Source organism: Rhea pennata, chromosome 7, assembly GCF_028389875.1.
Source record: "Rhea pennata isolate bPtePen1 chromosome 7, bPtePen1.pri, whole genome shotgun sequence".
In the NCBI taxonomy this organism is placed as follows: domain Eukaryota; kingdom Metazoa; phylum Chordata; class Aves; order Rheiformes; family Rheidae; genus Rhea; species Rhea pennata.
In genome coordinates this window covers 25,410,919-26,458,601 of record NC_084669.1, presented here as the reverse complement: position 1 = coordinate 26,458,601, position 1,047,683 = coordinate 25,410,919, and the positions used below count along the sequence as shown (strand labels likewise).

Here is a 1,047,683-nt window from a genome sequence, read left to right as displayed (position 1 = left end):
CTGTACTTTAGATTATGTCAATTAAGTGATAATAGTCTTTCCTTACCAACACGCTGAGAGCAGATGACAGGATCATCAAGGTGAGTCATTGGACTGCATCTATGGAAATTTTTATGCTATACGTTGAGCAAATGGCATGTACTTCTCTCTCTAGAATTTTATTGCCAGAACGTCAGGATTAAGCAACATGATTGGCATCTGCTGGGTATGGTTGGTTTTACTCTTTCATCTCTTCCAAACAAACCAGAAAAAGGCTAGAACTTGCTCTTGAAGTCATCTGCAAGACAGACACCGACTTCAGCAGGAAAAGAAGAGAGCAAAGCTGTGAAGCTCTCTGCTGACATTTGCTGGAGGAGGAAGGTGGCATCTCTGAAAATGAACCAAGGGAAAAGAAATCTATTAGTACAAATGGCCGATGGTAAAAAGAACAGTATTTGACTTGCCTTGCCAATGAAGTGTATTTAATCTTAATGGAATATCCCTAATAGACTTAGAGACTTTATTTCAGTTATTCTCTTGCACAGTATTTTCATTACCAAGTTGGAGCTTAATCCAGGTCCCCTGGAAACCAACTAAAGAACTTGGCAGAACTGGATGGTCTTTCGTATGTTTGTTATATTAACTATTTCTAGCCATCAGGCCCCCTACAGTTAATGCATCTTTATACATTTCAAACAATTGCTCAACACTTCTCGAAACATCATTGCCGCAGACTTGATCCGGGAAGAATCATTTAAATCTAAATCCTTCCTAAGGCTTCACATGCTGCTCAGGTCTAAGTCTCAGACATTTCTGGTTATTCTGGGCCACTCTGTATATGTTTGTTTTTTTTTTTTTTTTTTTTCTGTGTATTATCAAGTCTTTTTTTTTAACTGGATAGTATTAAAAGAGGATTTTTGTGTGTGCATGTTTTACCAGCTGCCCAATGGTGTGCTTGCAATGGCAGTGGCTGTAGCTTCCTGCTCAACACTTCCCACATATTTCCCTATTCTTTTGGGTATAATTCAGAGACACATTGCTGAACTCTGACAAATCTTGGCATTTATAATAATTTAAGTTTTAAATTACTTATATGGCATTATTTTTTGGAAAATACTAATAAACTTAAATCTTTAAGATTTTTAATTTTTACATTTCTGTGTTATAGGGTGGGGGGAAGGGAAAAGTTGTGTTGAAGATTTGTAGCTTGGTTTAAACTGGATTCAGGAATGACCAAACCTTGCGGAAGCTGGTAGTGGGCCTGCCGCTGTGCCAAGTTGAGACATTATTTCACTCTGGAAACCTCTAATGGCTTTCCTATCCCTGCCAAGGCATGTAGACTGGCTCAGAGGCTTGGGAGTTACTTAAGTTTCTTGTTAGATACTGTTTTCAAAACTGATTTTAAGTTCAATGGTTTTGTAACGTTAAACTCTCCTTGGTCTTTAATTGCATCTTGGATCATAGCTGAATTTAAAACCCTTATGCTGTTGACTGACACCTGCTTTGTCTCAGCAAATTGAGTATAGAAAGTTGTACTCTCTTTGACTTTGTTATTCTCGCTGTAATCTCAGTCTTATAAGATTGATGTGATTACCTCATACAAAAATCATTTTTTCCACAAGAAATATCCTGCAATGCTAAGTGAAGATCTCAGATCTGATATATACACAAGTACATTGAATTTATTGAATATTTATGTAAATAAAATTACCAGTGTATCACTGCCAATAGCAGTTACAGTCTTAGCTATGGTTACAACACAAATTATTACCTATTTTAAGACTGGCATATTTTTCACTAGAAGTGGCAAGAAAAACAGAAAATTAAACAAAATCATTACTAATGTAGCTTCATTTGTCTGATTCTTACAAAAACTTGTAAGACTACACATCAACGGTAAGAGCGCACTAGAAATGCTTCTCCCATGCCATTAATTGAGAACGCTGCGACATTTTTGCCTACAAAGTAAAATATATTTTGTTGGACTTGAAGCTCCCCTCTGGCTGGGTGCTCCTCGCAGTTCATGTCACTAGCTTCACAAAAGGGTAAGTTTTCGGAGTCTAAAGCCAACCCAAATATTGATCTATTCAGAGCTGCACGTCTGCTGACTCCCATTTTTTCGAAGAGCTGGGCCACAGAGACAAGCACCACTTCTGTTCCCCGTCGCGGAGGTGTTGCAGAACGAGCTGAAGCTCCGGGACTGGCTCGGCAGGAGCGTGGCTAAAGATGGGCGTTGTACCCGACCTAGAGAAACACGAGGACCAAAGTCGCCTGCGTACCACTCCGCGCTCCCTCAGAGAGCTCTTTGGGCTTGGACTAGAGACAACTGGGATGCCCTGGGACTTTCTAGTCTGCCTTACGTAGCTACTTCAGCAGCAGGAGCCTTTTTCTTCTAAATCTAACTTTGATCTCGGATGGTCCCACAATTAAAGCACTGTCTCTCATTCTCCATTTGCAAAAATATACGTTTCCGTCTCTCTCGGGCAATGTTTCCTATGAGGCTCTGCAAACATTTGTCCTGTAAGTCCTTCTAAGCTCTGCTTTGTCATTTCTGCCTGTTAGACATTATGAGATGATTTTTGCTCTTTCTGTACCCAGAGGACTAATGTCTGACAGGAATCATATTCTATCAAAACAACTTCCCTTTCTGTCTGACTGCATTTTAAATATCCTACAGTTTCTAATGGTAGAATGAAATGTCGGTATTTTGGCAGCTAATGAGCAAGACACCTCAACCAAAGCCCTTTAAAACAAATGGAAGAACCACCATAAACTGCTGACAGTCTTGGATGAAGCCTTAGATCCTTTCATTGACTAGCAAAGCCTCAAAATTTAGTTGGTCAGTGTGATGCATTCAACTCGTAAACCCTGGTGTATGTCAGGCTTCAGGAGCACTACTTGATAGTAAAAGTACATATGTAATTTTTAGCAGAACTGAGACTTCAATATGAAATGGAATAGGAGGAAAAAACTTTTCTTTCTTCAAACACTTTAGGGTCAAATCCAATTTAAAAACACTTGCAATAACCAGGAAGACTTCACAGGAATACAATGAAGGTGATGAAACTGTGCAGAGAATTACTATGAAGTCTTCAACTAGGGCTATCTCTCCCTGCGGGATGGCCGGGAGGGCAGGGCTGCAGGGTTGCAGCCGGCGCTCGCCGCGGCCGCCTGTTTCGGGAAGCAGCTATGTGAGAAACAGCAGGGATTGCATGTATCCCCCAGGTGCAGGCAGAGCCCAGTCACCTACCCCTTTCCTCCCCGCACCCCCTTCCGCTACGTCCTCTGCCTTCAAGGGAGGCTTTTTCTTCCTCACTTAGTGGGCAGATCTTCAGCTGCTTAAGCAAAACTGATGATTTTGAATAGCTTTTGCTTTTCCAACAGCCCAGGGAATTAAAAAAAACCCTTCAGCAGACAGGATGGTTTGTTTCCATTGAAGATGACTGGAGAAACTGTCTCATCTTCTACTCTTTAACATGACTTACCGGTTCAGACCTTGCCCAGAGGGCGAGTGAGCCAAAATAATTACCATCTTAAAACCGTCTCTTGCTGGGCGAGATGAAATGACCAACAGAGGTGAAGGCTACAAAAACACTTGTAACCCTTTGGTCTGCTCTCCTTCCTAGTGCAGTCGTCGCAGGAACGCGCTTAAGAAAAAGCGAAACCATTTCCGGTAGCCCACGGTTTCTAGGAAGACAGATGATCCTTGTGCTCCTGGGAGAGCCTGAGGGCAGCTCCCTCAGTCGGCAGCTTCCCCGGGAGCGCCGAGGAGCAGGATTTATGGGCATAGCCCTTTTCTGGAAGTCATGCTGCCAGTGGAAATATTTTGCCTGGGCAGCACAGAGACTGCTCGTATTACGGGCGCTTTTTTTCTTTTTTATAGGTAGATGCTATATTTTGATCCTCTGGCCCATTAGACCAGAATCTTCCTATCCTGAAAACACTAATTAACGAGCCTGAAATTACCTTAACCTGAAAAAATAAACTTCTGTTGAGAACCACTAAGCTGCTGTTTTTTCAAATAATGCCCATTACACAACCTCCTCTGAAGTGTTTACCTTGTATCTAGACAGCTCTAATCTTACCTCAGCCACCACTTCATGTTTCACGTACCTGTCTCGGAGAGCATATAGCCTTCCTTCCCAGCATCTACAGTGTTGTCAGCCTCCACCAGCTTACTGTAAATCTCTCAGTATTTTGTTTCTCTAGCCCCTGGGTTCCTGGAGTCATATGACTGTGTGAGGAGCTTAGCTTCCATTTCAAAACCACGGTTCGAGCTTGCACGGCTGCCAGGGAAGCTTGCAGAGCTGAACTCTACCGGTGCCAAAACCAGAAAGCAAATAAAATGCCCCCACATATTTGATAATAACACTAATAATAAAAATCTACTGATCTTTAAGAAAATCCTCTTCTTGTGGGGCATTAGGTTTTCCGAGCAGTTGAAGGTTGATGATACTGAGGAGGGGTTTTGCAGTAAAACTGTAGCAGCAACCTGCTGCTGCGGCTGAAGCAGTGGTAAGCAGGTACGTGCGGAGGAGGAGGAAGCATCTGAGAGCAAGTGACAGATGTGCTTACACAGAAGACTACTGCAAGTACTGCAGTGACTCTAAGAAATCTGTTTCAAAGCCCAGCTGTTTCTAAAAGGTTCCTTGTCAGACAATATCAAGCTGAAATAATGTAATAGTGTCACCAAGGATGTGGATCACTGATGCATACTATATATCTTATCACCTAGCAGCTTTTGGAAGCAAATATTCTGGAGGAGAGGTGTACTGACACGCGTCACCGGCTACAGTCCCACCACTGCCAGTCCCGCGTCTCGTGTCGTCTCATTGAAATCCGTGTTACGAGCAGGCAGCGTCTTCCCCTTTCCCGCCTGTCATGGTGTTCAGAATCCTCCTGTTCCCAGTTTAAAGGACTCTATTTTGCATGCAAGATACATATACCTTTACTGAGAACTATGTGCTTGAGCTGCACGAGTTTGAATCTCTTTTTAGTTTGTATTTTGAATATACGACACGGCATTATATTTCAGAAAACCTGGTGCTGAGTTTGCATACACAAGCATGATGATAACTGCATAGTAAAAAAAGGTACACAGGCAATTACGGGAACAAAATCTTTCTGCATTAAAGGTTGAATCCTGCTCCCGCCTTTCTTGACTCTGATCTTAATGCTTTAAAAGGTTTGTGCATGTTCTTTTTATATTGTAGTTAATGTTGTGGAATTTTCTGGGATTTCATACACTGGATATGGTTATATGGATGTAAACCATTGGAAAAATAGTCTCCAGCTGCAGTTCTGTAAATTGTGAAATCTAAAGCATGTGCACTGTCTTCCCAACAGATAATTCTGCAAGACCGGGGCTTGAAACTACTTCACAGTGCTCACCTTAAATCCAAAGAGAGAGGTTTTCCAGACTCAGCTCTACCAAGTAGATACTCAACTTCATTGTTCAAACTACAACTCCTGCTTTTTAAAATCATTCCTAAAGTCTGACATCTTCTAGAGTCTTTTATCTTTATTTGAAATACTTCTTTTCTGCATGGTGAAACTAGAGTTTCTCTTTTTCTCTCTGAAGATACAAAATTGAATAACAATATAAATCCAATTTCTACATTCTATGTCCCCATTTTATTCTCCAAATGTTTCTCAAACTTCCTATGTAACTTAGCAATGTTACAGAATAAAAAAAAACAGAATTATTGTACGTGTGACTAGTATGATTAATTTTTAGTTTGTTTGTTACATGTATTGTTTCCACAACCTACCTTTTGGCTGTTTAGCCTGGAATTTTGTAAGCCTGATTCCTTTAAGCCTAACCAAAGGTATTGTTAGCTTAGTATGTTGAGAGTTAGTACTTTTTTCTAAAGCAAACATGCATCTCCACTAGCCTAGTTTCCAAACCTGCAGCTTAGAAAATCTACTGATCCTTCTCTATTTATCAAGTTGTTTTTTGAATCCATTGTTAGCACTCCATATTTCATTATGTTCTTTCTAATTTTTCCTTTTGTTTGTTTTAAAGTAGATATATGTATTTCTAACAGAAAAATTTCTGTGGCACCTTACTTTTGGTAATGATAATCACCTGGTAAATTCTTGTTTATTCTTTTTGTGCAATTCATAGACTTTGATTGCATGTCAGGGATCTGCTTTTGGGTGACTTTGCCTTGAAAATGTATTCCACAGATTGGATTGGTTGGGTCTTTTTTCTGAAAACTTGGCAGGGAAACCAAAGGGTTTTGCCTAGTTACTGCTGTAATATTTTGGCAGTGAGGATGCACCTTCTGGGGTGCTGTGATGATCCACTCAAGTTTTGACCGCTGCATAAACTTCTGGCAAAATAGATCTTGCACGTTTCATAGTTGGTGTCTTGAAAGATGCCACGTATGCCTACGCCTTATCAAGTTTTCCCCTGCATTTGCTGGGAAACATCCATGCTGGGTCAAGCGCCTGAGCTAACAGCAAGGAGCCTGTTTGCTGCTTTCATCTGCCTGTGTGCTGAACACATGCAATGTCAGTGAGAAATGTATCTGGATTTACCTGGGAGTAAAGGAGACTGCAGGAAGGAGACATGCCTCCTGCAAGAGAAGTGGCGCGCAGGAGACCACGCGGTCTCCTGCAAGAAGACAGACACTGGCTGGGCCAAGAGAAGGAAGACGATACACAAGGATTTGCCCGCTCACCTGGCACTGAGCAACGGCAGGAGGATGCCTGATGTCACCGCCGTGCTGGCACCATGGGGCATGCAGGGAGCGCGCGCCTGCCCCATGCGCTGTGCCCCGTGGTTTTCTGATACACAGTAGTCTAGAAAGAACACAGTTTGCAAGGATTTTCACCAGTTGCTAGCCAATCAGGCTAATCTACGTCTTGCTTAGTAAAAATGCTTGCTAGAAACCCATGGATGTAAAATTAGAGGGCATCTGCAGGAAGGTTAGTAACAACAGGCCAAACACGAGCAGATCTTGTTCCAAAACCATAGCATCTTTGCAAGTTCTGAGAGGCGTCGTTTTATTTAAATGGTGGCTCTTAGGACTAGAGGGGAACCCCTAAATCTTTCATTTCATTTCTGCCTCCACTAAGTAGAGCAGTGGAATTCATATCACATTTATGCACGTATCCCAAGGCTATTTCACATCTGCAAGATGTCACCAGATGCCATCATCACCTGTTGAACAACACAATACCACTTCAGTTCAGCACCTGAAACCTCTGAATCAGTGTTTTAACAGAAAAGCTTGGCGATCAGCTGCTTCCCACCGCACCTCCCGGAGTCCAGCCGTTCTCGGACACCAAATAGAACATGCAGGTGTCTGAGCAGGAGACTGACCGGGGACGACACAGGTGCCGGCACTGCTCCTCCTGTGTCCTTCCTGCCACCGATACTCCTGCAGCGCCTCAGGAACGCACCCCCCGGTAAGACACCGTCCTCCAGGCGAAACGTGCGTTTCAGATCATAGCGGCTCGCGGTCGATCCGGAGCGAGTCCCACCAGGCGTCTGCCACGCAGCGTGCCGCTTGGCACAGGCCACGGTGGCAGACAGCTCGCTGTCCGCCGGAGAGGCTGCCCCCGCCCTTTCCCCGCGCGCTGCGGCGGAGCGCGGGCAGCTCGCCGGGGAGGCGCGCGCGCCCCGCTCCCGCCGGCTCGCAGCAACACCCGCAAACCACGCCGGGGCCAAGGCGGGCCAGCGGGCGCTTCGGGCGGCCCGGGGCGCTGCTCGGAAACCTCCCCAGCGGCGCGCGGCCGCGGCTCCGTCGACGCAGGCGGCCACACCGGCTGCTTCTTTTTTCTTCTCTCTTTTCCTTTGGAATATTTTGGTATTTTCTGTTTTCTACCACCTACGGACAAAGGAAATCGCGGCGCTCTCAACTCTGCCGGCAGACGCAGCCAGCGCCCGGCGCCAGCGGCGCCAGCGGCGCCAGCGGCGCCAGCGCTCCGCGGGGGGCGGGGCCTAGCCCAGCGGGGGGCGGGGCCGCGCTCCGCGGGGGCGGGGCCGCGCTCCGCGGGGGCGGGGCCGCGCTCCGCGGGGGGCGGGGCCGAGCCCAGCGGGGGGCGGGGCCGCGCTCCGCGGGGGCGGGACCGAGCTCCGCGAGGGGGCGTGGCCTAGCCCAGCGGGGGGCGGGGCCGCGCTCCGCGGGGGGGAGGGGCCCTGCTCCGCGGGAGCGCGGCGCGCGGCCCCGCCCCCAGCCGTGGGGCGGCCCCGCGGGGCGGGCGGGGCGGCCCGGGCCGGCGGAGCGAGGGCGGGCGCGGGCGGGGGTGGCGGAGCGTTGCCGGGGCGGCGGCTGCCGCCGCTGCCTCCTCCGCGGGCGGCGCGGCGGGGCGGGGGGCGGGAGCATGCGGGGGGGCGGGCGACGCGCGGCCCTGCCCTCCGCCGGCGCAGGCGGCAGCCGCGCGCAGCCAATATGGCTGCGTGCGCCCGCGAGTGAAAGGAGGCGCTAGGGGCCGGCGCGGCCCCCCCCGCCCCGGCGCGGCGCGGCCCGCGGCCCTATGGCCTGTAGCGGGCGGAGCGCAGAAGTTGCCTGAGCCGCCTCGGCGGGTGCGGGAGCCGCTGCCCGCGCCGCGCCGGCAGCCCCCGCCCGCCCGCCCGCTGGCGGCTCCCCGCCCGCTGGCGGCTCCCCGCGGGCGGCGGCGAGGGGACGAGGAGCGGCGGCGGCGGCGGCGGCCCGCGCGGTAGCGCCCCGCGGCGGGCAGGGAGGCGGCGCGGGGCCGGGCGGGCCGCGGCGGCGGGCGGGCGGGCGGGCGGCCATGGAGCCGAAGCACAAGGAGCTGCTCGCGCAGTGCCGGCAGAGCCTGGCGCCGGCCATGACCGAGGTGGACAAGGTGGTGGAGCTGCTGGAGGCCGCCGGCGCCCTGGGGCCCCGCGACCTGCGCGACCTGGAGGCGGCGGGCGGCGGCAAGGCCGAGCTGCTGCTCGCCCTGCTGCTGGCCAAGGAGCGCGACCACTTCCAGGACCTGCGGGTGGCCCTGGAGAAGACGCAGCCCCACCTGCTCGCCATCCTCTACCTGAACGGCGCCGCGGGGGCGCCGCCGGCGGCCGAGACGGCCGGTGAGTGCGGAGAAGCGGCCGCGGCGGGCGCGGGGCCGGGCGGGAGCGCGGTGCCCCGCGGCGGGCGCGGGCGGCGGTGCCGCCATGGGGAAGGGCGGGCGGCTGCCCGGGAGCGGCCGGGGGCGCCTGGCGCCGCTGCCGCGCTCGCTGGTACCTTTCCTGCCTCCTCCTCCGCCCGTTTTTAAATCAGACCCGGGAGTCGCAGGGTGACTGCCCCTTCCCAGGAGGAGCTGAGCGCCCTGGAGGGGCTTCCTGGCCGCTTGCGTTGTGGTTTGTAACTTCTGTAAGGAAATACAACTCCGGCGGGAGGGTGGTCCGTGTGCGGCTGAGCTGCATACCCTGCCTCGGTTTTAATTACCGTGCCGGCCGTGCGAGTTTGCTCAAGTTGGGAAAACAACGTGAGGGCGCAGCGTTGCTTTACAGTAACGCGTTATGGTGCAGGGCTTCTCCGGCGGGATGTGTGGCGGGACCTCCCCGGACGGGGAGAGCGGCTGAACGACGGACCGCAGCCCGCCCCGCGCTGCGTGGGCCGGCGTCGGAGCCTGGCGGGGCGCGGAGCCTGGCGGGGCGCGGAGCCTGGCGGAGCGGGGCCGCGGAGCTGCCGAGCCGCCGGGCTGGTGCGTGCTGAGGAAATGTCCTAAGGGTAGTGCGCTAAATAGCGTTCCCCAGCCTTGGGAACAAAGGTGTACAATACAGATGGCAGGAAAGAAATCGGTGTTGTATATAGTAATAACTCTTCTTTTTAAAGCGAAAGAGTTACAGGGCGTCTCACAACACTGAGCTCCCAGAAGAGAAGTACTTCAATTGGCAAAATGAGTTACATGCTGCTTGGATGGAGACGTTCATGAGGCTAATCTGAGTTATATTAAGGTTTGCAGGGGCAAGGGTGTTCCCCAGACATGTTGCTTTTTTAAATACATTTTATTGCTTTCATTTAGCTATAGTAATAAAGATGAAACTTTGTAAGAGTTATCTCTTTGTTTCCCTGGCAATAAACATGTTAGTAAGTGAGTACAGAAGATAATGCTAACAGCGACCTCAAGAATAAGTCATGGTGCGTATATGAAGGTCAAGGACCGGGTTCATCAAGGACTGTTGTAGGTATTTTAACTTTGCTCTTCTGAGGAGGTCTCATGGTAGCTGACCCAGAGGTGTGCGCGCTGAACACCTCTGGGTAACCATGGCCTACAGAAATGTTTGGAATATGTTATGGAAAGAGTTAATGTTTGAGGGTGACTGTAGTAGAAAGGTTTTTGTCTGAACCTGTGTTCAGATGTCATTGGGTTTCATTCTGCTATCTTGCTCTAAGAAGTCCGGGCACCCAGCTGCTCTTTCCTTGCTGTTTAGGTTTTTGAACCCCTTTTCGCTGTTGAAGGCAGATGAGTCAGTTTTCTTTTTCTATTTGGGTGTAGTAGCGAACTCTAAACCTGGTAGCAAACACAACTGTTGTGTTTTGAATTTAAAATACTTAAGTGAAACATTGCTCATCGTATATTCTGTGAAATGCTTTGCTGCTTTAGGGTAAAAAGATAAATGTATCTTAAATATCCCTTCAGTTCAGGCTATCCGGGTGGGTTAGTTTTTGGCAGTTAGTGGATGAAGAATGCCAGTTTACAGCAGTACACTCAATTATAGTTTGTTTAGAAGAGGTGGGCTAACATAAACTGTATCTCTACGTATCTTGGATGCTTGTTGGAGTTAGAAACTGTAAGCCACAACTACCTCTGTGCTGATTTCTTTTCCAATCTGATGTCTTTATGAGTGACGGAAAGGGGCAGATAATAAGCAACAGAATTTTGTTCTGAGCTGCGGGAGTCTGTATGGACAGTCTGTTTGCTGCACTAATGAAAGAATGATTCTGTTTCTGTTTTAACCTATGTGAAAAGTATCATCACAGTAGGGTTTCTATCGTATTTTTTCAGTTGTGGAATAGCTTTTTAAAAATTTCTTCTCATTTTAATTATAACCACATATTAGACTTTAAAGGCAATATGTAAACCATGATGGAAATTTAGACTATTGTTTATTTAGATGATTCTTGTAGCTAACTGGATAATGTATAGCCGACGCTTTTATAAGTATTTATCTATGCAGCACGAGAGGAAGTAAACAGCTGTTCTGATTGCTAAAGGGAAAGAGTTGGAGTCCTAGGAAATGCTGAAAGATTTCTAACATGGATAACTGTGTCTTTACATTGTAAGCTTTCTTTTCCTTGTAGAATCTTCTCCAGTTCAGTTCACCCTTGACATATTTGGCATTTACAGTTGGTGCTAATTGCGCATGTTAAATATAAACCTGCATGGTGGCTTATGAATTATGTTTTTAAGCTTGTTTTGTTTCTAATTTGAGAATATTATGCATAAGTGTTAGTAAACAGAGTGCAGAATCTAACAGGAAATGACCTTCTGTCAAAGAAAACCAGAATATTGCTTGCCTTATTTTACTTAGTCATGTTTAGGGACAACACTCAGTTTTTCCTTGAGAAACAGCTTTGATTACTACATTACACTTCTGTATAAATGTCTTTGTGAGAAACTGGCTCTGTCCATGTGAAAGTGAATGTTTTGCTGGTTTAAAATCTCTCAGTTCCTGTACAGGGACTAATTCTTTCTTTTAAGTAGTCTGCCAATTGCTTATTTTGTGTGTGTGAACTGATGGATTATTAAATACTTTATTTGGCAAAGTCCATCATGCATGTGAGAAATCCTGTATCCTGATTGTATAATATCACTCTTTTGATGTCAAATTAAGTGGCTTCTGCAAAGGTGCTTACGTTTGTGTCTTGCTGAACAGGTCCAGGTACTTCATACTACTGTTGCTGTAATGTGAATTTTGTGATGTAAAATAATGGGACCAAGAACATGACGGAAGATGCTTCATTGCAACAAGTACTATTAAAGAAGTTTTTTTTTTTTAAGTGTAATTAAAGGACTGGAACAGAAAGCTCTGCTTTAAAGTGATGTCAGGGTTTTGCACTTAAATTTTTGTGATATAAGAAAGAAAAAGTTGGTCATTAGGGTGTCAAGCTTGTAGTCTGTTCTTGAGATGAGCTTGTGGGGCTACAAAGGTGCTCCCAGCTCCTTATCTTCAAGTGAAGTAGATTGTTTAACTAAAGTGTTAATTTCCAGTCCAGTAAGTAAATGTGGGCATTTGCAGGAATAGAAAAAAAAGTTAGCGTTCAAACTTTTATAGCTTTTTAAAGGAATCCTATCAATTTCCTCCATCCATTTTCTGAAAAATGAGTCAATAGTTTCAGATAGGATATCGAATTTGAAGTCACCAAGCATACTATAAAATATTGCAACTGTCTGTTAGTGCATTTAAAAGCAAACAAACAAGTTGCTTCTCTGCATGTTTAAAGCTAAGAGATGGAGAGCTGGGATCTAGTTTTCTTACTGGCAGCATAGACGCCAGAAATGCACATGAGATGCTGCAATCCAGTGTTGCCCCAGGGAAACTGGGAGCCAAAAAACTTGTTATTTATGAGATCTCCTCTTTCCTGCCCCACAGAAAATGGTTTTGCTGGTGATTGGAGAGCAGGAGAGGAGCTAGAGTGGGAGGAAGAGTTGGAGCTAGGGAGTAGCCAAGAGACTCTATGGAGGAAAGATGTGAAATGTGTAATTAGAATATGCTGTCTTGTAGGAGTAAGTGAGAAGAAAGGGAGGTTTTGAAGGATGAAGTGGAGCAAGGAAGGAGGAAAGAAGTAATAGAGGTGGTTGGAGAAGATGAGAAATAGTGCTGGCTGCATATGCTCTCTGAGAAGCGGGAAAGATGGGAATAAAGGGAAGCTGTAAAAGCACAATTTACTGACACAAGGACTGAACTGACAATTTTGCAATTAAGTACAGTTCATGCTCTCTTTCATCACTTAAAATTGAAGAGTGGGAGAAGTAGGGCAGCACGTCTGTTTTTTTTTTTTCAGACCTGTTATTAGTTCCCAGGGTAGCTCCTTCAACCTTGTTGCAAGATTTTTTTTTTAATTGTCTAGCTCAAATAGCAGCAAGAATCCCAAGTCAGTTGGATTAGGAAAAATACAGATTTCTTGCAGTGCTGAGCAGTAATTAAAGTTGCTAAAATAGCCTAGGCTAACTTTACAGTATCATGTCTTCTGATGACCATAGATATCTCTTGGAATTCTCAGTCTAAAGAAAGCAGGAAGTTTTCAGCAAGTGTTCAGGTAGGCTATTCCCAGTGAAATATCGAATAGTAATTACATGGAAGCAACCTCTCAATCCCAAAGAGGGAAATGTGAGGTTTAGCAGATCACAGATCCTGAGGGGTGGTTCTTGATTACATTTTTGCTGTGATCAGAGAGGGGAAAAAATAGAGCTACGTTTGTAAATTCATGGGTCTGTAGTTTTTATCAGTGTGAAATGAAGAATGATTTTTGTCTATCAGAGCATACAGCTGCATCTGGTGGATCTGCTTTGCACATACATGAGGCCTGCAATCTTAATGAATTACAAAAGAGCAGAGATTATGCTACATTTTTGAAGGATTTTTTTTCAACTTGTTACTTACGTGATCATTCTGAAATAGAAGCAGAAAGTTCACTTTCAGAAGTGCTTGATAAAAGCTAGTGGCTTTAGCTTGGACTGACTTTCTGTAACTTGGACCCACTTTATTTGTGAGGGCTAAAGCTTGCTTTTCTCAAAGCAATTCATCAATTTCAGATCTTGAGGTTATGATATAATTGCCAATCTTAATCACATTTTTCTTGTAGCCTTAACCGATGTTGCTATGAGGTTTTCTAGACCTCCTGTCTAGATAGTGAAGACCGCAAGCCACCACGTGGGTAGTGACTTCGGGCTTTCCAGTTTGTAAGTAGTCTGCAATTTGAGCTAAGTATTCTCTTTTCCTTTGCTGCTTATTTTGACTGCTTTTTGATATTTTTTTCCCTTTCATTTCTTGCAATTTTTCTTTCAGCTTCCCTTGCTCTTGTTAGCTCTATCTTTTCCATTCAGCTTTTCTTGTTATTTCCATTATTATCTGATAACATAATAATTCCTTATTCAAAAAGCAGGTCATTACAAAGATGCTAGTAAGGCTTAGCAGGTTCTTCTTCCTTTCCACTTTTTTTGAACACCTCTTACATTGTAAATCTTGTGGGCAGAAGTTTCATCTTTCAGTGTTGTACAGTGCCCAGGAAGTTTTGGATGTTTCAGCATGAGGCGGTTAATTGCTGATTTTTTTTATATATAAACAGTCTTTAAGTGCTGCATGTATAATAAAGCTAAAAGTTCTCCTTGTATAGATTGTTCATAGTGTTGAGTTAGATAGCGAAACTTGTTAATGCATATATTTTTTTTTTTATGGAAAAGCAATAATAAAAAAGCTGAAGCATCTAGTTTTCTGTGAATTTCCAAGTTATATTGGATAGTCACTCCTGAAACATTATTTATGACCTTCAAGAAGAAAGTCATAAGTTGTTTTTTTGTAAATGCTGCTGGTCTAGAACTGAATCATTCTGATGCCAGCGCTAGAAACACAGGAGCTGTGCACCTACTGAGCTTTAACTTGAAACCAACCAGTGCTTTTCTAATGAAAGTGTAAGAGAAGGGTGGTGTTCTTGAAAATAGTGAATTTTTGAATATTTGAGCTGAACTCTTCTACAGTGCAATGTTTTGGAGTTCTCAGTGTTACTTTGATATGTTAATTTTTACTAACCAAGCTGGAGCTACTCTAATGTTGAAGAAGACACACAGTGTGCTTTCAGAGTGCCTGGTGTACTGTGTTGGCGGTGTACCGAGCACAAGTTGTGGTGTATCAGTTGTGTTGGTGATGGCAGGTGGTATACCAGCATCTATTGCTTTTGTATAGCTAAAAAATGAGCTTAAATTTGGGAACTAAGTTGTAAGCTGTTGCATAAGAATAATCTGTTCTCTACAGGGTAACCTATACTTGGTTCACTTGGGGTGAACACTTCAAGATACTTTTCTTGACCTTGCATGATTATTGGGCAATAGAGAATAACTTATTACAACTGGAAGGCCCTTCCTACCCAAGTTTATGTCGCAGGAAGTTGAGAAGCCATTTTATTTACGTTTAAAAAATTCTTCCCCTCCCCTGCAACTTCTGATGTCTCTCATTTCACAATTCTTGGGCTGACTTGCTCAGCAGTTCACTTGTTCACAGCATTAATTAGTTTGTTTTGGATAGCTGCTCTTTCTGTTTTAGAAAATCATATTTTTTTAATAAAGTTGGTTGATAAAGGAATTGAATTTTAAATGGGATATCATGACCTGATTCAGAAGCTTTCCAGGCGTGCAACTGAGATTGTAGCTAAAGGAACAAAGGAGGAGAGAATGTAAAAGCAATAAACATGTCAGCTGGGGAGCTGGCATGGGGTAGGGAGGGAGGGCGGTGAAAGGGTCCTTCCCTGGGAATTTTTTTTATAAATGGCTGTTTATTGCCTATTAGGAGATGTACAGGAAAAAATATAAATGATAAAGAAATGCCTTCCCCCTCCCTCACCCTCCCAAAGGCAGCTTTGTTTAAGGCCGTCTCTTGCCTTTGTTAAAAGTCTCTTGCCTGTGTTGGGAGCCTTCACTGCCATGATTACGATGTGTTGAGACCAATTTTTTGCCTCTGTGCTCTTCTCCCCCCTTCACCTTAGCTTTTTATTGTATGCAAACATAATTGCTGATTCATGAAGATGCTTATTATTCATATACTTCTAGCATGTGCGTGATCCTTGTTTATATGCATCAAGTTAGGCATATGTAAGTGCTGGCAGGATGTAGGCATACTGGGCTCTTGGGATTAGGCCAAGTCTCCAGGAAAGTGCTGTTTTTACAGTTAGGTGTCGGTAAGTAAGGCTAATATTTGTATACTTTACCGCAGTACTCAAAACGGTGTTTGCGGAGGAAAGTATAGTCATGTTGTAGGATGCTCTATATTCCCTGAGGACTGATCTGAAATTTAGTTGGATGTATTCACTTGACTGAGGTGAGTTATCTTGCCTTAATGTCAGGGCACCAAAAGCCTTGCTTCTCAAGTGTATGTATTTTTTCTGAGTGAGGCAGGCAGGCACATATGTCATTTACACATGTATGTCATATTCTTTAACAGCATCAGAACTTCCTGATTGGAGAAATAAAGAAAGTGCAGTAAACATCCATATCAAAATTAACAAGTACAGTTGTGAAGCTGCTGCATAGGTGTTCACATTATTTTTATGATTGCAAACCTGTGTTTACCGCCTCCCTCACTATCTGTTTCTTATTTGGAGTTGTTTTTCTTGCAGATAGCATCTTGCTGTTCCACATTACACGCTCTCTGTACATCTTTCATATTTTCATGGAAGAATAATTTTAGGAGGAGATAGTTTTGAAAGTCCTGGGTTAGGCGGGAGGTCTTGCTCTTTTGAAGCAGAGGGGTTGGTTCAGTTGCCTGGAGCTCTTCTGCTAGAGGTTGACAGCAGATTTACAGATGAGATTTTAGTGACCCTTCTTTCAGCCAAAGTTTTTTTTTTTTTTTTTTTTTTTTTTTTTTTGTTGTTGTTGTTGTTACATAAATTTCTCTTAAACACTTTATACATGGATTTATGAATATTTGCAATAATTTTTGCAGAAATCAACTTTGCATTTAGATTGTGATAATGTTCTATTTTTCAGGTAATTTGCAAGTGAATATTCGGTGAAATCAGTTTATAGCTTTTTCTTTGAGGCAATCTATGTCACTACAGCAAAAATGTTCAGCTCTCATTTCTTAATCTTTAAGTAATTGTGAATGTCCAGTCTGTTTTTTTTAACCTTCTAGATGGTTTTATGAAGAACAGTGAGTTTATTTGAGAGTTTGCTCTATCTTTAATTGAAGATTGGGTGTGTTATATCTTCAACAAACAGACGTGTTCTTTCAGTTTGTTTCAAGGCCGTTTGACTTAGACAGGTGAGGTTAAAAATATAATCAAAAGCTTTTTATTCAGTCTTTCTTTTTTTAAAAAAAGGCAAAAAACAATCAGCCCTTAAACAGCAGTAGGCCATCCATTGTGATTAATTGGCTTGTTGTCATCACCTCTTCCATCATACCCTGCCTGAATTGCCCTAGACTGAATGAACAAGGGTAGGTATAACCTGAATTTTAGAAGCTTTAAAAGAGAAAAATGGCGGGGGAGAGGTGGCAGACAAAATGCCTCAATCACAAAAGAGGTGTTGTCAAGAAGGCATTCACTTTGAATTGTGTTGTGTTTTCACTTTAAAGTTTACTTTATTTCTTAAATAGCAAGAGTAGAAAAAATAAATTGCTTGTTCAGTCTCTTTTCCAGGTTCTGCAGCGCTGGTCCCTGGGAAGCTCAAACAACCTATTGGATTTGTGTTTGTTTAGTTATACTGCAACAGGTCCTCTGGCTTCTCTTTGTTATGTCTGTGCACGAGCATCCTGGGCTTCTTGACTGGAGAAATGTGAATTTCTTAGGCTTGTAGTTAGTTACCATTAGGGCACGCTAGGTTACATCGTCTAAGGCGTATTGGGTACCTTTTGGTGAAGAACAGGAAGTTCCAGAAGTTGAGTCTGATTAATCTGTTTTATTAGATGAAAAAAAAATCCATTGATAAATGTGTGAGTCACTATGTTATAGACTACGGAGATGAACTTTGACGTATTTACAGTGAGTTACTTTTCTAAATTGCTGGCCTTGAAAAAATCTAGACCAGGATTCTAAGGTGCATTACTCTAGCTCATGATTTGAATATATTTATCTGTTGTTACTGTGGTTCATGAACCTTACTTGTTTTCTTTGGCGCCTTTACAGCAGTCTAGTCTATTTAGTGGGTTGCATGGCTGCAAGTGGCAGGGCTGTGTTTTGTCTGCGTGGGAGAACGCGGCTCGATAATGCTGAGAAGCAGTTTCCCTTCTGCCCCAGCCTCTGGAGAAGGCTGTACTTGTTCTGCCTCTCCAGGTGCTTGGAACTTGGTAAGGTGTCAGAAGTACTGGTAGTAATGACAAAAATGAGTGCGTAAGCTGGGAATCTTCATCTAGTAAATCTATTGACAGCCCTATTCTGCAAAATACTGTTAGAGTGAAACCTGTGTGAAATGAGTGCTGGACAGGAAGGAAACACAATGCATAAATATTAAGCCATTTTTCTATCTCTGATTTGATTTTCGGTGATGTGTATATATGCCTTAAAATTTCATTCGTCAGGGACTGCGCCCCGTTATTGTGTTTAGAATGCCAAATATCAGTTTAATTTTAGATCCAGCTGCAGCAAATTATTGAACTATTGTGAAGAGACAGGTTGTTAGTGTGGTTTTAGTGAGGAACTTTTAATCTTCTGAGGTTCCTGATGTCCTCCTTGCCTGTGACACCAAAAAGTAAAGGCAGAGTGGTGAAGCTCTAGGGATTGCAGTGTGACTATGACCTGGCTGCAGTAACAAGCAATTTGCTGCATGTACTCTGGTATAAGAAGCACTGTGTGCTTCTTTGCAAAGTGCTTGGGGGTACTAGACTGAGTGCTGCTCAGCATCTGTATGAAAAAATAAGGTGGTTTTTCTTGCAAGTCTGCGTTGCAAGAATACAGTGTTAACTTCATTGTTTTTGCTCTGAATCTGTTTGGCTTTCTCATGGGTACATGAACTTACATCTGAAACCACATGAAATGTTCCAAGAATTCACCTCATTAAAAGCATCAGTGTGTGACAAGGGTTATTTTTAAGTTCTGCATTAAAAATGAATATCACACATGTGAATTATTTACTTGCCCAAAGTGTTCGGATTGAAACAATAAAAGTAGAATCCTATACAAATTTCGGCATCTTGCTGTTTATTTTAATTCCCGTTACTTGCACATAAGTATGTTGTCATTGCTGTGGAAGTACTGTAAAGAACAGTCATTTTGATCCATTCTTGGGAAAATATATGTAGAAGATATGTATTATGTGGATAGGTATTACTAACAGAAAATTTCCTGCCAAATGTGATTTTTACCAGATAACAAGGGTGTTGGCTAAGCGTATCTTCAAAATCTCAGCTTGCTTTTACTTTGTATTCGTATCAGAATCTCTTTCTATAAGTGATTTTTTTTCCCCTCTCTGAGCTAAATTTATTCAGTTCTATGGATTTGGCTTCTGAGTATATGAGCTCTACATTTGATTGTATGCTAGAAGTTTTACACTTCTACACTCCAGTTGGGGTGTTTGTACATCTGGAAAGTTGACCATAACCTATAGCATGTGAGCAGTAAGACTAGTACTTTGTATTTTAGGCAATGTTGTAAATTAAAATGAATAGAATAAATGAAGGAAAAGCAACAGTTTGCAGTAAATGAAGTTACATAATACGCACTCATCTAAGCATATTACCATATCATAGTATGTGAGTTCTTCTACCTTTTTGTAGAACTAATTATATGTATAGATTTGTTTTGATATTGGCTATTAATACTTGTCTGTTCAATACCTGTATACTGTTTTTTTTTAAAAAAAGGTATTTTGAGTTACTGAAATGACTTATACCTGTGCTTTCCTCACAGACATAATCTCAATTTAGAATAACATCCCTTTCTAGTATTAATATTACACTATGGATGTGGTCACTGTATCAATATACCATACAGTCCCTTATTTTCAGTAGTAATGCTGCGTTACACAGATAAATAATGCTTTTTTTGCAGTCAGAACTAGGGAACAAAAGTCTAATTAAACTTAGTTGTATGAGGTTTATTGAGGTTATAGCTCATAAGCTTTGGGGACAACTTTCATGACTATAGCTGAAAGGTTGTGGAGGTAGCTTTTCAAACCAGGTGAAAGTGTGTTTTCTCAGGAAAAAAATCACGTTCTGCACTGTGTGCTTACTAGGTTTCTCAAGACTCCTCTGCAAGTCCTAAGCCGCTGGTGATGGTTTTGTTCTGAGTGCTTTCAGAAACCAAAGCAACAAAAGTGCAAAAAGCCCTCATAGAACCTTGAAAATTCTCAAGTAATTAATGGGTAAGATTTTGTGCTTTTAAGTCAACCCTCTCAAATAATATAAGCTCTTGAAAGCTAGATGGTTAAATTTGAGATCATTCAATCTCATTTAGGTGAGTGTTGGTGAGTATTTCAACAGAATACATATGTGGGAATGGATTCAAGACCAGATATGTCTGCTGTCAGTGCCTTACAAGCCATGACCTCAAAGAAGAATTGGAAAACTGACCACACTTTGCATTATCTGGACTATTAAAGCTGAATGTACAAGAGAGATAATGAAATCATTACAAGTGTCCTCATACAGTTATATATTTATACCAGGAGATAGGTATTTCTTTTTTCTTTCTGAAATTTCTTCTGTTGGTGGCTTTATTTGTTCAGCACCTGAGATGATGGCATCAATATTCCAGCCTATGACAATATGTTTTACAGGTGCCTGCATTTCTCCTTTGTCTTGTCTCTGGCACTATTTTACCATGTCCAACTGTTTAACTTCAATCTGGATTGTAGATGGCTGATTTAGAAGAGAAAGGTGCAATGAGAGCTTGGATGAAATATGTTTTCCACATTGTGGTGAAATAAGAGTGTGAAATGGTCAACTTCCACTGAGTTAACAAGGTCACAGGAAGATGCTACCTGTGTCATGGTTAGAGATTTACAATTTCTGGAAATTGTTCTGTAGCCTTTATCACACTAAAGGAAGGTGACTTCGAGTCATAGATAGGGACTGTAGCATTTTTGACTTCATAAATCAGATCATGAGACCTTTACTTTTGATGCAGTTCTAACTAATCTTAGGTTTTGGGTAATACCTATGTTTTATTCAGAATTCTTAGTAATAAAAGTATTGCTTGATTTTTTTGGATTTGCTTCAGAAAATCATGAGAAGTGTACTTAAATTTATTGATTTCAATAAAACTTTAAATAAGGAAGGGAGCTCTGTTTTGATTAATTAATCTCTCTTCTCCATTTGCTAATTGTCCTCATATGCTGTTCAGTTAGCATGGGGTGTACGGTGAAAATAGCCTGCTCGGCTTTCTTGACGAGTACTCTAAAGATCTGGTGTCCTGTCACGACAGTGATGTTGAGACCTGTTACGTATGTGCACACACGGACTTGCGTATCTTAAAAGGTAATGAAATGAAACGTTTAAGTGATTCTTCAATTTTGTTCAATACTACAGAATTTTAATCAAATTTAATCAATTTTAATCAAAACTGGCCCCAGCAGCACGGTATCAAGTAGAGCTTGTATAGAGTCTTAGACTGAAGAACTAGTGAGTTACTTTGATCCTCGTCTTTGCTATGTACAACATAAATACAGGAAAGCACTAAGGGCGAATGCCCTATTCCTTGCATTCCCTTAAGAAAGATTTTTACATTAATGACGAGTGTTTACTGACTTAGAGTCTCACTGAAAAAAACTAACAAAAATCAGAGTTTTTTTTCTAGAGTTAAATACTGGTCTGAATAAATTACTTGAAGCAGAAGTGTCAGATGTTTATGATCTGAAGTTACTCTGGATAACAGTTGTTCAGGACATTTATTTAAAAAAAGGTAGTAATGTGTGTGGTACATTGGGAAGTTATAATAAAATATCTGCTTTTTTGACTGTTGAATTGCAAAGTACCAGTGGTCAGATTTTTTTGTTTTGAAAGGGATTTTTGAAAGTTCTTAAAGAAATAAACTTCCTCTTTGATTATATGCTGGATAGAAATGGTTGAGGGAAGTTAGTCTTCATACTCCCAAAGTTTTTTGTAAATAAGTGTGTCATAAATATTTATATCTGAATAAAATTAGGGCTTATCTTAACATACTAATATCACAGCTCTTGCTAAGCTCATGATCTTTTCCCTTTTTTTATACTCAGTTGAAAGCAAATGTTTCATGTTCTTTTATCTTCATTTTATATCAGCCTGTAGAAATTTATCACCATTTTTTTCTAAACAGGATTTACCCAAAGACTAGTTTTTGTTAGATGTGGGTTAAATTAGTGTGGTGAAAATACTGGATTTTGTATAAATTATTTTCTCTAAAACTTTGCTTATATCAAGAATAAGGTTTAAGTAAAATAGCTGAGTCCTTCAAAGTTTCATTTTATTGTGTCTATCAAGCACAGTGCATATCTGCATTTTTGGCTGGAAATGACATCGCAGAGAGAAGCTGTTATTCTGTGTCTTTTAGATAGCTCTGTGTCCAGAAGAGCTGTGTCTGTGTCAGCTTTGTTAGGAATGACCCTGATAATGTGTAAGTTAAGAATGCTTATTTTACGATAGTTTGAAACCCAATTTCAACTTCAAATAATGCTCCCAAAACAGTTATTTAGAGAGAAACTTTCTTTTCCAGGTGCCTTCTGTATAATTTCCGTTCAGCCATTTTTTGGATGGCTTGTTGGCTCAGTAACATGAACACACGTCTGTCTTCAGGGTGCTTATCCAACTGAAAGCACAGGGTGAACGGATGGCTGAGGGTCGATCAGAGAGGAGCGGCAAATAGGAACATTGCTTGGCTTTGAAATAGCAGATATGTACTGAATGTTCAAGGGAATAGTGCAGAGGAAAAGAGGAATCTTGTGGCAAATGTAGCTGACTAGCGCTTTTCAGAGAACTGCATTCAGAGCTTTCCTCAACCGTACGTAGTACCAGGCTTATCAGGCAAATCAAACTTCTTGATTTGCAACTTCATAGGGACTCTTTCCCCCTCCACCCTGTGGTATAACTAAACTGAACATCCAGCGTTATTCATATTAATTCCTATCTTGGATTTCCTACTTCCAAAATGAGGAACAAAATTCTGTGAGGTAAGTGCAAGAATGCTATTTAAATGAATGACCACCTCTGAAGGACTTGAGTGCTTGTGCCAGGGAGAAGAGGGAAAACAATCTGCATTCACAACCGAGCATGAATAATGTATCGTTAATAAAGTATGAGGTAACGTGTTGCACTAGTTACTCTTTTTGATGAAAATCAGAGTTTTGTAAAGGGAAAAAATAGATCATGGGAACTGATGTGAGTTTACTTGTGCATGGAGCTTGTCTGCAGAGCTGGGGGACCCTTGCTGGGCTACAAGTAGCCCAACACATGGTACTTAATTCTCCACCATAGAGGCGTAAGATTTAGCACTATTTCCAACCTGCCGTGCAACTCAAAGCATTCGGAAGCCGTGGGTCAGAGGAGAGCTGGCCAGCTGGCGTGGGCTGGAGTCTGTGCTTCGTAGCAAGGGTGGAGTGATGAAGAGCTTGTCAGAGACTTGGGATGGGAGGTGGGAAGGGAGGCTGAGGGAGGCAAGAGCAGACTTAACTGCCTCTGCAACAGCAGTTGCAAGCGTTTTCTGTTTGCTTTGATACAAAGTCAGTAAGTTACCTGAGACCTTCCCTGTTACGTATAATTAAGTATTTTAAAAAGCCGTTTCTTACCAGCACTTACGTAGTAGCTGTTGCCTCTCTAGTAACATAAAGCTACTGTCCACATCAGTTTCGATACAAAAATGGAAGGTCAAGAGGCTTATTGAGTCAATGTCCTTGGCTTGGCGTGGCCAGATATGCAGTGATCCATATTGGAAAACATGTATGAATAGCATTAATTATATTTTCTTAAAATTGTTAGTTCATGACACTAAGGTTAAGATTTTTACCTCTGAGAGTTTTACCAGGTTTGATTTCCATTGCCTAAGTCTATCTCATGATTGCTCTTTAAACTTTTGTGTAAAAACCCATATAAAAAGCCTTTTATCATGCAAGGGAGATCTAGCTGGTTCCCACCTTTAGGTGGGGCAACGGCAGTTAAGTGCTTAGTCCAGGCTTGCTGTTAATCTTTGCTGCTACTCCTATATACAGATTGTTCATGTGAGATGGTACAATGTGAATTGACTGCGTATACGGGGACATAATGTTCTTTTTTGCTGTTCTTAAAACTCTACTTATAGATTTGAAATGGAAGCATCATGTTATAGTTTCAAATGAGCAATCTCATACTGTTCTCACAGTGGAAAAGGCATTGACTATTTTGGAGTTAGTGAGAGATGCCAAACCAGATGTCATGTGCCTTGCTTTTAGATGCTTTGGTTCCAATGCGGATGCTGTTAGATAATGAAAAATTATATAAGTGTTTGAGTTGCAATTAAAACCGATCTATCATGTTTAGACATGGGATTGCAAAGGGTTTCTTTTGAGGTTATGAGTATAAAAAAGTCAGTTCACTTTCATGTGAAAAGCATATCCTTAGATGGAGGATTTTTTTTGTCCCTCAAAATTAACAAAAACTGCCAATTTATATGAATGCCTGCATTATAATAACAATTACAAACTGAAGACTTATGGAAAGGGTTTCTGTCATTCAGGAGAAAAGCGTGTGAATATTAAGTTCTATGACAGCAGATCATGCTGTACAAAAACAAATAGCCTGCCAAGCTGCATTGTATTTTTTGTATAATTTGTTTCAAACTGTATTTTTCAAAAGTGAATACCCACTTCAGTGCTCTATTAGTCAGTGCAGCCTACGGAAATATGAATGCAGTTGTCATTATTTCAGAATTAGTGTATTAAAATACACGATGCAAACCTAAGCTAGTATTCAAGCGCTGTAACTGAATCATGGTAACGGAATCTTTCCAGTAAATTTCCAGAAAAACAAGAGTCTGCTCTCCAGTACAGTGAAGAACTACAGAAAAGCCTACAACCTCTCCCAGTGACTTACAACTGATGGACTTCTATATTACTCTAACTCTATCTGTACCCTGTTCTGCTAGAGGTTGAATTTAAAATTAATTGTATGATGGAGAATCCTGGCTTAGAGCAATATCTTAATTAGAGTTCAGAATCTATTTTACATAAATATCTGAAAATTCAGCTCTGAAAGAACATTGATTATTGGGCATGAAATGAAAACATTTTGATCTTTCTTTTCTCGTAATTTGGGAGTAAATTATGTATATATAAAAATATATTCCCTTGCTGTCCTGGTTTATTTCGCTTTTTATCTTGCTCTTGGCAACCTTGCTTATTCTGTCATCTTGCTTATTCCCCTTTGCCTTTATAATTAGTAGGAAAAAGCAAGTGGAAGTGACTTTTTATGATCACAGTAACATTTCAAAGATTTTTTTTGAAACCTCCAAAAATGTGCTTTTTCTTGGTTTTGAAATCCACTCCTTTTGAACACAGCTCTGATGTTGATTGACTTTACTCAGTTCTAATGGTTTTAGAATACGGTGTCCTACTGTTATTTATCTGCACTTTTTTAATCTACTCTGAAAAAATCACGTGTTTTTCAGCAATAGGTGGTTCAGTTCTTTGAACTATGCTGCTAAGATTGCTGCTTTTAACTTCTGTGTTCTGTTGTTACTTTGACTGAAATTAATGTCTTCCAAAAAGCTAGGATTTAAAAGTATTTAATTAAACGTTCAGGAATCAATATTTATCCTGTTCTAAGAACTCTGAGGGTATCGTCTTGTAAAGAATGATAAAATTCTGTTTGCTTTAATGATTTGGGTCAGAGGAGAAAAAGAAGGAAAATGCATGGTTACTTTTTATTTTGGTTAATTTAATCTTATGTGCTAAACTGTAACTTCAGAATTTATTTATTCATTTTTTTTCCTTTACTTGCTTCCTCTGGAAAACCAGTGTTTTGGGCCCAAGATTTTAGTTCTTCACATGAAGTGAGTTTCAATGAGATAACAGCTCATGTCTCTTGGAGGAAAAAAAAAAAACTTCATTAAGACTAGTACTTTAAAAGTTCAGTTCAGTTTAATAAGGCATATAAACATGTATTCTTCTTACAGAGGAAGTGCTCACTTGCTTAAGATACTATGATGATATTGCTGCTTGCATGAGTTAACATTAGGGTCATACTTACCTTGTTAAACCAGGGCCTCAGTTACTGATAATTTGAAAATAAAATTTGGTTTCAGTGATGTTACTTGCATTCCAGTTTGTTCGGCATCATTTGGAAGTTAAGTGCCTTAGCTTAGTGCTTCCTTGTGCCTGTTGAAGATCCTACAGGAAAACGATTTTACATGCAGAAGAAAATACTGAAGGGATGTTTTGCAAACCTCAGGATTTCTGTATTTTTATTGAAGTTTTCCATTAGGGACCTGAATCATGAGATGAAGGAAACTTTTGAAGTTCTCTTAAAAACTAGGAAAACAGAAGTGCTGATATAAGACAAGTGAATTTTATTTAGGGATTTGTTCAAGGGAAGTCTTTATTTTAGGCAGGAATGTTGGCAATTACTAGGGAAAATAGCAATTGTTTGTATAGTTTAAAGGTTGATACTGACACTGAAATGTACCACTAACGAGACCCTGTGTAGTCAGAGGGCTTGCAAAGAGGGGCTTCTGGGCAGAGTGAGAGCAGTTGGGATGATCTCTGGACCATAGTCCAGTTAGTAAACAGAAGTTGCAGAAAAGAGAACATGGTAATTTGAGGTGAAATTGGGAAGCATTAGCTTCGCAATTACTGTCTTCAGAGAGAGAGAGAATCTGCCAGAAATGTGCTATTTTAGAGGTTTTTATTCTATATAAATTAAGAAAACAATTTTAATCAAGATTACAGACAGTTTGGGGGATTTAAATGTAACTTTCATGCTAAATTTTGAGTGTTAACTCCCTTTGGAGCAACAACTTATTGATGAGATGATTTCATTTAATTGGTAGTTACAATGGGCAAAAAATGTATTTATTCCAAATTCTGTTTTTAAGAATGTCTGAATTACTGTCATCATCACTTTATTAAAAGTTTGGAGACAGACATGAAAGAATATTTCAGCCTAAAAGATCAGTTTTTCACAAGTAATTTACAAGTTTCTTAAAATAGTAACTGTGAAACAACATTAAGCTTAGCTAAAAGATTATGCATGTACATTGCTGCAGTTCTCAGGCACTTAAGTTTAAACTGAGTATAAGTATATACTTAAAGTATTATTTGTAAAGTACTTAAAATTATTAAGTATACATCTGAAACTGCCAATATGCACACATTCAAGTATTCTGTTTCTATATACAAATTTTCATTTATAAACAAGAGAGTCTTATAGTAAGCAGATTTGAAAAATATCTTGTTTGGTCATAAAATTTAATCTCTATTTTTGGAATTTTACATTTGCTTGATGCTTTAAAACAATATATCAAAGAAGGAGAGGCTGCTGTTATAATTCAGTGTGGTAAAACTACAGTTCAATTATGTTTTCCAAGAACTTTAAAGAAATGTCATTAGTGAACAAGATGAGAAGATTCTCTAAGATATTTAAATATCAAAAATGTTAAGTTTCGTGTAATTGTAAATAACTGTAATGATTGTAAATATTAATAACTTTCCTAAGTGTTTTTTTTGTACAGTTCATATGACCAAGTTCTTATGCTTTTTGGCCTTTGACTATCATCTATGTAAGGTCCTGTTTTGCAACAGGAGGAAAAAAAATAATTTTTTTCTGATGTCCCTGGTATTTTACAGCTGGCCAAAGGTGGGCTCTGTGAACCCTTTTGTACAGGATTACATGAAGGTGTGCCATAAAACTGTCTTGATTATCTGCCTGTTCAGAGTAGTTGTCTTGACCTATTTTCGGAGGACAAAGGGTGCTTTTTAGCTTTACTAGAGCCATACTAAGAGTTGGTTAAGAACTAAGAAATCTGATTTGAGTTGTACTACTGTAGTATCTAACAATAAAATCTATTATTCTGTATTAAAAGACAATATACAAATATCTTAACATTTTGACACTTTTTTGTTTGCATCACATCTCTTTTTTCCTAAAGGCTTTTATAAGTTGCATAGTGAAACAGTGTCAAAAGGAGGAAGTTTGTCTTAAGAGTGATATTACCGATAGAGGCAGTAGTGCCCCTAGGATAGCGCTGTGGTGTATGAGTAGATGGGTCAGTGCTGGGTGGTGGGATAATGGCACTGGTGATGTCTTGAATGGAGAAGAAAGCATTATTTGGTTCTTTTGTAAGGAGGTGTGCGTCTTAAATTATTTTAATAGCATGTGTACAGAATTGAGAAGCATTACTTATTTTGTCATCACTTTTTTTTTCCTCTGCAGCAAAGCTTGTGTTGATTTATTTTTACGAAGGGAATAATGTACATCATTGCTGCATCCTCCAGCATCTTCAATGGCAACAGGATACTTACTGCCTTTGCTTACTTCTCTACAGAGGCCTGCTCCCTTCTTCATCCCCAGCTTAGTTAACGTTCTTACCCTTATCTTCAAGAGAAAGTGTTTTTGTATGTTGTTGAGTATATGGAATTGATTCTTAAGTTTGGATTCTGTGTAATCGTTCTGCAGAACACAGTATCTGTCCTTTACAAAGTAAAATTATAATACATGTGTTAAAGTTACTTAGCTCATCTCAAGAATTGTAGTTTGATTTTTGTAGTAAACCTTATACACAGAAAGTGGTGTTGCAGTTAATTTCCTACGTTTGGGGGGCAATCTGAAAGCTAGTTTTGTAAAGAAACCGGTAATGCAGCTTTTCAAAGAGTTTATACTGCAGTCCTAAAACTCATTTGTGAGTGACCTGGTGGAACTTTGTAACTCTACACCACCATATACTAATTGTCTGCTAAGGTCACAGCAAGTTTTTGTTGTACCACAGACCAGTATACAGGACTGGGCCAACTGGTTGAGCCGCTCTCCTCTCTCTGAGCGCTGGTTCAGAACAACAGTCCTTTGTTGCGGGCTCTGGGGCCAACGTGCCTTGCAGCAGCTCCCTCCTCCGAAGGACCGTCCTGATGACTTGTGCTTTAATGCATCGTGCAGCTTGGGTCACGACTCCAGTGGTTGCACAGAGTCCAGAGGAAATCTACAATGTGCGTGTGGTGTTTTTTATAAACTGCAGAGAGCTGTTTTGTTGTTCTGCATGGTTCTGTATTTCCTCTCTGCTATAGGTACAGTTTGTAGCACCTTAAGTATGACAGTGTTTCCTGGATGACTTAGCAGGCCATGAGGACTCAGTCTTTTCAACCTGCATTCTCATGAGTAGCCTATTTATGCTTTAGCTTTTTCTGGTAAAATTTCTGGTAAAAACTTACTATATTTTTAATTCTCTTGAGCAATTCTTGGAAAAGGATTTTTTTCATTTATAATTGAATCTAATTTTAGGTTATCTTTCCCAGATCTGTACAGATAAATGGCCTGATATTTAAAATAAAATATTTAAAAAGTACAAATGTTGATGTATTCATTGTTGTAAGTTGCAAAGATTTTATATTCTGAGGTTTTTTTATGGGTGTTATTTCATACAGTATGCCTATATGAGGAAGTGTATGATTTAAATTCTGAATTCTAAAACTATATCTGAAATGACTTGCATGCAGGAATTATTACTTATGAAATTTGTGCCACATACAAGCATTTTAATGTGCATTTCTTCAGACAAAGTTCTAACTTTATATCTTCATGTGCCTTTAATACAAACACATTCTGCAGCTTCACTCAAGTATTATTCTAGTAACATTTGGTTGTTCAGTGTGCACAACTATAATTTTTTTTAGCTTCCCCTACCCCAGTATCAGCTTACACTTCTAAATCACAGGGACTAACCTCGGTTTGGATGTGTGTAAATAGATAAAGTGCTTGGAAAAGTAGTGTAGCTGCTTTTAAAAACACTTCTTGTGTTTCTTTCTCATCCCCAAGGCAATGCTGAAAGGGCTTTGTAGAGTACAACAAATACGTTACTGCTAAATCTTGTAAAAACAATGAAAATCAAGTGTTACTCAGAAAGCAACTGAAATCAAGTGATAATTACTATGGTTATAAATCAGACTTGTATGGTTTTAATCAGAGACTTATTTACAACTCATAGACTGGATGAGGAAAGCAATGGGAAAGTGGTAATAAGAAAGCTTGGCTAGGTTGTAAGGGTTTGGGGGTGGCATATGTGAGATACTGTCTGAGGATCAGCCTATAGCCTTTGGAGCTTGGAAGGGAGCAGAAGCTGCAGTGCATTACTGCAAGGCTGCCCTGAAAGGTACTAGCAAGTTAAGTTGGTTGAACCTGTGCTCGGTAGCTTTGTGGGCTCTTTGCAGATGTCAGCTCTTCTGTTGTGTTTCTGCTTGGTTTTCTCCAAAGATGTGGAAAGGAAATGGAATAAGAACACATCAATTTAGGGGTAATGTTTTGTTTTTCATTCTTAAACTTCCTTTATGCTGCCCTTCTCTTAGGGATTTGACTGTAGCTTTGATTTGCGTCATGAAAAAAGTCGTATTTTGACAGTTTTTTGCAAGGGTTTGACTGCAGTAGTACACAGTGTTGCTACTTTCAAGCAAAAACTAACAGAAATAAATAGCTAAAACTTGTTTAAAGAAGGAAAAATCCTATCCTGGCAAATCACATACTCCGATTTCATATGATTTCTGGTAAGAGTTGTGCAGTGTGAAGAAGTGGAACGCTTGGAGGTTAAAATCAGGCTGCTTTTGTGGTTTGATTATGGTAGTGTTGTAACCCACTTCCTTTTCAGTGTTCAGTAGTACAAAATTCTTCAGTTCACGTCCCAGCCACTGTGGCTTCGTTGTCTTGAGACTAATTAAAAGCCACACTAAGGGGAAGATAATCTGGATTTTTTTTTTGAAGATTTTTTTCTTATAGGGTAATATGTAATATAGCTGATGACTAGCAGTTAGATACTTAGGTGGATCAGCAACTTGGAGCTGTTTGCTTTTATAATATGCTCTATTTGTAATTGAGCTTAAGTTAAAGCACATTTAAAGACAAAAGCAAGATACGTAACTGGTGTCAGAACATTTTCCAGAGCTTTTTCGTTTGTATACACGTGCATGAACATTTATGTGCATAGTTAGGCATGTCTGTAATGTATACCACCACAAGGCATTCAGACCAAGGAGACTTACCTTTAAGTGTTGTTCACCAAAGGTATGAAATCTAATGCCTATTCTCACAAGCTTTTACTTGTGCCATACTTGGTGTAGCATTTCAATAGTGAGAACAGATTTTAGAACAAACAAATTGCTATATTGCTGTAAATAAGCTTTGTTCTAAGTTTTAAAAAGATAAATGCCATTTCATCCCACATACCAGCTTCTCACTCAACGCAAAAGTAAGTCATGAAGAGAATGAAAGTAATAGTGCAGTGTAGCACACAGCAGTTGTTCAGTTGGGGTTATGCTGAAATGGTGGTGTAGATCATGAAGGAGATGTCTTCACTGTTTTGAGGAAAAATAGGTTGAACAGAATAGGGACCACAATATCCACCTGTGTGTGAAGCCAAGGATTCGAAGAGTTAGTGTTGTCTTTTTCAGTCTACTGGCACAGAGTCCCGGGACAGCATGAGGAACATTTGGTTTGATTTCTTTACCCCCCCCCCCCCCCCCCGCCTTTTGCTGGCATGGCACTCAATTTTGTGACATAGGCATCTTTGGGGGGAAGTAGATGGTGCTTTTGCTCTGCTTTAGGTGACAGTGTGAGCAGGTTGGGTGAAGCTGAGAGGCTAGAAGGTGCACTAGTGCATTAGTCTAGGGAACTGCGGTCGCAGCCCATCTGGTGCCACTGCTGTGTGTGCAGACGTGGACGTACTGAGGTTAGCTAATGTTGACTCCACTGGCAGCTCTGGTTTCTTCAGGTTCTCAATCTCATCTTTCTCCTGCAGTCTCTCTCATCTCTTTCTAACAACACTTTTGCTACATCCATTCTTCAGTAGTAGTTCCATTCTGACAAATGAAAACCATCTTCCAGGTCCATCTCTTTAACAACCAAACTGGTGCCATGTAGTGCTGCCTGCCTTGGTAGGAAGGTGTGGGTTTTGGCATTCCAGTTTGCTTTTCAGTGTGGGGATACAAGTCACAGATTTCAATGCTGTCGGCTTTCCTGTCATTTATAGCTAAACACAGAGGCAACAGGACATTTTAAAGCAAAGTTGTGGTTTGTTCTCTAGGACTTTGGGTTCGTAGATCTTATTTCTCTTAAAATATGCTGTCTGTTACCGCTTCAGTGTTGCTTGATTACAGCTGTGAAAAGCATGTGTGTGCCAAAAAGCAGTTGTAGGTTTTATTCTACAGAGTTTTTTTACTTTGAAGTTAATGGAAATTTTCCTAGTGGAAATAAGCCTGTGTGTTAATACTAATTTCTGTTTTACGAATTGGATTTTGCTGACTAGGTTTTAATGTAGTACGCATTAGCATGGTATCAAAATGGATGGAAAAGGAGAAAGTTGTCACCAATTTATTCTGCCTTATGTGACTGATTTACTTTGTGGATGTTCGTGGCAAGGGGCCTGCTTGATGGTGTGGCTGTGCTCATTTACGGAGCTGCGCTTTGGGTTCGGCGCTCGCAGTGGGAGCAGTGGCCGGAGAGCCGGCTTGAGCCTATCTGTGCTTATCTCCCCTAGTCTCGGGGGCACAAAATGTTCCTGCAGGTGCTCTGCAACTTCTTGGTGGCGCTTGGAGCACCAAGGACTGTTTCCCCTCGATAGGTGAGCATTTCGCACCATGCCGCAGGGTTTTCTCTGGGCCTGTTCCTGCTGTTAATTAGCATGCTGCATTGCAAGCAGGCTATTCCCCTTTCTTTTTCTTTCTTTCTTTTTTTCTTCCCCTTTTTTTTTTTTTTTTTTTTTTTTTTTTTAATTCATTACTTCCATGGCTATGTCCAACACACTGAGGCATGTCCCGTGGGTATTTCTGGCCTTTCAAAGCTTCGCCATTGGGAAAGAGTCTCTAGAGTGCTTTAAGTGATGCTACTGTGCTGCAATGTCTCTGAAAGCTTTCTGCCTCCCATTAATTTGGGGGAAAAATGCCCAGTAATTAAACAGTTCTTAAAGTTGATTACTATTTTTTTTCAGGCAGAGTCGTGTTGACTGAGACTTCTGTCTGTCTGAAAACGTCAGCTATCCTTCCTCTTTTTTTCATTCTTTGTGGCAAGAACAGTAGACACAGAGTGTCCAGTGAATGGACATACTGTGTTCCAACAAATCCTCGTTTGAAATTTCAAAAATTGAAATAATGCTTTCAGTCATCACTAGGCACATATTCATGTGCCTCTTGTAAACGCAGGCCACTGTGCTTAGCTCAGAATATTGTTGATCTTGCAATTACAGAGGTCTGGAATAGGGAAATCGTAGTATTTTGACAGGTTATAGTTTTGGGAAGGGGCGCTTAAACCTGACCTTGCTGCTTTATGTCAGCAGTGACATTCAAAAAAATTGTTTGGGGGGAGGGGAGAAATTAATCCAGCTACCTTTACTGGTTTGCAGTAAGACTTTGGACAGAAAAATATTCAATTGATTCAATTTATAACACAAAATACATCTTCAGGAATCAAATCAAATAAGCAATCTACTGGTCTCACTAATTAGGTTTTCACTTGTCATTATCACTTAAAATTCCCATTATTTTGTGGACATACGTTCTCCAAGGATAGTGTTATATTTAAGGGGAGAGAGGGAAAGGTGCACAAGGGTGGGGGAACTAAAGGGCTTATTTCCAAGTTTGCTTTCCCAGAGAACTGAATTAACTGGGAAACTGCTGTTGATTTAATAAATAAATACTTAGTAGCTAATCAAGTGTTTTGAGATAGTTAGCAAGATAGTTAGCTTTTTTCATCACTGAATATGATTGTTCCAGTCCTGCTTTATTTTAAAATGCTTCTAACCAAGTTCCCTAGGAACTAATAATTATCTCTTTCCTGTTCTTCTGAAAGTAAGAGACGCAGGTGTTTCTCCTAGTTGCAGCATTTGAAAAGAGAATATTGGTTTTCTGAGTAAGAGACAGAACTACTGATGAGATGATGTATGTTTTGCAAGATTATCGTGTATTGATTTGGAGCCAAGGGTCATGGCAGGGACTTTTTGGTCTCAGAAAAATTGATCTCTTTGTTTTCAGACAATAGTATTTCTGTCTCTTGTCTAAATCTAAATCTTGACTATTCATAACACCTCTCCCTCCCCTCAATGATAAAATCTTTGTTTTTCTTGCTAAGACAGACAAAATTGAAGAAAATTTAAAGAGGTTGCCTTCAGTAAGAAGATAGGGTCTCAGAAAGCAGATGAATGAAAAGGGGTGAGTGGATGTTAGCACTAAGTCTGTGTTTCTGCAGTGAGATGCGAGTAGGAGATGGGAGGGGTGAGAGGGATGAGCTGGAAGAGTAAAGAGCGTCAGGTTCTACTGGGGTCTGATTTGTACTAGTGAGGGAAATGAAGGAGTAGATTTGCCTCCTTCCATTGCCCTCCTGTGTCCTAATGGACCAAGAGTAACTCTGCTGATGCCAATGTGGATTTCCTTATCCTGTTTCTACTAGTTCTTCTAGTTGCTTTTCTTCCCTATCTGATGGATGGGGAACAGTTAGCAAGATCCACTGTGCTTCCAAAAACACAAATTAAATTCTAGTGCGCCTGTGCGTGTTTTAGTGAAATATGGTGGCCTTGTTGTTTGATCTGGAGTCCTTCTGTTGGATGTTAATCCACAGTATTTCTTTAGTGTGTTGAGTAGTCTATTGTCTTTAGTTGCCATTGTTACTGATACTTAACGTATTGGATGTTGCTTTTATCTGTATCTACTCCTAATTCTGCATAGGGGATAAATGTGCAACCTTATGGGAGCAGAGAGAGCATGCCAAGTCCAAACATGCCAATATGTTTGTGATAAATTCTGATCCTCACTGGCCAGAGGGAGTATAATTGCCATGCAGATAAATAAGTATCAGTGGATGATGAGTTCATCTGGGCTAATATTCTCCCATCTTAGAGGGAGCTGTGTAACAAGGAAGATGACTTTTTAAAACCATGTAAATCATAACTGGAATCCTGTTGTCTTGATAAAAGACCATCTTTGCTCTCTGGATGTTCCCATAGAATTTAGAAAAAAATAGTGCTGATATATTTTTATGTCCAAACAAGAAATGATTAATAGTACTGTTTAATATTTGCACTTTTAAGACTCACAGAAGCTTGATCTAGAAATAGCAGTGTGGAGGATGTTTTGACTTGTCTAATAAAGCATGTTAGTGTAATACAGTTTTCCAGTGTAAGGAACCTACCAAACCCAACCTCACATAATCAAAGGGCCACGGTAGCTCAGATTTTGTTTTGTTTCTAGACTTCTTCCTAATGGCTCCCTTTTCTATGCTGTAATTGCATGGTTGAGCTGATTCCAGATCTTTCTGGGTGCAGTTTTTGGGCTCACTTCAGAGTTTTAAAGCCTCCTTTTTATGCCTTGGAGGCTGCTTCTCCTTGGTTTACCTGAGATGGTTGCAAAGACTGATAATCACAGCTCTTATGTTTTATGCACCTGGAGTTGGTGGCAAGACACTTGTTTAATTTTTTGGAGAAGTGGTTGGATAACACGGTGAATTTGCATAGGAGGCAGAGTGAGTTTGCATAGGCAGCATGAAGCTCTCCTACAGTTTACACTCTTCTTTCTCACAGTCTACCTGAAGACAACTGCTGAACGTGTTACAAGACTCTGCTTGTGATCTTTGTAGTGCAGGGGATTGTGGCAGTCAACTTCAGTTGGGACGGTAGAGGGAGTTTAGTTATATGGCAGTGAGTTGTTTTTGTTGATTTGTGTTTTCCTTTTTAATGTGTTAATTCAGATTTGTTTTGCGTTCCTCTGCACTAATAATATGTTTAGGAAATGGAGAAAAGCACACTTTATAAAGCTGAAAAATAAATAAATCAGACTTCCATGTCTGATTACCAACCTCCAAACGCTCATCTGTTGGCATAAATCGCCGAATACATGTAGAAGATATTCTAGAATGTGAGTATACTGTCCAGGTTAAATCTCTATTTTATTACATTATCATTGTACTAAGAGTAGTAGCATTTTTGTTATCAAATTTGGCCCTTGATCAAAAATCCACATCTATCTTAAAGTATATGAAGCTTTTAAATATTCTTTCTTCTTAAAAATAAGATTTCACACACACCCGTCGCTTCAGGGATCTCTGCCATAGCTTGGGCTTCTTTTCCCTTGTTTTTCACTTATTTCCATTCTGTGTGTTTTTTATATATATACATACATATATATAGAGAGAGTATGTACATATATATAAATGTGTATATATATATGTATGTATAAATACTCATTTATTACCCATTTCAGGAGGTTATCTGTATTTTATTTGAGATAAAACAGGATCAGCATAAGCACCACTAGCTGTTCATCAAATTTAGCTTTTCTATTCCAAAGTTGGAATATCCATTTTCCCATTGGGATTAAATGTAGCACAGGCAGGGAATGCAATGATTTGAAGACCTGCATACTATCAACCTCTTTTTCAGTGGAGGAATTCAACACCAAATAATACTGATATTTAAGTTGTTGCACTGTTTTCTCTGAAGTTTTCCACTGATTTTATTTTTTAAAAGAAAAGCAGTAGTTACATTTTTATACGTATAAAAAAGTCTTGAAACTTGTTGCATTGGGGATTTTGAGATGTGAACCACTTGCTGTTGGATCAAAACTAATATTCGGCTTAGTCTGACAAATCTTCCGGTGTCCTCAAAACATCACTTTCTGGAAAACATTATCCCAGCAGAGAAAATAAGCAGTATTTCTGTTGAGGAAACTTCTGGTTTAAACCACAGTTAGAAAAGTGGGAACTCTACATCAGTTATTTGCTTTTGTGTACTTCACTTTACACAATTAGACATAATGGTCTTTTCTAGGCATTTACTCTTAATGTAAAAATCCTGCAGCAATGTAACAAAAGTTAGATGTGGAAAACCTATGAATTAAAGGTAACCTGGTTGCTTATAATTAAAACATTTTGAATAATCTTGACTATGTAAGGGAAATAGAGTATGAAAGTATTTTATCACGACAGGAAATGATACAATGCAGTGTGAGAATAAGTTAAAAATGGTGAAAGCGTCTCGGAGAAAGGAGCCGAAGTACCACAAGTAAGTCAAGAGGGGGAAAACTTCAACTATGCACCTCTAAACCATGATCTCTGTAAGCCAGTGTATGTAGCCATTTTTGAATCTCCTTTTTATGTTACTGACTAGTTGAAGTAGGCCTTCCATTGCAACCAGTTTCAAACATTTGATGATTATAGGCACTGCAGTGGGCTAATGCACCTTGATTTTTAGTAGAGTCCTTCTTTTATTGTATAGGAATATGCATGGTTTTAATGGCATTTGATCAGTGCTTACTTGCACATTTAAGCACTCTGTACTGAAAGCAGTGTGTGTGCGAGTAGGGCAACGGTGTCTTCTCTGACCTGCCGATGCTCTGGTGCTCTTTCTGTCTCTCTGCATACTCAGCCTCCCTGTTGCTGCCGTGGCTGGTGAAATGAGGAGCAAACCAAAACAACTGGTCCTGCTACCACTCCCAGTGACACCATCTCCATTAGAAATGCCTCTCGTATCTTCAGAGTCCTCTCAAGGAGGAAGATGTGAAGAAAGCTGCTTCCCTAAAGGTTTAAATAGGGGAGCAGATATCAGAAACTGCCTTAAAGCCTGTATACATAGTAAAGTCTGTTTCAAGTCTGAATACGGAGGCACGGTTTTTACTACGTTTTCTGATGATGATAGGGGAACAGTGAAATATGGATATGTTTATGTGGTTAAATGAACAGGTTGCAGAGCGTTAGATGACTGTATTTGCAACTCCAGACTACCTGGCAGGCCTATTTAAGGGCTGTTTGTGCTGGCATCAGTAGTTTCAGTGTGCTGTAAACCTGCGCATTCAGGCTGTGCTTGCATCAGGTTCTCCTTTACTCTTTGTACGAGTACTGCAGTTATTTGCGAGTTATTTGCATGGTAACCCAAACCTGTTGGTCGCTGTTTAGCCACTTGAAAGTCGTCATCTGCTTTAGGACTTGCCAGAGTTGCAAGTGGCTGTTAATTTAGTTATCCCAAAATAATTACTTCAAACGTTTTGTGAATGTGATGAGGTGAAGGCAAAGAGGCCCATCTTGTGTTTCGATACCCTTGCTACATAGGAAAAATCTTCTCTAGACTCCACGAAGTTGGGGAAAAAAAAAAAGGAAGCTAGAAGGAGGAGCCACCAATGATATGTATGCGTAAGTGAAGTTCTGCAGTAGGATGGGGTCATCCAGTGCTGCCTCATGGCTGTAGCATAGCAGCAGCTGAAGATTGAAGGTCTACATACTGTGTACACTCCTTGTTTCCTCCTTGCTCTGCCATGCCTGTGGGAGAAGTGGCAGCCCTGACATCCTGCAGAGAAGAGGCAAGAAAGCGAGGAGTGCATGCCTTCGTTGCTTCCAGACGTGTTCCTTTTTTCCAGCATTCTCTGCCTTTAGCCCCCACGTAGGAGAATAAGTATTTATATACCTGAGCGCCCTGGTACTTGGGGGAAGATGGCTTTTTGTCATTTTTATTAATATCTGTTGCTTTTGCCATTAGGAAATGTAAGCAATGTTTTCTTTCATTGTTCAGCTGGCTTAGCACATTGCACCGGTGCGTGTCAGGATGTGGGGCTGCCCACACACCCTAGCTGTGCTTGCACCAGTTGAGGAGTTACTGGCCTGTTGCTGCCATCATCACTGTTCCACCAAAGCTACCTCTGGGGAGGATAAAAAGCTGCTGTGTGTGGCACAGCTGTGAACAGAACAGGACATGTGAGCAGGCATGAAGTTTACCCTTGGGGATTTTTGCAACAAATTATTCTTGCAGAAGGTTCGTAGATAGTCAGCTTTTGTAATAATCACCCAGTACAGCAGGGCACTTGAGGACATACTTAATTGCTTTGTTAAATGAGGGCATAGGTGGAGTTTCTTCTTCATATCTGTGTGTTTGTCTTCTGGAAAAGTATAGTCTGTGGTTTCTTGATATTGCTACCTTTCCCCCTTCTGAGGAACCAGAAGAAGGGTACCAATACCCCTCTTCTGAGGTTGTATTGGTACTTGGCATATCCATGGGTGGAAAGTGATTTAGTTAAGCTGTTATCTTTGTGACAACTTGTTTGATTCTAGAAAGATTCTGCATAGACAAATTGTGTATTTGCTCTCATTTGTCCTGCTTTAGACAGTGGTGCCCTAGTCACCATCCGTTTTTACCATCCATTCAACATCACGATTTGCAACACTTGCTACTTATTAGTGGCATCTATGCAGTTCTGACAGTTGTTTGGTAATTAAAAACATCCTGAAAAGGAGTTAGATCTGAGGTCTGTAGGGAACTCTATTTGTATCATTTTTGCTGAACGCAACCTCGGACTCCATGCCTATAGAATATAACATTTAATATATAACAATATGGAATTAATACTGGCATTAGTAGAATTTCCTGCTCTCTATACAGTGGGTGGGGTGGAGTGGGGGGAGCTAGATGTCTTATACTTCTGTTTTGCTTTTCTTAAATGAGAGAAACCAACAAAAGTATTGAAGAAGCTTGCCAGGGAGATAAGAGAAATCTTTGAGTATATAGTATGTCTTTTCTGTTACCATTTCACATAAGTCACTGTAAACTGCCTGAAGGAGAAACTCTGATAGGAGTCCTCTCCTATATGAAAGTGTGTGTAAGTTTTTTTTTTTGTTTTTTTTTTTTTTTTTTCCATTACAACAGTGCAACAAAGACAAATTCAAAGCCTTACTCTGACATACCTAAAATGAAACTATTCATCCTAGGGCACTGTGTCCTTGTTGTTGTTCTTGGGTGGGGGAAGATACTGACTGAATGCTGAAGCGTGCTATGAAAAGCTGTATAAGGGAACTCATCTTTTAGGACTTAGTTGAGAGTGTGCATGTCATTTCAAGGTTGAAAGGAAGTTGCTTTAGTATTATGCCAGGTTTCATACCAATTAATTTTTTTTCTTTTTTTTTTCCCCCTAAAGGCACATGCTTTGATGAAAGAGTGTTTTTGATGGAGCCAACTCTCATGCCACTTGAATTTCAAAAGAGGAGTTTTAAGTATTGACTCCCACATAGTCAGAGTTTGGATGGTTATCTTGATATGTCTCTTGAAGTCCCTTATGAGCAGTAGAGTGAATTGATTTTTAAGTTATAAGAAGATGAGTAATTCAGGTTAAGAAAAGAAGCTTTTAAGTTTTCCTAATTAGTTAGTATTTGTAGCATTTAATATGGAGAACAGCACACAAAGAAAGATTTTTTTTTTTTTTTTCCTTGAGTTGTAAACAATTTCGTGGTATGAATGTGGTTACGTTTGTATTAACATGTTTTGTTCCTTTTGTGCTTGATTCTCCTTCTGCACAGGAATAAGTTATGACTATGTTGAACTCTCTTGTCCTTGTTTAAAAGTGTCTGCAAAGTAGGAAAACTGTACCATTGCAGTTAGAGCAATCTGTTTCTTGTATTTAGACTACACTTATGAATGGGAATATCTATAATCACCTTGGCTGATGCATGTTCTTGATGCTTTCTCCTAAGAAAGTTGAAACTCTAACACTTGTTTGTTGTGTGAGAAATTTGAAATGGTATTTCAAAGCTGAAATTGGGCACATGACATTCCCCTTGGTGATCAGCAGTTCCAGGCATTCCCCCAGCATGTTCTGCAATGGAAATCCTCAGTCACAAGCTACAGCGAGTTAATGACCGGATGTAGCGAGAGGCTCATCCTGTGGAAGCAATACTTGCGTAGCTTGTTACCGGGACTCCTAGACTTGTGAATGTCAGTGTCTACAGTTTTAAATACCTGTAGTTCCTTCTTTCTTTGTTCTTCCATGTAGGTGTTATGTTATGGCATGGCCCCACTACAAACATAATTGTTACTTTGATTTAATTCCAGAATTAGAATTAAATTTTCAATATAGTATTTACTTGTAGAGTTAATCATACTACTCTTTAAATTTTATTTTGCAGTTCATATTACCTTAATTTACAATTATTTGAAGGACTCATGTGCTGCAAAGTTGTGTATATATCTGTGCAAGCTAAATGAAGTTAAAATTTCATGATTTCAACTGAGTTTTCATGCCTCTAAGTTTTGTAAGCCTAATATTAAGGACTGAGAATGCATTTGTAGGAATCTAGTATTTATCATCTTTACTTCCACCACCATTCTTGCTTCTGACACTCCAGAGATCACTTTCTCCACCATCCAGATTGGCTGGATGATTAGGGGGCTTTGCAGGAAAGCCTGCAGTTGGAGGCTGTGCAGCATGTGGGAATGTTCTGAGCATAGTATCCTTTTATTTAAATCTTCTGGGGTCAATTGCAAATGGCAGTATTTTCCTTCAGAAATCTCAGCCTGCTTACTTCAAAATCTTCTAGGAGGTTGCTTGACATAAAGAATTGCCCCAAGTACGGAAATAACTGGAAAGTGAGCTTTTCTTGAAAGAAAAAAATTAACAGCTGGCAAGCATTTCTTCCAACCTTAAGAACTGAATAACATGGTAAGAAAAATACATGTAATTACATTATTATTTGGGGTTAAAAGAAGCTAGTGAGAAGATTTAAAGTATTCATAAACACCATTTTTGTCAGAACTTAATGAAAGGGAATGATATTCTGAGAAGTATCTGTTCCCAGTCCAAATAATGACATGTTATGCAACTTAGTGTATCACCTGTCTATCCCTTTTTCCTACAGCATAAAAATGTATGTACAATATTTCCTTATTTTTTTTAAGAATTGTTGCTGGGCTCTCGGAACAGTCATGATCGAAAAGGTTGTAGTCCAAAGTTAAAGGGGGTTGGAGTGGACTCTTCCGCAGTGCAGTTTGGAAGGTGCTGAGGAGCAGTGACCAGTTGTTTTTCCTGCATCCAGGTTTCTTGTTGGTGATGTGAAGTTTGTTGAGGTGCGTTTCTAAACTGCATTACGTGTTTGTTTTCCAGACTTTCAACGGCTATGCATGTTTAAAAATACTTGAAGGCATCACTCAGTGGGAGGACTTCATGCTCACCCCTGCTATTCCTGTTGCTCGTTTCTTTCAGTTTATTTCCTTCCCCGTGGCCTTTCTCTGTTCTCACTTTCTGGGTTCTAGTTTCTTTGTGCTGTTTACTCTGTTTTTTTAACCTGCCTGTTGATACTGACTATGAAATATTCTAGGTTCTTTTAGAGTATTAACACTCCTAGGAAGTGACTTTAAAATATGTTCTTAGAACAGCCAAGTCCTGTGCTAGGTTGCTGTTACAATATAGATATTTATTTTTTTTAAAAAAAGTTGTTCACTGCCATTAGCCTTTAGGGTTAGCCTTAAAATGAGATAGATGAGGCAGAATACATACCTTGCAAAGCCACCGAATACAGATGAGATGCAAGAAACCACTCATTAGTTGGCGTTTGGGAAATGTTCTGTGACTGTGATGGCTGAAGACTTTTCTCATTATGTGAAGCTTCAGATTCTGGCTGAAGCCCATAGACTTGCCTGCTACTTGTTTGGATTTTTGTTTGTTTGCTTCAGTAAAAGGTGTTGCTTCTAGCTCTGTTAGAACTTTTTTCAGAAGTGGTATCATTTGCGGATTTTGGCAGCTTCGTGTTTACAGTGTAGTATAAATCATGGATCGTGAAACTCAAACCATGAAAAGCCAGTAAAACCTTTCTTCAAAGTACATACTCACCAGCAGAAAGTGAAGAATCGTTGGACTTCTTCTTTCGCACTATGTAGAATGAATTTTAGGAAATTTATCAGGCCTTCAGGACCGAGGTCATGTTACTGCAGTAAAATATCCTCTAGATTAGGCAGGTAACTTATCAGATTCCCAAATGTACCTTCCTCTTCCAGTTGTTGTGAGCAATGCCATCCTTCAGTCAGGGCCCAGGAGGAGTCCACACTGCGTCTGTGCTCCTTCAGCATTGGTGTATCAAACTTTAGCTCAGTTAGCTCTCAAGATACGGAATGTGCTTGCAATCCAGAACAGCTTCAGTACTAGCTTCAGCAGTTTGGGAATGTGAGTCCTTGTGGGTAGAGACCACTCATAGCAAGAAGAATGACTTTGGACCTTCTGTTTTTCTTATTGAGATGCCTTAACTTGTGCTGCACTTAGCAACAAAACTCAGAAAATGGACCAGAAAGAGTCTGTAGCAGCTTTGGAAATGACTTTCTGTGGTATCTGGTTTTGCTAAATGTCTCACTAATGAAACCCTGTTACTTTCTGGCTATAGCATAGAGGAGGGAAATTTTTAGAAACAACCGAGTCTGAATTGTAGTCCAGTAGAGTGATGATGGCGGGGGGGGGGGGGAGGGGGAAGGCAATCTGGACCAAATGGGATCAGTGAACACAGCTAGGATGCACTTTGAACCCTGGTACAGGGAAGGAAAGTGTGGCATGTGCAGGTGTTGCTTGGCTGGGGTGCAGGTCCCCTTGGCTGCATGGTGTGTAGGAGGAAGAGTCCGTAGGCACTCGTTGTAGAAGGGAGTCTCCTAGGTGGCTCTAAGGACAGCCAGGATTGTGCAGGTCAGGAGGGGCTTGCTGCTGCCTGGTGGCTGCCATTGCTGCACTGCCCAGCAGAGAAAGCCTTGGTCCCTTCAGTAACGTCTGCAATACCTACTGAAAGCCCAGGATGCCACCTGGCTGGAAATCATGCAGGTGGAGTACTGAAAGGGCATGTGCTTGGCCAGTGTTCTTGAGACCTAGCTTATCTAACTCCCTTTTCTAGGAAGGGATTGGTGTCTTTTATTGGCAAGTGTCATCTTTTGTGTTTTAGTTATCTTGGAAGCTTAATGAAAAATCTACATTTCATCTCTTCGTTAATACACATAGGCACAGACACACAGATATCCCATTACATAAAACTTAGAGTAACCTAGATTGTAAAGGTAACATTAAGAGAAACATGAGCATTTGAAAGTGACATTACTTGTTAGAGTAGAATGCCTTTTTTTTCTTTTTGTCTTTCGTTTATCTTGCATAATTTAGCAAACAAATTTAATAGTTCTTAATGATTTGTGTAGTGTAAGACCTCTGCTAAGCCTCCTAGAGTGTGTTGTTTTTTTTAGAAGTGGATATATTTTTCTAGCTGGTACACAGTATCTGGGACTTAGGCAAAAGCAATGCAAAATCATTTGTATTTGGAAGGTTGAGAGCAAATCTTAGGGCATACTAGGAGAATTAAGTCTACCCAGTCTCCTGTGGACATGCACCAAGTATAGAGGTAGCTTGAGAGGTAAAGCTACCTTAAAGGTAGCGTTTTTCCCCTCTAGAAGTAGTACTTCATATTAAGTAGAGAACATCTGAACACACTAGGAAAAAAATCAATTAACAGTAAGAAAAAAAAAAGACTGGACCAATGGACTGGAGATACATTTTCCTAGAACAGGTTAACTGGCATTGTTAAAAAGAGCAGTATTAAAAATAATTGATTTTTATACCTCTATTGATTTTTTTTTTTTTTTTTTTTTTAACTCTAATAAAGGTAGTCTCACCCCTTTTATCACATCAGGTTTGTAGAACAGAAGACAGCACTGCTGATTTGACAGTAAACAAGGGCAACCCGTATAATCCATGTGAGCGGGAATACATTACAGTTACTTCACCTGTCTGCACTTGCAGGTTTACTGAGACCTATCTTTAAATATAACTTTCTCCTTCTTTTACTAAATGCTGAGGTTAAAGAATCAGGATTTGGGAGCCAGAGGATATTTTTTCCTTTGCTAATGGGCCTATGAACACGTGTACTTCCCGTGTGAGAAAGTTACCAATGAAGACAGCAGATGCAGCTTACAACCTGGTTGTTTCCTTGCCAGAATCTCAGCGTAATATAAATTTGCATGCTGATATTTTCACAGTAGCTAGATGTGTTGTTGTTAGCATTACAATAATTGTTGAAACTGTCTAATGGAAATGTAGGGCCGTAAGAGAGGGCTGTAGACCCTTGCTGTGTGTTGTTCTTGGATGAAATGGAGTTTTGGAGATGAGCGGCTTGTCGAGGCAAGATGCTCCGAATAAAGCAGAGTTAAAAGCCATCCCAGTCAAAAAGCGAGAAGACAAAGGTAAAAACAGTTGTTCCTGGTTCAGAGCCTGAGCTGTTGCCGGATTTTTTGAATAAGTAGTAACAGCAGTAATTGTATCTTTCGTCCTACTGCTCCAGTGGGTATATTTAATCATGTCTGATGTAGTGTCACAGAGCGCTGGAGGTGAAATAAATAATTCTGCAAATTTGGAAGAAATAAATGGAAGAGAGAGAGATGGCAAAAATCACGTTATTTTTGGCTGATCAGATGTACTTGAAGGTTTTGTTTGCTTTTTAAGCAGTCGTAATGTGTGTGTGAGGTTTTCCTTTTGTATTTTTTTTTAATCATTGTGCTTGCAATTAACAGCTGGTAATAGGAGTAGGTAAGATAGTATCCTGCTAATAAAACCTCATGGTAGTTTGAGTCTTAAATACGGCTTTTGTAAACTGTAATCATAGCATCATGTCTATGGCAAAATTGCTTGTCTGCCATCAGCTAAGCACTGTCATCATGTGTATATTATGAATCAGAAACTTTGCCAATTCAGATTTGTAAACTTTTTATCTTTTGTGTGTATCTTTGCATGGAAATGAAGTAATGTGTCCTAATAAGAGTGTGGTAAACAAATAATGCTGATAAAGTATGTGTACAAAGCAGCAAGTGTATCCTCATGGCACTGATCAGGTTAAATAAAAATGAAGTGTCTTTTTTCTTGTCTCTGTCTTCTCCTCTTTCTCACTGCTATTCTGTCCTTTCTTTTACCTGAAGTCAGTAACTCCTCCTTTCCTAATGGAGATTGTAGTAAGATGCCCAAGGACAGATTCCGTTGGCTTAGATTTCTCTTAAAGCTCTGCTGTAAATTTTTTTCAGTGTAACTCACTATGTTACTTGCTGGTTAAAGAAGAAAAAATCTGTAAGTGTAGTTGTGGCTACAGGCACTGGGTACATTTAGGATTACACATTTAAGAATTCAGTCTGCTATTAAGTGTTTTAAACACAGAAAATAGCTAAGAAAACACAAATCTTCCAGATACCCATATCTAGCTTTTTTTTTTTTTAAACTCTTGAAGATGAAAAGTACTTGATTATATGCCTGACAGCTAGGAGCTTAAGCATCTGAACTCTGGGTTTCTTTACTGAAGTCTTTGATTTTGCGTAGATTACCTAACTTTTCTGATTTTAAAGTTATACAGGAGTTGTCGTGTTAAATGAAATCAGTTTGACATGTTACTCTGTCACCAATATTGACTTTCAGTAAAAGTTTCAGAAAAAAGTGAGAAGGTCTTTGCTCGTGGGTCAGGTATCATCATCAAGGAGAGTTTATCCTTAATCCTATATGGTGCAATAGACTTTAAGCTCTAAATCATCCATCTTCTCCAAAACTGTGCATTTAATATTTGTATTAAAATACTTCTTACATGTATTGTAAAATATTTTTTCCATTGTAAAAGGAAAATAAACTTTATAACACTTTTGTAGAGACAAGGTTAAAGACTGAGGCATTTGGGAAATGCATATTGTAATATTTTAGCTGCTGGATTCTTTAAAAAGCAATTTAATGTTCCTTTCACTCTTCACAATGTGCTAAAAATAAAAACTTTTATACTTGAAGGCACAGCATTCGGGATCTTTAGGTATGCAAAATATGCAATAAAGCCATGTTTAAAAGCACGTGGGAGAAGAGACGGCCGACTGCCACTGATAAGGCCTCTGCTGCAGTTTTACCTTTACTGCTAAGTTTGTACCCTTTGTGGCTGGAGTTCCTCAGCGTTAACAGTGACAGAGAGAGACCTGAGATAAAGCTGGCCTTTCCTACTGAAAGCACTGTACGAGGTCAGGACTTCTGTCCGAGTGTCACACAGCTTGCAAGATGCTGCTGCACTTCATGGTTTCTGACAAACCTGGCGGCGCGGGCTCCCGGGAGGAGAGCAGCCTCAGAGACGGAGCCTGGCAGATCCACGTGCCCCTAGCTCCTTGGGCAGTTGTGTGTGTTGTAACGTGAAAAGCAGTGGGAACATTGTAATCTGGGTCACTTCCAATTTTAATCAAAGTTTTTAGCTCCCCCACAAAAAGTGAGAGTCCTGCCAAAGACAGTTTAGCTTGGTGCGCTGCGATGTGGATAAACAGACGCTTGTCATGCTGCCCTCGCTTCTGGTGTGCTGGACCTCCGTCAGAGAAACCATTCGCTGGTGAGAAGGGGGATCAGCCAGCAGTTGCAGAGCAGGGAGAGGAGGTGGGAGGAAAAGCAGAGTTTAATTAAGAGCAGAAATGCGCAGCAGGGGAGCACGGGGAGAGCGTTCAGTGTCACCCTTGCAAGCAGAGGTGGAATGGAAGGAAGTGGTGTGGCCCAAGCGCTCCTTCCAGCCTCTCTCCTACAGAGAGTTAAGTGTTCTGGTTATGAAACGTACTTAATTTAGGAGTCAGCGATACTGCTAATGCCCTTAAAGGTGAGTGACATGCTGAAGAGCTGTACAGAGTGCTCCCCATCTTGTGGGATGAGATCCCTAATGTTCCTTAAATTAGACCCTTACTGAAACGGGTTCAGTATACCTGCCTCTCTGGTCCTGTGCTTAAGATATATGTCTGAGGAAATAATTATACTTAATCTTACACAATTATTTACTTAGTATAGCCAATTTGAGAGATAAAGTAGCCTTTAGACTTTCAAGATCTTTCAGTTGTAGTGTATTTATAGTTTTGTAAATATTTGAGAGTAAAGTGCATTTTGGAAAAAATAAAATATAAGATAAAGCACATGTGGAATGATTTTTGGGAAATAATTCAAGTCCTCTGTATCTTTTTTTGCCAGTCTGTATAATGGGACTACAGTCCACCCAGTTGCAGTGTTCTTCAGAGCCATGAGCAGAGCGTATGTGCATATGTATGTTTGTGTGGAGGAGGATGACAGGTTTCCAAGCAGGGATAGTAATCCTGACATGAAGCTCCTCTTCGCGTAACTAAACTTGAACACAGTATTTTGCCCCGCCTCCACCCTCCCTCCCCCCCCCCCCCCGAAAAAAAAAAATAGAAAAGAAAAGAATCATTGAACAATTTAGCGTTTAGTCCTAGGAGAAGTTTTACTTGTTTCTGTGCTCTGCTTTCTTACAGAAGTTACCAAGTATGTTCTTATTTTAGAGGTTTTATTTTGAAATTAGCTGATTTGCCTTTTTAGTCTCCCTCTGAAATACAGGTGATGCACACTGTTATGGGCTGTTTCACAATATAAAGGTTAGAAAGGCAGAAAATGGTGTTTTGTTTTAATTTGGGGATTTTTAATTGAATCTCCTCAGTCTGCTCTTGCCTTTGTGCTTTCTGCTTGCTGGGCCGATGCCCCGCGTGGGTACAGAGGCACCAGCTGTCCGTGCCGGGGCTGCGTCGCCCGGTGGCGATGTCCACGGCTTGGCATCGCCAGCGAGGAGCTAGCGTGACCTGGCGGCTGGTGTCTCCTTAGGGTGGGCCACCACCGTGGTCACCTTCCCTGGTGGGGGCGGCGTGCATCGGTGTGTCCCCGTGGACAGTGCCTGGAAGCTGGAGGAAAACGAGCAGCCAGTTCCTCTGTCGTCTCCAGGGGTGACGTGAAAGTAAAATTTGAAGTTATACAACCAGTTCTCTTCCTGAATCTGAAAGCTTGTGGCCTTTCTATTGTCAGACTAATAAAGACAGTAATAACATAAGGAAATCTGGCTTGCTTTCTAACTGTCAAAAATAGAAGGAAATGGGTTTTCTTAAGAATCTCAAGTATATACAGGAGCAGCTTCTAAATCCCTCTGCTCTGCCAAAGCTGTCCGACACAGGCAGGAAATGATTTGCAGCTCAGATCGGGATGAGCCAAAAGGAAAGAGCCCCCAAAGCAGGTCTGCTGCGCGGAAGAGAGCACGTTTGTGCTCTTCTGCTCTCTGTGCAGATGTGTGTCTGTAAAAGGCAGGTCACTACTTTTCTTTTTTGTACTTCAAGTCTGAATAGAAGCCACTGTGTTTATCAGAATCCTGTTATTTCATGTAATTTGGAACTTGCAGAATATGTCAGTAATTATTATGAGTCAGTGAGTTGAAATGAAATGTAACAAGTTTTGTAGTGGGCGACTTGGGCATGCCAGTGAATAGTTGGGGGGTGAGGGGAGGGAAAGACAAATATTTGGAAAAGCATAATGAAAGGCACACGAACCCCCCAGCTGTGAAAGGCTTTCAACATGAACTTGAAAATAGTTGTGGCCTCTTGATATATGTTGTGGTGATTTTTTTTTTTTTTAATTTAACAAGATGAATGGCCATCCAGACAGTTTTAAGTGTTTGAAATAAAATGAAAATTATCTGCTCAGGGGAGAGAGGAGCAAGAGAACAGTTCTGCAACCAACTTCTTAAAATACCATGATTATGTGGTTCATGAGTAATAGGGTTTTCTAGTGCCTTTGGTTACAAAAAATAGCCTATGTGTTTTTTCTCTCATCTTTTTCCTCGTGTCTAAGCTTCTTCTGGAATGATTTTATGGTTTTTCCTTTGCTATATGAGGAGGCAACCCATAGGGTGGGGAAGTGCTGCCTTAGAAGATTTATTTTCAAGCCCTGCTAGTTTTATTAATTCATTAATTAAGATGCTACTTTTGTCTGAATTCAGGTCATGGATATATTTTGATTTAGTGGGTAAAGATTAATATTGTGAAAGCTATGTAGGATCCTCTGATTTTTTTGACACTTAACTAATACTGCCACTGATAGTGATGGCACATGTTTCAGAGAATGGACTAATTTCCTGTGAATTGAAAAAAAAATACACGAGTGTTACTCATATCATTTCTGTTCAACTGTACATGTCAATTCAGCATCACTTGAGTGTATGCACATGGAAGAATACTGACAGAGAGTGGTCTAAGCGAGGAGAAAATAAAATGCTATTGTAGCAAACTTCTTGTTCAACCAAATGGTGTGGGAATAAAAGCTCTGCTTTCAATCATAAAATAGAGCCAACAGGATGGCTACAGCACATCACCTTGCTTCAACCTTTGCCTATTTTCTTCTATGCCCTTTTTTTCGCTTCGTGTGGGTTCTAATTCTACATGTACACAGCGGTAAAACACTTAATTGGTGAATTATTACACTTATTTTGTGCATCTTTTTGTTGGCTTTGGAATTTCATTCTTATTTAAGAAAGGGGCCTCTCCTGTTATGAGGTGGGTTGCTAAACCTTTTTAGCTTAGTGTGAGTGCTCATTGAGGCTATAGTTGCCTTCCTATACTAAGAGCTTGGACAAGAGTTGTATTACTTAACATGCTCTGCAGTAGTTCGTTATATGCAGATTTATAGTAGCAATTATTTTAAAGTAGTATTACGCATCTAAGTCTAAACCTAAAGGGATCATTTTTTTAAGCTTGAGATGATGGATTTCATGCAACTTAATGCATCTTAAGCAGCTGTTAAAAATTTCATGCTGATTATTAAATCTAACTTTTGATTAGACTGAAGTGTCGGGAAAAAAAGTCTGTGTGTGCTTTTATTTTGCTGTGGATATTTTTACGAACATGCATAGCCAACTGACCTGAGCTTTCCGATTCGATCAGTTTGTCCTTAAGAAACAGACAGACAGACAAAAAAACCTTTGAGGTGAGAAATAGAGATACAGCAAATATGTGATTTTAATAATGGTAGCTCAGGAAGACTGAAAGAAATAGAAGCAAGAGCCACATTCTACCAGTTTGTTCCACCTTAATTTAAAGAGCATCTTGGGTATTTATCTAGATATCTGGAGTCATCCTGTCCAATTACAGAACAGTAAATTACTTCTTTCTGAATTCAAACCTATAAAATTTGTTTTTTTTTTTTCATGATTTTTTTAATTAAGCTTGTAGCAATTGGATCTCTTTTTGGATCTTCTTTTGCAAAGTATAATGAACTTTTACTTATTGGCACAAGGTTTTATTTTGTTTGAGTCTGACTGCTTCTTGATACAATCTTGGTACAGCCTGTCTGTCATAAAGTGTCTTACTTCAATTATTAGTCTCTCTTTTTTTCAGGTTGTACTATTATTATAATCTTTCCTGTCCAGACTACTAGAATTTTTGCAAGTCAGATATGGCTTTACAATATGCAAGGAGATTGATTTTGATTACTGCTGAAATCACCTTTCGTTTAATGACCACTAATGAAATAAGAACACAGCTTAAATACTTACTTTTGAAAAGGAAGCAAAAATGGAAGCTGATTTTTTTTTTTTGTTTTTTTTTAAGTCACTGTATCAAAGTGGCATGCTTGTCCTGTGTTATTTAGGAAAAAAATCCTATCCAATCAAGTAGATTTATTGGTAACCAATATATTTTGATTTTTTTTCATGAGTATTTGTCAGGGGAAGCAGGCTGCTTCATGACCCAGTTTGGTTTTGGTACTTATTTTCGGTGATGTTTGCCAGTAAAATTAGAGGGTTTGCTGAGAAGGAGTTCTCCTTCCATTAAAGTACTTTTTAAACTTTGATTTCACCTAGACATCACATAGAATCATAGAATGGTAAGGTTGGAAGGGACCTCTGGAGACTATCTAGTCCAACCCTCAGCATGGCCCGTACGGGGACTGAACCCACGACCTTGGCCTTAGCAGCACCACGCTCTCACCAACTGAGCTAATGCTTTTTTACTTTATTGAATTTGATAGTGTGTATGCGTGTCAAGATAGATAGATGGAACTGACCATAACTGAGGTTATGGATGCCATGCTGGCCTCCATATGGATGCGTATGGATATCAGTTTAGTGTCTGAAGATTTGTCCATAAGTGTGTGTGTTGTAGGATGTTGGTGATCTTTTCTTTTCATTCTTTTTTAATTCAATTCACTTTTAATGCTTGTGTTAGTAACTTTTTCATCTTTTCTTTGTCTAAGACCATAACAGTTATAAGTATTGTGTATTTTCCTAATAGGAAGTGGAAGACATGAGGAAAAACTAGGATGTTCTTACTTTCTAGACTCTTCTCTCTAATTCATTTGAATGTAGGTCTGCTTGTCAAATCTCCTGTTCCTTTTCAGCTTCATTTTTTCATTTTTTAATTTTAAAGAGAAAGGAAGAAGCAGACACTGAAACATAAAAAGAAAGACTATAGGAATGATAACTCTTAAAAATATTGAAACTGCCTTTGAGTTTGGCTGTTGTGAAGACAGGTTTCATATCCTGCTTTGTGCAGAAAGTCTACTAGATTTCAAATCACTTTTCCACATAATCCCTCCCTGTTTTTTCTGTGGGATGTTAATCTTGTTTATGAGGGATGGTAGAGCTGCTTAGATTGTAAGGTTTTGAAATAGGACCTGTTTTTCTAGTTCTTCTAGTAAGTAAAACCTAGCATACTTCTGAATTAACTATAGTAAAAGAAGCTTGTCTGTTGATATATCTGTATGTGAAAAAATCTGCTATCAGTATCATCAATACCAGCAGATAATTTTGTAGGTCCTCACTTCTAGGGCTGGATGCTGAAAATTGCAAATGGATGCAAGCAGAGTTCACCTATCAGTGAAATTTCCTAAGTATGAAAGAAGCTTGACGATAAGGGTGTAAATGAATAACACGATGAAGTAGAAGTTGGTAGTTTAGAAAGACAAGATTAGATTCTGACTGTTGTCAGTCACATCACTTTTAATCAATTTTTGTAATTTAGAGAAGAAACCTTGTATTTTCAGTTTATCTGAAATAACCACTGTACTAGTTCTACATTTCGTTGCATTCATTTTTTTTATCATTTCATCTGAAATAACTTCTTACTGAGCACCTAGTACTGTGTGTGTTTACAAATTATTCTTTTCCTATTAGTTTTTTTTATACATTAGTGATCCTTTTTATCTTAATTCAGTGTGTTTGGCTTCTATTGTATCAGGAGGAGGAATAGTTAGCGTAATTTGTCTTTGTTTTTCTAATTTCAGGATCTACTTACAGTGTGCTGTCCATAATGCCTTCTGATTCTGAAAGCAGCAGTTCTCTAAGTAGCATTGGTGAGTAAAATATTAATCTACAAACTTGATGAGTGTGTTTTGGAAGGTGAGAAAATGTTTTTAAAATTATCTTCAGGAAGAGTAAACAGATTCAGGTCATAATATCACTAGAGTTGAACTATAAGAAGTAATTGTGTGTTTTCATGAGGAAAAAGTATAGCTGCCTTCTGTAGTATAAGGTTGAACATTTTCATAGCTTGTTAGGCTTGTTGCCTACATAAAATGCATATTACTGCCTATATATGTACATATATGTCTATATGTTTATGCATTTGTAAACTGTAGTCAGATTTAAAAGCATAGTAAGAAATTAAAAATATTATTAGCTGAGGTCATACAGACTTTTAAACTCTCAGAAGTGGTTGCAGGCTTCAAAAGTGACTTGACGTGGATTTTTTTTTTTTTTAGATGCAATGAGTTGCCTTACTTTCTCAGTTTTTTAAAGCCACTGAGAAAGGTAAAATATTTAAATAAATAAAAATAAAGGAGGAGGAGAAAGCTGTGTTGACAAAAAAAGCCAGCAGCCATATGATCTTGGAAGTGCTGTATTTGCTGTCAGTTTTTCTGCTCTTTATTTATATAAATTCTTCTGTGGTGAAAGCTATATAGAAGTGCTTAGTTTTAGATAGGAAATGTAGGCTCTTGCATATTTAAAGACCTGATGTTGTTCCAGGCATCTGCAGAGTACCCTGACAGCGTGAGGCAAGTCAGTTGCTGTTTAAGGATGTGTTGCAGTAACTGAGTTGAACTTTTAACTCCAGCATGCAGGAACAGGATTTCAGGCTTGACTAAACTATTTGCTGAAAGAACGGGAAGCTGTGACATGTTAGTTTGATTTTTATCAAGATTACATTTGTATGCCACTACCTGGAAGAAGGATATGGTTTGGTTTGCTACTAATAAATTGGGGCTGGAGATGGGAAGAAGCTTCTGGGACAACCAGACTCAAAAAGGGATCCTTTCAAAGAACAGTTCTTTTAAAGTGGTACACAGTAAGGTTGTGAAAGAATTCTTAAATGAAGCAGGCCTGAAATGTAAAGAGTGAGTGATGTAAGTGGTCCTTTCTAAGTCCCTTATCCTTGATTTTAAGAAAGGACAAGTATATTTAACTTGTTTTTGCAGTTTTTATAGGGTTGTAAATTGACATACTTTGTAGCTAATCTTCTTACGGTTTTGAAAGCAAAGGTAGGTAGATCACCAGCTAGCGTTTGACATCGCGAAGATAAGTTTCCTTCGGGAACTTTACTTTAGCAGCACACACTTGCAACCGGCAAATACAGGGCTCCATTTTCTGTTTTACTAATTTTCTGTAGGATTGTACTTCAGCGATGTTTAATGAATAATGTGCTGTTGCACTAGCTATTTTGCTGTGCTGTACTTGCTTTTATCAGGGCTTTCTAGGAGTTTTCCTTTTTCCAGTGTGACTGGACTCATTTGCAGGGTGTTTCATAAGAATGAGGTAGTAATGTCAGTGATGGAAGTATTTCCCCTTAGCGTGTTTCAAGGGAGAACTGGGAGCTGAGTTTGCTTTAGACCCTACATTTAGAGTATGTGTTTTGCTCGTTTGTTTAAAAATATGGCAGTGTGTCTGAAAGTTTGTTTAGAATTTGGCATGATGCTGCTTAGATATCATTATTTTCATATATAACATGGAACTGCTTTTTTTCCAAACCATATTTTTTGTTTCACACTTCAGTATTTCAAATTTTATACTACATACATGATCTGTGCATTTTATCTAAAGCATTATCCTTGAAAGTGTTCTGTGTCTTTGGGTTGTGCGGCAATCAAAGCTGTTTATAACCTAAAAATTAAGTGAATGACTATTAAGCAGAATTTGTAATCTAGTATTCTTCATAGTTTTCTTGAATCTTTCTTGAAATGATTGAAGTGCATTAGTCGTTCAATGTTTGGTGCATTAACATCCAGGGATACTGTATTCATTTGAAGCTGACATGTATGTTCCATATTCTGGTTTTAGACTTCATTTGTGAACATCCTCGAATCCTACTTGCATCTTGTTCTACAAGAAGTGACTGTTTTTAATATGATCTGATATCAATAGCAAATATTGTTTTGCTTAATATAGCACAGACTGCTAGATGGGTTTGCAAGTCACTCGAAAGCTCTAGCCAAATTATTTTAGTACTGATTTGTTGAGTGACAAGCCATCCTACTTGAAACTGTTTGCATGCCTACTCCCTGAAGGCTTCGTATGACTTCTTTGAATGAAATTCCAACTAATATGAAATTGCTATAGCATTTCAGGAATTTTGCATAACCCTCTTCCTGTTCACTGGCATATGCTTTCACAAGTGTAACGTGCAGTGAAAGCAGTAAGTCTTGCCTGTGAAATTAATGCACCGGTGGAAAATAATAAATAGCTTGTAGTCTGGAGATAATATAAGCTTTGGCCTATGTTCAGTTTGACACTGTTGTAGTTATAAGTACACACGCGTGCGTATAAAAGAATAATTTCTCTACTTACGTCATTTCCTTGTGGGTGAAGAAAGGGATCTGTTTTGCTCTGAGTTCAAAGCGCTCAGGTGATCCTTTTGCTTTCGTTAACTTGTGATCCACCTTGCTCAGATTGTCAGTCAGATTTTTACTTTTCAGAGGAAATGAGAAAGATACTGAGGTATTAGTTAAGCCCAGGAGAAGAACCATGAATCTTAGCATTGTCTAAGTAGGAGAGCTAATGCAACCTTTCATTTGTACTGTATGGACTGCACGTTTCATAAAATTGTTAGTGAAGATTACGTCCCTGTGCTCCATCTTCCCAACCTGAATCATACTAGCTGTTGTTGAAGATGGTTTCTGCTGTCAACATTCTTAATTAAATGATCTTGTTTTGAAATAGTTCCAAATGAGCCAGGATATTGGTGAAATTGAGATGATTGTATCACCTCAGTCCAGGTTGCTGTCTTCATTTGTGAAATTGATGTATATGATAATTCTGCCTATTTATCTGAAAACGACCTCAATCTAAGAACTAAAATAGTTCTAAGAAAATCTTAAAAGACAGTTCTAAGAAAATGTTGGGTCTGTGTTGGTCAAAAAAACATGCGTGGTGGGATTAGGAAAGGAGAGAGAATATCATGTTATATACCTAATATACCTAAGATTCAGACACACTGTAGATTTATACAGTGGTATGTTTGCAGTTCTGCCTCTCGTATTTCAAAAAAAAAAAAAAATCATGGCAGCAGGCAAAGAGAGTCGTAGCCGGAATGGCCATTTGTGGAGCAACCTTTATATAGGTAACAGCTAGACAGACTGGGGTTCTTTGGCCTGAAAGTGGCAATTAGAGGGAATACGATAGATGCTTGTAAATGTTGCGAGGAAAGTGGAGAATGCATGCATTACATTTCTAGTGAAAACAACTACCATGATGTATTTTTTCATATAATGTGTATTTGAAACAAGGAGCTTCCTGTTAGAACATGCTCCAGATGCTAAAACTTGATATGTGCTTGAAAAACAACTGGACAAATTTGGAGAGAAAAAATTCCCTGGGTTGGGTGAATCACTGAGCTGACGGTCACTAGACAGTGGAGGAGTGTTGTGGGGAGCGCAGTCATTGCGTGTTGCGTTTGCGCTGGCTGCAGTTCAGAGATGGGGTAACTGGCTGGACGGGTCTTTGTTCGGGTCTAGAGTGGCAGTTCTGGCAATTTCAGTTTCTGGCTGTTTGGAGAGAGAGAGTGACAGTTTCCAGCCTCAGCAAGAGAGATCTTGTTGAAGGTTGTTGCAGTGAACTTGGATAAAATTTTCATTTGCAGAAAATCAATTTTTACGAAGACTTGTGACTTAGATCTCAGTTATGACTCTGGGGATGATGTGGAGTGGTCAGGGAAAAGTCCGTATGATGAGCAGGCCGTCACGTTCACTGCATTCTGCTTAGGAAGTAAACTGAACTAGCTTCTGATACTTGAGTACTAGAAGTAGCATTGCCAGCACAGGCATAGCTGGCTTTTTAGTATACTACCAGCTCCTGAAATATCTGTTGGCATTGACATCCAATGTATAACCTAAAACGCTAGTGCATGTCCACTTCGTTGTGTGTACGTGTGTGGTTGGTTGGGTGGTTGTGGTAGGTAGGATGCTGCTAGGACAGCTTGCTCTGTAAAACTGCGCTATCTGTTCTCTCATAGGTCACGGTGCTGGAAATGGTGTGAATACCTTCTAGGAATTGTCCGTGGCAAGGCTGTACCCTCTTTGTGGGTAATTTTATAGAGTGACTAGCTTGGAATCCTGATCCCCTAAAATCACAAATACTAGCAAAATGTTAGTAATGAAGGATAAATGAACTGATGTTAATGATTGTCTGTCCTGATACGTTTATGAATGAGCAGAGTTCATCACCAGATTGTATTCCCTGTGGGAAAGGCAAGTCTGGTAGTGAAGGGGAAAGGCAAAATCATTTTGATTATCTTTTGAATACCAGTCTGTTAGATCTGCAGTCTGTTGTGGTGCCATAGTCCTTTCTCCTGTCTTTCATGAATTGGGAGGAAATCCTTGCTGATGGATTTAATACTACCCGATACAGTGTTGTAAATAGGTAAATATATTGCATGCCTATAGTTGATTCCCTTGACTTAATTCTATCTGTAGCAGATGCTCCATTTTTGAAAATCTTTCTTTTCTGGTATAATGGAGTTCATCTTTTTAATACGGTGTTTAGCAGTTGGCTATTGTCATTTGATTTAGTCAGAAAGAAGGCTAGGTATGTCTCAAGTTCTGGTAGCAAAGGAAAGGTTCAATGTGAAGAGATTTTCATGGTGTGAGGCAGGCATTCAGTGCACAGTGTAATGTGGCACTTCCAGAGCCTCACAGTTGTTCTCTCCTGTTCCAGCTGGTGCCTTGGGCTCCTCTCTGTTTATCCTGCTGCATGCACTGTGCCTGCATCTCCAGGCTCTGAGCAGTCAGGCAGGCGATTGCACCCTTCAGGGGAGGACAAGCCTGTGGTCATGACGGTCATCAGAGAAGCAGCAGTTTCTGCAGGAAGATGACAGCTACCTCATCTGTCCATATCTAGATGCAGAACTAATTGTGAAGGAGGAAAAAAATGCCTTATTTATAGCAAAGGCACAAATACACACCTCTGCAGAGGTCTCCACAGTCTCTTCACTGATAACTTACTTTGCAACCCTCAGAGATCTATTCCAGTAGATTTTTGGTAAATGCAACCCAGAGTACTGAAACCTGTGCCAGTGTAAGAGCTGGGAGAGGAGAACAAGCAGTGATAGCAAGGGCGGGGATTAGCCACTGGGAGGTACGTGAGAGGTATATGTGAAGTTGCAGAGGAATTAACAGGCAGAAAAAGGAGGAGAGGGGAACAGATAATGTAAGGCTTCCAGCTTGGGGAGTTTGGGATGTGAAAAATGGGAGCTGCAAGGAGCAAGAAAGCTTTGGGCTGAGTGATCTTTAGGTCTATGGTAAACTGAGAAGTCTGAGGTAAGTCTGAGTACAGAGGTTTGGAGCCTATGTGATTTATAGGTCTGAGTGGAAGGGAGCTTAAGGTAGAAGTTTGGGTCCTTGGAGCAAGAATTTGGAGACTTGAGCAGGAAAACGTGGTACGCACTGGGAAGTAAGGTTTGTTTAGGATGAGTGGTGGTACAGTTTCTGTAGTGTGAGTGAGGTAGAGCAGGTTGGGATGGGATGGACTGGAGTAGAGGTAAGAGGACTGGAGAGCTGGGAATGCTGAGCAGGAGGACTTGAGGTTTGGGGAGATTAGAGCAGTACAAATGAGTCAAGGACTGTAGAGGAGGAAGATTTTAGGTCACCAATGTCTCATTTCTTTTATATGAGCACCTCTAACCAAGATCTAGTTTGAGAGTCAGGAACAAACACAAATAATTGCTCCCAAGTATTTCATCTTTTTTTTTTTTTTTCTTCCTTCCCCTTTTAAAAACACGAAGCCATCATTTTAAGAGTTATAACAATGTCTGCATTCCTGAGTACATTTACTTTTTAATAATTTATGTATCAGTATTATTCCTGGAGAAAAGCTTTGACAAGAACATCATTAGTACTAAAGCTGATTTCTTTGGACAACTAGTCTGACAGCCGGTTCTGAGGCTTACGCAGTTGTTAGCAGCCTCATGTACGGTTTCTTTAGGGCCAGACTTAATAATGTGAAATGAAGCATGGTGCAGAGATTCCTTACCGAATAGATTCAAGGCTTGCCACCTTGGATCTGTGCAGGAATGTAAGCTTCACGTCAGGGTCAGAGTTGGACAAAAGTCTTTGTCACTTCTTCCAGACCATGTCCAGCCAGACTAACCCTGTGTGTACTGACAGCACAGTCCCCTGACTGTACTGGGATGGAGCTGGATTACAGCTATCTTTCTGTATTAGCTGATACAGGCAAAGACTTCAGATGCACCATTTTGGGTAAAAGGCAGCATGGAGGCAGAGGATGAGGTAAGCTGATCCCAATTTGATCAGTACATTAGATTATAAGACCAAAAATGTAAATTCTGTAATTGCATGGAAGCAGCGGAGGCAAAGGATCTCAGATGCCTTTGCTACCGGTAAGCTGTATTGACTTGCTTTGTTTTTTAGATGTTAAAAAAGAACCCAGTGGTACACATAACACATTCAGGATCATTTTCTATCCTTGTCCTGCTGCTGAACAAATTCTTCAGAATGCTTATGCGCCCATTCTGTCCTTTAGGCAGAAAAAATTAAACATTTCCACAAAGTTATTTCTAGTTAGGCCCAAGGAGAAGGCATGCAGACATAAAAAGATCAGGTTAAGATTCAGTTGTAAATACAGAGAATGATTCCACAGACTGTGTAGAAAATCCATGTGTTTTTACCGTATTTTTTTCCTAGTTTAGCTACAGAGAGAATAGCAGAACTACTGACCTACCAGTAACTTTTGGGTTAACTTAAAACAAGAGTCTCTAGTAATTTTTTTTCAAATTTGTCTCAGTCAGCTTCTCTGTTATCGTAATAGCCTGTGTTTAGTTATTGCTGTAAACATGAAACATGCATTTTTGTCCAATAGGGAAATGCCACTTACAGAAGGAATCTTGCAAAAGGATGTTGACTCGCTCCCCAGCATCGGATGCCCACCAACTTAACGATATTTTCTTTTACAGACCACAGCTGTTGTCTGTGTTTCACACCCATTTCAGTACCCAGAAACAGAAAAGCACAGAAATTGCTGGGATTTGAAGTCAGTTTATGAAGTCTCCTTCATTTTCATGTTAGTAATACCTACTCACACTGAAATTTTTTAGCCTTCAGTAATTGTCATAGTCCTAATAGAGGAGCAGAGCAAGGACTTAAGTAAGTTGTATAAAGTGGTTGATGTGACTCATGTGAGAGTTCAGGACCAGTCTATCATGATTTCTGTGTTGTCACCCAAGCCACTTTTCATTTTCTTTCTCTGGCTTGCTGGGCTTGAAGACCATGAGGGATGTAGCAAGAATGAATTTCCAGCCTCACATGCATGGCCTAGAAGAAACCATTGAGGCAAAGCTACTTTTCCCACCGATGTAGCGGCAGGGTGGCAGACTTGGAGTAGGAGCTGACTGTTCATAGGCGTATCTCGCTGTGCAGTTGTACAGGACTCTTTCTTTTGTGTCTGCGCGCATGTAAATAAAAGAACAGCATGATGGGTCATTGTTCCTTAGAGATTTTTCTGGTGTATCTTCCTTACCATTGGAAATCTGTGTACGTGACACTTTGTTTCTTCCCTTTTGTTTTCTTCTTTTCTTTTTCATGTATTGATAAAGTCCATGCTGTTGCGCACGAAATGGGTTGTTTTGACAATACTGGAGGCAAAAGTTTATTGTTAATTCCCCAGAGAGATGTGATGTAAGCTGCAATAATCCCTGCATCCCACTATTGTGCCTCAGCCCCACCTTCTTCCCCCCAAAAGGAACAAATCCTCATTAAATTGTCATGCTCTCGCCGTATTTCCTTTCTCTTTGCTCTTTACTGATCGGAGATTTTTGTGTGTAAATAAAGGCTTCCTTCGTCTGCCTGCTCCCTGTACCCGGCAGAATCTCTGAATGGAGCTACAATCCAGTGTCTCTGACATCAGAATAATTATTTATGGAGATTCAGTGCCTGGCGTGCCAAGCACGGAACAACGCTGTCACTGAGGAGTTGGATAGAAACCAGTAACCCAACTATACGTGACAGTTGCTGGCTGATCTCCCACTTGACCCAGCAGTGATAATGGAGAGGGAAAGAACAAAGAATAAAGAAATGTTGCTTTTTGCTTTATGTTTCAGTTTTGTAATATATTGGTTTGTGTAGTGTGCTCTGTCCGGCTTATAGTTTTGAAGATTAATGCCACCAGGCACTAAAATGAGCCTGAATGACAGAGCTATTCTTCCCTTGAATTCATGTATTGGAGGTTACCCGTCAGTGTAAGGGAGCCCGCAGTCAGGTCCAATGCCAACAGGCCAAACTGGCACGTTCCTCCTTATGTCCAGGAGCAGATTATTTTTATAATAGAGACAGGAAAAATTGTAGGTGTATTAAGGAGAAGTATTTCCTGAATTTTCTTCTCTGGGGTTATGCAAATATAGCATAGTTTTAAGTTTGCAGTGCTGGTTTCATCTGCCTCTTTGGCTCTTTGCCTTAGTGGACCTTCTGCACTTGTATTTAAAAGAAACTAGCAAATCATATGGGGGAGTCCAGGTGTGACTGAGGATAGTCTACACTGTTTTTTTGTGAGGTATAGGAGTAAAAAGAATGTTTTTAACACAAGGGTGTTGCATATTTTCCATTCTGAAAATTTTCTTACTTAATTTTTTGCTCACATAATTCTCTTGTTTAATATGTTCTTTTGAAGTATAATCTTTTTTTTATGTACAGGTTTTCCATCTTTCTTTTATATGCATGATTTCCTTTTTTCCATATCCAGATCTCTTAGCATTTTGGGGATTACAGCTATCAGTCTTACATCCCCTTTATTCCACATCATATACTCCTGGTTTTGTTATCCTTTGACTTCTAACACAGTTACTGCTCCAGCTCTTTTAATTCTTGCAGGTGGTATCATTATTTTAGTCATAAGTGCCTTTTCTTTCTCTTCACTCTCTATATTGCTGTACTAGCTTTTCTTAGGGGAATTTACATTCCAGTCTGTAACAAAAACTGTTACTGGCATTCTAACTTTATGACTTTTCCTTGCAGCCCTCAGGTAGTTGTATATCTGTCTCCACTAAGCTTGTCCAACTTGGACTTTAACCAACAGTGATTCCCTGCTTAACGCTTTGTTAGCTTATCAGCCCGACAAGCTGTGTACAGAAAGGTACGGCTTTTCACTAATTGCAGTTCAGGCTACTTAATCTGGGGCTCTTTATTCTTGCTCCAAAGCAAACATCACCGCTGCCCCAGTCAGATGATGCCTCGACAACTATATCCAGTCTTTCTCCCTCGCTGTTTGAGATTCATGTCCGCCTTTTTGACAACTGTCCTTCTGTATCGCTGTGATTTCACTTTATTGCCTCACACTTTCCGCAGCTGTGTGTAACAAAGTAATTTTTTTTCACTATTCATAGGAAGTGTTCAGCTGCAGGTGTGGTTTTCGATGTTCTCTCGGTAAAAGATAAACACTCCTTTGTTGTCTGAAATGACATAGATGAAATGATGCAGAATAATTGCAGTCTCCTACTACTTTAATCGGTCCAGTTCATGAATCACGGAGATGGTTCTAGGATTGAGCCGTAGTTTCTTTGCCTGATTTTCATTATGTTTGTTAATAACTATCTTCTCTTGAATAAGTATTTTGAATAGCTGTATTGCGTTCCCACTAACCTCTCTTTCGTGACATGCATTTCCCGGCAGTGGCAGGGGGAGCTACATGTCGATATGTACTCATGCACACTGATTTTTCAACCTTGGTCACTTCAGAGGCGCACAAAGATTATTCAGTGTGATGCCCTGTGTTTAAAAAAAAAAAAAAAAAAATCACCAAACAAACCTGATACAGACCTGAGGGAGAGGATTGGGATTGGTTTTGTTTGCTTTTGAGGTGGGTTTTTTGCTTGTTCTTGAGATGTTCTGTTTTGTTTCCTGTAGTGGATCAACTTGAATTATTTCTTGGCGTCTTAGGGGTTTGGCATATGTTGGACTTCAGAACCGCTGATCAGTACCTGACCACTTGCTGGCATTTCATGTGCTATAATATCTTAATGTCTGGCAGCTCACAGGTGAAATTTCTGAAGATACAGTCAATATTGATTTGAATGGGCTGTGGTGTGTGAATGCCCATGTCCTGTGCTCCTGACAGCAGGTTGCGAGTGTGCTGCCTTTCGCTACCCCTGAGCCCCTTTTTGGTCTATGGGTTCCGCAGATCCTTGAGGTGTCGACTCTTCTCCTGCCGGTCCGTGAAGCAGTGCAGCGGGAGGGTGTGTGGCGCTCCCGTGCAGGAGGATTTGGTGGGGAACAGGGGCTCACGGCGGCTTACCTCTCTGTGGCCGTGCAGTGGTCAGCCCTCGCAGTTGTCCCGCTTGCATTCAGACTGGATGCTTTGTCTGGGTTGTGCTTTCGCTGGGCAGGTTGTTGATCCAACAAATGTCATGTTTGATCTTTCCCACCAGGGAGCTCCTGACCAGTCAAACCGAGAAGCTCTAGCTGTATCCTTCATGGTCACAAGGACAGATTTGTCCTCTACTGGGTATTAGCTCAGAAGAGTTCTACTAGGACTTTGTCACCTAACGCATTTGTTATTTTTTCCTCCCTCATTGCTATTTTTGAGTATTAGATTGTAGTTTCTGCTTCACGTTGATCTTTCCAGAACCGTTGTTCAGTTCTTTGTGAAGTCTTAAGCTTAATATTAAAGTTTGGTCTGTGTGCTGGTTGGTTTGGTTTGTTACATTCTGCATAAAAACAAATACTGAAGCACTACACCTGCTTTTGGCCTTGCATGTTGGCTGCTCCTCACTCCTTTCGTAACCTGTTATGTTTGCTGTCACGTGAAAAACTCTGCAGTTCAGTATTGTCCCTTTCAGTTTTCTTTCCTCTCTTTACTGTTGTGTGTTGTGTTAATGTTTTATTTTGCCTACGTGGTAATTCTCAGTTCCATCTTGAGGTCTCCACTATTTCAAGACTTCGTCAAAAGATATATCTGAACAAATAAGTCTGTATGATAACTTCTGATGTATAATCCTGTTCCTCTTGTCATCAATTGCAGAAAGAAATTAAATATTTTAACCTGCTTTTTCTTGCCACTTTTTACTTGTCCTCTCCTCCCGACGTTGTGGGGAACTTACTGGTAACAATTTGCAGTATGTCTTCTGTGTTAATTTGTCTGGCAAGAGTAATCTTAATTGTCTGTCTGTCATCATTTACAAGACCAGAAAGAAATAATGTTCTAAACGTCCCCAATGACTACTTTTTTAAAAGAATGAAAGTAGTGAAAGACTGATTGTACCCTGAATAGCCTTTTGTTTGCAAGTAAGAAATGACACAAATTTATAGGATGACTTAAAAAAAAAAAATAAAAAAAATGGTAAAACTCCAGACTTTTTGTTAGTGTATGAAAGGTTACCTTTAGAGTTTGTTGACTCTGCCATTCATGTGTGGTAAGTGCATTTCTGATAGAGGGATGCGGTTATCAGAATTTGAGTTAAGTTAATCGTATTTCTGAAAAGTACCTGTTCATGCCTTTGTACCCATTTTTCCACTTCAACATTGTGCTGATTCAGTAGTATGGTATGTCCTGACCAGCTTAACATGTTTCTGAGCCCTGCCTTTATTAAAATACGCCTTTTTGCTTTGAAATGTACTCTCCTCCTTCAGATGACATGAAGCTAACTGAACGATGGTTTGTCTGTGCCAGCAGTTATCTCTTCAGTCATTGATGAGTAGAGTGATCATCAAGAATTTTATTCAATATGTACTCTAATAGTGGTTCTCTGTGACTTTTGCAAAGTCAAGCATTTGAACTATAATTATGGAAGATACGATTGTCCCAACTTCCCTTTTTAATGCTTTTCTTTTATAGAAAGTGTGAAGGGAATCCCGCAAAGTCTTGTGTTTTTTTCTTTTTGTTCAAAAGTTAGCGCCTGTTCTCAGAACTTAATGCGTGTACTATGTTGTCAGTAAAGTCTGTTTTGCCTACACAATGCATCCCTGCTCTAAGGCTGTTGCAGTGTTGGAGTGTAGCTTAGCTGGAGGTAGGCCAGAAAGGTGCTTTATGTACTGCTGCAGTCTTAGAGCCAATGTGGAGCTATCTGTGGGGTTTTCTTATTTTTTTATTTTTTTAAATGAACGAAAACCCCTACGACCCGAATGAAGGTCTACAGGAGTAGGCGAACGAGCTGTAGTTGGCAGAACATGCAGCAAATGCATTTTGACAAATCCAGGTTGCCTGAGAAAGCAGGTAAGTTACTGGAAGGTGGCATAATTTGGATAATGGAACGTCAGCCTTGAGGCTTGTACATGTTAAGACCAGTTTGACTGGCGAAAGTGCAGAAAGGAAGTACTGTTGTGTAAAATACGCAGTCAAATGGAAAAAAAATACAGGGCTGGAAGCACAGGTCGCTTTCCTTGTACTGCGTCAGGATGTCAGGTGAAATGAAAGGCTTTCAGCAGTCAGCTAGAAAAGCCCCTTTAAGGGAAATGAAGAGTATTGAATTTTTCTGATGAGCTAGGGGTTTTCTGAAGTCTTTTTGGAGCATTCACAAATCTCACCTAACATTATGAGACGTTTTGTGCTGTTACTGAAAATGTAAGGCTGTGGTTAAATTGAGTAAAGATAAACATTTCAGACTTTTTGAAAGGATAAGAGGAGAGATATCAGGATTGTATTGATCTGTGTTTTTACCATTCTTATCAGGTATGAATTTTTTTATGGTCTGATACCCTGCTGAAAATACTATTACATAAAAATATTTGTTGAAGCACTTACATGAAGTGCTTCAACAACCACTGAGAATTCTTTTGAGGGATGCAAGTTTATGTCTCTACAGAATGCAGGCTGTTTCTGTAGTTCTTAATTATTTCAGCTTGTAATTATAGCATTTACATGCATTATTTTGCAATAGTTAGATCAAAAGAACTGTCTGTGCACAGAAATCCTTATTACAGAATTACGGTAACAGCTGAAGGCAGTACAAACAGGAATCCTATTATACTAGATGCTATATAAATGTTAGCCCTGACCCAGAAGTTATTTTGGTGTGGAAACGTCTAAGCATCGGTAATTTTACTTAAAAGTTGGAGGTTTTGTGTACTGGAAGCACTTCATATTTTTCTGATCTGGGTTTGGAGATAAAAAGCCAATCCTTGCAATTCGTTAGCACTTGATCTCATAACTTTTTCTTTTTTTTGAAATTCCTTGTCTTTCAAAAGTCAATGATGAGAGAACATTATCTTACATCTCCCATTAAAAAAAAAGTTCTCATTTCTATGACTTACTTAAATGCTGTAATTAGAAAAAAATATTTCTACAATTTCTCTCCTGGGTAGAAAGTTGTAAAATCCCGTATAGATCAAACCTTTTACTTACACATCTGTGACCTTTATCTCTTGCTCTGTCATCTAGGGTTAGGACCTGATATTCCACTGGCAGAACTAAAATTACAGCTGAAATAATTGTCAACATGTTGTGAAACATAATACTCTAGACTGTCCTCTCTCAGGTAGAAGATGACCTCTTAGTATCTATATAGCTATCTGAGAAGAGAGTATGTGTAATGGTTTATCTCTGATGTTAAAAACAAAAAAACACTGAGAATTACAAAATCCCATGAAACTCTTTAACGTAGGGCTGTCCCTTAGAGGAAATTTGCTCTTTAGTCCAGTTGCAGTGATTTGATTGTATTCATTTTAGCCAAAAATGTAAAAACAAACAAACAAACAAAAAACTTCCTATGAATTGTTGGTAAGTCAAATGTTTAACTACTGGACTGATAAGTCATGACACGTAGAATTGCTATGTCCAGTGTTCTCTTTTTTCCTTGAAATTCAAAGATAGTAAGTAAAATTTAGCTTGTGAGTTTTATTTTTCTGTGATACTTGAGCATGGATTTTTCCTGACAGCTGACGCATTTTTTGTTTTTATTTTTGATTTTTGAATGTTAACTAGATTCATGGAAAAAAAAGCAGTAGCACAGTAGCATATTGCAAAATAATGTCTGTGCTGGTAGGTAGAGGAACAGGAAAAGGGCCCCCTGTCCTGTAGGAGTTTCTCTACTGTCACTGGTGTAAGCTGCTGCAGGTGAAATTTGCTTCTCCTTTAAGAAAGGAACATGCTTCTCAGTAGGTATGTAACTTGGACCCACACCGCCTTTGTCACCGTCATGGTCCTTACTTTGCATCATTTGTCAACTCTCTACTTGATGGTAAATTGTAAGGAGGCAAGCAAGGAAGGGTCCTACTCGTACAAACTGAACTTGAAAGGCAGATACAGCCTTTCTTGAAGTGCAGCAGCTGTCTGAATTGGAGTTTATTTTTTGTTAGCTCATTGATGAACTCTTCCGTGGCTTGCTTGTTTTTCAATAGGATTCTGCAACCAAAAATATAGAATGTTTTTAGCATTAGTCTTGACTTCTTTAGCAAAGTTGTGTTGTTCTTGTGAGGAGTTATTTGACAGCCAATTATTTCTCTTTGTCAGGTACGACTGGTAAAGCATCATCACCACCACCTGTAATAGACACAAGACAAATGAGTGAGAAGCTGGAGACGATATTGTTTCAGCTCCGCCAGGTAACTCGTGAGAGAGATGAGCTGCGCAAGCGACTTGCACTTTCATCTCCTGGATCGACTTTTGATGACTGCAGGTAAAAATAGATAAAGGAAACATATTTGAATTCAGTCTTCAGTAATGTTTGCAAGTGTCTTGATTCCCACTTGCCCGTAATTGCATGATGATTGCAGTGTATTTATGTTGCTCCTGAAGTGCATCCTGGTGATGTGTGTGTAGGTGACCTTCTCCAGGTTTTGGAGGTGCCTGTTGAATTGCCTATTCCTTGGAGGAAGGAGGACTTGGATGAAAAATAAATTTTCTTATATTGGGGATATTTTATCAAATGGACCTTGTGGGGCTGAGAGAGCTATTTCTGTCTTGAGAGAAGCAGCAAAATAAGTTGCTGAGGTCTTTATTATGTTAAGAGAGGGAAAGGAAGACAGTGGCTGAAGCATTTTCTGTTTAGAAAGCAAGTGAGACGAAAGGAAGATAGCTCTGAACACTTGATCAGAGCACAGAAACCGGGAGAGAAAAGAATCCCAACTATACCCTGTGCTGCTGAAAGCCAAGATGAGTATAAAGTCCTGCAAAGGGGAGTAAAGGGTTTTTAGGGAGTTGACTTTCTGGTATTTTTTTATTAGGGAACTGTGTATCAGTAACGTATTGGGGAAAAAGGAGCCCTCAACCACTGAGAGGTAATGGGCTCTGACGAATTAAAATAGTACTGTTCAAAGTCAATTAATGTCCAACAGCCTTACACAGTCCATTCCGATTTGAGGGATGATCACTTACAAGGAACATAGTATTAAGGGAGAGTATGAGTTACCTGCTGATAAGAAATTTTTTGGATAGGAATCAGTTTATTTTTGAGAACTGAAGGTTTGGTTATATTGGAAAACATAATTTTTGGCATACTGAGTGAGTGCGTTTTATCTGCCAATAACACATGTAAGAGATTTTTTTTGAACTCTGAAACTATCTTGTTGTCAGTGAGTCTGAAATAAGAGCAAAGCACAGATTTCCTGGGGGGCATTGCCATAATGCTTAGCTGCTTTGAACTGTTATGGTTCCTGTTTGTTGCTCTTTTTTATCTGTTACTTCATAGGCTCTGTCTGTATGTAATTGGGTGATTAATTGAACTTCTTGTCCTTACAAGATGAAGTCAAGGTTTGAACCGATGAACTAGAATTGAGAGAATCTGCGTCTTACTCATACGCTCCTTAGTTAACCATCTTACTTTTTTTCTGAGAGTTGTGAGGATTATTTTGAGTGTTAGGGGCTTTGTGCACTCTCTACAGCTCTCAGTGTTGTGGGACAGGAGAGGAAAAGGATGTCAAACGTCGATATCTTATACATAGTTTTCAGTTACTTCTTACACAGAGGGACTTCTTGTTGGAAATCAAAGCTTAGGAATTAAGGATTTTATAGTTTAAAATAGTTTTCTTTATAATCCAGGGTATTATTAATGAATTTGTGATGGGCTGTTGTCTAGACTGCCCCAGTTTTCTCTTGGATTGCCAAATCAGTTTTCCGTTGCAAAGGTAGGGTGTGTATATTCTGGTGGAAAACACCTTTGAGAAGAACTCACTGGAGTAAACATTGTGTTTGGACAGCGCTTATAAAATTTGTTGGATGGAGAATGCTGCTTTCCAAACAATTAAATATTTGAAGAGTGGGAAAAGGAATGGAGATCATTAGTTGAAGTTACTTTCCTTTACTGAAGAAACTACTACTCCCATCTATGTGCACACCTGTGGTTTGCAAAAACTTGGTAATATTTTTTACATTACTTCTTGCAGTTTTTCCTCATGTAAAACTAATCTTGAGCTTCCTAGGAGTCAAAGCTCAGACACTGCAAACTGTTACTCTGAACAGGGAAATCTGAAAGACCCTGGTGATTTTTACAGCCCCGTAAGGGCTGTTGCTTTCTTATCTGCATATGCCACCTTATAATGACGCCTGTACCCTGGGCAGGTGGCGTAGAGACAAATCTGGACACGTCATGATGAGGTGCTCCAAAACAGCTGCAGTTCCCAGCACGTTTGTAGGCTGGGCTGCGCTAGCTGTGAAGAGAGCCAGTTGCAAAACTGAGAGCTGCTTTCTAAAGCAAACACTGACTAACTGCTGCGCAGTGGAAGCAGAGCCGTAAAGTGGCTTGTGATGTGCTGAATCAGATGAACACGTGTCGTTCTGCCGCACAGCGGTAGGACTGCTCATGCGATGCCTGAGTCACTTGACAGTGACGGTATGTGTGCACTTGTGGTAGTGGTTCAGCAAAGGTCTGACCAAATCGTTTCACGTGCTCAAGGTGCACGTTATGCGTTTAAAACTGCCGTTCTTGCTACTTAATATGTTTTCCTTAGAGAACTGAAATACAAAAAGACTTGCAAGCTGCCTTTGAGAAGAAACTGCTGTATGTGTGATCTGTAACTCTTATTTTTCGTGGACTTGACGTAACCAATGAAAATATTTTCACGCTGTTGATAAGGCATTGCCCAAAGGAAAGATGGGTCTGCTGTTGGTGTTAGCTTTTGTGTAATCAAATACATCTAAATGTCAATCTCAGTATAGTCCTGACCTATACTCTGGCTAGTTCCACTGGAATACAAAGGATTTTCAGAGCTGTTTTATGAGCATCAGAAGAATAGTCAGACCTTTGACCCTAGCATATTACATTTTGTACGTTATTTGCAGCAGTGCTTCTAAAGCAGTAACTGACATCTCTCCTTTATTAAAATAATACTGCTCTGTATTCTGTGAAGCCTTTGCCCCCCCGCTCCAGCATTAAATTGTGGTGTTCCTATTGGAACTAGGGTCAGCCACTGCATGGTTTTGAATGGAGAGCTTTGTTGCAACAGTTTAATTTTTGACTTCTGACCAGGGATAGAGTTCCTTCTGGCCATCACCCCCATTCATCTTGCTGAGACGCAAACCTTTGAAACAGCGGGGCAGTACATACGGCCATAGCTTTCCAGATTTTTTTTTTTTTTTCCTTCTTCCCCATGTAGCTAAGCTGGAATGCAGGATATGGCTGGTGTCATTGCAGTTCGCTTATCACTGTGTAGGTAGGCTAATGTGTATTCACCCACATGGTACCTCTTGTCTATAGGATTCTTCAGAACAAGGTTGTGTTACTTCAGCAGCGTGTGCAATATATGTGTGCTGGTGTTCCAAAGAGATAAAACATTCGCTGTAGCTTTGAGAATGACTTATCGGTTATTCTTTGGTTAAACTGCACTGACTGGAATATTCTGTGGGAATGTGAATTTCCAATTACAAGCTTAATGTGAGCATGTTTTAACGGGAGTCAATAAGCCTAATGCATTCCCAGAGATTTAAATGGTGCTTCAATTAATGTTGTCATTTTAATGACTGTGTTAGACAGATGGTGTCTACCTTCAATAACTTCACCCTAAAGTCTCATTTAAATCAATACTTAGATCCTTAGTACTTCTGTCAAGGGTGTGAACATTTGCAAATTGAGTTTTACTTATGCTAACTAGGATTATATTTTAGAAAGAAGATTATCAATGCAGTAGGAACAGTAATATTTCCGTATAACTGTATGAGCATAGTACTGCTTTTTTTTGGCATCCCTAAATGGACAGTGAGTTAAAAAAAAAAAAAAAAAGAAGAAAATCTAAAGATCACTGATGATATGACATAAACATACAGTTATTTTGTATGAATTTGGCTTTAATTGACTGTTAATTGTCAGTCAAGGAAGGGTTTTCTAGTTTTGCATTTCCCGGGCGTACTTCTCTGTGGAGGAGGCAGGAAAAGAGGAGTTCCAGTGAAAGGCCATTCTACCCGGCACCCCAAGTGCAACTGGGTTACTAAAAAGCACCTTCATATTGCACATCAACTCCTTAAGACACTGTGAATCAGATGTGATTGGTTTGGGTTTTTTCTTTTTTTTATGACTCTCAGCACCGCAGCTGTGCTAAACAGTTTCCATTCTCCCTTGTCAATTCGATTGCCAGCTGAATTTCAGTTCCAAGATCCAAGTGGCTGTTTATGTATGAAGCAAAGACAATCCTGATTACTTTTCAGGCTGAGCTTACAGTGAAGCTATTTGGAGGGGAGTGAGATGAGAAGAAGAGAGAGAAAGGATGATCTATGTGGCAACAGAGCAAATTAGACATATGAGATGCTTGTAGGAGTATGAAATACCCAGGGAATGGTATATGAAGTCACTGTGAAACTAGTCACTTGTCTTGCCCGACGAGATGGATTACTTGAGAATTCCCCCTGCTCCTATGCGTCTCTAAATTTTTAATTGAAAATTTTTAGTGTCTTTTGATTTTAGCTTTCACTTTGTCCACCTCACTAAAAATTCATTATTAGAGATTATATTGTATTAGAAAATCCTATGAATGAATATTTTATATGAAAAAAATTTGGAATATTGTATGGAAATATGTATTTAATCCTGATATGTTTTCTCATTCATTCATTGGAGTTTTAAATAAAATAATAACACTTCATTTAATTATATGACTTTTGGTAAAAAGCAGTCAAATTCCTCTGGCACAGATGCATGTATTTGGTGTTGCTCTGAAATTCTTTCTCTTAACCCTAATCCTAACCCTGATTTTCCTAGGGAGCTGTAGACAAGGACCTCCAGCTGTTGCCTAGACAAAATTTTTTTCCCAGCCTAGTGCTCCATGCAGTCCCTGCTTTACTTTGGCAGCCTCTTTTCAGCCCCACTCACTGCAGTGCAATGGTTTCTCTTCGAAAGTTTTGACATGCTTATGCAGAAAAGCAGATTGGCTCGTTCTTGTATCGAGTGGCAGTTCTGGTCTGTGATAATCCTGCTGCTCAGGAGGGAGGTGCGTGGATCCACGGTACAATGTAGAGTAAGTTAACGTTGGACAAGATGTTATGTCTCAGTGTAAAATTGATAGAGGTTAAAATCAGGAAGTCTTATTTGTGGTTGCATCATAATGTCAAATGTTTAGTATTTAAATTTAAGCATAATATAGTCTTAGTATCAAGAATTGCGTAATACCAATCATTTATTGGACAGTAATGTCATAGTCCCTTCATTCTCTTTGGTAGCTGAGACTTGACTTTGTATTTTTGTTCCATGCCAGACCAAGTCCAAAACCAAATCATGATTATGAAAGATTGAAAATACAGTGCATGAAGGCCATGTCAGACCTGCAGTCGCTGCAGAATCAACATACTAAGACACTAAAAAGGTGTGAGGAAGCAGCAAAAGAGGCAGATTTTTATCAGTAAGTACCAATAAAGTTGTAAAAGGTAAGAGTTGACCAGTCTCTGCTTGGCTATAAGTTACTAGAATGTGGTAACTGGATTTTTTTAATCTATTTTTCCTCTTTAATTTTAAGATGAATGTTTCTGTGCATTCGATAAGGTTTCTAGTCAGTTATAAAGGATAAAGTATAAGTTGTTTCATTTTGAAGAATCTGAGATAGGAAACCTTGAGAAATAAAGCCTCACTGACTTAATAGTGAGATCTAGAAGTCTTCTGTCAAGTTTGAGAGCAGAATATAATTTGAAAGAAGTAATTGATTATTTAGTTTTAGGTTTTGATAGCTGTCATGCTGACTCCATGTAAGTTTTAACACAGGCTTAGACCAATAGTAAGCATTTGTGGAGATGCAATAAAATAAGGAGTTGTTGAATACTTCTAGCACATATTTCTATTTTAAAATCTGTTGTTGATGCAATAAGAGCACATTTTATTCACCTGAAAGGAAAACAGCTCAGAAATCAAAATGCAAATAATACTGGGTTTAAGGATTTTCAAATCTACACTATAAAGTATGACAAGTATTTAAAGACAGCATTTGTTTTCATTGACAGCTGCTAGTTCTTACATTGTACTCACAACTTTTCAAACCTTTTGAAGATATGCATCATTTCCTTTGTACAGTATATTTTAAGTTCTTCTTGCAAAACCTGCAAATAATATTAAATATTGTCAATAGGTATAAATCTAGCAAGTTGTATGGCTTCTTTTCAAAGAACTTCATTCATCTACTTGGTCTCATTTAAGGTTTTTTCTCTATGCTTCCTCCTCTAAATTAATGATTATTTTTGCTCACTTCTATTTGTTATATAGTGATTTTTCTCTGTGAATATGTGCTTCTTGCTTGAATTTTAACTGTTCTGTGAAACAGTACTGGTTACTAGTATTTCAAGTACTTTTACTAGCTAGTGAATTCTGTGCAAAGCCAATAGTGTTCAGTACTTTGTAGACGGACTTTTTTTCCCAAAGGTGAAATATCTATGTTTATCCAATGCAAGACTTCCATATTCTTTATCCTAAAAGATAGCTGTTTAGCTCATCTTATTTAGGAGTTATGTACTCTCTGAAATCATACTGTTATGTACTGGTTTTTTTCAGTGTTTTCATGATAGTGTAGAAGGATTTACCTTCTCATGTTAGGAAAAAATTTTGAGTTTTGAAAGACAAGGATTAGTTGAAATATTCAAGTATTTGAAGTGTATAGGAGTATTCCCAGAAACCAATAGTTTAAAAGTCTCCCATAAAATGATGCATATATGAAATTACAAGCTTTTGTGTTTACATTTGGTACAGACCAAGATTATGGTCATAAGAAAGTTTCAAGTGATTCAGAGGTTGTGCTGTTCTTTTTACTCTAGCAACTCATTTACTGAGACTTGAGTAGGGTAAGTTCCTACTTAAAACTTCAGGGAGGCCAAAGCTCACTTTAGGTTTTAGATGCCCCAAATGTAACAGCGTGTTGAAATCCGTAACGCTCTTGTTTTGTCCTGTGATTAGCTCTTGGGGTACCCGAGAGAAGAAGCCAATACAACAGCTTTTAAAATGGTTCCTCCCTGCCCCCCTTGCAGCTCATAGAGCCCCATGCTTAGGGGCAGGGGATTATTGCCTTTCCAAAGGCTCTGTGATTGCCAGTGAAATCTGTATAACAAGTTAGTAACCTACATGTAAAGATTATGTATACTTAATCTTGTGAATGTAATTTGTCAAAGGCTTAATTTTTCAGCAGGCTGTTGCCCTAATTTTAAGGAAGATTTCTGTAAGCCCCTTGGGTCGTTCTGCACAGGAAATGCTGATATTTCACTTCACAAGGAGGGAGTACAAAGTGTATTTTAGCTGGTTTACCAGATATTTTTAAAGTATGAATTGAGTCTATTCATTGCCTCTAGTTTTTCCTTCCTTCTTTTTTTAACATGGACTTTAAACAGTTTACCAGCAGGTTTGAGAGTTTAGTTTGAGTCGGCCTGTTTCAACAGAAAAAGCTGGACCGTATCAAGTTATCATTTTACTTTATCCACCATAGTAAAGTATATTAGATTAGATTAACTCTTGCTCTTTTTCAGCAGTGATCTGCTTTAAGTTTGGGCTGTTACCTTGAATTGTAATTTGAATGATAGTCTCATCATGTGACTATGAGTTGTTTAACTGAGAGTGCAATTCTTGCAACAGTTATAGCATGTGTAATTAGTTTGGAATAACTTTAATAGGTTTCTTTGTGACTTGCTTCCTTGCTTGAGTGTAATCAAAACACTGTGCGTGGTGTTTTTTTAATTTAGCAATAGGAAAAATATTTTTTTTCTGGATGTTAGCTTAGCTGCTAGTCAGACAAGGAGCCCAAGAGAAAGTGGAGATAATGGTACAATTACCGTTATCACCAGGAGCTTACTGTGCTTGTGCTGTACTATCTTTGTGCGTATCTGCTTGCTTTTTAAATGGTTGTGAAATGGCATTGGTGGGATGTTTCTGGTTTTGCATAAATCCGTTATCTTTTTAATGCTGTATAAGAATACCATGTAGTTTCAACTGGGATTTCTTCTTTATATTCCTGCTCCTCTCTGTTTATTTCTGGTGCTTGAAATACTCAAATTTGAAGAAGTGAGTTAGTGTGATATGTTTTTTTGATAGTAAACTTGTGCTTAACATGAGTTAACCTTGGCATCAAGAGTGTGTCCTGGAAAGGTTTCCTCTAAGAGCTTTTTTTCTGTGTGTGTGTGTGTGTGTGTGTGTGTGTGCACGCGCGCACCCAGTACATTGCACAGTCGACTGCTGAGTGACCAGTCCCAACTGAAAGAGGACATGGATACCCTGAAGAGGAAAAACACGCAGTTGGTGCGAGAACATAATCATCTCCAGCAGTCATGTGAGGAAATGAAAAGACTTCATGATGAGGATCAGAAAGAGATAACGGACCTACGTAGCCAGCAACAGCAGGTAAGCTACAGTTGGGGGTGTAAGTGCTAGTAGGAACCATGATTTGCTTCTGAAGAATTTAAAGGTTTTTCCATATCTGGATGAAGTGTCTCATTTCTTTTTAACTTAAGTTTCCGTATTTATTTCTTTACAAGTGACTACTTTGAGACAACAGGCACACATTTATCACCTAGAAAATGATAATTCATATTTTGATAAATAAGTGAATAAAACTGAAAGTATAGCTTGCTGACTTTCGTGTCTTGCCGATTCTAAAATATATGCCTTAAGTTTTTAAGAGGAGACAGCTAGATTGTGGATATGAATTGAGCTTTTATGTCTAGAAAGAAGAAGGAATGATATAGAATACTAGCTAGTGTGAAGAATTTTTACTGCAGAGAAGGAAAAAACGCTGTGCAAATGAAGATGATAGTATACGGCATGATTTTTCTTAAGTGGCCTCCAAGGAGGTACATGGAATGGTGTCAAAAATCTAGTTTAAAGTTGTGAAGCTATTAAAAATAAGACCTTTATCTCTAGATCTTAAGGTATTGCATGGGACAGGAGTAGCTTTGAACAGGCAAGAAGTCCAAGCTGCGTTTGTTCTTTGACAGTGTTGCAGGGAAAAAAACGACTGACAGGTTTTTCTTTATTCTAGGGACACCTTAAAGGTTAGGGAAATAATGGATCTCAGTTTGGTTATTTAGGTTCACGGACGCTCTTCAGTAATAGCAAAGCTGTAGGTTGAGTAATGTTTTTAAACTTGAAACATAAAATCAAGCTTTTCAGGACTGAAAGGTGGACATTTTGAAACTCTGCGCAACAGGGCTGTCTCAACACTCAGGTTGTTTGGTTCACAGAGACTGAAGAAAGAAGGGCGCAGGAGACATAGCAAGGAGCAGCTAGTGATCAGGTCTGTGATTCACTTATGGAGAAGTGTGACCATTTAGCTGGAATAGTTGCAGTAACATGGGGAATGGCTAAACAGGACATCTCGGTTAACTGTGTGTAGGCTGATTCATAAGGCAAACTTTCAAGTCAAACATTAGGCTTTAGAAGCAAAGCCTATGCAAACAAAAATAATTATTTACTAGGGTAGGAGGGATAAAGGTCAGAGCAACCTCTGCGTGCTGAATGGTGGCTTAGGAATTTTCTTGGTGCAAGTGCAAAAATAAATTGAGATTTGCATTTCCTCTTGATTCCTGCCTCGGACATTGTTGTTTGGAGAGTTCTGCTATAAAATGGTTTAGTGACTTGGTTCAAAAGTTTGTGAAGCCCAAATGGTTTGTTGTTTAAACTTAGGTAAATCACTTAGTTGTTCTGTGCCTCAATTTTTTTGTTCACTCTGCACAGCAGAGATGTAAAACCCACCAGAGAGGGCTGTTATATTTCCATGGTCTGTCTTGAAGTTATCTGGCAGTATAAAAAGAGGTTAAAGCATCATTTAAAGTATTTATTTAAAGAAATTTTGTCTCATGTGAACTTCCATGATTACATTTTAAAAGAAAATAGTGTGCATAATTCTCGGTGAGAAACTAGTATAACTTCTTTTCTCAGCATGTCAAAGTGAATCATGTTGTCTTGAAGGGACGCCAAGAGCCTCGTCTTGTCTGTGTCACTTCTCATCTGAATTAGTCTTAACTCTGTTTTTGTTGATCCCTCTGACATGTTGTTCAGTGTCAGGCAATAATAAAATGCAGCATCTCAGTACCCTCAGAGAGCAAAATCTTCTGATCAAGTTACTCTTACAGTGTGGGATTGCCACTGATTTCCTGTGTAGCAACTGAGCAGCTTAAGTTCTTGCTGCTCGCGTATGAAGGCCCGCGTTGCTATGGCTGTCCCCTTTGGTCTGACTGGGACTATTTACTTTTTCTCACATTGGGACTTTGGATGGGAGACTTTCCTTATTGCAGTGTTTCCTGTTCATGGCGTTTCTTTCTTTTTCGGTGTGTCAGATTGAGATCTCTGTTAGCAGAGATTTGTTAAACCTCATGCAATTTCTTGTATGCTTGGCTTCTTCTTCTTCTTTTTTTTTTTTTTTATTTAATGTGTCTTCAGCAAAAAGACATACATGCGTTAAACAATGTGAAGTGGCTTGTTTCTCCTTTGCTCTCAAATACTCTGTTCTCAAAGCTGCTTTCAGTGTGCTTCGGGAAGCTGTCTTCAGGAAAAGAACACCCTTGAGGGGGTGTTAATTGACATACACTTACACTTTCCATAGGCTTACAATTTGTCACACAAAAAAGTAGTATGTTCTTGAATGAAGAGACATCAGCACACATTTAACTACTTACCTAAAATGGCTCTGAGCAGTGTGACAGTGTAAATGTGTCCATCTGCGTGCACAGGTTACCCTTCTGAAGCCGGTGAGCGTGTGCGTGCATGTGAAGTTAGCCGGGCCTCTGAGCGTCTTGCCAAAGGGCAGCCTTGATCCGGGACTACTGCGCGCATCAGACCAGTGTCAAGTTGAAGAACTTTCTTCTTCTTTTATCTTGCCTATGTAGAGAAGTGGTTTTCTGATAATAAGTCGGTCCTTACCTGCCAACAGCGGACAGTGAGATGTGTGCAAAAGCTGGTGATCTCTAAATGGTGGCAGCTCGTTTTGGTCTGCAGGCATCCAGGCTCTTCCGTGTTCAGGAACAGATCTTTAGTCTGAATATAGGAAATAAAAGAAGATGAGGAGCCATAGATACCTGAAACTGTCCATAGGATGTGAACAAGTATAGCAGGGAAAACAATATACAATTTTTTCACTTTGGAGGCAGTGTATTGAATCTGTACCATCACATCTCTGCAGTAGATGGCTGAGAAAAACACTCCTGGTAGTTAAAGTTTGTTTGATCTGTGGGTGGGAGCTGTTATGCATTTTGTTATTTTGTTTCATGCATAGTGCTTGCATTTTTATTCTTTCTTTATCTTCTAGCCTGATCTTTTTTTTTTTTTTTTTTTTCCTTTCTCCAGATTGCTAGGGACCTATGTCCAATGTAAGAGCAATTATATGCTTTGTAGCGTAACATTAAGATTGTGTGTATTTCTGGCACTGCTCTGTATTGAATTCTCTTGTTTCTTCCTGCCATTCTGTTAAGTCCAAATTTCAATAAAAGAGCTAAAACATAAAAAATGAGCATACTTAAAAAAAAAAGAAATGAAAAAAAAAAAAAAAGGTGGCAAAGCCTCATTTTGGGCATTGTTTTTTAGCCTCTTGAGACAGGAGAAGACCTGGATTCACTGAATTTCACTAGGGCTTTCTATTGCCGTTGTGGTCATTTGTCATTATTATTTACTACAAAATTCTTAGGTAAATGGAAATCAGTTTGTAGCTAAGATTTGGGTTAGACTTTAGATAGATATTAGATATTTCTGTTAATATTTTGTTTATAGGTTTTGAAACACAAGCTTTTGTGGGTAGCTTTCAGATGAAATACCTTTATAAATATTAAAAGATAGGCTTATGTGTATAATATATAGTGTAGCTTTTATTCTTTTGAAGTTTTGAATTATTTGTGTTCTCAGAGGCTATAGACCATCTGTCTTGAGTGCCACCTTGTGGTGATTCCCCAAATTACTGGTATCTTCATCTTCAAATAACTATTATCTATTACTAATATCAAAAAATACTTTGAAGAAAATGTAGGTTTAATAAACTGGCAGTAGCAGAATTAGCTTTAAAGAGATTTTCATAAACTTGTGCACTTAAGATGTGATAAACCATTTTTTCCAGTTAACATTCAGCAGATGACTGAAGGAACTGAATAAAAACTGAATTTAACAATATTTCTTGGCAATATCAGTTTTATTAATCTGCAGATGAGATTCTTTTAGATACAGATTTCATCATTGCAATGGCTTAGTACTTTTTAAATACAGATTTCCTTTGCCGAGCAGAGTAGTTTAAAAAAGTGAGCTGTAATCGCACAGTAGGAAGTTTCAAATGATTTTCATACACCTTCATGAAAAGACATGTATTCATATTTTTACAGCTGAGACTTATCAAAGCTTTTTTTTTTAAGGTTATGAAGCAAAATGGGTCATCAGAGATATTAAATAAACTGTATGATACAGCAATGGACAAGCTAGAGGGTGTGAAGAAGGATTATGATGCATTAAGGAAACGGTATAACGAGAAGATAGCAAGTCACAACACAGATCTTAGCCGACTAGAACAGGCTGAGGAGGAGAACAGACGTCTTCAGAAGCAGATTGACATGTTAATGAAACAGAGGGACACAGCAATACATTTCCAGCAGCAATATTCCTCTTCTCTCAGAAGGTATAACTGATTTTTGGTACCTTTCACATATGCTATGAGGACAACAACCACTCGGTTGTAGCTTCTTATTTTCTCTATTGTATATAACTAATATTTTCCTAATATTTATGTGTCTCTATCTTATTATTTTAGTATGATAGGTAAGCATGCTTTTTATATACAGTATTTTTTTAAGAAGGGGTTAGAGGTGTGATGCACACATGTATATGAAGAAATAATGCTTTTTCTTGAGAAAGGAATTTCCAAATTAAGGTGTAGACATTGTGTGAGGAATTTTAACTGTTATTTAACATATGTGAGAAAGGCATACTCTGTCTTTTGAGCTATGTTTATTGTTAATTATAGACGCAGGAGCCAAAAATACAGCCAAAATTTTGTTAAGCCTCAGATTTAGTATTCCAAGCAGTGAACTCGTCTATGGGTGATGAGGACCATAAAAGCCATCAGCATAAAAAACACACACATACGTATGTGTGTACACATATAAGTATACATGTATTTTTGTATACTTACATATGTACACATGTATATTTGTATGAAGAAATAAAACAAGTCCAGAAAAGCATATTATTCCAAAAGGACGTTTAACAAATACGGATGTTCTGAAGCACAGGTAAAGTTTTTGTGGCACTTGAACTGCCGCCTCGGTGCTAGTTTGCAGTGCTTCCAGTGGGCAGCAGAGTTGCTGGGATGGATGCACCTAGGAGTCTCCTGTTGCTGGGAAGGTCCCTCATTGCACTGCTGCCACCAGCAGCTGGAACAGAGGAGGGCAGAGACATTATTTCACCCTGTACCTAATCTCTCTCTGCTCCTGCTTGACACTAGTCCTGCACAGTTACTGGTGAGGGGTATGAGGAATGCTAGTGTAAGTAAGGACTCTGAAGAGTGTCCATAGGTCTGTTGGGAATGTTTTCATGGCTCTAAGTTAGGGATAACCATGCATCTCTCTCAGCCAAAAAGCATGTTTACTTCTGCATTCATAGACTTCTAGTATTTTTCAAAACTGAAATTAAGCATAGATTATAATATACACTTACAGTGTGCATGAAGTTGCAATACATTTAAATTTTAAAAAGATTTGAGAGAGTGTAGTTATGTAACTTAAAAAGACTGACATGATTCCTGAAAGTAAGGGAAAAGCATGTGGAAGAAAGCACTGGAATGTGCTAGCATGACATATATGATTATGGCCTTGTCCTGTAGGCCTCCTTTCTTAAGAGGAATTATATTTTTATACCCGGAGCTGTATTTAAATGTTAGTCATACTTGGCTCGGGATTTGCATAATGTCCTGACACATAAATTAGTTTTTTCAAGGTTAATAATTTATAATTGCTATGAGCCCTCAAGAAGAAATAAAGTTTGTTAAGCAAGATCTGTTGTGCAAGATGATGGTATGGTTTGATACTGAGCAAACGTTGGTTTTAAGAATTTCAAGAAAGGTATCCTTGTTTCTGTGAACCTTGGATCCAGCCAAGGTAGTACAATTGGGCTTCAGTAACTTTTGTTTTTTATTTGGTTGACTTTTGGTCTGGACTTCTTTTACATATTTCCAGGTAAAGAAATTCAGTCTCACATTTTGTCATTTCTTCATAACCAAGCTTAATTTGGGTGATTGACTACTAAACCCAAGATGTTTTTAAAATGTTTTCAGCTGTGTATATTTCTCAAAATTTATTTTTCAGAATGTAAGATTTAACCAACTTGCAGCTCAAAGATGACCCAGTAAAACATTTCAGCACTGTTTTTTATTAAGATCAAGATCAAAGACAGTCCAAATGGCTTTTAGAGAGAGTAGGAAGAGCAAGACTTGAATGATGGCCATTTTGAATGAATCTTTGGTCCTAAAAAGTACAATAGAAGTGTTTACCCTTATTTTCCTCATCTGTGAAATTGTCACAATAATACGCAGCATAAGAATGTATCCAAGATGGTTCAGCTGGTAATTCCATAGTGGGTATAGCTATTTTTAATTTTCAAAATATTTCATATGTACTAATCCCAAATTTAAATGTGGCATTCTGCAATTTTAATGTAGGTGATGGCACTCCAACAGATCTGCTCTAGTTTGAAATTGCATTGCAAACCAAGCAGGTGGTCCTTCCTGCTGAGGGGTCTCACTTAAGAATGGGGTGCCATGTACAAAGCTATTCTCTTTCATAGCAGTGGAATAAATTGGCCTTTACAGGAAACATCTGTGCAAATGTGATCCAGCTGCCTGGGCCTCCTCCAGAGGAGGTAACGCAAGGCAGGTGGGATCCAGGTGTTGCAGCAGGAACTCTGCCTTCAGGTTTCCTCCATTATCAGGATTCAGTGTGACTGTCTCCCCATAGTAGAGACTCTCCCTTCTTTCTACAGTCACTTCCCTTAAAGGCAGTGTTATTTTTTTCCCTGCTCTACTATACTTACCACCTTTTTTCTTCTTTCCTCATGACATTTTTTTTTTTGTTTTGGCAAATGGCTTTGATGTTTTACACTTTAGAATTTGATCGTTAAAAGTATTTTGCATTTTTGTGGGATGCCCTATTGATGAAAATGAATGTGTGTCTGAATTACTTGTTTTAGTTCTATTGTCTTTGCTTGTGGACTGTAAGCATACTTGTCTGGTTGTTTTTCTGTAATCTGTCCAGTCCTCAGCTTTTGTATATCTGGTCGTATCAAAATTGTTCTTTTGTTCTTTGCTTACTCCCCCCCCCCCTCTCTCTCTCTAGGTTTGAGTCAGTACAGCAGGAACTAAGCAATGCCACAGCACAAAACAAAGAGTTGCAGAGAGAGATGGAGCGATTGCAATCAGAGGTGACAAGGTTCAAAACAATGCAACTGAAAGCAACAAAGGATGCAGAGAAGTACAAGGAAGAGAGGGACTCCGTTTTCAATGAATACCGCCTCATAATGAGCGAGAGGGATCAAGTAATCAAAGAGGTAGATAAGCTTCAAACAGAGCTGGAGCTTGCCGAGTCCAAACTGAAGAACACTTCCTCCGAGAAGCGAGTGGCTAGCGAAGAGATGGAAGCTTTAAGACAGGTATTAACTAAGCCTTTTGGTGAGGAAGGAAATGACTATATTGCTGACTCTATAATTAGAAATATATGTGAATAGGAAATTCCATATTTTCCTATAGCAGTCTTTACTATCAATTATTAAAATTCCATGTTTTAGTAGAGTACCTGTAAGATGAAATTTGCTCTTCTCTTGACTTTATTCTGCTCATTATAAATCCCCCTTTTACTAAGTTGGTCTCTTATGCTTTTTCAAATAATGGCCTTTGTAACAAGTATTTAGAGCTACGTTGTTATTTCTAACTTTTAACCATTATGAGAACCTCTGGATACTATCCATTATGACTTAAGTTACATGATAAAATAGATTCTCAAGTATTTATGCAAAGCCTGTGCTTACATGCGTGTTCTTACTCATTGGCACTCTTTCTGCCTTTTTTTAAAGTTAACAAGGATATTTTGAAGATTTTTTCACTACAACTGAGGCATGCTTTAGAAAGTGTGTTAAACTAAAACTTTGTATCTTTCAGCAATATATTTTTGAGAAGTTTGCATCCTATAGTGCAGCTTGTTGCTCAGTTTTGTTTCAGCTGAAATGCGTTCACTTGACTCCTGTTTGCAAATACTACTTTTAGCATGAAATAGGTCAATTAAATGTGTTCCATTGCCTATAAATCCCAGTTTACTTTTTTTATACCACTAATATATCACTAATATATAATCACTATAAATGAACAAAATACTCTTTATGAATAATTAAACAGTGGAGCTTTGTTTAAACTACACGGTTGTTCAGATGCATAATGTGGATTTTGACATACGGCACTATTTTTAAAAATAACTTCTAGCTTTAAATATTCAAAGCTTTCAACCCCGCATGCTTGCCAGATAAGTGATTTAGCCTCTGCAGTGGGTGAGGTTTTAATAAATCTGTTTCAAAGCTCTTCTACCTCCATTGAGGCCATTAAGCCACTAGAAATTTTCGTCATTGATTTTACTGGAATTAAGGTCAGATAAAATGGAGTACCAAAGAAAATAGCCACAATTAATCTTTTTTTTTTTTCTTTTTTTTGCATAGCTGCTCACATTTGTTATAACTTTCATCATGGTGTTGTAATTTGCCAGCATGCTTTAGTAGGAGATTAGAGTATATTATATAGGTGTTCCCTCCTGTATCACTGACTCTCTTGAAGGGGTGACTAAAAATGAGCAGGAAGGAGGATGCGAGTCCAGGACTAGTGAGCAAAATGCTGGCAGGGTACGGTCATACACCTGCTAAAAGGCATAAAACAGTACTACTGAGATCATTTTATTCTTGTTTTCTTTCCTGTAATTATGATTATTCAGCCTGTGAGCAAGTGTGACACAAGTCCTATGCAATGAGTAAGTAGTGAAGAACTCAGTTATTCTATTTCATTGTTATTTAAACTTTATATGGTCCCACATGCTCAAGTAGAAATGGATTAATTTACATGAAAAATACAGTCAGTGCCAGACATTTATAGATTGTAGAAGAAATCACAAGTTAATTAAGAACGGTCAAGATTTTGCACTGTGGAGAGTTCTGAATGAAGTTCTAGTGAGTTAGGCTGCTCAGAGCTAGAGATTAGGGGTCATAAATTTCCCCCATCTCCAAGTGGTGTTTTGGTTTAGCACAATCTTTTGCTTCAGCAAATGCTTAGAAAATAGAATTTTATCTTAGTAGTACAGTCAGCATTCCCCTGCGTCTAATAGGCTGGTTGTATTTTTTTCCTATATGTTGTTACCATACTATATTCGAATGTGAGAACTACCCTCAGAACTGAGAATTCTTATCATCACTGCTACAAATGTTAGTTCTGTTGTCTATATCTTTAGTTTGATTGCAAAATAATGAGAATTTAGTTTTTAATTTAAATGTTAGCAGAAATATCTTAGTTGCTATGCTTATGCTTTTAGTAGTGTGTCCCCAAATAAAAGCTGCAGGATGGTAATTATTTCTGTTTACCAGGTGTGCAGCGTAAGTTCTCAGCAAGAATTTGGGCCAAGGTGCTGCACACCTGGGATTTTAAGGATCCTCTTACTGCAAAATAAAGAGTAATTTTGAATGACACGAAGGCAGACAGTGTTAACAATCTTTGCTTCCATGTTGGTACAGTCCATTACCATCTCCAGTGTTAAGGAAAACCTCCTGTCTAGACGAACACGATCTGCTGATACTTCACAAATTCAGAATAGCTCTTCAAAGCACTGTAGTATTTCTAAATAATATCTATTCTAATCAACACCAAACAGCACTTTGTTTTGTGCTGTCATGCCATAGTTTTGTGCAAACATCTCGGAAGCTAGGAATGGACTTGTATTACTGCCTGCTGAAGGCAATGACTGCTCTTACTCAAACAGCTTATGTTGAGGATGCTGGAATGAACTGTAGCAATACCTGTTCTTTCCCCAGTCATTTTAAAGCATTTTAAATTCTCATTTAATGAATGGTTTTCTGAGAATTTTTCCTCTGCCTTGATATTGAGGGGACTTTTTTTCTGCTGCATACTGGAGAAGACTTAATATTGTGGTGCAAGTTGTGTATATATTCATTTGAAAGCACTTTCTATATAATCTATAGTTAAGCCATGTAAAGTACTTTCTGTACTGAAACCTGTTTTCATCAGATAGGGTAGGAATCTCTTTTCAAAGGTACTGAGCAACTGAAGCTTTTAGTGATGTTAACAAAAATCTTAAGTGCTGGTATTCAGTGATGTGCTTAAAGTTCACAAAGTGAGTCATTAATTCTGGTACTTACCTCCAGCACAAAATTGTGTGTTTTAATACAGTCACAGAACTGTTTCAGCAGCCATGGTAGCCCTAATTAGATGTCATAACTCAAGAAAGAATGTTAGCATAGCAAAATACAATTGTCTTTCATGCTCTAAATGTTCAGTTTTATTTCTTGCAAATTGCAGAGTCAAGTAGGAGCTAGCTTTTGACATAATGTCCTTATATTTTAAGTATTTGGACCCTTTCCTTCTTTCACTTTTCAGATGATGGCTGTCTTTAGCAATCCTTTTCAAATCCAAACATCAATAGTTTCCGCCTAGAAAGAGTTGTCGGTATGTAGAAGGACCTCTTTATAGTTATTGGCTGAATATTATTAGGTGGTTGGACCATCCAGAAGATCAATGGCCTGAAATTCAACTGTGTTAATGCCTCATTCCTTAGAACAAGATATTAAAACATATTTTACCACCACTCCTGCACAGTTGCATCAAATAACTGCTCCAAGTTGGTCATGGGATGCATGCACCATTTCAAGCGCATCTTTCTTGTTGTGTGGTACTGTTTTGATAGGCATGTTGCTGTGTGCAAGTCATCAGTGTCGGTCAGTGTCCCGTTCTGTGCAGAAGCTCAGGAATGGCAGTTTGATATTTCTTTTCTAGGCTGTTCTGTGCATTGCCAGCTGCATTTTGTTCCCTCTCTTGCTCTGAAAATGGTACTTTGATTTAGAGACTTATTATAAGATTTTTTTTTAAGCTCTGAGTATTCAACTGGATAGTTCTTTTCATTTTCTGTAATTGCTTTAGTTTTTTGATACCTTAATATAATACTCAATAGAACAAATATAACAGCCCATTGAAATCTATAGTTCATTTGTCTTAGAAAGCTGATTATCATCCACAGTGAGTGGTATTCATTTCCCCAGAAGTCTATTAACTCCGTACTTATTTAAACTTGTTAGGACTGTTCCATAGGGATATTCTGCATTTCAGGTCTTTTTTTCTCACTAATGTATGCTCTTGAGGCATGAAAAAAAGTCTTTTTGGAGCCTGTAATCAGTCAGACAATTGCTGTTAAATGTCTTAAAGCGATTCCTCAAGAATTGTCAGTGGAATCTTCAACAATTCTCTTACTCCTGGGAGGGGAAAGTTGAGCAAGAGGGGAGGAGAAAAGAAAATTGTGGTTAAAGTCAGTCTAATTTGAACTGTTTTAAAAGACTAGCTTGTATTTTAGAACTGCGTTTTCTCTTTTTTTTGTTATGATGCAGTTGAACTCCACATTTAGTAAAATGTACTGTAATCCTGTTTTATGGCATATCGTGCTTTTATCTTTGCAACATTCATTAGTATCTTACTGGCATGTGACACTAATGTGCCTTTAAAACTAGTGATGAAGCTATGAGATGCGTATGTGTCTAGACTGTCAACATTACTTTGGTGCTGTTGCTTAAAAACTTTTGCAATGCATTGTTAACATTTGCTATATTTAAAGCCTTTTTTTTAGAAGACCATGTCTGACTGTTTAATGTTGAGGACTACACTAACTGTTCTTCATTTAGGCTCTTCAGAGCTGTGAGTGCTCCTAGGTTCTTGGTTACTTCTGACAGCAGTATGCTAAGGTGATGCTGTGATATCTTTAATACCATATTTAATATTCTTAGCTGGCTCTTATCTGTATATTTGTGCACAATTCTGTTGCATTCCCATTTGGCAGAACATCAGTGGTAAACTTTTAAGGTGTCAGTGTATATCGAGTTGGAGAGATGAATAGTTTACTTCTGTACTTAACATATTGCAACAAATGGATCTTGTTTTAGGAGCTAAACTCAGCTCTAGTGGAAAGAGATCGAGCAATTTGTGAGAGGAATGAGTTGCTGGAAAAATACTGTCATGAAGTGAAGGACAAAGCTGAGGCACAGAAGGAACTTGATCAAGCTTGCAAGGATATTGAGACAGTGAAGGAAGAAAGAGATGTTGCCAGGAAAGAGAGAACAGAAGCTATCATCCAAAGAGACCATCTACTAAGGGAGTATTACCAAGCCCGTCAGGTACTGCAGGTTTCATAAATGACTTTTCATCCTTAGCTTCAAAGAGTCAGTTATTTTCAAGAGGCTTGTTAAAGGTCTAGGGGCCATAAGGTTCCTCCTTACCCTGCTGGGGTCACTCTAGAATACCTGTATATAAATATAAAGAAATACTAAAAAATAGTGACCAAGTTTCTTAGAAACAAATTTAGTCATGCTTCATACTAAGTTTCTGTTTCTGAAAATAAACGGCAAATAAAATACTGTAATCCAGCAGGTGACCAGGTAGTTCTGCTGATAGGCTTGTTGCCCTCTGTGTGTGCTGTTCATGCTTGTGAATATTGGGATATTAGTTACTTCTGATTCCACAGACCAAGTTATTTGAAATGTGATTATAAATTTTTACTATCTGGGCACTTTTTTAGTATAAACATGCTATTCTGATGATCTTTGATAATCTCTACATAAGTAGTAGTATTCTTACCGTTTTGCAGACTTATTGGTGCTCATCTTGCATGAGATACTAAACCTATCAAACCGTTTACAGCTACATATGATTACATGTATTTTAATATGAAAATACATAGTGTCACAACATGTATGTTTATTAAATAACTTGGAATATAAATTATTTTTTAATCAAATAAGCTATTTCAGTACTTTATCACAAAATACTCATTCTCTTTTTATTAATCATCTCTTTACCAACACAAAAATGTTAATTTTCCTTACTTGCGCTGATTTGCTAATCCTGAATGAGTATCTGGGGAAGCAATTGAACTGCATTTTCAGGTGTATTGGGAAGAGGTCTTTTATTGCGTTTGAGTTTTCATGACTGAACCACTGGCATCTTGGAAACTTCTGTTTTTCTCAAGGGACCTGAATAAGCTTGGATACACTCGTACGTGACATAACAGCGGACCTGTTCAGATGCTCAACTACAGTAAATTTCAAATCAAAGTTGATACATCAAATACAAATCTGTCAAATCAACAAATAGATATTTAAATTTGTTTTCCTCCATTGAACTGAAAGAGGAGAGATGTGGTCCTTGGAAACGAAATCACAAATCAAAAGGCCAGGCATAACTCTTTGTAGCCTTTATTGGGCCTCATTTGTTACGCTTTTCATTTTTGAGTGTTGAGATCAGAATGTAAACCTGGGATTTATGGTCCAGTGCTCCTACATTTTGAATGTTAATGGGTCCTATTTAGAGATTAGAGCCTTTTAAGTGTACTAATCCTGACAGTACAGACTTTTTATTGATAAACGTGCGTTCAGATTTTAAAAGCATATCTGCAAAGCTTATCTTTACTCAAATATGAAGACTGGTCAGGTTTATGAGGTTTGTTTGTATAACTGAAGCCAGCCACACTGTTTGCAAGATCTTTGTGGTGGGCCATACCATTGTAGATGGCTCATGCTTCCTGTACTGCAAGCTTGAAGCATCCTCTGTGCCTCTATGTTGTGGTCATTGCTTTTGTTCAGAGCAGAGAATGTCAGCGGAGCAAGTTTATTTAAGAAGAAGCACAATTCTTACCTACATTCAGAGATACTTTAAACAAAGTTTTTTGAAGTTACATGGCTCTGCTTTGGAATTTTAGAGACATGTAAGAATCAAATCTATTTTGTAAAACTGTACATCTGTCTGTCCCTGGGTAAATAAGAGACATTAATGCAGGAAATCTATACTATAACTGCTCATAATAGAGTATCTTACTTCTAAATATGTTTAAATGCATTTTTGTTGGTTTTTTTTCTGTCTTTAAGCAGAACTGGATTTTAAGTATGGAATGTGATCTATAAAGCACAATGTACTCTCTTATTTTGAAATGAGGGTTCTTATTTGTGTAGGTTGTGCTCCCGCACTGTTGGGCACCATTTGAATGAAATACATTGCAGCAGAGTTTTTTGTTGTTCTTTTTATTTTTTACCCAAAGTTGCCATTTAGATGAGGTTTTTGAGCAAGTGGAAATTTTCATGAAAAATCTGAGAATTTGATACTTCAGATAGCAAATATATCATAAAGGCAAATGTGCGTACTTACCTAAAAATTGTGCCTAAAATAGTCACCTATATGTTTAACTCCTAGATACAGGATTCTGCCACCCTAGACATAGAAAGAGCAAACAAAGAAATTGAAATGCTTCGGAAACAATATGAGGCTATGTCTCAAGAACTAAAGGAAGCTGTCCAGGAAGCAGAAGTAGCCAAGTGTAGGAGAGATTGGGCCTTTCAAGAGCGGGATAAGATTGTTGCAGAAAGAGAAAGTATACGGTAAACAAATGTTAGATGATGCATGAATGTTCTTTGTAACACCTTGTGTACAGTTAATGTAATTGTAGAATTTGATGGGTTTTGTTAGCAATTTTTTCACCTTGTTGGAACTTCTGAATTAGTTAAATCACAAGTGGTTTTTTTTTTGTTTTGGTTTGTGTTTTTTTTTTCCTTTTAATGTTGAGAACTCTTTTCAAGACAATCTACTTCATGCTTTTGTTCCCGTAATGTATCTCTGGTAAATACTCTTTAAGAGCCAGCCAGCGCTGCTACAGAAGAACAACAACTTTTGCTGCCTGGTGTGATGTACCTAGCTCCGATTTAGCAATAATCCTGCAAATAATTCTTACCTATGTGGAGATTTGCAGAAGGTGTCCAACATATTTGCTGTTAGACACATGAATGATACAGTGACAGAATACATGATCAGTTCTTTTTTCTGCTAGCCTAAAGAATGCAAGTAAAGTTTTGGAAATGGATGAAGAAAAAAGTTTGTTACCTTGACAAACTCTGCTTAAGACCTAGAATAAGTAATATTTTCCTTTGTTATCTTTATGAATAAAAGCAGAGAAAATACAGCAGTTCTACAGCAGTGTCCAGAGATGGCTTGATTTGGTAGTGTAACTCATTAGGTGCTCTTACAACCTTAGGTGGAAGCTGATCATAGAAGGTAGAACTACAATTTCCCAAGTTAAACTGAAAATGTATATACACACACACTGAATCTTGTGATGCGTACATGATTTTTTTTTTTTTTTGAGAGCGAGGTCTTTTGAAACTACTTTCCATTGCATCAAAAAGTACAGCATGGTAAAATTGATTTGTTACTTAGATACAGTTTTAAGTAATTTTATCTAAACTTATTTTGCTTTTCAAGGACTTTGTGTGACAACTTAAGGAGAGAGAGAGACCGGGCTGTTAGTGACTTGGCTGAAGCTCTTCGTAATCTGGATGATATGAGAAAGCAGAAAAATGATGCTGTGCGTGAACTGAAGGAACTGAAGTATGTTACAGAAGCAACCTAACTGCATGGAGTTGCTATGAAGTCATCCAAAACTTTGCCTGTTAACTGTGTCCATGAGTGAACCATGTGCCGTTATAGCTATGGGGAGCAGGCATTCAGGAGCTTGTGTATGGGAAGAGCACTTGTCTTAGCTATTCCTCAAGCTGTTGTACTGTGGAGATACACTGATACACTAAGATTGCATCAGTGACTGAAGTCAGGTTAACAGCAATTTAGTTCCTCCCAATTGTATTCTCGCTGGTTTATGTACATACAGAAAGTGCGCATCATGTGCAGTCTTTACAGGTTGTGGAAGAGGTTTTGCTTTCACTAATTACCATGCCCCACTTCTCCTGAGCATACCGATGCAGCTCATCTAAGGGTAAAGTTAGATATATTTTGTGATAGCTATTTTAGGAACCTTGCTGTGCACTTTAACCATGTAAAAGTAATCCAAAAAATCTAAGAAGTTAGCACAATATTTAGGAAAAATAAATCTATTTGAGAGCAGTCCAAGGATATTGGGAAGATGGAAGAATAGGGCAAATTTTTGTCACAGCTTGATATTTTGAGTTGGAAGATTAAAAAAAAAATCTCTGAGTGATAACATTATGTATCATTATATTTCAACATATATATATATGTATGTATATGTTGTTGTATATTATTATACATTGTCTTATTTAAAAGGGTAAGTCAGTGTATATAAAGAGCTGTTCTCTTTCCCTAGAGAGAAGATGGAGAATCAATTGGAAAAGGAGGCCAGATTTCGTCAGTTAATGGCCCATAGTTCCCATGACTCGGCCATAGATACGGATTCTCTGGAGTGGGAAACGGAAGTGGTAGAATTTGAAAAAGACAGAGTAAGTTGAAGATATTAACTCTTGTCTTATATGTTGGATTGCCTAAGAGTTAATTAAAATACCCCTAATACTACATATGATAAAAATAACGCTGTTTAATCTGTGCATTCTTAATTTTTTATTTCTATTGTGCTAGGAACCACAAACATATTTGAAGCAAGTACCATATCATCTAGATGTATTTCAGAAAAAAAAAGTTGTTAGCACACAGGCTTTGTCCTTCTCTTCTTATTCAATACAAATAAAAATAGTTCATCTGAGTTTGCAAGTTACCTGGGTCCATGTACTATTAAAAATATTCTGATAAGTTACACATTAAGTGTTCTTAAAATCAAAATAAGTGTTCCTAAAGTGCAAGTAATTCATCACAGAAATGGCAGTGCTAAGGCAGCAGAAAGTTAAGACTGAATGGAAACACTGACATCGGAGTTTATCCTCTACTCTTACAGGCAAATCCCTTATCTCTGCATAAAGTACTTAAACTTTTTCATAAAGATATTTTTTCTTGTTTTTGCTCAGATTTTGTGGTAAAAAAAATTCAAATACTTGAAGTACTTATTCACGACAAATTTATATTTATTTTTAACTGTCCTTTAGCATTACCAACATTGTCTTTCAGCTTTAGCCTCTCCTTTCATCTTAGTTGCTTGTTTGCAGAGAAAAGTTCAGTCCCTTTTCCATTTTGCCATGATAAGTGAAGTTCTTTTGATCAGCTTTCCAGATAATGTCAATATTCCTTCATTATTGTAGCATAACCTTTCTTCATTTGATTTTATTTTTCTTTGTAGTTCAGACATTTTTATTTCCCTACTTTGAATTCAAGCATTGTATGCTTTTCTTACCTGAATTTTTTGGTGGATGTCTCACGTTTTTAACAGTCATTTTTGTAGGCTGTGTAGAGCATATGGGTGATCTTCCAGATCCTCTTTCACTTACAACAGCTTCTACACACATGACAATTACTTACTGACTTCTAAATGACCAAATTAGCAATTCAATGCTCTCAAATTACATCCCTTTTATTACTGCAATACTTGAGGTCATCCATTTCCTTTTTCTGCTCTTCTGATCTGTGTTCTGACAGTTAAGTCAGAGAATCATTGACACATCGCTATTTTTTATTCTAAGCTCGTTGTTGATTAGACCATATTAAATAGGTACCAATACTGATCCATCAAGAATACCACCTGTAAGTTCTTTCCAGGATTACAATTCCCCTTTCACTAAACATTTCCATCTCTTTTCACCAGTTCCTTTGTCATTTTATATTGCTCTTTTCTCCATTTTAACTGATAACTTCACATTTCCCTGATTGGAAAAGTAGTTATTTCTAGCCTGTGCTGTACCTTCAGTAAACAATATATTGCATCCTGATGTATTTTCCATTCATGTATGCTTATTTGGTTATTTTTTGCTTCAAAACTTGTTCTTAATGTTTGCAATACTGAGATTGAGTGCATAGACTTCAAGTCAATTGAATATACTTTTCCTGAGTGTAAAGGTTACCCTTGCTGTTACCAAACCATACTGATAATACTGCGCCAACTTTGATAGACCTGCAAATAAATTCTCGCTGACATACTAGCATTTGAATTCCAGGATGGAGACTGAGTCCACTAAATTTAAATCCTTTTATTTTTACTTCAGCCTCAGCTGTCTGCTTATGCTCATGTTCTACATAATCACTTGGCTCAAAACTACATGAAGTAGTAGTCATTTAGCTTTGAGGCTTTGCAGAGATATTTTGATCTCTACGCTATCTTTTATTATGGCAGACTCACTCTTTTCCCTATCAACCTTTTATTTATGTAGAACATTTTGAAAAATCTGTGTTATTGATTTACAATGTATTTTTGGAAGGTTTTAAATCAGTTTTTGGTAAATGTTCCTATTTTCACATGTTTGTCCCTCCTGCTTTTATCAGTCTTGTTTTGTATTCCCTCAAGAATTTTTGCTATTCTTATCTTAAGGGGATTATTCATCAAATTATGTGTAGAACCATTCTTTACAATGTTTTAGGATGCAAGGTATTGTTTTAGGATGCAAGCTGCATGTATTTTTTTTTGCCTGTTAGATTTTAAGTTCTGTTTACCATCACCCTTCAATATCCTGAGACTGTTGGTCTAGTTGATTTCAAGTAGAGTTCTCTTTATGAATGTGTACTGTTTAAAATTAAAAATAATAATTTATAAATTTGTGATCCCTTAGTCACAGTTTAGTTTCTTTAACTAAATTCTCTACAGTGGCTTTCCCATTTACCAAATCTAAAGACTAAATTAGCATTTCCCAGTTTGGTTCAGTGACTGGTTTGTTCAAGGTGTTTATCCTTATTTTCATCCAGGATTATCTGGTTTCTGCCGGTGTTGGTAGAATATCACTTCTAATCTATATTTAGGGTTCAGACTCTCATAATTTAGAGCTTTTGTTCCTGTTTATTTCTGATCTCTAGCCATATCAAAGCTGAATTCTTTCTGAATGCATCACCAAGACACAATGCTGTTTTCTTACCTTTAAAGTTATTGTTTTTTTTTCCCCCGAGCAATGCCTGTTCTTTAGGACATTTCTGAGGTATTGTAGTTCTCTCGTTACACTGTAGCATCCAATATCATGACTTAAAACAGGTTGTGCATGTTGTCTTAACTCTCTCCCCCATTTCTGTTCTGTGAAGTTCTCCTGCATTACTTCAGCCTAAATCTGTGAGGGAAAAACAAGTTGTTTTAATATAGCAGAACGCCTGATATCTAATGGAATTGGGACTTTACAAAATACAAGAACTTTCGTAGAACAGATACCATATAAATACAAGGGCATAGTAAAAGCATGCGGTAGTGCCTCTTGTTAACAGACTGAGGCACAATCGCTACCATTACAGTTTAATCACTTAATAATATTTCTTAGGATGATATGGATTTGAAAGCACTTGGTTTTGATGTGGCAGAAGGTGTGAATGAACCATACCTCCCTGGAGACTGCGGGATCTTTGTTACCAAAGTAGACAAGGGAAGCATCGCTGATGGCCGCTTAAGGTAGGGTGTTATTCTGTCTTTTACTTGGTCATAGTAAGCTAAATATGAACGTATCATGAAAAGCTTCAGTGTTTCCATTTTTAAGGTTGTTTTTTTATTACTGGCTACATGTAGCTTTCTAATGTGGTTTGGAAATTGCGCTGAGAAGGCTAGTATCTAGAAGCGTTACAGAAACTCACCAGGTTTGAAATGGTTCTTCTGGCTTTTGTTTTCTTTCTTACTCTGTTTATCATCCCTTCAAACGTCAAACTTTTTTTGTTTACGTTTTGGGGAAGATGCAAGGGTGGCCTGTTTTGGGGAGAGTAGAGGGTGGGATAATTTGAAACCAGTTCCTGTTCTCGGTGTCAGTAGGAGATTTTTAACCACTCTATTTGGTCAAAATAGTCATCAGTCAGCTGAGCAGGATATACTTTTTGCTAGTGAAGTGCAGACTAGGAGTCCTTGTTTTCACTTAGCTATTTCATGTGTCTTCTGGAGTGGAGAACTCCAGATAATTTAGGATTAGCATATTGAGATATGATCAGCAGTGTTGCATGCCTTTTTATGAATATTCCGCATTTGTTGTGCCCGGTCAGGTATGCTTGTAACACTGACCTCTGTGTTTATCTACCAGAGTGAATGACTGGCTGCTGAAGATAAATGATGTGGATCTTACTAATAAGGATAAAAAGCAAGTTATAAAAGCTGTGCTAAATGGAGGAGGAGTTATTAATATGGTGGTTCGAAGAAGGAAGTCTTTAGGTGGGCGAGTGATAACACCTCTTCACATCAATGTTTCTGGACAGAAAGGTAATAGATGTAAATGTTACATGTTTGTCCAGCCAAAAACGACGTGGATATAAAAGTACCTGTTCTGAGTTTGTTTAAATCCCACTTAAATTGTTGCTACATCCTGAAACAAGACTTTAATTAGTTACTTTTAGCATACTAAAAATAATCATGTTGATGATAGATTTATTCTGTAAGTATAGAGGGAGGCTTCTGTTGGTTTTTTTTTTTTTTTGGAGGGGGGGTTGTTTGTTTTTTGTGTTTTTTCATGCTTGTCTCTAGTTAACCATTTGCCTCGAGTGTTGCTGGGAGTCTAAAACACCTCAGTCCTTTCAGGTCTATATGTTAAGTTTTAGGGTATTCAAAAACTTCTATTTTTCTATCTTGCATTCTTATTTCTTTAAAAGGATTTTCAGACATCAAGAAGCTCGTTCACTTTGGTAGTTAATTTTTTTCCCATGCAGACATGTCAGATGTGTAATTGTTTGAACAGCTTACTTGAATTGCAGAAGTAAACTTGTGTTTATTTTGTGGATTTCAGATAGTGGAGTCAGTCTAGAAAATGGGATATTTGTTGCTGCTGTTGTACCTGGAAGCCCAGCTGCCAAAGAGGGTTCCCTTACTGTGGGAGATAGAATAATTGCTGTAAGTCTGAAGAATTGATTCTTCTCTAACTTCTTTGCTAGAAGTACCATCAAACATATTACTCTTCAGGATTTCAAACTTTTCAGTTCTTTGTTTCACTTTCACTGTACTATGTCTTTTTTGTATATTCTTTAGATAATGACTATAAATTAATATGTTGCAAGCTGGGTAACTAATAAAGTGTGCATGTTACCTGCCATGCTTAGTTCATATGGGAGTTTTCGACAAGAGACACAGACTTACTCTTCACACATGGCTGATATATAATCGGCGTTGTCATCCTGTTATACTTCCTAGGCAAGGTCGTTTCCAAAAAATCACCTTCCTCAGATGAGTAAAACGTTTCTTGTCTTTTAAAGGCAGTTATCATATGACCATCATAGGTGTCATCTTTCTGGGGAAGCTTTTTTGGGAATGCATTTGTAACCTTGCAGGATCTGACTTGTGCACTGCTGTGAAAGGGAAGATTATTACTGTAGATAAACGAATTAAAAAAGGGTAATGCAGTGGAACAAGTGTGTGGTTAAACTGTATCTCTGGTAAAAATAGCAATTATGGAATTACACTTCGTATTGTAGTTAGCAGAGATGGGCTTGGGATGGGGAGGGAGTAGTGGGACAGGACAAGATCATTCAGACCTCAAAAGTATATTCAAGCTTTGATCCAAATAGGGTGATAACTAGTGTTTTCCATGTCTCAGAGATGCTATCTTAAGATGTTCCCTACCTTTGTTTCATGGATGTCCGCTATGTTTTTTTTTTTTTTTTTTTTTTTTGTGTGTGTGTGTGTATAGATCAATGGCATTGCACTAGATAATAAGTCACTCACTGAATGTGAAGCTTTGCTACGAAACTGTAGGGATTCCCTTACCCTGTCATTGATGAAGGTGAGTAAGAGAAGCTAAGTTTGTTGGATTTTCTTCAAGTTATTGAAGTTAGAACTGTTATTTGCAAAGGGAAGAAAACATTAAAAATGAATCCATTACTATGGGAAAGTTTCTGCTAGAAGCAAGACTTTATCTGGATGCATTTCAAAACTGGTCATGCATTTGATAGTTCTTTTCCAAAATAAAGCTATTTGACATCTAGTAGAAAATGAAATTTATTGATTGCTTTTACTACTTTCCTGTTTGCCTACTGGTCACATGAAGTTATTCCTAGCTTTGTTGCTGGTTTCTGCTCCACAGCTCCAGCAGCTTTATGCATGAAAAATTAAACTGTCCTCCTAACTACAGAAAGGTTTGCCTGTAGTCGGGAGGGAGTTGCACGGAAAACTGAACTCTGCCTATCATGGTAGATAATAAGTACAAGTTTCTCTTTTTCAGGCTTGTTGATTCAGAAATATTATTCTGTTTTGCTCGTTGAGGTTAGAAACCCATTTTATTTGGCCTGTCACACAGGCTTAGTGAGTAGTAATTCTGGCTTCAGGGAACTTACCTTTCATCTTGTTACCTTCTTAAAAATGTATGAGGGGAAAAAAGGCAATGATGCGTGATTTATTAGAACCACTTAGTGGCAGAAGTGGAATGCAGGTCCTTTTGCTGTCAGTTCTGTGCTTCTGCCACCATGTGGAGTTGCTGTTCTGGAACTGTTTTGAAATGTTGCAGAAGGCATTTCTCAGCTTTGTTTTATCTGACGATCTGTGTCTTGAATCTGCAAGATTTTTATTAAACCTTTTCTAACTGTATGTGTTCAGGGATGTGTAAATCAGGGAGTCTAAGAAGATGCCTTGTACTAAACAGAAACCAGCCATAATAATAAGGTAATAGCATGTTTTTCTTTGTATTAGGTTTTCCCTCAAAGTTCATCTTGGAGTGGCCAAAATATATTTGAAAACCTAAAGGAATCAGAAAAAATATCTAACTGTAGAGTTCACACATCAGAGGTACAAGCCCAAAATAAAAGAAACCTGAAGCTCAACAGCTCAACACAGACTGACATTTTCAGTCCAGACATGGATGGCAAAAAGGACCCGAGTGATCAGGGCAGCGGTTCGTTCTGTGATCACAAACCTTTCCCTAATAACGCGTTACGAGCAGACTCTCACAGGAATACAGTCCACAGTTGCCACAGTAATTCAGAACATAGTCTCAGCTCCTTCAGTCCAGAGGCGTATGGGGACCGAGGCTATGGAGTTGTTGACTTGGACAACAGGAGATTGCCTTATGAACCTACGAGAGCTGACTGCATGATGGTAGAGGCCATATTTGACAAAGGACACGGAGCTAAGCATAGTGGTGGCACCTGGCCAAAAGTAGTGGTTAATATCTCAACAACAGAAACGGAAAAGTTCTCTGTATACAAAAAGCCAAAACAAAGGAAATCTATCTTTGACCCTGATACTTTCAAAAGACCACCAACTCCTCCTAAACTGGAGTACCTTTCTCCTAATCAGGTGACAGGCCATTCGCCTCAGCCATCCAAAACTGAAGTGGCTTCAACTCCTCCAACTCCTCCTAAGAGAAGTGACTCTATCAAGTTTAAGCATAAACAGCAGACAAGTTCTGCGTCAGAGTCTACGGTAACAACTGGATCACCGCCCACGAGCCCAGCCACTGCCCAGGCTCCAGTTTCCTTGGCACTTAAACAGGACTCTGCTACCCTCAAGGGGCGCGGTAGGAACTCTGGACATTATTATCGGGAGGAAGGAATTGACTGCAGTCATCTCTCTTCAAGAAAATCCTGTGAAGATGACATTGGCTTTCAAAGAGTTGAAGAGCCAGAGATAAAAAGACCAAGGCCAAAATCAGCTCCTGCTTTGAGGCATAAAATGACCCCTATGCCCATTCCAAATCCTGCACTCCAGGTAGAAAGAAGTTTGATATATTGAAGCACAAAACCAGAAACCTTAACGAGTATTTTCAGAAGTAACGTGTGGTTTTGGGTGTCCAGCCTTGAACCGTAAAGGGAGAAGCTTAGCCCATTCTGAAAATCCAGGTCTATTAAGCTACCCAACTTTGCACTATCACAAAATACAAAAGCAGTTCACAGAACTGCAGTATGAAACAGGTGGGAGCGGCCACCAAACGGAGTGATAGGGTTCTGCTTAGTAGCTGTGTTTTAGATTTTAATGGTCCTTAATGAAAGTTCAGGGACCTTTCTTGTGTCTTTGACAGCCTTAAAAAAAAAAAAAAAAAAAAAAAAAAGAGAGAGAGAGAGAGAGAGAGAGAGAGAGAGAGAGAGGCAGCTTCAGAAAAGCTGAAAATAGGGCCTACTGAGATTTAAAAAATCAGATCGGTTGCTCAACTCCTCTTACAGGTTTATAGGAAAAGGTACACTGTTCACCCTGACGTAAGACATAAGTCTTTGTGCTTAAATAGCTTTGTAAATCTAACCTAAATTTCAGAGTGGTAGGTACATTACCCTGTAAATCTGGACTATGCATGAGACTATGATTTGAAAGTGTTGTTTGAAATGAGTGTTGTTTGAAATGCTGTACTGTGAATAAACCACCCCACTGTGGATTGTTTATTACTGGAGTGGGTGGAGGAAACAGTGTATAGGGTCCATGCAAACTAGTCTGTTGAGCTTACTGGGTATTATCAAGTGCCATAATAAGTAGCATAGTTTGTCCACCATATCGTATTTCCTCACGTTGACAAACTGGTAATTTTTTTTTCCAGATGAAATGTTAAGTTTCAAAAAATGTTGTTTTTTGCTTGAATATAATCAGCCTTATAGTAACTTCAGTATGATATTCTCTGTCCTCTGCACCTGATTATACCTGGGTAACCCCACTCTGGTCACTGAGTTTTAGAAGGAATAAGACAGCAAAGTTCAAGTGTCATTAATGCAAGATTTGGGGCTGTGCTTTGCAATAGAAGAGAACAGCTGACAAGTTTTTAATCATAAAAAGTCACTTTTTTAAGCCACTTTAATTGTTTAATTGATGTTCTCTAACACTTTGAGGAGAAAATACAGAATTTTTTTTTAGTAGTTTTTAAAAACAGAAGTTTTTAATGCATGTCCAGCAAATTCTGTGTTATAAAATGGCAGAAAAATATAATGATTTAATTTGGGAACTGAAATCAGCAGATTACTTCTCAGACTTGTTCAGAGAAATATGGCTGAGAGAGAGGTCCATTTTTGAATGAGAACTGCACTGTAAGAAGTTAAATAACGCAAATCCTGCTGTTGTCTTTCAGCACACGTGTTGTACTTGTGTATGTATTGTCCTGGTTATCCTCATGGTAATATTGGAAGAGTTTCCAGTTGTGAGAAGAATATGTGTAGGTGGGGCCCTAAATATATGAAATTCCTTAACTAGAATATAGGGAATGTTTTTTGGCACTCACTAGTTGAGAGAATGGGAAAGCATTGATGAAGCCGTATTACTATTGATTCTAAATACTGTGCAAGTGTTCTGCAGACATCATATAGGTATTGATCCATGATGTAGAAGAAAATTGTGTAATTTCGTTTTTTAGGGTACTTGAGATATTGATACATTTTGCTTTTAGAGTTATTTTGGGAATAGATTCTTGGGTCTTTTTTTCATCCCTTAATTTCTCCCCAGCCTCACAGAAAATAGGCAGAGCTTTGCAATTCTGAAGTTGCCTTGACTAGAGAGTAAAAGGGAGTATTATGCCTTAAAAAAAAAAAAAAAAAAAAAAAAAAAAAGGCACTGTATTCTCTGGAATTGTTCTCTGGTTGAATGGACTTTGTGCAGTACTGCTATGTTAGGTTGTATCTGAGAGTATTGTCTAGTCTGCATGTGCTCATTAATAAAGTAGTGTTTTAAAATTAAATGTGTATATATAGAATATGCTGTGTAGTTGACCTTGTAGCTGTATCTGGCAGTATTTTGAGTTTTTTCATTTTTGTTCTTTTTTAAATTGTGTAAATACACTATGGTTTGTGTAAATACACTATGAGTTGATAAAGTATAAAAGAGAATTTCATCCCTGGGTAGTAGGTAGAAAAATTATTTATATAGCCATCCAGTCATGGTCCTTAGAGGATATCTTTGCCTTTTTTTTTTTTTTTTTAATCTTTTTTTTCAAAACTCTGTGCTGTCAGTAACTCTTCACTTAATAAAATAGTACTGTCATAAAAACTCTAAGTACCTTTTCAGTAATTACTTTTAGCATATTAATTACTTTAATACTTTGTCTTATACATTTGAAATGTGTAAATTCTGTATGCTGAGTTCTGAACTTGCAGCTTTTCAGGGACAGTATCTGAGCTATTCTCCTGTTACCTAACTCAGCAGGGTCTGTTCATAAAATACTGAACAAAAATAGTGCTGGTTCCACAGACCGAATTACTCTATTGAAGACATTTGGGTTATTTTTTCCCTCTGAATCTCCATCTGTCTACGATTTCTCGGTTTTTTAGGTGCAGAAGTATACTCCAGCAAGCGAAGAGCATCTGTCCCCAGACCTACAGGAATGGGCCCCGTATTCGCCAAAGCGTCCCGCCAGGCACAGCGATGGCTTTGTGCCTTCCTCCTTATATGCTGGAGGCATGTCAGCAGGTGCGTGACACTGATTTGGATGACAAGATTTGTAGTGTCAGTGTGGTTCTCTTTGCTCAGGTCAGAAATATTTCTGATGTGAACTATCTTCATTTCTGATATCCTGAATATCAAGAATTCCCTTCATTTATTTCTTCATCAAGTAAGTTGAGCTAGAGTAATAGTAGTATTCTGGATACCTGCCCTAGCATTGGATAAGATATTGTATTTACTTGCTAGGAATGCCCAAAGGATGCTGTCCACATCAGGGATCGGTTGTGCTGCATCCAGAACAACAATGATGCAAAAAATTTGTTCCCATGGTCTGTTGTAAAATATATTTTCAGATTCTGGTCCCTTAATGTTCTATAAGGAAATTAAACCTGTATAAGAACTATCAAGAAACTCAAGCTACTCCTGGCTGAAGGATTTGTGCTTCATCAAAAGCTTTCTTTGCACAGAAACTTGCGTATTTTTCATGAGCAGAAAATAAAGTGGTGCAGCCTATGTATTAGGGAGATAAATAATACTTGCAATATTTATAGAAGCAAAATGTAAGTGAAGGCATCCCAGGTTTTAGACACTCTACTTCTGAAATACTTTCAGAGGAAATACCTGATGTTCAGAAAGTGCAACATAGTAGGTACTACCCACTACAAATCATATACCTTGAGTATCTTTACTGCTCAGATTGATTGTGACCTTAATCTACCCGAACTAAAGACAGAATGCCAGTGTGCTTGAGGTACTAACCTGTTGAAGAAGAGAACCACAAGTAGCTCACACAAATCAATGTATTTGAGTAAAACAAAGAAGTTAACCTGTTGTTTCAGTTGATCAGACAGTCGTCAGCAGTGTTGAAGTTTCCATCAACAGGTTTCTTGTGGGCACAGAATGATGGAGTGCTTCAGGAGTTTCTTAGGCTGTTACTTTGAACTGGTCAAGATGCTTTTGATCAGACCTGGTAAACTTGCTGTGAAGTAGATTATTTGATCTTCAGCATAGTTACCTTTGGCAGTTGCTTAGAGAACATGGTTTTCAAATGAAGACAATATTGATTTTATGAATTTATCCTCAGTTACAGAAAGACTCAAACTGCCATAGGTTTTGGAAATTATGGAAGACTTTTTCTTACTGAAAACCATGAAGAGAGTAATGGACTGTGTAGCTGGAAGGAAGGACAGCTTCAAATCCCGTTATCTCATTCATTTTACAGAATACAAACGCATAAGGCTAGCTCAGGACAAAATAATCGTGCGTTTTGTTACACTTCAGCATGAATGCAGCTTTTATACTATTTGTTCATTACGTGCTTTCTCAGTTTAATGATAGTAGAAAAAGTGTTATTATTTCCTCCTGAGAAGTGGCTGAAAATTTTATCTTGTTTAACTCTTAAATGCATCTTAACCTAATCAAGCCATACTAGTTAGACAGTATACTTGCATGTCTCAAAATGTGAACAAGTTTTTGCTATTGTATTTAATTTATTTAAGAGGAAATTGGTCAAGCAGACTTCTGAGTACTGAAGGATAAATGTACTTAAAAGCTTGAGAAAAGAGTTTGATAAATAAACGTGGTAATGTTGTAATTTAAAGCCATAAGACATGCCAGAAGTATGAGTCTTTGAGCCAACAGAAAAATAAGAATGATTTGAGCTGCAGTCAGTTCAAATAGCAAATAAAAATCTGCCTTCGTGTCTTGACAGTTCAGAGGAGTACAGAACTGTTGTTGCTGAATACAAATGTTTGTATTCGAACTAGAAGGCGGAGAAAATCTTATAGCTACCAATGCATTTTAAATTGATGATATACCGTCAACTTCATTTTTTTTGTAATATAGGTTATTCACTTTATTACTGAGCCATTACAGAATTATAATCCCGCTTTTAAATATACATTTGCTAGTTAAATGGTGTGGAATGACACTAACAATGTATTTGCTGCTAATTTATATTTATAGATGTATGTACATACATGCATTATCTAAAAATGTGTAAACATATTTACATTCTGTAACTTACATTTATGCTAATAATGTTGCTAAGTATGTATTTTTATCACTTTTAAACAGGTACTGTACCAAGAAGCTTAGCGCCATGCCCTGCAGTAACTGCTGTCATGAGAAATCCCATCTATACTGCTTGGAGCCATAGAGTTCACACCAACAATTGCCCATCAGTTGCCAGCCAAATATGCCATCAGCATCTGCATCCCAGGTGTCTTGAAGTTTATATCACCTTTAGATTTTTTGCTTATAAAGATGTTAAGGTGAAATTGCTTCTGCTGGCTTATCCAGTGCACAGTAAAACGCTGCTGTATGTGTGTGCTGTTTTGACCAAGGGTTCTCAATACTGTTACTACACAGAAATGATGTGCTAATTGCTTTCATGTTTTTCAGTAACTGATTGGTTGGGTTTTCCTCCTATTTCACTAGATAGATAGTGTAGGCAAAGACATTTTTTAATGAACTAATTTTCAATTCATTTTCTTTTCCTTGCCTAAACAAATGAAAAACTTCCCCCCTTTTTTAAAGCACTTTATTCTCCTCCTGTTTTCTCTTGATTCATAAAATCGTTGGACAATTAGGAAATAGGAAGGAGGAGGGGGAATATATGTTTTATTCAGTAACTCGAGGATAACCAATTTTTTTTTTCCAAATTTACTGTTTGCTGAGATATGTTGCCTTGTCATAACTGTTGCCACCTCCTTTACTTCTGATGTAGTGCTCAGCATCAAGGTCGCCTGAGTCTAGACCTAAGTCATAAACACTCCAACGAATACTCTGAAAATTCACGTACGCGAGCATCTCATGGATCAAATTCATTACCGTCCAGTGCGAGACTTGGTAAGTAGTTTTTCTGAAAATTTCATGAATCCTATCTATTGGGGACAAATAATAAATGGAGAATTCCTTGCTTATATACACACTAGCAAAGTCTAAAAGGCTCCTTGTGTTTCTTCACTTCATTTTTTCTGGCTTAACAGCAAATGGTTTTCTTCGGGAGTAGACAAGTTGAATTCACTCTTTACAGTCTCTTTGAAATGCTGAGTGTGAGTGATGAAAAAATTTTCTTTGCAATAGCTGCTGTTGTTGGAAAGTACCATTGTAAAGATGGTTCCTTGAGATAGAGATAGGAAGAGAAAAGGAAAGCACCTCCACAACTAAGAATATAGGGTGACTGATCATCCGATGTGAATTGTATTGTTGGAAGATAAAAGTTGCACTTATTTTTACTTGATTGACAAGATCTTTTTATATGCCTGTCCTAGCAATATCAAAACAAATGCATGATTTGTAGCAGTGGAATCATAGAACTTCCTTCTTTTTAAATTACATAATATCTCTCTGTGTGCATACCTTCTTGTGAGCCATCAGTGACTGGCAGTTGCATCTGAATGCAGTATGGCAACTTTGTAACCACAACAAAATGGTATATTATTAGGCTTTTCAAAACTTTTTATATCTTGCTCAGCCAAGCAGAAATTAATTAGAATATTTTAAATCCCTTTCAGAAAGTCCCATAGATGCTTAATAACTTATATTAGGCTCTCACTTAGAGTTCATACTAAATTGCATTTAATTTAAAAAAAAATACTCTTAGGTTTTGATGCAAGAATGCATAACGCATATATATTCTATGTAGTGGTATTATGCTGTATTTGTACTGACTTTTTGAACAAGACAGTTTACTGGAAATGTCATACACAGTATTTAAGGACAGTTATAAAAGCTTCCACATCAATGCAGAGATCATTTTAATGGTCATTAAAGAAGTAGAGTCTAAATGTATTTTTTGTTCAATGTCATTGCTCTTATATTTGCCAAATTGTTACATCCTCGTCTTGTAAAATAGGTTCCTCGAGTAACTTGCAGTACAGGACGGAACGAATTAAGATCCCTTTAACACCAAGATATCCGAGGTCCATCATGGGCTCTGACAGAGGTAAATCATTTCATAATATATTTTATTTGTAATGCTTTTAATATTGCCAGTCCGAAGTCATTGTGCCTGCTGAATTAACCTGCACCAAAATCTTAAGAATGTCATAACTTTATGAAGGTTAGCAAATTTATGTTTTCCCACAAAAAGGTGAAGAAAAACTTTTAAATGAAAGCAAATTTTTCTGTTAGTTGATTCTAAGATATGGCACACCAGAAAAATTGGACATTTTAAGAGAATATGCATTGCTGTGTGTTTTACAGTTCTTATGTTCTTCTGGAATGGTATCTTAAATGTTTAACAGAGAAATAGCCTGCGTTTTTTTTTAAATTCTCTAACAGTGTATTATTTTGTGTATTATTGTATTAGGGATTGTAAAGTATATGTTGAAATGCAATGAAAATATTTTAGTACTTCACTGTAACGGTAGAAGTGCTTGAGTGTTGTAGAACTCAGAATTTCATTACAGTATTTGGATGTCCTTAGCCTTGGGGGCGTTGTATGTGGCAATTCTCCTAACCAGGCAAATGTGATGCCTATGACTGAGTTTCAGTTGTGATTAGTGATTTGAAATGTATTTTCTGTAGCTTTTTCACAGGGAGGAAACAACTGAACGTTTTCTGTCAGGAAACTGTCAGGCATCACTAGCGGTTTCTTTTGCATGTTGAATATATGTGGTGTCTTTCATTATGTTGCTATAGCTCCCCAAACTGTAAGAGCTGCATGATGCTAATAACTGACTCTTAATTGTTTATTTTTTCTTAGGCTCCTTGTCGCACTCTGAATGTAGCAGTCCCAACTTGATAACTCCTCCACAGTCACCACTTAACTTGGAAACATCTTCCTTCACCAGCAGCCAATCTCAGAACTCCCTTGCCACGTTACCTAGGATTTCTATTAGCCCAGTATCTATTGGAGAACGTAGAAAAGATAGGTAAGGTCCCCATGTTCTCTAATACAAATATATCTCATTAAATCTTGTATAATTATTTATTGGATTGAAGGAATGTTAACAGTTGATTTCAGTGACAGAAATGTAGGAACAGAGATGTGTCTCAGATCCTGTTTCTTAATGGTTTTTAGTTTTTTTTTTTTTTTTTTTTTTTAACAAAGTAGGTAAGAGATCTCTAGATTTTTTTTCTTTTTTGTTCTTTTTTTTTCTTCAGAACCTATGAGCAGAGCCTTGAGTTTAGAAAACCAAGGAATTCATAAGGGTTTTTTTCCCCGTTACTTCAAAGCCTTATTTATGTTAGGCTTGTTTTTGACTCTAGAAAACCAAATAAAATGAAGATTAGCAAGTTCTGGTAGCCAAAGATCAACTGCCTTAGCATTGTAGAGTGCCTGCTCTAACCACTGTGCCTAGATGTGAAAAAAAGGAGAGCCTAGCTGTGTAGAAGTATGTCCATACGTATAGACTCAGTTTTACAACTGTGACTAATCCCGTTAGCTCTACTGAGACCACTACTAGCAATGACATTAAGTACATATGTAGATGTTTGCGGAATATGATAATTTTTTTTTAGTTCATTAGCTTGGTGTTTTAATGACGTCCTGTATTTCATGATGCAGATTTCAAGATAATATTGCTTATGGTGTCAGTCTTGGGTATTTGGTTTCCTTTATCATAATCTGGCTAGACTAAATATGTGAAACAATTGCAGGAATATAAATCAGACTTTCGTTTACTCTAATGCCACATGCCATTCCAGTAGTGTAAAGGAGCTATGATATGTTGGACATTTATGTGGACTTCAAAACCCTTCTATATTGCTTGATTTGTATAAAAGGGCTTAGTGTTCTGAAGACCTGATCGTAAAATGTGAATGATGAAGTAATAAGGATATTCTGTATTCCAAGTTGGACTTATTCACAAAATGTTATATGAAGTTATTGTAGTGACATTAGGTATATACTGTGTACAAAGCACAGTGTTATTGTGTAAGGAAATATAGTGTGTTCTTTGTGGGCTTTCATTCTTCTTACTTCAGCATGACTTGTACTGCGTGTACTCAATTTATGTGTTCTCAAACAAATGTACATCTAAAGTGTGAATTCAGAGTTGGATTCCTCTTTTGCGTGACTAATGAAGTGAAACATTCTATTGGAAAAGCTAGTTTTTTGACAGTCTTTAGCAAATACATATCAGCTTATCTTTGGGAAGTAAAAGAATTCCCATTAAAGATTCCCTTCCAACCTCAACCATTCTGTGATTCTGTGATGCTCAGAAGATTGATGTTTAGTGAGGTCTCAGCCCTTTTGCTGTTGCTGGTCATACATATGATCATTTTAAAATATTATGATTACAAGCTCAAAAAAATCCTCTTTTTAAAATAGGCACTTTACTGATCACTTTTCTAAATTAAATGTATCTTAAGAAAATGTTTTAGGATGTGCTTTGTAGATGCTTATATAGCATTATAAATGGTTATTTAGTCTCTCTACACCTTCTTTTCCTCACAAAATACAAGTAACTAACTTGGCCTTTCCCCAGATAATATAGTATATACAAAAAAATGAGTGTTGCTGTTTGTTCCTTTTTTTTTTTTTTTTTTAAGAGTAACAATGTAACTGAGAATCAAAAAAATCTGATAAATTAGAACTTTTTTCTGATCGACGTTTAGTGGTTCTGGCAGGCAGTCTGAATGTAGCAGGAGAGGGCGCTTCACTTGATTTTTAACAACACCTGTCAAGTAAGATACTTTTTCAGACGTTACTGTTCTGTTCTACTTTTTTGTTGACTCTTTACTACATGCTTTACTAATTATCTTTAATTTTGAGTCTACTAGCATCCCAAGGTACAATGCTGTGCAGTTTTTATAGTCGTGATTCTTACTCTTCCCTTCCCCCCCCCCCCCAAAAAAAAAAAAAAAAAAAAAAGCATGTGATAGACTGTTAGAAAGCAGCAGGTATAGTAAATGAAGATCTTTAAGGTATAATTTTAGATTTCAATGATGTCAAATAGTTTAATAAATACTATTTTTCCACACAATACCTAATCACATTGTGATGTTAAGAAAGATGAGCTTTACCTTTAACACTGTGGTTTACATGATCAAAACAACTAGCAAATGTTTTTTATATGTGTGTGTGTGTATGTGCGTGTATATATGCACTCATAACTTTCTATTATGAATTAGCACAGCTTGTTAGCACGGCATACATAGACAATTCTTTTATACATTAAAAACTTGGAAAAGTCCTTGGCCCCTACTGCAGAAGACGATCAGAGCCTGCAGCAGTAAGCATCATTTCTGAGTTGATGCCCCCTCCTTGTTGTGTTTTGTGGTGCTGCTGCCCCAGCCCCTGGCAGTCTTACCCCTTTGCAGAGGTATCCCGTGCTTAGCCCGTCAGCAGCCTGCCTAGCACCAGTGTTGGTCATTCAAGTCCAGTTAACTCCTCTGCACTCAGCATAATTAAAATAGTTTCAGCAGTCCGCACAACTTCGAGCGCGTCTGCGTGGTACGGTGAAGCGTTGGGGCAGCACACGCTCGGCTGTGGGCGTCACACTTAAAACTCGCCTGTCTGGTGAAGCGTGGACTGGCATCCTCTCTGGAGGAGCTTCCTGGGCTTGCCAGATGTTTTGTCCCACTGCTCAGAAAGCAGCAATCATGTGAATGAGACAAGCGCTGCCGAATGAAGGCAGCTTGGGGGTGGCGAGGTTTTGTTTTTCTTCTGTATGATCTATTCTCTTGTTGAACTTACTGGTGTCTGTTATTACTGTGTGTCTTTTTAAGTGTCGTCTTCTCAAATCTTCTGCATCTTTCAGATATCTGTTCCGTAATAGATCTTTTCTGAGAATCCCTGTGGCTCCTAGGCCTAGGTTCTCATCACTAAGGAGTTTGAGGTTGGCCTCATATAAGGTTGTCTTTCTCAAGCAGTATTGCGCACTTCGTGCTATTTTACATGTTTGGATAATTTCCCTGAGAAAAATTTGCATGGTAATTGTAATGCTACCATGCAAACTGCTGTCTTAATGGCTTGAGTTTGCAACTGCTTAATTTTTGTTACTAATTTATGTTTCCCTGCATACAAATACAAAATCTGATATTCTGTATTGTTATTTTTTGTTTTACCACCGTATCATTTATGATGTTTATTTCCGCTAGCAATAAAGACTCCCAGCATTTTTAACTGTCATGTACCTTTCTGGAATATGGTTTGTAAATTACGTATTATATACGGTAGTTAAACTATTTTCGTGTAATATGGATCTGGAAGTTTCTTACCTACCAACTTCACCATCATACTATTTCTAGTTCCCATTTATCATAACTTTTTAAAGCAGTTGTGTAACTGGTATACATTTATTCCTGCCACTTACATTGCATGGTGTTTAAGGAATGCGTTTACAACAACTGACTATACATTTTTTTAAGCCGCTATTTAAACCTGTTTTATTATTACAATTCAATAAGACATGAAGTAATGCATGTAACTTTGACATTGTTGTGGTTTAAGTACGGTTTTGTCCAAGTCATTTTTAACTGTCTCCTCTAAAAGGCCCTACATGGAAGAACCACGTCATGTTAAAGTGCAGAAGGGTTCTGAGCCACTAGGGATTTCCATTGTGAGTGGAGAAAACGGTGGAATATTTGTCTCTAAAGTAACAGGCGGGAGCATTGCCCATCAAGCTGGCCTTGAGTATGGCGATCAGCTGCTGGAGGTAATTGTTCACTTACTATAGCTTAATGAATCAGTTCAGCTGGCCCCAGCTGCAACTGCTTTCCCCTAAAGGGTACCTTGCAAAAGCTTGTGTGGTTTGAGAAATAACAAGGGTTATTCTGTATTGTAATGTTCAAGTAGTATTTGTGACTGTTAGTGGCTTTTGTGAGGTTTAATTACAAAAAGCGAGTTTTGATGATAGGTTTGCATTACATCTTACATAGACATACTTCAGCTTTAAACTCTGATTTGGGTACTTGACAAAGTCACAGAAGTATACTCTGCCTGACACAGAGAGTAGATATATCAGGCAGCTAGCCTGTACTAAGTTTCCTACTGTTATTACAAAGTCATATCAGTTCCTGACGTAACTAGTTTTAAAACAATTGTTTTTGCCTATAGTGTTAGGCAAGCCTGTGGAGGTGCATTTTATAAAGTACAGAGCTGCTTTGTAAACGTACCTGCTTATGCACGTGTATTTTATGTCTTCTCTTGTCTTGTGTGTGGATGATAGTGCAAAATGGATCATGAATCCAAATTCATCTTTAAATTCTGATTTTATTTAGATTAGTGTTGTGAACCAACTTGCATCTAATCCATGATATTGAAGCATAAATTAATGGCAAAAATTGCCCATGAACAACCTTTTAGAAACTATTTGGAAATCATAACACAACTCAGAATGCTTATGTCTTTCAACAGTAAAAAGGCTTTTTGTCAGGTTGCCCTATATTTTAAAATTACGATTCCTTCCAAAGAGTAATCAAATGCTAGGAATCATTGTGTAGCAGTACTTCCATCGTCCTGTTCACTCCAGTGGAAATAAGGCAGCATTTAGAAGTTAAACTAATTAGGAGATTGAAAGAATGAATTTGCTAATTTCCATTTGAAAATTTGACATCCTGGTTTGTGGGTTTCTTCTTTTCCTAGTTTAATGGAATAAACTTGAGAAATGCTACAGAGCAACAGGCTCGACTGATCATTGGGCAGCAGTGCGACACTATTACTATTCTGGCTCAGTATAACCCTCATATGTATCAGCTTGGCAATCATTCACGATCAAGGTAAGGCTAACTAGCCTTTGAAAAACTGCTCTCAGGTCTGTGCAGCTATCTCGTTAGTAAATAACTCTGTACAGATAACATTTACAAACATTTGCTGATAAGAAGTATGACTGCTTAGAAAAGTAATGAGCGAGTATAATGCACTTATCAACAGACAAATGCTTGATGCACTTCCTATTGTTTTTTCTTTTCTATTTGGACATACTCTTCAGACACAAAAAGCTAAAATCAAAGGTCACTTCTTCCTGTGGAGGTTCAAGTACTTAAACTAGTTTTAAATATTTCAGAGTTCAGGGATTTCCATAAACTAATTTGAAAATGCATATGATTTAGTGAAACTATCCTTCAGATTTTGATGCCTGATCACACTTTAAAATTGAATTTTGTTTCTTTCTTAGTATTATGGAGAATTTGTGTTACTTGCAATGCTGTTTCGATCGCGGGTGTCTCTCCCCTGCCGATACTTGATTTGGAGCCAAATTAGCAGCTTTGTGCCTGTGTAGAAAATCTTTGGCACTGGTGAAACATTAACCACCAACCTTTTATTCTGTTTTCCTGCTAGTTCTCGCCTCGAACCTGTGAGTAACCATTCCACCCCTCAAGACAGTGGAGCTGCAACGCCTGACAATCATTCCATAATTGACACTGTGAGCGAGCAGGATGAAGGAACGATGACGCCTCCATCCAAACAAACCACACCAACGACAAGTCCCCGCGATTCCTTACGGTAGAGTGAAACTTCTTCCCCTAAGCAGGGGAAAAAAAATGGCAGGGTGAATGTGAAGGGTATAGAAAATGAAAGTGTGCTTCTGTGAAGGCTGTGGTGGGTTAAAATAAGTCAGCTGACAAATTAGCTGGGCTGAGGATGAAAATATGATTTCAGTCTGTTTTTGAAATGTGGGGGTCTGTAAGGAGTGAAGAAAGTGTAAGACCAGATTGTTTTGATTCAAGTCATCTGCAGGTAACATGAAGTTTGTCTTATAAAACTGTGTCTGTAGGTAACCTACTTTGAATAGTAATTATGTAAATATATTCTGTTTAGGTGGCCAGTTATGTGTATACTCTAATGCATGTTTTTAAAAATGAAGCACATGTGTTATTTCTCCCTATCAAAAGGGGCCCTGTGGACGTGAACAAAAGGACCTCTGAACCTAGAACTGTTGTTGTTAAAAAATCCCAGGTGGATCTGGGGATCCAAATATGTGGTGGAAACCTGTATGGAATATTTGTGTTGGATGTAGATGACGATAGCCCAGCAAAAGGTCCTGACGGGCTAGTGTTGGGTGACATGATACTTGAGGTAAGTTATTAATAAAACTGCAGCATACTGACAGAATTTCTAAAACAATATAGACAGAGAATTGTACAAAGACTCTCACTGTTCTGGAGTGGGAATGTTCTGTGAATTTTGCGTTTCTGCCATAAACATTGAAAAAGATGTATAACTTTCATTGCAACATGTGAAGAGCTGGATGGTAGTGACCATGTATGAAGAATTACCACTGCTGACAGTGCAAGTTGCCCACAGGTTTGAAGGACTTTGGCATGTGCACTTGGGTTTATAAACAGCTGCTCTTGTACTCTAAATAATAAATATTGAATCTACTTGCTTTAGATGGGAGAAAGACAAGAATATGAAAGACACTGCAAATCACAGAATGTTGATCCTTCTCATTATAAAAATGTAATGAAACTTTGTTGGGGGGAGAAACATGTAATCTGTTTGTGACTCTTTCTTTATCTAAAATGAGAATATTTCTGTATTTGGCAGGTGGGAGTGCTAGGGTGATAAATAGATACGTATTTGAGTTTTTCAGGTACAGCTGAGACAGACCATGTCTGAGCATTGAGACTCTCTCATTGAATCCAGAGGGAGATTTTACTTTGCCATGTTTCTGCCTTCTTTCAGACTTACTCTGTCTAAAAATACTAAATTCTGTTCAGTGTCAATTCTGTGATTTTCAGCTTACATTTTCAAACTTACCAAAGAAGCACAGGTGCTCTCACACAGGTGTTTCTGCTGGGTTCACTTGGTTATTTTGTTTCCCATTCCCTTCTGACCCTCCTTCCTCGCTAGAAATCTTAAGTTTGAAACTGTAGTAGTATTTAGTGGCAAAACTTGCTTGTATATGGAGCCTGCCAGTGGGAAAATCAAGTTCATTTTACATGCTTTTCAAGCACACTTAATTCTATTGCCTGCTACAATACAGCATCAGACTTGAGAGTGGTTTTTTTTTTGTTTTGCAGTATGGGTCCATTGATATGCGAAATAAAACAGCTGAGGAAGCTTATCTTGAAATGTTGAAGCCAGGAGAAAACATCAAAATAAAGACTCAATACAGACTAGAAGAATTCAATAAGATAAAGGAGCTTCCCGGAGATGGATTCTATATCAGGTATTTGAGTGTGACTGGCAGTGACAGCGTAAGGCTGTTAGGATAATATCCTGACCATCATGAAAAATAATATATCAGTCTTACCACACCTCAGAAATTTGAAGTTTACTAATAAGTTTCTTTGAGATGATGGAATATCAGTTGAAGGGCCTGTTTATGTCTTTTTTTCCAGAGCACTTTATGACCGTCTGGCAGAGGTGGAGCAAGATTTAAGCTTTAAGAAGGATGACATTTTATATGTTGATGATACTCTACCACAGGGAAACTTTGGTTGCTGGATGGCTTGGCAGCTAGATGAGAATGCTCAGAAGCTGGAAAGAGGACAGATTCCAAGCAAATATATGTGAGTGATCTATGTAACAAGTTATTTATCTTAGTCTTTAAAAGTCTTGGACTAATGAGATGCAATATAAGAGACTTGCTTACTTCTGTCCTTTGGGGAAAATATTAATTTTTAGATATGTTATTTTAGGGGTGGCATATTTTATTTAAAATGAATTAAATATATTGCTCTGTCAATTAATTTTTAGTGCTACTTAATGTAAGCACTAAATTAAGTAAATTTACTGTAGTAAATGAGAAGTGAAGAGTGCATAGCACCACATTGTGATAGAAGACTCAGTAACTAAAGCAATTTTTCACAAGAATGCCCTTTACTCAAAGGGTGTTACACTTGGTTTTAGGCAGGGTCAATGTCTTCAATTTCCATCTGTGAACAGAGCTGTTAATATAAAACTGTCTACCAGGATCTCATAATGTTGATAGAGAGCTTACGTCAAGTTAAGGTGTGTGCAGGAACTAAAAAAAAATTTTTTTATTACTATTGAAATCACATTGGGTATCATGCAGTGACAAAAGATTTTGTTCTTTTCAAGATTACTGTTTTTCTACTTTCCTTTCGCTTTCCTTCTGATATTTTTTTCTGCAGGTCATAACTGAAAGCTCATCCTCATAATGGGAGCAATGGTATTAGTTGGGATGTTTGGAAGTGCAGTATACACATACGGACGTATAAACATTATTGATTGCCTCATTACTAGAAGATGAAGAGTAAAACTGACTGCATTTTACATGTGTCATGTGGTCAGCATCTTTGTGCTCAGTGATAAATAAAACTGTAAAAAAATAAAATGAAACTGTATTATTTCAGGTTGCTAACAAAAGTGGTTTGTAAGGATGAGTATAACGTGCAGCTTCGTAGAAACAGTGGGATCTTCAGTTCTGTACGAGACTGACTCTTCTAGCTATTAGGTGCATACTGTCTTTTGTGCCTTGGAGAACTTAGCCCTAACTGTCAAAATGGTCAAGCTCTGTGCAATATTTTGATTTGTATTATAGCGTTCTTGCAGAAATGGTGATAGAGTCAAATTTCAGATGCCTGTTCTTTAATTATTGTTAATTTTCTGTAATGAAGATACTCTTACTAAGGCTTGAGATAAGCATTCCCAGTGGGTTTGAGAATCAGCAGTGATTTTTTTTTTTATCAAAAAGTTTTTTAAAAAAGAAAAAAACAGATACTTTTAAATATAAACCACTTAATCCATTTCACTCTAGGATGGATCAGGAATTCTATAGGAGGCACAGCATGTCTGAGGCAAAAGATGAGAACAGTTCCTCTAAGACTTTGTCAGCAGCAGCCCGGAGGTCATTCTTCAGAAGAAAGCATAAACACAAGCGGAGTGGTTCCAAAGATGGAAAAGATTTACTGGCTCTTGATACAATCAGTACAGACTCCATTCCTTTCTTAGATGGCAAGTTCTTTTGTTATACTTGAGGGGGCTGCCTTCTCTCTCTCTCTTTCTTTTTCTTTCTTTTTTTTTTTTTTTTTTTTTTTTTTTTTTTTTTTTTTTTTATGATGGCAAGACTCTTATGAGTAATGTAGCTTTCTGGTTGGTCTGTATATGAATGAGGAAATTACATTTTAAAAATATAGATTTGTATTGAATGTACCTTAGGTACCTTATTTTTAGCAACCAACAGAAATACTGTATTAAAAAATACACCAGAGTATTTCAAATTAAAACTTGAATTTTATTAGCTTTTAATAGTTTATTCCTAGGTCTATCAGCATTAATGTTTCATTTCCCCAGGGAGTTTGTCTTTTGATGTGTGGTTTCTGTCTTCCTTTGAACTGTTCATTTCAGTCCAGGTTGCTTAATTTAGACTGAAATCCTGCTCACTGTTCAGTAAACTGTACTTAATTTGTTTATTGCGCTACAAAAATCACGTTGATTACACCACTTACTTTGATTACAACAGTTACTTCCTGAAAAGAACCTAACAGACCAGAGAAACCAAATCCTGTGCCTTGTTCTCATTTGTAGGAAAGATGGGAATGATTGGTTTTAAGGATTGATGCAAGGGGGAAAAGTTATCACATTCAACTAAAAAAAAAAAAATCTGTTTTAAGCTTTTAAGTGGAGAATGTTGCAGTAATGTCTAGTGGAAGTTTCTTATACTTGTCTAGACCTTATCCATGACCCAGGGTTTATTTTCACAGTTACACCGGGGTACTATTTGAAGAATGCCAAATGAAATGATTTATAAGTAACTTTTTTTCTATATTTTTAGATTCTGGAAGTCTAGCATATCAGCGTGTACAAAAAGTGGACTGTACCTCTCCTAGGCCTGTGCTTATTCTAGGACCATTACTTGATGCTGTGAAGGATATGTTGGTCAAAGAATCGCCTGGAAAATTTTGTAGATGTCCTCTTGGTAAGCATGCCAATCATTCTTGCTTAGAGCAAATGATAGTAACATCTATGTAAGTGAGCTAAATGCTAGCACAAACCTGGAGAAAAGCAAGAATCTGAATTTGTAGAGATTGTTCTGTAAGTCTCAATCTGCGCCTAAGAAATTGGAATGAACTACAACTCTCTTCTTGTTCTGTGAAATAGAGGTTATGAAAGCTTCCCAACAAGCTATTGAACGGGGCGTGAAGGATTGTCTGTTTATAGATTATAAACGGAGAAGTGGTCATTTTGATGTGACAACTGTAGCTTCAATAAAGGAGATAACAGAGAAGGTGAGTCACATTTTATGGTACAGTTCTTTAAGATTTATAAAATATGGTCATAGTATATGGGGAAAAAGGTGTATTAGCATTGTCCTGCTTTAAAGACATCCAGAGAATGGTTCTCCAGGCCACCATCTTAATAAAATAAAACAAGGTACGGAACAGTTACCTCATTCTGGCATTTAGCTGTTTAAAGATTATTTTATGCATGTTCAGCTGTGGAGAAACTGGACATGTGCATATTCTTTTATAGTATTATTAAGTTAGAAAGTTTTGTTTGTTTTCTATAAAATAGAATCCTGGAGGCGAATGTTAGTTAACAACTATATGTTGCTGTTAGTTTTGTCATACGACATACAGAGCCTTGTTGCTTAAGGAACGCCTGTGTTTCCTTAGCAGATTTGAAAGAGGAAATGAATATGAATACTAAAATTTAGAGGGAAAAATGTTGTTTTTTTCTGTTCAGTCTGCATTTTCAATTCATTATCTCTCCAAACACTTCTGTGTCTGTCTATACACATTTTTAATGCTGTAAATGGAATGTCTTGCTCTTTTTCATTTTCTGTCTTTTGTTATAAATTCTTTGGGTACAAATTGATCGGTAGCCCTAATTGCTAGATGGGAAGTGAAATTCTGCTGCAGTGATTTAAGTAGGGGAAGAAATGGGGGATTTGCTTGTGTGCTTCTGCTCTGTAACTAAATGAGTGTTTTGCATTTACATTTGATCTTAGGATTGTCATTGTCTGCTTGACATCGCTCCTCATGCCATTGAACGGCTCCACAGTGTTCATATCTACCCTATTGTAATTTTTATTCGCTACAAAAATGCTAAACAAATCAAGTAAGTGTGTGGGTGGGTACAGCTTAGGGCTGTTTATTTTATATTAAAATAAACTTGTACCTTTACTGTTTCTTTTATCCTAGTCATCTTCAATCTCTCTTAAATGTAGAAATTAATGCTATCATAAACTGTGAGGTAAGTGGTCTTAACTCCATTTTGGTTGCATGGGAATAAGTGAATCATTCAAGGAAATAGAACAACATAAATTAAACTGTGTATATGCCGGGAGATATTACAAATACTTTTCACTCATCGTTCTGTTAAACAGTAAGATAGATGCAAGTGTGATCCATATTTAAATAAAGCATTAAGTGGTTACTTTCACAAAGATCTGTTCTTAATCTCAGTGGGGCCAAGTGTGAGGATGCAGTGTGCTTTTCCCTCTTAGAGATCTGCCAAGACTCTGGTCTTGTCAACTACTTCCCCTTCAGTGGAGAATATCCTGCTCAGTTACAGCCAGGAATGGGAACAGGAGTTACAATTTCCAGTCCATCCCGTAATACTTTAGTTAGCCTTCACTATTTTAATTGGCAAGAAGTGTCATAATCTCCCTACATAAGTATTAGAAATAGTTCTGCTAAGAGGCCTTTTACTTGTGCTGTTCCCATTTTGAAAGCTGAAGACTCTTTTTGTGTTTGATCTTTTTGTAATTTTGATGCCTAGTTGTTTGTTACAGAAATATGTACCACCACTGCCAAACACAGGCAAGAAATCAAGCAATGTGGCGCATTTCAGTAAGACTGTAGGATCATGCACTGGAATGATGAATTGAACTGTCATGTGCGGAGCCCTTTTGAAAATCAGAGAGTGGCCATTAAAGCTATTTTCTTTTTTTTTGAAAGTGACAGAGAGATTGAACTAGACAAGCAAGGGTTTTAGCAGTCATCAAAATAAGATGCAGTAGCATACTGTCTCTGCCTGTTCTGGGCACCAGAGATTTTTCAGAAGAACACTTTTGATTTAGCACAGGTCCTATTGGCATTCTGCAAGACTTTCTAATCCTTAAATGGTAGACATACCCACCACGGCGATGATATTAGCTCAGTAGTGATTTCTACCCACCATACTTTATAAAATAAAATTGGCCTTCCTCCTTCAATGCTGGAAAGACCAATACCTCTATTGGGTCAGTACCTATCTATGTCATTGCTAGCTGACTGTAAATTCTGCTTTTTTGAACAGAATCCCCCACTGGTGACCTTAAGCCAGAGTCATAGATGAGAATGCTATAAGCCTTGTTCTGATTGAAGATTTTTAGCATTTGTATTTCTCTGCATTTTAATTATATTTCCTACAGCTAGTATAACAGAAAATCAGTTACCTTCGCGATGACATAGATATGTAAACGTATACTAAAACATCCTTGTTTACAGTTTGCTCAATGTTCAATATTTCTTGCCCTTTAAAAGTGCAAGACTGTAGCTTGGCTGTGTGCAGAGACTACTGGAGTGTGTAGGTAAGACAATCTGATTCACGTAAAATGGAAAAAAATGATACTCGTTCTGCCCAAGCACCGTCCCAAGATCTGTGACTTTCAAGGAATGCTGCCTTGCTCTGATAGCAAACGCCAGCACTGGAATGATCCTGATGACAATGCCGATACTGCTGAAGTACAGTAGATGGCACTCTGTGTGCAGGGTTATGCTTGCAAATTAATCACTTTCACATGTACCCAATTGGTGGTAATTACTTCAAATCCATTTAAAATAAATACACTTATGCAATATTTTTCTTTCTTTTTATAGAGAGCAAAAAGACCCAATCTTCCTGAGGGACAAAGTTACACAAAAACATTCCAAAGAACAGTTTGAGACGGCTCAAAAAATAGAACAGGAGTACAGCAAGTACTTCACAGGTTAGTATTAAATCAAAGTTTCACTAAGGATGCAGTTGCAATTTTCTCCATTTGCATTGTAATTCAAAACATGCTGTGTTTCTTCAGAGTTCTTTTTTTCATTTTCCCTTTTGGCAAACTCTGGTATTCCATTTCATGAGAGAGGAAGTAACAGAATATAAATTTAAGTACTACTGTGTGGTTTTCTGTGTTTTGATTTTAGCCAAAAATGAATCTTATGACCTAAAGAGATTCCCAGAATGTTTTATTACAGATGATAATAATGAAAATACCTTGACATTGACAGGCAGTGTTGTCAGTTCTTTCTTCTGTGGAAAGAATATAACTTATTTTGTAATTATAAAAAGACTGTAGCATGAGTTAATGAACTGATGTGTGAGACACATTTTAACCCTTTTAAGAAAGGGAAAAGATGACTATGCATTGTAGTTTGGGACCATGCATTGTTATTTTGGTTAATTAAACATAATTTTAGAGGACTTTTAATATCGTAAAGTGCAATATATGAATCTTGAATTGTAGCTACTACTTGAAGTCTATGAGAGATACACTGCTGTGCTTTAAGACTGCCCCGGCTTGTTTTGGACTGTATTTCCATGTGCTTCCACATACAGTCAAAGGAGTGGGGATGAAATTCTAGTGATTTGGACATCAATGGCCACAAAATTTCAATTAAAAAAAATGAAGAAATGCTGAAATTGAAGCCTTCCAGAAATCTGGATTGGAGGGGGAAGGGGCAAAACAAACAAACAATCAATCCAGGACCCCCAAAATATATGGGATTCTTAAAGAAATGTTTTGGGACATACTGTGAAATGCAAGGGAGGAAAGATGTGGGTATCTCTGTTGTACAGAGCTACCACAGCGCATTCTGAGAGAAGTCACAAGTCCTCAGAAGTCAGTTCCCGGTACTAGCAACACAAATGTTCGTTTTCAGTGAACAAGCTCAACCTTGACAGAACGTGATGTGCATGGGGCCAGACCTGTGTGTAAGCACAAGTTATCTTCTGCCCCTTGTTCAGAGTCAGCTGCTGCATCTTAATTTTACCTGATAGTGGAAGCAGAGCCGCTGCGCCCGGCGGGCTGCTGTGCACCCCAATCACCTGCCCGCGGGGAAGGGCTTCTTGCTACAAAAGTGCCGGGCACGAAGGGCTCCAGCTGTCATTAGTTTCCAGTGGTTGCTGGTCACAGAAAACCGGTGTCCAAACTGTGCTGACGCCTTGGCTTTCTGAAATTATAAAATCTCAGTTTAGCGCGTAAGACATGCCTGTGTTTAAGCGTGTTGAACACAGTAGCTTGCTATACGCGCGCTCTCAGACCTGAGCTCCCCGACTACTTCAGTAAATACGTTTTTAGACTAATGACCATTCAGACTGACCTTGTGTACCAAATTTTAAGCACCATGTGTAACTACCACTTAACTGCTGTTTTCCACCATCCATAGCTCTGTTCAGTTACTGCAGTCTGTGTCAAAACTTACATCACTGTATCTTGCAGAGTTAATTTTTCTGTAGGATAAAATTCTTACATTTCAAGCATGGAAATACATCTTAAGCCTTAAGACTTTCTGTTTCCTTCTAGCATTAGTGCTAGCTGAGGCTAAAGAGGTTTTACTGACATAACTCTGAAGTCACAGATTTCTCCCTACTTCAGTTTTAAAGCCTAAATAAGGTAGTCTCTTCTCCTGTGTCAGTGTTACCGCTTTACTTTCATGACTATTATGTTTAGCCGTGGCAGAACGCAAGATTGTTTATGTCTTGAATCGATTTTCAGCGTTATTTGCTGTTTACCTTTTATTCCCTGAACATAGCTGTCAATAAGATTTGGGTAGCAACCCTGGCTGTTTTACTTAGCTTGGCTTTCTGTGAGCTACCTCATAATTTGCTTTTAATATTTGTAAATAGTGCCAGTTGCTACAACTATAGTCTCTATGTATATTAGCACATAAATATAAAACTCTTAGCACCATATGCTCAACAGCAAAAGTTTATTATGATATAACAGGTTTTGACCATCTTTAGACTTAAACTTTGCCACCTGATTCCTCTGAAAATAGTACATGGAGAATGCTAACAAAACAGTTGTCTTAGTTGATTATAGCCCTCAGTTCTTCTGCTTCCTTGGGCTGTTTTAAGGACTAGCAGAAGAGACTATATACTGAGTGCTTGACCTCTTTGCTCTGTTTATTCTTTTTCCTGTTTTAATAGAGTCATGCATCTGGCAAGTATTGAATTAAGTAAATTAATTCTGATGTGTTGATAAACACTTTGCAGAAAAATGCCTGCCACTGCTCTTGGTAGGGAGTCGTCACCATTTGTTCCAGTGCACAATTTGTGTGTGGGGTTTCTCTTTCCGTAGGTGTTGTCCAAGGAGGAGCCCTTGCAAGCATTTGCACTCAGATTATGACGACCGTCGATCAAGAACAAAATAAAGTCCTGTGGATCCCTGCTGGCCCGCTCTAGGTTATTTTGCCGTGGAACTACTTTGCAGTGTAAATAACCAGTTAACTTTCTGTCCAATGGACTGTGTCCATTTCTGTCTTTATAAAGATGTAAGTAGGTGATTTCTGTTTCACGAAGGGGAATGATACACTGAACACGCAGAACTCACGAGGCAGGAGGGAAGGGGTAGGTCACTTCACAGAGCTCGTCTCTTACGTCGTACTTACACGTGCGACGGGCTGTCAGGAGGGGATGCAGCCTGAGAGTACTTGTCCATGAGAAATGAATTTAGCAATGCTGCAAAACCCTGTAGAATGACAAGTTTACAAAAACCTTTTCAAAGTATTTGGTTGTTGCTGTTTACTTGAATGTCTTTTGGGTTTTTTTTTTTTTTTTGTTTTGTTTTTTTGAACTGTCTCCTTTCACTTAATGAGATAACTCTCCCAAATGGAGTGAAATTTCTGCAGATGAGTGAACGGTTTATGCGCAACATGATTCTGTCTTGCTATTCTGACCGTTTGTAAGCATGTTGTTGACGTGACTACCGGGTAATAACACGGGATTTCAATCGGTACGTCTTGGGAGTAAGCTCAGAAGGAAGTACACTCCTCTACAGGGCAGACCACTGTTTGTATTCTGTCAACGCTTGTCTGTCAGAGAAACCATTTTTTGTTTTATGCATGAATCTAATATTTAAAGGTCATAATATATCTGAACAATCCAAGCCTACGTGTGTGTTGAGAAATAATAATTTTTGGTTGTTGGGCCTGGACTAAGTCGTGGTGGGAGAGAGGCATAAGCTCTAGGCCTAGCATGCTGTGTTTTGTCACTTTTAGATACTGTAAATATTGAAAGCTTATGTTGGTGCAATTTTGCAGGGTAATTCTTAAGCTTTGTATTTCAGTGTGTAGCATTCACATAGTTTGTTTTTATTTAATATAAGAGCAGGCACAGTTTTAGGGCTTTGATTAAAAGCCTTTAGAAAGGTACTAAATTGTTAGTGTTTTCACTGTCAACAAATAAATGAGCATTTAGTTTTGGTTGCAGTACTTACTTGCCTGTTGTACCAAACTCCATTGTATCAGTTCCTTTTTTGTTTTTGCACTTCAGAGTCTGTGTTTTTCTAACACAGGTTTTGTACTCGTCTCTTCTGTCTTTTGTGCCATGTTTTTTGGGTACTGTATTTTAATTGTTTTTAAAATATCATTTGAATAGAACTGCTTTCTCAGTCACTGTTCCTAACATTTCATTATGTGGGGTTTCTAGTTTTACACTATAGGCTGTCATTTTGCTTCTGTTTGCAGTTTGTTTAATAAAAAGGGATTCTTCTGCACAGTTCTTCAGAGAAAGATTTGGTCCTAAATTTAAACTGTTTTACAGATGCTGTTTTATTGTTTAAAATATTTTTTTATTTATATATATATATGTGTCACACACGCACACACATATATATATATATAAAGAATACAAAATGGTATGGATGCATTACTAGTCAAAAGTATTTCTCATGGTGAGGGACAGCAGTTTTCTGTGTATCTCATTTTTGTTTTTTTTTAAAGTTGAGGTCAGAGTGGACTCCAGTGGTACACCTCAAACAGACAGGTACTGTTCAGAAATGGATTTTCTGTACTAAAATAAAAATGTCACTTTGTATCAAAAAAAAAAAAAAAAAAGTTAAAGAAACTGATTCCTGTGTTAAATAAAGGTCAATTTCTATAACTTGTCTTGTTTATAAAAGGTGCTTGCATCTAACTTGACTTTTTTAGCTGAGTCTCCATATAAGGTTTTGTCATCTTCCAAAATTGACATACATAGGTTCAAGTGTCCGTTTTGAAAGAAACAAATTTTGGCTTTGTGTTTTTGCCCAGCCTTACATACAAAATATGTAATACTACAGGCTTTCAAAAACAGCAGGGCACAAGAACTGAGATTTTGTTTTGTTGTAGGGTATTTTTAATGTTGGGTGGGCAAATGGTGTGTAAGGATTTCGAGCAGAAATTTTGTTCCCTGCATTTGCAGGGGGTGAAAGTGATTGGAAAGAGGGTTTTACTGCAGAACCTGTCTAGCTAATGTTACTGCCATTTTCAAGAGAGTGTCGCTGGGAATTCCTGCCTTAAATACAGGGCAAAACGTTTATTAGTAGTTTAAAGGCACATTGTAGAATTTGGTATCTCAGTTTTTACACATTAGGCAGAGCAACCTGTTCTGTTCATTGACTTATGTGGAAGCTTAGGGAAGGCGATTATTGTATATGCACTTTTCTGCTTCACTAATTGCTTTATTCTCAAATATCCGTCAGCACACCCGTCCTTCAATCTGACGCATGCTTAAGTCAGTCCTCTTGGTAATCTGACTACCTAGTAATGGCCTTTAGTCAAAGACAGACCTATATCTTACTTGCTTTCCATTATTAAAAACAAACAAACAAACAAAAGCATGAGGCATGGTTCAAATAGAGGGCAAAGAAAATGAGAAATAGGCAGGTCAGAAACAGGCATGCCTTGTACATGTTGTGGTCGCAGGGGACTGGAGCTGAAGCCTTGGCTAAAATCAATAAGATTCCTTTAGCTCAGATTAAGCTAGATTAAGGACTTTTCTGATGCAGCTTTGTATTTTCAACATGCTGGAGCAAGATTTGCCCATCGTTCCAAAAAGAGCAGCTTTGTCCATGTGTTCATACAGAAAATACAGTTCTGTGATTATTCAAAAATGCTTTAAAAGTAAGGCAGCTAGAAAAAGTTTGAGAATGTCACCCTACTTCTCCTAAGTCACTGTGCAGTATGTATCACTGCAAGTTTGGAGCAGTTTAGAAATCAGGATCTTTTTACTTACATTCCCATAATAATAAAAGCTGCTAAACCAGACTAACACAGCTGAAGATATTGCAGCCTAATCTGCCGTTAACGCATTCAGGCGCATCTACCTTCTTACGGCCTCCGTATGCTGCCCGCAGTGCTCTGAGCTGCAGGGCAGGCGCTCGCTGGACACGGGATTACGCTCCAGCAGCTGCCAACCCCTCCACCTCTGGCAAGAGTCCTTTCTCAGTGCCTGATGAATTTGGAGGCTGCACCGTAATCCCTTTCAGTGAATGCCAGTCACTTCCCTAAGCAGTCTTGACCAGCTTTGCTAGGTCCTTCTCAGAGGGATGTGTTCATGGCTGAAGTGCAGACTTGTAATCTCTTTTTCCAGAAGTATGTTTAAGGCCTGATGTAATTTGTCAGATCCTATACCTCCATTTCACAGTGGACAGTTTCTTTTAAATTACCTTAGGATTGGAAAAATGTGCACTGGTTTGGAAACTAAAGAAACTGCGGTGAAAAGTACAGATATCCAATGAGGCAGGCTTGAGACTTGTGCAACAACTCGTATACCGGCAGTAGGAACTGAACAGTATAAAAAAGATGCTTGGCATCTTCTGTAAATTTTTCTTATGGCTGCTGTATGAATAGGTGTGAGGATTTCATATTTATTGTTTTTAGTTGCTTTTAAAGGGATTTTTCTGCCTTAATTCTCTAACTGTGCTTTAAAATATGTTGCTGTTATTTAGTGCAAAAAATACGTTTTTGATAGAAAAATTAACTATCCAAGATGAGTTCTTTTTCTTTCAGTATTCAAAGAGATGCTTTTGCTAAGATAACTCAAGTGATGAGAACGTTAATCTAGTAACCAGGTGAACAGGGGATCTATCACCCAAGTGTAAACATACTAGCTTAATTTGGGATTGTTCAACAGAACTATTTTACTAAAAAAGTTCCTTACAAGCTTTCATACCAATAGTTGCTTATAATTTCAGCTTAACTTTATAACTTTAAATTTAAAAGCTGCCAAAGTGGATCCTTTCCTTGACGTAAACTGTGCATAAGAAGCATACCGTGAAGAAAAAAAATTCAAAACTTACTGTCCTGCAAGTCTATCTTGTAACCTCATTTAAAAGCGATGAAAAACCTCCATTAAAGGTGTTCTGGTTTCAGTAGATCTCACTCGAGAATACATTTTAGTGATTTTTACTGCTAGAAAACAAGCCTGTTGAAGATCCAATTAGTTTCTCACAGCTCATTTGTCAAAGTGTGAAATTCTAGATAATTTTCTTAACGTAAGTACAACCTTTGTAAATGTGAGTCTTTTTGCAGAACTGTAGGAAGAAAAATTGCAGTGACCTAATCATAGGAAAAAAACAAATCACTAAAATCATTGTATAATATAGCCCAGTCACTTCACATTATGATGAATTACGTGTTTCTGTTAGGTTTTATCAATAGTAGATTATACTCTGAATGTGTGTGTTCACTGGATTATTTTCTTCGTGCAGTATCTTGAAGGAGGTAACACCAGAGGTTGAGGTAGCTTTCAGAGATTAGTATCTTGATTTATGACCCTTTCCTTTGCTATATGAAGAGAACCTCCAAGAACTAGAATATTACTTCCAATAGCTAACTAACTAAAAAAAAAAAAAAAAAAAAAAAAAAAAAAAAAGCTCAGAAACATCAAATTTTGCTTTTCTTGGAACTTTGGGTCATCGTGTTGTCTTAGAAGTTCAGAAAAAGAACCTAGCTTAATCAAGATGTGAGGATACTGCATATATAACGATATACAAATTTCTCTAAGATTGGAAGCAAGCCTGTCAACATGCTAAAAACTTTAAACAGCCTGACAAAATACCCCTTAGTTACTTGACAAAATTTCACTTTGATTTGCAACCCTTTCCCAATCTGAAGTCTTTTCAATGCAAGTATGAATGACAGTTCTAATGTTGTCCTCCCCATGCCCATCCCCAAAGACAAGGAATGATCAACTTTTCCAAAATGGTGACTTCATTCTTCAGAAAAAATAATCCTTTTGCTTTACGATTTTGTATAGATTCTTCTTAACTCAGAAGTAATTCTGATCAATCTTCACTCTATCTTCATGTGCCAAATCAGTCTACTCCACAGTACTAACCACGCTTTTTTCAAATCATCCAAATGGTTAACCTAAGTAAGATGAAGGGCTTGTGACCAGGTTGTGACAAACATAAGGGTTTAGATTTGAAGCTTTTTTGATGTTTGAATAATATAAACAATAAAAGGATGAAAATAAACATGAGAAGAGTCTACATGTGACTTTATATCTTGCATTTTTATGAAGAAAATAAATGTTAGAGCATTTTGAGAGGAAGACTCCAGCAGAGTTAGTCCAAAGATCCTAAGGTAAGTTGCAGGCTCACATACAAGATAAAAGCTTGTGTTCTGCCATAAATATGTGATTTGAGAGTGCTGTCAGTTGCTCATATTGTTCTGTTACAAACAGATTTGTGATACAAGAATGAGTAAGAATGATCACTGAAAAATGAATATATGGAGCTTAATTCCAGGAAAATGATGCAAGCTGCAAGTCCTCAGCATCTCTTAGGGGCTGGTCCTGTGGTTAGATTTGTATCTCTTATATCTGGGGTTGGCCGAACCATGTGACCTTGTGGAGCTTTTGGCTACAAATCTGTTTCTAATATTTAAATGTGCAGAGAATATTCATATTTTATACCCTGATATGTACTATAGTAAAAGATGTGTGTTTAATAGCTGCAATTATAGTGTGATCTGTAAAGACCTGCTGTGACTGACTGATACACAGTTCAATTATTCAAAATTCATTTTTCAGAGTGGTGCCACATAGTTTGTGCCAAGTTGACTATCTTGCAGCTGCAAATTCATTTGCATGAAGAGGTAGTAAATTCAGTTGCATTTTTTCCCCCGTTTTACATGGTGGATTTTCCCTTAAGGCTGTAGTATCTGAACTCATAGAGCTGTTCGGTTTCTATTCTGCTGCTGACAGTGCACGATAGACCTGCACAGGACCGGATCAGCACCGTCTCCTGCAGCACAGGATAGGCAAAGGTATGTGGGGCTGCAGTGGCTTTGATCGACAGCTGTTTCCTCTACCAGATACTTCGTAATGGTTCAGTCTTTGCCTGGGTCAACCCCAGCAAGAAGTTAACGTTTCCAGTCCTGGTTTTAGTGTGCCTGATGAATTAAATGGTGCAATGACGTTTCTGTGCCTTCTGGTACTTTGTGCCATGCTTTGGCTGCCGAAGCTGTCTTTGAGCCCCCTCTGTGCTGAAGAGCCCACAAACTTTTCCATCTTAGAGGTAGTCTGTCTGATGGGACTGATACTCTCTTCCCAAGAGAGCATAGGCAACTCCTGCATTTTTCTTTTGGCATCCCTTTACTGCAATGTACGCAGATAAGTAATTTTTCTTGGAAAAGGAATGAACCTCTAGTTTATCTGATAACTCTTACAGGTGTGTCATAGGCCCTCCCCTTCTTTTTCAGTTATATACAGCTTTAGTAGACCTTCATTTTAAAGTTTCATTACCATTAGTATATAAATTCTCTTTCACGGTGCCTTTCTCATTTAGTGCAACCTTTCTCCTTGCCCTATTTCTGTGGTTCATGTTGCCCTTGTATCATTGCTCCACAGCTACTTACATATATAAAGTCTCAAAGATTTTTTCTGTTGCTGATGCAACTTAATCCGTCCTTTCCTCACCCTGTTATCTAGCACTAAAGTATTTTGGGACATTATGTAAAGTCTGTTTGTTTCATAAAGCCTACTATGCGGTTGTGTGTTAATTGCTGATTTGATTTTACGCACTTGTTATATTCACTGTTGATGATCTTGTGAACAGCAGCGGCTGATCCACTGCAACATTGAGCAGCCTGCAATTTCAGATAATATTTTAGCAAGGATTCCAAGTCTGCAATTTCTGAAAGCGATGCCTTGCTGCGTTTCCAGCACTGTCAGCAGTACGTGCGTAAAAGAATCTGTTTGGTAAGCAGTAGAAGACAACTTGAGAACGTCAACACACCTGCCCTAGCATTTTGATCGCTGCTGCTTTAGAGAGGCTACCACTTTTGTGTTAATTTGGATTTCCCTCTATACTGTTAGGATTCAGTGCCCATAAGGTATGCAGAAATACACCTAGAGTGACTTGCTACCAACTACTGAAGTCCACAAGTGGTGCTTGATCTTCACTAGAAACACACTATTGGTATTCTACCAGTTGTAACCCTTTTGTGGTAACTTCTAATGTCGCTGAAGCTGCAAGAGATCAGTTTGTACACTGAGACCTGAAATGCTGGAATTCACCACGGTAGCCGTACTTCTGTGCCTTTGTTCCTTTCCCGCTCTGCTCTTGCACTAAAGCGTAATGTTTATTCTGCACCTGTCAGTCTTGGAAAATTCAGGCAGTCTGTGATACGTAATACGAGGGAAAGAACAAGAAGAGCAATAAAGCGGTGCGGGCCACTGGGGCGCCAGGGCCGTGGAAGGCCTTCCCAGTTCTGCTCCCTACAGCAAGCGCTGCCGAGAAACAGCAGTGCTCTCGTCAAACAGATAAGCCCTACTTCAGATGTCATTACGTGTTTTGTTTAATTTCTAAAATTTAACTCCTGTATTTTTGGAAATCATTTGATATCCGGACCAAATATGAGTGATATTTTTATGCTTTCTTGTTCTTGTGAGAATACTATTCTGTTTTCTCTGCCTCAGTATCTACTTCATGATACAGAGCCCTTCTAGATTTTGTTTTACTAGGCAAACAAACCTAGCTCTTAGTCATCTCTCAGGTGGTAGTTTCTGCATTCCTACTAGCTCTTCTCTGCACTTTTTCCAGGTTGAATGAAACTTTTTTGAGCAAAGGTGGTCAGCGTTGCACACAGTAATTTGGTGAGCTCTTAATCCTCAGGAGAACAGAAAATCCTACTGCTTATGGCGAGTGTTTACTACAACACGAACAAATGGAAATGTACTTTCCAGGCATAAAAATAACAGTTGCTTTCTCTTAGCATGGAGCAATGAAATTTATTGGAGCAAGGAAGGTTCTATTTGCAGAAAGTTTCTAGCTCTCCCATAATCGTTCTGTGCTTTGAAACAGACTATTTGTTATTTTTCCATTGAACTGTTAGAGGTCTTTAATCCAAAGACAACTTTCAAGTCCACTAGACTGAAACCAAATCTATTTAACTGACTGCTTTTTATGGCTTTCTGTTCCCCTCCTGCTGTTTCTCAGATGTGTTTATTGTTTAAATAAGTATTTGTTCTGTCATAACTTGATGCTGTGAGTTCATGCTTCTGTAACAGTCGCACCAAACTGGAGCATCCTGAACAGATGTACAAAGTTGGGTCAACGAGCCTGTCCGCTGTGGGACTGCCTTTCGAGTGCATAGTCCTGTGCTTTGTCCGCGTTTAAATGACCAGAGCCAGAGCTTCCTCGGAAACTCTTTTACCGTTCTGCAAATACCATGTAAAAGAAGAACGCTTCCTGGAAATTAGTGGTACTACAGCTGAAATGACTGCCTTACTGATTTATAGGGTTTTTTTAGTCGAAATAAAAACTGCAGATTTAAGATGCAAAATTGTTTTGAATTAAGTTGATAAGTTACATGCAAAAAATCCCCAAGCTAAATATTCTGGCTCTCAAATATTTTTCCCAGTGTTATATTTTTAATGTATCAATCTTGAAAAGAAAAAGCTGTTTAAAGCCTGAAAGCTGTATTTGGAAAATGCAGTGTACTCAAAATGGAGAATTTCGTTTGGGAATTGTTGAAATGAGGTATTTAGTTCCAGCAAAAGGAAGGTGATTCACCAAATTTCCCATTATTTGCGGGAAAACGTTGTTGCTTCCTTCTCTCTCTCTCTCCCTCCCTCCCTCCCTCCCCTATGAAAATTTCTCATTTTTAGTTTCCTTCATCTATTCCCCAAAATGCTGTTTCCCAACTAAATCAATTTATTGTTTTTTTTTTTTTAATTTTTATTTTTGGGGGGTTATCTGAACTTCCAACATCAGGAAGGTGCTGGCAGCTTTCCACTCCTTGCAGTGATGGAAGACACATTTAGTAATTTTTGAAAGAGAAAGGACCCTTTGAAAGATGTCTTAAGTCAGCTACTGAAAAATGGAGGTATGCAGTATAATTCATCATTGTTTAAAACTTTTTAGTGTATATGGTAGAATGTAAAAATTGAAAGAATACCTCTGATGTGGGAGAGGTTGAATAAAGCTCCCTTTTCCTACTGTGTTAATATTGCTAGTGCAAAATACAACAGATGGAACAATGGTATTTTTTCAGCAGAAACAATGATATGTGAGAGATGATTTGCATTTATCAAATCATATTTTAAAATTAGAAGAACTCTCCCTTGATTCAAACTGACACATCAAACATTGTCTGATGTTCCATTGATTTTTCATAGTTACAGCTCTTCATTTACTTCAGTCAGTATAGAGGACTAATTAGTTTTTGTTGTGTCTTAAGAGCAGAGATTTAAAATGTCGTCTTCAAGGTCGTAAGTCTAACAGAAAATTCCTCAATTTTTTTTTTTTTTTTTTTTTAGACCACGAAATACTCCAATGATAAAAATCAATCCAAACAACCGTGCTTTGTTTTAAGAAAATAAATATGTATTCTATAACAGCTTCTTCCTTAAGACATAAAGTACCAGCAAAAGCAATGGGGAGAACTTGCTACGTTGGTGATGATTCTACATCAGCAGCACACATACATGGCATGAAAAAGCCAAGTGGTTGCAGCTTAAACTAGTGTATGGTGCAGTCCATAATGCACAATTAGTGGAATTCTAATAATGGTGTTTCTTATCTGTAAATCCAACATTTCTAGTATGCTAAATCAAAACACCTATTATGGGCTATTTAGTAACAATCGTTGTAAATTGATGAAGGCATACGAAGCCTTGTATGGCAATAGACCTTTAGTTGAGACCAGACAATAATAATCTAGTCTCTAAAGTATGCAAAAAGCAGGAGCGAGCATTGAGCTGTCTGGCTCTGCATCAAGTCTTACTTATAAAAGGTATGACTTAAAAAGGAAAGCCTTTGCGACAGTTTATGCTGACTAACTCGATGCATGTAGCCTGTGCAGAGTTATTTTCCGCCTATTCGTGAATACACAAGCAAGAAAATTGGCTTTAAATCCAGAGGAATGCAAGCAGTTCTTTTGTTTAGTCAAAAAAATATTTTCCGTTACACATTTAACTAGTTGTAATTTATGGACAGCAGATGGTGGTTCTTCACAAGTAATTGTTTTTCCAGCTGATAGCTCCGTATTAAAATTTTTGAGAATTCATGAGTTCTTTTATCATAAGTTTAGCTCTTTCTTGAAACTTTTTTTTTTTTTTTTTTAACAAGCAAAGTGATCTCCCGAAAACTCTGAAACCCTTTTCTTTTATTAGGTTGGGGTTTTTTTCAGACTCAAAGGCAGTTATACCTGTTGCATACAGCCCACAGAGAAAATATCCTATCGTTTTTACAGGATTGAAGCATGATAGAAATTTGCTAAAACTGCCTCTGCTAACTCAGCTAAGATGCAGTGAAATCAGACCAAGTTTCTAAAACTACATTCTTGAATCAACCTGTGTAAAATGAAGTGCTCAGAATATCCTGATAATTGAACAGCTTTATTCTTCTTGTCTGGGGCTAGTGAACAAATAGCTTAGTTTTATTTCTCCATCCTTGTCCTACTAACATAGACACTTTACCCCTTACAGTAGGAATAAGAACAGGAATCGAGGCCTCTCGTATTATAAATGTTCCTGCCAGAGGCAGATTGTTAAACTCTATTTAAAGCATATTAAGTCTTTTGAGTAATCGGAGCAGTACCAGGAAGTTACAACCCTAATAACCTGTAGCCTGGTTTGACAAGACTTTCACAGCAGAAGTCACTGTTGCATAAGCTTTAACAGATTCAGCATTTCTCGTTATGAAAACATATGTACAACCTGATTAGCCTTTTCCTTTTATACCATATTCGGAGCTCTCTGAAGTCCTGTATGTTCATACAAATCTGTGGAGAAAGTAACCTTCTAAGATGTAAGCATTTAAAATACCAGTGTTCACTTACGTTAACTCTGAGTTTTAAATTTTACAGGTCCAGAATTCAGTGATGGCAGCATTTTTTTCAGGAAGAGATACACATTTTATGTACCACCTTGCAGAATTACTGACTTAGAGAAGTTCCTTTTATTGGAAGAAAATACCGATTTACATCTTTCTTTTGTTTAGGTGCTAATGTGAGTAATATGGTCATTAACTTGTCAACAAACTGCCCTGCCATGTGTTGCTGTCTTGTACGCAGCATATGCAAATACGCCAGTGCCTAACTAGAAGTCACCACGTGTCTTTCCTTTTGCGATCCGTGCATCTGGGCCATGACCTTGCTCTTCTAAATTTCCTTATTCAAATTACAGACACCTCTGTGTACAGGTTTTGATGTGATCTGTGCCCCGTTTTCAGTGCTAACCTCTACCATCAAAGGGCACAAGAAAATGTGTCGCTCTGGCATGAGCAAAACGTGGCTGCGGTCCAGCTCCGCCTGCTGTGTGCTTTCTCTGCATGCCTCGAGTTGCTGTTTTTAAGGGGCTAAGACAGTGGCTGAGGTTCCTGCTCTTCCCTCCTCACCTTTTTGGAGGCCCCGGACTCCCCATTCTCCAACCTTTCCATTTACATTGACACCAGGGGCATACTGTAAAAATATTTTAGTTAGTTGGATTTTAAAGGTAGTCTGTTTGTATTTGAAAAAAAAAATCTAGCGATATGCAGAAGGAATGGGATGGGAGGGTCAGTAAAGGGTTAGCTCTTATTATCAAAAGGAAGATGATCAAAATAGCGACGCAGTGATCTTTGAGAGGCAGAGCTCCGTGTTAGCAGGTGTGATTGCAAGGGCAGACTTGTGCGTTGTCTTTGGAGTTCCTTTGTATTTCGGGAGGGTCCGTGTTTTATTCCAGAAGATTACAGTGCTTTCTGTGCAACTTAACATGTTTGTTCCTTTACCGATAGGAAACTAAATGCAAATAAATGAGACTCATTCTTAAGAAATCTTAAGGGATTTTTTTTAATGAATAATACTGATAATAAGAGGCCCTAAAGAGAAGAGGCGTGTTTCTGTGTTTAAGTATGTTAACTCAATAGGAGAGCTGTGCTGCACAATGCTGCGTAGAGTCAAAGTACCTTAGTACTGCTGATTTCAGTGCACTCGCTGAGGCAAATAATTACTCCAGGAAATACCATTTCAGCAGGTCTTAAAATCAGCATTTCTCTAATTTACTTCTTACATCGTACTATTCCTGTTTCCTCTGGTCTTCCAGAAAGGACTTGGAGCTGCAAGCATAGTTGCTGCTGAAGGCAGTACTGTCTCCTGCAGATCAAGGGCAAAACTTGCTGCTTCTACCTTTATAGGGACGTGGCAGGCAGGGAGAAAATAAACAGGAATTCGCCCCCCCCCCCCCCCCTTTTTTTTCTTAATACAGATAGACTGTTGAAAAACCAATTCAATACTCTTTTGTTTTCAGATAAAATGGTATTTATGCAGGTATAAAGCTGGGTAGTCCACCTAATGGAAATTGCCATGAATTCCAGCCAGACTTGTAGAAGGAGTCAGTCAGTTTTAACCTAATGAACAGTGGAGATGGACAGAAATCCCCACCCCTCTCCAGCGAGGTATAAGCATTTTTCTTTTAGATTGCTTGCTTTCTCCTTTTGTGAAACTTGTAGAACAAAGTAAGAAATTTGAAGGACAAAGATCTCGTCCACATTCATGCTTATTTTGTTAATCATGCTCGTTCTTATCTACTACAGGTTCAATCTGGAAGATTAGTCTTTTTTATGCAGCCTCTTGAGTGGCCGCAGTTTTATATACAGCAGAGCTGTACTACAGTGAAATTACAGCCTTGATTTCCAACACATGCAAAGCAGTAATGTCCCCTTTCCCCCTTTCATTAATGATACCAGAGAGTCCTGAGCACCCTTGAAAGCTGTCACTAGGGAAATTTTCTGCAGTAAAATAAAAGGTAATTTTTTTGTTGTTGTTGCCTGCTCTCGTGAGTTCTCTGCTTCCTCTGTCTGAGAGAACAGACTGCTGATGAAGGACTTGCACAGAAGTTACATGCTGTCTGGACTTGGATTTCTGGAAGAAAACAACACAGCATAGACATTCCTATTGTGTGAAGAGCTGCGGAGCTCTGCCATCGCAGATCTTGTCCGCTTTCTCAGAGCGCATGGTTGATTGTTTCACTTTTTCCATTTTGACCATAAAACACAGCCAACTGCATCTGCAGCACCCAAAATGAAGATGAAGTGCAAGCTAACAGCTCAGAAATAGATGATGACGTCAGCTGCAGGCAAACCACACTCTGACTGCACAACTTTCCGAAAAATGCCATCTTCTGCACTGCAAATAGCAGGTTTGGAGATGATACCAGTCTACATGATGCACGTGAGCAAACTACAGGCCTGCTTCTGAAATGGGAAAAGGACCTGTGCTCAATCCTCAGCGTCCGGGAAGTAGAAGCTCAGGCTGCCCAAACTCCTGCTGTTAGAGCAGCCTTGCCCGCAAACCGGACCTGCAGCACTTGTGACAATCGTAAGGCTGTTGAATACCTGCACTTACCAGCATTCACTGCAAAGTCATTGCCTTCCTAAGACAAGGGTATCAGTAATAATAAGAGAAAAACATAGTGACTCCAAGGTCAAAAGATTACAGCATATGTAATTTAGTTTTCATCATAACTGATTATGCTTCAGCTTAAAAAAGTTACAAGGCTGCATTTCTTATGTGGATACTTGCTCGTAATTAAAGAAAATGTGTGAACTTTAAGAATGTGGTATAAATGGATTCCAATTTTTATCTTTAACTTCTTAATGCTTTCCTTTTCCACATGAATAGTAGCTTATTCATTTTCCACCCAAAATTGATTTGTGCATTTGTTGAATGAGTTTAATAATGCTCTGCCGCGTTTGTACTTAATTGATATCTTTAGAGACAAGCCTTGCTTGCAGCACAGCGTAAAATGAGCCTTGTAGTCTTGTCTTGTTCACAGGTTGCTTCCCCCCCCCCCCCTTCTTTGGTGTATATCTTTTCCCTTTCTCATTTAGTGTCTGTCTGTGTGGAGATGCTCTGAGCAATTATTCTAGTTACGTGAGTTTAAAGTTGATCAGTTATAACAAACTGAGCGGTATGGATACATGAATTCAAGAACAGAGGCTTTCTGAAGCGATTTACAGCACAGAAACAAAGCTCTTGAATTCTAATGAGAGCATTCATGCTGCAATGTGAGATGTGCATGTACCTCACTTAAAGAAAAAAAATCAAATTATTTCTCCAAGTGACTTTGCAAATACAGAGGAGTCAGTTCCCTTAATTCCAGCATCTTTGACATAAAAGTAAATCCGTTCATATTATTCTCCAACCCAGTGTTACTGTCTCTTCTAGTAGAAAGTTGTGCATGATTTTCCCTGCAGAAAATACTCTCCATTTTCAGCAATAACCTTCCTGCTTTATTTGCGTTTCAGTGATATCATTTGTACTCCCTACCTGTCTTCCTTATTGCTCTCCTATTTATGTTTTCATTATTTACTATGGTTTGCGTGTGCTGGTAGATGGAGTATTATTTCTTGACGCAGGACTTTTATGATGTTTATTGATGAGGCATTTGTGAGAACAGTCTCCTGTTCAGTTATCATTTGTGGTTTGTGTTAATGTGCTGCTTTTCAAAAGCCTTTCTGTAAGATGAATAAAATGAGTTTCCCAGCTGAGAGCAGTTCAGAATATCTCCTTTTGGCATAGTAGTTGCCTTTCTATTTTAACTAAGTGAGATTCAATGAATGTGCTAGAGACTTACATGAATAAGAACATCTGAAACTGCAGTAGCTTAGGATAAATGTTGTAAGGGGTGTCAGGTCTATGCTTCCGGAGACATATCCCCCTAGAGCTGTGCTTATATAGTGTATTCAGTCTCCTATCAGCCAAGTGGTTTTGGCGTAGTTATTTTTCTTCCATCTTTTTTGAAGCTTTTGATTTGTATCGTGACTAGAAAAAGGAAGAATACCAAATTACTTCAGCCAGCGGAGAAGAGACTCATTCCCTCTGTGCATAAATGATATATATCTAGCCAAAGCGGAGGCTGCATTCAGTTTGCTATGGTGTTGGGAGGTGCAGAAATAAGGAAGGAGGTGATGATGAAGCTACTAGACAGGGAGTTAGAAAATTGTCTCCAGTTTCTGGGAAATCAAGGACTTTCTTCTCTAGTTTTAGGCAAGTCAGTCTGGTCTGACATAAGGTATCCTATGAAAATCTTAGCAGACTCAAAGGGAAAACAGAACTCTGCAGAGAAAATGATCAAGCCCTTGAACTGTCATAAATCTTCCCCAGCTCGAGAAACTTCACCCTACGTTGTGTGTGGTGCCTCACCCCCACACACACCCCCTTGATTTCTTCGCTTCCCAAGCCATCCTGATGACACAGAGTTGTCACAAAGTTACTGCTCTCTGCCTCACTTGGGTGAAGAAAGTGCCGTTTACCTTCCTTTGCCAGTCTCACTGATGTAGATGGCAAGCTTCTGATACATATTTGTATGAATCCTTGCAGGAAGTGATGTGATTTGTGGCCTCTGTACCGTTACTGCAGCGCAGATAGGAAAATATGTAGAACTGCTGTACGCGGAGGAAGAAGGTAACGTAATCCCGTGACACGGAGCACGTGGCTGGTGGAAGGCGGATGGTCCGGAGCTGCTCAACAGTTGTTGAGAAACAAGATAGGAAGATGCTACTTGCTGGTTGGAGAATGTTCAACTCTGTGCAGTTCCCAGCTGAGTCTTGACAGAGAAGTGACATGAGAGAAGCAGCCCTCCCTCTGCTGCCCTCCCTGCCCTGGGAGTCTCTAAGAAGGGCCAAATGCATTTTCATCACTTGTGAAAATGCCTTAATGTCAGTCTGCGCCCACCGCATGCCGGGGGGAAATTTCAAGGAATAAAAACGTATAAAAGCAGGGAGAAGCAAAGAGCAGAAGAGCCACAATTCAATTTCTGCTTTATAGGGAATAACGCTTTGCATTTTGCAGACAAGTGTAACACAATTTCAAATAGCTCAGCTGCAGGAAATCAAGTAAGGGAATATATGTAATACATTTAGTGTGAATTTTCAAGCGCTTAGAGGAATTAGCTGTGTCTCTGTCTGTCTACCTCACATTTTACTTCTAAAGAGATGTATTGATTGCAGAGCAAACGTGTGTCCCTTCTATCTCTCCCAGTAAAATAACGGGATTTTGTGACGTGGGAGAAAGTAGTTGATTTTTCAAAGGAGTATCCAAAGCAGTGAAGACTGAGGTCAAGTCGGCAGTGGTAAGCTTTCCTGTCAACAGCTGTTAACTGAAAATAGCGACAGCTCGGCGATCACTGAAATACGTGCATTTTGGCAGTTTTTGGCAACATCGTGACTCCTCACAAGGAAGGGTTTCATCAGCAGGAGACGCGTGCTGGGAAAAGCCCAGGACTTTCACCTGTCGACACAGCTATTGGGCTGGCACTTTGCCTGAGAAGTAGAGCCATCAAAGAGCTTGGAGGGTCTAGGGAAGAAATCCCAAATGGCATAAAAGCGAGCATTGCTGCTCTCACAAATTAGTGTGTGAAAAACCTGCAGTAGCAGAAGACAAATGCATGTTACAAGAACTTCATAAGACAAATTAAGATAATTACACCACATGCCATGGGCATCGTGTGCGTGAGTTTGACAGTAAGTAGATATTTCAGGGGATGCCTCTTGGCCGGGGACCCCGGGGCACCGCAGGAAGGAGTACTGCAGGCAGCTTGCTCCTGAGCTCGAGCCCCGAGGTGGCCGCAGGCGCAGGAGCCCCTTTCGCTGGGGGGCTCCTTTTGCTTATTTGCTAGTGTAACCGCCAGGTGTTTTCTCCGCAAGTATGATATCCTGCGCTGATACTCTGGCCATATTCTAACTATAATCCTTACAGCCTGCTTGACTTAAAATAGCCCATACATTAAAATGTCATTTCTCTTCTAACTGATGGTGTGTGTTTTTAAACAATTTTCATTTTTCACCCCAAATACGGCTCTCTGTCGTCTTTGAGTAAAACGTTCCTTTATTTCTAGCTTATTCAAGTACTCAAAAGGCACTATGCACTGCATGCTTAAGGCAGACTATTATAAATATTTAGGTGGTTAAAATGTTTGTGATTTTTTAACTTGGAAGTTAGAAGTAAATGGAGAACTTGCAAAGACTTTTGCATATTTTGCAGAAAGTCATCCAAGCAAACCTTTCACAGTAGTTTGAGATTTTTCATAGTATGCTGAAAAATATCCTGCCTTAGTACTGTGGAGATTCAAAAACTAGACAAAGTGTCAAAGAGAGAGTTAAATAGTCTTGCCTAGAATATTTCTAAAGACACTGACAGCATCAATGCTCTTTCAAAATGCCTAATATACCTTTTTTGGTCTATTCCTTTCTAGAGAGCCTTTTCGGCTATTAGCTGTAACCTCGCAGTTATAGCTGAGATGCCCTCAGTGAAAGGGGAATGCGGCTTTCAATTCCCTCACTTTTGGATACTTACTGGATCTAGATTTCCCATTTTCAAGATGCAAATCCTTAAGTGCTGAGACACGGGAAACATGACTTCTCCTTTGGCAGCCTTGTTTTGATGGGAAAACAGCATGGCCTTCTCAGTTCTTTCAAAGGACATCTAACCAGTTTACCAAATAAATACATAAAAGACCCCCAAAACAAACCAGAACAACAGCAGAAACCCTCCAAACCTTCAAGCTGCCATAGGCAAGACATTGCGGAGTTGAACTGAATGAGATGGCTGAACAACAGAGAGTTTAGTCAAGGAGTCATCCAGACGTCTAGCCTATTTTTTTTATTATTTATTTATTTATTTATTTTATTGACTTGCTTTAAACAGATCCTTTGCTCAGCTCTCCACTCCGGGCATTTGTAGGCATCTATGCCTTATTGCAGCTAGCCATCAGATTTCGAACATATCGGTACGATGTTTCTGGCTTCTCCTACTGGTTTATTCGAGTACTGAGTGAATGATACCATAGTCTGTGTGGTTAATAGTCTTGTCCGAACTGTAAAATAGAGCCAAAATTTGAAGTGACAGAAATAGTTGAGTAATGCTGATTGGGGAGGATTGATCAGTAAATACTGGGGTTTTTTTTTTTTTTGGTTTGTTTGTTTGTTTGTTTCCTTAGGAAAGAAGAGATATTCCAGAGGTAATTAGAGGAGTCTCTGTTCTCCATGCTGTCAGAAGCTCTGGGTGATCCTTAGAAGGTTGTGTAGCCTCTCCAGGCCTTGCTCTTAGTCTATAAAATAAGTACCTTAGTGCATCCTTTCCTCATAGAAACACTATCTGGTTAAGCTTGTAAGGTTACTTATATGTAATGCTAAATATTACTGGAGTCTGTACAATAACTAGATAAATGTTTCTTTGTTGTTTGATTTATTGTTCTATGACACAGCTGGACAAATAACTGAAAGTGCTTTTTGCCAAAGTTTTTTAAAGCAAAAGCCAAATTATTTTATCTGTGTGCAACACTCCTGTCTTAAAGTACAGAGAAGTTTGAAGAAATTTGTGGCTAAGAATGTTTGTGAAACAGCTAATCTTAGACAAATATTAGTGAAGTGTTTCAAGAAGGCAAATATTGAACTCTCAAACACAATTATGTGCAAAAGGGGCCTGGTTTCAGTCAAAGTAATGGGAACAGCTCACATGAGCTGTCTGTGAAGTGCTCTGCAAGGCTGGGATTTCAAAAAGTGATGGATTTCAGATTGCACACAGACAGTCAGTGGGCCAACACTTCACTGCAGAAGCTACTTAGAGAATATTAGTAAATGCAAGAATCATAAATTGTTCGATGGCAATTCATAAGCAAAATATTTTTTTCTAGTACATTCCTTCCTAGGGTTGTTAGTCTTGTGTCTCAATATTATCTTTTTCTTGTAGTCAGGGAAAGAGAGAATAGAGCTTTGAAAAGGGGAGTGTTGAAGATTACCTCTATCTTAAGAACACGGAAAAGTTTCACGGTAAAAGTCTTCTATGCTTTTCAGATTGAGCTTAGACCGTAATGAACGTAACAAGGATGGCACGAGTCCTGCCCAGTCTCAGCTATCTTTATCTGCTTCCCCTTTTGCCTTAAAGGTACAACAAACCATTAGCGAGTGCATTACACAATCCTTTCATCGTGTGCTTTTATTTTAATTGGATTGGATTGAAGCTAGGTCCAGACTTGCGTTCAAATAGCTGTGGCTTTCATATTTTTTTTCACTGAGACTGCTCCAAACTGATAATTTATGGCTTATAGAGCTGATGACTTAGCACTTCCCAAGTGAGGTCGGAAGCCTGTGGTAATTATTGGGCAGGCAGTTTCTAATGGGTACTTCAAAGCTCGGCATGGGGTGGGCTTGGAGCAGATGTACAGACAGAGCAGCAGAAGTGGTCGCTACCAGTTTGTGCAAACTCCAGATCTCACTGTTGCCTTCTTTTTGGAAAGAAACTTTCTGTCTGCCACAAAATTGACTAACACTGTTCTGAATTCTGTAGAATAAGGCTATAACATGTATTTATGAGTTTGCTGGAAAGGTGTGCTAAAATCATTGCAGCATAATCCGTCACATTTTGCTGCCCTTTCCAACAACTGAAGATCCATAACAACATTATTCAACAATCTGAGAATCTCTAAATAGACTTTTTCTTTTAAGTGTGACTTCTTGATTATTCTATTAAGCTCAAATGGCAAACTGAGATGAAATTTGTTTCAGAACGGAACAAAGGTGGATGGCACAAGGGAGCTGAGGTACTGCTCAAACCGAGGTGGTAGATGGCAGCTTGGTAAGTGAGACATGTACCTCTGTCTAGATATTCCCCAGATCTCTGTGTGGCCCTTTTTCAGGATGGGAGAAGATGGGAGAAAAAGTGTGATGCTCTCTCTAGGCATATTGCACCTAGGATATAGTCGCTTGTCTTTCTACCTCTGCTATTTGCATTATATTCCACAGTAGCTCAGCCAGTTGAGCTGTCTGTCCCATGAGGTCTCTAAGAATATTATTTCTTTTATACTTAACAACTTTTAAACCAACAGTTAAAAGACATTTTTTCCCCAGTTCAGTAAAACAGGAGCCACTGCTGTCCTTCCTCACTCTTCCAGTCCCTTAAGTCACCTTCAGACCCTACACTGAATTATTGCCCCACCGACCTCCGTGCAGCTAGCCCTGCAGTATGCTAGCATTTAGCCTGAACAGGTTCAAAGTGCTATGTATGTATTATTTGGCGTGTCATCATGACTGATGGAGTTTTCAAGTGTTCTTAAAAGCTCTAGTTTCCCAGAGCTGTTCAAACTTCAGTGAGGCTGTGTACCATAGAGCTGTGGTAGGAAGCTGTGGGTTGTCATAAGACTGTAACTGGCAACAGAACCTACAAAAATATCCAATATCAGTGTCACCAGTGATACTGAGAAGGCTTAGAGGAAGAGCTTCACATACACTCTGAAACAGGGAAACTTCATTGTATTATTTAGAATGTGCAACATGATGAGGCTGAAACACTAGTGAAACACCCTTTTGAGAGTGAGGATGTCTTGATGTAAGGATCTAGCTACTGGGTCTGGAGCTAGATGAAATGTTTTGAGAAGCTGATAGTACCTCTCATTCCTGAAGGAGAAATTTTAAAATGTCAGATGCACTATCATCCATTTTAGGGTAAATGCAGGCACTGCAAATCAAACTATGATTGAGAAAGCCTTAAATTGCTTATGCCCGTGGAAGCCTGTATTAAGGTTGTCCAACTATAAGGGAAAGAGGAAGAAAAAGAAGCAGCAGCAGCAGGCAAAAAGCCAGGTAATGTTGTAACATCAAAGCCACTTCATCTCTGATGTACGTCCCCTAGCTGATGCACAGCCAGAATCAAAAAGCCAAAATAACCTTCACAGAATCCGACTCTTTTTACCGTTTCTAGCAGGATGTTCCCTTCACCTCTGTATCACCGATCCATCACTCTATCTCTTCTACTTCTATCTGCTGAATACTTTCTATAATGCCTGGTTTCTGGTGATATTTATAGTTTAAGTGACTTGCTTAAAAGTTTCTTGGCACAAAACTTTTTCTGAAATGATACAATTAATTTGTCTCAATTGGATTTAATGGCTGCTTTTCATTAGTGTCTTTTTTCCACTGAAGGAAGCATTTTAATTTCTCTCTTGTTTTTAAATCCCTCCCTTCCACCTGGACCATTTGCTCCTATTTTCCAATATTCTGGAAAACATGCTATCTCATTCTGCTGCTGCTGCTGACCTCTATTTCCATTGCTCCATGCCCAGCACTGATGCTTACCTGGAGTTCCTCTTTCCTTGTTTTCTGTTCTGCTCTCTTTATCTTCATACTGGGAAGATCTGCAAACTGGCTAATCTACACTCAACATTGCAGCAACCACTGATTGCACAGAGAATATATCTAATTGCAGCCTTTAACCCTACTCATCCTGGTAGTCTCGTTAGGTTTTGCATCTCCTCTTGTGGCAAAGAGCATTCCCTGAGCAGAGATACACTTTCAGAAGTGAAGGCATGCCTTTTTGGCCACTATGATTGTAAGTGGCTGCAAGTTAACTGAGAACTGGATACATTCTCCCCATATTTTCCTCTCATTTAGGTTTTCTAGGCTGACGCTAACCCCCTCCCTGGACTCCACGGTGAAGCTTGCTTTATGTCAGCCAATTCTGACTGTTGTCAGATTAGACATATTTATGCTTGCCTAAAAGGCACATTCATGTGAGGGCAACCAAAAATTGCAGCCCTCCCTAATCCAGAGGGCCATAAGCCCGGTCTCAGGTCTCTTCCTCACTAGTTCTTGGATGGTTTATCTCCAAAACCATGTCTTTCCCTTCCTCTGAAAGACACAGGAGAGGAAGAACCAACCTCTTTTCTTGATTCAAAGCCCAAGGGTGGTGGTGGTGGTGTCGTTCCCCTTCCCTCCCCCTGAGCCCTCATGTCATGGACTGCTTCCTAGGTTCTCCTTGGAGCAGTGTCTCTTCTCACATTGCAGCTCTCACAGCTTCTGTCAGTCAGTATCTCAGAAGTCTCTGCAGCTCGGAGATGGTCTCTGCAGCTGCTGTCGCTGTCCGCTGCGAACGGGAATGAAGGCCCTTCGCTAACTCAGCCTAGGCCATTTCTTCCTTTGGACACCTATACCACATCTTACCATCCCTTGTATGCTAGCAAGGCTTTCCCCAAACTCTCTAGAGGGGTCATCTTTTTTCAGTCCACAGCAAGACTTTATCTTCCACACCTGTTCTCTAACGAACATGGAGGTATTCTCAGACCTGCTAGGGATCTACACATTACAGCCCTTTATGCTGTTTATTATCACCCATTAATGACTTCCATCTATCAAAATAAAGCTGAAAATTCCTATTTTCCCTTATGTGCTTAGAGTTGATGGGAGGCGGACTGTCACATGCAGATGATGAGCCTTCTTTGTTTAGTGAGCTGAATAATTAGTAATTTACAAACTCAGTAAACAGTAAACTCGCTCTTGACCTTCCCCTTGTACCAGCTGCCGGCTGAGGCACCCAGCTGACACGTCCAGCTGCCCGGTGCCTCCTCCCTGCGCAAAGCCCCCGCAGCAGCTCCTGTTTGCTCTGTGCTGGCGTTTCACAAGGCAGCGTGGTGCTGCCTACTCTGCACTGCGCTCTCTGATTCACGCCAATTCCCTCATCTGCCCGTGCAACATTAAACATAATCACGATATTGAAAATGAAGGCGTTGCAGATTTAAAAGCGGGATCTGCTTAACTAAAAATAGCATTAGAGCAAACCCTGTCCTTCTGTGCTGAAGGACTGGCTGGTATTTACAGTGCTGTGCAGTCATCAGACTCGAGCATAGGAGTAGGAAAGAATGCCAGCCAAGAGGAACCAGGAATCACAGGCTTGTCCTGGTTTATTCCAAGATCTGCTGCTCCTTTGCTGTGTGACCTTGAGCTTGATACCCAAATCATCAATTATTCATCCGTAAAGTAGTTATAATGCTGTTTTTGCAGCTCCAAAATGTGAATGAAAGAACTGATATTTGCAGAGTGCTTGCAGATCTTAGTCAGAACTGTAGTAGTAATGAGCAAAAGAGACCGCAGACATATCTGGTACTCCTCTCTCTGAATTTTAAGAGAAAAAGGAACTAATTATTTTACAACAGAAAATTCAGGTCATTCCTTGGGAAAAACATGTTTGTCTTGGTAGTAATGTCTTGAACTTTTATACCATGCATTCTCCAGTCCCTAGCCCCAGCTAGCCTATCCACACCAAGAGTTCTAGATTCACTCATTGTGTAGTTTGAAACTGGGCTTTTAAGTACTGTATACCAAGGCAACTATAACAGAAGCAACAAAATTTACAGGAAGGAAAACCCAGTATTTTCTTATCTCATTCTCTCATCCTTTTGCTCTCCAGAATCTTGCTGGTTCACTGTATACTTCCACAGGGTACTAGCATAAGAGTTTTGACTCTCAGAACAAAACTATGTTTACAATAAGAAAGTTCTAATTTTCTGTGGCTAAACTGTAAGCATCACATGTACCCTGACCATTCATCCCTTTCTTGAAGAATTCACTATTTTTATTAAAGATACATGTAAAGTAGCAGAGGTCATTAAAAATTTACTGTTGAAATGACCTGGCTAGAAACATTTTAATACTAAATTAAGTTAAAGGTTTCTCTTTAGTTTCTTAATTCTGAAAGCTGAGGCTCTAAAGAAAACACCAACTGTCGCAGGCCTTGGCAATCTGCTTAGGCATCTCACTGTAACAGTTTTCCTTCCCTTTACTCTCCCTATTCTCCGCAGTTGACTCAGGCTTTTTTTCTAGGTCTTTAAGCCTATTTAAAACTCCACAGCTTGCCTCCCACGCTGTCCTGTCACTAGCACCAAGCAGCTACATTCTGCGTTCAGATGCACTCTGCTTAGGATGAAGGTCTGCAAGCCAGTCTGGATGTTGTATGTGTGTTCAATATAGCAATGGCTATAGCACGGTACGTTAACATACCATACCAATACCATAGCAATGGTACAATCTGAATGTCCCAACCTTTTTTCATTCAACTCCAGTGGGAGTGTATCTAGGAAGTAAGCTAAGAACTCCATGCTAAGAGCATTACTGCAGATCTCCCTAGCACTGGAGAGTGTATTAAAGTCCTGTGGTGTTAGGGGTGCTCTTTCCCTCCTCTTTCTTTAGACATTATCCAAAAAAGTTTAAGAAGGAATTTTATTTCCCTTTGATCAGAGCTAACCAGTCTTTGGGAGATATCAATGATTCTAGGACTTTCAGAATATTTAAGATAAAAACTCATTGGTTCAGCTTAAGCAAATCTGATGACGAAAATTAGATTTAATCTTGAGCCAACAGACCACTCACTGTATACTTCTCTCAGCTTCCAACCAAGACTTTAACCAGGAAAAAATTAAAGTGATAGGATATCCCTACCTTCAGAAATGCTCAGGAAGTGGAATGTGTCTTTGGACAGCTAGAAGGATATAGATGATGAGAATTGTGATGGACAACCTAGCACTGTGGAGGAATTAAAAAAAAAAACCCACTCTAGCTAACTTTTACCTTATGTAAAGCCAAGAAGGCCTGAGGTTCAGGCCACACTTTCTGTCGTGATTTGCTAGCTGTGTTTTTGGGATGGTTGCCTGAATCTCAAGAGACAGTATTATAAACAGGAGTGTGCATTCTTTTTTTCTTTCTTGCTGTCCACATTTAAACATGGAATGACCTGTGGTGAACATATGGATTTGGTTTCTTTGCATGTATGAACTTATCATTTGCAGTATATTTGCTATTGTATTTTTATTGTTGTAAAGCTAAAATTTTTGAGAGGTCACACTTCATTTTGTATTCTCTGCTGAGATTTATTCTATCTTAGGTATTTTTTTAGGCATCTATTAGTGCTGTCATGACTGTAAAAGAGAGAGGGAGAAGGATATGCAGACTACAGAAGATGTTTTTGAGCTCAGGGGAATTAATATTTTTCCTTCTAACCTGCTGGATCGGCTTTCTTGGTAACACACCAGTAGTAATAAATCTAGTTCTATATATAGTCTTAGACTACAACTGCCAACTGAATTACATATAGACATTGAGGACAGAATCCAGGATACTCTGTTTAAAAAGGTACAGGCCTCAGCTACTCACATTTGAAGATGAATTTCCATCAGCCCACACTGTTTATGGTCTATGTCCATGTGAAGACTGGTAAATTAAAGGGGAGATGGTCCCAGTCACATGGAGATGCATGCACTTTAGTGAATTGAATGCCATCTAGCAGATGTATACATAAGCAGACATTTACATAACAGGAGGGCTGGAACCCATGTAAAGTATGCGTTTTTATCTCCAGTGCAGTCAAGCCTAGTCTTGGGTGTTGCTAGCTGAAACTCAGAAATTCTGCTTCTAATTAAAAGAGCATCTGTTTTCAATATCCTAAAAAAATGATTCCAGGCTAAGAGACATATCCTGAAAATAGCTGCTCCTCTAATTAGTACACTGAGCGCTTATCTGTTTTTTCTTCTTCCTAGCATCAAACTGTTTCAGTGTATTTGGTGTTCATTCGTATCACAAATTGTCCAGAAGATCAGATAAGAAATGTCAACCTGTATTAAATAATGGCCAGCCTTAGTCTTTTTAATAAAATTTTATGTATTAAAAATAAAATAATGCCTTATTTTCTGCCAAATTATGGTATTTTACATAAGTGGCATGATGGACGTAGTGTAGGACATGACATTTCATATTGTGCTTTGACAAATACTGATTCAAAACCTAGCTTTAGCTAAGATTCTCTAAAAAGAACATAAATTCTACATTTCTGTTAAGGAAAAAGCGACAAAAAAATACACTGCAATAGACTTATTTTACTTTTTTAGGACAGTCTCATAAAAATAAGGAAGCTATCTACAAAGTTATGATCAGTAGCAAAAAATCTAGGTGGCCTGGAGATTGTTGAAAGACATAATGAAGATTTAGGGTGTATTTGTGTTATGAATTTAAAAACAAAAATGGAGAAACCTCAAAACCTCCAGTGACCAATATGTTTGCATAACAATGTAAAGAAAGCAGTTAGGAAATTAAGGGGGAAAAAAAAGAATAGAAAAGAAGTTTTCAAAGTACAACAAGGAACTATGAATAAATGTAACATTTTGCAAATTAAAGATAAAATTGCACTGGAGTATCCAGTTAAAGATATAAATGCTAGTAACAAAGTCTATTTTAATCACATCAGAAGCTGGAAGCCTTTTAGAGAGCTAGTTGGAGCTGACTGATGATCCAGGTATAAAAGGAGCAGTCAGAGAAAATTAAATCCATTGCTGAAAACTAAATGCATTGGTTGCATCAGTATTCAGGGTGAAGGTATCAAAGAAGTTCTTCCAACAGAATCTTTTTTCCAAACATTAATCTGAGAAATCATCTCAGATTAATCTGAAGAATGCATAGAAGAGTTTTAGAGAAATTTGCCAATTGCACAGGTAAAAAGTACCAGGATCTGAAATTATTTACCTTCATGTTCAAAGATACATTAAATATGAAATTGTTTATGTATTAACAAGGTACTTTACCTATTCCCCCAAAGATTACCAGAGGCCTAGAGGCTTAGTACATCTATAACTGTCTTTAGAAAAGGATCCAGGAATGATGTGAATTAACCAGAAGTCTAGCTTGCATACTAGGCAAATTAGAAGCTCTAATAAAGAATGTCTGTGTCTTTAACTCTGCTAAAGATATCTTAGAGATAAGGATGATGATTAGGACATACTTGAATTTTCAAAAATCATTGAAGAAGGTCCTTCAGCAAAGGCTTTAAGGGGAATTTAGTAATTCTGGGATGAGGTGATTAGTTCTCTGAATGAGGAGCACGTGGGGGAAAAAAAAGAGGAGGAATAAATGCTGTTTTTCACTTGAAGGAAGTTGTCTGTAGCATGTTGCTAGAAATGACTCTCTAGTTTCTCTAGAAAAGACAATCAAAAGTGGAGTGACCAAAATTGTCTGTGATAATCCATTTAAAAGCTGACTATAGGGAGCTGTAAAATGGCAAAGGCAAAGCATTGCACAAAAGGAAAAGCAAGCATATATCTGTATCTATCTATATATATGTAAACGTGTATGCACACACATACACACAATGTTTCCCTCTTTCTTAGCTATTATCTTCCTGAATACTAACTACTACTACTTCACACTGACTAACAAGTCAGTGTGATGCTTATTGGTGGTTAAAAAGGTAAATAAAAAATTAGGAATAGTTGGAAAAGAAATAGTGAATAAAATCCATGGATGAGAATGCTGTGTCTCTCTTCAACCTCATGAGAGGATATAAATATTCAAAGTACTCAGCACATTTTCTAGTTCTAATAAGGATGATCAGAGGAATGTAACTACTGAGATGCAAGAGGAACAAGAGAAAGCAGTCAGGGAATACTGAGCTCTAAATTCATATGTGATAAGGAGAAAGTAAATAGAAATAACTTATCCCATATCTCAAGTAGTAGGAGCCAGCCAAAGATATTTTCACATTTCAAACAAAATAATTTTTTTCATACAGTGGAAAAAAAATACATTTATGATATTCCTTACTACATGATTTGTGAGGGCAAAGAGTATGCATGAGGTTGCAAAGGGACTGTTGGAGCATGAGCCCATCAGTGACTATTGAATGTGATCTGCATGTAAATGAAGATGATCTGAAGCTATTGGCTCTTGGGAAGACATTGTAGGGGAAGGAGCCCCTTTCTGGGCAGTGCTCTTTCCTAAGCCCCTACTAGTTGCCTCTGCTGGCAGGAGGACAGTGTCTGGACAGATACCTTGCACTGACCCACTAAAGCCATTTTCAGGTTAATACTTCTGTGACAGAGATGTAATAAAATAAGGTAAAATAATAAAACACATTGCAAATTAAAATGCACAGTCCCCTGTGAGAGAAGATTTTAACTATTGTTCCCTGAAGTAATTCAGTTCTTTAGCTTTTTCATGTCAGGAACAGATATGGATTTATCTCACAAGCCACTTGTCAAAACAGCGCTTTCTGACAGGAAAGCTGCTGGTGTTACAAACTTTCATCCCACTTTGGTTCTTTGTCACAACGTTCTTTTCTTCCCATTTCATACACACAAGTGTTGGTATGTGCTAACACTACTGGCCAACTCCATTTGGAACTGGTCAACTCCATAACTAGGCTTCTTGCATTATGTATCCCCAAGGCTTTTCTTCTTCTACCTCAGTGAGATATCAGGTAACTTGAGCATCATCACTAGCTTTTCTAGGTTCTGCAGAAATGCTTAACGAAATGGGTAAGAAATGAGGCAGATGAGGGATATATTTTGTGCACATTTGTATTTACCAATAACCAAACTCTGTGAATCCAGCTATTTGTAATTTGAATCCAAAGCTTTTCCTGCTGCTCTGCAGTTAATAATAGCACTCCTGAAAATTACACGAGCCTCAAAAGAAAAAGAACACCTATGGTGTTTAAATCCTGTGTGTGTGAGATATATAGCCATCAACGTACTAAAGTAATTGCCTGCATATTTGATGTCAGCAGCCTTGTCAATTTGATAATAGCTTCCACTCTTTATCTGGTTACAACATAAATCGTCTTTGTACAATATATGTTGTCGTTACAGATCTCATTGGTGAAGCTGTGAATGTCTTAGCTGATAATAATGGATTCTTTCCTAGGTAGCTGAAGTTTGTTGATATTACTTGTTTGAGCTTGGCACACTAAACACATACCTTATTTTAAAAGACTGAATAAGAAAAATGAAGCTCTGCAGTTGTTTTACAGCTTTGCCGAGTGTTTTTCCCTCTTTGGTTAATGGTACCTTCAGCATTGCTGCAGCTGGTGTCATTATAAATGATGGCCCATATCTGAAGATGGCATATGCTGGAGCAGGAGCGCACAGATTTATCCTTTATCACTTCACGGTAATCATGAACTCATTGTCCTCCCCATCAGCTGAGAAACAGAGGCTGAGGTGCTGGCAGAAGGCAAAATGTTGCCTATTTTACTTTGTATAACAAATGAAAAGAGTCCAGAAACTTTAGCACAGAAGTGGAGAAAACAACTTACCTGGAGTGATAGGAGGAGTTTGTCGTAATCGGTCTCCTAGCGTGACGGTAATGACTAAAAGAAGAATGCAGATCTCCACAACCAAGAGTTTGAAACTGATTGTCAGAGCCTGGAAAGCAATTAGCATCATAGGCTGTTTCGGCAACAACTTCCCATGCATCTGCTTCCTGCACCTTCATTTAAAGCAGTTAACACAGGTCATGGAATACACACACACACACACATATGCACAAATGTGTATGTATATATGTCCATCAGTTTGGATGAAATCCAGAATGGCAGTTCTCAGTGAACATATGTAAATTTTTACTGTATGTTTTTATTTAGAATCTTAGGAACTTTTCAATTCAGGAATGCTTTAAGGGGAGTAAATCTCAGATTTTTTTTTTTTTTTTTTTTTTTTTTTTTTTACTTTTTTTAATCTACCAGGATCTATTACTGTTTTTTTAAATACGTGCTATTTTGCATAGTTGTGATTGGTTGCATGATATTGTAAAATAATGATGTAACATAATGATATAATATTGTGCATATCTTCCCTGAGAGAGCAGAAAACGTATATTTAATATGGAAATTTTTGCAAAATTGGAAGGGAACTGATGTTGGCACATAGGAGGTTTTGGAGTTTACCATCTGCACTTGAGCCAACCAAAAAAAACCAAAATCTCATTTTTTTTTTATACTCATAGAAAGCAAAAATAATAAATAATAACTTAAGCATTTTAATTTAAGAAACAACAAATGGTAAATAATAGTAAATATTTAGTAAATACTAAATGTAGTAAATAATCATCTACTGTCCTTCCACACCTTTGTATTTTAGCTTATAGAAATAATTTTTTGAATCAAGCTAAAAAAAACCATAGCTTAAAACAAACATAATCCATTTTAAACCCATGACAATGTCGTCATTTTGTATTTAATTAATTTTGAATTAGCTAAAATAGACTTTTTACCAATGTACATTAAATTGATGTACTGCTCCAAAAATGAGTATATACAGAGAGATTTACACCTACTTGTCTAAGTCAGTTACGTCTCTCATTTGATTTGGTATCGCTCTGTGCTGATATAAGTTACTAGACGGGAGGGAAAGGACAGTGCGAGCAGCGGAACATTTATATTCTAAATGCGACCTCGCGGAGCGAGCTGGCTGGGGACACCGGCGGCGAATCCTACACTTGCAAAGGCTGAGCGCTTGCTAGCAGCTGTTGATGTGGCAATGGAAAATACTAAGGGTTCCAGAGATTACACCCGTATAATTTGGCCTGCAATAAAAGTAAGCACAAAAGCTCACTGAAAAGGGCTTGCGTTGTAATCAATAAGATCTCACCATCAGCTATAATAACAGAAGCACTCATGCTAATTTTTTACTGTGCATTATCATTCCAATGGTTATTTAAACAAGAGGTTTCTGGGAATGGTAGCATACGTATCTCTGTCAGGACAGGACCATACCTGGTGAGCAAAATTTCCTGTCATGAGCTATTGATATGTCTTAATTGTATTTAGAATGTATCAGAACAGAATACTATATATTAGAATACAGAGGATATATATTAAATTATATAGATCTTAGTGCAGTTAGAATATAATAGAAATTGTGGAATGCTGTTAAGACATTTTAAACTCAGTAAGTTTGTCAAGTTTAAGCTCATCTCGCTTTTAGTGATGCCAGTGTTTGTTTACAGAGCATTAATAAGCCCTCTAATTCCTCATTTCATGCTATGTAAGACATAGTATAATTAACAGGAAAGCAGTACTACCAGTAAGTGCTATTGTGAATTCTTTAGAAAGAGAGAAAATCTTGTTGGGGCAGAATCAGATGCCACTACTGAGGCATCCAGAACAATGATAGTTAAGATTTTTCAACTTTTCTCAATAACACTCTCAAGTATTAAGTCATCAAGCTCTTTGCCAGGACATCAGTCTGTATGAAAGTTAACTCCTCCTTATTCCAGGTGGAGCAAAACTAGTTCTGATAGGGGTTTGGACAGGGACAGGTGAGCTGGAGCTGATCATTAAAAATTATCACTGTCACATTTTTATGAGTATTTCTGCAGCCAGAACTGCTTAGGATAAAACATTATTTTTTTTTCAGTTAATTGACTGTACTCAGAAGTAATAGCTTCAACAGGTCTGAAGAACTCCATTTGATTTGACATGGTGTGTCCACCTCTTGAAACTCCCTCCTGCCCAAGTGTGTAATAGAGCTGTGATAAGGTAACTCATTTTGAAGAAGTATTTGGCAGACTGGGTTTAGCTCAGTTGGTTAGAGTGTGGTGCTGCTAATGCCAAGGCCACAGGTTCAATCTCTCTATGGGCCCTGCGGAGGGCTGAACGAGATGATTTCTAGGAGTCCCTTCCAACCTTACCATTCTATGACTGCATTGATGCATCAGCTTGGCATAGCTGTATAGAGAAACTAGGCTTCATGGTAACCTTGACTTTGTATGTTCTTGTTCTCCTAATCCATTCCTTCTGCATTGGCCATTTTGAGCAAAACTTCAGTGATGCTTATCGTATGGTCCTTTCTATGGACTCATCCTTTAAATCTCTCAGTTATGTATTAATATTAATTTGTCTTACTACTGTCATTATTAGATAAATGAATACTGTTTTTCATAGTTTGCAGATAAGGATCTAAGAAATGCAGATATTCATACTAAAGCTGTTCGCTAATTCTATCTTGTTTCTCGTATATAGGTACAGAGTTTTTTCAGAGCACTTAATGTTGGGTAGCACTTTGTGGGTTGACATAACAGGCAGATAAGATCTGAACTTTAGACCACAATATATTAAATTCTAGGTGAAAATATTTCTGCTTTTAGAGCAGTCACTTGAGAGGAGGTCAATAGCAAGTGTAAAGAACTAGAAAATGCCTTTTAGTGTGTCTACATACTGAAATACCAGTGACATTTATAGCCTGTCTAAGACCTAAGAAAGAGCTTTGCATGGAAAAATCAGAAAAAGAATGAAGAAATCACTTAAAGATCTATTTTCCCAGATGGAGTATAGATTATCCTTTTACATTTTCCTGCTAATAGATCATAACTATCACACCACCTTATATTATGTGAGTGCCTTCAGGAATATGTTGCATTTGGCAAAAGCACAAAACACTTTATTACTTCAATGACAAAACCAATATGTTTGCGCCAACCCCAGATAGTAACTAATACAAGCTTTGTCCTGCCTCTGATGGTACAAGTGAACATGATGAAAACAGCTCTTCCAGTAAGATTTTCTAGCTTTGAGACCTGAGCATTTATAGTATGTATCACAGTATGATATTCAAATGGGTTATCAAAGAAAAGGATATTAACTGAGGTACCATGATTGGAGAGACCACAACTAACCAAAGAAGAGAGCTTTTCTAACCATTTTGTTATAACAGCTCTTTCTTCTTCTACTTCTTCTTTCATGTTATCACAGCTGATACTTGCTTCATAACCTTAGTATGAAATAAGATCTGGTATCATATCCCTGCAGCTGCTTTAATGTTCCAGAATGCATATGCTTTCTGCACATTTCTTGTAACAACTAGAGGCTAGCAAAACAGTTTTGGAAAGTTAAAGCTCTCTCAATACTTACCTATGCACAGAAAATCCTCCAAATAGTGCACTAGCTTTCGTTAGTGAACCAAAGCATCACTTGACAATCAGAACAGTCTAGTGAACAGCACCGCTTTGGTTTCCAAAGCTGCTGACTCCGTGTCTGCAACCAGAGGTTCTGCACCAGAGATACAATGCTTTCAGCTGCAGTGGCATCAGCAACAAGCATCGAAAGCAAAGAGATTGAAATAGGGAGGAAGCATTTTTATGTCTCATTCTCTTCTGTGCTTGTCGTCAGGCTGCCGCTTCAGCTATTGACATCACTCAACCTTAACATGAGCAAAACCTGTCTGGGAGGGCAATATGGCAAGTGGAAGAGCAGGTTTTAGACTAAAATTGTTGGAAAACATGTTACTGCGGGTAACTGTGGAAACTCAGCATCTGTCTTCACCGATTAAAAGCTAAACATCATTTTCCTTCTTACTTCTGTCACGTAAGGACACACTCTCCCACATCTGAAATGAAAGACAGAGCAAAGCCTTGTAGCCTATTCAAGAATATATGTGCGATCAAGTCAATTTGCCCTTCTTAGTTTGGAGTCAGTCATTCCAGAGAGGCACAGAGGCACAGGCTACTGGAGCTAGTCAAAACACCTGCTTCAAACATAGGCTAATTTGATTCACTCTAATGAAAGTCTATTGCTGCTGCAAAACATGCCTGTACAAACAAGGAGGCGGTTCTTCTATATTAATAAGCTATAAACATATTTTAGGTTTCATTTCCCTCGTTCTTTTACTGTTGCTCTGTAGGAGCACTTGCAACCTGATATTTACAGAATAAACGGGGAGCAGTAGATAGAAAGCTGTATATACAGTAAGGTTTAAGATGGGGGATTGAAACTGAGGAGAGTGGAGCTCTTTTCTTTGTTCTTCTACAGTTTTCCTATGAGATTCAGAGCACATCCTTAAGTACCCTTTTGTCTTCGTTACCCATCAATAAAATGAGGAAAAGCATACTTTCTTCTCTGCCAGCATGCTCTGAAGATAAGTATATTACAGATTTTAAGTTCTACAGATACTTTAGTAACAGGCAGCACAGGAGAATCTAAGGTAACAGCTACTAAAAGATGAAATTTAACAAGTTCAGTCAAAGCAAATTCTTAACTAGTGAGTATCCAACAGTTAGATTTGCATGTGTGGATGATTTTAAAGCATATCAGCTTTCTGAAAAAACATTTGAAAATAGAACTCTTGCTTGCCTTAGGAAGTTTCAATAACTGCTTTTATGTCATTTGTTTGCACTTCGATTTTGTTCTGCTAAGTGGGTAGTACTCAGGAGCAGTCTTCTCTTTACATGGAAGTACAGTGCAGCATACAGCACAAGCGAAAACTCAAAATAGGTCTCAAGCTTGTATTACTATCCCCATTAGATCTGAAATAAAGCCAAGTGCAAGTTTCAAGATCCCAGGTGGGCACTGTATGTCTGCCCTACCAGCGTAGAAGTGCTTTATTGCATCCCAAATTACCAGGGGAAAAGGAAAACACAATGAAAGCAGGCGAAGGGAGACGGTGATTTTCACCTTTACAGAAAAAAAGTGAAGAACTGGCATAGATCAGAATATTTTGATCTTTTCTTTGAGAGATTACAGAAATGTCTCACCACAACACAGAGCGATTGCTATCCAGTCACACAGTTGTGATGTTACGTTTCACTTACAGATTTACCAATTGAGTATGTTTGATATTTCATGAGATTACGAAAAGACAACACTTCAGGAGTATGTTAGTGAAATTTTTGGAATCCACACTGTATTAGAGTAACTGTGCAATCTTTGACTATCTCTTTTTGTTCTCAAAGTGCAGTGTTTTTTTAAAAAAGTAATAGTTTCAATAAGGCCATAAAAATTGCATTTATTTTTGCCCTCACTGTAGCTGCTATGAACCGTGACTGAATTCTGGTTGGTGTCACATTAATTTTAACTGATTATTTCTTGTGTGATTTTACTGAAGATTGCTGACAAGTAGAACAGTGCTTCTGGCTTTACTTAGACTGGTGCTTAGCTAGGAATGTACTACAGCTAGCCTCCAAAAAAAGATCTTTTACAAGAATGCTACAGACCTCCCATGGCTGGTGTCTTGGGAAAATGTAGACAAAATTTACTTGAATTCTGGATCCAAGCTGGAAACTACTATTTGAGTGATCCTTGGCTAGTGAATTTGTCTTTTGGCTTGTTCAGTTCTTCCCTCTGTGTCTCTAACTGAAATTAGAGTTATGTGCTGTTTTTTTGGAAATATTCCAAGTACCTGTTTGAATCTGACAATGTATTTCCTAGGTAGTATTGGACCAAAGTTAGAGATGGAAGCAGAGACAGCTCATGAATGCTAAACAATTTCCTCAAGGTCACACAACATCTTGGCTAGCTGTTTCCAATTCTTGCCATTACCCAAACCTTTTAGTCAAAATAACGGGAGGGGAAAAAAAGGGCATTAGACTTTGATTCTTCATTTAAAGTTCATAATTCTTAATAAATGTTCATGTGAAGGCAATGGCAGCAGGAGCAACTTCTCCTCTAAGACAGGCTGTGTGCCTGCTCAGGTGGAGCCATGTGTCCATACTCGTCTCCATCTCACAGGTGGCAGCGAGCTGTAAGCACAGAGGTTTGTGCTAGGCACAGCCCGTGTGCATAAGGAGTGAGTTGAATGTGTGTAAAAAAAAAAAAAATGAAATATCATGATCAGATATCCCTTCAGTCTTCTTTTTTCTACTCTGAATTCCTTTAAACTTTGTCAAGGATCCTGTCCTTCTAAGCCTCTGATCATATTTGATATTTCAGTGTGGTCTCGGTGCAGCTTGCTTACATCTGTCTTAGTGCTTCGTCCTATTTAAGACCATATTCCACTTCAAGTCTCATCAACATCAAGCAAGGTGCAATATTTTAGTGTTTACTGGATCTGGTCCTTCTATAAATTTAACTGAGACCAGGTCAGACAGTTCTGCTCACCTAGACTTCTTCCCCTTTCCCCCCTACCCCTCATTTAATTGCAATGTTTAAAAACAAAACGTTTTTAGCTGTGATTTGTATTTCCATAGAGCTCATGTTGCCAAGACAACTGTAATAAATATCCTTTTCTGGAAAAACTTTTTGTAGACATACGAGGGTTTTGCAGATACATTATTCAAGTTGAAATGATTGTAAAATGAAATTTCTAATCAGTTCTACGGCATTTTTCCATACACTGTCAATTTAACTGACATGGTAGAATTATTCTCTGCTCTGTCTTTGCATTTTGTTTTGCTCTTGATTGTCATTTGGGTAGTATAGAGGTAGGAAATCCAATATATTTTTGCTGATGTTTATTGAATTTAAAAAAAGGGCAGGAAGTATTTCTGGTCAAATATTTCAGGTAATAGAAATACATGTTATTTGTGTTGCTCTGACATCAGTACATCAGTATCTTGGTGAGGGAAAAAGAGGGGGAGGCTTCTCTTCATTTCTGGCAGGAGTATGTTAGCTGCTAAACTAGCTAAAGAAATTAACTGAATTGTGGTTGGTTTTGTATTGATTTCTGGCTTTTTCTCATGATTTTATATACCGCTTTCTCAGCATTGTATAACATAATGTCTCTAGGGACAAAGGTACTGACTCTGGTTCAATTCTGCAGATGTTAGCAAATTTGGAAGCCCTAGAATAGAAAGATATAAGCTGCTATCCTAATTTTAAAGACTATGTAAATTAGTCCTGTGCTTCAGTTCACTAACAATTAGTCATTGATCTTTATTGTGATTAAAGGTTTGCATTTGCTTATCAGAAAACAGAATGATAGCACATGAATTAGGAGACATATCTCAGCATCCATAGTAAATAATTTTACCTGGCATATGAGGCAAAGCATATGAACAATAAGAAAAAATAGATTCTGAGTATGCTTTTGTGTTAACGAAATGCAGGAAACAGAGGAAACAACCCATGTAATATTTAAAATGAAGACAACCATATTTTCTTTTGAAATGGTATTGTACTCTTTTTTTTGTAGAGCCTGTATTTGATAAACTAAATTTGTTTGCACACAAGATTCTCCTCCTTGATAGGGAGCACTGGCCATTGCGTAGTCAGTGTGTTCAGCGGGGACACAGCTCAGTGATGAATCCTAGCTCAAAGGGGAAAGAGAAGGTGAGGATCATAAACTATGGGCAGTAGGAAACACTAAAAAAATATTTTGGAAAGACATTCTGATGAATAATAGAAGACATTCCATTTTTGTATAAAATCAAAATAACTTGTGTAAAAGCAACATTCACAAAAATAGTTTAACTGAACAGCTAAACTCGTGCACAAAACTGTTTGAATTTAAAATTTGCAACCAGCTCTCAAGGCAGAGTAAAGAGGCCTGAGAGAACAAGATGTGAGAAGTGGACAGAAGTTGTATTCACAAGAACAAGAACCATTTGGATGGTTAGTTTCCAAAAAAAAAAAAATAAAAAAAATTTGCAAATAGGTTAAGAAGCAGCTGATAATACACAAAGGGCTCTGCTTGTCTGCTTTTTCACAGCAACTTGTTCAGCAAGGTGTAGAGGGGATATCAGGAGTAAAATGAGGAACAAAAGGGAGCAGTCAGGAAGGCACGTAATCACTTCCTCCCACTAGCCAGAGGGAGGCCACTGAGAAACTCATTTGAAAAAACTCTCATTAACCATGACTTTTTAGAAAGGCACAAGTCTACACAATTATAGCTCTCCTTGTTCAAAGTGTGTCACAGAGTCACAGAATGGTCGAGGTTGGAAGGCACTGTGGAAGAGAGAAGTTTCAGTCATGAGAATGTGGGAGAGAGAGACATCTGAAAACCTGTATAACATACTGGCTGATAAAAGATCCTGCATCCCCAAATGCCTGTGAACACTGTTAAGAGATAATCATCTTTCTTTTGTACAAAAACATATCAATGCTGTATTTATATAAAGTAGGGTAGAAAGAGGTTCTTGGCAACAGCGAGTTCCTTGTGGAAGAATATGTTGCGTTCCATCAATGTATTCGCATTTTCTTCCAAGAACTTTTTTTTTTTTCCAAATTAGCATATTTTATTTATAACTTTTTCTCAGATACACTATGTCACTTGCTCTGCACAGTTCCCATTTATAACTGATATCACATGAGCTTCATTAAGAGGCAGAGCAGTCCCTTCGATGTTATGACACAGGATCACATACATGGGCATATACTTTCCTCAGTAAGTAGTTTAAAGATTTTTGTTTTTTTCAAGAAAAAGAGTAGGCTAAATATAACCACATCCAAAACTGAAATAAATAGGAGTCCTGAGATTCCTTGAAGTCTTATTCCCTCCCAGAACACATCTCAGACCCTCTTGGCAGACCCTTTTGGATGTAAATTCCTAGAAAATTAACAAACTACCCTTTCAGCCCCAGCGGCGAAGAAGCTGAACATCAAATTCTAATTTCTTTCATGGTATAACCTGTATAACCTGTACTTGTAAATAAGAACCCATTCTTTATTTCAATTTTTTTTTTTTTTTTTTCAATTAGGATTGGGAGGGGCTTTTTCTTCCAGATGAGACTGGTAAGGGTCACTATAGGTTTCCACCCTCCTTTCTACATAATCACCACCCAGAGTCATCTAGAATTTTTAAGTTCTAGACACTCTTTCCCTTGATCCTTCTTGCTGTCTTCCGGTGGCACATTAGGACAGAGACTCCTGGTCTTTTACTGTGGTACGCTAATGGCAGTGTTCTGCAGCCTCTGTCCTATGTGTGGCAAAGAAACTGCATAGACATCTACTGCATAGTTGTTTGAAACTGGGGGTCTTGACTTGGTCCTTCACACGCTTCCCCACATTCTGCACTCCACATATCCTTAAGAATATTACAACACTGCCGTGACGGTAACTTACTCACATAGGAAAGAAGTAACTTTAAACCAGATAAATGAAATCTCGCTATCAACATAGCTGTGGCAGACTGGAGCTCAGTGTGGGCTCACTGCCTAAATATTTATTTAGCTTCTGAGGCAAATTTTCTAGGTTTTCTTTGATCTTCATGCTGCAGTAGCTCCATAGCTAGCAGAACCTGAACTACATGGATGAATGCTTCTGTTAACCTACAATATGAGGTTAAAGCTTCCAAATGAGCTGCAAGTAATGTCGAACAGAGTCTGGAGTCAACAGAGGAGTGCTAGATGCTTTGGAGCAATTCCTTCCATAAGCGGTTCTCCAGTAGCTTTCCGTGTACACTAGTCTCGTGAGTTAACAGTTGCAAAGAAGAACTTTCAATTGAAGTAAAGGAATAGAGCAATATGATAGATCGGTAGAATGGCAGAACTTTTGATTTACTCTGATGATTCTAAAACTCAGCAAATCTGTATTTCTGTCATGTACAGGGTAAGATTCACAGTTTGTTTCTTCAGCAAATTGTTGAGATTGTGAATTATACTAAATCTTGAAACCTTAGGCAAAGGAACTAACTCCCAAAGCAGCTGTATTCCAGGAGAAGGGAAGAAAGAAGTATATAATCACTTGCTACCATTGCAAGTGTTAAAATATATCACCTCTAATGAGAAAGCCAGTGCATACTAATAAAAAGAAAAAGGATGAGCAAGAGAGATGTATGAATGGGCAACTTGTAGAGATTGTACGTTCCATAAATCTTACAGTATGGTACTGGGTAGCTATAATGTTATTATAAAATATGCCTCATTACAAATTTAGAAGGCCTTTTCGGTTAGTTCTGCAAACTCAGGCAGAGATTTGAGAGCTAAACTCAATGCTTCCTTTCTTTTACAGCATAAAGATTTTGCTGCATGAGCTAGCTAATGAGGTGAGTTTATAAACAATCTGCTCTTAATGGATTTGAAGAGGAACAAAAGTTTGCTTTGACCTCAGTATGAAATTACCAGAGTAAACAATAATGGTGAAATTTTGTTAGTGTAGCAAAGAGTGAGGGGGAGAAGGGGAGACGTCTTCTGGTTGAACATCCTGGGCTGGCTCACTGCATAGCCAGGTGAGTACTGGTGCTGACACACAGGAAATGACAGGGGTGCAACAGGGCAGTAGAATTGCCCCTTTTGATGGCAATGAGCTGCTACATGAGTTGCCTATTTGTGAAGCGAGTGTGTATCCTGAGTACAGTGAGTAGGGTACCAACCATTCAGCATTATTCTCTATTCTCTCTAATACCTTGTTTGTGGCTTCTATAAGGCACTAGGACTTACATTAGTGTTAAGGCTAACTCAACCAGGTCTAAAAAATATAATTAGAATTGTTTCTAAATCTGTTGCCTTGCTAAACTCTCTTTTATCTGAGCTTTTTATGAGTCCACATCCTGCAAGGTCCCCATTACCAGTGCAGCCAGGTGGAAGCAAGGGACCTCCTAGCAGACCCCGTCTCCGCCTGGACTCCAGGGCTTCCCTTTTCCAACTCTGCAGAATAAATCAATGCACAGATGGCCAAAGAAAGTCCTTAGCACTGCTTAGAACAACAGTTGTTTCTTTCAGCTCCTCAGTGCTGCACTGGAATTCCCTGTCCTGGCTCCTGTCATTTCAGTAGTTAAAAAACACCCACATCCGTGACGTGATGGAGGTTTGTTTTGAATTCTGTGCTGTATCAGAGGAGCCACACAGCCACAGATGGGGTATCAGTGTCTGGCTGATCAATTAGATCCTCTCTGAAAAGCTCTAAGTTTTCAAGCAAATGAAAGAGCAAGATCTGATCCATGCAACCATCCAAGTATCAGTGCCAACAAAAGGCTAGAGGCAGGGACAGAGCAGCCCTTAGGGCAATTAGGATCTCCAGCTGGTTGCAAATTCAGTTGAAATCTTTTTTTCTCAGATGTGCTATTATTTCTTCATGCAGTTCATGCAGAACAAAGAAAGAAAATTCTCTCTTCTGATCATTTGTGTTTCTTAGATATACAGCATAGCGCATACCAGTGTTATGGAACAGGAATTTTGGCTGGCATGTCTGTCACTCTGAAGTATTACTGCTTTTTTGGAGATTTTCCTTCCAAATATGCCAATAGAAACACACAGTGTTTACACAGTTCAAGAGATTAGCTTGATATAATAAATAGTGTTTAACTGAATCTGGAAAATCTCAGCGGCTTAACCAATGCATAAACGTATACATACATCTATCTCAGCAAGAAGAACGTGAAACAGAAGTCAGAGAGATTAAGTTGTGAAACAAGCTCCATTGCCAGCTCTTTAACTGACTTCACAGGGTAAACTGCCTTTCTCCTTGTATTTCAGTTTTTCTAGAACTTTTATAATTTTCCATGGTGTTCTACTTGCTCAGTATTTTCTAAGAAGCTGTATTTTCACATTTCACATAAATCTGTCCCTGTATTCTTTTTGAATTTGTCACTTGCAAGCAGTTTATGTTTCGGTGCTCTTATCCATTGAATTCTCAAAAACTTAAGCAGAAAGCAAATTATTTCTGAGCAGAACGTAAACTACTGTGCTGTCTATACAGACGAGCAGTTTATGGAAGCCACAAGTACCAGGCAGTGCTAGGTTTTGTATTTGGATTGCAGGTCAGTCTCAAAGCTCTTGCATAGTGTATGTATCTGGATGGCTTTTTATGGACCTACTGTGGTAGAGACTCGGGAGTCCTGTTTATTTTAGTGATGCCACAGAGTAAAGCATTGTTGGTAGAATATAAAGAGCTGTTGTGGCCTTTGCTGGCAAAACAATAGAACCTGTTGGCAGGGAAGTTCCGAAATTCCCCACACAGACTGCCATTGTCTAAGAAATCTAAGTTTTCCTTTGAGCCTGAATGAGTATTTTCTCACAGTACAGAACTGGAGTTGAACAGAAGGAACCTTCTGGCAAAGAGTAATTCCCTAGGTTAAAGAAGCTAGGAAGAAAATCATTCTACAGAAGAGACGGAGTTTCCTTTATCAATCTCATGTTGAATTTTCTTTTTAATCTGTGCAGAAGGTTGGGGTGCCCTGAAACAGCTATTATTAAAAAGTTCAAAATACCATCCAGATATTGTGGGGCTACCGTTGTCTTTCTACCTCCTTCTACCCAGAATAGAAGGAAAAAACTGGCAGCCTGGTAACCAGGAGCCAGGTCAAGTAGGAGAGTTTGAGTCTGAGCACCCTAAAACATAAACATAAAAAACCCCCAAAACATAAGTTTTGGTATAGGTTTTAGGCCAAACACCGGAGCACCCTCAAAGACAAAGTTCACGTGTGCTTGGTGCCTCTGGGAAAGCTTGAACTTTTCTTCGTTTGATGTGGATAAACTGTGTGTAGCACAATCTGTCAGCAAATCTCCACGCAGAATGTAGAAACTGGATCTCAGGCCAGATCCAGATTAACAGCCAGCAGTACAGGAAGGTGTGTGAGTTGAAGACTTACTTAGGTCTGCCTTCAGGCCAGCTTTTAACCTTGCACCATATATATGTGTATGTGCATAACCTGGACATATTGATATGACTGGAAAGGAAGCTGCAGAAGAAAACTTGTTGAAAGCTTGTGTAATATTTTACACATCAGAGACTTTCGGCAGTGCTGAGGACTAATTATTTATTAGCCCTATATGAATTACATAGATTTTCATTTCACAGGGTCAGAACCACACCAGCAGAGAGCTTATTTCACATGCTAATAGCCTTTGATATCCTTCTGCCATGTTCCACAGTCAAACTATTCATTTATTTAGCAACTCAGGTGAGAGAAGGAGGGAAAAGCATTATGCTGTAGAGGCTCTCGCACCTACAGGTGTGGCCTATATTGTAGAAATTGCCACCTCCTCTTGTTTTAACAGCTGGTAACGTGACTTGTAGAAAGCTTTGTAGGAAAGAGTCTTGTCCCAGCTTGGCATCCTGCCTTGCATTTCTGTGGCCTGGCTGTGATACTCAGCTGGCCTCTGTACTTCTGCACTATGCTGGTAACATTTGTGTAGTCATTTAAATACCTTCTCTGTTTCCTTAAGTCAGGAGTTGATTAAAGTGACACCTCAGAGAATGGATTATGCTGCACCCCATCCTATATACCCATCCATTATGGGAGACTTTAGGTGCCTTTTTTGGTATATGTATCAGATCCCAGGAGTGGGTTCCTTATCGCCGAAGTATCTTAAGACCTTACCTTTCCACCAATGTCTTCCTGCACTATAGTTATTTTTATTTGATTTCACCACACATAATGTCTAGGCTTGGGCCTGTTTGATAACTATTCTGGAATAAGTTAGCATCTTTCCCTCTCTCCATAGGGAGGGCAGAGGTACCTTGCAAGGGGAGAAAGAAAGAAAAAGGAAAAGACTAGATAGAATGAAGAAAGAGTAGGTAAATCTTGAGTAGCTTTTCAGACCTGTAGTGCTTGTATTACTAAATTTAGAGGAGAAAATTTAACTTTGTGAATGAAAACAAGAAGAAAGGAACAAGAGAGAACTGTTATTTCCTTAAGCTGCACTTTTCAAGCAGAAAGACAGAGAAACATGTTCTGTTTCTTTTTATGGGCTTTTATGGGCTAAAGCCCATAAAAAAGCCTTCCTTCTCCCTATTTTTGAATATGTTTTAGCAGAAGAGGAAAAAGAAGAAATAAGAAATCTCTCTGATATTTCTTTCTGTCTTATAATGACACATGTAAAAAACAAAGAAGTAGAATGCAGAGAATAGAAACTAGAATATGAAAGTAAATTGTATAGAGTTGAAGGAGATAATCCCTCCAGGCACTTTCAAAGACTAATGTAGATTACTGTTATTCCTAGTTATTACTAAGTATGAATAGAGTCTGACCACTGCTTGAATTCTTCTTTCGAATTATTCACCACTTTTACTTTCATGTAAGATAACTATTTGTATGGTCTTTAAGCTTTTTAAATTATTTCTTTCACTAAAATATGCAAATCTAAGAATGGCTTTAATGTTTAGATAGAGATATAATTCTATTAAAAACTTTGCCCAATTAGAGAGCAAATAGAGCACAGCTCCTCAAGAACGGCCATTAACATTAGCATCACTGTATTTTACTGTCTCTGTGGACGAGAAGATAAAGGAGACAAAGGAAAGGAGACATGAAAAGAGTAGTTTGTTGAAGATCTTGCTATAGGACAAAGCCAAAGCCAGGAAGAGAACTCAGGCTTCCTATGCCCCTTCCAGCTGCGTTCCTTAAATGTGTGCCATGTGTGCTTCCAGCTACTGAATTGTTTGTGTTACCCAATGAAATCCACTTTTTTTCCTTCCATTCAATTTAAAGTTGCTTTCAGCAAGATGGTGTGTCAGAATAATGTGACCTCTTTTACAAAATTCTTCTTACACATTTTGGAAAATGTTTCATTAGCCTTCAAACTTTTCCTTGTGGATTTTCATTTCAAAGCTCCGTATATAAGCAGTTATTCATTGCTCGCAGACTTCTGGTTTGCAGACAATGTACTGTCATATAATGCTCACCTAGCTTTTTATAGTCTGTTCTCCTAAAGAAAGAAGACTTACTATGCTATCTCTGTCTGCTTTCTGCGATTGCTGTCTTTCTGCAGCCACTTTTCAAACAGTTGTCTTATTTCATCCATATTTGACAGAAGTGAAAAAAATATTTCAGAAAATTTAATTTTTACAGATTAAGTGAAAATGAAGGGCTAGAAAGCGAGGGGAGACCCAATTTGTGCTTTAACTGAAGGAGAGAGTGCAGGATGAACATAGACATACTAAACAGCATAGGATCCACTTGACTGGATTCCCTTCTAAATTTCCTAATTAGAAGAAAAATTAAACCAGAGCATATAATCAACCATGTAATAGAAATCTGTGGAAATAAAGCTTTTTTAGCTCTCCTACCCATGGAATTGCAGCTCTCCTTCCCATGGAACCGCTCTCCTATCCTCACCCTTCGTGTTATTCTATCCCTTCCACTAACCCCTTCAGATAAGTTACTAGTAACAGGAGAAGCCCATGATGTAGGAGTGTTTCATACGGGCAGTCACTGTGATTGTTGGAAGACACTGCTGGATTCCATATCAGTAGAGCTACAGAGGGGACACAATTTATTTTTCTCACCCCCTCCCTCCTTTTTTTTTTTTTTTTTTTTCACGTAACTCTTTTCATGTATTTAGAACTTAAACATTTTGGACATTTATATATTTTTAAAGCTGTTTTCTTTCTTTTTCCCTGTCCTTTTCTGTGGGGAAAAAAATAGAAAAAGTTGAAAAGAAACAGAAATGGATTTCTTGCTTTCTGTCATTTTCACTGGGGAGAAAAAAAGTTCCAATTGTTTATAGAAGAACCTTTAATCAACAAACCATGATCTATCTCCTTTCATGGTTCAAACCATTTAATTTTGGGACCTCTGCTAGCCTATCTAGCTTCTTCAATGGAAATTATTATTATTAGGAAAGGTTAAAATTTTTGCTTTTCCTACAAGAAATAAATTGGCAAACTATCCAGCAATCTGTCTTGACTATATGATTTGTACTTCTAATCTGAGAACAGATTTTTGTTAAAATATCTGTTTTGTTTCAAATAGTGTATATGGTAAAAGTCACCACATCTAATTTTCTGCTCTGCTGCTAACAATAAAGTGTCCCTAGTGTCTGAAATTTTTCTAGCAGGAATGAAATCTGTCAGTTAATAATAGTGCTTCCAGGGGTTTGAGGCTTCCGAGTCCCTTTACCCAGTCTTTCCTCGTACTGTTTTGTTCTCTTCTCCTGGCAGGCGTTCCAAGGCCAGACGTCGCTTTCTAAGGTACGGTGAATAGTGTCTGTAGAATCTGAACGACTTGAGTTTGCTCAGCTGAAAGTTAAGGGCAGTAAGGCATCTTAACGTGTGTTAGCAGCTCCATATCTACTATGGACGACGTATTTTTTTCTAATATTGATAAGAAGTGGTAGGATATCTTTTAGGGTTATCTCTTTTCAGTTGTCTTTACTGAATGAAAATGTCTAACGAAGCCAACTGCTCTTTCTGATGGGGCCTCGAAATCAAGCATCACATCCCAGACTATGCACACAACCCATTTCAAATACATAAAATGACTAATCAAGTGTACCTCTGAAAAAGAGAGAGCCATTAACTTTTATTTTGTGGAGGAAGGACGCACTCATCTGTTCTTGTAAAGATTAAAGGAGAGACTTTTTTCAGGTATATCCTTTACTTGAGGAACAGATGCCTAGGAGTTTGAAACTGCGTTGTACGAAGCTCTCAAACACACGGTGCAGAACGCACAAAAGGACGGAGCAGGGTTTCTTTGGCTCTGTTTTTTTCTTCAGACACAAGAAACCCAGAGAGCAAACGTCTTTGCTTTGCCTTAGGGAAAGTATGCAGACACAGAGGAGAAGGAAGTTGCTAATTGCAGATAAAATTGTAACGACTCTTGTGGGAAAGTAGTCAGCTCCATGGGATAACAGGATTAAAGCAGAAGCCTCCCGGAAGAGCAGAGAGTGCATCCCACCTGGGCCAGCCTCAGCAAATACGTGGTACGAATCCCAGACTGGGCAAGACAAGACTACGGCACGTGGCTCTCCCTGCGGCAGCCATCCTCTGCCATCACCCTGCATGCGAGCGCGAGCCGTTCCTCAGCTTTTCCAGAAAAGGGCGGTGCTGGCAGGCCGGGTATCCCGACTGCGGCGCTCACGGTCAGAGCCACCGTCAGGCCCCTGGCTCCTGTGGGGCGGGAGAAGAAGCGGATGCGGTCTTTCCTCCTTCAGCAGACGGCGCGGAGCGTAAGCCTGCGCAGCTGCCCCCACGGGGCTCGGTGATGGGGCTGCGGCGGCTCCCCTACGTCAGCGCTGCAACTCTGAGCGCTCTGCTGTTCCTGGAGATGGACATCACTGACTCGGAAACTAAAAGGCTGACGTGCTCCGTGAGGTGATGCTGTGGTTTAATTTCGTTTTCTGATGGAAGCATATAAAATGAACCTTCATCGCCCGCGTTGCCAGTCTCAGAAGAGGACTTTGACTAAAATGGTCTAGAGGGCTGTCTCTTCAGCATGGAAAGTTCTTCCAGGGGCAGCAGTGCTGCATCTTTTTAGCAGCTAAACAAAAAAGCTCAGTTACTGCAGGTATCAAATAGCAAGTTTCACATTTGTTGTAATTCCCTTTATTATTTGTTTTAAGAACTTAGGTTTAAAATTCTATTTCAGAATTTTTTCCTTCACTACAATAAAATTTAAAATAATAAAGGCAGATATTAAAACATTCATACCAATAATGCTAATACATTCCAAGCACTTTTAAAAAAAAATCTGTGTGGCTGGAGAACACCACCACTACTGAAATCTGTCTAAGAAATTATTATATGTGAAATCACCTTATTCTTGTAATTTTGAGGGTTTAGTATTGAGGCAGTTAATCCAAAGAAAATAATTTGTCTGCTTCGGATACCATTTCTAATATTGATTGCAGACGAAACTGAGGTAAGGGAGGATTAATTCACGTGTTGGATAAATAGGGAAAATGCTTTATATTTCCAGTAGGGAGCTATTCTTTCTGGTCAGTGATTAAGAGGAATACTCTAATTTTGTGATATAAGCTGTCAAGTAACCAGGAGCATATTTCGAGCGACTGTTCCAAGTGGAGTTCTTTGTCATCAGCTTGAGACATACTTTCTGGTTGCTATGGCTTATGTTGTGATCTGAAGACTGAGAATAAACTTGGTATATAAATTGTCTGACACTACCTTGTTTTGAAGGCAATGCAGTCGATATCTGGGAGAAAGCTGCGTGGCTGAAAAGCAGTAATTGCCTTGCCTGGCAAAGAAATATTGCGCACGGAGGAAGGAGGATGCAGACTGCAAGGGGAGAAGCTAGAGGAGTCCGTCAAAGACGAGTGGCCGGGGCAGGACCTCCTGCTTCCGCTCAAAGCCTTGCTCGCCTGGCGGGCTGCACAAGGGGAGGGTCACGCATCAGCGGGTTTCAGGGCCGCCCCGGTTTTCTGCCGCGAACGGATCTGTCACCGGCGCCTGTGCTGCGCACGAACAGCCCATCTAGCGCCTACTGTTTACCAGGCAGGTACCAGCAGCGGAGGCACCTGGGCACCAGTCCCGCGCAGACCAACCCGAAGCTGTAAGCAGGCGTAATTCGTCAGAGGCTCTTTTTCTGTCTTGAGACAAACACAAAAGTAAACACGAGTAACAAATCTTTTTGCAAAGATTTTGTGGTATTATGCCAGCAAAATTTGAAAGCTGGAATCTGGCACAGGATTTCCATTCCTATTTAGCAATCAGCATGAGGCAATGAAGCTAAACAATGTTTAAAGGAAGTGAAATCAATGGATCAAGATATAAAAATTATCTAAAACGGAAAAAATCTTTTCTTTTTTTAATGTATAAGCTAGTAAGACTGCTAAGAGCACACACTCTAGCTTACACAGTCCGTCTCTTTTTATTCTCTGGACATTACAAATCTTACTCAGCATTTCGTCTGGCACAGGCAGAGTCTAGTCTGATGAACGGTTCCACAAAGACAATTGTCTTTTAAATACAATGTACATTTTCCATGTTTTTTCATGGTTTCATGGTCTTCACTCTAAATTAATGTTAAAATGTGTCTAAGGCTAAAAGCTTGTCTGAGATGCTCTGTAATTCTTTTTTAGTTTTAGTCAGCTTACAGACAAAACAGATTCATATCAAAATTGACTGTTTAAAAAGGAGTAGACAAATCTCCGTGCTTCACTTATAAGCATTATGTATAGTTATGAACGATGAAAAATATTCCTTCTTTTCATGAAAAGGATGGGGCTGTATCACAGTTTTTAAAGAAACAAGAGAGCTAAAATTGTTCATTAACTCATTTTTCTTTCTTGTATTAGCATTACTGTTATGCACTTAGTTGCATCCTCACCACAAGGGTTTAAAAATCTCTAGACCAATGTAAAATTAACTGAAACTTATAGAATATATTTAATGTGAAAAATTAATGTTTGCTACAAGAAATAACTTTTATTTACTATGTGTTTAGGCATTTGACTGTAATAGCAAAGCTCAAAGTATCTACTTCATATGAATTATTAATTTAATTGGGGATTTTTTTTAATATTGCCCCTAGAACTGGGGCTAGACTTGCTTTCTGTGTGACAGCTAGAGTCTGAGCACTGTTAAAAAAATTGTCTGAATTGGAGATGGGTCTGTGCATGCTACTGTCATGGTTGAACATCTGAAAAGTTGTAGGGAAGACAGTTACTGTCACATTTTCTTAGAGAAATCCTAAGTGAATAAAAGACAATTCTAATACCCCACTTGCAAGAAGTATCAATACCTGTTTTACTTATTAACTGATTTTGTCCATTTAAAGTGGGATATCAAAACTTAACTTTATTCACTACGAAATCTTAGATTTTTTTTTATTTTTATTTTTTTTAATTTTGGAGCCACCTTGGGAGGGGCAGAAGATACGAAGACAACTAAACCTGAGTGAACCTGAATGGCAAGCTCTAATGCTATGTAGGGGCAGCAGAAAGCCACTGTTTGGAGAACTATTTTTATTTTCTGCTGATACCCACAAAGAGGATGGCAATTCTTTTTAGATGTTTGCCATTTAAGCAGTTAATAGCTATGTACATCTCTTCCACTATTGCCAAAATTTTAAGTCTGAGGAAAACTCAGAAATATAATTTTCATTTGAAGCTTTGAGCAGCAAGAAAACATTTTGTTTCCTGAAGATGTTTGTCTACTGTGCATTTTATGTTTCTAGAAAAGATTATCTTCATGTTTCATCAGCTAAGGATTTCAAATCTGTCCTCCTTCTACTAGCTACAAAAGCTAAAAATTCTGTATTCAATGTCAAAAACTATATATGCTGGAAAAGTCAGCCAAAGATCTCTCTCCTCTCTCTCTCTCTCTCTCTCTTTTTTTTTTTTTAAACAAAAACAGAGGAAAGAGAAGAAAAAATCATTCTTGTCTCTATAAAAAAGAAATATTTGCTGATTATACTAGTGTGCTTTATAATAAAGGTTCACTAGGGTCTATAAACAGTCTGAAAGTTTCTAGATCAAAACTTTTCCGAAAATTTTACGACATATGGATCCATCTGTGCTATGCTGTTGGCCTCAAATAGCTGCAGAGACCTTGACGGGCCCTGTAACTATTTTCTCAGTTGAAAGAGTAATTTATACATTGTTGGCAATATACAAAACTCCTGTCATTTTCAGGATGTATCTTTCTCATTGAGTGAATCTTAGGAAACAATGCTGGCAAATGTGCTATCAAAAACATTTTGAATCTATAGAAATTACAGTAGAAAGCATTATGTATTCTTACTAAAAAAAAATCTAAAAAACATTATTCTATTATTAGGAGGTATTTGGTACAGCAGTGAATATTCTCCATTTGCCATTTTTAATTTCTTCAAAAGATAGTGAAAATGATGTTGATGGAGAGAAGCCTTCAGTAGCTGAATATTACTTTTCTTTCTCAATATATTCAAAATATTTGTTTATAATGTAGTCTTAATCTGAACTTCTATATATTGAAGTTTAAAGGCAAGTTGCAACAAAGAATTGATGACAAACATAACTTTTATTTAAAAATATACTGTGTCACAGCTGAAAAGTTACAAATGGATTTCATGTGATAACATATATTATCTCTTAAAAACCTGATTTTTCATTTTCAACAGACAAAAATCACTGTAGTTTGATACAGTCACTTCCTTGGAAAAACATGTTGTCATTTCAGAATCCTTTTTTATTCAACCAAATCAGCAAAGATATATTGATATCTTTACCCTTATTGTTACAAAATTTAAGATTGTATGGCTGAAGAAGATAGAAGGTCTTGCCTGTAGGGAATATTTGCTGAGGGCCCAATTCTTTCCAACAGAAATGTGCTGAACTCTCTCTGTCCCAAGAAGAAAATGCACAAATCAGTGAAGATAGAAGTCAGGAAACTTGGAACTGACCAATCAACTGGGATGGTTTTTATTTTGGGCATTTAGCATGACAGCCCTTATATTGATTTCAGAGGACATGTGCTCATTTACTGAAGGAGCATACCTCTGTAATGGTGTCTCGGATTTGGCATCCTAAAATGAAGGCATCCAAACTCACTCCTGGTAATCTCTAATGTTACCTCTGCAGAGCCTCTGTGCCCATTTCAGATGATGCCCAAAGACAGCATGCTTACCTTCATAAACTGTATTTTGAGTGACAAAAATTAACTATATTAAAAACATATATGTTGTGTGTGTGTGTTTGTGTGTGGTGTTGAACATCCAAGTCACCAATTACTTCCAGCTGTATTTCCTTCTGAATTAACACAGTACGTGCCAAATGAAGTCCTGGATGTTTCACAGGGAGTTTGCCTCTCTGGCCATGTTGTAAAGTGTGAAATGCTCCTTGGCATTTCTGAAACAGCAGTTCCACATATCAAAGTCACGCTTGTCTCAATTTGTTTTCAAATTTTGTCATCTGCTGTAACAGCTGTCTCTTAAGTAGCGTTGAACAGGCTCTGCGGACCAATCTGCGCAATGGGAATTCTCCTCCAAGGGAAATCCTGCGCGGCAGCAATTAGCAGCTCCCATGCTCAGGGCGATGTGTACCAGGCACGGCACGCTTGTGAGATGCTGGTGGAGATCTGGCATGGATTGCTGACCGGGTTCAGTAGCTGGTGTCGAGCTGGTGTGTGTGTTTACCTCTTATATGGGGTAAAATTGCCAGTGTAACAAACAGGAAGACATTCAAATCTAATATCTAAGAATGGCAATGCAAATTGGAGTTCCTAAATGTTTGGCCTTGATTTTATTCCGTCATTTCGTATAAGGTACCTAGTGGGATTTTTTTTTTCCAATCGTAAATGGGAGATAATATTTCTCATAGTTCTCTACAGATGTTGGGGGTCCCAGTCAGGCTGTGCAGTCAGCCAGCCATGAAAGAATTTAGGCATCTAAAGCTCTATTGAAAACTTATCGGAATTTTAAACTTCTAAATATATTTTCAGATATTACTGTAAGGGATCTAAATTCAGAATGACTCCAGCTCCTGTGTCATACTTTCCTTCTGATAAGTAAGCAGATTTTTTTTCTTTTTACTCTATTCAGAAGCCACTGTTATAGCAACTTCTCTTTGTGTCCTCTTTGAGTGGTTATTTTTGATCTTCAAGACTTATGCTACTGTTCTGATTTTACCTGAAATATTAAATGGGGACTTCAAGAACTAGGCTCCGGGATAGCTAGGGATAAAAAATCATCATCTTAAAAAGCTATTTCTAAGCTCAAACACCAGCAGAAGATATAACTAGCTGCTTCTACCACAACAGTGTTCAAAACTCCAGAAAAGCATTCTTGAAGTAACCAAAGTTAAATGAGTACCCTTAACAGAACAGAATGGAGTTAAAAATAATAATTATTAATAATTTAAGAATTAATAATCATTAATAGTAGTTAAATTAAAAGTTCATAACAATTCAAGACTTTCAGTTTTCCCCAAAGGAAACTTCCCTAAAGGAAGAGCATAGTTGAAATTTAGCAATAATACATATAAATATAATAAAATGCCCAATACAAAATCTAACAAAGGAAAAACAAAGCTGCAAGTTCAAAAATGGCAAAACCACAGTCACCCTAAAACATTTCTAAGTCTAGGGAGAGCTTAAAACTGCTTGCAGAATTCAAGGATCCTCCTCCTGCCGCCCCACCTACTGCTACTGCAGCTGTTCCTACAAAAGGTTCGTTCTGCACAAGTTAGTTTTAATACCAGCTGGAAAAGGAGACTAAAATGTTTTTACTGTGATCAGACTCGATGAATTTCACACCTCTGCAAAAGAACAGGCTGGGCCAACACCAGGCAAGTCACACTTAATCCTTGTTTTGAGGGTTTAAGGGAAACACAAGCTCTGTGCTGGTTGTCTGCTCAAAAATAAATGCAGGGCAAATTCTGCACCTGGGAAGGTGCAGCTATGTCCCGGGACGGGAGGTGATCAGGACGGTGACGGGAATGCAAGGTAGAGCGACTGGAGGTCACTGAGGCTCCCTCCCTGCATATTGCCTGCAGCTCCCATTGCCTTTGCTGTCCGCGGTGGCCTTTTGTCCCCCCTCCTGTGCGAGAGCAGGAGGTTGGGTTACAGCCCCTGCTGTGGCAAGGGCCAGGCAAGAGGCGCCGGCAGCGCAGAGAGGCATCGGGATTTCCTGGCCCCTCACTCCCTTACCTGAACTGGGCTTGCAGGGAGGATTTTGGCATGTCTGCTCAGGCTGGTTGGCTTGAAAGCTAGCTAGAGCTAGTGAGCCCTGATGCACAAAATAAACATGACATCTGCACTCTACCTTTTATATCTCTGGCATTTCACTCATTTTGGTGGAGCCCATTCATGTCACTTAGACTGAAATACATTGTTGATCTTGTTACCCGTATGACTGCCCTGAGCACATGTTAATGCCGCTCTTCTGATGCCAATAACCGTACGAATAACACGGTTTAAGTTGTAGTGCTCACATGGGTCCTCTACGGTTGCTCTCATTCATTCAGAATTGTGGCTGTTCTTGTTAATTAAATGACAACTTTCTGCAGTCCAAAATTTTCTAATTGGTACTTAAACTGATCAAACTTAACTAAAATTCAGACAGGAATTCCTTGGGGATTTACTGATGTAAAAGTACCAAACTAAACCTGTAATTATGATTAAGTGGAAGGAGATACATTAGGAAGAATTGTCTTCAGTGACACTGTACCAAAATGAAGTTTTGACCTGAATCTCATGGACATTAAAAGGGAAATAACACCTAAAAATAACATAAATGCAATTATGAATTCATAATTTATATGATATTATGAAAATATGAATGGCTGATGCACGAGTTATGGGAAGGATAACTTTAATACAGCTAGGCTGCTTTGGTGTGTGTTATGAGAAGAAATGCAGTGTTTTACTCTATATTACTGAAAAATAAACCTTGCTTGAAACATATCTTTAATACTAGCAAGCAATATTGCCATAACAACAACAAAGAAGATTTTGTCCATCAATTCACTCAAAGTGGAGCTGTACTTTTTCAGATCTAAAGAGGATGATCGAAAATGAAAAGACCGAGCAGAGGTTCTGCATGAGCCAACACACAGACAGCAGATCAGTGGCACTACCACGTTTGGTATTGGTGATTTAGGTAGAGCAGGATTTCAGAAAGGTTTTAGGTAGGCCTTTTCCTGCCAGCCTTTTCCTTCTGTGGCTCTTCTTACTTTATTTGGATAGACTTGAATAGGCATTACAATCTATCTGGGCTCATTTGTTCTGCTTCTGTTTTTAATTTTGCCTTACTTGGGAGACTTTGGACATATAACATCATTTCTCTTTCTCAATTCTCAGTTCATACAATGGGGGTGGTTATTATTCCTTAATTAATTAAGGAATAAGTAGGAGGATAGATGAAGCAGAACTACCTTTTCAGGTGTCACTTTTATTGGTGCTAGTGAGAATAATGCTACAATATCTGGTACATTTTAAAGCCAGAGTATTTACATGACTACAAAGATTGCAGACAAATTAGAGTCTGCACCTTAACTGTTTAAAAAAGACACCACAATGACAAATATCATACAAGCAGGTGACAAACAGATGAAACCTGTATGTCTTTTCTCAACTTCATCAGCTCTATCTGGCATTATTTTCAAGGTATCCACTTTACTAAGCAACCTCATTATAAGAAAACAAGACACAAAATAGAGCTTTTGGGGAGGAATGGCAGTTATAATGCATTACAACATCCAGTTCAATGAGACTCTGATTAAGACATCTGAGTCCCATAATAATATAGATAGATAATATGCCTATATATGCTATCTCAATAGATACAATTAGAGACTACATCTAACATTTAAATTTTCTTTTCAATCAAGATGCTAGGAAGAAATCCTCACCTATACCATTGTGCATCAAGGATATACATATTTAAGGGCTATAAGCATAGTAGTAAATGAAGCTTTTTGGAAAAACTGTCTTGCTACTGTAATCAAGGATGAAACAGCAACTTGCAGGTCAGTAATTCACACTTCATGAGTTCACTTGGCTAGAAAAGTATTGCATTTGTTCTTAAAACTGTAGTTAGAAAAGAATGCAGTATTCAGTTTGGAAAGATTTTTAGCTATATATAGATTAGGATAAAGAATTGCTAAGGTTAATAGGAGCTTTGGAGGGGAAGAAAAGAGAGAATAGAAAAGAGAAACAGCTGACATTTCCTTGGGTAATTGTTCCATTCACACACACACACATACACACACACACACACACACACACACACAAAAAAAAAATATAAGGAGCATGTATAAGAACCCTAGGGAGGAAGGATGGGATAATCATGACCCAGCAAGTATTTGAGTTCTTTTGTGGGGGAAGAAATTGCCCCAGCTTATCTTGAGTTTGTAGTCAGGGGCTCCCACAAGCCTACTCCATTCTACCATTTTAAGCAGGGTAGGAGCTATCTGAAAACCATTTCTTTCAGATTGCATGGCTCTTCCCCTTGGGATTATTCAACAGTACTTACAGTTCCCACTATCGTCTTGGTGTCGTAATAAATACTATTTGCCACACATCTTTTAATACAGCCTTCTATTGTTTCTGATGCCATACCAGTTTTGATGCATTCAACCAGTTCCTAGGTACCTGAAGGATGTTTAATGTGTCTTTGTTTATGTGTCCTTATTATAAATTTTACTTACTAAAATAAATCCAATTCATTGGATTAAATATATACAGAATGGGCAGGCCTGGAATTAACTAAAGTTACTCTAGTGAACATCTCCTCCTAAAAGCAGTGGATGCACTTCTGCATATGTCTTATGTCAATATGGCATGCCTAAATTATAATAGATTTTAGAGTATTTTCACAGTCTGTATCATTTCCTCTTTGTAGTTTCATGCTCATGGAAAATGGTTAAAGGCTTACGATATAGGATCCTTAAGATACAGCTCTTTAAGAAGCTACTATTTGTCCAACTGAAAAAATAAAAAGTATTTTATAGCATATGGATAGGAAGATTCCAGGGATCTATCTTCAGGGTCTGTCATCGACCTGCTAGCAAATTATATTATTATTCCCTGTTGTCCTCCACAGATTCTTTAGTTCATAAACAAAAAAGACTGACTTAGACAAGACTTCATGCCAGAGAGATTAAAGGAACTAATCTGTGCGCCTACCTCATTAGGAGGAACTGCTCAAGAACATGTTGTCCTTATACACAGATTGCCCCTGTAAGGCTGCCAATGTCAGCAAGACCTTGGGTGCATCTGTCATACTAGTGACTGTAGACTTGATACATTTTCTCATCTATATATGTGCATGAGTGCAGAAAAAATCCTATCAACTCTTTTGTTTCTGTGAGTTTATTCCCTTTGCTTCTTAGATTGTATAGGAGCAAACACTCAGGGTCAGAGCAAAACAATTTTTAAAAAAGTTTAGATGGTAAAATCCCTTTTCTCCTATCTGCAGGATCCTTTTTTGGTAACGGAGTTTATACTGAAAATCATTTTTTTTTCCTCTAAGATTTCAGCCCTTCCATGTGCTGGATAAGTCAAAGAATAACTTCCTTTAAATACCTTAGCCAAGCAAAGCAATTTTTTGCAACCGTAAAAATAATAATTGTGTAGATTGCCATGACCTGTTTCTTTTACTCTCTCAGTATACAGTGAGATCTCAGTTTTCCAGATACTTTATTAGAAAGATTTCTTCAGTATGGAAGTGCTCTGTGGTCCTGGTAGTTGCTTGCATTGAATTAATCACTGGTTCTCAGGTTATTCAGTAACAGCTTTCTCCTTCCCTACTGCTCTGACTATCACTGCAGCACGCTCAAATGTTCAATTTTGCGCAAGAGTGATTCCACATTAAGAGCATTCACTCTATCCAACAGATCTTGTGATCCTTCCTATGACTGCTATTGTCTTTTGCCACCTCCTATTTGTTTTTAATCTGCTTAATGTATGAGTTACCCTGCAGTGTTCCCAAAGCTGAAAGTTTATGAGACATCTTATTGTAGTAGGTCTACATGACTTGCATAAATCTACTAAAATGGTAGTCTATTGCATCCTCCTTGCAAAATCTAATAAGCATTCAACTTTGTTCCTCTGCCAGCTGGCAGATCTTTGTGGTATCACTCTGATTTTATGACAAAACACTGATGTGCATCAGTGGTGAGCCCTGAGATAACCAAAGAATTCAAGGCCAAGCAAAGGGCTATGATGTGTGGAAAATTCTGCATGGAAAAGGAGTGTGGTAGGGACAGCGAGAAACTTTGGAATCCCAGTGTGTTCTGTTGTATTTGTGTGCTCATGTTCATTCTGGTCACATACCAGAAAAGGGTGAATAAAGGCATGAGCATTAGCTTTGTTTAATGTTTTAATTTTTAATGTGTTTAGCATGATGTCTAGGGATTGCATGAAATTGTTGCTGTGGATAGGGCATGGAAGTTGAAGGCACAGATGGTAAGCGGGTCTGGTCCTGAGTGCAGCCTTAAACCCAGACACCAGTGTCACTGGAGCTCGGGAAGTAATTCTTCAAAATGGAACCCAAAACACAGGATGCTCTCAAACCACAGTATACATATGCAGCAAAGCTTTTGTTGCAAAATGTGTGGAAGGGAGCCATCTTGCTCTTGCAAGAGGATAGAATAGATGACCTAATAGATATTTTGCCTTCTAACTTCTGTGATTTAATGAGAAAAAAGATAAATAATCTTTCCTAGCAATGCTATTTTTCAAATAGTCATGCTGCTGTAGGAAAGAATCTGATACTCTCTTCAGCAGGAGAGAATTTGAGAGCTTTGTGATCAATGATATTCAGCAAGTAATGCCTGGAATACTAAGTCCTCATTTTCCCAAGTTAATGAAAGAAAGCATAATGACAAATGGTAGAAAATGCCATGCCTCACTTTCAGACGTAAATTTCTCCAAACAGGATATTTCTAAAGTGAACTCTCAGGATGGCAGGCAAGTGTGCATTTTAATCAGAGCTGAATGGATAACCCCAGAGCTGGTTCTCAGATGTTAAAGGCCTCACCAGGAGTCCGGCTGCTGCTGACAGGCTGCCTCCTGAACTAAGCATTGGCGTGGTGGGCTGTAACTATTGCACTGGTCAGTCACAAGCTTCCCAGCCAATCTGGTTCACGACCCCAGACTACTATCAGTGATGACTCCCGTTGAGCCAAACTTTGCAGGCTTCACAGAGCCAATTCTGCTACAGAACGTTGTCCTTCAATAAGACATTCTGCTGTGCTGGATTAGCAAAGGAGGATAGGAAACCTTCTAATTTTGAATTTAAGAGTTACTTCACCATTTTGCAAGTGGTAAAAGAACTCTTTTGGGGATATATAAAAGCTGTCTTTTGTCCTTTTACTATAAAAGGGAAATTGATTTAATTAACCTCAGATAGTGAGTTTGCTCTTTGCTGTGTCATTGAAAGGCGATGTTGGATTTGGCAGTTAGTGAATGCAGTCCAAATTTATCCGATGATCAACTATTCCGAATACTTCTGCTGGCACCACCTTTCAGGACAGTGATAGTATGAACCTGGCTGCGGGAAGTGAAGAGGGACTGAAAGCAAGAGGTTTCCAGCTTTGCCATTTTGTTTGATAACACTTGCCTGTAAAATAATGTGGCCTGTAGTCAGAAAAAAAGCAATACTATGATATTAAGGAGGTAAGGGCTCCTAGTCAGTTAGCAGTACTGATTTAGTTAAGCCCCAGAGAAGTTTTTCGAAAACTCTGGCAGTTAGGTGTATGCGAGGACAAGTCAGCTTGTTTTAGTGTGCATGAGGGAGGGCAGAAAATTAGTATCCACAGTGGGAAGAAGAGAACTGTCTAAATAGATAAGAGACGTAATTCATTTCTGAATCCCCCTCCAAGGCTGAATTGTTATACACCTGCAGAATTTTGTGCATCCAGAGACAGGCAGAGTCCACTGACGCTCAGACTTAGCACTCTTCCTTTGCTTATTTCTCTCATTCCATCTGTTCACATAGCACCTGTATTTTTATGCCTCACTGACTCTCCATCTGTTTCTATAATCTGTATCTTTCTCCTCTGCTCGTGGCCCTTAAAATTTATAACAGAGTCAGGAAGACATTAAGAATGAGCACCTCAACATGTTCATCCTACAAAGTCTTTACACTAATGCTTTCAGCTCCTGCCTGCTGAAGTAGTTCTCAAGCTTGCTTCTGCTCCTCCAGGGCAGCTTTAGACTATTTTTAATGGCCCACCATCTGGTTTCAATAAGCAGTTAAATCTTATTTCACTCAGCTGTTGCTGCTGATGCGATTTGTACCTTTGTCCATGTATGTTCTCTGCTGGAGAATCCTATCCAGCAGCAGGATTGCTGTAGACCACTGTGACCTGGTTTGCAGCAGCCGCTGACTTCTCAGCTGGATGTTACTAAGCCTGGAAAAGTGTCTTTCATTTCTGTGTTGATATTGGCCCTTAGTAAGTTTACACTCACCCTTCATCTTTCTTTCACAAAAGCCAAATTAAAAAAAATAAATGCTGCCATTCAGTGTGAAATACAATGCTGGAAACTGATTCTGCATTATGTTAAAATTGCAACATATTGAGGCTAAACAAACAAACAAACAAACAAAGCCAAGCATGCAAAATGACCATGAAAATATGTTAGATGTAATGGAGAAAATTACCCTTTCCTGTTCAGGTTTGTTCTTCTGCTATCTTGCTATGCAGTTTATAGTAAAGACTGTATACCAATTTTGCACTCCATTTTTATTGCATGGAAGTGTATAGTCACTGAGTTTTCCTCTTATTTTAACCAATATAGCTTTATTTCCATTTATTCCATGGGTAGAAAACTGTTTGCAATTGGCATCCTGCAATCGGAATTAGACTACTGTGGAATATGGCTATAAAGAATAGAAAGGCCTTCTTTAATGTAAATGTAAGAAATATAAAGTGTAATGAAGTATCACATATTTTGGCAATCCAGTAGCACTGTGAAACCTCACAATGAACTTCTGTATACGAAGAGAGTAATTTAGAAAGTCTTGAGACTATGTTTAATATTTGGCATTAAATCACATTCAGTAGATACTTGACATAAACATATAATGCTATAAAATTATTTAAAAGATCATGCCATTCATACTGGAAGATTGACACTTAATGCCCACTATAGCATCAGTTCTTTCTGAGGTCCACTAGTAAATCTAATCCTTGGTTCAAGGAGGCAATTGCATTTTGTATACTGTCTTTTTTTCATAGGCCTATAACATCCCCTATAACTTTTGCTCACGTACTGAGCAAAAACAAAGCTTTAATTGTTCCCATGTCTTTTATTAAAATCCTTGTAAAATATGTACATGGACAAATTAGAAACATATTATTTCTAATGGGGGTGCACTTTCTCCTGCTTAATATTCCACTCGTATCACTTATGTTATATCAGTTAGACCTATCACTCACATAAAATGTTACATTATCAACAAAATGGTACTTAACCTTGATTGGAGAAACCCTTGAGATTTGCTTTGCAAATGTTTTTGTTCACATGGGAAACTATCCAAAAACACAGAAAAGTAAGTAGCCTTACAAACACGTTGGTTAAAAAGTCAGCAAAATTTTTGTCTCTTTAGCCAATCTTTCTTTAGTTTATACAGTCCCATGTTATTTCTCAATTTGTATTTTGCTGTGGTCTGCCAGCAGTAGCTGTGTCTACTTGTGAGATTCTCTATTCCTTTCCTTGTTTCATCTATAATAATACTGCACAAAAGCCTTTGCTCTCTGCTGCGTATTTACATAAATGATATTAAAGTAACCCACACAGTCAAGGCCTACGTTAAGATACTTCAGGATGAAAGACAAGCTGAATAAATGGAAAGCATTAAGGTCTTTAGAACCTCGGAATTTCCAGCTACACTTTAACTCACACGATCTTAAATCAAGTCATACCAACAGTTAATTATAGGTTGGGACTGTAAGTATCCTAACCAGATGAAAGGTAGCTTGTGTTCCTGCATCACGTATGGTTTGGTATTATGAGTATTTGGTTACAGCTACTGTACTGGGAAAGTCAAGGATTAGAAATTTCTATAAAGAATGATCTAGGATTCATAGGAAAATACCACAGCTGCAAATGGTGACTCCATTGTTGTAACACTGAAAATATGTTAAGATCACAAGTCAGCTTTTTTCATAACTAAAAGTCATCTCTCTCTTCTCATTGTAGCCCCCTGTCAATCAACTTATTATCAAAATGGAAAATCTTCAAGAGTTATTATTCCAGAGGACTGAGTCTCTGCCATTTTTAGTTTATCATAATGCAATTCAATCTCCCACTGAATGTCACTTTGCTGATGTACACTTTGCTTGTAACACCTTCAGTGTAACAGAATATAGTCATTCCCACTATTTCTTAATCTTCTTCTGGTATTCAGGCCATTTTAAGAAGGTGACCTACTATCATTCTCTCAGGCATTCAGCTAATCTGGTGCAAAAGAACTTTAAATAAGTAGCTGCCTTCATTGCTTGATTGGGGAAGACCCTCAGCTTTGTATAAATAAAAATCCTGATACTGGATGCCCAAGATACGAACGGGAAAGGTACGTATATATTATTAATAATTAGTGCTTTGAGCTTCCACAGTGCCTTCATCTAAGTTCTAAAGGCGCTTCAGAAATACTGATCCCCACAACACCCTTTACACAGAGGTAAATATGAAACCCATGGAGGACATGTGATGTGCCCAAGGTCACAGATCCAAGGTCGCCTGCAAGTCCTGGCTTTAGGGCTTCAGCTCTAAGCAGTAAGCTACAATCTCAAACCCTCAGAAACTAAACAAATAAAATTACAAACAGGTTTTCAGTGGTCTGGGAGCACTGGCTGGAAATGAGGTGTAAGTTTAGAAAAGATCACAAAATAACCTCATGCAGGTGTGTAAATTTGAAACTTGCTTTAAATCTGTGTGGAACTGTAACAGTAATGAAATGAGATTGAACTCAAATGAATAATGAGCTCTAAATTGAGAAATGGTGTGATAATGTTTTCCGTGGTTCAATTAGTCAGCCATCTGTAGTACTTTCTAGTAATAGTTTCATTGCCTGCTTTAGTAGAGATTCAAACGCCTCTGTCTGGTTTTAAAGAACACGTACACATTACACAAGAGCCAGTGGGCACGGGGAGGACAGTGTAACAGGATGCGTGTGTGCTTTGACCCATATCTGACACAGCTAAGTTTAATGTGATGCCATTTTAATATGAAAACCATTATATCCAGAATATTTTTTCCAGTTAACTGATTCTGCTGCTGTATCATTCATTTCCTTCATAAGGAACTTTTCATGTTAGGGAAGAATTTATCTCAAACTTGAATATCGTTTTGCATTTAGCTTCTGTTTGCATTGTTTAACCTCTGTTTGGACGTTGCCAGGTGTATTGTGGCTCAGCAGGGCCAAGCCTATAACTGTCTTCTATCACATTATAGAAGCATTGAAATGCACTGACTCTTAACAAACAGTTTATCCTTGCTATGATACGAATTTTATCCTCAGCAGCTTGAGTTCATAAGTAGCTCATCCTTCAGCTGGGAGGGTTTAACAAGCTACAGAACTGGGATTTTTTGTTATTATACTTAGAGTGGGGTGATAAGAAAAGGTGTTTCTGTACCCCAGAAGTGTAGGTCTGAGGTGAGAATCAGATAAAACGGAAGTTTTGAACAAGTCGGAGCAAGCTGAAGAAAGTAGAGAAAATCTGATCTGACTGCCCAAACAAGAAACAGCTCAGTCCTCAGTATTTCCTTAAATCTGATAATAATCCAAACAAATGGGATGGCCCTTGGCTTATCACAGCTTTCTGGAGACACCTGAAGAGATGACAGGTCTTGCTTCAAAATGGCTAATCCTGAATTTGTTGGATTATAGGACAGAGGAATTTTTTAGGAAAAGAGAAGGTAAACAACTTGGTTTGGACTATTTTTTAGTTTTTGTTAAAAATCTATTTTTCTAGTATCTGGGGGAGGGAGCAGTGGAGGTCTGTGTTTTTTTGTTTGTTTATGTTTTTAGCATTTGCTGCCAACAACACAAATGAATGATCCTGTAATAATGTCTAAGGAGAGATTCTGCATTACTTGCAAGCTATCTGCTGAATCACCAAACCATTGTAAATCAGTTCCTAGTCCATCTAGATCGATAGTGTTCAAAAGTTTGAGAACCTTAACTTTTTGATTATAAAACATCCTCTAATACTACAACATACTGCAACTTTAGGCAAAAATGCGAGTAGGAGACAGTGTAAGGAAGAAGAGCTTACCTCTGCCCTCATGAGAAGTGCTGGAAGTATCCCTGGTGTGCCATGTGGATAAAAATCCTGTTTGGGAAATACGAATGAACATCACTCACCAGTCTCGAAAGGATGAGTTGTTGAGTCAATGCTGAGGTTTGTAGCAGGAGAAAGAGTACTTACTTTAGTTTTCCACCAGACTGTTTATTCTAGTCTAGGCAAAAGGAAAATATTGCCGAGGGGTTTCAAATCTGATTTCTGGCTGTTTAGTGACCTATATGAGATAACTACAGATTATTTGATTTGCATTTCTTGTATTAACAGGGTCAGCACAAACACAATCATTTTGGCACCAGTGTGTTGTTGAAGATATTGGGGTTTTCACGCAGTTACGGTGGCAAAAGAAAAAACTTCCTTGTTTCAGTGTTCACAATGCAGACTGACTTTTTGTCAGTGCAGATTTTTATATTAAAATTGTTTAGAAGAGACCTCAGAGAATGAAACGTGTCATCCATTGCTTGGTACTGACTGGGCAAAGATGAGGGTCCCTGTCTAATTTTTTGGTAAGAAGAATTTCACACACTGCATAAACAACAGTCAAGTCCTCACTGGCAACAACTGTCTTTTTTGGAAGAGCCAGTGATTGTTATTTGCCTGACTTTACCTTTGCCTTACTGTAATTCTAAGTAGAAGGCCTGAAATACCAAAAAAGATTTACCTTGAATAATATAACATATTCTTACTGTAAGAACACAGAGATCCAAATTCTCTCCCACACTGTGTAGTAATTAGTGTCTGTTCTTCCTACATACTTTAAAATGTTTGTGTATTTCTTGGTGTTACAGAATAATGCTTAAAGATGCTATAGTACTGTGCTGCCAGGAAACCACAGCAGAACAAAATATCTCAACAAGTGTTAAGGGCCAGAGCTTCTGATCTAAAATATAGATGATGGTCAAAAGCTGACAGAACTGATAAAGAAAAAAGTTAAATTGTATGAGTTCCAGCTTCTTTTGGGGATCCAGTTCCCAAATGTTAATTTCAATCACCTTTTAAATGCATACAGTTCCCATTGCTCAGTGCCATAATATAGCGATATGATTTTATAGTATTATAATGTCAGTCACTGGGGTGATTTAGCAAAGTCTGGTCCTGAAAGCAAAAGCTCCTGGTCCTGAAATCGGAGTGATTTCAGTGCTTTGAAAAAAGCTGGAATTGTTGCTGTTGTGCTTTGATGCTCTGTGAAGGGATGGTGGCAAGCAGCAGGAAAACTCACTCTCTGATGTTAAATCTCAGAGAACAAAGCAAATGAAAAGCAACAATGTTCTGATTAAATTTTCTGGAAGAGGGATCTACCTTCAGGTTGTTCAGAGACCAGTAAAAACAACAAACATTAAACAATTTAACTATCAGAGATGTTGCATTGCAATTGCTTCCAGTGGGAAGTCAAGCTGCTGAGCCACGTTGTCTGCTTGGGCTTAAAAGGAGTGGAAGTCTTCAGTTTGTATTACAGACTTTTTTATACTAATATAATTTAGTGCTGTTTAACATAATTTAGGTCATGTCTTCAACTTTTTTATAATGACGGAAAACTGGTTAAACCTATCACTAACTAGCTGACAGTGCCTCTCACTGAAAGGGCACTAAACTGATGTACAATGAACAAAAGTGTATTGTCTAAATATTGTCTATTAACACAACATTATTTGTCTTAATGTTATCCTGCCCTTGACAGACTTTCATTGACCTATTGCTCTGTTGCAGTCAGTAAATAATTTGCTCATGATTACCTATCACCAAATAGCTGAATCATTCTGCAAACAAAAGCAAAAGTGTTTTATAAGTCTTTTTTTAAGATAAGGAAAGTGAGTGTCCTTCTACAGATGTAAGTTAGTGATAGGCCTGTTTTGTCTATAGGAGTGAGTATAAACATCTCTGAAATTCTAATTCCAATTTCCTTGTTCAACTGGGAATGAATATCTGACCACTAGGGCTGCTCTAGGACTATGCTAGCACCACTGAAGTAGTGATGTTTCTATATCATATTCACCATGAATATAATGATAGCTAGTACTTCAATGCTGTATTTTCATATGTGAATGATAAACTCCTTATGCAACTTTGCAATTCACCCATCTTGATGTTAAGGGACTTATTATCAGGGATGCTTGCAGAGCCTCAGCTGCTTATAGAACTTTAAAAGTTCTAGGCTATACATTTTTTGATACAAAAAGGAAACACTTTAAATACCACACTCTGGAAACTCAAAGAAAAAAAAGTCTCAAAAGTTTATTAATGTTCATAATACTAAGTAATATTTCATAATAAAAGTTTAACAATGGCTACAATTTATGAAAAACAGATCATGTTCAAGTACTGTAAAATTTGTTACAAAAATGTAAATTTTAAAATCACAGTTGGTAATATACAGTATACATTTGATTTTCATGTACTGAGGTTAGGTAAGCAGTAATTTCTAATCATCTGTATAGCAGTGAACTTCCTTCTAGTAAAGGAGGCACTGGGAAAATCCATTGTGTGAGACAAGGTAATATAATAATATAATAAACAAGAGATTATTTTCAGAGACTTTGAATGAGACTAGACTGAAACGGTGGTTAGGCAGAAGGTTTGTGATTAATATATCTCACATTAAAATACAGTTTAGTATTCCATTGTCTAAGACTGCATGTTAATTAGTAATTAGAAAATATCTGCAGGATATCCACCTGTGAACATTTATGAAAATAGATGCTTTACTGTGCTTGACCCAAAGATATTGCTGCATCCATTACAAATCAGCTTGCATCTAAGTATTATTAGATATGCACATGTAAATTATTATTAGATATCCATGTGTATCTTTTACTGATGCCAGTGGCAGCTACCGAGTTGTATTAGAATGCTAAACTGCACCCACTGTATAGCACACAAGCAGTGCATGCCTCTTCCTAAGCAACTTATCTAAAGCAAGTCCTGAATATAGGTTGAATTACAGTTAGCCTATGTCAGGGCACAGAAATGAACATCTGCCTACAGATCAGATTAAATTAAAGCCATGCATGTGAGTAGATGCAGCATATGAGGCTATTCAGCCAATATAGTGTCATTCCATCATTATCGTATTGCCTAGAAACTGCAACTGAAGGTCATAACTGGAATTTCACTTTGTTGGTTGTGATTAAATATCCCGACATTCCACTGAATTTTGGGTAGAAGAGATCTATGAGTTCTATTGGGAAATACTGCTTTTTTAAGGCAGCCTTTCCTTTTGGACTAGACTTCAGTCTGAATTCAGCCTGAGAGTGTTTCATTTTATAGCGTGCTGCAGGCTTCGAACTGCATATATAAGACTGCTGCATTAGCAAAGTTCTGAGGCTGTCAACGTATCTGTGACTACTGGTATATTCGTGATCTTTAGTAACACACTTCACTTGAGAGGGGACATATTTGGAGCTATCAATGAGAAATCTGGCAATGTCTTTATTGTAGTATTCCAGCATTTCATCTCTTATCAGAAATACAAAAATGATGTCATTTAGTCACTGATCCTTCCAAAATTCTGTCTCCTAAGTTGAGCATTTTATCTTATTTCATATTCCAGGAGGAACAAAATTATGATAAAAATACTATTTTTGTCTCCTAATTCTTTTTTTATAATTGAAGAACATAGTTCCAAATAGGAAAGGGAGTCCTAAAGCTATATTATTTTTGCAATTAAAGGTCACCTCTATACTACATACTAGCAAATACAGCTTCAGTTAGATATAAGCACTGGTGAAGTCAGCAAGCAATTAAGGACATGACTCCTACACAACCTCTTCAGCTTACTAGTCACTTAATCATACAAGGTGCTGAGCCTTGTCACCCTGGACCTAAAACACATGCTTAATTTTAAACATGTGACTCGGTCGCAGAATTCTATGAGATTACTTGTGCACAAAATTAGACACCTGTTTAAACGCTCTGCTGGATCAAAGCAAGAATGCTCAGCATTTCACAGGATTGAGCATTAACTGGATCTTATCTCTTTCTCCTTTAAGAGGAACTCTGATGGATATGTGTTTATGTACTGGGATGACCGACAGCCTCTTCTGATTATGTTGTGAATTCACCATTTCAAAACTTACTGTATGTGCTGGTGTTTGCTAATGAAACTAGTCCTGTCCTTGTTTATTTTTAGTTGCATATATTTCCAGCTATTCTGTTCCATACAGGCATTAGAAATAAATAAGCAAAAGCAGATACAAAGCAGATACTGTTCTTCCTGACATTATGATGAGGCTATTCTCAAAATAAACACTAAGTTCCTAAATGTGAAATATCCTGAGGAGAACAAAGTAATAAGTGTCATGAAAAGCTTAAAAAAAAAAAAAAAAAAAAAAAAAAAAAGGAGTGGCTACTTGTGCTACTTAGGTTTACGGTCTCCCTTTTATGCTTTCAGAGTGCCTGATGTCTGATTTTTCAGAGTTAAGCAGATTTACACCTGATGGACATGAAATTATTTCCACATGTTTTCAGTACATATATATCTTCACATTTTTCTTTGTTTTTCAAAATTTTGCTGACTTTTATAAAAAGAAACAGAATGTTTCTGATGAAAATATCCATTGGCCTAATGGAAGAACAGCAGCAGTACGGTTCTGTTAGTGTTACTTTGTTTCCAAAGTATTTTCTTAAAATTGTACACACCAGACTTTAAGATCCTATAGTATGTTAGTATTGGCAGCTGATTTCAGGAATGATGGGCAGTGTTTCCATTGCAGGGGCTCTGATGCTGAGAACAGCATCTCTCTAAAAGCACCATGTGGCAAAGTTGATTGCTGGACTTGAAAGAGAATTGCCCAACACAAATAGACATCTATAAACAAATTGTAATTATAAAGGAAACTTTTTTTTTCTTCCATTCCCTTTTAGTCATATCTTAGAAGGATCTACAGTCAAAACCAAATGGTTCCTGGAAAGAATGAGAAAAAGCTACCTGACCCAATTCCAACTGGGTCATTTCCAATATGCAAGATATCAAATAAAATGAGCAGAAAATATTAAAAGACAAAACAAAACCCACTTAGTCCTGGTAATTAATTACATTAAAAAAATGTATTTACTATCAATTTACTTATAGCGATAGTTCCGGTATCCTTTATTTGTAACTAATAGCATTAGTCACAATGGGAATGCCCCTGTCAGAAACTATGAAGATAAGGGAAATGCAGTTACACTCCTTTGTGTTTTTATGATAGTAGTACATCGATGACTTAAATATTTGCTATATTACTGTAATCGTCTGGGCTAGTATGGAAGGACCAAAGGTTGTCAATATTTATAATAAAGACCTGGAGAGCTGCTTCCACAAAACAAAGTTGCAAAGTAGAGCAGAACAAAGTTGTGGCATTGCACTGACATACTTGCAGGGTGATGCTGCCATTTTTGATACTACACAACAAAATCAACACAAAGCAAAGTTGGAGAATTTTTACCTTGCTTTTGTGATGGCTTAGTGCACACCACATCACAGAACTTCTTTCTCTGTTACTCTGTCTCTATTGTTCAGTCCAGGGTGAACTCTTCTCTCACCCCGTGTTTTGGGTGGGCGTCAAGGCCCACTCAGAAAAAGGGGAACTAGTGGTCTAAGTGGGGCATTTTAGAAGTCCTTTTTTTTCTTTCTTTATTTGATCTGTTCTATGTATAGTTTTGATGCACTATTCATTCAGGCTATTTCTCTATCTCCATTGTTGTAGTCAGTTTATTTCATGTGTTTGAACAGTAATTACTACTTTTCCATCTTTGGTGTGGTCCTTTTCTTATCTGTTGTAACAGAAAATGGAACTGCACAGCTCTCCTCCCCCTCAGATAGCTTAGGACACCTATAGCACAACTTGGAGTCCTATGTCTCAGTTTGCAATGCTTGCTCACATACACCATGTTAAACAGACCATTCGTTGAAGTCGAGAAGGAAATTTCCCTCAGGCAAACTTGATAGTCACATTTGAATTTTTTAACTTTCTATGAAGCATATACTACTTGGGTTGCCAAAACCAGTCCGTTTTCCCTAGCTGTAGGAGTGAAAAACTGGTGAATCACAGACCTCTCTGCTTCCTGCTTTCTTCATCTCTCTCTTTCTTTCTTCACAGTGCAGAAGCTATGAAAAATCAAAGCAGAGCTGTATAGTTAATGATCTTTCAAACAGAAAGCCACCTGACATCTTTCTGCTTTCTGCTCCCCTGTGGCAGAATCTCTGACTGGAAGGAAAAATCATTAGGACAAATACTAATAAACAGGTTCTGATTCTGAGGAATCAAGAGTGCTTTTAAATGTGTGGATTGATATTTATTAAATGCACTTACAGACCTCAGATGGTATAATATGGCCAAATTAATATTGTTTCTGAAGCCATCATTTCTGACCTCAACTTCTCCAGATGCTAGCTGTGTCTTCTTAATATTCCATTAATGCCTAGACTATATTCATTTTCCAGTAAGTAGGCCTAGTAGTCCTATAGGCAGCAAATGTCACATCTAACAAATACTGCATGATTCAGGCCATTTGGTAAGAGGAAATGGAGACAAAAATACAATTTATGTTTTCTTATAGGATGTGATTCGTAAAAAGCTATACACAAGGCTATCCAGGAACCTCCTTATGAAGAAAAAAGCTCAAAGAAAAACACTCCATGTCTGCAAATACCAATTTGTATTCACTTGCTATTCATACTGTATGGATTAATATGTACAGGGCAATTGTTTTATATTTAGCTGGATTGAACGCAAGGGCTCCAGCATTCTGGAGATGATCACTCTGAATGATTGGGTGATCCATTAAAGCATTCTGCTGACATACGTCTTTATCCCGCCAACAGGAGGATTCTGCCAGGGTTAAGTGCCAAAATAGATTTCAATACTAAAGTTTTAACTAATTCAAGGAAATTGTTATGTAATCTTACTGCCAAGAATAGCGCTCACATATTCTGTTACAGAGATGTGATGAAGCTGAATTTATTTGTGTTTGCAAAGTGCTTTGATAAAAAGGTGTTATAGATTGTAATATATTATCATGCTAAATATGTATTTTAATCTTTGAACGAGAATTGGACATATGCAAAATAAAATAAACAAGATTTTCAGTTAATACGAACTGAAATAGTTTGACTAAATTCTCTGGAAGAAACAAAAGCTACAGACAACTGTTTATCCTATGCAAGTATATATATATGTGTGTGTGTATATATACATATATATATATATATATATAGTTATATGTAGATATGCTAGTTTTAGATACACACTACTATCACCCCTTGCATAATGAATATTTCCACTATAGAGTCTTTAGGACAAGGACAGCAGGTCCAGGCTTATGTGGGTTTTGCATAAACAGGGCATCTTTGCCAGTGTTTCAGAGAGCAAACATTTTGCACCAAGGAAAAAAAAATTTCAGACTTATCTAATGACAAGTTTGTTCCTATAGTTATCTAATCACTGGAAATGTGTTATTTTTTGCCCTTCTCCTAGTAAGTAGGAAAGGTAAGTACTGGGGAAAAGAAATAGCATTAAAAGTCAGGTTCAGATTAAATTATGCAAGAAATAATTATATGTGAAGTCTGGTTGATTTTGTGTGTGCATCATTTGAAGGCAAGAACAAATGCCTCACTGACCTTGGTAGATCTAGCCAATTAACTAGTAAATAATTTCTATTACTATTTTATTGTACTTCTGTGTATAAGGTCTTTCTCTACCACAGCTACTGAAGTTTTCTAAAAGCCAACAGCATGTCCCCCTGTGACAAAAAAACCTAAAGAGGGAGAGTGTTGGTCACACAATCATAATTATTTATGCTGGTTAAACTATTACAGAAATAACGAAAGTGCATCCTATAAGGGATTACTCAGGTAGCAACCAGAAGCCTTGTGTTGGACAGAATAAATACATACCTAATTGTTGAAACTTTGACATTTTACCTTGGAAAAGTATTTACGTTTAAGCTTTACCTTAACCTACTTGTTCAATATTTATTCTTTACCTTTAATCAAATGGGAAGGTTTTAAATATAACCATTAAACAAACAAGTTGTGGCAGTCAGGTTTATGGTATATTGGATTCTTTCAGAAATCCTTTAGAGTATATTTTCTTCCCTCAGGTTAATAACATCCAATGGTTTTCAGTCATTTCCACAGACTCAATTAGACCAATTGGCAAAACTGGGGAGTTCCACATCTTTTTTCTCACATTTCATTTTTTAAGAAAAAAACTTTTTATACAACATACTCAATGTTTAGGGAGTATGTATCTTACATTGTTGCTCCATTCATATGGTTTTTCTAAAGCATCAGCCCAAATTAATCCCTAGTAAAATATAGTGTCACCAGTTGTGACACTACTTAGTTTAATTGAAAAATGAATTATTGTGAGGAGTTTCTCTGTCCACCCCACTGCAGTACTGAGTGCAAGGACAGTGGGAAGTTTTAGCTATTATTACTCCCTCTCTTTGCATAATATATGGTTTCTTTCTTTCATTGTTTTCTCTCCTGGAATATGAGGAAGTTTTTCCCCCATATAATCAAAATATAAAGCTTCCTTGGTTTATACTTGACTCATACAGGTACAGTTATGCAATTGTTCTGTAGCTTTGCTCGTTTTATTGCACTTAATTAAAAATAAATATTATTGATACTGAGCAGTTTTACAGCTAAATTATATCTGATTAAATGCATTAGTTCATTCACCCCCTGCTTGCATGTGTAATAACTAAAAACTTGCTGCATGCTGGAGGATTTTTTTTAATTGCCAAGGTCCAGGTTTGAGGAATATTTTAAATACTTTCTGTCTGTGACACTGTACACAGAATATCCACAAGAGGGAACTGTTTTACATAAAGAGGAGTTATTTCCTTGCTGTTAAATACTGATTTCTGGAACTAAACCATCCAGATTTATGTCAGGCTGGCATGACTGTGTCCCACACTATGTTATATGGTAGCAACAGGAAAAACACGGCTAAAGACATCATTCATTATGTTTTGTAAATATTATTCAGCTAAATAAGTACATATTGAGCTTTTGTGTTGAAATATGAAATAGAACAACTAATCTTTGTTAAGTTTTGTGTTTACTCAGAATATATTGCTCCAGGAAACATGGCTGGAACACCTTGTTTTCCAAAGGCGACGGGCTGCGTGGCGACGCGCCTGTGTACCACTGTGCGCCTGCCTTTGTCTCACTTTAGGCATTTGCTGATGGATAAAAGGATCCTCAGGTAGGTGCAACACCTGCCCAAGGGGTGCTCCTCCGACCCCAGCCTAGACCCCCGGGGAGCGAGGGGCAGCGCCAGGCTGGGGGCCCAGCGGGTTCCCCAGGTGGGTCCTGTGTGGCCATGTGCTGCGCCCCGGCGGCTGCCCAGCTGCACGGAGGCTGGCAGCCGTGGCAGTGCGGCCCCGTGCGCTGCTGTGGGGCACGCTGCTGTAGGTGACAGCTCTCGCAGACAGCTTTGTTTCAGTCTTACTCGTCTTCTGCATCTAGAAATCATCCCCTTAATTGCCCTCTTGCAGTAGCCTCTTGGGAACTGGTTCTTTCAGGGCATTGTGTAACCGACTATCAGCTTTCCTCTGGGATACAGTAACGTTGTGTTTTCTCACTTGCAAATACCTCTACACCTTGCCTGGTGCTGTCTCTGTTCACAGGTGTCTGCTGATCCCGTTTTGCAAAGGAAGTCCTCTCCTGATGGGCTAGGCTGGAGGGAGACACCATGACACACTCACAAAGTTAGACAAATGCCATTGCACAAGAGCCGGAGGTGAGAGGGCTACAGAGTCCCATACAAAACTCATTTCCAACGTTGAGATGAAAAACCAAAAGCCCATGACAGATGCAGAACCTCAAGTACTGTTCCTACAGGTGAAGAAATTACTGTTTCACAAGGGTGGCTCTGTGAATGAGTAGTGCCTAGAGCAGATGGGGAAGTGTCATGCACATATAGGCTGTGGTATCTTACCCTTGGAAAGACGACAAGAGGATCTGCATAATAGCTTGTGCAGACAACAGGGTTAGCAGAGAATGTGCCAGATCAAGATTAATATGTGTGTGTGTGTCCGTATGTCCATATGTACATTCTCTATTTCAGTTGGAATCTGGAAAAAGGAGATGACTACTCAGATTTTCTCACTGGACACCCCCTCCCAACCCCTTTTGGTGTGTCGTTTTTTAAAGAAGCAAGAGACAACTATCCTGCTTGTATCTATCGCTGGATCTCCCCCCCCCCCCGGTTCAGCGTGTCATTTTAAATTGCTATTTATATTTCCGAGGGTCAGTTTCGGGAATGCTCTCGGGATGCTCAACAATTTACAGTGTGTTGGTGGAGTATTTGCAGTATTTCCCTTTGTCAGCTTAAAGCAAGCACCCTCGGAGGTCGGAGGCACGCCATGGCTCCCCGACATTTATTTCACGCTCGCTTTCGCCACGCTTCAAACCGAGCCTCCCCCTCCACACCCCGGCACCTGCTGCTGCAACTCAACCGCCCGCGGCGAGACCCGAGCGCCCGCCCCGCCCCGAGGCCGGGCGCCCCGAGCGCCCCGGCCGGCGGAGCCGCCCGCCATGTCGCGCCGCGGCCCGCCGGACCTGCCGCGCCGCGCGGGCGGGGGCCACACGCCGTTAACGGCTGTAACGGCCGGCGCGGGGGGGCCGCCGCGCGCCCCGTGACAGGCGCCGTGCGTTAGCCGCTGCGTCATGACATCCGCCAAACCAGCCCTTCGCACGGCCGCGCCAGGGGGCCGGGGCCGCGCCCGCCCCCGCCCAGCGCGGCTGCGGAGACCGGTGCGCCGCGGCGGCGATGGGGCCGTCTGCGCGCCGGCGACTTGTTGGACTGGCAGCTCGGCGCCGCAGCCTGGCCCCGCCTCGCCGCTACCTGTGAGGTGCCCCGGCCCCTCACCGCCCTCCTCCGCCCGCTTGCCCGCCGCCTGCGCGTCGGCCGGTGCCTCGGCGGCCCGGAAAGCGGGGCCCCGCGGCCGCGGGGCGGGAGCGCGGCGGCGCCGCTCGGCTGTCAGCATGGGGCACCGGGAGCCCGCCTGAGGCGGCGCAGCCCCCGGCGGCAGCGCGGCCACCCGCGCCGCCCCGGCCCCTCCCCGCGGGGGCCCTGCCTGCGCGCGGCAGCCCCGGGCCCCCGGGGCAGGGCCGCGGGAGAGGGAGCGGGGCCGGCGCTGGCGCGTCCCCCGGCGGCACGTAGGGGCGGGGAGCCGGCGGCCGCGGCGCCTCTGCGCGCGTAGGAGCAACAGCCGGAGAGACAGCCTCGGCGCGGAGCGAGCGCCCGGAGGATGCGGGAGGCGGCGGCACGCGCACAGATGGGCCGGCGGAGGATGAATTAGGAGCCGCAGGAGGCTGCTGCCAGCGCCGAGGGGGGAAGAGGAGAGGAAGGGGCTGGACTTGGAAGAGGAGGAGGAGAAGGAGGAGGAGGGCGCGCGGGGGGGACCGAGTGTCGCTAATAACAAGTTAAAGACTAATAACAATAATAACAGACCACCTCCAGGAAGATCCGCGGCGAAGGCTGAGAGATCCCCGCTGAGGCCAGCGGGGTTGCAGCGCTGGGTATCTTGGAGAGAAGCTCCGAGGCATCAGCTTGTGGTGGTGGTGGTGGATGATATTTTTGGGGGGTGGGCGGGGTGGGGGCTGTGTATGCAGGAGGAGGAAGGGGTGGGAATTTGAGGAGGAGGCTACCCTCTGATTATTATTTTTATTTTTTTAAATCATTATTATTTTCGCCGTGCAAGAAGGACGCTCGGAATTCACCGGCTTGTCGGCTCCCGGGAGGGACCCGGGGATTGTGCCGTCGCTTTTTTCCTCCCCCTCCCCTGTGGTTGGCTTGTTTGTTTGTTTTGATTTGGGGTTTTTTTTTTCGTTTTTATTCTTATTTTCCGTTTTCCGCTGAGCAGCGGCGGCGGCAGCAGCAATATGGCTGGTGATGGGTTTTTTGGGGGGCGCTGGCGGCGGGAGGAGCTCTCGGAAGCCCCTGCGCGCCCGGCTCGCTGTTAGCTATGGCAAATGGCAGCGGCGGCGGCGGCGGCGGCGTTAGAATGAGTAACAATATCAACGCGAACAATCTCAACACAGACTCGTCCTCTTCCCCCGTCAATGTGCCCAAGATGGATGCGCTCATCATCCCGGTGACCATGGAGGTGCCCTGCGATAGCCGCGGACAGCGCATGTGGTGGGCTTTCCTCGCGTCGTCCATGGTCACTTTCTTTGGGGGACTGTTTATCATCCTACTGTGGAGGACCCTCAAGTACCTGTGGACTGTCTGCTGCCACTGCGGGGTCAAAAACAAGGTAACCTCCCTCTCCCCCGCCCCTTCCCCTTCGGGTGCGGCGGTGTGGTGACAAGTGGGCGCCCAGCCGCCTAGGTCAGGGCACCTCGCAACCGTGGCACTGCAGGAGATGCCCGGTGGCTGTTGCTGACTTTCAGGTGGCCGTGGCCACTGCATGGGGGCAGCCTGGCTGGAGGAGTGCTGGGGCCCGCCGAGTGCCCCCCACCCCCGTTCTGCCACCACCCCGTGCCGAGGCTCTTAGCTCTTGGAGGGCTAGGAAATCGTGCCTGCTGCTCGCTTGCCAGCTCTGCGAGGTGCACGCTGACACACTGGGATGGTGCGGTTCAGAAGTTGGTACGCTCCCCCCCCCCCCCCCAGGAACTGCGTGTAATGGGGAAGGGTATTTGGAAAGGGGGGGTTATTTGCTGAACTGAGCTGTCAATTCTCAAATGACAAACTTTGGGAAATTAAAGAGAGAAACTTCTCAAGTAAATCCTTTAAAAGCTAGTTCTACTCCTTCAGAGTTGCTCTTAGACTTGGTAAATTAAATGTACATATATGAATGCATTTACTGAATTCGTAAGTATCATGCCAGATCAGTAGTCTTCTAAGTGCAAAATCTTTGACACAACCTCTCTGCCCTCCCCCCTTTTTTTTTGCATATTATCCTCTGGAAGGAAACGTAGTACATAAAGTAAGGTAGGCTCCTGGTTTGAAAGGTCTCCTTCAGACCAAAGATGATAATTTTGTCGGGTCCAGACTCTCATTTCTGTTCTAGACAAATGGGATAGATAGTGTTAAGACTGTGTATTTGTGAAAGTGGATTTTGACAGGCAATTTTAAGACCCCAAAATAGACTGGCAGCTGGAGTTTCTCCCCTTCCCTTTTCGCATTTTTTGGATTACAAATGGAATAATATCTGCTTCAGTTATTCCTGGCACACAGACACCCAGAAAAACACACACACCTTTTAATATATGGTTGCTAGGTTGCTGGCTTGCTTTGACGTACAGTGAGCTGTCTTCCCCTTTCTCCTATCCCCTCCCCCTAAACACGCTTGATATAGCATAACCCAACTGTACAAAGGAGCTAACACTTACGGGAAAACAAGAAAAAAAGTTAAGAATTTGAGAAATTTGAGTACCTTTCATTGTGTTTATCTAAATATGAAATTAGGATTATCTATAAGAACCTGTATGTTACAGTTAGAAGTAGAATAGTTGTAATAAACTTGGCCTACCGGTGTAAGATCCGATTGCTAGAAATAGAGAATAAATGGAAACTTTCAACTCAACTTCTAAGTTTCAGGAAACACACCTGGCAATATTTCTTTTCTAAAGACATTTTTTATTTCATTCAAAACCAAAACTACATCTGAACTTTCTCAGAGACATACGTGTCAGGTGTGATGGTAAAACTCAAAGGAATTTGTTATAATTAACATGGTTTGTGGAATACTATTTTCTATAACAGTAAAAGGAAATTCTTAAGAAAGAAGGGGGTAGCTCTGTGTATATTAGCATTTTCCTCTGTTTATGATGAGACAAATCTGCAAGGATTACAAGAAGTCCCAAAGAAAAAGGAAATCCTACGGGCTATCACCTGCTACTTTGCTTGGGAGAATTAAAATTAGTTAGCCACTTCTACGCAGACATCCTATGTATAATGTCTTCATGAATGTCTTCAGTCTCCCAGTCCAATCATGAGAAATAGTCAGTAAAACAGGTCATACATCTCTTAAACAGTACAGAAAGGCATATCCAAACTGTCTTTAAAACATCTCAGACAGGCTAAATGTATCAGTTAGCTAAATAACAGGTGTCATCAAGGGATCCCAACACTTTCAGTATGAATGCTTTGACAGAGTACAGTTATGTCAGATTGTAAGATTTATTTCAGGTTTGATACCTAAAGTATTTGTGTCAATGAATATCATTTCCTGTGGCAGGAGGATGGAGGACTCTGCAGGTAGGGGGAGATATATGTCACTTTTTAGATTATGTCTGTTACACTGGTAAGGTTTTCAAGTCTTCAGTGAAGAACAACTTCCAAGGCCTGATTCTTTCATGGCTAAAATGGGGAATCAGAGGGAGTTCTGTGTGTGTAACGAGTAACTAGTTTTGGCAGAGCACTTTTCTAGTATTTAGGGTATACGGACTAACTGAAGGAAAAACTGAAAATGCCTTAAACTTTGTATTACCAAACACATGCTTTGTGCCACGCGACAACTTGGGAAGGATTGCCAAGGTTGCAGGTGAAAAATGTGAATGAGCATTTGTGCTATGTCTGCTATATTGGACCTTGCAGCAAAAGTGATTTTACAAGAAGTGGTTCCTTCTGCTGTCGAACTAGAGTTTTTTGCATGTTAGGACCTTTTCTTCCCTCTTCTTCTGCTCTGCAGTTTGTAGTAGAATTGGGTTATCCACTGTCCCCTCATCATCTACATAAAAAGCAGTCCCAGCAAGTGAACTAAAAGAACTCTCATATCTGCTTTCTGTGGCTTCTTATTAAATAATTTGCACATATACTAAAAGTCACAAGGCACAAGGTTACTGTTAACAGCTGTGTTCGTGTATGTTATTACAACAAGCTGAAAAAAATGTTTTTTTCCGTGCTGTATTCTTAGCATAAAGCTGTTTTTCTCAGGTTAGTAGGTGATTGTCAACTTTATTTTGTGGATGTAACTCTTTTTAATGGCTTTAAAATACTTTTTTTTTCTCTTTAACTTACTGAGTTTAAGGTTAATTTTCGGAGTTTTAAAACCTGGTATTAACACTCTGGTTAACACTTTGTGGTACGAATTTTCATTACAGTATTTTCGTTTTTCTTGGAGAGATGTACTGAAAGTCAAAATGAAAACTTCTGATAACAGAATGATAACATTGCCTCTTAAAATTCCTTCTCCAATTTATGTCATTGTACACAAATAGTACATTAATTGCGGACAAAAAAGGATTGCTAAAGTTGCAGGATGTTTTATTCTCTATATTTCCTTTATGAGATGGCATTTTTTTTAAATCTGCCAGAAAAAAAAATGTAAATCTTGACCTATTCTATGTCAGTGTTTCATATAATATGAGAGTCATTATAATTGAAGCCCGTATTTTTCTTTATCTAATGTGGTATATACTCTAAGATTTAAATCTTGCAAAATTAACTACAGTCATTTTGTAGAGACTTAAATATGCTGTTTGTTCCTCAGTGTTTGCATTTACATTTTAAGAAATGTTTAGATTTTGTTGAAGAACTTGTCTTCAGTTTTCTTTATCCCCCCCCCAACTCATTCCTAACTTTGTGTTATAAAGTAGAAAGTGAGATTGAAACTAAATGAGCTGGACTCTGATACCATTAGTTGCTCTTGTTTATGAGAATAACTGAAAAAGAAAATAAATATGTATCATGAAGTACGAAGTACACATAGTGACTAAACACACATTATAAAATCTTTAGTTCTTTTGATTATATGGATCTGCTACTCTATTTTTTCCATGTTTCTGAAGCACATTGTCCACACATGTTACATGATACTATGTTTTGGTTTTGAATAAGTTCTTAAACAAGGAAAAGGCACAGTGGAATGAGAAGGCACAAGTTTGGGGCACAGCAGGCTCCGGAAGCCGGCCGGGTGCAGAATGCAGTGAAACTGACACCCTTTTGAAGAGTGTGATACTGGACCCTGTGTTGCTGCTCCTCGGTTCTCTGGAGAGCAGAACTCATTATTCACATTACACCTTCAAGGGTACCAGCAGGTACAAGGCATCTTTATCCCTACGCTCATGTTGGATCATTTTCAGTTCGTTGAAGACTTTTTTTTCTTGCAGCACAGGACTCATGTATCTACCAAATGAAGCTCTATTATGATTATAGGTGGCAATTGCTTGCCTGAAATGACTTTCTGTAATAGTCTTCTTTGATAAGAGGGTACATATTTCAGAAGCTTAATAAATTATAAAGTTGTAGCTATGGTCATTTTCTGGTAACATTCCTGTTCATTTCAAATATGAAAACTGAAATTTTAGCGGAAGTAAAATGTTTGAAGAAATTTTCTTTGAGAACTTAAGAATTTTCATCCAAGCCTCTGATGCCTGGGAAAGTTTGTAAGGGAGAAAATGACAGCTTTCCATAGAAGTGCTTCTACCAAACTGGCTCTCATACAGCCAGATTTGTTGGATTTCCTAGCAATACCTGTAGAAATATCCTCTCCTAATAAAATTAAATAAACCCAAAACAAGGCACTGTATATTCAGAGAAGTATGAAAATACATTCAAGGACATGCATAATGTACATGGATCTATAATGTAAGAGATGCCTGCATTTAAATCTGTGTGTAGCAATCTCACCTAGACTCTCTCTAAGATGTACTAAGCAGAAGCACAGCAACAACTGGAAGGCTCAAGAGATTAGCAGTGGACTGCAATGCATTTCACTCCTTAGTCACATGCTCAATCTGGCTCAAGAAATTGAATCACTACTGTCTCATGGCTATCAGGTGGTCTGTGTGTAATTACTCCATGAGCCTCCCACTAGACAGGTTGCCAGTTGAGAAATAGGCATGTTTGAGAGGTCAAGGACTGAAAAGGCTGTGAAAGAAAAGGAACTTAGAGTTCTCTTCAGATGGTCTTTCTACAAGTACAAAAGGTACAGATATGGAGAGGTTTAGCTGCTGTTCACCACACTACTGGTCCTCTGTGAAAAAGAAGACATTTTCAGCTTTCTGAAGCTCATGATAGATTTCATGTTTTAGAAAGACGTGATGAAATTGATTATGTATGCAGAAAAGAAAAGGTAGGGACAAAGATTTAAACTTTAAACTGAAAAATCTTGATGGAAATGTTATTTTGATGCAGTATCATACTTGAAGGCTTTTCAGCACATACCTTAAGGAGAAAATCTGTACTCAGAAAGAACTTGCAACTCTCACACATTTGCAGATATGTAAGTGCTAGTTGGAAGCCGTTGAATTTTGCAATGCTTTCCTGTCTTGCACAGGAGAAGAAATGCCTGTACTAGGGCACAAAACAGTGTCCCCTTTTAATAACAATGATCCACGTACTCAATTTTGATGCTGTGGGACTTCTGAATGCAGAAGGAGGGCAGTATACAGCCTCATATATAGAAACACTGGAAATTTAGAGGACACTAGTCCTAAGTATAATCTCTTCAGGGACAGGATCTAATGAATATAATTAAAAAAACAGTGATGCTCCATGTCTGTCCTATACTATTGCAGGAAAGTGGATTGTGAATTTTAGTCGCTGAATGTCCTTCCTAGGATAAATCTTAAAAGGACACAGTGTTCTGCACACAAACCCAGAACAATTGTCAATGTTCCTCCGAGATGGATTTTCATAGATTGGCTCTGTTATTCTGTAGAATTTAACTCACTTTAACAAGAATTTATGTGAATTTCAGGGTTGTCTAGTAATAATTCCTCTGCAAGGTCAAGTTCTGATTCAGAAGCAGTGATGCATTCTAGAGTGTTAAACTGTAGAACAAAAATTCGAGATAACCTAATGAGGGAGAAAATAATTCTAGAAGGAATTGGGAAATGGGTATCCTTTCAGTTCTTTTACACAGTTTAGATAGTGACACTGCATAAAATTACATATTTTATGTGTATGAAAAGTATCAGACTCCTGGGAGAAGTCTGAGGGGACACAGTGAACACAGCTCAAGTAGAGTTCTTCTAAGGGAAAGATTACTGAAGCAGTATGTATGGGTATTGATGGCTAAAAATACATTTTTCTTCCCCATTTATCCGTTCAGTGACACAAGGAAAGGGGCTACAGTTGAAAGAGCTGTCATAAAATGGTGCATTTCTGTATAGAGATCATATTACTGCCTGACTCTTGGACCCTTGTGAAAAGTAAATGCAAAACTCTTCTAGATGACAAGATTAGAGTGGCATTTATACCAACTTTACCCAGGGCACAATTATACAAATTGCAGATTAGGCCTTATAGTGTGCAAGTGTGAGTACATTTTTATCTTCTTAAGGCATACAGGTCTAAAAAAGATATTTTGGGGTGATAAGAGAAGGTGGAAATGCAGTAGAGGGTTCTGTTAGCACTTTTGCCAATAATACAACTGGATGAATAACTGAAAAAGACAGATACCTTTTTTCCAAGTCTATCAGAGACGTGTTGGTCAGGAAAGGCCCATTTTGAATCCTGATGATATTAATAGCCTGAGAATAGCTTGGGTTTGGATCTTTGAAAGGAGCACTTCATTCCCATATATAGTATGCATGGTTCTGTTTAAATGAATGTGCTGTCACTGTGATGCGTTGAGTTCAGTTTGTTTTGAGATGATGTATTGCATGTATTTGTCAGTTTGAGAGTTACAGAAACTGAGAGCCTTATCCAAAGCCTGTTGAAATAGAGGGAAACAATAACTTCAGTGGTTTTGGATTCAGGCCTAGATATTCAGAGTGTTCTAGATAAATCAGTTTTTTTTTTTTAAACCAATCTTATGTTAACATTTTAAATTTTTAACAACTTGTATTGTAGTGACATATAGCTACTTGGCTCGTGGCCGTTAAGTCTGGGATTTCAACATTAGAAACATATTTAAAAAAAATCACAGAAAGAATGTTTCTATTCCAGTTAAGACCTGCATCTTCTTCCCGCCCCCCTTAGAAATTAAAATGTGGGTGCTTGAACTACTGACAATTTCCTATCGTGGCTTCTGTCCTGCAAGCTGATATGCAAGGTCAAGAATTGGCTCTTTTTTAGAGGCAGCGTAAACACATATTTAATGAAACTGGCAAAGGTCCCTTGTCATATGGATCACTTGCAGGATAGAGATGCATTTGCAGCTGCAGTCTTGAGTCCTGGAAATCCCTTTTGCGTGTGCTTAACTTCACTACCTAATTTAAAATAGATGCACAAAAAATACCAGAACTGCTAACATATAGTTGCTTAAAAAAAATCAAATCGCTTTACCAGGACAGAGAGCTGTTGAGAAGAACTGGTAACATAATAAACAACTGTAGCATAATAAACAGTTGGGGCAGAATTTGAGTGCCTTGTCGGTATAACTATCAGATACAGCTTTATTATGTTGCATTTTTATGACATTTTATATATTGAGGAATAAATTTATAATGCAGTTTTATTCTCCTTTGTCCAAGTAAATGCTGACTATTTGACATTTTCTTTCCTGTTATATTTTTTTCATTTTTACATGTTTTATCACTTACGTATTAAACTAAGAAGGTGACTTGCTCTACTTTTGCTATTAAAAATGAGACTAACTTTAGACGAGTGATAATGTGTTTATTTTCTGTTTAAGTAAAGAGGAAGAGCAGTATTATAGATACGTCTTTTTTAAAGAACTGTTTCTAAGTCATGACCTTTATATTACAAAAATAAAGTGAAATATATTAGAGTATGATCCTTCATTTATGCATGCTATTATTGTAATTTTTCCTATTATGAGCTCTCTAATTCTTTTTAGCTGTGATTTTATGCTAGTATTCTACTGGACATAAATTATTTGAAACTAATTACTAGCTTCTTTGACCTATATTGGTCATAGTTGGTATAGAACACTGCTCAAATATCAAGGTGAACGCTTTGTCCTCAAGTTATTTGATGTCACTTTTTTGAAAGTGAGTTTGCTGATCAACAGGTAGATGTGGTGTGATGTTTGTATGCATTTTAGATTACAAAACTGTAAGTGCTGTTTCATTAGTAAACTTGTGAAATGTGCTTGGATTTTAAGGAGAGGAGGAAAAAAATCTCTTTTTTTTTCTTTTGCTTTCAGTCAGAGCAAAACCCAGTCTAGTCAGGAGAAAATGTTACAGGGTCTGGCCTTTAAATTATATGTGGTACAAACATATTTTCTCTTTTTAGGTAGATACTGATTTCCTACATTTCTCTATTTGGGAAATTTTCTCCATATGAAAAAGAAATTTTTAATGCTTTTTATGCAATTCCGGTAAATTGATTTTATTATGTGGGAAGTTTTTAACTAGTTTTTGTGTTAATTTGTCTTCTATTCCCAATACATTTTTATCTGAAAACTCCAGATTCCATCAGCATCAGAAACAGTAGACTGCTGTTAGTTACAATCAAATTATTTCCATATCACTTAAGACTCTCAGCAGTAAGATATCCTGGTTTCCTTGACTCCTCCATTGTAGTCTTATCTTTCTGTTCTTGTAGGATAAGGTTATAGTCACCATTTGTTCTATTGTGCTTTTTGAGAGAGATGTTGGATTACACACTTAAGAAGTGAAGTATTCGATTGAGAGAGGGTCTGTTTTTTGATTTAAAGCCAAACAAAATTTTAGCTGTCTAAATGCTACTTTTTCTCCTCTGACTCCTTATATGTGTAAATAGTGGTATTGTCTTTTCTTGAGTCCTAAGAGCAAGATTCATATTATGTATCTGTTTCCCCCCCCCAAAATTACTCAATGTTTCATGGTTTTGGTGTTTGCAAAAATTGTCTTAATTGCTCTTCTGGAATGTGTTCCTGGGAAAGAATACAGTTTTCATTTAGTAAAAGTGGAAAATGCTGTCCAAAGTGTGGAGGTTTGACTCTGACTGAGTGATTTAGATGATTAAATTTTTATCTTAACTTAAATGATATCTAATATAGGAAATCCTTGGTATCTTTGAGTTGCCAGCTGAATTGTAGGAGCAGAATAAAAAAAGCATTTGATTCTTCTGATTTCCAGTTGAGGACATTTATGTTTCTTACTAAACTATGCATTATTTTTAAAGAATGTTCACATTACACAGCAACTATTTGGAGTAATATGTGAAAATTGTAAACACTTGCACAAAGCAACCTTTTAGATGCCAGAATTCATTTTTAAGATCTGAATAAACAGCTTGATTTTCAGAGCTAGTGATAATTTCAGATGGCTTACGAAAGAGGTATTGCTAAATTGTTCTTGAAAACTTATTTTCCTATGTAGATTTTTGTCAAGGAATGTAACAGCTGAAGCCGAGGTATCGTTTTCTTTTAATGCTGAACGTATGCGGTATATTCTGGACTTAAACTAATCCTCTTGCCTTCTTCTCTTTATATATATATAGTGAAGAGAAAGTACTGCAATGTTTGTGAATTTATACACAGTTTTAAAGCTCTTTAAAACAGTCCTGTCTTTTGCATCTGATATTCTTAATTTTAATTTTCTTTTAACAAAAAGATTGATGCGCAGCTCCTAAACAAAAATATTTATTTCCAGGCAATTGATTTTAGAAATTAATAATGCAAAAGTAAAAACATACATTTTTGATGCTCCCACATTGCAGTTATGGAGAATATTCAGAACAGGTTATTTTTTCTATGGCTATTGGTATGTTAAAGCTATATGTGAATTTGTTCCTTTATTGACTGTACATGTGACTATTCATCTTTAGGCTTATGTGTTTGAGAGAAATGCTGATGGCTTGAGTGAATAGATCTTAATCTTACTCTTGTGTCAGCTGTGTACAAAAGTAAAATGCATCCTTAAAATTGTTACCTAAAGCATTCAGAAACATTCTTTTTTCATTAAGAGTGGTAGAGTGACAGAATGGGTATTCCTAGTTTGTAGAGGTGGAAAGTATTTAAGTCTACAGTGGAGATATACACACACATATATGTACCTATATACGTAGGTAGTGGTGTGTGTGTGTGTATATGTGTGTATATATATATGTAAACACATACATATATATATAAAACCACAAGGTAAAACCCCGAATTTTGTGGGACTGTTTGCTTTATGTACTCAGAGATACAGAATATTAATAATTATAATGTCTCTCTCTGAAACAGCTTAAGAGTACTGCAGAAAAAACTGCAAACTTGAAATGTGTGCAATAAGAGAGTAAACCTGCTGAGTTACTAAAGTGTTAAAATCCTTCACTAAAATTCAACTAGATTGTTGCTAAGTCTGGTTAACAGGTGGCTTAAATTACAGAGTGAGCTGCTTTACAGGATGAGAGAGTGGGGGTGTGGGTTGGGGTGGGATAATTTAGTAGATAGATTTTGAGGCAGTTGTCTATGTGCTCCTGAGATTGCAAGGCAATACAAATTTGTATTTGTATTGTATTTGTATCAGAGTATGCCTGATCGTGTCTGTCAGGGTGCCCAAACCAAGTGAGGTGGGGTTTACATCAGCTTTATGAGTTGGTATGAAGTGGAAGTGATGTAGACTGAATTTGATCTGTCATAATGTCAATTGAAGCTAAGTCATATCACTTAAAACTTTTTTAAAAGCAAACTTAATCCACCAGAGGAAGTTAAGTGCTTTGTGGCTATAAGATTGTGATTAAGTCACCTAAAACTGGATTCATCATCCTGAGGTCATGGTTTGACAGTGTTTAAGAAGTGTAAACTTTAATATTTGGAAGAATACTCTCTGCAAGGTGTCTGAGTTGTGTTGAAGACATGTGACTGTCAAGGAGCAGTAGCTCCTAGTCTTAAATTGTCGGAAGCATTTATAGGTGTTTTTACTGAGCAGAAGGGATTTTTGGCATGGGTGACATTTGAATATTGAATAGGTTTAAAAGTGAGGTACTTTCATTGTTGGACAGTGTGCTAAACATTAATTCAGTTGTATCCTTGGGGAATATGGTTTTGTTCACTTTTGCATTTTAGGGGAATAAGGAATGCACTTTTGAAAATAAACTCTCCCTTGTCCAGAGTGGCTAAGTGGATTCACCTCAGGTGAAACTAAGTGGGAAGATCAGCTCCAGGAGCCCACCTGATATTATTCACGTGCTAATTGACATTTTGTTGGTAGAGCTAGGCTGAAGTGAGTTGTGGGGCTATAAATCCTGAAGCATGTGCAGTGCATGGTTCTTCTACTCTCATGAAGAGTAGATTCTGCTCCTTGCAAATGTAGTTAGCCTCTGACTGTGTTTTGGGAGAAAATCCCAGATGAGGCTCTTGGTAAGTTTGTGGCTTTGCTTTCCTTCCTTCTTACTGATATGGGTGTTTTTTGTTGTTTTTAACTGTGTATAACATACAGTACAGTTTCCTACAGTGTATCTTCCAGAAAGCCCTTTCCTTTGCTATGCTGTAAGACTCTTGATTTTAGAGTTCAGCTTGCTCTTGTGGGTTTCTCCGTGTCTTCATTGCTCTGGCCCTGGCAGTTGGCATGGGGCTGGCTGGCTGCACCTCTGTGGATATAAGGATGAGCCAGCTGGCTGGCAAAGATGATGGTAAGAACTGTGACTTTGGATGACACCTTACTGTCTCAAAATGTTATAAATGTTGGACTGTGATGGAATTACTGATTAAATTTCAGAATAGTTGTTCCAAAATGACCTTTTACTTTTATTGATCTTCTGAGAATCTTGGAGAATGTGTGAAGGCTGTATGGATAAAAATACTATTATATGTTCTGGCTGAGGAGAAAAGAAATTGGTCTGAGGCAGACTGTTTGAAACAATTGTTACTTATTTGAACTGGAAAAGGAAGGGCTGTAGTCTGAGATAACATATGGTGGAACTTAATGTCTAAGCTGTTTTCTGTTTGAGTAAAGTCAATGGAGAGCTGCTTCCCTCTCTCTCCCCCAGTGCACTTTCTGTATTACTGGAAACTTGAACTCTGGAGCTTTATTTTCAAAATGTTTAACAGAAATGGAGAAGAAAGCAGAAGTTCTAGAAAAGCTTCCTGGCATATGAACAGAATTATGAAGGTAGTGTCTCATGTGGTATTTATACTCCATCAGCTCAGTAAAAACAATTCTCGTGGATGAGAAATAAAGACATCATTTAAAATACGGCTTTTTTTTTTTGTTTTTCCATAATTATGTTTTTTGATTGAATTGTCTTTTTCTTGGAACAAATATTTTTGGTCTTGGATGTGGAGGGGATGTTTGAATATTCTGTTGGTCTGTTAAATGCTCCCTGTTTTTTAAATAGTATATAAATGTAGGCTATTATGTAACTCCCATAGAAAAAAAATAGTGGCTGCATCTTTTGAAACTGATGGGTCTAACTGTTGTAGATAAATGAGAATGTGCTATGAGAGCTGATGAAAGTGACAATTCCATCTAAAAAGCTCAAAATGAATTATATATCTTAAAAAAACCCTCTAGCCATGTTTTAGCCATTTCTGTCAGTTAAAGGGTTGTTTACCCCTGTAATTAAGCTTGTGTTGGCTTCTGGATGTCTGCTTTGATTTCATAAAATTTTTTTTTTTTTTTGGCTTATTCAGGTTCACTTCAAATAGATTAAAAGAGTGTCAAGATAAATGTAAGTAAGCATAAGATCATTTTTTTCTAAAAATTCAACAATTTAAAGCAGTGGTTTAATTCGGTGTGGATTTTTCTGTAGACAATGCCACACTAATGTCAAGTATTCAAAAACATTAGTTTCTTCAGCATTAAGTTATAGGTTCTTTTTGTTTGTTTTCTGACTTCAGGCTTTTTATTAGGTTACATAGTCTTAAATTTACACCTTTTCACTCTCACAATTCTGGTAACATGCTTAAAACGTAAGGTTCTTAAGTTTTGTTGTGTCATTAAGAACTAAAACTTTGTTAAGATGACCTAGTAGCAGGAGGACTGCAGTAGAGCTATTATTGAGACCAAGTTTGGAGTGTTAGGAGCACTGGGTGGTCAACCAGTCTGTGTTTTGCGTTGATATGTTTGAAGTAAAACTTCTACTGTTAGTCAACACTTCTGTCCCATTTAAGCCTTCTTTAGAGGGCTGAAAGATTTGTAAATTTTGTGGTGTTTTCTGCAAGTGGGAAGATTCACTACTAGGACTCTAGGATATTGATTTAAAATTGTATACAAGGAGCATAGCATCTTTAAAATTGATCTTAGCAGTCTAAAAGATCTATCAAAATACACAAAGCAGAATTTGAATGCTATTTTTATTGTTACAGAGTTCAGAGGCCTCAGTTTTGCAGACTCCTTTATGCTAGATCTTGTTACCTGTTTCAATAAGAGGCAATCCTTTGCTGTGCACATTTTAGGTTCAGGAAGTAAACAATAGGAGGGGCAAGAGAGGAAGAGGGCTGTAGAATATTGGTTTGCCCAAGTCTGTTCAGCAACCTAGCAATCAAGAGCAGACTTCATTAACGTACACCCACTCAGACCATAACACTAGTCCATTAGTTAGATTTGCAAAGGGAGCATGGTTTGCAATTTCATTTTGTCAGCTACTCTTTCTAAGGAGCTATAGGTGGTTAAAACTTCCTTGCCATGCAAAGTTCCCTTCTTCATGATTTCTTTTTCTTAATGTAAGAAGAGAATAAAATCTCTACAAATCTTACAAATCTCTATTTTGGTTGAAACGCAACTTTATTTGGAGTGGAAGTTTAAGAATTGCCAAATAACATGATAGATGGAAAGAGGATGTACAAGAAGAAGGGAGTAAGTGTTGTACAGTATGCGTGGTGAATAGTAGTCACTATCTGTATACGGACATCTTACTGAACGTGCTTGCTCCATTGCTGTAATCAAAATTGAGTACTCATATTCACACTGGCTCTAAAGAATAATGTTACTTTTAGAATCTAGGAAGGTTCCCAGTTAAACATACGCTTGTTGATTGTACTATTTTTAGCTCCTTTGAACAACACGTGCTCTCTCCAGATATTTATTTGTGAATGTTGTATTCTGTTCTTAAAAGGAAAATTTCTGAGCATCAAGATTCCTTTTTCTGTAACCAAGAAAGGAAAGAACCAGGATTCTTGTCAGTGCTTTATTTCTTTGAAATCCTAGGAGACAAGTAAATTGATTATATCTAAAATGGACCCATCCGGTGGTGCTAGCAATGAGGGGAGAAGAACAGGTGAAAGAATCTGAGCTTTAATCAACATACACTGCATTATGTAACTCAACTTTTGACACAGCACAAACAGGAGACTGATGCTTGTGTTGGATTTTTTAATTTTTGTTTAGACCATCCTTTTTAAGTCAAAGGGTTCATGTAATTGTTTACTTGGAAGATTTTGTTATTTCTCTTCAGTTGCTAATAATGTAAGTATTTTTCTCATTGCTAATGAAACGGAGGTATTTAATCCATCCTATAAACGAGATACAATTCTCTGTATGGGTGTACCTGAAAATAAACAGGTTGAAATTATTTGAAACTAAAAATGAACCAAGGTCACTATTTCAGAGTAATAATATAACAGCTTTACAAATTTTAAACAGTTATCCAAAATCTGTCAAAGTTTTGCTGCCAACTCAGTTTTGCCTCCAAATTTGTTTCTGAAAAAATAATACAACATCTCTATGCAGACGATTTATTTTGGCTAAAATTGCCACGTTCCTGAAGTTTGTCGCAATACTTTTAATCCAATCATTGCATCATAGGGAATAGGAATGTAAAAATGACTGGGAAAATGGAGTTGTATTATCTGATTTGTCAGGCATGCTGAAAGCGAACTGTATAAATACTACGGAATGAATTAGAATGGCAATGAAGAGATTAAAGGAAGGTGTCTATTTGCAACACAGTACTCCTAATTTGGCAAGGTTCCTGAACACTTATTCCTCCTCCTTATTTATTTTTACATAGCACAAGTTAGACATGGTTTCTATGTGATTACCTGTATAATGTAGCATATGTTTGATAGAGCGCTCCTAATGCAGTCTTTTGGGATACGGTTTCATGAGGACAGAGCAGGTGCCTGGGCCTTTTGGCATGATCCTTAAAGAAACAGAGGAGGTTAAGGCATAGAGCTTTTTGTGAACATGAGAGCTCAGTAATTACATCTTTATCCAATTTAAAAACAAACAAGCAAACAGAAAAACACTATTACCTGCCTTTAAGTCCATTCCCAGGGTCTGCTGCTGTTTGGGTGGGTGAGTGTGACTAGTATAATCATTCATACAGGAATTATTGAAGTTAGATGTTTCAATGGTGTGTTGTATCAGAATAGTGGTGTTTTTAAGCTCATTTTCATTGTTGCAGTGGATTGCAGAAAGTATGAATGAATAGGCTATTTGGTAGGTTTTTCATTTGTGGAGGTATAAATTCTACATAATCCCTCAGAAATAAATTGATTAGCTGCTAAATCCTCTCTTGTCATCTAAATGACTGTAAAAGCTGTGGTCTGCCACTTAATATGTTGCATTGGTTTTTAATAATTCTTCTGTTTCCCTGTCATCATAGATTTGTTAGCACTTTTGTGTGGTGTATTGCTCAAGTATGTTGTGACTGACTGACTTACTGAATGATAGCCCCTTGGGAAATTGAACACAACTTTCAAGATTGGGATGGAAGAAAGAAGTAGCAAGATGACAGCAGTATACATTGCAGGAGTAGCTGGATTGCAACTCTGAAGAGAGTTGGTTATTTTTATTTTTATTTTATTTTTATTTTTTTGAACTACTTGGTACATTCATGCCTTTCCTAGGCCTTCTCTCTGCTGCTGCTCTTTTACTGGTGTCTATTGCAGTTCACTTTCCTTAATTCTTCAATGCTAGTGTTTTGGACCTGACTTTTTAATGTGTGTGTTGTCGTCGTCTTTTTTTTTTTTTTTTTTTTTTTTCCCTCCCCTCTCTAACCTCATCTTAACTCTCTGCTTTCAACACAGAACAAAGTATTCATGGCAATAAATTACATAGTGATTATCATTGCATGTTTAGAAATTGTTTTTTCCAGAGGTGACAGTCATGAATGTGAAGGAAGGCCTGTTGCTATAGAAAATGTGCTTTATAGTTTCTAGTTAGCATCAGAATTTTGGCAAAAGCAATTACCAGAAGTCAATTTGATGCTGTTTTTGTGTGTTATGAGACAGAGTGATATCCCAGACCATGCTGCTTCGTAGGGACAAGTCCAAGTAGTTGTTTACAATGAATATAGTAGAGTAATGCTTATAATATTACTCAAAAGTATTACTACTCCATTGTGGTGGTCACTGGAAATTGCATGGTATGTTAAGTCACAATTTAGTGCTGCAGACTTACTTCTAAGATATGTAACTTCAGTCTTTTTCACAAGAAAAAAAAACACCCTCCTTTCAGTGGTATGGGTTTCACAGAAGCTAGCACCAGCGCATTCTCAAAGCCATCTGTTACAACGTGCTCCTTAGTGCAAGTGCAGAGCTGTCTACAAGTTCTCCTGGGTTTCTTCTAAAGCTGTCAGAACTCTGGGGGTAACAGATAAGTTCCAATTAATGCATGCCTCATCTATGAATCAGAACAAAGGAATTTCCCCTGTAGTGTGTAGTTATGGAGATCCATCTAGTCTAGTCATCTTCCTTGGCACCCCAAATACTACTTTGTTGAAGGAGTTGTAGGGCTTCATTACTTTACAATCACTTGATTACATTACAATCATTACTTTGTCAAGCCTCTAATTAATTCAGTGACACCTTGGTGTGAACTCCTACTATATCTGTGTAATCATCTCCCCAACAGTTCTCAGGTTGAAGTTTGGCTCTAGACAGGTTTCAGTAGGGGAGTCCTGCAGCAGTGCTGTGTGTTGGGAAGACTAACTACCCATGCAGTCTGAAACTGGGAGATGCTTTAACTGCCTTCTGGCGAGTTGTTATGGAGCTATGTGAAATATGGCAAGCAAGGGCAAAACTGATTCTGTAAAACTTCATTGAAGTGGTCTTTTATTTTGAAAAAATGTTAACCTCTGTTTCCTGTTTCTGAGCATTACTTTCACTGTAGAGAAATCTGTTTGTTGGTGTATGTGATGTGGAAGAACTGCATATGTTTTATGACAGTACAGCTCCTCTGGTACTGCTCTCTTAGAATTTTTCTGAATCTTTCACTTAATGAGTATCTCATCTTCTCTAGCTTTTATGCCATCCTCTCGATTATGCCTTGCTGCATAAAAGTTGTCTCCTAAATTCTCTAGCTGTACAATTCCAATTTAAATTCAGTAGAAAAGTTTCTACTGTAAAACAAGTATCTAAGGAAGAAACAAGTTGCTTTCTGTTAAAGATGTTTAAATGAGTATTAAGTACTTTGAAGATCCTTCATGGGAAGTGGAGGTAGCAGAGGCTGAGGCATCTTCATGACTGAAGAGAAATAATATTCTGTATGTTAGGAAATCCTACTTTTTTTTTAATGTGTTTGGCAAGTATAGCTAGTCAAATCAAACCACAAGATCAAAATGACTTAAGACAGAAATACTCATTCTAGATTGTTCTGAGAACTCTCAGTTTATGTTGAAGTCAGTGACAGTGCAGGTTCTTAAATCAGTATGAAATTCTTAGCTGTATAATTTATTAATGTTATTGGTAGAAATGGGCCAGTGCCAAAGCCTCAATTCCAACTACTGGGATTCAGGACCTAGTCCAAGAATTCAGCGTAAACTTGGCAAATCCTTGGCCAGAACCTGGTGACAATTCAGCAGGAGTATTCCAGGTCTAAAGTCATTCATTGTCATCTTAGTGAGCTATTGGTAACAGCTTTGTAAGGAGGTTAAAGTTTAAAACAGAAGAGTGCCAGGGATTCTGTGATACCCTGAGTAGACTGTTTCTAGAGATTAAATCTTCTTAAAGTAAAGAGAATCTCAGACCAACTAAAATGTGCCACCAAAATGCTTAATGAAAGAAGGGGGGGAAAAAAAAATCAAAACACAAGTACTAAGTATGCCTTGCAGGGGCTCGTATTCTATAGCACCAGAAATCACTGCAACTCAGTATTTTAGTTTTAGCATCTGAAGGAGCCCAGAGGGTAATGGAGGATTATATGATGTTGGAATCTTTTTTATTTTTAATTTGAGATTTCATATTGAGCTCTGATAGCTTCCCTTTTTCCTGTGTTTTCCTTTAAAGAATGTTCTTATTGGAACAAGGAAATCCCCTGTAAATTTAGGGGAGACATCAAAAATTTTGTTCCTGTAACTTGTGTGTGTTTCATATATAACTACATAGAGAGATAGGTTTTATATATACGTGCATATAGAGAAATCTTAGTGTCCTTGTTAAGTGAAAATATGTTGTTTGAGATTTCTTATGTGTTCTAGGATCACTAACTTTATAAATAAGGTATTTAAATATAATGCAACAGCAGTCACCAAAATGCTAGTGTGTTGCTTTGGAATAGGAGGTCAGTAAAAGATCTGAGCAATAATAGATTTTGGAGAATTGTGTATGAGTGCGAAGAATATTGGCCATCAGTGGAGGGGAGCGTAGCAGTGGTGTGAGAGCACATGAAAGCATTCTACAGAAGAAGGAGGAAAAACTTAAATTTAGCTTCTGGTATTCAAGGGTGATTACCCAAAATAAAACCTGGCAAGAAGCTTAGAACTAAAATTACTTCAAATACGAATGCCAAAAATAATTGAGAGTTCTTGGTGGACCTGCAAAATCAAACTAGTTTAATATTTTTATGGAAAGTTGAATTTTAGAGAGTACAAAGATGAGGTATCTCTGAGCAGGTAAGAGTCAAAACATTGCAAATCAATGTTCATTCTTCAGTTCTCTGCACCTGTTTTTATGCCTGATCATCTCTGTGGCCCATAAACTCTGCCCATTCAGCAGAGGCTTCCTCTGTGTACTGTTGCAAGGGAGATCACACTTTGGTGTTCCTGTACCTGGAATCGCTTTCCTGAATGTGTGTATTATGCAAGAGTAAACAACAAAAATTTGGCTACAAAAAGCCGAGATCCAGGAGCAGAGGCGATCCAAAGCAGAGTATGAAAGTCTTACAGGTAAAGAATATGGATGAGCAGGAAATGAATTATAGTTGTGTTGAAGGATGAAGACTGCACTTCCCCTATAAAGGGAAAGCCGAGTACTGAAAGGGCATTGCTGAGAATGGCCTAAAAAATATTAATTAAGTTTCAATAAACTCAACAATATTAGAAATTAATATTAGACATACAGTCAGTAACCTGACTTAGGAAGTGAGTAATAGAGAAGCGTAGGAGCTTTTGTACTTGCTGCCTCTGAGAAGGAGCAGATCAAAACTCCTGGAGAGGGAACAAAGAGTAGCTGCCATGTGGTAGAATATTTTCATTAAAGTATTTTTCTTAAAAGGCAGAGGGGGGTGGGGAACAGTAGGTACCACATCATTCAGGATGACTAATTGCAGTAAAGAGGGTGGGAAACTTGGACAGACTGTAAAAAGCTTGTTGCTAGAAAAAAACTTTTACACTTGCTTGATCAGTGTCCAGTGCCTTGTTTTTTAATCCAGTATAAATAGGAAAAGATTGTGGTATGTCAGTTTATCATCCCAACCCTTCTTTCACTGACTTCAATGGGAGTTTTGCGTGCTAACCAAAGTAAAAAAATGTCTCCTTGGCCTTTGAAAAGCAGTTTCTTAAACAGATTGCCAGTTACACTTTGCTAGAGCAGTTCAAGATCATGAGCTGCTGGGGAATTCAATTTCTTTCTTTTTTAAAACAGACCTGGAATATTAAAAGAAACAAGTGTCATGCATGGTCAAATGAAGATAATTCATGTTTGCATTACTAAGATGTTGTAAGGTATAGCAAAGTAAGAAGCAGTTTACCTCCAGCTGGATTTCCTAAAATTCATCCATGATTTATGAGATTTATGAATGGCTATTTCTGTTACTCAAAAAAAAAAAAAGAAAGTGGAAATCATTTTTAAAATTTTTCAAAAATGATATAAAGGAAAACAAAGATAACTGGCTGATATTTGCTAGCAGTACTGACAGTCTTATTTAAAACAGGTTCTGTTCAGGAAGGAAAATGCAACGGTAATATTGGCAATACCCAGAATTGAAAAAGTTGTGAGATTTTTGGGAGCAGTATGCTTTCATTTGTTTATGGAATTCTGTTTGTTTTTGCCTCCTTACAGATTCACACTTCATTTTTTTTCCCATAACAAATGGAACCAGAAATTTAATTTTTAAAAATGGAAGGTGAAATTACTTATTGTATGTTTTTTGGAAATGCAGATTTTAAAGTTCACTTAAGCCTTTCTAAGGGGCAACACTACAAGGAGGACTGTTAGTTTGCTTTTAATGAAAGGGCTTCCTAAATATAAATGGCCTATGTAAATTACAAAATACAAAGCAAATGTATTGTTTTTGTTTAAACTTTGGGGGGGGGGGGGGGGGGGGAGGCAGGGAGAAGAATCCAATACTGTGTTAGCATGCAAAGCAGAGAAACTGATATAATACCAGAATATATTTATGCTCCTAATTGCAAGTTATACCGGTTTTCACCCAGCTTTACTAGTTGATTGGATTTGAAATGGAAGTAGATGAGCTTGATATGGCTGTGATCCCACACTGAAATATAAGCATCATGTCAATACCTTATTTGCTTTTTCTCTCAAGCAAGGTAATTGGGAGGTCTGCTATGCCATTTGATTCAATTACTTTTTTTTTTTTTTTTTTTTTTTTCTTTTGGTGACTAGTAAGCTGAAGCTTTATAACCTGGTCTCTTTTTGCGACAGGCTTCCACCTATTTCTATGGATTTGCCACCAGTATCATTCAGGCAAAAAGTCAAGTATGAATGCAAATCTTAAATAAAGCCCTGAGCCATGCTTAGGAGCATGTTTTATCTTTAAAGCGTTGTGCTCTAACAGGTGAAAGGTAGGTGATGCATTCTAAAGAAGTCTCTGGTGCCATAGAAAAATTTAAGCGAAAAGCCTTTACAAAACCTACCTTATAGAGTCTTAGCACATGGAAATTCTTGGCTCACAGTGTGGAGGCTGTTCAGGTACTGCAGCTGTGGAATTATACAAAATTCATAGATTTATGTCTTAATATTCTTGAGACTTTGAACAAATCGCAAATGTTGATGGCATTCCCAAGTCTATTTAAGGTTCTCAGCATGGAAACTAAGTGTGCGCGCATGTGTTCATGTGACACCACACTTTGCCTTTTTGTGTCCAGCTTGCGGAATTGCTCTTGAAACACTTTGTGACAAATGGCACTGTGTAAATGGAAGTTTATTCGTGCCGCACCACCTGGAGTCAGTATGGTAGATAAAGGGAAAATAGTTCAGACTCTTGCTTAGGTCTGTTCTACATTGGAAGATGTTAGCTCATAACCTGAGAAATGCAGAGATGGTTTTCAATAGAATTTTTGAAACTAGGAATCTCTTTAAAAATAATCAGTCCAATTAGTCTTTTGACTTAGAAAAATATTACCTCTGAAAGGATATGTATCAGCAGTATTAATAGTTAAACAATGCTTTTCTTGCCACAGTATTGCTGTTGCTTTATGGTTGACTTTACAGTGAAATCATAATATTGTTGTTGGGAAAGCACAGCCAATATAAGGTTATATTGTTTTGAGGATGTAGTTGCAGCTATAATGCAGGAACTCCTGGATTGTCTGGTTTATTGTGCACAAGGATATTTGCTAATCTGAATCCTAGCCATGGAATTTCATCCAAATATGTCAACATTTGATGATCTTAGATATATACAAATTGTACATGTTAGTGATCATATTTTGAATTCTTTGTATTTCTAAAATGGAATCCAAACAAATTCTGACATTGTAATTGCCATCCTGTTTATGCTGTCTGTACTTGATTTTTTTATTTTATTTTATTTTTAATTTTTTTTAACTACAGCAGAAACTTCTGGAGGAGTTAGATTTTCTTTGGAGGTGTCTTTAAAATGCCTAATGTGCTACCAAATATGTTAAATACTGTCATTTTGCTCTGATAAAGCTGGCTACAAAACATAGCTGCTCTCTGGCCCTGAAAAGATGCATGTGTGTAACTTCTTCAAGCAAGATTACAAAAACAAAGTCTGTAGAGTCTGATCTGTTACTGGTATAGTCTGATAGATAATCTTTTTATGTTTTAAATCATATCCTTTTGTGCTAACTCTGTGTAGGAAGATAACTATGATGGATTACTGACTAGTAAATGAAATGTAATGTTATTTCTGTGGCTACTGTTTATGATAGTGTAAGCACAGGTTTATGGCTTCCCTGCAGGAACCTGGAAGGATGTTTCTTGGCTTGGAACCACATGCACATCCTGTACTTGCAGTAACTAACAGCAGGGATGGAGTGGAATGGGTGAGCATCAGGACAGCAAACACGCAAAGCTGTCTTATTTGGGATTGCCATCTTGATACAGTGACTTACACTGTGCTTTTACGTTCCTGTCAAGTCTTACGTGAAAGACTTTAAGCTTGTCATCAAAATACTGGAGGCTTGCTTCCAGCGGGAAAAAATATGCATCATGTGGATACTTAGTAGATGAGTTGTCAGTCATGTAGTGTTTGAGTTTTGTTTTCAAGTCCAAGTTGTTTAGATTGAAGCGAAAGCTTTCTAAGTCTGCTTCACAAACTTTGCTGGCTATATTTTTCAAGTCTGGAAGCTGTTTCTGTTAGAATTTAGTGAATTGTACGTATCTGGAAGATTTCTCCAGCATTGAGAATGAAAGGTAGGTGATACGTTCTAAAGAAGTCTCTGGTGCCACAGAAAAATTTAAGCGAAAAGCTTTTACAAAACCCACCTTGTAGAGTCTTAGCGTATGGAAATACCTGGGTCACAATGTGGACCCATTCATCTTTTCAAAGTTTACTTGGAAAGACTAATTTATTTTAGATAGAGTACCCCCTTCTCCATTTATCTGATCACTGTGAAAGCATTTTTAAGTACTTGCATACTCCTGAACTGACCCACTATGAAGAGACAGCTTGTCTTTGAACAGTGGCAGAGTCACTGCAATAAGTCTTGACCACGTAGAATCATAGAATCAGTAAGGTTGGAACATAGCTGTCTATGTGAGGAAGTAACTATAATTGTCTACAAATCAGGATTAAACAAAATACTTACAGTTGCATTTATAAATTATATTAGTACAATATGTTACTCTATCATGACCTATGCTTAAAAGGATTGAGTACTGTTTAGTGGAAGGCTCCCCTCCTGCTCCTGCCCTCCTTTTAATTATTCTGTATGTTCTAGTGTAGAATCCTTTCCATTTTATTCTTCTACCTTTGGAAAAAAAAATTTTTTTAATATGATGTTGTAGAAGGGAGTATCTTATGTTACAGGTGCTGTTGCTAGTTCTTGAGAATTTTTTTCTTTAACTACCCAGTAGCTAAAGGCAATTTCAGGAAGGAAGACCTGTATGGAGGACAATATAGATGTAAATAAAGGGGAGTGTGACAAACACTAGGCTTCCCTTCTATTAGGAGAGGAAAGAGAGTTTAGGGACATCAGTGAGATTTGATGAAAGGGATGTGAAGTGAGGGGGAAATGCAGTAGCTGAAGCAGGAATAATGCCAAGGATGCCCTTTAGTACTGGAGAAACTGAAGAGGAAAAAAAAAATGACAGAGTGGTGGGTTTTTGGTTTTGTTGTTTTTTCTTTTTGAGGCAAGGGAGAGTAAAAAAGGCTAACACAGTAACTAATATTGAAGGAGGTTTCTTCAGAGTTTGCCAGTGCAGCAGGGCAACTGCAAACAGATGTATGGAATTGCAGGCAAGGATGGGAAGCTGGACAGGGAGGAGATGTCTGAGAAATGGGGTGACTTTTGCAGTTGATATGCAGATATGCTGGGTGAAGCTCTGAAAGCAAAATGATAGCTGATGCAGGGCTGCCTTTTTGTGTGTGTGGTCTGCCTCTATGGGTTCTAAATGAAAAATTCTCATATGCTTGTAAATTCCTGTGTAATTCCAGATAAGGAATTTTGGCCCAGATCTTTGCACTAGGTGTGTGTCTGTGGGTTTTTTGGTGTGTGTTTTTTTTGCTTACTTAGTTACATGAATATCTAATAGGGACATAAAGTAACCCAACACATGAAGAAGTAACTAGATGGGGAATAAAAAAAAGCCCCATTTAACTTACTATTTTACTTAAGGAAGGGGAATGCTTTTAGAGAGTATCTACATAGATTTATTTTAGACTTTAAAATTAGAGGTTAAAACTAAGTGTTCTAGCTTCTGAAATCATTTCACCAGTTTGACTCTTTAGATACTTTTGAGTATTAACACATGGGGAATTTGATCTGAGAGCAGAATCAGACATAAGAATATCATTAAAGAAAGGTAAATTAATAGTCTAATGAAAATTGCCAAGTGATAATTAGAAACTATATTTTTAAACGTTGATTAGTATTTATTAGATTTCATACATGAAATGCAGTTGTGGGTGTTTTAGTGCTGACTGGTGGGTGAAAAAGGAAAAACATGCTGAATGAAGGGGACTTGTTGCTCTGTTGCATGTGCTTATTGATACAGTTGTGTGCATGCGAGTTGTTTCTGTAAGTATGCAAGTATTACAGGGGTGTTTTTTCCTTTCCTTCTGAACATGTCTGGCAGTAGAATATATGGAGACAGCGCAACTTTCTTTGGTCTGTCTAGGGACCTATTTGTAGTTTTCAGAGGTTTATTGTTCTGTCATGTTTCTGAGAATGGAATTTTGTTATATGTAGTGTTGCATTGATCTCAGGCTCTTTATGTGAATTCCCTCCTGTTCAGGCAAGCTGTTTGGTCATGTCATCCAAATTGTGGGTTGCCTGAAATAATATGTGACTTCCAGGCAACAAGGTTCATGAATTATTTTGGAGCCACTGATAAGTAGCCCCGAGTTTGTCCCTAGTGGTCAAAGACTGGTGAAACCTGTCACTAATGTTTCTATGCTATGGGTAGGGGCTAGGTTTGGTGGATTACAGGGGTAAATTTATTAGCATTGGTACTGGAAAAAGGCAATATGAATGTAGCAGAGGATTTATGCTTGGATAAATATGTAAGAATTGATGTTGATGCGTTAACGTAAGTGTCTTGTGCCATTGATACTATGGAGTGTCCCACGATAGTCACTCAGACCTGACAGGTAACATGAAGCCTACAGGAGACCTATGCCTTTTGGAGCAGTAGTAAAATACTAAAAGAATATCCTAAAGTATCTAAAGTGGTACTAGCCACCAGTGTTCAGGTGCACTGCTGGTGTTGCCACTGAGCTGCGAGTGCTCATTGTTGCGTTAAATGGCTTCACTTTCTCCTGCTGTTAGTTGCAGGATTGTGGAAGAGTCCTCTTGCAGATAAAGCAACGCTGCCTCCAACTCTGTCTGAATGCAGTTGTCACAAATTTCATACATGATGGCAGCTTTGAGTCCTACTCCCTGGATCTAAAGCTAAAACAAAATGTATTTGCCTGTGATGGGTTAACAACATTGATGGCTTACTCATCTACTTCACCCTACTGGAAAGCACATCTACTCTGGCATGAGTTTGGGGAAGGATAAGGAATGCCATATGGGCTCACATCCTGGTGAGGTTTATGAGTAATTGATTGAGAATTCATAGTTTGCTTCGTTCTTATGCTTGAGGTGGGTACTTGGTGTATTCATCCTGTTCCGTTAGATTTCGGCTTGAGTCAGAGGGTGTGCACAGAAATGTTTGCTGTGGTCTTTTTTTTTTTTTTTTTTTTTTTTGGAAGATAGAGAGGAAGAACTTGTACAGCCTATTTATTTCCTGTAGACTGTTATCTTAATGCATGTTTTCCAGTTGCAGCCTACTGTGAGGTGTGTGTGTCTTTTTATTATTTTTATTTTTTTTTTCATTTGTAGAGAGTCATTTTGAAAGCAGTCTTGCAAGAAAAGAAACTAAAGATAGTAGGGATAGTTTAGACTACTTCTAAGTGAATTATTTCTTTCTAAAAATCATGGAAAGTATGAACTTTGGAATTTTTGCTGATTTTTGCTGACAGCACCCAATTCTGTCTGCTTTTGTAGGCTAGTGAAACTATTGGATAAAAAATGGAATTGAAAGTTTTAAGAGTCACAGCATTTCAGGACAGAAGATAGTTCAGATCAGTGTTGATGTGTAGGAACAAGGTTAATATCCTGTTGATGGAGTAGCACTTTTTTTTTTTTTTTTTTTTTAAAAAAAAAGGAAGCTGATAGCTGGCAAAAGATGGAACTGTAAAGAAAGCTTAGTGTACTGATTAACCTAATTGATAAAATTCCTGCTTCGTGAAAGTTTTAGACATGACACCCACAGGTGTAAGTAATAGCTAATCTAAGCTGTGAGTGATTGGCAGGGGGAGGGAAGAGTGCTGTTCTTTAGTGAGAAGTTCAAAGTCATCTGACATAACTATATATGCTTCTGGGGACTTCAATTAAATGCATACATGCCGTATAGGTCTTCACTGATAGCACCTCAATAGAAGAATACCAGCTGTTTAGACTTTTTTTGCATTGAGTAAATGAGCAAAGAACAAGATGAGAACGGATGACTGGTGGTTGTAATCTAAAATACTATAGACTGTGAAATAGGGGTTTTAGAAATGTAATTGATAGTCCCACTTTTGCAACTGAGATAAAAATGAACAAATCAGAAAGATTTTTTGAAAATATATTTCAAAAGCACTAATATGAAACAATAATACTTGCATCTTCAAAACATTTATCCTTTATGATGGCTATTTGGAAACCCACAGGGCTAGGGGAAAGCTAGTGGTAACCGGAAGTGTGAGAAGGAAAGTGAGCTCTGCTATTAAAACTGCGTGTGTCGTAAGAGCCTTCCCTACCTGTATTAGTTAACTGTCAGTACAGGCCTATTTCTCTTTTCCATTCTGGAGTTTTCAACACGTTTGTTTTCAATTAGTTGGCAGGTTTAAACAGTCTATGGGAATAATTCTCCATAATAGTAATATTAGTTATAAACTGTACAATAATTTCTTGTAACATGTAGATACCTACATAATAGTATTAAACATGGCTGGTGGCATCTCTTGACTTTGAATGATTTTGTGTGCTCTATTTGTGGGCCCTGTGCTTCTGCCTCTTTAGAACTATTCCTTCCCCCCCCCGCCCTGGACAGGCTTTCGGAGAACTTTCCCTGAGGATTGCTGCTAGAAAATGTTCCTAGGCTCTACATTAAGAGTCCTTCCTACTGCCTTACATTAGTTATTCTCTTGTAGATAAATAGCAGGAATCTGTGCTAGGTAAACTGCTAGCCAGTGAGTACAGAATGTGTATTGGTGGCTTTCAGTTAGCATCATTAACTTTGTAATGTTTTAGTGAAAACATTCTTTATTCCTGGTGCTGGGATTCAGCCTAATTGATGTGCAGTTGAATTTGGCTGCCTTGCAATGAAATGACCTCAAAGTGCTATTGGTCTTCTGAAGTGTTCCTTTGGTTAGTTATCAAATTGGGAGGTTATCTTTTGACAGTAGAATGTGGATTTTGGTGTGGCCTGTGTGAAAATTGAGAGATTAAACATCAAGGCAGGATGTTCAGTAGCCTCCCAGAAGTATTAGGTTTAGGCAAAACTTGGAGTATCAGGAAGGACCAGACTTAAGAGAATTCAGTGCAAAAACTGCTTAGAGCCATAATAGAGATAAACTGGTAGCTCATATTAGAGAGAGAAGCTGGTACAGAAGCCTAATTTTGATTCACTTAGTTACCAAAAGTCTCAGTGTAGTCATTTGGCAAATTACTTGAGTCTAAATGGCTAGCCATGCATCAGTGAATCACCAAGGGACTACCCATGATGATGCGGGAAAAAAAATATGTTGGAGGTGAGTCACAAGGGCCCCACCAACAAATGCTTCCGATGAGTGGAAAGCATTCATGTGGTGGTGAATCACCAAGAACTCCACCAAAAGTCTGTGTGTGCTTGTTTTAGTGTTTGTGGAATGATGAGTATTGGTAATGAAAACCTCAGCTACTATAAATCAAGAGATCTCTATAGAATAGACTGAAAGGTTCTGGGCTAATGTGTTTGAACTTGGCAATTTTCTTCTGTCCGGCTAGAAGAAAATACACTCATAAGAGGCACACAACTTTGCTTTTTAATTCTTAAGACTTCTTTTGAAGAGTTATAGTATTTATTTTAAGTGCTGGCAAAGTTCCAACCTAGTGAAGGCCCTTTTGCAGGATGCATGAAAGTTTGTAAAGTAATCTGGAACTTTTGGTATGCAAGGTGCTGTAGAAATGTAACGGCATGATTCACTGGCCTTTAGAGAAAGGATAGGGGAAGGGAAGAAGACAATTTCTGTTTTGTATCTCTTTAGCTAGTGGAATAAATCAAAGATGGTATACCAAGTTTTTGCTCTTAGAAATTTTTCTAGAATATCAGAAGGAAACTACACTGGATGACGCAGTTTCACATAAATCTACATCAAAATCAACAATAGTGGACAATTCTTGTCTACAAGAATTTCCTAAGTAAAGATAGACTTATACAGGAAAATATATGCCTGCAACTTGTTTGTCCCAGCTCAGAGGTCATGAGCATTGCCTCCCTATTAGCGTTGCTTCTCCCTTGCCCTTTTCAGTGGGAATCTTCCATTATTGTATGGGCTTGATCAGTAAGGAGAATGCTTCCTGTCTCTCTGCAATCTTTTTTCCATGACAGTTTTCAAATTTTTAATGTGGAAAAATATCTGAAATCTGTAAGGACCTTTACTTGGTAGACTTCCAAAGATTCTGCAGAGGAGTGTATTTGACTTCTTTTGAGTCAAACGAGTGGCAGCATTGACGCTTTTTTTTTCCTGCTTCTAAGAAAGCTTTCCTGCAATGTGTTAAATGGGATGATGATGCAAGTTAGCCACATGAAATGTAAAAGAAACAAATACAAGAGTTTGGGGGTTTTCCTTGCAGTGAGATAGAAGGTCTTGGATATGCAAAACAACAAGTATGTCAGTTAACTACTGTTAAAATTTAGTAGGTCTACTTCAAATTCTGTATCTACTGATCCTTCTCCAAAGAGATGATTTGATGTTATTTGAAAGTCTATGCATGTTCCACAGTGTTCTCATGAGGAGAAATTAAGATTTTCCTTAAAAAGGAGTGCTTTTATACGTACTTGTATTTTATTTTAGCTAACAGAAATTTTCTAGGAAGAAATTCATTCAACTAAAACTGTGTTGACAAGTCTATATATCATTCCATTAATTAAAAAGAGAAAGAACCAAAAAGAACAGCTGCTGCTTGGGGGGTTGCTTGTAGGGCTGGTGTTATGATTCCTTCAAGAGCAGTGTGCTCATTATCAAAGAGAAAAGATCAGCTTTCTTGCTCTTGGGAATTGCTCTTGGAGCATGATGGAGGAATCAAGGACTTTAGGAGTGTATAGAAAATCGGGAAGGAAGGAAGGAATTGGGTTTTCTTCAGACTGAAGGAGAAGACTCCCAAACGCGTTTGAAGACAAGTCACTGTGGTAGTGAATAGTCTGTGTTACGTAGGGTTTCTGATAAGTTTACAGACTCCATAGCATTGTTCTGGCAATTAATGAATCCTGCCTGGTTCAAAGAGAAATTCAATGTGACTGTCTTATGACTTTATCTTTTCTGTGAAGGCTGCCATGAGGGCAGGCTGTTGTGCTCTTTAGCTGTGGGGAATCATGAAAATGTATTCATGAAGCATCCTGCATCTTAGCCAGACATGTGGCATATGTTCTAATAGAAGTGAGCTCAGTATCTAGATGACAGTAGTGGTGATTCTGTTGCATGCATACAATGTGCCAAATAGTACTTTGCAGCACTTGGATGGAAGCCCCTTTCATTCTGAAAGTAACCAGTTTCAGTGGCAGCCAGGTAATGCTTCCAGCTCCTTCAGAACCTATGAGCTTGCAGAAGCTGATTCTGATTTGAAACGTGTAGCCAAAATATTAAGCAGAGGCTTTCTGGCTCTTCTCCTGACTGGCAAGTGAATTACAGTTGAGAACAAGTTGACCTGCTCTCCCTGTCTCAGTAACTATTTGCCTCTAAATGAGGGATTGGGAAACTGACAGAATTTTCTTTAAGGTGATTCTGCAAATGTGAAACTCCTATTTTAGCTGTTTTTAATACTTAAGTAGTGACCCTCAAATAATTGCATATATGCATGTGTGTGTATCTATGTAATGCAGTGAGTTTTTTCTAATTCTAATGGAAGATTTTTTAAAATAAGAGTGAAGAGTCATCTTAAGTCTACTTTGCTGCTTCTGACTTGGGATTTTTTGAGTCTTTTGAATGTTTGGGGGAAGAAAAGGCTAAAGAAAGACTTGCTAAAAATTTTTTTAAACACAATTGTACAGAATGAAGACAATTGCTTAAAAATAAAGGGAGGGAAGAAGCGAATTCACAAATGTGCTTTTTCACTTTAGTGCTTTTCAGTGCTCACAGCTCAACTTTTTGGAGTTTTAAGAAACTAATTTGAAACACCTGCTGCCTTTGACTGACTAGTCTAATAATTTTTGAGCAGAAGAAAATAAGATTTAGGAAAACCATAGGAAATGTAACTGAATCTCTCCTAGTGATTTTTGTTGTTTAAATGCATATATTGGTGTTCTTTCTAATAAAAGTTCATTTCCACACATACAAGATAGAAGAATGGAAGAATGCATGTAATTTCTCTACACTTCCAGTGTGATGTGGAGCTTACGTTTTGGGGAGGAAGAAAAAAAAAATCTCTAAAGACTTTGCAGCAAATTAGGTTTGCAGCATAAAGGTTTTTTTCTAATAATAGGCTTTTTCTGGTAACGTTAGTCCAGGCCAAAACTCATCATGTGCAATTGGCAAATTAGCATTTATGTTCTTTCTGCATAAATTCTGTTTAAAAACAGATGAAGGCTAAATGAAAAGCTCTTTTAGGAGCCCTAAAGAAGAGAGGTAAAGGGGAATGCTGGCATGTGCTTTGAACAATTCCTGTATGTGGTCTCTTCTGTTACACTTGGAACTGTTCTTTGAAGTGGGCTGTGTGTACGTGGTGTTTTTTTTTTTTTTTTTTTTTTTTTTTTTTTTTAATCTATCTATATATATAAATGTATTTTTAAAGTGAAGTGAGGATAGTTTTTTCAGGAAAGTAATTTTGTGATTTATGTTCTTCCCTGGGTTTCAACACAGGTGCAAGATGGGAAACTATTGGAATGTCTGTTGCATTTGTGTGGGCACATTTCTGTCTAGGGCGACAGTAAAACTACCAGTATATGTCATACAGACTACCAAGTGGCAGATGTCAGATTATGATTATCATTTGTTGCCGCTAGATTTGAACTGATAAATTAGTTCTGATCTTATTTAGAGAGTCCCCAATCATATCTTTTGGAGCATGAGTGCTTTTTAATGAGCTTTACTGTTCTGAAAAAGAGAATGGTATAAGAGACCAGAAGGATATTACGAATTTAAAACAAAAGCAGAAAATTTAGCTATCAGCTTTAAGTAGAATTTCAGTCCAGTGTTGATTAAAGAATTTAGGCTTTTCCACAGTTAAATAGAAATTATATATATATTTTTAGGGCCTAAAAAGCATCCAGATTGGATTTTATTTTAATCCAGCTCACTTTTACACTTTTAATTCCATTAGCTTAATTTAGTTTTATTCGAAGTACAACTTAAGTAATCATATCCCTGGTATCCTACTTTGGGGATACTATAAATAGGATGTTTGCCACCAGTGCAAATGCCTTTCCTGTTTTTTCATTCTACTAACTTAGTTCTCGAGGGTGCAGGATAAGCTGGGGCATGGGAGCTGCTCCATAGTCCCCATTATTTTTAGTTTTCAATGGAGAATTAGTGATTCTAAAGTTGTCCAGAAGTTTGGATAAAAACACTTGGAGGGGGGGGAGTCCTTTTCAGAAGACAACAGGTAAATAGTGCAGAATCCTTTCACTGGAAGAGGTGAACTAACAGAACGGTTGCTTATTCCTTGCTTGACAAGGTATAGCAAGGCATATTAATAAAACCAAGGAAGAGGGTAGTTGTTTCAGTGCCTTGGTTCAGCACAGCTGTACATTCTAGGTCACCATGTATTGGGTTGAATTGGTTGCCTTTGGGTGCCGCTTTGATACTATGACAAACTTGTTTGCAGTGTGGCCTTTCTGTTTAGTTTATGATACTGTCTTTCAGTACATTTTGGGATAGGAATGTAAGTCAGGAGTCCAAGTTCAGTTTGGTTACCAGTGCTGCCATGAATTTTCTTCTTTTCACTCTTTGAAATATACTAATAATTAAGTATAATGATACCTCAAGAATGTTTTTCTTTTCAGATGCTGAGGAATGAGAAAGGTATACCTGGGTCTCTGGTGTTGATCCCATGCTTGTGTTTATTGTAGCTAGTATTTCAATATGAGATGTAACAAAAATAGTGAAAAACGGTATGAAATAGTCATTCAGAATGAGTAACCCCTCTCAAACCCAACAAATAAAGCACAAAATGAAGTCTGGATCTATGTTGTCACATGATGCTTTTGGAAGGAAAGGAAGTTGCACAGTGCATCCTGTGCATATGATGTGTCCTTAAAGGAATTAAAGAATTTATAGATCTGAGATGCTGGCTGGGTTGCAAATGCTTACAATTTTGAGGCAGTATAAACACTATGATTCAATAGGCCAAATCTTTGTTGTCAAGAGCATGCCTTGTAGCAAATTCAACCTCATAAATTACAAGATATCTAGTCTAATGGTGGACTTCTATTATGAAAGCGGTTATGGGAAAATGGGTGTGAATGTGAGTTACTTTTGAGATGTGAGGGAAGTGAATGCTTGCTTGTAAAACTAGGATTTGATCGGGATTTAATCAGGTCTGGATGAATTGACTATTTTATTAATGAAGAGAAAAGGAGCTTATGGTTTGTTAGGGCAAAATGAAGTGCTGCTTTCTTTGAGTTTGGGCTTGCTAATGACTGCTATCAAGGAACTAGTCTTGGACAAGGGTAATGCTGTATCCTTTGGAGCATTGATCATTGTCAGCCTTTGAAGAGATGAGCCTAAAACAGGCTGAGTGATTTGTTGTTTAAAATTTAAATCAGATTTTTCAGTATTGTTACTTGATTGATTTTTCTGTGATGTTGCAGCTTACCTGGAAAAGCAGAGTGCGGAAATGTTGATATCTCCTTCTGCAAAATACTAATATACAAAATACTGCTTTAGTATTGGAAAAGGAATGTTTGATCCAATGGGTACTGATGGATTGGATGTGGAAATGAAGTTGCTCCTTAGCATAGTGACTATAGAAAAGACTTTGTGCTGTGCTGATTGCCTTCGGGTAGTTCTCTAGACTACAGCATTTCTTTACCTTCATGATTATTGTGAAAGTGAATAATCTCTGAGCAGCAAAAGGCTAACTCTTTATTTCTGAAAGACAGTGCCTCAGCAGCTAATATGGGAAGCATACAGAAATCTTCTGAAATATCATGAGTTATTTGTAAAGCATTTTATTGAGAACAGGACAGATTATGTGTCCTAAGATGATCTCTTCTGTGTAACTGTTGATAGCAGGCATTTTTAGGATGGATTTGGCCCAGCTCTTGCATTCAGATCGATTAGGAGAGGAGGATTCCTAATTGTCTGTCAAGCTGGTCCTGCTTCACTGTGCTCTGTGAGTTAGACTCAGCACAATAATTGGTGCTTGCTCTAAGCTCAGCTCCCCAGAATAGCTGCCTGCCAATCAAAGAGACTGCTTTGGCAGCCTTTGCCCTTTTCAGCTTGGACACTGCTGAGAAATTCAATCGGGGTTATCAGTCCCATATATAATGTATGTCAGGACAGAGAAACATCCAGATATTCTGAAATGATATTGTTACAGAAATGTACATCATCAAAGAATATTTTAGAGTTCTTAGAATATTCTTTTTAAGGTCTAGTTTCAGCTAATGCATTATATTTTAATAGTAGGGGTGCTTGAAATAAAAGACTGATATCTAAAAATCTAGCCAGTTTTAACGCAGTGCTATCATAGCAGCAAAGCCAACTTTTTCAAGAGTTGGCAATGAATAGCCAACCATCTCCACCACAGGAAGAGTTAAATAAACGCTGTTGCCTGAATATCAGGGGACTATTAATAAAGTCAGAAATACCATTTTTGAAAAGACTGCTTCCAGGGACCTACTCTTTATGTATCTTATGAATCGTTACTACTTGAACTGAAGTTGTCAAGTAAAGTGGATCTTTATGGAAAAATAGGAAAGGCTCATCTGAAGAGAGAAAGAGAACTAATATGAGGAAAAACAAAACTACTGCTATTAAAGATAGAGGTTTGAAAATATTTCTACTAACACTATTTCATTCCTTTTAAGTTGAAAAACGTGTATATTTATATGGAATCTAATAGCAGCACTTTTTTGGGAGTTATCAAGTGATAGTCTAACCAGTGTTGGCCCTGAAGAGCTCATGGTCTAAATGGAGTAAACAGACAATGTAGAGGAGAAGACATAACAAATCAGCAAGCAAGTGGGGTGTTATTTGCTTTATTTGAGTTTTGGACCAGATTTGTTTAGGAGAGGGTAAGCTGAGCAGGAGGAAAAAGGATGAGAAGAAATTAAAAGGCGAGAGGTCGGTCAGACTACACTGGAGAGGAGCGATGGCACCTGAGTATTAGCTTTCTGGTACTGTGATTCAGGACTTTTGCTGCCACAGGGGTGAAGGGCTAGAGATGGGCCAGGGCTGGTGGTGCATGCTGGGGTGAGGAGAGGAGAAGGCTGGAAGGGACAGTTGCGGAGCAGACTAGCACTGCTGATGCTGGCAAAAGAGCAGGGTCGGAGCAGTGACTCCTGCTTCTCCACAATAGCTGCTGAGTACAGGTACAATAATACTTGAACCTTTTTGTTGCGGTAATGGGCAGCAGTGGAAGCCTGGTTTTGTGAACGTTCTTTTCAGCTTTAGAGCATTCTCCTCTTGGTTGAAAGGGAAGGCTAAGAGAGAGAGCACCTTTCAAAGTTACAGTAGGAATGGCTGAAGAAAATACTTAGGACAAAAATAATAACTAAAAGGGGACTACAGTTAGCCTATCTTGCTGTGTTACTGTGTTAGAATCCAGAGTAGTTTTATAACACTACCACAGGCCCACTGATAACATGCTAAATAGGAGACAGAAGCATGATAGACTTTTTTGAAAAGAGTGTGATTCCTTCTATATTAGAAACCACAAAAGGACTAAAAGTGGGAAATCTTTTTAACTGTTGTGTAGACTGAATACTATGTGTAATAATGTGAACAAGAATATATGGGTATTTAAAATATTAAATAAAGGATTAGAATAGAATTTGTAAATTTCTTAAAGTAAAAAAGATTTTAAAATTCAGGCAACTCGATATTTAAGCTTCTCTGTTTTTGTGATAGTATGCCATTTTTGGACCAGTGGGGGGATTTTTATACTTTTATGGCAGATTAAAATACTCTGTTGTGGCAAAACTATAAAATACAGACTGACTGAGTGAAAAAGTAATAACTTATTTTCCTCCATCTTTAAGGCCTGCCATTTGGTATTGAATGTGACACAGTGAACTCAAGCTGAGAACATGGTGATTGCATCTTCTTTCAGTTGAATTTTTATTTGATTCTGGATAAGAGATAATATTGCCCTATCTGCTTCTAACTTCAGTCAGCTGCATCACACTTTTACCTGTTGGGAAAGTGCTCTTGGCTGATGAGGTGAGTATGTTCATTTGACAGCAACCCACACCAGCATTTTGGTGATACTTTCTTGTTGTGCACAGCTTAATCTTTGGTGCCCTAACGCAGGTAACCTAAACCAGAAATGTAACCAGTCTGGCAGGAGACCAACTGAAGCAATACGCAACATCATCAAATAATTATATAATGCTGCTACGATATTAATAAAACCTTAGCTCTGACATGGTTCCTTGCATGGCATATAGATGAGTTTTGTTTCTGCATTATGTGAAATTGGAAGTAACAAAACCTGAAACAAGCTGCTCATCAACTCTTGTTCTGCAGAGGTAGAAATAAACACTGTGTGAATATTGGCTATGTTTCAGTGTCCGGTACTGCAAAACTTGTCATGCCAAAGGTATTCCGATAAAATGAATAGGGGATCATACATGTACGTGGAGCACTAGTGGACTAAAGGAAAAGGCTCTGGCTCTGCAAGCATGCCCATGGAGTGCACGCAGCCCCACCAGCCTGATGTGTGACCGACTGCTCAACCTGCTCTTTCCTGTGTGTTGTGCTCTTCTGTGACTGTGCTGAACTTTCTGATAATCAGCAGTCCAACTCCTTTTTTTTTTCCCAGAAATAATTCCCTCTTCAAATCTTAGAATTCTCGTATAAACACTACTCACTCCCCTCTTTCTGAGAGTATGGTTGTAGTGAATTTGAATGCACAGCTTGTTTATCATGAAGAAGCTTTCAGAGAGCATTTGGTTTAATGCATAGCTGTCAAATCAAAGATAAAATTAATAGTCTGGGAAGTTAGATAAAATTGCTAACTAGGATTTTAGTATTTTAAAACTGTCCTACTGAAGTCTCCTAATAGATTTGCATTTGTTGGCATACAGAGTTTCTGAGCAGTGTTAACAGTTGAGGTCTCTGGGGTTCATGCATTGTAATGGTACTGGAAGTGATGACCTTGAGCATGTGAATATAATAAAATCTTTGTGTCATTATATACGCACGTGCACACATATATAAATTCTATGTGAAGCGTGTGCTAGTGACTTCTATACTGAAGATTCTGGGTGAATGTAGGATGTTTTAAAATTGAGAAAGTCAGGCTTTCGCTTTTTCACTTTTTAGTTTTCACAAAAATCTTAAGCAATTAGAATTAATTAATAAGGGTAACAGGAGCCTATGGACCAGATCCTACTTTAAATGGAAGCTATAGGTGAGGATGCAATACAACAGGAATAGCCCCAGGCCAGATCAAGTAATTTTCCATTATGGAAGGTAGGCAGCTAACTACTTTTGACCTTTGAGAATAAACTACCTTTGAAGAAGTATCTCATTGCTTCTAAGTATTTGAAGTTTGTCATTCCTGAGTCCCTTCTCCATAGTTTGGAAGTAATTTTGAATATAGATCTTTGTCCTTTTTTTTTAGTTTGACTATTTTTCTCCTGTGTTGCAAACTGAAATGAACCAATTTACTCCCAAGGATCTCATCATGCCATACCATTTCTATTTATATGTGAACACAATCTCTAGAAATTCAATAGGGCATTTTTAGGAAGTGCGCACTACCTTGGCAGCTGGATGGGGAGGAAAGGAGGAACTGCACTATGTATTTCTGCAGACCTTGTGGAAATTACGTCTTGTTAGAGACCTGTGTGTTTTGAATAATCAGACGATATGTCTCCAAGGCAGTCAAAGGTAGAACTAGAGCGTGTGCATACAGTCTGTTGCTAACTTTAAACTAGATAGTTTGGGTAATAACAACAGCGTAGCTATGGTGACAGAAAGCTCAGCTTGGACTAGCCTCTTCTTCTGGGCAGGTTTTGAAGGCCACGCTGAACTCCAGGCCGCGCTGACTCCAGGCAGTGGTCAGCATAGCACACAAAGTGACCTAGAAGCACATTTATCTGTGGTTCATCAAACCTCTTTCAGCCAAACCCTGCTGGGGTGGTATTTTGGAGTGGTTTTTTTTTTTTCCATTTGGTAAGCCCTCTGGGAGTGGGCTATCCTGAGGGTGGCTTGGCCATGGCCAGGGGGCAAGCTGTGAGCTGTCCTCTGGGCCTTGGGCTGGAGCTGGGGCAGTAGCGCCCTGCAGCTGGGCAGGGCACAAGGTGCATGCTGGAGCCCTGACTGGTGACAGGGGGAAGGTGATGGATGGCTGTTCAGTCAGGAATGAAAAGCCAGGCATTCTCATCTGAAAGTGCCAGGATTGTTCAGTAAGGCTAAAAACCAACTAGGACTTCCCCCTGTTAAAAGCCTTCCCTACAGAGAAAGGGGCAGGAGGAGCAGTGAAAATACCACTTTCTAGTTATATTTCTTGGAAGATTCCTTAGAAATTGAGTAGTTTTTGTTTTTCAAACAAAGATAATTGGCTTTAGTTATTGGAAATTTTCGTATTTTCTGTAATAATGCAGAATCGGAGGAAGAAGATTCTTGGGAATAGCAAGTAGTTTCTCGATCAACATTATTCTTACTCAGTATATTAAGAATTTAAAAACAGAGCTCAGTGAGTTAGTCTGAGTTAAATTACGCCACTTGACTATAGAAACTTTAATAGTAGGTGGTAGAAGTATTGTTTGTTCACAGCTTATATGTGCATTTTATGCAGTATATCTTGTTAAAATGGGTATGGCTAGCCAGGAGATGGACAGCTGTTTCGTGCAGTCCAGGCAGTTGTAGTTTGGGTCAGATCAAACACCCACTTAGAGGGAAGGAGAGACAACCTCCTTCCCTAGGAGCTGAGCTTGTTTGGGTAGGAAATGCTTCTATTTTACAGGGCAGGGAGACAGCCGGAGAGGTCACAGTTGGGGAGCCTGACAGCTGGAAGGTCAATCGGGGAAAAAAATGTGATAGAGGGACCTCAATTCTAGCAAGAAGCAGACTGAGCCAATTGTAAGGCATACTGGACACTTGTTTCAACTTGAGAAACAACCAGAAGTGGATCAAATAGAAAACAAGATTGGCAGAAAGGTCATAGCCGTCCCTTTACCCCATCTTATGCTGCAGATCTCATGTTTATCATTTTAAAGGGTTACTGTTTTCCAGCTCATTTCAATTATATTAAAACATTGCTTTAGCAATATCTTTTTGTCAATTCCAAAAAGCTTGCTTCTGTAAATGTCCTCATGCAGCAGAATTCATGGAAACAGCCTAATCTCAGTTCAGTTGTATTTGGCTCAGCTGTGAAGTAGTATAGAAGCAAGGAAGAGCTTACTTATGATCAGGTTATAAAGGCCGTTGTGACCAGTTGTGATGTTTTGTGAGCTTGGGACTGTAACAGAAACAATGAATACCTTTGGTGAAGGGGTAACATGCTTTTTTGGTCCCCCTTTTTTTTCCTCCTGTCTTTCCTTTTACATAATTAACCAAAAGATACAATAGTTCTTGAAATATTCCTTTCAATTATACACTAAAATGTGAAGTCTGTAACTTAAATATTTTCTTTTTATTGCAGCACAGGGATGTTTTCTGTTATTTTTCCTACCCATCTGGGAAAAGTGTCTCCCATTACTCATTTAATTAAATTAGTTCCTATAAATTAATCAGGATTAATTGTGCTTATATGGGCCAATATTTCCTTGAGGGAACACTAAATGGTAAACCATTAAAGTATATTTATTTAGAGATCAATGGCAGCGATTTCAAGCTACCCGTTGAGATGAATGTGGATGGCTTTATTGCAGCACTCTATTGAACTTTTTTTTTCTTACAAATGCTTGCAGTAAGCCAAAGCGGTGTTACTAATCTAGTTTAGAAAATAACAGGTATGTTAGGCTTGATGAGCCACAATATTGACTCCTGTTTGAACTGTTCAATGCAGGTATTTCTTTTTTTCTTTTTGAGATAGCTGTAGGTAGGTGGGGCTTCTGTCTTTTCAGGATGTGGAATATGCAGTCTTAGCCCACAGTCTAGAGCCTGTATTTCAGGAGTCACAGCAATGTGCTTATAACCATTAATATGTTAATGTTTTTTATTGATCTAGCTATCTTGTTAGGTGCGTTTTATATAAACAAAAAAATTGGGGATGGGGGGGGTGGGGAAGACCTGAAGTACATTTGAGAGAAAAGAATCAAATTCTGATGTAGCAGCAATGAGTAATCCAGGTTCATGCTCTTGCTTTAGAGAACTGAGTATTTGATATCTTATCTTGCCTGTATTTTTTTGGAATGGGAATATAAATCTTGCAGAAAGTTCTTAAAGGGGGATTTGTGCTTTGATTGCTAGTGAAAGAGATGTTCAAAATCAATATGAATACCACCTTGAGTTGCACTATTATCCTGTTTGATGGAATTCTTTTCTACACTGTTAGTTTTCTCCCATCAATTGTAAGACTGCTGGTTCCTGTGCCTGTCTGGTGTTCCCTTGCAGTGGTCAGTCTGCTCTTGTTCTCTCTGACCGTTCCCTCCTCCTGCCCCCTTTTATTTTTATCCTTTGTCAATCATTTTCACTGTGTTCTGTCCCCCTTTGTTCTTTCAGCTGATGGGATGCTCTTCCAGTAGGCTCTTTCTAATGCAGTAAGTAAAATGAAACTCAACTAAAGCTAAGTAAATAGTTTCATATTACTTCCCTTTCTTCATTCACCCTCCCTTCTAATGTGCAATAAATATGTTGTTTATTTTTTAAAACACTTGAAACGCTATCCAGTACAGAACAGAAAATAGGAAATATTGATAACCTAAATTCTGATCTTGCTTTGCTCAAAACTAGTCTAGGTCATCTGAATTTACCAGAGATGCTTGCGGTTTTTATATCAGTGAAGAGCTGTGTACTGGTAATTTCTATTTACGTGCTTTGCTGCTTTTACTCTATCCTGTGATTAATAGATCTGTTTAAAAATACAAAAGAATGGCCCAAGTTAACCTCCTAAAAACAGAGCAAATCATTTGTTTGTTAGTAGTTTATTAGGCTTAAAATGTGGACCAGAGCCAACTTTGGCTTTCAGATTCATTCACGTGGCTCTCAGTGAAGTCAGAGAGGCACATACATATTCACAAACCTGGAATTTGGCTCTTTGCCTGAGTTCTTAGTAGACCAGTGTTCAGTGAAGGCTGTGAGGTAGTAGATCACTTGTTATTTACAGCAGATAAGTAAAATCGGAGTAATGTTTCATTGAAACTTTGTTACATAATGGCTTTAGGTTGGTACAAATAATTTTCACCTACAAGATTACTGGGTAAATTAAAAAAAAAAAAGAAAAGTTGAAAGAAGCTCTTTCCACTCTGTAAAGGATTTTTTTTTTCCAAGAGGTATTTTGAAACAATGTGAAAGCAGGATGACAAATTATTTACTTGGACTCCAACTCTGTGTCCCAGGTATAGTCACCTTCCTCCAGCAAGGCAGATGCTCCATGCAGCCAGCTGCTCCAGAAATTCTGCTGGGAACTAGAAACCCTCAAATACATTTCACAGATTCCTTATGGTGAGAAGTGCTTCTATCTCTGCAAATTTTTCAGATTACTGTGCTGAGCAAAATGGCAGGAGTTTGCCTGTAAGGTGAAATTGCTTTTGATCTTGGGACAAGCATCCAATTCGTATGGATTGATGTCTGAACCCTGCCAGTATTACCCACTCCCTGCGTGTGTGCAACTGCCCTTTGCTCAAACTGGAGCTGTGCCTACATCCAAGGGAGTGTATAAACTTCTCTTTGTGCATGAGATGTCGGCTGGTCAGAGGCAGAAGACTTTTTCCTTTTTTTTTCCCTTTTTTTTCTTTTTTTTTTCCTTCCTTCAATAAAACTTTTTTTTAATCAGGATTTTTCAGTTTGGTGCACTGGGTTTTTCTAAAATACAAAAGTTAACAGAGCAATCAAAGTTGAGCTGGGAAAGAAAAATGAGCAAATGTGCATTTTGGGGGCAGGTTTAGCTCAGTTAGAGCATGGTGTTGCTAATGCCGAGGTCATGGTTCAATCCCTGTATGAGCTACGCTGAGGGTTGTACTAGATGATCTCCAGAGGTCCCTTCCAACCTTACCTTTCTGTGATTCTATGAACAGGTCTCACCAGTGTACTGTATGATTCTGACTCATCATGGAATCCCTTTAATAACTGTTTTTGAAATAAGTTGTTGATCAGTGAATAAAATGGTCTTTAAGCTATTATTCTCTTTGGGTGAGCCTCTATTTAATGAGAAATTGTTATACCTCCTGCCAGGTATACAGGATGTTTAAGAAGTTCTGAGAAACCTTGAGAAGGCAGTGCAATACTTCATCATGCAACACTATTGTCATGTTACCATCCAAACAGATGTTGTCAGGTGTAGTTGCAGTTCAAGTATTACTCTACTCCATGAACTGTTGCAGCCATGTTACATCACGATATCTGCATGTGTGCACACGTGTGTGCTTTTTTCTTGATTCTGTGTTTTGAATGGGTGTTATGAGAAGATTTCTAAAACTAGATGCAATTAATTGAATTATTATTCTTCCTTGCTACAGCCAGAAATTGTTGTGGTGCTGACTGGCTTTAGCCTTCACTAGGTTTTCATTTCAGGAATTTCCTACCTTGCCTGAGTAGTGGATAGAACAATGCCCTAGAAATTAAAAATAGAAATATCCCAAAGGCAGTGTCTGTCTGCCAACGGTATGTATGGCTTGTTTGGTGGCAAGTGTTTGATAATTATATGAGCGTGAACTCAATTGTAAAAATGTACAACCTGATCATCTTTCCTAATTTTTATACTCTTTTCCTTTATTATCATTCCTTTATTATGCACTGTGAATTTTAGTAGTTTTAATTTAGATTCAGTGGCAAATGCATCAGTGGAGCTTCTCACCCACAATTCAGATTATCTGCAACAAACGTTGGCAGACCTGGTTGTTTGCCCAATGGGTACTTATATCCTGCCATACAGTATGACCTAGAACAATCCTTTTTGGGTAGTATCCTGAATCTAGGCTTAACTATCAGCAAGGTATCTTGGGAACGCAGAAAATGGAAGTCTGTAGTTCCCCTAACCCTAGCAGTCTTTCCACTGAAATTTGAAACACTGTGTTGCAGATTGAGTTTGTGACATTCTGAAAGTGAGAGGAAAAATGTGGCTGTCTTTTTAAAAGTATATCTTAAAGTTTTATTTTTGTCTCTATTTTTGTATAGATTTTCTTCTGTAAAAACTTGACAACATAACTGAAGTTTCCTCTACCATGTTTTTCTTTGAGAAATATTGATTTAAAAAAAAATTAAACTCTTCACTATTACTGCTGGAAATTCTTTTTACTTCAAAAAACCCAACCAACCAACCAAAAAGCCTCACAATTACCTTTCATGCCATTTTGGGGGGCTTCCAACGCAATATTGATGAAGGGGCAATAATGCTCTCTATCTGTTTGCCTTCTGTGTCTCATAGATTAATGGCTGAGACCAAACCTTAATAGTGTGTGACTGTTTGAAAAACAGTGCAAGGTGACAGAAATGCTAGATATGTTTTTGTCTTCCCCTGAGTGCCAGGTTTCAGGTTATGACTGGGGAAAAAAATATAGGGCAGTGCTCTTACAGAAACAGATGTGATAATGTATATTTGTTTAACTTATTTGTCAGTATTCTGATCTTAACTTTGGAAGTTAGTTATCATTAGGTAAATTACTGTTCAGGGCAAGAATGCGTAGCTAGTAATGTGCAAAAAAATTACATAAATCCAGTTAGTACCTGACAAATGAACAAGTGTAAGAACATCTTCCACCTTTTTATGCTATTTTTGTATTGTCTTTTTTCTTTAAATTCAATTTAATTTTAGTATTAGGTAGGCCTTTTCTGTTCTAGGTGTACTGGCTTGCTATACCACAGGAACTGACAAATAGTTTAAATTCAGAGGTAGCTTTAATTTTGTCACTACAGTTGAAACAATACAACTTTAAATTAAAAACAGACTTGTAAGATTTTTTTTTTTCACCCTCTGTCCTTTTGTCATTTTAACTTCAACTGAAAAGATAAGTATCAGTTAGAATTCAGGGTATCAGCAGCTAATGCATTGTGTCTAAACACACAACACTTCTGTCTCCCAAAGAAATCTTCTGTTGGAAGGATTTGCTTATATGGGAGCTTCAGATACACACATTCACTTTGGTATCCTTGCAAATATAAGAGTACAAAATTGATTGGTTTGTTTCCAGTTATGTCTGTCTATACCTAGAAGGGAATGAAATTTGTCCCTATCTTGTTTAATAAAGATTGTGACTTTCATCTGCTTAACAGAGGAAAAACTAGGAAGAATTCTTGAGAATGATCATTTGGCAACATGTCTGTAATTAAAGTTCATAAATATGTTAACTCATTCAGACAGTTGAATAGTCCTGTTTGAACAACAGAATAAACATAGGTGAGATTTAACTGATTTAAATCAAAGTTATGTTTGACAGTAGGTAACCTGCTAGACCAGTAACTCACACACTACTTCCTCAGCTGTAAGCAGCATCTCTGTGATCCTGTTCCTGCTTCTGTTTTTCTGCTGTGTTTCAAAATGCAATACTGCTTCTGCCTGACCTGACCTCTTTTAAATTTTGAGGTCAGTGGAAAAGCTTTCACCAGCCTGAGTGATTGATTAAAACTAAATATATTTATTTTGGTAATATTAGAGTTTAAAGTCAAACATGATGAAGTAATGTTTCAAAATAACTTCAAAATAAAAATGTATCTACACAGTGAGTAAAACAAAAATCAATTGACATATGAAGTTCAGAAAATGGATTTGAAGAAGATGACAAGCTATCTTGGCTACAGCTGTCTGGCTGAGAGCCTATAGATTCAGCCCCAGTTTATGGATTATTGATTGGCGATGAGATGAAGCGCAGCTCCTATTCTCAAGCTAAGCAGACTGCCTTACACAGAGCACGGCTTAACTTTCTTAATTAAAAGTGGACTACACAATGTGTGTATGGGGGGAAAAAAGGAGGTCTTGTAAACAGGTCAGAAGATTAGCTTTGTATTACCTGTCCCAACCAAGTCAATATGCTATGAAAATATATTTAGGTCTTAACTCTCTAAGCAAAGATGCTTGTATGTTGATGAATGGTGGTGTGGTTTTTTGGTTTTATTTTTGTCTGGTTCCTTATCGGCTTTGACAAATGAGGTTTTCATCACATAGATCTAAATTTGCTCCAAGAGAGAAGCTACAAGTATTCCAGTATCACAACCAGAATTGGTTCTGCAAAGAACAGACTTTTAAACATGACTTAAAGTCTAAAAATGACATTTTGAGCTTAATGAAAAACTGTAAAAGAGGGGTCCTGGGCAGTATTTTCAAATTGTAGCCATTTCAGCAGAACATGGACTGAACAGTTTAAATTCACAAAGGACTGTGGTATGTTATCCCCCTAAACCCTTTTAACTTCTTGGCCTTCTTCTTATCAAGGAAATGTCTGCCTGCACTTACTAATTACTGTATGATATTTTACATGGAGTTCTTTCATAGCAGTCTGTGGGATTTGAAATCTGCTGAACTCTCTTTTCATATCTAGCTGGTAAAGAACAACTGAAATCAGAGCTCTGCTGGCTTCTGCCTGTGCCTGTTGCAGAACAAAGGCTGGTGAATGTAAGACTGATGATAAAAGAGGCAGGCTTGCCCTGCTCTGAAATGCTCTGCTCCTCTGATAGTGCCAGCCATTGGTGTCACCTGTGCAGACAGCCTTTGTGTTTCTTGTGGTGTTGTGCAAGGGATGTGCATTCCCAAGCTTACAGTATTCCTTTGTGCGCTCAGGTTCACTTAGAATTATTTGGATTTTAAAACCTGTTAGGTATCAGCTCCTACAAATTTAAAGAAAGCTTAATGATTGGTATTGCTGTTGGGAAGTGAAATTTTTAGAAGATGAGAAATAAGGTAAACAGATTGGTGGCTAAGGTGCTATGTGAACGAAGGAAGAAGGTAAAATTGGCACCTTAGATTTCAGGTTAAAAAAATACATGACAACTTATTGGAGGATATGTATATGAAAAATGAGCAATTTGGCATGAGAACTTACAGCTTTATGAAAAAAACTGAGAGGAAAGATGAGGTCAGCATAGGAGGCGCAATGTAGTCAGGACTGGAAATAGTAAAGCACATACAGTTTTAAATGTGCATCAAGTTTGGAGGTAAGCCCTGCCAGTGCAATTTCTTCAAATCAAAGAAACAAATCAATTCAACATCATTGCTTTTACCTACTATAGCATACTAATCAGGGTTTTGGTTTTGTATGTTTTTAGTTTTGTTTTTCCAAATATACTTAGTTTGCCATTTTGTCACCGGAGAAAATCTTGGACTGCAAAAAGCAAGTGAGGAAAGGGTAGGAAATTATCCTGAATTTATGGAGTTGTTTGAAAAGATAGTCACTTTATCTTGTGACATTGTGTTTTTAAATCAATTAGTAATTTTAAATGACTTAACATCTGCAGGTCACTGCTCTGGAGAAGTTTGTGGGGAAAATGGTCGAGGAAGTTTTTTGCAATGTCTGGTAGACTTGGTAAGGGCAGATATTAGTTTCTACTGTGAACCCACTTTTAGTGTAAAAGAATACTTTTTTTTGAAGTTTACTGACCTCTAGAGGTGTAGTAGCACTGTAGAAGATTGATACCTCTTCTCTTTTTTTAAAAATATATATATTTTTGTCCTTACAAGAAATGCCTATGGCTGACATAGTCGAAGAGGCCAAGACTGTCATGATAAACAGTTGGTTAGTTTTCCACAGATGTATTCATTAGTATCTGTGTGAAGGGTTGCAATGGCAACTCATGGAATGCTATAGGAACCCATGTATAATGTGACTTTTGAGTGAGCTAGTCAAGCACCTGATTGCTTTACTGTAGCATGGTAGTGGACTACAATATGAGTAATGATGTTCCTCATGCAGTGCATGATGTTTATGTATAGTAAATGGTATGCACAGGGGTTCTTTGACCTTCCCATAGTGTTTGCTAAGAGCAAACTAATTTGACTGATATTTCTGGACCTGAAGAAGGTAATAGTAGCCAGATTCTGTGTGATTAATGTGGCAATTGTTTGTTATTTACATGTCATGGACTTACTACTCTCTGAAGAGAATTGGACAGAAATGTTCCAATTAAATGTGTTCTTTTTGTCAGAAAATACCAGTTTTTCAAAACTGAAATCTATCTTTACAAGCTTCCAGTGAAATACAAGCTTATTTATTTATTATTTGAAACACATATGGAATCACAGAGTAGTTGGGTTGGAAGGGGCCCCTAGAAATCATCTAGTCAAACCATCCTGCTTGAGCAGGATCAACTAGAGCAGGCTGCCCAGGACCATATCCAGATGGCTTTTGATTATCTCTAAGGATGGAGATTCTACAGCCTCTCTGGGCAGCCTGTTCCAGTGTTCAACCACCCTCACAGTGAAGGAGCGTTTTCCTATGTTCAGATGGAGTTTCCTGTGTTTCAGTTTGTTCCCATCTTCTCTTGAGCACTACTGAGAAGAGTCTGCCACCATCTTCTTTGTACCCTTCTCTCAAGTATTTATACAGACTGATCAGATCCCTTCTGAGCTTTCTCTTCTCCAGGCTGAATGGTTCCAGCTCTGTTGGCCTCTCCAGTACCTTCATCGTTTTTGTGGCTGTTTTCTGAACTTGCTTCAGTAACTCTGTTCCTCTTGTACTGGGGAGCCCAGCACTGGACCTAGCATTCTAGGTGTCTTGCACAGTGCTGAGAAGAAAGGCAGGATCATGTCCCTTGACCTGCTGGCAACACTCCTCTCAGTACAACCGCTGGAGACTGGTGGCAACCTCTGCTGTGAGGATGCATTGGTGGCCCACGTGGTGGTTTCCACGCTGAGGGGAGGGATGGAGAAGAGGCTATGGGTTTGTGGGTGGATGTGTGTATGGTGTGTTTGGTGGTTTGGCTTTTATTTTTAATGCTGCAGTTGTGAAGAGTGACATAACTCTGCCTGACATAACAAGATAGCAGTTCAGAATATGAGTAAGTATAAAAAGATCAATAATGCAGGTATCACATTCAAAATGAGTTTGGAGAACAGTACTCTTAATACTTTTATATTTTTCAAAATTCTTAAGTTGCTAATTGGTCTAATAAAATTTATAGAAAATGTATGACCTGGAATTACATTATTTCTAGTTTCTTGAGGGTGGTTTTGCCTATTTGTCCTGTAAATTGCTGTCTCCTGGTCTCACCATTCCTCTATCTCTGTATAATCACATACGTACGTACATCTGTGGCTGTACTGTCTGTGCTTGATTAATGCTGTGATAGCCAGCAGAAAACATTGTTTTGAAATCTCTTTTGTAAGGTTAAACTGTATCCTTGACATGGATTGGCAGCTGCTGAGAATAAAATAATGAGGACTTCACTTGCACTGCCTGTGCAAATTTATCACTGAAATTTATTTCATCATTTGCCTTTAGAACCATTTACCTCTGATACTGTTCCCCTTGTGAACTACAACTGCATTCCTTCCTTTTTCAAACAAAATTGCCTTAGGTAATTTGTTAACATAAAAATGCATAGCTTGTAAGAAGAATCATAGTTATAAACTAGAAAGGTAAATTAGGTACTACTTAAAAATAACCAGGCTCTTGTTACCTGTTCTGCAGTGACTGTTTCCTATATGTTGATATAGCCTGCGGAATATGGTCTGGAAAGATTTGGCATGCTTCATGTAGCAGTAGGTAGCTCTTCATTCTGTCGCGAACACTGGAGTAGCAGCTTTTTTATTTTTTATTTCCTTCACTGAATAGTAAATGCATTTTAGTGGACAATTTGTTATCTTTCTGGTATATATTTATTATCTTTCCAGTATTTACTTATTGCAGAGAGCTATCATAAAGTGGTATTGATGAGCAGGAGAATTGCTCAAGTTAAATTATTTGGCTGAGGCATGATCAAGCAGAATCTGGTTAGACGATGAAAATACTAAAACCTCTTAAGTTTTGAAAAGACTTTCACCAATAGTCTGTTTGCAATTTAGAAATGTTTCAGGATGACAAAATACCAGTTTAGGAGTATCAGAATTTGCACTGAAATAAGAATCTTACTCTTACTAAGAAATCAGGATAAGAGAAATTTTATTCTACTAACAAATATAAGGCCTATTAGTATGCCTACTTGAAGTATGCAGTAGGCATTCTCTTAATTTTTTTGGTGCTATGTACCTTTGTACTGTTTTCTCTGCAAAGTACTTCTTGAGTCAGTTTTAATCTTGGATGTGATTTAGAAGCTAACAAAAAAAGATAATGGAAATAGGGCTTCAGTGAAATCTTGACGTTTTAAATGCAGAAAACCCATCGATCTATGAGGGCCTTCATCTAGCTAGCTGGAAAAATTGAAGGTGTTGGAGAATCAAAATTGCTTAAAGGACCAAGTCACCAAGGAAGTTTGCATCAGTGTACTACTTAGTGTCTTACTTTGCACTGACTTTCTACCTGCAAGCAGCCATTTTATTTTGTCCTTGTCACACTGCAGCCACTGTGCATGTGAAATAGACAGAAAAGTAGGTAACTTTGAAATCAAACAGAACAGCAGACCTTTTTTGACTATCGAAAAGGTACTTATTTTTATGGTGATCTATGAAGACAGCAACAAGTAAGTAAAGGGCTTCCCAAAGCTGTAAGTAATGTAAACTTCCTGTTACATTCTACTAGCAGGTATGATTTATCAGTGTTTCCTTTTGTAACCTACTCAGTCATCATTAATTTGTTTTGTGTTATATGTATGATAATCCTAAGTGTTCTGAGTAACTGTTTTCCCAATTCAGTATTAATATAGAGGCTTCTACATATCACTTGTCTTGTTAGATTCATAGGATATTTACATATAGCAAAAAAAAAAAAAAAAACCTTCTCTGAAATGATGGCAGAATTTACAAGATATTATCAGACTGATGAAAGTAAATTACAAACCAGTAACAAGAAAAATGTTTGTCTTCAATTTCCATAAACAGTTACAAACAATGTGCCTGCTTAGTTCTGCTTTAAGTTCCATATTTATGAAAAAGCAAAACTTCTGTTCAGTTGGCTTACTGGGTAGGAGTTTGCAGCCATAGTTTACCTGACTCCACATTCTAGCCTGGAGTCTGCAGTACTTTGCTGGGAGCCATCTGAGTTGCATGGGTTCCTGGGCTTCTAACAGTATGAGCAATGGATTTACTTATTGTTTCAAGCAATTTATTAATAACTGTTTGGAGTCTTCCAGTGGGATATAATACTACAAAGGTACAATCAGTAACTATGGAAAGAGTCAGTGCCTATTTTCCTGAGGCAAAAGTCTATCATCTGTGCTTTAGTGTATGTGGATTATTATGATTTCCTGTTTGTTGTTGCCATTATCACTTTGATTACTTGATAATGTGTAAAGCTGACCTTTCTGTGCTCTTTATGTGCTTTTAGTTGTTTATTTTAATAAATGGTTTGTAATGTACAATAGAGAAAATAGCTATTTTGTCAGTCATCTATCTTAACCTAAAGCTTTGGATGTTCTACTTTAGCACATATGAAGATGTTTACCTCTGTTTGTCCAGAATCCTACTAAGGCTTTATTTGATACTACCTAAGAAATCACCCTGAGTGTTAGAAATTTCTCTGACTTTAATTATGGGTTGTGGAGCAGAAACTATAAGTGTGTATATAGATTTCTAGAATGAAGAAGCTGAACACATTCAGACTAGCAAAGCCTTACTTAGTGGGCAGATTCAGCCAGGAGGTTGAGTCATAAGCAAATGAAAATAGGAATCATAGTGAGGAGAAATTGGCCTCTTGGAAGAGGACCCTTGAATCATCTGAACAGTGCAACTGAGTTGGACTGTTAGGTTTTTTGAATTCTTTGTTTGCTTGTTTTTTTTTTTTTTCCTCTCCTTGGCAATTTAATAGTTCTGTTTTACTTGTCTTTCTGTTGTGATCATAAATCTTATTTTTATTTCCAATTGTAACCCTCAGACATAAGGAGGAACTTGGGGTTCCTCCCACAACCCCCCCAAAAGTGTAAAATAGATACTGAAAACCTAAAACATATAATAAGTTATGACATAATTAGTGCACACAGCAAATAGATACATCTATTTTTCTCTTTTGTAGTCTAGCTGGCCTACTGATAGAGAACTTTCTCATCATTTATCAGTCTTTCCTGTTTTATTTTCCAGTACCATGACTGTTCAGTTTTACTTATGACAACTTAAGCTAATTTAGGTCAATATATTCGTTATAAAGCATTCCAAGGTCTACTTAAAGTCCTTTAAGCCCTGCCAAGAATGACGTGGCCCGATTTGGAGCATGTTTGATAAAATAGCGTGACTTATTGCTACAATAGCTTCTCTCTGAAAAGTAGCTAGAGTGATGGTTTTTTTGTTAGACTAAATGACATGCTTCAGAGAGATGTTTGCAATGATACTTAGTTCTTCTTTAAACGTCTTTGGTTTTAAATCTGATTGATAACTTTGAAGGAGAAGATATTCCAACTTATGTGAAAATAAGTGATCTTGAATATTGCCTGAATTGCTATTTTTTTCCTCCTCCCTGATAAGATACAAAGATAGTATTTAGGAAAGCAAGAACACCGAATCCATCTCTTAGACACTGACATATCCCATTTCTATGAAGAATCAGTTCACAGTTTCTTCCTGGGACACAAAAAATGGTGTCTATAAACATACTGAGAGACAAAAAAAGAAAATAGAGCTAATCAGTATTTTTTTTCTTGTTAGTGATAGATGAGAAAAATCTAAAGGCTTTGACAGAACAAGTATGTAGACATGCCTCTTTTCACTTCTGTATATATATTGTCTATAAACTGTCAAACTGTTGTCCAGATAAAAAGGCAGAGAGCACTTCCTCACAGGTTTCTCTGATTCTTCTAGTGTAAATCTATGACTAGGTTCTGCAGTCTAACTGACTCGATCTTCTTTTTAAGATTTTTTTCTTACTTATTTGCAGAAGACCAGAAAACAAGCTGTCAGGGGTGTGAGGTAAATAAAGGGAGCGTGATGTGGAGTGGTGGTAGCTCTTTGTGTACTTTCTACCTCACTCTAGAGCAATTGTTACTTCTTTGCTCTTGAAGTTGCTCCTCTACCTAATAAGCCATCTTACTGGAGCACTCGATTTCCTCTTGAAGAGTAAAGTTACTCTCATGTGATTGGGAGCTGGTTTACAACTGCCATACAAAAATAAAATAACGTAAGAATTAGGAGTTTCATTTTCAGAATCTTAATTTCATTGAATGGTACTTTAATGCTTGTTAAGCTCTTGTTAAGTCAAATTACATTAAATGAAACTCCTCAGGGAGTAAGATATTACTTAGTGTGGTCAAAGGTGGCATAATCTAGCCCAAGTGCATGTTTCCAGTTCATATCAGCTGAACAATAGTAAAAATGAAATAGGTTAATTGGTACTTCTGGGATTTGCTGCAAACGTGCTGCAGACGGATTGATTGAACTGTATTCAAAACAAGAGCACAAATATCTGTGCTATTGTACTAAAATTTGCTGTAGTTTGAGTTGCGAGCAACTTTGTTTCTTCTTGGTCTCTCTCTCTCTCTCTGAAACTCTATTTGGGTTCCCTATCTCATTTCTGTCTAATACCAGTGGGAAGCATGTACTTTATGATGGTAAATACTGTTTTGTGTGATTTGACATTTTTTCAGGGAGATAATGTACCCAGGAGAGTCTACTTCCTGGCCCAATGACTCAAAGCTCTGAAAATATACCACATAGTGTGGGAAATTTCAGAGGCGTTGCATGAGGAATTGCTGGTGACTAATTCGGTTACAAAACAGTGGGCATAAGACAAATTTTGTGCATGTTCATCCATGTTTTAGCTTGTATCTTAACTGTGTATTTTTGACGGACATCAGCACTGTGATTTCTCCCCTTTCTAACAGTAGCCTCGAAACATCATCTTGATATTTATTCAATCCTCATAATCTTTTACCATCTCTGTAATATCCTGTAAGCTGTATGTCTTCAAGAATCATGAACTGTAAATAACTTGTATCTACTGTAAAATCTCTGCATTTTGTTCAGCATTAGAGATTCTTCCTATTAAGCATATGCTAGTACAGGAACTGCTGCTTATAAGTTCAAGATTAGTCATTAATAAATAACAATAAATAATAATGACTAATAGAGGTAATACTACTTTATGCAGCATGTTACAGATTTGGTTCTGTAGAAGCCTGTCATTCATGAATGGAAGTTGGGATGTTGGTTTATATGAAGATGTAAAAACCCTCCTTTAATAATTTTAGGCAAGCTTTACGTAAGGACACATTATTTTATACACCTAAGAAAAGCTGAGAAACCGACACAACTGTAGGATGAGCGCTTCTGTTCAGCGAAGTATTGCCCTTGCTGTCTTGAAATACCAATACCAACCTCCATTTATCTGGTGAAGTCAAACTTTAGGGGAGTTATAGCTACTGTAGGTGTGTAAGGATGAGGCGAGGACACTGCCTCAACCCCCGGCAGGGACAGACACACAAACACAGGCACGCTGTGGTCAATACTGAGTGTTTATTACCTTTGTGTCTAAGGGGGGATTCCCCAGGATCTTCCCGATCAAGGCAGTAAAGGTGCAGGGGAATCCAGGGCACCGCTGAGAGTTGGTCCACAGCGAGGAACATCGAGGAGGCGCTATAAGAGGTTTTATGCACTATACACACGTGCAGTACACTTACTGAGCTCATCGCTAATCTTGATTCAAAGCTCAAGTGTAGTGCCACCCTGGCACGGACCCAGTTGGGTGATCTTGGTGTGGGTCAGCAAACCCTATTGATGCTCCTTTTCCCATGGAATGGTCTGGCTAGTTTCCATAGCTTATCTCCTTGAAATTCTTCCACGTTTTCTCATACGAGGTATGATGATGATGAAATTTCAGTCTAATCATTTTGATTGTAGAGGTCCTGAAGGAGAACTTTCTCTTCTGATTTACACTGTTGGACACTGGCATTATGGTGTATATTATGTTTATTTCAATGGTGTTAAGAAATTTAAACTGGAGTTTAAGTTTTTTTTTGGTTCCAGCTGTTGGCCAGACATTTGGAAATATTTTTTCCCCTCTTACAAAAATCAAAAACAGAATAATGTGTATGAAAGAGAGGACATAGAGTAACAGTGCTAGTGGATTCTAACCTTTCTCTGAATTGGAGTGCTGGCTGCTGGTTAGAACTAGAAAAGTCAGCATTTTTTTTTCTGAAAGAATGTCAGGCAGTTCTAGCAACTGCCAGTGAAATTATCTTGAGTGTGTGTGTGTTTTTCCTTAATTTTATATATATTTTTTGTGCTAAAGAAAGGTCTAGGAACAATGACCTGAGTCTCCTCTGTCTTGGAGAGAGATTTTGCATTCAGACTGTATCTGTCTTCAGTGTCTTCTGAGAAACCGAAATATTAGCCTTAAGTAATATAACTCTGACCCTCTGAAGGAGTTAGCTGAAAGGTTACCAGAAATGCTGAACCCATGACAGAATCAAAATGTTAAGAGAAATCCTGAAAGGATATCCAAATAGATAGTTAAGTCAGCCACAGTAATAACACATTACTCTGGATGTATAAAAGCATGTCATTTTTAAAGTTACTTTAACTTTTCCTGTGCTTTGTTATGTGTTTTGATAAAAGCAGTCTGAGTGGACAATGAGACATATATTTAGTAATAAGCAAAACCTCTGTCTTGGAGAAAGATCTGCAAATACATAGCTAATGCAGGGAGCAATTCTTTGACTGCTAAGCTTATGTAAATTCAGATTTTTCCCAAATCTTTTGACCTCAGATAATGCATTCTATGTTAACTGTCCTTGAATAACAAAAGTTGCTAGTGATTTCTGGAAGAGGTCTGTGTGTTTTATTAACTTGGTCAAAGTACATGCCTACTCCTCCAACCAAACAATAACAAAAAACCCAAACCACCTCTCTCACCCTTGCACCCTCCCCCCCCCCCCCAAAAAAAAAAAAAAGCAAAAAACAACAAAAAAACTTTTCTGTACTGGTTTGGTAGACAATCCTTTTTGAAAGATGGCACACCCTGCACCACTCTAAATGTCACTGTGCTGAGCAGTACTGATACCTCTGCGATTAGCTTAAAGCTAGAGTACCTCTTTGATTCTTTTAATTGAAAAGAATTATAGAAACAAAACTGAAATGAAGAAAGAACCAAGTTGTTAATGCATCCCATTTTCTCCATTGCCCATTCATTTCATCAGTGATGGTGCTAGACAGACCATAAATAAGCATTTAAGATTTGACTTAAAAATGAGTAAATGTCTTCAAACAATACTTAAGCTAAAGAGACAGGTAAATAGTATGTCAGCTGAAGAAAAGCATACTTTGTTACAAATAATGCCTTTAGAGGGAAAACATGTACTTTCTGGGATGTGAGACAAGCACGCGCCCAAGGATGGCTGGGAGGTGCTTGCTGCTAATGGAACGTGGTCTGTTCTTGGGCATCACGGTGCCTCCGTACGAGCTTCCTTCTTGCTGCGGCTGCTGTTTGAGACCAAGCCTTGCAGTGGATTTCCTTGGCCAGTCTCCAGTAGTGTTCCTAGTCATTGTAGAGAGTTCAGTCTCGGTTCATGGTAGTTTTAGCATAACTGGCTGCAAGATGAGTGTACACTACATTCTTTCTCTCTTTCTCTTTCACTTTTTGGAAGTTTGGAAAACATGGGTTTATTAGAAGGATTTCTTTTTTTTTTTTTTTTTTTTAAAAAAAAGTCAAGTATAATATATGAGACTTCAGGTTATTGCCTTGACTTGTTTTTGTTTCAGTAGCATGCTGTGGTTTGATAATTGTGTCTCAGTACTTCCAGTGAGAAGGGTCTGGCCTGTGTTAATACTTGATCAGTGCTGAGCATGTGCTTTGCAACTTCCAAATAACTAGAACTATCTTTACTGGAATTGAAGGAATTCATTAAAAGGATGATGTAGTGGTAATATGCCAAGAGAGTAGGGATTTTTTTTAAAAAAAAAAAAAAACTAAAAAAGGAGTAAATCAGTAAAAGGCAGACCCACAGCTAATCTCCAGCCTCCCTTTTCTCCTGCAACATCAGGAAGGAGGGTTGTAGGAGGGACAAATGAAGTATATCAATATTATAGATATTTCTTCTTTTACTTTTAGGTCTGACTCATTTGGTGACTTCTCTAAAGACAGATATGCAAATGATATTGTCATTCAGCAGTCTTAATATTATTTGTGTATTACTGGAATTCAGTCCAAAAAAAACTTTTTCTCCTGAAGATAATATCCTTGAAGCTCACAAGTTTAAAAATCTACTTAGATTTTTTATTTAAATCAGAATTAGTATGTTTCACTTCGAAATGTTTATTTCAAGCAAAATGTTCACTTGAAATTTTTCTTAAAAATCAGAATTTTCTCCTAAATCAGACCAGAGCTGTCAGAAAATTTTAGAGTTTTACATGAAAACTGCAAGAAAAGCTGTTGGTATATATATATTTTTTTTATACTTCATAGCACACTTCCCTGTTGCTCTCTACTACTGAGAACCTTCTTGGGAAACCTGATAATCATCTGCATTTTTTTGCAATGTGAGGGGAGAAAAATGTCTTCAATGCCAGTATACAAATATGATAAAGCAAACTCAGAAATATGCTATTCTGATTCCTTCTGTCCTCAGTTTCTTCTTGGATGTATGTAATTTTAAGAGGTGTATCTTCAGTTAAATTTCAATTAATAACTAGCAATTATTATTAAATCCCCTGTCTGGCCAGAAAAATTTAATGTTTAAATTTATGCCCATTAAATACACTCTTGTAAGAGAGAAGCCTAATCAACTGTACAGGCAGTTATTGAGCAATAGCAGGTGGTATTTTTGAACAGACTTTTGTGACCTTTCCATCTTTGATATGGTATACAATTCTGGTACTGCAAGTTACAGTAAGTGCTAATAGACTAATTTTTATTTAGTTGTGTCTTACTGCTTCTCAGTCAACTTATTGCTCTGGCTGCAGGCAGATTTTGCAAGCCTTAGTAACTCCTGGTCTATTCAGCAGTGATTTTCTTTTTTTTCCTGTGTCTTTATGCTGTTCAGAGTGGTTATGAAGTGTCAGAACAGACTTCTGTGGTCATGCAAACCCGGGTTTCTCTGCAGAGGGTATAAATAAAAGTTTACAATTCTGACTGCAGTTTCAGTGGTACTTCATCTATCTATTCAGAAGAGCAACTAATTTTGAACTGCTGGCATGACCTGGTCTGGATTTGTACTGACCAATTTTGGGGAGTAGACTCTATGAATCCTTAAGATAGCTTCACTCCTTCGTAGTCTTCGTAGTTATTTTTGTCTTATATTTTGTTTTCTGTATATCAGTTGCTATGCTATGGCACATCATTTTTCATCCATGTTCCAGTTTTCATCCCTGTTCTTTCAGCCTTTTCTAAAACTTGCTGTTTATTTCTAGGCAACTAGAAAATTATTAGACAAGATTTATAGACTCTGTGCTAGAAGATACCAGAGGTAAACAGGGCACAACTGTCTAGTAATGCCATCTGTGGAGTAAAAGGCGGAGAGTAAAAGGTTTAGTCCTTTCAAACCTCCTGGGGTCTTAGTAAGCCACTTGAGTGAATTGCAGGGTTGGCACAGCAAAGTAAACTTTGTGCCAATTTGGCTGCCATGTCAGAAGTCTCTATGTTGTATAGAACATATCAGAATAAGTATTGAGATATGTATAAAAGTTTTTCTTGAAAATTAGAAAAAAAATAAAAAATTGTTCGAGTGCTAGTTATCTGCACTCAAAATGCCCAGCAATGCCGCAAATATTTATTATATTGTTAAATATAATATTATTAAATATATTTATCTCCTGATTAAAATCTCCTATTTTATGTAACCAAAAAAGTATCAAATTGGATTCAATTAAGTTTTCTGCCTTCTAGGTTGACATACCCAGGTAGCAGGAACTGACTTATTTTTCTATGCTGGATGAACACTTGCAACCAAACTGAAATAATAATTGTTTCACATTGTATGTAATTCTCATCTGTTTTACACAGTTTGTTTGTGTGTCTATCTGTGTGAATATGAGGCTGTAAAATCTCCGGTCCAGGTACCTGAGTTTAAACTTTTTTAAGAAACAAAATACAGTTTTTTAATTGGTTACAGGTTCTAGAGCAATTTAGTATAGTCAAACATCTTGTTTGCAGGCAGGCAGCAATTAGCTCACTTTTTATAGAGTTATAGCCGTAACTCTGCCTCTACAAAGTAAAACCTCTGAGTTTTCAGAGAAAGATGGAGAAATGACCACTACAGATTTTAGAGGTCTGAGAAATAGCAACATGGACTAACAAATCTGCTCATGCAGCAGGGCTTTGTGATTTGCTGGTCTGGGGACCTGGACAGGAAACAGCGTCAGGGCTTGTGTTTAGTTTAATCTCTTAATTCCCTTCCTGCTTCTCCAATTAAAGGAGCTTTGGGTGGGCAGAGTGGAGTTAACTATCAAATATAATCACAGCGTTAGAAAAGAGAAGGGACTTCAGTGTTGTTACAAGTGCTGCATCTTGCTTTATAAAACTGGGGTCTCTCACCTACAGTTTTACTGGCCACGGGTTCCATAGAAATGGATGATAGCTAAAGGGACAGTTCTCTGCCAAGACCAGATTTCAACTTAAATCCATAAAAGTGCCCGATACTGATTTCAGAGTGAGACCTGTGTTTACGCAAGGCTAGAAGTTGGCTTTTTGCCTGCTTTTTTCCTCAGCAGGTACAGTGATTTGCTGGAATGTTCAGTTTCTTGCTAGTGCTTCTGTTATTGTTATCCACAGGAATTACCCATCAAAACCTTAGTCACTGACTAAGCCATCTTTCCTCACCTGCATAATCCCACTGACTCTAATTGGAACAGGAAGCTGAACTTCCTACCAAAGTGTCATACTTTATGGCAATGAGCTCCAAAAGCTAATTATGGATAACATGATGAACAGTAGATTATTCACATAATACAAAAACCATGCTGTGCAATGTACAAAAGTCTTTCTCATCTTTACATTAAATTTAGAATATATTCTGTTTTATTAAATTTGTCAGGTCTTCTATTTAATTTTATTATATAGCATGGTTTAAACTCTTTTGGGAAAAGGTGTCATCTCTTTTCCCCTTAGGGCAAATTTGCCTTGCAATTAAAATGTCCGTTATGTTGCTGACTGCTGGTCTGTCTTTGAGTCTGATGGGAACTAACTATGCAGAATAGGAAAATAACTTGCTATTTAAAAGGGAAAATAATCTTTTCTAGTCCCCTTACACTAATGTCTTTAAATGTTGTAGATAAGCTTATCAGACTGGTTTCGTCTGGCTTAAGGACAAACCATCCCAGCCAGAAGCGTTTTTCTTTGCTCTTCCTTGAGTGTGCTACTTATTTCCAGTTGAATAGCTGCAAAAGGACTCCTGACAAGTTGGCTTGTCATATACTATTTCTTCCTTTATTTTAGAAGGAACTACTTTAAGATTCAACCCTCTTCACAGGGTATTTCACACTTCCAAATAAGTGTTATGGACGGTTGGTCTATGCAACTCTCGTTCTGCTTAGAGACATTCTAAATTTTTGTGTTTGCCTGCAAACTCTGTTATTCACAAGCTATGTGCAGACTGAAACTTGTAGAAATCACTGCGCTTTTCTTGTTTTTCTTTGTTGCCTAACCTCAGTTAGGAATCGAATGGACAGGAGGCTGAAAGGGTGGGTTTTTTTGCCTTTTAATGGCTTTTCTTTTCTCAATTGTGTTTATGTACCTTTTTGTGATACTGAACAAAATTCCATGCATGCTTGTTAAAACACTAGCTTAGAATGTAAGATTCAGGGTGTGTTTTTTTTGTTGTTTTTTTTTTTTTTTTTGTTTTGTTTTGTTTTTCAAGCCCTTAATTTGGATTTTAAGGGGACTGAGCTGGAATAAAAAGTTCTCTCCTGGTTCTGTCAAAGGAGGGATTTTACCCTGGCTTGCAAGTTTTGACTGGCCATAGTCAGAAAATAGTGAGTGAAGTAATCTCTCTTTTCATTCCTTTCTTTAAGGAAAACAAACAAACAAACAAAAAAAATTAAACTATTAGGTTTTTAGTAAATACTAGATTTGCCTGCAAGACCATTCAGTAGTGGCTTTCCAATCATTCTGGTGTGCTCAGGGAAGATCCTGCTTAGAGCTGGTTTACTGGTCAGCTCCTGTGGTTGACAGCACTCTTCTGCCTCCAGCAGTACTTTGGCTCTGGGGAGAGCGGTGCAGAAGGTGCTCCTCACTCTCAGCCTTGGAGGAAGAAAAGGTGCAAAGAATTGCAGTGTATGTGTATGTGCAGTATTTTGATAGGCATAGCCTTAAGGCTAATTAAGGCATGATTTAATAAAGGATTAAATTTGATAGCTAAATAGGGAGGAAAAGGTTACAAACAGCTTCATGAACCTATACAAAGTTACGTTACAAAATATTAAATGTTTTTTTTTCTAGCTACTGACTTTTTGTTCTAACTATCTCAGAAAAACTTGGTATTTGCTCTGTGGCTGAGAATAGATGCCAATTACAAGCTTTCTGCGAGCTTTGCAGACAGTGGTCATGGACAATAGATTTTGTCATGAGCTTGTTCCAGCAATAAATATATTATTGCCGTGTTTGTTCTGGCACCATTGTACAGACCTCTTGATGCTGCCTCCCCTCTCTCTTTCTCTGGGTATCTTTCTGCCCCCCCCCCCCCGCTCTCTCTCTCCCTCCCTCCCTTTCTCCCTCCCTTTTCTAGATTGCAGGACAAGTTGCTCAGGGGATACAGAAAGTGAAATGCTGTATAATGACGACTGCCTTATTCAGAAGGTTATTATGGTTTAAGGGAGCTGAAAGGGAGGGGAACAAGAGGTCATTTTTTAGCTCATTTCTTTTTTTGGCTTCATGATATGAACATGTATCATGTGATTTGCACACTAATTAGATAAAAGTTGAGTTATTCTAATTCTTTTTTGTGTTAGGGGACAAGGGGCAACAGCTGGAAATATGTACTTATAGCCTAACTTTGTTTCCAAGTCTATTAAGTTTATTTTATGTGTGATTTCTAGCTTTCAGAAGAAAAAAACAGCTTACTCTGCCCTGTTTAGTCCCACATAGAATTTAAAAGTAAATTAAAATTTACAGCTTGGCTTTAAGAGAAAGGACAATGGCTGTTATACTTTGCAGTAGTCATACTGCCTGTTGCACAATGAGGCCTTTGTATATGAAATTTGATTTTGGGATTTGGGGCTTATGGTTGCAATAAGAAACATTTTTTTTGTTTCCTCTTTAGTAAATAATTTTACTGTTTGTATAAACAAAGTACACAGATATTGTTATAAACAAAACTTGCAAAAGAATGGCTTCTAGATCTGGTTTTACTCCTGTAAATTTAATAGAAACAAAATTATTCTTTTACAGATAATTGCAAGTGAAAATATGCCTGATGAAGAAAAGTTTAACCTATATGTGTATCATAAAGTTTGAACTACTGTAGATTAGCTGAAGTATTATTTTGAAGGAAGAATGGGGTTTTGGCTTATATTCCCTAAAAATATTCCCTTATTCACTGTCTAATACAATATCTGGAGCAATGAACTTCTATTTGATTCTCAAAGGCAACACAGACTGATTAGTCTAAATAAAACTACAGTCACCTGTGGTACTCAGGTGACCATAATCATCTGAATTATTTTCAGATATTTAATTTAGAATTTAATACTGAAAATACTGTAACATTACAAATTCTCACCTTTGATATGGTGCAATGTTCACCTGTTGTACAAGTGATAGATGCGAGCCCTTAATGTAAGCATCTTAAAAAAAAAAAAAAAAAAAAAAAAAGTGGACCCTTTTCTGAATGCATCTCTGCAGATATTTTTGTGTTGCTATTCACATACCTTTTATTTGTTCATAACTAAAGTACTATTTTCACTGAGCATTCTTGAACATCTAAAAAGTTATTGAGTATATTTGAGGATAAAAACATTTTTGACTCTGAGACTTATTCAGAATCAAACTTTTCAGAGAAGAGTGAATGGAAGAGAACTGATAGGCATTTTTAATCTTTTTAGAAATATTTATTTTTTTTTAGCTTATACAGTACACTTAGATCTATGAGTTGTAGGAGTCTCAGATTTTAATCGATTAAAATTGTATCTATTAGAGTTATTGAAAGGATGAAAAATATAGCCATGGTTGTAGTTAATAGGCAAACACATTAAATTATGATGCGGTCAGTGTCAAATAGTTAAGGTTTTTCTCCCTTCTCCCCCTCCCCATTTTCCCTAACGGGATAATAAAAATACTTCCTCCTTTTTGTTTCATTGCAAAGCTGATTCGCAAGCTGTTTACTTCTCGTAGATGTAGAAATGTGAACATAGTTTGTGATAATGAATAGTAAGTGTGTAGTACAAGGCATGAGTGAGAAGTGTGACGCTTGATTTTGTATTTTTTTTGTATAATTTTTCTCTGTGTAGTTATTTCATGATAAGGCAGGCAGAAGGTAAAGGTGATACATGGCAGTTCTTCCTCTTGTTTCCCATCCTCAAGCAACTGTTCGGAGCGACATGGCAATTCAGCGAACGGGTGCGCGTGGCAGTGCTGAGGGCAGTAGCCACGTGGCAGTGTTAGCAATTAAGTGATGGAGCCAGGTGATGGTGGAAGGGGATTTGTCCCAGTTTCAAGGAAGGCAAACAGTTTATCAGCAAAATACTGTTTTTTGTCCCTCCTTTGAAGGCCAGGTGCTATTTCTCTTTGTTAAATAAACATAGCAGAACTGAATTTATACTTGCACTAAATATAGCTTGTTAAACAGTCATTTTCACATGGAGATGTACCAACTTCTTGATAGCTTTGACTATGGGTAAACAGCTATTTTGGTCAAGTGAAGACAGGAGAAAAGAGGCATATAGCTTTAGCTTAGGTTATCTTGAATTTTGTATGAACACTAGAGAGCTTGGCGGCACACTATTAATGTATTTTGTTATTTGACAATATCTGGATCATATGACTTCTGCATGTGTTAGGCCACACGTACAGTAGAAATGCTTTAGCCCCGTGAGATGCTGATGTCCTTCACTGGCCAAACAGTAGCAAAGCAGATGCAGTTGCACTGCATGGCCGTGGCTGGTTCTGAGCATGGGCTGGCCCGACAAAGTGGTGATAGTGCTGAGCTGCTTCAGAGGCTTTGCTGGCACCATGGTAGGAGAGACTCTGCCTCTTCACATCACTGACCAGTGCTGATTTTTGTGGCCAAAAGTCTGTAATGTAGGCTTAGCTGTGTTCTTGACAATGTGCCACAGGCCTCTTTTATGCTTAGCTAGGTAGGTGCTTTGGTCCTTTTTCTCTCCTTGAGGCTGCAGTGGTAACTTGGTGCCTTCTGCTGATCGGTTGCACGTGATTGTCCTGATTGCTGGTAAAGATACCAGGTATCTCTAGTTGAGTAGGGTAATATCTTTCAGCAAAACTTGGTGCAAATAAAGTCTTTTTTTGCATATTTCTAGATTTCTCTTTGAAGAATAACACGATTTTCTTTAGAAATGTAGGAAGTAAATTTGGAAAGGGAAGGAAGTGAGGGCATTTAATATAGGAACATTAGCCAAGAGACCAATACACTTTAAGCATCAGCATATAAAAAGTTGTTGAACTTTCTGGGAGACTAAAGTTTTAAATAGAGATGGAGGCATCTGCTAATGGCATCAAATATGGTGAATAGTTTCTGCTTCCATATGGTCAAATGGATACTTTAAAAATATTGAATGTTTTAGATATGCTGAAATATTTCATTCTGCCACTTTTAGAAAATGAAATGTCTGACTCTGTTTGGATTATGGTGACTTGTGTGTTCTGCGAAGATACCACCTACTGGAATAGTTACATAGTAGAAAACCTGAAGTTTTTATCAGGTTTTAAGCAGTGTTAGGGTTATACTGTGCTGCAGACTTCTGCACAAAGCTCACTGATGAATGAGAACTGCCCTGTAGATCAAGGTGTGTGGGGGAGGCAGAATAAGTAACAATGTGTAGGATTTAGAAGAAATGCTGCACTATCAGCCAGGCATGAGGGATTTTGTGTGCAGTGAATGCAGAATAGATCTTCAGACTAAACAGACAGGCACGGGCAGATAATGTCTGTGGCAAAACAGCATGGAGTTGCTGAAGCTCCGGGAGGTGGGTACTCTGTAGCTAATTGATTTTACTGCCTGCAGAATGACTAAAGATGAGAATGGGTAGAACTCCACTGGCACCATCTGTGATTCACAGCCATTTCATGGCATGCTTGTTATAATGTGGGAGTATACTCAAGTTGGCAATTTTGTATGTAAAAGTGGCTGCAATGAGAGCTAATGCAGTACTTTGAGTCAGTTCAGCTGCATAACAACAAATGGCATATATAGCTACTAGCTGTATCTGAAAAGAGTGATATCTGCCTCATTTTCTAATGACTACAGTCTGTTAGATTATGCATCTTGACTGTTTTTAATCCAGTCTAGAACAGAATAAATTGCAAGATTCTTCTTCCTTTTTTTAATGGGAATTTTTATATGGAAGCATCCCGCTGGATTTAACCCAGTTTACTTTTGTATAACGTTTCTTCCAATATGTGAACATTCAGTGCTCTTGCCATTATGAGAAACTTGGACTGAGAAGCTATTTGAAGCTTCATAGAAGGCTGTAATGGTACTGGCCAACCTGAGTTGATCTTACACCAGCTTCAATTTTCAGTGATTCTCCAAATGTCTGACCACCAGACAACTGAATTTTATTTTTGGCAAGTCTTCCTGTAACCTTATAGGCAGACTTCTCTTTGCAGGATTGCTAGTAATGTAATGTCCTGTCAGAAAAATGGGTCACCATAGTTCAAATAAGAATACACTTGTCTACATTTTATGTAAACAGGAAATGAATCCTCTGAATTGAAAGAAGTGCAACACAGTTGCAAAGTTCCCGGTATCAATGGGTCAGTGTTCTTTAACCATCGGCGCTTCTTAGTTGTTTGCATTTGTTTTTTGAGTTTTCTTCCTCATATCAAGGGGATATTTTTCTCCTTGTTTATTCAGCGCTGACCTATCATAAAAAAAAAAAAAAAAAAAAAGGTCCTGGTTTGATTGTGGGTTGATGTTTCTAACTGTGAACACTCTGCACTGCTGAGTCTTTACCAGAGGCTCTCTTGTCCCAGAAGCCAGCACCTAGTGACACCAAGCCTCAGACTAGCTTTTGCAGCTTGGCAGGAGGCATATGTCTCCTGAATTCTTCAAACTCAATTTAGGTTGCTGGTGCCCCAGGGAATTGCCTAATACTGCACTTGAGTGGGATTCATTAACATAAGGAAGCATTGGTGATGTGCTTTGTATGTTGGCTTCCCTGAATTCACTTTCAGTATCAGACAGGCTTAAATGTAAGAATACTCTAGTATAGAGTATTACTCTAGTAAAGCAGAAGTTGCAGTTTAAAGGTTAAACAAATATATGAAGCTGAAATTGGAATTACAAAAAAGAAGGCACAGTAGCAGTCTCGTGTGGATCATACCAGGTACCTGAAAAGTATGCTTGACCTCAGATTGCTTTTGTAATTGTTTCTTGGGATTATTAGAAACCAAGGAAGTGACTCAGCAGCAAAATGCTACTTCCAAAAATCATAAAGCGGATAAGAAAAAATATTTGTTCCTTTTTCTTTATAAACCATTTCCAAAGGAACTTGAAACTGTTGAAATGATTTGTCTTCTATGTAGATATTCATTATACCTTCTTGCTATTCCATATAGTCATCAATTTGTTTTGAGCCCTTCAGAAGCTGCACATGCCACACTAACACACACATAAGCTTGTTAGAGCATTTGATTCAGGCTACTCCCACCTTATTGATACAGAGCTTCATAGAATCACAGATGGTCAGAAATTGTCCTGTTCAACTAGCCAGTGAACAGATAATTTTGTAGAAGCTATCAATGAGAAATCAGCTAGGAACTCTGAGCTCATGAGATGAGTAATGTGCAAATAGTCTTTTTTTTTTTTTTTTTTTTTTTGTATCAGGAAGAGAATGGTTTAAAATTTCTGATTTGTTCAGCTCTTGACAGCAGATATCATGTAACCTACCAAGTAATATTTTAGAACTAGTATTCATGATTTCAGAGGCTTTTCTGTTTTATATATTCAAAATGAATTGATTGAACTGGTAAGCTGCTAAGCATTTTGCTCCTTTTGTGCTGAATGTTTAAGAATACTTTCCTTATTAATTGATGAGATATGCCACTACAAAAAAATAGTGATGAAGCTGAACAACCCACAGCTGAGCTGGATCATTTGGAATAAAGTATCTGGAAGCACTAATGGCTTCTTAAGTCTAGCGGAGGTCCTGCTTACCCTAGATGATAATTCAGGGAGTCATTTATGTCACAGCTAGCCAAATGGCAATATAATTTTCAGTGAAGCTATTATAATTTAGACAAGTCTATGTATATAGAAAAAATCAAAATGAAAAATACCTGTTTTTGACATAAGGTCAAGAAAAAGATGACAAAAATGCAGGGAGGGGAGGAATACTTCAGAAAATGTTAAATATAGGAAACAAAAGGTGTTAATTTCAGTTTTTCACTTAATATAAGGACCAACTGCAGGTTAAGGGAAGGATGTAGTGCATTTTCCTAGAAATTGCAACACATGGTTTGGGAGTAAAGGCTGTTTTTGGTTTTGTAGGGTGGTTCAAACCCTTCACAGAATGTACTGCTATATTTGAGTTGAAAGTTCTATTTTAAAAACACTTTGTAAAAACTTTTCAATATTTTTCTCTATGCTATTTTTCTGCTAAAAAGCAGGTAAGTCTCATTCATATGTTCTAGTCCATTGAAATTCACTGCCTCCATTGTAGGTGCATTTCAAGAAATTAGATGGAGTTTAATGAAGTCATTGCTTGTCTCTTACCTTTTCTAATATGTTTTTATCTCTCCTCAATGTAACATCTCTGATGTTTATCTTAATATATTTTTGGGAATCTGCCTTCTTGTTCAATTAATTCTGGTCCCCCTCCTCTTTTGTGTGGTCTGCATATTGCACAAAGAGTCAGGTTAGGTTTTATTTTTATTCAGCCTTCTGAACTAGTTCACTCATCTCTTCTTGATTTATTCTTAAAACAGCACTGTTCTCTTCCCACCTACCCCAAGCAGGCTTGTGAATACTTAATCACATTTGGCCTAATAGATAGCAGCCCTTTGAGAAATAGACTGCATAAAGCTAAAGGATCTGTAGCCTACAGTAAAATGAAAAAGATTTGATAAAACTATTTTTTTTTTTTAATTCAGTACAACTCCATTAAAAGTGCACTTCAGTGCCATGTGCAGTAGAGCTTTCTGGCCAAAATAACACTGGAAAAAAAGTATGTGCATAAAATAATCCATTAAATCCATCTGTAGTTGTATAAATGTGACCTGATTTTTCCAGGAGTATCACCTTCCTTGAAGCGTGGGTGTCTGTCATATTCATGAACTCTCATGATGGTAAAGAGGAGGAGCTACCCTTATAATTATTTCTCTGATTATACGAAAAGGCCTGATGATTGAGCAGAAAAGGGTCTGAGAAGAAAGGGAAATGTTTACGCTTAATAAGCTTTTTCTCCATCTTTCTTTTTTTTGTAGTGTCCTCCACTTGGTTGGAGGAATGCATGCAGTTGGCCTGACTTGCAGGCTTTCATCACCATGAGTGTGTGAGCTGCCCTTACTATTACTTGCAGTAGTGAGAGTTGAAAAGCTTTTGACATCATGTTCTTTCTTACTTTTCAGACATCTTTGTAATGGCCAGTTGACCAGTCTGATTTAAGCCTGCAGTGTATTAAATTCTAGCAGTTGAGTAACACTGAAAACTGTACGGTTTCACTCTTTCCCTTCCCTTTATCTATCTGAAGATGGAAATGTAGACACATTTGTGTAGTGAGTTTTAAGCTGTGCCTGCATGTGAAAGATCTTGGAATTAAAACAGTTGGGGACAGGAGTACACGTTACTGCTCCATCGCAAGTGTTCTTGAAATAGCTGTCAAGGACAAAGCACAGCTCCTTCTGGTGCCTGGCTTCTGTGGGGAAGATTTAATTTCAAGCGTTCAGGAGCATGCTGCTTTAGTGAGCAGTTTGGATTTTTACTGATGGCATTATCATTTGGTATGCATAAGTGGGATGTTTTAAGTGGGATCACTGCTAAGTTTCCTTGCTGGCTCATGACCGGTTGTTGCTAAGAGATGTTCACACGTATTTGCTGTGTGAGGGAGTGCATCTCTGTTATGTAGATTTTGATAGCACGATCCAAAAGATATGAATATGCTAATGATTGAGCAGTACAGAGTTGGGGGAAAATATGAAGTGAAAAGCTTTAGAATATTTTCCTTTGTTTCCCTTCTTGTTTTTTGGTAAATAATTTCTGTAATAATTGTGTGCTGTAATTGCAGCCATTCTCTCGAGGGCTTCTTTGTTTTTCTGAAGCAGAGTTTTCTAAACAGGGGATGAGTTAATAGCACACAGCAGGGACTGTGATCGTTACAGCATGAGAAAATGGCATCCTCCAGTCTTCATCAAAATGCCTGCCTTTGTGAGCCTTCAGCACAGGTGTGAATCATGCCCTCGCAACAACTGTAATTCCAAGAATGATTAATACATAAATGTTTTGGTAGAAATGGTTGAGTAGTTGCAAAGAGTGAGCAACCTGAGGTCTGAAAGTGTCTTAGTTGAACTGAAGCCTCTTAGGCCTGCTAATATAAGGAAAAAAAAATACAACTGGATGTTACCTGTTAGAATTGCCATAGATTTTTTCATAGTATCTCTTCTGGTGTATTAGTGCTGCTACTTCTGTTTATAACCAAAACTTATAAAAACTTAAGTGGGTTAGCCCCTCAAGCTACGAAAACTCTCAAGAACATATCAATTCAGTATCTGAGAAGTGGTGGCTCCTACCTTGAGCACGATGTTTGCAATTTGTAAAACTGAGCAGAACCCCTAGTGCTTTGGTGAGCATTGCCCACTAGTTTCCATATAATGAGGCTTCTAATCAATGGGTGCCACTGTATGACAGCAGTGCCTACCTAATGAAAAATAGGGGTTACTAGAAAAGAAAAGCAAAACAAACTGATAAAACCACAGTCACCTCTAAAATTTTACATATATATATATATATATATATATATATATATATAAATATATTATAAAGGGTCAAACTTTCATCTGCTTTTCCAGCTTTAGAACTAAATCATAAATGGTGTGCTGTTGACATGACTTTTGGCATTTCAAAGATGAGTTGAAATGGATTTTCTTGCACTGGAGTTGCCCTCCTTAAAATGACATGACTTTTGTGATGATAATTCTTCGTAATAATAATTTTTATTACAACTATTTCACTTCTATTTAAAGTATGCAAATATTGGTGTTCAGAGAATTACAGTCTCCCAACTTTATCTGAGCTATACCTATGCTTTTTCCTATATTTTTTCCTCAAAGTCATCAAAATCCTCTTTTGTTTCTTTTTCTCACTTAAAAGCTTTCATACTGTTTTTTTAATCAATGAAAATGCATTCAGTTCCCTCACTATAGTAAAGTGATATATTGTATCTGTTGGTTTCAGATAGAGAAAACAACTGCTTTTAATTGAGGAAATAGATTTCAGTTTTGTGCTTGCGAGAACTCATCAAAACTGTACAGATATTATTTTAATTAGGAAAAATTACCTTGGCTGTGTGTCCTTAATTATTTTCAGAATGTCGAACAGATAATGAATTGTTATTCAATATAGGCATAAAAATAACTGTTTCACTGGTTTGACTTTGAAATAATCCTGAAGTACTTTGACTCTGGAAATGTTTTTCAGTCTACAGCTATAACTTCTTTTTTTTTAAAGAACAAACCCACAAACTGAGGACCTATCTGATAAGTAATATGCAATGGTTGCAGGAGTGGAAGCGGAAAATAAGGTGACTTCTGAACCAACAATCAGTGTTACTTAGCTATAAAAACAATTGATCTAATATTAAAAAAAAAACAAACAAAAAAAAAAAAAACCCTAGCTCTTTCTGGCTTAATTGTACTAAAATTGCAGACTTATGAAATTGTGAGATTCTGTTAGAGTAGAACAGATTTTAGCTGCTAAATGTCAGTCTTCTCTTCAGTATTACTTATGAGTATTTTCCAGTAGTATTTTGCCTTTTAAACTAATTGTAACAGTGATACACAGCAATGAAGTACTTGCTTTTGTTTCCATTGAACTTGGAGGAGCTTAAGCATCAGCTTAACTTTTGTTCTGACAGATGACTCTTCTGCAACTGGGCTGTATGTTGATCAATATATGTGATGCATGCTCCTATTTGTAGAGTGATGCAAGTCTTTTACATAGTCATACTCTTCAGCAAAGTTGGACTGAACAGAGAAATCCTGAAGCACAACAGGGGAAATGAATTCTAGTGTGGAAGTTACCCTGCAATTCTGTGCTAATAACCACAGCAGATTCAGTTAAAGTGATTGTGAAGGAACAGTGCACAGAGAGGGAGTTCAGTGTCTGATCTACTTCAGTCAGTGGTGCCTCTAAACTTGAGGAGGTTCTTCAAAACATCTGCTAGAGTTCTGGTATTAATTTCAAGCTGCTTTAAGGGCACAAATAATCTGAACAGCTGCATTGGTTCCCCTGAGGTCTTGAATTTGTTTTGTCCCTGTGATAGGTAATTTGTGTTTGTGTTTATTCCAGTTAATATCCACCAGCTTCTTTATTTCCCTCCTCAATGCTATTGGTTGCTTCAGTCTCCATTCCTGAGATACGTAGTTTGATAAGTTTGTAGGCAGTACATAGAACAGGTACGCTTAGGCTCAGGATTCTTGTTAGTAATGTGAGGCAGATGATAAGTACCAAAAAAGTGCAGTTCAAGGCCTAATTTGAAAAGCAGTCAAAAGCCCCTTAGCCTAGGTCACTAGCAGAGTATTCCTAACATTGATCTTGGGATCAATGTTAATGAAGATAGATTAATTTTTAATGTGATAATTCATTCAAATACCTTTCCAAGTCCCCCTCCATCTCTGTCTATGCTTAGTATGGTGTTTGGGCGCTCAGTTACACTATGGTTAAAGATCAATTTCTGTAAATCAGAAAAGTCTTATGCTGGAAACTCTCTGGTCCAGACTGATTTTTATATTTGAGCTTTGGAGTGCTTTGTTAAATGTTGTATTTTGCAGTCATTCTATTACTATATTTGATTGACTATTCTACCCTTTCTCTTTTACTGCTTCATCCTCTCAATAACACTACTAGAAATGAATGCCCGAAGTCAGTCTAGGGCTATAACCATCCATCACCAAGAGTGAAATATATACTTGATTACTTAATTCACTAGTGTATATATTGAAAGCTAGCCTTTAGTTTTCATAACTTTGTCCCCAAATGCCACAAATGTCCATCTCTAGAAATTATTATACCAAACATGTCTCCTGACTCACCATATCACCAAGGCTTGATGTTTTCTTTTGCATTGTTTTTTTTTTACTTTTTTTTTTCCTTTCCCCTCCTCCTTTAAAAAGATCGAAGGCATTGAAAGCAGCTTAAGGCATTAGATGGTTTTAAGCTGCTTTAGCTGCTTTAACGCCTTAGATAATTTTACATTTCTCCTACTTCCCTTGCCCCATAAAATAAAATTTCCCCTGACCTCAAAACCAAGAGCACAGTATGGAGGGGAAGAACAAGGGTGCAAGCTTATGGATAGAAATATTAAAGCAAAGCCCTCTTTAAGGCTTTTTCTTCCTCTGAAAAACATGCATCTTGCATTTATATTTAATTGGTCTGTCTTTTAGTGGCAATTTCAGATCTATAAAAATATACCAAGTTCCTTCATATTTGCAAATAAGTGTTTTACTGAACTTTAAGCAAAAGATTAAGGCATCATAAAGCAGCCTGCTGCTGCACAAAGTTGTTTTTAAAAATTAATTATTTTAATAGTTATGTTAAGGAAATGAACAGGTACATACATGGGGAAAGTATTGTTGCTTGTTTGTTGTATTGTTAAACATAACCTCTAGTCTCAAAAGCTGGAAAAAAGGGAATTTAAATTGATGGCAATTTCAGCTTGAAAACTTGGGGAATAACTGTAGACTCTCTGAGTTACTAGCAGTAGCAGAAAGTTTTTATGTGAATCTACATATCTAAAAGGAATCAAACTTAATGGGAATTCTTGGCTTCCTTAGTGGAAGAAAGGGGCACAATAAAAGAAGGAAGAGGCCAAGGTGGTGTTGAACTACCAGGAAAAATTGAAATCAGTCTTGATACTATTTTGGTGGAATTCCCATGTGAGGGATCTTCTAGGTAACAGCTAAGACTTCCTTAAACTTTGTTAAATGATCAGTCATTACTGCGGGATAACGGAGAGCAAGTGGTGGTTCCACAACCAGGGCTAGGTAAAGCTGGAGATCTCCCTGTACTTGTAATTTTGCCTAACAGTTAGAAAATAGCAAGAAGTGATGGCATTATGAGATCTGGAGGTAGCATTTAGGTCCTGCTGTACTAGAGACACAACTCCCACTAGATCGAAATCATAAAAGCTTCGTTCTTGCACCAGGAGGAAACAAGTGTAGATATGGGACCAGGTGAGGCAGAAGCAGCTGATTGTTTAATTCTCTTGTCATATCTGCAATGCCATCCCAAATTAAAAAAGCTGAACTAGAGTCATGATGCAGAATAACTTACTGTGCAGCTCTAGATCATGTGATTGACCTTAAAAAGAGAGCTGTTTCCACCCTGGGCTAATACTTTTGTCTGAGGGCACGTTACCAAGCCATTTGCATCTTCAAAGTATCTTATAAATATAGAATGTACGGTTGCTCCCTAAGGATTTATTGTCTTTAATTCAGCCAGTTTAATCTGTCTTGCAGAAAAAAAAAACATTAGCAAGTCAAGTCTCTTAACTACTAAGGCAAATAAACTTGCTTAGAGGACAATAGTGTCAGACTGGAGCACAATTCAGAAATCTTTGACTTGTGGTCATGCTCATTTCTCTGATCCAATCCTGAATGAGGAAATGATGCCAACAAGCATTATTTCGATTTTATTCTCAATGAATAAAAGGGCTTTCAGACCTCCTTTAAATCTGTGGCAGCCTAAGCTGACCTGAACAGTCATTAGGATTTAAATCATGTTTCTCCATCTGTGACTGATATTCTGCTTGGAGTGGTTAGAATTGTAGAGGTTCCAAAACTAAGGTGAATAGTATGTAGAATTTAATCATCACCAGAGAGAAATTTGAGTTTTGCAAAAAGTAAGGTAGTCATCTTGAGGTAAAAATAAAACTCTAATTTTGTCCTGGATGCTGTTCAGCATTTTTCAGCCTTTGGTTCCATAGTCTTGTTAAATCATAGGATTCTCATCAGGTCATGTACACAGTGTGGTGACGTAATACGTAGAGGCTACCACTTTCAAATATTCGTATTTGTACAAATAAGACTGTTCTAGTGTTACTGCATACAGCTGCAAAATCTGAGCTTTCTTAACTATGGCTGAGAAGTGTTGTAGTTCCAGTCGTATATTTGCCAAGTTTTATAAATCTTAGAGTAAATAAAAGCGACTGTCTTCTGGAAAAACAGGAATGCCTTACTGTTATTCTATGATATTAGTAATGCCCCTTGGTTAATGAGCTTCTGTTCTTACTGCTATCTGCAGGTTGAGGGAATTCCACAGTTCAGCCATACTCCTTGTGCAGTATGAGCTGATTTGTGCCAGGTGAGTAACTCTGGGTTGGATTTTTATTCTGAATGAATAAAAGGCAATGAGACAGCGATAACTGCTTCAGAAAATTCACTAAGGAAGATTACTTTGCATAAGCCCATACGTGTCAGGGCCAATAAGTGAATGGTCAAGCTGGTCACTAAACTCCAATAAGTTGCTTAGTTCTCCAATAATCACTAGTTCATGTAGCAGGAACAATGACAACTCTAATTGAAGACTTGGTAAACTTCACCTGACCTCCTTTGCGTTTCCTCAGTAGTGACTTTGTGAAGTTTTATTATCCTGTACATTCTAGATATATTAAATACTCTGATTTGAAGTCCATTTTACATCAGTCAAGTAAAGGAAGGTGATTCATAGGAAACTAACTCAATTCCAGTCATTTTCATTTGATTCCAAATCCTACTTTAAGCAAACTTGTTTATATATGAGGATTTCCAAATTTGTATTTACACATTCATGCTCATATTGGTAGTAGGTCTCTCATCACCTTAGTGTGTCTGGATCTGAGTGAAATTTGGAACTCTATCATCTCTGCTATGGCTTTCTGTGTGGTAGAGTTGATCCTAAGGCAAAAATTCTGTAATAATTTCTGAGCCGTGTCTTCCTGTCGTAATAACAAATACCAGGCCATTGAATACTGATACCTTTCAAATATTTGCTTTTTTATTTCTCAGGGACAAGAGCAGAATTGCAGCCTTAAATATCTAGATTCTCTAGCCAGTAGTTTATTTTGTCTTCTGTGGTCATTTTTGACCTGAGAACGTCTGCAGCAACATTTTCCAGGGATGTGTCTTGGCATTTCAGAAGAGCACAGATGGATTTCCCTGGCACCTGTTGTTACACATTCTGCTCGGCAGCATCCAAAAGGGCTGATGCAACCTACTTGAAAGCAAGGAATGAGGGACTTTGTTTTTCGTCACATTTTAGCTATCCTTTCTTTGTGACCCAAATGTGACTAAGCGTGTGGTACTGGGTGTACCAGAGCCAATGCAGGGAAGAGCCTACGTACCAGAAGGATGAAGTGTATTCTGCTGTGCAAGCTTACTCCTTGGTGTGTCATGGAAGGTTCTAAACTTCAACTAATATCATGCCCAAGCATTGACTCAGAGAAAGAGATACTGTGTCTCATCTCCCAAAGGCCAGTTACTACTTCTGTTTTTAACACTTTGGTAGAGTAGTAACTTTATCTTGAGTGGTCTGATGTTTTTATTACCACTGGATTGAAGAGAGGTGCTATGTTGTTAGTGCTTTCTGATCATTTCAGTACTCGGTTTCTCCAGTATACTCAGAAGTGTGGATACCTTACAGGTTGACTTTGATACTATACAAAGGTAGAATCTTTTATTTTTACAATGATCCAGGCTATAATGAGAACTCATTTACTACTGTTTTAAAGATAGGTTCTACTACCAACACTTCTCTCTTTCTCCCTTTCTCTCTTTTTTTTCTTTCCTCGCTCCCTTTTTCAAGGGATAGCAATGATAGCAATCATTTGGTATCTGGCAGCTTGTTTAGGCAGCCGTTTGAGAGCCTTTGTAGCCTTTATGGTGGTCCCTCTTGTCATTTTAATGACACTAGCGGCAAAAGCAATTACAGATTTGTCCGTCAGATACCCTGCAACTCCAGTTTCCTTATCCCTGGCTGAATTTCAGTTAAGATCCCACTTCTGCTAGTTCACTTCTAGCCTAGCTAAAGCATATTTCAGTCTGCTCTAAGGTTAAACACACTGCAAGTGCAGGCTTGCTGTAGCAAGAGAGATAGCAGTGGTCTCAAATAGCTGTTTATTTGAATGAAAGTTCAGTGTGACTTTTGAGTTTATTAGAGGGTCTTTGGGGGTCTATCTTCACAGTAACACTAAGCATAAAAAACATCCTGCAGAATGAGTTTATTGCCCTTCAACTGCCTTTTGTTTCAGAGACATCTGTCACATGCAGGGCATTAAAAATAACCTAGTGGTTAATAGCAGCCTCAAAATAACTGCCAGCAAAGTATTTAGAAAAAGTGAAATGAGAACTAAAATTAAATTTCTGAAAAGGGTCAGTTAATTACTGATTTATTTTAACTTCTGGAATGGTTTCTACTTGGCTGCTTAAAAATAATGTGTATTAACCTATATCTGTTTTACCCAGAGGCAGCATATGTAAGACCGAGTATATATTTGTCAGGGTTATACCCAGCTGTCTGCGGAGAACTGTGTAGCACTGGAAAATGTTTATTGTGTTGTAACGTGCCATCAGGCACAATTTTTTCAGTACATATGATGTTTTGAAATAGCATTTAGAATATTTCTTGTAAGCTAGTTTGATGCTATCCTTTTTGTGGTTATGTTTTTGCAAATCAGGAAAACCGTGAGTATTTAGTCTGAGCTAGTATTATTTGTAAAGTAAGTGAATTGTAGGATGGAAATCTGGATGAAAATCCAGTCTCTAGATTTGGAATGATGATTAGCTGATTTCTATGCTTTCCAATAAACTGTAATTCTGATTAAAAAAAATAATATGAAAAGCAAGGTTTAGAAATAGAGGACAATTTACCTGCATCTAAACAAACTTTCCTCTGTGAAGCTCAGCTTTTGTAATCTTAACAGAAATTGCATTGAAAAATTACTTGTGTAAAAGCCAAGCAGTGAAGCACGTGAAAATAGGCTTCCATCAACATCTAAGCCTGTGCTTTTTCAAAGGGGATAACGGTTCCTTTACCTATGGTAAGAGAGGTTAAACTCCAACTTACTTGAGAAAATACAGCAAGGGTAATCAATTAGAATTCATTTGCTTGTTTGCTCACTCTGATTCTTTAGGCCTGAGATGGTTCTCACCTTTGCTTTTTCTTGTCTATATAAACTTTTATTAACTATCTTGAAAAAATGTGGCATATGAATTTCAGTGAAAGGCAGAGGTAGAAAATGTGTTTGACATCTGCAGTTTTTCCATTTAGATCTATCTAATGTAAGTGATATTGCTGGTGTGTGGTGAGCATCACTGTGTGTCAGTCACAGAAGAGTGTGCAGAAGTGCTGATTGGAGGAAAAAAGTCTGTCTTTCCTATACTTCTGCTTGTGGGTATCACTAGATCAGATAAAGGACTCTGAGAATACTAAAATTCAAGTCGCAGTCATATTTCAAATAGTAGGACTAGAGTTTTAGCTTTTGACTATTTAAGTCTTGTAACACTTACTTGAATCATACACTGAGATGGACATTTTTGTTTCTTGATAAGATGACTGTTAAACTAATGAGGCAAAGGGAAGAAGATGAAGCGCAGCCTGAATGCTTCCTTTGTCAGGAGTCAAAAATCGAGGAAGCCTTGCAAACCAGGTGATCGTTGCTATTATATGCATTGTGAACTCTGCAATAGGTCTTTTGCCTGTCTTACTGGTTATGAAGCTTTAGGACACCCGACCTAGAGAATTGAAAGTGGAAGTTCTCAGTGCTTCAGTGATGACATGATCCTTCTTCTGCCTTTGACTCTTCCATTTTGCTTTGTGTCTGACAGCTATTCAGATTGATTAAAGAGGCAGATGTAGCCAGTGTTGATGGATTATATCCATTACCTGAAAGGTAGCCTAGTCTACCACACACTGTCTTACCTTGTCTCTGGAAAATAATGTAATGTCATCAAATGCTGGTTATGCCTGTTGGGTTACTATCCACTTGATAATGCATTCAAAGAAATGGCTGTTATTTTTTTTTCCAAACACATCTAGTGTGAAAGTATTCATAACCTAAATGCAGAGTAAGAATTGGTGGAGTTCTTCCTTATGGGTTCTATTTACTAATCATTTGCTGTGGAGACTAATAGAAGGTGAATATGTTACTTCTGAAAAATGCTTGCTGCTGTCTAAGGCTTAATTAGGTGATAGGGTAAGGCAAGGGAAGACACATGAGCCCCCATGGCAAACAGGAACTGGAATAACGCTCAGTGCCTCTGCACTTAAGTCTTCAAACGTTCTGTTCGTATTTAAATGACCTGTTTGTAGTGAAAAGTATCTTAGCACTAAAAGCTAATATCTTGTGTTTAGCTGCAAAAAATGTATATAGTAAATGCTCAGTAAGCTTTTCCTGTGTGAGAAGATGAACCTATTCTTGGCCAGCTGCATCTCACGGCTCTATGAAGATCAGTCAGCTTCTGTGCCCCTCTAGTTCTTGGCCCTTCCACCAGGGTTTGCAGTCAGAATATGTAATGTCCTCTTTATTTATATTGCAGCTTAGAGAGATTAGCTAGGGAGTCTTACTAAATACCTCAAGCTACTGAGCAGCTAATAGGTAATACTAATTGGATCCAAGCAGATGACTGAAAGGTATAAGTCTGCATAGACAGTCTTCAGTGTGTCCTTCAAATGTGTGTTGTGTTTGTCTTTCCTAAAAGACAGAGGGGACCTTGTGTCTAAACAGCCAAATAAGGATGCTGCTACACTTGGTTTGCATTTATGATTCTAACTATTCTCTGAATTCCTAGGATTTTGATGAGATTTATCTTGCATGTGGTCTGTGTTCTTTTTGTTAACCCTTCAAGTGGCCTGTTGGCTTAAGCTGTATTTGTTTCTCTGCTTTTCTACTGTGCAGGGTGTTTTAGGGCTAGAGAGATCATTGTTAACTTGTAAAACCAGAAACCTTTCAAAGACATAAGCAGTAGGGAGATGAGTTGAGATCTTCAGAAACATGTATTTACTTTAATCGTACTTCCTGGTTTTAATGCACTGTATTTCAAACTGAGGATTAATTTGGGAGTTTTGGAGTTCTGTCAGATCATATTATGGAAAAAAAAATGATGTCAGTCTTTGACATGATTTGTTCAGATTTAGATGCATAATTACAATTAAATGAATCACGTTAGGACATGATAAATATTAACCTAAATGATGGAAGATGCTCAATAATTAAGATATTTAGTTTTATAAGGATTTCATTTGTTTCAAAGAAGTGTTCTAGTGTTGTGGTGTATTTTCTCAAACTACTTTGACCTAGTAAGAAATCCACCAAAATAAAAGTACAAGGCCAAAACACATCATTTAAATGTAGTTGCCAAAGCAAAATAAAAGCATTCCTTGCCCCCTTCTCCCCCCTCCCCCCCTCAAAAAAGACACCTGGCACCTGGGTGATGGTGTGGAAGCTTGAATTATTACTTGCTTAGTAGTAATGATAAACATCTTTAGTGGAAATTGGCTAGTAATCTCACTTAATCATTTTATACATGTAGTGAATATTTCAATATTTGGTTAGCATATGTTCATTCTTATCACAGTCCTGTGAGAATGGCTCACTAAATGGGTTAAGTGGCTGTAGACAGGATTTTTCACACCTGATTTCTAGTGCCTGTAACTGTGAGCAGGAATTACTCAGTAAGGAGTGTAGTGATTCTGTCTTCACTAAAGCTGTAAGATGAACCGTTATTGTTAATTAATCTGGTAAATACCTGGGAGAGGATGGATGCATTTCCTTTCATCTCTGTAGCCTGATTTAAAACATAAACTGGGCATTGAGAACTAGGCACTCTCTCTCTTATCCTTTGTATACTTCCTCCTAAAAGAGCTATAGTTCATACCTGAATTAGCTGATGTGAACCAGGCACAATATATCTTTTGCATATGGTTTTAAGGGTACGACGTAGGCTTCTATCCAGGCAGAGCAGGAGGACCTGGAAGAGGTGTTAGTCAAGACCTTCTGGGCAGGTGGGTGCCCATTCCTTTGGAGTGATCCCAGAGAGAGGTGGCCCAGGTGGCTGCCCCAGCTGCTGCTGAAACCTGCCGCGGCACGGGAGCGATGCCGAGGCCGGCGGCCTTGGGCAGCGAGCTCTGCTGCGTCTGCTTGGGGCTGCCCCAGAGCCCCAGCTTGAACTGGGGCTTTGTGCAGAGCTGATTCAGTTTGAAGACCTCTTTCTGGCAGAGCCCTGGCAGCTGTTGGCGAGTCCAGCTGGAAAGCAGAGGAGCCTGTGCCTCCTTGCCCTGATCACCTACAAGTAAGGCAAAAGCCCCATCTCCATCAGGACTGTGTCACGCTAATGAGGTAGTTGACTAAGAGTGCTGCCTCCTTTTCTAGGAAAGTATTTTCTGTAGCAAGCTGAACAGACCAACACACACCCAGTGTGAAGGCAGGCTCTGACTTTTTACTCCGTTTTGCCACTGTGTTATTTGAGGGAGAGTATCTGAGTCGTGTGTCCAAAAATTGCTTGGCGATTTACTGTTTGAACCCCAGCGTTTCCATGTGCAAGTTCCTAAAACACAGACTTGTCACACCTTTGTTTCTCTGGTTACTCACACAAAGGGATATGTTTTTGAGCTAGAAGTTTGGAAAAATATTTGTCTCCTTCTGCACTGATTAAGGAAAATTCCAATTTGTGATAGAACATATCTGAAAATGAATTGATATCTCTATATCTTGTTATAGATCATAACTGGATAGGAATTAGAGAAGCAAAAGTAGAAGGGTTTGTAATGTAAAGATCAAAATGATACTGTGTCATATTCCTTTTAACAATTCACATACCTGCTGATTTAGTTGGATATGAAAACTTGAAATAGTCTCTATTAAAAATGACTTAAATAGGAGAAGGGTAAATATTTGATTGTAGTGACATTGGATTACATATAGCAGGTTTTGTTTGCCGTTTTGGAGATCTACTCTTAACTTCCAATGGCTTTGTCTGTCTTTTAATAACCTTTTTTACTAGTGTCACTGAAAGATAATAGTTTAGATGGATTGAATCCTCCTTTATGCAGAAGGAGAGGGCAGAAACTCAAGCAGAAGTCATAGATCAGCAGTTCTTAATATTGTTACACGTAGGGCAAGCAAATGAGAAAAAATCAGTTCATGAACTGCACGTTTCCCTCAAGTAGTCTATAGGCCTTGAAAGTCTATAAATGCAATTTTGTTGCACTGAATTGAAAACATAGATCAAGATGAGATGGTGTTTGAATGTATATGTTAAGATCTTGGTGTGAAACATTGTTTAGAGTTCTTTTCCAATAATCCATCCATCCACAACTTACTAATTGATCTAAATATACTGGCACTGCCTGTTCAGTGCTTCCAGAATCAAGATAGCACGGTGTGTCTATGCCTAGATTTGCACAGCCTAAATTCCACCTAATTCCACCTCAAGTCCATTTGTTTAATGTTTCCTGCTGGCCAGGTGCCTTTGGAAGCCTGGCGCCAACCAATAAGAACCGCCAGGCATGGGGCCTGTTGTGGAATTACGTGGGATTTAAACTGTAAATCTGAGCCACCGCTATGCTCGCGTGTATGTGTGTTCCCCTTCCTGGCAGTACTGAACAGCGTCAGCCGCTCAGCCTGGTGCCCGCGCGGGCCACGCGGGCCCTGCTGGAAGTGCTACCAAGTCACGCTGGTCTGTTCCAGCCGCCGCCGCAGGTCCGAGCTGCTCTGCCAGTGCCAGTGCCTGGGGATATGTTTTTACTACTTCCCGCCTGAGGAGTGTGGGAAAAGATTTGTTGGGGTGCTTTCAATGGACGTAGGCAGTGTTAGGCAGCACATTGCTTAGATGCCGTGTCTAGCTGGTAAAATATTACATACGGAATTACATTCATTACACTTACATTACGTTCTATGCTATGTATAGAAAACTGTAAAATTCTGTTACTGAATATCTTCTGGCAAAAAAAGTGAAAAAATATATTTTACTTTGTGATTTTGCTTTGGAGCCTCAGAAGAATGAATTTCCACCTCTCAGACAGAGTTGTCTTCATCCTTTGTTATTGCAAGGCATGGAAGCTTAAGAATATTCAAACTTATCAGATCTCTTAAAATAAATTTTGGACAACTTCAGAAAGGTGTCTGTAATAGAAATGTATGTTCCCACATTCCAAACTTAAAGGTTGGATTCAAAAGTGCATTTGCATGTTACGAGTGATATTTACCATTTTACTTCTGAGGCATCTTCTATAAAATATGTCAATTTTGAGTATAAGACAAAAAGTGATTGTATGGTGTGGTACATTTTTTTTCAAATATTGATTCTCCATTGTATTTTTAAATTGTTGGGCTGGATTTGAATAATAAGAATACCTGTTTGGTTTTTTTGAAAGCAGAATTAACTGTACATCTTATTGAAAAGTTACAGCCAGTGGGAATTCTGCATTTTGGTAGTTTATACAAAATGTACAAATAATTATAATAATTAATACCTGTATTTTATATGATATAATTTTATAATAGTGTATTTGCATAATTACAAGATAGATAGATTGAAGCTTTGAGAGTACTGCTTTTATGGTTAGTATTTGGCTGGTGATAGTGAGGAATTTAAGTGATGTGGATTATTGAATGCCTATTGCAATGGTTTTGTTGTTATTTCTGTAGTACATAGCTCATCTATATTCAGACAAAATATTTCTCCAATATTGCAGCCCTTATGCATTGGAGACTTGCGCGCTGTAACTTTATTGCATTGGGAAAACTGGTATGTTCTCCTCCTTGTTAGTTCTTCAGTTCTCTTCCTTTAGTTTTAGTATGAAGTACAGAAAATGGGAAGACTAGTCTGATGAGAAGACTATGAGGAATCTTAATCCACAAGTTTATGGAGTGAGATATAAGTGGATACTCCTTGTTAGCTTAATGATAAATTGAGGCAGAATGAAAAAATGATTGTAGTAACTTGCTATTTAATAAAGCAGTCAAGCAGCTACTGCATATTCTCCTGTATACCTTGGCAAGAATTTCTGAAAGAGGGAGAGAACCATCTGGGGTGGGGGGTTGAAGACCTGATTGGACAAAGCCCAAAGCAACCTGGTTTGAGTTCAGTGCTGACCCTGTTCTGTAGAGGAGGGTGGACAAGGTGACCTCCCGAGGGAAGGGATTCCAGCCTGCCTGGTTCCATGGAAAACTACAAAGATTGCAGGGGACTGAGTAGTAGGTCAGAAGGTGTTTTCAATGCATCATTAACAGTACACTCAATTTAAAAGAATTTAAATGCAAATCTCCACAGACTGTGAATTAAAAAACAGACGAACAACAAAAACAAACAAACAAAAAACCCCAGTTGTCTCCTGGCCTCTTTGAACACTTTAGCAAACTAATTAGATATCGACACTAGTGAAACTGGAAACTCATCAGAAAAATCAGAATTACTTACTTCTGCTTCCTCTTCCTGTGTCAAATATGAAATCTATTTTAGGAGCAGCTGTAACAAATTTCAGGAAGAGAAATTTGAAATAGCTGAACAGATTTACTTTTTTCTTCCTCTTGCATAGATTCTGTCAGTGGTTTTTCATTTTTGGATACTGCAAAAGCATATTTGTAATAAGTCAAAACAGAGTGCCTTTGTAGCAGAGATTTCGTTGATAGGGCTTCTGGGAATCAGGAACCCTGTAGTTCTTAGTTCCAGTGCAGCCTGTTAAAGGGATGTTCAAGGCACAAAAAACATAGGAGCCTTGACTTTTCAGAAGACAAGTAGCTGAAACAGCAGGAGACAAAGTTTAGAAACTCGTTTTGTTGAGAAGGCTCACTTCAGGAAAAACGTCTGACCAGCCTAGTCAAAGTTCTTGATCTTGCAGGACTAACTTGTGTAGGATTCTAAGAAGATGATAATTTGCCTCTGCAATATATGAGGGAGATTTTGAGGGATATACCCTCAATGTGAAAAAGTCACGAAGAAGCTTGATTTGTGGATTCCATTGTTTTGGTTTTATTATTGATATAGAATAAAATGATTAACCTCTCCCATAGTTCTCCAGCACATGTAACAGGGAAAAAAAATACTTAATGAGATTGGGAAGCAACTTAAGAACCCTGGCAAAGCAGTTCAAGGGTAGAGTTCTTGGGTAGACATTTCCTGAGTCCTAGGGAAACAATTTTCTTTAGACACTTATGGATGTGCATGTGTGGTTGCTTGACCTGAAGCTTTGTGGATATTCTGATATTTGGTATTTGCAAGTAGCTGATACTTTTTTTTTTTTTTTTTTCCCCCCTAATGCTTAGGCCTTTCAGTCTGGCTGGCTGCGTAGAAATGAGAAAGTGCATAGGAGAAGCTAGGGAGAAGGCTATTATATTGCAGGTCATTATGTTATGAAAAATTTAACTGTGGCTTATCAAAGATTTAATTCAGTTTGATGAATGAACTGTGCAAATCTAAAATGAATTCTTTGCTTTGATTAAATAAAACTGAGAGATTTAAGAATTCATTCCAGTACCGTAAAATAAAGTGCTTTTGGATTGTCATAATAACCTCAGAGCTCTGTGTTTCTGACCTAAGTCTATAGAGGACATGCATCTTCCTCTGTTTCTCTGACTGGAATCATCTAAACTGGAGCTGGAAGGCTAACAGTGGAGGTTAATGTTACTATTGTTTTTCAGTTCAGTATTCCAAAAGCAATATGGAAAATGTTTAAATGATGTTGCTGGGTGTGGGGGGGGGGGAATACATACAATTTAGCGGTGTGTACCAGCTAATACTTACAAGTTCAGTATTCTATGTCATCCAATTTAGTCCTGCTATCTGCAGAACTCTGTTTTGTTGTCAATGGTAGCAAATGAGTTTCCCACATTACTGCAGGTAACCTTGACATGCTAAGGTAATCTCTGGATTATTAATATGCTCCTGGGCTGGGGGACAAAATTAATTTCATCAATAAATTACTGTAGCTAACCATAATGCTGGGGCCGAATAAAAAAAAAAAAATGCACATCAGAGCTTGGAGAGGGATAATAATAGGTCTTACAGAGGGGGAAAAAAAAACTACTCCTGGGGAAACAGCAGTGTCCGGTGAATGAAATGTGATCACAAAGATGGATCCAATGGCCTCCAGTGAACCTGAGGCAAAGGTCTAAGACTATGGAGCAGACAAGCACTGGAAGTCTAATGAGGAAAAAGTGTCTACTCTTTGAAAAATTCTTTTAAGAGTGACTGAGTCTAAAAACAGCATTCAAGTTACTTTGTTTATTGAATTTGCAAAATAATTCCTTTGGTACGTATTTGTACCTTTTAGTATGTGGTTGTATTAATGTTTGATTTTTTTTTTTAATGGTTTCTTCCTAGGATTTGTAATTAGAATATACAATTATGGTCTACCCAGTTTAACTGACACAAACCAGCTTTTCCACTGAATGCCATTGGCTATAAGCTCTCAGCATGCACCTTCAAAGACCTTTTTAATTCTTGTTCCAAGTGACCTCTCAGAACAAAACCAAGCGTACTTATCCTATAGGAGTAACCTAACGAATAATCTGCATGGCAAGAGACAGATCTTGCACTGATATGAAATGATTATAGGTTTAGAAAGAGCAAGATTAAACCACTAGTTTCAGTCTGACATTCAGGTGATGTTTGATCTTGACATACCACTCAGCATGACAATTCTGCTACACTATGCTATTAAAAAAATGTATTTGGGGAAAGTTTAGATTATTTTCCTATGAATTTTTACTTATCCCTGCAATTCTAGCTGACCTCTAAAACTCCATGCCTTTTAAATCCTTAATTGTGGAGGTTTTGGTATTTTTTTGCATGGGCTGTTGGTTTTGGGTGTTTTGACAGCCTATACAAACTTTGTAGATTTTTCAGAGGTCCTTCAGATGTTTTCAGAGGCATTTAAATATGGGAAAAATATGACCCTGTGAACCTAGTAGCCTTTAGTATATACTGGATAGACTGTTTTGTATTAAAGGTGAGCAAACCACTCAAACTATCATCCTATGAAAGGTAGGATTTGTACAAGAAAACTCATGACATGATTAGAAATCAAACGAGTTTCATTTGAAAAAATCCTTTATTAGTTTTGTGAAGGTATCATGCTCTGCAATCTGCATCTGCCCCGGTACATCATATGTGGAGGTTGTTTGAATTCTGATCTTGAACACCAGTCTACTTATGTCCCTTGCCCAAGACAAGTTAATCTAATGTCAGATGAGTTACTGTGCTTGCCAGCAGCTCACTTTTTGTTCACACCTAAAGACATAATTTCAGGCTTCTGATCTAAATTGGATCCCTAATAGCTTGTCATACTTGCTATAAATATATCTCCTTAAAGGCCAGCTAATATAATTATTTTAATTAGGAAATAGCTTTAGTATGATTGCACTCCCTTGTTCTATTAATTGCTCATCACTGGCAGAACTAGCTTCTTTTTTTTCTTCTTTTTTTCTTCTCTCCCTTCTTCCCTTCCACCTACCCTGTCAAAAGTTACAGGTAAATGAAATGGTGAGAGAAGGGGTAGCAGTTTCTGAAAGAGTGTACTGTCTTATGGCCCGATTGAAACCATCAACATGGATACTCTATCTTGACTGCATACACGTGCACGTTTCTGGTGAGAGATTGGGGTGCAGAGGGGACCAAAAGGGAATTCCCTCCTGGAAGCTTAGAAGACAGTTGATACTGTGGATTATATTTGTCAAAGCTACTATTAAGGCCATCCACAGGAAAGTAGTGAGTGTAGATAATAGGCTGCATGTGTTTTCTGTCCTGAAAGTCTGTATGGGATTCTGTTTGGTTTATACAAGGGAAAGAATTCAGTTTTTCTCTTTGATTCTGGTCCCCTTGATGTTTCCAATAGCAGTCCTCGTATTGATGGAGTCCCTTTTTCATGCTCTGCCTGTTTGAATTCATTTTACATTAAGGTAATTAATACTATTAAATGGTGTATTCAGACAAAAGTGAAGGTGACCCACTTCTGGGAAGGGAGAATCTGAAAGCAGCCTCAAGGCTTTAATAAGAAGGAAAAGTTTAGTCAGCTCCTATAATGAATGAATGTTCCTGCTCCAGTAGCATTTCCCACAGCACACTTACAGTTCAGGTTTGGAGCTCTGTTTGTGTTTTGCATAGAGGTGATGCACTTGCTCTGTGTTTTGCTTTCAGAAAAGAAATTTCAAATTTCACAGATAGAGAGAAGCGGAAATCTTTAAGCATGAATGTGTATACAAGGATGGAGGAGAGAAAGCAGTTGGTCTAGCAGTACTTGGAAATCATTGCCTCCACCCCTAATGCTTTGTCATCTCTGCAGACAAGCTCCGAAAGGGCACAGTGATGGGGCTCTGGCTCTCTGCTCCAAAGTTTTGGTCTCCAATTGGAACTCTGAGCAAAAATTAGTACACAAGAGAGGGACATTTTATGCTATTATGAGGAGGAGGAGAAAATCAAAACCAAAACCCAGGTATCTGCACATGAATTGGTAAAAACTATAAATTGGTTTTACCCATAAGAAATTTTTAATTTTCAGAATATCTTATTGTTTGTTTAATAACTGTAAATGGAGTCAATAATAAAGCACGCTTTAAACTCAGCATTTACTCAGTCAAGCTAATTTTTAGTAGTTCTAGAAAACTCATGCTATGTTACTGAAGTTTGAGACAGTAGGGCAAAGAAGTAAGAATGGATGGAATTCCAGCTCATACAATGCTGTGTTTTTCTAAGAAAATGCTGCATATTATATTATTCAAGATGATTATAGTAACTTTGCTGCTTGCTTGATTTTATTGCTTGCTAGAACTTGCACAGCGGGCATACTTTAAAAGTCTGTACTGGAGAGATTTGTTTGAAATACTCCGTTGTTTAACACCTCTAAAGCGAGAATTATTTTTTTGACAATTTCTGTACTTCTGTTGGCCACACAATTTATGTGGTTATTCTGCATTTAGTAGTCTATCTTTCATTTTATTTATTATGAAGTAAAATCTGAAAGAGAAGAGAAAAATCTAGTGGTTAGAGTAGCCTTGGACATGGTTAAACCTCAGTTAAAATCTGTCATGTCACAGGCTTTCTGGATGATAGTAATCAGTTGCTCATTTGCAGTTGAGTGATACTTTGTGTAGCAGTTTTGTAAATAAACATTTACAAGGAACTGTAATGCGATACAATAATGGAGGCCATCCTAAGACCACAAATAGAATTTATCAGATACTTAGATGGGTAATTGATAGCAGAAATATTGGTTCCAATTTGTTCTTGCAAGCAGTGATCTGATAACAACTCCTTGGACAAATTAATTTGCATATACTGTAGTTAACAAGGCCACAGGAGTGGCGTGTGTGCAAGGAGAATTTTTATATCCCTGATCTAAATTGGAATAAAGCTTGTCACCTACCTCTAGACTGTAAATCTTTCGTGAATGATTTTGATTAGTTTAAAGTCAGATGCTAATTGCCACTGGTGGTCCTCTTGAGGTAGCTTGATCTCTCTGGATGTGTGTAGTGGTGGTATTTAAGTCACTGATAAGCATTATCTGGGTTTCTACAAAGTGGTGCTTTTTGTTTCCATTTTCTCTTTGACAGGCAACTAAAGATAAGATTGATGAGAAAGATAATATTTTTACTGTAAGCTACTCAGTAGCTGTGGTTGTCAGAAACGAGAATTGAAGAAGGGAAGCCACACACTTCCTCAATTTGCTCACCAGTTCTCTGTGACCAAATCTGGTCACACCTAATTTCATTTTTTAAAGCAGCATTTTGTTCCTAATGAGCCTGAAAATAATGGAAACATTGTAAATAATGCATAGACATTATTTGCATAATATGTCTATGCATAGATGCATGCAAATTTTATTTCCTTTACCTTAATCAAGAACCAATATAATGTGGGTTTTGAAATCCTCAAATGCATAGAAGACTTTGAAAGCTAGATCCCTGACAAGAGGTTATAAATATTGATCAGTAAATAACTTTATCTTGGAGTTACTTTAATGAACCAGCAAAAGATTTAAAAAATAAAAATTCTTTAGGTTGGCTACAAGATCACGAACTACATTTTTGTTTTATTACTGGTAACCAGTAATTGTCTTGTCTTTTACAGTGAATAAGCAGACCTACTGGCTAATCTTACTTTTTTCTGTTAGCACATGGTTTTAACTAAGTGCTCTAGCAGAGTCTGAGTCTGATATTAGAGTAAGCCAATACCTGAACAGTTTCTTAACCTCTAAGGCCAACCATTTTCTGTATCTCTACTATATGGTTTCAGAAAACGCTGAGCCACTTATTTAATATTATTATAGGAACGAACAGCATTTCAGATGCCAGTCATGATCACTGTCAGCTGGGCAGCCTGACAAGGATAGTTCATATTCAGTTATTACCAGCTGCTATCAAAATATAGCCACTGTCTGCAAAGTCTTCTGGGGACATTGCTAATATAGCTTGATTGTCCTGCTCTTCTTCCTTGTCTCCTTTCCTCCCCCTAACGCTCCTTTTTCTTTTGCCTCTGTACCATAATGATTACAGCATGATAAGTTCTATGAAGGATAACTTTGGGAAAATCAGTGCAGGAGCAAGTCAGCTGCCATTTTACTCAACTCTGGGCCAGATCTCCTAACTAAGCAGGGCAAAGAATCAGAGCATTCACATTAAGTCATGGATAGCATGGTCTTACTTACCGATATCACAGATTAAGTAAAATAACTTTTTAGCTACAGATATTTTACTTTCAAAAGATTTACAAACTACACGTTTTAAAACCAGAGTTGTTCTTCCCCTCTGACCATCCCTTCTAAGAGCTGCAGCTTAGCTCTCCCCCGAGCTATTCGGGAGCTGTGCTGCTGGCCAGGTTTCTCTTGACAGCCCCTGCTGGTGTAGTGGTGGCTGGGCTGAAAGGAATAGATTCTTTTCTATTCTTCTCTTTTTTCACGTGTTCAGCTGCAAAATTCTAAGTCAAATTTGTCTTTGTGTCTCTGCCCCTCAGACACTGGTTTTGTATAAAAGCAGTTCCTAATAGGGCATGGGCCCTACTAGGTAAGCTCAGCTCAATTCAGTGGTTTCAAGATGCCACTGCAAGGGAGTCTTACTATTTATCCTTCCACACGTTGACATCTTTGATAGGACTAAACTTTGTGAGCAAGCTGATTTTCATTAATTATTGGTTATTTTACCCTACTGCTGGCCATACCTCAGCGTTAAGAGATGACCCAAATATATGCATAAATAAAGGGATTTGTGTCTCTTTGAAAAATTGTTTTTAGAAATGTGAGGTATTATGAAGTTATTCATTTCAATTCCTACATGGAGATACTGTAAAATAAATATTGTATGCAAAGGGACAGTGCTGCATCGGTATGTCTGACAATTAGGAATGTAACAGTACGTACTTACAGCAGAATTAATCTTAAATATTGTTCCACTTAGATACTTAGCAGGGAGCTCATCCTGTTTCTCTAGATGTTATATTTTATCATACAGTTTGTAACTCTTATTATCTCCTCTAATACTGATAAAATCCTTGCTGCTATATGGTACCTCTGTGCTTACTGACCTTAAAAGTAATTTTCAAAATGAATGTATAATTATTATTTTTAAATTATATACGGTTAATCTATGTAAGCCAATGATGTAAATAATGCTAACTGATAGAGCATGAGGCATGAAAGCTTATAGTTAAGTTTACCCTTCCACTTAGTTTAAAACCTTCATTAAACCTTTCAGATGGACTGAACTATTAATTTAGTGAATTGTTATCAGTTCCATGTGACTGTCATTTTGAGCTGCAGAAATCAAAGCTCACTTGCCTTATAATCAATGAGTGCAATTATTCCAGTGTAAAGAAAACCCAAGTCACTCTATTCTACAGACATAATGCAAGTGCAAGTTTTTGGCTTCTTATTTGAAAATAAAAGATAAAAGATAGGTAAGGCCTTGTAGTTTGACAGGCACACTGTACTGCAATTTTGCAGACAGCTGTGGCATGGACATTTACTAGAGTTGTTCCACTTGTCTCCGACTGTCACAAAGCAAGGAATACTTTACAACATTCTGTAAAGGCATAAGAGTTATAAAACAGTATATTGTTCTCAGACATTGCTAGACATGCAGGAAATGCATGGAAAGTTCAGGCACGTGCTATCCTGACTGGCTTTCTGAGGCATGAAAAGTTTGGTCTTCGTATCAGTTTGACCGTCTGCTGTGCTGTGGCTGAAGGTGAAGTCAACTTTTCAAATAAAAACAGCCTTTAGCGGTATTCTGATAACTCTTAGTGATATGGGGTTCAACAGAAAACAAATTGTTTCTGCAGGGAACTGAATCAAATGCATATGTGCAAAGTTGGGAAGCCTGTGCATCCATCCAGTTGTATTATTGATTCCGAGTTAAATTTCTGAAAGCTATTTTTACACTAGAGCTCTGATTTGGGAATGAAGTTACTGGCTAAGCAGGCAGCCGGAGTACGGTGGAAGCAGTCAGTCTGTGTCTAAGAGTGACCTGCGTGCAGAATATGCAAGTTCCTCATGATCTAAACAGCACAAAATATGGATATAAGCATAGTTCAGGCCACAGGTGCCCTTGTGCAAGAAGGACTGGAATTCCTCACGAACCTGTTTTCATGGAGGTTCTAGATCAGGCTCTGCAGTCATTGAGGGAGGAAAAAAAAAAAACATCGAGACTTTGAATGTCCTCTGAGTTCTTATTTCAACGTCCGAGTCTCTTAAAATTCACATTTCCCTGTCCTGCACCCTAGTTTGTCTCTCCTGGACATCTGTGATGTTGGATTTGAATCTGTAGAGCTTGCCAGTCACATGTCCAGTTATCACCCGGTGCCTCTAATTGATTTAAATAGTTTCTACCCCTAGCCCTTTATTAAGGAAGAGTAATTCTAGCTATTTTAGAATATCATTTCTTACTATTTTTATATTTAATTAGAATGAAAGCTCTGAGATACCTGTAAAATGGACAGGGCTTTGATCCTATCTCCCTTGAAATATTTATATGGAAGAAAATTTTTTAGAGCTTCTGAATCACAGAAGCCAGGATCTCAGTGGGATGCCAATTAAACCTCTCCTGAGTTGCTTTCCTGTTTGCCATTTGCCCTTGTTTATGTGGACAACACAGATACACATGCTGCTTGGTGAATAAGCACTGCTATTTTATTTATTGTGGAACATATATAATTTATTTTGTATTTAGAAGTATTGGAGTAAGGTGAAGAGAAATTAAGTTTTGTAGAATTTGTGATTTCATTATTCTACTTGAATTCCTACTGTTAAAAGCAATTTGTTTCGTGACATTTAATATGTGAAATTAACCTACAATTCTTTTAGTAGCCATGTTTAGAAATTCAGCTGTGCATTTAATCTGAGTATTTAATAAACTTGCATAGACTACATCATCAAGACTTTCAGAAGTTCAGTTAAATTTGCTACTGCTTAACAGCTATGGCACACATTTAATTTGAATAACTAATGTAGAATTCGCTTCTATGTGGCATAAGAAAGAACAAACTTTTCTGGCTCTATCATCTATAAAAAACATAGGGAAGTTTCACTGTTTTTTTTTAAACATTCTTTTGAGCTAGTTTTAAAAGACTACTTTTCACTGAATCACGAAGGAGGCCTTTTTGTCTCGGTCACTGGATCTTACTGTCGGACAGTCTGTCACAGTCGGCTGATGCTGCTTCATTTTGCTTTCACATTATTACTTCTGTTTATGTAAGCAGCAATCTTCAGATACTTCGTGCAAATATTGTGTGGCCACTAGTACCTCAAATGATCAGTGTTTTGAAAATCTTAGCTAGAACTGGTTGTATGGCATTGTAAGGCCTTTAAAGATCAGTCTTCGGTGCTGTCCAGTGGAGAGCAAGCCTATATAAGAAAAAAAAAAAAAAAAAAAAAGCTGATAAACAGCAAGCTCCAGAAAGAGTTGTTATAATATTCCACTGTTGTTATATTCTACAGCTTCTACATGACTTCTGGATCAAAAGAGAAATCTCTTTAATAATTTTTTGCAGAGTATTAAGGAAAGAGCATGACTTACTGATCCTTCTAAGGAGGGCAATTGCCAAAAGCCAATGTGTTCTGAATCCAGTATTAATCTAGCAGAACACATGATCAAACGTGGGTATAGTTTTGTATTTGTTTGGCTAGTCTGTCATCCAGGGTCCATTCAGGTAAGGCTTTTTTTTTTTTTTCTTCTTCCTTTTCTCCCCAGAAATGATTTCAGAAAGCATTTTATAAGCTCCCAAATGTGAGAAGCAAGTAGCTGTTAAATGTGGCCTTACTTTCTGATGTATAATGGTTTGGTAATTTACAAAGGGCATATAATGTTAGTTGTAGTTTTGCCGTTTATTTAAAGCAGTCAACTTTTTTTTTTTTAAACTACTCTTTCTGAAAGAAGTGATTTACATGTTGCATTTTTGAATTGAGTGGTAATTTAAACCTGGCTGAACTATGAATAACAATAAAATTCTCAATTCTGCTGGGTTCAATAAAATAAGTAGGACTTACAGCAAAGGTAACAATAGTTTATATTTAATTTCTGCGGGGTCTTTTGTTGTTCAATTTTTTGTTATGACCTTGCATTCTGTAGCTGTAAAAGGTGATGCTGTAACTGTACATCATATGACATTTTATTTCCTTCAAATGCTTCAGAACTAAATCTTGAAACTTTTACTCACAAGCCTCATTCATTGCAAATCCTTATAATAGAGCGTTCCTGCTATGAACATGTCAGAATTTGTCCCTGATCATGTAATGTCAGCTGCACAGTCATGAATCCAGTATTCTAACCTTTCTGAGTGTCTTTTGTTTTTGTTTTGACTTCTCCATAAAAATTGCATGAGGAGAATGCTAATAAGTAGAACCTTGCATTTTTATTTTATTTTTTTAATAGAAAAACCCTATTTATTGTATCTTTCCTCTGTTAGGCTCAGACTGACTCATTTTTAAGCCAATCATACAGAGTCTGAAAAAATCAAATGGCACAGTCCTGATTTATTTTCTGAAGTAACGTTTCCTTGGGCTGAAGCCACAAAAGAATAAAAACTGAATGGAGCAAGAAAAACAGAATTGCATCAATGAAATTACATGGCCTGACCTAGTTTTCATAGACTGTATAGACTTGAATGACTGAGGTAACTGCATATAAAAAGAATACATTCAGATGTGTGGATGCTGTTTATTTTATTTATTTCTTTTACTCCAAAGATATCAACTACAATAACCAAACTAAATAATAATAAAAAAAATTATTTGGTTATATGTTGAAGTTATTCCTTTTAAATATCGTAGATATCATGTATTTCTGGGTTGCTTCACTGAACAGCACCTCTGTGTTCTTACTGTAGCCAGATTTAAGAGCAGTCATTTATATTGGTCTGTTCTTTAGCCAAAGCAGTAAAGCATTTTACATCCCTTGATTACTAGAATGAAAATATCATTTCATTGCCTAGTTAGACTGGAACAGTTAGAATTCCAAAGGGAAAATAAGAGTAAAAGACAAACATTTCCCTCCCCCTCCCCCCCCCCCCAGAAAGTTAATACATTAAGTGCAGTTATTCCTTGTTATGATGTTGTGAAAATCATTTTTAAAATAAAGATGACTGAAGCCAGAAGGCTGATAGGCCTAACAATTTATTTTACTCACTTGACTTCTTAAGATACTGAGCTCCTGCTATGTATGTTTATCTTTCATTTCTTCTAAAATTGTGCTCCTTTTACTCACTTACACCTACCGCCGTTTCTCCTCCTCTCCCCCAACAATGCTCTGGGAAATGCGTGGTGATAGTCTAGGCTAAATAAACCAGAAATTAGGACGCAGCTTTGGTGAATAATTAGATAGTTTGAGGACAGTTGATCCTTTTCGATGACAGTTGGAAGAACAGAATCAACATAAAAGATGATCATTTGCAATTATAATACTCAAAGCTCCTTTACAGGACCTCTTACATTAGGAGATATTCAAAGTGAGTTATATATGTTAACAACCACTGAGCATCAGAGCCAGGAAAAGCGTCATTATGAATAAAGCATTAGACTTCTCTCTCTCTACCTGTTATGGCAAAGGATGTTTTAAGTGTTTGCACTACACACATGCACCTGCCTGCATGGCCTGATTCAGAGCTCCAAACTTTTTGGAAAAACTTCTAGGCTGAATCTACAAAAGAATATGGAGGAGAACCTAATTAAGTTCCAGTCTTCCTCCATAGTTGTATGAATAGGAATATAGAAAAGTGCAAACTGGAAGAAAGAAGTGAATGGAGAATGTTTGGAAATCAAAAGATATGAATGATTTGTTGGTTTGGACAGTCATCTTCCCTGAGTTGGTTTATTCTGTTTTTGAGGCTGTCAGTCATTTGACTGTTTAGAAGTCTTAAGTTCTCTTAGAGGACAAGTACCGGCTGTAATAACATGGTGTTGCACTGCCTTAATTGCTAGAAGCCTTGATCTTGCTTGGAGATCCCAAGCACAGTTGTGGTTTGGGTAATGTTTGGACACGTTTTCAGTTTATGGAAGAAAAGCAGATAATGTCCACTGGGTAGCACAGGAAACTTGTCTTGCATACATCAGCTGAAATTCTAACCAGAATTTTTATCTATCTCTTTTGGCTTCCCATTTTAGTTTCTGAATTGCATTATTATGTCTGTCACAGATGTTTTGGCATTAGGACTCAGGAGTATGTTACCTTAATGTTTACTCATTTTGGAGAATAATGTGTTAATAGTTAGTAAGGCACTGGCACTGATCCACCATATTGGAGGACAGAAGTAGGCATTTAAAGGGTCAAATTCTACTTTTACCCGAGTTTTGCTTTTGTATAGAGACATTTTCTAAAAATTATAATTCATTTTCTCAAATATGACTAAGCATCATTCTCAGGCTTCACCAGTGTTGTATAAAGCAGCACTTTCCTGGAAGTGCCATAGGAACCTTCCAAAAGTTCCTTCAAAAGGAACCTTTTGATAAAAGGTGCAATACCTAAACTATTTCTGTTCCTGCAGAACAAATACATCATGTATCTTATAGATAAGAAAAAGTTACAGCTGGCCTTCATTCCTCTTCACACATATGGGAATTTATTTACCTGAAAGAAAACAAAATAGAATATATCCATTGGTAAATGACCATGAGCCAAGTTCTCCCAATTTGTTCTGTGTAATCTGACTGTTCAAATTCTTGAAATGTAAATCTCATTGTGTTGTAAAGCAGTTAACACTGTTGTTGGTTGTCCATTTCCCAGCTTTAATTTGAAATAAAAACTGGCATGTTTCTAGTCTGATTCCGATTTTTTTTTTCAGAAAGTAAATCGTATGAATATGAAAAAAAAAAAATCTGAGATGAGATGCACAAGAAGATATGGAAGCTTACCAGTAAGATAGCCCAAGTAGTTCAAATACACAGGGCCAAATCTTTCAGTCTCATCTCACACCTTCCTTATCTGCTTCCAAGGATGTTAGTCTTGTGTAATATATCTAGCCTCATTTGTTGGCAGAAACGGGCTTTGGATTTCGGAAGTGTTGCATGCATTCTTTTGCTTTATGCCCCTGTCCTTTCTCTGTCATGTTTCCGTTATAATGCCTGTAAGGGAATTTCAATTTCTGATAACTTGTTTGCACAGATTCCCAGGCTGATAGTTCTTGTTCAGTTTTTCCTAGTGAGCTTTATAATTACAATGCAATGTAACAGTTCGCAGTGTTCAGCAAGATGCCTTTTAGGTCCAAAAACTGCACTGCTACAACTTCCTTGTCCTTAAATCAAAGACCAGTCATGTTATACATCATACAGAAAAATAATAAATGCTAAACTTTTCTCTGAGGGTTTTACAGTAAATAAGACAATTGGAGGACAGTACAGGAAACAGGGCATGCAGATATGAAACATCTTAGTAAGAAAACTCAAAATAGAATGTCTGCCTCAAGTTCTGATTTAGTGTTATGTCCGCATCACTGTACTAATCTGTTACTAACGCTTTTTAAAAATCTGAGACTTTTCTATATAATTCTGTTTCATATACTGGAATGGACAATAGCCTTGCATGCAAATCCCTGCAGTAAAATTTAACTAAAATATCTACCTGAAAAAATTAGTACCAAGTTTGAGCTCTATTTGTATGCACTTTATAAATGTGGGGTTCTCAGTGACACAACCACACCACAGCCATAGTTTTGTGACATTCATTTGAAGTAACAGCATGATCCTAAAGTAAAAGAGAAGGTAGCAGGGATTAGATTTGTAAATATAGAGAAGGAGTGTGTGTGATCCCTTGGTGCCAGCCTCTTATTTGCACTGGTAATAACTGAATGTAGCTGAGTCTAATTAGGCTCAGGGGCTTAACATTGCTCGATGGCTGTGCTCCTGGCCCAGTGTTTGGTCACTGCCAGAACGAGAAGTGGAGGTTAAAGAAGTGGGTGTTTCATGCAGTTTTGTCTAGCTGTGTGACATGAATGTCAAAGACGGTACTAATTTGTGTTTTGGCTCTGTGTGTGTATGTATATGTGTGTGCATGTGCACACGTGCTTCTGTCTGATGTGAAAGTTTCACGGACTCTGTCTAGTGGCAGTGTGTGTTGTTCTGGCACATGTGAGCTCCCCTCATGACTGTGCTGTTGGAGGGGAAAAAAAGTAGAGAGGAGTTTGACTGGTATCTCAAAGCTATACTGAGCATGTAATTCCCAAGTGAAAGCTGAACAAGTAACTATATCGGTGCCATGCCCTCACCAACCAACTGGCTAGCGCAGAGGAATAAGACCTCTTGCTGAGAATGACATTGCTGAACCTGCAGTTTGTGTGCATCTATTTATTTGCATAGTGTGCTGAGATGAAACACTCTAATGGCGTTTTATTTGTATACCCTGGCCTGAATGTTCAAGCATGACTCTGTGTCAGTCCAGAGCCATGATGACAGATATAAACTGTCATCCTGGTGGGACCACAGTGGGTAAAAGGTAGTGTGAAGTGGCTGTCATGGTATGAGACAGAAGAACTGTGAGTTTTAGATCTGCGTCACAAAGAGGACTGTCTGCTGTCAAAACAGATGTGTAATGCAAAATGTCCTGAAGGCTTAACAAGCATAATTTCATTAAATATAGTGGAAAAGAACTATATGTCTACATTAAAACATCAGATCTTATGTTACTTAATAGTGCATAGAAGATGCTTCTGCACTGTCCAGGCACAAAATTATTTCTTGGGAAATTGAAAGGAAGTAAAATATTGAAGATCTTTGGAATGTCTCATTTTTCAGTTAAAGTGTGAACTTTAATGTTTCCATTAAGATATATATTTGCAATACCTCTATATCTCAGAGGCATTCTTTCCCCATAAATTTCTCCAATTGTATGGATTCTGTATGATGGATAGAAAAAATACTGTGAATGTGTGTATCCACTTATGTTTACATGTGTGTATGTACACACACATATATTTTTAACATAACACTTCATGTAAATAAATGTATATGAATAGCATGAATTTGAAATTAACACATTTACCAGCTCTCAACTCGTATCTCTCAGTACTGCTTGTTATTACATATGCCTAGAATGGTGGTGTGTGCATGACTGCACTCTGGGACGTAAACTGCCAGTGACAGTGAAATTGTGGCTGATCACCATTTTGGCATATTTTCTTGAATAACTAATAAATAACTATAGACATTTCATGTAATTAAGAAATGCAAAGATGCTCTCAAAGCCTGCAATGTCAGCATTCTTTTAAAGATACTGTTTGGATACTGTTTTCTGAAATTGCTTGGGTTATCCATGGAATGGAGGAAGGTGAAAGAAGAAATCATACTGGAGTCCTGTATCTTATTTGCATGTATGCTGTATGTAGCTTGCACATGCATATATGATGTCATATGCAGTCTAATCACTTCCTTGGGCTGAACCTAATCTGAATTTAAAGGATTCAGAATTTTGTCTAGGTTCAGATGGGATCAGAAGTATTGCTATTTATAAAGCACTTAAACTATGCAAATATCTTAAGTTGTATTTATAGCACAACTAATCATTACTTTTAAAATATGAGTTACAATCAGTGATTATAATGTAGTGAAATTAATATATGAATTCAAAAGCCTCTATGTCTTCCTCGTCCTAGATGACAGAATTAAGATATTCTTTTAGTACTTGGCAACATTATCTGTACAGACTTTCTATCATTGCCTTAGAAGCTACAGAGGATTTTGAAAATAAGAAATAAACCGTACCCATAAATGGAACAAAAGGAACGTTTGCTCAACAGTATCCTTTTCTGTCACTCGGAATTTTCCCTAGACTTGCACTTTATATGCTGAAAGTGTCCAAGCTTGGCCTCTATGTAAGAGTGAATCTTATTTTTGAAAAGTTCAAACGTCAGACTATTGGAGGGGCAAATGGGAAGAGGTAAGGTTTAAGTGATTTCTTTCCACCCCTAAATTCTCAGTAAATACAGCTGAGATGAATTATTATAGTTTGACATAAAAATAGCTTTGGTTGCCAGGCAATGAAGATTTGTTCTATAGGAAGCTAGACTTGTGTTGCCCAGGATCTAAAATTGCATACTTCTCATGTATTTATACATATTTGTTAATTTAACAAATAAGTATGAACTTGAAAGTTCGCATATGCTAGGTTGGTGGGGGTGGGGTTCTTTCTTTTTTTTAAATCTCAGTCTCTTCGACTTTGTACCTAAACACGTAGAAGTCTTGATCATTACAAGCTCTCTCATTCTTAACATGTCCAGACTGCTTCAGCTCTTCTTATTTTCCTTCCCCTTCTCCCTATTCCTCATTCTCTTGTTCCCCTTTCGCTTCCCCTTCTGTCTGGCTCTAGACTCTCTCCTTAATTAGTTTTTTTTTTTTTTTTTTTTTTTTTAAAAAAAAAAGCATTTGTTGATGCACCAGTTTAAAAAGCTGTGGAGGTAATTGTTACAAGCTTGACAGCTAAGAAACGGTTGATGTTTCCTGGTATATCAGTGGTGTCAGAACAGATAATCTGCTGTAGTGTTTTAGTAGAAATGTATATGTATCTGAATTAGACCAGCATGATTTGGCTTCTTAAACTGACTTTTCAGTTTCATTCAATTTATTTTTGATATCACAATGATTCTGTTTGTATTGCTTTTCTTGGATGCACTATTGCATAGTTATCGTGGCCTGGGAGGCAGTAGTATCCATGGTGTCCTACTGCTTTTAATGGTAGCATTAGGCATATTGCTTTGGCATATGATCCTTCAAGCAGCCAAAGCTGTAGTTTCTTCAGCCTCCCTCTTAGGCTGCACAGGTGTATCTATCTCAGGCAGTGCTTAGAGCCAGCTCTGATGTAACTAGAATAGCAACATTTCCTGTTCCCAGTGGGATGCTGCATTTTGGTTTGAATTCATAGGTTTTATGCACTTGGAATGGTGTTTTTGTTGGGGTTTGCTTATCTGGGGAAGTCTGCTGCTGTTACTCTCTTGAAGTTGGTTTAGAAGCGTATGACAGTGTGTCGGTCAGACATTTTATGCCAAAAAAAAAAAAAAAAAGAAGAAATCACCTCAAACAAGCCAGAATGCTCTAGAGCCCTAGCAAGTGTGTGAAAGGATAGAACTGTAAACAGGGAAATTGGGATTCTATCTTTGCATGCTGAATAAACTAGGAGAATTTATAAGTTTAGTTTGACAATGGCAAGAATAAAGGCTAAACTAGAGAATTGTTTTAAATTTCTTAAAACAGAAGCATAACAATTGGTGAGCAGTGTGTCAAACATATTGCAAAGGGGTGGTATACATATTTATCAGCCTATTTGAACAGGATACTAGAGCTTCATTTTCATCTGCTGCTATAAAGAAGCAGTATCAGAGAGTGAAATTAGCAGTCAAGTAATACATATGCCATAGCCCAAAGCAAAGCAATTAGCTGCACAGCTCCGCAGAGTTTATCTACTGATTCTATTGCATTTTCAGCTCCAAACTAAAAGCAGTAAACAAAATTCATATGCTGCAAAACCAAACAAGTATTTTTGTAGCCTGCAGCAGCAGGCCCAGCCTTGTAACTTTTAGTGGGCAATACGATGCATCTAGCATCTGTAGTGAATAGTAAACATGCGGTGTTTGTGTTCTGCATGGCTTAAACACATTAACTCCTGTTAAACTTCACTGCAACTTTGTTTGCATAAAAAATAATAAATTGGTACTCCACTATGGAGCGTGGTTTGTGAATACATTGAAGAGAAAACCATTCAGAAGTTTGATTCTGTATTTGAGAGCATAGCTCGAGTGTTCTCTTGTGGATCTTCAGTCATTCAGTGTGAACAGCATTTAGGTTGGAGTTGGAGTTTGCTGCCTCTGTATGTACAGGAAAGGTATAGTTCATCTTCATTTATACTGTGAGCTAATAAAAATAACTTTTCTCATATGCTGTTGAATTTCAGAAAGTATCAAAATATACTAAAATGTCAGTTGTTTTCTTTATCTACTCTTAGAATTGCATCTTTAAGAAAGTAAAAATATTGTGATAAAGTGTAAAGAAAAGGCTTATTTTCAGTTGCAGAAAAGTCATACACTAATGCCTACAAAAATTAAAGATAGGCAATGATGTGTGAATTATCTAAGATATTATAGCACTACTCAAATATTGTATATTAAGTAATAAATCTTATGAGTTTATCAGTTTTCCAGGTACAATGGATTTCCCAAACCATAATAAGGTGCACACTATATACAGTATCTCAGTTAATAACCAACTGTAGCTTAAAGAAGATGCTCATGGCCATGTTTTAGTTCTCTTTATTTGCCCTTGCAGGCAGTTACGGAGTGGCATTCTTCACTGTTCTTTGAGAACAAGCATAAATGAAAGACAAGTCTTAAGCTAAGGCTTTAAAATCCTTGTGAATGGGTTTTTAATTCTGGGAATTTAACTTATCAGGGAACAGCAATATAGTCTAGTGAAAAAAAAATATTAAAAACGATGTGACATACCCCAGTAACAGCCAGCTGTTCTTCAACTACAAAAAAGGTTAATTTCTACTTCCACCTCTGCAAAACAAAGTTAACTAGAATGTTTCCCCCAAATTTTGTCCACGGAAAATTTCAAAAGGAGCCCTGTGAAGAATGGCAAATACAAAGAGCTGCTTTAACTACTTTACAGTGCCAGTGATATTGATTGGACTAATGAATATTGACAGGGAAAACAACACATGTTTTTTCTATTATGCAACAGAAAAGTGGCAATACCAGACTTTTATTTTTGAAAAAAAAAAAAAAAGTGATCAGGCATAGGTATTTTCATTCCCAGTCTTTTTTTTGTCAGTTTTGACAACAACCCAAATGATAGCACAATGAAAATGTGTGCAAACTAGTTTTTATTCAAAGACAGGTTTATCTATTACTTTGTCTGTCTTTGTTTCTTTAGCTCTTTTTGGCTTCTGTCTTTATTTTATGCTAATGCATAAAATGTATTGCTTCACAGAGTTAGAGGTGTAGCTTACAGTTTTTGGTGCATACTGTGTATGTTTTCATTGGGGACAGTGACTGTATTCCTTTCAGCTTTATTGATACCAAGCGTTTAATTTCTTTATGAGGATTTGTTTGCCATGCTTTCTTCCTTTTGAATTTGGCTAACTGTAGCTCTTAAACTAAAGCAAAACATTCTTTTTAATAATCAGAGTGAATTATTTCCTCCTCTTGTTTAATAGCATGAAGAACAGGCTCAAACTAGAGACCTAAGCAGATCGATATTCTTTTTCAGATAGCGGCTGAAAATGGATGCCTACAGGAAAAAAAAAATATTTAAAGAAGACAAGCATATATAAGCTTTTTTCCTTGTCCTCTCCAAGCCTTCAGCCATTTGCACTCAGGGGCTTTCCAAGCCTAATATAGTTGTGCATTTAAAGACTCATGATCGAGTTTTCTTTTCCATAAATCTGTTCAGTCTCTTACTGAGCCCATACAAACTCACAGTATCTACAGCATCAAGCTTCATTTTTCTCAACTCTGAATGGAGTGCCATGCCAAAAAAAAAAAAAAAAAAAAAAAAAAAAAAAAAAAAAAAAAAAAACCACAAGTCACCCCCCCACACTCCCCAGCCAAACCTCATTTACTCTCTCTCTCTCTCTCTCTATATATATATATATATCCTTTTTTTAAAAAAAAGATACAAATATAAAATTATGCTATCAATATTTTGGGGCAGGAGTAACTGATATAATATTTCTCAAAACAAAATGTAAATGTTGTGAATCTAAAGTTGTTTTTAGAAGCTTGTAATTTATAGGCAATTAATAAACACACTTGCATTTCCAAGAAGAGAAGTTTTCTACTTCTGTCATGTTCAGGTTTTGGCGATGCAATAGTGTTAGTAATACAGAAATGTTGAAGACTTTCAGATCAATATTTCTTTACTACACAAATCAAATCCTCAAGGGTGTAATCACACTGAGAAGGAAATTGCTTCCTTCCTGCCCTTTTCTACGTATTTGTCTGTATTTAGTTATGGCAGGGCATCTGTTATCTAAGCAAATTAAAACTAGACGGAAGACATGCTGTTGCTTCATCAATAAAATCAGACTATTCCAGATGATAGTGTAGTGGGTTGTGCTCATCCTGTGTAAAGGAATGTTTCATATTTTCTTTATGTAAGACTAAGTGCTTGATAATTCAATCCATTTTTCTGGATGCTTTATTCTGCTGTTTTTTTTTTTTACTAATTTGATCAGATCTCTCTAATAAAACAACAACAAAACCCACAACTTTTATTTACATGATCTCTCTGCTTGTAACTTTACTTTGAATGAGTACATATCAGTGTACCTACCAAATCACTGTAGTATACTCTCAGTTCAAGTTTCTACTTGTTCAAAGCTTCTTATTATCTTTAACTGGTAACAGATATGAATTCTGAGCATATTTTGCTAATGGAGATTAGGATTTTTCTGTTAAATTTTTAAATGCTTACAGTTGTCTAACTACCTTATATAGTAATTTACCAAGTGTTGCCACATTTAAAAACTTTTAACAAGGTATTTTATTATAAAAATGATCTGTGGTGTGGAAGTATACTCAGAAGTCAAGGTGTAGCTAATTTTATATATATATATATATATATATATATATATATAAAAATTATATATAAAGCAATTTTCAAGAATGGATGCAGTTTGTTTTGTTACCATAATAGGTCTCTGAATTGCTCATTAAAAGGAAGGTTATATAGAATCACTGTCTTTGAAAAATCTATTTTATGGTTTTCCAACCAGTTTTTTTATTTCCAGTTTTTTTATTGTTGTATATGAAAAATGTTGAATGGCCAGTATTACTAAATCGTATATGCCACACGTGCCACGTGTTTTTGCATCCACGGATAATGAATATGATGGAGCATAAATCAGAGGTGAACTCTGAAATACTAAAAGAATATAACACTAATCTATGAGAAATAGAGAATATTTGAATATGAGGACTAAATAAAAAGCTAACAGAGTCCTAATCAGCATAATAAGTTCAAGACACTATAATATGGTGGTTTTGGATCTTTTCTCTAAGGTATGTTGTTTTAAGGAGCATGTGAGTATTTAGTAGTAGAGTTTCAATGACAAGCCCTCTCAATAGTTTTTAAAAACAATTAAATGAATTAATATCAAAGGACTGTTTGTAAATGTTCATATAGTCTTTTATTTGTTCATGTAAACTTAGTAGCTGTTAAATAACTTCTTGATCCTAGTTATCTATTTGAAGTCTAGTTATCTATTTGAACTCTGAAGTCATGCTTTAAAAATGCTTAAGCAGATTTTTGTTATTTTTGTGGTTAAACATTGCTTTCCTTGTTGTGTATTAATGATTGGGCATATTCTTTTTCCGCTTGCTATGCGGTGGTTAGCATGCCTAACTGTTTAAAGCACTGGTTAGTATAGCACTAGTTAGTACAGTGATAGTTCAGCTCATTGAATGCTAGATACTAGCAAAGCCAAGGCATGAAACAGAATCCTTAATATCCAGAAGATATAGCAGATGGCCTCAGTTATTGGGTCCTAATTAATTTTAGTCTAACATTCACTGTTTGCTCTCTAGGCTAGCAGAAGAAATGGCAAAATGGATTTGATACAGTTCTCAATCAATAAGTTGATTTCCTTAAAATAAAACAGAATGTCACTTTAGTAGACATGAAAAAGAAAATCTCTGAAAAAATACATTTCGGTACTCCCTATTTAATTCTACGTGGTCCGCTACTGTTTTCTAAAATTGTACACAGGAAAACACTTTCTAGTTAGGAATGCAAACTTTCTTATTCTCTTGCTCCCATAGCTTTCATCCATGAGACAATTTATTTTATTCTCAGTCTGCAATTATAATTTTCTTTTCTTTTTTTTTTTTTTTTTTTAAAAAAGAAAGTCCTTGACTTGGTTTCAGAATACTTTCTGATGTATTTATCCTTACAAAGTTATTCATATTAAAGTGGATCCCTTTATAGCAAGGGTGACTATTTCTCGGGTTTAGAAGCTTAGGACTAGAATAAGCATGTCAGATGAAGCTACTGTTCTGGCTATGTGCAGTTTTACTGTATCTGGGTCCTGTCCATTTGCTTTTATTGTATTACATTCAAAAATTGAGTTGCTGGCAGCCAGCAGAAGAAATTAAAGAATGAAATTGGTAATCAGTTTTGTAAATGGAATAGTTGCTGCAGGGATTCTTATGATGAGAAAATGTCTTACCAAAAATACTACCAAAACTTTATTAGCCCCTAGCTTGACTTTTATGATGACACCTGCCTAAAAATAAAAAAAAGAGGGTGGTGGTGGAATGAGGGCGCATGGACTAAGTTTATTGTCCTGAGAAGTACTGTCCCCAAACCCTTCTCCCCACTGGGAACTAATTAGCGTAAGAAATTGTCAAAGGACTGGACTATCAAGAATATGTTGAATATATATAGCAAGTTGCATGAAATTATTTGGCAAAGATATTTCAAGGCAAATACTCACTGAGATGAGTTGAAGTCCATGTAGTTGTTTTATTTTTTTTAATCAAAGTCAAAGGATTCTTTTTGTACATCTTTTGTACTTCACACAAAAGGGGAAGATTATTTCATTCATTGGTTCTTTAACTTAAAGCATGTAACTTTTATTCAGATCTGTATCTTGCTACAATCTTCCTGCATGCCTTTTAATCTCTCTACACCTACATCTTTTCACAGGAAGAATGGGTCTAATAACACTTCCCTTGCTTTGTGTGACTATTCTGAGGACAAATAATTTAAAGGCTGTCAGGGTACTCAAATACTAAAGACAGTGAGATGTTCTGATGCTATTGTAATGGTGAGGTAATGTAAATACCTAAATTTTGCATATGTAATACCTTCATGCTACTTAAAGTATTTTATAAATGTTGATGATAAGATTAATAATGTAAAGACTCTTCACTTCCTGCCAATATATGTAATCATTCTCAAGTGTGTAAGTGGTGTAGCAGAGGCTGGTAATTACCATCTTTCCCAAGTTTTCCAAGCTTTCTGTTCTCCCACTGCCTATTTGTGGCAGATTAAAGCAAAATTCCCAAATTGTCAGTCAACTGCTGTCAACTGTGTGCATACAACAGTTCTAATTTTATAGAGCCAATGCTCTGAGAGAAGCATATGTGCAAAAATAAATGTTTTTTTGCTATTCTGTTTGTTACTGATTTTGATGTAGGTAGACTTTACTCACAGGATCAGAGCAGTGGCTTCCTGTTGGAATTCTGCTCGCATATGTAAATACTTTTATTTTTATTTTTTACTTCTGTCTCAGTATCCAAATTTTGATTCTGTGAGTGGACCCTCATTAATTTCAGGGTGGTATAGTTAGGTTTAAGAGTGACTCTACTTGAGGCAGTTGGGAGAATACAGAGTAGTAGAGTGAACCATTTTACAAAATCTGGTTTCTTGTTTTCACATATAAGACTATATTTTTTGTTTACTTTTTTTTCAACACGTAAGGAAACTGTCCTTTTTTTCTTGCATAATAATTTAAGTAGTGTGTTATGCTGTCTTCCAATGTGATGCAGTATGTTGGAATAAATAATAACCTTTGTTGCAATGATGTGCTTGTTACCAAATTGAAGCGTGCAGATCTGAAACCTGTGCATCCAAAGTAGGGTCAAACATGAACAGTTCTCTGTATAAAATATATTCAAATTTGCAGTCATGAAGATACATAATGGAAGTGACGGTACAGTTGATAAAGGTTATGGATTACTGAGAAGTGGAAGGAAAGTAGTCGAGATGGAACGGGTGCTGTGGGAACTGAAGAGAAAGGAGCAAATATACCCAAGCTCTAAAGAAAAGAAGTTTTACTTCTACCAGAGACAGAGATGGGATGGAAACCTCTCCTCTTTATTCCCTTTGTTCCCTATTGATACTCTCGTGTCAGTGTCAGTTTATTTGTACCCAGAAAGCATGCTATACAATAAACCTATTCATCTCTTCAGTCTGGTAAACAGAAGATACTTTGCAAATAAGAAAACAGTGCTTGTACTGGGAAATCCAGAGCTAGAAATTAAATATCACTAGCCTCTATAGCGTAATATTTTTTTTGCTGCAAGCAGCAAATACAGGATACTAATAGAAGTGAAAATTACTGATGTGTCGTCTCTGGTATTCGTATTCAAAATGATAATGTTGGAGACGAGAGACAGGAAATGCAGCATGTTAAAATGGACTAAAAACCTCACGTTACTATGGGTTGGAGAATAACCCCCAGTTTGTACCATTTTTCCGCTGTACAAACAGGCTTCCACACTCTGAGCAGCGGACACTTCTTTGTTAAATACAATCAGACTGAAAATAGTCTGTAAAATGCAGTAGAGAAGAATACTGCCTCATTTAAATCTAAGAGTGGCCACAGTGACTTGAAGCCTACAACTACATTTGTATTTTTAAAGACCAAAATAGCTCTGGGGAAAGGAGGCAAATATTCTGTAGCTGAGTGTGTTTTAATAGGCAAAATAAAAATTATTGCCTTTGAATTTGATGGTGCTATCATATTTAACTTCCCTGCACTTCCAAATTGTAGATTTTTCAATAATTATGGGTAGCTGAGAAGAAGCTGAGATAAATAAGTATCAATACTATTTTAAAGTTTGAATTAAATACCATTTTAAAGGGATAGTGCTTACTATTTAGATAACGGTTTCCTTTTACAGATCTGTTAACCTGTATTTGAGCTGATTCCAAGTCTAAAAGTGCGAAAAGAGGCAACACTACAAGAAAGCAAGAGAGATCTTAATATTTGTTAAGGTTTTTTAATAGGTTGCTTTCCATCTGAATCTGCTATGTACAAGAATGACAGACTTCAAAATTATCTCTTTGTGCACACAAGATTTAAAAAGTTAAGTTTGCTTAATTAATCTACGTCCCAGGGAATCTCTAGAGAGCCAACGAGAATATTGTGAAGTAAGAAGTTTCTTTTTAAGTTCCCTTTTAGTACTTATGAGAAATTATGGATTAACGTGTGGAATAAAGTGTTTGATTTATTCCGAGAACAGGCGCTACCAGACTCTGGGTGCATTACCTTGGTTTTCTCTGCGAGCCCGTTCTAAGACTGACCTAGGTAGCAAAATTCTAGGGCAGAAAAACAGATCATATTCTTTCTGTTTCTTCCTGTTTCCCTCTCCTGAGGCTAACTTGAGTTAGAGTAAAGGCAAATACGTGGGTAAAGGTGAAGTCATGCAGCTAACTCGTTCCTTTCCAGTTTTCACTGACGTATGACAGCACGACAATTTTTAGCTGTTACCCATTCAGAAAGTTTTGATTCGGTTGCTACGGCTATTCTGAAGAGTAATAAAAGAATCGTTTTGGCTGAAATTCAGGCTTAAATTATGGATTTGAATGTTCTGGTTTTTGGCTTAAGAATCAAACGGACTTCCCTTGAAGGATGTCTGGTTCTGAGGAACTTTGCCTTTGAATGGGGACTTTGTGTACAAGCGTGTGTTCATGATATTAGAACAAACAAAAATTTTAGTCAACAGCTTATCCTATTTATATAAGTATCCTTAGTATCTAACGTGAAAGTTATACACTTTACAAAGTAATATGTCATAAAGTCTGCATGTTTTAAATATTACATCTTACAAAAGTGATAACATCTTTCTACAGTGTATATATATTTAAATATTTAATTTTTAATTTTTCAGAGGTCTGTTTCATTAGTGACAGGTGGTAGCTAATGTTGGACTCTTGTGGCTTATTTTGTGATCTGTATAAAAGACCATTTAAAAACCAACCAACAAACAAAAACCCCCAAACCCCGATCCACCAAGAAAGCCCAACAAGTCTTCCTTCAAATTTTCAAGTCTAGTATTTATTTTCAATTTTGCACTGATAACAATCTATCAGTGACTGAATTGAAAAAGGATAGAGCTGTCACATTATGATTAATGAAAATTGGTGGTGAGTTAAGAAGGCTCATGAAGGTCTTCCATACAGTTTGTAATGAAATTGTTATTTTAAATAAATAGAAACCACGCTAGTGCTGTGTTGCTGTGTGATGTATGCTGCTGTGTATGTAACATGTAGCTATCTCTAACTTGCTGTTCTTTTCAGTCCTGTGAAACTGAAATCACTCCAGATCTGAACTGGCCGTAGATCTATTAAATATATGTATAAAAATATAAATATATGTATGCAAAACTAAAGGCACATAAGATCATTTAAATTTCTCTAGTGGTTGTTGGATAGGACTAGTTGTGAGAACTCCAAGTTTTGGGGGTGTTTTTGTTTTTTGTTTTTTTTGGACTGGTAGACACACTTCTGCTTCCAGACTGAGTTAATAGAACTAAGCTTACTGATTGATCTTCATCCATAAAACTGTGGTACTTACTAATATGAGTTATTTTGGCTCTGAAAGAACACCAGGGAAATAATTTGCCAGTACCTTTGTAAAATATTAAAATAAAATTAAAAAAATGCAAGCTTTCTATATGGTTGGATGACAATTCCTTTTATCCAGGGAAAGAATCTAAGCAATTAAAGGAATAAATAGCTCTGAGTTACTCTTTGGAATATGGTAGAGGATGTCACAAATATATGCTGGAAAAGCATAGTAACCCTTTGTGTGCAAGGAAGCAAAGAAAGCAGGGGATAAGTGATTTTCCCATGGCAGAGCAGGGGTATATTTTTTACTCTTGGAAGATCTACAAATCTAATGAACTTCTTAGGGTGAATCACGTAGGATTGTACTGTATCTCTTGCTGCTATTGAAGACTGACAAAAAATTACTCATTTTATATGCAGACTGTAGAACTGCATATAGACTTACGCTTATATAGTATTGCTAAATATATTAGTTGAGAGTGGTTCTGGAATACAGTAAAAAGTATGTAGTAAAATTAAAGAGCAGATGCTGAATCAAATACAATATAGGTGAGGAAGAGGTAATTTATAGGGCCATATGGAGTCATTTATAGAGCCATATGTTTTGGCCTGTCCTGGAGGGAAGGTGTCTTTCTACTTGCTGGTCCAGGTCCTCAGTTTGTGTAAATCAGTATATCTTTACTGCCTAGGTCAGTGACTTGGAATTTCTTTAGTTAAAAAACACCCCCCCTCCCCAAAAAACAAAAAACCCCACACTACCACCAAAACCCCCTCCTGTTTTTGTTCTGGTAATGTTTGAATTGTTACCTTGCATCGGGATTTAAGCCTTGATTAGATTACCTGGAAGTCATATGGTAACAACGCTATTTCTTAAGATTTTAAAGATGATAGTTTAACAAGATAAACTTTGGTTCCAAAGGGACGTAAAAAAGAAGCAATATTGACAGCAACACTGTGCTCTGGAAACGTGCATGGTTCCACGAAAGTGAAAGCAGTCATTTTTTTCAGGTGCCTGTATTCAGTTCTTTAGGTATCTATGCCAATTTTATAGATTCAGATGAGTTAATAAAAGGCTCAGTGTTATCAGAGGTAACATTGTATGTATGTCTGAATAATTGAACAGAAATGGTGATTAATATGAACTAGTCTATTTTCTGAGATAGTTTTGTAACACTATGGATATTTTGTAACACTATGGATATTAATGTATACTAATCCAACTTCTTTGGATATAGCCTCCAACTCTTTTGAGTCTCTTGAGGAACTCTGTTCTAGTATCTAGTCAGGAAATCTGGGGCAAATAATTCATGCTAGAATTTCTCTTAATCCTACAAAATGTTGCAATATTGTTTGGGGCCAATTCTTTGGTCTAAATACTCTTAGAAAGCAGTTGTTAATTCAGTAGGAATATATTCTTAAGATCAGTTGCTCTGTTTAGTTATCAGTATTTAACTACCAAATGTAGAATGAGTGTTTTAGGTTTGGACCTAATAGAAATCAGAAGTTATTTTTTTGTAGAATATAAGTGTTTTAATTCTGCTGATGTAACTGTCTACAATGATCTGTACAATTGGCAACAGAATCAACTAGATTGTCTTTCGTCATAGGTTCCTGTGTTGTTTCTTTGGTTAACAGCAAAGGTGATTGCATTTCAGTAGGTTAGAGTGTTAGCAAACATTGTTCATGCATGAGGATTTTCAATAATAACTATATATTTGAAATATATGTGAACTTTTGACATGCTCATATGAGTGTGTGTGTCTGAAACTGTAAAAAAGCACCCCCCCCAACCCTAAACCCAGGAAAGAATGGGGGAAGGGATGGTAGTGACCTGGGACTCGTGTGCAACTTCTGTGTAATTCTTATCTCACTGTTTCTGTAAGTATTCCACTGATTTTATACTTTTCTACTGTCTTGGTCTAGCCATCACATAAACAGCCTACCTAAGTCTGAGTCTGGCTTCCAACAGGGCTGACATTCTCATAATTGATAGGTCTATGCTGATGAAAAATTTCCCCCACTTGGATTCCAGCAGAACTCACTGATTGCAGTGAGTGCAGAGCACAGCAGAAAATCATACATTTTTTAAAAAGTGTTTTTTTTTGTTTTGTTTTTTTTTTTTTTGGTGACTGATGATCATTTTACTAAATATCACTGTTGCTAGATCCCTGAGTAATGAAAGCTTTCCTCTTTGAGCCTGGTGGCTGGAGCACAGCAAGGTAGTGATGCCACCATTACTGGGCTGCTGGGTTTCTTATACACTAAGATGTCAGGAATAAGACTCAGAGCAGTAGTCTAATAAGAGGTCTTTAAACTCTTTGCAAAAAATTAGTCTTTTCCTTTTTGGGGGGTTCATTGTTGGTATGGTCTGTGCATGAATCTGGTAGCCAGGAACAAGGTTTTTACTCAAAACTCTGATACTCCTCTTCCCACAAGGTAAGGTAAGGTAAGGTAAATCGCATAATGTAGGTAGGAGTTTGAATTGGGAGAAGTGAAGCTTGTCTTACTTCCAGCATAAATTGTGAGGTCTGATTATTTCTACTTCTTCAGTTCTTCCACCATATTTGAGCCTGTCTTACAGATTTGTAATGTACATTTGAAAATGACGATTAAGCTTTTACTATTCCAGTGTCCTAGTTGCGGTAGCCTTGCTAAACGCTATTGGGTTTAGACCCTACCTTATGGTAGTTTATATTAGTGTTATATTTTTATTTTGTTCTGGCAGTAGAAGTCTCTCTAGCAGTCAGAAAGGCTGTGTAACCATTTTGGTAATTCGGCATGTATTCTCCTATGAAAGTCTTATTTAGTTAAAAAGTGAATTCACTGCCCTTTGGACCATAATATTATTCCTGCTGTTAGTCTTGCTCTCAGTTCTTGGCTTCTTCCCTGTGTTAGCATTGGCTCCTACAAGACATGAGAAATAGTAAATACATCTGCTGTCACCACAGGAGGCTGGCAGAGTTTCATCCACAAGGATGTGTGCTGCTGTTGATCATCTGTCAGTACACAGTGCCACCACAGTCAATAGGAATGGCAGAAGATGCTCAGGAAGAAAGGGAAGGCACTGAGGCAAACCTGCAGATATAAACTGGCAAAATGTTGTTTTGACTAAGAAAAAACCCAAGTCAAGCAAATAAAAGTACTAAATTCCAAAGTAGGAAGATACCTCCCTACCTCCTGATGGAATGGCTTTGATTATAAATCTTGCCTCTTAACATGATGTATTTTTTTCCCCCACTAGACACCTTCTGCTGAACTAATCAGAAGCTCAGAGTCTTCTTCCTGATCTTTGCTGTGTGGGTGTATGCACCCTAATGTGGTCAGAGATGACAGGTGCATAAGGAGGGCCAGCACACCTTTCAAGACAAATTTAGAAAGAAAGTTAGGAGATTCACCAGAAGAACTGCTAGTTTTGTCTCCATGGTTGCGTAGTTCTGAACAAAGCATCATTTTCCACGTTATATTAGGATCAAATGTTCCTTACAGCAGGTTTTACATGTTTTTTTTTTTTTTTTTTTCCAGACTCTGATCCCTACAGAGCTGGGAGTATCCAGAGAGATGCCAAGTGTCACAGCTCCTTTTTTATTTTGTCTTAACTTTCTGGCTTAAAAGAACACTACACTTTCTCAATGCTGCTTTTGTGTGTTAAGAGTTGCTGTAGCTGGTTATAACAGGAAATGCACGCAGGACTCTTCTGAAGATGGTGAGACTCAGAGGCAGGAGCTTGAGGGCCCATCATTCTTTTAACCCCTTTCTGTTTAAGTTTTATCTGTTTTCATAAATTTGTTGAAAGAGAACAAGGAAATTACATTTAGCAATGTAGCTGCAAAGATGCTGCTGGAAATTGTAGAGCAGGATGTAATGAGAAGGTGTATATTTAAATAGCAGCTCACTTTTTGACATGTAGAAGCACTGAAGATTTGTAGATTTGTTCCTGCATGTGATAGATAAAGCTAAAAGCCCCCCTTTTCTTATGAGATAACAGGTGTCTTTGGAAAATGAGGCTATGGATGTCCCTCTAGGGCACTGTTTTCTTCTCTACTGTCAAAATGCAGATTTTATCTAGACATAAAATTATTGGGTAGAACGTTAAAAATATTGGTCACTTTACACGCGAAGTAATAGAAAGGAAAACAGCTCAAGTTCTGATTTGTTGGGTATTGCTTTTACAGTGACCCTCATGCTGGGTAATTGCTTTTTTTAAAAAATGAAAGTAGAGTTTTGAAAGTTTACTTCATTTAGAGCTTTTTGTGACTCCTCTGGGTATCTCTGGCATGAGAAATCAGTACCACAAATCAGTACAGGGAGAGATTTCTGCGAAAATGAGTGATTTCAGCTCAAAATGTAAAGCCATGGCAATAGTAGTGGGTTTTTACTGGAGATGAAATTGATTTTTTTTTTTTTTGATTTGTAAATCCTTAAAAAAAAAAAAAACACTGAAGCAAAATATCTTTCACTTGAATTTTCATCTCTTCCAATCAATAACAAATGAATTTTATTTCCACAGAGTGCCCCCTTAAAATAGATTTAAAAAGTAAAATGTTGATATACCATTTTGTCTTAAGGAAGAAGCTTCCCTTTTCACAAGAACTTGATTTTATACAGCGAAAATGTTTCGCAACCTGAGGTAAGACCAGTACATATAGATGAATGCATCTAGTATAACAGAGGAGTAATAGTCACTGATGTGCACATTATCAATAAGTAGTAGTAAAAGTACTTAAGCATTACACATCACTTCTACTGTATTACTATACTGAGCACTTTACAAGCATTAATAAAATTAAGCACTTGAAATATTCAGTGTGTGTGCTATGGTGACAGTGATGATTAAGGCATGACCAGGAAGAAACTACTTCTCACTACTATTCTTAGAGTATACATCGGCAGACAGAATGAGAATTAAGTTACGTATGTGCTCACATCTGCCTTTGTAACCTGTAGACCCAATATCCCTTGCTAAGCTACTTTGTGAGGCTAAAAGTAGTACTTTTGAACTAGGAAGTAAAGCCTATCTTTCAGTGCATTTTTTTTTTTGATATCCATGGGCTGAATCTTAAATACAGATATATATTTCTCAAAATGAATTTCTCAGTTATGTCCCCTAATGATAAGTGTCACTTAAATATCTAATTAAGGAAAAAAAAATAATGCCTGATCTATGAAAAACCTGAATTACTGATATATGAATTGTTGCTTCCCTTATCTTTACTAGGGTTTAGTTAAGCCCCCCCCCCCCTCCTTTTTTTAAAGAAATAAACTAACTAAATAACTTTTTTTTTGTTATTTGGTTGTTCCCCCCCCCCCCCATATGGATGGGACTGTCAATGAATTTCATTTCTCTCAAAGAAATTATGGGGGGCATCTGCATCTTGGAGAAGCTCTGGAAGGAGGTTATGCAGCACTGTAAATAGAGAAAGACTCTGAAGCCTCAAGCTGATGAGTAGGTTCTATAAAACACAGCTGGTGAATAATACAAAGTGTGATAGATATTCTGCTTTGATGAGCTGTTTGAAAATCATCAGTTGATCTTTTTGCTGCTGCAACCTCTTTTGTCAGAATAATTGATTTTAAAATTAAATGAAAAACTCAAGCTGTAGGCCTTTTAAGGCCAGATTATCCCACAGTTTAATCATTATATTATGACAAAACTTTTTGTTTGCCATGAGGTGGTTTAACTAGACTGCAAGTTACATAAACAAAGGGCATGGCCCATTTCTATTTTTCTGAATAATGAAATTCCTATGGTAGCAGTAGCTTTTCGTTGTTATTGACCATTGTCAGTTTGTTCTGCCTCCAGCATAGACAGGGCAAATTAAAACTCGATAGCCTGTGATGATCAAACACTGCTTACCTTTTTATTTCTTATTTCATCTCAGAAAAGGGGCTCTGATTCTCATCTTTCCTGCTGAGTGGACAAAACTGCAAGCTATGTCATACATAGTTCATAGACAGATTTGAGTTTTACTGGGTAACATGTTTTTGTACTATATGCACTGTTTGCTAATGTGATGAATCTTGGAGCCCAACACCACAAACTCGTGAGACAGAAAATACCTGCCTTTGAACACCTCACCAGTCCTCTGCTACTTTTCCAGCTCTGCCGGGGCTAATTCTAGTATTTGAAGCCTCCGAGCAACTTCAAAGAGCTACTGGTCTCATTTAGAAAATGACCTGTCAGAGTAACGTCTCCTTCTTTCAGCTCCAAGGTTTGGCACAGGAAGATTCAATCCTGCACGAGCAACAAGACTTAGATACAATTCTTCATGTTATGAGAGGTAAAAATGGACACTAAGTGACATTCTCCAGTAGTCCAAGTTTTGACCACTTACAGAGGCCATGATCAATGTCAGAGTCATGCATTAATTTCCAAGAATGCATCACTGATACCTCTGCAAGAGGAGACGATCTCTGTGCCATTTGATTTAAAGCTATTCCTGTTATCTAAAAGATGGGAATAAAGTATAAATCATAGGTTGGAACCTGCTCTAGCAACTTGCTGGCTAGTAGGTGATATAATTACATCCGTGGCTTGAGCGAGCTTTTAGCTGGAGTGGTATTTTGGCAAGGTTGCACTGTTGGTCACAAACCAGTCTGCAGTGATGGTGTCTAAGCTACAGGACGTGCACGTTCAGCATTGAACACTGCCATCCTGATCCCCTCGTTAGGCAAACTGGGGAGCTCCCGGAGTGCACCGCTGCTTCCTCCTGGGTTTCCTTCCAGGAGAAACCAGGCCACGTGCTATGGGACACCAGCCTTGCCTGCTGATCTGCAGCCAAAGAGCACACCAGGACTGGGAGGTGTACCTAACGTATCGGCCGATTGATTGAAAAGTTATAAACAGGGACGGACATGCCTGAATCAAGATTTTACCATACTTCTACAAACTAATATAATAAAAAAAAACTAATTAAATTGCTGATAATTATGGTATGTGAAGTATTCAAAGACAGAAATCTGATTTTAAATTAGCAAAGATTTTCAGACAGCTTTACAGTACTGGATAAATGCCTCATTAAGTTAAAATGTATTTGGATTTTTTGGATTTTGACTTCCAGGCTGATTTAATCTGTTCCTTTATGCTTAATTTCTTCAAAGCTGAAACTGAAAATGTAATTTGGATTGCCTGAAACATAACATGAATTCAGCTCTTTGTAACAGACTGGCTTTGTTCTCTCTCTCTCTCTCTCTCTCTCTCTCTCTCTCTCCCCCCCCCCTTTTTTTTTTCTTTTTAATTTACCATTTTTGACATGTCTCATAGTACTGCCTTTTTTTTTCTCTTGAATCCTCAGCTTCTGGAGTCACTGTTTTTGCTATGTCACTGGTAGTGGTTGTGTTAGAAAGCTTGGAAAAGGAATCCCTAAAGCTTCAGAAAGTAGGGAGACCCTAGGAAAAAATCAAATCGACAATTATGCGTTATGTTTACAGGCCTTGATTTTTACCAGTTCTCCATTCAGTGCTCAAAGAGTGCAATTCTTACTCCGGATGAAACCTGTCCCTGTCACAACAGAACAACAATAAGCCAATTCATTTTGACTGATGCTTGTATCTTAGTTATTTTTGGTATTAAAATATTCTAGTTGCAACAAGTAGAACAAAAATTAGTCATTTCTCTAGCAATGATTGGAGTGATTACTGTCACTCTAGATCTATGGTAGAGTTGGATATTTTGGCTTGTGTGTTATGTCAGTTGTTTGCAGCAGTTTCCCACCTACATACACACAGAAAAGTTAGCGAAGGACTGTGTTAAATGATACATTATATTGGGATTTTTGCCATGCTTGGCCCTTGCACTAGCAGGTATTAAATATGAAAGACTCGATTCTACAACACAGTCACCTCCATCTGGTGCTCCCTTTTTTGTCCAGCGCTGGCTATTGCTTTGCTTCTGGTAGGTAGAATTAATTCACCCTGTCTTGCAGCTGTCAGGCAGAGGTTAAGGAAGCCAAAGAGAATACACTGGGTTTGTCCTCTTGTTACATGACATAAATCAAAATTAATAGAGCTGTAGTATGAAAGTGAAATAAAATTTTGCCTTTCCTCTTTCTATTTCCTCAGATTTCAGTCCTTATCTATGAATTTGCAGGTACTGTGCATGTTTCTTTGCATTTTAGTTGTAACAGCTGTTGTATTCGTAATCTACAAGTACGGACGTTAGATGATTTGTTGATATTTGTTGCCTGGAAAGTGGACCAAAAAAACTACATAGGTTTAAAAGCTTTCATCTATCTAATCATCTGTGCAAGGGTGTTATGAGCTTAAGATTATACAACATTATTTCTTTAGCAGTGGGGTACGAATGGGGTCATAGTTACCTGATTAAATAATGACACTTGTACATTTCTTACAGTGAGATGGCTAGCCCCTAAGGGGAAGTGTTTAGTGTTACATAATTATCTCAAATTAATCACTAAAACTGCTACTTTACAACCAAATTTGCATTTTCAACATTTTTGAAAATTACAACTACCATGTATTTTTCCTTCAGTTTTCTGTGTATTTATTTGTGTGCTCTCTCTCTCACTCTCTGCAACTCCCACAGAGTGCAATGCAGCCTTCGAACTTTGTGCGCTATTAAATATTTTTAATTACATTGGCTGACTTGCTGCTCTTCAAATGTTTATTTACTGCACACTGGAACTTAATTTCCTAGGTCAGCAAATAGACTAGATATGGTTTGATATCCTATGGAGAGCTGCTTTTAGTTTTTTGTGATTTCCTTTATATTTTTAATACAATAAACAAATACTTTAGTGCTACTCTTGAATGGAAAAATAAAAATATTTTAAAAAAATCTGCTTTGGAAATGACTAGTTTGCCCAAAGGGCAAATAATAGAATGATTCTTAGGCATCATCATTGATTAATGCGCTTAATGATACTACAAAATAGTTGTATTTGTGAATCTTATAGCTATTTTAATTCTGCTTCGTGCCTCCTCCATCTTTTACCTCCAAAATCTACTGATAAGTCTTGTAAACTTTTTTCAAAAACATAAATGCAAATAAATTTTGTTTGATAGGCTTTGCATAGAGGAAGGCTGCCTATATTCCCACAGTAATGGGGAGTACAGTGGTAATTTGCTACTTTATGTGAAACAGAAAGCACACATGTTTAAGTCCATTTCTTCTATGTTCAGATATGTAAACCGTAGATAAAATTTCTACTGTTGGAACCTTTTAATAATCAATTTTAATAGTGGATTCCTGGCAGAATCTACTGCAGTTTTCTTATTGCTGTTTTTACCACTTAATAGTATTAGAAAAGTTACTCTGATTTATATCCTTTGTTTATTTGCCAATATGATCTTCTGGCAATTGTAGTCTTAAAAATGGGCAAAATCAAACAATATGTTATTTTCAATTAATTTTTCATTCTTTCAAAGCAGTAAAAATGTCAAGAGGTAATAACTGAAAAACTGAATATACTTTTAGAGTTGGGTGTTATTTTATGTTAACAGCAGCAGCAGCAACAACAACAACAACAAAATTACAAGTAATCAGCTGAAGTACTTCCTATAATCAAGATAAACAAGTTAGCTAATTTTCCCAACTTTTTTTTTTTTAACAATTTTCCCCACTTTTGTGAAGCACTTCAAATCTTTAGGCTTTCAGTGAATGATACACTATCACAAAAATAAGTTAAATATTAGAAGAGTAAGTGAAACATGATTTTTCAGTGCTTGTAGCAAATCTTCAGTAAATCACTTCTGTTTAAGATGTCTTTTATTTTCTGTGGCAGAAGGAAATTAGGCCTGGGTTAATTAGTCAGTAGGATGTAGGTAATTGTGCAGTGTTCGTTTCATGATTGTGCCCGCTATCACTTAATTCTCGAGCTGTATTGTTTCCACGTGAGTTGGCTTCTATCAGATGGAGGCAAACAAAATCAGTGGGTGTGACAGAAAATGCGTATAAACCTTTCTACTTTTCTCTGTACTTTGACATCCAGAGTCCCTCCCCTTCTGGAGTTCTGATAACTTGGTTGCATCATACACTGCTGACATTTTTACAAGTTTAGATTCCATCATATGAAATGTTAGAGATCTGGCATGATTATTCTAATATTCTTTCTAAAATATACATTTTGGAAGAATTGTCTCGCTCTAAGGTTTGAACCACAGAACCAACTGATAAACACCCAATCTCCTGAGCAATAGCTGTCTAATCTGCCTAATGCACCTATTTCTATGTGATGAAGAAACTAAAGAACAATGATATATCTCCTTTGATTTAAACTCAGTGTCCTCATTAATAAAATGAAATGCTTGTTTTGCCCTTTTCTACACTACTTTATAATTGAACAGGGGCTTTAGGGAATATTTTAATATGATAACAGCTCTATCTTCATAAAGGAAATTAATAAGGATTGTTCTTTTTACAATAGCAAAGGAAAAGTTGTTTGTGCGTGTGGACAGACATTAGTTTGAAAATACGTGAAAAGTTCTATGAATACTCATAATCCATACATAACTGATTTGTCCTTTTATTTATTTATTTTATTTTTTTTGTAGCAATAACTCTACTTGTTACCTGGATTTATGACAAGTTCACCAATTGTTTCTTTCTATAGATTGACCTGAGTCAAAATATGGTATGATGTACACTCAGGAACAAAAGGAAACTGAAGGATTCACTTTTATGAATACATAAAAATGAAATTATTCACATATGAACTAGTGAATTTATCAAGCGTTATATAACTATTGGCATAAGCACGTGTACTATTTTGAACTAAATATCATAAACTCTCAAAGCACACCCTTTTTGCCCACTTTAATGCATGTAAATTTAATGACTTTGTTTTTGTTGCAGATTTTCAGCTGCAGGAATCATGTCCTTCTGTCAATCTTTCATTAAGTGCAATTTTTTAAATTTTTGTTAGTTTTAGAGAAGCCATATTGAGTCATTATCCAATGTTCCTCTATTCCTTACTCTTCTGTAACTTCAGTAGGAACGATTTTCATCATCTATCTTTCTTTTCTGGCAATATTGCTCAGACCATTTTTCCATTTCATCATAATACCTGGACTATTTCATTGCTTCATCTTTATTCTTGTGTTACGTGTTAAATTGGCTTGTAAAATTTGTCTAATACTCTCTACAAGTATACTTATACTGCATCTTAGTTTATGATTCCATATACACTGTGCTTACATCATCTGCCATTCTCTACTATTGAAACGCTAGAAATTCTAAGTAGTTATTTTTGTAAGATTCCTATGCAACAAACTATTATTCTCTTTTTATAGATGGGGGGTGAAGACATGAAAAGGCTAGATAATGTCCCTGTGAGGACATATAATATTTTGGTGGCAGAACAGGTATTTTGGTGTGTCTCCCGAGTCTTGGGTTCCTGTGGAAATCACTCAACCAACTTTCTAGTTTGTTTTCTGTTGTATTTGTCATTGAGGCCTGTTCTTTGCTGCGCAGCTCTTGCTCAGTTGTGAATCTGTGACCTGAAAATTGTCAGCACCATTCACCTGCAAACTCATCTGCTAGATAAAGTTGTAGAAAAAAATCAGTGCAGACTTTCTTATTTCAAACTTTAGGTTTCAAGGTTTGGGAAGTTCCGTATTTTTCTATAGCTTCAGATTCTGCCCTCTGTGAATCCCAACTGGCCAGTCTTCGTGTGCTGATGTTTACAAAGCTTGCCTCTGAATGTTTAACCTTTTCTTCTTACAAAAGATAGCAGGGAACAGGAATATAACTCCTCTATTAGCGTGTAGGATGTTCTAGACTTTGAATTGAATCTTACTGCATTTTCTTTTCAGCTAATGTTTCAGCTAACTTAGGTCTCCGCTGTTCTGTGTTCTCAAGTGACAACCATACTAGGAACCCTTTGTCTGATGAACTATTATGCTGGTTGCAGGATCATTACCAGAATACTGTATTTTACTAATCTATTTTCCTTGGCCTCTCAGGTCAAGGTTTTAGAATCAATTCCCCTGCTGTTGCAGTTTCTATCAGTAAAAAGCAATGACATCGGAAGGGGATTTTACACGTATAGTATAGCCAGTACTGGAAATACGAAGGGCATAGAAAAAAATCTGTTGGGGGACTGTGGTTATCTGTGAATGAAACAGAAGCTGGTAACTAGAAAAACGAGAGCATATGTTTGGCCTTGGAACTCGGGCTCTTTACAGCAAAGGATTTTCTGGTCATTGCAGAAGGCCATGTTTGCTGGAGTAAGCAGGGATTGGCACAGAGCATCTCAGAATTTCTGCAGAAAGCAAAAATAGTAGTTGTCTGATGGGATTTTATTATTTTGGTCGTGAACTAATAAGAGATCTTTTGAAATCTATTTTGGACTTAAGTTTTCTTAAGCTGCCAAATTTGCAAACACTGAATTACGTAGCTTCTAAATATTTTATGAGAGAAAAATGCTTGGCTATCTCATCAGACATGTTTTCCACAGATCATTCTGTTTCCTTTTCTTTAGTGAAAGGAATAATGTTTTTCTGAGTATCAATAATTAATCCTCTTAAACTAACCAAACCATAGCTACAGTGTGATAGCTGACGTCAATGTAACCTAATATTGAGTAAGAACCTAATATTCGAAGAAGTGCTGTGGATAGGCCAGTTTGTAGTCAGTACCTCTTAAATGACGTTTAGTTTAGCCTTTGCTTTTGCTTTCTTACATTTGACTCCTTTCAAAGTGATTCGTAAGTCCCAGTACAGCTATTATTTCTCACCTTCCCTATCTGCTCTGTCATCGTCCATTAGTATTCCAGTGAAATCCTTGTTTGATAAACTCTGCGGTGGAACAGGTGAACTGCTTCAGTGTTGTTTTCTTTCTTTGGTTGGTTTCATTTGGTTTTAACACTAGATGAACTGGTATTTCATAAGTATTAAGAATTTCAGTGTTTCATCTGGATATATCTGATAGAGAACATCTGCTGCGGTAATGTACCGGGTATCTTGACATATTGTATGTTACCCAGATGTTGAGAATACAGCATAATATTAAGGCTTTATCTAAAGTTAAGACCCCTTTTAGACTTATGAAAATGGTGAAAGAATCTGAAGGCCATAAAATTGAATTACAAGTCTAATAATTGTAAACTGAGTGTTTTAGAGGTCTGCCTAGCAGAAAGGAAACCAGAGTGTCATATGCACAGCTTTGGTGGCTTTGGGGAAACAGCTGAAGTCAAAAAAAAAAAAAAAAAAAAAAAAAAAGGTGTGTGTGGGGGGGAACGTAACCATAGTTTTCCAGTGTATAGGAATGGCCTGCATAAAGGGGCTTTTGATCTGAAGTAATTACATATAAAATATTTCTTAAAATACAGGCTCTAGGAATGCAGTGCTGTTAACGGAGTGGCAGTTAATGGAGACAGAACTGCAAGCTGCTGGCAGCAGACTCTAAGGCTGGCCTTCCCTGCCCTGAGGCAGGCCAAGGACATTTTCAAAAGCGAAAACTGTTCTCAAGTGTCTTTCCCCTTTTAAAGTCTGCCCTCTTAAGGTTTAGGCATCCTAGTGGTTGTGTAATCTAAGTCATTACTTACTGTTGAAAACATGAACCAAAGCACTGATGTTTCTGATCCGTTTCTGGCCATTTGCGAGTAGATCAGTGAGTCGCAGTTCCTATATACCCCTTCTCATCATGCATCCTGTTCCAGGAAAGAGATATATTGCAAAACATGCTTCTTCTCACTTAATCTACCCAAATTGTTCCTGTCATCAATTAATTAAAATAATGAGCACTTTGTGAAACAACAGGTAAGCAGACTGGATAAAGATAGTATTATCTTACTTGTAGCTACTGAGTCTGTAAATAATTAAACAATTACCATCACTGTCAGATTCTTTTCTTAAGCACCTTTTTCAGGTTGTGATGTTTGGTTAGTTAATGCTTTGAGGTGAAGAAATAATAATGAACAGAACTATACAGTTAATAATAGGACTGATTTGTATACAGTATAAATGAAAGCAGTATTGAAATCTCCGTCAATGATCTCCGCACAGTTGCACAAATTTTCGTAGGGTTTCGTAGGGTTTTCATTTTACGTAGGGTTGATGGGTGAAAAAAATCCAAGAAACCTGTGGTTTCAGCCTTGCTCTGCCAATGACTTTTTCTAGTGACTGGGTTGGGCACTTCATCACTGTCTCAGTTTCTTATCTGAGAGGAAGAGGTAATTACACTTCCCTTACTGTGAAAGCCTCAATAGTACCATTATTGAGCATAAACCTGTACAGAGCAGAAAAATGTGCAACACGCTGTGGCCCACTGTGCTGCGCAGAGCAGGAGCGGGTAGTAAAACCTGCCCTGAGAGGTTTACGGGCTAAAAGACAAGCTGTAACTGCTATAGAGGGCGCACAAACTGGAGGGAAGAGAGACCGATGGGCAGCATAGGATGCGTGTAGTTTTTTTTAGGAGTTGGTAGCACCCTGGTAGCGGTGGGGGCTCCCGGTGGGGCAGGGCCGGGAAGCGGATCAGCTCCGGATCGGGTCCCAGGAGGGGAAGTGGGGTCAAACATCCGTGTGGCGACCAGGCAGGGCTCTGGGGTGGGACTGGAGGGGCCGTAGCAGGAGCTGGCACCGCCTGGGCTGAGATGTGGCCAGAGCCTGGAGAGAGGCTCCAGAGGAGGCCAGTGCCCTCAGGGCACTGGGGATGTGCTCGCCTGAAGCTCAATGCTCTGTTTTATTTCGACGTTCTGGTATATACAACTGCATCATCCATTCAGAAAAAAAGAACAACAACATAGATTTCTCTTTCTTTTCTGATTTATAATCAAAATACTAGTGGTGGTTGTGGCATTTCTTTATGACCAGCCTGTATGGCTTGGTGATTAGGTTGGTCACAAATTGTCCCTGGCTAATTCTTACTCTTATGGAAATGTCTTTGTTTTAGCATGAATTACTGTCTTAAGCAGTGAGCTCATTTCAGTAGTATATGCTTTATGCATGTGCAGTGCGGTATACTTCTTTCAATGCTGACTGCAAAGCATCTGAATCATTGTATCCATATTTATCGCTGAATGAGGTCCAGTTATGCAAATATCAAGTGGCTTTTATCTTTTGTCTGATTATTTGTTCAAAAAGTATTGAATTACTGTTGTAACGATGAATAATTTGTTACTAACAATATAGCCACCTCTTGCTCTGTGTTTTAATTGCTAGTAACCAGATAGAGCCCACATTTAGGGTAGAAGAGTAGCAGAGAGGAGTCTGATCAGCTAATTAAGATGCAAAACCATGCAATTCTGCAAGAACAACTGTTGGGCTCCGTATTACGTTTTTAGAGTTACTCTGCTGCTGTCCTTTGTTGACAGATTCAGTGTAACTGCTTCATCAGCTCAGTGCTGCTCCCGGGAAGCGCCCTTGACGGCGTGTCCAGCTGCGTGCCCAAGGTCAGCTCGCAGCTCTGCATTCTGGCAGAGATGCCGTAGTATTCCTGCCGCCGTAATAACCGCGCGATGGATGTCTAACGTCTTTGCTTTTATGACAGGAATCCCAAAGGGGATTAATGGCATTTCATGCTTAGTGGCCTATAGGCAAATGAGATCAGAAACAAGGTCTTCGAAGCTGCTGGTCTGTGCTGAGTCCTCCAAGCCCTAAGGCAGTTCTATAGGCGTAGTTCAGGTGCTGCATACCTACCTCAGCCCTGGCTTTTGCTGCATCACTGATGCTTTGCTTGTTTAATATAACTTGTGAAGTGTTCAGGAACTCTTTAACGTTATGTTGTCACTGCACGTGGCGCAGTCTGATACTTTGCAAATGGTATGTTTTAAATGATGTACAATCAGGGCAGGCTTTTCCTATCGCTTCCCTTGATTTTTGTGCAGCATCCATGCCTGTAGCACCTAGGCGGTTAGAAAAGCACGACATCCTTGCCGCAGCATCCGGGAGAGACTGATATGAATTCCAATGCATGTGACTCATCAGTCAGCTTAGTGCAGCTGAGACTCGCTTAATTTCCAGCTCTCCGTTCTGCGAGAGCCAACACTTACTGACGGAGGGACTCCTGTGATATATTAAATACTCTCATTGAAACAAGGTTCACTGATAGCATGACAGATCCCTGCAGGTTCTCTATAGTGTGTGTTGCTCCCCTCACACTTGATAATTATTTTCTTGTTACGTCATGCTTCTCAGAGACGGTTTACCCAGATAATCAGTTCTAGTGATAATACATTCAAATTGTACATAAATTATGTTCACACTTAATACACGTTGATTTGAACTAATAAATTTTCCTTCAGTGTATGTCTGATAAGTACATTTATAAGCAGCTGCATAACTGCGTACATGGCTCCTGGCAGTTATGCTGCATATAGGGATGGAAAATATAGCATATTTTGTGGCAAATACATATTTTTAAGATTTAATGTCAAGGAATATCATACTAGATAGCTATTAGTAATCTGGTTCTCTACAACAGCTACCGCTATAGGATGCATGATGTAGCCTGCTTAGTTTCTTCCAACAGGAATCCAGGAGAACTGATTTGCTTATTGCCTAGCATGGACAGTATAGCAACAACTGTATGCTGACTCTTGGTGACAATTTGTTAATGCTTAACAAATCTCAAACTTTATTTTGCAGGAGGCCCAGAAGATCAATGGTGGTGGAGATACACAGGCAGATGGGGCCTGCAAACCTACAGATGAAAAAGAGGAGAATGTGGCAGCAGAAGTGGGATGGATGACCTCTGTGAAGGATTGGGCAGGAGTCATGATATCTGCCCAGACATTAACTGGCAGAGTTCTTGTGAGTTTTCTCTGATTTTTCAATATTCTTATTTTAAAGAGCGCTTGATAACAAATACTTTGTTTTCCAGCATTAGAGGAGGATCTTTGGTTGGTTTGTTGCATCAGCACTGAGTCAATCTCCACTTTTTTGGAAGTAAAATAACAGATTAGTTCCTGCTGCTGCGTAGAGATAAGTAGAGACAGCAAGAAAGAAAAGCACTCTTCTGCCATAGTTTCAGTCGTTTTTTTTCCCCCCTAACCTACTTCAATATACTTGCACTGTGACTTTGAAATCTGCTCCAAATAATGAGCATAGTAATTTTGTATTCATATTGCGGGGTAAAACTACAGGCCTACTTTCTATGGAAATAAAATTGTGCTAGCAAAAATGGAAGTCAACCTAAAAAATAGGGGCAGCGGTATATATGCAGAGAGTGGTCAGAACAGTAAAGCCAGTTTTGAATTGTATTTGCAATAAGATTTAGGATGCTTTCCAAAGACAAGTAATGATTTTGTGTTTTCTCGGTCTCTTCCTGTATTACTTTAGAAAATATTTAATCATACAAACAGTTATGTATCAAATAGAGGTACAAATCAGATATTGATAATATGACTTGCAGCTTAAGTTGACCAGAAAACTTCATAGTTTTCACTTTAAGTATTCTATAGCCTTGTCAAATCATACTGAAATTCAAAGGATTTTCTGTGGTGTCCACTGCAGTGAAAGGCATCTTCTGTAAGCTTTTGATTAGTTTGTTAGAAGGCATGCATTTATAAATTATCAGATGAAGCAATTTAAATCTCATCTCTAGCTAAAACTGGTGTAACCCCAGTTTCAACTCTTGGACTAGATTGAGTTAAGCTGAAAACAAAATTTGTGTCCTTGATTGTTTACTTTGATTGGGAGATACTTTACTACGAGTCTGTTCTTGTCTATAACGTTGTGGTTTTTTTTTTTTGTTTTTTTTTTGGGGGGGGTGCAGGGAAGGAATGGCACTTCTCAGTTAAGTTCTTTACAGTGAAAAGTTGAAGTGGCTCAGTTGCTACCATATTTTTCTGTTTTGTTTAGTTTTGCAAGAATACTATTGTCATTATTTATTATTAAAAATACCTTCTGCCTTTTTGCTTCTGTTATATACCAACTTTTACCAATAGCTTGAAAGCATATTTCAGTGTTACTTTTAGCATTACATGTGTCGTCTTTGTCAAACTGGCATATTGATCATTTTATGAAAAGCAGCGTATTGATTTTTCTCATGCTTTTCTGACATCTTCAACATTAAAATGACAACTCTTACAGTCATGCTACGTCTTTTGATTTATGAATCAAGGATAGACATTATCCAAAAGCAGGAGTCTTATGCTACTAGCTATTTAATCATAAATGAGCCTGTGTTGTCTTTACTGAGGTAAATGCCAGCATAAATGCAGACAGACAGTCAAGGCCAAAAACTAAAATACAGAACATATTTTACTATGTGTTTTTCTTCAGCATACTGGGAGAATTTATGCAATTCCATTTGGTGATTTTTCTTTTTTTGTTTTTTTCCCCTTTTCTGTGCTTACAGTGCACCCTTTCCTTAGTAGGGACTAGTTTATTTCCAGAGCTTTATCTCTAGGCAGCTGAACAACATCATAGGGTCAGATTGTCAGATTACTTCTGAGAGTATATCTATATTCATGTCAAGGTATGACTGTGGCTGCTGTACACGTTGGGCTCATCAAGTGTTAATCATCTGAGACATATAAGTAGCAGCATGGATGCAGCGTATGGAGTCTGATAGTTAATTTTGCTGAGTTTAGAAAACAAGATGCATTTAATTGTGTGCATCAGATTCAGGATTTGGCTTGACAGTGTAATTTCTGGAAGACCGTTTGCAGTATGAATATTTGACTGTTGATTTAAAGCTCACATTACAATAATGTTTGCTTAAGGTTAACTGCCTCAGTGAATGGTTTTGTTAGAATATTTGCATTATTTGTAGATGTAGGAAGTAAAGTAGGATGCTAAGTAAAGTTCAATATTTTTATCAAAGTAAATACTGTTTGAAAATACTCTTACTCATGAATTCCTACTAACAGCCTATTCCTGCCAATTATTATAGTTCTGATTTGAAGTGTAGTGTATTTTTTCTAAAACATTATCTATTTAAAAAAAAGAAAACAAACAAACAAAAAAAAAAAGCTGTCCACTGAACATGGACTTGGGCAAAGAGTTGTAATTGATCTTTAGTGCAGTGTGATTATCTGAAAGCTGTTGTGCAACTACTGCCTGGATTTATTTGGCAACTGAAGGAGACAAGCTAGCAGTGTTGTGTAAGCACCAATGTAAATTATCAGCATTTTCTTCTCAGGGAAAAACTCACTTTATGATTCTTACCTGAGTAATTCTTTTCACTGAAGCAGATCCCGGTGGAATGGCAAAAGCTGTCTATAGAACCAAAATTGAATGTTTTCAGGACCTATTTCTGCTGAAGCCTGTGTCAACTCTGTGCATCTAGTCTAGCTTTTTTCTTACCCACTCATCCAGTTAAAACGGCTTGCTAATTTAAAAAAATTGGATTGCCTAAGTGCATTGTGAATGTTGGATTACAAATTTATGCATCAATATTTATCTCTCAGTTAGTTTTATAATCAACTATTATACTGTTCTATTGTTTTTAGATTATGATTTTCATTACTACCTACAGCATTACAGCAGCAGCATTAGAAATACAGCACAAAAAACTTGATTTATAGAGCACAGCTCTACACCTATGTCTTTGTAGTACAGAATTGCACTTTTATGTTAATGTAAGGCAACCCTTGTGTAAAAGCAAACATTTCTCTTTAGACCACAGTAGCTGTAAATTGTAAGGAAACCTTGAAGAAACAGCAGAAAGCCGCCTTCAACATTGTAGCTGCAAAGCTAGTTGAAAAAATTACAGCCTATTTTAAAATTTGAATATTATGCTAGATGTTAATTTTTTTTATCAAAGGTGTACTTGAGAACCAAGTTGAAAAATATTTACAAAACTCCATTTCAAAATGGTCATCATAGGGTTTTTTGGATACCCTAACTTCACTAAAAATGTGTCAAAGCTGTGATGAAAAGTACTAAAAATAATACTACAGAATATTTTTACCTGATCTGATATGACATGTTTATCAAATTAGTTAACTTTTAAAATCTCTGTCAAGACATAACATTTTCCAAATAATGTATTTCAGTGCATCTATCTGGAAAGCAATAGAAATTGCTTGTTGATCATAATCTGAGTTGTTGGAAACACTGAAATGATTTAACCCATCCTGGCCCTGAAATCTTTGAAAGAGGTGACTCCCTTCCCATTAGTTTTCTTAGAAATCCTTAATGAATTGATGGAAGATGAACTCAAAAAGCGTTCCATAACTGAAAGCAATGCAAAAGAATGTATAATGTCATCTCAGTCTCCCCCTGTTCCAGTGATAAAAGAGGAGAAATTACATTTAAAAAAGTTAAATAGGAGAAATCAAAACTTTACCGAAACCTTGAAACATTTTGTTTCTAACTTCAAATTAAATGTTCAATGAAAAAAAAAACAAAAAACAAAACCCCAACTTTTTACATATCTGGAGTTTTCTGCAAAACCTTATGATCGATATCTGGGCCTGTCAACTGTATTTCTTGTGAACAATAGGACAAAACCAGGCTTGCTATCTGGGTTTTGGAAGAATTTTTTTACATATACATGTTAACTCTCACAAAGAAAGACCAAAGATATGGCTGCTGTGCAAACTGATCTGTGTGTATAGAAAGACTTTTGCAATTCTCTTTATAAGTGATACTGAAGACTGGCAGAATTAATCATCTCCCTGGCACACAAGCTTATCACAATGGTGCTCTTATGTAAAACACAGTACTGCTTGCCTTGATTCGTGCTTGCTTTTTTGGGAGAGCAGAAGAATTTGTACTGCTATATTTATGTATTACTCTTCAGAAGTGATCAAATAGACCTGGCTCTTCAGTAGGGAAATGCTTGTGTTGGGTCCCTTTCTAGTATATTCCCCTGTCATCAGTTGAGTATCTGATGGATGGGTTATTAAAAAAAAAAAATCGTAATATCTCCGATTTTACCCTTAGCTCTTGGTCGTGTGATGTAGGAATTGTCTATTTCCTGCTTTTCAGGATACTCCATACCAGTTTCAAGAGAGAACCATTAGGTAGCAGGTTTGTTTGTTCCATAGGAGTAATTTTTATTTTGGTAAAGAGAGAATTCTTTTTTCTGCAACGTGAGAAAGAAGAATGAGAAATCTACTCATTAAAATTTAAATAATCAAATGTCAAACCATTTGACCATGAATTGTTTTGCCATTGCGTCAAGTTACTGTCTCAAAGTACATAATTCTTGTTTATTAATGATAGCATGATTACATGGAAGTGCTCAGTGCTACTATTGCAGTTGAGTAGTTTGTCTGAATATTGCAGGATGGAATGCTGTAATAGAACTAGGCACTTTTTTTAAAAAAAAAAAAAAGTTTTTACTGCTTTAGGAACTTAAATCCTACTTTTGGCATTTTAGAAGCAGCTTATGCACAAAGGAACATCCACGCTGCCCAATATCATCTGCATAGTAGGCACTGGAAAGAGTCATTTCCAAAGGGTGATTCAGAACATCCTCCAGTTAGCGCATCCCCTTTTGTCTTCTGAAGTGGTACAGGAAGATGAGCTGCTGAAGCACAGTGCATGAAGTTGTGTGGTGTGCCCATCCTTTTTCTCATTCTTTAGATGTTAAAGCATGACTGGGACTGGATCTTTTGGGTGGCACAGCCTTTGAAAATGTGACTTGCGCTCTTAAAAATGTAGATGCATAAAAGAATTTTATATACATCTTAAAAATCTGTCTATATTAAATTGCATAAGCCCATGATTTAAGAACATGCTCATTGAACCCAAGCACTGCTGTTTGCAGTTGATGTTGAGTGACAAACATCAATTACAATAAAAGGTAGAAATTGACCTAAAATCTCTTTATAGAAACAATGATTTATTTTGAAGTGCTATATAATACTACTGTATGGTAGACGATGGAAAAATCAGATGGGAATTCCTGGGGTGGCATCTACCCCCCCCCCAAAAAAAAAAATCAATAACTAATCTGAACAAGCAGGAAATTAAAGGTGTTTATGAGATGATTTTACTTCCTGAAAGTAATTTTTATTAATCATTTGAGTATAAAGAAAAAGACTTCCTTAATTATGTAGTTAAAGTGAATAATATAGAAGATAAAGCTGAAAGTGTATTGTTACCACAGTTTAGTCTGGGACCAATTGTGTGTGGACACTTTTTTTTTTTTTTTTTTTTTTTTTTAAGGCAGTAAAGAAGGCTAAGGTAGCAGGTGTCAGCACATCATGTTGGTATATTTTAAGAATCAATGAAAATTACAGGAACAAACCTGTAGTTTTTTTGAACTGAAGTAAATATTGTACAATTGTAACTTCAGATACAGTTTGTTCAGGTAAGGAAGATGAAGAGAAGGTTTTGTGGACTTTTTGGATTCTGTAACCAAGCTATTTGCCATCTCCTACTGATGAGCTGACCTGCTTTCTATCAGGTTTTTGTATCAACCTAATGTTAATCCCAATGTCATATATTGTTATAGTATTTATACCACATTTAATGACATTTACCTGAATTCCTTTGAAAACATTTCCATAGATCAATACGAACTTACCAGATTCATCAGAATATCAGTGTGTTGCTTTGTCTTTGCTTAGCTGCTCCCTGGTTTTCAAAAGGCAATATTACTGTTCTTATCTGTACCAGTTTTCATTTGAGTGGAGAGGATGAAATTACCTTTTGTAGCTAGATGCTCACTGCCTTCACTTTGAAAAATTAGAAATAACACGTAGGTATCCAGTAATTCTCTCTACCTGTGGCTACATAATAAAAGAAAAGGTGCCTGTATTACTACTATTATAGTCGGGTAGACGTCCCCTCAACGTTTTTCTGACTAGCAGATCCACAGTTTTTACAGGGCCGGAGAGAAGCCCATGCAGATCTTCCAGAAAAAGATGCTACGTGCTTACCAAAATATGTTCTGTTGTCCGACAGCTTTTTCAACGTCAGCTAATGCGCTATTTCTAGCTGGCTCTACTAGTTGTCAGTGTTTCATGACCTGTAAACGTACGGTAGAGATGTGCTTTACGTAGCCTTCTAGTGCAGTGCCAGGTAGTGGTTTTGTGTGCTGCCTTACCTAAAGAAAGTAGTGTCAGTAAGAAATATTTAGGTTGCTTTCTTAATGTTCTTATTGCTTACTAGCTACATATTCTAGCTACATTTAATTACCTAAAGAAGAGGAAGTGGTATGTGAAGGTGCTTTCGTGTCTTGAATTAAAAAGTAGCTGTATGCCCCCAGTATACATTTAGATTGAGCTGTTCTGTAGCATAGTTTGACTGAAGTGTGTAAGTATTGCTATGTTCTCTTTATCTATCCCAGATGTTCAGGGGCATTCGTTTTTTGGGCTCTGCCTGTCCCACATGTCCCAGGGATGAAAAATGCAAGGCTTGCATATGTTTTGGCAAGACAGAGCAAAGTTTTGAAGTTAGTAATAAAACTTGAGACTAGTTTTTGCTTTACAGTGAGTCTCATTCTGCTGTGTGTTTGTACATCTTAGTTTCTGAGAAATTGATGTCAAAACTTTAAATGTGATTCAAGGTTTGAATCAAAGCTCACCAAGTCGGTATTAAGTGCACTAGATTTTTACTATTGAAAAACCTAGACCTTTGACTAGATTTCTGAACAACTCTTTGAAAATGTTAAAAGACTTCACTGCTCCTTCAGGGAAGGCTACATGTTGTACCGTTCTGTGACTGTATGAAAACCTAAACCTTCAGGTTTCCTAATTTGTTTGTGATAATCACAGTTTGATAAGTATACATGGTACATGCAGCTAAATTTACAATACTCCTGCTGAAGTGAACATTCATAAGTGTAAGTCAGTGCTTTCTTAAGAAGTAGTATTTGTCTAAGGTATATCATGAACAGAAGATTTATTAAAAATCAAATAAAAGTAATGCTGAGCAGAAAAAAGTATACATGAAGCAATGGAATGAAAAATACCTATTTTTTTTCTATTTATTTGCAGCAGAGCAGTTTGACAGCTAGTGATAGGTTAGAAAAAATACAGGTTAAAAAGAAGGTAGTAGATTTCTAAATATATGAATAACTGAAAAACAAATGAAGTGTGCTTTTTTGCCTTTTTTTTCTTTAACCAGGATATTTTAACTCTTACTACATTTTTAAGATGGAGGAGTGGATTCAGACTCTTTTAAGACTGAAGAAGAAAGCTTGCAATAAGTTACAATTGTTTAGCAGCCAAAGCAAAATTCTGCAGCCCAGAAATTATTTGGGGTCTCTCCCTTCTTCCAAGAAGGAAGAAACTTCCAGTTGTCTCTTGACTTTTATGAGAGCAGATGCTCAAAGGACAATGTGTTCTTGACAATGTCAGGTATTTTACTAGGCTTGCAAACGACTACAGGAATCCTTGGGCACTATGCAGCTTCTCAGAACAGGAAAAAAGATACTAAAAAGATTGTTGAGGGCAAACAAAGCTCTCAAATTTTGATCTCTCTTTTGCCTTCTACTGCAGGATCCAGGAGGCCTCTTGCAACCTATCTTGTTCTGAATTAACATATAATCTTTTGCTGAGTATCTGTAAAGTTCTTGTGACGCGGTTGATCTGACTAGGAAGGGGTTTAGAATAAAAGGTATTAATTAGACAATAGAAATAGAATGTGTTCTATTTGATTTAGAGCATTTCATACTCATCCCAAGCACTTTACAAACCTAAAGCTGATATTACTTTTTTTGGCAGTGACGCACACAGATTCTTGGATAACAGGAGCTAGCTTTTGCAACCTAACTATTGGTTATAGTGGAATGCTTGTGCCCTCAGTGTTTCTTTTTTTTCCCGCCTATGTTTATTGAACCAAGACTCATACCAAGATTTTCATAGAAATTAAAGTAATTCATATAAGCTAAAGCAAGACTGAAGTTTCTCAGTATGTGGTTGAAAGTTTTCAAAATACCCTAAAGATTCAATACATACTGTCATACTGCCTCAAAAAATAGGGCATATTTCTTTTTCCTTATGAATACTGAATCTCTTTCCATTCCTGGCATAAAATGGAGATTTTACCTGTTTGGGACTGTTAACATTTCAGGGACATTCTAATGATTACAACAGTGATCTAATCATATTAGCTATTAATTTGTCTTTCTATATGCCCTTGTGGATGCCAGAGTGATATGTGGTTGTTACTAAATTATATGTACAACTGACTTTACAGGCAGATGACTTTTTAATTTTACAGATGAAGAAAGTAAAACACAAAGGAGCTGATAATGACCTCGAAGTGTAGAATTCAGTAGCACTCATATACCCATGACAGCAAGTACATGGCAGATGACCTTAAGGGTGTGCAAATGTAGGGCAATGCATCGAGGGGAAAAGATAGAAACTACACCTGCATGATTCAGAAGCCAAAATCATAGCAAATCCTAGCATCGTTATAAATAGTGCTTTGAGTTCATTGAGTCAGTCTGCCATGGCCGACAAAGACAGACAAAATGCTGGGCGTCATCAAGAATAAGACAGAGAACATCATTTTGCTGCTATATAAAACTTTGATATGCCTCCACCTTGAGAACTGTGTGAAGTCCACATTTTTATATCTGAAGAGGGATAGTGTAAAGGATGGAGGAAGGCAACTTGAAGCAAGAAGGTAGATAGAACTTAAAAGTAAATTCTAAAACACCTGGGAATTTCAGATTTAGAGACGGCTGATGGGAAGTATAGTTAACAGGGAGTTGGTGGACAATTTATGCCAAACTGTTTTCACCGGAGACTAAAGATAGAAAACACTTCATGAGACTGGTAAGAGGTCAGCTTAAGAGTTTCTGAAGTGCTTTCTTATACTGGGATCCGTGAAGCCTCTAGAATTTTTTGCCCAGCAGACCATTTAGACAGTGTCAGCAGGTTCAGGAATGTATTGGATAAATTCATGGGCAACATATCCCAAACAGATACTAAAGACAATAGGAGGGGATAATCTTCTACCATCCCTATGGCTATGTGCGAGGAATGGACTACAGAAAGTTCCTGGGCTTTCCTACTCTTCCTGAAAAGTATCTGCTGTTACCACTGTTAGAGATTTCTCTCTCTGTGCTAGATGGACCACTGAACTGACCATGTGTGGCATTTCTTAGTTTTCAATCATACTTTCTAATCATTAGCTCACCATTAGATTAGTTCTTTCAATTAATAAAGAAGGAAAAGGAGACATTTATTGAATCAGAAGGGAATAATGGGGAGGCATATTACCTTTGATACAGGGACATTAAAATATTCATAAATCTTGTTTATTTAAAAGTATGCATGTTCCTGAATCTATGTGTAGCAGGGATTTTTTCTTTTTACATCTGAAATGGAATTTTGTATGCATTTTTGGTTATATAATATGTCTGCATAGAAGCTTTCCTTTCCTCACTTTGGTCAACAAATAGGAAAACATGTCATCAAGTTAAGACATTTATATAAAAGATAATAATGATATATACAAAGCTGCTGAAAATGTACCTTTAAGTGTGTGTTAGTGTAACTGTACAGATCTGTTTATTTTTATTGTTCACAGATCATAAACTGCTTGCAAATGTTGCTACTTATTTTCTATTTGTAGGGAGGAGCAGTTTGGGCAGTTTGGATTGTGTTCCTCTCTACTACTAAAAAAAAAAAAAAAAAAAAAAGTGTTCCTCCGTTTGTTTGTTTATTTTTAATCTTTCATAGTCTTTGGTGGCACATAAAGGAATCCAAGAGATATGTTCTAGATTACTTTAATCTTCTGTGACATTGATGTGGGCTACTTCCCAGGTTTCCATAGGAATAGGAACAATGCTTCTCCATTTGAGTTCATCAGATACTGAATGATAATGGCATAGAGTAGGAAGTGTTGAGTAAGTCTTGCTTGTTTCTATGGTAACTGCAGCTAGTTATGCATTTTATTTTTCTGAATATTTATTTGTTATTGCCAAGACCAAAGATGTTTTTGCGGGGTTTTCACTTTGGACTGAAGGATGTGCTTATGCCCTCATTTCTGTGGAAGAGAATTTTTTTTTTTTAGTTTATGTACTTCTTTAGCATTGCATTATTCAATTCTACAATCTACCTTATCTTCACACCTTTAGATAGCCACTTATTTATTTTGAAATTGTTGTAATTTCAGTGGATCTAGAAAATTGAATTTTAGAAGATGTAATACATTAATAGTTAAATTGTTAAGCTATGCTATTCTGCAGCTTTATTTTCTATTAAGTCTTCACAAAATTTATGGATGATCAAATATTCCTTTTCCTCACTTTTCCAGTTTAAATATGGCCATGTAAAGATCAGTTAGGTGAGCAGAAGGTAGATGCACTGAGCTAAAATTAAATCAAGATAAGTTGAGTGTTACATAACAAAATCTTATCAAATGAACTAAAAATTGGACAGTCTTAATTGGACTTAAACTTTCATATTGCTACTTTAAAGAAAGTCTAGAACTAAAAGATTAATTGTATGTCTACATTGCAGATACAATTCATAAATATTTATCTTGCTTAAAATCAGACTAACTTAATAAAAGCTTTTTTTATTTGTTTGTTTTGTTTTGTTTGTTTGTAAGCCAGATAGTGTGTGCTAATCTAGCCTGTTTCTATGGTGTTTCTTGCAGCTTATAGCTGCTACTGTGGGAGTTACCTTGTGTAAATTTATCTTCAAAAACTTTGTGCTGTCCTGCAGTGACTTCTGTGACCTCTAGATAATTGTGCCAGTCTTGTTGAACCTGTTGTGATATTATAAAGTCAGTAGCTTTTCTCACAGCTGTAACAAATATACTATGATGACATGTTTGACATCTACCATGTGTTTTTAATTTAATATAGGTACCTGTGACTTCCTCACATTAAAATGAACAACAGCAAACACACAAAGATGATGATGTGTTAAATTTTGAATAGTATCCAAAGATAGATAAAGATAGCAAGAATTATCTGGGGAAGTCAAGAACATGGTTTGTATTTAAATTCTTAGAACAAAACTGTCTCAGGGAAATACTTCTACTGTAGAGGGTGGACTTCTGTTATACAAATTGTCTTTATTTTTGAAAAATATTTGCAAGGATATATCACTATATTAATGTCAAGCCTAAGTTAGAAAAAGCCCTTGCTACTACTTTCTTAAATGCAACTAAAACGTAATGCAGCTAAAAGTAATGTACGTAAATATAGAAGTATTCCTTATGATACAGATCGTGTTGCATCATTACGATAAGACTGCATTGCAGAGGAGATCAACCTTCTGCCATTGCTTCTGACAATAGTCAGATGTTGAACGAATGATAGGGACACAACTGTTGCAAATGAACATATTTACGAAGCTCACCAGGAGAGACAGATGGATTTCCCTTAATGTATCTACAGCATTATTATGCAAGGGCTGCTCTGTTGGTGTAGTTAGTTAATTATTATTTGTTTAATCTTTGTCTCTTTTTGTTTGGTGTGTTTAATAAAATAGTGCTTGTATTCAAAAATGAAACACTGATGTGATAATGAATACTTTTACAGATAATTCTACTTGTGTTTTTGTGCAGCTCAGCCATCAATGATACGTTTTGAGGTGTTGGGTAAATGGAACTTGCTATTATGCTCTTTGTTTAAAGGATTCTGTGTTTCAGTGCTGAGCAAAAAATATTTCTATGCAAAATATTGTCTATCAAAAGGCATTTTCTTTTGCTTCTTAAATATTCAGTAGTTTCTTCAAAATGTTTTGAGATGTCACTTGATAATTACTTGAATCTGATATCCTGACAAATACTTCTTAGAGGTGTTTTGCCTACCAATATTCAAATTAACTTTTTTTGTAAATATGGATTCGTTTTCAAGCAAAAAGATTTCAGCAATTGGAATTACAGTTTTTGAGACAACAACAGTCAGGAAATATACAACATGGCTGCTTTTACTTTTTACAATTAAAAAAAAATACTCATTTACTGCTAAGTACCTTTCTTTTATTACTATGTTTTATTAATGGGAGGAGGCTTTTTATAGGTATTGCTACATGCATTTTATTCATTATACCTGAAAAAAGACATACTATACTACAAAACTGTTATAAAATACTGCAAAATGCTCTCACGCTGCAGTGACTTACGCAACACAAAACAAGTCAGAAAAAAACTGTAGCATCATAATATTAATTTAGACAACTTTTAACTCTAAATCAACAAACTAAAGGCAGAAAACAAAAACTTGCATGCAGCTTGAGTTCGGGTTTTGGTCCTCTTTTGACTCGGGAACTTTATATTTTCTTTAAATTTATAATACTCAGAGGAGTTGCCTTAAGAATCAAATAATCAATATACTACAAACATGTAAATAAATCTATTGATGCAATGTCAGAATTTTTGCTTTTTATCTGCCTACTTCATTTATTTTTGACCAGGTCCAATATCTTAAGTATATCTCTTATGTCTCTCTCTCTCTCTCTCTCTTTTTTTTTTTTTTTTTTAAAGCATAGAATAATCTGTAGTGTGAATTGAAATTCTGAAAGAGAACCTTGGAGCAGCTTGTAAGGGAACAACCAGAATTTGGAAGAATTTCTCTTGTATCTAGCTAAGCGTTTCCTTTTCCATGTGGAAAGTATTAAAGCAGATTGGCATCAGCCATTTTCTTGTTTGGCTGCATTTGGTTGTTTATATTACTATAGGAAATCCTTGTTAGTGGTTTTGAAATCAAATATTAATGAGTAAGGTCATAGTCAGGAAAGAATATGTAGGATAGTATTAATCTTTTGGAATAGCTTGTGTAATTTTGACATCAACTGTTGCATAAAATGTCTTGAACATAACTGCTGAGATAACTATTAGAAAAGATTAGGAGACTCTGGAAGCTTGATTAATTTTGAGATTTTTTTCAAACCTTAGTTTGTCATGTAAAGCCGTGTGTAATATGTTGTTACAGTGGGTCTCAGCTAACTTTGGAGCCTGCTGCTTGAGGTTCTTGGTATATTCTCCTTGGCTTCAGCAGGTTTACATGGCTGCTTAAATGGGCATTGCTTTGGCAGAGGAGATAAACCCCTGCTGTAATGCTTTGCTTTTGCTTCGAGTGCTGCAGCACAGCACTTACAGCTGAACTTGCTGAAAGTCTCAGCCCAATGTCCCTCCTACCGTTGGAAGATCGGTATGTCGCTCAGTTGGGCAGGCTCAGTTAAAACGCCTGCTACTGACATTCAAGACTCCTGAGCTTACATTAAAACTGCTCACTAGTGGCTAGGAGGAATGACTGGCATGCTCCCTAAATGAACATGTCTGGTTGTGTGGTTGTCCTTGCTGTTAGGCTTTGGAAAGCTTGCTCCCAAACCTGAAGTAGTAGTGCATAGCCTACTTGTCTTTCTGAGAAAAGAGCAGAAAGTCTACTGGTAGAAACCAGGATAAAGAAGTTGGTAATTAAAAACCAGGGGATATTAACTGCCTGTTTCACAAGTTCCACTTGGAAGCTGAAAGCTGGCAGTCTGCTGCAAAACACCATGAGGCATAGGGGGAAGGCTGTGGGTCTCCTGGCTGGTCCTGCTCCCTACCCTCTAGTAAGAGGGTCTGCATGCTGCGGGCACTTCCCTTTGTCTCAGGATGCAAAGAACTTGCGTGTTTGAATAAGATGAGAGGAGAGGGAAGAGTTATTACTGTTTCTGCAAAAAAGGACAGGATAGGGCTTTTCGGAAGTTTGGAGCGGTTGTGCTTCTTTCCATCTTGTGAAGAATGCATCTCTCTTTCTTTGCACTGTTTTCTGTTTAACGTAGCTAGCTGGGTAAAACGGGCGGAAAGACCACTTCTGCTGTGTAAATCCATGCCTCCTAGTGAGGAAAGAGAACACTAGCTACAGAAGCACTAACTACTTACGGTCACGGGAAAGGAGTCACAAAATTAACTTAAATTGAGGCAGGGTATGTGTAGCATGAGTTAACTGACAGTATTTTTTGTGAAAAGCTTGAGTTTTGTGCAGTGAAGTATCGTTCTATATTTGCATATTCTTTGGGCAACATTCAGAGGCAGAAAAGGAAATGTAATCTGCTGATTCTTTCTTTATTTCTAGTCTGAGCCTCAAAAATTATTCCAAACACACTGTAATTCTTACTGTTTAGACCTAAGGTAAAACACAGCCTGATGCTGCTTTGCATAGGCAGATGTTCTTCAGTGCTTGTGAACTAAGACATCCAGCTTTGTCAGATGCCCACAGTCCTCTCATTTTAAAAACACATGCAACTCCTACATACTTTTAAAAAAACAATACAGGCTTGTCAGGGTAAAAATCTTGAAAAAATTACGTCTGTAAAGATAAGTAAATTTAGTGAACCTTCTAATTGATGTGATGGACAAAATGTGATACTGGTATGTGCCTGCTGCATAGGATAGGGGCATGCTAAGCTTTTGCGCAGAGATGTACTATTGCCTTTGTTTAATGTACTCCTCCTTAGAAAATGAAGAAGTCTGACCTTGTTACTTTGGCTGCCTTGTTGTTTTTAGAAAATGCAGCCAGACTAAATCCTGTAAGGTTTTACCTTATGCGGAGCATTTTCAAATGGAAGAATGTCTTAAGCTTCCGTTTGGGAATACGGTCTCTCCGCGAGGCTTGCTTTTTGACAACAACCTTGCAGATGCTGCAAGAGCAAAACTGCATTAACTGGAAAGGTGGTGAGAGTGTAGAAGGAAAGGGTTTCTGTTTAAGAAAGATGTCTAGAATTGCTTGCTAGCTTCAGATTAGTTTCATTTTTACAGCCAGATTGTTACTCTGCGAGGGGAAGAAGGAAGAACGGTCAGAGATGGGAGCCTGCTGCTGTGAACTTCAAACTGCTCTTTTGGGTTAAAGTGTACCAGCAAGGAGAGGCATCAGGGCAGTCGCTCAGTATGTGTTTCGGGTGTCGTTAGACTGCCTGGGCAGCGTTGCGCGCTGCCATTTGCACTGCCTGCTACACTCAGCAGCCACGCACGTGTAAACCGAACCTGGCACAACCGCTCGTGTTGCCAGAGCTAAATAAATCCGATAATTCCACTTTCTGCTCTAAGCTGTGTAAATAATGCCGAACTGTCACATTCTCCTACCCCTCAAAAGCCTGCTGTGGTATTGTATGTGGAGACCCAACACAGGTGTAAAGAGAGGAATTCAGCAGGATCTTTCTTGCTCATGATAACCATTTAGTCATGTTTTTTTCAGAAGACTGCAAACTCCTTTTCGCCAGAGCAACGTTTGTCATTGAGTTTTAGGCCTAAGTATCTGTTCCTATGAATGTGATCAAGCTGCACTGTGTCAGACTAGATTTTAAAGCCCTCTTCTGCTATACTTACAAGGACTGTGAAATCATTATTGAAAATGGAGCTGCAAAGCTATTTAAGTTCTTGGAAGATTGCTTGTGAGATTTCTACAGTATGGACTGTGGCCATTTAAAAAACCAACCTTCTCTGCTTGTAAAGTATATGCAAATCAAATTCTTTCATATTAGAAAATAGTAATATAAATCAGCATGCTAAGGATTCTTTTTTTAAGATTGACATGCATATTGGAACATAAAAGATTTTAATGTTTACTCTAACAAAGGAAAGCTTATGGGAAGGCTGTAGATCCTTTTCTGTCAGAAGCTAGATTAGATTGTAGTGAGTTTACTCTTCAGACTGTCCTTATTTCTTCTCATGGGAAACGTTACACCCTTGTTTTGAGTGAGCTGTTTGGTGGTTTTCCATTTGTTGTTGTAGAAGGCTGTGAAAAGTAACTAAGAAAAGGAAGCCAACCATTAGTATGTTTACAGCTGCTGTTTAGGGTTTGCAAGTGCAATGGAAAATTTTTAGGGGTCTTCAGACTGGAAAATGTTGTTAATTACTGGCTTAAGTCCATTGGAGGAGTTGGGCAGAAAACAATCCCATCTTTTAAGTATCAGCTAGAAGATAAAAATAGATGTTGCAGTCTACGATTATAGCTCATAATTTCCTTACCATTTTGTGTCACTCTGCAAAAATAACATGAGCAGGAGGGTGATTCAGGGAACAACACAGCACAGGACAAAGTTTGGCATGGTTTTGTTCTCAGCTTAGCAGTAATTTGGGTGATTCTGAGCATGAAACTAAATTTGCCATTCTCACTTCATTTCTTTGCAAGCTAGGATTAAAGATAATTACCATGCTTGTAAAAAGTATTGAAATCATGGAGTGAACTTTACTTAGTACAAAATTTTTCAACTATTCCTATGCACACTTTCAGATCCAAAATGTATTTTTCTCTCACATAGTGTCCATCCAATATTATGAAACGTGTTCTATATAATTTTATAGAAATTAAAATAATTCAGATGTATACCTATTTCTCACAATTGAAGCTAGCATATTCATGTGTTGAAATGTTTCTTCCCCTTATAGGCTCATTTTCCTACTATTTTTGTTCTGCACTTCTGCTTTTCATCTTTTCTGGGCCTGATACATGCAGAAAGATAAACAATCTGATTTTTTTTTTTGCCATTCAGTCCATTAGATTCATTATATATTCCCTTTCATAAAGAGCCTTGGGCATCAACACTAGTTGCTCATGGACTCTTTATATGGCATTTGATGGCTTTTCGTATGAAAGACCTACTTTTTATTGATGTTGTTCTGTTTCATATCCAAAACCACTATTTTACTTCTACAAATGAATACCTGACTGTGTAAGATCTTCTTTCATTTTCTCAGAGAATGCTGCCCTTTTTTTTTTTTTTTTTTTTTTAAGGCTAAATCTGGTGTGATAGCACTTGAGTTATGTTACTAGTTGATCACATGAATCAATTCACTGATACAGAATTACTGGAGTAACAGAAGTTGAAGTTTGAAAACTTTTTACATGCTGCGAAGTAAGCATTGGATTGAGAGAGACTTTATGTAATATGGCTGGGAATGCTGATATGCACTTACAGGGGAATTTTCTCTGTATTTTAGGTCTTTCAACTAACTTTGGAACTAGGAGTGTGTGAAAGCCAGGAAAGTAAATCTTCATTTTGATTACATTTTCAGAATTTCAAATGACTTTATTCCTTTCCTTTAGGTCTCGTTTGCAGATACAACGAGTATGTAGGAATGCTCTGTCTGATTAAACATGCTTTGCTTTAGATAGGGTTTAATATTACAGCAAAATCTGACTAGACATAAATGTTGGCATTCAGATTGTTGCTAGAAGAACTTTATTTATTGTTTATAATACATACTTTTGAAAATATACATTGTAGGGAGCACCAAGTGTTTCTACTGCAAATTAGACATCACAGTTTGATATGATTTATATGGTTAGGATATCAGGAACTGCAAGTTTTTTTTTTTTTTTTTTTTTTTTTTTTTTTTTTTAACAGACAGTAGGAGCCTGACCTGTGTTCTATATACCCTTGTAAAGAAATATAACACAGTATATTAAATAGAGATATGTGTAAAGAGACCGGCTAATTCGTGTCTTTATTATGCTGCAGTGTGCTCAGATTCCCACTAGGCAAACACTCGAGAGTTTGATAAAAATGAACCAACAGAACTTTTTGAAAATTATTCTAAAAAACAGTGGAGTCAATTTCAAGAACTGCATCTGGCCGCTAGAAGGTTTAAATAATGTCTGCTTTTCGGTTTGTTTGTTTAACTCTTGTTTGATGTGAGAGAACACTTCTAACCCCCAGGCTTGTTACATATTTCAGGAGCCTCATTTATTCCTTTGTGATTTCAGTGTAATACCGTTATCGCCAAGAAATGCCATCAATTTCATCGCTGACACAGAAACCACAGAAAGATCAAAGTTTAAGATGTTGCTAAATCCGTGTGTACGTTTGTTAGACTCACAGAACTTTGAGAACATTGAGTGATTAAACCAAGCAGTTTTCAGCGTTTTCCTAGTATGTATTGTAGTAGAATATATTCATGCTATCTTCCAGAAGGAAGTCAAGGGAAAAGGTTCTAAAAATACATGTAATAATCACTAAGTGTTTTTTCTACTCATTGATCTATTTGCTGTGAAATTAAGCATCATTACTTGATTTTTGTTTGCTGGATTCATGTTTCAATAATCCCAAGATTTCTTCAGGAAACAGCAGTAGCCTGAACTGTATGAGCATTAAATATATAATTGCTGTTAAAATAGTATACACAAAGGCTCTTGACAGGCAATTTGCAAAGCCGTGAGCCTACTTTACGGGAACTCCTGAGGAGGCCCATGATGATACCATATTTCTCTCGATGTTTACGTTATCTCAATGACTATTTCGACCGACCTACCTGATGTGTGGTGTGTTCTCTTGTTCCTTTTGATGTGATAGTTAGCACTTTGTATAAAATTAAATACGATAGCGTGAACTCATTTTGCTGCTGGTTAGTTTTATTAGTTATCACAAATGAGTGACTTCATGTTTTTTGTTATTGGTTCACCAGCTTTATTCTTGAAACCTTTCAAAACTTTTGGATCTTTCAGGTCTCTGAACTTGACCATATTTTCTCTCTGTTGTACTGAAGGTAGTAGATGGGAAGTTTTAAACCATTGGGTCAGAGCAGGGATTCAATTTCAGATGAGGAACTGCGAGCATCTCTATGTCAAATTAAATATTTCATTGTCATTGTAAGATTGGTCTTCTAACCTCCTACTTTGTCTTATCCTAAATTTATAATGGATGATAGGAGTAAATGAGCAACATAGATTGATTTAAATGCTACTCCACAGAGGCACAATTGCTATAAACATTAGGCTGGCTCCAGGCATGGATAGCTGATTTGATGGAAAAGAGATCTGCTTGTGAAGGAAACTTTCTGTAGGGTCCTAATCCATTAAAGAAGATAAACAGAATCTCGGCTGATTGAAAGGTTGTAAAAGGTAGGAGCTGAACAGTATCTATTTTACTGTTTCCAAGCCCCTACTAGAAGTGGAGGAACCTGACAAAGGAGGAAGCCTCTGGCCTTGTACACAGAAACACACTCGAGTACGGGCACCAAAAGGTGCTGGTAGCATCATGGATGCAGTTCATTTAGGAGATTTGTTAGTTTGAAATGAACTGGAATCTCTTGTGCTTCACCATTAAGATAACCCCTTCCAAAAGCAAGAAAACAACCCTTCAAAAGCTACAAAAAGTGTGCTTTGGGAAACTGTCACTTCTTGCTGTCATCTCAGGTAAAAAAGGCAGCAATGCATCTTTACCTCTCTTACACCTTCAGAAAAGTGTCTCATTTATTTCAGTCATGCATCTCACTTATTTCCTAATATACTGATTTTTCTACAATCTATAGTAATTACAAAAATTATAGAATTATGTCTCAGAATTCTGATTTAGACATTAAATGAAGGGATGGCAAAGGATGACAGAATGTGCCTCCAGACCCTCTTTCATGGGTCTTAGATACTGCTTAGTTTCAGCTCCAGACATATGAGAAGTTGGAGGTGATATGGTTTAATGCTGCATAAAAACGGTTTCCCAGTGAATAATTGTGTCTCTTAAAGCTCTTCTTGACATAAGTATGTTTGTCACTCTTGAAGAAATTGCTTGTTTTCTTTGTATAGTTGATGTGGACAATGTAAAATATTGCAAATCCCACTTGGGAAACCTAGGTTATACATGAATGCTGGTAATTAATAGTTTTACTGCTTTATCTTGTAACTAGTAATAGTAGGAAATATTTTTGATTGTTTATTTTATCCATTTGATGACCTTTTCTAGAAAAAAAATTGAAAAATAGAAGAAATGTTATTCCTGTATATAGTTCAAAAACTTTGCTTTTTTATTTTTCACTAATCTGGCTTTTACTACTTAACAAAAAACATTTAAACTTTTTCTTTTTTTCCACCTCTTTAAGGAAAGGACAGGAGAGACATACCTTGGTATATGCGATCAGTTTTCTGAAATATTTATTGAGAGTCAGGACAGCTTCCTAGTTTTACTTCAGAGTAAGAGCCTTGTCTTCCTTATCTTGGAAGAATGATACTTGAGAATATGTAAAGATTAACATGAATGTGCCTTTAGTCTTCATACTATGCTAATTAATACTTTTTATTAACAGTAAACTTTTCTCTTTTAAATATGATAAAGACTGAGCTATATGGCCTGGTTCTTTTGCACTATGTTAACTAAGTTCAGTCAGTTCTCCTGATGGAATATCCTTGTGAAAGTAAGGCACAGGTTGTTCTTGCCTTAAGACAGCTTTTCAGGGTCAGCCCTCCTGAATTTCAGCTACATGCATCAAGGTAAAAATCATAGAGCTTTATCTGTGCTGATACTTTATACCAAGATAACTATCTCTCTTTAACGAATCTTCCCCCTTCCCCCCCCCCTTTTTTTTAATCAGTAAACCAAGGATGAAAAGCCAAGCTCTTTCTGATATTTTCATAAATATTAAGCCAATTTGTAGTCACTTTAATAAAGTAAATTCTAAAGAAAGTTTTTTTTTTTTTTTTTTTTTTTTTTTTTAAACTAGTGATAGTGTACTAACTGGTTCCTCAGGTTTTCTACCCAGATATTTTCCAGATATGTCTAGATATGAATAATGCAATATAAAAGCTAATACAATGGAATGATTTAGACAAGAAGTGTGAAGAGACTGTCTTCATAACTTGATTGTGCCTCTGTGCTGCAAAGCAACTCAGTACTGGATGTACCAAGTAAGGTGGAGTTAATAGCATCTTTTCTGTCTCTGTCAACAGCAAAGAAGTCCAAGCAGATAGACAACCAGAGACAAAATAAGAAAATACTGTAGGCTGATATCATTTCTAATGTCTAGTTTTTTAGGGAAGGTGTCACTCACTGTCATCCCAAAATCTAATTTCCATGGAGGTACTTCATTTTTATTTGTGTACAAAATATACAAAACTACTAACCTTTGGGATTTGAAAATATAAGCAAGTGTATTATGGCTATGTGATAAGAGAGATGAAAGTATTGCTCTCGTTGGTGGACCGTAGCCAGTGTAAGGAGATGGATCATGAAAGTCCATGGTTGTCTCTGGTAAATAACGTGAATGCTGCCAAAGTCCCAGATGTCCTAGCCATAGAAAGCCATTCTGAGCTGTTAGTGGCTTTATTTTGCCTGTAATAGAGAGATATTCATTGTAATATATAATCATGATATTAAGCAAATACATCATGTCACGGAGCGTAACAGTAAATAAGAATAAAGGGCTCCAGGAGAAGTATTAATTTCCTTAGCTCACCATGCTCTGTCTTTGTTATTAGAAAAGGCCTACCAGATTCCCCGTTCTGCAAAATTGAGGATTATCCACGTTCAAAGCAGGACATTGTTTTGCCTAAGGCATTTCTATCTCTTAGAATCATATTGTGGAACTTACAATATATCTCTACAGTACTATGTAACTATACGTTTACAATATAGACATGATAATTTCTGTGATACAGCTAAATACAGTAAGTTCTGAAATATACTACTGTGCTATATAGTTGTTAGGTAGTTTATTATAGAATATAACGTGCCCTCAGTACCAGTTCACTTTTCTGTGTTAAACTCTTCCTGTAGAAAAGTTGGCTGGAATATCCCTGCTGTAATAAGTGATTGAACTAATGTTCAAAGCACCACTAAAACACAGCCAAGTATTGTAAAACAGCTGTCAAAATATGTGTCCTTATTGCTTGCAAAAAACCCCTAAAACGCATCAATTTACGTAGCAGAATTTTTGGTAAATGTTATTTGAATTACCTTGCTTTGTTTGTTGTTTTTGATTCAAAATATGTAGTTTAAAACATTATAAAGAATGATATAAATATCTGGTACATTATGGAAATGTCTAAGAATAGGTCTGAGGAAAAAATCTAAGAAACTGTAAAACTGAAAGCCTTTAAAAATACTAAATGTCAAATTTATTTCTGGCTTCTGAATCAAATTTTGCTCTTATCTACATCAGTGTGATTTAATTGAAGTTAGTGCGGTTAATTCACATTTATAGTGGTTTAATTGAGGAGGGATCTAGCCAGCTATTTTTAACAAGGATGAAACCAAATAATTGGAAAAGCCTTCTCCTGTCAGAGGGCCACTCTACTTTTTCAAGAGTAGAGACGCTTGTATTCTTACAAGGAGTTTAATGTTTAATATATGTACAGGCATATAATTAATGTAAAAGTAATGATGGGCTATTTCTGAAAAGATAATGAAGAGGCTCTAGGATTAAAACAAAACGGGAAAGCTTGCCAGCCATGATCCTTTAGGGAATATCTGGACTCCAGATCAGTTGCTATTGAATAGAAATCAAATTCTGACAAAGAGTAGCCACCTTCTTGGTGGGACATGTACATGCAATTCATATTTAATATTAGTAACAACTTTAGGTTAAGCAAGAATTTGGCTGAAGCTGCTTCTTATGCATTTAAAGACACTGTTTCATATAAATTTCCCTACAGTACTTCCAGGTTTTCTAGACATCTTTTGAGGTTTGAAATATCATACTCTTGCTTGGAGACTGAATCTCTTAAAATGACTGAGTGAGAAATCACTACAAAGTGAGAACAAGATGCTGGAAACTTCAGTAGAAACTTTCAAATTTATCAATAGGCTCTTTTCTCAGGTATATTACTAGAGAATTTGTACTCTCACTCCCAAGCCTTAATTATATGTCACTGTCATTCTGAAAGCACTTTTTTTGGTAGATGACATGAAAGAGTGATCTCTTTCTTTTCCCATTTTTGTAAGTTGGTAATGCGAGCTGGTAAGTTTCAGGAAAATACTGCTTCTCATACAGCTGTCACTCAGTATGCTTTCTGCTGTAGATTGCTGAAGCTTCAGGAAATGTGTGAATTTTCTGATACAGAAATAAATCAGATGCAAAAACCCCAAACTCATGATTTTGTATGTCTTGTGCTGATTTCAGTGGGAGCAGGATATAGCCACAGTATTTAAAGTTATTTAAACTCTATCTGTAGATTTGAAAGCATGAGAATGGGATTTAGTAAGTACTTGGAAATAGTACCTGCTCAAGTTTGCACTATAGTGAGACACAGGTGTCTGCATGCAATGCAGATTCTGGTAACTTGGTTTCTTTGTTTGACTTTCTCTTACTAAATGTTACAAAAATTGCTAAAATTCTTCACTCTCCCATTCTTCTAACTAGCAGTGTCCCCCAGGGGTCAGTACTGGGGCCAGTATTGTTCAGCTGCTTCACCAGTGACCTGGGTAAAGGGAGAGAGTGCACCTCAGCAAGTTTGCTGGTGGTGTAATACTGGGAGGAGTGGCTGATACACCAGAGGCTTGTGCTGCCAGTCAGAGGGACCTCCACAGGCTGCAGAGATGAAGTTGAAGAAAGGCAAGTGTGGAGTCCCTTATCTAAGGAGGCATGACCCGCCATGAACCATTACAGGTTGGGGGCTGACCTGCTGGAAAGCACTTCTGTGGAGAAGGATGTTGGAGTCCTGGTGGACAACAAGCTGACCGTGAGCCTGAGATGTGCCCTTGTGGCCAAGAAGGCTAATGGTATGTTGGGGTGCATTAGAAAGACTGTTGCCAGTAGGTCAAGGGAGGTGATCCTGTCCCTCTACTCAGCCCTGGGGAGGCCTCATCTCAAGTACTGTGTCCAGTTCTGGGCTCCCCAGTACGAGAGAGACATGGAGCTACTGGAGAGAGTCCAGTGTAGGACTATTAAGATGATTAGAGGGCTGGAACATCTCTCTTATGAGGAAAGGCTGAGAGAGCTGGGCCTGTTTTTGGAGAAAAGACTGAGAGGGGATCTTATTAATGTATAAAAATACCTTAAGGAAGGGTATCAAGAGGATGGGGCCAGATTCTTTTCAGTGGAGGCCAGCAACAGGGCAGAAACTGAAACACAAAAAGTTCTACTTGAATATGAAGAAAAACTCCTTTCCCATGAGAGTGACGGAGCACTGGAACAGGTTGCCCAGGGAGGCTGTGGAGTCTCCTTCTCTGGAGATATTCAAAACCCGCCTGGATGCAACCCTGTCTAACACGCTCTAGGTGACCCTGCTTGAGCAGGGAGGTTGGACTAGAGTATTGGTCTCCAGAAGTCCCTTCCACCTCAACTGTTCTGTGATTCTTAAATGTATAATACGGGGAGTATGCTACCTCTGTATTTCTGAAATGCACTAATTTGATAATAAATAACACCAAACTTATTTTATGCATGTAAATAAGCAAACATTACTTGTAGTCTCTCTATGTCAAAACTTTGTAGCAAGTAATTGAATTTTAAAATAAGCATTTCCTTCTCTGTTTATGAATAATAAACACCCTGAGGGCAGGGTGTTGATTTTCATTTAAAACAAAAGCATTGACATGAAATCACAGCAATGAGGTGCTTTTGGAATGACTTTATTAATTTACTCCTTGAATGCAAGTTTTCTGTTGCATATGCTGTGGGAGTTGGCAAGGTCAGTAAGAAAGGTTAACTTCTTGTTTGTAGTTATTTATTGCTCTTTCATATGTTTCTCTTTGTTGCCACAATAAGTAACTGTAACTCTGCATGAATAAATTAGTATTATATAAGTAATAAATTATGATGGATTTTAGTCTTGCAATTTAAAATACAAAAAGTTATTGGTTTAATGACAGATTGCTTCCTTTGAGAACTGTTAAAAATTGCTAGTTTCCTATGAAATAATGCCTGCTTTCTCATTTTTGGACGCAATATATCTATTGCTTTATAAATGAGATTTTCCCAGAATACTTTGTTTTAACATAGTCATACAGAGGCATTTGGATTACTGTCTAATAAAGCAAAGCCAAGTGAAGTTGTAATGCAAAGCTGAATTGTTTGAATGAGTTTTTTCCATTCCTCAAAATATTTGCATTTTGAATAATACTTTTACTATGATTACTGCTGCAATGAAGCCTCATAGTGTTTCACCAAATAGAAATATCAGCTAGAGATGAAAATACATTCTTGAGCAGGAGGCATGTTTTGGCTTTATTCATGGTAGCTGGAAAAGGAAAATCAAAATTGTTCTAATTGTTTTTTGGTCTGCAGTGCTGGAGTCCCCCTTATTTTTAGAGGTTAACCAATCTTTTGGAAAAGGTAATGTGTTGTATAGGGAAAGCATGATATTAATGTCAACATTTTCCTTTAAAATCAATAGATCTGGTGATGCATTAATTAACATAGTAAATTGAAAAACATTTCTTCTGAAATGTATTTTGAAATAGTAACATAAAAAGACTATCAATCCACTGTTAATATTATGAAATATCTTGACAACATAATGATTTCAATTAACTGTGGATTGGAAATTTTACTTTCACTGATGTAAAACGCCATGGAACAGAAGTGGCATAACTTAACATTCTGACAGGTATATAACACTGCTTCCTTTCAGCTCTGTGTGCCTAAGATGCAGCCTGTTGAGTTGCTTCTAGATGGAGCCAGCAGTACTAGACTTTTCAAAACCACAGCCATTTATGGAATACAGTAATCCAGAGTAGCTTGTTCAGTTGGGTGATGACCACAGAGCACTGAGCCATCACTTTGGACATCACTGACTTCATTATTCAACCCAGACAGTTAATGTGGAAAGCATAAGAGACAAGGAATGATGGAAAAGTAAACTGTTCTCACAAAAGCGAGATGAGATGACTCATCCATGTTGTAAGAATAAAAACATTAGATTCCAAAGTTTTGTATTTAATATACCTTTTTTTCTAGTTATTTTTAATGTTGGACAGTTAGGCATTAATTATCTTCAAAAGAGGTGATATTTCATATCCAGCTTGTCAACTCCTGTGCTTTTTTCTTTTTTTTAACTAGTTCAAGAGTATGATGGCTAAAATGGCCATGCTTACTAATGTCCTATTATAGGTGTAATTGTATCAACAAAAATTTGTTTTCCCATGAGAGTTTATTTCTAATAGCTAAAAACCAATTAGCTAGTACAAACTGTATTTTATGAGCAAGATAAACAGCCATCAGACCACCAACAAATCTACTCGGTATAAGCAGCCCCTAACATTATCCAGTCCTGCTGACCTCTTTTTGCCATTTTCAGATTGGCAAAGATTTAAATATCTAGATTCAAGCTGGAAAGTTTTGTTCTCAAATCAGATCAGAAGCAGGAAGGCTCTAATAGAAGTTTCAGTTAGGTTGAGACAGTCTCATAAGAATTGAGATTTTGGTGCAATTGGATGGTAGAAAAATGACTGGGCCATCAGGTCTCCCTGCACCAAGGTCAGGCTAAAGGCTAGTTCTGTCCACTTTGTTCCTGACAAACTGTGTTCTTGTGTTGGGCAAGAACATGTTCTTGGAGATACCTGATGACAAGGATTGCATGGGCTCTCCCAGCAGCTTTTTTCAGTGCTGCATGAACTTTCCAATGGGGAAGATATTTTAAATATCTAGTCTGAATTATCTGTGCTTTCATTTGAGCCTATTAGTAGTGTCCTGACAGTGTACTTGGGTGGCAGTCCTACCCTAGGTGAATGATTACTTTCTAATTCTGTACGTAATAATTCTGTTAATATATTCCAGTATAGTATTTGCTTTTTTCTGTAAAAGCTGAACACTGATGACTGATGGATCATTTTGTAATCTAGTATCACCTCCCTCTGCTATTTTCTCTAGAAATAGCAACTAATCAGTTGTACCTCAATGTGGACTTGTATATGTCAAGGACCAATTGCTTGTTGTGAAATGGTTCAGGTTCTATAGCCCAGATATATTACCAGAAAATTTATTTTTCCTAGTCTTTTAAGAAAAAATAACCCATCTTTAGGTAGAGTTACCTTTAATTAGCTTGCCTGGCCAGGTCTGTTAGACTGTACAGGAAGTTTGTTCAAGCTTGTGTTTTACCTTTGTTTGGAAGAGAAGAGTGATACTGTTGCACAACAGTAGGCATAGTTATTGTGAAATAATTATGAAATAAAATTAATAATGTTAGAATAAGCAAGAAATATGCTTTTCTGACTGCTTGATAAGGATGAGGATTTCTTATCCTTTGAAATGTAACATTGTGTAGTTTTTTCTGTGCCTCTATCCCCCCTTTTTAAGAAGTTAAACTGCTTTGGAATATGAGAGGCATTAAAGCAATAAGAATATACTTCACAGCTGACCTTTCTGTGCATCATATTGCTGTACATTTTAGGAACTTAATTGAATTTCTATCCTCCTTCTATGCCTGTGTCCCTGACAATTTGAAGCAAAGTCAGTGTTGCATGTAAATAATATAGTCGTTTGGTAAGGGTTTTAAACGCTAGTCATTATGACATTGAAGTGTAGAAAATCCAAGGTTCTCTGAAAGGTTCTTCAACTCTTCCATCTCAAAATTACTTTTGTGCTGTCTCATGAAAAAAAAAAAAAAAAAAAAAGCAATGATAGGAATGGCAGGAGTGCTGTACAGTGAGTTTGAGTATGATGATAGGGGATTGGGATTTTATAATGTTTGCTGTACAGTTCTCTTCAGCTTGATTTTTGTTCCCCTAGTTTCCATTTTGGTGACAAAGTGTTACTTTTCTTCTTTTATGTGATATTTTTCACCAGATTTTAAGCTTTTAATGTTAAACTAAGCAGCATAGAAATGAAGAGAAATAGCTGTAAACTTCTGTCGTGTGCATGATCTCTGAGAACATAGAGGCAGTGGACCAGACTCTGCACTTAATGAGAAACTTGAGCTTTTAGAGTAGGTGATATGGTCTGATTTTACTGTGAAGAGAGATGTTCTTTTGACAAATTAGCTTTTTTCAACAGAAACCAAAAGGTTTTATTAAAGTGTTAAACCTATTACTAGAGAGATATACATAGTGTATTTTGAAGAAGGACAATGTAATTTGTCTGCTGCTGACTGGGCTTAGGAGGAAAACTGAGTCAAGGATGATCTAGGGACATTGATCTAGGGACACTTCTTCTCCTGACCTGATAAAGAAAAAAGATTTTGAGACATTTTTGTGGATGCCCTGTGGTTGAATATAATGACAAAAATATTAGTTGTTTTCTCCATCTGTTGGAACTTAACAACTTCAATAATGGCTTGTAACTGCTGACCCCTGAATGTATTTCTTTTCTGCGAACACCATGTCTGAAAGTAGAATTCCTACATGGATATAAAATTATGTAAAAAGATGTTTAGTCCTCTAAATATCTGACGTGACAGTAAGTACTTTGTGAAAACTGTGGATAGTCACAACTTAATCATTCCCTTGGAAGAGATCCTGGCCTTTTTGGAAAAGTTTCTTGATAATTAAAAGATTTGCTAAGTAAATTTCTTCAATTAGTTTCTGTCTTCTTTCTGCAGAGGGAGTTTTGTACTGATTTTATTGTTAAAACAAAACCGTCTATCTCTGCAGTCTAGTGGTTTGCATTGTAGCAGAACTCTGTTACTGAGATATATAATTCTTAATTTGTCTCTTGACATGGTTTCCAGTTAGTTGGCATTTATTGCAGAAGAATTTTATCTTTTCCTGATGTGTGAGAATTTAAATCTGTTGAAGAAATGTTAAGTGACTTGCATAAAAAGACTTTTAAAATGTGTTTTCACTTTTGACGTCCTGTTAGACGGATACAGAGATTATACCAAATGTAATGTTGGACACACAAAGCAGTACTACATCTAGACAGTAAAGAAAACAACCCCCAACACAGAAATTGGTTAGGTCATTTAGCTCATCCATCTGCCTCTTCTATAGACAGTATAGATGGCTGTGATAGCTTTTATAGCATAGATACTGCCTGTACTGTTTGTACTGATTGGTCACTGGCTTATATAGCCCAGTTCAAATCACCTATCTGCTCAAACGTCTACACTTCTCTATGGAGAGAATTCTGTAATCTAATAGATTAGAGCACAGGAATGGGTTTGTAATTCACAGATTGAATTGTGGATGTTGATCTCCTTGCTAAGAAATTCATAAATTATCTAAACTTTGTTATTTAGCAGATTTACATTTTTTTTAATGTCTTTTTATCTTCACATTCTGTGTGTCAGGTTTAACAGTGGCAGGAAGATAAAGCAGTGTGTAAGTCACAAATTGTACGATTGTGTAAAAATGTTTGGAAAGTTTTCAGGCTGTTGCAACTTTACAAAAGTTTTTCACATGAAAATTGCTTTTAATTTGTTTGAAATCTGGGGATACTAATGGTTAGAACTGAGACTTTCTATGCAGAACACTTGCTTTATTTACTACCTGACTTCCAAGTTTAGTAACACATGAAGATTTAATGCAGTCTTTAGAACCGCTTTCATTGCGCAGTCTGGGTCCAATAGCAGCACACCATTTATCTCCTGAACTGAGAGACATCTTGGGAAAACTAGTGCTTTGATTTTTGTAATCACATGGAATACATTCAAATGCAAAAAGGCAAATTAAAGATGTAAAAGCAATAGTTAAACATTATGAAAAACTAGATTTGTGTGGTCTGTTTTCGATTTTAAGTTTTCAGCATGTTTTATGTTAAACGGCAGCAAGGTTGTATGTTAATTTGTGCAGCTTGCAGAAATCTTTGACAAGGGATCTATTTCAAATAAGTAGTAGAAGTTTCTGAAAATCTTGAGAACTTGTCACTCTTATCTTTGTTCTGAAATGGTGTAATACTATTTGTAAAGGACATCTAGTGTGTTGCATCTGAAACACTGTCAAAACAGCTGGTAATATGTTAATTTTAGGAGGAGGGCCAAGCTGAGGAATTCTTTGCTATCAGTGCCTTCATTTGTAGCAATAATTGAGAGAAGAACTTCACAGTAGCTGTCCCCTATATAGAGTGGTAATGCAAAGTGATTATTTCTCACTTGTGGAATAGTAATGCTTTAGAAAAATCTTTTAAAAACAAACTTTTCTAGTGAATAAACATTTTTCAGTGACTAAAAAATTACAGCAAAAATATTTTCAAGCTGTATGTCTCATGTAGTTTAATAACAAGGCATTTGAAAGAATCACTTTTAAAAGTAGTAAGCAATTAAATAAATTTAGCAGTTTACTTAGGACAACTCAAAAGTTAGGACAGCCTTAGGATTTCCTTAATGAACAAATCCTGTCTGCCTATACTGAGGTTAATCTGATTTGAGTTTTGTTGTTTTCAGTTGGCCAGAATAAATCTCGTTTGACGGCACTTGAAAAAATCGGAATTTTTTTATGACAAAGTTTAGTCTTTTTGTAACTCCTTTATGTCCATAGGTCTTTTTCTCAACATTCATTTTAGCTGATAGTCCATTTAGATGACTGGAACAGGAAAATATCCTTATACTAGATAACTCCCTATTAGACAAAGAGATTAATGATGATACCTGGCACTGTGACAATACTAAATGCATCTTACTTTAGTTTTACTGTGTTTGAAAACACGGTGTTGAGTTAGCTTCTCTAAGAGCAAAATGATCAGAACTTTGACAGAAGTGTTGCATTGTATAGATTTGTGCTCAAAAGGAATTGAGTCGTCAAGTCTTCTGTCTTGAATTAGCACAAGGCTGTCCCCTGTCTGCTGATCTGCTTAAGTTCCTATGAAATATCTAATGATAGTACCTCCCTGGCCGTACTTTCCAATTTTTCCAGCATCTCATTTACTTTGCTGCAAAAGTGTAATTTTTACATTTCATTCTTTAGTTTCTATCCATTCTTACTTTTCATATGCCTTTATACTATGTTGAAGGAGTCTCCATCTTTTTTTATAGGCTGTCATTTTATCTTCCTCTTTATCATATTTCTTTAAACTGTATAACATAGTTTTTATATTTTTTCTCTTTTATGAGTCATCTTTTAAAATTCTTTTCTTCCACATTTAAAAATTTAATTGAACTTCTATTTAATTAGTTATTATGTGAAGAAGCTTCTGAATTGAAATGCACTGAAAAATACTAGCTGTGAAGCTGGCTATCTTAAAATCTTCTTTTTTTTTTTTTTTTTTTTTTTTTACTGCTGAAGAAGAACGCTTGGAGAATTTTGTACACTTTTAGACATTAGGAACATTGTTCCTAGTCTTAGGTGGATGTTGACATGAAGAAGATGTGATGGGGGAAGGTGGTAATTTGGACTTGCTAGAGTGGCAATATTTGATAGCAATTGATGTGCTTTAACTTACTTGACATTTAGTTTAGTATAATTATTATGAGAAGTCTCTCTTGGTAACTCTCAGAGAGTTTACATGGTTGCCTCATTATCTTGCTGTGATAGTATGTGGTGGTTGCATTATTTCTGTTTCTTCATTCTCTGGATGCCTGTTTGTTTATGACCCTCTCAGGGTGGGGAGTGGGGGACTTATTAAATTATTCTGTAATCATTTTTCCAGGAGCAAGGAAAATCTAAGTGTTTTTCTATTTTCTAAACTGATAAAAGCCAGTGAAATTGAGCTGCTTTGTAATATATCTGTGAGTTCAGCATAGTTAGGATATATTGGTTTCAATTTCATTTGGAAATCCCACATGGAGTTATGAAAAGAAGGTTTCTAGAAATAACACCCTAGAAGTTGATATTTTCATTTAATAGATAAATCAGTATTTCAACAATTGTTTTGGACGTCACTAGATCACGGTGCTTTGGAGGTCCCAGAGGGGAGCTGCAGCGGCGTGGAGCAGCCAGGTATGGGTGATGTGACGTGCAAATGGAAAGCTGTAGCAAATGGGGGCTAATGCTGCCTTAGTCTCTTATGAAAAATGTGTACCTCTGAACCTATGGAAGATGCTTGTAGCATGCCGTAATTACTGTCACGCCTCTAACTGCTGTTGTGGTGCAACGTCTGAGCAGAACCTTTCCTCAGTTGAAACGTGTTTGCGTGGTATTAGAAGGTTACTCTTAAAGCAATTAAAGATAGACATAGAGATACAGATACAGTAACTGGGGTTTCCAGTTACTACAGCTGAAATTCATATCAGTCCTGTATGATGTAAATGACACTGGTTATTAAAGAATCCTCCAGTTTTAGAGTGAGTAGTTGCACGGTGATGTAGGACAATCAGTGGCATTCAATCCTCATAATTTGCTTTGTGTACATTTATATCATATAGATAGTATTTACTGGATTAAGATGAGTATTTTTAATTTCATGTTTCTTCCAAGAGCTGAGAACCTGCTTTCTCACATCTCATGGCACTATAAATTAGAATTAATTCCACTGGTGCAGTGGAGTCCTAGTGGTGTAGAACTGGGTCAGTATCACAATATGGCCTAAAAAATAATGAAATAAAAGAAACTTCTATGGAAGAAACTTAAGTGTACACAGCACATCTGAACAATGACCTTGTTTTGAATTCCAATATGAGTTTTTAAAAGAGAAACATGTCTAGCAGTTAGATTTGGAAATACTGAAGCTTCTTATTTTGCTAACCAGAATGTCTCCTGTGGCTCATTTGTTTTAGCTTTTTCTTGACTATATTGAACCAGGTTTGATTTACAGCAGAGATCTTGTATGAAAATATGATTTATAGGTGGATCCCTTAGTGCTCAAGACGTTTGGTGGTTGGCATGGTTAAGTTTTTTAATTTTGGGAGTTGAGACAGAATGCCTGTCCATAACTGATAGTAGTGCGATTTTACTGTGTAATAGTTTACTAAGAAATGTAGTGTTGCTACTAGAGACCAGTCTGGACTTCTAGCAGTAATGACTGGCACATCTGCACAGGTAATCATGTTTAGATAGGTATCACTGTGTAAGCAATCAACTTTTTAGTCCTGAGAGTTGTAACCCTAATTACACTTGCCTGGTAAATCAGGAATGAGGATGGGAGAGAAAACGTCAAACTCTATAAGTACTGCAAATTAGTGCAAGAGATGAAACCAACCTCTCTGGCAAGTCAGGTGTTATGTGGACTGTGAAGAGTGCTCCAAAAATATTGTCTCCCAGACACCTTCTCTCTCTCTTTTAATCATAAAAGGAAGGATGCATTTTTCCTTCTATGGTTATCGATGATCTTTGTAGGGAAACAGGATGCTTTTCTTCATGTACGATTCCAAACTCTGAAGTTCCAATGAAAACTTGCGGGGGTGAGAGGCGGGGAACTACTTTAACCTTTTAAGTTGGCTTTGGGTATTAGTGTGTGCAATGTTTTCTTTGTAAAGACAGGAAATTTCAGATCTTGTCTGATTTCTTTCACGATGATCTAAAACACATATGGGACCACATCCCGGATGAGTACGTGTGTGAATATGATAGTTACAGGATACAGCTTTGTGGCCTTTTTTTGGTCCTTAAAAGCACCACACCCTGTCCGCCTCTGGCAGCTGGGAGCTCAGGAAATTAAAAAGAGTTTCACTCTTCTTCTCCTGCTTTCAACACCCTTGAGTAATTTTTTTTATTGCTTTCTCACACACTGCTGTACCCTGCTTCCCTTCCTATGGCAGGCTGCAAAAATAACTGTTGATAAGAGCTTTTCTCAGTTTTTCCAATTAAAGTTTAGTACCAGCATAATGCATCATCCCTGTAAATGCTCGCTCTTGTTAGACTGACACAGGAATCCTGAATTTCCCCACTGCTTAGGTTAGTCATTGTATGTTTAGAAATGACAAATAGTTGATACTCAGCTAGAAGATCTAGTGGATACAATTTTTTTTTCTGGTTTCCATCCCCAATTTGGAAGGAGGATAACAGTTTTAATGTTCTGAAAGTTATAGATCTTTTGGGATCATTTTATGTTCTCAATTATCTTAAGAAAAACAGTTGATACTTCAACGGGTAATTAGATAGGATATATACAGAAAATAAAATTTTATTTTCGTCAGTTCTTTCCAGTCCAGCATTAGTGTTATGAGGAAAAGTCATTGCCTGGTTATCATCTAAGACTACAAAAATGTATGTTTATCTTCTTAAAAACTTGAATGTTTTAACCATTGTTACCTTCTAGTAACAATATATCATTTAGTTTGCATAGTTAAAATTTTTTATTCTCATATAAGCCTTCCAAGATTAGATGCTAGAATTCCACTCCTTTTTGGAAAGAAAAAAGCTTTATAGTCCTGCTAGACTTGGCATTTATTTGCAAAACCTCCAATAGCCTTTTTGGTGGGTTGCCCTGGAGATGAAGAAGTCCTTGCTTCTATAAATACAGCCTCAAAGCAATTTATCATTAGATAGAATGCCAGATAATTAATATAAATACTTAGTGTAGAAGATAACAAAAGAGAAATAAATGGTGTAATTAAGACCTAAAAGCATTAAACTTTTGAGTTATGTGCCTCTCTAACTATTTTCTAACCCTCACAATTGTTCATGATTTATATTCAGAGAAACGGTGCCAGTATTTAGTAAATCCCTAAACTCAATAATACCTGAATATATGCATAACTTCATACTTTTTAGTTACATATGTAATCTTTGCAGGGCTATGATACAAAATTAAAGACACTTGGAGGAGAGAAAACACAGATAACTAATCTTGAGGAAAAAAAATAATTCGATTTTCTACAACAGAATCGTTTTGCCTCTGAATGGAATATTGTTTCCAATAGGTCAGCGTCTCATGGAGAATTTAATCATACTGTGTACTCTTGCACTATCCAAAGATACACTCACTCTGTCATTTCTACAGAATAGTATCACAATTTTTTTTCTGAATTATTAGCTATATTCACACTGTATATGTGCATAAACTTGGAGGAGAGGAAAATGAGGGGCAGATGAAATGCCTTGGAAAGGGAGCCCAGACAGAAAGTGCCAGGCAGCTGGGTGGGTAGTGATGAGAACAGTTTATGAACAACATTTTTTGAAATTGTTATTTTTTTCTAGAATATGTGCAAATATTTTAACATTTGTTAGCAATATACCATGAATTAAAAAAAAAAAAAAAAAAAAAGCGGGGGGGGGGGTGAAATAGGTGTACCATATACAGAGGCTGAATTTGTCTTAAGTCAGGAATCTCTTTTTTTCCTCCCTCTTCTTTGTCTTTTTTATATTGTATCCTATATATGACTTATTTTTAATGCCTCATATTTCAGTAGCAGAAACATTTCTCTTAATTTAAATTAATGTTAGCATTATGTTGCTCTACTCATATCCATGTATTGCAAAGTCCTTAGAGTTTTTAATGGTGACTTCTGCCTGAGGTTAGACACACAGAGCATGTCTTAGGCCTACATTTCTAGCAAATGAAACCATTCTGAAACTGTCCTGATGTTTTCTGATGGACTGAGGAGTATGAATATGATCCGTGATCTCTGTCAGTGAATATTTATGTTGTTGAAAAGTTCACTGCAGGATTTAAATCATGTTTCACAAAATACAAAAAACATTTTGTAAGCTTTACGTGTACACAAATAACTGTTCTTATAGAGGAGTAAGTAAAATTGCATCCTAAACTTTGCATATGTTGACATAAGTTGAGTAACTTAAACTTAGAGGACAGGAAGGGCTGTAAATAATTTTTATCTACTCCATAATCCTATTTTTTAAATGAAAATAGACTGAAACTTTAAGGATTTATGACAACTTATTGGTTCCACCCCCAGCCGCCCATTTAAAAAAAAAAAAAAAAAAAAAAAAAAAAAAAAAAAAGGAAAGAAAAAAGAAAAGAAAAAAAAAAATCAGGGCAGTCAGTTGTCTGTGGCAAGTTGTCTTTGAAGTTGTTTCACTTGGGGTTTTGGTTTCCGTAGACCTTGCTCATAGCATAACTTTAGCCTTGGCATGCCCAAGACCGAAAGAACATATGATAGCCTCCAGGTGAGGGGGATGTTTTGCCAGCTGCCTGGTCTCAAATTGTGCTTTTATTCATAATTAGCTTTAGTTTTTCATAGTGGAGAAAGTAAAGATGTTAGGCTGACAGAGAATCCATACTGTGTGCGATGAATTGAAGTATAAATGAACGTGAAATGGACTGTATCGGGATCAGAATATCTGACCCTGATCAGCTATCCTTAGGCGCCACTTTAGATAATTGTAAACAAACAAAACTGTGTGTGTGTCTATCTTGCATGTGCTTTTTTCTTTTTTATTTTTCCTCATTATTCTATGAAAGATTGCAACTGCATGTTAGCAATGTGCCTGAATTTAGCATCAATAAGTTTCTTCAGTTGACTGGTGCTGAAAAATGTTTTCCAGGTCTAATAGTTTCATTTTCCAGATAATCTCCGCAGATGACACTGCGTGCTGATTTCAGGGGTACGTGCGCTCATATGCACGCAAACCTAGAGAGGAGGTCAGGAACCCATAAAGAATCTTAGTTTTGAAGGACCGGATGTCTGATAAAATAAATAAGCTGTGAACAGCCTTCCTAAAACTAAGAGACTTTTAATTTTAAGGGTAATAATTGAAATAGGATGTTAGGACAGAATTCATTAGTGTATGTTTGGTAACAGAATGCTTTTCCTTCAGTGCCATATAAACATATATGGTGCAATTGTTCCTACCAGCACAAAAGCCACTCTGATTTTTTTTTTCTCAGATTGCTTTCAAAAGAAGCAATTCTGTTAACATTTCAGAGTTTCTTTGACTTATATTAAGAAATACTGTACACGTCTATTTTGTTTTGATGATTTAAAGTGCCAGCACTTTGCAGATCCCTCAAAATAAATCAGTTATTTCTGTGTGGTTTGAAAATGTCCCTCATTACTGATTAACATTTGCATGTCTCCTAATGTCGTTCTCCAGGAGAAAGTAACATCCTATGTTAATCCATAGTGTAATGTGCTAGACATTGCATTAAAATTCACAGCAGAAATGGTAATCGTAAGCAGTGCTCATCCTTCATTAGTAGTGTTTTGATATTTTAGAACAAATTCCGTGTACTATCACTGCTTTGTTATTGAGTGAGTGCCACAAATTACTCCTTACATCATTAGTCCTCAGTCATTGGCACTGGTCGCAGTGAGTTGACACAACCCTAAGAGTTTGCAACATATGTTTCAATAGAAATGCTAAAGTTTGGGAAATACATTTCTCTGAAATTCACATGCATTCTTACTGAAACTTAATCACCTTTTCATAACATTAGTTACTTTCCAAGTGTTTGTCTTGAAATTGTGTTACAAACACGGTCATGTTATTTTAGTAGTGTGGCTATGCGGTTTCTATGGGAGGAGCGTTTTGCTCTCTTGACATGCTGGTACGCATGTGTAAATCATGAAATGTTTCAGGTAACTTGGGGAAGGTTAGGCAATGCTAATATTGCTGTTCTTCCTGAAGAGCTTACGCAGGGCAAGACAATTGTAGTTGCTGAAGAGTCTTGTGAGGAGAGGATGCCTGTTTTGGGACCATGTTGAGCATATCTGAACGTACTGGTAAGGCTTATGAAACACGCTGTGTTGTGGAAGCATTCTTCACATATTCACTCTTCCGTTTCTGTCTTCGCCAGTAATTTAAAGCAAGTGTAGTGTTCCTTGCTGAGAGCCAGGTAAGCCAAATACCTTTGGTAAGCTGCACACTAGCAGGCATCTTCGTATTCTGTAACGTTGTGAAGGATTATTACCTAGCTGCAGGCCAGTATTTCCCTACCCCTGATACAGATATTTGAGTGAATCAGGGCAATGGCCTGTTTGTGAAGAGCTCGCAGTTCTAGATAATATCGCTTAGAAGAAATAAGAAAATGACAAAAAAGAAAAGTAAAATGATAGTAACACATACAATTTAGCACCACCCTTGATCAAAAATTCTCATGTGAAAGTGTTTTCAGTAACAGGCCTGCTTTTGAACTCTTGTCTCTAATCATATGCAGACTAGAGCTAGTGGAGTGAGAAAATCTCTTTTGACCCATATAACCTCTTCCGTGCTGATTTGAGTGTGGAAGGCATATGAGGTAAGTTAAAAGTACAGTGATTCCCTCAAGAAGCCCTTTGAAATACTCTACATAGCATAAGCGAGAGCTTCTTCCAAAGCTTTGTTAAACTGGGCCACACTACTATAAATATCAGTGGTGTGCTTTGGGTTAGTGCACTATGAATAGTTCTGATTGCTTCACCTGAAAAGAAGAAAAAATGCAGAAATGTAAATGATTTGGAGACAGAAAACAACCATAGCAAAACCTGCCAGCTGTCTGAGGTCAGAAACATTTTTGAGAGGGTTAGGAATTCCTCTGTTTTCATAGTTTCTCCTGAAGGCCTTGATGTTGTTGGATGTGAGAATTTGACCAATAACCTAATCTGATTGATAGCACAGTTATTTCCTTATCTGACATACCTATGATATTTTCTGCTAGATAAATCAGAGGTACAGTGTACATGAATTGTGTGAAGCAAATGAAGAGTTATTGAATTTTAATAATAATTAAAACGTCAGTGAAGGGTTAACCATGGTAGTTTTCTATTCAAGTGAACAAAACATTTAACGGAGAATGAAACTGTCGTTTTGACTAGAAGGTCATTTTCTATTAATAGGGAATTAATAGGTTTTCCAAATGAGTGGTTCTTATTTTCAATTTGAGCAGAGGTGAGAGTACCAGGTGATAGAACTGGGGTTGAAAGGAGAGTTTAATCTCTGTATCAAGAACCTTTGTCACTGGAACGATAGTGAATAGATGAATTCATTTGCAAACTGTAATGAATCCCTATTGAGAATTTATTATCTTGAGAATTTTTGTACTGGAAACATATTTGACCCTTGAAATCAATCTTTTTTTTTTTTTTTTTTTTTTTTTTTTCCTCCTTATAGCACCACAAAATAGCTGTAGCTTGGTAAGTTCAGCATGCAGGAACTTATGATTGGTTTTCTAAGTTTTCAACATTTTGCAATACAAATATGGCTGTTTTTAACAGTTTCTTTTTACTTTTAATACATGTATAACTGAATTCTGCATGCAGTCATTTCTGAATATCCTGAGTAGGCATTGCTAGTTAATTAAATTAAGGTATGTGATGGTTTATACGTTTGAGAGGTGGAAAGCATTGCCGAATGCTAATCTTGTTGAGCATCGGGAGATGCAAAGAGAGAAGCCAAGGATGGTCTCAGAAGTGAGGGCAGGGATAACTTGTGAAAGGAGAAAAGCTTTGTGTATTGGCAGGAAGAGGGAAAAAAATTATGTGGGAACCAGTATCTCTCATGGAGAGGGAGATTCAGAATAAGAGATTAATTGGTAAGGGAGGTTATATTGCATATATGTGTTTCTTTTTAAAAACATCTAAAAACAAGATAAATTTTGTTAGTCTTAACATACACTATATAGACAGAGAAGTTGCAGATGAAAGGTAAGGGAAGAGTTGCTGCTCCTTGAAAGATAAGTTATTTGCACGGAAAAAGAAACATTGGTTATAACTGACATTATTGGTAAGTTCAATTATGGCAGGACATATCACAAGTTTTGTTGCGTCACTTAATACTGTATAATAGTGTCTTGCTATATTAGTGGTTACTGTAATTCATCATGCAGTAGAGTAGGAAAACCTAAAAAATCTTGTGGAAAGAAGGAAAGAAATCCCTCTAGATGACCTGTCAACGTGTTCAGCATTTGTCATTTAAAATCTTAAACATGTTTCAGAAAGGAAAAGTAGATAGGTAAGAGCAGAGAACCACTGATTTCCAGCGCAGCCACACTGGGAAAAAAAAAACCAAAAACCAAAAAACTTCAATGTCAGAAGGCTTTTTTTCGTAAGAATGGTCTTCAAGTTTTCACTAGATAGCACTAGGTCTTCAAGAGATCTTTACTTGTTGCCTTTCTACAGCCAATGTCCCTGAGAGTACTGTGCATCTCAGTAAGTTCATTAAGAGATTTTTGTGATGTAAGAAACCTCCAGCATCTATTTTGTATGCCTGAAATGTTGAATTTATTTTGGCATTTTAGTGTTAAAAATATCACAGCTTTCCTGGATAATGCAGGAAAGTAGGAGGTAAAGTCTTTTTGTATTTTTTTATTTTAATTCTTGTGCCTTCGTACATTACAAATTCAGTATTCCTGTTGGCTGATGCAATTTTTGCTATTTAATTGTGAACTTGCTGCTTCAGCTACCTTCTCAAAACAAATTACGAAAATTTATGAGATTATCAATCATCTTACAAAAAACAGCACAGTGCTTCACCAGTGTCTTCCTGAATAGCTAAATGTGTGCATATTTGAAACTGATTCATATTGGAACTAACCAATTTAACTACTTTTTGAGTGAAACTGGAGACTTTCAAACAATAGATGACATTTGAGTTAGTCACAATAATCTTAGTTTTCTTACTGCCCTTTATATGTAATTTACAATGGATACATTGTGATAAGGTCTCAAAGGGGAGTAGTTTAGGGTGCTTCAGTATTTCTGCTAGAAGACCCTTGTAAACACATTTGGATAAACTAGGATGAAGTTTTCTCAGCCAGAGAAAAGTGATTTCAACTGTAGATAGAAAAGAGAAGTAAAGGCTTTTATTTCTTTTGAAAATGTCAGTTTGATGAAGAGACCTTTTCCACAGACAGAACTAAATAGAATTAAATAATGACATGCAGTCTTTTTTGGTCTTGTGATTTGATTATGTTTGAAAATAGGAGATCTCTGGATTTGATGGAGTTGGAGGCAGTAAATCTGACTTTTTTTTTTTGGGGGGGGGGGGGGGGGGTAGTAAATGACACTTTCCCTGTGGAATATTCCTGTGCTTTATTGAACAGTTCAAGCAATAATATTGTGAGTAAAGAAGGAAGTGTCAGTGCTCTGTACTGCTGCTGACAGTTTTGCTGACAGGGATTGACTTGTTTTCTTTTTCACACGTTCAGATTCTGTGTGGTCAGTCTTGAAGGAAATGTGGTAGGAGACGGTGAACGACATTGAAAGTTGCCTATGTCATAGTAGCTTATGTATCGGTATTTAATACCTTATTTACACTTCACTGGAACATATTTTTTTTTTGATTTGAACTACTTTAATTTGATGAAAACAATTTGAGAGGGGGAAAGAAGACCTGTGTTCACCAGGTAAAATAGCATCAAAAGCAAAAACATTTTTTCTTCTGTTGTTGTATCTCTATGCTGAAACCATCCGTAAGTCAAATGGTGATATTTGCTTGATTTGGCCTGTGTAATGAGCTGTCCAATAGGAAGAAAATGCCTGGCAAAAGTCACAGGAAGGTTTTGAAATGTTTTGAATTTCTTTAATGCAATAACCATAAATTATAAACTAAGGGGGAAAATAGAGTGAAAACTGATAGATATGCATGCATGTGCATTAAAAGCAGAGAAATGCTCAGCCTAAGAAGTCTGACAAAACTAAAACTGCACATTCTTCCTCTAGAGAGGACAAGGACAATATCACCCCTGCAACCTAGAAAAATGGAAAAAAAAACCTTACACAAATATAAATGTGGGATGGGATTTTCGTAGCTGCCTAATTGATTTGCTTATGTAATTCCTCTTAGTTTTGGATGTTTCTATGATCTAGGCAGTTTTAACATTTTCAACTTTAAAAGCAAATGTAATATTGAAAAACTTAAAAGACAAAACTGTAAAATCTGTTCTTAAATCTCATCTGTGCTGAGTTGTCTGCAGAACGTTTTTTGAAGTGTAGGAAGAGAGGATGCCAGCTGTTTTACATTTATAGTCTTTCATTCAATTCTGTTCGTGTGGTATGGGGAACAAAGGGTAAAAAAGCAACCTTCCTTTTTAATAAGATTTTAACTACTTTTTTTATTATAAATAACCATGCAGGAAACTTAATTGTTTCAGTATACTTACGGTTTTTAATTAGATTTTTCAAGGTGAATGTTGTCTAGAGCACTTTTAATTTAAAAACAAGGCATAGCCCCCCCCCCCAAATTAAATCCTTGTCACCTTAGAAATATTTAATTTACACAGAATGGACTAGCAAAACAAAGGGTGCAGCTGAGCTTTTCCATTTTTACCAGCCAAAATCATTGTGCACTTTTGGTGATAGAGATTTAAAAGATTATAGCAAGTTTGGATTTTTTCCCTAAATTCAGTACTGAGTTGACAAGACATCCCAGAACCTTCAAACAGATGTGCAAAATTAAGTATTGTATTATGTGAATTTGGGGTCAAATGACCTGAACCATTGCATCAAACGATTATGGTAGTAGGTAGTATTTATGAAGGAGACATTTTTTACTTTTAAAGGGTTAGTTCTTTTTTTGCCTGTCAATTCATATCCATTCTTCCTCTCTTCTCTCTTGTGTCAGTGCTGTAGAGGAGGGAAATTATAGCTGCAACTGCTGTGAGTTCTGTATAATCTGTTAAATGCTTTAAAATTGGTTAAGCCTAAAAATGACAGTCCTCTGAAATTTAGTTGAATTTTGTATTATTAAAATAGGATTCTAAATTTTAATATTGTGCATAGACTTTTTAATAGCTTGAGCTTTCACTGTTAATTGTAGGTTGTGCTGACAGAAGTTCAATTTAAATACTGTCAGGTGAGACTGATTTTCAGTATTAGTTGCAGGCTTTCTTCTTTACTAACTGGGAGATGAAATTACTTCAGTGCTTCCAATTTTTCTAAGATTTTGTAGGAAGTTGGGTGGTGATTTGCCTGTTTATGCAGTTTAAATAGGATTTTGTTGGGTTTTAAAGCTGTATTACTGCAGAAATAATTTAGTTTGGCATCTCTTGTTATTTAGGATGTGTGTGTACCTTGTATGCAAGCAAGACTGACTTACAAGATATGAAATAGATTTAGGAAATGTGTATTTTTTTTAATCAAGTTAATTTGTATGATTAAGTGGTCAAACTGCATAGCTGAGGAAACTTGCAATGGCAGTTCTTCACATTTGTGCTTTCCATTTTCCTACTTAGACACTGATTCAGTAGATGTCACCTATTCTAGTAATTCTTGAGTCCACATAGAATAAATGTGAAATAGAAATTCTGTTCCCAAATCCGAAGTCAAACTGCCATTACAAATTGCAAAAATCAGTAGTCTTGTTACTCTGGCCGGTGTTTGAAGAAACATAAAACCTTGACTATTGTTTCGTTCTTCCTAGGAATGTCACAACTGAAACATTTGCAATATTTCAGGATTTTCACTGAAATATCTCTAGATCTGTTCAAATGTAAACAATCTTGGTCTTGCTGGGAAGAAACAGAAAGCTATGCAGTTGTGCAGTTATCTACCCAAAATTGTGCCAAGTGGTACTGCTGCTAATCTACCCTCTTGTTAAATCTTTCTCAGTTAAAACGTTGGAAACACTTTAGTTGGTTAAAAAAAAAACCCAAAAGGTTGCATGCTGAATTTTATTGGAGGTGAAATAAAGGCCAGAAGTGATGACCTATCATTGCTTAAAAAAAAAAGAAAGAAAGAAAGAAAGAGAAGATTATCCCCTGAACATTTCAGATAAGTATTTACCATATGTGTCTTGTGCTTAGTAGCCCATTATAAATGGCAAAAGATTTTTTCTTTTTTAACTTTGTCTTTTCCAATCATATCTATGAATGGGATCTCAATCTAGGAATACAAGTCAGCCTGAGCATAAAAGGTATTCTACTTCTGAGATGAGATAATTGATACTCCAGCTATAAAAATGGGGGAGATGCAATTTTTCAGTATGGATATAAAAGTACCCTGCACAGATTTATACCACAAATACCTTCCCTCCCCTCCCCAACTAACATACTTAAGTATCTCAAGGGTGAGACCATATTTCACCGCAGTGTCAGTGAGCATGGCCAAGCTTGAAAGGAAAAATGTAGTATTTATTCTATTATTTCACCATATTTTTCATGGAAAGTTTCTGAGTAGACATGGAACTAAGTGTAGGGTATAGGGAGAATAAGCTGAAAATAATTAGCAAGGAAAAATGTTGGATATATTTCTGACTTTTTTTTTAGTTGAAATTTCAATCATTTAAATTTTTCCTGTCTTGTAATTGTTTTGATAATCTACATTGTCTTGTTTAAATTGTTAGTTTAGATTAAAAGAAAAAAAGTGTCATACTGGGAGTATATGAAGAAAATGCATATGTTGGTGATAAATTACCTGGAGAACTCCTAAAGAAATATATCATCTCTAGTATAAGGAATAACCAGATACCTCTCCAGATACCTCTCATTCTTTAGCCTAAGAATTGAAAATAGAGACACAAAATAATTTACGTGCATCAGTATGCAAATTAGATCCTGTCAGAACATTTTCTGTGATACTTGAACATTTGTGAAAATAAACTCGCTTTGACAGAAGTGTCTGGAGTGAGAGAGGTCTCTTGTATTTTGCTTATAGCATGGTGGTTGGAGCACTGGCTCGGATGTGGAAGGCTAAATTATTTGGAATTGCAAAATGTTATTAACACTTTAAAAGGGAATATAGTTCACACAGAATTTGTCTGTTTTACAGTGCAGTTTAGCAGCTGGAACAGAGGAGGAACCTCAGGTGTCTTGGATCCTTTGCAGAAAGTCACCACATAGTTCAGGACTGAGAATTTGTATGAAGTAGGGTTTAGAAAATGATGGCCTTGCAGGTGTTCCCTGTAGTGAGTTTTAGGTAAGAGTTATTTTTACAAATTGGTTCCACTGAAAGAGAGTGGTAGTGCTTACTTCTTATATAATTTGGACCTAATATTAGTTTCACTTTTTCTTTTGAAATACTATATCCAACTTGTTCCAAACAGTCCCTGCCGAACATGCACGTTCACCGTTAAATCCTAGTTACGGTCCGTATAAATCACCTGAATACTAGTTCTACACTTTGTTTTTTCAGATATGCAACTGTAAATATTTACAGAGTACTTCACTTGGTATTAACTGTATCTAGCCGGGCAAAGAAATAGAGAAAGAAGTGCCTGCTTTGGGAGCCTTAATAGAAGTGCTTCCGTGGAGATGTAACAGCCAACTTGAAACTGTACAATAATAGCAAATACCCTCTATGCTTCAGTAAGCAGAAAAATTAAATCCCTTCTAAATTAGCAATTGTAAAATATATTCTAAGTGTGGTGAGTGTAACTTCTTTTATTTTTTCAAACCTTGCAGTCACTGCACGAAAGAGATGAGCAGCCCGCAAGGACTGGTGTCTCCAGTGGCTCAGGAGGGGCAGCTGTCCCTGGCCGTGGCCCTGGAACAGGTCTCGTTTGCAGAATTGTGGCTGACTGTGCAAGAGGCCCAACTCCTGTCGTTCAGCTGGGATTCCACTGATCCGTTTTCTTTAGCGTCCACCCACCAGCTCTTTGAAGCTGTTGCATTTAGATGCTTCTAAATTCAATGCCAATTCAATACCAATATTGTTAACACACAGTAGAGCCACTTTTGGTTACCTAGTGTATCTTTCAGTTTATCCTGTCTGTTCATCTAGGGTTGGTTTTAAGAGAAAAGGAAAATGTTTGACCATTTTCATTTGTATGTTAATTTTCTGAACAAGAGAAATACAACAGCATTTCCAGGGCTGAAAGCACTGACAGCATGCCATAAAATAAAAAATAAATAATAATTTTAGCACCCCCAAATTATTAAATTAATAATGAAAGAGCCATGCCTTATCTATTTTGGTGTGTTTGTCTGTTATGTTCATACACCAGCATGATGAGGGAGGAGGAAAACACCTCAGACCCTTAGCTTTGCTGACCCTCTAAGCAGCAATATTGATCAAAGGAGATCAAATCTAAACCAGAGATCCCAATCTGTCTGGTATTAAAAAGTGCACTCTACGCTATTGAAAGGTAGAACAGGGGATACAGGATAGCATGTTCCCCCCTCCCCTCCCCCTTTTTTTTGTTACTTAAGCATTGTTAGGATTTCTACATGTCAGTTAAAAAGGTGACTGTGTTTGATGGCTGATTCTGGAAGTGCAGCGCGCTTTTTTTTTTTTTTTTTTTTGATAGTGTTTATAAAATCTGTGGGAGTTTTCAACCGTGCAGGTTTCTAAGAACAGTCTGTTCTGCAGCATTTAACTAGAAAGCACTAGAATGAACTTGCATTTCAGAATTGGTGATCGTATGCAATCTCAAACCCTTCAGCGATTAAAAGGAGAATACGCAAAGTGTAATTAGTAAAACTAAGTTTTTACAGGGTCATGTTAGGAAGTAGTGGCATGAACAGGAGTTGAATCTGTGAATTGCCCTATGCTCTAAAGATAAACCCTCTGCACCTTTTGTAAAGGTGTAATATTTTATCTCACTTTGAAATTGCATTAAAAATAAAGGCCAGATATCTCTGGCAGTCCAGAACAGAGGTTGAGTTGCCCAGGAACAGATCCTGGACTTTTGCTGTGTTCAGTCCAGCTAGTTATTCCTCTTGTGCCCTTAGGTGTCTTGCACTTGTGAAACGTGCTCTTCCATCCCTGTTGCTATCAAACTCTGATCACAACAGGCAGTTGAAAAACAGAATAAAGATGTCTTCGCATGCACGATGTCCATGGAATTACTAATTAATTTCAGTTAAATTGGATATATTTATGCGCAGTGCTCCAAAACAGGTCGGTTAAGCTGTGTTAGTTGACATGGTCGCCGAACAACTGGCAGGGTGTCGTGCGAGGCAGTAAACCGTGGCAGCCTCGGGGAGCCTGGGGTTTGTGAAGACCATGGCTCACGCGCCTTCCTCCTCTAAACTGCTCCAGCAGCGGCCTGCCAAAGCCTGTCATGCTGCGCTTCGACGTCTGCATCTGCCAGCTGAACAGAAAGTTTCCACTGTGGGGAGCAGAGGCTGAAATCAAAGAGGATGAGCTTTGGAGCAGTAAATCCTGTGTCGTTGTGTGCAGTTTAATAAGCATCTCCAGCACAGATCACTTTATTAAAGCAACATCTGTTACAAGCGCAGTACTTGGAGTAGGGATAACAGCCACTTGCAGGCAAATGAAAATCATAAAAATCACAAGTATTTATGTTTTGACAAGGATTAATGTTTTATTGGCTTGCTAAATTCTTAAGGTTTACAGTAGCACTTCTTGTGGCTGTTTTATATGAATATTAGTATTTATCACAATAAAAGTGTGACTAGGAAGGTTTAGATCATCATTTTACTCAGCATACCATGTAAATTCGATTCACCTTACATCTGTGTGTCTTCTATAGGACTCATGAGGGTCACAGATGTGTTGGTAATACTTTTTCCAAGAAGGAAGCACTTAAAAATATCACCTGGAGCTAAGAGGAATTCTGTTGGTTTAGATACTTGTGCCAGATCTACTTTTACTGGGACATCCATATTCAAATGTCAAGCCCTTATTCAAGTCTAGCAGTGATACTGCTATTCCTGAAACAGGATCTTTTGAGTCACTAATTTTAATTACAGCTGATTTGGTCATTTCTGTCTTTGTTTCAAACTGCTGTTCATTCAGATGATTTCAAGCTGTCAGGGGATAGCAGTTAACCCCAATGGGAGCTTCTGCCATTGACTAGAGCAAACAAATTACTGTGTGTTTCTGTGTGCAGCAGCACACAGAAATTATTTTTGTAATTTTTTATTCCCCTTGTGTAGCCAGAAGAGTTTGTATAGATCTATTTCTCAAAGCTTCACGTATATAAGTAGGCTTTGTAAGTACCAGGGGAAACATTTGCTTAGAAGGGGGGGGGGGGAGTCATTCTGCTTACTGCATGGCAAGTAGCAAATGCTGCCATGCATCAAATACAGACACAGAAGCCTCATGGCTTGTATTGCTGGTCTTGTATTGATCCAAAGAATATTGGTTCATTCTTTAATAAATACGTATTTTGAAGGCAGATCGCTGGCACGTTTAAGTAACCTATTGCTAGTTTACACTTAACTCCTGGATTGATATTAAATGCTCAGAAGCCCCACTTAAGACTGGTGCCAGAGAGAAACTGTACAAATATATAATAAGGAACAATCTCTGCTCTGAAAAGCTTATATGTAAATAGAGGAGGGAGACAGCTGAACAGTTAAGAAGAAACAGAACTGCAGAAACAGAAGTGCAGAAAGCTGAAGTGCTTTGCTGGCAAGAGGATCTCAGAGCAAGTAGAGGCAGAGCAGTAAGTCAACCCTTCCTGATCTTTTCCCCAAACCCACGGACACATACCTGTGCTGAGCTGGCAGGACTTGCTTCACTTTTTAACTGCTCCTCCATTTGGAAGCAGCGGGGCAGAAATCCTCTCTTCGTGACCCAGGCTACATTCTTGCTCGAGGGAGATCTGCCAAACAGCATTTTGTTCTGAACTACTAAACAAATGCATTATTAGAATGGGGCTTTGGATATATTTTCCTAATTAATTGCTTTTATATACTGGCCTGTTGAACAACTATACTTCAACAGACAGCTCAGTTTTTCATTTGGCGAATATGTGGATTTTGTCAAAGGCAAAATAATACAAACATATATTTATATAGTCTCTGATAAACTTTTGCATCAGCTCAGAAAAGAAGGACTTTCCCCTTTTCTTGATTCGTGGCCTCTTGATAGCCTGTGTCTAAGTAAAGTCAGTCCAAAATTCTTCACAAAGTTGTTTGTATCATAGACCTTCTGCCTTGAATTGGCACTGTTCTATTTCAGCCTCTTATATAAATCCCAAGCCTCCTGGAAAGTGAAAATCAGATCTGATCAAAAAGGTTTTTCCTACCTGATACTGCTTACAGGTAATGGCAACGTGTTGTTTTTTTGTCAAACAGCACTACTTTCCTTGTAGGTGGGGGGTTTTCCAGGAAGAATATACTTGCTCCTTATGATTTTTCTCACCTTTCCCAGGGTCAAACTCTGCAGATTATAATTTTAGTTGAAGAGTCAACTCTAACTAAAAGATCAGTGAAAGTAGCTACTGTCTTTAGTATATGTTCGCTGATCGTACCTTTTGTTTAAAATGGAGAGATGGTCCAACGGGCAATACAGTAGTATGAAATTTGTGAAGACACATTAATTTTATTCCTTTCCTGCAGACTTCATAAACGACTTGAAGGAAAACAGTTAGCCACTCTGTCTCATTTTTTTTCTTACTTTAAAATGGAATTTTTGGCATTTTCTTAACTCATAGGTATTTCATGTAACTATTGATTAGAAACTACGGTGACAGGGGCTATATAAAGTAAGTAGGATACTTAAATTTAATACGAACTTTACAGTGGATAACCAAGATGCAAGTGCAAAGGTGAAGTTGGAGGGCTGGAAGAAAGATGCATAAAGAAGACTACAGGTACTTCCTGATATGCTCCTTCCCTTACCTGACAATTCTCACAAGTCTTTGTGTTGATTACTTAAACCTGTCTCAGGCTTTCCCATTCTTTCCATATTAACGTGATCCCAGGATGCATTTTAGTATCTATCCATAAATATTTCTCTCTGTTTTTAATGCTATTTTAGTCTTGCTTGTGCTATGTCATAGCCTTTGAAGCACCCGGTGGGACAAAGGAATCTGTAGTGTGATAATCTGAACTATAGAAGAATCCTAAAAACTAAATATGCTCATTCACTCTAACACCTACTTGATTACAGATTTTACCCCCAGTGCATCACTCTAATACAATGTTAGGAAAGAGAGAAAAAAAAAAAAAAAAAAAAAAAAAAAAAAAAAAAAAAAAAAGACTGTGCTTCTTAGAGTTTATATTAATAACACTATACCTGTTATATGGTTAATATTCACACCACGCACACACGAGGGCACTTTATTATACTTAGCTGCTTTGTCTGCCTCAAGTACAAGAGGACTGATGCCTTGGTAGCAAATTATCTGATGTGTTTTGATTAATTGCTTACACAGAGTAAAAATGTTGCAGACACTCAGGAGTCTTATTAAATGAGACTGCAGATTATTTGAAGCTAATCAGGCTGTAACATTTCAGATCAGTCTAGATCAGTTTTACTGAAGTGTTTAAGGCATTCACTGATTAGTTGAGATACCTGGATCCTATGCAGGATTAGTCCTGTAAGCTGTGATCACTGTCTACAATTCAGCCACAAGTTACTGAGCACTATGCACGAATGTGTGTGCAGGATGTTACAATAGGTTATCACGGCACTTTGGGACTTAAAACCACACACATATGCATAAAAGCACCTGGATTCGATAGGAACTGTGCTTTAACCCTTTTTCAAATCCAGTTTCACTAGAAAAATAGGTAAAGGTAAGAAGATGTGATATTAGTATGAAAAGTGTTCTTTGATTTGGAAGGAGATAGTTTTATGATGATCAAGAGCTGGCCATCAGTTCCAATCCTATGAAATATATGTGTAACGCATAGCTCAATTCGCAGAATGAATCTGACGTAGTGCCTGTTGTATAAATGACAATAGAAGAGTAGTTGCACTTCCTCATTTCAGAATGAAGGACTTGAGTGCAACCAATAAAATCCATAAAACGTAAATCCATGGTATCAAAAATTTTTTGGGGAAATATAGTTAAGAGAAAGGATTTACCCCTCTCTCTTCACCAAATAATGGTATGCAAATATGTTAATCAATATACTTTAATATGCTGATGAGTGGCACATGAAATTATTACATCAGCCATGATGACAGCCAGGGAATTGTTATCAAAAATTGCTAACCGTAACTTCAGCTAAGTAATAAAGGAAAAAAAAACTAAGTTGACAACCTGTAAAACTATTTCAAATAACCTTAGTTGTATCAATAAAACTATCCTAATCTGATGACTGTACCTTAGAGTATCAAAATATGTTTACATGTATTTTATATTTTATAATAGTATTTTATATTTATAAAATGCTACAGACTTTGCTGGATTCTTTGTAATACTGAGAACTGCTGAGGCTTCTCTAGGGAAGTGTGATGCATAACTATTACATAAGACAGGATTTTGGCTGTGAAAAGCTGATTAATAATGCATAGTTTTTAGAGCAATATAAATTAATGTTAATTCTGTCAGATGTCATAAGAACACTTATCTTACCTGGGGGGAAGGAACATGCTTGCAGGATTTTTTTTTTACCTCTGCAAAATTTAGAAGCAATGTTAGGCTTACCTTAGCTTGCAAAGTGTAGCAAAGAGTGCTTTATAGGTGTCAAATGCTAGTGCAAACTGTGCTGTTTGGAAGAAACAATGATAGACTTTTTAATTTTTACAATTTATAATTTTGCTTCATTAGGTACTTCAGTGATTGCCACTACTCAAGACCCTCAGGAAAATATATTCTCTTCAAGGAGCAGGGTTTGAACTATTTCACTACCTGTTTAGCACGTGAACATTTCAAGTCCATGTGCTTTTACTGTGTTTCGTTCACAGCTCCTCTTCTAAAAGTATAGTTATTCCTGGAACAAAGCAAATATAAATGTTATTATGTCATAGCATAATTCTTATTCCTTAAAGTCCATTTTAATTCAGAGATAGTTAATTTTATCCTGTGGCCCAACGTAAATATAAAATGTGAAGACTGCAGAAAGTTTTGAATCCAGACTGCTCTAATGATAAGTGATAACAGAGAATATTGCAGAATGCAGAGTTACTGTTTGTTGTCCAAGATATGGACATTATGCTGTATTTCATTATTATTCATTTTTATCTGCACGAGGTTCTTTTTTTAATTTTTAATTCTGTTGCAATTCAGAGAGGAGTACATCAGAGTTCTGAGCTCACTTAGAAAAATAGCAGCAGAATAAGGCCTCTGTGTCACATAGGATCTAGTGATACAGCTGTCCTCTAGGCCACCAAGCCTCCACCTTGTAATCCAATGCAACCTCAAGTTAAAAGCTTCATGCATCAAGAACACGCTCTTGGTTGCCTAATCAGATGTTGAAATATTAATATGGTTCCTAGAAGCTTCTATAAGTTCCTTTCTTTGAATATGTTTATGAAATATACCTTATTCAAAATTGCAAGTGAAATCACACATTACTTAACTAATGCCATTGGTGCAATTAGCATTTAATAATTATAAATATATAACAATGTAAAAGAGTAGTATACATATAATTTGATATATATAAAATATATATAATTACACATGTATATTACTCATGTATACTACTGCATATATATACACATATATAATTATATATATATTATAAATATATGGATACTACAAAAGAGTAGTACATACTTTTGGCCCCCTTTTTTAGTCTGTTCTTTCCATATTACAAAAACTTATATAGTTTTTTTTCTGTATTCTTTCATGGACAAGTTTGAATTTTATACTCTTTCTGGTTTCAGGATTATAGTTTTTGTCATTATTTTTCAACAAGTAGATTTTTTGTTGTTGTTTCTGTTCAATGTTACTTTAAGTGTGCAGCACTGTGAGATTGTCTATGAGGACAACATCACTACGTGTGCCTAGAATTTGATAAAAATACTAGCATCCATTCATTTTGAGTTATTTTATTCCTCAGCTCTAAGACAACTACTCTCAGTAGTTTCTGGTAGTTTCATATTGCATTAGCATCTGATTTGGAGCCTGCGGAGCATGATCGAGTTGTGCAATTACCTCAGCACTACTGTTAGGAACTGGGAAGAGGGCAAGTAACATGCTATAAATCTGCATTTTGAACTGGTGCTAGGAGACATGGTGGTACTGGTGTACTGCCCACCAGTTAAATTAGGAAAAATGATTTATATAATGAACTTGAAAATTAACTATAGAAACAATCAAGTGAGTTTAAAGGTTCTAAAAGAACTATCTGAAACGGTGTAGTCTCGGTTTGTTTTTCTCTACAGTTAGGGCTACCGCATTTCTGATAGAGAGAAAGGAGTTGGGAAGTGGAAGTCTGATACAGAAGGGGAGTTTGGCATCAGAAAAGTCATAGCCTTGTGCCATGGCAGCAGGGCGGTTCGGGAAGTGAGGGTCACTGGGCTCTCTTGCAGCTGAGGCATCGCGGGTATTTTAGCTGCACCTTCTCAACAGCTTATGCTTGGTAATAGCCGAATAATGGGCTGAGTCATGGGTTGATCTAAATCGTACTGGCAGCAAGCTCCAGAAGACAACTTGGCCTAACACCTCCAGAAAGTGACACAGGAGGAGTATGGACTATATAGCTTATGTAACAATAAGTGTTTTAATATACACTTGTTTCAGCAGATGAGCGTGTTATTTTGGGACTAAATAACAACCAACCAGTCACTCTAGTAACTTGGTCCACAGAAAAAGCTTCTCAGTTATGGCAATGTGGACAAATGTGCTGTAGCTTCAAGAAGCTGAGGCAGCTGGTGGAGGCAGAGCTGGCTGCGTGCTGGCAGCCGCTGTGCTTGAAGCCCACACCTTCCATGGGTGGCTCACTCGCTGTTCCTGCTCCTGCCCAAAGCCCAAGGCAAAGCATTGATCAGATCAAGTGGTAGGAGTGGACAGAGCAGGTTCCTTTCTGTTTTATCTGCATGCTTGAAATACCAGACAAATGGTCAAATACAAGACAACCCACCCACATGGAAGTGTTGGGTGGAAGACCTGCACACAGTCAGGAAAATGTGCTTGTGTGATAAGCCTAGCTGGAATGACCGTGTGCAGATCTGCTCACATCTGTCCTCAGTCTCACTCAATTGTGCTGGGAGTTTGTAAAACATCAATACCCTTTTGAGGAGGTTTGCAAATTGCAATGACATCTGCACTGCAAAATACCCAATTAATTTTTTATTTAATCTACATGCTGGCTTCATTTCAATTGTACCTTACTCTACTTTTCTAGTTTTTGATTCAAATTAAATTTCAATACCTTTAAGTACTCTAAACTACAGTATCAATTTAGTATCAATTTTTATTTCAGTTTATTTTGGGAAAGGAAGGTAGCAAGTTCAAACTGGGCCTTTTATTCTAAATTGAATGTATTGTATTTATTTTTTAGCATGGCATTCACTTAAATTTTCTTGTATAGTTTCAGTGACGTATGCCAATTAAACGTAAGGCTTTTCTGCAAGCAGCAATATGATAAAATCAAGATAACGTAGCATGACACTCAGTGTTTTAAATGTTGATACAACCCCCGTAAAACAGTTAAGTAAGTTCACTAGACTGAAAGATGTTAGCTCATTTCCTACACTTATGCTCTTGCTTCACTCTAAATCAGAGAGTCGTATAAAGGTGGTCTTATTGCTTATTTGATGCTTCACTTGGTTTGGAATTTTAGATGACTTAGTGGCTTCTAAATGCTAATCAACCTACCAGACTTGTAAACACTGCCAGGAAGAGGACAGTCTTGTTTGTAGAGTATCTTACTTGTTGGGGAAAAAGATCCAGCCTTCTGTTAACAAAATAGTTTTGAGGCTAAAGATGCGCTTTAAAAGTTCTGCTTTTACTAAAAGAACAACTTTTTTCTACTTTTTTTTTTTTTTTTTTAAGGAAAAACTCTTCACGATAAAATGATGGTCACTGAAAGAACAGTAATATAAAGTGAACTGGGAAACTGTTACAAATTTTTAATTTGACTGTGTGGTCTTTGAATTTACTTATCTGTGCTCATGAATGATCATTTCATACTGAAAAAATATCTTGTAGGTTCAGTTTCATAAATATGATAACATTTGCATGTCCAAAGCATCTTCCCCTTACTTTTCAGATTGTCAATGATTTGTAGCTGCCTCTGGCAGATACTAAGTCCACAAGGCAACGCTAAACATCTGTCAAGGACGAGAAGAGAAGAATGCAGTTACCCTGGAAATTTGTCAGGACATTCCTGTCAACACCTGGACACGCATGAAAAAAGACATTGGCTCTTTCGTGACAACAAGCAGTCAGGGTCACGTTAAATCCAAAACGAAAGGCTGTTCAATAGAGTTTTTGAATATAGTAATGCTTCCACGCTGTGTTGGCCGAGCTTGCGTTCAGAAGAGCGTCCCCTCCATCACAATCGCACGTACGAGGGTGCTCGCTGTTTCGTGAATCACCTCCTCGTGCTCCGAGTATTGCGATTTAGTGACGCAGTTAGCATACAGTTGTTCAGTTGCTAAGAAATCAAAATATTTTCTAAAACATTTTTTGATTCAAATATTCTGGGAATATGAGGCTTACTGTGAAAGTTTAGAAGAACTAAAAAATTCTATTTTAAATGGAGAGTACCGTTTTGTACTTTAGTGGCAAATTCAACTGAGAACTTAGAAATGAGTATAAAAATAGCCTATGATGAACTTAATTCTCTTTTCCTTAACGTTCCAGGGAGTAAGTGTGTTTGTATCTTCCTAACTTGCAAAGTAAGGAAACAAAATTTGTAATATTAAGCTCTGGTTTACTGTAATATTCTCTTATATTTTCTTGTACCATTTATGTGAAGGAATACTACTTATTCCCACTGCAGTCTGTTGGAGTTTTAACAGAATGCTTTTCCCTTGTAAAATGATAAATGATTAGCTTTTTGAGGAGACATACGAGTTCTGGCAATTTTGTTTCATTTGAGTTTCTTTTTCAGGTTTGGAGTGGCTCTTACTCTAATTGTCTGTATTGATTTATCACATATTTCTATTTCTTCTTTTAGAAACCATAACAGGAGAAGAGAGTAGTTTCCCTTTTTGTAGGTGGAATTTGTACGTGTGGTTTAGCTCAGACAGGAAGAACCACAGGTGCCAGGTAGAACACTTTCACTCCACACTGAAAATTTTGCATCTGTTTGCTATTCATAGTAGACAAAAAGAAAGCTACAAATTTTAGATTCTTCTTGAAAATGTGCCTCTTTGTATCGTTCTCATTCAAACAGATAAACCCACAATCTGAACATGGTCTCTTTAAAATATTGCTGAAAGAAGGAATAGGTTCTGTGTACTGAAAGGTGTGCATTAATAGTAATATCAGTTAATAATACCTTTCTTTTACCTTCTTGGTTGAACAAATTATATCAAATTATTAATAATAACTGAGCAAGTTATAACTTATCTTTCACTTTGTCCACATTTTGGAGGAAGATGTGTTAGAGTATTTTGAAACAAAGACAATTAAAAGGAGCAAGTGTGTGTGGGGGGGAAGGCCTCTACAGAGGAAATGATGAGAAAATAATTTGTTTTCAAATAGTTTGTTTTCACACAGTTGTAGCAGTGAATTGAAAAGCTTGATTTTTGCAAACTGCAAAGCAATGTTCAGCTGTTCTACTTGTGAAAACACCTGCTAAATGATGCATTTTGTAGATGTGTAAATGGTAATATTGCTGGGTTTTGGGATGGAAAATGTTCTGATCATATAATAGTAATCCTGAGTTGTTTAATCTTCCTGAAGTTCATATGCAGCATATTGAAAGCTATGGAATAGCAATAAATGTAGGTCTTAGTCTTTAACAAGCATTAGCTATATACATCTATAGAGAGATATATTTACGTATGCATGTGCTTATATATATGATGTACATAATTAACCTATATGTAAGATGTATGTGTGCAAAGAGAGCATTTGTTTCTTCATTTAAGAATGTGCATTATCAGATGATGCTTTACTTGAGCAGATTACAAACTGCAACCCTCAACAATACTTTTTTGAGGAAAATACCTCTTTTGTGTTCTAGAAGTTGTCCTGTGTTCCTGAGATGGGTACAGTAGTGGTATAGAGAAGCTAAATGATGTGCCAAAGGCTATAATGAGTGTACTCATGATATTCGCTCAGCTCAGCACTACTGGAACTGCAGTAGTGTGAGGTCAAGGTTAGTGCTGGAACTACTTATTTTAGAGATCACATACAACAACCCTTGTGAGTTCCTGTGAATAGCAAAGAATATTTCCACGTTCATCCAACGACACAATCAAGAAGAGAATACAAGAGTTAAGCTACCCATGCAGTGAATGTAAATCTTGAATATTAAGTGCTATTACACAAGCCATCAGTTCTTCAGAATTGGTGTCAGAGCCTGAAAACTAGGCATAACTGTGTTGTGGACCTTATAATGAAATGATTCACGCTAGCATCCTCCTAGCAGGTGGTAATCCAATATGATGCATATGTGATATAAACCTGGCATGGCCTGAACTATATCATTGCTGCTAGAACAGGAATAAAATAAATGAGATGATGAGCTGTGCTGGAAGCTGTGTTATCAATCAATGAAGAATACCAGATTTGTCAGTGAATCTTTTAGAATAATCACAGTCCCTCAGTATGACTTGGGGGCTCTCACTGTGCTGGAAGGACTTTGGGGCAGGGCTGAATGTAGTCCTAGTGTTTCTTAGCCAAGTGATGAGAAGCGGAGCCCCCTTGCCTGGTGGGCCATGGGATAGAGTTGGCAGGATGTGCTCTCCTGGTGCAGCCTGTGCTGGGCTGGTGGGAACCCAGGACTGTGCAATGTTCCTGGCTACCTCCAGCTAGCTGTGGTCCCTGGCCCCAGAAGAAGGCTGTGTTCCTGTCCCCACATAGCAGTGTTGCGTCTGGGCTTTGGGTGGTCATACCGGAGATGGCAGTACTTCTGTGCCCGATGGCAGGCTCTGGCATCCATGGTGGTACTAGGACTACTCCAGTACCGTCCAGCTCCAGGACCAAGAGCAGAAACCTCAGCGATGTCCTAGGAAACTACTGTTTGGTGTCGTGATGGGGAATGGGATGGAAGGGAAGGGAGGAAGGTGGGGTCTGAAATTATGCCTGTGTTGGGTACCCTGGCATCTTTTTTATGACTTCTACTCAATTTTCTGCTATATGAGTTGGCATCTCTGTGAGTCCCAAGCTCTGTTTGCTGTGTTTGTACAGTGCCAGTCACAACGTAATCACAATCTAAGAATTAGCATAATCTAAATGATCGTGTTTTTTCCATTATTCGGTGAGGATAGGTCAGCTTGGCATTAACATAGAACAGCTGCAAACTGTAATAGATGTACACTTTCTGCTTAGTTTCACTGCCCTGCATGCTATCCTTTGATTTGCCCTGTGCATTATTGTTTGAGTGATTCTGTGTTTTGCAAACGAAAACTAGTCCTTGTAAGGTAATAAAAACTCTGTGATTTTTGATCATACTAGTACTTAAACGCATTGATGACTGCAGTCAGCCAGAAGAGTTGTCATGAGCAAAGCAGTGTATGTAGGAGGTAGCAGACTGTTCTTGAAAGTCTATGGCTCTTGTGGAAAAAGAGAGATACTAGTAGGGAAGCAGGCAAAAGTTTACTTTGGCCAATCTCTTGAGCAGGGACTGAATGTTGCAGCTGTGGGTGATTTGTGTTGTACTTCATAGTTGCTGGCTTCAGTCCCAAAGGGCTTTGGGATTTAACATTGGAATTCATATGGTACCAAACATCTGCAAATAGCTTTGGAAAGAATGTGAATAAATAAGAGTGCAGGTTATGTATTTTCTGGCAGAGCTGACTGTTCGTTTGTTAAAGGTAGCACAAATAAAATCTATCCCTCTGCTGTTTGACGTTTTGATAATTTATTTTATATGCCAAAGTGAAGAAAATATGAGGATTCTAGAGAGTCATTTTGAATGCGAGAATCCTTTTGCAGTGGTAACCTGCTGAAATCTGAACGCATTGGCAATATGCCAATCTCCAACTTCATCTAAATGTAAAAGCACTCGGGCAAAGGCTGATTCTGTCCTACAGGATTGTGCACCTGAAGCTCCTGCTTGTCCAGGGAATTTAAATTCAAACTCTACAAATGCAAAATGTCAGTGCTGAGAACAGGAATTTGAAGATGTTGGTGAAGAGGGTGCTGATGGAGAGAGAGGCATGATTCAGCAGCGTAAAAGTGTACGTGTTGATTATAGTCAGTTGAGTGAAGTGTAACGAATTGCACTATGTAATTAAAATAACTTAAAGAGCTCAGAATAGGTCTACCAAACCAAAAGCTTTACCAGAAATGAAAATACTTCTTTTAGTTTAGTTTTAAAATGTAGGAAGACGAAAGAGCAATTTAGAAAAATTTGGAAGTTTTGTATTGAAGTTATATAAAGGTTTCATTTTTTTTCCCCTAAAAAAAAAATGAAAATATTCACTGACTAGTCTTGATGGAGTGACTGCATACAGTAAATTTGTTAAGCTGGGCAGCTTTTATGAATGTATTTGCTTTTTATAGAATGGTTTAATTAGCTGTATACTGTACTTTATAATATTTTACTATTCTCTAGAATACCTTATTTCCTATGGGTATAGTGTAAGAATCTAAAACATTTTAAGAAAGAAGTATTGGTCCATAAAAGTAAGAATGTGGATGAGCACCTGCTTAAGTACTCAGTTTGGGGAAGGGCTCTACTTTACGATGTTTTCCTTCTGTTACCTACACATCAATATTACATATGCTGTTACTGAAGCAGAACACTTTTCCAGATAATGTACTGGTTATGCATATCAACATACAAGTTTAGTTGTGCTTGGATTCCCATTTCTGTGTTTAGAAAACATCCAGATGATGCCCTAATGGGCTGCTATTGCCATATTAATAAGTCAGAAGTGATTTTTGGGGTCATTTTCCACTTTTATATAGATCTAGGGAATACAATTAGTTTCCATAAACCATTATCAGTTGTCTCATATATTCATATTTTTTTCCACTGATTCTTCTCATAATGAGTCTATAACCAGGAGAGATTTGCCTTGTAAGAAAGACAAACAGTTCCACCTTACATTTTCTAGTACACTTCTATCTCGGAAAGCCTTAGGTAGGAGACCAAGACTTTGCCAGGTTTCTGCAACCATTTATAATTCAATATTAGGAAATAATTGCAAATAGTTAGCTAGCCACAATTTAGTTTTCAGTTTTATGCTGTTATTTCTTTTGTTATTTGGATCCTCTGAGGTATATATAATTTTTCTGCTGTTGTGCTTTATGTTCTCCAGTGGTTAAATAAACTGTCTCTAAACCTAAGTGAAGAAGCTTAGAATTGTACTGTGTTTGGTGAGTGACAGAATTAAATAGAATAATTTATGCATCTCTTACAATTTATTTTTTAAAAAAAGACATTTAAACACTCCAAACAACTCTTCTGAAGGAGTTTTTTTTTAATTTTATTTGCTTTAAGTCTTAATTTAAAGTCTGAGACACTTTCTAGAATTGTTGAAATTCCTTAGGTTTTTTTATTGAAAGTATGTCTAGTTTTTAGAAACTAAAATCTATTTATCATCGTCATTTTTCTGGTCAGTCCTCTTTGAACTGTGCAACAGCATCTTTTTTGTAGTTACTTTCTGACTTCTTTGTGAGGTTTTGGATTTATAATGATTCAGAAACAAGTGAGTTGGCTCTTTTTTCTCTCGCTTTGTTTGCATTGAAAAGAAGAGTTAATCTATTGAGAAACAAAAGGGCCGCATAAAAAGAAAACACATTTCACCTTTCTGTTTGTTGAATATTATATGAGAAGTACTTTAAATGTTTAATGCATTAAGTTACATTCAACAATGCCTTCGTGGATCTCCTTGCAGATGAATTTTCCAAGTGTATTTAACTGGTTCTAGAATTAAAGCAAAGGTCTTAAACTCCTTTCTTACTCAAAGCTGAATTTTATTTTGAGTAGTGAAGCCAGAGCTGATGTAATTTGCTCATGATTTGCTTTCCATATACTGTAAAGAAAGGCACTTAAAAAACAGATAAGGTACTCAAAATCACCTGATAGGCTATTTCCTGTCCTTTTTACTCTGTTTTGAAAGGAATACCATAGCTTTTAAATGAGGAAAAATTGTGTGGAGGTGGGTTTAGTAGGATGAGTAGTTTTCTGAGACTAATAATCAGAACTCTGTATTTTTATGTTCTCACATTGAATGTACGAAAGGTTTCCCAAATAGCCTATTCTGACAGTTTCAATTGCAAAACCTTGTTGTCAAGTCAAACCTTGCTGTCATAGTCTTTGTCGTCAATATTTAATTTTGGCATGAGAAGTTACTTAGTTGAAGACATAAAGGAGGAGTGTCCTAACAATGTTTCCAGGCTTATGGCAAATGAGCACCTTTTTTGCCTGCGATATGCCACCAAGTGATTTTCCAGTAACTTGGACGATACGGGACTTTACAAAACTTTTATAGTCATTTTTTTTCTTCCAAAACTTTCTGAATCTTCTTTAATGAAGCTTCTGCTCTGCAGAATACTATTTAGACAGTGTCATCCTTCTCTTCTGTTATTTTCAGAATACATCACTGTGTCTGGAGATATTGTTCGGTACGTAAACATACTCTGTCTGCAGATATTGATTCACGTGAATTCTAGTCTTTGAACCACTGTTTCTCAAGAGATGAAGCATAGCTAAATTGTCTACTGTGGACATTTCTAGGGTTTCAAAATGAGTATCTCCACCTGAATTATGTGGGCGTTTTCAGCATGAATGTTGGGCATCAACATTCGTTATAATAAATCTAATTTATTTTTATCTTGATTGCAATACTGCAAGGGAATGCAATATTACAGTGTCACCTGTCCATCCATCAGACAATTTTGTGTTGTTAGAAGTTGATTAAACAGATGTTCTGAGCTTCATCTGTACTGAGAGGTGAAATGTTTTGAAAGTTGGCTCACTTCAAATTGTGTATTGCTTGAAGTGTATAATTTTCAGCTGTTTCGTATGCATCATTGCCAATGAATCTTGATTGAATACCTTAGTCTTTTAACTTAAAAAGTGCGTAAGAAATAGAAAATTAAGATACTTGATATTTTAGAAAGGGAAATAAACTCCCAGCTATTTGATAAGTAATACTTTGACATGGGAGCCTGCTTCTCAGAAACTTCCCTTGAAGACCTTACGATGGCTGAGGAAGAGCTTTCAGCCTCTGACTGGAAATCCTTAAAAATGTGGATCAGATGCAATTATATGCACTTAGCTATGGCTCTACTTTTCTGCTGTATAAATCCTATCAAAGACTATAGGCATTTTATAAAACTTCTGATCATGCTCAGTTCAAGTTTTCTTTGTCTCTACATCAGGGGTATAATTTTCAAAGGACCCAGAACTTCCAAGTAACAAGTTTGAACTTTGTCTTGTGCTGTGCTTAACAGTAGCAATATAATTTATAGTTTTTCCGTGTTAGATGTTAGTTCAGCTGAGTACAAACAGCAGCACATTTACAAATCTGTTTTTATGCAAAAACAAGACATTTAATGTGAAATTAATTTCTAAATTTATTTATGAATGTTCAAATCATATTACATTTACAGGAGAAAATATCCATCCACTACCATGTTGTACTGCAGTACAACCAATATCTAAGAATAATAAAACCCAGAAAACCCAAATTTGCATATTAGAGACAAAGGGCATCGATATTTGTATGGAATATCCTTCTTTACGGGCCCAGGCCTGAAATTCTTATTCAGAAAAACTTTATTTGATTTCATTAGCTTCCTGATCTGTAAAAAATAGTAAGGATTGAGATTCTAATCTGAGCAAAGAAAAAATACTTGTATGGCTGTAAAATACATGTTTCTTGAAGAATCTCAAAGCACCTGTGAGGATGCTTTGAGGATACCTAACTACCAAAAATTTCATATGGCCTTCTCTTATGTGCATAAATAATATGATGTTCGGAGACTACGAATGCAATTCAAGCTATTCGTTTTTATTTTTTCTTTTTTTGTATTTGATTTTTGTGAATCTGAAACACAGCCTACCTTTCTTCCCATTCCTGCTGTGAATTCAGGTGGGATGACTTAACAAATTGTTGTAAAATTGTATGCCTGAGTGCCAGCCTCAGGGAAACCTCTTGCATTTCTGTGCTGACTTCCTCTTTTTCTTGGTCTACCTCGGCCAAAATAAGCTGGCAAGTGGATTTTGCAAATTCAAAGCACAAGCAGCATTATTTTTTTCTGTGTCAGAGTGGCCTTGTTGGCAGTACTGAATACATAGATTTTTTTGTATAATGTATTTTAATCTGATTTGCATGAGATCCCCAAGCTTTTGATAAGCACAAATATATACCAAGTACAAATTTACAGTCACGTGTAAGACGGGTTGGCCAGGAGTTTCAACAATCAGGAGAAGATTGAGAATAATGATATATCTATATATATTTTTTTTTGATAAATAGGAATTGCTTGGTCTGAAGGCTCTGATTCCAACCAGAAAACAGTGTTGAGATGATTCTGTTACTATTTAGCTTTACTTTGATTTAGTGAGAAAGAACGGTAGTGGGAATTTTTCAAAGGACTGACAACTTAAAGATGTGGATCTAAAACTGAAATAAGCACATGGAGTCTCCAAGTATGATCAACATGGAGACCATTTACTGTGGAAGAAGTGAAAGAAGTTGACAGGGCTCCCCACACAGGACAATCCTTGCTGCTTGGTTTGACAGCCACGTCCCCAGGCTCCCACTGAGACAGCAAAAACTCCCAATATAGTAAGCCCTGTCAATTTAAATACAGCATCAGGATGTTTTGCATCACTTTATAGCATCCAGACACAGCAACTGACATCACGCATTTCGTTATGTAGGTCTGATGGTCTGTGCAGGATGTGCAATGAGACACTTGGCATTCACGACTCATAACTCTGGGCTCCTTTTCATGTTTCGTTCTGCACATGGACAGTATGGGCATTTTATTTTAATTTGTGACAAAGAAGAAATCTTCACAGTTATCTATCTTGGCTCATAGTGTTGTGTTGACAAAGATTTTTAGTGATGTGCGTAATTATGTACATATTTGATGGCAGGAAACTAGACATAACCATCATACTATTTTGCATCTTTTTCCTTCCTTGTTAAATGAATGCAGTTCTAGTGAAGAATGAGATTAACAGCCAAGAAGACTGAAAACCTCAAATCAAAATATGAACGTAATAAGGACACTGGCAATGTATGCTGCTCAGTAACTGCTTCCAACCAGCTCTGGCTACTTTTCATGAATTGTGAGGCTTGAGGATACTAGCATATATATAATTTGATTGCTAGTACTTTGTCTGAGATTAGATGTAGGACACTATATTCTATCAGAAAACCCTTATATACCATATTTAAGAACTATGTAAAAAAATCAGAGGTGGAATCCTAGGTGGAAGTTTCCCAATTTTAGATTTTTTGAGTAAATTTTGAAATAATAGTAGAGACCAAGCTCAAATTACGAGACCAAATTCATAAAGGCATCGGTTTTAATTTCTTTTGTGTTTAAGTCTGAATCTGAGCTGTCCTTAATATGCCATGACATGGGGGGACAGTATTTATAAGAAGACAAAAAGTAGAGAAAAACTCCATGTGGAAGGTATTTGGCTGTGAATGTAAAACTTCCTCAAATTTCAGGGTACTCAAATGCCAAAGTCTGCTCTTTGAAAATGAGATGAGAAAGAAATAGCATTAATGAAACTTGCAGGTGTATCTCTCCTTGGTTATGTTGATGGGAGTACCTGTTTCTAATGCCATCTGTGAAAACTAGCAGGTGTTTGGAACTAAAACATTAAAAACACAAATTAGGAATATGACACCTTCCTTAATGCTTTTCAGCCTCCCAGGCACTTCTAAATTATCCATTAATTGTAGAAATATCTATAACCACACTGCAATAAACTCTTTTCCTGAAAGATGGTAAACAAAGACAAAAAACCCATCACTCTGAGCTGTGAAATCCATATTTAAAATCTAAATTTCCTTAACTGGGGCATTTGGAAAGGCAAGTGTCTTCAAACATGCCTTCACTGGACCAATTCACTCTTTTGGTTGCTTGCCAATTCCAGAATGTTGAACTCCTGGGGACTAGCTCTCCCCCATCCCCAAAATAAACTACAGAATCACAGAATAGATAAGGTTGGCAGGGACCTCTGGAGATCATCTAGTCCAACCTCCCTGCTCAGCAGGGTCACCTAGAGCATGTTAGACAGGGTTGCATCCAGGCGGGCCTTGAAGATCTCTAGAGAAGGAGACTCCACAACCTCTCTGCGCAACCTGTTTCAGTGCTAAACTAGTATGAGTATTTTTTGGACTCTTACTCCCCTTTTGTCTCCTCCCTTTTCCCCTTATTTCTTGGATTTTATTTAAATTTAGACATTGAATCCAGCTGTTATGTTCTGTCAGTCTTAGTTGCATCCACTTGTTGATACTTGCAATCCATCCCATTATAATGGGGAGTGTAAAGTATTCAACAAACTGTAGGTCACAGTGGTAGGCAGATGGATATTACAAACCATAAAATGAATTATAATGCCTAATATGAAGGGACAGGAACTTGGTGAAAATAAACTTTGGGTATGTTCTGTGGACTAATATCAAATTAGAATTTAAAGGAGAACTTCAAGGGATTAGATATCCACTAAATGGAAGTAATTTGAATTATCTGTGGACAGCCCCTAAAGCCTTCACTAATATGTTATTTGCATGTCAGAATTTGCAGTGTGTGGAATTGAGATGCTTGAGCAAGCACTATGAAGTAAATTTCCCTTCATTTTGTAGTATACTGAAAGTGAATAAACTCTCTATGATTCTGCTCCCTCCATCAGTCCGTTCTGCTAAGAACTGGGAGCTGATTTTTGAAACTCATAGAATAAATATAAATCCACTGTAAGATTTTTAATATTTGAACAACATGCTCCAAAGTCTGAAGTGTTATCTAAAATCAAGGCAGGAATATGAGTTTTGTGAATGAGATTTAATATGATTTGCTTTCTCTGTATACTGACTCTGCAGTTTAAAAATCAAAGATTGTTTCTAAAGGATTCTGTACTTCCTGAACCAGGGAGTTGCATCCCAAATAGAGCCTACTTCTTTTTTCTATGAATAATAACTAGCGAAGGAGGCTGGGTTTATGCTGGATTTTCAGTGACCACATATGGGTAGAGCAGGTGGTTGCTAGAGGCAGTGAAGTGTTCGCTGGGCTATTTATTGTGTGAGCAATTTTTAGGCTGTGCTAGACAGACAGATTTCAGCTAGCCTTGAGCTTTAAAAACCCTTGAGCTGGCAATAGTGGTGTTACCACGTTTGGCAAGACCAGACTCCTGATAAATATTTGATAAATCAAGTAAGAACTTTTTGAAGTCTTTGAACATGAATATACTAATTAGAGAGTCTTTCTTTTCAGCTGTATTTAAGGTCATCTTGTTGAAACACTGAAATTATTTCTCATCTAAGTCTGTGATAAACATTTGCAGCTTTCCCTCGGGTTCTCTTCAGGCACTCCTACTGCTATTTTCCAGAAGGGAGCCAGCAGGCACTTTCTGTAGAATTTCCTATGTCAGGCTCAGCCTTACTTCTTGTTCTTCCTATAGATTTTGCTGTCAGGCCTAATCCATGGTGGGGATAATCTTAACAGCCATTCCATCTAGGCTTGAAAGAAGTCCAGCAGCAGAGTGAAGTAGATCCTTCTGTGACATTTATGGCTTACTTTAGGCAAAATATATGGTTATATTATATATAAATATATTGATACATTCATTGCTGTGAAAGTCCTCAGAGAGAGCATGTGGAAAAAAAGGCAAAATCATCTTCAGTTTAGTTTTTAAAAGTATTTACTATTTAAATGCTTCTATAGTAACTATTCCTTTTCTACTAAAATCCATTTTTATATTTACTTATGGTGTGTGTGCTTTCATGTATAAATACGTAGTTATCAATTATTAAACTTGTATATTCTTTATAATTTTAAAAATTTGATAGTGATATTTCAACATTTTTTTAATAGACCATGTGCAAAGATACTAAAATTATGAGACAACATTTAATCAGTTTTATCCTGAAACATTCCCTGTTTTGCATTCAGGAAGACTCTCATTATGAATAAGAAAATGATTATATACTTTTTATTATTTTTTTCTTTACAAGATGATGTGAGAACAGGAAGATTCTCTTCACTATCCCCCCTTGCCAGTGTATTCTCACCTAACTAAACCTAGTTAATATGGTGCAAATCAGAGATTTCAGGAATGAAGTGGAGATGATGACTTTCAGAAATAAAAAACACACATGGCGAAAATAACTTGTCAAAGTGGGTTATAACACCAGCCTTGAGGCAGAGTTCATTCAAAGTACAATATTTTCAACATTACCATTACTACGATTCTTTTTTTTTTTTTTCCCCTAATAGGAACAACTGGCATCTTGTCAGAGTAAGGAGGACAGGTTTGGGTTCTATTTTTAAATATTTGTGCTGCATTTAATAATATGCACATTCATGAATTTACTCAAATTACAGAACACTAGACAGGAACATGAAAGGTTTTTTTTGTTTTTGTTTTTGTTTTTTCCAAAAGCCATTTTAGTTTTCCTGCATTGCTGGATATAGCAGCTTTGTCCCAGAGCGTGAAACCTGGAAGGCACAGCTGACTAGAAGAAGCATCAGTCTTGGACTTTAAAAACAAAATATCATTTAGTATACATAAGTTTGTGGTCAATATTCTGGTAAAATAAATGCTTTCTAAAGATGTACACTCTGTAGCGTAATAGCTTCCCAAGAATAAGACTCCTTATCACTATGCTCACCAGCTAAGCCTCAGGCCAGTGTCATATGGGCAGGCAGATGAGAGGTAGTCTCTTCATCGTCTTGTGACTAAATTGCGTGCTGGCTGTTTTACTCATCCTTGGCAGTGGTTCCCCACAGTTCTTCCTGAAAGAAAGGAAAATGTTTCTTTTCTTTTTGAAACAGCTTCACCACTATCTCAGCAAATTGAATATCCACTCTAATGACAACACAGTCACTCAAAAGAGGCATCAGACAGGTTGTTATTATTTTCTCTTGTGCATGGGGAGATCGAGAACTGCTGTTGTGCTGGAGTCTAATGACATACTTAATTCTTTGAAATGTTGAGAGTGTCTTGATTATCAATAACTGCCTACAGTTTATCACATTGAAAGGGAATAGAAAATCTGAAAAAAAGACCTAGAATTATGGGACATTTTCAAAATAATCAGGAAGCTTTGCTCCTCCTCTCTAATTCTCGTTTGAATGTAGTATTTCCCACTCAGTAACAGCTTAGCTATTATGAGTACCAGATATGATGAATTACCTAACATATTTGATTGTACACAGTGGACCAGCCAGGTGCACTAGGGGACTAAAAGGTCAGTTAGAAGAATAGCCTCTGTAGGATGCCAGATTTATTAGTTCTTTAAAGCCTGAAGTTCTTCCTGGGCCGGGCTTCCCCACAAGACAGAGTTTCTTTTGCAGTGCTCTCTCATGTCTCATTCTAAGCTATTTAGCAGCATTTGTTTTGTGAAGGATGAGGATGTGAAGAATTTTGGAAGGGCTAATGCTGAGCGTATAGGGTTTGAAATGAAGACAGACCTATAGTCTGCCTCACACTCAGTTTTAATTGTTTCTGATTTATTCAAATATCCAGGATCACTGAACTGCTTTTTGTAGTGTAGATTTTAATGTGTTTTTAGAGGTTATTCCTAATATCATTTAAATGTATTTTGTAATTCTTATTCACAGATAAAATACATTTTAAAGGTACCCTTTTCACTGAGTGTCAGTTAGAGTGTAGCTGCGTTCAGTATTTCCAAATTCTCCAAAGTACTTTCTTGCTATTAATTTGCTCTTGAGCACCCAGATAAACAGGGTGTGATAGGCAAAAACCGTAGAGATAGGAACAAAGCATAAAAGAAGGAAATCCTCTAGAGATTACTTAAGAAAGTAAATAAAGGTAAAGAATTCATCCTTTTCCATATCATTGATTTGTATATAAATAGGAGTATCAATAGTAAAACATGACATTTATAAACTAAGATTTAAGAGATATCTCGAGAGGGTAAGAGGTATTGAAAACTGGCTCATTCTAGACTTGAAATTCTTAACTGAGTTCAAAACTCTTAATTTTCAAATATTAAATTGCAGATGAGGAGCCAAAAGTGATCTCATCGGTACTGGCTGACTAAATCAAGATGTGGCACTAACTGAAATGTACCAAAAATGACTATCTGTAGCTCTTGAACATTTCTATTGGCTGTCAGAAGTTTTTAATGTACTCATTTTAACAACTGCAGAAGTCAATCCATTTTCTATGACAAGCCAAATGGCGTTCAAGTGGAACTGGAGTGTGGGGTAGAGAGGGGAAAAAAAAAAAAAAAAAAAGGAACAAGGGAACAATTTAATGACCTCTGTCAGTTTAGGACCGGATCCAAAGCCAGATGAGGTCAGTGGAAAGGCTCCCTTTGAGCTCGCTGGGCTCCAAGTCAAGCCTCGTGTTGTTCAGTGGAAGCTGCCCAGGAGCCCGTTCAGGTGCTGCGTGGGACAAGGAGAAGCTTTTGCTGTATTTCGGGGTATTTTAATTCTTCTGCTGTACTTCGAACGTGTTGTCTGACTGTGTCTTGAAACTTTTAAAGTAGATCAGAAAGACACATAGGAGGGCAGTACAGAGACTATCAATGAAGAAATTTTAAGGGGAAATAGGAATTTTGTGGAACAGAGAGATTTTTTTCAAAACAGGAGAAAACCGAAGTATGATAAGACAGAAGGATGAGCACTGAAAAAAGGAAAAGTTTGGTTCTGGCAAATACATTATTTTTGATCGTGCAAAATCTGGTTCTATGGCAAAGAAGGATGAATAGAGAAGGTCTCTATCAGTAAGGATTTTACCTTGCTTTTTTCCCTGCACATGCACGCACACACATGCGGAATATAGTTGTGAAAGTGATAAGTATGAGGAGACAAGGCAGAAACCTCTGGGATTTAATTGCCTGTAGATGACTAAAGCTGTTTAAGAGAAAAATCAAAAATAAAAAAGGATTCAAGCTGAATGCATTTAAATTAGTCACCATGGGAGCTGTATTAATATGTATTTTACATGAAGACTATATATACTTTAATGAATAAATTGGTTCTGCATGATTTGATATCAGTGTTATATACCTGAAGTTGCTTTCTAATGGAGGCCTGTTAAATGACTGAATTAACTATAACCAGGCAGCCTTGTTTTTAATAAATCTAGGCAGCTGTGTACTGGGGCTTATATGTAATACATGGATTTTTGGTTTATTTCAAGAGATAGGCATTTTAAGTAGAATCACAGGCCAGGGACATGCTTTTGCAAATGCAGAGTGTATTCAGAATTAGGATAGCTTTGAATTTTTTTGGCAATCTTCTGTTGCTTTACATTTTAAATGGTGTTCATGAGCTTGCAGTATTCATATGTGAAAGCAGCATTTGCCATCAAGTTTCAGAGAGCTTCCTGAGATCTGAACAGCATCTAGTGACAAGTCCTTTCATCTGAATATACATATACATGACTCTACTTTAGTACAGATAAGCTTACACGACAATGTATGTAAGTAGTAACAGTAATTTGGTAGTAAAAATGAAAAGCCAAAAACAGGCACGTTTTCTGAATCAAATACAGCACAGATATTATTCTCTTGCCCCTGTCTCTAGCACAGTATGGGCAATACCACCAGACTTGGCAACATGGTAACATGGCAACAGTTTTGCTTGGTCCCTTCCCCAGCAGAAATTCAAATCTGAAGGTAAAGAACCTTAGAAATAAAAATTACTATTAAAAATTTTCCTATTCCTATAAAAAGGATTCTGGTTTGATGAATTGCTTTTCAGTAAAAAGGTTCCCAAACAGATCTTGGCTGGACTAGATAAGAAATATTTTTAAAAACAGAGCAAACACATTTTAAATATTTTTTTAAAATACTTTTTGTATAAGCCATGATATGTTTCAGTTTGTATCAGGTTGAGCATATTTCAGAGTAAATCTGTTCTCACAAATTTTAAAATAAAGAAGAAACACTTTCTAACACTATAAAAAAAATACTCTCATTGAGTATTTCACTTAAAAGGATTATACGCCCCTTGTGAAGGCTTTCTTCCAATCTCCTCCATTACGATTTACTTTTTTCTTGGAATTCTATAATATCTCCTGGTTTTTCTTCAGCTGTCTTTCTAGGAATGATAGAATATATCAATGTATGCACAGAGAGCATGTACCTCCACAGGTATGGAACAGTGTATGTTAACTTAGGTTTTCTTTAACTTTAGCCTTTTTTTGAGATAGGATTGAAATTTCAAAACAGCAATGGCTGTTAATTCCCCCCAAAAGCAAAAATAACATTTATAGATGCTCTTCAAGTCAATTTATAATAGCAGGTATGATTCAAATGAGGTCTGAGCCACAGTAGGGCAACCTGTTCTTGTTGCCTTGAGGAATCTCTGTGAAGTGCAGTGTTAGGCACAGTATCAAGACACATTTCTGCAGCTATCCCAATTAATTTTTTAAGTAGGACAATAAACCAAAATGTCCACATCAGTGTTATTTTATAATACTAAAGCAATAAAAAAAAAAAAAAAGGAAAAAAAAAAAAAAAAAAAAACCTGACTTGATAGCACACTTGGTGTGGAGGTTAACATCCTAGTTTAAAAGCACAGACGCAATTTCCAGGTCAGCAGTGCCTTTCAAGATCTGCTATTGGTTTTCTCTGCTACTGACATAATGACCATGTCTAATCTTCTATTTGCTTTTCCAATCCTGAATGAGATGTAGTCTGAAATAACTCTCTCTAATATCTGTATATTTAAAGATGGGAACGATAAAATTAAGACATTCCTCCTCTTTAGTTTTCTCCACAGAAGTAGAGTCATGGACATCAGCTTTGCTCCCAATTCCTTTCATCCATCTAACTAGCAGAAAACTGTGGGACTTAAGTGTGCGACTGAATCCTAAAGTTCTGTGAGTGGGTATGGCTAATGCTCAGTGTGTAGGTGAGATCTGCGGCCATTCGTTTAAGGTAATGTTCAGCTGTTACTTGTGTCAGTAATCGATCTAATGAAACGTGGTTTCCTTCAGTGCATCCTTAATACCATCCTCACTGCAACATCCTCAGACTGGAATTCCCCGCTCCTCTAAGTCTCTTTTGACCCAAAACTACATTCCCTTTAATTTTTCCATGTCAGTTAAACTGTCCCAGCAGTTACCTCTTCCATATACTAATCTCAGTGCAACTCTCTTCTAGCTTCCCATTCCATCCCATCCCAGCTCCCACTTCCCCAGGTCCTAAGATCCTTCTTACATTTGCTTCCTACAGTCTGACCTATGAGGAAGTAACAAATGACAAATGCTGTGCCTGTCTGGAGTTAAGTGCATGCTAAATGCCTAGTTAGCCACTGCTGTTGCCCTCTGGATAAAGCGGACAAAAGCACGGCGCTCTGCCTCCTTCCGAAGGAGTGCTAATAGGATTGCTGCACTCTCTCCAGCCACTGATTATCAAGAACTGCAAGATGTTAATAATCTTGAGATCTTAATTGCTTTGTCAAATCTGTTTGGACTTGGAAGCAGATGAAAAGGTTTTAGAGAAAAAATGTCTGGCCGTACAGTAGCATAATGTCTTATTCCACTGGTAACAGGACTAAAAATAAGAATAGGAAGCTCAAGTGGTGCTTATTATCCAGAATTTCCAAAACATTGAATAAAATTATAATCCTAACTGCACACTTAATTTGTTAGGATGGGATTTGCAAAGAAGATAAGGTATGGCTGTGCTTAGGTCTCATTTTATTCTGATGCAAACCTTTAGTGGCCAGGTAAACTGCTCCTTGTAAAGTCGTAACATTGGGGAGGGTTAAGAAAGACAGGAGTAAAGCAGGAGAGAGTTTCTCCCTCTAGAGGTAATTTAAGAACAAGAACCTAATTTAAATGTTCTGATTTGTCATCTGATGCATCTTAAACATATGAGCCTTAAATAAATGAAGTTATTTGCAAACATGTAAGTATGATTAATATAAGGAAAAGATGTGCCTAACATCCAAATTTTTTGAAAATTTTAGTTCAAAGCAACAGTGGCACCAAATGCTTGCCTTTTGGTGGGGGATGTACCACCTTACTAAAGGGCAGAAATGCACACATATGCATATATATATGATTGTATAATGTTCTTGTCCATACAAAGCATGGGTCAGTAACTCAAGCAAAAGAAAAAATTGGTACTCTTGTATGATTAATATATGTTGCAGGTTATTATCTTTTTTCTTCTAAAGAAGGAGCTAGCTGAACACTACCCTTTTGTGGAACAACAGAACCTGTTCTGAAGGTCTGGAATTGCTTGGAGTTCCAGTGGCCCACTCGTCAGAGGTTACTCCTGTCTGAATACCAGTGACCTCTAATGAGCATTAAATGTGAACATTTAAAATAATGTGGCCAAAGTCATTAAAGAATATGCTTTTTTACTCTATGTTTTTCTTTACTTCTGCATTCACACTTTATGACAATATATTCAGCATGGAAATTTCCTGAACTAGTTAATCCTCAATTGTCAGTGCTTAGTTAAGCAAGAATGTTAAGTCCAATATATTCAGGGGTGCAGGCTGGGGACTTTCACGTTTTTCTACGGATGAGTGAAGTAATTGCTAGTAGGCTGACAGAAGAGAAACAAGACAAAGTGAATTTGTTTCCAGTTTTGAATGACCCATTTTACTCCAACATGCTGAGCATTCGTTGTGCTTTATCATCTCTTAAAATTAGACCATCTATATCCTACGTTTCCTCAAAGTAAAAAATCTCCCATTAGCTTCCCTCATTCAACTACATTCACTGCTTAGTGATTTTTCCAGGCCCAGCTCTCATTCCGCTCAGAAGGATAAGCCAAGCTTTGCTAGGAAAAAATGTCTGTGTAAACTCTGGGCAGGCAGTAGGAATAGATGGCACTGATTTAGCATAATTCAAAGTAGATTTTTTTTAAATACAACTTTTATGATTAAAATATTAATTTAATTAAATATTAATTAAATAATTAAATCATACAACATGATTTAAAGCTGTTCATCTGTTACTAGTTTGGAGAGGTTCACAGATTTAGATAACACAGTTCTTAATATGAAGTAGTCTGCACCGAAAGTGTGTTTATTTTATTCTTTCTTGCTGCTACATTAGCCACTAGAAATCCACGTTACACTTCATCTTCCTCATTAATCAGGCTGCTATTTGAGACCATGGGTCTGTTTCTTTTGTACAGTCATGTCACAGTGTTGACAAATCACCTTATGAATGATACGGTAAGAGTGCTGAATGGATTGTAATGAGCCTGGATTCACTGAGGGAAAGGGATATTTAGCAAGTCATTGGGGGAAAAAAAGTGAGGTAGCATTTCAACATAAATAAGCAGTGCAGTGGCAGATACCTTCCCGCAGGCCCAAGCACACCTTGTAAGGAAAAATGGCAGGAATGTTATGGGGGGAAAGCGTACAGGACACTGTCAGTTACCTCGTTATCACTATTTTTTTTTCTATATATAATAAAACAGTGGTTTGTGTGTTGCAGCTTTTGTAAAAGGCAATATATAAATATACCATAAAAGGGGATTCTTTATCTAAAGAGCTTAGTGTCTAATTTCAGCTGTCTGAGAAGATCAGAGGACTGAACAAATACAAGAATCCATTACAAGGTACAACAGATACAAGAATCCCTTCTTCAATCTAAATACTGAGCTTTCAAGAAGTCTTATTGTTACTTATGAAATAACTGAATAACTTTCGTGTAAATAGAATGATGTACAGAAAAAAACTCTCTTTTAGTCCACAGTAATTTGTTTTCTACATCCAAAATTAATTACCCATTAATTATGCTCCTCATGGAATATTTTTTTTACAGTCTTAGAGTTTGCAGGATTGGGAGCACTGCAGTTTGGCTACCTGGCAACCACTTGTCTGTTGTTTTGCTACGATACGCTTTATAAGCGGTATGTTTGCCCTCTGTGTATCTGTTAGTCATGAACTGATACAGTGAAAGAGAGTAAATTACACAGTGCAGCTGTGCTAATAAATTCATAATGTTTTGTGTTGGAATAAAATAATATATAATATGCCCTTTCCAAATGAAGGACACATCATGTATCTTTTAAATATTTTAATGGGGAATAGATTAGAAAAATGATGCTCTACAGGTTTTGCTGACTGCTGGTAACAAAGCTAAGGATAGTATTCAATTTTCATATTACCTAGTGTCAAAATACTTCTGCTGTTTCTGGCTCTTCTGTCGCCTCCAAAAATTGAATGTGTCAGTTCATCCATCTTTATTGGCTTCTAATAATCTCCCTGCCTTTCAGACCATCGTCAGCCTTAAATCACCCTTGGTGAGAGTAGAGAACGGTATTCACATTTCAGGACCTGGTCTCTTATACAGTACGAACGCTGGATTGGTGTTTTCCTCTCGAGATGTTTTACTTAAGAAGGCTTTATGTTTGTGGAAAGGTCATCCACAACTATTGCAAATGTGACAATTTTAGCTAAGAATAAAGAATATTCTGTCTAAGAATATTAATTTTCTCCTTAAAACACTTGTTATTAAAGAGATTCTGTCAGAATCTCAGAGCAAAGCCTAAAGCCATGGTCTCTAGATCTTTCATACTAGATGGTAATTGAAAAGAATACTAAATTTGTTCGTAGAACAAAGTATGTTGGTAATTTACGTCTGCCTCTGGAGTCTTGTACAGTTTGGAAGGGTAATCTTAAAATAATCAATTTTTTTTGTTATACGGTACATTTGTAAAACGAGTACATTTTGTAATGCTGGCCATCTCACGATCATGTAATACACTTACAGCTGGTGACATTTTAAAAATTGAAATACACGTGGAGCATGTGAAAGGTGAGAGGAAATGTAAAAGGAACAAAGGAAGAAATTCTGTGCCCAGGGGCTATATTCTGAAGAAAATGAATAATAGCTTTGTACTGTGCAGAATTCAGGTATGTTTAGCTTTTTTTTTTTTTTTTTTCTTTTTTTGTAAGTACTTGCTATGGTCAATCTTAGCAAATTCTTTATGGCTGCAGACTAAGGTCTGGGGTAGCTGGAGTCAGCCCAGAGTCACAGGGATGGGCAGCTCCGAGCCGAAGCCTGGAAAGGTCCAGGCCGTGGGACAGGGTGAGGGTCTGCACGTGCGAGGTGCAGCACCAGGGGCCTGAGCTGAAGTGCAGCGGCCAAGCAGAGGGGGGCCAGGTCCCCACCTTCCCGCGAGCTTGCTAGCACCAGTTACGCAGCTGGGCCATCTCCGCCCTTGCGCATGTTTGCTCTCGACAGCTAGCTCCAAGGTGGGCCCTCTCCTGTGCACTTCCTTTGGGGTCTGTGCTTTTGACCATTTTGGTGTTGCTTTTTTCATGCAGTAAAACAGCTATTCTAACAGTAATGCCATACTGCAGAAGGGTACGTGCATTTGATATGAAAAGAGCCATAGGAAATGCAGTACACATTAAATTAATGTGTTGCTGTCCTTAACCCTGTAAGCCAATATTGTGCTTATTGGTCTAGGAGTCCAATCCAGGAGTTTCTGCAAGGGGTCAAGGTACTCTGATTTTTGGACAAAATAAATAAAACTCTACTAAAAAGACAGTGGTACTCCTCCTGTTAGCCCTCCACTACCCATTAGTTTTCTTATTTTAATAGATTAAAGTGGACGTTTTACATTCCCCTTTCTCTTTTCCTTCCACCAATTATAATAATTGGTGCTATTTACCTAATGAATACATTTCAAAGCATCTGTTATTGTGAGATTAATGATGCGAGTCTTCTCTGTCTCACTCAAGACTAAGACTGTCTGAATTTGGGGGAAAATGCAGAGATGAAGGAGTTGTGTGTGTAGCATTCAGCTGCCCAGGCAATATGTTGCCATGTTGTTTTAACTCCCATTCCTGAAGCAAGACTGAGAATCATCTGCCATTGATGGTAATTAGTTGAGACAGCTCTCACACTAAGCTGTATTTTAAAAATTTTACATGTCTAAAGATAGTATTTTGCATTTAATTAATGTTACAGAACTATATAAAATCTCAGCTTTAAATCATCTCTATATGAAACAGAAAAGATATGTTAATGTAAATAAAAGTTTTTTCCTAATAATATTTTAAATTCAGAGAATTTATGAGAGTATTGGCAGGAAGTCCACCTGACAAACCAAGAAACAAGCAAATATAGGTATCTGTATAATGTATTGAGAGCATTCTGGCTTAGATCACATCTCTACTGTAGTGTCTCTGGAGTTCTGTGTAGAAGATGAATGATTAGCTGTAGCCCTGCTTGCTGTTTAAATGTTAGGATATGCTGGTAATTTATCAAAATGTTGTAAGTGCTTTTCATTATAGGAGATCCCTAAAGCTTTGGACTCAAGGCTCAAAGTGAAAATAGGCATGGCATAACTGACGTTAATGAAGGTGCTCCTGCTTATGCCAGCACTGAGTTTGGCACATACATTTGCATTTAGTTAGATGATTTACCAGACCCATGGGACTGTGATGAAGGCTCTTACAAGCCCAGAGAGTATTTCTTAAGTGTATAAAGGTCTCCAACAAAAATGGAGTTGGACAGAACTCAAGTAAGAAAGGGCTAATGAATGATTAAACACTTTTCTTTTGAAATTTATCAAATTGTTGACATCTGAAATATCTTCTGTGATCTTATAATACCTAAAAGGTAAAGCCCATATTTATCAAGGTGACTTTGTTCAGTTACCTCTTGTTTCTGTGGCAGTTCTAGTTTATTTTATTGTGATACAGCACCCCCCTTTCTGGTATTTGTTATGTGTACAATAGAAAAATGCACCCAAGAAAATAGTTTCAGAGAATCTCAGTGCTGCTCACCCTTTCCCCACTCCTCACTTCTTGAAGCCACATCCTTGATCTCCAGTTCAAACAGAGAGAGAAGAGAAGGGAATTTACAGTCATGTTCTGATTCCCATAATTCTATAATTTATGCTTAAGCTGTTGCATTATTTCCTAAGTTTTATTATTTTAGCTAGTCTAAGTTTGTTGTTTAAGCTAGTGTATTCTAACTCCCATCACTTTTGTTCTGTCTCCTTGGTCACCTTCTGCTGAATGCCATAAGCATGAGCTGGAGTGTATTTATTAGGGAGCGAGAGTTGGGAGTGTGGAGAAGTAGAGAGGAGAAGAAACAGAAAACAAAATGTTGACACACTTGGCTTCAGCGTAATGTGAATTACTGACTTCTAATAAAAATACATATAATCCTATATTTACAGAATAGAAGTTTCCAAACTCTGAAATAGTTTTGGCTCCTATTTCTCCGAGCTGTTTCAGGTGCTCTGCGATGTTAGGCCAATAACACTGTATCTGTTCACTTTTCCAGGGTAAACTGTATTTATGATAAGAACATAATAATAACAAATCAAAGCTCGGATTTTGGAGCCCAGTTTTGTAGCAAATAGTGATCCTAGGGAGCTGTGGCATGCTCAGGCCCTGGTTATAGTTCATACAATTGCAAGTGCTGTTAGTGCTGTGGTCTCATTAATGTAAAATAGAATAGCCTACTAAAAAAAAGGGGGGGTTAACTTAGTCTATATTTAAATCAACAAGTCCTCAACAGTCTTATTTTACAAAGTCATTTCATTTTCTAAGTGATTTTACTGTGGTAATATCTTTTCTTTAGGTAATACAATCAGGGAAACTCTAGTCTGGCTAAAGCTTAGTAATTTCTCATCATAAACAATTTTATCCTCTTCGTCCATGTATTAACGGTGCTTTATGTTATAATTTATTTATCTTAGTATCAAAGCATTAAAGGATTTCTTTGTTTTCTGTATATTTCCACACACGAATTAACTTGGCTGAAACAAGGTGATTATGCTACTTTTCTCTTCTGTATATATTTCCAGTAGAAGATTGATGCTCTAAAATGATGCAGTTAATCCATGGGAAAATCACGTGTGAGATCTTTCCCACTCCATTTCCTAGGATACATTTGGCAACAAAGAAAAAAATAAGCAAAATTATTAAATACAATCTAAATATGTCCTCTGGTTTGCCTAGACCAGAGTATATTAGCCACCTTGCCACTTCTAAATAAAATGCAACATTGGAAAATGAATAACAATATTATGAAGATAAAGAAATTATTTTTCTTTGTGTGAGCTTTAGTCATTGCTGCATACTGGAGCACAAGTCCTGTTGCAATCAATAAGTCTGAATAAGAAGTGCTGAATAGAACCAATAAGCGTAATTACGTTCCATTAGCAATGACAGGAGTTATGTATGCATTAATTAGTTAATGGAAGAATATAGTCCTGAGTGTGTCTAGTTTTCCATTCAGTGGAACACAGCAATCCAAAGCCTTTTTATGTAGTTTCGTATTATATATGTCACTTACTGAATGAACTCAAATATGCTGACTCCCCCTCCCTCCCCCTGCTCCTCAACATGGTTTGGAAAAACTAGTTGAGAGGAGTGCTGCTTTCTTGTACAGATATCTTCCTTAAGTGAATGTGGCATTTGTATTAGATGAAGGTCGTAGCTGAGTATGAAACGTGACTACTTGTCTACTCTAATCCTCTGCAGGTAATGCTTTTAACTGTAACTCTTTAAGGGCTTGCCTAATCTCGGGATATTTAGGTCAAGGTCTATTTATAAGATATTAGGGCCTCCAGCTGAAAAGTCTCTTTACAATTGAAATAAGAGATTTGCATTTTTGATCACTCATAATTACCGAAAACGTTGATTTTTAAGGGAACATTATCTTGAGAAGCATTATCATAACTTTGAAAAGATTGAACCACATTACTAACAATACCTTGCTAGGAATACAACAAAATACTTCATAAAAGTGGCCAAAAAAGGGGACTTCTGGAGATCACTATGTTCAGCATCCTGCCTGAAGCTGGAAAGTTGCTAAGACAAGATTAGGTCAGCCGTGTTATTTAACTGAGTCTTGAAAGCCTCCAAGGATAGATTCCATAACCTTTCTGGGCAAGCTGCTCCAACTCTCCACTGTCCTAGAGAAATTTTTTCCCTGGCATCTGATAGTAGATGTGTTAGGATGATATTCTTGGTGAAATTTTGCATTTCTAACACTATTTCAGTGAAAAGTAAACACTGCGCAATAACTGGCTAATTGCTATTGTGTCATTCTTCTTGTATGCTCCCTGATCCTGTTAATGTAAATGTCTTAAAAAAAAATCAACAGCGTTAAATTCCTGTTTACTCCTTAGTATTTTTATGATCCAAGTGATATTATCAAACTCTAGAAAACTAAGGAGCTCCGTGACTCTTAAAGTAGTTGTTCTATTTTTTGTTTATTCTACTATATTATGGATGAATGAATTACTTGAATTCACTTAAATGTGGTTATGGAAATTTGATTTTAATTCAATGATTAATGTCTTAAAATTCTCTTGGCAGAAATTGCATTTGAAACGTGGGTTGGAGTAAGAGAAAAAAAATAAGGAAAAACATAGTAGGGTGCGTGGAAAAAAAGCCAAGGGGTACTATGAAGAAAGAGCACAGAAGGAAGGAAAGATGCAAAGTGAAGACAGAATAAACATTGTATTGCCCATAGGGACCTGCTTGTTACTCTTCTTCTACCCCTCTAAATAAAGGAATAAAAATTCAGCTCAGTATAGGATCTCTCTCAAAAAAAAAGAAAAGAAGTGAGAAGCAAAGGCTTAGAAATTCAAGTTAGCTGTGTCAATCTAACAATCTATAAGAGAACATTTTTCTTAAAATATATTTACAAATAAAACTTACATTTTTGTGTAGAATGTATTTAAAATATAATACTTGTAAGTATATTCAAAGTTCAGGCCTTTTGGTTTTATTGATTCATTTGCTTGTGTCTTGCTGTTTTATATTTCTAAGAGACTCATGAATAGAAATAGGTTTCAAAAACCAACAAACTGAGCAGGTAACTTAGATCTGATTGTTGATTTCTGTGGATATACATGAGAAGGACTTTTCAAGAGGGACATTATTTCAGTCCCAATCCTCATATTTAGTCTTTCTACTTAAAAATTTTAGCAAAGGGGAAGTTTGGGTTTATCATGTAAGCGGATGAGATGAGGAATGTGTATTCATTAAGAAATATATTATACTTAGATTACCAAACAGCCCTTATGTGATAACTTCATTTGTCATCAACTTTAGCTTGATTTAGCATTGTATTTTAAGTCAGAGGCTGTAAATCTCTTTGTAAATTCCATTAGGTAGCTAATCTCTCTGTTAAGAACAATGCGGTCTGATTCTGATTATGTCTTTCTATGTGCTATCAAATAGAGTACAATATATTTTTTTAAAATTGACTTTTTTATGTCTTAAACTCAATATAAATGTTACATGATGGATCTTCATGGCATTCCAGTGAGATGAATAGCTCAATAAAGAGAAACATTTTTTAAATGGATGAGACTGAAAATGAGAGAGAAAGAGAATGCATAGGAAGCAGTGACGGGCTCAAAGCTGAATGTCATCAATCGTATTATCATCTCTGGAATCTAAATCTCTCTCTTCCTGCTCCCCAAGCCATTGGACCACATTGAATCAGAGTCTGCAGAGCTTGCCCGGAAAGTAGTAAAATGGATTACTGAAAAAGATTTAAACTGGAAGCAAACTAATGTCAATCAAGGAAGCCCTGCAAATATATTCGTGTTTGTTTATGTCCTAGCAGCCGTGTTTCCACTAAAACTGGAAATATCCCTTTTTTCAATAGGACAGAAGTGCTGGAGGCAAATATGTGGTTAGAGCTGAGCCTCTGGAAGGCATATTTCCATTTCACTGCTTCATGGTACTGCAGTGTGTCATGGATGGCTAATAGGAAGTTTCAGGGACTTACAGTATCTTCATTTTTAAGTAATCTTTGTTCTCACAGTCACATCTGTATTATTGTTCTTAGGTAACATTTGTAATGTTTTTTAGGTTAAAAAAAATGTAAGACAGCAGTAAACTTCTTCGCAGGATATTCCTCTAGGTTATGTAGCTTTTTGTGCAAAATGTAACTGTGCGTAGGCAGAAAAGATGTGCCTAAACACCTGTCCATTCACATGTCACATAGTATCTTTCAAATAATCCTTTCTGTGTCAGCGAGAAACTTGGCATGTTAGTTAGTAAGAAGAAAGGTTTGAATAATGCCCTCTCTTGCTTTTAATTTACCCTATAAACTCACAGTGAAACATTGCCATTTTGCAATGTAGATAACACCAAACAAAATCAATGTTTACATGTCCATTAGTACAACGTAGATTTCATCTCAAAGCAGAATGAATCAGGTTTGTTTTTCTTTACATTTGAATGTGTAATATTGAGTTACCAAAGCTAATTTTATGAAAACTATAGCAGTATAGAGTGGGCAGATAGAGGTTAAGATGTGCTAGATGCCTGGTTATTTATCTGGTTTCTTGGGAAGTTTTGCAGTCTGCATTATATTCTAAGCTGCCAGTGAGCTGCTACTACAACGAAGGGAGCTAGCAATGTGAAACTGGTTTGGATATGGCCATGTGGCGGTATAGGTATGGTTATATGATCTAGGTTTTTGATACAGCCTAAAAAAGAGTAATTATTAAACAGAATGATACACGTACATACTTGTTATTAACTAGGATCTTATTTTTTAAAGGCCGATATTAGAACACTTAAGGCAAACTCCACTGTTAATGAGCAGTAACAAAAAGGGCTCTACCAATGTTGCTGCTGCCTTTGCCAATAAACTGAGGAATACTCACGTGATTTGGCAAAGCATTTTAAGATGCTTTCATACAGATAATGCCAGGGTCCTTCAGTTTACAGGTCAGAATATCAGGGAGCTTGGGAGGTTTAGATGTGCCACAAGGAGATTAGGCTGATATCCACACTTATCTGGACATTCTTATAACGCAACTGAATCTCTGTCTGTCAAAACAGAACATCAGCATCCATTTAGTCAAGGTCATAAGCAGCCTCCACTGTAAAATAAATTGAAATGGCTCCTTACTGCTCTAAAAGCAGTAATACCGGTCCCACGTTATCCATGTAAATTTGCCTTGAAGACAGCATGTTATTTCCCATTACTGCTAAAACATATAGATTTTGCCTGCCCTAATTAGAAGACTGGGCGTGGTATCAATCACCATATTTATTTGCCAATGTTATTTGTAGACTCAAAGTGGCATTGTTACTACCTGTTGGAAGACAGTAGAGATCAAAATCTTCCAGAACAGGATGTCTACTTACACTGCCAGGAAATGCCTGGGTTATACATAGTTGATTTTTTTTTTTTTTCTCTTGTTAAGGCTAACAAATTATTTTGTGAGAGAACTTATTTAGACCTATTCTACCAGTAAAGTGGGCTAAGTGCTAGGCTTTATTAGCAATAGACTTCTCCATGTGTTTTCTGAAGACCGAGAGACCGGTACAAAAGGATATATTGATCTTTGAAGGAGCAGAACACACAATGCAGGTTGGTTAAAAATGAAAATAGAGTTCCATCTCAGAAATTTTCATCCAGTCTTGGGCTTTAATAACCTGCAAAACAAGTATTGGTCCATCAAAGTCCATAGCTTGTTTTAATTTAATCTTAAGTTAATGGAACACCTTCTCTTCTTTTTTTTAAATTTGAAAAGTTTTCTTTAATAAAATCCTTATCCTTGTTCTCCAGTACTTTGCATACCAGTGGAATGCTAAGTCTTACGTGTTCAGTCCTATACAGAGCCTGAAACTGAGCATTACTTAGGTCATTTGCATCAGGGTGAGGCAGAAGAGTGACTCTAAGGTGTGACTCTGCACGTGTTGAGATTGTTGGAAAGACAATATCCTTTTGAGTAGGAATTAATTGTTGACTTTTTGAAGATGGGAGATTCTCTTACTGTTCTGAGGCCCTCTCAATCGTGGAGGTTTTTTTATGGCTATCTGAACACTATAAGGGTGAATATCTGTGTTCAATTTCCATCTCTAGTGTGATGTCCTATCCCAGATCACCTGTGATCATTCCACTTTCCCAACCCAGTTAGCCATTAGTCATTCACTTTTAGCTTGTTTGCTTGCTTGTGCTATTGTCTCTGTCATTAATTACCCGGAGCCTTTTTCTCCTGTGAAATTGGTTTTGGGAGGCATTGTACTAGATGAGCAGGATGCAGTACATCTGCACAGGTCATCTTGGCACAGCTAATGAGGGCTGAAAAGCAGCAAACACTTGGATGGTGAAATTTCAGAATAATTTTGAACAAGGATTATCAAATTTTGTTTACAGGGTCAACTCATTCTCCTGTCCACACTCTGCTCCCTCAAGACTAGTAGCAAACTTGCTCACTTTCCTTATCATCCTTATCATGCATCTTCACGTCCTTAAAATCAGGATCCTAAACAACTCTTCCACCCGAAGCACACCTGGATGTCACTATGTCAATACATTCATGTCCTGGTTTCCTGGCCAGGTTCCTGCTTGCTCTGTGGAGCTCAGCAGAGCAGGCTTGGCATAGCCATGCGTGTACTCTGGAAGTTATTTACCACTTCTCAGTCCTAGGCTAGTAACTACCTTTGTGAAATACCTGGTTCATGGCTCAGGAAAGCATGTCCACATAAATTATTCCTGTAGACAGGAGGTGTTCCTGTGTGAAAGCTCTTTTGTGAGAGGTGGAACAAGCATGTTCACCACAAGCAGTTACAGCCGGTTACCTCGGTCCTCAGGCACGAGGAAGCATCCGATGTTGCCTCTCGGTAAAAATCTCCCGCTACCAGAGCCAGACACTGCCTCAGTAGTGCTGAGTAGCCCAGAGGTATCCATCTGGAATGATTGGTGTATATGAGCACAAAGTTTTCTGACCTAAAACACTGAACATCTTTTACAGAGAGGAAAAGACCTGTGCAGAAAGTGCAGGGGCATATGAGGCAATAGAAGAGTCTGGTAGAAAACATGTCAATGGAGGAGACACTAGAGAATGGGTGGCCCCTTCTTTCTAGGTCTCGGGGTATAATTTGAGATGCCAGTAAAGTTGGTAAAAGTGAATTATGTTGGTATGGAGTAAAAATCTGTATGCATCTTTGCTCTTTAAAGTTTGATAAGGGTGTAGAAAATATTTGCTACTGTATGTAACAAGCTAGATACTACTTCTCAGGCACATTATATTAGAACAGAAATACAGGTTTTGATTATTCAGTCTAAATTCAAGTTGAATCTCTCAGGGGAAGGTTTGACAGCAGGCCAAACACCACAAAACCAAACAAAATAAGTTTGTTTTTGCCCACCGCACCAAGCACACAGAATTGATTAAAAAAAAAAAAAAAAAAAAAAAAAAAAAAAACATACTGAAGAAGAATGTAGATGTGGTTTCATTCACATCATGGAAAGTGATCCCCTCACTGCTAATGCATTATACATTAATTGCCTTGTTATGCTGTGACACCATATTGGAGCTAAGGACAATGAGCCAAACATGATAATGTGCTTTCTGTTTTGTTACTTATTAATAAGATTCTTTGGAAGGTTTGTTTATTCTCCTTCCCCCAACAGCAATTTCCAATGTTTGCCTTGGGGACAAAGAAGTAAATCCTTAAAAAGGTGAATTTTAATGAGTGCCTTTGCAAACTGGAAACTCACTGAGCAAGTTAGTTGTTGTTTGTTACTAAATCAGCAAGGCCCTTGAGAGGAAGATGCATTTCCAGATGGATAATGCTTGCTTTAACAGTAATAAGCTGCTGCGCTTTGAAGCAAAATAGAGCCTGTTAAAGAATAATCACGGACAGAGATAGATGAAGGGTCAGATAATTTTTGTGACATCTCGGGAGGCGTTTCAATTAAAGTTGGATTTAATACTTTTTTATATTTTGCATAAAATTTAAAAAATTTTTACGTTCTGACTTGCCAACATTCATCTATTAGAACATAATTTCTGAAATGAAAAAAACAATATTTTCAAAAGCTTGAAGTAATATGTTGATTTTATTTTCTACTCTAAATAATACAGAAAAATACCCACACATTTTCATAATTTTAGTTGCCCCAAATGTGTATTTTTTGAAAAAATATTGAGCAAAGTAGATAAGATACTCAATTGCTGTATATACAAGAACAGCATATATATAAGCATATATATATATATATATATATATATATATATATATATATAAGGTAAGAGTTACCTTATTTAAACTTTGCTTTAATTAAGCTTTCTGAAATAAATGATGCCATTAAGTCTGCCTGTCTATCTTTATTAGTAAGTAGGAGAAAAAAGTATGTAAAAGCATATACTTATTACAAAATGTTCATACATTTTCAAATATTTTGTTTTTAAGTAGAATTTTTATTAATATTTTTGAGTGAAAAGAGACTTTAATGGGAGCAACTTGCTGTAAAAAATTCTTGCGTGCTTTATCTGCTGCTCTCTAGCTATTTGTGTGCACAAAGCTTTTTGAAATTTAGAAACTTAATGTCTACCACTGTGTCTGAACAAGTGTCCCATTTTGGGATTGCTGGACATGCACAATTTCCACCATTTTCAGCTTCCAAGCTTGACACTTTTTGTCTGTATCAATTTTATATTTACTACTGTCATATCACTCAGCTTTATAGGCCTCTCCTATTTATAACTCCAAGTAATCATACACAACTGTATTAACGAAAGCATACAACATTATTTAACAAAAAAAGAAGAGGTCTGATTAACAAGCTCACTCTTGGTTGATTGGTGATGAATGGAAAGTTACTTCTATCTTGTAGAAAAAATACACATGTGTATGACAGTCAAATAGAGTCCAGAAAATTGCAGATAAAGGAGATTACAATGCATCTTTATCGCGGTGACATTAAAAAGCTGACTAATGTATGCTGCCACACTATTGATCACTACAGCTAAAGGGCTTTCAGTTGTCTAATCATTAGAAAATAGGATAGTAAACCTAGATGAGTGTGAGTTGTTAGTTCAAATTAGGGCTTATTTTGGTACAGGGAAAAAAAGATAATTCACATTCTCACGAATTCATTATTTGAAGTATTCTCTGAAGTGTTAAAAATTTTGGCCAAACATGGCAGAACGAATTCAAAATAGAAACATTTTAAAAAAGGCTAATTTTGTTCTTATGTTCTTAAAAACAGACTTGGTTTTCACGCAATTAAGATTAATTGTGATCTTCCAACAGCAAGTTCAGCTGTAGTAGATCACAGATTCAAAACACATCCTGCTGCACATAGACCAGCAGAGGACAACACGGCTCAATAACAGAGTGAAAGAACAGTTTTTAAAGTATGCTGTTCATACAAAACTTACATGGCCTACTTTTTAACTGCATCAGCCCACATGGTGTGAAAGGAATAGTGTGAAGAAAATGTGTGCACTATAAACAGAAAAATTTTAGTGTGGGCTTTTAAAGTGAAATAGAAGTTAATGTGTATGTTGGACAAATTGCACTATTTTTCTACAAATTACACTATTTTTCTTTAGCTGACCTTGTCCCCTGCATCCACTCTTTCCCTAGACACAGCCTCCTCCTCCTCCTGGTCTGCAAAGAAGGCAATAGATATAAATTATACAGTAATCTATCTTCCAATAAGGCAACGAACTGTCCAGTTATAAACTCGCTTGAAAGCCAGGGAGCTATTTGTGATCCTGAACCTCTAGAAACCTACGATTTTTAAGCAGGAGTGTTATTTGTGTAATTAGGAGGACTCTTCTGCCTTGGGCTAGAGAAAGACATCAAGAATTAAAATACAGGAAAGCAGCTTAAGAGAATTCAGAGGTCTAAAAAGTGGAAGATTATTATTTCACGGAAATGGAGGTAAATGTAAGAGGGTGGAATTAATCCAGATTTATAATGGTATGATCTAGATCATATATTGGTGCACACAGTTAGTGCTTGGATGCCTGCAAGATTCGCAGAATTCTTGTGTCAGAGCTTTCCTCATAGCAATATTTCATATTCTCCTGTGAATTCTGTGTCATAGTCGAGCAACTTCAGTTGCTTTGGTTGCCGGCAAGACTTTTTGTCCGTTAAAATGTTTTCTATCAGTGTAAAAAAGATGAAAGTCTGCTTTTCTTCAGTGTGCTAGAGGCAATGTTTTGGCTACGTGAACAAGTACAGAATAACCAAAACTAAGGTTATGAAATCCTCATGCTTTCAATCTATGTCAGCATGAGAAAGTATTATTTGTATACTGAAAACACTTTATCTACTTTGCTGTTACACAGTAATAAGCATTTCTCATTTTTTGCTGTGACAAAGGAATAACAAGGTGCTTGTGTAATGTGCCTTCTTCTTCTCTAGTTTGACTACAGAGTGAGCATCAAATACATGAATGTTCATCTGGCCTCAGGGTTTAAAAGCTTCTGGACAAAAAGAGAAAATTCTGTAAGTGAATCATTGCAGTTAAGGAGTGGATTTCCAAAAGTGCTTCGATACTAATATTGAGACAGAGCTTCAGGTTGCCAAGCATTTTTTTAGCGTCAGGATTATTGAAGTGGGAGATGATTCATATGAAAATCTGGCCACCTCGTAAATGGAATTGGTTAACTCTCAAAAATTCAGCCTGATAGCCTCAGAGGATGGGTATGGTCACTCTAGTCTACCTTTCTTTTACTGCAGGGCTTCTAGCTGTAGCTTATTATTTCAAAGTACATTGAGCTAATTTTTATTTGATATATTTGTCTTAAAATACTGTTTATACTTATTAAGTATACTTCCTACATATAAATATTCTTAATATGTTGGTGAATTAAATGGAAAACAGAAATAACTGTAGTTAAAATAGAAAATACAAGTTGAATGCAAATTTCCGTATGTCCGGATGACAGCTGAATTAAGCAATATATTTACTGTGTACCTTTAATTTGGTCATTGAAGAAACTTTTGCTAGTTAGGTCTCAGTCATGCTTTTGCTATTCGTGGTGCTACTTCTACACGTTTCCTCATGACTCTTTGATGTAACTTCCCTACATTATTTAGACGGCGAGCATCTGAATTAGATGCTCCAAAATTGGCTTAGTCCACTCTGAAGCGACTCATGATGGATCTTGCATCAGTTCCTTTCAGAGTCTCAGTGCAGTCCACTAGAACAAGTTATTTATATGATATTCAGTCTGTATTTTCGTAGTTTATTTTTATTCCATATTTTACATATTTATTTATAAGTATTAATTATTGACCACCAGAGGTCTTAATGTGATTTCTTGCATTCTGCAAAAAATTTTTGCCCAAAGAAATGCAGCACTGTGAAAACCAAGGGCTGTGGGCTCCACAGAGTCGATCCAAACGCGGAGTGTTCAGCAGCTGACTGAATGCAGGCGGCAGAAGCAGCATAGGAGGAGACTCTGCCTTGCAGGCACGCTTCTCCATAAAAAAAAGCACCGTTACTGGTCCCAAATAAGAAAAATACCAAGAAGGCCAGATAAAACCGATTTAAAGCTATTATGATATCAACTCCCTAGCTTGAAAACCCTGATTTTTACACTACAGTTGCTTAGGTTTTTATCTTGTTTCTTGGGAAAAGATTTAGGGGCACTGGAAAAGTAAAGCCTTTTTATTACTGTATCTTTATAACCAATGGAAAATAATGAACTTTTCTGCTGGTATATTTTGACTAGAATTGTAAATAATTAAAAACTTCATTATACTTGGACAGAAGTGTGTCTGATTAGGACCTTGCTTGCATCTTTTTATATTAACTTTTATGAAGTTTCTGCAAATTTAAGTAGAATTAATTCTAAATGAAGAAGAAATACTTTAGAATCTACTGTAGCTTTTTTCCTCATGAATCAAATCTGTTTACTTTTGGCAAATTGGAAAATACAATCACTATAGAGGAGACACCCACTCAGTAGCATAAGATCCTGGTGCATTTGAAATTTAGTTACTAATATTTATGAATACATATTAGCCTTTTGAGATAAGGACAACCAGTATGTGTATCTAGGTGAAATGGCAATTAACTGCCATTTACCCACAATTTCCTAGCTAGAAATTCTTATCATTTGCTGGAAAGTGATAAAGTTGGGCAGGTTAATTAACCAAGGAGGATATTTGACAGTGCAGGAAATACCCTGTTGGTATTCTACAAATTATAACATTTAATATCACTTTTAAAGTGACAAACAGAATTTTGTTTGGAGTGACTGGATGGCTGGAATTCTTCATTTTCAAGAAGTTCACTTAATACATCCTTGTCAGTAGAAGAGATGTATTATAAAATAATCAAGAATTCAAACTCTTTAATTGGCCAGATAATACAGTTTTCACCATTCTGATTAGAATTGACAGCTACTTATCAAGGCTTTGTACTGAAGCCATTTGTTGCATAGTAAATGGTGTTGGGATTAATGCTGTCTTTTGATGTGTGATGCATTGCTCTTGGTTTTTTGGCAGCTCTGTTGCCATTTGCTTTGATGAAATGGAGCCCTACATAATTTGCTAGTCTCAGCACAGTGCCAGTGCTTATATTTTATTTGGCAATAAATTAATATGGTTCATTGCCAAAAACAGATAAAAGAGCAGAACTGACAACTATAAAAAGAAAATGACTGTTTCTTACTATCGCCTTTTACATAAGGCCCAAAGTTGCTCTTTGTAAGTTATCGTCTAACTTTATATCGAAACCTTTGAGTAAAGGTCTTAGTTTATGAAAGAGCAAAACAAGTCACATTCACAGTACAGGCTATTTTCAAATTTGAGTGTAATAAATTAATAATGTTAGTTTAGGGAGTTATTAGAGAGGTGGAACATGATCTTTACTTTTCATTGATGTGAACAGAGATGTTTTGAACTGTAGGAGTGGTTGGAGAGTCAAGGACACTCCTGGCTCAGTGTCCACTACCGTGACACAAGGTTGTCCTGTAATGCAGCATGAGTCCTTGAAATAGATATACTCAAATATGCTTGGACATTCTCAGCCAGAGTTATAAGTGACTTCGTAAAATCTCAGAACTTGTACAAGACTGCAACATACAGAGTTCATCAGTCCCCACTTGCAGCTACACTTAATTATGCATCCCATCTACCTAGTACTGGTGAGACTAATTGCGGTGAGGTGCTTTGTACTGTCTCTAGGCATATGTCGTTCTACAGATCAGCTTCAGAGTAACTGTTGCCAAGTGAGCAATGTCCTGCTATGTGCTTCATACATAATACTAAGTGAAAAGCCCCCCAAAACTAAAAGTGAAGAAGTCTTGAAGAATCTTGGTAGTAAAGAGTTGCACTGTTCCCCCAAAATTTCCACTTGCTTTGGGATTAAAAAAAAAAAAAAAAAAAAAAGTTTTTTTTTTTAAAAAAAAAAAAACATTCAAAATTAAAGGAAAGAGAGACTGAGTAAGAGAAGAAAAGGAAGGAGAGTGTAAGAAAAACTCCTAGGAGCAAAGTAATTATAGCACTTAACTAGGTTGTGGGAGGTGTAGGATGTTGCTCTTCCAAAGGATATTTAATTATTTACACAAAATATAAGATGAGAGAAATTGAGAGAGACACAGCACAGGTTTCCATGTGCAGAGACTGAGATTTAACTCTGTAATCTGAAGTGTTTATCTCATATATTCCAAGTAAATACCTTTTCCACTGGCCATTGGCTATTCAAAAATGGATGGAGTTCTTTCTGTCTCTGATGAAATTTTCATATTTGCATATACGCTTCCACTAAGATGTTGTGTTTTTTTTTTTTGTTGTAAAAAGCAACATTATTAAACATATACAAACCTATTTTTTCTGAAAGTTTCCAATAGGCAAAAGGTGATTCTGGTATTCTCTCTAATCAGATACATTAAAACATTCTTCTTTTCACACAATTTATGTGAAAAGTACAATTTTATAATCGTACCTGCTATATCTATATGGTCGTTCTCAATTTTTTGGGTCATCTGCCTCTTTAGAAAGACATGGATCATTTCAAGCAATTTATTTTGGCAATTATTTTTCTCATGAGGAGTTTGACATTATTATTAGATTTCAGATATTCTATATTTCTTTGTCCCTTACTGTTATAATATATATTGCTATTCTTGAATAAAGAGTTGGAAAAACTATAACTATCTTCCAATAAGTTATTCTGACGGGAGGACTTCAGTTGACTGGAAATATATTTACTAGGATAATTATCACTATAAATTTAGTGCATAGTACATTTGGTAGTAAATCTTGAATAGGATAACTTTTCTGGATGTTTTAATACTTTTACAATTTCTTTCTTGTTTTAAAATTATTGTATGTACTGCACTATGAATACTAAACTACCTTATGACTGTAGGTGATGTTCAAGATCAGCAACTTTGTAATAAATAATGTTGTCAATACCACAAAATTCAAAGGCATTTATCAGACCTAAAGCCATATTGAAATTATCTTCAAAATAATACATTTTAAAAACAGTGAGGTTTTTTCCATGTTAAACTCATGTTAAATAGTTCAATATAATCAGATTTTGTTACTTTTAATTCATAACTAGGTAGGCTGAAAGTATTTCTCTGATAGAAATCTGAGGTTTTATCTTTTCATGTCTCTGGAACCTAGGTTATGAGCTGAAACAACAGGCAGACAGTACAGGCCCATGTACAGTTTTGCAAGACTCATAATAAACTGTCATCAGTGGTATTGTCAGTGTGAACTACAGTGAAGGCAGAAGAGATTAATTAGTTTGTTTTGTGTTTGTGTCATGTGAAACATGATAATACGTTTCACGTGACATTGCTGTGGTATTATTGGCCAGCTGTACAGTTCCTAGGAGTAGAGGATGATGTTTCTGCAAGTTCATCAAACCTTGTGATAAAGACTTGGCTCAGATACTTCTAATCTGCACTTAAGCCTCTTTTAAAATGGGATGCGTAAGTACAAACTCCAGCTTCCTCTGTTCGTTAACACTTTATGGCTCTCAAAAACAGTTGCTTGAGCATGTTCAGCTGGCTTTTACAAGCGCTAGAAGGGCCCTGTCAGAAGTCTCAGGGCTTTAATATAAAGAAGTCATTTTCTTGAGTTAACGGACTGAGAATTTTATGGTTTAAAATGGTCTTTGATCACTCAGAACCTCATGGATGGCAACAGAACACAAAAAAATACCAGAATTGTTTGTACAATCAAACAGATATAAACCTCCTGAGTATGCCTTCTCCAAACTCTAACGTTAACGCCTTAAGTTTCTAGCCTCTAAGGTCTTGAAGAAACTCTTCGAAACAAACATAAACGTGTACGCTGCCTGCCTGTGTTTGTGGGGAACATGAAAACTTTTAATGAGAATTTAGGATTATTACACTCATAATGGGAAAATGTGTAAAGAGATCAGAGTTAACACAATCTAAGTAGGTGCAGTAGCTATTAAGCGGGGTGGTCATTTGTTTCTAATCCTGCAACAAACTGGAACAAAAATAAGACAGCTTGCTCAGCAAATGTGCGGCTTTTACCTCCACTGTGGCAGAAAGGCTGTCTCGGGGTTTCCGCGTTAGTGCAACCTGTGTGTCAGGGGCTGGGGCACACACAGGCTGTGCTTGTTCACACAAGCTCGTCCTCCCGTCGGGTGCTGCACTGGGGAATAGCCCGGCAGCCCATTCCACGCACTAGTGACCTCCTGCTAGGGCCATTAGGAAAAATGGCTTTAGAAATGGAAATAGGCAACTATGAAGTCAGATACATACGTGCATATGAAAGTTCATTTGATCTCTCCGGTGTTTTGTTTACCTGAAGCTGCAATGAGAAATCAAACTGTGACTTGAACTAGTGCTTAAAGAAGCAGCTGTGGGTGCTGCTTGCAATCCTGTTAATGATTCCGGAGCTGGACTCCTTTCTGAGTCAGTAGTGTTCAGTTGCCTTGGCATGGTTTCACGTAGGTTTCCACCATAAGAGCGCTTTGTCCAGAAAGGGTTTCTGAGGTTTTAGGCAGTCAGCAAAATGAACTTCAACTTAATGTTTGAAATTATGAAAGTTGAAAGCTCTTTCTTCCAGCCCTGTCTGGAGTCCAAGAGGAAGCACATCAGCCAAGCAGTCTAGAAAACAGTATTTGTTAGCATTAGGACTTGACAGTGTTTGTTCTTGTGCAGCATCATCATTGAGTATAAATATTCTTGTCTGTAGATTTGGTATAAATATTTTTAAAGTGGTGCTGGACCACTTCATTTGACTTCATTTTGCTTTTTCTGCTTTTGGGTCTTGTTGTGCTGGTGAAGTGATTCAACGAAGGGGGGGACATCATTGGTAGAGCACAGGGGTTGATGAGATGCTGGGGTGATGCAAAACCACATAGCCCACATACCACTGCTGGTGGTCTTTCACCTACCACATTTTCCTTTGCTCCTCACTAAGAGAGAAGAGCAGCAGTGTCTTCAGGGGAGGCTGGCGGTCAGGGAGGAGGCTCTGGTGATGCAGCATCATGGAGGGAAGGAGCATGGCCAGAGCTGGGAGGGAGGGAAGCTTCTGGTCCTAGACAGAGTCTTACACAGTATGTGTTAAAAAGGTAATTTCCCTATATTTGGTTTTAACACATTTCAATAGATTCTAGATAGGTGATTTATTTTAAAATAAAACATTATTAAAAAAACAGCAAAGGATTGAATCTGTACAAGAGATCATTAATAAGTAGAATTTGGGGGGGCAATTTGGAAGAGTTTGAGAAGAAAGAGAAAAGGAAGAAAGTTTAAGCTTGAATGGCATAATTTTGCTGGCAGTGCTTGTATTTTCAGCCAGATTCTGCAGTGCTCATTCAGACAAAAACTTCCTTTTTTTTCAAAGTTTACTTTAGAGTTTGTGTGACTTGTGCATGGTACACTTTTTCTTTCAATACTTGCAATCCTTAAAAAAGCCCAACAAACTTAATATGTACTCCCAACTTCTGTCTGTTACACAATATTTTAAAACGAACTAAAACTGTGTATTTATATAAAGGCATGGACTTGCAGCAATACATCTTGCAAATCTCTTTGGTCTGGGTGGGTATTTGTTTTCCTAGTGGTTCATCCATTTTTCTTCCAGTTTTTATCTCTTTTCAAAATAAACACTCTTGGTCTTGTAATTCTCCAGAATGCAGCCACGCTGAAGCAAGCATACAGAAAAGGGGAAAAATGATGTACCAGATGATAGTTGTGAGACAGAACATAAGCTGAAGTGCTATGTTTCTCATTATCCATGCCTTGTATTTTTTACTTCTGTGGATAAGATGGCTGCAGAATGAAAGTTAGGAGTCTTACAGACTCAGACCTTCACAAGGGAGCCATTTGCTAGCTTTCCACCACCAGGAGGGAGGCTATATGGAGTGTGAACCCCTGAAGGGAGAGACTCTGACTCAGCAAAGCCTGGTAAAGATGAAAAGACCAAAGATAATGAAGAAGGGGTGACTTTGGCTAGGTCTCTTTGAGTTAAATTCTTCATGTTATGTAAAAAAATAAGAAAACAACAAAAGCCGAGACTATAGAGGCAGAAAGTTAACTTAAAGGACCTGACATAGTGTTGTCCTTAACGAGAGAAAAGGTCAGCTGGGATAACAGTTGGGTCTTCAGACCACTTCAATAAGTGGCCGCTGCTACTTGGTTTTTAAAAGCCAGACAAGACTGTTAAAGTGAGCACACAAAGGAAAGACTAGTTCTGCAAGCCTTTAAGCCTATGATTATATGATTTTATCTTTAAACCACACTAAAAATGCTCATAAAAAAGCTCTCAGTTTTAGAATTATAGCCACACAGCAACATAGGCGAGCTCATCTACAGGAAATGTATTTACAGAATAAATCAGCCTTTGCATTCTTACAGAGAAACTACTCTTTTCCCTTCTATCCCTCAAAAATAATTTATTCGCCGCAAGTAAAGGCTCACTGTTTAAAAATAATATTTTACCTTCGCTTGCTTCATCGTTGCAAATATTTATTTCCTGCACGTGGTCTTTGGTGACTGTTGCAGATGATTGATTCTATTTCTTACTTGTGTGGATTTCTGAGCAATAGGTACATGAAGCTGAAACGTAATTCCTAATTAGCAATACTCACAACATGCCATCAGCACTTCCTTGATGATTACAATATGAAAATGATTAGGGCCTGTGCTAGATGATACCAAGCAAAGGCTTTCATGCCTTGTTCTGAAATAGCATAGTAAAGTTTGAAGAAATCGGCATGTAGCAATGCAGCCTTGCATCAAATTGTGAACCAAGATTTCATCTGGAGTAGCATATAATTATACTTCTGCAACGGATACAAAAGATAAACTGAAAATTTATGCTCATGTTGTATTTTAAAGGTGCAGCATTTGCTACAAATGTTCATTTTTCCTCCACAGCCCATCAGAACCGGCTCTCTAACTGCAAGTGAATGCTTTCTCATAAACCAAAATCACCACAACCATGAATATTTTTGTTTTGTTTTAGGCTTAATTGCTCCCCTGAATTCTTACTGCATAATTACACAGAAATCTCAGATCTCATGATTAATGACTGTGTAATTTATAGGCAGGCTTATGACTTGAAGAAGAGTTCACATTTTCTGTATGTTACTGCAGGAAAATGGGAGTTCTGATTAAAATTGTATGTTGAAATAGTCTCTAGAAAATTACTATGCTTTTTATTTTCTCTTTTCAGATAAGTTGAGGTATAAGGTACATCTTAAGCTTGTACAATGAATAAAATTTGGTCATTGCTCAGACTGTTGCGCTCTCTGTAGTTTTCCTTTGTATACTAATTAAAGGTAGCTTTCTGTATGGTCAGATGCACATATAAGGCTGGGTGATTAAGTAGGTTTAGATTTGTTGCTAATGATCAAAAATGCCAATTTTTCAGACTTCAGAGTGGATTAGTATGAGATGTTTTCCTGTGGCCATCAGTCAAAGTTATCAATTTTGGCAAAATAACTGAAGGACGAACAATGCCAGAGAAAAGAAGTAAAAACAGTATACTAAAATTAAAAAACAACAACAACAACAAATGTGACCTTCAAAACTAGTGTTGTTCAACTGTATCAACAACAGTTTTTCCCTCTTCCTGTTAGCCTGATATCCTCACGTTGGTTTTGTTCGTTGATGTCCAGAGTTTGATACTTTTAATTACTGAAAGAAAGCTAGTGATGATGCTGACAATAAGCTGTGCGTCGTCACTGAGTAGACTATGTGAATCCAGATACAACAAACTCCTACTCATGCAAATCTCTTTTTTTTTTGGGGGGGCGTTTCAAGATGTCACTTGCATGTTTGAAGACTTTTTTGCAGGTATTGTACCAGAAAGCACATGCAGCTTTGCTTACCTCTGCATTCTTTCACCTTAATCCTTTTCTTTTCAGGAGGTGAGATGAGGCATTTGTAGAACAGGGGAGGTTGTAAGGTTATTTGCTTCCAAGTCTTCATATGGAGGTAAAAAGCCTTCTATCACAACTATAATATATGAATTTAACCAAAAAATTAATAAGCTGCGTTTGAGCACCTGACACAGTAAGCAAAGGCTTTTCAGAAGCCATACTGGGGATGAGATTGTGAATAATTAGCCGCGATTATGAGTGCAAATGTCATTTTCTGCATTGTGTGTACCACGCTCTAGGGCTGGTTTTTGTTTTGCCTTTGAGCAGTTTTGCACAGTGGAGTTTGTTTGCTTTTCAGCATGGTTTGGTTGTTTGGCAGGCAAGTCAGTCATTTCACTGAAGTGATCCATAAGTAGGCTCGCTGATGTCCCTTAGCTACCATCATACTATGAAGGACTTAAAAGGGAAATGAGAGCAATGACAACTCGAAGAACAGTTTATAGGTAACTGTTATTGGCATATCTCATTTTCTCAGTGTGACCATAGACCCATGGTCATGGATCAGTGGAAATCAAAGTGGGTTATATGCTCTTACTATTAAAAGCAAAGTGAATTGTATTTTTGTTGTTAACCTTAATGGGAGATGGTTTATTTGACTGCTAGGTAGACAGGAGGAAGGACTGCGTGCGTATATGTGTGTGGGGGGAATATATATGTATAAATATACATATATGCGCTATCCATTCAGGATTTAACACTAGAAAATGACACACTGTGATAGAAAATACTGCTATTTTTTGACTAATTAAATTAAATACTGAATTGGCAAAGTTGCATGCACTTTAATTCGTCACATTGCCAGGCAGTCTCCCAGCAAACCTAATTAACTTCAAGCCACAGAGCACCGTTAACAGATGGGATGTTTTGTCTTGTATTTTTTCACTAATTAGAAAATCTCATTTTTTTAAAAAAAATATGGATTGAACAGAAGATTTCATATTATTGTCAATATGTCAGTGGAAAAGTTGAGGAAAAAACCACTTTGCATAAACAAAGAAAAATGAAGTCAAAATATGAACACATATTAGAAGCACGTACGGAACAGGATGTGGCAAAGATAATTCTTTGAAAAAAATTCCTCCTAAAATGAGTTTGGGTAGGTGGGGGGAAGCACATTAAGATATTCCCTTTCTTTGGTTCATTCCTTGATTTGATTTTTCATATCCTTGTTTCTGATGTCAACTCTAATGATTCTTCCTAATATCAAGCAGTTGGCTCAAAGAGAAGGTAGTCTGCTAAACTGTAGACGTGATCTTACAGAGAGGGGGGATCCTTTACTGGAGAGAGAATAAAATCCAGTTGATGACAAAGACAGACTGAATTTGCTAGTTTTCTTGTGTGTGGTTGTATTCAGAGATGTCACGTATCTTACACCCGGTGACCAGTTATCTTAATTACTTACTACTTCAACTACATGAATGGTTTAGCAAGCTTACAGTGATTTAGGGCTTTGCCATGCGTCTCCCTTGTACCTTTCAGATAATACTCAGATTACTGTTGTGATGTGTAAGCAGTATACCTGGGAACTGAAAATGTAACCCAGCAGGCTCAGGCTAGTTCTCCTTTTCTTTGCAACTTTTCTATATCTACGGTGCTTGTTTCTTCTCCCCAGGAATTTTGTTTCTACGTTTTATTTATTGTAACTGTCACACAGGTCTGTAAAAACAGAGATACAGATAAATAAGAATCACATTTTGAAGAGATGTTTCTACTAAATACATCATTTTAGTGTCAGTAATCAATTAAAACCCGCTACACTGGATGTCAGCATACACAGGTGGCTGAATGGGACCAAAATTGTAATATCAGAAAGATAATTGAGAAGTAACTGTAGAAAGAGATATTAAATCTTTTCTATTCAAACAAAGCCCTTGAGTAAGTGAAATCCCTTTGCTTTCTTAGATGGTGCTCAAAATTTTGCATATTGCTGTATTCATTTTTTAATTATTATTATTATAGTAGCAGTAGAGGTCTCGGCTGTGCTAGAACGATTGCAAACACCTGTAATGAAAGACAGCTGTTGCCCTAATGAGTTGACTTGCAATATCTTTGCATCCAATCAAAAGGAAGAGGGAAAATTGGGTACCTGGTGAGGTGAAGTGACCAAATGAGTGGCAGAACTAGATTTCTGATTGCTCATCATCATCCAGAGCTCCTGCTGACCTACTTTATTGTTGCCTCTGTGTTATTTTTAAAAGGAAATCCTTGCTGTGGATTTTCCTGGAGAAATTGACTGAGACCTTACTGCCTATTGGTTTATAGACTTTGAGTTTTCTCTGTAAATGGGTAAGTCTATTTGGGCTTTGCCCAAGAAGGGCAACATTTTTTATTTCAAAGAATCTTATATGGCTATTTAAGCTTTCATTTCTCTTTTTACTGCAGGTTGGTGACTAATTTATTTGCTGTAGGTTTTAATAGCTAATTAATCTTTAGTTAACTTTTTGGTGTGTCATAAAGGTACCCAAAATCAAAAAGCCAATGATATGATTGAAAGTTAATAATTTGCATGCAAACATTTTCAAGTCTTTGGATGCCTGAAAAGGTTAAAATGTGGGCCCTCAGGGTTGCAAGGTTGGGATTTAATGCTATAATCTTGTCGATTCAGATTCAAAACTCAGAGCTGGTAAGGACTGACTCTATGAAGGGTTGAGTACTCTTGAATTTTTTCTCACCTAAAAGATGAGGTTGCTCGCTGTCTTATGTGGAGGTGCTTCATTTCTTCTAGAATTGGATTTTGAATCCTATTTGACATGCAAAGCATGGAGGAAACTGTAGGTGTGGGTTTTTTGGGTTTTTTTTTTTTTTTCTTTTTTTTTTTTTTTCTTTTTCCTTCACCGCCTGCCTCTTCTGCATGTTAAAGGGCAGGATCAATAAGTTACCAAGACAGATTTACTAGCTCATGCACTATCCTGCAGACGTATCCTTTAAAATTCATGGTATGTATCCTGTAGACAACAGCAGGCGCTGGCTGTAGAACTTGCACTTTGCCAGTGCTCTCAGGAGAACTGATGCCTATATCGCTGCGTATTCGTCGCACAGCTGTATTCCAGCACGTGTGTCTTTTTTACAGGGAATGTGTTAGCTGCAAAATCTCTGTATCCCTACACTTGTCAATAAAAGATAAATGACAGGAGACTTTCAGGTGTCTTAGAGTTCTTGTTTGTCGTTTGTGTCTGTTACTTATTGCTGGGAGGCAGGAAATGGAATCTTATTTTATCTTTTTATTATTTTATTACTTTAACTTTCTCCTCTCATTTGCCCACTCCAGCCCTCACTTGTTTGTGTGTCCTTGTTTGCTGTTGTGAGGTGGCCCGCAGCTACAGATGTGCTGTTAGGTAGTTTTCTTTAAAGAGATGGTTGCGTTGTAAGCGGTTATTCTGGAACACATTAGGAGAGCGTTCTATCAACAAGAAAAATGCTCTTGGAAACCAGTATGAAATAGAACAACCTCCTGAGAGCCCCCGGGAACTGCGACCTCGTAGAGCAGGGGTGGGGGAAAGTACTACTGCCATTATTTTGTACCTTTCTCTTTATCGCTTCACTGATTTATACATTGGCGTGGGAGGGACCAGGTAAAGAAAGGGGAACCAGAAGGATTTGGAGAGAGGGCAATGCGTTTTAAGTCCAGAGAAAAATCAGTAGACAGCACCACCCGGAGCATGCTGCTTGGTCCTGCTGATGGACTTTGGAGATCATTACTCCTGCTCTACTCCTGGCTACGGCTAGCAGGTCATAATTAAAAAAAGGAAAAAAAAAAAAAAAAAAAAAGGAAAAAAGGAAAAAAGAAAAAAGAAATTCCCTGTTGCTTGCTATAAAAATATATTACATCTTATTTGTCTTGGCAAACCACGTAGCTCTGAAGCCTATCTTTTTGGATGAATCAATATGAATTGCATGATTTAACACAATGCAGCTGCTTTAGTTCAGTGTCATATGTTCAAAGGGAATAATAAAGACAAACAATGAAGCGAGTGCTACCAAAAACGAGTGGAGAACACTGATTTGTAGAGCAAGCATTGCTCTGAGCATATACTGCATTATAGTAAATAGCTCTTCCTTTATCTGTATTTTTAGTAACTTAAGAGGTATTAATTGCTCAGCTATTTATATTAGCTGCAGTACATAATTTCTTACTACTTACAGATTTGCTTACACGGAATGCCTTCTGAATTTTGTTCCCATATGGATTATCGGTTAATGAGACATCAATTTAAGTAAGCCATTTTGACCATTGTGTGGTCTAGTCTGACTGTTGTTACGCAGTTGGTAGTTGTGCTGATGCTGGTGCACATTATAGAGTCTTAAAATTAATGCTGAGATTTCCAAGTAAGCATTAAATATTTCCTATGTTTGAAAAGGTAATTTGCACCTGACCTGTCCTTAAAAATGTAGATTTCCATTCCTAATAAACCGAGATAAGTAAATTCTGTTTCTGTCAAAGGAATAAAACTGAGTTCTGTTATTATGGTTAAAGGAACTTTATTTTGATATTTAAAGTACATAGATTTTCTTTCAAATTAGGTAGAAGAAGCCGCAGGTTCTGCCAAGTTATTAGTACATCCTGGTTTAACTCAGGGATTTTGGAACTCCAAGGTTTGTATCTTTATTTTGTAAGAAATAATTTGTGTTCTCATTAAGTAATTCAATGTAGAGACGCTAATAGAACTTTCAAAAAATCATTTATACAAAAAAATCTCAGTAGTTCATTAACAGAAATCACTGTACGCATTTGGAAATTAAAATTAAGTGAAAGTCTGAAAATATTAATAACAACTTAATATATTCGAAGCAGTGCAGTAGGGACTCTATGGCTTAGAGTTGAAAAATATAAACTGTTATTGTAATCTTACCATAATAAGAATTTCAGACAGAATTCTGAAGAATAATATGCCAAAATAGATTGTCATCAGATAGAAAGATAAGGGCTCTTGGGGGAACTTTTCCAGCCATAAAATTTTGCTTCCATAAAATATTTATTTAGATTTCCTCCCCTCTCCCCCCGAGCTTAATAAGAACCAGTTTCTCTCCAGTGCCTCTATGAACTTAGTCTTATTAAATAAAACGGTTAAGCTGGTGAGTGTCGCTTGAGGTATTTCCATTCGTTAGCCCCAATAGAAATCCAATGCAGTCATCACGGAAAGGAGTAAGGTATTCAGAACCAAAAAAAGGTGGAGAGTGAGCTACCTAATGCAGGCTACAAGTTTTGTACCCTGATGACTAGGAACGAGAAAGGGGCCATGAAGAAGCTTGTGGGAGTGGTAAAAAGGACTCCTTTATGGAGGAGGTTGGCATACTTGCCCTGAGGGCACCTCCAGACCCACGGTTGAGTGACTTCTGCAGTGGGAAAGGTGGAACTCCCTGCCTGCCTGTGCACGAGGTTGACCTCTTCTCTCATCCTGCCTTGCAGACAGAAGAGGATTGTTTTGAAACAAAAACATAGGGTAGAAGCACAAAATGTAAGTGCTTGTTTTCTCAAAGGCACCAAGTTCAACGTAATGCTGCGCAGGCACAGAAACCTCTGTGCTGATATGCTTAACGTTTATATGTGTTTCCTTAAAAGATGCTCTTTTGAGCAGAGGGAAGAAGGGGGAGCGCTTGGAAATTGAGTGCTGGTTGAAGCATTTTACATGATCCTGTATCCAAACTGAGGGAAATAAATGCAGCCAGATTGTAACTAATCGGAGTGGAATTTAGCTAGCACAACGAATACCTTGGAAACTGTTTTTATTCCTGGCTTATATTTTGATTTCAGATAAGAGTTTATAACCTTTCTATGTACACACACAATACTTCCTTCAGGATGAGTTCATAGCTTCTGTGGGGTTTGTCATAGACTGAAGTGCTATTTGTTGTGGATATACATATCAAAATTTAACATGTTTTATCAACACATTTTTTTAGTAATTCAGAGGAACAGAGACTGCTATATAAGCCTCGATTTTCAGTATGATGTTTCTGACGTATTCATTTCAAGGCTGATATGGAAGAATGGACTCGCAGGGACTTTTCCTTTAAAATCCCAATATTTAAAGGCTGTGCCCTGAAGTGTTTGACATTACAGGACTCCTGAAAGTGCTTTTCTTCTTCTTTTTTTTTTTTATTTTTTTCTTTAATTTTCACTGTGTGCGGCTTATTTTAATACCTAATGTGGAGAGGAGTATACGATAGATATCCATTCCATCTTTGATTTCTGCTCAACCTCTGGAGTTCTGTGAGTGAGATATACAAAAAAGCACAGAAGGCTCAAATATTGAGGCACAGTGAAAGATTGAACAGAAGTTGCTACTGTAAAGTCTTTACTCGTTGCTTTGTGTGTATTAATTGTATCTCTCCTTCCTCATGTGAACAGTCTTTCCATTCTTCCATGTTTCTAGGACAGTAGTTGAATTTGGATGCAGGTGAAATGGTACTACCCATTGGGTTACCAATATTATTATTTTTGTTAAATAGGCCTGGCTCTGGGAGGTATACTGATTCCTCTGGAGTTATCATTCCTCATTTTAACAGTATTTTATTAATGCCTATTCTCCCCCCCCTCCCACCCCCCCAAGTCAACAGAGCAGTCAAACCTCTTCTGGAGCTGCTTACTTTTATGGGAGAGCGTATCTTTTTTACAGTTTTTTTTAAGTGTATTTTTTCTGTTGTTTCACTAATTTGTCTCAAAAATGTACTGTACACTTTTGAACTCAGTTGGATTTTTCTCTCTCTCTTTTTTTTTTGAAAGACTTAAGGATATGCAGCATTTATTCCATGCTTTTTCCCTCTTTCCTTTAATCAGATTGATGTTTATTTTTAACTCAATACTAAGTGCTTAGTCACTGTAGCTGCTAGCATATGACTTCACATTTCTCAGTCTTAAACAAACAGCAAGTTATTATAAATTAAAAGATTTGTTCCTTTCAGAGAGGGAGAGGGAAGCTATAATGGATGTGGAGTAATAACAAAGATGTGCCAAATGCATTGGAATAATAAACAGAGCAAGCAAGCAAGCTTTTTCTCCCTGTGGCCTAGTTAACAAGCAAGGCAATAATTCACTTAAGTATATGATTCTTTCCTTCCCTTAGATTCTAGCTGCTGGGAGTTTGGGATGTTGGTCTGTATAGTTTTCTACCACACTTCAAAGATAGCAAAAGTTTCCAAGCACAAGCATTGGTACCCATAAAATTTTTGCAAGGACTGAAACCTGGAAATAGACCTAAACCTGGTAACTTTTGAGCTGCCTTTTCTTTTTCTTTTTTCTTTTTTTCTTTTTTTTTTTTTTTTTTCCTTTCTGTGTCTAAATAATCAGGAAGTATTCATCTTTTGATATGGGAATGTAGAAACAAACTTGCACCTGAAACCGTATCAAACATATTAGTATGGCCCAGAAGGGGATTAATCTTTTTTGTTTGTTTTTAATATAACTCTAACCTAGTTGCTTCAGGCCCTGCTTTCTCCACACATTTGGCATATTCAAGCTTGACCTCTGTCAGTTAGTAATGGAAAACTATGTTTCTCTGCGAGCAGCATAAAGGGAGTATTTAAGATTCCATTCTCTGCTGGTGACCTTTCTTTGAATTTGGAGGCATTCTGAATTGTAATGCTAGATGTGTGGTTTGGGGTGATAGGAGTGGGAATAAGTCTTGATTTAAAAGTAAGTGTACACTGTAATAGAGGAATGCTGTAGTTATTTTGTGCCCATATCTCACTGTTTGGAGTAGTATGAGAAACTGGAGCTTCTTGCAAAATGGAGACATTTGCATACAATGGAAATTGTATGAACTTTTGAGGAACTTTTAAATTCCTTAAGCATTTTGGAAGATCTTACCCAGGATCTATCTAACATTAGTCAAACACCACAGGAATGTTTATAAGAGACCAGATATGACTGCAGTGCAAGGCTCGTATATTATACTATTTTTATTCCAGGGGACTTTTTTGCCATTAGACAATGAGTGCATGTTGTGACCCAGGACTTGTTATGCAAAACCAAATTCCAGCTTTACTTGTGGATTTTAACAGAACTTCACTGTTAGTACTTTGCTCTAAAGCATTTAATAATGAATGATTGTGTTTAAAATAGATTTGGGTCAAGTGAAAATTTTCACTAAAAATTTAAGCAATGGTTTAAGTAATGTTTTCTTTGAGCTTCAACAGTTTGGTTAACTCTGCTTTTTTTTAAAAAAAAAAAGATGTAAAATGTGAAAGATTTATTGATAACAAATAATCCTTGAGCTAAACAATGCAGCAAATTTGATTCAGATCCAAACCCAGTGATTGTGTCTGATTTGGAATATGAGGGGTGTGTGTGTGGGGGGGGGAGTCAATCCCATTCTCAGTAACCTAATTCTGAGAAAATAATTGGGCTTGGGACCACTGCTAATCATAATTCAGTGTGTGTTGCCAAGTACCAATCAACAAGTTCTATTCACTGCGTTTGTTTCTTACCATACGGTCAACCACCAACTAGCTGATATGGTTTTAATAGCTCATGTCACCTTGTAACACCTGCACACATCTGATCAGTAATGTAGTTTTTAAAAAAGCAGAATCAAACTCTAGATGTTGACACTTAAAAATAAAAATGTTACTTGAAAGATTTCGTTCTTCGCTCCTTGAATTTGACCGTTATGTCTCACTGAAAATAGCCTTAGTGCACAGGGAAGGAAAATACATATTTTTGCATAGTTGAACACTTATCATGTGGGCTTAACATCCATGTATGCAGTGTATGTAAATGAAAATTCAGTCTAATCTGTCATTGCTCTTGGTTATGTAAAAGGACTGAAACACTTCTTGGCGTACTCTTGAAGGATAGCCCTAATAAAACTGCACTGTGACTTGAATGCCATGCAGTAGGGTTCCTTGTCATTTGGAATTTAAGTGTCTAGTTTAGCAGAGATTAGGATCCAGGACCTATTTGTAGACTCTATTCCCCTGAGCTGGGATTCAGTTTCTTATTTGTGGCTGTTCTTCAATGCAAGAAAGCATCCTATGATAATGTATCATGTTTGAAATGCAAGCAGGATCAGTTTTCATGAAGAAAATAACAGCTGAAATGGAACCTATTTTATGATTTATTTTACCTGTCTTTTTTTGTGTAAAAGTGTGTTTCATTCTAACACTGTTAAGTAATTACTCTTTTCTTTTCTTTTGTAGGTTGTATTAGTCTTCGCTCTTAGTATTGGTGCTCTTGTAATATACTTCATAGATTCATCAAAGTGAGTATTTTCATACATTCTCCTTCACCTCCTTTCTCACAGCAATTATAAATTTTGAAATTGCTCCATTTGTCTACTTCAACTCAGTGCTTTATTCTCATTGCCTGAGTGTGAAGAACTTTGTAATATTGTATAGTCTTCCAAAATAATTTAGGGCTGGGGAAAAAACCTTGCATAAAATAGATTGAACTTTGAACATTGGATCTGCAGGAAGAGAGAGAGAAAAACAGTACTTCTGCTTGTTGAGATTATACGTATTGTTGCAAAATTGTATTTTTCCAGTTCAGTGGGCATATGTAGAATCTTTCAAACTCAAAAGTAGGATAAAAAAAATACACAGGAAGAATACTTGCTCCCCCCCCCCCAAAAAAAAAAAAAAAAAGTTTGCAGAGGAAATCATTTTGTGTCTCAGAAAGAAGACGCTCCTCTGAAACAACAACAAAAAATGCTGAATGAAGTAGACAGTACAAGTATTATATCTACCATGCCTATTCAAATTTGCTGGGTTTGATAGATTTCTCGCAAACTAAGATTTAGCCTATAAAAATTCTGATGCTTTTTTAAATGTAATGTAGTCATGTAACAGCCCTCTCATGTGGTGCTGTGTATTTGGACAGGCAATAGAAAGTCTCATGATGACATTTTGAGGCATAGGATGCTTTGATACAAAACAATGTAACTAGTAATATCCTCCCTTCTGATTTCATTGATCTCGAGCTCATCATTGGCACTGGTGTAAGGGGTGGAGAGGTAGCCTAACATGGAAGAACCCCATGAAGAGGGACTTAATGGAGTATTATTCTGTTGAATTCAGTTATGTAGAGAAGATGATATGCTGAAGTATCAATAGCGTTTTAAAGCTTTAGGAGTGTATACCAGATGCTTTTTTCCATACTAATTTTGGGCTTTGCTTTACTGCAACTGTTAAGATGCAGTAAGATGCTGGGGCTGCTCCTTGCAAGCTAGCGTAGCTGTCCGTAACAGCTGTGGTTATGTTATGAAACCATGCTTATGTGACCCAGAAAATTAAGACATTTCACTTGTGACATCTGCAATTACTGATGTCCAGGCAGGTAGTAGCACCAGCAATAGGATTATTGAATGCATGGATGTCGGCTTTATACTGTGTGTGTTTCAAGCCATGCTTTTGTAGTCTAGGTGTCTCAAGCATAACCTAAGTAACTTGGAATAAAGATTTTCTTTGTGGAGAGGTCCTTAGTGGTGGAAAAATTCAAGTTCTTCCTTGGACTACCCTTGAAGTAAGGACAAATCTCTCCCACCCCCCCCCCCCCCCGCCTTCTTAGCATTGTGTTGAGTCCTCCCTCATTTTAGCCAATTTTTATTTAATACGTCATTAGTGAAGCATGTAAAGTGGTGCTTTTCTGAAGCTCGTTATAAAAACTTTTAAAAGCATGACAGCAAAACTAGTCCGTGCTCAACATGTCTAAGCAAAAAAGTCAAATGGAGTGAAAGCTGTTTCCATTCATGTTTCAGTTTCAGACCACTAAAATCCCGATACCTATTTCTGGGGCAATTGTTGTGAAGCTAATTAAGCATGTAATGATTTTCAGGCACTGTGTTGTGGAAGACTTTTTTTCCTCAAGGACAGCAAAACAAAATTTGGGGAAAGGGGGAGGTGGTCATATTTCTGTGAGGTGCTTAAATTTTCTGTGGGCCACCTAATCTGTGTTGTGCTACCATTTACTGGCAGCTTGTTTAATGGGGATAGAAAAGCATTTTACCTGTAGGTTTCTGTAGGTTTTCAGCCAATGTTTAACTCACTACTACAGTTTACGTTCAGCAACCTCAAGTCAATATACTCTACTAGCACATATTTTTTCCGTTTTCTCCTCCTCACTGCCTCTACTTTTCTTCCTATACACACTTTGAAAAAGTTTAAGTCAGGTTAGAAACTTGCCAGATAACTTCTTGAAGTGAAAAATTTTGTTTTATTTTGTATTAGCAGCTGACCTGACATCCATTACAGTAATGCAGAAAAAAATGTGGTTAAATATCAGTCTATTTAAGGTCCCTAAATGTGTGCTTAGTGAAATTAATTGCCTATCTTCTGTTATGAAAACTTCCCTGTTCAGATAATGACAAACTCCCATAGAATATCACTTATATAGTACATGTTAATTTATGGTTAGATTACAGCTGATACAAAATTTCTAGCTGGAATATAAAGGCTAATATATACTGTGGAAATTTTCCAAAAACAATGATTTGAAAGAAAACTGGTGAATTTATAGCATAAAAATGAGTCTTCATGTTGTTTACTTTGCTTCTGCTGTTCTAAATAATGAGTAGATTAGTTGTGCAAATAATAGGTTTGAGGATAACAATGTTTTTTATTTTTTCTGAATTTTTTTGTTAATATACATCTTTACAAAAATGAGGCTATTCTGATTTGCTGGGCTTTTATGTATACTTCACATTCACACTATTTTGCTGCAAATTAAATGTGCTGCAGATCAGTGGAAGACCAGATCTGCTGCTTGTTTTCCTAGTGTACACTGTGACTATGGTTGGGCTTTTTTGCTCTGTGTATTTCTGAGGGCCTATTGAGGAAAAAATCAAAGTAATTTGAGAGTAAAAACACTGATTAAAATGCTCTAAAAGCTTGGTTAATTTTACGACCAATGATCTGCAAAGATGCAGAAAAACGAGTGCCTCTATATGTCAGTTACTGAGGGTTAAGATGATGATACTAATGGTTTATTTGGTATATTGCAGTGCACGTTGACAGATGTGTTTTAGAATGATGGATTTTTCATTTTCAGAGGCTGGAACAAGACCTATATTAAATTGTGTAATTATTTTTAAGAGCACCAGTTACCGTATTTTTGACATGAAAATATAGCTTACACAAAACTCCAAAACACTGTTATCATTAAAGAATTGTTGTCATGCAAACAGCTATTAGGAATCTAATGAAAGGCAAAATACTGTAAAAAGAAGTGTATCAAATACTTATTTTTAAGATGGCCCTCACCTGAGTGACCTCAGATGTCCTTTTTAATGATAACATTAGCAGGCTCTTTCCATTAACTGCAGAAAAAGAAATATCCCTGGAAAAGGCTGCAGGAAAACAAGGAAGGAAGGAAGGAAGGAAGGAGGTGATGGAAGTAATTCTAAATCCTTTCATTTTCCTCCAGAATTTCACAGGGAAAAAGGCCTTTTATTCTTCTATTCTCCTCTCCCCTCCTGTATATAAAAACTGAGCCTGCATTTTTTTGATGATGCATGAGACGGAAATGGCATCCAGCCCTAACCTGTGTTTGTAGGAGTGGCCCTGGAAAAAGAGACAAAAACATGGAGTTCCACATCCTTTTTTGCTTAACTGCAGACTTTATGGGAAAGTGTTAGAGACCACTTCAGTGACCATCTGTGCTTTACCTACGCCAGCAATCCCATCCCCTGTGAAATGGCTTGTATACCTGCCTGGAGAAATCCCTTAAAAGTTTACATGTAGATCTCAAACAGGATGTGAAGATCATTTGGGAAAAGATGGAACTGTGGTGCTGCAGGGAAGCAGGCTCCTGCAGCTGGAAGGAGCGTTAAGTACAAGCGTTTCTGTGCCACCCAGTTCATCTCTCTAACAGAAACATTCCCAGATAAGTGCAATGCTATCAAGGGAGATTTGGGGTTAGGAGTTAGCTTCCTCAGCACTGCACTTTCTCCATACCAATTAGTCCTACATCTCAGCAGAGCCAGCTAGCTACTGTGCATTGCTATAAAACATGTCTGTACTAATTCTGATTCTGACACAAACTTAGGGATATGTGCACCGTGCTAAATTGCAAAATATAGGCACTGCTGTGATCAAACGCATCTGCATGAAGCTGAATTGACTTTTCATAGTAAAAAGCAGCTTTTCACTCAGCTAAAAGGTTCTGAACAAAATCTCAATCAACTTCATTCTCAGTGGAAAGAACAAAGGCTTTTCATTTTGAAGATTATAAGGATTATTCTAATAATCTTCAGTAAAATTATTCTGTTGTTTACTCGGTGCCTCCACTTCTTACCTTCACTACTTGAATCATTATCTCCAAGTACTGTAAGATATACAGAACATTTTTCTTCTAAGTGAATATGTGTGCTTTCAACGATACATGCTAGCATCTAATGGCAGATTTCAGTCCTTAAACTGGGAAATCATTTAGCAGAGAAAATGACTATCTTGACATACATAGCGATTAAATCCTGGTAGGAAATGTTTTACTTATTACTAAGGACTAGACTTCTTCCTTCCTTTATTTGTGGAGTTACATTCATAAAATACTGTTATCTTGGACACTGGAATTTTTAACTACTGAAAATAGCAGCTAAATATGAGAAATTTGCCAAAAGGTTCTATAAATACCATTCACGTAATTATTTTAATCTTCGGTTAACAAGTAACCAAATCATTACATTTTTATTTTTAGAGACTGTCTCACTTTATTTGAAAGTTTTGTTTTTATTCAAACTAAAACCAGAAGATAGACATTAAAGTGGCATAAGGAGATACTTAGAAGATTTTTGATTTTAAAAAAGTGATTTACTTTAGTACAGACTAGTATCATATACCATAACAGTAGTTCTTTTCTAATTCATATTTCCTTTAAAATTATTCATCAATAGTTCTTCAAAGTAAGAAAATAATGGAAGCATCCCTAATTTTTAAGAGGAAAACGTGAGTCAATGTCTGTATGCCCTTTAAGTAGTCCTGTAGGTCCACTGCCTGTACTGCAGTAGAACAGAAAGCCAGGCTTGTGCCAGTACTTTGCATTTTTTTGTGCCTTTTTATAAAGAGTTTGCACAACCTCCTTCCTTGCCTAGCTCACTTCTGTTTATCCTTCTGTTTGTAATAGCTTTGTAACGAATACATATGGAAGTGCTCTTCTGAATTTTATTGACATCAGCATTAAGATGAATTGCCGATTTCCACTTTCATTTGTCCTCCTGTCTTCTGCATACCATGCTGCACTGGTGACTCTTAATATAGCAGAGAATAAAAGTTGCTTGCTGCGATCACCTTAGGCATGATTAGTAAAAGCAGTAGCAGAGCCTCAGTCTAAGCTGGTAACTCAGGGCTCCCTGCTTTTTCTTTCTTGCAATGGCAGTAGCATGGAAACTGCTTATGATGTGAGTATGCATTTCCTGCTCTGGTTCTGCCTTACCGTGCTGGGCTGCAATGCAATGTAATATGTAAGCAACAGCATGAGTGGTGCTTTTCAGACTCAGAAATTTAAAACTCATGCCCAAGAGCTTGCTTTCTAATGACCAGTTATTTCAACCCTGTCCCTGAAAAAATCCATCACTTACTGGAGACCTTTCATTAAACTCTTAGGTCCATATAAAATAATAAAGCTGATGACAAGATGAAAATATAGAAGCCTCGCAACTTGCTTTGTATGTTTCTCTTCCATGTTGGGGTTTTCAGTTTGTTTTTTGGTGATGTTTGTATTTTCAAAGGCATCAGTGTAGTTACTGTTAAATAGCTAAATTTTCCCAATATTGTGTTGCATAATATACTTGATTAGAATAGGACATAAAAGTGCCATCTGGCAATGAGTGTAAAACAGCTGGATCTAAGAATAACAGTGGAACTGTGAATGAGAAGATTTATACACATGTATACACAAACATATCAATTCATGCTGAGCCCAGAGGTTGTTCTCAACTGTTGCTTTCTTAATTAGACAGCTTTATCTCTTTTTATATATAGAAAGTATAAAAGTTAAACTTACAGGCAACTCTGCTTTATTTTTTCTTTTAATATTCAGTTTCTCTTTGTGTATTTGAGAGGATCTCAGAAATACTTGCTGCTTTTGCATATAGTTCTGATACACTGGGAAGCTAAATACTCCCGAAATGTAAATCGATCAAGCTGTCATTAAGTATACCTCAAGAAAAATGCATTTTCTTGTCATTCGTACCTTGATTTTTAAATCAAATTTTTAATGAACTTTTGTGCTTTTTTTTTGCAAATGTCTTTTCTAGACCTTCCTTAAAACTGTCCCAAGTTCTGAAACTATCAGAAAATAACTTATACACATCCTCCTCATCTACAAACTCTTTCATCAGTGCTGTGACAGGGGAGGGAGCACAAAGATGCATGCTTTTAGCGGTCACAAACTAGGGTTTGAGTGACACTGATTGTCCACCATCATGCAAGTGAATAGCTTGGCTCACTTGGGATTGTATTAATTGTGAATTAATTCTTGGAGAGAACAGGATAATGAAAATTACAACAGAGTTTTAATTGTTCAGATTAACTATCTTTAGAGCTCTGTTCCGAGTTATATGGTGTGCTCAGATAGTGCTCTTTGACAGAGAACCACAAAGTTAATTTCAAACATTAATCAAAGAATTTGATAAGAGAAAATAACACATTTTTACTTGCAAAGCTACTTTGTCATGTCTTCTGCTTAACTCCAGAGACTGACTAGTACATTATTCATTCTTCTCCTGAGTTTTTTTAAATATAGAAAAAAATGATACATGCAGGTATTTGACTGTATAAAAGTACACTGTCACTGAATGACACATTAATTGAATTCTCGTGTACTGTCCTACATGTGAAGTCTTTCTGGAAGGGACTGTCTTTCCCTTTTGGAGTAGAGTTTTCTCTGTTCCTTTTGGAATACTTTTCTTGAGCTCCGTCTCATGTGGTACCTTGCAGGTCAGTTCTTTGGCCTTGTTGTTGTTATTCAAAGTGAAGGAGGGCTTTGTTACTTGCTTACCAACAATATTAGCTGGAAACCCAGCTGTCAGAGGTGTTATGCTAGAATGTGCTTACCGTAACAATGCAAAAATTAAATGTCTAGTTTCATGTGTTTGGAAAATTCAGACTGAGCTTTTTGCCAGTGTATGGAACTAAATTGGAAATGTTCTATTCCGGAGATTTCCTGTGTGACTGTGTAAGGAGAAAAGTGTTATTAGCAAAGACACTGTGGTCTGTTGGAATGATTTGCTAGCAAAATTTTCTTTCCTGTGTGTCATTCTATTTCATATCCTCATGAACTTGGTTATTATGTGGGAATATTTGAGGATAAGTTGTGTTTGTATAGTGCGTTTGGCTTTGCTACCATTATCATCTTGTCTTGTGAAAGATAATTGGTTAAAATGTTCTATAAAAATCCTACAAGCCTGATGAGGATTATTTAAATAAACGTAGTACAAACATAGCCTGTCACTGCCCAGGAAAACGCACATCTTTCTTGTTTATTTATTTTTTTTTGCCTATGTTACCCATTTTAAGACATGTCTGAGGTACGAAGTTTAACTGGATAGATGAGTAAGTCTGTCTCAAATGTTTTTTGAATACCAATCTCCTATTTCCACTACAGATCATTTAGCTTTACCACGTTATTTGCATTTATCTGCAGAACACTATGGTGACTCTTTCACAGTTTCATAGTTCCAGGAAAAAAGCAATCGAAATTTCAATTGTAGATCAGGCAATATCGGGCAGTTGCATCTGAATTTCAAGTGAATCTCAGTGGCATGACATGACTTATACTGACAAGAAAATCAACATATGTCTAAGATGCCCGGAAATACAGCTCTCCTTAGAGAAATTTGAGTGTTCTGATCTCTGATTTTGTTATTCCACAAAATATTCTAATAAATTTTATTATAAGCTTAAGGTGACAATTTGGTTCATTTCATAAAGGGTTTATAAATGTTTTGAATGAAACTTTCTCTTACATATATGTCTTGCAGTTTTAAGAGAATACTGTTTTCTACTCCAGTGACCAGCTTTAGAGCCATGCAGTACCATTTTGCTCAGGACATCTTTTGTAGTTCAGGCTCTTTTGTTCTTAAAGTATTATATTTACCAGTATTTCAAGTGCGTACAGATTCTGTGTAGCATTTCAGTCTTTGTATTTGAGGACTTATGTAGGGCTTAAATTATACTAAGCTTTGTGCCTCCTCTTCCTGTTTCTTATATTTACTTCTATGCAAAATATCTTAATTATGTTCAGGAAACTCTTTACTTACTGCACTCATTGACCCACATTAAGTACTCTTTGGAACATTCCTTCCTACTTTCAAGTGTGCACTGCAGTTGTTTCTTTTTTTTGTGATGCATGGGTAGAGATAAAGAAGCTGACTTTAAATTCTGGGATCTGGTTCAAGGAAATGTTATTGTATGATATTTACCATTGCTCAAATTGCTAAAATTAAAATGATCTGTATCTTGGCAAGTAGATTAAAAAAAGTATTATTCCCTACATAATGAGAATTTGGGGGAAATAATACAGATGCTCTTGTGGAAGCTGTCCAAATACCCTATGGTACCCTGCAGCCAGTCTCCTTGTCAGTTTTGATTATTGTTATTATTGTTCTTCTTTGGTTAATACTCCAGCTGAGTACTTGGCACTTGCTTTAAGCTGATAAAGTTTGTCCCGTGCTGAAGTAAGTCTAGTTGGATTTGTTCTCCCCACCTCTGTGCTATGTGTGTGGGGGTGTTAATTTCTAAAACCATCTCTCAATTTTATTAACTGCTTAGTATGAGTGACAGGTATCACTTTTTGGTTTTGATGTAAAGAAAATTTAGGTTAAATATGTAAGTGAAAGTCATTACTTTCAAATCACTTAGTCTTTACTGTTATTTCAGGCACATCTCTAAAGACTGATTAAGACTTATTAACCATGCTGTTCCTGCTGATGGTTCTTGGGAAATGACAAACTGGTTTATATGATATGGTTTATAAAGACTCAGTCAACACCCTTTACGCTGGTACAGCATCAAATTTTTTTTTGTTTTCTGTCATAGGGAAGGCCTGATAAAGCTCATTTCATCTTTACTGTTTTTGTAATAGATAACCAGGTGTAAACCATTGTTGGTTTAGTTGAGAAGTGATATGCAGAAGAATAACTTTGTCATTTGTGGCTATGAACTAGTTTTTTGTGGTGCTCTGCAGAGAATTTCATAGAGAAGTGGCCATAACTAGGGATCAGTGGTCATTGCTGCTTTTACAGTGGGATGCTGCAGTTGCAGTGGGTAGGCAGTGCAATGCATGGCCTCTGCAGGTAGTTCAATACCGGAAAGATACAAAGCCCTTGGTAGGTATGGATAGTGTTAACCATGAGTAAAATCCAGCGGCAACAGTGCTGTGATTATTATATGGCAAAAAGTAAAAGAAAAGAGCCAGAATGTTGAGAAAAACATTCTGTCCTTTGTGTTACTAAGTACTTAGCTGCCCAGGTCAAAGGCAGAACCACATTGCATGGAAAACTATGTATACAGAAGGAACACAAATGCTTGAGATTTTTGAAACCTCAGTAATGGTAGCTTTTGAAATCCCTCAGATGACACAGATTGGGGTATAGGAAATGGCCGAAGAAATTTTAAGGGCAGTTGCATAATTACATGAATATAGATAATGCATGACAGGATGCGTTTTCTCTTGCATGACGGAAGATGTTGTTTTCTCTGTGATTTCTTTTTTTAGGGTTAGATATGATTGTATTTCCTGGGTTTACTAGTAGAAATCTGTCTCTGTGATACAACAATCAATGATAATAGGTGTTATCTTTTTAAAATTGTTCAAAAAGTTGAATGTAATACAAGGTGTACATGTGCAATTTAGATACATATTTTCTGTGCTATCTATCTCTTAGTTTGGTATTTGTATTGTTCTTAGTCACGCTTATTTAGAGAGTTTAAATTTGATAAATTATACATGGATTAAATTTGTAAAAGACTACCTGAGTAACCCTTTCAGTCCACTTCTGGGTGAAAGAAGATTGTAAATATTCTTCATAAATTTTTCTAGTAGACTCCAACTAGATTATTATTATAAATAGAGATAATTCTTCTGCATGTATTTATCCTGTTAATGAATCAATGCTGGATTACAATGATTTTCACTAGTTGTACATAATCACTGGGTAGGCAGTATGCAAATATCTTGTTTTTTCCAGACAAAACAATACAATGAAATTTCTGTTAATCAGTGACAATAGATTGTGCTTGTTCAGTGTATCTGTTATGTATATGCAGTTCTGGCAATAAGCCATTATCATATTTTGTTTGGTTTGTTCTGCATATTTTACTGATCAGTTTATATTTCAACAAGTAACTTCAGCTGTCTTGGTGTAGAACCACAAAGGCTGGAAGGGACCTCTGGCGATTATCATGGCCTACTCCTGCTCAAAGCAGGATCACCTACAGTAGATTGTCCATGGCCATGTCCAGTTGGATGTTCAATATCTCCAAGGATGGAGACTCCACAACCTTTCTAGGCAACCTGTTCTGATGTTCAACTACCCTCACAGTTAGGGGGAAAAAAAATTGTTTTCTTATACTAAATGGAATTTTCTGTATTTCAGTTTGTGACTGTTTCCTCTTGTCCTTTCACTCGATACCACTGAGAAGAGTTTGGCTCTCTCTTTTTTTTTTTTTTTTTTAAATTCCTCCTCCCCCTCCCCCATCATGGTTTATACACATTGATCAGATCCTCCTGAGCTTGCTCTTCTCCAGGCTGAACAGTGCCAGCTCTCTCAGCCTCTCCTCATATTAGAGCTGTTTCAATCCTTCATCATTTTGGTGGCCCTTTGTTGGACTTGTGGCAGTAGCTCTGTGTCCTGGACCCAGCACCCCGTGTATGTCTCACTGGCGTTGAGTAGAGAGGATCTGCTGGTGACACTCTTGGGCTTGCTGCAGCCCTGGAGATTGTTGGCTCTCTGAGCCGCAAGGGCACTTTACCAGCTCATGCCAGAATTGTCCACCAGGACCCCCCCGGTCTTTTTCTCCAAAGCTGCTTTCCAGCTGTAGTCAGATGCATGCTAAGTAATCACTGAGTCCCAAGCCTGAGTCATTTTGTTATTCCAAAAATAATTAATTTTAAACCTAACTTTATACATAGTGATATTTAGTGACTTTATTTGCATGAATATGTTGCCAGATAGGTTTCTTATATAAATACATGTCACTTGATTTAATAGTGTTTATACTGAAAATAGCAAGTTTAAGAGTTTGTTCTTCGTAATACTAAGTCCTCATTTTTCATGAGCAAATTCTTGTACCATTCAAAACTGCAGTCTCTCTTAGAATATTGGCTGGACAAATGAGAGTATCACATTTCAAGAATCAGACCCAAAGTATTTTTTAAGGGCTAGATGGAATTTGCTAATGGGTTTGGAAGCACTTTGCCATTAGTTTTTCTTTACCCAATTTGCACTGAATAGTCTGACATTTGGGTTTGATATGGAAAAAAACTGTATAGCAGGCACTGGCAGGTGGGTGTGATTGTGCTCTCTGTAGTATACCTCTTTTAAAGAAGAAGAATGGAAGAAATTTGACTCTAAATTAGATGTTGTGTAGTTTAATACCTGTTAGCTATATATCCACGTTACAATGCTGAGTTTCAGAGAAGTCAGATTTTTATTCTGAAAACCTTCCTGCATTACTTTTGTGGGAGGAAAAGAAAAGATCATTAATAGCAGTGGAGTTTGTAGTCTTAACACCAGTAGGGTATCTGAATCTTTGGTAAGGACTCCGAGCACATTTGGTTTTCTACACCGTCCTTTGAGAAATATGTAAACAAACTAAAGAGAGCATCTGGAGAAATTAAGAGTGATTAAAAGTTTAGGAAACTTCTTGTGATGGATAATTTAAAGGAAAGAGGACTGATTGTTGGAAAAAGATTTGTTCAGCCTGGGAAAGAAAAAAGCCCTCCACCTTGAGAGGAAGACAGAGCAGACATAATAACAGTATTTCACTATGTAAATGGAAACAAAACTGACCGTGTTCTCCATGGTGACTGGGGGAACTATAGCATCTGTATAATTTATAACTGTGATGATTTAGTCTGGATATTAAGAAAAGTTTGATAGTTGTGACAGTGGAAAAGATAACCTATGATGGTTGTGGAATTTCCTGCAAAAGCAGCTGTTAAGAAAAGATGGTAAAATAACTGTTAGCTCAGTTTTACATATACTTGGTGATACTGTGTTTGGTAGGAGGTTGAGCTTACTGGACTTACTGATATCACTTCTATTCCTTCATTTCTATAATTTGGTGATAATTTCCAGCTGAGGTCCATGCTCAGAACCTAAATTTTCCATTTTATTCCTATTTTAACTATCTTGCTTCCATTCAGATAAGTAGGTAGTAATTTGGACACTCAGACTAAATTAGTCTCCTCCCACTTTAACATACTTATTAATTGGGTTTTGTACAGTAGAGGAGGTTTTCTAATAATCAAGACCCTTTGACTTTCCTGTTTTTCTTCTTCTGTTTTCCTCCATGAGCCTTTCTTGAGAGTTCAGTGTTTTCTCTTAATCTCCTTAAATTCAGTCCTGAGATGCCTATACTTTTGGCTATTTTTCCATTTCTCGTCCTTCCATTCTTCTCTTTATTGTTTTCTTTCCCTTTATATGAGATGATAGGTTTTCTCTGTCAAAGGAAAGTGGAGTTTAGAAGTATCCTTTTTTATCTCATAATTTTTACAAATAAATCTTAAAATTGTAATGCTTACACACAGATTGGAACTTAGGGACTTACTGCCTCTTTTCTCCTGGCATAGTTGTGCTGACATTCATACCTTGCCCAGAAGATTAATCATTCTAGCACAGAATAATAAAACTAGAAAGGTACATTTAGAAACTCCTAAGTGATACTATGGGTTCTTTAATGTGTAACACCTGGTAAAATCCAACACAGAATATCTTCCCAGTGTCATGAAAAGATCGTTAACCAACTTTCAATGTTCTCGTTGACAGAGATATGACTTCCATAATTTTTAGTTCTACAGCTTTGAAAAATTAATGATTCAATGGTGAGATTAGGATCTTTACTGTTTACATTGTCTAGTGCATTTTTGTTTTTGTTTGTCCATTGTAGAAAATGGTAGTTTGTATAACTCATGTTTTTTTTCTCCACTAGCCTGGTGCTTAAACTCTGCTGTTCTAGTGCTATAGCATAATGGATTGTTAATAGTTAATCTGGAATGTATTAAAACTTTGACTACCTTGATTAAGAAATAGCTTTTCTAGGAGCACTTTGGCTATGCTTACTAAGGAAAATTGAAAGGGCATGTTATAGTAGTCTTACTGCTGAAGAATCTCTCTAATATTTTGTTGGTCTTTACCCTTTTTGAGGAGCTACATGGATTTGATGCATTCTGGCTTAGCTAATTTTTCCAGTGTCTCTTGACTTACCGTAATAGCTAAATTAAGTAGTTTGGAAGAATTTTGACCCATGTGCGAAGGTTAATTTAATGTGTTGCTTGAAATATTTTGAAAATGATGAGTATCTTTTAACATAGTTGACTTTTGTGGAGAACATAAGGAAATATTGCCATTTTCTGTCGTATGATCTTTGTGTATCAAATAATTTTCTACTTCCACTAAAACGAAGAAGGAATTTGTGTCACATTCTGTTATTCAAGTTCTTTTTTCAATGATAGCAGTATGTGTGTCCCGTCTAACACAAGCTTCAGTCTTTTACCACCAGGTACCACAGCTGTTGACATTTTGGAAAAACACTGATGAATCTTCCCCCCCAGATTTCTCAAGTTTGAGTGGCAGCTTCTGCAGTTATTTCTATTGGATTTCCTTGTCAATAATCAGTCTTCATTCAAATTAGCTCTGTATTTGCACACTTTTAAAATCTATTATATTAAAATTCCTCTATATTCATTGCTAAACCAGCCTTTTTAGAGGCCTCTGAGTACTGTTGTAAGGATAATCTGTTATCTTGCTTGCTTGATCTAAGACGAAGATGTCAAGTTCTTGTTTCAAGCTTTTGTTTCTGGACACAAGTTTTCGAGACTGTGTCTTCAAGTCTTTAAGTCTGTGTTCCTGGTTGCAAGAAAACACGAAGAATGTCTAGACTGATGGAAAAAAACAGTTTTATAGGTAGGGCGAGGCTGTTGCAATCTGCATGTTAGTGAATCCTGTGCTGTAAAAGAGGAAAGGTCCCTCTCTCCAGCTGATTTGAGAGAATGTGCTACAGCTCTGTAGTTACAGCTCTCTGATATGACAACATCGGCTTCTGTGGAGAGACTGCATGCTCGTTGCTTGTGTGTCCTTTTCCACAGTGATATTTCTTCCGTCTCCTAATCACTGTATATATATTGGGTCACAGCAACACTGTGCTCAGTTGAAGGAGCACTGAGAATTCAGGTGATTTGTCTGCAATTTTTCCCCTTTTTTAGTTGAAAGTGAAGAAAAACCTAGGATATTCTTCTCACTTTTTCTGTAAAAGTCTTTCACAATGTAACATGACTGAGCAGCCTGGGATACTGAAAGGAAACAAGGACCACTTTGCTGCTGAGAGGATCTAAGCCTGCTGAGGGGCAAGGGTATCTGTAGCTTTTCAATCTTACAAAAATATTTTTTGGTTAAAAGAAAGTACTCTTGATAAAGAGTCAACATTTAACACCCTCACCTTTTGTAACACAGTTCACGAGGATAAACTCAGAGGTCTCTGAAACGGATCTGAGCACAAGGGAGATGTGTGACCCTTTCTGGCCCAGAGCTGTCAAAATGCTTTTCGTAATGTCCTGCTCCGCAGATCAAGGCCACAATAACTCAAATAAGATTTTGATCTTTTAGTATAACTGATGAGTTAGGAATGGATTATTATTATTTTTTATTTTAATCCAGAGGCTGCACGTACGTGCACTGGAATGCTGCTGAAGATTTGCAGTTCAGAAAGATGTTAGCATTTCATAGCTCATCTGAAAAATAACAGCAAATTGAGCAAGTATTTAGTACCAACAGGCTTTTCAAAGGCAGTTGGATCATTATTTGTAGCAGAGACTTCATCATTTAGCTGCTCAGTAGAAAATACAGGAGGAAAATTCTTCCCTTGCTTAACCGTGTTGCAAGTGAGTTCTGTCATCTCAACAGCAATGGCAGTTATGGCAAGAAAGCTTATACTGGTGATTCTGGAGCTGTTGTATGAAGTAGATTTAAAGGCATGACAATATATGTAAGTTTTATTGGCCACCATACCCACGTCTTCCTGCAGCTCTCCCCTGGAATGAGTTTGTGAGACAGATGCAAATGAGGTCAGACAAATGATAGCAAAGAAAGCCAAGAAACTCACCTGATTTCTTTTAATTTCCTTATAGGGTTGTACATCTACGCAATCACCTGCTTTTGAGGGATCAAATTCTTTAGGACTTTTCCTGAGACTCAGCTGAATTTATTTTTCCAAATCATCCATTTTTTTTAAGATTTCTGTTACACTTTATGTGGGATATCTGAGCTTTGTAAACAGCTGGGGAAGAAAAAAAAATACAGTGACTTGACAAACACCATAGGAGAATTTGTCATTCACTTTATGTGCTGCCTCACCTAGCATTTTTTTTCCCCAAAGGTGCCTGTTGATAAAAGACACTGAAATTGGCTGGTATTCAACATCCCTGTGTGCCAAACTCCATCCCTTCTTTCTCAATGAACTACTTCTGCTCTTGTGTACTGAGAGATGAAAAAACTATCACCCTGTTAACACCACAGTGAAAAGGGAAAGCAAATTGACAGCTACTTCTACATGATTCCTGGTTTGTCTTCAGTGCTTCCTAGATTCTTTTGGGAACACTGTCCTTATCTTTCCTAATTCCATTAGCCTTTGTAGGCTTGGATCTCAAAGTTAGATTTGTGCAAGAACAAGAAAAGTCTTAAGTATACTTTAATTCCTGTGAAGGCTCACAATCAGGCATGTCTAGAAGACCATACTTAAAACTCTTAAACCTATAGATCTTAAAATACATTTTATCCTCTGCTATTCTGCTTACATAAATCTTGCATTAATTTTGATACTATACTTGATTCATATCTCTGTGGGAACTGGTAGATTTGTGAGGGCAGTGAAATCTCAGGAGTGATAGCAATCTCTAGTTATCTCAAAACCCTAGGCACAATGCCCTTTTTTAACTTCTGTCTTTGTCTATCCATTTCTTGCCGGCTCAAGACAAAGACTGGTCCTACGTCTAGTATTTTCCTCATCTTCTATAGACAGCAAATCAAAATATTCCTGCCCTGAGGCACTTGAAATTCGGGAATAATCTCATGATGTTAAGGTTGCAATAAGTCTTTCCTGTTTCTCATTTTTGTGGTTTACTAATCATATAAATTTATGTTAACTATGAAAATTAGATTTAATATGTTATAGCACTACATGTTATAATGTGTCCAAAGAGCAAATTGTGTTACCTGGCAGCTTGAGTTAAAACTTACTAATCATTATTATTTCTCTGAATTAATACATTTACTGCCTATATGACAGTTATAAAAGTGCATATTTATTGTCACCCTACTACTCAGTTATATATTCTTCTGATAATAACCTGGATTAGTAACATAGGAAAGGGGGGGGGTGGAGAAGACTATCATTTAACTGCAGTTTAGGTTCTAGTAGATTTTACCAAGAAGAGAGTTCTCAGGGAAACCTGTCACATGTAGTTTCATTCATTACTTAGATTATTGCATGCAGTAGAAAATAAACATGGATCAGATTTGCCACTTAATCGATTTCACTTTCTTTTTAGGAACTCACACAGCGCTGTTTGTGCGTTTCCTGTGTTGCTGTGGGAATGCGTTCTTATATTACATTTTACATTCTTTTAAAAATCATACCAGTGTATTTTAATTTGTATACAGGTTCTAATCTTTTTATAGTTCTCATGCTTTTCCTCTTTTCAAATGAAATCCTGCATTTTTCTGCTTCTTCCTAAAGCATCTGACAGTGCATCTGCAAAGAGGCATTTCATGTTTTTTTTTCCCCTGTGGACAGATTAGTAATGCACAGTGAATTAACAGCATTCTTCCTTACCACTGGACAAGTTTATAGATCGGTCTAATATAAACATGGAGATAACTTGGACCAGGTTTTTAAAAGACCAGATACCATTTTCAAAGAAATATTGCACAGTGTATCTGTTGTTAAGACATGTCTTGCACAGAAGGCTGCCTTTCAGGGCTGAGTTTACCGTACAATCAGTGTCCTGTCTTCTGCTTTGCAAGGCACGGATGCAAGTAAAGAAATGACCTCTTTTCCTTTGTTTTCTCCTTTTTCTCCTGACAGCTTGACAAATTGTAGCTTTTGGGACACCCCAGTAGTTGATGAGTCATTTACAGTTAAAAATAGAATTCCTTGCAGCAAGGACACCCATTCCACTTGACGCATATGTCGCTTCTGACAGAGTCACAGGACCAACTATGCCATGTTAATTAAGCAAGTGGAAGAAAAAGCTCTTTTTTCAGTAAATATCAGAGCTGGAACCTGACAACACTGAAAAAAAGAAAAAGGAAATCCCATGCACACAAATGCTTGCAAGCAAAACAAATTTTTGGCCTATTAGATATTGGGTACAGGCTTTTAACCTGTGAAAATAGCATTTTCAGTTCAATAGGCACACGTACACATGTACATCTGGAACTGTAATATATCAATAGTTCATTGGGAACTATTTATAAACCTATACTTTTTAAATTCTGCCTAGGGGTGTACCTTGGGGGAGGTGGTGGTAAAACGTCTTATATAAGAGTTTGTTTATGGTTTTGCTGCACGATAGTGCAAGTTCTGTCTGCAGTGAAAACATCCTTTCTTACTGCTAGCCCAGAGGTGCTCTCTTGGTTGTAGAATTCTTGAGGCAATAGTTGTTTAATAACGATATAGCAGGGTCTCCCCTGATTGCTCCTTTCCCAGTCTCACAGTTGTGTAGCTCAAGTGGTAAAACGAATTCTGCACTTATTTAAAGCTCTCGCTGTTCTGTTGTCTTTTGTTTTTATGTTTTTAACTATTGGAAAACATACTACATGCCCTGTATGCTGCAGATACAAAAGTCACAGTGGATGGACTTCCTTTTTCTCCCCTGTAGGTTGGTGGGTTTTGCAAATTAACGAACACCAACAACCTTTAGTTTTGCAGTGCTCGAACGATCAGCTGTATTCCCCTATATAAGCCTCACTGAGACAAGGACATAAAATAGAAATGTGATTACTTTAATATTAAAGATGGTAACTTGTTGCTTTGTCATGTATCTTGCTCTCTTTAGCACCCAGTTTTTATTACTCTTCTTGTATCTAGTACAGTTATAAGGAGCAGGGCAAATTATGTTCTTTAATAAATTTATTAACCTGTAACTTATCTATGCTTCTAGTACAGGTGGGAATTGTTTGGCCTCGGAAGTGAGAGGGGGCCAACCGCTTTTGTGGAACACTGACAGTACATTAAAATAGCTCAACACTTTTTTTTTTTTTTTTTTTTTTTTTTTTTTTGAGACTTACAGACTTGCTTTTCTTACAGATCTGCACCTCAATAAACATTAAGAAATCTTTCAGATCTGCAACTCGATAAACATGAAGAAATCAGGGATTCTGTGCAAAGTGATTTGTTTGTGGCATCCATAAAATAATTCTTAAAATTCAGAAGCTTGCACAGGCTGTGCAATGTGATACTCATAGGATTTGTTAAGACAATGAGACTTTAATATTCTGCTCATAATAGCCCTAAATGATATTTCACTGCTAGCATGTATTCTTGTTACCTTTTGGTTTTAATGTTTACTCAAAGAAATTCTCTATTAATTATACTTCATCTCTGTTTAAAAATACTAATATTTTTTGATAATGCCTAAACAGAATGATAAGAAGAAAAATATATTGCATATATGAAGAATGTTTTTGATATTATTCATATTAAACAGTATTCACTCTGAATAAAGGTCCACTTACAGTAATTGAACTCAGATAATTAGTTCTGTTATTCACAAATAGTAATATTAGTCAAAACACTCTCAGATGATTTAGAGGAAAAAATAGTAGCATTTAAGATAACAATTAGGATATCATTATTAACAGAAAATTCATGTAATTACATCTAACACGTAAAGATGGTTCAATTTTTTTTTAGTGAAGCAAGTGGAGGAATATTTTCTGTATTCCTCCGTGCTGTGTGTGTGTGGTCTGTTGTTCATTGTTCAGCCCTTGTTGAGGAGATGATGCTGACTTCTCTCTCCCCCCTCCCCCCATTAATTGACACTAAAGTAATTGTAGTTACCACAGGGACATTGTGAAATTTGAATGTATGGGGAGTTGGCCTACAGAAATTTTCCTGTGAAAGCTGTGATTCATGGAAGATTGAGAAAATCTACTTTCAAAGGCAAAGCCTCAAAAGAGAGAAGGTGTTTTAGCCCGGTTATTGAGCTCTCAATTTCTTGAAGTAATCACAGGCAAAAGTGTTTTTCTTCACTGAACATAGCCTTTCTGAATAATATTGATTCTTTATTTGCCTTTCAATAGTTTAATTTTAGACTTAGTTTTTCTCACCTTATATTTGAAATGTGCATTATTATGAGTGACAGCTATTATGTTATCATAACTAAACTCCAGTGAGGAATAACTAGGATCAGTGAACTTCTACCAGGGTAGGAAAAAAAAAATAATGCAAGCTGGCAATTCTGAGAATCTGTCAGATTAGCATCTGTTCTGTACAAAGTCTCATAACACTTTTACAGGCATGTAAGAGAAACAGTAGATCTGAAGTACTACAAACTTTTTTTTTTAAGAAAAAGGTGGAGATGGAATAAAAGTGAATTAAAGTAACATTAGGAGTTATCTTGGTTTGCCTTAAATAAAAATAATTTGTGACAGGATACTGGGAAGTTCTTAAAACCATGAATTCTAGCTAGAAGAAGCATTAGCTGAAACGATGTTTATTGTTTACTGATCTTGAAACTTCATGTAAAGTAGGAATAAAGCTAAGAGTTAAATTTGTCCAGGCTACTATTTCTGAGTGCTTATCTATTATTAAAATTATAGTGTATTTCACATTATGTTTTATCCTTCTGTATTTGTAGAGCTATTGTGGTATCTTAGGAAAATGATTTCTTAAATACTTTTTTTTTTTTTTTAATGACAAGAGTTGTAAGCTAGGAAAAAGACTAAATTCATTTACGAAATGCCACACATTTTTGGAATTTAAGGCAGTGGGCTGATCGTGATCATTTCCTCTTATCTCTTAGTAGGACACTTCTCCCAGTATTTCTCTATCAAACAAATAACTTCTTATCAGAAAGACAGTCAGACTTCATTTTAAAGATGGGCTGTGATGCAAAAACTTCCATCTGCCTAGATAAGTAATTATTTGGCTTCAGCTTCTGGTTACTGGATCTCCCCCCCACCACCTTTTTTTCTGCTGGGGAGCTTTCTGTTGTAAAAACTTCTAGAGGTTCCTCTAGACCTATGCAAACCACATTTTAATCCTCCCTTTTAAAAATTTAACTAAGTTATCAATCTCTCATTTAGCTTTTATAAAAATAGTGCAAGTTTTATAGGCTTTGAATCATTGTAGCAGCTTTCTTCTGAACATTTTAGCCTTTCTAATTTATTTCTCACATTTCAATTCAACCATTTTGCAGTTCAAGTTGGACACTACTGGGCATTAATGTTTCTTTTTCTTTTTCTTTTTTTTTTTTTTTTTTTTTTTGATTACTTGGTTCCAATGAAAACTGTATTTTCTCGTTTTCCTCTAATGGTTATTTATGAAAAACATGATAGTTATTTATGAAAGACAAAGCTAATGGAATGCTCTCTATTTTTACTGCTGCCCATTAGGTAAGAACAAAAACATTGTGCTGTTAGTAATGAAGAAAAATTTTCCTTTAGTTCACGTTAGAGAAGCTGCTTTATTTTTTGAACTGAAGCCCAGGATTCAATATCTTTCACACTGATGAAACCTAACTGTGTTCAATGATAGCTGTACATATGTTGATATATGTTCACCTATTTATATGCATATGTTATCATAGATTGCATAATGTGTTATCTGTGTGTGTACATAGGTATGTACAAAAATACAAGTTCTGAAAATTCACCCTGAATAGTTTGTGCTCATAGGCAAGTACAGTATTTTCCCTTAGCTAGTTATATATTCTCCTAGTTTCTATCACCGTTCCTGTGATGTGCAGAATACAAAGAAAAAGATACAAAAACTTTAATGAAATAGAATCATAGATTTATATTTTTAGTTTTCCTGGATGGTTTTCGCTGCAGTAGTACTAGTTTGCGACTGCTTGTAAAAGCCTCCAAAAGAAGGAGGAGCAAAATAACTGCACGCACACTTTAAACGATTAGAATTAAGAGATTATTCTTCTCAGATACAGATTTTCTCATTTGATGTTCTAATTGAAATGTTTTAAAACTCATGTAGTTCAAATGTGTTCACTTGACCAATATCCTATAATGTATCCTCTAATTCTGCAAGTCACTAATACAAAAATAGTTTTAAAGTACTCTAAGGATTTATTTTTGAATGCAGATTTTACTGTAAAAAAGAGATAGTCCCATGGCACAGATGATAATATCAAATTCCCAGCTAGAATTCTTAGCAGTGTATTTGAGATTGTATATTAATGGTGCTTAGATTTTTAGACTAATTAGTAGTTCTCTGTCACTGTGCAAGGAAAAATGTTTTGTGATTTTCCTATATTATCTCATTAAAGAATTGTCTAGGGTTTACAGAATATTTGTAAACATCGAACATATAACAATGTTTTTATTGTTAGTCAGAATAAATGCATAGTCATAAAATATCAGTAGAATCGGGATATTTTATACTGTTTGACTGTATACTCTCTAAATACATCATCTTTTTATTGAACTTCAGAAAGATAAATATCATTTCTTACAGGTCATCACTGAATATAATATGGGACACAGACTTGGTGAATATAAACAGTATTGTTTGAAATATGCATGTTTTTCAAACACTGTTGCTAAGTCACAGGATTGTGAACACTGACAGGATATATTTTCCAGGACATAAATGGCAATGAGTCTATATTCCACTTAAACTACTGAATTCCTTAAGGAGGTGTAGGGGAGTTTGTTTCTGTTTTCTGCCAACCTAATATTTTAGACAAAGATGTGTAGGATTAGCTAGCTTTGAAATAAAGTTTAAGGTCTTTTTATGCAGTGATGCTATTATTAGGTAGGCTTAGTAGCACTGAAATGGAATGATAAAATGCAGAAGGAATACATGATTCTTAAAATAGATTAGAGTGTGATTATTAGCCTGATTTACTTGATGTCACATACATTTCTATAATGAACTTCAACACTAAAATTGCTTTTTTTCAAAGAAAAAGTGCAATTTCTCTGTCTTACTCTCCCGAAACCAAGTGAGATTTGCAAATCAGTCTGGATTTCTGTCTTTTTTGCAGTTGTCATTAATACTAAGAATTTTAGAGTTAAAATTTAAATTAGATTTGGATGAGATATGCAGCCAGAACATAGGCAGAATACAATAACTTACTGTCCTATATATATGCTGCTGACGTGGTCCGTGAAATAAAACAGCATTCAGTGAGAACACGTAGTGGAAGATACACTGAGGTAGAAAAGGTTCTATCTTTGTATAGCAGCTTTTCTGTTAGTAGCTTACTATTATATGATCATAGAAAAACTGAAAGACTATTATGGCAAATGGTTTGTTCAGGAAACAGATCTGTTTTTTGGTTTAACTCATAGGAGTCAGTGAAGATAAGCTTGGTTTCTGTTTCTTTTTAGTTTAAAATGATACAGAAATTGAACTTTCACATCTTCTCAATACAAGAAGTTTTAAATTTTTTTTCTTCTGTCTTGTTATAGCACTTCTATATTCCATATCAGTGGATTTGGTAGCATCTGTGTAAGGAAGGTCGGGACTGTATGAAATGCAAATCCCCTTTCTACAAAGATCTTTACGTCATCTCTTTCACAGACAACATTTTGTAGCAGATTCGCTAGCACAGAGCAGAACAGCGGCACTGGATAAGCATCCTAGGGATTAGTGGGATTTTAGAGGAAGCAGGGAATTTAAGAGAAAGCCCATTCAATTCTTCTCTCATACCGATGTAAGTCTGGAGCAACTTTATTGAAGCCAAAAAATTATAAAGCGTGCAACTGAAGTGGTGAGTGAATCCAATTCTAATGATTGCCCTTTTAAGCAATGTTTATCAGAATGAGAAATCCCTTGTCTATAAATAAAAAAAAGAAAATAGCAAATGTGAAAACAAAGGCAATGTCTACATTAGCCAGCAGCGTTGTCCAAAAATAGTAGTGGTTCTGTAGACTAAAACAGTTGGTGCTAAGGATCCTGTGTCATAGTGTACCCTTCAGGAGTGGGAGAGGTATTTTGGTCTAGATCTAGACAGTTCCCATGGACTTGAAGGTTCCTTAGCAGTTGAGGGTTATTTGGTTCCTGGAGCACATCTTCCTGCTAGGTTTCGTCCAAAAGGAATCTAGTTTATGTACTCTGACACCACTCTGCAATGCAAACTAAAGTTCAGTAAATGGCCATAGTCAGGAGATTAACTTCAAAAGCATATTTTTGATCTAAAAAAAAAATATACATATATATATATATATATATATACATATATATATATATATATACACACACTCTAAGAACTTCCAGACCCCTCCTATTTTAAGGCTAGCAAAAACCACTGAGGAGTAAATATTGGCAAGATAGAGGAAAGTTCGTGGGTTTTTTTTTTTTTTTTTTATTTTATTTTTTAATACCTTGTTAGGCATGGTGAAAATCAGAACATTTTGTTTCCCTTTGAATACCACAGAACTCAGAATTTCCACATATTCTTGTTGGCTCCCACATTTATGGCTTTGACAATGATATCAACAACTATTATTCATCACTGTTGTAAAACTCGGTAGTTTCACAGAAATTCACAGAAAGACCTTTTTGTTTGTAATTTCAAGATTTTGATTCCCTGATTTTTATTTGATGGATCATATTAAAACCTATTGCTTTTACTTTAAGGCCATATGATATTTCACCATCAACCCAGAAAACAGCACTATATCAGTAGAAATTAAGACCACCTTTGCTGAAATGATTTTTCACATGCTAGCCTAATGTACTTAGTTGGATAGTGTAGGTGACATGATACCGATTCTATTTCGCTGTTCTCAGCCCAGTAGCGAATAACTTAAAATCCAGAGATCTGGACTGTATTTTAGGTCTGTCACAAACTTATACTGCTATTATGTGGAAGCTACCTGTGTCTTGATCTTCAGAGATTCCAAACGTCTGCAAAATTTCCCAAACTTTATTGGGAAAATTATCCTAGAAAATTTGGCTTCTAGCCATGCTGTGTTTCTTGAGTTTGTTTGTTTGTTTGTTTGCTTTCTGTGGGGGGTTCTTTTTAGGTGGGGTGGGGAGGGGCAGGATTTTGATGATAAATGTTCTTCAAATTTTAACTGGGATGTAAGGCAAACAGGTTAAGACTTTGGGACTTACATTTGGGACACCTTAACTCTTGGTAATAGTCAGTAACACCTAAACTGTTTAGATACCTAAATTCTGTATGTTGGTCTTGATTTGTGATCTCAGAGCTGACAAAATCCTGATTTCTGTATGTTAGTTTCTGTACACATAGTGAGAGCTATACTTAAAACAGTAGCTTAAGGGGGAATCAAAGAATCATTGAGGTTAAAGGGGACCTCTGGAGATCATCTAGTCCAACCCCTGCTCAAGCAGAGTCAGCTAGAACAGACTGCCCAGGACTGTGTCCTATAGGGTTTTGATCATCTCCAAGGATGGAGAATCCACAGCCTCTCTGGGCAACCTGCTCCAGTGTTCAACCACCCTCACAGTACAAAAGAGTTTTCTGATGTTCAGGTGGAACTACCTGTATTTCAAGTTACGTCTGTTTGTTTTTTTGTTTTTTTTTTTGTACTCTCACCGGACACTACTGAGAAGAGTCTGGCCCTGTCATCTTTACTCCCTCCCATCAAATCCCCTGAAACTGCTCCTCTTCAGGCTCAACAGTCCCAGCTCTCTTAGCCCCTCCTTGTGTGAGAGATGTTCCAGTCCCTTAATCATTCTTGTGACCCTTTGCCAGACTTGCTTTGGTAGTTCCCTGTCTCTCCCATTGGGGAGCCCAGAACTGACACAGTGCTCCAGATGTGAAGTGTTCCACCAGTGCCTACCAGTGCTGGGTAGTAGTGAGACTGTCTCTTTCCTGTAGTTTGATGGTTTTTAATGAAAGATACAACACAGAGAAGGTATGATGCAATCAGGAAATTGCAATATAGGTGCAAAAATGTTTTTTTTTTAAATAATGCTCAAATTAGAAATGAGAACAAAGTCAAAGAAAACAAATCTCTGGAATGTTTAATGTGAGTCAGTGAGACCAAAGTTCCTTTTACTTACTCAAAGACAACTAATATTGGGACTTCCCAAAGAACTGAAAGGAATGTAGTACAAACTCCCTAACATGATTCAGTATAGAGATCATGCTCATTTCCTTTTCTGCTTTTTTAGTGGTATGGAACTTCCTTGATTTCAGTCTCAGAGACAATTAATACAAATACAAGTATTTGAGAAAAAGATGTTACTGCAAGTACTATGTATGCAGTATCTAGTGCTATATAGTCACAGAAAATATTGCATTTTAGAAGAATGATGATATGGTAGGAGGGACATACAGGGCTCTTTCTGATCTCTTTCTCGAAGATCGACTTGAGCAAAATGACTGTGATTTAAACATGCACATTTTTTCAGAAACTGAGTTGTTTATTGCTCTCTGCAAGATGTTGCTCCTTGTTTCCCTTTATTCAACCACATGGCTAAATTTTGGATTTCCTTGACAAAAATTGGAACATGAGTGTAAGTTTTATAGGATATTTTTATTCCTATACCTCCTCTTCCTGATCCTTCTCTGCTCTTTGCCACATGTAATACTTTGAAAATGAGTAGCTGCTGCTCTTTTCCTATAAAGAGACAAGGGAGTTAAAATTTCCAGGGTCCAGCTATATATGGCATGTGTGACCTACTGCAAAATTCACCAAAATCAAAATTAATAGGTAAACTAAAGCAGATTGGCTGGTACCATATAATTTATATGAATGAGATATGTTGATGATTAGTAAATAAGATAGAATCTCATCTGAAACAAATCTGTCCCAAACATGTCTATCATTTATATGTTTACATACAGCTTTCACATCTTATTTACAGACATATGTAATATCGATAGTAATGATGAATAAACAGCTGGTAAATGCTGTTGTCAGCATCAGCAAGTTTTTCAGTGAAAACATGATAATGAACTACTTAAACAGTTGTCTCAGATATCTTAAATTGATGACAAATTCTTTATCAGAAATTAATCACATCACCTAGAATGACTTTAGGGAGTCTTAACCATGCTGAATTTTTTGTGGCTGCTTTTGCAGAGATATGAAACTCTCTCTTTTTGTGGTTTCAGTCTAGAAGACTATTTCTCTGTTAACCATGTGTTACTTTTAATATGGTTCCATTATGCTAAACAAAACAACATGCAGTGTGCTTTATGTCAGATTTTTACTGAACAATTGTTCTATTATGTGCTTAAGTCTGCAGCTCTGATTGTTCAGATCGCACTATATTGTGCGTGAGCTATAGTGTGCAGATACTCTATTGTTCAGATTGCAAAGAATAGGAAAATACATCAAATTTCTAATATTTAGTTAAGACAAAATTTTGCTGATGAGCTCAGCAATACATTGCCTGTGAGCTGATATATATGTTCAAATGTTCAGATTGTTTTTCTTTTTTTGCAACTTCTATAAAGCTCACAACTTTTGCAATTAAATTTCTTCTACTGTTACTGACTGATACATTGGGTCACAGTTGCCTGCACAAAAGAGGAAAGAAGATGCCATTTAACAAAGGCCAGCTTCCTAGGATATTTGACAAATTGAATTGGTTAGGCCAACTCAGTACTTCAGTGAGCCCCAAAAGAGCAGGACTCATTTAACTAGGCACTGAACAGCATTTACTTAGACTCCTTTTGCATGGAGCATTTTCCCACTAGACTTAATTCTAAACTGTGGCAAACTTGCACTACACACACCAAAATATTTTGATGTTGTCTGAACTCTGAGGTTGTCCTGTTTCTTTCTGAAGCACAGTTAATGTAAACAGAATTGCACTATGATAAACTCTGTGACAAGTTATGTATTTAATTTAAAACCAAGACTAAAAACCTGGCAGGCTCACCTTCTAATTTCTTTCTCAAACATCACTCTAGGTAGTTCCTCTTTATGAAGGATATTAAGGCAGGTACAGTTTCTTTTTATGTAGATTGTTTCTTTTTTACTTGTTCTCAGCTAATATTCATACCCCTCATGACTGATTTTTCAAAAATTAGATGAATTGATAGATCATGATACAGTTTTAGAACAAGATTTCAAGAGACTTACAAGGTTTATTGATAATTCTCTGATTCTCAGCAGAAAAAGAGTTGCAGATCATGTAAGGTAGTATAGTAGGATTTTTGTGTATTTACATGAAAAAACAAACAGATATAATTATTGAAAGAATTAATGTTACTGAGGCATTCATTTTTAGCACTAGGAAAGGCATCTGTTGCTGGGATAACTTTATTGTTGATGATACCTTATACAGAATGTATTTTTTCTAAATTGGATTTTTTTTTTTTTTTTTACTTTTAACGGAAATAACCTTGGAAATATTGGCAACAGGTCAACTTAATTGACTAATTACAATGAAAATGAACAGAGCAAGAGCTGAAAATACAGGGAGTGATCCTTCCTACTAGACTGTATTCATGTTTGATAGTTTAGTGTATTTTTGTATGAACTTCCTCCCCTTTTGGCAAGGGAAAAGGTTACCTTGCCAAGTCTAAAATTCGTGATGAGATTTTGGGACTCACAGATGATTTCAAAAAAAATTCTGTGGCAAAAGTCCTTTTTGGAATGCTGAAGGTAGGAGGAAGAGGAGTAGCCATGAAGCTGTGGGATATATATGGTTTATTGGGCTGTGTTGTAGGTATCTGTTGCTGTTTATTAGGCTAAAGTGAGGATAAATTTGGTACTGTAGCATATAAACACTATCATTTTATAGATGTAAATTTTTTTGAGCAAAGTATCATCTTGGTGGTGAATTTGCTAAGAGTTTGTGCCTATGGTGAAGAGATTAAGTATGCCTGAAAGAGATTGAGTAGTAATAAATTGGAGCCAGCAGTGAGTCAGAATATAAATTGGAATGGAGGCCTGGTCTTCCTCTTTAAGAACGTGATTTCTTGGTCAGAAATTGGCAGCCAAAGTATCTACTGGCAGTATTATGCAGGCCAGAATTTTAAAGGGATATATGCATGTCTAGTAGTCTTGCAGGCACAGATACTGTTCATGCAAATAGATGAAAAGCTAAGTTTATTTTCTTACTGGAAAGATAACATCATTCATTGTCAATCTATGATTTGTATTACTGGGAAAAAAGATTGAATGTGCTTGTGTTGCGTTTGCTTAATTAGGAGTATGTGCTCATATATAAGATATAAATCTTACATACCAGATAAAACTGATCTACTTCTTGAAGCTCTACAAATTTTGGAAGTTAGATGTTATGTTCAGGTGCCTATTGTTTATTTTATTTTAAATTTTCTGGACTATGGGGGATCATATCACGTGTATTGATTTTTAAACTGCAGTTAATTCTTAACTCATATTTGTGGTGCAGTGACAGGTATGTAAGATTTCTGCTTCTAAGATAACGTTGGACTGTATTGTTCTTTAGTTAGAACATATTTTTGTATTTCGTAAGTTAAATGCCTGCTTTTCACTGCATGTTAGAATTAAGCTCTGCTTTGATTGTGATTTCTGCACAGTGCTTAGAAATATTATGGACAGCTCAAAAAAAGCAAAGTAAATCATACAAGGTAAATCAGAGTTCAGTGTTGCATTTTTCATAATAATTCCTGTATGTGCAATTACAGTTCTTGTTTGTCACCTTAAAAATGTAAGAAAATAACTGAATAAAGGTGTAGAGTCTTTTTCCCCCTACATACATGTTACGTGATGTATCCAGTTTTTCGGATTCTTGCTTTTATTCTGGATATCTCTTTGGACAATGTTGTATTCCTTTTTCCTGTGTAACAACTGAAACAAGAGAGTGCCATTGGTTAATCTTCTGCATATGACTCTCCAAGTGACCTTCTCTTTTGAAATAATTAATTCAATTAAAAATATTATTCCTATGCAATAAAGACACAAATATATTACTGTACTGGAATATTTGTGTAAGATCAATGACCCCCAGTGGTCATGTTGTAGATTACCCGTTGTCAGTTATCGCTTTTCTTCGTAGAAGTGGTAGAAAGGAAAATATTTTAGATGGAGCATCCTTGATAAATGATTTTTAAATTAAGAAATTGCTTTCAATATGAAATTGCAATAGGTCTGTCCTTAAATGTGTATTTAGTAAGAAGACTGATACATATGGATGATAGTTAAAAGTAAACAAATACAGCTAGAAATTGGTCGTGTATGATCCATGTGTACAAAAACAAGAGCTGCATTCAAATTTGTTTAGGCTCTTCACAGGTGTACTTTTTTGTTCATGCTGTAAAGGCAGATTAACTAAAGGTGCTTTTAAAGCAAAATGAAATGGCACCAGAAGGAGCTTGTAATAATATGGGGTTAGGTTTAGCTCAGTTGGTTAGAGTGTGGTGCTAATAATGCCAAGGTCATGGGTTTGATCCCCGTATGGGCCGCTCATTTAGAGTTGGACTAGATGATCTCCAGAGGTCCCTTCCAAACTTACCAATTCTATGATAAGGAAATGATTTTGATGTCTGATCATCATAATGCAGTGGTAATAGCTTGTATAAAATATTACTCCATTAGTTAGATATCTGAATTGATTCACAGACACAGACTACCAAGCAATCTCTCAGGAAACATTCTCTGAAATAATATAAAAGGAATATTTCATGGTTCTGATTTTATTCAAATCAATAGGAACTGAAGTTTATTGGCACCTTGGAAGATCAGATGCTATATACTGATAGACAAAGCTGTTTTTTTTTCCCTAGAACAAGTACATTTAATAGGCTTTTGATATCATTATATACATTATGCATCCTGAAGTATCAATGAATACAAAATATAAAATATATACTAATGTTTCTATTACAAAATATATATTAATGTTTCTATTATTTTTCCATAAAAGATAGCTATTAAACTAAGCTTTCCAATTTATAATATGTAGGGATGTTGTCTCATATTTCTCTTTTCTCCACATGTGCATGCGTATATAGGCTTAAAATCTGGTGAGTTCTGTAGATAACCACTGAATACAAAGCAAAGATGATTCAGAGCCATTCTCAACTCTAAATCAGATTCAGAACAATAAAGCGGGGGATTTTAATATACGTTTTTTCTGGCCTAACACAGTTAGGTATCCAACTCTTACTGGCTTACAAATGAGTTTTGCTGCATCTTTTTGTTATTTGGAAAAATGCATATCCATCTGAGTGTCAATGGATATTTCTTTTGCCTATGTTTGTTTAGAAATTCTAGTCTTAATCTTTAGAAAGTATAAACTTTCACCCAAGATTGGCCTAAATCAAAGACAGGAGGAACAATAAAATTCTTCAGGAGGATAACTTGCCCTCCTTTCTCAGATATTAATGAGCCATCTGCACTGAATTTCAATTCATTTCAATGCTGGAAGAAGCAGTGAGAAAGATTTGCAGGTTAAAAGTATAATTTTAAACAGTAGATGAGATTCTTTAGCAAACCCAGGCTCCGTTTCTGATAAAAATGGAACTGTCATTCATTGCTGCATTTTGCACACTGTCCTTAGGCTGCTTACTCCCACTCATGCCAGCTGCCAGCTCTTTTCCAGCCCCCACTAAGGGTCTGCTGTAGATTTTTACATAAAATGCTGACAGAATGGAATACATTTAATGTGGGCCTTTATCTGATTCAGGAGAGCAATATCTGGTAATGCACAGAGAGACCACCTGAATTTGTGGAGTCTGAGATCCCATCAGACGTGAGGAGGGAATCATAAAGTGATTATGATATGACTGACAAGGAATTCTCTAATACAGATTCAAAGCTGTTTCAAAGGAACGAATGTAGAAACACATTAGAGACAGAAGTAAATTCTTTAAATCCCTGTATCAGTAAGAGAAGGCATCACAAGAGAGGGGGTGATGGTAGGGCTGGCAGAGATTGTATAGTAGATGCAACAGAAGATAAGCCCAGATAAATTTTGTAAGAGACATACAAAGCTCTTAGAGGCCAGTAGAAACAGAGGAAAAGAGAAATCCAGGTCACTGTATTCAGACAAATACATAGATCCACAGTCTAACCAAGAAGTCAAAAAAGCAAAGGTGTTTTCAAGAGAGAATGCCTATATTTGGTTTAAGAAGAAGAAGTGGTGATCCAGTGCTGACTATACATTATCTGTTAATTAACATGTTACCAGTAGTGTGAGAAAGGAATCCTTTTACCCCTTTGCTCTCATGTCAGAAAAGAACAGCAGCCCGCCCCCCCCCCAAAAAAAAAAAAAACAAAAAAACAAAAAAAAACCTTCAGCGTTGTGTTTTCCAATTACGTATAGACAAAGTGGACACCTTCAAACTTGAAATTCATTATTATGACAGAGGAGGAAGTTGATTGATATTGTTTGGCATGTTAATGTATTAAGTGGATTCACTAGATACATTTCTGTATGCTTTTTCCTGAAGAATATTTGCACAAGCTTCTCTGGGATCTCCGTGGTACAGTTTTAGTGTTACCATTACTGCAGTTCTCTAGAGAATCCATTAACTCCAGATCTCATGCACACTGGTGATGTTACAGTTATGCTGTATTGCTGTATTGTATGCTGTTCTGCACATTAAAGCATTAGAGAACCTAGCTCAATGTATCAATCAAGCAGTTGTCTTAAGTTCTCTGAAAAGAGAAAATAGACAATGAAAACAAAGCAAAAGTAACATCAGTGCTATCTTTTCAAGAAGTTATAGCATATGCTTTACCTTAGTAGGGGTTTTGGGAATATCTTTCCTTAGAGTATATTCTTAAAATGATTGTGAATAAGGATATAAAACAGTATTTTCAGTTCTTTGCTAGTCATTTCTCCTCTCTATAGTCAGCTTCCTTTCTACCTTTTTTTTACTGACACAAATGACTTTAAACAAAGCTAAAATAATCTTGTTTCTTTGTAAAACATTCTGTATTATTCTCTTCTGGGTTACTCTCATCTTTATTGAATTTACAGTACAGCAAAACCACACATTATTCTGCTGTGTTAGTAATAACATCAGAAGACCCCAAAAGCTCTGACCAGACCCTACAGGATTTATGTAAGCTTTGATAACTGAGCTATGGGCGTTTTCTTCTACTACACAGAATCCCTTGGGGCTAATTTGTGTGCCACAGTCTGCTGCTGTTATAGAAATGCTAAATACATATTTGTAAAGGTGGAATCATGCTTCATTTGTATTTTTTCTAGATTTGAATATGGATTTGATGGAACATTTGATGGATTTGGAGTATCCAGATCCAGAATTCTGATTAGGTTCATCTTTAGTTACTGGAGTGCTTCAGCCAAGCTGATGGAGCCTGACATCAGAGAGGCAACCCAAAGGAAAGAGATTGTTCTGTGAAAACATGAAAAGAGGGAGAAAAATGATCTACACTCTTTATAAACTGAGAATGTTCAGACCCCAAGGATTTTGAGGCATTTTTCAGGAACATTTTGTTTTGTGTTTAAAAAAAGATTGTGTTTTTTTTTTTTTTTTTTTAAGGTGGTGATGATATATAAGATGATTCAAAACATCCCAAAATGCTGAGATTTCTCTCCTTATTGGGGAATTTAAATTAGTAGAATTAAGTAGAAGTAAATAAGCAGAATATTGGACTGGAATCTCTGAAGTTCCTTGTTACAAACTGTTTTGCTAAATGTTGTAATTGATTCCATTGAGGTTTTAAGAGCTTAGCACAGAAGTTGTAGAAGTGCTTGACTGATACCTTTGTCTAAAAGGTTAGACCTTTTAAAATATGACGTGGAAACTGAATTTACTGATGGCTTGTGAAGAGAATAGCAAGTTTATTAAAGTTTATTTTTGTCCAGTCTTACGTGAGATTGATCGTACTTGACCTTCAATTTCCTTTGAGGCGGTCTATCAAAAAGAATTGAAGATGTCTTTTAAAGCTTTTGGAGAATTATAAGAATCTGAAGATATTTCCACTTCAAATTAAGTTGTGCTCACATTTCAATAATCTTGACCTGTTTTTATCTAAAAGAGATCTTCCTTCTTTTTTCCTGTCTGTTTTATTGTAGTAGATCTTATCACCTTCAACATACCAAGTTCCATACCATAATGCTCTCTTTCTTCATTAGAACTATAAAAGACATACTATCAGGATGTGAGTGGAAAAAAAGGTCTTTTAACAGAAACATGCTATTTTTCTATTATGTTTCTTACCTTTTAGTTATACCCTGCTGTCTAAGACCACATCTTCTTTAAGAAAAAGAAAGGAAAAAGGGTGGAGAAAGTGGGATACCATCCTTGTAATCACACACCCAAATGAGGGTATATAGTTAGAGAAGCAGGCTGCAGTCCCAAGGTTGCAGGACAATCAACTGAAAGTATCCTTTTTTTCCCAGTGTTTCCCAACACAGATCTCCCATTCCCAACCATCTTTCCCCAAAGAGCACTTTCCTATTCTCTACCTTGACAATCCTATTGGTTTTCCTATCACCTCCTACCATTCCAGACCCCTTCCCACTTGAATGGAAGGGATTCATTATTCCAGGTCCAGTTTATATTTCAGCTGTTTGGAGTTTTGCAGAGAAATGCATGAAAGACGTTTCACTGATTCCTTGAAAATATTCATATATTAATAATCAAATTAGTTCTGTAAGGCTTGTTTTAATATTCAGTAATATTGACTGTTACAAGGATATTGAAACCCAGTGATAGATAAACCTTTAGTATGGTTCATTTAAAAAAAAAATGGATGGGAATGTTAAGGCACCTCTGGCACCTCTGTGAGATTTCTCATGATTCCTTTAAAGCAATTCAGTAAAAACATGTAATCGCTTTGACAGTTATAATTTAAGTGTAGTCATGTGCAGTGAGAATAAAAAATGAAATTCTTCAGATCCGTAAGAAATTAAAGCTCTTGGCGATACTTTTTATCTCTCCCTTTTTCATATAAGTAATGTAACAAAGCAGTTAGGAGTTAAATCTGCAATACTTGGGTAGTTTTTACAGCTAGTTTGGTAGTAACTAAGGAACTATAACATAGAGCATGGTGAATTTTCAGGTTTCTTTTTTTGTAATGGACAGATTCATAGGGAGAAATTGGTACTGCGGATCTGATTGCTGGATAAAGCAGTTATGTAATTATTTTGTGTTCTTATTTTACAGGCTGTATATTTTCAAGCATTATTTTACTAATAATTCCTCTTTCTTTCTCATTCTGACCTGGTAGCTATCTATGCATCTGATCTAAAAGTCTGCTTTTTCAAACTGGTTTGAATGTCTCTAATTTTAGTTATATGTGAAATAAGAATTCACATCTGTTTTATAAGGATAGTATTTTTTCCTGAAGCCATCCCTTATGTCAGGATCAATAATTATCTTTCTGAGAATTAAATAAATATATATCTCTAGCTGAAGAGCTGATTACATGTTAAATAAGCTTTGGTGTAAAGTGCATCTCAGAACATAGTTGTTATACTTACAGGAGGGACAATGCAGTAATTGAATTGTTTTATGATCTATCACAACAATCTAATGTGGTAGGCTGATTCTAAAGAACTGATTCCCTTTTGGGTAACAATGCAAGGACTGTGGTGTTCCTTAAAATTTGTTCAGAAAGTCACGGAGTTTTTTTGTTCTGTTTTTTCTGTAATTGTTCATACTACATCTTTTCTAAAAAGTGGATAAATAATCTGTGTATCCTCTGGTATGTATGAAAACTTTTTTGATGTTTGAAATCTCTTATATTTTGATGCTAATGTTGTTCTAGATTTTTGTCAACCAAATTAAAGGAAAATATATATTTTTTTGACTTTGTCCCAAAATACCAATTTTCTCTATTTAATCCTTGAAAGAGAGACTGAATTATATGTATGTATTTATCTATGCTTCTGTTGTAAAATAGTTTTAGTCATTGAAAATATTTGTGTGTATGTCTCCACTTAAGAAAAATGCCAGAATGAATATTTCTGAAATTTATCATGAATTCCAGGGAATATAGACAGCCCCAACAATTTCTTTGCTTAGTGTACTCTCACTAGTGCAAGTTAGATTCATCTTGATTAGTGCAATCCCTTCATTTATATGTAAAGTATGTTAAATAATATCAAAATTTGTTTAAATAGTTTGTAATAATATCAATAAGTCATATCAAGGCTGAAATCTTTAGTTATGTCAATGCTTGCCAAAATGTTATCTTTTTAAACAAAGATCACTTTTCAGCTTGCTTCCAAACTCTTTTCAGACTGAATCTGACAAAATACATCAGAGAAGCTGCAAGTAACTGGTCAGGTAACATATTGTAAACTACAGTTGACTTGTGAACGGCTCCTTTTGGCTAACGTAGCATCTAAAAATTTAACCTTTTCATTAGTTTTGAGTTTTTTGTCTCTTCTCCTCCCCTTCATTGGAAGATAGAATTGTTCTATACGAGAACAATAGTGCATAATTCTGCTCCAGTAGAATGTCTTGGTCTTATGTGAATAGAAGAGTTTTCACAAAAAATAGCTACTCTCTGAACATCTTTCAGAGTTGACCAAATGAGTGTTCTGAATACAGTTGACCAGATAGGTATGTACATTTCACAAGGATTTTGGTAAAGGTCTCTCGTACTTTTTGACTGATTTGTGGTGTTAGCTTTCTGACTCAAGTAGTCTCAGTGTTCACTTTGTTAATGTTTTACTGATCACTTGTGGGATAGAGTATGTGCAAATTTAGTCCTATATGTATTCACAAATATGGGAAATTGATTGGAAGAGTTACTGGTTCTATTCATTAGATGGAGATTAGATGAACATATTAATTTAAATGAAACAGATTCCATTTATTTGATAGGGATATGGGTAGGACACACAGATGTTTCTAATCTGCAAACACCCACTACATCTTGAAGCTTAATGCCTGTGGTCTGGAAATCATACTGAAATATTTTCTTATGTATGTGCAAGTGCTATAGGGTAGCACATGATGGATTTCAATTTGCTCTGAGCTATGGTAATTTAACATTAACACTGGTGTTAAACCACCAAAGAGTTTAGCCAGTAATATGAAAGGTCACCATCTTCAGCTGCCAAAGAATGGGTATTTATGAGCAGGCAGGATGGAATCATCCATGGTCTGTTTTGTTTTATTTTTTTTTCCCCAATCACACAAATAAAAAGTAAGCCGAATTAGTTTGAACTTCACAAGTGAACACTGCAGTGAACTTTCAAAAGAGCTCCTGTGCCCACAGTGTCAGAATGGTTATAATGGACATGTCTGCATAATATACATGCTGCCTCTTTGGAGGGAACTCTGTCAACTATGGCACACATGTTGGCTGTTCTTGACACATTACACATGATGACATCTGTTGACACTTAAAGTATTGTTAACAGCAGAGATCAGAAAGACGTGGCATGTGAAGGCAGCTGTGGCTGCCAGCAACTCAGATTGTATTACATGGCAAGCTTGGAAATCTCTATTAGGTTGTATGGGGTGTCAAAATTTAGGTAACTTGACAAGGCTGTCTGTGAGGAGTTTGTGGCTAGAGAGCTTAAGGATTTTTTTGACTGCCAGATCGAGGGCAGATGTTTCACAGTGAGAACTTCAGAGCTATGGACTTAGAGCCAAAACTGTCCACTGCAATGATACGCACTCTCTTTCTCAGGGGACCTTTCAGGACTCCATGAGCCTTCTGGCTATTATGGAGAAGGGTGTTATTGGAAGAACTAAGTTGCTCCATAACTTCAGGAAACTGGCACTGGGATGCTCTATTGTTGTCTAAGCTTTGAGTCGTGACTCTAATATGTAAAATGTTAATAAGGTTGACGGGTTGACAACAGGTTGAAAGATTGACAATAAAAGAAAAGGAAAGGTGTCCCAACACTTGGCTAGTCTCAGCATGAATGATTTCTCTTAAAGCATGTTGTTAATGATGTGTTGAACCCTAAAAGTAGCAGTATGCTACTAATAAACTGGTAGTTAAAAGGTCAAACTGCCTGGAGGGCTGAAAGCTTTAGCTGTTTCAGGAAGCGTACACTGTGGAGCTGACTTTTACAGCTCTCATTTTAATGCTTGCCATTTAGCAGTCATACATAAGATTCTATCAGGATTCACAAATGAAGTCATTTAATAAGCTAAAAAAAATCCACATTACCTCCTGAAAAAGACCTACCAATTTTTGCAGCCTGCACCTTTTAACCTACTGGTGTTTTATTTTCTTAAAATGTTTAACTCTACTTAAATGTGTAGAGAACACATTGCTACAAAGTCCCCTTTTATTTCCTTGTAGCAAACATCTGAGCTGTGACCTTTTGTCCATGTTTTCCCAAGAAAAAAGCATGGTAGTAGTCCCAGGACTTCTATAAACAGAATTTAGAATATTTTATTCCTATATATATTCATGTTACTTTTCTCTGTCTTCAAAGCATCATTTAGCACTTTACCTTGACTTTCCTTTCTTTCATGTTATTGTTGTCTTTTAATATTTAAAAAACTTTTGTTAACATCTATACAAATATGCTTTGCAAAAATCCACTCATATCTAAAACATAGACAAATTATATTGCATTCCTTCCCTCCTGAATAGAACAGAGTGGCTTTATATTAGGAAATGAAGTGGGAAAATACAATCCTTTTTCTCTTTTCTAATCCTTTTTATGTACTATCTAACTGCAGCTTTGTGTTTGCCAGTGCCTCCAAACTGCATAGGATATTTATAATATGGGACTGGCATTTCCTTAATGATACACATTTCTGTAATTACTTTTTTCCTTTAACAGAAAATAATACCTAGGTAGTGATTACAAAATAAAGTAAGTGCAGATAATTGCTTGTTTTGGGTTAGTTCCATCTTATCTATGTCATTAGCATAACAGCCATAAGATTGTACTTTTGTTATCCTTCTCTCACTACTTAAAGTCTTGCAAATTAATTTTTAGTGCGGAAGTCAATTTTGACAGCCCTTCCTGGGGAAGACAGATTAGGAAAGCAATCTCACAAGCAGCACTTTGCAGCTTTGACTTAACAGTAACAGCAGCAACTTATATGCTAGCGTTATATTCTAGCGGCTCGTAACCGAGCTCCCGCGCCTGAGTCTGTGTTCGTGTTTCCATCAAAACATTTCCTTTGCCTCCCAGTCGCTAAAATTTCCCACAGGGCTTAAGCCTTACAGTGCCAAGTTATGGCCGGGAGGAAATTCCTGAGGGCAGGGCGGGCCCTGACCAGCTGTGGCCGGTCCTGACCGGCCTCGCCTGGTGCCTCGCCAGAGCCGCCCCCGCCATCTTGCTCCTCGCTCTTGCCGGATGATGAGGGGCGCGGTGGGAGCCTGGCGCGGTGGACACCTCCCCACCCCGCTCTGGGGCTGCAGGGGCTGCGCCGGCCGGGCCTCGAGGCCTCTCGGCGCCCTGACGCGGCCGCGGAGCAGCGCCCGGGTGAGCCTTCGTCCCTGCCTGCGGCCGTGGCACGCGAAGGAAGGATTTTGAGTGTTTAGGCACTTCTCAGTAGTAAAGATTTTGCTAAATAAAATTTCTACTGCGTCCTAGGAGATAACTGGAGCAAGAAAAGCTGTCAGTAGTTCCCAGTCATCTTAGATGTGACAAAAATTTCCCTTGTGTTTCAAAATCTGGCAATAAGTGTAACCATAAATGTGTGAAGAGGCACCAGGAGACTATGCTGGAATTTGGTAGAGAAGTTGTGGAGCCTATGCTGCTGAAAGCCTGTAAAAATGAACTTAGTCACAAGTTAAGTTAATTAACTGCTTCTCTTGAAATGGATAATGCAGGCATTAAATGAAATTTTACAGTCTTTCTTCCTCTTTAACTTGCCATCCTAGCTCTTCCTTTAAAACAAGTGTAAGTTGTAGGCAAAACGTAAATTTTCTGGACGGTGCCTTTATATTAGCTACCAAGCAGACACTGAATGTTATTTCTTTATCCTCACAGATCTCTAGTGATTTTTACCACATTATTATATGCTAATTGTACTAGTCTATGCCATAATAAGATGATTTCATGCAGTTAATATACTTTATAATGTATAATAATTCAGACTTTCATCAGTGTGTAATGCAATTACATTAATTAGACAAATAAACTATAGTCAACTAAAAATAGCTATAACACAAGTGCTTATAAAAGCTGAGATTTTCAACTCAGAAAATTGCAGACTCTTGCAGCCAAACCCAAAGTTTTCTGGGTAGACCAGGGAGAAAGTTGATAAACAGTTTGCTCCCTATTTTGTATTTACAATACTGTAGAACTATAGGACTTGAAGTCCCCAAGAAGGTCAGACTTCCATTTGATTAACTGCCGACAAATGCGAGGTAAAATACAGAATATGGTATGAGCACAGTGTGAGATGAGTAACAATGGGAAGAAGCAAAACTATAATCCCTGTTTTACTGCTGGCGAGAAGAAGCATAGTTGGAATGATTTGGAGAGAGAAGACCCAAACCCTTTTTTAAACTCTATTGCCTTACTGTAGAATCATTATTCCTTTTTAGGGTTTCTTTTCATTTAGTGTTAGATAAACTCAAGTGTATTATCCCCAATTGATTTTCTTGCTCCATTGAAAAACTAAAATTCTTGTTGATTATCATAATTCTTCGTGGTTCAGATTTTGGTTATGTGTAGGAAATAGGTCTGCGTATTAGAAAGGTTTTTGAATGACAGACATACGAAATGTAATCTTTTGTAAGATAATAGCAGTATAGTGTAGTAGCATCACTGTAATTTTTTCTGAATTGCATTTGGAGAAATGTCTGCTATAAAAGAAAGTTGATTTTCAACGTCCGGGCAGTGTGTTGATCATTCCAGCAACAGTTTGTTGTGCCTATGGAACAACCTATTGTTGTTATTGTTAGTGATAGTGTTGAGACCTATGCATCTTACTTAACCTTTAAAACCTCACTGTACTAGCTGCTACATAAAAGAATACTTAGATCAGACAGCTCTTTCTTAATGCATAAGTAGAGTCAAAAAAAATGATGAGGGTGGACAGAACAGATACAAGGATAAGCAGAAAGCTGGAGGAAAAAATTGGGATGGAAAGCATAAAATATGCTGAATATGAACATTTATCCCCTGCAGAATAAATTGACATCACCAAGCTTATGTTTGGGGCAATATTCCACACTTCTTTCTCAGATCTAGACCTCTGGTTTAACGTGTAATTATTGTTGTCTTACTTGCCAGCTCTCTCAAAATATTTGGGACTCCCACAATTTATTGTCACTTTTTGTCAGCTGTTCCTGATCTCTTAAACAGCTGCTGTTAGCTCAGGAATTTCTGGCTGATTTTCTTGTGAGATTGAGGTTGCAGCTTCAACTGGTAAATGTGGGTTGCAGGTCTCACCTGGCACTGACAGAAGTTTCTGTCCTCAGACTGTGTATTTCCTGATATCAGCTCACCCAGATTCCTTCTTTCTCTGCAGAAAAGAAAAGCAAATTGGAACTGGCCAAGAGAACTCTAGTTAGAGACATCATCAGCAAAGGCAGACAGTCCATGCGACCATCAATCAATGGAGCAATGTTACTAGTCGTTTTCCCCGAGACTCAACTAGTATTTGCTAGTGGACATGGTTTCTTTCTGCTCACTGCTGTTTTCATCTGCTTCTGCCGATGGTGGAACTGGGAAGGACAGGTGAACAGGGTAGCAGAAGATGACTTGCAAAACTTGCGCTAACAAAGGTGTGGGTGACAATTTTGGATCTGGAATTTTTTCAGCAAGGAAGATCACCCTTTGATTTTTAGTTGAATCTTCTGGTATTGATTTTGCTCTGTTTTTGTTTTCAGTTGAGTAAGCAAAACTGATTCTCTTCATACCTATTCCAAGATAAAGAGATAGTGGTATATTAATTTCTTCAGATGATAACTAGAAATTAATTCATTGTTGTTCACAGTAGTATTTTGGCAAGAAATTATGTTACATACAAGAAGAAAAACCTTTATTATATTCTTTGGTCCATATGACCTTCAGAGTCTTTTCTATTCCACTGCTGTGGCTAGGTAAGCCCATTAAATAAAGCTAGCTATGCTCTAAGAGTCCTGACCAATGGTCAGACTACTGTCTCTTGCTTGCCTAAGCCATCAGGAGAATCATGGAACTGAAACCATAGCCTTTAGCTTTCTGGATATTCCTGGGTAATTTTCTATTTCTGCTGTTGCACTACCAGTTAGTTTACAAGTAGAGGTTATATGCAGTTTGCTTCTAGAGGAGCTGTGTGATTTGGGCATCTTTTTGGCGATGTAATTGATGCATTCCTGAAGGCTCCAGTTCAGTAACAGTAGAATAAGAATTCCTTTGATGCAAATGTGATAGGAAATCAAGGAATATAGTGGAAGCCAGTATCACATACTTGAGGAGAAAGGGTGGTTATGCTAGCTTGGTGTGCATTTCTGAGTAGACAGTTATTGCTTGAAAAGAAAAAAAGAAAGAAAGAAATCCTGGCTTGCAATTAAATTTTCGGAGTTACTTAATAGTATCTGTTAGTTAACTGGTGAAAGATAAGACTGTTTAAGTTCATATAAGGGCAAAAGTATGAAAATGGAACATCCTTAGAGTCTATTTTCTGTATGTTCCTCATCACCAGATTTCTCCAAGCTTAGGGATTCTGTTAACTGTAAAAGTAGGCAGAACTAGATCCCAGTAAGTAATATGACATTAGGAGCAGTGCTTGGAAAGTATATTCTAGGGATCTGCAAGAATCTATAGCTTTTTTTTTTTTTTTTTAATCTCCCATAGCTTTTTTATCTCCCACGATGCCTTTTATTTGTGTATTAAGCTGTGAGATGCAGATCATAAATGGATGCTTGCAGTGAGAATCCCAGGAATTTCTTCACAAGTTGTTCATGTTATATGAAAGAATTTACAGAGCCATGACTAATACATGTGCTGCTCAGGGAGCTGGCAGAAGAACCAGGATTTTCTCTTGACAGCAGAGCACTGCCATGGCTGCTTACTACTCAGTTCAAACAGTAATCTGGTGATAGTTTAGGAGGGGGAGAGGAGCAGTATGACAGGATGGAAATAAGAATAAATTTGGCAGCAGACAGGACAACACTTTCCTTCACCACACAGACATCTTCTTTTACAACACTTTTAAATGGTACTATAGATAGCATTTAAAGACATGTTTATTGTATATTTAAGGAAAATTACAATTTGTACCTTGACTGAGCCCCTCCTAACTCCTAAATGCTAGGCTTGCCCTGTAACTATTGTGAAGCTACTGAGGTGTGAAAAGAAGATTGCTTAGACTATAAATGTGTTGGTTGTGGTGGTTGTAATGAATGTCAAAGTAAGGTATTCTGGTCACACAGAGCATTGGACCTCCCCTCCCCCCACCCCCAAGTTTGTGTAGCTGACTTTCCAAAGAACTTTTTAAGAATCAATGAATCTATACTTCTGTGAAAAGAGAGCATGGCAGCTAAACTTCAAATCACAGGGGTGCTTTCAATTTCCTTTCAGTGTATCTTTCTTTTTTCTTCTTGGTCTTGAAAAATTCTCTCAGAAACAGTGGAGAAGGCTAGGAAGTGAATTATTAACACCATTACCTTTCTCCTTTGAGACTTTATGTATTTCAGGGACTGAAATACTCTTCACTAATACATAGCAGATATATGGGTAATAGTTTCTATTGTCATTCCCAAGAGCTTCTGCGTGTATCTTTTTTAGAAGAATAAAAGACCCCATAGGGCCTTATCCTGCACCATTTTGCAAATTGCTTCAATGGGAGTGGAGTCAAGCTTGTAGGGTGGGTTCCTGCTGTCATAGAAGTCAGGTGAAATTCCTTTTTAAAGAATTGATTATTTTAGAAAGTTGATAAATCAGTTATGTTCTAAATACTGTCTCTGAAATATGTCTTAGAAAATTTCCAAACAAAGCAAAACCTGTACCAACTGTGAGGAGTTCATTTGTCTCATTGATGGTCTCTGGTGACAGGGACAAGCTGTATTAAAAGAATTGGTGAGCTACTTGTTCTTACTAGTTGTTTTTAGTAATCATTATTAATGCAACTTTCAAACAAGATACACTTTTGCATTGTAGACAGAGTCTGTACTTGTCAGCTAAGCAGTCTATCAGCAAATGGAAAACACAAGTTGCTGGGAGGGTACGATGCTATCCAGTGGTACGGGAAGGAACAGTGTACTGGCAACTTTCTGGAAGAAGGTGATTTTGCACCACAAGTCAATAATGACTGACATGAGAGACTTTGTACCTTAGAAAGATATTTGCTGTCTCAGGTTGCTACACAGATAAAATTCAATGTTACGGAGAAATAGAGTTTTCACATGTAGGTGAGTAAAAGTGAAAAGTAAATCAGTATTATTTTGCATTGATTAGGAGTGTCACTAACGGTTTTGCCACATTTGCAGAGATGGAAATGAACAGCCTGTGTAGGTTAATCAATGGAATAACCTCTCAGGCAGGAGATGAATGCAAATAAATGACCTGCCTGAATGAGAACAAACTCTGAGACCAGTCTAGTATCATCAGCACCTAACTCAAAGGCTAGTACTAGATGAAAGTTGAGGTTTCCTCTTTTCTGTACACTGGGAAAAAAAAAAAAACTGCACCACACACCCCACGGATAAATGTCTCTAGAGGACAGAGGAGAGGGCAGGAAAAAGACAATGGGAAAACTAAGTCCAAAATTTTAGGAAATGGGCAAACAACTGCAGGTTAGTGGTAAAGAAATACCTCAAAAATGAAAAAGTTTATATTTAGCAGGCTGACAACATTTATTTAAAGATACATTTCTCAGTCTCTATAAATTTTAGTTCTTAAAATCTTAAAATTGGCAGACATTATACTGAAGAGTGCTTCCCCCCCCCCCCCCGCTTTTTCTCAACATTTTGAAAAGCAGTCTTTGGAGTTATATTCTTTCTGTCATTTATAGAAGTAGGTCATATAGTATGAAAAAAGTTCGAAGAGTAAATCCAAATGCATGTACAGTACTTAAAAAAATGCATGTACAGTACTTAAAAAAAAAAAAAAAAGGCAAAAAAAAGCTTTTCCCTAAGGAACAGTAACTTGCAGAGAACCAGTGTTATCTGAGGAAATATTTCCATGTAGCAAAATGGTAGCACACGCAACAAAAATAGAACTATGCATGACAACAGACCTGCAAAATTAATACTCTGCACATAAACGTCACAGTATGTGGCTAATAGAATTCCATGTAGATGCATGGCTACTTATATAAATTTTTGTCGTAATCAGAATGATTTCTTGAAAAAATCTTTTGGTAAGACAACAAACAGGTTCATTGGTGGTGTGCTAAAATAAATAATATAAACTCCATTTCTTGTTAAAAGACTAGATCTTTTGCCCTGTCCTTCCTGTTATAGGCTGTTCTATAATCATCCTACTTAAATAGTTAGAAATCTTTTTATTTCCAAACTAAACTTATTCCTTGGCAGTGTATACTAATTTTTCTTTCTGACTGTATAGGTTGGCTTAGAAGATTTTGTTTGTCCATGGTGATTATCTCTAATGTGCTCAAAGAGAGAAATGAAATCTTTTCTGAATCTTTATTTTGCCAGGAAACTTAACTCTTTACTTTGTCTTTCATTGAATGGACTTTTCATTTCTTAATCACCCTGCTACCTGTGTATGAATTTGAATTGATCTGTTGGGGGCTGCTGACATCAAGAATAGTGTATTTTATTCCAAGTGTGGAATTCATAATACACTTCATTACTGAATGTGTTTTGTTTCATACAATCCTTTAACAAATGAACTAAAATAAGGAAAAATAGAAGGAACAAAAAGGAAAGATGAAGAAAGGAAGAAATATATGATTGGTAAAAATTTGCTTTCTTACAATAAATACACTTTTAGTATGGCCTTACTATGATTTTAGTACCATGGAATCTTGCATCCAAAAGCACTGGGCAACGCTGCAAAGTTGCAAGTAGATAAATTAATCTACTTCCAGCTTTTTGTGCTGGTGAAATGGACACTGATCTACAGAGTGTGGAGAAGCTCATAGCCAAATGAAAAGCAGTGTGTGGGAACTAGGAGTAGGTAAGTACTAATTGTTGGCTTTACCATCTAATACATCGGTCGGGGTAATAGTTTCACGAGGTGAATTTTGGAAATTCAGCATCATCTTAGCCCAAGCAGAACTTTTTGTTAATGATTTCCCTTCTGTGCACCTCCCCACTTCTTCAAGAGCTGTTACTCTGCAAAAGGGAGGAAGGGAAGTAGTAGCCTTGCCATGGGATTCCGGCCCTAGGGAGAGAACGACACAGACTTCCTGAGTGAGAGCTTGCCTGAGAAAACAGGGAGAGGTGTTGAGAAGGGTATTTAGAGAACTGTGCTGCCACTCTGTCTCCTACTTTCACAGCTCTCGATATTTAGGGAACATTGTTAGGAGGAGGAAGGTGGTGTGTAGTACTTTCCTCATTTGGGTTCATCTTCCATCTCTTCCAACCTTAGATAGCTCAAACACTCCCTGGCAATTTGGTTCAATGAAGGGGAAAGCAGCCATCTGGTGAAGAGAACATAGAACTTGCCTTTTTTCTCACTGTCTACACCATTGTCTGAATGCAGCATCCATGTGAAGTTCATATGCAGCAAAGACTTAATTCCTAACAGATCTAAGAAAGCTGGTACTACTTCTGGGAGCTGTTTGGCCATATGAAGGTTTGGATGAAGCTGGCTGAATCATATATGCAGTAGGGAAATGAAGCAAAGGGTATGGAGATTGTGGCAATGAAAGGTATGTAGGATTTCGGGAAGTCCTTAGCACTTTTTTATGTCTTTCAAAACCTTCTTGTTCATTTTTATTTTTGATCTTGGAAATGAGGGTCATCAGGCAGACTGGAGGCTGCCTTATGTTTGGGCCTCTGTCAGGCAGCCTTACCTATTTGTAACTGGCAGAGGAAAAATCAGAAAAAAAGAATTTAAGATATATAAGAAAAGTTTTAACCATCTGGAAAGATAGTTCAAAATCTCCAAAAGCAAATGAAAAAAATTCATGCTACATAAATGTTCAGATATTGCAAAACTTAATATAACTTTCAAAGATCTCTAGTTTTTGATTATCTTTAATAAGCACATCTGTGAGGGTCTTAAAGCTATCAGGATGTTTTTGTACAAGACAATTTTCCTTCCAGCTTCCTGTCACTCATTTCCCCTCCAAGCAGCCACAGAATGACCTAGCTTAGAATTAAATGAACCTAATAGTGATTTTGTAATACTTTAATGGCTAACAAAATTGCATCCATTAACTCTCAAAAAAAGAAACACAAAGTGCATAGAGACAACTGAGAAACAACTAATCTTCCAAGAAAGATTTTATGACTACAACAAATCAAATTGGTGATGGGAGAATAAGGGAAGAATACTAGTCTGTACCTAGAGCTTTCCACTTTTTTTGAAAATGTCACTGGGGGCTTCTCATTGTAAAATAAATAAGTAAAAGCAAAAAAGTATTTAAGGGACTTTATTCCAAATATAGTTGTAAAAGAATACAAACAGCATTTCACTGTGGAATATCTCTTGAGTAACATGATCCCCTACATCCCCTGCTCCTTTGCATCATTCAAATGGCTCAAAGAAAACAAAAAGGCAGCTGTGGATGTGATGTTTCTGTATTAGTCCCTATATCACTATCTCATTCAGAATAGAAACATGGTAAATCATTACTAAATTTCCTTATGGATATTCCTCATGGAACCAAGGACTAAAATAGAATGAGCTCTATGCTGCTTTTGAAATGCTACTCACACTCCCACAGAGAACTTTCTTACACTTAAAAATAGGAAAGAAAATACCACCTGCATATTACAGTTGAACTATTGCATGCAATTTTTCACCTGTACTTCTATATGAAAAAGAAAGGTTGATCAGAAATCTATTTTTTTTAAGTGAAAAGATAAAGCTTTTTCCAGGGCCAAAAACTGATATTTATTGTTAGTTATTTCATTACTGACATGAAAAGAGGAAACTGCAAAGAACAGTTTCAATCTAATTTGAGCCCCAAGGGATTAATGTAGGTCTCCCAGACAAGCAGTCTGATTGTACAAGGGTTTTACTTTGTGCAGTATCCTATCAGCTGTGAAGCTTTTGTGACACTGACTACATTTATACTTGAATGTCTGTGTTCCTTTTTTAAGTCTATCTTCCTTTTTTAAGAAAAGGAAAAGTCCAAGGTGTGAAATTTGTGATATTTCAGCTTACATCTGGAAGCTTTTTAGATGACCTGGGAGCTATCTGATTATCTGATTTGCATTGCATGTCTGACGATCTGTGGCAGCATTTTTGAATGTTTTCAGCTTCCGGAACAAGATGAGAAGATGAGTTGCACACTGTCTCTAGAGCTTGCCTTTGGCATCAGTGTTGATGGCATTGTCTTTCACTTCAAAAATACCTCCTACACGAGAGTCTTTAAGTTCTATATAAACCGAGTCTCTCAGAGCTTTGGTCCTTCCACTCTGTGGAAGGATATACTGGGGACTGCATTGCTCACTATGCAGGGACGCAAAAAGTGAAAGGAAGAAAGCACAGGAAATCTGATGGCTGGAGAAAATACCTAACAGTGGGAGATTTAAAGACCTCAGTCTCTTTGGTTTATTGAAAAGAAGATTGATATGTGATTCGGTTATAGCATAGTAAATACCTCTGTGGAAGAAAGTAAAGGACTCTTTTATCTAATAAAAGCTTGACAAGAATCAATGTTTAGAAGTTATTGCCAGACAATTTTGAATGGGAAATAAGTGTGAGTGACTGCCCATTGAAATAACCTATTGAGAGGAAAAAGAGGGCTTTTCATCTTTAAATTTGTTCATATCAAGAATGATTGTTTTTCCTTAAAAGATGCACTTCATCCAAACCTGAGTTGTAGTTAAGTTAAAATGCCAATTACTTAGTTCTCTTCTGAGGTAAATGGGTGAAGCTAAATAGCTTGTGATGTGCAAGACGTCTGGTTAAATGTATTTAGAGTTTCTGGTCTTAAGTCCTGTGAAAGTTCATCTTGGGAACTTACCATCTTTTCTTGATATCCTTATGGAAAGGAAAGGCACAATAAAGGCATAATATTAAGCTGTGTGGTATGGAAACGTAGTTCGGAATAAGTCTGATTCCTTCCTTTCTTCAGACAGAGTCAAGAAAGGCAGGAAGTGGATGCTTTACCTTAAGAAAAAGCTTTCTAATATACCAGAAAAAAATTAAAGTGGGAACATGATCTCTTTCAGAATTTTACCTTTCCCCCCAGCCTGTCCTGCTCATTTGCATCCCTGAAGAAGTGTGCATGAGGCATTAGGTAATCTGGTCAGCGTAGAGCTAGGATAGAATCAGCAATAGAACACTTCTCATTCAGCTTTAGCTGCTAGAATACTTTTTATTTAGTCTCCCAAATGCCCATTATATGGTAAATATATCCCTTTTGCAATGGTAGACAAAATGTTTTATAGGCAGGACTAAATTTGTCACTCTTCCAATGTAGTTCAAAGTGATTTCAATATATACTTCAAATAGATTTATAATATTTTTTTTAATTATATGTAGAATTGTTATTTACATACATGTCTTCATATGTATAAAGTGCTTAATATTTATAATTATAATGTTTTCATAAATTATAATACGCATGTTTTTAGGGGTATGATTCTTGCTTAGGCTGTGAGAGGTCCCGGATTCAAATCCCGGATGAGCCCTTTGTCTCCTTCTCTGGAGATACTCAAAACCTACCTGGATTCAGCCCTGTCTAACATGCTCTAGGTGACCCTGCTTAAACAGGGGGGTTGGACTAGATGATCTCCACAGGTCCCTTCCAACCTTACCAATTCTGTGATTCTATGATCTTTTTAACATACATGAACTTTCCACAGAAGTCAATTCAGATAGAAGTGTATTTTCAGCAATGAAAACTGCAACAGACTATCATACCACCCTTTATCTACTTCCATCCACCTCCTCACAAAGAAAAAGAAATAGAAATAAAGAAACAGAAATGAGAAACTTGATGTCCCTTCAGTTCAGCAGATCTAAGCTTTGTCAAGTGTATTGAAGGAATTAGAGAAATCCCTCATTGAAAATACTGACCATGAAAACTATCAGTCATTTTTTTGAACAAAATCTTAACACTGTATTAACATAGTATCAAAAGGGGTGATCTATTAGTATGCAAGTCAAACATTTTGTATTGTTTTTTGCAGTGAGTTGGAAATGAATGCAGTGTTCAGAGTGCCTGGGTCATACCTATTTCTATACTGTAATTTATAGGAACATTGTAAACTTAAAATTACTTAAAATGTTTCTACATTTTTAATTAACTAGATTTCAGTACTCTTTCATTTTCCTTCTACCTTTGTTGGTTTCAAAATCTTTTATTGTTTCTCTGACAACTAAGTTTATTTCTGTTGCTGTATGCCGACAATATGCAATGAAAAATGACAAGGCAGAAAAGGATCAGATTTTTAAATGTGTAAGGTTAAAGTCAGAAACCATTTTACAGTGACAAAAATACAGCAGTTTCTTACGGAAATGATGTTTGGTTTTTGTTACTAAAATGAAGGTAGCGTGTCTCATTTGTATAATGACAATTATTTAAATATATTTTGATTCTGAATTACCATAGAATATATGCTTTAACATAACAAAATTGCATATGTAGTCAGTAAAGACAAAGGTATAAGCAATTATGGCATATGGACATTCTATATCTAAACAAAATCTATACTACTTACATAAATGAAGAAGTGTTCATACTTAGCAGGTGCATGGATTATTTTAGCTGTGTATATGTCTGAATCTATAGTGTTGAATTCTTAGTGATTTTTAACTGCGGAATTCCTTGATATGCATACATAATAGTAATGCTGGCATGAAAGCTGTCATTAGTTTTTCTCAAAAATCGATCAGAGGGAAGGGCTTCATGGGTATTTTGTTTTACTTCCCCCCCCCCCCCCCCGAACTACATTATTAGAATTCTTACTCCATTTGGGGGAGTAAGAGGGAGAAGGGGAACGTAAATATATGGCAAATAAAATTATGGCTTGATTAGAGCTAGAGTAACATTACAAAGTACGTGAGACTGCTGCCCTTGATACTTATAGAAGAAAAGAGGTTGTTCCATATGTGTATACTTATTTACTTGTATGGAATTGAAGTAATATTGCCATCAGTTAAGATGATGTCTCTCAACTCCTTGTTTTTCCTAAGGCCATAATTCACCACCAGACTTAGCTGTGAGTGTGAAAGCATGTCTGTGAGCAAAGTTGCAATAATTTATAACCTCCAGTATGTTACTGCCATTGTGTGTGGTAAATATAACCCATCTTATGGCCTCAGGGACACATGCAGGCTGCCAGAAGAGGTTGAATGAGTTACAGAATATCGGCTCTGGTAGTCTGTGTTCCATCTGAAGAGGCAGCAGGAAAGGAAGCCTCTGATGGCCTTACCAGGCCGGTCTCATCACTTCTATTCAGGTAGTGCTAAGATTTACAGTACTTACAGGGTGATGGTTCTGTGGTTAATGAGGCTTGGAGCTGATTTTCCTTAGTATTCAAAATTTCAATTCTTCCAGCTTTCTGGAGTGTCTTCTGTGGGATGTGCCAAAGATAACTCAGTATTAGCGTGTAACAGAATACGCAGAATTAATAACAATGATAACTGCTAGATGAGTTACTAATCCTTGAACTAAATGCAGATGCATGGATTCTGTTGCTAGACCCATACAAAGAACTTCTTAGTACTGCAAATTTAATTAGGTAAAGATGCAAAAAGCAGGCCTCACGTGACTTAGTCCCTGGTGAAATGTACTATTGCTCCTGGTAGTGTGATAAAATGATTCAAATGCTTGCATATAACTTTCTGCAGCAGCAGCAGAGGTAAAAAGCTCCTCAGGTTATAATAACAAAATAAATACTATGGTGAACATCAAAACTTTAGTACTCAAAAAACCCCATCCAAGTCTAATGTAATAAATGGTCTTATTTTAGAGGTACTGAGCATTGAGAGCAACTACTGCTGAATTCAGTGGTAAATGTAGGTTTGGCGTACATTTTTTTCTTTTTTTCGGTTGAAGTGCCTGAACTTCAGCACATAAGTGTGAGGATTTTACTTGTATTTTTCAGCAGATCTAGTAAAAATAATTGTAAATAATTCTAAATGGTGCTGTATTATTTGATTTTTGTTGTTGGTGGTGGTATGTTTGTTTTAATGAAACTATTAGCTATGTTTTTTGTGTGAAAATGCTTTTCAATTAGCTCTGTCCCCTACCTTGCTCTTGTTCAGGTCAGAATTTTAGGTCTGTCAATCTGACACCTTTGTTAAGAACCATCAGTTGATAATGTTATCATGAAAGTAGATCTACGCATGCACATTTTTCACAAAGCTGCTTTACATGTAGGCCTGTAGCTCTAGGATTTTGCAATAGTAATGGGATGGTGGGTGTGCTAATATGGCTATCAATGCTGTGCAAAAGTGTTTCATACCTGTTGTTTGTATCTTAATTCAAAGTCTGGGATCAGGTGCCTTATATTAGAAATAATACTTAAGGATCCAACTCTTTCATAAAGCAGTACTTTGATAAATCTTGTATCATTCTAATGGCATATGTTCATTGTAGTACAGTGGCAGCTCTTTAGAAAAAAACAAGAATGAAAAACTATTCTTAACAGTCATCATCAGAAGTAGATTAGTAAGCATCTTAGTGTGTATTAGGGTCCTTACTACCTTATCTATTACTCTACTACAATTACTCTTTGCAGGATTCCTTGGAAACTGCTCTAATTCTCTAATGTATTTGACTTAAGCATCTTTCTTTTTGTGTTTAGACAAAGCCTTTGGGATTAAAGGTATTCCCAGTCATCATTGTAGAATCCTAGTAAATCGTGCTGTAATAGAGAATCATGCCATTTTTGTGAATGAGTTGTAGCTTACAATTCTTTGTTCTTTTTTCCTTAGCTTATTCTTTCTGAAACTCTTGGCAAGTCAAGAATTCAGAGGCTCAGCCATTGAGTTTGAATATCCTTTAATGTGTCCTTCTTTTCCTCTTGGTATCTCTAAGCTTCTGGATTATATTGGTGCCCTACATTGCCAAATTTGTTTATATAGATATGCCCTGTCAAGAGCATGTAAAATGTTTTTGCTTATTTTTTTAAATTCCCTTTTGCAGTGTTGACTTAGTCAAAATCATTTGTCTTTTGTATTTTCTGTGCTATATTTCAAAAATTAACAATTCAACACCTGCCTAGCAGTTGTGCATCTTATTCCAAACATATTCTACAGAGCCAGAGGTTTCTGCCCTTGTTTTAACTTAACATCTGGCATTATTTGTTATGCTAATTCACTTACATGGAAACACTGATGTAAGTGTAAAGATTTAGTTAGGGGTCCCCACCACAATTTTCAATGCAAGGAAAAACATAATACCTGTTTTCCTCCAGTTTGATTTGGCAGTGCAAGCAGGAGTGAGGATAAGTAGTAAATGCCGGGAAGGAGAACAATGTTGTCCTTTAGGAAGCAAAGATGAACAGCCTACTACTTCATCACACAAGCCAACATCCTTGACCGGGTGTAACTTGATTCAGCAGAATCAAGTTTTTTGTTTTTGTTTTTGTTTTTTTTTAAAAACAATTTAAATGCCAAGCTTTCAACCATGTACAAGTTAGAAGAAAGGGTAGGCCTCATCAGAAACAGAAAAATAGTTTCTACATGAAATGAAATAGAAGCACAGTATAAATTAAAAAAAATATCTCTGGCACACTGGTGCAAACTGCAGTATGATCACTCAAAGATGTTTATAAGGTAAATTTGAGAAATAGGGAAATATTTTTGTATTTTTTTTCCTCTATGAGGAAGATGCTGACTGGGATGAGAAAAGTTGGGGGGGGGGGGAGGAGGAAGAAAAAGTAATGGGCTTGATGGAGGTGGTGAGAGGTGAATTAATACACTTTAACTGCTACAGTGATGAAGGTAGGCTACTATTAGTCTACCCTGGTATGTGAAAGGATGACTGCTCGGTATAGGCACCAAGAACTGATGCAGTGCAATATCTAAAGGCTTGTCCTAAGGCACCCTTCACTTTTGGAAGTAAAGGTTTTCTTCTAGACCAAATCTCTTTCATACGCGCAAATGCCTGATGGGAATTGAATGAGCCTGGCTGTCTAGGGAAAAGTTGAAAATCCAGTGTATTTGATTTTGTTGCTAAAATGAAGTGGGAATATAATTGTTAAAATCACTGTGGTTTATCAGATGTGACTTGCTTTGTGGTCATTCCCACTCAAGTAGTTCGGCAGGGAATTTAAACATATTAACTCAGCTGCCTGGTATAATGCAACCAAGTCCAAATACTTAAGGAAAGGGGTCATGTAAATAGTAGCAATTAAGTTAGAATAACGTTGCAGAGTATTTTTCATGTCACTTGTAATCACTAATTTGATACAATGTTTTGTAATATGATATTTATTATTTATTTACTACATTTAATCCATGTAATATAAAGACTTTCTAGGTGGCTCGTTCTCATTTTTTGCAGTTATTCTCTTCAGTGAACAATGTGCTTCAAAGTTAGCACTTTTCCGCATGAATCAGTCCTTTGATCTTATTTTCACACTTTTTCCTTTGAATTTTGTCTTGTTTGCCAACATTTTTCTATGTGAGGATCATAGAAGTAAATTGTTCTTAATAGTCTTTAGTGCTTGATCTGTGGTGTGCTATTTGTACAAATAGAAGATAATATTTGATCTTTTTCCATCCTTCTTCTTCCCCAGTGATAGTGCAGTGCATATAATGATAATATCTCTGGCTCTAGTGTTAATATTAGCTGTTGTATCATCAGAGGATAGATGACGTTCTGAATTTTCTGTTATGCTTGCTACAGGTGATTTCAGAATGTTTGAGTGAAACTTGGTTTAGTATTTTGAAGTAGGAGCTACATAGGAATTTTTTGCTTTGTTTTAAATTAGCTTACCAGTAAACATTTAATATAGTTTGTATTTTGATGGAACAGATTCATATTGAAGAGCAAGCATATATTCTATATTGTGGAACATACAGATAACAGCTAATGATTTCCTTTGATGGCTACAAAGCAAAAACTCCTCTGACAGCAATGTATTGCAGTGATTTTATTTCTGTTATGCTAACTGTTGTAATGCAATAATGTAATAATAATACTGGTTGATAGATGTTTTTGTGTTAAGTGTACAGGATGCTTATTATGTCATTGTCGCAAATCTTCATTTTAATTGTCAGACTTCTATTTCATTTTGGTAAAATCATTTATTATCCATAGTCTGCCGTATTTACAATTATCACTGAATATCAGTGAAATATCAATGAAAATGACTTCTACCTCTTTTTCCTAGCAATTTATACCTGTTAAAAGTACAAGTGAATTTTATTTGATTCTTTACTAAAGCAATATGTAGTACCTTACATAATAATTATCAGTCTCATAGGTACAAATCTTTAATTTTTAAATGTAGTGAGCTTTAATGATTTGTCTCTGTTCCTTTTTTGGTTTAGGAAAATAAGAGTAAATAGGTTCTTTGTTTAAATTTTCTTGCACGTTGTATCCTTGATGAATGATGATTTCAGTTTAAGAGACTATAGGACTAGGAACAAATAGGTGGATTAGTGAAATGTCAGTACATTGCATGTAGAAAAAAACAATGCATAGACAAATACAGACTAATGTGTATTTCTTAAAATAAAGGATATGTGATAAATGGAAATTTTCCAAAGCACTTAGCTTTAATCATTAGATGTCTTAAAAATAATAGTCTAGTTTTAGCAAATTTAAGCAAAAAAGATGATAGCAGCATACTGCTTTGTCTTTAGATTCTGGAAGCTTAGGCATTTTGAAAGTGAGTAAAGGCTAAGATAAGTTAGGATGCACTTGTTTTGCTGCTTAACTGAAAATCCAAAGAGAGAATTCCTTGTTGCTACAAACATTTTCTTAAATCTCAAGGAAAGCAACAAAAATAGTAATGATGGCAACTTTGTTAGTTATTGATATTAATAATGATAAGACTTGATTTGCTTATGTATTTATAAAAGCTACGAAGCATTGTAACAAGCTACCTAGGGATCTGAAGTCTTTATTCATATGCATATTCACAGCAGGTTACACAAAAAGGCTCTTAGAAGAAGGAGGCTACTCTGAGCCTTCTTCAGGGCATGGTTTGCACCAGTTTCCCTTACAATGTTTCAATCAGCCCGGGATATCTATTTTTTTTTTTTTTTTTTTTGGGGGGGGGGGGGAGTTTTGGGGGGTTTTTTGGTCATTGTTTACCCAGTGGCCTCATCCAGTGTGATTAACTCTGCGTGGGAATAATCTAGCTGAAATCCATATGTATAAGCAGAAATATTTACATCATTGAGACTGTAGTTTGACCCATCTAATTTCTTTCTTGTGCATCATGATATACTTAGGAGACAGCAGAAAGCTAGAATCAGATGCTGTATTTTGTTAGGCTTATTATTGCCAGTATCTAAGAAAATTCTTATTTTTCAGAGATTGGAAGGGGTTGAAAGCTAACTGTAGGGCAAAATATCCAACAGTTTAATTAAATTCAGTAAGTCACATAGTCTGAACAGTACAGTATCCTTCATATAGTGACTTTAATTTTCAATTTCCAGACTGACTTGTATGAACTAAGTAAAGTCTGTTTTGGCTTTTGGCTACATCAAAATGTAGAAACATCTGCTATTTTAGCTAGTTAGGAAATTACTGCATTCCTCAGCTGCATTCTAGCTGAGGCAGAGAAACTTTTCTAATGTAAGGCTAGTTCATAGAAACTATCTGAAAGCTAAAGTCCTGTTTTTAATTTTTCTGAGATTTACTGACCACTTTCATTATGCCATCTGTCTCCTAACTATCACTCTTGTTTTGTTTAGACTAGTATATAAGACAGAACTGGACCAAATTGCAACAATTATTACTATCTTGGAACTAATAATTTGATTCATCAAGACTAGCTCATTTTATAGCAGAACCTACTATTCCCATGCCAATAGATTGTTGTGAAGATGTACAGTAGATTGTAATTTTCAGAGATCCTCATGTTTCTAGTGTCCGTCATCCTCAACTGCATCAGCTATACTATATACAGATACTATATGCTTAGATATACTATCTAATATGCTATTAGATACTAAGAATATGATTCTTCTAGTTTCCGTTTTAAATGGATATTTTCATATTCAAACTGACTAGTGTGTAGAATGAAGGCAAGCCTTTGGGGACTTTTTTTTTTTTTTTTTTTTTTTTTTTTTTTTTTTTTTGAGTGCCATCAGTGTTTTAAGGACTTTTCTATGATGAGCAGATGAAAAATCGCCTATTTATTATTTTTATTGAGATTATATGGAGAAGTGTTTTTTCTTCATTTGCGAGATCAATGTTTGTCAAGTAAAAACGGAGTGATAGTTTTTCTACAACACTGGAAAAGTATGCATATATAATATGTATAATTAATTTTATATATGTACAGTATATGCTGTGTATGCTGCAATTCCTGTTACTGACTGTAGACCACCTATTTGGATGGTACACTTCAGAAGTTTACAAGTTCAGTTTCTAAATTTTTGGGCTCATCAGCTACTTGCCTTAACTTACTAGATTGCTGGCTTTGTCAGCAGTGCTGTATCTACCTTTATTCAGTAATCTCTTACCTAGACAATAGCATTTGCATGCACAGTGCAATATTATGTAAGTACATACCTGTACACCCATGAAAATGTCCCCATCCTTAATTAATGAAACATCTTTCTTGCCTTATTAAATAGCAAATAGTGGCCAAAAGTAGCATGAGTTATGATTGCAGATTTTATCCCTGAGAAAAGAATTGAAGTATTGGGTTGGAAAATGAATGCATGTTTCACTGTTTAAGGATAATACAAGTGGAGGTTTTAGAATTGGAAAATGTCTCCTTTTCCTTTCTTTCTTTCTTTCTTTCTTTCTTTTTTTTTTTTTTTAATCTGTGAAATTCAAAAGTTGCTGACAGGGTTTTCTGCAAATCTGAAAGAAATCAAGTGAGCCAACTTTTATAGGCCAGAGGAGCACTTTGACTGTTAATTAAACTGATTTTATTTTGAGATTAAATTTCTGTGGCTATTTACTAAGTAAAAAGCTTAATATTTCAAAAAGTTATGAGCATGTAAAAACAAAAATAGAGCTCCAAAAAGCAATTTTTCTGCAGCTGGAACAATAACTTCTATTAAATACTTCTTGCAGTAAGTAGGTGAAATTTTAGGTTTCTTGGTAAAGATGTTTTTGGTATTCCCTGAATTACTGCCCTATATAATTAGTTGATATATTTGGGAATTGTGGTACAGATACAGTGACCACCTACAATTAAAGGCAGTTAAGGAAAATTGCTCGAAAAGAACAGATACCTATTGAAAAATATGAGGCACACCCATAATATTTTATAATGTTACAGGGGTGTACATTTTCATCACACTGTTGAATTTCCTGTTTGTTGCAGGAAAATAAACTGTAACTGATTCTTTTTGAGCTTGTTGGATTTGGGTCATGAATTATTGGGCCTAATAAATATACCTTAAAACAAGCTAGGTGGTCACCCTATTGTTCAGGTTGTATTTTTGCGTTCAGAGCAACTGTGAAGGTGAGTAAGTAAAGGAAATTCAGAATTACCACTATTTCTGCAAAATACTGCTTTATTCAGCAGAAGGGCATCTTTTACTAGAAAAGAATCAGAAGTTTGCTGAGAAAATCCCTTATATCAGTGTATCCCTTATTTTACTAGAAAAAAAAATCAGAAGGTTGCTGAATAAATCCCTCCTGTCAATGCATCCCTTACATTTTCCATATTCATTCAGTCCGATGCATTATGCATTCAAATCGGTGGAAGTTGTGTGGTTTATATCCTGTGCACTGCATTGAAATATTCACCTCTACATGTCTATTCATTTATTAGTTTCAGTTATTCATCAGATACTGAACAGTCTAGATACTCTGAAATTACTCTGTATCTCATCATTTAATCTATAGTTTTATTTCAAAATATGTTGAAAATTAAGCTTGAAATTAGCTTAAAAAAATAACAAGATGCTTACTAAAAAGGATGGATTGGATTTCAGACTTTTAACTGTAATTTATAGTTCTTCATCCCCCTGTTCCTGCTCTTCCTCCTGTAGAGAGCATCTTTTTCCCTAGAGAGTAATACTGGTGCTATGTGGAGTATTTTGTTTACAGTAGTATAAACATTTTCAGCCTGTGACTTCATTGCTGAAATAACCCACCTCTTTCATATCAACTCTTACCTAGGAGCCGCACTGCAGACTCATTGATGTAGGTTTTCTCTGCATGGCAGCCCAGGCCAAGCTGTGGTTTCATTGCATGATGCAACTTCACCTTTTTGGTTGTCTATGGGGTTAATTATAATCTATTCTGTATTGCCTGTGCATGCCAATGTGCTTACCATAATGATGTATACACTGAATGCAGTCTAAGCATTAAGTGCATGAACTGGAATTTAAAAACATTAAATTAGAAAGTTTGAGCAATTGTAAAATATGGTTATCAATATCTTTAATTAAGCTCCTATAGAATTAATAGGATTAAATATGCATCAGGCCTATATATTTAAATTTTCCAGCATAATGCAGTAGTTTATTGACTAGCTAGACAATTGCAGTATGGTCAAGACGTGGGAAAATAGTGTAACTAACTACTTCCTCTTTTAACAAGGCTGAATGATGCCAGTAGTGCTCAGATAGATAAACCTTTCCCCGTTTTCAACTTTAGCAGCAGGTGACAGTGACAAGAGGTAAGATTATACGAAACTATTTATTAAAGGTCAGAAATTGAAAGAATTTTGAAGTGCAGCAGTTTTATTAATTCTTAATCTGCAATATAATTTAAAATATATTTATTTAAAATCGCCACAAAAATGAAATTTTGTATGAAAAATTGTAACATTGCTCCAAGTTTCTTTTGCAAAATAAATTTTGACCATCCTAAGAAATACCGTGTTGTCTAAATGTTGTTAATTTTACTGTGATAAATTTCTCATCGTCACAGTAGAAGATGTGATTTAATAGTAACCCTGTTGTTTCCTGAAAAAATGATGAAATAGCACCGCAGAAAGTGATTTGAAACATTTTGTCTGAACGCAGTTTAGTGCTGTTGATTGGTTAGAATGTTGAGTGTATGTGTTCAGAGGTTACACTCTGCATTTTTTCTCAGAATGGATTCACAGATTGCTAAGTAATAATTCATCTCGGTGAATAAGTACACCTAACTGAGAGCTACTAGCATAAAATGTTATGATGTTTGAAAAATGAAGACTGTGAGCAGATACCTGTAAATAGAAAGCCAAAATGTGCTTTTAATGTGTGCTAAAAAAAAGAAAGTAGCTGAAAGCATGTAAATATATTCAAAACAACAAAAAAGGGAATAATTTCAAATATACAGCTGTTGTCATGCCACCCTAATGCTGATGACTTGCACCATTGAGAATGTTTGCTATATAGGATTACCAATGATTTATTTTCGATTTTGTTCTAAGTTCCACATAAATGCAGTTAACTTTTTTTTGTAACAAAAGACAATTCTTCTAGGACTCTGAAAGTATCAGACCTGTATTTATAGGGTAACGTGAAGTTCTTTCTCCTGAAGGGTATGCAAAATGGACCATTAATTACACTAGGACTTCTGGTTTTACAGTAGCTCAGTGTGTAAGCCTAACTACACATCTGTTTTTCCTGTGCACAACAGCTAGAATAAAAATGTATCGGAAGATATAGTAAATGTTTACAAGCCATTTCAATATGGCATCGGGAGGGGAGGGAAAAAAAAAGAGGGGCTACTATATTTTCATTTTTTTATGTCATTATAAGTCCTCTTCTTGTATCTATGTAAAAATTTTTTATACAAAGCCTATGATAACTAATTTGAGCAACTGCTATAGGAGTTGCCAACAACTTACTCCATTTGGTAATGGAGATAAACAGACTGCTAAAAAGAGTGGTATAGTGTCATTAATGTGCTTTAAAAAGGCTTTGGCTTCCACTTTTTAAAAGTTGTTGTGATTAAGGTTGTCATTGGGCCTTCAGGCTTGCTTTGATTTTTGTCTGAAAGGTCGAACTATGAGAGAATTAAGTTACTTTTAAAATTACTTGTTTACACTACTTTTATTCTTGGTAAGGTAAATCTGGTTTTTCAGTAAGTCTTTTAGAGGATTAGTATTTTACTATAAGAATAAGGTAATTTGCTCTCAACACAGTACTGGTAGATAATCAGGTCACACAGCTAGAGTAGCTGTTGCATGAGAATTTTGAAGTAGGAGAATTAACCTAAGTTAAATGCGTGCAGAAAGTAAGCCACAGCAGATGAGTGCATGACTACAGAGTCTATGTACATGTGCTTTGTTTCAAAAAGTGATGTGCAATAAAGACTCTCCAAGAATTTAGGAGAAGAAGAAAGGGAACAGATAGAAAGTACTGTCATAATTGTTTATATATGTTGGGAGTGGATTATCCTCAAGTTCATTCAAGGGAGAAGAATGTAAACTTGGACGTATTGTGATGCTCAGTATATATTATGAGATCTCTAGTGGTGACTCTTGATAGAAGGATTTTTCCTTCAGGTTGCCTGTCCATTATTCCTAGTAAAGTGGAACAAGAATACAAATTCAGACTTCTCTGTGATAATTTACAGGGACATTACGTATGTAATAGTTTGGGTGTAGCTGAGTTGCCAGACCTTGCTTCACAGAGCAGTCTGGTGAGATTTATGGCACACTGTGTTTTAGGTGTGAAGTTACTAGGGTACTTGAAGGACCCTTATGGTGATAAGATACAGAGGGCTAAAAGGTCCTCATGAGGAATGAGAGAGAGAAAATCATGATTTATTAAAATTTTGGGGGGAATAGTAGGTTTTCTAGCTTCATACAGACTTTTTTGAAGGAACGAAGGTTGTTTGTATTTACAGTTATGCCTTTGTTTGAAATATGAGATGGTACATCCTGCCTGTATACTAGGGCATTTATTACAGGCCTAAGATACTATGCATTAAGATTGCTTTAAAGTTACTGTCTATATAATATGGAAAGCTCTGAATGAATGACAGTGGATTTGGGTACCTGCACCGTAAGCCACGACCAAAATAGCTGATCTGGTAACATAACATCAAGTTTCTTCCACTTTACAATATTTTTTACTTTCATTGCTCTTTTACATTGTTTTCTGATATTAAAGTAAAGTATTAGTCCTTAGGTGCAAGTTTATTATCACTCAGTAAAAACTAAATAGCAGTCACATGTTTCCTTTAAGGTATCCCAGGAAGGAATTCTGGAAAAGACAGTCAGATAAATCATCTATAAACATTTTAACACTCCAGTTCATCTATGTTTATCATTTTCAGATAGGATAGCTGAATTTATGTTATCAATCTCAAAGGAAAAGATTTGGCTTTTTACTTTCAGGATGTAAGTAAACAACAAATGTACAGAAAGAAACCTCAAAATCATTATTATTGTTATGCATATCAGAAAGGAAATCAGATGGTATGCAAAAGTGAGAAGACTAATGATCTCAATTTGTATTAAGCCAAAAAATGATAGATGATGTTCTCATTTTTGAAGATTGTACCTGTTTTCTCAAAGAAGGCAGTGAGATGGTAAAGACTTTGTAACAGTTGCACAAGAGCAGAAGGATGATGAAAGGCGCTGAGATGATAGGCTGTTTGGAGCTGAATCTGGTGGTGATGGTGCACTGCTGGAAACCTCAAACTTGAGGCAAGTCGATAGCAAACATGGAAAGTATCTTTGGGAAACTTAAAAAAGAAAAAATAGCAGCAGCAGAACAGAATCATAGAAAATAGAACAAGAAAATTTCAGGAAGTTACCTAGTCCTCTTTCTGCAGGAGAGTAAGAGCTACTGTATATAAATTATTCAGACAGATGCTTATCTAAGAGTTCAGTGGAATTAGGCCCTTTACTACAGAAATAGGAAATTTTAGAAGTTTCACAATGGAGAATTGTATTGACATACGCAAATTTATTTCTTAGTCATTTTCTAGAAATACTTCATAAATAATCTAGAGCTTGTCAGCAGTCAATGTATCCCAGGCAGAAGAGTATTTACCATTTTTTTAAAAAAAAAATATGGTGCTCACTATTCTACCTAAAGAATCTATTCCAGCATTTAACTGTATGCTTTATTTAATAGGTTTTATGCCTCTGACATGTTTCTAAGTTAACCCATTTCCATTTGCTAGATCCAATGTGAACATGGAAAATGGGTTATTAGTCTTTTTTACAGCATCATTTTGCATGTTTACATTTTCATATCTCCACTTATTTTCTGTTCTCTGGACTAAAAAAACTACAACTTAGTGCTCCTTAATATACTTCAATAAAGAATATTTAAGAATAATTATGTTAAAAGACAACCGAAATAATAAAAGGAGTCTTACTATAGTATAGAAATAGACAGGATTGCAATCTTTAGTAAATAGTATATCAGCAAACTAGATGTAACTGAAGGGGATTATTAAATAGTGTAAGAAAGTATAGTAATATAATGCCAATTGAAATATTATACTGAAAATTTTCTCTTCAATATGTCAGTAGTCTTGCACACAGAACTTTAATTAAAATTGTGATTATAGGATTTGTTGTAACATTCTCTCAGAACTGGCTTGTCATCAGACTGCTTTATTAATGTAATACTATTTGCAGTTGTCATTCTTATCAGCTTATGGTAAACAACGAATCTAATGCAGAGTAAAATAGTATACTCTTTCTGCTTATCTAGGTAGTTCTCAGCAAAGCTCTTAAATTGGTATTTTAGGATTAAAATCTCAGTAGTATATGTTGCAGGAAAAGTATAGTGTCCCTTTTGTAGAATACTGAAAGAACCTAGAATAGTTAGAGGGCCTTTTACTTACGTATGTTTTAATACTGAGTTACTGACCATTTTGGCTGCTTTGCAGGAATCTTGCTTCAGCTTTTTTTTTTTTTTTTTTAAGTCAATAATTAGAGAAGACCTATGCCACAACCAGTGGTGAATGTGCATGAACCTTGATGAAATTAAGAAATATGCTCCTTTTAGAGTGAGCAATTTTAAGACGCACGTTTTCTGAAGCTCCCAGTTATCAGTAATGGAATATGAAAGTAAGAAGAGAAGTTACATGTTACCATAGATATATATGAATTTAAGTGTATGCACTGAGGAAGAGAAGAATTTGATTCTGTTGGAGTTATGTGATAGGTTTTGGCTTAGATATTATTGGGACAGCCTATGAAGATGTATGATGTACTTAAAACTCGTGGAAAACTTGCAGTTAGAAAGATGAATCCTGACAATGTTATACTGGGAAGTAGGTTTTCAATCAGGAAAGACAGATGAGGTTGGAGCTATCATATACAAGTATTGAATTATTTACTTTATTCCTTATTTACATCTTTTTCACAGCACCGATAGCCTTATGCAGTTGGAAAAAAAACAATTACGTCACTAGTGAGTTTAACAAAGTTGTGTTAGTTCATTTTAGTTTAAGTAAAATGTTAGCAATATTACTTACTTCTTTCACTAGTAATGTTACCAGTTGCAAATAACTCTGTAAATGTCAGTGCCACAGAAAAGCTTGTGTGTTTGAGACGAGCCAGGATAATAATAATTTTCTTTGAAGTTATACCAACCTAATTTGGCCCTTCATACATGAATGAGATAGAAATTAAAATTTAGGAGCCTGTCTTTCTTTCTCACTGGAACTCCTTATCTGTCTCAGTTTCTAAACTGAATTACTTTCCCATTAAAGAATGCCAAGTGACTGCATCTTATTCAACTTTGTGATGCGTGTCTGTTTTCTGATACCCAAATTACAATTTGTAACAATTTGTCTCATTATGGAGTTTGATCAGGAGAAATCTATGACTTGATTCCAGGTTTTGAAAGCACGTTCAAGACTTGTTTTACTGTAAACTTTGTAAATTTGTTTTGGTTTGTAAAGAAATTCAAGGGCATTCAGCGTTACAGAGAAGCTTCCACTAAAACGAAGTGATTTGAAGGGAAAAAAAAGTGCACTGTAAAGAATTTCATGAATAAAAAAAGTACATGCATGAAGTAATACATACTAATGCATTAAACTTTAAAAATAATATTTGAAAATGATAGGTGAAAGAGAATGTCTTCAAGTGGGAAGTTATTAATTAAATATTAAGTACTTTCTCTCAATTACTTATTCATGTTAATTATATTTTAGCAACCTTTATTAGGATTTCCTAACATCAGTATTCATTTAATCTTAAAACTCAATCATATTAAGGAGCATTCCTTTTGATAGAAAATTCACATCCTATTGTCTCTTCATATGCCATACTACTGTGCTTTGATATCTTTCTAAAAATTGTCATGAGGAAAGAAAATTAAAAAGTCTTAATTTTTCCTTAGTATTAGATCATCCTATTTTTTCTAAAATATACTAAGATCTTAACTACTTTTTTAAGTTCCAAATTACTCATTATTAAGTTGTATTTAGTTAACATTAATCACTAAAATATAGCTTATCTGATATGAAGGGTGGACTAGCCATTGCTCTACCATTGTGCAGAAGAAAACTCCCCTTCCAAGGGTTAGTACATTAGAAATAGAGAGTAGTCTCCTAATTTAAAATTTAATGAAGTTATAAAGTTCCAAAGATTAATAATCTATAGTACAATAATACCATCGGTACTTTTCCAAAGTTACTGTCTAAGGCAACTTTTTTCTATGTTGGAGATGTTTTTAGTGGTGACTTCCTTATCTTTATCATAGCATTTATTGCATTCAAAATGCTTTGTAAAATATAACTGGATAATTTAAGATTAACCTATTGCCTTTCATGATGTAATGGTTTGGATTTATTTACAGATTAACAACTGGCATCCATCCTAGTTCTTGCAGTCTTGTCATTAAAAAAGAAAGGAAGGAGGGGAAAAAGCATTAGGAGCAGACTGACATGATGTGTGAAAAAGCCACAGGAGTTCACTTCCTTACCCAGAAGGTTTAGAGAACTGGGAATTACATATTGGACACTAATCTCAAGTACTGGATGGAGAATGCAATTATTGTGGGGACCTTTTCATCTAAAATCAAAAATCATCCAGAAGTATGTCACCCTCGTGGCAAAGCTTGTCAGTGGCCTAAAATCTGAATGAACATAAGATTTCCTCTCTGTCTGTGTGGTCTTAATAGATAAGTGTAGTGACTGCATTGTGGCATAGTTTAACAACCATGCCAAGGCTTTGATCTGCAGATGAAAATGGACTTTACAGCTTCTATAAAAAAAAGTGCAATAAAGCTGCTCTTATGATATTTTCAACTTGGTTATGATTGGAGAATCCTAGAAATATTCTATGAAAGCTTCTTCTATCGGAAGGTTCGTATCAGTATCCTTACAGAAACAAACATCATTTTGGAAAACTTCGAAATGCGTATTACTTTTTGCCCTCTCCCACTTGTTCTCTGATTGTTCAAAGAATAATCCTAGTAGGACCTCAAATATTTCAAATAAATAAAAAGTAATTAAGAATTATAAATAAACACATGAAATAAACTTGTTTCAAAAGTAGTTAATTAAATGGTGGTCTTCATTCTTTTGTTCAGCTGTGGTGAAGTGTTATGTAAAGTGTCAGTCTGAGTGTCAATTGCAAAAAACATTTTGGGATGCTCGGAACTCCTTGTCAATTTTTTCCCTCATTTTTCCCCACTTTACCCCAAAGTTAAATGTAAAGTAGTGTAGTCATATTGCTCATTGAACTAATCCGTGCCCATGATGCCTTTATAATTGAGTTTTTATAAGTACTAATATTTCCACAAAAATGTTGTAATAATAAACAGAACAAATAAATAGAATATGAAAATGAAACCAAGAGCAAGATTTTGAAGAGCATGAGAGGAAGGAAGAGAGTTAACAGAGAACAGTACACCTGATAAATCAAAGTTCAGTCTAATGGAGATTAGGCAAACTGAGTCCACTGTTCTCTCCCTGTATGCTGTTTTTTGTATTGAATTTTAATTATTGGTAGCAGAAAGCACAAAATTACAGTAAATGATAACTTAATATAGACATTGACCTTCTGGGTAAAACCGCCAGTGTCTCAGATCTTGCTGGGCTAGATCAGGCATTGTTTGTGGCATTTGATTTACTACATGAAAAGGAGGTAGTACAATGGGGAATTATAGTCCTTGATAGATTATCAACTCGCTATTCCTATGTTGAATCAAATAAAATTGGTATTATGAGTGTTTGTTTTGAAAAGACAAGCCATGGCCTCATCTGATTTTTTTTTTTTTTTTCAGCCAGCTTTTGTGTAGCAAAACAAAGGTGGTCTTTTTGTGAGCACATAAATATTGCAGTTAGAATTACAACATTAGTGTAAATTTTATTTAGTTACGTTACATCTTTCTTGTCATTGTGGGCACGATATAATTCCATTGGTTTTTTTTTTGATTTTTTTTTTTGATTTTTTTTAGTGTAGTTTCTCCAGGATTTTATTAGTATAACTGCATGAAAAATTAGTAGAATAATGCTTACATAGTAGATCAATAAAAGCATTTCTACTTGCTAGTGAAAGCAGTCTGTTGTCCCTTCTGAAGGTGAAGCCTTCATTCACTTAAATGGGGTGAATTTCCCCCAGGATAAGCGGATTTTACTTTAAAGCAGAAAATATATTTTTAGCCCCAGAGATCCCAGAACACTACTGTCTTGAGCTGTACAAACTATAATATTGTTAGCAAATTTAATGTGAAGGGGAGTTTCAAGTTGGCTTCCTTTCTGCAGCAGGCTGAATTGTGCTATGGTAAAAATTAGCAGTGGTATTACTCTCTTAACCCAAATGTGAGCTACACATGAAAACAAAACCAAACTGAGGAATATCATCAAAATTGAATTCAGAAAACTTAAAATGTTGTGTAATCCATCCTGTGAGCAACAACAACAAAAAATCATTTCTTTGGCTGTAGTGACATGGTCTTCCTTCCTAACACAATCTTAGTTTATAATAAAAAGGGAAGGACGTTGTGTTTGTGTTCCAAATGGATAACTTGGAACTGAAGAAGTGTGATGATCTCTAAAATGAAGGTTGCATTAGAGATGTAAATAGCTAGCAACAGTCCCAAAATGGAATTACAGTCCAGTGTGCTAAGTACTCTGCAAACAAGGTGATGATGTATATTATACTTTTGCTAATTTGTCAGCTCCTGTAGGTTTCTGCGAAGGTCAATGGTGCAAAACTACAGCCCTTAGCTGCAGCCTTGGCTGACCTCATTTAACTATCATGACAAACACCAAAGCACTGTGGAAAGGAAGATAATGAACCTGTCTCTATGCTAGTTAAAAATCTGTGTCATTCTATTACCTTCAGTGGATTCAGGATGCTTTTGCAGAAACATAGCCTGGAATTAGGGGTATCAGCCTCTGTGGTGGTGCAGTGTTGTTCACTGCTACTTCTGTTGTACTTTTAATTTCTGTTGCTAGGGTGCGTAGTGACTCAGTGTAGCCTGCCTTATTTTAACGAACACTTGCCCTCAGTAGTGCCATACAGAGAATAACCTTGCTGGATTCTCAGACTACGTTCGCTTCTTCTTGTAGCTAGATCTGTATTTGTGAAGTATGAGATGCTGGCATCAGTCCTATGTGTTAACATTTGGCTTCTCTTCCCTTTTGCCTGCTTTTATAAATCAATTTGATCTGACGTGTAACAGATGTGTTGCATATGTTTCATGTCTTTGCAAATAGTTTTTATTTTTAAAATATTTTAATATAATTTCCTGTACCACTGAAGTTTCTTAAAATACAAAGCTATTGTACATCAGAATTTGGCTGTATACGTTTATGCATCTAAAGCCAAGAGAGGGCATGCTGTACTTAACTTGTTTCACCTGTAATGTATACAAGGAATGGAAAAATTGACTGCATGTGTAATGACTGGTAGTTCAGGTAATTTCCTTATGCCTTAAATCAGGTAACCGACATTCATAATGCATAGAATCTTGCTTGTTGAGCAGTTTAGCATTGTATTTGTAGAGCTACAGCTATACTAACTGGTATTATGTTCACATTCAGTGATTTATTTGACCTGGGAAGCCAAAGAATTTTCTGTATCCTAAAAGAATCTTTTCCAAGGTTCCAAATGATCAAATGATGAGCTTTATAGTTATCCTTCTTATTTATGACAGTTATGATGAATATTCATGATCATTTGCAATATATGTATGGGTGTATATGTATGTGTATATATAGTGGTAAATTATGTATATATAGCATATACATCTGCATATATTGGGACATGCCCTTCACTTTGGTCTGTAACTTCAACATTGCTTTGTGGCTTCACCAACCTGTTTTAGAAACCTCACAAATAAATCACTAACCGTAGTCATGGAAGTTACCTCCTTACTTAGATGAAAATATACCCATAAAGTACCAGTTTGTATAGAGTATGCTTTGGACCTGTCCCACTGTTAAGTAAAGCATAATATGATAAGCTAGAATTTGCACTGGCTGCCTGACACACACAAAGGTATTTAATTAACCTGCATGCAGAAATTAACCCTTAGAGTACTGCTTCAAATTCCTCAATTTATTTTGTTGTTTAATTTTACTAGTAGGCTCTGCTGCTTTTCTACTCAGCTCATAGTACTGTACATTAAGTGCATAATTAGCCATAGAAAAAGTAAGAAAAAGAAAAAAACCTCCTTCTTGTAAACAAGGAATTCTACAAGATTAAGTACCCCAGGTTGCTAATGGGTAATGTATTCCTAAGCAACTACATTTTCTTAAGGTTTTACATTATGACATTCATTTAAAATGTGTAATATTTCACTATAGCTGTGTGCTTATTTAGGTTAGTTCCTAAAAGTGTCATAGGTATGTATTGACTAGAAAGAAGCCAGTTCTTTAAGGGTTAATGTGGGGTTAAGGAATCCTAAGGTATTCTCCTGCTTGTTGTTTCTTAAAGGTATCTGCATGTTAATTTTCAGATGTTATCTGAACAGGTGAACATTGAAATTGTATGAATGACTAACTGAATGAATGAAATATTTCATTTGAAATGCTTGCTTGTATTTTGAAAAGGACTGGAAAACAGAAATATCGTTCCTGAGTCAGTATCTTAAATATTTAAAAACCTGTCTGGAACAGAAATTCACTTACTTACAGTTTACTCTGATTTCTTTTTCTTTCAAATAGCCCAATAGAATCCTGTCAGAATTTCTACAAAGATTTCACATTACAGATCGACATGGCTTTCAATGTGTTCTTCCTACTCTACTTCGGCTTGCGTGTAAGTAGTGGGTCTTTGAGTGGGTAAGGTGGGGGAAATGTAGTTATTAGATAGGGAGATGTCTAACTTTTCAGCTGCCGAATAAAATTAAGCCAATGTCTGAAATGCATGAACAAAGCTTTTGATTGAGAACACTTAAATAATAATGATAAAGCTATAAGATTGCTGCAGAGATTAGTAGGTTATAAAGTCAAGTTGTCCATTTCAGTGTTTCAGCTTGGTAGCAAGTGAAAACTATTATAGTCTAGTGCTGGTCCGTTACGTGGAATCAAATTTCAGTATTGTCAATGAAGTGGAGTCTACCTCAGCAAGACCACTCGATGCTTAAATTACTCTTGTAGTGCTAGATATGCTTTCTGCAGCTGGAGGCTGAGGTAGCGGTTGACAGAACTGCTGTATTTTTACGCACATCCACTTTCCCAGACTGCAAAGGGGTATTTTGAAGAAGCTGTAAATACCCAATCAATAATTTGTGTTAAAAAGAATAGCCTTATAACATACTTTCCACTTTCTAACTTCTCACTTTCTAAAAATCCAGTAACACCGTTTAAGTGTCTAAAAGTCATGACATTTGAAAATGGATAGGTATTTTTAAAGGTTTGGGCCAGTAATGCCTACAGTTCAAGCAGTTAATACCAGGATATACTGAGGTATGCTTTGAAAATTAACTTCGCTTATTGCTAACTGGAAAATCAGAAACAAAGAAAGGTTTTAAACATAGCAGAGCTACAAGTAAAACCTCTTGTGAGTGGAAAGCCTACCACCTGGGCCTTGAAATCTTATGCAAGTATTATCTTGTGATCTTTGTCTATTTTGCTTCTGAATCATGGGAGTTTCTATGCCACAGTGGCAGTTTGGTTCTTCCTCCTCCTCTCACTTCTGGCCAGCCTAACCAACTTTTTCTGGTGATCCAATTAGGAATTTTGTTGCAACTAAAAGACCTGATTTATTTCATTACCTCATCCAGTAGGTGCATTGACTATCTTTTTGTTAAATAGTCTAATTCCCTCAATATTTGCACTGCTATGTATGCATCCTGTGCTATATGTTCAAAGCATATAGTGGAATTGTCTCTAACTGTTAAGATTATTCGGGGTTTTTTTAGATGTCTACCAAACCTCCAGGATAGGTTGATTTTTTGACATAGCAGGTTCAGCTCATGATTCTTGTAAACTTCCAAGAATCCTAAATCCAGAAATGTCCATATGCTTTGTGTTTGTGATAAGGTTGCATGCTCTTGTTAAGAGCATTAAAATAATGTATTTGCCACTCTTATTTTCCTACCATAGTAACTTGGGCTGGTTTGTACATTATGAAGAAGCAGGGCAGAATAGGAGAGGATGTTCTGAGAGATTATGTTGATACTCTTGTATGTACACTGTATGTTTTTTGGAGGGGGGAAGAGAGTACTGTGGTCTTGCTCCATGCTGGTCCTGTGGACTGAATGCACACTAGCAGCTGGAATATGTTAGATGACTTTTTTCAGTTCTACTTTCAGTCAAAACAAATCTTTGTGCTCTTCAATACTGCTTTGTGATGCAAACACAAGTAAGCAGGGCTACAGGAGATTCACTTCAAGAGTGCACTCCTGATCCGAATTAAAATGCTGTTATAAGTGCAACTTCAATTCTCCCAGCAGTCCTGCTGACCTAACAGGACTGAACTTAGTGCTTAAAACTAGGAATGAAGGGGAAGGGAGAGAGTTAGCAGCAGCTATGTGAGGGAATGATGGAGAGGATTGATAGGCAGAGGCCTGTGATGTGAACAGTGGAACATAGGATCAACAGAAAAGGCTTAAGTGGGGGCACCTCAGGCATTTTCATGTAAGCAAGGAAGTGCCTGCAAGACAGCATTATGGGGAAACCTCCCACACTTTTTGGGGGGAAATCAGCATGCTTGGGTGCCTTTCTGAAGTGCCTGTACACTTATGGATTGAACATAGGGAATATATAGGAGTAATTATAGATTTGTGTACAGTTGCAGGGCTGTGGTCACATTGGGATCATGGAGACAGGGTGGGATAGCTCAAATTATTGGAATGCTCTGAGGAATAGATACAGGCTTTTTAGGAAGGACAGACTGGGAAGGCAAGGAGGAGGAATTGCCTTTTATGTGAGAGAGCAGCTTGAATGTATGAATTAAAATACGTACATACTTAATCAAACTGAACATACATGTGGTCCATGGGTCCTGATGGGATGCACCCATGAATGCTGAATAAGCTGGCCAGTGCCATTGCAAAGCCACTCTCAATCATCTTTGAGTCATTTCAATCATTTTGGAAATGTCAGAGCAATCAGGAGAGGTGCCTGAACGCTGGAAAAGAGCAAATGCCACTCCAGTCTTCAAAAGGGCAAGGAGGACAACCCAGGGTACTAAAGCCAGTCAGCCTCAACTCAGTGGCTGGGAATGTGATGGAGCAACTAATCCTGGATGCTATTTCCAGTCACGTGAAGATGATGATTGGGAGTAGTCAGCATGGATTCGCAAAGGGGAAATCGTACTTAACCAACCTGATGGCCTTCTAGGATGAAATAACTGGCTCAGTAGATGAGGGGAGAGCAGTGGCTGTTGTCTACCTTGACTTCAGTAAGACTTTTGACACTGTCTCATAACATCTTCATAGGCAAACTGATGAAGTATAGACTAGATGAGTAGACAGTGAGGTGGACTGAAAACTGGTGAACAGCCAAGCCTAGAGGGTTATGAACAGTGGCACAACATCTACTTGGAGGCCAGTAAGTAGTGATGTATCCCAGGGGTCAATAGTAGGTCCAATACTGTTAAACTTCTTAATGATCTGGATGATGAGGCGGTTTACCCCCAGCAAGTTTACTGAGAATATTTAAAAAAAAATAAATAAAATAAAGGGAGGGGAGTGGTGGCAGATGTGCCAGAGGATTGTACTGCCATTCAAAGGAACTTTGACAGGCTGGAGAAATGGGAAGACATGAACCCTGTGAAGTTCAAAGAAGGGAGGTGCAGAGTCCTGCACCTGGGGAGGAATAATCCCATATACCAGTACATGCTGGAACCTAACCTGCTGGGAAGTAGTATTGTAGGGAAAGACCTGAGGGTTCTGGAGAACAGTAAGTTGGACATGAGCCAACAATGTGCCCTTGTGGCAAAGGCGGCCAATGGCTTCCTGGGTTGCATTAGGACTGTTGCCAGTAGATTGAGGGAGGTGATCCTTCCCATCTGCTCAGCCCTGGTGAGGCCTCATCTTGAGTACTGTGCCCAGTTCTGGGCTCCCCAGTACAAGAGAGACATGGAGCTACTGCAGCGAGCCCACCAGAGGGCTACTAAGATGATTAAGGGACTGGAGCATTGGTAGCATGAGGAAAGATTGAGAGCTGGGATTGTTTAGCCTGGAGAAGAGAAGACTCTGGGGGATCATCTTATTGTGTATAAATATCTGAAGAAAGGATGTAAAGAAGATTGAGGTAGACTTAGTGGTGTCCAGCAACAGGACAAGAGGCAATGCGCCCAAACTGAAACACAGGAAGTTCCATATGAATAAAAGGAAAAACTTTTCTAGTGTGACTGTGACAGAGTGCTGGAACAGATTGCCTAGAGAGATTGTGGAGTCCGCCTTGGAGCTAAAACCTGACAGAATATTGTTCTAGGTGACTCGACTTGATTAGGGTTGTTGGAACCAGATGATCTCCAGAGGTCCCTTCCAACCTCAACCATTCTGCAGTTGTTTGTGAGGAGTTTCTGAGGAAAAAGTGGCCTGTTACTTGTGTGGGTGCAAGAATTGGGTCAATAGTGAATTTTCTAGTTAGTTACATAAAAAGCATCTCATACTTTTAGCTATTTCAGTTTATTCTGATAGATATTTCCTGTGAGGACTCACTGGCAACCTAAGATATTTGAAGAAATATTTCAAATCTCCTCCTCCTCCATCTGTTCTCTCTGAAATGATGAAATGCAACTCAAAATTAGAGCAGTATTACCATATCTTCATTTCTGGAAATATTTGTGTTCAAATGCACATGTATCCATTTTAAAATCTATGGCTAGTATCCAACTGTATGGCAACTCAAAAGTGAGGCCTTCAAACTGCTGAAAACTAAGCCTAAATTCCATGTATTAGCAGACAATCAAGCAATAAGGCCTGACAAGAGATTTGGCAAATACAAAATAATGCTAGTGGCTCTAGGATGGCATGTTAAGCTTCAAGCGTGGTAAAGTTTACTTCTGTAATGGAATGTGCTTTTATTAGTTACTAATTATCTAATTATTTAAATGAATAATTGTTCAAGTACTTGTATGGGTGGTCTTTAGAGTCAACAGACTTTGTTTTCATTGTTGAATAGCACTTACAGTTTCATCTTTTGAAAGGCTAAAGGTTGTGCCTTACAGAAAGATAAAGCACTGCTTAGAAAAGGCTATTTTCTAATCATGTATTGCAGATTTTGAACATTCTGATCTGTGATCTGGAAAATCTTTTAGCTCCAAATATTCTGACTATTTCCGAATTCAACAGGTTGAAATTTTAATTTTTTTGTTAAAACTGGGTATTTTTTGTTTAGTTTTCATGCTGGAGCTTTGACATTGAGTAACACAGAATATTAAAATGCCAAATTATTTAAATTTTAGTCTCCTAGGAGGCAAGTGCATTTCATTTTGTGAACATAGTCTATTTCTGTTTTAACTATGTTTTTAACATCTTAACATTAGTAGAGACCCTTTCCAACAGTTGGTATACCCCATGCACATTTTACATTAAACAAGGTTTTGAATTAATCCTACAAGCTAGTAGATTAAGGCAATTAAATAGGTAGAGAATACTTCTATCTACTATATATGAGGGGCAGTGAGCATCATCTGTAATGCAAGAAATACAAGTATGATTCTTAAATATGTTAGTCTAAGTTTTAGGTCTTACCTGAGAAAATTTGCACATTTAGGTATCTTTGTGATGCCCTAAACTCTGTTTTTCCATACGTTTATATTTCATATTTATATAAGGTGTATTTTCTAATTGTTTCTTGAACGTGAATAGTTGTCTGGCCCTCTTTAGGCATTCTCTTGTCTTACTAATGCACAAATATTAGTGGGCAGTCAAACAATGATGTTTTAGACGGTTTCCCTAGGCTAACTTCATAGTCAGCAGAGAGAAATGACCTCTTCCACAGTACAATCCAGAGCACTGAAGTGATGTTCTAGCTCTGAATTATGCCTTGTAGGAGTCAGCCTGGTGATTAAAGCCAGGTAAGATGAAAATACCTTGGGATTCTTTGTAAGTTATCAGGTATGTAGAAATGTGTGAATAGCAAATATATGCTGTGACTATTATCAAAATGTTTGGTGTGCTAGAGCGAAGGTGATGTATTTTGAAAAATTTTATACTTCTCTGCGCTTTTTTAATATTACTGATAAATTGTCAATAAATGTGCAAAAAACAGTTCTTTCTACAGATCCTACAACTCATCAGATAAATGCTCTGTTGCTTTAGTTAGACCTCTCATTTTAATATCAGTGTGGTTATGAAGTAATGCAAAACACAGACTTATCTCTTGTGAGACCCATTGTCTTTTTGGGGCTGATCTAACAGAATCAGTTAATTTTCCACCAACTTTGGAGTTTAATTTTCAGATAGAAAACATTGCATCTACTTGCAACAAATGTGTGTATAATCAGTTTCTTCCCTCCCTCCCCTCTTTTTTTTTCCAGTTCATAGCAGCCAATGACAAGCTGTGGTTTTGGCTTGAAGTTAACTCGGTAGTAGATTTCTTCACAGTTCCTCCAGTGTTTGTGTCAGTATATTTAAACAGAAGTTGGCTTGGTGAGTAAAATAGTTTTTCCTTTTAATAGCTGTTATCAAAATACTTAAATTTTGCACATTTTGATACAGCATTTCTTCATCTTGTGGCATCCTGCAAGCAGAAGGATGTTACCAAAGTTTATTTTTTGCAGTCAGTGGACAGCAAAAAGTTCAGCAGACAGGTGGGTTATGTCCGACAAAGCACATGCTAAGTCCATTTTGTTCTTCACTGATGAACATAATTCACCTACTGAAATTTGTGGTGAACTCCAGTTTGGAAGTAGTGTCTAACATGAGGATGTTTTTATAAAACAGTGTATTTGATGTAGTTGTCCCAGCTTTTGCAACCTTAGAAGACAATCCAGAGCATTCATTCATTGAACTATATTGCCATGAATCATTATCAGTAATGGAATCAACAAAATTTCTTCATATTTTGAACAAGCATACCTAAATTTTAGATGAATTGAAATAGTAAATTTAGAAGATTTGCTTAGACATTACTGGGCGTAACCTTTGCATAGGAAAGATTGCTGGAAAGATAGTAGAAAATAATATGCTGCAAATAAAAAGGAATACAAAATAAAGCAGAGCAGGCAAAGAAAGAACAACTGAAAAAAGAACGTCTTCAATGTGATATTTTAAGTTTCTTGTGCAAATTGCATATATCTGTCTACTTAAAGTTAAGGCCAAATTTTGAATTTTTTATTTGTGAAAAATTTGTGTAAAAATTACATAATTTGCAGTGCATTGTCGTTAGCCAACATATGTGACCACACCATTTGACAAATATATAAGGTTGTATTTCTCCAAAAAATACAGCCACTGATTGTTCCTATAAACTAAAAATCATGGCCAACTTAAGTGTTTTACATGGAAGGAGAATAAAACAGAGGATCATTTATAGAAATATAATTTTAACCTTTTACAGAAAGAGAAGAATGTAAAAATTATGAATGACTTAGTATTGTATGAAAAGAGATTAATGTATATATAACCATATTAACCTTTATAGGCCAAAAAAGAAGGCAATAGAACAGACCAAAAAGATCACTACAGATCCTTACATGATCAGTTTCTCCATTATGCATGTAAAACTAGGTAATGCTTTTTGGAGGAGAATAAGTCATACAGTTAGTTAATTACAGGAAATCAATTTGAGAAGAAGTATATAAATAACAGAAAAACCCTCCTGCTTAGGAAAAAATGCTCATTTCACCAGCTACATCTCAATCTCATATTCTTTGCATTATGTAGATTGGAGGGATGTATTTTTTGCCCTTGAATCTGACATACTAAAGAATTTCCCAGAACTTTCAGGTTGAAATGACTGGAAATGAAAGTGAAGCAAAAACTAGAATCAAAGGATCATTAGAAAAGGAGTATGAAATGAGAAAAATAGGAAAAAGAAAATAACTCAGAGCGGTAATTTGAGCTGAATACAGTTTTTGACAGTGACTACCTCATTGACTGACTCATGGTGACACAGCAATCTAAATAGCAGTATCAACAAGAATAATTAGAGAGCTTGCACATTTAGTAGTTTTTGCTGGATAGTTGTTACATGATTTATGTCATTTTGTGGGCAGAGTTAAACACTGTACTTGCATTTATTTATAGGGTTGAAAGGATTTCCCTTTCCCTTAATTAAGCCAATGTAACTTTCTCTTGGTTTCTTATTTATAGTCTCACTTCACCTGTGTTCTGACCAAATTGTTTTGATGAATTCATCACCTGCTGAGACAATTTCTTTTTTTTAATGTAGTCAGCTTAGGACTGACATGTTTACAATGCTAGAGTTTTGCATCTGCTTCCACTCTTCTAGAGTTTTTACCTTTTGAGAAAGGCATCCTTAGTGAAATAATTCACAGTGGATTATTGGGGTTCCTCGCATAGCTGTGGCTTAGATCAGCAAACTATTGATTTGAGATGCTGTTATGAAAGACTTTATAAGCAAATGCACTAATATATGTTAATGATGATTGTCTGTTCCTTTATACCTTTTAAAGAGATGGCAAAATTTATTCTGCTTGAGTGCCCCCAATATTTAGGATATATTTATAAGTAATATAGTAGCAGCACAGCACTAGAAATAGAAGAGGAGGGAAAGGGAGGATATTTGGACAATATCACTTACGTGTACTTAGGTGCCTAATTTTTCTCTTTTTTCTTTTCTTTTCTTTTCTTTTCTTTTCTTTTCTTTTCTTTTCTTTTCTTTTCTTTTCTTTTCTTTTCTTTTCTTTTCTTTTCTTTTCTTTTCTTTTCTTTTCTTTTCTTTTCTTTTCTTTTCTTTTCTTTTCTTTTCTTTTCTTTTCTTTTCTTTTCTTTTCTTTTCTTTTCTTTTCTTTTCTTTTCTTTTCTTTTCTTTTTTCTTTTCTTTTTTCTTTTCTTTTTTCTTTTCTTTTTTCTTTTCTTTTTTCTTTTCTTTTCTTGTGATTTATGTAATTGAGAGAGAGAGAAAGAAAGAGAGCAGCTTATCCAGAGGACAATTCAGAACATGTAAGTTCTGATTCTTCCTCCAAATGCCCCTGTAGAAGTAGGGATCACATGAAGGTTAGACTTCTAACTAGACAAGTAATTATGAAATGCTTAATGTTAGGCAATGCAAGTATCATCTAACATATTGCAGGCTCAGAGGTATCCCAACACTTCTGTGCAAGGTTTAGGAGTGTGTTATGGACTAAATTTACAAATGATAAATTTCAAGATCATATAGGAGGCTAAATATAAAAATAAAGCTGTCTAGAATGTAATGTGAAAAGGGTCTTTCAGGTTTATTTCGCTATTGATTCATATCAGTCATTTGTGATGAGTTCCTCTAAGTACTAGAGGGAATGAAACATGCCAGAATGTGGATGCCTGAATTCTTGATTTTGCCAGAATGGCTCTGGTTTAGCTAACTGACAAGAAAGTAAATATAAAAACACACTTTAAATAATATATTTTTTTTAAAAAAAATCAAACTGTTCTAACTCTGAATTATATTTAATCTGCAGAGTGCTAAATGCATGTGGAAAGATGTGAAATACAGCACTCATTCCTGGTTAACCAAAGAAATGCATTATCACTAAATCTTAAGACAGGAGAGAATGTGTGGTCTGAATATATCATCTTATCACACTATAGTGGAAAGCCAGTTAGTAATCATCCATTTATTACTTTAGTTCAAAAATGCTGCCATTCAGCTACCATGTAACTCTTAGTACATAAAGATTTCCTCTTTGCGCTCTCTCTTTTTTTAGTCTAGTTAATCATGAAACATATTCTTGTATCTCAGTGTTGTATATGAGAGGTATTTTCAGTCATTGTGCGTGAAGTATATTGCTTTAATCTTCCAAGTAGATTCCAGTATGCAAACATAATTCAGTTTGTGAAATGTATCACATGATGTTTTTCTATCAAAAGGATTCTATGAATGGTAGAGTTTTTGCTGTTCAGTGTACAGGTGAAGGAACAACAGCACTTAAAACCTGCAAAAATATCAAATCTTTAGAGAGAATTTCCAGAATATCATTTTTGCTAGTGTACTGTAAACAAAAGCAGTACATGAGCAGAATACAGTTCTAAGGATTTGCTAGCATGTGGAATGATCTGCATATTATATTGCTGAAAGAATGGGGGAGTAACACAGAAAGGGAGGAAAGCTTTAGTGAATCTGGAGGTAATTCAGTGGTATACGTTGCTTCAACAGCCAGTGAAGTAAGTATCTGCTATGCTGTGACTAGGCCTTAAAACTGTACAAACATCTCTCTTTCCTGATGAAGCTCATTTGCATCTAGATCCCCCTGACATTTTTCCAGCAGTGTTTTGCCAACAGTAACATTTGTGCAGATACTTCCACGTAAACCAACACTATGTTTCATAAGATCATAAATATTTCTTGCACAGAACTGTACAAGAAATTTGATGGTAGTGATAGAAGGATAATTCTCCACTTCAAGTGCAGGCTTCTTTGGAGTAGAGAGAATCTTCCCAAGGGAAGAATGATAATGGAAAAGATGGAGTTTCTTGTTCTAAAGATTTTACAGGTAATTTTGACCATTAATTTCAACCAAATGATATCAGTGCAATGCTGAGTGTGGATATTGTTTTTACAGTCAAAGTGAAGGTAGACTGCAAATGTATTTTTTGCATGAAAACAAAGAATTTGCGGTGAGAGAGGTGATGCTGTGCTAATACCAGGTTTTTTAATACAATGAAGTCCTGGTCTGAGTATCACAGCTAACTTTTAGATTATCAAGTCTTCCTTTCTTTGGATAGTTTGCAGTCTACTAGGCTGGAGTCCTGCAAAACATGGCTATCTTCCAGTCATGTTCACTAATAATTTACAAACCTTCTGTATGCCATTTAAAATTGTTATTTTATCTTCTGTGGTGGCAAAGGCACTTTACATAACTGAATTAACTTTTGTTCGTGCACTTGTATGCTTATGAAAAAGAAAATACTGATTTTTATGAGCAAACTGTCTTGGAATAAATTACCTTGACAGGATGGTATTGATAAAGGAAGATTAAGTAAAATAGAATCTAGGCTTCATGTTTGCAAGCACATGTGGCTTAGGAACAATCAGCCTTAAGACTACAGTTATTTAAGTGAACATAAAAATTATATTGATTTGATATTCTCTCATTTATCATTAAATCACAGTAGTCAAAGATGGAAAACATCTATTAAACCAACAGTTTCCTTTTCCTGACCATATTCTTTCTGTGCTTGGTCTGTCCTGCTGTTCAAAATCTCAAGTGCTAGAAACTGAATAGTAAAACACTGTACTGTCAGGAAGGTTTTACCATCACCCTTCTGCCCTGACATTCCCTTTAGTCTAAGCAGCTACTGTTGACACCATACTATTTTTCAGAAAATAATTCAAGATTTACAGCGGGAAGGAGAAGGCAAAGAATACGAACACTGACACATGCACAGCACAGGGAAGGATTCTCTTTGTATGGTGGTTAGTGTACCTAAGTAAGAGAGGGAATCTGTCTTTCCACTCCTTGCTGAAATTCTGTCTAAGCTCCATTCCAGACATCTCAGGTCCTTTTGTATCTGACTCTTTAGCGGTATCTCTTTCTGGTCTGTGAAAAGTGCTTGCAGTGTGTCTTGTAGGCAGCTAGTTTTGTGATGCAGAGGATGAAACTAGTTTGCCACTGTAGTTAATGGAAAGAGATAGACGAGGTTAGAGGAAAAACAGTGTGACTGATTCAGGAGGCTTAAACTGATAGTGCAAATGCGCCATCCAACAAGTGTATTTCAAGATGAAGTAACTGCTGTTAGTTACAAATTTGTATAGGGAAAACAGACACGGAAAACCACATTTATTTCAAAACCCTGTAGACTTTTTGACATATATAAGCACCACGAAACAATTCTGCTTGAAACCATATTTGAATTCTCAGAACTTTTTGTACGTTTTGGAAAATGTGTACACTTTAATGAAACTTTGAGCAGTACCTTAATTTTAGTGGTATAAAGAAGTGCTCTGAAATTTAAATTGTAGTGTTATCAGTGAGATAGAGGAATTACACATTCCAAAACCTTAATATCATTTCCTGTCTGTTGATACATCTACAGGTGTCAAAACCCTTTCTTAGCATCATAAATTTGAAATCATTTTGTGTTTTTGTTGGTTTAGTATTGTGCATTTCTGCCATCTATTGGCAAAAGCTTTGAATATACATCCAAATTATACAATAATATCTTTTCAGGGCAATTTTTTTACAAAGGTAGTGTATTTTGTACAACTTCAAAGCATACCATGTTATTTTATTTGCGGTATAAATTATTTCATATGTAATGGATGGTAAATTCTGCTAAGTGTTATAAGAAAATTGTATTTTTTGCATATATGCATGTGAACTCGCCTGTATTATATCAGTTGTTCATATACTTCAAATATCTTCAAACAAGTATGAGAATTTTCAATGAAAATCAGTCTGAATGCTCTTCGCGTTGTCATTTGGCAACAATAACTCATTGAAAGGACTGCATCATGTTTGTGTTATGTAGAAAACAAGAATTTTGCTTTCTTTTAGATACCTTAATCAGTCTAGGTTTCTTAGAGCTCTGACAGGTTATCAGTAAGAATGATATTTTACAATAGGTTTTTTTGTTGGTACAATACTATTGGAAATATACACTTACAGTAATATCCATGATGGATTCTGATGAACGTTGTTACATGCAAATGGGAAAAAATGCTTCTCCCTCTCTTTGATCCATTGATTAAGCATCAGGTAAGTTAGCCAAAAGATACTGGAGGAGAGGAGAAATAGACAGTATTGTTCTCAAGTGTTATTAGTTCTTATCTTCTAGCTGACATTGGTAAAAGCTGTGATTGCTTCTCCACCGCTTCCAGTACAAAGTAAATTGGATAATTTAAGTTGTCTTCTATTCACAGTCTATCACTAAATGGTACTCGCAGTGCATAGAGAATTGACCCTGAATTTATTCCGATTTCTAGTCCACTTTGACTAGACATGGTGTAGGTAGGAGGGGATCATATCCTAAATTTGTCTTTTCTTGGGTGGATGGGTGGCAGGCTAGGCCCCAAGGCAATCACACTATCTGAATGTTGAGGAGCAAGTTAATATTAGAGGTAATACCAGTTTTATTGCTGTAATTAAAAGCTGACCGTGATTCCTAGTTTGTATGGTCGGAGCAATGGACTACTTCAGCCTCTTGCATATCTCCTCTTCCTGTCTCCTTCTGAGAGTTACGACTTATTTGAACAAGAATGCATTTTTACTGTTAAAAAAAATCCAGTCTTGAATTACCCTTAAACGTAGATGATATGAAATACCCATAAATATATATACCCATTGCATATAGATTACTGCCACGCTTCTTTCGACATGATCCCAAATCCTTTTTGTCACTAGCCTGTCCTCTTCATTTTTAAGCATTACATGCTTTAGTTACCATCTGTTAACTCTATTAGCATAGATATTTTCCCCCAGATTATTAACAGAAGTATTAGACAATGTGGGGTCAGGAACTCATTCTGACAAGACTCCCCATGGAAAACATGCCTGATCTGTTTCAAGACTCAATGAGTTTTAGTCCATTTAATGAGTGTTATAATGTGAGTTACAGTAGTGTTATATCCATGATACATTTTCTGAAAATTTTGTGCAGCACTGTGTCAAATTTCTCATAGACGTTTAAGTAAATTGCATCATTATTTTTAGCTTTATTCCTCAAACAAATGTAACGGAAAAGCTAGTGAGATAGGTTCAGTTTTTCTAAAATGCATACTTTTTCATTATCTTTAACCTCTTAATTACTTAGTAATAGAATTCCTTGTTTTGTCTGGGATTGATACCAGACTGATAGTTAATTTTTAAACATCCTGAATTAACATTAACTTTCTTATTGATTGCTGGCACTTCTCTAGACTGTATTTGCCAGACTCATTGAAAATCAGTGTTTAGTAGTCCTCAGAGCTCTTTAAATAATTTTAAAAACTGCTGAATGTGAGTTATCCAGACATGATGACATAGAAATATTTGGCTTAAACAGATATGTTTAACATTCTCTCTAGTCACTTTAGGAAGGCAAACATACCATCATTATGTGATATAGCTGCACCACTTTGCTTTTCTCAGCTATAAAATAAAACAAGTATGGAATACTTCTGCCTTTTCTGCTGTATTAGTAAAATGTCTGCATACCCCTAGAGACAGAATAATACAGATAAAATGTCTTTTATTTGCAATATGCAGTGAAGTCCTTAATGCTATTGGCTAATATAGTTCATGAACATTTTTTTGACAATTGACCTTTTAAAATAAAAAATATATTTACCTTTTTTGGACTTCTGTTACATTCATGCACAGCATATGCAATCAATATTTTCTTTTAGGAAGCCTAAATTGGAATTCAGTAATTAGTTTTTCCTTGTATGCCAAGATGAAGTCATAGATGCAGCCCCTCTCTTGAATGATGTACTCTTAGTATGTTGTTGTGGTTATAATGTTTAGAACTTCTGAAGGTATCTTACCACTCTTCAGCATCTATCTTTCAGATCGACACTTCCATGGTGTAACACAATCTTCTTTTTTTCCCTGTACATTATAGAGAAGTGCTTGAGGAGGTAGACATTGAATTATCTGCCCTAATGGTCTATTGGCTAGTGTTCTATCTCATTACTTTTCTTTTGGATACTGATCCATAAACATTAATGATCATTGTCTGTCAAATTTAATGATTCAGGGACATAAAATGACATTTTTCTGTAGACCGATACTCCATCTCTACAAAATTCTAAGTAGTTAATAATAATTGATTTTTACTGCCTCATTCATATTTTGTTAAGTCATACTCCTGCTAGGATAGTGAAAGTAAAATATTATCAAAAATATTGAATCTATGCTGAAACATAAGTCATTACCTTTCCTCTTATTTATTACCTAAATGCCTTGCATTTTTGTTTGAGATATTATGTAATTTTCTTCTCTTCATGTCTCTGCTTGTCTAATCAAAATAGATTAGATTTGAACATCTCAGCATCTAGATTTGCTGTGAAAGGCACTGTCATGTTTTTCTTTTCATCCTTTGCTTTATTATCAGTTTTATTACTTTCTAACAACTCTTGGGGTCCTCTGATGGTTTTAGTCGCCTTTCAAACTGAGATTAAGACCCTTCTGTTGAAATGAAGGCTATAAAATTGTGCAATGTGTGTTGTGTTCCACAAGAACAAAACCCTGTCTCTCACACTGCTTAAGCACTCTGGGATTCACTTATACTTTCTTCTGGATTTCTTTATTCCTTTGCATGAGCGACATTTAAAGTGCTGTTTAAAATGTCCAAAAATATATCATTGCATATTCTTTACTCTTCTCATTTGACCATTTGATCTCAGAAGGTCTTACACGGTTTTCTTACTGTCTGTTGGAAACATCTAGATTATGATGCCGTTCCTGTCTAACGGTTATATATTACACACTCCTGGCCCTGATGAATGCTGCTTCATTCTTTTGTGTCTGATGGAAATGAGTTACCCAGCAGATTTATTTTCTCTGACATCGTCTTCTACTGGTTTCCTGGTAGCTGTTTTCTTAATATCTTGAATCTGAGTAATGTTGTTCTGGAGTGTGATTTATTCAAGTACTTTTCAACATCTTTGTATTTTCAGTGCTTAGTGTTTGCACTTTATTAACAGTAATATAATCAATATCTGTTTAAACTCCAAATCAGAAGTCTTTACGTCTACCTAGAAGATGAGAGCTTATACTCTGGTAATTTTGGCATAAGTTTTATGATCTCTAGTGACTACTTTTGAGCTTTGATTCTTTACGTATTTCTAAGTCTCTAACTTCTGCAACACAATCTAAAGAGTCACTTCTGCCTTCTAAGCCCTGGTGTAAACCCTATGAGATGTTCATGCATCTCTCATTAACGCAATACTGATTGGCTAGTGTGCTCTGGTGCGTGAGACTTGATTTATGCAGAATTAAGAAAAGATGTATCATACAGTTTAAGTAATCAAAAAAAATACAACTAACTACATCTCTCTTGACCTTTTTGTAAGAATGAATTAGTCATAAAGCAAATCCCAGTGAAACTGAAAGGAATATAAAGGGAATTGAGATCTTGCTAGAAAGATTAGTATTTAGGTATTCCAGAGGAGTCTCTGAAGTTCATCTTGTGGTTATTCTTACTGAATATCAGAAAGCCCTGAACTTGAGTATTTCAACTGAGCCTGGATGCTTGTAAAAACCAGATCATTATATCCTTTCAGTTATCTTTTAATAGTTCATTCAGCTTTTTATGGACACTGTCTTCCAAACATAACAATTTTCTTCAGTCACTCTCCTCAAACAAATTACCATGCTCATGTGAGCACTGCTGGTAATGTACTAGGACTCACAAGAGACTCTCTCTCTTTTTCTTTTTCTTTTTTTTTCTTTCTTTCTTTCTTCTTTTTCTCTTTCTTTCTTTCTTTCTTTCCTTTTCTTTATTTATTTTTTGAATGGGTTCTGTACTTCCTTTTCATCCTGGTTCTGATTCTTTCTGACAGGTTGGTGCCTTGCAGTCCTCTCCGTGTCTGTACTAGAGAGATTTCCCATCTGTAACCAGTGTTAGGTCCTACAGTACCCCTCATACTTACGAGGTCATCTGAAGAACAGATCTCTCAAGTTATTAAGCCCCACTTTCCCTGAGATTTCCGATTGATTCATGTTAATTTTTCCAAGAGGCAGATGTTCAGTTCACCATCAGTATGTCTTTCTCCTAACCATGTGAATTTAATCAGTGAGACAGGAGCTTTCAAAAAGCACGATATTGTTATTAGGACTAAAGCATTATATAAAAAATCTGTCAAAACATTTGCATGGTCTACTCAGCAGATGTTGCCCTTATTTTATGAGGATAAGTTCATTACTTTTTGGAATGTTCTGTGTTTAAGGTATGTTTCTTTGTAGCTTCTTCCTTTCTTTGCTGGACCTATCAAACCACAACATGTCCTACCTCTTTCCTCTGCTTTTCTCCTTCCTTGTTACTGGCAATTTCTCAGAGAGAGAGACTTGTTCTCTGTCCCTTGGTCTTCTCACAGAGCTCACTTTGGCCACGAATATTACTTACTGAAACAGTATACAGGGAATAACAGTCTTTTGAGTACTCTTTGCTTCAGATAGCTCTTAACACAGATAGGATTCAAAAATGTTTCCTTCTGTTCTCTTACTTGCTATTTGTTATTCTTTCTTGCCTAGTGCGGTCACTGCTGTTCCTTGCAACGTAGTTTATCCAGCTTTCAATGTCTAATGAAATCCTTATTCCCTTCATGCTCCACAGGGTACATAAGTGCAGAGAATCCCTCCTTTCAAAGGATTTTTGAACTTTTCTAATGAAGTTACCCATTGGTTTGGCAATGATTTTTGTGGCATTAAATATCAAAAAATTAAAATTTTACAAGTTCTAATGTTTCACTGGACTGGGGTGAAAGAATCATATATGCAGCAGCATATATACATTTTTCTCCTCAAAATGCACTTATGAATAACAGGGCTGCAGTCACTACTGAACTAGGTAATTTTTCTATCCAGTATAGACTACTTATAGCCTTTTATTTCTTTATCCAGCTTCACTATAGAAAAAGTTCTCATTTATTCAGAAGCCATTCTAAAATCTGCAGTTGTTCTTGAGCTAGTCAGCTCTGTTAAAAGTCCCACTCAGAGCCTTTCAGCTGGAAATGGATCTGATCCAAAAGTCATGCTTCTGAGTACAGACTGGTTGATTGTTTTATCTGTGTACTATTTTCTTTGTTATCCATAAAGAGTGATACACAGAGCTGGTTGTTCTATTAAGTCTGTAAAGAATGGTTATCTATAAAATAGTCTTCAGTTTTGCTTGGGTATATATTCTGGGAGAACAGATTTGATTCTGCTTTTTTTAATTTTTTTTATTTTATTTATTTATTTTTGTGTGTGTGTGTGTGTTTTTAGTCACCGAGTTGAAACATTGTAGAATTACTAGGGTGACTACTTATACACTGCAAGTAATCTTATTGAATTGTTAATGAAAAAATAAAGATTGAAAATTGTTTCACTAGTGTTCTTAATACGCCTGAAAACTACAAATGTTTTCAATGTTATCAGTCTTGATTCACTGAGAAAAAAGTGGTTCAGTTGTCAGGAGAATTTATTCATCACAGAGGAAGGACAATGGAGGAAGCCTCTACTTCTAGTTAAGGTATTACTTGTCCTGAGTGTGGAAAAGTAATTTTACTTTCCCACACATACTTTGAAGTGTATTTTTGAAGACTTTAGGTGCTAGTACTTGGAAAGAGCTTCTTCACAGATCTTCATTATGACTGTTTAATTATTCTTCAGCATATTTTGATGTATAAATCTGTTCTAACTTGACCAATTCTTTATACAGACATAGTTTCTCAAACAGAAAAGTAATTTTATTTCTAGGAACAAGCATAATGCTGGCTTCAGAAGGTTATCAATAGAAATGCTTTTGTGACAAGGTTAGAATTTTTCACATACTTTGTTTTCTACAATCCAGACAATTGATATGCACTGTTTTGCAACATCTTAACATGAAAACATGACTCCTTTTTGTTGTTCTCTTGTCAAAATTTTTATTTAAAATTGTAGTTTCACGTAAGTGAAGTTCCAACACCTGATTGTAGATCTCCATGTTCAAATCTTTTCCTTTTTGTCTATCAAAACTCCAGAATTGGGGCACAATGCAGATTTCAGTAAAAGTTATTACCCTAAGTTAGCTGGAAGTTAATAAGGAAGGAAAAAATAAGACTCTCTACACTAGATAGTAAATTGTAAATGTTAAAGGGAAGTTTTGACAAATCATAAATCATTACCTTTCTCACGTGGTTTATGATGCCCTCAGAAATATTTTGATGGAATTACAGGCATTTCAAGCACAGTTACGCTGCATTTGATTTTCAGTCTGCATTTAATTTTCTTCTGCATTTTCCCATACAACTAGTACTGCAAAGAGGTGCTTCTTTCTGAACCAAGGACTGACCATATTGGGACCAGTTCAGAAAGAGACCTTATTTTGAATTGATTAGTGGTGGTGTGTATATGGATCAAGGGAAAGCCAAGAGAGTACTGAGTGAAGATTCTCACTGCTCTTGTAAGTGCAGATGCATAGCAACTTGCCACAGTGCTTCCTTCTTCCTCTGTCTGTTGCTTGATACACTATTTTGTAATTTCAAAACTCAGTGATGCTATACATAGTGTCACATGAGATGTGGAGAAGGAAAATTTGACATATGCAGAAACGTGTTGTTCTAGCTACTTTATCTAAGGCTTTTTCTGAGCTTGTGTAGGATATTTTTACCATCTGCTAGAGTTTCATACTCTTTTGAACTAAGTCAAGAAAAAAAGTATTGCTTTATCTTTCATGATTTGCCACCTGTTTCACACCAATTTTTGAACCCCGAAGGATCTCTGGTACTTCTATATTTGAAAGGTGCACACTCACATTATGCAGGGCTTATTCCTGATTCACTACTGGCCCCCAGACATTTGGCATTCATTAACCTTGGTGTCACCTGTAGCAGTATTTAGTTGCATGCTATCTCAAATTTTAAATAATAAAATAAAAACATAGCAGAGGAAATACGTGTATCTGTTCCATAAATGGAAGAGCATTTCTCTGCATCACAAAGATGTCTCTGAAGTTATTGACTTCACCATAACAACTTATACTGCAGTGCTGTACCGGACAACCTGCCAGGAAGTCTCTACTAATAAAGCTAATGATGCTTAGCAGGCAGTATTTGATTGTTCTTTAGATCTAAGTGGTTTTGAATCTTTCTGCTGCTTTTCCCAGGTTCTTCTGTTCAGGAAAATTTTTTAAAATGGAACACTGTTAAATTAGCTGCAATTAAGATTTGGAATGCCTTCTTTTCACTTAGTTTTTAATTCTTTTTGAACAAATCATCACAGGGCATTTGTAGGTGTACCATAGTAATACCATAACAGTACACACAGGCTTACATTAGTTATGAAACATTTTGCTCTGTAAATCTATCTACCCATATTACTTCTGTGATTTGATAGCTATAAAGGGATACAAAGCCACAGAATTTGGATTTTCTTGGTGGTTTTTATGTTCCAATTATCTAAGCTCATCTTGTCTTCAAAATTGCACAGGCATTCTGCCAAAAATATAATTTCTTATAAAACCTTCCTTCCTGCTACTTCAGGTCAGAAGCAGAAATATTGGATAGGCAGCCTATTTGACTTAGCAGCTCTTTGATGCTAGTCCAAATACAACAGATGACAGATAAAGATGAAAATTAGAATAATGCTCCTATTAATTTTTTACAAAAGCATTTTAACTTACAAAAATGCCTTTTTCTAAATAAGTAATATTTTTGTGTGAAATATTCTGATTTTTGTGTGAAATATTCTGATTATTTTCTAAATCTACTTTTCCTGTTTGTTTACAGGTCATTTATGCAGGGAAATTGTTTTGTTTTCTTTGCAAATTAGCTTCTGCAGAGTAAAGCAGATGAAAGTGTGCTGTGTAGAGACAGCTCTAGTACACAGCATTTTCTTTAGCATTCTCATATAAGGAGTGCTGGTTCTATTAAAAACAATATCTTAGTATCACTGTATGGAGGCTTAGCTGAAATTAATTGGCAATCTACTATTTAAAGTGTCAGGTTTCTCTGCAAGAGTTTTTGCATTCAAGTTACAATATCTGAAGATGATAATCTGCATAGTAAAACGGAAAATATTGTGGTCTCTCATAAACAAATGTCACTGAGAGCAAAGTACTTACTCTATTGATGTACTCAAATCTCTCCAATGGTTATTTATTCATTATTCCTCCGGTTACTCTACTGCTCAGTATAAACAAATGATCAGTTTTTGTTGTCTTCTCTACTGCTCCTTGTGTTTTTCTTCAAACAGCTCCTTATTGCACAGAACATTTTCCTTCGTAACTGCACATGTGAATTCCTACTATTTATGTGCTCATACTGTACTGCAGAGATACACCAGTTCCTTTCTAATCACTTTGCATCTAGTGGCCGCTGACAGTCTCCTCTATCCTCAGTTGAGCCCCTTGGGTATGATATGTTCCATGTCACGTGCAATAATTTCATGTATTATCATCATATGTATTCTAGAAGTAGAATAATTTCAAGTGATGCTAGACTTGGCGTGCATATCCCCATAACCTAGCAGAAAGGGCTTTATCACTAGAAGCTACCTATAATTTAAGTGCCAGAGTACATTTACACTGTGTGTTATCAGAGTGAATTTTATTTTCAAATTGTATCAGTTTGCTAACTTCTATTTTAATTCTGAGGCGGAATGCTTTTATATAATATCCTGTTCTCTGAAATAAGTCAAGTGAGTCAGTGAAGTTCTGAGGATATAATGCCTCTTCAGCTTTATGCCACTAGGGGAAGTAATCACAATAGTATTAATATATAAAATATTAATACCATTCAAGTGGATTTTCTTTCTGCCTTTTTCACAACCTTCATATTTATTCTTCTTCCTGAACTGAACCTTTGCAACCCTTTCTCATTCAGCTTCCAACTTCCATTGCTGCTATTGACATTCTAAGTCCTATGGGTATTCTTACCAGGACTCTATTACATAAAGGCTGCTGTAGGTGATAGTTATCATATTAAAAGTTCACTTTTTATTTACATATGTAAATGATTGATTATGTAATAATTAAAATAAATACCTAAGAAATCATATATTAATTCACTACTTTTAAGTTAAATTTTGTATGGAACATACATTTTGTTTAAATATTTTTTAAAATTTTGTATATGTATATTGTTTATATATAATTAAAGCAAAATTATATGAGATACTTATTTTGAAGTATACTTAATTGTGTGTTTAGTAGTGGCTAGATGTGTGGTTGGGGCAATAGGGATTTAGAAAAGAGTGGGGTTTATAATGGTTAAAAAAAAAAGAAACAAACTAGGTCCTTCTGGATTGTCTTATGCTCACTTCTGCTCTTGGAAATCCATCTGTAGAAGATGGTACACAAGTGCATGGAAGATGGATGACTTGCAATATGAGAAATATGTTGCAATCAGCAGAAAATAGCAAATGATGCATTCAGATTTAGGAGAAGGGTTTCTTCTAGGAAAACGTTGGAATTGGACTTTTTTCTAGAAATGAATTCTAATCTAGTCTGATAATATATGGAAATTTCACTATCTATTATTAGTTGTTTGGTAATTTATATTGAGTTAGTCATCTGGTCTATTGCTGCAAGTCTTTATGTGCACGAGAAACTCCCTGAGAACTGGCATATCAACAGGCAGATTACAGATGTTTTCCATCTGAAATGAGTTTGAAGAGAGGAGCCTTAAATGCTGCTCCCTTTCCTGGGCTTATTCTTCATTCAGCTTCAATGCTGAATTAAAACCTCCAGTCCTCAGACTTTGTATTTAATCAGGATATAACACTGAATAGATTAAGACCCTTTTTTTAATACTAGCATGGGGTGAAGTAAGGGATACTGGTGAATGGTATATGGATCTGTGTGACAGCTATATCCTAAAAAAGTGAAGGAAAAAAAAAAAAAAAAAAAAAAAAAAACATGATCTTTGCTTTCCTTGGAATTTCACACCTACATCCTTAATCTAACACTTGGTATGAATTACTCTGTTTGTTGTTACAGTAAAAATTTATACGATGCACAAGGGATCATTCTCTGTGGTGATTAAAAGGGTATCACTTCTCTTTGACAGAGATAAATGTTATATGAAGTATACATCTAGTCAGAAAACTGGAAGGCTTTTTTGTGTCTAGCATAATTGCTTATACTGTGTTGTAAGTGTATTGTTTTTGTAATTTTTTTTCATAATTAAACATTTCCTATTTGTGTAGTTTAAAGACTAAAGAAGATTTCGTGGCCAAAACGCAGAATATCATGCAAGGTGATTAGAACAGAAACACGCGAATCCTTTTTACGTCTTATTTCATAGTATGCTCATTGCTTTTTTGACAGTTCCAGTCTGTGCCTTGTAACTCATAGGAACAAAGACATCTGATTTTTAAAACAACGTCCTGCAGCATGAGTCAGGGTTTAGATCTGGCCTTTGTCCTTCCTTTGCCCTTGTTCTAAGCGTTCTGTCCTGCCCCACGGTTATAGCCTCTCAGAACAGTATATTCCTGATTTAGGGCGATTTGTTCCTGGTGAATGCCAGGAGAAATTATACAGGATGCTGACTTGTCATTTCCTCATTAAGTTAAACTACTTTATGCTCTGTTGTAATGGGCACTTTAAAAAAACAAATTCCAAATCCCCACCTTCAATGCCACCTCTCTGCAAGGTTAGCTTACCAAGATTACATCTGATTTAAAGGGCCATCTTGATCATCATTGGTAAACTGTCCAATTAGTTTATTCTCCAAAACCAAAGAATGTGAAAAGAACATTTTTTGTGTCCTCTTTGAATATGGTCTTCAGAGTCTAGAAAGGATGGCACAATGTTAAATAGAAAAATTTGAGATCAATATATTCTGTTTCTTCATTTTGTCTTTTTTCCCAAGGTAAGCATGAATATTGTTTTTTTCTTCTCTTCATGTTTTCAACTTTTCATTAAAAATGGTACCACTATCAGTCTGGTGAGGTAATACTTCCTTTACAAAGTTGACTGACTGCCAGATAAAGCAGGCTTCTCTGATTTTCTGTAAAGATCTACTGTTCATTCACTCTTGAGTGTGACATAGTCATTGCCTTAAATGGTATAAGCTAAAACCATGTAATTAGGGATAAAGAACCAAACATTGTTTACAGATGCAGTGACTCTGTTTTTGTTATTGTTAGTGCTAACCTTTCTGAAAGTGATTTAATATTCTAAGATTTTGTCTGAGACTGAGAGATAATAAATAAATAATATAACTACATGCATTTCTTCAGGAACTCGTTTGAATTACAGTTTTACCTTCTTAATCATCTAGTGCAATTACTGAGGATTAAGTGCTTGGCAGAATGGATACAAAATTATTCTGTTGACACATGGAGAATGCTACAAAACTGTGTGAAAAAAGTAGTTGGCCAAGTGGAATAGCTTTTACATACACAAGCACAGTAAGTTTGGTTTGTGTCATCTTATTTTCCTATAAGTAATGCTTTTATGCTTTTTGAAAGAGGGTCAACGAAAACTTTTAGGATTATTTCTTTAGGGTAACCTATGCTTTATGGGACAATAATTTGATGTCCTTTTTAACCCAACACATTGGATATCATTGCCAAAGAGCTGTTCTTCCCTTGGTCTCTTGCAGGATGATATAACTGCCTAGTTCCTAACAGCTAAAGCTAAGGCAGAGTTCAGCTGCTGAGGAGGTCTTACTTTATTCTCCTGAATATTTGAGATTGATAGTTTTTAGATGGACTTTGAAAGGAAATTGCCATTTAATGGGTGCAGTGCTTCCAAAAGTGGAAACAAATTATGGCAAGTTCAGGGAGGGTCATGGAGTGATACACTCTGAGGATATGCTTCTGTTGAAAATATAGAGAGCTTCACTTTTATCATCTCTGAAATAGCCTTAAATTCCTTCGAGGTCCAATAGATTGTACCAAGTCATCCTAGAGCTCTTTAGAACATGGCTGATATGGTAGGATGAATGTTGAGTAGTTTGGAGGAAATGCTTCGGAGCAGGTTGCACACATCTCTGGTGTTTCTGGCAGCACAAAAGATTTAGGAGTTTACCTCAGTCCTGGAGACTTTTTCAACTGTGTCCTCCACAGTTGTAGGAAATAGTGAAGAAACACTGGAAGCAGTGCCATTTTCACAATGGCATCGTCTTTATCTGCTTAATCTAACTCCAGACTTTCACTTACATGCTGGTATCAGCTAGATTATAGGATGTCTGAAAGGTAGTTTTCTTCACAGCTGAAGAAAAAAATAGTTTAGCCTACAAAGAACAGATTTCTGGAATCTCATTTTTCATCTAATATGAAAAAATAACCTAATAACCTCTAAAATTGTACAGAAACAATAAAGGTAAATTTTATATATCTGACAATATCTGACTCAAAGTGAAGCCGTATATATTGAATCACTGAGCATAACTAAATGGCACAATATGGATCTAGATAAAAAGCCCCAGATTGTTCCAGATGAGCTCGCAGGTTTTAAAGCAGTATAGCCCCATTAGCATGGTGGCCCCTCTAAGCTGATGTTAGCCTGGAGAGTGTACTATTTTAGCATGGCTATTTTGATTTTGGAACCCAGGCAAAGGTACATATCTCTCCACAGCACTATGTTGTACTATGCTGTCTCCAGTAACTTTGCACTATGGTATTGCCTAGTATTTTATGTGTTGTTCTGCAATCCTAAGCACAGCTCAGTGCTGATGGTACCTGGATGGACTAGAGTGTCTACTGCCCATCTTAAATTATGCTGTCTTTATAAGATAGATTTCGGTTCTTAAAAGTGGTGACCTAGTTGCTGAAAACTGGTTCTAACCTAACAGTCTCCTTGTGTTGCTTCCAATTAATATTCTTGAAGTAAAAGCTTACTGCATACCTATGATCTACCTTCCGTCACTGAGGAAATACAGTGAATGACTTTCTGAGGTATTGCATGCAGGCTAGGCATGAAGCAGATATTCTCATGTGTGGTGTTCCTCTGAAATGCTAAAGTTTGAGTTCCTGTCTGTAGTCTGTGATCTTGCCATGCATTGTCTCATTTACTTTATTTAAATTGCTATCCAATAAATGTTCCACTGATTTTCAGCATGTTGGGGTCTGCAGAATTTTATAAAGAGTTGGCATGTTCATTGGGATCTTAGTTTTACGTGTCTTTATTTTCTTTGAAGATTTTTAAAAATACAAGCAACAAAAAATGTGGCATTATTTCATCTCCCTGCATGTGATGCTTTATGTTGTGTTCAGCCTAAGGTACACACCTCATGACATTTGAGAAGTAGCTGTTAGCCTAATTTTTTTTTTTTAGAACTTGGAATCAAATAGGTTTATGATTCTTAAGTGGTTGAACATAACTGAAAAGACCTGCTTTTGTCCTAATGCTGTGCTATTTTGATGCAAAGATGAGCTCTAAGTAACAGTTGTACTGTTACTCTGTGATGAATTTAACCACTGAGGTTGAAATTCAGAAAATTCTTACATTCAGTCCTCTAGATTAGTTTGCTTCTCTGTATTGCTGAAATGCCAGTGGACAATAGGTTAAACTGTAATGCAGGCATCTTCTGTCTGATCTGTACAGAATCGAACTCCAGTGAGTGAATTGTTGAGTGCTGAATCAGGAGAGATCAGGGCCACCTCACCACCTCACCTACTGAATTCCCATCACAGACACATACAACACTCCTTTAAAAAAAAAAAAAGAAAAGAAAAAAAGAAAAAAAGAAAAAAAAAGGAAGAAGAAGAAAAAGAAAGAAAGGAAAAGAAAAAAAAGAAAAGTTTGATCAGATACATACTAAGATACTCATAATTTAATTCACTATTTGACTAGATAATGATCCTGTGAGATAAATAATTATGTTCCTCCAAGCACTGCTTAATTAAAGCATTTTAAATTTGTTGTTGAGATTGACCTTGCAGATGTTGGCTTCATTATATGCTGTTTAGGAGAGATAGTATAGATGGTCAAGAATGTAACTACTCCCACTGAAAACAGTGAGCTGTTTTACATAATCAGATTGAGGTGCAAAATGCCAAAACTATCCCACTGAAAACCAGAAATCTCTGCTTAGGGAGGGATGAAAGTAAAACAAACATCTTTGTGGGATTCTGTCTATGGCTGGATACTGCTGCTCAGCATGATATGTCATCATCTTGCTTCTGATGAAAATCATATTCACATTTTTAACTTGCGGTTTGGATTTAGTTTAGACTTATTTGCAATTTTTGTCATTCAGTTAATGTTTTTTGATTTTGCTGTTTGCAAGAGCAGCAAGTGCATTGAATCAAAATGGGTGAAAATCAATAAAAATCTGACTGTCATTCTCTGTGCCAGGGAGCTGGGAGAGTTAAAGGAATAATGTCAGATCGCTAAGACCAAATTATAAGTTACGTAAATGAAAAAGCTTGCTATTTCTATTTATTTCTGAGGTACTGACCTATTTTAGAAATGTTCAAGGCTTGGAAAGCAACCGGATTCTATACTCAAACATTTTCTCTACTAAATAAGTAGATATGTTATAAGTAGATAAGAATGATAAGTTTAAAATCGGACAGTAACAAGATTATAATAGTATGCAAGGTGAAATACAAGAATGAAGGAAATACTATTTCTTACATGGTAAAAAAGTAAACGGGATGTTCTTTCAGTTTGAATAGTACAAGATGTGATTAATAACACAGTTAAGTACTATCTCTGTAAAATCTTTTCTGTTTGAGAGGAATAATTCAATGCCTGCAGATATTTTATGTATATGTCTTTATGCTTATGTATAGGGTCAAACACTCTTCCCACTAGACTGAATGAAATTTTGCTATTGTCACCAGTGGGAACATGACCAGGCTGTTTGTAAGAACGTAGTCTAAAGGTTACAATGTAGAAGAGTCACTGAAGTGATTTGCCTCTGATTCACTCACCTCATATTACTGAAACTTGAAGTTTGTGTGACATTTCTAAAATTGACATTCTTATACTTCAATAACATTTCAAAAATGCTTTGAGATTCTAAGACTGGAGATGCTCTACATTTCCTGTAAATGCCTGGTGCTATCTGCTTTTATGCCTACATTGCATTGTACTCCAGGTATTGATATATTTTTAGCATATGTGTGTTTGTGGCTCTTCTAGGAACAAAAAATAGGAATGATAACCATGTTCCTGGAAAAGAAGGTAGATGGAGCTTGTGTGTTATGCCCAAAGCAGGAAAGTTGATTAAGAAAGGATGTTGTACGTCATGGGAGATAATATCTCACCTTACTTATATTTTGAAGGGTTGTTTGTTTCTTTTTTGCTAATTGAGTGACTAAAAAAAAATCTGTTTTTGTCAATATTTGCAGAGCAAGTCTGCCGAGAGAACAAATTCACTCTCTTCTTTACACTTGTGGTTTATGGCTAAAGATTTTTGTTGTTCTTTGGTACTGTAGAGTTGTCATTAACTGGGATTAGATGAAGGGTTGTTGTGGTTTTTTTGGTTTCATCTGGGATAAATCATGTAAGAGTTGGCTGATTATGTGACCTCTGGCTTCTGCATACCAGCTTTAACTAGCAGACAGATGATGTAAAAATGTCAAAGAAAAAAAAATGTAGTAAAAATGGCCTTTATGTATATGACCTAAATCGACTATGTTCCTTACAAGAGTACCTGTTCAGTCCAAGTGAAGGGCATCACTTCTGTGGGTTTTGGGTTGGCAGATGTGGATCTTTGGTGTATCTGAAAGAAGCTTATGTGCTAATATCCGGATAGAAGATGGCTTTTAAGCTCTGGTACATCAGGGATCAGAGCAGCATCTGCCCTGCCTGCCTGCCTGCTTCTGTGATTTGTGTTTTGTCTATTCACTTGATGGTACTCTTAGTGTTTTTGGGGGGCTGCGTTTTGTATTTGAATTAATTATGTTTGTTTTGTGGTAACAAAAAGGGATTAGATTATATAGAGTTATCTTTTTGGAAATATATAAAAGTAAATTTTGCATTATCCCCTGTCCAGTAAAATAAATCTGCTTCAAAAGAGCAGTTTTGTTAAAGAAAGAACTCTCAACGATCTCTCCACATTGATACTGAATTAGAAAAAAAAAAAAAAAAAAAAAAAAAAAAAGACGGGGAAATATTTGACTCTATTTGCTATTAGTGCATGCTCTGACTGAAGACTGGACCATAATACTTTATACGCTCAGTGTTTCTGAAGTTGAAGATACCTAATCATGATTCCCAGCAAGATTTTAGTCTACCACAACCCTTCTGGGGGCACACGTGCAGAGACTTATAAAAGTACTAGAAGACGTAAAAAGTCTCTTGGAGAATTGTTTCAAAATGGATATCGTGTCAAAGCTGGACATAATGTCCCAGAAAAGGAAGAGCATCATACTTTTCGAAACTCCTTGGTGTCTTGTTATAGGGTCGGCTCCTACTGGGGTAAGGTCCAACTCTAACTTTAAACATTTTTTTTTCAGAACTGTAGTTTGTGATTCTGTCTGGTACTAGTGTTGTTTTTTTCTGCAAAGATACTGTAATTAATTTTTTTGACTTCAAAATAATACTACAGGATTTCATTTGTCTTATAGGAAAAATACCTTCCCAAATTCACAAGATGTAATGTGTCTGTATCTCTAGTACCTCATTAAAAGGATCCAGTGTTCTAAAATCAAATAATCTGTTCTTTACTGCAGTATGGGATGTAATATTCTGCAATAGTGGTGCTATTAGGAAAATGATTTAGGTTATTTTTAGAACCACTGTAATTATTTCAGCAGGTGTAAATGTAAGCTAAAGAAATGTGCAGCAGAGAGGTTTATTAAGGATGGTTTGATACAGTGTTGTTTGCAAGCTATTGGTATACAACCTATGTAGATTATGAACCTGATGCAATTTCAGTCTCCTGAGTCATAGGTTATTTATTTTCCTGTTTGTACATTTGCGTAATACAAATAAGCAGGGAAATGTATCAGAATATTTTGCATTGCTTCCAAGGAAGGACGAGTTCTGTATCTCCTGTCCTGTTTCTTGTCTTCCATGTCAGTGTTGTTGAATTGTTATTTTCAAATTTGTCCCGTTCTGTCCACTCTTGGGAGTGGAATCCCAGATTTCTCTGCTGAGCTATGTGAAAGCATTCAGGACAGAAGGATTTTTCATCCTTAAAGTCATCTGTTCATTACATATGTCTCAGGGAAGGTTAAAACTGATTTCCAAAAGATGGATTCTTGTTTATTTAATCTTCAGTAAAACATATGGTCTCGATCAAATGTAGGGTATCAATAGCCATTGATAAGTCTGTTGAGTAATGAAATCATTCACTGAAAATACCATTCAGTTTATTAAAGTGCTTATTGTATTATTACTCTAGATGCTCAAATAATACAAATATCTTAAAAAGAGTAAAAAGACTATTTGGAAATATTTGGACCAATGCTGCAGTGGTAATTTGATATGTTGTAATAACATGCTGTTAAAAATATTCAGGAAAGAGATTAGTTTAAAAGAATCTGAAGAAACAGCTCAGTTGAAGAGCTTTTAGGTGAATGGTTTGCAAAGAATAGATATGGACTCAAAAATCCCTATGAAATCCCTAGAGATATAGATTAAATTCTTATCCCAATACTTTTGGATACGCTATTGGCAGAAGCAACAACACAGGAAAAGAAAAAAGGGGTCATATATTTTCCTTGATGAGAAATGTGTGATCCTGCAAGCGTGCAAGAAAACTCTGTTCATCTAGATTAACCTGTCTCATGTAGAATGAGAAAATATCCCAACTCCTGTTTCTCTTTTAAGAACAGATAATAGTTTAGTTGTGCTTTTCTCTCTTCCATTTTATAGATGTACAGTTACAAATTTCCTTTGTAACCTATGGGTAATTGCTGCTGTATACTAATCCACTTGAAAGCGTCAATTCAGTAGAAAGACTGCAAAGCAACCTGACAAGCAGGAAAATACCATATTCAAGGAACTTTTAGGACCAAAATGCAGAATGAAGTTTTTTTTTTTTCTCTGTGAACTTCATAGAGAAAACGATTTTCTACTCTTAATTTTAATGCCACTTTCACTTTTCTGTTAGCTTAATGTAACCAAATAACTTGGTACTTACCTTTTGGTAGTTATCTGCCTTTATATGTGCATTATGCAAATAAATATTTTTGAAATAAATAAGACTTTTCTTCAACCCTCCATGTTTGTCTTAATATTTTAAAGGAATCTTGTTTGATAATAATCTAAAAAATCTGTAAATCTCTTCTTTCTATCCTGGGCATAATTTCAGCTCAAAGAAACTAAAGCATACCTTAGTGATTCATTTAGAAGCTGAAGTCTCCTGATGGCCTAATCCTTCCATCACTGTCTATTTTACAGCTCTAAGAAATATAGAATCAAAGGACTGCAAAATTACTGGGAGAGCAGATAATCTTACAGAATTCATTTCTCCCTCCTAGGTGGAAGTTCGTATTTGTGTGCGCATGCTTGAAGTCTATGCTTTTTCCATACTAGTCTGAATATGTGAGGACTGAAACATAGTCTTAGGACTGTCTACTCTTTGGAGGAGACACCATACAAATTCCCAGATGTTATGGCTAAACAGCCGTGGATGACTTAGAACGCTTTCTTTTGCTGCGTCGTCACTGCTGAGTTGAAGGATGAGGAAATGAGAGATGACCAACTGATTGCATCAGTAAACCTTCAAATTAAGCTAGAGCAATTGTAAGAAGAGTTAAATCAGCTTGTATATGTGAGCCTTAAGTGCATGTATCGTTTGAACAAAATGAATTTTAAGTTTGTGTAATTAACCGCAGTGACTTTTTGGACAAGGCTACTATGTTTTAGTACAGTATTATTGTCATAAAACAAAGGAATAGAAATCTTTCATTTCTCTGGCAGTAGTGAGAAGCATAAACATTTACTTTTTTTACTACTTTTTCAAATGACAGAAATTTCAGAACATCCCATTCAGCAGTTCCCTTAATTAATTTAGCAGATAAGATTCCATTAAATGTCAAAATTAGAATGGACTTTACTAGAGTACGTAAGAAATTGACCCTACCTCAACTATTAATTATATTGTTTAACTAAAAATTTGTTTTACATTTATTTCATGTTAAAAGTAATAATTCTTCTGCACATGAATAGAATGCATTCCCATATACTGCTTAGGAAAGAAAGATGCACGCATTCCTATTGGTAGATGTAGAGCTGAGAGAGCTTTGGGAAAATTAGTGGAATTTTTAATAGTATTCCTATTACAGAATTTTTATTACCGTTCCTGATGCATAAACAAGTTGCATAAATTTCTAATCTCAGTGAGTTAGTGGGCCTCAAAGAGAGACTATCATCTTAGCTATAAGTGAGTCAGATTTGATTTGAGAACAGTCATGGAGCATTGCGTTACTCGTTGCCTGCAGTTAATTTTCAGAGGTGAGCCACTCTTTATGGCCTATACCTTTTATCAATAACTCCTAAGTTAGACTCATAAGAAATGAAACCAAGTTAAAAGATTTTGATTTTCTGTGGATTCATAGAAAGCTAACATAAAAACAAACGCTGAAGCATGAATACCTACTGAATAATTTAGGCCATTTTTATTTTGACAGCAGTCTCAGTGCCACAGGCTTATTGATGTGAAGATTACTGTGTCATCAGCTTACAGATGCATATATGATTGCAAGTACACTTTGGCATGTCATTAATACTAACAGCAGAATGAGGTGTTCTTTGGACTTTTCCTCTGGGAAATACTCAGTTCATTCATCATCCCCTTGTGAAGTACAAGATGATACTGATAATCATATTTAAGGGCAAAGTCATTTTGTCTGAGTTTTATGCTTACAGTTTATTCCCAGCAGCTGCTTTTTGCAGTCTACTTGAAGAATAAGGCTGAAGCCTCTGAGTTAACTGCAGTCTCTCAAAATGCACACAATTTACTGTGTAGGGCTGAGAGAGTCAAACACATAGGTATATACAAAGACAGTGCCTCATCTCTTTCACAGTTAGCTTTGAAACATAGCTATTCAGGAATGGGAATTTCCCTTCCTTCTTTGTTTTAATTCAAGCCACACAAGGTCTACAGACAACGTAACCTACTGGGGAGATGTGCACATTGGCACACTGTACCGTGTAATTGCACACCCCCTACTATGCAGAGTTGTTTTGGCTGAGTGACTCTTCACTGTGGTAGCTATGGGGAATAAACATCACATTGATCTCAGGTATAGTGGCTTTCACTTGCAGACAGAAAAATAAACCAACATTTGCATGCTTAACCCTTGGGAGCAAGGTAGTATTGAGTACATGGAAACAGGGTTATTCCAACCATCTGCAGTTCTCACTAGCGTGGTCCCGTCCCTTTATCCTTTTTGTTTGGACCACTTTTCACAGTTCTTTTTTACATTGTTCTAGAATACCTATTTGTTATGAATATTGCTGAATATTTCCTACTTTAAACAGGCTTCTTCTATGATGAACTGTCAGCTTTTCACCCTTGTTTGCAAGCTATCTGCAGTTCTTACCACGGCCAATGCTGAGAATGCTATTCCCAGCCTCAGCTTGTTTCCTCCTGAGCCAGGTTCTCCTCTTCTCTGACGGTACCATCAGTCACTGCCAAATGTATTTTAAAATTCCCAGTTAGCTAGATATTGTACTGAAGGGAATTACAAAACTCAGGTGGGAGCCAGTAGTTTCCTTATTAAATTCAGTAGGCTAACACTCCATCCCGCAGAGGTAGATTGCAGTCCTTGTTCAGCACTTGGGCAGGAGGAGTGACTGTCAGGGCAGACAAAAGTGTTTTCCTTCGGTGTTCTTTCTGCTAATGAATTTTGTTTGATATAATGCCTCGATTTAGCTTGAAAAGAGTATTGAAAATAATTACTGAAAATAATTTTAGTGGACATTGAAAATAATTGAAATTCATCAAGTTTTACAGGCTTATAAGATATATTAACATGAAATGTTTTCAACTCTTTATCTCATGAACATACTTATTTAACAGAGGGCTTTTTAAATAATACAAAATGTATTTTATAATAAATATAAAAATTCGGTATTTCTGGCGTGTCTATTTTTTTCTCCAGAAGCTAGTAAAGCATAAAAATATTTTCTATGAATATGAAGAAATAGCGTAAGATAGAATCATGGTAGTTGTAAAGTTTTGATATCTCATCTAGATTGTCTGCCCTTCTCTAATGCCTTTTCATAGGGTCAGATACCTTGTAATATCTTGGTACTATGAACTGCGTGGGAAAAATATTTATGAAATGCTATATTTCTGCTAGTATGATGGAACTCCCAGAATATTTGCACGATAGGAAATACAGAAAAGCATATAAAACAGCACGGGTAAAGGAACCTAATAACAAAATTGGTCAAGTCTTCAGAAGAGTGGAATACTGAAAGGAGTTTGTATGCCATTGTGATAAGGGTAACTGTAATTTTCTTCTCATTTTATTCTTCATATTTGAACCACATAGAGCAGGTAATACATTGAGATTTTTGAAGATCAAAATTTGACCCTTCCTGTGTCAGAATTGCTTTAGCTATAAAACACAGTCCGATAAGCCAGACAAGATACAGAGGTTAGAAGGTGATTCTATACAGGGCAGTTCTATTTGTAGATCAAATAAGCTGGCTGTCTGCTTGCTTTTTTTAAATGTTAGTTTCTGTAGGAAATTTTTTAAAGTAGTGTAGGCAGTAACAAATGCAGAACTCAATCTGTAATGATTTTCTTGTTCAGTAAAGAATACGTTAAACCCACACTCTCCTTGGTATATCATTTGATGTCTCAGCATTTAAAGTATACTTTAAGCATTGTTAGTGTTTGGAAATAGAGGTTTTATTGTTAAATGTGTTTTTCCTCTTTTTTTTTTTTTTTTTATTATTATTGCAATAGGTAGCAGTCTTCTCATTAACTTCTCCTTAAATGCTATGCAATATATTTGAAATTAGCTATCTTTTCCCCACCAATAATTTCTGAAAAAGTTTCTAGAGAATGGAGTGAGGGAGTTGGCTGGATGTAATGGAACTAAGAAAAGTCAGTTGCTGTCAGACTTTTGTTCCATCCCTGCCCTAGCTACTTCTCCTTTGAAATGGAATAAGTAGGAATTGTGGGAACCACGCAAGTAGAGCAGAGAGATACATCTCTCTGAGAACTATCATCTTAAATATTCAACTTGTATTTGCAAATGGATGTGAAGTTTAGAATTAAGCACCATTTTATTGCTTTTTTTCTAGATATTACATCCACTTTTCAAGTGATTAATCCTGAGTTCCCCAATGAGTCATTAATTAAAAATAAACTTTATATCCATTTAGTACACAGACAGGAGTAATTTTCTACTTTGTTAAGGATACTTATGAGCCTTAACAGGAGTAAAAAACCTTATTTAACAAATTTCCTAGAATATTACAGAAATTAAGCCTTGATTCAACAAGCATCTCACCACATGAGACCATCTCTGCTCATGAAGAGAACTTCCCTGAGATGAGGCAGTTATGTACATATTTAGGTTTGCCAAGATCAGTCTTTACTTAAGTCTCTAGAAATAAAAAGTGTTTTATAGCACTGAAAGTGGGTAAAATAAACATCAAGCAAGAGAATATATGAGATGAAGCTGCCCTGGACCTAAGCCTACTGGTCACAATACCATGTTACACAATTTTTATGTAACTGTTGGCTCGATTCTCTACTAAAAAATACCCTCAAAGCCTTTCATTTAATTTTATAAGCTCTGTATAGGTATAATACACAATGTATCTTTAATCATATGCTGAAGGTTTGCGGCAAAATTATTTACTATCAATGTAAGTATCTTTCAGTAATTTAAGACCTTAATCATTTATGGTATTTTCTCTTGTGCATGCACTATTTCTTCTCCTTCTGTATGTCTGGCTTTGTAGTTGTCTGGGAACTGCTATTCAGGCAACCTGATTTCAACACAAATATGTTGTTTCTTCATAGAAGTCATTATGTCTTTAGTAGCCAGAGTGTAAGCTATTACTATAGTTTTAGCTTGATGGAAAGAATTAGAGCAGATTTGTGATTTTTAAGAGAGAATGGATGGTTCTGGTGTTCTCCTGTCTGAGTTTTTAAAAAGTAGGGAGGGGATAGGGAGCATTACTACAATAAAAGATTTTACGTCATTAAGATTTACCAATTTAATCAGGCATATCCACAGTCTAGCTTATCCAGGCTATCAGATCTCCTGGTCATAATCTGTTATTTTTCACTAAGCAAAGTGGGAGCTTGGAGAAATGAGGAGTTTCAGATCTGTATGCATCTGTGATGGCCTGGGAGAAAACGACATGTGTACTAGCACCACGAACTGAACCTCAGTAAGGTTTTTTCCCCTTAGCTTTCAGTTCATCTGTCTCCTCCCATGACTTCCTACAAAGCCTAAGGCTTTCTGGTAGGGTGCTTCAGCTGTTAAAGAAATAATTTAAAAATAACTTGAAAAAGACCTGGTCAGGATCTTCGAATGATTAAGTATGGAAGAACACTTCAAAGGTATTTGAGATTTTGTATGCTACTTAGGTTGATTTCATTGATCACTGTCCTTGTGAATCAAATGTTGATTTTATAATCTGGATTATTCTGTACTAGAGCTAATTTGCTATTTTTTACCTTTTTTTTTTTTTTTTTTTTTTTTGTATACAGGCTTAAGATTTTTAAGAGCCCTTAGACTGATACAGTTTTCAGAAATTTTGCAGTTTCTGAATATCCTTAAAACAAGGTAAGAGTTTTGCATGACCTTTCCTGCTATTTTGAGTTGTTGCAGTGGTGACAGAACATGAATGACTTAAATCTCTGAGCCTACTAATATATGTTTTTTTCGCAAAAAAACACTTGCTATCTTTTCTTTAAACCTTTTCCTGCTAATGAAAGATTTATCAATTTAAGCATCTTTTTTCATATAATTAGTAGATATTTTACTTGATAGATTTTTACACCTAAAATATCTAAATGAGACTGAGTGGTGAATGAATTACAGAACTCCACATTGATTAAATATTCCTTCTTTCTGCATTATCAGTCAATACTCTGTTGCCTTGGAAAAAAACAGAAATTACAATTTGCTCAACAGAATACAATTAAAAAGCATTTTGAATGGTTGTATTTCAGTCCATCTGAACAGAACATCCTTCTTCACACAGAGAAAACACATTGAAAACTAATTTTACACTCAGCTATCTTTTAATTATGTTCATTGTCATAGCATTCTTTTAAAATAATATTTAAAATATTCTATGTAACTTGCTTGCTTTCACTGAGTATATATGGTATTTATGGAGAAGAAGCAATAGGTGCTGCGATACTTACAAGTACATCACTTTGAACAAAAAAAAAAAAGAACTTTACCATGCCTCACAGTTGCAGAGGTTTTATCTTTTATCACTCCCTAAAATACCTCAGCTGAAGTAATTGAACCTAACTTCCAATATTTATTTTTCAATTACTATGAACTCAGTTCCATTCTAAAATCTTTGCTTTTTCTCCTTACTTCTCCATCATTCTGCAGTTGAAGACATACGTATGAGGGCTTTGTATGCCAGTAACTCCAGTTATTTGCTACATTAAGTAGGAGTTGTGGGCAAATAGATTCTTGAGATGTGTACACACTTGTGGTATACAACTGTTTCCTTCAGCCCTCAACCAGAAAACTATTCTTACTGTAAAACTTTCATATACCTACTAGCTTTGTGATTGAAGGGAACGCAGTTCTTGTCAAGTAAAGAAATTACTGTATGAACATGTAGGAAGGATACAGCCCAGAAGCTTAGAATACTGTCAGTTTGATAAGGAAAGAAAGTAATTTTACAGATGTTTGTACTATCTGAAAAATCTGCATTTCAACACAAAAAATAACCTCACTGTAAGTCAAGATGGTCAGTGGAAGACTCCCACAGACTCGGAGAATTTTGGATAAATGTTTTTTTTTTTTTTAAAAAAGAAAACTTTAGGAGTAGTGGATTTATAAATTTCTAAGTGCAGGAATACTACATTAACCACATTCATATTATTCAAAACTGGCATATTCGAGATTGAGCTGTTTGTTCAAATAGCAGTTGTCTAGTGTCAAAATTTATTCTCAGATTAGATATCATCATTTATGTGAATGTCTAAGCATCCATAAATCCCAAATTCTGATTATTAGAAAGCTTGTAAAGCAGAGCTTGCTTACTTAACTGCCTGTCAGTTTTACTCGACTGATTAACCCCTAGCAGTTTGTCACTGCACTATTTATTTAATTTAAAACCCGTCACTGACTCAAAGTGGTTTTGCATGTCTCTCCTTGTTCCTAGTCCTGCGATAGGCAGACACATCTGCTTTCATGCATATCTTAACTTAATACACTTGAAATGAAGTAAATAATTTGGAATACTATTGATGTCCACAAAGTCTTATTTTGTAAAATTGATGAGTCAAACATAACTACAACATAAGAAAAGCCTTGTTTTTTATTTACTGTCTTATGTGAATTTAACTTCTAAAAAGTGGTGCAACTAACTACAGTGAGAAATTTTCATATTTTCAGCACCTTAAGTATTATCACCAAGCAGACCTACTTAGCATGGATGTTCCATGTGGTGGGTACATGTTTGCTGTTACAGTATCAAAGTAATATTTTGTTGAGAGTTTCTACTTATGTATTATTAATCTTTCTGAGAAAAACATAAAAGCAAGGTGCTGAACAGTTGTGGTTAGAAGACAAACTTTAGCAGCTGTACATGCTGGAGTTAGAACAGTAAAGTTAGTGCCCTCAATAAATTTCTGTTTAATTAAATTAAAATCCACTTCCCTGAATTCTGACAGTGATTTCAATTACATATGGTGGTATTAACCACTCTCTACTTCAAACAATTATTTTGCACTATATGTTTTCAACTAGCTACTTTAAAGTAATAGAGGTGGTTTTGCTTAAGGATGCTTAAAAATTTCTAGCATTAACATATTTTAGCATTTCTTACAATCTACTTTTAAGGTTTTAAATTTTCAACTTTGTTGTTAATTTGTAAATATGAAAAAGAGGATTAATGACAACCTAAGTGGTTGAACTAAAATAGTAATATTCTTATATTGTTATTAGCTCTGAAATGATAGTATAGAAATAGTTAATACTACTTTATTCAAAAATTATGCAAAAAAAGAAGTCCTCTGTTTAAAGTGATATGTGTTCATATGAAAAAAAATATAGAACAAATTCCACTACAGTCATTTCAGTGTACTTTGCATTAATTGTCAGTATCTGAGAAGATGTAAAACTGATGGAATATAAAGAGCACTGATGTGTCTCTTATATTTGGTACCTGAATAGAAGAAGAAATTCTGTCCTCCTCTTCCTCTCCTCTCCCCCCTGCAATGAAAGAAAGGTTTACTGTAACATCTAAATTAAAATTGCTGCTGGAAGTAGTGACTAAGGATTAAAGGAAGAAATCCCATTCACAGGGTGGACAGAAAGACCATTCAAAACAACAGAATCCAAAGAAGCTAAACACTTAACAAATAGAGACGGTGAGAAGACTAGTGTCTTCTAGTTTCTAGTTCTTCTAGAAGTGTGGGGATGTTAGATAATTATTAGAATGTCTGCAGAATTATTAATTCTATTTGAAAAGAACCTTTAAGGTAAAGCAAAGGTTTACAACGGCCTATAAAAAGCTTATACAAAAGATCTATTTGTTTTCTGAATTCAAAATAAAGTACATCTTATTCAGAATATTTTTTCCTGTATTTTAGGAAATAGAATAGAATGTGCAATGTTCGATTGAAAATTTCTCTCCTACCCTTTGCTGTTTTCTAATACATTTCAGCAAAACTGTAGGGGCTTAGGCAGGGCTCACAGTAAGGGATTTTGCACAGATGTTGGAAAGAGCTTAAAGAGCATGAAAATGTTTGTGACTAATCCTTCATCTATATTTAGACTCTGGCAGAAATACAAGGGTGTTTCATAGAGGACAGAAAAGGTGCAATTTTTAATACACCTCCAAAAATAAAATGTTCCAAATAAGTCATGTAAATAGTCAATTGTTAATGACTGCTGTCATTTACTTATATTATAGTGATAGATGACCAGATGATACTTTATTGCATCAGGAGTTTCTTCTGTCCTAAACTGAAGTGTAGGATGATATTCAGCCTTTTGTAATGGAGCTTAGCATCCACATGAATGCTAACATTTTGTTTAATCTAAGAATTTATGGGCTATGTTTTAGTGCCATCACCAACAAAATATGCATGTTAATCAACCATAACTTTAGAAAGAGAGAAATAGGAAATATGTCTTAATGTGCATCAACATTAATTAATTGCAAAACTTGAGATTCGACGTCTTAATTTTGAGTACAGCAATTATTACAGACAAATTAACATTACCCTTTCCTAGTCACCACAGATGCCCATTTCATTAACTGTAACTCTTAAAACACCTCTTTTTTTAATGGAACTGATGTCTGGTTGACTTTCCAAGATCATTTCTCAACTTTTAGAAATTTATATACCTTTATTGTCCTCAAAGTAATTATGAACAGAAGTATTAATTTAGTTATATTAGTGTAAAACTACTACTACTGAGAGTTTTTTCCAGTTTTAACTTTTGTTTTTTCCATAATCAGATTGTTTAGTATATTCGTGCAGAGTCATAAGATATCTTGTCTAAACATTTTGAAATATGTAGTATGAAATAAACCAACACTTCTATCTAATTGAGGGTGTAAGTTAATTCTCTGCCTCTCACATAAGAGGGCCTATAGCTGTTTTTGAAGTTCATACATGAGTACGTGCTTTACTAGATTAGATTTCTAGTCTTCAGATCTTGTCATAATTAAACTTTTTGCTTTGTGAGTAAAGGTAGAGGGTTTGTATGGGACCAGTAAAAAGAATGAACTTGAATATTGATACTCCTTAGTGTTTAGGTCCACTAAATGAAATTCTTTTCCTGGAGCAACTTAGCAGCTTTGTAGATGTGTGCATATATTTTTTATACATATAAAAGTACATAATATAGATGTTTCTATATTATTATTCTATAATAATATATTTATAAATATATATAATGTTTTATATATAAACACAGTTTATATATCTCTATATAAAATATATGTACACACACCTGTGTATATCATAAATATATCTTTCCTGTACTTCAATACTGAAAGCTAATTTGTGGTTGAGTACAGTTCAAATTGCTGTGCTCATTTTGTACACACCTTGCACTATACTTTATGCAGAATGCCTCTGCACACACTTACACAGCAGAGTTTGGGGGGTATTATAGCACAGATGGACATGGTTATGTTAATTCTAATTCAAAGGTTGAAACTTCGCTGGTTTGGGGGGCGAGAGCAATGAAGGGGTGGTGGCATGGTGTGCAGCACAGAGTAGCGTCAGGCTTCCAGAGACTCTGTATTTATACCTTCATGAAAAAAACACGCCTATACAAGCGCTGTTATTCATGTCACATTGGTGGAAGCTAATAGGAGTGTCCTGATCTGATGATGATCTCATCTTTATTTGCTACATAGGTACATCCATTGATCCTTAGGGTCTCCCAGTGTGTGTCTTCTTGCAGGATTCAAGCTTTGAATCACCTACAGGGATTTCGGTACCTTGGCTACTGAAGCTGTAATGTGACATTTCTTGAGGAAACTATTTTGCTTAATCTGATTTGCATGAAAATTGCACTTCAGTCTTCTCTTTTAGAGCATGTTGCTTTAGGAATAATTGCAATTTTTCTAAGGCATCATGCTTTCTCAGAAATGTGCTCTTTAAAGAAAACCAGATCAATTTTCAGTATAGTTCCAAGAATGGATAAGATCATTCAGACATCGGTAATCTAGACTTCAGTTCCTTGTAATTTGTTTAACATCCTTGTTAGCTTTTCCAATTTTACTGATTTTTGTAAGGACACACTAAACAAGCTTTACTTATACCTCTTCTGCAATTCTTAAGTATAGCATTTTCCCACTGAAGTCAGAGTTAAGGGAACTCATAGGAAATCAAATTCTTTATGAAAAGAATAAAGAAGAACTTTATTTCTATTATTTATTTCTACTTATTTGATTATGAGTACAAATGCAGTTTATATTTCCATTTGTAAGCTTCTTTCTGCTCTCAGATGCATGGGAACTTTTCTAGATTGCTGCTTTGGTAGCTCTTTCAAGGTATTTATATTATGCAAATACAAACTGTGTAAATATAAAATCATACATATTTTGCATAGGCCTTAGATTATGCTTTCTTATGGATCCATCTCCAATTCAGAAATCGTCATCAGGCTCTTTTCAGTTGTGTAGAGACGCATGTTAAAAATGTGTAATACATCAGTGATGACTAGAGAATCTGGTGTATGTTCCCCCCTCTTTATCTTTTTTCTTACAGTAATTCCATCAAGCTAGTGAATCTGTGCTCTATATTTATCAGCACATGGCTGACAGCAGCTGGCTTCATACATTTGGTAAGTATAGTTGAAAATATTGTACTGTTTTTTTTTTCATGGGTCATCTGTTCTCTGAGCTACTTTATTACCTGAAATTACCTTGCTCCAGATAAACCCTTAACATATCTACAGAGTACAATAAAAAATACATCATATCTGCCTGAATTTTCAGTCTCTTACTCAAAACTAATTCTGAATAGTAAGTAATATTCACATCATTAACCTCTATATTTAGGCTTAGCATAGTTCAGTATGTCTGAGACTTGGACTCCTTCAGTGATGATAGTTCACCAGTAGATGGCAATGCTTCCTAAATAACTGTCACGGGGCCTGCCGGGGAGGGGCTCAGAGAGCATGAAATGATAGTGATGTCCTGGGAAATCAATGGTTTTGCCAGAAAAAGCGGTGCTGTATTTCCACAAGAAGTAATGAGATTAGTAACATTGAGTAACATTCTTCAGAGATTACTTTCTTAGTTTCTTTTTCTTTTTTCTTTTCTTTTTTTTTTTTAATTTTATTTCAAAACTACCTTTGATATGTCTTTCAGTCACTGGTAACATATGGTTTTGTCTTGCATATCTGACACAAACACAAAATCTGTGTATTTGAAATATCTGACAAACTTAAGGTAGTTAGTAAAGAAGAATATATGATTTTATGATAATATGTGTATGTATGTGTGTATGATCTATGTATGTGTCAATTGTATAAATCAGGCGTTTTAAACTAAAGACCTTTTCTGATATATTTGGTAAATATAATTAGATATGGTTAGATATAAATATAATCAATATGGTTAAGTGTTCATCCTTTAAGTACATTCAACTTAATCAGAAAATTACCAGATGGTTAGTGGTAACAAGTCATTTAGCAATGGCTTTGGAATAATATTCAAATTTCAATGATACTAGTGTTAATCCAGTATAATTTAATTCATTTGAATTACCCTTTACTACATTCAGATACACAAGATCAAATTCAGAACTTTTATCTTTTTGTATGCCATTTGAGTTTTACTCTCATGAAGACCTTTTGGATGTACTATTGTGTGATACACATCTCTCTCATCAATGACCATATTTTTACAATCCATCAAGCCATTATAGCATTTTTACTGTGGGAAAAATCAATTTTTTCTAGATTTGAACCTTAAAAAAGGTAATTTTTTTTTTTTTTATTACATTGGGGGAACTAATGCTATTTCCTAGAGTATATGTGTTTTTGGGTTTAAGATTTTCTGTTCTACTGTAGGGCTTCTGAAACTTCAGTGTTTTTATTTTGGAGTAAATCTTATGAGAAATTTTAAAGGGCATACTCCTTTCCCAGAGATAAATCTATAACTTATAATTGTCATATACAGTAGCTGGCTTCTTGGAAAAGTAATAGTGTGTTTTTCGTGATGCACACATGCTCTTAATATGTCACTAATATCATTAATAACCACATAACATTTTAAAAGGAAAATATAAACCAGTAAAATTTCATTAGAAGTAAGATTCACTCTGAAAATATGCAGAAGGAATTGGAATAAGATGAAGCTGTTTGGCTTCTTTTGTGAGTTATATTTTCTAGCAGTGAATAAAGGTATTTTCCATTAAAAAATACAAGTTGTAAGAACTGTAAGACTTATAATTAGGACAAAATTAGGTTCTATATTTGTTTGGATTAAAACATGGGAAAGGATATAGAGTATGCCAGATGGATAAAAACAAATAATATTAATTGAGCTAATTTATGGTACTACTTTATTAATTCATTCTGTGTTTTCTTGTACATTGTAGGTGGAGAACTCAGGGGATCCATGGGAAAATTTCCAAAATAACCAACCGCTTACATATTGGGAATGTGTTTATTTACTAATGGTTACTATGTCCACTGTTGGTTATGGAGATGTTTATGCAAAAACAACCCTTGGTCGCCTTTTCATGGTCTTCTTCATCCTTGGGGGATTGGTAAAAACTCTTTGTCATCATCATATACCTTCTTACCTTACTGCTTGACCCTATATATCCCAATGTTGTAATTAAATCAATAATAATGTTGGGCTTAGTAAATGTAATTTTGAAACTCCATGCCTCTTGTATAGATATATATTGTGCTGGAGGTTTTCAAATTTTGTAACTTAGTACAATTTGAATTTTTTTAATCCATTTAAGTAGTGCATGTGAATACATGAAATGTCTTAGCATTTTCACTTAGAATGTTAGTCGTAGCTCTTCACTTTTAAGTGACAGTGATTGTAGTTCATTTTTTGAGGATGTTACTGATATTTCAAGGCAGTTTGCGGTTTCAAGAGTCTTCCCCATCCTTCTGTGTTCCTTCCCAGAATTCCAACAAACACTGTGGCTTTGGACTGCCTTAAAGAGCAGCTTGCCTAATCTAGATGGCAAACCACATTGTCTTTAATTTCAAACATCTTTTCATGTCATGTAACACAATTTTAACTCACAGTTAATCATGAGAAGCATGGCCATAACCAGTATCCTTGTATGTCAGCAAATTCCAGTATTCTTTGTCCTTCATGTGCACAACACTGAACTTACTAATTGTCTTATGTCAAGTTTCCGGTTATTTTATCAATGCTAACAGTATTATAACACCTGCAGCCATATTATTTGTTAAAACAGTAGAGTTTATTTTAATATTTACACTGTGCAAGGTAAGTGCTTTACAGACCACTCACAATGTTATGTATATGCATACATGTATGTACTGTTTTGTTCCACCCATATATTGATTTCATAAATACATACACCTTACAGAGGTGATATGTATATAAAAATACATTTTGAATGCTATATGTGTAACATATGTATATAAATATATATATACATATATATATGATTTGGAATGGATATGCATTCCCATTCTAAGATATGTTTGTTGACATATGAGATATTTGCTGGCATATGAATGCAGTAGCTCTTCAAAGTATCCAGCCACAAGGAGAATGTTTGTTGGACAAAACATGGCAGAACAATTTTTATTTTCTCCTTGTAACCCTTTTTCTATCATGTATTATTCCAAAACTTTAAAAAACCAAAAACTTTTGAAAAAGTTTTTGTTTGTTTTTTTTGGGGGGTGAGAGAATGACACTGTTTTGTTTCTTGATGGGAGGGGAAAAACCCCAGATTCCACCTGGTTTTTGTTTTCTTTTGAATGCTTACCATAGGGGGGGGAAAAAAGTCTGTCTTTTAAAATAGAAATGTAACAATAGTGATAATACTTGTTTACATTTTTTGCAGTGGAGTTCGCTAGATTTTTTTCCCTCCCCTCTGCAGGAAGAATTAGACACAACTTTATTTTATGATTAGATTCCAGTTTGAATTAATTTTGTTCTTGTTTTGTTTTGTGTGAATATTTTTCTGATTTTGACCGTTTCCTTATTTTATCAGGTGTGCGTCTTCTCCAAGACCAACTTTTACATTAAACCCTCTTGTTTTGTTTTATAAGAACTTACTTTTACATTTTTAAATTTTCTTTTAAAATACCTTCATAGACCTAATTCTTTTGCATTTTCAGATCTTAAAGATATATATCTTCTGAAAATATTCATCATCCCCCTTTCTTTGGCCTGTCTTTTTAGTCTTTTCTTCTGTCTCCTATCTTCTTCTTAGGCCATGTTTGCCAGCTACGTCCCTGAAATCATAGAGTTAATAGGAAACCGCAAGAAATATGGTGGTTCCTATAGTGCGGTTAGTGGAAGAAAGTAAGTATCCCAAGAGGCTCTGCTGCCTCTGCTGCAGTAGAACACTCTCTGCATGCCATTTTCTTTTTTTTTTTTTTGTGTTTTTGTTTCATGCATGTAGGCAATGTTTGCTCGCTACGTGCCAGAAATTGCTGCTCTCATCCTTAATCGGAAGAAATACGGCGGGACTTTTAACTCAACCCGAGGCAGAAAGTAAGTCAAAAAAGACCAGGTGTGGTTGTGTGACGTTAAAGAGCCCATGTAGGTGGTAATAGCTGACTCTCAGCTTAAAACACTGTATACTGTGACATCAGATATTACCACTGAAAAGTTGTCACACTATGATTAGAGACCTGGGCCATGCTATGGTACAAGTCACAACATTTTGTCCCTGCTTCAAGAGAATCTGAATACCATTAGGACTAAACTGACACAAGTAAATAATTCTGCTGTTGCACATGCAGGTAACTTCTGGATCAAGGTTGTGATAACACTTCACAGTTTTGGGCTTCAGTTTGTCAGGTTGTTATGTGATCGTCTCTTAACTAAGTTAGAATGATAATTCATAGGACTATGAAATAACTCAGTTCTTTACAAAACTGGGTATACTGGAGTACAAGATGAGTTCTATGTTGATCAGATTATTCCATTATGCTGACTACATCAGAAGATTGATACTGATGTTTCTTGCTGTCCAAATAGCATATTCATATCTCATGCAGCCCCTATTGACCTCGTTTGAATTTTACAAACACTCAGGCTTTTAGGATCTAAGACATCTTTTTAAAGTGATTTTCTCCCATTAATTCTGGATAATCTATCCTAAGAAGAAAAAATACTAGTTTTAGCATCAATGTAGTGTTATAAATGGACATAAAAATATTCTTTTTGGCTGGTAGCAGCGGTTGGATTTCATTACTCCATATTAGTTCATTGTATTTGTAATGAAAGTCTAATTGTTTTCTTGACCAAATCAAAACCAGCTCTTTCTGGCATTGTCAGCATCTAGATCTACTGAGATATTGCCTTCAATGAACTAAATGTACTTGGAGATACAGTAGTTTCTCCTTTATATCCGTGTTAGTGTTCCTGCCTTTTGCTTCATTACATATCACTATACCATTTGCTGGTAGAGATATATTGGCCCTTATAGATGAGTCATATAAAATCCTTGCCATAGAGCATAAGAAGATGCTCCAGACAACATATCTAATTAATTGTCCTTACTTCAGGAATGTGTTTTTCACTTTGTTCCTTTCAAACCATCACCTATGCCATCATCATTTTATAGACATGAATTTATCAATTGTTTGCCCTCATAGTGGAGGCAGGAATGATTAAATGTCCCACAGAGCTAATTCTGGAGTACTGATTTACATCACCGGGTAGATAAGTCAAGATTTTCCTTTAGTTGTATCTTAAATGGTAGGCTATTCGAGAATACTCAAGCAATTAGATGGCTCTTTCTGTATTTTATTTTGTTAAGGTACTCTCAAATGCCTGAAGTTATTTTTTACTGCAAACACTAATACTGAAAACTTGTATCATAATTGGCTTACCTAGATCAATAAAATGCCTTCATCTTCATATATTTCTGAGAGAAGGCAGTATCAGTAACTTCCCAAAATGTTTATTTGTAATAGAAGGCAACTCACCTTTGTGCTTATATTATTTTTCTCAAAGGCAGCAAATTTTCACACACAGAACTAATGCTTCTGTTTTTGAGGTTCCAGAAGAGTTATGGCAGAGGAGGATATACTTAAAAATAATTTTACATATGGAGTCTTAGTCTCTCCCCTTCCATTTGTCACTAGTACCCAGCATCGCTCAGATGTCTCTAAACTTGGATCTGATCTTCAGTCAGAACTCCACATCCTGAAAGCCTCAGCTCAGATCACAGGCTTCCTGCTAGCTTTGGGGCGTGCTTCATTTTATTTTCTCATTTTATTTTTTTGGCTTTATTTATATGCACTATCTGTTTGGTTTTGTTCACTGTCTTCAATGCTTTTCTCTACTGATCTCTGCTGCCCATATAACTTGTTGGTTAAAACTCAGCTCTGTGATCAGCACATAGACTGTTCAGTTTACTTTATGCTTTGTTTTTTCATTCAAATATTAATTACTATGTACTTTAAAGAAGTCCTTTGCTCATGTGGGTCTTTCATCAGAGAATCTAAGCTTGAGAACTGCACAGTAAAAAGCCATTAGCACCCCTCGTTTGATGTTGCTTTTGCAGTCAGTAGAACAAGATTGATGAAATGTTATGTTTGGCCAAAATTTAAGTTTTCATTTGGAATTCAGTGTTGAGAGAATGGGCTGTCAGAACCAATAAGTTTTCTTTTTCTTGGGTTATGGGCATGTGGTAGTAATTAGCAATATAAGGTCTTTAGTTGAGCAACCAAGCATAAATTCTGGCAGCAAACATAATGAGAAACTACAGTTGTTCTATTTCTAACGTCAGAAAGTTTCCAGATAAAATTAAATGCATGTACAAAATGAAAGCAGCTAAATTTTGTTGAAAGATGTTGTTTCAACTCTTAAAAATAGCGTATGTGTATACTTCTGATTCTTTTTCCAAGACAGATAAATACATAAGTATGTAGCATATGTAGCATTTCTGTATATGTTTGAGTGGCCTCATGGACTACATCTATGGAATAACATGCTTCTATATGACAGCTAAACATTAGATGGGGAGTTAAAATCAACGTATGAGTATGTATGTTTGGAGGATTACACTACTTTACTCCTAAAGAGAGCCTTGCTAAAGAATTGTGACTATTGAAGCAGCTGGAATGTATGCATGAGAAGTATTTCTACTAACTCTACTTACTAAAGACCCCTTCTTCTCCCCTACCTAATCTTGATTTTACATTTTAATTTGCTTTTCAGACAATAAAGTCCCCAAAGGTCTGATAAACTGTACAGGAATCATTTTGCACAATAAAGAAACATATTTCTCTCTTAGGCGAGACACACACGCAATTTGGAAACAGGAGGAGTTTATAAGCAGAATACAATTATCACTGGTTAAGTTTACTGGGGATAAAGTCCATAGGGATTTTTTGTTTTTATTTTTTAATTTAATTTTTAAATTCTGCTTTGTAATATATTCCTGTAATGGGACTTCTTAAGGTTTCATGGGATACCAAGCAGGAAAATCATGAAAGAATTAAGTGTTACCTTTTGAATAAGAGCAGTACTCACTATTGCATGTATTGCCAAATGCATACCAATAGATCTATACAAAATGACAGGTGGGATAATTACTTTGACTTGATTACAACCTCGTACAAAAATATTTTAAACATTTCCAAAAAACGTGATAACCCTTGTCCTGAATTTCAGATTTGTAAGCACTGTGATGTGTTCCATACAAAAGGAGAATAGTGCTAAACAGCTGTTTTGCTACTGATCCCGTATCAGCTCATCAGAACACTCAGTAGTGTTTTTACTATTGTGTTCTGGTACACCAGAATCAGATGGTCTGTAGACAAGGAAAACTGTCTTTCCAAGTTTAGTTATGCTCAGAACAAACAAACAATTGTTTCTTTTTATAATTGCTTCTGAACTCAAGTAACTAAAGAGAAAGTCGGACTACAAAGACAGAAAATAGTTTGGTATTTCAAAAAAAAAAGTTCAAAATATCTAAGATGTGTGTGTGAAAAGTAAAATTTGGGCATGAGAAGCAATGAGAATGGCAAAAAATATCGTTCTCTAACCTTGCTAAGAGGTACTTTAGGATAAAAATATTGTTACTTTATTTTCTCCATAGTTTTCTACATAGTTTTTCCATTCCATCATGTGCGCAATTCAGTCACTTTTTTTCCTTCCTGTGCATTTGCATTAATGAACTGTAGTACATGGTTTATACACTTTGGGGAAATATCTTTTTCAAATTAGATATTATATACAGTATTCTCTACTTTTTCTTGTTAGCCAGTATTCTACTGATTTCTGTAGAAGTCACTCCATAGTCTGAGTTCTGGTTCCTGTAGTAGTCCACCTGTATATATTAAGTAAAAGGAAATTTTACAGTGTATTGAATGGAACATCAGCAATTGCAGTACCTTAATCCTGTATTTTGCTGTCAGTGATTTGTTTTTTTGGCATTGGGTAACAATATGACTTATTTTCTCTGTGGATCAATTGGCATATTTTTATTATTAATAGAGTAATAACTTCGTGACAGAGTTTTTGTGAGATTTAATTGAGTTCTGTGTATGCTTTCTGTAGATGAGAAATGCTTTACAAGTGCAAAGTACACAGAAATTTAAAATGAAGGTTATGAATTGCTTAATAGCTCAACATTATATCATCACACTGAAGAATACCTGCAGTATTGTTTAGGATTTATCTCACTAAATGTGGAAGTTACTAGATCTCTAAGAAATAAATGATGAGAACATATACTTGAAAGTAATTGTATTCAGGTAATTTCGTGAGGCGATTTCTAAATACAAAATGTTCATCAGCCAACAGTGATAGAAGACGAATATATATTGTATTCTGTTAAATATGACACTGGAACACACAGCCCAGTTAAGCAAGTTATTGATAATTGCAGAGTCTGAGGAAATAAAATGTTAGGTAAATTAGTGACAAATTAGCATAATCAAAAACAGATAATGTAGTTTGTAATGTCAAAATACTGGATACAAAGGGAGAAAATAAAGGTAGGTGTAAAGTGTAGTGGATGGGGAAATATAAATAACTGTTATTGACTGATTACAATACAATATTAAAAAAGGCTTATAGATAAGAGGAGGAGAACAGTATATATTGTAAACACTGGAAAGTAGTGGAGTTGCTTTGTTTTTTGTTTTTCTAACCTTTGGTTTCATCAGCTACAATTTGATATGGTATATATCTTGAGTATTAATGACATTTCTCCTGGCCATCCATCTTCTAAATAATTTTGAGACCATCAGCCAGTTCTCTATAGCCTATCTATATTTGGCTCTTCTCAGTTTTGGACTTTCAGATTGGCTCTATTTAGGTTCTTTCTATAACCTTTCTTGTAACACTCATGAATTAGTCCTCAGGGCACCATTTTAAAGTAAGTACCATAGAAAGATGAAAATAAATCTGCCGTGCCATCACCAATTTCATTGTATTGATTGACTATTTCTATAATGTGGGCAGTAAGCTCCTCGGTCGGTTCATTCATGCGTACCTCTGGAAGGGTGGAAGAGGCAGTGATTGCTTTTGGTTTAGATGTTTCTCTTAAGTGTTCCAACAAGCCTCTTAACTGTGAGTTCAGGCTTTAAGTCGTAAAAAATCAGGGTTTTCTTCAAGAAATTCTTGGTTTTGATAAGTAAGATTCTGTTAATACGTTCTTTTTGTGGTCCCAGTCAAAATAGGAATTACAAAATCATCTGCTTTTTTAAGCCAAAAAATCATTTTTTTTTTATTATTTTGTTTTATTTTATTTTTAAGCTTCATAATGTTACGATCTGAGGTTTGGTTAGAGATCCAGGTTTACTGTACCTTTGCTAGTTAACCTTTTATTCTGCATTTATTCATTTCTTTTGAGGATCAAGATTTTCATATTCAATTGTTTTCTTTCTGCATGCATGTGTTCATATGATGAGATTGGCTTTTAATTCTGTGAAGTATTTTCCAGTTGGAGATAGTATCTTATTTTAATTTAGTCTGGACAGAAAGCAGATGAAAAAAAAATTTGTAAACTGATGGACTGAATGGAGAACTGGTTACATTAATGAATATTTGTCAATGTTCCTCTACATTGAATTATTATCTTTTGTTTCCATAGGCTAAATTCTTTTTGCCTTTTTCATGCAAAACTTCCATCGATTTTAATTAAAACTCTTTTTGAGGGCAACTGGCATAACCTGGCTTTACATGAGTAGATATAGACAGATTGAGATTATTATTGTTTTATCTATATATGTTTATATATGCTGCATATCTTGTCCCAATAGTAAGTATTTCTGCTAAACTTTGTTAATTTTCAAAAGAAAAGCGTTTTTAATCACCCCAAGACAGTACTGTAGTTAAGACATAAGATTAAAATTTGTATTTTAGTGCAGCCATAGTTCTTTACTGCATAAGCTATTAAAAAATCTGATTTCTCTTCTCTCATGGTCCGCTCTGCTTCCCAGAGATTTCTTCAGATTTCTTAAATTTGCAAGCCATAAATTAGCAAATCATCAACATATCAACGGGAAAAGTCATCTGTTAGAGATTCCTTCCAGAAGGAAACATGGGATTCAATAACTAAACTTCACAGAGAAAAATAAAAACTGTGGACAGATAGATATGGTAAACAGAAAGACAAACAGATAATTTAAGTTGACAGGCCATCTTGGACTCATTAGACATTTGAAATTGATTAGAAATTAGAACAGTTTTTGTAAGGCTCACCCAAATTCTTTGGCAAAGGTCCATTTGTTGCAGTAATGAGAGGCATAGCTCCAAAGAAAGTGACATTAGATTATTATATTAAATAATTTGATACAATATGTAAGATATTATTTTCCAGTGGGATGAGAATGTAATAGGAGAATGTGACATGGATTGCATTATGATCCCAAGGGGTGTCTGTATTTTCCATCTGCTAGCTGTTCTTCTAATCCCACTGTTTCAAATGAGGTCTCACTTAGTGATAAAGAAAATCTGACAAGTGTTAAATAGACTGACAGATAGAACTAATAGGGCAGAATTTTTCTCAGTTTTGCTTGCTTATTAAAATATATTCATTGTTTTGAAAGCAAGAAAAGAAATGTGCAAAGTGATATGTAACAATATTAAGACTATAAAAGAAGTTACATTCTAGGTCTCAATCATGTTAAATTCCTAGAACAGCAGCAGTAATTTTATATTTCTTGTTAAAAGTATAAAAATGCCAGCTTTTCCCCTCTGACTCAACTTCTGGCATCGAAATAAGGGTTGTTTCTGTTCAAATTTTGTCCCCCAAAACCCTGAATCTGGGTTATGAAATATGCTGATCACAGTGACCTGCAATGTCCGTGACTTTCAGTGTGGACGTTCCAGGAAGCGCAGTGTGAGATGGTAGAAGTGCTGAATTGAACAGCAAGTTTTAGAGAATTACGGCTTTTCATTTTCACTCAGGTTCTCTTGCGGCAAATTAGTCATAACGTTTAGGTGATTTTAGTGATAAGAAATGCAAGGGCTCTGGTCGTGGATAAAATACTCAAAAATCTGAAAGCCTTTGGTAACTCTTGCGATTCTTACAAAGGGTTAGTTGTCTTCTGACTGATGAAGCATTTAAAAACGCATAAGGCAATTTTGAAAATTAATAATGGTGAGGACCTATCAACCAACTAAGTTAATTTTTTAATTTAAATTATTTTTTAATAATTTCAGGTGATTGCAAAAGTAATAGCAGGGTGTGTTCTGTATATAATATCTGTTGCACAGCTAGTACATGAAGGAAGCCCATGATTTGAAGGAATTAGAGCAGTAGGTTGAAGTCTGCTTGCAACGGAGATGCTAATGTTAGACGTGCGGTTTACTTCTGTTGTCCTGTAAGCTTTCTAGCATGCTTTCCTTTTGCATGTCACAGCATTTAACTGTTTCTACTTATGCTAAATTGTGGACTTTTTATGATGATATAGTTGCACTTTTTCCAAATGTTGCAGCATATTATATGAAAGCCAAAATACTCTACGTGGAGATAATAATGCTACTATCAAGAGTGAATAAAAGGATGAGTATTCATCCATTACTTTAAACTGCAGTAGAAGCCTCTTATGTAATGGAGACTGGGGGGAAACAAATCACTGTGCATTCTTCTTATTGCAGTTCCATCGTGCTAGGGATATTAACTTTTATTTCTTAACTTGCCTTAAATATAAGCAATTTACAATTCCTTAGATCATAAAAGGGTAAGATAAGTTCATTTAGTCACAAGTGAGCAAGGAGGCTGAAATAGGTAAAGCTCACATTGAATCATTCATGGTAGCATACTGTTGCAAACAGACTTAGATGCAAGCTCACGTGTGCAATTTGAACAACGGAGTGTGCCATTTATCCCAGATTACAGTCACTGAAAGACACTCCATTCAGCCTGTTCCCTAGTAAGAGTCTTGCTTAAGTGGGCATAACATATTTGAGGATCAGCATAAATGAATTCTTCTGTACTAAAAAAAAAAATGTCTGATTCAAGAACACTTTCCTATGTTTAAAGATTGCTAGTAACAAACACTACTGGTATTCACTATGCAAAACTGAAACCTACAGAGAGAGAGAGAGAGATGTGTGTGTGTATGTATATAAATATGAAAAATTTATAAATATTTTATAAGTAATATAAATATGAAAATGAAAAAAACTGTGCATTTATCATGCATGTTAAAGTTTTGAGTTTGGAATGATTGCTTTTGATTCTTAATTTTACATAGATAATTTGATCATGAAATTAATATCTGCATCAGAGTTAACTTTTCAAATAAGGAATGTTAGTGTTTTTCCATTTATTTTATTCTGATACATGATCCAGTACAGTTCCACTAATCTGTACTGTATAGCATATACTGAATGTAGCTGTTTACACTTTGATTATTTTCTGATATTAACTAATTCCTTTTTCTTTGAACATAATATAAAGAAGAGTCCAAAGAGTGTGATACTTGTTGGAAAGAACTGATAGTTTCTGTCATAATTAATCACTGCAGCTTCAGTTCAAGTTGCACAGGCTTGGTCTAGTTCCTAAGTAGTTGGCAGAAGCCATCAGGTCCAAAATACAGAAATTAAAATCATCTCTGATGTCCTCAAATACTGCTGTCACATCTTCAATCACAATGTAGCCACACTCTTAAACTTCTATGTAGTTAAAAATAACACATATTTGAAAACCAGTGCCTTTGGCTTTGACACTTTGGATAATTTTAATTCCTCAAGAGTAAAGAAAGCATGTTTTTAGAGGAGAAAGAAAAAGATCTGATAGCATTCATAGGTATAGAAGTCCCTTAGTATTGTTTTTTAAGGGGGTGGAATATTATCTACTCTAGCCACTTCTCAGATATGATGGATCACTTTACCAATATCTCTTACAATCATATACATAAATATAGGGGAGTAGTTGGTACCTATGTTGGGTAGAACAGATTGTGACCTACAATACTTTTGAAAAAGTATATTGAGAAAGTAATACTCAAACGTACAGTTAAAAAAAAGAAATCCTACGTACTGAGGGCATGAAAGTAGCCCTCTGTCCCACCACTTGTGGAGTAGCCATAACATTCTCTGAGCTGTAATCAGCTCTGTGTAGAAGTGAATTTTTTGTCAAGATACGGAAAATACTTTGAAATAATCTGAAATCTAAGGGCTCAGCTTTTCTATCACATCGTTGTCAAAAGCTCAGGCTTGAAAAATTGTGATCAGACTCTTTAATACAAGAAGAAATAAATATTGGAGACTGTCTTCCGCAAAGAAGTTCTCCATTCTTTCAGATTTTGTCCACTAAAAATGGACAAAATACTCATTGTAGCCGTTGCCTGTTATTTTAAATGATGCAGCAATCCAAAGGACATTTTGCCTGTAGTAACAAGGAACAGGACAGACAGATTCAGCCAGAGAAGGTGTTCCCTTGATAGCCTCTCTTCCTCACTAGACATATATTCACTATTGTGGGTAGTAACCTGTCAAAATCCAATCAAAATATGTTAAGGTGGGAACTAGAGATGATGGGACAAATATATTGATTTTTCAAGATTACCTTGCTTCCTCTAACAGTCAGATACTCAAAAGTATTTAATGTTGTGGTATTCACGGCTAATGATTCAGTCGTCATATAGAGGGACATCAGTATTTCCAACTAATCAATTTTTCGAGGTAATTGTATAGTGCTTATTGATACTAGCTAGGCTGTTATGTGAGTTAGCAGTTGTCTGCTTTAACAAAGTGACAATGTATGACACAACATGAGAAACGAGAAGCATTCATGGAAAAGAGCCTGTGTAGCTTTATGGTAAAACTTTGTGTTTAAGTCATGCTGACTGAAGTCCAGCTGAACAAGACTGACTTTAAACTCCTATAAAGAATTAAGTACTTACTAATTCTAAGTAATTACTAAGTAAGTACTCTAACTTACTTCAGAAGGTAATGCTTTCTGGTCAGGAGATCAAGAGCTACTGCAGACGGGAGAATATATTGAAAACATACCTCCTAACAAACAAATGAAGGAGAATGAAAGTAAAAAGCAAAAACCTTTACATATATACAATAAGAATCAGCTAAGCTGGGATGTAAAAGTGTCAGCATATGGTGTTTTTGAAAAATAGCATTTGAGTTTTGACTATCTTGATGTAGGGTACCAGAGCCATATCTATGGAGAATGAGTTAGTGAATGTTTCAACAGCAACTTAGAAGTTGCCGTTATGTTTAGTACAGCTGTATTTCCTGTTTAGTTCTGATTGCATTAACATGTAGTGTATAAGCCTGATCTGGAAGCCCTGATGCAAGCAAAATTTGGCAGGGCAGCCATTTTTTATTCAAAATAATGACAGCTATCTCCCTATATATTTTTCATTTGTCTCCTTTGTATTAGAGACTTTTTAAGGCCTGATTTGGGAATCATACGCATAGAGTGAATAGAGAGTTTATAGGTGATTTTTTTTTAAAAAATCACATTTTGATTTCACAACATTTTATGCCCCTTCCTCACAGGTACTAGTGACTAATATAAAAAGGCAGGTTTGGAAGTAAAACTTTTCAGTCTCATATCCACTACAGTTGCTTTAAAAAAAAAAAAAAAAAAAAAAAAAGAAGAAGAAGAAAAAAGAAAAAGAAAAACAGCCTCTTGTGTCCAAGTAATTAATTTTTGTCCAGAGATCTCCTTTGTAGATAAGTGGTTCTCAAAGAATCTTTGCTGTTGTCATACATGCAATGTGTGGCCAAGTTTTCTGATAGTTAAAATATTCTATGTGTTGTTACAGTTATTTGAAAATCTCACTATTTGTATTGGCTAAATATGTAGTCTTTAGAAGTCCATCCTTGGATCCAGATCTTCTGTGAAGAAAGAGAAAACATGAAACGATGACTCTATAACACCTATTACTGTATCTATATTAATGTGAGATGGGATATTATATTAATGTACGTATTTAACTGAATGATAGCGGAGAGGAACATAAGTGTGTGTGTAAAATCTTCACTTAATTGAACTGAATTAATAGAATCTGGAGTAAGTTATATAAATTATTCAAAAACACAAGCAGTTAGAAATGTAGTCTAATCTGATATATTTAAAGAATGCATTCCATTAATCTAACAAATGAACAAGACGACCATGTGTACAGTTTCAGTTGAAATTTATTGACTTTTATTAGTAAGGCAAAGTGACTGAGGTGCATCCTTTGATGAAAACCAGGTTCTTTATAAGAACCCATGGCAATAGATTCCAACCCCATCAGCCTGCTACTAATATACAAAGAAAAAATCTGGATGGTCAGTAGGTGAAGGCATGATCAGAATACTGAGCAGGAAGACAGTCAAGAGATTTGAGCATATGTATTTGAAATAAATATTACAGTCTTATAGAGACATTTAAACCAATATATGCCACACTTCATTTAGTTACTTGACAAGTGAACACCATGTATTCTGCTGAATGCTGAACAGAATTTTCTATTTATTACCTTTGATTTATTATGACAGACTAGTTAAAGTGATATTCTTAAAGTGATATTTTTCAAGTTCTTTATACTTCTTCCTACAAAATGGCTATAATTTCTTTCAAAATAAACAGGCAAAAGATTTGCCTTTGGTATTGTGTCCTCTGGAGGAAGAGCACTGTAAAGATCCTTTTGGAAGATTCCTGTTCACAGTGGATCTGTTTTCATTTATAGTGCAATTTACATGGATTAAGTATATGCTCTCAATTATCTCATGTCTGAATTCTAGCTGTTTTAGTTTTTGGTTATTTCTTTTTTTTCTTTCTGAAACTGTTTGTGTTTATGGTGGCTAGGGACCTATTATCAGCAGTTTTACTCACTTGATAAAGAGCCAGTGTCTCTTTAGAAGTTGTATCACTTGATGCTTGAGTGAAAAAATGTTTAGGTACTGCAGAGAATTTCACTAGTGCAAATATTTCTTCATATAACTGTTAACTGTGCTAATTTTCCATATTTTGTCCCTGTAATTTTGAGACTGATAAGTGGATGTGAGAGAGCGTGGATCAGTCTGTCTGATAGAATATGACTCCAAATAAGCTTTGGATTCTCTGTGAAAGGATTCTTTTTGCAGGATCAATCTTTTGTGATACAGATTTTGGCACTAGTGTATTAAACCAATTTCACCACTCTGAGCTTTAACTTTACTGAAACCTTTGTTCTCTTGAATACTTGTTAGCAATAAAAATGTCTACTTCCCTGATATTCAGTACTGTAAATGAATATCCAGATTTCATATTTTAAAATAAAAAATTTGCAATGTCATACTAATTCAAGCTGATATTATATTACTTCTGAAATTTTTCTGAACAAAAACTCAGTGCTGAGGTTAGACATTTCGGTTGACCCAAAATTATTAATACAGTATTTCACTACAAGCCAACTGTAGCTGAAAGCAGAGGATGTCCAGTATGTTGGCTTTACTTTAAGCTCCTAGTATGTGGAAAAAATGGGTGGTGCATGGGAAGCGAATGATTATTGGCACAAATAGAGGAAGCTATAAATCTTTAGATTATATACAGGACAGACTGGAGCAATATAAGCTCTCCAAGTTTTCTAAGATAATGTATCTAATAACTCTCTCTGGGCAAGTAGGAAATCTGTTTTCAGTTTCTCCCACTTCTAAGCAAAAATATAATTTACATTAAAAGGAGATTTTTGTGGGAGTTCTCAACCAAAAGTTAATGGGAGTTTCTCATCAGAAAATACTGGTTTTAAACCAGGAGGCTTTTGTCACAATCACTGCTCTGAACTATATAAGAACAGCAAAGACATGAAGATAGATAATGTCCAGCCCAGAGTCAGAGTGCTGAAATGAAAACATGGTGCAGATGTCTTCTGACACTTCCAGAAGAATCAGTCCTTATGCTCAAATGTAACAGTACTTGACACCAAATGTTTTTCTTTCCATGAGAGCACATTGGTATGAAACTCTACTGAATGAGAGTGGTAGCAGGGTTGAATAATGTATCTAATGCATCTACTCTGAGCATGAGGTGTTTGGACTAGATGACCTCCAGAGGTCTCTTCCATCCTGAATTATCCTGTAATCCTGTGATCCAATGAAAATTTCTACGGTAGTAGGATAACTTGGGTTGTAGATTGCAACCTCTATCTGGCTTACAGTTCTAAGTTTACATATATTTTATAAAATGTGGATTTCTACTAATGACTGAAAAAAGCCTAATGAATTGAAAATTTTCATGATGGATGTAACTTTTTTGCACAGGAAGACAGTGTACCACAGCAGCATTCAAGAAAAGACCCTGCTAATCTAACAGCAAAGGAATTGTGCAAAATGTTTGTTTAGAAGCAGAAAGACTGCTATTATTAAAAATAATCATCTAAGATAGACAGTTTAATTCCTGGATATGAATAGGTGGAAACATTTGAAAAACATAATGCCCATAATTTTAAATCAACCCTCTTAGAGAACCCGTATGAACAGTGCAGGGAACAGAATCAAATATTTTTTGGCCATTATTTAGCATTTTACTGGGCCTTTGTAGTTCTCAATGCTAGATGGGTTGACACTCAAGAAAAGCACTGAATGCTACAGGACAGAAACCACAGATATATTAGTATAGTATGTCAGACTCAGTCTGGTCAGAATTTAAAAACGGAGACATGTAGTTCTAAAACTATGGGTCAGAGACTTGGTGCTGCCACTAAGAGGTAGTATAAAAGGAGCATTTAAGGTGATCATATTCCTAAATACAGCTTTAAAACTCTGTACTATACTATTTGTAAGAGTGGTAATGCTAGGAATATCATAAGGTGTACCAGATTAGTGTCAGATTTTACTGTGCTTTGCTTTCCTAGTGAGCACCTGAACCACTGCAAAAATAACAATACGTGATGGTGATACTATTAACTGCATGATGCATATTATTGATTTATTCTTTGTTCTGCACCATTACCCCTTCACCAATGCGTTCTCTGCATTTTTCTCACGTACTTAGTCAAGCACCAAATTATGAAGCAAGAACAGGCTCCTATAATAGCCCCTAATGGAACCTTACATAAGCAATTATTGCTGCCACCTATTATTTGTTGCTTCCAGCCAATGAGGTTTCTGCAGTACTGGATTGTCCACAGAACAATTATGAAGTAGGTGAGACTTGGACAGTCTAATTTTTACCCTTGAAATTAGTTTGCTTCATATTTGGCTACTCAAGTCCTGAATAGGTCTGCAAAATTGTTTCTTTGTAGCATTTGTGCATTGTAAGTGTAATGAAGTTGACTTTCTGTTAATTCAGGAATTGCATCTATACCACCTTGGCCCTCCTCCTGACAGCTGCAAGTGGCATGATAATTGGGAATATTGACAATAGGCATATTGTCAAAATCACCATCTGTCATAAATTGATGACAGTAATGGAAACTGCAGTAGAGTTTATTCCATGAAGAAAATTGTGAAATAGGGTAGGGTATTCTGATAAAAAATTCTTGGACTTTGCTTTACAACAATAAAGAAGCAATGATCCATTAAGTCAGGAAGAATGCAGTTTCCTGGGCCTTTTCTTCAGCCTGTAAGAACTGAAGTTGTAAAATAAAGATGTGTATGTAGGTGTATGTTCCGCTTCTGTGTTATATGGTTGGATTCTTCTATTGACCATTAATGGAAAAATGTAGAGCAGAAGGAATGCTACCATCTGTGTCACCAAACTTGGACTCTCTAGGCAATCCATTGCAATGGGGCATTAAATAATGATTTCTTATTGTAAAGAATGTTCACTATAGGTGTGGTAGGAAAAACAGATTTCTCTTCTACCACTCATGGCCTACAAAGTGGCAAACTTTATGCTGTCTTCAGTGGTATAACTATCTGCTTACAACCATGCAGAAATGTTTATGACATGCTGCTTATCACATAACAAAACAGCAAATCCCCTGAAATTATTCCGCAAAATTGTAAACAGTAAATCTCAGTAGATGAGGTAGAGCTGTGGAGAAAGATGTGTAAAAGAGAGATATGACTTTGAAAGGAACTAGTTAATGCTGCATATAAATATATATATATAAATGATGCCACTTACTGTTCAATACAATACTACTTGGCCAAATGGTTTGTTTATAATAGTCTTTACAGGTGAGAGAATATACGTATTTTCAGTTGCAAAGCACCTTTTGGAACTGATGCATTCCTTTTCAGATTTCATGAAATAGGTTCTAGAGAAACATCAAGAAGAAACTAATATTCTTTTTTGGACAATGAATTACCATTTCCATCTTTGCTTTCTAGCTTGTTTGTTTTATCTTTGCAAGATTAACTCTATTTTTTCTGTAACAGGCACATAGTTGTCTGTGGTCATATAACACTGGAAAGTGTGTCCAACTTCCTGAAGGACTTCCTGCACAAGGATAGGGATGATGTGAACGTAGAAATCGTCTTTCTGCATAAGTGAGTAATCTTCTAAGATTCCTTTTCTCATATGTTACTAAAATCCTTTGAATTAAGCCGTTTTGGGGCTCCCTTTTCCTTTTTTTCCCTTTTCCTTTTTTTTCCCTTTTCCTTTTTTTCCTTTTTTTTTCCTTTTCCCCCTTTCCTTTTTCCCCCTTTCCTTTTTCCCCTTTTCCTTTTTTTCCCTTTTCCTTTTTTTCCCCTTTTCCTTTTTTTCCCCTTTTCCTTTTTTTTCCCCTTTTCCTTTTTTTTCCCCTTTTCCTTTTTTTCCCCTTTTTCCTTTTTTTCCCCTTTTTCCTTTTTTTCCCTTTTTCCTTGGAAGATAGAGGATCTTTCAGTCTCTAAACAGCTATAAGATTAATGCATGCAATTACTTTTGTTAACAATGTAAAACTAATACTTTCTTTGAAAAAAGAGTTGTTTTCTGCAATTGTTTTACAAGCCAATGTTAAGCCCACAGGTGTGGGTATTTCAAGTTAACAGACTTCAGATCCAATTGTGTCAACTGTGATATGGATAGCTAAGCAGATTTTTGAATGGAAATATGAAATAAAAGCCATTAAAATATTAATAATTAAATGTAGGAATTTAGTAGCAAATGTTTCTAGTAAAACTAGCAAAATTGATGAAACCAGGAAAATTAGTGAAAAATACTATATGTCTTGTGAACTTTATGCTATCTGAAAGCACTTTTTTACCCTTGATTTCACTAAGAAAAATTCTAGTTTCAGATTGAAAAACAATTTTGTAAAGAAAAACGTAGATACAGATGCGGTTTTAATTTAAAGGAGCTGGAGCCTGATTAATTACAGATCTAGTGAAAATAAAAAATTTCACTCTGATAACTAGCACTGTTATTTTACCTGTATATACATACCTCCACACACAGTCTCTTGAATTTTTTTTCTTGTGGGATTTGAGAAGCTTTCTCTTTCTTTAATCCATTTTAAGCATATTGAAAATAATTCAAGCATATTTAACAGGAACGTTACAAAAAAGACAGCTACTGTGTGAAATGTATTGGCACATGTCAATGAACCATCTCATTCTACTGAATTCTTGCAGCTGTGCCAAAGTTATATATGCTGTTACCAAAAAAGCAAAATATTGGAGCACAAAGGTGGAGATACTACAAGCAACAAGAAGAGGGAATAGCAATTTAGTTTTGAAAAATTAATTTTCTGATAATAGTGGCAGCATTTGAGTCAAGCTTTTCCTGGCTGTCAGTAACCAGCTGGGGCTCAATTTTAGTCATTAACTTCTTAAGAGTGTCCTTTCCAACAGTCATTAATGCTGTAAGGTGGTTGCTGTTTGTTGCTGGTTATTCCTTACACACGATTCAACATATCAAATTGGTATGTCTGTAAGAGAAGCTGTTAGAAGTAGCCACGTGCTGGAGAGATACAGTATGTAGAGTCTTTTGTGATCTGGAACAGCATGCATTTACAAATGCTGCGAGCAGTACTGGCTCCTTGGGGTTCTTTGGGGGTTTTAACATTAGTGATTTGGCATTGAACTTTGTCATTTGATAAACCAACTATTTGAGAGTGGTGGGTATGTGCAGGGGAGGATTGCCTGAGTAGACAGGACTGTATTATTTCTGTGGAGAATGCCATGCAAGAATGTTGTTTTCAACAGATCCTGTTTACACAGACCTTTTGTACACAGATTACACGGATTTTTCTGGACTCATGCCTGTGTGAAGGTAACAAATGATGCGTGTGCAGAGCAGCCATGCTATAGATAGAAATAAGATATGCTACAGGTAGGAATAAGAGAGTGAAAGCAGTATAGTATTTGCCTTCTAAGTACTGCACGCTGTTTCCACGCATAGGAAAAGCATCAGCAGAAATATAAATACTTTAAATAAATGAATGGGTCATAAATAAATGAGAGAAATGGGGTGATTAATTCTGGAAACTGACTTCTTGTTTGCTCTTATTTTGTTTTCTTTCTCTTTCCAATGCAGTATCTCCCCTAACCTTGAGCTGGAAGCTCTTTTTAAACGACACTTCACTCAGGTGGAATTTTATCAGGGTTCAGTCCTAAATCCCCATGACCTGGCAAGAGTAAAGGTAACGGTTTTATTGTCTCCTGCTAATTATCTTTCTTAAAATACTAATTGTAGTTGGAAAAAATGGAAAATTTTTCTTCAGCAAATCCCAAAAGATTGTTTTCCCATCTCTATTAGCTGGCCTAATGAAGTATATTATCTGTCTTTATAAGCCTTGTTTTCCTTGTATCTTTAGACTTTCAAAACTACTATAACATTGCGACCAAAGATACATTATCTGCCATTTTACTGAAGTCCTTATGAATTTTTCAGTGAGGTTAACTCAGGAGCCTGTTTAACATTAATGTTTGATATAATAGAAAATTGTCTTACTATAATTGCTTAAAGTGCTATTGTCTTACCTACATGAGAATGAATAGCAAATGATTTTTTATCCGTCAGACTCTTTTCCCGTTGTCCAGAATCCTGAAAAAAAGAAAATATAATTTGAGATATTTGGTAGCTAAAGTGAGATGATTTTACTGTCTCAAATCCTCTATGATAAATAATTTTGTACTCTTCAAAAACATGAAATTTAAAGGAAATAAAAGAAAAAGAAATGGCAGGCTGTCCTATAGGCAGCATTACCTCCTGCCCCTCCCCACCTCATTTTTTTAATGAAACATGAACTAGCCCAAACCAAGGAAATTTTAGTGCAATGTTAACACTTCCTGGAGTAGAAATCCTGTTTGCCCTTTCTAGCTGCAGAAGTTGCTTAACCTAGAATAGCACAACACACACTGCTTCAGTTTAGCAAAACAAAATGTTCTCATTATGACCATAAAATTGCATGTGGTGTTTTTTGTTCTTCTATTACATCCTTCTTTGTGTTAGTATTTGGTCATATACACTGAAAAATATTTTTGTCATCTGCTTTGAGTTTACTAGGTCTAAGGCTTGTGTGTTAGCAGTCCTGTAAACAGATTAGCTCTCCTCCTCATGCTTTCTAAAAACTGGTGCTCAAATTCTACATCATCAGTGCAGCCATCTTTTTTAGTTTCTAGTATGTCAGTACTTAAATTCCCAAACAAAACTACAGGAATTGTGGAAGCATGCACTGATGTAACTTTCTAGGGATTCAGGGATATGAATTTCAGTATGTAATTACAAAAGTTATGTTCATTAACGCTTTCATGCCTCCGCTAATACAAAGCAGTTAGTGACTGATCTAGCAACCTTACGTGAGAACCATGAGCAAGATCTAAGAAGTTACTATGTCTATACAAGAACTGTTATCATCACCCATATTACCTACAATGTCCTGCAACGTTTCTGCTCAGCAGTATTGCAAACTGTCATTCACATTTGCAGTGGAAATATTGAATTCCCTTATAGATTCTTGAGGAAAGAAGATACGGAAACAAAGGTTGCTATTTATGTTTGCTTTTTCTTTGGTGTCTCAGATAGAGTCAGCAGATGCGTGCCTAATCCTTGCCAATAAATACTGCGCTGACCCAGATGCTGAAGATGCCTCCAACATTATGAGGTAAACTCATTGGTTTTGAGTAGATTTTGTGTTCTTAATTCTGATTAGCTAGCTTCTGGTGTCTAGATAGGCCATAGCCACATACAGCGTTATGTTTGCTGATCTGTTGCACTTGATCATTGCCACAATTTTTTGGGAGGGGAGTTGTTACAAGGCTGTCTCAAAAGTTCAGGAATGAGACCTTCTTTAACTTAACTGCTTTTGAAATAGTGTCAGAAGAGCAAATGATGAAAAGAGGAAGGAGTGGCCCAAAAATGAACTTTGAAATTAGTGTATTTCAGTTTGAGCCTGATATACAGGCCTTCTTTCTCATTTGTAGTATCCTTCCTTCATCAGATGTATAGATTGCTCTTCTTCCAAGAAATTACACTTTAATATTATAAACTACGAAAATGTATGCATTCCTCTCTGATAAGCGAGGGATTTGATTTCCCCCTTTTTTAGAAACTGACTTTAGAACTTCCTTACATGGAGTAGAAGATGTCTTCTAAAAATTGGTTCTTTCAGAAGAGACACGAGCCTTTCCTATTTCTTTGTTACAACAACTGACTGACCAAGTTAACACTAGTTCTCCAAGAGCCCTGAGAGCAGAATCCCACTGCATTTATTTGCTGTGTGACTAGTGTTGTGTTCCTATCATGTAGTAATTCGCTAGTGTTCTCCAAGACCACTGATAGGCACTGTCTTTTGGATCTTGGTTGCTCACTGTGCTAGTTTACTCAATAATTCATTTTTTTTAAGACATCAGGAACATCATTAGGACATACTCTTAATCATTCTGTCAGCCCTAGAGTTGAAATATGCATAACTGGACACAATCCTAATACAAACAAGGGGAAAAGAAGTGCAGTTATGTTGCTGCAACAGTGTTGTGTTGGGATGGTGTTAACAGTGGAACTGAAGGCCCCTTAATCACCTCGTACATTACTGCTCCTCAGTAACTTTGTTCCTGCAAGTAATCATACTGCTTAAGGGAAGGTAGGGTAGACACTACTTATCTGCATGTGTGTCATGATGGTCTCCTAGCTCCATCTTCCATTTTTATACTGAAAATCAAAAATTGGTTACACTGATTTGGCATGTGCCGCATTAACGAGCACAAGATTTTGTCTTTGCTTTCCTCCTTACGTTCTCTGAAGGAAGGAAAGGAAAGGGTAAGTTGGTAGATGACAAATATAGAATTACAGTGAAGCTGAGCTGTTCCATTTCTTGTGTTCATACAACCTTAGTTTTAATGAGCTCAGTCTGGCCTTTTTAAAACTAAAATGTCAAAGATCTGTTAAAAATTCACTAACACTGTATTGGCCAAGTGCTGTGAACCAATTATACTGGCCTGTCAGATGTTTGCACTCTGTGAAGTAACAGTACAAGCAAAATAAAAATAAAAAGTGAAAAGTAAGATCACTTCTCTGGAAAAAGTTCAGTGTATGCAAGAGCTCTGGAGGCCTGTGGAAGGTACAGGGTTAAATACGCCTAATTCATTTTCCGAGCACGCTTTTGGGATTCAATGCAAGAAACCTTGTAATGATTTTAATAGCATAAATGCATTAAAAGTGCTCCAGTTGCGGATTGTGTTCTTAATAGATTCAATATATTTAATGTAATAAAGTGAATTTAAATGAATTTGAGTGAACAAAATTAAATGTTTAATTGAATAATTGGGTGAGAAATGGAAAATTAGAAGGAGGAGGAGCTCTGTGTTTTCTCCTTCCAAAAGATAACATACATTAAAACAATTCATAAAACTTTCTGTATCAGTTTCGTGCTCTAACCTTTTGGTGTACCTTCGGTATGTGCAAGACAGGTCACCAGCTTGCAGGATGCTTCCTACAGAACACTACTGCAAACAGTTGTGATGCTTAGTCTGATGAGATTGGTGGTTTCATAATAACTCAGATTTTCCTTTTTCTTTTGATTATTTTCTTTTCTTCTTTTAGTTTGTAAATATAGAAATGATTTTTTTGACCTGTTTCTCCCAATCTTTAGTTTTGTTACATGCTTTTTTCATTTTTAAATTAGGTATTCCTCTCTTCATAACATATACTATCAAGCCACTCATTTTTATAACCTATTTCTTTCCAATCAATTTTAATTTCTACACAGCTGAATATCTTGGCCTCATTAAATAATAAAGAATACAGGCAAACTGCAGATTGCAGAATTAGCTCTGTATTTTTGAAATTTAGAATTCAGATACCAGTTTGGTTGTTGAGCTTTGAAGTAATCCATAAAAATTAAGATGAATTTGCATGTAGATTTATGTCAAATAAATTATTATTCATGGTGTTTAAATATGACAAATGCCTAGCAACTAGAAATAAATAAGGAGAGGAAAAAAAGAAATTCATATTCTTTCACATATTTATCATTGGAAAATTAATCAATTACATTGATTCAAGGAAACAAAGATAATCACTGAAGACACAAGGATAGTTGTTAGTGTATTGTTTGCTTAACAGAATAAGTGGGGTATCTGAACAGAACTTTTGAAAAAAGAAAATAAAAGAGCTTTTTTTCTGTATATTCCATCAGAGGAATTTGTAGAAAGAGGATTCAGTCTGGTCATTCAACTGGGTAATTCCTGAAGTTCGGTGTTCTCTAGTGTAACTTAATTTGACCAGATGTAAAAGTTGCATTGATCTGTCTTCAGTCACTATGTTTCAGACAGATGAATAAGAGTATGTTTTTAGCTGTGTGGAGTAGAGGTACTGTGATACAATATCCAAATATTCCACTAGCTAAAATGTTATTTTGATTTGTTTTTTTTTTTCTTTATTTCTAGAGTCATTTCCATAAAGAATTATCATCCGAAGATAAGAATTATCACTCAAATGTTACAGTATCACAATAAGGTAATGTGAAGACTATCAGGACTTCTCCCCAGACCTTTTTCTTGCAGTGCATTCACTGATGCACATTCTTTTCTAGATCCACTGATGGGAAGCATTTTTCTTTCCAAACAGAAACATCCTTATAAGTCTTGTCATGTAATCCAGTTATAAGTTAATTGAGCTGTATTCATATATGCAAGAGAACTTACCAGAATGTTGTGGCATTTATTAACCACCTAGGATCTAATTCTCAAAGTTGCAGACTGTCCACAGTTCCCTTTTATTCCAGATGAGCTTTTAACCACTTAGCTACTGCAAATTTTGCCCAACTTAGTTTACTAGAGCTATCCATGATGAATTTGTGGCCTCTTAGGCAAGTCACCTGAAGTCAATTTTTTGTGGATACTTAAGAAAAATGATTGACTGAAATGCATGAAAATGTAGACCTGAAATTACCAGGTAGCAAGTACAAAATAAATAGAGTGCTTCCCCCCCCCGCCACACACACACAAAATGTATTTCAGTTGTGGAATTTGTTGCTGCAAAACATTACTGGGGTGAAAATTAGGATCTGCTTAAGAAATTGGGCAAATTTGTGACTGTTAAATCTGAAACCATTAAACACATGGAAGTCAATACACTCAATTCTTTAGATGAGGAAGCCCATAAACTGCTGATTAACATGGCTAGGGAGAATATACCAAAGCACAGACTACTCATAAATGATCTACTTGTATTGTTTTGAAAAATATCAACTGCTGCCCGGTGTCAGACCAAAGGGTTGGCTGGGCAGACCTTCATTAAATGAGGTATGATAATCTGGCTTTAGGAGCGTTTTAACTGCCAGCAGCTCCTTGTACCTGTAACCTCTGGCTAGAACAAGAGTAATTACTGTTGCTTAGTCCATGAATAGAATAGCTTGTTTTTACAGAATAAAAGCAAAGTGTTTCTGTGCTTTACATGGTGTTAGGGGGAAAGATCTTTTAAATATGGCATTTTACTTTATTTCTGATGAAATGTATTTTCAAGAACTAATGTTTTTCAAAGGGCTGGACAGTGATACTAACCTGCAAAGAGAAACAAGAGCATGAAAGCTTCTGTATGCTTATGTGTGTGCATTTGTACAAGGCAGATGAGAGACTTCAAAAGAGTTATACCAATTACTGAAAAAATTATTAATACCTAATGAACTGAACAATGTAGACACTGGAAGATTGTTTTGATTAGCTATTTTTCTTTGCGCTATTCTTATAAATAGCGGTTTAAAGAAATAGTAAATAGTTTAGATTTTCAGTAAGTCAAGTGTTTTTCCTTCAGGGCGGAAGGAAAAAAAAAAAAAAGACGAGTGTAAAAATGCCTTAGCTTATGACAGTGTCTTATATAGCTGCAGCTCCACATGAGTTGTAGTCTAAGTTATGTTAGATTTCTGTGTATTATGCATAATTTGCCTTAACTGTCAGAGAGTAGCTCAAACTGCTGTAAAAGGAATATGTGAAAGGAAGGAAAACTTTGTAACATTCTGTGGTTCGTTCAGGTGTGATGATGGGCCTAGCAGAGTGTCACAGCCAGCTCTATGTAGCTGCAGTATGGCATGAGAAATGCAAGATTTTATCTGAAATAGGTAAGACTGGAACAGATTTCAACATAGAATTATATTCTTAAATATTTGGTGTGCTTTCACCTACTCAGAAAAAAATCAAGCCTGTAACAAAGACTCATTCACTGCTCTCTTTGAATACTGTATACTGTCTATTTGCAGAAGTATTTGTGGGTCTTCACTTGTGGGTTTATTTTCTTTTTTCTTTTTCTTTTTTATTTTTCAGGCCCATCTGCTAAATATTCCAAGCTGGAATTGGAAAGAAGGGGATGATGCAATTTGTCTTGCTGAGCTCAAGCTGGGTTTCATAGCTCAGAGCTGCCTGGCACCAGGCCTTTCAACAATGTTAGCCAACCTCTTCTCTATGAGGTCGTTCATAAAGGTAACGTCTTGTCTCATTAGAATGTATTAGTACACAATTCAGTTTGTCAGAGGGTTGAATAGAGAGCATGGCTCAAATGTGAAACAGATAGGAACACATTAGCAGCTTTTGTAAGACCAAAAAAAAAAAAGGAAAAAAAAAAAAAAGGCCCTGCACGCTTGCACACAAAAGTTCTCTGCTACGAATTGGGCAGTGGACCAGGTTCTATCAAAACTATGTTGTTGTTTTTATTTGGCAAGTGCTTGACCATTAAATGATTGTTCAAAGCACCATCCGTTTCTAGGGAGATTTTTCTAGTATTTTGTGTTTTGTTTTATACAAACCATGTTTATCAATCAGGAAAGGCCCGCTGTTAAAACATAGATATAATTTATATATATCCCATATGGCAACAAAGCGCCCGGGGGAAAAAAAAAAAAAAAAAAAAGATCATTTTGCTCTTTTACATCAAGTGGCTAGTGGACTTCTGACTGTGAGTAAATAAGGACCATGTGTTTGAACTGAAGCCTAAACTTCCTACATCATCGTTCATGTATTTGTTTCTCCTCAAAGAGCGTTTTTTGGCTTACATGGCAAAATTGTAAACCAGTTATTCCTAAACTTATATGGCAACTGTACTAATTCAGTGGACCAAGGCTTTAACTGCAGTAATCAGTGCTTCCTTCCTCATTGTTTTTTTGGGACACTGATTCCAAACATAAAGGAGATTCAATTTCCAATACCATGAGTGTTATTATAGGACAGAAAGCCCTGGAATGTGAGGTAGTCCATGGTCCAGGTCATTGTGCAAGTGGACAAAGGAAAAAGCCTAATGTCATCAGGTGAGAAAGATAAGACTGTGCCCATAGAGGTACACATACCAACGAAGCGCAGTGAGTCTTTATTTACTTCTCATGAGGTAAGTCCTCGGAGGACTGAATTTCTAGCTGAGAGATCCCTTGGAGTCCCAAAAGACTTGGAGAGCACAGACTCTTATGTGTCAAAAATATCCGTGACTACCATATATAGCAAAAAAAATGCCTATATGGAAGCAAGCCTGGGCTTTTCACTTTAATGTCTGTAATTAGGCTGTTTGCATCTTTATTCATCTTATGGAAAAAAACCACATTTTATTTTAGTAAAGCCAAAGTTGGGAACTGCCTATGATTCATCAGCATATGTTTGCTGTGATGTTAGTCCTCTCTACTTGTATCCCAAAGGAAGACTATAGCTCTAGGAATCTGCGTTCTTCCTGAAGGTCATTTTGGTTTCCCTACTCTTACCTAATATGGTAATGTGACATTCTCAAGGGTCTCAGACATTTCCAACAGTCACACTAATGTATCCAAATGACTGAAGCAACCTTTTCTATGAACTCCCTCTTGACCTCAGAAGTAGACCTGAAACTTCTGTTCAGCTTCTGTCTTTCCAAACTCGGAAGCAATCATTTTTCTCTCTGGAAGATACACATATATTAGATCTTAAAGCAAGTTATTGTAATATTGAATATAGAATTGCAGTGAGAAAGCTGAGAGATTCAAAAGTGATACAATATACAAATGCAGGACTTGGGAGAGCACCATACCAGAGAGAGACCTATTTATTGGCTGGAACTTGTAGTTGAAATGACTGGAAAAACTTAAAGGTAGCATTTTTGCAGAAAATGCGTCTAAAGACTCTGACCACTTTTATGCCTTTATATTGTCCATCTTCAACTCTGTGCTTTCTATACTTCCATTTTATAAGGTAGCAAGTTGTTAACCTGCTATTTTTAGTGGAGTGAAGGATTGGACTAACTCACTGACTGATGAACAGTTTTAAGCTGCAGGCCCACGTTTCAAGGCACTTTGCCCCTTCATTCTGATCTTCTTTTGGAATCCAATGGGCTTGAAATATTCTACATTTTTATTCCATCTGCCTATTTCTATCTATAGAGAAGAAACAGAAGATTGGCAGTAAATCTGATTTAGAGGAAAATATGTGATCACATACGTGATGTTTTTCGGACAGAGTGAGCATACACCATAACTTGTTACTTCAAATGCCATCTTCAGATGGCACTAAAAACCATAGTCAGACACTGCTTTGGGATAATAGAAGACTGCTAGTATCAGTTAAAAAAGATGTCTGCTCTCTTAATAAGAAAGAATTGTCCGGATGAGTAAAATGGATGTCCTAATTTCCAAGGAACTAATAATTCTGAGTATGTTAAAATCTAAACCAAAATAAATATACAAGAAGTGAGGCATGTTTCTTATCGTGAAAATCTAACTCTGTTGGTGATGGCAAGAAGTTTCTTTCTTTAAATGAAATGATGTCCTTTCTCTAGATTAGAGAGAATCTCACTCTAGAAACTCTGTTTGAGAGAGTAAGCTGTTAGTTAGTGATGGTTGTGAACCTACAGTGTATTTAGTAGGAGAGCAGCTGTGACTGTGCTGCATTGATTAAGAGTTGTTGAGGAGAGCTCTATTGAGAAGAAAGGTGTGCTGCTGCTAAGAGAAATTCCAGCTCTTTTCATTAGAGCATTGAATTTAAATACTGTCAGACTTTCATATGTTCTTTAGGCAAACATTATTAGTGGAGTCTCATATACAAGTTAGAAGATTGCCAGGAAAACTTGTGGAATTTCTTCCTTTCTTTTTCTTCTTCTTTTTTTTTTTTTTTTTTTTTTTTTAAAAAAAAAGAAAAGAAGCTTAAAAGGTGTTTGTTCCTCCTCCTTTCTGTCAGGATTAGAAAGTTGTTTAATGTGCCATAAGTATTTCATAAATCAAACACAAATGAACGTGATTAATGGTGACATTGCACACATTTAACTCATTATATGTTACTTCACTTCAAAGTGATTTGCATAAACTCTCTGCGCTGTATTAAAGGTAAAACAAACTAAGCATCCTAAAAATATTATATTTGTGTCTAATATTTTCCTTTTGGTTTTAGAGATGTAATCTTATATGGAACCTTTTACACCAGACTGAACAAAATCAACTCAAATAGGTTATGTAACACATAACACAAAAAGTGTTTTGTAAACACTTAAAGGAAGAAGAAACGGTTGCACAATCCAATGATGTGTTAAGGAAAAAGCCTCCACACCTTAAACGTATTTTAATAGTCTATTGTTTTTATAGCACAGAATGTTGTTGACATTGTCTTAATAAAGGAGCTGGGACTCCATTGCACAAGATTAACGTACTATACTGTAGCGCCATTTTTTGTACTGTTTGGATTTGCAAATGTATACCAGAAGTCTAGCCACATGAAAAATGCTGCAGAGAGTAAGTAAATAGAATAAAAGGCAGACATAGCCAAATTAACCCCTATGTACAACCATGCAGTCCAGCATGACTTAGTGTTGTTATGTAAATTAATAAAATACAGAATGTGGTCCTTGAGTGTAATGCAAGTTCACAAAACAAATTACTTTTGTGTTTGCACTGTTAGTAAGACAGTAGGCACCAGGGCTAAAAAATGGTCTAGAGCAATCTCAGTTCTTCTGTAAGCTATTTTGAGAGTAGGACTGTTCTGTGGGCTCTTCTGGCAGCTGTTGCTCATAAAACGTACTCAATGCCCACTTCTTCCACTGTATTGCTTCCTAGTCCAGTCTGAGAGACGCATAATAAAACCACATAAATTTACACCAGTCAGGTGCTTACACATATACTCATGGAATCCATCAGATAACTTTCTATTTGTTTTTGGCAACCTTGACAGCATTGACCTGTCTTGAAGTATGAGACTCGTTTTTTCTACTCCTTCTGAGCCAGAGTAATACATTTATCTTGGCCTGAAGTCCACAGCAGTGTGTGTTTTTCAGCCTGTGATTTAACTAGATTAACACCTGTCTACCTTTTGCGTTTTGTTTTGTTAAGAATAATGCCCTTTTCATAAATTTGAGAGTTAAGTACTAAAAGAAAAGAACCCGTATACCTTTGAATCTATACCCATCAAGGACAGTATCTCAAGAAAAATTGGGTGTCACAATATTTCAAAAATAGTAGTTCTCTTATTTGATCTACTCCAAGACTGTACATTAGCATATATCATGAAAAAGCACATCTCATTTTGGAAATCAGACCTAGTCTTAATTGAAATATTTGATTTTTTTAAAAAACACATTCGTTTTATATCAAATTTGAAAAAGATTCTTGTATACAGAAAGAACTGTGGAAATAGTTGGCTCAGGTTGTAGAGTTTTTATACCACTAAGGATACTTGTTAGCTTTGATTTAAGGAGACAAAGCAATTGAGTAAAAAGGTAGTTGATAATTTATAATACTTAAGGAAATTCAATTATAAGACTGTAAATCTAAGAAGCTTCACATTTGCTAGGAATGTATGAATTGCTTTCAGCCAATTACTTATCTGTCAGATTTTGATATCCATGTCTAAAGGTATAATAAAACCAGACGCCCACACAAGCAATTTGGGTAGACTGAAAGGATATTATAGGAGGAAATGTTTAAAATACATTGCATTACTTTTTTCAACTATCAATCAAGAATATAGTTAAAGTGGAATAGATCACTCTGAGATTTCCTAGTGTAGTTGAATTGGTTTGGTTTGGTTTTCGGTATTCTTACGCAGAGATGGATGTTCCACTTGTACTTCCTCCTTCTTGTACATAGATACGGTTAGAAAAGAACAATGCTAAGGAAGAGGGGAAGAGAATTGTAAAATTACACGTGAGGAGATCATGGAAGCTTTCTGAGCTTAGGTGGAAGCAGGTGTCCCTGTCTCAGATGGAAGCTAGAAGAAAAGATTCTGGCGTTCCCCGGCAAAGAGGCAGTGGTTTCCACACTTGCAAGAACTCATGCCTCCTTCCTGAAAACTTTAACACACGCTCATATACGTGCACACACACATCCATCAGTCCCCTCAAGGGCCCAATCCCAGAACACTTTTCATGTTCATGAAAGACAATATAGCATGACTGAAACAACACCTTGATTAGGGCTCAAGAAAATTTTTGCTGTGAAGATGTTACTTTCGAGAAATTCTTCCAAAACATTTCTCCACCTAGCCTTCTGGGCATTTTTGAAGAGCAAGTTACATATTTATTATAAAAAGCAAATAGATAACAACTTTCCCATGGTTTTCCTAGTGCTTTGTTCATTTTTTTTCATATAAGCCTTTTAATTTTGGGAAGACCATTTAAACTTTCTCTCTGTATGCTCTCAGATAAAATACTGCATGCTAGGACATAAATGTTGAACAAAATTTTGTCCTCTTGAGTAAAACATATTCATTTTAATAACAGCTACAATATTCTACTACTGGAGGCATAATAATTGAATTCAACTAACTAATTTACTGTGCTGCTTGCTTGTGACTTTTTTTCAGTAAAATTAGGTTTATCAAAGGAAATGTATTTCAAAATATCAGATGCACATTCTTCTTCAAAACATCTAAAATCATTCTCGGTAGTATTACTGCTTTATGCTCTTTCCTGCATGGTGATGAGCTGAGCTTGGTCAGTGGGGAACAGATACTACAACTGCTTTCATTGTGCTCTAAAAGAGTTTTCATTGTGTCACTTTTTTAATATTTATAAAGACACTCCACCATCCTCTCTGTGCTTTTCCCACTAAATGCAAAATTCAATATAATATTCCAAGTCACACTGCAACTCTGCTGTTACTTCTCTGTCTTGATAGTGAATCTTAGACCTCCACAGTAGAAATGATATAACATCCTCAGGTTCAGAGATGCTCAATCTCTTTCATGTAACTATTTATGTCATTTCATTGAGAAGTGAATGCTGTGAATAAGATTGATCAGTTGGGGCTACATAGCTGCTAATTACACTGCCAAGGGCTGGGCTGGATGTATTGAGGATTTAGGGGTTTTCTTGACAGTATTAATGTTTGTGCTTGTGAGAGGTACAGCATTTTTTCTTTACTCTGTCACCATGTATCAGTAGTAAATGATTGTATTATGTAAATATGTTTGCTGATATCAATATTGTATCTATATACAGATAGAGGATAGGAGCATTGTCACTTGAAAAAAGATACAGATGAATATTGAATTTCTTTTCTTGGGGTATACTCTGTCATTTTCCAACCACTCTTCATACAGGCTATTGAATCAGTGGGTAAATTGTTTTATGAATATCCAGGAGACCAGAGTTACAGTATAATTTAATCAGGATAAGATAGTCTTGTCCTTACAGGACAAGAGGAGAACTTGGGAGATCTGGGTTCAAATCACTGTAGTGTAGCATATTCTCTGAGCTCCTTAGTTGTCTAAACTCACTTTACCTTACTTTCCAGCTGTAATTGTGTAACTATTTTGTCACTATATGTTAAAATTTTCTGCAGAGTTTGCAAGGTTTCTGAAGACAAATTTTTTCTTACTGTTTGTACCAATGGAGTACGCTGTGATAACATTTTACAATGATTGAAACTCAAAAATGAAAGAGAAGGTTATATACTTATTCTACATAATTTGTCATGTATTCACTAGAAGACGACTGTGGATGATTCCATGTTGCTGTGTCAGAAACTACCTGTATTTTCTAGAACATTACATTTGTATGTGTTGCTACGTAGGTGTTTGAAGTATGTTGGCTACTTCAGGGGTAAAAAGAACAGAATGACCTGCAAAGCCTTCTCATCAGGATCATGCAGGGAGAAGTCGCAAAGGTGGTTGTTCTCTGCAAGGAAAGTGATATAGCACAGTGCCTTTTGTCACTGCGTGGTCATGTACATGAGATGTACAATATTCACATGACCAAAGAAGAAGGTCTAAGTTAAAAAAGGGAATGCATCAAATGAGAATCACCCTTGAAAAACTATTGTACCTTCATTAGTTCCAGTTAGAAATGGCAAACAAGTGTGTGAGCTCTGACTTCAGAACATTTTGCTTCTCCAGTTGAAATAGTTTCTTCTTAGTTGGTAAAAGTTTTAATGTAGTAGAAACTGATTTTCTCTTAAATTAGCCACTCCTGAAAAATAAATAGAACATTGCTCTGCCTCATGATTTGAGTTTTGCTAGCTTGATTGTCCAGGACATATTGGTTATGTTACAGAGGAGAATATTATGCTACAACTATATAAAGAAGATTATCCAATTCTAGATGTTATGGAAATGAATAGTTACTTTTCAATTCAAGAGGATTTATGATCCTATGGGCCTGAAAGTTTGAGCTGTTACTAGTGCATGGAAAAACAGGTCAAGGTTGCTTTTTTGAATGCAGCTGTCTGTCATCTGCATCAGTCAAGGGAAGAGATTCTCTCATTTCATGTAACTAGTTGTGAGGATTTCTTTTTCTCTAGTTAAGCTCTTTTAGTCCATTTCTGCTTCTCCTGGTTGTATATTTTATTGCAGCTTGTTGGTGGAAGAGGCCTTGCTAATTCTTATGCTGTCAGTTTCATAAGGAAGGAAAAAATGTGATGGCATGGCCCCTGAGTCTCCCAGCCAAAAAGCAAGCTATATATTTTATATATTAAAGTCAGCTTGATTTCAGGCAGGTTCTCCACATATCTTCTTAATTAATATTTGGAATATATTTGTTGGGAAGTTAGAGTTCAGATTCTTTAAGAAGAGTGAAATGAGCTCATTTGAAAATGCACACAATAACAAATTGCATCTGTTTGGCTTGATCTAAAACTAGAAAAATAATAGCAATAGTAACTAGCCATACCAAAGGAACAGATTATGTAAAATATTCTCTTCTATATTCTGGAAGAGCAAAAAAGTATAGCTTTAAGGACAGAAGTGTACAAATGCAAGAGCAGATAGAAAAGAAATGAAAAGAGACTTTATATAGAAATTACTCAAATACTGTTTTGAGGTTGATTATATAGTCTCCATAACGTCCTGGCTTCTGAAAAATGTGAATCTATCATCATGAAGCTAATGCACACAAGCACATGCTTTAGGAGAGGTATTTCCTAAGCATTATGTGCTGTGAACTCTATATACGTGAAGAGAGTTGAGTTTTATTTTTGATTCAGCTCAGACAGAGGATTCAAGCAATGGTGCCTTGTCTTACTCCATTCTGAAAAATTCAATGATGGGCAATGGCAGGAAGAAGTAGATTTTACCCACAAAGAATGTGATTAACCTCTGTATAAATGATGCAGCATGAAGGAGAGCTTTTTAGAAACAGTATGCAGTATGGTAGAGTTTGATTTTAAAATCTCTCTTGAAAATATTTTTATATAATTTCAGTTAAAAGAATAGACTGAAGAAAATTGCCTATGTTTTCCTGAACTTCAGAGGTCTGAGATATAAACACACAAAGTGTGTAAGCATGACCTTAAACCGAAACTGTTGTATTAAACAACCGATTCAAAAAGAAACAGGAGACATCAGCCAATTTTTTTGACAAAAAATAAAAATTTTTCTTCCCTATTCAGCTGCAGTGGGAAGTGGTGCCAGTGGCTGCAGGAATTGATTATTTCCCTGAGCTGTTAAGCTGAACCAAAGTCTAGAGCTTTATATCAAACATAGTTGGGCATTATTAATGTATGCATGACGATTTTTTCATGTTTTCATGCAGATATTTTATGTGCTGAAGGTTAAATACTTATAGGCTTTGGAGTTTTAGAGGTATGTTTCTGAAGCGTACTTCTTCATTCAAAAATCTGAAAAGTGTCTGCATTTTTCCTGATTTAGAGAAAAAGAGACTTAGAATTTTATTCAGTCCTCCCTCAAAATGTGGGACTAGCAGTTATACCTTACATAAGATCTGAATAAGGCTTGAACACTTTATTCTAGAGGCCTATGACAGAGAAAGTAAAAGAAAAAGAAAACAATGAGAGAAATGAGAAGCAAAAAAGAGAAGAAGATAAATAATAGCAGGATCCAGTAATATCAAGGTGATTTCCTTATGTACTGAAATGGTTCACTGCTATTCTGTTTGTATACTTAGCACCTTATGGTATTCCTCACTGCAGGTTTTCTGCTACATTTTCTTCTGTTTTAAATATTGAGTGGTGTTAACTTCTGCATTAGTTACTCTGCTAGCAAAGGCTCTAATGAAATATTTGCCTCCTTTGCCAGTTACTCAACCATTTTGTTACCAAAAAAGTATTTTCCAGTAGCTCTCTGAGATTCTTAATCAAGAATAACACAAGGTTTTATCTAAATTCCTAACTTCTCAAGCTTGCAGTTGTCCACAGAGATAACTATGAATAGGAGATAAATCCTTGTGTCAGTTTTTGATATCAGAAGCAAATATATTTGACTTTCTGGAACCCTTAATACTTAATAGAGATATGCTTTCTGCTGAGTGTCTGAGCTAACAAGCAAAGGTTTGCCATGGGAAACTTTGTTCTAAAATGAAATCTATTCTCTTTGACTCAACTTTATTAGCCCATAATATACAAAGGTAGAAAACAGAAGTATCCAGATTCTGCTCTCAGGTGAGCTGAAATAAGGTAGACCAGTTCTGTTTGCAGTAGCAGTTATTTTTCCTACCATAAAGTTAAAATGTCTGTATTTTTTTTTCTTCTTTTTTTTCAAGTTAAAAACAGTTTTTTTCCTTCTTTGGAAGCACACTAACATTTTCATGTAAGCTAAAATTAAGGTGTTAATTTCAATAATGAAATAGTTTTCATAGTTTTAGTAACTGAGATTTTTGGTATGTGCTAGTAGCTTTGATTAGTAGCATCTTTAACCAAAGTCGGCTGTTTGCTTCTGTAGAGCCTGCCTAATGTTCAACTATTTCTCATTATTTTCAGCCCACTGGCGTATGAGGCACCTATATTTTAGCTGTATATTGGACAATTTTGTAACCCTACTTTAACAGTTCAGTTTTGACAACTTACTGTTGATGTCTGGATAAGTACAAGTAAGAAGTAATTAGTACTATATAAAGATCAGTAAATCCAGATATGGACTGGATGACACACTGGATGATGTTTTCTTTTCCTAGCATCCCAAATGTCAGCAATTCTTTAAATTCATTAAACAAAATTTCATATTATCCTATATTCACTAGTATCACTTCAAGGAAGTGAATTCAACACTAACCAGTCCTTTTTGAATCACTTTGGTTTTGGTAGTCCTTGCTTGGATCCCCGAGCACCTAAATACATTTCTGACCTGCAGTTTCTCCAAATCAAAACCAGAGACTTAAACGGAAGAAAACAAGGCAAGAAAGTAGAAAGGACAAGCAAGTAGAAAAGCAGCGTACAGCCTTATTTGGTTTTCTTTATGCTTTTTTTTTTTTTCTCTTTGCATATTTTTTCCAGCCCCAGGTGGTGTCGATCTAAGAAAAAGCCACAAAATAGAGCACAAGTCACAAACATGTCATTGATATCATTGTTCTGTTTTTCACCCTGCCTGCACTGTATCTGTTTTGTGTATATAAAGAGCTGCTGATCAGCAACATTTGTAAGCCTCATATAAATAAAAGGGTTGCAAAAAATGTGATATGACTACTCTGTGTGTGGTGAAGAGTAACACAAAGTAAATCCATTTTAGCATCCCACATGGTCTACAAATGATGAAACTATTTTTATGGAAGAAATTTCTCTTGATTGTTTGCAGTCTGCTTGTCAGGAAGCATATGATTTGGATCATCTCTATATTGCAATTTATACTTGTAATTGATTGTTTACTTTTCCAGAACTGAAGTAACTGGTTACCTGGCAGCCCATCAACAGGAGAGGAAAAGGAAAAAAAAAAAGAGTAGATTTGCTGTAATTGGTATTTCACTGAGTTCTTAGAAAGTCTGCAAGCCTTCTGTTCTTCCAAACATTTTTTTTCTCACATTCTTTTGAAAAAGTGCCCTTTGAATGACTTAACATGAGGAAAAGTTTGGTAAATCCCAAATTAGTACTGAGCCTGTGGGATAAAATTGTAAACTTGTATAAAACACCATATAAATTCGGTTATAATAGCTGTGCAATTCAGATTAGTTTTTTTAAATCTTGGAAAATTGTGCGTGTGTAAGTTTATGTCACACCAATAAATAATCTTTTTTTATTAACTATTAAATTGTTATGTCAGAATACACTGTGATGTCTTTCTACTTTCTTCTGTTCAGACAGTGATCCTGAAGCTTGCCGGAATCGGTAGAGATTCTTCCAATAGTTTAAACAAGCTGTAGGTTAGGTTTGTTATAGGGAAGAGAGGCTTCGAAGCTGTGAAAGAGGTTAACAAGCTCAGCGTTATCATGGCCATCACATCATTTCAATAAAAGCCATGAGTGGACATGTTATGAAAATGCTTCTTCAAGTTAGAAAATTAGCACAGCTGAGGCTGTTATTTATACTGTTAGGACACTGGGCTCTTAACACAGGCTTTTGCAACCGCAGAAGCTCAGCTGTAAATCCTTTTCTGAAATCTTTCACAGGGGCTGTTGCTTTACTTCTTAGTGATGAATAATGCAATCCTGACTGAGCTTCGCATCTATGGTAGTACTGTATCTCTAAGGGTATTTTTGTACTAGTTATCCATAAGTTGCTAGTTTGACACTGAATTGATCTTACTATCTCTTGAACCTTTAAAAGTGAAAACTTTTCTAACATGATTTAGACAATTTCTGGCCCTTGGGCAGGGGGGTTGAACCAAATGATCTCCAACCTCAACTCTTCTATGAATTTTTCACAGATTATCGTGGGGTGCCTTTGTTTAATGGGATAGCACAGATTAAGCATAGAACAGGTGACTGGACTTAGAAAAGAAGTTGAAGCAGGCAAAGAAGATACCCGTGGTATGAAATTTAAAGATAGACACAATGGTGCAGGTATGCAAATTGACTGAAAGAGAAGGTGGTAACACCAGTGGAGCGGAAGTGAGATGAAAGCATTTGTAAGTTTGTGGCTGTACTCATAGATGCCAATAAGCGATTTCATAGATGCTGAGATTTCAGCTTGGATAAAGGAGTTAAAAGTGAAATAGAAAGCAAGATATGCAGATTGTTAGCATGGAGAAACAGTTCATTTGGTATTTTGGATGATGTTAGCTGGTGATATGGTAGAGAACAGAAAGAAGGATTGAGTCTAGTGTCTTGGGAAACTCCATAGGCAGGTGGAGCAGGGATAAAGACAGTACTCCAAAGGAACAGATATGGCAGTAGGAATAAGAAAATCACTGTTTTTCTTTAGGTTTCTGATTTTATAGTTTTTTGTGAACTTTGTGATTTGGCACTAGAGTAAGCATATGAAACACAGAAGAAAAGCTTAATTTTTATAGAAAATATTAAGTGTTTATAAAACTATGTAAGAAGGTATAAGAAAAATGTAATTGTTTTAGAGTTTTATAAAATGAGTAGGATTCAGTGACAAATATTGCTTTTGTTTTTACATGCAGTTTACTTTTAAAACTTCTGCTCATAGTATTTTATTTTCTACAGAATATGAGATTTAAAAAGCAAAGGTAAAATTTTCAGTTCCTAAATATTTAATAATCAAATTGTAGATACTTAGCGTAAAAGTGTTGTTACACAACGAGCATTTTCCTCTGATTATAAATTGGTTTAGAAGCATAATTTAGAGTTGAATAATGTGAAGTACAGTTAATGAAACAACAATATGAATGAATTGGTTAAAAGAAAATACAGGATTAATATCCAGAAAAAAGTCGCGAATGACATTTATGTAGGCACGAAGTTTGTTTTTCAAGTTAAGAGGTTGAAAGCAAGTTGCTGGATACATTAAAAATGTGTACAATGTGTTGTAGGCCATAGTCCTGAATTGGCTCAGGTGTGGAGTACGTGCTTTAATTTTTTCCATCTTAAATGTTTATACTTTTTGAGTCTACATAGAGACTTAGTTTCTAATTCCTCCATCTACTGTGAGAACCTCTTGTGTTAATGCTGTTCAAAAACAGATGTAGTTTGACCTAACAGACAAAGATAAATTGTTGCTTGCTTAAAGATGCTTTTCTCCTTATGATTAATTGCTGAATGGGTGACAAATTGACTTGGATGCTTTTACCCAAGTCACTTACATCTCATGTATTAATTTCTTTGCTTGATTACCAATAGAGATGTACATTTATATTGTAATATGGAGTATGTATTCATAACAAAAAACAGACTCTTCCTGACATATTGTAATGCATTTGCCATAAAGAATATACAAGCCTGTATATCTTGCTGCCATAAGGCATTTCATAAAATCAGTGACTGGATATTAGCCCATATATTTGACACAGTGGGCACTAATGTAGCTGTTCAAGATTTTAAAGCAGTGAAAAGTTGTTTATCTTATTGGACTGAATTCTTTGATAAGGATTTCTGAATGCTGAGATTTCTGCATGTATGGGACAGAAAATCTTGCTCATACTTAGCAGGGTGCAATTGCACTGGCTCAGGAACTTTGGATGAGCAAGATCAGCAATGTAGATTAAGGCACGTGAGCCTCATCTGCTGTAATTTACATCGAGGACAGATGTTTTCCAAAACATTCTTTTGTCATGTCATTGGCCTGAGTACAGCTCTATCTATTGTAAAATCAGCATTGTCATCTCTTTACACAGTGTAGATTGAGCTTTGGGAAAGGCTGGGGATATCAGTAAAAGAGAAGTTTTGAAATGTTTAAGAGGGAGAGTTATCTAAGTCCATTTAAAATCAAGTAGTATTTGGTACTTCAACATTTGAAATAGGTTTATAAATCAGTACCAATAGCTTTCTAAAGAGAGTATCTTCTCATTCATTGTGTGGCTTTTCATTAGTCACTCTCTTGGTCTTTACATCTAAGCTCGTTATCTTTTCACTTTCTGCTCAGTAAGATGAAGACCAAGGCTACACTAATAGTGGAACTAGGTGTTTCCTTATTTTTATTGAAAAAAGTAAAATACTGCTTTTAGACCAAAGCTTTTAAGATAGTAAGCATTTTAACTTTAATGTGCCTTAGTTCAGAAAATGATCTCTCAGTCTTTCCCTTTACTTCTGTTTCTTTATTTACTGAGGCTAACGAAGACATGGTAATATTAAAAAGCAGTATATCACATTATTTTTGTAAGTCTAATGCAATTGCATGTTTTGGCTACTCTTACACACACATACAGTTCATCATACATACCTTTTCTGGTGCTGTGTATAATTCTTGCAAATACAAAGTTCTCTGTTCCCATATAACATAATTAGCTGATAAAGTCAAAGAGGTAAATATATGCAGGAATATCTCTTTGTGGTTGAAATTCTTCTATTTTAGTGTGATATGATAAATTTGGAAGCAAATGTTTCATGGAAGATACGTCAGGTTGCATGTTTGTGGTGGTCACCCCGGTTTGCCTAAGAAGGCCACATCTCCATTCAGGTTCAGTTCGGATACCCTAATATAGGTGTTTGGTGCCATTTGAGAGGCCTTAGAGTGTCTGAGCCATAAGCCTCATAGTTGTATCATGGGATCTGTAGATCCCAAGACAGCAGTCAGAAGCTTGATGGGATTGCCCGGGCATCTCAAATATCACTAGAAACTCCTGGTTAGGTGAATACATTGGGCTTTTGATGGTAGTTCGGTAGCTAGTAGTTCTGGTTGTTGTTTTCCTTGATATCTTCAAAAGTAATTCAGCAGCAAAGCTGCTCCTCTGCTGCTGTCCCAAAGCACTGACAGCCCTTGAAAAAAATAATTTCAGTATATCCATTTCTCATGTTTCCGTAATAGTTATGTTACTGCTGAGAAGAGCAGATTTTTAGAATTTCAGATGTGTTTCAGATACTGTTCAACTTTAAACAAGGTGAAAACAAATCAAATGTTTCTAGAGAGACTCAGATAACAATGTAAGGCAACCATTTTAATGGAGAATTTTCAGAAAGAGAAAGTTGAGACACTCTTTCCTCACGCTTTCCACACCCTTATTTCACCTCATGCTGAATGCCCTTGCCAAGAACTGAAGTATTTTATTTTTATGTAGGATATTTAATTTGCTAATTACATAGACTCTCTTTTTCTGACATTCCATGAAATTCTACACAAATAATTATATTAATTGCCATAATGTAGAAGTGATCTACTAATTTATATTTGTTAAAAATTGATTAGTGTTTAAGCAGTTGTTTATATATTTCAAAGAAACTTTTGGTTTTACTCAGAACTCTGCATCTGTGTTTCTTTCCCTTAGATTGAGGAGGATACGTGGCAGAAATACTATCTGGAAGGAGTTGCAAATGAAATGTATACAGAATATCTATCTAGTGCCTTTGTGGGTTTGTCCTTCCCTGCAGTTTGTGAGTAAGTAGAAATATATGTTAATAGGAATAATTATTTGCCTGCTCTCAAGTTAAATCAAAGGTTTCCATAGGAGACATTCACACTCTGTTACAATCCTAATATTGTTGCTGCATCAGGTGGGATCCAAAAAAAGTAAACATTAAAGCAATTGCTGCATGGAAGTTTTCCATTTTAATGCCTGTTCGTAGAAGTGATTTGGAACTAAGTGATAATAAATGAAATCCTAGATATTTTCAGTGTTGAACAAATTAATGAGTAATCCACTCAAATTGATTTATTTATTTGTAAATGCAATCTTATTGTTTCTTCTGATGATTCCCATTCTTTGAATAGTATTTGGCAGTGTCACCATCTTGGCTTATGTCCCATTTCAGGGAAGTTATTCATTAACTGAAGCAGATGTAATGGAGTTATATATACTGTAAGTGATGTGGCATCCAGCATTCTATGGAACTGGTTGCAGTACACTTTTAACAAATGAAACATATCGGAGAAAATATATCTGTTCTGTAATGAACAGAATATCTGAATATCATGCCATAGCATAAGCCATAATACTGTGTTATTTCCAGAAAATCCTTATTTCTCCTAGAAACATTGTGTTAGAGAGATGCATGTGCACAATGTTTCTAGGATAAATATCTTTTCACAGACATAGTCAGGACAGTTTAGCACAGTCAGATTCCCTCTTCTGTTGATACTGTGCTCTATCACAGCCATACCAAGAGGTCCCAACAGAGACTGTGGACCACTTTTTCTAGGGCCTGTTCAGAGCAGAGTCTGTTTCTTATTAGGCATTTGATTGATGTCTAACTAGATAACACAGAAAAACTTCTACAGACTCCATTCTTAGAGCAGGAAATAGAGGAGGAAGCAAGATAGTATCTTGTATGTAAAGCAGAATGGCTTTGCTTTAATTCCTCTCACTTGTGCCCTTTCCTGATTTTTGCAGTGTAGTATAGGTTATGGCATAAGAATGAGGAAAAAAACAACTGTTAGGTAAATGTTAGCAATTAGAAAATCTGGCTTTTTCTGGCATATAGCTAGCCCAGAGTCAACTCTTCAGTTTGCTGATAGATTGAAGGGACTCACAGTCCATCTCTCCACTGTGTTAACTAGACTGTGACTGGGTAATTGAGGGAAAATGTTTATTACTGTAAGCAGAAACCTTTGACTGGGTATCAGTAAACAGAAAATCTCAAAAGATACTCTAGAATTGTATGTTATACTCAGAAAGGGTAATATGTCCTATTTGCACCAATTAGAATAATGAAAACTAAATCTTCCTGGCAAAACCATTGTCAAAAACAGCTGAGTTTTCATGAGTTCTAGAAACTTGTGACTGAGAATGTATTTGACATAAAGCTGCCTTTCATTTAACATAGAGCTGAGATAAAATAATAAAGAAAGGTCATTTAGTGAGATTATGAATGTCCCAAAATGTTGTAACTCTCTTCAAGCATTTGATTATCTAGAAGCTTAATTACCTGTGTTTTTAATTTAAATTAAATTCTTTAGTTTTAAATTAAAGAAAAAACTGTAACTCAAATTTATCAGCAGTTTGGTGATACTCATTTCAGGTTATTTAAAGCACAGTGACAATTAAAAGGTAGTGTTAAATGTTATGTATCACTGGATTTGGTGCATACGTATTTTCATTGCAGTAAGAATTGGCTATTCGGTTTCCAGCTGACACAAGAAACAGCAAGAAGTGCTTTACACTGGTTTGCGGATAGGAAATAAAATCAGTGGACGGTCTTAGTGTGGTCAACTACTTACAAAATGTAAAAACCTTAAGAAAAGTTTTTCTAATCTAGCTTTTAAAATTCATGTAGTTGATGACATTTTAAAAACTGTAACTGAATGAGATGTGCTGTTCCCTCAGGTTATTGGTCTTGATTGCCGGTCTAGAAACCTGACTCTTTGGTAAATAGGCTGTCATTTGGTTTAGACAATAAGCATAAATAGGGTGCAGAAACAGCTGTTATTTTACTAGAACTAGGACACACAGTGTTTTAGAAGAATTTCAGGCTTTTGACTTCAACACAAAGGGGAAGGGTGAGACTGACATTGAAGTAGCAGCGAGTAACAGTTGGCAAGTTTTATTTATAACACTATTTGTGTGTGTGTGTGTGTGTGCTATGTGAATATATTCTCACAAATATATTTCTAATACATGAACATAATTTATATCATTCTGTGCCCTTGGTTCTTCTTGGACCAGAAGTGGATGATGCTGAGTAAAGAGGAAGGTGATCTGTGTTCCTCTTTTCAAAGCGCACGGTCTTCTAGTGGGCCTTACAGTGATGATTAATGCCAGGCTAACGTCCATCCAGGTTCTTGATCTACCATTCTCCACACAAAAGTTTTCCTAGTGAGGGCTGGGACATGCCCTATGGATCCTCACTTGACCTAGTAGTAGAAACAGTATATGAAAGGTGTCCATGTCTTTTAATATATGTTAGATTTACTATTGGTTCTGATTTTGAAGTCGTTCATTCAGTCAAGTGTCATAGCCATTTTTTGATATGCAAGAAAGCTCTGCTTTTGCACTGTTTATTGTATCATGGTTTATATCATGCTGTAACCATGGCATATATTCCCATGATAGTCATGATGTTTTCTTTACTCTTTGATAACAGCCCATGTTTGAGATGCTGATCTCGGATGTCTTAGCAACATCACTGTCCTGACAAAGGAGAATTAAGCTAGCCAAGTAGGGGACACCCAGCATTTGTCTTCAGTCTCTAACAGCTCCCGGGCAGATAATTCTCTTTGGAGTCTATTTGCAGTAGTACCACTTCTCAGTCTGAGACTGACTCAAAACTAAACCAGAGTCTTTCACAGAACAGGATATTATGGGCTACCTGCCACTGTCAAGTTCGTGCTTCTGTCATTGGATAATTCTCTTCAGCTAGTTGGTTTCTGTCTTATCTCAGAGGATGCAGTAAACCTTAGTCACTTTTGTACTTTTGAGGCTGAATCCACACATACATCTGTTGCAGTTTGATACCTCTCTGAAGCAGTGAAGCTGTAGTTTCAGTTGGTAGCAGTTATATTAGCAGCTTTTTCCCATATCCAGGATGTTACTGGCAGTTGCAGACGTGTCAATTTTTAGACTTCTCAAGCCTAAGCTCAGGTAATGGCCAAGTCAACCTGTAGATTTACATGGTTTCAAATGAAGCTTCCCATCTTTTGACTTCATCTGAGTATCCTAGAGAAGCCTTTCATATTGTACACTATCCTCCCAGCTCTCTGAGAAAGTCTGCTTTGAGTCTGCACAAAAATGGCCGACCATCCCCACTACTCTCACCCAACCATTTAGGCACACGTATGAGCCATCAAGGTGCAAACATGAAAACAGAGATTTTAATTCCTCCTGTGCTTCATAAGTTTGGCCCAGTGGGATAGCAAGCCCCAAGTACAAAGTTCAAAGTAAATGAACTTCAGTAAGGAGTTTAGGAAGTTGACAAGGATGAAAAGGCTGCATCAGTAGGAAAGTATCTAGAGATCAGCATGGAGGCCTTAGAACTTCCCAGTTTGTTCTTTTTTCTCTAGTTAAAATTATGGAGGCTTATGTTACCATTAAAAATTCAGCAATTACCAACTACTTACAACACCATAGTTTGCCTATCCTTCGTACCTGCAATAGTTATAGCCTCAAGTATAGTAGGTTAGTAATTACTGGCCAAATTCTGGTTTATTAATACAAAACTCTGTATAAGCCTTACAGCTATGTTTCCTGCTCCTATCTAAAAAATAGCTGTATAATATTAGCTAATTTTATAAAGCAAGTGTGACTTATTTGTGCTTCGATTCTTCAGTAGAACTCCTGTGGGAACATTTCCCTTAATCACTGTTCTTACTCCAATATTTTTATGTTTACTAGGAGGCCAGAAAGAACAGTATAATCATAGATCCTTATTGGAGGTTAAGAGCTCTGTGTTGACATTTCTTATGTTCATTGTTTGCCTAACAGACTGATATGTCACCAATGAGAAACAGTTAAATATTCAGCTGACTTTCTCACTACCCTCCTAGTAATGGTAGTGGTATTAACTACTATGAGCAGCAAATTTATTTGTTCACCTGTTGTTTCTTTTGTCAGCTACCATTGAATGACTTGAACTGGTACAAACACTTAATTTCTATTAAATGCCTGTGTGTGTATTTATGTAGGGAGCAACATGTGTGTAGAGACTGGCTTATGTTACTGTATTATTATTTACGTAATGACTTAGCAAACCCCTAGAATAGAGCCTGGTCTTTATCAGGATCCACTCATATTCTCTATATGCTTCTGTACTAAAAAGTATGCATGGTATTCTGTAGTCCCTCCAGATGTCTACTTTTTCCACTATATGAATTACTTACTGTTCTTGTAGCAGTCTTGTTCCAGTCATGTTTTTGTTTTTTTAATGGTTGTATTAGATCTAAAGAGTGCTCTGTCTCTTTGGACTGCTTTATGCAGACCTAAGCCTACTTTGGTCTTTTTTATTTTTCTCATCCAATCTCCTGGAACTTAGTAGGTGGCTTTTCCACCTGTTCTGATTCTTTGGATGAGCCTGTGCTATCTAGGTCTCCTCTCTCCAACAACTAAAAAGTCTTTGTCCACTGCCATGCGTAAATGATAGTCAGCAAAGGTATTGATAAAAACTTTCTTAAATCTATAGAACAGGTGCATAAAAGACACCTACCAAAGCCTCAACTGCTGCCCATCATAGGGCTAATAGTTCGTTCTTCTGCTGCTACACTGTTGATGGGAATCTAGCCTGCTGTAACCTCCAATTAGAAGAACATTCAAAGACTGGGGGACATGCACCTTTTCCAGATATTCCCCATGATGAGCTTACACAGATAAAGCTGCCTCATATCATCATTTAGCAAAGCACAATAAGAGATGAAACCTGCAGATTATCTTTCAGAAACATCAAGGAAATGTTTACTGAAGTACTAAAATATATTTGAAATGTTGCTGTGCAGATGCAGTATTCATTGTTTAATACTTTTCATCAGTTTCAGATCTGTCTCTGATGCATCTATTGGAACCTGACTCTGTCTAAAGAAATAAAAAGTTGCATTTTTCAGTGCTTTTTCAATAAGCATGAAGAACATTTTCTGCACATTGAATCTGGCAATGGATATTTCTTTGCAGTCAATGATTCATCACCTGTAAAATATAAAAGCTAATTGTGTTTCATTTTATTGTTGAGATGGGGTTAGACCTGAAAAATAGCTTGAATATGTAGTATCCGTATGTAGTGGAGACTCTGGTTCTGGAAAATTCTAATCTGACATGGAACTGCTAGTGCCCACTTGGATAAGGACTAAACTTTTGCTAGTGAGGTTCATTTTTCATTATGTTAATGATTCCATGAGCTCAGTGGATTTACTCCTAGTCTACATCAATGCAAAATATATAGCAGTCACAGATCCAGAAACAGCTGCACAATTACGTATGTGCACACACAGCCATACTTTTTGACTCTTTATTTGCCTTTTAGGACTTCTTTTCTTTTCTCAGGTTTCTCAAACTTTCTTTGTTCTCGTTTTACAGTTTAACAATAAGTTAATAGTCCTATAAGATAAAAAATAGGATAAGTGGAAACAATTGCATTAGTAGTTAAACACTTCTTGAATAAATTTTCCAGGGGTGGTAGCTAAAATATTCCTCCTGACGTACATAAAACTACAGGAGACAGCTATTGCAACACCTTCTGTTGTTGCTGTATTATGTATATGATAGATTTTGTCCAGTGGCTTTATATCACATAGAATTTCTAATTTCACATTTGTTAGCCATGAGACAGCTTTGTTCCACAGAATTCACCCTTTCACTGTTATAAAGGGGAAGATCTATTCCTTCCTATAACTTGACGTCTGCTTTTCTGTAGCAGAACTAAAAGGTTCTGACATTTCTAAAGAAAAAGTAGAAGTGTACATAATGATCTAGTAACAACACCTGTAAAATAAACCTCAAATACTGTAAGAACACTCCCCAAAACCCTGCTAAACAGCTTTACACTTTAGACTGGATTTTTGCCAGTTGCATATGTTTCCAGATTAACTGATTCTAAATTTAATAAACCACGTTAACTGCAACGATTTTGAATATTGCTGCTCCGTAGAGGTAATGTACCTGAATCTGTCATCCTTTGAACTCTTAAAGAACAGAGCATACTAGTAAGCACAAAGGAGAGACCCTGTCTCCACACTGCTTTAACTTCAAGAACTGAGCATAAAGAGTAGTTTGAAAGAACCAAAAACAATGAATTTATAAAATAATTCCAGTACTGTACATATTTTTCTCAACTTGAGACACTGCTATACATTTCTTTATCAAGAATGATATTTTTCCATGTATTTTTCATTAGATGAATAGTGACATAATTTATCCTTTATCAAAATATTTATGATAACAGCAGCAGAACCAAGGGATGAAAATAGACTGAAAACATTTTTTTTTTCCTCTGGACTCTTGTCTAGTCCTATGTTGAAAGTAGTCCCAACAAATAGATTATTTTTTCTGAAGGTCAGTTATAAATTATATGTAATGTAAAAGCTTTCACTCTAAGAGTAATACTTGAAAAGAAATAATTACTATGTAGTAGATTTTCTAATTAAAATTCGTTATGTACTTGATACGGCATTCAATAACTAATAACTAATCAAGATTATATCTTCATGTTTTGCTACGTGAAAAAAGGAGGGTGATAATTTCTTTAAATTTGTCATTATCTCAGTACTGTCATGTAAAAATAATACAGCAGGTGTCTATGTCTAATTTATGCCAATGACCAGTCAAGAAGGCTGGTATAATGGCATAACCAATTTATTTCTCTCTAGGTAGATTGAAACAGTTGGATTCAAATTCTTAAGAGCCTTTGCTCATGAACATCTGTGTTCATCTGTACTTGGCAGATGATACTAGCAGTTAAAAAATAAAATAGAAATGAAAGCTTCCCATACTGTCATTGACAATTTTCTTGGCCTCTGCATAATAATTACTTGGGATAGAAAGTGTTCTGTCTTCTTATTACAATTTTTTTTTCAATGGATCAGGGAAAAAATATCAGGATAAGATCTTTGTCTGGCAAACGAAATGCATCATTTTCTTTATTTTCAACCCAGTATCATCCTCGTTATTAAGCATATCAAGCTGAATTTGAAAAATACTATTAAATTGTAAGACTTATTTATCCTGTTGTTTAATTGCATGTCCAAGTTCATGTCCAAGTAAGCCTATTTATTTTACCATATAAATGTATTTTAGTTTTTCTATAGATGGGAGTGACATACTCAAACCAATACAGAAGGGCAGTATAATGCTTCTCGCTTTGTACTGTGTTTTTGGAAGGCATATATAGATTAGCAAATACTGCACAAAGAGATGCAGGGATGTTCAGTGTATTTCCTCAAAGAATGTAGTTGGTCAAAATAAAAAAAAAATAAGTTTAGAACTCCTGGCGTTCTTGGCTAATAATACCGTATTGGGAACCATAAAATTATATTATCTTTTTATGACAGATGCACAATACTCCTAACAAAACATCTAGAATACCCTGCTATCAATGTCCTTGAAAACTGAACGTTTTTTTGAAATAGCTTTCATTTTCCTGTTAATATTGTGTGAGGTGATGGGCTAACCAGGAACTGAGTAGCTGTCAGGATTTTGTCTGCCCATTTCTGGCATTGGCCAGAAGTGCTGGAGTAGGCACTCCAGCTGATTCTGAGTTTTAGTTGATTCTGAAATAAAGGTAGATGAATCTAGCACCTACCTGCCTTCCTGTGTTACCTCCCTGATATTAAGCTACCTCCTGCCTCCTAAAAGGTGGAGGGGATGGATGTACTATACCAATCTTCTGAAAGGAAAATTTTCAAGAAAAGGATTCTGCTCAAATATTACATTTCAAAAATTAATGCAAAGTAAATTTCATTGTATATATAGATATTCTGATATATAACACACTGCTTCAACATTGTCACTCCCCCTACAACGATTTTTATTTCATCCCAAAGAAATAGCAAAAGTGAACCACTCGCAGTGATTTCTGAAAGTTGTTATAAAAATGGAATATTGTCAGCTCAGCTGCCAGTTCCTCGTTTTCTGTCAAATACGTGTGATGCAAAGTCTGCAGCATGTTGTTCACATACATTTCAAGAAAATAAATATTACAGAAACACACACAAAGATGTGAATAACACTGAAGTAGTGAGGTTTGTATAGCTACGCTGAGCATACAAAGTTAGTGTGATATGGCAGCCCTCTAATTGTAAAGGTCAGCCCTGCAAGAATTCATGACGCATTTATAGTACAGGAGGCAAGTAGCATTGAATGTACTTACACTTCAGTGGCAACATTGGAATGCAGATGCTTCTCAGTTATTAAAACAAAATTGATTGATTTTGTTTACTCTCACGATGCCTGTCTCCTGGAAGCAAATGGTACTGTACTAATTTGCAGCTCTGCAAGCCTATTAAAAATATCACCCCTGAGCTGCATTAGTAAATAGCCCCTCACATAGACATTTACAACTATAAAAAATACGTATCAAAGTATCTGCATATACCTTCCTATATATTGGTCAGAAATGATTTCCAGTTTTGCTGTTGCTTTGAGGCAGTAGTTGATGAATACTTTATTTTTAATAGTTTACTGTGGTTTTAGATCAGTACATACGCATGGTCTAAGGAACGTGTGGTACAACCAACATATGGTTAATTTCTAGCAGATATTGGAAAAAATTCCTCTAGACAGCCGCAACAGCCAAATGAAGGTTTTATGCTGTGTGTCATGACCTTTGTTATTACTGCTTAATTAGATTTAGTAAAGTAATACTGGTGATTATGCTAGTGTTGTAAACTTACGGATTTTATAGTTTTATGAAAATGTCTGTTAATTGCTTTCAAAATAGAAAGACTTTAATATATATTCTGTGTACACTTGATTGAGAAGTGTGAAAAGATACGAGTAAAAATTTTCAAAGAAAATTCGTACCCCACAGTGATCTCTACAAACGAGATATTGGTTGTGGGGAAGGACTTACTCTTGGCTTCTTTTCTTCCTTAGATTGGTGTTTGCGAAACTTAAGCTCTTAATGATAGCCATAGAATACAAGTCGGAAAAGCGAGAAAGCAGGTATGTATGATTACAAATTTTGAAGTTTTGGAATGCACTGTCACAAATTTTGCTTTTTAGTTTTTCAGAATAAACATAGCTATTATATTTCTGAAGCATTTCAGACTATAATTAGCATGCCTCACATTAAATGCATTCACATAGTACTGAAAGGCTTTTATTTCTTTTATTTCTGTCATACTCTTCCTCTCCAAAATTAATTAAAGACAGAATATGTAGTAGAAGGCAGGGGTAGTGTTACATGTATCCCACCTCCAGAAGTGCAGTTCATTACTTACATGAAAACTAACCTAATTCAATATCGGATAGTCTGTCTGCTCTAGTCAGTGCTTCTACTAATTTTACTGAACAAGAAAAAGTGGAACATAGATGTGATACCACAACCCATTATGACTATGTGTGTTTTTCAAAATAGTAATTTCATATAAATGAATCTGGAAGAACCACTTTACACAAGCTATAGGAGAAACAGAAATATAGGATAAACATAATAGATGTATCTTACGTGTTCTAGCAAAACTTGTGTATGTGAATAGCGAGATGAAACTGGAAAAGATTCATTTACCCTTGAAATTAAGATTGGGCTGATCTCTTTCTTCATCTGAAAAGAAGAAGAAATTCCATGATTACAGTTTGCAAACAGGAAAAGAACTGTTTCTTGGTATCATTTTCATACACAAGTTTGTAAGAATCCTACTGTAAGTTAAACCAGAGGCAGGACTCTAACAACTTGTCCCTCCATGCATTTACGTGATGTTCATTTCCATATAACAAAAATGCTGTAAACATGCTCTGCAAGTATGTCAGCAACATATGGAGGGATATGTAATAAAAATCTGGTAGCAGTGACTAAATTTTTCTCAGTTGAAAATTATGTTCTGAAGTGCTATAGTAAAACTGAAACCCTGTATGTTAGATCATCTAATTATCTAATTACCTAAACTTATTGAGGACTAGTTCTCAGAGGAGAACCAAGTCAATCATGGGAGCCTATGCCACTGTTTCTGACTTTTTGAAGGCATATTTTAATGTTTATTCTCATGTGTGTTCATTTTTATTTATTAAAAACATCTATAAAACCTATATGGGGCATTTGACACAAAAAATCTAATATTATTACTGCTTATGAGAGTATTGCCCTGCCCTGCACTTTTTACATGATTCTTTGTTAGTGATAAGTAATATGTGAAGTGGTGTACGTGATGCTAGATATTCTTTTTGCTCACATTGTGCTGATTAAGAAATCCTTTTTTTTTTTTTTTTTTTTTTTTTTGAAATACCAGATTTTTATAATGTTTTCAGCTCCCATGGGCTCATCTGAAAATAATTACTCTTCCATTGAATGACCTCATTCTGCATTAGCTGATGTAAAGCAAGCAAGTAATTGTTCTTTTATCTCTGAACATTTTAATCTAGGAAAAAAAAAAGCAATAGAAACAGGAGTGGTACTATTTACCAGATTTGGTATTTACAATGTTTACAAATATTTGGGTTTTATTGGTTCCCCTAAAGAACTATTATTCAACTTTAAGCTGTCATTACTTTGCTTGTCATTTAGTTACATAAGTGCTAATATTACAGTCTTCTGCAGTAATAACAGATAATTCATGGCTTCCATATCATTCTTCACATTAACTTCAGTGGGATTTAGATTGAGTTCTTAATCACAAAATAATGCAGAGGATACCCCCCAAAATAGCACAGTGTGATAGAATTATATTCCTTACATAAAGCCCCATAGGTTCAGAATAAATTGATTTGTAGAACAAAAAAGCCTAAAAATTGCAGGAAGCAATACTAATGAAGGGATGCAGTTGGAAATTTTATGAACATATACATATATATATAAAACAAGAGAGTATAAATAGATGTGAATAGATAGTCACATCTTCTCATAAGCGAGGTCCATGCCGATATCTGCTGGTTTTATTAACCAGTGATAATTTGTGGTCACTGTTTGGTGAACCACAGGGCTGCTTTGCCTGCATTTTGCTAGGATGTTCATGGTAACTATTTTGTAATGACATGCTGCATGTCTTTACTGTTCTATTTGTCCCTGTGCTCTTCAACCCAAAGTACATATTTGTGATTTGCTGAGCTGGAGCCTTTTAGTCTAATCAAAAAGGTAATGAATAAAACTTCAGTTTCTCACATTTTAGGCATACTTGAGTTTCCTTGCATCTTACTTAAATTAAAAGAATGGGGGGGTCAAGATAAAAAATAGAATAACATAGCTTACAAGTACAGCTGTCATAGAATGTGATTTATCATTCACCAATTAATTTTTGTTGATGCTGACTCTGGCAAGATTTTATCCTACTTTGGATCTTCAGTTCTTCATTGGTAACACTTCATAAATGTGAAGGGGAAACAAGATCTGATGCCCTTTTTTTCTTTCACTCTTTATGAGTAGAGTGACCCACAGTAGAAATGTACTGATCTATTTTACGATTACAGATTGTTTTCACATTTTGTAGAACTCTTGAGAGGTTTTATCTAGTTTACAATTTATAGCAGTGATAACTATAAATAAATATTCAGAATAATATCTAGATGGCAGCCTTTTCCAATATAGCAGAGGCAGGTCCAGAACCAGACAAAATTTTAGAAATATTCTTTCTACATGAATGATGAGGTCTTACTTCTGCCCCTTTGAGGTCTATCACTGTTTATAATATAATATCTATATAAGTAAATTAGATACCTGATCTTTTACTTAAAGGAGTTTCCTTTGAAGATTAGTTTCATCTGCTGTCATCACTTTACACTCAGAGCTAAAGCCAACCACAAAGTGAATTCAGAAGTGCGTGCAGCTCTCAAAAGTGTAATGTGAGGGGATTCTAGATCTTTATTCCTCTTTCTAAATCTTTTCAATGTTAAGAATAAATCCAAGTACCAATTCAAGTCAATGGCAAAATATTCATTGACTTTGTTAATGTCTCCATTACAGAAAGACAAAAATACTCATTTTTAGGCAATCTCCTAAATTTTAGCTTTTTAAAGCTTTGTAATTTGCAGTCAAGTTGTGTTAATTCTACCACAGGGAACTGAGATCAATAGCAATTATAAATCATCAGAACTCAGTTATCAATAGCTGAGCTTTCTGCTCATGTTGTTTTTTATTTTTAGTCTTTTCATGAATCCTAATAACACTACTGAAAGCACTAAGCACAAACTAATAAGTTTGAACAATATTAGATTGTTAATGCACGAGCATTTTATGATTTTACAAGATTGCTTAAAGACAGAATTTAAAAGTGCTTTTAACTAAGAGTTTTGCAAGCCTAAATGTAATAGTAATTCATATATATGGTATATATAAAATCATTTTCATATAATAGATGAAATATTTTCAGTATGATTCATATCTATGATCTTTTATGCAACCATTTCTCATCAAGATACCTTAAAATTAGTTAAAGTAGCTATAATTAGATTTATTTACATTTATATGTATTTTTAATCATATTTAAATTAAAATGCAGTTATTATAGAACCTCTGAGTGTACAAAATGTGACTAAATTTAGTGGGTTTCTGCCTAACTCTGAAGATCTGCACTCAAAGAGTTCCCCATCACAATATAAATTGGCCATTCTTTCATCTTTAATTAGCATCTGTGAATATTATAATCATTGTTACTGAGAGCAGGAAGTACTTCTAAGTATATTTCTGTGTCTCTTATGCAAACCAAATACATTAGTTTAAAAAAGGCTCTTAGTCCATTTGTAGGAATGTTTCCTTTCTTCTATAGAAAAAAATGCTTTAGTATAAAGCAATATGGACAGCATCAACCTGACAGTGTCCTAGCAGAACTTACTGAAAAGACAGCAAAAAAATCAATTGAAAATGCCAACATTTAAGACCAATATCTGAATTCCCTTTCAGAGATTTTTGCCTTCCTTTTTCCCTTTATCTTCCCCCCCAACCACATGACTAAGCAAGAAGGAAAGCGTAATCAGGATTCTTCCTTCCAGCACCCTGTGTTTACTCCTCTTGTTAAATTTTCTCTTTGTCTATCCATTTATTTGTTTTCATTCTCAGCAGAAAAACCTTTGAGCCTTGGAGACTTTTAAATAAAGGGTTTTTTTGCTTTTGCTTTGGTGTCAGTTGATTTCTTATCAAAGTGTTTGATTTGCAATTTTTTTCTTGTCGTTTGCAGAAGCCGAAAGCGGTATGCCCTCTTCGTTACCTTTCCTTCCAACCTCAATCCTACCTCCACTCCTTCTAACTTCAGGACTAATTCCTTGCCAAGAACACAGGAAGATAACACCTTTGTCTATCTTTCTCTGTATATCTGTACATATATATATATATTCGTGTGTGTGTGTATATATATATATATATATATGTATATTTATATATGAGCCCCCAATCTCAAAAAGGAGGGAGAATAGCATTTTGTCTCTCCGTTGGTTCTTGTGACTCATGCACTAACTTCTTTGCAGGAAATAAAAAATAAAGCAGGATAAGTTTTAGGACTTTTTTTTCCCATATAGCTCTATTGGTGTATCAGATGATTACATTTGAGAACCAGACTTTACTGTTAACATATCCCTTCCTCTTTTTGTTCATTTGTATTGTATCGTGACGATGTATATTTCGTCTTACTGGCCCTTGTGCTGCCATGTTGTCTCCATATTCACACCTTCATTGATATCCTTCTTCCCCCAGAGTCTTTCTTCAAAACACATCTTACAGTACAGTAGCTCATGGTCTCTTGTAGTCCTACTTTCCATTAACAACTATCAAATGCCTGATTCTTTGCATTGCTGATCCTGTTTTGAGCCCAGTTATTCATGATACTGTACATGTTAGAGCTTTTGTACCGTTCCAGTGAAAGTACCATGGAGAGTTTGTACTATGTGTTACATTCATTTTAATGACATTTATTAAGCTTACTTATGAAGGTGTTACTCAGTGTGTGCGTTTCTCAATTTTATTTTTTTCTTTGGGGTGGCATGTTTTGCATTTTATTTTGGTACACCATGCTCTGAGCCCCTCTCTAGTTTACATTCCATTTTGCTACTATTCATTTGAATAAAATAAGTAAGGCACACTCTTCCATATCCTCTCCTCTCACTTCCTCACTTTCTTCCTCCCTTTTTTTTCCTAATTGCTTATGCCAGTCTCTCTCTCTATCTGTGGTGCTCTTCAGAGACCCATTTCATTGTCCAGATATTTCAATTTCTTTCTTCATTATACTGTCCAAACTTACTTTCCATGTCTGTTCTGTTGCGTGTGTTCTATGTGTTATGTTTATTTCATTTTTAGTCTTATTCTCCTGCAGTTTTTGAATAGATGTGTGAAAAGAGAGGTGGCTTCCTGACAGTTTGGCATTATTAATATGATCCAACTGCAGAGAAGTTACTGCAACACTTAGCATCTTCAAGGATCTGCAGTTGTTGCACCTCTACTTCGCTTCTTGCTTTTAAGTATATATTATCTTGTGGTGAAGGCATGTTAATGCTGGCATGATAAGCGATATGATGAAGTGTTGTAAAAGTGAAGTTGCTTGCTCCCAGAATAAAATACATCGTGCTGCTCCATTGTATTGATAATCAATCACTTCTTGAACTGAAAGGAGTAATTTAATTGTTTCAGAGTGTATTGAATTCACTATTATTGTTGAACTAGTTTGGATTATGCCCCAATAAAAGACCTTACACACACACTGTAGACTATGACTTAGTAGTTACTATTGTAAAGGACTTAATTCCTGGGAGCAACCTTTTATATGCTTGTAGTAATTGAGCTTTAATATACTGTAGCATGTAATGTGCATTGTCTCTTTTGCCTTGTATTCTTTTTAGTGTCTTACTGAATTTTTCTGTGTAGAGCAATATGGAATCTGAGTTAATGTCAGTGGTAGAGCCCAGAAGAAAGAAGCAATAGTTATGATTTACAAGTAGTGTGTAGCTGGTATACACAAAACTCCCACTATGGGATTTGTGCACTTACCCTCACACTCCACTTCAAAACATACCCTGAGAAAATATGTTGCCTCAAATTAATTTTGTAATTCTAATTATGTAGTTTTTTGAATGACTTGGCACATTTAAAGAGGCCATTATAGTAATGATGGTGCATTTCATCTGGGCATAGCATGAACCAGTCAAGAGTAATAGCTGTGTATAGTAACAATGTAGTAGCTATAGTCAGTAATAACAGTTTTGTTTTAGATAATATGTTAATAGTAGTTAGCTAATATTATATTTTCCGGATTAATGTGATATTGTTAATATTTCAGTTGCATGGGGAATGGTACAGTACATCTACCACAAGGTTTAAAACAGAGTTGTCACAGCTTTTGTCATTTGTTTAGTCAAAATTTTGCCATTTGTGTTTCATTTAATTCAACAACTAATCTTTTTTTTTTTTTTTTTTAGACAAGGATGGTGGCAGTTAGAAGGGTAGCTGTAAATGTAAAATACAAATTTCCTTGATAAAGAGATGAACTTTTCAAAACTGTTCATCAATGGGGGACATTTCTTTGGTGAATATGACTTAGATTTTGGTCACTGATGTTGGGATTCACCTCATCTAGCTTTGTTAGTCTAAACATTAGATATCAAATCTCCTTTATGTCACCTGTCCAGACTTCTGTGATTGCAACAGAAGACAGAGTTCAGAAAGAGGCCTCCATTCGGAGACCGATGGGATGAATCCCACCTTTAGTGCTATTTAAAGTGCAATCCTGAAAGTAAGAAAAAACAAGAATAGTACATATCAGAGGCTACTGTCAAGGAAAATTCTTAATAGAACTCTACCAGCGTATGTCCCTACTGATTGACTACATCTACACATCTTCCAGCCTTCAGCCTTCATGCAGTGCCACTAAAATTTATTTGCCCGTGTTTACTTTTCATGCTATACTTGCTGGGCATCTGAACATGCTTTTGCCAGCTTGGGCCTTTTACTGCACTTCACACATCTTAATATGATCCCTCAGTTTTTCTCAAGAAAGACTGACAAATACAAATCTAAGAGGCATCTACTATGTGCGTTCAATGCCTAGATTAAGAGTTCAAAGTTAGGTTCATTTATGACTTCAGCTGTACTGGAACAGGGTCACTTTCATTTTGTGCAAAACGAATTGTGAAGCTGTGCCACTTAGCAGGTACCTCCCAAAAAATACATACCACTTAACCAAGTTTCAGACTCTTAAGATGATTGGTTATTCTGTAGATACGCTTTACACAGAAGATAGATGAATATTATAGAAAGATAGAGGGAATGTTTTCATCTTCTACTGTGATTTTCATATACTGAAAATTTATTAGAAATAATGTTTTGTAAATTATAATAACATGGAAAAAATATCAGCAATCAAACTTCCTAATGCAATTTCAACCCAAGAAATATAGTTCTCAAGTCCAACATGTATGATATTTAAAAGCAGAAGACACTCAAAAATTACCTAACACCAGAAATCAGTATGAAATAAACAGTGGTAAGCAATTAGTATTACCAAACGTGTCAATTCACAACTTGTCCTACAGTTCAAACCTTCAGCTTTCAGGTTCTCCATCAGATATCCTTAAGTTAGTAAACTTTGGCAAGGCACAGAAGACTTGCAATTAATTATCAAAACCTTACTCATTTTTAGTGCTTTCAGGGAAAATGTAATACAGTATCCTTTTATATACCATAATACTGGTGTATTGTGTAAGCAGCAATCCATGCTATACCAGAAAGGTATTGTGCCATGCTTACGTTCTGCTTCTGGGACTTTCAGCTGTGGGTGAGTTTCAGGTAAATAAGAATGGGTGAGGAGATATTTATATATATCTGTCTTTTACAGAAGGTAACATATGTATTTAAAGCATGAGAAGTTATACCCCAGTAAATGGGAGAATCAGTCAGAATTAACACACGTTAAAGTCACTGTCAGATCTGTCTTCTACATTGGCATATGGAAAACCCACTATCTCCTTAACCTTTCATTGAACAATCTAGGTGGAAGGATATTCCCAAGCACTCTTTAGTGTTTTTTTGACCATATTGGAATTTTTCACTTTTTTTAATCTATACATCTCAAATGCTCCTGCTAATTCCTACTTGCTATTCACCTACTTATATTGCAATTGCTCTAGAAGTTCAGTTTTAGCTGTTTATCTTCTATCATTCTTGATTCCTGAGAGTACAAATGAATTCAAGGATGATTTCCACATTTTCGATGTGTGACCTGCTTTCATTGTTCATGCTTTTGATTGTTCTTTGATGCATGATTTTGCATCTAGTGACCAAGTGAAACTTGTTCAGCAAATGAACTCATTTTTGCTACCTATCAGATAAGTGTAAAGCGGAGTTTTTTAAACTGAGTTTCTATTCCATAAATGACTTAGAAATAAATTGTTATCCTATCATAGAATAATTGAACTGGCTTCTGCTAAGTTCAAGCTGATAAACTCCATTAAATTCAAGTTAAAAATAGTAGATCATATATAATTTACATGGCTGTAATTGCCATGTGTTCTAAATATTCATGTATGAAGGAACAATCAAGTCAGAAGATAAGCTTTTTTTCTGCAGTGACCTGACACATGTCATGAAAAGCTTTGTTCTGACAAAAGTATATTCTACAACCAAGAGTGTAAAAGAAATTATGAATTAGTTTTTTTGAACTTGCTCTTGTTTAGTGTCTGAGATAACCTAAACTGGAAAATGTGATCAAAATCTTAAAAGTTTTTGAAGTATTTTACTTTCCTTGCTTGATTTGGTGAGCTGATCTGAGAGAAAAAACATCAAATGATATTTTATGATAAAAACATATATTTGGAAAAATCAGAGCTGTCACTTTCTATTGCGTTTTTCCAATGCATGCACGCAGTGCATATGGATCTGCTATATTTCTTACTATTAAACATAATGAATCTCTGTCCTTTTCTTTTTTTCCCTGCATATTCCTATACCTGCAAAAACCCCCAACCTTGGAGATAAATAAAAATGAGACATAAACTGAAGCTTTTTCTCTTAAAACTCCAGTTTACTTTGCCATGCCCCTGCCTCCTCAACTGTGGGGATACAACACAATAAAATACATGCATATTTGCAAGAGCTGCTTGAGCAGATGCATGTGTCTTCAAATAACTGTTGGATGTATTCTTCTTGGAAAGTTCATTAGCATGTTTTATTTTTTGCTATCCCTTTTCTTCCCCACTTTTAATTATTTTAGTTCAAAACTGTTTACTTGCTGTAACTGTCACAGCAACTGTTATCAAAGCATAACTAGCTAATGATACTTCCTGTCTCATAAGAAGTAATATATTTGCTGCTGTAATAAGCAGCATATTTAATAAAACCATATAGACTCAGTAGAAACTGCTGATGACTTGTTCTGGTTAAAGATCAGTGTATGCAAAGAAAACCAGAGCTTTATGAGCCTTTGCTGTGACTCATTGTCAACAGCAGTGGTGGGGCAAGGTTCCCCCAAGTGATGGGACAATGATTTCATGTGTCTCAGAAAACCTGGAAATACAAGCCCGTACTTTTAATACATTTGTGTCTTACAAGAAGCCAGTTAATTCTGGTTTAAGATGATGTTCATTGCCTCTTACAAGACCTGATTTATTTACTTACTACTTTGTCATAACTATGTATCTGGTGGTTATCTCAGCTTTTTGTGGAATTTGGTTTGCTGAGCTTTTGGTAGGATTTTTTTCCCCTTTGAGTTTGAAACCCCAAATGGTTTATCTATCTCCAAGAATGGGATCAGGATGAAAAATCAGTTGTACCTGTCAAGAAATATGCTCATCTGTTTTCATTGAAAAGCTGGAGCAGCTCTATGATTAAGGACAAGAAACAAAAAAGCAAAAGAAATGTTTTTCTGATAGAATATTGCCAGCATGTACCAAATAAAAATGGCCAAATCTAACTGGTTTACAAGTTGTGCCATATTTTAGAAGCTGCAATTTACTAGAAATAAATTAGACTAGACGGAATAGACGGGTGTTTGAGTTTAACAGCTAAATTCTCAGAATAACAACTTCTTTTAAATATAGATGAGACACGTGATCCGACTTAGGCTGAGAGAGGCTAAGCACTTTTCCTGCAATTGCTTTCTCTGGCTGCTATAGCCGCATGTAACAGATGTGAAGGTGGATAGGCTGTCTCATATCAGTTTCTTGCTGTTTTGATGATGTGTGATCTACAGTAGAAGATAAAAATCCAGGAAAGGTTACTTTGAGTTGAAACAAAGGAAGTGTGGGGTTGGCTATATAAGGAGACAAAGAGGAGGAAAGATGGAGCCTGAAACAAGTATAAAATTAGGGTAAAAAAAGAACATGATAGAAATTGTTGGCAGAAGGACTTTGGAGAATGTCAGGCAGAAGGATTCCCTTCCTGGTTTTTGAGAAGTGTCTTTCCTAGGCTCACAAGCTTAGGATTGGCCGTCATCAAAATTTTCCCATGAGTACTTATTGTTCAGTGAACTAGTAAAGTATACATCTCATTTTTCCTAGTGATGGTCTATTAAGGTATGATGATCTCCTTAACAGCTACTGAATACTTGTTGGCTCAAGTGACAAAAGTTTGTGCAGGGGATTTAAAGATTTCAAACCTGTTTGTGACTTATTTGAGTGACTGATTCCATATGAACAAATTGCTGAGTCTGGGTTTTGTTTTATTTTTATTTCTATTTTTTTAACTAAAAAAAAAAAAAAAAAGTTTTGTTTCCATTTGTTCTATTCTGGTTTTAAAACCTATGAAGTTGAATTTTAAAAATGTTTAGATAAATGTTTTGGTTGCAAGCCTGAGGACTGATGAACTAAGAAATGCTAGAAATCAAGTTTAGTTGTGCAACTTTAATTCATCCCATTTATCTGTGTGCATTATAACGTAGGCAGTATTTACACCATCACATTTCATCTTTTGCAATGCTGCGGAACTCTGCAGTGGAGATGAACATGCTTTCTGTGGTGATGTCTTCTACTTTGTGTAGTTCTTGTCTCTTTTTTATTCCAAAGTTAGAAACTGTGACTGAAGGAAAAGAGAGGTTAGCTGGGTTAAATACCTTCTTTGAGAACTAATTTCTATTCCTGCCTCTGCCCTAGAGTATCAGTTGAGAGTAAGCCAATGATTTTAACCAAATTTTCTACAGATGATCTCTGGTTAAATGCTTGTTGTTTGAGGAACCAGAGGCTGGGTTTTAGGAAATGCTGAGCATTCTTAATTGCAACAAAAGTCCCTAGAAACTGCATAAGGAGCTATGCAGTGGTAGATACTTACGAAAAGCAGGCTGGAAGCATCCCAAATGACCCAAATTCATAGTAAGAGTATCTCGTAGTGACATAACTGTCATCTTTAAAATGAGATAGTACTGTATTTTGATTTTTCTTGATTTTATAAAACAAATCATTAAGTATTTGTGAAGTATTTGCTTGATATAGTGATGAATACTGCAGGCAAACACATAAGAAAAAAATGGTATTTTTAAAGCAAGATATAATACATGAATCTGTACCTGGAATGATGACAATAGGACACCACTGAATGAATTCCCAGATTGTGGAGAAAAGTAGTTTGTGGATATTAAATTAAGATTTGGTCATAATGGCTGCATTATGGGGACTGAATTGTGGTTTCATGATTAGCTTCTTAATTCTTAATTCCTGAGTGCTTAATATTCCAACCTGATTCTTCTTTTCATGAAATATTGTGTGTGTGTGTAGTCACACAAACTCATATAAAATTTCCAGGTGTATTATTTGTCATATTCATTTATTAATAATGTATAAATAATAAATACCATCTTGAACATGATAGCTGCTGAGACCCATTTTTGCTCCTAACAATAAAATCAAAGATTTTTGACTTTCCAGTGTTAGTAACACATGTCCATACGGAAAAGTGCGTTACAGAGTTTTGCATAAATATCTTTCCTCAAAATCAATGTTTACTAAATCCGCAAGCATTTAAATTGCTGATAGTCTTTGTTTACTATAAATTGTATCTGTGTGCCATTCTTACATTTTGACATGCAAAGACTAAGCTATAACAAAAGACAAAAAAGAATACTTGACAAACTTTATTAAGGTCTTTATCAAACCAAAAGTTTAGCTATACCACACTTCATAAAAAACTTACTGCAGGATATATTAATATCTGTTTCTATATGCAGATATATTGCCTGGTACTTTACAAATTGCCTTAACCAAAATCAAGTGCTAAATCTTGTTGAAAATGGAGATGCATATGGAGATGCAGGGTACCTACGTTCATGTTAGCAGTTTGTAATTTCCTTCATCAAATATAGTTAAGGCTATTCTGTAAGTGTGGTTTTGGTTATTTTGTTCTTCCGTGGCTGCATAGCAGTATTTTAAAAATCTGCATTCATTTTATGTTTTTCAGCTACCATGACTGGTTGTCTTGTACCATTCCCCTTGAGTGTATGTCTGTATTTATGATTTTAAACAATAACATTTTATGTCCTGATAGGGGTCCCATTAACATTCTCTTTCACTGGAAATTGGCAAAAGGTTGTGTAAAAAGATTTAGCTTCATAAATGACTTTTAGTACTGTTACTGATTAGTGGTTGCCTGCTTTCTTCCCTTTTCACCATATTGTGAATTCTTTCACCATTCTTGAATGCTAGAGCAAGAGAGCTCAAATGCTCAGCTTCACGCAGGGTGTTTCTGAAGGGATTGTTACTTTTGTTATTTTGTATAGTTTATATCTAATGCAAAGCATAAAGAATACAGCGATACAAAATTCAGATGATACTGTTTCAAGGGTACGTGATTCTCTCAAATTTAAGGTTTTGTAAAAGCAATGGTCTGTGAAAATTGTTATTTGATTGGAAATTTCATAGAAGAATGGCCTAAAAATTCTTTGTAGCTTTTCCTAACTAGTGGGTCCCCTATAACAGAATAAAACTAAACAATTTTGGAACGTTCAGTTAAAAGAAATTTAAACTCATGGTTTTGTTTTTTGTTTGTTTCTCTTTGTTTCACTGAGCAGTATATTAATCAATCCTGGAAACCATGTCAAGATTCAAGAGGGTACTTTAGGATTCTTCATTGCAAGTGATGCCAAAGAAGTAAAAAGGTAATTCATACTTTATCTTTCTGCTTTTTCTTACATGTGAGTATTTCACCTACTTTTTATTGTAATCTGTTGAGAGATTCTTAGGATGAATTGAGTTGGTACACTAGTCAAACAAGTTTTTCCTTAAGATATGTACATGCCACTTTCTTAACTGCAGCCCTAAATATCAAAAATATTAAATATTTTTTCAGCAAATATGAAAAGAACTTTTTTGCTGAGTCTCACAAGAAAATGTACAATATTTCAGTCTGCATTCTCTGTAAATTAATTTGTCTCAGTGGAATTACTCTGAGAGAGAACTGAGTTGATAGTTTTGACTAAGTTTCAGAGGTTTAGAGTAGTTTTTATTTATATAGACTCTAGCAAATATTTGATGTGAGCAAGGTACTGTATTCATTCAGCAATTGCAGTAGCAGAATAATATTTATGTTCATGTCATTTTTCTGTACTGGAACTATATGCTCTGTGGCCACATAATAATAAATCAAACTACAACAGTGCAACTTATTCGAACCATACAACTTTACCACTTCATTTTACTAAAAACTTGGCTATATTAGATTTGGCTTGGGTACCATAAAGTTTCATGTATCTTGTTTAGGACCAGAATTGTGTATTTCAGACATTAGCTCTGTTATGATTATAATGGCCTTGGAAGGAATAAAATAGCAAGCAGAAAAATAATGTTCAAATCAAGGAATTATTAAATGTCTATAAAATTGAAATAAAAAGATTTAAAAGGCAAAGGAGTATTTCCACCTGAGTTCTTCTCACCATTTTGAATTTTTTGTGTAAATCGTGTTATCAAAAATCAGTTTTTTACTTGATATTTTGCTTGAGTTGGATGTTTTAATTAAAATCCTATATTTGAAATATTCTAATATTTTAAATGACATTTAGTAAATCCTAAACTATTTATAATTAAACCAAATTAAAAGTAATATTTGAGTGATACATATTAGCCATGAAGATTTTAAAAAAGATGAAAACATCAAAATTTTGAAAACACTGAGTGCTTGAAGTGGTGAGATTTTAATGGTATCTGAAGGTCAATGAAACGATTTTGGGGAGAAAAGAAAAAAGCTTTTTTGTCTTTTTTTTAATGTACAATAAAACAAAAGTAAATATATGTTATATACCTTAAACTCAATTTTTTGTGTGTGCGCTATATGCTAAAGGGACAATTTCAACTCCTTTAGATTAAATATACTCATTTTTATCAAATGCATGTTTGACGTTGAAATATAGCACAGAGTTAATTACTCTTCTTACTAGAATTATTTTTATTCTTTTTTAGAAAAACAGTTTCACATTAGAAACCCTTATGCCTAGGATTTTCTCTGAATAGTTTCATATGAAATGTTGAATGTTTAAATAGAATAAAAACTATATGAATTACACCTTTATCATTCTTACATTTTAGTGTTCACATCAGAAATCCACTTGTTTCAAATCCACTTAATTCAATCGAATTATCAGTAGGATAATTTTATTACAGCAATCACTTCAGGCTATTGCTCTTGACTTTACAAGTAAGTTTGAAGGTACTCTTTAGCACATTTGTCCTGCAATGGACTTTGGCTACATGAATTGTGAAAATGAGTGAGGTCCAATTCAGGTCACAAGGCTGTGTGAGCAGCTATCTGTGATAGAGAATTCTCATTCAAAACTGGGGCCTACAGCTAGGTTGGAAGGAATTGTAGAAACGGGGGCCAAATTTTTCCTCTCTGCTTATGTCTTGTCATCCACTCATGGTTTGAAAAAAAAAAGATGTATTTTTGTTTTCTTGTTTTTTTTCTTTCTCTTTGGTGGAAGGCAAGCATTTTGGAGACCAGAAACTTTCTGCAGCAAAGTATGCAAATGCTCAGAGGACGCTCTTTCATATTACATTTTACTCTTGGAAATAGTATGACAATCTCATAGCCTGAAAGATTAAGCTTCCTGGAATTCCTATTTATTTTTCTTTTTATATTTTGGATTGTCGACTCTTCTTTTCCATTGACTTTTCTACTATTGTAGGTACTCTGCCATCTATGAGCAGTGTTGTCTGCACGGTCCATGAGTGACTACAAAATGGCACTTTTGGTTCTTGCAGCCAGTTTGTATCGAGAAGTATGCAGGAAGAGAGGGTTGGGAAGGTAGATATGGAGCCTGTCTTAAATATGGATAAGTATAGGGAAATTTCAGCACATGGAAATGTGCTGGCATGTTTAATCTGTTATACCAGGAAGAATCCTGGTAAGCTGTTACTGTCCAGCTAGGTGCCAACTGTTTGATCCTCATGAAATGTGTCACAGCAGTCTTAGTGACATGTCAACTTGACAGGCATGATTAAAATCTCCTATGGGCAGTTTGCATATTTATTAAACGTAATTTTGATTTAATCATATATAAAGTTGAATGCTCCCTTCCTTCCTTCCTTTAGTTTTCTTTGTGCTTCACCTGGTGGTGAACCCTTTGATAACAGAGTGTAAGTTAATCTGCAAAAACTTTAAATAGAGACTTAGATGGGTGACCTTGTTAATTGTTTGTTTTTGTTGAGATTTTGGCTTTTTTTCTGTTCAAAACCAATATGACTGCTCTAATTGAACAGAAAAGACAAAACTCCAGATTATTTCAATTCTTTCATTTGTTGCTTTAAGAACCTCATTATTTTGGGTGGATTTTCCTTTTTTGTTTTTTTGTACATAGCATACATGATGCTGTTGTCACATTGGTCACATTGCAATATCTCATTGGATCAAAAATGAGGTCCCACTTGTGACTGGGCTTAAAAATTGGCCAGGAATACTATATGCTCTTTACAAAAACTATCCAGTAGATCTGCTAAGACCAGTGAGCTTATTATACGTTTTCATGACAAAATTTATTCAATGCTCTTTTCTAAGATGAAAGGCAAATGAACCGATACACTGTTATAATTATCATCCATTTTCCTAGTTTAATTTTTCAAGTAAAAGTATATTAAAAGAAATGGTAATTTGGAGCAGAAAGTCTTATGTTTGAGATTAATGGTCTTGCAGAAAACATTTCCTACTTTAAATGTCTAAACCTTTTCAAAGATTAAAGAAAATTAGTGCTGGCATGTTTCATTAATTTGACAATGCAACAAGAGGAAATGTGGGACTAATTTCATTTGTATGGATTAAGAAATGTGTCAGTTTTTCCATTCTGTCTCTCTAGGGCATTTTTTTACTGCAAGGCTTGTCACGATGACATCACAGATCCCAAAAGGATAAAAAAATGTGGCTGCAAACGGCGTAAGTAATATTTTTGTCAATCCTTTCTTCCCCTTTTCATGAACTGCTCATCCTTGGAGAATGTCTTTATATGCATTTATCTGTTTTACACACTGGTACAGAAAAACTGATAAATAAATACACAGCAACACAGTTAATAAGTGCCACTTGCATTTCTGAAGTGCTTATTTTTTAAAATTAAATTTCACACCACTCACAGCTGTGTTTTAATTAAAAAAATCCATTAGGGCCAAAACTAACAAAGGTTGAAGAATTAAATCAAGATAGATCTAAAAATGGAGGTTTGTGAAGTAAGCATAAGTTAACAGTGAAGTTCTACTTTCATTCATACCAGGGAGAAGTTTAATAATTTCAGTAAGCTTTAGTGAAGTAAAGAGCTTTACCTTTGCTGAATACAATTCTGTATAAAAAGAAACTGAGGAATAACATTCCATCATGCAAATATTGAAATAGAATATTAAAATAACTGCCTACGTTCCTTACTACAGAGATTCTGCACAAGGGATTTTGTACAGCAGATTGCAATGTAGAAAAGAGTTTGGGAGTTTTTTGGTTTTGCTAGAGAGAGGGATTGTCTGGAAGAAATCCTCTTAATTATGCCTTTTAATTATGACTGTCCTTTCAGGAGGTTCTGTAGCTGTAATGCTAATATTTGGTTTAAGTTCTGTATTTTTATAAATACTCAAAAATAGTTTTTTAGCTATATACTTCTAAAGGACTTTTTGCTGAAACCATTTCTTAATGAATATGTGCAGATTGATTTGGATTGCATGGTCTTTTGGAATGAGAAAATATCCAGTACAAATACACTGATTAGGTAAATGGAAACATTTCAGAAAAGGTTGACCATACCTCTTCTTCTGTTACTTCCATGAGGGAAAAACCCTCTAATTTATTGATCCAGTCATAGTATTATCATTCTGCTATTGTAGAAAATGGAAAGGGCTAAAACTGTACCTTTAAGGGGCACTTAAATTTGAATGATTTCAAGAAGATGGATTTTGGAAAGGAAGAGCATATCACTAAATTTTTTAAAGAAAATCCTCCCCCCCAAAACCCAGGAATGTGGAACAAAGTAGTAGAATTGAAAGAGCTGCTGAGACACTGAGGATTCTCATCAAAATGGGATTTTCCTCCCAATAGCCACAAGGAGAGCAAAACACATGGAAAGCATGCCTGATGTGGAAGGAATGCGTGCATTGCCTAACATATTGGGAAAAAAAAAATCAAGAACAGTTTAGCCATGTGAGATTGTGACCTTTGAACTGTGGCCAAAACCAACGAGACTGCTGAGTAAGTTCTGGTAAAGCAAGTTACAGATGCCTCAGGGTGCCTGTAACTCACAAAGCCAATCTTTTTTCCAAATTACCCAACAGCTAAGCAAGAGAAATATGTAACCTGTTTATTTTTGGCTGATTCTGCTAAAAATGACCCACTGTTTTTGTACGTTCTTCTCTCCTTCCACTTCACATAGTATATGCTGCTCGTACATGCTGAATTCTAGAATATTTGCCAAAGGATTTGTCATTTGAATGTGAGAACTACTTTGTGCCACATTTCATTGAAATCTATTAGAAGACAGGAGTCAGGAAATCACAGTATAAAGGGCAAGAGCATGAAAATTAACATAACCCTCAGTACTGGGAAACCAGGGAGAAAACAAGGGTATCCCGTGGGCCCAGCCAAAACAACAGGTCCGTTACCAGCAGTAAGGCCGTGGAGAGGGGTGAGAGTGACGACTTCTGCGTGTAGCGCGAGGCAATGCGCCAAGTGGCGTGGCCACACAGGTCAGTCCAATAAATGAAAGGGTGTCGGACAGACGTAGGAACGAAACGATGGGGTTAGTGAGGCTGAAGGAGGAGGCTGTCAGAGCTGCAGCGGTGAACGCTGACCGCTCGGAGGTAATCCTCCGAGTCAGGTGGAAAAGCAAAAAAGGTCGGTGATAGTAAAATTGTAAATTTCCACGTTCGTTGTCTGTCCTCTCCCTCTCCCTTCCTCCCCCCGTCTCCCCTCCTACACGCACACAAGTATACTGCCGCAGACGCTGTAACAGCTGGAAGCTCCGAGCACAGCTGAGAACAGCTTCACACTTAGCAGAGTGTTTGTAACTATTAGGAATAATACAATTGTTTTGCTTTTAATGTTCTATAAATCCACAAAAATATTTAAATGAAAAATTTCAACAGTAATTAGTGATTTTTTTAGTCTTTTGAATTTTGATGACAATTTTATGATCTCTTTTATAGGACCTAACCTTTTTTTTTCTTTTCTTTTCTTTTTTCTTTTTTTTTTTTAAAGGTAAGTCTTTAGCGTGGTCTGTAATTCAGACCCTTCTAAAACATTTTAGCTTAAGCTTTCAAATCACTAATCACTTTTGAAAATCTTAGATATGTTATCCGTTTGTAAGCGACACAAATTGTTGATCTTAAAATGCAGTCTAACCAAAAGAAAGCATAAATTAAAGAAACACTTTTTCCATTGAATTAGGAAACTATCAACTAATCTGTCAACAGCTAATCTGTCAGTCTGACTTTCAGAGACACTGCAAATCTCTCTCTCTCTCTCACACACGCACATACACACTCCTATGTAATAAATTTAAATAAGTATTTTAATTAGTGAGGAATATAACAATTAGAGACAGCTGAATATGGAAGACGTAAGAAGAAATGAAGGGTTGTGTATAAAAATCTTGGCATGTTCAGGTGAATGAATGTGAAACAATATCTCCTTTACATGGAAATCTTAATTATTGCGGCATTAGTTAATGCAGCTTCCTGTGACACTTGAAAACCACATTGTTTAATAATGCATCTGAGGTTTCACATCAATTTAGGTACTGTCTGAACATTAGCTGTGGTATTGTTGGGGTCTAAAAGTGAGCTTGACCTACATAGCCATTTGTCCAAAGCTGTTAGGCCCAATATTAATAATTCAGGGTAGAACAGTGCATTTCCACAAGGCCAAGGATAATTAAAGTAACCTTGCTTTCCTTTTGCAGTTTCTGCCATTCCTCTTTTCTCCTTACCCATCCTGCTCCCTAAATAACCTATGAATGTTGATGTTGTGTTGTCCAGAGAAATGCTTGTGTGGAAGTTTTATTCACAGATTGTTAATATTTTTTTGGAATGTTTTCAATTTCTTTCCTATTCAGTTTAACTGTAGTCTTTTCAGCAAGGGGCCAAATACATGTATATATTTATATAAAATTGCAGCCACATTGGGATAAAATCTCTAAACTGGATGACCTACTCCTTTTGTTTCTTTCATTTTGTGTAACAGCTGTGGTCTAATTCTCTTTATATTTTTTCCAGTGACAGTGCTTGCTGTGAACAGTGGGGGTTGAACCCCTGAGGGGAGATATCATGTGTACATTGATGTGTTTGAAGGAATTTCTTGTAATCTATGACAATTGACAAACTTTTGATTTATTTTTCCTCTTGCTGCCTTGGAACACGGCCCCTACTATATTTTAACTGCACACTGATAGTGATCTATTGTGAGTAAAAATGGGTTCCCTGTAGCCCAGAGTGCGGTCCAACCTGTCTTTCTCTAGCAGAGAGTATTTTTGTTCAGTATTTTGGTTCTTTTCTTTATTTATGTTGCATGTAGCAGTGACGTCATACCCACAATTTTCTCATCCTTTACACCCACGCAGATTAGGGCGACGTTGAAGAAAATACAGCAGTGTTCCCCTCTTCCACCTTTTCAATGCATTTTCTTCACAAACTTATTTTTATCCCTAATTGAATGTGAGACCTTGGCAGTGAAATTTCCTTGAAATGATCATGGAGGTATCTCATGAATTCTTAGGGATGTCAGTTAGGCTGGGGTAATCACCACTCTAGCACTGTTTGCCTGGTTAAGTGCAATTCATTGTCAGACCTGTGTTCAGCTTTCTGTATTTTGTCCCTTCCGTTGCATAGCTAATACAGAGGGATAACACAGCAGTCTTTTACTGGCCTTATCTTACTCCTTTCTCCCCTCTAATATAAAAAAAAAGGAGGGGAGGGGGGGAAGATAGGAGGGAAGCCAGACAATGAATTAACTATCGTTAACTTCTGATACATAAACCATCCTTACCAGGAGACAAGCTACAGTGATTATTTTCCCCTAGCTGTAACAGTTTTGCTTTGCTAATTACATAGAAGATTAACACTGTCTTTTCAGGACCTTAACTGTAAGGCTTTACACTTACTATTATCTATATAATATGAACTTTATAGACCAGTTCATATCGATCTGAGTCATACCACTTTAATTCAACAGTATCTATGGAGGCTTTCAGTCAGCCACTTTTAGTGTGCACAGTCATGATAGTTAAAATAAATACAGCATTTGGGAGATGGAAAGAATTTGTTTCTTGGAAATACAATCACTGCAAAGAAAATATTCATTATAAGGTGATTATAGGTTTATATGGACTTCTCCCTTCAAACACCAAGAGGGATAAGATATTTCATAGCTGCAGTGAGCCATTTCTCTAGCAGGTTGAGGTTGCTAACCATCCGGTAGAACTGCAGCTACTCTAAATAAGTGAGGCTATCAGGCTTTTCCACCATTTTACCAGCTATTGCAAATTTGTTTTGGGATAACACTTTAGGTCTTAATCAGACCTAACTACTCAAGCACAGAGCAATAGTTTCTTCAAAGAATACTGCATTTTTTCTATGAAAGTAAGAAATAGTAATCCTAATAAACCAGAAAAAGAATTTACATAGCTAAAATAACAATTCCCATTAATGTTGAGGCAAAATACTGAAAGTAATTTGGAAAGGAGAAATGTGAGCTTTGAAAAATTCTAGAAATCAGTTTTAATCACTATTGGTAATACAGGAAGCAAGTTAATTAAGTTTCCTGATTGAGATGATCAGTGGTGGCAGAACTGACCACTTACTCATATTTTGCAGCTCAAACAAATATAATTTGTACCTTGAAAACCTTGATATTTGGAAAGGATTTTTCAGTCTTGAATTCAGCACTTTGGAGATTTTACTGACAATATTAATAGCTCTGTGACATGGACTGCCGTCCTGAGACTGCTACCCTGACATTATCCAAAAGAACAGCCTGACAGACACACGGGGCCTCACTTTCTTTTTAAATTCTCAGACTCAGTGAAACAGATTTGAAAACAAAAATTTCTCATTCCTGTTGCAGTAAGCCAATCCAGTGCAGACGAGCATAGTAGTGGTTTGGACTATTGCAGCAATATATGTTGGTTTCAGATAAATTTATATGATAACATCGCAAAGTGTTTCTTCTCAGTCATTGTGAATAGGTTTCCATTTTAGTGATTCTTTGGGTGCACAGTCAGTCAGAGTTCCCCATCTTTGGTCATCAGCAGTTTTTTCCTGTCTCTGTGCTGAGATTACCATCCACTTAGCATTGCCAGTTCATCTATTTTGTGGCCTCATTGTAAACCAGATGAGCAAAAGGACAGAATAAAAAATAATAACCTTTTTTTCTGTAAGATTTAAAAAGCAAGAATACAAGGGTTGTCCTGTAAATCACTTGTGAGACAGAATGTGGACCCATGCAGTCATTCCTTTCCATATCGAATTTTCAAGTTAAAAACATTATCCCATTCAAAGTTCAGTCTGACTATTGATAAGTTTTCTTCAGAATTTCTTTGCATGCTTAGCTGATAATGGAAGATATTCAAGATGATCCTTGCTTTTGCAGTATAAATTGGGTGTGTTGAAATTTAGTTAGTTATGTTTTTGCTTAAAGTTTGGGATGGACACTGTTGCATACAGACACAAAGTATTTAAATTAAACACATTTCTGTGTTGAGGCCTTTTTGGACTGGCAAGGCCAGAAAAATAAATTGTAATAAAGCTAAATAAATGAGCTCTTCTTGCTAAAGAGTATTTAAGGAAAGATCATGTATCTTTGACTTGTGCTTTTCCATTTCCCCAATAGCTTCAGTCTGTTCAGAAGTGCAGTTAGAGAACACGCTGACTGAGAGACTTCTTTAAGGTAATGCAGGAAAGGTCATGATGAGAGATGAAAAATAAAATGAATTGGTCTATAAATGTGTCATTAATTCAAACCCTGTGAGTCATTCTTAAAGTTACTAAAATAGAGTAGAGTATCTACTTACATCACCTGTGATTTCTAAAGTTTGAGAAAGAACACCATCATATAAATTATAGCGAAGATCTAGCCAAATGCCTTTGATTGACATCATTTAAAGTCAGAATTTTACAAAAATGGCAAGATAGTGAACAAGCTGAGTCAGAGGTCTTAAAATTGTTCTGTAACAAATAATAGAGAGATAGCTTTGCCTGTTGTGTTAAGAGAAAATTGTCACAAACAATTTAAGATATGCTGCTGTATTTTTAAGAAAACTGAAATTGTACTGGGGGAAGTCCTTTCAATATTTTAGTCTCGTGATGCTAACCAACGTCGCTAAAAGACAATCAAATCAGTCTGGTCTTCCTTTAATGCTATTAGTTGTTTTGTACCATAATTTCTTTGTAAACTCCCCTTTGTTGCTATTTTACTCTTACTGTGGATCATGAGAAATTGCTGAATTGAAATGACACTCTATCCATTTCAATTCTTAATCATAGTTGGGACCTTTTACACTATCAAGAAACCTCCAGTTCAGATGCTTTTTAACAGATTGTTGTCTCACAGAGAATCCACTAGATGTCCTCATAGATCTACTTTTTTTTTTTTTTTTCTTTTTTTTTTTTTTAACAATTCAGGTTCGCAAGGAAAACTTTAGTGAAGGGTGGAATAGTAGCATTAGGTAGACTGTACTTTTTTTTTAAAAAAAAAAAAGAAGAACAAAAAAAACGAGATGAAGAGATACTTTGTTCTTCTTCCTTTAGAACAGGAACTGTTCTTTGACATCTTAGGTAATTTGCAGTTTTCTTTGCTTATTTTTGCAGCAGGAAATACACCTCATTACTGTTTGTGAACTTTAAGCATCACCTTAGATCCAGACAGTCATCTAGAAATGTTGACTAGGCTTTTTGAGTTTTTGAGATCAGAAGGCCAGGTAGTGCTAGAACCCCAGACAGAAGGCACATTTCTCCCATATAAAAATGGAAGGCTACTGTCTTCTGAGAGAAATTGCAACAAAAATGCTTTTTAGAAAATATTTATTTTTATGAATAATTGTCAGAAATTTTGTTTTCCTTGGTCATAAACAATCAGGAAAATTACAATTGTTCAGTTATGCCTTGTTTTGTCAGTAAATAATTTAATTAGGCTGATTTCTATATGCATGATAAGTTCCCCTGATACTTTTATTAATTCATTTTACAAATGCTATTGACTTCTCATCATACTAAGCATAAGGAGTTGTTCTTCCTTTTTATCCATTTATTCTTCAGTTGAAAATAGGAAGTACCTTATTTTATGTCCCGACTTTAATTTTCACTACTTGCAAATTGTAGCTCTATTCAACCTCCAAAACATTTTTTTGAATAGAAATGAGCTGATTCTGTGCAGGTGCTATAGTGTCAAATGAATTTAACACCCTCCCAGATGCTGTTCTTAAGGTCCCCCTATGTCTCTGGTGATTCCCATTTATTGTTAATGTTTATGGAAGTTTAATAGGAAATGGTATGTGTGTGGCTGAACCATTTAAAATCATTTCTGTCTTATCTTTGATCTTGTCGCTAACCATCCCTACTAATATTCCATGTTTTGTTTTATTAAAAATATATTGTATTTGGTATGAACGTAACAATTACTGTATAAAAGGAATGAAAAGTAACAGCATGTTTTCTTTATAAAATGTATTGCTCTGATATGCAGTTGCTTATATACTGGTTTGAAACCCTTATAGCAAGTCGTTTCTGCTACTTATATTTTCAGATTCGAGCCTGTTTGCTGCATGTTCATGGTGTGAAATATTAAAATGATGCATGATCTTCGGAACAACTGATAATAATAGTTAAAAACAGTCCCTGAAAGGGCTTTACTTTTGAAAAGTGCTGTGAACTTGTTCCCCCTGCTGAACAGAAAGGCTTAAATTTCCTACTTCATTCATTTAAGTTCAATGAAAATGTACAAAAAGTTTCTCTTCTCAACCCTCCTTGCCCTTAAGGATGATTTCTTTTAATTTTAATAAATGTGTCATATCCTATTATTGACTGTTGACAAGATATGGCTACAAGTAAATGAAAACCAGGGACTGTTACTAACCAGTAACATAGCAGTTGAGAATTTCTGGGCAGTGTGTTTTGCTACAGCATTTCATTTTAAAAAAAAGTCCTTCAAAACAGCTGTAATTAAAACAAAATGGGCCTTCCTTTTCCCTCACCTACTGTTAGTGTGTCTCACAAATGCTCTTTATTTTTCTTTCATTTCCTTAAAGTGAAAATAATAAAAATAGGTGTAATGGGAACGCTTCCACCTTTTCTGATAAAATATTTCACTTTTATTTTTCTGCTCCCAACTTTTCAATTTTAAAGGATACATTGGGAAGAGTTAGAGAGAGGGAATCCATGGGATACCAAATGCTGTTTTGAATTTTCTATGTAGTCTGAATGTGTATGCATCAAAAGCTGCAGTGGAACCCTTCATGTTAAAAGCCAAGCTCTGAGGAATGATGTACCATGCAATGAACAAGCCTGACGCTGCATGATGACTTTCTGAACAGCTGTAAGATAACTCTACTAGGATGCTAAAAGAACATGCCTCTAGTCATATGAGCAAAGTTTTAGAGGAATGGAGTCGCTGCTGAAGAGATCACTCATTCATTTCCCTCAATGCCTGTTTTCCACAATCATAATGTTACCCTTGCTTGACAGATATACTGTAGAGCAAGTCATTAAGGCCTTAGAACAGGACTTGACCCATTTCAGAGATTTCAGTCCCTCTTCCCTGGTGACTGTAGCATTAAAAATGGCAAAATCAAGGGAAAATATTTTAAATTAACATCATTACTATAATATAAAAAGACATCTGAAACTGAAGACACAGGCCAGAGAAACATTACCTTTCTTCTGCATTTGCTTTTAAGGTTTTGTTTTTGCCTGTCAGTGTTCTGTTTTGTTTTTAGTATAATTGAGTCAGTTCAATCTAAACCATTACCAAAAGTGTTGGTTCAGTGCAACATGTGAAACAATTTTAAGTGACCTTGCATTTCATCAAGTTTAAACTTGTACGTGATTAAGGTAGCACGCACAATTGTGCAATGGTAGCTACACGTACATTTATAAAATAGCATGCGTAAATTCATAGAAATACATAACAAAGATAGTATCCTTCCCATGACTAAAGGATATAAATGTTGTATTCCAACCTGGCACTCCTTTTGGAATTAGCACCTAATTTTGCATTTTGTTATTGGCTTCTTGATCTATCTTTGAATCCAGTTGCATGGTTCAAACTTGATTCTACTCGAAGCAGAAAATATGATAAAAATTGGTTCAACATGTTCCAGTGGACCAGTGCTCTGTGTGCTTTTGGTGATGCCTTACTTGTGAACTGATTTTAATGTCAAGCATATTTGCCTTTATTAGTTGTTTCTATTATATGGACAAATTTTGATATTCTGTTATAGATTTGATTTGAATTCCTGAAGATACAATGTAAACTAAGTAAATCTTTCAGGAAATTTTATGAACATCTTGTAACTCTCCAGTAATGTGTAATATAATGCAGTTAGAGAGTTCCATGGCGCAGTTTAATACGAAGAAAGTATGAGTTTGAGGATTGTATATACACATACACACGCATGTATGTGTGTGTATGTTTATGTGTGTGTGAGTGTGAGAATACATGTGTATGTGTGTTTTCCTCTGTGTGTGTTTGTGTGTATAAATATCTTTGATTTATACAGAAGACAGGATTGGCCAAAAATATCTAATGCATTAGCAGCTTTAATATTTTCTCTTGTTTTGGCCTTATAGTATTAATTGTGCCATGGAAATATGTTTGTAGGATTTTCTGCTTTTGCTATGTTCTTTTTTAATCCAAACACTTGATTGTAATCAGTAATTCTTCCCTATGTCTGTGATCACCCTATAAGACTGAAGAGAAATAAAGAACAATTTATCTTTTGCCCTACTTTTAATGTACAGCCAAAGTGTTATCAGTAATCTCATTGCATTTTTTTTCCCTGGGTCAAGACTGTTAACATAAACTAAGGCCTGTATTAAATCCCTTAAATTACCTTCCAGCTGCCTTGTAATATATATAACCTTGCCATTAACCTGCTGCTCTTCCTCTCCTCCCATCCAACACATGATTATAGCCAAGATGTCCATCTACAAGAGAATGAAACTGGCATGTTGTTTTGATTGCGGACGCTCTGAGCGTGACTGCTCTTGCATGTCAGGCAGTGTACATAGTAACATGGACACCCTTGAGAGAGCCTTCCCACTTTCTTCTGTCTCTGTTAATGATTGCTCCACCAGTTTACGTGCCTGTAAGTTTTAACACCAACACATGCTGTTCCATGTCTGTTGTGTCTGTGGTATCATCCCCGTCTTGTGTCGTACATTGTAGTTCTGTGAGTTTTACTGGGCTCATGCTTTTAAAAAAATGAAACCTGATTTTTAATACATCTCTTATTTTTCTGTTTTTATTTCTTTTTATATAAAAATGTAATTCATTATTTTGCTTTATGTGCTCTTTAGGAAGCATGCTCTTGCAATAGCATGTGGGACCTTAGTAGTGCAGTTTGGTGACTTTTTTTATTATTCATACAGTATAAATGTTCATTAATTAAATAGTACAGTACATGCTTTTTAATGGTTGGAGGAATAGGTCTGTGTTTAAATCTATGACTGGTGCTAAGTGGGCAGCTTTAGTAGTGCTCTCATTAGAAGAGCATACAATGGCAGGACAGAGTTTAGTAGCAAAACTGTAGTAGCTGCAACTGTGTTTTATATTACTATTAGCTTTAGCTTTTTTCTGTAGTCCTTCTTTTTCAGTAAGGCAGGACCTTCCATCCAATACTGAAAACCCAGAAATCTTAGTTTTACCTTTTGTAGTTCTTTCTAGTAAGGTCTAGTAATCAGGTAAACTTCCTGACTCCTCCATATTTTTTCCACAAACTACCTCTGTGTGAGAGTCAAGCTCTTTTGAAAGATTAGAGATTGAGAGGGAAAAGAGAGAAATTCTGAGTAGCCATTAATTCTTTGGGCTAGTGGCTGGGATTCTAAAGCTATATTTATCAGTGTGTTGTCAACAACTGAGGAAGTTTTGTTGATGATGATAATGACTTTTCCTTTACTTACCCTCCTCAGATGTCCATAACAGGCAAAACTATGTCTCAGGACAGGAATCATTTTCCTTTCCTTATCTTAGTGGAAAAGAAGAACTGACAAATAAATCAGATTCATCTAGAAGAAGTATTAGAAGTCCTGATTAGGAAGCATGTCTGCTTTACAGTATGAGTCATGAACAAATGAAAATACCATCCGATACTAAGAGTATAATGTAGTTAGTAGATTATGCATCTGGTAGCCTTTGATGTCAGATGTGCATTATGGTACATAATCCATCTAGTGAATGACTGTGTTCTAACTATTTTGATGTTTGAACTACTGATCCAGACACAAATGTAGAATATATACCAATAGTGTGATAGTATTTTTATGAATAGTGCACTGAATATTGTGTCGATTGGACAGATTTTAATGGAACTTCTTAGAGATTTGGTCAAAAAACTCTCTCTCTGTATATGTATTCTGAATGTTCTTTTTCTCTATTTAGTGGCAACTCATGTATCGCCTCAGGGGAGATAACTCCCCGTATTAAATCCTGTTAAAATTTACAGGAATTTTTATCCTTTAGAGAGCCTTATATGTGAGTAAGATGTAGCCATATTGTTTGTTAAGAATGGTGACTGAGAAGTCTCCCTGGATTGAGAGTTACTGCAGACAGTGTTACAGTGTTACACACAGTGTCTGGTATTGCTTGCATTAATACAGACTAGTACCAAGAGATTATGTGGTTGGGTCCCAGCACTGGTGCTAACAGCAACCAGACGAGGCTAAAGGAATATGTCCCCTACAAATGGGTGAAATTTCTACCATTAGTAGTGTTTGGCAGGAAAGAAAAACCATAATTTGTAGGTTTACTGTAGCTTTCCAATTCACTTAAGACTATGGAGAGGTGGAAAAGAAAACATTTTTGATTGTGTTGCCTGCTGAGCCAAAAACCTCCTGTGCATGATATTATTGCCATCAAACACAATACTGTTGGGAAACATGTTAAAACCCATGTTATATTCTGAAACATAAGCAATATTGACAGCTTTGAGGGTTTTTAGCATCCTGTCTTTCAAGGGCCTTTTCCCCCCTTCATCACTCCATCAAATCAAAAGGGATCTCATTCTTCCCCTTGTGAGTCTACCACCTTTGACTGTTAATAATAAGTAAGAAAAAATCAATACCAATTCAAGCTCTTTACAGACCAACATAAGCCTTTCTTTTCCAATTAAAAAAAATATATATACATGTGCAAAATTTCACTGGCAGGGCTTCAATAGAAATCACTGTGTTTTCCTTGCAGTGCTCGGGGGTCGTATGATGCCCATCTTGACAGAGCTAGTTAACTCAAAGAATGGTGGTGAGAGTCAGCTTTTCATTAAGTATGAGCAGATGTGAAATGTAGAGTGTTTGACAATTAGAAATGGCAGCAGCAGGGCCCCAGAATCAAAGTGAGGTCAGATTGGTGGATCAGATTACCTCTCTTACATTCTTTAGTTGTTCTGAAAATCATTTTGAATTAGTGTCAGTGGAGCCATGATGGGTTTTGCCCTTTGTCTTTTATTCTAGGACTGTATTGTTTCCCCAGACACTCATTAAAGGTCATTATACTATTACAGGGCTTACTTTGGTCGTAGTGCCCCAGTTGGGTTGGTGTACTTCTACAATTGCTTAATGCGTTTCTTTCTTTCTTTTTTTTTTTTTTCTTTTGGTTTTGAGAGCAGCTTTTCTTTTTAAAGGTAAATAAAATTGCTGACCATTCTGTGAAACTTCCTGAAACAATGAATAATTTTTCTAAGAATTAACACCGCATGTAAGACTCTGGTGTCTAGTAGAAACTTATGGCATATCAATTTACATATTCATTGATGTATACAGAATTTAGTGTACTAATTGTATAAGCTGTAGAGAAAGTGGCGCTTGCAATATATTTTCCATTGTGACTGAAAGACGTTGTTTCTCTGTTATTGTATTAAATTGCCTGTACCTTCAGTGGATGAAAGTCATATTTTGATTAAACACAGTTGCATTAAAATAGCTTTTGAGTTTATAGGCAGCTATCTGAAAAAAAAATAGAGGTGTTCCTTTTAAATGCAAAGAATTTTTTTTTTTTTTTTTTGGTCTACATTATCTTTTCATGTTTAGCTGCTTTTGATGCAGCAGTAAAATGGTCCAAGTATATCTTGTACTGGAGAGATATGTGACTTAAAGAGAAGCACTGAACCACTGGAAAAAAAAATGGGGTGGTCTGTACAATTAAGTTATATTACTAGTAAGTGTGAAGCCTTTGTTTAGGTCTCAGGTAAAGCTTGAGAGTACCATTCAAATGATTAATTGATATAGACAGAATTTTAACCTGAACCATTTAATTTCTGTGTTAATTTCAGTTATATGACTGCTACTTCTCAGGAACATCAGAACTTCACGTTCCAAAAGGAAACCTTTCCTACATGTGTCCTGTTTTTATTCTGTGCCTATTACCGTAAGATTCTCAGCTTCCAAGTGCAGAGGGAAGAACATTTTTGGTAACTAGGCCCAGAGATATGTAATTCAGTTTGTCAAAAGACACGCTTTGGCATGCTCTGATTATTCTGAGAAGCATTATGTGAAAGCTATGACTTTGGTGAATATCAGGCATCTCCAGAGATGAAAGATGTGGGTAATTATTCCTGTACTTTTGATTTAGACAGGTTGGAGATAACATAGAGAAATCTTAACATTTCAAAGCAGCCACAGCATGCATCTACCTGTGTGCTACCTGAGTTTAGAACCATCTATCCCATCTGCTTTACTAGTGCCATTATGTGGCTTATGCTGAACAGACAATGCTGAGTCTTTGTCAGAGATCCTAAACAACACATTCTGCAATGTTAGATGAACATTTTACATAGTTTGAGGTTAGGTGTACATGGTGATGAAACTGTATCTGGTGTAGTGGATAGCAAGCAAGGGCAAGGAACACCTAGCCCCCACAAGGTCCCTTCATTGGCTGATAGCTTAGAGCAGTATAGACCTTGCCTAGGCATCTTTACAACTTAAATTAAACTAAATTCTTTAATGAGAGTTGAAATGACATGTCACTTACAGATTTAATCAAAGAGAAGAATGCATAATACATGCCAGATACGCATGGCCAGGATATCTAAAATTCATCGGTTGTGTAACTGTGCTTTGGCTTCTCTAGATGAGTTGACTATAAAATTCTGGACTCCTAAATGATGGTGTGAAAAGACAGCATACTTTTTTATTTCTCTTAGAATGTAATAGCCATATTATCTGCTTTCCACAGAATAAAACCTACCTATTGCTTCCCTGGTCATGAAGTAGCCTAGAGAAAAATAAATACTTGCTATTCTGGAAGAGCTAAGATGCAGGAAAGCCTGTGTGTACCCTGTCAAAACCAACTTTTAGTACTAGAATTTTCATTGTATAGCGACAGTGGTTTCTACTTCACTAGATGTTAATGTACACCACCTTGTAGTGTTTAGGGACCTAGAGCTTCTCAAATCAAATCAAAGTATGACCCCATTTGGGGGTTATTTATAGTACTCCGAAGAGTGAGATACTGAGTGGGACACTGACACAGCACTTAACATCTTTTCCAAGCTGTGAGAATTTCAGTGAGGCCGCAGATGGGCTGGACACTCATTTGCTCTGTCAAGTTTTTATTTTTGCTGAATAGACACTTCTCTATTTAATACAACCCACTGATTCCTCTGTGGTCATACTATTTCTTCTGTGTCCTGTGCAAAAAGCCAACTGCATAACGCTATTTTGAGGAGAAACTGAAGGAGTAAACAACCATTTACATCTGCTGGGAAAGGAAAGAAGATGTAGCCCCTCAGGGAAAAGGGAGCTTATGACCTCATAGGGTTGTAAGCAAGTGATTATAATCAGATTGTTGTTTTTACAACATGCTTTTTTGCAGTGACCTCACCTCTATATGCTAGAGAATGATAGCGTTATCTTATTGTATCCTGAAGTTTTCTTTTTTTAATGAGACTAATGTAAATGGACAATTACAATGAGACATAGTGTCAAAATAAATTTTTATCAATTCAAAGCTGCAGAGATGATAAAACATGTATTGCTATTTACAACCATCCAATATTTGTGAAGTAAACCACTCTGTGGGGAAGAGATTGATTTACATAAACCTAGTTCCAAGAAGTATTCTTTCTCCTATAGTTGACAGATTTTTACTTCAGTTAAATTAGTTCTCATGCAAGTCAGTAAAATTACTTGGATTCGGAGTTGTGTTCCTGAGAACTGAAATCGTGGTGATATTTCCTCTAAGCATCTCTAGAAGATTTGCGTGTATGTCCTTTCAAAATACCACAAATAATGTGAAAATGAACACCTGTGTATGTTTTAGGAAGTGTTCAGTTTTACAGAGAAAATAGTGTTTTGGATAACACAGTTAAGTTATAAAGTCCAATTCAGGCGAAAAAAATCAGGCATGTTACAGTATATCATCTTAATGTAGTCTGTAGTTCTACTAGGTAATGTACAAAACCGACTTATCTTCATTAGCCACCTTCTCAGAATGATGTACTGTCAAGAAAGTTGCTATTACCAAAACTAGTTAATGGGGTTTTGAAGCACATAAAGCCAAACAATGGAAAAATTGAAAGAAGATTCCAAGGCCAGAGATTTCTGTGCTGTTGTATAGAGGTTCTTATGCCATACTCACCGATGTGAAGTCAGTGCTCGTGCAGGCCAGATTTGCCACCAGCTGTACACCTTGTGGTTCTGGCAAATTAGATGAGATCTGCTTTTCTAAAACTGAAAATCTCATAATTACTTTTCTACTTTCAAATTATATGTGATATTTATATTTGTGATTCTACCTGACCTACTTTATTTCCTCCTCCTCATGCCCTTGTGGCAGTCTCACAAAAGATGCATGCAGGTGTGCCCACTGAAGAAGACAAGATGAATTGGCTCAATCACAATTTTAACTAGTGCTCCAGGTCTACTAGTTGGAAAAGTGATTTCTCTGAACCAGCCCTTGACCTTGTTGTGTCTGCCTCTCTCCCACTCTTGATTTGCACACTTGAAAGTGATTCCCTCCTTAATGCAACTATGCATTTTTCTGCATTACTAACACGGGGGCAGAAGCAGTGATGAGAATGAGCTTGTGTCAGGATCCTCCTGACACTCCAGGCATCAATTCTAGCATTGAGTTGTGTATATGAATGCAGTGGGACTTCTAAATTTCCTTTTCAAACACTGAATAGAAGATATTAATTACAGAGGGGGAAAAAAAAAAGTAAGGTGAAACAATAGATATTTTATAGTAGGTGACTTTAAGTACATAGAGTTTGACTCTTACAAACAAAAAATAAATCTCTTTTATTATTTTATGTTTTAATAGAACCTGAGTGCTGCTAAATTATTTAACTTTCTTTGGGATATAATATAAGGATATAAATGAATAGTGAGTCATAGAAATGGCAGAGGAGAAGAAAGTAAAAGAAGCCCCAAACAAAGCTGTTCCTCGTCAGCAAGGAGAATGGTAAAAGTGAGACAATCTAACTCATTACCAATCTTACACCATTACCATGTGACCAGAATATATACATAATTAATTATGTGTCTTTTCAGATGAATTTTATGGTGGAATATATACCACTAGGCTGATGAGAGGGCGCTCTGCCCAGTTTGTGATGTCTGTAACAAGGAGATGAAGTCTTGCATCACCACAGGATGAAGGCACAGCTGAGTTTATCAGCACATTTTTCAAAAAATTGAGAAAGTGGGGGAGATAAAGGCCAAGAAGTCTGCCTTTAATTAGTCTGCCTTTAATTCCTTTTGGCCTTTACTTTGAGTAGTTTTTCTTACCAGAGTCACTAAGAAGACACTAGTGCGTGGCTTGCTTTGATGAGGACGAGCTAGAAAAGATGAGTTTAGCAAAAGGCCTTATGAAAGGTGATGTGGAAATTATGTTTGCATTTTCATTTTCTGAGTGTGGCTGGTTGTCATAAAACTCACCATGACAGTTTCTTACCACCAGGCAGCAGATTCTTCCTGTTACCTCCTTGGTGTGGGACAGATGCTAGCCGGTTAGCTCTCTATCTCTACTGTTTCTGAGCTATTTCAAGCGACAGATGCCAGGGCTGGCTCAGTTTCCACTTGAGCATTTCTGTCATAGTCCTGCCTTGAGCCCAGATTCTGACCTTTACTATATGAAATAAAGCACTTGTGAACAAGCAGTGGCTTGATCCAGAGCAGGCTTAGAGCAAATGTCAAGTGTCAAGTCAGTCTTCTGCCTCCTTGTTCCACCTGCATTAGGAACCTAGATTAGACCCTAGACTACTGTGCTGACTGCCTTAGGCTTTATGGGTCTGGAGAGACATAACTTATTAACAAAGAGTTATTAAATTTTTATCAGTTTTATAACACAATGTAAATGTCTTCTATGAATCTACATTGTATTCATTATCATTTAAAAAGTTAATTAAGTCAAAGTTGCATTTAATTTAGTTCTAAATATGCCTTTGGGAGGAAGCTTTTAGAAACAGCTGCGGGATTGAGAAGCACATTGATGCTGGGAAGTTGTTAGCACTGCTTTTCAGGGTAGGTCCCCCAAGTTGATTGCCATTTGGAGTTCTAGCTAATTTGTTTTGATGTTACTGGGCATGGTCTCAAACTAATATTGAACCAAAAACAGCAGAAAGCTATCAGCTCACCCTAATCACAGACATACTTTGAGGCATAATCTGTATTCTTTTCAAATTGCTTCCAAACCAAAATGAATGGTTGATCCATAAAGCTTATATTCTGTATTACATTTTTTTTTTTCTCCTGTATGATGCTGTTGGTTGTTGGTTCCTTTTCTAATTCCAGGGAAAAATATATTCACTGACTTGGAATACTGTCCATCACATTCATTGAAAAAATAAGTCCTTTGGCCTGAGTCTTCTACATTTCATGTGATCTGATATTACTGTAATATTCAATTAGGAGGTGCTTATTGTAACACACAACAAACTGCAATACAATATCACCATATAAAGTGGAATACAATGTATTATAACAAACTAGAAGAAAAGTCTTCCAAAACCAGTTGAAGTGTACTTACATTCTACATGGGAGGGTTTTTTGCTGTTGGTGCATTTTAATGTAAAACAGGAGAAAAGAAGAAAAAATAATAAAACACAGTGATACCACCATCCTACTATTCAGTTGAGATCTCCAGCTTATTTAACATATGTATGCTTTTAACTAGGTAAGTACCTACATTAGCTAGTGTGACCACTCATGCACATGCTGTGCGCTTCAGTAGCTTCTAGAATTGGAGCCTAAGGGAGCCAACCTAAAGCTTACTGAAGGCATGAGAGAGTCCATTGAATTAGAATCAGAGAGTTTAAGATTTTACATAATTCAGTGTAGGGCAGTAGTCCAGCCCTCAGTATGGAAGCCAGAAGCAGTTTGCAGGCAGGACATTTTTTGCTGGGCCATCATGTTTTCTACTGAATACCTAGAGCCTTCCAAGGTGTTTGTACATGTCAAGACGCAAACCTGATGAATGCTTTCTGTGTTACATAAAAAGAGGAGATTGTTGTCACATAGTTTGTTAATGATGGAGTGCCTCCCAAAATCAGCATCCACTCTATATCCTTGCTTTGATAGAGATTATAGAGGGGCAGGTGGGGGTTAAACAGAAGAGGAAAGGATTTAACAGATTTTAAAAAATCATAGATTTTGTTTAACATGTAAGTTCTAAAATATATTGAGAACATACGTTATAATAGACTAAAACAGTAATATACAATATTATAAATGTTAGCTATTGATTCAAATTCTGTACCAACTTCTACTAGCATGCCTTTTTATAATACAATGATATGGTTTTCATTTTGATATTTTATGTGTTACTGAACACTGTATTGCTGTGTTTCAAATTTTATGAATGACTTTAGGAAGCATACCGTATGCCACCTCACACATACCAGCTTCATTGATACTGATCAGATCTTGTTAGCACAGTACAATCAGTTATTCTAAATAGGGTGTAAAAAAGGATTACTACTGTGTGACTGGTGTCACCTGGTTAAAAACTCATGTGGATATTTTAGTTTGACTAGAAGTTCTAGGCCAAGAAAATCTGAAAAAAAAAATCATGCATTACAGAAATCCCAATTTTGACCAAACTACTGTCTTACTATTGCTTAGTGACTATAATACTTTCTCCACCCACAGTCTGAGATGTTATATTCTCAATATATTTTATATTATATATTCTTTGTGTTAAGAAGTGCCACGAGATCTCTGTGTTTTGAAGTACTAAGTATCAGCTCAGATGTCCTTTTGACATAGTAATTCCCCTGTGGAGGTCAGTTTTCATATCGTCTGATCTTTGCTGAAGAAGGTCGTAAAGAAATGGCAAGGAGGAGAGGAAAGTGAAATGGAGTGCATGACAAAGAATGTAGAAATTACCAGAACTGTCTTTCTGATACCTAATTTAGGCAGGTTTTGAAATGGAATACTAGCTAAGAGGGCAGGAACAGGTTCTGGTTATCTATGCCTACAGGGAAGAATCGCTTTTTAGATTTCTGGAAAAAAAATAGTTCAAAAATTATCTACAATTTTTAGCTATTTCTGAACCTTAATTGGAAGTGGTAGACTATGTTTACTGTGAAGAGCTCCTGAATGAAATCCAAGGAAAGCTTATAGCATTTCTGAGCTTTGTCATGCAATTTCCTGTGTTTATTCTTGCATACAAGTTGTTGTTTGCACTAAATGTGTCACCATCTCCACTGCCGTGTTCCTGACATTATCTTCTCTCACTAAACTCAGCAGTGAATATGTGTTGTTTGACACAGTGGTACAATATGGAGACAATATGTGGCTGTGCTATGGAGAAGGATTAGCAATGAGAAATGGATTCTGTTTTTTAGCAAACTCTTGCTAGAATGGACTAGTGGGTATGTCACCCAGCATTGTAGATGATTTATTTTGTATAGCATGTAGTTGATCCCATAGGGCACATATTACTTGGATTTTTAGTAACAATAGAAGTTGTGGCATACAACAACTTAGAAGTCAAGATGAACATTTTTCTAGATAATGAAGTTCCACAAGCTAATAAACTTAAAATTCTTTTAGCGAAGAATAAAAGCAGTTGCATACTTTGAGCCTAAAGCTCAAATAACAATGCTTATTCCTGTTCCGTGAGTAGCATGAAATAAAATCTACAATCACAAACAAATAGTATGTTTCATTAACAATGTCATTTGTCCAGTAGTGTTTTATTCACTCGTTAGCTTTATTGGAATTATTCCTGATCTGCCAAAACATGTGAGAGGAACTGTCAGGTTCTCTGTGATTAGTTGATCACAGGATGGCTGGCAACAAAGAAGTGCTGCACTATTTGTTCAGAATCACAGGTTGTGAAAGTGTATATCATTCACATGAGGCACCAGAAGGATGAAAAGAAGTGAGATTCACTGCTGAACAGGATAGGCTGTAGTTTTCTGGCTTCCACAATGTAGTGTCTTTTACGGCATTTGGGAAATGCTTCTGTAATTTTCAGATGTCCTACTGATATTTCTCACTAATAATGTAACTGGACATGTAGCCAGTCTTGTACCAGGAACTTGCCTTGTTTTTGGTATTAAATGCTTTCCTTTTACTTGATTGTGTACAAACTCGAAAAGTTTTCCAGTGTCATGGCCAAAAACAGAATAGCAATACGCTCTCTGACTTTTTTCCAACAAGAGCTTGAGCCCCATAGCAGAATTATCTGGGGGGGGGGGGGGGGGGACAGATTATCCATCTATTTATCTATCTATTTATCTATCTAGTGTTTCATTGTAAATATTTTGATTGTTTCTAGTCAACAGTTTCCCTGGCCTTGGTAACAGGATGTACCTTATTGATTTCTTATTTCAGACATATAATATGTCCCTTTGGAGGAAAGATGAGAGAACAATAGACTTGAGACAGATGTTAGTCTCGTCACAGGTTCTGCAGCCATGAGCATAACGCAAGGATCTGCAGAGACTGGAGTCAACAATGTAATCGTAACTATTTGACAAGATCCTTCCATACAGGCAGTCTCGCTCACTGGCATGTTATAATTCAGAATGTTGTGTAACCTAGCAAAAGCCACTGGTTACATTTTGAACAGAAGTAAATAAATACACAATTTGCAGTGTCAAGGATGAGTCAAACCAAGTATCTATGGGTGCACAGTCTAGGTCAGCCTGATCAGTCTGAAATTTTGCAAGAGTAGGAACTGGTGTTCTTTCAACCAATTGTTACCGTATCTTTCTACATGTTGATTTATATGACATAATTGTGCCTGATCTGTGAACTATAATCATTATTGTAGAAGTCTGCCATTCTTAGAATTCCCTACACCTACACTTGTCTCTTTTTCTGAAAAGGAGTTATTTTATTTTTTGTTAAGATCTCCACATTTTCATGACCTCATGTTAATTTTTATTACAGTGCGGTCTTTTTTATTTGTTCTCTCTGAATGATTCCTGAAAATGTTATCTCCTGCTTGAATGAAAATATATCTGCTGTCTTTGGATTCAGGATTTGTAGTGTTATCATGTCTAGTAGCTGGTCAACCTTTGATAGTCTTTTTGGTTGATTGACTGAATTTTTGGATGCTGCAGCTCAGCTCATTCAGACATAGTTTTAGCAGGAATCCTAGCAAATAGATCAGCTCTTGGTTTGCATTTGAAATTGTAGGGGTAGCTTGAAAGAATGCAGGAATAGTTTCTTTAGGCTCATATATTCAGCCTCAAGACTCAAGCCCCACATACTCCTTGAGAAATATCCTGAAATTCTCTCTTGTGTCCCACAGATTTCCTCAGCAGTATCCTTGAGGTTTGCCCATGAAGGATATAAAATCTGTCAAAATACACATTTTTTAAAAACTGCTTTTAGCATATGAATCTTTTGCCTGCCCTCTTCTTTCTCCTCAAGCAGGACAAAATAAAATCCCCAGAGGTAGAGCTCCAAGCAATTTGCTTTTGGACGATGACTTCCTTGACGTCTGTCAGTGTCCCCTGAGCACTGGGTTTTTGGATGCTTTCAGTATCTGACTCTCAAAACATCTGGCAACAAAGCTATTTTCAAATGTATTGACATCTCATGGCATTTGTAGTTGATATAGTTACTTTTAGGGTAGTAACTTACCCATAAATCTTATGAAAAGCAATGTATCCTCTTTCTTACGTGTGTTGGAGAAAGGTTTTCCTCCTCTAGGTGATTGCGTACTTTATTGTGAAATTAGTGTGGATAACTATAGCAGAAGTAAGGTCAGGACCTAGAGTGGTCCAAGTTCCCTGCAGCATTTTCTTTATTGATTTGTTGTTGTTGTTGTTGTTCAGTGTTCTTTCCTCCTTATCATGCTTCCTGTTTTGAAAATGAACATCATCTGTCTTTAATTTCATACTCATAGATTTCTCTGTGATTTCTCTAGTATAACACTGAGCACTGCAAGTGTTCTGCAGGATGCACCTAAGTAACCGGAGCTCCATGCTATGACAGTCGTGTGACCTATTGCAGTTCTCCATTGCTATTTTCCTCTCTTCTGGTTTTCACACACTCTTTGCTAACAGTGCTAGGGCTGATGTTAGGCTGTCTTCACTTGCTCTAGAAATGTCCATATTCTCATCTGAGTTTGGTTAATGAAACCAAAAGTATGTAGCACAACACATTTACCTTTAATGAACTTTCCTTTCTAAAGCTGTTCCTCATGATCGGTTGTGATCTCATTACACTGTCTCCTTCAGAGTTATTGGGAAAGAAGCAAACTTGACATCTCTGTATAGCTTTTTAAAAAATATGAAAAAAAATATATATTTTTTTTAAAAAAACAGGCTATCGATTTACTTTGATAGTAGATTTTGTATGATTTGTTTTCTTGTAAGTTGTTAGTCTGCATACTTTTATACCAATAAAGTTAATCTTACATGAGATGCATGTGAAATCATAGAATCGGTAAGGTTGGAGGGGACCTCTGGAGATCATCTAGTCCAACCTCCCTGCTCAGCAGGGTCACCTAGAGCGTGGTAGACAGGGTTGCATCCAGGCGGGCCTTGAAGGTCTCCAGAGAAGGAGACTCCACAACCTCTCTGGGCAACCCGTCCCAGTACTCTGTCACTCTCACAGGGAAGAAATTCCCCCTCACGGTCAGGCAGAGCTTCCTGTGCTTCAGTTTCTGCCCATTGCCTCTTGTCACATGGGGCAACTGGAAAGAGTTTGTCCCCGTCCCCTTCACACCCTCCCTTCAGGTACTTATCCACATTGATAAGATCCCCCCTCAGGCTTCTCTTCCCCAGGCTGAAGAGCCCCAGCTCTCGCAGCCGTTCCTCGTAGGGCAGATGCTCCAGCCCTCTGATCATCTTCGTAGCCCTACGCTGGACTCTCTCCAGGAGCTCCATGTCTCCCTTGTACTGGGGAGCCCAGAACTGGACACAGTACTCAAGATGAGGCCCCCCAGGGCTGAGTAGAGGGGCAGGATCACCTCCCTCGACCTGCTGGCAACACTCTTCCTAATGCACCCAGGAGACCATTGACCTTCTTGGCCACAAGGGCACATTGCTGGCTCATAGTCATCTTGTCATCCACCAGCACTCCCAGTCCTCCTCTGCAGAGCTGCTCTCCAGCAGGTCAGCCTCCAGATTGTACTGGAGCCTGGGGTTATTTTTCTCTAGGTGCAGGACCCTGCACTTGCCCTTGTTGAACCTCATGAGGTTCCTCTCTGCCCAAGTTCTGCATGTGCTTCACTGTTATCAGTGTTGTATTTTTTAACTATTAGAGGTATAATCAGAGGAGATATAAGACAGTCATTTGTTATTTTCTGTGGAGAATTTCTGATCCTATTTAGTTTTTATATGAAAAGTGTGATCCTTGCTATATGCATCCATCCTTTTTGAGTACTCTTTCTGTTAGAGATCAAATCAATGTTGTAGCTAACATTGTTATTAGTTATCACCACTGGATTTCTTAGCTTATGCTTTATTTTTCACTCTTACCAAATTGCCAGCATTTGCTCCTCTACTCCTTTCAATTTCATCCAAACAACTGTATTCTTTGACAGGAGTGTGAGTATTAATTTTATGTGCTGGTTATTTTGCAGATACAGTGGTAGGCATCATATATGCATGAGGGTGTTTTGTGTGTATTATTTTGCCTTCTCCATTTTGTCATTTTTTACCTAAAAATGGTGTTCTCTACTTAACCAAAACTCTAAAGCGATGTGTTATATTCCACTTCTATTTTTGCTATTGCTATTTTTTGCTATCATTTTACAGATTTAATCTTAGTTATTTGTTTCTTCAGTGTTTTATGTTAGTATATTTATCAGTATATTGGGGTTTTTTAGATACATTCATTCAAAGAAAAACAGAACTTCACAACACTGAAGTAAAATACGTGAATCATTAAAATATAGAACACTTTTTTAGAGAAAAAAGATTAATGATTTCTTAGTGTCATGAACTGTGTTTAACTTTATTTCTGTAAATGATCAAACCGGCATATCTAATAACAGGCTTTTAATACAATAGCTTCAGTCTATTTGATTCATTTGGATGTTTACCGTGTGACTTAACACTGTTTTGCCTAGTAGAATTGTTTTGTCAACAATTAACGTTCCTTGATTTTGTGAAATCCGTACTTCAGGTAGTAGACTATTATTAAACTACAACCAATGTGCTAATGATCTGTCTTCTGGCAATAAAATTTCTATATTTAACAGCAGCTGAGAGATACTGCTTTATGCTTACACATAGATAGAACTGCACCGGGGCTTGAATCTCAATGTAACCAGCAGATGGTGCTGCTAGCTTAGAAAAAAGTAGCAACTGAAAGGCTCCAAGGTCTTTTTTGTTATATATTGCTTTTGTAAAGAAACAATTTTATTTAAAGAAAAAAAAATATTTCTGCTGTTTCAGATAGGTTGTTTTAATTGTATAGAATAAGTGTGCCCAGATAGGTACATGCAGTTTATAAACATGTCTATGAAAACAATATGTGCATGTAACCGTGCACAACACTTTGTACTTGGTTAACACATGAACACGATATTGTGACCTCACTGGTAACAATAATGTTAAGAATTTCATTCCAGAAAATATTATAACTGAACCTGAGAGAGTCTTGGGGATCACTGTGCCTGATCCTATTAATGTTTAGTTAATAGAAGTTTTTCCATTGATGTGGATGAAAGCTGGATAAGGCTGTTGATAAGAAAGCCAGAGTTAAATCTTGAGATTTCAGTTCTTGTTCAGAGACAAAGACGCCTGAAGATGTTGTACAGGGGTAAATAACAGCCAAAAAGGAAAATAAATTTAAAAGTAGTAAAGTTCAAAAGAAAACATAATTTAATTGTGGCACATTAACCACTTAGCAGGAAGAAAAAAAAAAACGAGAGAGAGACAGCAATGTCCTCTACATTGCATGTTTCAGAAATGACTTTTGTCATCAGCAACGCTATATGGGCGTGGAAATGGGCAAGGGAATCTAGTATGTCTTCTTCAGGAAATGTGTTAATGAAAACACCTTCATCATAAATGTGTTTTTAAACTTGCCATAGATAAGGTAAAGAAAAGGTGATTTCAGTTTAAGATTTCAGGATATGTAGGTTGGAATTACATTGGGAATTTGTATTTTTAAGAACTTGAGATAAATTGCACTGTGAACCAGAAAACAGTGTAATAATTCTAATTAGATTTCTGCGGTTTCTGAAATCTACACTTACCAGTGTTCTCAGGAAGGAAACGACTGCAGCAAGATCCAGCTGAGATTTATAGGGTTCTGCTCCAAAGAAGTAAGCATAAAACTATCCCTTTCGTTCCTATGCACTGAATGACTCTGTCTTCCCATGGAACACAATATATGTGGTAAATACAAGATTTCTAATCCCAAGGAGCAGAGCAATCACCAAGAACTCTTGTGCTCACTTTTTCCTTTAGTTACTTCTATACATTGTATATTTTCCCACTGAACTTTAATGGAGCTGAGGGAGTGTAAACAGTCAAGTGTACATAGGCAGAATGGTTGGTGGGCTTTGGAATTTTGATTTTTTTAAAATACAGGTTTCTTTCTTTGGTCACATAGGGAGCTTCACTGGTTTTAGCAGTGATTGATCAGATTGTGCGTATATTCAGCCAGAAGGGGTCAACTTCCATCAATGTGTAACTACAGAACAGATTTTTCCTACAGTTTGATGGAACTACGTAATTGCAGTCTGCTCTTGCTAATCCTCAGCTTCTGCCTCTGTGTCCTCTACAGTTGGTGTCAAAATCCTCTCTGAGGCAATAGGACAAAGGGCAATACAGTTTGGTTTGCTATACGCTGAGACAAGGATAATCTATGACAATGCACTGAATTTAGAACTGTGGGTGTGGAAAATTTTAGCACCACAATTTGCCCTGTGATACTGCTTCTAAAGAATCCCCAAAAGGCATGCCTTTTAGCTTCACGTGTCATGCCTTGGGGAACTGTCGAAGGACCACTTGTAAAGAAATCGCAATGTCCTTTGATAGACACTGTTTACTTTTTTTTGGGGGGGGGGGGGAGAGAAAGAAACAGGAATTTTTTAAAAAAAGTCATTTCAGTTATTTGATGTTAAAGAGATGCACCTTTGTGTCTAGTATAACAAAAAATGCTCTGATAGCAATTTACTTTTATCACATATGCATGTGGTGTATTTTCATGAAGTTAATCATTTAGAATCTTAATGAACTGTACAAATAGCAATAGCAGCCTCCCCATCTTATACATAGTGGAGCTGAGAAAAATAGTGATTACTGGCTAGATTTTCAGATATTTTGGTCACTCTGAGTCTCAGCAAGAACTCTGAGTATGGAACTTGGTCAAAAGGGAATGGACTGTAGATGATCAGCCCATGGCTGTATAAAAGATCCATGGTAGAACTAGATTTTCAGTCCTCTGTTTATAGCCATGGGACAATTAAATATTCTATTAGAAAAGTTAGTGTGTAGGTTTGAGCAATCCTTTTGCACTTTGCTTCTGCCAGATGAGTGTCTGTAGTCCTAAAATTGGCGTTTGTAGCTGTTCGTGACATGGTAGGAAATGCAGTGTCAGAACAGCTTCTTCTGTTGCTCCTCCTCAGTGTCAAGATAGCAGAACAGATTGTCATAATGAAATAATGGAATATTTATGCCTATCATACCTGAGGAGAGACTTTGGGTCTCCTTATTCTCCAGAGTGCTCTCTGTGACACTGTCCTCTTAAAAGACAAAGTCAATTGCCTTTACTTTGATTTTGTCTGGGGACTAGACCCCCATGAACATAGACAGAGTTCTGTTTTAAGTTCTGCACTTTAGATACATCTTCCTTTCTTCCCCCTTTCTCCAAAAAACTTGGCTTTACTCCAGTAGTATTCTGTGTGAGTGCAATATGTGGAGAAGTCAGCTGGACTCTTAAATGGACAGAAAAAAAATACACTTTTTTTTTCTAACTTTTCATTTGACAGTTTGCCAATAACAATCTAATGACTTGAATAAACAGTTACAGAGTGAATCGTAAATTGAGAAGGCAGTGGGAAATTAAGACTCTAAAAAAATCCAAGAAAAATGTGTCAGGGAATACTAAAATTTGAACCAGAAAAGATGTTCAAGGTTCAGTGGAACTACAACTTAGTCTGAATATAAATTGGAATTTGATTAGGATTTAAACAAAGTAGCTCCTTTTATTGTATACATTTGCGAGGAAAAGGGGAAGATGGTTGTTACGTACAAACAGTGCACATTATGTATATTCTTCTGTATAGGAACAAGAAATCATGTCCCTGAAATCTGAAACATCCCTTCTATAAAGTGCCCAAGCCTATTGTGCAGTACTGTATACGGAAAACACTTTCTTCCTGCCCAATTTCATCAGCTTGCACCTTGAAGCATGAGATACGAACAGCTTAACGCTTCTGATCGAAGTCCACTGAAGTCAATGCAAGTGTTTGCTCCGACTTCAATAGACGTTAGGTAAAGCCACAGTTTGAACAACCTGAAACCATTTGCTTGCTGAAGTTATAGTAATAGGGAAATGAAAACAACAAGTATCTTCGGGAAGCATTTATAACAATTCTGCGCTTGGATTAAACTGAAGAAGCAAAGAATAATCAGAGTTCCATAGTAACCTTAGGGGGTTACTGTACCCCTAAAGCTTTTTAGTACTAAAAAAGTCTAGCCTGGACTTCTTTTATCAAAAGATTTCAGTTAAAAGTTTGCAGGGTTTTCAAGCACCTTTGCAGTGTATCCTTGCCTCTTTATACCTGTTTAACCCTAAAAGCTCAGGTATTTTAACTTTATCATAGTTTAATAGAAGATCAGAGAAGCCATGTAGAATATATAACAGGATCCATTCTGGCAACATTCTACATTTTGTATTAACTGCTTTCATACTGCATTCATGGAAAAGGAAAGGTGAGGAAGAGATCTGTAGCTGTGTTTCAATCTTTTTTTGTGCTACAAGAATTAAGTAAGACTGAAAAACACTGTCTTGTTAATAATTAAAAAAAAAAAAAAAGCAGCAGATTAAAAAAAATGGAGCAATTCGTTTTAGTTTCAATCAGTTTGTCTTTAGCCAAAAGGTATAAGCCAAGAACAAAGAACAACAACAAAAAGGCTTTTTGGGCTGTGCTGTTTCTGAGAGAATATCATATGTAAAGAATCAAAAGCACCATTCAGTATTTCCAACTATTTGCAGAATGTTCTGAAATGGTGCATTCTTGATGTTCTTGCATCTTTGTTTTATTCGCTTCAGATGGCACAAACTGCAACTGGTAGCCAGTGAGTCTTACCTGCTTTTCTAATGGTTCTAGTATGTATAAATATAGAGCATATCTGTTTCTCTTTATATAAACAAAAAAAGAAATGAAATGCATTTCCTTGAATTGGCAATGCACATAGGAAACAACTGTAATCGTTTTCCTTCATTCAAATTACCATTTCAGGCACCAAACAAACACTGCTCTCCAGTTTTCTAAAATCAACATTCTTGTGTACCGTCAGGCACCATTGCGTTGTACTTTCTAGTCAATGATTTCATTACATCTGTTACCACAAAAAAAAATAAATCAAGTAATAATTATAAATTTGTAAAATAAATAATTCATTGGCATAAAGTGATTTTTAAAGGGGCTGAATAATATTTTTTCTGGACAAATAACAAATGTTCTGATTAAACGCTATTTCAATATAGTGCTAAACTCCAGCACAAACTGATCGGGTACATTTTCTTTTCTGAAACTACCTTTGATAAGAAATGCATTACAAACTCATCAGTTTAGCTTCCTGTTAACAAAGAGACAGCAGCCGTCTGGATTATTCTAGATCCGCAGTGAAACTGCCACACTATGTATGCTCAAACTAAAGCTGTGCAAGTTTGACAAGGGGCAGATGAATCCAGGAGTTATTGTGCAGGGGTTTAAGTCTATGCGGCAGCTGACGGTTGAAATAATCATCTATACATCGCTCTGAGCTAGCTGGGGAAAGGTTGAAGCTGTATATTTTCAACATATCTAGTCTAATGGTTAATCTGTTGTCTTGTACAGGGGGTGCTGGGTGGAATCACAGCAATAGCTGACAGTTTGGAGGAATTGCTGTGGGTATTTTCAGTTGCCTGATTCACAAAGTGGTAGGTAGCAAAGTCTAAGCAGGCTTGTCATTGAAAGAGGGAAGTTGTGCTCACTGTCACTCCCAGCAAAAGAGCTCTCGTAGCCAAAAGCTCAATCAACATATTGATTATTTGCATTTAGTAATACAGAACTGCAGATCATCTTCACTGACCATGTGAAAGCTAAGCTTTATGGACGTGATGCCAGATTGCAGAACGGTGATTGCTCCTTTGGAGGTCAGCTGGGAGGATGCTTAGAAGAAAGAAAACAGTAAAGTTGCGGGGAGAAAGCAAACAGTTTCTCAAATCAGCGTGGCTTAACTGCCGAAAACACTCTATTCTTCTAGTGCTGGATTTGGCGTATCTGCACAAAGACATGGCGTTAGTCACTGCAGAGATTAACTGGGTGCAATATGAATTTGATTGAAACAAAAATGAAGTATCTGCAAGTGACAGCTCTGGCTGATGGCTGACTGTGAAGGGAAAATGCTGTGTTAGTGGTTGGCGAAAAACAGTGCTGAAAGCCTAGCAGCTGATAGACATGGGGGAGGAAAGGAGCGGGGGTATTGGTGGTGGCTGTTCAGAATGTCTGGTTTTGGTCAGGATGTTTTTTCTACTTTAAAACACATTTTCATCTTCCCTTCCAGGCAAATCATGCTGAAGCCAGTTTCAGCCATTTTGTTGAAAGCACTGAACTGGTATTCTGCCTTGTTACATTTAAATTAAAGTTCAGTCCAGTTTTAAGCTGTGGCAAGTGTATGCTCACAAAGAATAAATAGAGATTGCCATAGGCATACAATTAACTACATTGCTTGTTTTAAAAATGTTCAGGGAGTTGCAGATTGCATTTCAAATTATCTTCATTAGAATAAATAAAATGTATAGAAGTAGAAACAGGCATGATTCCCTAATGCAGTCTGTAGGCAAGTCTGTATATTTCATTTCTAAAATGGAGCTTGAATGGGAGTTCTTGAGGGTGGAGGAAAGGGTAGGAATGCATGCAGCTTGATACCTCTACATAAATTACATTAATACTTCACATTTTATGGGCATTATTTTTTTCCTACCTAATCTTGACAGGATTTTTGATCAAGTTCTCCATAGCATTTACCATAAAACAGGTAACATTTTCCCAGAGTGGGATAAATATATACCCTAGAAATACTATAGAAAACACTGAATTTCTTAAATGATTACTCCTACTAATTCCTTACTGTCTGCTGTTCTCAATAAGCCATTATTTTTCTCTCAAAATAACCAGTAAATATGTTGGATACATGGTGAGTGTCTTGAACAGTTCTAATAAACTACGGCAAAAGATGCAATGTAGGCAGCATGCTTGTCCAGTAAGCATTTGTGTTGAAAATAAAGGCCTATGTCATCGTAAATAAAGAAAAACTTACCTAACTGTGAAGAGGAAAGAGTTCTTTCGTGGTAGACTCGCTGACGCTAAACTGATCGCATACTCAGAAGAGAACCCTTGTGGATTTGCAGGTTGGTAGTTTAAAATTACACAGTGGTACAACAAAATTACCCCAACCCAAACAGTTTGGTTGCCAAACTTAGTGAGGGAGCGACAGTCTGTAAGGGTGTATTTAGTTCCACATAATTAATAGCAATCTTTGTTTCCCACATATACTTTAGATGGACATCAGCCCACACAATGGTGGAAACACCCTATCAGATTTGTAAGAAATTATTCATAAAAAGAAATTTGTACTGAAAACCAAGATACCTTTGAAAACATTAATATTTTAAATTCTGGACGTTATACTATGTGTCTGTAGAAGTGAAGGTACTGGCCTGGTTTATCTTCTAGTTATACAGTGTTGCTTAACCTGAAGACACAACTATATTTTATGTTCAGAATTGCATCTCTGTGTGTGCACATGTATTTCCATATGTATCCTGAAGTAGTTGTGTTTGTAGCACAGTATGCACGTACATTGTGACAGGCTATTTAGACTAAAAATAACGAATTCTACTCTCCTGGAGTAAAAATACGTAATTATATTAGAGGATTGGAGAGAGAGAGAATTATTCTTACGAAAGATAAGTTATGCGGATATTGTACTATATTCTTGGGTTTTCAAGATGGAGTAAAAAGCCATGAGCCGCAGATTGTTGGGATCAGAAATAAACTTTGTCTGTGCACAAGTTATTTCACAGTCACCTGCCATTTGGCTGCTGGTGCTTTAGCTGAAGCAGCTGGGGCTAGTTCTTGTCATAGGCTGAACGTTAAAGGTGATGGTCCAAATCTGGTAGCTAGACCCCTTGAATCTAGAGTAATTTGTTTGATGTTTTGCTCTTCGGTGGTAGTATCTATCCTTACTATTGGAGATAAGGGTAAGTGGGATGAATTTTAAGCAACTTTGCCTGCCTGCATGCTGAACAAAATCATAGGAGGCTATTAAAGCCAAGCTCAAGCTATTAAGCCCTGCTGAAAAACAAGGCCTTTTAGTTCTGGCCTCTGCTGTGCCAGAGCAAGCACCCAGTCTTGGGAAAGCTTGCTTATGTCTGCGTGGAATAGACCATAAAGCACATGCCCTTAGGGGTGTTCAGTGCTTAGCAGTTGGATCTGATTTTTGAGGCTATCGTTTGTTGAATTCCAGAAGAGGCTGCCGGAAGACTGTATCTTAAAATTACTTGATTGGAGAGGAGATAAGCCTTGTTAAGAGATTTTGGTCTGTTGTGCGTGTGGGAAGATATTTTGATGCAAGCATGTAGATTTATAAATGTTCTAATTATTTCTAATGCTACTGTCTGAAGTTAAATAAAATAGAACTAGATTGTTAGGTGTTGAAAAACATGGTTGACCAATGGCTTATGTAGGGAGATAGATCTGTGCAGACATATTTTATCATATGAAAATTGTTTATCTGGAGGAATACCAAAGATAGAAGTATAGGGCTTGACAAAAACCCAGTAACTCTGATGTAAGGTTGGTAATTTTCCAGTATTGTATTTATCCAATGTGATACACAGCATTTTTTGTGGAAGTTTTGCTAATCAAAGATATATTTTATCATCTAAGGATTTTAAATCCCACAGAACTACCATGATGATGATGTATTTTTATTATTATACATTATATTTTGTTATTAATAGTGAGGAGCAGAATAGCACTGTGAAGTAGATTCTGGTTTTGTTTTTATTGTCATTATTCAAAACTTTTCTATCGACATCAGTTAGAGTAGTTGCCAGCCATTAATTCACAAACCGTTGACTGGGAATGGATACTTTGTCACCAAATAGTTGAACCTTACTAAAGAGTATATATCAAATACATCTTGTAATTCATATGTAATCACCTTTTGACTGAGATGCATTTTGTCTGTGGACACAAATGACAAGCATGTGGATACCACTTATGTATCCATTTGCTTACCAGAAAAGGCTTTTATCTGATGGTTAAACTAGGTAAAAATGCCATAAAAACATGACTTCCACAGTCTTGAACTACTGCCTATTCAAAGTTCTCTACTGAAACTTTAAGACAATTCAAACATGTGGAAACAGTGCTGCCAGATTATCAGTCTATAAACTACTCCCTCCCTAACCTCTTCACCTCATAATACATAACAAAATATAAGGTCTTACTAGCTTAGTAATACACCCTCTTCTTTGTAATATACTCATTCAGAAAAAAAAAGTAATATCATTACTGCATATTTTTACCAAAAAATTAAAGTATATTTTACCACTGTCTTTTACAGCGGATGGTATTCATTAGCGTTTTTATTTAACATATTGTTTTTGTTAAATTAGCTCCTATATATTAGAAATGGAAGATTAAGGTTCACTAAATCAAAGTAAAATCCATATTTAGGAAATTGAACTGATTAGCCTTCTTTTCAGAAGTGCTATTCATGACCTCCTGAAATTCATGGAATTCAGCACTGTAGAATACCCAAACACTTTTATCTAGGTTCCTAAACATCAGTTTAATTCCATAACTGTATTTGCACTATTTTGAAGTGTTGATCTTACTTTTTTATTATTATTCCTTATTTATTTTAATAGCAACAGAGTGCTTTGCCTCCCCTGTCATTTTCAGCAGATTCAAAGGAATAAACATCTTTTGCAGCTAATAAATCTTGAAGTCTTTATCAACATGTGGGAAATAAATGTTCCCTCAGACACACTTACCATAGGATAGGACTATTGCTTAAAGATGATAATATTGTGGAATAATCTCTTTATAAGTATTATCTAATAAAAAGTCATTAAAAAAAAACTTAAGAAAGCTGCAGGTATAAACCTTTATTTCAATTATACAAACTGATACTTTAAGCTTTAAAGTCTGTAATTCTACATGATATCAAAATTGATTCATGCCTGTGGTTTGAAATAATTTTTAATACAAAGACATTAATCTACATTTTTTCTTATTATTTAGAATTAAAGAATGCAGCTAGATCAAGTTACCCAAAATGTTCATATCAATTCAAGAATGCAACTACTAATTCTTTGGTTGGTGCCAAGTCTACTGAAGGAATCCTGGAACCGGTTCCGCTTGTTAATAACCGTAAAGGGAGCCTCTTTCTACCCAACAATCCCTCGCTGCTGCACCTTAACTTACTGAGTTCTGTTGAACAAGGAAAATCTACCTACTGTAGATTGCAAAGGGCTCTCAGCTTCCCTGTAAAATACCGCTACCTCTCCCAAAAGCCTGAGTTGAACCAAGATCTCCGTAGGTAGCCCCGTAGTTGGATGTATAAGGCAATACAGATTGGTGTGTGCATGGTTTTGCAGTCTGTTTTCAATGCAGCTATGACATTACTAATGCTGTTAAGTGCTTACAGATGTGAGTTTCTCCAGATGTGGTGATTAATAAGTTAATCAAGATAGCTATTCAACTAATGTTTCTGGGTGGTTTGTGCTTTATCTTTCATATGAGTTATTTGCTCTGAAGCATTTATACTCTAGGAAAAATGAGTTTACCAGGTATTCAAATTTATGTGATGATCAGTAATGCAAATGTTATTCAAAATTCCAGCTCTTTTTTGGGTCCAAAAAGCTGTGTCTATAAACTGTGCTGCTAGTGACCTGACAGAGGCAGTGAAAGAGACAGATTTATTTAAAAAATGGTCACAAAATAACAAAGGAAAAAGTTATGAACTTGCCCACTGTTTCTGAAAGACATTCCCTTTATTTTGCTTAAAAAATGAAATGAGGATAGAAGTCAAGTAATATGTTGTTACAGATGTTCAGTTCCACATTAAGGCTGTTAAAATTACCAGCACATCTTAAATCAATTCATGGAACGTTGTCTGGAGGTTATGTCATTGAAATAATGAATCCTCTTTACTCAAGAATAAGCAAACATGTTAAAACATCAGTGTAACTTTAAATTAAACTCCAGCATAAACCAGAGTATCTGAAGCCTCATTAGACTTGCCTGACATTTTTCTAGCACTGAGTCTTCCTGAACTGTAAAACTGTTAGATTCTGTGCCTATTATAGAAGTGAGCACTGGATTGTTACAACTGTATATTAAGCATTATATTTAGGGATGTGCAAAAACAAGCTCTTGAATTTTATTAGAATTCAGAGGCTGGACTGAGTTCAGATTCTATAAAATTCTGTGTCCAATTCTTGAACTTATTTGCACTTTTTGTGAAAGCTGGTGAAGAAAGTCTCATAACCTGATATGACTGTATTTTAATAAAACTCCTGTAGCATAAAGACATCAAAAATACAAAAAATAGGGCACATTCTCATTAGCAAAAGCACTAGGTCAAACATACAACATCAGAGTTAAGTTGTCATGTATCACAGCCCATTATTCAAATATGGTTGTCTTTTCTAAGAACAAGTACATTTAAGACTCCTATTTAATTTGATTTTTATTCCTCTCATGTAGACACAGGAACCGTGAAATGAAAATGATATTTTATAGCTTTACTAAAAATGTTGCTAGATCTGTTTCTTTAAATATGCAGGAAATTGATAAGAGTATCTGAAGGATAATAATTAAATATGTTTTATATCCTACTTATGACTAAGAAGTCACTTGTGAGTTATCATTGCAACACTTTTGGGAAGGGAGCCATAGGTAATGGTCGCCATTCATGTATTTCAGTTTCACGTATTCCCTTTCCCCGTTTTTATGGAACTGCATGTCTAAACTGCAGATGCGCTATAAACTCTGCGTGCAGATTTCATTGAAAACAAAATCCTGTTGGAATGTGATATGATTAAGATAGATCATCTTTCATTGCTGCAATGAAAATAAATGGCTCCCTTGCCTAAGCAAGGCCACAACTTTAGCCACCAATTGAGAGCTCTCAGAAGGTTTGCTGATAGGTATTAGGTCTTGAGCTACACATTAGCATTGGACTTTACAGGTAATTGCTGACGGTAGCATAGTGTGGAGATAACAAGCACTTATCAAAAAAAGGGAGCTTATTTATTGTAGATGCAGTATGAAAAATGACTGTAGACTGCTAAAATCTCGTTCTACAGATGGTCATTCTGGATGATTACTTAACTTTGTTGTATACTAAGACTTTGACTAAGACTTTGTTTTGTAATTGGTTGGCAGGGTAGTATCAGCTGATAGCAATGAAAAAAAACAGATATTGGACCATACATGACAAAAGGTCCTTATTGCACTAACTTTTAGCATTTGAAAGGATCAGACATGAGTCTTATTAACTAGCTGAAAACTTGGAAAAGTACTCTTACTTAATAGTGTTTTCTATTGTTCATAGAAATATTTCTGGCTATAATACAGTCTAAGCTGTCTTCTATTAAAATAAGATTTGGCAAATAGTCCTGATCGGTATAGAGCTTCCTTATACTAGTGAAAAAGTATAACAATGCACTTTTCTTGAAGTGCAATACTGAATCTCTGATAAACATTCTGTAGCCCCATGGTATCAGTTTAAATTAAGTGAAATTTAGAATTTTTGCTACCAACAGAGAGAAACATATCAGTTGTGGCTGGTTTCTGTAAAGGGATGTTTTAGGTGTTTCTTATTCCTTTGCTCTTTTAAATGGTGAGTCCACTAGATTAGAAGTGAGTATTTATATCCAATAAAGAACATGAGAGCACAATGTGTACCTTGAAAACAACTTACTGCCTGTGTGGAGTAGCATGTGAATAACTTTTTGATAGACAAGTTCAAAACAAGACTAGGCTATTTCAAAGAGAGTGATTTGCAGGGGATGTTATGAAATGTACAAATAGTTGCAATTTCCTAATAATCAGAAATGGGAAGATACAACTAACAAAATAATTCTGTGACTATTCACTTCAGGTTATAAATAGCTGAATACTGAAGTGATCCAATTTAATTCCAACAAACTCTCATACAAAGCGAATTTCAAGCTGTATGTTTTTGATCATTTTCTGTGCACTTAGCTCTCAGACGAACAAAGAATAGTACACAAGCAGTCACTGGTAAGCATTTCCACTACAGGGCTCTGAAATAGGAAAAAAAAAAGAAAAAAAAAAGTGAAAAAAGAGAAATAGTCAAGTCAGAAGAAAATGGCTTTGTCTTTGGGAATGCTTCACAAAAAGAAAAGAAAGTTAAATTAGTGAAATAAATCATTTTAAGACAGCCGTTGCTCCAATCTAAGTATAGCCCTTTACATTACTGTTTGGGATTTTTTTTTTCTTTTGTTATGCGTTGCTTGGTTTTAACTTTCTGGATATTTTAGGTGATGCCAGGTCATTTAGAAAGACAGCACATCTGTCTTTTCAGGGCCCAGTCCTTCAGTCTTGACCAAGGCAAAATGAAGTTCCAGAACCCAGACAGACATGACAAGCTAGAATGCAGACTGTAATAAAATAGTGTCAGAAGAGGGTTATTGCAGAAGGATATTGCTTAATTTGTTCCCAGATAAATCTACAGCAGGTGACATATGTCCAGGTTTGCTTTTTTGTAGCTGTTCCTACGTAGCTCATTGCAAACAGATTTTTTTTTTTACAGCCTCTGCTTGTGCACTGCTAATGTGTATTAAGCTCCTTTAATACAGCTACTACTACTACTAATCTTTTCCTGTTTGATTCTAAAGTAACAGCTTCCTAGGCCTCAGTTACATTATCTTTTAGTTCATTTTTCAGTTAACAATAGCTGGAAAAAGGTCCCTTTTTTTAAGAATAATTCAGCATTAGTCTGAATTTGAGAAAGCAGCCATATGGTGATTTGCTTTGATAGCAAATTCAACCTTTATGTGCAAATTAAGTGCAGTAACCATCTTAAAACCATAATGCTGGTGGTTAATACCTACAGATTATTAAGTTACTATTAAGTTGTTATTACAAATTATTATTAGGAAGCTGCACTTGTTTAAACTGCGAGTATTAAGACTTAGGTTATCCAAGAGTAGATATGATTGTCAAAATTGTAAGTGATTTTACATCTGGAAATTGATCTGTCATTGAAAATACTCCTCATCCTCATTAAAAGATTGCATAACACATGCATCCTCTGTTATATAGGTATTGTCTCCCCCCTTCCATTCAAGCTCATTGTGTTCACTCCTGTTGTAACAGCTCCCCTTTGTGAGAAGGGTGGAGTGATGAGGTCTGAGTTGTGCTGAAGATCTGTGCACAATGGCAGGCAGCATTCACAGTCCCAACTAACTGAATCATTGAACATCAAGGCATTGAATATTTCACATCTCTTCATGAAGACTCTGCTGTTTGGCATGTGAAGAGCAAGAACCAAATGGTGTCTGGTTCATTAGCAAAAGCAGGCTGGCAGCTGTTATGTTGGTATTGCAAACAGCACTTTATCTTTCTGGAAATATAGCAGAGCACTAATTCTACTCTTCTGTAGCACAGATTAACTGAAAATAACTCTTAAGAATAACCCGAATGTGGTTCCCCCTCTTTGTTTTTCAAGTATGAAACCAATTTGAACGCCTGTGTTCAAAACCCTGGTATTCTTCCCCGCTTCTCCTTCTCCTTCAAACCAATCTCTTTGACTAACATGTATTTGATTTTTATTACTGTTGAGCCTATGTTAGCAATGAAGTATCAGTGCGTGAATGGACGTAGAGTGTGTGTTCTTTGCTACTTCACTTGTATTTTGTATTGCACTTGGAGCAGTACTTAATCTCATGAGTTCCTTATATTTCCAGTTGAAGATGAGCAGCCGTCAACACTATCACCCAAAAAAAAGCAGCGAAATGGAGGCATGCGAAATTCTCCCAACTCCTCACCCAAACTGATGAGGTAAGACTGTAAGAAACTCATATCTTCATCTGCTTTCTTCCCTCCTTCCTCTTCTCCTCCCCCCACATCAAAAATAAGGGGAAGGGGTGGAGAAAAAAAAGATTGTTAGATGGTTTCTGAAAGGCTGAGGTATTTATTCTGTCAGCTTGTCAGCAGTTAATGATAGAGCTGAAAAAAAATCTGTCATGAAAAACAGTTTGAAAAGCTGTTTGAAAAATACATAGGCTTTAAAGTCTTAGCTGTCACCCTGTCCTGTCCGTGTGTAGTTCTTAAACAGCAGTGGCACTAATGATAGCACTAACCAATCAGAAGAACTCATGTGGTTAGTTTGCCTCAGGCAATTCTCTTTTTGTTGGATTCCCTCTGAGTACTGTTTTCTGTACTTAAGGCCATATGTGAGATGTATCATCACAATCAAAAATGAACCTGAATATTACCTTCCTTTTATCCTGTCGATTGAAATCAAATTTCTGTTAATTGATTTAGACTGATAAAAAAAAAAAAAAAAAAAGTCTAATAATCTATGTACTTGCCAAAGCAAAGTTCAAAACTAATGCACTTTTACTCAGGCTAAAAGCACGTTAATTATGGAATACAAGGATTTTTTAAAGGGTAGTATATACTCTAAAAGTGGATGATGAAAACATCATCTTGTTAGTGATATTTTTCTCCTGTTGCTGTATGTATACCAGTAAGCCTTTGTATAACTATGTAGTTTCCTTCCATAGGACAATTTGCCTCTAAGAGGAGATCTGTTAAAAATAGAACTGCAATAGGAAAATTGGAATCTATTAAAATAATATGGCATTTCCATTCCTTCTTGCTGTGCTTCACCCTTTGCCTGCTCAAGTCTATCAGAACAAGATCAGCTACTAGCTGTGGAGTTTTCCACAAGCAGGCTGTTCTTGCTCTAATTGTGCCCATCTCAAGTAGCCAGACTAGACAACTCAGTCTGTAATCGTATCCAGAAGTAAATATCATAGCAGAAATTTTCTGCTATTATACAGATAGACAAATGCAAGCTCATTTACATATATAAACAGACACATTCATGCAGTTTGGGCTTTGGGTGTGTGTTTGTTAGTACCATAACTCTGATCTGCAGTAGTGGAGGTTAAGTGGAAAAAAAATAATACGAGTGTTTCATTCTTTATGTACATGTATATATATAAAATCACTAACCACTCTTTTTTTAATTGTTGACAATGACATTGTTCCTTTAACACTTCTGGATACAGGTAGATAATTCTTCTCTCTAAATTTCAGTCAAAAGACTGGGAATTTCCCAGGCCTGTTAAAGAAGCATCCATGTTTGTTTATTGTTGCTACAATCTAGGGCATATTCAAGGACAAAACTTCTACAAGTCTTCTTCATCTCTGTTTAGGCTACAGAACCAAAAGTGAGATTGATTCACAGACTAAAATGCACCCAGCTGTGTCTTTTTTTTTTTTCTTTTTTTCCATTGACTATCTATTTCTGTTAAATGTATCATTAAAAGTTCTCTGCCTTCCTGTTAGCTTAGCCTTGCCCATATGACACTGATTTACATGCTTGTTTACAGTTTATGAGGAAGAATAAAATGAGCATACTAGCAAGCTTCTCATTTTGTGATGCTGGTTGTCATGCTAGCGTCATTTTCAATTTACTCACCTTTGGGCATTCTTCTGTCTCATGCTAATAATTTTATCCATTTCAAGTTCTAAAAAATGTGGGAGATTCCCCCCTCCCCAAATCTTAATTTGGGGGAAATAAAAATAAAAGAGACAGAGACAGAGAAACAGAGAGAAAGAGCTGAAACATTTGGAGCTGAGTGCACTGTCCCTGTTTGCTATGTAAAGTATGCCTCATTTCTTTGATCTTGAGTAATAATAATTCTGGGGAGTTATACTGTTTTCATATGCTTCAAAGCTGTGTCAAAGTTTTGCTGCTTAAGGGTACTTCTTTATTCTATTGGCTCTTGGGTACTGAGATGACAGGTCCTCTGTACTAGGTGCAGGCTTTTTCAAGTCATAGCCTTCAGCAAAACATCAAATTACCAAATACAGGGTAACATACTTCTACACAAATGCCTTTCCTGTAGATATATTATACCATATATATTAAATACTTTAGTGTTACACGGTACATTTTATGTGCAATAGAAAGTGATGGTTTGAGGTAGCCTTAGGGGTACTTTTTTTCCACAAGCAGAAAAAGCTAGTGTATACCGTATCAAGTATGGTTTTTACAGGACTTTCTGCCCGAAGGCCTTTGTAAATAAGTAATGATCAACAGATTGGCTGTGGGTTTTTGAAAAGCATGCCTGTGTCAGTTTGCATGATGGGGGAAGATTTTCAAAGTGGAGCCTGCTTTCATTGCCTGCTGAAGAGGGACTGAGGGAGAGTAGTCGTCCTGAGCCTGAGCTGTCTGCTCAGTAGCACATCAGAATTGCTAAATACAGGTCGAGCAGCTAGTGGAGAACTTGCCAGGCTTCCAGATCCAGTTGTTTTTTTCTTCCTCTTCTCCCTAGCTGCTAAATTTATTCACCAGCCATGAATTGGCACCCTCTGACTCTCCCCAGACCCAACAGTCTCTTTGTTGCATCCTTTAATCTACATTGACTTAACTTTGGTTCAAGGTCCTAAATAAGAGAAAGTTGATTCATTCAGAGTAAAACTCTGTTTAACTTCATTGCAAATGTAATAGGCAGATCGTTTTCTCCTTTCCCATAAAGAAAGGTAGGCTGTATTATCTGCTGTTTTATATAGTCGTAAATTACCTAAATTGACAGATACTTGCTTGCCTGCCCTGAAATCTTTAGCGAATGTCAGCTAAAAGTACACAAGAGATAAAACAGCAAAAGCACTGTCATGCCTGTAGCTGATATTTACCTTTGCATTTTTTTCCCCTAAATTTACTTTAAAAGCTCCTTTTTCAAAGCCACCTTCACCCCGTCCCTTGAATAAAAACAGCTGGTTATTTAGCAAACTCTTTCCTCAGCTACAGCCCTAGATCTGGAGGAGTCTGGTGGGCAAGAAGGCTGGAGTATGTAAAGAAGGCATAACATGTGCAAAATTCATTTGTAAATTGTAATCAGAGCTGTGACTCTAGAATCACTTCCTGAGCAGCCCTACAGTTAAGGTAATCTTGAAAAAGCTGTACAAGTTTTAGATTTCCTCAGTGGCTGAGGCAAATCAGGTCATTCCGTAAGCTAAAACTTTGTGACTTTTGCTATCAATGGAGCAGAACAGAGGACAAAAGCCATATTGTGGTTATTCCTTGGAAGCTCAAGGCCAGCGGTCTGACAGATGCTTATTTTGAACTTGTCAAAAGGTAGGAATTTTTGAAATTCACTCACAAATAAATAGAAATCCATCTACGCTGATGTGTGGATTTAAGGCATCTTTGCATACTATTGCCTCTAGATGCCAATAAATTGCTAATTGAAACAGATAGCAGGTTATCAAATGTTCTTTGTAAATGTCAGAAATTAGTTAAATTAACAGTTAGAAAGTCACTGTTCTAACTGAATCCTGCATCACATCAAATGACATCAGCAGAATCACACTGATACAGCACTGGAAGAACCTATTGTTCAGTCGAGAACAAATCTTCCAAATTGCTATACTCTAGCACTATAGCCACATTCTAGCTATAAATGCAAATTAACTAGAAAAATATCAATCCACTCTATATTGCTATGACTACTTTCTGTCTGATTTACATCAACAAGAGGTCTGTCCCATTAAACTCACAAGAGCATGTGCATTCTTCAAATGTAACTTAAACTCCAACCAGAAAGACGTAAAGAGACACTTCTCCACGGGGGATGTGAACAGAGCAATGTCCTATTGGATATGGAAAAAAAATGTGAGTGAGAAACGGAAGGAAAAAGAACTATGAGTAGCAGAATAATAGTCATATATGGTATATCATGTTTCTTCCTTCATAAGGCATAGATGGGAAAGTAGAACCTTTTGATGCCTCTCATATCATGAAGCGATGCCAAATCACTTGTTCATCATCTCAGTCACAGTTTTTGATGCATGTGGACAGCCAAGTTAAATATGAGGAGGCTGTATCACATCGAGTACCAACTAACAAAGCTAGTTTTAAAAAATGTATATATAATTTTGGATTCCAGGGTGACCAGTAAAAATGTGAAAACTCCTGGATTTAAATCAGAAAAGCCACTTAAAAGGACTGTTGCTGGGGCCCAAGTCCTCACTTAATGCTTTGGTAGCTGCTACTGCATGAGTGGAATACACCGAGTTGAAGGAAATGTCAACCCAGCTGAGTCAAACTACCTCTTAATGCAAGAACAAATAGCATATGACAGGGCCCAAAGGGCCTAAAGAGCAAATAAATAGTTTGTCCCTGTCCACTCTGAAGGTAGTGGTGTAGTTGACATAGGCCTCTAGACAAGTAGCATACTCAGCAAAGGGTCATTATCATTAATGTCCCTGATCACATAAGAATCAGAGGCATCAGAGGACGCTGACTTTTCAGTTTGTTGCCAAAGAGAATTTCATAAGCCTGAGGATTTTTCTTGATCAAGGATCCAAAATAATTCCCAACCAAACCATAAAACTTGCTCAGAGACTGTCGAAGCCTAGCAAAGCGACACAGAAAAAGTGAGCTTTTCAGCACTCTTTTCTGGAAATCTAGTAAGAGTCTTCACCTAAAGTGAGGAGAAAACCTCCTATTTGTTTTCCTCAAGTTGGCTGTAACACTCAAAGTATATGAACACTGACTGCACATCTATCTCCGCATCCACCCACTCAGCTGCATACACTCAGAAGTACCCACACGTCTGCTAGTGTCACTCAACATGGATATGTATTGCCCCTGCTGTTGTAGGTTGCCCTTCTGTAAGCTGAAATTTAGAGCTTTCTAATAGGACACTGCCTCCCCCCCCCCAAAAAAAAAAAAAAAAAAAAAGAGGGGGGGGGGTTAAGAGGTCTGGAAAGGAGCATTTCTCAAGTGAAAACTGGTGAAGTGAGATTAATCTGATTGACTGTGACTCTCCCAAAACTAGCTTTGAAAGCAAGATCTCAAGAGGTGAAAGCTCACTGATTAATCATAGTAATGACTTATATTTACATCACTTAGCTTTGGAGATTTCCATAATATACTCTAAACTTTTCATCTCTTGTTAAGGATGTACAAGGCAAACTTTATACACTGCTAAATCCAATGATAACTGAGCTGCAACACAGCAGGTGTTTAACAGCACAAATTCACTTCCTGATACTATTTTACAAGTTCAGTACTACTAGTATGAGCAGCAGGAGTAGCTCAGTAATCACTGTGTTACTTTAGACCTGCTCCTAACACGGTTATCGAATGAAAAGGTTTGAATGACAAGGGTAGTATACACTAGCCCTCTGACTGTTGCTGCCATTGACAATGGAATTATAAACCATGGGAAAAAAACAGTGTCAGATTTTTTTTCAGAGTACTGTGAAATCTTAGACAAATGTTCTTGAGATGAGAGAGCAGTTTCAGGAAAGAAGAGGAGAGTTTACCAGCAGGAAAAAAAAATAAATAAAAGCAAGCGTTTCTGTAAAGTTCAGGGTAACAGACAATGCATTCGGATCAAGGCAAAGGAAAGAAAAAGTCCTTAGCTTTAAACCAGTTATTAAAGAAAATAATGCATTCTTATCATTATTGACTTAAATAAAAGTAAGCCTGCAACAGTGGTTGCTTTTATCACAAGGTATTAAGTCTACAATTCATTAAAGTGGGAAAAAGCTCCCTTATATTTTATGTTGCCATTTAATTGTAAGTTTATTTTTTATAAATGAAAAAAATATTTTTTCTGGTATTTTCTTCTTCAAAGACTGCTAGCTGTGTAGCTTGGGTAGATAGGAACAAGAAATACTGAAAGCAGAAGATACATTGGCTGCTTGGCCTATCCCCTCCTCCTTAATTTGTTTATATAAAAATCTAAAAGCTAACTGTTCTATTACTTTTCTATGTAAAAGGACTCATACTTTAAGAGCATATTCTGAGCATGTCCTGAGGTATCAAGGTAATTTAACTTTAATCGGCAAGATCTTTAAAGTATGCAGTTGTATATCAGCATCTTTAGTAGTCTTGATAAATTAACCTGGACTCTTTGGAAAGGCTTCTGCAGATTAAAAAAGAAACATCAGCAATACTTGGGGGAAAGAGGCAAGGGAGAAGTAATTGTTAGCATTCTTAGGAGTGTGGTTCAGGCAGAATTTATAGTCTGTGGTCAGCCAGTCACCCATAAGCTAGCACAGGACACTGGGTACCAGCTGGGGATTAAGTACATTCTTCTTTGTAGATTCAGGGAGTATAGGAAAGTGTGAGCCTGTAGCCAGTATTAGGATAGATTCTGTGTATGACAATAAAAGCATTTTACAGTGAAACTACAGGTTTTCTTTTTCTTCTTGTGCTATTTTTTCCTCTGTGATACTCTTTGCGTCTGGGCACTGAACCCTTACAAATTTCACCACTGATTAACCTGCGAAAATAAAGATCAGTAAGAGAGTGTCATTAGTGTAACACACATAGGCAACAAATTCTCATTACAACTTAATGCCATCCACACAGACGGCAGAGGGTCACAGGGAATGGCTAATGGTAGCCGACAAATGTTGGGTGTATTAGTCACAAAACATTTGCTGAATTCCATCAGAATGTCGTGACAACCTTCACAGCTAGTCCCAGCGAGCTGCAGTAGGCTCTGGAGTTTGCCTGTGACAAGCTGTCACTCTATCTTGGTTGAGCTTTATAACACCAGTCAAAGCAGTCAGGGAAGATTGAAGTGACAAAGGCCCACTGAGTAAATAGTGAAACATGCAGCACATCATGAAATATTCAGCTAGGGTGTAAAAGCTCTAAATGCTTTTTCAATTATTAGCACCTGCACTGGCTGCGTACATCTAACACTAACCGCATGTTAATTGCCACAATTTGTTAGGGTAGTTGTAGGAGAAATTTGAAAGGGATGAGACATTCTCCACTGTGTCTTCATTTCCTATCTTATCTTCTGCAAACCCTCCCCTTAGTCCTAAAATTAAATGCGTGTGTGTGTGTGTATACACAAATAACGTGCACACGTGCACATCTGCATACATGTGCGCGCACACACAGCCAGGTGGGAAAACTCGAAATTACTGGCCCACACATTCAGTGACCCTGAATTTCTAGCAGGAGACTGCTAAGCATCTCTTTGAATGCAAAATCCAGAGCTAGTGTGGCTACCCGAGGAAGGCATAATTGCAGATTTTGATAAGCACAGAAAGAAAAGTAGTTGTTCTTCTGCTGGAGGTGTTTCACCATTGGTTTTATAAAAGGAGATATTTTGGGCAGAATAATCACAGTTTGTTTTCAAAAATACTAGGATTTCTACTGGTCATACAGCGTTCGATCGCAGTGCTTAACTTCTAGGGTAGTTTTACTGCAGATCAAGGAGGGTGTATTGCTGTAATACACAGTTACATGTGAGTGGTGAAAGAGAGTTGAGGCAAGTATGACGAAATCCAGGGAAATGCCAATGTGAGGCATTTAATGGGGTAGCCATTTAACTCCTAATGGGTTTCCCAGTTATGTCCATCCCCAGCCAAAACTCAGAAGTTTCGGAGTCAAAAACTTGAAGTGAACATGCTTAGAGTAGTTGTAAATATCTACAAGGAGAGCAGTGCTCTTTAAAATGTAATGTTGGCTTCATCACAGTAGGTTTACTGGAAATGGGATTTACAGTTTTGCTTTAGGCTGTTACCTTCCAGGCAAGCTTTTTGGGTTTGCTGCAATAGCATGGCATTTAGTGTCATACTCAAGTTTAATTGATCATAAGTGGCATTATATGCTCTTCAAAAAGCTTAGAAAGATTGTATTTCATCTTCATTTTAAGTCATGCGCATGTAATATTGGCTATAAGAACCAGAGAAGCTGTTTTTAAATAGGAGATTGTGGATGAGTAAAATTTAACTTTTCATGCTCTGCTCTCATAGGTATCTATCAGATATCATAGATATCTGTCTCTTGCTTGCTGGAATAACCAAATGATTTGGTCATTGCAAGTAACACAAAACAACATCTCAATTAAAGCAGATGCTATAGATTTTAAATGTGAGAAGAGTTTTTTTTCTCCTTCTTTAATGTGATTTTTTTAAGCATTTTTGCAAGCAGATGACTTTACTGGAGAACACAATAGCGGTGGCACTAATGCAGGCATTTCCACAGTAATCTGCCAATGTGACTCAAGCATAGCTTGACAGGGCCTTCTTCAAGGGTGAGGGGGCAGTGAGTCTCTATAAACATTCAGTCTGTGATTTGGCTGTAAGGACAACAACTGTAATGCTTTGTGTAATATGAATTTTAATGGGAAGAGGGTGTCCAAACCCCTTAGGCAGATTTGACAGCATTGGCCTCCGTGTGTCCATCTTAATTAATTTTTAGTATTTGCAAAACAGGTTTAGATCATTAGATTAAAAAGACTGTATATGTCCAAAGTAGTAACACTATTTTATTAATGTATTATTTTATAAAGTGACCATATTTTTGAGAAAAACAAGTCCAAAGATCAGTTCTGTTCTTAAGTATCTGCTAACATCCAAAGGCAAAGTCTTATGTTAGTAGTAACAAGTTTCAACCTCTGTGGACGACTTTGAGGATCATTTTAGTCAGGATGATAAGTCATTGATAAAAGAGAGATGAAAATAATTTAGTGTAGCCCAAAATATATAAATTTAAGAAACTCAGTGATATTGAAAACCATGGATTACAAAATACAAAATATGGCTAGTCTTATCATAATTTCCTTCTCAGGCAAGAATCCATTCTCCTAGAAGAAAAGTAGGGCAACAGTATCTTTTAGCATAATTTCTATGGTTCTAAATTACAAATTTCTAATTATTTCACACTCATTATGCTACATCCTATTTGCTTCTTTTAAGACTCCCCTTTGCCATACCCCAAACGGTGAAGGTAGAGGATCCAAGTAGTTTATCTTGCAAATAAGTGCATATATGGATATATTAAAAAAATCCCTTAGCTACCTAAAACTTTAGCAGGGAGTTATATGTGATGATTCACATCTTTCTCCACTTCCATAATACACTTACATTTTAACCTGAGTTAACCAGGAAATACAATATTGAGGTAAAATCAATTGTAATAAGTCTCTAGAATGAGCTGCTTTGAACGATCCTATGTAGGATGCAAGGCCCTAATCCAAGAGACCACTGCACTAGACTGTAAGCACTCACACACTAAAAATTCTCTTGGACCTCAAGGTTGTTGAATCAAACTTCGTTGTCAGATGCCTTGTGGTCACCTAGTTTGTTGAAAGATTCCTTTCAGTTTGTATCATTTCTCTGAATGAGATTGGAGTACCCATAAATATTCATTTCTGTGAAAGGTTTAAGTGACCTATTGATTTTGAAATCTCAAAGTAGAAAACAAAATTAGAAATCAGTTTGTCACATTTTTAAGTGTTTTTCTTTAAACATAGTGTTCCTGATGAGGGGAAAAGGAAAAGGACAATTCCTTCACATGTGCATCTGATTTCTGAAGGGAAAAATAAGATTTCATCAGTGAACTTTCCTTTTGAATTAGTGCTGTGCTGTGAAACACTCATGGAGAACTGCCTTGTGCAATTCTGAAAAAAAAAAAAAAAAAAAAAAAAAGAGGAGTCCTAATTTTTTGGAGAGTTTTTTTATTTGCAAACATATAGCTAACATATCCTATCAGAGATAACACTGTACTGTTGAGGAGCCAATGCTTTGCATTGGACCTTAGGGAAACAAACAGCAAGGTTTTAGAAACATCATCTTCCACAACTGGTATTCACTCTATCCCAATTTCTAAAATACCACCTATTTTACAATTATAGTTAGTATCCTTTACAAAGCTTCAAAGATCTTAGACAAATTATAAATTGTAAAGCAATGGAAAAAAAATTGCTAGGAACAGAGTAGTTAGGGATAAAGTACCACTAAATATTGACTGAACTTTAGTACAACCTCCAAAGGGATTATATCCATGGTCCCAGACCTCACTGTACCAGATGCAATTACTACAAGCAAGGAATGTGCTATGAACAGCATCATAGCTAGCTCTCTCAGCCAAAACCACTATCGTTGCAGCTAACTGAACCATAGCGTGTAGACCACTGGAGTAGAAGAATGCAGAGTCTGGATATTTTTCTGGAAATTAAAAAAAAAAAAAAAAAAAAAAAAAAAAAGTCCTCTTTGGTACAGCCTTTGCACCGAGAAGTCTCTTCTCACAAAAGAAGGAGTATGCATTATGGCAAAGTCTTCCATTACTGACCCTGGAGCAGGGCCAGAGCCTCCAGGTAGTCCCTTAGGGACTCCTCTGCTGCCAATAGGTTGCTAGTGAAATGCGTTGAACTGTATCTCTATTGAGTGAATGTAAGAAACTATGAAAGTGTTGCATTTCTTTTTCCAGGTGAATCTCACTGGTAAGTTTACCATGTAGTGCACTGCTTCTTAAAGTAGGAAAACACTCTGGCTTTTTTTTTTAAAGATTTTTAAGGTTGATCCCCCTGTGACTTGTAGACATGGTCTTCATTCTAATGATACTGAATCATGCAATTACATAGGGGTCCTAACTAGCATCTGACAATGTTGAAGTCACTTAGTTCTTCCCTTAGTATTTGTTTTTCAGCATAGAATTAAAGAACTATGTGCTGCTTGTGTGTCTGTGCTTAGGTAATTGTATTGCTGGAGAGCAAGTTTATAAAAATGTCTTTTATTTCCTTCTCCTTTGAGAAGCCTTATGCTTTAAAATCTTGCTGCAAAAACACTTAGAAGGTTACCACAGATACAGTTGTCAGAGAGAATGGACATTGTTGTTTGGTATTAAAATCATGTATTCCAGATGTGGGCATTTGTTAGTCAGTCTGCTCTAAAATGACATACTGCTGAATCTTTAAAGGGCTTCAGTTTGGGAAAGCAAAATATGATTGGGCAAATTGCTAAAATATTTAAAGTGCAGCCTGTTAAAGCTTTTACTGCGAAGAGCATCACGTCAGAAGTTGTATGTGGTAAAAGCAAATAATTGGCTTTCCATACTTCTGCCAGTCAGTCAGCATGGGGCCCTGTTCCTATCCCTTCTACTTCATTGCAGATGCTAATAGCAACCCTGAAATTTATTTTGGAGGGGTGGGGCTGGGAAAAAAAAAAAAAAAAAGTTTATGGACATGAAGGTGTCAGAAATTCCTGTTTAAAATCAAATGATTATTGATGTAGAAAGAGTGAAAAAATCTTCCAAACTGCATCCAAAATTTAAAAACTTTTTTTTATTAGCTTTTGTTTTAAAGTGGCTGCACAGTAAGCATGTAAGCGTGGTAAAGTGTAAATATATTTCATTTTTTTACTTTTATCCCTCTTTGGACATAGCTCTTGGGATATCTTTCCATTCATAATTCATAATATTTTCCACTTATGTTGTCCTCAACTTGTTTTTCCCCAGGCATGACCCCTTGTTAATTCCTGGCAATGAACAGATTGACAACATGGATGCCAATGTGAAAAAATATGACTCCACAGGGATGTTTCATTGGTGTCCAGCCAAGGACATTGAAAAGGTCATTCTGGTAAGTGTCAGTAATAAGTTGTATTAGTATAGAAGTTATCTGAACCATAGGATTGATGCCTAATGGGTTCTATCATTAAATCCAACATATTGAAATCAGAAAAACAGTACGGTGAAATTGAAGCTATCATTTTGGTTAAGGAACTATGATTGTATAAATCTGTATGCCAAATACAACAGTGCAAATTGACCCCAAATAGTCCACATTTTTGTTTCGTAAGCTGGAATTTTGCACATTGAATATGTATCTTTTGAGAATCACAGCTGGAAATATTTAAATGTGTACATACCCCATTTATCTTTTTGCACAAGATGGTACTGCATTCTAAAATAAGCAAGTGTTGCTTTACGTTATTTCTTATTTATGTGAATTTTGCTCTCTTAAAATTTCTCTCTCTATTTCCAACATTTCAAGATGCCCAAATAGGCTAGAGTAAGTAGTACTACTGCTCTGCCCTTCTAGCATGTTGCACTGGGCCTAATCTGTTTGTTTTGTTTGTTTAACTGGGGAAGCCATCAAACTGACTCAAGTAATTAAAAATAATTAGAAGGCCTATCGTAAAGTATTTTGCTCAGTGAGAGTTTGTGCCACTTGTGTTCATGTACTCATACCTAGGAGTAACAAGTAACTAACTTCAGATCTCATACACAAAACTGATGATATTTGAAATGAACTCCCTGGTGTAACTTCAATTTGTCGCACTTTATAAAGCTTTTCCTGAGCCTGCTGTCTTAGATTTCCCTGCACTGTTGCATGGTGTAGCCAGTAATGGTGACAGCCCTGGTTTATGCTAACAGTCAGGGGATAAAAGCTTGTTTCCACTTCTCCTCGAGGGTTCTGTAATAACCGCGATATTGCCTGGAATCGCAATATCGATGCAGTAAAGTTAGTCAATTGCAAGTTCTAGTGACTGAACTGTGAGACAGAACTTGGGCTGAGCAGCTTAGATTAGTATGCATTTGTATGTATCCAACAGGCAAAGAGGTATTGAATGACTCTACCATTCAATAGCTAGTAAAAGACAGAGATAAAATCTGTCTTCGTGTTCTAAACATATTTTAGCAGATGAATTACAAATGACCTTTACATGTTGTCCCACTTAGAAAAGTGTTTTTCCAAAAATGGCCCTGTGAAGTGCCTCATTTTTTATCTCTTAATGATTCCATGTGAGCTTTTCCCCCTACAAGCCTGTGAATCTGCATGTCTGGCCAGTTTCTTTCTGCTTCATGCATCATCACCAATAAAAACATTGCTGGCAAAATGCTTCCCTACACCTGTTCAAGCTCACTGTCCACAATTTATGTCTACATTCATATTCATGCAAATTTAATGTTGTCCTTAGAGACTGCACAAGTACAAATCAGTACATAATTTGAAGATGATGGGATTTCCCAGGTCATCTTCTAACTGCTACTTGTTGATGATGCCTCAATCAAAAAATAAGATTTTTTTTGGCTCTGCAAGATGCCAGGAGTACTAGGTAGTGAAAACTCCTTTTTTTGACATTTGGATGAAAATACATGACTACATACAGATGGATGAGTAAGAAGAGCCATTTTTTTTATATATTTTATTTCAGAACCTGGGGTCTGTCTTGCAGAGTCTCAGTATGCTGGGCCCTTAGGCAAAGGCATAGGTCTACTCATATGTTTAACTCAAATATTCACTCGTATGTTCTGTTGTTTGAAGGCCCAAGACCACTTTCATGGTAGAGTTGTATGAAAAATCAGTGCAATTGCACCTGAGAAAATGAAAGTCCATATATTTTTAAACTAATTGAAGATATAATCAGTGTTCCCCTTTTTCTTACACTTTGTAGCTTTGTTACATATTCCAGTCTGGATTGCACATTGTCATGCTTCCGTAATTTAGACAAAGAATATATACTGTAGAAAAACAAAGGAAAATGAAAACTTTGAACAGTTCACTATTATCTTAGTTTTATTCATTAGCAAAACCTGGGTATAATGATGCCAGAGTGTCCGGCTTCTTGGCAATATGATATCAGTGGATCTATGGTTACTTGATGGAGTGCAATAATACTAAGGTTGGCTGCAGAAATGAAGGTCATCATTTCCTAATGACTTTACTTAATCATCAGGGTGTCTGAGTTGCCTGCTCAACTGACATTACCACTGATGAGATTAGCGCAAAATTGTAATTCTTGTCACTGAGACAAGAAGATAATACTGAACATCATTCAAATATTCTCTATGAGATCTTTTTCTGTCTATCTATTCAACAACTCAGGAAGTCCAACTGGCCTGAAAAGTTAGTGTTAGTCACAATCTTGCACACTAGTTATTTCTGACTGGGAGAAGCACTGTGGAGTATAGAGTGGGGGCATCCATCGTACGGCAGAATGCTCCAGAGGATTCCTCGGTTTACTTTAGAGGCTGGGAGCAACTAGTGCTAAAATACCATGGCCGGCACTGAATGAGTATGATCCTCCGCTCTCAAGATGTCACAAAGCCCTGTTGCTTTGCTTTTAATTTTGGTCCTGAAAAGGCACTAGTGATTCATCAGATAAGGCACAGTTTTGCATCTCTTTTCTATAATACTTCTAATGACATAGTAGGACAAATTCAGTTCTTACATAAATCCATAGTGCTTCTGTTGTAACTAGAGTTTTAATCCACATGTGTAGTATAATTTGGGCCAGTACAATGTTTTTCTGCATGTTTAAGGGGACAAGAACCAAATTTTCTTCTGCTGAGAGCATTTAATGAAGGATAAGTAATTGTAAAATTGAACAGTTATTTTCCAAGTGCTTCTTTGTGCATGAACGGTATTGACAGTTGTGTTTTTCCTGATTTAAAACTCAGTATATAATTTGAGCTTCCTTTTGTTTTATATCTCCCTTCTCTTTTTGCATTTTTTTTTTTTTTAGACTCGAAGTGAAGCAGCGATGACAGTTTTAAGTGGACATGTAGTTGTCTGCATATTTGGGGACGTTAAATCTGCCTTGATTGGATTAAGAAATTTAGTGATGCCATTACGAGCCAGCAACTTTCACTACCATGAACTCAAGCACATTGTGTTTGTGGGTTCACTTGAATACCTGAGAAGGGAATGGGAGACACTGCATAACTTCCCCAAGGTTTCAATCTTGCCTGTAAGTCCAAAGCCGTATTATTGATACTTTGTTATTTAGGACACCAACTGGACAGATTCATACTGACTTTGATCTTAGGATTTTTTACTTTTGTCTAGTTATAGGCCTGAGGACGTAGCTTTTCCCTTTATGTGTCTATGAAAACAGAGCCCTGAGAGACCTTATTAGAAGGTATTTGCTGCAGTCTTCAGTCCCTCGTCATCCTCATCGGATAAATTTCAGCTGCTATCAAATGTATTAACTGTGTTCTCTATCGAACGTTCACTGTAGTGCACTGCATGTAGCCAGTTCTGATGTTCTGATTTCCCTGACAGAATGACAGTAGTTACTTATGACATTATTTATCTATTTATACCCACAAAACCTTTGAAAAATGTATTGTTTTTCTATCTACATAGTATCTATCTATATTTATAAAAACTTCCTGTAGACTGGCCAACTTTATAGGAACATTTCCATAGCATTTCAGTAGTATTTCAGAGTCTCTGCCATAATCATTGTAAAAGGGAGTTGAGGAAGTATGGCAGAGTTTTGACCTGTTTGAAATCAATGGAAAGTTTGTATTGATTTTAACAGAAACTGCCACTAAAACCACAGTTCAGAGGCCACTAAAACTACAGTTCAGAAGTGCCTCCCATATACCATTATCATTCACTCATGTGCACAAAATGTAAGTTATGAACTCCTGTACAAACAAATGAAGATCTCCATGCTAGTGATTTTAAATAGCTACATATTTCATATGTTCATAGCTACAAATGACACACAAGGGTGCAAGCAGGAGAGAAATGAGCCTATGGTGCAATTATGAAAACAGTGCTTTGTACTGTTTGGATTTTTTAATTAGAATGAAACAGATATGAGCTTAACAGTTCTTAATACTTTCATTTCAGCAGTTTAAACTAAATAGATCGATGATAGATGTAACCTAAAAAGAATAATCAAATAAATAGCTGTAGAAAGGAAAGACACTCTTCACTTTCTGATTAGTCTAGGCTGTAGTTCTTTCTTACTGGAAACTCTACAGTTTTAGTGCAAGCCCTTGGTTTTATTCTGCAAACTAACGCAACAAATAGCATCTCAAGATTCTGAGCTGTTACAAAAATAGCGTCCATAAAATATTTCATCGTTTAATTACCTCCTTTCTCTCAATCTCTTTTTAATATTGGTCATTGCGAAGGATAAAATTAAAGAATCAGAACTAAATTAACAGTGTTTTTGAAGTATGAAGCAGAATGGAATCCAGCTACTACCTTCAAATGATGTGCGATGCATTATTATAACATGTATTTGCTAAGTCTTTCCTAGGCATTCAAGCATTAGGAAAATATACACCAACTTTACATTCTGCAAACATTTCTCCCTCAAATTTAGAGCAAATTTGGACTAATTTCAAGTTAAACAGCCTAGTGGCGTCTTAATTAGCTGGTTAATGCAGCTTTAAAAATATGGAATATGTAAAGGAATTACTGTATCTTAATAATAATCGAGGATGCCAAAGCCCATAAAGTTAAGACTCCGTTACTGCTTTTTTTCAGCCTGTCTGTTTCAAAATGGCCATATAAAGTTAAACGTATCAGCACTATTCTGATCTAATTATATTAATACGAAAGTCCATGAAGTTATTGAAGTCATACTGGTAGAAATTGTATGTTAAGGGAGACCATTCAAACTCATTTTCTACTTCTCTGTTCAGGAGGTAAAACCTGCTGCTGAAATCTGATGGTGATATGGTTACAGCTGAATATATATAAAAAAGTTCTGATTAAAAAAAAGAAGTGGAAATTTCATGTAAAGCCTCTGTTAAAAGATGCATTTAAGTTGCTGAGTAAACTCTTAAAAAGTAGGCAAATGCCAATTTTATATATCCTCAGGCAGCCTGAATTCTGTCCCTTCGCATAAAATCATTAAGAGCAAGTCTTTAGTTAATTACATGATTACATATTATTTTTCCCCACAGGAATCTTGCTTCACTTGATGCACAATACAGACACAAAGGGCAGAATTAAGGTGGCAGGAATAATCATATCCCAACTTTTGAGTACTTTTTAACTGAATCGTATGCTTTTAATATATGCTATTTTCCATGAGGTTTCAGGCCTCAAACTACCAAAGGTAACTGGAAGTAGTCAGACTGGTATCTGAAACTGGGTAGCAAATATTCTTCAATCATTGAAAACGAATTGAGCTCTGCCTTAGCTCTCTGCATTGAATATTCTCAGTGGAGTTCAGGAGGTGGTCAGCAGGAGTGACCAGGAGGTAGAAGCGCAGGGTCTTGACTGTGTTTTACGAAAGCTGTTGTGAGACAAGAGGATGACTTAGTTTCCCCACCCTTACTAGGGTCTTTGGGTACCAACCCATATGAGCTAACAGAGAAGAATCTAGTTTCCATAAAAATTCATTTTTCCTGGATCCTGTATCTATGTCCTGTGACATAGACTTAATATTCTGTATCTAGAGGTATAGACTGTTGAACATGAAAGAGAAGTGTTATCTTTAAACAAAACATGATAGGTTAAGTTGTGTTAACTGTGAAGAAACCCGCAGACTACCACAACATTTCTTTTTACATATTGCATTATCTGATTGGGCATTGTGGCAACAGAGAAAGTTACATGAGTGCTGCCCATTAAGCTAGAGTCCTGTGTCTGTTTGAAAGGGTTTAACCGTGCAACTTTGAAGATCAGTGTGTTTCCCTTGTCGAAGCACCAAGAATGTGTTGGAAAGGATTAACCACTTTTTGTATTGCTGCAGTTAGTACACATTTTAGAAAAATAGCTCTATCTTGATTATGTTTCAAATGCGTAGGACACATAATGCTTTTCTGTTTAAATTGTTATTCTTTCGCCCAAGACCTCTATGATTTGGTATTAGATAAATAGACATTTAAAACACACCCCTTGTTATATTCAGAGAGCCAGAGGTTGCCACATGATAGCACCTTAAATCAAGACAATTTTAAGTCGCAGATGAGATGTAGACTGCTGGCATTATTCCTATTTCTTGTTTGTTAGTAATAGCTTGACTGAGTATTGAGACTGAACCTAAAATGCTGCCATCAGCACCAACTACCCTTTAGATTAGTGCACATCTCCTATTCCCTGGCACATAGTTAGACCAGCTTAATGTCAGAGCATAAAAAAGATACTTGTTAAATAATTTCCCAAAGCTCCTTCTCAATCTTTAATTTGTTTTTCTTTTTTTTCCTCTCTCTTTCTCCATCTCCCCCCCCCACTTTTTTCTCTGTGCCGAAGGGTACGCCATTAAGTCGGGCTGATTTAAGGGCTGTCAACATCAACCTCTGCGACATGTGCGTTATCCTGTCAGCCAATCAGAATAATATTGATGATGCTTCGCTGCAGGACAAGGAATGCATCTTGGCGTCACTCAACATCAAATCTATGCAGTTTGATGACAGCATTGGGGTCTTGCAGGCTAATTCCCAAGGTAAGGACTGCCCTATAATACTTCTCTGCAGTGCCTACGGGGGACAGGACCTGGCAGGAAGAATATCCCTCACTCAGTAATTCAAAGAGCCCTACATCAGCTCGCTTGACAGTTAAACCTGCTGATTGGTATGATGGCTTTTAAAGGGACAGTCACGTAATTTCTCTGCTACATCACTGAGTGCATCTTGTGGAGGAAAAATGAATGAACCTGCTTTTCTCCCCCCCCCCCCCCCAATTTTAATTTTCCCCAGAAAAATATAAAATAATTGCTTGCTCACCCTGCCATGCTTTATGACTTTCTTATCAGTGTAGTCACTGTTTTATAGACAAAGATAACTCACACTGACTTTGGACTACATGAAGCCTCTGTCTAACATGATTTCTTTTCTGTGTAAAGCACATTGCAGCCACAGAGAAAAAGAGCTAAGTATCATAAGCTGAAAAGCAAAATAAAAAGAACAAGAATTTTAAATTAGATGGCTTTACACTTCTTCCGCCTTCTTGCTCAAAAAAGCTACTTGCATGTAACTCAACGCTGATTTCTTCCCTTGGTTTGACATGTATTCATCCCATTTAAAGACATCGAATGAAATCCTTCAGTTTTTGCTGAGAGGAAGGGCCTGATTCATTGATAGCCGAAGGCTATTTTACACCAACTATGCCACAGCAAAGCAGCTGTAAAGTAGTCATAAGCACCCTGGCAGATACCATCAGTGTAAAAACAGTCATCTTCCCATCCTTGAAGGGTCTTACAGCTTATGCAGCAAAAGAAAGTTCTACCTTTGATAAACTTGTTAAGTGTGCAGTAAATATTCCCTTTGGATCTAGCCTTGTTTTAAATATACGTGTAAGAGAGTAGTGCTTTGGTCTGTAATTTCCCTGTAAGCTTGTCCTGGAGATAGTCTCAAGGAGTGTGTGAACAAAGATTAAGCACAGTTCTTCTTCTTTGCACTCTAATGAATAATTATGAATTATTAACCAAAAATCAGAGGCAAGAGTGTACCTTCTTGACTGGAAAACTCTTTGTTAGAACGATTAATTAAACTGTGGAACTTAATAGTGGAATTAAATTGTACTAGGATTGTTGGAAACTAAAATATTAGCAATTTTCAAAATCTGATTGGATAGTTAGCCGGCTAAAAAGTAGACTCAGAGCATAAGAGGAAGGAAATGATTTTCTAATCTCATACGAGTTTGAATTTTCAAACATATCTTTGCCTAGCTGTGAGACAATCCCAAATATTTTGGAGTTATTGCCTGAAAAACTTGTGAGAAAGATGAATTTGTTCACACTACAGTAAAATACGGTTATGATTAGGAAATTCATTAGAGAAGTGAAAAACAGGCTTTTGAGTTCCTTGTCTGAGTGATTTAGATGTGGGTTTTGAAATTTTGTACCTCAGAACGAAATGTGTAGTTTCAGTACCAGGCTATTGGCTATTCTATGGTGGGTCTCTGTGTCCTGTCATGCACATAATCAGAAACATCAATAGAATCTGGTTGTCTTTCTCACTCCTTTCCTCCCTTCCTTCCTGCTCTTGGGCAAGGGCATTCTCAGAGAATTTCCTTCTTGTGCTGTTGTGCAGAGGTTAGTGGTAATCCCCACACGTGTGATGCTCACGTATAAGGAAAGAGAGAGAAAATCTAGTCATGTAACAAGTCTTGTGTAGCACATGAACACCTATTGCTTTTTAGTCTTCATGCCCGGAGACTAAAAGACCTGACTGGATAAAACCCCAAGGAACCTGGTCTGACCTCATAGCTGACCCTGCTTTGAGTAGGAGTTCACACTAGAGACCTTCTGAGGTCCCTTCAAGCTGAATTATTCTGTGACTCTAAAGTTGGCTGTTGACCCTATGGGTCAAGAAGTATAGTCAGGGGTCATGATCTAAACCTCTTTGATATCACTGATGCAGAGAAGCAGAAGGACAATAGGTTAGGCACACTAAAGAGTTCTTGGGCATTTCTTCAGGTAGATATCAATTTGCATGTAAAAACAAGATGACTCTTTATGCAACTCTTCTGTGGAAGCAGAGCATAACATAAGGAGGATGACAGGAGCCTGCTTTATTTTGCCAGGCTGACTGGGAGAGGTTATTCTGAAACCGGTTACTTCAGAAAGTGGTTATTTTACCAGTAAATTCTCTACGTATGGTGTCCGCAACTTACAAATTGGTTGCATTGCTTTCCATACGGTAGATCTTCTGGAAAAATTTTGAATACAGTGATTCGGCTGTCAAAAGCAATTAGATCAGAAGATGGCACAAACTTTACTGGAAATTATATCCAGTGTGACATTTTTGTCTATAAGATCCAATTTAATGTACTGTAGGCACAACTATACTGATAATTATGTAAACCTGGTGATTCAGCTTCTGCTGGTCAACAAGCAGAATCCTAAAATCACCTTGCAACTCCTTATTGGTAATTAAATACCTTTATTTTCAAAGTGTGTTGCCACTTTTGCTTAAACATTTGTGTATTATTTAACATACTCACTTATCTTGGGCAAACATTTCAATTTACATTAGCTGATATAAGCCTTGACTATTGCCAGTCTGAATTTTTCTAGATCTGAATTTTGAATTCAAACATTCCTCACCCCCCCCCCCCCACACCCTTGAAAGAAGTGCTCTGTGCTGCTTTTTTATATGACTCCTGTTACTGATCATAGTTAATACTGACGTTAGAAGATCTGGGTATGTGTAGAATGTCAGTTGACCTTTGACTGGATGTTGAAAAGAGAAGAAACAAAACAAAATGTGTGAACAGCCTGAGAAACATATGGCCTAAGCTGCTAGATTTTTGGCCAGGGAATTAACAGTGTAATTTCACCCTTGCTATTTAAGCAGCTTTTCTGGTATTGTCAAGTAATAAGTTAGTATAATTCTGTAGTCAGTAAGCAGTGGAATCTCATATGAAAACCTGATATATACTTTATGTTTATGCCCCTGATAATGTTACAGTCATTTAATTGATAGGTTATTGAACGCACAAGAATCACTCCAATTTTTACTCACTTAGGACTATTTCACTCCAGTATCAGACAACAGATGGTACCAATACGAGAAGTGTGCCATAGAAAGCAGGATGAAAATTGATTTAAGCATCAAATAAATCATAATTTTTGTCCTAGTGCTAAAGTTCATTTGTAGCTCTCTAATTCTCTGTTGGAAGGAAAAAAAATCATGCAAATTTGAGAATTTTCTTCCCTTTTCCCCAAAGCCACACCCTTTTTACCTGTTTAAATGACAAAGTCACTGCAGCCTTAGCCATATAAGCACTAAGTATCAGGCAATAGTCTGCATCCATCCAATTCTGCCCTTTCCAGCCAGGGTGGTGGTGTTGCACTGACAACTGAACCTCAGTGAGATCTGAACGAAAGATCTTGTGAAAGAAACTGCCTACAAGGAAGTCTTGCTGTCATATTCCCTTCCTGCTAAGTCTTGCAACAATAGGGCCTCAGAGCCCAATGGACTAAATTTTTTTGTTTCTATAATAGAGCTAAGTTAACTTCTAAAAGAAAGTCTACTGAATTATTCTGGTTTATATCAGTAACAGATTTTTCTACTGCTAGCACAAGCTGAACCTGATAAACACACAGCAGTTCTCCTGCAGGAACAAAGATTTGCTAGGCTGCCTTGAGCCCTAACTGGTTCTGCGATCATCTTAACCAACTGGAGTGCTCACTTAGAGACTAACTCACTCGTCTTTACAGTTCCAAGCCACAGAAAGCATAATATATTGTGCATCAGTGCTACAAAGGACCCAAAAGTGCCCACAGCAGATGAGACAAAAGTGTCTAAGTCATTAAGTCTATGTTCATCGTCAGCTGTCTAGCAATATATGACCAAACCCATGACCACACAAAACTGAGAATGCAAACAGTATGTATTAGAAGGAAAAGCTGACTAACTGCTCTAGAATGACTTACAGCTAGTCCCCTTTTCCGTAAGATTTAGCATACAAATTTCTGCTCAAAAAGGACAAGAAAATCCTTTGAATTGGACCTATGTTTTTGAAAACTCTCACATACAAAAGCTATCATTCTCAAAGCTGTCTGCATTGAAGGTTTCAAAATTGCCTGGGCAACTCTGTAGGCTCAATAGATGTTAGTGGTGACTCTATTGCCCTGAGACAATAGGGCTCACTCTATTGTGCTGAGAATGAGGTTTTTAAAATTACCAGTGCAGTTTGTTGCCTTTAGGAGATGCTCTGGCTGTCTGTGCAGTTATCTAGATGACAACAAACTTCTCAGCTGGACCAAAATCTGAAGAGCAACCTGCAGTGTAAATGCCTAGATTCCAAAAGCAGCAAGGCCAAAATATATCCCATTAAAGCTGTGGAGGACTCTCTCAATTTCCTTAAGATGCCTCAGCTTCTGAGATATGAAATGCTGTTAAGTAGAAGTTTTGCCCATGACTTCACAAAGCAACACATAAACTCAAATGCCTTATTTGTGACAAGGGAAGTTCTGTTTTTATCTTACTGTTTGTCCTGAAGTTTGCTGACTGTTTGATAGTCTTCCTTGAAAGGTTTGTAAAGAGGAAGCTTTATGGTGGAGAAAAGAAAAGTCACTTTCAGGGACCGGAGAACTGTTTTTATTGTCCCTTGATCCTTCCTTATTCTCATTCTGTCCCCTCAAATACAAAGTGAGATTAGTATATCAGTAAGTATTTTGGAGAGAAGGCCAAAGAATATTAAATCTCTGTTAAGTATTTTTGCTTCCAAACCATAACATTTCTCCAAAGCCCCCAGGAAGGTTGAGTCTGGGAATGGCTCTTGTTGAGAGAGCTCCAGTAATTCTCTTTTTCCTCATTCTGTTGACCCTTCCATCTCTTCTTCTTCAAGCAACTTTTAATGACTACTCCCATATAGCTTTTCATGTTCCCTGTATTTTCTTTCAGTCTTACATTGTGGGAACTTTGCTTGTTGTTTTACCCACCAGATGAATAGAAAATATTTTTCTTCAGTTGTAACTAAAACTGCTATTTGGCTTTCTTCCCAAAAGGCAGGAAGACAATTATACTTAACTGTTTAGAGATTTATAAATACTGAACCAGAGTAGCCTCTGGGTAGTAACTTTAGATATCAGACTCAATAATTTTCTTTTATTGGTTAGTGATTTAGATCTTATTTTGTGTCCTATATAATAAGAGCAGTACATTTCATTAAAAACACTTACTAAACAATAAAGAAAAGTTGTCTTATGGCTCCATGCAGGTCTGAAGTACAGAAAGGGGAGGTTGTAGAATAACTTTTCTTTTTCTTGGGCATTACAAGACAAATCACAGTACAGCAGGGTAGATGTATTTCAGCATAGTAACGATTGCAGCTGCTTTCTGAATGACTTCAACTTATGAGAATTTTCCTTAGGAACACTATTTCAACACATGAGAGATCTTTTTAAGGCCTGCATTTACAGTTCTTGTAATAGATCCTCCAACAAGAAAGAATAAAGAGAAAAAAATAAAGAGGAGGGGAACTCCTGGGTAATACGTCTCTCATACATCATAGCAGGATTCTTCTGGGGAAAATCCTATAAAATCAAGTAAATACACTCAAAATTTTACATGCAGACTTTCTAGTAGAATGCATTACACCAGCTTACACAAATAACTTTGTGCAAGTTTAGTTTCATTTGACTGCATTCCCTTAGAAATCACTTGTGGCTTCTTCATGATTTTTTTGTGGGAACAGGCTTAAGCTTTGATTTAGAGGACAAAAATGGATGTTAGTATTTTTCAGCCACTGAGTTTTGTTAAGTTTATTTCACAATCTTTTGATACGTTAATTCTTAAACTAATGCACCTTTTGGTGGACCTAATCTCCCAATCTGGTGAAAGAAAATTCCTGTTAACACTGATTTCAGATTTATATTACTTTGTGTTTGCAGCTAACATTTTCAATTTCAATTCTACCAATCAGTTATGCTTGATTGTTTTATCTCAGAAATATTAGCAAAAGAGACATAACAACTGTAGTATTATCAGGATTGGAAATGAGATAAAATTGTTAAACAGAAGGGATAAATTCTGTCTGAAAATGTATGGTTAGCAAAGGTTTTGTGTCACTTTTCTAGATAACTGTGTTGTGGTGTTTGTTATACATTCCAAAACAAGTAACTTTCTGTTATGATTACTCCTGAAGGAGGAGTTCTTTGGTGAATGTTGACTCTTACTTCTCCAATTTTAAAGTCGTAAGTTAAAGTTCTGATGTAAAGTAGTTCAGCACATAAGGTTTTGCCATTGTAAATGCAGTTATTTTTTATTCTGTAATGGAGTTCAATATACTGTGGCCACTCCAGCACTGCTTTTAATGTTTCATTTATTACATTACATGAAAATATAGAAACAGAGAGCCTTACTTTACAATATATGTAATCAAGCTCTGTTTAAGCCAGCTAAATCACTCCAGAGCTCAAGGAGTTACTTAACATTCTTGGGAAAGCATATAAATAATTTTGGTATATTAAAAATAGATATAATATTAAAAATAAACAAATAAGTTTTACTGACAAACATTGAAAGAATTTGCATAATTTGTGAAGTGTCAAAGTGAGTTATGAGACTTCCATAATTTAAATACTTAGAATCCTGTGTTTCTTTGTAAATCAAAGGGATGTAGGCAGCTGAATGCTTATTGTACTTAAAGAAGACTAATAATTTCCTAAATCATTTAGATATTTTGAAAAATTTATTCCCAGACAATATCCATACCAATCACACTTGCAAAAATGTGAAGTATTGTGCATTGATGTAAGGATTATTAGTTTGTCAGGATTTACGGTTTAGTGCAGGGATCACACCTGATTAAGGATATTTTTACACTGTGTGTTACCTTATATTTTTGCGAGCATTAATTGGTATATACTTTCTTTTATTTAGACAGATAAAAATAATACTCTCTTTAATTGGATTTTCTACTTAGTTAGATGATTAATTCCTGTTTAACCAACCAAATTTTAGAATATTTATTGGGGTTCTATTTGGTTATTATTTTTCAAAATAAAGACTGGCCATCCTAAGTAACCCACGCAGTTAAAAATTGAAGAATGAAATAATGGTTTCCTAAATTCCCAGCACATGTGCCACGTCAGCATTTGTTCACAGATAATCCCATTTTTGAAGATTTGGTCACTATGGTAAATAACTCAGGATTGCCTGTTTACGACGTGCATATGATTTCTTCTCCTGTTGAATCAGGTGGATCAGGTGATAGCTGTTATTTATTCTGTGGCAGCATACCAGGGCTCTAAAGGGGAGTAAGAGCCTGCTGTTGTAGTCCTGATACACACAAGAAAAGAATACGGCCTTTGCCTGTCAAGTTTCCAATTTGATGCCTTACTTGTTCAAAAACTGAAGTTATGTGCTTAACATTATACAAGTTAATAAAACTCTCTGACTTCAATGAAACTATCCATCTGTCTAAAGTTAGATTATGTGCAAGTCTTTACAAGATTTGGACCTAACCTACAGAGAATGAGTGGAAGAGAAGTATTTCATTTAACTTAATTCCATGTGTTATAGAAACCTTCTATGCTAGGAGTCATTCCTTTTTGTCAAACAGGACATTGTTAACCTTCCAGCCTTTGCGAGAAACCCTTGAGAGAAAAATTTCCACCCAGGACCATTGTCCATTTCTTTTATTTTCCTTGCAGCTAGACTCTAGGGTGGACTCTAGCTGCCACAGCTGAAATACTCTGTTTCCTGACTCTCTAAACGTTTTCCTATGAAGAGAGAGAAACTTCCAAGAAAGGTTTTCAATTCTATTGTTTATGAACTGTGGAACAGCTGGAGACGTATGTTTCATGGATAGAATTTCCCCATGTTTGTGAAATGCTGCAAAGTCCTAGCACAAATACCTTCCAACTTTCAAAATCGCTACGTCCTTCTCTGCTTTCAAGAAACCTTTCACTGCATACAGAGAAAGATAAAAATGAACAAAGGAGGTTGATAATACAGCACATCAAGCATGTGATTTCACACTTAAACTATAAATATATTTAACCATCCCAAGATTGTTATAAATTCACAGTGACTCTATTTTATTATTATTTGTTGTTCAACATCTTGAAAGCAAGCCCCCTATTATGAAGGTGTACTTTTTATGCGTTTCTGATGCTGAGGAATGAAAAAAAAAAAAACTCTCTTTTTATGAGCATTAATTATACACCAGGCAAGGAAGCAATTGCCTCTATGTTATGAAATATTAAATCAAAATGCTTCCTGTTCCCAGATGTCCCAGAGATAAATACAGCAGTATTTTGAAGCCCCACTTGGAGCTGTTTTGCCTGCAAATTTATAGTTTTGTCTCCATTTTCAGAAAACCCTGTTTTATGTGAAGTATAGCACTCCTGGTAGTTTTTAAGGAGTAAACTCCTCTAGAGTTGCCTATGTAGGCAACAACTCTTATGTAGATTGCACACAAGGGATCTGAAGTTGAAAGGCTCCTTTAAGATGACAAATGAGTTGAAAGTGTTATTGTCTTTGATTGCATGCTTTACATCATCTGCATGTAGGAATAAGAGAGCTATACTTTATCTTTAGCCATTTTATAAATATTTAAGTCCTTATAGTTGCCTAAAGATATTAAAGCATATTTTACAGTAGTTGGAATATAAATGTTATATATAGCACAAGATACCAAAGTAGTTTAATGAATTCATAATTTTCTGCTCACTTTTATTGGAATGTGCTTTATGTTCCAAAACATCCATTTAAAGAATAAGAGACCATTCTGCTCCCTGACAAGATGTGAGCTAATAGTGAGTGTCATCAAGGTTGCTTAAAATGATGATATGGGACTTCAATTAGCAGGAAGAAAGGGAGCATGGACATTAGAATGTATTAATCCAATCTCTGTGTTTTAACTAAAAAAAAAAAAAAAAAAAATGTGTGCTGTTTAAGAAACTGGAAAGTGTTTTGCTTCTCAGTCTGTATTTGCAAGAACTGTTTAATTGCAGCAGGAGATACATATCTAGATTCAATCATGCAAGAGTAAATTTTTGAAAATTTGGAATGTAGTATCTAAAATAACCACTTTTAAAGTCTTATGACATTGAATATGCATAAGAGCTGTATTTCATGACCCCCTGAATCCAGAGCTGTGTTGAGGTCAATTCTTAATCTTTCAAATACTTGCCAAATGTGAAGAATTTTTCTTTAATATTTCACAGAGTTTCTGTAGTTCCCAGTAGGAGTCCATGCTGGGTAATGCTTGCTAATTACCAACAACGGAAAGTAGACACACAATACTGGTAAATTACCTGACCCTTTGCATTTTAATGAGACAGCAAGGATTTCCTGAAGTGGTGTTGTTTCAGTGGTTAATGGTGTCAGCAATGTTGTAATTGTAGGCTGAGGCACATTAGCTGAACAACCACATGTAGGAAGGGTTTCTCTCTCGACAGGTCCTTTGGAGAATAGAACAGGGTATTATCATTAAGCCTTTGTCATTTGCATGCTGCTAATCACTTACTTTATTATCTTGCGTATCCATTGTCTTTCTTTAATTGCTCTTTAAATTAAAATTAAAAATAGTTCCAATGCCCACGATAGTTGTGATAGCATCCTGATTATGAAGATAACTTCAAGAAAATGGAACATATAGATAATGTATTACATGATTACGAGATAGTTCGAAAGTTATATACCGTAGCAGGCAGCCTCATGAGCATAATTTTGGAATCTTTCTTTGCTTCAGTACATATTGTTTGTTTAATAAATTGTTATTTATATGCATAAAGGGTTTTTTTATAGGACATACATGAATTCAGAGATATGAGTCTTGGTCTTTAGTGTGAAGGGCCAAAGAGATAAAAAAAAATCAATATCTAGCACAAGCTACCGGTCTGATTAGGCTACAGAAGAAATCTAGGTTTTAGTCCTTTGTTCTTTCCGATTAAATCCTGGTCTGTGATATCCAGTGTAGAAGAGGAATCTAACCCCTACTAGTGAGTTGCAGAACTACTCTTAAACTTTTACAACTTTAGAGTAAAACTTTAAAAGTGGTTGGTACTCTTTTATCAGGACAGACTCGTTGATTTTGAAGTTTGACGTGGTTAAACTTGAGGGATGCTAGCCTTTCCATGATAGGAAGTCTCTAAAAACTATTGGTAATTTCTTATTACCAAGAACCTTCCTAACCTTTCAGCATCTGCAGAATTGGATGTGGTGCCTTCACTTGCAAATCAATACCTACCGTGTTCTTCATACTTGTATTTTGTAGCTTTTCTTGTTAACAAACAAAACCTGAAAAAGTCAATCTGAGTCAGTTGGAGTTTTGCAGATGAGATAGTGGGATTTTTTATTGAAGAGGGCAGCAGTGCCTTTCTGAGCTTTTCTTCTCAGGAGTAGTGCTTCTTTGATGCTAATCTCCCTGGGACTCCAGACTCCCCTTATGTTTCACAGCAGGAGCTGCCCTCTGATGAGCTATGGGAAGTTTGTAAGGAGTCAGCAAGTGCTTGTGCAAAGTACCCTGTGATGCGCAAGGTATTTCGAAGTACTGCCCTTGCAGACTGATTCCAGTTTATTACTTGAGAAACCTTACCCTGGGAAAATCCTGGGTTTCTGAGCGTTTGAGGACTCTTTCAGTTACATTTTTTTTAATTCATCAATTAAATCTTAGTTCAATTCTTGAGTGGCAGTGTAAACTATGTTAGTCTGTACCTATCTTCCATTTTGAGTGAGATAGATGTAGACTGAATTTTCTGAAAATTTGGAATATATTTATCTTTAGATACGCTGTGAAATTATTTGTCAACATTCTGTAGTTTCTGAGTTTTGTTTAATATTTTTTTGTTCCACATTATTCATCTAACCTATTTTTTTGTCTTTTGTGGCAACATATTTTGTGATGCTAAATAAAAAGGGATACTTTACATTTTAGTATAATGTGCCTTACACTAGAACTTAACATTTATCTGCAGGTTTACATTTCAGATTGGCTCTGCCAATAACAGATCCAAACTTCCTCAAAAACCTCATGCTTTCTACAGAGTTCAACTTTTCAATTTGAATATTTATTCTTAGAATCCTATCAAATATACACTGAGGTGTCTCAGAAGTATTAGAAACCCCTTGCCGAAAAGACAAATATTTCCACCGACATTGATACTACTGAAATTCAAACAAAGAAGCAAACAATTCTCATCAATCCATTTACCTCTCCAGTAAATCATAATGGATAGGTAAATTGATAAGAATTGTTTAAATGTTTATAGAGATTATGCTGTTTTTAAACCCAAACAGAAGTATTTAGATGTGTCAATGACAGTAAAGAATAATCAATGTAATGCCAAAAACTCAAAAACTGCTTGCTGGAAGGTGTTTTCAGCATGATTGTATTGAGTACTAGTTTCCGTGGCGTATATTTTATTGCTACCACTTTATTTTCCACTACTTAAAGAATACAGCATTACCTTTTATTGTTATCATTGTCTTTACCAGCTGGATCTCTAGTGAAATGATTATTGGATCCCATATAAATAAAATAAATGCAGAGCTGTTGTGGAAACACTTCTGCTGGTTCTTTTCTAAATATAAAAAGACATTTGAACTGTGTGAGACAAGCAAAACCCATAAGGATGTTAATGCACACTCTGATAAAATAATTTGAGCCATTTTATCATGATAATGAGCTACTTGGATTTCTAAGATTAATGTTTGATGAAGAGGGGGGAAAATGAGCCAAAATAGTGCAAACTTAGCAATAGAAAGTCCTTTTTTTTCCTTAAAAGCAGACAGTACCTTACTGGTTTTTGCGTATACTTTTCTTTTTCTTGTGTTATATTTGAGCAAATTATTTGTTATTTCTCCCCCCAGAATGGCAAATAGAGGCAGAGGTTGCTTTCCGACTTCTTGGTTTTGAAGCCTGTATTGGAGCTCTGAAGTGGAGCTTCCGACACTTTACGTATTGAGTACCACCAACAGTGGAAGTGCTTTTTTTCAGGCAGTGATGTCTATCAGATTTTAGTAGCTAATATATTGTTACTGATACTTCTATTCTAACACAGCTATTTCAGATTATTCTTGCTTCCATAATTGAGCAATTTCTATTTGGATTTTTTTTTTTTTTTTTTTTTTTTGGTATGTGAAAAAAGAAGAAAGAAAAAAAGGAAACCTTTATGGTTTGCAAATGTCCAGTCAGAATCTGAAGTAATTGCAACACATTAATCCATTTAGTATTTATTAGACCTATATTTAACCTGGGATAGAGTATGGCATAATGTGTGTGTGACATAATGCAGGGATAAGATTCTGGGCTGAACAGATTATAAGACTGGGTTGGAATCTTAGCTGTTCTTGTGAACTTCCATGTCAGTGGCTTGACATTTATTTTAGTGGAAATACTTTGTGGAGTGTACTTTCCTACTTACTTTATTTAATACTTCTATGTAATAGTATAATACTTTCTTACTTGCTTTATTGTCCCTAACAGAGATTCTTTTTAATAAAGGTCTGTTGCAAAGACACTTCTGAAGAGCACGTTGGAGTACCAAGTGTTTGAAAATATATCCCAATAGCTAAGGTGGTATTTCCTTATCCCCATTTCAAGTTGGACACCGTAATGTATTTGTAATAGTCAGAATAAACTGCAGCAGGTAATTAGTAAGCTACATTTTCTAACCAGGAAGCTTTTGTTTAAAGAAGCAAACAAATACTCTTTGGGGAATTCTCATTCCCCACAGAAGTAACTGCATCTGGGGCAAGTGATTTATCATGGTTTCTACAGAAAAGTTGGTTAACTTGATGTTATGCAGGCTTGCATAGTTCAGGAAGACTTGGTATTCATTTATATATGTATATAAAATATCTACTAAGGAGTCTTCAACAGAGACATTACCACTTTGTGTGTTACATAAGGGAATATTTGAGTGCACAGAGCATGCATTCAGAGCATTCGGTTTGGAGTTCTGGTCACAAATTTTTGGTTCATGGAGAATCTTTGTACTGGTGTGCTGAAAGTATACATGACAAATGGAAGTACTTCATTACACCTCTCTCTATAAATGTATTCACACGAAAAGTTAAAATTCATATTCCTTTACTCTGAGCATTTAATCAGTCCTTGTAGCCTTTGAACTATAAATTTGATCTTTGAGAATGACCTGGATACTGTCACTTGACTATGAGCTTTCATGATATTTCGTCAGTTAGAAGGTTGTGACAGGATTTGGTGAACTCTAACAGAACTGGCACGGGAGCACAGTATGCTCTCTAGTTGGCAGCCTCTGCCAAGAAGGGCTTTTTTACAGTATGGAGTAATGCTGGAGAAGAGATTCTGGATACTTGTAGACAGATTAGACTGCAGGAAATGTGCATTAGGCCTATGGAGCATACCTGCCGTATAAATTAGAGGTGGTCTTGATCTGAATCCAGCCTGTCTCCAAGCTCAGCCCTGGGAGTCCAGTTCAGATTTCTTTGATAAAATGAGGCCCTAACCGCCACAGTCGAATCTTTGATCCCCGAGACAGCCTTGAATGTGGGATTTTAGTGTTGACCCAGCCTATAGAGAACTTAATGACATTTTACTATAGGTTTCCAGCTCAGTTCCAGCTTGAGTAATTTACAAGTCTATTGGCACTATTTAGCCCACACAGACCATGAAGTCAACCATAAGTAAGTCCAAGTTGATGGAAAAACAATATTGCTAGAACAGAGTGAGAGATGTTGATGATCACAAAATGTCTGTTTAAGCATTTTATATGGATCCATTTCCTTATTGCATACACCTGAAATTTTTCTAAAAGTTACAAAGTAATTGTATATAAAGATGTGGAATTTTCTTAATTTCATCTGCTAAAGAAATTGTTGGAATACATATTGCAAAAAATGACTGCTGTGGTTATTACTGTTGCTGCTCAGGGGAGCTATTCAGATGCCTCATTTATTGGAGCTTAATAGATTAAAAGTCCAAATTGAGTCTCATGATATAAACCTAATCAAATTCTAATCTACATAATTTTCCCATAAGCAGCATTGGGAAATTTGTATGATTTATGTTTCAGTAGTTGCCAATCATGTGTTGAGCAACATTGTTACTTTTATTTATCAAAATAATACCAAAATATTTTTATTGATTGCTTCTTATGACATCTAGCTTTGCTCTTTCTTTTTCACTAAGGAAAAATTTACTTTATTTGCTACAATGTAGGATATAGTGACATACTATAGAATCTCAGCTAACATGCTTATACATCATTTTTGGCTCTGAGATTTCCATTTTATCAGTACTTATTGAATACCTGTCTCTGTGTACTAGACAATATAGCTTAATTTTTTTGATAAGTTTTACTCAGTGTATTTATTTGTTTTTACCTGAGGGAAGACTTGGCCTCATTTTATGTTAACTTCTTGAGTAGGAACAATTCAGAAAATGTGCACTTTCAACATTAAGATTAAAATTAAAGTGCATAAAAAGGCAAGAGTTAAAATTTCTCATGGTATTATGAATTTAAGTGTACTCCATAATAAGTGGCATTTTGGATAGTTGCTGATGCATAAAATGTTGAAGAAACACATGTTACTACTTCTCTTCCAAATGTTTGGATAGCCTTAGTGTTTCTTTCTGACCAAAAAAGAAAAACGAGTGTGTGAAAAAGAAGCCAATCCACTTTTCTCTAGTACCTGGAGAGAAGTGTTACGAACAGGTTCTATGCATAGAGGTGTGATCCACGAAAAAGAATGAACAGCCACGTGCCACCAAGAAATAAATATCCACTAGAAGAAAAGCTAGAGATAATTGCTGGATTAAATGTTTTTTAAGGAATACCAGGCTTTGGAGAAGGAGGTCCATGATAATAAGAGAGGGAAAGGGGAAAAGGAGCAGATGGGGGAAAAAAGATGAAATCACATTTAAAAAGTGAAACAAAAAATGAACAAATCCATTGAAGAGAATTAAAATATTCACAGACCAGTTGGCTGTAATTAGCATAAAATTAACGTGAACACATCTCAAGCAATAGGGGAAGTATGAAGTAGTTTGGAAAATACTGCATTCTGTAAGTTCTTTGCATTTTACTGTAATACTAGGTGGTTTTAGTTAGAGATTTACTCAGTCATCTCTCCATATTTGGGGATGACTTAATAAACAGTTGCTTGGGGACAACTGCAGAATGCTGCTATCAGTAGTTGATATTAAACTCGTGACAGCCTTTCCCTTATTCTTGTTGCACTGTGGATGAGCAGCATTGCTTCGTAGTTTAACTACAAACTATAGCTACTATAAAACTATAAAATCATTTCACTAAGTTTTACACTTTCAGAAGTTTTTCTTATGCACTACAGGCTAAATAAGAATACACTATTTAGAGAGAACTCTTGCAGTACATTTTGTGTTCCCAAGACAGATGCATATAAAACAAGATGTCTGTATTGCATAATAGGAGTTCTAGTGCTTGGCTTTATTGGCTGATGAAATACAGAAAAGGTATGTCAGGTCAGAGAAATCAGTACCTAGACAAAAATTTGCTTAGAGCTTTCTACAGTTGCTGTGACATTGAAAAAGTAAGGATGAAGACTCAAAAAATATACTTCACTTTGTTTTCCTTTTGCTACATATAAACAGAAATTCAGTAAAATTGTTCTTGATTCCACTGGGAGTAGGAAATTCTTTTCAGGGCAGTACTTGCCAGGACTATTTGCTGTTTACAGAAATAAAGTTTTAATCCTAGCAGACATGAGAGAAGGGCTAGCTAGCCCTCACTTTGAGTGAGGAAAACAGCAAGGAGAGAGTGTCAAGTCTGTGCTCTACAAAGCACTGGTAAGGAAAATCAATTTGTTTTGGAAGTTTGGGGTTGTGTAAGTTTGTGGTGAATCTGTCCTGAGCTATGGTTTAGGTAATTACCGTATGAGATAGGAGCTGGGTCATTACACACTTTTTGTGTAAAAATCAGGTCGTCTTATGTGGACTTTCATCTTGATTTTGTGTGTGCGTGTGTTTGAAAATGAAATTCAAACTTAGGCTCAGACTGGGAAAAGACTCGTATAAGTAAATTGTGAACAAAAAACCTTAGGTTAAACGTGATTCTCTACTGTGATTAAAATACAATACAAATTATAACATGCTATTTGCAACTGAAAATAGAAACAACCTAGTGTCATTCATTCCTTGATTTAGAGATGATGAAATTCAAGTCCTGGTCTTGATCTTTGATTTACAGCTGAATTCTGCCTCACTAGGGCAGTGTGACAAGTAGCAGACCTATAAGTCCTTTACCTTTTCAGCATGTGAGGTCACTAACACACTCAGGAACAGTTCTCATGCTTTGGGGAGCAGGGAGCATTGCTCCCACAGTACCATTTTTTCATAGGAGTTTTCATTTGAATTTTTCACTGTATGGATTCTTCAATTCAACAGTATGGAAACTATCAGATATTAAAGAAGATGCACTTGCTTAGGAGGAAGATGGGAGTCTTTCCTCTGTAACACTGTTTCTCAGCATTCAGTGCTCCAGGTGTTGCTCCACTTCTGCTCCTGCAGCATTCAAGGAGTTGTTACAACTGAGATATTTATCCTTCTTCACCCTTCAGTCTCTCTCTATATAGCTTGGCCTGTTTTGGGGCCTACGTACAGGAGATACATCTCAACATCTCTAAAGGTGCTCTACTCTCTGAGAGAGCTGGAGTTCACATGATCAGTCTGCCTCCTACATTTCTCTTCTCTCCAATAGTTCATTAGAGATAATCACCAAAAGATTATTAGATCTTTAGGCACAAATTACAGTAGAAGTCAGAACTGAAACCAGAATTTAGAGTTGCCAGGTGCTGAGGCCAAACCACAAGTCTCTGTCTCAGACCAAATGGGACATTGAAGCTAGAACTGTTTCTAAATTGAATGACTGTAACAGATTCCCGTGAATGTCAGCAGCTCTTTAGCTGCATGACTGCTGCTGAACTTTCCAGGTATACCCAAGTGGCTATACTTTGGAGAATAACAGGTAGATTCTATCATTCCACCAAATTCAATGGAATATTAATGGACATTGCCAGCAAGCAGTAGCAAAGGGATGTAGCTGTGAGGTCCTATTGTAAGAGAATAACTTCTTTTATTCTGGCTCTTCTTAACGAAAATCTGTCTGATATTCCTGCATGATGACTGTCTTTGGCAGTTCACCGCTTGTATGGTATCATATTCAAAATATGACTGTTGTTTCATGCTTCTCAGATGAGTCAGATAGTACATAGTCTGTATGATTTTTAAATTACATTTTTGAGGACTTTAATATATTCTTTACCCAGTGAATCCCATGGCACCTTTCCATAGAATAGCATTATTGTTTAAAGAGTATAATCAATTTACCTGGAACTTTAATGACAAGAACACAATATTTTCAGAACATTTCAAGTATGGAAAACTACATTCTGCATATGTAGAGTTCCAGTTTAATAAAATATACATCTTTCCTTGTAATAAGGGAAGGAAAAGGAAAGGGAGAAGGAAAAGAAAGGAAGAGGAAAGATAGGAAAGGGAAAGGGAAGGAAAAGGAAAGGGAGAAGGAAAAGAAAGGAAGGGAAAAGATAGAAAGGGGAAAGGGAAGGAAAAGGAAAGGGAGAAGGAAAAGAAAGGAAGGGAAAAGATAGAAAGGGGAAAGGGAAGGAAAAGGAAAGGAGGAGAAGCTAGAAGAGACGAGAGGGAAGGGGAGGAGGAAGGGGAAGGGGGAAAGGAGGAGGAAGGAGAGAAGAGCTCAATATGGTGTGCTAGGAAAATAGGTGCTTCATTCTGTCCTACAGCTGGCAGCAGTTCAGTGCTGAATCATATGATTTGTTTATCTATATGGTAAAAAGCAGGACAAACTAAAATTGTTGCCAGGGCTTTCAGCGGGCAGAATTCACTGCTACGCCACTCCTGCTTTTCTTAATTTTGGACTTCAGCATAGTGGCACTGTGGTTTCTAGACTGCCTATGTGTCACTGCTGAGCAGGAGCTACTCTCCCTGAGTTCCCATGAGTACTGGGGATGAGCCTGCCTCAGGAGGCACATCTCTGGAAGCACAGTGCTGCTCATCAGTTCATAGGCAGTGTTTTGTGAGAGGTGAGAAGGGCTTGTAGCCAGCAGGCCAGACTGGGCTTGAGCAGGGCAGCACCTGCATCCCTGGTACCTCTTAGAAGGAAGAGCATGTGTGGCTGGGCAGACTTTCTCTGAGGCTGTGGCTCCACAGCACAGAGAGCATCTTAAAGAGGTGGGATCTCGCCTCTAGAGCAATTGATGGATTCATCTGCTTTGGTGAAGCTGGGAAGTATTTTTTTGTGCAGAATCTCAATGTGGAAGTAAATGCATTCTTCAGAGGCTGCAGGTGGCTCAGACTCTTTCATAGTGGGTAACTGCATTGGGGGCACAGGAGCTCCCGAGGTGCCTGGTGCCTGGAGAGAAGCTGTGATGTCCCTCTGCCAGCTCTCACTAAGCATAAGCATAGCAGGAGCCTAGAGCCTGTACTCCTCTCAGGGGCAAGATTTACCTGATCTGTTGTTTGGCAGCATCTTATTTTGGGGAGAGACATGGGCTTGCCAGCTCCTGTTGAAGTCAACGTCATATCTTCACTTTGAGCAGCGGTTGTTACTATAACCAGTTTAGTATCAGATGTAGTGGCTGCAAGGATTGTGCTGTATCTTACCTCCGAAGTGTTGGAAACAAGAATTTCCTTATTCAGAAGCATACAATTCTCCTTATATTCCCTTACACAGGTAGTGTGCTCAGGCGTGCAGAGGCCATATGAATTTTACTTCAGAGGTTGAACATGTTAAGCATGTTAAGCCCCAACTCCTTCAGTTGTTTGTTGAGCAAAGGAGATACTACAGTTATAAGAAGATCACAACAACTATCAGGCCTGTTTTACCATTTTTATGCGAGTTAATGGAACAAGGTTTGGGGACTGAAGGAGAAAATGGAATATGAAACGGAAAATGAAAGGAGGCTTGTGAGGAAAGCATGTCATTTCTAAATGAATGCTCTGTGCAGAGGAATTGAATCTTTTCACAGCTGAAAATGGATCTTAAATCTGATGCCTTAGCTTGTTTCAGCTTCTGTAATGAAATAGAGTTTTCCTAATACCCTGTGACCTGAATTTCTCCCTGCTTTATGGGTGCTATTCCTTGACGTACAAACCTGTATTTTCTCAAGTCAGCATTTGATGATGGATGTCAAAATACAGGCCATGTATTATGCATATAGCATTACCGATTTAAGGTGTTTACTTGTCAAGTTGAAGAAATTCAAAAATGTCACATTCACTGAATCCGCGCAGCTGTCACTTGTAGTTTTTCATGCCTTTAAATGAAAGTTCTGATAAAGCAGGTTAGTTCTCCTGCACTTTTTTCTTCTGGAGGAAAAAAATAGAGAGCCTATAAAATTTATGTTATGGTTTGGGAGGAGGAACGTGGCTTTAAGTTGCCTGGTGCCTTGTGACACCAAACAGGCAGACAAAATCCCTAAGTACTCCAATTTTGCCTTTCCTGAAAATAATGTCAGATGTTGATAGTTTTAAAAAGTGGATTTGTAAAGGCATCTGAATTAAGGGAAATCAAATTAGAAGATATTTCTCACATCTTCCAAGATCATAGGATGAAAAATATTAAGGCATGAGTCCATTTTTCATTCAAGGAGAAAACAAAATCCCTTTAACATGCTTCCTGCATTTCAGACTGAATGCACTGTGTGTGCAGTGTGCAATTACAGAGCTCCTGACAGTCTGTGCCTAACAGAAATGCCACATTTACTTCAATCTTCCAACACCATCCTAGGAAGACAAATATTTGAAGGGTTAGGGAGAGGTGGCTGCAAATAGCCTTCCAGAGAGAGGGTGTATTTGTGTGCATGTGTGCACCACAGCAGGGGGAGGGCAAGAAGAACTTGCGCATTCAAAAGCAGTTACATGAACTTTCTTCAGTTTGCTTTCAGCTGGTAGGGAAATACCAATGTGTTCTGTCATCTGAATAGCCTAATTCACTGAAAAATGTTTTTAGGGAGTGCATCCTGAGATGGGAAAAGCCTCTAGGAAAAAGAGAGAAGCGGGGTCTACAGGGATGTTCCCACCAAGGTCCATGGGAATGAGATTAGCATTTTTCTACTCTGAAGCGAGTGCGGAAAGTCCTGCTGTTGCCATTTTGTATCGTAATTCTTCAGAGGACCCACACAGGCCTGCCACTGAAACTGCTCAAGTAGTCTGTAGCTACTTGAGCTTTTATAATGTAGCGTGACAAAGCCTCGTCTTGCCGTTCCTGTAGCATCACCAAATACAAAATTTAAACACTGGAGCCTGCTGCAGCAGGAAGTCTCACGTTAATTTCTACCTCTCCACAGATAACAGTCCCTCCGTTTGAAATATGGCCCAGAGTCCCACTTTGATTTGCCAGCTGTGCCAGGGTTACATCTAACTTGTGAGGTGGCAGCTGAAGGAACTCCATTAGAGTCCCTTTTTGAGTCAGAGGAATCCCAGTCTCTGCCAGTCAGAAGGCAGCAGTCAAAGAGCCAAAATGGCTATCGCTCAAGCTGGACACATTTGCAAATAGAAATCATTTGGGAATGCAACTCACTGACGGTGTTACTGAATTAGTTTCCATACAGTGAGTAATATTAAATGACCAACTATTAACAATGCCAGCATTTCCAGTTGCGTGTAAGAAATCTGCACTCTAAAGATTTTCTGTGCACTGGTAATATAAGATGGAATTGCTTTACTGTCTTAGATTTGCCTGTGGCAAAGCTTTTGTCCTGCAAGTCTACTGAAGGAACCGCATCCACTTTTTTTTTTTTTCTCCTAAGGAATTCCTTCACAAACCTTTTCCCCTCCCTTTTTATTTTTGCTGTCCTTACAATCCTCATGTTATACCTAGCTTTCTTGTGATAATCAGGAGGCAATTCATACTGGGATCTTCTAGAGGATTGAGTAAGTCTCTCTTCAAGAGTAGGAGAATTTCTCAGTATGGTCACCGTGCCTTTTACACAGTGGCTATTAGGTATCCATTCTATATTTCATACAGCCAAATTTAGGGAGAAATGAGCTGTCTATCAAATACAGATTCAAATCCCATTAAAAAAAGAAGGCTAAATCTAGTGGTCCTTATAGTTTGCCTTATTTAAGGATGGTTTAATAGAGATGTTAGCTATTGTTGGAGGAAAAAAGAAAAAAACACACAAAAATCCCCCACAAAGCAGGTAAGAACCAGAGTTACATTTTAAAAACTACAGATTTGTTTAGAGATTTTCTGTATGTTAATTATTCCCCAAATTGAAGATAGGTAAAGTAGATAGTATCATATTATCTTGTTCTGAATTTGGTAGCAGATGAATGCATCAATGATTTTAACTCAGTGAAACAGTTTCTACACGACGAGAACATAATGAAGTTACATCAGGGATGAATCTGGCTCTGATTGATTTAGAAGTGGCAGATAGAGAATTCAGAAGTCTTTCAGATGAGTTATGACACAGGGTCGAAAATCTGTCCTTGGTTGTCAGGTGCAAAGTAAAGAACATGGGGATAATGTGGCAAAAAAAAATCAATGTTTCCTCAGCAATTTATGATTTAAAGTAAGCTTGGCTCATTCCTAATCCTAGCAAACAAATATTTGCTTAAAATTAGTGCCTTGGCATGTGTCTAGATGAAACCCTAAAATCAGACTCTGGCTTCACCGTCACTTCTACAATGATAGTCTTAAAGAAACATTTCCATGCTGCCTACAAATTTAATGGAAAAAGGAGATGGGGCACATTAATCTCAACTATGAATTTCCAGACCAGCTGTTGCATAAGCTTTTGTGTAACTTTTTCAGTACTTACAATCAAACTCCAAAAGGCCTTGTCTGTGTATTTTTATTTCCAAAAAAATAAAAGATTAAAAAGTGCTCAGTGTCAAGAGCTCCATTTCAAGCTGTGTAGAGAATCGAGCTGAACACACAAGCTTTGTTAGAGGTGAACCTTGCTGCTCTCTAGGTCTTTTTTGCTTTGAGCTCCTGCCAATATATTTCCTCTCCCACCTTTGCTTCCTATACATCCCCAAAGGTATAAATCTATTTCTAGTTTCTTTTCAAGCGTCCATCTCACATACCATTTGAGAATCTGTGCCTTTTTCCTTCTATACATCTTTGTTTCTGTTAGAATGGGTCCTTCCCTCCTAGTATTTCCATAATTGTAAACTTCATGAAAATACAGATTATGCAAGGTATGCCTGAAAAGAAAAAAGCTTTTAATGGGCTGTGCTGTGCTTGGAAAATATTTTTTTAAATGTTAATAAATTCTAAGTCCTATGAGCTGATCAAGCTTAAAATCTCCTAATGAAAACAATTAGTTTATACTCCTTTATTACTATCTACGAACAACACTCTTTAAAATGTAAAGTGAAGTTTAAGGAAAGGTATTTATTTCAGGATTATTTGAAATACTAACAAGGAAAAAAGATAAACCTCTCAAAACCAGAAATCTTTGGATTTTTATTTGTATATTAGTAAGCCTTATACTTTCCTTTGAAGGTTTTAGCATGTGTTGATGCAAATACTTGCAGCCTTGCAATAACAAAAGAAATTCCAGCTTCTCCAATGATTACTAGCTAACTCAAATTGTACATGTCATGCATGTTTTTGAAGGATGGTGCTTATAAAATAAAGTGAAGAGTTTTTTAAAAATTGGCAGATTTTTAGTTTGTTTTTATGAAAAAAATTGGAGACAGGTAATTCCTTGCTGTTGGCTGATTTTTTTTTCTTTCTGTCATTGTAATTGTATCAGCCTAAAAAAACTCAATGCCATCTTTTATATATATATATATATATATTTACATATATAGTTTATCTTTTGTAAACTTTCTCTGTGATTTTTTTTATTTTAGGCTTTACACCTCCAGGGATGGATAGGTCATCTCCAGACAACAGTCCAGTCCATGGCCTGTTACGTCAACCCTCCATTACAACAGGAGCCAACATCCCTATTATAACAGAGCTAGGTAAGAAAAGCTAACATATATCCATTCATGTACGTTCCCATATCTTTTTCCTGCTTCTCTTGTTGTACACTCTCAGGAAAATTGCATATTCCGTATCTTATACTGCTATGGTTTTTTTTCCATTAATTGTTTCAAATTATTCTCACTAATGAAAAATTAGTAACATTTTGTTTCACTTTATATGAATAACTAAAATATATTTATCTCTTTCCTTTGGGTTTTCTCCATTTTCTTAAATAAACGCTATATCAGACAAGATACTTTTTTACATACTCTAACCAGTAAGCAGGGTTCTGTGGAAGAAGGTTAAAAAAGAAAAAAAAAAAAAAAAAGAAACCACAGTAAGTATGAGCAGACATTTCCTGTGAATTTAATCAATAGTAAGAGGCCATTTGTTTATTTCTTCATGGTCCAGAACTGTTTAATCATGTGTAACCAAGCTCTGTATAATAGTATGAGACTTGTTACCCTTGAGAATACGATGATGGTAGGTAACCGGGCTCTGATTTCCACTCTAGCTGTGGGTATTTATGTTGTCAAGTGGTGTGATGTGAAGTGCAGAAGCTGTTCTGTTTTTTTCACGGCGAATACAAACTTGATTTGTAGTCCTTTGTCCTTTTCTTTCAGTTCTATTTTTCAGAGCCTTACCTGTCTTTTTCCCTTACTTTATTCTCTTTCTGTACTTTCTTTTCCCCCTAAATACTTTACTTATTAGCTAAGCCTGGCAAACTTCTGCCTTTGGTTTCAATCAGTCAGGAAAAAAACAGTGGAACCCACATTCTAATGATAACTGAACTGGGTAAGAGTGCCTTTTTCCTTCACATCACTGTCCTATTTTCTGTTGTTGTTCTTACTGTCATCAGCTTTTTCTTTATTTTTCTGGCTGTATCAGAGGGGCTACCCTCATGGCACTGCTTTGAATGTGTTTTATTTGTGGTTCTGGTTGAAATTGACTGTCTTGTTCTGGCCTTTCTTAATGATTTTTTTTTTTCACGTAGCATCAGTAAACCTTTGATCACACTCGTCTGACCTGCGGGCTGTTTTCATAGCACCTTCTCACCAATTCATTTTCTTTGGCCTGGGTACTCCCCTTTCTCTCTTTCCCTCTCTTTCTCTCTCAATCTCTTTTTTTTGTTATTTCAGCCTATTGTCAATGTGATGGACATGCCTTAACAGTTCTCACAGGAAGTCAAAGAAGAAGCAAAAGATATCAGAAAAGAAACCCCAGTATCATACTTTCCCTTAAGCTACTTTTTTGTTTATTTGGGGATGTAGACCGTTTCTCAGAAGCTCAGGTTTTGAAGCTGTAAAAGGGCAGCCAAGCTTCTGTGTTGCTCCCTCTTCATAAAGAGAGATCTCAGGAGCATTTGCCAGCAGTGTTGGACTAACATTTCCTATGATGCAGCATTACACATTCAAGTCTACTCCACCTAGCCCAGAGACCTTTCGTAGGAATCATAGCAGGCTGACTCGCATCAGGAAAATAAAGATATTGAGGCTAAAACTGCACTTGCAGAAGTGCATTAGATTTGTAGCACCTGGAGAACTGACACCACCCACAGCTCATGAGCTGATGTCAGTCAGGTATTAGTCTGCCAGATATAAGTGGAAAAAGAATGCTACTGTCAATAGTGCCTGCTCTCAACTAGCAAATTAAACTAAAGCACAAGCTTTGCAAAAAGTATGTTTGAAATGGTGCATCAGGCTTTCAAATACTATATATAGTATTTTGCTCAAGAATCTGGTGAATAAATTGATAGCCATAATACAAAGAAAGGAGTATTGTAGATATTGGTATTTGTTAGGATGAATTGCATCAGAGCATGGGGAGGCAGGAATTTTAAGTTCTACTTTGGCTGTGGTCCTGACATGTGATCATGGCCACGTACTGTTCAATGGGGCTCTAAAAGGAAGATAATAATGCTTAGCTGTTTAAATGGCTATTGTGAAGTTTTATTCGTGTTTTGTAAGCTAAGCATGACAAGTGTAGTTGTATGTAGACAGAGGTTGAAAAAGAAGTAGAAAATGAAGCTGCATAGGAAGAAAGATCAGAATAGTGGACAGAACTTTTAAACTAAGACCACAGCCAAGCCTGGCCAAGTTGACACCAGCTCTCATGTTGGTTTCAAATCTTCCGGGACTGGCTTGATAGGTGCAGTCCCACAGGGAGTAGGAACATAGTCAATGTATGCATTTTCAGATGCTGAAAAAGTTTTTAATTTTCCTTCCTTGCATGGGATTTGAAATTAATTTGTCATTTAGTAAGTTAAATGGGTATTTTAATGGCATAACTAAGCAGTCTGTGCTTTCATGCCTGAGGAGTACTAATATGGAAATGAAATATTTCATGAAATATCATTCACTTGATAAACTGATCTCAAGGAAGGAGCTATTTATATTGGAGGGATAGAGGCAGAGAGCTTAAGTGTGACAGCTAAGTGCTAGAGAAAGTCTAAATACCAAATACTACCATAGTTGGGCTTTTCTTTAAAATAGCTTGATGACCCTTTGTCACACTGGCTAATGTAGAATTTGTGGTTAAGGTAGTGAGAATGTGGAGAAAAATATCTGAACAAAAGGCACTGCTGCAAGAGAATAGCTGGAGTTTTGCTCACTTCTTCAGACGTATGCATGCTAAAGGGACAGTTTATCCTCTTTAGAGCTGTGAATGTATTAACACCACTCCAGTAAGAATCACAGCCTCACATCTAACAGATGCCTGTGGGCTAAATCAGTGTTTTATGGACAAGCTTTATTTTACAATGGGGTTCTGACTTGGTGTCTTATGATAGCATTTCAGTGTACATCCGCACAACCTTAGCTACTGTTCCTGACCAATACCAAGATGATCTCAATATGTAGAAGAGCTCTGTGTATCTCATTTTGAGTGCAAGCAGCTGGTGCCATGAAGCTACTTTTACAACAAAGGGATAGTCACCTCCCAAGAGCAAGAGAGTCACCTCTTACAAGCAAGATAAGGATCAACAGATTTTTAAATACACATTTTCACATCCATCTTGATTTCATTTTCAGTGACGTCAAAGACACAAGTCTGTGTTTCCAGACATATGCCTGCTGTTTCTTTTTCTTTCTGATTGTGTAATACGTAAGGTCATGTGCTGGTGACCCACAAGCATCTTATGTTTTTTTTATTATTATTTTCAGTGAATGATTCAAATGTTCAGTTCTTGGACCAAGATGATGATGATGACCCAGACACAGAACTGTATCTCACACAGCCCTTTGCATGTGGAACTGCATTTGCTGTCAGTGTGCTGGATTCCCTCATGAGCGCAGTAAGCAAACAAAACATTTTTCATTCTCTTCCATCAGACTTACTGTGAAAGAATATGAAGTGCAATCCCTGTTCCACAGGTAGTCAGAAGACGACACTTTTCTCTTAAATTTCAAGAGAATTCAAAAGGATAAACTAGGATGGTTTCAATTGGATGTAGAGACTTTAAAAACTGAGCTATTTATGACCACTGTGAGTGTGTATTGGCCACAATTTTTAAGGGACAAGTCTCATGTTCAGCTTAAAAGATTATAGTTTCCAAAAAATGCTGCATCTCCCTTCTGAAGCCCAAATGCAAATTCAGTTTGTCAGTCTCTGTGCTAACTGTTCATATCAGACAGCATCCACTGTGCTTTAAGCTTTTAATTTCCTGTAGCCATGAACCATGTTAGATTCATGCTCTGAGCATGAGCACTGAGGGACACTGATAGAACTGTATGAAAGCTACTGTACACATTAAGCGAACTCTGCTTGTGTGAAGAGAGGTCATTGTCTCTTTTTCACATGAATTGTCTTGTGAATCAGAACATATGTGCGTGCCAGAAACTACAGATGGTAGCCTTTGGTTGTCAGAGTTTTGGTTTGGAGCTGTAGTATAGTTTTGAAGCGTCTCAGACATCCCTCTTTTCATCCTCCTTACTTCATATCTACTAGGTTTGGACAATATTTTGAGAACCTATTACACTGTTGTTTCTTTTCTGCTGTCGATTCTGTCTCAAACGCGTATTTGTTATAAGTTATTATATAAGTTACTGGTATTAGCTCAGTTGTTCTCCATGTTTGGATAGGTATTCACCTGAAGCAAACAGTACTCATTCAACAGAATACCTCCTACTGGAAAAGAAAAACAAGTTAAAATATTTGTTGGAAAGAGATGTTTAAAAACCATTGTAGGATGGGGCAGAGGAGGGGCCCTCTCAAAAGAAATCCATTAAAAATAGCAAATATGAAAAATAGCAGATATGACTTGGAAAATGACAAATTTAGAGTAATTATAAATGAAAGGCAAAATGCCATTAAAGTTAAAGCAATGTTATTAAAAGATGTGCTAATTTTCAGTTAAATTTTCTGTAAAAGACCAATTAGTTTAAAAGGCTTGACAGCATTAACTGCAAAACATAAGCACTCTGGTAATTATACTTTAAAAAATGATTGAACAAACGGGAAAGCATCCCTGAAACATTTACACTTTGAAAGAGCTACACTCTAATTCCATAGCACAGGCTAGGTGGCACTGCTACCTCAGATATCTATGTCAGGATATTCTTGTCATTTACCCAGTTTTAGTATCTATGATGCATTTCCTTTTTCAGTGTTTAGACCCTACCTATTTCATATTCTCATTCTAAGTATTGATTATATAAAGATGTTATGCAAACATCCAGCGTGGGGTATAGCAATAGCAAACAAGTATTTCTTCAGTTATGATTTTGCAACTAACAGAAAGAATTCCTCCATTACTGGAAAGTGTCTTGTTACTTTAAGTGCTGCAGCACCTTTCCAAAGACATTTTGTAGATTGCTTTCTTATAAGTACTGGCATATCGAGGCCATGTACCCTCCCACAGAGCAAGTAGAAGATCACTCTCAAATTAATTTTAGTGTATTATTATCACAAAGGAAATGGATATCAGCTTGTTCAGCTTTTCAGTGCCCCCCAATTCCAGACTGGCAAGAGGTAATAAGAGGAGTCTGATTTTCATGGCAATCGAAAGAATGGAAGGATACTTTTTTTACTGAGGAGGGTTAAATATCAGTACAGGAGGAAGCAACTCTATTTAGCAAAAGATGCCAAATTCACCGTCCTTTCAAGCATGTGATTGGGCATTTCTGATGGGTTGCAATGCCAGAACAGTCCATTCTGATAGCTGGAATCTTTCACTCATTGATGGCAAATGAACAAAACCATCATTTGGCTGCACTCATCCATCTGATTAAATAAATGGTGACATCCACATCAGTCATGGTGTGAAAGCCAAATTAAGCCATTGTTCCAAGATAAATGTTGCCTCCTTTGCTAATAAGTATCTTAGCTTTGCCCTAACATTTGTCTAGCAGTGGGAGGCCTTTCTGCAGTGACAGCATTCTGTTCCACTGACAATAGACCTGATTCTGTCCTCACTGACATCGGTTTCAGAGCAGGGTATGGCTCCCAGAGTTACTCCTGTTGGCACATGACAGAAGTCAGAATTGGACTCATTATTTCTTATTTTCACTTTCATATTCTCTTCTCTTTTCTCTTTTCTTTTCTACTAATGAGCTTATGACACGTGTCTGACTTGATACATTATCTCACCAATGTTTTTATTTCTCAATTTAATATGAGAACTGTAGTAAAATGAACAATATGTCAACAGTGTAATTTTGCAGTGGATAATGCTGTAGTGAACTACAGCTGAATTTACAAGAGGGGACAGTTGTGCTCTTACAGTACAAAATTCAGATGTGTTTAAATCTTGGATTCTGGCTATAACAGCTATAATTTATATTATAGAGAGATTTGGGATACAATGATTAAGCCTAATGATATCTCCTAAAGAGTGAAAAAAATATTAGTATAACTTCAGTCTTTCAGATGTTACAGCAATCACTACAAGTCACATATAAAATCAAGCCATTTTACAGAGACCAACATCGATCAGTCTTAGAGTAGCTGAACATTTCTCATCATTGTTGGCCTCACTGTAATAAGATTATAAACCAGACTCTAAAAATCTACCAGTAAAGCTATCTATTACTTTTGTTACATGTTCCTTTATCTTGATTTATATAGGAATAAAAAAAAAATACCATATAAAACCAAGAATAATATTTTAAAATATTAAATATCACTACTTAGAGAATAACAACAGATGGTAATCAAAATGCTGATTAGAAGGTTAGGAAAATTGGAGAAAATGGTATGCTTTCCTAAAGATGTGTGCTTGAAGTGCCATACAGAACATGATGAACCACATTTTTATGAAAGGGCTTTTCCAGCTTCTCCTGCCACAATGTCTCCAGCCTCTAGATCTAGGCAGAACTCAGTTTAAGATCCATGAAATTTGTGTCAAGTAACAGTGCTGCTTAGCTACAGGAGCAAAAGAATTATGCTAACTATTTTAGATCTGAGTTGTATATTGTACATATTGACAAAGGATGAAAAAAAGGCTAAACATAATGCAGATTCTTTGATTCTGAGCACTTCGATGTTGGAAAAGTAGAGCATGGTGGGCAGAGCTGCCAGAGAGGGTTTGATTCTCACCTCAGTGACATCAAGGAAGATGTAGTTGAAAGGAAGAACAAAAAATCATGCCCAATTGTCTTCTCTTTCTCAGCCGTGCAGTCTCAGCTGTCCCATTAAAAATCATGGAATCACTCCCGATTTCCATTCATGCAATGGGTCACATTGATTTTTCTATATGTTAAGAAAGGTTTGAATACTACGCTTGAATTGCACGTGGGCACAGTTCGTCCACATACGTAAAAGGCAATTTTAGATTACCTGCTTTTTCAGATTAACTGATTCTTCCTGAACGTCTACTAATGTCAGACTATTTATAGTATACTTTGTTTTCTCAATATGTAGTGCTTTACTCAGCCTAATTTAAAATAATTGGAATTGGTGAGATGAGAATATTTGCTTTAGGACACCTATAACAATAACAAGATTTTCCTCTCATTTTTATTTAGTCAACAGGTGAATGGCCTGTATATGCCTATATAAATGAGCAGCAAAGCTTGAAGTTATGAAATTTCAACGTAACAATGAAAAACATTGCCATTAATGTAGAATTAATTTTCTCTTGTTTTATCTGTCACCTAAAGTGAACAATAAAACTGACCTTTCATTATACAAAGAAAGATTATCAAAGTAACATGGATAGGGAGCCAGTTCTGCTTTTTGATCTCAGGATAAAATATTTCAGCTTGTACCTCAGTTTACCAATGTATTAAATACAATTACTTTATGTGGAAAGAGCAGTGACTTTCACTGAAAAGTATTATTGAAATCTTTGCACAATAATCACCATTTGAGAATTCCGTAGTCATTATTACATGGTTGGCTTATAGGCATTTGTTCTAAGTCCTAATTTCAACAGAAGTCACAAATCTGGTAACATGACTCTTGTGTACTCTATTAGCTCATTTTCTTCTTATATGTCCCTCACACTTACAAAGCTTCTGAAAACCCAGACATTAGTGACATTTTAAGTGATAGTGTCTGCTTTTTTTGGCAATGATTATTCTTTGCTGAGTATATACTTTACATTGTAGATATTTAACTGAGTATCTCTGAAATACAGCACTATACTTTTAAGTGAACTTGAAAGTCATTCATCTGGCATTAAATTAATATTTAAAATGCCCATTGTTTGCCTGACAGACCAGCAATGCTACAGATGCTGGCAAAATGTCAGTGTGGAGTAAATCTTCCCTAATAAACCACACTTACCTTATACCCTAGAGTTTTTTAAAAGGACCACCAGGATCCCAAACTCATCATACATTTATCTGGAATGAACTCAAGATGTTTAATTGATACATGCTTATGTCTGAACACTGTCAAGTCTTGTAATAAGATGTTTAGTACAATACATCGGTTAGACTGCTAGAGTCCAGCCACAGTAATAGGTAATGACATTTGCAGCACAAAGGCAGCTCCCCAACGAATTGGTGACAAGAGTAAAAAGGCAATCTAGCCTGTGTAAGCTTTAAATGTGGTCTGAATTTTACAATTACATGTCCTAAAGCCCATTATTAGACATGAAGGCAATGCAAAGGAAAGCAGTCATTGCATCACTACTAACACCAATTATAGGAAACATAAATCATTCAAATTTTTGTACTTTAATAAAAATCAGCCTGAATTGGTGTTTAGAAGGAAGGATCTAGTATAGGAGCCTAATGGGATAGAAGAAAATAGAGTAATTGGAAGCTGCTGTCTTTTCACTTTCTATATAAAATTATTTGAAGAGACAGCCAAGAACTTTAAACAGCAGAAACCCAGAAAAGTTGTAATTTGGATGTCTTCAGTTGTGACTTTAATGGTGTTTGCTTAAAGAGCTTTCTTTTATCTCTGCAGACATACTTCAATGACAATATCCTCACACTGATACGGACATTGGTAACAGGAGGAGCCACACCAGAGCTGGAAGCACTGATTGCTGAGGAGAATGCATTGAGGGGAGGTTACAGCACGCCCCAGACACTTGCAAACAGGGACAGGTGTCGAGTTGCACAGCTGGCTTTGTATGATGGGCCGTTTGCAGACCTAGGGGTAAGATCGTAGGAGGAAAGTAGGACAGAAGCTAGTCTGCAATCAATTTGTTTTCTCGCAGATTGACTTTAAAATCTGTCTTAATTAGCATATAATTTCTATTATTTAATTTGACACAGCTTTTGGAAGGTCTGATGACACTTTACAGCATGGGTGCCAGGTTTGTCCTTACCCTTTTTGAGAAGCCATATGAGTCCCCAAACTCCTTGTCTGGATATTTCATGCACAGTGAAAAAAAATGGTGTGACACTTCTGAGCTTCTGTTGAAAGGGATGGATGAGCTGACTTGTATGAAACAAGAAATGGTCACCTATTCTAAACATGAACAGTATCTACACCTTTGTTGGGTTTTGATGGGCTTGTTTAGTCTTTGCATGTTCTGGAGCTTCCAGTTCTTATTTAAAATATGAGCTTGAAAAGAAGCTGTAAAGATTTTTTTTCTGCTGTTTCTGGACAAGAGAAAATTCTCGTGAAACCCTAGTTTTCTAATATTTTCATTCTACTATCCTAAGAATAGAGTAAAAAAAAACTTTAAAAAATGATGGGTTTGGATAAATAAGTATCTAGGGATGTTTTTTGGACCAAATAATCTTGAGACTAATCACAAAGCTTTCACTTTGCTTTGAAGATGATGCCCAATTTGATATTTCTTAAATTGACCTTGTATTCACCAGTTTTGATCAAAGAGAATGGAGCAGTCTCCTTCATAGGAATGGCAGAATATCATAGATTAAGAATCGATCAGGGGTATGAGAGTACGCAGAGAGAAACAAACAGCCTATCATTTCTCGTAGCTATAAATGGGGTCCATTCATAGCTGAGATTAACAGCTCGTCAAAACATTTGGGTACGCAGAGTAATGTTTTGGCAAATAAAATGAGCAAAGCAATCCTTCAAATGCTACTTCACCAGAACCTCAGTTGCACTCTGTTGATGAAGGTAAAACAAATTAACGCTGTTAATTAACATTGTTACCTAAGAATCAATACTTTAGATACATAAATATATATACTATATAATATATATAAATATAAACTAATTTTTAGCTAAGCAAACAATTATTTTTTATTCTTTATGAAAAAAGACTTACATTTTATTATTATTTTAAAATGATGTTTTATTATTATTTTAACTTCCAATTTAACTCCCTAATTTCTGTTGTGCACCCTAGTGACTTTCTCAAGCTGATAGTGTTTATACTGCAAAAAAGGGTCAAAAATACTAACCAATTTGTTAAGACGATAGCTATCGTAATTTGTTGAATATGCATTGTTTGATCTGAAAATTTACATTTCCAACTTAAACCAAATCACCTCCTCCTTCAAATTTAGCATCTTTTCATGGACCACTGTTCTCCAAAATAATGATCAGTTTACATAATTACTTGGTTTGAAATAAAACATTTAGATTACTTTTTTCCTTGCGTACCAGTTTCTTGTTGATGACAAACAGCTAACTCTCTCGCCATTGTCCTTTTTGTGGAGGGTCAGACTGAAAATCTCTGTCATTGCTTTAACAGGGAAAAGAGAAAAAAAAATGCTGTTCTTTTTTTCTCTCCTAGGATGGAGGTTGTTATGGAGATCTATTTTGTAAAGCACTGAAAACATACAATATGCTTTGCTTTGGAATTTATCGATTAAGGGATGCACATCTAAGTACACCTAGCCAGTGCACTAAACGGTAAGTCTAGCATTTTAGACCATCTCTGCTTCACTGTTCTTCAGGCTTCTGGGCAAGGAAGATCCCAGTGCTTGAAACGAGCCTAAAAAAGAGCTTTCTCCATTTTTACTGTATTTTTTCCACACATGCTATCTTTTTGCTAATTCAGGACAATTCGTTAGTTGAGTTCAATCATAGGCTGGATATCACAGCATATGTTTTCAGCCACTTTTAATTGAAAAATTTTTAAGTAAATTTGGAGCACATATCTTCATCTTGTTTGATTTATTATCACCCACTGTTTGCATACAAGAAAAAACAAAGATTTGCATTTGCTAATGTCAATCAGCTATAAATCAGTATCATTAGCAGAGGCTGGTTATCTTCCAATTTACTTCAATCATATACTTTAGATGATAATAGCTAGAATTTTCTTTTTTCTTCATACTTAGAATAAATATTCCTGTGGGCTTCCTGTTGGTATTACCTGTATCTATCATCATTTCTTCTCCTATGTGGAAACCACTATTAGTAGGCTATATTTTTACTTCAACGGAAGCAAGGCTGAGCCCAGTGTTTAGACAGAGCACACAATTTCATCTTTGCAAACTGAAGGCAGTTAGCAGCTTACTTGAAATGCATCTTAATTAAGTGCCTACTAGAAATACACATGCAGACCCATACAAGAATTATCACAATTCTGCCATCTGTTACTGTCTCATTCTCTACCAAAAGCATCACTATTGGAAATAAAGAACCCTGCAGCCCACCAAAGTGTTTTCTTCTGAAAGAATCTGGTTAAATGGTGTAGAAAAAACATTTTTAGTTTAGACTTACACTATACTTGCTGTATTTTTTTTTTTTTTTTTTGTTGGATTAATAAGTCTCTAAGACAGCTAAACTGGATCTCTTACGAGCACTAAAATCCTTTAAAAAGAAGTTGTGAGCTTCATGATCTATTTTTACCTATTTCTTGCTTGGGCAGAAAATTCCTATTGCCTTGCTCGAGCATGTTCCTCACATGCACAAAAAAATTTAGCAGCAGGTTCTATGAGCTCTTCCTACTCCTGAAAGGGGATTAACTAAAAGTGGGGGATTCTTGTAATGATAAAGTTTTTATTTTGGGCCTTTGATATATATTTGGCAATGTTGGATTCTTGCATATGTGAACATTCAGAGATTTCTCTTTATAAATGCTCTTTGAAGCCAGGAATGTACATGTGAAATGAATGAACAAAGTAAGCACTTAACCCCACTGCAAATTTGTTAATATATATTCCTTATTTTGTGTTATGTACAATCAAAATAAAATCAAGCAATTATATTCCTTGCTCTATTGACAGCGTTAAAATATTCCCTCATAGAATGAACTGCACCTAAAATCTTCTTCTCCCTGCTTCTCAGCCATTCTTTTAAATGCCATAGCTGATGGATTATTGCTGATTTTTGACAATATGTTTATCTCTTTACTAGTGTCATTGCATTCCCATGCAGCTAGAGAAAGGAGAGTGGCTTATATGGTATATTTTCTGAATAAGCATGATGTGATTCCCTCGGGAAACATCCTACTGAATCAGAAGTGTGATATCTGACATAAGAAGGCCCCAAAATATAAGGCATATTATGTGAGCTACAATTGGGTACACACCAAAGGAAAAAAATACAAAAAAAATGGATAAATATTCATAAGATGGCATTGCTAGCAGAAATTTTTAGTATAAATCTAACAAAATCTTGTTTTCTAAACAAATCTTGTTGTCTTTTCTTCTTTTTTTCTTTTTTTTCCAGTTATGTTATCACAAACCCGCCATATGAATTTGAGCTTGTGCCGACAGACTTGATCTTCTGTTTGATGCAATTTGACCACAACGCTGGCCAGTCCCGGGCCAGTCTTTCTCATTCTTCCCATTCCTCCTATTCTTCTAGCAAGAAGAGCTCATCGGTTCACTCCATCCCATCAACAGCAAACCGACCGAACCGCACCAAGACCAGGGATTCCCGGGAAAAACAGAAGTATGTGCAGGAAGATAGACTTTGATATATGTACCTGCTCCCACTGTGTGTGAAACTTGCATCCATCACCCATTCTCCCCAGTTAATGTTTCCAACAGTAATGTTCCCTGTTTTCCCATGGAGTTCTCCCTTTTTGTACACATATTTTGCATATGTATGACAGTGTGCATGTGATTGTCATTTTTATTTCACCACCATAAAACCCTTAAGCACAACAGCAACAAAGCAGACGGACCAAAAGTTATTTATGATGCTAGGGGAGAAAAAAAAATCCAAACCCATAGGCACACTGAAAACATAAATAACTCACTGCAGTAACTACTCTACATATCAGAAAATAGAGTGTATTTAACATGAACACTTACTGTTGATGTCAGAGTTACACAAAAAAGTCATTTAGTGCAGAAGTGTTGATGTATGTTCGGGTAGTTTTTTATATTCATATTTACAGGACTTGCTACATTTATTTGAGGCTTATAAAAACTAACCCATTGGAAAAAAAGCTACTGATTTTCACTCTAAAAGCTGATACTGCATAGGGCTTTCACTCTTTGTATAGATTTTTGTTAAGCACCTGCTTTTATACCAAAGCAACATCAGGGACTTTTCTGCTTGTATAAGGACTTTCTTTAAAATATTAGCTTTTTGGAGAAAGTGTCTTTTCCCTTTAACACTGAAATTGTCTGGGCATGAAGTTGTAAAACTCCAATGGTTTAATTTAAGTTTAGAAAGAGTCTAATTGCATATTAAATTATTATTCTGTCTATTTATACTGCCACATGAATAGCTATATTTTCTTTCACTTTTGACATTTGGGATGAAAAGCCATATGTATCATAAATATTGGATGTAAGTCATTAAAAACTGCCTTCCTGGGACTTTTACATCTTTAAAAGGTGAATTAGTCACCTTATGTACAGAATAAATAATGTTCAGAAAAGAGCAAGCATTTTTCCATGCTTTAAGTATCAGTTCTCAAGGGACTTTATTCCTTTCCCCAGATGGTAGTTTAACTTTTCCAGGCTACAGTGATGGTATAAATCTTTCCATAGGAGTCCTAATACGAGGAGATCCCCCAGAAATCTGGGGCTGTGCTCTGAGTAGTTCTCTACAACAGGTGCCTGCTAGTAGACAGTGAGCAGGAATAATGGAGAGGACTGAGTGCCTTTAAGAGCTGAGAGGCTCCTCTCCCATTTAGGAAGAAAAGGCGCTGTGCCCCAGAGTACTGGTGAGCAGAGCAAGAGGGCTGGGGTGGAAATACCCACTGTGCCGAGGCATCGAGGCATTGTGCTCTGCGCTTGCCAGAATTTGGTTCTTGTGTAGTCTCACCAGTGACACACCTGGCCAAAGATTGTGGCAGAGAATTAAATAAAGTAGTGGAAATGAACCTATGCTAGAGAGCCACAGTTCATTTTTTTTTTTTTAATTTAAAATACTAACCTCTGAGATACAGAAATAGTTCTAGGTGGTGTGAAGAGGGATGTCCTGGGGCTAGTTGAAAGGGAGACCAGAAACACATACCACCTCCTGTGACTACCCAGCAAAGAAAGCATGCGGAGAGAAAATAAGTATTCAGACTTGTGAGTGACTAGCATGGTAACTGCCAACCCAGACAAGGTGCTTTTATGGTTAGTGCTGTTTTCTACCTTCCCCTTCCCCAAGCATGATAATTTTGAAGATTTGCTTGCTGTGTGAATTGACAATGAAGCCAAGCACTTTTACTGACAAAACCTGGTACCAAATAAGTGGGCTACACAGAGTGCCTCTGTGCAGTGTTAAGCATAATGATTGGAATACAGTATATATGAATGTGTGCATTCAAATGCAGCTGTAAGTCCTATCAATGGAGAATGTTGCAAATTATGTTTGCTTCCCACAAATGAGTATATTACAGTTGCTCTTGATCACAAAGACAAATTCATGTGTTCTTTGCAAAGGAAGTTGTTACGTTTTGCCCTAAGAATATTTATACCTATAAGGATGTGCCAGTTAAAGTGCTCAACAGAAAATATGACAGTTTAAAAGCATTGTAAAACTTACATAGCTTACTTCTTTTTCTAAAGTGCAACAAGGATGAATAGAATGGGCCAAGGTATGACAATTAATGGTTCTGCATGATCTAGCAACTGCTGTGGGTTTCCTTCTATAACTTGTCCTTGTGAAAACTTGTGAAATTAAAAAAAAAAAAAAAAAAAAAAAAAGTTACAAACTTTATTCAGTTATTGATTTGTTTGTTTGTTTGTTTGTTTTTGCCTTTTTTCCTCCAAACCAGAAGTTAAACTGGCTGCTGCTGCTGCTGCTGCTGTTGCTCAACCCTGTTTTATTTTTTATTCTCTCATCTGCTTGCCTTTCTGATTGCACGTGTCCTCTTGTGACTGACCAGGTTCCTGCTCAATGAAGGTGCTACCCTGATAAAGACATTGTTTTAATTTCCCCGTCCTCATTCCCATCCCCACTCTTTTCCTCCCTTCTCCCTCCTCTCCTCCATATATGTTCATGAGCATATTTTGTGTTTACATTGGCAATAGTGACTGATGATAGTTCAAAGCAGTTATGCATTTTGGAAGAATGTTAATGGCTTTGACACCAAAATGCTTTTCCATTAATGTTTTATCTGTTTTCCTTTTAGCTGAGGAAGGGTGTTAATATGAAACCACTTGTTATATGTTACATAATAATGATTATTTCCAAAAAAACAGTATTTGTATAATTGTGCAGCTCGAACAGAAAAAATATAAAGTCTACATTAGAAAAATAACTTTTCTGCTGTGCAAGCAATAGAAGAAAAATATCTAATATGAGATGCAAATTTGAATTCTTCAAACTACATTGATATCTAATTCTTTTCTGTCTTTAAGCCCACGGACTTAAGGTTTTGACTTTTAGTTATACCATGCACAATTTTTCACTAGTAACTAGAGTCAAATTGATCAAATGGTTTATTGCAGTGATGAAGATTTGTTCTCATAACGATGTATTAATGAAACTGTGGGTATTGGTCATGACAAGGAGAGGGATGTTTAAATCAGTTACGTTGTCAACATTTTTCTGTGTTGGTAAATACTGGGAAATCTCCCACTTGTGCAGAAACCTTAGCCTAACCTGAGTCAAATGATCTTAGTAAAAACCCTGGTTAGTTTTGAAAATACAAAAACTATACTGTTACCAATGGCAACAGATGATATTTTAGTTTAAATTGAGATCTTGCCACTTAGGGCAAGTCCAGTGTGGTTCCTACAATGAAGGCTAGAGTTTTAAGTAACTTTGTGGGCATAGACACCACTTAATATCTAGCAAACTTGCAGGCAAAAGCCAAAATGCTAGACATGTTCCCGCTGGACTGAACTAGTACAGTTAGGCATTTTCCAGTGAAATTTCCATTGACATAAGTAGTTCAATAAAAAAAAATCACCAAGAGCAAGCCCAGAATAGGTTCCACCCTCCCCCTCCCCCCCCCCCCCAAAAAAAAAAAATCAGCTGTCTTGGAGCAAAATGAAGATGTTCATGGAAAGAAGGAGCAATTTCTCTCTCTCTCTGCAAATTAATTATTGCCTGCTACATGTAAAATACTCATCTACCAAACAAATAATTGGGGAGTAGGTGGGTGGAGAAACTTATATTACTCATATAGGAAGAAAATGTGAGAATTGAAGCGTAGTTTTAAACAAGTTACCTATTTAGGGTGTGTGTGTGTGTGAGTGCATGCACACACAATCAGAAACATATAGCTTCATTTGAAATGGCAAGTGTCCCAAGAGAAAAAAATTTTCCTTTAAAACAACTGTAACCAAACCAGGATTTATGATAAGAATGTACATTTAGTAAATCTTTATGTTTACCTACTACATTCTTTGCCTCTACTCAGAAGAGAGGATGTTTCGCACTGATGTTTGTTCAAATATGATTTTTCAGGACAGAATTAATGACAGCAATTTTAAAGCAACGGAGGAAGAAACCTGTTTGAGAGAATTGCTAGTCTTTTTTTAGTGAAAGAAATCTGAATTATGATCATTTTATTTTTAATTATTGATATCTTTTGATGCTGCAGGAAACATTCTTACATAAGATATTAATATTTACTTATTTATTTCTAATATAAACATGAAGCCCGTATAATCATCATTTCCCACTTGGGTGCTGATGGCCCATTACAAACATCAGCGTTTGAAAGGAAAGTAAATGTTTCCTACTTCCTGATACTTGAAGTTACTTAGCTGTTCCCATAGCTCTCAACTGATGCTGTCAAAAACATACCCATCAGATAGCGTAGGAAGATCAGGGACTATCTTAAACAGCTCTTACCAAAATAAAATAGAAAACTATGCTTGTTCTAAGACTCTCACTATAACATAGAAACATATGTTGTCGGGATCAAGATGCGTATGCCAAGTGGGAGAGAAACAGACAGAACACAACAGAGAACAGCAGCAAACACCTGGGGATAAACCAGTTTATGAAGACTTAAACCAGGATTTTATAGATAGATTTAAAGGAAAGAGAAAGCGGTCTGCTTAAGATAAGCAGAGGTGTGTGCTGACTTTGGAAGACATGACAGTTAGACTGTGAGAATTCAAAGAAAAATTAAAAAGTGTAAGGGATTCGGGAAAGGCATTTTTGTAGCTGGGAGCAGGACATAGTAGCAGCCAGGAGTAAAGACAAGGAGCATCAATCTCACATTTCAAAGGTAAGTATACAGGGTGAAGGACTTTCAGGTGAGATTTGTCAGGACAGGAAAGGTATAAAGCTAGATTCAGGCATTTGACGCAAGAGATGATGATGCCTGGACCAAGGTTTCAGCACTGGCAAAGAGAAAGAAATTTAAACAGAGGAAAAAAAAATAGAACTGCAAATAGATTTCTGTGTTTCAAGTAAAGACAAAAAAGAGACATGATAGTGCCTGTTTTTAAAGATAACTCCCCATACATGGATTTTACCATCAAGACTAACACATAAATAATTGCCTTGCATTGCAAATTCCAGGGGAAGCATGGCAGGTGGAAACGCTTTTCACTCGCTGCTGAGAACACACTGCAGTTCATCCCTGACCCCGTTCTGGCTCTGAGATTGAATTAACTTGCACCAAGTTCTGTTTGTAAGGAAAGTTTGTGCTGCATATGTTAAAAAGAAGATAGAGATAAAAGTACACAGTGCTTAACTTGCCTCAAAATCATTTTAAACACAAACCATTAGAAAACTGTTAGTTTGAAATTGTTTATGTGATCTTGCAAGGCTTTTAAAACATGATAACCATCACACTTTACACCTCTCTGAAAGGTTAGTTTAATCGTAGATCACATAAAATTGGTTTCCACAAATGCATAATGGTTCATGTGTCACACTTGAACTAAATGGTTTTTTAAATGGAGCTGAAATTATTTTGATGTGTACACATTCCCAGATTTTTTTTTTCCTACAACCTTTCTTAAACCAGCCCCCATCAGGAACCATTCCCTTAAAGTCTCATTAATAATTCAGATGTTCTGATGACTTTAAAAGATCTATGGAATTGAGGCCTTTTTTTTAACTGCTTGACAAAAAGATAAATGAATGTAGAAAGAAGCGGTAGGAGTCTGGCAAGCTGTAGATCATCTCTGAACAGATTGTAACTTTATCATTCTGTCAGGAAGAATAATTTAAAGCACTTAATCAGTTAGCTTCAGTGTGCAGGATGTAACATTATGAATTCCTATCGTCCAATCTGTTCAAATCAAAGGGAACTTAATTATAATAGGTAAGAGAGAGAGAGGGAGAGGAAGATTGGAGATTGAACATTGTTCAGACTCAGACAACTTCGAGGGGGGAGGGAAATATTTACACTAATTTCAAATGAGAGGACATTTTACGAAGAATAAAAATACATTTTTTAAAAATGTCAGAAAAAATATAGTAGTTCTGCTTACCTCCAGTGATAGGACCCTAATGAGTATTATTATTATAATTTCTTTTTTAAATTTTAAATTTTTAAAATGAATAAGCACAGGTATCAAATCTATCATAAAATAAAAGGATTAAATCTTAATTAGTTTGGAGTTTGAGTGGGTTACTCATTAAATCTCACATCTGAAGTAAAAGTGCTGAAATTTCGTATTTGTTTAAGTGCCTGGGAAGTCTAGTGATTCTGCAAATCAATCCACTGCTTTAGAGGCTCTAGCCGAAGAGTTATTTTCTTATTTTTATGCAGCTATGTCCAAATATTTGTCCTTCATTCTCTCTGATCCAGCAGTTGTTATTGTCTGCTGCGCCTTCTGAGCTTTTGTGCAGGTTCTGGGGTAGAATTTTATGTTGCTTAGGCTTCTTTTATTTATTTATTTATTTAATTTTTGATGAGCACTCCTTTCCCTTTTGCCCTGATTCCAGCCCAGAGAGAGCTGCATTTCAGTGGTAAGCAGAAGTGGTAGTTTGTGTTATATAGTCATGGGATGAGAAATGGTGCATAAATGTAACACCAAGCAGCTCTGATGTGGCATACATTAAACCTTGTACGCAATGAAAATGCCATAGCTGCAGAATCCCATCCTTTGACCCATTTGTGCTCATCCCGAGAAATAGGGGTGGAGAGAGTGGAGGGAGAGGATGGACATCCCACGTTCACAAACACTTTGTCTAAGCACAAGCACCTGATGGCCATAAATCACTCGAAGAACAGGAGTTTATAAGTCTTTGAATAGAGCCCTCTCATAAAGATACGTATCTATAATTAAAAGATGAGACCAGTAGTTGCTCTCTGCAGGGCTTAAGAACATCATTCTTTTGATCTTCTTTTTCTTATAAGAATTTTAAGAAGTTTTTGCCAACACGTGCATACGAACAACACAGTATAGTGCCTTAAGCAAGCAGGGACTAGCTGCAGCCTTGCAGCCCCTTGGCATCCCCGCTTCCCCCAAGTCCACCCCAGGTCGGTACCAGAAAACCCTTCCTGTGTCCGTGGGAGCTGACACTGCCCACAGACATCAAAGGAGCAGCTTCTCTGCCGATCTCCCTGTGAGTTTGTGCGTCCTTTGCCTTGCTGTCATGGACCACTAGCAACCTTCTCGGGATTAACGTGAGCGCTCGGTACGTGGAGCTGCAGCAGCAGGTCTGCCGCGTGCCCAGGCCCTTCCCGAACCGGGGCGCAGAGCACGCTCCGGCGGGCGGGTTGCTAAGTAGCAATGCAGTGGCCAGCGCACGCAGGAACGCAGCCATCTGGCACCCTGAACGCGAGCCCTGTTTGTTCTCGCGCCAGCTGCGGGAAATTCTTATTTACGTGCTTGTGCCTGGCTCCTGAGCCAGCAACACCGACCACCTTGGGGCTGGAAGGGTTCAGAGAAGCCGCTGACCTTTCAGGTATCGCCTGTATACAGACTCACACGCTCTTTCCACATCACCCTTATCCCATCTGGCCTCTCACTTCAGCCTTTTATTTGTATTACTTTTTAATAAACGAAGCAGAGGGCAGTCACCGGAGCTTGTAAAACAGCTCTCATGTTCAACAAGCAAGCCAGCAAATTGCCAGTTTTCTTTAACGCCTTACTATCAGATCTGCAAACCTGTCATCCTCCTTTCATGATAAGTATTTTCAAAGGTATTAATCTAATGCACTGTACTGCTAATAGTTAGTCAAGCTCACCTTTTGTTGATTGCCTTTTTCTATGAACTTTACTGACTGCTGCCTCCCTCTTTTTCTCTCTGTGTGTGTGTGTATATGTGCGCTTCACTAATTAAAACTCTTGTTTTCCCCTCCTTATTCTGTCTCCACCCGTTTTGCTCCTTAGCAGAAAAGAAATGGTTTACAGATGAGCCGGATAATGCCTATCCCAGAAACATTCAGATCAAGCCCATGAGCACTCACATGGCTAATCAGATCAATCAGTACAAATCGACAAGCAGCTTGATACCACCAATCAGAGAAGTTGAAGATGAATGTTGACTCCTTGGAGGCCAGAACTATTTTTTTAAAGCCTGACAAACTTCATGAATGGTGATGTGACATTTATTCCTCTTACATGCTGAACCACTGGTGGAGAAGTTGCGAAGGGCGAGCGTTACGGGAAAATAAAGTAGACAGATCTTTGTTTGTCTGCCTTTAATATTGCTTCCACGTATTTTGGAAACTATCTCATTTATAAATGAACACAATCAGAACTAGTCATGTATAGCCTCTAGCATTTTAAATTATTTTTATTTATTAGAAAAAATATATTTTTCTTTCTTTTTCATTGTCTAGTATTTTCCCTTAAAAAAAAAAAAAAAAAAAAAAAAAAAAAAAAGCTACATATGTGGCCAGACTCCTAAGAATTAAAAAAAAGAGAGAAAAAAGAATCTGCTCAGTCTTCGGCTTAAAGGAGAATGATGGTCACCATTATAAGGACATGTAATTAAGGGAGACAAATGATATATTTACAAAAAAAAAAAAAAAAGTCCAACTTGTATTTTAGTAAATCAGAAAAAAAAAAAAGAAAACAAGAACAGTTCACCAACATGTCTCTTTACTGGAGGATGTGTATTTTGTTCAGCATTGACACCAGCTCTTAATAAACTGGACTTATTTATTTTCAAAGTCGAAAGTCATATTTTTGTACATGTTACATTCTTCTGAATAATTCTTCTTTTTTTGTTGTTTTTTTAACCATATACACAGCTCATCTTACTTGCCGGTTATGTTAAGGTCCAACTCTGCCCCCAACATGCTCACACGAACCCCTCCAAAGCCCAGCATCCGCAATAAGTTTCGGTGACACTATGGTAGTGAACACGGGTATAAACCAGGGGACAGGCAGACAGGGTGCTCATAGGCGACACTTTTTGCTATAAATTTCAAAGTCTGGTAATTCCACACTGCTTCCCATTAGCAGCTGCTAATTCCTGGAAGCTTGGGAATTCCTCTTCTTTTGCCATGTCTTAGAGTGCTTAATCCAGCAGGCATAAATAACACATGAAATCATAACGTATAAACCCTTCCGTCTACCGTGTTTAGTTGGTTTCTTACTTCAAAAGCCCTGATGGCTTTCAAAAGCCCTCACGGCCCTGCATCAGTCTTGCTTAGCCGGTTCAAATTCTTCTCGATACATAGAGAGATTTAGGTCCAGATCTGTGAGCTTTGCGATAGCCCTTAGCTCTGTAAAAGGTACACTTAATCTCCTTTTTTTTAGTGAGCTCAGATCAGGATGAAAACATTGGGTTTAGCTTCAGCTCTGTAATCTCCCAACGTGTTGTTGTCAGTTCAGTTCTGTAACAAGCAACACCTTATGTTAGCAATTTTTTTTATTTTTTTCCTTTGCTGGGATACCATGCATAAAAATACAGTAATAACCAAATCAAAATAAAAGTAATGAATGTATTTATTATGATAACTTACAAAGGGCCTTTGAAAAGCTGTCTGTTTTGTCAGCAGTTTCACAAAGCAGCCAACCAGCTTTACAGCCATCAGACAAAAATGTGGTGTTTCATACCTGTGCTGCAGTATCTATTCACCCGAGCATTTGGTGGTCTAAACAATTTAGTAACTCTCTCAATCTCAAATTAGCAAGATTTGGCACAACTGAGTGAAAAACGGGATGTGCTACTGAGGAACAAAATAAAAACATAGGACCCAGTCATCAGAAAAAGCAGATGTTCATCGTGCAAGTTAACATTAGGCTTTGTAATTTTGCAGAGTTGTAAAATACCACAACAAAACATACTGTGGTACTTTTATCATTAGAGAAATATCAGTGAATCAGACAACTACAAAGCAGACGAATTTACTGTGAAAATGATGTCCACTATATAATCCAACATTTAAGCTAAACTATCTCAGCTTCAATGTTTGTCCACTGGCTGCGGTACAAATATAACCATATTACCACCTAATAGGCTTTATTCTGGAGTGACTTCTTGGACTGTGACTACTTTGTTGTTACATTCTGTAGAATAGTTATTAAAAAAAAAACCACACAAATTATTGTTAATATAGTGTATGTAAAATTTGATTGCTTAAAATATTTATTTCACTCTCCTACAAAGAAACAAAATAATTTAAACAATTTAAAAAATTTTAATATTTACACCTTGTTTAACCCATTTCACAGTCCTTCAAACAAAATATGACTCTGGTGGATTCTTCTGATCAATGCTACTTCAGCTAATGACAGGTTATAATTTGCATCTAGTTTCTGCACTGGGTCATGTTTCGTGTTCACTTTGAAGTCAGTACTCCTTTTTCATTCATGAACTGCAATCATGTTTTAGCCAGAGTGAAAAAACAAGCTGGCCCTGAGTACAAGAGAATTTTTGAAATTTGTGTCCGACTTCACTGAGTACACTTTTTTTTTTTTAAGGCTGGTGTTTAATGTATGGACATAGAGGAAAAAATATTTCTTTACTTAAATTGCCATATATAGTGCCATTTCTTAGTATTCCTCCTTCCAAAGCGAGTGATCACTGTATAAAGCATACAAATGAAAAACAAATATACTGCAGTCCTACGTTGCTAGGGTGTGTGTGTCTCTGTCCAGTTTATCTGTCATACCCCAAAATACCATGCTGACAGCTGCACGCAAGTGAAGGACACGATCTGAACACGCTCGCTCTCTCACCTCACAAATAGATCAGCATGTATAAAGCTAGATACAGAGAAAGAATGAGCGAGAAAACCAGATACAGCTACGCATTCGATAGCTTTGCTTTATCCATTTACAGAAATAGCTAGGAGCAATTAATAATCTTTTCTTACTCCTTCTTTCTGTGATTAAGAAGTGCGATGACGCAGGACCGGGGGCTGCCCATTAGATGGTGGATGTAGACACCCTAGTGCTGAACTCTGACTTTCGGCCAATAAACACTACAATAAGGTCAGCACCAATATTTGGATATGTTTTGTTACATCAGGGCAAGTTGCTGGGAAAGTGGCCAAAGTGAGAGCTGGCAGAAGACATGCTAATTCATGTACATAGATAGATAGAAGGATTTGATCTTTTTTTTTTCTTTTTTTTTTTAATGATGCTTACCTCTCTTTCCAAAGGAAAGAAAACAAACCAGAACTCCACATTTCTCATGAATTGCATGCACAATTAATCCAGGCATAGCTATATTTCTTTGGTAACTCATGCATTGGATGGTGAATGTTTGCATATATGCACATAGCTATATTTTTATGTGTGTGTGTGTGTGTGTGTATATATATATATATATACATATATATATATATATATATATATTTGATACAGATCGGAAGCATGTCAACAGTATGGTCTTTATCTTTTTATCTTGTGGAGCGGGGGGAAGGCCATACAGAAAGAAATGTACTACTTACAAGCTGGGACACGGAGGAATCATATCTACCAGTCTCTCCCAGTTTGCCCAAGAGGTAGCTGCTGCTTTTTTAGCTGCATCAGTCACGCACAGGCAGTGTGCTGTGGAAACCTGCGTCCGTGCTGCTGCACGCGCGTGTCCTCAGCCCTGCCGCACACATGCGCGCAGCTCCTCAAAGGCTGCTCTTCAGAGACTAACGGCACTTTTGTAACCCCGAAAATAACAGTAAAGCCTCTATGCAACTTACTGTTGCTTGGACGATAATAATTAGCCAAGGTATTTATTCACAGGAAAAAAAAAATGCGAAGGCTTCATTGTACTTCCCAAAGCCTGCCGAAAAACACCGCCTCCGTGGTTGCACCCCGCACAACGTGCGCCCGGCACCCCGAGCGGTCCCGGGGCGCCCGGCGCCTCCTGGCCACCACCCGCCCGGCTTCCACGGGAGAGGGCAAGGCCACGAGAGCCAGAATAAGGAGGCCCGTGTGCAGCCTTGTTAAGGCTCCCAGATGTCTTGATGGGGCTCCAGGCTCTTGCAGGCTGTCGGAGAAGCCGTAGCGATAAAGGAAGCCAGGTTCAGCCACACTAAAGATGTGGGGTTTATTTTCTTTCTTTTCCCTATTTTTCAGTTTTAAAGAAAAAAAAGTAGTCGAATGACTCAGACTGCCTTGCTCTTAACTGTATCAGGAGAAGGCAAAAACTAGTTGGTATGTAATGCAGAACAGGAGACCCTGCAAAAGTATTAGCGACAATCTGTTATTACAGGGGAGGTTGACTCCCCCCCCCTCCCCCCAATATATGAAGGGTTTGCATGTCTTGAAGTCTTCATACAGTAGGAGAAGGAGGGGAAAGTAAAACAGTGTGGTCTAATTCACAGAAGGCTATTTCTGCTGGTTTATTTATTTATTTATTTTTTTTAATGTGTAAACTACGTTGAACAAATGGTGCAATAATTGGATGCATAAACTAATGCATGACAAGAGCAATAATTTACAAATGGGTAATTATGCATGTTTTCCCTGCCGGTTCACTCACCACCTAACCCACAGCAATGCTAGCAACTTCACTGTTAAAGCTGACTCGCATGGTCTCGAGGTTAGGAGCGAAGCTGACCCTAACCGTCCTGGTCAGGAAGCACGTTTGTAATGGCTCTTCCACGTCAATGTCTTCAGAAACGAACGCGTATTCGAATAGCTTTGGCGAGGTTTTTGTTTGTTTGTTTTTAAAATCACCGTCATTGCCTATTTCTTTAGCACCAAAAGAAGCGCACAGCCCACTTTTTACATTTTTATTTTTAAATGGGCTTAAATAAAATAACCAAGCGTGTGGCAACGGGTGAGAAGGGGACAAAGTGAAACTGTGTTGTTGGCATGGGAATATCTCTCAAAGTCAGTGGCAGCTGCATGGCAAAAGATGCAGGGAAATAGAGAGTTCTTTACATGTTTTCTCCCCTACCCCATCCCCATCACCTAAACCACTATTCTCCCCACACTTTGAACACATACTTCTTCTTTTTTTCTTTCTTTCTTTTTTTTTTTTTTTTTTTTTTTTTGAAAAAAAAGGAGATGTATGACCATCCACAGGCTTAGTGGATTTTTTTTTTTGATCATTATAAAGATATCTCTTTTCTAGGTCTCCTAATATTTAGTTAGCAGGCATAGTAATTGTAGTATTTTTGTACTGAGCAATATTAGTAGGAGTGAGTACAGGCTCAGTCTGAAATAAAGAAAGGAAGAGCGTCGCTGTACAGCTGCAGCCACCTCCTGTGATGGCGCATAGGCCTATAGCACTGATAATGCTGCCCTGGTATTTATCATCACAGCTATATTTATATAACTAATGTATCTATCCTGCATAGATATTCTCTGCTATAGAACATGCAGCCACTTTGAAACTATATAGTCTATAATGTGCATTAGTCTATATAACCAACTAAATTTCACTGAGTTAGTAGATAGGGTTGCTGGTCTAAAATGTGTCTGTTTTATATAGTGGTGCACTGCTGTTTACTATCAAAATGAGAAGCAGTAAGGAGAAAGAAAAAAAACCTTTTTTATCACTTTGGCTCTAAATAACAACAATATTTAACTTCAGAATCTAAATACAGTAATACTGCATCAAATTCAAACCTCAATGAGGTTGAAAGAAGGCTTCTCAGCGCTTCAGTTAACATATTTTAGAAGGGACCTCTATATATTTGCAAAGAAAAAAAAACACATGCAGTTGAGCACATAGAATAGAAAAAAAATAGATTTCTGCAAAATTAGAAAGTGGATATATGAAGCTTTTGTGGACATCGACTAACAGCAATTACACCAAAAGTTCAGCAGACGTTATCTTATGTTGTTATGTAGTGGTTAAAAAAAAAAATGCCGCTTCTGCCATGGTATTTCTTGGGGGGGGGGGGGGGAGACACATGCTTAGCCAATGCAAACTGTCTAATTTCTGCCCCCCCAAAAAAGTTGATATAACTTAACAACTTTTGCATTTCTATAGAGTTCAAGGCTGATTTTCATTTTCTTTCTTCAGGAAACACACATACACACACACACACAGAGGATATTTTGATGGCTACTCTTATCTATTTAGTTATAGTTTGGCAGTGGGGATTACGGGGGGGTACACTGAGAAATAGTTATCATATTAACTTAGACGTTCATCAAGAAAAAGGAGTATGACTTCATCATTTTACTTTTTACCATTAAGGATTGGTGAGAGAGAACAAATGCTGGTGCTCAGAAATGATCTACCTGACTTTGTCATATGTAATATCCAGTGATAAATATATTGTCCTGTAAAAAGGGTTTGTACATAACTTGTACATGGTTTCATTTTGTATTTTTCTCAGATTAAAATTTATGTATTTGTGTTCTAAAACAAGGAGCAATTTCTGTGTTTTTTTCTCCTCTTTGAAATGGTCATGTCTCCAAAAAAGTTGTGCAATGTGTTACCCAACCATGACTAATACTTTTTTCAGAAAACCAATACTATTAATACTTTGAATGAAGAATACCCCAGCTGCCTATCATCTTCCTTCTTGCTTTCTAGAACCAGGCCCCTTTTAATAATAATTAATATCAGCTGCTGTGGAGGATGCTGTGACAGCTGTAAGTGAATAATTTCACAGTAACAACAAATGTCTCCCCAGCACCAGTTATGTAGTCAGACACAATTATAACCTGGCATAATGCATCTACTTTAAATGCATGCACACAGCATCTTACCACATCCTCGGCTCTGGTAGATCAGGTTATGTTGGACTGGTATTTTGCTAATGGGTCCAAAGACTAATTTTCTAATTTCTTATGGCAAATACATTTAAAAGGTATTTGCAAAATTTGGAATACGCTTTTCTACTGCAGAAATAGAACTAAAAGTATAACACTACTGGCAATTTTTTATGCTCTTAAGTAAGTAAGTAAGTAAGGTTAAAAAAAGGACCGTCTCCTTCTGTAGTCTATGAGATTATTTGTGTGATGTGGCTAAATGCTATGTTCACTTCAGTTTTTTTTTCAGGCTTAGGAGTCCGCTATTTAAATTAACCTTGTCAGTAAGGCTCAAGACATTGACCTTCAGTGCAACAACATCACACTGGTAGCTGACCACAGTCTAGCAGACCTGGTTTGCTGCTGAAAGGGAGAGGAGAGAGAAGCACTCGGCTGCAGCCCCAAAACAAAGGCCTAATATAAAATTTGCTCCCAACTGGGAGGTAATATGTAAAGAATCTGGTACAGGATGGCTACATTGGTATCAGGTGTATTCAGGTGAACAGAGTGTTTGGGGGGGGGGGGGTGTCCACGATGGTACTTAGGCAGGACTAGGTAGAACTGTGCAGTGACCTGGCTCAGGGCCACCTTCTGGACAGTAAATGACTCTGGACCACACACGAGTGGACCAAAATGGCCCTTAAATAGTCTCACTGAGGAAGGGCTCTTTGCTGTACCATAAAACCTGTGATTTTTGCTTGGCAAGATGAAACGACTACCATCTATTAGGAAATTTTTGCATGGAAAAGTAAGCCTGCTAAAACGATGTCCTGGTTTCTGGATTTTTGCAGCAAATGAATAGGGAGCTCCCCCCGCCCTTTAGACCGCGTGGCATTCCTGCTACTCTTTCTCAGCACTTTAATTAGGCTATAATTGCCTTTTCCTGCCTATGATGTTAAATATACATATTCTTATTTATTTTAATTTAAATACTTACTTATGGTATAGCAAAGCTTGTGCGTTAAAGAAGCTTCAGTAAGACTAGAAAAGTGGACAAGATTTGCGTTGTCTTGTATGTTATATTGAGGGTATTGTTATGTATGTAAGTAAGTAAAAAAGTTGTTTAAAAATGCCCCACAGATGTGGAGCATGAGCCATGTTTCTGCCCCAGAAATGGATTTTGAGGAGAGGGAGTGTGAAACAAATCCCCTCCCCCCATCCAAAGTGAAGGTCAAGCATTTGCCATTATCTTCTGTAGGAGAAAAAAGAAAAGAAAAACAGACAAAACAAAAATAAGCCTCTGTCCTCCTCTCCCTCACCATAGCAACATCCTTTCACCTCTACACAAGAAAATATATATATATATATATATATATACACACACATATATATATACATATATACACACACACACACACACACACACACATATATATATATATGTATATATATATATATATATATATATATATATATATATATATATATCTGTTTGAAGAACAGCTGCAAATCTTCTCTATCCACAGGGCAAGTATATTCAGGCCTAAGTATTGATGGAAAAGCTATCAAAGATCATATTAAAAGTAAAAAACCAATTAACAGCTATTACACAATACCACAGGCCCAGCTTTCACCTTTGCAAGCTCACAAGCTTTTGACAGCAGCAGTGAGACAGCACTCAGTTAATGACAGCAGTAGCGATGAAAACTTTGTGACATGATGCACTGCTTTCAAAAAGTTAACATTATTTTTACAGACCGTGGAAAACGTGTTCTTCCTACCTAGACCTTACATTATAAAGGAAAAAAAATAAAAGAAGAAAAAAAAAATCCTCTCTCACTCCCTCAGCCTCAGCAACCTATAGACATGAATAACAACACTCCCCCCCCCCCCAAAATAAATATATATATATATTTGCTCCAGACTCTGGTTGTGCAGGGTCTGCTCACCATGCCGGCCGAGCAGGTCCATGTCCCTAAGCTCGCTTCAGCCACACGTGGCCCTGCAGCCCAGGGGTTAGTTGAGGTTGCATCACACCAATACATTACTGCTTGCTAGGCAGTACTAAACTAGCTGTTGTGGCATGGTGCACTGATACCAAGTGTCCTGTGTGTGCGCACATCATTAAGGAAGGAACACACATCAGAAAGCCAGGTTTGTATGGAACCAGCTCCCCTTTCTCCTTTACCGGACATGAGCAGAATGGACTGCTGCATGATACTGCTTAAAAAAAAAAAAAAAAAAAAAAAAAAAAAAAAGAGGGACAAAGCCAGAAGGGAGGACAAAAAGCCTGTTGGGGTGAGAGATGTGATATGTATGGGCACTGCAGTAACCTAAAGTCAGCTTGGTGCGTCTCCTCTGGGTCTGCGCTCGGCTCGCCGGGCTCTTCATGATGCAGCTCTGCGTTGGCAAATCGCGCACGCATATATCCATCCTGCACAGAGGGAGCACAAACATGCATGTGTGCGTGTGTGTGCATGTGCATGTCCTGCAAAGAGAGAAAGAGGAGGAGAGTGGGGGAGAGAGAGAGAGTGAGAGAGAGAGAGAGAGAGAGAGAGAGAGAGAGAGAGTGTGTGTGTGTGTGTGTGTGTGTGTGCGCGCATGCATGCATGTGTGTCCTGCAGAAAGAAAAAGACAGCGTGCGCACGCGTGGTGTGTGTCCTGTGTGTGTATGCATGCATGTGTGTATGCATGCGTGTGTGTGTGTGTGCATGCACACGTATGTGCACAAGTGTGTGTGTGTGTGTGTGTGTGTGTGCACGTGTGTCCTGTGCAGAGTGTGTGTGTGTATGAGTGTGCATGTGTGCACGTGTATGTCTGTCCTGCACAGAGAGCACGCGTATGCTTCTGTGTGTGTGTGTGTGTGTGTGTCCTGCACAGAGAGAGAGTGTGTGTGTGTGTGTGTGTGTGTGTGTGTGTGTGTGTGTGTGTGTGTGTGTGTATGCATGTGTGCATGTCCATCCTGCACAGAGAGAGCGAGCCTGTGTGTGCGTGCATGTATGTGTGTGTGTCCTGCACAGAGAGACTTTTGTGCGTGCGTACATGTCCTGCACAGGAGAGTGTGTGTGTGTGTGTGTGTGTGTGTGTGTGCACGCGCATGTGCGTGCATATTAGTGCACATGTGTATGTCCATCCTGCACAGAGAGCATGCATGTGTATGCCTGTGTGTGTCCTGCAGAGAGAGAGAGAGAGCGTGTGTCTGTTCTGCACAGAGAGAGAGTGTGTGTGTGTGTGTGTGTGTGTGAATGCACACGTGTGTGCACGCACATTAGTGCACATGTGTATGTCCGTCCTGCACAGAGAGCATGCGTGTGTATGCCTGTGTGTGTCCTGCAGAGAGAGAGAGAGAGAGCGTGTGTCTGTTCTGCACAGAGAGAGTGTGTGTGTGTGTGTGTGTGTGTGTGTGTGTGTGTGTGTGTGTGTATGTTTGTGTGAATGCACACATGTGTGTGCGCACATTAGTGCACATGTGTATGTCCATCCTGCACAGAGAGTGCGCACATGTATGCCTCTGTGTGTGTGTCCTGCAGAGAGAGAGAGCGAGCGTGTGTGTCTCTATGTTCTGCACAGAGAGAGAGAGAGAGTGTGTGTGTGTGTGTGTGCGCGCGCGTGTGTGCATGTCCTGCAAAGAGAGAAAGAGGAGAGTGAGAGAGCGAGTCTGTATGTTCTGCGCGCACACACACACACACACAGAGAGAGAGAGAGAGAGAGAGAAAGACTGTGTTTGTGCGTGTGTGCGTGTGCGTGCATGTGCTTGTATGTGTGTGCGTGTCCTAAAAAAAAAAAAAAAAAGTGTGTTTGTGTGCATGTGTGTCCTGCACATTGCACAGTGTGCACACTGCACAGAGTGAGTGTGTGTGTCCTGGAGAGAGAGAGAGCGCGTGAGAGTGAGTGCAAGTGGGGGGGGGGCGTATGCATGTATGTGCACGTGTGCATATCCCTCCTGCACAGAGAGAGAGAGAGAGCGCACGCGAGCACGCGTGTGCGTGTGTATTTATAGATATAGGTACAGCTATGGGTATGTGCATGTTTGTGGGGGGGGGAGGCATGTGTATTTTGCCAAATATATCCATATTGTATATATTTTTTTCACATGTATATATGTATGTGTATACATTTTTGGATACACATATATACACATATATAAATATGAATATATTTATATGTATATTTACACATACATACATGCATGTAGGTGCATATTTGTGTGTATACATGTACACACAAACAGAAACACACACACACACACGCATGTATATTGGAGGGGAGCATACATGAGTGTCGTTACAAATAGCTAGCTCTCTTTACCACACTTGTGCATGTGCGTGCTCGGGCATGCACGCGTGTGCATGCGCCACCGCCAGGAACTTACGCAGCTTAACAGCAAAGGGGTCTTTGGCAGCAGCTGCCCTGCTGCGCAGAGCAGCCAAGTGTGACAGGCAAAATGGGACTGTCCTGAAGAGGCAGCAGCAGGACAACTGTTTTACGCACGCTGCAGGAGGGTGGAGAAGCAAAGCAGCATGCTGCTGTAAAGAAAGAGGTTTCAGCAGATCCTGCTGCCTTGCTCTGCTTTTGAACATGTATCTAAAAGCCCTGTGCCCTAATTTGTAATAAAGCACCTGACGAGCCTCGATGTGTTACTGCCTCAAAAAGCCAGGCAAAGTCAGACATGGTATTTTTTTTGCTGCTCATGCTCGGTGGCCCTCTGCTGTCCTGCAGCCCAAGAGAGGGGTCATGCCTGGCTGGAGGAGAAACCGCACTGGCCCCAGCATGGTGCCAAATGCATTGGGTTGGGAGGTAGTTGGCCACACCATGGGCTTCGTGCACTGGACACAGGGTGGGGGAAGGAGGCTTCAGCCCCAGCCTGCCAAAACAGCTCACGCTCTCATCCTGAACCCTTTGCTGGCTCACTGGTGTGTAACCATCTGAAGAACCTGGGAGCCGGCCGTGTGGCTGAGACTGCAGCTTCTTAAGTTGGAATTGCTGGCAGAGAGCACTGATCATGTACCAGCATCTGACGGAGACAAGTGAGTTGTTACAAACATGAGCCACCGAACTCAAGCAGGTGTCTCGCCACTGTGTACTGCAAGCAGAAGAGTGTTTGCACTGAGTACCTTATAACACAGCCCAGGTTTCGAACCAGCTCTTCATCTCTCCCCCACCTTCCTCTTCAAGAGTGATGACTGGCAGGAGGGTGAAAACAGTTACTATCATCCTCCCCATCAAGGGACCAGAAGGACAAAATAACGTGGCAGGTAGTGCCCCCACGGCCCTCCCCTACCACTTTTACCTGTCTCGTGTCTGCCTGCTGAGGAGAGACCGTTTCCAAAGCCCGTGCTGATGCCTAACATGCCACCGCACTGCCATACGCCGGCCTTTACAAGGATCCTTAAAAAAGTCAGTCAGTTGCTCTGAATTACTATTCGGACTTTGTCTAGGTGCAGTAGTGGCTCTGTGTGATCCTTACATTCCTGTATAGGAGGTGAGCCAGCTGTGCCTGGCTGGTCCCTAAGCCAACGCAAAAGACCTGTGCCTTCTGAACAGGCCTTACACGTCCAATACGCTCTGTAGGTATGGCAGAAGATGGAGAGGAGACGAAAAGAAGAGCAGGGACAAATAAATAAGCAGTGTCTAAACACTAAAGCGTAACAACATGGGACGTAACACAGGCAGCCTTGGTTAGGGCAGAAAAACACGGTTCTTATCCGCGCACTTCAAGTACGTGTTGTTTCTGCCGGTTCGCTAGTTCCTGAGCAGGATTTCTGGCTGTATTTACGTGAGTGACCTCTTTTTAAAAAACACTCCCCTCCCCTGAGGCCTACAAACATGTATATGTATGTTATTAAAACTTCTTGTCAGGACATTCGTTATGCCAAATTTTTCAACTACCTCTGGGTGCTGTTTGCCTGTTCCTACTTTCTCATGTGTTTCCAGCAACTGTAAGGAAGTAACTAGACACTTTCAGTCTCTGTCAAAAGATCTTATAATCAAGTGGAAAAGTGAGTTCAAAGTGTCCCAGTGGATGTGCTGGAAAGATATGAACACTCTAGAGCACTTTTTGTGTGTGTGTGATTTTATTCAGTTTCCAGCAGTTCCTGCTTGGAAGTATAAACTCTTGTTGCCAATATGTCTTTGTTTTCTTAGACTCTCCGCAAAGCTTTGGAGCTCAAATCATAGCAAAGATTTGTAAGATAATCTCTTGTAATTGAAATTTCTGACTGTTGGGAAAGTTCAAACAGAATCTTCTGGTTAGACATTTGATACAATACAATACATATTTAAAATGTGTTTATATCTCAAGGACTGGTGCAAAAAAAAATAGTAGATGGTTTTTATCAAAAAGGTCAAAGACTTTACAAGTAAGACACATAATCAATGTGTGAAGGCCAAGTTAGGTAACGCCCACTGCCCCCCCACCCTCGTTCTTGAATTTAAACTTTTTTTTTTTTTTTAAGCCAATACTGTATTGGTTTAATGATGTTTGCAATTGATGTAAACAATTTGCTGCTTCTTCTGCAATGCTCTAATTAGTCAATGCACCCTCACATCCTTCTACCACCCTGCACATGGACATATCTGCAAAATTTAATTTGAAAGAAAATAATAAAACTGTGTGAGACAGTGGAACTTAGGGAAATGCAGGAAGACACCAGGTTAGGTCTGGTATATATATTCTCCTTCTCTGAAGAACAGCATCCTACAGAGTCAAATCTGTGCAGAGGAATGATGGCTGTACTCAAATTATTTAAAAACTCATGGGCTGAACCGGGCGGTCTGGAAGGAGAGGAAGAAGAGACACTTAGGTGTGGAGGGGCTTACAGCTGACTGTTTTGGCCGGGTTAGCTGAGCTGATCAGGGAGAGTCTCGTGGCATGACATGGGAAGGGAGTATTGAGCTTCTCCTCCTAAATGGTAGCCAGCTCAGTGTCATTTCCCCTGCTGTTGCTCTGCTCATGCCTAGTGAATGTTGTCAACAGAGAAGAGCCAGCTGTGTCACGAGCTATGTGGAAGGCTTAAACTCTAACCTGTGGTGTGTTGCAGCTGAATATGCATGTGTGTGGGTGTGTGCAAAAACACATCAGTTTTAGAGATTCAAAAAAAGATCAGTGTGATGAGATGTTCAAAAGACTGATAAATCTGACCAGTTCTCAGCTTTAAAACAACTTTACTAGAGCGGTGCTCATTAACAACACACTTCATGTTAGTGTGAGGGTTTTACACAGACAGTCTCCCCCCCCCCTTCCCCTCCCAGAGACTGGAGCTTGTCCTCTTATGAGAAGCTTGCACTTCTGGACAGTTCCTGGCCCTTGGCCTCCACCCATGGGCCATGTGCTGTGTGGTATTTGGTGTGGGAGAGGATGAGACAGCTTTTTCCCAGCTCTCAGTGATGTTTTTTTCAATGACTATATCATCAGTGTTGTTTGCATTTTTGGGGCCCTTGTTTTCAACCTGTGCCCATATTTGCAAGGCCGTTGCTGCTATCCCACACTTTATTTGCACATTTTAACAAGTGGCGCCTAGTATGAAGCTCCAGTTCACAGAGCAAGTTCTCATAACAAGCTGATACACACCTAACAGACCGTGACGGGGCCTTGCACAGTTAGCAATAGACTAAAAGACCTCTGGTTCATACTGGCAGCAGCAGTACTGTTTTTTACAGGGGGCACTGGGTACAGAATGCTTATACACTGTTAATATGCATATATTTAATTCAAAATATTATTACAGGCTGCCTTAGCATGCTTCTTTCTGAGCAGAAAAGAGATTGAACTGGAAGTTTATTCAGCTCATGACTCTGGTAGAAATAATAGGCTTAGCCATGCTGATCTGTGACCGTCTTTGCAATAGCTGTGCCGTATGCTGTTACTGTGCCAGCGTGCAGACATGTTCTTGCAGTGCACCTGAGTGGTGCTTACTCTAGCCATGCACCATCGGGTCACATCAGCGGCATCAGTGCACAGCTGCTAGCGCGTTTCTTGCCTGGAACAACTGATGCCAGTAACTCAGTCCTTTGCGTGGGTGGCATGTATGACGGACACCAGCCTTTTAAATTCACTGTGTGCTTCAGCACTCATCTTTCCCTGCTCTGCTGGATCCAGTGCTGCAAGGATACATTCCTTCCTCACGTCAAGTTCTTCCTGGTGCTTGGACTCTGTCCAAAGGATTGGCAGGGAAGACCACGCTGCCAAGCAGGGGGGCTCCTCACAACTGTTGGATTCGATCGGTTGTAGCTGGGCTTTCAATAAATAGTCCTGTCAATGCCTGCTTAAATGCCTTCAGGGTGTCTTGTAGGGAAATCAGCAGGCTGGGCTTTGTGATGCTTTTTTTTGACATCTCAAATCTCAATGAAAAGCAAATGCTCTACCTACAATGAAACAGACTGCTTACAGGGTGCAAGAGAAGCACTGAGGATCACTGTCCTTTCTAGTTTACATTCTTTGTTCAAGTCCATTATCAGTCTCACATCCTTTGCTTGCAAGCAACAAGTCAAAACTGTCTCTATAAACAATGCAAAAATCCATACTTATTTATTATAAACTATAAGAACGATAAACTTCTCATCTGACTTCGTTAGAAATTTCCAAGAAATGCCTGGAGATCCCTTTCAGAATGAAAAGAGTCAGGGATATGATGACTACAAGATGCTTTTCTAGTGTAAATAACACTAAGTAAGTACTAGCAGCAGAACTTTCTTGATGCCATCCTCTATAACATATAATTCTTTATGTGATATAGTTTGTAATACTTGTCTTATGACTTTCTACCACTGGGATACACCTGAAGAATAGAGATCAGAGAAGCCTGATGGTGGTATGAGTCTAGGAAGAGATGGATACAAACTCCGTTATATCCAAATATCCATCCACTCATAGTGCCCCTTTCAAACATTCTGGTGTGCTACACAGTGACTGCTGGAGAGCTTATATACGGCCTTTGTTTTGATGCAACAACAGCAGTAAAAAACCATCAACAATAAGAAAAACACTTGCAACTGTGATGATAGTTATAATTGCTTCGTGGTTATGATTCACGTAATGATTTGTTGAAAATTTTTGCTATTGTGACTTTTCTAATCAATTCAGTGCTGTTGGAGGTTGCAGGAGCAGCTCATCCTCCTGCAGCAAAACTCTCATTAATATACCTCTGACCTAGAGGCTGATTCCTAGGGGGCCTCTCCAGCTAGCTAAACCATCCGTCTGTTGGCTGTAAATGCTATGAAGACATAAATATAAGGACTAGAATGTCACCATTAATTTAGAGCCCCCCAAAAAACACAACTGTCTGTAAAACTTTGAAGATTTAAATCACCCAGGCTGATTAGCACAGACTTAATAAAGCTTCTGTTGTTGGGCACTGGCCTATTGCTGTGTCCAAATCTCAGAGAGTGTGCTCCAAAGCTATAATTGCTTTTTATCAACTCTACCACTGTCTCATTTCATAGTATCTTTATCGTGCTTAATGAACCTGCAGACCATGTGAATCACAGCAAATAGTATATATTTAACATAAAAATCTATGCCTGCCTTTTGAAGATACTGTCTATGTATGTATCCTAAAGTAATCAGATATCTAATGGAAACACCTGAGTTAGGTGGGGATGGTTCTAGGCCACACACTTCGTGACCTCTTTATGGGAGACCAGTCATGATGGTCTGTGAGGAAGGACCTCTCATAAGGTGGATGTGTCAAGGCCACCTTCTTATACAGCTCGTCTATTCAAGAAAATGTAATAATTGAAACACAGCACATGTTCTGTTCGTGTTCTGACAAAGTTTTGTTCTTCACTTTAGAAATAGGAAAATCCTCCAAAACTTACATTTCCTCTATACTGTCCACGCATCTTTTCCCCAAAACTTGTGCTCTGGAAAGAGATACGCATAGTCCTCCAGTGCACTCACAGTTCATCCTCTGTCAGTGTAACTGCTCTGATGCTGTACAGTGACTGGCTCTTTTTGCTTGGCTAGTCAGATAAAAGCATCTGATGCCAAATCATGGCCTTTCATATTGCCCTGTTGCAGTGTAGTTTCCTCAGCCTTTTTCTTGATTGCATTATTGGCTTAAATGATTCCTGCTTGCATACTCCTGTCCGCTTTTCCCTATTCCTGTCTGCTTTTCCCTATCATGGGCGTATCATCATCCAAGGAGAAGAACCAATATGAATAAATTCTTGTGGGAATTTTGGCAGCAGCACTACATGCTGCTCCTTATTTGAAGTCTTAGGTGAAGTCTCACAATTTGAGTCCACATTAAGTACAGCTCTCAGCCCATGGGGCACAGCTGAAGGACCAAGTAAGTAGTTCATGTTTACCTTAAAAAGTGACGGTCCCTGCAATTTAATTATTTGGGTTCTGCTGCTATTTATATGTAGAAGATGTTTTTCACATACTCTGCGGATTAAAGAAAAAAGTGTAAAAATCTCACTTCATGAGATCAACAAAGAAATAAATGTCATTCAAGATAGTCAGGGATGGGCTGAGAGAAGGGGAAGATGTGAAGAATATAATTAAAAAGGCGTGTGTGTGTGTGTGTGTGTGTGTGTTGGGGGAAGTAGTATAGAGAAAAGATAGCAGGAAGTCAAATAGTAAAATAAAAAAGCAAAAGTGCTATCTCAGAACAGGAAACCAACTAAAACATAAGCGGAGGGGAGCCCTCCCACCCCACCCCCACGGCAAAATAGTTCAAGATTGGTGCAGAATGATCAGGCCAAAACTAATGAGCTTTTTGTCAGGCTCTAAAATCGACAGATCTACCACGTGCTGCAGCGAACTGTGCTTTCTTTCCATAGCAAGGCGGATGACTTTATATCAGATGTGTCACTTGGTGAAATAATTGCCAGCAATAATGGTGCAATAGCAGCATACTCAGAGCACAATTTATCCATGTCTATTCTATCTTTCAACTTCAAAGCTTCTACTGCCTCACAGATCACATCAAAATGACACCTCTGTCGTTAATGACAGTGGTCTAATGCAATACAGGGAAGTCAAATCATTTCTCCAGATAAGCAAAATGCTCTCATACAGAACCTAGGCATGTGCACAGGTCCTGCCATTCATATTCAGATTTGTGTTTGTGGGGAGGAGGGTGGATTTGACATCCAGATTTATTCATATTTGAAGTAGCCGGAGTTTGGAAAGCACAAAATCCATCAGGATTCGAAGGGAGGAGGGGAGTGTGCAGAGATTTAATTGAGGTAGAGGACACCTGGACGTGGGAGCTGTCCATTTCCACAGGGTAAGCCAAGGGTCGGCCCGTGTCAGAGGCCAGAGATGGGAGCTGCCTCTGAACAAACAAACAAGACAAAGATAAACATACCTTTAAATACACTCTGTCCTTGAAGGCAGGAACACTCACTTTCTGGTTCGAGTAAGGAACCAAGCTGCTGCGAAGCCCCTCCTGGTGGTCATTAGTCACCTAACCAGGAAAGCCTGCAAACCGCACTACTTCGAAAGAAAGAACTGTCTGTTTGTATGCCTGTGCTGTTTGCAAATTACCATAGACCAATAAATCTCTAAGTATGAAAAATACTTCTTTTGCTCTCACAGTATACATAAACACACATACAACCAACACACTGGCAGGGACACCATTTGTTTGGGTTTCATTAAGATGTGTAGTTAAAAACCTTACTAAAAGGCTCCATTTCTCACCTCAGTGATTAAATTTATTGCCTGAGGGTTAAGCAATGCTTCACAGCACAAATGACTTTTAGGAATATTGTCATATTTTACCAACTTTTGCAACAGAAACATTTCCTGAAATGACTGCTTAGGTGGAAGGGAGGAAGCTGACCACAGTGAATATTTTTTGCAGCCTTTTAAACAAAGAATGGGGGATCAAACAAAATAACAAGCCCTCACCAAAACAAACAAACAAACAAACAAACAAACAAAAAAAACTCACTAGCTCCTTTGGAGAAAAAGAAAACACATTTATTTCCAAATGATTTTTTTTGTTCAATTATTGCTATTCCACAAATATGGTGAGGTTTAACCAATTTTTTTTTAAAAAAGGGTAAAACGTTGAAAAGAAGGAAAGTTTTAAAAAACATTTTCCTGTTGAAGTATTTGGACAGCCCAAAGGAAACTTGCTTCCACAGCCATTAGCAGTACCATATTATTTAAATGGTATATAATGTAAAAGTTACTGACTTCATGTTAATGTACTTTGTTTTTTTGTGCTGATAGCCTTGACATTTCCCGATTGTGTTGATTGTAGATATCTTCGAGCAACCCTACTTGAAAGTTAGTACCATATTTACTTGATTTAGATCTTGCTTGTAGGCCACATTATGGGTGAGGGGACTGTAATGTCTCCATGGAGGTGAAGTGTTTTACTGAGGTATGAAGAGATGAAAGACTTGTGCATACTTCAATACATCGTACTGCAAATTGCACTAATTATCCAGTGGGATTTTTTTTTGATTATTCATCCTAAAGTTGTCATAGGTAGGAGTCGTCAGAATGACTGATAGCTCTCCCTTTCTCTTTCCAGTACATCTCCCCCGTAAGCCAGTTTCAAACAGCATTCAATATTTGCTTCTCAATTTGCGGGTAAACCAGAACAAGATGGCCCACATATATATGTCCACTGGGAAGCGAATTGAAACAAGTTTCTCATTTCACACAGGCAACCAAACAGCCAGGAATTTCAGTCACTTGACATAGGTAGCATAAAACCAGGAACATAGAGTGAAGTGCTAGCTGTAGACCCCTGGAGCAGGACCTGGGCTCCCAGCAGCATTTTACCAGCATTAGGCATGGCCATTCTCTGCCCATTTCCATCGCTAATGGAGAAGGTAGGCCACAGACGCATGTAGCACTGCCAGGTTCTTCTAAAATTTAACAACATTGGGACGTGTAGGTGATGAGGAGAAAAACGCCAATTCATATGGTATCTCATGAAAGACTTGAAGGTATGAAGGCATCCCTCCCCCCCCCCCCCCCCCCCCCCCCGCTTTTTTTTCTTTTTCAGAAGCTGATTTTGGGCTAGGAAGGGGTAACGCTCCCAATCCCACCCAAATCTTCTGTTCCCTAAACCTCAAATTCAAGCACATGAGAAGAATAAAATGCAAAAATGTTAAATGATGATAAATGCAGTTAACATTACTTAACAATTTTCTATAATATCATGCAAGTTTGATTTTTACAGATTGTCAGAGTACAGGTGATTATTACCTAAGATTTATACTCATGGGAAGCGAATTTCACTGTTTGAAGTGTGTCAACATTGCACTCCCATACGTGGCTAGGTAAAACAGAGATATGCACATTTCTTTAAAAAGTCAGCTTGAATTCTAATAGCTCTGGCAATACATAGCTCAGCATCCTCCTGAGAAGTAGATCCCTAAATGACAGTGCAGTCCCTTTAGCGGTTAGAGCCATTTTTGTTTGAAATTATCTAAACTGGGAAATGCTGTATGTAAGCACCTAAAATTACGAAGCTTAGAGTGGGGTTTAGTAAAGGGCAAGTGCAGGGTAGGGAAGAAGGGAACAATAGTAGCTTACTGGTTAGCCCTTGTTTTGGGATTAGGAGGAAGAAATAGTGTTGTTTATGAAATAAGGATTAAATAGACGAAAAAGTAAGCTGGCTGGGGAGCTGGTGGGGGGATCAAAGAATGACAGTCTGCTTAGATTGAGGTCTTCGTTAAAGGGTAGCTATATGAAGAGAAGACTGGAGATAAACAGTGGATAAATAGATAATGCAAATGGAGCAGTCAGTCTTGCAATATTAATTCTTATTACATTGTGTCTTGCCAAGCATGGCTTCAGGCTATTTATGAACGTCTGTTTCATTGTCAACCTTAGTAAATTTTTTATTTGTTCAAATAAATATATGTTTCTGTGTATCTTTTTCAGCACTAGCAACACAATTTAATTTTTTGTTAACTTAATCTTTCTTCACTTTCTAGACCAGTAGTTGCCAGCTGTAGTACTGAGGAAGTACTGGGACACATTAAACTTTGTTTTTCCTTAATATGCTTACTTTCAAGCCAATTATGCAATAATTTTGATGACATCTTCATTTGGTGTTCTGCTTGTGCTAAATTTACATCATTCACGTTAATTTGTGCCCATGCCTACTCACCCTTTCCTCCTTCTCCTAGACGTCCAATGTCACTGATGTTACTATATTAAAGCTGGAATCAGCTCTTCACTCTTTCTATACATAGAAAGAGCACAAGCATGTTTAGAAACCAGAGGGTTGGGTGGTTCTTTTACCTGAGTCGAAATGCAATAGTATTATATCAGTCTCCCTCTTTCTCTAGTATCTGTTGTCATATTGCAGAGAGCTAAATAAAAGTGTCCCATGCAGATCTCCTAGGAAATAGTCCTGGCCAGTACTGTCTCCAAGGAGGTACAAAATTCCTTGGGATTTTCCCTAAACTCTTGCTCTATTGCCTGCTGTCCTAGCTAATTGTCACTGGGCAGATCACACCTGCACAATAGGCTGCACATAAAAGCATTAAGATCTTAAATTGTTCTATCTTCAGTTTAATTTATTTAAAGAGTGCTGATAACCTAAAACCTCTATTTTCTTACAGGTCAGGAACAGCACATGAGAAATGAATGGAACTTTTCCACATCTGTCCTGCCAAGATGGTTCAACTTTTTACCTATAGTGATGTTTCCTGAGGCCAGGTCGATAATTTTCCTTGTTGCTGTTCATATTTAGGGTTTCTAGTTTAACCTTCTATGTTCTCCACAGCAGTATAGGGTTGTTCACTACCAACTGGCTTGTGATGGCCAGCACAACTCATATCAGCCATCGCACAGTTTGTGAAGCACTGGTGACTGTCCATCATTAACATCCTGCATAAATGCTGCATGTAAACTTAAAGAGGAAGATCTCTGCTTTCCTATAGATATGCCCAAAGTATCTTCCTGCACCAACCATAAAGCAATTTTCCTGTTTGTTTTTATATTTATATAATATATATATATTTGCATTTTTTAATATAGAAAAGCTTTTACTTACATAGACAATGCCAAAATCCAATTGCAGGTTTTCTATAAATTTTCAGCATGAAATTCTCTGGATAATGATTATCTTAAAATGCCCTACAGTTTTAATGCACAAAAATTGCTTTCCAAAGAAGAAAAATAATCAACAGGACTGCCATTTTTCCTCATTAAAATTCATAACGCTCCAGCTAAATCTGTATAACAAATGCAAAATCTCTCGTCTTGAGAGACATTGTAACAATGTGTAAAAGCGTTTTGAATTTTGTACACAAAAATTTGCATTTGGTACTCTCAGATACTTTCAAATAATGAATTGAGCTGAAACTTTGAGAAGGTCAGAAGCTGTCATCTGTCTGTCTGTCCAACTGGGTGAAATTCAGACTGTTGCTGGATTCCTTACACAGCATCTTTGTTTTTCTTTCCCTGTCATCATCTGAATGAACTTCAGCAACTTCTGTTCTATTTTGTGTACTTTTTCTGTTAATACATGCAAAGACCAGTCTTTCAGAATAAAACTGAGATATAATTGACCCATCCTCCTTTTGACTGTGTGCTCACTTTCCCTGTAGGTCAGCAAACTCAGTACAAACCATACCTCAAGGGTGGCGTATGTGAAGCAGTCCCTCTGCAATGCTCACCCTTATTTAAGCTCACTGTCTTTCTGTTGATTGTTGAGTATTAAATGTTGAGTTTTGGAGTTTTGCACTAGGAAGTAACCATCAATAACTGCTGAAAAAAACAAGCTTTTTTTTTTTTTTTTTTTTTTTTTTTTTTTTTTTTTTTAATCTATTTCAAGCTCTGGAGTACATTTATATTAAAAGATCACAGTGCAAAAATAACCTGAGACGTAGTTGCTTTACTTTACAGAAGTAAGCACGGAAATGCTTTTCTCCTCGCGATGACTTTGTAAGAAGAAATCCTCCTAAAACCTCTGCCCCAAATCTTCTAAGGAACCTAACTAAAACCTGCTTTTAGAAAGTGCAAAGATATAATAGTCCCAAGATGAATCTGCCCTACAGTTCCATTTTCTGCCATACAAACGTTTGGGAGCTTATCATTGAAGCCACATTAGTCTTGATTTAAGGTCTTTTGACACATTATTACAGCACTCTGCCATCACTTCACACCTGCCATTCTGTCAATCAGAAGGGAGGGAGGGGAAACAATTTTGATGTCAATCAACGAATCCTTCGGGAGGTGTAACCTGTTAAGACGTATTACCCTTTGCCCATTGCGATTTACAGGCTTTGAATTTAAAGGACATATGCCAGAAATAATTAAAGACTAATCTTTATTGTACTTGCTTATAAATGAAGGCATTTAGCACCAGCACATTTATATTGTCTGGAAGAAGAAAAAGAATACAGAGTTGAGTGTGGTACTACTACTGTTTCCATTTCTATTAATCAATTGTGCCGGCTGGAGGTTAAAATCCTGTGCCCTCATGCTACAAATATTTAGAGCAGTAGCTGTGGCTATTAGACTTGTATTAGTGTCCTGCCAAAGTACAGATGATACCAGCACGATGCAAAATCCCTAGCATTGCTTACGAATCAAGAGATTAATTTTTAAAATAGAAACAATGGCATGCAATTATTGAAAAAAGAATTTTTTAAGGAATTTTTTTCCCTTACACTTTTCAGCTACAAAAAACCCAGTTTTTATCTAGAGAATTAAAACTTAGATGGACACAGCTTTGGATCACCCTGCAACGACTCTGTTGTAATTTACACATAGGCATCAAAGGAATGACTTTGACCTCAAAAATCTGAATTTTAATCTAAAAACCTAAACCGTGAGTTGAAAGAGACTTTTTTTTTGCATGCTGGGTTTTCAGAATAACCTAGCATGGAGAAAAAGTCCTTTAATCCCTTCAGAAGACGGAAAGAAGCACTTACACAGCTTACTTGTTACTGTTCACAACTCATCTCTGGAAGGAACATCTTGTCCTTAGACTGACCTTAGAGCTGCAAGCTAAAGGGAATAGCTACAAAACGAGAATAGCTATGGAGTAAATAAAACAACAGGCAGGGACTATATAGCCCAGAGAGAACTAGAATAAAACAAATTAATTATATTGTAAATTTTTACACTATTGCACTGTATTACTATACATAGAGCTTGTTTGGACTGGAGATGGGATGGCACTGTTCAAGCTCTAACTTGCAGTTGCCACCCTGCTATACCACACTCCTGCTACAGGAGAATGGTTTTGGTAGCTAATCTGTAAAAAGGGTAGGCACGTTGTCCAGCAGGCAAACTCTGTGTCATTAACGCCTCTCACTGCTGGGGAACAAGAGATATCCCTCTCCTCTATATCCCTCCTCAGTTGAAAGCAATTGCTTTCAACTGTGCCACAGACCTTTAGGGACTCATACATCACTTTACTAGAGAAGCAAATACTATGCGACATGCTCTACCGATAGATAAAGTATGTGTATCAAGATCACACAGGTGATTAGGAGCCATATACTACCCTCAATTTATATTCACACATCATTTTCAGCAGCAGGACACAGATTCAGACAGTGACTGAAGCATTATGCACATATTTGTTTACAATTTTTTTTGAGGGAAGAAAAGGGCTAAATTAGTTGGTGATAGTGACAAAGGTGTGCACTAGTAACTCTTAATTTTCCTTTTAAGCAAGCTGGTTTCTATAAAAAATAGGAATTAATGTTACCCATGAAAGATTATGCATCCTCACCTCTTGTAATTTAAAGGGATATTATGAGGAAAGGGGGAAGCTGAAAGACAGAGAAGTAGAAATGGGAGCTGGCTTTCGATTTTCCATTTTACACAGAAGAAGGTGAAAAACATATGTTTCCTCAGCATCTGTCTCTTCCCTCTTTTTCATGTGCCACCTATCTGACTAGACACTTTTTTGCCTCTTTTCACATTATGGTATGTGAGCACCTCTAGCTGTACACTTTCTCCCTTCTGCACTCCTTTCCTGTCTGTCTGAAAATGGCTCAAACATGACCATGTCAGCCAGTCCTTTTGCCTCTCAGATGCAGCTTGCTGAGGCATTTATTCCATATTATACTACCTCAGCAACCAGACCTTGACTTTAAACTGTTATGAAAATGAAAAATTGTGCACTTGTTTTAATATAAGACGGCAAGACTTTCTTGGACATATCAGATCTAAACAGCTGCTTTGAGGTAATATCAGCATTCACAGCCTCACATAAGCCAGAATCTGAATAATTATATCCCATACTACAGGAAAATACTGTAAGCCGCACCTTGTTTCATGTTTTGTGGTAATAATAATGTAAAGAAGCTGTGTTTCCTGCTGGCATCTGGACACAGGTTCTGCTTTTACTTTCATAGGTGTAAATTAATACTGGATTTCTCATGGGCAATGGAGTAAAGCTGGTGGAGACAGGGATATGAATCAGGCTTCTACTCTGAAGCTGGACAGAGCAGAAGCTTATCAGCCTGGAAGACTGTCGAATATGCTGTGACATTTAATCAACTGTTTGACTACAGGCTCACCTCTAGTGTCTGTGGTGAAGTGAACATGATTCCCCTCACCTTGCTTCACATCACACATCACTTTTCTGTGCACTGTCGTACAGAAGTGGGTTATAGCTTTTTTTTTTTTTTTTTCCCTCTAAGAGGAACACAGTAACAGAGGTCAGCTACAGTCATGAATTTTATGAAAGGTTTGCTGGGAAACCACATTAAATGGCAACATCAGTCCATACATCAGCTCTGCAGTGCTCTTATTCCAAGACTCTGCAGCTGAGTGATTTGCAATGTACTTGCATTTCATGGCCATCATTTTCAAGCAATGTCATTTGCCTTGGTATCAGACATTTCAGCCGCCCCAGAATTCACCCAGCTTTTCATGATAAATTTCTTTCAAAAAAAAAAAAAAAAAAAAAAAAAATCTTCACCAGGAACACACTTCCAAGAACCCAAACCCTCCAATTGTAGGAAACCTTAGATATGAAGCCAGCCACTGACACTCCAAAATACAACAAAAGCTGGAGAGGAAAAGCTGAGAAGAAAACTACTACACAATACAGTTTCCTTGTATTTACTTTTTGGGTTAATCTAGCTTCCATTTGGAGCAGCCTAGCAAAATCATGAAAAACAGACAAGCATTCATATTGCTGAATGCCAATCATCCCCTAAATCTCTATCACCGTCCTAAGCCAGAGAAATATATATTTTAGGCAAGCGAATAAATATTATCTATTCATTATTATTATTTCCAATATATAAGCTTCTCGATCAGAGTGCACTACATTAACATCCATATGTACATAAAAGAGAAGGATATCACTGTCAAAAAATTTTTTTTTTGTCTGAATCTATGACAAGAAAGAGCTGGTAGCTAAGAATATAGACAGCAAAAGGGGTCAGGAAGACAAGCTACAGCACTGAAGAAGTCTAAATTACCTTTACAAATAGATGTGACCCTATGCTCAACTGTTGCTCTGATTACTGTGGTCCTAATCTTGCCGTTGATGATGCAGAGACAGACAATGAATACGACTGAGGTCAGCAGGCCGTTATTGGGGTATGGGATCAAGACTCTGTTCCTATCACAATACCATGTATTTTCTTCCATGTTTTATCATATTATTGCTATTGGATGACAGCAGAAGTCTTATTATGGTAAAAGATTCAATTGCAGAAGTAATGATGTAATGTCATGTCAATAGCATCACAGATCCACTGAACTAGGTGCTAAATGAATATGCTGAAAACAGCAGGCCTCTCAGTTCCTTCACAGAAAGGCTCTACTCAAAAACAAAAATCCCTGAAAATTGTGAAATATCATGCTAATATTTCCACATCATGGAAAGGCTCTCCATCACAACTAGTAAATCTAATAAAAGACTAATAAAAATAATACACTTACTGGAATGTCGGTGATTAATGTCTTAAAGTATTAGACATTAGGACATGATCTTCATGGAGGTGTTTCTTGCATCTTGGAAACTGTCTTGGTTGGCATACCCAAGACGGTTTGCCATGAGATCTGCCATGTACCTTACAGACAAGTTTGTTATTGTAACTGCAGACCATGCCACCTCATCTAAAGGCTATGTTCATTTTAGACCTGGAGCTGTTTGCCCTTGCTGCTGCAATGTAGCAGGCACCAGTTTCTCTTTCATTAGTTCAGAAAGCTACTTTCCACCACAAACCTCATGTATACTTTAATTTGGAAAGTCCAAGACATGCCTATCTTCCTAGGACATTAGACAGTCTTGGCTGTTGAAAATTCAGTTTTAGAAGCTAAAAACATGAATACACTCCAAACAGGCATTACTAAAGAGCCCCATATGGTGAAGCTCCAACACACAGAAGGTGTGTTAGCTGGTTATTACCATCCTAAACAGAAGGCACACAGAAAGACAGACAGATCAACCCATGGAGCTTTCAAAGCACAGAGGAATACTAGAACGAGGACTGCCACATGCAAACTGGAAGTTGCAGGAAGAGAATGAGTTAATTCATTTCACGGCTCTGGAAATCTGTCCCCAAAGTGGATTGACAAACTTAAGTTTTAAATGCCAGAAGTCTTGCAACAACAGCAGTAATTGTATGTGTATACATACACAATCTTCCTAATTTCACTTATGAAACCTTAGGCCAGATGGCTATCTCTGCAGCTCACAGAAGAGGGAGTACAATGTTGTAGGTGTCACAGAAGCACAGCATCTGGCCCAGCATTGGCCACTAAGGAAAATAAGTTCAGATCTTTCCCAGAGAGAAAGAGGAGAAAGACATCTCTTGGGTGTATTCCTACTGCTGAGGGAAGCAGCAGTGCTTCTTGCAATCTTTCTGCCTCGTGCTTTTGCATTTAATATTTCTAATGTAGGTTTTCAATAACCACTATGCATGCCTGCAAGATCACATATCTACTACCCTGAATTAATCCTGCTTTACCAAAAGGACTTACGTGGCCCATTATCTCCAGCTGTTTAGGTATGCACTCCTTATCCACGACTTGAGGACACTGAACCACTGAGCTTAACTCCTGTAGACATTTTGATGGTTATCCAGCCCTACTTTGGGGAGCCTCCTTTACAACAAGGGTTGCTAGCTTATCTTATTTTTGTTTCTAAGTCTTCACTTTACCTCACCGACTCTGTCAATCTACAAAATGGTTTCTCATTAGGACTAAAGACACGAGTGACTGACCATAGTTCATCGGCTCAATATTTAGAAACTAAAACCATACACAGAAATACAGTGGCAGAAAAGATGCCAAGAATGGAGAGCTACCTACTTACTTACAACAAACATATTAGTTATCTAAGGTACTTAATGGATTTATTCTAAGCAAAATAGCTCTACTCATGAAGCAGACGTTCAAAATGCCAGCCAAGGATGCTGAGGAAGTTAGGTAAAGTGGATGGAAAGACGGGATAAAAATCACAGTAAACCTCTTCCCATTTACATTTTAAGAAACTTTCTATAAAGAATAACTCTGCCTGCCTTTGAATCCTATATGGATCATATTCTTGGAACAAGACCAACTATATCAAGACCAAATTGACTGTCTCATAAACATCTTAGGACTTTTGATAAAGATTAGGACTAAGTGTTTACATGGGAAGATTGAATCTGCCTGCCTTATTTGAACCAAAAATAAAGGAAATTTCAGTGTAATACAGCATCTCTCAGGTGTTAGACTGTAAGTCTGAGACTCCCCCAAGTCATACTGAAACCCCATAGTTATCTGATGATGCCTCACAGATGCCAAAGGATGGGTTCCCAGTGTCAGTTCAATGCTTAACATAGAAGACTCCTCAACATAAAACTCCCACCAGAGTAAATCCTACCATGTTGTTAATTGTTACCATAGAGCAAGGAAAAGCCCCCAAAGCCAGCCTGGGAAGAAAGCCAGAGTTGTCTTTTCCCCCACTCTCAGCTCCCTGACAGGGCAGCAGTGGGACAAACTGCCTGACTTCTCCATGCATTACAGCTGATGTGCAGAGCTAGAGAGCTGCAGTCTCCATCACTGCTTTCTGGTGCTCTTTGTGAAAGAAAAAGTAAACGTGTGCATCTGTAAATTTTAGTAGCAGAAAACGTTTGAGAGGGTGCTGTTACCTTCTTCATGGTGTATATATAGCTTGGTGAATAAGGCAGCGAGAGCGTGCTCTTGGCAAACCCATTGGGCATTCTGTGCTCAGCCTCCCCCCTTGAAATAAAATACAACGCTAAGTTTTTCACATTCTTTGCTTGATGTATGGCTCTGTTCTACCTCATCATTCTAGTATGATTCAACAAACATTAGAGAGAAATTCTTCTGTTTAAATCCTTTACTGCAACAGAAGTAAATATCTTACTTTTAGAAAACACATTTCTTAAAGATAAAATACAATTCTACAATACTCTTTCAGATAGATTTGCCATAAGTCAGATACCCTTGTTCAAATAATGGACTATGGACCTAATTTATCTTGTGCCTTCAAGAAGTACAGAACTTGCTCTTATTAAGGTGCTCCATTATGAGAGTCTGTGACTGATACAATGAATTGTTTTTCAACTGTGCTGTGGTTGCCATTATATGCCTTCTGGTTGAATGAAAGGCAATTAAGGAGGAAACTATTGAACAAGAGACCAAAATGAAATGATATAGTTTTAAGGACAGATCATGATTACAATGACATTTACATTGTCACTCCATTAAAATAAAATAACAATACCAAGCTACATGGGACACCAGCAAGAGTGATGGAAGAAAATAATCCTTTAACTCAGTAAGGAAGAAAAACACCTCACATTGTGATAATACCTTTGAATCAGGAACTCTTTTTTCTTTTTTTTTTTTTTTTTTTTGTCACTTCCCTTTCACTCCTCCCTATATTCCAAGTGTAAATGGAAGCAGGTATAAGTTCACCATTCAGATGACCTGATCAAATCTATAGCTGGATGACCAATATATGCAGGTGGACTTTCCTAATATTTGTTTATTTAAAGACAAGTTTTCTTCCAAATTGCATTTTTTTACGTATATATGCCATTCAAACATCTTTGAAGAAATCTTTTCTGTGCATAAAAAATCCAGAAGAACTAGCTGTCTTATTCTATCGATTAGAGCATACAACTCTGTCATATGTGAAGAAACTGTTCTTGAGCTAGGCATAAATATAAATGACTGTACTGGTCAGTACACTATCGTGGAAAATAGGTAAATGGAGGGAAATAAAAGCAAAGCTGTCAAAGGCACTAGTAACAGCAGTTCCTTTCAGAGCTGGACTACATATTAGAGAGCGTAGGTCTCCCGAGGCCTAGATACCTGAGATTTTCTGTAGTTTTTTCCCAAGACATCAAGAAATTATGCTTAACTGTTGCTCTTTCATACACTATTCACCAAGGTTCTTACACACAGGAACTTATGCAACTAAGATGATTACCTGTAGTGCCGATTTTGAATCTTACTCTAGTTGCTTGCTTGCTTTTATTCAACATTTAAAGGTTGTTTACTCCTTTAATTTTAGAGTAGCACCAAAAAATTGCACCAGACCAGCTCAGAACATGTCCAAAACTTTGATTACTCAAAAGTTATGTCCGGATGCAAATGGTACAGCTTGAGTTCATCTCCGGACTGGTTTCTGCTGCCTCTAATCACATGGCTTAATGTCTTTCCCAGAGCTGTGCTGGAGGGCTTTCTGGAGGAGACAGTAAAGCTGGAGCTTCTATTTTTTGTTTCTAACTCTACTGAAGGGACTAGAGAACACTGCAATAGAGGTTGCTTCTGAAACGGTTTCCTTCCTGCTCCTACTTCATAGCACTACTGCTATGAAAGCCTGTTAAATTTCACTTCCCAAATTCATTTTTTTTTCTTTCGAAACTATAACAGAAATGGTAACTAAGGGATGCATCTTGCCAGCTGCCCACACAGGGCTTACCTTTGCTGAACAAGCCTTTTTGACATTAGTATAGCGGTGCTGAGCTCTGAAATCCTCTCATACTGAATCATACTTAACTCTCCTCTTGCTCTATCCATCCTTCTCCCTGACAAAAGTCCTGTTCGGGTTGTGAACCTGGGCTACTGTTCACTCTGAGGGGGGATGGCTGGACATGGTTCTTAGTAAGTAACAGCCTTTCAGGTTTAATGAAACATGTATGTTGGTTTTAAAGAATATCTTGCAAAAAGTTTAACACTATTGACGAGAGCTTCATCTACAGATCCTTACCCTGAATTGCTATAGAGCAGGCAGAAGGGAAATTAATTGTGATTGCAAAAGCCCCGTGGGACCAATTTGCATCTGACATGAATCAACATACTTCCACTGAAAGCAAGGGAATATTTCTATTAACGCTGGCTATCGTATTGCACAGGAGGTGGAAGTGCCTTTAAAAATTATTTTCCTTCATCAGATAAATCATTAAAAGTTGGAGGATTCTTATACCAAGGAACCATATAGCTTTAGTCAGAAAAATTTACTTTTTTTTTTCAAGAGATGAGAGATCAGAGAGGTGAGTGACAAGTAGAAATTTCATTTACTGTTACTAACAAAAGAATACTTATAAAATGAATTTTCTAATTATGTAAGGAAATAACACACTGATGTAGTGGTTGTTAAATCTCACAAATTAAAAAGCAAAAGCTGAAACACAACTCAGAGATTTTAGAGCAATCTCAGAGCTTGGAGAATTCATAAACCAAGTAAACCTTCTGACATAACTATAAAATGTGGTATAAACCCTAGGAAAAAATAGCCATCTTGAAAGGGTAACAGCACTTTTATGAGAATTTCAACTGCACCATGGCAACATCAACCCGTCAAAGCAAATGAAGGGCAGTAAAAGTAAAATTAAAAATGATGAAGGGGACTCCAGCTTGCTAACAGCTTTCCAAGCTGTAAAGCTTTCAAATGTTATCTCTTCATTGGTTTGTTCAATCACACATGCCGGTTACCAAGCTTTATCATATTATGTATCTTTCCCATCACTGCAGGCTGCCAGGTTTTGATGGACCTATGCATACACGGAAAAAAAAAAAAAAAGAAGAAGAAAAAAAAAAAACACTTTTCCTCTTGGTGACACCCCTCCTTTTTCCTGCCTTCTTTCCTCTTATTGGCTCTTCTGTACTGGTGTCTGTGGTGAAAGTGCCTGGCATTAACTAAGGCTGCATCAGAGGCTGCATCAGCCACAAGAATAAATTCAGAGGCTCTTGGCCACCTCGGCTTCCTGTTCCTCTTTCCCCATGGCTCCACCAAGGCCCCGAGAAACCGTCCATGTGTATCTCAGGCCTCCTGCTTGGGGTAGTCCCTCTCGCAGGCCCACCATGTAACGCAGCAGCCACTGGTTAGATATCATCTCTTTAAATGTTCTGTCTGTTCTGCACAACCAAACAGCAATTTGCTAATTCGTAAATCACTCATTACATTGCATTCAGTCCTTTGAATTGTACTCAGTTCCTCAAAGTTTTTTGAGATACTGTTGTTACAAAAGACTCATGCAAATTAAGAGTCTGTGTATGTTATGCATCTACTCTGATGCTATGCATTTCATTCCTCCCACACGGGCCTTAGTAAAGACCTCAAGGATTAAGCTCCATGTTTCATTTCATAGCATCACACAATAAGTATTTCTGCACTACAGAGCCACACGTTTCTGACTGGACTTCTGCGCCTGTGATTCCTCTCATTTTTTATTAGCTACAACATGACTCATACACCTCATGTTTTAATAACTTTCTCATTTAAAAAAATTGCATTAAATAACATCGTAAACAGTGTATACGTTCCCATGTCATGAAAGACCTTTCATGCTCCTAAAGGAAAACATTTATAAAGTTATAAATAAAAGCCATTTTAATTAAAATTAGGCATTAAATGACCTCTACCTTTTAAAACAGATTGTTATTAGACTGTAGATTTCCCAAACTGTACCTGTGACAGCTCCCTCTCCAGGGGCAGAAATTCCTTGGATTCTTTCACATTTCAGATGTCATGAGTGGAGAGGACTGTTACCATCGAGCCATTGCACATGCTCTCTATTTCAAGTCCACATCAAAAAGGTGTCTGATAATGCTATCATAAAACATGAACAATGTTAGATCTGTTAAAAAGTTTGGTTTTTGGAGGGAGATGAGCATTTTTAATGTTTCTTCCAACCAATCAGTATTACTCCCCAGGCAGGATATGAATGACTACATGAAGCAACACTGAATATGTGCACAATTCTATCAAACCCAATAGGACAAAAATGTTTTGTTTTGTTTTTTTTTTTTTCCTTGAAGGTCCTACCAGAAGACAACTTGAAGAAAACAAACATCTTTATCTATCACCTCTGGTAAATCAGATTTTTATCTTTTGCAAATGTCTCCATTTAATACCTACAGTGAAAAATACCTTTTCCAAGCTGGATAAACTAGACCTATTTATAGGCTTTTCTATAGGAATGTTTGCTTTTTATTGCTGATTAGAAGGCTTTAACTTCTGAGATTGCTTTCATCTCCAGGGAAAAAGGAAGGTACTGTTGGCCCAGATCACCAGTTTCTTCTAGATTACCATCTGGCATAGGCTCTGTTTGCCTAGATTATCATATCTTTTCTATTTCTAGTGAATATTTTCTATGAATGAACTGTGCTGCTCACACAGAATTCACACAACATAGAATTAACACAGTTTGATGCATTTGATCAATTTGATGAAACTCATTAACAGCGATGACTTTACAGGTGGCTTTGTTGGCTTGGCATCTGTTCTGCGCAGTGTCTGAGTCTGTAAGAATAATGATGACCAAAGGTAACAGATTGTCATGTTCATCATGAGAGTGATGTCAGTGAGTTCAGAACCTGGGGAAAGGATATTGATGGGAGCTGTGCTGAGCTCATTGCTTATTCATTGCACATGGTAGTGGACATAGAACATGGACATTTAGCATAGAAATTTGGGTAACCTTATTTGTTTGGGAACTAGCAAGTGAAACTCGCACAGCTCCTTACTCAATCAGTTCAGGATTGAGACAGCCACCTGAACCACTTAACAAGTTATAGTGGTAACTATAACCTTTCATATGGGAAGTTCTCAACCCATGCTACATCTGACAAAAAGGAGCGGGAGAAGCTGGTAGCAATTGGTTAGCATACAGACTTCTCCAGCTGCATTGATATAGCGGATGAGAAGTAAAACCACATCGGCTGACCTCTCCAGTCATGGTTTTTCAGCCCCATAAAGTGCTTGCTTCAGTTTTTGTTTGGTTGATTTTGTGTGACCAGGACCTGTAAAACGTATTTGCAAGACTTGCGGCAACCACTGTGCCAGATCCATCTGGCCCATTCTTTGTGTATATTTTTGCTTTAGCTTTTTTAGCTAATGAAATTTTTAGCTGTTTTCAATTTATATTGAAATATAAAGCAGTAATCAAACCCTAGTTTCTATACGTTAATCATTTCTTTACCCTGTTGAATGGATACATGCATCACTTTAAGTTACAAGAAACTTACAGAAATGATTCATTAAATTTTTCTCTCACCTTTCATATGCTGGTAGGCAGTGGAATGAGACATTAGTGGTCCCATTTTCTGTATTTGGTTCTCTTTACCTAGAACATCTGCCAGGAGGAAAACTGACACACACAGTCTCTGCAGTGTGCACGCGTGCATTTGAAGAATGGACACAAAGATTCATATAGACACAAAGATTCATATTTGGGATTACAGACATAATCTAGTGTCATGCAGCTGGATACAGGACAGAAAACCCAGTATCAACAGACGAGAACACAGGACAAGAGAGGTTGGAAGAAAGGAGAACTGCTCTGGGCTGGGTGCAGCGTTAATGCGCTAGATCTGCCTGCATGAATCTGGATCAAAGGCACATCAAAAAAGGTGAGAAGATAGCTAAAGGATCAGAAAAGATCTGAGGTATTTTTCAGCTCTTGCACTATTCCTAAATTTTTGGACAGACAATATTCCTAGAAATATTTTAGAAAACATATCTATGTATACCCCTGCAGCCTCAGAGGTGGCACCATACTCTCTCAATCTGTTACATGCTACTATCTTATGCACCCAATAATTTGTAAGGCTAGAACAAATCTAGAATCAGTGAGAAAAGAAATTGGCTCCAGAATATCAGTATTAGGCCTCCAAAGCTTTGTAACTCTTTTATGCCATACCTCAGAGAAGAAGAGTTTATATCCTTGTGCTTTTAGGATTAAGAACCAATGAGTTCCCTTCAGTGAAGCTTACAGCTCTGGTTGATTTCATTTTCTTATGTTTTTATTGTGTGGTACCTTGAGATGTTTGTTTGATAAATTGCTCCATAAATGGGAATTTTTATTGTTATCGTCATTGCACTTCTTAGGTCCCAAACTATACATTGTTGTCATACCAGTGTTTTAGACTGTCTGATTTTTCACTGTTGAGGAGGATTGATCAGTCCTGTTACTCCTGCTAGTGAGAACAATATATTTTGTAATTAATAGAGTAGAGTGCTATGTTGGACTGGGTACCTAAACATAGAGCTATTCTTCTCTACGCATTGCTCTGTGTTTAGTCCAATAATGATATAGTATCAGTAAATAACAGGAATCCAAAGCTTTCCAAGAGCAGTTCTGTTTCTTTGCTTTTAATTTAGTGAACAGTCTATCTTATCTGAAAAAACACTGGCAGAAACTAGGAAAAATATAAACTCAATTCTCAAATAAGCAAATCAGAGTGCTTTAATGAAGTTCTCCACCAGAAATAAATATTAGATTAAGATTTACATTATAAGCAAAGAAAATGTCAGAATAGCTTCTAAAGGCACAATTTGGTGCCTTTTTAAAAATACACAGATTTCACAGTCTTTTTATTTTATCCCCTATCCTACTAATTCTTCTGTAACTCTCCTTATCCTAAAACCTTCGATCCAAATTCTGTTAAACCACATGACACTGTCAGAGCACAGTGCAAAAAGGAGTCCAAAGCGGCCCACTTGAGGCAATATTTGGCAAAATACAGCCTGGAAAAAATGGCTACAAACGTTAGACAATAGTCTGTATCAAAACATACAAGGATATGAATAGTACGATAAGGAGTATATCAAGTGTTGGTTGATCAGAAATACATTATAAATGAACAAATAGTGTAATTTAGACCACCGTTCATGTCAGTGCTGAATTTTACTCCACAGAGTTGAATCTGATCACAGTTACCCTGGTTTAAGTCCACAGAAATTCATTTTAAATCAATGGAATAATGAAAGATTCAAACCAAACTAACAGAGCAGAATTTGCTTATCTCTCCTCACACATGTATCCTAAATTAGATCTGCTCATTTCACTGATACAAATACATTTTTATCACTTTTTATTATTGTAGCTCAACCAGCTCTGAAATACCATGGTGACTTGAGCAGAATCCTTTTCAACTCAGACATAATCCATGCTATCTTGAAATGTGTTCTGTAGACTGTAAACCAGAGAACTGCTTCAACAGAGCTATGGAAATTTCTGCCAATTCGGAACTTTTATGACCAGGGTCAAAATGTATTTCCAAAAGAAACTGCTGTTCCCACTTCCCAACTTGAATTTGCAGGAGTGGCATTTAAAAGTAAATATATTTTATTTTACTTTCAAACTGAGTACTGTTGATGCTACAAGATAATAAATATGAAGCCCCAAATGGCAGTGTAACTTTCACTGTGTTACCATATATGCAGCTAAGAGTGTGGATGAGCTACACCAGAAAGTATTCTAACCACAGACTGACTAGAAAAAATATAGATTAAAAAAAATGCAGGCAATTTTTCAATAAATCGTTGAATTATATTTTTATATTGGAAGAAATAAGCTAGCAACAGTGGGAATATACATCTTTCCTACTAAGTGCAGTAAAAAAACTGTGATTTTTTTAATTTAGTTCCTTATGGCAAGAAGAGCTATTTTCATCCTTCAGCCCTTCAGACCTCTCACTGTCTTTGTATCTGCAATGCAACTCCTTGCATTTTTGAGCTTTCTTATTTTGGTTAATCCAGTTCTTCCAGATTCCAGGAGATGCTGGAATGGCAAGTGTCCCCAGCTGCCTAGAACTGTACTTTACTTCAGGGAAACAAACGCTTGGCAGCAGGGAACTCCTCTACCCTGACATCTCGGGAGAGACTCACACAGCCTCAGAGCAAGTCCCGCAGAGGGACCTTGCGTACTTGGGTCTCAAGGAGCACCAAACTCATTATAGGTATTAAAACCATGCTGCTCCTTCACACACATTACTCTGCCTTTGGTAGTCACCCCCATACTTGATTCCTAAATGAAAGGATGAAAAAAAATCCATAATGCATCACCTATTTGATGAGGAAGGGAAGATAGATGGCTCTGCATATTATGCTGTGTTCAGTTGTCCCATTTCATCCTGGAACACATTGAAACAGTGCCAGTAAGGGTCAGACTACAGTCTCCAGAGAGATTTAGCAAATTAAATTTTCAGAAGTAGCTACAACGAGCTAGATGCCTCCAGATATCAACAATTTCCCTCAATAACCTAATGACATCTCTTTCTATTAAAATATTTTTTTCATCACAAAACAGTTGCAATTTTCATTACATTTTCCACTGTAATACTTACAATTCAGTACCAGTTTAATGTAGGCATTACAAGCATAGTTTATAAGTCAGCATCCTGTAATAATGAAATGAAATAATCTGAAAGTAACCATGTTTGCATTTTTCCTCATCTTCACTTTCCTCTTTAAACATTCTAGATATTGATGACATTAACAAAACCCAGTATCACTACTCTCCTGTTGTACCCCCTGAGCATTTGAGCCAATAGTATGAATGTATAGCATTTTGCAGCAAGACAGCAGTAAGAATTATGGTAACTGTTACAAAGTAGTGCAAAGCACTCCACAGCAATGAATAAAGAACGCAGAGGAAAGGAATCCTAATTAGCCCAATATTATAACTCAAGAACGAGACGCTAAGAGGCATTGTCCATGCTTGCCTTATTTTACAGAGCACAGATAGAAACAAAATCCCTACAAATGCATAGCCGTCACTGCAAAACTCACACAACGCGTTAAAGATAATTTTCAGAACTACCTATAACAGCCCGTTAACCTATTCTTCCCCCTGTACGATGAGTGGTAGGATAACAGAGCTGGACAAGCTAGTCTGTGTTGTTGTTTCATTACTGTACCAGTTCTTCTGCTAGCTTTTGCCATCCTCTTATTAATGACTTAGCTTGGCTTTCCTCAACAGGTGTTGCACAGATTAAACTGTACTCTGAGAATCAGAATGATAGCCCTTAAAATTGCTTTGCACACGTCTTTGCTGTATTGCCTAACTAAGGCTTAGACTACCTTTTACCACCTATTTCCTTCATCCAGCACTCACTGCAAGCAGAGAAATCCTTGCTTTGTAAAGTCACCTTTTTCCTAACATCTCTGAAAGCCCACTTTCAGATCAAGTGCCTGTGGTGAGGCATTGAACATGCAGAATCCAGTGAGCACATGCTGCAAAAACATCAGGATCATCCTATAGAAAGAGCAGTAAAGCAAATATGTAATTAAACCCATACCCTTCTATACAGCCAGGACTCAAAACTCAGCATCAGAGAATAACGGGTTGCATCAAGAAGACATAGTGCAGAGGCTTGCAAAAATTATTGCCAGTATTAATTATCTGACTTGAAGAAACAAACACAGACACAGGTCTCTTCTTAACTATATTGTTATTTAAGGACCAGGCACCTAGGTGTCATCCCAGGAGGTTGATAGATCAAGAAATAGTAAATGGTTAGATAGGGGAAAGGAGAAGACACTGGACAACATGACAGGCAACAATTAACACATACTGTTATTTTCTTGTGTAAAAGAGGAAAAGGCTTATAGAAAAAGGTAGGCATTATATTTTGTGCCATAAGACCAGTGCCTCCAGTTAAGTTATGATTTTTTAGTATCCAATAAAACTATTCAATTTAATTCTCAGATTTTTCTTCTGAAGACTTTTTTTGCAGAGAATCAGGGTGGTATAATCAGGTATTTAAAGAAATGTTCTTCCTCAGGTAATTAGAACCTTTAATTATTTTATAAATATAACTTCTTGCATGCAAAATCATTCTGGTACATACTTGATTTAGCTAAAAGTTTCTGTGAGAATATTTACTTCATTGGCTAATACAGACCATCTTCTGGGTCATGTCTATGGAAAAGCCACATATTTTCATGATCCTGGTGTGGTGAAATCCATTACTGAAGTCATGGAGACATTTCTATTTTTTTATTGTTGCATAGTTTGACTGTATCCATAGTTTGCTGCCTCATAGGGAATTTGCTTTTAAAGTCGATTTTTTGGAAATTTAAGCAGTTGCAGGAAGACTAGGTGGAACTGTTCTGGGGGAAAAGAAAAAAAAAAACCCTCAACAGTGATATCAAGAGCTGTTCTTCAGAAGGCTGCAGATATTATCAGACTGCAACTGTTAATCATTTTCTGTGCAAGATCCACTGATGCAATCTGAAGCTAGAGGACAAAAGGACCTTTTTGTAATGTGGATTTCTTTTTTTTTTTTTTTTTTTCTTTTTTTTTTTTTTTTTTTTTTTTTTTGTGGTACTTAAAGGCTTTGGATGTAGGCTATTTCTCTGCAGCAGTGCCCCTGTGGGATGAAGGTCATTTTCAGGTTGTTGCTGTCAGTGTCATGGGGACAGGTGCAAGTGCCATAGAATTCAGAGGACTTTTCACACGTTTGCCAGCTTTGTTGGTGATGTTTTGGGGTAGTGGAAGTAGATGCATTAGTCTATGGCCTCCTACATTATGGTACTTTCTAGGCAGCAATTTTTTAAGTGAGGAGTCTACAAAGTTGATACAGATATAAGAGAAAGGTCTGGCTAACTTATCTCATTACTGACTGATATCTGCTCAAATATCTATGGAGATCCACTCTGATTCTGTCCAAGACATTGGAGAGGGTGCTCTGGTTTAGAAAAATGACAACTAGAAGGAGTAAAGATCTTCATCCTGTTGGTGGCCTACAGAACTGCAGAATATACAGCATAATTCTGTGAAGTGGGTGGATAGAGAATAAATGATACACATACAGAAATCAATTACTTATTACTTTCCAAACTGGCTGTCAGAGTTTTTTTTTTTTAATTTCTGGATTGAAACTATTACCCTTCCAGGGAACCATAACCATCCATTTCTATAACATACTCTCACTGAGCTCAAAACCTTCCGTTAGAAATATCATGGTGACAAATGGGCTCAGTGATTTTGCAAGTGCAAAATTAATTAAATAGAAATTATGACCGACACTGACAAAAGTTGTACTTGTGTGAAAACTTGAGTTGATTAATAGTAGCAAAAGGTGGTCTTCTTGCTTGTATAATACAGGCCTTTCACAGGGTAGGGAGGCATTTAAGCAGAGCAGCTAGACCCTTTACAGACTCAAACAGTCGGCCCAACTCTATCTGAAAACAGTACTGAAGTCATCTGAGTGGCAGGATTCTCACTTTGAAGGAGCCAGTCCAGAAAGACAGATGAATTTCTTTGAAAGAAAGGTGAGAAAACCTAACAAAAAAAAAGCAAGTCTCAAGGAAACTTCCCTCCATCTTCTCCCCTCCAGCCCAGAAATAGTTTATTTATCTACCAAAGTAGTTTCTTTTTCTTCATGACTTGGATTAGAAATCAGTAAGCACTGGCACTGATTCTAAATTTAAGTGATATCCATCCAGCCACGGTTTCAGAGTTTCTGGAGCTCAGTACCTGGAGCACAGACACGATTACTGCACTTTCTTACTTCCTGCACTGCGTGGCCTGGCCAGGCCCTGCCTGGAAGCAGGAGGGAGATGAAGCAGTGGGAGGGGGCTGCAGGACATTTCTGCAGTGCAGAGGGAAGAGGATCCCCAGGCTGCATGGGACCAGCAGGCAAGGGAGGGCAGGATTTATGCTCTGGAGGGGGAAGAGAGCATCACCTTGCACTGCAGCGGGGGAAGAGAGCATCACCTTGCACTGCAGCTTTCCCTTACAGGCACAGCCTGTCCTCTCAGTGGCATCTGACCAACAAATAAATGGAAGTTTGCCAGGTGCATACAAGAAACCTATCACCCAAAGCCCTTACACCTTACTTGTTTAATAGTAACGTGGAACATTCTTTTGGTATCTTTATAGAGAAAATGTCAAACTGCAATGTGGATTACTAGCTGAAATTGCTTTGTTCCTATCTATCACTTATTTAAAGCAAGGCCCGTTAGAAAGGCTAACTACAGAGGTCATACATGTGCGCTGGAAGACTGAGAGACCTACTGTCATATTAAATGTATGAAACAGCCTCATATTCAAACCCTGCAAGATAGAGCTCCAAAGTTGCTGCGAGCAAGAGGTATCTCATCTGAAATATACTACAATAAATGAGAGGATTTCAGCTGAGAGTAATCAGAGGTGGAACAGGCCCAGCATGCTCTGGATGTAAAATACTTTCCATACAATGAGATGAGGTTTCACTGAACTTTTATTTTGTTTTATTTTATTTCCAAGAGCAGAATACTTGTGTTACATGCGAGTCTCTGAGAGGCTTTGCATCAAAGCTAATCTAAGCAATTACCTTGCAATCAGACACAGTGTTGACAATGCAGTCATGTGGCAACATGTAATTATGCAGCATAATGTTGCACATAGCATTTTGCACTACACCTTGCAAAGTGCTGCCGTATTTTTTTCCTCAAGCTGAATAAGACTCCAGAGATTCTAAACAGTGCACTCAACTTGAAAACATGATTCTCACAGCTTTTGTGTTGACATAAGTGAAATGCTCAGACAGGCCAATAAAAAAAAAAAAAAAAAGAAAAAAGAAAAAAAAAGAAAAAAATAAAAAGAAGAAGAAGGGGGAAAAAAAAGTAGAATATACCTTCTCCACTCTCTTTTATTTAGGGTAGTATGAAGTGTCTTAAAAGAAGAGTTTGGAGACCAAACCATATATCTGTATCTCCCCCCTGGGGCAGCTTCTCCAGCCACTGCCGGTTGGAAGACCCACTCTCAGCACAGGCAAAATTTAGCAATTCATCATGTCAAGGAATAAGGAGGAGTTCTCTGACTCTAGGGATCGATCTTAACACCCAGGGGGCACAAGGGCAGGATATAAAGTCTCTGAGTTACTGTTAATGCCGCCTTCCAGTAATAAAGGCCATCCATTCCATCCATTGTTGTTAAATTTCCTAACCCATTGTTTTCTCCTATGAGAAAGCACTCCCACTTTTGGGACATCTGAAAAGTGACCCTCATGCAAATGGATTTTAAAAATGTAATAAAGTCACCGCCAAACAGTTACAGGCTGTGGTTAAAAAAACCCAACAACTTCTCCATAATTTTTGAATAAATGTTTGTTGCACTTCTAATTTGCAGAGTGCTCCAGACAGACAGTTTAAATTGATGGCTTGTTAGTGAGGACTGGCCCCTTTGTGAGATGTTTTCAGAATGATTGATTTACAATAAAGTGGCTCCTGGTGGGTGCACGCAGGTGGAACTGATTCAGATCGATTCCACAGAAGCTGACTAATCAGCTGTTTAAACTGGCAGAGTGCTCAATGACAGAAACAGTGCAGCTATCATTTTCTATCTAAGATTACAAATTAACTTGTTCTGTTTATCCTGTATGCCATCAATATGGATAGAAGCAGCCGAGGGGGAAGTGGGATTCCGGACGCATGGTATAAAGCCTTCCCTGCCGATGCCCTTTCAAACATCGGCAATAAAGGCACGAGGGGAAATTGCATTACACATTAATGAAACCACTGCAGAGCACCACCAAATGAGGACGACTCCTTTAACTAATTAATTGGAGTAGGAAGTCAACAATATTTTTAAAATGTGACTACAAAAGGATAAATCAATGCCAAAATGGCCCAAAGTAAACATGCGCTGTTTCTTCCTCCTCTGTCCCACCCACTGCCACACACCCTATCATCTGTCCCTCTCTGCGTATATTAGTATGCACACCAAAGGACTAGCATGATTACAGACTAATATTTCCAAAAAATGATTTATGCTAGGTAATCAACATTTCAGTCTCTACAATGTTATCCCTGAAAATGTCATATTTACAATGAAATGAGAAGCTCCATGGGGAGTGCAACGTATGTGGGTAAGTGAAAGGTGTCAAAGAGAACGTGGGTAAGTGAAAAGTGAACAGATTCATCTCCTCTTCAGGGCTGATAACAAGAGTAGAGGCATGAGGGCACAAAGGCTTAGCAAAACAATTCTAATCATCCGTAGCACTCTCTTCATACATCTCTGACTTTTGAAAAATCAACCTCCTTTAACAATGATTATTTTACCCTTCTTTCTCATCCCACATACACATTCTTCATATTCTAGTTGCCCTCAAAGTTGCATAAAAACGCCAAGGATACCCAATGTAAGTGGCAGTTCTCACCTTATTCACAGCAGCGGGTAGAGAGGATGGTTTAGCTCATCTACCAAACAGCTCCTCCTTCAGCAGCCTTTTTAGGGCCACCTGCAAAAGAGGGAAGGCAGGAAAAAAAAACTTAGTATCTGCGATCCTGTTCAGTCCTTAGTTTCTCTGCTGAGCTTGACTAACAGAAAGAAAATTGGTAGCAATTTTTCAGGGCCATTTTAAGATCCATTTAAGTTCTGAGATCAACTCAAGACACACTCTATACTTTGAATTAAAAAAAAAAAAAATCCTAGCTGATAACTGCCAATAACTACCGATTCAAATTAAAAGCAGTCATTGAGAAGTGCTACACTAACAACAGTGCTTACAGAGACTAAACTCCCTGATTTCTAGCATGTCTATAATGAGTAATGGGCAATAAGTTTCTAAATGGCTCTTAAATATATCAGTCCTGTAAGCATTAAGAAGATCATTGTCAGTCTGACTCATTACTTCTGTGCATTGAAGGAGAGGGGGAGACCCCAAGATGTGCCCTAAATCTAAACAGTTATTTTGTTGTAACTTGTGAGATGTGTAATCTGCTATCTTACTGTCACTGCTTTCCTCAAGTATTGATAACATACAAAAAAAGAATAATAAGCATACACTTCAAATTTGCTGGCCTATGAGGTAAATATTTTGACAGATGTACTGCTAATGCTACTATTTATTTCTATGGAAAGGAAAGTAAAATTTGATTGTCAGTAATAAAGGAAAACAATATGTTACCTGTAGTTACATGCATGCTAAATGTCAAAAATAGTTGAGCGTGTCTTTATCGTGAAATGAACTTGTGAAGGGCAATACATTTGTGTATAAAAAAGGAAATCAAAACAGACCTCCTCTTTTGAGCTTATCACCCACACATCTGGATATTTGCAGAATAAATGCTACTATTTGCAAAGTAAAGGATTTGCTGAAAAAAGCCCTTAATTTAAGATCAAACCATCGAGTAGGATAATCAGGAAGTCACACACAATCTTGGTGTGTGTCACATTAGTTTCTGTGATCATTTATTCTTGAGAAGGTTAGCTTCTTAACCTTCCCTGTTCTAGCCTTGAACAGTGTTGAACACCCCGTATACAGAAGTAAAATTTAGCTGCCTTATTGCTGGCTTCCCTTTGAGTCCTCAGCCTTGACCCGAAGGGATCTTTCCTGACTCTCAGTCTCCAGAGAGAAGAAATAATTCAGTGCGCCTGCAAGTGTAGGCCCAGCTCTCTCCTGAACAAACTGCCAAAGCCAGCTGAATTATTTGTGCTGGTAATGTGGTGTGGGCCGTTCGCAGCAAATTGATCTGATAGCACTGAAGTCATTTCGCTTCAGACCCCAGGCTGACGTGCAGTCTCTGAGGTGAGATAAGCAACCTGGTTCACAACTGAACAAGACATGTTTCTTCAAGATAAGATTGGCAATTCGAAAACAGCAGCCACTTGGACAAGTCAAGCACAGGGACTGGGCATGATCTATCACACAGAATCGGGTTCACGTGTATGTATGTAAACACAGACTAACTCCAGACTTATGCCACGATATCTGAGACTACTAACATGTGTATGTATTGCACCCTACCCCAGTGGAAAACTCATCCACTATCCAAGCAGCGTGAGATAATAAGGCAGTGAGAAGAGAAGAAGAATCCAGTGACAGAGCACTGGAACAGGTTGTCCAGAGAGGTTGTGGAGTCTCCTTCTCTGGAGATATTCAAGGCCTGGATGCAACCCTGTCTAACATGCTGTAGGTGACCCTGCTGAGCAGGACTAGATGATCTCCCGAGGTCCCTTCCAACCTTACTGATTCTATGATCTTTCAAAAGCGAGGAGGAAGTCATCTGAAACCATGCTCTAATGAACATCCCTCATCAGCTCTGCTTCTGTGGGCACAATTATGAGGCCAGTTCAGAGCGACCTCAGTCACCACCTGCCAAGGTGCAACACATCTAGCTCTGTACTGCTAAGCCTCACTGACAAACTAGTTTTGTACCACTGTTTTGAGTCATGCTGCTTTTGTCCATTTCAGCCTGCAAAAATTATTTAAGAAATGTTTCAGGATTGCCCAGCAGGGATCACAAGATCAACACAATACCAGTGCTGCCAGTGAGTGGTGGCTTACAGTTCCTTCTCTCCTGCTCATAGCCTTTCACATATTTTTAAGTTGAATCTTATTACTAAAACAGCTGGAAGTACACCATCACCTCCACATTTCACAGCTTCCTTACACACCTCTCCTGAGTATTTTTGAATATAGTCTATTGTCACTTATATACTCAAAAGACAACCCAGAACATGCTTAACATCCTAGAAACAGAAGCATGTTGAAGTCCAGGCAAGCACCACCGCACTGCAGGTAAATGAGGATGAGGCTTTTCCTCTCTCAGGAAAGAACAGAGATACATACACGAGAACATAATGTCATTCCATGAATTTATGACTGATACCGGTCAGATGTGAAGAACAGGGTGAAAAGAAAGACGTCTTAAATAAATTCACAGTGGAAAATAAAAATGGAGATACTTAAGACTTAAATAAAATAGTGCAAATGATGGTAACTGGTGCAAACTCTGCTATTCTAACCTTTAGAGTAACACCTGAAAAAGTCATTAGTATGATGATAATTGTCACTAAATTAAAGGAATTGCCCCTCCCTAGGGTAAATCAAACATTTAATTTTTGACTCATTGTAGTTTAGGTCCTCAAACAGTGAGAATAGACATTTATATACAACACTTTCTTAAAGAAAAGTTTCTAGGACTTCTTTGGATGAGAAGTTCTCACTTGGCTTCTCAGGCTAAAAGACAAAGAGAAGTTAATCTTTGAAACTACTAAAAGAGAGCTGCATGTCAAAGATATTTCTTTAGATGTGCATAAGCTGTTGAGCAGTCAATCATGAATGGCTTTTCAGTGATGTTTTTAATCTTGAAATTGCATGTGTACAGCTTAATTGCCCATGGGCAAGAACTGAGGGAATTATTTTTTTCACTTAAAGGAAGACCAGATGTCTTCTGTATTCAAGAACTGTTGGTCAGACCAAACTTCTCATTTAATATTTCTCACTGTTCTGTGTGTACAAAAGACAGAAGCAAAGAGAAAGTATGGAATTTTTATCAAAGATTTGTGCTTCAGGGAACCAGCTTTAATCTAAATCTAGTCAAAAATGCAACTGAGGTTTCTTCCCAGGTGGGGGAAGAGGAAAATTAGCATAATTCAGGGAAGAAAATTAATTGTGATAGATTAGAATATTTTATATCAAATGCAAATTTCCCAATGATTTTTGTACTGGAATCCTAATAGCTATAATATATTGAACATAGGAAAGTATAATAATAATGATGACATTAATAGCACTCTAGTGTAAAGAATTATTAAGACTTAAATGTGATACTTTTCAATAATGGTGGATGAACTGAATTTGAGGCATATTCAAGGCAAGCTTCATGCATTGATTTGATTTAGTTTTATACACAGTAAATTGGACTAATGTCATGTCATTATCCTTAAGCTTGAAAAGTAAGAAAAATGAAGGATTATTTCCCCCCTCAGCCCTTACAAGTTTTACTATTTCTGTGCATTAACTGATATTTTTCACTACCTTTGCTACAAGCAGCATGATAAAAGAGCAGTTATCTTGCTCTGCCACAAAGAAGGGAAACACGTCTGTCTTTTCTCAACTGCTGAAGACCTAGTGTGGGCTGCAGTGGGCTGCAAGGGGGTCCTAGTGTCTGAATAGAGTCAGCTGCATCATGCCATCATGCGCTAGAGCCACAAGAAGAGGTTTGCCTGTTTGTGTTAAACAAATGGACTAGACTGATTGGGGTTTTGGTTTTAAAAGAGTTAATCTAACTAATGTCATATGAGGCTCTGTGGAGGATATCGTACAAATGTATTCTAGGGAGAGATAAAAATAATAGAATCTGTTATGAAAACAGTTTGTAGCATTTGCTACGAACATTTAAACTTTTTTTTAAACATTTCTATACAATATTCAAAAGAGAAAGTCTTCTCTTTCTCTGGGATGAGAAGCAAAAGAAGGACAAAATTAGAAATAGGGCCCGAATGGGCCATCAAGCACTGAAAAAGGCAAATGCTGCTTTGGCAGCAAGAGCAGGAAACAGTATCTACCAGATGCTGTTTTTTGTTTTTTTTTTTTTTTTTTTTTTTAAATAACATTTTCTTTCTTCCTTTCCTATTACATACTCTTTAATGTGAGTTTCATGAGAAACAAGTAAACACAAACATATCTTAAGACTGGTGCAAAAGAAAGATGTCTGTTTTCTGACGTGGTTCAACAAGAACAGTGCATCACCCCAGCTGCTAATAAATAAGCTGCCCTAGACCTGCTGCCTTGTTTTATCTCAGAGTAGGTTTAGTTTATTTTGGTATGGCAGCAACATCATGGCTTTCACGCCCAGCATCAGTGATGAAGAAATTGGGAAAAAGCTTTGCCTCTCCTCAGGTAAAGAGTCTGTAGAAAAACCTGAGATCTAGAGTAAAGGAAAGGAAGAAAAAGAACGGAAAGGAAGAGTAAAGGAAAGGAAGAAAAAAGTCCATGACATATTAAATATTTTTCATCTTTACCTAGAGATGGGAGGGAGTTTTCTTTGTTTTTATTTTTACAATCGTAAAATAAATTGTTTAGCATGGCAGATATTGCACTATTATTTCACCTTCAGCTGAGGCCAGCACAATTCCCAATTTAGTGCTCTTACTATTAGAACTTTTGGGGGTTATTTCCAAGGCAGAAAAGAAATATTATTATTATTTTTAATATGGTTCTTGAAATACTATTATCAGTGAGGCTTCAACTATGGCTAAACTTGTGTTTTTGTGTTTTGCACCAAATAATGTGCTTTTTTTTTTTTTTTTTTTTTTTTTGTCTACCATGACCTCATCTACACTTTGTATGCAAGCACATACAGTTCTACTAAGTTAAATGAAAGGCTGTAGTAGCCAGGGGCTCCAGAAAGGAGGCTTAAATGTGCTGATGGAAGAGATCACGAGAGCTCAGTGGAGCAAGCCATTACACTCAGTGGTTAAGGAATGCTAATGGATAGGTATCATAAGGAGATGAACTGAATCCTGCATTTTAGGATTCTGCAATACGGTAGCCTGCCACATCCTAGCTGGCAAGCAGCAGCCCAGTTCTCCCTGAATGCATTCAAGCGTTTCCTACTGGAGTAATAAGTCACATGAGTACATCTTTTTCCCTATGCTAAATGTGATTTCGAGGAGCTGGCAGGCAAGTTAATGATTCAGCTCAGATAAAGTCCTGAAATTACTATTAGATGAATTCCAAGAGAAGTCTCTTTCACTAAAAGGTGTTGTATAGCCACAAGTACCCAAAGCTTGCTTTCTCTCTGAAATGCTAGGAAGATCATTTCTTTCATAGCAAAACAGTATTTGAAACATTTTAAGAGATTTAGAAGAAACGTTCTGAATTTCAAATGAGATGTCAGCTTGTTGAGATAACAGATACAATTGCAACTGAATACAGACCTGAAAATATATAAGTTGGAGTTTAAAAGAGCTGAGCAGAAGATTTATGTTCTTAAACTGCAGTTAAGTATTCAAGTCTTTGATATCAAGGACTACCCTGGATCCAACTAAGCTCTCTGGGGCTATCCAGGTCCATCACCATGATTCCCTGGGAAGATTTTTCTCTCCCGGGTGGGAAAAGCCAGGAGCTGGCTTCAGCTGTGGGGCTCGGTCACTCAATAGACCTACCAGCAGGTGAATGGTTTCAGTTTTGGATAGAATTTCATGATTCTCAGTGCTGTGAGATCACACCAGGCTTGATGGGAGCTGGCAAGAGTCTGAGGGCAGGTCAGGAAATCGGTCAGTCACAGCTGTCTGCGTCAGGCCTTCGATTTCAACTGCAGAGCTAAAGTTTCTATAACGGTGCACTTTCTGGCATTATTACTTTAAATAACAGGTGCAGATGCAGAAGGAGGACTGGTGTGTTCTAATTTAAAAGTTGAATAGGAATCTGAGATTTTGAAAATGTATTTAGAAATCAGTCTTATCTAATACTGTGAATAACAGCTAACTGGAAATGTACTTACTAGCTTTTAAAACTGATTTAATAAAGTAGAGGTCAGGAAGTGGAGAAATTGCTCAACTATTTTTTTAATAAGCTATGCTGTATAAATAACGTATAATTAATATATGCAGTTTTGAAATAGAAAGCTTGTAATCTTGCCTTTTACTATGTGTAAAAAAAGAAGGCCTATAAATCATTTCACAGTATAAGCATGTGGATATATGACACTTCCAGTGAATAGTATCCCACTGAAATATTATACCAATTATTAACCAGTGCTTATACAGAATAATGCCTTTCTTCTCCAATCCAAACCTACCTATATTGCAAACATGTAAAGAAATTAATCATATAATTGATGGGTGTGATGATTTACAGCAGTCGGCCAAAGATGTAAGATGAGGGGGTTTAAAATTATTATTAAAGCTATTGTATCAACATGAAATAATTTCAAAAAATGCAAAATCCTAGCTGTTATTGACTTAAATTACTCTCAAACATACACTGAATATGCAAGTAACATAGGCAGAAACTCTCCTCACCTAAAAATTTAAAATTAGCCAGCTACTCTAAGCTAGTTGTCCGCTCTCCCTACAAAACCAAGATGCAAAGACAGCTGCTGAGGACAATTAATTCTCCCTGAATCTGCACTCATTGCAAAGAGAGATTATGAGACATTATTTTAAAATTCAGTTTGCTATAACGTGGCGCTGAAAATTCAAAATATCGTGGCATGATTCCTGTACAGAATAAGCTTGAGATTATTTCTTAGATAACCACCCAAGCTACCTCCAGTAACCTCTTTAAAAGAAGTTTCATCTTATTTGTTTACTGATACGGACTTTTATGTGTTAGTGGTATGTGCTGTGGTATGTTTTAGTGTTATATATGAATGTTGTGCTGTTAGTAGAACAGATTTGAATTGTTTTAATTGGAGGGGGGGGGAATACTTTACTGAAATGTGCCCCCTGAAAAAGCAGTTCTCCATAGAAACGTGACCTTTTTAGTCAAAACCCCTGCAAGAGTTTATGATCCAAAACGAAAACTTTTTCACTTGAAATTTACAATAAAAACATCAGATTTGGGTTAGATGTATCTAAATCGAAGTATTACAGCTCAGGGAACTGTAAGCTTGCTTTACCTATAAGACCAAGAATTTACGGTTAGTGTAACTGAAAAATAACAGTTAAAAAATTACTGTCAGCCTAAATCTGATTGTTACAGAGAAAGAAAGAAAATAATAAAAAAATGCTATTAGAGAATAGCTCTCAATAATAACAATGCTGTTAAGATTATTACACACACACTTGCTTGCACCTACCCCTTTCTCTACTGTCGCACTTACCCTCCCGATGCCCCCTGCACCCCGTAGCTGGTGATCGCCATCGGCGGGGTGCAGCTCGGCGAGTTGTTGGTGTTGCAGCTTCTCTGCCAGGAGCAGCGTGGTGCTGCAGGCAGGCGTTTCCTCTTCCTCTTGGCTGCGAGGAGCATGGGGTTAATATTGATGGACTTTTATCTCCTCATTTTGAAACTGACTTAGAACTATTTTTATCATTTTCTAACACATTTTTACACCTCTCTCTTTCTTCATGGGCCTGCAACTCCACAATACACCTGAATTTACCATACACAGAGTGTCCCATTTATTCCTCTGTTCATGTTATTAGTCCTGAAACTGGTTTTACCCATCTCCCCAATTTAACTAGTAATAGACCACTGGTGAGTTATTTACAGCCCTGGTGTCATTCTGGGCCAGCACCTCCAAGGTGCTAAACAAAAGCTAAAACAAATGAGAAATTAACCATCCGATTGTCAGATAATTGCTGTTATTAGCTCAAACAAACCTCCACGTAGACCCTGGCAAGTCCCAACAAGACCTGTCATGTCCCGAGGCCGCTGTTGCCATCTTAATTCAAAAGCCTGTGGCCCGCTGCAAACAGTACCAAAACCTTATTTACTGGGCTACAAATTTACACAGGAAAGTCAAAGTATTGGGGAAAAAAACAGTTTACGTAACTTCTGTCAGTGTATTTCAGGCAAAGGAGAGGTTTTAACATCTTAGCCAAAAGTATTTAGTACGGAGATATTTTAATATAGTATAAGAAAAAAAAGAAGTGCACTGAAAGCTTTAAAAACTTTCATGCCTTTGGCTTGGGCAGACAACTTGCTAGCAAACACCCTTATAAAAGCAAGGAAATAAAAATGTAAGATGTTGTACAGTACATACTGCCCACTCCCACAGAGAAATGCTCTTTCTCCCTGAAATAACACATTGAACATACTGCAGTATGAAATCTATTCCAGTTGGAAACACTGGCCTTCTACATCCATGTATTTGGTGGATAAATAGCCTGAACCAGTCACCAACAGCTTGGGCTGATGGGATTTCTTCCTACTACGTTTTCTTCTCAACAAATCTAGGAAAATCATACCCATTTATGCTTGAGGAAGACTGAATGCTCCCGAGATGGATGAGGGTCTCCTGACTGACAACAAGAGACCATGTGTAGGGGAGGCTACACTGAACCCCACTGCTATATTGATTAAGTACACCTGCTTCCACAGGCTGCCCTCCAGCCACTGTTATTAATGTGAGCAGATACCTGAGCGCTGATATAACTTGCTTTACTAATAGGACTTGGACAGTTGCATTGTCCTGGCAGCAGAACTTGGACAGCTGCATTGTCCTGCAAACAGGACAATCTGCCAAGAACTGACTGCCTGGAACCACATCTTTGTTTCACCTGAACCACAGCTTAGTTCCACCGGCTGACCAAAGCTTTGCTGTATGACTTGTGGTCATCACTATCAGGCATGTCTATAGGTAAGGGAAGGGGACTTACTCTAGCCGCGACAGATGCAAGTCGCCTCCTCCGTGGTTTGGGGATGCCTGACCAGGAAACTCCTCGAGGTTGAGAGCCCAAATTGCTCGGGGGTACGTAGACTCTGCTTTAGCTGCTAACTATTGATTGATCTTTCTTTCTGTTCCTCTGATATGTGAATAGCCTGTGCCTGCGAATTAATAAACTGTATCCTACTCATTGCTTATTTGTGTTGTGACATTGCTTATAAACATAACACCATCTCTCAGGGTGCTCAGAAGAAACAGAGGAAAACACATGCATGTTTGACATGGGTCCAAAATATCGGCAGCACTTTATGGAAGACATCAGTCATCATCTCTCTCTTGTCTAACTATGGTTAGGTAGGACTCCACTGTGAAAAATACCACTATTTTTCACAAAAAAATACTTAACCTTCTATAACTCCTAACATTTTTAATACACAATAATGAGTTTTTAACTTAGAGATTCAGTCTGAGAATCAGATTTGTTCTTCAATTTTAAAAGTCCTCCATAAAGTCAAGCTTTTATGCTGAATGTCAGGGTAGATACAATAAGCTTGAATTATCCAAGGAAGAGATTGAATTGCCTTCTTAATTATAAAGCTTTATGGATTTGCAATACCTTGCTAATAATAGTCACTATTAGATCAAGTAATCATTAATGACATAGACTGTAATGAAGTTTGAATATATGGGAAACATGAAAAGTATTATTCATTTGGAATTAAAAAAGTCTAGCAAAGGTATCAAATTAGCAACACCTTTAAATAGCAGATTCATTAGTAAATTCTCCGAAAAAATCATTCACAAAGAGCAAATGAGATAACTTCATCAATATTAATAGAACATAGTCCTTACTAAGTAGAGTGCCTGAACAGCATGTTAGTGGGATGATCCTGCTTTAGCTGTGGAATTGCAAAAAAAAATAAAATAAAATAAAAAGAAAATAAAATAAAAATATAAAAAAACCCTTCCACAATCTTAGTTCTAAGGCATATTTTTCAAGTAAGAATGTGTTTTCTCACATGGATTTGGTATAACTTCAATTCACATGTTTTTTAAAAATGCTTGACTTAAAGTTTAAAAGAAATCTGCAGATTTTAATCTCACTTACAAGAATATACACTCTCATTCTTAGTGTGGGTTCAATTGCCTAAGTTTGCTTTGTGACTGTCAAAATAATTCAGGACTACATTTAATACTTATTTCAGAATGTCTTTGACAAACATGTTAATTTTATATCTCATGTAAATCCATAAAACAGCATGATCCAAAAATTCCTAACAAACTTATGAATGAAAATTTAAATATGCATGTGTTACTTAAGCAGGTTTCAGTTAATTACATAGCAATATTGTCTCATATACACCTTAATTAAATTAATTATTGATTAGTGCACTTTCCACTGATACTTCATTAACACACAATAACTGTCTCATTATATCTGGATGAAGTTTTAATTAATTAAAACGTAGATGGAAGTGCAAAGTTAAGGAAACAAATGCAACTGCAAAAGAGTTTAAATGCAAAGAACTCAGTAAGAGTAAGCATGTTAATTATATTAAAAAAAGAAGAATTAGCCATTAAACTACTTCGGTGGTTTAAAGTAATTGATTTAATAAAGATATCTCACAGTAATTTCACAGAATTACAGTTTTAATAGTAATAAGAGTAAATTCATCTATTATGGCAAAGGGGGAAAATTCTTGAGATGTTAATGTTATAGTTGCAGGATTACATCCTTTGTTTATTTCAGACAGACTCTTACCTTTTAGGCAGCATCATAGATTACTAAATATGTGATTATGACTATTTATTTTCACGCTGATCAGCCACAAGCTATTTCAATAGGATGATGCTGTAATTCTCACATGATCTGACAAATAATTCACAGTACTTTTATGTTGTCATTAACTGTCAGTTTTCTTGAGTTAAATATGAGCCTTGTCACTTGAAAGTCAGAAAGCTGCTTCTAAATTTCTCAATTTCATTAGCAATTGATTCAAATCACTTCCACAAAAGAGCTTGGATTGACATACGTATTGCAGTGGTTCCACAGCTTAGTGATTAATTAATCAGGCTATCAGGCTCACATTCAGCTATTTATTAATCTTAAATTTTTTGCTTCATTTTAAAAGGTTTTCTAATTATTACATGTAATTATTGCATTTAACTTTACTGAGTTTTAAAGAAAGTTTAGTTGGTGAGAAAACACTGTTTCTGATCAGGAAGCTGTAGCATCAGTAGCAATAAGCTACAGGCAGACCTGAAACAATATTAGAACCCTTTGACAAAATGGGCTATTAGAGATTGTCAACATAAAAGTACATGGTTCTTTAAAAAGTGGGAAATAATTTCAGTCTGTAATGTTCAAGGAGTATACCATGCAATGGGGAAGTTTAAACACTGAAGTGTGCGCTTTGTTCTTGGCTGTAAATCCTTCATTGTGTGATACATGATTTGAATCTAAAACAAACAAGGAAATATAAACACCCTTCTGTTGCCCTTGCCAGTAAAGAGAGCTGGGTGGGTGGGAGCGGGGGGACGGCTGATTTATTTTTAACCATATAAATGCCATAAACACAGGATAACATACAGCAGAGTAGCTGGATGATTTGATAGTAACTGATTTACCTGAAAATAAAAATTTAACTTCTAAGTCTCTGAACATTACCAAACTTGGTGAGTTTTGAAAAAGTAAAAGATACAGTTGTTGTGCACCTCAGAACTTCCAGCTTCCCTCTTCTTAAATTTCTCAGCACTGGAAAGGCTAACTGTGTCACACACTCATTCTCTTGTTTGTTTTGTGGTGGTCTTTTAGAAAAGTATTGGTAGAAAAAGAAAAATTCCCAAAATCCTCTTTTCTAAAGCTCATTTTCAAAATCAGCTTGTCCTAACAATGTCATTGATATTGCTGGCTCAGTTTTATATATCCTTCAAAAATCTCTCTGGAACTAAGCAAAATTGAGCTTCACTTGAGGAATCAGAGCACTCAAAAAAAAAAAAAAAAGAAAATAAAAAAAGAAAAAAACACCTAAGCGAGAAAATGAGAGAGAGCGTGATCTTATAAATGCCAGCCTCAAGGAAAAGCTTAATCAGAAGTTACAATTAACAATGACGCTCAAACATTTAATCATCTCTTAATACTAGTGCCTACAAAACTGCTTGCAATTTAAGGCTGAGTGCCTGTGAAGAACAAAAATAATTTCAAATTCTGAGTCACTTCCACAAAACTTGCACATGTAACTTCACTGCTTTTAAGTGCAAGACACAGCTATTCCCCAAACATCAAATATAACAAGGTTTCAGACATTTTCTGGATTCTTTGGATCTATGTGAAGTAACAGAGGGTCTTGTTATTAGAAGCTAAACCTACTGTTTATCTTAGTTTGCTGAAATTATGCACAAATATTTGCCTGTTTCGTGATATATATGGGCAAATAAAACTGAGCAGGTAAAGTACTGGGGTCATAGCTGGCATTGAGCAGTTCCTGGGACAAGCTTCCACTAAGTAGCTATACAAATCTACAAAGTTCCTTTTTTCTTACATTTTTGCATTTCTCAGCAAATATTTGAAAGTTATATTCAGTCAAATATTCCGGAAAGAGGTTCACTGTTAATACTAAATTCCATCAGAAAATTCTAAAGCAGGTGATAACCTCAGGTCCCCTATCTTTTACAAGGGACATGGCCAGTATGTTGCACCACAGATTTTTATTCTCTGCAGCCCACTGAAAATGCTGTATAATCAGAGAAACGATGATTTTTTTTTTGGATCATACGCTGAGACATTGCATGAACTGCAGTGAGACAGACTGAGACGGTATGAGCAATACACCTGCAAATCCAAAACCCACATTCAGCTTTGCAGATTATTGCAACATTTTGATAGCAGCAGTGACTATTGCATGATGTGCTGTGCAAACATGGCAGTGAAAGCTTCGGGGTTTAAAATGCACAGGCAAAGACTAGGGGATGTGGGCAGAAGCATGCAAACAGGTGTCTTAATACAACTTTATTTCAAGATTAAATATATTCTAGGAGCAGCATGGGAAGTTGTTGTTTTTTGCAATATGAACACTTGAACTGGTACCACCACTTTTCACATAGTCCAAAAAAGAACCATCAGATAATTACTTTCTGTCAATAACCTCAAAGCCTAACTCTAGCTAGTGGCCTAGAGGTAAAATGCTATATATCCCATTATGCATACATACATCCATTAAGGCCCAACTAAAATTTATTTCTGTATATGACTATGAATTCATGGGGCATTTTTAGCATGCTAATGGGACTTGAAGCACCAAAAATTTTAGGGAAAAAATTGTTGGCTGCAATTTATTTTCTATACAAGAAAATAAAGTCTTCGTATGCTCCAAGCAATTAAAGCACTTTAATCTCATGAAGACAGACAATACTTGTTTGTATTGTCTTGTTATTTAGAGGCCACAATCAAAACTGAAGCCCATGCTAAGCCCTTCATAAACATATTCTAAGATATGACCCTCTCTACACAAAACTGCAGTCAAAATCTGACCTCTTTAAAAGAAGGACCCAGAGAGGTATGGGCATTTAAATCCCATCGAGTTGCACAATCTTACTCCTGAGTCTGTTGAAAATGCATGTATAAACAGGCCAACAGAGAATAAGAATGACACAGAAACCTGAAACAGCAGGTCCATTATCAGCAATAGCAGGTCATAACTGAACCAATGCACTCGGGCATCAGCAACAGCCTGGAGTCCCCTCTGCTGAAATTGGATTCTTTTAAATTAAATAATTAATTAATTTATTTATTTAGGAAGTGTCATCGGCATCTAAGAGCATAGCTTTTTGGTGTCACTTATGCCCCTAAATCCCTCTAGCACTTTTGAAAACCCTATCCTGGCCTATTCTGTCAGCTGTTATGAAAAACACTATATGTGCTTTTATAACTGCAGGCAAGCTGGATTTCAGCTTTTCATCTCAAGATGCCTCCTCGAGAGGACAAATTGTCTTTGTGGATTGTTGGTTTTGTGCTCACAAAGAGAATACTTTCAGATCCCCAAGCTGCCAGGGAGCTACACAGTTAAGTAAAGCGACGCTGAACTGCCCCACCTGCTCAGGACTGAAAGTGCTGTAGCAGCAGGGACTTTCTTCTGTGCTGCTTTTGGACCAGAGCTGTGAAGGCTCCATGAACTGGGTGTCTCAGCACTAATGCTCACTTTACTCTCTAGTCGTATCACTCACAGAGCTTTACATACCTCTCACATTTTTCAGTTAGTAATAGAGTCACCTTCACAAAGGAATAAATTTGCCCCATCAGGCCTGATGAAGAAACTTCAAGAACTTTAAAATATCTATTGCTTTGCAAGACATGCTCTTTGTTGAAATGGAGATATCAAATCAATACATTTTCTCACAGACTGAAACTTCGAGTGGGACTCTTGCTTCTACCTCCTAAATTAATCCAACAGTAAATCAGGCCCACTATACTTTATTGAAAGTTGACAATGTAAGTTATTTTACAGTCTCAGCAAATGTAAAGAAATAAATTCAAGTACTCATACTTTAAAGTTCTGCTAAGTATGTATACTTGAAAACAAAAGATATAAATTCATAGGACTCAAAATGTTAGAAGTAGCTAAAGGTGGTATCTTCAGGTGTCAAAAGGTAGTGCCATTGCCTACAAGACTGTAGTTGCCACCAGGTATCTTTTATAAGAACTAAAATAGCAGTTTCATTTAATTGGTTTACATACATTATTCATGGGACATGGGTTTGTGAAAATTCTGGCATTCATTAGAGGGGAAAGGGCAATAGGTTTTCCTGCTACAGAATACACGATGTTAAACCTAAGTCACAGCATCCCTCTAAACATGAGCAATTACAGGAGTTATAATAAGGACAGAACTGACAAATCTTTTAGGAAAGAGTGACAACAAATAGATGCATGGCTTACCGCAGAAAAAACTTCCTAAAATAATGAAAGTGCTATATCAAGTCTGCAGAGCAGCTAGCTGTGCCTTTTTAATTCCGATGCGAGCTGCATACCAGCAAAGCTCCCATAGAGTCTGGGCCTTCAGGACTCACCTGATATTTGTGAGATACTGCACTTGACAGCAAATACTCAGTTAGCCACGAGAATGATGATCCCAACAGCTCATCCTCTTTCTTCCTGTGGCACTTCCTTCCACAGCAGGCTTTAGAGAAGTTGGCACAGCATCTCAGCCCCTTCGGCTCCAGCATTTGCCAGCTGGACAGACTTCTCCCTACTATAAGAAATCTGTGGTTTCCATCACTTTAGCTTGCTGCAATAATGCAAAGGCATCAGAAAAAGGGACAGGTAATGCAAAGGATGCTAACTCTGCTTAATAAAAATAAATAAATAAATAAATAAATAAGCCCACAGTATATTAGTATGGCAAATACCCAGAACTGGAAATCATAGTAGTATGAATTTCATATAATCTAGAAGATACATTTGTAAAATGATTGCAAAGATGAAACAAGGCTGAGACTAGAGATCACTACTTGTTTCTACATAACCAAAAAAAATCCAATAATTCTATTTGACTGAATACATGACTGTGGGTTCACCAAAGCTTTGAGAAATCACATCCATGAACTGTTAATCCAGGTACCGCAAGGTAAATGTTTCTTTTTTTTTTCCCTCTTGATTAAAATACAATATTTCACAGTCCCTTACACAAACTTGCCATGAATATTTTAATGCATGATTTTACATCTATCATGGATATGTGATCTATCTAGGAAAATGTAAGATTAATGCACACCTGTATGCCTCATCCAAAGAGGTTTTAAATGAGTCTGCAACAGCACACAATGATCAAACACAAACAAGAACTGGAACACACTCTGGTTGTCATAAAATGAACTGATTGCCATCTAAATGAGAGCTGGATTTATAGGACTGCATTAATAATGAAATACTTTCTGCATTCCAATATAAGCATATATTTAGATCACAGATGGTAATCGTCTTAACTGTTACAGTCAATTGAGTAAATAATGAGATCTATAACAGGGTTCACAGATGAAGTGGAATTTGTAGTTGTTCATTTTTACTAAGAAGGCAAAGAAGACTTGCATGTCCAAAAAAATATGCAATAAAAATGACTTCTCATATTTCCTCTCTGTATTAATTCATGTTCATATAATGAAATAGAAAAACATGTGCTTGGTTTAAATAGGGAAGGGTGGATAAGGAGAAGTGATTTGGAGTCAGACTGCATACAAAGAGTTATGAGATACACATTCTCATCAGCGATGTAAAACAGCGTTAGCTCTATTTACTGCCAGTGTCAGCACAATCAATAAATAACATTTTCAGTGACAAGAAGAGTAGAAGCGTGAGCACAATGCGATGAACTGCAAGCAGCAGTATCAACAAAGGCTCTTTTCCTTTGCTGGCTGACAGGCGCAACACTCATTGCTTGAAGGGAGAAAAATACAGAAGATTTCCAAAGGCTGCCAGCAAGTTACACGTGCCCCAACGGAGGATGCAGAAGGCCACTCACAGAGCAATATGATGTCAGTTCTTCTGCATTATACCCCACAGAGACATAACCAAAAAGTCACCAAAAACATTCTTTCAAAAAAGAAAAACCCTCTATGCTGCCAAAAATTTTCAGTAAAATTGTAAATGATGCATCTAAGCAAGTTTGCTCTTAAGAAATTTAGAATATTATAAGGTAGATGTAGCTGTCAAAAAGATGCATTGAAAGAGCAAACAGAAAGCCCCATACTCTTTTTCTTTGTCCTCAACACTCTACTATAGCCAACAGCGTAGAAAAATTGCAGAAGAGACAGTTCAAAGTAGTAATGACACACTAAAATGAATAAAAGCAAATAGTTACTTAGACACATCACTGCAGAAATTAACCCCTCCCCATATCTAGAATACATTTTAATAACCTTTTAAGGAGACTTGAAAAGGGATGGAATAAGAACCCCCCCCTCAAATTTGATGATTTCTCAAAAAGCACACAAGTAAATGTGGTAACACAAACATGGATTGAAACAATCCAAATTTGATCTTACTGACTTCAGAGAGTTTGAGGGACTTACTAATTGCTCACACTAACACAAGTGAGAAGAAAATCAAGCTGAGGATGCTGCCATAACAATTATATGAAATCTTGGTTTTAAAACTAATTGCAGCAGACCTGCGGCAACCTGAAAGGCTGTTCTACCAAGGGTTTTCAGGCCAACTTTCAGGCACCCTACTTTGAAGCAGCTGTGGTAGCCTGTATAATCAAGTTATCTTAAGATGAAGAAACATGCGTGAGCTTATTTAATAGTCACGAGCTGCGGATATTCAGTTATTCCCCAGCAAATGCAAAGTAGCTCCTCCTAACCCAGGGCTGTGAACACATCTCGACTGCTGCAGAATGGGAAACTGCAGGTGGGCAGCTGCCGCGGAAGAGCTGTGGTTGCAGGACGCGCTCTCACTTTCTGGCACCCTGTTACCATGCTCAACGCCTAAGGTTTAAATAACTGAACGTAGGAAAAAGACTAAACATCGCATGATGTGTCCTGCTGAAAGACCAACAACAGTGCACTTGTCCTAATGGCAAAGGACCACACAGAGCAGAGTCTGGTGAAGGTATGAGCTGGCCTAAGGTCCTGGTCACGTGTGTTAGATCCTACTTAAGCCTTTGCAGTTAAATACAGCTTGTGCTGTCCCTTTATATAAGGAAAAGAACACAACTAAGGGAAAATGCCAAGTGTACTAAGAGAATTCAGAAACTTGGGGTCGGGGGGGGGGGGGGGGGGGGGAAGAAGAGGGCCATTTTGAACCAGGATGCAAAAATAAAGCTCTGTCTTCTATGCAATAACACTGCACTCTGCCAAAAGACATGGGGAGAGCTAGGTCTGCTCTTTACGGCACCATAATATGATTTCCCTCTGCAAAGTTAATTATGGCAGGTCTGGTAAAGCCACAAACAATAATTTGTGGATAAATCATCACTTTTTTTTTTTAATGTAAACTCAGCTTAACTAAAAAAGTGCTTTTAGTATGCCAGAAATGTAACATTTTCAATGAAACAGAGGAATAATTGCTTGCATTCTTACTCTCCAGGAGGTCCACCTAACTGCCAAGAGATCTGTACTTTCCCAATAGCCTTCAACAGAAATGTCTTAGGGAAATTCTTATTTTCTGTTACTACTAAATGAAATTAAATTAATATAGAATAATAATAATAAAATCTAAAAAAATTATTTGGAAGAGCTGAGGCCTCTCTGTGCTACACAACAGGATGCCCTCACATGAAGTACTGTACATTTTTGCCTTACCAGAAGTAGAATAGAGTGGAACTGAAAAGATCCACAAAAGGAAAGTAAAGCTTTTAAGCAGCATGATGGAATACACATCTGTTGAAAACTGGCAAAATTCAGTTATTCATCCTCAAAGAACTGGATACAATTGGATACAGGATACTTGATTGCAAACGGCAAAACGAAAACTGATCAGGCTTCAACTTGCAAAGATCTGGTACCCTGCTTGAAAATTTAGAGGAAATAACGTAAGCAAAAACAGCATCAATTAAAGTAGATACTTTGTGTGCAACACCCAGCTGGAATGATCTTTATAATTCACATACTGTGAAATATTGCTTAAAACTTTAATGTTGGTATAAAGAACCTTCTAACTCTACTAGAGTGAGAAGTGCTTGAAGTGTTTTCTGCTTGAAAACATGAAGGTGCTGGTTTCAGCAAGCAAACATATCCTCCTGTGGAGAAAATGCAATCCTAGTGAATACTGGGGTCTGTAATTTTACAATTTTACCTGTGTAAAATTGGTATAGTGGTTGAGCAGCAAGAAGCAGCTGTTAAAAGTAGGCCCAATGATTAATGCAAATTAAGGGTTAATGCAAATTCTAAGATACCAATTAGTTCTGGAAAAACTTCTGTTGACTTTTCTGCAGCTTTAGGTTGAATGCTCTGGCCATATCAAATTAAATATTAGACATGGCCATCTCAAATGACGACAGATATTACAATAAGTAGCCCACTGTCCTGCCAGTGCAAACCCATTTGTCATTCTAAGCTTACAAGTTCTTTGCTAAATCTAGTTTTAATTGTAGAAACTTATCCTCTAACAGTCTGACTGCAGAAATAATCAAATATAATCAAATATGTTTCACCATAAAAAGACATTTCACAGTATCTAGTGACTTATTTTCTGCTTTCAACAGTTTTATAATGACACAAAAACTGGCACATCATGCAACTCCCCAAGCTTTAAAAATGCCAGAGACAGACTAGGCCCTATGTATACTCGAGGTCTTCTAAGTGGTACTCTAACGTATGTATATAGTAGACCTTTATAATAGTTGAGAAATGGCAAGTGAAGCATGCAATCAATACAAGATCTGACTCATGCTTCAAATAAAATTAACAAATTGTCAGATTTCTTTTGCACACAAACCCATTTTTATAACACTTGGGAGTTGATGGGGGAAAGATTTGCAATTCATGCTCAGTCAAAACAAGTTCACAGCTTGATTGTTGGAAGAATCATCTTTCCCATCTTCCTTGCTCATTCACATGCAAGGCAGCAGCTGCTCTAGTTGCAGTTTGTCTTGCTTTTTGTGCAATGTCAAGTTTTCTTGTTGTCAGCCTAGCCTTAAAGTTCACACATTGTACCTAATAACATTAAATGTTTCACCAGTGTTTTTTTTTTTTTAATATCATTTTTAACTGTAATAACAACAAGATCGTATGAAGGAGAGAAATACCACAATAGAATAAGTAGCTTAATGGACAGCTTTGTCTTGCTGTTCTTCCAGGCTCTGCCTCTTCTCAGCAGACTCATCCTGAAGTTTAGGTTGTTAGCTCTTTCGGATAATTTATCACGTATGGAGTTCAACAAGATTAGCACTTAGCTGGCATGACCTAGTCTTCCCACTCAATCCTAGTTATACAACTACCAGCTTTAAAATTACAGCACAAATCTAGTCCTAGTGTTTCCAGACAGATGTATTCTATTCTAACGTAAGAGCCAAACCTTCAAGAGGAGCCTCAATAATGAGTCAGGTGAGAATACTTATTTATTAGATGGTTACACTGGGTTTAGATTAAGACAAACTCCTTTAATAGTGCTAGAGCAGAACCATAATCACCTCAAATTAGTCCTTGGGCCAGCCTGCCACGTAACTCTGCTGGATGGTTTAAATGGAAAAGACATCCACATTTCTCTGCCTCTCTGAAGCTCAACTGCTAATGAGGATCATCACTGTTTCGCCCAGTCTGAGAGGGCTGGGGGTGGGGAGGAGATTATAGAAAGAATGATTTACTTGAGCAAAGCAGAGTAAATAAACAAACACTCCTCTTAAATACACCAGGCAATAGGACACACTTCTGTCCTGTTACTGCATCCTCACTGACTGCTTATATTCAGTGACTCAGTGACATTTCAGAAATGTGAGCTCTATTTCAGAAATGCAAATTAATCTCATAGTGACTGAAGAAGAGATACTCCAGCTCCTTCTTAGATCACCTTATTAGTCTCCACAGTTCCTCACTTAGAGCTCAAAAAGATGTATCCTTTGGCACAGTTATATTGCAACCTCTTTTCACAAAATAAACGTTTCCTCCAGCAGCAAATGATAGTGTAACAAAATGACTGGAAGCAAACAGTAATCAGCATATGTTAGAGTATGTAGGTACTAATCCAAATCACAAAACAATAATTCACATCCCTAATTTTCCAAAGCAGAGAGAAGAGCATCTTGACTAGATCTGGAATTCATTAAAGCCTATCAGAAAAAGTTTGAGGTAGGATATTCTTTTCAGATCTAGATTTAAAAAATCATCCCCAAATACAACAGCTTTGCATACGTCACCAACTCCTGTGCATACTGTTCATGTTCATACAGAGGAGAGGAAAGAAAGAAAGAAAGAAAGAAAGAAAGAAAAACACTAATGAATAAAGAGGCATCCTAGGGAAGATTAAGTTTATCTGGAAAGGATGAAAGCCAATATACTAGGAAAAAAATTAGCTTTTACGTGCCAACTTAAGTGACAAGAAATTGACTTGATCAGGGAGGAATCGCTTAAAATGATATTCAATTTTACACTTTAATAGTAATTCTGAAAAGAATGAATCAAAAAGCTTGATAAAATGTCAGCTAAGCCTTACATCTTTATTAAAATGAAATACAAACACACTGAGTGGTCAAACATCAAGTCAGTGGTAGGGACAGGTGCTCTATCTTGACAGATGGAAAAAGCCTCCAAAGGCCTTTGCTTTTGAGGTCTTATAAAATTAGTATTCAGGAAAAGCTTCTTCCAAAAAGTAAAAATCATGTTCTTCAACTCTTGAACAAGACCATGAACATTTTACTAGAAGGGCAAGTGAAAAAAGTTAAGCCTTCATATTCCATGTTAGCTTTAAGGGTCTTACTCAAGTATATCTCCCAGGAAAGGCTAATTATACTTCTAGTTTCAATGTCATCAGGTACTATTTTGGCTGCATGCAGTATCCCTCTTGGCTAAATCAACACTCTGATGCCATATAGGTATTCTTCAATTATACTGAACTATTACTCTGAAATATGTTTCAATTTAAAGTGACACAATAATCCCAAATTCACTCACTCTTTAATTTGAATCACTGGTAATACAATATGGGTCCAGCAGACAACACACTGTCTATTAGCAATTTTATAGTGAATCACTTCTGAAATCATTTTAATATTTATTTAACCAAACTCCATATGATCTCTTCAAATTGCATATATTGCCTTTTCCTGCTTAGTATCACTGTATGAAAACCTATTTTATTTAGTACATGAAACTTAATTCTCACATAAAAATATGTTCATAAATACGTGAGATTAACTCCTAAAGGATTACAAATATAGAATACTACTAATTGTGTTATTTATGCTTAGTTATTTTACGTTGACGACCTAGGGTCATATTTTTGGTAAGCAAGTAAGTGCATGTGGCATAAGAGAAGGGCAGGTTCATTTGGGACAGAGAAGGGGGTCAGGCAGAATTACTGGATTCTGTTTTCCATTGTTTTGCAACAAGCAGCTGCCTGTACATTGGGCTGAAATTTTTTTAAAGAAAATTTTTTTGTCCCAATCAGATCATTTCTTCTGTTTCATGGAAACAAGCACACTTTTTGACATAATGTAAAAATTAGAAAATGAAGAGAGTGCTTCATAAGAGTCTCAGACCTTGAATAGTTTCAAAGCTTACTCCTTGCATGATGTACTTGCTAAGCAACGTTAAACTACTGCTATCCATAAAATTCATTGATGCAATAGAGAACAAGCAAACGAAAGCTCAGAATCAGCAAATCTGAACCTAGCAAATATTTTTCAAGTCAGAACTTACCTCATAAACTTATTTTGGCTGAACTAAAGAGTAGACCTTAAAACAAAATACTTCCTAAATACAAAGAGAGTATTTCCCACATTAAGAATGACCCAGAGGTCTCTGAGAAATAGCTATACATGAGCACGAGAAACCACCTTCCAGCTTTCAGCAATAACTCCTCAAAACTTTTGAGGCCAGTCAATACTTATGATTTACTTATTCATTTCCATAAAAAGGTAAATGCAGTCAGAACCATCTTTGACCTTAGCACTGCATCTGAAAGAGTTAATAAATGCAAACCTCCAAGAGTTTTGCTATCGGTGGCTCCAGACCACATCATTGGATAAAATCTTCCTAGCTTGTGTACTGAGGCACACGCCATTCAAAATGCATGTTTTTTTGCAAGTCTTTCTCAAAGCAGAAAGCCCCTAAGAACATTCAGAGCACTGCACTATGCAATGAAAGGCTCAAACTGTATGACAACACCCCACCACCAAAACTTAGAATCAAAGCAGAAATATCAATGGCTATGTGGTCAGAGGAAGACTGATTGCATCGTGGAGGAAATATTACTCAGTACTTCCTCAGATACTGTGAAAGGCACTTCATTATTCATTAGATTAAACAAGGACATAAGACACATCTGTCAATAACCCAAACTATTAGCTGATGGCTGGATGATTATATATTGGATAGACTGGCGAGAAATGGTGGGCGTTGCTGCACCTAGACACTGATTTCACTATCTCATTCAGACAGACATCTTAACAGGTTCTAGCCTGAGTATCCCTGCAACATGTGAGATGAACAGTGAAGGATAAAACTGAAATAATTCTTAATTCTCAAGCAAAATCCCCTTTTCCTAAAGTGCCAGTTCTATAGCATCATTCTTCTATTCACAGCTCATGGCCACTGGCTAAGAGCACATCGTCTATCGACATGTTTTCTAACAATATTTCCCAATTATTAAGCCATGTATGAAAGACAATTTTTTCAAATAAAAAACTTTGGGGATTTTCTTTTCTTTTCATCAAAAATCAATGTACAGGAAATTGCTCAAATTTGTCAGAACCACCACTTCTATTGCTGCTTAATCATCTAGTCTGCCAGAGAACCTGCTACACTGCTTTCTCCACAAAATCAGCTCTCATATCTTACAGACTAGCCTGTCAGAATTATTTGCCTCATACTGGTGGCTCTCTTTTACTCCTTGTTGTCTAAATCACTTGTAGGACCATGCTTTCCTTTCAGCCTGTTCCCAGTGTGCTGATTACCAAGAAACTAATTTCTAGAGACAATAAAGATCAAACCACCACACACTTTTAGACCAAATGCAGTAAGGAAAATATACTTATACTAAACAATGGAGAATTTAAATTTGAAGGTGAGAGAGGTATCTTTCATTTGCCATTATCTTAAAGCTACCAGCAAATAAGGACAAAAACATAACATCAGTTAGAGGCTGCTATAGTTCAGACGTGATCCAGGAAATGTTCCATACATCACCAAATTATTATAATATACACAAACACACACACGCGCTCTCTCTCTCTTCTTCCTTCATGGACATGCACGTCTCAAACGTGAGCAGTTCTTTCCTTTCCTCTAGTTTTTCTTTTTATCTTCTTCAACCACAAACTCCCTAAATTCCTGGCAAGCTACCTAAGTGCAAAAGCAAAAATAAGAAAACAAACAAAAAACAGCAGCACTTTCTCCCTTCAAATTAAAGAAGCCACACCTGATACTCAAATGAAGCAGGACATCACCCTGAGTAGTCACGGCCCTTTAATTCCTGCTGGCCAAGCTCTGCAGAACCAGTTGCAAATTTTGTAAGCCTGATTAACGGTCAGCGATTAGTATTATGCAGGTGAACTGTGCTTCACTGAAACATGCAGCGTCTCGTATCAGTGTCGCGCACCGCAGCATTAATGGGATCGAGATGCAACAATAATAGTTTCCATGACAATGCAGTACATGCACTCAGCAGCACCTCCCTGGGTAAACAGTAATCCTTCAGAAAAACAAGAAGGTCATTACAGCAACTTGTCAAATCAATGCAGAGAGTGTCTGAGCCGATTAAGGCATCTTCTCTCAGCTCTGACATGGTGTCAATAGTACTGGGCCACTAGTGCTCAGTCAGATGACTGAAGAGAAATGCCCATCAGTCAGGGAGCTGAGATGGACTAATGATTCCCCATGCTGCCTATTAGAACTACATGACAACTCAATTCTGTGTTTTTTTTTTTTTTTTTTTAAAGTGACCTTGTTGCTTTGTTTGAAGCTGAATTAAATTGACAACAGCAGCTAATCTTTACCTAGGGCGATTAACAGAATTAAAGTACAACAACAAAGGCACACAAGGTTTTATGCTTTATATTCTCAGTTTGATAATGCTCACAATCTACTAAGATCTGCTCTTTTTAAATCAGGTGTGATGTAAACATATATGCCAAGCCAAGCCAAACTATGTTTGAATGGATCTGAATTAAGATCTTCAGAACAAGAGACTCTGAGTAAATGTTCAGAGACAAAGTAAAGTTTAAATATAGTAATAACCAGTTAGTGGTTAGAGGGGAAAAAAGGAGGAAAGGATCAGCAGAAAAAAAAAAATCAAAAAAGCAAAGGAGATATTTTCAATACAAACATTACTTTAAAGTTGCACTAGATATTCAGCTTTCATTGTGAATACATAGTTTCCTTTTCCTGTTGTTTCATTGTATATTTGAGGTTGGGATCCAGAATGTAACTTACTATGTTATAGCTATCATGAAAATGTTCAACAAATACTCAATATAAAACAAAAACATATAAGCACATAGGTATATGTGCTCTTCACTTGAGGACATTCTCAGCTGATGAAAGTCTTCATGTCCACATCATTCTTCTCTACAGTTTATCAGTTTGCCTTACTGACCTTCTCAATCAACAGGAAGACAGAAGTTACAAGAAGGAAAAAAAAAAGAAACCTCAGCAGGATGTTCTATGTGTACTAATGAGAAAGTCTGAGGGTCTAGTAAAACTAAGAGATTGTGTTTAGTTATTCCATTCATTCACATGCTGCTTTAAAAATGTACTTTCATGCACAAATTTGGTAACAGAAATGAGTTTAATCTAGTCAAGTAGATCTCTGAGAAAAAAACGCACCATATGATTGAGCTTTGGCTGTGGACTGAGAATGAGGAACAAGAAATGTGCAACTGCCCCAAGTCTTTTCACAGAAGAGTGAAAAGCCAGCAAAGCTGGAGTTATCTGATATTGGTGGACTTTCAAACAAGTCCTCATACCAGTAGTACTAGTAGTTTCCCCCCCCCACACACACACACAGATGACTGAAGGAGAATATAACAGGGTTCAAATCTATCAAAAATCTACCACAAAGATACGACACAGAGCCTGTGCAAAACCCGCCGCAGAGTAGCGAGCATGATGAGGACAAAGGGGATTTATGTTTACCAAGAAGTCAGTCACTGGGAGGACTAAATGGCTCAAGGGACTGGTACCGAATTTGAAAGCTTTTCACCTCTTAGAATCACACTCAGATCTAGCCCCAAGCTGTAGCTATTGAAGGTCATTATCATCCAGTGGCTGTTCAATACTGCGAAAACAGCCCACTTCTCACTGGACAGGGAGTCACATTTCAAAGACGGCAGCATTTCTGAGGTTCATTAGAACCCATAATTTTGGTTTCAGCATAGAGCACTTTATCAGCTGCCAAGCGCCGCGCTCTCCAGAGGCTGACAGATCAGACAGGGAAAGTTTGCAGTGCTGCCACAGCGCTGGCATTGCTGCGCATGACTGAGGACTTTTATCTCTATGCCTCAAATCTAGCAGCTTTGAACTGTAACCTGGACAAATTAGAAAAATGTAGAATACATTTAAATAGCTCAGTGCTTGATTCTGGTTCTGCTCAAGAGGCAGTGAAGACTGGATAAACTGTAGATAAACTCACACAATCTCAAGTGGAGAAAGACAACATTTTAACAATGAATCCCCAATTACGTTTGCAGTGAGAGCAAGCCTTAGACAGAAAACGTGCCTTCCCACATTCTCCTTCCATGCCCTAAACAATTCATTAATGGCACACCACATGCAGTCATATGTGCGGTGCTTAATCCAGTTCTTTTAACGTGAGGTTTTGTGATGTGTGCTTCCCTGTGCCGACTGACAATTGTGCTGTTACCTTGGTTAGTACACACTGCATAAAAGGCTCACATCAGTGCTCAGGGTTTTACATAATTGTGCAGAACACACACGTGAGTAAGCCTTTGCAATTGGCTTTCAGTCAAACAAAAAAAAAATTAGATTTCTTGTACAAATTTACCATTGTAGCATAAAATTCCCATTAATACGAGTAATCATATTATTTTGAGATATACTATCTAAATCCGTTTCATAAAAGGGTCTGTAGATAGAGTCTCTACAGGCCTCTATCTAGAGGCCTTTTTCGGATATACAGTCTGCACTGTTCCAGCATGAAGTTTGACAAAGTACAGCTAACACTAGTCCCTACCTCCTTGTTGGCAGCCTATGCAATAGGTACCCAGTAGCAAGAATTAAAAAGTATTAAGGTCTCTCACCGGGAAATGGTTTAATTGTTGGTTGCTAATCAACCTGACCATGTTCAGCTAATCTGGAATTACGTTCTAATCTGACAGCACATGCACACATGAGAAAGAACTGGAGAAAGACAGGATTTTATATATTAATTCTGAAACATAACTAACAACTCTCATTTCAGACGGCGATGGAAACATCACTTGAAGTTAGCCAAAAAAAAATAATGAGGTAAAATGATATTCCTAAATGCAAATTTAAGCTGCTACAATGGAAGATCATTCTGAAAGAAAAATAATAATACAAACACACAAACTAAAATTCCAAAACTAAAAAAAAAAAAAATCTGGATTTTTTAAAAATTAAGTAATATTTGGCCATAAACCTTTAGCTCCTAGAAGACAGAAAGTAGTATTTATGATATGACGTGGATAGTAAAAATTCCTTTTATTTACTGTATTTTACTAAGTTCCTAACAAGCATAGAGAACATAAAAATTAAGTCATTTTCTGATTGCTAAGCAGGAACGTCTGGTTCATAACAATCAGTGAGGACAACTACTGTCTCTATCAGGAAACAATCTTTTAAGACACATTCGAATGGTGCCCTCACCAACTGGGGTACTCTCACCAACTAGAAGGATTAGTGAGAAAAGAAACATACATTTCCTGACACCTTTCCTTGTGTAAAGTTCATAATTATTATTAAACTATCCTATCTCAGATCAAACTGAAAAAAAAAGGCAACATTAAAGAATGCCTACTGGAAAGAATCTTTTGAACAGTGAGTCTCTTGGCATGATGCTCTTTATGAGCCTATTTAAAGTTCTTGTTCAAACAGCAATAGTACTTTAAAAAACAGTATTTTTTCCCGGAGTGAGTAACTCTTCTAAGACAGAATCAACGTTTCAGGAGTGACATTGCATCTTACCAAAACCAAAGGCCATGGAGACCAAAACAACAGATCTTTGTTGCCTAAATCTACAGTTAGATGTTCAATTTAAGGCAAAAGTGTCTGAAATTTGAAGGTAGAATGGGATATAGGAAGTTGTAAGATGCTTCATGCAGCTGCCTCAAACACCTCAAAGCTTGTCCTTGAAGAATCGTATGGACAATGAATATTTCTTTTGCCTTAGCAGAATGTAACTTAAGGTTCAAAAGGAAAGGTTTGCTCAGCTAACAGAAGATGGATGATCCTGACATCCATCCTGTGGACATGATCCTGATATTCTCAACATGAGATAACCTGGCCTGTCAGCTTCCTGGATGGTACCACATAGAGATAACAAACTAAAAAATAAAAGGAAAGATCTATCACAAACGAGTTTCTGATGATGTCCTAAGTATAGCTTTGTCCATCCCAGCTTCCAGCTTTGCTTAGGAGAGGAACTCTATGAGACAGTGAAATCATTTAAGAACTGTGGTATCATCTCATGGATAAATTTGGAATCTGTTTTCATGACCATCATTAGAAGTCCGGTCTGCTGCTCACTGGCTCTCCACACAACAGTACATAAAACTATGTCTCAATATTAGCTCTTATTATGAACGTATGTTCATTATTATGAACAGTCTGACATACTGCAAAACATGATTCTCCATTTAGAACAGTGTTCAAATTCTACCTGGGGCCACGTCTCCTGCTGAATGTATGACTCATGCTCCTGTGAAATTTCAGTGCTATCAAGCATTAAAAAAAAAAAGTCTGAAGTGAACAGGAACACATAACTGTTAGTTCCATGGAATTTTGTAAAATGAAAGATCTCCAAATGAAGAGAAAATTTACCAGATAGTCTAGTTTCATGACTTCTTTGGAAGACAAATTCAAATACAAGGATAATGTCTTTCTGTGGAAACAGAAGTTTAGCTACATTATACGTGGACAGTGAATGAAAAAAAAAGGTTGGAAATGAAGGTTAACCTATGAGCTTCTAAAAAGTGATGACAAGAAGAACGCTTGACACTTGTAAATGGTCTTCAGGTATTACAGGCATTGAAGAAGTAAGAGCTTTTTAAAAAGAGACTCATTTCTGAGAATCTTCAGTTCTGTTAAAATCAGTAGAATGATTGCAGATTAGTACTGACAAATTTATTTTATCTGTTATGTGTATGTACTAGAAGTATGCTTTTTGTGTTAAAAAGAACTAAAAGTGAAGTCATTATGGTAGTAAGCACTTTCTGAGTATGTCAGCTCAAGAGGCTGTCGTACAAATTTTTCTCTCCATAATAAATGCTCATAAGTTCCCATAGGACATGACGCAAGAAACGAGAGCATTCACATCCACGAAATCTGTAACCCAATGGGAATCATAACAGAGAACTTGTTAAGCACCAGCAAGGTTTTGAATGACTGTAATGAAGTAACCCGCTTCTCCCTTTGCGTTCTGCCACGACAGGCGAGGTCACCCGCGACACCGGAGTCCCTGCCTATAAATGTCAGGGGATGCTGACAGGAAGTTCTCAGCAAAGGTCCTTTGCCTCCGGAATTCACTTCTCTCCTTGCTCTGAGCGCGCCCCGGTCAGCTGACAATCAAGGCCCCTTGAGCAAGGCCCATTTGCTAATACTTCACAACAGAGCTATAAAGACACTTTCTAATACGCCATTGCGGCTAATTAGCTACTTAAGGATAGAGAATTAAATAGCAAACCAAATTCTGATCTACCTGCATTTTTAAACTTTGTATACATAGCGAGAAATGTGAAGGACTTTTTTTAATCCATCAAAAATAACTGAGAGAAGCTACACATTGAGGAGCTGACTTTTCAGTCAATACAGAAAATACAACAGACTCACAAAGTTTACATCTGTAATGAGAAAAGCAAATAAAATGCACAGCAATGAGGGGTAATTTGGAGAATAATCAAAGTAATATTGTAATGACTACAACCCACATATCATGCCTGAAGGGAAATATCCTGAAGGAATATCTTGCCTAAAGGGATATGGTCTGTACCAGAAAAGCTTGGAGCCATTGAAACCCCTAGAGAAAGATGATAATGGTTGTACAAAAAGTATAATTTATTTACAATTTGAGGAAGGCTTCCATCAAGTCCCTAATGACAGGCTAACTAGTTACATTAAAAGCTGTGTTGATTCTGATACAGAAGTCAATAGATTAAGCGAAAAGGATCTGTAATATAAAGAGAAAATGGATGCCACTTACCAGTCAGGAAGAAAAAGAAATCCAGGTAGCTACATAGACCTTTTAAAACTATATGCATTAAAAAGTTCTCACCAGCACTGCTCTTGACAAGGCACAAAATAGTTATGTAAATGAGGCCACTTAAAAAAAAGATCTAAAAAACAAAAATACTTGTTTCCTCCTATATGATCTCATGACAGTAGAAAGACTGTTCTGACTACTCATCAGAAATCATAATCTGATGTGAATCTAATAGCTCCATTATCTTGGAGCTATTCAGAGGCCATTACAGAGATCCATCTATATATTTCTGTTAGCGTTTTATTCTTACTCATTCTTTGCTTGTATTTCTGTTATTTGTAGGAAAAGGAAACTGAAGAGTCTCTTAGGAAATGAAGCCTTTTGGCTATTCTTTCACTGACTCTGAACAAATTAGACATCTACCAATAAACACATGAGTAAGGAAGAAATAGGAAGAAATTAAAAGATTACTGAAAAAAGTCTCAGTATACTACATGTAATAAATGGCGATAATAGGAGACTGAAAAATCATGTGTGAAATTTATTTAGTGTACGAAAAGACTCTTCTCCCCATCAATAATGTAAATTAGGAGCTATTCCACAAAAAGTAACCTAGTTATGCTGATGTAAATCTGATGAATGAAAAGAATTATAACCATCAGATCCAGACCTGAAAAAGATCACTACAATACTGAAAAAATAAAAAAAGGGGGGGGGGAAGGGGAAACTACCATCTGTTTGAAGAACATTGGTAGAGTTTATATTCACTTGTGTTTGCTTCCTGACACCCTATTGCAACACTTCAGACCTGCAAATCCTATCAATCTCTTACCACAAACGATTCTGCTTGGTGCTCAAAATTCATTTTGAATAAGCATTTGCATCATTTGCACCATCCTACTCTCATGGTGATCTTAACTCTATGTTGTTATGTATTTTTGATCTGTGTTTAAACATCTATCATAAGATGTAAACAGAATCCACAAGAAAACAGGACAAAGCCTCAAGTATTGTGCAATTATATTGTTTTCACTTTATAATGACGTTATAGCTACATACAGAGTCACTGCATGCTACCACCACTTCAGCTACAGCCAGTTCATTTGACCTCATGGACTATTTAAAATGCAATTATGATACCTGGATTTCTGCCATCCACTCTGTATACCACACCTATGAGGGTGGTGTCCCCAGGAGAGGGTGAAAAATGCAGATAGCAACACAGTTTCTTTGGTTTGTGGAAATAAATAGTTTTCAGAATTAATTAGAACTGAACAGTTGAGGCTTCCAGCTATAGCTTGTTTTGTTTTCTTACAACCAAGTATTCTGTGTAACAATTAGCTAAGATAACCACTTCATCTAGTTACTGTATGTGATAGTCCTCGTGCAGAGACGGGGACAGAAATCTCCTTTCCCTGCTCCCACCCGAGAGAGCCAAGTCATCGGGCTAGGGGACTGCATTCCACCAGTCTGCTGCTGAGTCTGTAATTCTTTTATCTGTTAGTATCTGTAAGGCCAGGAGGGTATCTACACACTAGAACACCTCAAGCAGGATTAAGAGCTGGGAGTGCAGTACTAAGGAATAACTGCTGGGATGTTCTGGTACAGAATTTGGTAAGTTCCGTGGAGCTGGAAAGAGTGGGTGTAAAACTATGTCTCGTAGTTGGGATGCATCTCCTAACTACCAGCGTATCATTTTAAAGATGTGCTCTTCCTGTTTAATCCAGGAAGGATTAAAGGCTGTGCACTCCTTATAGAGATCTGTATCAGTCACTCCCCTCTCCTCAATTTCCTAGAGCCTTGATTTCCCATTCAGTGGAGTATTCGCTATAGATATGAGAGTCCTGACTCTTCTCATGCATTCAATAAGGAATTTAGAGACTTCACTTATAGCTGTCAAAACCAGTGTAAGAAGCAGGCACCTAAGGGATAATCAATAACTATTGCACAGAGCCTAAAACTATCTGTGATTTTAGTCTAGTGACTCAAAAATATGTGCAGGACTTGTAAACTAAATTCAGAGTATCCAAATGTCCACATCTTGACAAATTTTTTCCTTGGAGGAGTCGGTAAACACCAGGTAGAGAGAGAAACATCAAAGGAACAGGATTGGTCGATGAATACGAAAATTGTGAGTGCATAGCAGGAGCTGTAGTAACTGGTCTCTCTGAGGAAAGTATTAGTTGCAAAACATAACAACAGAAGCATCAATTGTGACTTATAAGCAGGACTGAAACTTTCAAAGGAAAAAGCAGTAAGATAAGGCAGAAGAGCTACAGGTAAATAAGCAAGTTGAAAAAATAACACCCCAATTCTTAAATTCAGAAAAGGGAGAAATGAGCAGGCATGAAGGAGATTGGAGCTTCAGAGGAAAGAAATGTAGATGAAATATTGAGTTTTCATGGTAGTAGAAAGGGACATAACAGAAACAGATAGTCTAGGAACTCTGTAAGCATTCATAAGGACTTCTTTACTCATGTGAATGTACTGTCTGGGAGCAGTAAGGCAGCAGGAAACAAGGGAGACATTTATCTGAAACGATAAAAAGTGAGAATAAGAAATACTGTAATCTTGAACATCCATCAGAGCATAATTGTTGTTTTCCATTTAGTGGCAAAGTATGACTTTCGAGGGGCTGCTGGAAGGATCCCTGTTTCGCAAGGACAGTTACGATGATGAGGGATGGTCCTGGTGTCCTAGTAAGAAGCTTTAATACCTTTTTTCTCCCTTTGCCTTCCTCCCTTGCCATGCCAGGCTGGCAGTTATAAAAGCTTGGTGAAATCCCCAGAGGTTATAGAGAAAGTGCATTAGGCATAAGGTGGGCAAGGCAGACTTGGGCTTTGGCAAGTTGTGTGAACTGATGAAGAGCAGCAGCAAGCTCCCCTGGGGGACAGAGAAATGCATTCCCCTTTCCCAGAGCTATTCAGGCTGTACAAGAATGACTAAACTGAGTTTACAAGTTCACCACGTTGGTATGTGATTGTATAATACTCACCGATGTACAAGAAATACAGATCTTCACTAAAAACAATACTTCAGATCTTCTGTGGTTTACAGTATTTCTGTACTTACCCCTACAAACTTTCTCTGAAATCAGCTGGAGTTTAAAAACCCAAGTCTAGTCAAAAAAAATTTTTTGAATCTTCCTTTTACAGTAAAATAAAGAAACAATACACAGCATTGGAGGCATTGAATTCAGGCATTTGGGATGCTGACTTTGATGCATGTCTAGAATTGATATCTCATTAGAAGAGGGACATGCAATTAGAAGAGCTCTCTTTTGTACTATACCCTCCCCATTAAGTACTGTAATTCGTAGAAAGCAAAATACCTGCTCAGCCTAGGTTAGCAATATTGTGTGTTCTCAAAAAACACAAGAAAAGTGTGTAAAAAGAATACAAGGCATATCATTTAAAACAGCTTAAATAAACACACTGAATCAGCTCTGAAAAAAAAGCTAATTCTAGACAGTAAGATACTGCTGCAGACCCACACAAATTCACTTGAAAAGTTTTCATTTTTCTAGTAGAATAGACCCCTCTTACAACATTGTTATGAAATCCTCGTATTCCTTTCTCATGAACACGAGCCATGAGGTATTTAATACCTGCTAAGACCTAAAATGGATTTTTCGCTCAATTCATTATAGTTTGATATCAAGAGATGATTTCCATTTAATTATCTTCTATCAAGGTCTCTGCACGTGTGTTTTCTGTAAAACTACACTCTACACCACAGCTAGTGAATCTGTGGTAAATTCAAAGTTCTTCAGTACGTCATCACAAACTCTAGAACTGAAACTTCTCAGAAGCAAAGTGAAATGCAGAAATCAAAACTTTTTTTTAATTCCATCTAAGAGGAGCTTGAACCAACAAAAATTAGCCCTCTCCTATGACATTACTGAACTAGTATGCCAACGATGCTATTTGGTTGTAAAGTGCTTCACTGAACTATGAAAACAGCCTGGCAATCCATTATTTTAAAAAACGACATATACAAATTACTCCTTCAGCATTCCCATTTGCCTCAAGCAAGTTTCTTGAATTTGATCCTCAGTAGCTATATTGTCACACCTTGTAGATACCATCCTCTTCAGCTGGATCCTTAGCCACAGCATTACAGAGCTTGTTTTCCACAGATTCCGTACAAATGTACATGCAAAATCCTAATATCTTTCATTTGCAAAGCAACAGTGCTGGAAGACACTAATCATGGGATGTGCAAATATATACTTAAGATAAGTGCTTATGTTAAAGGCCTTACACAAATTTAAAACAAGTCTCAAAAGTGCGGACATCAATGTACTACATGGACACCCCTTAACTAAATAAATCCATAGGAGAGACAAAACCTTACAGTGCGCACAGTTAATGTGCCTCAATTGCTCAAAAAGCCAGCAAAAGTGTCCACCTCCAATCTCTGACCTGTAGGAATAATACTATATATATATATATGTATATATATATATTTGTGTGTGTGTGCGCGCGCACACGCATGCATGTGTGTATTTGGAAACTTGTTGGGTGTTATAATTTGCTTCATTTTGTAACTTTTTACGTGTTGGAACCTGCTTGTGATTATCTCTGTCCAACAACAGACCTATACACCTATAGGTTTAGTTTTAATACAGAATACAGGTATATTCTGCCACAGCACATAAATAGCAAGATAGAGCTGCAAAGGAAGATTTTAGCGAGGTTTCTAAGATCTAGCACTGATGAACGCCACTGCCTCCACGACCAGAGCTGCCCCTGCTTCTTCTCAAAGTCTGCTGTTGGCGATAGTCCTGCTAAGTCAGCTGTGCCTATACCTGGACAAGTTCTGAAAACCTCCAAGGATGGAGGCTCCCCAGGACCTGCGGGTCACCTGCTCCAGTGATGCACCACTCTCCCAGTAAAGACATTTTTTCCTAACAACAAAACTGAACATCCCAAATTGCAGCATGTGACCACATGAGGCTCTGTATTTACAGGCTCCCAGTGGAGTACATTCTGCACAGCTACAGCTTTACCGTGGCTGACACTGATGGCCAGCTAACAAGGAACTGTGATGACTGAAATGAGAGTAAACGCAGGGTAGAATTACCTTGCCTTGTCCTATTTAAATTAGGTCTAATAAGAACCTTAAAAGCTACGGATCATCTGTCCCTATGCTTATATTTGTATTCTAACCATTGGTCTGTAGGGCTAAGTAACAACTGATTACCTAGAGAAGTAAGGCAACTACAGACAGGGACTGCAAAGCTTACCTTCCACTGCACAGACCCTGCCATGGGAAGGAATCTGCCAAAGGAGGTTTTCCAGTGCATTTTTACAGCTGCTAACTGAGATTTTGTTTTCTTGCTGCTCACTTAAATATAGGGGAAAAAAAAGAAAAAGAAAAAGCAGTATGAGCAGTATGAATGCATAATTGTCTTTAAAGCTTGCAGTAATGGCTTACCACATAGGAAAGTAGTAAGATTCTTTTTATGTATTTATTAATACAAAAAAAAAAATCATGCTTAAACAATCTGTACCACATAACATCAACTGTCAGGAAGTAAATCTTTTTTAACCTACTGAGAGGATCAAACAGGGGAGGTATGGAGCAGACAGGCCACACCATCAGACCTGCAGCTCTTCCCCCCATCTGTACCACCCTGTCATATGATGAGGAGAGACTGTGCAATTGCATAATGCCCTAAATACACTCTCCCAGCATCCTGGTAGGCAAAACTGCCCTAGGCTGAGGTATGGATACAATTTTTCACTTAAGTTATTACTCCTAACTATAGAGAAACTTACTTTCTTAGCTGAAAACCAAATGCATCAAAAGATATTTAGCTGCTATACAGATTTTTGTCAAAAATACAGTTCTTCACGGGTTAAACACAGAACTCTCTGAATCTGATGGCAAGGCTAAGTACTGCATCACGTCCTTAGTAAAGCACTTAAAACTGTTGCCACCACTATGCCTCTAAGTGTTCCCTCCTCTTACAGCTCCAAGAATGGGCACCATTATCGTTAACTCATTTGCCTCAATTTTATATATCTTAAAAGAATGCAAATAGCAATATTACCTGTAATACTCTGATGCAGCGCAAGATTTCTTATATGAATTTTTTCTTTTCTTGCCAAGGAAATAGCTACAGAAACTTGGAAAGGGCATCTTGTCAAAGGAGGAATACTCACGTTTTCTGAATATCCCACAACAAGAAACCATAGCTATTCTAACTGCCAAAGTTAAGCTTCACTCCACTTATATTTACACTCCTCCCAAACATATATTCTATAAAATCATTTTAAATACGTTTCAAACCAGTACACTATAATAGCTGATATTTCAGATTTGCAAACAACATTATTTTAATTGAATATCAAAAATGACCAAACTCAATCACAGGCAAAACAGAGGAAAAAGAGGTACACAAACAATGATTTCACAAACCGTACGCAGAATCGGGGGAACATGATAACATTTAGTCAGTATAGGAGAGAGAGCATTTAGCATGGCTGAATCGCATAGGCTGGACCACAGAACTGAGGAGCACAGAGCCTGAGCAGGCTCTTGCATGGGGGGAGTAGAGAATTCCTGCGTGAAAAGATGGCTACAGTAGGATTTATTGAAGTTACAGAGAGCTCTCCATAGATACGCTGTTGATACTGTGAAAGCACTTAAATATGATGACTAAAAAGTTCTGTGATGTGGCATGTGATACGGCAGTAGGTAGCCAATACTTACAGCAGAGAGGTGACGAAAAGTAAGAAAGCTGGAGACATGAATGAATACCATTTATGAGAAGTGTATGATCATATTCACCTCAGGAACCAAATGATTGGTATCAGCCTATGACATTCATCTTGAGATGGCTACAATAAGTGATAGTGATGAATATTACCCATAGAGCCAACAGCATTACTAGCTAGGTAAACCACATTTAATATTCTCCACTTTTGAAGGATGTGCCCTAAATATTAATTTACAGCCTTTCATTGCTGTTATATTATGGGCCAATATTATCCACAGATTAATTTTTAGCCTTTGTATTATCATATTATTCTTCTGGATACTTTTAGGCAGCACTGAGCTTGCTCAAGCTTTTTTAGATGTTGCAAAACAACGCCTGTCCAATGACTTTACCTATACAGTAGACTAGACTTGGGACTCAGACAACAAAACATTTCCCAAAGAACAACCTAACCAGTTAAACTAAAAGACGTAACTCTCTCTTAAAAAGGCAAAACTAAACAAAACACAGAGGACTTCATTACAGTTATTTTTTCCTATGACCTGAACCTGCTGTTATAGATAACAGAAGGAGACAGACAGAACTGGACTCATAACCAAGTAGCTCCCACCAACTGGCTGTGCTCCAACCCTCCTCCCACCTTATTAAAAAAAAAAAAAAAAAAAAAAGTCACGTAATATATCAGCCTAGACAGAAAGCTACCTAGCCTGTTCCCAGCAGTGGACTTAAGAAAAGCAAGTAACAATACAAGCACATAGCACAATTTTCCATTAATATTCATCCAGCTCCAGCAAATTCCTGAGCTAGAGATGTCATCTTTGGACTGCATAGCTCTTGATGGATTTTTCTTACATGCTATCAGGTTGTTTTTAAACCATACATAGTTTTAGCAGTCACAACATCCTGTGGCAAAGAAGTTCCACAGCATAAGTATCCTTTGTGTGGAGAAACATTTTTTGTTCATTTATACCTGTTACTTTCACTTGACACACTTTTTTCTTTTTTTTCCCCTCATACTGAAAGGAATAGTGAACAATTGCTCACCTTTTCTATGCCTGGAATAATCTTGCAGGCTTTTGTCACACTTCTCTCTGCACCCCTTTTCAGTTCTCTCATTTCAGATTGAAAAGTCCTGCTCTGTTTAGTTTTTCCTTACATGGAAATTGTTGCATCCCTTTGCTCAGAAAAATACAGTCAGCATGGTTGATCCTTCTCCAACCCTACTTCATCTTTTTTAAGTTGGAAAATCAGCACAGCACACGGTGTTAAAGATGCAGACATACCATTGATTTGTAAAGTAGCAATATAATTTCTGGCTTTGCTTTCTATTCTTTCCCTAGCAAGTCCTAATATTCTAATTGCTTTTTGACTATTACTCAGAACTGAACTATTTTCACAGAGTTAATCAACCCAAAGCCTTGATTATGGATACTAACAGTTATCTCACAATCTATATTATTTGTAATATTCCTTAAGACACATTCTCAGAATTACCAAGCTATTAGCTTCTTAATTTAACAAGAAGGTAAGCAAAGCATCTATTTCCTAGCTAAGAAATGAATTTTGCTATTTTGTCTCCGAATAGTTTGCTTTGCTATTTAATTTAGAGTGCATTTTGAACACAGTAACCACTTCCTTTCGTACTTTAAGAATTTTGCTTTGCTTATATAGTCATTTCTATGTTTATCACAGGAAACTGCATCCACCAAAGCCACCAACTAAGAATTCACATAAAATTGTTTAAAGCAACCTTATTGAATGCAAATCCATGCTGCTTTTTAAGGTAATACATTTTTTCACAGTCAAAATGACACAATTTGAAGGTGCAGCATTAGTGCCTCAGTTTGTCAATTGGTTGAGTGGTGTAATCCTAAACGTAAAAAGACAAATATAAGCCCAAAGAGAACATCTTGCCCTAATGTTCCCCTCCTGCGCTCTCTCTATACACTTCTTTGTGTTGCTGTGGACTGTAGCTTCCTTACGAGGAGATAAATGGATATCTCTTATGATAGGGATGCTCTGCTTCTTCACAGGTTTGCTTTGCATAGTCTTCAGAATTTTGTCCCAAACCCGACGAGAAACCTTTCACGATCCCTTTCTTTCTCTACTTAAGAACTAGATGCTGATCCTACCTCTTCCCTCTGCTTTGACCAAAAACTAATGTGGGATTCTAGCTTGCCAGATTGCCCTGGGAAAAGTATTCCAGCAGTTCTTTCCCCCACAGGTTCTGTCTCCTGCAATATCACAGAAGCACAGAGCATCCACTTCACTTAGGCTACTAAACTTCTAGGAAACAGCAACCGGTTTTGGTCACAATATATCCAGACAGCATCTGAATAAAATGTGTTTCATTATCAGGTCTTGTGGCAGTTCTGCTCAAACTAAAGGCATAGATCAAAACTGGTGGATGCATCCGCGGCTCAACGCTGCGATTAGAGAGGCTACACAGCAGTGACTACTACAAAGCGAACATTTGCAGGACTCTGCCTATGCAGTTAGTGTAAGTACACATATCTTCTACAGAGGGATTACCACAAGACACTACCGATGATTAAACGAATCCTCAAAGCAACGACTATACATCAGTGTCATAGCAAAAAACAGTTGTGTATGGAAGGAGACAAAATAACGTAGTTTTTTAATCTTATGTCCAATAACAGTGTGATTCAGTGTAAGATAATGTATCAAATACTGTGTCCTGCTCTTTTTGGATATTAATCCTGACAGAAAAATCTTTAGCTTTGTATGGATTAGTCAATGCAAATTCATTAACTACTTGTCATGCTTCTAATACAATCTGCCCTGACCCTAAAGATTTGGCAGTGTAGTGTTAATCAAATCTACACAAAAGCCCATACAGACGAAATCATCTGTTCCAGGTTAGACAGATATTTTTTTTTAACTTCCCTAGAAATAAAATAACTTTGAGTAAAGTGTCTGGGAAGAATATTGAAAAATATGATGCCAGTTTTACATTTTGAAAATGCTTTAAAAGAATTATTCATGGCTTTCTATATTGTAAAGAAAAAAAATCTATAGCCAGGATCATTTTAATTTGTTTTATTTAAGAGTTTTTTTCTAGAAAACTACCACTTCTTTAAAGACATAAATCAGAGTTTTACCTTACAGAGAGTAAAATTAAATATATTTTAAGTGCAAATAACTTTTTTTCCTCCTAAGAAAACATTTAGAGGAAATATTTGGGGAATTTATATAATGTCATATTACTCAATAAAAAAAAATAGTTTGTGAAGCTTGTGGTACACAAAGGAATGGTGTGGGAAGAGCAGATCGTATCTGGCTGCCTTGGACTCCTAAACCCAAAAGATCAGACAATGATTTACAATGAGATTAAGTGACAGCATCCTTCAGCTCATCTCCATCTCTCAGACTTGCAATACAAAGTGGAACACCTTTTCCTTCTTACTCCACATCTCATAATAACAAACACAGCATTAGCAGTCTTTAATCAGTGCCACATATTATAGATAAATCCTACAGCCACATATTATAGATGAATCTCTGTATTTGTCTTCAACTCAATCTGTCTTCAACTCAAAACCTTTTAAAAATCTTAAAACAATCATCAACAGTGCTTGTCAATTCAGATTTCTCAGATAAACCCCTAAAGAAGTGTAAATATAGACTAACTATTAAAAATAATTCTACTCAATATAAAAAGATATTTTTCTGTATTTTTGGTTGCAACACACTTCATTCAGAATAATCATATATAGCAGCTTTTCTTTCAAACTTCCATTTCTAGCCATTGGGTGCCAGGCTATCTGATCAAGACTAAACATAAAAAAGCCTTCTAGCTTTAATTCACTTTTACTTCTCTTACTTATACCATAGTGTGATATATTTTCACACAAAGTTTAGCGTGAAAACCAGTTCTTTCCCCATTACAGTCATTATATCACTTGAGACAATTCAGCTGAACACAAAAAAAAGCCTGTTTCAATGCACAGTCAACAGAAATCTACATGTAAAACAAATACAATAAATAATATTTTTTTTCATCTTGTTCCTATGCTTATAAATGTCTTTTGTGATTTCTGAGGTATCAGCAAAAGGAGATCAAAATAAATAAATACTGTTTCTCTTTTAGCTCCTTGAAATTGTGGGAATATGAAAGACACTGCAGTCTAGGATTACAATTATTATCTATATTATTTTTACAGGCATGCATCGTGTAAGTTATACTTTTCAGCTATACCAGATGTGAAAGCAAGCACTCAAAAGGCATAATCTGACCATCTGAATTTTCACAAAGAGCATTCTGCATCCAGTAACAGTATCAATAACAGTAGTTCTGGCACAAAGAGTAATATTCAGTGCTAACTTATTAGTATTATCAGCCTCAGCAATTATTTGACTAGGATTTGACTAATAAAATATTTCTTTTGTCAACTATTAAACGAAGCAATAAGTTTTATTTCTTCCCAAGCTTTTTATAATGCCTGTGAGATAACACTAAAATGAAAAAACAAAAATATTGGTGGATATTTTAACTGCAGCTGGTTATATTTACTCCATAACCAGATACAAAAGTATAGAAACCTGTTAGAAATAGGCATTGTTTAGATATACATAAATGATGCAAACTTAGGGATGCCTAGTTCCGTATTTTATCAACCCTCCTTGTTTGTGATGATATTGAAGTGCTGCTTTGTCCATTTTCTTGAGCGTGAAAAGCAACACCAAAATATTAAGGCTATTTTTTCCAAAAACTATTGGGGTTTCCATCCCATAAGAGCAAAGAATCTGTAATAAGAGAATAACAATCCACAGGCATTACGTCTGTGGTAAATATAGCATCATAGCTCTCGTGAGATTTGCTTGCTTCAAAATACCAGAACTTTGTACAAAGTGTGTCATTTTACGATGAATGGGGAGACCTCTTACTAGAGGAAAGATATCAAAAGAATTGCAGATAAGTTTGATTAGTAAAGAAACAGTACATATAGCAAATAAGGCTAAGCTAGAAACAATAAATATTTAGGTAAATAATAACTTAGGCCTGTTCCCCTTGAACAAAATTTCATAGCATCCTCTCTCGCTATACGTGCGGATCCAATACAGTCGTCTTGTCCAAGCACTAAACTTTGGCCACAGAGTCACGTAAATGATGATGCCAGGAATAATCACAAAAAATCAGAATAAATTTTTTAAGAAAAGCCAAGTTCATTAGAAAATCAAAAACTGGCTTTAAACAAACATACGGAAAAAGAATGAACAAACTCCTTACAATACGTCAATAACAAAAGAACAAATGCAATAAAATACTGGTTTTGGGACTATCAAACTAGTTATAATTTTAACAAATTGTTTTTAGTTTGCCCTTTGATGTATTAGGCCACAGATTGGATTTGTCTCCCTCCTTGGATTTCATCTGTTTATTCACTTTCTCTGTTTTTATTTCCCTTTACCAAATCTTTAAGTAGTTCCTTGTTGTCCATAGGGCTGTTTATGGATTTATCTTTTTAGCTGAAGGCTAGATTTCTAAAGTAATTTCATTGGCTTCTGACTTGCTTAGGGTTTTTTTTTTTTTTTTCCTTCCCCTTTTAAGCTAGATCCTTAATACCCCATGCATTATATGGGCTCTCTTAAGACAGGCTCTTCTGACTAGAGCTTTGCCCGGAAGGGATTAAAAATATAAATCTCAACCTTATTATCATATTATTTCATGGTTTGTTTTGCCTCCAAAAAGAAGCATCTTTAAGCCCATGAAAGTTATTTCTTGGATAGCCATTACATCTCACTTAATTGCACTCATGGTTTTAGGCCTCTGTAACCTTTTTTTTTTTTTTTTTTTTTTTCTTTTCCACTGCCAAGAGACATAGCTGATGTAGAGGTGAAGACGCGGTTAACATGCACGGATATGGAGATTTCTCTCCTGAACATTTAAAAGAACTATGTAATCAACATTCAGAAGAACAGGGCTGTAGCTAGGTGTTGAAGGTATAACCCATACTTCACGTTTAGGTCAGCCAGTTGTTAAAGGAACGAAAGGTTGCACCAGGTGAGATTCTCAGAAGATTGCGCATAACAAAATTTAGCACCTTAATACACTTCAAAAGGGTATTTTATAAGTATATAGAAGGTATAGGATTTTCCTGAACTACTAAAGTGATCTGGGAGTACTTTGTGCTCAATCACTTAAGCCCTTTTGAAAAATCACCTCTGGATAATTTAGCTCCGATTATTTCGGTCTTTTTTTTTAAATAAACACAAGAATTACCCAGTACTTTACTAAATCAAACTGAAACAAGCAAATGCCATTGGCCTAATTATTTCCACAAATGGTTTTAAATTCTTTCCGTACTGGGAATTGCCAAAGATTCTCCTTTTTCAGTAACCCAGAAACCCACTCTGAACTCTCATACAGAAAATGTAAAGGATAAAGAAAAATCACTATTTGCTGACAGCACTTTGCTACACAAGTTGCTGCTGTGCACTCACTCTCCAAAGACCAAAGGTTCAGATTTGTATATTAAGAAAAGCTTTTTGGTCTTTGTATACAGAAACTCAGTAACTTGATACAAATAAACACCACTTTGAACATAGAAGGTGCCTTTTGTTAAAAAAAAAAAAATTGCTCCTCTAGAAAATTATGTTATAGATCTGATGTTTTCTTTTCTTATTTTTTTAATTAACTCAGCCTTGTATTAGATCCTAGTCTTATCTTTTCAATTCTTTTTTCTGCTATAGTATTATTGACTGAAACAATATATGCTTGATTATAGTACTATGAAAAAGAATGAATTCATGTCCACATCATGATTTAAAAAGTAATGTAAGCTTGAATCCAGGAATGAAATCACTGCTTTGCAAAGTTAGCCATTTAGAAGCCTAAAAGCTTATTATACTGTAAAATCATTCAAAGGGTAAGACCTTGAGAACATACTGTGCATGCAAGCATCCATCACAACACACACATCCTCCTCTACTTCCCCAAAGAAGCTGTGGTCAAAATTACATGCTTTCATTTTACAGCAGTTGCTTTTGATATCAAAATGCCTATAAACTGTATGGACATATTTCTGTTTTCCGTTGTATGAGGGAGAGAAAAACGTACCTCTCTGTTTCCTCTTGCTCTTTCTCTACAAGTATACATGTAAACATATACAAAAATTAAATTGCCAGCAACTGACAGAAAGTTTGATGTCTTTCTACAAAAATTCAGCATGCCTAGTAAGAAAAATACTGATAAAAACTTGAATGTATTAATGGGAAATAAAATAAATTTACAAGCAACATGTGCTTAATATACAATATTCAATTTATGCTCTGTTGTGTTCTGTCTTCTCATATTTGTCATTAGACCAGCAGCTCTGAACAACATCTTAGTCATCTTCTTATTTTAGGGAATAATATTTACCCCATGTAAATCATATTTGAGTGTAAAAAAAAATTTTTAATATAAATTATAAAAATAACTTTAATATAAATACCAATGTTTTGAAACCTCAGTGACTGCAGACTCAGTTTCTCTCTTTTTTTTTTTCCCCCTACTTTTCCAAAAGAATATTCAAAATCTGTATATTTTAGCAGGTATACTGACTATACAATCCAAACGTGATACTGGAAACATCTCAGATTTGTTCTCCGTTTGCTTTTTTCTCAGCTAAACCTCTATTTACCTGTATTTACACCCCATGGAGTAACTTCACAATTTTCAAAGATCTGATTTCCGAGTGTAGCAGCAAATGTTCCCACATTTTCCTTTGCAGTTTTAAGCTGGCTTTGCAGTAATGGCCACCGTAGAGAATCCCCTATTACACAACAGAGTACAGCAATGTACAGTGATAAAGTCCAGGTTGTATTGCCTTAGGAAACGGAGCTTGAAAGGACAGCTGAATGAAAGCTCACGTAAAGCCAGTCCAGAGACACCTTTCCTGTCGGACAAATCCAGCTGCTCATGTTCAGTTCTTTTCTTTCACAGAAAAATGCTCCTGAACTCACTACCATTGGGAATTTCGACTAAGAAATGAAAATTTGAGTAACATTCTGCAAAACAAAAGGCCCTTCTTTTTAAAAGTTTCATATAAAAATGATAAATGATAGAATTCAAAATATTATATTAGCAACAGGAAATATTTAAATTAAAATCTAAGTAACAGGCTGAATCTAATTACAACATTCTTTTCCACAACAAATTAGGAGAAAACAGTGAAAAGATCTGTGGTGTGGAAAGTTCTTAGAAGAAAAAAATCCAGTCAGTTAAAATAGTAAAGCATGTTATTTTGCACCAATTCCACCGACTGCTTCACAAGATTAACCTCACAGCTACCTGGCATCTTTCTCTCTACGGGAAAGAATACCTTCTTTACTGACTATGTCCTATGTCGTCTACAATGTACTAGCAACAGTTCATAGCTACTTTTTTACAGAAAATTCTGTATTCTTGAAGGAATGTTTTCACATAAAAACCCTAACCATTTCTAGTTATACCTGTCTCTAGGTGAGACATCAACGCTTTTGTACTGTGTGGATGAAATCAGCATTTAGTATGCCTACATGCAGGACTAGGTCACCATCCATTCAATTACGACATTTGTTCAATGAGAATAAGAGTGATTTAATAAATCTAGATTTATCCCCAAATACATAAAAGGGATTTTGTATTTTGAATTTTTAAAGGTTTTGCAGTGAACTTTTGGTCTTAAGGAAAAATTCAATTGTAAATAAGAGATGGCATAAAGCAAATAGATATCGGTAGGTAAACTCCTCCATATTTTAAAAAGAATTTAGGATTAAAAAAGCTGATAGCAGACGTAAGCAATGTTTCCGGTAGCACCAAGTTCACATTATGTCCCTCCAAATAACCTGATCTTTGGCAGTTTGCTTATCTTAGGGGGCTCTTGCTGTCTTCCCCTCCACAAACAAACAGGTTTTCTAACTTTGCACAGCTTTCACGGTGATTTAGCAAAAAGCAGATTGCATTTGCTTCACTGTTTCCTTTCTAACTCAAAACTCGGCTACTTTCATGTATCCATGTTTCCAGCATCAAAGAAAGCCTGCACATATTTGCAGCGGTAAAGACTCAGAGGAAGGGTGAGAGCAGCCAAGTTTACGTGCCGATTCACCGAGCCGCTGCAATACCAGACACATCCTATCCTGCACCTTACACCTTTTTATTTTTTTTATTTTTATTTATATTTTAACTGGATAAAACTAAGTGCTCTGACAACAGGCCTTAGAGTGGTTTTACACACTTTATGTTCACTGGACTGGTCTCTGGAAGGGAAGATCCTCTCTGAAGACTCAGAGGAAAACAGTTTCTTGTGCTCTTAAATACATTAAGTACTTGCCTTTCTGGACTCCCACGCCTTTACCAGGAGAGTACTGTATATAAAAGTGTGCATTTGACTGATATTGAGAAAAATTAAAAATACATCTGCACATAAACAGACTTTTTTTATAGTTCATAGAAGACCTGACTTATACAGGAGGCAACGGCAATGGATAGCTCTTCAGTAGTCTGCATCAAATGGACTGGTAGCTTCCATCCATTTTAATTCAGGAAGATAGCGATGCTAGTCACATCACATCTACTGGGCAAACATAGAAGTCTTGATTATATAGCATTCCCTCTATGTAAACTAAAGGTGAAATCTGAGAACAGATCAGTACTCAGAGTTGGAATCCTTTCTTTAAAAGCAGTAGCTAAGACATCCTTGTACATGGATGCATGCCTCCCTAACGACATTTCTTAATAGTCCCACACATTTGTCCTGTGAGAGTTACCTGTCTTGGCGACTTTGGAAAAATATCACAGGAGGATTGTTCTCATCAAACTCCTTTCCCCTGGAGAGCTCACAATATTCCTCCTACTTAGCAATCTTTGCTCACTTCATCAAGCAACTTTCCTGAAGAAATGTTCTTCTTTTAGACATTAGACCTCATAGCCACAAGGCTGAAATCTCCTTTGACACTGTGACTATAGCAAAGCTGGGGAAATGAGGACTTCTAAGTCAGGCTCACTCAGACACCTTAGAAAGAGGCAAGAGAAATTACCGCACCCACGTTTTGTCTGAAAACGGGATACCACTCGCTCCCAAGACATGCTTTTATTCTGACAGCAGGCTAGTCATTAGTTAAGGAGAACTAATTTAGTCCAGCTCAGACGCTGGCTTATTATCGTTAACAAGGGTAGCAGATACGAGGTAGGTCATCGCTGCGCGGCAGCTAGGCTAGCCCCGACACGTGTAAACTGAGGGTTGGAACAGATATGCTAATGTGAGGTAATTTACTGGTTAATAAGGGATGTCTAGTTAAAAATTAACTGGGGAAAGAGTTTATTCAATTATTAATTGGAGACTAGATAATGATTGCAAGGCAGAAAATAATGAACTAGGAGATAGCTAGTGAATGATTACCAAGGAAAGTACCTAATAATCAACTAGAAGAAATTAATTTATGTAGCTTACCTTAAAAGTAGTTAATGTGTAAATCTGATTATGAATGGTTAATATGAAACAAAGGAGCAATTAAACCAAGTGGTCAATGAATGAAAAAAATAATTCACAATTAATGTGGAAATACTAATTAACACAGGTTGCTAATTAGTGGATTATCTAGTGAAACTAGTTAGTGAGTTCTTCAGAAGAATTGCAGTTTCTTTACTGTACAAGCATAGTATTTCTTAATGTTATCCCAGCTAAAATGACTCTCAGATTTATAATACATCTGCCAATTTTAAGTAAACATTTTAAGTTTTGGAGTGCCAAGATGCATGAAAGCTTTATTTATTTATACACATCACAGCTCATTGGTTTATCAGATACACATTCCCAAGAGTGAACAAAGCAGAATTATTTTGAAATACATGTTGCTATTTTCCTGAACCATATTAGAAACTTCCTGTCCTTATGTTCAGCAAATTCAGTGGGATGTTCCTATTTAAAAATTTCTTCTTGCATATGTGCAATTTGCCAGCTAGTTTATGAATATTTACATATTAATGGAGCAGACATCTGTCATAATTGCATGATAATTATTTTGTTTTTAACCAAATAGTTGATTTATTACACTGTCCCCAAATACTACGGGAATATTCTTGAGAGAAAAGGTACACAAGAATTTGGTTTTCCCCATACAGCTCTCCCCTACTGATGGTAAGTTTTGCATTTCCTTGCAATGGAAAGAGTTGTGTTTTAGAATTTGATCCAGTGCTTGTTAAGAGTCCATTGAAAGACTTTCATTGACTCCTGAGAGTCAGCTCAGGCCTTCAGTCAATGTAACAAACCATTTCTGAAACAGCGGAATGACAAAATCAATGGGCTATTACAATTCCAGTATATAAATTATATAGGAAGAGGAGATTAGGTTACAGAGCTAGGAGAGTAGCACACACTGTATCTAAAAGATGTAATGGTTCCTCAATACAGATTCTGAATAGAGACAACAAACTGCGAATGAACAAAAATGGTGAACACATTAAAAAGGTTTAGGTTCTTAATTTCACTTAAAAAAAATCAAAACTTAAAAGAAAGAATTCACTAAACATTTGAACTTCAGAAGACTGGGTACCATCTCAGAGGGGATGAGAAACCACAGAGTGAACATGTTCTCCACAGTGTCAAAAATTCAGGTCAAGCAAGTGTACCATGATAGCACAGCAATATGCATATACCCAGAAAAACAGTTAGAGTAAGCTAAAGCAAAGAGAATGCTACAGCCAACTTAAACGCAAATATCCCAAAGAGAAATCTCAGAGCTGTAGCAAAGGTTTTTGCTACAGTAGATGTGTCATGGTCAGCCTTGTAACTATTCAGGTGGAGGAATGCTATGAGAGCAGCATGACATGCTGACTGCCTAATACACGTGTAAACAATTTTAAAAGATTTTCTGCTGCACTTGTTGCAAAACTGAGTATTTTCTACATAGACAAAACCAAATAGAAAGGTCTGAACAGCAAGTACCCATCCCACATCCTTATCCTCCCTCCCTCCTCCAAAAAAGTGGAGGAAATAGATGTGGGGATTTTTGGCACACAAAAACAGAAAAAAACAGTCCTCTACCACTTACAAGAACTAAAAAAGTGGGAAGAAGGAAAAAAAGGCCTGTACACGGCACTCACATGACATAAGGCAGGATGAGGAGCCCCTTTCAGCCCCTTTTGCCTGCAGGGCAAGCAGGAGAAGATGGGAACAAGGTCACAGGAGTTTTCCAAGTGCAGCTGCAAGCAATCTAGACGGAGCAGAGGCTGGAGTGGGAAAGGCAATTGCTTAGGAAGGGCCAGCTGCAGGTTCAAAGCAATCAAGTGTTGCTCAGGGTCATGCACTTTGCTGAAAACATCCTGCCTGATGCCTGATTTCCTCCCCCAACTTTTTCTCACCCCCAAAATTTCATTTTTTTGGGACATGGTCCTTATAAACAAAGTTAATTATTAAGGCTTGAATCTTTCAAAACCCAGATGCACAGGTAACTGCTTATCTGCTTTTCTACAACAAGGCAGGGTGTGCTAAGCTTCAGATGATGTTCTGTCATTACCACATAGCAGTAAGCTATGCTATATTTCACTTTATATCTCATAGACATAGCCAGTTCCAGGAACTTTTATTATATCTTTGAACTGGCCTACCCTGACAGAGTCCAACGTGCATTTGGATTGGCACCAATATTACTTCAAACCTTGCCAGATCCGTTAGCCATACCATTTGTAAGTCTCACATCATTTCTCATTCACAGTTTAGACCTTGAGTAGAAAAGGAACTGCACGGCAGCCTGCCAAAAGAAGTGTTTATTGTTTATAAATTATGAACAATGTGTGTATTTCTGCAAATGACAACTTCTATTTTAAAGAAAGCAAGCTTTATTTATATAAAAAAATTGAACATCTTGTTTTGTCTTGTGTTATGGTGAATGGTCTTAAATGATATAAAACACAAGCATGAGCCATGTTCAGGCATAGTTTGTCCAAATTCAAAGGTTACGTTCCATCTCTTACTTTATTAAAAGCAACTAATGTTAATAGGGATACAGAAGTCATTCAAACAGGTTCAGGATGAAGATTCACTGGTTTACACATACGTAGGGGGAACACGTATGGTATTTACTGTTTTCCTCAATGAGTCCTGGTGTTTGCAGTTATCACCTGACTTCAGTACTGCTCCACAAACCAAACATGGAAAATAACAATTCTAATATCTGCAAATAGCATTTTTAAATGTTTCAGGTGCGACTGCTGCATTATATGAAACATTGTTGTGTTTATTTTGTCTAATACTAACATCAGAAATGTCTGGACACAAAATAAGTCCATTAATTTCCTGGCATCATATTTTAGCGTGTAACTGCTGTTCTGCTTCTCATCAAGAGACAGTAAAGCATCAGAATAAAAAGCTGTTTTGAAAATATCAATACACAAATATTGGGTAGTTCTGAAGCATTCATTTCTCCCCCCAAAGGAAAAAAAAAATAAAATAAAGAAAACTTGCAATAGTGATTCCAGTCCTGTGAGTGGAACCTAGCAACATTTGAAAGTTATGAGAAGAAATGACTTGCCGCATTGACAGATAACATGGGAATATTTCCACAAAACGTTATGTCTTTTAAGAACTGGTACAATATGGTTTATTTTAAAAGCTGATTCATATCTAAAGTGTATGTTGACCATGTTATTCAAGTTTATAACAATCATCTACATACAAAGAAAGAGCTAAGGGAGGAGTGGGAAACAAATGAGATAGAAAAGGAGGGGAGAATAGGGAGAATAGAAGGGGGGAGAAGAGAGAGAGAACAAAAGAATATTTTCAGCCACTCTTGTCCTGTCTTTCTTCAACTTGTAAAGTACAGATGTTCAGGATCGAAATAAAAGAAAGAGGGGCTAGTTTGGAAACTAATATTACACAATGTAAAACATCAAAGAACCCAAGTCCTTGGCTAGATTTGTAAGGAGACTGGGGGGCTGCAGTAGGCAGGCAGAAGCGTCCCCCTCCGCGCTGGCAGGGCACCTCGCCCAACTCATTGCCTGGCACATCAGGGATGGTCCCTCCCGGACACAAACAACAAAATATCAGTCAGAAGAATTTTTCACTCCTCAAAAACAGGAACCAGTGGTTCCTGTTGCGAGAACCACGCAGTGCGCTCGAGTCCCGTCTCCTCTCTCGGTAACGGGTAGTTACGAGATCCAAGAATGATTTTGGTGAATGGTGGCATGCTGGATACGGACCTTGGGCCATGTGGTTGAAGAGGCCAGACTTAAAACTCAACACCTTACCCTAATGGAGAAACTAGGGCTGGCACTTTCAAGATGGTCTGAAAAGCTAAAGGAAGGAATTTGAGCCAGAAGAAAGGAGGAGGAGATGGGGGTGGGAGGGGGGCAAGTTTGGCAGAACAGAATACCATACCCCTTTTGGTATCTTCATTGCTTTTCTTTCCCAAATGAAAGCAAAATGTGTCCCAGCCTGTCCCTACTAAATAAATCCAGGTATAATATCTTTTCTCTGTTGTCTACAGTGCTGACAACTGCCATTTTAACAGTATTCTCACCTCCACCTCTCTAGAAAGTGAAGTGCACAAAAGCAGCTGCTGCAACACCTTCTTCCACAAATCAGTTCAGGAACCCTCAGATACTACCAGGACTTTGAGGAAAAGTAACTGCCCCCTCTGAAAGGTCAGACAGCTCCAGTGATGAGAAAATTGGTATCACATTATTCTTAATTAAACAAAAAGAACAAGGAGAACACTCTGCAATTCTGTATAAAAAGACTGAAAATATATACATATATGTGTATATATAAACACACACGCATGCATTTAGATCTTTTTTTAAAATGGATGTCACTTTTAGAAAGATATAGTCATAGTTCAGAGTGACATTTTCAGATATACATGCACGTACCTTCTAGCCGTTGACAAAGACCCTTTTTAGCAACTGAAGACAAACAGGTTTAGTACCTTTCAATTTCTATATACACCAGCTGTTTTTCATACCTTTTACTAGGCCAACGCACATAGCTGTACACACCTAAGCTTGGGAATTATGTCTATTACTGAGTACACATGGAGCTCCTAAGAAAGTATACTGCACTGCAGCAGTGACAGCATGTTCTGCCTGTTAGTCTGACATAGCATGACTAAGACCAGAGCATAATTAAAGTTAAAAAATACCATGCAATGATCTTCCAAGATGCCTCAGAACATTTCAGTATTCCTATTAGAAGTTTCTAAATGAGAGTCTCTTAATTCATATAACATATTTATAGCCCTTGTATCTCCATCTTCCCGTGTAACTTATTCTCCAGCAGAGATGGTTTCCGAACATACATAGACTTTGGTCCTATTTTGGCCCTGTTTGATTCATTCCGTTCTCAGCAGCCAGTAATTATAGCTATGTGTGTAACCTTTAACTTTCTAGTGATATGTATAGTTACACCTCTCCTCTCTTCTGTAAAATCCTTTAGCTGAGTGTTCTGAATTCATTTCTCTTTCGGGGATAATGCATGTTCCAGTGCCTCTGTAAGGGTACAGATCAGGGGCTACGGTGCTAATTTAGCATCAGCATCACTACCAGGGAAACAGTTATACTCTGTATTGACTAATTTTTCTCCTGTGACTGTATTGAACCTGCTCCTCAACCTTTTCTTCATGGAATGCCATCACCATCTAAGTAATACATCATCAGTGCAGTTCACTCTGATGATGTATTATACTAACATATCATTAGTGCAACAGCAGAGCAAGGCGCTTTGATGATGTATTAATGCAATACATCATCGGAATGAGTCACTGTGATGATGTATAACTCAAAAGATGGTACTATCCAGGGAAACGTGGACATTCAATAAATCAGGAACAACATTAAAGAGTAAAATCTAGGACATCTTCTAAGGAAAAACAAAGCTTCAGAAAGCTTTGAATGAATATAGAGTGATTTTTTTAAAAAAAAAAGAAAGGTAAAATGCAAATTGTAATTTTATCGAGAATGTAGATTTCTGTTGAGTACAATTACCATAATCATAAAATTTGAATTCTTCTCTTCTACAATGACAGCAGGTATGCACAGACATTTTAAGATAGTGTAAGTTGGCATGAAACAATTGGTAATATAATTGACTCAGATTTATCTTATCCTACCTGAAAGCAGAGAAAAAGTCAAGCAAAAGTAAAAATAAGCCCCCCCTCCATCTGAAGCTTTTTCAAACCACTGAAAAGGGACAGTTCAAGTTTAGTATGAAGATATATTACACACACACACACACTACACAAACATCTAACAGATCAGTGCATTGACAGAAGTGCAAGCAGAAATGGCAAATTTTAAATAAATACAGGACTGAGGATTAAAAAGCATTCAGACGTAAATATTAATATGTTAGTTGTAAAAACTCCAGTTACTCTGAGGAAAAAAGAAGAAAAAATAGTATCTTCTTTGAGTTACATGCCTGGCCCCAGCCCACCAACAAAGCTCAAGTCCTAAATACCATAACTGCTCACAAGTAACCTACTAAATGCAATTCTGAATTACTTGCCAAGTTCTACAAGAACTTGCATTAGCCAACTAGAGAAACATCTTGATTCCAATATCCTGGACAAGCCTCTTATAAAACAGAGTTTTCAGCTAAGTTATGTATTTAAGGAAAAATGCACATATTCTTTCTCCCATCCCTCAGGTTTTATAGCAGGGCCAGAAAATAACCTCTATAACAGAGATCAGAGGGGACCCTGGTTAGACAACAAAAAGCTCCTCTGATGTTTATTTCTGGGTTTCTCATTCAACCAAACAGCCTGCTTTTACCTATGCGTATTTGTGCACAGAGACGTCCTACCTGCCACATACCTGAACGCTGTTAAAAAGGGGGCAAGGTGCAGGCAAGGCAAGCTAGCCTTCTCTTTAAAAAAAAAAAAAAAAAAAAAAAAAAAAAAAAAAACTTTTTTTTTTTTTTATCATTACAGCCATTATTCTGAGAACAGCTCAGCAAACCCCCATTCCTTCCCGCCTTGAGAATAAGTGGACTTTTTTTGTTGTTGTTTTGTTTTAAATTGGCCTCAGCTGCATTTGATTGCTCCAAGCTTGTGGAGATGCTCCAGCTGAGGCCCTGTAATCCCTGCCAGGATTTAACTCCTCCGCCGCGCTCTCCCTGCCTCCCCAAATCCCAGCTCTGCTCGCTCGCGCCCGCGTGCAGAGACAACCTGGGCACTCGGGCAGGGGGAGCGGGAGGCGCCGGGAGCCCCCGCCAGGGCACGGCTGTAGACGGGGCCGCGCTCGGAGCTAAACTCCGACACTTGGAGAAACCCCAGTCGCTTTGCATAAATAAATCACTTTGCTTGAAGCGTTTCAGTTAATTACAGTCTGTAGAAAGAAAATACGTTGAGCACACATTGCAAACACCCCTGAGGAGCAAACGGGGGCTGGTATAAAGCAGGCGCTCGCGGTCGGGGGGAAGCAGCACTGCTGCACGGAGGCTGGACGTCCCTGCAGGACTCTGGCGCGCTCGGCTCCCGTCAGCCTGCGACTGCCGCTCCGGGACCAGACACCCAAACGCGCTGACGCTGCCAGGCGGCTGGTGCTGCCGTGGGGCAGCCCTGGGCAGCCGGCCCCGTCTGCCATGGGGCACCAGCCCCTCAGCAGGCATGGTCACAGGAAGGAGCAGCTCCTCCTCTCATGACCCTCGCCTTCTGGAGGAGATCCTGCATGTAAATGTGAACATCTCATAAGCATTTAAAAACCTTCCTTAAATTCACCACTTTTTCAAGCGCTTTTGCTGGCTAACAACCACAGCTTTTTCCTTTCTTTGTATCTCCTTATGCTGTCATCCCACCACATGAAATAAAAATAAGGACCTTTGGGTAGAAACCAAACCAACATGGAAGAAGGCAGCTATCGTCACCATGCCAATGACGTCAGGCCACGAATTACCATGTAGCAAAGCACGCCGAGGTGACCGCACCAAAAGAGAACAAGATGCATGGAAAGGGCTCCTGGTACTTGCGTACCTTACGCTAATACTTAAAACTTTATTCTATACATGGAAGAACAACAGACAAAAATATGCAAATGCTGACTTAAAAAGACAGCGTCAGTTGCGAAGTACTGAGTAATTTCTGCCAAGCAACAAGGCTCCTCAACTCCCCCTTCTTTTGCAGAAATTGCCATTTAAATGGATGAACATATGCCCAAATCAGCTGTGGTTATACTGACCACTGAGTTGCACTGAAATGGCTCTGTGGTAAAGTCAACTTGTTTAGCGCTCTTGTAGCAATACGTAGACAGTAAGTTTTTGAGAGTGGATATTCATAAGCAGGCAACAGCAATATGCACATCTAACCTGTTAAACTTTTCTAATGCCATCTTAAATTTAACTGCAATAAATAAGAACCTCACTATATTATTTTTCCCAGCAGTGTGTATACTTTTACAAGATGGAAGTGCAAGAACTAATAAAATATATGATTTAATTAACTAAACTTATGCTGTAGAGTACATTAGAAGTGGATGATTTACAGAGTGTTATCCTCTTCAGGACAGAATAATGCAAACAGCATAATTAAAAGTTGATGAGAAGTATATTTATTGAGCACACAGGAAGAACAGACACTAAGATTTATGATACACAAAGTGTACCTTTCATTTACAATATTAACATTTTAAAGTCCAAAGCATCAGCATAATGCATGTGAACTGTTCTATGCAGCATCCAGATAATTTAGCCATGTTAATCCTAGAACTGCCAACAGCAAATTATGTCACCTGAACATAAACTAGTGTAACATGATCTATTGTGATACCATGATTATGTTCATGGAGATGTCTCCAGATGCCATAGATCACATCTGCCCATCTGTAAGAACATGTGAAATAGTTGAATGGCCAACTATTTATTTCAGACATGAATTTCAGGGCTATCCGTCATAGACCTATCTATGCAAAACACACAGCCACGGCTTAATTTTAATGAAAGTTTTAGAAATTCCTGCTAACATTCATGCAGATCAGGGCCTAACGAGACTTGTGTATAGATATACATGACATATTACTTTGAGAGTTCAACGAGCACCTAGAAGAAGTTCTCAGAGACAAAACACATTATTACACTGGGAATTTTCAAATGTGTAATCCAGATAGACAAATTACCGCAAGACACTTACTTTCTCTTGAGTACTAATACAAAATCCAAACTATGATTCTCACAGTTTTGGGAAAAAATCCATCTTTTTTAAATTGCTGAGGCAGATAACATGCACAACAATTACTGTCGTAGCCACATTGCTCCTGAAGTCTGCAGCGAGAGACACCATATACAAACTAATGCTTTCTGTCAATATCTAAGTGATGAGGTAGATGTAGCCTGAGCCAGTTGTAACATGGCTCAGTTGTGCATTTATGAAACAAGCATTTGCCTTCCTCCTATTTTGAACAGTTTGATGCACAAGGAAAATATCATAATGGGGGTTGGAAAAAACATGTTAGAAAAATATAGTGTCTTTTGTTATAAAACCAAGTTTGGGGACAGGGGAATTTCCAAAAAATAAAAAGCACCTTTTATGTAGCATCTTCTTCCACATGTTTTTTTCAGAAAATAATTTTTTTGAAAATTGGACACAAAGAAAAAAAAAACTTGAAAAAGTGTGAAGATTAGGAGTTCAATTCTTTCTAAAACCTTCCATTTTTTTTTCACTTTTATCCCAACTCAAAATGCATTTCCAGCAATATCTATACGCTTATTTTATGAATTCATGTACAGTAAGAACTAGCAAGCAGGTCTGTTTATACAGATGAAAACAGATGGTGAGCTACCAGAAGGGTTTCCGTATGTAATGGGACTTTCATAAGGGCCTGAGATGCAATGCCCTGCTCTAATCAGAACTCTTTTTTATTATATCCATATATAAATAACTCGGTAAATTTACTGAGGATAAAGCTGGACAGAGGCCTTTAAAGGACCATTTTTGGTCTCTCCCATTAGCATTGCTCAGTACAAATCAGGCCTCCAGCTATGTAATGAGTTGCACCTACCTGTGGATAGCTCACTACCAAATCACGGCTGTCTCCATCCCTCTCACATTTATGTTCATCCATGCTCATCCACGCTCCAGCCTCTAGCCCTAGGCCTGCTATGCACATGCTTACACTTAAATGCTATTTTACAGCTTTACATTGAGACAGGAGAGGCTGAGAGAGCTGGGCCTGTTTAGCTTGGAGAAGATTTAGGGGGGATCTTATCAATATCTTACCAATATCTGAAGGGAGGGTGTAAAGAGGATGTGGCCAGACTCTTCTCAGTGACAGGATGAGAGGCAACAGGCAGAAACTAAAACACAGAAAGGGCCATTTGAACAGAAGGAACCAAAACTCACCTGGACACAGTCCTGGACAACGTGGTCTAGGTGACCCTGCTTGAGCAGGGGAGGTTGGACTAGATGATCTCCAGAGATCCCTGGAGATGCCAACCTCAACCATTCCGCGATTCTATGACTTGATTAATGGAGATATGTAATTGCTGCATGTCTCTTCAAATACTCAACACATCATCCTTCCCCTTAACAGAAATCTAAATGACTAAAGACACACGTTAGACCTTAACTACAGAATGTCACTCTTTAATTGGCAGTGTCTCATTATACAGTGGCTTGTAAATTTTAAAAAGAAGGACTTTTTTTCTCTTCTCTAGCTACAGCTGGTAGGGGGCAATTTCCTGAAAATTTTGAAAAGAAGGTCAGGGTACTCATTTGCTCATGATTATTCAACTTGGATTCATGAGTTTTTAGTTTTATTTTGTTTTTGTCTAAATAACAGATCTGCCAATAGTCAGGTCAGAAAGAAAATTATATCATAGATCCAGGGTAAGTACTTCATGGCTGAGCAAACCAGGACTTGTCTTTTACGATCTCTTCCTTATAGTTTGCAGCTAATAGAAAATATAATTTTTTTGGCTTTGGTATGGATTTGCTGTGAAATATTGGGAAACTCACTTGAACTCTTTGCATTTCAGTTCCTTCATCTGTAAAATGCAGATGATTTTTCTTTTTTTTCAGTTATTTGAAGTGAACTGAGAGGCAAAAAAAATCTGCAGATTTCAGGCATTAACATTAAGACTAACATATGTATTACTAATGATACATTTATCAAGTTATTATTTTCAGACATGGGTTATCTCAGGCACAAAATACAAGAAAGGAAAATCCTAAAAGTTTGTGGACATCTTCAGAAAAGTGGCAAAAATAGACTAAAAAGTAGTGGCAAAAGTAAATTAAGTACAAAGTAGATAAAATAATACTACTGACTACCTGGTTCGTTACACTTTTTCAGAGTTTTTTCAGTCTTGGTTAAATCATTTCTTTTCTATTTGGAAAAAAAAAGGGGGGGGAGGATTGAGATACTAAGCTTTTCATAACCAACCCAGTTATATGGAATGGTAAACTTTCAAAATTAATTTGTTGTTTTTTGCTGGGAGTGGTCAACATGAGATACTTAACATATACAGTTTGGTTTACTTTTGCTTAATGGAAAGTGTCTTCTCAGGGGTAAGTCAGGTTGGAGCAAGGGGCAACATAAATTGTGTTTAGTGATGATCCCTTTGGGATAAAGCTAATTTTTCATAAAGAGAGCTGCAAAATGCATGTATATTAATGAAGCAGCTAATTATAACCTAATTTCTGAGGATAATTTTTTTTTCTTTGGAAATAGTGTCCACACATCCATTTTAATGGAAAAATCTGTTGATATCTTTTTCTCAGTTTATGACATTATTCATAAAACCTATCTTTAAGAAAACAAAGGCTTTGGCCAAAGTTTAGATATTGATTATTACTCACTATATCTGCATGGAGTTTGGCATGAGGAGGCTGATTTACAGCATTCTTTTTCACCTAATTTTCTTACATTGAGACCCCTTTCCAGATTGGTTTCCAACACTCCCTATTTTGGCAGTCAAAATGCTGGAATTTCCACATTTTCCATTGTAGTCCAACAGAAGTAAGGATTTAGATAGGCTTATGGAGATAAACTGGCTAATCTACTCCATTATAAATAGCCAATATAATCACGATGGCATTTGTTACAAAACAAGTTTCCCGTTAGACACACAGAGGTTACCTTTGCACAGCCAGCAGGGTCAGGGCCTGAAGCAGATTTCCTTCTCAGTGTGTGCAAATGGAGCCATACAGAATACCGTCTGACCTAAGTGTTTTACCCTTTCCATCGCAGGAGGTGTCTTCTGCTAGTCGCTCCTGCCCAGCCTGGTTTGTGAATATGCCACCAGCTCGTGTGTGAGTACTTCCTTCGCCTTGCTGCCTCCTTTTACAGCTTCTGTCCGTAAGTTAAAACTGTAGTAATGCCAGTTTCCAAGTGGCCAGACTAAAATGTAAAATTTCCAGTTCTATGTGACCAGCAGAAATGCATCTACAAAAAATATGTGGTGTATAAAATGTTGTGAAAACAAGATAGTGAGACTCACAGGCAAACAAAGCAAATTGACATAACCACATGCACTGTTCTCTCCCTGCATTGCCACTTAAGCAGGTGAAAGACAATTAAAATGAGATTAATCTAAAGATACTTCTAGCAAACAAATCTGGCAATGACTGAATGGTTTTCTCATTCACTGAGCAGTGAGCCTTCTGGAAGTCAGAGGTAGGGATCAGATTCATACAATTACATCTGCAGGAAAAGGGTCCCACCTAAATAAACAAAATATTTTTACACCAGAGTAGACTTCATTATTTTTGTCTTCTAATGGTAGACGGTGCCTATAGCCTAGGTGATGTTAGTAAATGTAATACAGTTGAGAACATACTTTAAGCTCAATCTTTGGAAGTAATGTGAGTTCAAGAACAATACATTTATTTGTATTTTGGTGAATTTCTGATGTGAACGGAAGCCCCTTACTCTGCTGATCTTCTTTTCTCCTGTCAGGAGACAGACCTTACTTCTCCTCTGGTATCTGACGTTAGGCTTGGTTTGTTTTTTGTGGTTCCACTGCAGAATAATTAGAAGCACATTAACAAATTGTGCCTAGACACAACTGTTTGCTACGCTCTTCCTCTCAACCCATAGCAGACCCTGCCTCCGGCTTCACTGAGGGGTGAGGGAGTCCAGCCGGGCTGGGCAGCCCCCGCCGGGTATGGTGCATGCTGCTCTCCTGCCTTCTAGCAGGGCCACCAAGTGTTATGCTCAGGGTCTCCAGCTTGACAATCCATTGTAAAAGCATTCCCAGTTCAACTCTTACCGAACAAATGGCTTGAACCACTGAGTCATCAAAACTTCTTATTTTGTATCAAAAATATTTCAGAAACAAACAAAAAACCCAATGGATTCTGAATAAATTTGGGAAGTGGAAATGATGATTCAAACTTCACGGTTGGGAAAGTCCCTCTTTGCAACAACCTCTATAATCAGTTCATGTTCAGATTTGTCCTGTCTAAAATTTGTCTGATTAAAATGCAAAGAAAATGAGAAACGGAGCACTTCTGAGGGAAGCAGAAACATTTGTAAGTATCACAGGGTAGGAAATTGTGTGTGTGTGTGTGTGTGTGTGTGTGTGTGTGTGTGTGTGTGTGTGTGTGTACAGTGACCTGAACCAACAGCAAAACAATTAAAAGGATTAAGCAAAGGAAGTGAAAGAAGAGCATGAGAGCAGAAAAATGAGCAACCCTGGTAAATTGCTGTAGATCTGTTATCTTCCATTTATCACCAGACAGCATCTGATGATCAGATGGTGGGAGAAGAGGAAAAGAAGAGTTCATCCACTTCAAGGCTTTCCAAACAATCCTACCACCTTGTGTAACTGAGCCCTTGGTACTCTGACTCCCTGCAGTTTGTATACACTCCGCTTTTCACTTTCAAGTGTTTCCTTCACCAGTTTCTGCAAAGCTCCCCCGCCCCCCTGACTTTCAAACCCAGAGAGCTGTTGCAGCAGGGAGAGTGTGAGAGCGCATTTCTCTTTGTTGTGGGTTTCTCCCCACAGGCTCATCCGGCTTAGCAGATGGTAGTCTACCAGACCTTTCTTTCTTTCTTTCCTTTTTTTTTGCCTTTTTTTTTTTTTTGCCTCTGATGTTAAGCATGATTTATAGGCCTGAGTTATTATTTATCATTATTCATTTTCTGTCACCAGTGCATTGAAGGTTAATAGAAATGCCAGCATGCTCACTGATTTACTTAGTAAAATATTTGTTCCAAGGTTTAGGTCAGATGATTGGTGTCTGAGTGAGCTTCAGGTTTATGCATTATGAAAAGCAAGCTAACTTGACCTTGAGCCACTAGTACTAGCACTATATATTACTTCAGTGGAGTGACCTTCAGAGACCCAAGACACACTAGATGTATTCAACACATGTTTTCTTCTTCCATATTGCTGACATTGTGTACATTCCAGCTGGACTTATGTAATGTAAGATGATACTCACTTTTCATCTAATGAATTTGAGTAGGATGACACCCCCACCTCCAAGGTAACAAACTACCTTTAAATCCCAGGTCCCCAATGGATGGAGGCGCAGCAAGTACTTCAGACTAATTGACACACTTTGTCATGCAGAGCATCCTGTTCACCAACCTACTTAGCAGGCAGAGGGCCTAATTCTGACCTTCACTAGCATGGTGCAAGACAACAGTAACCCCTGAGTAACAATGTCTGCTGAATTAAGTGAGAGAAGTATAAGGCCCATGGTGTGGGTTTTGGAAGGAACAACTCGCTGTACTTCAGGGCAAGAAAGACAGCGTTTATACCTGGAATATGATACTACTTAATACTTGAGTTAAAGTGGCAAAATCTAGCCCTGCTTGCATCCTCTCTCTTTCCTGTCTAAATGGACAGTTAAGTGCAGCGTGATGTTGCCACAGGAGAATAGACATCCACAAACAGTGCTTGAGGAAATTGTTTTCTTACCCTTAGATTTTCATATTGGCCAGGTATTCCTTATATTCTCATTTGTGCAGCAGTATATAAGCATCTTCAGATAATTTATTTTAGTTCCATTTGTTCAAAAAACAATGGCCACCATACCAAAATGAAATACTTTAGCAATGCTGAGATTTAACCATTATTTAATTTGAAAGGCTCTCAGTTTGCTGTCAGCTACACTGGGACAAAGCCAGACTAATTCCAGAGTCTGCAGTAGATCGACTCCAGATTTACATCAGCGCAAATAAGAACAGAATTTGGCACAAAGTGTGTATTTTTTCCAGCTCCACTTTAATTCTTCCCAGGTATCTATCAGAGAAATAGCATCTCTAAAAAGAATTAAAAGCAGAACCTTTTGCCTCCATACCCTATTAGGATAGAAACACCTTCTTAATTTTTCACTTCCCTCATGCACAACATTTTGAGATAGCTGAGATTTATATAGGCAGATTTGGCAGCCTTTTCATATTTACTTACACTCAGAGATAAATCAAATCCAGGGCACTCTCTCCAAGAATAAGTTATTTGTTATCTGACTAAGTATGTGCTGGTGGATCAGACATAGGAAAGGTATTTCTATTATAATTGTGTTGTTTGGCTATGATTTACTGTGGTAGATGATGTTATTTTTCATTCTTGATTATACAGTGTATTCTCTTATTGTCTTATGTATTTCAGCACAGTTAGTTACTGGGGAGGCAAGAGGAGGAGGAGGTGAATTGGTGGTTGACACATTAACCAAAGGAAAGAAACCAAACTCCATCTATGGGAGGAGATATTGAGAAAACTTAACACAGATAATGTTGGATCAGGAGCAATTAACCTCACCTGGTGTCTGCCAATAAAAAAATACACCTCTGGAGAAAGCACAAGTGAAATTCAAATTTATTACTCGATACCTGCATTAATCCTGCAAAAGTCACTGGAATGAAAAAGCTTGAATAATCTGGGTAGTAACTTAGCACCCTTCTACCTCCACCCTAAAGAGGAACCCGAGGAGATAACATCATTACATTCTTATGGTGCCCTAAATCTTCCAGTGACTTTACTGTTCATCCATTTAAAGGAACAGTATGCAAGCTTTACATCTCCTGGCAGAAAGGTAGCTAGCACTATATTATCATCAGCTTCTACTTTTTTGTGAGAAAAGACAGTCTTAGCATTGCTCTCTTGCACTTCTTTGTATATCACTTGACTGTGCTACCTGTCTTCACTCAGTTCTGGAAGGTATGAGCTCCCTGAGTCCCAGCATAGCTTTGCACTCGGGTTTTACCTCAGGGTAGCAGACTCCTCAGCCACACTGTCTGGTGAGGTCTTAGATATTCACATATCACAGCTAAGCTGGCATTATTGCTTATCCACAGAAATGCAGGACTGCTGATCCCAAGACTTGAAATTATGATGAATTATTCTTCCTCAAAAATCGAAACATTAAAAATGCATAATTTCTGTATGAACATAAGGACTATGACAGAATGGCACAGGACTGGTTATTTTTTAAGCTTTTTCTCAACAACAAAGAAAATCAAAGCCAATACAAACTGAAAATTAACTCTGAGAGCACAGTTTTTTGACGTTTGGTAATACTGTGAGAGGAACAGCCTGGATGTCCATCCTCTTAACAGTTCTTACAAAATAAAACAAATTGCAGCATTGCATAATATGAATCCTCTTTCTTTCCACTGAACTTAGATTCCCAGCATCAACCGAAGTGCTAGAATTGTCACCAATAACTTAGTTGATAGAAAGCCTCATACTTTAATAAACAGCAGTCTCTATACATAAGTAAGCCAATTCAACTATGGTAAAGCGCACATCCGTCTCACTTCTTTTTCCCTTGGCAAGATTTATTTTCCTCCTCTTTGTAGCCACAGGTAGATCCATAGGCCTGCTCACATCATGGCATATGCTGGCCTTTGCTATAATTAGTAACTAGTATTCTATTAACCTGTTCTGTATTCCTTTTTCTCCTTGATGTTTTCTGCAATTTCAAGAACTGCTCTAAAAAGATTTTAAAAAGTAAAGAAAAAAAATATGCCAAGAACTAAAACATTCTTAAGCAGAGCTATCTATCAAAGCGATCAATTATGATAGACGCTTTAAAACTGCACGTATGTTAGTCTGGTTGCTGGAGAAACTGTAGAAGATAAAACACTTCTCTCGGTAACAAAAGTGCTAGGGAGAACCTCATATCCTGTGCACTCATACTATTATTATTTACTGTTTCGATTAAAGCCACTCAGAAGATCCCTTCAGAAACAGTGCTGCACAAACTCACACGAAGAGTCCATGCCCTCGGAGCTTAAGCTCCAATGACAGTAATATTGCAGGTCCTCAGTTCTCATTTAGGCACCTAATGAATGCCAGGTTTTCAAACCCCCAGCATCTGGGGGTCTGCAATACCTCCAACCAGATTTCAAAGAATTAGATCTGCTGAACTTGCACGATTTTTGTTTGTTTTTTTCCCCTCTTTTCCACTCCATCCTTCTGCCCACCATCAGCCCGGTTTCTTAATTAGTTGCATGATAGGGAGCTGAGTTCTACAGAAAAGCTATATTTAGCTGGGCACGCTCAGCCTCTCTGACCATTCAGATCTAAGTAAATGATGCCAAAGGTGATGCAACAAAAGAGGGTTTAAGGTAAAAGCTCGAGGAAGCCCAGCTCTGATGTGAGTAGCAGCTAATTAGACCTAAAGGAAAAAGAGGGAGTTTGTTTAAAAATGCACACATTTAGGTAATTCAGCCATTTACTTATGCTGAGTTACCTAAACGTGAAACTTACTCTATTCCTCTGTGCTGTGTAACTCCACTAACGCTGCTGCTGCATTTGTGTTTCAGACACAGGACATTTTTGAATGCTCCAAGGTTAATCCAAATGAGAGCTCATACTAGTTCATGATGGAAAGCCCAGTCATTATTGTATTATCAGCCCAAATTCCCTAAGTTATAATTAGTATGTGCAATTTCAATGGTCTCAGTAGTAAATAGCTATAAGAGCTTGGGAATGTTAGTGTGAAACTTCAGGTAACAGATAAAACACCTAACACCCTGACACACACAGAATAAAACCAGATAATATCTCCCATCTTGAGCTAAACCAAGGTGTTAAAGTCATTGGATTTTGTACTTCACCTTTACAAAGAGCTATTTTCAAGCATTTAGAGGATAGAGCAGAAGCAATATCTACGTAAGTGGTGTCATTAGTTTATCCTGTATTTGCCTTTGAGGAGTACAAAATGCCTTATGAGGTGTTTACTTCTCTCTGTAGGAACTATTAAAATATACCTGAAAAAAATTATTATTTAAAACTATTTAACAAACACATTCCCTGTATTTGCTAGAAGTACAAGTGGCAACACTGGAAGTCTTAGCCAATATTCACTGCTCTTTGATAATTCACCTTCCCAGCCAATTGGAAAGCTGTTACTTGTTTTAAGCATAATAGGTGCTCACTTAGCCGTAGTTTTCCTGCAGTAGCATCAGTGGTATTGGCATCTAGAATAGAAAAGCTGAATGCTCAGGGGGAAAAAAAGGCAGTTTCACAGGTGATGATGGGTAAACTAAGGTCTCTTAATACCAACCATTCCATGCTAAATCACTTGGTTTGTTTATAATTTATAAAGCCCACTTGACCACAGAACAGGACTTACCCAAAATGGATGTCAACAGGCAATGTGCAGACAAAACTGTGATGATGCTTGCCACACCGCTCTTCATCCTTTTTTAGGCTAAATCTGTCTGATGTCACCCTTCTGCTCGGACTTCTTTTTACGAATGCAAGGAAAGCATCAAAACCTCATTTTCATTGAAGAGAAAGGGCATAAATAAGGCACAAGCTGGGCCCTGAGAATAGCGAGGCACTATCACAAGAAGTGCAGAAACGGTGAAGAAAGTGTCAACTGTGAGGCCACTGGAAGGGCACAGAACGACCTGGCCCTCACAGATTCTGCCAGTCTTGCTCCTGCCCTTTGCAACTGGGGCATTGTAACTTGTAAGCTGCAAAAAGATGAGTCTTTTGGGCCAAAACTGAGCTTAATTTACCCACTCTATAGTTTCACTGAGGTTTTATTATTTAAACATAGCTCCTTGCTCTCAGGCCTTGCTGGGCTGCAGAGTAGGAACAGGATATAGCTCTTAATGAGATGTGAACCAGATGGTCTTTGTCCTCAACAATACTGAATTTCCATTGCCCTTTCCTTCAGAGGATCTCCAGGTGCTCAGAAGCTGAAATGCGTTCATACGCACGCTGTCGCTGTGAGGTGAGTGTTCGCCGTGCTTCTTGCGTGGAGAAACTGAGACGAAGGACACACTGCTTTCCTGCCTCCCGGGAGCACGGCTTGGAACGGCACCAAGGTCTCCGGGCTCCAAACCGGTCTGTGCCTGCGCTCTACGCACTGCACATTGCTCCTTCTTCCTAGCGGAGCAGTGAGCTGTATATCCAAAATCTGAAAGCCCTTTGTTCCCTGAAAGTTTGATTAAAGCGGTTATGCCTCTGTTGTCGTAGTCTGAAACAATGTACAGGCACAGCAGACATGTTTCTGGTTTTAAGCATGGTAAATGTTAGTATTTATGCTTCTGTTAGCTGGCCTAATTTTGGTATGTTCTCTAAAACTCTCTGCTGTAATTACCACTCACCATACTGACACCTACTGCTAAGGAGAGAGCTGATCAGCTGCAGGATTTCTTTACTCCTGGACCCAGCCAACAAACTGCATGTGACACCAACAGATGTTTCTGGTTTTAAAACAGTGGGAACTTCATGAACTGTTTTCCCCAACCTCCCAGGAGTAAATGCCACCATAGTTGAAAAGTTGGAAACGTTTGTCAGGCTCTGAACAAAGCTGTGAACAAATGCTACAGTAATTTGCTTCTTCCACAGTCCATTTTTTTAAAACAGCAGATGAGGCTACAGAAAAGCCCATTAGCAAAAGCAGCGCTGTGTGGGATTTCTGCCAGTGCAGGCTGTGTGTTATCTACATGTGTACTGCAGAACATGGAGAAACAGCTGAGGAGAGTATCGCTTCGGAGAAGGTTTGTAACCCACCGTCTCCCGCAAGGGTCACGGCGTGCCCATTAGCTCGCATGGCTGTTCTCAGTGGTGGTTGCAGCGTAAAGGGAATAGCTTGGCTCCAGTTCCATGGCTGTAACCGTAGAGGAAGAGGGGAGGAAAAAAATCAATAAGTTCAGTGTAAGCAAAGTCAGAGCAACCTTTAAAATAATAAGACAAATCAATTTATTTCACAAATGTCTTTATTTCGAAATGCCATTGTTTGCTGCTTTCTGCTGTCATTGCCTATGACATTTGAGAAGACTTGGCTCTTAATCATTTAGGTGCAGCAGGAATTATCATGTAACTGCTATGTGAAAAGATTACACATTCACCTCAGTGACGATCTACTGTAACAACCTTGTCCTATGGGGTAAAGAGGGTTTCAGAGGAGGGGGAAGGCGAGAGAGACAAGTTTTAAATATGGACAAAAAAGCCCTACTTTATTGCTATATACAATGAAAAGTAATTACAGAGAAAAATGAAAGCTGCTTCTTGCTGTTAGCAGGAAGAATAAGGGAATTCTGTTCCTTTTTAAAGCTTGGAGTCCATTTTGATATAATTGGTTCCAGAATTATTTATGACATTAATTGCTGCATTATCGACTGCCTGTCAGCTATTCTGGCAGTTAGTCCATCTTTCTTACCACAGAAAGCCAGCTCAGCCCAAACTAGACTGACAAGCTAATTATACCCATCTTCCCCTTCAATGACAAATGCTGCTCATCGGAAACCTTTCTAGAAATAAGCTTTCATTCTTTCCCCCTTTTCCTGAGCCAGACACAACCGATATCTCAAGGTACAGATCACAGCTGAAACTCTGCTCACAGGGCTATTAGCTCTGAACATCTCACTTGAGCCAAAAAACCTAAGCATCTTATGTTATCAAACTGTATGTCATTCCCTGATGCTAGTTTTCAGGGGATGTGCACTGGCCATACCTGTCACTCAAAGCCGCGGCGGACAGAGCAAACCTGACTGCATTAGCTGGGCCCTTCTTAACAGCTGAGGCACGCCACTGACAGCAATTCCACGGCTCAAAAGAAAGACTTCATGTTTTCCTCATGTAAACTTCCTGAACCAATACTTTACAGCTTTTATTTTCCCCTGTGCCGCAAATGGAGGGTGACATCGCTCACAGAATATGTTCTTTCGGAGCGCTGGAAGGCACCAGCAGAAGTGCTGCGGTGGCGGAAGGGGACGCCCTGGAGAGGAGGGAAAACACGGGAGCAAAAGAAAGGACGTGGGCAAAGCGGCATTCTCACCTCCCGCAGAGCGCGGGACCACACGAAAGCGGTCAGTCTCATGCCCTGGATGCCCACCTCTCCGGGGCCTCCGGGATGCTGGGCTGTAACGTGAGCTGGGGTAAACCCTTGTGCACTGACTAGTCCCTTACCACTGTATCAGTTACTCTGTTCCCTTTTTCATTGTTTTGTTTGCAACCATAAAGGCTTTAAAAAATTGTGAGGTATTTGCTTCTTGCTTTAAAAAATAGATTGAGGAACACCTAAACTGTGACAAAACCTGTCAATTCTTCTCAGATTGTGGTTGCATTTGCACAGCTGCCAGAGTAATAAAAATAACAGCGATCATAGCACCAACCCAGCAATGCACTCCTCAGTATCACTCTTCTACCCTTCAGTTCAGTTTCTTGTCTGTGGTGGGTGTGGTGGCTGGTGATGGGGCAAGGAAGCAGTGGCTCTTACAGATGGGAACAATCACGTCCGTACACCACATACAGCTGACATAGAACCTATTTCAGTCCAGCTTTTACAGAACAGGATTCAGCATTAAAACTGGTACTAGCAGGCAACCCCTCACACACAGTCACCAACAGAGAAATAAATATTGAATTGTACTCCTGGCTGGATGAAACTCCTTCAGATGCAAGGCAAAGGACATTGGTGGCAGTACAACACAAGATAGCTAACCTTGCCACTACTGAAACTTCCTCCTATCCAATGCACTCAATCTGACAGCTATCAGCTGCAATAAATTTACTTAAACTGTACTGTGAATTTCAAGTAAATAAAATTGAGGTCAATATTTCAGCAGGCCTACAGTCAAAAATGACCATGGATGTCGCAGTTGCTGTGGTAACTTCTCATTTTATTCAACAGCACAGTAAGTAGTAGCGTGGACCCACATAAATGGCAAGAATGCCAATTAAAATGACTATGGTGCTGCCTTGATTTACATCTGTCCCTTCTAGAGCATATTTGTAGTTCTTATTTCAGAAAACACTTGCGGTTGCTTGCTTGGACTGAACAGGCTCTTCTGTGTTTTTGTAAGCACCAAGTTGCCAAGGAAAGTGCAGGTGGTAGTTCAATAGGAGTCTTGTGCACTTTATATTTTTTCTAGGTAAACTCCATGGGAAAAACAGAACATAAATTGAGTCTGAAGCTTTACAAATTGGCTACTTAAACCACTCCATACCTATAAATTGTGCAGTGCTGGAGGCCATCTTTCTTTAGACACTATTCTTTCATGACAACAAGACCTAGAGGAGAAAATAGAGATCCCGATAAATGGATTAACTACATGCTAAAATCTTACAGACAAAGTAAGAAGAAACAAGTCACATAAGCCATCTGCTCAGAAGATGATGCAGCAAAGTTCGTGACACTGCTTTGTGTTTTTCTATTATATGTTATGCACTATTATGGTCAGAAAGCTACCACAATTATAGGATTCCCAGCATTTCGAATAGATATGCAGCATGGCCCATGTATTTTTGTAGCATTTTCAGTATTTTCAGTATCAAAACAGCTGTGATAACAAGGATCTCTTCTAAAATGACAAAATGCAAACATGACAATTTCATTTTGATTCTCAGCAGTATATGCAATATATTATACTACTGTATGTTTTGTAATTTTAGTTTTAGATCATGCTCATATTAAACACACAAATGTAACTCCAGTGAAAACAAATGACTACTCGTGAGTAAGGTGAACTCTGTGAAATGTAAATTGTTTATAATGTTATTGTTGTTGTTATTATTATTATGGTGCTTGCTATTCTGAAAGCACATAAAACACCGAGAGGTGATTATTGATAAGATATAATATAATTCTAAAAGTTTTGCTTATTGCTGTCTGACTCCAGACTTTTTTTTCTTCCTCCTATTGTCTATTTTTACTGGTCATAATTCAGGTAGGTGATTCAACTTTATATTTAAGTGTCACAATGGTCACATTAAAGCTTATTCTCAGTAAGCATTAAGCACCTTTACAGAATACTAAATACTTTAAAAGAGATAATTATTTTTTCCTGCATAACTGTCAGTAAATATGTAAAGAAAGTAATTCTTAAATAGCATTGCTGCCCAACAGAATAATGAAGAGATAAGTTACTTCAAGAACCGTAAAAGTAGAGTATCCTACTGGATAATTTTCATTTGTTAGCATTCCATATGCTTTAAAAGAGTACCCTTCCACCACCAAAATCTGAGTATGCTTTAAGGACTCATTGACAGCTGAAATAAAGTCGCTAGCACTTGTATACTGCTGACCTTGATAGCTTTTCAGTTTAAAACATTTTAAAGGTACATGTATAACAACATTGGTGAGGGGAGAAAAAAAAGAAAGCAAATGCCAGAAGATCTAATAGAAGCAAGATGCATTTGGTTTTGACTTCTAATTAATCAAGATAACATCTCTTTCAGCCATTAGACAGTAAAATCAATAACCTGGGCAGTGTGACTGCCAGTTAGACTTATATACCAACACCTATTATTGGCAAAACTGTGATGTATTTAACCATTTCTTTCTTTATTATATTAAAAAAGGTAACCAATCTCTGTGAGAGAATATAGGAAAAAGTCCAACACCACAATCCATCCACAGGCAAATTTTCCACCAATGCCTCCCCCACACACTTATGCTCCCCAATGAAACCCTTTTCTATGTGCCCATTAATTTACTGTGGTGACCATAACAGAAATAAAACAATACAAAGCACCCCAAACTTTAGCTGCATCATTGCCAGAGCTAAAGGTAAACTGGAAGTTTGTCCATTATAGGAATTAACAGCACTCTGCGTTAGGCAGAAAAATACTAGGAATAATGCTGCTACACTGTTGCTGCAGAAAATGAGATGGTACCTGACCGGAGCAAGAAGCAGATCGCAGAAAGGCTAATCGTTTCAGTGGTTTCATTTCAGAGGCAAGTTAAATGGATTCTTTTACATAAACTACTTATGGTGAGGTCCTGCAACCTCTTCCCCTGGTCAATAATCCCATTAAGTCCATGACATTCCTACAAAAGTGTCAAATCCTGAAACCTTTTCTCATTAATTAACTCATTTCCCAAGCAATCTCACTGAATTTACAGTCTTTAATCAATGCAGAGGAAAATACCCAGCGCTAATAAGAGCACCAGATCCAGGCCATTTGATCTTGTTCTAGGAAAGGCTTCAGGCCTGGGCCCATCTTAATGTTGAAGGCTTTAAGGAGAAAGTTTTTTTTCTAGGATTGACAATTTTAAGGGCATAAAATCTGTCCAGAGAGCAGTTTTGGAACTCCCCTTCTTTTCACTACCAGACAACCAATGCTAGTATCAAGCACACTCAACAGATCAGCAAAACTAGCAACTCCATTCTGGACTGGCAGTTAGGGCTGCTCCATTAAACTATAGAATCTAGCCTGCAATGTTGTGACTTTTAACGGCACAGCACAATATTCTTTTGCTTCTTCTCTTTTAGTGAAAACTGTTTTCCATTTGAATCTCTGTAGAAGTAGGTTTACCACTACTGCTCTTGACTCTAAAGATTAAATACATAAATTCTTAAAAAAAATACTTAGAAAATACAGATCTAGGAAATGACATTATGGACTAGCTCCAGAAAACTTTACAGTGTCGTTTGTTTTCATTCCTTCCCGCAGCTTGCAATTAATAAAATGACTGCAGCCAAAAACGCGCCTAGAAAAGATTGGATCTTTTTTGTAATCACCATTGGATAAGCAAAGTGCAACATAGCCCAACACACTCAATCAAATTACTTTGTGTTTGCTTATTTAACATGAATGATACAAATGGACCAGTAATTATGATAGTAAAGTGTTTTTATGCTGTATTTGTCTTTTTCTATTATGCAAAATGATCAGATGTACAGTTAATTACGCTTAATAATGATAATTATGGCTTTATTTTACAATACTGCAAATTAACTCAATCAGGCATTTCATAATGCATAGGATGCTCTGGAAGTTATTACAACACAAGAGAAATATTTAAAATCAACATTGCTCTCTAGGGGTCTTTTGACTTATCTTCCTTTGCTGTGCCAGCAATTTATTGTACAGCGTGGGGTAACTCCCATTAAGGCAAACGGGAAATCCCTGGCATGCATAAATTCTCTGAAGTTATCTGGCAGAAAGGAGAACACAATTTTTGTTACAGAGAGAAATAATGAATTTGTATTGCTATCGATTTTGCAAACAGGTTCTGCAATGAAACAAAAACAAGTGGCTAGAATCCAACAGAATAATTTCAATGAGAAGATTCTCTCCTTCACTTTAATCTAGTTCCTTTGAAGTGTTAGTTCCACAGAAAGAATAACCACACCCTATCTTCAATAGTACGGTCACATACAGTGAAGAAACACCCATAGGAATGGGCTTTCTCCTGCAACCTTAGCTCTGCCCCATGGAACAGTCACTACCAAAGATCATTAAAAATTTACACACGATTAATGAAGATTGCCATCTATAGCCATCAACCTTAGACAAACCCCCAAAATATATATTTTTCCACCCACCATGTCCTTTTGTACTCTTCATCACTGTCATTACTGCAAAATAAAGCACTGACCTTATCTCTTCCCCTCTACATCCTTCAACAGGATTTGTTGGAGGAGGTAGACCTGCAGACACAACGTCCCCACAAGCCAAACAGCTTAACATGAAGACATTATGGAGCCACCCAAAAGAGCAGAAAGCTTCCCACCTGAGCTTGCCCCATGACACAGAAATGGTGCACAGCCTCTGCAAAGCCATTTCAAACACTGTTCTCGACCAAGAACGAAACCACGTTGCACTGCTGTAAATATGAGCAAAGGGATGTGGTTGGCCTCTCAGGATGCAGCGTGACTTGTAGAACAGTATACTGATCGTCAAGCACCACCGAGATACGACCGAGGCTCCTCTCCCTTATGATGTGCCATTAAGAAAGATTTATTACTGTGGTTTTTCTCTGGCATGCCTGCACACCTTCCTGGAGGCAAATATCAGAGGAGAGCTGACCCTCGAGAGGCATCCTGGTTGGCCTGTTGCATGTCAACCATGCAAACCAAGAGGGGACCCACTTTCATCTGCGTCAGCCCAGAGCAGTGCTGTTGGCCCGATATGGGCAGCCTCCCTCTAATTCAGGCCCTGGAAGAGGTTCAGCAGGCCATGGTCCTGCCCAGGCCTTGGTCCACCATACACTCCAAGGCATAGTAAATTGTGTGAGATGAAGGAGTCCAGCTCTGAGCATCTTTTTCTTCCAGAGGACAATCAAGCCCATCAAGTTTGAACATCAGTGTAGCTAGTATTAAGGCCATCAAAGGGAGAGGCTCAAAATAATCAGAGTTCGGGCTTAAATTAGCATGTTCACTTAAGTTCTTCTGAAGCTGTGTTTTATGAGGAAAAAATATATTTTGGGATATAATTCTTTCATTTGTCTGACCTAGGATAATGTATTACATTTTTCCACCATATTTTCACACTTTTAGCTGTGCTCTTGGATGCAAAGAGAAAAAGATTGCTTAAAAAATATTTTTGAACCTCAAACAAAAAAAACAAAGCAACATTCCTTCCTGCAAATTGGATGGATAAATGGGAAGTAACAGAAAAGTATTTGTCAATTCTCTATTAAAACCACACAAAAATGTGTATTTTAAACACATTCCTTCACTGAACCTTCCCTTCCAACACCATATCTGTAACATTGTGGATGTCTTTAACATACAAACAGTCTGTTTTAATATACAGAAGGAAATACTGTTAACCCCATGCTTGATTTATCGCTATGCCTAGGTAGCCAAAAGATCTGAGTAGAAACCAGTCCCATAGCCTGTAGGTACCACTGACTTTTTAATACAAAGGATTTTTTTTTTTAACTTCAGCTTGCCAGGGGATTCACATTATCAGAGGCTGATTGTATTTGGAAAATGCTAAAATTGAATCCTCTGCATTCACCTCTCAGGCTGTTAAATAGAAAAGTATCCCTGATATTAAACTGGAAGTTAGGTGAGGAACAGATGCTCATCCACTGCAATCAATGACAAACTAATGGGCTGCTAACTACAAATTCTCCAGAAACCTAGATGCGAAGCTCTTGAATCAAGTGATCTGTGTCACAGCCCATGAGCCACTCCAAACAATCAGTTTTATTTATGCAAACTTTGGGGGATGGTATTAAAGATGCACTAATTCCAAAAAAATGCCAATGTGATAACTGAAAAAGAATGTTATTTGGTGCTGACTGCGCCTCAGCTTTACAAGGTTATACTCAGAAATGCAGGTTTATAAAATACCCAGGTGCAGTAGGATCAATAAATTATCAACTCTTTAGCACAATAATCATCATTATTGGCTGGTCCTCAGCTAGTGTAAATAAATAAGATGAGGACACGCATGACAAGTTGCTTCATCAGCAGATGAAGCCCTGTTTTCTTTATACGTTTTGATTATTAAGGAGTATCTTTGGCAAGTCAATGATATTTCTGAGTATACAGTTCATGTATTTGGGTCACCCTTAAAGAAAGCTTGAAAGACTTATACTTCTGACTTGAGGGAAAACTGTAGGAAAAAAAGGGCGCTGACCTCCTGTCTGACTACTTGGTGGCTGGTAAATGTTAGCACAGCTTGATAATATCAATTAGACTGAGAAGCATTATTTTAAGTTTTCTGAACTATCACTACTGCCTGTGCCCATTTGTCTTTTTTATTCTCTAGATGTGCCATGACAAGGATTAAATGCGACACACACCAAACTTTGAATGTCCCGCAGCCAGTTCCAATGGCTCGGATGCTGTCAGCTCGAGCTACATCAGGAGCAGTGGCTCAATGGCTGCATCTGTGACACATGTCAGAAACTTTTAAATGTCTGCTCTTTTTTTCATCAGGATGCTTCCGTATCCTAGCTAGGGAAGAGATGACATTTTGTGTTTGAGTGGAACTTGTTGTGGTTCCCTCTTCCTGCCTCCTCTAACTGTCAGCCTGAGTTTCCCCTAAACATATCAAAATGCAGACAAATAAACCTTGTCACTTAGAAATATATTCAGTAGTAACCATGCTTGAAAACAATGTTTTAGGAGGAACTTGGGCACATTTTCTCATAGAATGATGCGCTACACAAAACACAGCGCTAGGCTATTTCTGACCTTTGTTATGTGCCGCCTTAGAAGATTGATGTGCACAACTCAGATACACATGAATTCCTTAACATTTCTGTTCTTTTTCCATTAAAGTGGAATAATTTGGCATATAAAATACACTATGTATCAGGGTATTTTTTTTCAAGGCTTGGAAGAATTAACATTTCGATAGGAATGTATAGTTTAAGGGTAGAAAATAGATCTGCTAATGGACACTATGGGGTCTCAGGGTGAGACTCCAGGAGCCGAAAACACAAATCAGAAGAAGAGATAGCAGTTGTGCATCACTCATTCAAAAATAAATACATATATGCCTTTTCTGAGATCAAACTCGCATTTCTTTGTTTTCTAAAATGAAAAAAAAAATCCTCTAAAACTCTGCACTCCTTGATTATGACATTTTCCCTTTGGGTTTGATTGATATACTAAATAGTCATTTTTTCCCCCCTTTCCCTAGGCAGCTTGAGTTCTTTAGATTCTCCTGGAGTTATTTGCGACTGCATATGGGCAGCTAGACATGTTTCACACAGTTAAACACTGTGTAATTTTACTCTGGGGCTCTCTCTGCCCATTTCAACTGGCCATGTTTCATCTAGATTTGAGTAGCTGGATTTATACAAATTTTAGCTTCTTAAAACAATTATTTGGATTCCTAGTTAAACTTAATACTTTTAGAGAAGTAACTTCAGGAACAGAATGCAACAGTAGCACATGAACTTGTGCACAGATGCCAACATACAGTTCCTAAGTGATATTAATACTTTCAAATACATTATACATGCCCATTTCCCTGCTAGTGATCCTAAAGGGACTGATTGCTTCTTAGGGAAAACATGCCAGGCCCATTCTGCCTATTTACATTTTCTAACTGTGGAGAAAGCTGGGCGCACACGGAAGATGCCTGTTTAACAGAGGATACGCTGAAATATTGCAAAGGCCATTGACAAACTTTGACGTAAAATGCATCCACTCTCCTCCCTCTAGATGGTTGCAGCAGTCCGGTCCACAGTGCGGACTCCACTGGGCACTCTCCACACTCTACCCTCAGTCCTGACATTCTTGCATTCTTGAGGTTTTTTTTGTTTGCTTGTGTTTGTGTTTTTTTTTTTCTCTGCAGTACTGCCTCACTATTTACTTCATTGCTAGAGGAAAGACCATAATTTCAAATATATAGATTCCATTCACTTCTTGAACTCGAGAGAAGTTACTTCAAAGTGAATGCTTGTGCAGTCACCCTCTCTCTGGTGGGTTTAAGGCTAAATGAAAGAGTTAATACCAAACAAATAACCAAAATTATTACTGCATACAGTTGAGAATTTGTCTTAGCACTCAGAGTAATTAGGGAATCTGTGAGTGGGTAAGCAGAGAGAAAGATGGTTCATTAATAAAAGGGACAGAATATATTTGTTGTCCTCAGTAACACTTAACAGCAATGGTTAGGTGGGATAAGCAAGATTCCCAAATCTCTCGTGATGCTACCTTTCTTCTCTGTGGGGATAAGGAGAGGTGGCCTAGCAGCAGGATATGAGACTTATTATAAATGATAGTATGCTGCCGTCTAGCCAAGAGCTACTGTAATTTATGCATGCATGACACAACCCTGATTAAACAAGAAAACATAGCAACAACTATGTTGCACTTACAGGTGTGTTTTTGAACACATGAACAGGAGGCGTGCATGAACACAAAGTTAAGAAAATATGACATATGCTGGCCTCAAATTCAAACAGCTTCAAGAATGTATAACTGTTATCATTGCTATTTATGTTTGAATGCCCTTAAGTATGAAGTTTAACAAAACAAGCCACTTCTGCACAGCGTTCATTTTAGGATTTAGGTTTGTTAAAAATAGAAAATATCATTAGTTTCATGACATCCTCTCAGGTAAAGTCACATTATCATCTGCATTATTCCAGTGGGGAAACTGAGGGAAGAATATTTTTATTTTAGTAGCTTTTAAAAGTAAACCTCTGTAATAGGTATAAATTGAAATCATATCTCCTGTCTCGCAGACCTCAAATCTGCCCTTCTACCTTCTCGTAAAACATATTTTAGCATAGTCTGCAAGTCTAGAAGGTTTGTTCAGATTTCAAAAATTTCAGAGCAGCTGACCTTCCAGTTACATAAAACGTGAACTACTAAGTTCAAATGGCAAATGTAGCAGCATTTCTAATACACTATATCCTTGCTTTGATTTGAGAAAAAACACAAACCGTACACAGCAGACCTAACTGCATGTCTAAACAAAACTACTTTTGGAATAGATTACAAATAATGTAATACTTTAAATAATGTAAAGTAAAAAAATAGTGTAAAATAATGTTAATTTCCGTATGCTAGATATCAGTCGGTTTATATTGTCTACACCTCCACAGGACTGTCGGTCAGCTGCTGCTTCAGAACTAACAAGTCTGGGCTTCTCTCTTAGCACAGGCAATAGACACACATGTGTTTATATTACATATTTTGATGTCAAAGACCCTGCTCTAGTATCTATACTGATGTACCACAAGAAAATCCAAACCATTCTAGCATCAGGGCAGAAATGTCTCTTTGCCTCCATATTGCCACCGAGTTCTCCTTGGTTGGACAGTGAATGCGCAGATAGAGCAAAACAAGCTAGGATAGAGCAGCCTGTTCCTGGCTTTGTTTGTTAGTTCAAGGCAGACCACTATTTTCTCCTTTTAAACTCTGTGTGCTTTCCTATGTTTTGTGCTATTTGCTTCTATTGCCATTGATGTTGAGAGCTCTGCCATTGACACGAATGGGAAAAGGATAAGACTCAGAATGTGCTTATGCTATAAACTTGTGATTAACATTAACAGCTGGTAGGTTTTTACTCTTAAGCCTCATAAATATAGCTGAAAAAGCATTTATCTGAAAGTGGAAAATGAGGGTTTAGCTGGAGCTGTGCAAACCTTTCATAATGAAACCCAACACTAGCCTGATCTGGGAGAGCTGCTAGAGGTTTGACATTCAGGCCAGGTTTCACCCCTCAGTGAACTGCAGCTGATTTACAGTTTCAGATGAAAACCACATAAAGCTCAGTAGTGGTTTTGGCTGAATGGTGCTTTCAGCTTTTGCTCAGATGTGAAACTTATGGGGTGTGAACCCACAATAACCAAAACTTAAAAAGAAAAAAAAAGAAAAAAAAAAGAAAAAAGACTGGCATGAACACCATATGGACAGAAACCACCCAAGACTCTCTGAAACCCAAGCACAGAAAGCAGGAGCTGGGGAGATGATGTGTAGGCACTACAGACATAGAGATTTTACAGCTCCACCATCATTTGAGGTAATGGCCAAAGAGGTGTGTAATTAGTGGAGCTCAACCTAACTGTATCAGGCACCAGTTGATAACTACAGTTTATCCATATCATTTCCCCATGCAGAAACATTTCCATTGCCTTTTATAATATGTGTATTGTATAGTAGGTGGTGATTTGGTGGTTTGGGAGGCAGCCAAGGAAGGAGTCACCAAGTATAGTGAACTTTCTTCCAAAATTGATGTTGAAATTTGGCTACCTGAAACACATTACAAGTTGTGGTTAAATCAGTAGGGTATTAAAAAGGAAATGACTCTTGAGCAGAGAAGTTTTTCTTTTCCCCTCTCTTGTATTGTAATCCTCGGACCAGCCCTAAATCGACTACTAAGCTAAAGGAAATTAAAGAAAAGATGAATAAAAAAATCTCAAGCTGGGCCAAATTCATCCCCAGTGTAGCTTAGCTCAAGTAGAGTTAAATCAATGGAGTTCCACCAGGGATGAATTTGGCTTATTGTCAAAAGGAAATGAAGCAACTGTGCCCTCATTTACAGCTATCAACTTAAACAGAAATTTCATTATACGGGAATTTCTGAAAACAATTCCTAGGTAAAAAGAAAATTGCTAAGACCGAACAGCACGTGTACTGGAAAATTCCCTTAAGTCCACAACTGTCTGCTTACTCAGTAGATACCCTGAATACTAGATAATTGAGTGCACACATTGTTTCAAAGGTCTTACAAAATCAGAGAGTCCTATAAAAGCAGACTGTCTTCAGAATTCTCCTTGCTTTGTTTTCTTTCACTGTATTTAATCATAAATACTCAATTGCCAAAATAATGCTGACACAAAAGTAAGAGGGCAAGTACAGATAAAAGTTTTGCCAGTAGTAACAATTCCAGTTGCCTTAGTATTCCTTATTTGATTTTCACTGTTCAAACATAAATTTAGTGTAGAATTTCTGAAGCTGCACTCTACAGTCATTGTTTTTCTCCAGAGTATTTGGTCATGATCTGAAGAGAGCTCTCAAGCTCCTCTTTACTTCCGAATGTAATACTGAATTAAGAGATAAATTTAATGAAGACATTCCCAAACTTTATCACTATAAGTATGCCTTCCTGTTCAAAAAGGATCTGTGGAACTACAAATAAGAGGTGAGATGATCTGTCAACAATTTTCTGGACTGAGCTATAACCAAGTTTAAAAACCCTTGACTTCACACAGTTTTATTTTTTAAATCATCATCAAAACATGCAATCAGAATGCAAAAATATTTGCAAGGAATTTTAAACTTGTGCTGGGGGGGATGTTTTGAACACATTTAGAAACTTGCTCTCACAACCTAAGCATTGCATGTAATGTGATAACATAGAAAATACTTTTACATTAAAACCTAGGAATGCAACTCACACAGAACTAAACACATTTTCTGAGGTGCTGTTCCCTTAAAAAAAAAAAAAAAAAAAAAAAAAGAGGATGCTGAGATGACGATGATATTTTGTGAACGTGCCATGACCACAACTCAGTTCGTCCTTAAAAATATCTGCTCCTTGAAGGCTTGTGAAAATCCTGATCTGAAACCTTAATCTCATTGTCAGCAACTCTAAGAAAGGGTCAGCTTCAGGTTGACAACACCACCAGAGGCAAGTCCATCAGAGTCACCTAACCTAAAAGGTAACTTTTAGAAAGATTCAGCTCTTTTAGTACCGAGTATGGAAAATATATTAATTCCACTAGGTTCGCTGAAATAGGAGTGCCAGGTGTATCCTGTACATTCTCACATAACAAAGGCCAAAGAAAATGCTCTTTAGGCTTTTAAGTTACAAACGGCTGAAAGAAGTAATTTTTCTTGGGCCTGACTCATTTAATCTAAGATCTGGGTGTGCTTTCTAGTAATATTAGAAATAAAACGAGCATTAGTTGCAGGTATTGCACTTAACACTGCCAAAGCAGTACAAGCAAATCAAAGATTATATCAGCTGTTGACAGCCGCACGCCAACTCCAAGCAGGCTCCAAACCAGGGGGCATGGGCCAGCTCCGTCCTCCACGCCATTTAGGTATGGCTGTGTATAAAAATGCCTGCCTGTCACCTGGAGCGGTCAGCATAGGCACGCTCCCACACCAGCATCATTAGGAGGCTGTTTTCTCCCAGTCATATCTTGTTTGCTTTGTTCTCATTCCCATCAGTAGGAGTGGAAAGGAGTGCCAAAACCAGATTTTAACCAAACAGCAGGAGTAGACTAGACAGTGAGACATAACAGGTATCAGGTGTATATATACAAGCACTGAAAAAGCAAACCATGCATTTCAATTGTTATACCGCAATCGGCGAAGCAGAAATTTCACTTTAGAAACAAAAGGGGAACACTTAACTCTGCTGTGCCATCACACGTTTGCAGAGCAGTGACACGGCAATTGAAGCAGACAAGGACACAGCCAGAGACCTACAGGAGTAGACGACGGCAGCTGACAAGACATACAAGACCCCGATTTTATCACCTGCTTCACCGCCCGATTCCCCGGACTGATCCTGCAAGCAGCTACTTAGCACCAAACACCCAGCCACAAGTTTGCCTAGATGGCTGCGCCCCCGGAAAGCTGAAATTCATGTCTCTCATGTGCCTGCTCCCTGACAAAGCAAACAGATGGACAGGTGCACACAAAATAAAGAAAATAAACTTCACCAAGCTGGGCAGAGACAAGCACCTCACGCTCTGTACTCACATGCCAACTATCGCACCACACAAAGTGGAAATGTGTGGTAAGACTGAGACCAGGTCAGATTCAGAACGTCACTGCAAAGGCTGCCACTAGTACAGCCCCGCTGGGGGTAAAACTTTCCCTACGTGACTGTGTAATTGGCAGGAATACAAATACAAATGCACTCACTGGCAGCAAGTGAACCCGGTACCTCACAGACAGGATTTTCAAGCGCAGAGGCACGTGTGTTCTTTTCTTCTGACCTCAGTGGGAGCAACGTAAGGCTAATATTCAGTGATTTTGAAAATGCTCTGTATTAGTTTCCCTTAGACTGACCTATCAGCACTGATGATGCACTTCTTACTCAGGTAAAAATGATTGCTGGGATTTTGGCAGGAGTCCTAAGCCAGGGAGCACCTTAGGAGCACCTAAGACTGTGTGGCTTGGCCTACACTCTTTGCTCAGTTCTGGTACCCAAGCGCAGGGTAACATTTATGTTTCAGGACGATAAGATCACTTAGTATTATAGGACCCACTCGCCATGAAGGCAACAGATATCTCCACAGTAATATCATAAGGTGTCAACCGAGGGGCTTCAGGATTGGTTTAGTGCAGCGCATTTCATTCCTGTGACAACTTAAGAGACATGGCAGTAGCTGCTGCCTCAGCCTGCAAGCACGTCCTGGAGGAAACTATCTTAATTTCGGTTCTGAGCTTGCTGAGATGTAATAGCTTTAAAAGCTACATAGTGTAACAGGGCATCTTTTGTAAATGGTCATAAATGCAGAGGCAGGCTGAAGGACCTTTCAGTACAGTAGGCGTCTTTATGGTGGTCTGCACTATGTTTCTCCACAGTTTGCAGCCACTTCCCTTTCTTGGCAAATCCTTTAAGTTAAAAAATACGTTGGGCCAAGCTAGTGACACTTTGCAAAACAGAGACATCCAATTCTTTCATAAATTTATCACAATAAAAAAGGTCAAAGGTACTTCTGCTTACTTCAAAAGGATGAATACCCTCCCATACCCCAACTAATAATACTAAAAAAGCCCGTGTGCAAATATATGTGTATTTCTGTATATTTATATTATCTTCAGAAACAGGGATGCTTAGAAACCAGTTTTTTATTCTACTGGACAAGTGGCCCAAAAATCAGAGTCTATAAAAAGACAGTTAATTTGTGTTTAGTTTTTTGCAGGGATATAGGAGACCAAAACTTCCAAACCCCAAAATTCCTAATTACCAGAAACACGAAGGTAATCATTCATCCAAAGTACCTACATAAATTGAACATATGATCCTGTGCGGCAGCAAGGGCAAGGTGTGAGGGTCGGGCACCACACAGCAAGAGCGCGCAGAAGGGAAGCGACGACAGCGTCCCGGCGCGGAGAGCGGTGCTTGTCTCTGCAAAACTCCTCCCCTAGAACAGAGCCCGCGGAGGTGGCAGCTGGAGAACAGCTGGAGGTGGCAGCGCCTCTCCCGCACGCGCCTCCTGCCTCGGGCAGGGCGCTCCTCTCGGGCCAGGCAGCGCTCGGAAACGGGACCGGGTAAGGGAGAGCCTCCCTGCCCAGATCATCCCGTGCACGCCGGGGTAAATGGCAGAGATCGCTACAGTAACTGTGGAAGGTTCATCAAATTCAACGCGTTTTACTGATGTTCCGTGAGTTTTCTGAATAAGTGATTGCGTTAAACGCTTGAGCACTGCTATAAATTCAAACACATGACCGGCATTGTAAAAATTCAGTAACGTGCTAATAAAAGAACCCATGTTTTGTCTGAACCTTAACACTAATAAGAAAGAAAAATGTTTGCACAAAAAGTCAGCAAATTTGAAAGTTCAGATTAACTCACTTGCATTACAGAGATTAGTGAAGCTAAAATTCCTTCCAAAGCAATACACAATTTATGTTTCCAAATTGTTTATGATTTGCTGATTATGCATCTTTTAAGAGCTGACAGACTTTTGCTCAAACTTGCCCTGTAGCTTATTTTAAAGCCCACACAGCATACCTGTATCTTTTTAGCACCGTGGAACAACAAGAACATGGGGGAGAGGGGGAGATAAAAAGCTTTGCAACTGTTAAGTGTACATAAGGCAGGGTATGCAATTATATTTATTTATTTACCTGCTGTGAACTTCTGCTGCAGCATTCAACAGTACAAGCAGCGGCAGGTGTGCCAAGAGGCCCTGAACTCTTGTTTGTGCCCGCTTCTCTTCTACGCTGGCTAAACCAACAGACTAAAGGCACCATGGAAATACAGGCCAGTTAGAAACTGTTGGCATCACACTAGTCACTCTGAACATCCCGGACGTTTGCACAAGTTTACAGTTACTTTTTTCGCTTGCTCATGTCATAAAATGTTTGACTTTTTGTTTGTAAAGAGGACATGGGAATTGAACATTCAGCAGTTACCTAATGTTCTGCCTAAAGAACCAAACAAATCAAAAAAGGGAGATGTATGTTATTTTCCATGAGAGTTAGGAAAGTTAACATTAACCTCAGAGGGATTTATGGCTTGAGTAAAAAAAGTACTTGAGTAAGTGTTGTAGGACTCAGCCTCAACCAAAGAGAGAAAGGTGGCTGCAGTAGTTACACACTTATAGCAAATCCATAAATCATTTACTTGTGCAATAGATGCTATTAGATCCAGTATGTTCTAACTGAAGTTAGGTTTCTGTACCCATATTTGTAAGCTTTTCACTTAAGGCAGTTTATCTTTAAACATTTAACTTAAAATTGCAGGTTGGCTTTTTTTTTTTCATTGTCATTAAAACATGAGAAATTAACATTTGGAACACACAATGTTAGGACTGCACTAATAAAACAGCTTTTACAAGCAGCTCCCAGCAAAATCATCCACCTTCTAGTCTTCATCTGTGCGTGATATCTGTCAAAAGTCAAAGTACTGGTCATCATTCACAAGACTAAACATAGGACTGAAGTTTGGATTTTTTAAAATTCATAGTATTTGAGTACTTCTTCAAATACAGCTTGGATCTCAAATCTTATTAGTCATAACGAAAAATGGCTGACTGAATTTTGCCAATGCAAAGCAAAATAAGAATGCAGTGGCTTTTTGGAAAGAGATGCATTTTAAATCCTTTTGGCCTAGTAGGCAAAAAAAAAAAAAAAAAATTAATAGCTTGGTAAATCTTGAGAGGGAAAGATCTGCCATACATGTTGAGGGAAGTAAAGGGGACAGACAGGAATCTCTCCTTTTGATTATATTCCTGCAACTGTAATCGTAATTGAAACTCAGGTCAGTTAAGAAATTCAGGCAGCATTTTTACCGAATTAAGAACCAAGCATGGATAGCAGTACTAGACCCAAAAAGTTTATCCTTTCTTAAAGTAAAACTTCAGCAGAAGACATCTGAAAATAAAACGCTCTGCATATTTAAAAAAAAATGTTAGCAGAAACAGTAACAAACATGCATGCTAGCTTTTAAATAAAACATTCTAACATATTCTAATAGTACAAAAATAATTATTCTTAGATTATCCTTTTATTATCCAGAATCAGTGACTTTTAGTTTGAATTCTCTTCAAGCAAACTTTATTAGGGTTTTTACCATATTTAAGTATACGTACCCCCAAGTGAAAACAAAAAACAAAATGGAAGAGACTTTGATCACATCTCCTTCCAAAAATATTTTTGCCTCCAAAGCTTTGCATGAAGGAAAACACTCCTGAAAATGATACAAATGGTTTTGACATTAGGAAAAGTAAACAAGCAAAATAAACATGGAAAAATCATGCGGTCAGTTTGCAAGTGCTGTTTATTGTTTGAGGCAGGGTTAAAGCCTTTTACAAAGACAAGAACATATATGCAACCAGACTGAATATGATATTAGGTTATTCTAAACACCCTTATTCAGAACCCTACTGCCTCTAAGATGCTCTGGCCAAAACATGCATTGAGGCTTCAAAACAGACAACATGATATGAATGAACTAGGATAGCAACTTGCTGTTATTTTGGTAACCCAGATGGAACAGTACCCTAAGGTTTCTAATAAGTATTTCCGAAAAGAGAGAGGCATGTAGTTGTCCTTTCCCACCTTAATATCTCTGAGAACTTCTAAATTACTCACCAATTTATTAGCATTTCATTAGCAGTCATCTATGACATTGGTAGAAGTGTTACAAGTGGCCAAAACTCACTTTCCAGGCACCAAATTGTTCAACGAGTAGCTTAGCGCTCAATCTGAATTTAATATATAAGATGTACTCTACCGGTGGTGTAAAGTAGATTGCTGTGTTCCTCATCAATTTTAAATATTTATTACAGATAGGCTTTCAGAATAGCGAAGCCTAAATGGACAGCAGCAGCAAGTTTTTCTTTGCCACTCTACCAGTATGTCTCATCTTTTTCCACAGAACACACCTGATGTCGAAGTTGGCTTCTACATCCAGTTCCTTTCCACCTGCAACACTACCTGATACTAGCCAAAAGAAGGAGTCAACCTCTAAAGATTGACATTTTTCTGCTAGGAAAGTGAATTAAAAGCACTAAGTAATTTCAGACAAGCCAAGATCAGCCAGATAGTGACCGCTCTCAGCTGGGACAGGTTTGAAACAACCCAGAGGTCACAATTTCTGCACATTCCTTGGCCAATTCCTTTGGATTCAGTAGCACTAGCACTGAACACAATGTATTTAACAAATTTTGGCAATTTGATTCACAGTAACATATTTATGATTCTTAATATGTTGAATCTGTTTATTAGAAAAGCAGGAAATACGCTATGCATTTTTATTTTGGTCACTGAAAAGTTGACAGAAGCATTGCTTACATATATATCAAAGGAGATTAATGAGAGCTCTGTTCTAGAACATATTAGTAAAGGTGCTATTTATATTAATTCCACCAGTTACTTTTATTTACTTTTTTTTTCCTTCTAATAATCATACTCACCTAGTGGAAATTTTATAGCTCCCCTTTCGAAGCATCTTTTTTTCCTTTCTAAATTTAAGCATTTCATTCTAAGTGCAATCTCTGTGCAAGGTAAAAGTACCTTGTCCGATAAACCAGGAAAAGCACACCCCATCAGGATTGTAATTGAGGGCTTTTTCAAAGCATATACAGTTAAGCACGAGGTCCTCTGTGCAACTATTCTGTAGTATTAAAAATGATCCCTTTTCTGAAGGTAAGAGTTAGCAAACCTTGAGATTTAATTTAAAAATTAGGAAAATATAGTTTGCCTGTAAAATTGCTTAAACATCTCTCTTTATAGATAAACAAAAATACAAAGTGACAGTGCTGTGCATGGCTGAAATATTTCAGGATATATTTTTCCTCTTGAAAGAAAAAAGCAATCCATATAGACTCATTTGTTGGGGGGATGAGGGGAGAAGCTCTGTGAAAAGGATTTCCATATGCATGTGTGAGATAGAAACACAAGAACTTAATTCAAGGGGGAAAAGTAAGAACAGATAAGGGGCTTTTTCATCTGAAATTACAGCCTCTCTCTTTTCTAAACACTTCGATACTGTCAGCCACACTCACTCAACAGGCGAGCTGTAGAGAAACGCGTTGCTTTTGCTAAAGAGCCGACCGCGCGTGCTCAGAGAAGCCCCAGGTGTGACCTCTGCTCTTCTGCGAGCAGCAATTGGACCAGGCAATCCATCACGGTGTTCATCCTGTCAGGCCGGGTGCTTGGCTGCAGCTGTCTGTCACACTGGTGGATGGGACCTGCTTAAAGGCAATCATGTCAATCTCTATGTGACTACTCAGACTAAGATAGAAGGATGATCTTGACAGGCTTGGCAAAGTCAGCAGAAGGCATGGGAGGACTTTAGTTACACGCTTAAAATCCAGATGCAATTTGTGCTTCTTATCTAGATAGACTGAAGAGGCATGAAGCAATGCTGTGTTTTATAGCTGGTCATCTCGGATGAATCTGTTGCCCTCGGAATGTTTTCCATAGTAAATGTAGCGGCACTTTCCCAAAACGCCTACAGTAAAAGGAAACAAATTATAATTAGGACAGTGGTAGCATAATATGCAAAGAAGGCATATAGCTAGGGAAAATTGAGGGGAGTGGGGAGAAGGGAACAGCTCTCTCTGTGTGGCAAAGTAAAGTTTGTGCATTTGAAATACTCGCTGTTTGAAGCAGCACTGGGCAAACTTACACTCAGATACCTGCAGGAGCTAGTCTGCTAAACATACATCCGTAAGTGTCTTAAAAATGGAATGACAGTACACTGGCACATCACATACTCTATTATAAACCACAGTACCTCTGTAACACTTTTGGAAAACTGAGAATCTGGACTGGATTTACATTTTGTACTCTTGGTAATCTCCCTACACACGGTTACAGAGTTTTCTTACAATTAAAAACAAAAAGAAAAAAAAAAGCAGCAAATATTTACAGCTTGATGTAGATGCAGCAAAAATCTTACAAACACTCACAAAATCATCCTGCAAGCACCTCACACTGTCCCTGCTTTGCATTGGCAGAGAACTGAAGTGACTAAGTGAAATCCACAAGGGAAGTTATCGACAGACATGGACTAGAGCTTCGGACCTCCTAACACTTGGCCCTCCACACCCCAGCGTTTCCCTCAGACATATAAACAAACATTTAGCAAAAACATTTCCAAAGCAACTCTGTAAGCAATGGCACATGAGCAAGAGCAGATGCAATTATAAATTATGGTAAATAGCAGTACATAGAGGATGCTTGCTCGTAAAAATTAGCCAGAACGCCGCTCTCTGTACAAAAAGCACATTATTCTTAGCACGTACAGGGGGCAAGATGCTTGAGGAAGTCTTAACTGCTGTGGGTGAGCCGTACATACTTGCAGATCTTACTTCCTTATTCGAAAGCATCCCCTCTGGTGGTACTAAGTGGTATGCAGAAGTGTAAGTTCACAGCTACCTCCCACCTGTGAACATCCTCAAAGATGCTAAATTTTACTAGCAGAGTCATTCTCTGTGCCCCCCAGGCACATACAGTCAAATTAAAGTCATCTCCCATGCACAGAAGAAGGTGAGAGAGTCTCCTCTGTCTTGGGATTGTCTAACACAGTGATTGCTCAAGTATCTAGCTCGCCCCCACAAGGGCAAACATAACCCAGCCCAAAGGAGAGACACACGGCCTTACACAAAGAGTAAAGATGGGGGAGGATGGGTCCTCGATTTATGGCGATTTTAGCTTTCCAGGACTCATGCAGCAAAAATTGTCCCCACCGAAAGTATGACTTAAATATGCATGCTTCTATAATTTGTATTTACATTTGCAGTATAAGGTGTGTCAAATAAGCAACTAAAGCTTTGGAAGGCATGAACTCTGCAAGACTAATGTTAACCCATGCTCTCCTTTCTTTCTAAGATATCAGGATGGTAATACATTCCTATGGAAAAAAAAATGATAGGTCTGTCATTTGTTGTGAAAAAAACACATTCCTCTTTGGGAAAACACAAATGGGGACTATATGGTGCAGTGCTTGATGCCTTTCCCCTCCTCCATGGAGCTCTCTTCGATAATTTCAGTGACTGGTAGAGTTCCTTCCACATTCAAGGGATGAAAATACCATTCCTAAACAAGCACCTAATGAAAAGCAAGTTTTTGTCTCCCAACCCGACGATACTCCAAGGCAAAACGCAGAAGGCATTAGAAGGCCATTTAGAGCTCCAAATGCAAAGGATATGAACAGTTTATTAATGGCATTCTTCAGACTCCTTTTTCCCTGGCATTGATAAAAGTCTTGTTTGAGGTCTGCCGCATTTCTTAAGGACTGCGAGGCAGCCTGTTTATAGAGACGCTGGTGAGAGAGTGCTGTTTGATGAATGCTGGAGACTGCAGCTAGGTGTCAGCGCTCAGAAAATGAGGCAAGGACATGAGGTATTAATATTGTCAATGATCTCTTGACAGGAAAACAGATACTGCATTCACCGTCAGATTTAAATAGACATCAAGTGCACTAATGACAAAAGGGCAGACTTCAAACAAAGGGGGCTGTATGGTGCTGCGCCGAGCGAGTCTCCGAGTTGGCAATAACCTGATCTGAAAAGACACTGTCAGGACTACAGACAGGCCCCAAATTGTGTGCGGTGACAGAAAACAGAGATGCTGACAGAGATACCGGTGCCATATTATGCCAAGTATATTCTAACACTGTCTCCAGCCCTAACTAAATCTGACATCATTTCCTATCGCTTATAGTATTCTCCGCCGCTCCTGCAGAATATTTCTCCCCAGACATCATTACAAACTCCACCGTAGTTTTAAAGTTACTGGCAGGCCTGTTCTGTCATGGAGGTTGGGTCGGGAGGCCTAAGGATAACCTCAGTCAATCTAAATTTGGAGTTTGCTGTAGAAGCGCTCTCATTTTCACTGATATCTCAGCTACTTGAGGTGATCTGAACGCTAAAGTGTGAGGAGCTGTCACCTTGAATAAAACCCTTAAAGTAAAGACGCTCGGTTCCTGGGATGTTCAGCAAAGATGTCGGACAGTCTGGCAGCAGGAAATGAAATCCAGCTGCTGCTGCTCGCCTGGGGATAAAGGTGCTTGGGCTAGTGACAGTTAAAGTCAGCTGAAATTTTTGAACTCCTGCAGCCTACAATTGTTTAAATTAAGGAAGTGTTGTCTCCACAGAGATTCCCTACCAAGGCACACAGCTGTGATTCGATTGCCAGGCATATTACACACACTGCTCAGAGAGGCTTGATAAAAGCGCAGTTGAAAATGTTGCCGAGAGACTTTATTTATCATGAAGGTTATTTGTAAAACAATAGTCTTGCTCATAAATTAAATGCGGTGACTGGTTGTTTTTTGTTTTGTTTTGCCTCTCCGTTTCCCACCTCCCTTTGGCAACTGCAGAAAACTCTGAGAATCGCAAAAGGCATATGGGCTGCTAAAGAGCTTTGATGCTAACATATGTCACGTATGAATTTAGGAAACCTACAGCTTCTCTCCTGCCCATCTGCAATTTTATTCATTTCTCGCAGTTCAGGAGCATGAATACGCTTGTGTTTTTGCGCACAGATGGGGCAGGAATACGGGGGGAACAATATATTTTTGACACTTGTGGTGGTTTTTAATTAAAATATCTAGCGCTGGTCATAATCTGCTAAGTATACTCCTTATACATCAAAGCCACATGCAGCCATTCTGAATGAGGTTTCTGCTCGTGGCTCTTGAGAAATGACAACACAAGGTCTCCTGAGGGATCATCTTCCCTGAATGAGGCTTCTAATTTTTCTTAAGTAGCTGCTCCTACCATCACCAGAAGCTGTTAAAACTATAATTATGAAAAAATTGCATTGAGAAGAATTTTTCTTATTTTTAAATACACCCTTTATCTTTAAAATGTTTTCCCCCCTTGGAACGGATGTTCTAATTATGCAGGGTAAGTAATGACCTTGCAGTTGCTTGCATGTGTTTGTGGTATCAGTCTTTCTTCACAAACACATTGTAATGTCAGTAACACTGGCTTTTCCTCAGCTGAGGGAAAACCCAATTATCCAAATAAATAAATAAATACATACATGCATACTAAAGCACATGAAAAATTGTTCAAGTCATGTTTGCTCCTTTTAAACTGGGCATGTGTTGCAGAGAGCTATTATGCAGCTGGACTTCCATACACTTTCCTAGAGTGAAAAAGCTTTGTAGGTCCTTGTATATTATATGGAAAATGGTACAAAGGAGTTGCAATGGGATGTGCAAGAGCTGTAGATCACACAGTCTCTGTCAATGCAGTCTCAGGCCCAATTTTAGTTCAGGCCAACAGTGATCTAAAAGTACTGTTATCAGGTAACGTTTTGTTACGTTTGTTGGTTTGCATTTTTTTCCTAACAAATACATGCTCCGCATCTATAAACAACACTCCTCAGCCATCACAGCTGGTGCAGCTGTTGGCAATATAGTCTTCAGTAGCATTCCGTTTTCTTTAAAAACTAATTAAAAAAATTAAATAGTCAAGCCAACTTTTGCCACCCTCGTCAAAACCTATTGCCACATCTGTCCCTCAAGGCACTCGTTTTAACATCAAGCGTTTTTATTAAACTGCCCCTCTGCCTCTGCAAACAGCAAGGTATTCACAATAAAACCAGTTTGTCAAACACATCGGTTTACAGTATACAGCAGAGATTACATTTCGGCATACAGTCCTCTACCTTTCACACGCGCTAACCACAGGTCTCGTACTAGGAGCTGTGGTCAGAGAGAGCGTAGCACTTATGCACAGACTCAATATTCTAGCCTAATTTGAGTACAGTACCTAAATCCTCCACCACCAATTTGTATTTGATCCATAATCATCTCCCTTTCTGCAACCTGCTGTTGTGGAGTTTTGCTATGGGCTATTAAACAGCTGCCATGTTCCACCAAGAAGCTGGGTGCATTTCAGGGATGGTTATACTACCAATCTGTAAACTGTTTTGAGACCCTTCAGGATGAAATATCAATATCATTACCATTTTTTTCACAGGCACTTGGGCATTTTCTACAATTAATGAACAGAAGTTGCAAAATTCCCTTAAATATTAATATGAACCTCCTTTACAGGTTATAATCCCCTACCTACAACATTCAGAGGAGAATAAATACCTGTCTACAAATAGCTTCAAGTCTACAATGCTTCTGATTTAGGCAAAATATCTGCATTAGTCAAATTAATTTAAAACTCTTAAAAACCTTTTCATATCAGGGCATAAGCAAAGCCATTTGGAAGCAAAAATTCCTCTTGTGGAGGAGTTTAAAATTTTTTCACTTTATACTTATCCTATGGAAATACTTACAACTTTATGCATAGTTGACAATTTTTATTTTCATTATCACTTGACTTCCTGTAATTAATCAAGTACTTTTTCAAGAAATTAGGAGTCTCACCTTCTCTGACTTCCAGTAGCACAGAGGTTACCTTTTTTATTTATTTTTGCTAAACTGGGAGCATTAGATTATATATTCTCTCACACTCGTTCTGGATTTTTAAAAAATCCATTTAATTATACCTGAGCTATTTATTCTATAATCGTCATTAAGAATATTTAAAGCAGCTGAGTACTGTAAGAAGTATCAAAATATTTCCAAACATGCTGCTTCAAACTTTTTGGCTTTTAATGCTCAACAAATCATTTCTGGCATAAGTTAATTGAAATGGGCCATCTAGCTTTTTAAAAACACATAAACAAAACAAAACAAAACAAAACCTCCAAAAATTACCCTGACATTCAGCCCATTCCCTGACCCTTTTGGGGTGCACAGACGCATGCAAAGCTTGACCACACATGTGGGTGGAGGGGCCAGAGGAGAGAGGGTAACAGAGATAGGAAAAAAAAGAATAAACAGAAGGTTGACTTGGACCCAAGTAGAGAGCTTTTAGTTCTACTGAGTCAGTGACTGTAACACCAGGGAGATACTTTCCAAAGGCAGAAAGGGACAATCTTTTTTCCAAAATGTTGGGTGCTTGTCCAAGCCTAGGGCCAACTCAGCCTTCTAAGGCTCATTCAGGCTGCTTTAAATTGCAAAGATTTATTTATTTATACTTGGACCTTCATAGTTGTTTTCCGTCCCTCTAAAATCCACATGAGTCACAGAACTAAACAGCAGAGTCGCCTATCTCATTATTCGCCATGTTCCTCTGACTGTAACATAAACTCCCATCAACTTCACCTCTCAGGAAAGGAGTGGCTGCCCTTACATGAATTTTTACTGTTTATTAGAAGGACTACCAGTTTGTCTGGAGGACAGAATGAGTGCGTAACCCTAATCATAACTCCCTAAACTGAGTATATAACAGAATTTACAGCTAAAGAACATAGCCTTCCTATTTTCTGTGGCTATTGTAATGATTAGCATGGATAAGATTGTACCAGGAGGAACAATCATGGCAAAACAATTTTTAAATGTCTTGGAATATTGATAACTGGCAAAATAATCAGAGCTATGAAGACTGCGTAGATGGTTCTTCTTTAAGGCAATCAGAGGGGAGGGAGCTTTAGCTTGAACAAGCCACCTCATGTGACAAGCAAAGAGTAACTTACAGTGCACCTTTCCATCATTACTTCTCCTTAAAGTGTCATAAGAGCTATTTCGAAAAAGCAAAAAGATTTTTTCCACTACAAATACTGAGTTTGGTTTACAGTTTTTTAAAGTACGAACATGAAGAACACTAAATACTATAGGAATTAAAAGCACATTTTTAGAAACAAGAACAATAGTTTGAGCCATTAGGTGCAAGAAATCCTGTATTTTTGAAGGTTTGTTCGAGCCAAAAGCAGAAAAAAATACTAATTGTTCTGTAACATGGCAAAGTTACCACAAATTTAGAACTACAATCTCATTGCAAGCCACTATGAGACAAGAAGGGAGGGAATTTGAGCCACATTTGTTCTTCCTGCTGACTTTTGGTGGAACAGAACAGTCATTTCTCTTGAATATTCCTCCCGCTTATAATCTCTTAGACACAGGAATCTGGAAGATGACAAAAACCAGAAGGGACCATCTGAGTCACTAAGTCCCCACAAAAGCAGGCAGGTATGCAACCAAAAGAGATCCACTTGAACTTCCACCCTGCCCTCCCCAACACACAACTCAGGGCCATGTAGTGAACAAACCACTGGCAGTACAAAGGAGCTCAAGCTCTAAGACTGCAATATGAGACAGGAAAAGAACAACAGAGATGAGGAAGCTGTCAATGCTGTTATAAAGGAATCTCAGATTATTAAATCCATCTGTTGTGCCTGCAGATCCCAAAATGCAAGACAAAAGGTTGGATTTAAGACACAGAGTCATTTTATCTAGCCTCTTCAGATCAGAACAATAGGAGCAATAGAAAGAGGAGGATACAGCAGATAAAGAAACAAACGTCTTCGGTTCTGCTACAGCTGCCAGGGGACTGAGACAGGTCCAGTCCTTACACAGCTTCAGACTCCTTCCAGCAGGTCCTAGACACAGGTGTATAACAACTGGTCACACCACTTAGGACACAATATGAAATCCTAGACTCAGAGAAATAACTCATTCCCTCAGACTGCTGAACTTTCCAGGGTATGAAACCTTTCCTCTTCCTCTTCTATGGCCATTCTACCATTTTTCCCCCCATTACATGTATTTTCAAGGAGGCAAGTGTAAATCAGGCATCTGTTACAATCACTCCTTGCTGCCTCATTTTCCTATATCCATTTCTCATGTCTCGCCTGTTTTGACCTATGAGTTTGTAAGCACCTAATGGGAAGACTCAGTATCTTTCAATATGCCTGCAGAGTCCTTTTGACAGCAGAAGCAACTGCTAGTAACCACCATATTAATAATATGAACTACTGCTAACCCATTTGAATTTCAGCTGCTTCCAATGTTTTAGTATTCAGATATGTGGTTCCTCATCTTGCCCTCTCTAGCCAAATTTACCTGCATGTGATACTAAATACACTAGAGAAGATGCTATAGAAGGGTTATCTTAAATGACGTGCAATAGCACAGCAAAAAAAAAAAAAAAAAAAAAGTAATTACAAACTAAAATAGTATCAGAAAACAGTCTCATGCAAGTGTTCAAGGAACACATGCACAAATACTAAATCTCTTTATGCGATAAACTAATAACATTTTAACTTAACTTCTAAGATGACAAATGCTAAATGTAAGCAGAAATAACATGCAATCCCTCCAAATGTGTGTGTAAAGTGATCAGAATGCGCTCAAGAAAGCTGAAGACACTGTACCCAACAGAAAATCCCTGCATCGTGGCCACAGCACTTACAGAGAGGCCCCAAATGCCTGAAGTGAGGTCCCCATGGATGAGGGAACGTGGCCCAGTGCAGTCTTCCTTAAGAAGGAGCACAAGCCTCCAGCGGCATCCGTCTGATTCAGACCCTCCCCTCCCTCCGTGGAAGCAACGCTGAGGGAATGCAGCCTTTGCATTCAAGGGAGAGGAATCGCCTCTTTGCTCTGCTCCCTGCACAGGGACGCCAAAAAATGGTAATAATGTCCTCTGGACACCTTACAGCATGGGGTACAAAGTGGTCTTTCAGACTGAAACAAATTATTAGAAGGCATAAAAGCAAACGTATACGGAGTCTATAGCAATGGTGTTGGAATTAAGCACCTGAGTTAGAGCTGGGAGGAATCAGAACAAGCAAACAAAGACACTGAATTACTGCAAGTATCCTGTACAGACAAGTACTGCGACATGTCAAGTCTCACTGGCCTGTTTGTAGGGAGGGGAAAAAAAAAAGGAGGGGTATACGGGGAAAGTGAGAGTAGGGGAGGGGAAGGGGAAGGAAAGCAGTCAACAGGGAGAGGATGTTGGAAAAATTTGCAATGAAGGTGATAGGAATACAAAGATGTGAAGTCTGCATCCCAGGCCAAGGGAGCTGCATAAATGTTCAGTGTAAACTAGCAGTCAAGCTGATGTGTGATAAAGTGCAGCCTGCTGTAAATACACTTCAGGGCTCCCAGTGCAGCTGGGGATGAAACTTGTAATTTGGAAGGGGAAAAAAAAGGGAAAAGAAAAAAGAGGAAAGGGGGAAAAATGCACTGCAAGCTTTTTCTCACATAATCTGTTACTGGAAAATTGAGAAGCTTGTCCAAGTCCGTGGGAATAAGCTGATGAGCTGATACTTAATAATAAACCATATTGTGTCATGGTGTGGAGTCATCTAGATCCATTCAGGCCACAAACTATATTACTTTATACAGCCCTGGCTGACATACATTTAAAGCCCTCTACACATTAAGGAGCCATTAGGCTGACAGATTAAAAGTTATCTTGGAGCTAATGTTTCCATTATGCGTATCCTGGCAGTGGAACAATCAACACACTGTTCCTCAGATGTCATACTTTGTTTAAAAAAAGGGTAAGGGGGAGAGAAGGGGGAAAGGAGGGTATCTCTCCCTCCTTGAATGACATTGACATGATCAGCTTTGATCTGGGCATGTGCTGTCTACAGATTCTCCACTGTTGGCTAAAATAGGAGCATTTAGGGCATAATACTTTAAATCATTAACCAGTTCTGTACTCCTCTGGGTATCATTGTTACAATTTAAGGTCCCACACTTGGGATTTCTCTGGAATCTTTCCATGCTTATTGCAATCATCATCAGAGAAATATGTTGGGCAAGGGGGAGGTGGCTCTCTCTAATGAAAATAAAGCAAAAGCACTAAACAAAAAATCCAACTGCTTTTGTCTCTTCAGTATGTCTTCAACGTTTTTGTACTTTCAAATAATGTCATAAGTGGAATTTAACATAGGCTTTACTCTAGAATACTTCATGTTGAATACACTGAAATTTTTAAGCAGATGTTTTTAAATACTCAGGCATATAAACTGGATATTCAGCTAGGAATTGGAGTCAGAGAAATCCAAGTATACAGAAAATACCTTATCAACATGATGGATATTACTGGTGAGCTGATACTTAAATTCATGTATTTTGAATATCCTTGAGGGAGATGAAGGGAAAAAAGTGTGAGTTCACAGATCTTTCTAGTCTTTTAAATACCTCTTCATATATCCATTCTCTCATATATATTCTAACTAAAATCTAGTAGACTAAACATGAAACAAATTACTGTAAGGATCCTAAGCAAATCAGGATACTTCTGTAAAATATCCTTCATTCTCCATCTCTAGCCTAATGTCACAAAAAATTGATTACTTTCTATTAATGATCAAACACCCCAAACTGGACAAGTGGTTTTAGTAACCAGGCGTACAGCCACTCCCGGCCAAAACAGACCCATCTCACCCTCTTCCCTCCCTTCGGTCGGGTTAAAGCCGAGAGCATCAACACTAGAGGGCAGCATGCATTTGTCTAAAAAACGGACTACAGCAGCAAACTAAATATTCCGATATGACAATTAAAGCAATACTGTTCGTTAGTTTTGCAGCCAATTTCTTGTCCTGTCATGATCAAAGCCTGTATTTATACAATCTCTGCTTTCAGCCTTTCACCCAGGAGCCTGACTTCTCATGAACTAACCTCACTGAGCACCAGTTTGTGTATACGGATGGCTACAAAAGGATGTCACTGTGTAGTGGTCTGAACAAAAGGCTCAAAACGTTGCACGCGGGGTGGTGATTGCCCGTGTACGCTACGGGGCTCCTCGTGCAGCCGGAGGTGGCACCTGCTCTTCCCTCACACTTGCAACATGAATTCCAGTGCTGTTTTGAACTGTATTTCTATTACTTTTAATGATGCAACAGTATTATTACTGCCATGACATAAGAGACACTTTTTATATATTCAGGACCGCTGGGCAAGAAGGTTGCAAAATCCCGTCTTTACTGTATATTGAAGTTCAGCTGTTCAGCCTATATTAGCCATATTAGAAGACTTTCAGAAGATTCAGCTACCATATTCAAAAACAACATTTCTCTAGGTTGCTCTATATTTTGGCCTATATTCTATTAAAAATATACTAATATTAATCGGCAATGGAATTAAACCATAAAGAACGACAGGATCATTAAAAAAAGCCAGAAAGTAAATATAATTATGTTGTACTTCACAAACTTTAATCATGCACAGATTGCATAAGCAGTTAAATGGGGGGGGGGGGAAGAGGGAAGTAAGCTCCTTCAGGAACTGTGATAGGATTAAACAAACGTACCATGATTTATGGGGCAGAAAGCAAACTTTTGGAATAATTGTTCGGAAAGTCTGCAAGCATTCCAATAAAATTACAAATTCTTATATGAAAAAATTTGAGCAGCAGGGCCCTTATGGAGAATTTAGACACAAATTTGGCTCATCTCATGAGTAAAACTTGCTTTCGGATTTAAAATGTGTTCCTGTTGGAGGAGTTCACATTAGTGAAAAGGGGGGGGAGGGAAAGGCCATGCAAAATTCTGTCTGGCTCAACTGGTCTGAAATTTCTCAAGGGAGTCATCTGAAATAAAGACAAGTTGCTTTTTTTTATTTTTAAAGCTGGGAAAGTCTCTCAAATAAAATTAAAGAGTATAATGAAATAGTGCTGCTGTCACATTACGATACAGTTAGAGGAACCTTCTTTGCATGCTTTTACTTGCTCCCTTCCATAAGCCCTTCATCAGAAACAAAGGAAACATTTAACTAATTGCTAATGATAGGATTGCTATGATTCTTCCTAAATACAAAACCAAGCCTCTTTAAGAAGCTGATACTACAAGGCCTTGGATTCCCTTGATTTCCAGTGGAAGCTGAAGGCACTTGGCACTTTCTGAGAGACACATACGGACCCCACACAACTGGTGAGCTCCTTTCTCTCTTCCTCTCAGTTGCTATACAGCATAAAATGAAACCAGAAACGTGTCTAGCCCTAAACATCCTAAAAATTCAGCAAATGCCTTCTTCTCTGGTCTAAGTCTGGGCTTCTCTCTAGCAGAAAGAATTAGATGCTATACTGCATGCTATATTAATGCAATATATCCCCCACCATTTACTATTACCAAATACTTACTGGCCATAGTCTAATTCCTAAACTCTGACTGCCTGCAGTACGGAAAGCCAAAACATTGTCATTGTTTCCTCTCTTCAGCTCTCCCCTCTTCCTCAGCCTCCTTTTAAAAAAATGCTAATGAGGGAGAGGCTGAAGGTTAAATCACAGTGGACAGCAGAATGCAGTTTACAAGCGCTCTTTTAGCCTCCATGGAAGCTTTTGCAAAAGATAAAGGATAGGAGGCTAAGAAATAGCTCAAGAGAGGCACATTAAAACCCCTCTATTAGGGTCAGAGTCATTAAAGTTTAGTCAAAGCACCAAAGACTTTCTAACAAGTATTATGCTTAGTAAATGTTTTCCACTGGAGCATGGATACTAGTGAGAGCTTTTGGAGTGTGTCAGTTAATCAGTATTCACCCGCTTTGACAGCTTGAAATATTACTCACTTATTTGGCTGGTTCAAATTTGTCAGACTTGACTATGTCGTAAGTTAACATGTCCCCATATTAAAAAGGAGCCAACTGGCAAATGTGCACATTGGACCTAATAAAACACATCTGGCCAAACAATCAAACAACATTGATCACTGTATCACTCACAAAAGCAAATTAACAGAGACTGTCTATGAGATTACCAAGGTAAGCAGGAAGCAATAACCCACTACCTACTACTTTACCCAATACTTTTCACTGGTTAACAGAGGGATAGTGCCTCCGCAGCATTATTTTTCCAAGACATGCAATTGCTTAGTTAAAGCTGCATAAATGTTTTACAGGTCCTGAGTCATTTGCTAATACAAATGGAGGAAATGCTTAAGACAGAAGCTATCCCTCCATGCACAGTGTGATTTTCTGCCAATAAAGCCCTTTCTGACACTGGAAGGCCTTATAGGCAATGGGTCTTACAGGTAATAAACACTCTTCATCTTCTCTCTCACAGCGAGTGCCACCGACACAGCGTGCCAGAGGTAACAGGTAGTCCAGGATTAGCCCATCCTAGGTATTCACGGCTGGAGAGCTGGTTATAACACCCTCACTGTTTGGTTCAGCACACCCAAGCACACGGTACATGCCTGCCTCTGTTAAACCAGTCTCTCTGCTGAAGGAGTCAGTACCAGGCGCAGTATCATTACGCCACGGGCACTCTTCATGCTCTCACACAACTGCCCTCCTGAAGACCTCAAAGATCTCAAAAGCAGTAACAACAACAACAGCAACAACAAATTAATTGAGAAAGACCTTTCTCAGGGATGAGGAAAGTTTGACCACTTACGTCCATGCACTGAACACTCTGGTCCTTTCAGAGAGACCACCAGGAACAGCTAGATACTACTGAAGTATTTCAGTCTTTGGGCAAAAATGGCAAAACAAGCTTGACATCCCTGTTGCCATCTCTGTGGAGAACAAACACTGGCCTTCCTCAGAAAACATCAAATGTGACTTTCTGCTGGCTGTAGCTGCTGCGAAGCTGAATACTGAAGATGGGGGTGGGGGGGGAGAGAGGAAGGGGTCGTAGAGGAAGCAGACAGTTAACAGGGTAAAGCGAGTGTTATAATCCCCAAATTGCAGTTGGACTGAATGTTTTCAGACAATTTGCCTGTCTAAAGCAAGACAGTATAATTTTTCTTTCTTCTAGGAGAGGGTTAAGAATAATCCGAAGCTTAGAAAATGGCTGCTGTTGATACTAGTGAGGCCTTCTCTTTAACTAGATCCTTCAGGAAAAAACAAATTAATCAACAGCCAGCTGAAGTGGGTTTAATGATTGCATTCTGCATACAATCAGCTTTTCCCTTTTCAAGGGCCATCAATATGTCAAGGGAAGACATATCTGAAGGATATAGCTCTTAACATCAAGGTTATCTATTCTCCACAAGGCTCCCACTCCTTACTGGGCTGATACTTTACACTGCCTGTGTCTAACATTTTCATCAACTCTGCAATCAATCAAGGTAATAATGTTGTGCAAAAAATCAATTAACAACGCAATTAAACTTTCCTTATTATCTCAAAGGGCTGAAATAATACCTAAAGGGAAGATAGACTCACTGAATGCAGACATCCATAACCCAATGTGAAAGTGAATTATGAGGTTAGACAGATGCAGGCATGTACCGGCGCTGTTATTTTCAAAGGGATATATCTCATCCAGGCAGTGTATCAGTCACCACCAATCCCATACCCTAAAATTCCAAATTACTTTTAAGAAATATACGATGTGCAATATCCATTTCATATTCTCTTTTAGAGATAAACCCCCCAAAATCTGAACAGGAATATTATTCAAAGACAAAATGATCTTTCAGAGAGAACATAAAATATAAAAGCTATAATAACATTTACATCTGTATACCACCCATGTCTGTAAATGCAGGTCATCAATTATACATAATCTGTAGTGTATAAGGAGCAGAAGAAGTGGCACAACATTTAAAGCCCAAAGACTCAAATTTTCAAATACCTTGCATCTGTGGTGCTATCAAGTACACTGAAGGAAAAGCCCCAATATACACACATGCAGTAACATCAACAAGGATTTAAGTATCACTCATTGAAAATAAGACAGAGTGCCTATATTATTTTGTAATTACATGCAAGCCTCATGGAAACACCATTCCTCAGAGCTAAGAATTTTAAAATGCATTGAAAAAAGACAATTAACCCCTTGTTGTTGGGAGAATTGAGCATAAAGAAGCTAAGGAACGGGGTACTCGGTACTCTAACGCAGCTGAGTTAATGCAGTCAGGAACCCAGGTGCAACAGTCTTGTTTCAGAGATGTATAGATGAGGATTTGGTGGAGGAAGAAGAAGAGTGAAGAACAAACACATATAAAATTAACTATCATGTAAGTGATCTCACAAGTCCTAGAGGACAAGCAAAAAATGGTTATACAAATAAATTGACCATAACCAGGCTAGCTATTTTTTCTTTTCTTTTTTTGACACTTACCATTTTCTATCATACAACCTGAACATTTCCCCAAAGCCCCCCTTAATCACCCCCCCACACACAATGCCTTCAGTTTCCATTGTTTTGATTTAACCTAGGCATAAAGATAATGAAAACAGAAAAATATTTACGGAAAGAGAAAACTGTATCAGAATGACAAGCTACGATCACATCCTGCTATAACCTCAGGAAAACTCAGAAAAGCAGAGGATTCTCCTTAAGCACTGCGCTTTGAATTCCTCTGTCAGAGGGCTCTCCCTGTGCCTGCGTTAGCAGAGGTGTTGTACAAAGCAGTTCTCCCAGCAGGGTTTGCTTAAGCACATAACAGCTGCAGTTTAGAAACGGCCTTTTCTTGCAATTAGCTCATGTAGTGCAAGTGGCTTGTTTGCACCAAGAACATCTTTTTTGTTGTTGATAATTCTCCCTGGTTTTGTCTTTGTCTTGCACGTTCTGCTCTTCTCCCTGCTACCCGCCTTCCCCCCCCCCCCCCCCCCCCCATGCTGTGGAGTCAGTCTTAAGTGAGACACTAATGCAGGAATAAAGTGAATTCAAAACTAAAATTTCCACAATTCTTGAAACATTATGCACTTTTCCTGCATGGCTTCTGAGCATTAATATTATGCCAGGATTACAGAATTCAGCTATTGCTATCTTAACCTTAAGGAACATAATTAATATGTTTTCATTTTCAATGACTTCATTGTGTGTCTATCAACTGGAACCATTCCTGCTGTGTATTTGATTCCACTGACGATGGGGTGTGTTGGATTTTAAATGATGTGCTAGCACTTCTGTTCCTTATATACTCTAGTTTATGTGTTATTCATGACTTGCATTTGGAGACATGGATGATACACAGATGTAAATGTTATTAAAGCTTTTGTGGTTTAGATTCATTGTGAAAGACTTCTTTGTTTTCAGATAATTCTTTTAACCATCACAAATAACCAGCAATACATGACATTGTCTTGAGACTTTTTTCTTTCCTGTTAAGCTTTTTGATGAAGAGATTTTTTTTTTTGCTCTCTAATGCTTTCTCTTCATCAAAATAAAATACAGTATAAACTGACAGACAGCAGAGTTATATCTGCAGGATAACGTACAAGAAACTCCCTTTTTTGTCATATTCTCATTATGCAGAATCAGAACCAAAGTTACTTCATTTCTGAATAGCTGTCAGAACTGTGGGTCCTAGTCCAAGAAGGCTATGACTGACATAATCCTCAAACTGCTTTCACCGTTTAACGTCATATTCATATTCACCAGGAATTCAGCACAAACATTGCAAAGGAAAAGGTACTTTCCAAAATTGTAGCAAATCAGTTCTTTCTTATTTAGGTTCAAACTATTTTAGATTAATAATTTTGCATTTTCATTTAAAATTTTGACTATATTACAGATACACCTCATACCTTTGTTACACTGGTGCCATGTAGGAAATAATTAAAACACAAATATGTACATAAATGCATAGTGCACATCAGCTCTGCAAAACATTATCAAGCCACTAACCTGATACAATTTTTTTGATGGACAGATCAAATGCCATTAAGTTTTTTCATCGTCACTTATTAAGGCAAAGGGTAAGCAGGTAGATTTGTGTGTCTGAGCTAGTAAATCTTCATGACAGTTGTGTGAAGGGGCTGTACTTAAGTACATATATACACCCACCTAACTTTGAATTGAAAGAAATGTGCTTCCAAAAAGCCATGTTTAATCACTAATAATTTTGACATTTGACAATATTTTTTTGTACATCCATAGAAACTTTCTTTCAATGAAGATGAACTTCAGATGTGAAGTCTTAGAGGTCTCGCATTTTTTGCTTTTTACATAAAAAAATCTTTTTACAGCAGTAAGTCATTTTTTATTTCTGCATTTTATCCATGAAGCCTATAATACGCACCAACAGCCTCTTTATCTCTTTGAAATACATGGAATGCAGGAGAAGGGATCTCCTTGTCTGAAATTCAAACTTGTTTTTGTAAAAATCTAACTTGGAGTAATTTAGTCAAATGGCAGAATGGGCTAACCAAGAAAATAAGTTATGATGTCTTTTGACATGGGAGTAGTGTGCTGGATACTGCCAGCTCGCACTCCCCAACATACCATTTTACAGGAGACCTCATATTTTGTGGTGAATAGATACTGAAAAGGGGAGTGTTCTGTCTCACAGAAAGTCAAACATATTAGTCTCTTTTTTTATCGCCAACTTCCTACTAACACCACCTCTGCCTGCTGCAACCTTGTTAATATTTTGCTATATATTCCTGTTGTTTTGCTTCACATGCCACTAAAGTGTACCAGTGGAAAACGGCTTCTGAACCTTATGTGACAAAGACAGAAGACTATTTTTGAAACTGAACCAAACTTTAGTTCAGCAGAACGCTGCAACTCAGCTTCGATGGCTTTGATGCTTCATTTCGACATGCAAGTTTGCCCAGTCACATCAAAGTCAGCTCAGAACTACCAGACAGACCATTTCTGATGGTCATAAGTAGTCTGTTATGGTTCGGCTGCCTCACATTGCATTCGAGGTAACCTCTAGCCGAAGCACAGTGTGGCCGCACAAACGCGGGGAGGAATCCAATCCCACTGCAGGATGTTAGATCAGGAGGAAGAAGCAAATACAGAGACATCCTCAGATTAGGCCACATTGTGTCCTCAAGACTCGTCCCTTCAAGACCTTCAGCCTGCTATAATTTATATTGGGACAACTGACACAAGGTCAGAGAGGGAGAAAGAAGAGGCCATTTTAACATGTTTTCAATCCTGTGCTGCGCTACAAGTTCTTTGGCTTTAGCAGACTGTTTGGCCAATGTCTTCATTTTATCCTTGCACTTTCCATCGTGTAAGCAGATCTTTGTTTATGGGCTTGCTCAAAAATGCAGATAGTTCATCATCCAGGGAGTGGACACAAATTTCAGATGCTTCTAAAGTAACTCTTTTGTTACCAGGAAGCAGTGTCTAACACCTTACAGGCATGACATTATCACTCTACAACACTACTTAGCCAGATCTGGCTTTCTTCACAGACAATATTAGTAGGTGCTTTATTTAAACTAGAACTTTACAACATATACCAACGAGATGCTGGGACAGATATTGCTATTATAATAAAATTGCCTGCTTGTCAAACAGAGGGAAGGTATGTAGGAGTCATGTGAGATTCCTCCTACTCCCCCAAAGCATTTGTGTGCCTTGTAGAGTCTTTGGTGAAGCCAGTGCAGTAGTTTTGGAGGTGTACCATGGAGGTCAGGCATCAAAGCCCTAGCAGATAACTCACTGCACTAAGACATATTACTTAACTGAATGGAATATTTTAGCGAGATGATGAAGTCAAGAGAGAACAATATTGAACAATCACCAAAGAAACAAACAACAACTCTCAGGCTTGAGAATATCCTCTCTGAAGTGCCTCCAGAGTATACATGACCAGAAGCTAGATGAGACTACTGTATATCACCAAAATCCATTCAGAGAAGGTCAACCAGCAGATGGGGTACTAAAACGGATTACAGAAAGATAGCGAAACATGATCTTCTCTCTCTGTTCCCCTTATTAGAGTTTTTGTTTAACATGGAGGATGTTTGTCTTTTCATGAGACCAAATGATATGACAGCTACATTTTTCTTTAATTAGACAAAACAAATTCATATGGGCTTTCGCATAGCCAAGTAACTGTGCAGGCCTAGTGAATCTGGCTGTCTTGGATACCTCCTTCCCCATTTATAGCAATGATGGTAAGTCCTAGACACATATGGCTCTAAAATTTATTGACTTCAAGTGCAATTAATATCTAAGCATTTGGGAAGCTTATATAAAGCTATTACTCTGTTCAAAGGAAAAAGAAAAGGATCATCAAGTGGTGGTTCTAAAAGCTATTTTTCTGTTTTTCTTTGTCTCAAAAAGAAAAGGGGGAGACCCCTCTGTAATTATAAATCTTCTGAAATTGTAACTCAGGAAAAGACTTTTCAAATAAAATGTTTCCCAGAAAAGAATATTTGGCAGTGGTTGGCTCTTGTTTTCCCTAATAACCATTAAAAGTCTGCCCTAGTAAACCATTTTACTGCAACGTTTGAAATGGTAGAGTTTACATTTTATTTAATGAATAGTTGCAGAGCATTAAAGCAACATCTCGTTGGCAAAACAGCTCCTTATCCTCGCTTTGTCTCAATTGGTTTTTTTACATTTCATTTTCAGTGACATGTCAGCCGTCTCTCACCAACCTCAAAGGAAAGTTGAATGCGGGGCTTACAAAGTTAAGCTGACATTTGCTCTCTTCCAATAAAAAATATTTAGTCCATTAAACATAAATACCTGTCATTATGATACATGGACTGGGTACAAGCCTCCCGTTTCCCTCTGATGTTTATTACATCCAAACAACTGCAGTGCCTGCATGTTTTCAACTTTAGTGTATTGATTAAACTTTTAAATGGCTGCCATATAACCCAGGGACATCAGGAAGATTAATTTGCGTCAATGTTCATCTGTAATTCATTAGCCATTTATTCTTTACAACCACATGGGCTATCAAGAAAATGCAGGCCATTTTTCACTCTGCACAGGCTTGGGAACAGATCCTGAAATTTGTGCTGCATACAAATAAGCTCCCCAGGCCCGGCCACTTAAACTGCTTGGCTTTTCAAAAGTTAAAGTTAGGAATAACAGCAGAAAAAAAGGAACATAAAAAACCAGAAATGGACAAAATATACGTCCTCAGGGTACTAGAGATTTAACTGAGTTTGTCCACTGTCTTTTCATCCATGGATTATGGTTTCTTATTTCAGTCAGATTAAAATAACTGAAACTTGTTTCTGTGCAAAGGCCATAAATAAAATGAGCTGCACCCCCCCCTAATATCTCCTAAGATGCAGTTACTTGGAGAAAGCTAGAGAGTGGCAGTGAAGTATAAAAAGCTCATGCCTCAAGGAGGTTGTAGCTGCAAATCTGAGAAAAGGCTACAGTTTTAACCAACTCCCACATTTATTGTGGATCCCAGTCCTGCCTTTATTTGGTAAAATGCCCAGCTAAATATTGGTATGCTTCCTTAGGGTAGAGGTAAGCCATCTGGCTCCTTGATTTGCCCTACTGACCCCTTGGCAAAGTATGAAGTGCATATTAAATTAAAAAAAAGGGGGGGGGGGGAAGAGAACAGCTATAAAGCAAACAAAAATGCACATGAATTTTACATTTACAACACGGAATGATCAATGAATTGCATCCTGGTTTCTTTCCTTTTCCCTACCCATAAATAAAATGGTGTCATCATGCTAGCTAAGCCCATAGTTGTAGGGCATTAGACTCATTGCACCTAATGGCAGTAATCTAGATTCCAAAAGTGAAGATGTCATATAAGACAAAACGGACAGGTTCCCCGTCGCAGGCAGGAACAGAGGCATATTAGTCCCCATAACAAACCGAATGCTGCAGGTAGGCCTAATACATCATTTGGGATGTAATGATCTCTATCTAGAATAATAGTTGTTGTGCTGCCATTTTAAAACACATAATCACGCATGTATTTGAAAGCAAGGAAGAATGAGACAATTTGCTCCTCATATCCGTGATTGCCTTGCTGTTAAATAGTGACCTGGTTGAAGATAGCCCTGGAGAGAGCACCTGAACCTGGCATAATCCTGGTCATAGGTGCCCAAGAACCGAAACAGTAAACAAAAACAAGCACAAGCCCTTCCAAAAGCCCTGGTATTGAGGGAGATTATCCAAAACACAGCCCTGGAGCTCAGGGACACCAGGGCCAAACACCGATTTTCTACAAAGGCTGAGAAAAGGCAAACACGGCTTGCGCGAACGGCAGAGCGGAGCTTGCGAAGAGGTCATGTTGTCCCCCGTAACCCAAACACCGGCAAGGCTGAGGCCAGGCTCAGCCTGCCTGCCCGCGCTAGCCCGGCCCTCCTATTGCCCGCAGTGAACCACCACCGCGTTACGGGACATCTCTGCTGGGTCACCGCGGGGAGCCGGCTCTCGCCGAGTCAAGCAAAGCAGAGGCGGCGACAGCGTATCTGAACAGCTCGATCCGCGAAGCAGCGTGGGACTTTGGCCCACGTCCTCAAACGGTGCAGCTCCAAAGAAACAAGTGCTGCGCTGCCGTTGCGTAAGCAGCCCCAAACCCGCCACCGGATCCACGCATCCGCAATTTGCCCAGCGGTACGCACACAGGCAGTCTGCAGGCGGCGTTGCTGAGGCGTGCTGCTCCGTCAGCTGGCTGCCTCGGAAGTGCCCCCAAATAAGTGACCCAAGAAAACTCGCCAGAGATGCGGGGGTGTGTTCAGAGTGAATCTTGGATATGCTTTTGTGTTTTATTACGTGCCTGAAATTTAGACCGAGTTCATTGAAAGATTCATTATGGTTCATCAATCTCACAAGCAAACCTGAGGTGATTTGTGGTTTCACTTTGCACAAATGCTTACTTCCAATAAGCAGGAGAAAATCAAACGAGTTTTGGTCAGATATTTGGATTCCTTTGAAACTGAAAGTTGAGTCAACGAGAATGTTGGGAAATGAGCCAGTTATAATGCCATATGGACAAGGAAAAAAAGTCCATTTATCCAAATCTGGATAGTTTTATGCTGTATACATAACCTGAGTCACTCTGGTATGCATCTTGCCCCACTGCACAAAGAAAAGATGGCATTTCACTTCTTCGGTTTTTTTAGTCTTTGTCAGTTTTCATTAGACCTTCAAAATTATTTAAATGTAATTTTTGCTTGTACTGAATTAATTTTCTACTGTGACAGGAGACATATCTGAAGCTTCAGCAGTGAAAATACTCTACTAACAAGTGACTTGAAAAAATTGCATAATTTACCTGCCTTAAATAGAAAAAAGATGCAATACTAAAACTGCAGCTTAAATTAAGAAAAAACAAAGGAAATTGCAGTACAACTGTGGAGTTTCTATCACATCAGAAAAAAACGGAGAAATTTTGTAAAACAATTACAGCTGTCGTAAAATAAAATCATTTCAGTTGAAGATTTTTCAACTTTAGTCCTGCTGAAATCAGAAGTTCCTCCAAGGTTCCTCACTCCGGAAAGTACGTTGAATTGTTTCTCGCAAAACGTTCATTTTTTGCTTTCCTGTTTGCTAGCATTAACCTACGGTACAACACAGTAAGATTTATCAAGAATTTGGATGTCCATTTTTAACGTTATAACATATCCACAATGCCAGTGATACAGGAAGAGCAGAAAGCCTAAGGGAGGTTCACCAACCCCAGGATTTAATTAAATCTTGAGAAACTAGCTACTGCAACTCCGGGGATCATCTGTCGTTGTATCCCGGCCACAAAATGTTTTTCCTACAGACGCCGCTTGCGGAGGGCGCGCCATGGCCCGTGGCCCAGGAGCCCGGCTCCGGCCCCACGGCTTCCCCATGCTGCAGGCGTCTCCAAGTGGGCAGACTGGGTGGCTTTGAACTCATGCTTACGCCAGGGGGGCCGAAAGGAGCAGAGCTCAGGACTCAGCCATTTGTTTTCATTTTCATATAATGATGTGTCTAGCTCTCATGGTTGCACAGAAAACTGTATCAACTCGAACCATATGTTAACTGAGGCAGCAATATGTTCTTAAATTGGCAGACAGCTCAAAATGACAGTTCAGCAAGATGTGAACTATTTTCAATCATCTCAATAGGGTGTTAACTCTGAAACCTAAACATTGCCTGTGCAGATCTATTTTATTAACCATTTCACTACTAAATACTTTGAGCAAGATAGACAGCTCGTCTGCCCCTCTATACATAAGACCAAAATATTCCAACTTCTAATTTGAAAGCATCTCTCTAATATATACATTGGCCTAGTTACATACTTGGCTCAATGGTTTTGAGCATCTCACAGTCAATGTATCTATCCTTACACTATCGTGAAACAGTAAAATGCTGTCATCTCCTTTTTGCAGATGGAGAAAAACACAAGAGCACGATAAAAAGGAAATAACACACATCAGCTGAACTTAAGACTTTTGTCTGAATCATTAGATAATCCTTTCCTTGTACATGGAAGTTATGTGGAAATAGTGAGAAACCTACTGAATTCAAGGAAGTAACAAAGGTGAAATACTTAACAGAGTTGTATTATCCATATATATAGTAGATTTAATTTTTAAAAAATTGTTTGCAGTTCTGTACAAATTCATTCAGTTCCTTCTGTGAACACCACAGAATTTCCAAGGATTGTTCAAATTTAAGGCCAGTTTACCACAGAGCACAGAATTTTGTGCTCCTGCCTCTAGCTAGTCGAGTTTATTAATACAGTGTCTAAGCTTTAGGCTATAGCACACAACAAAATAAATACGAGACAAATGAAAATTTTCAAATCAACAGAACTTGTTGAAACAAACACGGGATCTGGATCAGTAACACTTTTTAAAACCATGCCCTCCCCCCTCAAGCAATGCACAGAAATAAAATAATAAGACTTAAAAAATACATTACTTTATTCAGGTCTCAAGATCCTGTCTTCTACTTTTTCCTTAGTTCTGTGGCCAGCCACACAAACAGGGTCGCATCCAGTATAATTGAAATTGTCTTTCTACCCAGCAAGTACTTCAGTTTTTGAGCCAGAGCAGTAAATGCTAATCCAAGCCGAAAATGGAAGTTGGCTATTTATTACTCAGGTGACAATATAGGTTACAAGAAAGCAGATAGCATGATAAAGCTTCAGCCTAGCCAGACTACATGGGCAAAGATGATTATGTCTCTTGATGCCAGCATAACTCCCTTTCAAACAGCTGAGTGCAAAACCTCTATCTAGTTTGTGAAGCATTTTGTGATGAAAGGCACTCTACACATGTAAAATATTATTACTACATTTGCAAAATGAAATTTCTAAGAGAAAAAGCACAGAACATGCCAACAACAATAAAGCAATCAATTGCAATAGGATGCAATAACTTGCAATAAATTGCTTTGTAGACAAGGATTAAATTGTTTCAGCACCAGCCACCCAATCCAACTTAACTAACAAAGAGAAAAAAGAAATGAGAAACATTTGCTTAAAAAGCTCATAACTGTCAATGTGTTCAAAACACCAGCATGTCCCGCTACACCTAATACCTTTGTCAAGGTGGCCTATCTGGAACTACTCTTTCCCATTCCCTGCAGGCCTCAGTTGCAGAGTTTCCCCGCATACTCGTGCTTGCATTTGCCAACACTGGATCTCTGCTTGGGGTCTGAGTTTGAGACAATCCAGATCCACATACACAGCCCCTCTCACCCTGCCCCCCCTTCAGTATCACTCATCGCAGCTTAAGCTTGTCTGGCTTGCACTGGCAGTGACCTGGATGTTGCACATGCTACAATGCAATAAGAGAACAATACCAGCAACGAGGCTGTTTGTACAATGTTGGTTTTTCATAAAGAAGTGCTTAAGCTTCTTCCAAGAAAATTACTGTTATAATATTTTTTCTGTGCACTGATTCTACAAATCAGCATTATATTATAGCGTATAAGAAGTGTATTTGGTCTTATTTCCTTGTATTAAGGATTCCTTTTGAACAACGGCTTTAAGAGATTTGGTTTCCTAGTCCACAAAATCTTTTAATAAATCAGCCTCTCAATTCCTAATACTCTCTTCTATTAACACATAAAATTGTAACCTTGTCTTCTCCATATAGTTGTGTGTTGCTTTAAGTAACATGAAGTTTGAGCCTTAAAATGACATAAAGTTGGAAATTCTAAAGCAGGTAGGTAGTCCATTTATGCCATGTCTTATGCCTTGCAGCACATGTTCTGGAAAATAACTAGGAATAACATTTGGTAGCAGACTGGGGAGCTGCCATTCATCTTCATTTCCATGGGAAAGGTCAGTTAATGCCTTCCCTGTCCTGTATCCTAACATACAAAGCATCCAAATAATACTTGTTAAGTAACGTCACGGCATCGTAATGCAACGTGGTGACCTCTTTGCCCTTTGAGGGTGCAGTCATAGGAAGGAGGGCAGCATCTATGCTATGAAGCAAAATTGTATGGATTTCAATGGCTGATCAGTCTTTTGCAACATGATTTACTAAAACAACTGCATAGTTTACCATGAGTGACAAAGAAAATCTTAAGAATGCTCATATGGTTCTGTGATTTTCAAATGACTTTAAAGTACCTTCAAATTAAATTTGCAAGAGCTCCTAAGTAATATTTTGAAGTGATTTAGGTGCTTATGAAAAATTCACACGCAAGCCCAGAGACAGCCAAACTTACAGATGCTAAACTGACAACACGGAGAACCACTATGCCTTTTTCAACTGACAGCTAGCACCTAAGGTCCCTAAAACATGACTGCAAAGAAAAACAAATATCTAAAGGCTAAATGTAAGCTCTGCAATGTTCATCAGTGCTCAGCCATCAAAGCCTCTGTATGGTCCATACGGCAGCCTGTGCTGGCATGCACGCGGCAGAACATGAAATGCTCAGGTAACCTTCCTGATGAAAACGCACACAGCTAGAGACTTTCAGTCACTTATCCATTTTGCTAGCATTTTGTAAGTTGTTCTCTTGCTCTTCAAAGCTTGATCTTGCCCTTAGAGCCTAGCGCTTGACCTCTTTAAAATACCTACCTCAAGAGTTTAGATATATGCTCACAGGATTGAACACTGTGTGCTCAGCTGCTTCTACCGCCTTCCACGGGGGCTGGTGCTGAGCACTGGAAAAGGAGCCTACTTCATTAGTTGCCTAAATTGGAATTTACAGCTGACTTTTTTTTGGAAGAGCTCAGTACTACAACTGCGGCTGGATATTCGGAAGAGCTTAACCCCCATTAGGCAATGAAAAGAAGCAGCCAGCATCTCAAAACACAAGTGTCCTGCAGCTTGCACTGCTCTTCGTTGACTAAAGAAACCAGAAAGTTGGTTCCAATAAAATTGCCAAATTTACCTTAATTAGTATGTTTTCTTAATGCTCCATTACTCAGATTCAAAACCATTTGAAGTTTATTGCCCATTTGTGGTGCCCTAAAGAGGGGTTTCATTTGCTGAGCGTTCAGCAGCTTACGTTGATCGCAGTAAAAACCCACTAAATTCATCTATTTCTGAAAGTACGTTGTGCAAAGTTATTTTAGGCTCACATTTTGAAAATCTAACCTTCAAGTATGACATGGGTCACAAACCTAACACACGTAAGGAATACATCGCTCCGACAGAAGGGAAGACGTGTCAAAGCGCAGCTGGACTCTCCCCGCTCCTCTTTCCCCTGCAGCAGAGGGGACAAGCTGATGGCGGTGTTCCACAAACCAGAAATGCTAAGGCAACATTTTGCACACTTCAGGAGCATCTATGAAATGACAGCGCTGCAGTACAGATTCACAGATTACAAAGAAGTGTTATGCTATACTGTGCCCTCTAAAAGCAGATTCAGAACAGCAGGATTTACGTTTTATGGATTTTTGGTTTAGAAGTCCACCTGTAAAATGACTGAATAATTTGAGTACCTTTTTTCCCCCCCAATTTGAACATATTTTTCTTTTTCTTTTTTTTTCTTTTTACTAGCAGCAGGTAGTAGTAGTTAGCGCTCTGTTAGAAAACAACAATCATTATTTTCCTGTTTTCCTACGGGATGAAGATGTCAGCATCAAACAAAAAGGAATTTGGTAGAGTAAGATTTCTCTTTGGAAACAAAATTGTAATCTCAATACAGGCTTTGAAACAGGAGAGTTATTTTTTCATAAATGACTGTTCATAAGAAGGACCAGGTTAAGAATACAGAAATTGTTGGGAATTGGACCCAGTACCATTCACCACTGAATTCAACTGATAAACATCTTTGTAAGTAATGTAAAAATAATTAGAGTGAGCCTTAATCCAACACCCAGCAATACCAAATCTCTTTATCAGGTAGAAATTATTGGACATTGAGCCTCGACCACAGAGCCTTGTCCTTGCGCTCAGCCTCAGCAACCAGAGCTGTCTATACTGCCACAGCTTGTGTCGCACCTCTTCAGAGTTCAAACTCATTTTCAAGGCTGCCACATTTGACCTTTATATTAAAACAACAGCCACACAAATAACTGGTGGGTCAGAAGCTAGAACTTGATGAAGACTTGAACAGTGACTTTGTGAAGCGGTTTAGGTTCCTTCTGTCACTGAGAAGTTAAATGGTAAAACAAAGTTTCAAAAAGCTTTTAGGCATTTCTCTAGTGAAACACAGACAAGAGTGCTTTTCATTCTGAGGAGTCCTGTCTTGGTATGCGTGGGCAAGGATTGCTCGTTTTGGCCATGCCTCACAGTTTTCACATGGGGGATGTTTAGCTGCACTGGGACCTTGGGACCTGCTCACTGGAATCTCTGGCTCTAACACACCAGCCCGCAGTGCTTGTCAGGCTCCTCATAGGCAACGTCTCTTCAGCTGACGGTTTCACTCTGTAACATCCTTAAATCAGGTTATCGTGGACTAGGGCTGCTTATGTAATGCTGCTTGGGGAGCCCTGGATTTGTTTAAGGCTCAAAAACTGTCTTCATCTTTTCTGGCCTTTTTCCTTTCCTCTCTCTCTCTCTTTTTTTTTTTTCTTTTTTCTTTTTTTTTTTTTTTTTTTTTTTTTATCCCTCTCCTGTCTAAGCTACAATAACCAGTCTCAACTTAGGCGGAGTGTTGAACCATAAATTTTAAGAGGCTGACAAACTATACACTTCAACTAAGAAATAAAAGATCAGATAGGATTCTGCTTCCATGAAACTTATTTTTCATTTTTAAACAACATAAAAAGGGGAAGACAGAACTCTACTTTTCTACTGCTTTACTTACAAACACCAGCTGAGATTCAGCACTTCTCTAATCTTTAGCAAAGACAGTTAACTGAAGCCTTACAAGATAAACAATTACTTTCTTTAGACACACACTAAAATTATCATTATTCATAAGAATTCAACTTGGAGATGTCATCCAATATTTATGTATTTATTTAAAGAAACAAATTAATTTGGATAACTTTCCTAAAAAACATTTTTCATGGTGTTTCTCTGAACTTCAAGATTCAGAATCAACTGTGGAATCAACAACAACTAGAAGAGGAAATACCAGGATTCTTGCAAGAAAACCTATTCCAAGACAGCTTTGAGAAAAGCTGCAGAAAAGACATCTAGTTTGGCTGTGGTCTAAAGTATCCAAACTTAAAACTTCTTACTCTGACATAACCTACTGAGTATTTTGAAAATTCAGGACTAAACATGAACCTATCACTAACTGGAAACCTTCTGATGGTACGAAGAAGCAAGACAAAGAAAAGCAACAGGCACACCATCACCGAAAGACGGTAGATGCAGCTCTGAGAGCTTCAAAGCATCAGAAATGCATCTTAAAAACCAAGTGTTCCTGTGGTATCTGTGATATGTTGGTGTTTTTAAAGTGGGGAGAGAAGAGAGCAGTGAGCCAAGAGGAAAACTGGTCTTTGAATCTACATTCTTAACTAATTTGTTTCAAATTCTGCCATAGCCTTACATGTGAGAAATGACATTGAGGGCAAAAGGTGACGGTGCAGAGATAAAGCAACAAGAAGGTATTTAAAATACTTGCCAAGAAAAAAGCACTCATCTGATAAAAATTTAGACAGGAAGGATGCCAGAAAACCAGGAGAGACACAACGGAGAGATTTGATGAGGTGATTGCTGCTGCAGTTGTCAGGCTTGTCAGTAGAAAGAGGATGCCAGATTTTAACTCAAAAATAGTGTCAGCTTAAAAGTTGCCTCTATTTCCCCACATGTTTCTAATTAAGATGATATTAAGAACTTACTTCTGGCAACTATAAATAAAACTGTTTGGGATTTGGTGTAAAAGATTAGGTACTAGGGTTTTTCAATATCTTAAAATAGAGGAAGAAAAAGTAATCTGTTATAAAGAGCAAACACATCCGCAGCAAGTTGTGCAGGCTGCTGCAATCCTACAATAATCTCAAGATGGTTTTGAATTTGAATAATGGAGCATTAAAAAAAAGACAGGACACTCATTAAGTGGAATTTGACAAATTTAGTGGAGCCATTTTTCTGTTTTACCTTGGGCAACTTTTATGAGATACTCTTCAGATTAACTATGGTACTTTGGAAAACTAAGAAAATGAAGCTCATTTTACCATTCAAAAAAAACCTGGGCAGACTGAAACCTAATCTCACTTAGCATTGACAGTTTTTGCAACTCTAACCATATCTGCATTTTCAGCACTTCTTCGTAAGATTTTAAAGCACCCTACCTCTCATTCCTTCTTTGAAGCAATTTATTGCTTTATGTCCCAAGCACGTGTCTGTGCAAGTCTTACACACACTGAGAAACTACTGCATTAACTAGGAGCAACCACATGAAACAAGTTACTGAAATGTCCTTTTAAGTTAGTGTGGGGATGATTCTAACACCCAGACCAGGCTTTGGGATCAGAAGAGGCAACTGGAAAGGATAAACTTTCAATTTACAATCTGGATTTCAGCTGGGGTAAGTCACTAGGAAATGCTTGGCTGATTTACACAAGGCAAGGATCTGGAGCCATGTTTTTGTTCTAATGAGATCATAATTTAAAATAAATAAATAAATAAATAAATATTTTAAAATTTAACAGGCATTTCCAGGGCTAACAAGAATGAAGGCCCTTGGGACTAATGAAGTCAATAAGGTTTATAAATCACAGGTTTATAATACATGCATAATAAATCTTGTCTATGTGAGAACTGAAAAATCATCATCATATTATCTAAGCCTCTTCAAATTCAGCAGCCAACCAGTATTATGTTTAATTACTGTATCTAGTGAAGCTGCGCACATATCCTACACACCCCGAGCCTGTTAAACTTCTATTCAAAATGCAGTAAGCCAAATAAAACCTTTCACCACAGCAAGAAAGATGTCCATTGTCACATATTTCTTTTTTCAGACAGGGAATAGCCACATCTTCATTGAACATTAGTGATCAGGCTCTGTACAGAATTACTGGCAGACCAAAACTGCCCTCAAGGTGGCTAAGGGTTGAGAAGGCATTTAAATGAGGTAAGGGAGTTTACAAAGAGTAAATGCACTATTCTACCCATCTGAATCTTCTTGGGATGATTTAACAGCAGTGGAAACTATTTTATTAGAACATGCAGGGAAGGGCAGGTGCATAGAAAAGCTTTTCCTTTATTGTTTGATTGGGGGGGGGGGAGGAGGAATCATGTCCTTCTGCCTTTTGGGTTAGTAGATTACTTCCCTGATGGAAATATTGAGCAGAGAAGGAAGCAAACACTTTGCTCATATTCAACATCCCTACACACAAAGGAAGAAAGGGAACGTACCATGATGCCTTCACCATTTCTGGAAAGGAGATAAGTGGAGGCAGTTTGAGAAAGTAGGGAATTACCTGCAGTCACCAAGCACCTGTGTAGCCCTCTGTGGTCTCAGAAAAGGAAATACTTTGATGAACGGCACAAATGCAGACCTGAAAAATGTGACTGTATCTCTTTTCATATTTCTTTTCTCCTGGAGAAGCCGTAGCATCGCATAAAAGGAAATAAGAAAAGACAACATACCTGATGGAATAAGTGAAGGGAAAAGCATATCTACATCTTGCAACAGACTATAAGGAGAAGATCAGGTCATTACGCCATTACTGAAACAGTTGCAGTTTTTCGGGCACCTAAACTAGTCAGTCCCTTAGTGAAGAAGAGATTTTAGCTTTGGTGCTATTCTCTATGAATGAAGCTAAACTGTTTTCAAAAGATGAGAAGAACTCGACATATGTAGGACAGCATCATGTATAAAAGTAATAGGCTTAGGATGTCCAGATTTGAGCTAGCTGCTGCTAGTGAAAATTGGTGAGTGGCTCAACAGAGAGACATCCTTCACAAGCTCTTTCTTCCCATATTTCAGACTTTGCTTGTTAAATACGCAGCATAGCTATCCCTACCCACACACAGCAAGGATAAGAACCAACACAGAAGCAGAATATTTGATGATGTTCCACATTCAGGACAATATTGAATTTTACCGTTTTGTTGTTGGATTTATGAATACTGTAAGCCACGGCAAATGGCCCTTCAAAACATATCTGTGCCTGTTAAACATGCTAACCCTCATTTCAGCTTCTAACTGCTTGTGGCATCCTTTGCTGTGGGTAAACTATCGCTGTACCTGAGCAAGTGGAAGAGCCTATGCAAGCCCATCATCAGCTCCACTGTAAAGTCAGCTGACTGAATTTGCAACATCTTCAACAGTGAGCTAAGCTAAACTTTTCCAGCTTAGCTATGGCCCAGTTTAACCTTCTGACTTTGTGCATAATTTCTTACATTCCAGACCAGCGCAGGTATTTCTGTGGCGACCATCACACCACAAATTTAGCTCGCATTATTCAAGATGATACTGCACCTAGACTTAGAAAAATCCCATCTGCTGTCACAGGCTGTCTCTTCACTAGAGGGATCTCCTGATATATCCATGTTTGAATAGCCATAGCACTAGAACAGATAATGTACGTTTCCATTACAGCCTTGCCAGAAAAAGGTCAAGAACTCAAATAAAATATATCTCATGGAGTAATATGAAATAAACCCCACCTGAAAGTAGAAAGGCATCTCAACACTGTATAACACTTCCTTAGCTATGGGGAGAAAAGCAGCAAAGTTGCAGTGAGAAGTCATTGCTATTTGCTAAAACATGTGTATTACATAACATTATGCAATGCAACAATTACTACGGGTACTTGGTTTTGGTCCTGTTTGTTTAGTCCCATCACATATTTTATTTCCCTGTCACAGTACAATTAATTTTCCTTCTGTTCCATCCCTAAACTAAATAAATTCCATTCATTTGTCATATGCTTTATAAAAATATTCATATAGCAAACAAAAGCGTATTCATACGATCACAGCCACATGGACTTAACACACATTATGATGGGGGGAAAGCCCATGTATCCATAGGAATGAAAGAAATGTTCTGGTTTTTCAGAATTTGCCACATGCCTTCTAACTCCAGATATTCCTTGACACTGAGCTTTAAATATTTACCAGCCCTTATGCCATCATACTACAAACCACTGTTCACCCCTATACCAGTCTCTAAAGAAGTTAATGATGAAAAATTAGAGGCCTTACAGAATGAGAAAGAGAGCTGACCTTTGCCAGTATGAACTGCCCATGCTTGAATGGAGTCCTGTGCACATTCAGCAGAACTTTTCAAGCCTGTACAGCTTTGGTAGATGGCCAATATTATCGTAGCATTGCTTTTCAGAATAAAATTGACAATCTTTAATCCTAATTTGAGTTCATTGCACAGCACAGACATTTGGGATTCTGCCACTGTGCAGTAAATTGTACTCTTGCTAACTGAAAGGATGAGAAAAAGAAATAGTTACACTTAGATTTTTAAGGCCAAAACAGAACAGTCTTTTTCCTTTATATATTTAATCTAGCCTGTATAAGGATGAACAGAAAAACAACTCAAAAGAAAGACTAAAAAGGAACAAGAGAGATGACTAATACAATAAGGATTACTTACGGTCATTGTAAAAGCTATTCTTAGAAATGATGCCATATAACTCAATCCAGAGCATTTCCTGGGTTAGAAATATGCACTTAAATCTTACCAAAATGATTTTTAACTGGATGTGACTATAGCTAAACCCAGATATGATTAGAATTTGGAAGAAAACATTTAGCATTGCCCAAATTAGTATGATTATTCACAACCATGAGAGCACAGTAAACATGATATAAGTTTACTTTCTATCAGATCAAAATGTACCATTAAGCTAGATCAGAAATATGTTTTGGAAACTTGCTCTTTTGAGTAGGTTTTAGAACACATAAGAAACATAACACTACTTACCATGAACTGTGTGCAAAACCTTCCTATACCTAGGCTCATAGGAGTAAATTAAAGTCAGGACTTCAACCTATTTTGTCCTCAAACTTTATTCATGTAGCTTTTCTAGGTTCTCACTCCAGCATAGATTCTTGTGGTTTCATAAGTGGTGCAGACTTCAGCATTTCCAAAGTTATACTGTCTCCTTCCATTTTTATAAAACAGAAACAAACCAAACAAATCTTAAATAAGAAAACAACCTCATCTCCCAAGGAACATTAAAGCCATACCCCAAGAGAAAAAACAAACAAGGGGCATTTACAAAAGGAGAAAGATCTTTTCATTCTCAGAATCTAACCTTTACATATAAGTGGTTACCACTGGCAGTTGTTGTTGCATATTTGTTTTTGTGTAAAGGCCGAGTAGTAAGGACTTGAGGACAAGGAGTGGTGGACTAGCAAGCGAGCCCTCCTTTCTGCTGCAAGAGCTCAGTTCAGTTGCTTATTCTGGACTGCTCCAGAACCACAACGCCAGTACTCAACTATGTATAAATATGTACATGCAGTCTGAAACAGAACAAGCAACAAACAAAAGATGAAAGAAATAATTTTTTTTTGTCTAGATTGTACATACGGGGTTATGCTATATAAAAATTGCCAAGGACAGATGCATTCAGAGAGAGACAGCCCTGCACATGGTCAGTTTTGCTTAGGGGTTAATATGCAAAAATTTTGCTGTACTAGGTTTAGGCTTAGAATTACTCAATGTGTACAAAATTGCAAGTGATATGGAGAAGGTTAGGAGAAATTAATTTTGCATTGGCTCTTCCAGTTCAAGACTTGGGGTTCCTCAAAAGAAATCAGAGGGACGCAGGTTCAAAACCAACAGAAAGAGATGGCTTTTTACACAACAAGGGAGATCTATGAAATTCCTTGACAAAGGCTGCTGGGCAAAGAATAAGTTCATATGAACCAAAAGGAAGCCTGGACAAGCTCTTAGAAAAGAGATATAGCAGGTTACTAAACAAAACTTAGAAAGTTGAAAATGTCGTATGCTGGGAGAGTACTAAAGGGAAGTATCATATACACTTAGCTCTTACTCTCCAGACATCTATTTCTGGATACAGTTGAAGAGAGACTATTGGGCCAGTTGGGCAGCTAGTCTGAACCCATAAGACCATTCTTCATGTTCTTATATTTTGGGAAGGACATGATCCTAGAGGTCCTACTCTCCATCATCCTACTCCTTCCTTTTTCTTGGTGCAATTTCATGCTGGTTCTGTCACATACAGAATCAGTTACTGATATACATATATCTCTTCTTACAGTCCCTATAAATGATTTCTTAAAAGCACTGAAAGTATCAGTCATATTTGATTTCTACATTATCTCAAGAAGTTGCATTTAATTCTATTCTTTTGGATGCTGTCTATATTTCTATTTTTATTTATTCCAACTAGTAGGTATCATAAGCCTTTTATGAAAGAATTTAGAACTAGATTCCTCAGAGTATCACTCAGTTTTCAAAGCCACCTACCATTTTACCAATCTGTCTGGTATGCTTTCCGTTTTAGGAATGGCAGGGAAGCAGCAGGAGCCATATTTCTGCATAGGTCCTAATGATTTCCCAGTGCTCAGTTCTGAGATTGTATTTCAGCTGTGTACTACCATGACACAGATAAATATCAACACCTCAAATAAAAACGGACCTGACAGCTCTGCTAAACACAAAACCAATATTTTCCTATACACAGATCCCCAACACAGCCGGAAGACTGACAGACACTTCTGACTTTCCACCCACTGCAATAATCTAGTAGTAGCTTTCTAGCCCTATACAAATCTGAAGGATGCAACAAAGAAATGCCTGATTACAACTGTTACAGCTGCTCAAAGTTGATAGAACATTTAATAGATTATTAATGTGTATGGTCTGTTTAATTTTCTGCCCTGCTGGCACTAATATTTAATCAGGTTTTCGTTATATTTTTCTCTACTAATTGAGTTTACAAAACCTTGATAATTATATGCAGCTGACAGAAGAAATTACTCTTTTCTTTTTCCTAGCCATCCCTTTCTTTATGTTATAGATACTTTAAAAAGAAGTTCCAAAAAGAACATTCATTTAATATATTCTACTATTCCAGCCAGTACATTCCCTCTTTATTTCAATATTTTGAAATACATTTTCTTTATGAGTATTAAAAAAAACCTTTTTTTGTATCTTGCTTTATCCACTGTTCTTTATTTAACACTAGCTGAGTGATAATTTCAGAAAGAGTCTGTCACCTCAGTTTTATTGTTTGGAATGCTCCCCTATTCAATTATGCCTCCTTAATTTCTTTTCTTTCTTTCTTTCTTTTTTTTTTTAATATTCTAACCTTCGTTTTAGTTAGATTCTAACTTTACAGAAAGTTTTTGACTGAGCTCATCAAAACCATAAGAAATGTAATAGAAAGCAGTTTGCCAGTGGCTGCATTTTTAATGATTTTAAAGTACTCATTTCATTAGAAGTATTTTTAAGGGTGCCAATAATTCAGTCAGAAATTGCTGTGACTAAGTTGTATGACAATGTCCACTCTCAGTGCCATCCCAGCTAAAAAAAAAAAAAAAAAAAATCCATCTTTCCAGGGCAGCATTTCTTCCAGCAATACTATTTCCTACACTAAGTATATTTTCTTTCACTTGTACATGTCCTTAATATGATTAAAAACTAGCAAATGCAACTAAACGAAACTATCTAATTACAACATTCCCCTTGAATCATCCATCACATGAGAAATCTTCTATTCACATGATTAAGCACTACCTTTCCATACAAGCAGCACGTTCACCATTTTTATCTTAGAGCACCTCAAATATAACTAGAATGAACTAGGCAGAACCAGTTTGGTTTAAAGCATACACAGTGACTTAAAAAAATTCTATCCTGCAGGGGTCAGCAATTATTAATGAAGGGTAAATTTCAAAATTAGCCATAGAATGATTTAAAAAGCATTTGTTCCTGAATGTTCTTCCTCCTCTTTCTCAAATAAAATAGATTAAGAAGGAAATTAAATTCCTCAAGAAATAAATTTTGACTGAAGTGAGAAATCACACTAAGAAGCTAATTTAAGAAAGATGAAATTAATTTTGGTGACATTTATTCTATTTAGCAAAAATGGCGACAAAACATATAGTAGCTCTGTTACCATGAGATAAGAGGCTAGTAATTTAAGGCTGGGCATAGCTACAGCCTACAACGATTTAATCCTTCTGGTACAACATCCCTTGTGACCTATCATTAAAGGTTTAGAGTAAAACTGACAATTATTATTAGCTGGTAATTGGATTTTGGAGATTCAGTATAAAGTTAGGATAATTTAAATGACTGTTGACATTGGAAAGATTATGTAAACGCTCTGAATCAGCTGTATTTATCAATTTATTTAGTTGCATTAAAAAAACTCCAGCATATCACTATCGTCTCCAATAGAATACAAAATGTACAAAATTACTGTACTATTCTTTTTAAAATAATAAATAAAAGCAAACAAATAGCAAGAAACTTTGCCTTAGTGGAAAATGTAGGCCATCTTACCACCTATCAAAATTTTTAGTTGCTAACCTCAATTTTAGTATGCAAAATGCAAATTTTTATAAATATTTCATTCTTAGAACATAAATTTCTGAATTTGTGCCAAAAATACATAGTATCGCTACAGGAAAATAAAAATAGTATCATATATTATATTATTATATGTATTTTTACTTATCAATCCTAAATTTCAGAAACTAGGTGATGGAAATGAAAAAACAGCAGTCTTCATATATTTGCAGGGTATTAAAGGCTCTTTTCCTTATGGCTTCAACATTCTGGCTTCTGTAACAGTGACAAATGTGTGCACATACCATTGCCTATAACTTTGTACACTAGACAGATCTAGGTTTTTTGGCAAGCAAAACAGTTTCTGAACTTAGTTCAAAACCATGGTAGCATCTAAGGTTCACTTTCATGCATCAGTACAGGGTATCTCAGCCAAAAACATGAAGCAACACCAATGTTTTATTGCCCAGGATTCTTTAATAACCACTTCCTTAAATAGACAGTTTAACATCACTCTAAAAATGCAGTTGCTAATGTCTGATATTTAAGTAATATTCCCCACCTTCAGGACTTAAAAATTTCTCTTTTTCTGGTACGTACCTTCCCAGTACTTTCTCTTCTGTTATTGTTACTGGTGCCCTTTACCTCCTACATCAATGTTACAACAGACCACAACCTCTGGAGGCCGTAAATCATATCTGTTCTCCAAGGAACGAGGACATTGGCTGAGAAACGCACTCTGCATAAAACTGTCAAGACCTGGGGACCCGTGGCCTGCTTCAGAACAGAGAGGAACACACGTCAAATGCCTGAACTCACCGTACAAAAACCAGAACAATTCCTGTAGTGGGCATAAAAGAACAACACTGGGGCTACACTGCTTTTTATTACACAGGGCTGATGGGATAGGTTACAGTGGAGCTCCATCAAAAAGTCACGTTCACTCAGAGTTATCAAATGTGCGCAACACATCACGAAATCACTTCCTATTCCAGTCGCAGCAGAAACTACGTTTTTGCAGGTACTGCTTCCAGGTAAGTGCTCTCCAGCACCGATTCCAGTCACCATATTAATTTTGCTGAAGTGTCCAGCTCTCTGTTATTCCTGACGTACTCCAAGTCTGCTTATCGTTTGACCAGCTATTCACTTACAGCTGTTTTATTTACTCTCAACAACAGAGTATTTTATTTACTCTTTACAGTCAACAAGCTATGAATGCTTATGACAACACTACAAAAATGAATGCTTGAAACCAGGCTATTAAATCATTGTTTCGGTGTCCGACAGCTTTCAATGGCTTAGCTAAACTGGTTGGGAGCTGCTGGGTATCACAAATTTGAAAATGAGGCTGCTCCTTTAGGTGTCTAACAGAAAAAAAAAAAGAAAAAAAGAGATTTAGGAGCTATTAACAGCTAATGTAAAGTGCTACTGGAGGAAGGCGCTTGGAGTACAGAAACCATTTTACTCACCCCTCAAAACCCAGCAGTACAATCCCTGTTCTTGAACATCATTTATTGGCAATTTCTCCATTAACCACTTACTAAAGCTGTGTAGGACAAAAACTCCATTTCAAGAAGAATTTAAGTATTCTAACAGCTGCATGCAGTCCAGCTGAGAACATAATCCATAAAGATTGATAACTTCCATGGGAGAAAATTCCAAAATTAATCAATTTGGGTTCAACTAGATTGTCTTATCTAAATGTCATTTTTCTTAATTTTGTATTATAATGTAGTTAAAGAAGTCAAATCCAAAACTTCACTTAAAAATAAAAAATAATCATTGCCAGTTTCCAAAGATTGCCAAAAATGGGACATTTCAATATTTTCCTCTGCAACTAAATCTAGGTGAAACAAACATGATTTCACAAAGCACTGTAACTTTGGAATAACTTCCTTCTCTACAGCAAAATCACTTAAGATTTCTTTAACTAACATATAACATTCCTTTAATAAGAGCGTAACTGTAATCGTCTACTTTCTTAAATGCTGATGCTTCTCTCTTTAGGGCCTGATTCAGTGAGGTAAGGTAAAGTACAGACTTGTTCTCAAAGAGCTAATTTTAACTTGCAGCAGATGTGTATACATATATGTGTGTGTGTGGTTATCATAGCTTGAAGACAGTCATGCCCTTACACATATGATCCAGCTTAATTAATTGTGGGAGTCTACCACGTCACAAGGAAAAGAGCTCTGTGGATCAGTGAGGTTGTGCTATTCACTCCTGTGGCAACATTTCTCCCTCACTGAAGTGTACATAAACTGATAAGCATGAGTAAAGTATGTGTAGTAACGGACCCTTCCTAGAGAGACAAAAATAATGGTCTTCTAGCTAAAACAGCGAGCAGAATCCTGATAGGTCTTATTTTCTTATGACTTAGTAAGTCACTGGTAGAAGGGTTTTCAGACTGACCATGGACACGTATAATGGTGGCTGAATACTCAGACTCCATTTGGGTTTTCAGGATCTCCCCTTTTAGAGCACATCAGCAGAGCAACAACACAGTCACTTTCTTTACAGCGTCCTTTCCATGTCTTGCCTTTCTCTGGAAAAGCTCTTTCACTGTGGTTGCACAGCATCTAGCCCAAATAGATCCTGAGTTCTTCTACTACTATTGCACAGATCACAGGAAAATTGAGAGCAGGAGCTATGGCATCAGTCAGATGCAGGGCGAGCAGCCCTAGCTGGCTGCCTGTCAGTTGTTGGAGGTTGGAATATGACAAGAAAGCAAAACACCAAACACTGTTCTGAACTGTCTACCCTCTGGTTATGCCAACAACCCCATGTCCTGATTAGCAGGACAAGCCTAGCAGGCCTCTTTTTGAGGGTGAGGCCGCAGGAGGAAATCGTATGAGGTGGGCACTAAACTGATATAACACATCGTGTTATGGATATCCCTGAAGACCTCACAGACTCAGTATGTATATTAAAGCATGTTGCCAATATATACATATATATATATATATATATATATGCAGAACGTGATGACAACATTAAGAGGTTTGAAAGGTCATATATTTCCTTGCTCAAATAAGGAAGAGATGCAAACAAGCCACATCAAACAGTTTCAAAATTAAAAAGAGGGAACTGTGAGTCAGCAGGTAAAATGTAAATACAATCAGCACCATTATGACTTTAAATCAGGCACACTGATATCACACCCCTAAAATGTATAAAAAGCAAATGATACTGAGAGTAAAGGTTATTTGGGGAGAGAATATCTAAATTTGTGATGCCTCAAAACCACAAAAAAAAGTAGCATTCAGCTAGCTATGGTCAGGGTACTGCCTTTGGGTGAATTTTAGAACTGGTGAAAGGTGCCAGAAGTACAGACCCTGATGCTCTGCCTTCCTCACTTCTGTTAGATACCCAGCAAGTTTTTTTCCTGCCTTTACCTTGGTCTGGCGAAATGACCGTATCGTTGGACCTCGCCACAGTTATTCCTGCCTGTGTATTTAAGGAGCACCCACCTCAGCACGTTCCCCTTTCACTGCTACCCTTGCAGACCCACAAGAAACCTCAGTCTGCCTAGCCTTCAGGCTGCCTGTGCGATTAATGCGGTTTCTCATACACGGAACATCTGCACTTTGCAGAGTGCAGCACGTGTACTCGCATGGGTTTCCTGGTTCAAGTAACGATGCTGGCTTCATCTTTACCGTCCAACATAATTTGGTAAATGGTCACCTATCCTACAGGTCCTCATCCCATTTGTGATCTATATAGACACAAGATGACTACCCAAAAAAACAGTGAACACTAGGCACCTTCACTACCAGAGAGCTGGACTCACCTTCTTTTTTGTTTCTGCATGCGCAATCCACATAGACCACAATTTTTAAGAACCAGCAAAGACTGTTTTTATAGCTATTTGAACCTTAGACTCTTTAAAGACAAGGGGTTTTTTGTTTGCCCTTTTTTTTCTCCCCCCTCTTAAGCAAGTGATGTGCAGGTTTAGAGATAAGGACACCTGGATGTCAGTATTACTCACTGGCTTCTGGCCTTTACTCATTTCATAAGCTCTGATTAGCAATCATCAAATCACTATGATTTTCAGCTACTGTCAAGAGCACCCTGAGACTAAATGAAAAGTTAATTAACCCAGATCAGTCACTCAAAGTGACTGCACACAAACTACCTATTCTGTATCATTTAGCCATTAATAATTATGCAGATAGTTAAGAGTGTTTTCTGAATTTAATAACAGAAAGTACCAGCTCCAGATTGGGGGGAGGGAAGGTAAGAGAAGAAACAACCAGTACTGTGTCTTTTGAGGATAGATATATATTTCTCTTCCAGATAGCGCTATCATCAATCATGGGCAAACCTTCTTAGCTGTGAAATCAGAAGTGTCCTTTGCCAATTTACCCTTTACAAATTTGCTTTAATATTTGGAAAGCTGTTGGTAACAGCAAAATAAATGTCTATACCTATGCCATGCACAGATCTGTGCACCTTGGGATGAAAGGATGATGAATACAGAACTGTCACCACACCTTTTATTGCTACGCTTTCACCTGCTTGGTGGCACAACCTAGGAGTCAGTAGCTTGGTATTCAGTGAGGAAGGTTTGAAAGAAATGCATATAGGCACTAAGTAAAATTTAGAGGCAGAAAAATATCCATCCAACTTACTAGTCCTGCCTTTTGATTTATCTTATTTTTCTTGCTTTTCCAGCATATTCCATTCCTATTTATATCTTATTTCACACATGCGGGATTTCCCTTCTAAAATGTTAACAGTTTTGTCCTTTGTTTCCTCTTCTCTCCTTTCTCCTGCATTGAAAAATTTACATGCCCTCAAAGGAACTCTGAAATTTGGCAAAAAATTTTCTTCCCTCCTAGTATGAACCTATAACCTCCAGATGGATAAACAGCACTCTCTTTAAAGCAAAACGAAGACACTATATGATATGTATGGTGACCAACATCAAGCAATATGGATTTATTGCCTTCTCCTTAGGAAAGGATGTCTGACCTATGATCCCCTTCAAAACCTCTGTTGGCTTAAGAACATCAGGAGTTCAGGAGTAGAATTTAAGTCTCATAAATCATCACCAGCCTTAAAACCCATTTTGTCCCATCTGAAGTGTGCTAAACGTAATTGCAGAAACTAAGAAACACACACTGGGACACTAGTAAATCAATCTTAAGAGACCCTTTAAGACATCTTGAACTAATGTCTCTTATGTTTTATATACTGCAGCTCTCTCTGCAACCTCCACCGGGCATAAGAAATTAGGCATTTTTAAGGTTATTAAGCACAACATTTTCACAGCAGACCAGCATGAAGTTATTTGGCTGGGGCACAGGTGTTTCTTTAATTAAATAACATTTGGAAAATTCACTGCGCTCAGTGACCTTCAGATCACACTCCTACTTGTGTGGTTTGGTGGGTTCTCACGAAGTAACAACATAAGGACACAGGTTGTCTCTGGACTTGATTAAGTGTTTTCTTATGTTGCCCTTTATTACGCTTTCAGTTTATGTAGGAGTGGTTTGCTGTTTCAGTATTCCTGAAGCACCGTAAATTACAGGAGTTGGCAATTCCAAGGTGGAAAGTTTTCCAGCTATGACCAAAGATGATGATGCTAGAGTCAGATGTATTTTACCCTCAGCAGGTGAACAACTACAAGACGCAGAAAAATGCTACCTGAATAAATTTATGTATTACATCAGCAGCTGAGAGCAGAGTGATGGAACAGTTCTCATACCGTTTTAATCTTGAAGCGCTATGGTACAGCTTTAGCTGTTTTCCAGATAAATATTAAGCTGGCAAGTACTCAGCCTCACATAATCTCTAAGCAGATGTGACTGAATGACTATTCTCTGTCTTCTCCATTTCCTACTTATGTTCATGTATCAGTAAGTCCTGTCCAAGTGGGAAACCAAAGCTCTGGATCTGATTTGCAGCTCTGTCGCTGATGCTCTGCACATCAGTTTATACTGCTATGAACCTAGATGAAATACAGGTTATGAGGATTAATTCAATATAACTTGCGAATCTTACAAATGCTTCACAAAATGTGCCAGATGACACTAATAATAATGTCTCACATAAACCTATTAATAAACACCTCAAAACTAAAATGCACTTAAGTGCATTTGAAGGAATTGAGCTAAAAGCCCAGACAAGCCCACAAAACCAGAAAACCAAATGGAAGTCTTACCAACAGGCAGACCACAGATTAACCAGGAACAAGGAGATGTCCTTAATGAGTTGCTAAGATAATTTTATAGGTTCATGTACAACAAGGCAAGATTTGGCAGAAATTCAGGCCCTTCTACTCTTCCTGAAGATAGGATGATATTTGATATTTTCTCCTTTTGAACTTTAGCATATGCAGTCGAGAAGGTCTATGCTTCAGACACTTTCGGCCAGACAGGGCCAGCTAAGGGATGAAATCAGAAACAAAATGTCACCATTATGGTTCTGTAAACCTGACAGTAATGGTGACCCTTGGGAAGCAACCTCACATTTTAATGAGAGCTCACAAGAATGAAAAGGTTCAGGCTATAGATGTCACAAAGTAAACTCTCCCTTCTTAGTTCCTAGTTAAAGATCAGCACTAAAAAAGAAACGCTGAACCCCAAGTCACCACAGCCTGACATAATTCTGATGCTAACAGCTCTCCCCCACAACTTGAAATAACTAGCAAAGACATGCATTAAGAGTCTATTTCAATACCATTATGCAATAACACCAAAACAAATAGAGCATAACAATGAGAGGAAAGATTTGATGAGCAAAAAAAAGTTACTGAGCCTTCCTGAGGCAGATACAATGTAAAACTGCACCTTAATTGTGAAAAAGGCAGCAAAAACATGCACTGCAAACATTCTCCTTGTTTTGCAATAGACAAAAACACGTAATGCCTTTATTAAACAGCATGAAATCTATTTAACGCTTCTCTGGACGCACTAATTAGGTTTTGTATTGTGGGACAGAGTGATACACTACTAAGGGCAAAATACTCCACTTGGTTAAATCCCATGCTACTCTTGCTCATACGGCTCAATGTAAGAGAAGTCAGTACATTCTGTGAGAAATAGTAATGAGATTTTCACTTCTACTTTGGTCCTAATATTAAAATACATGCACTCTTTTTAATGTTAGGACCAAAATATTGACCTGTAGGAACTCAAGAGTCAGTGTGAACCTCTTTTCTCCAGTCTTTTTTACGTTTAAAGGACAAATACTTCTCCAGTGTACAATTTAGCTTTAATTCTGAAAACCCAAGAAGGACATGCTCAATTTTACATTTCTTTGAACTCACTGCATTCCAGAAGGGTAGATGAGGTAACCCATGCACCTCAGCTTAAAAACATTCACAGCCTTTTGAAGCTTGCATCTTGAGTAACTGTCTCCTCCAGGAAGTTCTGAGATAGTAACAAAAGGAAGCTCAAACTGTGCTTAAAGGTTTTTGTTATTTTGCCTGCTGAATAAATAGAAAAGGGAAGTTCAGAAATGTTAATTAAATGTTAAAAAAATAAATAAAACCTCTTAAAACACTAACAAACAGTGGGCCATTGCTGTGCTGAACTGGGTAACAAACCAGTTGGGTCCTTTTTTTCAATATATTAAACATTAAATGAGAATGAAAACTTTTGTAAAGGGAGTGTTCAAGTAAAGATGAAACAAGGCTGGAAAGCTACAACTTTCCCATATTTCATGAAGTTGGGGCAGCTGCCTTTAAGTAGAGGAATACAAACTACTATAGAAAGGGGAGTAGCAGCACTTGCCCCAAATCCCACTGATTTAACAGAATTCTGCAAAGCATGCAAGCCTGCCTCCGCAAAACAAAATTCAAGATCAATCTTTAAGCACTCAGTCCCCAAGGAGATTAAGTGTTTCTTGTCCTCAGACAGGAACAATTAAATTGTAAAGTCATCAGCGCAGCCCATGGTAATGTTACAAACAGTATGATACACTTTCCTGGTGACTCCTTGCAGGCATGCAGCTAGCAGAGATGGGGGCCCTTCATTCATATTCCAAGCAGATTACATTAGTTTAGAGCTACTGTGTGTTCCTATTATCTCTAAGTGCTTACTTTTACACACAGCTATATTGCAGAGAAAAAGAACCATCATACTTCTTCAATCTCCTCCCATTTTGGCGGGGGAGAGGGAGGTGTTGGTTTGGGGGGTTTCTTTGCTGTAAACAAATCAATGGAGCTATTAGCAGATGAATATTACAAAATCTGAGAATAGTATCAATAAATCATTTTGTGTATGGACTATCGATAAGCTCTTTTTATGTTCATCTAAATGTTTACATGTAAATAAAAAACACACAGGAGTCTCGAGAAAGGTTATATTAGAAATACAAACAGTACTGAATACTAGATACTATGGCTTTGACTCTTAAGATTTATCTTAGCAGTCAGAACTTTAACCTGGAACTCAATAAAATCTATATTATCTTCTCACAACTCCTTCCTGGCATTCAGATTTCAAATATGTTCTGAACATTATCTGTATGTTGGACATGAACAATAATCCTTTCTGGAAGAAACACAGTACATTTGGAAAAAAAAAAAAAAAGAAAGAAAGAAAGAAAGAAAGAAAAAGAAAGAAAGTGCCTGAGGAGGGTGCTGATGATGCACCATTCTCTTCCAGTCAGACAGGTATTTTTTTATAGGTTGAGCTCATGTTCACCCTGTTTTGCAACAGACAGCCAAGGAGTATGCTAACCTCACTCATCTTGCTTCCACAACATATTCTGCTTGCAGTTTGCTTGCAATAAGGAGGAATAGACTGAACCCAAACACGTTACAAGCTAAAATGTAGCAATGCCTAGCTCAGAGACATGCATCTGTCCTGGGTGAGACAAGGACATTGGGTCAGGTCCCCTCAGGGAATCAATCAGGGAATCAGTGCTTCTGGCACTCCCAGGGCTCCTTCTCCAGGTTAATTGGGCACAACTGGCTGGAGAGCAGCCATGACGGGGCACCATGCCCTGTCCAGTGCTTCCTTCATGGCATGCGGAAGTGTCACCACAGAAGAATTTACCAACTACCCTATAAACTACCCTTTGTGGACGGAGTACCTCCACACTTGTGAGCCTATGATTAACATGGTGTTAATTGCCTTTACGGATAAGGGTTTCTACATACGCAGTTAAGTCACTGCAGACATAACCACAAGCTGTCAGAAGCTCTGTCTAGCATGTGACCAAATACTTTCAAGCATTCACAAAACAGTCCGGAGACTTTCTGCCTGGTCTGCTCTGCTCCAACATACTTCTCAGAGACTCTTAGAAGGAAGAATTAGAACAAGAAATGAGGCCAAACAGCACTTTAATAACACGCTACTCCTTGTCATCACTCTCTTCCCTCTCTACATGCTTACCAGGTAGGAGAGTTAGGCCTATTTAAGAAGGAAAAGCGATTTTCTCCCATCACAAACTACCATAAAAGTGGTAAAAATGAAGAAAGGCAGGCCCTGAAAAGAGAGAAAAATACACCTTCCACAGTGTCCAAATTGTATCTTCCATGGGGCACTGAGCAAATGCCTTCAGCTGAACATCTCAGTGACAACAACAGAACCAATGGTGGAGGAAATTGTCGTCAATCATAACAACAAAAGAAGCTCTCTTGAAAGAAAAATGCAAAACAGCACTACTGAAAAGTAGTATTACAGGAATAGAAAAGTAGTTCACCTGTGTTTGTGATTGTTTTACTAAATCTCAAATTTTACCTTAACTTTTATCTGCATCTGTAACATAAGCCTCATAAAAAAGTCAGTTCATAAATAAGAGGCGTTCTTTTTTTGGGGGGGACTGGGGCTTTCCTCATTATTTCTGTTTTTATAAATATAAATAATATAAAATGCATATATATGCACAAACATCAATACTTTGGTAAGACTTTTTATTATTACACAGCTATTAGAATTTTGTCTTTTATTTATCCTTACCAATGTTTCCAAGCTGGCCTGAGTGAGGGTGGATCTTTTTTCTCATCGTGCTAGCACTGTTCTGTAATTGCTTTAGCAGTTGCACTTTAAGAGCTGAAGGCATCACCTCTGCTACTTCAAAGCATCACAAGTCAAAAAAACTAGATCTGCTGACTGAAAGCTTTGATTTTCATGAAATAACTTTTCCATGAGTATTTGTATATGTTGGGAAGTTTTCTGTTCCAGGACTTGATTTTTGGCATAGATTAAAGGGCTGGAAAAGTAATTACTGCACACATTCTTTTTCCTGAGAATTAAAAAAAAAAAAAAAAAAAAAAAAAAAAAAAGAAGAAAAATTTCTCCAAATGCCAATGAAAAGAACCACAGCAGAGAAGAGAGAGGGAAGTGGGATTTGCTGATGACTGGTCCGTCTTATTCTGTATTCAGTGATGGGCAATAATCTCTCTGCTGCAACCCAGCCTCTGCACTTTGGCCAATCAAAGTTCCTTTGGGAAGGAAGAGGCTCTACTATCGACAATTCTTGTTCAGTCTCATGCTTCTCACCAAACTCCAACTTCTAGAGTCATGTAGTAAGATGGAACTATCCACTTTCACTAGAGATGCTTCAGGGCTAAACTCTTTAGGACTGTGAACCCAAAGGTTCAAAAACCATTAACCAAGTAAAAGAAACTTCAAATGCACTGGGTTTCTCTCTCAGGATTTTGAAGCTACAGTTTTCCAGAGTTGGACTAATATGTTTTGAAGATCACTGTTAGTGAACTCCTGTGTCAATCATTCAACTGATATACCCTAAGAAATGGACATTAGACACTCCATAACTGTCTTAGCTAAAAGGGAAAAAATAATGTCAGAATATTAAGTACATTATGTACATCAAATTATCCTAAGTTTTTAAATATCCAGCTAAATTAAATGGTACACACCTATAAGGAAAAAAGACTGGACCCTTTTCTTAAACTACTTTATTTTCTCCTATCCTTATCCCCAAATAATAAAGCTGTAGGGATGTATTTTTTAAAATGTAACGTGAATCATAGATATTTGATGCCTTTTGAAATACACATACTTTATAGTAATTTTTGTGTTTTACCTAGACCAATATAAGTATTTGTTTATATATAAACAGCAGCTTCTCAAAAAGAATCTCAAAATACCTGGCCCAACTCTCTGCAACTGAGCAGGGGCAGGAAGCACCTGTGCAGGAAAGATGTTGCACAGAGATCTTTTATTCTGCTCCTGCAAAAGCTGTCAAAGCCTAACTATTTTCTACCTTGTCTCTCTAGTGCACATTCCTTAAGGAACCTTAAATCAGTTGTGAACTGGCAGAACACTGTAAAATTCAACCCTACCCCCTCCTGCCTGTTCATTAGAAAGGTAGGCCCGAATAAGGATGGCTCCCGCTGCCCTTAAAATTGACTGACCCAGCCCATTTTACATCAATGAGTACTTCCACAGAAGGAATTCTTCACTAGCCCTTTACCACAAGGAATCAACTTCTTTTAACAGCTAGTATCATGGGGGAAGGGAGGCCCTCTTTGTTAAAACTGAATAAAAAATGCACAATATTATATTACCCGATATCTGCTCTTACCAATTTTCCATTCAAACCCCCTTTTCTCAACTCAAAATCTCTTTCCCCAACTTTCATATGAGCAGGTAAATTATTTTACTTTCCTTTTTAACGCTAACCTACCTGGAGCAGACTATAATAGAGCAATTTATTCTTTAGGTCACTGGACGACGGGTAAAGAAATCTGCATCCAGCTTAAAATGTTAGAGGAATATTGCACTAGACTTTGTTCAGTCTGTTTTTAACACAAATTTACTGAGGAGCCAAACTGGAGGTGGAGAGCGAGGTGGAAGCTCCCTAGCAAAAGAAAAAAAAAAAAAAAAAAAAAAAGTAAACAAGAGGCAAAGGAGGGAAGGAAAGCTTCAGCTTGCCAGAAAGAATGACTCTTGCTGAATACAGAAACTCAATTAACTAATACATAATACAGACACACTTGCCTAACTGAAATATAAGACGTGTTCCATCTCCAGTTCTAGCCAAGCAGCTAAAGAGATAAATCAGTGGCTGCAAATAAGGGTGCGAATACATGGTTAGGAGATTTCACTCTATCCCAGGCTCATTCCAGCATGCTTGCTAACAAACCAGATTTGTACTAACATTTGATATCTTAATACATACCATGTCACCAACACAGTGTCATATGCAACACATCAAAGGACAGGCAGAAAGCAATTGCTGAGAGGCAGCAGTTGCCTTAAATCACCTCTTAGATAGAAGGATGAAGCTAGCAGCTAAGCACCGAACTTGATGTCCACGTTTCATGTAGTGCATGGTCAGTATTAGGTCTAGAGTCCCGACCTATTTTCTTACCTGGATCCTTCCTGCATGCTGCGATTCGGCCTACAAACACACTAAAAAGGTTTATATATGCTTACAAAGTATTTTAAGGCTTCGTACTATACCAAGGTGCCTGTGTAAAGCTGTCCTGAAAGCACTGAGCCCAGCAGTAGTACTGACTCCAAGGAATATCAAAAAGTGATAGAGCAGCAACAGTCTCAAAGCATCCATATAACACTCACAGGCTACTAAATATAAAACTAGCCCATAAACTGTCCAGTGGAACACATCTTTATATTTTGCAGAACCAAAGACTCCATTAGTTTCACAGTCATGACCAAATACAGTCCAATCAATTCATCCACAGAAAGAGAGACCCTACTGGACCATTACCATTCAGTTCAGACAAATGGACACAACTCACAAAAACACTCACAGAAACTAGTACACTTTTCACACCTGAGCATCTCGTGATGCACTGTCTTGAATGCAAAGATGCTTGTATATCCACCCACTGCCTCGAATACAAAATATTTTAGTGTCTACAACAATAAGTACTACAACTTGGCATGAGGTTTTGCAAGATGCATCCTCTAGGCTACACATGCAAACTTAACTCTGTCCACATGTACAGTAAGCCACAATCCCGTTACATGGCAGTACATTGTCTCTCAAATAATAAAATTTATCATTTTTAAGAACACAGAGCTTTTTGTTTTGTTTTGTTCTTAACTATCATCTTATATTCTCATACATATTAATGACAGTGTGTATGGATTAGCTTAAAAGAATTTCTGGTATCTGTGAGCCTAAAACTACAACAGGCTTCTTCTTTATTTAAAACATAAATTTTTTGAGTGTCTACAGGAAAAATCACAAATGCATAAATTTATGCTTTAAGCCAAGTATAAAACATACTGTGGTGGTTACCAGTGCTATCCATCCTGCATGATTTATTCATAAACAATGTAAGACCAGATAATCCATAACACTGCAAACAAATGTGGTCTGGTTTCATTCACATATTCCATGCAAACAGATGCTTATCATATTTTTCTCAAAATAAAACAGATGTTCCACTGTTGAAACCTCAGGGATACAGGTTAAAATAAATAAATAAATAAAGCAAGCAATTTACAGTAGACAATAATTTGGATATTTACAAGCATTATGTGCTATCTTGTGATTTTAATCAAAAACAATACTACAACAATTAGTAATTCTAATAATCTATTCGTTATGTTTTTTCTTGGCCTGCATCTCCACAAGTGTAACATTATTTTAAAGACAATTGTGGATGGCTGCGCACTTCCTAGAAAATATCAAAATGCACAATTTAAAAGAAAGATTTAAGATTTGTGATTCACTGATAAACACAGAGGTTTTGGAGCAATGAGTCAAACTAGATAAGAAAAACTTCGTTTTGCACTTTTTATAAAGGTGGCCAAACCATTAAACAAACAATTAGTGTTTGCAGCTCTTTTTAAGCTCTCTCGGGGACATGAACTTGAGCATAGTCCAGAAGAAGTGACTGAAAATCATTCCTCACTTTTACGGTAGCCTCTGCAAACCCCATTTAATAAAATCACATCATTCGGGTTTTGTTCTGAGCAAGCACTTTGTATTAATCTACCAGTCTGAGCTGGATAAAGGCCTTGAAATAAAGAGAAAAGAAGTAATTGTCCTTTGAGACAGCAAAGGCTTTCCAACATGACCACAGCAGATGAAGATGACCTGACAGAGAAAGGGGAAAAAAGCACTTGCTTGATACAGCTTTCTATATAACCACAAGAAAGAGGGAAAAGCAAGGACTGCTGTAGCAGTCAGACTGTGGGTAAGCTGTAAGGAGCAGGCTCTAAGGATTTAAGGGTTTAACTACAACTATTCTCCTTCCCTCATGCACATTATCTATAAAACTGGTTAAACAGGAGTAGAATACTGAAGTATTCTGTTGTTTCTATCACAGCCATAAAACAGAGCATAAGACTTTCCACATCAGAGGGACTCTTGTATACTTAGCAGTTCTGCAGGAATGGTAAATACTGAAGTCCCAAGCGTAGTTTGCTTGCCTCACAGAAAAGCAGCCAGTCTTGAGCTGAAATACAGACAAGGACAGCAGAAAGCAGTCATAGGGAGGTGCCTATGAGTGCTTTATAATGAAGCACTTCCCCGGATAAAGCTGACTGATTTTGCCTTATGCCCCCAAACCCAACAGCAAAAACTGTTGTGGCAGCTGTTCAGGACACTAATGATTATAGTGCAAATGATGCCGAGGAGCACACAGGTGACGTGCATGAGATCTGGTGGTTCCTGCAGTACAAAACACCACCTCAGGCAGCCAGAGGGATGCTACTTGGCTGAAAGAAAGAATGAGAAAAATACAACATAATAAAAGTTACTATCAGAAACAAGGTATGTACACTGTAATAAGAATACACAGAAGATTAATTATCAGGGTCTATATTTGCCCTCAGCTGCATGAATACAGCTCCCAGCTTTTAATGACCACATTAAAATCAAACTTGCTAGCGCTTCCATCTGTGCTTCACAAAAAGAATACGGATTGTGCAAGATTTATCATACAATTATAATCAAATGTATAAATTGCTTTTAGTTTTCAAAATCCAAGTCTACACTCTTTAAACATGAACTTGACACTATGTAACCGGGACAACTAGAATATACATAAAAATATGAAAATAGAAAACTTCATCCAGCTTGTCAAAATCATCTTCTCGGTGCTATGAAACTCTGACCAGTTTCGCATATCCAAGACAGAACAGGGAGCAAAAAGATGTAGATAGAACTGGAGGGGAAGCTGGAACCACCAACTCAGCTAAATAAAGGCCTTATTGGAATAAACAGAAGTAATAACACTTTCGACTCAGTTCTACAATGAACTGACAAGCAGAGAATTGATATTAAAGATGATGTACTGTGTTCAGTATTCTTAGTTTTTCGGAATAGCTGAGCCAGCAAGATCCTGAAAGCAACAGTCCTAACTGAAAGCATCTCCAGTGGATACTAGAAAATAGAGCATTAAAACTGCCAGTTATGGAAGTAATCAAAGCAACTATTCAAAACTGCGTATAATGAGTATTATATAAAGTTACGTCACAACGTTGGCAAGATTATGTAAATAATAAGGAGAAATCTCACTGTTTAAAACAAAACAAAAAGCCTCTATAAAATAAGGAGGGGGATTGATGGAAAGAGGATAAGTAATAGTGATGAGAAAGACATTTTACAATGAACATGAAATAAGAGCAGAATCCTTATACAGTGAAGCTAGATGAAAAAATTGCTTAAATAGACAAAATGCTAATTTGATCCAAGTTCTTCTATGCCCCAGCTGTTACTGATATGGGAAAACAAGGATACAGCTGGAGACAGAAATGCTTGTATTTAATATGAGCACCAGTAAACCAGGCAATATACACCAGAAACTTTATCAATATTAGAGCTTTTAGATGTGTGTTTAAATTAACCCAGCTTATTAAGCTCTATGTCCCTTGTTTTCATATTAATAGTGACTTAATCTAAGGTGCATACTTTAACTAGAAGTTGCATACCTTAAAATCGTCAAAATATCAAGAAACTACGTTACTCAGAGTTTTACAAGCAAATATTGTAAATTTTTTTCTCTTCATGGCTAAAAAGTACAAAGTTGCTGGAATGTTAAGACAACTGAGGTCAATTCCAAATGAGGGCTTCTGGAGCTCTGCATTTCACAAAGTATGCGGATAGTTCAAAGAAAAAGTGAATACACTGAAAATATTATCATAGGGAAAGCATAAATTAAATGTATATATCTAAATTAATGCTTTCCTGTGAAATCTCAACACCGACCTATGCATTCAGGTCAGATAATTCCAACCTATTTCATACATGTCAAATGATTCCATACTGTTTCTCTAGTAAAGGCATACATTGGCCACATATTGAGGTAGACATCAATTAGACTTTTTTTTCTTTTTCCTGCATTTTAAAACTGCTGATTCAGAGGTAGTTGACTGCCTTTTGGAGACTAAATAAGCATGTTCATGCTTGGATTCCATATTTAAATTTGCTTTTTACTTACTATTTAATATATTTTTTTCTTATTGACAGGCAACTCTGTGTGTGTGTGTTCAGGGGGTCACACTGTAGAGCAGAAAGTAGTAAACGACTAAGTTATGTTACAAATGTCCATGTAGCCCACGATCTTCCCTAAGAACAAATCAAAAATGCATTCCTTTAAGGTAATATGACTGACAAATACCGATACCATAAATTTTCACTATTATTCTGTTACTCTAATTTAGCTATGGTCCGTTTTACAGAGTTTCTGAAAATAATTCAGAAAAAGTCATTAGTCTGTGTCAGAAAAGCATCTCTATGCAGGAGACCACCTGAGTTTGTACTTTGAGTTGAGAGGACTTAGATATGGATGTAAATTCTAAGTGAAAGAACTTTTTACAATACTTTTTAAGTTACTCAGTAAATAATTTTACTTTTAACCTAACTAGTCTACAACATTCTAACATGTCTGTACAAAAAGTTACAGTAAAAAAAGTTTAATCTGAAAAATGGTGACTGAGCATATGCAAAATGTAGGAATCAGAAAATGAAGAATAAATATTTTTAACATAGCTTTTCCTACTTGCACAAATTAAATATGATAGAGTCTTTCTTTAGATAAAAAGTGAAACATTAATATCTTCTTTAAAATATTTTTGATAGGAAACTCCTTATTCTGTTTATGTTTAAAAAACAAAACATAAATTGCACTCTCAAAGACTTTGAAGCTCTTCTGGCTCAACAGAAAAGCCCTCTTTGCAATGCCGTATTTTCGAAATACTTGGCTAACACTCAAAGGAATGCCATGTCTAACACGTTAGATTAGATAGAACACAGACATTTACTGTGTTGCAAAGATTGTAGTAAGGATTACAGTAAGAAGCCTCTTGCCTCAGTCTATGATATCTCTTGTATAATTTTTACTAAGCAGTTTAGTATGCATTTGCAGCTCACACATCCTTAATTCTAAAGGTTACTTTTTTTTAAGGATTTCCTGAAAACACGATTGAAACAACCATAGCTGATTGCTACAAAGCCTGTCCTTTGTGGAGGTAAAGAAGAATTGAGTCATTACTGTCTGTTTACCTAGATGATTACTAAGGCTGGGAATGCAAGTGAAAATGTTCACACAAATGCAATTTGACAATAATAATAATTCCAGAGTCCAGAAAACTGTTTTAACTACAAGGTTATTTTTAGAAATGTAAATATTCCTAAGGGTTGATCTATGCACACACAGATCCTAGATCCATAGATTTATCCTTTAGCTACAACTGAGAGGGGGCTTTTGTGTGCAGTCCCACATGACTTAAGGCTTGTTGCATCCTGACCCCCATCAAAATAAGGTTTGCATTCAAGCTAACTCCTCCTGCCAGAACTCCTCTCCCCAGAAAGCCAGCTGGCACCCCACACCTAAGCAGGGTGCACACTAACATACAGTGGATGACTGACCACAAATTTCTAGCAAGCTCATGCAACAGCAGAGGCACGTAAAGTAAGGTCAAATCTTCAGTAACGTAAGATTCTATAGAAATACTTTTCGAAAACCAACACAAAGCACTGAAACTTGGATGATAATTTTCAGTCTGCAGTAAATCAAATCCAAGCTAACTTCAGAACTTTCAAAGCTGTTTCTCTTATGAATGAAAACATATTTTCACACTACATCCTACACTCCCCTTCTCTTTATATGCCAAATTCTTTACATCTCCGGGTTACTGAATAGTTTCAGTTTTTGCTATTAAACATAGTCACATTTGGAGGAAGTGTAACTCTAAAAAATTACCCGGGGCTGTAAATAATTTAATTATGAGTAGCTGACAGTCCACATATAATGGAATTTGAACTACAGTTACTGTCACCACTCTGTTCTAGGCAAATACCAAAACAAGTTTTCATAGATTAAACTTCATATTGACACAATGGTCTGATTGTGGTGCCATAAATGTAAAACATGAATTTAAGTATGTTTTATTAATTCTATTAGAATTTTTTATTTAAGATAGGAAAAGCATCTAAGTTTTAGAAGAACAGGCACATTTCACATTTTAAAATATTGTAAGGATTGATGAGAACTAGTCAATTATGATCCTTACAACTGAAGATTTGTAAGTAATGCATACCTGTCTACTGATGGAGATTTAATGTTTGACATATTCTACACATATTTCATAAAAAGCAGGCACTGAAGGACAAACACATTGCTGAGAAACAAAGCCAGCATCTTTAGCTCGCAATAGCACTATTTAGTGGAACTTAAAAGCATCTTCTGTTAATTACCTTCTTATGAGCAGTTATTTATCAAACCATTTCTTGTGCCACCTTTCAAAAATCACATGCAGTAAATCATCTTTAAGCTGTAACACAGACCAGCAAGTTTAGACACATTTCCAAGCTTCAGCTGTCAAATATGGGTTCAGACTTCCGCGTGACGGTGTACACAGCGCTATTCAGGAACAATCAATCACCTACTACACAGCTTCATACACTAGGAGAGGCAGAACAGAATCATAAAGAGAAAGACACGTACATATACATGGACCAAATTATGACCCCTCTTGCAGGACTATATTGGGGAGGTTGGAGGAAAAAAGCTGACATAAGGAGATCCTTCCATTTTGAGCGGGACAAAGGGAAGTTTTGCCTGGAAGAGCAGGGAGAAGAACAGGCAGGAAAGGGATTCTGACCTGCTCCACATTGCTCACCTAACATCCTCCCCACTTGACATCCTTAGTTTTCTACAATTATAATATGGCCATTCCTCAAAATAATTTTCTTGATAAGCACTTAAATGGTACAAAAGCAATTTCTCTCCAGCAAGTGACACTGCAACGACATCTAAATGCAGTTATCTGTTGATACCTTTTGTCCCCACTTTAGCAAGGGCCTGGTGTTTTTTGAGAGATTCCTATACAGTAAAAGATCTCCTTTATCTGCTGTGAATTTCCATATGTACTGGGTATGTTCAGACACTCCTCTAACATTATGGCCAACTGAAATCTAATGGAACACCACTGAAATTATAAAGATCCTTTTCCTTTCCTCTGGCCTCTCTGATATATTTCACCTTGAGTTTAATATAAATTCAACCATAACTTTAAGAACAATAAAATATCTCTCCTTTTATGGTTTTGGATAGACATTAAAATTTCTAAGAAAGAACCTAAGCCATGACTTTACTATCTGAATTTAAAACTTGCCAAAATTCAGGACTGGACGTGAGCATATCCAGTCCAACATAAGACCAGGAGCATTTGTAAAATCCCGTTCTCCATTTTGAGCATTTCCAAATGCAGGAAAAATGAAGTCTGAGTCAATCTTCACTTTGGATATTTGAAATGGATCTTTGCCTCTTCAGTGCACCAGCATTATCTATGCTCTTAAAATATAAGCATCCATGGAGATATACCACATCATGAAAGTATGAGATACGTATTTTGTATTATGCACTTAGGTACTACTTATAATATTTCACAAAGCAGGGAAGCAGCTTCATTTTATTGCAGTATCTTGCAATTTTTATGTATAAGATGATACAGAAATAACTTTATGTAATTTGTTTGAAAAGTTTCTATTCAAAGCACCATGTATTCCTCTACATTGCCAATTTTAAATGACCATTTTTTTCACAGAATAGATGGACATATTTTTAGATACCTTTTGCTCACCAGATGTAAGTACTGAGGAGGATGGAGAGTTAGTGAATGTGAAAGTGAGATGATGAAAGATTCTTTGGCATCACATGCATATAATATACTCAGCTTTTGTTATAAACTCGATCGTAAAATAAACTTTAACTTAGCATCTCCAAATTCTGATTGAGGTGCAACCTTTCCAAAAAATGTTCAAAGGACATGTAGCTGCTATATTTCTGATGTGATTCTTTTGAAGAAAAGGAATCTGAAGCAATCTGATTTCACCCTAACATTCATTCTCAATTTAAGATTTGTGTAATAGCCTGAGGAATCACTTTCTTAACTCTTCAGTAATAAAAAATCAAGAAACAGATATTTTTTTCAATTTCTTTCCATTACTTTTTATGTCCACATTTAGATGCATCTGGTAAAATCTGAAAACTGACACCAATGTGAGAGTCCCCAGGGATTCACAAATATAATTTCCATGCCACTCTGAAAAACGGAGAAAAAATAGAAAATGTGAGCTGTTATAAATTTGAGCTAATCTCCTCCCGCCATAACCTAAAATGATCCTCAGCAGCCAGGTAATCTTTGGGTATTCGACAGCATAAGAAGAGCTTGTCTATCTGAACCTCAGTGGCTGGTAAGAATGTCAATATCTCCTAAAATACTTGCACAAGTAAATTTTCTTGCAGCTGTTCAATTTTGCAGCTGCTTGCTTACCTAGGAGAAAAAAAAAATGCAGGAGTAATGTGCAGGTCCTGATCTCTGCAGGCTTATTTTCAGGGTTAAAAATAAAACAGCTCCAATGTTATACTGAAGGTCAGCAATATAAGAGCAGAAACCATCTCCAATAAGCTTGCATTATTTTTCTATTTGTGCATCCTAAAATATCATTGATTATATATGCACAAATTAATTCAAATCTCTTCTGATCCTTGTAAAGGCATAGGAAAAAAATGTTCAATACTATCAAGGCAATTTTACATAGGCCTCATTTTTCAAAGTGCTGAAGATCCTAATTCTTATTGGAAGTTGTTTGGATTTTGCTTTCCTGAGAAAGTAAGGTGTCTTAAAAAAAATTATCCAAGAACAAAAGACAAAGACAATAATTTTAAATAATTTTGTTAAACAAAAAAGTAATTATTTTGACACCACTATTTTTTTACTTAGAATTTCAGAATTCCAGCTATATTGCTAAAATTTTTAAAAGCCTCAGTTCATATGCAGTAATTTAAGCTCACATCACTGTGGATAAGGTAAACTGACTGCTCCCTTATATATACAAATTAGGCATGCATGTGTTAACATTTTTGCCTGCTATTTGAATAAGAAAATTCCAAGAAATGTGTCAATGATGTACACAGTAAAATTTCTGAGTCAGTAAGATGGCTCCCCGTATATACCACTGAAACAGTAGCACTGTAAATTCTACTTTTATCCAAGCCTGCATTTGCCTTTAATCTCCAGCCATTACTTTTCTGAGGAATCTGTGAGCTTTTAGACTACTTTTGGAAGAAGGCTTTTAGCCTTTCTTTGTAAGAAAACCTTGAAAAGTGACCTGAATTTATCTTATAAAATCAGAAGAAAAAATACTGGAAAGCACCCTACATAAGATTTTCTTGGAGGTGTGGAAGAGGGGGATTTTAGTTTGTATAAAAAGTTTTAGAGTTAATTTGCAAATTTTTAGAACATTCCTCAGGATGGTTGAGCACATGGAATTGGAAATACTGATCCAAGCCTGCAATGACATGAAGACATGCTTTATTCTTTGAAGAGACATCCTCCACGTAAACTACACAGATCTCTTCATCAGAGTGTCATTATATTTGAGATAGTCTGAATCAGATTTCAGCTGGATTTCTGCCAACTGAAATTACACTCTTCTTTATTCTCAGTTTGATACGACCTTTCATTTCTTGTAGTATTACTCACTACCACTAAACAGCTTGAATTTAATATGCCCCACAGTAGATATGATGGTATTGACATGAAGGACAAACTATTTCATGATTCTTTGTAACAATTAGCCTACTGATACAGGTAGGCAATGAAATAAAACCATTTAAACAGGACTAAAGTGATAGTATGGTAAAAGAAGGTGAAAGAATGTGACTTGTACGATGGCTTCGAAAGTGACACTTTTTAAAAGGACTTCTGCTTCACATGATATACACGGCAATTAAAGTTCATTAACTCCAACAGAATTTTAGAAAACTCTTCTCTACTACACATGGATAATATATACCAGTTATACACATTACTATTTTTCTCTCTGGTAAGGAATTCAATTTCTTAGAAAACAAATAACTGGGTTAACTCATGGTGCTGTCACTGATTTGATAAGTAAGTAGCAGTCATTGTTTTGCTCATCTCTGAAGCCAGGTGGCCACTGGTCATGAAAGATTAAAGACAGCATCAGATGGCACCATGAACAGGTTTTCAGAAGAAAGAGGTAGGAAATAGTGTTGAAGTAATGGGAAGCAGTATGGTCATCAGTTTAAAGTGACTTGGAAACAGAATGAGAGAAAGAAAGGAGTTGCAAAGGCAATAGCACCAAGAATTAAATTCACCTAAGCAAAGAAAAATATCAATAATTATGATGACCATCATACTCTTCCTATATGAAGGCCAATACTACTAATCCTCTTGGTTTCAACTTTTGAGAAAGCATATATAAAACAACAATCACTGAATCAACATTTTTCCTAAGCTAAGAAACATTGAAAGCTACGGAAAGTAACTACAGCTAATCAAACACAGAGAAGTCCTGGGTCAGGCAAATCTCTCTCCAAGCTGCTGAAGTAATCAGAGTTCTGAAATAGATAAAATGATAGCATTAACTCTTGACTCCACTGTTATAAAATGGATTTTATAGAATACTCTCTTCTTTGGCCAAGGATGCTATAGTTCTAATCAGCCAAGATCGATTAGGAATAAATATAGAATAATAAAAAGGACACCCAGAAGTCTAAACTTTTATTGGATGCCAGAATTTTATTTAGATAACAACCAGTAAAAGCTGATATGGACATGCATTTTCAATCAATATTTTTGATGAAATTATGTTAGATAATAGAAACATCTAAATACTATGTCGCTTCTTATATCGTTTGAAACAACAGTTTGCTTCACAGCTCCAGCAACAGCAATAAAATAACATTTTCCAGAGACACTTCTCAGGTATTTCATACATGTTTATTAAACCAACACCTATTGCAGATCTTCTCGAGAGGGCTCTAACCTCACTTAAAAGAGTAAAGAAAGGCACAGAAAGATTAAATCATGCATCATGATGGCAAAGATAGGACTAGAACTCATCAAAAGTCATTTAGCCTAAATCACAGATCACGTTTCTTGCTCTCTCCATATAATAAAAGTTTCTGATGGGAGAGACAGCATAATACACAAGAGAGGACTTTCTAATCCTTTTATACATTTCACTCTTCTCTAGCACTATCCTGGTTTTACAAGCATGCTATCACAGCATCACATTAAAGAAAGAGTCACTTCTTGTAGCATCACCTCATCTGTAACAGAGTCCTATCACTAGTTGTTGAGACAACAGTCTTCAAGTTGTCACCAAGATCATGTAACCTTCTCTTCCCAGTAAACAATCTCGTTGAAAAATTGAGCTTTCTAGCCTAAGGCTGCTGAAAATAGGTCCCCAAAAAACTGTGTTCCATTGCCGCTGAAGCAAACCATCAAAATAGGCAGTCTCTTTTAAAATCCTGAATGACAGCAGTCTATACTGATGTTCATCTGAATGCAGAAGGACTTAGCTGAAATAGTCCACGAGGCATCAGCCTCAGCGCAAGGAGCACTCACTTGCCCTGGCTGGATCTGCGGGAAACCTTGGCCATGCCACGAATACAAGCGCAGACCAGCAAGTGAGTCACTCCAACAGGCTGGGGCAGCCACCTGTCAGGGATGCAGCTTCCCCACCAAAGCCATATCGGGTCATTTTAGGTCTTAAACCTAGCCCGTGTCCCCCCTGCTACAGGTCCTTTCAGTGTGCTATCTCAAACAGAGATTCCTAGCTGAAGACATTTACTAGTGTAATTAGTTCTCAGTGTAGTAGCTGGTCAGGAGCTAGAGAAGAGTAAGCAATGGCAGGTTTCTTTCAGTCTTGTGGGAAATCCCTTGTTTCTTAGGTTTTAGTGTTGCTTCACATAGCTAGGTTGAATAATGATGATGATGATGATGATGATGAAATAATTTTGAAAATAAGACAGCAGGAAAGAGATATAAATCAAGTCTTCTTGTCTAGGGCAGGCCGTTTTATGAAGAATAGAAAACAATTTAGATGTTCCAAAGCAGTCACCTTTGAAGCGGATTGTTTTGTCAGGATGGCAGTGCTTTTGCTTTTACCTTTTCTGCTTAAGTATATAAATACATTGTATATAGTATTAATATCTATAAATAATAATTGTCTGTTATTAAGCATATGGACTTCATGAAATTTCCTTTCAAAATTCAAATTTCAAAATTTAGTTTCCTCAACATTCCACCTGCCAAAATTCAGATGGATAATTCTCCATATATTTCCAACAGTGAGTAAAGACAAAGCCTCAAAAAATCCTCCATTGTCTTAGAGGTGAATTACAAGGTCCAGTACCTGAGTTGCCATATTCTGTTCTCTTTCTGTCTAATGCACTTCGGATATGGACAGAGCCCTCTCATCTTTACCAGAAAGCTCAGCGCACTTCCTCCATAATAAAGATGGTCAACTACAATATACCTAGCCATATAGTATATCATAGTCAATATTATCAGACTGAAAACTACCTGAAGAGACTATTTGCCCAGCCTCTCCTGGCTGGAAATCATTTCCAATATGGATTTTACCAATGAAATATTAAGGAGAGGGAAAAAATGGAGTAAGTAGGTAGAATAAAGGACTATAAAATGTTACATTTTTGGACACTCAAAATACACAACAAAACTTTTTTCTTACGTTCACACCCTTTAGATTAGCTTGCAAGAGAGCTTAGTTAGAGACAGTAATCATGAAAAAATCACCTTCCAATCCAACTCACATCACTGACTTTAAATCAGTAAGTACTTCTTCATTATTTCAGTAATTCAGTAGCAGAGGATTAACCAAGCTATCCATTTCACATTTTCCATGCATATATCAGTGCAACTGAAATTATATTTGAATTCCTTCATCAAATTCTGCTCTTTACTGGAGCTTGACCCCTTCCCCAATGCACAGAAAATTATCACTGACCTTCTAAACCCTTTTCCTGCTGATAGGCAATAGCAAAGGGGCTCAGGATCTGAGGGCTGAGGTCTCTGGCTTGCTGTGCAGAATTGTTCACCTAGTTCCAGGTTATTTCCAAAAAGCTCCAACCAAAGCTTTCCAATCTCAGACTGAAAAAAATCACTAGCGTACAGCTGCTGAAGCACACAAGGAACCTCTTCTGAAGAGTAGTATACTTAGGCTCAACATCCAAAATGTCCACTGAGTTTAAGCTCTTTCTAGGTAGAAATCACCATGATGGTCATACCTACCCATCACATTCAGTCTCCACTTCAGAGAGTCCTACCGTATAGTGACCTTTCAGCAAAGTTCAGAAGCAATTTGTATTTCTGAAGCTATTTTTTACTGATATCTCACTGCAGCCAAGGGGACACTAGCATGTTCTTACATATATTGAAGACTAACTACTAACTGATGAATTGGGGCTTTAATTTCCTGTGATTCTCCTAAGCCTCACAGGATGCCTCCTCTCCATTTCCCCTCAAAACTAATACCTTCAGATTTTCTTAGCAGAGTTTATTTATTTACATTTTCTTTGAACCCGTCTGTTGCTCAAATCAATTTTACACAATTAATAAAATATTATGCATATTTTAAATATTCTCTTTACGTTTTCAGTCACATTCAGAAATTCAGCTACCTTCAGAAGCTGGTAGCACTGCATTTTTTATTCCACTGTAAACCAGCTTTGAATTTTATCGTGTCTCAGATTTTTTTACATGTACAATTAACTGAAAACGTACTATTTTTTTATTGAATATTTTGGCACTTTTGTTGGTGTAAAGAACAATAGAAATATCCAATGAGGAAACATTAATGGTTGACACACACTTCTGAATTATCATCACAAATTCTTGCACTTTATATACTACCACACAAAAAAGACTTCCTTCTCCTGACTCCAACTTGCAATGAATCTGCCTAAAACGTCCAACTTAATGCCATAGCCACCCTTATGCTTATTTGAACTATCATTTGGTATTGATGAATGAAACAAAACCCACAGTCCTCATAAGCAAAGGTAACCCCACTATTTTACTGTATTTGATTAACAATTTTGTTCAAATCTCTAGCTTTAAAGAGGAAACAGGTTGGAACTAAGTTGTTATTTTTGTAAATAACATCAACTTTGGGAAGGATACCTCCCCCTCACACGCACATGCTCCTTTTGTTTTGGCTAGTAGAGCATTTTAGCATCACCTTTGATTTAATGTAGAAGGTGATGCACGCAGGTGTCAGTCGTTATCATGCTTGTGCCTTGCTCTGCTCTGCTCGGGTCAGAAAGCCTGGACTGCTGGATGGAGTAAGCTTCGTAATCTTCACGTGCCAGAGTACAAAATCAGTCTCCTCTCTGGGAGGGTCATCGTTAGACAGAAAGCTATTCAGAGGGAGCAGTCTAGAAGGTCCACATCGAGCATAACTGGGCACATGCTGCTGAAACAATTGAAAGACTCTCAGCTCAAGTTTTGAAATTTAAGCACAGCACTTCCATAAGTCATTTTTGAAAACACACTTCCCGATGGTCATAGTTAAAACAGAATTTTACTGAGAAGACATAACAGCTATACCCTTAAACTACAGAGATTTTCTACTACATTGCATAAATACTATGGTACTCCGATGATTCATCAGTTAGTTCTGTACCATAAAAAAATGACCTGTTATTCCCATAACCGAACTAATCCTCTGCTAAAGGGACATGGTAGAGCATTCATTCCACACTCTTAGTTTACACTGACATACAGCTGACATGCTATATGTTTTAAAAGAAAAGTACCAGAAACATCAGTCAACAATGTCAAACCTAGATGTATTATTTCTAGACTATAAAGTATTTTGAGATCCCTAAATAAAAAGTGCTTTACAAGTGAAAAGTATTATTTGACTTGCAAGGGCCTAAAGCATGCTCTTGAAAATACTGAAAGAAGTTGTAAGTATCCTATTCTGATTTAACAAGTATTCATGCACGTTAAGCTAAATTATGCGATATAAGTCATTTAGATTTGTCACATGAGTATCTAAGGAAAATGTGTTACATTAAAAGATCCCTATATCACATATAAATAGTTTCTAATTATTTATCTGTAAATGTCAGCAAGGACTGATTCACTTCACTGATCAGGCCACACAAACAACAAAGAATCATTTTTTTTCTATTGCTCAAGCTATAATAAGACAGATAAAATATCTTTTCTTATATGAGTCTTCAGACAACATCCAACCCAGTGGCTCTTCCCACAACAGCATGCAAAGAAGAAAAATTCGGAGGATATTCGTGTGGCCAGTCACAGATTCAATACATTTCAAGTTTTAAAATATTCATCAATTCAAGGCAAATGTCTTTGATTTCAGTGGCTACCACTCCAAGCAGTTTTGGGTGCTCTTCATATCTTTATGAGTAAAGCAATACTACTGTCAAAGAATTTGACAAGTAACGCAAACACATTAACAAGATCTGAAAAAATGTTACAGTTGGCAGGCCACAAGGGCTTACCGTTAATATATGTGGTTTTATTAAATCAGATTTTCACACAGTCCATTCTCTGAAAGAGTTAGTAATCAGGCGGGTACCTAAGACTATCTGCAAAAAAGCGATTAAAAACTGAGCTTTTGGAAGGAAACAGTCAAGTAGGAGCTTTCTTGCTCTATTTCTTTTCAAGGCACAGTAGCGCTTGGGAAGGGAGGAACAAAGAATGCATAGATGGACAGAGAATAGCAAAAAAAAAAAAAATTCTTAAAGAAACTGAATTAGATGTCCACTGGTAACTTGATAAACCTGCTGCCTACTACCTCCTGACACTGTGTTAAATATTTTAAATACAATACTTAGGCTTATAAGGAAAATAACACTGAATTCCAGTCAATGACTGTTACTGCAAGGGGATACCTCGCTGAAGTATCTCAGAGCCACTGAAGAATGCTCCTGATCAGCTGCTGAATTTTAATGCTGAGTCATACACAAAGATTGTGACTGGCCATCTGGGAAGTTGACCCTGCCAAATAATTCTACAAAATTTCAGTAATAAAAACTGCAATTTTCCTGCCAATGCTTTCAGTTGGTCAGTGTTGACCTTTTCAACAGTTGGGTTTATGCACGTATTGAGAAGAAGTGGCCAGAGAAGGATATTTAAATAAAAGACATGCACACAAATGAAAATACAGATTCATACTTGGCAGCCATCAGACTCTTGTTGAAGAAAGAATTGTTCAATGTCTAGTCTTTTACTGCAGATGTCATTCTGTGGCCCTGATAGCTGCAACTACCAGACGATTAGAAAAATGCCACCACTTCTGGTGCTTTTTTGGAAATCCTGCTTTTGGCAACCTCCATGATAGTCATAAACAAATTTTGAAATAAAAATGGTGATACAATGAGCAAAATTGTGTTGGTGAAGAATAAAACATGGAAAAGTAAACAACTTCCTCAGCTTTTCTTTGTTCCAGTTAAGACTACTGTCCTACACAAAATTTTCAGTTTCACAAGTTCTCCACTGTCTGCTAGCAGGGTCACTTATAGAAACAACTACAGAAACAACTACAGTAAAAATATTTTGGCCCATATTGTAGATAATTTTTGTTGTTATCAAATAACTGCAAAGCAGACTTCCTACTACCATCTGAACTTGACAGATACTTTTACATGTAATTAAAGTTCCTGAAATGTGAATGATAGTGGCACTGGGATTTGGATTACAAAATAGAGACATTTTCAAGCAACTTCCTAATATCTCAAAAAAATAAACAAAGTTAGGTATTTTGTCCCTATACTTGTCTGTGACCAAGCCAAGAGTATGAGATTAATTTTTCTACAGTTTCTTTTTCAAAATCCAAATTAAAAGTGACCTTTGAGTTGTGCTAGATTCAATAAAAGAGTTTTCCCAGTATTAGAAAGCAGAAAGGAAAACAGACGGGTATGAGGAAAACATTGTTAAGCCACCGATCACTTTTATTTTGGTTGCAAACTAATTACATTGAAGACTAAATCCAAGGCAGGCTGCAAGCTCAAGGTAAAAGAAACAGAAAGAATATAAAGACAGAGCCGTTTCATTAGGAAAAACAAGCACAGCGATAATTTATTTAAGCAAAGATGGTACAGTATATACTCATACTGAAGCATACCTGCTGCTAGAGACAAGGTGATGCAGATTTTCGTTACACACCTCCTCAAAACGAAGAGGAGGCAGGAAGAAAAATGGCGCCAAGATAATTCTCTCCTCCTCTCCACGTATGACGTATCTAGCGGCTGGCGCAAGCGCTGGGCACTTCTGGAAGGCAGGCGAATCGGCAGTCAGCGATTGCCCTACGCCACCACCTGCCCCTTCCCACTTCTGCGTGGGCCCCCAAAACCTCCCCAAAAGGCTGGTGTTGGAAGCACCTGGTAAGGACTGATTAACCAGCAAAAGAAATCCTAGTCCACATACGGAAGGAATAAATCGTGCCAGAGTGCACCGCTACTGAGAAGAATAGGCAAAACTGTCAATAAATACTATGAAAGCTACTCTTTCATAAAGCAGGAGGATGGTGGTTAGCATCACGTCCTGGGAACAAACGTTTTGAAAATCAGTCAATTCGTGTTGGAGTACCTAAAGATTGCTCTGGCCAGCTTATTCTTAGTAAATCCTCAAAGTTAGAGAAGTTCTAGAAAAGTGGTAGAGAATTAACAGGGAATCAAATTTTGAAATTTGATAATGCAAAATGCAAGCAAGATGATCCCAGTAACCTTGGATCAGTTTAGTTTGACACCAAGCCTAGGCAAAATAGTGAGAAAGCTAATACATGTCTGAGAAACAGTCAAGAATTCAGGCATAGAAATTGTACAAAAAAGGTTTTCTGAAAATTGGTCTTGCAAAATAACTAAAATAATAATAAGAGTTAGTAAATCCTTGTATGTTTAAAGGGGTTGGGAGAGGAAATGAAGAGAGCACGGAAACAGGCATAGAAAATACTTCTGCTTCTATTTATTTGCGAGACTACAGTAGTACACATATTTCTGGTCCCCATAGTTTTTAAAGGGTATTGAAAAACTGCGAAAGGTGCTGAAAAGAACCACAAGCGTTTTCTTGAAGATTGCAGAATATACCTCAGCGAGGGCTTTCCAAAGCACAATGCTTTCAGTTTATCAAAAAATGACTGGGAGACTGTTTTATTACACTGCATAACTGCCCTACACAAACTACTAAATATTAATGGACTGATATTCAATTCAAATATTACAAAAGTAGCTCCCAAGGCTGAAAGTGGAAGATAGACAAAATTAGACCCCTCCCTTTTTTTTTCACCATATGGTCATTAACAGCTTTAACAGACCACCAGGTATATTGGTGGAACTGGCCTTTTTCGAATGAAGACAGCGCTTTTCTGGAAGGCAGGTATTAGTAAATACAACTCACTGAGCTCCATAAAGGAATAATTATGTGAAATGAAATGCCTGTGAGGTACAGGACATCAAGTCAGGCTGAAAGGTGTCAGACTCCATAAATCTATAAATCTATGAAAAACAATTCGATTATTTGATTAAATATTACAAAAGAAGAAAAAAACACTGAGAAAACTCTGCTCTGAATAGAAATAAGGCATTGAATTATCTCAAATAACTAAAAATATCATAAAATTATAAGCAAATGGAAACACTTAGGCTACATCAATCATTGCTGTTGCTATTGCTCTAAATAGATATAATGTCTTGCAAGCGTGTATATATACATCAATACACACAAAAATAGGCCACAGCTCAAATATTATAGCTCATGATTGCCAAACTTTTTGACTCATAAAATGAGACAATTATCCAAAGTTCCAGCTACAAAATTACAAAATCAAAAAAGCAAATTTGTAATCTAGCCTCCAAACAGGCACACATAAAGAGAACCATTAATTATTCTGAAAGCTGAGCCCCAACTAAATGCCCAAACAGTGTCAGACGAGGGCACACGTTACACACACATGTTCCAGACATGCACAGACCCAGACAGTTCAGGATTGCTGGGTTATAAACCCAGGAAAAACAACTGAGGGAAGAGAGAGAGGGAATCTGCTCTCTTCAAAGAGAATGCAAGAAGCTAGGCTCGCCAGACATACATAAAAGTCCCCCAGAAGTAGCACTTTTCCCATGACGCTGCTCTTCAGAGCAGGGTTGATTACCAGAAAACCACTGACGGATCTGTTTTCTCAAATAAGCGGCCTGACATGCACAAAGTGACAGGCATCAGCACTGATCTTCTCAGCGTGCCCAGGCCCGGACCCTGCGACAAGCCAGCCTACACCTGCCTGTCCACGGGATGCACCTCTGGTTCTTTCCCGCAGAATCCACTAACAGCTCTTATTAGCTGCTTCCTTCCCCGAGACGGGGCTTGTGCTGTTTTCCGGTTCTCATTATTATATTCATTTCAAGGCAGTTCCTGAAGCCTGATACCGCAGTACTTTAGGGGTTCTGCATGTGCCACCAAACAATGATTCAACATGACACTGTGACAGAAAACAGGGAGAAGGGATAGAAATAAAAGAACAAGGGATCAAAACAACTGCATTTGGCTCTCTGTGTGGGATGTGCCTATCAACACCAATAACTGTTACAGTGAGTCAGGTGTCACATTGATAGAGGAGTCAGATCACTCATGTCAGTCTTCCATTTGACTGGAAGGTATCAATCTTCTTTCCTTATCTAAAAGGACATATAAAAATATAATGGGCTATTAGCTCTTGTTTTTGCATAGCTATTTAAGTTCGTTTTGGTAAGCTCTTCGTTCCCCTCCAGTTTCTTACTGACCCTCGTGCATTCTGAACTCTTCAGTCCTTTCGGTAGGTCAAAGACTTTGTTGTACATCCACATCAGTAATAGCAACTAATGTTCTTGCTAGCACTAAAGCTGACTTAAGAGTATTATTTTTTGACTCGAGTATCATGATTTGAACGTATGTCAAGAGATACTAACTTAAAGTATGAAGAGTGGATTTTGTTTGATTACCAGTAGTCACATTCCTAATTTGATATATACACAGGATAGAGGAGCAGTCAGATTACTTAACAAATAATTCAAGAGAACAGAGCTTGTGCTCCTGACTGTCAGTAACCAGCAACACGATAACACAGATTTTCAGAGATTCTGTTTTCTTGCCTAAATATCTATTCTCTCTTGAAACAGAGAATATGAGTTACTGTGTACTCATACAGGGCTTAGAACAACAGGACATTGAACATATCACAGGGAGCATTATTGCTGAAAAAAGCAAACTTGACTGGGAACAGCCTTTTCTCTGCCCCTTTAAAATTACACAGGTTAATAGGTTAAAAATACGTTCAGCAGAAAAGGTGAAAGAACTTGATCATTTTCACTCTTCACACAGAGGTTTCACTCCCTTCTTCCATTGTTCGTGCTGAGGAAACTGTTCTTACGGGAGTCAATTCTGAAAAGATGCACTGGCTAATTTTAGATAATAAATTATTGCCTACTGTGCATAGCCAAAAATCATACGATAAGCTCTCTCTACTTCAAGGCTGCCATATCTCAGTCAATTACCTAACTGTGAAGATTTAAAGACTTCTGAAACCAGTTCTTCAGAAAAGATGTTCTTCTATTAGTATTTTCAGCTCCCTAAAAGCACTATTGAGCTTCTTTGCTCATCAGCCTTCCAAAGCTTACATCCGTATTTCATTATATAGCACTAACCAAAAGTATTCTATTTGCGGTGAGTTTTGTTCTGTTTTCATGTATATAAGAAAAGTCTGCTATATGTATATATATATATATAAATCATTAGGAATTATTAACTGAATGATTGCATAAATAATCTTTTTAAAAAATATATAGCAGATACTTCCAGGATAACGTGCAACAAAATGAGGAAAGTCTCACAGAGAGAAAGAAATATACTATGTTTCAAACATAATTTCTAAGCTGTTTAAATACGAAACAAAACCTTGTCAGGCTACAAGTTTCCAGCTGTTATGATATCATAAGATAAATTTACAGCTACAAAATAGCTTAGTGAGAAAAAAAATATTTGCTTTTACAAAGTATGGAAATATAAATATTTCAAGCACTGCAACTGTCCAAACAAATTAGTACAAGCAAAAATAGTTGAATTCAGCATGGTTTGATTTTGTACCAACTTCATAGCACTTGTTATAATTACTTAAAGATGTAAGCAAAATGTGATTTAAAGCTTAACATAATGCATTTAATGTTAATTTAAACCGATGTGATCAAAGTATACAGGTGGTCTCAGTGTCTGTCATTTTGTTATATTTTATTAACTGAAATAATAATTGATTTCCCTAATTAAGTGAAAATGAAGCTGGGTAACTGGCTCTGAAAGCCTACTATGTGTTCATGTTTAAATTCTCAACCAGAGCTAAAATGAAAAAGGAGTTTCTTTCCTCCATGACTTTGAAAAGAATAGAGTGGTGATTAACAGCAATATTTTTTTTAATGAAACACAACCTTTCATCCCTGTCATCTTCTGACCATCCTCGCTCGTACGCAGCTCTCTGACAAGTAGAATAATAATGGTCATACATCACTGCCCTGAAAGTCCAATCATCTAAATCTTCACTCGCTGCAGCCTCTGAGACTCAATTACTTTATTGACATGCAATCTTCATAAGGGGAGAAATATTGTGCATGTAAGGTCACTTGGTTATGAAGACATATTATCATATTATCTGCATGAGGGTTGCAGGGCTAAGACCTGACAGAGCTAATTATAATGGTACATGATAGAGAGCTCAGTACACATTATTTGCTTGGCTGAAACTAAAGGTGAGGTAAGACCATGACATCATGGTTTCAAAAGAAAATAATTCTCTTTCCCTGGGAGGCTATTACTTTTATCGTCTAATGTTTTATACATATTATTTTCATATACTCCACATAAGCAAGTAAGCAATGAGAATTTCTGAACTCAAGTGTGTTTCCCTTTGGAAGTACTTAACTCTTGAAGCAACAAAAGAGTTATCCATACAGATGCAGTCCCTTTCAATTGCAAGACTTAAATTACATCCCTCCACCCCCTTCTCTTCCAACACCTGAAAAAAAAACTTTATATATATATATATATATATATATATATATATATATATATGTATACACACACACACACAGAGAGAGAGAGGCAAATCTATATATAGAGAGAGGCATATATAAAAACACATATATACAGTTAGTATATAAATTTGGTTCAAAGTTTGATCACAGCTAATACACACTGCCATAATATATTCTGCATATCAAAAATGCATAGGTCTCTAGTGAAATTATGAGTAACATCCATTAGAACAGCCTCTCACTTTTCAAAAAAAAAAATCATTTTCATCTTGCTTTTCTCTGCAGCAACTTTCCCCAATTTACTTCCCTACTCCACCTCAGGTCTACCAATCTTCTTTCACTAGAGATTTAGATATAATCCACTTCCTGCTCTAGGATGGCTGGTACAGCTGCAACTTCTAATCCTTCACTGGCCATCCTCTTGCATTAAAAGACAGAATAGTCAAAGAAATGCATCTGTTGCACTTCAGATAATCCATAAATCTACATTACAAAAATTTCTACCCTCAGCTAGCAGTAGGATTGTTGGCTATTTTTAGAAATTAACTTATAAGATATTTTTCCGGGTTTGAAAAGATATGTTGGTTTTAAATTGCTTTTTAATTTTTATTAAATTTTATTCCTGCCTACCTTTCACATAGGAAACATGAATTGTTCTCTTTCAATAGTCAATATCTCTTATCAGCCTTATTAAAAGTTAGAAAATAAGCAAAAATAATTAAAACAGTAAAATAGAAAACATTCCACCATACCTCCATGTAATGTCTCTTAAGGCAACACCTATTCAGAAATACAGACACTATAAGATTAGTTCCTGTATATTGTATTTTGTTTTGACTTTTTTTTTTTTTTTTTTTTTAAGAAAACAATATCTCTATAGGAATCATAAATCTAATACATTACAGACAAGTCCACTCTTATTAAGAACAGTTATAATTATTCTTGTTCTGATGGCCAGATCAGCCAGGATAGTACAGAAGTTCCAGGATGTGAAGTAAAATCTCAAAATTTTGCCGCTGTTCCTTGCTAAGCCTTTTCATGTTCTTGCTTAGACTTTTTAACCTACCACCAAAAAAATTACAAAGTCAGATTTGGTGATCTCCTAGGAAACAGTTACTGGCAGTGTGAATAAACCAGGCCTTGAAAGTGCTTTTTAGTTGTCCAGAAAAAATTTAAGAGACAAGGAATAAAAAATGCCTCTTTGCTGGTGTACATTGACACCTTGTAGCAATGAGACCAACAAACTTCAGACAGATCTGTATCTTCCTCACGTCAGGATGATATAGCCCAAGGTCTCAAATGTCAGTGAAAGAAGGAAAATAGAAGAAACCTTTGCAGAAGGCTGTCCCCAAAGCACGTGTGTGCAGAATAAGGACAGTAAGTGAGAGCACTGGTCCTCTGCAGATGTCATCCTTTGAATTCTTGTACAGAGTCATCTTAAACATGCACCATTGATCAACTATGCAAATGCACAGAGATAAGAGGACACTGCATATTTACAAACTGGCTCCTATATCCTTCTTCAGAGAAGCAGCTTAGACTATGTTGTGCGTCCTGTAAACGTTTTTCTCTCTTTATTTTAAGTATTTTACAGATTCCCAGGATTCCAATATATGATGTTAATATCAGTAGTGCCCTACGCTAAATTATGTCATATACTTGGGTGTACACAGGGCAGGGTGGTTTGGTTTTCAGAAAGCATCACTGTGTAACACACAACAGTTCTACGACACATCATATTGTACCAGGTCTGAATTTTCTTTGCTTGAAGTTAGAATACAGAAGCCAGCCCAACTAAACACCCTCCGCTTACTCACTAAGTTTTTCCACCATAATTTGACTTAGAGAGAGACTCAACACAGGCTTGGAGATGCAACTTCAGCAAAGTTGCCAGACTCAGGCCACACTGTTAAGTAGTTTAAGATATCTAATTGACTGGAACTGTTTTCACATCTCTCAAAAATATTCCTAACAACATATTTACAGGTCATCCTTTTGCCAAAAAAGCTGGCAAATGTTTTCTATACTCTTAAAAATAATACATTTTTTCCAAATGTTGTAGATGTTTCAAATTATAATCTACAGATATTATGCCATCCTTTTAAAAAAAGTTTATAAACTGCCCATCCTTTTTGTGGGTTTACATATTGCTAAGCCAGCCTGCTTTGTTTTGCTACTGAAAACTTCCCATCTGAAGCTGGACAGCATGTGGTAACCCTATGATTCTGTATTTAAGTTTGAGGTGTCCCACCAAACGACATTTTGAAAGAGTTTGATTCAAGTGTTCAACTTTGTGTCTGTAGAGAGATTCAAAAAAGTGTCTGGAAGATGACTGCAGATAGAAATAGGGAGGTGTTAGGCACTGCCTCTCTCCATTTCTTCAAGAATAACACTTGCTGTTAAAAGCGTCCTTTGCTCAGGTTAGATTCCAGCAGTGCAAAGGAGACAGTCATATTATCAGGACCCAGAGGAAAAAAGAAAAAACTAGAGTACTACAGCAATAACTAGCAGACTGGCAGTTAGTCAGCCGATGAGAAACCGGTCAGGTAGTGAGGCCTTAAACTGGGAAAGAGAAAGAAAACGCCTAGTGTGACAGCTGTGAAACTCTGCCTCTTAAAGCGTGTTGTTAATTTAAAATCCTCACTGTCCTGCAAGGTCCTGCTTACAGAGGTATTGACTGACGTGGCAGAGGCCCTAACACGAATGCAAGGAAAACAGGGCCACCAAAAGCCAGTCAAGGCACAGAGATGAAATGCAGATTATGAACAGGAGGGCTACATACGTAATTTCTTAACTACGTGAATACTCAATTTATGGAAACACGAAAGAAAAGGTCACCCCCTTGGGCATCAGACATTTTATCAAGAAAATGGAACAAGAACTAGGGGAAAACAAATGTTAATGTCATGCACAAAACATTTTTATTGCCAAAATTACTTTGAAACTAAGAGGGCCAGGCACATGGTATCAGCTCACTGTATTTCAGAACTATGAATTGCAAGGCACCTAATTCAAGTAACAGAAATGTGAGGTACACATGGCTAGGTGTTTTCCACCCAGTGGTAATTAATGTGGACAACATGACATTGATAATATCAACAAGAGAAGAGATGGAACTGGGACAATCTCCAGAAAACACAATAATAAAAAAAAAAAATACAACAAGGGGTAGTAGCCAAAAGGGGAAGTGAGATCCTTATATTGGGCATTCAGTTTTGAAGACAAAGAACCAATATTAAGGGGATGGCTTGAAGGACATGTAGGCAATCAGGGATCTGTTATACTAAAATAAAGGACAAGATATAAAAGGATTCAATCACTTCCTTGGATTTTTTTTAACATTTATATTACATAATATACAATACTATTAATGAATGAAATACTCAGCATTCAATACTGAATGAAATATGCAACAAAAGCTCTTCATCATATTCCTCTGGTAACTCAAATAAGCTTTAGAAAGAAGGTTTAGAAGGTGTTAGGAATATGTCAGCAAAAAACAAACTGGGAATACTGTTTAGGTGCAGAATAGATTAGCCTATCTGGTTTATGAAAAACTTGCAGTTTAATCTGCAATTGGGGGAAAAGAAGTAAATAAATAATCTCCAGTTTAGCTGAACGTGCAGAGATACTGTGCAAAATACAGCTTTGAAAATACACTCAGAGAATATTGAATACTCTATAAACTTCTCCTTAAGGAAAACACAAGGGAAAAAATAAATATTCCCACCTTTTACTCTAATGAAATCATCATCTGTGCCTCTGTAACGTGCGAAATTTGTTGACAGCAAAATTCATCAGTTGACATATGAGACTATTCTGTGACACTGGCTACAAAGTCATTGGCAACACACCATTACAAGTAGTGAGAAAACAACATACTAGTACTGTTAAAATAAATAAATAAATAAATATTTTTTTAAAAAAGTCTTATGCTGTCTTTCCACTACTAAAGGCAAAGGAAAGCAAATCTATTTTCTCATTCCATTTCCTGGTGTTTATTTTCTATTAAATTAATTTTCATAACTGTCACAAGGATATCGTGCTTACAGCCAAATAAAACTTACGACATGAAACCTTTTTGGCAACAAAATGGAGACTTAGTGACACTGAAGAGTTTTGTGCATGTGTCAAGTTAATTCAAATTTGGAAAGAGAAGGGAGACACCCTAAAAGAAATCTTGACAACAACCCGGATGTTTTGCATAAGTATTTTTAATCATTTTCACTTTTAATTTAATGGAGCTATTTTTAAATTTCCCAGTCTTTTTCATTTTTCATTTTCAATGAATTGCAAAGGCACTACCTTACTTTACTGGCTGCCAAAGGAGAGAAACTTGTCTATAAAATAGGCTTCTAGTCCAGCTGAGTCTCACAGACTATAAAAGAGAAGGGAAGCAAATTACAATTCCCATGTAGCACAGTTCCAAGACACCTTAACATATATATGCTGGCCTATCCCGCTCTCCTTATTCACTGCATCACACACACTCTTCCAAACCCGTCACTGCGCAAAATATATACTTTTCATTAACAGCTATTATTTGTGGACAACACTATTTATTCAGCCAAAGCCTACCTAGAACTTGGCTGCCAGTTGGACATATTTGTGGAATTGCCAACTTTAAGGACACCAAGGACTGACATGGGCCGTGGGTCAGGGGGAGGGTCTCCGTAGTGCCTCTGCTGCAGGCTTGGCAATGGCGCAAAGGTATCGCCCCAATTGTCCTGAATCTAAATTCGCTTACTGAAAAGAGGAACAAATTAGTGTAATTTTAACCAGTAATCCCAAAGGTGGCTAATCAGGAAAAGTATTGCAAAGAAATCTAACTGAAATACGTATTAATTTTAGTAATACTAAGAATAGCAACAATGGCATTTTAACTACCTCCACTGTCCACAGACCAATTTACTGATCAATAAGGTCAAAGGAAAAACTCTTATTGACTTCAAAAACAGCAGATTCCAGCTCTTAAAAGCACTTTAGAAGGGAAATTTAAGCTTCAAGCTATGATGACTGCTTCAAATAGTTTCACCAGTTTGTATTTTTGGAGCCCTTCTGGCAATAACTCCTCCCTCTAAACCATTTCCCAAGTCACAGCTTGTTAAAGAGACAGTTAAACAAGGATATAATGTTTTGGGAAAAGGGTAGGAAAACTAAAAGCCATAAGAAATAAATAACAAATAGAGACGTTGCTTTTGTGACCTATAGTCCATTAAAAATTTCTGCAGCAAGTAACTTCAACCTTTTAGGATTTGAACTCTAATGATCCCTTTTGTCATTGCTTCAGGGGGCCATGTGTATATATTTCATGAATTTGCCATATATAAACCAGTAGGGAACAGTAATAAAACTCAAATAAAGAAGTGGCAGAAAGGGAGCCTGTTCTTAAAAATGGTTATCTAAACAATATAAACAAAAATTTTGGGAATGAAACTGATAATACTCCAGTTGCCAAAATCTGGAGATATGGATTCCTTCCAAAGGAGAAGAAGGTATTATGAATTGTTCTTCAGATTTCCCTAGCATACTCTTATTTACCCTATCACAGACTGATCACAACAGATCCATTGCCAAATCTAAACAGGAGTAGAGACTAGACCAAAAGAAACATTCATCACACTGATCTTCATCTATTAAGAACATATTTTCCGTATGAATTTAAACCTTGAATGAATAACTACCACACAAAAGTATGCATCTGGTCACATATACACATACTCAAACACTTACATTTAATTTTATGGCAATTTAGAAGCATGCTCTGAATCGAGCTTCTTCTCCCCTACCTATCCGGCCTCCTGTTGCAAAAAACATAACAGAAGTACCTTCCTCTTTTAATATATCAGGTTATTATAGAGAAATACATAGTTATGCATCTCTATCTTTTCTGAAACATCCACCAATATTTCCTTAGCCCATAGAATCAGGCGTTTTCCAGTGCAATCCAATATTTAAATAAATAGCGCATGAGACATAAACCAAATCTACCAGCTCGACTTTTTATTTTGTAATATATTGAGTTCTGTCATTAATCAGATGGATTTTTATAAGGTTGAAAAAAGAAAAATCTGAGGCTTTTGGCTGTTCTGATCACCTTCTTAAATTACTAGCTTTGCAAAGACAGAAAAACCTTAAGTGCTAAGGTTAACCATATAATTACATACCATTTCTTTCCTTTTTTTCTTTTTCTTTTTCTTTTTTTTTTTTTTTCCTGGTTCAAACCAATCCATTACTAGGCAAAGTTACAGTATCTTGGAGTCAGCTGTTAGACCCGATCTCTGGAATTCATTCATCTGAATCTTCTTGAAGAGACATTGCTTGTCAAAACTCATCAGGCAACCAAATTCTTAAACTGAAGTGAGTTGTCCTCTCAAATTAAAATGATACTTTTCACTGATTTTTCCCATACAAAAGTTGCATTGTGCTTCTTTGTCAAAATCAACTTCATTTTCAGGAACTCTATCACAATCCAAGTACTTATACCTTCATCTCCCAAGAGCAGGAAGGTGGTTGTCCCCTAGTGATTGAATTCTCTTTGATGAATTGACACAATTTGAGTGAATTAGAAAATAGGTGAGAATATTTCCACTGTGTTTCAAAATGTCTTCATTTTAAACTAGATGGGAAACAAAGAGGAATTCATGCCAATTTCTGAAACCTCAGGAACTGCTCTCATCCTAGCTCTTCCTTTCTTCCCTTGTTCCCAGTTATGCTCAGATATTCAACTTCAAGGCCGTAACTTCTGGCCTTTCAAAGGAAAAATGCTACCAAATTCTCTCTGTGATGCAGATTTTGCTGTAAGTGGAATAAGAATCCCACATCCCAGCCCCCTCCCAATAATGTCTCTTCAATATAGTAACCCTATGCCAAACAATTATGAAAACTATGAGATCTCAACTCGCTAACAAGTCTCCCAGAAAACTGTGCTTAAATCTCACTTCAGTAAATGTAAGCATGTATTTACATATACTCACATATCCCTTTTGAAGAGAAGTTTTCTGTATAGAGCACACTTGGGGCTTAATTTGGACTAAGTTAGAAGAGTGCTCAACTCACTAAGAGTAACTGTTTTGTCTTCAAAAAAAGTAGTTTAATAATGTGTGTCCATCCAATTGATTTCTCCACCTTTTCTCTGGGTGACCAGAACGCTGTGAGTCTAAGCCTTGTAAGACCAATTGCATTCCTAAACAGCAATCCTAGACTACAACTCTGGGCATAAATAAGATAGCAGAGAAAAGACTGAAAAAGAAATACTTCATAGAAACCAAATTCAACTACCTTTGTATCACGGGATTAGGGGAGAGGAAGGGAAGGAAGTTTAGTGTAACCATCTACAGCTGAGGAGAAATTCCAGGGCAAACACTAGAGGCCTGGGTCTGTTGGAGACCTGTGGATGCAGACTTCCAAGTCTTTCATTGCATTGTATGGATAGCCATAACGCTTTAATGGTAGGAAAGGGCTACTTTAAAAGATACATGAAAAGATGAACCCTTGAAGACATGACAAAAATTGCGTGTCTAAATTACACGTACCAACCAGTTAGAGAACCCTGAAATTCTCAAAGCTGTAAAGACAATACTAAACATTAAATCCAAATAGCAAGATCAAGCATCAGTAAATAAGTGTCAGAGAAACTGGATTATAAAATTAAACAGGTATACATTTATTTTAATGTCTGCTAAATGTTTCTTTCAGGAAACATTAGGCACTAATAAAAAAAGAGTGCCTTCAGGCTTCTGTAGTACTGGGTATATCACAGGGGCTTTTCACTAATAACTTGGGGAGTTTTTGCCTCTGGGTGCTACTGCTGCGATTTCAAAATAGAATTATCTGATACTATGTGATTTCTTGAATCATTAGTTTCCCATCTCTTCCAACTTATTTTCCCTTCTTTATATTTATACGCACACATGCTATATACAACAAATGATAACACAGGAGTAATGAAGAGAGACTCTGGAAAGTAAAATATTACTTGATGCTTTTTAAAGTTATATATTTATACATATGTGTGTGTGTGTGTGTGTATACATATGTATACACACACACACATCCACGCACCTTTGATGTGATCATGTATAGGGTACCTGATCATTATTTGCATGTCATATTCACCTCTGATAAATGCCTTGCAAAAAGCATTCTTGCCTCCCTGCTCTGCCACTTTATCATAATATGAAGTTGCGTATAATACATTCCTGTCTGAATACAGTAGCATGAATACTTACCAATTATTGAAATTACCAAGCAACGTAAATTCTAAAAACTACATGGACAGCTTGGATATTCCACAGGACAGGACCTCAGATTACTAAAATAAAGAATCGGCTACTCTTTTCTAACCGACTTTTCCATACGGACTTCACACAAGTGCTCTTACTAAAGAGCTGATGTCAGAAAGTGAACACAAGGATTAAATGAGTAAAGAGGGTGGAGTGTAGACACTAAAGACTTCCCTGCACTTGGTTGTGCTGCAACTGCTAGGACTCAACAGTGCAGAAAGTTTTACAATTATTCTTGACAGGAAGTGGACATGTAAAAATTGAGAGATCTCTGACTTTTTGGTGAGTGTGGAATTACATCCTACTCCCAAACAGAAAAAGATCTGAATGTCCTCTAAGGAAAGAGGAATACCTCCTACCGAACCAGGATTGACAGTCAAGAGTTTACCTATCAGACCTTAATGCATGAAAATTATATGGAAATAACTTTTCTACTTCCAGATGTCTTATCAATCTATAAAGCGGCATAAAATAATTCCTATTTTTTTTTAATTCCTCAAACACGTCTAACTACAAACTGCTCATATATGTAGAAATAGATGATGGCTATTTAAGAAGAAAACTAATCCTAAATCCTAAAGCCTCTTCTGAGTCAACAAAGTTGGACCTTAAGCTTTAGGGCAGGAAGGAAGCTTTGATAAAGATTCATAGTCAACTATGTATTACCAGTATTGCCAGCTCTTCTGTATCCATTCTAAAATATCAAATACGCATTTTTCAGATAAAAATAGGGTTGGGGGGAAGCAGCTCTGCCCTTTTACATTGTGTCACCATTTGCAACAGTAAATCAGTTGCAAATGTGATTGTGTAAGTATACAGGCAAGATAGGATTTGTAGCAGAACATAATACCTTTCACTAGGGCAACTTAGGTAGAGAAAAGAGGCACACAAGCTTTTGCGCACATATGCCCTTCTTCAGGTTTGTTCTTCCACCCAGACCTTGTGTCTTCTATTAGTTCAATAGTACAGATTTGGCAAAATAAATACCTGTGGTATGAATAAAAAAGTTCCAAACCTGAATCTTGCAATTGCCCCTCTATAGGTCATTTATTGTGCATGTTATTTAGTAGCATGTATCTGAAATGAATGTTGCTTCTATGCAAAGCAACAGGAGGTCACATTATAATTGGAATGCGATCAGTAGAATTGGTTATGACTTGGTTTCCGTTCTAAAATGACAATCTATGCCACATCTGCCATTCTATTAATATTTTCTGCATTACTAAAAAGGGGGGGGGGGGAGGAAGAACAGGCCTTTCCAGGGAGCAGCTGATATAGTTGTCTTTAACTAAAAGATCACATGAGCTAATCAAGACCCAAACAGTTCACCTTTAAAATACCAAACCATCTGGCCAGCTGTCCCGTGATAAATCTCAATGATAAATGTCTTCGTTTTGATGTTACAAAGGAACCACAGACCTGCTCAGTTTTGGCACAGCTGAAAACACACTGGCAACAGTAGAATAGAACTCAGATGTCCAAAATATAGAAGTAAATCATTTTGACCTGTAGGGCGCAATATATTTAGAGGAAACCTGATTGTAATAAAAAAAGAGGTTTGGATTCACCATAATTTCTCTCTAGAGAAGAGATGTTAAAAAAAGTTTCTTTACTACATTTTACCAGATAGACAACTTCAGATCAGTTTCTTTAAATGTAACTAGAGGTTCTGAGCTTCCCAAATAAGCCTTTTTTTCCTCCTACCACTACAAGCCTCTGCTCATTCAAAGCAGATAGTTTGAAATGGGCATGATCAAAATTATTAATAATCCTTTGACAATTCAAGTCACATTTTTTTCTGTGCTTCATGATTATTAAGAATAGATGAAGTTAGGCTGGAAAAACTGAGGGGTTATGGCAAAAAGGATATTAAAAAACAACTCTTTAAGTTTGCGCAGATAAAAGCTCATATAAACTTCACCTACCTGAACACAAAACTTCCATGCTCATCAAAAGCTGCAAATCCAAGTTCTTTAATACAAGTTAGTGTAATTGTTTCATAAGCTTTTGATAAAAAATTTGTATTAATTTTCTCCTGCCCATGTTTCTAATATAGAAAAGGGCAAATACTGAACCTTCCATTCACCCCAAGTAATGACACCTAAAAATGTCAAATGCAGATCAGTAGAACCAAGGGCAATTTTAATTAAATAAAAATGAAAAATATAAAAAGAAAAGTCTTATGGGGCATGATCCAATGCTTGGAAAACTGCAGTAAAGGTGAATAAAATGTTCTTATTTTTCAACATTTTAGCCAACATTATTGCATTCCTATGGATAGTAAAGGCTGTTCCTGCTACTTCTCATTGTTTAGCCAAACAAGATAGCAACTATAATAATTTCTCAAAACCGCTCTCCATAATGTCTCAGGCATTTAAATGGTGAGCTCTGAATTCACTCTAACTTACATGTTCATCTTTGCTGGCTACAGTCCACTTTCAAACTAAAGGTTCTATAACTGAATTTAGAAGGCTGTTCTCCAAGTCATAATATTGCAGCTTTTCCCAGTATTCAGTCTCTGCTTTTTACTTCACTCAGTTTCTTTCCATTTCCTCACAGTACGTTCCACAGACAATCATTCCAGCGATAAATCTCCTTTTCTTAGATAGTTACAGACTCTCTTTTGGCCATCTACCTACAGTATTTTCACCTTTCTTCAGAAGTTCTCTGATAGGTCTTGCACTATATATATATATATGTATATATATATGTGTGTGTGTGTATGTATATATATATATATATATATATTTTGCCTACTTCTTCTCTGTTTCTGGAAATTAGCTGTTGTATTCCACTCATTCCAATCTACTGCTCAACTATGCATCACCTTTGAAGGTGTGATCGAGTCTTCCCTGTCCTTGCTTACACACACAGTGCTTCTATTGCTCACAAACATATTGCTTCCTCTGCAAACAATGTTTTTCCTGTTATTTAGCCAAGATATATCAAATGTCTTGTATTTACTTTTCCATTTTCTTTTTTTGTGCAACAGCAATTTTTCTAGACATCCAACCATTTTCATTACTGTATACTGAACCTGAATTCAGGTTCAGTATACAGTCTACAGATATCTTTCAAAGAAGCTGCTACTCAAGTTAGTACAACAGGATCTCTCAGTGGAGACATTTAGGGAGAGATAATATTTGCCCAATCCCCAAATCATCCACCTTTTTTTTCCAATCCTATCATATTGCAAGCTTCTAATTTTCCTATTCACTGTCACACACATCAGTGGGTGTCATGACATATGCACACACTTTCTAGGCTTGTCTCTAAATCTGTTAAACTTGCTCACTTTCTCCTAAATACTAGCTTGCATTGTTTTCAAGATTAACTATGCTTTTAGTCTGTTTGGTTTCCCTATATCTGTACTCAGAAATAGTTTTACATCACCCATTTTGGCACCATCAACAAAAAAATTCATAAGAGACTCCTAGCATCACTCAAATCTTGCACTAAGGTTTAAGATGCTAAGACACAAAAGGTTTGCAAGTAGTACAAACTCTGACAGAGACATATGAAAAAGCAGAGCTACAAGTGTGAACTAAACAAAAGACATCATGACAAAAGGTTACCGGGCAAATCCAAAGGCTCAAAACCTAAAAATGTCATCTGCCTACCTTGCCAGTCAGAAATAGGCTCATAGGAAAGGAAAAGTAAGCATAAAATTTAGGCAGCATCTGAGATTTGACAAGATGATCCATTTGTGTTCCCACCATTTTTATTTTTCCTTTGGATCAAAGTACAGAGGTCAACATGTGATTCATACTCTATTCATGTTCATCAGAACTGGTATCCAAGTATTGCAGTGGGAAGCATTTATAACCTCATTCACATTGTGATATTATCTCACTTCTTTCTTTACATGTACCATAGTTCTAGGAATTACTCCCAGCAGAAGGTAGGAGAGAACTGAATCACATCTCTTTCATTTTCAATTGGAATTTCATGGTGTATGCCCTGTGGGTAAATACCTAGAATCTCTCAGAAAACTACAATGGGATAACTCCTTAGGGAGATTAAATCATTATCTCTGTTCTCATGATTACAGCACGCCTGTGATAGCTGTAATCCAAACGGGAAGACACTTTTTTTCCTCAGCAATTACTAGTCCACAAGGAGACAGGAGATCAATGATTGTATTGATGCTCTTTTATAAAATTTACATTTTTATCTTATTGTAAAGACCTGTGCTTTTTCATTTGCTTCACAATCCAATCTGACTAACCTTTAGTATCCAAACTAGGTTATACTTTACAGACAGACATCTGAATATCTTATGAAATGTTCAATATATTGCATCTTTATAGGCATAATTACTGGAAAGTAGGAAAAATTATTAGTGAAATACAAAACTTCATATTTTTCCTACTCATAGCTAACAAGTTCTATTTACTGAAATATCTATTGCAAGACTTTCACTAACATTTGATCACTTCATGTTCAATCAATCCCTCTAGCAGTTCTCTAAAAATTCACAGAAATGACAGAATGAACTACATTATACTTTATATGACCATTATATTAGTTCAGACCACAAAAAAGCTAGGTTAAATAAATCACCAGGCAACCAACAGCTCAATGTCTAGAGCTGAAGATTATTGTTCACTTAATGTTTCACCAAAGATATAAGAGATCTTTACCAAAGTCTTTGGGAGCAGAACTGAGCATACAGCTGAAGCAGGTGAATTAGGCAAAACTTCACTCCTCTGGGGGGGGGGGGGGGGGAAGGGGGGGAAGGGGAAAAAAACCCACCCAAAGTAGTATTTATTGCTTGAGTTGTCTAAATATAGATTATGACTTTTTCTATTCATAAAATACAACATGAAATACCATTTCCTTTGATGTTGTACTAGCTAGAGTAAAAGATGGACAATCTAAGTTTTCTTCCTCTTTTGTCTAGTCACTGTATTACTACAGGAAAATCTTTTTAAGATATATTAGCAAGTATTTGCTATCTTGAAAATTGCTTCCACAGTAATTTATAACCTACTTGCATGTCTACTGAAGTAAACTGCACCAAGATGCAGCCAGCAATGATAAGGACACTCAGGAGCTGACTGCCTGGAGGTTCTGACGAGTAGTTTGCTGAAAAGAAACACGTGCCATCCTCTCTGGAATGCTAGAAGTATGTATTAGGTTACTAAGAAGTAGAAAAAAGACGAAGGTTTGAACTCTAACAACAGAAGAATGAAGAATTCCCTTCTGAATACTGGCACTCGGAGCGTGAACTTGCCACTGGAACAAGAAAGTGAAGCCCAGTGCTCATTTTCAGCGTAAACACTAAGTACCTCGTATAATCATACAAACAGCAGATGAGACTAAGAGTTAGTGGAATCCAGGATGGTCAGTCATGCTTTGGTGAATAACATGGGTTTGCATTTTACATTATTCTAATCCTGTGAAAAAAAAATCTCAGGACAGCCTAAACTTTTTGAAATTGCCCTTAGTTTAATGCAGCCCCTGTGGGAGTAAAAGCCAAAGCAAACTGTAAACTCTAGTGCTGTAACTCATGGATACTCTTTAGGATTGCCATTACACCAAAAACAGAGAGCCAAGGGAATCACCAAAGGGTGGTTAATTCACAGAAATTCACAGAGTTATAAGAGTATATATTATATATATTCTTATATTAAAAAGAGTTATAAAACTTTTCTAAGGTGATAATAATGCAAAGGTATCAAACAAAGATCAAGAACTTTTTGCTTGAATCAAAGACGCCTGAGCATAAGAAAGTTCTTCCACACCCAGGGTACTTTTGTGATTGAGAAAGATTTCCTTACAAGTTAGAGCGATAATTTTGAAATTTTGGCAAGATAATTTTAGAAAGACAACAATTCAAAAAGTTCCACATGCATTTTAAAAAGTTTTATTTCAAATTCCATTTTTACCTTTTTTTTACTTCATTACTCACATTTTTAAACCACTGAACTTGATTTTAATTGTATTTAATGTTTGCAGAATTTGCTGTATTTAATTACATTTTAAACAGTTTTTAAATTTCAAGCAATACAACAGAACTTTCTTTTCAGAAATGTTGAAAATACAATAAATGTATTCCTGAAAAGTTCCTGAAAGTGCCAATCATTCACTCCGTAAACCGCAAGTATTCACGTAGCTTTTCTGTGGCAGCATAAGCCCTAACTTGATCAAGTGATCAGACCTGGAGCGCATACAGCGTATGGCAAGTTGATCTGCAAATGAGCAGCAGGTCCAGGCTTCAAGTGTTAGCTCACTCCATGGCACATTTACATAGCCAAATCTTTGCCCATTCCTGAAGGGCTCATGGGAAGAGGCTGTCACTGCCAGCACAATTTATCAGGCCTAGGAGTACCCCATGCCAGACTCAGCGCGCCCCAGGAAAGCAGCGGCCAGCAAGAGGATGCAGGATGGACAAATTGCTCCAGCAGGCCACGTATAGCCAGAGGTGTCATGTGGGTACCCCTGCTGGAAACCGTAAAATTTTATCAACTTCCTTGGAGCAAGCAAAATTATGCTCACAAGGGAATACACATACCTTTACCCTAGGCGTTGCGACATGTTTCAGATGAAGCAGGGAAGGCTGCATCACTTCTTCGATGAGTAAAATACAGAACGTAAACAACTGATAACAAGCATCATTTTTAATCGGACCAGTTTTCAATTGGTTTCTTGCAAGTATAAATGCCGGAAAAAGCACCAGCCACCCCTAGAGGTATTTCTGGTCTGCTGCCTGCAGGTGCTTGCAGAAAATTCTTCTTCATTTTCTAGTGGTAGAGGCTGCAGTATGATTTGAAACTGGAAACGCCTCATTTGCCCATCCTCTCTGTTAAAAGAAAAGTACTAGTCATAGCTCCTGCTTAGCTAGATGATGGAAGGTGATAATCCCTTCTGGAATGCAGCACTTAATATCTATTTCGGGTGTGATAATCACTAAATTCCAAGGAGATTAGCACTGCAGAGTGCACTAAAAGTAAACAGCGGCGAGAGGGAAGCCAAACTGTAAAATTAGTCAAACTATATAGGCATATTTTGTAAAATTATGAATTTTTACTTCCTTTGATGTTTCCTACCAGTAATCCTCTAATACACACACACAAATGAAAACAAAATTTCTACCAAATGATCCAGAGTTCTCTGAAAGTCTGTTTTTCTGCGTGTGGAATAGTCAGAACACTAGAAAATCTCCTGTAAGAGATCAGCAATCATGGAATCCACGGTGGCCAAGCTGCTGCATCAGATGTTATAGTCTAAAAGGACTATAATATACCGACCAATTTCATGTTTCTCTCCAAACTGTCGATCCATTGGCTATATTCTTCAGACTGACGCATTCAAGTAAACTAATCTCAAGGACAGAATTCCTAAATTCCTCAGAAGCCAGCTCAGACGAGTCAATTCGGGCAAAATGTTCAAAGAGATACTAAGATCCCAGAAATGTAGATCTCAGGGGGGATGGCCTAATAAATACTATTCCATAGGGGCAGTTTCTGACCACCATCAGATCACGTTGCATATCAGAGCAGGGCTGTTTCCAAAATCTTCCTAGATGAGAAACAATGTCAGTTCACATCAGGAAGAACTGGCATCAATTAGCAAGTGAAATGGGTTGGGAAAATCCAGGATCTGTGTTTAACAGCCCAAAGGGAAAAGGCGTTAGACTTAAGCTTTGGTCTAACACAAAAGGAGAAAATACAGGACCTGTTAAAGTACACTAATTCACCTGATGAAGTGAAAGAGCAGAGAAGGAAGACTTCCTTCTGATGTCAAGGAGATTAAATTTGAAACTATAGAGAAAATTTATCATTTCAAATGCATTTACTGATGTATGTATTGATGGTGAGTACATCTAAGGATTACATTTTTAAGGTTCGTGTCCCTAGCAGAGCAGCATCTTCTTGCTGCTGGATTCCTTAACCAAGGTAACCTCCTAGTACAGAAACAGTAATAGCACACGACATTATAGGCTGAATGACATGAGATATTTGAATATGCAACACTTGTGGATATTGGCTAGATGGACACACTCATTCCCAGGTTTTGGCTGCATGCAGGTCAGGTTAAAACAGAAAAATCAAGACAAAGAAACCAAACCTACACAACTGAAAGTTCGTATTTTCCAGTTCCACTCTGGAAATATCTCAAGAGATCGGTTGTTCATATGATATTTTAGTCTAGTATCATGGAAATTTCATGAGAAAGGTCAACACATGAAATTGCTGTCAAGTAAGAATGTGAGATTAGCAACAGTTTGGAGTCAAATTTCAAGAAAAACAGTTCCTGGAATTTTGAAATCAAATCTGAAGCATGATTCAGGCACAAACCTCCAGTGTTTGTTTAAATACAAACTAGAGGTTGATATCCAAATATTAGCCATGTGGGACACTTCACTACACCCAAATTTCAGTAGCTGATATAGAAAATCCTGTTGGTAAGCCATGGGGAAGCAAACATGTAATTGCCAAGGACAGTGAGCATTGTGAAACTACAGATGTCCACTGACATCTCACCAATTTACATTTGGATTCTGCTTCTCAGAATATTATTGAAAATGTTGAATTTTCAGTTGCACAATTCTGTGTACTACAGAACAGTTACTTAAGTACAGCAAAGGCAAGAAGGAAGACTGATAATATAGTGCATATGCACATCACGATACTTACTAGTTGTAATGGAAAATACACAGTAGATCATTAGTCAAAGGCTTCCAGTCAGAAATAGAGAGGACTATGTGGGAAACTGAGTCAGAAGTGGGAGGAGAAAGAGCATCTCCTATGAAAGGTCATTGAGATTTTGCTTCTAATTAGTAATGAAAAAAACATTCCTCTAAAGTCCATAATAATAATTTGGGATGCTTTTTACAACACCCTGGACTAAAATTTCATGCTAAACCTGTAAGAAAACTCTTCCTGAACAGAAAACAGATCTCTCTGAATTTTAGTTTCTTCTCTGCAGATTAATAACCTAGTTTAGTATTTCCTGCACTTATTGATGGAAACTCATGTTAGAAATATTGGATAGCATAAAGCCAAGATTTCTTATAATGTCTCAAATTAGTTGGCTACCATAGCTTTATGGATTATTAATGCATCTCCTGTTGGCATTCAGCCTTACATCATTTTTCATTGAAATATTATTCCAAATTCCATCTTTTCTAGAGTTTTAGTAACACAAAGATTGCATACAGCATTAACCCCTCTTCTAATAAAGAGTTTCTCATTCATTAAATCTTTTAGGCATATGCTTAAAACCATCCATGTTCAGCAAAAGACAAAAGCACATAATGGAATTTAAGTGACAGTTCAGATGCCTTGCTGGATTAGGGTAAATAAAGTAATGGATCCTATTAAATAAGCAAAAACAAAAAACTTCACAGTAAGAAGGATCAGCTTTTAGATAATTATGTTTATGTTGTCTAGCAAACAGCCAACAATTTTTTATTAAAGTGTTTAAATAATTAAACATAAATATTTAGAACTGATTTTGTGCAACAAGGAATCAATACCTTCCATGTCATTCAGACAAGGCTGCAGAATTGAATAATAGGTGGGAACTTTTTCTAATAGCTAAATTCACTGCTGAGCAGTCTTAAATTTACAATGAAAATTCTTTTTTTACCTAAAGTATTGTAAAGCCTTCTAGATCATTAAAAAGGATCTGTAAGAAGCAAGCATCTATTTTTCATTTCACTAGAGATCCTGATGAGGTTAAATAACACAGTAGGAATAACACATATTACATTAAATAAATAATCTCCTAGAATTTAGCCCCTCACTCCCTATGAAAAGCCCAGTAAAATACTAACTTTGTTAACGAAAGCTTTAATTTAATGGAAACGCTTAATAAAGCCTTCTCGTGATTTTTTTTACTGCTCCCACTGTTATTCCTAGACAATAACGATTATTTTTTGTCTGCATATGCAAACTGCAGTACCAAGACAGTTTGTAACAAAAGCATTTTTTCCTCTTTCATCAAGACTTCAAAACTTTGAAGACACCAACAGACAGTTCAGACAGGTGAAATCACTATCCTAAAAATCTCTCCATGTTGAAACAAAAAGGCAACAACATTTCTTCCAGATGTGCAGTAAGAACAGAGAGTCACACTGTTCCCAGAGGATACAGGAACTCTTAGAAATTTCAAACACTGATGCCAAGAATCCCTGCCAGATACACTTCACAAAAATGTTTGATGAATTACTATGGCAAGCATCAACTTTTCAGATAAATGACTGAAAATAAACTAGTTTATATCTCAATGGAGATGATAAATTTCCCTTTTGCTTTGGGAATTTGAAGTATGGAGAAAGTTGTTGACCGTTCCACCTTTCACTGAACTAACAACATTTTACCAAAAATGTGTTGCTTTCCAAATTTTATTTCAGCATGGTTCAATAAATTTAGTCAGAGAGGAAGAACATGTCCACAAAAATTCTTACACAATAGCATGACAACCAAGTGATTTGTAAACTGTCTGAATCTGTACAGAAGATGAAAGTCACTGATCTGCAGTGTTAAATACGTAACTAATAAATTCAATGGTCAGAAACTTCGAGAAAGAAAAGCAAGCTGCAAAGCATAGTTCTAATGTTTGTTAGGACATATAAGCACTACTGTATTACAAATATGATTAAATGACGTGGTCTGAGAATAATATTGACATGAACAAATGTTATTTAAAGATCAGCAGTGGAGTAAGTTTTATCAGAGAGATTCTTCTGGGTTAAAGCAGAACTACTTAGCAAAGCTACATATGAGATAGAAGTCTTAGGTTCTTTAACTGTGAAAGTTGATGCTTCACTTTCCCCATCTCTTGGGAAAATAGGAAAAGCTAACCTTCCCTCTGTATCCCAAAGTACATGTCCCTAAGGGAAGACAGACAGTAAAACATTTTTCTCTCTGACTGACACATTGAAAGGACAAGTTAAGAGAGAACTTTCAAGATTGCTGTAAGAACTGGCCAGCAATCACACCAATTCATTTTATGTGTGTAGAGCGATCAAAAATGATTTCTTATTGAATAAAACTGAAATAATTACAACTGCTCAGAAAGGATTTCAAAATGGCATTATCAGCTATGAAAGAGTCAGAAGCAATATAAAAAAAAATATGATCAAGGACAATCTGAATGTGAAGTACTGTTTCAAACTGGTGTAGGCTTTTTACAACTTCTGCCTTCATCTTCCTCCTGTCCTCCCTTTCATGCTCCTAAATATTTCTGGGACTATTCAAATGACCTAAAACAAATAAAATCTGTGCAAAAGAAATTATTTTGGCTAAAGGCATGAGGGCTTATTACCACATTTCTTTACTGGCACAAAATCTGAGAAAAGCCTCAAGGTGCAAATGATCTGCAGTCTATTTAACATCATGGTTATTTATTTTTATGGGCGCTCATTATTACTCTTTACCCTAAATTATAGGTACATTCCTGGCTCCATTTCCCACTGTTCTGTAAGCTTTATAATAATATGTTTTTTTTCAGATTTCCAAATCCTCCTCAATACCTCATCAATCAAAAATGCATGTAACATTCACTAGTTGTTATACTGGGCAGACACAGCAAACCATGGAACCACCACTTGGACCCCAGATAGAGACCTTACTCAAGACTGGGATACATGCCATAGCTTGGGCAGCATTTGTTATAAAAATCTGTTTCGCAATATCTTAAATAGAGTCTTTGCATACAAACCGATATGTACTGAATTAGTGTTTAAATACTACAGTTCCTATTTTATTATGGATTATGTGTTGAACTAGTTCTGTCAAGTTCAGAACAGTATGCCATAATTTTGACTAAATCTAAGCACATGCATCTTTCTCCATGGAAACAGTATTACAAGTATGCCCATTTCTCCTGTCACAGAAAATTTTCATGAATATTTTGATAAACAGCTGTTACGCTATAGCAGTTGATAGCCATAATAGCATCAGCTTCAGCAAAGAAATGACACAGCATCAGAAGTGATCACATAACACTTAATTATTTTTGTGAACAACTCAGAAAAGTATTGTGTGGATTACTTCGATTTTGGGGTTTACTGAACGGGGAAAAAACTTGTACTTCAATGAAAAAGCCCTTGGCTTGTTCATCTTCTGCCCATTATAGCTGAGATGGGCGGCCTGTCACTCTCTTTACAGTATCTTAAGAGAACAGTATATGTGAGCAGGTTAAATGATGTAGTATTGCTCCTTTTCCTGAAACAGCACTTTGTAATTGTTTGAAGAAAAGGCTGTTACAAGAAGAGGGATCATTTATTAAAATAAAAATCTGCTTAAAGAGACTATATCACATATGCAAAATGTTAATAAATATTCCATTTATTAACACAGAAATTGTATGTTGCAAAAAAAAAAAAAAAAAAAAAAAGTCACTGCAGCTAAGATTCCCACAGAAAGACACTAATGATGCCCCGCAGACTGCCTGTCTACACTCCCTCGCCGGTTTATTTCTTATATTTATTTTTACACTTTATACAATTTAGTCATAGAATTAGTAATTAGGTATTGAACTACACAGGCTACAATGACTGCACAGGGCTTCTATGCTAAAACATTCATTTTATCCTGTGGGAAGTTTTAAAAGACTTAAACACGTATAGGCAGACTGCAAAAACAGAAGACAAGTGACATGGGAAAGTCAGAACAATCCAGGTGGAAGATCTAACTCTGCACCATGAAGACACACTTTGTAGACAGCAGTGATGAAAGATGTATCATTAAAATTCTCTGAGCCACATGCATTCCTCTGAAGTAAGCATTTGTATTGGGATGGGTGTTCTAGTTACTAAATCTGTGAACCAGGAGTTAGGACATTTGAGTCCCTACTGTGCTACAGGAGTTTGCTTGACCACTGTACACTGTGCATTCTGCCTCACCTTCACAACTGAAAAATAGGCATAACAGTATTTCTTCTCTTCCATTTACTGCCTATCTTGTCCATTAAGTCAGTAAATGAGCCAGGGCAAGGATTACTTTCAGCTGCAGATACCTAACAGTGGGGCCCCAAAAGGTTTCATCACACACAAATAAGGTGACAACATAGCTATAAAAGAAATCCACTCTTTTTTTTTTTTTTTTTTTTTTTTTTTTTACATCAAAAGGAGAGACTATAACATCTTCCAAAACTGTAATTGAAACACAGCAGGTCCCAAATCCCTCAATTTTTGCCAAACTAGCATACATGGCATTAGAATTCTTCGTGGATGTGAATAAGAAATGACAGTGTTCAGCCTTGACCTTTCAGGAATAATTACATTTGTGTCAGTAGCAGATAAAAAAAAATTAAATAAAAATCTGATAAATTACACTTTAATACCCATGTGAAAAGCAGCATAAACTCCTTTATTCTTCTGTTAAAACCACCTTTCTGATGTTAAAAAGACAAAAAAAGATGGCAGTGCTGTTCATGAACTTCTGTAGGTACCCCTTCTCCATCACTCTTGCCTGAGTCAGGGATGCATATGCCACGTGTCATTGCCACATGAGTATTCAGATGGTTTCTGAGCCACAGCGGGTTGAAGTGAAGACAAGGAAAGAGCCACATCCCACAAGCAGCATTACTAAATCTTTCTCCAAACAACTACGAAGACTGAGACGGCAGGTGCCAGACCCTTTGTTAATTGTGCCCCAAGGCTCTGAAGCTCCCTGCCTTATGACATTAGATCAAGTTCCCTTCTTTCCCTGCTTTCAAAATTCCCATTCTTTCAAGCTTTTTGACTTACTTAAGCCAAGCTCCACAGATTATTGCACTGTAAGTGTCCAGAGACACTCTGGGCATAAAAGATACTTCAGAAATGCAGATTGCTTTGTTAATCAGAATCTCTTCACTTTCTCTGGCTTGTTAGCCACAGAAGGTCTCCAAGCCTCTCCAAACGCTGTTAGTTTTCTCCTTTTTCTTTTTTTTCCTTTTCTTTTTTAAGCATCAAGGCATATGAAAAAATGAACTTAAAGAACATTCAACTACGCAACAGAGGTAGAAAAAATGTAGGAGAAGGCTTTAGATCAGTTAGGGAAGGTTTTGCAATTGCTCAAAAACACACCTGAACTCATCAGGTGCAGCCCTGTTCTTTCCTAGGTCACATATGCAATCTGTGGGATGGCACTTAAAGTTCCTCTGGCTTTATCATACTCATACATAATTTATTTCATGTTTACATGAGATAAAACTCAATTCTACTTGTCTAAACTTCTCATAGGGTACTAGAGTTACATGAGGGAAAAGGTAAAAATCATGAGTTGACTAATGAAATCTGTAAGAGAGAGCTTTTTTGTCTAAATATTGGAATGACTGTCAAGGAGACAAGCTCTGACCGTATTTCATCTTCAAATTATGATTGTCATTGTTCATAGACTAAAAGAAATCTGACAGCCACCCTAAGATTTAAGATTCATAAGTATCTTTCCAATGACATATTTCAGCGCATTTGATTACTGACATTACAATATGATCTATTCCATGCTCCCCCCTCCCTTCTAATTTAAACATGTTATCTATCAAGCTATCCCGCCTTATAGAGAAGTTAAATCTGATCAAGCTGTTCTTAGGCTTCTCCAAGACTTTTTCCAAATCAAGAGCCATGAAAAAAAATTATACTGATGATGATCAGTCAGAAGGTTTAAGCTTCTTTAAAAAGGGAACAGAGAGTTTGCAGGAATCTTGGACAGAATTCAGCCATGAGATGAACATTTATTCTGTTGCCACATAGAACTTAAAACAAGATCAGTATTTCAATTAAGGTCACCTAATATTTATCTAGGCACTACAGGAAATGTTTACACTTAAGAAATAGTAACATTCCTTCTCAGTTACTCTCCTAATATATTGTCAAGGAATCTCAAGCTACTTGAGGCGACACTTTAGGATGTGATACAGAATGGACATGCTGTCTAGCTGTGATGCTTAACAAACTGTGACCAGCTCAGATGACTGCATTTTACCTATATGGGAAGATACTCCTATATCAGAAGTCTTCCACATTGACCTAAGTTTGCTCCCAAGAAGTCTCAGTTTAGCAGTGAGCAATATAGCTATAACTTTTGCATAGACAGGGAAGGTCTACAGAGATGAAGGCGAGTTCCTCACAAGATCAGCAGACAATGGCTGACTAATATAGAAAACATATTATGCATATACATATGCAGCACCCCTCAGGCTCAAAGATTTTGAAGTGATAGTACACATGTTGCTCAGTAATATGTGGAATGAAATTACGAGAAGTAAAAATGCAGCAATAACTCACTAGTGCATGACATCATAACCTCAACACATATACATATATCTTATTCCCCTCTCCTGTTAACATTTTTGGCTGAAAGTTTGAAAAGCCTCATCATGTATCCAGCCATATGTGCATGGCTAAAACACCTGCAGGTAGCTGCTTTAAAACATAGAGATGCCTAGCATGTGTATGGATTTCCTCCCCATAATCTGTGCAGGTTTAACTACAGCCAGGGGGAGAAAGTGCCTGGAGATTCCCCCTTGAACTAACAAACTTGCTTCCAATACAGTATTTCTAACCTACAGATCAGAGAAACCATTCCCTAGACTGTTTGAAAAATCTTTAATATTAAGCTTATGAAAATTGTGAATCTGCAAGAAACAGAAATCAGATGTCTTTTTTATTAGGAAATAATAGAACAGCATTTGAAAAATAAGATTTATCTCAAAATCCATAAATTAGGGTAGTCCAAGATAGCTGTAAACTGTTATTTAAAGGCGTGCAGCAGAACCTGAAAAAAAAAAGGAAAAAAAACCCAGAACCCTGAAGAATCAAGCAGTAACAAATGAAACAAAACAAAAACAGAATGTAATATGGAATATTAGTTCTCATTATCCATATTTTATGTTTCTTGCTTTGTATTTTATTCTTTGCTCCATTACTATACTTAGAAAATACTTAGGATGAAAGATAAAATGAGTTTGACCTCAACAGATCAAAATGATTAGACCTTATTGCTATTTAACTATTTTAACTTACTTTAACTAAGTAGTACTTATACTACTATTTATTTTAACATATCTTCAGAAGAATGAACCAGTTGAAGTTAGTATTATCAGAAAAAAAGGTTTGAATTTTAAATAACTCATACAATATAAAACAAAATGCTTATACAGATTTAGAAAGTTTTTTTTTTTTTTTTTTTTTTTTTTAACTGTCAAGACCTCAATTTCTGAATCAGACCCTGTATACCCTCACAAGCAGTCAACTAGGGGTTGAAGGAGTGCACAACTTTTTAGCTAATTTAGAAATTAGCAATCTCTTAAATTTCCAAAAAACAGCTCTACGTTTGGTCTCTCAAACGTAAAAGACTAAACCCAGAACAACCTCTACAACTTCACAGTAAAGCGGCAGTGTTAGCTCCTCAGCCTTCCTGGCAGTCTACCGCAGTCAAAAAGAATGACAGAGCAAGACCCAGCTCGCTGGTGAGGTACTGCAGCTTCTTTTGGGGAGGTGGGAAGCTGACAAAGAGTGATTTTTGAGCAAAGTCACTACAGATTCATTATAGATTATCCTAAAAAAACTAATCCGTCATGAAAATACTGCCTCTGTATAGTATGAAAGATTTCAGGTTACAAATGCTTTTCCTTCATCCCTAAAACTCTTTCAAGCCTTCTTTGTACTGTGGAGAACATACCTCACATTGTATTTCCTTTCTATGTATTCACAAGTTTGCAATTCACATTCTAACTTCTCACAGAACTTTTTCCTTACTGAATGATGTTTCCTGTATCACCAAACGAATGTAGTTTACAAATCTTGCACTCTGTTTTAATTAATCCACTTCTTCCAGTCTGAACATCCATCTTCCCAGAAGAACACAACAGGCAGAAGCACATAAGGCCAGCAGAACAGGAAAACCTACAGCAATATTAACAACATATAGAGCACTATCCCCTCTGTAGCACCTCTTGAGGTGCTAATTCTGCTCACCTGTGCAATCACTGAGTAAAACCATTATACTCCATTTTACTAAAACTGGATTTTTAAAGAAAAACTGAATTTAGCAGACAGCTGCTCTTTTGCTTTATTATAAAACTCACTTTGGAAAGGGATTACTTTTTATAAGGATACAGTGAAACAAAAGTAAAGTAATGTGATAATCAACAGTTAGGAAGGAGACTTCAGCCATCCTCTACATGCTTACTGTCACTGCTATCTAGCATCAGACTACATGGCAGAGGAAAACATTACATTACACTGTTGGAGATTGAGTGGATGTCTATATGTCTCCTTTTTGCCTTATTGTAATTTCCACCTGGTATTTCTTTTCCCTGACACATCAGATACTTTACATCAGTAATGGCCTGCATTAGACAGCACCAAATTGCTTTTGAATGATCTAATAGCTTATATTTAATATATTTATTATAAAGTTTCTCTCTTTTTTCTTTCTCCCTTATGGAATTTATCATTCACTGCTTTAAGCAGAAGGAGACAATCTGCCAATTTCATAAACAAAATGGGTGGGTACATGGGGCCTTTTTTTTTTTTTTTTTTTTTTTCAGGGGAGGGGGTTAATTGCCGACCTTTTTGCTTTGAGAGAGATTCAGGATCTCCCAGCAAGGCCCAAGTGATGGCTTCCACTGAACCTTCTACTTTTTCTTTATGGAAACAAAGATGACTTAAGACAGGCAGTGCCCATTTGCAGTTCAGAAAAATAATAAAATAATTTTTAAAAGCTAGGTTGGTTCCTTCCTGTTAGGAAGGGTCAGAGATGGGTGGGTGTTATAGATACAGTTTTTCTAAGTACATCTTTGATTAAGTATGGTGCTGAGCTACTGCGGTTGCCACTGCTGCAGCAGCTGGTGTTGGTGAGATAGTTAACCTAATGTGAGGAAATCCAGCAGTCTGACCATAAGTTTGGCACATACATATTCCAATTCCACTCATATAGGAACACTAATTTAGGTTTCTATTAATTGTGGGAAGTCATGTCTACTATTGTAAATGGTTTTGAAAGAGCTAACTCTGACTGCATTTTCTTTCCATCTCCCACCAGGAGCAGCACGTGACCCAAAGCCGCACATAAGCAGAAGACAACAGATTCGAGGACTGTAGCTGTGTTTAGTCTTTAAGTAGACATCACAAGGCTTGCTTGTACCTACCTCTGCACGCTTATTTGCTAGCCTTACAGTTTTTCAGTCTACTGTGCTAAATATCATCATTACCTTTGGTAGGCATTCTAAGAGAACTGCAATACAAATCTGTTTCACTTGAGAAGTAAAGCCTACGGTTCCTTAGGTTTTATAACATAGCGCTTAATACAAATTCGCTGAATTTTTCCAGTGCTTCACTATGTGATTTTAGGAGTCTATTTTCCCCAGTGGCCCGTAAGTACTAAAATTGCACTGCATTGCATTTTGCTCTCAGTAGGTGGGAAAGTGCATACTCAAGGGGTTATTTTCCATTCTTTATTCCAGTTTTATGCAGCCACAGGTGGGGGGTCTTTCAGGTGGCTGCTTAGGTTTACTAGGCACTTTAGAATCATACACAAGCTTTCTTAAAAGGGTCTTACAAAACACACCAATGTTGTCAATCACACGGTAAAAAAATTTCATCCTATGTTAATACAAGTAATTTTCAAAATCTCTCAGACTCTAAAAGGCAGCACAATAGATATCAACCAAAAAGGATCAACCATCCTCTGTTTAGTAAGGTGCACAAAACAACTTCACTTGCTTAGACTTACTGTTTACCCTTTAATCTCTTCCCTCTCTTCTCCCCAGGTGGGAACTCTGCTCAAGGGCACACAAAACTAATGAAGGACGTCATGGTACTTCCTATCATTCACTTTTCTAGCAGCAAGGCTACCAAGAGGCCACAAAATATCACAAAAACAGGGGGGAAAAAAGGAAGTTATCAACCTATTTAACATTTGCTTTCAGAGCTCTGAAGGGAACTTTGGTAAGCAAGCATATCGTTAGATCACGAATACAGACATCCATATTCCACTAAATGTTCACAGCTTTCTCTCTTTGCATAAGAATATGCAATGAAATATTACAAAGATATCCCTTTCTTTCTTGAAGGCAAAATTAAAGAAAGGAGCCTTAACCCACAGCTTCCCAAAACATACCACACGCACTGAACAAAGGAATGCAAAATGCATTGCATCTTTAGGTTGTTCACGGGTTGGAAGAAATGTACATACTACGGCAAGATGTGTGCACCATAAAGAAGCAACACACAAGGGGATACAATAGTTTATTGCTGTTATGCAGATGGCTGCCCTTCTGACTGCGCAGGAAATTTCTTCCTCCCCCACACCATCACCACCCTTCTTCCTTTTTCTTTTTCTTTTTTCCCCCAATTTTTAAATAAGTTTCTGCCTGTATTCACCATGTGGGAATTAATGCTTTCTTGCTAACATCCACCTCCTCTTCATTTAGCTCAGTAGCACTAATCCTGGGACAGCCGGCAAAGGTCACTTAAGCATCCTATCCTATCCTGCTAAGAACCTAAATCCCCAGAGAAATGCATCTCAAAATGTAAAGTCCAAATTATTTTAATCATAAACAATAAAAAGAATTGTGAACAAGATTCAGCTGCAGTAATACTTTGTGTGTGCACGTCATTTTCTTTTTCTCAACAAAGACAGTCCAGGTATTTAGAAACTGAGCAGCGCAAACTCCAAAATAAAACTCTAAGTATCCCACATCTTCAAAAACCTACATTTGTGTATCCAAAATGGTAATTTGGATAGGCAAATTTGCTTTCATAAATAATAATCTTGTATTGTAGGATATTGTATGCTCACAGGGTACACGCACTTTGAAATATCTGAGATCATAGTTAGCAGTTTTGTCTACAAAAGCATCAAGAATCTCCTGAATATTTTCTCAAAGAAATGCCTAAAGTGAAACAATAAATATTTGTAATTCCATTATACTCTCTAATTTTAATGAGAAATCATCATCTTTCACATTACCAACCTTTGGCACTCAGACTCTTAGCATGGCATAAATATTTACCTCCTGTGGAATTAAAACATACTCATATGACGGAATATTCAACAGAGAAACACACTGTTAACAGACCTTTAGTTATCAATAGTGTAAAGGTTTATCCTGTCTATGTTTTAAAGAACAGCATGGACTATATGGAAAATAGCAACATGTGTCTACATATTATTAAAAATAGAGTAAATTCTCATTTAAACAAGGGTTACAATCTGTGCACTAAAAAACTCATTAATGGTTATGAATCAAAATAAAGCAGGGGGGGCCTTGCAGCAGGTGTGCATATCTATGAATTTCAATACATTGTAAAACTGTCTGTAGCCAACAGCTTCATCATTTGGCCTTTCTGAGCTTGGAGACAGGCAATTTTTCATGATTTTACTATTTCTGGCCAAACAAAAAGTTTTTAATTAAATATACCACATGATTCCAGATGTTTGTTTATTTGTTCCAATGAGGCCGTAAAAATGACTGAACGATAAAATTGGAGGACTCCTGCAAAAAACAGGCTAGGCTGGAGTGCTAACTAAACATGGGAACTCTCAGGAGAATGTGTGTGCACAACAGTCTGTGTGCTTTGATGCCTGTTCCTCTGGAAAGGCTGTAATCTCATGGCCCAGAACTGGACTTCTTTATTCTAAAAGGTTATTTATTATAAAGCCAAGTGGCTGATTCGCTGTCCAATCTTTCCAAATTGCCAGTTGCACACTCACCGCATTGCTAGTTCTCCCGCATAGCTAAAGAAGATTTTAGATAAGTTTATGGTTTTGGATCCCAAGTTTCCACTTACAAAAGCCAACGTTTTCTATGTTTTTCTGCCATTTTATAGCCACATTGCTTGGAGCTTGAGCATTCTCATAGTTTCTTATTGCCAGGATGACAAAATGAGCTATCTTGTGAAACATCAGGTACTTTCTAGTCTACACATAGATCTAAAGTTACAGTTTTTTCCTCATTGATCATATTCACTCTGATGTGATATTTGTATGAGTGATTGATGCTGAAAGTACTACGTTAGTTTTGGCAAATATGGGGAAAGCCACAATGAAAATCTCAGAAATTATGGGGTAATGAAAAAACAGAAAATTCTCAGAACTTCCAAGATTCAGGTTAGGGAATGTGCACTGTGGAAACCTAAAACTCTAAATACCACCTGGAAAAAAAAAAATCTGATAATTTTGAAGGGCTGCCTGTGTCTTACAGTCCTAATTCTCTCTGGATTTAGAGTGGGAATTGTGTACCCAATCCCTTTGATTTCTAAGAAAGTTTTAATCTAAACTTGACTAGCCACTTAATTATTCTCTTTTCATCTTCACAGTCTTGCTTCAAAAAGAATCACTAGTATTTTATTCTGACAAAACCTACTCATAACACTCTAGAAAGTGGTCTTCCTGGTACTCCCTCCAGTCAGCTCAGTCACAGTCCCTGGATTCACTTTCAAATGAAGGAACACAGAGAAAATCTTCAAATCAAATATGCTCTCATTTAAAAAAACAATCTTAACTTTTCTGAGCATGAAGAAAGTCTTTGCACAAAACTGCAAGTCACTTTATATATATGATTTCCAACTTTTTCATCCAACTCTAGTTTCACGTGAGTGGTTGATCTTATCGGTGTAATGCACAAGATAACACTACCTTTTTATGCTGAAGTTTTGTTAATCTACAATATCCTGATTCAAATTCAACATTCTTTTTAAGCCCAGACAATAAATTGTTGACTCTGCAAGTGGCAAGAACATGAGTCCAATGACCCAGAAAATGTATTTTTTGAACCATATTAGTCAAGGTCAAACTCAAATCCAACCACTTTTTTTTCCACATTTGGGAAAGACTTTGAGCTTTACAGAGAAACATAGAGGCTCTGGCAAAGGCTATCACTACTGAGCAAGTAAGGTAAATTGGTCCACCAAAGACCAGCACTATTGTGGTGGCTCTGTTGCAGCAAACAAACAGATGAGGGCTCCAAAGAGGTATTTAAGACCTTTTTGAGGTGACCCATGACTAAAGATATCCTCTTTAAGGTGTGCTGGATCTCTCAATTCCTGTGAATAGCAACATCTGTGAGTGCGTGTCACTTCATTCAACGGGGACAGATGTCTAGTGCATTCACAGACACAGGGCAAAAATCAATGCACGTGGGGTCCTGTTATCAGAGGAAAGCAGTTCACGGCAATAAGCCTCTACCAGAAAAACGTGCCTTCTGGCATTTTTCCCCACATATTTCGCTTTATTGATCCCTTCTGCCATGTACCTATTCTATACCAAAGCAACCGCATCAGAAAAATTGACGAGAGAGTAAACCAAAGAGCAGCTAAGAAGAGGGAAAAGATTAGCATTAAAATTTCAAAAGGTTAACCTCTGAAGAAATACACACAGGACCGCACCTTTGGTCTTTCCTCAGAGTGCATGGTTTGACAGGTCGGTGCGTGCAGCGGCGGGGGCCGTCCTGCCGTGGCCTGCTACGAGGGCCAGGCTTGCCCTGAACAGCACCCAAAACAACTAGCTCAGGACAAGAGTTCTTTACGTACCTGGCATCGCCTTTTCACGCCTCCAAACTGCAGGCACTTCAAGTTTGGATAACTCTATTGATAGATTTTCCTTTTTGAAGAGAGGTTTAATTAAGTTTAACCTCTTGTTACTAAGTCAGGAAAACCAAAAGTTGTAGTTTCTTTTTAATGAAACCCCTCCCATCGGTGCTCATCTTTACCATTACTTTGTTTTCCATGCTTCTCCCTTTTACTTCCATTAATTTCCATTTTCCAAATTCAAAAAAATAGGCAAGGCATTAGAAACAAATTTCTCATTTTGTACAGGCAAGCCAACTAAGATCCCCTTCCCTCTCCCTAATGGACTACTTATTTTATTGTTCTTCCATCGCACCAAAAGAGGATTTCCACCTACTCCTCTTGGGTTAAGTCAGGAGAACAGCACAACTCACTGTTGAGACATATTTCCTGGCATTCAGAGGAAATGCCACACAATGCTTGAGTGTTCCTGTCCTTGGAAAATATGATTTGGTCTGTTCCATGCTACTGCAAACCTCCCCCCTCCCCCCCCCATTTTTTTAAAGTCAGTAGTCTCAAAAGCAGAAGACACTGGCATAAGAGGTGTACTGCCACCCTATCTATGGTATCGCTCACCATAACATGATGCAGCAAGAAAACAGAAATGTTATTTTCAAATGATACCTCTTATAAACCAGCAAATCGAATTTCTCACTATTCACAATACATGTTTGATACAAAACTATCATATATTTCATCTGTTTGCAATTTTCTCTTATTCATACTATTCTGGGTTATTAAATGATTTAAAGCAATTATTTCCTATATAAACATATACCTTTTGTTAGAATTTATTTTAGGTTTTCTCAGATTAACGAAAAGATAAAATACTACTCATAGTTTTACTGTTATTACTATTCTCTTTTTGGACAGCACACAATGAGCTGCTTTATGCAGATATACAGAAAAATCAATTGCTAAGCATAAAGTGCAGTTCGCATTAAGGAAACTAGCTAATTATGATAAGTTGCTACGTAAATTACTTTGTGACTTTCCCAACAATCAATTTTAAACTCTACATAAGCCTCTGGCTGGAACACACAATGAGTACCTAACAACTGTGTCAATAATAATAACAAAGAAGATTGTGATGATAATATAAGCAGGATAATTATCTTTCTAGAAGCAAGTTTTTATGCAAACTGGTTTCTTTTTCTTTTTATGCCTATGATTTAAAGGCAGCACAGCTTTTGAGAGTGCCTGTATTTTGAATTGAAGGCCTTCAAAAACAGGGACTTAATATGCTAACATTTATTATGAAGTGTGTATCAGTTTTATAATTTTACTTCACAAAGTTTAGAGTAACACTTGAAAACGCTAGACCTAATCCTTGAAGGATCAATACAAGTGGTCAGTCCCACAGGAACTTAAGAATATTTATTTCTAAAATCTGAGTAGGCTGAGGCTACGCGAAGTGAGGTAGAGAAGGTAAACCCTGCAGGAGAGTTTGGGGCTATCACATATCACATCAGATATATCCCTCTAGCTTCTCCAAAAATGCCACCATTGTCCCTCAACATCACACTTTCAAAGTAACAGGTCTCCTTTGACACCTCTTGGACTGTAAATACTAGCACAGAGCAAGCACTGGACCGTCCAGATATCTTCAAAAGTATACTTCTGCCTTGACCAAGCACACACCTTAGCTCCTACAAAACTAGTAGCTGGATTTTATATGGTATACCCCCAAACCAGTCAGGCTGCATTCGGTATGGTCATTCCAGTCATTTCTGAAATTATTACGCCAAACATCCCAAGTACAGAGCGCAGTAGAGCCGTCACCAAAACCACCAGGCAGGTCAAGGTTGGAAGCCACAACAGCAGCTTCTGGGCCCACCTGCTTCTGCTTGTTTTGGAAAGGTCTGCCAGCCAAAACAAGCCCTCGGCACTTCCCTGTCCAGGCCAAAGAGGAACTGAAAGCACCAGGAACCTCTCTTTTCCGTTGTTCAAATATGCTTTATAAAATTACCTTTAGACAGATAATAAGAACCTTCAAAAACACCCTGCCATTGGATTTCTGGGCCTTCCTTTTGAACACAGCTTGTGTCTTTCCATCTCGGATAGGACGGTTTCAGAAAATAAGAAAAAGTGTTTCCAAGTTAAGGCTCTACTTTTGCAAGTACAAACTTGATTTTTAATGGAAGTTACTGCTTCTTCCTCTTACCAGGAAGGTATCAGTCAGACTACCATTGCTTGTTCCCAAAGGCAAGATAGTGAGAAAGTATTTATAAAATGTCATTGGAAGTCCAATAACTTAGGCAAAATAAATAGGCTTTCCAGTAAACTGGTAACAGACAATGTTATAAAATATCTATTCATACAGAGAATATCCAGCACTTCTTTTATATGGAAAAAACAGATTTTCATGACAGTCATTATTCAGCTTCTCCTGAGATAGAATGATAAATAACTATTTTCCCAACAATTGGAAAACACTGTTCTTTTGAGAAGGCAATTTGAGCACACCTAAAAAAGGAATTTCCTTACCAAGGGTGCCATTATGAAAAAGGAACATACAACATACTTGACCGCAGTGGGAGAAAACCAACAGTAGTTTTTTTTCTAGACACGTACGTCAAGCAAATTATCCTTAAAGTTACAGTACTACATTTATAAAATTCCTCTTTCCATCAATTTAAACCACATTAAGTAGTTTAAAGCTCTATTTTAGGATTTTATGTGTACCCAGGTAATAAATTGATGATGAGGAATCAGAGAGGACCCATACAAAATATTAGAAATGATACAACAAACAATCTTTGGAATAATGTTTTTTAAATATATATATATATTCTACTTTTGCATATTGGGAGCATAGCCATTAAAAATAATAGTAAGCAATATTGATTTGCTTACATATTTCCTTAAAGCCAGATAGGTTTGGATAAGCAGAAATAAAGGTGGGGTCTGTTTTATTTTGTTTCATTAGCAAATTTGAAATTTAGCATAATACAAATTATGGAATTTAGAAAAAAAATGAAGCTTGTTTTATGTGTGTGGAAGGAATCTTTTATTAAAATGATTTTTTTTCTGGGATAAAGAACTGTTAACATTATTATCAAGTAACTCACTGATATCTAAAATCATATGAAATCAAATGCAAAATACTGATTCAACAAAACCCAATCAAAGATCTTTAGGAATTTGAGATCATGGTTTTGGAATCAAAACAAAAATTAAGCTAGGTAAAAAATAATACTTAGGAAGACTAGCCTAGAGAAGCACTAATTAAATATCATATAAGACCAAGTCATATTGCTAGCAGGCGCCCAAAACATACAAGGAAGACCAGTACAGTTGTTGCTAAGAAATACAAACAGTGGGACTGAGTTAATGTTCAACTAGAAAAGAGGGTCTAGGCAACAAAGTAGTTTCTGGGGAAAGAGACTTTCCCAAGATGGGGAAAATTTCTTCTAACAAATAGAGAGGTACATCTAGTATTTACTGTTCTCTTTAGATACCTATCCACTCAAAGTATCATAGCATTTGATATAATATTTACAGGAATTACTCTATCTTTCAGCTCTGAGGCAACATTTACATGTGACATTTTTGTGGGCTTTGGAAGTGAGAGAGGGATTTCTAAAACTCCTGAAGACAGTCTGTACAAAATATGGAGTCAGCCCCAAAAGACTAAACCCTGTCTGAAAATAATATACTGAATACATGAATTTAGAAAGCTGTAAAATATATAGTGCAACACATGCAGAACTAAATATTTCTGTTCCCCCCAGAAAAATCATAGCTAAATATAGTGAGAAACATCCAAGTAAAACTCTACCATTCAAATACATCCAGCTTCCTCCTGCTGCTCCTCCCAATCTCAAAGAATCAATTTACAGCTGCACTGTACTGTTTGCCAGAGTTTCAAATTCTGATAAACAAGCTCCTCCAGGGACAAATAAGAGCATTCACAAAGTTGCAGCATTCTGTTTTTCACTTTGGGCTGAAAACTGCCAATATTTACATATGCAACAGCTGATTCAATCATTTCATACAACACTGAAAGCAATCACCGAAGAAAAAATCTGAGATATTCAGAACCTAAAATAGCATGTTTAAGTATTTCATTCTTTTCTTGGAGATTTTTCTATTGATTCCAATTAATTTTTATGGGCTTGTGAACTTGGAGATTTTTCTTTGTATAAAAGAAGCTGAGTAAATAAACCCTGGCAGCAGGTTGTTCAAAGCTTTATTCACTACACTTGGAATTGTGGAAAGATTTCTTGATTATTTCCTTGTGAATAAATACATATGACTTATTGGAGCATATTAACAATGTCTCTTTTAGGGCCAATTTTACCCTCTTTCTGGATGACACTCTCTTCCCCATCCACTTTATATGCTAAATCATCAGGGAAAATTTCAGCGTATGTTTAGTATACAAAGCAGAATATTTTGGGGAAGAGTAAAGACAGAAATAATGAAGAAGGATGTGAACAGCTAAGGGTAAAAAGTCAACAGTTTGGGGAGTATCATTCTCCCTTTTCACAGTAAGAGAGCAGGCACCTTCAAACCCCAGTGAAGACAGTGGGACTTAGGATATCGTAAGATCCAGCTCTAACGAACAGCCATATGGGCACATGTGCTTAATGGCACGTAAAGCCACAGAACTGGTTCCTAGGAGGAGAAGTCTACCCATATTTCAGGCATGCAGCTTCTGATGCCTACAGCTACTGACTTCTCTCTGGTAAAATCAGATTCCAAAGTCAGCCACAAAGCCACACCACTATGAATTCGTTATCATATTCATATGATATTCATTATCATCTAAATAAACAAATCTGAAGATATCTAGCAGCTGGCTTATAATTTTTTGGTATGTATTTTTGTAGAACTTAGGCATTTACAACATTCTCTCACTCTGCTTGCTTTTCATACTAGATCCTAGCTATTTAATCCAACATCAGAACGCCAGTCTCAAAGCAAGCAAGCTTACCCGGAATTAGGGCCACAAGTCATACCTTGGGAATTTAGGGTTGGGGGTGTGAAAAGAAGGGCTTTGCTTGGGGTTATTTGTGTGTGCAGGGGGAGAATTCTAATCTCTGAACAGAGGCATATGCTCCAGTCCAAGATTTTGGTTCTGTCCTTTCTCTTTAAAAACTACTAGTTACTACATCACTTCAACGTCAGAATATAACGCATTATAGCATTTCAAGGACATCTGAGTTCCAGTAGAGCATACCAATTTGCACTGCGACTAGGATGTAGCTTGACATCCATTTGAGCCCTGGCACAACAATACTGATAAAGGCTGCAAACAATGAAAGTAAAAAATTGTCTTCCTCATCCTTTCCAGTCCAAATCACAGATCCTTATTCAGTTGCATTACCTGCCTGGTTCTTGCCATAGGTGTCTAGTAACCCATTCTACCTCAGCTTTCTGTAATGTTATGGTAGCTGAACATACCCTAAGATAACTTTGAAATCAAGTTACCACAAGTTTATAAATATAAATTTTTTTATATATATCCTACACATCCTATCTCTGCACAAATGATTCACATGATCTCAATTTGGAAAACAGTTGTAATATCAAAACCTCAAGGAATCAAATATGCAACATGGCAAACACAACTATTGTTGCTGTAGTTTTAAGCCGAAGAGTGCCACAAGATTTATAAAATTTCTCCCATTTGGAACAAAGGTGAAAGGGCTTGGAATGCTCCCTTCACAACTGCTCCAGTTTTCCACCTGCTTCCTGAACTTTGTGCTCCACAGGTATGCAGAAGGAATTCAGGAATTTGCCCAAGGTGCTTTTTAAGTTCTAAGGATTGGTGAAAAAGGAAATTGAATACTGATCCCTCTTTAATGCTGAAAAACAGAGAAAAATCCCTTTTTATTGCAATGAAAATGTGTTAACATTTCAAAATTATAGTCCTAAATTGTTAAATTGCCAAAAAGCTCTCTCTTTACAAATATTAGAAAGTTTACAAATTCTCCCAGAATTACCAATGCTGCATGTAATCATCTACTTAGCAATATTTAAGCACTTTAATCTCTATGCTTTTCTCACACACACACAAAAATATCACTGAACGTTATTATCCATAGATTTATTTGCTTTCCCAGTAGACTACTCTTAAATCCTATTTAATATGAGTTAAAATCTGTAGTCTTGACAGGTATGGTTTTCTCATCTAGTGCTTGAAAGGCACAGTGTTCTCTGTAAAGTGCCAATGCAGCAATAACTAATATAGAGAGAAGTCCTTACAGCAAAGCTTGCCACCTTGCAGCCGTTCACAGCAATAAAAAGTTAGTTTATACCTCTGTGATTGGTGAGATCCCTGGATCCCAAAGGCAGAGGGGTATAATGCAGCTCTGGCGAGATGGAGGCAGCATCACCGGAGGCCTGTGTGATAAAAACAAATATTATCAATACTGTAAGTGAAAGTCAGTGACTAAGCAAAGAGGATGCCCCTGTAAAGTGAGTTGTGTAACGTGTTTATGGATACACAGCATCACCAGTCATGGAAGAATATTGGTAACTGAAAGAAAACGAGCTTTATTGTTTTTGTTAAGGTTGCCTGCAATCCCTTAGAAGTAGTTTTGTACTCATAAAGAGTTTATACAATGGTATTAAGATACGGTCACTAAAAATATAGCCATACAGGTCACAACTTTAAAAATGACCATCTTTATCAGGAAATCTTTGGGCAATGTTAAAAACACTCCTCTTAGCGGAGCAGATCAATATTTACATGAAGTAAGGCTATGAGTCAGCACACAAAAAGGAAATGGAAAATGGAAAGCTGGAATACTTGATAGCTGGGAAAGCTACCATACTTGCCTTTGGGGAAAAAGAAAAAAAGAAAAAAGAAAAAAAAAATACTCGAGATTTTACTATTCCACTGTTCTGCAAGTTAAATGAAGGGCTTTCTCAAAACTCATAATGCCAATTATAATGCCTCTAATGTAAAAAAGTAGAAAAATATATAGATTTATTAATTGTAAAGCATTAAAAACTCACACAAATCATCTAATCCATTTAAGAAGTAAGTAGCAAGACGTCTTGCTCAGAATTCTTAACAGCAAAGGGCTACAGGGGAAAAAGGAAATCCAAATCTTTCCCTGTAAAAAAGAAAAATTTCAAGATCCTATGATTCTGTTTTAAAAAGAATAGACTGTGACACTTAAATCCATATTAAACTATACTTCATCCAGTTGAAGAAGGTTTTGTCTGAGGGAAAAAGCAATATAAACCAAGACAAGTGCCATTTACCATCTTGCTTTTTAGTTATAGAGTAGCAATGGTACACTGTTTGAAGGAGGTATTAAAATAAAGGATCTTGTTGATGAATATGAATCATCACAACAGTTTTTTAAGAGTTTATTTTACATTAGATGGATTGGTATCATGATAGTGACACATGCTGTTTCGGGCACTTAGTTTGCTTTGGAGTGTTTACAATCTACCTACTGCAATGTACTTAACAAAGTTGGGGGGGGGCTATTTGTTTTTTTAAAAGAGAAGACTCAAGTGTTCACTTCAAGAATCTGAAACTACCTATCCTAGCAGGAAAAAGAATTAAATGATAATTTCTAACAGAAAATGTAAAACAATTAACAAGAGGAAATACAAAGCTGAACTATTTCTTGAATCCAGTGATAGTTTATTAAAGAGAATCTAGAGAAAATAATTGCTATCTTCTACTGCAAGCTGCACCGCATGATACATTGGCTTACATGCTCAAAAGTCATCAAAGCAATTTGATTCAATCTCACTTCTTACTTTTGTAATTAATCATATCCTCAAGAGCTTTTTATTTTTTATTTTATTTTATTTTATTTTATTTCATTTTTTATCAAAACTAGATTTTCAAAGGTTGGTTTCAACATGGCCTTTCAATGTAAAATAGGGCTATAATGTTTTGGAGAAGAAAAGGTTTAAATACTAATTCAAAGTTATCAGACTAACCCTGAGAATAGTACCCAGTTAGAAATCCACGATAATGAAAAGCAGTTATAGTAACATTTTGTTAAAGTCTGTAACTTACCTACAAATCTTTTCTTTACCGTAGCTATTGGACTCTTGGATGATAATATATTAAAATATGAAAGGGTAAATGACTTAATGGATTAGTACTACTGATATTTTACTTTTGGAGATCAGCTTTCAATTTCTATGTCAGATAATATTTATAGTTTCCTCTGGTCCCCAGCAAAAATAATGGAAAATACATCATACAGCAAAACAGGCATATTAATACAGATAGATTTGCTGAAATACCAAGGATGCTACAGATCAGATCTGAGAAAATGTAGAAAATCCTGCCTCCACTGTCTCGCCAGTGGTAACAAAGCCTCCCTTCCAGGGAGGTAAAGCTACAGACACTGGTCTTTCAGTTGGGGCAAACAACCCTTTGATTTTAGTGTATCCTAACTTACAGCCTTATCTATCCTGGTCTACGAAGTACTGAAGCCCTTCCCTCTCATGGCTAACGTGAGCTGAGGGCTTCTAACATCCCAGAGGATTAGGTAGGTGCCTTATAGCAATATGACCTCTGAAACGCATGCCAAATATCAAGAAAAGGCATCTATTTACAACTGTCTGCTTTCTGTTTCAGACTGGGAGTTCTGGATATGACAAGAAAAAAATATCACTGTTTAACATAAGACTTTATTTGCTAAAGTCAGTCCAAAACCTGGAGGAAGAAGCAGTTGTCTACTATGCATTCTAGATGCATAGATCTGTCTATTCAAGTGTATTTAGTTGAGACTCTGATAATAGTGAAGGTTTCTCTTTGGTTCTTTTAATCTCAATTTAGACTGTTGACAGCTTGATGATAGCTTTTCCTAAAATTACTGGAAGAGACTTTGCCTTTTCAGCAAATACTACTGAGTGAGCAAAATTCAACAGCTTCTAAAAGGGATATTGGAGTGAAGGGGCAATTTAGCTTTATTTTTATTTTAGGAAAAGCAAGAACAAGAGGGTTTGTTTATTGATGTTTTGCTGCTGTTTTATGTACAATATATAATTCCCTGTCAGATATAGAATAGTTTTCATTACCTTTCTGCTAAGCATTCAAGTTAGGGCAGCTTTAATTCTATGGAAAATCATCTAGGGTTAGGATCGCTTTGCACAAACACCGGCTGGAATTCTGAATTAGGTTTTCAGAAAGCCTGCACACCTGCAGAAAGAAGGTAGTTTGTTTTCCCTGTCTCTTGGCTCTAAGATATTTTCCAGAAAGATTTGTATAGGCTGTATTGTTCTTAATATCCACAAGAATATTTTGACAGTGATAACAGCGCTGACATATCAATACATCGGTGACATTTGCATCAGAACTCCTAGCTGCAGTGAAAAGTAACTACAAATGCAAATAGCTTTGATGAAAGCCAGATTAAATAGGTAGTATCTTCAAGTTTTATAGGAACAGAGCACAGAATAGCTCAGTAAGAAAATTCCAACATCAGTATTATTACAGAAGCTTGTATTCTTGCAAGTGTTAGTCATCCAAACTTTGCAGGCATGTATTCAAAAAAAGTAGTAGTTCCCTCCAATAAAGTTATGCACATAGTTAAACATTTTGCTAAATTGGTGTCTGTATCTCTGACTCAAGTCTAACTTATGAGTTTTGACTGAATTAAAATTGTTGTATTTGATGCTAAATAGACAGCGTACCAGACTTTCAAACCATGTTCCTCAAAATTACACATACTGTAGACACTGAAGTAGGAAAGAAAGTTCTATATAAAAAACAAAACGCCCCCATAACTTTGAGTAATTTTAATTAAAGCAATGGCATTTCTTAGGAAATTTTACCTTCTGTTGAAGAGAAGATGTTGCTTGGTATTAGCCTATATTGGTTAGGTTTGATATTAGGCATATTGGCTACAGTGTAATACTGTGAACATACTGTTAATAGCTGATATTTTTGTGTCACATAGCCTGTATTTGAACCCTAGTTCTTCCCTACCTTCTCTCTTTCAATATTTACCCTTGATATGTTAGAGACCACCCTTATACCTGTGGCATGCCAAATATTCTTTATACACCTATACACATCAGTAACTGTTACAATCACTAATATAATATTTCTGACAAATTTTATGAGATAGGAAGAACAGCAGCATGCTGTTATCTTCCTGAGAAGGGTTCAATAGATATACAAAACACTTGCAAAAACATGTAGTAAGTAAAATTGTTTCAATAAACACACACACAAAAGGAGATTTCCTCAGGTGAATACACTTAATTCTAGAATATTTTCAGAGGGCAGAAATCTTAACTCAGTCAGACATTTTTTAGATATCATCCATAAAAGAGATGGTAGAATGCAGAAATGAGATGTGGTAGCTACAAATTTGTTGAACCAAGAACAACACCTCCACCCGAAGTAAGTTGTAAAAATGTCTAGAAGGTATAAATCTAACAAAATAGTTAAACACCTCAAAAGAGAAAAATTCCAAAATGAATCACAGTCATTCAGTTCATGCTGATTCCTTATGCCAAACATGTTCATCTTAAAATCAGGTGCTGTACACAGTGCAGGAAAGTCAGAAACGCTCCTCTATAACCTCACCAGCATGTATGTTTTTGTTTTCAGAAATAGTAAGTGGGGAGAAATCTATAGTTCATGGAAAAAGTGGGAGTTGATACGTATCTTGCTATATAAATAAAGTTCTCAATATCTCTTTATAGATATATGAGAAGAGAGATATTGAAATTAGAAAACACACATACGCAGGGTGCTAAACCTTACAAATACGTGAACTACACGTCACTGACATTTACCTGGCCACATGCAAAATTAAATAAATAACATACTTAGCAAAGATTTAGAAACATGCCATACCTTGATAAATACTGGAACTGATAGTTCATAGTAATAAAGCAGGTAGAAAAATAAAACAAAATAATTAAGAATATAGTATTTAATATGGAATTCAAGATATAGACTGAGGTTTCTCTTGCATATCTGTCTCCTTGGAAAGATTTTAAGCATTTGGGATCTCTCCTTTGCAATGTGTTTTTTCTGTAGTGCTGGACTGTCTCACATCTCCAGAAATTCAGAGTATGACTCATGTTCCTCAGGGAACTGATGAAGAAGCAAATTTCTTGGGGACAGCATGATATTCACTTTATAAGCCTGAACCACATTTATCAAGAATACTTGTGTTCTGTGACGTTGTTGTTTATTTTCATTCAACACAGTTTTAACACCCATCAAAGTCATTTAGTAAAAACACAGTGAAGTGACCCTAGCAATTTGGAAGCTCATTGCTTCTCATTTGACGAAATTAAATTCAAAACAAAAATGGAAAATAATGTTGTGACACTGCAGTGATGAGTCCAATTCATTAGATAAAAAATTCAGATATAGCAGGGAAATAGGACTAGTTTCCAGAAATTTTTAACATATCCACATGAAAATTACAATTAAGAATGACGGAAATCACTGCATTACCCCTTTAAACTATAAAACCGTATCTCCAAAAATGTGCAAGACTAACGGGACAATCTGTAGTATTACCAATTTAAGAGATCAACTCATATTTGCTTTTTAAAAACTTTTCCTTTTATTTAAATAAACAGTAATATCTTCTTGATAAGCTTATTCTGTCTAAAATGCACTCGCATCTGATACTTAAAATGAATTACCCTTGAACAGATATATGCCTATTATCATTTTAAGAAATGTCTGCATAAACATCTACTTAGTTTAAGGTTTCATTTTGGATCTCTTGGGCATATGTAACTTATTCAGGTGTCATATTGGCAACAGTCTTCAATAAATTGTATGTATTTTGAAATCTTGCTCATATACATAAGTGCAGTATGGTAGCAATTTGTTAAATCACTCCTTCGCAGCATTGGCTGCAGTAACACATCTTAAACCTACTAGTATATCAGACCGTCTAGAGTTGTTCACATTTGCAATACAACATACAGAAACTTTCCAGACTTGCTCATTAAGATTTTTTTTCAAAATCTTAGTGAATCAAAATTCAGCATTTACAGATCAAATTTATATATTCATCATGCATAGATACCGTGTAGTATGGAACATAGCCTGACTAATAACAGAAATAGACTTAAATTAATTCGTCACAAGCTGAATTCGTGACATGCTTGCAGAGAGTGTCAAAACACTGCTCTACAGGGACTGCTTCTTCCCAGAGATTTGCACAGCACCAAACACCATGGGGCTTTGGTTTCATTGTTAGACCTTGGAAGGCCTTGTGATACCAGGAAAAAATAAACTAGAGGAACACCAGTAGAGCAGGTCTGAAACCATCCCACCCACTCACGAAGAACCGTATTGAAGATTTGTACGCTGCCCGTAAACGCAAGGAACATCCAGAAGAGCAGGCAGCTCTGGCTCTCAGCCTGCCCTGGGCTGTAGGTCTCCCACAGCTCCGCCTGAGCTTGCGACCAGCGCCAACCCCCAGTTACGCCTCAGCAAAAGCAACAGGCGGCACGGCATGCCCACCTCCCAGAGCCCGCTGCCCTCGAGGGGATGGGATTTTCCCCTACCCCTACCCCACGCAAAACCTTAGTAACTGCAGGTCGGCAGCTGCCACTGCTAAGCTTCACAGATTACCGTCACCCTCACTGAGAGCGGAGTGGGAGCCGATGCGTCGTGTTATCACAACTTGCCTGATCACTACGGGCTTGCTGAGATGACCTACTCAACCTGCACAAAAATAGTGACTGACCTTATAATCTTCTAAACATTTGACCATAGCATTGAAAACAAACACCCCCCCCCTCCCCCGCAGGTGAGTATTATACGGCTGGTGGGAAGGAAGGGAAAGGGTACTGTCCACTTTTACCTCAGTCTCATGTCTTAACAACTGTGCTTCTCATTTTTTTGCTGAATGTTACAACATCTGAGTGACTATCTTTAATCAGCAGCCATTTATTAAAAAACAAAAACAGTAATTTAACCAGTCCCAATAACGAAGACAAATACAGTCTGATTAGTTTGAGTTAATCTGTCATTTCAATTTATTAGAAAAGTATCTCATTACAAGGAATTTACAAGTAAACTATGGGCAATCTTTTTTTTTTTTTTTTTTTTTTTTTTTTTTTTTTTGGTAATGATAAAGAGAATTCATAAGACAAGAAAGGAACTTAAGGGCAGGTATTGGTAGGATAAAGGATTTATTTGACTTTATGTTTCATCCTTCGTACAATCTAACTCTTGATAATTAGAAAAAAAGTCCCTGATACATCCTATTTTTAGTCCCTACTTTTAGTATGATATGAAAGTGAAAAAAAAAAATTTCAAGTACACAGGCACAAAGTAAAGCATGAATGGGGAGAGGGGGAAGAAAAAGAGAGAAAGAGGGAAAAAAAGTGACACACACGTAACGTTCAGAGGAAAACGAAGTCAGCCACACATTGGCAATTAGTTTTCAAGAGTTTTGAAACCTAGTTAAACTAAAGAAAAAGTGCATTTGCTTAATACCTGAATTCTACTATTCAAGGAATAAAAAAAGGTTTGCATGGTGTTAGAAAGGGCACATCCTGTTTAGTGTCAGGATATACACTGCCTGCATCCAAACGAACTTGTAGAGACCACTGGTACAAAAATACAAATGGTCTGTTATTTTTGGCAGCCACACTTGTTCTTTCAAATGCTTTCAACTGCTGAATGAAGCAAAGGGAGAACTGTATTCACATAAGCCAATCCTCTTTGAATTACAGTTTGAGAAATACCAAGACTTAAATGATTCTGCTTTGCAAATTAAATCTCTCTACTGGATTTTTCCCTTTTTTATTTCTAAGTGCTAGAATAAACATTTACCCAAGATTTATACCTACGTTAGCAAAAAATGCTGCAACTCATTTCTGACATCTTTTAATTTAATAAATAACATCACTGTTTCAGCTAGAAACTGTGACTTTGAACTTAGCAAACATTCCTTCTGGACATTTTACTAGGCAATTTTCGTATCTGATCTTATTAATGAAGTAGGCCAAATCACTGTAGTAATAGGAAGACAAGGAGAACAGCGATCTTATATTTTGGCTGGCCTTCCAGTTCTGACGACCTTTAACAAGAAAAGGCAAGAGAATTTTGCATATTTAACAGAAGTACTGGGGCTTAGCAAAATTCAAAGCATTTCAGAATGTATTTCCCTCTTTCTCACATACCAGAGATCACCACTTATCACTTGAATTTACTGTAACTTTTGGTTTTCACTTAACTTTAAATTGCAAGGATGAAAGCAAGGTACAACTGGATCAAAAATGTAAATGAACATAAGATAATTCTTATGCATTTAGGCTAAATTGAGTGTAATCGATATGTCTGGTGTGCAGCCAAATTCAACTATTGTGAAAAGCAACTAATGTATGGACATTATTTTTGGACTACTGAATGCCAGAAAATAATGAGCTGGCATTCAGCGTTGGTGAATCAGACCTTGAATTTTCATCTAAGAGCAGCTTTGAATTATTACTGGTGATAAGGTGTAAATGTGCAAGGGAATTTCATCCATGTTTCTCCCATGAATCATAAATGAGGGAAAAAATTACAGTCTAAATTGCACTTAAAAGGAATAAAGTCTTTTCATGTCATACATGATTTATCAAAATGATCTCATTTTAAGGGTACTGTGGTATATCTTGATTAATAACATTAGTAAGCATGATGAATGGCCTCTTTAATGGTAACACAGAATTTATTGGCAAAATCCCTACTTCTACCAAAAAGGGTGGGAAGTAAAATATACAACTGATAGTTACTTGCAGATACAGGCTTAAGTAAACTCTCTTCTAGGTAACTCGCATTTAAGGCTCTTTGGAAATTCTTAATTTGAGTTCACAGCTAGCAGTGGACAAACAATTTTTTGTCAAGTTCATTTTGAAAATGAATAACCAGTTCCACCTACTGTGGCAGCTCTGACCACGAAGAAAGTCACTCTGCAGGTCGCTGCAGAGCTAGCTCAACTTTGAATGTACTGTAAGAGGATGTAGTGTATTAAGGTCTTTCAAGAACATTGGCCCCATCTCCTCCTGACCTATTTCAATATCCTCTCCACATTTTGCTTTAATATCCTAAATGCTTCCCTCCTCCCGCTACTCCATCTTCCCCCTCCCCCCCCCCCTTTTTAAGCCTGCTCCAGCCTGCCCTAACTAATTTCCTTTGGGGCTGACAGATCAGAGGCCTTCCTACCACTGTTCCTTTTAGACCTGTGAAGCCCTCCTCGTAATCCTGCTGCTTGTCCACAATTAATCTTCCCAGTTGCCACATTATTAACACTACCACCCACAGACAGAGGATGCCTGAGCACGGCTGGACACTAGCTCCCCACCACAGCATCAAAGTTGTCAATCACACACTAGTCAGAAAGTTGCCTGCTGTCAACATCAGAGGTTTTCATCCTCTCCTACCCGCTGATCAAACATTTTTCCTCAGAAGATTAATTCAAAGACCCCACCTATTTCCTCCCATATCCTCTTTCCCTTTTAGGTTTACTCAATGATCCATCTTCTGTATGGAAAAGGAAGCAGTGTATAATAGAAATCCTTTCAAAACAAAAGTTCAGCAAAACTAAATTTAAATCCCAGCTGTTATCAACTCCCCCCACCCCGCACAAGTTAAACACCTTAAAGAGCTTGGATTAGGCCTGCTCACAAATGCCTTTCCTTGATCAAAGGCTCCAAGACTTTACACAAATATGGCAATTTTTACATAAGGCAATGACTGCATCTAAGGAGCCTGAATTGATTTGTTCTACTGTAACGTACAGCATACAAAAACACCCATTAGTTTCTCTGACTTCCAAGACCACTCTTTTTCAACTTGTAACACTCAAAGTCAAGTGTTTTAGCATCTCGTTAGCGCTATTTTTTTGACGTACAAAAATAACCTATCTATTGTATGACATTTGCCTTTTAGCGGCTTTTTAAAAAATCATATCTTAGCTACACACATTCAGGAGCAGGAAACGGCAGGAGATTCTGCTCCTCACTTCAGCGTCACGAGTGGAAGGAAAGCAGCTCCAGAATTACCACCTCCTCCCTAATCATAGCCCAGACTCTAATATTTTCCTTTGGGACAAGTTGAACCTTACCCCTCAAGCGGCTCAGTATCTTTCATTATGACAGACGATAAAACCTGCCCCTAACGGAGCACTGCTTTTACAAATTCTAGTAACAACAGGGAATGAAAGGAGTACCCGTTAATATAATCCAACAAGCAGCCTATTCACTGTAAAACTTAATGCTACATTTTAAAATGACAGTAAGTCCATTTAAAACCAACCTACAAAACAAATTCGTAGTTGCTACACCATACTCATCCCTAAGAGATTTTGGAATATATATTTTTTTCCTTTCAGAGTGCTATTAATGAAAATGAGGAAATCACAATGACAAATGACCTCTAAAAGTATAAAACAATAACGGAAAGTCTGCTGCCCTCTTCCAAGTTTGGGAAAGTAAGCCCAAGCAAGAAACATATCTTTTATCTTACATTTCTTTACCAGGATTGCTTCTGGGAGCACATGTAACTTTCTCTTCATTTATGGTATGCACAGACATACATCAGGAGGATTTAATGGGTGCATATCCAGTGTAATAAAGTGAAAGGAAAACCCTGATAAAACCTGCCATACCCGAAACTGAAAACTCTGCAAGTCTTGCCAGAGACTTCTAAATCGTCACAGACAACCATTCTTTGAGATGTCTTGTAAAGAGAACCACAAACGAACCTCCGCGTGAGCAGACACTACCTTTTTTCTAAGGCCGTGAGTTGCTACCTCGCCATTGCCCCAAAAGTGCCGTTTCTTGCCTTTCATTCATTGCACAACTGCTCTGAAGGACCGAAAGAACAATACTGAGTTCTTTAATACCATAGCTTCAACAGAAGGTGCAAAAACACAGGCAAGTTACTTTTGCGGAGAGAAATATAACAACATTGTATTAGATTCCAAGTTTCCTTCAGTCATTCTCTGCAATACTTTTCAACAAATACCACAGCTACAAGAAAGCATTATTCCCTTAAATTCTCATGTCTAATTCCTACCGCGTAAGAGAAGACTTTTTTGCAACTTCTTTCAAATGGAGGAGTAATCTGAAATATTCTATATTCCACAGGTTACTGCATATTCTAAAGTATGTTATTGGAGCATACAAATTCACTGTAAAGCACTTCCACAATAATTTTACATGAATGAAGCCAGTTCAAAATACACTATTCTGCATATTCCTTTGTACCATACATCAATAATCAAACTGGTCTGAACAAACAGAAAAGGCATCCAAAACAAGACAGCCACAATCCACTTTCACTTACAAGATGAAAAATACCTTTATCCTTCAGCAGTCTCTGAACTGGCGTAAATCTGAGATTTATGCGGTGATATAGCAGTTCTTAATAGTATACAGACTACGTATAAACACAGATACAGAACGCAAATGCTCATTACATAAAACAGGGTGATACGTTTATTTTCATACAGCTTCACCCTGTTGCAAAAATTCATTGTTAGCTGCACTAAGATGGACTCTTACCCAGTTTGATTTGAGTTTATGGAGAGCAAATTCACCTGAACAATATGCCATGCATATCCTACATTTTGAAATAGAGAAGATTCAAAACCTCCTTACTTGTTTTGCTAAGATGATGGCCACAGATTCCTCAAAAGTCAAGACATAAACAGTAAATTGTTTTTTCTCGTAGAAACCTCCGAGACCATTCAACGAATTGAGAGTCCATAACGTAATCTCATCACTTGAGAACATACTTAGTTTATGACAACCAGAGGAATAGCACAGTGTATATTTTTCACTGACCAAGTATAATTGTTTGCAATGCTAAGCGTTTATTTGCATTTTCATTCTGCTGTCCCTTGCTTTTTTCTTTTTTCTTTTTTTTTTTTTTTTTTTTGAAGTATGGACAATGAGGCAAAAATGAAACCTAGACCCTAAAAATTGTAGGATCACAGTATCTTAATAACTATTGTTGAACTACACTGATCTTCTTGCTTAATAGACACGGGACTTACGAAATTGGAAGGTTAGAAATGCTTTTAAGGGATCTTCATTCTGTCATGTGGGAAAAACACTGAATTGCAGCTAGAATCTCTTGTCACACTACCTGGTCAGCAGAAGGGGGTGCTGTAGTGTAATCTATTTAAAATGCAAATAGAGTAACTTTTGTAACAGCAGATTAAAACTAGCATTTTATTCGCTCAGCATACGCATAGCATACTGAATGCTGGAATCAGACTTGTCACTGCACACCACAGGTTATTAATAGAGCTCAAAATGGTGTTGCTAAATGTGCAAGTTAAAAAAGCAAATAAACAAAAATAGTTTTATCTGTGGTATTTTTTCTCTGGGAGAATTCAGCAAGGGCTGCCTTACACTGCACATTTGTTTATCCAAGATCACTGAGGCTCAGGGCTTTTTATTATTATTACTCTTTTTGTGTGTGTGTATTTGATTGACAGCCACTTATCGCAGCCAGAAGTTCTTCTGGGATATGTGATCCATAAAATAAACATTCTAGAGAAAAAAAAAAAAACAGTTATTTTCAACCTGGACAAATAAATATACTAAACAAGACACACAGGAAAGAGTCTTTGGAACACAACCAGTACTTTAATAGGCCTTTCTGGATTCTTGTGAACAACCAGCCCATGAGAAAACACAAAGTCAAAGGCTTCAGCAGAACCAAATCAACACATTGTGCTACGACTTTACACTTCATTTTCCTACAGTGTCAGGTGGTAGGTTGGCAAGTGGGTTTCCCCTCTATATTCAAGCCAGTTCCTGTTTTCTTCATCTTGATCTCTCAGAGATTCATCAAAAATGCGATTTAATTACATCTCCTCCTCCCCCTCCCTCCAAAAAAAAGAGTGTAAACATGACTCCTTTTTATCTTCTGATACATCTGGACAAGTAGACAATGTGCTAAAACAAAATAAATCTGCCCTGACAGTCACATCAAAGGGTTCAGCTAGGGGCTTGCAGCTACTTAAGGCACAGGAATGTTGTTGCTAAGCATCGCTCTACAACCTATCAGTCCCTTAAAGAAGAGCTTTTTTCTTTCAGAGGGAGATGAGGAAAGCTGGAGAGTGGGAACCAGACTGCAAAGGGAGATTGGGGATTTTGGAGGATTTTGAAGCTTAAAGTGAATTGTGCAAAGAAAAGGGGTTTTGTTTTGTTTTGTTTTGCCTCTTGACATACTGTCTACACTGGGGGGAATAGGGGTAGTAGGGAAAGAAGAGGGTAAAACTTAAAGATGAACCATCTTCTGAATTTTCCCCTCGAATAAAAACAGGCAAAGTCTTTTATACCCTCTTTCAAATCTCTGTACTTACAGTAATTTCAAAAGAGAAAGACTGTGACCAAAAGCAATAGGGCTGAGATACAAATCCTGCTTAAAATATACTGCAAAACGCATCCCGCAACCTGCTTCTCAATCAAACATCTGATAGATACGTGCACAAGCCTCAATACGTGAAACTACCTCTAATATCCATATCCAACCAGCATGAACAGACAGGGAACTTCTGATACATATGCATACAACACAATTTGATGCTCTATTTACTAGTAAAAACTATACCCTTTAGGGAGAAGTCTTCATTGAAATCATCTGTCCTCAGCACTCTACCTTGCAGGACTTGATTCTTACACACGCTTAGTGCTTAGAACTCCAAATGATGCCAAAGGAAGCTAAAAGTATGCTAAACTCAGGTCTTAGAACTAAATTAATAATAAACCCAGCAGTGACAAAATGGACAGCAATAATCTGAATTATAGTCTCCTCTTTATAGGTGTAGGAACATATTTAAGGCAGATAGACTATCCAGCCTGAGAAGTGTGGAACAATTCCATCTTTAATCTTCCATTCACAAAAATAATGGGTGTTACTACAAAGCTTAATTACACCCAAAATGAGCTAAGAAAATCAGAAGGTTGTTTACAGCACCACTGAGAGGTGAATGAACTTTGATCACACATCTATGTCTTTTAAAAACATTCTAAAGGTTAAAAAAATCCTCTTCCCCTTTTATGAATTAAACAAGGAAAATGTGAAATGGCTTCATTCTACATGCAGGGTAACTATCAAGAACATGAACAATTACTGAGCCTGTGATATTGCATGAATAAATAACACTTAGCATTATCTTCAGCACTATCATATTTATTAAACAGTGACTGAGGGCAGCAGTAACCATTTTTATTGTCCCATATAGCTCTTATTTTCTAATTAAACAGAAGGTTATTTCCACTGCCAATGCAGCCATTTATCTTATTTGAGTGTTACATAATATTTTTTGCCAGCCAAGCCTGACTGTGAAGTGTTCTGTGTGGTGAACTGTGGCCCAACTTGCTTTCCTGTTTGGTAATCACAGAAATGGGCCATTTTGTGCTGTGTTAATAAATAAACTTTTTGCAATTTCTCCTAAAACATGATAAAGCTTATACTTTGTCCTACCCTCTAGCTTCAATACAAGGGCAATGAGCTGTATTATTAAAGATATAGGTCAAGCAAACCTGATGATTTCAATCCTGTGGGGTGCTTTAGGAACTGTTGTCATATTACTGAGATCATTCTGCTGTTCCTAATTATTCCTCTTGGTTGCTTCACATTTCAAGTGATTTCTCTCACACTTATGTCAAAATTTATAAGCTGCTCTGTGTAACAACACTACATTATTTCCTCACTTGTTATGGTAATATAGGACAGAAACTAGGAGAATGCTTTAATCTAGCTGACAAGGATAATGTAGTCTAGAAATGTAATAAACTTTGTATTTTACCACAGAGTTGTTTTTTTCCTACCATGAAACATTTCATATAGATAGACATCTTAGAGAAACTAATTGCTACAATAACTTGAATATCCTCTTATCTGAGTTGCAGAAAAAAATGTACCGACATTAAAGGGTTCACGCCAACAGCTTGGGCATTCTCCTTATTCCCGTAATTGCTATTGTGCAACATTCTGTTGACTGCACTGAAAAACTACTTACTGCAGAAGTAAACCTATTTCCCTGAAATCTGCGCATTGCACAAACAATGCAAAAACATTTCTAATTATCAGAAGGCGAGATTTTAACAGCACTGTAACATATCTTGGACTGACTGGCACAGAATTTTATTTGTGCTAAGTAGCCTGAGACTGGCCAAATATAAAATCACGTTCTTCATGTTCTGCAGTGCCTTTTGAAGCATGTTAGAATTTTAAGGAAAGCTGCCAGTGGAAAAGGTACTGTAATGCTAGGTTTAAATTTTAAAGCCAGTGAAGGTATGGCTTGCTGTGTGGGCTAAAATACAGAGTCATGATTTCCTTCAGAACACACCAGAGGGTACAAAATGATACAAATATATACATATATACACACACACACCACACACATACACACACACCTACAGTAAGAAAATGTTATATCAGTAACTCAAATATGACATCCATCCTGGTATTTCTCGGGATAGTTTTGAGAGTAAGTCCACTGCACCAAAGCAGTAAGGCAAGACAATAGGAATAAGAGCACTGGTCTAAGATGGCATCCTTTAAATAGATTTTCCAGATACATGAGAACCAGTACTTGATTGAATATGCTCATAGGAATCAGAAGGTAGGTAGAGATGAAGCTAGCTTTGGTCTGGGGAGAGTCACCAATAAAAGAAAGGTAGAAGGAAGAAAGAACGAGACCAGTTTCCTGGTTTCCTTCCTCTCTGTTCCTACTTCTACCTCCCTGTACAGAGGTGATGGCCTGACTGAAGACAGAATTTGCAAGGTATTGGGGGGTGGGGGAAGGCATCAAGAGGCAAGAAAAAAAATTTTTTTTGTCATCTAGTTTCATATCTGAATCCCAATTAGAAGAATGGGACTTCTTGTCCTGTCCTGACAGTTGGCAGGGTGAACTGTTCATGTGTTTATAAAGTGAGATTTCCCCATTCTGTGATGCTGCTTTTTCTTGCCCAGACAGAAGGCCCAGCATGTGTGCAAGACACACTTTGCCTCTTCCTTTTGACTTTCTAGCTACCACCTGTCAATGTGTAAAACCTTCCTGAAAGCTGATGATTTTAAAAGACCATCTATGTTCAGATTCGTTTCTGCAGTTGATAGCCAAAAGAAGACAACGTCACAGCTAATTTTAAAGCTGAGCTGTCATGGAAAGAGCATTTAGGCCTTATGACTTATATCACATAATGTAATACAAATACAGGAACTTGGGGGATATAAATCATGTCGTTAGGCATTATATCATTAATTTGTGAAGCACCTGCTTAGAAAATAGAAAACAAAAGCCAGTGGGAGTGATTAACCACAGGAACAGGAAGAAATTTTAGGATCTTTCCAAATTATGCATGAGAGTTAACAAACTCGGATGTAAAAACATTAAACTACAGTGCCATAAGAACAGTATCACATCAGTATATTTACCTAGTTTTTAGTGAATCAAAATAATCTAAAAGCAATGGAAGACACTAGACAGCATCTAAGGAGGAGAGGGGGAAGTCAAAAATAGCTATAAAAATATAATAATACAAATTGTGAAAAACAAACAAAAAAAAATAGAAAAGCAAACCTGGAATATACCAAAAACGCTGAGGTAGGATTAATGTTTTAGGATTTCAGTTTTCTTTAATTCTATCTAAAATACAGAAATGGCATACTCCATAGTGTAGAGTTATCCGTTTTGCTTTATGGCTTCTTCTTCATATTTTGTTTCAGAAATGCATAATGAGAGAGAGGTGAACATCATGACCTAATTAACCTAGGTCATTTTTATAACTACTTTTCTTGAACTGATTAATTTAATAATTAACTCAATTTTTAATTTGATTGGGAAGATACTTTCATCTTGCGTGAGAGGAGAGAATAAATAACAGAAGAATTGTTTTATTTCAGAAGTCCCTTCACAAGCTGCCTGTGTGGCTTTTTGGAGTTCAAAATGGAGGATGAGGTTCCCAAAAAACAGCTTAGGACTGTGGCTATGTAAGTAAGTGAGAACTTTTTGTCTTCTAAGGAGATGGATTCAAAAAATACAGTCCTAAAAATAGACTGGGTTCTGCCAGTCCCCTCTTGAGAGGCTTTCCATATTCTTACTGAAGAAATGTTTTAATTAGTGATCCCTAACCTCAAAATGCAGAAAGAAATCACTTGACAGCATCTATCTCTAAACTCTAGAAACTGTTCCCCTCAGCAGTGTTTTGCTTATCTTCAGGAGATGCTACAATTTGGGGATGAGGACAGGTTTTTTTGTAAAGCAGATAGAGCAACTATTCTTTCAGAAGATTTTTGTTTTGTTTTGTTCAGCTGTTACTATGGTTACTTACAGATTTATATGTACTGAGCCCTTCCAATCTTGGCTAAAAAAACTGCCATCTATACAAAGTCCATCACAATTCTAGGAAATCTGTTCCAGCAAATATAATTAGCTTTGCCATTAACATTCTCCCCCCCCCCCCCCCCAATCTAAGTGTGTAAGCTTCACTTACAGCAGTTGGCTCTTTTCATATCCACTGTCCATTAGATGGAAGATCTAAATCTTATTCCACATATTGCTATTTACTGGGATGATTACATACTGTGACCAAATCTCCTCTTCCCATCCCCTTGGTTACCCATGACAGACAATTTCCTGGAATTTCTCACCAAAAGGCACATTATCTAGTCTTCTAATCATTTACATTTCCCCCCCCCCCCCGCCTCAGTTCCCTCTTCAGTTCCCCAGCACCACTCCAGAACCACGGGGCTCTCCAAAACTGAACATGCTATTCTAGCAGTGGCTGTACACTGAATTCCCCCCCCCCCCCCCCCCATACTTGATACCCTAAAGGACTGTTCAGATGTGTGTACTGGGAGAGCATATTCAGCTGACCACGACTCTTCTTCAGTCATTGATTTCTTAAACAGAACTCTTATTTTTTCTAAATCTAGACTGGTATTCTTAGCTTGCAAATGCAAGATTTTCATTTGGCTTTGTAAAAATGCATGCTACCTGCCTGCACCCAGTCTGACTTGTGCTTTCTCATTATTTACAGGTTTTCCAATTAAGAGGAAAAAAAAGCTGCTAACTCTATCACTAATGATTTTATGTTTTCTTTCAGATCATTAATAAAAAGGTTACACAGCACAGGGCAAAGAACTGAGCTCCATAAAAGCATGTCTACTTTATCAACGTAAAACCTGTTACGTGGTATTTAATTCATTGAACATATGCCATATTGATTTTGTACTATTCTTGCTTCTTAATCAAAAAATGTATACAATATTTGCTTAATTGTATTACAAAAACAAATGAAAGTCATTGTTATTATTTTACCAGTATTGAAGCCTACAGCTTGCACTGACAAAAGAGGATGGACTAAAGGAACAAGAGGTTCTTTTCGATTCTCATCTATCCTTCCTTTTGTTAACCAGCAGTTGAATCAGCCACTTGCCAATAAGATGACACTTGTGGAAAAAAGCATACGCATTTTACAGAATACAGCGAATGCCTCATGAATTGCAAGTTGGAGGTATCCTCATACATAGAAAGAAGTCTGAAAATTATGGAAAGAAGTAACATTGCCTAAACTAGGGAGCAGGGGAATAGGGAAAGGATGTTTCCCTTTTCCTACCCTGAATATACAAAACTAGGTGGAAGCAGTACTGATATCCCAAGCAGAACGACTCAGTTAGAATGACTTCAGACAAAGGAAATAGCAGAATAGCATAGCAGAACCTGAGACTGTCCTTATGGAAAAAGTTTGCTCTGCACTGTCCATAAGAGCAGATGTCAAATTCTGACCACTTTCTTCCATTTTGACAAGTGTTTCAAGGTTGTACGTCAAATACAAGTGTCCTACATAGCGAAAAATCATACCATGGCTATGCCATCCCCTGGCATAAATAGTTTGTATGTAGGAGGACGAATTTCAGTTCTTCAAGCTGTCTCTCTACGAATTTCCAAAGTTTCGTTTCAATGCTTTAAATTTGATTTGTTTTGATTTTGTTTTAATTGGTAAATATACAAGTGAAAGATGGTGGTAAATGTAGAAAATCTAACATTTAGGTCTACTTGGTAGAACACCGAGTTAGTTGTTCTATAACCACAAATTCTCAGACAACCTAGTAAAACTAAATGAACAGAGCCCGCTTTCATATCTCTGACTCCTCTGCTCCAGCTAACCCACTTCATGCGTACAACAGAAATAAATATCACGGCAAATATCTCTAGACATTCAGATTTAACTGAAAGATTTATTTCCAGCTACACTAATTCTGCAACTTTTGCAAGAAATGCTTAAAAAGATCCCTTACTACATCATGTTGCTCCAGCATTGGACTCTGCTCTCTCAGCACCTACCTCCTGGCATGGCATTTTTTCTTATTATATCTATAGGCTGCATAAAGTATCAAAGTTAGAAAGAAAATGACATATTTTGACTATTCATGTCAGAACTCATTTTCTGTTACTCATACCTTTAGATTAAAACATTAAAAACAGACTGATGCATTAAATGCTTTAGACTTCGCAACACAGTCGCTCAATCAGAATTTTTTAAAAAGCTTAAACTCCTCAGTTCCTCAAAGTACAAATACAACTACTGCATCTGGTTTTCACTTATTTTCTCTCATTGAGGTACCTTTGTGCTAAAGGACACATTTTTTTTTGTCATTAAATCTGGCACTTCAGATACAATATGATTTTATTACTCAGAAATACTTTATTACTGCAATATAACCGCACTTTCCACTACAAAATATATTATTTAATTGTGCCTTCAAGAACTATCTCACCTAATAGTGAATGTTAAATCAAAAAAGTCAAGGCTCCTGTTGATGCCACATGCAGAAGATTACATATTAACGTAGCAGGGCAATACAACACAGCAGGAAGAGAAAAATGTCCCCAATAGTTTACATAGCTGGCCATATTGAATTTTTATTTTTAATGCTATTTTGGTTCTTGCACTTCCCTCATCATGATAAGTACCTGAGAAGTTTCCAGTTATGGAGTAAATAAAATGTCTAAAATATATGATTTCATATTCCCCCCCCCTTCCCACCAAGAGAAGCACCAACAAATGGTAAATTTTTCTTTTTATGTCTCTGTGCATTTCAGCTAGAGCAGATCAGTAGTATGCTTTTCACTTGCAGATAGACACCTGTAGGTTAGCATCACTTCATTAATTTCATATTTAAATTTCAAAGGAATTAGGTTTATTCCCACTAATATGATCCCTAAGCACTTGCATCATTTAGCAGATTATTCCCAGGTCAACATAAAGAGATGCAGAATTGCAAGTACATCAATACAAGAAAAAAAATGCATGTTCTAGGTTGATTGGTTAAGAGAATGACTTGGTTAACATCTTCCCATCCTGCAACCTCTTTTGCTATCTAAAATGCATCAGATATGAAAAATTCCTTTGTATTTTACTTTCTTCAGTGTTCTGTCTTTCAAACTGCTCTATGAATATTAAAGAAAAAAAAATCTGTTTCATTATAAAGCACGGCCCTGAAAGAGAACTTCTAAACAGCATTCAGTACAAGAGAAAGAAACTAACATGGATCCTTCACAATCCATTTGCTAAACTATGGACATAATTTTGAGAGAAGAGAAACAATCAGCTAAGTAATGTTAACTAGAAACATAATATTTAACCTATGAACAATTTAACCTCAATTTTAAGCTGAGGGGAAAGATGTTACGCATTTCAACATATTTTCAAAGTTATATTTTATTGTGACCACACTTGCATTCTCTGTAATAAACAACCACAAGTACATGAGCACCAGGACTCTACTTGGAGACTTAAAAAAAATCTTTGCTAGCTTTGGCTATTTAAAATAAAAGGCAATCATCACACTAATACTATTACTAATTGTACAAAATCTCTTTTATCAGGCTCAACTTCACTGAGAAAAAAATGCACCAAAAAGATTCTCTACTGAGACAAATACTCCTCTACAGATCTCTCATTTTGCAGAGCATACTTAACTTTTTTTCTACTTTTCATACTATTATCTCGCCTTATCTACTGCCTTTCCTCTCAGTTCCATTTACAGAGGAAGGGAGAGATTTTTCTGCTTTGTTTTGTTTTGTTTTTCACAAACCTCTTCAGTTTCATACGGAGTGAATCTTATTGGAAGGCTTTACTGTTCCAGTTTTGCAAAACAAGGAGCCCTGGATATGCTTCTGATTTGGATGCTCATCTAAGAAGAATTTAAACAGCAAGGCCCATCTATCACTAGTTAATATGGCTCCAAAATGCATTTCCCCAAATAAGCAAAATCATTAGAAGACTGATGAAAAAGTGTTATTTATTCTTGCACAGCAGCTGCTTGCTGAAATAACCACACTTACAGAAAAATTAACCAAGCTAATAAAACCGAGGGAAAATGCTGAGTCCAGATGTTGGATGAAATTCATTGCAAAATTAAAAAAAGAAAATCACAATAAACTTTGCATTAAAAACGGTAAATAGAAAGCACATAAAAATCACTCTCTCAGGGCTGGGGACCTCTACGTACCTTTATTCCTTTACGCTAGAACATAAGCATATACTTAAGTGATATGCTGAACTGATACGAGTTTAAATGCTTTCTTGAAGCAGGCCTGATGAAACAGTCATAGCAGCGACTGTCATTTGGTGATGTGCATGTCCCAGTGTTTCAGCTTTCACAAAGACAACTTCAGTCCAAGAGATTTTCTTCTGCTATGTATTATAGCATTTAACTAATATCCTGTGCTTTGCAATGTACCTTATGCTTTTTAAATTAATTTAGTATTTGAAAAGCTTGTTACACCAAGCAAGGCTGCTAACTACATTGGACCGGCTGCTTAGAGAAAAAGTTATTATCGTGATGTTTTACTCAGCAGGAATAGTGTTGAGTGAATTTTTAATGATTTACCAGTTCTACTCGACTAAGCTTGCACCCTGTAAATGGATCATATGATCACTGATCACAAGTTAAACTGCTTATGTTTCTCGCATGGCATGAACCGAGGGTCTGTTGTACAGTACCAGAAGTTCGTGTGCAGCTTTGTGTACGACAAGGGGAGGTTACGTACGACAGGCAGTTAATGGCTCATACCAGCAAGCCCTCAACTGAATGGAGCTCATGAGGCTGAATTTTAAGAAGGTAGCTGACCTTGCAGCTGGGAGCTTTAACTGTGTTTTTACCCATTTATATCTGGATAAGTAAACAGTTACTGAATGCTGAAAAGGCCTGAAAGTACTATTTTTGCCAAAGGCTAATCCCCGTTCTCTGTGGATGAAAGGTCTCAAAACAAAACCAAAACCCCCCAAAAATGTTTTCTGCTTCAGGTAACACAAAGGTAAACCTACAATACACAGTTCCATTAATTTTAAACTTAACAGTGCCCTACCCTCCATTTCTAATGAGTTCTCCAGTCATTAACAAAATATTGAATTATTCTTCCAAAAATGGCAGAAACATCATAGTCACAACAAGAGTGTTGTGTTGTCAAAAGCAATATAAACCAAAATAGTTCAGAAAGACCTTTCTTACATGGAGACAAAAATCAAAAGAATAAGTGATCACAGAAATGCTAGTCACATACTTGGAGCTTTCAAAATACTTTCAATATTCATATTGTAGAAAACACAACCGATGTCCAAACATAAGAGACGTAACAAGGCAGTGATCCTCAGCCCTATGCCTTCATCTCAAAATTTACTATTTTTCTCAGTATGACTATGGAAATTAATGAAGAAATCATTAATTCCTCTCTCAGGTGTGTCATAATGTAAAAAATTGGCACTAGTTATGTGAGAAACTATGTTAATATCCATGTTAGATCCATAAGCATAATCCAAAAGTGAGCTAAGTTCTCTCAGCTTTTATAGATACAGGTCACTTTATTATCCTAAACAAGCAGGAAAGTTCTTTTGGACTGAAACTTTTTTTCTTTGTTTGTTTTTAAGGTTAGCAACAACTTTGGGACTAAAGACTTCATACTCATAGATTGCTCCCATCTGAATTTTAGTATATGAGCATAGATAGAACTTTTTCAGGCTCCCTGTTTCAGTTATTTTTCCTTGCAACCTGTATTTCATCTATTTTGCAGTCAACATAAGAAAAATACCAACATTTGCACATCTTCCATCTCCTTTGAAATTTTACTTCATATATGGAAAACGTCATCAAGCATTATTCACTTCTCCATATTCTCCTAACGTAATATTCTAAAAATAGAGTCTTAAAGCTTTCAGAGCAACATTACTCCTAACCAAACTTACTCTTCACTGTAAATATAGGCATTAAACCACAGAGTTTTACGTTCTTTTTACATTCCTTAGTCTATGAATTCACCCTAGCAGCAACGAGACACCTCTACCTCCTATCATAAACCATCTGGTAACCTACACTGTCTTCTTAACCTAGAATGAGCAGGCAACTTCACTTCATTATTTTTAAAACATATACTAGACAACTGCTCTCTATCTATACAAAAGACCACAAAGCTGCAATTCATTTGTTTAAACTTGACTCACAGCAAAAGAAGTCTTTCTCTTCAATCCTTTGTCTTGCACTCGTCTCTTTAGAATGAAACCTACAAAGGGAATAACTCAGTCCTGGAAAATCTGCCGTCTCTGTCTAAAAAAACGAGACAACTAAATCCAGTGTAGCCTCTATATTTAGGGTAATGTAAACAATTATTAATAAAGAGAAGTGAGGAGATATTTGTATCAGATTAGAGAAGACACATTTAATTTAGATTTTGGAGAATTTTAAAGTTTAGTTAAATACAATCACTCTTAAATACAATCACTGTTTTAAAAGTTTGTCCTCAATAGTCTAAAACTACTTTACAGAATTGAAGAATGGTTGAGGTTGGCAGAGACCTCAGGAGACCATCTAGGCCAACCCAGACCATCCTGTTACTTGTAAACTTCATCTCCAACCTTGTACCTAAATGCTTAGCCTTGAGCCTTGCTTAATACAGATCTTCATGTTGCCAGTAAGAAAGCCTGATGTTGGGGAATAAGTAAATCCGAGTGTAACTGTCAAACTCATAATACCTTCAGGGGAGTAGGAAATTCAAATAAAACTTGCTCAGGAAAAGCAGTGTTGCAGGCATCCCTGGGGAATGTGCACTCTAGGATTCGTGTAGGGGGGCACCTGGCTAAAGGGAATGCTTCTGCAAAAGCTGCAGGGATTCTCTGAGAGGAGCTGTTTTGCCAAGAGCCAGGTACTGGGAAGGAGTTTCCCCCTACAAGCATTAGAAAGGTCTTCTGCAAGGCAAAACTGGCTGAGACACTCGCCTGCACTCAAGGCAAAATTTACAACATGATAGCAATACTGCATATCAAGAGTACCTGCTTGAATTTCAGCACAAGCTCAATTGGGTTTTGGAGCCATTCCATTTTTCACTTCCAAATAAGTTGTGAATTGTTTGAATATGCTTTGAATGCAAAAGAGATGATGTAAAAATCACGAAAAATACCAAATACTTGTCTTTAAAAAATTCCAACGTGAAAATTCAAATCACATTTAATGATCAGAAATGAAAGTCATTTAAAATTATTAATTTCTTTTAATGTAACCTTATAAATAACTCAATAACCAAAAGCATTACTAGTTTGTTGCTAGCTAGTTGTTTCATGATGCTATCCACATTTTTTTTTAATTTAAACTATTAATGACCAAAAAATGCCTTAATGTTTAGATTATACTAGTCATTCATGTAGCTAGAAAATACCATGATACAGAAAAAAAGCATCTTGGTTCTAATATAAATTTTTAATAAAGTTTATTAAATTTACATTGATCCATATGCAAAAATAATTTGTTTACAATTTGAACTGGGACTCAGAAACAAAGCTTAGCTCAGTAATAAAAAGACCAGAAAACAACATCTGGATGGGTATTTGCACATTAAACTATTAAAAATATTAAATGTTGCATGCTGAATTTGATTTGAAAAGGGATCAAATTATCCCTTGTTTGGAGGCTGATTTTGAAAATAAATATGCAACTGTGAGAGCTTGCAGGCAAACATGCTGTATTTGTGGGCATGTTTGTTGTATAAAATGGAATGCATTTGTTTAAGTATCACTAGAAAGAGAATGTTTGTTGATTAGCAGGAGCCTAAATATATGGTAACGTCTAGTTTCTATTCTTAGTTCTGTTTCTAGACTGCCACTAAATTATTGGTTCGTTCTTCCTTTCTTTCAGTAAATCTCTGGAATCTCAGGCTTACCTGATTAGGCTCTTTCCATATGCATAATCAACCCTGGAAAGTGCTTTGAAATACATTAAGAAAGGCCCATGCAAAGGTACCCCAGATACGCAGCACATTGGTTCTTTCAGATCCATGTGAAGCATGCTGCTTCTCTTGTCACTCAACTGAAGACAAAAACTCATTACCTATTTGCAGCAATCAGAAGTAGTGCTTGCAAAGAAATATAATTAAAATATGAAGAAGTGTTCTTCTCATTACTTCACAGAGGGGATTAGAAATCTTACTTTCTTTATTGATCATTATAAATCAATGAATTTGAATCACATCTATTTCATTTATAACATATATTGAACCTTAAAATTAAGTGGTCTGTATATAAATACACTTAAGGTGACAGACAGAAACAGGAAAAGTCATAAGAGGAAGTAGGATTATCAGTCTTTCTCAACATCCCAGGACTTCTAAACTATCATAAAGTAGCCACAAATTAATTTATTCATAGAAAATCTAATCCACACAACAAGAACAAAGGAAAGTCATCACCGTGGTCACACTATTCCTACCACATTGCACCTAGCAATGTAACATTTAGCAACAGAAGAGCCAAAACTCAACATCCAAGTGTCCGGACACTGGAAGTTTCAAAATAGGGTTACTACATTTTTCCAGGTTTGTTTCCAGGGGCAGAGAGAGACCCCAAAGTAGCCCTACAATGGGCTAAGCAGTGGAAATAGTTTAATGTATGAAATAAGTATGTCAACAGCTTAAACTAAATTGTTAGTTAATACAAGATGGTGCAACAAGAAAGCAAGCTAACCAGCGATACTGGACAGTCTCACCTCTCTAAAATACCCCTTAGGTGCTCAAAAAGTATTTGAGCACCCCTTAGGTGCTCAAATACTTTTAGAAAACTGGTACTTAAAATTACTAAGTTACTTCTGAACCCCACACATCATTCATTTCTTTTCTCTAAAAACACAAGACATTTAAATTTAAGGGCCCAAGTACATCGCACAAAATTGGTTGAGATGAAGCTGGAGGTACATACACCCCTTATTTCAGCTGAACATACGTAAATAGATGTGATTTATAAATGTATATAAATGAGACAGAAGGTGCTCACAGTTCTAGAAACCAGCTATTCTTTGTCATCTATTCATTTGTATAACAAAAGGTCCAGAAGGTAGCAAATCTTTTTCCAAAATATCTATGAACAAGAAAATCCATCCATGTTTCAAAGCTTTTTTCTTCCTTGAGGCATCTGACACACAATGCGATATGACATCTTGACATATTACAGATCTCTGAATACCATTTGAGATGTGTATTTTAGAGTATCCTCTGGAAAGATAACAGTGTGGACTACAACAAAGACAGTTCCCTTTTTCTTATTCCTCAAAGTATGCCTTTATTCTCAATTTTTAATGACAGTTCTCTTTGTTATTCAGATCATTGGCTTCTCCCTCATCTTTCTATTTACCATGGTGGCTATCGTCTTCTCAAAAGAATGCCACTCCTTTTCATTCTCCACTATATAGAACTCACTCTGCAATATCAAAATGCCCCAGAAGGCTAACTAGTTCAGAGGAAAATGCTGTATAACATTTATATTTCAGGAAAAAAAGTCTTTATTAGAAATTTATCAAGTGATGGGTATCACTAAGTAGAAAGACTGTTTGATTAGCCACTATTACTTCATTAAAAAAAAAAAAAAAAAAAAAAAAGTTAAATTCATCCCAAAGGCAGGCTGAAGCAAGAACACATAGCAAGGGCAATAAAACTATTTGTTCCAATAGACTTCATTATTTAATGAATATTTAAAGTTCATGTTTATCATTCTATAAGCACATTCTATTCTGAGGGGAGCAGAAATAAATTTGGTATTCTAAGTTGATATGTATAAAGATCCACATTTTCTTCAAAACTGGATGAAACACAGACTGTTCTTGCAGAATGCAAGAATGGACAAATTCTCTAAGGCAGAAAGTGGTCAAGATGGAAACAGTATTAGTAACTAGAGGGAATACACAGTTTTGTTTTTGGTAATGTTCAGTGATGAAGCACCCAGTGATCAAGATATAATTTAAGGATATTCCTAAATACCAGTGATCTTAAAGTTTCTTATAACTTTAGACAGTAATGTCTAAAATCCGTGGTCTTTCAAACCCTCTCAAGAGCAATCTTTAACTTCATATTAGACTACACTACTACAAAATTCTCAGAAGGAGCCCCCCACCCTTGAGATCAATCCAAAGGTAAAGCTGATCCAAGGAAACATCTCTCCCAGCACACATAACATCCACTACTAATATATGAGGCCATTTCTACGTTTCCACGCATTTCTTCAGGCACAACTGGAGATAATAAATCTTTGATTCATAAAAAACTCACAGCAATTGATAGAAGGTAACTTTTTCCCTCCCTTACCAGTCTCAAGTTTCAACAGATAAGATTTGCTAGTAAATAATGTGTAACTTCTGTATGTGCCTCTGTAAACACATGTCTTACTAGTCCTGTTGAGCTGGACTCTGAAATCCCCTTTCCTTTTTTTCATGTATTACCTCAAGGGAAGGGTAGGTCTAAAGGAAAGTTCATTTTAGGATAATGAGAGTCTGCATGTGTGTGCACATGTGCACCTATCAAGATGCAGGTTATACACATGCTTATGACAAGAAGTTGCAGTTATTGTGATTTTATCACTCTTATACACTTCAAACTTGAGAAAAGCAACAGGATATGAAAAGTAAAAATAGTTAAATGGAAAATGAAAAACATTTATCAGGAAAAAAAGCAAGGAATAAAGAGTTACAAATACACTCTTTTCACACAATAATAGAAAGTGGATTGCCACTCAAGCAATGACTTTAGATGTAGGGAAGTAATTAATACTAGATATTCTGTTAGGAGCAGTTTCTCATTGAATTTGCATTCCTGGCACTTAGATGTCTAATATACTTACCGGCTAAGATGCTCTGCTGGTGTTATAGATGATTTGAGAAGAAAACATAGACAATGGCAGTAAGGCAGAAAAGACTATTAAAAGATTCAAGATTCCTCCAGAGGCAGAAGCAAAAACATCAGCTCCTTTTGTAATTTCACAAAGTGAAACTAGAAAGGGCATTAAAAAAAACCTTCTTAAGAGTCTTAATCAAACTCTTACATTTAACAGCATTAATGCTAAGTATGCAAACGTTCATCCCACTGATCATTATAGTATCAAGAACTAATTTTCTTCCTTTTAAGAGCTTATATGTCACATCACACCCCTTGGGCCTTCCAGAGATGTATTTAAATGTCTAACAGGGGGAAAAGAAAAGCATTCCAGACAGCCAGGTGTTACTGATTCACCCATTAAAGCTTCAGTTATAAAATATCCCACACAATAGTAAAACATTTCAGTCATTAGATGATCATAAATAGATTAAGATGACATTCTAAATTATTATGACTATATGTGTATAAAATTTACATTGCTCATAACAATATCCCAAGTGTCTGTAACTGATTATCTGAAGTTAAAGATGAAGCGCTTATGTTATTTGTTCTAAGAACTTATGGAAAAGAAAGACAAAATCAGAAGCAGTAAATGTAACATCAATCCTTAGATATGAGAGAACTTCAAATTTATTTGTAACAATCTTCATTTACTATTACATCAGTGAAACTGAGATGTTGTTTCCTTTTATCGTAAGCTTTAAGTAGGCTTTAAATGATGAATGTGAAAAAATAACAGAAATCAAAGATTTTAAACCTTACATTCCATTAACTCCTGTTTTCCAGCTACAGAAAATATTTAATGAAGAACAACATTGCACGTTTCTGTATCACATTTAATATCAAAAGATACAGAGGGCCTTTTCAAATCTCATTATTCTCTCTCTTTCTCATAGTATGCTGCCTATTTGCACAAACAAATCAAGTTGCCTATGGAGATGAAGATAATTTCTGGTCTTGTTTTCTCCTTATCTACACTGTCAAATGAGATTTGAATTTTATCATTAAAATATATCTCAATTCACTTATTTTGACTTTGACACATGATCACATTTCTGTGAGTTAGTAAGTCAGGGAGCATCACCAGCGCTCTCATAACCATCAGTGGGCAAGCTCCTAACTCATGGTCAGCTTGAATTTAATCTAGAGCAGAAAAGGCCTAATCTAATTCAAATTACCTTGCATTTACCACAAGCAAAGAGTTTCTGTTGGACAGTCACTGTCACGTAAAAACTCACAGTAACTTCCCGCGCTAAAAGATGTGATTTCACAATTGAGCCAGCTAAGATGCATTACCACCACACACACGCACGCACATACACACAAAAATAATTAAAAAAAGGCTTTCCTGCCTTTCCCAGTCATCCCTGAAATGCACTTCTACCCCCATCCCTGCGCTGGCACTTGTAAACGCATGGCCACACATCCAACGCATGTTGGATGACCTCTCTGATCCACCTGAAAGTTGCCGGAGGAAAATAACACATAAACAAAAAGGTTAATTTTCCGTCACATGAACAAACTAACCTGACTCACTGTACAGTCCTCAGCCAAACACAGGGGGAGAGAAGAGCCCGTTCCTTTCGGCGGCAGCACAGTCTTCGAGCAGCCGACAAGGCCAACCAGTCTCAGCGCGAAGGAGGGAAAGGGAAGGGAAGTCACAACTGCGCATGGTCGGGCAACACGTCGGCGCAGCGGGGCCGGGGTCTGGTGTACCCGTGAACCTCACACGCATCATTTCGGCTCTCGGCACGTCTGCCCCCCTTCCCAGCATTGGTCAGTCTCGTCTTTTGAAACCCTTCTGTGCAGGATTGCTTGACACTGTGTGTATATACAGTATCTACACACACTGCACGCAAACATACTTTGTAATAGAGTCAAAGTATATTAAAAAAAAAAAAAAAAAAGGCAAGCAACTTATCCCTCTGATCTCCCTATTTCCAGGCACAGCTTCTTCCCCAGATTTCCACTTTCTCTTCTTTTGTTTGTTAATCAGTCACAGCCAAGGCATCAGCATGCTGTAAACATCTCTGTTTTCTCTTTACAAAAAGGTATTAGTAAGCAATGAGTTAAAAAAAAATGAAATCTAGCTACCCCACAACCTTTCTGGTATAAATACATCCCAGTTTTCTAGCTATACAATACAAGGTTTTTCATTTACATCAGAGACAGGCACGCACTGGAGAAAAATGGCATTGCTTCCTCCGGTGCTTGAGGATGGGAACTGATCCATTCTAGCATGCCTGGTCAAACGTGTTAGCTTGCTCTCAAGGAATGTTAGAATGAGATTGACTTCAAAAGACCGGAAACCTTCACAGCTTTTGCCAAACACTAAAGCTAGCTTCCCATCTGGGCTTCAGGTGTTTCTGGGTTCTTATTTCTTATAAGGCTCTGTCATGTTGTTTTAACGTTTTCCTTGCTGTGATGCACCAGGTTGAGGCTGCTGTTCACTTCAGCGAGGACAAGGTTGACTTTGTTCGCAGTCTAAACACCACCTGAACATTTTTTTCTTAAATCCATTCAAAAGTAAAATAATTTCTAAGAAATCTTAGAATTAGCTTTTTCACAGGTAAGTTAAGCGGCTTTTTTAGGCCTATCTTACAGCTGAAGAAATTGAGGCACAAGAAAGTGACAGGATTTGAAAATGTAGTAGATTTTAAAACTCAAAGTTACATTGAAGTCGTATTATTACAGACTGTTTTGCAAATTGTGTTTATATTAATGCTCAGCAATAAGATCTCGGAAAAATTTATTTTGTCAGCTGTGATATTGTGGCCTGCTTCAAGGATTTTATCTGCAACATTCTGACTTCAGGCTGCTGACTGAGAACAACACTTTAGGCGCAGCCCTTTAAAAACTCCACAAGCACATAATTCAGAGATGCAAATTAGGACAATCACCAGAAAAAGGTGCAAGGAAATCATCGTAAGCTCTTGGCCTCACTGTGTGGCAGACATAATAATAGCAAAATCAAAATGGGTGAGTCAGACCAGGTAATAAGGGGGAGAGAGTCTCCACTGCAGAGGCACCGAATGTTCTGGAGGAATTTGTGGGGTCCATCTAACACTGGCAGAAGCCGAGCATTCCTCTGCCTTTCCCTAGCTCCATCTAGCAGAGTATCATCTACACCAGCTCTTCAAATCCTTGCAGCACATTCTGGTATACTGGTTTCCATGCGGAAAAGCAACCCTGCGGGGCTTGGAAACCCTTGGGAGCAAGAGGGTTGATAGTTCACTTTGGTTGCAAAGGCATTTTTCAATAAGTGGCCTCACTTAAAAGCATGAAAGCAAGGGAAATGCCTTCTCCCACCTTCCACCCATGGACTACAAGAAAAAGAGAATCTGGTACGCAGCACCTGATCCAAAAATAGCAGTAGCGATAACTTGCCCATCTTCTTCCTTATGCAACTGCTTTTATCTGCAGCTTAAATAAACAGTTTATTATAAATATTATTTTGCCAACTACCTTGCCTTATTCAGAAAAAATTTGGGGTACAGTGAATTAGTATCTCTGTCGCCACATATATAAAACAGGTACCTATCTAATTGGGATGTCATAAGGTTTTATTTTCTCAGACTTTCACACTGTGGTTTAAATCTTTGGATAACAACCAGCATGCAGTTTATCCAAAATCTACATAAGGGAATATGAGCTTTATCTTTTAATTCAAAGAATTTTGGATAAAACCCCACATTCTTTCAAAATCTTATCACTAGCATGTGAAAAAGTAAGTATTCTATCTATATTGTCTTCCACTCTACTATTTCACAATTCATATGTTTTATTTCTTATGGAATAGAGGCTTTAATTTTGACATATATCTATCCAACACTTGTGCAGTTTCCAGTGAATAATTTACTACCTGACTAAAATTTTTAACTTGGAAATTCAGTTGATAATTTTTGAAAAAAGATGCAAATTAATGAAAAGTTCCTTTTAAGTCAGCTTTTTCTTTATGCTTAGTCTCTGATGAACACTCCTAGAGGCTGTGACAAAGGCATCTCAATTCCTATCATTACAATAGCGAACTCCAAGCAGACTTTCTATGATGAGAAACGAGAATGAGAGAATGACATAAAAACAATATGCCTACTTGAGTCATATTTTTGATGGTTTAGATTTATAAACATTAGTAAAAGCATACGTTAACCACTGAAGTGCCTTATATGGTTTTAGCACGGACCGATTCTGAAGAAGTTTAAACAGTAATACTCTCCTGAAATTCAGTCTTTTCCTGGTATTTGATCCTGTAACGGGATTACTGTTTTTATTTGCGGCACTGAAATTTGTTTCAAAGAATGTGATGCATAAGCAAAAGATTTCAATTTCATTGCAGAATCTGCATTATGAAAAGCTTCTCCTCATCAGTTCTCTCAGTACAGAAGGAACGTTGACCGCTGACTGTAGATGACTGAGAGCCTTTGGGGAGAACAGATGGGAGCTGAGGAGCTGCTCACAGCCCCACAGGAGATGTCTGGCATATCAAGAAACTAGGCCTTCCACCCGAGCAGCAAATGGAGAAAGAGCTTGGGATGGTAACTGCACGGCTTATTCTACTTTTCTCCTTTTAATGCCTGCACCAACATGAAAGTCTCGTTGTAGCAACAGCTGAAACCGTTCAGTTTTATTGGGGATTTCATGTTGGACTCCAACCTGATCTGGAGTCAAAAGAGCAATAAACCTGTCCATCTAAGCCAAGAGTATCATAAGCATTTGTGATTTTTGTTTTTGAAGCTCTCAGCCCCACAAATCATGGTTTAATATGATGCAAACAGCTTTGCTGCAATATTTAGCAGGAGCTGCTACGAATTATAGCAAAGATGTCTCTGAGAGTGCCAATATCTGTTCAAACCCAAAGCAGGTTGATATTACTGGAATTAATCTTGTTTTTACAATGTACACAAAAAAAGAAATCTAAAAAATGTTAGATACAAAATAAAGAGTGCAGTGTATTTAAAAGTGTGTCACTTTTCTGTATTTCAACCGTTGTATTTAAATTGTAAGCATCTTGTGGCATTAGAAATTGCCAAAAGGCGTGCTTGACTTTGATCGTTAACACATCAAGAACACACTCAGCCAGGATAAACCAAGAAAAGTTACTCTAAAATGTCTCAAAGCCTTCCCCACCGCCTTAAAAAAAAAAAAAAAAAAAAAAAAAAAAAAAAAAAAGCAGAGCACAACAGACAAGAAGAACATCAGTGACTTCAGTCTGTGGCCTTCTAACCAAGAAAGGACTTGTGAAGGTGAATGGTTTGCAGACGAAGGGGATATAAAAGAGACAAAACCAGGATAAAAATTAAATAAAAAGTAGCTGTCTTAAACTGTAATTGCACTCCTCTGCTGAGCATGCTTTCAGATATATAAATGTGATTTACCATCAGCTTGCAACTACAAATCAGGTCTTAAGAAACACTTGTGCTATGAAATTGTTTAATCTCATCAAGCTCTGCTTTCACAGCAAGCCATAAATCACAAAGTCTTTGTTATCATAGACCTCCATGAGCGCCTCTCAGGCAGGCAATGGATCGTGGGTATATATAATCCTGACTGCACAAACAGTGGGGTCGTTGCAGGCTGAAATACTTTCATAATAGCCACTGTGCAGCTGGTGGAACACAAGCCTATGATGGATATCTCATTTCCTACAGTCGGCATCTATTTCGAGCAAATTATTACCACATAAATTTCTTGTCAACAGAAACGGCCAATTAATTAAGTTAAAAATTTACTCGTGATCACATCTACAAACCAAATAGAACTGCAAGGCAATTTTACAGTTACTGAATATACTGCAGGTCAGTTTAATGAATAATTTTTAACTTTGTCATAAACTCAAAGACAGGCTAATATCTTGAGGAACCTGACTGGAGAGCAGCTGCCAACAGATTTGCACAAAATATATTTATGCAGATTTTGATTGCTGACATCTGGGGACAGAAATAAACTTCACACAACTACAGAGGCTTCATAGGAATATGAAATTTTCCTTCTGAAAAATATGCAAGTTTTTCTCTAAAACACTATTTAAATGTGAACAGTGCTTAAAAGGATACAGAATTGTTCTCGGGGAAAAAAATGGCTCATTATCAAAGCTGAGAACTACAGTAAGTAAAACACTGTCGATTAGGCTTGCTTTTAAAATTACCTTATTTCCATGCTTCTAAAAAGCACACTTTACACGCATATTTATCACACGTACACACAATAATATACCAGGTAGTCATAATTAGTGGGTGGAGATAATTGGGCATTTTCTCATTCCCTAACAATGAATAAAAGTTATTCTTTCTAGAGTGTCTCTGCATCACTTTACGCATTTCCAGCAGAGCAGTGGAAGAGAAAATTTAGAACTATGTCCTCCATACAAATCAAAGTGGGCAGACTGACAGAGGCATGAATACAGCTCCTGACTTTGGGTTATTATAGACATAAAACTGGTCTGCATGAGAACATGCACATTTGTAAGTACTTCATAATTTTTATTTTAACCTTCTTTCACCCTCTTCCCCCTTCCCCCATGCACATCCATTCCCGACGTAAAAACAAATATATCCCAGTCATAGCTAACTATGAGACAAAATAGCCTTTTCCAAGAGATAAAAATTAAAAGTATCGATTAAAACATAGAGTGTCTTCTGCCTCTAAGTAGATGGTTCAAATTTATCAGAGACAGTGATCACAAGTAACAGCATGGGGAAAATGGTTTAACAGTGGTGGTGATGTGAATTTTTTTTTTTGGGGGGGGGGGAGACTTGTATTAATTTCTGTTAGTCTATCTTCATTAAAATAAAGACAGAAATATTTTATCTTTTATTCATATATAGCAAATCAGCTCTAGAAATATTTGAGAGGGGTTAATAGTATAATCAATGCAGAAAAAAGCAGAAATTTCTCATTGTACTAATCCACGTGGGGAAAAAACACTGGCAACTAATCTGCAAATACCAGTTCCCCACTGTGTGTAAATACGTGGGCCTTGCAGAATACCTTGAAGCTAGAGCAGACCAGTTCAAGAAGCAAGCCCCAGTGCTCAGAACTCCTGGGAAAAAAAATACACTTTTTAAAATTATTTCAAGAGAACCTAAGTCTTCACTAACTGTACCTATGAGAGAATGAGAAATCATGGGAGAAAGTATGTGAAATGAGTTGATCATTCAAGATGGACAGGAAAACTATTTGGGGAGACTGGAGCTGAAGAACTCTTTCCAGAGTATTAGAAACTAAAGAGGTACTCAAGACTCTAGCTCAGTGACACACAAAGTATACCATGGACCATCCTACAATACTTTAAACACATTGGTTAATTTGAGAAGCTTTAAAAAAAAATGTAGGGTTGTATTCTAGGAGTAAAATAGGTGTGATTTATAGGAGTGAGATACACATTCAAAAGAAAAGTTCACTATTTTCTCCATTAGCTATGGATTTCTCCATTAACAATGTGTCCAGAATGCTGAAGTACACAAAGCACACAACAGTGCAACGACAATAAACATTCACCCCTCACCCAACCAACCAGATTGCAAAAATTACTAATAGCTGTATTTTGTTTTTCTCCCCTCCCCAAGCCACTTACAATATGGGATATGCTACTGTTTATTTTTCCTACCTACCTGTCAGCACTTCTATCTTGTCATTCACTGTTATCTCATTTGTCTTCAGGCAGCAAGCTTCTGTCTTCCCTTGGTCTTTAATTACCACCAAATCAGCCATCAATGAAATAAGAGATGAAGTTTTCTCATCAGATCATGTCCTCTTTGTCCAGCACGACAGAAGGCACCTCTGTTTGATGCTCATTGTCTGCTGCAAAGTTGCATTACTTCGGGGTGTGATAAACAACAGTGCAGAAGGTTCATTGCCTTAGCTGCAGCCCTCTGGATAACATGGGACCCTCTGGAGGGAAGGACACTGCTTCTGCCATGGGCAGCCCGGCTTATGCAAGAAGGCAGACCTGAGTAAGTTTCTGACTAAAGCTGAAGAAGGCAGCAAAATTCAGCAACTGGGGAATCTGCCACAGAAAAATAGACTGGGAGATCACTGAGGAGAGTGGCCTGGCCTTGGAGTTGATGGGAAAGGTTCCCTCCCCCCCACCCCAAGGTACCCCCAGGAGAAGTGTATGGAATTGCTACAATCTAGAAAGCGAACAAGCTGTGACAAGGAACAAGCCTGAAAGAGAAGACCTGCTCCAAAGACTGCAGAGGGAATAGGGAGAAATATCTACACAGACTTCATCTCATTTGGTTTACTTCCTGAGTTTATTCATTCTGCAGTCCTTGTTCTAACTTATGATCTGATAAAACCATGCGACTCTCAAACTGCTGAGTGTGTGTGTGTGTGTCCTGGGAAGGAAGATTCACCTCAAAGTTCTGGTGGAATTAAAGTCCAACCACATCGAGGCAACAAGATGTCATGTGCATAACATAAGCAAAGATGGAATGTTTTTATGGTAGAATTGTCCAAAATCAATTTCCACATCCCCCAGAGAGCACAACACCATTCACCCATACCTACACAGGTCCAGCAGGCAGGCAGTCTATACTGCACGGCTCTTTCTTCCTGTTTGAACTAAGACGAAGACAAACTATGAATTTTCTGGGTTGTTGGGCTTTTTTGGCTTTATATTTTGTTAATGTTACACAGCTACACTCGTAACCTTAACCAGAGGTCTAATGGTTCTGATCAAAGACAATGTGTGGAGGGTGGGAAGTCAAAAGGACAGTTGTTTTCATTTTAAGGGCTGTTGTTTTCATTTTCTTTTGAAGAAGAGTCAGCTTGGTTTATTTTAGACCTTTTCCTGTGAGTTACACCAGTTTGACATGAATTGTGAACTCTTGTAATGACTGATTCAAGGCATATTTTTTCTTCTGAAAACAAAACAAAACAAAAAAACACAGAACCCAGGAGATAGATGGCTTGTGGTGTTTGGAACATTCATTAAACAGTATACAGAGGAAAACATTTCAAAGTATTTTCTGTAGAGCAAAAAATAGTATAAGAATAGTAAAACACTTGAATATTCCTCATCTCTATTTCTAAAGCAGACAGATATTCATTTAAGGAACATAAGACATAAGCACAGGTATATGCTTAAAAAGAAGCAGACTTTTTAGTACCTTTCTGAATTTAAATTCCTGAAACTAGTTACAAAAGCTATTCAAGAATATTACCTGAATATTCCCAATTTCATAGAAATAGTTGCAAAAGAATACAAGACAAGTTTTTCTTTAGATCTATCAGATAACCACGTACAGCTGTGTTAAAGACATCTTTCACACTTCTCTCTTATCCAGACAACAGCGAACTTTTCAGTCATAGATGGAAAACAACCAAAGAAGAAAGGAACGGACGGAAAGGTAGGTACAAACTATTCAAGCAAATAGCTGCGCAACTTCAGATACTTTCAGTGGGGAAAGTTCAAACTGACTGCGTTATACTGTCTTATACGAAAGTACTTCCTGTGCAATCGATGAGCTTCCCTCCCTCCCCCCCCATCACTTGAAGCTCGACGCAATGTTACTGGGTAGTCAGCAGGCTTCGAGTATCCCAAGGGACAATCCGCAACCACTGTGGTGGCCACTGTTTTGGGCATTCATGATTTCTTAAAAGGATTTGTGAAATCCTTGCAGAAATCTGAGGGAAAAAAAAAAAAAAAAAAAAAAAAAAAAGAAAAAGAAAAGTCCTCAGGGGAAGGATGCAGACTTCTATGTATTCAATAACTGCTACAATCAAATTGATTTACTAAATACTTCAGAGGAAAAGTTTAATTCAGAGAAGACTTCAAAAATCGCAAAAAAGTGTTCTTTACTAATCTCTCTCTTTGGGAAGGAGAAAAGAAAGCAACTTTTCATATTCTGCTTCATACTTGTGGGATACTTTTACTTGCCAGAATGGGTGGATAGTTTGGCTTAAGAATATTTTTCCAAAATAATAATTTGGTTGAAATTTTATTAAACTATTTATTGGATGTTTTCCCCTCATGCTATAGCTATGAGAGCCATCAAAAACAACTGTACTTCCCAAACCACAACACCAATTTCAAATTATAGCAACTGATTTCCTACCAATGCCACTGTTTTTCCCAGAGCGAACAGAAAACTTCAAGACAGAGAAGTATAAGAATACCAACAACATCCAATCCCTTCCCACCACTCTTAAGGTAAGAAAAAAATGACCAAAAAAATGAAGGAACATCTACATATTCACTTGCAATGATGTCATATGCAAGATAAAAGCATTAAATTCTATTTTGCAGGTTTTAATTCATATCTATACAATAGCAAAGCACCACAACTTTGACTTGTAGTCCTTATTCCTAAACTGAATGATGACAACAGAGAATTTATTCTGATAAAGTTCTTGATAAAGTCAGCTTCAGAATTTGAATCTTACCTCAAATATGTATCTTCAGCTAATCTTCACCCTTTCCATTTTTAGCGACCAGATCCCCATAATAAATAGAATAATCTTCTTAGGTTAAAAACAAATCCATTTACTGCTAAAAATACTGCAATATATATGAATCAGGGGAACTAATGAATTATAGACACATTTTTATGCACCTAAAGCCCATGCCAAAACATTGGTGTGTGAATATTAGAAATATCTATTAGAAATTAGACAGATACTCTGTCATAGAAAAAAATTAAATATTGACTAGTGTGACAACATGAAGACGTGCACTTAAATATGTGAGGTAATTTTCTGGTTTATATTTTTATTCTTGATCACAGCTAGGCGGTTTTGCTGAATAAGTATAACTAATTTTGTCCATTAGAAGTCAACAGAAAGAGGATGAGGAACAAAATCCATGGCCTTATTTTTATATAGGGTTTTGGCTCCTTCCTTGTGAGCTGAAAACATATTCATTCTGAATACTATAGAATCATTAATTACTTTATTTCTTTAAGGTGGCAACATTATTAGAATATAATTAAAACTAAAGTAACATTAATTACAGAATAAACTGGATAAAATCATCAGAGCCAACTCCTTTTCTACTCTGAGCCAGATTTTTATTTTTTGAGGCACTCATATGATGAGATCATATGATCATCATCCCTGTGTACTAAGACTGTGAGGTTACCTCTATGTCCCAGGAAAATTTCCATGTCCTCACTAGGTCACCATTACACACAGAGAGAAGAAGGGCAGTGTCTATTCCAAAGAGTTGACAAGCCACACCATCCTTCTCCTCACAGAAATCCATCCATGCAGGAATCCCCAGATTCAAACATAAGATAATACACAACAGCCACTTAGTGATAATATTGAAAACAGGAATATGGAGGTCAAAGCCCTGGCAGAAAGCAGGACAAACGCAGAATGAGAAACTATTATGTGATGTGTTTCTGGACCAGGTTACTGAAGAGCTCCTAGGATATCATTAGCATTCCAATGCCTTCCATAAAATTTGCCAGCGATTAATTAGAACTAACGTAATGTCCGTCTGTACAGAGACTCAGAAGAATCAGTTGATAGAAACGGCCACATACTTACTTCTATATCGTAACCACGCAACTGCTTTCCATTGGCACACGCTATTGGGAGGTAAAGTAACATAACACAAAACATAACTTCTGGGGATGTTGTGAGCAAAACAATCTTGTTTTGATTAATTATTCAGTTTGGTAAAATTACAGCTTGTTTAAAGGAGCATAAGCAATCTTTCAGAATGCTTCACTTGCTTCTTTATATATAAGAATAATTCATTCCAGGTGTAAATTCACTTAATTAAGAAGCAGTACCCAATCTTTCTCTATTTGACTGGATATATTTAAACTCCCCAAAACAAATTACGCAGATCAAAAATTGGAATTATATTTTTAAATTACCAGATCTATGCACTGGGCTCTGGCACACAAACTGTGCAAACTTAAAAAAGAAAAAAGAAGTGGAAATTACCACATAGCAATTGCTCTCTATTGACGCTAATACAGAAGCAATACTTTAGACAGTTTATGTAATTTGCACTGCATTATTCATTTTCTTTCCCTAGCACTGCTCACTCCTGCTGTTTTGTGTTACTCCCGCCTTGCCGCAGGCCCCCTCCGTTTTCTCCTGAACCAGGGGGTAGGACATGGACCAGGGCTGGGGCACTGCACCAGGACATCCCCACAGGCGGCACGGCTGAGTCTCCGACGATGGCAGGAGCATTTCCCCCAAAACAGTCAAGAACACAGCAGCTGGGCTGTAAAAAAAATGGGTCGTCCTCAACTTCTGTGTCTTTTTGAGAAAAACCTTTTGGTTTTCTGCCTCTCCGAGGCCCTGCAAAGTGACTGCTCGGGAAACGGGCAGAGGAGCCAGGCAGAGAGCTGAGGGTAACAGGTCTCACAGCAGACCCAGGAGGAGGAGATTGCTGCAGATACAAAACCATAAGAACATTCAACAGCATCTTGTTCCTGTTCGCTAGCATTTGGGTGTACTGAAACTCTGCGTCCTCCTTCGACAGTTACGTGTTTGTGATACGTCCTGCTACTGCTAAATAGGGGTGATACCGTTTGCTGATTAATGCTAGCAAAATGTTGTCTGAACAACTTTTTTTTTTCATTTGATAGATGGTTAAAATGTAGTTCTAAACAACTAATTAGCCATGTGTGATTTCAAAATTTATAACTAGGATTGATAAAGTATGCATAACAGCCATTAAAAAGCAGACAAGTAACTAGAGAAACTAAAGATTTCTTCAGATTCTACTTGAAAAACCACCATCATAGACGGTGAATTGAAAACTGCTAGAAACCCAGGGCTGCTATATAAATACCACATTAATTTTCCAGCTTGTAGATTAATCTATGAATTTGAATCAATAGTCTAACCAAGGTCCTCACACAGAAACAAAATGATTGTGGGGAGAAGGAGACGGAACTAAAACATTCTTCTAAATAACTTGAGTAATTCTAGGGTTTGCTTGTTTATTTCATTTCAGTGATCTGAGCCATGAGGAGTCTTCTGTAGTTACGGACAGAGATAAGAGAGGAATCCTAATACATAGAGGAAAGGCAGTATTCCCTTATAAACTTATTCCTTACAGTCTTTGCTTATTCTCGTTGTGTTTAAGATGCTATCTATAAGTCATTTTAAATAATACTGTTGGAACATTTAATTAGTTATTTATTAACTGTATTTAAGTGTTTCCAGATTTAAAAAATACTACTTATCAATATAACATTTGCAGGTCAACCTATAATTAAAACAAGGAAAATGAACTGTGAACAAATTCAAAGTTGAAATGTTAGGCTTTCATTAATACACTTTTTCTACCACCTTCTCCTAGTATTATATCTAAGTCATTAAGAAATAAGCACCTAGAAGGATTTGTAAAAGGATTATGCAAATTAATATGGCCTACTTAACACTTGATTTACTTTGTCACAGTTATGCATGCTAGTAATTACCCTATATGACAGCCTTATACACCTGAACAAAGACAATTCACAAATACAGGGAAACAAGCTAAAAGATGACGTGAAAATACGGTCAAGACTGACTTTCAGTCCTCTTGTAGGTACACTTTGCAGCTATTTTAAACAGATTTAAGATAAACCAACTTTTTGTAATCCTTGCTCAGAATAGCACTGTGTTCAGGGTCATTTCTCTCTCCCTCTCTGTATAGAATAATATGCTCATATAGAAGTACTCAGAACACCATATTTAAGGGTAAATTGAAATTTACACTTAAAATTAATTATCTAGTTCTAAATCTACAGGTCCAGCACCCTTATCCTGTTTGTCAATTATTTTCTTGACAACTCTCCTAACGTGTTTCATAACTGAATTCTCTGAAATATTATGGGAGAGGTTATATTCTACTGAAGAAAAATGTCATACTAAACAAATTCCCAAAACAGAGTATACTTCACTATTAAATTATGCTTGAAGATTGAATTGCATAAACATTAATAATTGAGGGTAAAATACATCACAAGAACACCAGGATATCCCTAAAACTGAACATTAATAAACAAAGGAAAACCAGAGATTAAATATAAGTTTAACAGAAATCAAAATATTGTAAATCATGAAAATGTGAACCTTAATTCTCATCTATTTTGATGCACTGAGTTTGCTATATTGCTATAGTTTGCTGTCAGTCACTATGTGACAAATTAAAAAAAAAGGAGACTTCGTATCTACCTTACTTGGTCAGAGAGAATGAACCAAAACCAGAAAGAAAATTTCAAAATCCAATTAAACAGTGTTAATTATGCTGTGTTGAGTCATTCCCCTAACTACTTCATGTCCACACTGGACTGCCTCTGAACAATAAATATCCTTTCTTCCCTCTCCTTGGAATTCAGTAGTAACAAGAATAAATTGTTACCTGGCAATGGAAATACTACCCAGGCTTCTTGATCTAACCAGGTACTACTACTCAGGTTTTAGCTATTTAAAAGACTGTTGCGCAACATAGCCTCTTCCTTTACTGGAGCAGAATTAATTTACTATTTTTTGACAAAATCTGAAGAGAGGTAAGCAATAAAACCTATAGTTACTAGCCATAAATAAACTGGGAATAAGCATGACGCAGTATCTAACCACAATACTCATCACGTTTGTGTTGCAGTGGGAGGAAATGGCGCACTGAGTTCAAGCCATGAACTCAGAATTTTCCCTGATGAAACAGACATTTAAGGACACTTGCTGATTTACTCTGTGACAAGTTGATATTCTTGTAAGCTCATTTCACCAGCTTTAAGCAGCACGGCACTTTTTTCCTGATTTATGGCTCTTTTATGATAGTTGGAGATGGACACAGTCAATGTGTCCATAGGTTGAATGATGCAGACGCAGCACCAAAATGAAAACTATTTAAAAACTGAAAATGATTAAATATACCTTGCTAATTTAATCCAGGGCAGAGGAAAAAGACGATTCACAGTGCAAATGAGGATTACACTCCTTGGATAAGTTCAAGATCTGTACTGAACATAATGGTTAAGTTTTCAGAAGTACAGAAGACACCAGGCAAATTAAAGCCACTAAAAGACTGGCTCACAAAAAAAAAAAAAAAAAAAAAAAAAAAAAAAATTACAACAGATGCATCGTATTGAAGTTATACGTGTTTCTGTGTTTTTTTTTTTTTTTTAACCACACTAAATTCTCATTTTCTCTCTGCACTGCTCCAGAAAAGAACAGTTAGATCAGGACATAAGACTTCAAATTCAGAGTAGTCAACTTCTTAAAATTGCTGTGTGTATATTAATGCCTTTTGAATTAAAGAGTTCATGGAAGGGCCATGGGATAGATCGAACAAGCCAAAAATAGTTGCAGCGTGCTTGCTTAGTTTACATATTTGTTTTTCCTTGAGAATTTAATTTTAAAAATATCAAAAAAAACTTGCATTGGAACTATGAGTTGGTAGATCTGTCATTGAAAGCTACCTGGTATCAGCCAGAGAATCCATTTAAACCAGAAGGATTAAAATATCATCACAGTCACAGTTAAAGTGCCATTAAAGGAACTAGTGGTTGTTTAATCCATCACTTGTGAACTTATTAAATATTTTTCTGATTCAAAACGCTAAATATAAATACATTTATCAGAGACAGGGAAGTGTTTCAGTCAGAAAAAAAAAATCATGAGCTCCACATGAAAGCTGTGAAAGTTGAGAAGTGTGCAGCTGCCTGAAGTGATTTAAGGGATAACTGTCACTAGAATTAATATGGTTTGAATGTTTAAAAATTGCAACAGATTCCCTTACTTTTCGAAGGGTGTCTGAGTCCTGCTGTGAAGGCTTAATGTCTTTCCATTTGATGGAGAGTTGTGACTGTTGCAGCATGCAGTCGGCTAATGCTTGTTTAATGGATTGGAATGGTCAACAAAGAGCCTCAGAGAGACGAGCACAGAAGGTGAAGTTAGGAGTAAGGTATCTCCTCTTCTATTGGTATGTTATCAGTGGTGCCCCTCCGAAAGAACGGCTGAGGGTAACGAGATGAGAACTTTTAAATATATGATTTACAGAAAATAATAACAACGTAAAATACAATGCAGAAAAAACTCAAAGGGCATCCAGGCACACAAACAGAGAGGCTCAGCTGGAGTTCCCAGCTCAAAATTTCTACTTCATTTGTATAACTGCTGCCTGCAGTTACCTCCTTAGAATGCTAAGGCAAAAAAAAAAAAAAAAAAAAAAAAAAAATCTAAGCTGGTGGAAATGACTACCTATAGGGCATTCATTCCTGAAGCTTTCTTATGCAGCTAATACTAATCTTTCTTGAAGAATTCATGAGAAAACCTCCCTTGAAGGTACTGATCTTGACTAGCATATCATACATTGACTTTCCAGCAGGATTCACAAATGCAACAACAAAATGAAGCACAATAAGAAACTCACTGTTTCTTTATATGATATATTAGATCTAGGAGGATTCAATGCAGTACCACTCTTTTCTCCTCCACTCTTTTTTTTCCTAGAATCTGTTTTATCTTCAATGCTTTTACTACTAAAGGATTTAGCCACTGCAGCTTTCAAACCTCTTGCAATGTCCCAGGAAAGACAGGGCATTATCTAATAACATCATGTGTCTCTTTAAAGCTGTACTTGTTTATTAATTTACTTAACTAAGAGGAAAAAAATTATACAAAAATATGTTCAAGAATTCTGGGTGAATCAATAGAACTACTTTGTCTGAAAGAACAAACTACAACAGATTCCAGAGAAAAAGGATGATACTAGAGTCAGTAAAAAATGGTGACAATTCTCTTTCTCTACATTAGAAAAAAATTAGTGGAAAGACCTTGCAGCCCTGGTGATACAGGTTCTAACTACAAACTGAGTTTATCCTTTTCCTCTGTTACAGTGACTAGCAAAGTTTCTTAAAAGCAGCAGTAAGTCAACAGAAGGGACTAATACGCTACCCTCCACAGCATCCCACTGCGCGGTCATTGGGTCGGAAGCAAAAGATACATTTTCTTTTCGCTGTGCCCAAGAAGTAAATTATTACCTGTGACAGAGAGAGTAAAGGCTCATTTTATTTCTCATTTTAATGTATTTTCTCTTTAACAAAGTGTTTCTTAATTGTACACACAGGAAAGAAGTTTTCTGCATATTCTAACAAACTCTAAAGAATAGCCATTCAGCGTGGTGCACTCGCTGTCCGGACACCACCCTGTGCATGCATTACACAGGTACGGAAAACACACCACAGTCCTCCGCCTCTCAGCTACCCCGGAGACAACAGCGGCCTTCGGCACCGATCGCTTCGCGCTACGCGTCCTGTCGCGGCGCGCTGCTTACCGACGCAGACGTGGCCTGTAGTACGCCGACTTCATCAGCGGGGGGGAAACTCCGCCACCCTGCGATGCACACTTTAACGTGTTTCAAAGAGAACTATCAGTGGAAACTACTCCCCTTTTAACACTTCATGACCACACATCTAGGAAAGCCAACTTCCTTCCACGCTGACACCAATTTGAAGAAATCAAAGCCAAGCTTCTCTTGTCTTTCGTTACGCAACTTACTAAATATCGCTATAAAATGAACGTAATAGAGCAAACTTTTGAAAGCTAACCTTGGCAGGAGTACAGGTTTCATTTACAGTCCGAGATTAATAGCCAAACAATAAAATTACAAAGATAGGAGCTTGTTAGCCTTCCATCTTTTAAGACTTTTAGGGGGATAGATTAAAAAAAGAAACAAGACGAATAAAAGACAACTGAAATTTTAAAAATCTGTCTTGGCAAAGCTTGAAGGTTGGAGAGTTTTTTTTCCCTCTCTTTAATCTTGTGATATAATCAAACCAAAGAAAAACAAGGCAATCAATGAATCTCTGTACTCAGTAACATACTCAAAACATGCATCACGTACTTACAACAGGGAGAACGCAAAATCCAAAAGTCAAGTCGGATTTTATTGCCTGAATTAGAAGAAAAGGACTCTGATCAAACCCACATTTTACATCCGAATTTACCAATCAAATTTTGATAAGAAGGAAAAGATCAGGCAGGGAGGGTATTTTTTCAGATGCAAGTGAGATAGCCTACAGAGATTTGTTTTTGCAAAATTCCTGTTTCTGTAGATCATCATCACACCAGATACTGGAACTTTCACATCTGATCTCAAAGTAAGTTTGTTATCTAATCTGATAACTGTTTCCATGGGTCACCTCAACTGTTGATATACCCAAAATTATGAATCTGCAACACACCCAAGAGAATCTCTCTTTGGAACTGTTTAGTGCAACAAAGTGTCTTACGAGGAACAGTAAAACAGATTTCTATGGAAAAAGTAGTAATTGCTTGAGGCAGAAGATTTAGAAAGAAGAAAATTCCTGGAACTGAAGAAAGCCAAAAGAACCACCAAATTACCTTTCACCTGACCCCTTTCCACCGCTCTAACCGACTGTTAAAAATTAATATTTTTAGTATTTTTGTTTGTTTTGAGGCACAGTTCCAAGATCAAGTGGCTACCTGAGACTCCAAGAACACAGGCTCAGAAGACAGTGTTCCTTCACCTCTCTGAAAGGAAGTGTATGATTTTGCATATAACTTCACAATTAACCTATCTGATCTGCTGAATAGATTAAAAGAATTCATACCAAAAGCATAATGGCTCTGCCTAACAGTGATACATCACATTGCCAAAAGAAACTCAAAACTAATAAAAGAATTTCTGCTCTGATAAAATCCATAGCTTGGAGAGAGTAACACAGGATAAAAAAAATCACTGATACTCAGATAACATATATAGCAAAAGAGAACGACAGAGACAGAGGAAAAGAATTCACAAGAGACTAAGATATTTTTAAAATATCTAATAAAAAGTTTGTCTGATAGAAAGAGCCAGATATCAAACATGAACCTTCTTTTCCAAAGTCTAGTACCTTAACTATCTCTTTTCCTGGTGGCATGCAGCCAAAAGGATGAAATCAGTGACGTGACCCAGATGAACTAATATCCAGAGTTTTACTGAGCTTTACATGACACATTTGCTTTATTTTAACTCAGTATGGTTTAAATCCAGTCTTTTTGTTTTAGTAAATTCAATACAATCCAATCTGTTATGTTTTTATTTGATTCAATACGTGACATTGGTATGTTTTACTCAGTTTAGTATACTTTCTAATCAATTCCGTTATCTGCTTTATTCAATTCATTACAATATCTTATTACACTATGTTTTATTTCTGTATGAGTTATATCAATTTCGCTGTAAGTTACAGTAAGCCTCAGCATGTTGTATCCATTTCTTCATCTGTTACATCCATTTTGTCATGTGTTCTGGTACACATCATATCTGTTTTGATATGCTTTTACAACCTGCTTCTAAATTTTTGTAAAGCATTTGCGTGGTATTAATGTGATTAGTTTTTCATTTGCTCCTGCATTAGTTTTCCATAAGCTACTCCATATTTAGAGAACAGTGAGGTAAAATATAATGTGGTTAGTGTTAATAAGCATATATACATACAATTTAGTCTTTAACATTATAAAGAATGATTCCTAGAGGACACCATGGTGTGCTGCTGAATTCATTTGAAGTGTGTCTCAATTTCCAAACGTCATATTTCAGTGGGAGTTAAAACTATGTTTGTCTTTAAAATATAACAGACTAGAATATATCTTATTTTGACTTCATATTTTCTAGGCTTTGGTCCTTCATGAATTTAAAGAATAGAAGGATTGCATTTTGTAAGGAAAATAAAACTGCAGATTCCGAGCTTTAAAAAACATAACTCAACTCCACAAGTCAGAATGTATGATTTTGAAGCAGTCCTACGATTTCTAGCCCTGAGATCTTAAATACTAATCAAATGTAGAGTCTTTCTCTTTTGGTACACTACTCCAGAGTTTTGGGGGAGCAATTGAGGTGTGTTTTTACCTTAAGGGTAGGGCTAGACACATAAGAAGTGGAAACTTTTGAAAAGCACTTGAGATTCTAATAATAATCAGACTCCAGGAGATAGTTACTGATTTCTTACAGCACTATCAGAATTATTATGATAAAATCTATGCTGTTAATACTGAAAACTGGCACAAAAGCCAAAATTAATCTGCCATATAAGCACAACAGGAACGTTGGCCTCATCTACAGCTACATTCCTGGAGCTGGGAACAGAGAGACGGACTGCAAGATGCCAAGCTCTGTAAAGCAGAGACTGTCGTTTCTTATGTCTTTGCATAAACACAAAGCATTTGCAGGTATTACCTGTAACAAATGGTACTTCCTGCTGTATTTCCATCTGGCCTGTCCTTAATTATCCTGGCCAATGCCACACAGTTGCACTGCTCAGACTGCGTAGACTCTCTTTCAAATCACACCATTCCCTGTTTGGGGAGTCTACTCCCTGCTCATCAAAAGGGAGTGACTTAGGTTACCAATTCTGACAGAGCCTGTCCCCTTCTCTTTTTCACTTAGGGTATCATCTGAAAAGTTTCCTTTAATCACTCGTCACAAGAAGGTTGGTGAAATGTGCGATACATGCTCCCCTGAGGACGGATCTCATTAAATGTGCTATGAGCTTCTTCGGGCAGGCAGCTTGCCCCACGTTACCACACGGGCTCCTATTCTTCGACTGTTCAAAATCTGAAAAGCTGCATTACTGTACTGACCTCCAATACCTGAGTGCCCCTGGGTCAAGCAGCACGTTTGCCTTCAGAGCCAATAACTGCTCATCTAGAGAATTTTCAGGCTCCCAGCTGGGATGGGATGGCTTGGGCGTCTTCCACAAAACGCATTATCCCTTTCCTCTTCTGCTTCAAAGAGCTACTGTATGATCTAGCTATGAAAAGGGAAATGAAGAAGGGGCAAACCCTTGAAGAATATACACACAGTTTAAATTTTCATTCTAAATTCACTCTGTGAAAGTTTGTAAGACAACGTCCGTTTACCAAAACCAGACAAAATCCTAGCAGTTCAGTCTTTGTAGGATGAAGTCATCGATGTTCAAGCAAATACTTTTGTAGACCTTTAATCATGGGAAAATTTTTATACCTGTGCAGATTCAGCAGGGTTCTTGCTTGACAGGTTAAATGATGCAAAGTCTTTTGCCGGAGCGATGTTCACAAAGACGAACGTTCTCTATTTAACACAGGTAGTAATACATCTAACTTTCCATACTTCTGAAAAGTAGAGAGGTATTAGAACTTCTTTGTTCTAATAGCATGAAATACACAGATTTTGCTCAGCCAACATATTTTTCAGCTACCAATTTACATGCTTAACGTCTCTTAAGCATGCAAGTGTGTGCATAAAAGTATTCCACACAATGTAGACTACATTACGCCAACCTGAAATTTTGGTCCAACTTTGTGCTCAGTTACAGTACAATCTATACCTGGAGAGAGTCTTCTGACTATACTCCAGTTTTGCACTGAATGAAGAACAGTCAGAAGCTAGAACTATGCATTTTATTTACTTGCCTCCAATATTGGAATATAGTGTGCAACACTGACTAGGCAGATTTGAGATGTATAGCATTATACCCATGTACCATTAACAAAGCTGATTTTAAATATTCCTTTTCTTTCTATGTGTGTGTTTGCATACATGTATAATCTGCACGCTCCGGTTCTGTGCGCCAGTTTTCAAATGAGGGCAAAAAAACTTACAGCTGACATCCAAACCACTCAGGCATAATTTATAATGGAAACGCTGACACAAAGCTAACTGCAATAGCATGAACAATGCTGGTATAAAACAAAAAGGAAAGGTTCCTCAAAATAAACTACATGAAGTTCAAAACTCTGATTAAAAGCATATGAACCTGAAATAATTTTATTGATGACTATATTCTGTATACTCAACACTCCAGAGAAGGAGTTTTTTTTTTTCTTTCTTTCTTTTTTTCTTTTTCTTTCTTTTTTTTTTTTTTTTAAAACAGAGTCATGACTTCTAAAAGGCTTTTTGGAAATCTCACATTTTGCAGGGTGTCTAGCCTAAATGCTCTTATTTGTATTTGCAAAACCTATCTGCCTTTTTTTATATCATGCATTGTGGCTATTAGTATGCACAGACACATTCTAACGGTGTCCCCCCACAACAAAAGCCATCATTCTGGAAAAAAGGAGACAGGAAAATCTAACACTCTCCTACCATGACCAAGATGGTAAGAGCTGCTGCAGTTGCCAAATACGATACACAAAACATTTAATTTATAATAGTTAGAACTTGGCCCTTGACCAAGCCCAAAGAACTATGTCTTATTTCACTTGCTCTTGAATATGTCTCTTTCAGAGATAAATGACTGTGCTGTTTGCCAGTTCTCTCCTCTGTTTGGCGTTTTGTTTAGCTCCGCTTGTGACAAGCCAAGAGTTGATGCATCTGCTTGAATGTGTAATATACATCTTTGGTCAACTTAGCTTTTTTCCTTGACAATATTATGTCAAACAATCACATCACAACTGGCTCTGATCTCTTTGTTGTTAGCTAATAAATTAAAGAGTATTTATTATCTGCAATCCTTTTTTCCCTTTTAATGGTGACACATTTGTGGTGAATTACAGGGCAGCTTTATAAACTAGGCTGTGGGCCAGTATCAGCCCCTGCGTTCATGTGAATGTTCCCTCTCCCACTTGGCCTCCCAGCCTGGTGGTAAATCAAGGCAGCTGTCACAGCACACTAAGTTAGTGTGCGTCATTGGGGAGAGCAGGAAGCATTGGGGGTATAATTCTGTCCATCAAACTAATATGTTATATCAGTAGCTTTGTAATCTTCTGCTATAAGTTATGGGAAGTGACACCTAAGAATTCACTTTGAAAGCAATGTGTTCCTCAGACTTTAAGCCAAAACAGACCCAATCTGCAGCAAGAGTTGCTCTGTTTATACGAGCGGATTTGTAGCCGCTAGCCGCCCCAGCGCTATCAATGCAGCAGTATTTTACACATTCCATTGCAAGCCTCTCTCTGTTTACAGTCTTTGCAGCAGAATTTGTAAACTTTTTAAGCATGATTTCTTCCCTTCTCCTTTTTTTACCCTTGCTTTAACCTCCAGTAGCAGGATAGATAAATATACTCCTTGAATGTTATCATGACAAAGTGAACTCCTGACAGATAGGAATGAATGGGCGACCTATTTCCCTTGTCCATACCCCTTCAACCTTTGCCTTGACAAATGTGGGAAATAGTTGCATAGGACAGGAGAAGAATACACACAACACTATGATAGGAATGTCAGCTTTTTTGTTAAATGTTCACATCATACTGAAAGAAATGAGTGAAGATAACCTTAAATAGGAAGCGCGTTTTCTAAACAGCTTCACAGAGGTCCAATTCACACTGTATCTCCCCTAAAAGGACGACTTTTTTTCATTGCCTAGTCTTAATGCTATTGAAGACCAATAAAGGAGGAGCTTGGACTCAATTAAGTGTTTTTGTGAGGTGTGACTTGATCTGAAAGAAGCCTATGGGGTATCTTCAAAGAGTCTCAACCAGACAAACATGTCCCACAACCCTAACACATTGAAATCAAAGATGTACACTAAAGACTTCAAATATCTGAACACTCTTTGCCAAGCTATAGTTTGTTAAGAACATAGTAGACTCTTCATTGTTACAGCTCCTTAGCATTAAATCCCACAAAAGTCTGCTCTGATAATCTTTGTAATCAACAGTAAATGTAAAAAAAAGGAAAAAAAAGTACTAGAAAACTGTACTTTTCTCATCCTTAAACACTCTTCTAATTCTGGAGCCTGTTATCATATAGAAAAAGGCTTCCTGGGAAAGCCTAACTTCACTTAGTCTCTGCACATACAATACTGTCATTGTTTCATCAAACTTTGATCCAGCTTTCTATTTATGAACGCGGTTTACAGTAGATTTTAAAACATGTTCAGGACAGTTAGAGATACTTCTGCTTCTGTTAACGTGTGCAATATACAACTGCTGTTCTAACATTCCTTTCAAGGTCAACTTGAAAAGCACAAATGCTATTTCATAGGGTCACATGGCATACCACATTGCCCAAAACTGTAAGAAATCGTATATTTAATGGTATCAGCTCTTGTTCACATGCCTTTAAAATTTGAAAATTTATATCCCACACTTGGTTGAACATTAACAAAACCAAACATCATGCCTTGAAAGGAATCTATTTGAAGGGAGAACTTTCATTTAATCTGTTCATCCTGGATAATTAAAGCAGCACTAGTTTTGGTCATTTTATCTACATTAACCTTTCAAAAAAATATATATATTTCAGAATTCTCTTCTGGATGTAACTTTCCATGACCCAAATAAGACTGTTCAAACTTTGAATTACGTTAAACCTAGCGTTGATGTTAAAATAAAAAGATTCATTTTCACTTCTGAGATGCAGAAAATTGTAATATATACGTGGATCATCGGACCACACATCTGTACAGTTAATAGCAAGACTTTGTTGCTGCACTGCAACAAAGCCTTCATTATACAGAAGGCTCCTGCACCGACAGCTACTTTGCTAAAAGCACATGTCCATGACGCCTTTCACCACATCCCTCCTTACATGGCCCATGGCCTGTCACATGATCCAGCATGTAGGCATATGCCAGCATTAGGACGCAGTTTACTGGGTCTTGTGCTAGATTACAAAACCCTCAAATATTTAGTCACATGGTTACTTTTCTTTAGGAAATTGTCTCTTTCTTGCAGCTGTAAAATGCTGGCCATAACAAACAGTTCCCTCAGTAAAGTATTCAGCGATTTAATAGGGTTGAGGAAACAAGGGCTTGTACTTCCCTGATTTTCCATAGAAGTAACTAAAAATTTAGTAGTTTAGCTCCTTATTTCTCCACAAGGACATTCTACAAGTACCTCTGCTCAAGAGAGCCCATGAAAGCACAGACCCTGCATGGATCCCTCCATTAAGAACGGAGGGGGAAAGGCTCTGGTGATCGATCAAGAGCAACTCTACACAGAGGACAACAGAATTTGGGAACCATGCTCAAAGATTCAAATCTTACTAAACTCTTTCCTTCTCCCCTCTATACTAGTTCATCCTTCCCTGAATAAACCTTCTCGCAGCTATTGGGGACTAAGCCTCAGATAGAGTTATTTATCAAAAAGTACTGTAAAAACTGAATCAAGCATCTGTGATATTTTCACAGTTAAAGGTATTTTTTCCCACCTGTGACTGCTGACTAAGGTGTTTGCTCTGAATACCGCAAGTGCAGCCCTGCCAGTCTAGCCATTAACACATTCATTGCTCCCCACTGCTGGATAATAACTTTATTTCTCAAGTCACCTACAAAAATTATGGCAGTTGCACCGGGTTGGCCACCTGAGATTTGGCAATGAAATAACTTGCTCCTGTTTTCATGAGTACTCGTGTAAAACCATATAAAAATTCATCCAGAGTTCAAAGTATATCAGGGAGACAGACTGTCAGTACACAAACCTAACATTTGGACTGAATCATCCATCACCAGCTAAGCACTCACAAACCAAGTAAAGCATGCTATATATACACAGGGCAGAGTCCTGCAACCTCCTCACTACATGAGATCCTAAAACCAAATGTGACTGTATTCATCACAAAGTTGCTGGGTTTTTTTCTTCTCCTACTGCAAGAACTTTGACTAGAATTGTTAAAAAGCATAAGGGAGCTGAGCAGTCAGATTTCACTGAAAATAAGTACAAGGTAGACAGCTAATCCACTCAGCCTTTTTGTAAATCTTTGCATTCACTTCTATTTAGCATTTGGTACATGCAGTGGTGAACACCAAACAGAAAATTCCAGCATGTTTTTTCTAACTTAAATAAATAAGAGCATGTCAGACACCAACATGCACACGTCTGATCCAGCACTTTAGAAAATAACTTGTTAATGTGGTTCCATCTAAAATAGACCCAAAAATCTTGAACGATCCCTTTGACAGTGCTGACTTGGTCATACCAGCTATACTCGAAAAGATCTATCCAGTTTCCTATATTAAATAAGTCTTCAAATTCTGCAGTCTAAGGTGACAACATACTAAACTTTATCCTGGTAAATATTACAAATTTCAGTTACTGTAATGCGCTTGGCTCTTCTAACTTGGTCCTTCTTACTTTTCCCCTGTTCTTCATTAGAAGTGAACAGAAACAAAAGGAACAGAAAAAATAGAATGTCTACTATTACCTGTCGGGGTTGAGCTAGGTACAAGTACATTTATTAAAAGCCATCTTCTAATTATCTCAGATGTGTCCTCCTATGGAAACAGGCTTTCTCCCAGTACAAGTGAAAAAAATTATCAGCAGAGCTAGATTTTCATGACATTTTAGATAGGTCAACAGCTGGATATTATGTGCATTTAATAAATCTAAAGTCAATTACACCAAATTCTATAAAACACTAACTGACATGGTAGTTAGGTCATGTGGCTTTAGGTACATTTGAAAGCCTTGCTATTTGAAAGTACTTGGTAATCATTCTGTGAAAACCATTTCAAGTGATTTTTTTTTATTCTCACATAAATAAATATGTTTTAATTTTAAAACTTCCTTTAAAATCTTCTCTTTTGTAGTGGTGCAATTTAAAAAAGCATCAATGACTTTCTTCAGAAGTTCTGGTATTTGAGTTGGATTTTAAAGTTTGATATTATAAGCTCATGATAAGAGATGAGACTGCTCGATACTCAACGGTCAGTAACTTCAAGGATACATTTCACTAAATTTTTCTAAATAAAAGTTTTTTATTAATATTATTCACATTAAACTATTCACATAGTTTATTTATTCTATATTATCTAAAATCTCTCTAGCCATATGCGTATACATTTAGTGATTTTCTTTTCCCCCTAAATCAATTAGAACTTGTGCTCGGTTCCATTTTCCGCTTCTTTATTTTAAGTGAGGAAAAATTATTTCCTTCTTGTAAAGACTAGGCTTTTTGCTCATTTAAACCCATCTTGTTTCAATCCCACACACTCCTTGAGACTGTAATGCAAATGACAGCCTCCTTTTCTTAATATAAACAGAAAGTATTAGAAAGAACAAACATCAGCTAAACTAATCCTTTGGTCTGCAATTCTGCTGGAGACTGAATGATCCCAGGCTAACTTTTCTGATTTGTAAACATTAGAGCAGGCTCAACTGGTCTGACAGAGCATGCTGGATCACAACTCCACAGCAAGTCTGGTGATTTCTGAGACTTCCACTTCACCTTTCCATGCAAATTTCCATCCTACAAAAACAAACTGCCATGGTCCCACCCCAGTCGCAGAGGCAACAGGCTCACAAAAGCCAGTTTAATTGAAAAAACCAACCACACACAAACTAAGTGAGGAATGCAGACAATATTCATGTTACCCAAATGCCTTTAGATTTTGGAGATGATGTCCATTTTCTTCCACACATTTTCAAATGCTCATCACTGTGATAGCATATAAATATACACAGAGCTACAGGTTACACTTATAAACAGACTGTTTCTTTGGAAGTACTTAATTGAGACATTGCCATTTTTTAGTTTTCTGAATCTTTACTGCTGTTTTAAATGTGACATAAGCAGTCATGACCTTTCATGTCTGATGTCAGAGAAATGAAAAGGCCCAGCAATAACTGGAGTTTACATTGGCTTCGTGTTCCAGTCCAGAATTAAACACACACTGTATCTAGTGCACCATACATTCTTGAAGGCTTAAGATGCGATTCAAGCCCTCGTTGTGTGAAGAAAACAGATAACAGCTGGGATACTGTGGAGCAGTTCCAGCAAGGACTTCTGCTTCCTCATAGAGCTTTGCTCAATGAATTACAATTATATCTCTATGAATGTCAAACAACTACTTACTTTAAAAACACCAGCTGTACTATGCCGCCTTTTCTACTTTTCTTGTTGTAAGACTTATCAAACAACTAAAATATTGTATATTCTTCAGTGAACGGCTGGCTTGGAAATCTCGAAGAAGATTAGATGAAAACAAAACAAGTCAACTTGTAGTTGCTCTGCATACATACTCATGGCTAAAATTATCTAATTCCTACATGCTTAATGTTCAGCAACTGAATAAAATGGTCCATATTTCAGAGCATTTACATTACCATTTCATATCTTTTGGGATTGCACTGATTTACCTGTGTAAGTATATCACTGTCAAATCTATTCAAAGATTTGATTATCATGATGGCTTTTCAAATGCCAGCTATGTGCCAGTTTTCATAAATTTATTTTAAAAAAAACTACTTTTTTTTCCTCTGTTTAATGTCTTGAGAGTATATACTCTGACAATAAAGGAGCTAACTCCAAAGGAGTAGCAGCAAGTTGAATATGGCGATAACAATAATGATTTATCTTTTACAGGTTCACTTCTATATTATTAACAGTAGAAAACTCAGGAGTCTTTTCATTCGTACCTGACACAGGATTGAGAAGATTAAAAATAGCGTAATGGCCAGATTACTCATCCATCTGGAACAGAGATTCCAATTCTAGGCATGGCTAGTAGTAGGTACTTCAAGAAAGATAAAAATTCTAGAATTAAAATCTCTACGATAGGTGTTCCAACAACACAATTACATTTATTTGCAAACCAGACCCTGTATATGGAACAGTATTTAATACGATTTGTCTGGGTCTGGGCAATTCTGTTTCCATACAAACTCCATCTGAAACGCAAGTTCTGTCCTCAGTAACACTGTCTTACTGTGAACTGCTGACAAGTGGCTACTCTGATTCCTTGAGACCCATGCAAAAGTCACCTTGTGTGCAGGGCTTCAGACTGCACATTTTTTGACATGGAAAATGAAGCAAATTTTATTATCAAGAAGGAAAAAGAATTCTAAATAGGATGAAAAATCTCTATCAAACTCCATTTGTTTTTCCTCAAATGTATTTGTAACATGAAAGTTTCTCAAACAGCTTTAATCCTTATTTTTCTACATTACTCTACCCTGCTTTCAATTCATCCTCAGGAGTTCCCCTCATAATTTCTCATCTCAGCTTTTTTTTTTTTTTTCCTTTCTTACTTCCATTTACAATATTTCAGAAGGCAAGTTTGTTGTACAAGGCTCAAGCTAGCAGAAATTTTCTGTGGAAACTCTCCACGAACATGTCCAGAGACTCTTTGAGACTATTTTGAGCCATATTAATCCTTCCTGAGTAATTTCTACAAACAGCATTTAAGCTTTTCACATTCCCACCTACTCATCTAATGGAGACAGCATTTTGTGCAAGGGACCTGTAACCTGGGCATTTGTCCAGTTTGTTATTTTTCAGATTTCAATATTTCAATTGGTTTCTTCCAAATATCTTTTTAGGAATCAAATAATTTATATCAATTGCTCTATTTCTAAAGAAGAAATTCCACTCAAAAGAAACAAAACCTCCATTTTTTTTCCTAGAGCTAAAATACTTGAGTAATTTTTAGATGAGGGTGGAAACATGAATCTAGACCTGTCAGCTTTGCTAACTGTGAAGAATATCATACATCCGAGCACAGAGCATACAGCTAGCGGAGCAGCGGAACAGTAATTGCAAAGCCCTGTGGAATCCCTTTCTAACCACAGGGCAAGAACTTTTCACTTCCCATTATAAATAAGTGTTTCTAGTCTCAGCTGAGCACAGGAATGCTCTGTGGTCCTTTGGGAATAGGTACTGAGAGGTGCGCAGCAAGCACTGATCCCAAGGCACTTCACTGGAGACTTGGCACCTAGCAGAATGAGAGCATTTCTGCACAGCCTGAGGGTTCACAATCTGGTAGTCTGTAGCCAAAGCAGCTCCAGAATACACTAAGTCTTGAAGCACATCAGGCCAGGGAAGATGAGGTGAGAGCTGTGTTGCTCTACCCCTAAATAATCTGAATAAAAAATGGAAATTTTGCAGTGTTCATTTTGCAGCTCCTCAAAAATTCAATTTTCATGAATCCATGGTAGTTACAGTACAACTTATTGAGATTCTAAAAAAGTATGTCTGGTTTTATAATCTAACATTATTTCAGCATTCACTGTGACGGCATTGTGTTTTCAAATAATTTGAGAAGCCCGCTACTAGAGCGATTACATAACAGCTACAAGTTCTGTCTTTACGTCTCTCCCATCCTGTGTTAATACTTTCATCTATCCTTGTTCTCACTAGATTCACATCACCTGAAAGAGCAGAAAGGATGGGAAAAGTAGATATAAATTCCAAAATCCTTCAGGCTACCCCTATCCCAGCTTCTCTTGTTGTGTTCCATGCTTCTGTGAAAATGTAAAAATAAAGTGTTGCACAGGATTGTCATTGGACTCTCTCAGAAGTCTTACTCTAGCTTTCATTAAATAGAATTATGCAAAAGAATTACCAGGCTCATCAAATGAAGAAGCCTAATATCAGCTCCTTGAATGAAGTTTGGCCAACCTCTCAACAAAATTGAAGTTGGAAATCATTCCATGTTAAAACTGAAAGCAAAAATCATCTATCACCTTGGTTACTAGATTATTTTTTAGAGTTCTCAATAAAAATAATACTCATGCATGCACATAGCATAATATTGCAATTTAACCAGCAAGTATAAAGCCATTTTAATCTCTGAAGGAGACAGTAAACAGTGTAGGCAGGGGTTCTACTTAACCCACGCACTCTGCTAATACATTTCAGATAACAGGCCAGTGCATTTAAATAAAGTCCAGACTCAATTTAATAGTATTTGTTACAAAGCTTTATCTAATTATATTAGTCAATCTTTATTACTAGCCTCACAAGTGCAGAGAACTCTATTATAATCCTTCTTTCTAATGATCTCTTCACTATCATAGTAATAAAACTCTGCCATAAATTAATCATCTGTTTGCAATCATGAGTAAACATCTACTCAATTAACAATTGATAAATAAACAGTTGACTCTGGAGGCTATTGCTGTTATAAATGTGAGTACTGAAGGATTTAGCACAGCTTTGCTATTTAACTCGAAAGAGCATTTCTGTGCATTCAGAGATTTCTGTTCTTCACAGCTTAAATGAGATGCATTACAGGAGCAGAGCAGGTTTCCCACCATAACAGTGCCACCAATCTTTTGTGCTGCTGAGTGCAGGGGAGGATATTGTCTGTCTTTCCCAATGGCTGCTTTGTTCCTCTCAGACCAAATACAAGGGGAAGTTAACATACAGAAACAGAACCAGTGTTTCTCTTGTTAAAAGTGTTTCATAGGCTTTTTTATTTCTAGAGGCATTCGGTTCCTTTTTTAGCATTTTTTTCTCTTTAGTTCATTTTTCCCCATTTCATTTTTTTCCCTTACTGCTGGTGTAAGATACTAGACTGACTGAAAGAAGATAAACTGCAAGTCAGGAAAAGTTTTGCTTTGCTTACCTATCCCAAAAGGCAGGAGTTTAATTGCCATGCCCATTACTGTGTTTCAAATTTTAGAGTTTGTCTTTTAGAGTGATTATGACAACTGAATCTGCCGGAGGAGGTTGGACTAGATGATCTCCAGAGGTCCCTTCCAACCTTACTGATTCTATGATTCTATTCCATGGTAAGTGAAATGATCCTGATGAAGATTCAGAAATAACCAAATAAAGAAACGTCTCTGTGACTGAACACTGGTACCCAACAGATGGGCCTGCATCCTCTGACCCAATGCCAAGGACCGACTTAGCACAAAGATGCATCCCCCACCCCTTCAGCTTAGGGCTGCATTTGCTCTGTTTTCATCAATAAAGCCACATTTTCTGTGGCCGCACTTCTTGCAGAGAAACATCCAGCCCACAAGAAAAAAGAAAAAAAAAAATCAAAAAAAAAAAAAAAACCACTTGCAGAAAGAAACAACCCCTACTAAAAAGGCATAGTAGTACGCATGGAACTGGGGAGGACAAACACAGATGGCAAGAGAAGAGTTTGAAGCAAGCACAAGAAAATCTGTCTGCTCACAGCTGGGATACATGGTACAGAATCTGCACACAATTAAATTCAATTTTTAGAAATTTGTATTCTTTTACCAGATTATTTCCCAGTCCATAATACATGAAATGTTCCAGTCTTGGTGCCTGTCCATTTTCAACCACAGAGTAGTGCTCTAACATACTTCAGACTTGTTTTGCCCTGGAGCCAGTCTCTGGAAAGAGAGACCAGCTTCTCAAGCAACTTTCTAGCTTGACTGATGACAACTGAGTTACCAAAGTCCAGACTTGTATTAAATAAGCAGATGCTTTGACCATCATACACAAGGAATAATTAATTTTGCTTGGAGGGAAAGAGGTAGTCATGATTCCTGTTTTTACATGCAGGTCTGTGATGAGCCTACCATGCATGACACTTTCAACATCATGATGTATGTTATGTTAAACTGTGGAACCACAATCTATAAAGCAATACCTGTTCAGCACCCCCATAATTCCTTCCCCAACTAATACCACCACTTCAGTTACTGCTAATATTTATCCTATGTTTTGCTTTCAATTTCAGAGTTTGTTGGAGCAATTTTAAAGCTGCTTTTTTTTTTTTTTTTTTTTTTTTAATTCTTTCCATCTTCTGCACTAGAAAGACCAGCATTTTCCAAAGTACCAAGCAGTATCAGCCTAGAAAGATTCACATAAGAAGAAAGGGAAGATGATGACTGTTCATAAAATGTTTCAGGCAGGAAACTAGGCCCAAAAATTGCAGAATACCGTAAAAATCATATAATCCATGACTAGCCTTGATTGCAATTTTTCTATAGTTGTGACTATTTCACAGCACACAAGGTACAGGAGGAAAAACATCTTAATCAAAGAAAGAAAAAGGTCATCTTGCTGTTAAAAATTCTGTTAAACAACATTGCTACATGAGAATACACACTGAAAAATAAAAAAGATGAGGTTAAGAGAGACTCACCAGGACTAAAAATATTAAAAATGAAAAAACGTAAGTAACAGGTATAAGGGGGGGGGGGTTGTTATTTTTTTGGGTGGGCTTTTTTCTTTTTCATTTTAATGAAGTCAGCACATGCTTCTGCTGCTAGATAAAAATCCGTGTCAGTACTATATAAAATGTCCATTAGTAATCCTGAGCAATTTTATATTTTTGACATTCTAACTCCTTGTAAAATAAATTGATAGCCCATAGTAGTATCATGATAGTTAGCAAGTCATTCAGAGAAAATATTTTTTAAGACATACTTCTAAAGCTGACACACTATAAAACCCAGAAAAGTAAAACAAAACTTGGACGGAAAACCAAAGGCCTGTTGATTCAGGATCCAGTGCTGTAAGCCCTCCGAGCTCACAAATCCCAGTGAATAGGAGCTCAGTCCTACTGAAGGATTCCTTCCATGGGATGATCTACTGCATAGGGAACTAAAGTGCTCAGCTCTAAAACGGAAATGCTCAGTAGGGGGTAACCCATAGAGTCAGGTCCCGAAAAAAGGCTTATCTGAAATATCACAGAAGTGCAGCCAACTTGAAGCCAGGACCATAAGCAAAAGTCTGATCCACAGTTGAGAGAGAGCTGGATACTTAAGCACATACCTAACATGAAAAGGAAAGCAGTTTTGCTGAATTTAATAAATCACTTAATACAACACTTAAGAGCTCAACTTTGTTTTTTCCACTGCAGCTTTCTGAAGATAAAGGTGAGACCTAATGCAAGTGTTTAGCTGTACTGATTCCCCTACACTGCCCAGTGAAATAGGAGTCATTTAAGGATGATGACCTTCCATTGTCCCTGATCCAGGAGATAAATGGCATATGATTTGCTCCACAAACTGAGATGTTCAATGATGCAGGAATTTCATAACCTCTAAAGAATTCATATTCTTTCTGCAACACTGAATGAATGGGAATTATACTAATCTTCCACTGTCTTAGCTCACATCTTTAACAACCGCTAAAGATGGCAGTGCTCATTTTATTCATCCATTAGTTTTTTCCCTATCATAACTTGGAAGAGTTATTACTAAGTGCATAGTTACAAAGTCTATATATTAATATGTGAGTTTCAGAAGGCAGGGTGGTGACGAGATAATAATAAGCAAACATTAAGCACAAGCACAGATAGGTCTTAACCAAAGCACTGAATACATGCTCTTCCCATCACTTACTAGGAAGAAACTTCAGCAAACCAACTTTAGTCCCCTACAATAACAAGGTTTTGAGCAGCAGAATTCCTCATTAGAAAAATAAAGAGTAAATTGATGTTGTATTTGTGAAAACACCAAGTCTGAGACATTTGGGGGCGAATTCAGTATGTCCAGCTGGTCAAAGAGGCTAACAAAAACACAGGAAATTTGGTCAGAAGAGCATAACAGAGGAACTCACTTTCACAGCAGAATGGTCTGGTTTGACTGAGAAAAAACAACTTTTTTTTAAAAAAAAAAGGACAGATGTTTCTATGGGAGAGTAACAAATGACTTACATGAGAAATAATGTCTGAGAGGGACAGGACCTTTGACTCCAGCTTAAACACAGTGATGATGAAGACTGCAAGAAATCCAAAGCCAGAAGTTACATCCAGAAAGTATTACTGGACTATATCTTTACTGCTTAAACAGACAAAAGAGAAGAGATTACTCTTGGAATCTTTCAAAATGTGCATCTATTTGCATCAATGACCACAAACATAATCCTAAAGAGAGGCACTGCAAACCCAAACTTTTTCTGGACCATCTAGCCTTTTGGGTATGCTCAAGCTACTGGCTAGCTCCAAGAGATCAGTACTGGTCTTAAAGGCCTAAGGCACTTGGCTTTCAGGAATCCCCCTCCCTAAATCAGCAATACACAGATCACATATATTTCCAGCTGCAAGTTATATTGGAAATGGTCTCTTGAAAATAAACAAAAAAATAAATCTAAAAAGCCCTGTTCAGACACTTCTGGTGATGATTCAAAGATCTCACTAGTTAAAAAGAATCTTGATATAGATCTTGAATCTTGACAAATACTTTTGACACAGTTGTTTCTCTGGGAAGCAGTTCTCAAAATGCTTTGAAAAAATGCTCTCAGATTTGAGGAATACTTTTCAGAAATAATCTCATTTTGTGTGAAGGGGTTATAACAATTCTTCAAGCAGAAGTTTTCTAAATGCTTTTTGCTATCTAGCGTGACTTCTTAAGAGAATGTTACTTTGTAATCTTCCTCATTTGGAAAGCAAATACTGAAAACAGCCACAGATAGGCTACAGATAAATCTGCTGCAACTTATCTAGATCTATCTATCTTCAGTCAGACTTTTCATACTGTATTGATTCAGATCCTGGGAGAGGGTATCCTGCCTTAAAATACTCTGTAATTAGATGGGTAAAAGCCTGTAATAAAGGAGCTTGTAAGAGTAAAGCTAAAACCTCAACAAGACTGAATAAAGCCTATTGAACAGCTACAAAAATCTCTGCTTCCCAAAAAGATACAGTGGAAATTCTTACACAGCCTACTGCAAAACACCCACAAGATCTTGAAATTTTTCTAAATATTTCAAACAAGAAATAGCTACTCTGTTAAATGTTTGGGGGTGTTTTTTGTTTGTTTGTTTGTTTGTTTTTTAATAGTAATGAGACATGAAAGTGCAGCTGGGTGGTTCTTGGATTCAGTGATTCTTCCAGTCAGGACCGGATTTAAAGCAATGATAGGACAATCCCCAAACCTAAAATCAGCTTCATCAAGCTACGTATCTTAACTATGGCACAACATACAAATGAAATCTGTTAAAACCCTTGGCCTAAAATCAGGCAAGAAATCTCAGAGCAGGTTTATAAAATCTACTTCCAGAATAAGAAACCCATGCTCCTCAGTATGTCTTATTTCAACAAAGGTTATAGTCACCCTGCTACACAAGTTGACAGATGGTCTCGTCTTTTCTTCTCTTCCCCCAAGGACTTTTCCTGTCTGCAATCTCTTCCACCTTTTACTTTAATAATCACTGCTTCTCCTCTGGCTGAGGATAACATCAGCTGAAGGAGCAAATTTTATACCCCTTTGAAAGTAGCGAGATTTGTGGTCACTCTACCCTCCTCCAGAACTAGGCTACACAGCCTTGAGCCAGCTGCTGAGAAAACTGTCTGTTGCTCTCACAAGAATCATCCTCAAGGTTGACAGTTTCATAGTTCCTGTGAAACGTAGCTGTCAAGGGAATCTGTCACTGCAGTCAGAGAAAAGCAATTTCTTAGATAGTTTGAGCCAGTTCCATGGAAGGCTTTGAAGATTACGAGAAAAAAATGTGAATTTAACCCAATATTCTAGCAGCAATAAGGGTAAGGGACCCACAGCGGAGCACAGTCCCAGAGATAAAGTGTCACTGGTCCTTACTGCTTATAATTACTGCAAAAATGGCTTCTCTCGTGACACATTGGCTTCTTCTTTTAACGTAGATTAGGAAATACGCAAATCTACCAGAAAAAAGTCAGACTTATTTCTGTATATTTGAGTCTCATGGAAAGGCTCAAGGGAATCTGGTATCGTTCTTTTTATGTGAGAGTCTTCACCATTTTAATCTCTGTGGTGGTTTGGTTAAGGAGACAGAAATTCGCACATCTACTATTCACATCCTGTCTACAACAGAAAGACTGTAGACACTTCAGGGATATCCGTGCAATGAAGAAAGAGTACAATGCCTTTGGTACGCATATAGTTGCATAGAGTTAACTATTCCCATAAAAAGAGGAAATAAGCTATACCGACACAAGCCGTTTTTAAACTGATCAACTGCATCCACTCCAGGTTCAGTCAGTACAAGCTTGTGGTAGAAACACAACAAGTGTAAAACCCACGGGGCAGAATAGATCGTACCCGTTTATCTGCCCACGAGCCCAGCTGCTCCCGGGCCTCGCGCAAGCGGACGGGACCGCTCCACTTCCCCGCATCCCGGGGAGCTGGCACACCCCGACCTCGGCGGTGAATCTAGCCAGATGTACTTATTTTCATCATTCATTTGCTACTCTTACTACAGTGATTGAAACAGTCACTCCCTCCCCATCTAACACTGCAGAGACTGTACAGCCACAAACATAATGTAAATAAAATGTAACATCCAATTCCCCACAGCATATCCCTTTTGTTACGGTGGCATTTCTGATAACAGGAGTTACAGCCACACGGAGACTTTTGTTCGCCACTAAAAGTGTGATATCTCTGAGAGCAGATGATGGTTTTATTACATAAACTTTTGTAGTTTGGAAAAAGCAGTAGTAAAAGTTAGTTCAAGGCTTTTATGACTTCTTTTGTTCAGAGGAAACTATGGGAAGAAAAACACTGGTGATGTATGAAAAGACTGCTTGTTTACAATCAGCAGACAGATCCTTGCCTTTTTCATAAAAGGAAAGGAAACCAGCAGGAGAATTACAATACAGAGCACCTCCCAGGATCTCTTTCACCATTCTCCCCATTTGTGTATTAAGCAACAAGGCAGCTGTTGAACAAGTACTATCAACAAAGCAATCTTCTAGCCCTTTGATTTAGGCTATTCATATCTTCTGCCCTGAAATAAAATGACTTTCACAATTAAAACACCGAAATCAATGCTGTATCTATTGTCATGTCTGCAGGAGAAAAGCTTTAATTACAACCCTAGTTAGATAACACAATCATTACACCTCCTTAATCTCAAATATAAAACCAGTACCCTTTGAGTGCTATGCCACCCTTTCTTTGATTTTTTTTTTTTTTTAATGTGAATGGCTTTTTATCTGAGCACTTTAATTTGCATGCCTTTGCTGCAAGGCAGCTCCCCGTGATATGTTAATTGCAGAGTGCTTTAAGTACTAAAAGATTAACATAAAACCCTTTGCAAACAAGCTAATAGTTTATGATAATTTTTGCATGGCCTTTGTCTGTCTATCACTGGATTGCCTCTAGCTGTAATTTTATAAAGAAGCTGTAAAATATCATTTAAACAAGTTCATTTACACATAATTATTACCAGAATCACATTATTCAATTTAGATACTCCAGCCTATTAACAATCCATGAACTAAAATGTAATTAAACTATTTTCCTTTTATGAAGCTATTCATTACAATGTGTAGGAGACGGAGCTCTCAGTTTCACTGAAAATTTCAGCACTTTGTTGACGAGTTGACAAGGCTGGCACTCACTCTGTGCTTTTAATTATACTAAAAGTATTCCAAGACAGCTAAGATAAAGAATATATTTAGAAAAGAATGTGCAGAAATGCCAAGACAGTGTCATCCAGAAACATGTATTTATTTCCCCCCCACATATTTTTCACCTTCTTAACAGAGAACATAAAATCAGGATGTATGATTTCAATTAAAAGTTCTCTGGTGTTTAAGTTTTTGAAGGAGCCTTGTTAGCAGTAAACAATTTTCCTTTCAAGTACTTCCTAGGTATTTCAGCTGCAGTTCTTCTACTCTAGAATCTTACAGTATATGACACGTGCATTGTGCAGCTATGGACATTCACCCTCACTACAGATCTTCCTAGTTCAAAAATTAAGTTTCAGCAAAAGCTAACATTTAGGTAAGCTGCTCATTTGTCCATCGGGAACTGTAAGAATTGCTTCAGCAGGCCCAGAGACTACTCGGCACTTACTCACACCCTTGCGACAACCAAAGGACGCTATGCTTAGCCTTTCTCAAGCCTCAATATCAGCACCTGTTCACTTATATTTTCATCCCAACGCCCTTATCAAAGGAAGACTCATCTGGATCAGCGACGCTCCAGCCTTTGCTTGGTGACTCCAAGTGCAGCGATGCCTTCCGCACAGACCAAGCCGTACGATCGCAGTGGGAATAAATCCACTGGAAGCTTAACACAAGGGCACTATGCCCTGGGTGATGAAAAATACTATTATCAGAAACATACAAATCAGCCCGACACTACGCATTTCCTCACCGCCTTCAGGATAGCAGCCAACGCATACAAACCTCAGTCCTGAGGAGCAATAAAAAAAAAAAAAAAAAAAAAAAAAATGCAAGGAGGGGACCCAAAATTGACTACAGACACTAACTACCCCTGACAGAGTTTAAATTCTCTCACGCCTTTGTTAGAATAAGGAACCCATTCAAACTCTGAACTAGTGTTTAGGAGGTGCCGTAATACAGAGACAGAGCAGAGGAATGGTGCAGATGAGGAATGAAGCGAAAGTTAGGCCAGTCCTGTAACCGGCAAGAAACCCAAGCATCTCTCTTACTTTGGTACCCCATCAAAAATCCACCCTCTACAAATTCACTGTACTGCATGTGCGATACCTACCTTCCCAGCCAAAGTAAGAAGCTGCAACTTAATTTTGAGTTATAGGTTCTTCTCTTCAGTATAGGTAAAAATAATATCCTCAAAACAAATTTGTTAATATTCTAATTATTGAATTTTCTTATCTGCAGAATAAAGACAAGCTTTTGCTCAAACCAGAGAACAATGGTCACATAATTACACTGATAGGAAAAAATGCAGGAGAAATTACTAAGGGAGTAAGATTCTCTACAGAGAAGTTCTTTTGCAAAGCAGGGGAAAGATAAGAAAACCCAAACAGATATTTCAGTCTAAACAGACTGGGATCTAGGAAAATCTCTGTGGCTCATATGCTTATTTGTAGCAGTCTTTAATAGCAGATACTTCACTTTAATGTTGATCTGAATTTTACCATTTAAATCAGTTTCTTGAGAGGTTAATTATTAGAAACTCAAGGGATGGCTGCATAGTTTGGAAAATGACAATGAAATTTAAGACCTTTCAATTCTCTCTAAACTCCCAGTTTACTGCTTCATAACTTTGCTACCCCACAATCCCTTGTAGTGGAGTCTGTAGAAGTAGCCAGTAACTCAGTTCAGTTAAAAAGGGGGGAAAAATGTAGTATACTTTTATTCAGTCAGCAAGAGTGCAGGTCTACAGGGGAAAGGCAGATTTTAAACAACCTCAAGTCTGACTGCCAGTCCAGAAAAGACACTCTAGAGCTAGCAGAACTTCTGAGTTTGACACCTAAATTCCATGCTATGCACAAGATCCTACCAGGCGGTGAAAATGATTCCACCTGGCCTCAAATTTTTGCAAGTGTTCAGAGGAATATAAACTATTTTTGTTCTTTTGGAGTGCCAGCATCTGCAATTTATCTTCATCGTCAGAGACTTGTAAGTACTTTAAGATACAACTGACACCATTGCTTTTATGTACCTACTCAGAAGTTCCTAGAACCCTCATCATTCACTGATGCAATAAGATTAACACATTTACACTAAGAAGGAAAGGTGCTAGAAAGCGAAGATCAAGGATGGTTACAACATGCCTTAGATGCTTGCACTTGTATGGAAGATCTTTTACTCAATTCCTGAAGTGTTTGGTATCCATGTGGTTAAGATAGAACTGACAACACCTGCAATGCCGCTTAATAAAACTAAAGAAAACACAACACTTCAGCATTCCCTTCTACATGCAGTACCTCTACATCGCTTTAGATAGCGCCCTAACAAGACGACAGCAGCATTTCCTCTTCGCAGCAGCAGGCTCCCTCCGCAAAACAACTTAAACACAGTTGTTCAATTGTGTGTTTGCTTTTTCTTTCATGCTGTTTTAAATCAAATTTTTCCTTATGTAGCTGTAAGTTTATGAAGGAACCACAATGTATGAAGAGAAACATTTTTTCATTTTAGTATCTCCCGGTTCATTCCAAACTCCCATTATTTGGACTGTCACCCCGACACTGCCTGAGGTGCATTCCAGCTCTGTGCAAGAGAATCTGCTTTCCCACTAATGGGGCTGTTCTTGCAATGGGAAATGTAATTTTCCACTCCATTACAAATAGTGTGCAAAAGAACCTATTCTTCACTGCACACAGATCAGTTCCCAATGAAATCCTATTCACCAAATATTACAATAACAGAACCTACTTCAAACACAGGTGCTTTTTCAGGGATGGACAAATAACTCTGATCCAACCACAGACACACCTGAACTTTGATAGCTCAGATATTCATCTACATTACATAAAAACACCCAACAATTTCAGTGAAAGAGTAAGTTAAGAAGAAACTGAGAAAGCAAATACTTTCATGATACATTCTCAATATACTATTTTCCTACTGTTTTACCTTAGCAGTCAAACATAAAGCAGATTTATACAGTGACTTTTACTTCGTGGCATAATTTATCTAGGTTCAGAAATCCATTAAAATACCAAACAATGGCCTAAATATATTCTGAAATGTCTTACAAGTTCAAAACTAGATGCTTGTGCAGCAAAATAAAAATTTAAGCACACAAAATCTAACAATCTTTAATAAAAAAATTGATATATACAGCTATATTTTCTACATATCAGCCTATATTTATTTCCCTATATCATTGCATCTTCAAGACGATCTTACAAAAAGGAATGAAAATCATCATAAAAGAACTTATGCACGTGCTGTGTCTCAATAATTCAGTATGAATTATTCTCATGCATTACCCTTCAGGAAACTGTAAGCCTGCACCTATTGATAAAAACAATTAAAGACTGGGACTTGGTAAATGAACTACACAGAGATTGCCTTTGGGAGTTCTATGCCTAGAGTGTTTTCTGAACTAGGCATTAAGCTTATAAAAAAAGTGTGTAATTTTCAATTAAATCTAAGCAGCCCAAAAATGAAAGTTTCCTAGAACTTTCTTCTTTCTCTCATGTTACAGAAACAACAAAGTGATTCAAATGAATGCTCATTATGAATGAATTTTCTATTCTAAAGGAATAGAAAAGTTACTTCTTATACTGTCTACAGTATATACTGTAGCATCATTCACTAGGCAGAACAGTTAACAAATCACTCAGTTGTATTCACACATATATACTACCAAACACTGAGAAAAAAATAGTATTCCAAAATCAAACTAAAAGTTTGTATTAATTATGGTTGAGTAAAAGTAGTGCAAAGGTAATTCTGCACTGTTCAGGACCACATTCACCCTTTCCGGTGGATGTTATTGTGCTAGTTCAAGACTTCAATGAAAACAGCATCAATATTGTCAGATATTCACCAGCATTTTCTAAACACAGTTAAGGTAAAGAATGAATGATAGCTTTCTTTTTCAATAAAGTAAAACTTTAGAGTAACATTTTTTTTTAATGCAGTAATCTTTAAATTTTTTAGTTCCAAAATAAATTTATGGAAAAAAAAATGCTTGAAATGAACTCCAGGAGCAGGATATCTAGACTTGTGGAATCTAAGACTAAATACGCAAGGAACATTCCTTTATTTCTTACCATCGCTGTTGAATGATGGCTATACAAACAGCAGTCTAGGTAGCATGCTTTTGACTTCTTCCATTCCAGAACATCCAGCCTCCAACAGCATGTTTTGATCTAACAGTTCTACCATGAAAAGTATTTCCTTATAATTCTGAAGGTCTGCAGAATCACCACCGTGACAAAATGGAGACATCTATGCAGGTATCTATCACTGTTGGCAGCTTTTTAAGTAGGTATTCAAAAGTTCAGAAGTATTAAAGACATAAAAATCTTGTATCTGTGGAATCTTCAAGAATAAGCATCAATTCACTGATCTGAATGATAAAGGCAAATGACAGGTGACCATAGGAAAAGAAAGAATGGTAATAAAATGATTACAATGGATACTTCCATAATTTATTGCCGCAAGAGTAAGAAAAGCACATTTCTGTAGCATGTACAGTGTTACAGAGCTTCCGTACCACAGAGCTACTCAGCTTCTTTAGATGGTAAGTAGAACAACAGTCAAACACTTCAGCCAGGCGCTTTAGTGCTTTACTTATTGATGCTTTCCAGGCAGACTGACACACTCAGTGAAGTAACATGGAAATGACAAAGCACCAAAATCCTTGACAAACTGCAAATGCAACTGACTTCTTAACTCTGAATGACTACTCAAGCAAGCCCAAAGATGAATAAAGTACTTTTCCATTTTGTTGTATCTCTACTTTTAAAAATGTTCCAGTTAGCAGGTTATCTCAAATTATCCATGTCAATTCTAGCCAAGAGGTATAGTAACATTTCCTCAGTGAATAACAGTTTATTCCAAGTTTTAAGGGCAAAACTTATTCTGAAGGCAATAGAAATAACAGCAACGATTTCACATATTGAAATATTTTATAAAATTTTACACAGATATTCTTATAGAAATGTGCATTTGCACATTTAGTGCAAAACAACAGTTTAGAACTAATTCAGTGTAAGAGACTCACCTAAAGGAATATCAGTTTTCTATCCAAAGGTAATGTCCTAAAGAAACAATCTTTTAAAGACATTTTAGAGTTAGAAATCTGAGTTAAGAAGAAAACTCCAATTTTATTTGAAAAAAAAAAATGCTTAACTAAACATCCCAACCAAACTTGGCCAAAAGGAGAAAACTAGATGCCATCCCTCTGAATGTAAGATACAACTCAGAAACAGATGTACATACTCTAATTTTATTACAATGATTCAAGTAAGATCTTCAGTTAAACAAAGAAATCAGACACCTTTAATATTCAGCAGTTAGACATGTAAAGTTCTATAGACAAACTATCAAAGCTATATTTATAAATATCTCTTAATCATGATTATTGTACACTGAGTATAGTCATATAATCTACTTCCACAGGAAGGTACAGCATAGGATGTAACGTACCTAATTTACCATAAAAGAGTGCGTATAACTCCCCCAACTCTCATGCAGCTTACTGGTGAACTCTCATTTCATATAGTCCTGCTTGGTCAAACAGGTTAGAAAGGATGTGGCTTTTCTGAAAAAATTGCCCACATATTTTTCATAAATTTCAAATTTTTTAAGAGGAACACTTTCTAAATGAGAGGTTATCCAGAGAAGCCAGTAAGCCTGATCCATTAGATGGATCTGTGCCTAGTTGCAGGTGCCCATCATAGGTAGGCTTTCACAGCTTACAGGGCTTATGCATTTCCAAGACAAATAACTATGGTGGTTAAAAATATTCTTAGTTAAAAGCTACATTAACACCTTATTTCCATCTTTTGTAAATGAAGTGTAAAACAACACCCCCCCCCCCCCCCCTGAAAGAAAACAGGTCAGCTGACTCCATGGCTAAGATGAAGTACAGACATCAACTGTGTTTAAGACTTCCCTTTCCAGAAGGGAGAAGTTCGAAGAAGTAACAACTAGGGCATCTGCTGACACATGCCCTGAGGTTAGACAACACCAGCAGAAAGTATGCACCCTGACTGAAGTAATGAAGCTCTCACAAGTGGTTCAAGATCTTTTGGCCTTTTAAGAAACCATCAGAAAAGAGCCCGATGCCAGGGATAAAAAGCGAGATCAGTGCGTGCAAGGAATCTTGTGGTCAATGTAAAAAGCATGGTAGAAGATGCGAGAGCAAAGGTATGGCAGAGAGAAATCTCCCAGTTCCTCAAGAGGTGGCTGGCAGGCCCTGATCTGACACTGCTCCACACCGACCCCCAAGGATGATGCATAAATGACAGAAACGAGTCTACTGCATCATGCTGCTATGGACTGTCATACACAGATAGGATCATCAGAACCCACAAAAGATAATCAAATCCTGTGCGAGAGGCTGTTCATAAGCCATCTCCTAGAAATAGTATTAGGTAAAAATTATTCTTCTGATTACACACAATCTTTCTTCTAAATACAGTATAATTCATCTCTTGTTCTTACAATTTCCTATATAGCTTTTTACTACTTCCACCAACACAGTAAACCAACACTTACTTCACCAATACTGCTCTTATCTAGCCTTCCTTGTGTACTTCAGACCTAAACTTAACTTTAAAAAGTAGGGCATGGGCATGATGTCATTCCCATTTTCTAAAAGGGGGACTAACAAAGTCCAAAGCACTCTTAGGAATACAAACTGTACATTTTGGTTGCAACATGTGTTTGCTAACTACACTCACTTGATCAGGCTTTCCTGGTTCTTATGCAAAGCCCATTACCTTCACATGGATAATACCTTATGTTTTTACTAGGTGCATATTAAGTGTACTAAGTATAAATGCAATAAGTAACCTGTAAATTTGACATGTAAACCTGTGCCAAAGGTTCTACCTGCTAATATCTGTATCACAAAAAATTGGTCTCTTAGAACTGAACTGAAAAAGATGCTATATTATGATAAGGCCCAAGATCTGGCAGTAGCATTGTTTATTAGCATTTAAATTACTTTTAGATCATTTTTGATTCCACACCCAGATATTCCTAAGAAATACACACCAATTCTTAAGAAAGATCACAGATTTCTCAAATGTGAACAATGCTAGTTATCAAAACACTCTTGTAGATCACTGGGGAAGATGAGACAGAAGAAACAATTTGTGCATTGACACTGAGTAATAAGCAAACATAAATGTAGACATAAATGTAAACAGGTTACCAGAAGCAAGAAGTATTCCTTGTGCCAAAAATTTGGTACAAGTTTCATATTTTTCAAAATAGCCTTTTAGAAGTCTCTTTGACAGAGCAAAGTCAGCAGCAGAGTCTAGAAGAATGAAAACAGAGCAGAGCTCATAGTATCCTACATTAGACCATGGCTGTCATTCCCTCCTGGGCTCTAGTCTAGTAAGTTATCACTTGCTGATACTTTTGCATCACTGAAGTGAGAGAACTAATAATCGAGCAAGTAAAACAGGAAGACTCAATGGCCTTCATTAGATGTAAGTTGATACATAAATGCTTAATACTTTGATGACAGCATTATGGAATAGAACAGACTCAGCAAAATACAGATTATTTTAGTTCTATGGATGGTTGCTAGAGATGGGGCCAAAACCCCTTTGGAACAGCAGCAACAGATCCAAACCAATGAAAATTTAGTGCAGATACCAAAATAATCAGATATCTGTTCAGCCTGAGATTATACTCCTACTCATAAAGCCCCTGGCACATTTGGATTGACCACTGTAACGATGCCTGGTAGAGTTTGCTAAAGAAAAGAATTAGAGAGCAGAATAACAGAAAGTATAAATGGTTGAGAATATATTTACAAATTACTGCTTCTTTGCATTTTGCTAATAGTCTTAATTCCAACAGAACTGCTGTACAGCTCATTACTTAGGGGAGTCTATCATTTTTCCCCTCTTGTATTAGCAGTGCTTTAAACCATGGTGTAATTAATGTAATTAAGTTATTAATAAAGATTGAAGGGGTTGGACACTGTGTGAAATACTTAGTTTTGTGTATCTTTAGCTGATTGACTGTTTAGGTTTGTATTTCAACTGTCAGCCAAATTACGTGTAATTAAGCCAAAGCAGAGATCTGTCTCTCTTAACCAGAGATGATGGCAGACAGATTCATAGTACTGGATGGTGGGTGGTAAATCTGCCCGCTCTTTTCTATCTATTATACTTTCCTATTATGCTTTATTCATGTTCTGCATGTTTCAGTGTATTCATATTTTGAATTTATCTATTAGTCTGTAATATGGAATAAATGGTTATGCTGCAGAAATAAAATGCTCTGAATTTATCTAATAACAAAATGGATGAACTCTTGTCCTCATGCAATTTATTGATATTCTGTTGCTGTGGTAATGGGAGCACCAGTGTGAAACTGCTTGCTGTCACATTGCTTTACTTCCCCCTCCAACATCTATAGATAACTATTTCTAGAATAAAAAGAAAGAAAATAAAAGTATGTCTTACTCTCGTTCTAGGCAGCTACTATGTTGAAGGTGTTGAAGTACTTGTCCTCTGCAAGACTGGTGTTTTGGTTCCACGCAATCCCAGGGTTGGCAAAATTTAGTTGAGAAGCCTCAGTCAGGTTTTGGCTGAGGCATTTTGGTGAAGGTAATCTGTAGATGTGCTTATTAATGAAAGCATTTCTTGAGCTTTCCAGCAACTCTGATCCCCTTCTTGTGAAGATCTGCCATTAAAGTTCCTGCTCGGAGCTTACTGCTGAAATGAGCACACGTGCTTCATGCTGTCAGCAGCACAGGCCCACCTCAAGTATCTCATCTGGAAGATGCACTGTATTTTGTTAAATTAATAGTTGTGACTGAATTCAGCAGGCCTGAAGTTGTTGCTATGATTCTGAAATTGTGCCACTTTCAAAAAAGTATAAGACACTGAGACATTTGGCTGTATCTTCTCGTATCTCATGGGGTTCTAGTGATTTTTATTTTACTCCATCATCCTTCCAAACCACCTGAAGCAAAGCAGACAATAGAAGCATATGGATCAAATCAATAATAGTTAACGATGTGATCAGGACTGAGAGCATTTAAGATATACTAACTGTAATCAAGCCTTTGGGACATACTGACATTAAGACATGCCCTGGCTTCTAGACACAGTCAGGGTCATAAAGCTCTACATATCTATCAGCTATATCGAGATCTTGTAAGGCAGATATGGCATACAGACACTTTAAAGAAGTACAAAAGAGAATGGCACACACTAGGCCATTAATGAAATAACTCAAGTTTTGTATTTCTCATCTTTCCAATAACTGTTGGTTTATAATTAAAATCTCTCAGTTGTTTACTCAGAGGAACAAGCTGCTCAAAATACAAAGAACTTCCAAAATATGACTGTCTTGAGCATCTTGCAAAATGGAACAAAGATAAAGAATTGAATTATTCCTGTTCTTCCACCTATAGCATTTCTTTCTGTGACAACATTAAAAGCCATTTTCCAATCTACACATAAAAAGTTTCTACGCAGTTGCGAAACACTGTCAGAAAACAGCCATTCACATCCCAAATGTTCTCTGCTAAATGATACTCAAAGTAAAAGTAAGAATAAATTGAGAGTAAATTATCTAACTTAGCCACTTGAAGTTATAGGAAGTCAATGATTTTAAGTGTGGAATGCAGTCAGTGGCTGCAGTTTCCCAAACTGCTGAAACATCTTCACAGACTTTGTCTTTTATAAATTCAAGGAACATTTTCTATCTGAATTTACAGTGACAGACACAGTGCACAAATACATAAAAAAAATCTTAGCCAGTTACCATTTGTATCTTGACTACCATATAGAATATTTGCTTCTCTTTCATTTTAATCCATTAAAAGCTGGGGGGTTTCAATTCAAAATGACTGCAGTATGAACATCATATGGAGTTTGTGAAGAGTTTTTTTTGTTTGTTTTTTTTTTTGTTTTTTTTTTTTTTTAAGACAGACATCTGTCTCAAATTTTCAGAATATTCTTTTTATTCAGTGAGAAACACAGTGGACCTTTACCTTGTTTTCACTCTTGTATTCATAAAAGGTTTATGAAACACAATGTAGAAAGCTGACTTCACTTCTAACACCTATCAATAAGAGCACTTTAAGCTAAGAAACCCCAACTTTCTGCCCACCCTCACCCCCACCCCATTAAAGGCTCACAAGGCACTCTGGTCAATAAAAGCAGCTGGAGATGTCCTTGATCTTTCTGTGGCTTTTATAAAAGCCAGATGGCCTGGCTCTGGAATATGTCATATACAACTTCACAACATGAAGAATTAAGGAAGAGTTCAAAATTAACACAATGAAATTGCATAGTAATGAGCTTTCAAAAAATAAAATCATTTTTTCTGCTATGAAATTACAAACGCTGCACACACTCAGGTAAGCACTATGAAAAATAGCAATGGGCTAAAATAGCATATTTCAGTAGTTCTGAGTGATAGATTTGAAAGACAGAAAAATACATAATCCAAAACTATTTTATCATTTAGTCAAATGCTGTCCAATATGTTTGCCAAGCACCGTAACACAGACTTTGAATCAGTTTGGTCCTGCTGGATACGCCCACCCCTTACTCTCAAGGCTGAGTAAGCACCAAAAGCACCACTGACATCATAGCAGAATCATCAATATTGCAGTAAGACAGCTAATAGAATTACGTTATGTGCTAACAGAAAAACTGTCTATAGGACTAGAGCAAGGAAAGAGTGGTAAGGAGTCATCTTCATTTGACTAAAACAAATCAAAATAATCCTTTGCGCACACACAAAGAAACCTGAGCATGCTTCTTACATGTTAACTGTGATGCTGGCTCTCCAACATCCCTCTGAAGTATATATTTAAGCTGAAAGACTCCTCAGTCAAAAGCTCAGATTCAGTTCCTATTTCATCCTACGCCTGTTTACCCCCAAAGCACTTTCAGGGGCTGTATTTTGCTTTGTATTTGTTCAGCACATTAACAAAAAAATCGCATACCTTTCTCATGCTATCAAAAAATTATTTCATAATTACTCCCAAGACAGAGAGCTTATTTTGATTCTTTTATTTACTTTGTAGTTCTGTTACATGTCATGCATTGGTGTTGTGTTTGAATTTCATTCCTGCCCTGCAGCAATATCCCATGTCATTTTCTCTAAGATCTTGTGAGGGTTATTGAAGATTTTGTTTTCAGAGAAAACATTAACCCTCAGTTTTGAAGAACTGCTTGAGGTGGAAAAAGAATTTGAATTACACCCTGCTAAAATTGTCATCAAAGTGAATTATTACTGTGTACAGTTGCGTCCATTAATTTTACCTGTATCAGTCCATGTAGATAATGCACATAAAGATGCAACGCACAAAGAGAGATTCTGTAAGAGGTGGGGGGGGGGGAAGAGCAATTAGAAATGCCAGGATTAATGTTGCTTGTGGGTGTAATTGAAATGTTCTTTGTTCAACTACTCTCCATATGAAGACAATACCAGCAAATCTAGTGGCAGTGTACAGAATAGAACCCTTTTCTCCTGGGTAAGGCCCTGAAATACAAGATGACAGTTCCCTTGGCTCTGCGGTAATCTATTACATTTACTTTCTATCCTCATGTGCGTCATGCTTAGACCTAGCAAAATAAGAATTGAGTCACATAACTATGTATTGCACATAACGTGCAACGCACACAAGAAGAAAAAAAATAATGAAAGGAAGCTATTTCTAACATTGCACAAGTATTGAGTGCTTAATTTTGTCACCTAAAAGATATTTAGTCCCTGGATTAAAACAAGTGCAGTTACATGAAATAATGCCATTATACTGCAAAGGTTGACTAACAACCGTGGCAATCAGTACCTTGATAAGCAGAGCCAAGAGGTGCTTCACTTTTTTAGACCAAAGTCCTAGTGAAGGGCTTGCACACCCTTCCTAATTGTTACCTTGATATTTTGTATAACATTTGAGCTGCCAAGAAGTATGATTTCTGCTACTGTTACATTACCTCCACTGCCTCCTCATATCCAGAATTTGTAACAAAACATTCCACAAGTGCTCTTGAAGTATTATCCACAAACAATTTGTTTCATAATCCAATCACTTGATAATGATAAAACTAACCATACAAAACATCTACGTAGGAATAAAATTGAAGAACGAACTCTGTGCCAAGCTTTGTCACCCTGGAATCCAACAACAACCTGAAGAGGCGAGCGTGCTGTGACTGAAATGGCAGGTTTTCCCAAATCGACAAGGTATCTCCCGCCCGTGCAATCTGAATACTGATCAGACCCAACCAACAGAAAAGTCAGTAATACAGCTTTTTTTCACCATGATCCCAATACTGAAACAAGCCTGTCCCATTGCACACCTGTGCGTGGATGGGACCACTGAAACGGTTGCCCAGAGCTCTTGAGGAGGTGGCAGCTCAGCTACCAGCGCCACCAGGATAACCCACCACATCTCCTGACACGCTCTGTCTCTTGGCAGAGCCCTCAGAAGACACAGTCATAAACCAGCTGGTCACTGGTCAGGTTCATCCCAGCTACTGCTGCCAGTTTTCCGTTGTGCAGAACTTGCGAGTACAGAAGAGAGAACGCAGGCTGCAAGAGCCAGCGCTAGACAAGCGGGCTGGATCCGCGGGTTCCCTTGCATACCCCCTGGGATGGACTGATAAATCATGCTTAAAGCCTTTCTTCAACATACACAATCCACAACTCTCAGTAGGCTTCACTATGTAAATCTGGCAACATGAAAACAGAATCCTCTGCTCTAAATCCAAAATACAATTACACATGTCCTAACAACGCCATACATAAGTCAATAAATTGATAACACTAACAGTTACAAGTGATAATGATTTAGAAAGGAGGAGATATTTCATCTTCAGTCATGAAGAGCTGTATCAGTGTTTGCAATTAGCTTTGGGAGAACATGACAGGATATTCTTGGTATTAGCATCTGATGGAGGGGATTATTTTTCCCTTTGGTATTGAGGGTTGTAGCTGTCATCTATTTCTATAATCCAAAGAAGTCACCTGCATCTCGGGAACATAAAGTATTCTTTTTCATCTATTTATAAATGATCAGCTGATATCCTTCTGTTTTCCAGATTTTACATCATTATCTCATGTAAATATAAACCCTCAATATAACCTTCGTGTAAGAATTAAAAAGTCATTAAGTGGTTTTAGCTATAGTTCTTAGTGATTTTGACCACAAGGTAGGGTGTTTTCTTTTCTTTTCAACCCCGCTGTCCAAAAACATCTGTATCTTTCATTTCTTTGTTGTCTCATACGACTGTGTATGCTCTTAAATGAGGAAACTGATAAAAAGGAAACAAAAACCCACTACTAAAAGGAGTGCTATGAAAAAATATGACAATAAAAACTAAATGATTGATTTTAATTACTTAAATTACTTACTTTGGGAATGTGTTTTTCTTAACAATTAGTTGGTTCTATTCTTTTAATTTTCTTTCTTTGCAATTTCATACAGAGTTTAGTATACTAATATTCACAATGAAATATATTAAAAGCATAATGCTCATTTCTTGTGAAATACTGCAAATAAGAACAATACTGATAAAGTTACAGGAAATGCAGGTGCACACACCAGCATAATCAATAAATTTAAGGAAATGTTTTCAAAACCTTCCATGTAACTTAGGAGGGTCAACTCCCGTTTCTAAAAGTCCTATTTGGACATTTGAAAAATTGCTTTTAACTTTCGATGGGACTTAGACTTGCAAATCATTTTTTAAAATGCAGTTTGGATCTAGTCTACACTGGAAAATTTCCACTCCCTCAGGAAAAGCCTCCTCTTTTCAAGAACTTAGGCCAGCAATTTGCTCTGAAGCTGCTATGCTTTTGGAATATGTATGCTGCTGGCTGCGTTTGCTCTTACCATATATTCTCACAGAACCCGCTATCATCTTAGGCCACTGCTTCCGATACTGTACCTCTTCTAGACATTTTTCAGCAGATATCTCTTGGAGGACAGACTAAGATGTTCAGAAATGACTACTGTGTAAGATGTCAATGCTTTAATTTTTAGAGTAAAATTATGGAACAATCTTGCACAAACCTCATTTTTAACCATTTTATTCAAGCTGACTTAAAACGATATTTAAAGGATGGTAAAGGAAAAAAAGGATATTGAAAAGAAAAAAATTTAAAGGATAAGAGAAAACAAATATAATATTTCCAAGCTTCAGTAGTGTTCCTCTCCTATAAATGTAAAAACCAACTAAAATTAACCTATATATTTGTAACATCGATGTTTACACTGTAGACCACTGCCTGTGGGAGCTATAAAAAATAAACCAATAAAAAAAGAGATTGAATTATTTGCTGTGGAAATACAATTTTCACAAAATATACTTGATTTTGTAAGTTTTTTCTCGTCTCAAAATTTTATATAGAATTTAGCATATTCACATTCACAGCAAAAGATTAACATGAAAAAATTTAACAGCACTGATGCAGGCGCTGTAGACTGAGGTTAATAATTCATTAAATATAAAAAAAATCTTGTCTAGCTATTATGCTGTATATTTATTATTTATTTTCAAGTTACTGTCTTTCTTAGTTTACAAAAAATCCAAGCTCCTCTGTTAACACTTTTCCAGAGAAAATTCCCTCCCAAGTGCTTTACTTAAAGGAAAAGAGCAAAGAGCAAAAGAAAAAAAAAAATCACAAACCCACAAACCTCAGAAAAGGACTGAAATGGAAATGCTGCAATTCATTATAAAACCAGACAGAGGCAAGAACCTCCATTGGGTTCAGAGGGCTCTGAATCACTTCTTTGCTGTAGATTTCTCCTTTCTATAAGGTTCAGATTCACTAAAGGGATTTGATTACGTTTTTACACTTCTAATGGATAACCCATTAAATTTTATACAGAAAATTCTCCTTTGAATCAATGATGAAGTATAACCAAACAATATATACAATAAACATAAAAATATAGCTATCTGATTTCATTGACTCAAAGAGCTCAGTAAGCAGTTTTGATACACAATGGTACAAACTGGCCTGATTTATTATCTCATCCATGAAATCCATAACGGCAAAGGGGCAGAAGGAATTTAATACTTACTGCATTCAACATAGGATGATTCTGTAGTCAAGGAGTATAAAATCAACACCTCAATTTATAAATGCATGGAGTATGTCACATGAAAAAAAACACAAAATCAAAAGTTATACTCTATCACTTGTGCTTAGAGGGTTTTCTTCTAGTTTTCATTAAAGAAATGCTGTTGTTTTTCAGCTATAGTTCCCACACAAAATCAACGTTTTCTTTAATTTGCAAGTACCATGTTTTAATTAAATAAAATTACCTATCGTCAAATGACTGCATGACTTCGTGGGCTGAGCATCATTACCCCAGTCTATTAGGGGTTGTGTTTTTTTTGGTTGCACTAATGCATAAATGACTATCCATGTTAATACCCCATGGCTTAAAGATTAAAAAAAAAGTTTTAAAAAAACCTTCTATCATTATGATGCAAGGAAAGTCACTTTCTTAAAAAGATTTTGAAGAGAAAAGATTAAGACGTTAAATTCTGAAGCAGTAACTGAATGACAGAGGAATAGGTTTTGCCCAGCATGTATTCCAAAAAAGAACCAACTGTGTGATTTAAAACAAAACTACTTGCTGCTGAATTTCCTGACTTTCAAACACAATCAAAAGCAGAAATATCAAGAACTTCCTTCACTCCCAGGCCAGCCTCCACCTTTAAATGATTGAAGACATTTTTCATAATTGAAACTCATGACAGAAGTACATCTACAAGTTTACTCAAGCATGAGTTACCAAAGGGGAGGGACAGGTAGATTTAGAAGTCCTTCCCAATCTTTGTTTTTCTTTAATGTAAGCACAAGACAACAATGCAAGAATAATTTCTTTAGGTTATTTTAGTCACGCATAACGAACCTCACAATCTACAGAGAAATAGACCCTGTCAGTGTCCTGCTGATACAGAGCTTGAAAAGCACATGTATAACTCGGGCCTCCGTGATAATAATGAACGAATGATTCCGCACAGTGCAAGATCCTGGCAAACAAGCTATTCACGGGAGATACAACACCTGGGCGACAATCAAGGCAACAGCAGGAGAATCTTGCATTTTTCACAATTGTTTCCTATTTGACCACTTTGATAGGGATCAAAAGTTAAATTCCAAAAATCAAATCTTTTGTTTTCAAACTGAGAAATATTCGATAGCCTTCCTGGGAACATGATGAAGGAATAGCTTAAAGCAACTGACTGCTCCACAAACGTTGAATTTAGGGGGGAAGCCAGAATCATCTTACTGATCACGAGCAATGTCACAAGTGCCAGAGTCCCAAACTGAGATCGCACCACCACCACATCTCCAGATCCAATTTCTGGTTTTACAGAACAGCCACTGAATGCTCAAACTCTACTGCTAAAAAGTTTTCCAGCTTTATTTTTTGTAAGGAAAAAAAACTCAGATGACAAAAATAACCTTTAAAGTTTTAGAAAAAAATGTATTTTTTACTGTTATGATGAAAACACATTCATGAATTTATACTTCTTAGGTCCTTCTGCATGTGAAGAAGTGCCTTTTGAAATGTGACAAGTGACAAAAACAAGATACTAAAAATTATAGGATGGAGTTGCAAACTACATGGAAATAACTTCTTTTGTAGAAATTATTTGTATTTTTTTTTTTTTTTTTTTTTGTACCTCAGTAACAGTATTGTTAATAGTTCACATTAACCCTTTCAGTTATTCTGGAACCAAAAAGTAGCAAACATCTTTCCTGAGATCAGTCTGCATGTCTAGCTATTTGAGTAACTGGGAAAATAGTAATTCCTAAGTGTACTTCAAAAAATTTCAAATGCAAGTAACTGATTTGAAATTGATAAGAAGAATAGAGAGTGAGAAAGAGAAGACCATGCCTCTGGATCAAAAGATGTAGCAGAACAGAGGGGCGATTCTAAAACTGTTGAATTAGTTCTGTCCTTCAACCTCGCATCGATCGTTAGCCTGTCAGTTCACAGAACCCTTCTCCTTTTGCTTGAGATCTCTCGGACGGCTAAACCGAAGCTGGCTAATTGCTGCTGACAGAGACACAGTCACAGGATTAATCCCTGCTAGTACCAATGAGAGTGGAAGTCGGTACTTCCACACTGCTCTCACATCTCTTGAGAAACAGACGTCGAGTACTTTTAACTCCACGTCCTCGTTTCTCCAGCCTTCACCAAGGCACAAAAGTAACAGTCAGAGAACCGGTAACACTTTTCCTATTTCTCAGTGGTCATCTACTCGCTTTGGCTCAAGACAAGCAGGGTTACAAGTTATCAGCTACTGAGACGACAGCGTGAAGAAAACAACATGAAAATATTTTCACATTGGAATAGAAGACAACATTGTTTGCCATCAGGTAGTGAATAAAGCATTCCCAAAGGAAGGTAGATATGGAGAAGGATGTAGAAAGATGACAATCAATAATGTCAAGAGAGATGAACAAAAAAAAAGAACTGAGATTCCTGACAGTCAACACTGGTCTTGTCCTCATCCAAGAGGGAAAACTTTTATTTGGAACCAGTTCAGAAGAACTGGGAAGCTGAAGGTAAGGAAAATGCAGCTGTCAAAACACACCTACTGACTTGCAGAATAAAGAGATATGTGCAAAACTAAAAGTGTCCAACACACAAGTCTAGAATCCGAAATGTAGAAAGAAGAATATTTTTCTCCTGAATTCTAGACATATTTTGTTCATTAAGAAACATGTTATCCAATAACCATCTGTAAACCAGTAATATTACAATATAGGCATGCATTATACCACACTATCTCTACCATATACCCAAATGGTGGCCACTTGAAGCAATTTAACTTTTACAGACAATTACTCAAGATAGCACAGTAGCTTCATATGGTAGATACAGAAGGCACTGGTGGAGCCTACGACACTGTCACATAGCAACTGATGATGTTAAACAGCGGGCCATCCACCTCCCTTCCTCCAGATGTTGAAAGAAAGGCGTAAGAGTTGCCACAGTAACAGCATCAACTGAACCACTGAGCTTCTCCAAACATACCCACCTTGTCATTTCCAGGACTAGTGTGGAAATGTTGCTCAGCTGACCACTCAGAGCACAGTCTTCAACCTCAGGTGCCAGCAGGCTCAGTGAGCTCTGTGGGCTCTTCCCTTGACATACTCAGGGACAGTGGCTCAGGCTGGTGACCAGAGTTCATTTAACAGTTACAGTAGGAACATGAAAAATGTAAATCTTACAGAATTTCATATATTACAGCAAATAATGCCACAGTTTCCGTACATATCTGAAGTTGCAGTTAAATAAGAATGCAGCATGAGAGAGAGCGCAAGCGAGAGAGGTATGCTTATCCTGTGCAGAGGAGAGTCTCCATAAAGAGTGGAGAAAAGAAACATCTCATGCACGTTACAAGATGTGCAGGTTATCGTTTTGCCCCTTGTGTTCATCCACAAATTAGATTTCCCAAACTGAAGGGCTCAAAAGGCAAAAGACAATGACTTGTACTTGTTTGGGGAAAAAGGTTCAGTAGCTTAGTCATTCTCATCCAACTCAACCTCTCTTTAGTAAGTTACATTTAAAAATATATACGTATTTTTCTTGATTTGTTCATTTCAGCCCACTATAAAACCGCCATCTGACTCTGTGCTGTAGAGAGTACGCTTAGAGCTTAATAGCCCACAACTATTTCTAAACAGGATAACTACTATTTTTACAAGGTTAGTTATCTAAACTTGTAATTTTTTCATGCTAGTTCCTCAATAGCCTTGCATAATTCAGCATAGAAATGTACTTGTCAATAATTCTTTATACAATGACTGCCTTAATGAAAACATATAGTAATCAAAAGCATCAACTACATTCAACTCCATGTAATCAAGAAAGCTAAGAAACAGAGGGACACTTACATGAGATAAAGACTGAAAAGACTGGAACTGCTATACAGTCAATAAATAAAGTATACCTAAATATGTCATAAAGTATACCTAGATATGATATCTTTGGAATACAATAGCATTGAGGAATTTAATCTAAAGGAAAAGCAGATGGAATGTTAAAAACTCAGAACTAGCCTGGGAAACTAGTTGCAACTATATAAATACGGCTACTACGGTTATGGAATTTAGGTTCAAGTCAAAACAAGAGAGGACATCAATACGATAATGAAATAATCAGAATTATGTTAAAGAAGCCCCCCACACACACCTTGCCCCAATGAATATTTATTCTTTTGTCCTTTACAGAGTGAGGACTTTCTCCTCTCCTGTTCTCCAGACCAGCAGCATCAATGATTCTCTAGGCTCAAAAATACAACTTGCTCCCTCAGGAGAAGTCTGAGTCTTTTCATCCCTTGCAAAAGTTGTTTTTTCTTCTTTTCCCTGTTCCTTCCAGCAGTATCCCCAAGTCTTTATTCCTGCTGCAAACTCCCTGTTCACTGGCTGTCTTGCTCCCTGCCTGATGCAGCTGACACTCAGGGGGGATCGCCCATGAGCAAGCTCTGCTGCTTTCAGGGAAAATCCGGTCTCTCACCACCTCTAGAGAGTCCCACCTAACCAACAACGAGGGCAGCACTCCAGAGAGGATAAGCAAGCAGCCTTCCTCTCTGCAGTTCAGCCACACAGTTTTTTAAAAGAACAGAATATACAGTTCACATAGACCAGATTCAAAATAAAGCTCAGTCATCCACTAGATTGGTCATATTTTCCAAAAGGGAATACACATTTTAGTTCATGAGCTTCAAATGTGTCAATATTATTACTCTTCATTATTTATTGGTAAAAGTCTAGCATCCTTAGGAGACTCTGCTCTTCCAGTAGGCTCTTTCAAATAGTTTTTAAAGTTCACAGAAACACTGCTCCTAGACAGTCACAAAGCAATACAAGTCGTCTCGCCTATCTTCGCTAACACGCAGGTGAAATTTTATTTCGTTTGTACTGCTAATGTCTGAAAGGTCACGATTCTGGTATGAAATGCTTACATACAATTTATATATGACCAAATAGCACTGAAAAAAAAAATGCGCTTCATTAACTTTGTGGACTGAAGCTCACTAAAAAAAATGCATTAGGAAAGGATAATGAGATAATAGCCACCAAACAAAATGCAGCAAAATAGTATATTTATGATAAAAGAAAATCCAAGGAAGTTTTTTCAAGCAAGTAGACACAGATCCAAATCCAGATGCATCAAGGTCATTAGCAACACTTCCACGGATTTTATCAACTATTGAATTGACCTCACAGTTTTTCTTTGTAAGTGTCTAACATTTTGCTATAATTTTCAACTGAATCTAAAGATGAATAGTCAGGTGAATTCTTAATGCATTATGAAAACACTCTGTTGTCTTGCTTCTATACTACTTTTTTTCTCTTGAGTGGTTGCAGGGTGGGGAAAGGGGGGAAGTTAACCAGCAAATCATCCACGAAGACAAAGCATGCATATTTGCAACTGGTGATTTGTTGCACCAACTGTACTCGCCCCGAAGGCCCAGTCTGTTAACAGTCTTAACCACATCTACCACGGGAGTCACTCTTGTAATTTACACCTCAGGGCACAGATCACAAGGTTTCCTCAGCAAAACACTAATTGACATCACATGAATGTGATTAGCATCTTCTCATTGACATGCAGGATGTATAACAAATTTTAAATGGCATTTCTATGTAGTGAAAAACCAAGTGATATTAACACAAATTTCTTATCTCAGTGTATTTAGTGACACCTTTGAAAAATTTGCATTTAATTCTACAGAAAATGGGTCATACCTATCTACCAAGCAGACATTAAAATAGCTGCTAGAGTGCTTTAACTTACATGCTTGTTTTTCAGCTTTTGTAACTTTTTTGTATTTTCAAGAACTAAATTCCTTAAGTTAATCAAAGAACATTAAACTGCTTTCTCTGCATTAAAGTCTTCGCTATTTTATAACAACATCTTGATCTCATTTCAGAGAAGAATGACAGATTGCAAATATATGAAAAACTCTTTAGCAAAAATTGCCGGCAACCAAACTGAGGAAACAAGCAAAACTTAACAGGCACCAGAAAGAGGAAGGGTCTTACGATACATATACATAAAGGTCCAAGTTCTAATTTCAGGTACTCAACATGACAATTCAAAAAAGTAATATCCTTGGAATTTTTTAAAATGGCTCTCTAAAGTGCTCTCTAAAGTCTGTAAGCGAACTGATTGCTCAATCATGACAAACTTTGAGTGAATTTTATGATCAGACATTATAGTCACAACTACAGTGACATGCTCCAGGCCTACATACAAGGAAAAAAGCTGCAGCAAAATAATTCCTAAGTAATGCTCTAGAATGTGAAACAGTTGAAAACTCGTAATTTGTTTCTCTAAATGAAGGTATTTGTCTTATGGGGGACTCTAACAAACATCAGCTCCTTCCTATCAAATTACCATTAAGCCACGGTCTCTCTGACGCATGCAAATGCGGAGTACATCGCTCACTTCCAGCTACCCCAACAGACTTGCACACATGAACAGGCAGATCAGACTCCAAGGGAACATAAGCTTTTATGCATCAGTCAACAACTAACTGATGAGGTTAAGTAGAAACTTTACCCAGGGGCAGGAGATTTCAATAACTGTCCTCTGTGGAGCTGCTTTGAGTCTCCAGTCCGGAGCTGGCTGGGATCTGACGATGTGAAACAACTACGAAGGCAAACATCCTACCCACCTCTCGGTTTGTGCACAAGCTACACTAACCATTTACCTACCTCCACCGACTGACAGGTCTGTAAACTCTCCAACATCGATTTTATGAAGACATATTCAAATCAGAAAGGTTTTAGACAAGATGCTAGTTAGAACCGAAAAGAATAAACAATCTGGTGCAAATAAAATAGTAGATATGAAATAGCTGCTGTAACTCTAAGCAAGGCCAAGACTGAGGCCTCTCCTCAAACACACAAATGATGTAGTTAAAAATTAACACGTTCTTTCTATATTTAAAATTTCAGAAGTGTCTCTCACTGTTGCCAATTTATATTTTAAAAAGCAAAGTTAAAATATTGCTAATGTAACCCAGACATATGTTGGATTTCAAGAAACACAGTCTTATCTACAGCTAAATATTTATGCAATGTATCTAACACTGACAACGAGCAGCCTACAAAGCTTTTTATAAGACATGCTTAGCAGCAATAAATGTTAAAGAGTAAACCTCAGTTTAAAATATTTTTAAAAGCCTTTGATTTGCTTTTAAATATAAGTTCCAATATCAAGGGTCACAAATGATAGAGCATTTACACTCAGTTTTCATGCTTGTCTTTCAACATAAGCAGTCCTTTTTCATTAACACACACACACACAGACCATAGTTCTGTACAAATTATATTTTAATTTCAATCTAGGTCAAACATATACTGGAGCAGATTACTGCTCCATTTACAATTCCGTTGACAAATGGAATTTACAGAAACAAATTTGGGAGGTCTTTCGATTATAGTTAACTACCACACAACCACTTAATACTGTCAAAATATGCAAGACTACAGTAGATTTGTATAATAAGGATTGTTTTTTTCAATAGTGCCAAACTGGATCAACTTTTCCGTTGTTCTAATTTTTAAGCAAAAGATAGGTTTAAAAGAACACATAATAAAAAAAAAGGGTTACAGGAACATGGGTAAAATTTGCTTAATAATTAAAAAAAGAGCTACATAGTAAACTGCTAAGCTCACATGAAAAGCATTTATTACATTTTAGAGTACAATATTTATTCTCTATAGACCTGATCCAAGATCCCACAAAATGGATGTTTATTGCATCAAACCCCACCCTCTTAAATAACATGTAAACTATTATTTCATGAACATCAAAAAAAAAAAAAAAAATCAATAAGGATGAACTGAGTTGATAAAAAGTGCAGAAAACTTTTAAATGATACAAAGGTCTCTCTGTCTTCAAGGACCAAGATACAAATCAACCCTTTTCACCTACTGCTGCAATATGAACAGAAGAATAGTCTGGCATCTTCTAAGCACAAGCATGAGAAAGATTACTACTGTGTTCAGTGAACCCTTGCCCACACATATACTGAGACCCTCAAGGGAAAAGTGGGTCACAGTCTAATCATAAAAAACACTCCAACTTGCACAAGAAAACATTTTATTACCCTTTAAACTTTTATTTTTGCAGCTGCAAAACAGCTTTATTAAGAGAGATAACATATGTGATCATCTGCCATCTTGGTAGTGCCTGTGCAGTATTACGCTGTTAACACCCCTCCTCTCAGAGATATGTTACTAAAATGGATACTCACTTCTAGGAACCTCCTATCCCACGCTGTCAGTCAAAAGAGAACAGCCAGTCATCAGTAGACACAGAAACATCTGACGAACTCACTGACCCTCCAACAATTTAACACTTTCAGAGGTATATACAGTATATTAAAGGATTTTAGTAGATTTAGTTGTTACTGCAAGCTAAAAAGTCTTAACAAAAAAGGAAGAATTAATAAAGCTATCTATGAGCCAGTTACAGAACCCAAACTCACAAAGACAAGCATGGGCCTTGATATTATCCTTGGAATATTTGTTTAGTAAGAACCTTCAAATAAAACAAGTCCTAAACATAGTTCTATGTTAACAGTGTCCTTTGCATTGCTTTCCAAAGAAAGGATGATTTTTAGAAGAAAACAAGCATATTTATGTTACTAGAATATTGTAATGGCCTAACAGAGTTAGGTGAACAATTTCATTCTACCTTTAAATCCCAGCCTTGTATCTGCACAGTGAAATTAAAACTGATTCTTATTGAAAACTCTAGGTATTTCTGAAAAGAAAAAAGAACAAAAATTAAGAGTAGCTGGCCCCTCCACAGTCGCCAATCTCACAATCTCAGAAGCGTATACTTGCAAAACACTGAATATCCCTTTCTGCCGTACACTAACCTCCATCTCCTTTAAAAGCCAACAAAAATACATTCACCTTGCCACATGCTTAAAAGGTCAATTGACCGGGCATATTTTACACAAGGGTAAGAAGCTGAAAGGCCCTTCCTTGTCTTTCACCCCTCTCCCCTTTTTATATTAAGGTCAATCTAATAAACATAATTCATACAAGGTTCCTACTGTTCGAGTCTCACTTCTGGTGTTAAATCATTTGTTAATCTTGCGCATTTTGTCTGCACTTTGTTCACTTAATCCATAACTTTAATTGAAATTAGTCCGTAACTGAGAACAAAAGGGCTTCTCTGAGAAAGAAAGAGACTGTGAATGTATGTAGCAGCTAAGTACAACTACATGGTAAGGCTGATTTCTCTCACACTTCAAAGCTAGAGATCCCCAAAGAAAAGCACTCTGGCTATGCAGGGAAAAATGTAAGGACACATAACACCATAAAGGATACATATATTCCGTCTGACTTATTTAAATTGAAAAAGACATAAGTGTGTTTATAAGAATTGCTTTAGCTTTTGTATTTATCAGTGTCCTCAATCTTACCTCCATTACAGCCCTGACAGAGTAATTAATTTCAGTCAATCAATCATTTAACAAAAACTCACAGGTGACCTCAAAATAACACATAATCCACCAAGAACCAGTCACAACAACAATCTTCAAATTCCCTTGGAAAGGAAAATTAAGTCAGCTATGTGTGGCTCGGGGCAACCTAAGCTGTAAATCTCTCTTTTCTGATCTCTTCATACAGATGAAAGAGTAGTGCCGCTCTGGATTACGCAGAACAATTAAGTGTTCTGAAAACTCAAGGAATCAGCTTTCAGACAGCCTTAATCATTAACAATTAACCGCATCTTTTGCCATCCTGTATTAGTTCCACCAATGCTACAAACACTCCAGAACTACTTCAAGCAGCCAATCTCTTACATTCATGTTTATGGATCATATAAGGCCACTAATATTTGTTGACTCAAATAGAAATCACTTACCAGTGTGAAAAAATATCCAACTTCTCCCTCCACTGCATACCTTGAAAAAGGTGGAGCTGATTTTGAATGCTTGAGTAGGCTGCTACTAGTGTGATCGCATAGAAAGGAGATGTGAACTTCATGGCTTGCTCTGCCAACCACTCAGAAAATATAGGGATTTAAATTACTGTTTCCTTTTTTTTAAAAAGTATAAACTTGTTGTGCTGTCCTTAAAACTAGGAGACATTATCTTTACGCTAGATCTGCTATGCTGGTGGGTCACTGAAGATTGACTGCATGCTTTTTCCAGCTGGCTCACAATAGCCTTTCCCTTGAAACTTCCCACTACTGCACTACTCTCAACATGAGCGACAGTGAAGATATTAACAAAGACAAGATACCATCAGCTGCCAGAATATTACCATTATGAGGTTGCTCTAGAGAAAGGATATATACATTGCGGTAAAAATGCTCATGTCTTTTCTACGCTACAACTCTCATCATTGCTACCACTAAAGGAGCTTCACCAAGGAGAAATTTTATGAAAAACCTTAGTGTAGATAGCCGCTCTGAGTTGCGACAAGATATATAGTAAGTCGTAACAGTCCAGAAAATGTGAAGCTCCTGAAATACAAAAGGCTCAGCAGTGTAAATCCAGGAAGATAAACTGACTGTAGTTTATAATTCAAGCAGGCAATGCAGTTGTTAGCTAGACTCAAAGCCTTAGTAAAATTTACTTTTATTTTTAATTACTCAGACCAGAGCACCTTGTACTCAAGGGCACCAAGCTTTGATTTAGGGACTTTAAAATCCTGTCCTCATATTCCCTAGTAGACAAAAACTGCTGGCAGCAAAGCTATCACAGCAAAGTTAAAACCAAAGAAACTGCTCTGAAACAGCAGCAACAGAGGAAATCAAATCTGATGAAAGAGAGGGACCCACATTCCAAGAATGCTATTATATCAGGAAGCAAGTAACTGCATTGCTGTGAAATCAAAAATACAAAATAGGTAAAAATATACTATAAGCAGATCAAAAACAGCAGAGCAAAATAACACCTTATTAGACCAATTGATATAGTTACCAAAACTGGACAAATCTTTGGATGTGCTCACCATTCTTCAGATCTGAAGCAGAATCAGCAACATTTGAGCCACACATTAGTTGAGAACAGCTGCTCCGAGTTCAGCTAGATTGCGAAAGTCAATGAGACAATCTAGAGAAAAGATAGTTAATGCCTGTGGAGCAGAGAGGAATGTTAACAAGCAGAGGCTACCTGGCACACACGAAAGCGAGAGAGAGAGAGATTCATCAGTCTGAACACAGTATGGCCTTGAATATAAGGCAAGTGCCACTTATCAAGAATAGAAACACAAATTGGGAGAATACATATGCTAACACTAATCCACATATACAAACAGACACACACACCTGTGTCCCATGCAGCTTTACTGTAGAACTAAACCGCTCACAGTCTGGAGTCCCTAGTACCATACCCAGGGCTCCTGCCACCTTACAGGATGCTCTTGACTCTGCCAAGCCACTCCGAAGATGTGAAAAGATACAGCCCAAATTTTAAAGTGACCATGCCAGAAATCCAGCCCTACAGTCTACTCAGACCTACAAGGTTTGTGCAGGGCTTCCTTGTTTTTTTTTTTCTTTTTTGGTTTGAAGCAGACCAGTATTGCCCTTTCCCAGGATGCTCTTCAAATGTGTTTCTACTTTGTAATCACAGCAACTCAACCTAGAAAAGATGCAGTAAAAAATCACATATAAAAGTGGAGGAATCTTTTATACACTGGCAGAAACTAACTTTTGTACTGACCAAGAGTTCTGTATTTGAGTATAGTAAAATGGCTGGTGTTTACTCGACAGAAACAGGTGATTCCTTTTAAACCGAGACAGGTGGCAATAAAGCATTTGAGCTGCTGACTGCTCCTTTCTCCATTGCAGCCACAAACTGTTGGTATCTTGATAGTCATTAACCACTTCTAATGCCTCAATGAATCAGCCATGCTGCAACAAAAAGTGAAAACTACCACTTTGTTTCTCCATAAATGTAGATTGTAATACCCAAGATAGAAATAAACTAAGCAGGGCTGCTAGGCTGTACTTCTGAAAATTAAGTACTTCTGAGATGACTGTGAAAATTCCTGCCACCTGCATTTTAACTCAGTTGTTGTACTTCTCTTTGCACCTGTGTCAAAGACTTAGACTTTTGTTTTATCCCAGTTTTGAGATTTGTCAGCAGCATTTTCCAACATATCTAAATCTTATTCACAGAAAAAAAATTATTTCTTTTAAAATAGTCCATCAAATGATTAATCTCTACTGTTTCAGAGTAATACTTAAGCCAAAAAATGTGAAAAATATATACGCTGCGAACAGCAGTATGAGGGATACTGTATTCTCAAGACCAACTGTAAAAGACAGGAAAACTATGAGAACTAAATTGTCTGAGCATTTGAAGCAGTATCTCTACCCCATAACGGGACTGAATTACGTGGACAAACCTTGACAGAGAGGAAAGATTCTTGTACCATCTCTGCAGTGTACAGAACACCAGCTGCCAGGAGCCCATCTTGCTTGTCTGACTCACAATAAAAACAGCTTTAACGTAGTAGACAATTAATATTCCACACCTCGGGCTACACATTATTTTTGATTTATAAGAATTCTCCTGGATATGGGCAAATGAAACAATACTAGCATCTCATAACTATATAAAAGAGGTCTGTTTAATAAATATTACATTATCTGCAGTTATTTTTAACAGATGCACATTGTGTTAATAAAAACTATACAGAGCATAAGATTAAACAATGTGTTTTGTTATACTGACAATAAATTCCTTTTAATAATAGGTCATATTACACAAGAGCCATTGGTATTATTGGATTGTTCACATTTTAGGATCCCTGGCAGCCAGGAAGCAATAAATTTACTTTTTTTTCTTCTATCCAAAGGAGGGAGGAACTAAGCATGTTGAATGCTTAGAACGTTAATTAGAAACATGACTGACTTTTATAAGATTTAAAGATATATCCAGGAAGTGTGTAAAAGTGTGTAGGAATGGTTCCTGGAAGCAGGTATAGATGAGGTTTGTAGTAACCCTTAAAAAGGCAGAAAGAGAGCAGTAGCAACTAAATATTTTATAAACATCTATTCCCTTTCTTCTGCCCCAACTTTCATTAGTGTGAATATAAATTTGTTATTGTAAAGATAAAATTCAGAAGATACTGAAAGTAAAGATTTTGTACCTTGTCGATAGTGCACATTTAGAACCTAAGTTGCCTTCAGATAAGTATTCCTGCATAGTTTTTTTTTTTTAATACTACTTCTTTAATACTCCAAAGTGATTATGCATACACAATAGGGTTTAGAATTTAAGTTATTATAGAAGACAGAGAGAGGGAGAGGGAGAAGGAGAGGGAGGGAGGGAGGGAGAGAGAGAGGGGAGGTTACCCTGCAAAGGCAAGAGAAGAATTTGGAGAAAGTTAAATAAACAATACTGTAAGCTGCCACTATAAAAGACAACCTTTCTGTGAAAATATGTATTGTCACCCAGCACTTGTTGAAAAAGAAAGAGGAAAAGAAAAAGGAAAAATAAGAAAAAAAGATAAAAACAAAGGAAAGAAGGGAAGAAGAAAGGAAGGAGGACAGAAGCAGGACAGAAGAAGAAGAAGAAAAGAAGAAAAAAGGAGTTTGTATATTGGAATAACTGCCCAAACACCTAGTCATTTGTGGAGTCTATACAATCCTTTATAGATATTAACACAATCTTGAGATATATGTAAGCAAATATTATCCACATTTTGGAGAATTAACCCAGAAAAGAGAGAGAGCCAACATTAACAGCTTTACAAGTTTGAAGCACTTTATTTCTTAGCCCGATGTGAAATAAGATGTAACTGGATTTTCAAAGGTACTGACTAGCCATAATTCTGGGCAAGCTCATGAAAGTTTCAGGCACACAAAGTGGATAAAATCAACCCTGCATATCTCAAAGTCAGGTAGCCAAAAAATAACTCACCAAAATTAGCAGACACTTTAAAATGTAGGCCTCAGTGATTTGACTGTAATTAAATGGAAGTTGAAGTCAGAGCCAGGATTAGAAGCCACAGGGGATCCTTTGATCTCAGTTTCTCAGACTAGGCTGCTTTTTGCACTACCGCACTTTCCTTTCCCTTCAGCAACTCTTGTACTGCTTCTTGAGCAGAAGAGCCAAATCAACTACAAGCATGTGGTTGGGAAGGAATTTTTGGCATCCCTACAAACATCTACATATGGCACTGTCTCCAACAAATGAAGACTGATATATGCAGGTCTTTTCCAGAGTCAAAAGTCTTCCTAAAACTATGGTCTACAGGATTCTCACAGTCCTTGTTTCTCTGAATATTTTGCTCAGGTCAAGCACACTGATACTCCTTAAATCATTTACAATCATATATTGGCGCAGCTGAAACATGTGCAATATGCATTACAGAAGTCAATAAATAAAACCTTAAAAAGCTAATACTATATAGTTCATTACAAAGCTAACACTATACAAATATAGTTGGGGGCATTTCATACCATGCTTCTACACAAAACCATTCCTTTCCTTGCAATACCTTCTTTCAAACTTCCAAGAAGTTGAGAAGAGAGTCCCAGTGAACAGATAAGGTGGCATGAGAGCACCATAGCCAGACAGAATTGGTACAGATGCTCCACATCTCCTGCACTCCAAGACGAAGGCAGCTGTACAAGAGGGCTCAAGAGATGGCCTCCAGGTACCTTAGCTTTCCCTGTAACAGGAAGCAGATTACATTTAAAACCTGTTTTAGTAGCTCTAAACTATGCAGGAGCATCATATTCATATACAGGAGACCCAAAGGACTCACTGCATCTCTCTATCGCGCTCAGAAATCATGCCCACTATTTTTAATAGCTGTCTTTTTTTTTTAAAAAAAATGTGACCATTATTCTCAATCCATTAGTATAACAGAACCTTACTACAAAATATTCATCCAGTTAAAACACTTTCTGAACATATTTTATTTTCCACATAAAGCTAAAGTAATTCTGGAAGGTTATGAACAATATATATTAGGTTTTAAGCTATTTGCTTTGGTATGACTCTGTATGGACTGTGTGAAGATTTCAATGGATAACTTACTGATTTTCAAATCATTACCAAGTGATGGGCAATTCAAAACAGTCTTTTCTCAGTGCACAGAGTTTCAACAATGAATTAATGCTTTTTATTTTTAGTATTACAGAAATCAGATCCGAGTCCAATACTATTGCTATTGGGAAACATAGCAACAAGTTGAACCAACAGTGCAGTTTACCTACAAGATTTTGGGGCTATTTATTGTCCTGACTCTAAAACATAACTGTGGAAACATCAACAGATCTTCCTCTCAAGAAATACATTAGATAGTCCTTAAAATGCTTTCTAGTTAATCTAAGAAAGTTAACCTAAAAATTTTATTTAGTTCCTTAACTTCAAATAATGTGGATTATCTTCTTTGTTAATCGTATTGATTGTCCAGGTTCCAAAGATTTTGTTGTACATACATACTCCTTATCCGGTTCAAATGGAGAGGAACACACATACACCCCAGGACATGCGCCTGTATTTCTGTATATAAGCTTTATGCTCTTTGTTTACTATATACAACACACACAAATCTGTTCCAACTCATTTCATCCTGAAAACTCCGTAACACCTGCATTTGCAGATTTAGGTTAAACAAATAATAATAAAAAAGTGCTATTCAGACACAAAGAAGGTGACTTCTGCCTTTACAATTTAGAGAGGTCTTCTCCCTTGGAAGGGTAAGTCAAAGCTCAGCTAGTGAATCTTGCCAAGGTCAATTTGCTTAAATCAGTAGTAGCTCCACTTTCTGACAATCTGCACTGTAAATCTCCCATTAACTAAGTGATACTCAATTTGAAATATTAATATCATGATCATGAAAAGGGCAACAAAAACTAAGATAATGCTAGCCTGCTGTGCCTTTTTCTCTGGAGCACAATTTGTTGCTATGGTTTCAGTGATTTAAATAACTATCTTCAAAACAGTGGTCATTGTACCAAATCATATGCCTTAAAATTGCTCCAAGCCAGCCCAGTCCATTACCTAATTATGTGTATTTTCTTTATTTAAATTTAAGAATATGGTTCTAACTGGTATTGAAAGCTCAGTCAAAAACGTACAATCATAAAACTCAAAATCCCTAACACAACAGACATAGGCATCCTCTGTCACCAATGCTACACAGGCTTGTGATAGAAGATGACCGTAGCCATCTTACCCATAGCCAGGGAAAGCCAAGCAAACAGCCAAAACAGAAATATGGAGTCACCTTACAATCATCCTGTCTGGAGTAATTTAAGAGTAGAAGGAAGATTTTGTCTTAGTCTCCAGGCTTGTTTTGGGTTAGCCTTGTTTTTGCTGTCTTTTTTAAAGACACTCTTACTATCAAGGGTCACCTCTCTGAAAAGTGACCTCTCCAGAGAGAAGTTTTCTTGACTTTGTCAGTGATACAAAGAAAAGGTCACTGCTGGAGAGAGATAGATAGAGACCCCAGTATAAACAAAGTTTGGTATTCTCTGATAGATGTCATTAACAATAAAAAAACAAACATGCTTTGATACATCTAGCATTCATTACGATACTAGTATGTGTCTAATGGAAATACAATTCTGCAGAGCATTTTAGCACCTTACACAACCACATTTCTAATTTCATTTTGGGTGATCATTCTGGGACACCTAGTAGCTCTTGCAAAGCCCTCACTACGTCTGACATGACACAACAGCTTATAAAGAGCAGCAGTTCAGCTTGTTATGCAAGACAGTATTTTTAAAATACGAAGTGGTGGACAAAATATATTGCTATAAGTAGTAGTAAGCCGTATATTCATGGAGACAAAATAGAATTTTGAGAAGAGAAGCCAGACCTTGGAAAGATATTAAGACTGGTGAGCTGCTCTTCTGGATTTAGTTAAAATTTCATCTGTGCTGTAGGTAACATTCCTAGCTTTGTAGCTGAGTTTTCGAACAATGAAATGTACTTGTTTAACACAAGTTAAGGAGCTAAATCACTCATAAAGCTGTTAGCACAAATAAGTATTTTGAGTCAGTGTTGCTCTAGGTAACCCTCTCTGCTTTGGGACCTGAAATAAAATTGCCAATTCAAAACATAAGTGGGGAGGGAAAAAGCAAGCTCTGCAGATTTTGCAATAAAGCTTCTTCACCCTGAGTTTGAAGCCAAGCTCAATATTAATGAGAAATTTCGGCAGAACATAAAAATCTGATAAAACACAGTTGCAAAGAGCGTCATTTCTTTACCCTGTGTAAAGTGATAGCTTTTTCATTACAAAAAGGACATTTGCAAGTTATTAAAGAATATATGTGTAAAAAAACCCCAAGAACTCTGTTTCAAACTCAGTCCCACAAGGTATTTTGAGCTATGTGAAAGGTGCTTAGCATAAACTTCCCTAAATTTAGTAGGGAGCAGAATTGTTTCAGCATTTCACTGAAACTGGCCCAAGAATGGTTTTAATACTCAACTCAGGAACACAAGAGAGACACAGTGAAGTCAATGAAAATTAATTTGAATAGGCTTTAAATCAAGTCAGGAGTCAAAAAGATAGATTACTAAACTTGATTAATTTCTTCAGTTCTATGCAACTAACAGTCACATTGCTAATATTTAAACTTAAATGAGTGACTTATTCTGTGTGAGATCCCCAGGAGATTAATCAAGAAAACAATAGAAGAATTGAAAACATTCATCTATCCTATAAACAATCTTATCAGAAGGCAAGTTATAAATTTACCAAACTTTCACATTATGCCCCTACTACAGTAAAGAAAGCTTTACGAAAGGATCAAATCAGACTTCTCAAAGTTAGAACAGTGGCTTAACATCACTTTACTGACTTAATCTGCCATATGAAATCCAAGCAAGTAGCAACATACAGTTTTCCTCATTTATTCCTTCGAGTTAGCGTCTGTGATTTTATCTACAGCTTCTCCTTTGTGCATGCGAGTGTGTGTGTTGTCATGCCCCGAGCAGTTCTGTAACGTTCTCAGGGTTGAAGCAGCTCTTTTATTGTAATCAGTTTTCATTACAGCCTTTTGATCTCTCCCCATTCTTTGTATACAACACTTCATCACCTTTATTTTCTGTCATAATTGCATGTGAAAGATTTCTCCTTTGATAGACCCTGAATGCCAAATCAGTATCGAAAAGAGTGTTGAAAAGTGTCATGTGCTCTGTCTGCTTTAGAAGGCAACCTATACACCTGTGGAAGACAAACAATTTTTCAGTGATATGACATATCTATCATCCGTCCACAGGATATGAGCTGTTCTGTCTGCTTAATAGCAAGGGGCTATGCATAGCAAAATAGTAACTGCTGAAAGAAATGCGTAGCACATTGCAAACTGTCTGGCAGCCCTCCCTAAGCCTCATCTCATTCTGGCCTGCTGATAATTCATAGACCGTGTTCCCGGGCGCTCATCACTCTGGCAGTAAGAGTGGCTAGATGGGGCCCCCTGTCTCTGCTCCCTGTCACACTGTCATTCAGGTGTGTCTGTCTGCCATCACCTGCTGACAGAGCCACATGCGTCTCAATTACAGCCCAGGCCTCCGTTCGCGCCGCTGATGAAGATGTTCAATCCATACTAGCTGCTAGCGTTCTCCCTCAGAGATGCGCCTTTGGGCGTTCGTGAAAACAAATACCAGGCAAAGTCTGCTGGCTGCTAAAGCACAGCCTTTCTCATCCTAGTTTTGGTAACGAATTGTCAGTGGCCGGTCCTTTACGCCACAGTTCCTAGCCTCTGCCATCTCTTGCAAAGTTGTGATACACTGAAGGGGTCTGACAATTTTCTTCCCTCCTCTACTTCAGTGCGAGGACAAGTGATAAAAAGCAGCAAATCCAGAAAGGCTGATATGATACAATGTCGAAGTAATTCATTCCCACTTTGTACTACAAACTCCATGCATTTTTATAACTAAGGATGTTTTTAACATTGCCATCATAGTAGTTATGAACGCCATGTTCAGCTTCTTGAAGAAAAAGATGCACAAGATGGGCAATCTGTTGGAAGTTGATAATGGCAGATATTTTACTGTTGTGAATATAGCTCATATAGGCAGGGAGGGCAACACTCCACGGTGACTGACCAACAACAATCCATAAATTATCACCGTTCACGTGCATACATTTTCCTTCCACTGCTTTAAACTCCTCCAGGATTCTATGTATGCATCAGAAAGCATCATGTTACAAGCATTTACAAGTGATCACTGCAGTAAAAGTTTTCAGAATGTGAAAAACTAAATATAAAACCTAATCTCTGTAGGACCAAGGTTTAAATGAATAGTATAATATTAATGTTACTACAGATATCAGTAATTACTGATAGCAGTAATAAGGTGCTACGCAGTTTAAAAGTGCTCAGGACAAAATGCAAGGTTTCAGTCTCATAAAAGGTAGATTATTAGATAAAATCCTTCACATATCTATGAAATGCTTCATAGCACCTAAACAGAAATTATTTATAGAAAGTCTTGGCTAAAACTCCAGGAATAAAAGATGAGCAAAGATGATGAAAAAGTTGAGGGAAAAAGGAATTTGCAATCACTAATTTCTGTTGTTAGGAAAGACTAGATCTCTCAAAATTAAAAATGGTCTCAGTCCCACTATTTTTATATATATACAAACAAGTATTTTTTTCAATATATTTATTGATCTGTCATTCTTTACATAATTACATGTGTATTTAAAATTGGACAAATTACCATTATCGACAGCAGAAAAAAATACATGGCAAGAGTAAAACAGCTAAAACTGCTGTGGAAGCAAGCTTTTAGAGTACAAGCATGTGGAGAGAAAAAGGCTAAGTCACTATCTTAGTGACATGGCTTAACAGATTGTTAAGTTAACATACTGTTAAATACAAAGTACAGGGGTATTAATATTATTTTTAAAAGTACAATAATTGCTAACAACATTCATTGAATTCCAAGTAAAACCTCAACAACAGCAGCTGAATTTGCCACTAAGCAGATACAGTGCAAACAAATCAGCCTGTTTTCCACATGGATTCACAGGTAAGAAATAAATCATGTTCAGATAGCATGATAGTTCATTAAAAACTCAGTTTGGTTTAAGTTTACATGCACTTTTTTTTTTTTTTTTTTTTTTTAATCAGCAAGATGCTAACAGAGGAAGCATACAAGGATACTATGGGCTATAGGGGTACTAAATGCAAGTCAACTGTACAGATTTTCTTTCTGAAATTTAAAGGCAATATATTTAAATCTTTTAGGACCTGCCAGTTGCTTCTCTTGACTAACACTGCTTCGTCCTGACTATAAACTTAATATAATTAAAGAATTAGCTTCACTTCTGAAACTACACTTCAACAACCTTTAAACTCAGCAATGCTTCATAATTAAATCCAGATCTACCTAGTGGATCTTTGCGATAAAATTAAATAAATTTTAGTTTTGCACAGATGGAGATACTTTTGTTCAGATATCTCAATTTGCCAGCACTCCCAAATGATAAATGAGATCTATGGCATTTAAATTAAACAGATCACTTATCTGACATCACATCACTTATTGGAATTAAAAACAGTAGTATCCATCAACAAACAGCCCACACAAGTAACCTATATTGGAAATAGAGATACAGTTGTCTTTCTTTCATAGTATTACAAGGAAGCATAGATGTACCTGCCATGTAAGTACAAATTAAAATAGGGTCCTTGTTACTTATATCAGGCTTTTAACCACTTAGCACATGTTCAGTTCTACTCCCCTATCAACAATCTCATTTATGTATTTTTTTTCTAAAGATGAACAAACTGATTGAATGAAGGAATACCATAAACTACAGAATATTGATGCCTAGCTTATTCCTCCTTCAACTCAGCTGAACTGCTAGCACAAACTCCTCTAAGATGATGTCTCTTAAAAGCACTGGAAAATAAGATTATTACTCAACAACGAGGAACATTTGCAAGACTGAATATAGAAAATGAAACTCAGGGACACTCATGCAATTCTGGTCCGGATTTAATCTTTTCAACATTCAAGATATTAAATTAAGCTCCAGACTAGCCACATACAACTAGCAGAAATGAGTAATTATAACAGTGTGTGACAAATGAGCAAAAAGCAAAAGAAGAAAGTAAATCTAGTCTTAAATCTGGGCATGGATTATGAGCTCACTTCAACGAGTAAGAAATCTAAAGGCTGAAATTTCCTTGCAGTTAGATTTCTTCCTTGTTTCCTACCCCAAGCACAGGACAAATGCTGGCCTCATCATTTGTTTTGTTTTCAGTTCTATTCTTAGTGTTGTCAAAGATAACTGGGCTAACCACTGGGGTAAAAATAGAGATAAGATCCAAAGCAAAGTCATAAAGGTAAAGTCACAGGTACAGCTGTGTAAGCTGCCCCAGTTGGGAAGAAATACATGGATGCAGAATATATTCTGCATATATGCAGAAGACTAAATCCCAGCTGACAACCTTTTGCATAGTTGCTCTCTGCAAGCCTGCAGATTTTGAAAATAGCTTAGCCATAAAAAAAAACGGGGGGGGGGGGGGGGGGGAGAAAGAAAAGGAAAAAAAGCACACAGGAAATGGGATGAAAACCCACAAGTTCAATGCTCATCAAGGAGGATTAGACCCAGTAAGAACAAGAAGATTTCTGAAGAAAAGCAAATTTCTCAGGAAAATGAACCCTACCATTTCTCTATCACTGGTTATTCACAGAAATATATGAGACTGACTGATCTTCTTCTCTTTCATATTTCTTCAATTAATCTTCTAATGCCTATTCTCTTTTTGCAGCCAAATATTTGAGAGCTATCTTAATTCTCTCCATTTTTTCCTGTATTGTACAAATGATTCTCCATTTTTATCTCAACATCCTCTCATGAATAGAAGTATTAATTTCCATTTTCTCAATAGTCTAGTCTAATCTAGTCTCTTTAATGTACCAAAATTTCTGACTACAGTCAGAAATTGGCACTTTTAGTGCCATTGAAGCACCAGATCAGATTTAATAGTTTGTGGTTTTGATCTGTGTAAGCTATTTTTATACTAAGTAAGTATTTACAGAAAAGACAACTGTCAACAGTATCTGTAATGGCAACTAAGAAATAATACCTAATCAAAATCACTTGAGTTCTAAAAATTCAAGCCTAATGTCTTCTGTGTTATTTGGTTAATATACATTGCTTAACCCATAAAAGGATAAACAATGATTAAATTCCCAAGACTCCCAAGACTCTCTGAAGTGTACAAAAGAAAAACTAAGAAAAAAATTTACACTATTTCCTCAGAAATGAATATGATCATTGTACTGTCCATAGCTCAATTGGTTTATTGAATGTGACTGAGAAAGGTCACTGAGTAAGGTATAAATTAGAACTTGAAGCCATTCTGAAGGGAACTCATGGATAATATCACCCTTTTATATCCTTCATTTAGAGCCAACTGCAAGGCAACTGAAGCCATTCCTACTAGCAGAGACAGTTGAATTGATTGATTTCTTTTTTGTATTACTGATACTCAATCTGTTTTTCTCATTCATTTTTTTCAGGAAAAAAAAGCAATTAACTGTATTGCTGAAATACTTACCTGGGAGGCAGACTATATGTTATAGAAAGAGAGATGAGACAAAATTGTTGTCAAAATGAGTTCTGTTTTTGTCTTTTTTTTTTAAAAGGGATACAGCATTCAGATTTTGTTACATTTGAAAAGCGAACACTAAAAAAGAAACTATCACCACTTCTAGGCAATTGTTTGTCATTCTCCCAAACTGCCTGGACCCTCACGTAGAAAAGTGTCATAACTTCCCTACTTTTTTCTCTTTTATATACCAATATCTCTTTCTTTTCCTCTTATGCATAAATACAGTTTATCTACATAATCATATTACCAATATGGAGATTGAGAAAGTATCTCAGAACCACCAAGAACAACACAGACCCAAATCTGTGTCTTATCACAAATCTGTGTCTTATCACCCGTCCCAAATTATCTACCCTTTTGCCTACTTAGCTGATGATTATCTTTTTCTTTTAGTAAAATCTCTGAAAATCCTCACTTCGTTGCTCTATAAAGATCTGTCCTGAGTGCAGTTGCTGAATCAGCAAGATTTAATACTTTTTTGTAAGATTATTATTTATTCATATTAATAATTACTCTCCTCTGTAGAATATAGAAGTGTAATAGAATAAAGTTCCTGACTTCTAAAAGTTAAGAGCTGAACAGACAAGACAAAAAATGGAATAGAAAATAGAGGAAGACAGTGATTAAATCATTTGCCTAGGGCTGCATAACAGGTCGATGGCAGAAATGTGAACTGGACGCAATACCTCTAACCCCCCAGCACAGTCCAGAAAACCAGATTATCCAAATTTTGAAGTCTGACACAGAAAAGTTCTCTACTGGAAAAAAAACCATTAATCTCATTGCCAACGTTTTATAAACTTCTAATCCTGGCACTTTGCAATTATTTTAAATGCTGTGCATGCGCATGTGTGTGCGTGTAGCTGTAATCTGGTACCTCTTGGCTAATCATGAGTGTTGCCTCACACTTCCATAAAACGAGAGAACTGTAAAGCAAAGCTGATCAAAACTGTCACCCTTGGGTCACAAAAGTCAACACTCTTGATTATGCCAGAGGATGCCAGGGTGCATCTACTGACATTCTGTAAATCATTCCTATTTATTTTTTAAACACACTTCATAAATAATTTTAACGTGAAAAGTGCTCTCTATGAGAGGAGCACTTCAGAAGAAAGTGACATATTGGAATGATAGCATTTTTTTAAAGAAATAATTATTCACACAGCACAGTATTCAGGGTGATGTAATGAGTTACAGAGCCATCTCTCTCTTCATATAGCTTTCTCAATATACAGAAATGTCAATATTGTGTAATGATGTTACTACAATAAACACAACCAAGAAAACACAGACTATAAGAAATAGATTGAGTCATATCTGCTTAGTACATTTAAATGAATGAGCATAATAAATCCCCAAATACAGACCTCTTCCACCTTAACTCAAAAGTAAACCCAACAGAGCTGTCAGTAAGGCAGAACAATGTGTAAAAAGCTCAGTATCACATATTGTTCCTTCACTCAATATTTATGCTCATTTTCATCTATTATATCATTACAGCTTTTCTCCACATGAGGAGATCAAATCTTTGTTTGACTTTCCCCACATTCCTTGCAATCAAGTCTCAGCATTTTCCAGTGCCAGATGTCCAGCAGCTTTTCAAAAGAGCCCTCTAGCTGTTAACAAACTGTATACTCCTATTAAAGTAAGAGTGGTATGAACAAATGTGTCCTGGTG

General features: G+C 37.2%; 3 protein-coding genes across 11 annotated transcripts in view; 2 read left to right on the top strand and 1 right to left on the bottom strand.

Annotated features, from left to right (window-relative positions):
• Positions 1 to 8,724: 8,724 nt before the first annotated feature.
• On the top strand, positions 8,725 to 123,479 carry DLG5 (discs large MAGUK scaffold protein 5). 2 transcript variants are annotated; one of them, XM_062580322.1, is made up of 33 exons: positions 8,725 to 9,025; positions 52,576 to 52,644; positions 67,232 to 67,397; positions 72,400 to 72,543; positions 75,326 to 75,509; positions 79,499 to 79,758; positions 82,469 to 82,781; positions 87,324 to 87,554; positions 89,623 to 89,807; positions 90,685 to 90,810; positions 91,541 to 91,673; positions 94,572 to 94,699; positions 95,313 to 95,488; positions 96,009 to 96,112; positions 96,906 to 96,998; positions 97,901 to 98,917; positions 101,449 to 101,587; positions 103,637 to 103,781; positions 104,289 to 104,410; positions 105,420 to 105,509; positions 106,272 to 106,440; positions 110,007 to 110,169; positions 111,099 to 111,232; positions 111,795 to 111,959; positions 112,349 to 112,532; positions 113,480 to 113,628; positions 113,801 to 113,971; positions 115,183 to 115,379; positions 116,200 to 116,343; positions 116,526 to 116,653; positions 117,376 to 117,485; positions 119,231 to 119,340; positions 121,699 to 123,479. In XM_062580322.1, exons 1-33 carry the CDS (start codon positions 8,725 to 8,727, stop codon positions 121,800 to 121,802), a joined length of 6,054 nt encoding a protein of 2,017 aa, XP_062436306.1. In that variant the 3' UTR covers positions 121,803 to 123,479. The 2 variants fall into 2 exon arrangements, with proteins under 2 accessions (XP_062436306.1, XP_062436307.1); XM_062580323.1 differs by lacking the exons at positions 8,725 to 9,025; positions 52,576 to 52,644; positions 67,232 to 67,397 and adding an exon at positions 72,045 to 72,135.
• Positions 123,480 to 195,559: 72,080 nt separating this feature from the next.
• KCNMA1 (potassium calcium-activated channel subfamily M alpha 1) lies at positions 195,560 to 706,151 on the top strand. Of its 6 annotated transcripts, none has more exons than XM_062580641.1 (30): positions 196,072 to 196,710; positions 321,413 to 321,577; positions 426,977 to 427,038; positions 496,206 to 496,299; positions 501,979 to 502,090; positions 531,804 to 531,879; positions 537,522 to 537,597; positions 539,361 to 539,531; positions 541,197 to 541,288; positions 556,718 to 556,828; positions 558,798 to 558,903; positions 560,285 to 560,367; positions 563,150 to 563,219; positions 565,022 to 565,177; positions 580,181 to 580,290; positions 589,361 to 589,429; positions 602,389 to 602,475; positions 605,659 to 605,735; positions 639,927 to 640,220; positions 644,624 to 644,717; positions 656,167 to 656,290; positions 659,181 to 659,405; positions 662,660 to 662,852; positions 685,676 to 685,789; positions 688,955 to 689,085; positions 694,149 to 694,343; positions 695,905 to 696,023; positions 697,791 to 698,015; positions 700,079 to 700,107; positions 705,767 to 706,151. In XM_062580641.1, the coding sequence occupies exons 1-30, from the start codon at positions 196,420 to 196,422 to the stop codon at positions 705,919 to 705,921; spliced, it is 3,906 nt and encodes a 1,301-aa protein (XP_062436625.1). In that variant the 5' UTR covers positions 196,072 to 196,419; the 3' UTR covers positions 705,922 to 706,151. The 6 variants fall into 6 exon arrangements, with proteins under 6 accessions (XP_062436622.1, XP_062436623.1, XP_062436625.1 ...); XM_062580640.1 differs by lacking the exon at positions 639,927 to 640,220 and adding an exon at positions 615,958 to 616,131 and having other exon boundaries at positions 705,770 to 706,151; XM_062580642.1 differs by lacking the exon at positions 639,927 to 640,220 and having other exon boundaries at positions 705,770 to 706,151.
• A 127,295-nt stretch (positions 706,152 to 833,446) lies between these two features.
• The window catches only part of LRMDA (leucine rich melanocyte differentiation associated), a 684,050-nt gene continuing 469,813 nt past the window's right edge, over positions 833,447 to 1,047,683 (bottom strand). For 2 of the 3 annotated variants that reach the window (XM_062580504.1, XM_062580505.1), the window contains exons 6-7: positions 942,684 to 942,768; positions 833,447 to 835,642 (exon numbers count right to left, since the gene is read on the bottom strand). In XM_062580504.1, the coding sequence (XP_062436488.1) occupies positions 835,563 to 835,642; positions 942,684 to 942,768 (165 nt within the window). In that variant the 3' untranslated portion in view covers positions 833,447 to 835,562. Of the gene's footprint in view, positions 835,643 to 942,683; positions 942,769 to 1,037,154; positions 1,038,083 to 1,047,683 lie in introns of those variants that run through there. The other variant, XM_062580506.1, reaches the window with a different exon arrangement.

Bases quoted from the DNA above. Each gene is read 5' to 3' on its own strand.
- DLG5 (XM_062580322.1), top strand. From the start codon at position 8,725: ATGGAGCCGAAGCACAAGGAGCTGCTCGCGCAGTGCCGGCAGAGCCTG. The intron at 95,489-96,008 runs GTAATAGATGTA...TGTGGATTTCAG, and splicing joins CAATGTTTCTGGACAGAAAG to ATAGTGGAGTCAGTCTAGAA. The intron at 111,233-111,794 runs GTAAGGCTAACT...TTTTCCTGCTAG, and splicing joins GGCAATCATTCACGATCAAG to TTCTCGCCTCGAACCTGTGA.
- KCNMA1 (XM_062580641.1), top strand. From the start codon at position 196,420: ATGGCAAATGGCAGCGGCGGCGGCGGCGGCGGCGTTAGAATGAGTAAC. The intron at 541,289-556,717 runs GTAAGTATCCCA...TTTCTGTAACAG, and splicing joins AGTGCGGTTAGTGGAAGAAA to GCACATAGTTGTCTGTGGTC. The intron at 640,221-644,623 runs GTAGGTAGCCCC...TTATATTTCCAG, and splicing joins TGAGTTGAACCAAGATCTCC to TTGAAGATGAGCAGCCGTCA.